Source organism: Microcaecilia unicolor, chromosome 10 (assembly GCF_901765095.1).
Source record: "Microcaecilia unicolor chromosome 10, aMicUni1.1, whole genome shotgun sequence".
NCBI classification, from domain to species: Eukaryota; Metazoa; Chordata; class Amphibia; order Gymnophiona; family Siphonopidae; genus Microcaecilia; species Microcaecilia unicolor.
In genome coordinates this window covers 78,970,381-79,843,431 of record NC_044040.1, presented here as the reverse complement: position 1 = coordinate 79,843,431, position 873,051 = coordinate 78,970,381, and the positions used below count along the sequence as shown (strand labels likewise).

The window sequence follows — 873,051 nt, the reverse complement described above, 5'->3', positions numbered from 1 at the left end:
TAGTTGCTCCTGATGCCCCTGTAGGTGAAACGTGGCCACATTGAGCATTGTGCATGGGGGGGGGGGGGGGGGGGGGGGGGGAGAGAATTGTAGAGCTTTGCTGGGAAGGGAAGTGAGAGATGTCAGACAGTTTATCTGCCTTTTTCTGCCCTCCGCAGGGGTGCATACGCAGCACACGTACCTTGAATGGATTATGCCACTGTTAGGCACATCTCACACACAATTGTCTTCTCTGCAGCAAAAGAAAAGCTTTTCCTCCATAATCTCCCAACTGGACCTAGGCTTTTTCTTTGCATAACTCCAAATACTTTTCTTCCCTCTTCAGTATCCAATCTCTGCTTTTTAAAGTCATCAGACTAGGACAGTTGAACGCCTTATCAGTTGGTCTGGGTCAAGCAAACCAATCAAGCTCCACTCCAGCTCGATTCTCCCCAGATTCCACCCGTGATTTCTTATGTTACATTTATAAATAATCATTCTTTCTTACATACATTTGCCCCTTAGTTCTATAAAGTTGTGAGTACAATTTACAACTTAATTAGCTAACAAGTTGCTAATTGGTTTTAACCAGTTTTTGTCTATAATTGGTGATAATTAGCAATTCCATGTGTAACTGACACTAGTCAGTATTCTATAAATTGCACGTACAAATTCCAGAACATGCAACTGCAAGCGGGTGTAGACCTAGAAAAAGAGTATGAGTGAATCAAGGACATGCCTGGCAGTTGCACACATGGATTATGAAATACCTGCAGTTACATTTGTGCATTTACACTAGCCTTTTCACTAGAGTAAGTGCTCACACCTAAAATTAGATGTGTAAATGCAAGTCTATGGTAGTATTCTATTACTGCATCCCAGCACACAACTTTAGGTGACCTTTTGAGAATTACCTTCTTGTTGCACAAAAATATAAAAGTGGTCATGTTAGATGGGTTAGGTGTCATGTACACATGGGAAAACCTGATTTTAGAATAGCTGCTATACACACATGTATACCCATGATGCACTGATTTGAAGGAGGCATGTTCTGTGTATGGTATGGAGCGATTTCAAAAATGTTCTTGAATTTCCCATTTTTGCAATGGAAATGCATGTATATGTAAAAAAAACAAAATTCCCTTTAGTATTTGCACCAGCATCCAACACACTTAAGTATCAGCTAACTGCTCATTTGGGCCTGGGGCTTGGAAGAGGGGGGTGGAATTATGCCTCCCTCCCTGGTGTCCTAAGGCACCTCAAATTGCAGAAATTGAGTTCAGCACCATAAATGCTTCCCTTGGTCATGTAAGTTTGCATAATCTGCTACTTGCACATTGTAATGTCCCCTTGGTCCCTTGCCCCCTGGGAGGAGAGGACACTTTAGCCCTCGGAGATAAACTCCTAGGCTGGAATAAGAGAGACAATTCAGATTTAGATTTGGCGCAACCAGTAAAAATCTTTATTGGTATTTCTCTAAGCCAATACAAAATAATTGTTCTCTCTGGAGCAGGTTGTCACACAGAAAAGCCAGACGCAAAAACTGAATAACAAAATCTCAGCAAAACTTTCTCAGTCTTCATTTATATACTGTTACAAATTTCATTTCTTCTAAATCATGTGATTTCTCCTAATCTAACTTATTAGTCCCTATAAGGATTTTCCTGGTTTTTTTATTACACAATATGGTAATATGTTGTTTTTTATATGTATATAAAAATGGCAATTTCCTCTATTCTATCCTCTCCTGCTTGTGTTCACATGCACACTTTGTGGCCATTGGCTAATCCCTTATCAGTAAAGCGTGATCCCAGCGTGCAAAACCAGCAAACAAACAAGTAGTATGAAACACCTGGTGTCTTTCTATCTGACCACGTACTTTTAGAGGAACAACTCCTTCTTTGGAGGGTCCTCAGTCTCTCTTCACCATCAAGGTTATATCCATTTGTATCTGCCATATATGGGCCGCATAACTTAGTTCCTCCTGTGTTTCTCCTTGACATGTGACCAATATTTTCCATGTACTACTACTACTACTTATCATTTCTTTAGCACTACTAGCCGTATGCAGCACTGTACACTTGAACATGAAGAGACAGTCCCTGCTCAACAGAGCTTACAATCTAATTAGGACAGACAAACAGGACAAATAAGAGATAAGGGAATTACTAAGGAGTGGATGATAAAATAAGGGTACTGAACAAGTGAGTAAGGGTTAAGAGTTAAAAGCAGCATCAAAAAGGGGCTTTTAGCCTAGATTTGACGTCAGCCAGGGATGGAGCTTGACGTACTGGCTCAGGAAGTCTATTCCAGGCATATGGTGCAGTAAGATAAAAGGAACGGAGTCTGGAGTTAGCAGTGGAGGAGAAGGGTGCAGATAAGAGAGATTTACCCAGTGAATGGAGTTCCCGGGGAGGAGTGTAGGGAGAGATGAGAGTGGAGAGGTACTGAGGAGCTGCAGAGTGAAAGTACATATGTACTGATCAAGCACTCTGCTTACATGCAACTGCAGGGAGAAACTAAATTTATGCTGATTGTATCAAATCTGAAGGCTAGCAGGCTCATCTTACAGGCCTAGTATAGGGAGGAATATACAACATGTAAATTATGGCATTTACACATAGAGGCTGCAAAACCATCTGCTAATAGGTGTTAAAGGCTGGCATTTGTACATTCAGAGCCCAAGTTGAAGTTGCTCATTTAGAATGTAGTTTTTCATAAAATCGCTGTCCTTGCTGTACATGCCACCAAATACATGTGCTTTTCCTGTAGCAGTATGTGTAGACTATAAAGGGTTCCATGTTTAGTGAGCCTCCTGTATAGGACACTGTAAATTGTAAATCCCAATGTGGACTTCATTTTTCAAACTAGACAATATATATTAAATTGGTCTTAAAGTATCTATCACTGCCACAGGGGCCTTGTTTAATTGCTTTTAAGGATCAAGATGGAAGGAAAATGGTTAGGGGAAAAGCTGTTAGACAAAGTCCAATAACAACTTTGAAATTGAAGGAATAGAAAGTAAGGACTCTTTTCACAAAGCCGCACTATAAATTCCAGTGCAGCAAATGCAGTGAAACCCATTCAATTCCTATGGACTTCGTCACATTTGTTGCACCGGAATCACTTGCACAGCTTTGTAAAAGGAGCCCTGAATGCGTTATTGACACCAGTTTTTCTATATCTATTGTTAGCCAGTTTTTATTATAAAAACTCAGAAAATCTAGGAAAACTGATGACAACTAATGCTTTTGAACTTACCATTTTGGGATGCATTAAAAAGATATTGTGTAATGAACAGAGAATTCCAGAGAGCTATGTTTGTAATTGATGATACCTCAGAATTCAGCTACCAAGAAATAAAATTCTATGGAATTGGAATGAATATTCTATAAAGTACAGAAGGATTATTCAGCATGTTGTTCAAATTAATGCCATGACCATCTACTGTCCAAGAAGTTGGATGAAGAGCTGGATGAAATTTCAAATGAATTTTGTTGCCTTGAAAAATGTGATATGCAAAAATCTGGAGAGAATACAGTATTAAGTCCTGAAAAAGAAGAAACAGAAATACTAGGAAAAGAAGTAATAAGTAAAGAATGAATGGAAGAATTTCCAGATGAAAAACAACAACAAAAATTATATTAGGAAAAGTTGAAGAAGTTGCAATAATACCGAAAGAGGTAGAGTAAAAGTGTTTCTTTAAGGAACAAGGACATATGGGGTAAAAATGACCCATAAATAAATAAATATCTGCCAAGTGATGAAAATACAGCTCTGTTACTTCACAAGCATAGTCTTTTTAAGTAGATTCTCTCTTTCAATACAGTCCGAGTCATTGCTCTTCATGAGGCTGGCTCCTAGCCATGCCCAAACACTGGTAGCTAATGCAACCTCGGGTCCCTTCTTGACACACATCATATTCATGTACTTTAGGAATAGCCTGCAAGTTTCTCTCCTACCTTAGTAGTATTCTGTCTATGTATAATCAACTCCTGGATGCTGACTTGACTGCTTACAGTTTCCCACCCCAGGGAACCACTTCACTTTGGCTACTTCTATTTCCTGACAGTCCCCTTAGGTACTGTAGCCTCAGTTGCCACTCCTATAGAGACATCTTAGACTTGAGGCCTCTTCCTGGAAACCTCTTCACTCGGGGCCTGTTCTACCTCAGGGTATTTAACTACCTACCTGCCAGAGCACTGCCCCTCTGACTCAGAAGGTATAACTCCACCTTCCCTAAGGTAGCTCACTCTCAGTGAGGGAGTGATCCTGTGGGAACTCACCCATGTACCACTCACTTCCTCACAAAGGGTTAAAATGAACTTGTCCTAGCTTAAATTAGTCTCTTACAGCCCTAGAATATAAAAAGTGGGTATTAACTCACTTAAGGGTCTAAACTTCATTTGTCTGAGATTTGATTTGTGTTTGTTTGAATTGTCTCTATACAAATGCCAGAAGTGTGAAAAATAAGGGGGCAATTCTTTAAAGTAAGGTTATATAATAAGAAGCTTTATATGCTAATTACATTACTAATATCAGTGCTCAGAACCAATAATGGGCAAGCTTCCACCATCCAATCATTGCACCGCCTGTTGTCTTCTATAGCAAAAATGTTTTTGAAAAATATATAACATCTCTGTCAAAATGGATGACTTTCTATCACAATTATGTCCATGATCCAATAGTCAAAAATGATATTATTTTCCTTGAGTTGTAGACTGAAGATAATTGAATCTACAGGAGGCTTTCTGAATTCTACTACTGAATAAATGCTCCTATTACCAGATTCACATGTCCTGAAATGTAATTCATAGACTATCTCCACTCAAATGATATTGGCTGAAATCCTCAAAATTCCATCAATTCTCTCAAGTCCCAACATGGTGCCATGTTTCGCAGTCTTGCGTTCTCAGAAGATTCTATAAATATAACACATACTAAACTAAATCAATACATTTTCTTCTGCTATATTGTCGTTCTTCATAGTGATGCATTCATATTTCACAACATATGCACTGAAAAGCTTGCTTAATCCACAGTAAATCTTCAAGTTTGACTTCAAATAAGGTATCAACAATGCTAGGGAGAGAACCTAAGATGACGCTACTCACTCCCCATTCAATAAAGATAAAATGCCAGCACATGGGCTCTCTTATATGTAGGATTATAAATGAGACCCCTGTAATAACAACTACGGAAAATCACCAGGGCTAAACTTTATCAAAGTTCCAACTATTCCACTTCTTTATGTAAACCATGACGGAATACTGTGTTCCATTCAAGTATGAACCTTTATTCAATTCTCAACATTTCAAAAATGTCTCTTTATTAAGGCAATGTGTCACAAAAATACAAAATGTAAATCTGATACCATATGTTGTGCTTTATTTATTTATTTATTCTGGACTTGCTATACTGCTTTAACTGTCGAGCTGGGCAAAGTGGTTTGCAAACTAATAAAAAAAAGGAAAGGAATTACAATAAATTATAGAAAACAAACCAGCACAAACAAGAACAAATTTAGTGAAGTAACTATAGTTAAAGTTAAACTTGTTTTTAAATAGTTGGCGCCCAGCACTGCTGCCTAGTCTTGCCTAATGGTTGGGCTGGTCCTGCATGGGACCTGTGGCAAATAACATACATTAATGTTTGTTAGCTCATTGTAACGCAATAGTGCTTTAAAGAAAATCTACTCAATGTCTTCTATCTTCTGTGTAACTTAATACCACTGCATAGTACGTAAGCCCTCCAATGAATTTATGTAGCACCTAGTGCTATCCATAAGTAATGTTAGCCATGCCATTACTATGTTGCTCTTAGTGAGACTTGGGTGGGTCAGGATAATTCCTTTTCTTTATCAGATTATTGTCCCAACGTTTTATTTGTTTGTTTTTAATTTTCAGACTCTGCCTGAGTGTACACCCATCTGTCACATACTTGCTGTGTAAGATATGCACACATTTACAGAGAATTTTGGCACTTATAGACATATGTACATACATTCACACCTATATGCCATTAGTCTAAACATTTACGTACGTAATTGGCATATAACTGTTAGAATGACCCTCTAAGTGCATGTGGTGTCATGAATTTACCCACTCACTTTATAGAATACACATGAACATTTGTATCTGCTTCCAAGCTGGCATAAATATCCATGACTTCTTTTTTAGCCACAATTTCTGCGGGTTTGTTGGAGAAGTTTTTTTTTTATTGCCTACAAAGCTGCAAAGTCTGAAGATTTTGCATACATTTTAAAAGTGAAAGTCCATGCATACTTTCACTATGGAAATTGTGCGAGGAAAAAGTAAATGCACACCTTCCATCATTTGTCCAGTAGATAAGCTTTCCCTCTAAAATGCAAATATTTTTGAGAATACAAAAGTATTTGTGTTGCTCAATCCCTGCCCTAACCCTCACCCATGAATGCCTCTGCAAAATGAGGGGATTGGAATTACTTTTATCAATGCAAAGGGTGGGCAGTTTTCAGATAGCTTCAAATCAAAAATGTGGTTCAGTTCAATCACCAAACAAGTGAAAATTGCCCAATTTTGCAATTTTTAGTTATGAAGGAAAAAGACCTCATCAACTGGACAAGCTCTCAATCAACAGTTCCACTTCTTATCATTGTTCTTTAAAAAAAAAAAAAAAGCTTCATTTTTATCTTTTTAAATTTTCAATCAAACTACATATTAATTCTCAAACTTTCAAATGTCCTCTTATGGCTTTCATTGATATTTAACAGTTGTTTGGGGTGATTGAATTAAACCACATTTTTGATTTGAAGGTGTTTCACTCTGGTTCTATTCACATCTCTAGATTTGAAGCAGTTTTCAAAGAGCCCATTTTCACTGGTTAAACATTGAATTTGGATGTGGATCGAAAATTTCCTCCTCAGTATCAGGGTGTGCCTCCTCCCTGTGCTAATTAGCACGTGTGCTACTGCCTAAAATCTAACAATTGTGTCAAATCAGTTAACATTTTTGAGCATTAATTCACCTATTAGCTAGCATTGTACAAATTGTAGAAGGCACAGTAATTTTTGTTTCCTATAGTATATGGGGCCATTCATTCTACAAGTTACTAATAAAGCACATGATAATTACTGCCTTTGCTTGTCTCTCAGTCCTTTGGTTAAGGTCAAGTGAAATCAAGCACAGAGTTTAAACTATAAACAGAGGTTTCCTTTTCACTCCCTTGGCTGAGATTGAAAACTCCTTGAACATAAGATTTAACACCATGTCATCTGACTCTGCTGGAGACACAATGGTGTAATAATCATTACCAATGCAGAAAGCTTAAACCTTCTGTTAATTTTTTTTAAGTCTTTGATGTCTGTTTTAAGTGTTCTGAGTCTTGACCTGGAACAGTGCTGTGGGTGACAAGGGTTTCTTTGAGGTCAACTTTGTGTTTGACTGCAGATCTCTTTAACGTGAGTTCTGATGCCATCCTGCACTATGTCCTTTTTCCAGCTATAGCCTCAGCCAGGGCTAAAGCTGGATTATCTCTTCCAAATTCTTTTGCAACCTGAGCCAAGGTTTAAAGAAACAGCAGATAAAGCCTATGCATCCCATCCAATCTATCCTTCCGTACCTCCTGCTTAGTTTCGCAATCCCTTCCTCTCCCTCAGAAATATATGTTTATCTGATGATTTCTTATATTCTCATACCATCCATGTCTCTCGCACCCTGACTGGGAGGCTGTTCCTTGCATCAGCCACCATTTCAGTAAAGAAGTATTTCTGTAAATTATTCCTGAGTCTGCTCCTTTCCATCTTTGTTCTAGAGCCTTATTTCCATTGAAAGATACTTCCTTCTTCTCTATGTATTCATTGGGTATATTTATATGTCTCTATTATAGTCCATCTTTTCCTGCAGGCTATATACCAGATCCTGCCCAAGGATGCGCCCTCAAGGGCAACTTAAGACCCTACCCTCCACCAGGGTGGCTTAAGACCCTGTGCTGAAGCAGTTTACCTCCTCCCTCTGTCCGCCAAAGATGTCCAAAATTTGTCCTTCCTTTTCCTACTCCTTTGAGGTGTTCAGCATGTGCTCTTCCTTTCTCTAACCACACCACTACCCCCACTACCATCCCAAAATAAACTGGATCCAAGTTCACATCCCACCCCATATTCTTCCTATTTTCTCCCTTCCCTTCTCCCTGCCAGAGCTCTCTCTCTCCTCCCACTTACTGGTGCTGTGCTGTCGCCCAGCCTTGTAGCACTAAACAAGAATCCCATGCCCCATACGGGGCCTAAAGCATCTGTGCATGTTCAAGGCCTGTTTTATTTAATCCACTCCAGCCATGCTGACTTTTGTTTGGTTATCACAACTGCTGTACTGCTGCTGCTCCCAATGGTCCCACTGGATCTGCTATCTCCATATATGTTATGATGAAGACAACTGATCATTTTAGTAGCTTTCTTCCTCACTGATCTATCCAATTTATATCCTTTTGAAGTTGTAGTCCCCAAAATGGTATGGTGGTGGTTATCAAAAATATGATCATTCACTAAAGACAAAAAGGCAACTAAACAGAGTAGAAGTAATTCTAACCAATACAACAAAATAACATAATAATAATACCATACAGAAAACTAAAAAGATTAACAAAATAAAAATAAAGAAGCATCATAAAAATAAGTTGAAAATGCACATTTATAGTGTGACAAAATGGTGTTTCCTCTTTCTCCATTTGAAAACTCATGCATATCTGTTCAGGCACTGTGTGTGAAAAGGCATGGTAAAGTATGTCTCAGTAGGGTTACAGGGGCTATATGAGGCATTTGTGTTTGTATGTGTGTATGTGTGTATCTATGTATATAGATAGAAAGACAAATGAAGCCTTCCCAACAGGCATTATCACTTTTACAAAAGCATCTAAAGAAACCCATTAGCAAGCCTTGTGGAGGGTAATTTTATAACAGAGCACCTAGATTAGATAGTAGGAAGGCACCTATGTTTGCATTATTTTCAAGATGAAAAAGCAAATTGGAATGGGTCATGGCCAGAAAAGGTAAAATTCACAAGGAGGTAGATGCAGAATTTTATTTAAAGTGGACTTGACATGGACCATGTTTTGCCACTTGGGCCTGTATCAAAGGTGTATAACTTGCAAAAACAGATAAATACTTGTCCCCCCAAAACTTGGAAGTTTTTCTTCCATAATGGAACAAATCAAAAATGTCAAGGGCTAAAAAGGTGCTGTAAATGATGAGATGACTACTGGAGGGATTAATACATGATCCCCCTTTACTCCCCCAGTGTCACTAAGCCCCTCCCGATCTCCAAAGATGTGAAATAAGCAGTACATACCAGCTTCTATGACAGCTTCAGATGTTATGGCCAGTCCTATTTAGAGCATCAAACAAGCCTAGTAGTAGCCTAGTGATCAGTGCAGTGGACTATAGAGAAGGGGACCCAGGCCCATATCTCAGTCTAACTGGTACACTTGTGGTAGAAAATGTGAGCCCTCCAAAGCTCACCAAAAACTTACTGTACCTACATATAGGTGACACCTGCAGGCATAAGGGCTATTGTAGTGGTGTTCAGTTGGGTATAGTAGTTTTTTTTTGTGAGTTTTGGAGGGCTCAAAATATAGTATAAGAGGGCAATGGTAAAATGTGTACCTGGAACCTTTTAAGTGAAATCCACTGCAGTGCCCCCTACGGTACTCCACTGCTCTGCTGGGATGTCTGTGTGGTGGGTGTACTAAGAATGCTGGTGCCTATTGGGACAATAGGGCAGTGCCTGAGGGCCGACAGCAGTAGGGGGACCATTGTGCTCTAACTTCTATCTATTTTAATCACGTTTGATAGGTGGTTAAGGGCCCATGACCCTTTTTGCCCAAGGGCCAAGATCACTGTCCGTTCACCCCTGTACTCCCCCCCCCCCCCCCCCAACATACATCCCAATAGCTTGTTTTTGTGCATTTTTCCCTTGGACTATTTTTGACTGAAAATGGTTCTAAAACGTAGACATACTGAGCACAAAAAAAATCTAACAAATGGCTATTTTCAAAACAAAACGTTTAATATTTTTCTGGCTTAAAAATGGCTATGTTTGGTACTGGATTTTTGGATGTTTTGGAATACTTACCCCCATACCCACTCCCTCTCTTATGTCACCACTCAACCTCCCTCAAGATGCTTCCAAAACCCACACCCGTGACCCGCATTCCCCAAGGTCCACATGCAAATACACATCCATGTCTGTGAATCCTGTTCTTCCCACAGGTGACAGAGGCTACTCCCCCCCCCCCCCCCCCCAGAGAACTGTGTTAATGACTCCCATTATCCACACCCAAAATGAGGTGGAGGAGGAATATAACAAGAGCCACAAGAACACTCGCACCATCATTGAGCATACCTTTGGCCAGCTAAAAAACATATTCAGATGCCTGGACCGTTCTATAGGGGATCTCCTCTACAGTCCAGAAAAGGTCGCCAAGATATTCATGGCCTACTGCATGCTGCACAACTTCGCATGGCAACAAAGACAGCCCCTGCAAGAGGACACATGGCAGCAGCAGTAACATCAGCAGGCAAAGCACGAGGATGATGACCCCCCCCCCCCCCGACATCATTGTGAGGGAGAAAGGGTTTTCCTTTCATTTTAAGGGTACAGGTACTTCAGCTGCTGGGAAGAGCCTCTCATCATTGGAGCACAGGTATGCCACTGCCAAGAAAGATCAAAGCCCCAGCTCAAGCAAGGCCTACAGCTAAGTGACTATCACACCACTGCACATCAGAGACTTTGCCTTTTGCTAAGGAGGGGTGGGGGTGGCACTAACCTGACCCAATGTTCCAGGGGTTCTGTGTTTACCTAAAAATTAAGAAAATAGAAACATAAAGAATCAATTCTTTGAAAAACGGGTTAAAGCATAGAAAAACCAGTTTGAGAAACCAAGAGTTAATGAAATTAAAGTACTTATCTGATAGCCAAGTCTTCTGGAAGGGCCCGGTGACACAAAGTAGGTTGACACTGTGATCTGAATGCTCAATTCCTGATTAATTAAAGAGAAGACAAAAATAATTTAAAGTTAACAGCACTTTGGTTGTGCAAACTGAATATTCTTAGCACTTTACGAAAACTGATTTTTAATACAGCTGTGAATTTTAATTCTATTTATTCACATCTATTTTAATGGTTTTAAGGTTCTGTGTGCAATAAAGCTATTTTAAAACAACTTTAGACTGGTTTTACTGTTTGTAAAAGATTCAGGTACTGAAGTAAAATTGTTTCCCACACCTTTTTTTTTCTAAAATCCCTAAGTGGCTGACAAGTGGGAACTCAGACACCGTGACGTATTTCAAGAAAAACAATTACAGTAACATCAGTTTGCCACTAGGGGTGTTGCAATAAACAAAACAATTACTGAATTGGCACAAAGTTTGTCAAATACAATGCAAATTTGCATTTGAAATGCTGCTGTTTGGACAGACTCTCAGTTATACTGTATTTGACGCACACCATTCTGTCCCCACTGCATCAGGCAGCTGAATTCTGGGATAGAGAGCTGCAGTTGCATGGCACAGTGGCTTCTCTCCAGCTGTGCCCTTTACCTCCTTCAGCTTCCTCCTGTTTTTTTGACCAGTCTTCAACATCTCCATTTGTGTAATAAACTCCACTAAACTTGGGGCATATGGCCAACCATTCCCACCGTTTAGGTTTACAATTTACAGTATTAGGTACCTGTATCCCTGTCCTGGCCCTCACATTCAGTAGACTCTGAAGCCGGGGCCCTGTCCTAGCTTTAGGATTCCCCTGAAGCTGCTGCTGGGGCCACACAGGACACATTGTTTTTCACCTTCCATCTGTGGTGGCAGTTGTCTCTGGGGGCTTCACCTGCTGGGGAGGGGGGTAGTATGCTGGACAAAGCCTCAGTGTGTGCACTGTGGCTAGACTATTCCCCTGCCCTCTGGCCTGCTAAACACAGAGTAAACTCTAGTATGTGCAATGGCAAAGGAGACCTGCTGGTTTGTACCTGACTGGTCGCTATTGTGAGACAACAGACATTTATAATACTTCCTTTTCCTCTTTATTTATATATCCCTCATATTTGTTTATAGTTTTCCCGTCCTTTAACTCATCTTATTGAGTTATTTTAAAAATATAAATATGTAGATAGGAAGTAACTGTTTGCACATCTTCCTATAGTTAGGGTTGATTTAAAGTGATAATGCATCTTTGAGCAAATATGTACTCTGTTCAGGGATCTGGTGGACTTGTTTTAAATGTATGTCTTTTGTAAGATTTTCCGTTAAAGTTAATAAAGGTATTTTTGTGAATAATTTATAGCAGAAATACAATGATTTAAGAAGAAAACACTTGAGATCCCCCCCCCCCCCCCCCGAAAACATCAAGATTCATAAACAACCCAAGCCACTTAGTCTTTTGTAAAAGATTTAAGATCGGGTGCTCCTTCAGCTAGCGTGTTCTCCTGAGGAAGAAAAAGGTGTGTCTGTCATAAGCTCCCTGGGACTCAATAGTCCTTCTATTCACTTATGATCACTGAGCATAAACACCACCATTTCAAAGGCCAACATGCTCCACTATTTTTCTTCGTGGTTAAGCATAACTAATCAAATTTGCAATCCAATCAGTTAACCCCAAGATTTTCAAAGGTTAACCTGGCTGGTCCGTGAAGTGTCTGCCCTTTGCTTATAACAAAATCTTCACCAATGTGTGTCCTTGACTTGGGCTGAGTTTCGCATTAGCACTTTCTCAAAAAGCACACAATATCATTCCCTACAAACATACACAGATGAAAACCATACATTATATCAAGTAGCACTTCATGAATCAATTCTTCCACCTTATGTACCATTCAAAAAAGCATCACTTACTTGAATCATCCTAGAAGGTTCACATAATGCAACAGCCATCATGCAATGTGGATGGAAACCCAAATCATAGAGACTCCCAGTTCTCTCTGCTCATGATGACTCCCTAGCTCCCTTATATACCATAGAGGACAAAATCTGCCTTACCTATCCCAATCTCTTTATTAAGTCCGCCCGGCTGGGTCATGTTCCAAATGTAAATCAATCTCTGTTCCTTCCGAATTAACCAATCAGGGTTAATAGTACCATATCTCTACAGCTGCAACAGCACCACAAATCCTAAATCTGACATGTGGTGCTGCTGCTCGCGCCAATGAGCAGAAAGAGGGGCATCCTTTTTATTGGTTCTGATGTTACTAACATGCTTACCTATCTTTTCTCCTTTCTCCAATATATCTGAAAAAGGACTTGTCACCTCTCTTTACACCTTTAGCCATTTTTTCTTCTGCTCGCGCTTTTGCTAGCCATATTTCCCTCTTTGCTTCTTTGAGTTTAATCCGATAATCTTTTCCATGATCCTCTCATTGCATTCTTTTGTATTTCTTGAACAAAGCCTCTTTTGCACTTATTTTTTCAGCTACTTGTTTGGAGAACCATATAGGCTTCTTGTTTCTCTTGGTTTTGTTTACTTTTCTTGCGTAAAGATCAGTCACCATATTTATAGCAGCCTTTAGCTTTGACCACGGATTTTCCATTTCTTATATGCCTTCCCATTCCAACAGTTCCTTCTTCAGGTATTCCCCCATTTTATCAAAATCAGTACGTCTGAAATCCAGTACTTTGAGTTTTGTGCGTCCACACTCCGCCTTCAACCTTATATCAAACCATACGGTGTGATGATCACTATTAGATAAGTGGACACCCACCCAGATATTGGAAACACTTCCTCCATTCGTGAGCACTAGATCCAGCATCGACCCTTCCCTCATGGGTTCCGTCACCATTAGTCTGAGCAAGGCACTTTGACAGGCGTCCACAATCTCCCTACTTCTTTTCGATTCCGCAGACGGGACGTTCCAATCCACAACAGACAAGTTGAAATCTCCCAACAGTAGCACCTCCCCTTTCATACCAATCTTTTGAATATCTTCTATCAGATCCTTGTCTAGCTTCTCTGTTTGTGCCAGAGATCTGTAGATAACCCCCGTGTGGATACAGGTTCCATCTTCTCATTACAGGTCGATCCATAAAGCTTCTTCCTCTCCCCAGTTTCCCCGCATTTCAGCCGCTCTGATATTGTCTCTCACATACAGCGCCACTCCTCCACCCCTTCAGCCCTCTCTATCCTGCCTAAAATGATTATAGCCCGGTATAGTCACATCCCATTCATGGGAATCATTGAACCATGTCTCTGTAATAGCAACAGTATCCAACTTTTCTTCAAACATCAGGGCTTGCAAGTCTTGAACCTTTTTACCTAGACTATGAGCATTTGTGCTCATTGCTTTCCATTTGCATAGTGAGTTTAGGTGGTTTTCTATATTTAGATGGCCTTTCCCTCTGCCATCATGTTTATTCTGGGGGCGACTTTCCGAATTCCCTTGTTTCCTTTTGTCACCCCACCTTCTAGTTTAAATGTCTAGAAACATACTGTCTGAATTTCTCCCCAAGGATCCTTTTTCCAGTCATAAAAAGATGTAGCTCAACATTACAGTAGAGCCTGTTATTTCTCCATGTATTACCCCACGCTCCTATGTATCTAAAACCTTCTTCTTTACACCAAGGCTCAAGCCATTTATTGAAATCCACTGTTTTGCATAGTCTCCTCTCCTTTCCCCCATGCGGGAATTACTTCAGAAAAAACCACAGTCCGAACCAAAAATTTCAGTCCCTCCCCAAGCTTCTGGAACACTCTCTGTGCTGTAAACTTGCTATTGTTGGCCAGGTCATTTGTCCCCAGGTGAATTACAACATCAGTATTCGAAGCCTTGCTCTCTTCTTGGATGACTTTCAGTATTTGGCCGGTACATCTGGTAACAGAAGATCCTGGAAGGCATTTCACTTGGTTCGAACCCTTGAACTGTGAAGTTAATACCTCTGATAATGGAGTCTCTGAGCAGTAAGAATTTTCTGCTCTTCACCAATCTGTCATTGTTTGGGGAATGTTTCTTGGGTTGTGCTACTTTCATTGCCTCTGGTTCCACCACAGTGCTTCTTTTTTCAGTATCAAACTGCTGCAGTGCAGCAAAAGAATTTGACAGGGGCAAAGGTTGGGAAGGTGAATGCTTCTGTGTCACAGATCTTACTCTACCAGAACCTACTGTGACCCATCTATTCCTCTGTAGTTTCATTCTCTGTGGCAGTGGTGGTGGTACATTGACTGGGAATTGAGTAATCCTGGATGCTTTTTCAGTTGTAGCTAATTCTTTCTTGAGTTTGTTTGTTGATCTCATCTTTCAAAGCTGATATTTGGAGACAGGACAAACTCTAAGGCTCCAGATAAGGCCTTAGGATTAAAGCAGAGCATGTATTGCACTGAATGAAGGTCATATTGATAAAGAGAATATTTTGTTTTTCACTAAGATCTCTATCTCTCCTGAAATCACCTCCCTCTCCCACAGCCTCTTTAACTTCAAATGGTCCTGTTCAGTCAAGTGGATCTCTTGTAAAAAAAACTCTCTCAGTATATTTTGTTTGAAAAAAATTTAGAATTTTGGTGTGCTTGATAGGGAATGTATTCCGTCTACAGTCAGTGTATAAACCCTAAGGTCACCTGTGATACAACATTATGGGCCCAATTAAGTAAGTGGCGCTGAAAGTTAGGTAGGAAAATTCACCCTCAATTAACATAGTAACATAGTAGATGACAGCAGAAAAAGACCTGCACGGTCCATCCAGTCTGCCCAACAAGATAAACTCATGTGTGCTACTTTTTGTGTATATCTTACCTTGTGTCGTATCTGTCTTTTTTAGGGCACAGACCGTAGAAGTCTGCCCAGCACTAGCCCCGCCTCCCAACCACCAGCCCCGCCTCCCACCACCGGCTCTGCCACCCAATCTCGGCTAAGCTCCTGAGGATCCATTCCTTCTGAACAGGATTCCTTTATGTTTATCCCACGCATGTTTGAATTCCGTTACCGTTTTCATCTCCACCACCTCCTGCGGGAGGGCATTCCAAGCATCCACCACTCTCTCTGTGAAAAAGGGGTTAGTCAAGGCAAATACATATGACACACATGAATCTAGAACAGTGCTTTTCAACCCAGTCCTCAGAAACACCCAGCCTGTCAGGTTTTCAGGATTTACACAATAAATAGCCATGTGTTTAACGTTAATAATTTTTGTTAACAGACAATTATTGATTGTTAATGGCTCATTAACTAATTTATTTGTGCGTAGTATGTATCTACATGATGCTATTAATAAATAACAATTGGGTCGCAATGCCCAAGCCCTAACACCAGCAGTACTCAGCAGTACTCTTCTCAGCGGTCCCTTATTTTTCACTTGCACTTTTTTTTTTTTACCTGAGAATAGTCCCACACATACTACAAAGCAAAACTTTCCCCTTTGCTCCCTTTAAGTCTCCTCCTTTCACATCCATTCACTCACACAATTCTCATACTCTGAACCACAAAGCACCAGCAACAGATACCCCTTCTCACCCTCCTATCCACAAGTGCCACCCTTTCCCTTCATTTATCCTGACCCCACAATCCCTTATCTTAGTAAAACCACCCTACCATTAACTACCACCATTCAAAGATCCAGCCGTCCCTCCCTTCCCACTGTAGTTTCACAATAAACTTTTGTCCCATTATTCCATATGTATCCAGGCAAATACAAATGTCAAAATAATCCACAAGTTCTCCACAGAGGGAGTAAGTATGTATGCAATGAGTCCTTCTCTCTCCATGCAGTGGTTTCAAGCAAGTTGTTACCACTATCATCTGATGTTTGTAGACTAAGCATCAGCCAACAATCCATCCAGTCATGGCCCTGTTGAAAGCAAGACATGGGATCAAAATATGGGATCATGAATTTACAAAGAACCACAATAACATACAGTCTAGAGTGTCATGCCTGACATGTCCTCAGTTCCTGTGTTTCATGTAAGGAGGTGGCTTGAGACTTTAGACCTCACCTCCCTTTGTGGGTCCCTTTCCATTGCATAGGCTTCTCACTGACTGCAAATATCACTTCAACTCTTCTACCTTGGTGTGATTCTGGATAGTACCTTGATGTAAATCCATACTTTTGCCAGATATTGAATGGTGAAAATAATTACTTGGTTGAACAGTTGAGAGCAGTATGACATGAGAGCTTGTCATTTCATCACAACCTGCAAGTCCTCAAACAATAATAGTTTTTCACCGTTTAATTACAATCCACCTGCACGTTTGTAAGCCTTCATCAGTAAAGTGTAATATGTGTGCTATTACTGGCCTTGGCTTGGTACTACAACTACTCAAGGCCAAGCCTATGCATTCTCCTTATATAAATGTCACATATGGCTCCACTCAGGTCCAGCCACTCTGGTATGTTCTTCTTACATACCTTAAGTAACTCACCATCCAAGATTGTCTCTGGTACACCAATAGTATAAATGTTCTTATAGCAACTCTGATTTTCTAGGTCATCGATGCAGTCTTGGAGTTCCTTGTTCTTTTTACGAAGAGTCACAATTTGGCCTTGCAAGTCTTCCATTGCCATTTCTTGGACCATCATCCACTGTTTAGCCTCAGTGATGCATGGGGCTTGGCTGAGCTGCAATTATTTCAAGTCTGTAGTATGGTATATAGCTGAAACATTTTGTCATCTAACATCACTGTAACACACTGTTTTAAATGACGAGTCATCTCCTCCAACATTATTAGAACTGGTTGCTCCTCCCCTGTCTTCATGTCCTGGGTGCTTCGCTGCTGACTTCTTACGTTTTTATGACATACTCAAGCCACACAGTCCAAACAAGCAAACTCTGGATTTTTAATAAGTTTGAGAAGACAGTTTCCCGATAAAGGAACAATTATGTGTCTAATTCGGGGTGGTCAGGGAGGGAGCTGTGCTGGTGTGAGTCCGCTCACTTCTGGGTCATCACGTGACTCCAGTGAAAGGTCTTATCCTTTTGCTTTTTCCCCTCCCAAAGTGGCTCTGCTTTCTCTGCTCCTCTTGACTAATTTGCTGCTGAAAATAAATAGAACAAATGAAGATTTGGTTCATTCAACCCTCTTGTCCCTTCAATTTGTATAAAGGTGTATGAACTGAAAATGCCTTCATCAGGTTTAACATTTGTCCAAAACTGAATGCACATTTCTAGAATTAAATCCTTGGACTGACATTAGGGATTCTTAAACATGCATATGTGAGCAACAGTCAAATTATTATTATTATTTATTTATTGCATTTGTATCCCACATTTTCCCACCTATTTGCAGGCTCAATGTGGCTTACATAGTTTTGTTAACATTGTCATTACAGGATAACAGATACATTTAGTATTGTGCAGAGATTAAGTAAGGGAAGAAAGAAGAAGGAATGGAGTGATTAGGGTAGTTATAGAAGGTGGGCTTTCTTAACTGAGTGAGTTAGTGAGGTGGATTGGTGTGGCTATATGTTCTCATTGCACTTCAAAGTCTGCAGGTCCTCATTTAGAATTCTCTTCCAAGAGAGTTGTGAGTAGAAGTCAACTTAATTAGATTAAGAAGCTCTTAAAGACATATTTGTTTTTGAACGCCTTTGGTTTAAACGATTTATGTTCTGTTCTGGAGGGGGATCCATATTTTTTTTGTGTGTGTTATTGTCTTGTTTATGATTATTTCAGATTTTGTGTTGTTACCCACCAAGAAGAGTTCAATTGTTGGGCTGTTACGTTTATAAATAAATAAATAGAAGCATCTAACTTTTTTTCCATTGTATTTTTAACACCTATATTGATAAGTACAATTTAAATCATATAACTGTACCATTGAATCATAGCAAAGACATTTTTATTAATGTCTGCTCAGTGTGCTGCTGCGGCTAAGAAAGCAAATAGAATGTTAGGTATTATTAGGAAAGGAATGGAAAACAAAAATGAGGATGTTATAATGCCTTTGTATCGCTCTATGGTGCGACCGCACCTCGAATATTGTGTTCAATTCTGGTCGCCGTATCTCAAAAAAGATATAGTGGAATTAGAAAAGGTGCAGAGAAGGGCGACGAAAATGATAAAGGGGATGGGACGACTTCCCTATGAGGAAAGTCTAAAGCGGCTCGGGCTCTTCAGCTTGGAGAAAAGGCAACTGAGGGGAGATATGATCTATAAAATAATGAGTGGAGTTGAACGGGTAGATGTGAAGCGTCTGTTCACGTTTTCCAAAAATAGTAGGACTAGAGGGCATGCGATGAAGCTACAATGTAGTAAATTTAAAACAAATCGGAGAAAAGTTTTCTTCACTCAACGTGTAATTAAACTCTGGAATTTGTTGCCAGAGAATGTGGTAAAGGTGGTTAGCTTAGCGGAGTTTTAAAAAGGTTTGGACGGCTTCCTGAAGGAAAAGTCCATAGACCGTTATTAAATGGACTTGGGGAAAATCCACTATTTCTGGGATAAGCAGTATAAAATGTTTTGTACTTTTTAGGATCTTTCCAGGTATTTGTGATCTGGATTGGTCACTGTTGGAAACAGGATGCTGGGCTTAATGGACCTTTGGTCTTTCCCAGTATGGCAATACTTATGTACTTATGTAAGTGTAAAGAAAGGCACATGGAAATCAATCAAGAAATCAATCTAGTGTTGAACTAAATGTAATTCAATTAAATTTAATGTATGTAATATTTCTGTGACACAGGACACTACTAGTGAATTATATTCCTTCTCTTGAGTTTTCTCTTTGATCCATCCCATAACACCTTGACATATCTGATCAAAGACTGCAAGGACAGATGCAGAGATATGACCATCTTGTAACATGTCATGCAGTTTCACTCATAGAGGCAGGAATATCTATAATTCTGTTAACTGAAGTTGATCTGCATTGTGAACAAGAGAATATAATACCATATGTTTTTTATTTTTACAAAAATCTTGAAAACAGCATTGTATAAACCTGCTCTGGGACTTAGACTGATTACAGTATGTTTGCAACTAGATTTAGAGGTCCTTTTACTAAGCTCATTTCAGGCCACAAATATTTTGACCATAAATCACACCACTTCTGAAGGAAGCCCACTGGCTCCCTGTTCAGTATTGCTTTCACTATAAGCTGCTTTTTTTTAGTATATAAGATATCCCTCCATGCCTTTTATGATCCTCCCAGCACTATCTGCTAGTTGTCCCCTCACTCCAGAATATATCCTCCACTTTGGCGTGCCACCTTCTTTAGCCAAAGCCTTGAAAACATCACCTTCATTCACTAGCCCAGTTCAAGATTGGCTTAAAGACCTATTTCTTTTTAGAAGTATTTGGGCGTTAGCCAGTTGAGTTATTGGATCACTTATACCCTACCCTTCCTAATGTGCTGCCCTCTCTTTCTCTCTCTTTCCTATCAGATATTGTAGTTCTTCCCTGGCTCCTTTTGTATCCACCCTGTCCCGTGTTGTACTTACCTGTAGTTGTTGCATACCTCTCTTTCTCCAATTGTAGATTGTAAGGCACTCAGACACTCGTTTGATGGATGGGATAGAAAGTCCGCAATAAACTTGAAGCTGCAGTAGAAAGTGGCCATAGTGCGCATTAATGCGGGTTTTCCCCACATGTTAAGACCATTTTTACTGCAGCTGGAAATATCCGATTTTCCATTGTCCCTATTAATAGCCATGTGCTAATGTTGTCATCAGCGGAGGAGTGGCCTAGTGGTTAGGGTGGTGGACTTTGGTCCTGGGGAACTGAGGAACTGAGTTTGATTCCCACTTCAGGCACAGGCAGCTCCTTGTGACTCTGGGCAAGTCACTTAACCCTCCATTGCCCCATGTAAGCCACATTGAGCCTGCCATGAGTGGGAAAGCGTGGGGTACAAATGTAACAAAAAAATTAGTGTGCAACCATTAAAAAAAAAATTAGCACATGAGCACTTACCCACACCTATGAACATAAGAGTAGCCATACTGGATCAGACCAATGGTCCATCTAGCCCAATATTCTGTTTTCCAAACAGTGACCAAGCTAGGTCAAAAGTACCTGGCAGAAACCCAATTAGCAGCAACATTCTATGCTACCAATCTCAATAGCAGACTATGGACTTTTCCTCCAGGAATTTGTCCAAACCTTTTTTTAAACCCAGATACGCTAACCACTGTTGCCACATCCTCTGGCAAAGAGTTCCTTCCAGAGCTTAACTATTCATTGAGTGAAAAAATATTTCCTACTATTTGTTTTAAAAGTATTTCCATGTAACGTCCTCAAGCGTCCCCTAGTTTTTGTACATTTGGAACAAGTAAAAAATCGATTTACTTCTACTCATTCTACACCACTCAGGATTTTGTAGACCTCAATGATATCTCCCCTCATATTTTGTAGGAAGTAAGGGCTCACATCCAATATTGCGCTAATCAGTGAGCACATGGTAATATAGCTCCACTAACTGATTAAGAATCTTCCCAAGACCACATTATGATTAGGGCTACCATCTTGGTAATGTTTTTTTTGAGTCAGGATAAGTCCTTAGTAAAGAGATCGTACTTCAGGAATAAGGATTTATTATTCTGTGGCCAACATGTACAGGTGTTTCCAGATGTAGTGAGAACCACTCAACTGTGTCATGTTTCTTCAATTGAAGAATAGATTACTTTTCTTAGGTGCAATTTTCTTTTTGAAATTACAAGTAAAAGTGTCTTGTTAAATATGAGAATGCTAATTATACTTTCTTTGATCCTGCCCAACGGGAGAAATTTTTGGTTGGCAGGTTTAAATTTTTGTGTACGTGTGTTTTGTTGATATCTGAAGTGGTAGTGTTTGAGTAATATGGGTGGTGAAGTGAAGAGGGGCTTTATTTTCTTCTCTAATTTTCTTATTAGCTGTTGTCTTTAGTGTTCTTCCTCTTCTCAATGATGTGGACTAGAATATAGCAACTTCAACCACTGTGTAGGTTTCTTTTCTTTTTGACTGGTTTGTTGAAGTACTTTGTATGCCTTGGCTTTATTCTTTTCATTGTATCGTCAAAAGATTATAATAAAAAATTGTAGAAAGATACAAATTAACTTACTTTTCTACAGCAGATCGTTTCTGTGATTTACTTTTGTAATTTAATGCCATCGTTGTTTCCATACCTGTATACACAGCCACACATGAAGAACAAAAAGGAAAATGTAGGGGTCGGTTTACTAAGCCGCACTAGCGGCTTCTGTGCGGCATTGTCTACACAACCCATTCAAAGTGAATGGACTGTATCGGCACTAGAGCATAGCCAGCCGTGCTAGCAGCTTAGTAAACCCCGGTGTTAGGTTTTAGTAAAAGTTGTGTTTTTAGTGTACATGTAGACTGTCTGAGTACTTGACAAACATGACTAGATTCTATATATCATGTCTAAAAAAAACCAACACCAAAATGAAATATACCTAGGAGTATTCTATAAAGTAAGCCTAATTTTAGGCATACCTACGCCACTCGACTATCCGCATGACTAAACTTAGTCATGGGCAGTCATGTCAAGTAAAACTTGGTGTATATTCTGATGCCCAAATTACGTGCAGATTGCATGTATTCTATAACAAATAACATAGATTTTAGAAACGCCCACAATTTGCCCATTCCACACCCCATGGCCATGCCTCGTTTCAACTATGAGACTCAGAACTCACGTGCATCCCGTTATAGAATACGCTTAGACAATTATACACGTAAATTCTAATTAATGCCAGTCAGCGTCAACAATTGTTAATTGTCAATTATCAGTACTGACTGGCTTGTTAACTAATTAAGTTGCGATTGCAAATCTATAATATGACTGGATCTGCATGTGCAACTCAATTTGTGCTATATAGAATCTAGGGGTCAATTTGTAATTGCTTGAGTGGACCTCCAGAGAGTGGAACATTCTACACAATGGCTTCTGATCACCCATAGGACAAAGACTGTAGAAGTCTGTCTGATGCTGGACAGACCTCCACAGTCTGCACCCCGCAAATGGCAAAAGACAGGTGAAGCTTTGGCAGCCAGTGTTGTAGATCACTTTATTATCATGTGCTGCAAAAAATGCCCACTCTTTGCCCCCAGACACTCCACCTCTGCTAGAAAAAAATATTTTTAGCATGTGGTTTGCACACGCAGATTATGAACTTACCGCAGGACGCCTGAGCATGTCCTGCAGTAAGTCCTTTTAAGCAGCTTAGTAAAAGGACCCCCTTTATTATTTGTATGGTCTGAAAATTGAGAACTGTAAATCAGGGAAGTGACAGCATCCTTTAAACTTCATCCTTGTGCAACACCAGGTCTTTTGTGTGCTTTTTTTTTAGTGTGGACCAGTGGCGTAGCTATGTGGTTCCATGGGGCCTGGGCCCCCCAAATTTGCTCTGGGCCCTTGGTTTGGCTGGCAGAGGTCCCCAACCCCATCAGCTGAAGCCTTCGTCCAGCGCTGGTCTCCAGCGCCGTCGCATTACCTGCCCTGCTCTCTCTTCCCCTCACATCCGGCACGCTCCTTTTAGTGCTTCAGCTGGCAGGGATTGGGGACCCCTGCAGCCAAGATATGTTAACAGCGGCAGCAGAGTGGGTGGGGATGAACAGGGTGGTGAGGTGGTGGAAGGAGGGCAGCGAGGCGGCAGAGGGGGGTGGCAGACCAAAATGTGCCCCCCCCCCCACCTTGGACTCTGGCCCCCTCCCACCTCAAGGTCTGGCTACGTCCCTGGTGTGGACTGATTATTTTCATTGTCGCTGAACAGCAGAAGACCACGTACAAGCTGTAACCCTTTGCTAGATGTGAAAAACGTGATGAATAATATATTTAGACAGAAAAATAAAATGCAATATTATTTATTGTATATATGTTGGCTGAGGTAAGAAGGTAGCTGAAAGGACCATCATCCTAACAGAACCTTTGAGTAACTAAAATGGTTTTATCTCTGATTTACTCTAATAACATACTGGAAAACCTTATCATTTTGCCAGTATCCCAATAAATGCTCACAGCAGGGCCATGTTCAGCCTTCGAGATCTGTAAGAACAATGTAGTATGCTTAAAAGAAAATAAGTCATTAATCAGTAATATAATTCTGCTACTGGACATGTGTGGGGGATGGAGGAGGGATTTCTTTTTCTTATCAAGCTCAGCTGTTGAGATTTTCTTTCATTCTTTTGTGCTCTTCTTGCTTTCAATAATCATTATCCTTCTGCATGCAAATATAGGTGGAAAGGGAGCACTGTGAAAGGTTAAACTGAAATCAGGCTATCTTTCATCAACATGGTAATTTTGCTGCTTGCTCAGTGCCAAGTGTTCACTGTAGCCTGTAGGTGCCATTCCAGTATGAGTGAAAGGATCTTTAATAAGAGCATAAATAAAAGCCAGTCTGAGAAATGAATTTCCATCCCAGAGTCACTAACCTAACCTCTGCTGTAAATAGTGTCTCAGAGAGCTGCACCTGGGGACCAAAGTAATCTCAGAGCATTGCAATTTAAACAGCTGGGTGCAATTGAACATGAATTAGCTGGGATGGGCAGTGGAATTCCATTTTGTGTACCATGTAGGCACAAGTAAGTTCAGTTCTTTTTCATTCTTTAAAAACAAAAGTGACATATTCTTGTGGGAGGTTCACTTCCCCAAAGCTGTTATAATAATCTAACCCTGAGAAATTCCAACAAAGAGGCTGTCTTAACAGAGGAGTTATTTATGGCCATTCATTAGTAGTCTGTAAGTAATTTATTGGGCCATAGAAAGAGATGTCACCAGAAAAATAACCCATCATTCTAGGCTTCTTGCATTTTATATTGGGCTTGTCAATTTCAGGCTGAAATCGTATTACTTCAGTTACCTTTCAGATTCAGCCCAGCTCAGTTAATAAATAAACAAGTTCACAGACTCCATTGATGAATTTTCTAACTAGCTGAAAATGCATGGCTCTAAAATTCTTTAAGATTAATCATCAACTTTTAATTGATTTGAAAGTGGTTCTAGTTGCAGCAAGATTGGGGAATTAATGCAGTTTTCCTTTAAGGTTAACATACTCCTACATTAGAGAATCGTGAGAAATGAAAAGTTAAAGCTGTAGGCATCATCATACACTGTAGCTACTGTACTGGTATGTTCATTTGTGTTACTTAAATACTGCAGCTTGTGCAGTTGTCAGAATGCTGGCATACTGTTCCAAGACGTTTTCCTTCCTCTTGAATAGTTGTTGCCTAGAAGTCTAGTTCTCATCCCTCCCTCAGCCCTGTTCTTTTTTTTTTTTTTTTTGAAAATATTTTTATTACATGAGGAGTCAGGCACCATACAGCTTATATCTCCATCCAAAACCGTACTATACAAATATATATAATGAAACTTTGTATACATCAACATGTAGTAACTCTTATCCATCTGATCTCCACATCATTTATTTCTTATCCCTTTCCACCCTGCTTCCCCCCTCCCCTCCCCCTCCCCCCTCCCCCCGTCCCTTGTGTGTTTCCCAAACGATACATATTTTCTACTGCCCAGGCTTAGAACAATGTTGTGTGAACAGAGTCTGAGTTCTCTCCACAGATCTCGGTATTGACGAAGCCCAAGTGCAATTAGCAGATTTATATGTCATGCTGACCCAGCTACTCATCTCTATCATATATGACTCGTTCTCTGAGAGCTAGGAGCTCTTTGCATTGAGCACACACATATGACCTCTCACCAACTGCTTCCCTGGGATTTGTAGTATAGAGTGTTGCCATGATTTTGGGTTTCTGCCAGGTACTTGTGACCTGGCATGGGCCACTGTTTGGAAAACAGGATACTGGGTTAGATGGACCATTGGTCTGACCCAGTGTGACTACTCTTATGTTCTTATGTAACATTATCCACTATAAAGTACAAAACAAAAACAAGGAAATTTTAAAAAATCAGTTGTCCCAGCCCCCCCCCCCCCAAAAAAAAAGGAATCAGGAAAAAGCACTGAATAATGTTCCCATAAGCAGATTCCTCACATGTCCAAGGCATACTTCCAACATCATAATCTGAACAGATTCCAGCAGAAAAGTTAGCAATAAGGTTCTTAAAGTCACTAATGCCATGGAATTCTCTAGAAGAACCATCGTATCCAAGAAGTCACTTATATCAACCGTCTTCCAGGCATACAAATTCTGGACACTTATCCAGTTTGAAATTGGCAGTAATATCATAATTAAGAAGTAGATAACTAAAGATGTCTTCTGTAGAGAAGAGTCCACTATCTGAAAGCGTCTCATAGCCAGTCATATTAACCTCAGATCTTCTTGCATCAAGAATCAGCTAACCAGCAATGGATAAGATGACCCCAGGTTTATTCCACTCAAGCACTCCTCCCATTCCCCTAAACTGGGGAAGAGTCCATCAGGATGTTCCTTTCCATGGGAGCAACAAACTGTACTCCTTCTCAGTGAGACCTTCTGAGCTACCAAATGGAGAACATGTTAGTCTAGCCAACATACATTCCAAGCTCTGCCCCACCTCTTGGGGACCCCATAGCCACACTTCCCTCCATTACTGATGGCCACCACGATTCTTAAAAGCTGGCCGGACAATATGGAGAGGGTCCTCAGGCATGGAAGGGTAAGTCCAAGGTTTTCCCTTCTCTTTCCCATGTATCATATCACCCTGTTCTCCTTTCCTCCAGGGTATACATGTTCAGGTCAGCAAAGTCTCTCCTCATATGTTTTGTAACGCAATCCCATACCATTTCTGTAGCTTTGCACGCTTCAATTTTTTTACATCCTTAGCAAGATACGGCCTCCAAACTGAACACAATACTCCAGGTGGGGCCTCACCAACGACTTGTACAGGGCATCAACACCACCTTTTTTCGGCTGGTCAAACCTCTGTCTATACAGCCTAGCAACCTTCTGGCTACAGCCAACGCCTTGTCACACTGTTTCACTCGCCTTCAAATCCTCAGATACTATCACCCCAAGATCCCTCTCCCTGTCCGTACATATCAGACTCTCACCACCTTAAACATACATCTCCCGTGATTTCTACTCCCTAAGTGCATCACTTTGCATTCTTTGCATTGAATTTAATTGCCAACATTAGATCATTCTTCTAGCTTCTGCAGATCCTTTTCATGTTTTCCACTCCCTCCGGGGTGTCCACTCTGTTGGAAATCTTGGTGTCATCCGCCAAAAAGGCAAACTTTACCTCTAACCATTCGGCAATGTCACTTTCAAATATATTGAACAGAATCGGCCCAGCACTGATCCCTGAGGCACTCCACTACTCACCTTTCCCTCATCCGAGTGAATTTCCATTAACCACCACCCTCTGGCGTCTGTCCATCAACCAGTTCCTAATCCAGTTCCCACGTTGGATCCTATCTTCAGCCTGTCAAGTTTATTCAAGAGCTTCCTGTGGGGAACAGTGTCTAAAGCTTGCTGAAATCTATTTGATTACATCTATAACACGCCTTGATTCAATTCTCTGATCACCCAGTCAAAGATTCAATGATATTCGTTGGCACAACCTTACCTTTGGTAAAGCCATGTTGTCTCGGATCTTGCAACTAATTGGCTTCCAGGAAATTCACTATCTTTCCTTCAGCATCGCTTCCATTACTTTTCCCAATAACCGAAGTGAGGTTTACCGGCCTGTAGTTTCCAGCTCTTCCCTATCACCACTTTTGTGAAGAGGGTCTACATCCGCTCTTCTCCAATCCCACGGAACCTCTCCCGTCTCCAAGGATTATTAAACAAATCTTTAAGAGGACCCGCCAGAACCTCTCTGAGCTCCCTCATTATCCTGGGATGGATCCCATCCGGTCCCATGGCTTTGGTCCACCTTTAGATTGTCAAGTTGTTCATACTCACTCTCTTCTGTGAACAGTGCTATATCTGCTCCATTCTCATATGTACTTTTGCCAGTCAATCATGGTCCTTTTCCAGGATTTTCTTCAGTGAAAACAGAGCAAAATATTTGTTTAGCAAATTTGCTTTTTCTTCATCATCATCCACATAGCGGTTTGCAGGATCTTTCAGTCCTCACAATTCCATTTTTAGTCTTCCTTCTTTCACTAATATATCTGAAGAAATTTTGTCACCCCCTCCTTATATTTCTAGCCATTTGTTCTTCCGCTTTGCACTTTTGCCAGATGTCTCTCTCTCTCTTGGCTTCTTTCAGTTTCATCCGGTATTCCTCTCTGTGTTCCTCTTCTGAGTTTTTCTGTATTTCATGAATGCCAACTCTTTAGCCTTTATTTTCTCACCCACTTGCTTGGAGAACCATATCGGTTTCCTTTTTCTCTTGCTTTTATTTACTCTCTTTATATAAAGATTTGTGGCCTTTCTTATAGCTTCTTTCAACCTGGACCACTGCCCTTCAGAGCACTTTGAAAAGCATCCACGATCTCTCTATTTCTTTCCGATTCTGCAGATAGAACTTTCCAATCTACATCTGGCAGATTGAAATCTCCCAGCAATAGCACCTCTCTTTTCTTTCCCAACTTTTGGATATCTGTAATCAGATCTTTATCTACTTCCTCTGATTGTGTTGGAGGTCTGTAGACATCACCCATGTGAACAAAGGTTCTATCATCTATTTTTAATGTGACCATATCGCTTCTTCTTTTTTCCCAGGCCCCTGTCATTTCAGTCGCTGCGATATCATTCTTTTCTGCTTTAACTTTATCTTCTGCTTGTATTATATCTTTATGAAATTGTACATTTATCAAATTGTACATTGTTATAACCCTTCTATTAATCTGTTATTCCTTGTTATTCAATCCAACTTATTATGACCAATATAGAGGTCCTTTTACCAAGGTGCACTGAAAAATGGCCTGCGGTAGTGTAGGCACATATTTTGGGCGCACCTTCAAGAAAGGTCTTTTTAAAAATTTTTGCTAAAAATGATGAATTGCCATGCATCTGTTTTGGGTCTGAGACCTTACCGCCAGCCATTGACCTAGTGGTAAAGTCTCACGCAGTAACCAGGCGTAATGACCTATGCCTGTCAATGCCACTTGGCATGTGTCTGATAATAAAAATTATTTTTTGGACGCACACCAAAAATGAAATTACCGCAAGAGCCACACGGTAGCTAGGCAGTAACTTCATTTTGGCGCTAGTTGGGTGCGCCTAAGATGCTTATGCAGCTTAGTAAAGGGCCCCATAATTTTTCATTCTATATTTATTCAAGCTATATTGTAAGCACATTGCACTCAAGACATTTTGGGATAATGAGATATATAAATGTCACAAATAAATAAATATCAATTAATTGCCACAAACCTCAATGACAAATTATCTGGAAAGCATTTTCAGACTTGAGAAAATAATTTAACTTGGACATCTGGTAAATTTGAAAATATCAATCCTTTAAGGGAAAGGATCCCATGGTGCACAGGAACCAAGAACAAACCTTTTTCAGAAGCTGTATCTCTGTCTTTGTTATCTGTGTGTTTGAAATATTTATAACAGCTGCTTCCAGGGTTTTTGAACTCTGGCATGGAGCCAATTCAAGCTGTAATCCTCCTGTGAAGGATATTGCTACTGAAAAAAAGTCTTTGGATGAGACAGATGTTATCATTATTTTTGACAATTATGTAAAAAAAGAATAAGTTGTACAGGAAGAAGTAAATGTAACATTTCATCTTTTCAAAATGTATATTCGTCACTAGAGGATTGTATAGATGTTACATTGAAGGTGATGTGCTATGAATTAGTTTGTGTCTTATTGGAGCAAGACCAAAGATAGGTGAACCTTCTATAGCAGTGATTCTCAACTAGTGTGTTGGGACACACAGGTGAGACCCCAAGAGGAGGGAGGTGTGTCACAAAACATTTGGTATAGACAGCAAGCCTGTGCTTTCCTTAATACCTTCTGTGTCTGCAAGCCAGGGACAGCAGATAGCCTAAGAATCAGGTAATTGAATTCTCCCTAAATGGTCCTTTATTTCTGCTTCCTGACTGCCCTCAATAATAACTGCTGCCACCAGCCCCAACAGGAAATGTTGCAGGTCTGCTGTGTTTGCTACATATTTTCTGAATTGCATATTTGCAGGGTTTTGTATTGCTCATAGTATCTAGCAGTGGAGTGGATTTTGCGTTGCTATTACTGAGGTTGACGCCAGAATTTGAATGCACTATTTGTTTTGTATGACAAGCAAGAATCTGAGACTGATGTGTTACATAAAAATGTTTTAATATGGGATTGAACCGGTAGGCAAATTCACACTAAATTTACTGTCTACAATGGAATATTTAGGAGGGTTTTTTATTCAGTTGCTAATTTTAGGGCCCTGTTTACTAAGCAATGCTAAGGGTGCACTTTCATTTTTAGCACGTGCTAAATGCTAAAGACACCCATGGGTGTCTGTAGTATTTAGCACGTGCTAATTTTAGGCACGTACTAAAACATCAGTGTGTCTTAGTAAACAGGGCCCTTAGTGTTCCTTGTGTGTCACACACATGAATATGTCCATCAGGTGTGTCACAACATAAAAGGTTGAGAACCACTGTTCTAGAGCAAGGGCTCTCAACCCAGTCCTCAGGTCACACCTAGCCAGTAGGTTTTCAGGATACCCACAACTAATAAGCATGAGATAAGTTTGCATGCACCACCTCCATTGTATGCCGATCTATCTCATGCATATTCATTGTGGGTATCCTGAAAAACCTGACAGGCTAGGTGTGTCTGAGGACCGAGTTGAGTGCCCTTCTTCTATATAGGCCCTTGTGATCCTTGTTGGATAATATCTAGCTACAACCAAGCTGCATGCACCTGATCAGTTGTTACCTTGGGAGTTGCAGCCTGCTCATAGCAGCCTGGCTAGCCCATGATTAAGTCATGCTTTCGTTAGCCTATTTTTATCACCTTATTGGATGATACCTAGCCACTACCAACTCACCAGCATCAATCTATGGGGCCTTTTACTAAGCTGAGTTTGGCACTAATGCATGCCTAACGTAATTTAAAACTGTGTACCGTGGGACGCCCTCAGGCAATTGAAACAGCAGAAAAAAACCCTTAAAATGCAACATTCATTCCGGCATGAGGAGGTCCACATTAACCTGTGTTAAGCCCAGATTTTCCCACAGCTGAGTAAAAAACCCCATTATGCCACCTAACACTGCAGTGTACCATCATTGTGAACTCTTGTAGAAATAGTTTTATTCAGAACAGTGGAGATATATGTATTACAATCTAACTAAAAAATACACTTTACTGGGAAATTGGGTTCCAATGCCAAAGCTTGGAGCTATATAGCAAAGAAACTCTTTCGCATGTGTTGAGCCAAAACAGCCAAGTCAAGAAAAACGTTAATCTTAGCACCATCAAAAGAAAAGATGGGTGGAAGAAGGTGTTTTGAATTCAGCTAATGCCTTTTTCAGTTGTAGCTCAAGGTAAGTTATATCATATATACAGTAGGTATGTTCCTCTTTCCAGACTTACAATCTAGAGTCCTTTTACTAAGCTGCGGCAAAAAGTGGGGGTGGGGAAGGGCACTAGACCACCAGGTGGGGGGGGGGGGGGGGAATTGACTAGCGACCCACCATGTAGGGTCCCAATAAACTCTGTTTGGAGCTCTTCTGTGTTTGGGCTGGTCACTTGGACTTGGTCTCTTCCACCCTGTGTTTGTTTTGCTTGCGTTATTGTGGAAGGAGTGGACCCCATTTTTTCTTCTTTGGGCCCACTGGGCCACCAGAGACATCTGAGGGGATGCTAGGGAGTTAGGGGGACTGGAGACCCACCAGATCTCCAGCCCCCCGAATTGTGTCGGGGGGGTTGGGGAGACCTGAGGTCCGCTGGACCTCCAGTCCCCACTTCGCTTGGCTTGGGGTGGGAATACTTGGGGTCTGGTGGTCCCATAGGCCTCCAGCCCCTATGTTTGACAGGTCTGGCACAGGCACAATCCTCCTGCACTACCCTATGATCAGAGATAATAGCGCACATAAATTTGCATGCTATAATCTCTGACCATAGGGGCAGTAAAGCCCCACACTGTTCCAGCACTATTTTCAGACCGCTGTTTGGAACAGCGCTGGCCTTTCGATCATCTGCCAATCAGTTTCTCCACTATGGCCTTGTCCTCCTTGAGTGCCCCTTTTGTTCCTTCAGGATCTAATGGTCCCACGGATTCCCTCGCAGGGTTTCTGCTTCTGATGTACCTTAAGAAGGTGCTACTATGAGTTTAGTCTCTGCAGCCAGTTCTTTTTTTTTCATATTTTTTTAGCCTTCTTTAGTAATACTTTGCATCTAGCTTGACAGTGCTTAAATTGTTTCTTATTTCATCATTCGGACCTTTTTTCCATTCTTTGAAAGATGTTCTCTTGGATCTAATAGCCTCTTTGACTTCACCTTTTAACCATGCGGGCTCTCGATTGCTCTTCTTTCCACATTTTTTAATACGCGGACTTCCATGATGGTATTCTTGATTTAAAGTCCAAATCTTTGCAGCTGATCCTTTTAGGCTTCCTTGTAACCATTTTACTCATTTTATCATAGTAACCTTTTTGAAAATTAAATGCTGCTACATTAGATTTCTAAGTGACTTCACTCCAGATATTCAAGCTCAAATTTTATCATGTTAAGATCACTATTTCCCAGTGGATCCAACTATCCTTTCTTTTCAGCAGCAACTCCATTATTTTTCCTACCACCGTCGTGAGACTTACCAGTCTATAGTTTCCCACTTCTTCCCTGTCTCACTTTGTGAAGAGGGACTACATCTACTCGTCTCCAATTCATGGAACCTCTCCCGACTCTAAATATCTATTAAATAAATCTTTAAGTGGTCCCGCCAGGACCTCTTTGAGCTCCCTCAGTATCCTAGGATTATCCATACTGCCCCATAGCTTTGTCCACCTTCAGATTTCTCCAGCTGTTTATAAACTCTTTCTTCCATAAACGGCGCAGTATCCTTCCATGTCCAGATATTTCCTCAGCAGCCAACCATGGTCCTTCACCAGGATTTTCCTCTGTGAACACCAAAGAGAAGTATTGTTTAGCATGTTCACTTTATCATCCTCACTCTCCACATAGCCATTCTCATTATCTTTCAGTCTTGCAATTCCATTCCTATCTTTTCTCCTTTCTCCAATATATCTGAAAAAGATCTTCCTGCTTATTTTTGAAAGAGAAGGGCGGCCATCTTCTGACACAAATCGGGAGATGGCCGCCCTTCTCCCAATGCCGGCCAAATCGGCATAATCGAAAGCCGATTTTGACCGGCTTCAACTGATTTCCGTCGTGGGGACAGCGAAAGTTCAAGGGAGCGTGTCGGCAGGGTAGCAAAGGCGGGACGGGGCGTGGTTAAGAGATAGTTGCCCTCGGCCGATAATGGAAAAAAAGAAGGGCAGCCCTGACGAGCATTTGGCCGACTTTACTTGGTCCATTTTTTTTTCATGACCAAGCATCAACAGGTGCCTGAACTGACCAGATGACCACTGGAAGGAATCGGGGATGACCTCCCCTGACTTCTCCAGTGGTCAAGTGAGGTGTCGTGTGAACAAACGTGGCAGCAATAATAAGTAATTCAAAAAATGTAAGTGCAAACCAAAGAATGTGTAGTGTTAACTATCAAAGCATATGTCAAGTAACTCTTCAAATTGTCTACATAAAAGCGATAGATTGAACTTAACATATCTTCTAACAGCCAATGCTTAATTCAGTTTCACTGATAAGGAAAAAAAAGATCTCAGCAAGGAGCAGAGAAATCAACACTTTACTGCATACCAAAAGTCATCAGGAGCCATAAAAAAACCTTCCTTGATGACACCTCATGTGCAGTTGAATTTTAATGTATATATTTGTCTGCTCCTTGCTGTTGTTTTCAATCTACCACCCTTATATAGTCAATTTGATGAGTGTACTTGACATATTCTTGATAGCGTGTATAAGTAACCACACTATTGCCTTTTATATTATTTGTAATACATGTAGCAGGTATTCTAGAATCTCTTGCCACCCCGCAAGCAGTGTTATTCTATCTGCCCAGAGTATCGGGCAGCCAAGCTGTGGCCCAATACCCCCAGCCGTGACTTCCAGGCCAGGCCCCCCAAGTACCACCCAATCCAGGCCCCCTCTCTGATCAAGACCCCCCAAATCTGTGCTTCCCTCCCCTATCAAGACCTCCTGATCTGTGTCCCTTCCCTAATCCAAAGACCCTCCCGTGATCAAGACCACCCATCCCTCTACAATTACCTAGAATCCCTTATGGACTAGGGGTTTCTGGGCAGGACTGCCCTCCAACGGCTCCTGCCCTTCCAGCGCCATCAGTCAAAATGGCACCCCTAATGGCAGTCTCGCATGACTACCATTAAGGGTACCATTAAGGAAACATGACCTCTAGCAGTAGTGCCACCATTTTGACCAACAGCGCCAGAAGAGCAAGAGCGACTGGGGGTTGCTTCTGCCCAGAGAACCCCTAGAGCACCAGGGATTCTAGGTACTGGTGTGGGGGTGAGGAATTTGTATCATGGGCCCAGATTAGGGAGAAGGGGAAGGAGTCTTTGGATCTGGGGGGGGGGGGGGGGAGGAGAGGGAGGCCTGGCCTAGAAGCCATGGCTAAGAGCACCGGGCCGCAGTTTGGCAGCCCGAGGCTCCCAGGCAATAAAATACCACCAGCCAAAAGTTGAGGCTATTTTACCATAATTTTAGGGCCATAACGCAACTTGCGGTGTGCACCTAGTGGTCACCACAAATCGCGTTATGGAATGTACTTGGTAATGAACTACTTTAGAAGCATTTACGAGTATTTGCATGTTTTGCATATCATTATTATCTAATTGGCGATGACATATATTGCTGTGTTAGTGCAAGACAAGCTGCCTTCGTGCCCTTTAAGTCACGTTAAGGGCAAATAACATGGCTTAAAGTTCTAACGCTGCTTGATAACTTTCCTTATAAATGTCAGACCACTCTCTACAAGGCCTTTGCAACAGCCCTATTCTGGCTCTTAGGGTGTAATTTTTTTAACAGCTAATCCTAATGTCAGATGGCTTCTGTCAACCATGAGTGCCATCACTGCAACAATAAATATCCTGTTGACACTGGAAGGATTATAAAGTGACAGCACAAATAGTTTAAATCTGTAATGTTATTTTCAGCAACTTGTGCTTTGATTTTTCTTGGGGGAGGGAGGAGGGGGTATAATTGCAGCTATTCAGAATGAAAGTGGTAAGCACAGGATTTTTTAAAAACATTATTTTGTTGAAGTATATTGGTGCTTTCAGTTAATAGTAGATAACAGACTCTGTCCTGTGCTGGTTTTTTTTTAAATGTGCTGCTATTGCTTGGCATTGGTTTTTTTAATGGCTTTTTTTATGCAAGTCAGTGAAATAAGACATTTGACTTCCTTTTTGCCTTCTCTAGAAGTGTCACCAGTGTTGGTACAGCTACCACTCCTTCTTCACTTTTGGTTTACTCCTATGGAGTTTTTGGACTTCCCCTTTCTTTTGCTGTTGATGCCAATGTATGCAGGAGAGTGGCAGAACATTTTGAAATCATCTGTTCCTCCAGGTCAGTTGCAGTTTCGTAATCGTAATATTCGCCACTGGCATTTGAAATGCTTAAAATCCATCGCACAATCCCCTGCCCACCTCAATGGTAATGGTAGAGGAAGCAGAATTGATGTGCAACTTCCCATGGCTAATTTACCTCTGGCACCTTGTATCATGTTCAGAAACACTCAGGCCAGATAAACGGTCTCAACTACTTGCTTTATCATAACTCACAGCAACAACTGGAAGTGAGTGCATTCTACCGGGTGCATTCTCCAATTCCTGGAGGTGTCATAGAGATTTACACAATAGCCAGCATAACCCATTACATTATAGACCAGTGAGTCTGACGTCGGTGCTGGGCAAAATGGTAGAGACTATAATCAAGAACAAAATTACAGAGCACATTCAAAAGAATGGACTAATGGGACAAAGTCAACATGGATTTAGTGAAGGGAAGTCTTTGCCTCCCCAATCTGCTGCATTTCTTTGAAGGGGTAAACAAACGTGGACAAAGGTGAGCCGGTTGATATTGTGTATCTAGATTTTCAAAAGGCATTTGATAAGGTCCCTCATGAAAGACTACAGAGGAAATTAGAAGGACATGGGATCGGAGGTAGTGCCTTACTGTGGATTAAACACTGGTTGAAAGATAGGAAACAGAGTAGGACTAAAAGGTCAATATTTGCAGTGGAGAAGGGTAGTTAGCCAGGTCCCTCAGGGATCGGTGCTGGGACCTCTGCTTTTTAACATATTCATAAATGACCTAGAGATGGGGGTAACTAGTGAGGTAATCAAATTTGCCGATGACACAAAGTTATTCAAAGTAGTCAAATCGTGGGAAGATTGTGAAAACTAAAAGAGGACCTTGGGAGACTGGGCGTCTAAATGGCGATGACGTTTAATGTGAACAAATGCAAAGTGATGCATGTGGAAAGAGGAACCCAAACTATAATTACGTCATGCAAGGTTCAGCGTTGGGAGTCACAGACCAAGAAGGGATCTAGGTGTCGTTGTTGATGATACGTGAAAACTTCTGCTCAATGTTCTGCTGCAGCTAGGAAAGCAAATAGAATGTTGGGTATCATTAGGAAAGGGATGGAAACAAAATAAGGATATTATTCTGCCGTTGTATCGCTCCATGGTGTGACTGCACCTCGAGTATTGTGTTCAATTCTGGTTGCCGCACCTCAAAAAAGACATAGTGGAATTGGAAAAGGTGCAGAGAAGGGCAACAAAGATGATACAAGGATGGGACGGCTTCCCTATCAGAATAGGCTGAAGAGGCTGGGGCTCTTCAGCTTGGAGAAAAGGCGGCTGAGGGGAGATATGATAGAGGTCTATAAAGTGGAATGGAATGGGTTGATGTGGAGCGTCTGTTTACGCTTTCCAAAAATACTAGGACAAGGGGGCATGCAATGAAGCTGCAGTGTGGTAAATTTAAAATGAATCGGAGGACATTTTTCTTCACTCAACGCGTAGTTAAACTCTGGAATTCGCTGCCGGAAAAGGTGGTTAAGGCGGTTAACTTAGCAGACTTCAAAAAAGGGTTGGACGGCTTCCTGGAGGAAAAAGCCATAGAATGTTATTGAATGGACGAGGGGAATACAGTATTTCTAGGATGGGCGGGACAAATTGCTTGTTCTTTTGGCCGCTGTCAGTGACAGGTTGTTAGGTTCGATGGACCCTTGGTCTGTCCAGCATGGTGATGCTTATGTACATCCTGCAGTATTAGTCCCCAGAATGCTGGATTTGCCACTGCTGCAACTCCTTTGATCTGAACCCTGAAGCACAGCAGAGATGGCAGAAGCAGCAAACCTGATCCACTCCACCAATTAACTCCAGCCTCTGGGACAGCACAAAGTTTCCCCACCCCCTTATTATTAACCCCACTAGTCACAAAACTAATAAGAAGCAGATTTTAAACAAATTGTAGGGAGTATTTTATCACTAAATGAACAATCAAGCTGTGGAATTTGTTGCCAGAGGACGTGGTCAAGATGTCTACCATAGTTGAGCTGAAAAAACAGTTTGAACAAATTCCAAGAGGAAAAGTCCATAAATAAGTATTAGTAAGGAGATCTTGAAATGCTATGCTGGGAAGGAACTGTAAGAAATGGTTCTTTGGGATCTGATGGATAGATCCTAGTGATCTGGATTGGCTACTGTCAGATACAGGATGCTGTACTTATATCTGGTTCTGATATAGCACGACATATCTTATGTTCTTATATTCTCCCTTCAGTCTCTGGGCATCCTGTCTTCCAGCCCACCCATTCCTCTGCCTCCTCCAGCCTCATGGCTCTATTTTAAAGTGCACATCTTGCAGCACAGCTGAATCTCAACACTTCCTCCTCTCCCACTTGTCAATCTACAGTCATTCTTTTTTTAAACTCTATTTTTGAAAAGAACCATAGTACAACTCATAAAGCACTGTGTTCCTTCAGTGTCTACTTAACATCTGTCTCACATTCTTGGGTAACAAGTTCCTAGTCCTTTCCTCTCCCCAGCATCAACTTAGATATCCCCAATTACTCAAAAATGAACGCCCAACAACCCTAAAACCCTAGTCTCTCTCCAAACTCTTTATGAAACTCCAGGTAGCAGGACCATGTTTGCCATTACAGTAATGGATAGTAAGTCAGCATGAAGTAAGTTTCGTTGAAAGGACTTAGCAAATTAGTATTATAATGTGTATAATTCGTATTACAATGAGATTCACTACCGTTTTCCGATCCCCTCACCGTGGAAAACCTAACGGGAGGTCTGCACCTCTCATTGGGGCTACTGTGAGGGAATCGGGGAAAAAAAAAAGAGAAACCCTGCAAGAAAGAAAGCTGAACGCAGCTCGCGTGGCTGGTGTCTCCGGTGCTGGAGGAGGCTGGGTACTGCGTTAAAGTTCTGTTGATGTTGTGACCCTAAAGACCTGGGAGTGTGCGGCGGCCAGTCACGCTGCGCTGCTGCTACGCTGTGATGGTGGTAAAACTGGAGTATGGAAGCTGCGTGTCAAGACTGTGTGCTGCTGCTGATCCGTATAACTAAGTAGCCCTTGAAAGCCCATAGTTTGCCGATGTGTGACAAAGCCTGTATATAGCGAGTATCCTGTGACTGATAAAAGTCCGAAGGGAGTGCAAGAGTATCTGTTCGATTCCTGTCTTATGGACTGTGATGAAGCGCCCCCTCCCCTCCCCCTTCTGTGTTAGGGCTCTGCTGCTGTTGTCCTCCTCCTGAGCTGAGAGTTAGGGGAGGATGCTGAGCTGGTGTGGTGTGTTGAGACCGATCACGCGAGCAGGGTGCTTATGAGGGATCGGTTCGTGCTGCCATGGAAGTGGGAGAGTAGAGGAGCTGAGCTGGGCACGGTGGCAGAAATCTGGCAGTGCCCAAGGGCTGTGTGAGTACACAGGATCTGAAGCCAAGGAAAAGGAACAGCGCGTTTAGCTGACACCAGTGATAGCTAAACGCGCTGTGATTGGCTGAGAGAGACCTGGAGAAGGGGCATAATCGAGCACCTGTTTGAAGAAAAGCTCATCCTGCTCGTCAGGGACGTTCTTTTTTTTTTTTTTTTTGAGTGAAGGACGTCCATAAAGGACGTCCTTGGCATGCGCAAAGCAGCCAGCATAACGCTTGCTGCTCTGCGCATGCTCAGCTGGCCGACTGGCTTGGAAGGAAATCCCATGCAAATGAGCTAGCAGCGACCAGCTCATTTGCATGCGATTTCCTTGATGCATGCCCGTTTCTTATCGATTTGCTAAGGAATCGGTAAGGGAAGGGCTTTAACGATTTTTTTAGTGCATCTACACCTTAGAGGGTTAAGGCAATTGGCTATGGGGGGTAGGGAAACTATTTTGGCTGACTATCAGGAGCAACAATCAAGAATAGGAAACTTTTAAAGAGGAGGCTGGACAAGAATTTTGTATGCCAGATCTTTGATTCCTTTCCAGCAGCATTGTGAACCACATCAGCTCAATTATTGACCTTCTCTCATTAAATGAACTTTGATTGGACACACAGTAATCAGTGGAGAAAGACTTTCCTCAGAGCAGGATAAAATTGTCAGGCCTATAAGAATTCTAACTAAAAACTAACCACTGATGTGCTTTTCTCTCTCAACTTTAATCCTGTCATTTCAGTAAGTGTCATCTGGCTGAGAGACAAGAAACATTCTCTCTCCATAACATCACACATGCTCCCTTGATCCAATTGCTGTGTAAGTACTTCTACAGCATCCCCAGTGCAGTTTAAAAATATGTTTAGATGAGACCTAGCTTAGGCATCAGCAACACAGGCTACTGCCTAGGGCACCAGCAGTTGAAGGTGAAATACCCAGGCCAAAAAGCAATATTTCCCTACTCACCTTAGGGCCATCCACTGGTACCACTTTGAAGAGGTACCATGAATGCATTCCAGGCCAGGACCACTCCCCCTCCATTTCTCATTTCCAGTCTCCAGAGGACAGCCCTTGGCTCTCTAGCCAGAGGTGTGCACGGAGATGGGGAGGTGAAATTAGCATATGATGGGATAGAAAAGTGGTGACTGGGGATAGGGACCAGATTATGTCCCAATGTACTGCAAGTTACAGTGGAGGATCTGTGCCCTCACCCTCCAGTCCTGCAAATATGCACCTAATCTTAAATCCAGTCTCATTACTTCAGCCCGTGTCACTCGTTATTGCAAACATTGCTGATACACACAGAGGAAACTTTGAGTGGATACTTATGTAATGGAAGTGTTCACAGTAATTTAGACCCATCTAATATAAATTAATCCAACCCATCATTTTCTTTAAATAGGCCGTTTTAAATACAGATGTGTTTATACACATTTTTAACTGTGATGGTAGAAAATAGTTACTTCCATGATCGAATTAAAATAATAAATCAAGGACTGGTGAAAGATAAGAACATAAGCGTTGCCATACTGAGATAGACCAAGGTCCATCAAGCCTAGTGTTCTGTTTCCAACAGTGGCCAATCCAGGTGACAAGTACCTGGCAAGATCCCAAAGGAGTGAAACAGAATTTATGATGCTTATGCTAGAAACAAACAATGGATTTGCCAAAGTCCATCTTAATAATGGCTTAAGGACTTCTCTTTTAGAAAATTATCCTAACCTTTTTAAAACCTTGCTGTTTTAACTACATTCTCTAGCAATGAATTCCAGAGCTTAATTCTACATTGAGTGAATAAATATTGCCTCCTCTTTCATCAGCGCCGTGTCGAAAATCCTGGCGCACTGGTCACTGATCTTTGGGGATGAATAGGTGAAGCATGCATTTGCATGCTACTTACACTAAGAGCCCTGTGTTGTATGCATTTGCATGCTAGGTGCGTTCAGAGCCCATGAGCACATTGTTTCACATACTTGGGGGCTCTGATCATGGGGCGGTAGCAAACATAGGCACTAGTATGGCACTAACAGTCTCTAGCACCTGCATTTGCTTCAGATCATCGACCTATGAATGTACCAGGCATGGTTTTCAAGGGTGATGATGTGGAGGAACTGAAAGAAATCTCGGTGAACCTGGATGACACACTAAGCCAAATTAACAAGATAAAGAGTGATAAATCACCTGGACTGGATGGTATACACCCTAGGGTACTAGTCAGAGTTTGGTTCATAGGCTTTAGTTCAGCAATGCACGCCTTATGCATACGAACAGGTATGGGCAGTATACACCACTATAACCAGAACTGCACACAGTATTCAAGGTGTGGTCACACAATGGAGTCATAAAAAGGCATTATAATATTCTCAGTTTTGTTTTCCATTCCTCTGCTAATAATTCCTAACATTCTATTTGTTTTGTTAGCCACTGCTGCACACTGAGCAGAGGGTTTCAATGTATCATCGACAATGACACCTAGGTCTTTTTCCTGGGTGATGACTCCTACTGTGGAACCTTGCATCACGTAGTGGAGGAGTAGCCTAGTGGTTAGTGCAGCGGTTCAATTCCCACTGCAGCTCCTTGTGACTCTGGGCAAGTCACTTAACCTTCCATTGTCCCAAGTACAAATAAGTACCTGTATGTAATATGTAAACCGCTTTGAATGTTGTTGGAAAAGCCACAGAAAAGGCGGTATACAAGTCCCATTCCCTTTCCCTATAGTTTGAGTTCCTCTTTCCTACATGCATCACTTTGTATTTGCTCACATTAACCTCCCCTGTTTACCAAGCAGCGCAAGTGGCTGCCAGTGCGCTGATGCCGATACAGCCTGTTCACTTTGAATGGGCTGTGTCGGCATTGCTGTGTGGCTTAATAAACAGGAGGGTAAATGTTATCTGCCATTTGGATGCACAGTCTCCCAGTCTTGTAAGATCCTCTTGAGATTTAACAATTTTGGGCTTCTTTTACAAAGCTGCACTGGCGATTCCTGTACAGCAAATAAGAGGAAACCCATTCAGTTGCTATGGGCTTCCTTCCATTTGCTACGTGGCTTTGTAAAAGAGGCCCTTTGTGTCGTCAGCAAATGTAATTACCTCACGAGTTATTCCCATTTATAAATATGTTAAAAAGCAGCAGACGCAAAACAGACACCTGCTAGGTCCCAACTGTCTGGGCATTTTCCCTACCTAGAGCAGTACCTGTTTGATTAATGATATGAATGTTTCACTCAACTGTTATCCATTTTGTAAATTTTACAGAAAAGATCCTCTGTGCCTAGTCAATCCATGATTAAACTTTTTGCCTCAAGCCACCTCAGTTGTCCACCAAAGATCCTAAGAGATTGTGCCCTGTAGCTGTCATTTCTAGCCTTTCACCAACAAAAAACAAAACAACCCCTACATCTCCTATATATCTGTACCCATTAAACATTGCTAACATTTACCCCCATGTTATATACAGTACATTTAGCCTCTTGTGAGACTACACATCATCCCAATTATCTATCAGATTTCATAAAGCCATACATCCCATGCAGGCTCCAAGATGCCAGAATAATCTATGGCTGGTGTTAATTAATTTAAAAATATTTTTTCACTCAAGGATGTGTTCCACTACTTTGGAACTGAATGCTCATGTTAAAAAAAAAAAAGCTGAAAATGAGATTTGTTTAAAACCGGTTATTAATTGATTGTACTGAGGACTAAGCTTGCTTTAAGGCTATCAAAGTGTTTCTTTTTAACTATACGCATTTGCTTGTACATTTCATGCTTTGTATTGTCTTAAAATGTTTTAATTTGGTGTTACAGTTTTAGGGAATTGTTGTAATCTGCCTTTCACAAATCTGACATCTCTCCCCCCCCCCCCCCCCCCCCAACACACAGAAAACTATTAAGAATGATTTTGAGCTGGTTTTGCAGGTACTTGGTATTGCTCTCATTCAGTGATGTACAGAAATTGGCAAAGAACAATTCAGTTCTCCTTACTTGAAAAGATGGTGGCATTTGGTTTAATTAAAAGCTTGAATTTCACTCTTTCAAAAAGTACAAAGATCAGGGGACATTCAGTGCGATGCCGGAGGATATGGTAAGGTTTGGACAAGTTCCAGGAGGAAAAGTCCATAGTTTGTTATTGAGATAGACATGGGGGAAGCCACTGCTTGCCTCGGGATTGATAGCATGGAATGTTGCTACTAATTGGATTTCTGCCATGTACTTGTGACCTGGTTTGGCACTGCTGTAAGCAGGATACTGGGCTAGACAGACCATTGGTCTGACCCATTATGGCTATTCTTATATATGTTTTTAATTTGCATTTAAATGTATTCTCTTGAATCCCCCCCCCCCCCCCCCCTTGTCAACAGGCAGTACTAGGTTTGGTGTCAGAAATTTCAGAAATTGTCAGACTATAAATTAGAGGTGTGCACATGGACATAAACTGGTCCCCATACCCACCATATTGTTACCATCTCCACGGATTGCCCATTGTCCCTGCCTCTACCCGTCACACCTCTACTATAAATACCATATTAATTGAAATCTCAATCATATTGGTGGCTTTAAACAGTCGTCTCTGCATAAATACAACAGCATACAACCTATCACTCCAAATGAGTTTGTATCGATGTGGATAAAAGGTAACAACGCCTACTACATTCCTTCTGCCAAATATACCTCTCATGCATCTAAGCATCCTATTGGCTCCCTCATGTGATTGCCCACTTTATGGGCTGCAGCTACGACCACATTCAGACACCCCGTATAGGTGTCATCAGCACCATCTCTTTCCATATCAGGTACTACAGCCTGAAATTCTGCATTTTAATATATAGCCACCACCTCATCTTTTTTTCTTTTAACCCCATTTCAGGTCTTTATGAAATTGGCAAAAAGACAATACCTCCTAAGCTAGACCCTTATTACTATCACAGGTGAAAACACTGTATTGAATCAGGCACAGCTCACAAAAAAAGTGGGGGGGGGGGGGGGGGGGGAATGATGAATTACAAAATATTGAATTTTGACCAGTTCAGCAGAAGCTGAATGGGAGACCAAACAAGGACTTGAGGCTGAGTGGACATAAGTTTTTGGTTTTTTTTTTTTTTTGCTGTCATGTGCTATTATTGCTCATTTATTCATCTTTGGCCCAAAGGGCTCAGGGGTTGATATAGAAAGCTACCACAAGCAGAAGTGTACAGTTACCAGGCACATAATACAAAAAGGGTTCAATGCAGGAGTTAAATTGACACAGTACACACGGGTGCAGAGTATATTAAAATGAATTAGGTATTCTTCCTCAATACATAACATGCACACAATGCAAGAAATTCACCATCAAGTCTAAGGCAGCGTAGAAGGGTTAGTCAAGTGGAATTAATGCTATTTTTAGGGATTCACTAGCCCTTGTCTTTTTTTTCTTGCGACCCTAGCAAATACCTACCACATTAAAAGACAGAACAGAAGGTAACAGCTTTCTGCGCATGTTCAAAGAAAATAAAAGTGCCAGCACATGAACCAGACTGGTATTCTGCACATAAATATTAGCCTTGCACAAATTGTATATGCAGAACAACATTTTGATTCAGATGCAGATGTCTGAAGGAAATGGAAGTACTAGCACACACTTGCACAATGAAGTCACACTTACCACAGAACCTTTGTACGTGTATGTCTGGCAGGTTTCCCCAGATTAGCACTCACGTTCTGCACTCTTTGAATTTACCGTATCACCATGGAATATGTTTTCATTAATCTCACAGTAGAAGCTGTGTGCTCAGCAATTGGCAGGTGGTTCTACCAGGTGGCTTTCTGACTGGACCCCTCAGGGAGGAAATTCTACACTCTGCATATTTAAATGATTTAGTACAGGGAGAGGAAAACCCCACTAAAGTAACTGATCAAGCTGCAATGCAAAAGACAGTGGGATATGCAACTTCATCAGTTGCCCAACTATAAATTGTGAAAAGGGAACTATTATCAACTGCTTTAGTCTATCCTTCATTACCAATGGCTCTACTATTTGTGAAGGCAGGAGCATCTCAAGCCAAAAAGGCACCCTATGCAACAGTGGCGTAGCCACAGGTGGGCCTGGGTGGGCTGGGGCCCACCCAACAGTAGCATATGTTTAGCAGTAGCTGATGGGGATTCCAAGCTGTACCAGCTGAAGACTTCCCCCTGATGGTAATGAAAATGGTGTGCTCCACGATACTGTCACCTGTGAATGCTCTGTTTTCAGCGCATGTCTGCTGAAGACTGCCAAGGTGGAGAGAAGCATTTTCCCACCAGTTTAGATATTTTTGTTGGAGGGGGGGGGGGGGGGGGGGGGGGAATGAAACATCCCAAAACGTTTTTCAATAAGAATTTGTTGGTGTGAGACGGTATTTTTTCTACATTTAGAGAGAGCAATTCATATGCTCCACTGTCAATCAGTATACAACTGAGCACTCACTGATCGACCCCTGATGAAGGCTTTTTTAAAAGCCGAAACACGGACCGTGTAGGGTCCAAATAAAATTGTCCATTGGAGCATCTTACCCTTTGTTTGGAGGGATCTCTTGAAGTTGGTTTCTTTTCCACTTTCTTTTGTGCTGTTGAACTTTTGTGGATATTGTGAACCCCTCTTGGTTTTTGTGGCAATACAGAAGAGATTACAATCCTGGCAGCTTTTGGCAAGCTTCTAGCTCTACCATCACCCATGTTAGATTTGCAAACTTGTCAATACAGCTATGGAAGCATATCACAAATCTTGGCAGTTTTTTTTTTTTTTTTTTAATTTATAGAAGTCTTTATTAGATGTCATTTAGACAAAGCAAACCAAGAACAGTGCATAACATTTCACACCATAACAAATCTGCAGTAAGTGTATCAAAATACCAGATAGTAACAAGGAGAACTGCACTATTCCATCATCCAATTATACTTCAGAATTTAACAGTTTTTTGAAAAGTTATTTAAGCCCTTTCTGGAGCCTTATGGAATCCTTAGTCTCCCCCTCTCCCCTCCCTCCACTCCCTCCCTCCCTCCCCCCCCCTCCCCCCCTTGCATTTCAATTAAGTAATTATCCAGAACAAGCATTCAAAAAAGATCTCCATACTTTGTCCCACTTAGGCAGGGTTTTCTTTTTAACTGCTGTCAATCGCTCCATCTCACATATATAATGCACCTTTGTAATCCAACCCACCAATGAGGGTACTAGCGGAGATTTCCAACTTCTGGCCAGGTTTATACGAGCTGCCTGTAAGGCCCCTCTCACCATATACCATTGGCTACTCGTTAAGCCCGTGGGTCTCTGGCCCAATAAGAAGATTAAAGGATGCCACTGCACAGGTCTGCCCACCCAGGCCTGAAGGCGAAACCGGACTCCCCTCCAGTATGCTACAGCTTTAGGACAGGACCACCAAATGTGACCCATTGTCCCCTCTCCTCCACAATTTCTCCAACAACTCGCTGTTACATTAGGGAACATTTGGTGCAATCGTTGCGGAGTAAGATACCACCTATAGAATACCTTAAGCGAGTTTTCCTTGACAGCCACTGCTATAGTGGATTTCAAGATACCCTTCTCCAATTGCAACCAATCCGTTTCAGGTAAAGTGAAGTTCAGCTCCTGCTCCCATCTTCTACGATGCAAGTGGGAAGGTTTTAATTGTATCCCCAAATAGCCATAAAGATAAGTTATCAATCCACGTGTACTGCAAGAGTCCACACACACTTCTTCTAAGGGATGGACCTCTCTCCTTCGGCACTCCACATATGCGGGTTCTTTCAGAAAGTGTATCAATTGCCCATAGGCATAATGTTCACAAGTGTGAAGCCTATAGTCCGCCACCAATGTCTCAAAGGGCACCAACTTTTCACCTACATATAGTTGACCGAACATTTCCACACCCGAGGTAGCCCATTTACGAAAAACCGTATTCCCCATTCCCGGGCCAAACATAGGATTGTCAACAATCGGGGCCAACCCCGACACAAGAGGTCGGCGCTCTTGGAACATTCGGTCCCAATAATAGAATGTAGCCTGTATCATCGGCGGAAATCGTTCAACCTGTCCCCTATATTTAGCCGGTAGCCACATCAGGTGCCCCAGTCTACGAGAGCCAATCAAGTCTTGTTCAAGATGGACCCATAACTTATGATCTGCCCTTCGGAACCATTCCACAGCCGATCTAGCCTGCGCTGCACAATAATACCAGTACAGGTTAGGCACTCCAAGACCTCCCTCTCGCTTGCTTCTATACAAGAATGCTCTTGGCAAGCGTGGTCGTTTCTGGTGCCAAACAAAACGAATCAGGCCATCCTGAAGCTTAGATATGAATGCCCTGGGGACCCGCAGCGGCAGCACCTGGAATAAGTATAGCAGACGGGGTAATATATTCATTTTAAGTGCAGCTATGCGTCCCAACCAGGACAATTCCAACAAATCCCATCTGTCTAAATCCCTCAGGACCTCTTTCTGAAGAGCTGGGTAGTTAACCGCAAACAAGTCCGCTAGGTTCCCAGGGATCTGTACCCCCAAGTATCTAATGTCTCGGTCAGTCTACTTAAATGCAAAGGAGGCCCTCAACGCCTCCAAACGCTCCTGCGATATCCCCACTGCTAATCCCACAGACTTCCCCGCATTGAGTTTATAGCCAGATACCCTAGAGTAGGTTCCTATCTCTTTCATTAAGTTTGGAAGGGAAACCACTGGATTAGTTAAGGACAGGAGCACATCATCCGCAAATAGAGCAATCTTATATTCCTTATCCCTCACCCGCACTCCAGTTATATCTACATTCTCCCGAATGGCAGCCGCCAGGGGCTCCATCGCCAGAGCGAACAGCAGAGGCGACAGAGGACATCCCTGACGAGTGCCACGGCCCAGTTCAAACATTTGCGAGTTACCACCATTCACTCTTACACAGGCCCGAGGCGAGGTGTATAGTGCCTGAATCCATGTTCTAAAATAAGGACCAATTCCCACTCTATTCAAAACCTTATCCAGATATCCCCAGTGGACTCGATCGAAGGCCTTCTCCGCATCCAATCCCAGTAAAACCACTGGCAAGGCCCTCGACCGAGCCACAAAGAGCAGATCCAGTGTTCTACGGATGTTGTCCAGGGCCTGTCTGTTTGCTACAAAACCAACTTGGTCGGGGTGCACCAGGCTAGGCAGCATATCACCCAATCGATTTGCCAGGGTCTTGGCCAATATTTTTACGTCGGTATTGAGAATCGAAATGGGGCGGTAAGAGGCGCATTCCGTATTATCTTTCTCTGGCTTTGGTATCACCGCCACCCATGCTTCCATCATCGATGGCGGGAAAGGCGCACCCTCACGTACCGAATTAACAACCAACGTCAAATAGGGTGCCAGTTCTCCCCCAAAAGCTTAAAAAACTCATTAGTAAATCCGTCTAATCCCGGTACTTTCCCCGTTGGGAGTGCTTTAATAACTCGAATTACTTCCTTCACTGTCACCGGGGCTTCCAACACTTTTTTCTGAGAGTCAGTTAGCGCCGACATACCCAGGTCTGCCAAATATTGGTCAATGGCTTCAGTCTGTACAGCAGCATCCTCCTTATAAAGGTTCTCATAGAAGTGGGCAAACCGCTCTCTAATCTTATCTGATGTATGCAGCATGGAACCCCTGGCATCTTTCATTCTCAGGATGTGTCTATCTGCCCTCATTTTCCTTAATTTAGTGGCCAGCAACCTGCCTGGTTTATCTGTAAATTCATAATGAACTTGTCGCAGGCGTGCATTTACAAACTGCAAAGTCTCATCATGTAAAGCTGCGAGCTCCAATCTTATTGCTTGCAGTTTGCGGAAGTCAGCCACTGAGCCATAGGCCCTATACCTGTCTTCCAGGGCGCCTAACCGCTCCATGCACTGAGCTAATCTTACTTTATGGGTTCTAGATCTTTGGCTTGCACATTTTATGAAGTAACCTCTAGCTACAGCCTTAAATGCATCCCACACTATACCCAGTGTTGGCCCTGAATCCAGGTTGATATCAAAGTACTCCTTCAACACAGAACGAAAGTTAGTTACAATTTCTGGGTCCTGTAGTAAACAGTTGTTAAAAGTCCACCTTCTATCACGCATCTCTTCCTTCAATGAGGAGATTATTGTCCACACAGGGGCGTGGTCTGAAATTGTCGTGTGTCCTATGTATGATCCCCCCCCCTCTTCTGAGAAACCCTTATCCAAAAAAATATAATCCAGTCGGGAGTGAGAGAAGTGAACATGTGAATGAAATGTATAGTCTCTTCCCCCCGAGTGGTCAAGTCTCCATACATCATAAAGTCCCATAGTCGTTACAAAATTCCCCAGGGCTTTGGAAATTCTATAGTCATTAGGGGAGGGTGCAGTGGTCTTATCCAACCTAGGCTGCATAGTAGCATTAAAGTCCCCCGCCACTATCACCTTACCCCGAGCAAAGTTCTGCAACTCCTTCTGAAGGTGTAGGAAAAATCTCTCCTGTCGTTCATTGGGAGCATAGACACTCGCCAGCGTATATTCCTTATTATCCAGCTTAACATGCAAGAATAGAAAACGACCCTCTGCATCCCTCTTGGAGTGCAGAAGTTGCATCTGTACATTTTTGTGGAACATAATAGCCACTCCCCTTTTCTTGACACCTTTCACATCAGAAGCATAAAAGATTTTTGGGTACTGCATAGAGGTCAGCAAATGTTCATGCTTTTTATGTAAATGAGTTTCTTGTAAGAATACCACTTGAGGACCCATTAACTGCAATTCCTTAAATAAGGAATGTCTTTTAAATGGGGTATTTAAACCTTTGATATTATATGTGAGGATTTTAAAATCAACCATCTACCTCATTCTTTGTGGAACACTTGCTGGACAAATAAATTTTTTGCTGCTCCCCTATTTCCCTTGACTCCCTCCTCTCCCCTCGAACTATCTGTCCTTTACTTACCCACTCCCTCCCTCCCACAATTCCCCTCCTCCCTGACAACCCCCCACCAAACAGCGCATTAAGCCATTGAATGGGATAGCAGAGGAACAATGACCCCGGAACCAAATGCATACCCCCCCAAACCCTCCCCCCCCCCCACCTTTAATTTTTAATCTTTACATTATCCTTCTGCTTTCGCAACTCACAAAACATTTAAATTTGAGCAAGTCAAGCACCCTTTGCATATTAACAGCCATCCAAGTTTTATCCAACCATATCAAACTACCAGTCTCAAGTTTGGCTGCTCGCTGCATTCTCCACTCTCTGCCACTTTTGGAACCTTTTCTTGGTAGAGGGTGCCATCGCAACCGGCAAGGTTTCTTTAAGAGCTAAACCAGCCTCGTGCAGATATTTCCACGCAGCTTCCACCGAGCGGCAGCGGAGTTGTTCCCCTTTAAGGGTAAAACAGATTGCAAAGGGAAAAGTCCATCGGTAAGCAATTTTCTCTTTCACCAAAATCTCAATTACTGGCTTCATTGCTCGCCTCTGAGTTAAAGTAAACAAAGAGAGGTCTTGGAAAATATAAACTCGGGAGTCCTTATATTGTAAAACCGGATTCTGACGAGCTCTCTGCCATAGCTGATCTTTAACCGCATAGGTGGAAAAACGTACTACAATATCTCTTGGTTTATTATCTCTGGGTTTACCCAAAGCTCTGTGTGCACGTTCTATTCCCAGTATTTCAGCATCAAAGGTCTCGCCCATGAGTTGCTCACATAAGGTCCGCACTATGGCTGGAACGTTCTCTTTGTCGCCATTTTCCGGCACTCCTCGAAATCGAAGGTTCTGGCGACGTCCGCGATTTTCAATATCGTCGAGTTTGTATTTCAAATCTTCAGCTTGTGCAGCTAATTTAGCCACATTCACTTCCATGCCCTCGTACTTTTCCGCTTGTTCGTCGACTCGCTCTTCAAGCGTTTCAACTCTGCCTCCAAGTTCTCTCAGTTCAACGCTGAGCGCGTCCACGTGCTCCAGGATCTCGTCCTTAGAGGCGCGAATCTCTGCCCTTATTGCCTCCAAACACTTTGTTAAGTCCTGTGGGCTCTTAGATGTAGCTCCACGCTCACCTCGTCCTACTTGTGAGGAGCCCGAATCAGACCCCGAAGACTCCCGTGCGGCAGGGGAAGCATGGCGCGAAGAGCCCCGCGCTGACTTTCGGACTGCCGTCCGTTCGCTGTCCCGCGGGACCGCTGATGTTTTCTTACTCATTTTACCCCTCAAGGTGCAGATAAGTCTCCGGGAGTCTGGCAGATGTAGTTTTGAAGGAAAATATAACGCTTTTTGCTGTAGAAAGGTGGGAAGGTTCGGGAGCTAGTAGCTTAAGCGGCCATTCAGCTCCGTGACGTCACTTCCTCCCGGCAGTTTTTTTTTTTAAACTTCGCGCTCTGCCACCACCCATGTTAGATTTGCAAACTAGCTCTTGCATATTTATTGTGGATATCCTGAAAACCTGATGGGACCATGTGTACCTGTACCTCAAGGACAGGGTTGAGAAGCACAAATCTACACTAGTCATTCTCACTTCTGGAACATGAGTATTTTGCAGATATCCACAATATTTCAGCCTTAAGTTCCCCTTGATCAAGTTCAGGCTTACAATGTGCTTCAAAACAAGTTCCCAATTAATTTTTTTTGTTACACTTGTACCCCGCGCTTTCCCACTCATGGCAGGCTCAAAGCGGCTTACATATTGTATACAGGTACTTATTTGTACCTGGGGCAATGGAGGGTTAAGTGACTTGCCTGTGCCTGAAGTGTGAATCAAACTCACTTCCTCAGTTCCCCAGGACCAAAGTACACCACCCTAACCACTAGGCCACTCCTCAAATAACCTATAAGCTAAAACAGAACCTTACTTATACAAAACACAAAGTTGCTGCAGCCATTTTTAGACACATTTACAAACAGAAGCAGGAGATGTGTCCAGTAAACATTACTGAGGTGGAGGAAGCCAGGCAACATCAGAGAAGCAAGCAGTCTAAGGAATTTTTTTTTTTTTTAATCACCAAGACCCCAACCCCCACTGGGGGAAAAGACGACACAGTGAAGAACTGTGCTATCTGCCAGCTAAGTCCCAACCAGTACTGGTGATGGGGAAAGGACAAAATGCTCACATACCAAGCAGAACACCCCAAACTAACCCATATTTTCTAAGGACCCGATGATCAAGTAAATGCGGGTACTAAAGCTTGCATTTACCCAGTGCAGATGATCAGAGGGGATCTGGTACGAGCACACAGGGAACACGTCGTAGCTAATTTAAATTATATTCAAATAACCTCTGCGGTATTCCAGAAAGCACTGCGCTCTGATCGTAAGGTGGAATAGAACCTTAATCCTACAGCAGTTCAGAGCTGGGCTTAAGACTCCCCCCCACCAGTCCATGCCAGGTCTCTGTCACCAGTGCTGGGAGTCCAGTGGACCCCCAACCCCTCCCCCAGACAGAAGGCCATGGTGTTTTAGCTTGCATCCCCCCTCCCGACAGAAGATAGGGCCAAATGTCCAGTAGAGCCCCCCACAGGGGGTCTAGCGGCTCCAACTCCCCCCCCCCCCCTTTAGATGACAGAGACGAGGGTAATACTCCCTCCAGCGCTGCCTTCAAAATGGCAGCACTCTGCCCAGTGCATCCATAACATATAAGGGAGAAACTCACTTATGGCAAGGAAGCAGCACCCAGCCCATCCTAGGATGCACTGAGCAGGGCACCACCATTTTGGAGGCGGTACTAGAAGAAGAGAGTGCTATACACCCTCCTCCATCATCTAAAGATACCGGGGGAGGGGGGTGCATTAGCAGTCCCTGTCCCGTGTTGACTAGAGGGGGGTGTAAGGGGCAATAGGCCACCAGGGCCTTGTTTTTTTTATTTCTTTAGGAGGGGGGTAGGGGTAGCCGCTTGGAATGTTTGACAGATCTGTGCTTTTGACAGCCCAGACCTGTCAAACAAGTGCCCGAGCACAGGCCCAATCCTTCTGCACTTTCCCCTGATGATCAACACTATTTGCATGTTAGTAGCGTGATTATTGGGGAGTTTATTTCCTATGCTGTTATGTCGCCATTTGTTTACAACGCTGTTTTGGAACACCACAGGGAATAGATCATCGGGGTCTAAGTGATGTGTCTACACTCCCATATAGCCCCTCCCACCATACCAAGACAGTTTTCCCCATGTCTTTTCCCACTGAAGCCCACACACAGGCTTGTGTGAGTTTGCATTTACAAATGAAGAGAAACATGCCATTGTTATGTGCACACATTTTTTTTTAATTACCAATAGACATCTGGTGAAACTCACATTTGAAATTCAACTGAACCATATTCAACACATTTCTATGCTTATAAAAAACACAAATGTAATTTTACCAAAAGAACCATAGAGACATCTTGGAGTCACTGCAGTGCTATCAGCATGTGTGATATAGCAGCAACAAGATCATGCTTCATCCACTGGATTAGCAGAACACACACCTATAACTAATTCTAGTTACTTTAATAACAGTTTATTTATTAAAAGTAGGGCTGCACATTAATCTCATTGCATTACATGCGTCTCTCTTTTGCACTCTTCCTTCAGCTTCCTCCCACTCTCTCTTCTGCTGACCTGCCCCACCCTGCGTACATGCACACACTCTGTCATCTCCCTCTCTCTGGCAGCCCTCCCAGCTTGCCTTCACTGTCTGCAGCACTAGGGCCCTCATGATCAAAAGCAAACTCTGGCGCTAGAGGCTGCTAACGCCATACTAGCGCCAGAGTTTGCAGCCGACCCATGATCAGAGCCCTCGAGCGCCTGAAACAGCACACTCGAGGGCTCTCAGCGCAAGTAGCATGCAAATGCATGCTAAACAGGGCTTCTAGCGCAATTAGCTTGCAAATGCATGCTAATTGGCGCTTAACGCATTCATCCCCAATGATCAGCGACCAGCGCGCCAAAGATTGGGTCGCTGGCCGCAGCAAAATCAACACCAGCTCCGAGCTGGCGTTAGATTTTGCGGTTCATTGGGGAAGAATGGTGAGCCCCCCTTCCCCCCAAGGCAAACTCGAACGGGGGGGCCTGGAAGTCCGGTGGGTCTCCAGCCCCCGAAACCCCCAGAAATCGTCGATCCATCAAGGGGGGGGGGGAGGGGGGGCTGGAGATCCTGTGGGTCTCCAGCCCCCGAAACCCCCAGAAATCGTTCTTACATCGACGGGGGTGGGGTGGGGGCTGGAGGTCCAGTGGCACTGGGCGGGGCTACAGACCATGTAAGGGAGCGATTCCCTTACATGGTCTGTAGCCCTGCCCAGTGCATCCCAGGATGCAGTGGGCGGTGTTGGGCGCCGCCATTTTGGGTGTCGACTGACTGGAAGAGGAGGGAGGCAGGCAGGCTGTGTCCCTCCTCCAACAGAAAGGTAGGGGGGCCGGGACGGGGCCAGGGGGGTGTCACGACACCATGGACCACCAGGGAATTTAAAGACAACACTGGGGGGAGGATTTGGGGTGAACCTCCAGCCCCCCCCCCCCCCCCGGTCGATGGAGCAACGATTACTGGGGGTTTCGGCGGCTGGAGACCCACCGGACCTCCAGCTCCCCCCCCCCCCGGCACCACCAGGGAATTGAAGGACAACGCTGGGGGGAGGATTTGGGGTGAGCCCCCCCCCCCGTCGATGGAGCAACGATTATTGGGGGTTTCGGGGGCTGGAGACCCACCGATCCTCCAGCCCCCACCCCCCCCCCTGGGTGGGAGAGGGTTTGGCCGGCGCCGGTGGCCACAACGTTTTCGGGGGGTTTGTGGGGGGGGGGGGGGCCGCCTCGTTGTTCGGGCCAGGCTGTTTGACAGGTTTGGGCTTTTGACAGCCCAGCCCTGTCAAACAAGTGCGGGAGGATTGTGCTGAGCGCATGCTCGGGCGCAATTCTCCCGCACTTCAACATGATAATCAAAGATAATAGCACTGCTTAGATTTGCATGCATTATCTTTGATCATCGATGCAGAAAAGCCCTGCGCTGTCCCGGCGCTATTTGGAACAGCGCAGGGCTTTTGATCATCTGGGCCTCGATGCGTACTGCTTATCTTGAGCTGAGTCCTTCCTCTGTAGCTCCTGCCTCCTCTGACAGAACTTCCTGTTGGCAGGATGCTACAGAGGGAAGGCTCCTGGTTCAAGGGAAGCAGCACGCATCTGTGCTACAGACAGTAAATGCAAGCAGGAAGGGTTGGGGGGGCGAGTCAGATGCCCAAGTGCAGGGGAAGAGGAGAGGCAGACAAAGATGCTGTGACTCAAGGGAGAAAGAACAGAGAGAGATCCAGACTGTGGAGTGGGGTGAGAAGAGCTGAGATGCCAGAATGCAGGCAAAGGGAAGGGGAGATGCAAACAGGCCAGACCATGATCTGAAATAGGGGATGGGATAAACAAACTAGGGAGACGGTGCCTATGGAGGGGCAGGGAAAAGAGGAGATAAGCTCTTGGAGGGGGGGGGATGGGTGGTCGGAGGGGAGGGAAGAGAGAGGAGATGATGCAGGGAGGGGGGGGGGTGGAAGAGAGAGAGCCCATGGAGGGGAAGGGAAGAGCTAGAAAGTACAGTTCAAGAGGAAGAAAAATGGAATAAAGTTGAACTTAAAAGATGGATATAGGGCAGGAAGTGAAGTGGAGAGAAAAGAAATAATGAATAGATAGGATGCCCTGGAAACAGGGTTCAGAGCACAGACAGGAGGGAAGCAGAACCAGAAGCAGGAAACAAGTGATTAGAAAAAGAAAAAAAAACCATCAACAAAAGTACAATGATTTTCAGTTTAGTAATTGAAATTAGTTTTAAGAATTTACATTTGCTGTCTATATTTTGCACTGTACAGGAGGAAATGTGCGGGGCCCTTTATGCAATCAATCATGCATTTAAAAATTTTAATGTGCAGCCCTAATTAAAAAAATTTCACAAAATAAATATGATCCAGAAAAAAAGTGGAGCACTCTTCAAAATTACAGCTGAATTCTATAACTATAATTTATCCAGAAGTAGTGAAAAAAAATTCCCCATGTGCTTGCACAATCAGCTCTTCAACCAGGCAAGCTGCTCTCTTAAAGTGCTAATTAAAAAAAGGTGGATTCTACTATTTTATATATTTAGAAAAAGTATCACATTAAAAGCACAGTCTCAAAGCGCACCCAACACAGCAAAACCAACCCCCCGCCCGCCCATTTGCAGCCAACCGCAGGGAAAACAAAGGGGATTCCCGCTCTCTCATTGTCTTTTGCTGCAGACGTTCAGCCTCGGGCACTAGCAAGGCAGTAGCTTGCGCAGTTATCTCCACAACGGGCAATGTCACGACCCGACCAACAGCACAAACTACTACCTCAGCCAGGACCAGGGCACACGGTGGCGGGGTCCGTGGACAATAGGCCCCGGGCGGCTCCGGCTGCTCTTTTATCTGCAGCAGACATCAGCCAGACTCCTTCTTCCTCGGTCCGGACGGGGAAACCCCGCCCAGCTTCCTCCTCGGCTTTGCCCTTTTCCTCGCATGACCTGCAAACGACACAACTAAGCTTCATCATTTATTAGCAACGTTCCAGAACCGCCCCCACCCGGCGGCTAGAATTTCAATAAACCAGTACATAGCGCCCATCCGCAAAAAGCCTAATCGACCCGACGGGGAGGGGGGGGGAGTTTTCGGCTACTACACCCCAACACGAAAGGCAACGCATGATCCCGGAACCCCCCCCCCCCCCCCCAAAAAAAAAAAAAAAAAATTCCAAAAGCATGATAGTATCGCAAGGAAATAAATCGCCTGGGCTCCTACAATCTTACATCAGAACAGAGATCACACGGTTTGTTTGTTTTTTTGGGGGGGAGGAATCCGACCCCCCCCCCCCCCCCCATTATCCCACAATGCAGAGGAAGACGACGGACGGAGCCCACACTCCTGGCCAAGAAAGCATGCAGTTTGCAGTTCAGCAAATCGATTAGAGTACTTAATTGAAACTTAAGTAAAGAGGCTGAACTTTAAAAAAAAATGTGTTTTAACTCGATCCCTTCCCACCGGTTGCGCTCCACCCATCACGGACACGTGCTGCTGCCCTTGTAGCCGGGCGGGCCGCGGAACAGAGGAAGACAGTTCAGATTTCAGCCGCGACAAACAATCACTCAGCTATTGAAGTAGGTAAATTACTGAAACGAGAGCGAGGTGGGGCGAAGGTATGTATCCTGCAGTTTTTCGCTTTAAACACAACTCGGCTGATCAGCACCCCACAACTACGCTGGCCATTCCTCATATCCATCTGTATTATATATCTATACACACACACTACAGTAGTACGACCATAGAACACGTATTAAAAAAAAAAAAAAGATATATATATAACGTGTATAAGCAGCAGCTCAACAGCCCGGCCCTGATCTCCACTTCTCTGCAGCCAGGCGAAAAGATCGATAAAGCCTGCCTGGTGTGGGCGGGGTACACACTCCTTTATCTCCGCAAGGTCAAAAAAAACGCGCGTTAACCAGAGAAAGGGCGGTGCGCGCTATACACTTGCTCATACTAAACCGTGCCCTACAGCGATCTGCCATCCGAGCGGCATTAACATTCACGAAATGCAGCAGAGATCTGCGGCCAGCACCTACCTACCGGCTCCAGTCTAGCTTCTGGAAGGGCTGGCCTGAGCCCTCTTCTGCATGAAATTCGCGGGAAACGTCAGGTGGGGCGTGCCGCGTTCACATTTCTCATGCGACTCCCTTGCCGGAGCGGAGACCGCTGGGAAATGTAGTTCAACTTAAGAAGGGGAAGCCTAAGCGTTCTGCGACGTCATACAGCCGGCGCCTTCGCTGTGATTTTTTTTTTTAATGTTTTGGTTTGTGTGGTTTTTTTTTGTTTGTTTTAACATGCTGATGAGACGACTGCAAATGGACGCAGCGACGCCCTAGGTATCTGCCCTTTTAAGCAGTATCAGAAAAAGTGGTTTGGTCCAATTATATTAATTTTCGTTTTCATAACAGCACATATTATAGGTAATCCAGTTTCTGGCCGCCATCTTTCAGCGCTTTAAGTCATCTACGTCAAGGACGCAGTCAGTCCTGCTTTTGAACTTTCATACTTAAAAAGTTTGAACTTGATAGTCCTTGATTCTATCCATTTCAATCAGTGCTGCAGGTTCCATAATGCAACAAGGAAGGAGGGTGTTAGAAATAGAGATTGACATAGGGACAAATTTTGTCCCTGTTGCCACAAGCTTTGAACCTAGCCCCACCTAATTCCATTAAAATTATTACCTTACATCCCCCATGTCATTCTCTAGTTAGAAATCTAGGACTAGCTCAAAATCTGCTTCTCTGATCAGGACTCGGATAGAGTTACCATATGGCTCCAGAAAAAGGAGGACGGATTGAACCAGCCAGGTTTTACTTCCATTGCTTTCAATGGAAGTAATTGAGCCAGCCGGGTTTTACTTCCATTGCTTTCAATGGAAGTAATTGAGCCAGCCGGGTTTTACTTCCATTGCTTTCAATGGAAAGCAATGGAAGTAAAACCTGGCTGGCTCAATCCGTCCTCCTTTTTCTGGAGCCATATGGTAACCCTGGACTCGGAGAACTTGGCAAGTTTGCTGTATGCAGCTTTGGAAAATTGCTGTAGAGAACCAGAGCCACACTGCTGGCACTAGGTAGTGGAAATTCACATTGATATCAAGGCTGTCTACATACATGAGAGGGATTTATGCCTCATGCAATCCAAATTGTGTCATTTTTTTTCCAGGTGGTGGATTAAAGCTGAAAATTAAGTGGTTTTCACCCTTTATAGTTTTTATTTCATAATTTTCAAATTACATTTTTTGTTATGCTGTTGCAGGAATGGATGCATGAATTACCCCTATTGTTAGCAGAATCTGTGGTACTTCAGGAGTCAAACAGCACACATCAAAATGAGAGAAAAATCTTCTTTATTTGCCAGCAAACAAAGCAGGACATCAGCATTAAGTCTCTTCTTCTCTTCTCAGCTCTCTTTGTCTCTCTCTCAGCTCTCTTCTCTTCTCTTCTGAGCTCCTTCTTCTTCTGTCTGTTCATTCTGCTCTCTTTCTGACGTAAGCTGCTTCTGCTCCCACTTAAATACAGTCCTAAGCTCTAGCCCCCCTTACTTTCCAGATGGTAAAGAATAGATTGGTTACCTTGCCTCAGCCAATCATTACTTTAAAAATATCAGTTACATAGGTTCCAGACATCCTAAACTGACCTGTGACCTGGGCCCCTCACACCAGACATTTGGGCTCCAGAACTCCTGCATGTTATTATGATTAATTTCTCATATTCCTAGTACTAACTGCTAACTAAACTCTGGCATTCATTAAAGGGGTCAAGGGCCAATCTTACTTAATGGCATACATATCAGTTATTACTTTCAAGACCATTCCTACATTTACCTATAATTAATCAAGGAGAAGAGAGCTGACTAGTCCTGACCTCTTTTCACCTATCAGCTTCATACATTGAACCAGCCAGAACTGTACATAAGTCAAACCAGATGGTCCTACTCAGAACGTAAGGCAAAGAGTTGAACAAACATTAGATTTAAAAAGGTATTCTACATATTAACTACACAGAAAAACATATTCTAAAATAAGCAGAATCAGTATTCCTTATAAGCCATATCTACATATTAAGAACTTCTAAAATCTAACTCATTTATATCTAGAATTATTTAGAATCTAACTAAACAGCATTTCAGCCTAATCCTTTTAAATTGCCTGCAATATACCTTGTTCATAATAGGATACATATGTGTTTGCATTAGCAATCCATCAATCACAAGGGGTGAAAGAAATTCCTGTCTCTAACCTTTCTAACCTTTAGCTTGGCAAAAACTTTCTAAGTAATTAAATCCAGCTGTCATTCCTTCACTTGCAGGACTGAGAATTTAAAATAGTATTTGAGCACCTTTAAACAGAATTAACCCTTAATATGATTTCTCAGAATTAATCAATTTCTTTTGCCCACTGCCTCATTCCCCCCTTTGAGACTAAAATCAGCTTATGCAGAGATAAGTCTCACAACTCAAACTCTGGAGATTATAGTGGTCCTAACTAGGAATAGACTTATGAACCACCATTACCCTACTTGTTAAGGTTCGACGGCATACTGCCGAAGCACATGAGGCCAGGAAACAAAACAACAACCCTGCTAAAACTAAGACTATTAGGGAAATGAACAAGGGACGTATCCAGGAGGTCAATGACCACCACCAGGAGGTAAGGTCTAATCCTCCTCGGTAATCCTCCACATTAAGGCTGGCCAACTGTAGGACTTTATCCATAGCATGCCTAACTACATGCGTCCTATTTATGACAATGGTACAGCACTCTGAAGAATTTAGCACTGTGCAGAGGCCACCCTGGGCTGCAAAGAGATAGTCAAGACCCATACGGTTATACCGAGAAACTATACTTAATTCATTAATTTGATCCTGCAATGCATTGACTACCACATTCAGCTCATGAACTAAAACATGGAGTAGAGACTGAAGTCTCCGGGTAGCCATGCCCAGTTCAGTAATACCCGCTACCGGGCCCCCAATTGGAATCCAGGCCGTAGCAGAAAGGGCTACAAGTCTCTTTTTAGTCAGAGGATAAGTAGAGTTAATATACTGGAGAGCTAATTCAATCGCCTCATCCTCTGTGGCAACGGAGGAAGGTAAGGACAAGGCCTCTCGCTTAGAACGGTGCGGGGATGGTGGCCTGAGGAGAGGAATAACTTTAGGAAAATAATTCAAAGTTACCAATACACAAAAATCATATGTGGGGGGAAGAATCATGTGGAGGACATTATCACAGAGCCAGTAATGACCAAGGAGAGGGCGAGGAAAGTTCCCAATAAATGTTGGCACAGGATGGACACTAGGATGCCCATAATGCGAGCCCCTATCCCAGGGGGAACTAAGAAGAAATGGAGACTTTGTACACCATAGGTGCCAATCCCCAATTGTGACAGACCGCTCATATGATGCAACCCCTTCATACCCCGGGGACTTATGAAAGTAGAAAATAGGCCGGGACACTATAGTCTTCTCAGTAGTAAGGTTAGGAGCCAGATAATCACCTTGGTCATAATCTGCAGGTATGGTAGTAGGGCACATAGGAGTACCTGGAGAAACTACCCACACAGATTCCCCTTTTTCTGGGAGAACATTAGTATAGTTACAGGGAATGGGAAGAACAGTTGAGATGCTTCTCGTTAAACAAAACACTCCAGAAGCTGGATAGGGAGACGTAAAGACTGGCCTTAGAGAAGATTCAGAGGGGGAAGTAGCATTATAAAAGGACCACCAAGTATAATCCTGACTCCAAGGGCCTGAACTCGAAAAGTAGGGAGGTATAAGAGCTGGGAGCTGCACAGGGACAGGTACAGCTGGGACATCTGTAGTATAAGGAGAAAATCGGGAACACACAATACAAGGGGAAGTAATCTTTGCCTGGCTAATTAGTTCCTGGACTGAGTGTAACCAAAGGTTAGAGCGAGTTGGGGTATTAGGAAAAAGGAGGCAAGGAGTAGAAAACAACAAAAGCATCCAAACTACTAACATTTTCTTTCTTCCTAATCTAAAACAAATACAGCAAACTAATTAAGCAATAATATTTCAACAGTCTGTGCTAATCACAGATTATTCTCATATAATGTTCTCAGTCTTTGAGTTCTTATACCAGTTGGGATAAACCCTCAACTGACAAGGATCAAGCTCTCAAATTCCAAGAAAGCCAGAATCTGGACAAGAAAGAGTCTCAGTGTGAAGCCGAAGTTCAGCAGCTCCTGCAGTATGCAGTTGACCCTTCTTTTCAGCTAGTAGATTCTTTGGTTCGGGTCAAGCGCAACTTCAATGGCTCCGCTGGATCTCTTTCTGCTCTCCACTGTTCAGGCTCCGTCTGATCCGTGCTGGGCTCAGTCTGGTCAGCAGACTTAATTCGAGACCAATGGACCCATGGAGTTATCCCTGCAACCTTCACAGCTGTAGGGGTAGAAAGCAAAACAGTAAAAGGTCCTTTCCATCGGGGCCCCAGAGGCTGGAGCCTCCAGTCTTTCACCCAAACTCTATCCCCTGGCAGGAAGGAATGTACCTGAGCCTGGAAGGGGACAGGGTTTATTTCTCTCACATAAGACTGAAGCTCAGAAATTATCCTGCCCAAGAGGGCTACCTGCTCCTGCACCTGGGCAGACCCTAAAATCCCTATGTCTCCCTTAATTCCCTGCAAAATGGCTGGGGGCTTCCCATACACAATTTCAAAGGGAGAGAGGGCTGTTCCTTTAGTTGGGGTGCATCGGAGGCGGAAGAGGGCTAGTGGCAGTGCCTGTGGCCATTTCAGTTGGGTTTCCTGACAAATCTTTGCTAGGCTATTTTTCAAGGTTCTGTTTGCCCGCTCAACCTGCCCTGAACTCTGGGGACGGTAGGCACAATGCAATTTCCAGGTAATGCGCAATGCGCGGGACAGGGCCTGAAGTGTGGCTTCAACAAAGGCGGGACCATTATCTGAACCTATGGCAAGGGGCAGTCCATACCTGGGGATGACATCCCTAAGGAGGGCTCGAGCTACTTCTGTGGCTTTCTCAGTGACTGTAGGATATGCTTCCACCCACCCAGAAAAGGTACAGACCATGACCAAAAGGTATCGGAGCCTACCGCTCCTGGGCATTTCTGTGAAGTCTATAACTAGAGACTCAAAGGGTGTTAGTCCCCTAGACTGAACTCCTGGTGGAATACGGGGTCCCTGACGAGCATTATTCTGGGCACAGAGAGTACATCGGGCAGAAGCAATGGCAACCAGACTATCCAATCCTTCCAGCACCACTACTCGACTGAGTAGGCGGGCTAGTGCTGTTTTCCCTAAGTGTGATAGGTCATGAGCTTGAGACACTACAGGCCAAGCTAGGTGGCGTGGCACCAGAACTCTGGTATCAGGGAGATGTAACCAGCCATCAGGTCTCCTTACTGCACCTTCCTCTTGAGTCCATTTCTCTTCCATTTGGGTATACATAGGCGTCCATTCTTGCAGTCGAATTTGGAACAGGGGAGTCACAGTACTTGCTGGGGGTCCTCGAGCAGCTTCCTTGGCCACCCGATCAGCATGGCGGTTCCCTCGGGCCACTGGAGTATCTATCCTTTGGTGTCCCCTGCAGTGAATGACAGCTACCTTCTTAGGTGCCCAAACAGCCTCTAGCAGCTGAAGTATTTCAGGTCCATACTTAACAGGTTGGCCTGCGGCATTTATGAGTCCCTTTTCCTTATACAAAGCTCCATGAGCGTGTAGAGTTGTGAAGGCATACTTGGAATCAGTATAAATGTTGGTCACCAGTCCTGCTGCTAGCTCCAGAGCTCGTATGAGGGCCACAAGTTCTGCTTTCTGGGTTGAAGTTCCTTGGGGCAAGGCTCTTGCTTCTATCACCTTGTCCTCTGTCACCACAGCATAGCCTGCCAATCGCTTGGAGTTCTCCACATAACTGCTTCCATCTGTGAAATAAATTACATCTGGGTCCCTCCAAGGAACATCTTTAAGATCTGGTCGACTGGAGTACACTTCATCCATGGTTTGGATACAGTCATGATCCGGTGGTCCCTCAGATGCTGGCAAAAGAGTGGCGGGATTGAATGTAGCCACTGTTTCCAGGTGTATCCGTGGATTCTCACACAAACTAGCTTGGTACTTAACCATGCGGTTATTTGTAAACCAATGGTTGCCCTTATACTCCATGAGGGTGAGAACTGCGTGGGGGACTTTAACAACCAGTTCTTGCCCCAAGGTCAACTTATCAGCTTCCTGAACCAGTAAGGCTGTTGCTGCAATAGCCCTCATGCAGGCTGGCCATCCTTTAGCCACTCCATCCAGCTGTTTAGACAGGTATGCAACAGGCCTCTGCCAGGATCCCATCATCTGGGTCAGCACACCCAGAGCAACCCCCTGTCGCTCATGGACATACAATGAGAAAGGTTTCTCCACATCAGGAAGGCCTAACACAGGGGCTTGGAGTAGGGCTTTCTTTATGGCAATGAAGGATTGTTGAGCTGTAGGTCCCCATTCAAATGGTTCCTTTTCACCCCCCTTTGTGGCCTGGTAAAGGGGTTTCGCCATCAATGCAAAATTTGGAATCCAAATTCTACAGAATCCGGCTGCTCCCAGAAATTCCCTAACTTCCCTTCTGGACTTGGGTTGGGGAATTGCAGCAACTGCTTGCTTCCTACTGACATCCAGTCTCCGACTTCCCTGGGAAATACAAAAGCCCAGATACTTCACTTCTGACTGACAAAGTTGGGCCTTTGAGCGTGAGACCTTATAGCCTGCATCCAAGAGTAGCTCCAGCAATTCTCTGGTAGCCTCAAAACACTCTTCCTGAGTCACTGCTGCAATCAGGAGGTCATCTACATACTGGAGTAAAACTCGCCTGGAAGGCTCAGATTTAAAAGTCTTAAGGTCTTGCCCTAGGGCTGTCCCAAAAATGGTGGGGGAGTTCTTGAACCCCTGTGGCAGGCGGGTCCATGTATACTGAAGCTTCCTTCCTGTTACTGGGTTTTCCCATTGAAAGGCGAAAAGCAGTTGACTGGCGGGGGCCACCCGAATACAAAAGAAGGCATCTTTTAAGTCTAGTGTCGTGAAATGGGTAGCTCCAGAAGGTATCAATCCTAGCAGGACATATGGATTAGGCACTACAGGGTGTAATGAAATAGTGGATTTGTTGACCACTCGTAAGTCTTGGACTGGCCGATAGTCCTCAGTCCCTGGCTTCTGAACTGGCAATAGTGGCGTATTCCATGGAGACTGACAAGGTCGAATAATTCCATGGGATAACAAACGATTCAGGTGTGCTTGGATCCCTTCCAGAGCCTTTCGGGGAATTGGGTATTGGCGAAGATGGATTGGCCGGGCACTTGGAAGTAAGTCTACATGGACAGGAGGAATATTTCGGGCCAACCCTGGGGGATTATCTTCTGCCCATACCCCACTGACCTGAAAGCTATCTGCCAGGGGTAGGTCAACTTGGCCCTGCGACTGATGCAGCCGCCATTCTTCTTCAAGGGGGCAGCAGAAACTCAATATACCCTTAGGACCCTTAGGGCTGGATATCGGGGGCCGAAAGGAGACTGAAGTCTGGCCATCAGAGTCAAAGGAAATTTGGGCCCTAAGCTTGGACAGCAGGTCTCGACCTAACAAAGGGATTGGACAGTCTGGCATATACAGGAATTCATGAGTGACTGTGTGTGAGCCTAATTGGCATCTACGGGTCGTCAGAAAGGGCCTCTGGTTCTGCACCCCCGTGGCTCCCACCACTCGGACAGTTTTTCCAGACACAGGCGCTAATCGCTCCGTCACAACAGAATGTTCAGCTCCTGTATCAATCATGAATGGAATTGAGCGGCTCCCTATAGTTAACTTGACCATAGGTTCCTGGGAGCCCAGTTTGTAGGAACCCGGTCTGTCCTATTCGTCCCATTCTGCCATCTCGGCTATCCCGATGATGTCAGATTCAGGAGGCTCATATCTTCCCTCTCGAACTCGGCCTCGGCTTCCTCGATCTCCTGGTCCCCTTCTCAGTCCCTGGCGCCTCTGGGGGCATTCATCTTTCCAGTGCCCTCTTTCCTTACAGTAGGCACACTGGTCCCTCTCCAATCTTGGTCTGGGATTCTCCCCCCTTGACCGGGATTGATTGAAGGAATCTCGGGGCCTGGCTGGTGGTCCGGGGTCCCACTTGGGCTTCCCATTAGCTAGAGGTCGACCTCGGTTAAAGGTGGAATTAGTAATGGCTGCCGCTAAAAGGTCGGCCTTCTTCTGCATCTTCCGGTCAGCCTCTCGGCGCACCTCCTGATCCCTATTAATGAAAACCTTGGTTGCGATCTCAATTAGCTGGGTGGTATTCATCCCTGCGAATCCCTCCTGACGCTGCAACTTCTTCCGGATATCTGGCATACTCTGGGCCACCAATGCGCTATTCACCATTCTCTGGTTTTCTAGTGCCTCAGGGTCAAAGGGGGTGTATGTTCTGTAGGCTTCAATTAGTCGCTCTAAAAAGGCCCCAGGGGATTCAGTTGCCCCTTGGAGAATTTCAGAGACCTTTGCCAGATTAATGGGCCTCTTTATGCCTTTCCTCATACCTTCCAGCAAGTCCCGGCAATAGCCAGACAACAGTTCATATTGCTGCCCATTATTTGGATCCCAAGCTGGAGCTGCGCGAGGGAACCGAGCTCTAACCCATTCCTCTAGGTTCTGTGTCCCCTCGGGGGCACGCGCTCGCGTGATGGCCTCAGCATTTTGCAAAATCTTCCGCCTCTCCTCAGTTGTGAAGAGGGTCAGGAGAAGTTGTTGACAATCAGTCCAGGTTGGGTTATGGGTGGCCATAATGCTAGCCACTAGGTCCACTACTGCCTGAGGCTTTTCAGTATAAGAGGGGTAATGCGTCTTCCAATTCAGGAGATCGGTGGTTGTGAAGGGTACATACTGGTAGGCCTGTGCCTGCATAACCTGACCCTCATTATTAGGATCCGGTCGAGTGATGGTTACCTGTCGGAGTGGCAGAACTCTCGAGGAGGTGGGAATAGAATCTGAGGTAGAGCTAGGAGCTACCCTCCTATCATGCTCAAAAGTGATTGCAGCAGGTCTAACCCATTCAGTGGAGGTGTGTTGAACCCCTGAGGGATGGGGAGGGGTACTCATAGACTGAGAGGTGGTCACAGGTGATTCAGTCCATTGAAAGGGATGCCGGGCCCCTAATGAGTGGGGAGGGGTATTAGAAGGAGAGGCTGGGCTGTCGGGAGTTGAGGAGTCAGGGAGTGGAGCCCAAAGCGGGTCTACAGAGGTTAGCAGGGAAGGATGTGGCACAGAAGGGTAGAGGCCGGATGAAAAGTCCAACCTAGGATGTGGCGAGGTTTGCACAGAAGAGGAGCTATCCGGAGAAGCCTGTGCTGGAGAGGCTTGGGCTGGGTGGCGTGGATCTCTGGGGGTGGCACGGAACCCCAACAATGGGCCATAAGGTGGTGGCTCAAGATCTGAGGGGTCATCAGAGAGTATGGGTTTCTCAGACAGGGTAGGGGCGGAAGCCACCGATTGGGTGGTAGGCTTCCTGGGGCTCTTTCCCTCTTCCAGTTTAGATTTTCTAATCTTTCTTTGAGCACGGCCTAACATGAATTTTACTGGGGAACCCATATAAATTTTCAACCAAGAGGGAGGGTCAGTCACAAGGCTGTCCCAGGAATCTATATAGGGGAGTTGTTCAGAATATTCTGGTTCTCCTACAATTATGCTGTAGACCTTCCGGATTACTTCAATATCTAAGCTGCCACTAGGGGGCCACCCCACTCCCATAGATGGCCACTCAACTTCACACAAGGTTCTTAGAGTACTTGAGCTTAAAGTCTGTCCATAATCATTAATTAAAAATCCTTTTTTGAAATTCTTAAGCATACAATCTAGGGGAGTATCAATTTGTCTAGACGATTTCCCTCCCATAATGCTTACAGTTACAACACACAAAAGGGAGGGAGTTTTTTTTTGAGAGTGCAGTAAGGGGTCCACACTCTCGAGACACAAGGTAAGACAGACAACAATCGCTTCCTTCGGTCACTGGCCAATTGAACTCGCGTTAATTGGAAACGCAGTTATAAGAAGTCCGCACTCATTTAACATTCACGTATCACACATTCTGCACAAAAAATCCCACCCAACAATTTCAGATTTCTCAGATACAGATAAGCTCAAGCGGTTTCACTGCTAGTCCCCATGACTAGAAGCTACTAGGGCCTTCGCTGAGAGTTGATCAGACTCCCCTTCCCTCAATTTTTGAGGGGCTGGTTTACAGTTTCCTAGCTAGGATTACAATACAGAATACAGAATACATACCCGGCGAATGTTCTCCAGTCAGTTGGGTGCTGGGATTAATGCAGGATTCAGAATCCCACCTCTGCCACCAAGAATTGTTGCAGGAATGGATGCATGAATTACCCCTATTGTTAGCAGAATCTGTGGTACTTCAGGAGTCAAACAGCACACATCAAAATGAGAGAAAAATCTTCTTTATTTGCCAGCAAACAAAGCAGGACATCAGCATTAAGTCTCTTCTTCTCTTCTCAGCTCTCTTTGTCTCTCTCTCAGCTCTCTTCTCTTCTCTTCTGAGCTCCTTCTTCTTCTGTCTGTTCCTTCTGCTCTCTTTCTGACGTAAGCTGCTTCTGCTCCCACTTAAATACAGTCCTAAGCTCTAGCCCCCCTTACTTTCCAGATGGTAAAGAATAGATTGGTTACCTTGCCTCAGCCAATCATTACTTTAAAAATATCAGTTACATAGGTTCCAGACATCCTAAACTGACCTGTGACCTGGGCCCCTCACACCAGACATTTGGGCTCCAGAACTCCTGCATGTTATTATGATTAATTTCTCATATTCCTAGTACTAACTGCTAACTAAACTCTGGCATTCATTAAAGGGGTCAAGGGCCAATCTTACTTAATGGCATACATATCAGTTATTACTTTCAAGACCATTCCTACATTTACCTATAATTAATCAAGGAGAAGAGAGCTGACTAGTCCTGACCTCTTTTCACCTATCAGCTTCATACATTGAACCAGCCAGAACTGTACATAAGTCAAACCAGATGGTCCTACTCAGAACGTAAGGCAAAGAGTTGAACAAACATTAGATTTAAAAAGGTATTCTACATATTAACTACACAGAAAAACATATTCTAAAATAAGCAGAATCAGTATTCCTTATAAGCCATATCTACATATTAAGAACTTCTAAAATCTAACTCATTTATATCTAGAATTATTTAGAATCTAACTAAACAGCATTTCAGCCTAATCCTTTTAAATTGCCTGCAATATACCTTGTTCATAATAGGATACATATGTGTTTGCATTAGCAATCCATCAATCACAAGGGGTGAAAGAAATTCCTGTCTCTAACCTTTCTAACCTTTAGCTTGGCAAAAACTTTCTAAGTAATTAAATCCAGCTGTCATTCCTTCACTTGCAGGACTGAGAATTTAAAATAGTATTTGAGCACCTTTAAACAGAATTAACCCTTAATATGATTTCTCAGAATTAATCAATTTCTTTTGCCCATTGCCTCAATGCTTTTATGAAAATTGCAACTGTCCAAGAAAAATACTGAAAAAATTAATTTGCTCACAATCAGCAAAGAAACAAAAAGAATACAATACTTATATCCAGCCCCCATCTAGGAGAGAGAGAATCACTACTACTACTATTTAGCATTTCTATAGCGCTACAAGGCGTACGCAGCGCTGCACAAACATAGAAGAAAGACAGTCCCTGCTCAAAGAGCTTACAATCTAATAGACAAAAAATAAAGTAAGAATCAGACTAAAAAAAATAATTATATTAAAAAAAAAAGAAGAAGATAAGGGGCCCTTTTACGAAGCTGCAGGTGAAAAGGTCAAAAAAAGAAATGGCTGTGTGGTATGTTTGCACTTGCTGCACGGCCATTTTGGGGGGGGGGATCACTTATAGACACCCATTGAGCTGGCGGTAAGGGTTCCCACACTAACCCGGTGGTAACCAGGTAACATGCGGCACTGCTTCAATTACCGCTGCGGTACCGTTGGGCCGGCAGTAGTTGCGGGTTGCCACACGGCAACCCATTAGTAAAAAGGGTCCCTAAACCTTATAAAACTCAGGCTTTAACAAAATATTAACTCCTAAATCAATCTCAACCTATTTTAAGAAGCATCAAGTTGCAAAGACTCAAAGAAAATATATTGTTTCCTTTGATACATGACCAAACTCTTACAGGGGAAAAAAGTGGCCCCCTTTAGCAACCAGTCAGTTTTTAAGAGCCAAAAACGCTTTCCTTTGCAACTGGGTGGCACATGATGCATCTGGGAAGACCTGAATTATCTTCCCACAAAACAATGCAGATTTTTCTTCAAATATGATCTTGAAACATTCTCTTTGTCTGTTTCATTTAAGAAAGTGACCAAAAGGATAGCTCTGGTGGAGATGGCATCTAAAGAATTCTCTAGAAAGGCAGTAAAACTACTTCTACTCAAAGGACCTCCATTCATCCAGGACATCCTGTTGGTCACCCTCCAATAATTGCTTTCTTGAAAGATAACATTTTACCAAAGAAATTGCATCAGAATTTGTCAAACCAAGAACCTCTTTAAAATATTGCCTAAGCAAAATCTCTGCGGAAAGGTTATGTCTGAGAAAATTAAGGATCCTTCAAATTACAATTTTTACAAGTAACGTAATCTTACTAACAGCAAATAGGGTACTATACAGAGCCATATATAAGAGCAAATTCAAATCAAAATATAAAGAAAATTAACATCCCGCATAGCCACCCTGTACTTTTATCAAACTCCAAATAAGAAGAGAGCATCCAACAGAAGAATAAAGCAAAGCATATTGAAAACAGAAAAAAGGAATTAGGAATTATATAAGCTCTTAATCAGATAGTACTTAACATACCTGCTAAACCTTCTCTCTAGAGATTGCATCCATCCGTAGTCACCTCTGAGGAAAACTGTTTTTTGATCGGACAAGTCTGAGAACTTGTCCCGAAAGACAAGTTTAACTGGGGGCTGGGCAACTTACCTTTAGGGCTCCCAGCTGGCCTGGTCAAGAGAATGTTCCAGAGAGGTAGATTCTAGAAGAGGAGGAGGAGAAACACCACAACAGATTCCAGAGGCTGCGCTTGAGGACATGCTGAATGAGGATGTTTCCCTGCAGGCAAGTGACTCACTGGATGAGGTTAACAGTCCCAAACAGGTGGGTAATGGGCCGCCTCCTTCTGCTGCTTCAGGATCACTGCTGGCATACAAGTCAAAAGAGATTGTGCTTTCTGCACTGGCTGTTGAAGCTGCAGTATCATTTGGGGGGGGAGTGAGAAATAGAAGGCGGTGGTAGGGTAACAGGTGATTCCAGGTGCAGCTGAAGGAGGATGTCGGGCACTGGCTCCAGATGCCTTAGGAGAATCTGAGGGGTCAATTGGTTGGGATTAGGCACCTGTTAGGTCATCATCAGAGGTGGTTTTCAGGCCTGTTGTGGCTCTAGCATCTGATGTGGGTGGTGCCGCTGGGGTGGGGGGGAGTGCTACAGTGTGGAAACTAGTGTACCTATAGCCCCGAAAGGGACTTCTAGGGATCCCCAGCCTCAAGGCCTAATTTCAGGGGCAGTGTCCGAGGGGGGGGGAGTCAGGGTAATGCTACATGTAACTAATCTCAGATAGGGCCTTGGAGTTTCACTCAGGCAGGCCCCTGAGGTCCTGGTTGGGGAGCATATTTTGGCCTGCTTTCCTCAGAGTTCCTAGTCATCAAAGTTTCCCTGGTTTAAATGGACAGGCTATGAGCATTGAATTTCAGTCAGTTCTGCTCAGAGGGAGGGTTGCACAGCACAGGAGGACTGGCTAGGACAGGGCATAGGGCTATGGGGTTGGGAACAGATGCTGTTGATGCTTCAGCTTTTCTCTCACAGGTGCGGCAGGAGACTGAGATGATACAGGGGGCAGCTACACCAGAACCATCCATGAGTGGGACTCCAGTAATGCAGGGTCTGTTTTACCAGTCTTCTGTGGCCCGAACAAGCGGCTTGGCAGTTGATGGTTGCAATGGATCTGAGAAGCCTGCTGCATCTTAATGGGAAGGACCTGGTCATGGGACAGCAGGAAAACGCTCTACTTCCTCAGTGGGGACTTGTGCTGCAGGAGCTGAGATTTCTACATCTGGTAAAGGGCATGTTAAAGGTTCAACAGCTGAGATGGTTTCTAAGAAAAAGGAAGGGAAAGAAACACAGGAGTTCTTCATCCTTTTCTGACTCTCTAGATCGCCTCTTAAGGAAGTGGTTAATGTGGGGGCTGAGAACAATGGGGGTGAAGCACCCGCTTTAGTGGCATTATCAGAATTATAGGAGAAGGTACTTCAATTACTTAGGAGGATCAGAAAGTGGGGGTATATTAATGTGTTCAAGCTCATGGAGGGTAAGGTAGGGAAAAAGAAGACTAAGGTGCAGGGTGATTCTGAGAAGGCTAAAAAGGCATCCAGGAATATTATTTATTGGGTAAGGTTGTTCTTGCATTTTAGCTAGTGTTTGGGGGCATAATGATCCCAGATAATATGGTCTTCTGGGCTATGCAGAAACTGTGCTAGATGCCTATCAGTGCTTCAGGGGCTGGTCATGGCTAAATTATGATGATGCATTTACAGATCAAATGAAGGTGAATTTGCACAGGTCCTGGGGCACTCAGGATATTAATTTGTGGTAGAAGATTGTGGCACCTAGGCCTAAGTTAGCAGGTGGAGCCAGGGTAGGGAAGGTGGCAGCCACAGGATCTGGTTTGATGTGGTCCACTTCTGGATCAGGTGCTAGTGCAATCAAAGCTGGGAAATGGTACATTTGTTGGAGGTTCAATAAGACCTTGTGCCCATTCCTGGACTGCAAGTTCTGACATGCATGCTCGTTGTGTGGAGAGGGACACTCTGCCTCTAAGTGCAGTAGAAAGAATCTCAGTGAGCCCACCCCACCCGCTAAGATCAGCTAAGTGATCCAGATTTCATGCTGGCGCCCACCCCGGTAAGGGTTAAGGCCTCTCTCTGTGTCTCTGCCCCTATGCTCCCTCCATAGCCAGCTTATCTCCTGTCTTCCCTTCCTCTCTTCTCTCATCTCTTTCTCTGTCTCCGTCCCTCCAACTGGGCCAGTGTCTTTCACAGTCCAGTTTTTGCATCTCTCTCTCTCTTTCCCATCCCCTTTGCTCCAGGTCTCTCTCTCCCCTCTGCTCCACACTCCACCATCTCTCTCTCTTTCTTCCCTTTTGATCTAGGCTCTCTCTCTCCTCCCATTCCCAGGTCTGGCAACTGCTTACCTCCTCCATCCCCCCCCCCCCCGCCCCATTATGGGTTGTGGCAGAGGCAGCACTGAAGGCTGCTGTCTGTCTGGCAGGGCCTTTCCTCTACAGCATCCCACCTCTCTGAAGCAACTTCCTGCAGGTGGGATGCAGCAGAGGAAAGACCCCACCACAGAGAGCAGCCTTCAGCGCTATGACCCGCCAGTATTTGGAAGACTGGGGTGGGGGGAGAGGGGGCTCTAATTTTAGGCAGCCCTGGGCATTTTACCGGGTTCACTCAATGGTAGCTACGCCCCTGAACCACACTCAAATATTTAAGAGTGTGTTAATTTATAGGAAAACTAGATAAGACTTCTTCGGCTTTTATTTTTTTTGGACTCCCATAATCCAGATATTGCATCCTAGTTCTTTTCTAGATTTACCACTTTCTTCTGGAGCATCTGCATGGTTTTGCTCATTTATGAAAGTGTTTGTTGTTCACGTACACAAATTCCAGCTGTCAGTGTAGACCCTCTATTGGAGCTAGTCTGATCTAGGACTCGTACTGCCTAATCTGCCATTCACCTTCCCAGTCAATTTTTAAAACAAATTGCAAGGTTGAAGAAATCCAACCTTGGAGCTTTGATTTCATATCAGATATAATTGTTCAGGTCCTCATAAGGCTTGGATATGAAAAAGCACCACTTCTAGATTTTGGCAGCCATGTACTTGCTTATCTCTGCTTTTCCTTATCGCCTATATAACATTTCTGCTAATCTGTTTTCTCATAAGTTTCAGGCACCCCTATAAAGTATATGTAATCAAATCTTTACGAAACAGCAAAAAACTAAAATACTGATACATCAATATTCTGACCTGAGTCAAAAGCATCATTTCAAACTTTACTGAAATGTGAACCTGGATAATAAATTACAACTCTGTTAAGCAAAATCTGGTTCACAGGTTTTAATCTCTCTCAGTATATATATATATATATATATATATATATATGTATATATGTGTGTGTGTGTGTCCGCCATATATATATATATATATATATATATATATATATAAAAAGAAAAACAGAGAAAATGACTGTATAAAGTACAACTGTTTGAGCTTTCATTGCTGGCCTTCATTTTTTAAATACTTTTCTTGAAAGTATGCATGCTCTTGGAGAGCAGGCTTACCATGATGTCTGCTCCAAAGCTAACATTTCTTTCTGTACATAAAAGGTGTTTGATTGCTTTTGTACACCAACTCTCACATAACAGAAATAATTTTCCACATAATAGGGCACAGGGCAAAGCCTGTGATTTTTTTTCCCCACACAATAGGTTTTGGATGAAGGAACTCAGAATCACTTAATCTTCAGGAAATTATTGAAGACCACCCTGTTCAAGAAGGTGTACCATCCAGACGTTACTTAGTTTATTTTTTATTTGTTCAGCAAAATTTATGGACCCTTTATGTTTTTCCATTATCTTTTATTATCTTTGTTTTAGACGTTATGTCTACGATTAATTTTTTTTCTATGACATTGTTTAATGATATTATATTGAACTATAGCCTACCCATGTTATTGTGTAAGCCACATTGAGCCTGCAACTAGTGGAAAAATGTGGGGTATAAATATGTTAAATAAACTTTGAATATAAGGTGCTCTACCATACGAATGTGTGTGAACTTACCTATCTATTTATTTCATTATTTTTATTTAAAATCAATTTATATGTCACTGATCCTCATATTTCTCAGTGGCTTACAATAAACATAGACATCAATAAATTTAAAGACCAATAGCTAATAAAACGTCATAAAAATCTTTAACTAGAAGTTACAGGAAAGGCCATTTCATAACTGATATGTTGCCTATGGATACTAGCAAATTTGTTTCAACGCTAAGCTCAAACAGCAACTTGTCCTACTGTTCTTCCCCTGCCACAGAAAACATGGTTACAAACAATATTCCTGCCTAGCTCGTGAAAGCTGAAGCCTCAAGATGATGTTGACTTGAGCAATGTGCTCTTACATAAAATTGGATCTCAAAGGCTGATCACACATTCTAATTGCAGAATTGTTACTAAGAATAAAAATTTAAACAATGTGAGACTTCACCAGTAACCTGCAGTTTGATAAGAATGAAAGTCAAGGAGATAAAAACAAGGATCAGACACCTCACGAAGAAGTCAAGATGAACAAACACAGTGAGGAGATGCAGTCAACTTCCAGAATCAAGTAATCATTATTCCAACCATCATAAAACAGTTCAAGTGAGATGACCTGACACGACTGTGTTTTGGCAACAGTCATGCCTGCATCAGGGGTTGGAAAACTCTCACACCGTGGATAGCTGGTATGTGAAACCAAAGCCACCGATCATAAACACTCAATTTGGCTTTAATCCACAGAAAAAACATTGCAACTCTTTGTATTTCACAGCATTTTTTTTTTCTGTGGATTATTGCTAAAGCCAAATTGTCCGAGTGCTTATGATTGGTGGCTTTGGTTTCAAATGCCAGCTATCCATGGTGTGAGGTTTCCAACCAGTGGTGTGCTGGTAAATTGTTAACAACAGGCTCTCTCCCCGGTCGACCTCGGCGCCCCCCCCAAAATTGCAGAGCTGGCCATAGCCGGGGGGAGGGGGCAATGCATTACTCTCTCCAGGAAAAAAAATTAAATGATCCCAGGTTCCAATCTAATTCATGTTTAATATGGGATAAAATGCCATAAATAAGTAAATAAATATAAACTTTTAACGTTCAGCACCTGATTCTCAAAGTGGACATATTCCAAACACTATAATGAAAATAAAATTATTTTTTTCTACCTTTGTTGTCTGGTGACTTTGTTTCTCTGATCATGCTGGTCCAGTATCTGATTCTGCTGCTCTCTATCTGTTCCCTTGACTCCGTTTCCAGGGCTTCCTTTCCATTTATTTCTTTCCTCCTTTCTTCTTCATTTCTGGTCCTCCGCAGACTTGACTGTCCAGTGGATCTAGCTTCTTTTTATTTTCTCCATGTGCAGTTTCTCTCCTCAATTCCTTTTCCCTCATCTAATCTCCTTCCTCTATCTTCCCTCCATGTCCAGCATTTCTTCTCTCTCCCTTCCCTCCCCTCCATCCATGTCCAGAATTTCTCTTGCTCTCCCCTCCATCCATGTCCTGAAACTCTCCTCTCTCCCCTGCCCCCCTCTACCCATCCATGCCCAGCAAGTCTCTCCCCTGCCCCCTCTCCCCATCCATGCCCAGCAAGTCTCTCCCCATCCATGCCCAGCAGGTCTCTCCCCTGCCCCCTCTCCCCATCCATGCCCAGCAAGTCTCTCCCCTGCCCCCCTCTCCCCATCCATGCCCAGCAAGTCTCTCCCCTGCCCCTCTCTCCCCATCCATGCCCAGCAAACCTCTCCCCTGCCCCCCTCTCCCCATCCATGCCCAGCAGGTCTCTCCCCTGCCCCCTCTCCCCATCCATGCCCAGCAAGTCTCTCCCCTGCCCCCCTCTCCCCATCCATGCCCAGCAAATCTCTCCCCTGCCCCCCTCTCCCCATCCATGCCCAGCAAATCTCTCCCCTGCCCCCTCTCCCCATTCATACCCAGTGATTCTCCCTGCCCTGCCCTTCCCTCCTGCTCCCAAACATGTCCAGCGAACAATGTCCTTCGCCCCCACCCTCCCCTCCCGCTCCCATCTGTTTTTTAAATTACCTCTGTCGAAGCCCGCGCTATTTAAAGCCCTGCTGCGTGCAGGCCCTCTCTCCAGGCTTCCCCCTGCTTGCTTCGGTGATGTTCGTGCCCTTAGTCCCGCCTTCGCGGAAAAAGGAAATGACGTCAGAAGGCGGGACTAAGGGGTGCGAATGTCACCGAAGCAAGCAGGGGAAGCCTGGAGAGACGGCCAGCACGCAGCAGGGCTTTAAATAGCGGTTTTGACAGAGGTAATTTAAAAAGTCAGATGGGAGCGGCAGCGGGAGGGTGGGGGCGAAGGACATCGTTTACCATGTTTCGGAGCGGCAGGGGAGGTAAGCATGGCCTGTGATGGCGCCCTCCTGCCATGCTTACCTCCCCTAATGGAGCCGGCTCGCCCCCAACAACAACCGGCTCGCAAGAGCTGTCAAAATTTAACAAGCGGCACTTGCGAGCCGGACAGAGCTGGCTCCAGCACACCACTGTTTCCAACCCCTGACGCAGGCATCACTGTTGCCGAAACACGGCCGTGTCAGGTCATCTCACTTGAACTGTTTTATGCTAGCTGGAATAAAGATTACTTGATTCTGGAAGTTGACTGCATCTCTTCACTTTTTTTGTTCATAAGAATGAAAGTAACAAACATACACATATAGAGCTTTTGAATGAAGGCAGATAAGGTACTCTATTATATATGTGTATGTATGTACTTATGTATCTATATGCATGTTTATATATCCATTTATATCTATACATGTGTAGGAGTGGCCTAGTGGTTAGGGTGGTGGACTTTGGTCCTGGGGAACTGAGGAACTGAGTTAAATTCCCACTTCAGGCACAGGCAGCTCCTTGTGACTCTGGGCAAGTCACTTAACCCTCCATTGCCCCATGTAAGCTGCATTGAACCTGCCATGAGTGGGAAAGCACAGGGTACAAATGTAACAAAAACAAAACAAAAAAAAAATATATATATATATAACAGTGCATTTTATACATAAAACGGTTTTATTCAGAAAATCTTACTCTATAGGAAAAATCATAGGGATCATCCTATGTCTCGCTATGTAGAAAAATGTCTATGCTGTAATATTTGGTGCAGAAAGGGGTCAAATACTTTTTTGCACAGGTATTAGTGAAGGAGCAAACATTATGGTGTGCAATGTTTGGGCATTCCTGCTCAATTTGTATGTTTCAATGAATTGTTAAGTGAACAGAATCACAGAAGATTACCATACAGCCAATTAAACTCATCCAAAGCAACAGTCCAACCTTAACAAACCCCTTCTCCGAGACCCTTTGTCTATGCTTTCTGATAGTGTCCTCTAAGAATATATAAGTACATAAGCCAGTGCTTTTTTTGTAGAAAAAAGGTGTCGGTACTCATTGTGGGCGGGGGGTCACCACATATGGCTCCACCCCTATGATAGCCACAGCCCTTATACCAGCCATGGCGCATATAAACACATCATTGAAAATATTATACTAGTGTAGGAGAAAAAAATGTGATTTTTTTTCATTATAAATAATTTCTGTAAGCTGTTACAGCTCCAGTATACCCAGTGCAAAATAAGACAGCAGATCTAAATTCTCAAATTGGACATATTTCAAACACTAAAATGATTTTTTCTACCTTTGTTGTCTGGTGACTTTGTTTTTCTATCCATATTGGTCCCAGTCTCTGATTCTGCTGCTTTCTATCTGTTCCCTTAACTCCATTTCCAGGGCTTCCTTTCCATTTATTTCTTTACTTTCCTCCTTCCTTCTTCATTTCTTGCCATACATCCATAAGTAAAAGCTGGTCCTCCTCCATGGAATTGACTGGAGGAGGTATAACGTTGATCCAACTTTTGCCTATATTCTCCATCCATGTGCAGTTTTTTTCCTCTCTTCCCTTTCCCTCATCTCCATCCATGTGCATCTTCTTCTTTTTTCTTTCCTCCCCTCCATCCATGTCCGGTACTTCTCCTCTCTCCTCCCCTCCATCCATGTCCAGCACTTCTCCTCTCTCTTTCTTCCCCTCCACCCATGTCCAGCATTTCTCCTCTCTTCCCTCCCTGTATCCATATAAAGCAATAATTCTCTCTCCCCTCTCCTCCATCCAAGTCCAGCATTTCTCTCTCCCCACCAACCCCTCCATCCATCCATGTCCAGCAATTGTCCTCTCCATCCATTTCCAGCATTTCTCCACTCTTCCCTGCCCTCCCATCCATATGCATCTCCTTCCTCTCTTCCCTCCCCTCCATCCATGTCCAGCATGTCTCCTCTCTCCTCTCCCATGTCCAGCAATTCTCCTCTGTCTCCTGTCCTCCCCTGCCATCCATGTCCAATGATTCTCCTCTCTCATCCATGTCCGATTCTCCCCTGCCCTCCCCTTCCATCCATGTCCAGCGAGTCTCTCTTCCCTGACCTCACCTCCCATCCATGTCCAGTATGTCTCCTCCTGCCCTCCCATCCCATCCAGTGATTCTTCTCTGCCCCTGTTCTCCCCTGCCATCCATGTCCAGCAATTCTCCTCTCTCCCCTGCCCTCCCCTCCATGTCCAGCAATTCTCTCTTCCCTGCCCTCCCCTCCATGTCCAGTGATTCTCCTCTCCCCTGCCCTGCCCTCCCATCCATATCCAGCAATTCTCTCCTCTCCATGTCCAGCAATTCTCTCTTCTCTGCCCTCCCCTCCCATCCATGTCCAGCAATTCTCTTCCCTGCTCTCCCCTCCCATCCATGTCCAGTGACTCTCCTCTCTCCCCCGCCCTGCCCTCCCATTGATGTCCAGCAATTCTTTCCTGCCCTCCCCTCCATGTCCAGCGATTCTCCTCTCTCCCCTCCATGTCCAGCAATTCTCTCTTCCCTGCCCTCCCATCGATATCCAGCAATCCTCTCTTCCCTGCCCTCCCCTCCCCATGTCCAGTGATTCTCCTTTCTTCCCTGCCCTCTCCTCCCATCGATATCCAGCGATTCTCCTCTCCCCTGCCCTCCCCTCTCCCATGTCCAGCGATTCTTTCCCCAGCCCATCCTTCACCCAGCCCGTCCTCCTTCTCCACTGCCCTCCAGCGAAGCAATAGAAAGGCTGCCAGCATCGGACTCAGCAGCGCGAACGGTGCAGCGATTGAGAGAGGCTGGCAGCGTCGGAGCTTCCCTCTGCGAGTCCCGCCTATGCAGAAGCAGGAAGTTGAAACAACATAGGCGGGACTCGCAGAGGAAAGCTCCGACACAGCCAGCCTCTCTCAATCGCTGCCTGTACCGTTCGCGCTGCAGAGTCCAATGTAGTAGTAAGTAGGGGAGTGAGAGGAAAGGTGCAGGACTCGCTGGGGGGGGGGGGGGGGGGGGGAAGGTGCTGGTACGTCGTACCGATGCATACCAGCACAAAAAAAGCACTGATATGAGCATCACCACACTGGGACAGACCTAAGGTCCATAAAGCCTAGTATCCTGTTTCCAACAGTGGCTAATCCAGGTCACAAGTACCCGACAAGATCCCAAAAGAGTTAAATAGATGTCATGCTGCTTATCCCAGGAATAAGCAGTGAAATTTCTCAGTCCATTTTAGTAATACTTTACGGACTTCTCTTTTAGGAACTTGTCCAAACCTTTTTATAACCCTGTTAACTGCTTTTACCACATGATCTGGCAATGAATTCCAGAGCTTAATTATACATTGTATGAAGAAATATTTTCTCCAATTTGTTTTAAATGTAGTGCTTAGTAGCTTAATTGCAGGCACCCTAGTCCTTGTATTTTTGGAAAGAGTAAACAAGTGATTTATATCTACCTGTTCCACCCCACTCAGGATTTTATAGACCTCTATCATATCTCTCCTCAGCCTTCTCCTCTCTCTTCTCCAAACTGAAGAGCCATAGCCTTTTAGCCTTTCCTCATAGAAGAGTCATTCCATTCTATCATTTTCATTGCCTTTTGCTGTATCTTTTCTAATTCCACTATACCCCTTTTGAGATGCGGTGACTAAAATTGAACACAACATTTGAGTGCGATCGCACTGTGGGGCAATACAAAGGCTCTATAATATTCTCATTCCTAATAATTTCTATATTCTATTTGCTTTCTTAGCTGCTGCTGCACACTGAGCAGAGTGTTTCAATGTATAATCAATGATAACACCTAAATCCTTTTTGCTGGGTAGTGACAACTTATGTGGAACCTTGCATCATATATCTATAGTTTGGATTCCTCTTCCTTACATGCATCACTTTGTAATTGCTTGCACTAAATGTGATCTGCAATTTGGATGCCCAATCTCCTAGTCTCATAAGATTCTCTTGCAATTTTTCACAATACTCTTGTGATTTAACAACTTTGAATAACTTTGTGTCACCAGCAAATTTGATCACCTCACTTGTTATTCCTTTTCCAGATCATTTAAAAAGCATCAGTTCCAGCACAGACCCCTGGAGAACCCCATTATTTACTCTTCTCCATTGAAAATTCTGACCATTTAACCCTATTCTCTGTTTTTATTTTTTTAATTCTTTTAACCAGTTCTTAATCCACAATAAGACACAATATCCTATCCCATGACTCTTTAATTTCCTCAGGAGTCACTCATGAGGTACTCTGTCAAATGCCTTCTGAAAATCTAGATACACAATATGAACCAGCTCACCTCTATTTATATGTTTATTTACCCCTTCAAAGAAACATAGCAAATTGGTGAGGCAAGATTTCCCTTGGCTAAATCTATGTTTGCTTTGTCCTATTAAGCCATGCCTATGAATACGCTTAGTAATTTTGTTCGTTATAATAGTTTCTACCATTTTGCCTGGCACCAATGTCAGGCTCACTGGTCTCTAATTTCCCAACCTTTTAAAAAATTGGTGTTATGTTGGCCACTCTCCAATCTTCTAGTACCACAGTTGATTTTAAATATAAATTACAAATTAGTATACCATCCAGTCCAAGTGATTTGCTACTTTTTAGCTTGTCAAATTGCCCCATTTCATCTTCCAGGTTTACAGAGATTTGTTTCAGTTCCTCCAACTTATTACCATATACCAATTCTGCCATGAGTATCTCCCCCACACCTTTCTCAGTAGACTGAAACAAAGAATGTCTCTCTGCTATGGCCTTGTCCTCCCTGAGTACACCTTTTACCCCTCAATCATCTATTTGTTCAACTAATTCTTTCAGTTTTGTGTGTTTTTGTCTCCAAGGCAAGCTTCTTTTCAAATACTCTTTTTATCTTCCTTATCACTGCTTTGCATTTGACTTGCCATTCCTTATGCTGTTTCCTATTACCTTCAACTGGATCCTTCCATTTTCTGAAGGAAGTTCTTGTAGCTCTGATAGCCTCCTTCACCACACCTTTTAACCATGTTGGCTGCCCTTTGGCCTTTTTTATGTGGAATATATCTAGTCTGGGCTGCCAGGATGGTAATTTTTGAATATCTACGCCTAATGTAAAATTTAGACCTTTGCAGCTGCTCCTCTAAGTTTTTTTTTTTTTTGGTGGGGGCCATTTTCCTCATTTTATCATGGTCTCCTTTTTGAAACTTAAAGGCTAACATATTGGATTTCCTATGTATACTTACTCCAATTATTATCAAATTTAATCACAAATGATCACTGTTGTCAAGTGGTCCTAGTATCTTGGAGGAGTAGCCTAATGGTTAGTGTAGTGAGCTGGGGAACTGGGTTCAATTCCCACTGAGGCTCATTACGTTCCTGGGCAATTCACTTAACCCTCCATTGCCACAGGCACTAAAACTTGGGTTTAAATAGTACAAACTCATCTAGGTTTCAAGTTGTCTGCATATGTTAGTAAAGCTCAGTGAAAGGCAGTGGGGGATAGAAGTGAGGTGACAGTAATATTTTAAGTGTCATAGGCCTTATATCTGATAGTGGATGAGAAAGCTAATGTTTCTATTGAGTCATTCTGTGTGAGTCCCAAAGTGTTTGATCATTTTAATTTCAAAGATCTTCCACTCCTGTGTGTTCATGAAGGATCCTTTAAGCACTTATGTTGTAATGTCAGTAAGGAGGGATCTTCCTAATATGCAGTCATTCATTTTTTTCTATAATAATTTATGTTGTGTCTATGAAGAATGTCCTCAATTTTTGGCTGGTTTCTCCAATGTAGCATCCCTCTTGCATTGGATCATGTATAGTACATTCATAGAGAAGCATGAATGTGAGACTTTGATTTTGAATTTCTTTCCCATATGGATAGCAGTAAGATTCTGTGATATGTTCTTGCACAGCTTTCATCATGATTGTCCTGCAGGGTTCTGTGCCATTTTCTTTTTGGAGTTCTGTTTGGCATTTACTTTTTACAGGTTTTAGTTTCAGGTTAACCCTTTAGTGTCCAATGTTCCCATCAATCTGTTCCCATATGGCTTATTACGGGAACATTGGACACTAAAGGGTTAAGTGGTTAGTGGAAAGATAGAATGGGAGGGGGGTGCTGCATGGGAAATACTTCTTTTAGTATTCATCCTCCAGAAATAAGGGTTGAAGATCTTGTATAATTTTCCTTAGGTTTTCTATATGTTACTATAAGTGGTACACATTCCATTACATTGTAGTAGGTTTTCCCTAGGTGTTTTGAGTGCAGATGCAATTTTCTTGCAGATGATTTTGGACTGATAAGCTTTTGTTTAAAGGATTCTGTTAGAGCTTGAAGGGGTTCATTCCTGTCTTGTGGGTCAGAACAAATGTGGCGTTATCTGTAGCTTGGCTGTTATCCATTACTTAAGATACAGAAACCTAGGAACCTTGATAGACCGATTATATCTGATAGTGACACACTCACTGACAAAATAAGGGAGTATTAGAAGAGATCCTCAAGCTATTAGTAAAAAAGACAAATAGATTCTTGTAAAATGCTACAGATTTTCTCCACAAATTAAAGAATATCAAAAAGCGACCATCTGACAATCTCCTTGTCATGATGGATGTAGAATCACTGTACAGTAACATCCCCCATGCAGATGGCATAGCAGCATGTTACAAATTCCTAAACACAACTTCTCTGGACTATGACTACACAGCAAACACTGCTGCAAAACTAACTGAATTCATCCTAATCCACAACTATTTTAGCTTCAATAACGACATTTATTTACAGATTATGGAAACAGCTATAGGCATCAGAATGGCACTACAGTATGCCAACCTTTTTATGACAGAATTAGAGAATTCATTCCTAAATTGCTGCCACAACCAACCTTTCATATATTACCGGTACATAGATGATATCGTCATAGTTTAGACCAAAGGAGAAGACAACCTTAAAACATTCCTTTACAACTCTTTCAATGCATCCCATTCTACAGACTCAAAATGGATTATTCCATGGAAATCAGCAACATTTTAGACACTACAGTCACAATCTGCAGTTGCTGCTTATGAACACCAGAATGCAGGAAACTCACAGATGCAGCTATCGTCACAGCTCCAGTTTCCATCCTCCAGACATTAAACCAAGGTTTATAAAATTACCCTCTAGAAGGCAAGCATTATTCTGCAGGTCCTAAAAAGAAAATATTGCCGCTTTTTGTTACCTTCACATTTGTAGCCAGTGTTTTTGTTTTGGAAGGTTTGACATTAGTTTCACTCTAGATAGCAGTGTCAGCTGCAGTTATAGACAACTATAAAAATATAAAATCCTGCTATAACAAACTATGTACAACTCGGTGAAAAAAAAAATATTACAGTGAAAGTTAGCAAAACCAAAAATGAAGGTGAAGTATAATACATTTGGAATTTTTTCTTCATATTTAATTGAACTTAAAAAATCATTATGGCACTGTGTTGTTGCCCATTTCCCTTTTGCTATAGCAGCTAATTGCAGTTTGACTGCTGTTACAGTAAGCATGTAACCATAAGTATGAAAAACAATGTCAAAGATGACACATTTTGTTAAGTAAAAATAAGAGTGTAAGATCAGTAAATAAGTACATTTTGTAAGCATTTAACATCATTAAAAAGATTTAAATAATAAATGCAACTTTCATATAGAACTATATCATTTATTATACATATAAGTATATCTGATCCCTTTGTTTATAAAGGCTGGTAACAGATTATATGGAATGTTACAGTACCAATTTGTATAAAATTTTAGTACAATGGTGTACTTAAAAGGGTGTAAAATACCAGCCTTTTAAATTTAACTGAACTGAAATACTTTAATTGCATAAGCACATACACCGCACACTGTACATAAGCCCACTTTCATTCACCACCTCAAGAGACTGTAGCAAGTGCATTAGATTACTGGTTCCAGCTGGTCAGCTTCATTTATTAAAAGGCTTATGTTGCTACTCCATTGTATTCATGAGTTACTGAACTCTTGTTAGTACACTTTAAAAAACTTGTACAATCCAGAAGCGATGTTCTTCCCAGCGAGACCCAAATATTTTTGGGAGTTGGAGAAAGGGATAAATTCCACTCTTTCTTCACATTGCACATTTCATCTGGTCAGGATTCTCCATTCTGTACATTGGATGGTGGTGGATGCATGAAGTCTTTAAAGGGAACTAATGCTTCTTTAAGTGCAGAGCAAACTTCCGAGGATGAGCAGGTGATACATTCCACTAATGTTGGATAAAGGGCAATTATCTGGGCCCAAGTGTTATCATCCACTGTAATAAAAAATGCATATAAGAAAAAATTCTTTATACATTTTGAAAATCTTAAAATGTGAGATTCTCCAAACAAATAAAGCTAGAAAAGGTGTCTTTTTTTATAAAATAAAACAAGTTGCATAATAACAGAACAGAAACCTTCTGGTATATTAACTTTCAAAACTCTAGAAAAGGACCCTTAGCAACATATCTAACAAACCTTTTAAGATGCTCCAATTTAAGATATTAACATTGCCTTGATCTGAAATATTAATACATTTTCAAGTGTAACAATAATTTCCAGGAATGTAAGACAATATAGGGATTCATGAGTAGCACAGTCTACCACTGATAGCTAAAGCAGTATGATTGAAAACAAAATCAGACTATAAACAGCTATGATGTACCTAACAAATGACAGTATATTAAAATCAAGCAAATACATGAAAGACAAATCCAAATTTTAGTCTAATTACTGACCTACTATACATACTAAAAGAGGAACCCCACTTAAAGATTTCCCCCCTATATATTCATGTATTCTACAAAAGGCTCTGCTTTGGCAAAGCCTTTTGTAAAATATCAGGGGAACTGTGAATGCCCTGACTTGGATGTTCCAATGCCACCCCTGACATGCTATGTGAAAATGGAATATCATATGTTATTTGATATACGATAGCAGGAACAGATCTTAGCTACAATGAGTCTTTTACAATAAAGTTATTTATATATATATATATATATATATATATATATATATATATATACACACACTACAAATTTATGTGATGAGCTTTAATTTGAGGGGAGATGCAAGTGGTTAAAAATTAGGGACCCTTTTACTTAAGTGCAGTTTTACACTTACTGCACTTTAGCAGCAAAAATCAAAACACAAAGTCCAAAGGCTATGAGGCGATTGTCAGGGATATGTCTAACATGTCCTTTGCAATTACAATACTGAAATGTTCTTTACCATGGGTTAGGAAAATTTACAATTAGTGCAAATGCACTTACCCATGGATTCTAAAGGTAGGCGCCTACATTTAAGTGTGCAGAGCAGATGCATGTGCAAATTAATGAGTTAACGAGGTGTCAACAATCAATTACTGATGTTTATTGGCACTATTTTGGATTTGTGTCTGCATCTGTCTGCACACTATTCTATAACACTGCATGCCTAAATTGTCTTGCGCACAACCCAAAAGGGGGCATGGTCATGGGAAGGGGATGGATGAGTCAAGGGCACTCTGAGGTTTTTGCAACTACATTCAAAGCGGTTTACATATATTCAGGTACTTATTTTTTGTACCAGGGGCAATGGAGGGTTAAGTGACTTGCCCAGAGTCATAAGGAGCTGCAGTGGGAATCAAACTCAGTTCCCCAGGATCAAAGTCCACTGCACTAACCACTAGGCTACTCCTCCACAAGATCTCATAATCCTTACTTTCCTTCTTTGGTACAGAAATATGACTACTAACCTGTGACAAGGCAGTTTTCAAAATGCTTTTGATCACATTACAATGTGTACAGACCTATTTGAAGTTTTAACTGTGCTGCTAATCTAACCTTTCTTTTTCCTTCTCTTGCCCTCTGTCAACTACATGCTGTCTCCCTCTTGAAAAAGGCGTAATGATGTTTTTATGTTCAGGCTAAGGGAATGAAAACACACACTAATGGGTACTGCAGTTAGTGCACAGGGCAAAGCAAAAAAAAAGTAACTCCCTTTCTCAGCAACTGCTTCTAATTTCAATGTGAAATTTTACAGCTTTATTTGTTGTTACTATCTACATTTATGTGCTGAGTAGAATGAGATTATCTTTAAATACAGCGAAGTTTCAGACTTCTTAGTGTGACCACCCAGCGATTAGTTCAGAAAGGTTTTCTCTGGTTTCATTGTATTCGCTCTGTCTGTAGATATCTTGATTTTTCTTCCATGCATTTAATATCTCTAGACTGGACTACTGTAACACTGTTTGTGCCAGTATCTCTTTGGTTCAGCTTTGACGCCTTTGAACTCTTCAAAATTCAGCAATACATCTGTTATTTCAGGCTAAGAAATACGATCATGTCATATTTGCACTGGCTGCTTGTAAAATTCCGAATCTGGTTCAAAATTCTATCACTCATAAGGTGTTGCACACAGGATCCCCTCTTTACCTTTCCTCACTGGTTAATCCATATACCCCGACTGTTCCTTGGATGCTGACTGATTGGGGTTCCATCATCATTGAAATCTGTTCATTATGAAACCACCAGATCCTCAACATTTTACTATTTGGCACCAGCTCTCTAGAATAATTATCTCCCCTGTGACATTAGAGCTGAATTTTTCTGGTCAAGATTTAAATCACTATTAAAAGGTCACTATTTCCAGCAGGCGTTTAATTTACCCAACACTTAAATGTCGCCCTACACAGCCTGTGCGACCTCTTGGAGATACAGCCCTTAGTATTATTTTTTAATGCCTATATAAGATACGAGTGTGTGTTCTTTCCTGTTTTCATTGGAGTTGTTTTCCATTTTATTTAAAATTTATTGTTTGTAAACCACTTTGATCTTTTGTTAGTAAAGTTGGTTTCTCTGAGGACAAGCAGGCTTATTAATTCTCACAAGTGGGTGACGCCAACCCGCAGTGCCCGGTCCAGGACATATAATGAGTATAATTAGAGCTATATGGAGCATGAAACATGCTTCACCACGCATATCTTCCCGCCCGCCACGAGAACACTATCTCCTCAGTTCTTTTTCTACCAATGAGGAGAGGGTGTGTTTTTTTACCGTCTCCTCAAAACACTCGGTCCTAAAGAGCTTTTCATGCATTTCGGTGATTTGTTTCATCCAGAATTGTGTTCCCAGTTGTGGAACTTCCCTCCTTTGTCTTTCCCTTATATTTTTAGTTTATTTTGCCCGGTTTAAAGTTTCCTCTCTTTTTCGTCTTCATTCAGCCACTTTTAGGCCTTGTCTTTGGCTAGGAATTTCCCTTCATTTTTTGCCATGCCTTGCCCCTTTTTCAGGCACCATCACTTCATTTAATTTAGCCAAGGAAGTTTTTCCTTCCATGTCCATGAAGGTTCCCAGTAGCTTTAAGTGCTGTACCCCGTGCAATAGGATGATCTCTGGGAAGGACACCCATTCTTGGTGTCTACAGTGTCTTGGGTCCGACTATAGCCCCATTAACTGTGTTCTCTGTCTTCTATTGAAGAAGAGGACCCAGATTTCCAGAAAGGCTCAACAAAAGAAGGTATTTGGAGCAAAGTCTGGTTTCTCGACTTCGGCATCAACATTGAGCATTGCACTGGCATTGGGAGCTTCCATAAGCATGGCTGCTGCTAGACCCTTAGACACTGGGATCAGTGAAGCATTGAGTGGGTCTCCACCTGCCTCGAGGTTGCCTGCTGTGCAGGGTCCCCAGGACCATCCATCGCCGGACCCGACCCCGAGGCGATGTGTGGAATAGACATCATATTCATCGGAACCAAGGAGCCTCGGTGACATGCTTCGGGCGAAGGCCAAGAAACATAGTCATCGGTCTCCCTTGATGCATGGTGTGGGGAGCTCTGGGGTGTTGAAGGATTTGGCCCCTGAGAAGCGTCAATGCTGGGAGGACCACTCCCCCTCCATACAGGTCTCCCAACATCAAGATTAGTCTCCCGCATTGACCCCAGCAGCTCTGCAACCTGCACTTGAACCAGCACCTCAGCCTTTCCCAGTGTTGGCCTTCGATGAGCGCATCCGGGCCTTGCTACCTGAGCTGCTGGATGGCCTGATACAATGGTGTGCATTGGCATCGGAGGTGCTTGTGCCTATCCTGCCTACAGCTGTGACTCCGCTTAGCCTTCAGCCTGCGGTGTGGTCTCAGACACCAATGCTGTATTCGGCTCTGGAGTAGACTGCCACCCAAGCTGGCACTCCCTCGACATCGGTGGAAGAAGCTTCACTGCAGTTGAGGCGGGAATCGACTTCTCAACATCATTCTTGAGGGCATGGTTCCTCCACATCGAGGTAGGTTTAGTCTCTACACTTCCATTAGGAGGTATTGTCTGACACCAAAGAGGAGCGCTCATGGGATTGAGGAGGATCCAAGGTATTTTTTCTCGGATGAGTCCTATGGAATTCCCTCTGAACCCTCCCCTCCACCTGAAAATAGAAAGTCTCCTCCAGAGAGCCTTTCATTCCATTCTTTTGTTAAGGAAATGGCTGATGCTATTCCATTTCCTTTGGAAGTGGAGGACGAGCCAAGAGCCAAGATGCTCGAGGTCCTGGACTACATGTCTCCTCCTAGGGAGGCTGTGACTGTCTTGCTTCACGAGGTACTCCAGGAAGTCCTCGTTAGGAACTGGGAGTCCCCTCTGTCAGTCCCGGTCATGCCTAAGAAGATTGACACCCAGTATCGGATCCACAGTGCACCTGGTTTTGATAAGCCTCAGCTGCTTCACAATTCCATGGTGGTGGAATCTGCTCTCAAAAGAGCCAGGAGTTCCAAGGACTATGCCTCAGCACCCACAGGTAGAGAAGATAGAACCCTGGATTCTTTTGGGAGGAAGATGTACCAGGCTTCAATGCTCATCTCCCAAGTACAATTCTACCAGCACTTCACAAGCATCCACTTGCGAAACTCGGTGCGCAAGTTGTTGGACATTCCCTCCAGAACAGGCCGAGTTACTTCATCAGTTGGTCAAGCAATAGAAGGCGTGTCGAAAGTTCTTGGCCAGGGACATTTACTACACTTTTGATGTGGCATCCAAGATCTCTGCTCAGAGTATAGTAATGTGCAGACTCTCATGTCTGCGTGTTTCTGACTTGGAACATTCTGTTCAGTAGAGGTTGGCGGATACCCCATGCCAGAGGGGATAACCTTTTTGGACAGAAGGTTGAAGAGGTCCAAGACCAAATCAAAAAACATACCGATACCATCTCTTCTTTCTCCCACAGGGTACCTTCTACATCTGCCTCCACAGCTAGGAAGACTTTTGGCAAACCAAGGAGGAGTACCTATTATTATCAGAGATATAGATACAACCCCTCGGCTCACCAGCCTTTTCAGGCTCAGCCCCAGCGCGCTCGTTCACATCAAAGTTCCTGCTGCTCCCCAGTCAAAGCAAGGGACGAGCTTTTGACTGGCTCCAGCAGAGCATAGCCACAGTAAAAGTGTACGTCCTAGACGACTTGCCGGTCGGGGGGAGGCTGAAGATTTTCCATGAAAGGTGGCTCCTTATAACCACCGACCGGTGGGTTCTTCAAATAGCCTGTCTGGGATACGCACTCAGTTGGTATCAAAAACCTCCAAATTGCCCACCGAGAGCTCATTACTTCAGCTCTCTGCATCAGCTGGTACTTGCAGAGGAACTCTCTGCCCTTCTGAAGGTCCATGTGGTCAAACCCATTCCACCAGGGGAAGAAGGGCAGAGATTCTATTCTAGGTACTTCCTTGTGCAAAAGAAAACAGGGGGGATGTGTCCCATCCTAAACCTAAGAGCCCTGATCAAATTCCTAGTCCGAGAAAAGTTCAGGATGGTTTCTCTGGGCACCCTTCTCCCAATGATTCAGAAAAATGATTGGCTATGTTCTCTGGACTTAAAGGATGCATATACTCACATCCAGATACTTCCAGCCCACCGGAATTATCTTCGATTTTGACTGGGAACACATCACTTTCAGTACAGTGTGTTGCCTTTTGGTCTCACATCAGTTCCCAGGGTCTTCACCAAATGCTTAGCGGTAGCTACAGCACACTGCGCAGACTGGGAGTCCATGTGTTCCCATATCTCGATGATTAGCTGGTGAATAGCACCTCATCGGATGGAGCTCAGGAGTCAATGCAAGTGACAATTCTGATGTTTTAAACTACCCCAAGTCCCATTTTCACCGTGTTCAGAGATTGGAATTCATAGGAGCCCTGCTCGATACATAGAAGGTTTGAGCCAACCTTCCGGAGATGAGATCATACACTCTTGCTGCACTTGCTTCCAAGATTCAAGTCTTAAAGTAAATCACAGCTCGGCAGATGTTGAGATTGTTAGGACACATGCCTTCTGCAGTGTATGTTACACCCATGACACGTCTTCACATGAGATCAGCTCAATGGACCCTGGCTTCTCAGTGGTCTTAAGCCATGGGAAGTTTGGAAGATGCCATCCAGGTGTCCCTAGAGCTTGTACGCTCTCTTCAGTGGTGGACCATTTGATCCAATTTGACTCTGGGACTTCCATTCCAAATTCCTCAGTCACAAAAAGTGCTGCAATGGATGCATCTCTCCTGGGATGGGGAGGGCCAATGTAGATGGGCTTCACACCCAAGATGTTTGGTCCACCCAGGAAACAAATCTTCAGATCAATCTCCTGGAGTTCCAGGCAATCTGGAATGCTCTACAGGCTTTCAGAGATCAGTTGTCTCATCAAATTGTACTCATTCAAACAGACAATCAAGGTTGAAGTATTATACCAACAAGCGGGGGGGGGGGGGGGGGGGGGGGGGCATGAGATCATGCCCTCTGTGTCAGGTGGCCATCCGGATTGGCAATGGGCTTGCCAGCATGGCATGTTCCTTTAAGCCACTTATCTGGTGGGAAAAAACAATACTCTGGGCAACAGACTTAGCAGGGTAATGCAGCCACACGAGTGGTCTCTCAGTATGGGCATAACCTGCAAGATCTTCTGAGCGAGGGGCAACCCCTCGGTGGATCTTTTTGCCACTCAGATCAACCACAAGGCACCTCAGTTTTGTTCCAAGCCTCAAAGCCCCCTATCAAATCTCTACCAGTGTCATGGGATCTCAATGTCATTCTCACCCTGCTGATGAAAGCTCCTTTTGAGTTACTGAATTCCTGCCATCTGAAGTACTTGACCTGGAAGGTCGTTTTCTTGGTGGCTGTTACTTCAGCTCGTAGAGTCAATGAGATTCAGGCCTTAGTGGTGGATGCACCTTACACTAAGTTTCATCACAACAGAGTAGTCCTCTGCACTCACCCTAAGTTCCTGCCGAAAGTGGTGTCGGAGTTCCATCTGAACCAGTCAATTGTCTTGCCAACACTCTTTCCCTGACCTCATGCCCATCCTGGCAAAAGTAGTTTGTACACTTTGGATTACAAGAGAGCACTGGCCTACTACATGGAGCGGACCAGGCCCCACAGACAGTCTGCCCATTTTGTTTCTTTTGATCCCAACAGGATGGGGGGGGGGGGGGGTCACCATTGGGAAACGCACCATTTCTTATTGGCTGCATTTCCTTCAATTATGCCCAGGCTGGGCTGGCTCTAGAGGGTATTGTCATGGCTCATAATGTCAGAGCCATGGCTGTGTCAGTAGCCCACTTGAGGTCAGCCTCTATTGAAGAAATTTGCAAGGCTGCTATGTGGTCTTCAGTCCACACATTCACATCACACTACCCGACGCATCATCAGATAAGGGCGGACAGTGTTGGAGAATCTGTTTGGGGTCTACAATCCAACTCCACCCTCCTAGGCTCGTTATATTCTGTTCCAGGCTGCACTCTCATTCAGACTGTATATACTTTCAGGTTAATCTACATTATGTCCTCACTCTTGTGAGGCCCAATTGTTTTTGGTGAGCCAGGATGCTAGGGATTCCCCACTTGTGAGAATTAATAAGCCTGCTTGTCCTCGGAGAAAGCTAAGGTACTTACCTGTAGCAGGTGTTCTCCAATGATAGCAGGCTTTATATTCTCACAGTTCCCCCCCCCCCCCCCCCACCAATCTCCCCTTGGAGTTGTCTCCTCTATTATTTTTACTTTAGTTTTGCTGTAGTATTAAACTGAGGAGACTGCGTTCACACGACAGGCGAGAAGGCACATGCACATGGGTGGTGGAGCGTGTCTCGTGCTCCACAAAACTCTACTTATACTTGTTATAAGTCCCAGACCGGGTGATGTGGGTGGGCATCACCCACTTTTTTGAACATAAAGCCTTCTGTCCTCGGAAACACCTGCTACAGGTAAGTACCTTAGCTATATCAAATCTTAGAATAAACATATAAGTGTTAGGGCAGATACACACCAGGTGGTTAGGACTCTAACTGCCACTCTATTCAGGGTACTCCTCTCAATAGCGTGGTTTTCTTTTGAGCAGAAATGCTCTATACTTTGATTCTATCCTCTTGTTAAATATGGATCTTCTGTGTTTATCCCATACCCTTTTGAATTCTATCATCGTTTTTGTCCCTACTACCTCTCCTAGGAGGGTATTCAAACCATCTACCACCCCTTTCTCTTGATATTGCATTTAAAATTTTCCTCCTTTAGGCTTTATTTCTTATCCTCTAGCTGTACTGTTCTCATGTCTTTGGAAAAAGTTCAAATATTTAAACATATGTTTCTCTCTTCTGTCCCTCCTCTACTCTAGGGTATACATATTCAGGTTCTTAAAAGAACTCATACCATTTTGGTTGCTTTTCTCTGAACTGCTTCAAGTCTTTATATCCTCTATGAGATACAGCCTCCAAATTGAATACAGTACTCTAAATGAGGCCTCACCAATGGCCAGTTAGAAAGGAATAATCCCCTTCTCCTTTCTGCTAGTTATACCCCTCTTTATACAGCTTACTATCTTTCACCACCCTGAGATTCTTAGACACTGTCACTCTGAGGTTTCTCATCTGGTCTTTGCACATCAACCTCTCACACCGTACTGTATATAATTCTTAGGATTTTTACACCCCAAATGAATCTCTCTGCATTAAATCCTAATTTCACCACTTTGAGATTCTTAGACACTATCACTCTGAGGTTTCTCATCTGTTGTTTGCACATCAGCCTCTCACACTCTACTGTTTATAGCTCCTTAGGATTTCTACACCCCAAGTGAATCTCTCTGCATTAAATCCTAGATCAGCAGATGCCATTTCAAGCCATGCATTGCTAAACTTCTTCCTTAGAGACAAAACCCATCACAGCAAAGGACTGGCAAATTCAAACTATGACATCCTCGCGGCCCCGTCTCCCACTGCTCACTCTTTAAGATAAAATAAACATAGTAAAAACATAAATACACAATAGGCTTTGAAAACCAATGGAGATGAACAGGCAAGTGACATCCCCCCTCCCCCACATTGGTTTTAAATGACTATTCTCCTATATTAATAAAGCTTTACAGTTATTTTAGTGTGCTCTACTGTCTAAAGGGATGCACTATTTGCAAATTGTGTGCACTACTTTTCAATGGTGCACACTATTTGCAAACAGTACATGGTCTTCGCTCTTTGCATATAATACACACTATAAATAACAGAGAAAATGCAATACAATTTTGTTGCTTTGTTTTTTTAACTGTTGTTTCCATTAGAAAACAACATGGGAAATTGAATTTCAAATGATTATACATTCCTTGAGATCAGCTAAATACACAGATCTTCCCACCTTACAACTTGTAAGAAAATTCTGTGGCAACATACATCTGCATCTTGGTGAGATTGAAACAAAATGTGAAACTTGCAACTATAAGCATTTTAATGAAAAGAATAATAAAAGTATGTTCCACAGATCTGCAAAGTACTTTGAAATTATAGGGAGAATTCATCAAGCAGCATTAGGGCTTTCATGTGGGTGATAGGGCCTTGACACACGCTAAATGCTAAGAAGCCCATAGGTATAAAAATAGGCTTCTTAGCATTTAATAAGCGCTAATTTCCTTAACATGCATTAAAGCCCTAACCTGTGCAAAGGCTCTAATGCTGGTTGATGAATTCCCCCCTATATTGCAAAAATCTCCTCCAAGGAGCAAAAAAGCTTAGAAAACGTTTAAGGGATAGCAGTAATGTTGATCAGTAAGATACATATAGGAATCCTTTTAACTAAGGTGCACTAATGAATTTAGTGTACGCTAAATGATGATATCCATTGTAGTCCTATGGGCGTCTTTTCATTTAGTGCACACTAAACCTATTAGTGCACTTTAGTAAAAGACTCCCATAAAGAACTATTTTCCATTTACCCAAGTAAATAGTAAATTACTTAGATAATTTGACTATGTGGAAATTGCCCTTATCCAATCTGGCTATATATATATATATATATATATATATATATATATATATATATATATATATATATATATATAAGTTGGGGCTTTATAGCAAGCATATCTGTAACTGCACTGAGGGGGAGGTATTCCCCAAGGTATATTTTTAGGGTGAATTTGGAAAGAAAAACAAGCAGATTAGGTTTTGAAATCTGTGTATGTTGTTTTGAGCAAATATGTGCTTAAAGAAAAAGCCAGTGTAAAGTGTGTTGATTCTTTCTACCCATGGTAAATTTTCAAAAACAAACTATGTATATAGTTTCTGCAAGACACAAAACACATCTTGGAATCCCTGTGGATAGAAATTCCATGTGTAAAGGGGAAAAAGATAGTGTTAGCAGTGTACTACCATCTACCTGGCCAGGATGGACAGATGCAAGAATGTTATCAGAAATTAGGCTAACAAACTGTTCCCCCCCCCCCCCCCAATTAGGCTACCAAACTGCTGCGGCATGACAATGCCAACACAGCCCATTCACTTTGAATGGGCTATGTCGCATTACTGCACTATCCTGGAAGCCCAGACCACATATATTCCATGTATTAAATAAGGAGGAAGGAAGGCCAAATGATAGTCGACATGATTAAAATATGAGGTGAAGGAAGCTATTAAAACTAAAAGAAAATCTTTCAGAAAATGGAAGAAGGATCTAACTACAAATAATAGGAAATAGCATAAGGAATGGCATGTCAAATGCAAAGCGCTAAGGAAGGCAAAGAGAGACTTTGAAAAGAACACTGCACTGGAGGCAAAAACACATAGTGGAGAGGTTAAATAAATTCTTTGCTTCAGTCTTCGAGGAAGATGTGAGGAAGATACCAGTACCAGACATGGCACTTAGTGCTAATGAATCAGAGAAACTGAAACAAATCTCTGTAAACCTGGAAGATGTAATGGGGCAATTTGATAAACTGAAGAGTAGCAAATTGCCTGGACCAGATGGTATACATCCCAGAGTACTGACAGAATTGCAAAATGAACTTGCAGAGCTATTGCTAGTAATGTGTAATTTATCTTTAAAATCCAGAATGATACCAGAAGATTGGGGGGGTGGCCAATGTAACACCAATTTTCAAAAAGGGTCCAGAGGTGATCCAGGAAATTATAGACAGGTGAGCCTGACGTAGATGCCAGGCAAAATGGTAGAGACTATTATAAAGAACAAAATTACAGAGCATATACATAAGCATGGGTTAACGAGACAAAGCCAACATGGATTTAGTCAAGGGAAATCTTGCTTCACCAATCTACTACATTTCTTTGAAGGGATGAATAAATGTGGATAAAGGTGAGCCAGTCAATATTGTGTATCTGGATTTTCAAAAGGCATTTGACAAAGCTGTACACCGCCTTGGGTGAATCTCTTCATAAAGGTGTTAATAAATCCCAATAAATAAATAAAGATCCTCATTGAAAGACTCCTGAGGAAATTAGAAAGTTATGGGATAGGATGTAATGTCCTAATGTGAATTAACAACTGGTTATAAGATAGAAAACAGAGAGTAGGGTTAAATAGCCAGTATTCTCAACGGAGAAGGGTAGATAGTGGGGTTCCCCAGGGGTCTGTGCTGGGACTATTGGTTTTTAACATATTTTTAAATGATCTAGAGATGGGAATAACTAGTGAGGTAATTAAATCTGCTGATGACACAAAGTTATTGAAAGTTGTAAAAATCACGAGATTGCGAAAAATTGCAAGAGAACCTTACAAGACGGGGCATCCAAATGGCAGATGACATTTAATATGAGCAAGTGCAAAGTGATGAATGAGAAAAGAGGAATCCAAACTATAGCTACCTGATGCAAGGTTCCGCCCAGGAAAAAGATCTAGGTGTCATCATTGACGATACATTGAAACCCTCTGCTCAGTATGCAGCGGCGGCTAAGAAAGCAAATGGAAAGCTCTACTATTACTACTTACCATTCCTATAGTGCTACTAGACGTATGCAGCATTGTATACATGAAGAGATTTCTATAGCGCTACTAGACGTACGCAACACTGTACACATGAAGAGACTGTCCTTGCTCGACAGAGCTTACAATCTAATCAGGACAGACAAACAGGACAAATTATTAGTAAAGGACTGGAAAACAAAAATGAGAATGTTATAATGCCTTTGTATTGTTCCATGGTGGACTGCACCTCGAATACTGTGTGCAATTCTGGTCACTGCATCTCAAAAAAGAGATAGTGGAATTGGAAAAGGTACAGAGAAAGGTGATAAAAATGATAAAGTGGATGGGACAGCTTCCTTATGAAGAAAGGCTAAAGCGGCTAGGACTCTTCAGCTTGGAGAAGGGAAGACTGAGGGGAGATATGACAGATGTCTATAAAATACTGAGTGGAGTGGAATGGGTAGATGTGAACCACTTGTTTACTCTTTCCAAAAATACTAGGACTAGGTGGCACACAATGAAGCTACTAAGTGGTAAATTTAAAACAAACCAGAGAAAATATGTCTTCATTCAGCACGTAACTAAACTCTGGAATTCAATGCCAGAGAATGTGATAAAAGCAGTTAGCTTAGAAGGGTTTACAAAAGGTATGGCTAATTTCCTGAAAGAAAAGTCCATACACTGATGAACTTGGGAAAATTTACTGCTTATTTCTAGGATAAACAGCATAAAATCTTTTTTACTCTTTTGGGATCTTGCCAGATACTTGTGACATGGATTGGCCACTGTTGGAAACAGAAAACTGGGCTTGATGGACGTTAGTATTGTCCCGGTATGGCAATGCTTATGTTCTAATGAAGGTCCAGGAGTGTTTTACATCTAGACAGGCTGTTTGAAAATTTCCCCAAGTATTTTGCACTTGCTTTATCTGTAGGCAGAAGAAATGAGATAGAAGCACACATGCAGATTTGAAAAGTAGTTCAAAGCCGTGTACAATAATGAAAAAGTCAAAGAAACATAATCATAAAGAGGAAAGAGAACTACAATATTGGATAGCGCAATTCAAGCAAGCACACAACAGTTCAGAGAGACTAGACAAGCTCCTAAGAGGTAAGAGAGAGGGAGGGGAGAACAAAACGTTAAAAGTACTCGTATTTACCAAGTTTTTTTAATTGTTATCATATTAGCACTCTTTGTCTCTAATGGAATGGTTTTAATGTTTTTTCTAAAAATATGATTCATATTTGATTGTTTTTCTACTTGGTTAGTTTTATTACCATGTATTCTCTATGTTTATTTATGTATATTTTATCTCAATGTATTTTTTACACTCCTGAGGCAGGCGTGACCAGAACTGAAACACAGCACTGTGTTGAGTCCACCAGTTTTGAGTTCACAGGTTGTTATTCAGGAATAAATTCTGTGAATGACACCTTGTGTTTTTGGAAGTGTCATTCCTTCATACCTTTGATTATCCTATTTAATTACTTACCGTTTTCTGGCTGAGTTTTCTTAAGCGAATCTATGAGAGTGCTGACTGCTTTTAAAACAAATATGATTTCTGTTACTCGTTGCCTAAAAAAAGAAAATAAAACATTCCATAACTACAATGGCATACCTTAAAACTTCAGATACCATGTTTTATTGGTTACAGCCAAATGGTATAATTTAGAGCAACAATCTTGAGTTTTGTTTATCTATTCCAAACTGTGAATTGTAAATGATAAAACAATTTTTTTTCTCCTTTATTTGTTCTTGTTATTTCTGTGCAAAAAATAAATGCGCTACAGTTTCTACAAAAAAACATTTTATGGAGTAAATGAAGAAAACAGCCCTCCAAAAGATTATACCTCCCAGAGTTGCTATAAAGGAATACTGCTCACCTGTAGTATATGTTTCCCATAGACAGCAGGACTGATAAAGCACACATGTGGAGTGGTATCCTCCAATGGCACCAAGATGGAACTGCACTCTCTGAGCCCTGAACTTAGTGTAAAGTTCTTAGCATTCAGTGGTCTCCTCAGCAACTCAGTTAGTTCTAAAGTTCAAAACATTCAAGCAATTCTTGGGGAGGTGGAATGGACTGTGTACTTTGTCAGTCTTATTGCAGGTAAGCAACATTGCTTCTCCCTTCAACAAGCAGCACTGAAGCAGGCACACCAGTGGGCAACTCCCAAGCTTACAGCTGCTCAGTTTGATATTGTCTTAGAGGTCATTTTACTAAGCTGTGGTAAGTGCTAGTGGGCACTTACCACAGCTTAAAATGGCTTACTGCAGGATGCACTCTAAAAAATAATTTTATCAGAGGAGGCTTGTCTGGGAGGCGGAGAGTGGGCATTTCTGTGCTAATCAGTTAGTGAAGCTACATTACTGCATGCTAGTTGATTAGTGCAGGATTAGGGCATGAGCCCTTACCACTTACAAAATAGGTGTCAGCAAATGCTCACATGCTAGCCTTTCTTAATGGCCATTCACTAACGGCAAAATTAGCGCATGGCCATTAATTGAAAAAATGGAAAATCTGCCATTTTCTGGCCGTGGTAAAAAAATGGCTTTAAACCGCGGGAAAGGCCCACTTAAGGGTGTGCTAAGGCCACTTTCTACTGCAGCTTAGTAAAAATACCTCTTAGTCTTTAGAGTGGCTGTATAATCTATTGTGAGAGTTGCTAGTTGATAAGGCCAGAATAGCCAGTACTCTTGACTAAAGGCAATGCCATGTGCTGAGGTACAGTCCAAACAATAATGTGCAGTAATGGGATGAATAGATGACTAGTAGCTGCTCTGTAAATGGTATTCAGCAAAGCAGAGTTGAAGAGGGCCACTATTGCTGCAGTAGCTTTAATTTGATGAGACTTGACCTTGCAGCTGAGAGGAACATCTGCTTTTTGTTTTTTTGTAGCAGAGCTGAATACATGAAGCCATCTAGTTTGCTAAAGTCCTTTTTGCAATTGGTATACCAGACCTATTTGGATTGAAGACAAAATGTTGAATAGATTTCTTTTAATGAGTCATTTTTTTTTCAAGTAGCAAGAGAGAGAGCACATTTACAATCTAGAGAAGTGGCTCTCAACCTTTCTTGTGTTGTAACACACCTGATAGACAATGTTTATGTTTGTGACACAGTGGCCCTTATTTTAGAAGTTCTATTTATGTTTTGGCTGTCTGAAAAATGGCATTTAGACATCCATATTGCACAGATATCCAAATTCCAATTTTAGAAAGCCAGGATATGGCTGTCAAAACAGCAGTACATCCACATGGCAAGGGGGCATGATCTGGCTTGTTTTGGGCAGAACTAGGGAAAGGCCAAAATATAGATGTTCAAATCAATTTCAGAAGGGGAAAGGACATCTATGCCCAAAAAGATGGACATCCGTACGTAGACCTGGTGCTTGGCATGCCCAGATTACAGAAAGGTGTTCTGATTGAGTTTTCCACTGAAGGAGTAAGGGAAGTCACAATGGGTATTTTTCTGTCCTTGCAAGCCTCACAATTAAAAGAAAGAAAATTAGAAACAGCTGCAGTGAGATTTGAACTGGCAATCCTCAAGTTCTCTGCCCTGGTTCTCAACCACCTCTCTAATCATTATGCTAACTCTCCACATGGATGTCTACATATCAATTTTATAATATGGACATTCCTATGAAGTGACAAAGTCATCCATGACCCTTGTTTTCCCCATTCATAGTTTGGAAGTTTCAGTTTGTAAAATGGATGTTTATGCTAGTCGTAGCTAGCGCGTGGGGGTCCACTGATCAAGCATTTTAGAACAGGCTATATGTGGCAGATGCTATTCTAAAATACATGAGAAATGGATGTCCATATGCAATTTACTGACTTGTACATCCTTAAGGCCTTGTTTACTAAGCCGCGCTGTAAGCGTGCTAACTTTTTAGCACGCGCTAACGATAGAGACACCCATTGTATTCCTATGGGTGTCTCTAGCGTTAGTGCACGCTAAACATTTTGCGCGCCTACAGCGTGGCTTAGTAAACAAGGCCTTAAGGATGTACAAGGCCTTAAGGATGTAAACAGGGCCCTTAATCTGAACTGGATGTCATTTCTAAAATCTGCCTCACTGAATACTAAAATTCATAGCTGAACAAAAAAATTCCGAAATATTTCATTGTTATTAAAAATGATGCAAGAGAAATATAAAATATTCTTAAATAGAACTTTGCTTTATAAACTGCTGTTAAAATTGAAGTTAATACATTTTATTTTTTCTCAAAGAAGTTTTAAACTTCACTTACTTTATCAATGACGAATCTGGGACGGATTGAGTGGTAAGCAAATTTACAGTAAAACTTAGGGCCAGATGCACTAAACTTAACGAGCCATTAACAAGCAAGTGGTAAACCGTGGCACTAAAGGCTTCTCCGAGCCATTTTCCAAAGACCTGTGCCGCCCGAAAGACGCCGCGCCGCTCACCCCCTCCACGGCCTGCTGCAGGAAGGCTCCAATGTGGCTCGATCCCAGCAGGAGAGTGCAGTTGAGGACGTCCATCCAAAAAGACATCCATTTTGGACGTCCTCCCCCCCCCCCCCCCCCCCCCCCCGCAATAATAAAACGGCCTTTTTGGACGTCCTTCACTCGCTGAGAGACCTGGAAGTCTCTGAACCAATCACAGCGCGTTTAGCTCAGGTCAAAGGATGTCCAAAAATGCCGTTGCCAGAAAATGTAGTGACAGCAGCTGGTCTTAAGGAATTTAAAGGGGGTTTGGACAGATTTCTGAGGGAAAAGTCCATAGAACATTATTACATTTTTTTTTTTTTTTTGGGGGGGGGGGGGGGGTGCCAGGTTCTTGAAGCCTGGATTGGCCACTGTCGGAGACAGGATGCTGGGCTTGATGGACCCTTGGTCTTTTCCCAGTATGGCGGTGCTTATGTACTTATGAATGTATGACATGAACATGGGAGTCTAGCATTAGGGGGTGGCAACAGCTCATTCTAAAAGGGGTCCCAAGCCTCTTTTTGATCAAGGTCAGAACCCAAGCATTAGACATACTCAGAATAAATGTCAAAGTTCTAGATCTTTTTATTGCATTTTGGGAATGGTCAAAATCCCAACTTCAGCAACATCAAGAATCTCTTTTTTATTTTTAGAAAATAATAAAGAAGCTACTGACAAAAAATAGCATTGAATACACGACTGAAGACAAAGTTTACAGAAGAATTTTGTTTTGCGTGAATTCAGCAGGTGGATAAAACAAAACTGAGGAGTTCTTGAAAGATATTACCTCACTTGTGTGCCTTACTCAGTTCTGTTTGTCGATGGAAAAAATATGTATCACAACAACAAATAATCCAGTAGTCTTCAAGATTAAGATGACAAAATAAATAAATAAATAAATAAATAAAGCTTTTCAAAGTGAACACTAATATGTATTGTTTCCATTTTGACTGAAATGAGAGAACAGAGTGTACAAGTGCATTATACTTCCTGTTGGGACTTACTTTTATGTAAAGGTTTGGTAATCTATAGAACAGATCAATAAATCTAAAATGGTTATTATTTATACTGCAAAAATACATTGTTCGTACCGTGGAAGAGGACATTTGCCACTTAGTCTTTCATCTTCTATGTAACGATTTAATACATCCTGGGCTCTCTTCAAAAGCACAGAGAGTGCCATACGGGAGATGAAGCCTTCCTGAGGAGTTGTGACTTTATTACTGAATGAAAACTGAAGTAGTGTTTCAAAGCACATTTTAGAGAATTCTTCTCTCATTCGAATGTCAATTTCTGCTTCTGTGAAAGTAAAACATAAGTATTTCAGAGAGAAGCAAATGTTTTAACCTTAAATAGGGCACAATATAGAAGGGCTTTACATCATGCCTGAGTAGTTCAAGGCAAGGTACAGGGGCCAATGTAATAAGCCATTCATTAGAACTGTGCACTGAGCTTGCCATGAAAAACATTTTACTCCTGATGCACTGAACTAAAAAGCTAAATGGGCACACATGTGTAAGCTGCAATTTTAGAAAAGCCACTACTTATATGTGTATATCCACAGCATGTACAGATTTCAGAGGCACATGATGTAGGTGGGCTTTAAAAATATGTGTACTGCCCATTTTACAAAGGGAATACATGTGTCATTTTAGAAAATGTTCTTATTGGCATTTAGCACTTCCTATAAATAACGCATAAATGTGAGGAAACTGACCTCTTGGACCTGGGGCTTTGAGGACTGAGTTTCCATTTCTAGGTCATATCACATGCACATGTTAAAAAGCAGCTGTCCCAATATATATCCCTGGGCCACTCCACTATGCACCTTCCTGTTACTGGGATGTCTATAACCAGGGACACAGATATTTAAAGAGGGAGTGTTCGGGAGTGGTTTGAGAGTGCCCCAAACACAGATATGTACTTCTCAGTTTACAATGGGAAGACATGCTTCAATTAAAAAAAAATCCACATCAATTTTTGTGTATCCAGAAACCAGCAAGTGTCAGCTCCCACTTACGAACTAGGGTCTCAAGCACGGGGCAGACGGATGAAGAAATGTTTACAGAGATTAGGAAAGCTGGCAAATTGGGCAACGCTATAATAATGGGTGATTTCAATTACCCTGATATTGACTGGATAAATGTTATATCAGGGAGTGCCAGGGAGATAAAATTTCTACATGTAATAAATGACTGCTTCTTGGAACAACTGGTCCAGAAACTGAAAGGAGCCATTTTGGATCTGGTCCTTGGTGGCATGGAGGGCATAGTGCGAGAGATGGTGGTGTTGGGTCCCCTGGGAAACAGTAATCATAACATGATCAAGTTTGAGCTACTATCTGGGATAAGTCCGCAAATGAAATCTACTGTAGCTGCATTTAATTTTCAAAAGGGCGACTATAATAAAATGAGAAAAATGGTTAAAAAGAAACTAAAAGGATCGGCTGCTAAGGTTAGGACACTAAGTCAGGCATGGGCATTATTCAAAAAAGCCATTTTGGAAGCCCAGTCCAGATGCATTCCATGTATTTGCAAAGGTGGAAAGAAGAGAAAATGACAGCCGGTATAGTTAAAACGTGAAGTAAAAGAGGATATTACATACAAAAGACTGTCCTTCAAAGAATGGAAAAAGGACCCAAATGAAGAAAATAAGAAGCAACATAAGCACTGGCAAGTCAGATGCAAAACATTAATAAAGTAGGCTAAAAAAAAGAATATGAAGAGAAACTTGCCGCAGAGGCTAAAACTCACAGTAACAAAGTTTTCAGGTACATCAGAAGCAGAAAGCCTATGAGGGAATCTGTAGGACCGTTAGATCATGAAGGAGCAAAAGGGGCACTCAGGGAGAAGGCCATAGCAGAGAAACTCAATGAATTATTTGCTTCTGTCTTTACGGAAGAAGATATAAGAGATCTGCCTGTTCTGGAAATGGTTTTCAAGGGTGATGATGTGGAGGAACTGAAAGAAATCTCAGTGAACCTGGAAGATGTACTGAGCCAAACTGACAAATTAAAGAGTAGTAAATCACCCGGATGGATGGCATGCATACAAGGGCACTCAAAGAACTCAAACACGAAATTGCTGATCTGCTGTTAGTAATATGTGACCTGTCGTTAAAATCTACTACTACTACTACTACTAACTAACTAACATTTCTAAAGCGCTACTAGGGTTACGCAGCGCTGTACAATTTAAACATAGAAGGACAGTCCCTGCTCAAAGAGCTTACAATCTAAAAGACAAGAGAACAATCTAAAGACAAATGTACAATCTAGAGGACGAGTTAATCTGATAGGGTGGATAGATTGGGGCATTCTATATTTCTCAAGCGGTTAGGCGCCGAAGGCAGCATTGAAGAGGTGAGTTTTAAGCAGAGATTTGAAGATGGGTAGGGAGGGGGCAAGGCGTATGGGTAAAGGAAGATTGTTCCAGGCATAGGGTGAGGCAAGGCAGAATGAGCGGAGCCTGGAGTTGGCAGTGGTGGAGAAGGGTACTGAGAGAAGGGCTTTCTCCTGTGAGCGGAGGTTACGGGCGGGAACATAGGGGGAGATGAGGGTGGAGAGGTAGTGAGGAGCCGCAGACTGAGTGCATTTGTAGGTAAGGAGGAGGAGCTTGAATTGTATGCGATATCTGATCGGAAGCCAATGAAGTGATTTGAGGAGAGGGGTGATATGAGTATATCGGTTCTGGCGGAATATAAGACGTGCAGCAGCGTTCTGAACGGAATGAAGGGGGGATAGATGGCTGAGTGGGAGGCCGGTGAGGAGTAAGTTGCAGTAATCAAGGCGAGAGGTAATGAGAGCGTGGACGAGAGTTCTGGTGGTGTGCTCAGAGAGGAAAGGGCGAATTTTGCTGATGTTGAAGAGGAAGAAGCGACAGGTCTTGGCAGTCTGTTGGATATGCGCAGCGAAGGAGAGGGAGGAGTCGAAGATGACTCCGAGGTTGCGGGCAGATGGGACGGGGAGGATGAGGGTGTTATCAACTGAGATAGAGAGTGGAGGAAGAGGAGAGGTGGGTTTAGGAGGAAAGACGAGGAGCTCGGTCTTGGACATGTTCAGCTTCAGGTGGCGGTTGGACATCCATGCCGCAATGTCGGATAAACAGGCCGATACCTTGGCCTGGGTCGCCGCGGTGATGTCAGGTGTGGAGAGGTATAGCTGGGTGTCATCAGCATAAAGATGATACTGAAAACCATGAGACGAGATCAGCGAGCCCAGGGAAGAGGTGTAGATTGAGAAGAGAAGGGGTCCAAGGACAGATCCCTGGGGAACTCCAACAGATAGTCCATAATCGTCCATAGTACCTGAAGATTGGAAGGTGGCCAATGTGGAAACTTTTATAAAGAATAAAATTACGGAACACATAAACAAACATGGTTTAATGGGACAGAGTCAGCATGAGTTCGGCCAAGGGAAGTCTTGCCTACCAATCTGTTTCATTTCTTTGAAGGTGTGAATAAACATGTGGATAAAGGTGAGCTGGTTGATGTAGTGTAACTAGATTTTCAGAAAGCTTTTCATAAAGTGCCTCATGAGAGACTTGTGAGAAAATTTACTAGTCATGGGATAGGAGGCAAGGTTCCAGTGTGGATTAGGAATTGGTTATAGGATAGAAAACAGAGGGTTGGGTTAAATGGTTATTTCTCTCAATCCATGAGGGTGAACAGTGGAATGTTGCAGGGATCTATATTGGGACCGGTGCTATTTAATATATTTATAAATGATCTGGAAATTGGAACGACGAGTGAGGTGATTAAATTTTCAGATGATACAAAACTATTCAAGGTTGTTAAAACACGAGCGGACTGTAAAATATTGTGCTTAGGAAATTGTAAGACTGAGCATCCAAATGGCAGATGAAATTTAATGTGGAGAAATGCAAGGTGATGCAAATTGAAAAAAATAATCTGAAACATAGCTACCTAAGACTAGGGTCCACTTTCGGGGTCAGAACTCAAGAAAAAGATCTAGGTGTCGTTGTAGATAATATGCTGAAATCTTCTGCTCAGTGTGCAGCGGCGGCCAAAAAAACGAAACAGGATGCTAGGAATTATTAGGAAAGGGATGGTGAATAAGACTGAAAATACTATAATGCCTTTGTATTGCGCCATGGTGTGACCGCACCTTGAGTATTGCATTCAGTTCTGGTCGCTGTATCTCAAAAAAGATACAGCAGAATTACAAAAGGCTCAAAGAAGAGCGACCAAAATGATAAAGGGGATGGAACGCCTCTCGTATGAGGAAAGGCTAAGGAGGTTAGGGCTCTTCTACTTTGAAAGAGACGATTGAGGGGAGATATGATTGAGGTCTACAAAATCCTGAGTGGTGTAGAACGAGTAGAAGTAAATTGATTTTTTACTTGTTCCTAAAGTACAAAGACTAGGGAACATTCAAGGTAGTTACATGGAAATACTTCAAAAACAAATAGGAGGAAATATTTTTTCACTCAACGAATAGTTAAACTCTGGAACTCTTTGCCAGATGATGTAGTAACAGCGGTTAGCGTATCTGGGTTTAAAAAGAGTTTGACAAATTCCTGGAGGAAAAGTCCATAGTCTGCTATTGAGATAGACATGGGGCAGCAACTGCTTGCCCCGGGATTGGTAGCATGGAATGTTGCTGCTAATTGGATTTCTGCCAGGTACTTGTGACCTGGCTTGGCGACTATTTGGATATTGGGCTAGATAGACCATTGGTCTGATTCAGTATGGCTACTCTTATGTTTTTATGTTCTTATGTTCTCAGATGCAAAAGTTGACATCAAACTCCACTTCTGGGCTTCCCCCAACAAAACTTCACCCACCCTTCTCCACCTATCCCTAGACCCTCTGACAGCACACCAGAACCTACCTCCCCATTTTTCTAAACTCCCTTGGGCTCTCATTTGCCGTGTGAGAATCAGTAGTGCAGATTTGTAAAAGAAGCTCTATGTGCTTTTACAGGACCTAAGCAGCAACTAAATGTGCCTTTATAGAATAGTTTATACAAGGACCCCCAGTAGCAACTAAAGCGAATGCTACATACCTGTAGAAGGTATTCTCCGAGGACAGCAGGCTGATTGTTCTCACTGATGGGTGACGTCCACGGCAGCCCCTCCAATCGGAACACTTTCTAGCAAAGTCCTTTGCTAGTCCTCGCTCGCCGATGCGCACCGCGCATGCGCGGCTGTCTTCCCGCCCGAACCGGCTCGTGCCGGCCAGTCTCATATGTAGCAAGACAAAAACAAGGGAAGACACAACTCCAAAAGGGGAGGCGGGCGGGTTTGTGAGAACAATCAGCCTGCTGTCCTCGGAGAATACCTTCTACAGGTATGTAGCATTCGCTTTCTCCGAGCACAAGCAGGCTGCTTGTTCTCACTGATGGGGTATCCCTAGCCCCCAGGCTCACTCAAAACAACAACCATGGTCAATTGGGCCTCGCAACGGCGAGGACATAACTGAGATTGACCTAAAATATTTACCAACTAACTGGGAGTACAGCCTGGAACAGAACAAACATGGGCCTAGGGGGGTGGAGTTGGATTCTAAACCCCGAATAGATTCTGAAGCACTGACTGCCCGAACCGACTGTCGCGTCGGGTATCCTGCTGCAGGCAGTAATGAGATGTGAATGTGTGGACAGATGACCACGTCGCAGCTTTGCAAATCTCTTCAATAGTGGCTGACTTCAAGTGGGCTACCGACGCTGCCATGGCTCTAACATTATGAGCCGTGACATGACCCTCAAGAGCCAGCCCAGCCTGGGCGTAAGTGAAGGAAATGCAATCTGCTAGCCAATTGGATATGGTGCGTTTCCCCACAGCCACTCCCCTCCTGTTGGGATCAAAAGAAACAAACAACTGGGCGGACTGTCTGTTGGGCTGTGTCCGCTCCGGATAGAAGGCCAATGCTCTCTTGCAGTCCAATGTGTGCAGCTGACGTTCAGCAGGGCAGGAATGAGAACGGGGAAAAAATGTTGGCAAGACAATTGACTGGTTCAGATGGAACTCCGACACAACCTTTGGCAAGAACTTAGGGTGAGTGCGGAGGACTACTCTGTTATGATGAAATTTGGTGTAAGGAGCCTGGGCTACCAGGGCCTGAAGCTCACTGACTCTACGAGCTGAAGTAACTGCCACCAAGAAAATGACCTTCCAGGTCAAGTACTTCAGATGGCAGGAATTCAGTGGCTCAAAAGGAGGTTTCATCAGCTGGGTGAGAACGACATTGAGATCCCATGACACTGTAGGAGGCTTGACAGGGGGCTTTGACAAAAGCAAACCTCTCATGAAGCGAACAACTAAAGGCTGTCCTGAGATCGGCTTACCTTCCACACGGTAATGGTATGCACTGATTGCACTAAGGTGAACCCTTACAGAGTTGGTCTTGAGACCAGACTCAGACAAGTGCAGAAGGTATTCAAGCAGGGTCTGTGTAGGACAAGAGCGAGGATCTAGGGCCTTGCTGTCACACCAGACGGCAAACCTCCTCCATAGAAAGAAGTAACTCCTCTTAGTGGAATCTTTCCTGGAAGCAAGCAAGATGCGGGAGACACCCTCTGACAGACCCAAAGAGGCAAAGTCTACGCTCTCAACATCCAGGCCGTGAGAGCCAGGGACCGGAGGTTGGGATGCAGAAGCGCCCCTTCGTCCTGTGTGATGAGGGTCGGAAAACACTCCAATCTCCACGGTTCTTCGGAGGACAACTCCAGAAGAAGAGGGAACCAGATCTGACGCGGCCAAAAAGGAGCAATCAGAATCATGGTGCCTCGGTCTTGCTTGAGTTTCAACAAAGTCTTCCCCACCAGAGGTATGGGAGGATAAGCATACAGCAGACCCTCCCCCCAGTCCAGGAGGAAGGCATCCGATGCCAGTCTGCCGTGGGCCTGAAGCCTGGAACAGAACTGAGGGACTTTGTGGTTGGCTCGAGATGTGAAGAGGTCTACCAAGGGGGTGCCCCACACCTGGAAGATCTGTCGCACTACACGGAAATTGAGCGACCACTCGTGAGGTTGCATAATCCTGCTCAAACTGTCGGCCAGACTGTTGTTTACGCCTGCCAGATATGTGGCTTGGAGCACCATGCCGTGACGGCGAGCCCAGAGCCACATGCTGACGGCTTCCTGACACAGGGGGCGAGATCCGGTGCCCCCCTGCTTGTTGATGTAATACATGGCAACCTGGTTGTCTGTCTGAATTTGGATAATTTGGTGGGACAGCCGATCTCTGAAAGCCTTCAGAGCATTCCAGACCGCTCGTAACTCCAGAAGATTGATCTGCAGATCGCGTTCCTGGAGGGACCAGCTTCCTTGGGTGTGAAGCCCATCGACATGAGCTCCCCACCCCAGGAGAGATGCATCCGTGGTCAGCACTTTTTGTGGCTGAGGAATTTGGAAAGGACGTCCCAGAGTCAAATTGGACCAAATCGTCCACCAATACAGGGATTTGAGAAAACTCATGGACAGGTGGATCACGTCTTCTAGGTCCCCAGCAGCCTGAGACCACTGGGAAGCTAGGGTCCATTGGGCAGAGCTCATGTGAAGGCGGGCCATGGGAGTCACATGAACTGTGGAGGCCATGTGGCCCAGCAATCTCAACATCTGCCGAGCTGTGATCTGCTGGGACGCTCGCACCCGCGAGACGAGGGACAACAAGTTGTTGGCTCTCGTCTCTGGAAGATAGGCGCGAGCCATCCGAGAATCCAGCAGAGCTCCTATGAATTCGAGTTTCTGCACTGGGAGAAGGTGGGACTTTGGATAATTTATCACAAACCCCAGTAGCTCCAGGAGGCGAATAGTCATCTGCATGGACTGCAGGGCTCCTGCCTCGGATGTGTTCTTCACCAGCCAATCGTCGAGATATGGGAACACGTGTACCCCCAGTCTGCGAAGTGCTGCTGCTACTACAGCCAAGCACTTCGTGAACACTCTGGGCGCAGAGGCGAGCCCAAAGGGTAGCACACAGTACTGGAAGTGACGTGTGCCCAGCTGAAATCGCAGATACTGTCTGTGAGCTGGCAGTATCGGGATGTGCGTGTAGGCGTCCTTCCAGAGAGCATAGCCAATCGTTTTCCTGAATCATGGGGAGAAGGGTGCCCAGGGAAAGCATCCTGAACTTTTCTTTGACCAGATATTTGTTCAGGGCCCTTAGGTCTAGGATGGGACGCATCCCCCCTGTTTTCTTTTCCACAAGGAAGTACCTGGAATAGAATCCCAGCCCTTCTTGCCCGGATGGCACGGGCTCGACCGCATTGGCGCTGAGAAGGGCGGAGAGTTCCTCTGCAAGTACCTGCTTGTGTTGGAAGCTGTAAGACTGAGCTCCCGGTGGACAATTTGGAGGTTTTGAGGCCAAATTGAGGGTGTATCCTTGCCGGACTATTTGGAAAACCCACTGATCGGAGGTTATGAGAGGCCACCTTTGGTGAAAAGCTTTCAACCTTCCTCCGACCGGCAGGTCGCCCGGCACTGACACTTGGATGTCGGCTATGCTCTGCTGGAGCCAGTCAAAAGCTCGTCCCTTGCTTTTGCTGGGGAGCCGAGGGGCCTTGCTGAGTCGCACGCAGCTGACGAGAGCGAGCGCGCTGGGGCTTAGCCTGGGCCGCAGGCTGTCGAGAAGGAGGATTGTACCTACGCTTGCCAGAAGAGTAGGGAACAGTCTTCCTTCCCCCAAAAAATATTCTACCTGTAGAGGTAGAGGCTGAAGGCTGCCGTCGGGAGAACTTGTCGAAAGCGGTATCCCGCTGGTGGAGCTGCTCTACCACCTGCTCGACTTTCTCTCCAAAAATATTATCCACACGGCAAGGCGAGTCCGCAATCCGCTGCTGGATTCTATTCTCCAGGTCGGAGGCACGCAGCCATGAGAGTCTGCGCATCACCACACCTTGAGCAGCGGCCCTGGACGCAACATCAAAGGTGTCATACACCCCTCTGGCCAGGAATTTTCTGCACGCCTTCAGCTGCCTGACCACCTCCTGAAATGGCTTGGCTTGCTCAGGGGGGAGCTTGTCCACCAAGCCCGCCAACTGCCGCACATTGTTCCGCATGTGTATGCTCGTGTAGAGCTGGTAGGACTGAATTTTGGCCACGAGCATAGAAGAATGGTAGGCCTTCCTCCCAAAGGAGTCCAAGGTTCTAGAGTCCTTGCCCGGGGGCACCGAAGCATGCTCCCTAGAACTCTTGGCCTTCTTTAGGGCCAAATCCACAACTCCAGAGTCGTGAGGCAACTGAGTGCACATCAGCTCTGGGTCCCCATGGATCCGGTACTGGGACTCGATCTTCTTGGGAATGTGGGGATTAGTTAGAGGCTTGGTCCAGTTCGCCAGCAATGTCTTTTTTAGGACATGATGCATGGGTACTATGGACGCTTCCTTAGGTGGAGAAGGATAGTCCAGGAGCTCAAACATTTCAGCCCTGGGCTCGTCCTCCACAACCACCGGGAAGGGGATGGCCGTAGACATCTCCCGGACAAAGGAAGCGAAAGACAGTCTCTCGGGAGGAGAAAGCTGCCTTTCAGGAGAGGGAGTGGGATCAGAAGGAAGACCCTCAGACTCCTCGTCAGAGAAATATCTGATGTCCTCTTCCTCTTCCCACGAGGCCTCACCCTCGGTGTCAGACACAAGTTCACGGACCTGTGTCTGCAGCCGTGCCCGGCTCGACTCCGTGGAACCACGGCCACGGTGGGAGCGTCGAGAGGTAGACTCCCTCGCCCGCATCGGCGAAGCTCCCTCCGCCGACGTAGTCGGGGAGCCTTCCTGGGAGGCTACCGCAGTCGGTACCGCAAGCGGCACCGATGTCGGAGACCTCACCCCAGGCAATGGGCCAGCCGGCGCCTCGCTCGACGGTACTGGTGGCGCAAGCACCCCCGGTACCGGAGGGGTAGGGCGCAACAGCTCTCCCAGGATCTCTGGGAGAACGGCCCGGAGACTCTCGTGCAGAGCGGCTGTAGAAAAAGACATGGAAGCCGATGCAGGTGTCGATGTCAGAATCTGTTCCGGGCGTGGAGGCTGTTCCGGGCTGTCCAAAGGGGAGCGCACCGACACCTCTTGAACAGAGGGCGAGCGGTCCGGTGCCGATGCCTACTGGGTGCCGACTCCCTCGGCGACCCAAAGCTCTCGGTGCCGACACGGGAAGGGGACCGGTGACGATGCTTCTTCAACTTTTTGGGATGAAGCATGTCACCGGAGCTTCCCGGCACCGACGAGGAGGACGTCGAATCCAGCCGTCGCTTCCTCGGGGCCGAGGCCGAAGGAGGTCGGTCTCGGGGGGGGCTGTACCGCAGGAGCCCTCAGGGTAGGGGAAGACCCACCCGAAGGCTCACCGCCACCAGCAGGGGAATGGACAGCCCTCACCTGCACTCCAGACGAAGCACCACCGTCCGACGACATCAGCAGACGAGGAGGTCTCGGTACCACCGACGCCGACGCAGCCCTCCGATGTCTCGTCCCCGATGCAGAGGGCCGATGCCTCGATGCACTCGATGCAATCGGGGGCGAGGATGAAGGTCCGGGCGCTGACGACATCGAAGCACTCGATACTCCCGGTGCGGATGCCGACAAAGAGCCCAAGAACAAAACCTTCCACTGGGCCAATCTCGCTACCTGAGTCCGCTTTTGCAAAAGAGAACACAGACTACAGGCCTGCGGGCGGTGCCCAGCCCCCAGACACTGAAGACACGACGCGTGCCTGTCAGTGAGCGAGATTACCCGGGCGCACTGGGTGCACTTCTTGAAGCCGCTGGAAGACTTCGATGTCATGGGCGGAAAAATCGCGCCGGCGAGATCAAAACTCGAAATGGCGAAAATGGCACCACAAAAAAAGGGAGAAGAAAACTTCGAACCGAGGCCTAAATAGGACCTACCCCGACGACGAAAGAAAACTTACCGGGGCAAAAACTAGAAATACAGGAAGGGGAACAGACCGAAAAGGTCTCCTTCTGACACCCTTTTTTTAAAAAATTTTTTTAAGCGAAGTGCAAAAACGACGCGCGAGGTCAACTTTCGGGGCGCGAACGGCGAACACGACCGTACTGAGCGCGGACAAAAGAAGACTGGCCGGCACGAGCCAGTTCGGGTGGGAAGACAGCCGCGCATGCGCGGTGCGCATCGGCGCGCGAGGACTAGCAAAGGACTTTGCTAGAAAGTGTTCCGATTGGAGGGGCTGCCATGGACGTCACCCATCAGTGAGAACAAGCAGCCTGCTTGTCCTCGGAGAAATGCTCTTGCACAAGTTTACTTCTACTTGAAAATGTAAATGGGTGCATGCACTCTATGCATCTACATCCCTAGTTTATAAAATATGCAAATATATCACAACTCTACCTAAACTATACTTCCTAAGAATTCCTACACATGGCTCACATGTAAGTATGTGCCATCATGCTTTTTCATATTTACATCTTTTTGTACTTGTCCACACAAAATGTCACCTGCCATTTAGATTTCTCCTCAATCTCACAAGGTCCTCCTGCAATTCCTCTCAATTGGTCTTTAACTACTTTGAATAACTGTGAGTCATCTGCAGATCCCACTCATTGTTCCTTTACATCATTAATGAATGGGTTAAACAATACTGGTCCCAGTACAGATCTGAGCATCACTGTACTACTTACCACTATCCAATAGAATAATGAACTATTTAATACTATTCGTAGGGGTTTTTTTAACCATTAAAGTGGAATTACATTAGGTACCCTTCAGTCCTAAGGTCCACTGGCAGATTTCTATACGTTACAGATTACCAGCTGGTGTGCAATTTCTTGAGTTCCTTCAGAACTCTGGAGTGGATACCATCAGATCTTGATGGTTTATTATTATTCAGTTTGTCAGTGTGCTCTTCCAGATTTACAATGATTTGCTTCAGGTCTTCTATTAGTAATCTAGAAATCCTCATATACACACAACATGATGTTTGAGTAAAATGTAAACAGTGCATTTAATTTATAAGTTGAGAGCCTGTTTAAATGGCCTTTCAGAATGAGCTGACCCCATGGGTAAGGCCAGGCTGAAGTCTCTCAATGGGGCTAATTGGGATTGGGTATACTAAGAAGGAAATGTGACTCATCCTGGGGTGGGGAAGGGTAAGGTTAAAGGAGTAGAAACAGTTGTTAGTAACTCGGTAGCCCTTTCTGGCCACGCAGCCATTTTGAAGGATAGCAGAAGATGTCCCTCAAAGTTACTGAGGGTTCTTGGTATATTCTAACATGCCACTCGAGATGAAAGGGATGATTTATTTAAAAAACAGAAGAAAAAAAAGGAACAGTGTTCTTTTACAAGGATCTTTATTTTTTGTCTACTCCTTCACTATTTCAGTAACATACCTGTAAATGAAGAGGACTGTGAATGTATTGAGCCCTTGTTAAGCATAGCCATTATCTGGCCCACAAATTCTTTTGGAATAAAATTAGCATATGGGAGAATTTCAGCACTGATGAGCTGTACAACCTAGAAAAGAAAAGAAAATATATTTTGGAGAGGTTTTCTAAGAGAAGCTTGGGGATGCCATTTGAATCAATTAGAACATTTGCAAGGCATTAGGAGAAAAAAATATTAATTAAATAAATATCCTAAGAGATTAAGCTAATAGTTTGCAAATACCTTTTGTCATGCTCAGAACAGCATTTAAACCAAAGGAAAGCTTAGTTGCTAAGCTTAGCTTTTTTCAATAAACAACTTAATGTTTTAAATTTTTATTAAGTATTTCAGAATTTCATCTCTTTGAAGAAGGAAGATGCAACTCATCTTGTCCTATTTTGTCCAAAAATTCAAAAGCAGAGCTCTTTTGATAATATGTGGCCCATTTACAAAGCTGTGGCATAAAGTTGCCTTAGCATGCCCTTATTCTTTTCTACAGCTGATTTAGTGGCCATGCACTAATGTTGCCATTAACGTGCAATGAGTCTTTACCGCCACCTATTTATAGGCGGTAAGGGCTCATATTCTAATCCTGCACTAATCAGTTACAGCATGGCAATACAGCTGCGCTAACTGAATAGTTCAGAAACACCCAATTGGCTAAAAAATAAAACATATTTTTTAGTGCGTGTGTAGCGTGTGCACATTTGCAACTTGCAACTTACCACAGAATGCCATTTTACGCTGCAGTAAGCACACATTAAGTGCTTACTGCAGCTAGGTAAAAGGGTCCCTAAACATAATAATTCTTAAAATCTGAGGATCAGATAGTAGGATCAAGAAAGGGTCTAAAAATTATGGAAGTAAGATACCACTACCACAACTATGATTGCAACAGCAGAGGGCTTTTTATTCACTTATTTGGTATTTCATCCAACATTGCTGCCTTTTCAGAAATTTGGAAGAAAGTCCCCTTCTCTCTCAATTTAAAAGATTTTAGAATAAAATGGTTGAATAGTTTTCAGAGACAAAGGAATAAAATAAAAATGCAAAGTAGAACTAGTCATTTAATAGTGATGCTGTGGGTACAGCCTTTGCTGCCATGCAAGTTTCATACTAAATGCATCAAAGAGAATGACCATGCCTTATTCAACACTGAGCAAGGAGGGATCATTGGTGTTAATTGTGCCTACATGGCTGTGTGTGCCTTATGCTTCTTCATCAATTAACACCTGTGTGTTTTTCAACCAGCTTTGGCATCTAGTTTCTCTGTGCTGAGGTTTGTGGTTTGGTGGGATCTAAACTTCTTGGAGGTTTCTTTCTTGTGGTGCTGTTTCCTGCACCATGACTCTCCCGCTATCTCTCTCAAGACAGATTCACAACTGGAGGGGAATGGCTGCTAAAGTCTCCACTGGCTGATGGAATACGAGATTTATAGCTACTGGAGCTCCTATCAGTACCTTCTTTTCCTGTTTCTTGGCTGCTGAAAAATCCTCCAGAGGCAAAGGAAACAGTAAGGCCTGCACTGTGAAAGCTTGCAAACACCATGGGGATAATTGTATAAGTGGGACCTCCTTGTAGGTGCCCCAATGCCACACAGTGAGAAGCTATTATACGTATAATGGCATCTGGGTGCCCAGATTCGGTTATAGAATATTAGTATAACCTGGTACCTGTACCTTACATTTATGTTTATTAAAAGAATTTTGTATACCACCTTGATTTATCAGATTTAGGCGGTTAACAATTTAAAAATAACAAATAATAAAAATATCAAAAGAAGAGAATGACATAATTTCACAGGACGGACCTACCCATTCTCTCAAATCAAGCACATAATGATGGTTTATCTTTCTCCAACTGCAGTTTCATTAGCCATAGAAATGTTGTTAAGGTGGGTGCCCATATACAGCAAGGGGGCTATGATAGTGTAAGCAAGGACTCAAGGGGGGGGGGGCAGAAGAAAGGATAGGTAGTGAGAGGTGTTGGACCCAGGGTGAAGGAGAGAAGGATATGGAGAGATGCTAGACCGGGATGGGGGAGGGGGTGGAGGACTGGGGGAGGAGGAGAGAGGGGGAGAGACACTGGATGGGATGGGGGGAGAGGGCGAGACACACACCAGACCAAGGGGAGAAGAGAGGGGGCTGCAGGGATATATACTGGCCCCAAGGTGGGGGGTATGAAAGAAAGGGAAGAGAGAGGTGGGATACGGAAGACAGAGAAGAGATGCTTGGCATGGAGGGCAGGAATAGAGAGGAGCAGTGCTTGACGGTGAGGGGATGGGGACACAGGAACAACGCTGGACATTGGGGGAGAGAGATAGGGGCACAGAGGAGCAATGCTGATCACAAGGGGGAGGGAAAGGGACAGAGGGTCAGATGAGGACAGGGCAAAATAGGAACACAGATGGGAGATGCTGAATATAGGGGAAGGATAGGGACAGGGACATAGAGCAGAGATGCTCAACAGGATGGATAGGGAAGCAGAGGGAAGATGGATGGTGAACAAGAAGAGAGACAAAGGCAGTGGAGGCAGTGCATGCAACTTGACTGGCTGGGGTGCCTCCAGGACTAGGTTTGGGACCCACTGCACTACGAAAAAAAATCTCACTCATTAGCCTTTAATCTAACTCACTGGGGTGGTACATTTCACCTTTGAGATGGGCCACCCTTGTCATCTCTACTCCAGCAGGTTCCTTACCCAGCCTCCCCTGCCAGCCCAGCTGCCTCCAGCAAAAATATTTAAAAACAGCACAAGAGTGCGGAGCTGCTTTCTAGGCTATGCCACTAATGGCTCTACCAGTCTATCCCCTTCTCATATGGACCTCCTGTTTCTGAGGGGCACAACCACCAATGGCACTGTCTAGACAGCAGAAACAAGTAAAGTTCTTTAGGTAGAGGGATGAGAGCCATGTACGAGACTGTGGGTGGGGAATAGGGAAGGGAGGGTTTGTTACTGAGAAGTACAGAAGTTCTACAACTGTTTTATTCCACCCATAATTGCTGCTTACAATAGATGTGATACATGTTTATATATTGTAACAATAAAAATACTAGATATCTATTCATTGTTTGATGTGTTAAAGTAGGTGCATATATTTCCAGAATACCATAACTACTGTTTTGTGTACTATTATGTATTATTTTGGTGTATAATTCCCTGGTGTATATGCAGTATGCTTATATCATCATCAGTGACAGAGGTAACTAAGGGAAGGTAGCTGATGCAGCTGCACCAGACCCACTCAGTAAAGGAGTTTTTGCTGTGTTCAAAAGCGCCCCCATGTCCCTTCACTAATGACACAAATGTTCAATGTAAAAAACAAGGTAAAATTATGTATAATCATACCTGATAATTTTCTTTCCATTAATCATAGCTGATCAATCCATAGACTGGTGGGTTGTGTCCATCTACCAGCAGGTGGAGATAGAGAGCAAACTTTTGCCTCCCTATATGTGGTCATGTGCTGCCGGAAACTCCTCAGTATGTCGATATCAAAGCTCCATCCGCAGGACTCAGCACTTAGAGAATTACACCCACGAAGGGACACTCTGCCCAGCTCACCACCGCCGAAACGGGGGAGGGGAATTAACCCAGCTCATCCCCACACAAGTGGGGGAGGGGAATCCGTCCAGCTCATCCCCGCGGAGCGGGGGAGGGACACCACACCCGCCGATGCGGGGGGATCTGGCTTATCCTGCAACCGCAACCGCGGGAGGAGCTGACTGACCCTAACACCGCCGAAGCGGGAGGGGTACAAAGCTGCCGCACGAAGCGGGAGGGAGTGCCGGCAGAATTTTAAGTCTCAATCCAGCCCCGTAAAACGGAGGGGAGAGGAATGCAGCAGCTCACTGTAACACAAACTCGTCTTAACTCTTGAAGAATCCAAGTGAAAAAACTTGAACACGAAGTCTTTCTGAAGTAACTGAAGACTAAACTTGAACCTGAAATGCAACCAGAATAAAAACAGTACAGATATCTGGGAGGGGCTATGGATTGATCAGCTATGATTAATGGAAAGAAAATTATCAGGTATGATTATACATAATTTTACCTTCCATATCATCAAGCTGATCAATCCATAGACTGGTGGGATGTACCGAAGCAGTACTCACCCAGGGCGGGACATTGAAATCCCTGACCTCAACACTGAAGCTCCAAACCGGGCCTCCGCCCGTGCAGCCACAGTCAAACGGTAATGCTTGGAGAATGTATGAGCCGAAGCCCAAGTTGCCGCCTTGCATATCTCTTCCAAGGAGACGGATCCGGCCTCTGCCATCGAGGCCGCCTGAGCTCTCGTGGAGTGAGCCTTCAGCTGGATAGGCGGCACCTTCCCCGCGGCCACATAAGCCGCTGCAATGGCTTCCTTGACCCATCTTGCCACTGTAGGCTTAGCAGCCTGCAGACCCTTACGAGGACCTGCAAACAGGACAAACAGATGATCCGATTTCCGGAAATCATTGGTCACTTCCAAGTATCTGATGATGACTCGTCTCACATCCAGATATTTAAGAGCAGAGTACTCCTCTGGGTAGTCCTCCCTACGAAAGGAAGGGAGACAGAGCTGCTGATTCACATGGAAGCGAGAAACAATCTTGGGCAGGAAGGAAGGCACTGTGCGAATAGTCACTCCTGCCTCAGTGAACTGCAGAAAAGGCTCTCGACATGAGAGCGCCTGGAGCTCGGAAACTCTTCTGGCTGAAGTGATAGCCACCAAAAAGACTGCTTTCAACGTCAGGTCTTTCAGAGATGCCCTCGACAAGGGTTCAAAAGGCGGCTTCTGCAATGCTCTTAGTACCAGGTTGAGATTCCACGCAGGCACCACTGAGTGCAGAGGAGGGCGCAGGTGATTAACTCCCTTGAGAAAGCGCACCACATCTGGCTGCGAAGCCAGGGAAGCACCCTTCAGGCGGCCCCTGAAGCAATCCAGAGCCGCTACCTGGACTTTAAGGGAACTGAGCGACAGGCCTTTCTCCAGACCTTCTTGCAGGAACGCCAACACTGAAGAAATTGGAGCAGTGAAGGGAGAAAGTGAGCCTGCTTCACACCACGCTGCAAAGATACGCCAAACCCTGGCGTAAGCAGTAGAAGTAGAGCGCTTCCTCGCTCTCAGCATAGTGGCGATGACCTTGTCTGAGAAGCCCTTCTTCCTCAGACGCTGCCGCTCAATAGCCAGGCCGTAAGACCAAAGGGGGAGGGATCCTCCATCACCACGGGACCCTGATGTAACAGGCCCTGCTCCACTGGCAGCCGCAGAGGATCGTCGACTGAGAGCCTGATCAAGTCCGCATACCAGGGACGCCTGGGCCAATCCGGACCCACCAGGATTACCCTGCCGGGATGCTTTGCCACCCGGTCTAGCACCCTGCCCAACATGGGCCAGGGCGGGAACACATAGAGAAGCTCTTGTGTCAGCCACTGTTGGAGAAGAGCATCTACTCCCAGGGATCGAGGGTCCCGTCCTCTGCTGAAAAAGCGCGGCACTTGGCAATTGGCCGATGACGCCATCAGATCTAGGCTCGGCTGGCCCCAGCACTTCGTGATGTCCAAGAACGCCTGAGCAGATAGCTGCCACTCTCCGGGCTCCAAGGTATGGCGACTGAGAAAGTCCGCCTTGACATTCATGACTCCGGCAATGTGGGCCGCTGAAAGCTGCTCCAGGTTCGCTTCCGCCCACTGGCAAAGATTCATAGCCTCCTTGGCTAGAGGGGCGCTCTTGGTACCTCCCTGGCGGTTGGCATAGGCCACAGCCGTGGCATTGTCCGACAGGACCCGTACAGGCTTCAACACCAGTACCGGGATGAACTCCAAAAGCGCCAACCGAATGGCTCCGAGTTCCAGGAGGTTGATAGACCACTTTGCCTCTGCAGGAGACCAGAGCCCCTGCCCTGACCTTCCCAAGCAGTGGGCTCCCCAGCCCGACAACGAGGCGTCCGTCGTGACGACAATCCACTCTGGGGTCACCAGAGGCATTCCCGCAGACAACTTGTCTGTCTGCATCCACCAGCTCAGCGCCTTGCGCACTGCTGGGTCCAAGGGAAGGCGCACAGCATAATCCTCCGACATCGGAGTCCAGCGCTGCAGCAAAGAGTGTTGGAAGTGGTCTCATATGAGCCCTGGCCCAGGGCACAACTTCCATCGTGGCCGTCATAGAGCCCAACAGCTGCACATAGTCCTAAGCCCGAAGGGGAGAGGCTACTAGGAACTGGTCCACCTGAGCCTGAAGTTTGACAATCCGATTGTCTGGCAGGAACACTCTGCCCACTTAGGTGTCGAATCGAACTCCCAGGTACTCCAGGGACTGAGTCGGGCGCAGCTGGCTCTTCTCCCAGTTGATGATCCATCCAAGGGAGCTGAAAAGAGCAACTACCCGGTCCACAGCTTTGCCGCACTCTGCATAAGAGGGGGCTCGGATCAACCAGTCGTCCAGATAAGGATGGACTTGTACCCCTTCCTTTCGTAGGAAGGCCGCGATGACCACCATTACTTTGGAAAAGGTCCGCGGAGCAGTAGCCAACCCGAAAGGGAGGGCTCTGAACTGGAAGTGTCGTCCCAGGACTGCAAAACGCAGAAAGCGTTGATGAGGAGGCCAGATGGGAATATGCAGGTACGCTTCCTTGATGTCCAAGGATGCCAGGAACTCTCCTGCCTTCACTGCCGCTATAACAGAGCGGAGAGTCTCCATGCGAAAGTGCCGCACTTTCAAGGCCCGATTGACCCCTTTGAGGTCGAGGATAGGCCGGACAGAACCTCCTTTCTTTGGTACCACAAAGTAAATGGAGTAACGTCCCTTGCCAAGCTGACTTTCTGGCACCGGAACGACCGCGCCCAGGCGGATCAGATTGTCCAAGGTCTGCTGCACTGCCACAGCTTTGACCGGAGACTTGCAGGGAGAGAGTACAAACCCGTCTTTTAAGGGTCGGCAGAACTCTAGTTTGTAGCCGTCTCTGATGACTTCCAGCACCCACGCGTCTGAAGTTATTGTGGTCCACTCGCCCAGAAACGAGGACAGCCGTCCTCCAATCTGCACTGGGGCGTGGACCAAGACCCCGTCATTGGGTACGAGACCCTGGGGGAGGACCGGAGGGAGCACCTCCGGGACGGCGGTCTCTGCGAAAGGAATGCTGCTTGGGGGAGAAATTCCTCTTGAAGGAAGAGGGGGCAGAGGAACCCGACTTGCCCGGGCGGTACCGACGGGCTTCCTGCAACCGTCCTCTGGAGGTACCGGGACGAGTACTAGCCCGAGCCCTGACCTCTGGTAATTTCTTGCCCTTAGACGTGCCGAGATCGGTCACGATTTTGTCCAGCTCGACCCCAAAGAGCAGCTTGCCTTTAAAAGGCAACCTAGCCAGGCGGGATTTAGAGGCGTGGTCAGCAGACCAATGTTTCAGCCAAAGCCACCGCCGCGCAGAGATTGTCTGAGCCATGCCTTTCGCTGAGGCCCTCAAGACATCATACAGCAAGTCTGCCAAATAGGCTAAGCCCGATTCCAGGGCCGGCCAATCAGCCCTCAAGGAATGATCCGAGGGGGAAGCCCGCTGCACCATAGTCAGGCACGCCCTGGCCACATAGGAGCCGCAAACTGAGGCCTGCAAACTTAAAGCAGCCGCCTCAAAGGACGACCTTAAGGCCGCCTCCAATCTTCTGTCTTGGGCGTCCTTTAGGGCCGTGCCACCTTCCACCGGCAACGCCGTTTTCTTAGTCACCGCAGTGATTAAAGAATCCACGGTAGGCCACAGATAGGCCTCACGTTCACTCACAGCCAAAGGATAGAGGCGGGACATAGCCCTAGCCACTTTAAGGCTCGCTTCTGGGACATCCCATTGAGCCGAAATTAAGGTGTGCATGGCATCATGCACGTGGAAGGTTCTAGGCGGGCGCTTCGTCCCCAGCATAATGGCAGAGCCAACAGGGGCTGAGGGAGAGACGTCCTCCGGAGAGGAAATCTTCAAAGTGTCCATGGGGTGTAACAACAGGTTGGGCAAATCCTCTGGGCTAAAAAGCCGCGCTGCAGAGGGGTCATCCGCTCCATCCGAGCGGGGATCCGTCTCCTCCAAGGAATCCGCAAAGGACCGTTGGGAGACCTCAGACACGCTGCCCTCATCTACATCGGAGGAGACAAATTCCTCCAAGGCCTGGGAATCAACCCGAGGGCGTTTACCTCTGGGAACCTCAACCTCTTTACCAGACGAGGGAGCAGGGGCAGCGTTGTGCATGAGGAAGGCCTGATGCAGCAGCAAAACAAACTCGGGGGAGAAACCCCCCAGACTGTGCACTTCCGCAGCCTGGGCAACAGCCCTAGACGCACCCTCAACCGGCGCTCGCAATAGCGGGGGAGAGACATGCTGCGCATCCAAAATGGCGTCCGGCGCGAAACTCCGCGAAGGAGCTGCGCGGGAAGAACGGCTCTTAACTTTAGCCGCTTCTGTGCCGTCGCCCAAATTAAGGGCGTTCATGGCATTAATGTCTCCAACCTCAAGGGCGGCCCAAGAAGAAGCCAAGATGGCGGAGGCGAGGAGCGGGGGATGGGCGTTTATGGCGGGAAAAACCGCCACGCCGGAGGAAGGACCGGGACATTCATCGGTCACGAAACTGTCACCCAACAAGGGCGAATCAGGCTTTAAGACCCCCGCATCCCCTCTAGAAGCGCTCAAGCGACCCGGGGAGCGACCCTTTGCGCCCTCGCCCTCCGACGCCATATGCCACGAGGAGAAGAATCGGGGAACCCCCTGCCCGCTATAAAAAGGTAAAAATTACCTGCTGTCCGCTCCGAGTTGTAACGACCTGGTGTCCCAGTGAGTAGCTGCAATAGACGCTTAAATAAACGTCGAAATAAACGCCTTTAAGGACGTTCAAAATTTTTTTTTTTTTCTTTTTTTTTTAACGGAGCCAGCGGGAGGGGGGAGAAAAGGAGGGACCTGGCACCACCAGGTTTGCACTTGCTCAAAAGAGCCCTCAACCCCAGGCACTCAACAAAACCTAAAAATTAGGCTTGGAGGCCTAGCCAGAGCTGCTGCTGTGTGTGACCACCACCTGCTGAGATAGAGAACATACTGAGGAGTTTCCGGCAGCACATGACCACATATAGGGAGGCAAAAGTTTGCTCTCTATCTCCACCTGCTGGTAGATGGACACAACCCACCAGTCTATGGATTGATCAGCTTGATGATATGGAACTTGTAGTTCTGTCCAACTCCCTCACCTCTTTTCCCTCTCTGTGATTTATCTCCATCTGACAGAACACTGGTACTATGAATTGCCATTTTTTTCACCCAAGCCTCCTGCCCCTAGCTCCTGCCTCTCTCCTGCATGAGTCAAATAATCAGGAATGTGAACTACATGGGCAAGTAGGAGGTGAGAGAGAGAAAGAGAGGGGCAGATGGGCTGAGGACAGGTGGGAGATGACAGAAAGAGGCAGATTGACTGCAAGTCTCTATGGAGGCATAGGTGTCATCTGTGAACACTTTTTTCAATCTGATTTAATTAAATTGGCTGAGAGACATATATATTTACCAAAGTTTGCACTGTTTAATTTTCTTGCCACTTTATTCTTTGGTATTTTAATACATATCTAATATTTAAATTTAATATAAGGTATTACCTGCAACTATTTTGCTGACCTTTCTTTCTAATGGTGTCAAGACAATTATGGACTCAGGTCCTGCCCTGGCCCCACCCACTTTAGCCTCCCCAAACAGCTGTGCCACCGACTGCCTAAGCTGCTGAGCCCTTGACAGCTAGACTTCTTAGGGTGACTCTGTGAGGGAGTGTTTTTAAGGGGAACTGACAACTTCCTATATACTCCTTCATAGATGTGCATAACTTACTGTATTTTGTAAGTTCCGCATGTAAGTGGCAGCCCCATCCATGCCTCTCCCATGTGAACAACCCCCTGCAATTACATGCTATGCTACTTACATGCACCCTTACAGAATAGCACTTAGGTGTTTTGCTGCCACTTACATGTGTAAATGTACATGTGCATAAATGTGGGCGCCCTGGAATAGAACTGCTCTGCTTGAGGTCAAGTTTCAGCTGTGAGCTGATTCATAAAACAAAACAGATATCTTATCTGTTTAACTCTATGGAAAATTTCAGTGGCACTATCTATTTAAGTGGCACCACTGAAAATCCATAGATAAAGTTAAATGGATAGGGGATTTTAGGAAGAAGCACACAGTAGACTTAGAAAGGTAAGAGCAAAAATAAAATAGGAAACAAAAGCTTAAAAAAATATTGCTAGACAGCAGAGCTGCATCCATGTGATAGCTTGAACAAAGAAAGAGGACTTTTGAAGTAGCTTTTGCATGGGAATTGCCAAATATGCTTAGAAAATCTCTGCACTCAGAGAGGTATTCATGTCTGCACCACTGGATGACATCATCCATTTCTGAGGCTGATTCATCCTACTTGAAGATAAAAAAAAAAGTGGAAAATGCTTACAGGTAACAGATGTTTTCTGAGGACAGCAGGATACCAGTTCAGAAGTGAGGCATCCAATGGAGCTTCCAGAGTTTCAAGAATGCTACCTGACCCAGCTCCAACTTCTCCAAATCCAGCAATCAGCTGTTGAGAAAGTTTGCCTGAATATTTTCCTTCCTGACTATATGGATGGCTGAAGAGTGCCAAGAGGTTGGTCTTTGCCCACCAACACAGGGCTGCTGCTTCCAGGGCCAGTGCCTGGCTCCCAATACCCCCATGCTTGTTGATATAAGCCACCACCATGGCATTGTCCACCATTACCCAAACCGCTCTCTGCTGGAGCAGGGTGAGGAACTCCACCAGAGCTATCTGGACCTCCCACATCTCCAGATGAACCAAGAGGTCTCCAGAAGGGACCAACATCCCTGCATCACTCTGCCCAGGTACTCAGCCCTCCAACCAAGAAGGATCATATTGGTAATCACCACCACCCACTCAGGTGGATCCAGTGGGACCCCCAGCAGAAGGTGTTCAGGGCTGCCCCACCAAGCCAGGCTGCACCTTGCCCTGAGGGAGACAACCAACGGTGGAAGATAGGCACCCACCGTGAGAACAGGTCCAACTTCCAGAGTCTCCACAATGGGCCCCAGGAGCTGCAGATAATCCCTGGTCTGTGGAGCCTCCATAAGGCACAGTTTGCACTTCTGGTGCTTCATCTTGCACAAGTGCTCCACTGTGAAGAACAGTGCCCCCCTTCCCATGTCATCTGAACCAAATTACCAGGTATTTCAGGTTCTGAGTCAGAAAGAAGTGGCTCTTGGCCTGATTCACTACCCACCCCAGATGTTTCAGCAGCTTGATCACCTGTGCTGTGACTGTTACATAAGAACATAACAGTAGACATACTGGGTCAAACCAACTATCCATCTAGCTCAGTATCCCATTTCCAAACAGTGGCCAAGTCAGGTCACAAGCACCTGGCAGAAACCCAATTATTAGCAACATTCCATGTTACCAATCCTGGGGCAAGCAGCTGCCTCCCCATGTCTGTAGGCTACCTCTCCATGTCTGTTCTGGAATATGAAGTGGAGTCAGCCTGTATGAGGCAGTTGTTAAGGTAAGGGTAGACCCAATTGGCCTGACAGCGTAAATGGACTCAAATGGCCTGACAACATGAATGGGCCATTGCCACCACCATCACACGTTGGAGAAGATGTAAGAGGCTGCTGCTAGCCAAATGAGGAAGGCCTGAAACTGGCCCAGGACACAAAAGGGCAGGAAACGCTTATAGTCTGCCCTGATGGGAATGTGCCAGTAAGCCTCTGACAGGTCCAGGGAGGTCAGAAACTTGCTCTTGACAGACCAACGCAATGACTAAGTGCAGTGTTTCCTTGTGAAAGCATGGACTCTTGATGCTGGCGTTGGCCTTTTTGAGGTCAAGGATGGGCCAGAAGGAACCTCCTTTCTTTGGCATCACAAAATAAATGGAGAAGCAGCCTTGACCTCACTCTGAAGACAGCACTAGGCAACCAAATGCTGGAGAGTGACAGAGACAGCTTGGTGCTTTGCAGCCAACCTGCAGGGCAACACCATAAATGTATTGAGAACCGAATAAACAAACTCTAGGGCATACCTCCGGCTGACCACCTCAAGAATTCACTGGGCCACTTGAGGCTTAAAAGAGCCAGTTTACCCCCTAATTGAACCCAGCAAACCTTGATCTTCCCATCCTCTTGGGGCCATAAAAGAACCCTGATTTGAAGGACCTGCTGGTGCCTGGACAGTAGCCCATCTGGTGCCTGTTCACACGAAAGCAGAAACCCCCAAGGGCACCACCAAGGCCTCCTGAGCCTCTTTCTGTTGCAAGTCAGGGAGCCTGAGAGGGTGAGACTCCTTCCCAATCCTTGACCAGTTTTTCCAGGTCCTCCCCAAACAGTAAATAGCCCTTGAAAGACAGCTGACAAGCATTTCTTGGATGCAGCATCCACCACCTAGTAGTGGTCAGCATCCACCACCAAGGCCACCAAGCAAGAGGCTATCCACATCAAATCACAGCGGATATCTGCCAGGAATGCCACACCTGACTCCAGCTAGGTCACCTCTGGGGGATTCTGGTAGTTGTTGCAACCAATGCAACATCACCCTTGCCATGTGGACCACACATATAATGGCCTGAATGCACATAGCAATGGAGTAGAAGGACTGATTGAGCTGCTCCTCCACTTTTTTTTGTGCATCTCGTTGAGGCCAAACACCACTCTATGGGATGGTGGTCTTCTTGGTCACAATCATGACCAGAGCATCCTCTTTTGGGAACCACCAATACCTCTCCATCTCCTCTGACGGGAGAGGGTACAGCCGAAGGTCAGAAACAATCTGAGGATAAAACCTTTATTTATGGTTCAACACCACTTAAGGGATTAAAAAAACATATGCCCACAGCAGCAGCCAATCAGTGCTAGAGGCCTCCCTAAGAGCTCCAATGGGGGACCACTGGGTGGGTGAAAGACTACAGGCTCCCCCACACCCTCAAGACCCAATAGAGGCTGCGACTGTTCCTGCTGCACAGAAACTGCAGCAGGAGCTAACATGGCTGCCCTTCCCGCCAAAGGCATCAGGATTGCCAGTCCTGATGTTAAAACAGAAACAGCCTGGAAATCCTCCTGGGTGAGCCCCTAGGTTTTTTTTATAACGTTGGAAATGAACCCATCACATTCCTTCAGGCAGAGCAGCAACAACCTGCTGGCATGCACAAGGAGCCTGAACCTCACACTTGGCCTAAACCATGGTCCAGCATTCACCATACTCCTGCTGCACCCCCCTCCCACCGCTCTCGGGTATAAATTTTTATTTTTAAAAGTCACATAGACTGTTTTACTTTTTTTTTTTCTTCCCTATCTTTATTCCCTTGACAACAGGGCAGTAAGTCTAAACCAGGCAGCCCGGCCAGATTTTTGTTGTTGTTAGAAAGCTGCCTGGAACTGCAGAGCTCCTGGGGAGGGAGGGGGACCCCGAAGAGATATGAGGGGCAGAAGATGGGGGATGGGGACTCACAATCCCTGACAGTAAGGATCCGAGGGGATAGAGTCAAGTGCCACAGCAACGTATTGCCCATGGCAATAGTTCTGCACTCTACCAAGGCAAGTCCTTGGACTGAAGCCTTGAAAGCAAGACCTTTGGACACTACTAAGTGATGTGGTCTTAACCTGAATGGTTGTCAGCTAGACTTGGGACCAGCTGCACCAGCCCACATAACCTACCATCTGCCAGAGGTAGACAAAATACTGCAGTTTTCCCGAGACCACCAGCCCTTATACCAGTGAGGTCGCTGGAAGAAATCAGTTTCTCTATCTCCATCTGCAACAGGAAAGGGATAGTGCAGACTGCTGCAGAAGGACGCTAAGGAATGCACAACTAAAGAGTAACCAGAAGCAAGAGTTATCATGTATTAAAGTGCTGTTAGTGAATGCAAGCTAGATTTCTGTGTAATAACAATGCTGCAAATGTGCATGCATAAATATGTTTGTGATAGTTTTAACATTACCAAAATGCAAAACTATTTAACATAAACTTTATAGAGTGCCTCATTTGCATGCCCTTAACATCAGCCATTAGTGTTGCAATAAATATTGTGTTAATAAGCATCAACACAGCTGTTTTAAGCCTACTTCAAGTTTTGTAATTTTTACACAATTATGATAGCAATGGCAATTGTTTGTTTGAATTTACTGACTTTACGAATGACACCATTCATATGATACAGAAAGTACAACCTTCTCACCTCAATATCAATATTTTCATTTCTTTGAAATTCCTGAATTGAGAGATTGTCTGGAGGTGTGCTGGAAAGAAATATAAAACATCAGACTGTTACTCTGAAAAACAGGAAGAAGAATGATATATAGTAGGGAACTGATGAATTTCAAAAAAATATCACTGTATGTATGATGTTCGTGTATACCTATTAGTACAGCAGAACTAGAAAAAAATACCTAAATAGCATGCTTCAAAAAATAATTAAGGAAAATCAAGCAGCTTCTTGGAAAAACAAACCCATAAATCATAAAAATAGGATGACAACAGGCAAATGGAAAACAAATCTAAGAGCATAAAAACAGAAATATAAACCAAATTTCTATATGGGAGTTGCTAGTTCTCTACACACTAACCTCAGGGCAGAGGAACAAAAAAGTATATACACAGTTTGTACTGTATTTCGTGAACATCAGAGAAAGGTTTTCATAGGTGCTGCCAACTTCTTGTCTCTTCTGAGCTTCCTATCTGATCAGTTCATCCCTTTCTCTCTGTACTGCTCAATCAAGAAAATGTAACTTATCTACTCATTGTAATCTTTATAAGACCATCTTCACCAAGAAGTTTTTGAAAACTGTGCATTTGTCTTCCTTATTTCAGAGTATGTTTTTTATTTAAATTTCTTCATTCAGTTGGTCACATTATGTTAGTCACAGAAAAACTGATTAAGCTGTGATTGTGATATACAACTTTATTATTGAAAATACTTGTATTAATGGGTAACAAATAATCTAATGGCACTCAGTGTTGATAACACTTACTGAAACTCTCTTTTTCAGCTGCTACTCTCAACATGGCACATATTACATTCTGTCCATAGTTTCCTCTAAGCTGCTGCACATATGCATGTGCACATGCTGCCAATGTCCCAGTGCACACCATTTTGAAGCAGTGCAGCATAAGGGGAACCATGTCACATGGCCTCCCCTTTGTCAACCCAAACACCACACAGCTCTGTTGCCAACTGACTGTACCACTGCCTGCAGATTGTAAGCAGATTGTAAGCTCTTTGAGCAGCCTGTGGTGTGTAAAGATGTGTTGTATATGTGTAGTTTGTGTAGTATGGTATGCACAAATTTTTTTATCACTTGTGTATGTCTGGAGGGGTTTTGAAAGGGGTGTGTGACAAAGTGTGTGTATAGGGATGTGGGGGTGTAAGTGTGAACTGATCAAAAGTATTTTAGGATAAGTATATAGGGATGAGGGTGTGCAAGCACAAGGAGAGTATGTTGGCAGGATGTGCATGTGAGGTTGTGAGAACCATGAGTGTGTGGATGTGAAAATTACTACTACTACTACTATTTAGCATTTCTATAGCGCTACAAGGCGTACGCAGCGCTGCACAAACATAGAAGACAGTCCCTGCTCAAAGAGCTTACAATCTAATAGACAAAAAATAAATAAAGTAAGCAAATCAAATCAATTAATGTGAACGGGAAGGAAGAGAGGAGGGTAGGTGGAGGCGAGTGGTTACGAGTCAAAAGCAATGTTAAAGAGGTGGGCTTTCAGTCTAGATTTAAAGGTGGCCAAGGATGGGGCAAGACGTAGGGGCTCAGGAAGTTTATTCCAGGCGTAGGGTGCAGCGAGACAGAAGGCGCGAAGTCTGGAGTTGGCAGTAGTGGAGAAGGGAACAGATAAGAAGGATTTATCCATGGAGCGGAGTGCACGGGAAGGGGTGTAGGGAAGGACGAGTGTGGAGAGATACTGGGGAGCAGCAGAGTGAATACATTTATAGGTTAGTAGAAGAAGTTTGAACAGGATGCGAAAACGGATAGGGAGCCAGTGAAGGGTCTTGAGGAGAGGGGTAGTATGAGTAAAGCGACCCTGGCGGAAGATGAGACGGGCAGCAGAGTTTTGAACCGACTGGAGAGGGGAGAGGTGACTAAGTGGGAGGCCAGCAAGAAGCAGATTGCAGTAGTCTAAACGAGAGGTGACAAGGGTGTGGATGAGGGTTTTGGTAGAGTGCTCGGAAAGAAAGGGGGGGATTTTACGGATGTTGTAAAGAAAGAAACGACAGGTCTTGGCGGTCTGCTGGATATGAGCAGAGAAGGAGAGAGAAGAGTCAAAGATGACCCCAAGGTTTCGAGCTGAGGAGACAGGGAGAATGAGAGAGCCATCAACAGAAATAGAAAACGGGGGGAGTGGGGAGGTGGGTTTGGGGGGGAAAATGAGAAGCTCTGTTTTGGTCATATTTAATTTCAGGTGGCGTTGAGACATCCAGGCAGCAATGTCAGACAAGCACGCTGAAACTTTGGTTTGGATGCAAGGTGAGATATCAGGGGTAGAAAGGTAGATTTGGGAGTCATCAGCATAGAGGTGGTAGGAAAAGCCATGGGATGAGATTAATGAACCAAGGGAAGAAGTGTAGATAGAAAAGAGGAGGGGACCAAGAACAGAACCCTGAGGTACGCCGACAGGCAGAGGGATAGAGGTAGAAGAGGATCCACCAGAGTGAACACTAAAGGTGCGGAGGGAGAGGTAGGAAGAGAACCAGGAAAGGACAGAGTCCTGGAATCCAAGTGAGGACAGGGTATCGAGAAGTATGCTGTGATCGACAGTGTCAAAAGCAGCGGAAAGATCAAGAAGAATGAGGATGGAATATTGACCTCTGGATTTAGCCAGTAATAGGTCATTGGAGACTTTAGTAAGTGCAGTTTCGGTTGAGTGGAGAGGGCGAAAACCAGATTGTAGTGGGTCAAGAATAGCATGTGAGGAGAGAAAATCAAGGCAGCGGCGGTGAACAGCACGCTCAAGTAATTTGGAGAGAAAAGGAAGGAGGGAGATGGGTCGGTAATTAGAGGGACAAGTAGGGTCAAGTGAAGGCTTCTTAAGGAGAGGTATGACCACAGCATGTTTAAAGGCAGCAGGGACAGTCGCAGTGGAAAGTGAGAGGTTGAGAATGTGACAGATAAAAGGAATAAGAGTAGGAGAGATGGCATTAAGAAGGTGGGTGGGAATGGGATCAGAGGAACAGGTGGTACATTTTGAGGAAGAAAGGAGAAGTGTAGTTTCCTCAATAGTAACTTCAGGAAAGGAGGAAAGGGAATGAGGGGAAGGAGAGAGAGGGGAACGGACTAGTGGAGGGAGAGCTGGTGAGGTAGAGAAAGCAAGGTTTATCTTTTGAACCTTGTTGTGAAAGAATTCAGCAAGGGTCTGAGGAGATAATGAGGGGGGAGTTGGAGGAGGGGGCACCTTGAGGAGAGAGTTCAATGTGGTGAAGAGAAGTCGAGGATTAGAGCCAAGAGAGTTGGTCAGTTGGATATAATAATCCTGTTTGGCACGTAAAAGAGCAGATTGGAAGGAGGTCAGCATGAACTTAAAGTGTAAGAAATCAGCAAGGGCCCGAGATTTCCGCCAGAGGCGTTCGGCGGAGCGGGTACAGGAACGTAGGTAGCGGATATTAGAAGTCAGCCAAGGTTGGGGTTTTGTACGCCTTACAGGGCGGGTCATCAAAAGGTGCAAGAGTGTCTAAGGCAGAGGATAGAGTATTGTTGTAAGAAGAAACAGCCTCGTTGACAGACGTGGATGGTGCCACAGTAGAGAGGAGGTTTGAAACATGGGAGGATAGAGATGAAGGGTCAATATCGTGAAGATTCCTAGATAAATTAGATAGGATAGGACAGGACTGGGAGGGAGGAGATTTAAGTGTGAAAGTTATAAGATGGTGATCAGAGGAGGGATGATCAGAGGCAAGGAAACTAGAAGGTGAACAGTTGGAGGAGAAGATGAGATCAAGACAGTGACCATTTTGATGAGTGGGGGAGGTGGAGCATAGTTGGAGATTAAAGGACGACGTTAAAGCGAGTAACTTGGAAATATAAGAGTTGGAAGGATCATTAGCAGGAATATTAAAGTCACTAAGGATGAGAGAGGGGGAGGAAGGATCATGGAAGAAGGCAAGCCAGGCGTCAAAGTCACTGAGAAAGGATGAAAGGGACTTATCAGGGGGACAATAAATGACCACTATTCGAAGAGGCAGAGGAGAGAAAAGGCGGATAGAGTGGACTTCAAAGGAGGAAAAACAGTGAGATTCAGGTAGAAGAAGGGGTTGAAATCTGGAGGAGGGAGAGAGAAGTAGTCCAACACCGCCCCCACGGCCAGCAGGGCGAGGAGTATGTGAAAATAGATAACCGCCATGGCACAGGGCTGCGACTGAAGCAGAGTCATCAGGGCAGAGCCAGGTTTCTGTTATGGCGAGCAGATGGAGGTGACGCGAGATAAAGAGGTCCTGGATATAGGCGAGTTTGTTACAGATAGAGCGGGCATTCCATAGGGCGCAAGAGAAGGGCAGAGAAGAGGAGGGGAGTAGAGGAATAGAGATGAGGTTAGAGAGGTCACGGTGAGATCTGTAGAGTTTGGATAATAGTTGGTGAGGAGGGCCAGGGTTGGGATTGATGTCACCAGCTGAGAGTAAGAGAAGGAGTAAAAGAGAGCGGAGGAGAGTAGGAGAGGTGTGGCCACGAAGGCATCGAAGGCGAGAGGTATTTAGGTGGAATGGGGAAGGCAAGATGGAGGGAAGAAAGAGACGGAGATTAAAAGCCAAGAGGGAGGAAGAGGGTAGGAGAGAAGGTGAGGTGATGAAGTCAATGGATGGGAAGTGAGTTCCTGTAGCGGAGAGAGGTAGGGGGTGAGGGAAAAGATTAGGAAGGGACAGAGCTAGGAAGAGAATGTGAATAGGGGCCATAAACGATTAAGGTACTTTAGCAACTGGAAAAAGATTAGATACAAAGAGAAAAATGCCCTAGAGCGGAGGCCCTGAGTGGATCGGAGTGGACCTGGGTGTCACCCCGGAGAAGGCTGTAAGGATATGCAGATGAGCTGCAAGTTCTCCACAGCACCTGAAAGGCAGCCGGTGGTAGAGGTGGGCACCTCTCAGCTGAGGAAAGGCTTACCAGGGGTTAGGCCGAAGCCAGCATTCCTCCCCCTGAGGGTCGCCTGATCCTAGCCAAAAAGCACCTGGAAACTCTGTGCACTTGGAGAGAAGGCCCTGGGAAGATCGGGGTGGAACTGGAGTCACCCCGGATACAGCTGTGAGGAAATGCAGAAGGGCTGCAAGTCCTCCACAGCACCTGGTGGGAGCGCTGGGCACCTAGAGCGGAGGCCCTGAGTGGATCGGGGTGGACCTGGGTGTCACCCCGGAGAAGGCTGTAAGGATATGCAGATGAGCTGCAAGTCCTCCACAGCACCTGAAAGGCAGCCGGTGGTAGAGGTGGGCACCTCTCAGCTGAGGAAAGGCTTATCAGGGGTTAGGCCGAAGCCAGCATTCCTCCCCCTGAGGGTCGTATGATGGTGCATATATATAAAAAGTGTGAATGAGAAGGAAAGTGTATGTGTGACGTTTAGTCCAAGAAGGTGGTGTCTGTTAAAGGCTAGCAGCATTCATATGTACATGCCGATGTGTGCCAATATGGCTCTTGTGTAATATTGCTTATCATTTACAGGGTAATTTAACGGAAATTTTTTGTACTAAAGAAAAGTTTTTGCTTACATCAGTCTGGTCATTAGAAAACTCTGATTCTACCACATAATTATGTTCAAAAGGGTGCTCTCTCTCCAGTTGTTTAAAATGAGTTTTAGTGCAACGGACTTTAAATAACTGAATTATTCCTTGAACATCCAGAATGTGGTATTGCTAATATTTGGATAAGGGTATGATACATACCTGTAGCAGTTGTTCTCCGAGGACAGCAGGCTGATTGTTCTCACGACTGGGTTGACGTCCGCGGCAGCCCCCACCAACCGGAAGAAGCTTCGCGGGACGGTCGGCACGCAGGCCACGCCCACCGCGCATGCGCGGCCGCCTTCCCGCCCGTGCGCGACCGCTCCCGCCAGTTGAATGACAAGCAATAAAATATGAAACACACAACTCCAAAGGGGAGGAGGGAGGGTAGGTGAGAACAATCAGCCTGCTGTCCTCGGAGAACAACTGCTACAGGTATGTATCATACCCTTTCTCCGAGGACAAGCAGGCTGCTTGTTCTCACGACTGGGGTATCCCTAGCTCTCAGGCTCACTCAAAACAATAACCCAGGTCAATTGAACCTCGCAACGGCGAGGGTACAACAGAAATTGACCTACGAAGAACAACTAACTGAGAGTGCAGCCTGACCAGAATAAATTCGGGTCCTGGAGGGTGGAGTTGGATTTACACCCCAAACAGATTCTGCAGCACCGACTGCCCGAACCGACTGTCGCGTCGGGTATCCTGCTGGAGGCAGTAATGAGATGTGAATGTGTGGACAGATGACCACGTCGCAGCCTTGCAGATCTCTTCAATAGTGGCTGACTTCAAGTGGGCCACCGACGCTGCCATGGCTCTGACACTATGAGCCGTGACATGACCCTCAAGAGTCAGCCCAGCCTGGGCGTAAGTGAAGGAAATGCAATCTGCTAGCCAATTGGAGATGGTGCGTTTCCCGACAGCGACCCCTAGCCTGTTAGGGTCGAAAGAAATAAACAATTGGGCGGACTGTCTGTTGGGCTGTGTCCGCTCCAAGTAGAAGGCCAATGCTCTCTTGCAGTCCAATGTGTGCAACTGACGTTCAGCAGGGCGGGTATGCGGCCTGGGGAAGAATGTTGGCAAGACAATTGACTGGTTAAGATGGAACTCCGACACCACCTTCGGCAGGAACTTTGGGTGAGTGCGGAGCACTACTCTGTTGTGATGAAATTTAGTATATGGAGCATGAGCTACTAGGGCTTGAAGCTCACTGACCCTACGAGCTGAAGTAACTGCCACCAAGAAAATGACCTTCCAGGTCAAGTACTTCAGATGGCAGGTATTCAGTGGCTCAAAAGGAGGTTTCATCAGCTGGGTGAGGACGACGTTGAGATCCCATGACACTGTAGGAGGCTTGATAGGGGGCTTTGACAAAAGCAAGCCTCTCATGAATCGAACGACTAAAGGCTCTCCAGAGATGGCTTTACCTTCCACACGATAATGGTAAGCACTAATCGCACTAAGGTGATTCCTTACTGAGTTGGTCTTGAGGCCAGACTCTGATAAGTGCAGAAGGTATTCAAGCAGGTTCTGTGCAGGGCAAGAACGAGGTTCTAGAGCCTTGCTCTCACACCAAACGACAAACCTCCTCCACTTGAAAAAGTAACTCTTTTTAGTGGAATCCTTCCTAGAGGCAAGCAAGACCCGGGAGACACCCTCAGACAGACCCAACGCAGCGAAGTCTACGCCCTCAACATCCAGGCCGTGAGAGCCAGGGATTGAAGGTTGGGGTGCAGCAACGCTCCGTCGTTCTGCGAAATGAGAGTCGGAAAACACTCCAATCTCCACGGTTCTTCGGAGGACAACTCCAGAAGAAGAGGGAACCAGATCTGACGGGGCCAAAAGGGCGCTATCAGAATCATGGTGCCGCGGTCTTGCTTGAGCTTCAGTAAGGTCTTCCCCACCAAAGGTATGGGAGGATAAGCATACAGGAGGCCGGTCCCCCAATGAAGGAGAAAGGCATCTGACGCTAGCCTGCCGTGTGTCTGAAGTCTGGAACAGAACAGAGGCAGCTTGTGGTTGGTCTGAGAGGCGAAAAGATCCACCGAGGGGGTGCCCCACTCTCGGAAGATCTTGCGTACCACTCGGGAATGGAGCGACCACTCGTGCGGTTGCATGACTCTGCTCAGTCTGTCGGCCAGACTGTTGTTTACGCCTGCCAGGTACGTGGCTTGGAGAAGCATGCCGAACCGACACGCCCAACGCCACATACCGACGGCTTCCTGACACAGGGGGCGAGATCCGGTGCCCCCCTGCTTGTTGACGTAATACATTGCAACCTGATTGTCTGTCCGAATTTGGATAATTTGGCAGGACAGCCGATCTCTGAAAGCCTTCAGTGCGTTCCAGATCGCTCGGAGCTCCAGGAGGTTGATCTGCAGATCCTTTTCCTGGAGGGACCACAGACCCTGGGTGTGAAGCCCATCGACATGGGCTCCCCATCCCAGGCGAGATGCATCCGTCGTCAGCACTTTCGTGGGCTGCGGAATTTGGAATGGATGTCCCAGGGTCAAATTGGTCCGTATGGTCCACCAGAGCAGTGAAGTGCGGCAACTGGTGGAGAGGCGGATGACATCCTCTAGATTCCCGGTGGCTTGGAACCACTGGGAAGCTAGGGTCCATTGAGCAGATCTCATATGAAGACGAGCCATGGGAGTCACATGAACTGTGGAGGCCATATGACCCAGAAGTCTCAACATCTGCCGAGCTGTGATCTGCTGAGACGCTCTGGTCTGCGAAGCCAGGGCCAAGAGATTGGTGGCCCTTGCTTCGGGAAGGTAGGCCTGAGCCATCTGGGAATTCAGCAGCGCTCCTATGAATTCCAGAGACTGAGTTGGCTGGAGATGGGACTTTGGGTGATTTATCACAAACCCCAGCAGCTCCAGAAGTTGAATAGTGCACTGCATGGACCGGAGGGCTCCTGCCTCCGAGGTGTTCTTGACCAGCCAATCGTCGAGATATGGGAACACGTGCACTCCCAGCTTGCGTAGGTAGGCCGCTACCACCACGAGGCACTTTGTAAACACTCGTGGGGCAGAGGCGAGCCCAAAGGGCAGCACACAATACTGAAAGTGCCGTGCGCCCAGGCGGAATCTGAGATACTGTCTGTGAGCTGGCAGTATCGGGATGTGAGTGTATGCGTCCTTTAAATCCAGGGAACATAGCCAATCGTTTTTTCTGAATCATTGGCAGAAGGGTGCCCAAGGAAAGCATCCTGAACTTTTCTTTGACCAGGAATTTGTTCAGGCCTCTCAGGTCTAGGATGGGACGCATCCCCCCTGTTTTCTTTTCCACAAGGAAGTACCTGGAATAGAATCCCTGCCCTTCCTGCCCGGGTGGTACGGGCTCGACCGCATTGGCGCTGAGAAGGGCGGAGAGTTCCTCTGCAAGTACCTGCTTGTGATGGGAGCTGAAAGACTGAGCTCCCGGAGGACAATTTGGAGGCAGGGAGGCCAAATTCAGGGCGTATCCGTACCGCACTATTTGGAGAACCCACTGGTCGGAGGTTATGAGAGGCCACCTTTGGTGAAAGAATTTTAACCTCCCTCCGACCGGCAGGTCGTCCGGTACGGACACTTGTAGGGCGGCTATGTTCCCATGGATCCAGTCAAAAGCCCGTCCCCGGCTTTTGCTGTGGAGGCGCAGGGGGCTGCTTAGGCGCACGCTGTTGACGGGAACGAGCGCGCTGGGGCTGTCCCTGTGCCTGACGAGGCCTTCGGGCCGGCTGGTTGTACCTACGCTTCGCAAAAGAGTAGGGTGCAGCCTGCCGAGCCCGGGAAAAACGCCCGCCCGCGGGGGCGGGTGCTGAAGGCGCCCGGTGGGAGAGCTTGTCGAGAGCGGTTTCCCGCTGATGCAGTTGGTCAACCATCTGCTCGACCTTCTCGCCAAAAATATTATCCCCCCGGCAAGGGACGTCAGCCAGTCTCTGCTGGGTGCGGTTGTCCAGGTCAGAGGCACGCAGCCATGAGAGCCTGCGCATCACTATACCTTGGGCCGCAGCACGAGATGCCACGTCACAGGTGTCAAAAATCCCCCTGGACAGGAACTTTCTGCACGCCTTCAGCTGCCTGACCACCTCCTGATAAGGCCTGGACTGCTCCGGCGGGAGCTTATCGACCAGGTCCGCCAGCTGTTGCACATTGGTCCGCATGTGGATGCTCATATAGAGCAGGTAAGATTGGATGCGGGTCACGAGCATGGAGGATTGGTAGGCCTTCCTCCCAAATGAGTCCAGAGTGCGAGACTCCCGCCCCGGGGGCGCCGAGGCGGTATCCCTCGAACTCCGTGCTCTCTTGAGAGCAGAATCCACGACCGCTGAGTCATGGGGCAACTGGGGCCGCATGAGCTCTGGGTCAGAGTGGATCCTGTACTGGGACTCTGCTTTCTTGGGAATGGTGGGGTTAGTTAGTGGTCGCACCCAGTTCCGAAGCAGCGTCTCCTTCAGGACATTGTGCAGCGGTACCGTGGAGGACTCTCTAGGTGGTGATGGATAGTCGAGGACCTCGAGCATCTCGGCCCTCGGCTCCTCCACAGAGACCACGGGGAAGGGAATGCTTATAGACATATCCCGCACAAAAGAGGCAAAGGAGAGACTCTCAGGAGGTGAGAGCTTCCTCTCCGGTGAAGGCGTGGGGTCCGAGGGAAGGCCCGTAGACTCCTCTGAGGAGAAATATCTAGGGTCCTCCTCTTCCCCCCACGAGTCCTCATCCTCGGTATCGGACATTAGCTCATGTAGCTGAGTCCTGTACCGGGCCCAGCTCGACGTCGAGGCACCGAGGTCTCGGTGTCGTCGAGCGGTGGACTCCCGCGCCGGCGGGGACGGAGCTCCCTCCATCGACGTCGACGGGGACTCCACCTGCGTGGCGGTCGAGACCGGCACCGCAAGCGGCGGCGGTGTCGACAGCCCCGGCGCCGGGCTAGAGCTCGCCGGCGCCACAGTCATCGGCGCCGAGGGCGCAAGCACCCCCGGCGCCGGCACAGCCTGGCGCATCAGCCCTTCCAGGATCCCCGGAAGGATGGCTCTGAGGCACTCGTCCAGGCCCGCTGCCGGGAAAGGCGGTGGGGCCGGTAAGGGTGTCGGTGCCAGAAGCTGCTGGGGGCCAGGAGACGGCACCGAGGTGCCGGAACCCCGACGCGTCGGTACCTCCACCACCGACGGAGATCTCTCCTCTCTGCGATGACGCTTCGGCGTCGACTCCTCTTCAGGGTGCACCGAGGGCTCCCGGTGACGGCGCTTCTTATCTTTTTTCCGGTGCACGTCACCGGCGCCGGAGGGCATGGAGGAGGAGGAGGTCGATCCCCCTCGGTCTCGAGGTACCGGGTCCGACAGGGTTCGGTCCCGTGGCTCACGAGCTGAGGGAGTGACCGGGGCCGACTGCCCACGCGGCCTCTCAACCCCACTCTCACCGGCGGACCGGCGGGCCGACGGGACCTGTTCTCCTGGGGTCGCTGCCATCGGTGCCGATGTCTCGGGCATCGATACCGGTACCGAAGAACCGGCCTTCGATACCGATGCCGTCGAGGTCGACGTCGAGGGGCCGGCGCAAGTTCCAAAAAGACGGTCCCGCAGAACTTGCCTCGCAACCTGAGTCCGTTTCCGGAGACCGAGACACAAAGCGCACGACTTGAGATTGTGCTCCGGCCCGAGGCACTGGAGGCACCAAGCGTGGGTGTCGGTCTGCGAGATCGGCCGGCCGCAGCGACCACACTTTTTAAATCCACTCGGGACCTTCGAGGACATCGACGGAAAAAATCGCGTCGGCGAAGTCAAAGTCGGCAATGGTGGCTAAAATCACACCACGAAAAAATCAATCGACCGAGCGGCCACTAGGCCGCAACGTGGCGTCCCCGCTAGTAAGCGAGGGAAAAAGGGAACGCGTGCTCCACACGCGCGAAAAATTTCTTTTTTTTTTTTTTTTTTTTCTTTTTTAAACAAAACAAACAAAATGAGAGGGAACCGAACGGTCCAAGCAACGATCCGCGTAAACGCGGTCGAAAATCCGGCGGCTGAACAGAGAGAGAGGCAATTGCACAACTCTCTCAGTCGCGGGAAAAAAGTAACTGGCGGGAGCGGTCGCGGCCGCGCATGCGCGGTGGGCGTGGCCTGCGTGCCGACCGTCCCGCGAAGCTTCTTCCGGTTGGTGGGGGCTGCCGCTGACGTCAACCCAGTCGTGAGAACAAGCAGCCTGCTTGTCCTCGGAGAATGTATGGTTATGATTATATATATTTTTTATTTGTACTATTTACTGTCTACATTTTGACATTATTTGTTGTGTTGATAGATGGATCAGTGATCTAAAGACTTTGGATGTGTATATCAGTGGCGTAGCCAGAAAGCAATTTTTGGGTGGGCCAACAAGTCAGATGGGTGGGCACCAGGGTTGCCAACTTTTTTGAAATTGAAAAACTTGCCACCTGATACCCCACCCCATGCTCCAGCTCTACCCCACTCCCAATAACTTCAATAAGGGTAGCAGTGCAGGCTTCAGGGGGAAGTACAAGAGATTGCACTCTTCCGCCTCCATTGAGCCTCGGGTCTCTAACACACTTTTCAACATATCTTTCCAGTCACACGCTATAGAAATGATCCCAGAAAGTATAGTCTAGTATTAAAGGCAAATAAATTCTGCATCCACAGAACCCCCTGTCCCTCCCCCAATGGGTACAGAGCCGAGTTAGGACATTTCCCCATAAAACTCACCGTAATCTCAACAGCCGCTATATAGTAAATTAAACAATCTTTAAAACAAAATGTCACTCATAACCTAATGCAAATCTACAATGCCAGCACTAACTTCCAAAAGAAGGATCCTATCTATGAAAAAGGCATTGCCCTACATATTACAGTGGGGCCGTAAAATATCAATACATCTATTGGGAAAACTAAACAAACCAAACTTACTACAGAAGGCTACATAGAAAATTCATGCTAACAGAATACCTCGATCACACACACGGAATAAAAATGCCAAATATAGAATAATTGACTAAAATGTATAAACATAAATATAACCAAAACCCCAAAAAGCCAAACCTTGCATGTAATACAATACCAGAGATACAGAAAGAAATGCATTTCCTCCTGAGCAAAATATAAACATAGTACATGCCAGGGATGGTGTTGGAGTGCAACTAGAGCAATTGCTCTTGGTCCCCTGGCGGCCTGGCCAGAGAGAGCCACAAGCATGATGGAAGCTGAAGGCAGTGCAGTCTGGTGATGGGCTTTGGGGTTCCCTCCCAAATTTATGGCCTGGGCTCCAGCCATGTCTAACACCAGCTCTGGCAAGATGTACATTCCAAATGTGACATATTTTAATCACAAAATTGAAAAAAAAAATGATTTTTTTTCTACCTTTTGATGTCTGGTTATTTTATTTTTCAAATCAGCTTGGTTCTAGTCTCTGGTTTCTGCTTTCTTCTGTCTTAATTCACTTACCAGGGTCTCCTGTCTATTTGTCATTTCTTCTTTCTCCATGTCCACCATCCATCTCCCATCTCTGTGTCCCTATAGTTCCTTTTCCAGTATCTCCACTATGTTCAAATTCCTGCATCCATCACCACCCTTCTATCCCCTACCCCTGTGTCCAGCATCACCCCTTGTGTCCCTATGCCCTCACATGCCCAGTATCTCCCTTTTGAGTTCCTATTGTCCCCTATGTCTAGTATCTCTCCCCTGTGACCATATACCCCTCCCTCCAAGTGTCCAGCATAGCCTCTCTATTCTCACATTCCCCCCTCTCTGTCAGGCATTACCCCCTCTATGTTCATATGTCATTCCAATACAGCATCTCATGTCTGTTTCTGTATCTCCCCTTTCTTCCTCACTCACACCAATGTCTCTCTCTACTCTCTGATCCCATCTATCCAGCTACTCTGCTTCTCTCTGCCATGACAACAGTGTTAAATTGTTCAATCCTTCCAGCTCTTCTTCATCTTGATTCTTCTTCAAAATACCTTTCACCTCCAGCAGTTTATGCATTGTAGACTAATGTTATTTCACACTCTTTCATCCCAGCAATTTTGTTTGGGAAAAGCGGCTCCTGTTTTGATCTTTTGATGCCTTGGGTGGGAGTACCGACAAAGTCTAATTTAGATGGCTTAATAAAAAGTTCACTTCAAAACCATCAGGGACTTCCACAGAAGAATGAAACACTTCAAACTGCCAGTACTGTGGACAATATCAACAAGTGCTACAACCACCAAACTGTGGAGTTAATGTTTCATTCTTCTGTGGAAGGTTCCTGATTGCTTTGATATGACCTTTGTCTTTATGTGTTTAAAATAGGTTTGGACAAGTTTCTGGATGAAACGTCCAAAGTCTATTATTGAGATGGACATGGGGGAAGCCACTGCTTGTCCCGGGATTGGTAGCATGGAATGGAGCTACTAATTGGGTTTCTGCCAGGTAATTGTGACCTGGGTTAGCCACTTGGAAGCAGGATACTGGGCTAGATGGACCATTGGTCTGACCCAGCATGACTATTCTTCTGTTCTTATCCTATATAATAATTTGCACCTCCGTCTGGATGCCTGGGTTCGTAACACACTTCCCACTGGTCCGCCCTGGCGATGACGTCAGAGGGCGGATCAGTGAGAGGGAAGGGAAGCCAGCACCAGCCAGCCACAGAATGTTGGAGGTGAGTACAGAAACACCCCTCTCCCTCCCCTGTCCTCCTTCCGAGTTCAAGGCCCCCTCTCCTCCTCCCCCCTCTCTTCTGAGTTCCAGCCCCCTCCCCTCTGAGTTCCATGCTCCCCTATCTCCCTCCCTCTCCTCCCCTCTGAGTTACAGGCCCCCTCCCCTTCAAGTTGCAGGACACCCCCTCCCTCCCTCCCTCCCCTCCGAGTTCCACGCCCCCGCGCCTCCCTCCCCCTCTCTCTCTCTCCCCTCCGAGTACAAGCACGACCTGTCCTCCGGCAGCCCCTCGCCTTCCTGCGTGCCGGCTGTAATTTAAAAATTCTTACCTCAGGGTCCAGTATCAGCAGTGAAGGCGAGCAGCACTTCAGACTGCCTTTCCATCTGTCTCAGCTCTGCCTCTGGTCCCGCCCTCATTTCCTGTTTCCGGAAGGGCGGGACCAGAAGGAGAGCTGAGACAGATGGGAAGGCAGTCTCAAGTGCCGCTCGCCTTCACTGCTGGCGCCGGACTCCGAGGTAAGAATTTTTAAATTACAGCCGGCATGCAGGAAGGCGAGCGGCTGCAGGAGGACAGGTCGTGCTTGCACTCGGAGGGGAGAGAGAGAGAGGGAGGGAGGTGCAGGGGTCTGGAACTCGGAGGGGAGGGAGGGGGTCCTGGAATTTGGAGGGGAGGGGAGGGAGGGGGTCCTGGAACTCGGAGGGGAGGGGAGGGATGGGGGTCCTGGAACTCAAAGGGGAGGGGAGGGGAGGGGAGGGGGGGTCCTGGAACTCAAAGGGGAGGGGAGGGAGTCAGGGGGTCCTGGAACTCGAAGGGGAGGGGAGTGGTCCTGGAACTTGAAGGGGAGGGGGCGGTCCTGGAACTCCAAGGGGAGGAGGACAGGGGGTCCTGGAACTCGAAGGGGAGGGGTGCCTGGAACTCGGAGGAGAGGGAGGGGTGCCTGGAACTCAGAGGAGAAGGAGGGAGGAGGGCATGGAACTCAGAGGAGAGGGAGGGAGGGAGGAGAGGGGGGCATGGAACTCGGAGGGGAGGGGGGCTGAAACTCAGAGGAGAGAGAGGGAGGGAGGTAGGGAGGGGGCGTGGAACCTTGCTAGCGCCCGTTTAATTTCTCTCGGAAACGGGCCTCTTTTACTAGTGTAAAATAAAAATAAGCACTGTTGATTCATAATGCATGTACTTTTTCCCATGCCACAAAAGAAGCAGGGCCTGCAAGCAACATACAATGATTTTATTTTGAATCAGAGCTATCTGTGGCACAGACTGGCCTCCAATTTTCCAAGAGGAAACACTGCAGAAGGTAGGTCTCTCTTCTTTGATTCTGGTGTTTTTTTTTTACTACTGTTAATTGTAAATTACCATGATGTGCCATTTGAATGGCAGTATAACAAATAAATAAATACAATACTTGCAGGTTTCAGCTTTGTTTGGTCCAGGGCTATATTACCAGGCCTTCAAACTATGTGAAGTATTAAAAAAAAAAAGTACCTTGACTAGTTGTTTAGTTTTGGGATGTTGGATTTGTTTGATCCTAATATAAACTGTTGAATCGTAAAAAAAAAAGTACCTTCTTAGCTGGCGATTAGAGCAAACAAAAATGTCCAGTCTTTTGAATCTGTTCCTAACACAGAAAAATGGTCTGAAATTGTAGATAAACTATTATTGTGCTAGGGTGTTTTTGCCATTTACATCAGAATCAGAAACAAGTTCTAGTATCAACCTCTAACACATGAACAGCTATCTCCAAGTAACACTTAAAATTGTAAAATGTACATACAAAAAATGGTGGTTATGATCTTTATTTCATACAACTCTGCTACATCTTTATCCTAATGCTTATCTTTCCCATTCTTAATTCCCTGCAGTAAAATACTATCATGAAGTCCACCATACCCATCTTCTACATTCTTTATTTCACCAGCTATCTGGTGGTTTGGCCAGTACACTTCTTTTGAGTTTAAAAGCTTTTTCCTGCTCCTCATCCTCCTATTTGGTGGAGGTGTCAAATCAAATACTTGCATTCCACAAGAACTATTCCCATCATATTTAATTGTTCCAATCTTTATTTTTACTGTTCTCCTTTTTTCCTCTTTTCTTCTTTTTTCAAGCTCCCTGTGAAATGATCACTGTTTCCAACAGGCTTGTCTACATGCCTGACCTCTTCATCTCTCATTTTCTTCATCTTCAAAACTTAACTAAGACTTTATTTTTTCCTAGGGATTCTGCTTCAACTGCTAGATGTTCTTTTTCTTCTATACCCCTTACTCCATAGGCCATGGTTATGGTGGTAAGATTGCTGTTCTCCCTTCCAGTAAATTTCAACCTCTACTCCCACCTCAGTCCCACTACATTTTTCCTATGAGGACTCTCAATCCATCTATTTATCTTCTACCTCTCTGCCTAGTTGTTATTTATCAACCTCTGACAAAACCCTCTCCTTTTTTTCTCACCATTTTCAGCTCCTGGCTCTCCTTGTTCCTTGATCCATCTTTCTTTTCCCTCATTCTTGTGGACTTTAAAGTTTGCTGCCAATGACAGCTCTCTTATGCCTCAGTTCCTTGCTTTAACCTCCAACTATGCCTACTGCCATTACTCACCAGCATGGCCACTGCCTTGACATACTTCTTTCTTCCAATGCTCCCTTTCATACTTCTCCACTTCTGTTCTCCCTCTCTTGGACCATCATCTGATAACTTTTACACTTTACTACCCTCCCCCATAAACTTGTTCAATCATCACCAATATCTTCAGAAATCTCCTCAGTATTGACCTGCATATCTTCTGCAATGAAGTTACATTATTGTCATCTTGCCTCGCATCCACTATATTGCCTGATTTTGTCAATAATGCAGTTTCTTTTTTGCAACACTATAATGTCCTCTGCTTTGGATACACTTGCCCCTCCCCCTTACCCATTCTGTAAGGCACACAGAACTCAATCCTTGGCTTAACTCCAAAATTTGTTTTCTGTGCTCTTATGCCCAATCTACAGCTCACACATATGTAATTTATGCTGACTCTATTCCAGTCTGCTCTTGCACTTGCCAAACAAGACTACTATGTCCATCTGACAAACTCTCTCAACTCCAACTCTCATCACCTCTTTGGTACACTTCTCCTTGTATCTGCCTCTGCCTCCTCCTCCTGTTTTACTCTCTGCCCAGAATATGTCTACTTCCATGATATGGTTCTGTCTTGGGTCCTCTTCCCTTCTTTCTCTATACTTTTTCTTGGTGCTCTTATCTTCTCACAAGGCATTTAGTACCATCTTTATCTTGAACACCCGCAGATCTACCTCTGTATACCAGAAATTTCATCAGGAATCCAGCCAGAAATCTTAGCCTACTTGTCTGATATTGCTGCTTGGTATGTCCCACTGTCACCTTAAATTGAACATGGCCAAGACAGATCTCCTTAACCTCACCCCCCTGTGGTCTAAGGAAGGGTTAAATAAAACATTTGTTGAGTAAAAAAATATTTCTATTTGTTTTAAAAGTCTTTCAATGTAACTTCATTGAGTGTCCCCTAGTCTTTGACCTTTTTGAAAGAAAATAAAAATCGATTCACTTCTACTAGTTCTACACCACTCAGGATTTTATAGACCTCAATCATATCTCCCCTCAGCCATCTCTTTATCAAGCTGAAGAGCCCTAACCTCTTTAACCTTTCCTCATATAAGAGGAGTTCCATCCCCTCTCATATGAGGAAAGGTTAAAGAGGTTAGGGCTCTTCAACTTGAAGTTGTTCCAATTTCTCATATGGTTGCTTTCTTTGAACCTTTTCTAGTTCTGCTACATCTTTTTTAAGATACAGCAAACCAGAACTGAATGCGATACTCAAGGTGAGTCCAGAAGCGAGGACTTCCAGAGCAGGAAAACTCTTCATTGGTAAGTTATTTGCTGGGAAATTGGGAAAAATAGATTTAGAATTAAATAGGTTATTTCAGTGTCTTTCTTTTTAAGTTACTCTACTTATTTAGCAAAGGCAGTTTAAGGAATTTAGGGTTTGCTTGTTTTTTATTTGTACCCCGCGCTTTCCCACTCATGGCAGGCTCAATGCGGCTTAGGTACTTATTTGTACCTGGGGCAATGGAGGGTTAAAGTGACTTGCCCAGAGTCACAAGGAGCTGCCTTTCCCTGCAGTGGGAATTGAACCCAGTTCCCCAGGACCAAAGTCCACCACTCTAAACACTAGGCCACTCCTCCATTTAAAGTCTCTACTACAGTTTCATAGGCTAGCAGTTAAGGGACTATTCTAAAGTTTACCATAGCATCACTGTAAAGAACTGATAATCACAGGAAACCTCAGTATAGAGTTTTAACTTTAGTTCTGCAGGACAGCTTAACTAGTTCAAATAAGGAATACACAGCTGATAGTCACAGGAAACCCCAGTTTAGAGATTTAACTTTAGTTCTGTAACACGGCTTAATCAGTTCAGATAAGGTATACAGGGCTGATAGTCACAGAAAACCCCAGTTTCAGACCTGCCAAGTCAATGGCTAGAAATGTAAGGAGGGGTGACAAAAATTTCTTCAGGTATATAAGTGAAAGGAGAATGGCTAAAAAGGGAATTGTGAGACTAAAAGATACTGCGACCCGCTATGTGGATAATGATGAAGAAAAAGCAAATTTGCTAAATAGATACTTTTGTTCTGTTTTCACAGAAGAAAATCCTGGAGAAGGACCGCGATGGACTGCAAAAAGTACAAATGAGATTGAAGTGGATAGAGCACCGTTCACGGAAGAGAGTGTGTATGAACAGCTTGAAAAGCTAAGGGTGGACAAAGCCATGGGACCGGATGGGATCCACCCCAGGATATTGAGGAAGCTCAGAGAGGTTCTGGCGGGTCCTCTTAAAGATTTGTTTAATATATCCTTGCAGACGGGAGAGGTTCCGAGGGATTGGAGAACGGCGGAGGTGGTCCCTCTTCACAAGAGTGGTGATAGGGAAGAAGCTGGAAACTACAGACCGGTAAGCCTCACTTCGATTATTGGAAAAGTAATGGAAGCGATGCTGAAGGAAAGGATAGTGAATTTCCTGGAAGCCAATAAGTTGCAAGATCCAAGACAACATGGTTTTTCCAAAGGGAAATCGTGCCAAACGAATCTCATTGAGTTCTTTGATTGGGTGACAGGAGAATTAAATCAGGTACGAGCTATGGACATAATCTACTTAGATTTCAGCAAAGCTTTTGACACGGTTCCCCACAGGAGGCTCTTAAATAAACTGGATAGGCTGAAGACAGGACCCGAAGTGGTGAACTGGATTAGGAACTGGTTGACGGACAGAAGCCAGAGGGTGGTGGTGAATGGAATTCGCTCGGAGGGAAAGGTGAGTAGTGGTGTGCCTCAAGGATCAGTGCTGGGACTGATTCTGTTCAATATATTTGTGAGTGACATTGCCGAAGGGTTAGAAGGTAAAGTTTGCCTATTTGCGGATGATACTAAGATCTGTAACAGAGTGGACACCTGGGAGGGAGTGGAAAACATGAAAAAGGATCTGAGGAAGCTAGAAGAATGGTCTAAGGTTTGGCAATTAAAATTCAATGCGAAGAAATGCAAAGTGATGCACTTAGGGAATAGAAATCCTCGGGAGACGTATGTGTTAGGCGGGGAGAATCTGATAGGTATGGACGGGGAGAGGGATCTTGGGGTGATAGTATCTGAGGATCTGAAGGCGACGAAACAGTGTGACAAGGCGGTGGCCGTAGCTAGAAGGTTGTTAAGCTGTATAGAGAGAGGTGTGACCAGCAGAAGAAAGGAGGTGTTGATGCCCCTGTATAAGTCGTTGGTGAGGCCCCACCTAGAGTATTGTGTTCAGTTTTGGAGGCCGTACTTTGCGAAGGATATAAAAAGAATTGAAGCGGTGCAAAGAAAAGCTACGAGAATGGTAAGGGATTTGCGTTACAAGACGTATGAGCAGAGACTTGATGACCTGAACATGTATACTCTGGAAGAAAGGAGAAACAGGGGTGATATGATACAGACGTTCAAATATTTGAAAAGTATTAATCCGCAAACGAACCTTTTCCGGAGGTGCGAAGGGGGTAGAACGAGAGGACATGAAATGAGATTGAAGGGGGGCAGACTCAATAAAAATGTCAGGAAGTATTTTTTCACGGAGAGAGTAGTGGATGCTTGGAATGCCCTCCCGCGGGAGGTGGTGGAAATGAAAACAGTAACAGAATTCAAACACGCGTGGGATAAACATAAAGGAATCCTGTTCAGAAGGAATGGATCCTAAGGAGCTTAGCCGAGATTGGGTGGCAGAGCTGGTGGCGGGAGGCGGGGCTGGTGGTTGGGAGGCGGGGATAGTGCTGGGCAGACTTACACGGTCTGTGCCCTGAAAAGGACAGGTACAAATCAAGGTAAGGTATACACAAAAAGTAGCACATATGAGTTTATCTTGTAGGGCAGACTGGATGGACCATGCAGGTCTTTTTCTGCCGTCATTTACTATGTTACTATGTATTCCTGCCAAAGCGAGAAAGTCTCCTGATGAGATATGGCGTTGGCAGCTCCCCCTTCCACCTGGTATTAATTTCCTGGCCACTGCTGCTTCTCCTCTTCAGCAGCAGCGGCCGCGACAGAAAAAAAAAGAGCTAACAAAAAAATAAAAAAGCAAGCGCGGGGCCGCAGCAGCCTTCAAAAGCATGGGCTGTCTGCTCTGCAGCCGCTCCTTTCTCCTCTCTCTGCCCCTGGAGGAGCAGGAAGTTGATATCTACTTCCTGCTCTGCTCTGGGGACAGAAAGAGGAGCGGCTGCAGCGCTGACAGCCCATGCTTGAAGGCTGCTGCGGCCCCATGCTTGCTTTTTAAATTTGTTTGTTAGCTCTTTTTTTGTTGTTGTTGTTGCAGCCGCTGATGCTCAACAGGAGAAGCAGCAGTGGCCAGGAAATGATTATCGGGGTGGAAGGGGGAGTGGGAGGCAGGTAGAATGGAGAGAGTGGGAAGAAGGGGAGAGAAAGGGGGACATGGAGAAGGGCTGGAGAAAGAGAGAAGCTGCAGAGGATGAGGAGAAAGGGGGAATCCTGGCTGAGAGCAGAAAGAGGGAAGACGCTGGAAGGAAGGGTAGGGAGAGAAACAGGAGAGACATTAAGGATGGGGAGAGAGAGGGGGACATGATGAATGGAAAAGGGTAGAGAGAGAGACATTGGATGGAAAGAAGAGGATAGAGAGAGACACTGGACAGAAGGATCGGGAGAGGGGGTAGACAGATGGAAGGATAAGGAGAGAAAGAGGGAAGACGGAAGGACGGGGAGAGAAAGAGGGAAGACGGAAGGACGGGGAGAGAAAGAGGGAAGACGGAAGGATGGGGAGAAAAAGAGGGAAAACGGATGGAAGGATAGGGAGAGAAAGAAGGAAAACGGATGGAAGGATAGGGAGAGAAAGAGGGCAGATGGATGAAAGGATGCAGAGAGAAAGGGGAGAGAGAGTAGGGACACTCAACAGAAAAGGGTACAGCGATAGAAAGACACTGGATAGAAGCGGGGGGGGGGTAGAGAGAGACACTAGATGGAAGGATCAGAAGAAAGGGTAGATGGGTGGAAGGATGGGGAGAGAAAGAGGGAAGATACTGGATGAAGGGTAGGGAGAAAAAGGAGACGCTGGACGGAAGGATGCAGAAAAAAGAGGGGAGACACTGGAAGGATGGGGAGAGAAAGAGGGGAGCTGCTGGATGGAACGTGGGAGAGGATAGAGTACTGAAAGACTAGAGAATAAGAGGAAGGGGCATGTGGAGAACAAGGGTGAGGAAAAGATGAAAAACCATAGGTGATGAATGGACAGGAAACCCTGGCAAGAGAAAGACGAAGGAAAGCAGAATCAAGAGATTGGGAGCAACACAATTAGAAAAAGTATGGCCAGACAACAAAGGTAAAGAAAATAATTTTATTTTAAATTTAGGATAAAGTAATGTGTTAGCTGTATTAATAAAGTTTAATAAATGGAAATAAAACACAATATAGAAAATAAGGTGATACCTTCACTGATTTTAAAACATTTTTGATTAGGTTTCAGAGACCAACACTTCCTTCCTCAGGTCAGGAGATGATACCATAACAGCATTACATTGAACTGAGGCAGGAGGTTTTAGCCTCTGAAAGCTAACTGAAAAGGGTATTAGGCTATTAAATAAAATATTTTCTGAAATGGCCGCAGCATTGAGGTGTACCAGGGGATGGAGCCACGTAGAGTGGGTGGAGCCAATACAAAGTGGGGCGGGGCTAGAGGGCATGTACTAAAATCTCCCTCTCAAAAATTGTGACACCTTGGCAGCTCTACAGTTTAGAGTTTTAACTTTAGTTTTGCAGCACAGCTTAGACAGTTCAAATAAGGAATAGAGAGTTGACAGTCACAGGAAACCCCAGTTTAGAGATTTAATTTTAGTTTTACAGCACAGTTTAGCCAGTTCAGATAAAGAATACAGAACTGATAGTCAGAGGCGTAGTCAGGTTTTGATCTCAGGGGGAGCAGACTTTTATAAAATAGGCGCCAGTTGGTATCAGCTAGACAACAGTGTCTGTGTTGTTGCTCAGGGGCTGTAGCAGGCACAGATTAATACAGGCTTGTCTGTTGCGTCCTGCCTACAAGGAAACAGTAAGTTACATCAGGAGGCAGGACGCAGAAGAGGTCCCTGGACTGGCCAGAGCAGGCAACCTGTCTTCTTAACTGCAAAGTAAAAATATTCAAATCGTGACCATCACCTCAGGAATAGCACACATATTCCTTCCACTGCTAGACACCTTGTTTAAATCAAATGGGCTTTTGTTTGTGAGGTGACTCTACAGGATGTGAAGAACACTAGTCTAGAGCATTTTTATTTTGGGTGACATGGAGGGGCATAATCGAACTGCGCCAGCCATCTCCGGGGCCGGCTCCGCAAAACGGCGAAGCCAACCGTATTTTCGAAAAAGATAGCCGGCCATCTTTTTTTTCGATAATACGATTGGGGCCGGCGAAATCTCGACATAAATGTTGATCGCCAATAATGGAAACTGAGGCTGGCCATCTCAAAACAGGCCAAATCCAAGGCATTTGGTTGTGGGAGGAGCCAGCATTTGTAGTGCACTGGTCCAATTAACTGAACGTAAAATGCCCTTCCCTTACCAATCTGGAAAGGAATGGGCATGAATGAAGGAAATTGCATGCAAATGAGCTGCTTGCTATTAGCTCATTTGCACACAATTTCCTTCCTAAGGAGGGGAAGCGACAGCAGTTGAGGACATCCAAAATGTTTCTGTGAGAAGGACAGCCATGCCTTTGCTATGCCTCTGACACCCTTTTTATTTATTTATTTGGATTTTGGATCACAAGTAGCAGCAGTGGGATTTGAACCGGCCACCTCTAGATTGCAAGACCAGTGCTTTAACCACTAGGCTACTCTGCCATTCCTCCACTCTACTCTACTCCACTCCATTGAAATTTGGCCATCTCTGTGGGGGAGGGGGGCAGTTGAAGACGTCCAAAATGTTTGAAAGAAGGACCTCCACAGCTTCGTTATGCCTCCGCTGACACACACATACCTCCCCCCACCCAGGGACCTGCATATTGCCCCCCCTCCAGGGATGGCCAAATTTCAACGGAGTGGCGTAGAATGGAGGAGTGGCAGAGTGGCCCAGTGGTTAAAGCACTGGTCTTGCAATCTAGAGGTGGCCGGTTCAAATCCCACTGCTGCTACTTGTGATCCAAAATCCAAATAAATAAATAAATAAATAAAAAGGGTGTCAGAGGCATAGCAAAGGCATGGCTGTCCTTCTCACAGAAACATTTTGGATGTCCTCAACTGCCGTTGCAGGGAAGGATGTCTTCAACTGCCGTCGCAGGGACGGAGGCATAGCAAAGGACATATTCTAAAAAAGACAAAAGTTTTTGAAGTTGTTTTTTTTCGGGGTGGGAGGTGATTAGTGACCATTGGAGAAGTCAGGGGAGGTCATCCCCGATTCCCTCCAGTGGTCATCAGGTCAGTTTGGGCACCTGTTTGATGGTTGGTCGTGAAAAAAAAATGGACCAAGTAAAGTCGGCGAAATGCTCATCAGGGCCGCCCTTCTCTTTCGAAAATAGGCAGGAAAGGCCACCAAAGGTGGCCCTTGCCCCACAGCCTACATTCAAATAGGCAAGACACTTTGTGAAATAACACAAACCCTGCCCTTGCCTCTCCAAGTTGCGGCGAACCGGAAGTGAAGGCAGCAGTGCTCACTGAGGCAGGCAGGTTCGTCTCTTCTCTTGTTGCTTCCCTCTCAGCGCTTCCCGCCTTCGAGGGCGGGACGCAATGAGAGGGAAGCGATGCGAGAGGAGACAAACCTGCCTGCATGCCTGCCTCAGTGAGCACTGCTGCCTTCACTTCCGGTTCACCGCAACTTGGAGAGGGGAGGGCAGAGGAGAGAGGCGACATGCTGGACATGGAGGGCAGGGGAGGGGAAAGAGAATTGCTGGTCATGGAGGGGAGGGCAGGAGAGAGAGGAGAATCGTTGGACATGGAGGGGAGGGCAGGGGGGAGAGGAGACATGCTGGACATGGCCAGGGGAGGGCAGGGGGGAGAGGAGAATTGCTGGGCATGGATGAGGGGAGGGCAGGGGAGAGAGGAGACATGCTGGACATGGAGGGGAGGGGAGAAGAGGGCAGGGAAGAGAGAATTGCTGGACATGGACAGGGGAGAGGAGAATCGCTGGACATGGATGGCAGGGGAGGATGGGGCAGAGGAGAATCGCTGCACATGGATGAGAGGAGACATGCTGGACATGGATGGAAGGGGAGGGCAGGGGAGAGAGGAGAATCGTTGGACATGGAAGAGAAGGGAGGTAAGGGGAGAGAGGAGAATCACTGGACATGGAAGAGAAGGGAGGTAAGGGGAGAGAGGAGAATCACTGGACATGGAAGAAAAGGGAGGTAAGGGGAGACAGGAGAATCACTGGACATGGAAGAGAGGGGAGGTAAGGGGAGAGAGGAGAATCGCTGGACATGGGAGGGGAGGGCAGGAGAGAGAAGAGACATGCTGGACATGGATGGAGGGGATGGAAGACAGGAAGGAGATGCACATGGATGGGAGGGGGGGGCAGGGGAGAGAGGAGAAATGCTGGAAATGGATGGAGAAAATAGGCAAAAGCTGGATTCATGTTATACCTCCTCCAGTCAATTGGATGGAGAGGAGAGCAGGAGATAGAGGAGAATTGCTGGATGGAGGAGTTGGCGGGGAAAGAGGAGAAATGCTGGTCTTGGATGGAGGAGAGGGAATTATTGCTTTATATGGATACAGGGAAGGGAAGAGAGAGGAGAAATGCTGGACATGGAGGGGAGAAGAAAGGAGAAGTGCTGGATATGGATGGAGGGGAGGAAAGAAAAAAGAAGAAGATGCACATGGATGGAGTTGAGGGAAAGGGAAGAGAGGAGAAAAACTGCACTTGGATGGAGAAAATAGGCAAAAGCTGGATCCACATTATACCTTCTCCAGTCAATTCCACGGAGGAGGACCCAGCTTTTACTTATGGATGTAGGGCAAGAAATGAAGAAGAAAGGAGGAAAGTAAAGAAATAAATGGAAAGGAAGCCCTGGAAACTGTGTTAAGAGAACAGACAGAGAGCAGCAGAATCAGAGACTGGGACCAATATGGATAGAAAAACAGTCACCAGACAACAAAGGTAGAAAAAAATCATTTTATTTTCATTTTAGTGTTTGGAATATGTCCAATTTGAGAATTTACATCTGCTATCTTATTTTGCACTGGGTATACTGGAGCTTTAACAGCTTACAGATATTATTTATAATGAAAAAAAAATCACATTTTTTCTCCTATACTAGTATAATATTTTCAAGGATGTCTGTTTATATGCGCCATGACTGGTATAAGGGGTGTGGCTAATGTGGGTGTGGCTATAAAAGGGGTGGGGCCACATGTGGTGACCCCGCCCATAATGAGTACCGGCACCTTTTTTCCTACAAAAAAAGCACTGTAAAAAGGTAAGTTGAAAAGGGCCCTATTCAGGGGCGTAGTTACAGGTGGGCCTGGGTGGGCCTGAATCGGGAGAGGGAAAAAGCAGATGGAAGGATGGGGAGAGAAAGAGGGAAAAAGCAGATGGAAGGATGGGGAGAGAAAGAGGGAAAAAGCAGATGGAAGGATGGGGAGAGAAAGAGGGAAAAAGCAGATAGAAGGATGGGGAGAGAAAGAGGGAAAAAGCAGATGGAAGGGTGGGGAGAGAATGAGGGAAAAAGCAGATGGAAGGGTGGGGAGAGAATGAGGGAAAAAGCAGATGGAAGGATGGGGAGAGAAAGAGGGAACAAGCAGATGCAAGGATGGGGAGAGAAAGAGGGAAAAAGCAGATGGAAGGATGGGGAGAGAAAGAGGGAAAAAGCAGATGGAAGGATGGGGAGAGAAAGAGGGGAGATGGATGAAAGGATGCAGAGAGAAAGGGGAGAGACTAGAAGGATGTGGAGAGAGAAGGGACACTGAACAGAAAAGGGGAGAGAGAGAGAGAGAGAGACACTGGTTAGAAGGAGGTAGAGAGACACATTAGATGGAAGGATGGGGTAGATGGGTGGAAGGATGGGGACAGAAAGAGGGAGACGCTGGATGGAAGGGTAGGGAGAAAGAGGGAAGACGCTGAATGGAAGGGTAGGGAGAAAGAGGTGACGCTGGATGGAAGAATGCAGAAAGAGGGAAGACGCTGAATGGAAGGGTAGGGAGAAAGAGGTGACGCTGGATGGAAGAATGCAGAAAGAAAGAGGGGAGACTACTGGAAGGATGGGGAGAGAGAGGGGAGACACTGGAAGGATGGGGAGAGAAAGAAGAGAGCTGCTGGATGGAAAAGGAGAGTAGTGAAAGACTGGAGAATAAGAGGAAGGGGCATGGGGAGAACAAGGGTGAGAAAAAGATGAAAAGCCATAAGTAGATGAAGTAAATTAAAGAATGGATAGTAAGAATGAATTAAATCTGGACAGAGAGAGAGAGAGAGGCAGAAAAATATTGAAGAAAGCAAAGAAAAAGGAGAGAAAAATGAGAAATGGCCAGGAAACCGTGGCAGAAGAGTTAAGCGAAAACGAAGGAAAGCAGAATCTAGAGACTGGGAGCAACACAATGAGAAAAAGTAAATGGCCATACAACAAAGGTAAAGAAAATAAATTTATTTTTAATTTAGGATAAAGTAATATGGTACCTTTGTTAATAAAGTTTCAGAGACCAATACTTCCTTCCTTAGGTCAGGAGAGGATACCGTAACAGCATTATACTGACCTTAGGCAGGAGGTTTTGGCCTCTGAAAGCTCATTGAAAAGGGTGTTAGGCTATTAAATAAATTGTCTGAAATCTGATGCACTGAAAAGCAGCACTTTACCCTGTGTGACAAATGCATCTGATTAGTGTGACTAAATTTTGCTGGGGGAGGGGGGGTAGAGAGAAAATTTTGTGCCCACCCACTTTGGATTCAGGCCCACCCAAAATTGGCAGTCTGGCTACGCCACTGGCCCTATTATCACATTGTTTGCAGTGAGAGTCATCTAAACAACACAGGCACATAAGAAGTCACACTTTCAGTTCTTCTCTGTCCAGAAGTGAGGACTTCCAGAGCAGGAAAAATCTTCATTGGTAAGTTATTTGCTGGGAAATTGCTTTTAAACTTGGGAAAGGTAGATCTAGAGTTTAATAGGTTATCTCAGTGTCTTTGTTTTTAAGTTACTCTACTTATTTAGCAAAGGCAGTTTAAGGAATTTAGAGTTTTCTTTGTTTGTTTAGCATGTAAATTCTCTATTACAGTTTTATAGGCTAGCAGTTAAGGGACTATTCTAGAGTTTACCATAGCATCATTGAGGAGCAGAACTAATAGTCACAGGAAACCCCAGTATAGAGTTTTAACTTTAGTTTTGCAGCACAGCTTAGCCAGTTCAAATAAGGAATACAGAGTTGATAGTCACAGGAAACCCCAATTTAGAGCTTTAACTTTATTACTGCAGCACAGCTCAGTTTCCATAGTATAATACCCTTTTCCTCCTGTTTGTTTTAAAAGTATTTCCATATAACTTCCAAGTCTGCTACTCTAGCCTCAAGAGAACGGATCTGTTCTCTGAGAGCTAGGAGCTCTTTGCATCAGGCATACATGTATAACCTCCCACCAACTGGGAGATAATCATATATGTGACACACAATGCAAAAGAATGGATAGCACCCCTCTCGCTGCTGGACTGCTATCTCCTTCTTAGTATATTTGAGTTTTTCAATAATTTAAAACTTAAGGTACTAAGGATATTAGTCTAATATAGCTTATATGGTATATTGTATGATTTATTTAGTGTTTTCTTCTTAGAAAGTAATGAAATGTAATTAAAACTCTGTAAGAGGACACCTCCCTTGTTATCCTAATTAGAATAACTGACTATAAATAAAGAGTTGTGCTAGGGGTGGGCGGGAGTTAGGGGAGGATGGGTGGGATTGAAGACTAAACTAGGCCTTGCTGTGCCTTCTAGAGGTTATCTGTTAATGTTGTAGGCTGTGGCAGAAATTTCAATTTTTAAAGTTTTAAAACTATAGGGGAAATATTTTTTCACTCAATGAATAGTTGAGCTCTGGAACTCTTAGTCAGAGGATATAGTAACAGCGGTTAGCGTATATGGGTTTTAAAAAGGTTTGGACAAGTTCCTGGAGGAAAAGTCTATAGTCTGCTATTAAGACAGACATGGGGAAGCAACTGCTTGCTCTGGGAAAGTAGCATGGAGTGTTGCCATGATTTGGGTTTCTGCCAGGTACTTGTGACCTGGCTTGGCCACTGTTGGAAACAAGATACTGGGCTAGATAGACGATTGGTCTGACCCCGTATAGCTACTCTTATGTTCTTATGAGGTCGCACCATGGAGCGATACAGAGGCATTATAGTATTCTTGGTCTTATTCACGATCCTTTTCCTAATAATTCCTAGCATCCTGTTTGCTTTTTTGGCTGCTGTCATACATTGGGCAGAAGATTTTAGTGTATTGTCTACGATGACATCTACATCTTTTTCTTGGGTGCTGACCGCCAAGGTGGACACTATCATCACATAACTATGATTTGGGTTATTCTTTCCAATGTGCATCACTTTGCCTTTGTCCACATTAAATTTCATCTGCCATTTGGATGCCCAGTCTTCCAATTTCCTACAGTCTTTCTGCATTTTTTTACAATCCACGTGTGCTTTGAAAACCTTGAATACTTTTGTGTCATCTGCAAGTTTAATCACCTCACTTGTTGTTCCAATTTCCAGATCATTTATAAGTATGTTAAATAGCACCGGCCCCTGTACAGATCCCTGCGGCACTCCACTATTCAGCCTCCTTCATTGAAAGGAATGGCCATTTAACCCTACCCTCTTTTTCCTGTCCAATAATCAATTCCTAGTCCACAACAGAACATTGCCTCTTATCCCATGGCTCTTTGATAAAGTTCCTCATGAGTGACTCCTGAGAAAATTAAACGCTTTCTGAAAATCTAGTTGCATCATCCTCCTTTTGTAACCACATTCAAAATCCAGACTAAAAACTCACATTTTGAGGCTGCTTCTAATTCTTAACCCCTGATTTTGCCCACTCACAACATTGTTCTTTCAACTACTTTTCTATAAATTAATTTCCAATATATATTGTGCCTTGTATGACTTGATTATGCTGTAGGCTCTATGAGCAGACAGTCTTTTATGTGTAATTGAAAAGTGTTATATGCACCAAGTATATAGAAGTGATAAGTAGGAGTGGTTAGACCATCTGTACAATCTTATTTTTGAATGCATACTTCGAAAAGGTAATGGTGGAAAAGTGAAGATATAAGCACTAAAAATAGGCAAGCAACATTATTACATGAACATACTTAAATCTTCACTACCCTAGCTGCAAAGGACTCAAGTACAAATCAATTTATGGATCCAGCTTCTCCTATATAAGCACACAACTGTGGAATGCACTACCGAAAGCCGTGAAAACAACGTACGACCACCTTAACTTCTGGAAATCACTAAAGACCAACCTGTTCGAAAAGGCATACCCTACTGACCCAACTTAAGTGCCTGAACCCTGCAACACAACGAAACCAAAGCTCGTAATGAACTCTTCTTTTCTACGATTCCCTAATGTGTCTGTAACACATGAATCTCATTCGACCGTAACATCACTCTGTATTTGTTTCATCACCGGAGGTGGCTAACGCCTCACGGTACTATCTAAGCCACATTGAGGCTGCAAATAGGTGGGAAAATGTGGGGTACAAATGTAACAAACAAACAAACAAACAAATAAATAAATAAATTACATAGCTTTAATCAACATTTCCCTAAATTATTTCATGCTTACCTTTTGGTGAATAAAAAGTCTTCAAATGTATTGGCTAGTTCCGGCCACATACTGTCAAACTTTCCAGAAGAAGCATGCTGCCTTGCAACAGGTAGCCCAATAGATAAAACTTTTAGAAGTGAAGATACTGCAAGCTTCCACGTACTTTCTGAGGGGCAGGCATACTTTAAACTCAAAGGTAGTCTCAATGTCTAGGAAACAAGATTCATACATAGGAGTTTTCTATACCAGCAGACAAATTAAAGTTACATGTATAGCTAGGAGAACAGAAAACAAGCTTCTGTTAATATTAATAATAGTGAAAAACACTCCACGAAGGCAAAACTGGATCCAATCTTCAAATCTGTGTCAAAAAATCCAAAGGTATAGCAAAGAACAATACACACTAAAATACATAACTTCGCTAATGATAGCAAAGTTATAAAAATAATTGCAAAAACCAAGCAATCAAAAAGGGAGGCGATATGGACCTCAGAATGTAACCTTTTTACAGTAAAACTCTCTGGATTAATGATTTTCAGTCAATAGTCCACTCTATTTTATGTTGTTTTACTTAACCTTTTCAATCATCAGCTATATAGCTTAAAAACAGCATAATGCACAATATCCAGACACTGGCACTGAATATCTAGGTTTCTGGAGGTAGTGGGTACAGCCAATATTTAGTGCCATACCTGTACAGCTTGTTGGGTATAATTAAGACTGTTATGCTATGCAGGCATCGGTACCACTGTTACCTGCATAACTTTCAGCTCTATCCATGATCCCCCCTAGCACCAACTGGCAAGTGCCGCAGTGGTCAAAGCAGATATTCAGCAGCGGTGTCCACTTAAGTGCTGCTAAATACCAGCTCCTGGTGTCAGGTCCTCGAGGCAGAACCGGAATACGTGAGCCCTTGTGCCACTGCCGAGGAGCGGCAGCGGCAGACAAGACCACCCTGGAACTGGATACACAGAAGAGCAGGACTGGAACTCGGGACTGGAGTAGTACTAAGGCAGGCAACTAGAACAGGCAGAACAGGAACAACTTCACCTGCACTTGACCACCGTTCCTCCGGAGTTGAGCTCCGGAGTGCGGGTGGCCGGCAGGACTTGCAGGATAAGGCAGGAACTGAAGATCCAGAGGACCCACCCTGGGTCCGCGATACATGAGGGAGACTAGGCTAAATACTAGACTCGGACTGAAAGCTGCATGCAGCCACTAGGCCAGAAACACAAGACAGACCAAGGGGACAAGATGTACACAAAGGCTAGGCAGAGACAGGATTCAGGATTTACACTCAGGATATACACACTAGCTAGGCAGAGACAGGATTCAGGATATACACACTAGCTAGGCAGAGACAGGATTCAGGATTTACACTCAGGATACACACACTAGCTAGGCAGAGACAGGATTCAGGATATACACTCAGGATATACACACTAGCTAGGCAGAAGCAGGACTCAGGAAATACAAGCAAGCTTGGCAGAAACAGGACTCGGGATATTCAAGCAAGCTTGGCAGAAACAGGACTCGGAATATACACACAAGCTAGGCAGAGCAGACAGAAGAAGTAACCAGGAACTAGCAGAGTCTTTGGGCAGGCAGCGGACAATAGAATAAACCAGGTGCAAACAGAGTCTTTGGGCAGGCAGCAGGCAGAGGATTAAACCAGGAGCTAACAGAGTCTTAGGGCAGGCAGCGGTTAATAGAATAAGCCAGGAGTAAACAGAGTCTTTGGGCAGGCAGCAGATAATAGAATAAACCAGGAGCAAACAGAGTCTTTGGGCAGGCAGTGGACAATAGAATAAACCAGGAGTAAACAGACTCTTTGGGCAGGCAGCGGACAATAGAATAAACCAGGAGCAAACAGAGTCTTTGGGCAGGCAGCGGACAATAGAATAAACCAGGAGCAAACAGAGTCTTTGGGCAGGCAGCAGGCAGAGGAATAAACCAGGAGCTAACAGAGTCTTAGGGCAGGCAGCGGATAATAGAATAAACCAGGAGCAAACAGAGGGGTAGATGCATCAAGCAAACGTAAAAAAATCAAAATCGTTAAAGGCCCTAACGATTTTTAAAAAACGAAGAATGCACCAAAAAAAAAAGTCACACATGCTCAGATCGGTATAGAAACGTACAATGTATCAAAGAATCACAATACACATCGTTAATCGGCCCCCAAATCATGCGCAGAGCAGCCAAGCGTTATGTTAGCTGCTCTGCGCATGCCACAAACAGTCAAAACACAGTCAAATCACAAGCACATGGCTCCCAAATCAAAACAAAAAGAAAAAAAAAGGGTCGGGAGGGGGCAAGGGCGCTCATCAGGAGCGTCCTGTACGGACGGCCTTGCCCCCCCCCCCCCCCCCGCTGCTCCCCACTTTCCGCCGCTCCCCCACCCCGAAAAAGCAAAATTCAAGCAGCCCTGCTCCCCACTTTCCGCCGCTCCCCCCCACCCCGAAAAAGCAAAATTCGAGCAGCCCCTGCCCCCCACCCTTCCTCACTACTCTCTCACCTCAGCTCCGCCTCCCGACATCCTCCGTCCTGTGCCCCGCCCCCTTTTGGGGTCGTCGCCGCCATTCCCCTCCTCCATCGGGCCCCCCTCCCTCTTACCGGGCCCGTGCAGCGCCTCTCTCCTCTGTCCGAAGGCGCTGCACGGGCAAGAAGAAAGCCTGATGCCTGCCTTCGCCCAGCTTCGATGGCGCGTCTTTCTCCTGCTGGGCCCGCCCCTGTCTGACGTCAGTAACCTACGTAGGTTACCGACGTCAGACAGGGGTGGGCCCAGCAGGAGAAAGACGCGCCATCGAAGCTGGGCGAAGGCAGGCATCAGGCTTTCTTCTTGCCCGTGCAGCGCCTTCGGACAGAGGAGAGAGGCGCTGCACGGGCCCGGTAAGAGGGAGGGGGGCCCGATGGAGGAGGGGAATGGCGGCGACGACCCCAAAAGGGGGCGGGGCACAGGACGGAGGATGTCGGGAGGCGGAGCTGAGGTGAGAGAGTAGTGAGGAAGGGAGGGGGGCAGGGGCTGCTCGAATTTTGCTTTTTCGGGGTGGGGGGAGCGGCGGAAAGTGGGGAGCAGGGCTGCTTGAATTTTGCTTTTTCGTGGTGGGGGGAGCGGCGGAAAGTGGGGAGCAGCGGGGGGGGGGGGCAAGGCCGTCCGTACAGGATGCTCCTGATGAGCGCCCTTGCCCCCTCCCGACCCTTTTTTTTTATTTTTATTTATTTATGTTTTTCTGACGTCCTTTGGACCAATCACAGCGCTTTTAGCTCTGCTAATGCGCTGGGATTGGCTCAAAGTTTGTTTATTTTTTCTCTTAATGATTTTTCCTGGCACAGAGCTGTCCTAACGAGTGGTCCAGACCTGTCGTTAGTTTTCCTGCCTTTTTCCTGCGTAAAGGCAATCGGAAAAGGTTAGTGCATGTCGTTTCAATGGGGTTTTCACACTAATTGCTCATCTCCATTCCGTTTTCGTTAGCTGCTGGCTTCCTCGGTAAAAGCCCTTTGATGCATGCAACGGATCAAATTTTCCTCGTTGGAGAGTCATTAAAGGCTCATTTAGCTTTAGTGCATCTGCCCCAGAGTCTTTGGGCAGGCAGCAGATAATAGAATAAACCAAGAGCAAACAGAGTCTTTGGGCAGGCAGCGGACAATAGAATAAACCAGGAGCAGAGTCTTTGGGCAGGCAGCGGGCAGAGGAAAAAACCAGGAGCAAACAGAGTCTTTGGACAGGCAGCAGGCAGAGGAATAAACCAGGAGCTAACGGAGTCTTTGGTCAGGCAGCAGGCAGAGGAATAAACCAGGGATAACAGAGTCAGGGCTGAAGCTTTAGCAGCTCCAAACACAGACAGAGAGAAAATGGCTGAAGCTTCAGACTCCAAACGCAGAGCAAGGCAAAGGAAGGACTAGCAGTCCACAGACACAAAAGAGAAGGGCAAAAGCCCACATGGAAGGACTAGCAGTCCACAGACAAAAAGCAGAAGGGCAGCGCCCACACAGAAGGACTGGCAGTCCACAGACACAAATAGCAGATGGGCAAGAGCCCCAGAGAAAGGCTAAGTAGCAGCGCAACAGTGCACTCACTAACCTCACGACCTTTTGGCATAACACTCTTACTTACTATGCAAAGGCCCTGAATGCAAGCACAGCACTTCCTTATGAAGGCTCTCACTGATGATGTCACCTACTACAGGACAGGAGCAGGGAACACACTCACACCAAGGAGAGGCTTGGAACACATAGGAAGAACAGGCAGGAGCCATCTTGGAAGCTGGCACAAAACAAGCGGGAGCCATCTTAGATGCTGGCTCCTCAGAGAAGCATAGCCCACACAGGTGAGGTCTAGTGAAGCAATCAGCACACAGAGACAGAGACAGAGACAAGACTAACACAGAAACAGACAGAAGCCAGCACTGATGCTGACCCCCAGAAATAAGGTAGGTCTGAGGGTGGTCATGACCACAGACGTGACACGTGGCCTGGCTAGTGTGATTTATCCAGGCAGAGCCTCTCCTGTCTGGTTAAATTGCCTTAAGTATTGATCCCTTTGTTTTTAACAGTATCAATAAGTATATTAGAAGGGGTGTTGCTGCAGCTATAGAGGAAGATTTTTGGCTATGTCTGGCAAGAGAGGCCACCCAACATAGCGAGAGAGGTAATGTAGAGAAGCAGAGGATAAACAGGAATTGCGGATCCAAATATAGTGAAATATTATAGACCGAAACAGGTCAGGGTGATAAAAGAATAGCAAAAACAGAGTAATATAAATGCTGGAACAGGAGATGATAGGGGTACATGCTATTATAAGCAAGTTTTATCTCCCGAAAGTGATTGATGTTGAAGCAAATACAATGACATTCAAGGAATTTGTGTCCAGGTTCAAAGGAGAAAGGAGGAGAGGGTTGTTGTCAAACATGTATGCTATACTCATGACTTGAAAAGAGGGGACGATAGCCATTAGGGGGCAGGAGAAAAATTTAGCAAAGAACAGACAAAAATCTACAAGTGGGTGATACAAATGAATGCTTCAGCACTCTTATAAGAGAATGACGACAAGGTGTTATATAGAACCTATATTACTCCATTAAATATTAAAAAGTGTTACAGTAGAGGGGGAGGCTTATGTTGGAAGGGATATGGAAAGGAGGGTTGTTTCTACTATATCTGGCAGGAATGCTTAGAAAGTCAGAAATTTTGGCTGAAGTGTTAAACATGTCTATTAAATATGTCAGTTGGGTAGGTGGGAGAACAAATTTGTAAGTTTCTGCACGGTGGCAGCTAGATGTATGATAGTGGCCTACTGGAAGCAAGCTATGGGGCATGTTTACTAAACAGTGCTAGGTTCTTGCATGAACATGTGCAAACAGCCAAAAGCAAAACGCCTTTTGTGCAAAGTCCTGCAGTAACTGTTGGTGGCATGACCAGCATTCCCACTGCAGTTTCCGCACAGACATGTTCCCTAATGCACATTGGGACAGATTCAGTAAATGGTGCTCAAAAATTGGCGTAAAAAAAAAATGGGCAATCAAAGATAAGCACCCTTCAGCAATGAGTGCCGATTTCAGCACCAAGGAATTACACCTGCTGAAACCAGGTGTAATTCCCGGCACCCAATTTAGGCGCACATCCCCTATCCACTCTCCAATCTTAGCACCTTTCTCCTGATTTTTAACAGAAAGTACTTCTTTAGGACCATCAGAAAAGAGTGCCCAGTTACATTACATTTGAAAAATTGATATTACCATATTAGACAAAAACAAACCAGCAAACGTAGAGGCTGAGAAATGTACAAACCAATAGGGAGATAATATCAAGAGCAGTTTATTCAGAATATTCATATCAAGGACCCAACATGGTGACAAGGTGTTGTTTGCTGATCGGTTTGCTGTTTTTTTGTTCTCTCCGTGGATTACACTGTTATATGATCACGTGCATACAAAAAGGATTTATCCAAGCCAATCAGCTTCTTTTCAGAGAAAGTTATTTGTGACCCCTGAGGCAGGCGCTTTGGTCTAGCAGCAGTCATGCTTACGAATACTTCTGACGCCGATGCCTCTGACCTGGATGCCGATATCAACGCTGAGGTTCCGGACTTGGCTCCAAACAAGTTTCTGCGCTGAGCCTCTCTGGAAAGTTGGGTCCTTTTCTTTATGCGAAGACAAAGGATGCAGTTTGCAGGGCTGTGTTTAGGCCCTAAACACTAGAGACACCAACAATGGGTATCTATTCCAGAGATCGTCCAACTGCACCAGGTACAGTGCTTGAAGCCACTGGAAACTTTAGTGAACATGGACAGGAAAACTTTGTCGGCTAAATTAAAAGAAGCGATTGTGCCAGAAAAAGGGAAGAGACACCAGAGAATAAATAGCGAGTGAACCCGGCAGAGGTCAAGGCCCAAAAGTGGCCTTGTGATGAAGAAAAATTAAGGAAACTTCAAATTTGGCAAAAAAAAACAACCTAAGAAAATTAAGGAAAAAGTTAAAACAAAGATCCACGAACAGAAGGAACACCAAAAAGGCAAAGAAAAATATGCCAGAGGCACAAAAGAAGCTCTTGGATCAAGCAAGTGTGGAGACGGTGAAAAAAGTACACCCTCTCCTCACTGCAGTAAAAAAGCAACAGAGGTGACCGTGTTTGCGTGGCGGGCGGGAAGGCACTTGTGCATGTGCGGTGGAGAATGTCTCTCGCCCCACAAAGCCCTTCTTATGCTTGTCATAAGAGCCAGACCAGGCAACACAGCCTGCGTTACCCACTTGTGGAAATAAATAGGCCTGCTTGTCCTCGGAGAAAGTAGTATATATTCACCACATTCAGCATGAAACAAGGGAACAGAAAAAAGCCTCCACAAGGAGGGGGTGGAGGTAGCAGGGAAGAAAATAAAATTATATAAATTAAAGAAAGGCCATACTGGCTACAGAAAGGGAGCCTTGTGAGGAGGAACCAAGCTTCAGATCTCATCAAATAGGCTGAAAATTCAGCCTCAAACAGGAAGCATAGACTAAAAACATTTACAGGACTGACAAAAAGTGGGGGAGGTGGAATCTTAGGAAAGAAGAAATGCAGGGATAATACCTGGAAAGTCTTGTGGGAGAATGATGAAAGTCAGGCCCTGAAGTAATAAAGAGAGAGATCCAGGAAAATAATAGGTAAGAAGGAAAAAGAGAATAAGCACATACTGGAAGAGTCTGTAGTGGATAGAAAGCAGACAGGAAGACTAGATTGAAATGGAAAAGCGGCTCCACAAAGTCTTGAAGGGACCCACAAAGAATTCCTCAGGCTCCAATACAGAGGGTTTGATCAGGAAGCGCTGTGGAAAGTCATTACACCAAATATCTTTCAGTTACTGCACTATCCTGTTGGGGACCAGTTACCTTTGATGGTTAAACAACAGGACACTGTTTCCTTAAAAAAAAATATTGAAAATGTATCTGTTTCACCTGGCCTATGTACTGCCCTAGGACTGAGGTGGGGGGGGGGGGGGGTGGTGACAGTAGCCAAGTGATTTTGCACTGATGACCTGTGCTGCTTGATACCTTTATTGGTTTGTTTTTGTTGTATAATCTTTGATTGTGTATGTTATTTTGTACTCTACCTTGGGTAAAAGAGGAATATAAGTAATTAAACTAAACTAAGAACCATAGCCTCTTCATCAGATCAGTATAAAATTAGCTAAGGATGTTGATACTTGAATAAAATTTTGGATATCTTCAAAAATAAGCACCATAGTCTGTATAATTCTCTGTTCACATGTTGTGACTGGGGACGATGTCTCCAAAACATTTTTTTGCATATCTTGACAGTAATGAACCTCAGTCTCTCAAATTTACTGCTAATGCTCATTGTAGTACTTGCATTGTGTCAAACATCCCCATTCTGACTGAGCACCAAGAAATCCAGTCTGAAACGAAGAAGATGTGGCAGAAAGACACAGAAATATTTCCCATTGTTTTGGGTGCCATAGGCTTGACTAAAGAATTTCCAAGCACACTTGCATAAATTGCATATACATGTTACATCTTATGAACTTCAGAAGGAAGGGAAAGGGAATGGGACTTGATATACCGCCTTTCTGTGTTTTTTGCAATTACATTCAAAGTGATTTACATACTATATACAGATACTTATTTGTACCTGGGGCAATGGAAGGTTAAGTGACTTGCCCAGAGTCACAAGAAGCTACAGTGGGAATCAAACCCAGTTCCCCAGGATCAAAAATCCGCTGCACTATGAGCATCCCCCCCCCCCCTCCCTTGAAGATGCCGCCCTGCTCACCCCCTCCGATGCGGCTCGATCCAGAGGACAGTGCAGTTGAGGACGCCCATCCAAAAAAATCATCCATTTTGGCCGCCATTCCCCCCCCCCCCCCCCCCCCCCCCGCAATAATAAAAACGTCTTTTTTAGCAGTGCTACACTCAGCTGAGAGACCTGGAAGTCTCTGAGCCAATCACAACGCGTTTAGCTGAGCTAAATGCGCTGTGATTGGCTCAGAGTCCCATTAAGAATCCGTCTGCATTTCCAAATTGGTAAAAATTTACCAATTTAGAAACACAGAGGGATTCACAAAGAGAATCGCATGCAAATGAGCTGCTCGTTGCTTTTGTGACCCAGCACATTTGGATGCGATATGGGGGAAACCAGTGAGCTGAGCATGTGCAGATCAGTCAATCACTATACATGGCTGCTCTGCACATGCTACAGATGGCTCTCATATACGCAGACAAGCAGTAGATGTAGCCCCCCTTTTTTTTTTTTTTTGCAAGCACAAATGCGCTTTTTTCTTTGGATGGACAGACCTGTGTTGGGGCTTCCTGCTTCCCCGCTGCTGGAAAAAAGTGGGAAAACCCTAGAATATGCTCTCTGCTGCTCGCAGCTCTGGGATCTGAGGAATCAGCATCAGGGCTTGGTTGCAGCCCCAGTTATTCCTGCTGCTTCCTTCTATTGGTTGGCTAACATCCTGGCATGCCCATGTCCCTGAAGATGGACTCTCAATGGCTGTCCCAACTCCTCCTCCCTGCAGGGCTTCCCTGATGACATAGCTCTAGAGCTGTGAGCTGATTGGATCTGAACTTCCTGGTGTCCCCCTCCAGTAGTGAGTGGGCGGGACATCCCAGGCTGACACTGTCCAATTGGTTTAGCCCCTCTCTGTTGTGCTTCTAGCATGGGGGATGCAGTTTCCCAGCAGAGGCTGTTTGACCCTTGTCTTCCTTACATTTTTGGTAATGCCCCCCCCCCCCACCTCCCCATTTCTTGCCAGTAAAATGTCATGTGAAAAAAGAATCATGGCACGGCTATCATACATGCAAAGAAGCTGCGTGTAAGCCGGTGTACTTTTTTTTGTGCTCCATCTTTCCTGCCTTGTTTCTCTCCTTCTCCTACTTGTGACAATGAAGAACTGACAGCTCCAGATCTCCCGTTAAAATTTCCACGGTAAAGGTAGGGACTGCTTTTGTGCATGGGGTTGGAAATGGCAGTGCATCGCCTTGCATGCATATTATAATAGTAATTAGCTCATTATAATAGCTTTGCATTCCGTTTTCGCTAGATGCTACCGTGACAGGAAAATGGCTCGGAGAACTCTTTTGTGCATGTCTCATTTTACTACTTGCTTGCTAAACCGGCTAGAACTAGTTTAAAAATCACATTGCTGGCTCGTTAGGATTAGTGCATCTGGCCCTCAGTGACAGTTTCAGGTATAATGGGAATTCTGAACAGAGCAAAATGCAGATTTGAGGAGTAAACCTAGTGGTTAGTGCAGTAGACTGTAAACCAAGGGACCTAGGTTAAAATCCCACTTCAACTGTTTTTTTATTTTTTTAAATTGTGTGCCTTCCAGGAACAGAAAAATGAGTACTGTACCTAAATATATAAGCCACCTGCAAGCCTGAAAGCTATTGAAGTGGTGTTCATTCAGGTACAGTAGGTTTTTTTTCTGTTCCTGGAGGGCTCACAATTACACACAAAAAAAAAAAAGGAGTTAAAGTGGGATTTGAATCTGGGTACCTTGGTTTACACTTCATTGCACTAATCAATAGGTTGCCCCTCAGCTCTGCATGGATGTCTGTATGGCCACTTTTTTAAGAATGCTGCAATTCAGATGTCCATATCCCTTATCTTCCCCCCTTCATAATTTGGATATTCCAGTTTGTAAAATGGCTACTCATGCTGGACATCTTCAGCACATGGACATCCATCTCACGTATTTCCTGTTTGAAAATACATACGAGATGGACATCCCTATTCTGACTTGAAAGTTATTTTGAAAATGCCTCTCCACACTTACAGTGCAATGTTTGTATGATTTTGAAGTAAAAAAATCAAAACTGATTGCGTACTATCCAGGGGCCTAGCCAGACCTTGCAGTGGGAGGGGGCCAGAGACAGAGGTGGGGGGGCACATTTTGGTCTGCCACCCTGACGAGGCCCCCCGCCTGGCCGCAGCAAATAGCTTGGCTGGCGGGGGACCAACCCCTGCCAGCTGAAGCGTTGTCCAATGCCATTCTCCAGCACCATCATGTTGTCTGCTCTGCTCTGTCTTCCCCTCACATCATGCACGCTCCTTTTAGTGAAATTGAGCATGCTCAGTTTCACTGAAAGGAGCGTGCCGGACGTGAGAGGAAGATACAGCAGGGCAGGCAGCAACACTTCAGCTATGCCACTGGTACTATCTCATTTAAATATGCTCAAATACTTATATATCTCTACTCCACAAGAAACAATGGCATAAACAAGTGAAAAACATGTATCTGGAAAACCTTTTTACCTTAATAATGCTCTGAAGTACTTTCTCATTCACTACAGCTTTATGGCAAGCAGTTTTTTGGTACAGGTCCACAAGAACTTCTAAAGATCTCTCTGCAAATGGTACATAATTCAGAGCCACCCACTCAGCCTGAAAAGAAAAAGAGCTTTTAAAAAAATGCAAAACATGCAGATACAAGCAATCTATATAAGAACAAAACTGCACATATTAATAGGTTTTTGGGAGAAATTATCATTCTACTGCATGCATAATCATACATGAATATATCTGACAGAGGAAAAAACCTGAATCAAGCAAAAAGGTAGGAACCATATTAAATATATTAGTGTCTAATATAAATTCTCAAGACACAGCTTATAAAGTGAGACCTTTGCACTTATGTGAGCCTAAAAGGCTAGGGCAATTGTTAAGGAAATTTAACTCACCGGTGCAAATAGTTGAATCTATTGTGATTCCATTGTGTTGATGCATAAATAGAATAAGAAAAGTTAATGAGTTGAAAAATCACCTTGCAATATATAGAAAACTTGAAATGTTTATCAATGTTCAGTAATGTGTGTTAATATATTATATCAACTGAAGACAGAAATTAGTGTATATAACAAAATTAAATACAGCACATTCCTGTTATAAGAGCATGCTGTGTCAGAAATAATTATCTTCAAACACTGAATTCTCTTCATGGGAATTCCTTCCACGGGGATGAATAATGATCAATGGAAAGTTGTTTTGTTAAACAAGTACTCTTATAATGGGATTTATCTCTTAAGTGGCATTTACTGTAGTGAACATATAAACATTTAACTAATGTTACCTGATTATACTTTGCATTTGCAATGTGCTTTGTTTCCAGATTTCCATACTGAGGAGGTTTACAGGAGAATGCTACAAAAGCCAACAGCTGGTCAAAGATTGCTGGGTACATTATCTGCATATTTTCATGTCCTATACAGATTGCCTGTGAAATCAAAATGCAGAATTTAGAGCAAAATCCATATCAAATGACACAACACAAATACATGAAAGGCTTTTAATATGTTTGTTATTTCATGTTTCCACTGTGGTTGAAAATTTTACTTTCAATTTGGTCACTTGGGTGAGATCCAGGATATGAGCAAGATGTGCTTGACTTCACTATCCTCATTTTCCCACCAGTCCGTTCTCTGATATGATTCATGAAGTCAACTGTTCTACATCAGAACTGCTTTCCCTTGTGTTGTACATTGCAGTTTTATGCCATCCCCAAAATTATAGCTCATGACAAGTATGACTGGAATGGAATACATGTCTACTAAAAAGTACCTTGATGTAACTGTTTTTAAAAGTAAGTTGGACAGTGTTGGAATTTTAGAAGATTAGGTAACAGAATGTGACAAAAATCATTTTAATTTTATTCAAATGAATAAGAGGAAATAGGATGTGAATAGTCTTGAGCTCTGAAAATAAAGAAACAGAATGGATGAGATAGGGCTGCTGCAAGTGCATTTGGCACCCTAGGTCAGGGGTAGGCAACTCCGGTCCTCGAGAGCCGCAGGCAGGTCTTCAGGATATCCACAATGAATATGCTGGAGATAGATTTGCATACCATGGAGGCAGTGCTTGCAAATCTATCTCCTGCATATTCATTGTGGATATCCTGAAAACCTGACCTGCCTGCGGCTCTCGAGGACCGGAGTTGCCTACCCCTGCCCTAGGTGAATCTTCAGCCTTATGCTGCCTTCTAAAATAACTTTCACGCTCCTTGGCACTCCCTAAAGATTTTGATAATTAAACTGAACACTCATGACCAATCCTAAACTGCCCCCCCCCCCCCCAGTACAACCCTGTAAAAATGCATACTTGGACATCATACATTTAAATATTTTTGTTTTGTATAAGAAGAGAAATTCCAAACCCATTATCTGGGTAAAGGACTATTTACCAGAATACAGTGGTATGCAAAAGTCTAGAATAAGCAGATCTTAATGCTGTATTGAAGCTTCAGTATGCAATTTTTCACATAATTGTAGATAGTGGTTAGGGTGGTGGACTTTGGACCTCGGGAACTGAGGAAATGAGTTTGATTCCCACTTCAGGCATAGGCAGCTCTCCTTGTGATTCTGGGCAAGCCACTTAACCCTCCCATTGCCCCATGTAAGCCGCATTGAGCCTGCCATGAGTGGGAAAGCGCGGGGTACAAATGTTACAAACATAAGTAACATATTATGGTGGGAACATCATATATTATGTGTTTCAGTGTTCACTCTTCTTTCAAATGCAACTAATTTTGTATATTGGATATACATTCATATTGTCCGCTGCCTATCTTACCTGATAATTTTCTTTCCTTGAATCATAGCAGACGAATTCAGAGACAAATGGGTTATAACCATCTACCAGCAGTGAGAAATAGAGGGCCATAATGAACTCTAATATGGGATGGTAAGCAGCCTGGTCAGATAATATGTTAGATAACAAAGCAGAAGGCTGAACGTGCCAACAGGAATCTGCTCCCTCCTCACAATAAGATGAGCCAAAACACAATATAAATCCCAAATTTATGCAAACCATCAGCAACAATCCTAAACAGGGAAACAAGCTGAGAAACACAATATAAAATACTCATTGAGGGTGGACCTCTGGATTCATCTGCTATGATTCAAGAAATAAAATTTTCAGGCAAGATATAATTAAGGAGTACTCTTCCCCTTCCTGACAGAGTTGGTGCCGCTGACTCTACAAGGACACTAAGAATGTATACACAGTTTGAAAGTGAAGATGTGTTGAGGTTACTAGACAAAACAATGATAAGACCTGGACCCAGGAGAAATTCCTGTAGCAAAACAGTGACTACAATCTCCTGTAAAAGAAACCTTGAACTTGTTATAAGATGCTGTGTTCCATAAACATTCAGATAGTGTGTTCCATTCTATGTAAACAATGCAGTAAGACAGAAATTAGCTGAAGTTGCAAGGCTGTATGATTTGGGAGGGAATTGATACCCAATCCATTGTGCAGAAAGGTATATAAGTCACTGTCGTATTGTATTTAGACAGAGGCTGAGATGATTATCAGTGAGTAACTTTTTACAGCAGTGGTCTCTCTCTCCCTCTCATAACAAATTGCTATTTGTTATTGCCTGATTGCTTTGTAATTATCTAAACTGTTAAGGAATAAAGACTTTTCCCTTCGAAGAAACATACTCTCTGTCTTCTCTGTCACCCCATATCTTGGGGGTGGCTGGTCCATTATATCTTGGGGTGGGTGTAAGGCAGAAACCCTCTTACCCCGCTTATCCAAATGGTATATTTCTTATGGTAAGTAGAAGGGTCAGAGAAAGAATTTCCACATATTAAAGCCTCCTCTGAGACTAGGTGGTTACCAGAGGGGATCATATAACCACTGACTCCATTACATACAATACATATAAACTATCACATACCATGTAAATGAGTTTATGTTGTTGGGCAGACTAGATGGACTGTACAGGCCTTTATCTGCCGTCATTTACTATGTTTCTATGAATAGCAAAACTCATTAGTGCCTCAGCACTCGAAGAACGAGGAGACGTACGGAAGCAAAATCCACTACACAGTCCTCCTTTTGAGGGACAGAAGGAACAAAGCCTGATTAATAAGAAAGGCAGAGACAATCTTCAGAAGAAAGGAGGGCACCATACGGATAGTAACCTTGCTTCCGAGAAGGAAAGGGATCCCTACAGAAAAAGGCCTGAAGCTCTGAAATGCGCCTAGCAGGATGGCCACAAAAAACAACATTTGCAATGTGAGGTCCTTTACTTTAGTCCTCTTCAAGGGCTCAAAGGTAGCAGTGGCGTACCAAGGGGGGGGGGGGCGGTCCGCCCTGGGTGCACGCCGCTGGGGGGGGGTGCCGCGGCGCGCGCCTGTTGCCCTGTTTCAGTCCGATTTCACAATTCGCATGTGTTCACTGCTCCCTCTGAGTCTGCCCCGGAACAGGTTACTTCCTGTTCCGGGGCAGACAGAGGGAGCAGTGAACACATGCGAATTGCGAAATCGGACTGAAACAGGGCAACAGGCGCGCGCTGCGGCACCCCCCCCCCAAGCGGTGTGCACCCGGGGAGGGGGGGGAAGAGGTGTCATTTCGCCAGGGGGGGGGGCGCACTGCACCCGGGGGGGGGGGGGTGCATCGGCGATCCGCCCCGGGTGTCAGCTAGGGTCGGAACGCCACTGAAAGGTAGTCTTCTGCAGTGTCTTGAACACCAGGTTAAGATTCCATGGAGGCACACTGCATGCAGAGGGGGCTTAAGATGAATGACCCCTTCAAGAAAACGGACTACCTCTGAATGAGAAGCCAGGGAAGAATGGCCCAGGCGCCCACGATAGCAGGCCAAAGTGGACACTTGTAACGAGTTGTAGGCTAGACCTTTTTGGAGTCATCCAACAAAAAAGCCAAAATGTAAGGCAAAGTATACTTAAAAGGCAAAAGTGCCCTCTTTGAACACTAGATCTCAAATACCCCTCCAGATCCGAGCATATGCTAAAGATATGGAGTGCTTCTGTGCCTACAAGAAAGTGGTGATCACGTTTTCCGCATAACCTTTCTTCCTATAGCTGCGACCGCTCAACAGTCAAGCCGTAAAACCAAACTGAGACGGACCTTGCAAGAGAAGATATGGAAGCAGTGGAAGCTGAAACGGCTTGTCCACAAGAAGCTGCATTAGATCCAGATATCACAGCCTGCGTGGCCAGTCAACAGCTATCAATATCACCTGACCTGTGAAGGACCCTGCTGATCATTGGCCAAAGAGGAAATATATAAAATAGGTCCATTTCTGGCCTGTGTTGTAGAAGCGCAGAAGCTTATCCCTAAAAGGTTGATTAGTCAGGCAATGTTTGGAAGTGGCATCTGCCGCCCAGTGGCAAAGCCACAACAAACACCTGGCCATGACTGCCAAGGCCATCTGCTTAGTAGAGGTCTGGACCAAGTCATACAATGAATCAGCCAAAAAGGCAAGACCTGACTCAACCAAAGGAAAATCCAGAGCAGCCTGGGAGTCTGAAGTCACCAGGGAGTCCGCTGTCTTTTGAATCCAAGACAAAGAGACCCTAGCTGCATAGGAACTGCAGATTGAAGCTTGCAGAGATAGGGCAAAGACAGTTTTAAAGAAGACTCCAGCATCCTATCTGTGTGGTTGTTTTGGTAAAAGCAGCCATGAAGGCATCGACCTTGGGCAACTGCAACTTTTCCAATTCCTTAGGAGAGATGGGATACACACATGTCATGGTCCTGGCCACTCTCAAGCTCGTGGCTAGGGTGACCCATTGAGCTGAGATCAATTCCTGGTTAGCCTTGTGAACTGGAAAGGCTTTAGGGGCCTTTTTGTGGTAGCCATCATAGGAGTATCAGCTGAGGGAGAAGAAATGTTCAGTATCTCCAATGCCTTAGTTATAAAGGCAGGAAGTTTTCCTTATGGAACATCCTGACAGCAATAGGATCATCAGCCTCATTCAAAGGCAATTCCCCTTCCTCCATCCTCTTAGGAAGGACTGAAGAGAAGCAGCAGACATCCCTCCTTCCAAGGGTCCCAGGGAAGGAGAAGTGGGAGCCATCTCTGCGAGCGATTTCAAATACCTCCGTTTGGCAGACTGAATCATAGGGACACTGGAGTCCTGGTTGGGGGCACCTACAGCCTGAGTCTGCTTCAATAAAACGGCTTGGTGAAGAAAGAGCACAAACTCAGGAGAGAAGGGCTCCTGAGGACCCAAATCTGCAGAGTGTAGAGAATTGAAACCCTGAAACACCCCCTGAGAGGGAAGCCTGAGAAAGAATCGATAAAGATTAAACTTCTGCCCCATGGGAGTCAAAAATGGCCACAAGGGCTGCAAATGCAGAAGGCTCTACAAAAGCCACATGAGGAGACTGAACCATGCCAAGATCCACGTGAGAATCAACGGAGCCTGCCATAACAGCAAGAGAATGCAGCTTTACTACTCACCCCCCAGCCGTTCCCAGACACTCCTGAAATCCTGCACATGATGGGAACCACTGAACACAAGCCCTGTCGATAGAAAACAAAAGTAAAAGTAAATCATTAACAAAATTCGATGGCAGTAAAAATTTTTAAAACATACTCACCCCAGTGAAATCCTATGTCTGAGACTCACAGCTATGGTGACTTAGGAAAGTTGATGGGTTTTGCAACACACATCCCCCTCCAATATTAAAGCCTCTGAATTCTGTTTTTTTAAAATAAATCTGTAAGCAGGGAGAATCCCGCAGCTGGAGGGGGAGGGAGAGGGACCTGGTACCCTCGGGCTTACCACAAAAGGCTTAAGTACCCCCAGGCTCAACACTAGTTGCGTCCGGGTGTACACTATGCTGAGGGTACAACAGATGTACCCCCAGGCTAAGCCTAAGTACCCCTGGGCTCAATTGAATCATCAAACCAGGGCAGGAACCACTGCAGATGAATATAGAAGCTGCTGGGACACTGTCTATCCTCTGAGATAGAGGAAAATATTGTCTGACCAGGTTGCTCATTGTCCTACATCAGAGTTCATTATTGCCCTCTATTTCCACATGCTGGTAGATGGTCATAACACATTTGTCTCTGGATTCATCTGCTTTGATTATGAGGAAAGTAAAGTTAAACAGAATCAGATCCTGAAGCACAAGTGGATCCACCTTCAGCCATTAACAGTTACATAATTGTGACTACATGCTCACCTCACTTCTCAAACAGTGGTTTGAGAACTGTGGAGTGGTACTTTTTTCATCCACAGTGGGTAGAAGATGCCTGAAATGCGAATCAAGAAGCAGCTGTTGCTGACAGAGGCATGGAGAAAGTACAGAGTTCAGAGAGCAAAGTAGTATTCAAAGTGGACTTGTAAGATGTGGGGAAGTACATTTTAGTGACAAATGCATTTTCTGCCATTTTGGAGATCAGGCTTGTGCATATGTAAGGTGATTTCCAGGTGAAGAATGTAAGCCAGAGTGTTTGAATGTGTCTGTCAAACATCCATTGAAGATCATGACTTGGGGCTGCATGACACCAAGTGGTTAGGACATCTTCAAATTGTCAATGGCATGGTAAATGCCAAGGAATACATCAATATACTGCAGAAGTGCATGATCCCATCAGCAGAGAAACTTTTCCCAGATGACTGCATATTCCAGAATGACAATCTCTCATGTCATCAAGCAAAAGCAGTTGTTGACTGGAAGAAATTCAAGATGGAAGAAATCCAAGAAAATCTCGACCCTCAAGTGGCAATCACCAGACTTGACTCCAATCAAGAATTTGTGACATGAAACAGCACTGGAAATATCCAAGGGCATCTGGCATCAACAAGCTTATAGCGGAACTCACTACAGCCTGAAATCAAGTGATCACTAGCCACCATCTTCCAAAGTTGGTCCATTCAATGCTAGGACGGTGCAAGGTCATATGCAAAAGTAAAGGCTGACCTACCAAATACTAACCATCACTAATACACATCCAAACAACCATTTTCTTGCCACATCTAAAAACGCCCATAAAATTAAATATCTTTATTTTAAGCATATAGGGCCAGATTCAGTAAATAGCACTCAAATTTAGGTGATGGGAAAAATCCACGCTAAGTGCTACTCTATAAAGCAACGTTTTTCAACTAGTGTGCTATGGTGGAGAGAACAGCAGGGTAACCGATCTGCAAACTCCAAGATGGAAAACAGACAAAGCAGATACGTATATGAAAAAAAAACCCCAGTATTTAATGGAAATCCGATGAAAATGAAATTAGAAAGCCCTAATTTCATTTTCATCGAATTTCCATTAAATACTGTTTTTTTCATATACGTATCTGCTTTGCCTGTTTTCCAGCTACGGTGGAGAGATGCACGGGAATGGGGTTTGCAGGAATCACACGGAGTCTGCAGGGATCCCACAGGGATCCCCTCCAGGTCCACAGGGATCCTCTGAGGATGAATACAGTTTTTGTGGGGTTCTCATGGGAGTGCATGAGCCTCTCAGTGACCACCTACCTACCTAGAGCCCTTCAAGTCATCCAAATACTACCTCCTCATCCCTTCAAGCCCTTCAATAATGCAACACAGCCATACTTGCACTTTTTGAAAGAGTACACCATCATTTGTCTTGCAGTACCCTAAATTTCCACGGGTTTACATTTAAGTAATAGGTAATGCACATATTTATTGACACATATTTGCTAAGATATTTGACCAGAGCACAAGGCCAAGTGTTTTCTAAAGCTGGGAGAGAGAGGGATAAAGGCTAATTTCTCTGTTACTGACCCATTGTTTTTTAGCACTGTTCTTGACTTTATAAAAATAAGTATGAAGTTCAGCTGTTCAGTTTTTCTACACTGACAAAAGTTCAAAAAAATAAATTTTCTGACATCAGCACGTTCACTAGAGGTCATCAGACAACTGATGCTGCCCAGCAAAACTGTCTTCTCCCATCAAAGAGTAACAGATTGCCACAGCTGCAGAAATTCAGGCCTACGCAAACCAAGAAAGAGCTGAAGAAAACTCTAGTCTCTCTCACTATTCTGTAAATAATAAACTGCTTAATTTTAAATAATCAATTAATCCAATGAAATAAATAATAAATACAAAAATTTGTATCTTTCAAAAAGCTGCATGTGGCACTGCTCACATTATTGGAATTACTTTCTTCCTCATGACGTTGGCAGAAGAGCGTTTGATTGCTGTGGGGTAAACTATGCCAAAGGGTTTCCCTTTTGTTTCTGTTGAAGATCACATATAGGGAAGGTACAAGCTTTATCTGACCAAGTGAGCGACTCTTCTTCTCCCACGACTGCCATGCTTGGTTTCTGGAGCTTTGCAAAGGCTGTTTTGGCATGGCCAACCTGTACCAGATGCTGGGAGTAAGATGCGATGCAGCTTCAGAGGCGGAAATGTAACACAGCTATCACCGGGTCTCCCTGCAGGTCGACCTGGACCACATCCTTGATGCCAAGAAAGAAGAGGATATCTGCAAGTTCTAGGTATGGAGAATGGAAGGCAGACAAGCCAAGGACTCCAAGAATTTTTATTATATAATTAATGAGGTTCTTAGTTTAATTTGTTTCTTAAAGTTATGGTTCAGATGTTAATATAACGCAAAACAATATTTCTTTGTTAGGTTATCTGTCTTGACTAAATTGTAAGCTCCAGTGAATAACATAGTAACATAGTAGATGACGGCAGAAAAAGACCTGCACGGTCCATCCAGTCTGCCCAACAAGATAAACTCATATGTGCTACTTTTTTGTATACCTTACCTTGATTTGTATCTGCCATTTTCAGGGCACAGACCATAGAAGTCTTGCCCAGCACTAGCCCCGCCTCCCCCACCAGCTCTGCCCCCAATCTCGGCTAAGCTTCTGAGGATCCATTCCTTCTGAACAGGATTCCTTTATGTTTATCCCACGCATGTTTGAATTCCGTTACCGTTTTCATCTCCACCACCTGTTGAGGCTGTTTATTGTGTGTCTCTATATAGCACTGTGTACATTTTATAAGTGTTATAGATATAATTAATCTGTGCTCCTTTAAAAATACATAAAAGGTGGATCTTCCCAATCTCATGATTTCTACCTTAAGATGTGCTGCTTCATGTAGTATTTTTTTTTTCATTGTACTTGTCATTTTGGATCCACTGGACCCATGCTTTGGATAACTTTCTACACTTTTGTTCAGTTGTTGGCCAGGCTGCCTTTCTTTCCTTGCTGCAGAGTGGATAAAAAATTTGATCCTATAAATCTTAATACTTGTTTATTAAATGATATCCTTAAAAAACTGATGGTGTGCCTTGACAATTTTTTCACTTTATAAGTGTGCTACAAGATGAAAAAGGTTGAAAATCACTGCTATAAAGGGTGATCCAAGTGGAGTTCCCTTTATAGAACAGCGCTTAAGGCTAGTTTCTGTAGGGTGCCTGAAAAATCTACGCAGAAAAAAATTACGCCTAGGCGTATTCTCTAAAGTACACCTAAATTTTATTTAATTTCATTTATTAGTATTTATATACCACCCATATCCAGAGTGGTGCACAGATAAACATACATTAAAGAAGAAAACATCACAAAAAACTCAACACTTCAAAATAGACATGCTTGCACTATGCGGTGTCCTCCAGCTGTCAAAGTTATTGTTTAACCTATAACAGCAGATGCTGTTTCAGTAGTTTCTTAAACAATCCTGAATTCTTTTGAGCCCTAAGGGGTCCAAGAAGTTTATTCCACGCTGTCGGGCCTGCTATAGAAAAAGCTCTTCTCCTTTTGTCCTCCAAACGAAACAACCAAAAATGGGGGGATCTCCAGAAGACAAGTATGATCTGACCGAAGTGCTCACTTCAGACAGTACACATGAATACAGTCCAATAGGTATTGGGAGGAGTCATGATGCACACAATAATGAACCATTATCAACAGCTTGAATGTTATTCTATCCTACATGGATAACCAATTCAGTTTCTGAAAGCATGGGATAATATGATCATAGTTCAACATTTCATACAGTACACAAACTGTTGAATTCATCACCACCTGCAATGCCTGTATATGTACAGCAGGCAGTCCAAAATAACAAATACTAGAGTAATCCAAACCTGACAGATTCAAACATTGTAGCACCTGCTGAAAATCACTCTGTGGAATGAGCAGGTGTAATTTACTAAGTAAACGCATCTTAAAAAAAAAAAGAGTTCTTTGGGAACAACATCGCAGTATCAAATAATATTCTCAAATTTTTCACAACAGAAGATACCGGGATAGTGACATTGGTGATTAACACCTCAGATGGAAAAGACACTGTGGAGTCAGTTGTCACCAACAAAATATCTGTTTTAGACATATTTAAAGATAAACAATTTTGAAACATCCATTGATGTATCTTCTCCATTATTTGTTGCAGCTGAGTAACCACCATAGGCATCGGCTCTGTCAATGGGAGAAAAAAAACTTATAGAATAGACTTAAATTTCCACATGGTATATAGAATACGCCGAGTGGCTCACTACACGACTAGATTTAGTCGCATCCATTTAAGCCACATTTTACTTGGTGTAAATCCCGACACCTAAATTAGGCGCAGATCAGGTGTACTCTATAACAATGTGCATAGATTTTAGAAATGCTAATGGTCATGCCTCCTTTTCAACTATGCAACTTAGAATTTAGGCACACTACGTTTTAGAATACACTTAGAGAGCTGTGCGCATAAATCTCAATTAATGCCAATTAGTGCTGATAATTGCTAGTTAACCAATTAGGCTACATGCATTGTTACAGAATATGTTTCGGATTCCGCACAGATTTTCAGGTTAGTGTCGATTCCTGTGCCTGAGAACTTACACCTGCTGAAACCTGGTGTAAATGCTAGTGCACAAATTAGGCGTGTAATCCCAATATTATATAACACTGCGCCCAAATTTTGGGAATGCCTTTCACATGGCCACACCCCCTTTTGAGCTGTGCACAGTGTTATAGAATATCATTCAGGCAGATCTGCACATAAGTCCTAGTTAGTGCCAATCAATGTCAATATTTGTTAGGAGCTCTGTGTCCAAATTTGGGTGACCTATATAGAATCCAGAGGAAACTATCATGGACACAACAACCGAATAGCAGGTAACACTGAAACCGCAATGTGTTTTACGCTGTTTCACATGTGTACCATGCATTTATGACTGAAATAGCATTACAGAATCATTGTGCAGGAAGCCAAGAAGAATAACATTAAACCAGCATACATTTAAAAAATTCAGATTAAATGAATGCTAACAATATTGAAATTCCACATTGCAAATAACCATTCCAGACTTTTGCAAACCACTGTAAATGAGCTATTTAAAAACTACCAACCCTCCATGGTTCTCAGAGCTAGTATGACTTTCAGGAACTAATGATCTGCATTGACTCTAGCTGCTCTTTTTGCAACCTCCTACTCTCACTCCTCCCTCTCCCCAAACCACCGCCTAGAGGCTACCTAGTCTGCCTAAAGGCTAGGCTGACCCTGGGAAAGGAACTCAAGGTATATTTATAATCAAACACTGAGGGCCCCTTTTACAAAGTGGCAGTACTCGTACCTTTGCTTTGCTGCGTACCAATCCGGCACTACCGCAGGGTCCTGTAGGAGCCTGGTGGTAGTGCCTGCTCCTAATACGCGTCATTTCCAGCATGTCAGAGTTTGTTTTTCACTTTTTGCATTGGGGGCTTACCTGGTGGCAACTGGCCAGCACCGCATGCAGCCTGGTTACCACTGGGGTAGCGCAGGAACCCTTACTGCCTCCTAAATAAGTGGCAGTAAGGACTCCCCTGGGAAATGGCTGTGCGGCATAACTGCACGGACATTTCCGTCCCTCACCTGGAATTTCCTTTTTCCGGGCATCGGTAAAAGGGGGCCTCGGTGCACCGCAAACCTGCGCACCAATGCCACCGCAGGCCCCTTTAACCGCCTCTTGGTAATGTAATGTAATTCTTATAGATCACAAATATCAACAGATGGTTCTATGCAGATTACAGAAAAAGAAGCCCAGATATTTCTAGGGAATTAACAACAAGAATAACCACATACACTCCCTTAAAGGTTACAATTCAAGAACAAGAAAATGACTACATATAAATTCATTTTTCTCCTAAGTATCTCTGAAACAAATGTATTTTCAACTGTTTACAAAACGTCATATGGTTTTGTAACTGTCTAATAAAAGTTGGTAACTTGTTCCATGCACAAGTTACTTGATATATAAAAAGCACAACAACAATTTTTTTGTATTTCAACCGTTTAGGAGTAGGAAAGTAAAACCAGAATTGCCTTCTAGATTGCATCAAGATTCAAGATGAAGAAAACTCTAATAAATAGCACATACAGAGTGGAGATTGGCTATAAAAAAATCTTATATACTAGGGTACTCAGTATGAAATAATTCAAGCTTCAGTTTGAAATCAATGAAATTTTCATAACAATACTGTCACCCAATCAAACTTTTTGCCTCACATATTAATCTGGCTTCCATGTTCTGTAGAGTCTGCTATTCTGCCGTGTGCCTTCTGAACAGCCAACATGAAAAATGTTGCAGTAATTTAACTGAGATAGAATCACTTGATTGCACTACCAGTCTCAAATGTTCAAGTTCACAATAGTTTTGAATCTGTCACAACTGTCTTATTTAAAAAACAACTGTTTAAGCAGCGTGAGCCATCTGGGATCAGTAAGGTGGAAGAGCATGTACTGAATTCAACCACAGAAATTTAGTCTTGTGTCTATTTAGTTTCAAGTAGCTGCCAACTCTATTGACACATTCTTGCATCTTTTTCATAATGTACTAAATTCTATAACTGGTGCCTAAAAAAATCAGTGCCGTAAAAAATAGAATTTAGCATTATTCTATAAATGGCGCTTAACGTTAGGTGAAGTTTATAGAATAGCGCTTAGTGATGGGAAATGTGAATACATTTAGGCGCAACCATTTACACTAATGAAACTTTGGTGTTAATCTCTGCAACTAAATTAAGCGCAGATCCCTGTTATTCTATAACAATGTGCATAAATTGTGGGAATGCTCTCTATCCAAACATGACCCTCCTTTTTGGACCCATATGTAAAATTTACGCACAGATCCCATGCCTAAATTTACGTATGTAAGTTTTAATTAAATCCAATTAGCACCAAAGCGAATGCTACATACCTGTAGAAGGTATTCTCCGAGGACAGCAGGCTGATTGTTCTCACTGATGGGTGACGTCCACGGCAGCCCCTCCAATCGGAATCTTCACTAGCAAAGTCCTTTGCTAGCCCTCGCGCGCCCGCGCGCACCGCGCATGCGCGGCCGTCTTCCCGCCCGAAACCGGCTCGAGCCAGCCAGTCCAGTATGTAGCAAGACAATACTCTTAAGGGAAGACACAACTCCAAAGGGGAGGCGGGCGGGTTTGTGAGAACAATCAGCCTGCTGTCCTCGGAGAATACCTTCTACAGGTATGTAGCATTCGCTTTCTCCGAGGACAAGCAGGCTGCTTGTTCTCACTGATGGGGTATCCCTAGCCCCCAGGCTCACTCAAAACAACAACCATGGTCAATTGGGCCTCGCAACGGCGAGGACATAACAGAGATTGACCTAAAAAAATTTTACCAACTAACTGAGAGTGTACATAAGTACATAAGTACATAAGTAGTGCCATACTGGGAAAGACCAAAGGTCCATCTAGCCCAGCATCCTGTCACCGACAGTGGCCAATCCAGGTCAAGGGCACCTGGCACGCTCCCCAAACGTAAAAACATTCCAGACAAGTTGTACCTAAAAATGAGGAATTTTTCCAGTCCATTTAATAGCGGTCTATGGACTTGTCCTTTAGGAATCTATCTAACCCCTTTTTAAACTCCGTCAAGCTAACCGCCCGTACCACGTTCTCCGGCAATGAATTCCAGAGTCTAATTACACGTTGGGTGAAGAAAAATTTTCTCCGATTCGTTTTAAATTTACCACACTGTAGCTTCAACTCATGCCCTCTAGTCCTAGTATTTTTGGATAGCGTGAACAGTCGCTTCACATCCACCCGATCCATTCCACTCATTATTTTATACACTTCTATCATATCTCCCCTCAGCCGTCTCTTCTCCAAGCTGAAAAGCCCTAGCCTTCTCAGCCTCTCTTCATAGGAAAGTCGTCCCATCCCCACTATCATTTTCGTCGCCCTTCGCTGTACCTTTTCCAATTCTACTATATCTTTTTTGAGATACGGAGACCAGTACTGAACACAATACTCCAGGTGCGGTCGCACCATGGAGCGATACAACGGCATTATAACATCCGCACACCTGGACTCCATACCCTTCTTAATAACACCCAACATTCTATTCGCTTTCCTAGCCGCAGCAGCACACTGAGCAGAAGGTTTCAGCGTATCATCGACGACGACACCCAGATCACTTTCTTGATCCGTAACTCCTAACGCGGAACCTTGCAAGACGTAGCTATAATTCGGGTTCCTCTTACCCACATGCATCACTTTGCACTTGTCAACATTGAACTTCATCTGCCACTTGCACGCCCATTCTCCCAGTCTCGCAAGGTCCTCCTGTAATCGTTCACATTCCTCCTGCGACTTGACGACCCTGAATAATTTTGTGTCATCGGCGAATTTAATTACCTCACTAGTTATTCCCATCTCTAGGTCATTTATAAATACATTAAAAAGCAACGGACCCAGCACAGACCCCTGCGGGACCCCACTAACTACCCTCCTCCACTGAGAATACTGGCCACGCAATCCTACTCTCTGTTTCCTATCTTTCAACCAGTTCTTAATCCATAATAATACCCTACCTCCGATTCCATGACTCTGCAATTTCTTCAGGAGTCTTTCGTGCGGCACTTTGTCAAACGCCTTCTGAAAATCCAGATATACAATATCAACCGGCTCCCCATTGTCCACATGTTTGCTTACCCCCTCAAAAAAATGCATTAGATTGGTGAGGCAAGACTTCCCTTCACTAAATCCGTGCTGACTTTGTCTCATCAGTCCATGTTTTTGTATATGCTCTGCAATTTTATTCTTAATAATAGCCTCCACCATCTTGCCCGGCACCGACGTCAGACTCACCGGTCTATAATTTCCCGGATCTCCTCTGGAACCCTTCTTAAAAATCGGAGTAACATTGGCTACCCTCCAGTCTTCCGGTACTACACTCGATTTTAGGGACAGATTGCATATTTCTAACAGTAGCTCCGCAAGTTCATTTTTTAGTTCTATTAATACTCTGGGATGAATACCATCAGGTCCCGGTGATTTACTACTCTTCAGCTTGCTGAACTGACCCATTACATCCTCCAAGGTTACAGAGAATTTGTTTAGTTTCTCCGATTCCCCCGCTTCAAATATTCTTTCCGGCACCGGTGTCCCCCCCAAATCCTCCTCGGTGAAGACCGAAGCAAAGAATTCGTTTAATTTCTCCGCTACGGCTTTGTCCTCCTTGATCGCCCCTTTAACACCATTTTCGTCCAGCGGCCCAACCGACTCTTTGGCCGGTTTCCTGCTTTTAATGTAGCCTGGAACAGAACAAACAGGGCCCTCGGGGGGTGGAGTTGGATCCTAAAGCCCAAACAGGTTCTGAAGAACTGACTGCCCGAACCGACTGTCGCGTCGGGTATCCTGCTGCAGGCAGTAATGGGATGTGAATGTGTGGACAGAAGCCCACGTCGCAGCTTTGCAAATTTCTTCAATGGAGGCTGACTTCAAGTGGGCTACCGACGCAGCCATGGCTCTAACATTATGAGCCGTGACATGACCCTCAAGAGCCAGCCCCGCCTGGGCGTAAGTGAAGGAAATGCAATCTGCTAGCCAATTGGATATGGTGCGTTTCCCTACAGCCACTCCCCTCCTATTGGGATCGAAAGAAACAAACAATTGGGCGGACTGTCTGTGGGGCTGTGTCCGCTCCAAGTAGAAGGCCAATGCTCTCTTGCAGTCCAATGTGTGCAACTGACGTTCAGCAGGGCAGGAATGAGGACGGGGAAAGAATGTTGGCAAGACAATTGACTGGTTCAGATGGAACTCCGACACGACCTTCGGCAAGAACTTAGGGTGAGTGCGGAGGACTACTCTGTTATGATGAAATTTGGTGTAAGGGGCCTGGGCTACCAGGGCCTGAAGCTCACTGACTCTACGAGCTGAAGTAACTGCCACCAAGAAAATGACCTTCCAGGTCAAGTACTTCGGATGGCAGGAATTCAGTGGCTCAAACGGAGGTTTCATCAGCTGGGTGAGAACGACATTGAGATCCCATGACACTGTAGGAGGCTTGACAGGGGGCTTTGACAAAAGCAAACCTCTCATGAAGCGAACAACTAAAGGCTGTCCTGAGATCGGCTTACCTTCCACATGGTAATGGTATGCACTGATTGCACTAAGATGAACTCTTACAGAGTTGGTCTTGAGACCAGACTCAGACAAGTGCAGAAGGTATTCAAGCAGGGTCTGTGTAGGACAAGAGCGAGGATCTAGGGCCTTGCTGTCACACCAGACGGCAAACCTCCGCCAATGAAAGAAGTAACTTCTCTTAGTGGAGTCTTTCCTGGAAGCAAGCAAGATGCGGGAGACACCCTCTGGCAGACCCAAAGAGGCAAAATCTACGCCCTCAACATCCAGGCCGTGAGAGCCAGAGACTGGAGGTTGGGATGCAGAAGAGCCCCTTCGTCCTGCGTGATGAGGGTCGGAAAACACTCCAATCTCCACGGTTCTTCGGAGGATAACTCCAGAAGAAGAGGGAACCAGATCTGACGCGGCCAAAAAGGAGCAATCAGGATCATGGTGCCTCGGTCTTGCTTGAGTTTCAACAAAGTCTTCCCCACCAGAGGAATGGGAGGATAAGCATACAGCAGACCCTCCCCCCAGTCCAGGAGGAAGGCATCCGATGCCAGTCTGCCGTGGGCCTGAAGCCTGGAACAGAACTGAGGGACTTTGTGGTTCACTCGAGATGCGAAGAGATCCACCAAGGGGGTGCCCCACGCTTGGAAGATCTGGCGCACCACTTTGGAATTGAGCGACCACTCGTGAGGTTGCATAATCCTGCTCAGTCTGTCGGCCAGACTGTTGTTTACGCCTGCCAGATATGTGGCTTGGAGCACCATGCCGTTCCGGCGAGCCCAGGTCCACATGCTGACGGCTTCCTGACACAGGGGGCGAGATCCGGTGCCCCCCTGCTTGTTTACATAATACATGGCAACCTGGTTGTCTGTCTGAATTTGGATAATTTGGTGGGACAGCCGATCTCTGAAAGCCTTCAGAGCGTTCCAGATCGCTCGTAACTCCAGAAGATTGATCTGTAGATCGCGTTCTTGGAGGGACCAGCTTCCTTGGGTGTGAAGCCCATCGACATGAGCTCCCCATCCCAGGAGAGACGCATCCGTGGTCAGCACTTTTTGTGGCTGAGGAATTTGGAAGGGACGTCCCAGAGTCAAATTGGTCCAAATCGTCCACCAATACAGGGATTCGAGAAAACTCGTGGACAGGTGGATCACGTCCTCTAGTCCCCCAGCGGCCTGATACCACTGGGAGGCTAGGGTCCATTGAGCAGATCTCATGTGAAGGCGGGCCATGGGAGTCACATGAACTGTGGAGGCCATGTGGCCCAGCAATCTCAACATCTGCCGAGCTGTGATCTGCTGGGACGCCCGCACCCGGGAGACGAGGGACAACAAGTTGTTGGCTCTCGTCTCCGGGAGATAGGCGCGAGCCGTCCGAGAATCCAGCAGGGCTCCTATGAATTCGAGGTTCTGCACTGGAAGAAGATGGGACTTTGGGTAATTTATCACAAACCCCAGTAGCTCCAGAAGGCGAATAGTCATCTGCATGGACTGCAGGGCTCCTGCCTCGGATGTGTTCTTCACCAGCCAATCGTCGAGATATGGGAACACGTGCACTCCCAGCCTGCGAAGTGCCGCTGCTACCACAGCTAGGCACTTTGTGAACACCCTGGGCGCAGAGGCGAGCCCAAAGGGTAGCACACAGTACTGGAAGTGGCGGGTGCCCAACTGAAATCGCAGATACTGTCTGTGAGCTGGCAGTATCGGGATGTGTGTATAGGCATCCTTCAAGTCCAGAGAGCATAGCCAATCGTTTTGCTGAATCATGGGGAGAAGGGTGCCCAGGGAAAGCATCCTGAACTTTTCTTTTACGAGATATTTGTTCAGGGCCCTTAGGTCTAGGATGGGACGCATCCCCCCTGTTTTCTTTTCCACAAGGAAGTACCTGGAATAGAATCCCAGCCCTTCTTGCCCGGATGGCACGGGCTCGACCGCATTGGCGCTGAGAAGGGCGGAGAGTTCCTCTGCAAGTACCCTCTTGTGCTGGAAGCTGTAAGACTGAGCTCCCGGTGGACAATTTGGAGGGTTTGATGCCAAATTGAGGGTGTATCCTTGCCGGACTATTTGCAGAACCCACTGATCGGAGGTTATGAGAGGCCACCTTTGTTGAAAAGCTTTCAACCTCCCTCCGACTGGCAGGTCGCCCGGCACGGACACTTGGATGTCGGCTATGCTCTGCTGGAGCCAGTCAAAAGCTCGCCCCTTGCTTTTGCTGGGGAGCCGCGGGGCCTTGCTGAGTCGCACGCTGCTGACGAGAGCGAGCGCGCTGGGGCTTAGCCTGGGCCGCAGGCTGTCGGGAAGGAGGATTGTACCTACGCCTGCCAGAAGAGTAGGGAACAGTCTTCCTTCCCCCGAAAAATCGTCTACCTGTAGAGGTAGAAGCTGAAGGCTGCCGGCGGGCGAATTTGTCGAATGCGGTGTCCCGCTGGTGGAGAGACTCTACCACCTGTTCGACTTTTTCGCCAAAAATGTTGTCCGCACGGCAAGGCGAGTCCGCAATCCGCTGCTGGATTCTATTCTCCAGGTCGGCGGCGCGCAGCCATGAGAGCCTGCGCATCACCACACCTTGAGCAGCGGCCCTGGACGCAACATCAAAAGTGTCATAAACTCCTCTGGCCAGGAATTTTCTGCACGCCTTCAGCTGCCTGACCACCTCCTGAAAAGGCTTGGCTTGCTCAGGGGGAAGAGCATCAACCAAGCCCGCCAACTGCCGCACATTGTTCCGCATGTGCATGCTCGTGTAGAGCTGGTAAGACTGGATCTTGGACACGAGCATAGAGGAATGGTAGGCCTTCCTCCCAAAGGAGTCTAAGGTTCTAGAGTCCTTGCCCGGGGGCGCCGAAGCATGCTCCCTAGAACTCTTAGCCTTCTTTAGGGCCAAATCCACAACTCCAGAGTCGTGAGGCAACTGAGTGCGCATCAGCTCTGGGTCCCCATGGATCCGGTACTGGGACTCGATCTTCTTGGGAATGTGGGGATTACTTAATGGCTTGGTCCAGTTCGCAAGCAATGTCTTTTTCAGGACATGGTGCAAGGGAACAGTGGACGCTTCCTTAGGTGGAGAAGGATAGTCCAGGAGCTCAAACATTTCAGCCCTGGGCTCGTCCTCCACAACCACCGGGAAGGGGATGGCCGTAGACATCTCCCGGACAAAGGAAGCAAAAGACAGACTCTCGGGAGGAGAAAGCTGTCTCTCAGGAGAGGGAGTGGAATCGGAAGGAAGACCCTCAGACTCCTCGTCAGAGAAATATCTGGGGTCTTCTTCCTCTTCCCACGAGGCCTCACCCTCGGTGTCAGACACAAGTTCACGGACCTGTGTCTGTAACCTCGCCCGGCTCGACTCCGTGGAGCCACGTCCACGATGGGGGCGTCGAGAGGTAGACTCCCTCGCCCGCATCGGCGAAGCTCCCTCCGCCGACGTAGTCGGGGAGCCCTCCTGGGAGGTGGCCGCAGTCGGCACCGCACGCGGTACCGACGTCGGGGACCTCACCCCGGGCGATGGGCCAGCCGGCGCCACGCTCGACGGTACCGGAGGCGCAAGCACCGCCGATACCGGAGGGGTAGGGCGCAACAGCTCTCCCAGAATCTCTGGGAGAACGGCCCGGAGGCTCTCGTTCAGAGCGGCTGCAGAGAAAGGCATGGAGGTCGATGCAGGCGTCGACGTCAGAACCTGTTCCGGGCGTGGAGGCTGTTCCGGGCTGTCCAGAGTGGAGCGCATCGACACCTCCTGAACAGAGGGTGAGCGGTCCTCTCGGTGCCGATGCCTGCTGGGTGCCGACTCCCTCGGCGACCCAGAGCTCTCGGTGCCGACGCGGGGAGGAGACCGGTGTCGATGCTTCTTCGACTTCTTCCGAAGCATGTCACCGGAGCTCCCCGGCACCGACGAGGAGGACGTAGAATCCAGCCGTCGCTTCCTCGGGGCCGAGGTCGAAGGAGGTCGATCTCGGGGGGGCTGTACCGCAGGAGCCCTCAGGGTAGGGGGGAGACCCACCCGAAGGCTCACCGCCACCAGCAGGGGAATGGACAGCCCTCACCTGCACTCCTGACGATGCACCACCGTCCGACGACATCAGCAGACGAGGTCCCGGTACCGCAGACGAGGTCCCGGTACCACCGACGCCGATGCAGCTATCCGATGTCTCGGCGCCGATGCAGAGGGCCGATGCCTCGATGCACTGGCGGCCAAGGATGAAGGTCTGGACGCTGACGACGTCAATGCACTCGATGACCCCGGTGCCGATGCCGACGAAGAGCCCGAGAACAAAACGTTCCACTGGGCCAATCTCGCTACCTGAGTCCGCCTTTGTAACAGGGAACACAGGCTACAATTCTGAGGACGGTGCTCGGCCCCCAGACACTGAAGACACGAAGAGTGCCTATCAGTGAGCGAGATTACCCGGGCGCACTGGGTGCACTTCTTGAAGCCGCTGGAAGGCTTCGATGTCATGGGCGGAAAAATCACGCCGGCGAAATCAAAATCCGAAATGACGAATTTGAGCACCAAAAACTTTGAGGGAGAAAAATCTCGACCGAGGCCGAAAAGAGGCCTACCCCGACGACGAAAGAAAACTTACCGGGGCAAAGACTGGAAGTACGGGAAGGGGCAAACGAAACCCAAGGGGGTTTGCGGAGCACTTTCCGAACGAATTGAAAACTTTTCCGAAGAAAAAACACGTCGATTTGACAACGGACGCGCGAGGTCGACTCTCCGGGGCTCGACACGGCAAAAAACACAGCCGTACGAGTGCGGACGAAAGAAGACTGGCCGGCTCGAGCCGGTTTCGGGCGGGAAGACGGCCGCGGGTGCGCGAGGACTAGCAAAGGACTTTGCTAGTAAGGATTCCGATTGGAGGGGCTGCCGTGGACGTCACCCCATCAGTGAGAACAAGCAGCCTGCTTGTCCTCGGAGAATTGCACTTATCTAATATTCGTGTGCACCCAAGCTTGCTGAGTCGTGATAAAGATATTGAAAGCGTCCAGTGCCTTCCCCTGAAAACGCCTGACACCATGGGTTTCAAAATCCCTCTGCACTCCTGCCTGCACATCATAGCCCCCAATCGCCGCAATTGCTGCCCCCCTCCCACATAATACAGATCCCTGCAAGTGGGTCTAAACTTGACAGGCCCTAGCGGAATAGTGGCTTTTTTGGGGGCAGGAAAGTATCCCACTCCTTCCTGCTCACTGTTGCTACTCTGCATGGGCCTGGCACCATGGCCATCGTGTTTTCAAAATGGTTGCTGACACTTCCCGCGGTGGTCTCGTGCGTCTCGGCAGCCATTTTTAAAACATCCTCGATCATTTTTTTTTGCCCTTTTCTGTAACTTTTATAATTCTGCTATATCTTTTTTGGGATACAGTGACCAAAATTGCACACAATATTCAAGGTGCAGTTGCATCATGGAGTGATACAAAGGCTTTATAATATTCTCAGTTTTGTTCTCCATTCTTTTCTTAACATTTTATTTGCTTTCTTAGCCACTGCTATGCAGTGAGCAGAGGGTTTCAATGTATCATCAATGATAACACCTAGATCCTTTTCCTGGCCAGTGATTCCTAATGTGGAACCTTGCATCACGTAGCTATAGTTTGGGTTCCTCTTTCTTACATGCATCACTATGCACTTGTTCATATTAAATGTTATCTGCCATTTAGATGCCCAGTCTCGTAGGTCCTTTTGTAATTTTTCACAATCCTCTTGTGATTTAACCAATTTGAAGTTTTCCAGGTCCTGAGGTAGCAAAGCATCCCCCACAGCATCACGCTACCACCATCATGTCTGACTTTTGGTATGATGTCTTTGGTATGATGATACCAGACATAATAGGACATGTGTTGTCCAGAGAGTTTCATTTTTTACTCATCTGTCCATAGAACTTTATCACAAGAGGCTTGGGGATCACCCAGGTGTGTTTCTGCATATGCAAGATGAGCACTGACATTTCTTTGCTGTTAGTAATCTGTCATTAAAGTCGTCTCTAGTACCTGAAGATAGGAGGGTTGCCAATGTGACGCCGATTTTTACGAAAGAGTTCCGGGGTGATCTGGGAAATTACAGACCAGTAAGCCTGACATAAAATTACAGAACAATAAATAAACATTGTTTAATGGGACAGAGTCAGCATGATTTCAGGCAAGGCAAGTTTTCTTCATTTCTTTGAAGACATGAATAAACATGTGGATAAAGGTGAACCGGTTGATGTAGTGTATCTAGATTTTCAGAAAGCTTTTGACAAAGTTCCTCATGAGAGACTCCTGGGAAAATTAAAGAGTCATAGGATAGGAGGCAAGGTTCTGGTGTGGATTAGAAATTGATTATTGAACAGAAAACAAAGGGTAGGGTTAAACGGCCATTTCTCTCAATGGAGGAAGCTGAATAGTGGAGTGCAGCAGGGACCTGTACTGGGACCACTGCTATTTAACATATTTATAAATGATCTGGAAATCGGAACAACGAGTGAGGTGATTAAACTTGCAGATGACACAAAACTATTCAAGGTTGTTAAAACATATGCAGATAGTGAAAAATTGCAGGAAGACCATAGGAAATTTGAAGACTGGGCATGCAAATGGCAGATGAAATTTAATGTGGACAAATGTAAAGTGATGCACATTGGGAAGAATAATCCAGCACTCAGAAGCTGTTACTGGTTGTTGTAGACAATACACTGAAATGTTCTGACCAGTGTGTAGTGGCAGCAGCCAAAAAAACTAACAGGATGCTAGGAATTATTAGGAAAGGGATGGTAAATAAGACTGAGAATACTATAAATGCCTCTGTATCACTCAATGATGCAATCTCACCTTGAGTACTGCGTTCAGTTCTGGTTGCCGTATCTCAAAAAAAGTTATAAGGCAATTAGAAAAGGTTCAAAGAAGAGCGACCAAAATAATAAAAGGGATGGAACTCCTCTCATATGAGGAAAGGCTAAAGAAGTTAGGGCTCTTCAGTATGGAAAAGAGACAGCTGGAGAGATATGATAGAGGTTTCCAAAATCCTGAGTGGTGTAGAACGAATAGAAATGAATCAATTTTTTACTCTTTCAAAAAGTACAAAGACTAGGGGACACTCAATGAAGTTACATGGAAATACTTTTAAAACAAATAGGAGGATTCCGGCAATGGCGCAACCGCCTTCATGCCCTACTCCTGATGGAACTCCAGGACTCCCTGCTCAACTTCAAAACACAAAAACACTTTTATTTAACTTGGATAGGTTACATCAATGTGATGTCTCCCAAAACTCGCAGCTATATTCTTAATAAACTCAGCGCATTGTCTAAAGCGAATGCTACATACCTGTAGAAGGTATTCTCCGAGGACAGCAGGCTGATTGTTCTCACTGATGGGTGACGTCCACGGCAGCCCCTCCAATCGGAACTTCACTAGCAAAGGCCTTTGCTAGTCCTCGCGCGCCCATGCGCACCGCGCATGAGCGGCCGTCTTCCCGCCCGAACCAGCTCGTGTTCGTCAGTCCCATATGTAGCAAGACAAAAACAAGGGAAGACACAACTTCAAAGGGGAGGCGGGCGGGTTTGTGAGAACAATCAGCCTGCTGTCCTCGGAGAATACCTTCTACAGGTATGTAGCATTCGCTTTCTCCGAGGACAAGCAGGCTGCTTGTTCTCACTGATGGGGTATCCCTAGCCCCCAGGCTCACTCAAAACAACAAACATGGTCAATTGGGCCTCGCAACGACGAGAACATAACTGAGATTGACCTAAGAACTTATCCAACTAACTGAGAGTGTAGCCTGGAACAGAAAAAACATGGGCCTAGGGGGGTGGAGTTGGATCCTAAACCCCGAACAGATTCTGAAGCACTGACTGCCCGAACCGACTGTCGCGTCAGGTATCCTGCTGCAGGCAGTAATGAGATGTGAATGTGTGGACAGATGACCACGTCGCAGCTTTGCAGATCTCTTCAATAGTGGCTGACTTCAAGTGGGCCACTGACGCTGCCATGGCTCTAACATTATGAGCCATGACATGACTCTCAAGAGCCAGCCCAGCCTGGGCGTAAGTGAAGGAAATGCAATCTGCTAGCCAATTGGATATGGTGCGTTTCCCCACAGCCACTCCCCTCCTGTTGGGATCAAAAGAAACAAACAATTGGGCGGACTGTCTGTTGGGCTGTGTCCGCTCCAGATAGAAGGCCAATACTCTTTTGCAGTCCAATGTGTGCAGCTGACGTTCAGCAGGGCAGGAATGAGGACAGGGAAAGAATGTTGGCAAGACAACTGACTGGTTCAGATGGAACTCCGACACAACCTTTGGCAAGAACTTAGGGTGAGTGCGGAGGACTACTCTGTTATGATGAAATTTGGTGTAAGGAGCCTGGGCTACCAGGGCCTGAAGCTCACTGACTCTACGAGCTGAAGTAACTGCCACCAAGAAAATGACCTTCCAGGTCAAGTACTTCAGATGGCTGGAGTTCAGTGGCTCAAAAGGAGGTTTCATCAGCTGGGTGAGAACGACATTGAGATCCCATGACACTGTAGGAGGCTTGACAGGGGGCTTTGACAAAAGCAAACCTCTCATGAAGCGAACAACTAAAGGCTGTCCTGAGATCGGCTTACCTTCCACACGGTAATGGTATGCACTGATTGCGCTAAGGTGAACCCTTACAGAGTTAGTCTTGAGACCAGACTCAGACAAGTGCAGAAGGTATTCAAGCAGGGTCTGTGTAGGACAAGAGCGAGGATCTAGGGCCTTGCTGTCACACCAGACGGCAAACCTCCTCCATAGAAAGAAGTAACTCCTCTTAGTGGAATCTTTCCTGGAAGCAAGCAAGATGCGGGAGACACCCTCCGACAGACCCAAAGAGGCAAAGTCTACGCTCTCAACATCCAGGCTGTGAGAGCCAGAGACTGGAGGTTGGGATGCAGAAGCGCCCCTTCGTCCTGTGTGATGAGGGTCGGAAAACACTCCAATCTCCACGGTTCTTCGGAGGACAACTCCAGAAGAAGAGGGAACCAGATCTGACGCGGCCAAAAAGGAGCAATCAGAATCATGGTGCCTCGGTCTTGCTTGAGTTTCAACAAAGTCTTCCCCACCAGAGGTATGGGAGGATAAGCATACAGCAGACCTTCCCCCCAGTCCAGGAGGAAGGCATCCGATGCCAGTCTGCCGTGGGCCTGAAGCCTGGAACAGAAGTGAGGGACTTTGTGGTTGGCTTGAGACGCAAAGAGATCAACCAAGGGGGTGCCCCACACCTGGAAGATCTGGCGCACTACTCTGGAGTTGAGCGACCACTCGTGAGGTTGCATAATCCTGCTCAACCTGTCGGCCAGACTGTTGTTTACGCCTGCCAGGTATGTGGCTTGGAGCACCATGCCGTGACGGCGAGCCCAGAGCCACATGCTGACGGCTTCCTGACACAGGGGGCGAGATCCGGTGCCCCCCTGCTTGTTGATGTAATACATGGCAACCTGGTTGTCTGTCTGATTTTGGATAATTTGGTGGGACAGCCGATCTCTGAAAGCCTTCAGAGCGTTCCAGACCGCTTGTAACTCCAGAAGATTGATCTGCAGATCGCGTTCCTGGAGGGACCAGCTTCCCTGGGTGTGAAGCCCATCGACATGAGCTCCCCACCCCAGGAGAGACGCATCCGTAGTCAGCACTTTTTGTGGCTGAGGAATTTGGAAAGGACGTCCCAGAGTCAAATTGGACCAAATCGTCCACCAATACAGGGATTTGAGAAAACTCGTGGACAGGTGGATCACGTCTTCTAGATCCCCAGCAGCCTGAAACCACTGGGAAGCTAGGGTCCATTGAGCAGATCTCACGTGAAGGCGGGCCATGGGAGTCACATGAACTGTGGAGGCCATGTGGCCCAGCAATCTCAACATCTGCTGAGCTCTGATCTGCTGGGACGCTCGCACCCGCAAGGCGAGGGACAACAAGTTGTTGGCTCTCGTCTCTGGGAGATAGGCACGAGCTGTCCGAGAATCCAGCAGAGCTCCTATGAATTCGAGCCTCTGTACTGGGAGAAGATGGGACTTTGGATAATTTATCACAAACCCCAGTAGCTCCAGGAGGCGAATAGTCATCTGCATGGACTGTAGAGCTCCTGCCTCGGATGTGTTCTTCACCAGCCAATCGTCGAGATATGGGAACACGTGCACCCCCAGCCTGCGAAGCGCCGCTGCTACTACAGCCAAACACTTCGTGAACACTCTGGGTGCAGAGGCGAGCCCAAAGGGTAGCACACAGTACTGGAAGTGACGTGCGCCCAGCTGAAATCGCAGATAGTGTCTGTGAGCTGGCAGTATCGGGATGTGCGTGTAGGCGTCCTTCAAGTCCAGAGGGAATAGCCAATCGTTTTCCTGAATCATGGGGAGAAGGGTGCCCAGGGAAAGCATCCTGAACTTTTCCTTGACCAGATATTTGTTCAGGGCCCTTAGGTCTAGGATGGGACGCATCCCCCCTGTTTTCTTTTCCACAAGGAAGTACCTGGAATAGAATCCCAGCCCTCTCGACTGCATTGGCGCTGAGAAGGGCGGAGAGTTCCTCTGCAAGTACCTGCTTGTGCTGGAAGCTGTAAGACTGAGCTCCCGGTGGACAATTTGGAGGTTTGGAGGCCAAATTGAGGGTGTATCCTTGCCAGACTATTTGAAGAACCCACTGATCAGAGGTTGAGAGAGGCCACCTTTGGTGAAAAACTTTCAACCTCCCTCCGACCGGCAGATCGCCCGGCACTGACAAGTGGATGTCGGCTATGCTCTGCTGGAGCCAGTCAAAAGCTCGTCCCTTGCTTTTGCTGGGGAGCCGAGGGGCCTTGGTGAGGCGCACGCTGCTGACGAGAGCAAGCGCGCTGGGGCTTAGCCTGGGCCACAGGCTGTCGAGAAGGAGGATTGTACCTACGCTTACCAGAAGAGTAGGGAACAGTCTTCCTTCCCCCATAAAAACGTCTACCTGTGGAGGTAGAAGCTGAAGGCTGCCGGCGGGAGAACTTGTCGAAAGCGGTATCCCGCTGGTGGAGCTGCTCTACCACCTGTTCGACCTTCTCTCCAAAAATATTGTCCGCACGGCAAGGCGAGTCCGCAATCCGCTGCTGGATCCTATTCTCCAGGTCGGAGGCACGCAGCCATGAGAGTCTGCGCATCACCACACCTTGAGCAGCGGCCCTGGACGCAACATCAAAGGTGTCATACACCCCTCTGGCCAGGAATTTTCTGCACGCCTTCAGCTGCCTGACCACCTCCTGAAATGGCTTGGCTTGCTCAGGAGGGAGCTTGTCCACCAAGCCCGCCAACTGCCACACATTGTTCCGCATGTGTATGCTCGTGTAGAGCTGGTAAGACTGAATTTTGGCCACGAGCATAGAGGAATGGTAGGCCTTCCTCCCAAAGGAGTCTAAGGTTCTAGAGTCCTTGCCCGGGGGCGCCGAAGCATGCTCTCTAGAACTCTTAGCCTTCTTTAGGGCCAAATCCACAACTCCAGAGTCGTGAGGCAACTGAGTGCGCATCAGCTCTGGGTCCCCATGGATCCGGTACTGGGACTCGATCTTCTTGGGAATGTGGGGATTACTTAAAGGCTTGGTCCAGTTCGCCAGCAATGTCTTTTTAGGACATGATGCATGGGTACTGTGGACGCTTCCTTAGGTGGAGAAGAATAGTCCAGGAGCTCAAACATTTCAGCCCTGGGCTCGTCCTCCACAACCACCAGGAAGGGGATGGCCGTAGACATCTCCCGGACAAAGGCCGCAAAAGACAGACTCTCGGGAGGAGAAAGCTGCCTTTCAGGGGAGGGAGTGGGATCAGAAGGAAGGCCATCAGACTCCTCGTCAGAGAAATATCTGATGTCCTCCTCCTCCTCCCACGAGGCCTCACCATCGGTATCAGACACAAGTTCACGAACCTGTGTCTGAAACCGTGCCCGGCTCGACTCCATGGAACCACGGCCACGGTGGGAGCATCGAGAGGTAGACTCCCGCGCCCGCACCGGCGAAGCTCCCTCCGCCGACGTCGTCGGGGAGCCTTCCTGGGAGGCGACCGCAGTCGGTACCGCAAGCGGCACCGATGTCGGAGACCTCACCCCGGGCAAGGGGCCAGCCGGCGCCTCACTCGACGGTACCGGTGGCGCAAGCACCACCGGTACCGGAAGGGGAAGGGCGCAACAGCTCTCCCAGGATCTCCGGGAGAACGGCCCAAAGACTCTCGTGCAGGGCGGCTGTGGAAAAAGACATGGAAGCAGATGCAGGAGTCGAAGTCAGAGTCTGTTCCGGGCGTGGAGGCTGTTTCGGGCTGTCCAAGGTGGGGCGCATCGACACCTCCTGAACAGAGGGTGAGCGGTCCTCCCGGTGCCGATGTCTACTGGGTGCCGACTCCCTCGGCGACCCAGAGCTCTCGGTACTGACGCGGGAAGGAGACCGGTGTCAATGCTTCTTTGACTTTTTCAAACGAAGCATGTCACCGGAGCTTCCCGGTACCGACGAGGAGGATGTAGAATCCAGCCCTCGCTTCCTCGGGGCCGAGGCCGAAGAAGGTCGGTCTCGGGGGGGCTGTACCGCAGGAGCCCTTCAGGGTAGGGGGAGACCCACCCGAAGGCTCACCGCCACCAGTAGGGGAATGGACAGCCCTCATCTGCACTCCAGACGAAGCACCACCGTCCGACGACATCAGCACTAGTGGAGGTCCCGGTACCACCGACGCCGACGCAGCCTTCTGATGTCTCGGCCCCGACGATGCAGAGGTACGATGCCTCGATGCAATCGATACGGTCGCGGCCGAGGGCGGAGGTCTTGACGCTGTCGACGTCGACGCACTCGATACTCCCGGTGCCGATGCCGACGAAGAGCCCGAGAACAAAAAGTTCCACTGGGCCAATCTCGCTACCTGAGTCCTTTTCTGTAAAAGGGCGCAAAGACTACAGGCCTGCGTGCGGTGCCCAGCCCCCAAAGACACGACGCGTGCCTATCAGTGAGCGAGATTACCCGGGCGCACTGGGTGCACTTCTTGAAGCCGCTGGGAGACTTCGATGACATGGGCGGAAAAATCACGCCGGCGAAATCAAAACTCGTAATTGTGGTAAGGCACCAAAAAGAGGGGGAGAAAAAAACTCGACCCGAAGCCTCAAAGGGGCCTACCCCGAAAACGAAAGGAAACTTATCGGGGCCAAAAACTAGAAATACGGGGAAGGGAAAAAGACCGAAAGGCCCTTCTCCGAAATCCCTTTTTTTTTTTTTTTTTAAAGAGAAAAAGTCAAAAGACGCGCGAGGGTCAACTTAAGGGGCGCGAACGGCGCAAACACGACCGTACCGAGCGCGGACAAAAGAAGACTGACGAACACGAGCCGGTTCGGGCGGGAAGATGGCCGCGCATGCGCGGTGCGCATGGGCGCGCGAGGACTAGCAAAGGCCTTTGCTAGTGAAGTTCCGATTGGAGGGGCTGTCGTGGACGTCACCCATCAGTGAGAACAAGCAGCCTGCTTGTCCTCGGAGAATACTATTCTAACCACACGGGTGAACTAACCACGATTGCGGCTCCTCCTTCTTGGGGATCGGGGGTCATAAGGTAGAACGGGAAGGGAAGGGGGGAGGGATATACTTCTGTTTAATTTATCCATATTTGTACTTGCTAGGAATCTGGGGGGTTCGGTTGTATTACCTGATCAATAATAGGGGTCAAATACCACCCATAGAGGAATGTTGGAAGCAAAGGTCCATGATCTGTGGGGTTATAAGAGTCCAGACCCTGTGGACATGGAGGGGGGAGGTCATGAACACTGTGCAAAGGAATCTTGGACAGTATTAGTTAGGTTGGGAAGGGGTTATTACTTATGACTCTGGAAATGTTTCAAGTATGGGGGGAGGGAAGAATTTTGAGGCTGACTGGTTATAAGTTCGGCAGGAGTCTAGGGGTACGGGGTAGGAGGGATTAAATATATACAAGTTTGATGACTATATGGAATGTTACAATGTTGTTGTGTTTCTGCTTTGAAACTGTATGATGACGAAACAATGGTTGTATTTTATGATTTGTCATCAATAAAAACCGTTTAATCTTAAAACAAATAGGAGGAAATATTTTTTTCGGTCAACTAATAGTTAAGCTCTGTAAGTCTTTGGCCAGAGGATGTAGTAACAGCGGTTAACTTATATGGGTTTAAAAAAGGTTTGAACAAATTCCTAGAGGAAAAGTTCAGTCTGCTATACAGGCAGACACAGGGAAGCTGTCCTTGGACTGGCAGCGCTACTATCTGAGTTTCTGCCAGGTACTTGTGACCTGGAGTTAGCCACTATTGGAAACAGAATACTGGGTTCAATGGACCATTGGTCTGACCCAGTATGACTAATCTTATGGATAGCAATAGTTCCTGTTCCTTGCAACTCTCTCCATGAATCCCATTTTTGCCCAGTCTCTTTCTTATCGTGGTCCTTAGCTGAAGCTAGAGAGGACTTCAGTTCTTTGGATGTTCTCGGATGTTTTATGATCTTCTGGATGAATTGTCGTTGTGCCCTTGTAGTAACTAAACCCTACCCACAGATAAAATTGTCAGACCTCCCTGTTCCCTCGAAGATGCTTTGCCCCCCTCTCAACTCACCACTGTTATATTCCACTGTTCTAACCCCAAGAATATCCTGAATTTACTCTGTCTTGTATAATTCTTCACAATGTAACCCATAATTGTACTGCAACCAATTGCACTTCTACAGTGGTGGAAATAAGTATTTGATCCCTTGCTGATTTTGTAAGTTTGCCCACTGACAAAGACATGAGCAGCCCATAATTGAAGGGTAGGTTATTGGTAACAGTGAGAGATAGCACATCACAAATTAAATCCGGAAAATCACATTGTGGAAAGTATATGAATTTATTTGCATTCTGCAGAGGGAAATAAGTATTTGATCCCCCACCAACCAGTAAGAGATCTGGCCCCTACAGACCAGGTAGATGCTCCAAATCAACTCGTTACCTGCATGACAGACAGCTGTCGGCAATGGTCACCTGTATGAAAGACACCTGTCCACAGACTCAGTGAATCAGTCAGACTCTAACCTCTACAAATGGCCAAGAGCAAGGAGCTGTCTAAGGATGTCAGGGACAAGATCATACACCTGCACAAGGCTGGAATGGGCTACAAAACCATCAGTAAGACGCTGGGCGAGAAGGAGACAACTGTTGGTGCCATAGTAAGAAAATGGAAGAAGTACAAAATGACTGTCAATCGACAAAGATCTGGGGCTCCACGCAAAATCTCACCTCGTGGGGTATCCTTGATCATGAGGAAGGTTAGAAATCAGCCTACAACTACAAGGGGGGAACTTGTCAATGATCTCAAGGCAGCTGGGACCACTGTCACCACGAAAACCATTGGTAACACATTACGACATAACGGATTGCAATCCTGCAGTGCCCGCAAGGTCCCCCTGCTCCGGAAGGCACATGTGACGGCCCGTCTGAAGTTTGCCAGTGAACACCTGGATGATGCCGAGAGTGATTGGGAGAAGGTGCTGTGGTCAGATGAGACAAAAATTGAGCTCTTTGGCATGAACTCAACTCGCCGTGTTTGGAGGAAGAGAAATGCTGCCTATGACCCAAAGAACACCGTCCCCACTGTCAAGCATGGAGGTGGAAATGTTATGTTTTGGGGGTGTTTCTCTGCTAAGGGCACAGGACTACTTCACCGCATCAATGGGAGAATGGATGGGGCCATGTACCGTACAATTCTGAGTGACAACCTCCTTCCCTCCGCCAGGGCCTTAAAAATGGGTCGTGGCTGGGTCTTCCAGCACGACAATGACCCAAAACATACAGCCAAGGCAACAAAGGAGTGGCTCAGGAAGAAGCACATTAGGGTCATGGAGTGGCCTAGCCAGTCACCAGACCTTAATCCCATTGAAAACTTATGGAGGGAGCTGAAGCTGCGAGTTGCCAAGCGACAGCCCAGAACTCTTAATGATTTAGAGATGATCTGCAAAGAGGAGTGGACCAAAATTCCTCCTGACATGTGTGCAAACCTCATCATCAACTACAGAAGACGTCTGACCGCTGTGCTTGCCAACAAGGGTTTTGCCACCAAGTATTAGGTCTTGTTTGCCAGAGGGATTAAATACTTATTTCCCTCTGCAGAATGCAAATAAATTCATATACTTTCCACAATGTGATTTTCCGGATTTAATTTGTGATGTGCTATCTCTCACTGTTACCAATAACCTACCCTTCAATTATGGGCTGCTCATGTCTTTGTCAGTGGGCAAACTTACAAAATCAGCAAGGGATCAAATACTTATTTCCACCACTGTATCTTTTACAATGTATTGTAAGCCACACTGAGCCCGCAAATAGGTGGGAAAATGTGGGATACAAATGCAAATAAATAAATAAACTGTGGCAGGCCAGCCACTCCTGGGAAGATTCACCATTGTTCCACTCTTGGAGATAATAGTTTGCTGGCGTCCCAGAGCTTTAGAAATGGCTTTGTAACCCTCTCCAGATTGATATATTTCAACTTTTTTTCCTCATCTCTTTTGGAATTTTTGTTCATCATGACATAGCATTTTTATAGAAACTTTGTAGTGATTACTTCAACTCTCATAAGGTTCAATATACAGTGTGGTTTAAATTCAACTGGGCTGGTTGCAATCAAGCCTAGCTGTGTTCAATCAGCTGAATCTAATCATCAATTAAATTTAATCAATTGGTTGACTGCATAACAAAGAGGGCAGTTACTTTTTCAAATGGGTGCTATAGGTATTAGATATTTTTGTTCCTTAAATAAATGAAGTTATTATTTAAAAACTGTGTTGTGTTTTACTCAGGTTCCCTTTGCTTAATATTACATGTTGTTTAAAGAACAAAAACAATTCAGTGTGAGATATATGCAATAATAGGGGAAATCGGGGAGGGGGAGAGGGGAACTTTTCATATCACTTTTTGACTATTGAAGAAACTTCAGATGTCTGAATTGTAGGAAACTTTCTCCACATTCGATCACTACTACTACTACTACTTAGCATTTCTATAGCGCTGCCAGGGTTACGCAGCGCTGTACAAGTTTAAACACGGGGAGGGACAGTCCCTGCTCAAGAGAGCTTACAATCTAACGGTAATAGACTACACAGTCAGTGTAGGTAACAGGAATGGGGAAGGTGGTTAGGCGCCAAAAGCAAGGGAGAAGAGATGGGCCTTGAGTAAGGACTTGAAGATGGGCAGGGAGGGCGCATGGCGTATGGGCTCAGGAAGTCTGTTCCAGGCATAAGGTGCTGCGAGGCAGAAGGGGCGGAGTCTGGAGTTAGCGGTGGTGGAGAAGGGTACAGATAGGAGTGATTTGTCCTGAGAGCGGAGGTTACGGGTGGGAACATACGGGGAGAGGAGGGTAGAGAGGTAATGGGGGGCAGCAGATTGAGTGCACTTGAAGGTCAATAGAAGAAGCTTGAACTGTATACGGTAGTGGATTGGGAGCCACTGAAGCGACTTGAGGAGGGGGGTGATATGAGAGTATCGGTTCACGCGGTAGATAAGACGTGCGGCGGAATTTTGGACAGATTGAAGGGGGGATAGGTGGCTAAGCGGGAGGCCAGCGAGGAGAAGGTTGCAATAGTCAAGACGAGAGGTAACGAGTGAGTGGACGAGGGTGCGGGTGGTCTGTTCAGAGAGGAAGGGGCGAATTTTGCTAATATTATAGAGGAAGAAGCGACAGGTCTTAGCTGTCTGTTGGATATGGGCAGAGAAGGAGAGGGAGGAATCGAAGATGACTCCGAGATTGCGTGCTGAAGAGACGGGGAGGATGAGGGTGTTGTCAACAGAGACGGAAAGTGGGGGAAGAGGAGAAGAGGGTTTGGGTGGAAAGATAAGGAGCTCAGTCTTTGCCATGTTCAGTTTCAGATGCCGGTTGGACATCCAGGCAGCGATGTCGGAAAGGCAGGCTGAAACTTTGGCCTGGGTTTCAACTGTGATGTCGGGAGTGGAGAGGTAAAGCTGGGTGTCATCGGCATAGAGATGGTACTGGAAACCATGACATGAGATCAACGAGCCAAGGGAAGAGGTGTATATCGAGAAGAGAAGCGGTCCAAGGACAGATCCTTGGGGAACCCCAACAGAGAGCGGGATGGGGGTGGAAGAGGAGCCATTAGAAGATACTCTGAAGGTGCGTTGGGAAAGATACGAGGAGAACCAGGAGAGGACGGAGCCCTGGAACCCAAATGAGGACAGTGTGTCAAGAAGTAAATTATGATTGACGGTGTCAAAGGCGGCGGATAGGTCGAGGAGGATGAGGATGGAGTAATGGCCTTTGGATTTGGCGAGGAACAGGTCATTGCAGACTTTAGAGAGTGCTGTTTCTGTCGAGTGTAGTGGGCGAAAGCCAGATTGAAGCGGGTCGAGGACAGCCTGAGAGGAGAGGAAGTCAAAGCAACGGCTGTGGACAGCACGCTCAAGTAATTTGGAGAGGAAGGGTAGAAGAGAAATGGGGCGGTAGTTGGAGGGACAGGTTGGGTCAAGTGATGGTTTTTTGAGAAGTGGTGTGACTACTGCGTGCTTGAAGGTGTCAGGGACAGTAGCAGTGGAGAGAGAGAGGTTGAGGATGTGACAGATTGAGGGGATAACTGTAGGAGAGATGTTGGTAAGCAGATTGGTGGGAATGGGATCCGAGGAACAGGTGGTGCACTTGGAGGAAGAAAGAAGGCGAGCAGTTTCCTCTTCGGTGATCTCAGGGAAGGAGGAAAAGGAGGCCGGGTTAGGTTGGTTGAGGGAGTGGGTTAAGAAGTCACAGGGAGGAGAAGGCTTGGAAGTGAATTCAAGGTTGATCTTCTGCACTTTATCGCGGAAGTGGTCAGCTAGTGATTGAGGAGAGAGTGAGGGAGGGGTGGGAGCCAAATTACAAACATCTAAATATCTTCTAATCATCTAAATGACTGGTCAATCAAACATATAAATGGCGAGTGACCGTACTCACCCGCAAATGCGCAGTAGAGACTTCCCTCTCTGTCCCGCCCCCACGTCAATACGTGATGACGTGGGGGCGGGACAGAGAGAGAAACTGCGTGAAGGGGAGGGAGGGAACCGCCGACATCGCTACAGCTCCCCCCCCGAGGTCGCCGCTACTGCTCCCCCCACCCGGAGTCGCCGCCGCCCCCCCTCCACCCAGCCCGAGCACTCTCTTCGGTATTGAACTTACATCGCCGACACGCAGCAGGCAGATCAGCTGAGCTCCCGTCGGCCTTCCTTCCCTGCCTGTGTCCCGCCCTCGCCGACGATATGTCACACAAGGGCGGGACAAAGGCAGAGAAGGAAGGCCGACGGGAACTCTGCTGATCTGCGTTTCGGCGACGTAAGTTCAATAGTGAAGAGAGGGCCCGGGCCGGGTGGAGGGGTGGCGGCGATCACTCCGGGGGGGGGGGGGGGGGGGGAGGGACCGGTAGCGGCGACCTTGGGGGGGGAGCTGCAGCGGTGAGGGGAGGGGGCCTTGGAAAAACCCCATACTAGCCCGTTTTAACGGGCTCAACGGCTAGTAAGCTATAGAAAGGAAGAAGATGCTCACACTATGAGACATTCTAGTTTATACTTTTAACAGATTATTAAGATACACAGATGCTTACTTAACAATGCTTAGGTATACTACCAGTTTATTTTAAGAAGCATTATCTGTGATTTAGGTAAATTCATCTACACATATGCATAAACAATTAGGGGAAATTTTCAAACTGCTCCACTGGGTCAAAAGCCCAATTTACCTTTTAATCACAGGTTTTGCATTAGTCTTCAAAGCATACTTTTTCTTTGCAACTTGCCATGGGTACAAAAGTCATGGTTACTTGCATCTGCATTTCTTGCAGACACATTTTTTGCTAGAAAAGTGTGTTTAAAGACTTGAAAGGGTCAACTATGCACATACTCTTCTCTGACTGAAACGCAAGTCTTGCATTGGGAACAACTCAGATTAGTGCGACTGAAAGTCAGTGCACTGTGTAACTAAGTAGGAGGTCCTGACAGTGTGCTCAATTTCCCTGGAAGCTGGCTCTTTATATGCACTATTCAAGCAATCTGCCTTTGCATAGTGTCTCAAAGAATGTGGACAGTATCTTTTACAGGGACAGCAATGTTCAAGCAGCCAATTAACACTAAGTGAAATGCTTTGTATCCTTGTAAATCATTTTGAAAATTGTCCTTGCCTTTATTAATCAGGTTTCACTTTGTAAATAAAGTAAATTGCATTTACTTATAAGTTTTAACCGCATGGTTTAATATTTCAATGAGAAACAAAAGATGGAACACGCAAAGCAAGAAGCTACAATTTTACTATTACCTTTTGTAGGACATCCAATGCTGTCAGAACTGCTTCTTGCAAACTTGTCAGTACTGCTTCGGTAAAAGATGGTAGGATGAAAGGTGAGGCATCTGAACTGATAGGGACTGATACAGACCCATGTAATATTATCCCTAGTTTCTGAAGATCATCCATGCTAAAACCAGTTCTAATATGTTGATAGAGGGCTGGGAATATCTGAACTAAAGCTGTGAGGAAGGGCTGGCTGGGAATGAAAGTTAATTTATCACAAGTAGCGGTTGGAGGTTTTGTACTTTCTGTACCAATCCTATACCAGGTGTTCCAAGCTGCCCACCAAAGTGCAGAATCTTCAATCTCGTCCACTACAATAGGGAGCTCGGATACATTATATCTGCTTAGCTTATCTCCAACAGGATCCATTCTCATTAATAGTCTGCCTGGGCCAGAAGCTGTTATTGGTCCTAAAACGGCAGGAACTGGAACATTAATTCCAGGCAATGATTCAGGCTTATCATCTCGGACAGGGCTCACTATTTGTAAGATTTCTTGGAAACTTTTCAGAGCAGCCAGAGAGACTTCATTATTTTTGCTGAGTGCCGCTGACTGGATGTGATCCAATAGAACATCCCAAGCTTTGGAAAAATCACCTTCATAGAAAACAAAAAATGCATATCAAACAGAGAAATATTTACAAAAACGATACATATTATCAATTTCTGCACTGTACATGAGTTACTTCTATAACCAGAAAATGAAATGAGCAGATCACTGTTCTCAGTTTTACAGGTATTTACTTGCTCTTATTCATTAATCCTCTCACATTTAAAACCAAATTTGAGAACTCAAAAATTCAGTGAACTTTTTCAGTTTTTTTATTTTATAACATGTTTGTAATACATTTTTTATTTTAGAATACACCTGAAAAATCTATTAAAACAGGCAAATTGTTAAGTAGTAATTTCATATGAAGAAATCAGTCTATCAAATTCAGGGGGTTATTTACTAAGGGGTTCTTTTACTAAAGCTTATTCCTATGGGCCCTGATGCAGATAACTCGAGCCAAGCTTTAGTAAACAACCCCCTCAGTCTGCTACTGAAAGAACTGGTATTTTATATAGATTTCTCATTTTATTATAAAGTTGTGTGTTTGGGAACCTCTTTCTTAATTTGTAGGTAAAATTACTGCAAAGGCAATCAGTGAAGCCTTTACACTTGTGATGAGTGAAGTCTTTACACTTGTGATGATTATAAATGCAAATACAGTTTTTTGAGCCTAAACAACTCCTTGATTATATTGTGAATAAAGAAAGTTCCTTCAATGTTCACGGCTAAGGGGTCCTTTTACTAAGCTATGGTAAAAAGTGGCCTTAGCACATCCTTATGTGGGTCTTTTCTGCACTCTAAGACCATTTTTACCGCAGCCAGAAAATGGCCAATTTTCCATTTTCCCAATTAACGGCCATTAACAAAAATTAGCATGAACCCTTACCGCCACCCATTTTATAGGCAGTAAGGACTCAAGCGCTAATCCCGCACTAATCTGGTAGCATGCAGTAATGAGGCTATACTAACTGATTTGCACTGTCATGCCCACTCTCCACTCCCAGACATGCCCCAGACAAGATTTAGGAATTTTTTTTAGCTAATGGTTTGCATGCACACGTTGAGATTTAACTGCAGGACACCTCAGTGCATCCTGCAGTAAGACCTTTTAAGCTACAGTAAGCGCATGTTACCATTTATCAAAGCTTAGCAAAAGGGCCACTTTAAGGGGCCCTTTTACTAAGGTGTGCGTAGGCACCTGTGCGTGTCCAACACACATCAAATTGGAGCTACCGCCTGGCTATCGTGCGCCCCGGCGGTAATGCTATTTTTGACACGTGTCCAAAACACGTGGTAGAAAATATTTTAAATTTTCTACCGCGTGGTGCTTACCCGGCAGTTTTTGTACGCCCATTTTCGGCCACAAAAAAAAGACCTTTTTTCCAGGTGCACTGAAAAATGGACCTGTGCGCATCCAAAACACGCGCCTATACCAGCGCAGGCCATTTTTTGGCGTGCCTTAGTAAAACAGCCCCTTAGTGATTTTCATCTGCTTCAGCCAGCAGATTAAACTTTCTTTCATAGCAACCATTAAGGGCTATCCCTGTATTTTTCACTTTGGATCCAATTATTGTAGGCAAAATTATTTTTGAATATTGACTGTTAAGGAATATGTTTGTGTTTTTTTTTATAATCATCACATTATTCAAATGCTATATATATGTGAACTATATATTTAAATTTAATAAATAATGAAAAAAATAAATGCAAATACAGGGGCACTTTTACTAAGCTGCGTTAGTGTCTACGCTAGCCCAACGTGCACCAAAATAGAGTTATCTCCCAGCTACAACGTGGCTCTTGCAGTAATTTCATTTTTAGTGTGCGTCCAATATGCACATCCGAAAAATCATTTTTATTTTCAGACGTGCACTAATTGGCATTTTGGTCATTATTGCCCGGTTACTGCATGAGTTTTTACCACTAGGTCAATGGCTGGCGGTAAGGTCGCAGACCCAAAATGGACGTGTGGCAATTTTGATTTTGCCACACATCCATTTTAGGTAAAAAAAACTTTTTAAAAGCCTTTTTTACAGGTGCACTGGAAAATGGATCGGCATGCGCCCAAAATCCGCGCCTATACTACCACAAGCCATTTTTCAAAGCACCTTAGTAAAAGTAAATGTCTTGTAAAAAAGTCTTCATGTACTCATACAATTTTCATTCTGCTGTCTAAAAAATAACATTCAAAATGCAGTAAAGCAGTGGTCTATGCTTTCAATATGAAAGAACAATTATAGAATTATTTAAAAAAATAAACGCGAAGAAACCTAAACATCTTGTTTGCACAAGAATTTACTTCCCTTGACTCAAAATTTACTGGAAGCTTCTTTGGAAGCAACAGCCACAAATCATTACCAACTTTGCACAACAGGATAGTGCAGTTTTTGACTATTCTTCTTGACAGAATAGCCAAAGCTCTTTCAACCTGGCCAAGGTTTGTCTGTGGACTGAAATCTTCATGGTTTGTCATAGATTTTCTATTAGGTTCAAGGCTGGGCTTTGACTGAGTCGCTTGGAAACATTTGCCTTCTGCTTTTGCTTTGTTCTTTGGACCATTATCACCCTGTTGAAAGGTGGATTTTGTCCGCAGTCTCAGATCTATGGCAGACTAGAACAGGTTTTCCTCCAGGATTTGCCTGTATTTTGCATCATCCACCTGTCCCTTGATCTTCACAAGCCTGTCCTCTCTATTCCAACGCATCCCTATAACATAATGCTGCCACTGCAGGGATGATATTTGAAGGGTGATGTGCTGTGTGTTTTATGCCACACACATCGCTTGGCACGGAGACCATAAAGGTCTGTGAGGGAGTGAGTGGTATAGCGGCAAGCATCCTTAGGAACACTCCCTCACTGAGGTTGCAGTTTAGCCACCTTACGGCAGGTGATGCTGCAAGCCTGCCATGTCAGAGGCTGAGTCAGAGGGGTGGGACTCAGGTCAGGAGGTGGTTAAATGTCCTGAAACAGAGTGGATCAGAGAGGCCAAGATGTCTCCAGGAGAGGTTCTGAGGGCAAGGATCCTTACAAGGTGATCTGGCCTAGGCTATAGTACCTGATGGAGGTCAAGGGAAGAAGGGTGGCCCTAGCTCAGACTTTATATGCTGAGTGAGAAGTCTGAAAATTTATGCTTGGAGAAATTTCAGGATTGAGTGCTATATTATGAGTAATGAAGACACTGTATATGGAAGAGAGTAGCTATACCAGAGATGGACTATTGAAAGTGAAATTGTGTTTGAGAGAGTTCCATAAAGAGTATTGAACTTGTAAGGAAACAGGCTTATTTAATTCCCTTGTAAATAGTTTCCCTTTTTGACCTTACACTGCCCCCTGGTGTGTATTTTGAGGGTTCCATGCCACCTTGCAAAGAAGTCACGTTATCACAAACACCTTCTCCCATGTGTATAGTAAACTATACGTGTTTTTTGTTGTTGTTGTTTTTAAACAAATGATACGTAGCACACCATACTGCTTTTCCTTAACAGTAGTTTCCTTCTTGCCATCCTCTTAAACAGGCCATATTTGTGGAGTAATCTTGAAGTTATTGAACAATCAGCATTTCTCCCTGTCTCTGAAGCTATAGCAGAAAGATGCTGCAGGATGATGTAATGATATTTGATAGTACCAACAATTTCTCTACTTTTCACCAAAATTTCTCTGAAGTTTTAAAAAAATTAATCTTAGGCCTCACAGTGACCTTCCTTAGCAATTTCTTTAACTCACAACTTCTGACTTTGTAAGCATGGCCTAACTGAGGCAGTGTCTCAGTGGTACCAAACTATTTGCAGTTTATAATGCTAGATCTGTCAGGACCCCTAGGGATATTCAAGTACACTAAAGTTTTCTTACAGCCTTCGAGAACTGTACAAAGGGCTGTATAAACAGTGCAATCACACAGGGTGCAAGGAAGGTGGGGATGCCAAAATTGCACTCCATTCATTTTGTGGAGGTGCTGGGGGTATACCACACAGGGATTCAAGCTCCATATGATCTTATAGTCTTCCTTCAGCCTGTACCTTCAAATAACTTCAGCCCAGAGTTGTTTCAGCAGCTCTGTATTCAACAGGGATAGACCTTTGTTTCAAATTTACTTCAAACTACATAAACAGCTTGATTCTTCATATAGGAATACTCAAACTAGCTCAGCTAATATGATTGGACACAGGCAGGCTTTATTTAACTTATTATGGGTCTTGTAAAAGAAATTTTTAGAAACAGAGCTAATTTGGGCTTACCATGACAAACTATGAAGATTTAATTAAAACTTGCTTTCTTAGTATGGATTACTTTCTGGATATTTCCGTAACTGTTTTTTTCATGTTGACCATATAAAATATGCTTTGTTGATTAGTAGAACTCTTACTATAAAGCATTTTGAAGCATATTTTTTTACATGACAGAATGTGAAAAATATACAACCATGTGAAGACTTTTAGAAAGTAGAGTAAATTTATCACTAGTACAGAAAACAAAACTGCTTAGCTCTAACAGGTATTCTCCATAGAAAGCAAGATTTATCAGGTTTTCAAGTGGGTGACTTCATCCAACTGCACCAGAGCTCAGAATTTGTGTAAAGCAGGGAGCATGCATGGTCCCTTCCCATGCACAGTGGAAACAGTGAAGATGACTCAAAAATAAGTATCTTGACAATGCTTAGTATGTCCAAGATTTATTGTATAACTGTATAGACTCGACATGGCTGTGTTTCGGCCAAAAAGCCTGCCTCAGGAGTATGTACAATCTCTCAAAGATGTCTTAATAAAAAGAACAATGTTCCTTGCAAGAGATGAAAGCCAGTATTAAAACAGTATGATAAAATCCCTATGCGAGATACTCTCTTTTGGCGGGAAAAGGAGGGACTGTCGAAATGTACCACAAAAGCTCAACCAGAAGCACTGCTCTGGATTGATGAACAAGTTTTAGGAGTCCTTTTACTAAGGCGCGCTAATGCATATTTCTATGGGCATCTTATCATTTAGAACACACTAAATCCATTAGTGCGCCTTGGTAAAAGGCATTATTTACCCCTAGCGGCTGCCATGTGGCAATGCCAACACAACCCATTCAAAGTGAATGGGCTGTGTTGGCATTAGTGCATGGCAGCTGCTAGCATGGCTTAGTAAACAGGGGGAGGGGGGTAGTTTCTAATTGCTAATTTTAGTTTTTATTCAGTTTTCATTCAGACAATAATTTTAGTTTTTGTTTAATTTCATTAAAATAATATTTATTTTTATTTAGTTTCTGTTCTAATATATCACTTGCATAAACACCCTGACAAGTGCTCATGATGCCACTGTGGTGCACTGCAGCCTAGCACTGGAGGCAGGAAAGCTCAAGTGCGGAATGGTCCAGCACTGCTGTGAATGACAAAGTGGGCAGCTAAGAGGGGCAATTTCAAAAGAAACGTCCAAGTTGCGATTTGGACATCCTTGCAAAATGGCGAAATACAGGGGCGGGGAAACCCATATTTTTGGAAAAAGATGGATGTCCATCTTTCGTTTTGAAAATACCGTCAGACACGTAATCCTTAAATTTGGACTTCCCTAGACATGGACGTTTCTGACTTTCGGCGATTTTCAAAACCAAAAACGTCCTAATGCAAGCCAATTCAACGTGGGAGGAGCCAGCATTTCTCGTGCACTGGTCCCCCTGACATGCCAGGACACCAACTGGGCACCCTAGGGGGCACTGCAGTGAACTTCATAAAATGCTCCCAGGAACATAGCTCCCTTACCTTGTGTGCTTATCCCCCCAAACCCACTACCCACAACTGTACACCACTACCACAGCCTTTACAGGTGAAGGGGGCACCTATATGTGGGAACAGAGGGTTTGTGGTGGGGTTTGGAGGGTTCGCTGTTTCCTCCACAAATGTAACAGGTAGGGGGGGGTATGGGCCTGGGTCCGCCTGTCTGAAGTGTACTGCAGTATCCACTAAAACTGATCCAGGGACCTGAATGCGCTGTCATGGACCTGAGTATGACATCTGAGGCTGGCATAGAGGCTGACACGAAATGTTTTTAAAGATGTTTTTTGAGGGTGGGAGGGGGTTAGTGATCACTGGGGGAGTAACAGGAGGTCATTCCCGATTGCCTCCGGTGGTCATCTGGTCATTTTGTGCCTTATTCGTAATAAAAACACGTCCGGGTGAAAACATCCAAGTGTTCATCAGGGACGTCTGTTTTTTTAGATTATGGATCAAAGATGTCCAAGTGGTAGGCACGCCCAAGTTCCTCTTTCGCTATGCCTCCAACACGCCCCCTTGAAATTTGGACGTCCTTGCGACGGACTGCAGTTGGAGACGTCCAAAATCGGGTTTCGATTATACCGATTTGGATGTCTCTGGGAGAAGAACGTCCATCTTCCATTTTATGTCGAAAGATGGACGTCCTTCTCTTTCGAAAATGAGCCCATAAGTGACAGACAAAGGGTAAGAGAGGAGGAGGAAAAGGAGAGAAGGTTCCAGATGGAGGAAGATGCTGGATGCAGGTGTGGGAATAAGGAGATGAGGGACATGTTGCCTGGACAAGAGGGGGAGGGAAAGAGGGATATGGAGGTGCTGGGCATTGGGGGGGGGGGGTGGGGTGGGGAAATAGAGGAGTCATGAGGGAATGGAGCAATGTCTACTGGAGTCATAATTTGCTATTTCTCTTTTGTAGGATGGGCAGGGACTGAAGCCTGACTTTGCCTGTACTATGGTTCTGCAGTACATGGAAAAAAATTAAAACAATGAAGAAAACACTTTTTAAAAAAAACTACAATAAAGAAAATATACAAAGCTGACAAAAAACTAAATTTAGATACTACAGAAGACAAAAACTGTTCAAGTAAAGTCAGGAGAGATTTGTATTGCATCTGTTCATGAGGGTACTGCTGTGTGCAGAGAGCTGAACATGCTCACAACATTCCATTAGTTCTGAGCTCTGGAAGAGCTGCTTGATCCTGGCACTACTGAATGATATCACCCACTTGTGTGCCTGACTCAATCCTGTTGTCCACAGAGAAACTAAATCTCATTATCTAGCAACAGCGGCAATCTACAAGAGGTGGTGATCTAAAGCTAAATTTGCTTCTGATCTACTAGTTATTGCAGACTAAATGATAAACATACAGTTGTACTTTCTAAACATACTGCAAGATTAAATAATACCTAGAGATTGCAGTAAATATCTGCGGGTGTTAAAAATTCTCGCCACTCCAGCCAAAGTTAATACCCATGTCTCAGCCCACTGCTTCTCTGCTGTGTCCCTGGAATGGTGGATGAGAATATTTCCGCCTCCTGACTCAATCTTCTCTTTGTCAGCTGTGGTGGAAGATTCTCGAACCTGATCCAGTAGATAAAATAGGACCTACCACATCCAGGCAGAAAACATCAGAATCATTTCTGTTCATGTTTAGTGCAGTGACAAGCACAACTTATTCTGATGAAAGTGAGAATAAGTGAGAAGTAAAAGAAGAAACTGATCACGTATTCAAATTCAAACTAGTTACTGTTCATTACAGTGAAAAAATATAGGTTCAACTCACATATAATATCCAAAGATGATAAGAATTTGCCGTACTGGGCCAGATCAATGGTCCACCTTAGTCCAGTACCCTGCTTCCAACAGTGGCCAATCCAGGTCACAAGTACCTGGAAGAATCCAAAGAATAGCTATGCTACTGACCCCAGGAATATGCAGTGATTTTCCCCATGTCTACCTTAACAGCAGTTTATAGACTTTTCCTCCAGGGACTTATCCAGACATTTTTTTAAAACACAAATATGCTAACTGCTTTTACCACAACCTCCAGCAATGAATTCCAGAGCTTATTTGTTAAGTTAAAAAAAATCTTTCTCCTATTTGTTTTAAAAGTATTACCATGTAACCTCTTGGCGTGTCCCCTCATCTTTGTACTTTTGGAAGTACAGACCTGGGGAAAGCCACTGTCTATCCCTGGGGTTAAGTAGCATGGAATCTTGCTACTTTTTTGGGACTCTACCAGGTACTTGAGACCTGGATTGGCCACTACTAGAAATAGGATACTGAGCTAGATGGACCTTTGGTCTGACCCAGCAGGACAATTTTCATGTCCTTATGTTCCTATGGCTACCCCTGTTCACCTTTATTCAATGTACCCTAGTTCCATAGCTTCATTGTAATTGAGACAGGCCCATCTCCTGTGCATTTATGTCATGGAAATATTTACATGTGTCTATTATATCTCCCCTCACATGTCTTTTTTCCAAAGTATCCACTACAAAATAATCCAAAAGGATGTGGAGTCAATCAAATCAAAACAATCTATATAGAAAAAAAAATGACCCACTGAAATAACAAAAATATGAGTGAACACACAAGACGTGCATAAAGGAAGGAAAAAGCCTCAAAGAGCTGTGATCGCCTTTAGCTTTACAGCAGTGGCGTTCCTAGGGGGGCTGACACCCGGGGCGGATCGCTGATGCGCCCCCCCCCCCGGAACAGCGTGACGCCCCCCCCCCCTGGCAAAAGAACCCCCGATCCCCCTGCGAAAGAACATCCCCCCCGGGTGCACGCCGCTGGGGGTGGTGGTGACGCGCGTCTGCCAGCTCTTCGTTTTCACACTCCCTCTGCCCCGGAACAGGAAGTAACCTGTTCCGGGGCAAAGGGAGCATGAAAACGAAGAGCCAACAGGTGCGCGGCACCCGGGGCGGGGCGGACCGGACCGCCCCCCCCCCCCCCCCCCCCCCGGTACGCCACTGCTTTACAGATCTGCCGATCTGGAGCTCTTTGAGGCTTTTTCCTTCCTTTATGCACATCTTGTGTGTTCACACATATTTTTGTTATTTCAGTGGGTCATTTTTTGGTTTCTTCCAAAGTACACATATTCTTTAAATCTGTCCCATATGTTTTATGACAGTGACCACTGACCATTTTAGAAGTCACCCTCAGGATCAACTGTATTCTGTTTATATTTTTTTTGAAGGTGCATTCTCCAGAATTGTACACAGTACTATAAATGAGATCTTACTAGAGACCTTCCATCTCGAGTAGAGAGGTGTGGTAGCCATGTTAGTCCACTTTTAAAGGTAATCAATAGAAATAAAACATGGAAAAGAAAATAAGACAATACCTTTTCTAGCCCATTATAAACCATAAAATTGTACTGCTTTGAAACCCTCCTGTCTCCATGCATATCTCACCTGTCCCTCTTCCTGTCTCTCAGCTATCCACCCCGATCCTGTTAGACTGTCACTGGAATGCTTTGATGTTTCACTTATATATACCGTTGTCTACCAACATTTGCTTATTTCCGATCTGACGAAGAAGGGCAACCTTCGAAAGCTAATCAAGAAATGTATTAAGTTATGTCCAATAAAAAAAGGTATCATCTTATTTTCTTTTCCATGTTTTATTTTGTTTTATTTCTATTGCTTACTAGAGACCTGCAATCTCTTTTCTACCTTTTTGGCCACTCTATGATCATCAGATATTATCACTCTAAGTCCCGCTCTTCTGTTATACACAGAAATACTTCATCTCCTATTCTGTACTACTATCTTAGGCTTTTGAAGCCCAAATGCATGATCCTGCATTATTCAACATTAAATCTTAGCTGCCAAATTCTAAACCAAGCTTCACTAGATCCTTCTTCATGTTATCCACACCATCCGGGATGTCTACTCTATTGCAGGTTTTGATATCATCCACAAAGAGACAGACCTTACCAGATACTCCTTCCACAATACCACTTAAAATAATGTTTAAAAAAATGGATGAAGAGCCAAACCCTGTGGCATACCACTGGTAATGCCCTTTTCTTCAGAGTGAACTCCATTTACTACTACCCTTTGTCCCTTCCACTCAACCAGTTTCTAACCCAATCAGTCACTTTTGGGCCCATATCAAGGGTGCTCAGCTTATTTATAAGTTGCCTATGTGCCAAAGGCTTTCCTGAAATCTAGGTACACCATGTCTAGTGTGCTCCCTTGATCCAACTAGTGTAAAACCATTTTTTCTCGGGTCCTACAATCCATTGGTTCCAGAACCTGCACTATCCTTTGTTTCAGAAGCATTTCTGTTAACTTACTCACCACAGAAGTCAGACTAACAGACCTGTAGTCCCCCACCTTCCCCTTACTTCCACTTTTGTGGAGAAGGACCACATTCTCCCTTCTCCAGTCCCCAGGATCACTCAGGAGTCCAAAGAAGCACTGAAAAGGTCAGAATGCGGAACAACCAGAATATCCCCGTTTCTTTAATACCTTTGGATATTTCCAATCTAGCCCCATCACTTTGTCTACCCTTAGTTTAGCTAGCCCCTCAGAAAGTCTTCAAGGTCTAGGGGGAAAGGTAGGAAGCTTGGTCATGTTTGGTTTCAGGTGGCAGGGGGATATCCATGCAGCAATGTCAAACAGATTGGGACTTGGGCCTGGATTCCTAGAGAAATTTCTGGTGCAGAGAAGTAGATCTGGGAGTCATCAACGTAAAGACGGTACTGAAAACCATGGTGGGAAATCGAAGTATCAAGGGAACAAGTATAAAGAGAAAAGAGAAGAGGTTGCAAGAAAAGTGCAATGGGAGATATGAAAACAAAACCAAGATAGAATACAGCCATAAAATCTACATGAGGACAGCATATGAAAGAGTAGGTGGTTAAAAGCAGCAGAAGACTGAGTAAAGGCCCTTGGATTTGGCCAGGAAGAGGTCGCTGGATACTTTGGAAAGGGTTGTTTCTGTAGAATGTAGAATTCATAGTTCGTCTTTATTTGATATACCACCAATCACCAGATATCTAAGTGGTTTACAAAGTAAAATTAAAGAAGGCACAGAATTTGGAATAAATAAAAAGGATTTAAGTTAAAATGCATTAGAGCACTTTACATTATTTGATTACACCTCACCCAAATATTTTAAAACTATCTCTCACTTTATAAAAAGAACAATCTTTTTCCAAAATACTCTACTCAAAATATCTTTAAAAACCAGGATAAATGCCGTAACTCCAATGGGATAAAATTCCATAATTTTACGTCTACACAGCTAAATTTGCCTTCATCAGTTGATTTCAATCTTAGGTATATTCAGTAGCTCATATTGAGCAGAGACTAAATGTCTTGACGGTATATAAATCTGTGAATGCTCCTTTAAATACAAAGGACCACCTAGTAACAAAAACAAAACATAACATCTTAAACTTTACTCTTTGATCAATCAGGAGCCAATGTAACCTCTTCAGAATAGGCAAAATATAGTCCTGAGTCTTTTTATTCATCACTAAACAAGTTCCCATGTTCCGAACCAGCTCTGTTTCAATTGATACACAGGTAAACCACAATAGAAGGCATTACAATAATCCAATCTGATTGTCACGAAGGCACGAACTAACCGGCAAGGTAATAACCTGTATATTCAAGTCTTTATGAAAATTCAGTGCCCCCTGACCTCCTTACTTTTTTCAATCTAGAAACATGATGAAAATAGACTTGTGGTATACAAAAACCAACAAACCAAATCAGGTCCCCTTGTCCAACTCAAGCTTCACTTAAATAAAAAAAAAAAAAAACTCTCTTTAACTAGAAGATCATAAACAAACAGTCTTCTGTACATTTGTAAATGTACAGATATTAGCCTGTCCTCCAGAAAAATGGAGTTATGCTCAGGAGAATTTTATGAATTTTGTTTTGCAAGAGACTAGGTCCTCACTGATAAATGTACTGAGTGATTTGTTTTGTCATTCAAGCTGCGTTGCATGAGGCAAGATAGGTGTTTCAGGTTAGATGTTTTGTGTGCTTTAGGAAAAATATTTACCTCCTTTCCAATTGTAAATGGGTATTTTTGTAAGTAATCTGAGGGTGAACAGGACTGGGCTGGCATGGTGGCTCAGTGGCTGTGTGTAGGGACCTGAGCTTGATTTCTGGTTTGGGTCTTCTGCTCACCAGGTCAGCTGGGGCATAGGAAGCTGAGGAAGAAGAGCTCACGGCACCTGAAGGTAGGATTTGAGAGTCAGTCATTACACACCTAGTGGCCAAATTTAAAGATCATAACTGCTAGGGTCTGGAAGATGCCATGATGAATGGGTCTCCAGTCAAAGACTGTCACTACAATGACTAGAATCAAGTAAGTTGGGAGACTACATAGTGAAGTTACTTACATATAGCAGGTGTTCCTCAAAGACAGGACATGTATACTCAATATACGCATGACATCATCCGATGGAGCTCAATACGGATGCTGCCCAGTGTAATATTTCTTTAAGAGGCCTTTGGCAGCATTCCACCAAGCATGCGAGGGTGCCTTCCCACCCAACATACAAGTATGGGACCAGCAGTACAATATGAAAGCTGAAGGAATACTACTCCAAGGGGAAGTGGGAGGAGATGTGAGAATACATGTCCTGCTGTCCTTGGAGAACATCTGCTACAGGTAATTAATTTACTTCTTCCAAGGACAAACAGGACATGTATTCTCACATATGGGAATCCCTAGCTACCAGACTCACTGAAAATAACATTAAACCAAGTGAAACTCGCAACGAGTCCACGGAAAAACCACTTAATCTGAAATTATATATACACACTGGCACTGAAAGTGCACCCTGGGTCAGAAGAAAACTGGCCTAGGAAGGTGGAGTTGGATTTTAGACACCAAACAAATTCTGCAGAAGTCTGTCTGAACCAGCTGTCATTCCAAGAATTCTGCGCAAGGCAGTAGTGAGAAGTTCAATGGCGGCTGAGCTCAAGTGGCTACCTATGTAGCCATGGCTCTGACATTGTGAGCTGTGATATGACTCTCCAGAGTCAGACCAGTCTGGGCATAAGTGAAAGAGATTCAGTCCAATTGGATACCTTGTGTTTACAGATGGCTGCCCACAAGCTGCTTGAATCAAAAGAGACAAAATGCTGGTGCCAATGGATCCGAGTTATCTTCAGGTAAGAAGCCAAGGCTTGATGCAGTCCAAGCTGTGGAGAGTGCTCACACCGGGATGCGCACAAGGTTTGGGACAGAATTTAGGTAGGACAACTGACTGATTAAGATGGAAGTCCGACCACCACCACAGAAAGGAACTCAGGGTGCGAATGAAGAACTACTCTGTTGTGATGAAACTTCATGTAAAGCAGAAGGGCCTGATTCTGTGAGCTAAAATGAACACCATCTAAAACAACAGCCTCCAGGTCAGGTACTTCAGATGACAGGAATCTAGCAGCTCAAAAGGAGCTTTCATCAGGTGTCTGAGAACAATGTTGAGGACCCATGACACAGTTAGAGGTTTGACAGGGGGCTTTGTCAACAGCAAACCTCATAAGAAGCAAACAACTAAAGGCTTTACAGGCATACGCTTACCTCCAACATGGTGATAAGCACTGATTGTACTGAAGTGAACCCTACAGAGTTGGTCTTCAAACCAGATTCAGAAAGGTACATGAGGTATTCAAACAGTTTTTGTGCAGGGCAAGTGAGAGGGTCTAGGGCCTTGCACTCACACCAGATGACAAACCTTCTCCATTTGAAATTATAACACCTCTTGGTGAAATTCTTCCTGGTAGCCAGTAAGATCTTGGAGACACCCTCAAGTAGCTGCAAATCTATGCTTTCAACATCCAGGCCATGAGGGTCTGGGAATAGAAGTTGGGATGCAGAACAGATTCCTCGTTCTGAGTGACAAGGTTGGAAAAAAGTCCAATCTCCACAGTACTTTGGAAGACAACTCCAGAAGTAGAGGGAACCAGATCTGCTCTGGCCAGTATGGAGCAATGAGAATCATGGTTACCTAGTCCTGTCTGAGTTTTTGCAAGATCTTCCCTTTTAGGGGGATCAGAAGAAATGCATACTGAAGTCCTGTTCTCCAATGCAGAAGAAAGGCATCTGATGCTTGTCTGCCGTGTGACCTGAGCCTGGAGCAAAACTGAGGTACCTTGTTGGTGAGATGAGTGGCATTCCCACTGAGGGAATGCCCTACTCTCAGAAGAGCTGACAGGCAACTCATGGGGTTCCATCACCCTGCTCAGTCTGCCTGTCAGGCTGTTTTCCTTTTCTGCCAGGTATGTGACTCAGAGTAGAGAGCTGAACGGAAGTGGGGAAAGCGGGGATCATGCAGGGATGGACCAAGGTCCACAGGGATCCTGCGGGGATGGACCCGGGTCCTGTGGGGTTCCTGCAATTGAACCAACCTATGCTTTCCTTTCCTGCACACACCTGAAATCACCCGGATGGTCTAGTGGGTTGCTTTGGGGCAAGAAAGATCCCCACTCTTTCCTGCTTGCTGCCGCTGAACCATCTCGCTGCTGCCAGGGCTGGAGGGGAGGTGGATGCAGAGTGTGGGTGCAGGGAGGAGGGGAAAAATGGGACAGGGAGGTTAGATTGACAACAGGAGATGATACAAGGCTATCTAGCACAATGGGTTGACGCCAGTAGGCACAGATTGTCGCCACACTGGTTCACCCAAAACAATAGCAAACGCTAGTGAAATTAATAGCAAAAGATTTTTTAGATACAAGGGACTGCCTATGCGTGGTCCATCTGTAAAAAGTCAAAAGTTGTTCATTAGTAGGCACTGATTAAAAGGTGGAGTACAAAAGAATTTTTTTCTTTTTTTTGTTACTTATTTGACAGCTTTTTAATTTATTTGAAAGCTTTCCATATGTAGATATAAATATTATGAAATAAAAACTGAATTTCACTAAAACAGCTTCACAAATTATTGCTGGTAGAAAAAGCATTAATAAAGGCTGTGTTTTGTGCTCACTTTTCTACACTGTTCTGTACAATACAGTAATACATGGTAACATTTTCAGTGAGGATAGCCTCTTAACTGTTGTAATCTACCTTTTGAAGCCTGGTGTTATAAAGATTGGAAGTAAAATTAAACTCTCCTTTCATTGGGGCACATGGAATCACATCTTCACCTCATCTCTTTTGTACAAATGGATTATTCTGTTTTGAGTATGTTTCAGGGACAAGTGGTTTTCATAAGTCAAATTAATAAAAATAAATATTTCATGCTGATCTCTTTCTTCGTGGGGGGTGTGGGTGTGGAGCAAAGTGACTGCAGTACAGCAAGGGCTGGGTGGGCCGGGGACTGGGATGGAGGAGATTACTTCCAGCGGAGACATGTGGGGACGGGTTAGATTCCCCACACGGACAGGTGGGGATAGGTTGGGTTTCTGTCCCTGTGCAACTCTCTAGCTCAGTGCACATTTTCATGGTTGGTTGCCCAGTTTCACATCTCAACAGCTTCCAGACACAAGGGGTATGATCCCATACCCCCTTCTTGTTTACATAGTGCATGGCTACTTGATTGTCTGTTAGAATAAGCACAGTTTGGTTGGACAGTCGATCTCTGAAAGTCTTAGGAGTACTCCAAATCGCCTGAAGCTCCAGGAGGTTGATTTCGTACTCTATCTCCTAGGCAGACCAAATCCCCTGGGTGTCAGGCCCGTCTACATGGGCTCCCCAGCCCAGAGTAGATGGCTTTGTGGTCAGCACCTTGTGGTGTGGAGGAATTTGGAATGGTAGTCCCAGGATCAGATTGGTCAGGCCACTGAGAAACTAGGGTCCGTTGGGCACCTCTCAAGTTTAGGCATGCCATGGGCATAACATGTACTGTGGAGACCATGTGGCCTAGCAACCTCAATATCTGCTGAGCTGTGACCTGCTGGGACTTGAGTGGCAATGGCAATAAGGGCATCTGTCCAAGCTTGAGGCAGGAAGGCCTTAGCTTGCACTATGTCTAGCAGGGTTCCAATATACTCCAATTGTTGAAATGATTGCAGGTGGGACTTGGGCCAGTTAGTGACAAACCCCAGGAGCTACAGCTCTTGAATAATCCTTAGCCTGAACAGCTGAGCACCTTCCCTCAATGTGTGCTTGACTAGCCAATCATCCAGATAGGGAAATGCATTGACTCCCAGTCTGCATAGCAATGCTGCAACTACTGCTAGACACACTGTGAATATCCTGGGAGCCAACGTGAGGCCAAATGGCTGAACAAGGTACTGGAAGTGATGTTTTCCCATTCAAAATCTATGATATTTTTTTAATGCGAGTGTTGGCATCCTTAAGGTCCAGAAAGCATAGCCAATCACTCACCTGAATCAAAGGAAGAAGGGTGTCAAGGGAAATCATCCTTAAGTTTTATTTGACCACATATTTGTACAGGACCCTGATGTCTGTGATGGGACAAAAAGCGAAGATACATACCAGTAGCAGGTATTCTCCGAGGACAGCAGGCTGATTGTTCTCACATGTGGGTCGACGTCCACGTCGGCCCAGGAATCGGCATTTTGCAAGCAAAATATTTCAAAAGTTTTCCCAGAGTCTTCTGGCGCGTGTGCAGTGCGCACTGCGCATGCGCGGACCGATTTCCCGCCCCTCGCGCGAACGCATTCCTCAGTTAAATCAAAAGCATAATAAGAAACAAATCAACTCCAAATGGAAGGTGGGCGGGTTTGTGAGAACAATCAGCCTGCTGTCCTCGGAGAATACCTGCTACAGGTATGTAACTTCGCTTTCTCCAAGGACAAGCAGGCTGCTTGTTCTCACATGTGGGGTATCCCTAGCAAACAGGCTCACTTTAAACAATGAACATTGGTCAATTGGGCCTCGCAACGGCGAGGACATAACATAGATTGACCTGAAACTATAAACAACTAACTGAGAGTGCAGCCTGGAACAGAACAAAAATGGGTCTGGGGGGGTAGAGTTGGATTCTAAACCCCGAACAGATTCTGCAGCACTGACTGCCCAAACCGACTATCGCATCGGGTATCCTGCTGAAGGCGGTAGTGAGATGTGAATGTGTGAACTGATGACCACGTTGCAGCCTTGCAAATCTCCTCAATGGAGGCTGACTTTAAGTGAGCCACTGATGCAGCCATGGCTCTAACATTGTGAGCCGTGACATGGCCCTCCAGAGTCAGCCCAGCTTGGGCGTAAGTGAAGGAAATGCAATCTGCTAGCCAATTGGAGATTGTGCGTTTTCTGATGGCAACTCCCCTCCTACTGGGATGAAAAGAAACAAACAACTGGGCAGACTGTCTAAAGGGCTTTGTCCGCTCCACGTAAAAGGCCAATGCTCTCTTGCAGTCCAAGGTGTGCAAACTGCTTTCGTCAGGGCGGGTATGAGGACGGGGAAAGAATGTTGGCAAGACAACTGACTGGTTCAGATGGAACTCCGACACCACCTTTGGCAGGAACTTAGGGTGCGTGTGGAGGACTACTCTGTTGTGACGAAATTTGATATAAGGTGCATGTACTACTAAGGCCTGAAGCTCACGTAACAACCACCAAGAAAACAACCTTCCAGGTCAAGTACTTCAGATGGCAGAAATTCAGTGGTTAAAAAGGAGCTTTCATCAGCTGAGTGAGAACGATGTTGAGATCCCATGACACTGGTGGAGGTTTGACAGGGGGCTTTGACAAAAGCAAACCTCTCATGAAGCGAACAACTAAAGCCTGTCCAAAGATAGGCTTACCCTCTACACGGTGATGATAGGCACTAATCGTACTAAGATGAACCCTTACTGAGTTGGTTTTGAGGCCAGACTCTGATAAGTGTAGAAGGTATTCAAGCAGGGTCCGTGTAGGACAAGAAAAAGGATCCAGGGCCTTGCTGTCACACCAGACGGCAAATCTACTCCATTTGAGATTTGGAAAACACTCCAATCTCCACGGTTCTTCGGAGGACAACTCCAGAAGAGGAGGGAACCAAATCTGACGCGGCCAGAAGGGTGCAATCAGGATCATGGTTCCGCAGTCTTGCTTGAGTTTCAGCAAAGTCTTCCCTACTAGAGGTATAGGAGGATACGCATACAGAAGACCTGTCCCCCAATGTAGGAGAAAGGCATCTGACGCTAGTCTGTCATGGGCCTAAAGTCTGGAACAGAACTGAGGGACCTTGTGATTGATCTGAATGGCGAAAAGATCCATGCTCGGAAGATCTTGCGGACTACGCCTATGTTCAGTGACCAATCGTGAGGTTGCATTATCCTGCTCAACCTGTCGGCCAGACTGTTGTTTACGCCTGCCAAATAAGTGGCTTGGAGAAACATGCCATGACGGTGAGCCCAAAGCCACATCTGGATGGCTTTCTGACACAGAGGGCAAGATCCGGTGCCCCCCGCTTGTTGGTGTAAAACATGGCAACCTGATTGTCTGTCTGAATTAAGATTACTTGGTTGGACAGCCGATCTCTGAAAGCCTTTAGAGCGTTCCAGATCACTCGTAATTCCAGGAGATTGATCTGCTGACCTCTTTCCTGAAAAGACCAGGCTCCCTGAGTGTGGAGCCCATCTACATGAGCTCCCCACCCCAGGAGAGATGAATCCGTCGTTAGCACTTTTTGTGGTTGAGGAACTTGGAATGGTCGCCGCATGGTCAAATTGGATCGAATCGTCCACCACTGAAGAGAATTCCGAAAGTCAGTGGACAGTTAGATTACATCCTCTAGATCCCCCACAGCTTGAAACCACTGGGAAGCTAGGGTCCATTGAGCTGATCTCATATGTAGACGTGCCATGGGCGTTACATGAACTGTGGAGGCCATGTGCCCCAGAAGTCTCAACATCTGCCGAGCCGTGACCTGCTGAGACGCTCGAACCATGGACATCAGGGACAGAAGGTTGTCTGCCCTTGCCTTGGGGAGATAAGCTCGAGCTGTCTGAGTGTTCTGCAGAGCTCCAATAAATTCCAATTTTTGGACTGGGGTCAGATGGGACTTGGGATAATTTATGACGAACCCCAGTAACTCCAGCACCTGAATAGTCATTCGCATGGACTCCAAAGCACCTTTCTTCGAGGTGCTCTTCACCAGCCAATCGTCAAGATAAGGAAACACATGCACTCCCAGCCTGCGTAGCAACGCTGCGACTACAGCTAGGCATTTGATAAACACTCTGGGTGCAGACGCCAGGCCAAAAGGCAGTACACAATACTGAAAATGCTGTGTTCCCAGCCGAAATCAAAGATACTTCCTGTGAGCTGAAAGTATCGAGATGCGTGTGTAAGCATCCTTTAAGTCCAGAGAGCATAGCCAATCGTTTTCCTGAATCATGGGAAGAAGGGTGCCTAGGGAAACCATCCTAAATTTTCTCGGATAAGAAATTTGTTCAGGGCCCTTAGGTCTAGGATGGGACGCATCCCCCCATTTTCTTTTGCACAAGGATGTACCTGGAATAGAATCCCAGCCCTTCTTCCCCTGGTGGAACGGGTTCGACCGCTTGGGTCTGTAGAAGGGCGGAGAGTTCCTCTGCAAGTACTTGCTTGTGCTGGGAGCTGTAGGACTGAGCTCCCAGTGGGCAATTTGGAGGCTTGGAGTCCAGATTGAGGGTGTATACTAACCAGACAATTTGAAGAACCGACCGGTCGGAGGTTAAAAGAGGCCACCTTTGGAGAAAAAACATTAACCTCCCCCAAACCGGCAAGTCGTCAGGTACGGACATGTTTACTGAGGCTATGCTGAACTGGAGCCAGTCAAAAGCCCGTCCCTTGCTTTTGCTGGGGAGCTGCAGTGGCCTTAGGCACACGCTGTTGACGAGAACGAGCGCGCTGGGACTGGGCCTGGGCAGGCTGCTGAGAAGCAGGAGTGTACCTACGCCTAGCATAGGAATAGGGAGCACCTGGCGAAAAGGCTCGGCCTGCTCCGGAGGGAGTGCATCAACCAAGCTAGACAGTTGCCTCACCGAGTTCTGCAAGTGGATGTTCATGAAGAGCTGGTATGCCTGGATTTTGGCAGTGAGCATAGCGGCCTGATAAGCCTGATATGTCTTCCTCCCAAAAGAGTCCAAGGCTCTAGATTCTCTGCCTGGGGGCACCGAGGCATAGTACCTAGTGCCCCTGGCTCTTTTGAGAGCGGAGTCCACCACCATGGAATTGTGAGGTAGCTGAGACCTCATCAATCCAGGTTCTCCGTGGATCTGATATTGGGATTCAGTTTTTTTCAGGATCATGGGATTAGACAGAGGAAACGACCAGTTTCGCAAAAGGACTTCCTTCAGTACATTATGCAAAGGAGCAGTTGCAGCCTCTCTAGGTGGAGAAAGATAATCCAGGACCTCAAGCTTCTCAGCCCTGGGCTCATCCTCAACCTCCATAGGGAAGGGAATAGCCACAGCCATTTCCCGGACAAAGCAGGTAAACGACAGATTCTCCAGTGGAGAATGTCTCCTTTCTAGTGGAGGGGAAGGTTCAGAGGGAATCCCATAGGACTTGTCAGATGAAAAGTACCCAGGACCCTCCTCTTCCTCCCACGAACGCTCATCTTCAGTAACGGACAAGGCATCCCTCAGAGCAGTTCAAAACTGAGCCTGCCTCGATGCCGAGGAACGAATTCCGGCGAAGCTTCCTCCACCGACATCGAAGGGGAGTCGACCTGGGTGGCAGCCGACACCAATGCCGCAGGCAGCACTGAGGTCGGGGACCTCACCACAGGTAAAGGGCCAGATGCCGCTGCAGCAAATGGTACGGAAGGCGCAAGCACCCCAAACACCGAAGCAGACTGGCGCAACAATCCTTCCAGAAGCTCTGGAAGCAGGGCACTGATGCGCTCGTCGAGATCTGCCTTCGGACAAGGCTGCAGGGTGGGTAAAGGAGCCGGTGGCAGAATCTGTCGAGGATCGGGAGCAGGTACCGGGCTACCAGAAGACAAACGCATCGGCACCTCCTGAATAGAGAGGGAGCGATTCTCTCGGCGCCAACTCTTCTCGGGTGCCAATTCCCTCGATGCCCCAGAGCTCCCAGCACCGTGTGTCGAAGGAGAATGATGACGGTGCTTCTTCACATTGGCTCGACATCGACACTCCTCGGTACCGATGAGGATGACGTGGAATCCTCACGCCTCCTCGGGGCAGGGTCCGACGAAGGTCGGTCCTGGGGGACCTGCATAACAGGAGGCCTCGAGGCAGGTGGAGATCCACTCGATGCCTCACTGCTCCCAGCGCGAATAGGTCTTTCAGCAGCTATTACCTATGCTCCGGACGTCGATGCTTCCTTCGAAGTCGACGTCAAAGGACCGGACCGAGCCCCAAAAAGCTTTTCTCGTTGGGCTTCTCGAGACGCTTGGGTCCATTTCTTCATACGAAGACAGACTACAAGCGGCCGGGCTATGGTCGAGCCCAAGGCACTGGATACACCAGGTTTGGGTATCGGTACTGCAGAATTGTAAAAAAGAAAAGAAGGCAAAAAGTCACAAAAGTCGCGAAGACTCTTTCCCGGGCCTTAGAGGAGCGCAGAAAATACTCTACCGCACCTCCACATGAAGAAAAGAAAACTGAGGAATGCGTTCACGCGAAGGGCGGGAAATCAATCCGCACATTCGCGGTGCACGCTGCATGCGCGCCAGAAGACTCTGGCAAAACTTTATATATATATATATATATATTTTGCTTGCAAAATGCCGATTCCTGGGCTGACATGGACATCGACCCACATGTGAGAACAAGCAGCCTGCTTGTCCTCGGAGAATCCCCCCTATCTTCTTTGGCACAGGGAAGTACCTGGAATAGAATCCTTTCCCTTCTTGCCTTGGTGAAATGTGTTCCACCGCATTGGCCTGGACAATGGCAAAGAGTTCCTCTGCAAGCACTTCTTTGTGTAGAGAGCTTAGGTATGGGGCTCTCAGTGGGCAGGCTGATGGTTTTCTTTACCAATTCAGAATATAATTGAGTCAAAACATTTGAAGAACCCACCAGTTGGAGGTTAAAAGGGGTCACCTATCCTAGGAAAAAATTCAGCTTGCCCCCTACTGGCAAGTCATCCGAGTCTGCTACTTCTATGGCAGCTATGTTCTCCCAGATCCAGTCAAAGCTCACGCCTTGCTTCGACTGGTGAGCCGACCGGGTCTCTTGGGTATGCTATCAACGTGGGCGGGAGCGTTGGGACTGGGTGTACTAAGGTGTATGGGAAGAAAGGGTAAATCTATGAAGGGCCTTAGAAGGTGTGGTGCAGGAGGCGTGTCAAGATGGCGGTGTGAGTTGGTGGTTAGTGAAACACTGGGCTCTTGTTGGATGATAATATTTGAATTCCTCACTTAATATGCCTCATTTAAAGAGAAAAGGGACGGTGAGGTTTTTTCCCCCACCTACCTCGACTCCCTCTCAAAACCAGCAGAGCCTAGATCGTTTCCTCACCAGGGCCTCTTCAAATGAACTGAGGACGGCAATTCCCGTTGCGGAGGTTACCGAAGGAGCGGATCCTCTGCTGGGACTGGAAACATCTTTATCTCCTCCCTCTGAATCCAACATTCGCCCGTACCCGGCACTAACAGAGGCGGTGGAAGATAGTTCCCACACTACCAAAAGTGCAGTGGAAGAACTCTCTGGCGAGGGCCCAGCACCACAGCAGGAACGCTTGGAGAATGAGGCCCGTGGTTTAATCGGAGCCTCAGATACAACCACAACGGAGATTAGTCTTGGAAAAATTTGGTTAAAACTGAACGAAATGGATATAACTCTTCAAAAACCTTCAGGTGAGATATCTGCTTTGTTTCTCAAATTTGAAGATATGGTAAAGACAGTGGAAGTAGTGAAGGAAGACTTAACCACTCGGGTTAACTTGATTCAAAATTATATGAAACAAATACAAGAATTTAACTCTACAACGGTAAAAGACAAATTGGCTCTTCACAGAAAAATTAAGCAGATAAAGAACTATAATAGGCGTTTGAATCTGCGCCTCTTGAATTTCCCAAAAGTACTGGGTCTTTGCCTACTGACTTATTTAAAAGGTATTTGCTTGAAAATTTGAAAATACCTCAAGATGCTATTTCCCCCAGTCAACAAGATTTATTATCTTCCTAAAAAGCCTGGGAAAAATGAAAGGGACTTCAGAGGTGGGGGAGAAATCATTTACCTGAATAATATATCTGCAATTATGGAACAATGGATAGGAAACGCTACGGAGAGAGCCACATTACTAGTCTCCTTTGTATTCGAGCAAGACCTTAATGCTATTTTAAGACTCTATTTCAAACACTTGAAAAAACTTTTTGGGGGTGGAAAAATATGGGTCTATCCAGACGTTACTAAAACAACTCAAGAAAGGAGAAAGATTTTCTTGTCTATGAAGCATGACATATTGGAACTCGGGGGTACATTCTTCCTTACCTATCCATGTAAATGTTTCATAGGATTTGGAGAGACAAAGTATATATTTTACACACCTGAAAAATTGAAAGAATTGCTAGATTAAAAAAAGTTAAAATAATGTTGGATAAAGTAAAATTAGAGGCATCACATGTAGCCCTTAAACCTATTCAATTTTTCCTATAATACTCCTATGTTATTTTCTATTTCACGTCCCCCACTGTATCTGGTCTAAGAAAGCTGATGTAGCTTAATTTCTGTGATAATAATTTTTTCTTACTCATATTTATGTACAGCTGTGTTTCTGTTAACAAGTGAATGACTTGTAAAAATGTTGTTAAAAACTACATAAATAAAGAATAAAAAAAAAAAAGAAGGGGTAAATCTATGCCTGTGATAGTAGCTATTCCTTCTAACCCCCCCCCCCCCCCCCCCGAAATCCTCCCAGAGGAGGACGCAGCTGGAAGCAGCCAAAACAGGGACTCTATGGTGTCCGTGTGTTTCTTAATAAGGTCACCAACCTATTTAATCTTGGCCTCCAAAAGATCGTCTCCTCAGCAGAGAAAATCCACCAAGCTGTCTTGCACAGCCAGAAGAGCCTACACCCAGAGTGGAGGGTCTGGACATGGTGTCAAAAGCATCAAGAGTGCCTGTGGCCAGATACTTTCTACAATCTAGCTGCTTCTTGTTCAGCTTGTGAACTCAGCAGCCTTATCCAGGAGGGAGAAAGTTTGTGAACAAGAGCGCACTCTGCACCAAGGACCTCAAGAAGATGTTGGTATACAGATGGTAGGTCTGGATGTGGGTGACAAGCATCAAGGCCTGATAAATCTGCCTCCCAAAGGAGTCCAGGGTTCAGGCAGAGGCATGAGATGTCGAACTTAGTACCCTTTCGAGGGAAGTCTCAACCACCAAGGTGTCAGATCCCAGCCTTGTATCTGATTAAGTTGGATGCTCAAAAAAGCAGTAGCACCTGTTGGGTCCATTCTCTCAAAACCACCCTAGTTATTGTTCTGTTACCATTGGAAGCAAAGGAGGTTTTGGTGTGATGAAGTCTTGTCTAGAAGATAGCAAGGAAAACCTGTTACTTTAAGGTCATGAGTAAAAGATGTTGAGGATTTCTACTGCCCCAGGAGAAAACCACTGGAGAAATCTTTGCATTCTGTATTTTTACACAGGAGTAGCAAATAATTAATGGGCCACTTGTAGATGAAATCATAAAATTAGAAACCTTTTCAACAGACAAGTGGCACAGTGCACTGCAACTATCAAGATCTTTTTTTTTTTCTTTGTAGGACTTCTGTGTGATTCCACTGTAATTAAATGGGACTGAATAAAAGGAAATCACATGGCATGGGCCAGCTCCCTGGATTTTCCACTGGAGAAAAATAAAATACATAATCTATTCTTCTTCAATGGGAGCTACATAGGCAAAGAGAAGACTAGCTGGATTTGCTTCTGCTTTGAGCTAGAGTAAATATATTTAAGGCAGATGCTTTGGAAAGGGAAATAAAACCTGTGATCAAAGTGGGTAAATGCACATTTGCGGAAAAGTGAAGAAGCAGAGAGGAGCATTAGAATGGAAAGTGCAGGTAGGCTCTGCGTTTTATCTGCTACTAATATCTTTATTCAGGCCCTCGCTGTTGCGTTCTCGAGGGCCTTGGCATTCTGTCAGGTCCTCGAGGCAGGACTGGAGTTCGTGAGCCCTTGGGCCACTGCCGAAGAGCAGCAGCGGCAGGGAAGACCACCTCGGGACTGGAAACACAGAAGAGCAGTACTGGAACTCTGGACTGGAGTAGTACAAGGCAGGCAACTAGAACAGATGAGACAGGAACAGCTTCACCTGCACCTAGCCACCGTTCCTCCGGAGTTGAGCTCCGAAATGCAGGCGGCCGGCAGGACTTGCAGGATAAGGCAGGAACTGAAGATCCAGAGGACCCACCCTGGGTCTGGGATACACAAAGGCGACAGGGCACGGAACTAGACTCAGACAGTGTGCTGCTGCACAGCCACTAGCAAGACCCAGAAGACAGACCAAGGAACACAAGGCGAACAGAAGCTAGCAGGAGCAAGGACTAGGGCAGCAACCCGCTAGGCAGAACGGGGATCCGGGAATACCCACAGGGTAAACCCTCTAGCTAGGTGGAGACAGGATACAGGAATAATCACCCAGGAAAACACACTAGCCAGACAGATACAGGATTCAGGATATACCCTCAGGATATACAAGCAGGGTAGGCACACAGGCTAGGCAAGGCAGGGTTCAGGGTAAAGAGAGCAAACCAGGAATAACAGGCCAAGGGTCTTGGGCAGGCAGCACAGTAAACAGAGTAACCAGGAAGAACAGGCCAAGGGTCTGAAGCCACAGCCGTTCCACACACTGACTGGGGAACCCACAAAGGCTGAGGCTTCGCATACAGACAGAGAACAAACCCGGACAAAGGCTTCACCCCAACCCAGGGTAAGCCAGGAACAGAGGCTTCACCCCAACACAGGGTAAGCCTGGAGCAGAGGCTTCACCCCAAACACAGGGTAAGCCAGGAACAGAGGCTTCACCCCAAACACAGGGTAAGCCAGGAAGGACCCGCAGTCCACAGACAGACAGTGGCAGGGAAGACCCCCCACGGAAAGACAACAGAGACACAGAAAGAAACTGGGCTGGAACCCAGAGAGAGGCTAAGCAGTAGTGCAGCAGACACTTACTAACCTGACCTGGCCTAAGAGCATAACACTTATGCAAAGGCCCCGACTGCAAGCACAGCACTTCCTTATGAAGGCTCTCACTGATGAGTCACCAGTAGTGGGGCAGAAGCAGGAAGTACACAGACCCCAAAGAGAGGCTTGACACACATAGGAAGTGAGCCCACAGGAAAGACAAGCAGGAGCCATCTTGGAAGCTGGCACAGAGCCGGTGGCAGCCATCTTAGATGCTGGCTCCCTAGAGAGGCATAGCCCACACAGGTGAGGTCTAGTGAAGCAATCAGCCCAGAGACTAGAGACAAGACAAACACAAACACAGACAGAAGCCAGCAGAGCTGCTGACCCCCAGAAAGAAGGTAAGGCTGAGGGTGGTCACGGTCACAGACGTGACACTCGCAAATAGATATATTTAAGAATTTTAAAATACCCCAAATAGCAATCAAACATCTGTCTATTTGCTGCTACTAATCTCCTTGAGTGAATGGTCTTTGATAACATATAAATTTTAAATAGTAATTACCTTTCCTAGATGACCCAATGTGACTGAGCAGCTAGTTTGAAAATGAAGTCCTTCACACAAACAAGGAATCATAATTTTGTTTGAAGGTAAGGTAATTAAATGTCAGTCACCAAAAGCTATTGAGTATATGAAAAGGGTTAATTGGTCCTTTAACAAAATGAAAAGCTTTTTGAGGAAAATATCTTTGCTTTTTTAAAGTATGTTGGATATTTCCTTGAGAGGTAGGTTGCACAATTTTTTCCATATCCGATCATAACAACAACATGCTGTGAAATAAACATCATAGGATATTTCCTTAAGAGGTAGGTTGCACTATGTTTACCATATCTGATCATAAAAACAACATGCTGTCAAATAAACGTCATAGTTTTGAATGGAATGACAAACATGAATAGATGACATTCAAGAAAATTAAAAACTGGTTTTCTCACAGTACCTTCCATATAACAGTGTGCCATGTTGAATGTTGCAATAAAGTTCCATGAGCACCAATTGTGGAAAACAATGTCTGCCCTGCACTCTTCCGGACTGCTGGTCGTGGGTCTACACAGAGTTCTCCTAACTTGGCATAGAGGCATAGCCACAAGCAGTCAAAGGGTGGTGCAGGATGGAAAGGGCGATTTAAGGTCACACCTTTCTCTTCAGCTTGTTTTTGTAGTCCTGCTTCTTCTTTATTCAGCTCCTTTTCAATGGTTTCACTTCTCTGGAAAAAGTAGTCTGAAATATTCCACTACAAAAGAAAGAAAGAAAAAATAACATACCACAGTCTATACATAACTTTGTTTAGTTTGATTAAGGAAGGTATGTAATAAGTTGCAGGTTTGTCTTTGTTGAATAGGCTAAAAATAATGTTACTTCAAAGGAGAAATTCCAATCAAATTGACCTAATATATAAGACAAGTTGAAAAGCTACTGCTTAACAAAGCAGAAGACCATAACCATTAAATGCCATCTGAATTATAATCTGGATTTGTTCTGGAAAAGTCTATTAGGGAGCTGTGTGCTCCAACAGCAGCTTCCTATTAACTGAAGTAGGAAAGAAGGCAATTGGACGTACAGCATCTGGAAGAAAGCCCTCTAGATTAAACAGAAAATGTAATTTAATTTTACACTTATATTCCACTTTAACCATCTGTTCCAAGCAGACTGCAATTAGAAATACAGAATTACAGAGGCAATAGAAAAAAACATTATTATATCTCAAAGAGCAAACATATCAATAAACAATTCATATCTCTGAACTTATACCTAACACTAACTCCCTCACTACAAATATCAATTCAGTTATCAGAATTAAACGTGGAGGGGCATTTTTGATATGTGGTTCACTACTTATGGAGAAAGCTAATCAGCTAGCTGAAAGTCTTGGACTAACTGAATTCAAAGCCACTGTTGGATGGTTGGAAAGATGAAAGGAGAGGAACAACATAAAATTCAAGAAACAGCATGGTGAAAAGCAAGACGCTGATGACTTTGGTGCTGAAAATTGGGTTGTTTCAGTTCTTCCTACCATCTTGAATGAGTTTGCACCTCATGACATTTTCAATGCTGATGAAAACGGTCTCTACTAGCGAGCGATTCCTGATGGAACACTTGCATTCAAACAAGCCGAAACTACAGGAAGTAAAATGTTGAAGGACCAACTGACGATCCTCCTTTGTTGCAGTATGGATGGGAGTGAGAAGTTGGAACCACTCGCCACTGGAAAGAGCAAACAGCCCCATTGCTTCAAGAATGTTACGCGACTTCCTGTGTCATACGAAGCTAATGCAAATTCATGGATGACTGGGGAAATTTGGAAGCAGTGGCTAAAGAAGTTAAACACTAGAATGCGGGTACAAAAGCGTCAGATTTTGTTGCTTTGTGATAATTGTACTGCACACAGTGATGATGCCAGGCTGTCTAACGTCAAGGTTGTCTTCCTGCCACCAAACACTACCTCTCTGATCCAACCTATGGATTAGAGCAGAATAGCCAATTTCAAACAATATTATCGGGCTCTTGTGCTACGTCGTCTGATGAGCATTATGGACGACCAGACTGGCAAGGATAAACGTGCTGTTGAACTGGCTTGTAATCTATCACTGCTGGATTCCCTACATATGCAGAAAGAAGCCTAGAATCATGTTACACAGGCAACCATTGTGAACTGCTACAAGCGGGCAAGCTTTGTTAGGGATGTGGAGAGGGACGAAATAGATGCAGTTGTTGCAAACGCGTCAGATGAACAGACTATTGACATCCCAGCCTGTGTTACCGAAGAGGTGTTTCATTACTACGTAGCTGTTGATTACGATCTACAAACAGCTGATGACAGCACTGATGTCGAGAAATGCGCCTACACGCAGGCAACGGCTGATGATGAAACAGATGATGAAATGAGCAGCAAGGCACATGCTGACAAAATTCAACAACCTCTTGTCACTTTTGCAAGAGCGCTGGACAGTCTCAACACCATGCAGGCCTATCTGGAAGCCACTGGATGTACAGAGGACTTTGATTACTTCAAGTAAGCCTAATGTCAGTTAACGGAGACTGTACACTGTACGTATAATGAACAGTACTGTACATATGTTTATCAGATGTCAAGCTTCTTTGGGTCACAACGGTTAAGTGAACGCTCCGGTTAACTGCATGTATTTCTTTGGTCCCAGACCCTTGCACTTAAGTGGATTGCACTGTGAATATGTATATATATAAACACACACACACACAGCCTATCCTCTTAACCACCCACCCCAAAAAAGCAGGCATAAAAATCCAGAAAATGTAGGAAGCAGTACCCTCAGGATATACATCTCAACATATGGAAAACACCCTCAACACTCAGGAAGAAGGGTCAGCCGGAGCACAGTCATCTGTACGTAGCAGGTTAAAAAATGAGCCCAAAGTCTTTTCTGAGAGACTGCATCGCTCCCACCATATTACTGGGGGAAGGGGGTAGCTTTTTTATTTTCACCAAAGTTTGTGCTGGCTAAGATACCAATGCCTTCACTACTTTACAAGGAAGTACTTAATGGAAAAATAGTGGTGTCGGTTCCTTGTTATGTTGCACTATTTTACTGTCCACCAGCCCTATCAGCTGAAGTCTGGGATAAAATCAGACAGTATCTGACTTGACTTAATTATCTTTCTGAATATTATGTTAGTAGGAGACTTTAATATCCATTATAACAACAACACCTTGGCCAGGATAAAATTATTTACTGCATTTCTGAGTGACCTGGACCTTAAGTAATTCAGTTTCCCACCCATACAGGAGTGCATATATTGGATTTGGTATTAACATCAAATACTTCAAAACATAATCATTAAGAAAATTAACTGCTCATTCTTTTCTTGGACAGACCATGCTTTGGTGTCCTTTGATCTTAATTTGGGTAACAGCTTAGAGTTAAGTAATGCAAAGGTTGCAGATCACAATAGAGATTATAGGAAATATGACCCAGAAGTGTTACCTCCTATTTTTAACCTGTATCCAGATGATTTTTTAGTCAGGCCTTTAGAAGATATGGCCGTTACCTGGGATCTGGTTTTAAAGGAATTCATTGATAAATTGCCAGCAAAGAAGAGAGTTCTGGGATATAGATGACCTAGAAATAAGTGGTATCAAAGGTTTGGGTTTGTTGAAGAGACAGGTCAGGTACGCAGAGTGAGCTTCGCGAAAACCTCAAACACTGCCCTTACTGAATAAATGTAAACAGTTACAACATTTTTATAATGGGAATGACCAATGCAATGAGTCAATATAAAACCACAAGTCCTTTATTTTTTATTATACTAGCATTTGCTTTAGGGAGGAACATCAAAAGACAACTGCAAGCTTCACTTGAAGGGTGACTCAACATGGTCCATGTTTCGGCATATGTCTTTGTCAGGAGTCCAACTGAGAATTTTAAGCCCTGTCTCTAGCATCTTTTACTTTGTTTTAGCACAACTTTCATACTTTATACCTTTGTTGTCTGATCTTTTTAATTTTTGTAATCTTGTCTCTGGTTTCCATTTTGTCTTCTTTTAACCTTTTTACCAGGGTCTCCTGGTCCATTTGGCATTTCTTCTCTGTCCACCATTCAGCTCCCCTCTGTGTCCTTGTCCCTATCTTCCCTACCATGTTGAGCTTCCCCCTTCTCTGTATCTTTATTTTTGCTCTGTCTAGCAACACCCTTCTGTGTCCCTATCCCCTTTCTCCATGTCCAGCAATGCATCTTTCTAACTTTATCCCTTCTCATGTTCAGCTTCTCCCATTATTGCTCCTTCCCTCCTGTCCCCCTTCCCCTCTTGTCTTTCCTCCCCCAGGACCAGTATCTCCCTTGCTTCTCTCGTCATCCCCTTCCATCCAGTGTCTGCCCTCCTTCTCTCTCCTCCTTCCATCCATGGTCTGCTCTCCTTTTTCTATCCAGTGTTTACCCTCCTCCTCCTCTCCATCTTACATTCATGGTCTGCTCTCCTTCTCTCCCCTTTCCATCCAGGGTGTGTTTTTTTTCTATTCCCCCTTGCATTCAGCCTCTGCCCTCCTTTTTTCTCTACATCTATGGTCTGCTCTCCTTCTCTCCTCTTAAATTCAGCCTCTCTCCTGTTTCTCTGCCCCTTTCTATCCAGCCTATGTCTTCCTCCTCCTTACATCTATAGTTTGCTCTCCTTCTCTGCCCTTCAATCCAACCTCTGACCTCCTTCTCTGCCCCCTTTCCATCCAGCTTCTGCTCTCTCTCTCTCCTTCTTCCATCCTGCCACTGTTCCATCTCTGTTCCCCCAACTCAATGTATGACTCCTCTGCTCCCCCTCCTACTGCTGTTTGCTGTTTCTTCTCTAGAGCAGCAGCAGTGGCAAAAGAAGCTAAACTCGCCACAGGGCTGAACTCTACACAGGCATGGCAGCCGGTCCCACCCCCTTGATATCACTTCCATTTCCGGGGCAGAGCCGGCAGCCTACGCCAATAAGGAGTCAGTCCAGACCTGCGGGGAGTTTACCTTATTTATTGCCACTACTGCTGCTGCTGCTGCTTTAGAGAAGGCAGTAGGGAGAGAGGTGGGGAAGTCTTGAATCGGGACTCCCAATTTTTTGGTAAAAACAAATCCATTTGAATCGACTCACCCAGAACGAATTGGCGAACTGTACAGCACTACTGCACACTAACTGTTTTAAACTGAAACCTCTTCTGCAGGTAGAAACTAAACAGCCAAAAACTCTCATTCTAAAAGGCAGTTATTTTCTGTTCCTTGGCTGCTGGAGAGATAGCTCATCCAGCGACCTCAATTACGTGTTAATTAAGGTGTGGGGAAGTAGAATACTTGCATAGGTTGCTGAGTCAGCTTCAAAGAGCCTGTTTAAGAAAGGCCCCTTAGATTCAGAACTATATAAAGAGGAAAGGTCCCACTGAACTTTCTTTCTGAGACGTTCCGAGAGAAGAGGACATTTCTGTGGTAAGGGAACACTATTTTGCTTTGTGCTTTGGGAACTTAAAGATTGGGGTTTAAAGGAGGAATTGTAGGTTAGTGTTCGGCAAAATAAAAATATAAAAAGCAAATTTTATCAACTAATCTCCATAGTCTTTTCCATTTAGTTTTAAAAACTTTGTACCACAGCATTAACAGATAGAATCTAGCAGGCACTGCAGGATCTAGTTTAGTCTTCCCGCACACCCCCACGACAACTCTTCATTTATAGTCAGTTATTGTAATTAGGGTAACAAGCAAGGAGTGCTCTTACAGACTGTTAAATACATTTCTTTACCATCTAAGAAGGAAACACTAAATAAATCATACAATATACTATATAAACTAAAAGACACTTTTATATTAGGCTAATATCCTTAATACTGTAGCAAGTTTTAAATTACTGAAAAACTCAAAAATACTAAGATGGAGTCAGCAGTCCAGCAGCGAGAGGGGTGCTATCCAGTCTTTTGCATTGAGTGTCACATGTATGATTATCTCCCAGTTGGTGAGATGTCATTATGTGTGTGCCCGATGCAAAGAGCTCCTAGCTCTCAGAGAACATGTTCGTTCTCTTGAGGCTAGAGTAGCAGACTTGGTGGAGCTGAGGGAGACAGCGAATAATACATACCTGTAGTAGGTGTTTTCCGAGGACAGCAGGCTGATTGTTTTCACAGCTGGGTTGACATCCATGGCAGCCCCCACCAACCGGAAGAAAAACTTCGCGGGCGGTCCCGCACGCAGGGCACGCCCACCGCGCATGCGCGGCCGTCTTCCCACCCGTGGGCGACCGTTCCCGCTCAGTTGAATGACAAGCAAATGAATGAGAAAAACGCAACTCCAAAGGGGAGGAGGGAGGGTAGGTGAGAACAATCAGCCTGCTGTCCTCGGAGAACACCTGCTACAGGTATGTATCATTCGCTTTCTCCGAGGACAAGCAGGCTGCTTGTTCTCACGACTGGGGTATCCCTAACTCTCAGACTCACTCAAAACAAGAACCCAGGTCAATTGAACCTCGCAACGGCGAGGGCATAACAGAAATTGATAGTGTTATATTGGGATGAGAGGATGAGACAATGTGTTTTGTCTGTGTTAAGTTTTAGTTGAAATGTATTCGCCCATGAGTTCATGATGTTCAGGCTCAGTTTGATTTCTTTGGTGATTTCTTTTAGATCATTTTTGTAAGAGATGTACAATGTGACGTCGTTGGCATTTATAAAAGGGTTGAGGCCATGACTGGATAGGGACTTGGCTAGTGGGGTCATCATAAGGTTGAAAAGGAGTGGCGATAGTGGTGATCCTTGAGGTACTCCACAGTCTGCTTTCCATGGTGAAGATATGGTCGATTTCGATTTCACTTGATATGTTCTAGTCGTTAGGAAGCCCTTGATCCAGTTAACTACTCTTCCACCAATCCCGAAGTATTCTAGGATGTTTAGTAGTATGTTATGGTTCACCATGTCGAATGCGCTAGACATATCGAATTGTAGGAGGAGTACGCTTTTGCCTGTTGCAATTTCTTGTTTGAATTTGGCTAAGAGGGTAATTAGTACTGTTTCGGTGCTATGGTTGGAACGGAATCCTGATTGTGATTCGTGTAGCATTGTGAATTTGTTTATGTAGTCAGTGAGTTGTTTGGTTACCACGCTTTCCATCAGTTTGACTACCAGTGGGATTGAAGCTACTGGGCGGTAGTTGGTGATATCATCTGTTTTTTTATTGGTATCTTTTGGTATTGGGGTGAGTAGGATGTTGCCATTTTCCTTAGGGAAGAGACCGTGTTGAGGCATGTAGTTTAGGTGGGATGTGAGGTCTGCTATGAAGCGATGGGGAGCAGATTTTAGTAGGTAACTGGGGCAGGTATCCAATTTGCAGTGAGTCTTAGAGAACCTATTAATTGCTTGGTTAACTGTTTTAGCAGTGAGGGGAGCGAAGATTGTCCAGAGTCTGTCCGCTGGGTATTCACTGGGGATTGGGTCCAAACACTCAATGAAATTTTCGATGCCAGTAGTGTTTTGAGGTAACATGTTTCGTAGGTTTACAATTTTTTCATTGAAGTATTTGGCAAGTTTGTCTATTGATGGGATGTCTATGTTGGTTGCGGTGACCAAGGTGATGTCTAGTAGATTGTTCACAAGTTGGTATAATTTTTTTGTGTCTTTGTAGTCAGACCCTATTTTGGTATTATAGTATAATCTCTTGGCTTGTCTCATTGCGTATTTGTATTTTCTTTGGGTTTGTTTCCATGCATTGAATGTTTCTGTATCTTTTATTTTTTTCCATGCTCATTCGAGTTTTCTGGATTGTGTTTTTAGTTTTTTCAATTCTTTGTTGCACCATGGTATAGAACTAAAAGAAAATCTTTCAGAAAATGGAAGCAGGAACCGACTGAAAATAATAAGAAACAGCATAAGGAATGTCAAGTCAAATGCAAAACGCTGATAAGGAAGGCTAAGAGGGACTTTGAAAAAAAGATTGCGTTGGAGGCAAAAACACGTAGTAAAAATTTTTTTTAGGTATATTAAAAGCTGAAAGCCGGCAAAATAATTGGTTGGACCGCTAGATGACCGAGGAGTAAAAGGGGTGATCAAGGAAGACAAAGCCGTAGCGGAGAGATTAAATGAATTCTTTGCTTTGGTCTTCACCAAGGAAGATTTGGGTGGAAAATGGTATTCAAAGCTGACGAGTTGGAGAAACAGCAGTGCCAAAAATGGTATTCAAAGCTGACGAGTTGGAGAAACAATGAATTCTCTGTAAACCTGGAGGACGTAATGGGGCAGTTCTACAAACTGAAGAGTAGCAAATCTCCTGGACCGGATGGTATTCATGCCAGAGTACTGATAGATCTGAAAAATGAGCTTGCGGAGCTATTGTTAGTAATATGTAATTTATCCTTAAAATTGAGCGTGGTACCGGAAGATTGGAGGGTGGCCAATGTAACGCCGATTTTTAAAAAAGGTTCCAGAGGACCTAAATATACATAAGAAGTCTACAAATTAAACTGTGTTTACTAAAGGATGGAACTTAGAGCATATAAAGTAATTGATACAGTTTACAAGTTAACACTTACCAGCAAACCAATTGATGTTAAACTAATATTCAGTTCCTGATTCTGAAGCCCAAAGCTTCCAGCAACGTCTACAACTATTTGCAAACATGTGCAAGGCATTGTGGGTAGAAAGTCTGTCACAACCAACTGTAGACACTGGAATGCAGTCCGTATTAAAGACTCTCTGTAAATAAGAAAAATGTGTTGAGAGCCAAAGGATTTAAATATGGCAAACTGTATGTTCATCTATCCAGAATAGCAGACAACAAAGGCGGAAAAACCCCCCAAAACAAATGTGGCTAAATAGTGATATTCTGCAGGTAGTCCTGCTTTTATGGTTCACAACTGGAATTCTTAGCTTGAGCAGTGTAGACCAGAATAACCACACAGGCTATCTGAACCAACCGATCCTTATCTATCATCACCTACTAAAAACGCCAGCACACCTTAGTAAACAGGGCCTTAATTTTGTGTAAAACTGAAACCATTTTTCCGTTAGAGGCCAAACTACCCAATGTGTCAAAAGACAACATTTATATCTGTGGAATGGTGAAAACATCCATTAGACAAATTAGAAAAAGTCACCCTATGCAATAGAGAAACATATGGCCCTATTTACTAAGATACATTGTAGGCGTACAAACTTTTTAGAGCGCGTTAACGCTAGAGAGACTCAGGAATATAATGGGTGTCTCTAACAGTGCGCACTAACTTTTAGTGTGCGCTAAAAAGTTAGCTCACTTACAGTGCAGCTTAGTAAGCAGAGTCTACATTCCTTCAAAAATACATTCTTATAGATTTTCAAATTATTAATACTAAATCTTCAGATTACTTAGGGGCCCTTTTACTAAGGCGCGGTAGGCCTAACAGGGGCCTACTGTGCACTAAAAGGCACTACCACAAGATACGCTGAGGCATCTCGCAGTAGCTTCCCACTCAATGTGTGCTAATCCTGTGCTGGAAAATACATGTTTTTATGTTCCAGCATGGGAGGCATGCCCATGGGTGGAGAGTAGGTGTGCCTGCGCTAATCAGGTAGCAGAGGCAATTACCATGCGCTACATGGTGCTACATGGTTAGCACGGGAGCCCTTACCGTCTCCTAAATAGGTGGCGGTAAGGACTCCTGTGGTAATGGCCATGTACTCATGGGGAAATCAGTGCATGGTCATTACAAAAAAATATATATCAAAGAGGACATTTTACCGCCAAACTAAAAGTCACCACAGCATGTGGAAAACCCACGCACTGACACCAGTACCAGTCACTTTTTAGCATGGCTTGGTAAAAGGACCCCTTAATTTATCATCATCAAGTTATATTTTATATATTTATCTTGTATTTTATATATTTTATTAAAAAGGGAGAAAAAAGTCCCAGAAAAGCTCACTGATACGTGAAAAAGTCAATAAAAGGCTTCCAAAAACAGTCCCAAAAAAGCTCACTGATACATGAAAAAGTCAATAAAAGGCTTCCAAAAACTTTTCAGTTTGCTGATTTCAATATTTGATCTATTACTTTTTAAAAGAGTGAGTAATTTACATCTGTCTTTAAAAAACGTTGAAAAGGAGAAAGGGAATGGGACTCGATATACCACCTTTATGTGGTTTTTGCAACTACATTCAAAGCAGTTTACATATTATATACAGGTAATTTATTGGTACCTGGGTTGAGTGACTTGCCCAGTCACAAGGAGCTGCTGTGGGAATCAAACCCAGTTTCCCAGGATCATAGTCAAGTGCACTAATCACCAGACTACTCCTCCACTCCAAACAGTACTGTATTTTTAACTGTAAGGGCAGAAAGTTGTTTTTGATTGAAACATTTTTGGAAGCCTTTTCTTAGCTGCTTTTTACCTATGGGTAAACTTTTCTGTGGCTTTCTGTCCCTTGTTTATAGAATAACATTAACTATATAAAATATAGATAGGTAATATATAAGGGTTCATTTTCAAAGCATTGTGATTTACAAAGTTCCATAGGTTACTATGAGGCTCATTTTCAAAGCATTGTGATTTACAAAGTTCCATAGGTTACTATGAGGCTCATTTTCAAAGCACTCAGACTTACAAAGTTCCATTGGTTACTATGCAACTTTGTAAGTCTAAGGGCCCTGTTTACAAAGGCACACTAGCGTTTTTTAGCGTGCTCTAAACCGTGTAGATGCCCATAATATTCCTATGGACGTCTACACGGTTAGTGCATGCTAATTTTTAGCACATGATAAACGCTAGCGTGCCTTTGTAAACAGGGTCCTAAGTGCTTTGACAATACACCTCTAATTAAGTAAAAAAAGATTTAAAATTAATAATTTGAAATTTTAAAAGAATTTATTTTTGAAGGAGTACTGTTTTATATTGCTTTGAATTACTTTTTCTATTTTGGTCTACCAAAGATGAAGATGGCATGCTGAATACAGAATATTCTCCACCCCAACCACAGAATTTATATTCTTTTCTATTCAATACACAATATGGAGATGTATAATATGATGAAAATTTATAGACAATACATGCAGACTTTGCAACTAGAATGTGGAATAAGCACTTCTTTTCTTGACTATCCTTTGAGCTGATCTTATCAGTAAGACAGAATTATTTATTTTACTTCAACACAAGTAGTTCAAACCTTTACTAAATGTCCCTCAATTTGTATTAATACAGTCCACCTTTGCCACGATGGGGGTGGGAACTACCACTGGGCTGCTGCGGTATCCCAGTGGTACTTCCTTTTTTGCGAGCGGTAAGCCTGCATTGGGCTTACTGCCGCTTTGTAAAAGGGGCCCTATCTGCATTATGTCATATTTAGCATTTCAGCTAAAAGTTAAACTTGCTGGTCTCCAGGACACCATGACAGAAACAAATGATAGTCTGCAGATCTGATTTAAGATACATTACTATATTTGATCTGGGGAGCATTAAATTGCCAGAATAGGCCTAGCACTCACTCCACACAGGACTAAATTCTGTATATGGCACTGGAAAAAATGCATGCTAAACACTTTTCTATAAATGGCACTTCAAGTTGGGCGCCATTTATAGAATAGTGTTTGGCACCAGGATCTGTGACCAATTTTGGGAATGAGGATTTACACCAACTTAAACCTGCGCCTATGTTTACCAAGGTGCGCTATGGGTGCGTTAGCATTTTTAACGTGCGTAAATGGCTAACCTTTAAATTTAAAAGGTGTGTTAGAAACACTAACGCACCTTAGTAAACATACCTCCTGGTGTAAATCCTCATGCCTAAATTAGGCATGCATCTGCCTAATTCTCAAACACCGTGCACAAATTCCAGGAATGCTTCAACCCAACCATGCCCCTCCCAATGTCACGCCCCCTTTTTTACGCATGCTTCTTCATAGTGACTAAAAGATGCGCATGTAAATTCAAATTATTGCCAATTAGCACTGATAATTGACTGTCAGCACCCAATTATCAGAATTAACTGGCTCATTATGCAATTAAATTACACACAAAGCCAAATTTCCGCACACAGGTTTTTATTTTTTACAAAGGTGCGGAAGAACTTTTAGGGCGTGCTAAACACTAAACGTGCATAGTGCGTGCTAAACAGACGTCCATAGGAGTATATGGGCATCTCTAGTATTTAGTGCACGCTTATTTGTAAAAGGCCCACAAAATCTTTAGTGCCATATATAGAATATGGGGATAATGGGTTTTTTTTGGCAGATTTCACACAAATGTTGTAATTTTTTCATCACTTTAAGGGCCCTGTTTACTACGCCGCTCTCTATAGGCATGCGCTAACAATAGAGACACCCATATTTACATCCTGTAATCACGTACGTAGGTATTAGATATATGTTCTTTCTCCCAGAACAACTACGTTCCTTCTTAAATTTAAAGAAGCTCTCGCTATGATTATTTCCCTGTCTTTTGTTAGCTGTCTCCAGTGTTTATTGATGTACCCTTTCAATATCATGCCGATGCCTATTGTCTTTATGTGACAGTTCTTGATTTATTCTTCACCTTTTTTTTTCCTTATCCTCCCCCACTGCTGTTTGGTGGTCTACTGTAATTGCCAGGTGCTTGAAGTTGTTGCAGGTTTCATGATATTTGTATTCAATGCTGAGAAAAAAAATGTGTAGCCTCATAGATGGTCTGTATTTTAGTTAAATTAATATTCAAAACATAATCAGCTCCTAATCTAAACCTTGCTAAGACAGAAGATAACCCTACTGAATAAATGACAAAAATTATATATATTAAGTACTGAAAACTGAAAAGATTCAACAATATGTAACCTTTACGAAAAAGTATTCCAATCTGTAACTGGTGACATCTCTTGAACAGCCATAACGTCATCTAAACTTTTCCTGTAACTGTTGATCAGTTTTTCATATCACCCTTGAGGAATTCTGGTACATTATTCTATAAAAAACTATTTCATCTCTAACACACCTGAAGGCTTCCTTGCATGAAAAATTCACTACATATCTTATCACAACATTTCAATAAGGTTCTCGCCAAGACTGACTTGACCAGTGCAAAAAACAAAATCTCTTCTTTTTCTTCAGCAGTTCTGTGGTATGTGCACTTTAGATAGTTGCTTTGTTAAATGATCTACTTTTGGCTCAGATTCATCTCACAGACACATAGCAGGATATTCTCTTCTAGAATATCCTCATAAAAATTAGAATTCATGGTTCCATCAGTGATAGCAAGCAGTCCAGGTCCTGATACCTCAACTACCATGCTTGACAGGATGGGGTTCTTTCTTTGAAAGGAAGTATTTGGTTTTCACCAAACAAAATGTTTGGAGCTGTGACTAAACAGTTCAATTTTTGTCTTGTGGGAAATCCCAATGATTATTGTTGAACCTGAAGTGGGCAACAATTTCTTTTAGAAAGAAGCTGTTTTGCTTTCCTTCCATGAACTTCAACCCCATTCATATTTTCCATGATTGGTGACAGAAACTCTCATACCAGTCAGTGTCCTGAAGATCTTTGGATGTGTTATTTCTGGGATTCATTGTGATTTGGATCAGTTTTCAGTTTAGGGGAATCTTGGCAAGATTGTCAGAGTATGGGGATAGAGCCCTATATGGTTAGACATGGTTTTCTGAATCTGTCCATATCTTGTTCAGAAGTCCTATGATAGTACTTTTGATTGTGACACAAGTTCCCACTAACTTTTATAGTAAAAATCAAACTCTTTCGGACCTTTACATAAGGCAGGATATCCAAATTCAAATCATGAAGATTTGCTCTGAAGGGTGGTTCAGTAGTTACCCAATTACTTAAGCACCTGAGTCTAATTAGCTAATTAAGAGGGATATTATCAATTTGCATTAGGGTACTAACTCATATTATTTGTCCCATTAGGGCACATGCATTATGGCAACACACATTAATGCAGCATTAGGTTACCCATGGTACATAATAATGAGATGCAACACATGCCAATGCATGTAAAACAGCTCATTACTAAGTAATGGAAACATGAACTTACAGTGGTACTATTGTGAGACCAAGGTCATCAGCACCATTTTGTATGATGGAAACTGGCAAGAGCCACTGGGGATTGCTCCTGTCCAGACCACTAGGAATCAAAGATTTTATAAAGGTATGACCAGGGGGGAGGTAGGGGTTGGTTCTAAAACTGGGGGGGGGGGGGGGGGGCTTCTGGTATAGGAGGGAGAACTTTCAGGAGAGGGTCGTCACTTGGAACCCTTCAAGTTGGGGGGGGGGGTATAGGTTGGGGGGCACTATCAGGGGGCTGCAAGATAGGGTTTATGTTGGAGAAGTCCTCTGGCTCTTCTTCAATTCCCATCAGCACTGAGTCTGATTCAGCATGGGATGCCTAAGTCTGCGCCTGCCTCAATCTTCTAGGCACATGACCAGGCTCTGGGCAAGAGTAAAGAGGTAAAGGTCCTCTCCTGGACTCTGGAGTTGTTTCCTCATGACAGGCTGGAAAGGAGCACTGCATCAGTCTGGGCTGGCTCCAATGGCTGCAAGATACTGGCGTTTACAAATATCTGACAGGCAGAGCATAGGTCTCCAGGATGTTGAGCTAGGATGCATTCCAGCTCCTCCTGTAACATATCCTGAAGCATTCCTCAATTGCAGGCATCAGTTTAGGCAGGGCTAGTACCGGTGTGGAGACACTCCATGAAGATGCTGGAGCTGAATTGGAGATAAGATCCTGGCTTCAGGAAGGCTGGCACAGCAGTCCTCACAGCACCAATTCTTCTTGGGTACCAGTCAGGCTGGTGTTCTCGAGTCCGTGGCACCATGCTTTGAGGAGGGCCAATGTTAGTGCTTTGTCACCTTCACTTGGTGCCCATAATCAGAGTTCTTCAATGCCGAGGAAGACAATGCGGAATCCGAGCGAGTCCTTGGTGTCAGGTTTAACGATGATTGGCCCAAACAGGCACTACCGGTGCCCAACGTCAAGGCAAGGGGAAACCACCTCGATGTCAATGCATCTACAGTGTCTGGTGCATCTCCACAAGCCATGGTAACCGATGCCTTTGATTGCCGATGGACTGGACTTCTGCATGCTGAAAAGTCTTTCATGCAAGGCCTCTCAACTTTTTTGGGTTCTTTCTGCATTTGAGCACAAAGAGAACAGTAAGGAAGACTTATGATCAAGGCCCAGACAGGGTTAGGCACATGTCACATGCATCAGTCACCACATGGTACTAACACAGTCTGTACACCGTTTAAACCAACTGACAGTTTCTGAAAAAGGGCCAAAAAAAAAAATCTAAGGAAAACAAATGAGGTAAAAAAAAAAATTAAACATAAAAATGTCCTGCACTACTTCACAAAGGAAAAGGGGAAGGCAAAAACTCTCTGAAGAGAGAAACACCTCAATACAGAGATAGAAGAGGTGTCTTCACTGCTCCGAGGAGAAGAGAAACTATGAGTCTCGGTTGATTCAGGCAGGCAGAAAGACTCCCACGCAAGTACAGTGGGGGCCTGTCACAGGCTTCTAGAATTACAGAATGCTGGCAGTGTTCACAACAGGGATCCATTGGTGACGTTACCCATATGTGAGAAACTCTGTTCGCTTGTCCTCAAAGAAACATGCTCTTCCTCACTCCCTGCTCAGTAAATACCTATTGTCCATTCACTACCACTCATCATAAAAATCGTTGTCACCCATCTTGAAGCTGCTGTCTGCGTCAAAGCCAACTCATGATGAAAACATCAAACTGCAGCAAAGGGATAAATTTTTATGCAAACGCGAGAATAAAACTCCTAGACAGACTATAGGCCCAGCTCAATATGGTTTGATAAATTAGAGGTACATGCTGTAATCAATGCACAGCCGTTGACATGGTGATGGAGAAAAAGAAAATATCAAAACTGGCCCAAAATTCCTAACGAAGAATTAGAGTAAAGACAACTAAAAGATGAAGAAAATTAATTGGAGGTAGAGGGGGAAGAGATTTCTAGCACATAAACCCTACAAAATCTGAACAAAATTAAATCTGTATGGCATGTTGTTTATAGTCATGCTGGCTCTCAGTTATGAATACTTATTACCTTCTTAGGAAAGCTCTATAGGCCTTCCTCAGACTTCAGACAACTCATACGACACAGGTCACATGATGTCCACACTGAGAAGGCCTGTCAGCAGAGAATGCCAAAAATTATTTACAATTGGAACTTACCCTTGATCATTTCTGATTGCGCCTATCACTCCAAGTACTAATGGCCAGCCAGGTCCTAGACAGTCTCCTTGGCTCTGAAGAATCTGTAGCACACACTCCAGCTGCTTCAACCTTATATCATGATGGACTATGTTTGATAGTTCCTTCAAAGGATTTAACAAAAGCAGCTGAAGCCTCTAGAAGCAAATAAAAAATGTAATCAGAAAAATAAATACCAAAACATGTGTCTTTGTGGTTGATTTATTATTTTAATTAATTACTTTTGCATGTCTAGCCCTCTTATTAACTAGGTGGGTTATAATAAAAGGAAAAGAACACTTTGGGGCTCATTTTCAAAGCACTTAGCCTTACAAAGTTCCATAGTAACCTATGGAACTTTGTAAGGCTAAGTGCTTTGAAAATACGCCTCTTTGACTTCAGAAGGTGAATATTTTTAAAGCACTCACTCCTGCCGGCCAAATTAGCCCTGGATAATCAATGCCAGACCATAACTGAGCAACAACACCAGGAAGACATACAGTGCCATTCCTGGCCAGCTAACCAGGCTAAGTCAGGACTGCTATTTCTGTATGCATATCTTCTGGGACTGACCCTGGACTGCCCCAACTCTGCCCACACAATATCGCACTGGTCATAAGTCGCTAATTTTCAACTGCATTGACCAATTAAGTGCTGCTGATTATTGGTGGCTGACCCACTCATACAATTCAATCACTTTAAATATGCATATTTTCAGAGGACTAAGTGGCAATAATGTAAAGAAAGAAACATAAAGAAAAAATGTTTACAGTACAAATTGAGATCCACAAACATGAAGCAAAGCATGGCCAAAACTAATCAGAACAAAACCGATATAGTTTAAACAACTACAGAACAATGTAAAAAAAATGGCACTAAGCTTAGCACAATGGTTTGTTTCTGGTTTAGAGCTGAGTTTTGTGCCCTGCTTAGTAAAGTGTGGGAAAGTTTTGTAATTACTGTACATTAGATGCAAAACTCAGTACACAGTAACTACAAAACCTGTGAGGTAATTACTGATGGGTGTCTCCTATGCATTTACTTCCTAGGACAGATATTTATCACATTTTATACGCATTGTCAATAGCAGGGCTGTGTCCAAGCTATTGTAAATATACTGAGTTACTGCTGCAAAGAAGAACCCATCTACTCCCTGATATCCATAACATAATCCTTTCACCCCTCTTATAACTCCTGCTCCAGCTCTTACCAGGAGTTCCCTGGCATCTAGTGTGGAGTGGCCCTGGATCAAAAGTATGTCTATGATCACTAGTAGGCTCACAGCACTTAAGTTGGCACCTTGACCCTTAGCAGTACTACTATGAAACAATGGCTGGAGGTCTGAGACATTTTTCATCCCATGTTGCCAATGGGACAAAAAAATCCAGGGCTTACTTCTGCCCCACAGCTATCAAGAAACCTGTTGTAAGAGCTTGGGGAGGGGGGACCTGTCCAAGTGTGATAAGGTTATGCTATGAATTTTGGGGGGGGGGGGGGGGGGGAAAGGAAGATTATGTTTCAGGTGTTGGGCTGTGGTATGTGAGTAGTATAAGTTAGGTAGTATTGTCAAACCTAATTTGCACATTTTTGCCAGGTGGTCATGCCCAATTCAGGTTGCAGCAACCAATGATTGAGGATCTGCCTTAGACCCATCTAGTCTCCAACCAAACTCCTCCCATAATACGCCCAAGTCCTATCCCTCCTGCCCATGCCTTCCACTTTTGATTACATCACTAAGTGATGTCATAACTCTGCCCTAAACGCCACCCCTTTTGGTTATATCACTGGAGGTGATGTCATAAATCTGCCCAAGCCACACCCACCACCTTTCCAAGACAGTGGTGACAATAAGATCGCTCCAGGATATCACAAATTCAAAATGGTGGCGACCATAGTAACATGACTTTCGCCGGCAGACACTGTCCTCTATAACCACACAGCATGTGCAGTCTGGTTCCTTTTATATACCTCTGCCCTCCTGCCTTTTACAAACACCATTCCTAATGAAACACATTTGCTTTTCATACACACAACATGATTTACAGGTTTATCTCACACTATGCAAAAATAAATGTATTCTTTCTTTCTATGTAGAAAATATATACAGTGAATCAAGGTGCAAAATGTTTTGTGGCACTGCCTCTTCAAAACTCTTTTGTCATAGATGACTCTGAACTTTCTTAAGCATGCGGCTCTGTATCAGCTACTGGGCTTTGTCCCTTACAATACCTTTTTGCTGAATAGATTTTTTTTTCTACTCTGCCAGGGAGACCTCAGAGTTGCTCTTCCTTTTTTTTTTCATTTTTTTATTTATAACTTTTCAATAGTGTTATGATTCTGCCGGTTTGGCTGAGGGGGAGGGGGGACGTCTCTTCTGATTGGCTGCCAGGGGTTGTGCTGACGTCAGGAGATAGTACTTTAGCCTGCAGCTGAGGAGTTTCTCTGCTTTTGCGTTACTTATTTGGTGGAAACAGGAAAGCCTGATAGGTTTCTCTCAGAACGTGCTCTAGGTTCTGACAGGGATCTGTGTTGATTTAGAGTATTCTTTTCCTTCCCTCTGGGTTAGCTGCTGCTGTGTGTGTGTGTGTGTGTAGGTAGCTCTGTAATCAGGGTCAGCTGCTCGTTTGTTTAGTGGGGGCTGGGCATTGCTCAGCCTCTGGGGCTCTGGGCTGAGTGAGAGCCTTCTCCTTTGTTTGTTTGTTTTAAGGATTTCTCTTCCCAGTGTCCCGGCCTGCTGGCTCAGTGAGTTTAACCCTTTGTGTACTGTGTGTATTGTATTCCTGCCTCTGCCAGTGTGTTTGTTGGATGGGCCCCACTCCCTCTTGGGAGGGGAAGCGTTCTCTCTGATTGTTTGTTGATTTATGGCACTCTCTCTCTGCTGGCTCTACAAGCTTAACCATTTGTGTTCTGTGTGCCTCTGTCTACAGTGGGTTTGAGGCAAAGGCTTTCTGCCTTCCTTTTGTGTTTGGTTCCTCTGGCTTCTGCCTGGGGCGCCTACCCTGGTGGGGGGGGGGGGGGGTTGCTGTGTTAGTTCCCCTGTCCTGCGGTAGTCCCCTGCGTGGGCGTGGCCCGCTCTGGTCCTTTCTTTCCCCCGCTGCCCTATTGCTGGTGTTCAGCGCGTGTCTCGCATCTTGGGGCCCTCTGGGTTCTTTCACCCCTCCCTGTGTGTGATTGGGTTCCAGTTCAGCCGTGAGGCTCGCACGAGTGGCTCTGTCTGCGTGGGTTCCGGTTCGGCCGCGAGGCCCGCCTGTATGCCTATTTCCCTTCTTCCTGCGGGCCGGGGGAGGGGTAATCTTAGGGGGTATGTGTAGCTGGGGTGTGCGGTGGTGGGTTGGTCTCCCCTTGGCCTGGGTTGGCGCCCTGCTGGCCTCGGCCAGGGCCCAAGGGCTCACGACCAACCCAACGGATTACAGAACGCAAAAGCCATGAGCTCGACCGATCCATCCCCCATGCAGCTGCTCCAGCAATTGCATGCTCAGCTACAACAGGTATCGGGAGTCGTGAACGCACTGTCTCAACGGGTAGACACGCTGACTGTCACAGGGGCTACGGAGGGCCCGCCAGCAGCTACTCCGCCGGGTTCCCACGCATGCGGCCGAGGGATTTCGGGTGGCTACGCCCCCGAGGTACGAGGGCGACAATAAGACCTTGCCGGGGGTTCCTCAATCAATGCCAAAATTGTCTTCGAGTTGCAGGCCCGGGATTTTCCTTCAGATCGGGCGAAGGTGGCTTATATTATCTCTCTACTTGGCAGGCCCCGCTCTGGCCTGGACCTCGCCCTTATGGGAGAAGAAGGATCCCCTCCAGGATAATTGGCAGAGTTCTTGAAACAATTTCGGCTCATCTTTGAGGAACCCGGGAAGCCCTCTTCGGCGGCGACTCAGCTGTTGAACCTACATCAGGGGCGACTCTCTCTGGGTGAGTACGCCATCCAGTTTCGGACTTTGGCCGCGGAGCTAGGTTGGGATAACCCAAGCCTGACTGCGGTATTCTGGCATGGGGTCTCGGCCAACATTAAGGACGAACTCACAGGCCGGGAGCTGCCCTCAGATCTGAACGACCTCATCCGTCTCTGCACCCAGGTGGACATCCGGTTCAGGGAGCGGGCCTGTGAACGTCGCGCTGGTCAGCAGGTTGCAGGGGCTCACTCGAGGAGCTCGCACAAGAGCCCTGCTTCCCCGTCGCTGGGTGTGCCCAATGGGTCTGAACCTATGCAGGTTGACCGGGCGGCCCAGGAGAGACAGCGGAGACGCTCTAAGGGGCTGTGCCTGCATTGTGGAGTGAAGGGGCACTTTGTCCGTGAGTGCCCAAAGAGAAAGAAGTCGGGAAACCAGCAGCCCTGATACCGGCTAGGGAGACCGGGTCAGGGCCGAAGTCCTTCTCCCCTTGGATGCAGGTTTTGGTGCCAGTTCTACTGGCGATTAAGGATACCCCTTGTTTTGAGGCGCTAGTCGACTCGGGGGCGGGAGGCAACTTTATCAGCGCGGACCTGGTGCGGGTTCATCAAATTCCTACGATGGAGTTACCTCAGTCCATCACTGTCTCAGCGGCTTGGGGGACTGGTTCGGGGAGTTCTCCGCTCCAGGACCGTGCCTATGACCCTACGGGTAGGAGTCTTACACAAGAAGTTATCTCCTTCTACGTCCTTCCGTCGGCCACTGAGGCCATAATCCTGGATTACCCTGGCTTCGCCTGCATAACCCTTGTATTGATTGGGCCCGGGGTGAATTGACGGCGTGGGGCCCGGGCTGCCAGAAGGTCTGTTTGGATAAGGTCTCGCCAGCCCCAGTGACGCTTCCTTTGGATCGAGCCAAGTTATGTTACCGGGGCCCTACAGATCCTTGGAGATGTTTTTTCCAAACAGCAAGCAGAGATTCTGCCTCCTCATCGCTCCTATGACTGTGCCATAGAGCTACTACCTGGCACTGAACCTCCCCGTGGCCGCGTATACCCCCTATCCCGGCCAGAGACGGAAGCCATGTCCCAGTATATTCGAGAGAACCTAGCTCGAGGTTTCATCCGGCCCTCTAAATTGCCCGCGGGGGCTGGATTCTTCTTCGTGGAGAAGAAGGATGGGGGGTTTGCGCCCCTGTATTGACTACAGGGGACTCAATGCCATCACGCGGGAAGGACAAATACCCCCTTCCCTTGATTTCTGAGATGTTTGACCGCCTCCAGGAGGCCCAGATCTTTTCCAAGCTCGATCTCAGGGGGGCCTACAACCTTGTGCGGATCAAGGAGGGGGATGAGTGGAAGACGGCGTTTAAACACCCGCGACGGGCATACGAATATCTGGTAATGCCGTTTGGACTTGCTAATGCTCCAGCCGTCTTCCAAGCCTTCATGAATGACATCTCAGGGATCTCCTATATAAGTTTGTGATGGTCTACTTGGACGACATTTTGATTTTTCAAGGGCTGAGGAAGAGCACCAGGAGCACTTGAAGACCGTATTGCAGCGGTTGAGGGAGAACCACCTCTATGTGAAATTGGGAAAATGTGAATTCCATCACTCCGAACTGCTCTTCCTGGGGTACATCATTTCTAACCACAGGCTGCGTATGGACCCCAGTAAGCTGACAGCCATCCTGCACTGGCAGCAACCTACGGGGCGTAAGGCTCTACAGCGCTTCTTAGGTTTTGCAAACTACTATAGGCAGTTTATTTGGAATTACTCGTCCCTGACTGCCTCTCTTACTGCCTTGACTAAGAAGAACGCTGACGCTCGCAACTGGTCGCCTGAGGCGTGTCAGGCCTTTGAGAATCTGAAACAGGCATTTGTTGGAGCTCCAGTGTTGCGCCATCCCAACCCAACAAATAAATTTTCGTGGAAGTGGATGCATCATCGGTTGGCGTAGGAGCAGTGCTGTCCCAGGCCCACCCCAGTGGGAAACTTCTCCCATGTGCATTCTTCTCTAAAAAGTATACCCCTGCCGAGAAGAATTATGCCATCGGGGATCAGGAGCTATTAGCTATTAGCCATTAAATTGGCCCTGGAAGAATGGCGTCATCTGCTGGAAGGGGCGCAGGAGCCCTTCACGGTGTTCACGGACCATAAAAACCTGACTTATTTACGAGAAGTGAGAAGGCTGAATCCTCGCCAGGCCCGGTGGGCACTATTCTTCTCCCGCTTTGATTTCATTCTGACTTATCGTCCAGCGGAGAACATCAAGGCAGACGCCCTCTCCAGGTCCATGGAGGCTGACCTGGAGGAAGAACCCCTGCAGTATGTAATTAAACCCATGTCATTGTGCCCGCGATGACGCTAGCAGTACCTGCAGGTATGACCTTTGTGCCACCCCGGCTGAGAGAAAAGACACTCCAATGGGGGCATGCCTCTCGAATAGCAGGACATCCCGGGATCCTGGGAACCAAGCGGTTCATCTCCCAGCAGTATTGGTGGCCTTCACTTGATCGGGATGTGCAGGAGTTCGTGGCTGCATGTCCTGAGTGCGCCCAGCATAAAGCAGACCGTCGGAGACCCCAGGGGTTGCTGATGCCTTTACCAGTAACCTGAGAGACCATGGACCCACATTGCCATGGACTTTGTTACGGATCTGCCTAACTCCTGAAGGGCCACAGTTGTCTGGGTAGTGGTGGACCGGTTTTCTAAAATGGCCCACTTCATACCCATGCCTACCCTTCCTTCGGCGGTGAAGCTGGCACAGTATTTCATCAGCGCTATTTTTCGTCTCCATGGTCTGCCAGAATCTATTACCTCTGATCGAGGAGTACAGTTTGTCTCAAGTTCTGGAGAGCCCTGAATCGGGTCCTTGAAATAAAGCTGAACTTTTCGTCGGGATATCACCCACAATCCAATGGCCAAACAGAACGAGTTGAACCAATGCTTGAAGCAGTTCCTACGGATGTATGTCAATGAGCACCACAACGACTGGAGTCAGCTGCTGCCTTGGGCAGAATTCGCTCATAACAACCGAGTGAGCTCGGCCACGGGCGCTTCGCCCTTTTACATCGTATATGGACGACATCCGCGGATACCAGCCCCTTGAAAACCAACTTGGATGTCCCGGCAGCGGCCCGATGCGGTGACCTCGCTCCAAGCAATTGGTCATCAGTTCAGAAAGCGCTGCGAGTGACCTCCGCTCGTATGAAACGCCAAGCGGATCGGTCTCGCAGAGTGGAACCGCGCTTCCAGCCTGGCGACTTGGTGGTGGTTGTCCACGCGTAATCTTCGTCTGAAGATTCCCTCCTCCCGCTTTGCACCTCGATTTGTGGGCCCGTATCCCATTGTGAGGCAAGTGAATCGGGTCTGTTATCAGCTAAAGTTACCACCTACATTACGGGTACATAACACCTTTCATGTGTCCTTGCTGAAGCCTGTGATTCTGAGAAAAGGGGCTTTGCCCGCGTTGCCTGCTAGTCCAGCCATCTCAGCTTCCTAGGGGGAATACGAAGTCCGGGATGTCTTGGATGCAAGGCGCTTCCGGGGACATCTCCAGTATCTCATTGCGTGGAAGGGATATGGACCGGCAGACAACTCCTGGGAGGGCGCTACTCATGTCCACGCGCCAGTCCTAGTCAGAACGGTTCCATCGCCTTTTCCCTCACAAACCTAAACCTCGTGGACGGGGTAGGGGGGGCCCTTGAAGGGGGGGTGATGTTATGATTCTGCCGGTTTGGCTGAGGGGAGGGGGACGTCTCTTCTGATTGGCGCCAGGGTTGTGCTGACGTCAGGAGATAGTACTTTAGCCTGCAGCTGAGGAGTTTCTCTGCTTTTGCGTTACTTATTTGGTGGTAACAGGAAAGCCTGATAGGTTTCTCTCAGAACGTGCTCTAGGTTCTGACAGGGATCTATGTTGATTTAGAGTATTCTTTTCCTTCCCTCTGGTTAGCTGCTGCTGTGTGTGTGTGTGTGTGTGTAGGTAGCTCTGTAATCAGGGTCAGCTGCTCGTTTGTTTAGTGGGGCTGGGCATTGCTCAGCCTCCAGGGCTCTGGGCTGAGTGAGAGCCTTCTCCTTTGTTGTTTGTTTTAAGGATTTCTCTTCCCAGTGTCCGGCCTGCTGGCTCAGTGAGTTTAACCCTTTGTGTACTGTGTGTATTGTATTCCTGCCTCTGCCAGTGTGTTTGTTGGATGTGCCCCACTCCCTCTTGGGAGGGGAAGCGTTCTCTCTGATTGTTTGTTGATTTATGGCACTCTCTCTCTGCTGGCTCTACAAGCTTAACCATTTGTGTTCTGTGTGACCTCTGTCTACAGTGGGTTTGAGGCAAAGGCTTTCTGCCTTCCTTTTGTGTTTGGTTCCTCTGGCTTCTGCCTGGGGCGCCTACCCTGGTGGGGGGGGGGGGGGTTGCTGTGTTAGTTCCCCTGTCCTGCGCTAGTCCCCTGCGTGGGCGTGGCCCGCTCTGGTCCTTTCTTTCCCCCGCTGCCCTATTGCTGGTGTTCAGCGCGTGTCTGGCATCTTGGGGCCCTCTGGGTTCTTCACTCCTCCCTGTGTGTGATTGGGTTCCAGTTCAGCCGTGAGGCTCTGTCTGCGTGGTTCCGGTTCGGCCGCGAGGCCGCCTGTATGCCTATTTTCCTTCTTCCTGAGGGACTGGGGGGAGGGGTAGCTTAGGGGGTATTGTGTAGCTGGGGTATGCGGTGGTGGGTTGGTCTCCCCTTGGCCTGGGTTGGCGCCCTGCTGGCCTCGGCCAGGGCCCAAGGGCTCACGGACCAACCCAACGGATTACAAATAGTTTACATCATGATAATAGTACATCCAAAATGTATAGGAATTTGAAACATAAATTTTAAAGAATTCTAATACAATGAAACATTCCTTATTATTTTGTCCACAATGAGAGGATCCAAGAATAGGAAACAAAATTTTTTTTAAAGAATTTAACAATTATCACATATAGACTGGAAGGATGTCGGGAGCCTGCAGCCTAGACAGTGCAATTAACTGGGAGATGCCATCTCAGGGACATCTTGCATATTCTCCTTAGCTATAATGAAATCATGAAGTTTCATAGGACAGAGAAAAAGGTATTTAACATCACTTAAGGAAATCATACATCTACATGGATATTGAAGAGTAAAAGTACTTCCCAGGGAAAGGATTCTTGGTTTATATACCAAAAATTCCCTCTCCTGTTCTGAGTTTCCTTGGCTAAGTCAGGAAAGATTCGAATTTTCCCACCCATGAAAACAGCATTCATTTTTCTGAAGAACTCAAAATTAAGTTTTTGTCCATCTCCAATGCAAACGTAACCAAGTAAAGTTGCTCGATCTGAAATTTCAGATCGTTCTAGAAAGTCAGTTAGATTATCTTGTGGAGTTTCTGGAACTGTTGGCGCTGATATGGGTTTTTTAAGATATTGCATTCTAGTCACCAAAGGGTGACTTTCTAAAGGAATGTCCAGAACTTCCAGAAGGTATTTTTTTAAGAGTTCTGCTGGAAGTGGAAGAGTGGCCTAGTGGTTAGGGTGGTGGACTTTGGTCCTGGGGAACTGAGGAACTGAGTTCGATTCCCGGCATAGGCAGCTCCTTGTGACTCTGGGCAAGTCACTTAACCCTCCATTGCCCGCCGCATAGAGCCTGTCATGAGTGGGAAAGTGCGGGGTACAAATGTAACAAAAAAAAAAATAATAATATATGAAAGGTGAAATCGGAAACTCAATATCCTGAGATTAGCCCTCTTATACTGATTTTCTATATATTCCATCTTTCGTGCTTGGATTTTATTCCCTTTATGACCGTCGCCACTGTAGTTTGCATTAATTTAAAATTAGAGTCAAAAGTTTGCATTTCAGCCTGATGGGATTCAACTTTAGTGGCTAATTGGTCAGTTTTTTGATTCAATTGTCTTATTTCAGTTTGAGTATAATTAAATATGCGTTGGAGGGATGCATTTACCCCTTGTATGGCTTCCCAGATCGTGTCCATAGTGACAATTGCTGGTTTTTCCATACCACCTCCTAACCCAGAGAATATTTCTTCTTGAGTTAAGGCCAGGGGCAAATATCCCCCTTCCGTTGTAACAATACCTGGAGTTGAAGCAAGGCTGGACCTCTCATCGCCAACGACAATCGCCCACTTCTGACGTCTGTTCAGTCGACTCATTCTCAGCTCTCACTTTCCTCCGGGTTTGTGGCGGGGTCAGACCAGTCGGAGGGCTCAGAGTTACTCCCTCTGCACTGTGTTCGTTGATGGCGGTACGGGAAGTCTAGAAGCAAGTCCCTCGGGATCCCGTGGTCGGATACCAAAGTTTTCTAACGTGGGCTGCGACAATGGCGGGACCCAAAACTGTGCTCAGAGAGGGTAGGAGCAACAGTTTTTTCCTTTTCTCTTCCCCATTTCTTAGGGGAGCGCTCCGTGGCACAAATCCAAATCGGAAATCTCCGGAGCTCACGCACACACGTCCAGTCTGGAAGCCATCTTGGATCTTCCCAGAGTTGCTCTTCCAAAGTGGAAAAACTGAGTTTCTCACAGTTTTCACTGTTAGTGTAATCCCTTTTACTTTCAACCACTTCTCCTCCACTGGATAATCTAAGGTTTTGGGCCTGCCGAGATAAACTCTCATCCTTTGGGACTTTGCCTGTTAATTCACCTAAATTTTTTATTTTTATTACATTTGTACCCCGCGCTTTCCCACTCATGGCAGGCTCAATGCGGCTTAAATATAATCTCCCAAGGGGAGGATTCTACTCACCCTCCTTGCTCACAAAAATCACAGTGCGGTCATGGTAACACAATGGTCTTTCAGCCCAACCAAGAGTTTGTACGGCTCTAGACCAGCGTGAGCAGTTGTAAAAGAGGCTATGAAAATGTTGGTGTAACCTGATAGTTCCAAAGCTCCTTTGAATGCTTCCAAGTGACATATGCCTGTCATCTTGCACGAAGACACACACATATTCTGGGGGGGGGGGGGGGGGGGGGGGGGGGTAGGGGGGGGGGGGGAAAACAAAGTACATGTACAGCTCATCAGGTTCCTCTCACAATGTTTTGTAGTATGTAGGTTTCTTCTTTGACCAAACTTTCCCCACAATAATTTAATAACAGTTCTGGAATTGTTGTGCTGCAGGGTTCACACTAAACTGAAAGAAATTGTTTATGTACGTGCTTTGTTGATGGCATTTGTGCACCACTGAGGGAACCCCACACCTCCTGCTTTAACACAGGTGCATGTTTATATATTTTGCAGTGGTGGGTAGATTTTTGTTCAAAATGCCAGACTTCACAGATTTCAGCAATCACATACTCTTTAGCAATAGCCATTTCCATTTCTACAGTATACCGCGTCCCCAACAGGGCTCTCTCACCTGTCTCGTGCAACACAGTGGGAACATGAGTTTCCGTGTAGCTTGATGGGAAACATGGGGAAAAGAGTCCACATGGAAGGTACACCTTGACTTTCACAAGTCTGAAATAATCAGTGAGGGGACCAAAATTTTCATAGATGATTTGTGGATGACCTATCAGATATTCTTTAGTCACAGGGCTTTTTTTGAGGGGGTACTCGGGGGTACTGAGTACCAGCACCTTTTCCAGTGTCTGCTAAAATTGACCCATGGACCACAAGTTTTAATGAAAGAGCTCAGGCTCAACACACCAATTCTGCCTTGTCACAGATTCTGTGACTGGTTGCAGGGGGCCTGGCTATTGTGGGGTGAGTCCCTCAGTGATCACCCTAGCCCTGAAGGATGGCCTGGCATTTGAGTACCGACACCTTTTTTGCTAGAAAAATTGCACTGTTTAGTCATATTGAGAAACAGGTATATGTTACCCGTCAGGCTGTATGGAAAGCCAAGATGGGTCCAGCAGGAAAATTGTGTTCAAATTCTAGTATTGTGCTTTCCTTAAAGTCTTTCGCGTTCTTCTTTGCTTTAGGACTGAATAACCTCATTACCATTCATCTTAACATGCTGTGGGCCAATGTCCTTTGTGCAGATTTATGCAGTCTTATCTTCTGTATGAAACGATTCTCTGAATTGTGAAGCTGTAAAAATGTGCACAGAAGTCTTACTAACCAAATGCTTCCACCCGCTGAAGCTCTCTGCATCAATACCTTAAACTGTAAGCCTTCTGAGGCCAGGAAATATGGTACCTGAATGTAACACCCTAAGCTACAACTAAAAAAAAAGGTATGACCTAAATCCAAATTCTCTCCTCCTTCCCTACATAGTGTTTCCCAAATTCTTCATATTCAACGGTGTCTGCCCCTTCAGATGACCATCTGTTATTAACTTTCATGAAATGCATGTTCACATTATCCAATAAACAGTTTACACCACCTTGATATCTTATGGAAAAGATTTGCCTCCCCTCATTCTGTACCTTGGCACCATTTTGTTATATCTTGTAAATTTGTTTTTTATGTAAGCCGCATTGAGCCTGCTACAGGTGGAAAACGCGGGTTATAAAATGTTACAATACAATACAATATAAGACGTCAAGTAACACATAAGTTGAGAATACTAGCACTTATGTAATCAGACGCATCAATAATTGACAGTTACATAGATAAGTGTTTATGTTTATTCCAGACTTGATTAGACTGCCTTTACAAAAACGTGGTCAAAGAGGTGGCACATAAAATCAATAAAATGGAAAAGAAACTAATAATAAGATATGAAAGTACTCATCAACCAACACTAGAGGAAAAAAAAAAGTTAACTTTAATTATATTTAGGCGCTACATACTAACATCTGCATCAAGCTGCTTAGTGCGTAACTACAAGGGACGTGAACACGTGGGCAGAGCATGGACAGCCATGGGTGTTGCCATGCAATTCTCCAACTTATAGAATACTATCAGTTGCATGCATTGCATATTGCACTTAGGTACGCCTACTTACACCAGCTATTGACTTGTCTTAGTGGACTGGCCTATATTTCAATATATCATGTAATGGCTTAGGCGTGCCTTGAAGCCATTGTAGAATTGACGTTAAGTGCAATCCCATTGTGGCACCTACATCTTGGCACCAAGTTATAGAACTGCCCCCTTGGTGTTTTGCATATACAATGGTCTAGCATCCCTATAACATTTGTAGCTAGACATTTTTAAGAACAGATAAGATACACTGCCTAGTTGACAATATCCTACTGGCATACCCAATAACAGAAACAGCCAGCCCATTGAAACTGAACTGTAATGATTTGCTGCATACTGTGTCAACAAACTTAAACTCTCTGCCAGTAGTTACAGGCAATCTCACACATCTCCTGTCAGTTGACCAGGAGCACACAAACTTCCCTCTCGTTACATAAAGATATGAGATATAACCCCCAAACAGAGGAGGCCTTGATTAAAGTCCTGAGGTTTTTGACCAACCACCTGATCCCTTGACCTCTACCCATCAAAGATGGTGCAGCAGGCAAGCAGAGGCCTCTATGAACTCCTCTCTTTCTAATGCTGTATCCTCTGCTATAATACAACAAACCTGACCAGAACAAGCTTGAAAGGTATCAGCCAGTATTTAACATCTTAGTTCTAGAAAGTTTACAGAACAAGAAGAGTCCGTGGCTTTGGCTCACCGATTAGATAAATCCATGTCAACTTGGATTCAGATGCTGTTACAGAGCAGAGATGGTTGATTTCTCTGCAACTTTTGACACTATGGACCACACATATCATGACTGATTGCTGCAACATTAGATGAGTTATATCAGGTTGGAGCCATTCGCAATCATTATTTTTCTGGTGTTTCTTGATGTTTCCACAGCTTTTGTACTTTGGATCATCAGATAACATTGAGGCACTTGGTGTGGTGTGGGATTGTGGCTCTGTGCTGGAATGGTTTAGCTCATATCTCAAGTACCAGTACATGTGGGGAATCAGTTATCTTCTTTGAAACCAATGGAACCAGGGTGCCACAAGGGTCTACTCTATCAGGGATTTTGTTTAATGTCTATTATCAGCCGCACTTCGGTTATTGGAAAAGTAATGGAAGCCATGCTGAAGGAAAGGATAGTGAATTTCCTGGAAGCCAATAAGTTGCAAGATCCGAGACAACATGGTTTCACCAAAGGGAAATCGTGCCAAACGAATCTCATTGAATTCTTTGACTGGGTGACAGGAGAATTAAATCAAGGACGTGCTTGGACGTCATCTACTTAGATTTCAGCAAGGTTTTTGACACGGTTCCCCCACAGGAGGCTCTTGAATAACTAGAAGGGCTGAAGATAGGACCCGAAGTGGTGAACTGGATAGGAACTGGTGGACGGGCAGACGCAGAGGGTGGTGAGTAAATGGAGTTCGCTCAGAGGAGGGAAAGGTGAGTAGTGAGTGCCTCAGGGATCGGGCTGGGGCCCATTCTGTTCAATATATTGTGAGTGACATTGCAAAAGGGTTACAAGGTAAAGTTTGCCTTTTTGCGGATGACACCAAGATTGCAACAGAGTGGACACCCCGGAGGGAGTGGAAAACAGGAAAAAAGAGCTGAAGAAGCTGGAAGAATGGTCTAACATTTGGCAATTTAAAATTCAATGCGAAGAAATGCAAAGTGATGCACTTAGGGAGTAGAAATCCAAGGAGGCTTATGTGTTAGGTGGGGGAGAGCATGATAGACAACGGACGGAGAAAGGGATCTTGGGGTGATAGTATCTGACGGACCCTGAAGGCGATGGAAACAGTGCGACAAGGCGGTGGCCGTAGCGAGAAGGTTGCTAGCTGTATAGAGAGAGGTGTGACCAGCAGAAGAAAGGAGGTTTTAATGCCCCTGTATAAGACGTTGGTGAGGCCCCACCTGGAGTATTGCGTTCAGTTTTGGGGGCCGTACCTTGCAAAGGATGTTAAAAAAATGGAAGCGGTGCAAAGAAAAGCTACGAGGATGGTATGGGAGTTGCGTTCCAAGACGTATGAAGAGAGACTTGCTGACCTGAACATGTATACTCTGGAGGAAAGGAGGAACAGGGGTGATATGATACAGACATTCAAATATTTAAAAGGTATTAATCCGCAAACGAATCTTTTCCGGAGATGGGAAGGCGGTAGAACGAGAGGACATGAAATGAGATTGAAGGGGGGCAGACTCAGGAAAGATGTCAGAAAGTATTTCTTCACAGAGAGGGTGGTGAACGCTTGGAATGCCCTCCCGCGGGAGGTGGTGGAGATGAAAACGGTAACAGAATTCAAACATGCGTGGGACAGGCATAAAGGAATCCTGTGCAGAAGGAATGGATCCACAGAAGCTTAGCTGAAATTGGGTGGCGGGGGGAAGAGGGGTTGATGGTTGAGAGGCTAGGATACGGGAGGGCAGATTTATACGGGGTCTGTGCCAGAGCCGGTGATGGGAGGCGGGACTGGTGGTTGGGAGGCGGGAAATACTGCTGGACAGACTTATACGGTCTGTGCCCTGAAAAAGACAGGTACAAATCAAGGTAAGGTATACACATATGAATTTATCATGGGCAGACTAGATGGACCGTGCAGGTCTTTTTCTGCCGTCATCTACTATGTTACTATGTCAAATTTTAAAATCATGTGGAGTGTCATACTGATTTATGAAGATGAAATCCAGTTTTTTTTGCCGCTGAAAGAGTCAATCTCTGATGTGGTAAACCTGTTGCAGACTATCTTCACTCAGATGTCGTGTTCAGCACTGCGTGCGTCTGGTAGCGCTATATACAGTGGGGGAAATAAGTATTTGATCCCTTGCTGATTTTGTAAGTTTGCCCACTGACAAAGACATGAGCAGCCCATAATTGAAGGGTAGGTTATTGGTAACAGTGAGAGATAGCACATCACAAATTAAATCCGGAAAATCACATTGTGGAAAGTATATGAATTTATTTGCATTCTGCAGAGGGAAATAAGTATTTAATCCCTCTGGCAAACAAGACCTAATACTTGGTGGCAAAACCCTTGTTGGCAAGCACAGCGGTCAGACGTCTTCTGTAGTTGATGATGAGGTTTGCACACATGTCAGGAGGAATTTTGGTCCACTCCTCTTTGCAGATCATCTCTAAATCATTAAGAGTTCTGGGCTGTCGCTTGGCAACTCGCAGCTTCAGCTCCCTCCATAAGTTTTCAATGGGATTAAGGTCTGGTGACTGGCTAGGCCACTCCATGACCCTAATGTGCTTCTTCCTGAGCCACTCCTTTGTTGCCTTGGCTGTATGTTTTGGGTCATTGTCGTGCTGGAAGACCCAGCCACGACCCATTTTTAAGGCCCTGGCGGAGGGAAGGAGGTTGTCACTCAGAATTGTACGGTACATGGCCCCATCCATTCTCCCATTGATGCGGTGAAGTAGTCCTGTGCCCTTAGCAGAGAAACACCCCCAAAACATAACATTTCCACCTCCATGCTTGACAGTGGGGACGGTGTTCTTTGGGTCATAGGCAGCATTTCTCTTCCTCCAAACACGGCGAGTTGAGTTCATGCCAAAGAGCTCAATTTTTGTCTCATCTGACCACAGCACCTTCTCCCAATCACTCTCGCATCATCCAGGTGGTTCACTGGCAAACTTCAGACGGGCCATCACATGTGCCTTCCGGAGCAGGGGGACCTTGCGGGCACTGGCAGGATTGCAATCCGTATGTCGTAATGTGTTATACCATGGTTTTCGTGGTGACAGTGGTCCCAGCTGCCTGAGATCATTGACAAGTCCCCCCTTGTAGTTGTAGGCTGATTTCTAACCTTCCTCATGATCAAGGGATACCCACGAGGTGAGATTTTGCGTGGAGCCCCAGATCTTTGTCGATTGACAGTCATTTTGTACTTCTTTCCATTTTCTTACTAGGCACCAACGTTGTCTCCTTCTCGCCCAGCGTCTTACTGATGGTTTTGTAGCCCATTCCAGGCCGTTGTGCAGGTGTATGATCTTGTCCCTGACATCCTTAGACAGCTCCTTGCCTTGGCCATTTTGTAGAGGTTAGAGTCTGACTGATTCACTGAGTCTGTGGACAGGTGTCTTTCATACAGGTGACCATTGCCGACAGCTGTCTGTCATGCAGGTAACGAGTTGATTTGGAGCATCTAACTGGTCTGTAGGGGCCAGATCTCTTACTGGTTGGTGGGGGATCAAATACTTATTTCCCTCTGCAGAATGCAAATAATTCATATACTTTCCACAATGTGATTTTCCGGATTTAATTTGTGATGTGCTATCTCTCCACTGTTACCAATAACCTACCCTTCAAATTATGGGCTGCTCATGTCTTTGTCAGTGGGCAAACTTACAAAATCAGCAAGGGATCAAATACTTATTTCCCCCACTGTAAATGCTATTAGTAGTAGTAGTAGATAAATCAATGGATGGCTGAGAACTGTTTAGCTTTCAACATTTCTAAGACTTGAGCTATTACCGGTGACAGCAGGTTCTCCTGCTCAATTTTCCTCTGAAATTGTGTTTTCTGATACTGTGCTCCCAGTAGTCCATGTTGTGAAGAATTTGGGGGTCTTGTTTGATTCAACCTGGTCTTTTAGGCCACAGATTCAATCGGTTGTGAAAAAGTCCTTCTTTAAGTTGAGGCTTTTGAGTAAAATATATCCACTGATTTCTTGGGCTGATTTTCAAAATGTACTGTAGAGCCTGGTATGGTGTGGTTTAGATTACTGCAATATTGGGTGTATTGGCTTGTCAGCAGTTTGTATTCAGTCTTTATAAATTGTGCAAAATTCTACAATTTGTATGTTATATGGGTATCTAAATATGATCATGTTATTCCTTTTCATAAATTTGCTCTGAGAGATTTGTGTGTTGGATTCCTCCTGAGGTAGATATGAAACAGCGGGTCCCCTCTGTCAAGGATATTGTAATGTGCTACAATTGAAGAACTTGAAGTGAGTCCCAGTGGGATGTCTGAAGATGAAGACGGCAATTACCACCTGGGTGGTTAAGTTTATTGAGTTCTTTCTGTGCGCATATTGCAATTTTTTTTGAAGTTTTCGGATCTTTTTCAGCATGATATTGACTCTAACTCATTATGATGATGTTTAGAAGATGCTGCTTTTTTGGCTGCATAGGATTTATTTCTCCATTGGAGCTGTTTTCCTTGCAGTTGGGTTTGGAGGACTTTTTTGAAACCAGTGATAGTAGCTGTTAAGAGGGGGGTTAGCGATTGCTGTAGGAACCCCAGGCTGTTGAGGTTTCAATTTGTTAATTCTTTAAATCTTCCATATATTTTGAGTTGTAGCTAAATTTAGAGCAAATTTATATTTTTTTGATTAGTTTCTGTGAATATTTTGCTCTCCTGCTTATTTTGGATTTCTTTTCATAAGAAATTGCAATGGCTACCTCAAACCCAGCGAACTCTGGCATTTGGCTGGGCTAAACCATATTATCGAAAAAAAAGATGGCCGGTTCCCGCCATCTGTAGCGCCGCCGCCAAAATAGATTGCTGGCATCTATTTTGCCGGCGACGTTCGATTATGCCCCTCAATTTTATCTTTTGCTTATCAAGTTGCATTTTACATAGTATATAGTAAACACAGTAACATAGTAGATGACGACTCATAAAGACCTGTATTATTATTATTTTTATTATTTATTGCATTTGTAACCCACATTATCCCACCTATTTTCAGGCTCAATGTGGCTTACATAGTATGTAAACATTGTCGTTATAGGATACCAGATACATTTAGTCTGCCCAACAAGATAAACTCACAGCATAAGGTATGATGCAATACTAAAATTACATACTTTTTCAGTTCAAATATTTTTATAATAAATGTTCAGATAACAACAAGAAACAGAAAAGAAACACTGGCATCAAATCCCATCTTTAATAGTTGGTAGATATGTAGTCATCTAACTTGGCCCAATAATTAGCGGTCGCTAATATTTTTTCCATTATGACCCCATCATATTTGTGATACAGGCATATAGTATTCCACCACTGATATATACTAAGAGTCATAGGCGCCCGGTATAAGAGGCTTGGACAGGCTAAGCCTCCCCTGCTGTGCTCTGAGAGGTTTAAATTGTTGATTTACCTCCATCCTCACAGCAGGAGCTGCAGTGAAAGCCCTCTAAGCCTTGTGTAACCAATTGTAGAAATTGGTTTATGGTTTGTTTACCTTACTGCTGGGAGACCAGGGGGAGGGGGGGGGGGTTGGCTGGGTTGCCAGGGAGATATTTAACGAGGATGACTTCCTGACCTGCACTGAGAACAGATAGCAGCAGAATCAGACAACCAGACAACAAAGGTAGAAAAGATCATTTTATTTTCATTATAGTGTTTGGAATATGTCCACTTTGAGAATCAGGTGCTCAACATTAAAAGTTTATATTTATTTACTTATTTATGGCATTTTATCCCACATTAAACATGAATTAGGGTGTTTTGTGGCTCTACATGAGAATTGTGATGATATGATCCCTTGTTTCATATTGTTGACAGTCTGCATTTTCCGTATGGGTGGTATATTGGTGTATTAGGTTCTGCCCAGTATAATATTTATGGTACAGTAAGGTTCCCAGTGTATTTTTGCACAAAGTTGTGCATAGTGTTTTGCAGTTGAGCGATTGTGCTTAGAATATGCTTTGAGAAACCACTTTATTCTTTGACATATGATACATATCTAATATCTACATTTAATAAAAGGTATTGTGACTTTTATTTTTATTTATTTATTTTTTTCTGTGTGTTATCAGACAATTATGGATTTAAGCTCCACCCCTGGCCCCACCCCTAACCCCGCCCCCTTTAGCCTACCCAAACATTTTGGCCATCGACCGCCTATGCTAAGAGTAGACGTATCGTTCCAATATAATAAAACAAGTTTCACAGCTACCATTAAAAACAAATCAAATAGGCATCTTGCTATCGGAGGCAGGGAGCTACTTAGGCCCAATGATTTCCAAATTACAATCTTGTAGGAATGCAGTTCCTGGATATTAAAAATCACAGAAATACAGGACCAGATCCTGTCCCAATAATCTTTAACAGATGTACACTTATACAAAACATGGAACAAGGAGCCAACTTGAACTTTACATGTCCAACATCAGTTCCCATTGGTCAGATAACATTTAGCCAACTTTACAGGGGTTCAATAACTTTTATGCAATGAGAAATAAGCCAATTGCATAAGGGAAGCAGATTTAGATGTCTTGAAAACATTAAACCACAGTTTCTTCCAACAAATCCCCTCTTCCACCACATCTAAATCCCTTTCCCACACAGATTTTAAACCGTGAAAGGGTGGCTAATAAGGATTTTGCAAGTATTTATATATGAGTGAAACAGCATGAGGTTGAACAACTTTGGTGAGAAGCGCTTGGGGCATAAGCCAAATCTCTGACAGATCAATCCCACTGCCCTGGACAGCATGACAAAGCTGAATCCAACAGAAATATTGATTAACTGGAAGCTTACATCTTTTTGGAGCGTACTAAAAGCAACAAATCCCTCCACAGCCCTAATTTTACAAAGCAACCAGAGGCCACATCTCTGCCATAAGAAAAACTTGCCATGGAAATGAACTCATAGTAACACTTTTTTCAGGTATATCAGAAGCAGGAAGCCTGAGAGGGAATCTGTGGGATGGTTAGATCAGGAAGGAGTAGAAGGAGTGCTCAGGGAAGACAAGGCTATAGTGGAAAGATTGAATGAATTCTTTGCTTCAGTCTTTACAGAAGAAGTAAGAGATCTACCTGTATCAGAAATAAATTCATAAGTATTGCCATACTGAGAAAGACCCAAAGGTCCATCAAGCCCAGCATCCTGTTTCCAACAGTGGCCAATCAGGTCACAAATACCTGGCAAGATCCCAAAAAGTACAAAACATTTTATACTGCTTATCCTAGAAATAGTGGATTTTCCCAAGTCCATTTAATAATGGTCTATGGACTTTTTCTTTAGTAAGCCATACAAACCTTTTTTAAACTCCGCTAAGCTAACCTCCTTTACCACATTCTCTGGCAATGAATTCCAGAGTTTAATTACATGTTGAGTGAAGAAACAATTTCTCCGATTCATTTTAAATTTACTACATTGTAGCTTCATCGCATGCCCCCTAGTCCTAGTAATTTTGGAAAGCGTGAACAGACGCTTCACATCTACCCGTTCAACTCCACTCATTATTTTATCGACATCTATCATATCTCCCCTCAGCCGCCTTTTCTCCAAGCTGAAGAGCCCTAGCCGCTTTAGCCTTTCCTCACAGAGAAGTTGTCCCATCCCCTTTATCATTTTCGTCGCCCTTCTCTGCACCTTTTCTAATTCCACTATATCATTTTTGAGATACGGCGACCAGAATTGAACACAATATTCGAAGTGCGGTCGCACCATGGAGCGATACAAAGGCATTATAACATCCTCATTTTTGTTTTCCATTCCTTTTCTAATAATACTTACATTCTATTTGCTTGCTTAGCCACAGTAGCACAGAGCAGAAGGTTTCAATGTATCATCAACGATGACACCTAGATCCCTTCCTTGGTCTGTGACTCCTAACGTGGAACCTTGCATGACATAGCTATAATTCGGGTTCCTCTTTCCCACATGCATCAATTTGCACTTGCTCACATTAAACGTCATCTGCCATTTAGATGCCCAGTCTCGTAAGGTCCTCTTGTAATTTTTCACAATCCTCCCACGATTTAACGACTTTGAACAACTTTGTGTCATCAGCAAATTTAATTACTTCACTAGTTACTCCCATCTCAAGGTCACTTATAAATATGTTAAAAAGCAGCGGTCCCAGCACAGACCCCTGGGGAACCCCACTAACTACCCTTCTCCATTGAGAATAATGACCATTTAACCCTACTGTCTGTTTTCTATCTTTTAACCAGTTTTTAATCCACAGTAGAACACTACCCACTATCCCATGACTCTCCAATTTCCTCTGGAGTCTTTCATGAGGTACTTTGTCAAATGCCTTCTGAAAATCCAGATACACAATATCAACCGGCTCACCAGTTTAATATCCTGGGTTGATTGTAGGGCTCTTCTTGAACATAAGGTGAGAAACACGAAAAGGAAAGCTCATAAAGAATTTAAAAAACCCAAATCAGTAACTTAAATTCTGTCCTTGCCTTGGAAGGAAATCAGTGTAGAGTCCTAAAAAAAAGTGTCATATGGTCTGACCATTGTCTGTGACAAATCAATTTAGCTGCAGTATTCTATATAGCTTGAAGCGTTTTTAGTTCTCTAACTGGAAGACCTAAGTAAGGAATGTTATAATAATCAAATAAAGAAATAATCTTGGCCTGAATAACCATTTTAAACAGTTGTCTATCTAAGAAATGTTGAAACGTAGCATCTCTACGTTTTTAAAAAAGTGAACCTTACTGATCTACGATGACATGGTAAGGCCTGAATCAACTATAATCCCCAATAACTTTATTTCATCCATAATCAGGATCTAAACACCTGCTAACTTCGGCAGTATCTGAGATTTACTGCAGACAGCATTTCCAACCCAGAGTATACTCATTTTATCCAGGTTGATTTTTTAACTTAAGAGAGGAAAGCCACAAAAACAACTTATCAAAAACTTGTTTCATTAAATTATAAACTAAAATGAGATCATATTTCCATGGAAACAATAACATTTTGTTGTCCACATAAGAAAAAAATCTAATACCCAACGGATGTAATATTCTGCCCATATCCTTAACATAAAAGCTAAAAATAATGGGGGAAAGTGGGAAAGAATTGGGACCACATCCGCTCTTCTCCCATCCCATGGAACCTCTCCCGTCTCTAAAGATCTATCAAATAAATCCTTAAGAGGTTCCACCAAGATTTGTCTGTGTTCCCTCAGTATTCTGAAATGTATCCCATCTGGCTCCATAGCTTTGTCCACTTCCAGATTTTGGCTTTCTTCCATGAACTGAGGAATATCCACTACATTCCCAGATATACTCTGACTGCAGTCCTTCTCCAGGATTTTCCTCCGTGAACACTGTGAAGTATTTGTTTAGCACATTCACTTTACTCTCATCAATCTCCACATAGCTGTTCTCAGCATCTTTCAGTCTTACAATTTTTTCCTACCCTTCCTCACAAGAACACAAGTGTCCCTCAAGCCCAGCATCCTGTTTTCAACAGTGGCCAATCCAGATTACAAGTACCTGGCAAGATCCCAAAACAGTAAAATGGATTTTATGCTGCTTATCCTAGAAATAAGCAGTGGATTTTCCCAAGTCCATCTTAATAGTGGCTTATGGACTTTTCTTTTAGAAAATTATTCAAACTGTTTTACAACCCTGCTAACTGCTTTTACCACATTCTCTGGCAACAAATTCCAAAGTTTAATTACATGTTGAGTTTTACATGTGTATGAAATCTGGTACTTCCACTCAGAGTGAATTCTTTCAAAAAGGTGGTAAATAAATCCTAAAAAAATAAAAATAAATAAAAAGTCAAGAATAAGAATTCTAAATAACCTCCATAGCATGTATAATGTATGTCTTGCCCAAAATGAGGATTTAGAAAACTTTACCAAAACATGTTTCTTGATTTGACATACTATATAAAAATAATGGCTTCTACATAGAATTTTAGGTTGGACCCAGTTGGAATACATTATCAGTTTCATTACAATATGAATTAACCTCATGAACTCTGATTGCTGGTGATTCAATTGGAGTGATCTCTATTTCCTTCTGGGGTTGTCTTGTATCTGAAAAAGGTCACGTCACCTCTCTTTACATCTTTTTTTTTTCTGCCTGTGCTTTTTCTAGCCATATTTTCCTCTACGCTTCTTTGATTTTAATCCAGTAATCTTTTACATGCTCCTCTTGTTGCATTCTTCTTTAACGCAGCCTCTCTTGTTCTTATATTTTTCATCCACTTGTTTGGAGAACCATATAAGCTTACTGTTTCTCTTGTTTTTGTTATGAATAGTTTACCCTCTGAATTAGGAATTTAAATTTATTACTTACTGCTTTGCTGAAAGTTGAAAAACAAATAGTTTCAAAGGTTTTCCAATGTATAATCATTGGTTAAGTAAAGATTACTCTTGATTATGTCAATGTTGGAAATGTATTTGTAATATGGATTGTTGCTGATTACATATTGTACTGTGACATCCTGGTTATAATTAGTTGATTTACTGAAATTTTCTGGACTTGTTATAGCTGAATATAAGAACCTGAATTAGAAAAAAATCTAGTGTAATAATCTGAGGGTAAAATTACTATTTTTCTGTCAACTGAAGAAAAGGTAAGATACATGGATATTAATAAAACACTTCTGACTGCCCATTTCCAGGTCAATATCAGAGATTTGATCATTTTGTTAGATTTTCTTTTCCCAGTAGTTGGCATCCCTAATGCCTACTCCATCTGTGTTTGAACAGAAGGTCCAGGGAATTAGCACACAAACCCTTTTTGGGAAAGATAGATTCTATATCTGAGGCATGAAGCCAAGCGAGTCTATGTAACCCAATACCCACACTGAAGGCCCTGGACATCATATCAAAAACATCATAGATTACACTGACCATGTGTTTTCCACATTCCCACTGCTTGGATACTATCTGGCAGAGCTCTGTAGCCTCTTCTAGGGGCAGAGTGTCTGTGAGCTCCGCCACACTGTGCACAATGTTCTGCAAGTCCATGCCACTAAGAGCTGATAAGAACATATGTGGGGGGGGGGGGGGGGGGGGGGGCAGCACAGCATTGTGAAAAAATGTTCTCCCAAAAAATTCCAAATACGAGCCTCCCTTCCAAGGGGCACCAAGGAGTGTGTCTTGAAGCTCTTGGCTCTTTTGAGAGTGTATTCGACCACCACAGAATGGTGGGGAAGTTGTAGCTTCTCGAATCTGGGAGCCTTTTGGACTCTATGTGTATGGGATGTACAAAGAGGGGAGTCTCTCACTACTTCATCTGCACATTCTTAAGGATTCTGTAAACAGGCAGTGTTACAGCTTCCTTCGGAGGGGCACTGAACTTGAGGATGTCCACCTCTTTGGCCCTGGGCTCATCCTCAGTCTCCAAGTCAAATGGAATGGACTTAAGTCATCTCCCTAACAAAATCAGAAAAGAGGAGCTCTTCAGGAGGCAACTTTCTCCTTTAGTGTGGAAAAGAGGGATCTGAAGGGATATAAAGGGACCCCCTCCTCCTGGATGCTCAGGAGTGGCCAAAATCAGACTCATACAAATAATCCTCCATGATGTCTGAGTCTGTGCTTGCATTAGTCTATTGAAAGGATGGTCAGGTCTTGGGCAGGTATGCTGAGGAACCAGTGATCTCCAGTGCCCCATGAAGGCTTCCAGCCCTGAGGGACTGGAGACTGATATCGTCTCAACCATACACCGGCTCTAATGCCCTGCGAGGTATCGGCGTCAATGCAAGTGCTCCATTTCCTCCTGGAATATGGCCCAGATCTGCCCCTTGAAGGGAGCTTTCAGTAAAGACTGAGGATCAGCCAGAATGGTCATGTCCCTTGAAGACATCATGACCGAACTGACGTCCTTGTCCTGGCTTATTGGAGGCTGGTGCACCCTTTCTGATTCTTTGGAGGGTGAACAGCCCTCAAGGCAGAGGCACTTCTCGGCTACTGAAGGCTTCAATGCTCCAGTGCTCTCAACACTGTGCCGTGGCGGGGGTGGGGGGGGCATGTGAGGGGAAGAGACAATGCCAATGCTTCTTGGCCTCTGCCTGACACACAGCACTGGAGTCCCTCAGCACTGATGAGGATGACGACAAATCCTTCCTTGTTCTCAGAGTAGGACAGGAGGATGCCCGATCCCCATGGCCACTATCGAAGCTTGATGTATGCTTTTAATGCCAATATCAATGGAGCAGACTTCTTTGAACCACAAATATTTTTGAACTGCTTTTTTTTTTTTTTTACCTCTAATCTTCTTCTTGACATCTGTCAACAGAGTTTACAAGAAGTAGTATTATGGTCGGACTCCAGGCATTGCAGGCACCAATTATGAGTGTCCATGAGGGACATGGCCCTACCACAGTGGGTACACTTCTTAAACCCATTGAGAGTTTTAAGGGACATGTGAGGAAAAATGGCCAAGGTGAAATCAAATGGCTCAATTTTGGAAAAAATACCCCGATCAGGTTGCTTGAGGCCTAAGGTGGCCTAGTGAGCCACAGAAAAAGAAAGGAAACTTATAGGAATGCCGAAAAGCTGACTGAGGAACTAAGAGGGAAATGAGGCACTGGCCCTGTGTGAGCATTTAACAAGAAAATAAAAACCATGTGAAAACCACATAGAGAGGACACAGACTCGAGCTGAGGGGAGAGTGACGAAATGCAACCTTGCAGCTTTATGAAAGAGAGACTGGCTTGGACCCATGTGTCAGTAATGGACAGAAAGGTGTGCGCATGCTCTCAAAGGCTTCTGGAAGTTGCTGGAGAGTGGTTCCCATGCAGGGCTCCATTGGATGACATCATCCATCAGTGTGGAGATATCATCCTGCTTGTCTTCAGAGGAAACCATTAAAATATGACATTCCAAATAAATAGATATACATTTTTCTATTTCCTGTCACAAATGAGCAAATACAAATGAGGTTATCCAAAAGGTTATGCTCCAAAAAACATAACTTACCTGGTTTTGTGATAGTGGAGGATCATGTGTAAATGTTAGCCCTGCTTTGATCAGTGACGTTAAAGCTTCTGCTCCCCACTCTCTCATTCTGGAGTTTGGATGCTGGCAGACCTTAACATTTAATGAAAAGCAATGTTCATATAAATGAAAAGCATTAATATTTTACAAATAGTAAATGGCATCCAAATTTGGGAATAAAAAAAAAAAAGAGCACTGAGTGTTATTCTATAAATTGCACTCCGAGTTGGACGTCATTTATCGAACAGCACGAAGCACCGGGATCTGCACTCAACTTCTGGCACGAGGATTTACACCAACTGAAACCTAGTGTAAAATCCTTGCATGTAAATTAGGCATGGATCCCTCAAATTTTATAATACTGCGCTCATCTTTAGTGAACACCCATGCCCACACATGCTCCTCCCATGGCCACGCGCTCTTTTTCAGTTGCACACTGAAAGATTTACACACATCTTTATAGAATAGAGCTTAGTAAGATAAAGATGTAAATCCAAATTGTTGCCAATTAATGCCAATAATTGATGGTTAGCACCCAATTATTGGCACTAATTGGCTTATTACTCAATTAAATTGCATGAGGAAATTGGGCACACACCCAGATTTGCATGTGCAATTTTGAACACCATATATAGAATCCGGGGGAAGGATGAGAAGCTTTTCAATCTTCTGTAAATCTGTCAGTGACACTCAAGCTATCTATTTCAATTAACTGGGAAAGACAGCTAATGTTTAAAGGTGCTCATTCTACATTATTTTAAAATTAAGTTCAATATTGGGAAACAGATATCAATAAAACAGACTTACCTTCTGTTTAAGAAACAAGAGGAAAGCAATAGGAAGAAAGAAAGACAGAGAACATGAAAACAATTTGCTCAAAACAGCAATGGTTTAATACTCTATAATAAAGCAAAGTTAAAGTTTCGAATAGTATCTTATTCTGAATGTCATTCTATCATCACAATCAAATCCTCTAATAAACATTTTCCATTAAACTGCAATGCTCACAGTGGACATCTATGGATTAAGCTGATCATTAACCAAACATAAACAGATAGTAATATTGATCAATAAGCCAATGCTTACCAATCTTTCTGTAGTTATGACCCCATTTTTGTGAAGCTCTGCAATACCTAAATGCTAAATGATATTCTACTTAAAAAAAAAAGTGAGACTCATATTTCCCTTCAAGAGTACAGCTTCTTCTGTACACTGAGGTTGTAGTTCTTATGAACTCAAGAGGGAAACCAATTGTAATCCTCTCTCTTAAAAATGCAGTATTCAGCAATAAATTGAGCAGAACAGCTTAGGTTGTCTGCCCATAAACCTGGGAAAGCTTATTACTGTTATTGTTATATTCTTGATATATTACCTTTCTGTGGTACAACCAAAGCGGTTTACATATTCCTTACAGATACAGACCATCTACTCAGCCAAGTAAATTTCTGTAACTGTATTAAGCATTAAAGTGTTTTGTTGAGGATTATCATTTATACTTATTACCAGTTTAGAGAGAAGGAACTGGACAGGATGATGAAAAGGTATATATATATTGGCATTTGTTTGTTGGTGACTTTTTTGTATTTTTATGTTGATTGTACGCAACTTACTTTTTAGGCGGAACAGACATTTTTAATATAAATAAATATATTTGAAACATATAGAAAAAAAAAAAGAAACAAGCAGTGAGATGCTGGGAGGGGGGTGTGTTTTAACCTCAACTTACTTTCAATTATTCCATTAATAATTAAAATATTTAGATTTGAAATCATATTGTAAACAGTTCCGCCATTTTGTCACTGCTCTTGGCTTGATTTGTTGCTTGAAAAGAATCTGAGAACACCAAAAAAAAACAAAAGATCATGTGACATAGGGGCCTACATATTAAAGGTTTTCTCTCAAATTGTGCCCATGAGAAATAAGCGAATGATACATACCTGTAGCAGGTGTTCTCCGAGGACAGCAGGCTGATTGTTCTCACGACTGAGTTGACATCCACGGCAGCCCCCACCAACCGGAACAAAACTTTGCGGGCGGTCCCGCATGCAGGGCACGCCCACCGCGCATGCGCGGTCGTCTTCTCGCCCGTGCGCGACTGTTCCCGCTCAGTTGAATGACAAGCAAGAAATGAGTAAAAACGCAACTCCAAAGGGGAGGAGGGAGGGTAGGTGAGAACAATCAGCCTGCTGTCCTCGGAGAACACCTGCTACAGGTATGTATCATTCGCTTTCTCCGAGGACAAGCAGGCTGCTTGTTCTCACGACTGGGGTATCCCTAACTCTCAGGCTCACTCAAAACAAGAACCCAGGTCAATTGAACCTCGCAACGGCGAGGGTATAACAGAAATTGACCTACGAAGAACAACTAACTGAGAGTGCAGCCTGACCAGAATAAATTCGGGTCCTGGAGGGTGGAGTTGGATTTAAACCCCAAACAGATTCTGCAGCACCGACTGCCCGAACCGACTGTCGCGTCGGGTATCCTGCTGTAGGCAGTAATGAGATGTGAATGTGTGGACAGATGACCACGTCGCAGCTTTGCAAATCTCTTCAATTGTGGCTGACTTCAAGTGGGCCACCGACGCTGCCATGGCTCTGACACTATGAGCCGTGACATGACCCTCAAGAGTCAGCCCAGCCTGGGCGTAAGTGAAGGAAATGCAATCTGCTAGCCAATTGGAGATGGTGCGTTTCCCGACAGCGACCCTTCTATTGGGATCCAAAGAAATAAACAATTGGGCGGACTGTCTGTGGGGCTGTGTCCGCTCCAGATAGAAGGCCAAAGCTCGCTTGCAGTCCAATGTGTGCAACTGACGTTCAGCAGGGCGGGTATGCGGTCTGGGAAAGAATGTTGGCAAGACAATTGACTGGTTAAGATGGAACTCCGACACCACCTTTGGCAGGAACTTAGGGTGAGTGCGGAGCAGTACTCTGTTATGATGAAATTTAGTATACGGAGCATGAGCTACCAGGGCTTGAAGCTCACTGACCCTGCGAGCTGAAGTAACTGCCACCAAGAAAATGACCTTCCAGGTCAAGTACTTCAGATGGCATGAATTCAGTGGCTCGAAAGGAGGTTTCATCAGCTGGGTGAGGACGACGTTGAGATCCCATGACACTGCAGGAGGCTTGACAGGGGGCTTTGACAAAAGCAAGCCTCTCATGAATCGAACGACTAAAGGCTCTCCACTAAAGGCTACACGATGATGGAAAGCACTAATCGCACTAAGGTGATTCCTTACTGAGTTGGTCTTGAGGCCAGACTCTGATAAGTGCAGAAGGTATTCAAGCAGGTTCTGTGCAGGACAAGAACGAGGTTCTAGGGCCTTGCTCTCACACCAAACGACAAACCTCCTCCACTTGAAAAAGTAACTCTTTTTAGTGGAATCCTTTCTAGAGGCAAGCAAGACACGGGAGACACCCTCAGACAGACCCAACGAAGCGAAGTCTACGCCCTCAACATCCAGGCCGTGAGAGCCAGAGACTGAAGGTTGGGGTGCAGAAGCGCTCCATCGTTTTGCAAAATGAGAGTCGGAAAACACTCCAATCTCCACGGTTCTTCGGAGGACAGCTCCAGAAGAAGAGGGAACCAGATCTGGCGGGGCCAAAAAGGCGCTATCAGAATCATGGTGCCGTGGTCTTGCTTGAGCTTCAGTAAGGTCTTCCCCACCAAAGGTATGGGAGGATAAGCATACAGGAGGCCGGTCCCACAATGGAGGAGAAAGGCATCCGACGCTAGTCTGCCGTGTGCCTGTAGTCTGGAACAGAACAGAGGCAGCTTGTGGTTGGTCTGAGAGGCGAAAAGGTCCACCGAGGGAGTGCCCCACTCTCGGAAGATCTTGCGTACCACTCTGGAATGGAGCGACCACTCGTGCGGTTGCATGACTCTGCTCAGTCTGTCGGCCAGACTGTTGTTTACACCTGCCAGGTATGTGGCTTGAAGAAGCATGCCGAACTGGCAGGCCCAACGCCACATCCCGACGGCTTCCTAACACAGGGGGCGAGATCCGGTGCCCCCCTGCTTGTTGATGTAATACATTGCAACCTGATTGTCTGTCCGAATTTGGATAATTTGATAGGACAGCCGATCTCTGAAGGCCTTCAGTGCGTTCCAGACCGCTCGGAGCTCCAGGAGGTTGATCTGAAGATCCTTTTCCTGGAGGGACCACAGTCCCTGGGTGTGAAGCCCATCGACATGAGCTCCCCACCCCAGGCGAGATGCATCCGTCGTCAGCACTTTCGTGGGCTGCGGAATTTGGAATGGACGTCCCAGGGTCAAATTGGTCCGAAGGGTCCACCAGTGCAGCGAATTGCGGCAACTGAGGGACAGGCGGATGACATCTTCTAGATTCCCGGTGGCCTGGCACCACTGGGAAGCTAGGGTCCATTGAGCAGATCTCATGTGAAGACAAGCCATGGGAGTCACATGAACTGTGGAGGCCATATGACCTAGGAGTCTCAACATCTGCCGAGCTGTGACCTGCTGAGACGCTCTGGTCTGGGAAGCGAGGGACAGGAGGTTGTGGGCCCTCGCTTCGGGAAGAAAGGCCTGAGCCGTCTGGGTATTCAGCAGAGCTCCTATGAATTCCAGAGATTGGACAGGCTGGAGATGGGACTTTGGGTAATTTATCACAAACCCCAGCAGCTCCAGGAGGTGAATAGTGCACTGCCTCCGAGGTGTTCTTGACCAGCCAATCGTCGAGATATGGGAACACGTGCACTCCCAGCTTGCGTAGATACGCCGCGACCACCACGAGGCACTTCGTGAACACCCATGGGGCAGAGGCGAGCCCAAAGGGCAGCACACAATACTGAAAGTGCCGTGTCCCCAGGCGGAATCTGAGATACTGTCTGTGAGCTGGCAGTATCGGGATATGAGTGTATGCGTCCTTTAAATCCAAGGAACATAGCCAATCGTTTTTCTGAATCATTGGTAGAAGGGTGCACAAGGAAAGCATCCTGAACTTCTCTTTGACCAGGTATTTGTTCAGGCCTCTCAGGTCTAGGATGGGGCGCATCCCCCCTGTTTTCTTTTCCACAAGGAAGTACCTGGAATAGAATCCCTGCCCCTCCTGCCCGGGTGGCATGGGCTCGACCGCATTGGCGCTGAGAAGGGCAGAGAGTTCCTCTGCAAGTACCTGCTTGTGATGGGAGCTGAAGGATTGAGCTCCCGGAGGACAATTTGGTGGAGGGGAGGCCAAATTCAGGGCGTATCCGCACCGCACTATTTGGAGAACCCACTGGTCGGAGGTTATTAGAGGCCACCTTTGGTGAAAAAGTTTTAACCTCCCCCCGACTGGCAGATCGTCCGGTACGGACACTTTGATGGCGGCTATGTTCCCATGGATCCAGTCAAAAACCCGTCCCCGGTTTTTGCTGCGGAGGCGCCGGGGACTGCTTAGGCGCACGCTGTTGACGGGAACGAGCGCGCTGGGACTGTCCCTGTGCCTGATGAGGCCTTCGGGCCGGCTGGCTGTACCTACGCTTGTTGTAGGCGTAGGGCGCAGCCTGACTGGCCCGGGAAAAACGTCCACCTGCTGAGGTGGATGCTGAAGGCGCCCGGTGGGAGAGCTTGTCGAGGGCGGTTTCCCGCTGGTGTAGTTGGTCCACCAACTGCTCGACCTTCTCACCAAAAATATTATCCTCCCGGCAAGGGACATCGGCCAGCCGCTGCTGGGTGCGGTTGTCCATGTCAGAGGCACGCAGCCATGAGAGCCTGCGCATCACTATACCTTGGGCCGCAGCTCGAGATGCCACATCACAGGTGTCATATATACCCCTGGACAGGAACTTTCTGCACGCCTTCAGCTGCCTGACCACCTCCTGAAAAGGCCTGGACTGCTCCGGGGGGAGCTTGTCGACCAGGTCCGCCAGTTGCTTCACATTATTCCGCATGTGTATGCTCGTGTAGAGCTGGTAGGATTGGATGTGGGTCACGAGCATTGAAGATTGGTAGGCCTTTCTCCCAAACGAGTCCAGAGTGTGAGACTCCCGCCCCGGGGGCGCCGAGGCGGTATCCCTCGAACTCCGTGCCCTCTTGAGAGCAGAGTCCACGACCGCTGAGTCATGAGGCAATTGAGGCCGCATTAACTCTGGGTCCGAGTGGATCCTGTATTGGGACTCCACTTTCTTGGGGATGGTGGGGTTAGATAAAGGTCTCAACCAGTTCCGAAGCAGTGTCTCTTTGAGGACATTGTGCAACGGTACCGTGGAGGACTCTCTAGGTGGTGATGGATAGTTGAGGACCTCGAGCATCTCGGCCCTCGGCTCATCCACAGAGACCACGGGGAAGGGAATGCAGATAGACATATCTCTGACGAAGGAGGCAAAGGAGAGGCTCTCAGGTGGTGAGAGCTTCCTCTCCGGTGAAGGATTTGGGTCGGAGGGAAGGCCCACAGACTCCTCTGAGGAGAAATATCTGGGGTCCTCCTCCTCCCCCCACGAGGCCTCTTCCTCGGTGTCGGACATGAGCTCCTGTAGCTCAGACCTCAACCGGGCCCGGCTCAACTTCGAGGCACTGAGTCCTCGGTGGCGTCGTCGAGCGGTGCACTCCCGCGCCGGCGGGGATGAAGCTCCCTCCATCGACGTCGACGGGGACTCCACCTGCGTGGCGGTCGAGACCGGCACCGCAAGCGGCGTAGAAGGCCTCGGCACCGGGCTAGAGCACGCCGGCGCCTCCATCAACGGCGCCGGGCAGTCTGGCGCATCAGCCCTTCCAGAATCCCCGGAAGGATGGCTCGGAGGCACTCGTCAAGGCCCGCTGTCGGGAAAGGCGAAGGGGCCGGTAGAGGTGCCGGTGCCAGAATCTGCTCGGGTCCAGGAGACGGCACCGAAGTGCTGGTGCCCTGACGCAGCGATACCTCTACCACCGAGGGGGAACGCTCCTCCCGGCGCTGCCGCTTCCTCGGCGTCGAGTCATCTCTGGAGCCGGTAGCCACATGCGCCGTGGGCGATCGATGACGGTGCTTTTTAGCCTTCTTCCGGTGCCCGTCATTGACGCTCGGCGGTACCGAAGAGGAGGAGGTAGATCCCCCTCGGCCTCGACAGGGTTCGGTCCAGAGGGCCCTGGGTAGAGGGAGTGACCGGGGCCAATTGCCCACGCGGCCGCTCACCTCTGCCATCTCCGGAGGACCGGAGGGCCAACGGGACCTGTGCTCCTGGGGTCGATGCCGTCGGTGCCAATTTCGTGGACATCGGTACCGAAGATCCGGCTGTCGACACCGATGCCGTCGAAGTCGACGTCGAGGGGCCGGCGCAAGTTCCGAAAAGACGGTCCCGAAGAACTTGCCTCGCCACCTGTGTCCGTTTCCGTAAACCGAGACACAAGGTGCACGTCTTGGTATCGTGCTCCGGCCCGAGGCACTGGAGGCACCAAGCGCGAGTGTCGGTCTGCGAGATATGCCGGCCGCACCGACCACACTTCTTAAATCCACTCGGGACCTTCGAGGACATCGACGGAAAAATCGCATCGGCGAAGTCAAAGTCGTCGATGGTGGCGGTAAAAATCACACCTCGAAAATAAATCGACCGTGCGGCCACAAGGCCGCAACGAGGCGCCCCCGCTAAAAGTACGAGGGGAAACAAAGTTTTTTTTTTTTTTTTTTTTAACAGAACAAAAGAAACAATCAAAGAAAAACAACGAAGAAAAAAACTCGCGTCTAAGGCGCGATCCGGTTTCCGGGGCTGACAGAGAGAGACGAACACGGCTCTTTCCAGCGCGGAAAAGAAAAGACTGAGCGGGAACGGTCGCGCACGGGCGGGAAGACGGCCGCGCATGCACGGTGGGCGTGCCCTGCGTGCGGGACCGCCCGCAAAGTTTTGTTCCGGTTGGTGGGGGCTGCCGTGGACGTCAACCCAGTCGTGAGAACAAGCAGCCTGCTTGTCCTCGGAGAATATATAGTACACAGGGCCCAGAGTGAGAAAAAGACAGAAGGAATCCACAGGCAAATGCTGAGGAAGTTCTGTTTCAGAAAACATATGCTTTTCCTTTGTCTGGATCATCACGTGTGACAACATAAGATGATTCAGCCACCTGGATTGAGTTGTTTTCAAACCTATAGAGCAAATGTTTGTTTTTACTATACAAATACATTGAAGATTACATCGAGTGACTGACATAACAGTATGATTTTAATGTAAGAAGACGACAAATTCCTGCCACTGCTATTGTTGACAGCCATTGCTTACCTCTAGGAGATGACCAGTCAGAGGTCTCCATAGAATCTCAATCCTGTGCATATTGACAAGTCCTGTTTCTAGCAATTTTGCAACAGCAAAAAGAGATGGTTCCTAAGCAAAACAGAATTTAAACTATCTAAAAAATGAATGCTTTTAAATGAAATGCAAAAAGTTTATTTACTGGAAATCTGATACAATGATCCCTTTATTAAAAGTCAGAAATCCCAATTTTTTCCAAACAAATCTATAATTCAATATCAAATAAAATCAATTAATAATTCTAATACATTTGAATATGGACTCTAAAGCATGGTAAGATTTTGCAGTTGACATGGGTTAATGGCCAAAATTAACATGCAGTAAAGGCAAAACCTTCATGTTAACTGTTGGGGGCATTCACAATATTTTGCTATTCAGTTAACAAAAAGTTCTTTACCATGTGTTACCTGTTAATGCAGAACTTACTGCACAGCATTAACTGCCATTAATTGCCACATTAATAACAATTTAGTAAACAGGCTCCTATATGGTTTGCACAGGAAGAGACTAGTTGCACTGTGTTTTTTGCACAACACAGGTTTAATGTAGCAATTATTTTCTTCGATCAGGGCAGGAGCAATTCCTTAGCAAATTAAATTCGGTGTTTATATACAACTAGGAAAAAATGCCCGTTTCTGAGCAGAATGAAACGGGCGCTAGCAAGGGGCCCCCTCCCTCCGTCCCTCGAAGCTACTTGCCTTGTTCGCTGTGGGCCGTTTCGGCCCTCGAGTGTCAATAGCTCCGCCCTCGACGTCATGACGTTTTGACGCGAGGGCGGTGCACACACTCCAGGGCACACCGGATATCTCGGGCGCCTCAACTTCCGTGGAGGCTTCAGAACGTTGGGGTTGCCTTTTATATATATATATAGATGATATTAATAGCAATACTGAGTGTGACCATGCAGGAGACCTAGGTTTTGAATTGTTTGGCCTTTTGCATTTTGGGATAGCAGCCATGCAGTTATAGCTCTTGGCAGAAAGCACAGAAGAAAGTTCTAGTTCCAGCATCTGCTCAAGAGTCTAAAGAAAGTATGAATTAGAATTCTAGACAGAATGCTAACTTATTTTAAATAGTGAACTCCTGTCACTATGGCAAAGAGTGGAAGAAGGATTAAAGAGAGATGGGGTCAGAAGTCACAGATGGCTCTGTGATACAAACTCACAAAAATAACTGCTGTGTCCATCAGCACAAGACATGGGGTGATAATGCTCCACGGTAAGGGGCTACCAGCTGAGCAGTACAGGAATAGTCAATGTGGGGCTAAGGTGAATAAACTAAATAGGATAAAAAAGTGAAAAAGATCAAGAAGGGAAAAATATGATTGTAGAAGATGAGAACTTTTCAACATGTTGTAATCATTCACAAGAAGACAATAACATGGTAATCATGTCAGTATAAGAGGTTATGCTCTGGCCCTAGACACTGGATACTCCAGTTGTGGGTGTCAGAACCACAGATGGTCCAATTACACTGAGTATAACGCTGGAAGTCACTGGGACAAAATCAAACAGCAAAATGGTGAGGAAAAATAGGGGCACAGCTCACCTGCAAATCACTTGGTTTCCCATCCGGCTCTTAGGCCTGAGAGGGCCTCTGGAGTCAAAAAATAAAGGAAACTTATAAAGGGGAAAAATTCCTCTAAGGCTCTTTAAAGGCAAAAGAGAAGAAAATGGAGGACAGAAAGCAGAAAAAAAACACGTGTGAGGGAAGGGACCAGAACTAGAAGAAAAACAAATGCACTGAAGAGAGACCCACAGAAACGTGTCCTCTCTTCTCCGCAGATGATCCCAAGCTCACAAGTTAGGCAGGAAGGCACCCACTCATGTGCAGTGGGGGTGCTGCCTGAAGCTTTTAAAGACAGAGTATGTTGGGTAGAATTTCCGCAACGGGCTCCGTCAGATGATACCACCCATATATGAGAATATTCTGGGCTGCTTGTCCTTGGAGAACATAGTATATGATGGCAGATAAAGACCTGCATGGTCCATCTAGTCTGCCCAATAAGGCGACCAAAGCTGCACCTGCCACTCCATGCAGGTTACACTCCATCATGATCAAATACTGACTAAAGAAATAAGGCAGTCACACAATTATGGAAGACTGGTTTTATAATTTTGGATAGTCACATTTATTGCTGATATTTGAATAAACCAGCAATCCAACATGTGTTCCCATCTCCAAACTAAATACTACTGGTTGAATTTTCAAAGGGATATAGCCACCCAAGACCTAGTCGACTAGATAAATTTTTTTTTGGCAATTCATAAGGACTGAATGGTAAAGTTATCTAGAAACATTGTGGGAGGACCAAGAGGCAGGATTAGGTCAGATGCAAAAAGTTAGCTGTCTAACGCTTATACAGGCTTATCTTCTTTCAGCACGATATCCACTGCTGCCCCAACAATGGCGTATTTGGGAGGGGGTGGTGTCAATGGTGGGATATTTTATTAACAAACTAGGTGGAAGGGAGGGAGAATTGTTGGGGGGGGGAAGGAGAAACGTGTCATAATAAACATTTTAATTTGGGTGAGATGAAAGAATGATGGAGAATGAGGGTGTGAAGAGCATTCACAATTTTAATTCTTATTGGGGCAGGTGGGAGAGGATATAGCCAACCAATGCTGATTTTCAGCACTAGCTGGCAAAGTTTAGGCAGCCATGATTCCTAAATTTAGTAAGGAAAATGTTCACATGCAAATCTAGTTGGCAAGAAGTAGCTGAAAATTAATCTAATTTAACTGGGCACATTTTAACTAACTTAGGGCCCTGTTTACTAAGCCACGCTATAGGCGCACTAGCATTTTTAGCTGCGTTAAAAATTAGCATGCACTAATGCTAGAGACGCCCATAGGAATATATGGGCGTCTCTAGCATTTAGCACACGCTAAAAACACTAGCACACCTTAGTAAACAGAGCCCTTAGTTAGGCACCCTTCTCTTTTTTTAAAAACTTGATCCCTTGGTGTTTCTAATTCCTGAAAAGATAGGGGAAATAAAGAATTGCAGACAAAAATGGGTTAATTCATAACTTAGAACCCATGGGGTCAAAATTCAAAGGGGTTTAACATGCTGAGCTGACTAGCTGATATTCAGTGGCCTGGTTAATTTCCGGGTTGCCACATGTATCTGGATATTCAATGCCGAAAACTGTACATGCCCTGTTACTGAATATCCAGGGTTAGTTCAGGCGACAGCTATGAGTGGCTTACAAGCCTCTCACCGTCATGAGGTGAATATTATCCCATATAATTTATATAGCTAAACAGTTTGGATTGATTATGCAAGGCTTGGCTCCTTCCTTCTACTACCAGCATCACATAGCCTTACCCAAAACAATTTCCAAAATTTTTAGCCTACTTACATATGGTGTAGGTTTTAGGAATGTTCTTTACCTTATTATTACCATAAGCCATATCCATGGCTTCAAGAGACAATGAACACAGTGCATTTATTAAATGGTGCAGTGAAACATCATCAAGGTACCTGAAAAATTAAAATCTTCCATTAGCTGCCAAATAATGGAGCATTGATCAAAGTTTAAATTGAAGAAGCATCACTTACTGTGAACTTTCAAACAGTCTTGAAAGGATACTGGAGATTACTGGCAAATCAGTCATAACTGCTGTAGTTAGAACCTTAGCAAGGGGGAAAAAAACCCCAAGGCTGTTATATAATGGCATATATTAAGAAATAAATAAAAGAAACCACAAAAAAGATTCACGCTTACTGTGCTGGGTCCCTCCACAGCTCTACCAGGTTTTAAGGCACCCCCACTGCTGGGTTTTAATCCCAGAATCCAGACAAGATGCTAAAAAAACAAACAAATAAAATTACTACTCATCAAAATATAATAAAATACATATGGCCTTGTTTATTAAGTTGTGCTAAGGGCGCACTAGCATTTTTAGCACATGCTAAACGCTAAAGACCCCCTTAGGAATATATGGGTGTCTTTAGCATTGCTAAAAACACTACTGCATCTTAGTAAACAGGGCCCATAGTATATAAAAAAAATAACATCTATAATTTTCCTCTTTCAAAGTTTTCCTCTAAAATTATATACAAGCATATGAATTATTACCTGATATAGATAATTGACCCTAATACACTTATACAAAAAAAAAATCATGTTTATAATATTTGCATGTTACCTGTAAAGTTGCCAGCACAAGTTGCCATGAGGTCCCCAGAAAAGCACCATGACAGTGAGCCAGGTTTAGCAGAGTCCTCATACACTGAATATTTTTTGATGTTAGCTGCATTAAATAATATTTATTAATACACTTCATACAACATAATTGTCATAACTTACAAAGCTGCTGTTCAAAATGGCTTACAGCCTGAAATTCTTTTGTGGAATATCCAGTTAAAGTTAAGCAAATAAGTTAAATTTACTTAGTTTAAGTTATAGGGATAAACAGAGGAGTAGTGTAGACAAGACGAGAGAGTCGAAGAATGTCATATATAGGATTTACATAAAAAGTCACTAGTCAACTCGACATGGCATCAAGTTTCAGCAATACGCCACAATACGCCAACTGAGATGGAGTAGTTTGCAGCAGCACTTGAAACCAGCAGATTCTATAACACTTCTGAGGCGTATTCTTAACCTTTTTCAAGGCTGCTCCGTCTCAGTTGTTTGTGGTATACTGACACGCTATTTCATGAATTTGAAATTACAATAAGACTCCTGAAGCAGAAACTTTTGCCAAAATGCGGTGCCATGTTGAGTAGACTAGTGACATTTTATGAATAAATTCTATGAATGACATTCTTCAACTCCCTCGTGTTTTGGAAATGTTTTATTCTCTACACTACTCCCCTATTTATCCCTCTACATTCGTAATGTTCTTCGTTCTTCCACTTCAGTGGCTGACATTTACCTTGGTTTAAGTAAGCCTGATAAGTCATACAGATACAGTAACTTTAGGTCAGGTATTTGTGCAGCCCAACTGGACTCAATAGCATTCAGTATCAGTTTACTCAAGCTCTTAACACATACTTTCCCCTTCCTATATTTAACTGGTTAACTTTTATGCAGAAAACAAATTATCTGGATAAAAGCTAAACAGTCTGTGGAGCCGCAAGTCAAAAGTTAAGAATTATCCAAGTAACTCCCGAGTAACATTTGAACATCAGCCCCTTACAGTCCAAATCTGTGTACAGTGAAACTGGATAATTAGCTCCAGGTTACACTATGTATGGTGAATAATGGATTGAAACTGGGATAATTTTATAAACAGATTTGGACTCCAGACACTATGGTTACTCTTCAGTCCAAATGCATCTCGATGATGTGTCCATGCAGAAAGAATAATTTGTCTTCAAGAAATGGATTATCTCGATAATCCATTTCTTGAATGAAGACAAATTATTCTTTCTGCATGGACACATCATTGATTGATCTTCAGCTCTATATTAAGTAGTCTCTAAAGATCAAACTCAAGCTAGCACATTTGCTTATTTCCGATCTGATGAAGGGCAAACCTTCGAAAGCTAATCAAGAAATGTATTAAGTTATGTCCAATAAAAAAAGGTATCATCTTATTTTCTTTTCCATGTTTTATTTTGTTTGATTTCTATTGATAACCTTAAGAGTGGACTAACACGGCTACCACACTCCTCAGGTCAGAAACTACTTAGAGAAAAGCAGCAAGAAAATAATAATATTCTATAGTACTTATTCACCAAAGCACTTTACAATATAATGTTTCAGAAATATGCATGGAGCTGATTGTACATCAACACATTTCTGACATCTTCACTCTCTAGTTGTTTCTCAGCAGCTAAAAGAGAAGAATTATACTGAAGATTAACGTGCACAGGAGTTCACAGAAAAGCAAGTTTAACTTGATCTCTAAGATTTCTCCTAATAGCTCAATATTCTGACCACTAGATCAAACTTATTTCCTCCTCTTAGTTAATAGGTTCACTAGGCTTTCTCTATAAAGCAATCACAACAAAGAGAAATTTGTACATAGAATACCTGAATCCAAGCATGACTAGTAATTCTCTAGTTGGGAGGAAGTGATGTCAGCTGTGCAGATGGCAGCATAGGGATTTAGTTCCCAGGCCACTCAGGCTATTTTAGAGTCCCACTCACCTCTTTGGCTTATATTTTTGTGTGAAGTGGACGTTTGGTAATGAGAGACTCGGGGTGTGTCTTATGGAGACGCACAAGCAGTAGACTAACATTAAAACCTATTCCAGTGCCAATAGCTCTCAGCTTCTGCAGCTTGACCCTAAGATGGCAGCGGTAATTGCAGAATCCATGAAGCTTGCTGATTCGTGTGGTGAGGAGCTTGCGACATTTAGAACGGAGATGTATAATTGGTTCCAGGAACTCTGTTTGGACCTGGCCACCACAAGTTTGGACATACAGGAAGTAATGAAGGAGCTTAGAAAGATTATGGGCAGCCATACTGAAGTGGCAAAGGTCCAGTTAATGTCGCATGTGGAGGACATAGGCACGCTTCAGATGCAGGTCGGCCATTTGGAACAGATGCAAGAGGAAGCTGTGCTCAAGCTTGAAGAGCTAGAAAATAGGTCTAGAAGAAGTAATCATCATTTTCAGGGCATCCCGTGGGAGAGTCTCACAGTCGAGAGGTGGTGGATCTTATTTTTGCCTTGGCTGTCCAGGAGAAAGGTTCCTGGGGAGATGCTGTGCCCTTTGCCTTTGAGAGGGTGCATAGAGTGGCAGGACCACAGACTAGGAACCTGCCCAGAGATGCACTTGCCTGCTTTCAAAGTATATGGATAGAGAGTGGATCCTTCAGGCAGTGCGTCACAAAGGCAAGTCAGTGGATTGGGATGGTAATGTGGTGGAGATTTTCTCTGATATCGCTCTTGCAATGCTCCAGTGGAAACAAGCCTACAAGGATTGGACCTTCATGCTGGGCGAATGCCAAGTTCGCCATCAATGGTAGTTCTCAACTGGGCTTGCTTTCACCTGGAATGGCACTTTGTACTCGGGTCTATAGTGGCGGACATCCACAGGAATTTGCAGATGGCAGGCCTTCTGAGCTTGGCAGAACCACAGGAACCTGCGTCACCCACACAAGCTGCATGTGAATCATCAGATAATACATAGCAGAAGGTGACCACAGCAGTCAAGAAATCCCAAGGGATGCCTGACACTCAGCAAGAAGTATCTGATATTTAGAGCCTGTGTTCATTCTCAGGTGGTTTAGATACTTCAATAATCTTTGGTATGCTTGTGGGTTGAGTGGGGACCTATGTTTACATTCTTTGTGTGTGTTTTTTAATGTTTTTTTGCATTGGCCTGGGTGACTCGTAATCTTGGCTGCTGTCTCAGGGCCACTTCCTCTATTTTGTGTCTGCTCTGTATGCAGGAGGCACAGTATAGATTGGGGGGGGGGGGGGATAAGGCTGGCGGTGGGGGTGTAAGGGTGTTTGTATGTATATCGGGTGGGGTAGATAGGGTGTTTGTTAGGTATCCAAATAGAGGGGGGTGGAGGATTTGGGAGTGCTGTTCCTTCAATTTTGGTATGGCAGGGTTGAAATTTATTTCCTTTAAGGTTAAAGGGCTAAATTCCCCACAAAATAGGCTTCTCGTAATCAGATGGATGTGGGTTTTATTCAGGAGACTCATCTTGTATCTTGCTATGAGTGATTATTAGCCCATCCTCACTAGCCAACAGATTTTCATGCCTAACACTTTTCATAGGAAAACGAATGGGGTGAGCATTTTACTTCATAAAAATCTGAGGTGTGAGGTTAAATCCTCCCTTAAGGACGCAGAGGGTGTTACTTAATTGCTAAAGTGGAGATAGAGGGTCAATTATATACCTTGGCGAACATTTAAGCTCCCAATAAAGATCAAGGGCATTCTTGGAGAAGATGGAACAGAAGATGCTGGCACATTGAGACGGAATCTTGATTTTAGGAGGGGAATTTAATTTAACCAGGGATCCTTCAGTGGACAATTGTTTCCAGGGAACATATGCAGGGAGTGGTGTGTGGATTGCATTTGGAGGATGTGTGGAGAGTGTTTCACCTTAGGGACAGAGATTATACTTTCTTCTCCTCACTTCATGTATCCTAGTCCCAAATTGATATGTGGTTCCTAGCCAGGGGTGATTGCCATTCTGTGAGACAGGTGGTCATAAAGACGAGACTGTGGTCAGACCATGCACCCATATTTTTGTGCTTGCATACCTCCTCTCGTATGCAGAAGAGGAGATTCTGGACCTTGAATGATCAATTGTTGTGTGATCTCCCCACTTTGACTAGGGATCTGCATGACTATTTTCAAATTGATAATATGGGGGATGCCACTTCTATTATCCTCTGAGAATGCTTTAAAGCTTATATGAGAGGTACGGGCATTGCTAAGGATGCTTCTAGATTCAAAGTTCATCAGAAGCAAAAGCTGTAGTTGCAGGCTGAGATCCTCTCGCTTGAGCAGTCCCATAAATGCAACCCGAGGCAGAAAGGAATTTTAAAGATATTGGCAAAGAAATGGCTGGTGCTGCAAGACTTAGCGCTTCAGGAAATTCAGTGGGCACTGCAGCAGACCCAACAGGAATTTTTTTGACTGGGGCAATAAGGGTAGGCGGGGTGTTAGCAAATAAGCTGAAGAAGCGTCAGGCCCGCAACCTCATTTTACATATTAAGAATGAGCAAGGGCAGGTTCTTGGTCAAGAGATACAAATAGGGCAGGAATTTCTTCATTATCACCAGCAGATATATTCTGCTGAGGAGGACACCCCTTAGATGACACTGAGGACTACCTGTCTATTGCCTTGTTGGATGGGGAAGGCAGATAAGCTGTTGGCACCAATTTTGGTGGAGGAGATGCTTTGGGCCATTTCATCTCTCTTAAAGCACAAGGGAACCAGGAGTTGATGGATTTACGAACTTCGCTCAGGATCTTGCAGAGCCAGTGGCTCAAATGTTCAACGCACTCCTGGACGAATGTGCTCTCCCCTCTCACTAAGGCAAGCAAGCATTTCCCTTTTGCTGAAACCAGGAAGGATCCAGTCCACTGTGCCTCTTATTGCCTGATTTCCTTGCTTAGGGTGGATTATAAGATTTTTACGCAAATTTTGTGGCTAGGCTGCAGCATTACTTGCCCACCTTGATTCATGGGGATCAATCAGGCTTCACTGTGGGCTGTCAGCCTTATGATAATATTTGGTGGTTAGTGGATTTACTTTGGATGGCCCATGGGAGACCACCTCCAGAGCTGCTTCTTGCGATTGATGTGGAGAAGGCCTTCGATAGGGTTTCATGGTCTTTTATCATGGCTACGCTGCGTTTGTGGTTTAGGGGAATTTCCTGCATTGGTTGGCCTTGATCTATGATAGCCTGGTAACCTGTTTATGTTTCAACGCTTTTATTGATGACATTACAGAACAATAATCACATTCTACCTTTTAAAGGTACAATGTCTAGTAGCGCTTTAGAAATGATAAGTAGTAGTAGTAGTAGTAACTCAACCATGAATAAGTAAACATCTAATACAATTTGTTATCTTCTGTCATCAAGCTTTTATCGTTCCCCCCACCCTCCTCATACCCATCCTCTATTTATCTTTAATCAATTATTATTGCATTGTAAACTTGCATAACTCAAATTCCAAAATCACAGGTCATGCTAATAACATTTTAGCTATTTAACTGTTCATTATCCATTATAGTGTCTCTTTGAACTTTCCTCTCTTCTTCCCCTCCCCATGATCCCCATCCCTCTCCCCCCTCTTCTCTTTTCCAATACAGTTATTGAGAGGTGCACATATTGCTGATCTGCATCATATCCATCAGACCTCATGAAATTCCAAAACCTCACAATTGAGAATAGTTGTAATAACCGCAAAACTTATATTGATGTCTCTCCCCCCTCCCCCTGCCTGGTAACCTGTTTAAAGATCTATGGGGGCTATACTGAATTTTTTCCCTTGCAGCAAGGCACCCATCAGGGTTGCCTCTTGTCCGCTTTGATTTTTGCCATGATTATGGAACCCGTTGGCACAAGCAGTGTCAAGTTTCTGGGGCATTGCGGGTGGAGTTGTGTAGTTTCTCTTCCAGTTTTTTTGGGCTACTTCCACTATTATTTAATTGGGAGTTAAGATCCTCATATCGAGCACCTGTTCACAGTTAATTATGCTCCCTTACTTGCTTTTCTTTAAGGAGCTGGATCGTTGGGAGAGTCAAAGTGTGTCCTGGTTTGGGAAGGTTCACGCTGTAAGATAGTCATTCTTCCTCAGTTTCTATACTTGTTTGCTTGCTTGCTCTTCCACCCCCGCGATCATTTATGCTCTGTTTGCAGAGGAGGATATTTTCCTATATTTGGAAGTGTAGGCCCCTGTAGGTCTGGCAGGAACGTATGTATCTTGATTGTTCCCATGGTGGGATGGGGATACCAAATTTTTAATTATATTATCAGGTGGCTCAGCTGAAGACCCCTGCTTGAGTGGCTGCCTTCCCCAATAAGATATGGGACAATAAGCATTTAATACCTACAGCCCCATATGGTACGTCATGTACCTTGTCCGTCTGGCATACTCTCCACTCCAAATATTTCCCTAACCAGAATTATTTTTATGACACTCCATACAATGCACCCCGGACTTTGCTCCAGAAGTCCTGGAATAGTTCCTTTCATCAGTAGATGCCAGAAAGCCTCAAAGCATTGGGTCAGATGATAATTCAGGATCATATTGTTTGAGGGGATTAGAGATGAGTATGGTCTGGACAGTAAAGACTTTTTTCATTACTGCCAGCTGCGAGATTTTCTGGCACATACACTGGACTAGAGAGAATTTTGCGTTTTTGAAAGTCTTTTGGATGGGTGGGAGACGGGGCTTATTTCTCGCATCTATAAGGCCTTGTTATCTGGGGGAAGAGTTTAGGGGTGAGTTGGGAGATAGGTTGAGGGATGGGTTTTGGATGGGTATATTGATGTTTGCTATTTATATCCTGTTATTTCTCTTTCTTTTTATGTTTCTCTTCTATCTCTTGAAATTAATAAAGGTATTCACCTATAAGGCCTTGTTATATAGCAGTCCGTCCAAGAAATCCTATGAAAAGAAAATGGGAAATCTTGTTATGGCACCATTGGGACTTCAAGCAGTGGGATCTGATTTACTTGAATCTTCTTCATATCTTAACTGCGACTAATATGATTGAGCATGGATACAAAATGTTGTTTTAATGGTATTATACTGTTGCTCGGCTTCTGATAATGTATGGCACAGGGATCAGGCACTGCTGGAGGGGCTGCTCTCAAATGGGGACCTTTCTTCATATTTGGTGGGAGTGCCCTTGTGTGCAGTCCTATTGAGTATGCATGGCTCAGAAGTTGGGGAACATTTTAAGATTGACAATTCCAGTGGACATGGGGACTTTCTTCCTAAATAATGGCCTAATTGGCTTGACCCTGAGGCACAGCACTTGGTGGCTATGGTCGTGAGGCTGTGCCTCGTTTCTTTTTGAACCTGTTCCTTTAGAAAATGGGCTTTATTTGTTTGATGTCTAAGCTGACTGCTTTAAAGAAATATGCTATGGTCTCTTTCCTGCATATTTGACTTCCCTACAGTAGATGGAGGGGAAGGCGTTTTTAGCCCACTTCCAGTTTTGTTTTACATTATGTGCTTCTGATATTGTTCCCTTGGTTTACTACACACCCTGGGAGGGAGGGGGACCTCTGTGCCTTACTGCTGCTTGTATTGAGTGGTAGTGATGTAGAAGATTTCTAATGGTGTAGTGTTTCACTTGTTCTTGTTGTAATGCTGTCTTCTGACATTCATAAAGTTTATTTCACACAAAAAAATACTCTAGCTGTAGGTCCCTGCTCCAGAAGAACCTTCAGCAGTCTCATTGCTAAGACAAAACATTCTCATCAAGATTTCTAAGAGGAATAAGAACAGCTGCAATTCAAGAGAGACCACCATGAATAAGATACTTTCATAAATAATACTTTACCACAACAGTTCCCTGGGGCTGGACTGCTAATGGTTGCCCTACTGCAACCAACTTGCTGATGAGACTCACTTGATGGACTTATCATCTGTACATTCTGTCCTTGTATAGAATATGCTGAACAAACAAGTCATCACATTTAGAATTAACACTCAAACACACTAATACATACATACACATTAAGTTTGCAATCTCATTTCAAAAACATAACCATTTCTATATATGGTTAATAAAGTATACTGTTAATAAAAATTATGTTAGAATAATAAGTGTCTAAGCTAAGATAAATGTAGAAAAAATGAGAAATCAATTTTATGGATGCAAAAAATTCCCACTGTGCCCACCAAACCAACTCACTATGCTATTCCAACCCATTTAATGAGCACTAGTACTCCCAACCCAATTGGCACTGGGCCCCTCAATCCACTGGAATGGCTTAACAAATCTTTCTGTTCCATATTCACACATGCAGGGATAGTAAGAAACACATAGGAATGGAAGTGTGGTACACCCTAAGCAATTTTCAGAGGACTGTGTTCATGAGGAGCTAGCTAAACTAAGGTGGACAAATCAATGGCAACAGATGGTATACATCCAAGGGTACCGAAGAAACTTAGGAAGTTCTGGTGACTCCCTTGTCTGACTTTTCAATGCTTCTCTAGAGTCAGGAGTGGTCCAGAGGACTGAAGGCCAAATGTGGTTCCTCTCAAAAAAAAAAGAGGAGGCTGACCTCTGTGCCAAGTAAATTAATGGAAATGCTTCTAAAACAGAGAATAGCGAGGTCTCTAGAATCCAACAAAATGTAGGACTCCTGGCAGCACAGTTTCACTAGAGGCAGGACTTATTAGACAAATCTAATTAATTTCTTTGACTGGGTGACCAGAGAGTTGGATCGAGAGAGAGAGAACTAGATGTGGATTACTTAGATTTTAGCAAAGCCTTGTGACACAGCTCCACATAGACAACTTATAAGTACGCTGAGTGCCCTTATATAGGCTCTAAAGTGACTGACTGGGTTAGGAACAAAATCTAGACCATCCCTGTAGGTGAAGATAACATGAGGAGGTTCTAGCAAATGCTTAATCCAAAATTTGGCAGATATAAAATGCATTTGGACTAAAAAAAACAGATAAGAAGCAATACAGTTATAGGGTGAAGTATTTGTAATAACCAAGATGAAAAATCCCAAGTATAAAAACCTCTCCTGCATATACTTGGCCCCAGTCATCCTCAGGATAGGATACAGAACCCATGGCAACCTGGCCTTTCCTAAGGGAACTGACGTCTCACCTGTAGTGCCTGCCTGCCTGGAAGAAAAGTTGTCAGTCATCAGGGAGGGATGTGGGTTTTAGATCAGGCCTAAGTCCCATGATTAACCAAGCAGTTTAGAGCAAAATGAAGCTCAAAGGCTCAAAGGTCATTACTCTGCCCCTTGTGGCCACTAAAAGAAAATGGCTGTACTCCTGCCCCATGGACCCACGGCTATTGTTGGGCGGGGGGGGGGGGTGGGGGGGGGTCTACCAAGATGGGACAGGAGATGGGTGGTTTCCGGGGAGGGGGGGGGAGGTAGGTTTGTGGTTCGTGAGCTGGAGGGAGGATAGACGAAAGGAAGTAGTCTTTTCAGGGGATTGGGGAGCATGAAAAAAAAGTTATGTAGGCCCCAGCTGAATATCGGCCAGGATCAGCATAAGCTCCAGCAGCCAGGACTCTTCATTTAGCACCGGATATCAGTGCCGGTGCCCAGACATGGCCTGGCACTGAATTACTGGGGACTCATCTAGCCACTGACAGTCAGTGTTTAAAAAAAATGCCAACTGCACCGGCTGAATATCGGCCAGAGGATCTCTAAGGGACAGGAAGAGATAGTAGATGGCACAGATGGCCAGACTGGATAGGCAATATGGTCTTTATCTTGCCTTATTTTTCTCTGGTACTCGAACCCACCATGCACCATGTTCCCTAAAACTCAAATGTATCATACTATGCTGACATCAAACCAAAGTACCACATAATGCCCTCTAGTTGCCCTATTGTGCCAACTAATACACCAACCTAATCCTCTATTTCTTCCACTATTAATTCTTTGATAACCTTTAAAAAAAAATCGCCTATACAAACCATCTTTAGTCTCGCCAGAAGCAAATGTAAAAAGAGATGAATTAGCAATTCTCTTAGTTAGGATTGGGGTCAGTTCAAACTTCACCTGTTGCTGTACTTATGCTGTACTAAGTCTACCACTCCGCAACCTCAATTCATGACCTCTAGTTTACCATTTTCCCTTCTCTGGAAATATCTGTTTCTATTACCTTTCAAAATATTTAAATGTCTGTATGTCTCTCCTCTGTCCCTCCTCTCCTCTAGGATATACATATTAGGTCTTCCAGGCTTTTCTCATAGGTCTATTGGTGCAATCCCCCTATCATTTTTTGACGCCTTCCTCGGACGCTTCAAATCTTCTTACATCTTTAGCACGAACGGCCTCCCAAAAGGGAACACAATACTCGAGGTGATTGCCGCTCCCAACAACTTGTACAGGGGCACCAACACCTCCTTTCTTCTGCTGGTTACAGCTCTCTCTATACAACCTAGCATCCTTCTGGCTACAGCCACCGCCTTTTCACACTGTTTTGTCGCCTTCAGATCCTCAGATACTATGACTCCAAGGTCCCTCTCCCTGTCTGTGCATATCAGCCTCTCGTCACCTAACACATTGGATTCCTACTCCCTAAGTGCATTCACTCTGCACTTATTTTTTAATTGCCAAACATTAGACTATCTTCTAAATTTTGAAGATTTTTCATGTTTTCCACGCCCTCCGGGTATCCATTCTGTTAACAAATCTTAGTATCATCTGCAAAAGGCAAACCTACCTTCTAACCCTTCAGCAATGTCATTCACAAATATATTGAACAGAATCAGCCCCAGCACAATCTTTGAGGCTCTCCACTACTCACCTTCCCTTTCTACTAGTAGTCATTAAATACCACACTCGGTGTCTGTCTGTAACCAGTTCCTAACTTCAGCCTGTCAAGTTTATTCAAGTAGCCTCCTATGAGGAAATGGTCAAAGGCTTCGCTGAAATCCAATTACGATTACATCTAAGCACACATCCTCAATCAATTCTCTGGTAAATCAGTCAAAAGGAATTCAATCAGATTGTTTGGCACGATTACCTTTGTTAAAACCATGTGTCTTAATGTATTTGTATAACTTAAATATTATAATATATATTATTAAATATTATTATATTATAATTATTAATATATATATAATTAATTTTATACTTATAATATATAATTTAACATATATATAATCTATATAATATAAATATTACTATTGTACTTAAATTTATACAGAAAGCCAACTTAGCAAAAACAGTAACATTTGAAGTTGTTTAAAAATATCTTTTGAAGAAACAACAGGCTATTTTCGAAAGAGAAGACGCCATCTTTCAACACAAATCGCAAGAGGAGTGTCTCACGGGTCGCCCAAATTGGCATAATCGAAAGCCGATTTTGGGCATCCCCAACTGCTTTCCGTCGCTGGGGACGACCAAAGTTCCCGGGAGCGTGTCGGAGGCGTAGCGAAGGCGGGGACTTGGGCATGCCTAACACAATGGGCATCCTCGACCCATAATTGAAAAAAGAAGGGCGTCCCTGACGAGCACTTGGATGACTTTACTTGGTCCTTTTTTTTGTTACAACCAAGCCACAAAAAGGTGCCCGAACTGACCAGATGACCAACAGAGGAAATCGAAGATGACCTCCCCTTAGTCCGCCAGTGGTCACTAACCCCCTCCCAACCTCAAAAAATTCTTTAAAAATATTTTTTGACAGCCTCTATGCCAGCCTCAATTGTCATATTCAGGTCCATTGCAGCAGTATGCAGATCACTGGGGCAGTTTTAGTGGGAGCAGTGCACTTCAGACAGGCGGACCAAGGCCTATACCCCCCCTACCTGTTACACTTGTGGTGATAAAATGTGAGCCCTCTAAAACCCACCACAAACCCACTGTACCCACATCTAAGTGCCCCCCCTTCCCCCATAAGGGCTATGGTAGTGGTGTACAGTTGTAGGTAGTGGGTTTTGGGGGAGATTTGGGGGGCTCAGCACACAAGGTAAGGGAGCTATGTACCTGGGAGCTTTTTCTGAAGTCCACTGCAGTGCCCCCTATGGTGTCCAGTTGGTGTCCTAGCATGTCAGGGGGACCAGTGCACTATGAATGCTGGCTCCTCCCATGACCAAAGGGCTTGGATTTGGTCGTTTCTGAGATGGGCGTCCTTAGTTTCCATTATCGCCAAAAATCAGAAACGACCAAATCTAAGGATGACCAACTCTAAGGTCGACCTAAATTTCCAGATTTGGGCATCCCCAACCATATTATTGAAACGAAAGATGGGCGTCCATCTTGTTTCGATAATACGGGTTTCCCCGCCCCTTCATGGGTACGTCCTGCGAGGACGTCCTCAGAAAAACTTGGGCATCCCCTTCAATTATGCCCCTCAAAGTGCCCTGTTTACTAAGCCACGCTACAGGCACACTAAAATTAGCAACGCTAACGCTAGAGACAACCACAGAAAATATGGGTGTCTCTAGCGTTAGCGCGCGCTAAAAACACTAGCATGCCTTAATAAACAGGGTTCAAAGTTTCATCTGAGCTTGCCAATACTCTGGTTATCAAAAGAAAAACTGAGAATATAATCAATATGCCAAGTTTTAATTATTCTTTCTGGATACACACTATCAAACAAAAACTGTTTCCAGAGTATATATCAAATTAACAGTTGACCAAAATAAAAAAAAATTTTTAAAAATAGAAACGTGATGTGCACAGAACATGACTTATATATATGCGAAAACATACTGCTGGTCACTGTCATTAGCATCACACATCATAAGTCCTTGGCCATATACAGGTGTATTTTCAAAGGATGTAGACTTACAAAGTTACATAGGAATCTATGAAACTTTATAAGTCTAAGTGCTTCGAAAATGAGCCCTATAGTCTTTCAAATTCCAAATATAGGTTAAAGCTCTTATCGGTTGATGTAATGTTCTTCTCTTCAATAACGATAGATGTAAGACAGCTCTTCACCAGAAAATAACAAAAGCACTTCTTCCCAACTCAGATCCAAGTTTTACCATAACAAAGTGGCTTCTTCAGGGGTTAATGACTGTTGCGTTCTCAAACACTCCAAGAGCTGTCCTGCATCTATTGGAAGAGAAGAACACTACATCAATAGATAAGAGCTTTATACTATATTTGGAACTTGCTCCATGAAAGTTTGAATACTTTTGAAAAGACTATATGGACAAGGACTTACAGTACGACGATGACAATGACTAACAGAAATATGTTTTCACATTTATATAAGTCATGTTTTAATTCTGAGCACATCACATTTCTATTATATTTTTTTCTATTTATTTTGGTCAATTGTTAATTTGATATATACTCTGAAAACAATTTTTGTTTGATAGTGTGTAGAATAATTAAAAGTACATAAGTACATAACTATTGCCATACTGGGACAGAACAAAGGTCCATCAAGCCCAGAATCCTGTTTCCAACAGAGGTCAATCCAGGTCACAAATACCTGGCAAGATCCCAAAAAGTACAAAACATTTTATAATGCTTATCCCAGAAATAGTGTATTTTCTCCAAGTCCAATTCAATAATGGTCTATAGACTTTTCATTTAGGAACCATCCAAACCTTTTTAAAAACTCTGCTAAGCTAACCGCCTTTACCACATTCTCTGGCAATGAATTCCAGAGTTCAATTACACGTTGAGTGAAGAAAAATTTTTCTCTGATTCGTTTTAAATTTACTACTTCGTAGCTCATCGCATGCCCCCTAGTCCTAATATTTTTGGAAAGCGTAAACAGACGCTTCACGTCTACCCCGTTCCACTCCACTCATTATTTTATAGACTTCTATCATATCTCCCCTCAGCCTTCTTTTATCCAAGCTGAAGAGCTCCAGCGCTTTAGCCTTCCCTTAGGGAAGTCGTCCCATCCCCTTTATCATTTTTGTCGCCCTTCTCTGCACCTTTTCTAATTCCACTATATCTTTTTTGAGATGCGGCGACCAGAACTGAATATTGATTACCCAGTTTTTCTTTTGATAACCAGAGTATTGGCAAGCTCAAATGAAACTTTGGACTCTATTTACTAAGGCACACTAGAGTTTTAATTCTGAGCACATCACATTTCTATTATATATATATATTTTTATTTTGGTTAATTTGATATAAACTCTGGAAACAGTTTTTCTTCAATACTTTGGTTGCAAGAACAGATACACGTATATAACTAAGAACTCTATCATCCCCTCCATTATGTGATTCTTACATTTGTTGGAAAGTGTAGCAGATGAACTGTTCAGTACAGTGAGTGTATAGTGCTGTGGTAAGGAGCCTTTGCAAATAGCTGTTATAAAGGCATCTCTTGGTGTCACAAGGCCGAGTCTTCCACAAAGCGAAGCCATGGTCATTTCTGATTTTAAATATTCTCAGTGGCAGCTCATCTGTGCTGCAATAACCCAAGACATCAAAGTGACAAGGTTAGCATTAAACACACTGTTTTAAGCAGTTTTAAGATATGAAATATAGGGGCCATTTTACTAAGTTGCATAAGGGCCTATGCGCGTACAGCATGTGTCAAATTAGCACTACCGCCCAGCTAGTGCATGCGAAGAGCGGTAATTCTAAATTTGAATCCGGCAGTAGAAAATAATTTTCTACTGCGGGTTGCTTACCTAGTGATAAACAGCAGTTGGCGTGTGCTGTATGCTTACCGCGCAGGTAGTGCATGAGACCTTACCGATAGGTAAATGGGTGGCGGTAAGGTCTCAGATCGAAAATGGACGCACGTTGGTTTTAATTTTAGCTTATGTCCATTTTCTGGCCCCTAAACAAAAGGCCCTTTTTCCTAGATGTGGCAAAAAAAATGGTACAGCGTGCGCCCAAAAGAAGTGCTCACACTACCACAGACCACTTCTTACCGCAGCTTAATAAAAGGGCCCCACAGTGTTTAAAACAGATAGAATCCTGAAGCTGAATCAAATTTTATTTTGAAAAAAAATTTTTTTTCATTATTCAAAAGAAATGTCTTTTAATTTTCACTGTAGGACAAACGTGTACAGTAAGTTTTCCTATAGGTGTGTCCTTCAGAATGACATATACTCCCTGCATCATAATATAAATGGATGTTGGTCACAAGTACTAAAACTCTCAATACAGTAATAGGAATAGAGTGTAAGTCCCAGAGAATGAGATTCATTCTTTGATGACCCTGTTCCTATCACTTCAGAGTCAAGATGGTGAACAGCTTTTCATTAATTTTATTTTTTGTTACGTTTGTACCCTGCGCTTTCCCACTCATGGCCAGTGACTGGATCAAATAAAATGTAAACATGTAAATGATTCTCCTGAAATACAGCTACATAGAAACAGTAATCTCTCTAAAAATAAATAAAAATAAAACATTATCTTTAAAATAATGATTAAAATGGTTTTGATAGCTGCAAAGCATTTTAAACACTTCAATTATTTAGAAGAATATACAGAAGGGGAAGCTAAGTGTGACATCATACAAGGTTCCCCTGTTCCCTTCAAATGGAAAGAAAAACGAAGCCTGTGAAGAGCAAACAATGTTCTTCAACTTTCAGGAGGTCCCCCCAGTAGCACTGTTATTATATAATCTACAGGCAGGAGCAAACACCTCAGATAAAGACGGCCTTAGACTTTTTATGTATAAACGGTTTTTATTGATGGACATACTTCAATTCAAACATATTAAATGCTTACAATTTATATCCTTACCGATATTTCTATAACAGCAACATATCTTACAGCGTGTCTATCCCATCACTTTTTTAACATTTGCCCCCTCCCTCCCCCCCCCCCCCCCCCCGGAAAATGAAAAACAACAACCTCTGGATTTGAGCTTCATACTTCCTATTGACACTCTCGTCATACCTTATCCAGTTCTTAGTCGCTTGCACGAGGGGCTTATAACTTCATTGTGTCGGTCCTAGCCTGTTAAGTATAGCACTTCTGGCTTTATGAGATATATTTTGCAAATAATGAGTCCAAACATTAAGAAATTTCTTTCTACTCCTCAAGTTATCATAGGCTTCCCTTGCCTCCCACAACATTAGCTCATGTAGCTTATTCCTCCATAGCCAAACAGAGGGCGGCTCTACCTGCATCCAATGTCTCAATTTGCATTTTTTGCCCACTGCAAATGCCTTACATAAAAATACCTCCAGGTTTTTATCCGATATCCCATATGCATTGTTTTTGTTCAAGAGTACTCCTCTCCAAGAGGGGTGCACCTTTTGCCCCAATACTTGTTCTAAATACCCCTGTATCGCTCTCCAAAATGTTTTTATTTTATCACACCTCCAAAATGCATGCAAAAATGTGTTCCTCTCTCTATGGCATTTGAGGCATTGGGGATCAGAGCTCCATCCCGCCCTTACAGCTTGGGATTGTGTTATATAGCCTCGATGAATAACCCTGAATTGACTCTCTTGCAACTCTGCCCCCCCCCCCCCCCCACCTGCCCAGGGATGCTTTTGATTAGTTTCGCAAAATTTATTCCTTTCAACTCATATCCCAAGTCTTTGCTCCATGTGTCTTTAAGCTTCTCATATGTTCTGGGGGTCAGAGTGGGACTAGACGGCCTTAGACTTTTAAAATGTAGTTTTCTTTCTCCTCCACTTTGAACACATTTGTTCAACTGTTCTGCTGTTTAGAACAATTTAAAGAAAATTATCTTGGTTAATATTAGTTGAATGCCTTTATTATTTTCTTTCCATATTCTTTTTTATAGAAATGTATAGACTATGGTTAAGCCTTGTCAAACTATTTTTGACATTCACTTAAAATGTGATTATATTCACTTCAGTGGCGTTCCTGGAGGGGGGGGTGGTGGGTGCGGTCTGCCCCGGGTACACGCTGCCGTGGGGGTGCTACGCGCGCCTGTCCTCTGTTGTTCCGGGGCAGAGAAGAAGCATGGAACGGAAGACAGGCGCGCGCGTGGCGCACCCCCCCCCCCCGGCGGCGTGCACCCGGCGGGGGGGGGGGTCCTTCGCGGGGGTGTCCGCGCTGCATCGGGGGGGGGGGGGGGCGCATCGGCGATCCGCCCCGGGTGCCAGCCCCCCTAGGAACGCCACTGATTCACTTGAATGTGATTCTATTACTGCCTACTTTGTTTTTGAACTTAGCTTTAGAATTATGGGACTACTACTACTACTAATAGCATTTATATAGCGCTACCAGATGCACGCAGCACTGAACACCTGACATAGAGAGACAGTCCCTGCTCAAAGAGCTTACAATCTAGATAAAACAGACAAGACATTACGGGCAAGGGAATTACAGGGTAAAGAGGAACAGGAGGGAGGAGGGCAAATGAGTAGCGGTTAGGAGCCAAAGGCAGTAGTGAAAAGGTGAGCTTTCAGCATAGATTTAAAAACAAGTAGAGATGGAGCTAGACGTATGGGTTCGGGAAGACGGTTCCAGGCACAAGGTGCTGCAAGATAAAAGGAACAAAGTCTGGAGTTAGCGGTGGAGGAGAAGGGGGACGTCAAGAGAGATTTGTTCAGAGAGCGGAGTTCACGGGGAGGAGTGGAGGGAGAGATGAGAGAAAAGAGGTAATGAGGGGTCATATACAAACCTCTATGAAAGCCTCAGATGTTATGGCCAGTCCTATTAGAGCGGCAAGCAGGATCCTGGAGTTTCCTAGTGGTTGGTGCAGTGCACTGTGGAGAAGAGGACCCAGGCCCATAATCCACTGTGTTACACTTGTGGTAGTATATGTCAGCCTCCCCAAAAACCTACTAAATCCACATACAGGTGACACCTGGAGCCATAAGGACTACCGTAGTGGTATATAGTTGGGTACAGTAAGTTTTTGGTGGGTTTTGGAGGGCTCACCATACAATATAAAGGGGTAAAGGAGAGATGTGTACCTGGAAGCTTTTATTTGAAGTCCACTGCAGTGCCCTCTAGGGTGCCCCACTGGTCTCCTGGGATGTCTGTGTGGCCAGTCTACTAAGATTTTTATTTATTTATTTATTTAGATTTTGCTCACACCTTTTTCAGTAGTAGCACAAGGTGAGTTACATTCAGGTACTCTGGATATTTCTCTGTCCCAGGAGGGCTCACAATCTAAGTTTGTACCTGAGGCAATGGAGGGTTAAGTGACTTGCCCAAGATCACAAGGAGCAGCAGTGGGATTTGAACCGGCCACCTCTGGATTGCAAGACTGGTGCTCTAACCACTAGGCCACTCCTCCTACATCCCAATGGCTAGATTTTTTTTTTTTAAATACCTCTCCACTTGTCTACAATTGGTTTATTTATCTCTTTGATTTAGATATGTCCATATACGATTTGATTATAGTTTATATTTATATTTTTATTTGTGTTTATATATGTATCTTTGAATTTATGTATAAAGTTTGATGAAAGTTTCATAATTTGAATTGCATTTCATTTGGACTTTTCTTAGATTAATTTTGCATTCTTGATGCAGGTTATAATGCCGAAAGATGGGCCATGTTGAGTCCTTCACAGTAACTGAACAGCATTCACTTCAATAAAGGTCTTTGTAAGTACTTTGTTCGCACACTGTATTGTGTTGTTGTTATGGCTGTCTCCACTGTATGTTTCAATCATTTTTATTGTTGCATAATGAACAGGTTCTGCAGATCACAATTCATCAATTGTCTCATACAATTTCTTTTTTTTTTGTCCCGTACAATCTTATTTTTATTTACTTCCCCCCAACCAATTTCCCTTCTCCTCCCCCTTCCCTCCCTCCCCCCCACCCTTCCCTTTCTGTCTTCAGCAAGCAAGCAGCAGAAGGTGGGGCAGCAACACCAGAGTTTATAAATTCAGTATCTGACTCCGAACTGTTGGGGTCAGAGTCTCCCAAAACGGTGCCCATCTGTTTTCAAATCGCTGTTTTGTCTTCTGTGGCTGGTTCCTCACTGTTAAATGTTCTGCTCGTAGGAGCGCTGTCTCCACTGTATAGTGTTGCTTGCATTCTTTGTGGAGACAGCGAAGATACTTACCTGTAGCAGGTATTCTCCGAGCACAGGTGGCTGATTATTCTCACAACTGGGTTGACAATCTACGTCGGCCCGGGAATCGGCATGAACATAGCAAAAATAAAAAGTCTGCCAGAGCCTTCTGACGCATGTGCAGCGCGCACCGTGTATGCACGATCTGACTTCCCACCTGTTGCATGACCGCTCTCTTCAGTTAAGTTCTAAAGCATAAAGAAATAAAACAACTCAAAAGGGAGGTGGACAGAGTATGTCGACACACCCTGGAATCCAAGATGGCAGCCAAAGCACATTGAATGTGAGGAGCTCCTGTTTGCTTGCTAAATATTATGCCGAAAAGATGAGGTAGGGCAGTTGCCCGTGTTTCACAACCACCTTCCCCAATACATTTAGGTCCAATGGACCGGTTTGTGAGTACTCCGGGACAGATTCGGAGGATCGAAGGCGGACTCCCTAGAAGGCTCCGATGTATTGCAGGGATTATCGGCGTTCTCGGGGCATGAAGTCACTCTGAGCCCTGACCTACGAACTCCGCCCCCGCAACTGGCTAGTTCCCCTATCATGGGCTCAATGGAAACTCCACCAAAGAGTGGTATACCCTCGACGGACGGCACTTTACAATCTGGAGAGGACTCCGAGAGACAACTTCGGTCACTTGAGGCAAATAAAGTTGGCGGATTACTTGTGGGGCAAAACACGGAGCAAACGAAGGTTCCAGAACAAGCAAGTATTTTTTCCTTAACTGGGTTGCAGAACCCGGTAAAAGTAACTCTAGATTCCCTATGGGATTTGATTTCTCAATTTATGTTTTCTGTGAATCAGAAGACTAACTCCATATCTCAAAAAGTTGCTGAAATTGAACAAAAGGTGGTAAAATCAGAATTAGAGATAAAACTTTTGAATGAGAAAAGGGAACTTGCAGAAAAAAAAACTTTATGGATATGGGAAATATACAGGCAGCATTGCTGAAAGATATCTCTCATTTAAGAAGGAAGACTGGATTGTAAGCGCACCCAGCTCTACTTATCAGTTTCGACGCAGAAAAAGCGTTTGATAGAGTGGACTGGGGCTTCTTGTTTGGTATATTAAAGGCTTATGGGATAGAAGGCTGGTTTAATGAGGCTGTGCGGACATTGTATGAAGACCCTGCAGCGTGTGTGTATGCAAATGGTATTACTTCAGATAGATTTAAGATTAGAAGAGGGACTAGGCAGGGATGCCCGCTCTCCCCATTATTGTTTGTTTTAACATTAGACCCGCTGTTGCGGGAGCTGCAGCTTAATTCCGATGTGAAAGGGGTGCATGTACGGGATTTTCTCTTTAAAACAGCTGCTTTTGCAGATGACTTATTGGTATTAATAACTGAGCCTAGAGACTCCCTGCCTTACCTGATGGAGAGCCTGGAGGAGTACGGGGACTTCTCTGGTTTCCGATTGAATCTTTTAAAATCGGAGGCGTTGGCTAGTTCAGACGATTTGCAGAGATTGTGGGGAGCGGGGTTCCCATTACAGTGGGCAAACGAATCATTTAAATATCTAGGGATCCAATTGGCAATGAACCCGACAAAGATATATGAAATTAATGTTCAAAGGTTCCTCCGGGAGACAAAGGAGCAACTGATGAATTGGGCTAACTTGCCATTAACTTTATTGGGACGATTACATCTGTTTAGAATGATGGTTTTCCCTAGATGGCTTTACCTTCTACAGACCCTTCCTCTGTGGTTGCTCAAAAAAGACTTAGAAGCCCTTAGGAAATTAGTGATGAAATTCTGTTGGGGGGGGGGGGGGTGGAAATCTAAAGTGAGGTGGAAATATCTATTAGGGGCACAAAAGATGGGTGGTTTAGGGCTCCCAGACATCAGGAAATATAATCAGGCATGCCTGTTAAGGCATTTGAGAGATTGGTTGATGGATTCAGATGTTTACACACATGTGGAACTTGAGCAAGACCACTTCAGGCCTTGGCACCTGGTTTCCCTGTAGAATTCTCCAAGGAGAGATTTGCCAGAAAGAGTAAGAGGAAGTGTACTATTAAAGTCAATGAGGCATGTGTGGAAAACAGTGCTCACGTATTGGGGGCAGGATAGCAGAGGAAGCATATGGTTACCTTTGAGGGGGAATGTGTCATTTAGGCCGGGATATGAAAATAGGATTTTCCGACTGTTAGAGAATAAGGGAATCCATTCGATGGATGAGCTGGTAATGGAAGACGGATCTCTGCTCCCGTATACTGAATTTCTGGAGAAGTGTGGGCAGGGGACGGCGGCCTGGTTGGCGTACAGGCAGTTGTCTCATTATGTGAGTACCCTCCCACCAGATAGCCTGCACCCAAGGTTTGGGAGACAATTAAGAGAATTATTAGAAGGAGATGCAGCGGGGCAAATCTCAGTGTCCTGGTTTTATGGTAAATTGGGTAGACTCGCAATGGAACGGGACTTGACAGAGGTAGCAAATAGATGGAGCATAGAGTCGGACAAAAACATCTCTACACATTTGATATTGTCAGCTCTTCAGAGTGGGGTGGCCATAGAACACAATGCAGAATTACAGGAGTGTCACTTTCGCACTATCCATCGAGCATATTTCTCTCAGAGACAAGCTTTTAGAGCAGGAAGGGTATGATACATACCTGTAGCAGTTGTTCTCCGAGGACAGCAGGCTGATTGTTCTCACGACTGGGTGACGTCCGCGGCAGCCCCCACCAACCGGAAAGAAGCTTCGCGGGACGGTCGGCACGCAGGGCACGCCCACCGCGCATGCGCGGCCGTCTTCCCGCCCGTGCGCGACCGCTCCCGCCAGTTGAATGACTAGCAAAAAGATGAAACACACAACTCCAAAGGGGAGGAGGGAGGGTAGGTGAGAACAATCAGCCTGCTGTCCTCGGAGAACAACTGCTACAGGTATGTATCATACCCTTTCTCCGAGGACAAGCAGGCTGCTTGTTCTCACGACTGGGGTATCCCTAGCTCTCAGGCTCACTCAAAACAATAACCCAGGTCAATTGAACCTCGCAACGGCGAGGGTACAACAGAAATTGACCTACGAAGAACAACTAACTGAGAGTGCAGCCTGACCAGAATAAATTCGGGTCCTGGAGGGTGGAGTTGGATTTACACCCCAAACAGATTCTGCAGCACCGACTGCCCGAACCGACTGTCACGTCGGGTATCCTGCTGGAGGCAGTAATGAGATGTGAATGTGTGGACAGATGACCACGTCGCAGCCTTGCAGATCTCTTCAATAGTGGCTGACTTCAAGTGGGCCACCGACGCTGCCATGGCTCTGACACTATGAGCCGTGACATGACCCTCAAGAGTCAGCCCAGCCTGGGCGTAAGTGAAGGAAATGCAATCTGCTAGCCAATTAGAGATGGTGCGTTTCCCGACAGCGACCCCTAGCCTGTTAGGGTCGAAGGAAATAAACAATTGGGCGGACTGTCTGTTGGGCTGTGTCCGCTCCAAGTAGAAGGCCAATGCTCTCTTGCAGTCCAATGTGTGCAACTGACGTTCAGCAGGGCGGGTATGCGGCCTGGGGAAGAATGTTGGCAAGACAATTGACTGGTTAAGATGGAACTCCGACACCACCTTCGGCAGGAACTTTGGGTGGGTGCGGAGCACTACTCTGTTGTGATGAAATTTGGTATATGGAGCATGAGCTACCAGGGCTTGAAGCTCACTGACCCTACGAGCTGAAGTAACTGCCACCAAGAAAATGACCTTCCAGGTCAAGTACTTCAGATGGCAGGTATTCAGTGGCTCAAAAGGAGGTTTCATCAGCTGGGTGAGGACGACGTTGAGATCCCATGACACAGTAGGAGGCTTGATAGGGGGCTTTGACAAAAGCAAACCTCTCATGAATCGAACGACTAAAGGCTCTCCAGAGATGGCATTACCTTCCACACGATAATGGTAAGCACTAATCGCACTAAGGTGATTCCTTACTGAGTTGGTCTTGAGGCCAGACTCCGATAAGTGCAGAAGGTATTCAAGCAGGTTCTGTGCAGGGCAAGAACGAGGTTCTAGGGCCTTGCTCTCACACCAGACGACAAACCTCCTCCACTTGAAAAAGTAACTCTTTTTAGTGGAATCCTTCCTAGAGGCAAGCAAGACCCGGGAGACACCCTCAGACAGACCCAACGCAGCGAAGTCTACGCCCTCAACATCCAGGCCGTGAGAGCCAGGGATTGAAGGTTGGGATGCAGCAACGCTCCGTCGTTCTGCGAAATGAGAGTCGGAAAACACTCCAATCTCCACGGTTCTTCGGAGGACAACTCCAGAAGAAGAGGGAACCAGATCTGACGGGGCCAAAAGGGCGCTATCAGAATCATGGTGCCTCGGTCTTGCTTGAGTTTCAGTAAGGTCTTCCCCACCAAAGGTATGGGAGGATAAGCATACAGGAGGCCGGTCCCCCAATGAAGGAGAAAGGCATCTGACGCTAGCCTGCCGTGTGTCTGAAGTCTGGAACAGAACAGAGGCAGCTTGTGGTTGGTCTGAGAGGCGAAAAGATCCACCGAGGGGGTGCCCCACTCTCGGAAGATCTTGCGTACCACTCTGGAATGGAGCGACCACTCGTGCGGTTGCATGACTCTGCTCAGTCTGTCGGCCAGACTGTTGTTTACGCCTGCCAGGTACGTGGCTTGGAGAAGCATGCTGTGCCGGCATGCCCAGCGCCACATCCCGACGGCTTCCTGACACAGGGGGCGAGATCCGGTGCCCCCCTGCTTGTTGACGTAATACATTGCAACCTGATTGTCTGTCCGAATTTGGATAATTTGGCAGGACAGCCGATCTCTGAAAGCCTTCAGTGCGTTCCAGATCGCTCGGAGCTCCAGGAGGTTGATCTGCAGATCCTTTTCCTGGAGGGACCACATACCCTGGGTGTGAAGCCCATCGACATGGGCTCCCCACCCCAGGCGAGATGCATCCGTTGTCAGCACTTTCGTGGGCTGCGGAATTTGAAATGGACGTCCCAGGGTCAAATTGGTCCGTATGGTCCACCAGAGCAGTGAAGTGCGGCAACTGGTGGAGAGGCGGATGACATCCTCTAGATTCCCGGTGGCTTGGAACCACTGGGAAGCTAGGGTCCATTGAGCAGATCTCATGTGAAGACGAGCCATGGGAGTCACATGGACTGTGGAGGCCATATGACCCAGAAGTCTCAACATCTGCCGAGCCGTGATCTGCTGAGACACTCTGGTCTGCGAAGCCAGGGCCAAGAGATTGGTGGCCCTCGCTTCGGGAAGGTAGGCCTGAGCCGTCTGGGAAGTCAGCAGCGCTCCTATGAATTCCAGAGACTGAGTTGGCTGGAGATGGGACTTTGGGTAATTTATCACAAACCCCAGCAGCTCCAGAAGTTGAATAGTGCACTGCATGGACCGGAGGGCTCCTGCCTCCGAGGTGTTCTTGACCAGCCAATCGTCGAGATATGGGAACACGTGCACTCCCAGCTTGCGCAGGTAGGCCGCTACCACCACGAGGCACTTTGTAAACACTCGTGGGGCAGAGGCGAGCCCAAAGGGCAGCACACAATACTGAAAGTGCCGTGCGCCCAGGCGGAATCTGAGATACTGTCTGTGAGCTGGCAGTATCGGGATGTGAGTGTATGCGTCCTTTAAATCCAGGGAACATAGCCAATCGTTTTTCTGAATCATTGGTAGAAGGGTGCCCAAGGAAAGCATCCTGAACTTTTCTTTGACCAGGAATTTGTTCAGGCCTCTCAGGTCTAGGATGGGACGCATCCCCCCTGTTTTCTTTTCCACAAGGAAGTACCTGGAATAGAATCCCTGCCCTTCCTGCCCGGGTGGTACGGGCTCGACCGCATTGGCGCTGAGAAGGGCGGAGAGTTCCTCTGCAAGTACCTGCTTGTGATGGGAGCTGAAAGACTGAGCTCCCGGAGGACAATTTGGAGGCAGGGAGGCCAAATTCAGGTCGTATCCGCACCGCACTATTTGGAGAACCCACCGGTCGGAGGTTATGAGAGGCCACCTTTGGTGAAAGAATTTTAACCTCCCTCCGACCGGCAGGTCGTCCGGTACGGACACTTGTAGGGCGGCTATGTTCCCGTGGATCCAGTCAAAAGCCCGTCCCCGGCTTTTGCTGTGGAGGCGCAGGGGGCTGCTTAGGCGCACGCTGTTGACGGGAACGAGCGCGCTGGGGCTGTCCCTGTGCCTGACGAGGCCTTCGGGCCGGCTGGTTGTACCTACGCTTCGCAAAAGAATAGGGTGCAGCCTGCCGGGCCCGGGAAAAACGCCCGCCCGTGGGGGCGGGTGCTGAAGGCGCCCGGTGGGAGAGCTTGTCGAGAGCGGTTTCCCGCTGATGCAGTTGGTCAACCATCTGCTCGACCTTCTCACCAAAAATGTTATCCCCCCGGCAAGGGACGTCAGCCAGTCTCTGCTGGGTGCGGTTGTCCAGGTCAGAGGCACGCAGCCATGAGAGCCTGCGCATCACTATACCTTGGGCCGCAGCACGAGATGCCACGTCACAGGTGTCAAAAATCCCCCTGGACAGGAACTTTCTGCACGCCTTCAGCTGCCTGACCACCTCCTGATATGGCCTGGACTGCTCCGGCGGGAGCTTATCGACCAGGTCCGCCAGCTGTTGCACATTGGTCCGCATGTGGATGCTCATATAGAGCAGGTAGGATTGGATGCGGGTCACGAGCATGGAGGATTGGTAGGCCTTCCTCCCAAACGAGTCCAGAGTGCGAGACTCCCGCCCCGGGGGCGCCGAGGCGGTATCCCTCGAACTCCGTGCCCTCTTGAGAGCAGAATCCACGACCGCTGAGTCATGGGGCAACTGGGGCCGCATGAGCTCTGGGTCAGAGTGGATCCTGTACTGGGACTCTGCTTTCTTGGGAATGGTGGGGTTAGTTAATGGTCGCACCCAGTTCCGAAGCAGCGTCTCCTTCAGGACATTGTGCAGCGGTACCGTGGAGGACTCTCTAGGTGGTGATGGATAGTCGAGGACCTCGAGCATCTCGGCCCTCGGCTCTTCCACAGAGACCATGGGGAAGGGAATGCTGATAGACATATCCCGCACAAAGGAGGCAAAGGAGAGACTCTCAGGAGGAGAGAGTTTCCTCTCCGGTGACGGCGTGGGGTCCGAGGGAAGGCCCGTAGACTCCTCTGAGGAGAAATATCTCGGGTCCTCCTCTTCCCCCCACGAGTCCTCATCCTCGGTATCGGACATTAGCTCATGTAGCTGAGTCCGGTACCGGGCCCGGCTCGACGTCGAGGCACCGAGGTCTCGGTGTCGTCGAGCGGTGGACTCCCGCGCCGGCGGGGATGGAGCTCCCTCCATCGACGTCGACGGGGACTCCACCTGCGTGGCGGTCGAGACCGGCACCGCAAGCGGCGGCGGTGTCGACAGCCCCGGCGCCGGGCTAGAGCTCGCCGGCGCCACAGTCATCGGCGTCGGGGGCGCAAGCACCCCCGACGCCGGCACAGCCTGGCGCATCAGCCCTTCCAGGATCCCCGGAAGGATGGCTCTGAGGCACTCGTCCAGGCCCGCTGCCGGGAAAGGCGGTGGGGCCGGTAAGGGTGTCGGTGCCAGAAGCTGCTGGGGGCCAGGAGACGGCACCGAGGTGCCGGAACCCCGACGCGTCGGTACCTCCACCACCGACGGAGATCTCTCCTCTCTGCGATGACGCTTCGGCGTCGACTCCTCTTCAGGGTGCACCGAGGGCTCCCGGTGACTGCGCTTTTTGTCCTTTTTCCGGTGCACGTCACCGGCGCCGGAGGGCATGGAGGAGGAGGAGGTCGATCCCCCTCGGTCTCGAGGTACCGGGTCCGACAGGGTTCGGTCCCGTGGCTCACGAGCTGAGGGAGTGACCGGGGCCGACTGCCCACACGGCCTCTCAACCCCACTCTCACCGGCGGACCGGCGGGCCGACGGGACCTGTTCTCCTGGGGTCGCTGCCATCGGTGCCGATGTCTCGGGCATCGATACCGGTACCGAAGAACCGGCCTTCGATACCGATGCCGTCGAGGTCGACGTCGAGGGGCCGGCGCAAGTTCCAAAAAGACGGTCCCGTAGAACTTGCCTCGCAACCTGAGTCCGTTTCCGGAGACCGAGACACAAAGCACACGACTTGAGATTGTGCTCCGGCCCGAGGCACTGGAGGCACCAAGCGTGGGTGTCGGTCTGCGAGATCGGCCGGCCGCAGCGACCACACTTTTTAAATCCACTCGGGACCTTCGAGGACATCGACGGAAAAATCGCGTCGGCGAAGTCAAAGTCGGCAATGGTGGCTAAAATCACACCACGAAAAAACCAACCGACCGAGCGGCCACTAGGCCGCAACGTGGCGTCCCCGCTAGAAGCGAGGGAAAAGGGGAGCGCGTGCTCCACACGCGCGAAATCCCTTTTTTTTTTTTTTTTTTTTTAACAATACAAAGAAAAGAGGAAACTGAACGGGAATCCAAAAGCGACGATCCGCGTAAACGCGGTCGAAAAATCCGGCGGCTGAACAGAGAGAGAGGCAATTGCACAACTCTCTCCAGTCGCGGAAAAAAAGTAACTGGCGGGAGCGGTCGCGCACGGGCGGGAAGACGGCCGCGCATGCGCGGTGGGCGTGCCCTGCGTGCCGACCGTCCCGCGAAGCTTCTTTCCGGTTGGTGGGGGCTGCCGCGGACGTCACCCAGTCGTGAGAACAAGCAGCCTGCTTGTCCTCGGAGAAGTATCGACTACACAGCACTGTAGGAAGTGCTATAGGTTGGAGGCAAACTTCTTTCATGGGATCTGGCAATGTAGGTCAATATCACTATTTTGGTCGGCAATTGGCAAATACTTGACCAAAGTGCTGGGGCGCACAATAACTTTAACTTTTGAAAGAGCTGTATTCAGTGTGCCTAGACTCTGGATGGGAGCCACAAAGGGGGAGAAATTGTTTCTTGGCAAGGCCTGCATATTGGGGAAAAAATGCATCCTACTTTACTGGACTAGTGATTGCCCACCCTCCTTTTGGCACTGGAGGAATCGACTTCATGAATTGTTGACATGGGAGTCTAGAGGGGCGGGTCTGTCGCCGGGAAGGCAGCGGAGGTTCCTAGCAATATGGGGGGCATACATAAACACTATATCGCCTAAGGCGAGAAGTCATATCTTGAATAGACTTCCTTGGAACCAGTGAAGAGAATTTGACTTTGAGGAATGCTCGGGGAGGGGTGGGGGGAGGTTTTGGGAGATAGGGAAGAAGAGCTTTGGGTTAGAAAGATTAAAGACAAGTTTTGGTCTTGTTAATTAGGATTTCCTATTGTATATGTTATCCGTGTTTCAATATGTACCATGGTGTTACCTTTTGTTACAAGGAAGTTTCTGGATGATATGTGCTAATATCATTATGTAGCTTAAGAAGCATAACAACTTGAGAAGGGGGGGATGGGGGGTAAAGGGGATTAGAGGGGGGGAAAGTTGTTAAACAACAAATCTGATGGCTGTTTTGCACTATCTTTAACCCTGTTACATGAGAGGTTATTGCCGCGCTGTTAAGTTTATATCTATATGGTTTATTGCCTATGTACTATGTCATCAATAAAAATATTGAAATATAAAAAAGAAGGAAGACTGAAATATATGATAATTTTATGAGAAACAATAATTTGAGATTTATAAACTTTCCAAGGATTAAATTGGTGAAACCAATAGACATGTTAAAGAGATATCTAAGTGAAATATTGGAAATTCCAGAGGCAAACCTACCACCTTTTAGCCAGGTGTACTATGTTCCACAGACGGAATCATCCCAACAGGAGAAAAAAGAGTCTTTCAATTTGACTGCTCTTCTGGAGACCTCCGAAACTGAACACACAGAAGCAGCCACTTTAGTAGCTACTGTAACACTGATTCCTGATAAGCAATGGCTTTTACGATTATTCTTTAAGCACCGGAAAAAACTATTCCTGGGCCAAAGAATAAGTCTATTTCCCGATGTTTCAAAAGAGACCCAGAAGAGATGTAAACAATTTTTGTTATTTAAACCAGCTATCTTGCAACTTGGAGGGGTATTTTATTTGAGGTTCCCGTGTAAGTGTATTATTCGATTGAACTCAATCAAATATGTTTTCATGGACCCGTCACAATTGTCATCTTTTATTGCTTTGAGAAGAACTGAAGGAGTTTAATGTTTATCTCTGTCCATATCTGTGTTTGATTAACTTTAATGATTTCTTTATTTCCTTAAAATTCCTGTTATCAACATCTTGGATCCAACATATAGTGGACGAGTGCTGGAAACTAAATGTATTACCTTTATTATAATTGTTCCTTATTATTGTAAAATTATTGTAATGTTTACCACACTATGCTTAATCAAGAGTATATCTTGAAATGTTTGTATAAACTTGTAATTGAAAATAAAAATTTTTTAAAAAAAGGGAGGTGGGCAGGTTTGTGAGAATAATCAGCCTGCTTGTCCTTGGAGAAAACCTGTATCTTCGTTTTCTCCAAGGACAAGCAGGATGAGTTGTCCTCACAACTGGGGCATCCTATCATCCAGGCTCACGCAAAACAATAAACATTGGTCAACTGAGCTCCACAATGGCGAGAACAAAACGTAGATTAACCTGAAACTATATACAGCTAGCTGGAACAAAATAAAACGGGTCTAAGTGGGTGGAGTTGGATTCTAAACCCCTAACAGATTCTGCAGCACCGACTGCCCAAACCGACTGTCGCATCGGGTATCCTGCTGAAGGCACTAGTGTGATGTGAATGTGTGGACTGAAGGCCACGTTGCAGCTTTGCAAATCTCCTCAATGGAGGCTGACTTTAAGTGAGCCACCGACACAGCCATGGCTCTCACATTATGAGCCGTGACATGACCCTCCACAATCAGACCAGCATAAGCGAAGGAAATGCAATCTGATAGCCAATTGGAGATTGTGCGTTTTATAATGGCGACTCCCCTCCTGTTGGGGTCAAAAGCAACAAACTGGGCGTACTGTCTGAAGGGCTTCATCCGCTCCATGTAAAAGGCCAATGCTCTCTTGCAGTCCAAGGTGTGCAAGCTGCTTTCGCCAGGGTGGGCATGAGGACGGGGAAAAAATGTTGGCAAGACAATTGACTGGTTCAAATGGAACTCTGACACCACCTTCGGCAGGAACTTAGGGTGCTTGCGGAGGACTACTCTGTTGTGAACAGAAACCTAGTATAAGAAGCATCCACCACTAGGGCCTGAAGCTCACTGACCCTACTAGCTGAAGTAACAGCCACCAAGAAAATGACCTTCCAGGTCAAGTACTTCAGATGGCAGGAATTCAGTGGCTCGAAAGGAGCTTTCATAAGCTGGCTGAGAACGACAATGAGATCCCATGACAATGGCGGAGGTTTGACTGGGGGCTTTGACAAAAGCAAACCTCTCATGAAGCGAACAACTAAAGGCTGTCCAGAGATAGGCTTACCTTTGCATACGCAGATGATAAGCACTAAGGTGAACTCTTACGGAGTTGGTCTTGAGACTAGACTCTCACAAGTGTAGAAGGTATTCAAGAAGGTCTGTGTAGGACAAGAAAGAAGATCTAGGGCCTTGCTGTCACACCAGACGGCAAACCTCCTCCATTTAAAAGAGTAACATCTCTTCGTGGAATCTTTCCTGGAAGCAAGCAAGACTCGGGAGACACCCTCTGAAAGACCCAAGGAGGCGAATTCTAAGCTCTCAACATCCAGGCCGTGAGAGCCAGAGACTGGAGGCTGGGATGTAGAAGCGGCCCCTCGTTCTGAGAAATGAGGGTTGGAAAACACTCCAATCTCCACGGTTTCTCGGAGGACAACTCCAGAAGAAGAGGGAACCAAATCTGACATGGCCAGTAGGGCGCAATCAGGATCATGGTTCCGTGGTCTTGCTTGAGTTTCAGAAAAGTCTTCCCTACTAGAGGTATGGGAGGATACACATACAGAAGGCCTGTCCCCCAATGTAGGAGAAAGGCATCTGATGCTAGTCTGTCGTGGGCCTGAAGCCTAGAACAGAACAGAGGGACCTTGTGATTGATTTGAGTGGCAAAAAGATCCACCGAGGGGGTGCCCCATGCTCGGAAGATCTTGCGGGCTATGCCCATATTCAACGACCACTTGTGAGGTTGCATTACCCTGCTCAGCCTGTCAGGCATCAAAAGTGTCGTAAGTCCCTGGCCAGGAATTTATGACACGCCTTCTGCTGCCTGATCACCTGGCGAAAAGGTTCAGCCTGCTCCAGTGGGAGGGCATCGACCAAACTGGACAGCTGCCTCACCAAATAAGTGGCTTGGAGAAACAGGGAGGCGGGGATAGTGCTGGGCAGACTTATACGGTCTGTGCCAGAGCCGGTGGTTGGGAGGCGGGGCTGGTGGTTGGGAGGCAGGGATAGTGCTGGGCAGACTTATACGGTCTGTGCCAGAGCCGGTGGTTGGGAGGCGGGGCTGGTGGTTGGGAGGTGGGGCTGGTGGTTGGGAGGCGGGGATAGTGCTGGGCAGACTTATACAGTCTGTGCCCTGAAGAACACAGGTACAAATCAAAGTAGGGTATACACAAAAAGTAGCACATATAAGTTATCTTGTTGGGCAGACTGGATGGACCGTGCAGGTCGTTTTCTGCCGTCATCTACTATGTTACTATGCCGTGATGCCGCGCCCAAAGCCACATCTGGACAGCTTCCTTCCACAGAGGGTGAGATTCGGTGCCCCCCTGCTTGTTGGTATAGTAAATTGCAACCTGATTGTCTGTTTGAATTAAGATAATTTGGTTGAACAGCCTATCTCTGAAGGCCTTTAGAGCATTCCAGATAGCTTGAAGCTCCAGGAGGTTATCTGAAGACCTGGTTCATGGGTGGACCAAGCTCCCTGAGTGTGAAGCCCATCTACTTGAGCTCCCCACCCCAGGGGAGATGCATCCATCGTCAGAACTTTCTGCAGCTGAGGAATTTGGAATGGACGTCCCATGATCAAATTGGTTCGAATCATCCACCACCGAAGAGAATTCTGAAAGCTGGTGGACAGTTGAATGACATCTTCTAGATTCCCCGCAGCTTGATACCACTGGGAAGCTAGGGTTCATTGAGCGGATCTCATATGTAGGTGTGCCATGGGTGTAATATGAACTGTGGAGGCCATGTGCCCCAAGAACCTCAACATCTGCAGAGCTATGACTTGCTGAGATGCTCAAACAGTGGACACCAGGGACAGAAGGTCCAGATTGAGGGTGTATCCTAACCGGACTATTTGAAGAACCCACCGGTCGGAGGTTACAAGAGGCCACCTTTGGTGAAAAAACATTAACCTCCCCCCAACATGCAAGTCATCCGGCATGGACACTTTTACTGTGGCTATGCTTTGCTGGAGCCAGTCAAAAGCCTGTCCATTGCTTTTGCTGGGGAGCAGCAGGGGCCTTGGACGCAAGATGTTGACGAGAATGAGCGTGCTGAGGCCGAGCCCGAGGCTGGCGAGATGCAGGAGTGTACCTATGCCTAGAATAGAAATAGGAAACACTCCACAACCCACCAAAATATCTCCTGGTTGAGAAGGTTGTAGCAGAAGGCGTACGGCGGGAGACAGAATCCATAGCATCCCTGTACTTCTTGATCTGATCCACCAGATCCTCTACCTTCTCTCCGAAAAGAGAAAAATAAACTTGGAAAAAATAAAGGAAATAATTTAAAAACAAATTTTTAAATGAAGAAAAAAGAAAGTCAAAAAGCAAACAACGATAAGGTCGAATGAAAAACTTGAAGGCTCTTTCCCAGACACGAAAAAAGGAGCCACAGAATTAATCTGCTGCTCCTTGCATGGAGAGAAAGAAATTGAAGAGTGCGGTTACGCAACAGGCGGGAAGTCAGTCCGCGCATGCGCGGTACACGCTACACGCTACACGTGTGCCAGAACACTCTGGCAAACTTATTTTTGCTATGTTCATGTCGATTCCCAGGCCGACGTAGATCGTCGACACAGTTGTGAGAACAACTCAGCCTGCTTGTCCTCAGAGAATCTTTCTTCCTTTTTTATAGATACCATTTATCCACATGAACAAAATCTCAAAAATTGTGTTGAAGAGCTTTTGCACCCACTGCATTAAGTTCTAAATTGGTCTCTTATTGTAGACATTCATGTAAAATCTTGTCAACTTGCAGCTGTGGTCAGCAATATCAGATTCTGTCCTGCAGGCAGTGATCCTGTATTACAGAATTTTGTATTACAAGCACTACACAAGACACGGTGTTCTGCTCTGTATGGTCCCTGCAGTAAGAACACTTCTACTAATTTGATAATCAAGTCTAGTATCATAAAACTGCAGCCAAGAGTATCATCAATGGATAATAATGAAGTCTTCAGAAAACTATTTTGCCATGGTGGGGGGGAGACTTCCCTGTTTAATTTTCAGAATAATAAACCTTATGAGGGATCAGAAAGAGCAGACATGAAATACCTGGCATCAAGCAGCAGTGATAATGCAGCAAGAAGACCACACCAGCAGGCATTTACCATTTCTTCCCAGACAGCTCTGTTAACTAAAAAGAAATATATAAATAAATAACTTAAAAAAATAAATATATATATATATATCTTTTTTTTTTTACAATATTCTGGATTGGCTAAGTCAAATTCCCAACCTAAAACTTATTGAAATGTGTGACAAGACACGAAGTGAGGTGTTTATGCAAGGAAGCCCTCAAATGTCAGAGATGAAAGAGTTCTTATAGAAGAATGGGCCAAAATTCCTCAAAAGCAGTGTGAGAGACTCAGCAACAGTTACAGGAAACATTTAGCTGAGGTTATTGCTATTTCAGGAGGTACCATCAGTTCCTGAATGAAAGGTTCACATACTTTTTTACACAACAATATTGTTGAAAGTTTTTGTTGGGTAAATAATCAAATATATCCTTTTTGTTGGTTAACCTTATCACAGTGGAGAGTCTCTGAGCATTGATGCACTTTTAAGGCCTGCCACATCTGATCCACACAATGTAAACTTCTTATTGAATGGGGTGAGACATGGCAGGTCTTGGGTACATGTGCACAGGAACTCAATGGCCTGCCACCATGCATCCAAATGTTGCTCTGCTGCAGTCTTGCCAGCTGTGCCAGTGTTTTTCAACTGTCCCACAGCCCCCAGATTCTCCAAACCCAAGCGAACGCCTAGTCCACCTAATGGTAAAGCCATCCCTGTGAATAATTTTGCCTTATCTGTTTGACTTAAATAACTGTTTACTTTCATAGAACACCGCATACATTGGTGTCCCACTTTCATCACTCTATCTGAATTCTAATCTGAACAGACATTGTGCTGCTCAAGGTACCAGTGTTAGCATTTTTGAAAATCTAGCAAAACAGTCTCTGCATTTGTTAGTGATGGGCCCTATACGTATGCATATATATATTTTTACATATAATACATTAAAAAAATTAATATAGTGACATTTCCTTTCCTTTAGTCCTTTTAGGCCACTTCAGACTTATGTCCCTTTACTAGCAGATGGAAGCAGAGACTTAAAGATTCTGATGACATCATCAGTGTAAGTAGTAGTACATCCAGGAACATTCCAGTATGCTACTCTCAAAGTCACTCTACAGAGAGACAAAAAACAAAGATTTTAAAAAAACAAACAACGAAAGAACCAAGTAAACCAAGCCTGAGCCAGAATGGAGGCCCCTTAAGGTCACCTCTGCAAAACTGACTATATACACACAGATGGCAGACCTAGGGCCCAGGTATCTATTGAATCCCTCAGTCTTCCAGGGCAGGTCCTAGCCTGGTCTAGCAGAACTTAAGGAAAATAAATAGGTAAGAATAAATTTCACTTTCCTTATCTTCCTGCTAGACCAGTCCAGACCTAGGGGAAAAAAACAGCTGCCATTGAGACGCGAGGGTGCATGATGGTTCCTGCATGTCATCATCTGTCTAAGTTATATGGTTCATGCTGGTTTTTTTGAACACCACCAGAGATCCCACTGGGGCACCATGCCCAAAGCAGGATGTGAGGGTAGGGTAAGGGGGTAAATCAACTTAATTGCCCATAAAAAATGCACCACAATACAGGACCCACAAACTCTGCCTCTGAAGCAGGCAAATGCTGATACCTGAATCTTGAGAGACTTAAGTGTCAATCTTTGATTCAGACAACCTTGTAAGAACAACAAAAAAGACTGGAATGCCCCCCTGTCGGGGGGGGGGGGGGGGGGGGGGGACACATCCAATTTGTGGTCCAGGGACAAAAGGCCACCATTCTTGCCGAAATTACCTCAACAGGAACAGAAATCTCAAGTATGCAGCAGTCCCTGGGAGGAGACTTGGGTGCTCCCTGCAGCTTCCCCATGCAATGCAGTGCATATGGACAAAAGGAACCCAGCCTCTTTGCTTGTGTGCCAGGACCGAAAAGCCCCACAGCAAAAGCCTTCCAGCATCAAAGAAGTACCTGCATGCACCATCCTCCCCCACCCCTGAAACAGCAGTAATGGCTGCCCCAGATCCAATTACAAAACGCTTGCCACCAGCCTGAGCAGGGCTTGCAAGACTGCTGAGCCTCAACCTGCTGTTCTGGCCCCACTTGCTTTCTTTTTCTGTGTAGTTTTTATTATGAGAAAGGTTCACAAACAACAGGTAAGAAAGCTGAACAAATACACAACAGATTCCAAAATATGCTTATAAAACAGATCACTAGTTACATTCCCAAAATATATGGATACAGCTGAATATAGATTATGGAATCTTATATAATAGTTCTCTCATATTTTATATATAATTTCCCTGTTCTTCCACCCACCGAACCCCCCCCCTTCTTTCTTTTTTTTTTTTAAGTTGAATTTTCTGACAGGTAAGAAACCACACTAACCCCCAGAGCACAAACAAACAAAAAAAAAATCATTGCCCCAGTGAGAGGAGTGGTTTACCCTGCTGCTAGATTCTATGGACCTCAATGCAGCTCGACATATGGAGCAAACAAACTCTCCTTTGCCTCAACCAGTGGTCTGGCTATGGCTCAGACCATGGGAGACAGTCCCCCAGTGAGACCACAACCACAGAGCCAATGGCAAAAGAAAACTGGCCCAAATGTGAACAAAAAAATTAGGGGAAAAAAAAAAGAGACCTTGCTGCACTAGTCCACCTGCACCATCTGCTGAAGGCAAAGAAAAACTGGAATGTTCCTGGCTGCACCACTCCTTATATTAGTGATGTCAACAGAATCTTGAAATCCCTGTTTCCATATGCAAGAGGACATAACCATAGACATGGACTGGTCTAGCAGGATAAGGAAATCATCTTTGTTTATATTCACTATATTTTTGCTACATGTATCACTGTTCGAAACCAGGACTTTCTGTTGCAGCAATTATAATGTAAGTTTTCTTGCTCACCTGGTTCCTTCTCCGACTGGTCAGATTCCGATAGCTGCCCATGCTGATCGGAAGACTGTGTTTGTGATGCACTTTCCTCTGTGGAAAACTCACTGACAGTTTCTGACTGCCCTAGCTCTCCTTCAATCATGGCAGTGATACCTCTCACAAGGTCTAATAAACAATAGAAAGCCACGGACATAGCATAGCCTTCAGGAATTGTGGGTGGTTCAACCTTGTCCAACATTTCCAGGCTAGAAAAATTAAACACATACACATTTTTACAGGTTCTTTTATAACATGCTGTCTTCCTTGTGCGGCAAGTATTTGCATAAATTTCATCAATTTACCCCACAGAAAGCATATCCATACATCTACATCTGAATTTAGTAATCACAAACTTCATGGCTTATTGTACTCACAAACATGCATACTTTATAAAGTAAATCAACTTCTGAATGACAAAAAAACCTTTAGCTGGATCCCATATATCGATTCAGACTCGATATTCATCCAATTTTCTGAATCCCAATTCATCCAGCTTCCAAGATACCATCTATGTGTAAGACGGTAGCCTCAGTGGTGCCGCTCAGCGACTACATTTTAACGCTGAGACCTACACACCAATATCGTCACTGGTTAACCACCTCCACCCTGCTATTTTACTACTTAATGGCTTGTACAGTAATTTTAATCCTTTCTAAATGCTAAAACGACTTTTAACAGATACTCATCTTGTGTCAGTCGGCCATAGGGGAAACGTGCTCCGACACGGCACGTGTTTTGCAAAAGCTTCCTCAAGGAGGGTAGATAGGTTAAATACAACCCCTTTAGATATTTTAAACATCCAACATTTTCCCAATGCCCAATTACCTATATGTTAACCTATCTACCCTTTATTTATAGGGGACCTCCTTGAGGAAGCTATTGCGAAACACGTGCCATGTCGGAGCACATTTCCCCTATGGATGACTGTCAGAAGATGACTATCTGTTAAAAGTCACTTTAGCATTTCGAAAGGATTAAAATTACTCAAGTAATGTACAAGCCATTAAGTAGTAAAATAGCAGGGTGGAGGTGGTTAACCAATGGCGATATTGGTGTGTAGGTCTCAGCGTTAAAACGTAGTCGCTGAGCAGCACCACTGAGGCTACTGTCTTACACATAGATGTTATCTTGGAAGCTGGATGAATTGAGATTCAGAAGATTACTTTATAAAGTATGCGTATAAGCGCTAATCCTTCTCCAGCCCATTCCCAGGTACACCGTCATTCAATTCAGATAAACTTATGCGCATACACTCTATATGTGGACACTTAGCTATATATTCTATTCTATTCTTAGACTTATACATTCTTATCAGTAAGATTCAGAGTAGTTCACAATACAAATTCAGTAACAATCACATCAGTACATCAATTAAAATATCATACCCACCTAACTTTCAAAAAACTCCTCCTAATTTGATTTTACAAGCGAAAACACACAACATAATCAAAGCATTTATTAAAAAAAGGGGTGGGCAACCACGGTCCTTGGGCTGCAACCCAGTCAGGTTTTTAGGATTTTCCCAATGAATATGAATGAGATCTATTTCCATAAAATAGAGTAAGAGCATGCATATAGATCTCAATCATATTCATTGGGGAAAACCTGAAAAACCAATTGGGTTGTGGTCTTTGAGGACCGAGATTGCCCACTCCTGTATTAAAACATGATACATATTAACATTTGCACAAGCAACAAAAGAATAAACCAGTATGCCCCCTTCCGAGACAACTCAAAGTAGATTAGAAAAGTTTCACTGCTGACGACTCCTCATCTAGCTTAGAACCTATGCACTCACATGATGCATACCCGATATACGAGTACAGATGGACAAAAGAGTTAGACACAAAAAAGGTACATTCATTTCAATTTAAAATATGCCTGATAATGGTCAAATTAAATCTCTATATACTAACAATTATGCTACTTACTATGTAGCTTTGGCACTGCCTTGGACTGTTACTGTCAGGATAGGTATCCATGTACCCCTATATTCGAAAGCAGGCAGCACAGTTACACCACCACTGGCCCCAACTGTGCCTGGAGTGGTCTGTGCTGAAGCAGGAGTAGAGGAACTATTGTTTCCTTTGCAACAAGAAGAAAGAAAGTGATACAGTTAACCTCACCTACCTTTCTCAACAGGATTATCTGTAATTAGGGGTTTATAATACTAACACAAGTGCAATCCCATGAGTCTGCTCAGCGCCTTTTATTGTTAGAGACTTCCTGAAAGCTACTTACAAGTAGTTCTTGAAACTGTATTTTATAGTAAAAAGAAAAAACATGACCATAAGAGAACATTTAGACTATTTAAACCAGAGTTTTGCAATCTTTTTGTGGCTGTGACCACTTAGGTCATGATCCCCATTTGGGGTCCGACCCACAGTTTGGGAAGCTCTGATTTAAACTATCCAAGTTTATACAAATTAAAACATAGTAACATAGAAGACAACAGCAAACAAAGACCAAAATGGTCCATTTATTCAGTTCAGTAAAGTGATTAGGGTAGGTAAATGCTATGCAGGATCTGCCCACCCTTCCCCACCAATGGAGAATGAAACATTAATTCTAAACTAAAAAGTAATAAAAAAAATAAAAATGAGCAAGTCAAATGTAAGAAATGTATTTGGGATTAGAAAAAGCATGTAAGAACAAAATTGGCTGTTAAACCATGAGGCACCACAAAAGGAAAAATGCTTAGGATTTTCCTCAAGCATGATTATACCCAATTAAGAACAGGTACAAAATACATATAAACACAAACACACAACTACCAACTTTTGATGAAAGTTACTGTACTGAACACAGTAACATGCTGCAGCATATGATGGAACCATTCAGTAAAGGGGAAGTTATCAAAGTCTGGCTAGTATTAAGGGGGAATAAAAAGAGAGCGAGAGGAAAAAGCAAGCAGGACCTAGTTTAGTATTAAGGGGGGAATAAAAAGAGAGAGAGAGAGAGAGAAGGAAGCATTATTAAGTAGTTGCTGTGGAGGGGCATAATTGAATGGCGCCGGCCAAATAAATGGCCGGCGCCGCAAAGAGCAGTCCCGAACCGTATTATCAAAAAAGATGGGCGGCCATCTTTGGTTTCGATAATACGGTTGGGGCCGGCCAAATGTCAGAGATGGCCGGATTTGAGATGGCTGGCATCGGTTTTCGCCGATAATCTCAAACCTGGCCAAATCCAAGGCATTTGGTCGTGGGAGGAGCCAGCATGTGTAGTGCACTGGTCCCCCTGACATGCCAGGACACCAACCGGGCACCCTAGGGGGCACTGCAGTGGACTTCAAAAATAGCTCCCAGGTGCATAGCTCCCTTACCTTGGGTGCTGAGCCCCCCAAATCCACCCCAAAACCCACTCCTCACAACTGTACACCACTACCATAGCCTTTAGGGATGAAGGGGGGCACCTACATGTGGGTACAGTGGGTTTTGGGGGGGTTTGGAGGGCTTAACATTTACCACCACAAGTGTAACAGGCGGAGTGGGCCTGGGTTCACCTGCCTAAAGAGCACTGCACCCACAAAAATCTGCTCCAGGAACATGCATACTGCTGTCAGGGAGCTGGGTATGACATTTCAGGCTGGCATAGAGGCTGGCAAAAAATTGTTTTAATTTTTTTTAGGGTGGGAGGGGGTTGGTGACCACTGGGGGAGTAAGGAAAGGTGATCCCCGATTCCCTCCGGTGGTCATCTGGTCAGTTGGGACACTTTTTTGAGACTTGGTCGTTAAAATAAATGGACCAAGTGAAGCCCACGAAATGCTCTTCAGAGCCGGCCATCTTTTTTCCATTATCGAGCGAAGCCGGCCATCTCAAAGCACGCCCCCATCCCGCCTTCATTACCCTACTGAAATGCCCCCTTGAAGTTTGGCCAGCTCCGCGATGGAAAGCAGTTGGTGCCGGCAAAATCGGCTTTTGATTATACCGATTTGGCCGGCTTTAGGAGATCGCCAGCCATCTCCCGATTTGTGTCAGAAGATGGCCGGCGATCTCCTTCGAAAATAAGCTGGATAGTGTACAACCCTTTTCCCATAGTTTTAAACTGAAACCTTTTCTAGAGGTAGAAACTTAACAGCTAAAAACTCTTGTTCTAAAAGGCAGTTATTTTCTGTTCTTTGGCTGCTGGAGATGTAGCAAGTCCAGGAACCTCAATTAGGTGCTAACTAAGGAAGTAGATTTGCATAGGTTGCTGAGTCAGCTTCAAAGAGCCTGTTTAAAAAAGGCCCTTAGATTCAAAACTATATAAAGGGGAAAGGTCCCACTTAACTTTCTTTCTGAGAAGTTCTGAGCAGTGTTGTCAGGTGGGCGGTTTTACCGCCCAATTGGGCGGTTTTCCGCGACCCGCCGCAGGAAAGTTTTGCCCGCGGCGGGTTGCGGTTTTTTGGGCTTCTTTTGGGTCTTTTGGGCGGTTTTTAAAGCGGTTTTTTCGGCCGCGGGGGCGGGGTTAGTGATGTTTTGGACGGGGTTAGTGACGTTCTGGGCGGGGCTGATGACGGGGAGGCGGGGCCGATGACAGCGGGGGCGGGGTTGATGACGCGGGGGTGGGGGTGTCAGGGGCGGGGTTTGAGTTTGGCCGGTTTTTGGGCTGGATTTGGGCTCGTTTGGGTGGGAAAAAATTTTTCCACCTGGCAACCCTGGTCCTGAGAGACAAGGACATTTCTCTGGTAAGTGAACACTATTTTGCTTTGTGCTTTGAGAACTTAAAGATTGGGGTTTAAAGGAAGAATTGTAGGTTAGTGTTAGGCAAAATAAAAATATAAAAAAGCAAATTTTATCAACTAATCTCCATAGTCTTTTCCCCTTAGTTTTAAAAACTTTGTACCACAGCATTAACAGACAGACTCTATCAGGCACTGCAGTTTCTAGTTTAGTCTTCCCACCCAACCTTCCCTATGACAACTCTTCATTTATAGTCAGTTAGTGTAATTAGGGTAACAAGCAAGGAGTGCTCTTACAGAGTTTTAAATACATTTCATTAACATCTAAGAAGGAAACACTAAATAAATCATACAATATATACTATATAAACTAAAATACACTTTTATATTAGGCTAATATCCTTAATACTGTAGCAAGTTTTAAATTATTGAAAAACTCAAAAACACTAAGATGGAGTCAGCAGTCCAGCAGCGAGAGGGGTGCTATCCAGTCTTTTGCTTGAGTGTCACATGTATGATTATCTCCCAGTTGGTGAGATGTCATGTGTGTGTGCCCGATGCAAAGAGCTCCTAGCTCTCAGAAAACAGAGTAGCAGACTTGGTGGAGCTGAGGGAGACAGAGAGGTACATAGAGGAGACCTACAGGGATGTTGTAGAGAAGTCCCACCTCCAGTCTGGTAGCCCCTGTGCTACCTTGGAAGAGGGATGTCTCCTAGAAGGAGAGCATCACCCTGGTAAAGTAGGAAGTACTCCTGCAGCCAGGACCTGCCCATCAGGGGATGTACTATCCTCTCAAACCGAGGATATGTCTCCAAGTGCTGCCCGGGAGGGAAGGGTTAGGACAGCTGTTGTAGTTGGTGATTCGATCATTAGGCATATAGATAGTTGGGTGGCTGGTGGACATGAGGATCGCCTGGTAACTTGCCTGCCTGGTGCGAAGGTGGCGGACCTCACGTGTCACCTAGATAGGATTTTAAAAAGTGCTAGGGAGGAGTCGGCTGTCTAGGTACATGTGGGTATCAATGACATAAGAAAATGTGGGAGAGAGGTTCTGGAAGCCAAATTTAGACTCTTAGGTAGAAAGCTCAAATCCAGAACCTCTAGGGTAGCATCTTCTGAAATGCTACCCGTTCCACGCGCAGGGCCCAACAGACAGGCAGAGCTCTGGAGTCTCAATGCGTGGATGAGATGATGATGCAGGGAGGAGGGTTTTAGATTTGTTAGGAACTGGGCAACATTCTGGGGAAGGCGGAGCCTATTCCAAAATGATGGGCTCCACCTTAACCAGGGTGGGACCAGGCTGCTGGCGTCGGCATTTAAAAAGGAGATAAAGCAGCTTTTAAACTAGAAACGGGGGGAAGGCCGACAGTCGCTCAAAAGCGCATGGTTCATAAGGTATCTTTCAAAGATATCACCAAAACAGGGAAGATAGGGTATCATGATAGTGAGGTTGCAAAAAAGACCATAGTAGATCAGGTGTCCTTAAATAAAAATAAAAAACAGACAAAAGATTGCAAATTAATACTGTCAAGTATTGAGCATGATGTAAACAGGAACAACAAACATACTTTGAAATGTCTATATGCGAATGCCAGGAGCCTAAGAAATAAGATGGGAGAGTTAGAATATATTGCACTAAATGAAAAATTAGATATAATAGGCATCTCTGAGACCTGGTGGAAGGAGGAAAAGCAGTGGCACACTGTCATACCGGGGTACAAATTATATCATAGTAACAGGGTGGATCGAACTGGTGGAGGGGTAGCATTGTATATTAACGAGAACCTTGAATCAAAGAGATTGAAAATTCTGCAGGAAAGAAAACACTTTTTGGAATCACTGTGGATTGAAATTCCATGTGTAAAGGGGAAAAGGATAGTGATAGGAGTGTACTACCGTCCGCCTGGCCACGATGAACAAACGGATGCAGAAATGTTAAAGGAAATTAGGGACGCAAACAAACTGGGCAACACACTAATAATGGGTGATATCAATTACCCAATCTTGACTGGGTAAATGTAACATCGGGGCACACTATGGAAGTAAAGTTCCTTGATGACATCAAGGACTGCTTTATGGAGCAGCTGGTACAGGAGCCGGCGAGAGAAGGAAAAATTCTAGACCTAGTCCTTAGTGGAGTGCATGATCTGCTGCGGGAGGTAATGGTGCTGAGGCCGCTTGATAACAGTGATCATAATATGATCGGATTTGATATTAGCTTTGAAGCAAGTATACAAAGGAAATCAAATACGTTAGTGTTTAACTTTAAAAAAGGAGAATATGATAAAATGAGAAGAACGGTGAAAAAAAAAAAAAAACTTAGAGGAGCGGCTGCGAGGGTCAAAAATTTACATCAGGCGTGGATGCTGTTCAAAAACACCATCCTGGAAGCCCAGGCCACATATATTCCGCGTATTAAAAAAGGAGGACGGAAGACCAAACAACAGCCGGCATGGTTAAATAGTGAGGTGAAGGAAGCTATTAGAGCTAAAAGAAAATCCTTCAGAAAATGGAAAAAGAAACCGACTGAAAATAACAAGAAACAGCACAAGGAATGCCAAGTCAAATGCAATGCGCTGATAAGGAAGGCTAAGAGGGACTTCGAAAAAAAGATTGCATTGGAGGCAAAAACACATAGAAAAAGGTTTTTTAGGTATATTAAAAGTAGGAAGCCGGCAAAAGAATCGGTTGGACAGCTAGATGACCGAAGAGTAAAAGGGGCGATCAGGGAACACAAAGCCGTAGCAGAGAAATTAAATGCATTCTTTGCTTCGGTCTTCACTGAAGAAGATTTGGGTGGGATACCGGTGCCAGAAATGGTATTCGAAGCTGACGAGTCAGAGAAACTTAATTAATTCTCTGTAAACCTGGAGGATGTAATGGGGCAGTTCTACAAACTGAAGAGTAGCAAATCTCCTGGACCGGATGGTATTCATCCCAGAATACTGATAGAACTGGAGTTATTGTTAGTAATATGTAATTTATCCTTAAAATCGAGTGTGGTACCAGAAGATTGGAGGGTAGCCAATGTAACGCTGATTTTTTAAAAAAGGTTCCAGAGGAGATCCGGGAAATTATAGACTGGTGAGTCTTACGTCAGTGCCAGGCAAAATGATAGAGACTATTATAAAGAACAGAATTACAGAGCATATTCAAAAGCATGGATTAATGAGACAAAGTCAACATGGATTTAGTGAAGGGAAATCTTGCCCCACCAATCTCCTCCATTTCTTTGAAGGGGTGAACAAACATGTGTATGAAGGGGTGAACAAACATGTGGATGAAGGTGAGCCGTTTGATATTGTGTATCTGGATTTTCAGAAGGCGTTTGACAAAGTACCTCATGAAAGACTCCAAAGGAAATTGGAGAGTCATGGGATAGGAGGTAGTGTTCTATTGTGGATGAAAAACTGGTTAAAAGATAGAAAACAGAGAGTAGGGTTAAATGGTCAGTATTCTGAACGGAGAAGGGTAGTTAGTGGGGTTCCCCAGGGGGAAGTGCTCGGACTGCTGCTTTTTAACATATTTATAAATGACCTAGAGATGGGAGTAACTAGTAAGGTAATTAAATTTGCTGATGACACAAAGTTATTCAAAGTCGTTAAATCACAGAAGGATTGTGAAAAATTATAAGAGGACCTTACAAGACTGGGAAACTGGGCGTCTAAATGGCAGATGGCATTTAATGTGAGCAAGTGCAAAGTGATGCATGTTGGAAAGAGGAACCCGAATTATAGCAAGGTTCCATGTTAGGAGTCATGGACCAAGAAAGGGATCTCGGTGTCGTCGTTGATGATACGTTGAAACCTTCTGCTCAGTGTGCTGCTGCGGCTAAGAAAGCAAATAGAATGTTAGGTATTATTAGGAAAGGAATGGAAAACAAAAATGAGGATGTTATAATGCTTTTGTATCATGCCATGGTGCGACCGCACCTCGAATATTGTGTCCAATTCTGGTCACCTTATCTCAAAAAAGATATAGTGGAATTAGAAAAGGTGCAGAGAAGGGCGACGAAAATGATAAAGGGGATGGGACGACTTCCCTATGAGGAAAGGCTGAAGCGGCTAGGGCTCTTCAGCTTGAAGAAAAAGCAGCTGAGGGGAGATATGATAGAGGTCTATAAAATAATGAGTGGAGTGGAATGGGTAGATGTGAATCGTTTGTTTACGCCTTCCAAAAATACTAGGACTAGGGGGCATGCGATGAAGCTACAATGTAGTAAATTTAAAACGAATCGTAGAAAATATTTCTTCACTCAGCGTGTAATTAAACTCTGGAATTCGTTGCCAGAGAATGTGGTAAAGGCAGTTAGCTTAGCGGAGTTTTAAAAAGGTTTGGCCAGCTTCCTAAAGAAAAAGTCCATAGCCCATTATTTCTGGGATTAGCAGTATAGAATGTTTTGTATTTTGGGGGGGGATCTTGCCAGGTATTTGTGACCTGGATTGACAACTGTTGGAAATAGGATGCTGGGCTTGATGGACCTTTGGTCTTTCCCTGTATGGCAATACTTATGTACTTATGACTACTGTTAAAATGGTTATTTTACTGTTAATCCAGGTTTTTAGTAACTAGGTCTTATTGAATAAAATATGGCCTGTACTAAAATGGAACGAGTTAATGGTAAAATAACTCCTCTTAACTGTAGCCCTCATTAATAACTTCCCTACTAAATGGTGAAACAGGAAAAGTGGTTCTCTGTTCATTATGTGCTTGTTGATTTTTCTATTTCACCATTAATTTTGTCTGAAAACTATAAATTAGTTGATGGATCAATTAGCCCCATTGAAATATATTAAAAAGAAGGCCATTACCCCACCATGGTTTACACCTGAATTAAACTCAAAACAAAGAACAGGAATGCAGGAAATTAAAGAGATTGTGGTTGCAGAATATTAGGCTTGATGGTGATAGACTGAAGTGGAGGGATAGTGTCAGACTTTAAAAACATTATTATTCAAAGAAGATTTCTCTGAGTGATAATGAATCTAGAGATTTATTTAGGACTGTGAGATCTTTTATTTCTGAAACCCTTGACTGAAGGGGAGGTGCTAAGTCCTTCAGAAACAGAACTAACAGAATATTTTAATCAGAAAATTCATCATTTGCACTTTCAACTTCAAAAATTCTCAGACTTGTACTTATATAATGATAAGAATGAGGTGATGGAGATCGCTGAGACAGATAGTCCTGTGGATCACTTTTGTGCTCAGTTTTCTATTGTTGAATCTGACCAATTAGTTCAATTGGTTAATTAAGTTTGAAAATGGTTTCTGTGATCTTTGTCTAACAGAGTTGTTTGAACATTGCCTTTAGAATCTATTTTCTGGTTAATCTCTTTTTTTGAATTTGATGCTTGAAGGAGTGTTCCCTCGAGGCATTATAGAACTATTACACTTACTCCATTACTGAAAGATTCCTCTAAGACTCTTGATCTGTGATCAAATTATCTACCTCTCTCTCCCTCTGCACCTTTAGTGTTCACTCTGGTGGATCCTCTTCTACTTCTATCCCTCTGCCTGTCGGCGTACCTCAGGGTTCTGTTCTTGGTCCCCTCCTCTTTTCTATCTACACTTCTTCCCTTGGTTCATTAATCTCATCCCATGGCTTTTCCTACCATCTCTATGCTGATGACTCCCAAATCTACCTTTCTACCCCTGATATCTCACCTTGCATCCAAACCAAAGTTTCAGCGTGCTTGTCTGACATTGCTGTCTGGATGTCTCAACGCCACCTGAAATTAAACATGACCAAAACCGAGCTTCTCATTTTTCCCCCCCAAACCCACCTCCCCACTCCCCCCGTTTTCTATTTCTGTTGATGGCTCTCTCATTCTCCCTGTCTCCTCAGCTCGAAACCTTGGGGTCATCTTTGACTCTTCTCTCTCTTTCTCTGCTCATATCCAGGAGATTGCCAAGACCTGTCGTTTCTTTCTTTACAACATCCGTAAAATCCGCCCCTTTCTTTCCGAGCACTCTACCAAAACTCTCATCCACACCCTTGTCACCTCTCGTTTAGACTACTGCAATCTGCTTCTTGCTGGCCTCCCACTTAGTCACCTCTCCCCTCTCCAGTCAGTTCAAAACTCTGCTGCCCGTCTCATCTTCCGCCAGGGTCGCTTTATTCATACTACCCCTCTCCTCAGGACCCTTCACTGGCTCCCTATCCGTTTTCGCATCCTGTTCAAACTTCTTCTACTAACCTATAAATGTACTCACTCTGCTGCTCCCCAGTATCTCTCCACACTCGTCCTTCCCTACACCCCCCTTCCCGTGCACTCCGCTCCATGGATAAATCCTTCTTTTTTTAAATTTATTTATTTATAATTTCAATATAATACAAGTTAAACTCTTGCTAAAGAAAAACAGACCATATAATTTCCAAAAATATACAATATCAACTCCTTTAAATTAAAAGGAAAAAGAAAAAATCAATACTCTTTCTTAGACCACCAATTTGAAAATTGTGGGGGCGTGAGGAAAGAAAACTGGTGGATTTCAATCTAAGGTAACTTAAACCTAGTTCTCTTAACATCAGAGTCTATCTGGTTATTTTCTTCATTTCTACAAAAACTTTCAGCTGCTCAGGTTCGAAAAATACATATTTTTTATCCAAGTAAGTTATCATGCATTTGCACGGGTAAGACAAGGTAAATCGAGCTCCCAAATTTCGAATATCCTCTCTAAATAAAAGAAAAGCTTTTCTCCTATCCTGTGTGGTTTTTACCACATCAGGATATATCCATATTTTCTCACCCAAAAAGACTTTTGTTAAATTTTTGAAGTAAAGTTTCATTATTGAATTTAAGTCCTGTTCAAAGACCAATGATACAAGTAGTGTTCTTCTTTCAAGTATTTCAATTTCAGAGCGTTCTAAGAGAGCAGTTAAATTCTGTATTGCCTGTGTTTCCTTCAAACTCCCAGAGTTTTTTGTAGCAGGCAAATAATAAATTTTATTAACTGGAGGAAAAGATTCTGGAGAGTATTGAAGAATTTCAGCCAAATACTTCTTAAACAATGTCATAGCGTCCATTTCTATGGATCTGGGAAAATTCAGCAAACGCAGATTTAAACGTCTATTATAGTTTTCAAACTGCTCAATCTTACGATGAGTCATTAATTTATCCTTAACAAGGGCTTCTGTCTTCTGCTTTAGAGTGGAAAGATCTTGTTGTACAACATTATTGTTTTCAGCCGATTCTTTTTTGAAAGTTTCAAATGCACTTGTCAAAAAGTCCAATTTACTCACCATTTGAGCAACTGAGGTAGTCAAAGATTGTAAAGCCTCCCAAATAGAGTCTAATGTTGCTGCCATGGGAGCCGCAAGCTCGACTTTGCTGGTATCTCCGAGGGTTTCAGACTGAGCTCCGACGATAGGAGATCCCGTTGCGTCACTTTCGGACGTCTCAAGGGATTCTAGCCCACTTCTGAGTCCTGCAGGGCATGGCGGCGGGTTAACATCCGGCGAGGACAAAGTTGTTACTATTTCCTGTGAGGGAGGAACTCCACCATTTTCTCCCCCCGCGGGAATCAAACTCGAGCCGGTTTGACGAGGAGTGCTAGTGGCGAATCTGTCCAATGTCGTCTGGGTAAGGGCATTGTTGGGGTTTATCGTCGGTAAACCCTTAAGTACCCCCTTCCTCTTGGTGTGAGGCATATTTGAACGTTTAAAGAAAAACTCTCTCAATAAGAAAAATCGTATCCACCAGGGAAAATCTCAGCGACATGACAGAGCGTCCTTCTAGTAATCCGCCATCTTGACACGCCCCATTCCGCCGGATAAATCCTTCTTATCTGTTCCCTTCTCCACTACTGCCAACTCCAGACTTTGTGCCTTCTGTCTCGCTGCACCCTACACCTGGAATAAACTTCCTGAGCCCCTACGCCTTGCCCCATCCTTGGCCACCTTTAAATCTAGACTGAAAGCCCACCTCTTTAACATTGCTTTTGACTCGTAACCACTTGTAACCACTCGCCTCCATCTACCCTCCTCTCTTCCTTCTCGTTCTCATTAATTGATTTGATTTGCTTACTTTATTTTTTTTTTGTCTATTAGATTGTAAGCTCTTTGAGCAGGGACTGTCTTTCTTCTATGTTTGTGCAGCGCTGCGTAAGCCTTGTAGCGCTATAGAAATGCTAAATAGTAGTAGTAGTAGTACTACCTGTTGTCAGCATTCCATTTTTAGCAAAATTTGCAATTTCACTGGAGGCAATCCAACTTCAGGAAGATTTGGATCAATATATTATTTTGGTTTTTCAGCCATCAGGATTTAGAAAATACTTTAGTACAGAGATATGTCTTCTTTCTCTTGTTACAGATCTCCAGATGATTTTGGATCAGGACCACTATGCACTATTAATGCAATTGGATTTGTCTTCAGCATTCAACATTGTTAATCATGATTTATTGTTATACAAATTGTTCTCCAAAAGACTGTCACCTTGGAAAGGGATATCCACCAGCTTTTTCTGAACCGTGGGTTCTAGGTGTGAGACATGCAAGCCAGGCGAGTCTGCGCATGACAATACCTAATGCAGAAAGTCTGGATGCCAAATCAAAAGCATCATAGGTTGCCCAGGCCCAGTGCTCTCGACACTCCTTCTGCTTGGCTACTAATGCATGAAGTTCTGCAGCCTTGTCTGACACTAGAGAGCCTGCAAGCTCCACTACATAAATCTAGAAGCCTTTTGGACTGTGTACAGAGTCCACCTTCTGAGGTACTAGCTGCACAAAGAGAGAGGTCTCCTAGTTCTTCATTTGCGCTTGCCAAAAGATACCATGCAAAGGTCTATCACGGCTTCCCGAGGATACTTGTAGTCAGAGACATCCAACACCTTGACCTGGGTTCATTCTCAACCTTCAAATCAAATGAAATACCCAAAGTAACTGAATATAACTCACCTTGAGCTACTACTGAAAAAGATGTGAGCAAAATCTAAATAAATAAATGGGATGGTTTCAGCCATCTCCCTCAAAAAACAAACAAAGGGAGTTCCTCTGGTGGATACTTTCTTCTCTCCCGAAGTGGGGAGAGATCTGACAGAAAAACTGCATAGTATCTAAAGATTGGAGGGTGGCCAGTGTAATCCCGATTTTTAAAAAGGGTTCCAGGGTGATCCGGGAAACTACAGACTGGTAAGCCTGATGTCAGTGCTGGACAAAATAGTGGAATCTATTATAAAGAATAAAATTACAGAACATGTAGACAAACATGGTTTAATGGGACAGAGTCAGCATGGGTTGAGCCAAGGGAAGTCTTGCCTCACCAATTTGCTTCATTTCTTTGAAGGCATCAATAAACATGTGGATAAAGGTGAGCCGGTTGACGTAGTGTAGATTTTCAGAAAGCTTTTGATAAAGTTCCTCATGAGAGAGTCTCATATTGCATATGCTGCAGAAGCACGTTTATCCACTCCTACCCTAGCCGAGATAATATTTAACCATCTCTCTGACCTCATGTGCACTTTTTTTTTTAATTAGTCACCTTATTTTCTTACTCTCTTACCTATCTATATGTTCCATCTTTGCTTATACTCTACACTGTCAATTAAAATGTTCTATTGCGTATTGTGTTGACATTGTAAGTAGTACACTATGCCATACTTTGTATTGTTATTTGAATATTTTTACTGATTTAATTGTCTATTGCTCATGTTTGATTTATTCTTCCTGTACATCGCCTTGAGTGAATTCCTTCAAAAAGGCGGTAAATAATCCAAATCATAGTTACCTGATGCTAGGGTCCACCTTGGAGGTCAGCACTCAAGAAAAAGATCTAGGTGTCGTTGCAAATAATACGCTGAAATCTTCTGCTCAGTGTGCGGTGGTGGCCAAAAAAGCAAACAGGATACAAGGAATTATTAGGAAAGGAATGATGAATAAGACCGAAAATACTATAATGCCCCTGTATCACTCCATGGTGTGACCTCACCTTGAGGGCTCCAGCTTAGAAAAGAGACAGATGAGGGGAGATATGATTGAGGTCTACAAAATCCTGAGTGGTGTAGAATGAGTAAAAGTAAATTGAATTTTTTTTTACTCGTTCCAAAAGTACAAAGACTAGAGAACACTCGAGGAAGTTACATGGAAATACTTTTAAAACAAATAGGATGAAATATTTTTTCACTCAAAGAATAGTTAAGCTCTGGAACTCTTTGCCAGAAGATGTGGTAACAACAGTTAGCATTATCCAGGTTTAAAAAAGGTTTGGACAAGTTCCTGGAGGAAAAGTCTATAGTCTGCTATTGAGACAGACATGGGGAAGTAAATACTTGCTCTGGGATTTGTAGCATGGAATGTTGCCACAATTTGGGTTTCTGCCAGATACTTGTGACCTGGCTTGGCCACTGTTGGAAACAGAATACTGGGCTAGATGGACCATTGTTCTGACCCAGTATGGCTACTCTTATGTTCTCCTCTTGTTCTACCTCAGGTCGCCCAAGAGTGGTCAGAGTCAGACTCAGCAAAATACTCTTCCTGAGAGTTAGATTCTGAGTCTGTTTCGGTCTACTAGACTCATTCCAGACACCAAATGAGAGTGGCGAGGACAGGCCTTTTCCTGAGCACCCCCCCCCCCCCCCCCGATAGACTAATAGGGGCACTGCCTCTTCGGATGTGACAAATGGGCGACGGACAGGGCATAGGCCTCAAGAATCGGTTGCGGCAGAGCCATGGTTGGCATTGATGCCCTCAAGACTTGGCTTTATGCGGAGTCATGATCCTTTCCAACTCCTCCTGCAAGAGGGTCTGGAACTGCTTTTCAGGGGCATGCGTTGGCAAAGGTAGGGCTTGAGTCGGTAAAGGGATAGCCTGCAAAGATGATGGAGTCAAATCAGAAGGCTAGTCCTGGTGTCAAGGAGACTGGTGCATCAACAGAAACTTCACAGAAGGGGAGCGGTACTCTTGGCACCGGTGCTTCTTGGATACCGGCAGTGCCAATGACCCAGAACTCCTGGCACCATGCTTTGGTGCTCCTTTGCTCAGTGCTCGACATTGGGATTCCTCAGTGCTGACAAGGACAATGTTGAATCCTGATACGTGCTTGGTGTTAGGTCCAAAGCAAGGTAGTCTGACAAAGCCCTACTGGTGCCTATGTCGAGGCAGAGGAAGGCCTCCTTGATGCCGGTGCGTGCCAAGTGTCTGATGTAGCTATGCCAGCCACAGGGACCAATGCTTCCAATACCAAAGTCAATGGACTAGACTCAGCAATAAAAAGTTTCTTGCCTGAGACGCCATACCTTTCCCGGTTTTCTTCTGCATTTTGACAGAGAAAACAGCGGCTTTGTGGTCAGGTCCTAGGTACAGCAAGCACCAATTGTGAATGTCAGTTAGAGATTACTAGGTTTGGCAAAGTTCACTTCTTAAAACCACTGGGAGTTTTAAGGGACATTAGAGGAAAAATAGCCAAGGCAAAATCAAATGGCTCAATTTTTTTTTCTTTTTAAAGAAAAGAAACCCAACTGGGCACTCAGTTTTAAGAGGGCCGAAGGAGAAACAGAAAACTAAAGAAAACGTAAAGAAGCTGACTAACACTAACAAAATACAAAAGGAGAGTGAGAAATTGAAAAAATATTTAAAAAAAGGTCCCATGTACCAAGAGGGAAGGCATCAGAGTCACAAAAATGATGCGCTGAGGATACTTGTGCAGAAATGCAACTGCTCTGCTCCACAGATAAACAAAGAATGCTGGTCCTGCATGCTCACATGGGTGGGAAGGCATTCGCAATGCTACCAAAAGCTTCAGAGGTTGCCAGAATGCTAAGTAGTGACCATGCCCTGCTCCATCGGAAGATCTCACCCATATGTGGCAGATGATGTCCTGCTTGTTCTCTGAGAAACTGTTATAAGGTAGGTGAGGATATGTGATATTATCCTCATCCTGGAATCTGGGTTGGAGCTCACCAGGGTTCACCCTTGTCTCCTATTCTATTGAATGTATTTTTCTGTTCTTTAGGCCTGTTCTCTGAGCTTATCATTTTACATATATGCACATAATGTTCAAATCAAATTTCCAATTACTTCTTCAATTGATGACTTTTTCTCCTTTTAAATGTTGTGTCCTGGGCAAGGGCTAGCACCATACAGGGCTTTTTTGTGCCGGTATGCACAGGTATGGCGTACCAGCACCTTTTTTACCCCGACGAGTCCTGCACCCTCTCTCTCACTCCCCTACTTACTGTTTTTTTACGGACTCGGCATGGCGAACGGTGCAGCGATTGAGAGAGGCTGGCAGCGTCGGAGCTTCCCTCTGCGAGTCCCGCCTACTTTGTTTCAATTTCCTGTTTCCGCATAGGCGGGACTCGCAGAGGGAAGCTTCAATGCTGCCAGCCTCTTTCAATTGCTGCACCGTTCGCGCTGCTGAGTCCGACGCTGGCAGCCTTTATCGCTTCACTGGCTGGCAGGCAGGCACTGGGCTAGGAAAATGAGGATGGGCTGGGGGAAGAATTGCTGGACATGGATGGGAGGGGAGGGCAGGGAAGAGAAAATTGCTGGACATGGATGAAAGGGGAGAGAGGAGAATTGCTGTACATGGGAGGGAGGAGAGAGGAGACATGCTGGACATGGATGAGAGGGGAGGGCAGGGGAGAGAGGAGAATCGCTGGACATGGATGGAAGGGGAGAGAGGAGAATCGCTGGACATGGATGGGTGGGGCAGGGGAGAGAGGAGAATCGATGGACATGGATGAGAGAGGAGGGAAGGGGAGAGAGGAGAATCGCTGGACATGGATGGCAGGAGAGGACAGGGGACCGAGGAGAAATGCTGGACATGGATGGGAGGGGAGGGCAGGGGAGAGAGGAGAAATGCTGGACATGGATGGGAGGGGAGGGCAGGGGAGAGAGGAGAAATGCTGGACATGGATGGGAGGGGAGGGCAAGGAAGAGAGGAGAAATGCTGGAAATCGATGGAAAGGATAGCAGGAGATACAGGAGAATTGCTGGACATGGATGGATGGAGGGGTTGGGGGGGGAAGAGGAGAAATGCTGGTCTTGGATGGAGGAGAGGGGAGAGAGAATTATTGCTTTATATGGATACAGGGGAGGGTAGAGAGAGGAGAAATGCTGGACATGGATGGAGGGGAGGAGGGAGGAGAGAGGAGAAGTGCTAGACATGGATGGAGGGGAGAAAAGAAAAGAAAAGAAGACGATGCACATGGATGGAGATGAGGGAAAGGGAAGAGAGGAGAAAAACTGCACATAGATGGAGAAAATAGGCAAAGGCTGGATCCACGTTATACCTCCTCCGGTCAATTTCATGGAGGAGAACCCAGCTTTTACCTATGGATATAGGGTAAGAAATTAAGACGAAAGGAGGAAAGTAAAGAAATAAATGGAAAGGAAGCCCTGGAAACGGTGTTAAGAGAACAGATAGAGAGCAGCAGAATCAGAGACTCGGACCAATATGGATAGAAAAACAAAGTCACCAGACAACAAAGGTAGAAAAAATCATTTTATTTTCATTTTAGTGCTTGGAATATGTCCAATTTGAGAATTTACATCTGCTGACTTATTTTGCACTGGGTATACTGGAGCTGTAACAGCTTAAAGAAATTATTTATAATGAAAAAAAAATCACATTTTTTTCTCCAGTACTAGTATAATATTTTCAATAATGTCTGTTTATATGTGCTATGACTGGTATAAGGGGTGTGGCTAATGTGGGTGTGGCTATCATAGGGGTGGAGCCATATGTGGTGACCACGCCCATAATGAGTACCAGCACCTTTTTTCTCTGATTCTTTTCTTACCACCGTTGGCCACGTTCCGGTCAATTGGGGAAATCAGCCATTCCACACATGGCCCGTTCACAGTTTTCCAAAGTACTTAATTGCGGTTCCCTCCGCAACAACTCCCATGGAGCCACTAGCTTGTTGGCATTCATTAAGTATTTTTTGATCTCCTCAGGATGTCAATTATTATGCCTCACTGAAACCTGGTTCAGTCGGGTGAGGAAACCTTATCAGTGTCAACCAGTTAGTTTTGATGATCTGTCCCTCTCTCAGTCCTTATGGAAAGGCGGTGGTCTAGCAATTATTTATTCTACTTCTCTTCATTTTACAGAACTACACGATCGTTACCCTATCCCGAGGCACTGATTGTCACAATAGGATTCCATCATCCTTTTTACCTCTCCCTTTTTTATTGTCTACCATCCCTATCTGCACATTTCTGGAACTGTTGCTATTAGGGTATTGTTGATCTTACTACTCACTACCAGAATTTAGTTATTGTTGGAGACTTTAATACCCATATGGATGATCCCCAGAATTACCAGTCTCGTCAATTTTGCTTCCTACTTCAGGATCTACATTTACAACAATGGGTTTCTTTTCCCACACATAAAACAGGCCACATTCTCGACCTGGTTACATCCACACTTTTTGTTGCTGAATACCAGTAGTTTTCTAGTCAATCAGGGTCCTGGTTGGACCATGTTATAATCTGTAATTCCCATTCATGAATATGCTCCTTCTCCCTTTGCTTTATGCTCACAACGTGTTGTCTAACGCACCTTTCCTAAGGAGCTCACTTCATTGCCTTCTCTAATCACTCGTTTCCCTTTCGACTTCCCTACACTACCATTTTGTGAGGAGGCCTCTTTATAGCATTCTACTCTGACCTCCATCTTTGATGAATTCGCTCCTCCCAAAACTGCGGTTTTGATTATATCCGATAGGCAGCCCTGGTACCATGAAGGTTTAAGGTTACTTAAACATCGATTCCATCAGGCGGAATGCCGCTGGAGGAAGTCCAAACAACTGAATGATTTATTAGACGTTGTCAATACAATCTTTCTTTGTGGAAGACTAAACAAACCTTCTTCTCAGCCAAAATCATTAAGTCTTCAAATCCGACATGGAAATTTCACTCTATCTTTAGACCTTTGGTTCATAAAGACTCAGCTGTCCTAAACCATGCTAACTTTTCTGCTAACCTTCCTCTTCAAATTCTTTGGCCGACTTCTTTAACAATAAGATTCAACAATTTTGTTGCTCTTTGTCTGCTCCTCCTTCTCCCCGACATCAAATGCAGACTAACCCTAGCAAATATGGCTCAGTCCCTGGTTTAAGATCACAGTGGGACACATTTCAGTTACAAACTCATTTATATTTACCATTCACTACACTATTTGTGTTAGCATGTTTTATATATCAGTTGTACAACTCTCTTTTATCATGCATGGTTTCCACATAGATTTTCTCTGCATATAGATCACTTTTTAATGTACCCTACATAATTCTGGTCACACTACACAATTTATATTTATGATATGATTTTTCATATTCTAATTTATTCATTACCTGTATTTTCATTTTTAGCAGACATATTTTACCATACTTTTTTATTATGTACTGTTTTTAGATGGATTATTTATGCATGTAAATCACTTCCCAATGTATTTCATATAAGCAATGTTTGGTCAAAGAACAGTTTCCTGTTAATGTTTTACTTACGTTTTTTTAATTATTTTTTGCTCATATTTTAGAATTGACCTCTGAGGCAGGCGTTCTGTTTACGCAGAAACATGGCCTCTATCAGGTCTTTAATAAAAGAGTACTTATCCCATTCTTGAAAGACCTTTGTACTTTTTGTTTGGACTACCCATTATAATAAGAAAATGAAGTAATCAGGAACATAAAGTATCAACAGGCTCCCCAATAACTGATTATGTATAGATGAAGAAATAAACACAAGGGGTAATAGTCAAACTGTGTGCTTTGCAGAAAAGTTTATAATTACTGCAAGGCATTTAGTGCATGCTAATTGTTCGTGCACACTAAATCCATCTGTGTGCCTTAGTAAAAGGACCCCTAAATGTTTACATGGAGTAATTGACAATGTAGCTGCTGCAGCAGGTCCAGACCCAGGAGGGGAAGCTGCAGCTTGTACAGGCCTGAAATGATTCATAGTAATCCTCAGCTGCTGCGTGCCCACACAGAATCAGAGAGGCCTTATAGGAGGGGAAAGATTGAAGGGAACATATAAAAGTAGCAAAAAAGAGGCATGCAAAAAGCAATTCCCTTCCCGTTGCATTATAAGGGCCCTATTTACTAAGCCGCGCTAGAGGTGCGTTAGTGCTTTTAGCACGCGCTGTGTAGGTGCCACAATATTCCTCTGGGCGCCTACACAGCGCGTGCTGATTTTGTGCACGCACTAAAAACGCTAGCGCGCCTTAGTAAACAGAGCCCTAAGTCATTTTAAAAAAGTGTCCCTTGCTAGAGATGTTTTGGATGACATCCAAGTTGTCTAAATATTTTTCCATTCCTAAGTTTCATGGTCTTACAAATGTGTATAAATAATAAAAGCAAAAAAAGGGTTTTACAAGAGATACCAGTTTGGTTTGTTGTAGTTGTCGTGCTGCCTGTGTTGGGTACAAGGAAGAGTGACTGGATAAAAGAGCCCAGAGCATTCACAATATCACGGAAAACCTTGGTAGAATGCTGCTTCATGTCATAGGACTGGCAGAAAGACCTGTGAAATGTTAGAAAGATGTTAGGGATGGTATTTGAAAATCATGTTTCAGAACCTAAGAAAAAAAAAAGGAGGATGTCATATAAAAATATCATGATTTAAAAAGAATATTACTTTCAGCAGACATGAAAGCAAGCTTGCTTACCTGTAAGCAGTGTTCCCCAAAGACAGCAGTTAATCATAGGGTCCTTTTACCAAGCTGTGACAAATGTTAGCATACATTTACCGCAGCTTAAAATGGATACTGCGGGATACACTCAGACATCCTGTGTTAAGTTTGAGATTTGCATGCGAAACCATGCACTAAAAAATATTTTAATTTTTTTCCACAGAGGTCATGCTGGGGGCGGAGAGTGGCCATTTCTGCACTGATCAGTTAGCACAGTGACATTACTGCGCATGTGCTTAGGTAGGTCATTCCCGCGTGCTAAGGTCATTTTTCCCGCATGGGTAAAATGGCTGTTTTTTTATTTTTTGAATTAATGGGTATGCGCTAATTTTCCCATTAGTGCATAAGCAATTACCAACATCTATTTTGTAGGTGGTAAGGGCTCATGTGTTAACCACATGCTAACTGGTTAGTACACAGTGATGTAGCTGTGCTGATTAGTGCAGTAGACATCTACTTTCCGCCCCCAGTGCTAAAAAATAACTTTTAATTGTTGCTAATTAGCACCAATAGGTCCCAATTATTGGCTCTAATTGGCTCGTGCAATTAAATTGCACACACAAATTGGATGTGTGCCCAAATTTGTGTGCACAGTTTTGAGTACCATTTATAGAACTTGGGAATATCACCTGAGAACGCCGCACGGTAAGCACTTTTTTTTTTTTTTGCTGAGGTAAGCAAGAGTTAGTGCTTACTGCAGCTTATTAAAAGGGCCCTTAACTGATCAGCGCAGGATTAGTGTGTCAGCCCTTACCGTCTTCAAACATGCGAATTTGTTTTCATGGCTGTGTGCCAATCTTGCACTTTATAATAAAGAAGATTGACTCGACCATCGTCTGCTCTTTCTATTGTCACCCTTGCTGTGCTCGTTTGGCCCGTGTGCCAATGGAAACATTAGCACATGGCCATTAACTGGAAAAATGGAAAACTGGCCATTTTACTGCTGCAGTAAAAATGGCTTTAGCGTGTGAGAAAAACCTGCGTAAAAGTGCGCTAAGGCCACTTTCTACCACAGCTTAGTAAAAGGACCTCAGTGTCATAAAATGATAATGTGACTGTGCTTGCTGCAGAGTAGAGTGGAATTTCCAGAGCTTTCTGGTAAAAAGTGAAAACCTCTCATCTATATATATGCAGAATGTCTTGCTCTGTAGTGTTCCACAACCACTCTAAGTTCCTATGTTCTTTACAGAAAAACTCAAACATCTCCCATGAGAAAGATGGATTGTAAGCCTTGTGGACTGCTGTCATTAGAGTACACCTGCTACAGATAAGCAAGTTTCTATTGTCTGAAGACAAGGTGGCTCACTATGCATGCAAGCAGAATTCCCCACCTAAGGGCTGTCTTCCTCATAAATGAAAAGAAACATGCCACATGCCTTTGTTAGGGAGGCCTCTTTTTCTTCTATTTTGTTCCTTAGAATATTGAGAATGTGGAAGAGAACCAAAAATTATAATAATGAACCCTAGGAATAAACTGGAATTTACCCTTCAAAAGCACCATGAAGGACATTTCTAGACCATAATGTGATATGAACATGTGGACTAACTCCATGTTGAACCCTTGCAAATATCTTGCAGGATTGGTAGACCTTTATTGGATAATCAACATCACCATGCTTCTATAAAGTCAATTCTGTTTGAGGGTAACAGGAACAGATGTAGTATGCTGCCCAACTGTAAATTGTGAATGGGGAAAAACAGGTGTTTTATACATGTTAATACATTTCTTGGTTTCCCTGAACTTTATTGTCTCCTTTGAGAACAGAATAGGAAGTCTGACTGTGATTCCAGCAGGATACCTTCAAGTCATTCTGAGCAGAATTAAGTGTTTAGTTCTGTATCCAAGTCAATGACAAAAGCATTACTGTTTATATCCCTTGTGACATTTTCACAGGAGACCCAAAGGCTTTGGGAACACCTAGAGCAGGCTGGTACAGGAGGCTAAATTCACCTCCAGACAAGCCAAGACTATGTTATCATTTCCTTTGCTTCTAGGTTCTCTGAGTCATGCAGTAAAGAGCAATGCTGAAATTATGTGCTTGCTACTTTCGGCTTTTGGAACGAATCTTTGGACTCAAGTGGGATGCTAAGACTTGGCTTAAATATCATAACTATCCTTGGAGCAAGTGTAGAAGTTGAGCAACTATGCTCAACTTCATGAAGCAGGGCTTTAGCTCATCTGCAAAGAAGGTAAGAACTTTCTAGGAGCCATTCTGTAGGAGATTTCAGAGCTATCAGCATGTGCATCAGCAAACACAACACATTTTGTGATGGTCAGTGACAAATCTTTCAGGTGTACCTAAGACAGAATATAAAGATGCTGGCCTGCTTCGAAAAAAAATATCAATTTATCAAAAGCTTGAAAAATCTTTCATCTGAAAAAAATATCACTAAGAAATGTAAAAAAAACAATGGCATTCTGCCACTGATCAAACACTAAAGAAAAAGTTAAAACTTGGAGTAAAAAAAAAAAAAAAGAGCACGGAAATATGAAAGTGAAATAAAATTTTAGGCCAAGTTCAGGAGCAAATTAGGGTAAATGTTAAAGAAAAAAGCCACAGAGTTTTATTAGTACATGTCCAATTGGCATTAGAAACAGAGAGGCAGGTGCACCACAACAAAATGCAAAAGAAAGGAGTGTGTACTCATAAAACAAAAGCAGAGCTCTGTGTTAAAAAATGTTTACTGGCATAAGGTGATTACATAAAAACCTGTCCTGCTTTGCCAACAGGCTGCAGCAGGGATTATTATGCTGGATATTTATAACACATAAAAACAATAAATTAAATAATAAAGGCCAAATATAAAAATAAAATACACAGCAAATAGTGGTATAGACAATAATTTCAAAAAACCATATATACTGTAAATAGATAAAACATTTAAAATACAGAAAAATAAAATCAAATAAAAGTAAATGAATTAAATAATATATTGATCAAAAACATGAAAATATATCCCATATCCTGGCTGTCATTTTACAATTCTATTTGCATTTAACACATGCATAAACTGGCTGTTAAACGTTTATCATGCATAAACCTCTAAGTTCCCATTTTATATAAAGTGGGACTATGCATGTATTAAACCAAAGTGCATGCAAATGAAAGGGGCGTTGTCTGGGCATGTTTTGGGTAGGACAAGGGCGTGGAAAGTTCAGAGGTTTATTCCTCATTTCAGAAGGGGCCTGAATATCTATGTCCTTAAAAAAAATAGATGTTGGGAGTTACCAAGAACATTTAGGATTTGGCAAACAGCTGCTATTGAACAGCACACCACTGTTGAGAGGTTGCCCCTTTAATCCCCCAGTGTTTTTGTCCCCCTGCCAAATGCCAAACTGGCAAGCAAAGTGGTCATTATGACAGTTCAGGATAATAATTGGTTATGTTTCTAAGATTGCAAAGATAACCTGTTATTTTTCAGCGTACAAACAGTTATGTGGCCATTTTACAACATAATCAGTTATGTTCCGGCATTGAACACATCAATAATCTATATACTAGCCGTTAAGCCCGTTAAAACGGGCGAGATTTCCAGCTACCCTCCTCGGTGCCGCTCCCTCCCCCCTCCGTGCCGGGCCCCCTGCACTGACCTGACAGCGCCTATCACCTCCGTGTGAAAGCACTGCAGGCAGCAGCAGATCACTCTGCTGCTGCCTGCAGCACTTCCACATGGAGGTGAGAGGCGCTGTCAGGTCAGTGCAGGTGGCCCGATACGGAGGAGGGCGGGAGCGGCGGCAGGGATGTGGGGAGGGGGGAGGTTGTTTGTTTCCAGGCAGCAGCGTCCGACAGTGACTCCGACTCCGTTTCCCTCTCTGTTCCGCCCTCTGACGTCATCACGTCTTGACGTGAGGGCAGGACAGAGAGGGAAGTCTCTACTGCGCATTTGCAGGTAAGTCGGTCACTTGCTATTTATATGTTTGATTTATTCTTCTAAAACAGATGTTTATGCCACCTGCACTCAGTGCATAAATGTCCATTTCTCTGTATTTTAGAACAGCTCCTAAGTCAGCATATTCTTTTCTAAAATACTACTGAAATTGGAGACATCCTGATCTAGACATTTGAATTGAGTTCTATGTCCTTTCAAAATGGGGCTGCAGATGTTTTCAAATGTTTTTAATGAATATATTATTTAATTCATTTAGGAACCCTTTTATTAAAATGCACAAAAATTTGCAATTACCGCGTGGTAGCTGCAAATTTTATGCAGCATCTTTTGGAAGCATTCCCACTATTTTTATTGCACACAGCATCTACTCAGTGTTAACGGAGGGACCACTTACTATATCCTATTTAGGAGACAGTAAGTAGTCCTACATTAAGCTCTGCATTAGCCAGATACTCCCAAGTTCTATAAATGGTGCTCAAAACTGTGCACACAAATTTGGGCGCACACCCAATTTGTGTGTGCAATTTAATTGCACGAGCCAATTAGAGCCAATAATTGGGACCTATTAATTATTGGTGCTAATTAGCAACAATTAAAATTTACGTCCACATCTTCCTAATCGTGATTCTATAAAGTAGTACACAAACTCTTCCACGTGGATCCAAAGGGTGCATAGCCACGGGCAGATCATGGGCGTTCCTAGAATTTGTACAAAGTGTTATTGAACACAGCAGATCTGCACCTAATTTAGGCAAGGATTTATACCAGATTTCAGTTGGTAGTGCTTAGTGCCGGGACAAGCACCCAATTTTGGGCACAGATCCTGACGATAAGCAGTATTCTATAAATGATGCCCAACTCGGAACAAAGTTTATAAATTTCAGCGCCCAATTTGGATACCATTGACAGAATCTAATCCTTAGTGTACAGTATGTGTAATGCACTAGACGGCCAACACTTCCATGCCACTCTCCACACGCCAGGCCCATTGAGGGGGAAAAAAAATCTGAAAAATGCAGTAACGCATGGAAACAAATACCACAAAACCCCTTAACACAGTCATGAAGTAGCCTGCTGTTTCTGTGCAGTAAGTGCTGGTTAAAGGATTTATGCCCTTCAGTAAAAGAACCCCTTAGTTTTATGTACTTGATTTTGTCTGTATTTTGAATGTATTGGCAAGAATTTAAAAAAATACATATGTTATAAATAGAGATTATACAATTATTTGCTCCATGTTTTATTTTTATATTTGGCCTTTGATTATTATTTTAGTATTCTTATGTGTCTCATTTATAAATAGAAAATGTTAACCCCTGATAACGCCGGTTAGCAAAACATGTTAGGTCTTTAAGTCCTATGTTGATAAACAATATTTAACACAGAGCTCTATTTTATGGTTTGTTTGTGTGTAGAGCTGTACTGAATAGCATATTTTACTAATCGGATGACTAAGAACAATGAAAAATATTATTCAGCCAAATATGAATACCAAGCATTGAGCTTTAACATAACAAAAGAAGAAATGTGAAATCAGAGACCAAGTGTTTATTTCAGTAGGATTTAGCACAGTTGGAGCCCCAGATTATTCAAATTTAAATCGTTATTCGGCCAAATACAAATAACAAATTTGGGGCCGAATGAAATCAAATATTTGGTACAGCCCTATTTGTGAGTGTATGTCCAACTGGGCCAGCAGTAAAACAGACACTTAGAAGCAAGTTATCAATGTAGACTCCTGTTAAGAGGTGTTATAGCGAATGCTACATACCTGTAGAAGGTATTCTCCGAGGACAGCAGGCTGTTTGTTCTCACTGATGGGTGACGTCCACGGCAGCCCCTCCAATCGGAAACTTCACTAGCAAAGGCCTTTGCTAGTCCTCGCGCGGCCGTCTTCCCGTCCGAACCGGCTCGTGTTCGTCAGTCCCGTATGTAGCAATACAAAGACAATGGAAGACACAACTCCAATGGGGAGGCGGGCGGGTTTGTGAGAACAATCAGCCTGCTGTCCTCGGAGAATACCTTCTACAGGTATGTAGCATTCGCTTTCTCCGAGGACAAGCAAGCTGCTTGTTCTCACTGATGGGGTATCCTTAGCCCCCAGGCTCACTCAAAACAACAAACATGGTCAATTGGGCCTCGCAACGGCGAGGACATAACTGAGATTGACCTAACAATTTATCCAACTAACTGAGAGTGTAGCCTGGAACAGAAAAAAAAAACATGGGCCTAGGGGGGTGGAGTTGGATTCTAAACCCCGAACAGATTCTGAAGCACTGACTGCCCGAACCGACTGTCGCGTCGGGTATCCTGCTGCAGGCAGTAATGAGATGTGAATGTGTGGACAGATGACCACGTCGCAGCTTTGCAAATTTCTTCAATAGTGGCTGACTTCAAGTGGGCTACCGACGCTGCCATGGCTCTAACATTATGAGCCGTGACATGACCCTCAAGAGCCAGCCCAGCCTGGGCGTAAGTGAAGGAAATGCAATCTGCTAGCCAATTGGATATGGTGCGTTTCCCCACAGCCACTCCCCTCCTGTTGGGATCAAAAGAAACAAACAATTGGGCGGACTGTCTGTAGGGCTGTGTCCGCTCCAGATAGAAGGCCAATGCTCTCTTGCAGTCCAATGTGTGCAGCTGACGTTCAGCAGGGCAGGAATGAGGACGGGGAAAGAATGTTGGCAAGACAATTGACTGGTTCAGATGGAACTCCGACACAACCTTTGGCAAGAACTTAGGGTGAGTGCGGAGGACTACTCTGTTATGATGAAATTTGGTGTAAGGGGCCTGGGCTACCAGGGCCTGCAGCTCACTGACTCTACGAACTGAAGTAACTGCCACCAAGAAAATGACCTTCCAGGTCAAGTACTTCAGATGGCAGGAGTTCAGTGGCTCAAAAAGAGGTTTCATCAGCTGGGTGAGAACGACATTGAGATCCCATGACACTGTAGGAGGTTTGACAGGGGGCTTTGACAAAAGCAAACCTCTCATGAAGCGAACAACTAAAGGCTGTCCTGAGATCGGTTTACCTTCCACACGGTAATGGTATGCACTGATTGCACTAAGGTGAACCCGTACAGAGTTGGTCTTGAGACCAGACTCAGACAAGTGCAGAAGGTATTCAAGCAGGGTCTGTGTAGGACAAGAGCGAGGATCTAGGGCCTTGCTGTCACACCAGACGGCAAACCTCCTCCATAGAAAGAAGTAACTCCTCTTAGTGGAATCTTTCCTGGAAGCAAGCAAGATGCGGGAGACACCCTCTGACAGACCCAAAGAGGCAAAGTCTACGCTCTCAACATCCAGGCCTGAGATCCAGAGACCGGAGGTTGGGATGCAGAAGTGCCCTTCATCCTGTGTGATGAGGGTCGGAAAACACTCCAATCTCCACGGTTCTTCGGAGGATAACTGACGCGGCCAAAAGGGAGCAATCAGAATCATGGTGCCTCGGTCTTGCTTGAGTTTCAACAAAGTCTTCCCGACCAGAGGTATGGGAGGATAAGCATACAGGAGACCCTCCCCCCAGTCCAGGAGGAAGGCATCCGGTGCCAGTCTGCCGTTGGCCTGAAGCCTGGAACAGAACTGAGGGACCTTGTGGTTTGCTCGAGATGCGAAGAGATCTACCAAGGGGGTGCCCCACACCTGGAAGATCTGTCGCACTACTCGGGAGTTGAGCGACCACTCGTGAGGTTGCATAATCCTGCTCAGCCTGTCGGCCAAACTGTTTTTTACGCCTGCCAGGTATGTGGCTTGGAGCACCATGCCCTGACGGCGAGCCCAAAGCCACATGCTGACGGCTTCCTGACACAGGGGGCGGGATCCAGTGCCCCCCTGCTTGTTGATGTAATACATGGCAACCTGGTTGTCTGTCTGAATTTGGATAATTTGGTGGGACAACCGATCTCTGAAAGCCTTCAGAGCGTTCCAGACCGCTCGTAACTCCAGGAGATTGATCTGCAGATCGCGTTCCTGGAGGAACCAGCTTCCTTGGGTGTGAAGCCCATCGACATGAGCTCCCCACCCCAGGAGAGACGCATCCGTAGTCAGCACTTTTTGCGGCTGAGGAATTTGGAAAGGACGTCCCAGGGTCAAATTGGACCAAATCGTCCACCAATACAGGGATTTGAGAAAACTCGTGGACAGGTGGATCACGTCTTCTAGATCCCCAGCAGCATGAAACCACTGGGAAGCTAGGGTCCATTGAGCAGATCGCATGTGAAGGCGAGCCATGGGAGTCACATGAACTGTGGAGGCCATGTGGCCCAGCAATCTCAACATCTGCCGAGCTGTGATCTGCTGGGACGCTCGCACCCGCGAGACGAGGGACAACAAGTTGTTGGCTCTCGCCTCTGGGAGATAGGCACGAGCCGTCCGAGAATCCAGCAGAGCTCCTATGAATTTGAGTCTCTGCACTGGGAGAAGATGGGACTTTGGATAATTTATCACAAACCCCAGTAGCTCCAGGAGGCGAATAGTCATCTGCATGGACTGTAGAGCTCCTGCCTCGGATGTGTTCTTCACCAGCCAATCGTCGAGATAGGGGAACACGTGCACTCCCAGCCTGCGAAGCGCCGCTGCTACTACAGCCAAGCACTTCGTGAACACTCTGGGCGCAGAGGCGAGCCCAAAGGGTAGCACACAGTACTGGAAGTGACGTGTGCCCAGCTGAAATCGCAGATACTGTCTGTGAGCTGGCAGTACCGGGATGTGTGTGTAGGCGTCCTTCAAGTCCAGAGAGCATAGCCAGTCGTTTTCCTGAATCATGGGAAGAAGGGTGCCCAGGAAAAGCATCCTGAACTTTTCTTTGACCAGATATTTGTTCAGGGCCCTTAGGTCTAGGATGGGACGCATCCCCCCTGTTTTCTTTTCCACAAGGAAGTACCTGGAATAGAATCCCAGCCCTTCTTGCCCGGATGGCACGGGCTCAACCACATTGGCGCTGAGAAGGGCGGAGAGTTCCTCTGCAAGTACCTGCTTGTGCTGGAAGCTGTAGGATTGAGCTCCCAGTGGGCAATTTGGAGGTTTGGAAACCAAATTGAGGGTGTATCCTTGCCAGACTATTTGGAGAACCCACTGGTCGGAGGTTATGAGAGGCCACCTTTGGTGAAAAACTTTCAACCTCCCCCCGACCGGCAGATCGCCCGGCACTGACACGTTGATGTCAGCTATGCTCTGCTGGAGCCAGTCAAAAGCTCGTCCCTTGCTTTTGCTGGGGAGCCGAGGGGCCTTGCTGAGGCGCACGCTGCTGACGAGAGCGAGCGCGCTGGGGCTTAGCCTGGGCCGCATGGCTGTCGAGAAGGAGGATTGTACCTACGCTTACCAGAAGAGTAGGGAACAGTCTTCCTTCCCCCATAAAAACGTCTACCTGTGGAGGTAGAAGCTGAAGGCTGCCGGCGGGAGAACTTGTCGAAAGCGGTATCCCGCTGGTGGAGCTGCTCTACCACCTGTTTGACCTTCTCTCCAAAAACATTATCCGCACGGCAAGGCGAGTCCGCAATCCGCTGCTGGATCCTATTCTCCAGGTCGGAGGCACGCAGCCATGAGAGTCTGCGCATCACCACACCTTGAGCAGCGGCCCTGGACGCAACATCAAAGGTGTCATACACCCCTCTGGCCAGGAATTTTCTGCACGCCTTCAGCTGCCTGACCACCTCCTGAAATGGCTTGGCTTGCTCAGGAGGGAGCTTGTCCACCAAGCACGCCAACTGCCGCACATTATTCCGCATGTGTATGCTCGTGTAGAGCTGGTAAGATTGGATTTTGGCCACGAGCATAGAAGAATGGTAGGCCTTCCTCCCAAAGGAGTCTAAGGTTCTAGAGTCCTTGCCCGGGGGCGCCGAAGCATGCTCCCTAGAACTCTTAGCCTTCTTTAGGGCCAAATCCACAACTCCAGAGTCGTGAGGCAACTGAGTGCGCATCAGCTCTGGGTCCCCATGGATCCGGTACTGGGACTCGATCTTCTTGGGAATGTGGGGATTACTTAAAGGCTTGGTCCAGTTCGCCAGCAATGTCTTTTTTTAGGACATGATGCATGGGTACTGTGGAAGCTTCCTTAAGTGGAGAAGGATAGTCCAGGAGCTCAAACATTTCAGCCCTGGGCTCGTCCTCCACAACCACCGGGAAGGGGATGGCCGTAGACATCTCCCGGACAAAGGCCGCAAAAGACAGACTCTCGGGAGGAGAAAGCTGCCTTTCAGGGGAGGGAATGGGATCGGAAGGAAGGCCATCAGACTCCTCGTCAGAGAAATACCTGATGTCCTCCTCCTCCTCCCACGAGGCCTCACCATCGGTATCAGACACGTTCATGAACCTGTGTCTGAAGCCATGCCCGGCTCGACTCCGTGGAACCACGCCCACGGTGTGAGCGTCGAGAGGTAGACTCCCTCGCCCGCACCGGCGAAGCTCCCTCCGCCGACGTCGTTGGGGAGCCTTCCTGGGAGGCGACCGCAGTCGGTACCGCAAGCGGCACCGATGTCGGAGACCTCACCCCGGGCAAGGGGCCAGCCGGCGCCTCACTCGACGGTACCGGTGGCGCAAGCACCCCCGGTACCGGAGGGGAAGGGCGCAACAGCTCTCCCAGGATCTCTGGGAGAACGGCCCGGAGACTCTCGTGCAGGGCGGCTGTGGAGAAAGACATTGAAGCCGATGCAGGTGTCGAAGTCAGAGTCTGTTCCGGGCGTGGAGGCTGTTCCGGGCTGTCCAAGGTGGAGCGCATCGACATCTCCTGAACAGAGAGGGTGAGCGGTCCTCCCGGTGCCGATGCCTACTGGGTGCCGACTCCCTCGGCGACCCAGAGCTCTCGGTACCGACGCGGGAAGGAGACCGGTGTCGATGCTTCTTTGACTTTTTGAAACGAAGCATGTCACCGGAGCTTCCCGGTACCGAAGAGGAGGACGTAGAATCCAGCCGTCGCTTCCTCGGGGCCGAGGCCAAAGAAGGTCGGTCTCGGGAGGGCTGTACCGCAGGAGCCCTCAAGGTAGGGGGAGACCCACCCGAAGGCTCACCGCCACCAGCAGGGGAATGGACAGCCCTCACCTGCACTCCAGTCGAAGCACCACCGTCTGACGACATCAGCACTAGTGGAGGTCCCGGTACCACCGACGCCGACACAGCCTTCCGATGTCTCAGCCCCGATGCTGCAGAGGGTCGATGCCTCGATGCAACCGATACAGTCGCGGCCGAGGACGGAGGTTTTGACGCTGTCGACGTCGACGCACTCGATACTCCTGGTACCGATGTCGACGAAGAGCCCAAGAACAAAACGTTCCACTGGGCCAATCTCGCTACCTGAGTCCTTTTCTGTAAAAGGGCGCAAAGACTACAGGCCTGCGGGCGGTGCCCAGCCCCCAGACACTGAAGACACGACATGTGCCGATCAGTGAGCGAGATTACCCGAGCGCATTGGGTGCGCTTCATGAAGCCGCTGGGAGACTTCGATGACATGGGCGGAAAAATCACGCCGGCGAAATCAAAACTCGTAATTGCGGTAAGGCACCAAAAAGAGGGGGAGAAAAAACTCGACCCGAGGCCTCAAAGGGGCCTACCCCGAAAACGAAAGAAAACTTAACGGGGCCAAAAACTGGAAATACGGGAAGGGGAAAAAGACCAAAAGGCCCTTCTCCGAAATCCCTTTCTTTTTTTTTTTTTTTTTTTTTTTAAGCGAAAAGTCAAAAGAAGCACGAGGGTCAACTTAAGGGGCGCGAACAGCGCAAACACGACCGTACCGAGCACGGACAAAAGAAGACTGACGAACACGAGCCGGTTCGGGCGGGAAGACGGCCACGCATGCGCGGTGCGCATGGGTGCGCGAGGACTAGCAAAGGCCTTTGCTAGTGAAGTTTCCGATTGGAGGGGCTGCCGTGGACATCACCCATCAGTGAGAACAAGCAGCCTGCTTGTCCTCGGAGAATTTACTGTTAACCCCAAGTATTAGTAACTAAGTCTCATTGCATAAAATGGGGCCTGTGCTAAACTAGCACGAGTTACTGATAAAGTAACACATCTTAATAGCCCACATTGATAATTACACCCCTCAGGGTTGCTCTGCAGCCACCACACTATGGGAAGCCCCAAAGGTGTGCAGTAAAGACAATTAAGTTTCATCAAAAACTTTGGAAAGTTCATTCTGTTCAGCAACCTTTGAAGTTATGTGACCACTTGGCATGGCACAGTGAACCTGCTTGTCTTCAGAGAAAGCGTCAAACATGTTGAGATATAAATTCTGCATTAAAGCTGTCAACTCCCTCTCATTACATTACAGCTCAAAAATCCAACATCCATTGTTAACTAACATGCAAAGTACCCCATCCCTCTGCCTGGATTTCTATATCTTAACACATGGTCTGTATTTACAGTATTTAATAACACCTTTTACTCACTTTTATATGTGCATAGAATTATATTCCTGGTTTACATTTTGGTAGCTCCTCTATATAAACATCATACAGAGAGCATGCCCTGGCTCAGTGAATGATCATTATGCACTTTAAGTTTATGTCCATCACATGCCATCTCACAGTGCTACATTTCCCAATCCCATACCATGGTCACCTGGTGCACACACAAACTCACTCTTACTCCATAGCCCCAAAGTAGCCTTTCTCTCTTGGCTGAACTCTCGGCTCAGCGCACACTGCAGACCTCACCTGCTCCAGAGCCTTCAAAGCTTTACAGTCCTGCAGTCAGACCAGCTCCTCCTTAAGTTACCTAGCCTGCACCCTACACAGCTTGCCTGCCTTGCCGTTACACACAGCACGCTCCCCAGAGCATCCTAACCCTACTCAAACCTTGTCAAGGCACCTTAATAACTATTTACTGCCTCCAGCAACTTGTCTGCGACCTGATTTGCTGTTTCTTTTTTTTTTTTTTTTTATTACATTTGTACCCCGTGCTTTCCCACTCATGGCAGGCTCAATGTGGCTTACATGGGGCAATGGAGGGTTAAGTGACTTGCCCAGAGTCACAAGGAGCTGCCTGTGCCTGAAGTGGGAATCGAACTCAGTTCCTCAGTTCCCCAGGACCAAAGTCCACCACCCTAACCACTAGGCCACTCCTCCACTGTCTCGCTAGGGCCCAAGATGTGAACAAGTATGCTCTGTACATGCTCCTGAAATGCCACCCTGCCTGAGCCTCACTTTGCACACGCGTGGATTTCTGTGTATGTGCGCTGGATGCAGCCGGCCTGCCTCCCGGTGCGCAGAATTAATGAGTGCCATGCACGTGCACTCACTGAGCCAATTCCTTGCTTCACTCTCCGCTGCTGCAGAGAGCCTGAGTCCCACCAGACCTGGAGTGTTCCAGCCTCGAGCATTTCTGAGTTCATGGTTCACTCTAGGCCCTGCCTTCTACACTACCAGCAAATGCCAGCCAGAGCCCTGCAGAACAGCAAAGACCCCAACAGTGGCCGCTAGACTCTCCCTGAGTCCCCAAACAGAAGCCAGCAATCCCAGGTGAGCAGTTTGATTTTTGTTTAATACTTTCTAAATTTGTCCTCACTTAGAAATGTCCCTGACATTTCTCATAACATCTAACATACAAACATTCATACTACATTCTCTCATTCAAGCACCTTTATGACAGAGCTTTAATAAAGAATATAATAATTTAAATAACCTGGTCTTTTGCCTTGATTCACTCTCTTAGGCTTAGCATGACCCATTATTTCTGAGTTTCTACCAACATTATCCAACTCATTTGGCATTTCTATCTCAGACTTGTCATTTGGATTTTCTAAGACATTTTCCTCAGATCACTGTCTTGGACTTTCTTCCATTAAAAATCAAGCTGTCTCTCTACCACTTAACCACAAACGTGCTACCAGTGTCCCTAAGCACTATTCAATAACAGCACCTAACTTATATAGTGCAGAAATACAAGGGGGATGTACATATGGGCAGAGCTCCCACTTGCATGTGTAACTTACAGAATATTGTAAGTTTGGTGCATCCCTCTACATTTAGGATCTCACACTTACACCAGGGCCGGTACAGCAGAGGGTTACTAAACGTTAGGCACCCCAATACTGAGTCACATTAGTTTTCTATTAAAAAAAACTTGGTGCCCAGATGCTGTTATAGAATAGGCTCATACTGTACATCCTCAGGGCACCTAAACGGAGGCGCCTAGTAGTTAGGGAATTGTTGCTTTTAAACTGCCTATCCCCACTCATCTATTCTCCCAATTAGACAGACACATTGACAGCATAGATACATATACATATTCATGAACACACCCAGAGGTTGGAAAAATTCTATGAGGTATCATCTGCATGCTTTCCCCATCATGTATTCCCCTTCCCTTGCTGCCACAACCCTACCACTTTCCTGGGCTGCCTCTTAATGCTTCATAAGTATATTCACGTGACTGAACAGTGAACCTTGCTTAATGTTTGCTATGTAAAGTTAATAACTATGTACAGTGATGTGAAAAAGATTTTGTCCCTCTCCCAAATTCCCATATTACTGCATATATGTCACACTGAATGATTTCTGACCTTTTCATAAAATGTAATATTATGGTTTATTAAGTATTTACTATACCACCTTCCACGAGTCACATCAAAGTGGTTTACAAAAAATATAAAAAAGAAAGGGAAGCAACCATGTGCTGCAAAATAGAACTCCATAATCGGATAGGACAAAAAAGACTAGGTAAGGAGACAGAGATACAGACCAGGAGATAAACAATACAAGTCAGGATGTCTACCCGTTTCTCTTGAAACATCCACAGGTCTAGGAATCATAACAGAGAGCCAGCTCAAATAGATGAGTTGAGAGCACTAAACTTTGCCCTGGAAGCTTTAGCAAGTAGAGTGCAAGGGAGTAAGTTCCATAAAACAGAGGTAAGAAACAAAAAGGCAAAGCACCACGTGGAGAGACACCAGGCTTAGGATAGTGAGGGTAGAGTCAAGAGAAATTCTGATGACTGTAGATAAGTTGGTCTACAAGGAACTAAAATGGAAGCCAGATATGGAGGGAATCTTGTAAAAATTTCACTATGAGTCAACATAAGAATTTTGAATTGAGAACAGTACTTCACAGGATGCCAGTGAAGTTGATATAAATAAGATGAAATACGATCTAATTTCCTAAGATGAAACAGAATATGAATTGCTGTGTTTGCACCGACTGTAGATGCTTGACAGAATATTGAGGAAGGCTGGCTAATACTATATTGCAAAAGTCTAATCCAGAAGTCACAAGGGCATAAAAAATTATTTGTAAGTTGACAGTCTAGAAGGGAACTAGCCTATCAAAGTTGCTGAACTGCAGAAAAACTATGTTTTATACTGAAGAAATGTGGGGCTGGAAAGTAATTGATGATCAATAAGGACTCCTAAATACCTGAATGAGACAACCAATACTATCGGACAACCTATAAAACAGGAGGATAAAGTCTGACGTGATAAACAATTAGAAAACCATATAGCCACTAATGTGGAGGGCTTTATAATATGATGATTGTCACTAAGCCAGGATTGTCACTAAGCCAGAATTCAACCCTGGACAGACAGTATTGAAGAGAAGTGGTATCACAGTTGGACAAGTCAGTATGATGTAAAAATAAAATATTGTCTGAATAATAGTAGGCGCTAATCCCAAGGGACTGAACAACAGTGGCTAGAGGGCTCAAAAAAATATTGAACAGTGGGGGTGCCAACACAGACCCTTGAGGAACGCCACATGAGATTTTGCATACTGCAGAGAAAGACTTCTGAAACAACACTTTGGAAAAGCAAAAACAAAGATTTAAACCAATAAGCACATGTCCTGAGAGGCCAATCTCGGAAAAACTTGACAGAAGAAGATTACCACATTACCTTGATCAAAGGAAACATAAATCTCACTTAGAAGAGCAGTCAGCACAGTTTCCATACTAAAGCCCGCTCTAAATCCAGAATGATCAGGAGGTATAACAAAGGGATCCTGAATAAACACATAACATAGTTTTAAATGATTACATCATTTATTTAAGGAACAAAGTTATCCAACACCTATATCACCCATGTGAAAAAGTAACTACCCCCTTAGTTAATCAACTAACTGACCAAATTTAATTATTATGTTTATTATGTCAACCAGATAAACCGACTAATCCGATCAGCAGGTCAAGGTAGTTTACAAAAGATAAACTGAATTAGATTTGGTTGATTGAACAAAGCCAGTATTGATCTCAGCCAGCCCTGTTGAATCTAAAGATCACTATATACTTAACCTTGCCATTAGAGTGAAGTAGTCAACACCAAGTTTCTACAAGAGCGATATGCAACGATCAAAGAAAACTCCAGAAGAGATGAGAAAAAATGTTGTTCAAATGTATCAATGTGAATAGGGTTAAAAAGCCATTTCTAAAGCTCTGGGGACTCCAGCAAACTGGAAATCTATTATCTCCAAATGGAGAAGACTTAGAACAGTAGAGAATCTTCCTAGGAGTGGCCAGCCTGACAAAATTACTCCAAGAGCACAGTGACAACTTATCCAGAAAGTCACAAAACATCCCTGAAGAACATCCAAAGAAATACAGGCCACTCTAGCCTCAACTAAGATCGATATTCATGACTCCACAATACGAAAGAGACTGAGCAAAAATGGGATTCATGGAAGAGTAGCAAGCAGAAAGTACTTCTATCCGAGACTAACATCAATGCTCAGCTTACATTTGCAAAAATACACCTGGATGATCCTCAAGCCTTTTGAGATAATGTTCTATGGACAAACAAGTCAAAACTGGAACACTCTGGACAACAGTATTCCATAGTAAGAACATCATATCAACAGTAAAACATGGTAGTGGTACTGTGGTGGTGTAGGGTTGCAGAATTCTGCACTGTACCAGAAAATTCTTGAGGAGAATGTCCAGTCATCTATCTGTGAGCTGAAGCATAATTATGTAGCAAGACAATGATCCAGAACAGAAAAGCAAGTCTACAACTGAAAGGCTGAAGGGAAACAAAATTGAAATTTTGGATTAGCCTACCCAAAGTCATGACTTGAACCCAACAGAGATGCTGTGACAAGACCTGAAACCAGCACTGTGTGCATGAAAACCTACAAATGTGTCTCAATTAAAGCAGTTCTGCAAAAAAGAGTGGGCTAGGATTCCTGAACAGTGATGTGAATGACTGATATCAAATTACAGGAAGCATTTGGTTGCAATTATTGTTTCTACAGTTGATGCAACCAGTTACTAAGTTTAGGAGACTGTTACTTTTTCATATGGGTGACATGGGTGTTAAATAACTTTGTTGCTTAAATAAATGAAGTAATAATTTTAAAACTGTGTTGTGCGTTTACTCAGGATCCCTTTGTCTAATGCTACATTATGTTTCAAGATCAGAAACCATCAGTGTGACATATATGCAATAACAGGGAAAATCAGAAAAGGGCCAAAAACTTTTCACATTACTGTATCTTGTTACTGGTTGCTATGTGTATTGCCTACTAGAAAAGCACAACCATACTTTTTGCCTTGAGACAATGTGTGACAAGGCTGTAGTTACCAGCCCTTCTGAGCTGAGACTAGAGTACTTGCCTCTACTGACTTATGAAACAAGCACTGGTCACCAGCTTTCAAGCTAAGAGATTAAAGACTAGCCTCTAATAAAAGGATAAAAAAAATAAAACATACATACACGTCATTCAGCCACATTGTCTATATCCTCAGCCACCAAAACACTCGGGGTAAATTCTCATCTCTGGTTACTGCTGATTTGCACTACTCCTTCTGTAAGTTATAACAAAACCTTTATTATTCCGAACATTCCGGCCCTTATTCTTGCAGAGGAAGAACAAGAAAACAGACACATTGTTAAAGCTCTCACAATAGGCAAATTAGCCTCCAGTCTCTCTCACAGATTCCATCCTCTGTCCCTCCAACAAGTTCTGGGGTTTTTCTCTTTTCAATATTCTTTTTAAAAGAATCCAAAAACAGAAAGACTGGCTCCTGCTCAATAAGGACTAGGACCTCTAATCTAACAGCTATCTCCCCTTGGGTAGGACCAAACTTGCCATAACTTTAAAGTCCTACTCTCCACCACAGGCTGCTCTTCTCAGTCAAAAGAAAAATACAAGAAAATCACTGTCCATGTTTTCTGTTTCAATTAATAGTAAATATCTTATTCTTTCTCTCAACATAGTCCTCCCCTATCCAGCTTTGAGTCCTCTCCAATGGGTTTCCATGTGTGAGCTTTTCAGACCTCAGATCGCCAGGCTGTGGGTTCTTCCTTTGTTCTTCTCCCACCTTCTCTGCCTCACTTTTATTTATTTATTTACAAAGGCTTGATATACTGCAAATTGCCAATTTACAAAGTTAAACTGCTGCAAAATCAGATGAAATCAAGCACAGAGGGAAGAAGGGGAGAGATAATGGAGAGAAACAGGAAGTGCAGGGGTAGACAAGTATGAAAAGCAAGTTTTAGCACTGTTTTAAATTGGCATAGGACGGAGGGAGTTCCAGAGCTTAGGTCCATTGTAACTGATGGCAGAAGTACATGTGATGTCAAGGTGGATAACAGAGGGAGGGGAAATGTAACATTGGTCTATGCTGGATGAGCAGAGAGAATGGGATGGAGTATAAGCAATGAGGAAGTAGTGCAGGTAATCTGGGGATGTGGGGAGCTGGCCTTTGAAGACTAGAATCAGGATCTTAAACTGAATGTGTGTGGAGAGCAGTAGCCAATGTTCAGTGTGAAGGAATGGGGTGACATAATATAAAGGTCTACAGTTATAAAACAAACAGCAGTGGACTGAACCAGTAGTAAATGCTTCAGAGAATATACAAAGAAAGATGAGAATAAAGGAGTTGCAATAATTAATATAACTGATTACTAGACTGAGAAGGGGGGCATGGATTGTGGACAGCAGGAGAAAAGAAAAAATGGGTCGAATGCAAATAGGGCATAATAGGAGGCACGAATGACAGAGTCAACTTGGGGCATGAAACTGAGGCAGTTGTCAAAAAGAGCGCAAAGAATTTTAATAGAGCCTTTGTACAGAAGTGGGCAGTGATCTATAAGGGGTGGACGGAGTTGTAATGAAAGGATGGTGAAGTGGATGTCCATATATTTCTCCACTTTGAGGAATACTCGGTGGTTGTAGAGCCAGGAAAATACTTTATGAAGACGTGTGTTGAAGTCAGAGACTGGTTTGGCCAGCAGGATAAAATGGAGGATCTGAATATTGTCGGTACAGCACATTGGAAGGCAGTTATTGGACAGGATAAGGGTGAGGAGTAGAGCAAGGAAAAACAATGAATAAAGTGGGGCCAAAATTGAGCCTTAGGGAATGCTGGATCGAATGGCTAGGACATCAGAGTGGGAATCTAAGTGAGCGAGCTGGCAGGTTTGATTAGTGAGATAGTACTACTACTACTTAGCATTTCTATAGCGCTGCCAGGGTTACGCAGCGCTGTACAAGTTTAAACATGGGGAAGGACAGTCCCTGCTCAAGAGAGCTTACAATCTAAAGGTAAAAACTATGTAGTCAGTGTAGGTATCAGGAATGGGAAGGTGGTTAGGCGCCAAAAGCAAGGGAGAAGAGATGGGCCTTGAGTAAGGACTTGAAAATGGGCAGGGAGGGCGCATGGCGTATGGGCTCAGGAAGTCTGTTCCAGGCATAAGGTGATGCGAGGCAGAAGGGGCGGAGTCTGGAGTTAGCGGTGGTGGAGAAGGGTACAGAAAGGAGTGATTTGTCCTGAGAGCGGAGGTTACGGGTGGGAACATATGGGGAGAGGAGGGTAGAGAGGTAATGGGGGGCTGCAGATTGAATGCACTTGAAGGTCAATAGGAGAAGCTTGAACTGTATACGGTAGCGGATCGGGAGCCAGTGAAGCGACTTGAGGACAGGGGTGATATGAGAGTATCGGTTCACGCGGTAGATAAGACGTGCGGCGGAATTTTGGACAGATTGAAGGGGGGATAGGTGGCTAAGCGGGAGGTCAGCGAGGAGAAGGTTGCAATAGTCAAGACGAGAGGTAACGAGCGAGTGGACGAGGGTTCGGGTGGTCTGTTCAGAGAGGAATGGGCGAATTTTGCTAATATTATAGAGGAAGAAGCGACAGGTCTTAGCTGTCTGCTGGATATGGGCAGAGAAGGAGAGGGCGGAGTCAAAAATGACTCCCAGATTGCAGGCTGAAGAGACGGGGAGGATGAGGGCGTTGTCAACAGAGACAGAAAGTGGGGGAAGAGGAGAAGAGGGTTTGGGTGGAAAGACAAGGAGCTCAGTCTTTGCCATGTTCAGTTTCAGATGCCGGTTGGACATCCAGGCAGCAATGTCTGAAAGGCAGGCCGAAACTTTGACCTGGGTTTCAACTGTGATGTCGGAAGTGGAGAGATAAAGCTGGGTATCATCAGCATAGAGATGGTACTGGAAACCATGTGATGAGATCAACGAGCCCAGGGAAGAGGTGTATATCGAGAAAAGAAGCGGTCCAAGGACAGATCCTTGAGGGACCCCAACAGAGAGCGGGACGGGGGTGGAAGAAGAGCCATTAGAAAATACTCTGAAGGTGCGTTGGGAAAGATACGAGGAGAACCAGGAGAGGACGGAGCCCTGGAACCCAAATGAGGACAGTGTGTCAAGAAGTAAATTATGATTGACGGTGTCAAAGGTGGCAGATAGGTCGAGGAGGATGAGGATGGAATAGTGACCTTTGGATTTGGCAAGGAACAGGTCATTGCAGACTTTAGAGAGTGCTGTTTCTGTTGAGTGTAGTGGGCGAAAGCCGGATTGAAGCGGGTCGAGGACGGCCTGAGAGGAGAGGAAGTCAAGGCAGCGGCTGTGGACAGCACGTTCAAGTAATTTGGAGAGGAAGGGTAGAAGAGAGATGGGGCGGTAGTTGGAGGGACAGGTGGGGTCAAGTGATGGTTTTTTGAGAAGTGGTGTGACTACAGCGTGCTTGAAGGTGTCAGGGACAGTGGCAGTGGAGAGAGAGAGGTTGAGGATGTGACAGATTGAGGGGTTAACTGTAGGAGAGATGTTGGTAAGCAGATTGGTGGGAATGGAATCAGAGGAACAGGTGGTGCACTTAGAGGAAGAAAGAAGGCGAGCAGTTTCCACTTCGGTGATCTCAGGGAAGGAGGAGGCCAGGTTAGGTTGGTTGAGGGAGTGGGTTAAGAAGTCACAGGGAGGAGAAGGCTTGGAAGTGAATTCAAGGTTTATCTTCTGCACTTTATCGCGGAAGTAGTCAGCTAGTGTTTGAGGAGAGAGAGGGGGGGGGGTCGGAGCGGAGGGTACTTAAGTAGGGAGTTGAGGGTGGTGAAGAGGCGACGAGGGTTGGAGCCAAGAGAATTGGTTGAGAATAATATTCCTGTTTGGCAAGGAATAGGGAGGACTGGAAGGAGGATAGCATGAATTTGAAATGGGTGAAGTCTGACAGGGTGCAAGATTTCCTCCAGAGTCTTTCAGCAGAGCGGATGCAGGAGCGAAGGTAACGGATGCAAGGGGTTAACCAGGGCTGAGGATTAATGCGCTTAGTGGGGCGAGAGACAGATGGTGCTAGGGTATCCAGAGCAGTGGAGAGAATTTCATTGTAGGTAGAGACAGCCATGTCGACAGATTCGGAAGACGAGATGGAAGGGTAGGGGGGTCGACAGCTTTGAGATTCCTGAAGGCAGTGGTTATAGTTGGGCGAGGTTGAGGGGGAGGGTGATGAAGAGTGAGAGTGATTAGGTGATGATCTGAAATAGGAAGGACTGAGGTGCAGAAATTGGAAGGTGAGCAGGAAGAGAAGAGAACGAGGTCGAGACAATGGCCATCACGGTGAGTAGGGGTGGTAGAGCATAGTCGGAGGTTAAAGGAGGATATCAGAGTGAGGAATTTAGAAGCGTAGGAGCTGGATGGGTTGTCAACGTGAATGTTAAAATCACCAAGAATGAGGGATGGAGATTCGGGATCAAGAAAGACGGTGAGCCAGGCGTCGAAGTCAGTAAGGAATGAAGAGAGGGGCTTATCAGGGGGGCGGTAGATGACTGCAACTCTGAGTGGTAATGGGTTGAATAGCCGGATGGAGTGAGCTTCAAAGGACTAGAAGCAGTGAGACTGCGGTAGGAGGAGGGGTTGGAAACTACAGGAGGGCGAGAGAAGTAGCCCGACGCCTCCACCGCGGCCATCTGGGCGGGGAGTGTGGGAGAAGAGATAACCTCCATGACAAAGGGCCGCGACTGAGGCAGAGTCGTCAGGGGAGAGCCAGGTTTCAGTTAGGGCGAGCAGTTGGAGAGAACAAGAGATGAAGAGATCGTGGGTGAAGGGCACTTTGTTGCAGATCGAGTGGGCATTCCACAAGGCGCATGAGAAGGGGAGGGAAGAGGGGGGAGGAGGGGAATAGAGACGAGGTTGGAGACATCACGGAATCGTTTGCATGGATAGGAGGAGGATAGGTGAGGGGGGCCTGGATTAGGATTAATGTCTCCCGCGGATAGCAGGAGGAGGAGCAAGAGAGTGCGGAGGAGGGTGGGGGAGGTCGGGCGACGAAGGCGACGAAGGCAACGAAGACGGGGTGCACTTAGGAGGAATGGTGAAGGGTTAATGGCAGGAAGGAGGTGTTGAAGATTAAGGGCTAGGAAGGAGGAGGGGGACAAGAGAGATGGTGAGGTGGTGAGGGATGGGAGTGAATAGGGTATTGCCGTAGCGGGCAGGACGGGAGGGAACACAGGTGGGCAATGAGTTCCGGCGGTAGACAGCGGTAAGGGGAGGGGAAAAAGATTAGGAAGGGACAGGGCAAGGAAGAGGATGTGGACAGGGGCCATAAGTAGTGAATGCGGTGTAACAGGTGTAAATGTAGTGACTGAGGTGAGAAGCAGATAGATAGAGCGGAGAGCCGGAGGCTTGGAATGGAAGGATTGCAGGTAAGTCAGTGGCTGACAAGTTAGCAGGCAGGCAAGTGAGGCAGTGGCTGCCAAGCTTGCAGGCGGGCTGGGACAAGCTGGTGTGGATGGACAGGAACGAGCAGGGAGAGAGCTTTGATACCATTTGAAAATAGTACCAGAGATATTGATAAATGTAAGTGTTGAAGCAGGAGACCATGATCAATGAGAATGAGCAGGGAGAGAGCTTTGATACCATTTGAAAATAGTACCAGAGATATTGATAAATGTAAGTGTTGAAGCAGGAGACTATGATCAATGAGATCAAAAGCTAAGGAGAGATCAAGGGAAACCACCACCACAGAGGAGTCCTGATTCCAGGGACGTTCTAATAGTGTCATGAAAAGCAACTAGTGGGGTCTCAGTGCTGTGATGTTTTCTAAAACTGGCCTGATAGCGGTGCAGGACAAGAGCCTTTCGAGGAAAGAGAACAGCTGAAGGTGAACTATCTTTTCGAGGACTTTGGAAAAGAAAGAGAGTTTAGAGATGGATCAATAGTTAGAGGGGTCAGAAGGATCAAGCAGGGGCTTCTTTAGGAGGGGAGAGATCAAAGCATGTTTCCAGAAACTCGAGACAACTCCATGCAAGAGACTGCCCTGGAGTAGTGGGAGAAACAGGGGAAGAATTTCAGATGCCAGGTACTTACAAAGGCGGACTGGCCAAAGGTCTAAGGCAGATCCTGAGAGATTGATATCAACAAGGGCAGATAGAGAGGAGAGAAATATGGGGATGAAAGAGATCCAGTTAGAGATGGAACAAGCAGAGGAGGCAACCATCGGAGAGGAGAGGGGGGGGGGTGAATAGGAGAGAGTGTAGCTGGGACAACTGCAAATGATGCTTGAAAATTATCAACTTCATTTTGCAAAAAAGAAGCAAAAGTACAGAAAGGAATAATGGTAGGATCATAGACCTGAGATGATGAGTCTGAGGGGGCTTTCTGGGAGATCTTTTAAGGGTCCCAAAGGTATAAACCCTTCCCTTCTCATTAGCTTCCCACCTACCTTTGAGTTTCTTTCATTCCTACCCAATTAGGATTATAGGCTTCACTTCTCCCTGAGGCGGGAACTCTTCCCTCTAGCCCTGCATTTCTCAACTGGTACGTCGCAACGACCCAGTTGGTGTGTCACAGGGCCAGCCAGCAGAAACAACTGCATCTGAGAGAGGGGAGAAGAGAGCATAGGCAGTAGGAAACAGCCCAGCAGAGGAGACACAGCTACACTAATCCTAACACCACAGCTCCTTCCCGGGCTATGCAGGCAGCAAACGCGCCTACAAGCTTTCATTTCCACTGGAATTTAAAACCCTACTAAGCACATTTCCTGAATACACAGAGTTGCTGGATCATAAGGTGGGGGGGAGGGGAGTTTCTGGACCATAAGGGGACAGAGGGAGGTAGAGGGGCAGGGTGGATTGGGACATGAACTATAAGGATGGTAGGGGAGAAGGGGCATGGAGCTCCTGGACTACAGAGGTGTGAGGGGAGGGAGGTAGGGGAGGGACATGAACCTGTAGGATCTTAAGGGAGAGAGAACAGGGCATTGCTGGCACACAGTGGTGTGGGGGGAGGGGATATGGAGCTGCTGGACTACAGGGGTGGGGGAAAAGAGCGGAACAAAGCTCCTGGATCATGGATTGGAAGGAGAGAGTCACAGCTGTTGCACCATAAGGTATAGGGGACAAAGAGCTGTGTGACTACAGGGGTGGTGAAGGGAGAGGGGACATGCGTGGGATAAACACAAAGGAATCCTGTTTAGAAGGAATGGTTCCGCGGAATCTTAGCGGAGATTGGGTGTCGACACCGGTAATCGGGAAACAAAATGGGAGCTGGCACACTTCTACGGTCTATGCACTGATTGTGACTGAATAGACAGGGATGAGCTGCAGTGTACATTTTAAGGGGCTTCGACGTTAGCTCCAGAAAGTACAAGAACAGTGCTGGGAAGACTTCTATGGTATGTGCCCTGAAAAAGGCAGGGACAAATCAAACTCGGGTATACATATCAAGTATCACATACCATGTAAGTGAGTTTATCTTGTTGGGCAGACTGGATGGACCGTACAGGTCTTTATCTGTCGTTTACTATGTACTATGTTACTATGGACATAGAGCTGCTGGACTATAGGGGTGGGAAGAGAGAGAGAGGAAGGTTTAGGGGGTACATGAAGCCACAAGACTTTAAGGGAGAGGGGGCAGATAACTGCTGGGCCATAGGGGTGGGGTGGGGTGGGGGAGGGTACATGGAGCTCCTGGACTATAGGGATGGGGAAAGAGAGGGGACACAGAACTGCTGGATCATGGGTTGGAGGGGAGAAGAGACAGAGCTGCTGAACTATAAGGTATAGGGGATAGGGAACTGCTGGACTACAGGGAGGGGGGCAGACAGTGGACATGAAGCTGATGGACCATAGGGATTTAGGAGAGACAGGGTGATGCTAGATAATAGGAGTAGAGGGGAAGGGAGAAAGGGAAAATGCTGGACCATAAGGGTGGAGGGAACTGAGGGAATGGAAGAAGAAAGATGGAAACTGGACAAATGGACAGCACACACTGGAAGAAAGAAGGCAGGAAAGCAGAAAAGAAAAACTGGGAACACAATGCTTCGAAAAATAAAATGATCAGACAGCAAAGGTAGAAAAAGGTGCTTTATTTTGAATTTAAATGTAATACAGTGAAACTCTGCTTGTGCACACACCATTATTGCGCGAGTCCAGATTATTTGTAACAGCAACATGACTCCCGATGACATCAGGTTTGTACACGGTACAACACAGTACTGTAATCCAGTGGTTCCCAAATAAACATACTAGGTTAGCAGGCTTCAGAGGATATGCAAAGTAGGTCACCTTCAAGCTCTACCATTATGCAGAATAGCTCCATCTGGCCTTCACCAACCACTCTGTGGGGGAATTCTTCCTCAAAACAGATAATTCCAAGTTTCGAAGTTTATTCAATTTTTGATATACCGCCAATCGATAGATACCATCTAAGAGGTGTACAATATAAAAGTTTAAAAGGAAGGAGAAACAATTTAAAAACAAAGTTTAAAGGAGAATAACAGACCATCAGTTTACTTTATGTCTCGAGAAATCCATCAGCATTCCTTGCACTAAAATCCTAAAAGTCTAAATTAGCTTTCAATGTTTTTCATAAAACCATCTTCCAACTGAGCCCTCCTTCAGAAGAATTGGGGTCTCAGTTAAAGAGCAACCTCCCCTTGGACAGGACTTTAACTTGCACCATAACTTTACAGTCCTGTCCTCCACCCCTGGCTGTTAGCCCAAGTCTCAGTTCAAATAACACAGTGTTGCCTCTACACTATGATCCATAACACAGTTGCAATACTCCTATTTACCACTGCAATAAGGTAAGTACCTTTTCCTTGATTACAGAGTCCCTGCTCTGGGATGTGGCAGCCTGCCTCAAGCATCTCTTCTCTCCAGTCACCAGTTCAGCTTCTCCTTACAGGTCCATGCCCCAGGGGTTTGCAGCCCATTTCAACCAGCTTCTCAGGTTACCTGCAGGAATCCATCATTCCTTCTTCTTCAGGGCCCCCTTCCCTTCTGAATTATCTTCCTAGGAAGTGACTTTTATGGGGCTGCTAATACCTTCCCCATCCCTTTCTGGACCCTTCCTCCTGCTTCTATTAGGGTCCAGAACTTTCTCTATTGGGCTTACTTCTTAAAGGGGGACCATCTTCTTCTCTCTGCAATGGGCCCTCCCCGGCCTATAGCTTCCTGGTTTTTAGCTGACAAGGAGGAAGAGCTCCTTCTACTGGTCACTCTAAAATAAGACTGGCAGTGAGGCAGAGATCCCTCTAATGGCCCCTTTCATATCACTACATAGGCCTTTCACTGTGAGGATCCCTCTGGTGGCCTCTTCATGGCAGGGTAACTACCTACACTTATCACAATATTCCTGAGAGAGATTTGCATGCAGTGGAGGAAGTGCATGCAAATCTCTCTAATGAATATTCATTGTGGATATCCTAAAAATCTGACTGGCTGGGATGCCTCCAGGACCAGGTTTGGGAACCACTGCTGTCACAAGTGACACTCTGTGATTAAACTAAAATCCATCCTTTGAAATTTGTTGACAGTGACATCTAATGGTTAGGATATATTATCAGACTTGGTTTTATTTTATTTTTTATCTTTTCCAGAACAGTGGAATGCTCTGGATCTGCTTCATTCAAACTATTCCTCCTTCCACTCCTAATTAGAGAGAACACAGATACAAACACACTCACAGAGGGTTAAGAAAAAACTATTCCATGTGCCATTTTCCACGTGCTTTCCCCATTTAGGGCCAGATTCTATATATATGGCGCCGAAAAAAATGTGCTTAGTGCTATTCTATAAATCTCACCTAAAGTTAGGCGCAATTTATAGAATACATGTAGATCCCGTCCCAGTGACTAAATTTTAGTGGTGACCATTTATGCCAACTAAAACTTGGTGTATATACCATGCCTAACTTAGGCCTGGATTGGACATATTCTATAAGTGTGCATAATTTTAAGAAATGCCCTTGTCCCTTCCATGGCCATGCCCCTCCAACGGCCACGTCCCTTCTGAGATCCATGCATTAGAATTTACGTGCACCACTTTACAGAATACAGTTAGTTCATTTAAAGCCCACCGTTTCCCATAAACGTAGTTCACAGCGGATTACTGTAAGATTCTAGAGCACAATAGTCTACAAAGTTACATAATATAAATGCAAAGATACTTTAACCTTTAAACAATATAACCTACTAATAATACAGACAGAAAGCAACTATGAACCAAATTATTGCTTTGTCAAATAGATCTGAAACGGTAGTGTCTTCAGACCTTTCTTAAATGTGGTATAATTGGTAATTTTTCAAAGATTGTCTGGTAAAAATTTCCAGAATTTTGCACCTTGAAAAGCAAACAATTAAAAAGCTTCTTTGAGGAGATGCCTGTAGGACTTGGGAGATCAAATACTGAAATGTTCCGAAAATTATATAGATAGTTTGTTAATATATAATGTACAAGATTAATCATATATAATGGAACTTGTTCAAATGTAATTTTCCATAACAAACAGCCCAGCTTAAAAAAATATCCTCGCCTCAACAGTCAACCAGTGAATCTTACACTTAGAAAGTTGTGTGTGCGTAAATTCTAATTAGTGCCAATTAGCGCCAATAATTGCTTGTTAGTGGCCAATTCTCAGTACCAACTGGCTTGTTAATCAATTAAGCTGCATGCACAGTTTGGCTACACTGCCAAATCTGAACCTGCAACTTTAGTCACCATATATAGAATCAGGACCTTAATGTTAAGTAATGTCCATCTCTGAAGGATCCCTTTACGAGCTCACTAACTTTATTTTGAATTGGAAAACACACCTGCTAAAAGAGGCCAAGTCCCATTATCTGAATTTGATGTCGATATTCACTGTTTGAAATTGCTGATGCAAGAAACAACTTGTTTTGTATATCATGTAAATAATACCTTGCAGACATATATTATTTTTTAAAATATTTTATTGTGTTTTTATATTTTAGCCAAAAAAAAGGAGTAGGGGAAGATGGCTTTTCTCAAACAATGACGGAGACGTGTGGATGGATTAAAGGCTTTATTACAAAAACATCAAATTTGACTCTACACAGCAGCCGTGTTTCGACGTCTGAGCGCCTGCTTCAGGAGTCTTATGATGTCAATTATCTACATTTCTAATCTACATTGACATTGTAATTGACATCATAAGACTCCTGAAGCAGGCACTCAGGCGCCAAAACACAGCTGCTGTCAAATTTGATGTTTTTGAAATAAAGCCTTTAATCCATCCACACGTCTCCATCGTTGTTTGAGAAGAGCCATCTTCCCCTACTCCTTTTTTTGGCTTTCATTGCGATATGTAGGGAATCAGTGCACCTCCACCTCGTCTGTGGTTTTTCTTCTCTCCTTTTTATATTTTAGACCATACAGTGTCAGGATGTGGGGTTTTTTTCAGTAAGGTGATTTGGAAGTTTATTAAATAAATGCTACTACCTTAGCAGTTGAGGCTGTACACAGAGTCTGTGTATAGATTCCACTGCCACAGCTCTAAGCCATTGTGGTTTGTCTGCATCAAGAAACTTCACCAGCAGTGACAGAAAGATCTCACATTCGGTTACCTGAAATAAATGATAAAATAATACTCTGTAATTTCTCTATCAGAGCAAATCTTCTGAAAAGTCTCAAAAAAATCAAACTGCAAAGTATGTTGAAAAGAAACATATTTCAGTAGATAGGTAATATATTTTCAGCTGAGAGAACAAAATTGCAAAACAAACCTACTGATGCAGGCATGTTGCCTTGCTACATATTTACTGTATAGGCAACAGCAACCAAGAAAGTACAAAAGTGCTATCCTAGTTAACATCAATGATCCACTGAGCCCAGTATCTGGTCCGTAAAAGGAAATATACAACAAATCCCACCTCTACAGTACCTAGGGCGGGGCAGAGGGGCAGTTAACCCCAGGTGCTGGGAGCAAGGGGGTGCACAGCGTAGGAACTTGGCTGTCCGATCTGCCAATCCCCTGCCCCTCTGATATCAACTTTCTGTTCTGGTGCAGGGGACCGGCAGAGCCGACAACCGCATGCCTGCTCTGCCTACCTCCTTGCTTACGGGAGGGGGTGTGCTCTGCCTACAGGTGTGCTGTGACCGGGGGGGGGTATGACTCTGCTCTGTCCCGGGTGCCATATAAGGTAGGTATGCCACTGAATCCCATTATGATCGTAATGTTGCTCATTTCCAGAAGGTCTGATTCTCACATCTACTTAACAGTTAACAGACTTGCCTTTGTATATATATATATAAAAACACCACCATTTTTGAATCCAATTATACTACTATTTTTGACCACATCCTCCAACAACATAGTCCATATTTAGGGCTTCTTTTACTAAGCTGCGGTAAGCACTAGTATGTGCTTACTACCTCTGCTAAAAGGGCTCCCCACGGGATGTGCTAAGGCATCCAGCAGTAAGCTCCCAATGTGTGCACGCAAACCACACACTAAAATTATTTTTAATTTTTCTGGAATGGAGCATGACTGGGGCGGGGGGGTGGGCAGAGAGTGGGCATTTCCATGCTAATCAGTTAGTGCATCTACACTGCCACACACTGGTTAGCACGAGATAAGTGTGTGAACCCTTACCGCCTTCAAAATAGGTGGCAAGGGCTGATGTGCTAATTTTTGGTAATGGTCATGTGCTAATAACAACATTAGCACATAGCCATTAATTCACAAAATGGTAAATCAGCCATTTTCCAGCAGTGGTAAAAACGGCCTTAGCATCTAGGAAAGACAAGCACAAAGTCGCACTAAGGCCACTTGGAGTACTATGTTCAGTTTTGGAGGCCATATCTTGCTAAAGATGTAAAAAGACTGGAACCGGTGCAAAGAAAAATGGTATGGGATTTGCATTGCAAACCCTATGAGGAGAGACTTCCCAACCTGAACATGTATGATAGTATGAATAGTAAGTGGGGAAAGTGGGCACCCCTGCCGAGTCCCTCTTGCTATGGGGAACCTTTTTTCTTTAATACCATTGATCAGTAAGCAGGCTGATGGGTTATTATATAGGGACTTGATCACTTGTAAAAACTAACCCTGAAATCCCATTTGTGACAAGGTGTGAAATAAATAAATGGCAGCCGTGTATAATAGAGACAGTAAGAGATGAGTTATGCTATTAATAGTTGACATTCACATTGAATCTAAATGGTTTATTATAGCACTGATAATTTTGTTAATGTTGTAGAGTAATGGGTGGTTCCTCCTGACGAAGGGAAACGAAATGCGGACCAGCATTGGGGAACCGTGTTTCATATGAGAATTATTTCTGCCTGAATGGCGGTTTTGTGCGGCCCCTCACCCAGTGTCTGCAAGCTGATTAAAATTAACGCTATTCAGCAGTGTGGTTTTGGGACAAACCACAGCATTCAGTTTGAATATACACAGCGCTGTATTATCAGTGAAGCCTGGAACGGGCTGAACAGCATGATAAGTGCTTGGACATGTTTGATCTCCCATAGCTGCAAACAAGATCTGTTCAAAGTGACATTACAGGCCAACAAGAAGAGTGTTAAAAGGTTTTTTGTTAAATATTGACGCATTTTTCTGTATATAATCTGATAAGCTTGTATATGCTATATTATGGTCACGAGTCAGAAACAATGGGTGAGTGGCGTATGAATGGTGATGAATGAGTAGTTTAATTGCTTATATGTGTCATATGTTGTGTATAGGCACATTGATGTAATAAAAAGTCATGTTTTGATACAATTTAACATTCTGGAATCTTTATGAATGAAGTTCTGAAATACAGACTCTGGTAGTATAAACTTTATCCCCTTTATCCCCTTGTTGTGTGGAGTGAAATAAATAGTCCCATCCCACCCTATCAAAAGCTTTGTCAGCATCCAAACCAGGGGCGTATCTGCGTGGGGCCACAGGGGCCTGGGCCCCCACAGATTTCACCCTGGCCCCCCTCCCACCGCCAGCCCTCCCCCGCTGCCGTTTCTTACTTTTGCGCCGAGGTCCGCTTCCTCCTGGGCCTTTAAAAATATTTCTTCAGCTGGCGGGGGACCCCAACCCCCGCCAGCCAATCCGAGGTGACGTCTTTCAAGTTCTTCGTCCGCCGTGGCCGACGTGCTGGAGTTGAGCGGCTGAATCCAGAGCTCAACTCCAGCACGTCGGCCACGACGGACGAAGAACTTGAAAGACGTCACCTCGGGTTGGCTGGCAGGGGTTGGGGTTCCCCGCCAGCTGAAGAAATATTTTTAAAGGCCCAGGAGGAAGCGGACCTCGGCGCAAAAGTAAGAAACGGCAGCGGGGGAGGGCTGGCAGCGGGAGGGGGGGTGGAGAGAGTCATTGGTGGCGGTGGGGGGGGTCCGGTAATGGCGGCGGGGGGGGGGGGGGGGGGGTCGGTGGCGGCGGGTGGCTAAAATGTGCCCCCTCCCTCTGGCTCTGGCCCCCCCTACCGCTGGAGGCCAGATACGCCCCTGATCCAAACTCACATACAGGGATGGTGTCTGTGTTTCCTGACAGTGTGCTAATGCCAGCAGTAAGCGACGAACACTGTGAGTCGGTTGACGTCTACAGATAAATCCTACTTGCTTGGGTCCTATCAACCTAGGCAGGCATTGGGCCAAGCGTTCCACCAATATTCTAGAGAACAATTTAACATGTACATTTAATAAGGATATAGGCCAATATGAATTGGCCTTCTCTGGGGGCCGGCCCAGTTTAGGTATGAGTGTTATCAGTGCCATGTTAGCATGCGGGGGGAAACAACCCCTCTCCACCACCACCTCAAAGTAAGCCAACAACGCCCCCAGAGCCTGGGGGCCAAGTGTTTTATAATACTCTCCCGCAAATCCGTCTGGTCCTGGGGCAGAGCCCAGCTTTAAAGCTTTGATCACTGCCTGCAACTCTGATAATAATAATGGAGCATTTAAATAGTCCAGTTCTGTTGGAGTCAAATCAGGAAGACCTAATATAGACAAATAAGCTGTTAACTCCTGAGGGTTCGGTGGGGGACCTGCAGCGTAGAGTGCAGTAAAGTGGTCTGTGTAAATTTTAGCTATCCTTTCTAAGTTTTTTGTGAGGACTCCCTGATCATCCCGCAGTGCTGTCACCGATCTCGGACCGCCCCAATTTTTAATGATCCGGGCCAGCATGTTACTAGGTCTACTACCAAATCTGTGCAGCTTGTATTTGTGATGTAAAAACGAGTATGATTCTTTCTCATGCAGCAGAGTGTTAAGCGCTGCCTGAGTGGTGCGTAGATTCTCCAAAGAGGTCTTAGTAGGACACCTAGTATGGGCCATCCTGGCTTTCCTCAGCTGAGTTTGTAATTGGACAATACCCGCTGACAGTCGCTTCTTGCGTGCTTGAACATATGCTATTGTATCCCCCCAGAGTACTGCCTTTGAAGCCAACCATAGTGAAGGTTGCCCTACATGTACTGAATTATGGGTAGTCCACTTTTCTTGAATATATTTTTGGAAGACTGTATCTGTGTGCATATAAGATGGGTAACGCCATCCCGCACCTCCTGTTATATCTGCAGCTGTCTCCCTATCCACCCACAATAAAACATGGTCCGAAACTTCTTCTGGGCCAATCTCTGAAGTCTTTATCTTTGAAAATAATCTGTGATCTACCAAGATATAATCAAGCCTTGCCATTGTACCATAGGCTCGGGATCTATGCGTGTAATCACGCTCCCCGGGGTCTATTAAATTAAGTGTTTGAATAAAATTGGCGAAACTGTTTGCTCGTGGCCCTCTGTAATGCAATAAGGTTGGACTAGAGCAGTCTAAGGTAGGGTCAGAAACCATATTAAAGTCTCCCAAGACCATCATTTGCAGTGAACTGTACTGCAAGCATTGCTGCAGCAGAGAATGGTAGACACAAACGGGACAAGAAACCACATAATCATGTACATCCCTTCTCAGATGTAACCACCAATAGGCCCAAGAAATTAGTTCCAATGTTCTTTACCCCCGGGGTGACCAGTAATCTTGGACCCATGCCTCTACTTCAGTACAGAGTAACAGAATCACTTAGGAATCGCTGTCTTGCCTGCAAGGAACTGGAACTGTCTAGATCTTGGAAGGGTTATTAAAGTACAGAGACATTCCGCTCCCAGAGAGGAGACGCCCATGCAATGGCTTGATATAGGCCACTCGAGCTCTATCAGAGTCGAAATCCCTTGCCTGGATCTCAAAGATTATCTAACATTGATTGAGAAAACCCCTACAGGTCTTCAGGTTCCCATCATATTGAGGCAGGGACGCAAGCCGCATTCCGGGTATTGCTGGGACAGCTACAGGAACAGTAGTGGCTACTGAGGGAGGAGAAGCCGCAGTCTATGGCACTGCAGACCTCTGGAGTTGGTCCATGCTCAAGGTCAGATCCTGGACTGCACTGGAGAGCTGCTGGAGTTGGAGAGCTAACTGTTGAAGCACTTGCAAGGCTGGTGACTCACTAAAGCTCATAGCCTTTGCCATCTGTCACAAATCTAGAAGGGTGAGCCCTTGGACCATCGCTGGGCTCCCAACCCGGAGGGTCCTGATGGACAGTAGATGAGTCACGCCACAAAGGGTAGAGACAAATGGGTGGCTCTGAAAAGAACCCTTAGGGGCAGGACTGGTAGAACCAGGACCTGGGGTGACTCTGGAAAGAGCCCTTGGGGGTGGAGTAGGTACAGACCAAAGTAAGGCAGAAAACAAGGACAAGGCAGGCTGGAGAAAAGATAATGTGGGCTGGAGAGGAGGTAAGGCAGGTCGGAGATATGGCAGGCAAGCTGTAGACAAGACAAGGCAGGCAGGAGAGGAGGCAAAGTGGGCTGGAGTTAAGGAAGGGAGACTGGAAACAAGGCAATATGGGCTGTAGAGAAGGCAGGCAGGTTGGATACATAAAGGACTAAGACAGGGCAAGGCTACGCGAGGTATGCACAAGGCTGGGCAGATAAAGCAACACGAATGAGGCAAGACAGAACAAAGCAAAACAAAGCAAAACAAGGCAAGGCAGGGCAGGGAAAACGCAAGCAAGGCAGGGCAGAGGCAAACACAAGGCTGGAAGAACAGATATTGCAAAGGCAGCGAAAGAGAAAGGCCGGTCACCTTAAATGGGACCGAGCACCTGATGTCATCTGTGTGCGCTCGTCCTGTCCATGCACAGTGGACCCTTTAAAAGGATCTTCTGGCACGTACACATACACTCCTAAGAACACCAGTGGGGGAGAGCTCCAGTCCAATGTAACAAAGGCTGACGTCAGCAGCCCACCGACTGCAGACCTCACCATGCTTCCTGTGGTTAATTCAGGGCATGGGTGCAGGGCATGGACCAGGGCCATGACATATATTTTGGCATATGCATGCATGCTCCTTCTAACATGGAGAAGTCACATGTATGTTCTGGTTCCACCCAAACCCCCTTGCCATCTACACAAGTGCAGATTTACACATGTAAATCCCGGCTCTCTAAAAATCGAATTTCGCACACGTATCCGAGATATATATGTAAATGTTGGTATTTACAAATATAAAATGCGAACCAGTCTTCTATAACCATCATCCTTATATCTAAAAACAAAGATTATACACAATACTTTATGTGAGTCAACATTATAAACAACTCAATTTCATCTACTGAGGATAGCAATGCAAATAATGTTCAACAGTCTATAAATTCTAGATTCAGTGGGTACATACAAGAATGTTCAGTGAACAATAAATGTATATCAATAAAAAAGATTAGAGTCTTACCAGAAGACTATAAAATTGTTTGATGAGAACAGACACAACTCTCAGAAGGCGCATACAAATGGGAAAATATGGTTTTTCTACTGGTGCTGGTGAGGAGGTTGAGTTAGAACCCTGTCGAAACTTGATATTTGGGGAAAAGAGCTTAATCACAAGAGGGCATACTCTTTCTTTCAGAAGAAAACTAAATTCTTGATGCTGTGAAAACAAAACAAAAAATATTATTCTATAAAAAGGAGAGAAATGTCATCCATTTATTTCTGCATCAATAAACACAACAACAAAATCCTTTCCAAGTTACTATAATACACACTACAATACAGGATTTAAAAAGTTGGAGCATCCAGAATATTATTATTATTAGTTACATTTGTATCCCACATTTTCCCACCTTTTGCAGGCTCAATGTGGCTTACATATAACCATTAACGGTGTTAGCCGATTACGGTTTGAACAAATACATAGTATGAATGAATACACAGTGATATTGTGGTATAATGAGGTATATGTATGGTAGGAAATAGTTGGGGGGAACTTAGAGAGGGAAAGCGGGAAGAAGAGTCAGGTAATGTCTGTTGCAGTCTTTGGTTATGTTGTGTTGCAAGTGACCGGTATTTTTATGTTGGGTCAGAATACAAGAAAAAAGGTTAAAACCTAATTTGTTTGGTTTTGGAATAGCAAAACTAGTGAGCGCAATTAGTATCCTCGTTTAGATAAGCCAAGGGACTGAGTTAGGAATAAAATTTAAAAAAAAAAAATTGGCAGCAAGCCAAAACTTTTAGGAGCCACAGGAAAACATTTAAAAAATTTTTTCCAAAAATATTTGCTCTATTTTGGTTTTGATTTAATAGCTTATCTTATATTTCTTAAAGGGAGCTGTTATTTTCTATTGTGTTTTCCTATTTAAAAGCATATACTGCTCTTCCATTGACGCCACACGGATGAGCAGACACTGAGTGCATGTGCTACACTCCCTGCTCAGTTTACTACCATAAACTCAGCATCTAAACTGCAAAAACGTTTACCCCGTATGTTCCTCTGGGCTCTTATATAGGAGTGCTTTGTGGTGGTGCCGCAGGTGTGCTTTATGGTCACAAGAATGTTGAGAAAAGATAGAGACCACGGTAACCAATGAGAGGCCCAGTTGGCGGCGGTTCCAGGGCCTCCCAGCCCAATAGTCAGTTCCAAATGGACAGCAGAGGTGGAAGCAGCAACAGACAGGAAGCAGCAACATTTTTTTTATAAAATCAATTCAGCCCTTGAGAGGTTAAACAGTATGGGGTTGGAGCTGGATGATACTCAACAGTTTGTAAGCGATTTGGAAGATAAATATGCTAGCATGGAGACTAATGTGGGCTGTAGTAGTAAACAACTGAAGGAGCGAGGGAGGCTGTCCCTCCCGGATCTTCAGTACTACAATGTGGCGTGTTTGGAGAGGCATCTAGTGGATTGGATTAAAGGTTCTCAAGCCTGTTGTATCAATGTAGTCTAGGGGTCTTTCAAATACCCTGGGACTACGAGAGACTGGATGCGGTTTGGAACGTAGAACTTCTGCCCCAGGAGCAGGTAATGGGTGCTGGACTTTGTCTTCTTATGAAACATATTAAAACATTAGTGAGATCAGTGCCAATAAAAGAACAGCAATATAAGTTTTTACTACGAATGTATATGGCTCCGGGATGAGTATTTAAAGCTGGAATTGCAGAGTTGGTGGAATGTCCCCAATGCCGCTATGCTCCAGCTACTTTAACGCACACGTTCTGGTCCTATGATTGTATAAAAGTGTTCTGGAAGAATATTTTGGTATACCTATATATTCTGTTGCATAGATATATCCCAATGCAGGTGGATGTACAACTGTTTTCCAATTTTGTCTCTTTGGGATTGAGGAAAGGTGCATACAATTTGTTTACAAAGGCATTTGTTTTGGCCCGTAAATGTATTTTAAGAAACTGGAGACAACCTCAGGTGCCAACAATGATGGAATGCGAGAACAGCAGATGAGCTAAGAAGGGCTCTCCAAAACTCTGGAGGGCTTTTTAACAAACCTGGCATTATGTATGGGAGGCCCTTCCTCACAAAGCTTGATGTGCTCTATTAAATATGCAGCTTTAGATCCTAGCTGCTGGACATGCTGACCTAGGGCGGGGAGGGGGGTGGGTTTGAGATTCTGTCAAAAGGGGAGGAAGGGAATTGGTACTAGGGTCAGAGGTCATCAGGAATTAATAGCAGGTGACCTCTACTAATGTGGTGGTTTATTGATGGTGGGATGGTGGAGAGGAGTGGGGGTATATCTATGAGAAGGTGGGGTATTCTGTGCTTTGGTGTATTATAATTATAGAAACAGTTACACTTTATTGATAGATATCATGTATTTGAATATGTCAGTTTTATATATTGAGAAAATGCAAAAATAAAGGTTAAAAAAAAGGCATATACTGCTTCCTGTTTCTACTCTTTTCTGCTTCCCTCCATGTTAGGAATGTGAACAGAAAAAAAATTCAGTTTTGGTTGCAAATAATTTCTGCAACTTTTCCCCCTCGATTTAGACACTTTTTCAGTTTCTTTCATACATCTGTTTTAAAGAAATAAATGTTAAATTGATTTTGTGTCACTCTCTCCACATCTCTCTTGATGTGCTTTTCCTACCACTGTTAACTCTACATTTCTGTTTATAAACTCTGAGCCATAGTATGCATCATTGGACAAGTGCTGACACTGGAAGATGTAACAGTATGAAAAGCAAAGGTATCGCTACCCCTTTGTCACCCCAGTTTTACAGGGTATGTAGCTCAGCATTGCCTACCTGCCTTCCCTCTGAGGTCTCTTCCCTGGTGTGGACCGGCATCTCCTCTCACCCCCCTCCCCGAGATAGATAGTCAAGTATCTATCTCGAGACCCTTCCTCCTCCCCCCCCCTCCATTGGTCCTTGAGCCTTCAGTAATTAGATGGCACTGCCAGTGATTAAGGCAGAGCACTGCCGACCAGCTCCAGAAGTTCTAATGCATCTTGCATCATCTGGCATAACATCCTGTTCTCGCATAGGCAAGACGTGCTAGAGAGTGAGCTTTGGGAGTCAGCCAGCAATGCTCTGCCTTAATTTCTGGCAGTGCCATCTAAGTACAGAAGGTTAGAGGACCAAGGAGGGGGAGGGGAGGAGAAAGAGACCCGTGAGAGATACTGGACCATGCCGGGGGGGGGGGGGGGGGGGGGGGGGGGAGGGAATTGAGACGAGGTGCCAGTCTGTGCCAGGGAAAGAGAGAAGTAACCCGAACCTCGGGGAAAGGTAAGTCCGCTGCTGGGAAAAGAGAAATAGATACCTGACTACAGGGGTAGCTAGAAGAAAGAGAGGTGCTTAGGTGCTTAGCTGGGGTGGGGGGGGGGGGGGTGGCATATAAGTACATAAGTACATAAGTAGTGCCATACTGGGAAAGACCAAAGGTCCATCTAGCCCAGCATCCTGTCACCGACAGTGGCCAATCCAGGTCAAGGGCACCTGGCACGCTCCCCAAACGTAAAAACATTCCAGACAAGTTATACCTAAAAATGCGGAATTTTTCCAAGTCCATTTAATAGCGGTCTATGGACTTGTCCTTTAGGAATCTATCTAACCCCTTTTTAAACTCCGTCAAGCTAACCGCCCGTACCACGTTCTCCGGCAACGAATTCCAGAGTCTAATTACACGTTGGGTGAAGAAAAATTTTCTCCGATTCGTTTTAAATTTACCACACTGTAGCTTCAACTCATGCCCTCTAGTCCTAGTATTTTTGGATAGCGTGAACAGTCGCTTCACATCCATCCGATCCATTCCACTCATTATTTTATACACTTCTATCATATCTCCCCTCAGCCGTCTCTTCTCCAAGCTGAAAAGCCCTAGCCTTCTCAGCCTCTCTTCATAGGAAAGTCGTCCCATCCCCACTATCATTTTCATCGCCCTTCGCTGTACCTTTTCCAATTCTACTATATCTTTTTTGAGATACGGAGACCAGTACTGAACACAATACTCCAGGTGCGGTCGCACCATGGAGCGATACAACGGCATTATAACATCCGCACACCTGGACTCCATACCCTTCCTAATAACACCCAACATTCTATTCGCTTTCCTAGCCGCAGCAGCACACTGAGCAGAAGGTTTCAGCGTATCATCGACGACAACACCCAGATCCCTTTCTTGATCCGTAACTCCTAACGCGGAACCTTGCAAGACGTAGCTATAATTCGGGTTCCTCTTACCCACATGCATCACTTTGCACTTGTCAACATTGAACTTCATCTGCCACTTGCACGCCCATTCTCCCAGTCTCGCAAGGTCCTCCTGTAATTGTTCACATTCCTCCTGCTACTTGACGACCCTGAATAATTTTGTGTCATCGGCGAATTTAATTACCTCACTAGTTATTCCCATCTCTAGGTCATTTATAAATACATTAAAAAGCAACAGACCCAGCACAGACCCCTGCGGGACCCCACTAACTACCCTCCTCCACTGAGAATACTGGCCACGCAATCCTACTCTCTGCTTCCTATCTTTCAACCAGTTCTTAATCCATAATAATACCCTACCTCCGATTCCATGACTCTGCAATTTCTTCAGGAGTCTTTCATGCGGCACTTTGTCAAACGCCTTCTGAAAATCCAGATATACAATATCAACCGGCTCCCCATTGTCCACATGTTTGCTTACCCCCTCAAAAAAATGCATTAGATTGGTGAGGCAAGACTTCCCTTCACTAAATCCGTGCTGACTTTGTCTCATCAGTCCATGTTTTTGTATATGCTCTGCAATTTTATTCTTAATAATAGCCTCCACCATCTTGCCCGGCACCGACGTCAGACTCACCGGTCTATAATTTCCCGGATCTCCTCTGGAACCCTTCTTAAAAATCGGAGTAACATTGGCTACCCTCCAGTCTTCCGGTACTACACTCGATTTTAGGGACAGATTGCATATTTCTAACAGTAGCTCCGCAAGTTCATTTTTTAGTTCTATTAATACTCTGGGATGAATACCATCAGGTCCCGGTGATTTACTACTCTTCAGCTTGCTGAACTGACCCATTACATCCTCCAAGGTTACAGAGAATTTGTTTAGTTTCTCCGACTCCCCCGCTTCAAATATTCTTTCCGGCACCGGTGTCCCCCCCAAATCCTCCTCGGTGAAGACCGAAGCAAAGAATTCATTTAATTTCTCCGCTACGGCTTTGTCCTCCTTGATCGCCCCTTTAACACCATTTTCGTCCAGCGGCCCAACCGACTCTTTGGCCGGTTTCCTGCTTTTAATGTATCTAAAAAAATTTTTACTATGTATTTTTGCTTCCAACGCTAATTTCTTCTCAAAGTCCTTTTTTGCCCTCCTTATCTCCGCTTTGCATTTGGCTTGGCATTCCTTATGATCTATCCTGTTACTTTCAGTTGGTTCTCTTCTCCACTTTCTGAAGGATTGTTTTTTGGCTCTAATGATTTCCTTTATCTTACTGTTTAGCCACGCCGGCTGACGTTTAGTCTTTTTTCCCTTTTTTCTAATACGTGGAATATATTTGTCCTGAACCTCCAGGATGGTGTTTTTAAACAGCATCCACGCCTGATGCAAGTTTTTTACTCTGCGAGCTGCTCCTTTCAGTCTTTTTTTCACCATTTTTCTCATTTTGTCGTAATCACCTTTTCTATAGTTAAACGCTAGCGTACTTGATTTCCTAGTTTCACTTCCTTCAATGCCAATATCAAAACCGATCATATTATGATCACTGTTATCAAGCGGCCCTCGTATCGTTACCCCCTGCACTAGATCATGAGCACCACTAAGGACTAAGTCTAGTATTTTTCCTTCTCTTGTCGGCTCCTGAACTAGCTGTTCCATGAAGCTGGAGTGGTGAAGAAAGAAGAGAGATACTGGATGAGGAGCAGAGATGTTGGAGCCACTGAGGGAAAGAGTACAAGAGCAACAGAGAGTATGAGTGAGAGATGCCTGAGGGTGGTGGGGACCCAAAGATGCCAGAGGGACAAAGAGAGAGATGCTGGACTGCAGGAGGGGGGACAGGAGAGAGAGAAAGGGACATATGCTGACCCTGGGATAGGGATGCAGGAGAAGATGGACATGAGGAGGGACATGGAAACAGAAGGGTGATGCTGGACACAGGGGTGAGAGGTATGGGGATAAAAAGGCCAGGTGCTGAACACAAGGGAAAGGATAGCAACAGGGGCAGGGACACATAGAGAGAGAAAAGATGTTAGGACATTTAGAGACATAGATGGAATAAAGGTGAGAGAATGGAGACATTATGTCAAATGGACCGGAGACCCTGGAAAGAGCAGAAGATAGCTGGGAGAACAGAGCAGAAAATGCATGGAACTCAGGTGTAGGGAAACAGAACTAAAGATGGATAGGACTTGGCTGGGGGGAGGTAGAAGAACATAGCAGAAGATGACTGGGTCTTGGTGATTCAGTGGGAGAGTGGGGGGGGGGGGAGGAACAGAGCAGAGAATTATGAATGGGAAAGGTGGATAGAGAATTTTGAGGGGATAATGAAGACCTGGCAATTGATAGGTACGAGTGGGTATGCTTTCATGGGTTGGGAGAATGATGGCTGGGTGAGGGGGAACCAATAAATAAGAGACATGTTTGGGGGGTGCAGCTGTCAGGGCATACGAGACAGTGGAGGGTAGGAGAGGGCTGAGATGATGAGTACAGAGGATGGAAATGGAGGACTAGGGAGTGGGTGAAAGATGGGAGGGGGACTAGTAGATTAGGAAAGAAGAGAGACAGAGGGGGCAATGGGAATACTGGTGAGGGGTTCAGAGGAAGACAGGAAAAGCCAACAGATAAGTTTCCACCTTTTCACCTCTCATCTAAGAAAAGGGTGAGAGGGTAAAATTAAATGGGTGGATAAAAAATATAGAAAAAAAGAAAAGTGGAAAAAAAACAAAACAAAAAGAAGACAGTGGCAGACAGATGTAGAGAAAAGACAAGAGGTGAGAGAAGAAATGGAAAGGCCAACCTGGAAAATAATTTAGGAGGCCATCACAAAAAGTGGAACAGACTGAGATCAACACAATTAGAAAAATAAAAAGCACAGACAACAAAGGTAGAAAAGAACAATATTATTTAATACTTTTTAAGTATTGGGATGTGTCTGCTTTAGGAAATGTACATTTTTTTCTATTTGTGTGTTTTGCAGAGAATTTGTTTCTCTTTTACCACTATTGCACTGCTTATAGAGTCTGGCTTTCATGGATAGAGGAGAAGGGGGGGTCCATTTCAGTTTTTGTCTGCATGGCTTTTATGGTCCTCTAATTTGTATCAGGTGAGGGCAGCGGTGGATCGACAGTGATCTGGGGCCCCAGGAAGTAGGCTCATTGGCCCTTAACCACCTATCAAAAGTGATTAAATAAGATAGAGGCTGGGGAGAATGGGCCTCATAATGCTGTGGGCCCTTGGGCACTGTCTTATTGTTCTCCAGTGGTCAGTCCATCCCTGGGTGAGGGTCTGTCATGTGTGATGGAGGTGAAAGATTCTGCCAGCATGTATTCTTTGTGTACGAATCTGTAACAATACTGCTTGTTCTAGCTTCCCAGCAGTAGGTATAATGGTGCTCTAGGGCCCAGTGTAATATTTATACCATTGTCTTATGATAGATGGATTAGGACTGTTAAGGTTTTGTAAGCTTGAAGGAGCATGTTCTGCTCCTGAGGTGATAATCACAATTTGAATATTTTTTGTTGACATGTTTCTAAGAAGGACAGCTCCATTACTGCAGAATATGAAGTCTGTGATAAATAACTATGTGCAGAGTTTCTACTGAGATTCTGTAAAATCCTGTAGAGAATTCAGACTTCACTCTCCAAGAAGATTTGTTGAATGATGCCATCTGTTATAATGGCAATTGTACCAAGTAGCTGAAACTATCTGGAGGAGGAGGATTTCTTTATGCATAGAAAGCCACAGTGTCTTATATTGCTAATTTTAAAAAGAGAGTTGGGGACAGGAGTGTGTGATATGATGGTGGCCATGATGCACAGAAATACTGCTTTGGTTTGCCCCCCCCCCCCCCCCTCCATACTTAGCTTGCCCCCCTCCCCCACTGCCATCCCAAATATTTTTGTCTAGAGATGCCATTGATTAATGGACAGAGCAACAGCATTAAGAAAAATCAGACAGATGCAGAGAAGGCAGTCTTGCCAATCAGAGTGTGGGCAAGGCAAAACAGCCAAATGCAAAAACTATTGGGAATGGGAAAGTGGATGGGATGCTAGCAGGATGGAGAAAAAGAATGCCAACTATAGTGGAGAAAAAATGAGAAGTACTGGTCAATGGCATGAGACAGAACAGATGCCTATTCTAATTCTGCAAGAGTGCAAATTAAGTTTTGTTTCATTGTATTAATATATCATACTACAAATTATCACCTATATTTTGTTCTCTCAACAGGACCAGCTAATGAAGGATACAACAGTGACATTCCAAAAAGAATAAACACTCCTGCCAGAATTCTAAACAAAAAAAAAATTCAAAATTCTGTGCACAAAATTTGAATTCTGCAAGTTTATTAGTCATAATTTAACCAACATTACGGCCCACTCCATGTATACAGATGCCATCCATATTTTTCCCAGCACCCTCCCTGCACCCACACATAATATCCACCTTTACAGCCCCCTTCCCTCCTTCCACCCACATATACGCCTATGATTACTAAGGTGCGCTATAGGCACGTTAGCATTTTTAACGCACATAAATGGTTTGCATGCATTAAACTCTATTGCACCCATAGAAATGCATGTATAGGCACATTATCGTTTAACGCTCCTTGTTACAAACACTAACACACCTTAGTAAACATACCCCATAGCATCCACACACAGCACCACCTTTTTTACAGCCCTCCCTCCACCCATAGCATCCATCTTTTTTACAGCCCCCTCCACCCCACAGCATCTACCTTCTTTTACAACTCCCTCCACCCCACAACATTCACTTTTTTTTAACAGCCCTCTCATTTTTATCTTCATTACAGCCCCCTCCACCCCTACAGCATCCACCTATTTTTTACAGCCCTGTCCATCTTTTTTTATTTTTACAGCCCCCACCGCCCCACAGCATCCACCTTTTATACAACCCCCCCACAGCAGCCACCTTTTTTTACAGCACCTCCCCCCCCCCCCATAGCAGCCCCTTTTTTTTTTTTTTTTTTTTTTTTTTTTACAGTCCATACCCCTCCCCCCACATACATGTAGCATCCACCTTTTATTTTATATTTTTCTACAGCTCTCTCCCTCTCTCCACATTTTTTTCCAGCCACCCCTGTACTCAACCATGAGGCAGGAACAGTAGGAGCTCCATTGAAGTACCTCTTGGGGCAGGAAAGAACCCCAGTCTTTCCTGCCTGCTACCGCTATTCTGTACTGGTACCACCGCTTTTTCCAAATGGCCACTGAGACTTCTAGCGGCAGTCTCACGAGATTACCACTTGAAGTCTCAGCAGCCATTCTGAAAAAGTGGTGGCACTGGCCCAGAGCAGCGACAGTGGGCAGAAAAGACTGAGGTTCTTTCATGCCCCCAACGAGGCCTCTAGACCACCAGGACATACTCAGGTAGGCTCATGGGAAGGGGGGTGAACAGCAGTGCAAAGGCTCAGGGGGAGGGTGGCAGCAGGCCAACCAAGGCGCAGAAAAGCCAGGGAGCCAAGTGAGCTTTTACCGCGGGGAGGCCAGTCGGAGCACAGATTCTGCACAAACATGTGGAATTCTGTGTGGCTATGAAATTCTGCACAAAATCTGCGCTCTGCAGTTGCACAGAATTCCAGGAGTAGATAAAGGATTCCTGTCAGGTCTGAACCAAACACCCCCTTACTGGTACTCCTGCATAGTTTCTGCACAAAGGTCTGAAAATTCTGCACACAATATTTAAAAATTCTGAAAAATTCTGCATTATTATTTTTTATGTTTTTACACAGACTTTCCCAAACCTAAGACCTGAAATTCCCTCCTGCCTTTTCCCTCCTCAAGCTCCAGCCTCCCCCAGTCCATCTCTCAATCCAACTGCAACTCTATCTCCCTTTAACTCATAACAAACAGTAACACAGTAAGTGACGGCAGATAAAGACCTGAATGATCCATCCAGTCTGACCAACAGTCACATTAATTATCAATTAAAGATTTAAATCAACAATGAACGTGCTATTATACACTTGATCATTGTCTTTCTTTGGTGTTTCTGGGACATACACCATAGAAGTCCACCCGGTTCTCGGATCGCTATTTATGTGGGACTCAGACCGTACAAGACCCCTAATTCTGTCTGCCTCCAAAAGTCTTCTCCTATATACAATACCCTGACCTCTCATTCTACCTTCCCCCGAGCACACACTTCTACCTCTTTTTTTCCTCTCCCCCCCTTAGGTATATACTCCTACCTCTCATTCTTTCTCCTCCTCTCCCTATCACTGTATGCTCCCCCACTCTTCCCATGGCACACCCTAAAGTTTGATCTCTTCACACACCAGTGGCACCAGCTTTCTCTACCACCTACACCTTTATATACATCAGGTTTATCTGTCTCCCACCCCAAAATCCCCATAAAACACTCAGCTTGTTCTGCACCCCCCCCCCCCCCGCCTAACCCATACTCTTACCCAACTCTGCCCCTTTCCCACCCTTCCCATTGCCCCCCTTCCACCCTCCCCATGGCACACTTTCACCTTTGCTCTGCCCCCTCCTTTTCCCATCCTCTCCATGACACTCTCAACTTGCTCTGTTCCGCCTCTTTTCACCCACCCCATGGCACACTTTTACCTTGCTATGTCTCCCCTCCTCCCACTCTCACCATGGCACACTCCTCTTGCTCTGTCCCCTCCAAGCCTCCCCATAACACACTGCCACCTTGCTCTACCCCCCCCCCCCCCCACCAATCCCTTGGCACACCCACCTTGCTCTGCCTCCTTCTTATGGCACACTCACCTTGTTCTACCCTTCATTGTACACTTAGCATCAACTGCTCTCTTCCATTCCCCCACAGAGATCGCATGGCAAGAGGAGGAAGAGGAGAAGGAAGTGAATCACTGCACATCAGATGTTGCGTTCTCAAGGGCCTTGGCATTGTCAGGTCCTCGAGGCAGGACTGGAGTTCATGAGCCCTTGGGCCACTGCCGAGGAGCGGCAGGGAAGACCACCTCGGGACTGGAAACACAGAAGAGCAGTACTGGAACTCTGGACTGGAGTAGTACAAGGCAGGCAACTAGAACAGATGAGACAGGAACAGCTTCACCTGCACCTAGCCACCGTTCCTTCGGAGTTGAGCTCCAAAGTGCAGGCGGCCGGCAGGACTTGCAGGATAAGGCAGGAACTGAAGATCCAGAGGACCCACCCTGGGTCTGGGATACACGAGGGTGACAGGGCACGGAACTAGACTCAGACAGTGTGCTGCTGCACAGCCACTAGCAAGACCCAAAAGACAGACCAAGGAACACAAGGCGTACAGAAGCTAGCAGGAGCAAGGACTAGGGCAGCAACATACTAGGCAGAACGGGGATCCGGGAATACCCACAGGGTACACCCTCTAGCTAGGTGGAGACAGGATACAGGAAATCACCCAGGAAAACACACTAGCCAGACAGATACAGGATTCAGGATATGCCCTCAGGATTAACAAGCAGGTTAGGCACACAGGCTAGGCAAGGCAGGGTTCAGGGTAAAGAGAGCAAACCAGGAACAACAGGCCATAGTCTCTAGAACTCCTGGCTCTCTTGAGGAGCGGAGTCCACCACCATGAAATTGAGGGGTAACTGGGACCTCATCAATCCAGGTTTACCGTGGATCTGATACTGGGATTCAGTTTTTTTCGGGATCACAGGGCCCAGACAGAGGGGCCAACCAGTTTCGCATAAGGACTTATGCAGAGGAACTGTTACAGCCTCTTTAGGTGGAGAATAATCCAGGACCTCGAGCATCTCAGCCCTGGGCTCATCCTCAACCTCCACAGGGAAGGGAATAGGCATTTCCTAGACAAAAGAGGAAAAAGACAGACTCTCCGGTGGAGATAGTCTCCTCTCTGGCGGAGGGGAAGGATCAGAGGGAATCCCAAAGGACTCATCAGAAGAAAAGTACCTGGGATCTTCCTCTGACTCCCACGAACGCTCCTGCTCAGTGTCGGATAAAACCTGTGTCAAGGTACTTCGACACTGAACCTGCCTCTACGCCGAGGAACGATGTCCTCTATGGCGATGTGAAAAGACCGACACCCGGTCCGACTGCGGTGAAGCTCCCTCCACCGATGTAAAAAGGGGAGTCGACCTGGGTGGCAGCCAACGCCGATACCGCAGGCAACATTGCAGTCAGAGATCTCACCGCAGGAGAAGGGCCAGACACAGCTGCAACAGATAGTACAGAAGGCGCAAGCACCCCCGACACCAAAGCTGACTGACATAGAAATCCCTCCAGAAGTTCTGGAAACAAGGCCCGGATGCGCTCGTTCAGAGCCGCCATTGGAAAAGGCTGCGGGGTCGGTGGAACAAGCAGTGTCAGAATCTGTGGAAGATCGGGAGCAGGCATCGGGCTGCTAGGAGACAGACACATCTGCACCTCCTGTATTGAGGGGGAGCAATCCTCTCGGCGCTGACGCTTCTACTACTACTACTACAAATCATTTCTATAGCGCTACCAGTCGTACGCAGCGCTTCACAACTGAACATGAAGAAAAGACTTCTCAGGTGCCGACTCTCTCGATGCCCCGGAGCTCCCGGTACCGTGCGTCGAAGGAGAACGATGACAGTGTTTCTTTGCCTTCGCTTGACGCCAATCATCGAGACTCCTCGGTACCGATGGAGGAGGACAAGGAATCCTCACGTCTCCTCGGGGCCAGGTCGACGAAGGTTGGTCCCAGAGGGACCTGCATAACAGGAGGTCTCGAGACAGGTGGAGACCCACTCAACGCCTCATTGCTCCCAGCGCAAGTTGGTCTCTCAGCAGCCATTAACTCTGCTCCCGACGTCAATGCTCCTTTCGATGTCAATGTCAAAGGACCGGACCAAGCCCCCAAAAGCTTTTCTCATTGGGCTTCTTGAGACGCTTGGGTCCGTTTCTTCATACGAAGACACAGACCACAAGTGGCTGGGGTATGGTCGGGCCCAAGGCACTGGATACACCAGGCGTGGGTATCGGTACCTGATACAGTCCAGTTACACCGAGTACAACGCTTGAAGCCGCTGGGCGTCTTCAATGACATGGAAGGAAAAATGGCCTTGGCGAAACCAAAAGACGCGATTGTGCCTATTAAAAGAAATAAAGGGCACAAAAAGGAAAGGGAGAAGCCAGCCGTGTCGAAAAACAAAGGAAACTTCAAACCTGGGCTAAAGTAAGAATTTAGCTACTCTGAGTTTTTGGGTTGTTTTTTTTTTTTAAGAAAAAAATGACAAAAAAGAAAAAGAAACAAGTCGTCAGATTCTTTCCTGGGCCTTATGAGGAACACAGAAAAAAACCTACCTCATTCGCGGACAAGAAAAAACTAAGGGGGCACGTTCAAACGACGGGTGGGAAGTCATCCGCGCATGCGCTCTGGCAAAACTTTTATTTTTGCTGGTGAAAATTTTGTCGTTTCCTGGAACATGTAGAGACAGTCCCTGCTCAACAGAGCTTACAATCTAATTAGGACAGACAACAGGACAAACAAGAGAGAAGGGAATATTAAAGTGAGGATGATAAAATAAGGGTTCTGAACAAGTGAATAAGAGTTAGGAGTTAAAAGCAGCATCAAAAACGTGGGCTTTTAGCTTAGATTTGAAGACGGCCAGAGATGGAGCTTGACGTACCGGCTCAGGAAGTCTATTCCAGGCATATGGTGTGGCAAGATAAAAGGAACAGAGTCTGGAGTTCACTCCAGATTAAAAACTTTGACTTCTTTTTGTCTATATACTTTTGATGCACACATACTACACTTTTGAGAAATTATCACTTTAAAATCGTGCAGGCTCTTAATTCATGACTTTCAGATGTTATGAAATGGATGAAATTGAGAAAAATTCATCTTAACTCAAAACTAATTGAAAAAGAATGGATTGGTATCCCTAAAACATCCAAACTGGTTGGTGCCTCCCTCTTTTGAAGGTTGTGTTTGATCTCATAAGCTGTAAATCAGAAACGTAGGAGTAACTGTTGCTCCTGGTTTTGATAAAGATTTTCACATTGCCACTATGTACAAAAAACAGAAGAAACCAATCTTCGCAAGAAAAACAGCCAAAAAAGCAAAACAGCGAAGATGACTAACAAAACAAAAATAATAAAAAAAAAAAATTAAAAACAAGAAAATATCAAATTTGTATTTAAAAATACAAATACATAAAAAAATAAAAAGGACGACACTTGTTCATAAAAAATTAAAACACTTTATTAGCCAAAGGATAGCAGGGAGAAATGGACTCGACACAGCTGTGTTTCGGCCATGCAGGCCTGCGTCAGGAGTCTTCTCACCGTGTGTTGATTTTTAACTCTATCCAATTGTATAAGGAATATGTGTGTCTCTTTCTGAACTATAGCCTTAGGTAATCCTTGAAAACAAAGTGAAGAATAAACCGTCAGAGCAGTGTTTTGTTAGTCATCTTCGCTGTTTTGCTATTTTGGCACATTGCCACTATAGCAGAAAGCCTTTTGGGATCATGTGTAGTTCATCAGCTACATCCTTATTTTTCTTTAGAACATAAGAATAGCCATACTGGGTCAGACCAATAATCCATCTAGCACAGTATCCTGTTTTCCAAACAGTAGCCAAGCCAGGTCACAAATACCTGGCAGAAACCCAAATCGTGACAACATTCCATACTACAAATCCCAGGGCAAGCAGTTGCTTCCCATGTCTATCTCAATAGCAAAGTATGGACTTTTCCTCCAGGAATTTATCCAAACTTTTTTTAAACCTAGATACTCTAACCGCTGTTACCACATCCTCCGGCAAAGGTTCCAGAGCTTAACTATTCGTTGAGTGAAAAAGTATTTCTTACTATTTGTTTTAAAAGTATTTCCATGTAACTTCCTCGAGTGCCCCCTAGTTTTTGCACTTTTGTAATGAGTAAAAAATCAATTTACTTCTACTAATTCTACACCACTCCGGATTTTGTAGACCTCAATCATATCTCCCCTCATCAGTCTCTTTTCCAAGCTGAAGAGCCCTAACCTCTTTAGCCTTTCTTCTTCCATCTATTGCACCAGCCTCTTACATATCTAAAACCTTCTTGTTTACACAGGTTTGCAACCAACTCTTAAAGCTGGGTGTGTGTTGCAGTTTCTCATAGCCCATCCCATGAACAAGTAGAACTTCTGAAAATGCTACAGTATTGACTATGGATATAAGTCTCTCCCCCTCCCCCCCCCCCCCCCCCCCCCCCCGATATTAGAAGTCTTTTTCCATTGCAGAGATGCTATTTCTATCCAGGTCACTTGTTCCTAGATGGTTAATAACATCAGCTTTATAATCCTTACTTTCTCCTCTGATGTCACTAACAATTTGATTTGTGTTCCTTCTAGCTCAGAATCCCAGGAGGCATTTTTTTTTTGTTACATTTGTACCCTGCGCTTTCCCACTCATGGTAGGCCCATCCAATCTCGGCTCAGGCCCACCCAGTCTTTCGCGACCCTCCAATCGGTGCTGGTCTGGCTGCAGATGCCTCTAGTCCAGCAACAGCGAACAACCGCCACTCATGAAAGCTCTCCTAGGATCCGACCTGGTATCTGCTTCTTTCTCCCTCCCTCCCCTTTCATCCACCCGCTGTGCAGCACGATTCCTCCCGTTGTACCTCGCAGAGTCCACACTAATAAACAACCAAAGCAGAGGCAGTATGAACAGACAGTTGTAGAAATGTTATCAGAAATTAGGGAGGCTAACAAACTGGAGAACATAATAATAATGGGTGATTTCAATTACCCCGATATTGATTGGGAAAATGTAACATCAGAAGATGCTATGGAGGTAAAATTCCTTGATGAACTCAAGGACTGCTTTATGGAGCAGCTCATTCAGAAATCAACAACAGGGGGAATAATTCTAGATCTAGTCCTTAGTGGAGCGCATGATGTGGTGCAGGAGGTAATGGTGCTGTGGCCATTTGATAACAATGATCATAACATCAGATTTGATATAATTTCTGGAGTAAGTACATACAGAAAATCCAATACATTAGCGTTTAGATTTCAAAAAGGAAACTATGATAAAATGAGGAGAATGGTTAAAAAAAAAAAAAAACCTCAGAGGAGCAGCTACAAAGGTAAAATGTTTACATCAGGTGTGAATGCTATTCAAAAATACCATCCTGGAAGCCCAGAGCAGATGTATTTCGTGTATTAAAGAGGAATGAAGGCCAAACAGCCGGCATGATTACAAACTGAGGTGAAGGAAGCTTTTAGAGCTAAAAGAAAATCCTTCAGAAAATGAAAGAAGGGTCTGACTGATAATAATAGAAAACAGCAAAAGGAATGGCGAGTTGAATGCAAAGCACATATAAGGAAGGAAGGCAAAGAGATACGTTGAAAAGCAGATTGCGTTGGAAGCCAGTAAAAGAAAAAGTTGGACTGCTAGATGACCGAAGGGTAAAAGAGGCACAGGGAAGATAAGGCCATAGTAGAGAGATTAAATTAATTCTTTGCCTCAGTTTTTACCAAGGAAGATGTGAGAGAGATACAAGTGCCAGAAATGTTATTCTGTGCTGATGAGTCAGAGAAACTGAAACAAATCTTTGTAAACTTGGAAGATGTAGTGGGGAAATTTGACAAATTGAAGAGTAGCAAATTGCCTGGACCAGATGGTATATATCCCAGACTACTGATAGAATTAAAAAGTGAACTTGCAGAGCTACTGATAGTATTATGTAATTTATCATTAAAATCCAGCATGGTACTGGAAGATTGGAGGGTGGCCAAAGTAATGCCAATTTTCAAAAGGATTCCAGAGGTGATCGGGAAATTATAGACTGGAGAGCCTCACGTTGGTGTCAGACAGAATGGTAGAGACTATTATAAAGAACAAAATTACAGAGCATATACATAAGCATAGATTAATGAAACAAAGCCAACATGGATTTAGTCAGGGGAAATCTTGCATCAAGAATCTACTATCGTTATTTAAAGGGGTGAATAGACAAATGTTAAAGGTGAGCCGATCAATATTATATATCTGGATTTTCAAAAGGCATTTGACAGACTCCTGAAGAAATTAGAAAGTTATAGGATAGGTCAGTGATGGCGAACCTATGGCACGCGTGCCAGAGAGGGCACGCACGCCGTCGCCAGGGTCGTAGCCATGGATGGGCCTGGGTGGGCCCAGCCACTTTCCCTCCAGGCCCGCCCACCCAACATCCCCTCGCATGTCCTCCCCGCCAGCGCTGATTACCTCCATCGAAGCGGCCGCGTCTTTGAAAGCCCTGCCCGTCTCTAGCCTTCCCTTTGTGAGTTTGTTCCCTCAGAGTTAGTCCCGCCTTCTGACATCATTTCCACGAGGGGTGGGACTGACTCTGAGGGAACGAACTCATGAAGGGAAGGCTAGAAACGGGCAGGGCTTTCAAAGACGCGGCCGCTTCGATGGAGGTAATAAAAAAGATTTACATGCAGAGCATTGATGGGAGGGGAGGGCAGGGGAGAGAAGAGAATCGCTGGGTATGGATGGATGGATGGAGGGGAGGGCAGGGGAGAGGAGGGTTGCTGGACATGGGGGGAGGGCAGGGGATAGCGGAGGGTTTCTGGACATGGGTGAATGGAGGGGAGGGCAGGAGAGAGGAGGGTTGCTGGACATGGATAGATGGATGGAGGGGAGGGCAATTGTTGGACGGATGGAGGGGAGGGAAGGGAAGACAGGAAGGAGATGCAAATGGATGGAGGGGAAGGGAGTTATCAGCATGCATGCAACAGCAAAAATCACATTAATTATTCAAAAGCATGCCAAATGCTTTTAAAGTTCTGTTATTCAGGTTAAATTGCCCTGTTGGCACTTTGCGATAAATAATTAGATTTTGGGTTGCTGTTTGGGCACTCGGTCTCTGAAAGGTTCGCCATCACTGGGGTAGGTTGTAATGTCCTACTGTGGATTAAAAACTGGTTAAAAGATAGAAAACAGAGAGTAGGGTTAAACAGTTAATGTTCTCAATGGAGAAGAGTGGATAGTGGGGTTCCCCAGTGGTTTGTGCTGGGATCGCTGCTTTTTAACATATTTATTTATTGATCTAAAGATGAGAATAACTAGTGATATAATTCAGTTTACTAATGACACAAAGTTATTCAGAGCTGTTAAATCTCAAGAGGATTGTGAAAAATTGCAAAAGAACCCTACGAGATTGGGAGACTGGTCTTCCAAATGGCAGATGACTTTTAATGTGAGCAAGTGCAAAGTGATGCATGTGGGAAAGTGGAACCCATACTGCAGCTAAGTGTTGCAAGGTTCCATATTAGGAATCACCGCCCAGGAAAAGGATCTAGGTGTCTTCATTAATGAAGTGTTGAAACCCTGTGCTCAATGTGCAGCAGCATTTAAGAATGCAAATAAAATATTAGGAATTTTTAAGAAAGGACTGGAAAACAAAAACGAGAATGTTATAATGCCTTTCTGTTGCTCCGTGGTGCATCCACACCTCGAATACTGTGTGCAGTTCTGGTCACCGCATCTCAAAAAAGATATAGCGGAATTAGAAAAGGTATACAGAAGGGTGATGAAAATGATAAAGGGAATGGGACGACTTTCCTATGAGGAGAGACTAAAGCAGCTAGGGCTCTTCAACTTGGAATAGAGACAGCTAAAGGGAGATTTGATAGAGTTCTATAAAATACTGAATAGAGCGGAATGGGTAGACGTGACTCGTTTGTTTACTCTTTCCAAAAATATGAGAACTAGGGGGCACACAATGAAGCTACAAAGTAGTAAATTTAAAACAACATGTAATTAAACTCTGGAATTCATTGTCTGAGAATGTGGTAAAAGCAGTTAGCTTAGCAGGGTTTAAAATAGGTTGAATAATTTCCTAAAAGAAAAGCCCATAAGGCATTATTAAGATGGACTTGGGAAAATCTACTACTTAATTCTAGGATGAGCAGCATAAATTCTGTTTTACTGTTCTGGGATCTTGCCATGTAGTTGTGACCTGGATTGGCCACTATTGGAAACAGGATACTGGGCTTGATGGATCTTCGGTCTGGCCCAGTATGGCATCTCTGATGTTATGTTCGTATGACTGCACTCCACAGATAATTCCCAGCCAGTTTGAAAGAGCTTGATCTCTTATGCCAAGAAATATGGGCAAAAATTACATCATCTTGCTTTACAAAGTTAATAAGCACATATCCTAAACATTCATTTTCTGTTAATGCTGTAAAAAGGACTTCCACCAAGTCAAGGGTAGAAAGGATACAAGTAGTTAAGACTATTTGATTTCTTTTTCTTATTTACTTTTGAATATTTCTAGAATTATTCTTTCGCATTGAAAGGATAAAGTATGTTGTGTAGATCAGTGAAACAGACCCATCTTTTAATGCATTGTTACTTGTATGCTTTAGACAGCAGAAGGTGCAAAATGCACCAACTTGGTGAAGGATAAAGCCTTGTTTTGCAAAGTTTTCTAAATCCTGAGTGTGTAGTATGGAATTCAGTGATGTCTAAATAAGGCATAACGGTGTGGATATTGTGAAAAATACTTTAGGTTTTTGTCTGACTTGCCATTTATTCATTAGGATTCCAAGATGTGTTTTGTCTCCCGTAGAATTTTTAATCTATTTGAGTCAAAGCCCTCCTTAACGTATAATGCTACCCCCTCCACCAATTCAACCCACCCAACCACTGCAATATAATTCGTATCCTGGTACGACAGTGTCCCATTGGTTATCTTCCTTCCACCAAGTCTTAGAGATGCCTATTATATCTATCTTTTCACTTAGTGAAACATATTCTAACTCTCCCTTCTTAGGCTTGTGGCATTTGCATACAGACAGTTCAAACAATGTTTGCTGTTCCTATTTACAACTTGCTCAGCAGTTGACAGTGATAATTACCAATCTTGAAATAAAAGTCCAAAATCCAAATAGAAAAGATGACCATTTTCAAAACCACGAAACATCTTTTTTTTTTTTTTTTTTAAATGCCATTGTAAGAAGGTTTTGTGCTCTGTGCATTTATCTTTTTAGGCCATTTTTGAAGAAAAAAAAAAAAGCACAAGTAAAAAATGTGGAATATCAAGCCACTGGGATGCAAGACTGGCCAGCATTTTTAGCAGACTGGTCCCTGCACATCACAGAAGAGCAATGGGGTATCTAGGAGGCACTGCTGTGGACTTCATATAAATGCTCCCAGGTACACATTGCTCCCTTATCCTGTCTACTGAGCCCTCCAAAACCCACCTAAAACCCACTACCCCCAACTGTACACCACTACAAGTGCCCTTATAGGTGAAGGGGTACCTATATGTGGGTACAGTGGTTTTCTGGTGAGTTTTGGAGGGCTCACAGTTTCCATCACAAGTGTAACAGGCAGGGGGAGGTATGGGTCTCAGCTGTATAAATGGCCTTTTTCTATTTTTTGTTTTAATGCCCATGCGCTAATGTTGCCATTACAAGGTGGTGATTAAAAAAAATTACCACGTGTGCACTTACTGCCACCCATTCTGTAGGTAGGAAGGGCTCATGTGCTATTCCAGTGCCAACAAGAAACCATACGGTAATGTAGCTATGCTAACTGATCAGTAAATGAATGCCTACTCTCTGCCCACAAGCACATCCCCTCAAAAACAAAATATTTTTTTAGCATGCAGTTAGTGCGCGCACATTTAGCACTTACCACAGGATACCTGAGCATGTCTTGCTGTATGTCACTTTAAGCTGGGTTAAGCATGCATTAGCACCTAACGCAACTTAGTTAAAGGGCCCCTTTAACAGGTATTTTCAAAACAGCAAACTTAACTAGTCAAAGAGGAGGGTCGAAAAGAGGATTAGATGTCTGTATGGAGGAAGGATAAGTGGCTCTATTTCTTTTAACTCGATTTAAGGTTGCAGTGCATTTGGAGAACCAATGCAGAATACTCTGGGTGCTTAGAGGCAAACACACAAGTGCCAGAACTTTACGAGGACCACCCAAGCAGAGGCCGACCCGAAAGGTAGCCTAAATCGCCAAGACTCCGACTGAGATCGCCGCGCCAGCCAAGCGTAAGTCCGCCTGAGCGCAGCCAAGATGCCGGCTCGCCTATCGTAACCGCCCGCCTCTGGAATCGCTCCGAGCGGCGGCAACGAAGGAAATGCGGCGCTGATCTTCCACCGCTGATTGCCGCAACAACCGACAGCCTGCCTCGTGGCCAACCCCCGCCGCCGCAAACTGACACCCGCCCTCCAAAGAGATCATCCCCGACACAACGGACCAGGCACGGATGCTGGTCAAGCACTGAGGCACACTCAACGGTTGCCATCTGCCACTGCTGACTGGCACCCACCCTCATGAACTTACCGGAGACCACCTCATGGCCGACATCGGGGGCTTGCATAGACTGCAGCAGAAAACCTGCTCGTTCCTACGGTGAACTCCACATCTCTCGCCGAACAGGTAAAGAAAGGCAGTGAGGTCGGATCGGACCCGGTGGCGACCGCGTGGATGGGATAGGGCGCAACAGAACCATGACCCGCAACAGTAGCTTAAATAACTGCCTGCTTGCTCAACCTTGCCTTGCTATGGCTGCATATATTGCTTTAACTCGATTTAATAACTAATGCTCTGCTTGCACTGCATGCTTGTACAAAAGGCCTAATTACTTTCAGCTAGATCTGGGAGTTTATACTCTGCACTGCTTACTTTAACAGGAAGACTTAATTTAATTTAATTTAATCTAACTGCTCCCACGTCAATTTGAAAAAATGTATGCTCTGCTTTGTTTGCTTAAAATAGAGAGCCTAATTGCTCTCAGCCCGATTTGGGAGTCCATTCACTGCTTCGCTTGCTTTACATAGAAGGCTTTAACTGATTCCAGCTAGATCCAAAAGTCTAAACTCTGCATTGCTGCCTAAAATAGAAGGCTTTAACTGCTTTTATCTCGATTTAAAAGTCTATACTTTGCATTGCTTGTTTTAAATAGAAGGCTTTAATTCTATGCACTGCTTTCAACTAGGATTTAAAACTCTATACTATGCTTTCATTACTTGACTGCTAACCAGCTGAATATTTGCCACAGTGCCTAAACACAGATATGAATATCAGTAAAATACTCCTAACCATTCATTGTCTCACCATACTCTTATACGCCAACACAACACACAACCCAGGTAACAATAACCCCAGTACATACAAATCACACAGCACTCACATACACACAATGCCCACCTTAAAGAACATCCATAATAACTTACCCACAACAAACCAACCCTACGCACCACCTACCAACAACTCACCAAACCAGAGATACAACAACCAACCTAAAGGAAAAACCTTCGAACATGAATACCACCAACAAAGAGAGGATAACAACAACAATAACAAATTTAACAACCGAAGAAACAGACAATTAATAAAAATAAACACATCAAACCCCCCCACAGACCTACATCGATCAATCCAACTAGGATACATCAATGCACGATCAGCAGTAAGTAACTCAGTAGACATACGCGACTGGATTACCACAGATAAGTTAGACCTTCTATTTATTACAGAAACCTGGTTCCATAGCCCCACAGACCCCGCCATCTTAGAAGCATGCCCACCAAACTACAAAATCACACACTGGACAAGAAGTGGAAAAAGAGGGGGCGGAATAGCCATAATTTACAAGCCCGAATTCACCATCACAACCACGGGTGAATCTTCCTCACCACAACTTGAAATCACATCGTCAAGAATTAATCACTCAAACCTAGTTGGACACCTCGATACAATCTTATTCTACAGACCACCAGGAAAATGGAAAGACTCCCAAACACAACTCATGGACTTCATCTCGAACACGTGTTTATCTGCCACAAATATCCTTTTAATAGGAGACATTAACCTACACCTTGAAGATGACACCTCAACAGGCACACGAGAATTCAAAGAATTCCTACAACTCTGGGATCTACATGTACCCAACACGCAACCAACACACAAAAAAGGACATACATTGGACATCATAACACACAAATTGGACCTGGACTCAGTTATCACACTCACCAACACAAGATGGACACCTACATTATGGTCAGATCACCATAAAGCAAATGTCTCCCTCTATTGGCAAAAAACACACATGAACATAATCAATAACCACCAGCGAACTACATACACCACGAGAGGAAAAATAGACCCCACAACATTTTGGCAAGAGATCTACCAGAACGAATGGTCAACCACTGCTGACACCATCCAATTCCTACAAGAATGGGACGATCTATGTACAACAACATTAGACAAAATCGCCCCGATCCAAACCAGAACATCACACAGAAAAAAATCAAACCCATGGTTCACCGAAGAGCTGAAAAAGCTTAAAACACAAGTCAGAAAATTAGAACGTGCATGGAATAAAAAAAGAGATGAACAAACACTAAATGCCTGGAAACTACTTCGGAGGAAATACAAATATACCATAAAACAGACTAAGAGACTACACTACAAGACAATAATAGGACCAAACTACAAAGACACACATAAACTCTTCCACCTTGTGAACAAACTGTTAGACACCACACCAGTTACAAACAACAGCAAAGATATACCAGACGTTGACAGCCTTGCGAAATACTTCAAGGAGAAAATTATACAGTTACGACTTAAAATACCTTCCAGCCAAATCAAATACGCCTCACTCCTAGACTGTCTAGAACCAGAAGACGGCATATACCCAGCAGACAGAACCTGGACCGAATTCGAATTATTATCAGAAGACCTCATCTCCGATACACTTAAAAGATATGCTAAATCCAATTGCAAACTAGACATATGCCCAAACAACCTCATGAAATCAGCTCCTCAACAATTCATATCAGACCTAACGAACCACATAAACTTCATGCTACAAAATGGACTTTTCCCAAAAGAAAAAGGAAAAATTTTACTCACCCCAATACCCAAAGACACAAAGAAAAGCGCAAGAGAAATAAATAACTACAGACCAGTAGCATCCATACCACTAACAACCAAAATAACCGAAGGAATTGTAACTAAACAACTCACCAACTATCTAAATAAACACTCAATACTACATGATGCCCAATCAGGATTCCGATCTAATCATAGTACAGAAACAGTATTAATTACCCTCATGACCAAATTTAAACAAATGATTGCAACCGGCAACAACATACTCCTCCTACAATTTGACATGTCAAGTGCCTTTGACATGGTTGACCACGGAATCCTACTACACACACTTGATTATTTTGGCATTGGAGGAAACGTCCTAAACTGGTTCAAAGGGTTCCTAACCATGCGTTCATACCAAGTCACATCAAAGTCAGCCACGTCTGCCGCATGGACGCCTGAATGTGGAGTACCACAAGGATCACCTCTCTCACCAACCATCTTCAACCTAATGATGATCCCCTTAGCAAAACTCCTATCAAACCATAACCTTAACCCATATATATACGCTGATGATGTAACAATATACATCCCTTTCAAACAAGACATCAAAGAAATCTCTAATGAAATCAACCAAAGTCTACACATCATGAACACCTGGGCAGACGCATTCCGTCTGAAATTAAATGCCGAAAAAACACAGTGCCTGATACTTACTTCCCAATACAACACGAAGGAATTCACCACTATAAATACACCAAAACTAAACCTTCCAATCTCAGAAACACTAAAAATCCTTGGAGTTACCACCGACCGCCACCTAACACTCGAAACCCATGCAAACAACACAACAAAAAAAATGTTCTACTGCATGTGGAAACTGAAAAGAATAAGACCATTCTTCCCAAGATCCGTCTTCCGCAGCCTAGTACAATCCCTCGTACTCAGCCATCTGGATTACTGCAACTCACTGTACGCAGGCTGCAAAGAGCAAATACTGAGGAAACTTCAAACAGCCCAGAACACAGCAGCCAGACTCATATTCGGAAAACCAAAATATGAAAGTGCTAAACCATTACGAGAAAAGCTACACTGGCTCCCACTCAAGGAACGCATTGCGTTTAAAGTATGCACACTAGTCCACAAAATTATTCACGGAGAAGCCCCAGCCTACATGTCTGAGTTAATCGACTTACCGCCCAGAAACGCTAAAAAATCATCCAGGACTTTTCTCAACCTCCACTTCCCTAACTGCAAGGGCCTGAAATACAAAGCGCTGCACGCGTCAACCTTTTCTTACATGAGCACGCAGGACTGGAACGCGCTGCCACGTGGCCTGAAAACGATCTGCGAACAAACCAACTTCCGCAAATTATTGAAAACACATCTCTTTGAGAAAACTTACGGAAAGAACCAAAACACATAGATCCACACTCAATGTTCAGTCATACATCAACACATCCACTATGAATTTCCTATCCTGAAACCTCACCACACATATACCTCTACTCACAAAAATGTATACCATTTGTTTTTTGTCATGATATATTGCCCCTTAGCTCCTCGTTGTTTCCTTCCAATGTCTCAACGTTCTTTTCCATCGATATATTCCTTAACGTTACTTTGATTTTGTCTCGTATAACTCGTCACAATGTAATCCATAACCGAATTGTAACAAAATGTATTTCCATCATTCATAATGTATTGTAAGCCACACTGAGCCCGCAAAAAGGTGGGAAAATGTGGGATACAAATGCAATAAATAATAATAATAAAAATAATACATGCTGGTAGTTTCATGAATTAGTGATCCAAAAGCCCTCTAATAAAAATATGTCTCAGTGATGAACTAGAATAAAATTTACATCTGCTCTCTATAATAGCTAAGCATAATGAACATTTTTTTAAAGGCAATGACAACAATCAATAGAAATAAATCTACTTAGTTACCAAATTTAAAAGTGACAGAATTCACATACAGATATGTCTCTTAGCACCAAACTTTTGTTGCAATGATTAGGAAGGAAAAATGATCCAAAATTAAACATGAAAAAAATAATTGAAAGCCAAACAAAATACAGAAACCTACTGAAGATGAAGAATCTCCCTTTGGGGAAGCAACCATGTTAATAATGCAAAATAGTGTCATTCAACATTTTACAGTTCTATGTTCTACAACTAAAACACTGAGGATATTTAAGAGTCAAAAGATATCTGGAATCTCTCTTAGGTAATCTCTTCTGATTCAATATTTGATTTCAGTTTTAGGGGGGGGGAAACACAGAGTATCTCTCATTACTTATACAAGTTAGCTGAAAGAAATAGAGATCAAATATATTACTTTTGATCTATCAAAAGCCTTACCTCTAAAAAGACTTGTGGAAAGTCATTCAAGACTGACTCAAGAAGTTCCAAACCAAAGGTCCGGGTCATTTCTGTCATGCCTACCAACCAGTAAGGAGCATCAGCATTAACCAGCTGACAAAGATCCTGGAGAAACAAAGAACCAAATATGTATTCTGCTGCATGCCTGGCAAATGTTCATCTGTTTTATCCCCAAGTCCTTTCACTAATTCTGTTGATGACTTTCAAAATGAGCTACAATTTACTATACCATTCCTGCTGATTTTTACAAAAATCAAAGAAGGCAGGTACCTATCTGTAACTGATGTTTTCTATGAACAGCCAGTTAAGTAAATTACTCATGGGTGACATCATCCAAAAGACCTGACAGAACATGCCTTAGCTCTGAGGCCCACTCAAACTACAGAATAGCTAAGAACACACATTTTTTTTAAACTCTAGAGGGTTGCTTTGGAGTTTCTGTTTAATTAGTTTGAAATACAATTCAATATCATCATGACAAGTTATAATATCTGGACAGAAAAAATGAAAGTAAAAACAATAAAAAACAAAATCACAATTGCACCAAACAATAAAACAAGAACTTATACAATAATTACAGACAACAAAGTACAAGCTCCTAAACTCTCCCACTCCATTCACCAGACACTGCAAGATCCTTCAGTGGCTAAAATTAAGTTTTGACCACTTATTTATAATTCTAGTAGGTAGTTTTTAGTTTCAACTCATTGGGAGCTACTGCATCATCTAGATTCAAATGTAAGCTCTGTAAAGGCAGGACACACATAGGGTTCTTTTGAGTGGATCAAAATCATCAAGCAGGAATGTAGGGAGGAGGAAAGGTTGTTAAGCAGTGCAGAATGTCCAACTGGAACACCTGTCAAAGATAAAAAGCCTAAAAATCAATCCTCAAATTAAAAGACAGTGCAATTCCTTCAGTAAAGGCATACAGTCCACTTTTTGACACTATAAAAAAAGCTTTTTTTGTTTTACTTTAAATGTTTTTATTTAATTTATACAAAGCCAATGCAAAGTCTAATGACAACCAAACTTCAAAATATGTAAGAAAAAATATTCATATGGCAAATCAACATACAAACCACAACAGAACAATGGCAAGAGGTTTGGGTTCTGATAGCCTCCTACCTTAAAGTTCCACCCATCCAGGAGCAGATAGCCCTCCTCCTCCCCATCCCTCCCCCCATCCCTCTAATCACCCCTCTCCCAACATGTCAAAATTAGGGAACTAGGGCCCATGCCTGATTTGACAACAAAGGCTAGTATGTTATAAATGTAACCTGTTCAGAACTAAATTCCTCATTCTTGGAGATAATGATTGTATATAAATATGCCACACTGCCAAAAAGCAATTTCTCAGCTTAAGAGTAAGATCCACCGGGGAGGAAGTGATGTCACCACTGAAAGATGGCCGCTTGATCGTGGAGCTCTGCTGGTGCCTGAGTTTAATTGCTGGATACAACAGGGAAATCGACATAGATTCCTCCCAAAACAATCTTTTACAGCTCCCTGAAAGTATGGCAGCGCAAAAGAAGCTTGCTAAATTTATGTTCAAACGTTTTTTATTGACATTATTCAACACCAACATTGTCATACAAGCTGTGCTTCAATCTAACTATATAACAATTATTAACTAACATACAGCATTTGTACATTTTGTCAACTTTTTACCTCATCAATTGTACCAATCCTCCCCCCACCCTCTCCCTTTCCCTCCCTTCCCCCCCCCCCCCCCCCTTTTTTACCCCAGACCTGGATAATCATTCAGTATCAGCCTTTTGAGTTCACCCTGTATTTAGGAGTAAACTGCGGCCTTTATGGCTTAGACTGTGCAAATAAGGGCCCCATATAGCCAAAAATGTGACTCTCTTTTTCTGTGAGAACCGAGATTCTCCCGCCTCCCATGACACCAATTGATGTAGCTGATTTCTCCAGTGCCAGTATGCCGGAGGGTCTTTGACCGTCCAATTCTGTAAAATGCATTTCCTTGCCAATAAGCTCATCTTGCGGAGCATTAATGTTTCAAAGCGATTTCGCCCTCTAAAGGACCCTGGAATATCTAAAATCAACTGCTGAACTGTCCCTAAGATCCTCAACCCTAACCGCTCCTCCCAAAATCCTCGAACTCGGGCCCAGAACCTTTTCAAAATTGGGCAGCTCCAAAACATATGCAGCATCGTGCCAGGATGTCTTCCACATTTAAGACATTCCGGGCTACGGTTCCCTCCCATATGTGCTAACTGAGCTGTAGTTACATATCCCCTGTGGATACAACGATAGGCACATTCTCTCAATCGAGCATCTGATATTAACAGGGGTATTCGTGCTATTGATTTAGTAATGTCCCATGATGTCACCACAACCCCCAATTCCTTTTCCCAAGCACTCTTCAACTGTCTATAGTCCCTAGGGGGCAGCCATCCTGATATTGTTTTATGAAGTGAGGATATCGTGATTCCTCCCTCACCAAAAGAGTGAAAAAACTCCCGTATCCTCACCCCCAGCCGAGTTCTCAGAGGGTCTGCTGGTAAAGAAATGATATAATGCCGTACTTGGCGTATAGCAAATTTATTCCCCCATGAGTCGCCTACCCTTCCAGCTAACTCCTCGTCTGTAAGAGGCTGCCCATCTTCACCCACCAGATGTTCCAATTTGGAAATTCCCCGTCTAGCCCATTCAACAAAATATTGGCTTGACAATCCTGGCAAAAATGCATTGTTCCCACGTATGGTTATTAAATCTGTTATTGTGGGGTCCCCTCCTAGTTGGCGTATAATCATTCCCCACACCTCTCGAAGTGAGCGCAGCAGCACACTTTTATTGAATCCCTGCGGTAAGTCTCGCGTTTTGTGGTGTAAAAGCGAAAATAAATGATAAGGTTCCCAGAGCGCTGCCTCCAGCGTCGTAGGAGTATAATGTTGCGTATCTAAACACCAATCTCCCAGGTATCGCAAATGACATGCTTTATTGTATAATTCCAAATTGGGCATACCCATTCCTCCTCGGCTCCAACTCCCCACTAACCGTGAGAAGCGAACCCTTGGCTTCTTGCCTCTCCAGCAGAACTTTGATGCTAATTTGTAAAAACTCTTTATGTCTTTCCGTCGGAGCCAAATTGGGATGGTCTGCATCACATAAAGCCATTTGGGAAACAACACCATTTTAATCATGTTTATTCTCCCTAACACTGACAACGGCAAATCCATCCATCCTTGTAGCACCTGCTGTGTCTCCTCCAGTAACCGAGTAATATTCAGATCATATAACCGCGAAATATCCATGGGCATCAGGATTCCGAGATACCGAAAAGAGGTTTGCGCTTTCCTCAGAGGGAACTCGCCTCTCCACCGCCTCCACACGTCCTCCGAGGAAGCCAAGGCCTCCGATTTTTCTAGATTCAAACTGAGTCCCGCATAATCTCCATACTCGGAGAAGATCTCTAATAGAGCATTCAGGGATTCTTGGGGGTCAGTTAAATGAACCAAGATGTCATCTGCGAAGGCCGCTACCTTAAAGACCTCCCTTCCTATCCTTACCCCTGCCACCGCTTCCTGCTCCTCAATTTCACGCAGCAGTGGATCTAGTGATAGCACAAATAATAACGGGGACAGAGGACAGCCCTGACGTGTTCCCCGGCCTATTTCGAATTCTTGTGTCTCAATCCCATTCACCGATATTCTCGCCTTTGGCGCGGAGTACAGTGCTTTAATCCCTGATAGAAATCTATCCGTGAAGCCATATCTCTGAAGAACAGCATATAGGAAATTCCATTTTACTTTATCAAAAGCTTTTTCAGCATCAAAGCTTATTAATAAAGAGTTTTCCTTCCCCCGACATCTAGCTTCTAATGAGGCCAGCACCTTGCAAACATTCTTGGTGATTTTCCGTCCCCCTACAAACCCCACCTGAGATTCGTGTATGAGATTCGGCAAGATTCTTGCTAATCTGTTCGCTAGTATCTTAGCCATCAGTTTCACTTCATAATTTAGCAGCGAAATGGGCCTATATGATTCAACTAGTTCCGGGTCCCTCCCTTTCTTGGGAAGTACTATAATACAGGCTGTATTTAAATCCGGAGGCATCCTTTCCTGCTCGATTAATTTGTTAAACATTGCAGCTAAAGGCTCAGTGATTTCTTCTCCCATGATCTTGTAAAATTCCGCTCGGTAACCATCTGCGCCCGGCGCCTTAAACAGTGCGCTTTGATTAATCGCCAAAAACACCTCATCTGGAGTAATAAAAGCATTAAGTTGCTTTGCCTCCTGAGGTGATAATGTTGGTAATCCCATCTGATCTAAATATGAGTCTCCCGACAGACCATCATCCGGCGGGGCCTCATATAGTTTTTTGTAATATTGATAGAAGCTCTCACTAATTACACCGCGGAGAAGCCGGGGCCGGGAAAGAGAACGGTTCAGAGAACAATGACATGAGGCACCAAAATGGCAGTTGAGAATTCAGACTCTGATCTGGACAGGAATTTATGACACGCCTTCTGCTGCCTGGCCTGCTCCAGAGGGAGCTTATCAACCAAGTCCGCCAGTTGCCGCATCGTGTTCTGCAAGTGAATGCTTGTGTAGGACTGAATTTTGGAGGCGAGCATAACGGCCTGATACACCTTTCTCCCAAAAGAGTCCAGGGTTCTAGATTCTCTTCCCGGGGGCGCTGAGACAAAGTCTCTAGAACTCCTGGCTCTCTTGAGAGCGGAATCCACAACCATAGAGTCGTGAGGTAACTGAGACTTACATAAGTACATAAGTATTGCCATACTGGGAAAGACCAAAGGTCCATCGAGCCCAGCATCCTGTATCCAAAAGTGGCCAATCCAGGTCACAAATACCCAGCAAGATCCCAAAAATGTACAAAACATTTTATACTGCTTATCCCAGAAATAGTGGGTTTTCCCCAAGTCCATTTAATAACGGTCTATGGACTTTTCCTTTAGGAAGCCGTCCAAACCTTTTTTAAACTCCGCTAAGCTAACCGCCTTTACCATATTCTCTGGCAACGAATTCCAGAGTTTAATTACATGTTGAGTGAAGAAAAAGTTTCTACGATTCGTTTTAAATTTACTACATTGTAGCTTCATTGCATGCCCCCTAGTCCTAGTATTTTTGGAAAGCGTGAACAGACGCTTCACATCTACCTGTTCAACTCCACTCATTATTTTATAGACCTCTATCATATCTCCCCTCAGCTGCCTTTTCTCCAAGCTGAAGAGCCCTAGCCGCTTTAGCCTTTCCTCATAGGGAAGTCGTCCCATCCCCTTTATTATTTTCGTCGCCCTTCTCTGCACCTTTTCCAGTTCTACTATATCTTTTTTGAGATGCGGCGACCAGAATTGAACACAATATTCGAGGTGCGGTCGCACCATGGAGCGATACAAAGGCATTATAACATCCTCATTTTTGTTTTTCATTCCTTTCCTAATAATACCTAACATTCTATTTGCTTTCTTAGCCACAGCAGCACACTGAGCAGAAGGTTTAAACATATCATCAACGACGACACCTAGATCCCTTTCTTGGTCCGTGACTCCTAATGTGGAACCATGCATGACATAGCTATAATTCGGGTTCCTCTTTCCCACATGCATCACTTTGCACTTGCTCACATTAAACGTCACCTGCCATTTAGACGCCCAGTCTCCCAGTTTCGTAAGGTCCTCTTGTAATTTTTCACAATCCTCCCGCGATTTAACGACTTTGAATAACTTTGTGTCATCAGCAAATTTAATTACTTTACTAGTTACTCCCATCTCTAGATCATTTATAAATATGTTAAAAAGCAGCGGTCCCAGCACAGAGCCCTGGGGAACCCCACTAACTACCCTTCTCCATTGAGAATACTGACCATTTAACCCTTCTCTCTGTTTTCTATCTTTTAACCAGTTTTTAATCCACATGTTTGTTCACCCCTTCAAAGAAATGTAATAAATTGGTGAGACAAGATTTCCCTTCACTAAATCCATGTTGACTTTGTCTCATTAATCCATGCTTTTGAATATGCTCTGTAATTTTGTTCTTAAAAATAGTCTCTACCATTTTGCCCGGCACCGACGTCAGACTCGGGACTTCATCAACTCAGGTTCTCCATGAATCCAATATTGGGACTCAACTTTCTTGGGAATGGTGGGATTAGTTAATGGTTTCATCCTGTTCCGCATAAGTGTCTCTTTGAGCACATTATGCAAAGGAACCGTGGATGACTCCTTAGGTGGTAAAGGATAGTCCAGGACCTCGAGCATCTGAGCCCTGGGCTCATCCTCAGAAACCACTGGAAAGGGAATAGTCACAGACATTTCCCAGACAAATGACGAGAAGGAGAGACTCTCCGGTGGAGAAAGCTTCCTCTCAGGTGAAGGAATTGGATCAGAAGGAAGACCACAAGACTCCTCAGATGAGAAATACCTGGGATCTTCCTCTTCGTCCCACGAGGCATCCTGATCGGTGTCGGACAAGAGTTCTTTCACTGCAGTCCTGAATCGGGCCCGTCTCGACGTCGAGGAACCATGTCCTCGATAGCAATGCCGAGAAGTCGACTCCCCTGCTGGCGGCGATGAAGCTCCCTCCATCGAAGTCAACGGGGAGTCGACCTGGGTAGCAGCCAATGTCACAGGCAGCACTGGCATCAAGGACTTCACCACGGGCATAGAGCCAGCTGCCACTTCCACTGACAGTGCGGAAGGCGCAAGCACCTCCGGCACCGGAGCAGACTGGTGTGCCCTCCAGGAGCCTGGAAGCAGGGCTCAGATGTGCTCGTCTACAATCGCCATCGAGCAAGGTTGCGGGGTCGGTATGGGAGCCGGTGTCAGAAGTTTCTGAGGCTGAGGAGGCAGTACCAGGCTGCCCAAGGAACAACACGTCAACACCTCCTGAATAGAGGGTGAGCGATCCTCTCAGAGCCAACGCTTCACAGGTGCCAAATCTCTCGACGCCCAGGAGCTCCCGGTACCGTGCTTGGAAGGAGACCGATGACGGTGCTTGCTTGCCTTCGCTCGATGCACGTCATCCAGACTCCTCGGTACCGACAAGGAGGATGTGGAATCCACATGTCTCCTCGGGGTCGGGTCTGAGACTGGTCGGTCCTGTGGGGCCTAACAGCAGGAGGCTTCGAGAGAGGTGCAGACCCACTCGACAGCTCACTGCTCCCAGGGTATGTTGGTCTCCAGACAGCTATTACCTGTACTCCTGAAGTCGATGCAATCCCTGGTGCCGATATCTACCTCCGCCGACCTCGGTACTGATTGTCGACCATCGACGCCAAGGAACCAGGTCGAAGCTCCAAAAAGACAGTCTTGAAGAGCTTTTTCCTCGACGCCTGTGTCCGCTTTTCAAGCTAAGACACAACTTACAAGCGTCTGGGCGATGGTCGGGCCCAAGGCACTGAAGACAACCACGCGTGGGGGGTCAGTGCCTGAGATAGACCAGCTGCACCGAGTACTCTTCTTGAAGCCACTGGGAGTACTCGATGACATCGACGGAAAAATAGCTGCAGCGAAGTAAAAATCCGCGATTGTGCCTAAAAGAGGAGCACAAAAAAAGGGGAAAGACCACAACGAAACCGAAAGGAAACTTAAAGGGCAAGAAAAACTAAAAAATATAGGGAACTTTTTTTTTTAAAAAACTTGGTTAGAAAAAGAAAACCCCAGAAGGTTCAGACAGCAAGACTCTCCTCCTGGGCCTGAGAGAGAGACCGCAAAACACAGTGCCTCTCTGTCGCAGAAAGAGAAAAAAACTGAACGAGAACGCTCACACGGCGAGCAGGAAGACGACCGCGCATGCGCAGGGCGTGCGATTTGCACACCAGAAGGCTCTAGCAAAACTTTTAAAATTTTGCTAAGGGAAAATTTCCGGTTCCCGGGCCGCCGTGGACGTCGACCCAAGTGTGAGAACAAGCAGCCTGCTTGTCCTCGGAGAAACACTATAACAAAAATAAAAGGATCCGGGGATGTTCTTTATCATCAGGATAGGGAAATTAGAGATCAATTTCTACAATTCTATACAACTTTATACTCTAAGGGTGCAGGAGCCCCAAGGTCAGAGATACATAAGTACCTGATGGAGCTAGGTTTAAAAACACTTTCTGACCCTCAAAAAGAAGAGCTGGATTCCCCAATATCTTTAGATGAAGTGTTCAGGGTAATAAAAGGTCTTAAGGGAAGAAAGTTCCCTGGGATGGATGGGTATACAGCTAAATTTTACAAAATCTATGCTTCAGAGTTAGATCCTCTCCTGAGGAGGGTGGGAAATGCATGTTTCTCAGGCCAATCTTTGCCCCCTAGTATGCATGAGGCGGAGATATCGGTTCTTTTAAAACCAGGTCGAGATCCAACAGTATGTAGATCCTATAGACTGATATCCCTCTTGAATGTAGATGTCAAAATTTTAGCCAAAATAATGGTGGACCGTCTGATCAAGGTACTTCCCTCGTTAGTCCATGAAGATCAGTCAGGCTTTGTATTTCAAAGACAGGTAGCTGATAACATTAGGTAATCCCTGAATATAATCTGGGGAGCTCAGAGGCAGGGGGATTCACTGGCTTTGTTAACAACGGACGCTGAGAAGGCCTTTGATAGGGTGGAATGGTCCTATCTGTGGGAGGTTATGCAGTTCATGGGGTTTGGGACTAAATTTGTGGGCTGGCTGCAGTGTCTATAAAAGTCCCCGGTAGCTAGAATTAAATGGAGGATATTTGCGCCAGATTATTATTCAGAGGGGTACTCGCCAGGGATTTCCTCTATTTCCCTTGCTATTTGCTCTTTCTATAGAACCTCTGGCCCAGAGAGTTCGTTCATTATCAGACATTAGAGGGGTACAACTTAGGAGGTGAGAGCATAAGATAGCATTGTTCGCGGACGATATTTTATTTTATGTAGGAGCCCCATTGCTGACACTGCCCATCGTTATTAGGGAGCTTAATAAATTTGGTGGTATCTCGGGCTTCAAAGTTAATTATGATAACTCCGAATTAATGGGGGTTACTATCTCAGATCAAGAGATCGATAGTATGTTGCAGTCTTTTGCCTTCAAAAAAGCGGATAGGTGCTTCCGGTACCTAGGTATTCAGATATCACGAGATTTAACTCAATTGTACTCATTAAATTATATCCCTCTATTTAGGGAGCTCCGGAGGGATTTAAGTGCATGGAAGAATGGGTGGCTATCGTGGTGGGGACGAATATCAGCAATAAAAATGAATGTCTTACCCAGGTTGCTATTTTTATTTCAATCTCTTCCGTTAAGGGTACCTAAGGGAGAGCTAATGCGCCTTCAGATTGAAGTATCAGGATTTGTACGGGGAGGGCGCTCTGCTACATTATCAAGGAGGGTAATGTGGGGGGCAGTAGAGCAGGGGGGTAGGGGCATGCCTAACTTGACGTGGACTACAGGGCAGCTCAATTAAAACAGATAGCGGAATGGACCAAGGGGGTACAGTATCCGGTGACTATTTTGGAACAGTATTTTGTTCCAGATTGTTCTCTAGGTGCTATCCTCTGGGCCTCAGTCTCAGCTAATACCTATAAGCAATTGATGCCTAACTCATTTATTTCTCATTTGTTGACACTGTGGAGCACTTTAAAATACAAACTGCGTGGCACCCGGGCTCTGTCGACTTATGCACCGATTACCCAGGAACCTGGCTTTCCAGCAGGTCGACAAGGAAGGGTATTTTCAGCCTGGTCTCGGCGAGGCCTAGTTAGATTTTGAGATTTCATTGATGTAGGCGAAATTAGGACTTTTGGTGAATTACAAGTCTCATGCACTGCCTGCCTCAGATTTTTTTGCCTACCTACAGATTAAACATTTTATCTTAAGGCAGGGATGGCTGAAGACTGACCCGAAGGAGACGGAGCATCTGGACAACTTATGGGGCTCTATAGATAAGATGGGGAAGGCAATATCTATGCCGTATCACCACCTCAGGGGGCATGATTTTGTTAAACTACCCTGTATGTTGGCATGGGAAAAGGATTTGGAATGTGAGTTAAGTACGGCAGAGTGGAGAGCGGTATGTTTGGAGGTGAAAAAAGCATCTATATGTGTGCTAATAAAGGAGAATGTGTACAAGGTATTAAAGCAGGTGGTATTATACACCTGACCGGATGAAGATCATGTTTCCAGGTTCCACTGATCAATGTTGGAGATGTGGAAGGGATACTGGTAGCTTTTTTCATGTGTGGTGGTCATGTGCTTCTCTACAGACGTTTTGGCTAGAAGTAGCCCGAAACCTCACTACAGTTCTTGACTATGTGTTTCCATGTGAACCCAAGTGGTGCCTATTGGGCTTGGGGAACAGGAGAGGTTGGAAGTGGCAGTGACGTGTTAAACGCCTTTGTCTAGCTGCTGCAAAGTTAATTATTGCCTCCCACTGGAAGCAGAGTTCTGGACCTAATATACATAGTTGGATATCGAAGGTCAGTGATGGCGGACCTAGAGAAATTGACAGACTGCCGAATAGGGCGGTTTGACCCAGAGGTGGCAGAATGGACACATTTGGACCAAATATTGAAAGTAGCTTGAGGGTTATATACTATAGGGCACATAGGGGAGGGGGATTTGGGTAGGATGAGATAGGGTGGGAGGGAGGGAGGGAAGTTTTAGAAGCAGAAAGGGGGGGGGGGAACTGTTTTAGGGTGGACAATTGGGAGGGAGGGGAGATATAGTTTGAGTTTTTGTAGTAGAAAAGATTAAAGCTTCTGCGTTAACTGTTTGTACTTGAGTAACTGATCTTGGTTGAGGAACATTATCATCATGTGTGAACTTTTCAATAAAAACTTAGCTAAAAAAAAAAAAAAAAAGAGTAAGATCCACCTATGTGGCTTCCCACAACAATAGAGAGTGTAATTGATTTAACCACTGCCAAAATGAAGAACCCTCCACCAAATGGACCCAGTGTCTATATGCAAATGCTAGGAGTCTAAGAAATAAGATAGGAGAGTTGGAATATACTGCACTAAATGAAAAATTGGATATAATAGGCATTACTGAGAACTGGTGGAAGGAGGATAACCAGTGGGACACTGTCATACCGGGGTACAAAGTATATCGTAGTGATAGGGTAGACCGGACTGGTGCAGGGGTAGCACTGTATATTAACGAGAGCCTTGACTCAGATTACAAATTCAGCAGGACACAAATCACACCTTTGAATCATTGTGGGTTGAAATTCCATGTGGAAAAGGGAAAAGGACGGTGATAGGAGTGTACTACCGTCCGCCTCGCCAGGATGAGCAAGTAGACGCAGAAATGATAAAAGAAATCAGAGACGCAAACAAAATGGGCAATGTGATAATAATGGGTGACTTCAATTATCCAAATATAGACTGGGTAAATGTAACATCGGGACACGCTAGAGAGGTATAATTCCTTGATGAAATCAAGGACAGCTTTATGGAGCAGCTGGTGCAGGAGCCAACAAGAGAAGGAAAAATTCTAGACTTGGTCCTTAGTGGAGCGCATGATCTGGTGAGGGACGTTATGGTACTGGGGCCGCTTGATAACAGTGATCATAATATGATCAGTTTTGATATCAACCTTGAAGTAACTATACACAGGAAGTCAAATACATTAGCGTTTAACTTTAAAAAAAGGAGACTATGATAAAATGAGAAGAATGGTTAAAAAAAAAACTTAGGAAGGCAACTGAGAGGGTAAAACTGTACAACAGGCATGGACGCTGTTCAAAAATACCATCCTGGAGGCCCAGGCCAAAAATATTCCACGAATTAGAAAAGAAAGACGGAAGTTCAAAGACAGCCGGCGTGGTTGAAAAGTGAGGTGAAAGAAGCTATTAGGACTAAAAGAAACGCCTTCAGAAAATGGAAGACGGAACCATCTGAAAATAACAAGAAGCAGCATAAGGGGTGTCAAAGCAAATGCAAGGCGCAGATAAAGAAGGCCAAGAGGGATTACGAAAAAAAGATAGCATTAGAGGCAAAAACAACATAGCAAAATTTTTTTTCGGTATATTAAAAGCAGGAAGCCAGCAAAAGAATTGGCTGGGCCACTGGATGACCGAGGGGTAAAAGGGGCAATCAAGGAAGATAAAGATGCAGCGGAGAGATTGAATGAATTATTTGCTTCAGTCTTCACCGAGGAAGATTGGGTGGGATGCCAGTGTCGGAAATTGTATTTCAAGCGGACGAGTCGGAGAAACTTACTGACTTCACAGTAACCTGGAGGACGTAATGGGGCAATTCAGCAACTGAAGAGTAGCAAATCTCCTGGACGGATGGTATTCATCCTAGAGTACTGATAGAACTGAAAAATGAGCTTGTGGAGCTACTGTTAGTGATATGCAATTTATCCTTAAAATCGAGTGTGGTACCGGAAGATTGGAGGGTGGCCATGTAATGCCGATTTTTTTAAAAAGGTTCCAGGGGAGATCCGGGAAATTATAGACCGGTGAGTCTGACGTCAGTGCCGGGGAAAATGGTAGAGGCTATTATTAAAAACAAAATTACAGAGCACAATCCAAGGACATGAATTACTGAGACCAAGTCACATGGCTTTTGTGTGGGGAAATCTTGCCTGACAATTTACTTCAATTCTTTGAAGGACTAAACAAACATGTGGACAAAGGGGAGCTGGCTGATATTGTGTATCTGGATTTTTAAAAGGCATTTGACAAGGTACCTCATGAAAGGCTACAGAGGAAATTGGAGGGTCATGGGATAGAAGGAAATGTCCTATTGTGGATTAAAAACTGGTTGAAGGATAGGAAACAGAGAGTGGGGTTAAATGGGCAGAATTCACAATGGAGAAGGGTAGTTAGTGGGGTTCCTCAGGGGTCTGTGCTAGGACCGCTGCTTTTTTAATATATTTATAAATGATTTAGAGATGGGAGTAACTAGCGAGGTAATTAAATTTGCTGATGACACAAAGTTATTCAAAGTCGTTAACTCGCGACAGGATTGTGAAAAATTACAGAAAGACCTTACGAGACTGGGAGACTGGGCGGCTAAATGGCAGATGATGTTTAATGTGAGCAAGTGCAAGGTGATGCATGTGGGAAAAAAGAACCCGAATTATAGCTACGTCATGCAAGGTTACACGTTAGGAGTTACGGACCAAGAAAGGGATCTGGGTGTCGTCGTCGATAATACACTGAAACCCTCTGCTCAGAGTGCTGCTGCGGCTAGGAAAGCGAATAGAATGTTGGGTATTATTAGGAAAGGTATGCAGAACAGGTGTGAGGATGTTATAATGCCGTTGTATCGCTCCATGGTGCGACCGCACCTTGAGTACTGTGTTCAATTCTGGTCGCCGCATCTCAAGAAAGATATAGTAGAATTGGAAAAGGTGCAGCGAAGGGCGACTAAAATGATGGGACAACTTCCCTATGAAGAAAGACTATGGAGGCTAGGGCTTTTCAGCTTGGAGAAGAGACGGCTGAGGGGAGACATGATAAAGGTATATAAAATAATGAGTGGAGTGGAACAGGTGGATGTGAAGCGTCTGTTCACGCTTTCCAAAAATAATAGGACTAGGGGGCATGCGATGAAACTACAGTGTAGTAAATTTAAAACAAATCGGAGAAAATATTTCTTTACCCAACGCATAATTAAACTCTGGAATTCGTTGCCGGAGAACGTGGTGAAGGCAGTTAGCTTGGCAGAGTTTAAAAAGGGGTTGGACGGTTTCCTAAAGGACAAGTCCATAGACCACTACTAAATGGACTTGGGAAAAATCCACAATTCCAGGAATAACATGTATAGAATGTTTGTATGTTTGGGAAGCTTGCCAGGTGCCCTTAGCCTGGATTGGCCGCTGTCATGGACAGGATGCTGGGCTCGATGGACCCTTGGGTCTTTTCCCAGTGTGGCATTACTTATGTAATACATTTTTCCCCACCAGAAGCGCTTTGCGAACAAAAAGCTTAGCCCTTACCAGCGGCCCACCCAAGTCTCCACCACAATCCAAAACCATAGTTTCATTTCATTTATTTATATCCCACATTATCCAAAGCACATTTGGTTCAATGTGGCTTACATATAACATATTAGGAAGTAACAGTGTGGTTTACATATCAAATCAAATTAAATCAATTCTTGTATATTGTAATATCCCCTTTCAAGGTTTCAGTGCAGTGTACATTCCAGGTGAGACAAAAGTTGATAATGTTAGCATGAGGTATGAGAACAATTAGAGACCAATGGTGTAATGCATGAGACAAAAAAACATTATAGGAAGGATAATGGATGATACTAGGAGATAGAAGTCAATGGATTGTTATGAAAGAGTCTTTGGGAATAGAAAGGTTTTTAGCCTCTTCCTGAAGCTGAGGTAGCTGTTTTCCGTTCTGATGGCAATAGGTAGAGAGTTCCATATTTTAAATCCAAGTACAGGGAACAGAGAGCTGAAAGTCTTCTGATTTCAAATTGTCTTTTGAAACGGTGACACTAGCATCAGTTGTTCTTTCAATCTGTTAGACTGGACTAAATGTAGCAAAGTGGTCTTAGTCAGCAGCTCAGAGGGGAAACCTGTAAGTTTTGAAAAACTAATCAAGCAGCTTTGTACCTGAGTCTTTCAGCTATGGAAAAACAGTGCAGTTTGTTAAGATTAGTTGAAACACTAGTATATCTATTTAATCTGTATATTAGTCTAGCAGCTGTATTCTGTATGATTTGCAAATTTTTCTGATATCAACACTTAATACCAAGAAATAGTATGTTACAGTAATCCAAGTGAGATAAGACTAACATTTGGACTAGTCCTGCAAAGGCTTTTTGGTCGAAGAATGATCTGACGAGACATAGCTGTCTCATTTTGAATAGTGTTTTCTTCCATAGCTGGGTAATTTGGGAAGAGAAGGTGAGTTAAGAATCAAGCAAGACTCCTAATACTCTGGTTTCAGACTCGACTGTAAAGCTTTGACCACTGGACAAAGATATTGATGATGAAACCTCAACTTTCTAATTTTGGAACCACAGGACCATGGTTTTTTGCGCATGTATTTTCAGTTTATTGGTCAGAGCCCAGGTGCTAACTGAAGTTATGCCATTCGCTACAGACAGAGTTGTATCTTTGTTTGATGCTGGTACTGGTAAGAGAAGCAGGATGTCAAACGCTTAGAATAATAGTAGTTCATTAAGACCCAGGTGTACTGAGGCAAGGGATGACATAAAAAAATAGAACAGGATAGGTGAGAGGGGAGCTTCTCTTATTGACCTATAAGTGTGTATTCACTCTGCTGCTCCCAAGTACCTCTCCACTCTCGTCTCTCCCTACGCCCCCCCTCAAGTACTCCATTCTGTAGATAAATCTCTCTGATCCGTCCCCTTCTCTACTGCCAATTCTAGACTCCGTTCCTTTTGTCTTGCTGCACCTCACGCCTGGAATAGACTTCCCGAGCCTGTGCATCTAGCCCCGTCCTTGGCAGTTTTTAAGTCCAAACTTAAAGCCCATCTCTTTACCACTGCTTTTGACTCCTAACCACTACTCACTTGCCCTGTCCTTTATCCTCACCTATTTATTCCCTTACCCTTAATCGTTCTTTATCCTCACCTATTTATTCCCTTACCCTTAACAGTTCTGTTTACCTGTCTTATCTAGATTGTAAGCTCATTGAGCAGAGACTGTCTTTTTGTGTATAGTGTACAGTGCTGCGTATGCCTTGTAGCGCTATAGAAATGATAAAATGGTAGTAGTATTAGGGGAGATCCCAATGGGACCCCATACTTAGGAGACCAGTATTTGGAAAGTCGGTTGTTTTGCTAGACAGAATAGTTTTGATTTGAAAGGAATTCATTGAACCATTTGATCACAGTCCCTGCTAGTCCTATGTGATCCAGGCGCTCGAGTAGCAATGTGTGGTCAATCGCATCGAATACCGCTGATGCATTGAATTGGAGAAGAATTACTTGGTCGCCTTTGCATAGGTGTTGTTTGACATAAGTAGTTAGAACTAGAAGCAATGTTTCCGTACTATGTGATGATCTGAAGACAAATTGTGAGCAGTGTAATATAGAAAACTTTTCCAGATATAAATACAGTTGTTTGCTGATATAGGTTTGTAACACTTCTGTAAAAAAGGGTATGTAGATTGCAGGTGATGTTACATCTAGCCCAGATCCTTTCAACAGCAGAGTGAGAACAATTTTGCCCATATCAGGAGGAAGAGAGATACTTTTTAACAGCTCACTGAGAACAATTTTGCCCATATCAGGAGGAAGAGAGATACTTTTTAACAGCTTACTGAGATCAATTTTGCCCATATCAGGAGGAAGAGAGATACTTTTTAACAGCTTACTGAGATCATCAACTAACAGTTTACTGCTTCCATAGGGATGGATTTGAGTAGGTATTTTGGGCATTGTTCCATAGAAAAATTGGCTCGGGAGAATTTCAACAGCAGTGATCTTACATCCTCAACTGTTAGTGGTTGAAACGATTCCCAGTTTTGGTCAGTTTTGAGTCCTTGGATTGTAGGATCTCCGGTGATTGACGCTGACCTACGGGTTGGACTATTTTCCTCTGTTGCAGTAGCTTTAGATATTCAGACCTAATTTGGAGGATATTATTGGTGAAATGATCAGCTAGGTCTTGGGTGGCGGAACATGTTTTCTGTGAATGTTCATCATCATTAGTAGAAGCTATTTTTTTTTAACTGAGAAAAGTTTTTTTGTTGTCAGGATCATCTTGACCTATTAGGCTGCTATAGTACTGACGTTTTGAATCAGCTACCATCTTTTTGTAGCATTGGAAGGCTGACTTCCATTTGGATTTATCAGTAGTATTTTTGTTCTTTCACCATTGCTTTTCAAGGCGTTGACATTCCCTATTTAGGATGGAGAGTTCCTCTGTAAACCATGGTGAATTTCTTGATGCCTTCACCTTTTTAGTGGTAAATAGAGCAATTTTGTTTAGTATGGCTTTCACCTTGGTATCCCAGTGGGATTTGATCAAACCATATAGGAATGAGGTAGTGAGGGAATCTGTTAGCTCAGACCAGAAGTGACCTCATTGATTTTACCTCTGATGGAAATGAATTTGGAGGACTTGTGCCTGGTTAAGCTTGACATACAGATATCAATGGTGAAATCCAGTTGGAAGACCATGGCTTCCATTTGAATGAACTAATTAAACTATTAGGATAGGAAGTCATGAAGTCTAACATATGGTCTTTTTCATGAGTTGCACTCTTGGAGAATGTAGTTAGTTTGCAGTTCTTCAGGAATGATTTGAAGCTTTGGACACTGGTGTTATCAAGTAACAATGAATGAGGACATATCACCCCCATGGATACCAGAATGTGGAGTTCCCCAAGGATCCCCCCTCTCACCAACTCTGTTCAACCTAATGATGATACCTTTAGCCAAACTTCTAGCCAATCAAAACCTCAATCCCTACATATACGCAGACGATGTCACGATCTACATCCCATTCAAGCACGATCTACACGAAATCACCAACGAGATCAACCAGAGCCTCCAAATCATGCACTCCTGGGCGGATGCATTTCAGCTAAAACTGAACGCAGAAAAAACGCAACGTCTTGTACTCAACCTCACAACAAAAATAAATACTCCACCATAACTACACCATACTTCTCTCTCCCCGTCGCACAAAATTCTTGGAGTCACCATTGATCAAAATCTAACACTTGACGATCACTTGAACACAACGAAAAAAATGTTCCACTCCATGTGGAAACTCAAAAGAGTAAAACCTCTTTCCTAGATATATCTTCCGCAGCCTGGTACAGTCAATGGTAATAAGTCATCTGGAGTACTGCAACGCACTATACGCTGGCTGCAAAGAACAGACTATCAAAAAACTCCAAACAGCCCAGAATACCGCCACCAGACTCATATTTGGAAAAACTAAATATGAAAGTGCAATACTCCTAAAAGAGAAACTCCACTGGCTCCCATTTAAGGAACGCATTGCATTCAAGATCTGTACAACTGTACACAAAATCATTCATACAGATGCCCCAATCTAAATGCTAAACCTCGTGGACTTGCCTCCCAGAAACACCATAAGATCATCACACAAATTTCTCAATCTGCACTTCCCCAGCTGTAAAGGACTAAAATACAAGCTGATACACGCCAATACCTTCTCGTACATCAGCACGCAGTGGTGGAATGAATTACCCACATCCCTGAAAGCTATTGCCGAAATAACTAACTTCCGCAAATCATTGAAGACACACCTCTTCAACAAAGCCTACAAAGAGAACCCATAGCCTCACAAAACCACCTCACTAATCCACCCAGTTATTAAAGTCCATCTTCTATACCATCCTCCATAACACCTTCCTTCTCTCTTCCCTTATTTATTCTTTGTACATTACCAATTGTATCAGATATCACGTAATGACTATGTCATAACAAAACTCTGTAAGCCACATTGAGCCTGCAAACAGGTGGGAAAATGTGGGATACAAATGCAATAAATAAATAAATTTTCCAACTGTAGGTAGAAGTCTCGCAGAAAGAAAATCCTAGAAAATTGGGACATGGCAGTGGAAGTACTCTCTAAAAGTCAAGGTTCTGCCTTGGACCAAGCTCCCGGAGGATTACTGATTACGGGGATAGGATTAGGCACTAAGTTATCTAGTAGGTTCCTGCCTGATATGCTCAAAATGGCTAAGCAAATGCATGTGGACCACTTCATAGTGATAGGTTTAGCGCTCTTTATCAATCTTAAATGTGCACTGTTAAAGACTTCAGAACAGAGTCCTTCCTGAGGGTAGAAGCCACCGATGATGAGGAGAGGTCATGGTGTCTTAGGTGCTCATAAGGTGGGGAGGTGGGCCTATTTTCCATAGAGAACACCTACTACGGTAAGTAGCTTGGTTTTACATTATAGTTTACACGTCTATAACATAATGACCCCGAAGAGTTCTAAGTGGTGCAACCCCCCCCCCCCCCAAAAAAAAAAAAACAATAAGGAGGACAAAACTCCTGGAACATACATCAATTAAAACTATCCAGAAAGAAATGCAATCAAAAGAAAATTTATTTGTAAAATAGGTCACAAAAATAGGTTTTGATGTCTTTCTTAAATGCAAAGTAATGAAAAATTTGCCAAATTTTTAATGGCAATGAATTCTACCGGTGTGGAAATTGATTTTAAAAAGTTAGATTAAACAGAGTTTTATATTTCACGCCCCTTGGGCAAGGGCATTTTAACAGCAAAGGTAATCTGCCTCCTGGTACTGAATTTCTAATTGATAGATGGATTCTGGAGCATATACATGAATTATTAAAAAGGTCATACAACAAAGTTTAAATAATATACGAGAGCTAACTGGGAGCCAAGAGTGTACAGACAGACGCATACTTAGACGATCAATAAATTAGATGTGCTGTTCTGCAATGTTTGAACTCTCCACAGCAGACCCCCATTTAGTCTCACATACAGAACACTGCAGTAGTCCAAGTGTGACAGAACTAAAGATTGTACCAGAGACTTATAAGCTGACTTACTGAAGGACTTAATCCTTCTTAGATACACTACATCAACCGGTTCACCTTTATCCACATGTTTATTCACGCCTTCAAAGAAATTAAACAAATTGAAGAGGCAAGACTTCCCTCAGCTGACCCCATGGTGACTCTGTCCCATTAAACTATGTTTGTCTAACAGCAGAACAGTAATTTCAAGCTTCGTTGAGTGAAAAATATTGTAGGTCTGCCTGGTATCATTTTCAAATATATGGCCACACAGATGTCCCTGCAGAACAGAGGAGTAGCCTAGTGGTTAGTGCAGTGGGTTGTAAACCAAGGGACACAGGTTCAAACCTCACTATAATTTTTTTTTGTAAATGTGATCCCTTTAGGACCTGAAAAATACCTTCTATATCTGAACACCACTTCAATAGGTTTGCAGGTATCTTATATATTTAGGTACAGTAGGTATTTTACTGTTTCTGGACGGCTCAGAATTATTTTTAAAAAAGAGAAAAAGTTAAACTAGGACTTGAACCTGGGTCCCTTGGTTTACAGTCCACTGCACTAACCACTAGGCTACTTCCCTAACCTGATTGCTGCTTTGTTCAGAATGACGATAATACTTGCAGCTGACAGAACCTAGTTTTCCTTTCCAGTTTCACTTTCAGGGGAGAGGGAAGGGGACAGCAACCACTGAGGAATTAAGGAGCGGTCAGGCCTTAATACCTCCAGTGGTCGATTGCTCAATTAGAGCAACTTTCTGTAACCTGGACGTGACAAACAGGTCTGCATAAAAACATCATCAGACATGGACGTTTCTTCCCATTCGAAAACCTCTGTCACACATCCTACTTTTGGGTTCTTCTCAGTCCTGCCCAAAACATGCCCACAACACACCCATCTGCTATTCGGAGAAAATGCCGTGTGAAACATCCAAATTCTGACTTTCACAATCATGATTTGGATGTTTTTAGCAGATAGATGTTTTTTTAAAGGCATTTTATTATGTCCATCTGCTTTGAAAATGAGCACCTATGGGGTCTGCTTTAGTAAGTTTTCTGTTCCAACTGAAACCTAACAGTAAAACAGCCTTAATAATCAAGCCCTAATGGAACTTGTGGTAGACCTCAGACTGGTTGTCTCATGCAACCCCTTAACTCTGATGATAACAACAAGGGAAGAATAGATGGAGAATAGTGACAGATGTCTCAGTTGCTGATTCCTAGGTTTTGGGGCTAGTTCCTAAATTCAAAGAAAGTTCAACTGGCCTTAGATTAATACAACTTGAGCCAAAAGGCACATCAAGGCAATTCACAGGATTAAAATATTGAAAACAGTAAAAGCAAAACACATTAGATCACTATTTTAAAAAATGTAAGTTTGATACTGGTTATACTGGGAAGCAATTGCTCCATGTTCAATCTGCTGTTCTTAAGTAAACTTGTAGAAAGGATGTTGGCCCTACAGTGCCAACAGTTTGTAGACAAATGGAAGATGCTAGACTCAACTACCATGTGATTCCAGAAATTTTACAGTACAGAAAGCTAAGTTACTTACCTGTAGCAAGTTTTCTCCGAGGACAGCAGGTATATATTCTCACATGTGGGTGAAGTCATCCATGGAGCCCAGTGCAGGCACTGCCAAGTGCAGTGACTTTACATCTTTGAGATAGTGCCTCCATTGCACATGGGCAGGTGCCTCCCCGCTTGATGCTTGAGCATGGAACCCACAGTACAGTACTAAACCTAAGAAGTCAACTCCAAGGGGAGGCAAGAGGGATATGAGAATATATGCCTGCTATCATCGGAGAACACCTGCTACAGGTAAGTAACTTAGCCTTCTCAGAGGACAAGCAGGCATAACATTTTCATATGCAAGACATGTTACCAGATTCATGTAACTAAGTAGATACGAGACTGGTGGGAAAAGAGGGCCGGAGGGCGGAGCTGTCTTTTAAGTAGTAAAAAGATTTTGCAGGACTGCTTGTCCAAACCAGCTATCCCACCTGGAATGTTGCTCCAGACATATGTGAGCAGTGGTGTGGATAGAAGACCACATAGCCAACTTGCAACTGTCTTCAATTGAGGCAGAGCGGAAATGGGCTGCTGCAGCAGTAATGGCTCTTAAATCGTGAGCAGTGACTCAGCCATGAAGAGTCTGCTCAGCATGAGCATACATGTAGGAGATGTGGAGGGGCATAATCGAACGGGGCGCCCAAGTTTTCCTGGGGCCCTCCTTGCAGGACAGCTCCGTGAAGGGGCGGGGAAACCTGTATTATCGAAACAAGATGGGCGTCCATCTTTCGTTTCGATAATACGGTCAGGGACGCCCAAATCACAACATTTGGGTTGACCTTAGAGTTGGTCGTCCTTAGGTCGACCTTAGAGATGGTCTTGCCCGGTTTTCGGCAATAATGAAAACCATGGACGCCCATCTCAGAAATGACCAAATCCAAGCCATTTGGTTGTGGGAGGAGCCAGCATTCGTAGTGCACTGGTCCCCCTCATATGCCAGGACACCAACCGGGCACCCTAGGGGGCAGTGCAGTGGACTTCACAAATTGCTCTCAGGTGCATAGCTCCCTTACCTTGTGTGCTGAGCACCCCAACCCGCCCCCCCCCAAAAAAGAAAAAACCCCACTCCCCACAACTGTACAACACTACCACAGCCCTAAGGGGTGAAGGGGGCACCTACATGTGGGTACAGTGGGTTTCGGGTGGGTTTTGAAAGGCTCATATTTACCACCACAAGTGTAACAGGTGGGGGGGGAATGGGCCTGGGTCTGCCTGCCTGAAGTGCACTGTACCCACTAAAACTGCTCCAGGGACCTGCATACTGCTGTCATGGAGCTGGGTATGACATTTGAGGCTGGCAAAAAAAAAACATTTAAGTTTTTTTTTTTTTTAGAGTGGGAGGGGGTTGGTGACCACTGGGGGAGTAAGGGGAGGTCATCCCCGATTCTCTCCGGTGGTCATCTGGTCAGTTCAGGCACCTTTTTGAGGCTTGGTCACAAGAAAAAATGGACCAAGTAAAGTCGGCCAAGTGCTCATCAAGGACGCCCTTCTTTTTTCATTATCGGCCTACCGACGCCCATCTTAATCACACCCCAGTCCCGCCCCTGTGAACTTTGGTCGTGCTCGTGACGGAAAGCAGTTGACGGCACCCAAAATCGGCCTTCGATTATGCCGATTTGGGCGACCCTGAGAGGATGCCCATCTCCCGATTTGTGTCGAAAGATGAGCGCCCTTCTCTTTCGAAAATAAGCTTGACAGTCAATCAGCCAAGTTGAGACTTTACGTTTGGTTATGGGAATCCCTAACTTGTTAGGGTCGAAGAACACAAAAATATGGGAGGACTTGTACGTTCTAGATAGTATAGTAGAGCATGATTGCAATCCAAGGTATGCTTCTCCAGGATTACAGAGTGGCTTAGGGAAGAAACAGGTAGTAAAATAGAATGATTGAGATGGGGCTCCAATACCACTTTAGGGAGGATTCTGGGGTGGGTTCGGAGTACAAGCTTGTTGTGATACAACCTGGTGTAAGGTGGGTCTGCCACAAGGGCTTGAAGCTCACTGACTCTTCTGGCAGAAGTAAGGGCTATTAAGAACACTACCTTATATGTGAGGACCCTTAGAGAACAAAAATGAAGCGGTTCAACTGGAGGTTTCATGAGAGCTGTTAAGATGACATGCAGATCCCATGTCATTGGAGGTGACTTGTTAGGAGGTTTGGATTGAAACAATAATTTTATGAATCTAACTATTAAGGAATGAGCTGAAACTGGTTTATTATCAACTTTAGAATGAAAAGCACTGATGGCACTCAAATGTACTCTGACTGAGTTAGATTTGAGGCCAGAATCCAAAAGGTAGAGGAGGTAATCCATAAGGGTTGGCAGAGAGCTCATAGTAGGATCAAGTGCTCCAGCTGTAAACAAAAGAGAAAATCTTGATGGCTGCCGCTGCATAGAGCTGTTGTAACAGCGTTCCAATTTACCTGGGCAAAGCGATTTTCCTCTTTCAAAATGCCCCATACAAAGAGAAAAGGGGTGGTGAAGAAGGTTCCCTCGCCCTCCGCTACCTCAACACCAACCCAACTAAGTTTGGATCGATTTTTGACATCTCCCAATTATCAAGGGAAGGTAGTACCGTAGTGGAATGTACCGGAGAAGCGGAGTCTCCACCGGTTGATGAAACCTCCCTGTCTCCTCCATCGCAGTTGCTTCCTCCGTGTCCGGCAGCGTCAGCAGCCCTTGGGACGACCCCATACACCACTGGAAGTGTGGTTGGAGAGGCGCCAGTTGAGGGACCTGAGCTGCAATACTCGTTGCCGAGCCCTGAGAAGATTATCTCGGGGGAAAAACTACTGCAATCTGCTTCTTGCTGGCCTCCCACTTAGTCACCTCTCCCCTCTCCCCTCTCCAGTCGGTTCAAAACTCTGCTGCCTGTCTCATCTTCCGCCAGGGTCGCTTTACTCATACTACCCCTCTCCTCAAGACCCTTCACTGGCTCCCTATCGGTTTTCGCATCCTGTTCAAACTTCTTCTACTAACCTATAAATGTATTCACTCTGCTGCTCCCCAGTATCTCTCCACACTGGTCCTTCCCTACACCCCTTCCCGTGCACTCCGCTCCATGGATAAATCCTTCTTATCTGTTCCATTCTCCATCTTTGACTCTTCTCTCTCCTTCTCTGCTCATATCCAGCAGATCGCCAAGACCTGTCATTTCCTTTTTTACAACATCCGTAAAATCTGCCCCTTTCTTTCCGAGCACTCTACCAAAACCCTCATCCACACCCTTGTCACCTCTCGTTTAGACTACTGCAATCTGCTTCTTGCTGGCCTCCCACTTAATCACCTCTCCCCTCTCTAATCGGTTCAAAACTCTGCTGCCCATCTCGTCTTCCGCCAGGGTCGCTTTACTCATACTACCCCTCTCCTCAAGACCCTTCACTGGCTCCCTATCCGCTTTCGCATCCTGTTCAAACTTCTTCTACTAACCTATAAATGTACTCACTCTGCTGCTCCCTAGTATCTCTCCACACTCGTCCTTCCCTACACCCCTTCCCGTGCACTCCGCTCCATGGATAAATCCTTCTTATCTGTTCCCTTCTCTACTACTGCCAACTCCAGACTTCGCGCCTTCTGTCTCGCTGCACCCTATGCCTGGAATAAACTTCCTGAGCCCCTACGTCTTGCCCCATCCTTGGCCACCTTTAAATCTAGACTGAAAGCCCACCTCTTTAACATTGCTTTTGACTCGTAACCACTTGTAACCATTCGCCTCCACCTACCCTCCTCTCTTCCTTCCCGTTCACATTAATTGATTTGATTACTTTATTTATTTTTTTGTCTATTAGATTGTAAGCTCTTTGAGCAGGGACTGTCTTTCTTCTATGTTTGTGCAGCGCTGCGTATGCCTTGTAGCGCTATAGAAATGCTAAATAGTAGTAGTAGTAGTAGTAGGTAAATTTAAATTTGATTTGGACTATGTTGAATGGAATGAATGAAACGTTGCTAAAAACGTCTGGGGAAGTTCATGTCATGAATGAAAAATCTGAGGAATTGAAAGTAACGATAGAGCAAGTTAAAACAGAAACCTCAACAAAGATCACGAATATCCAGAAAGAAGTAGAACTGCTCCATGAATTTAAGAATGCAGCAATAAGAGATAGTGGCGATGTTCGGCGCAGAATCGAACAGATTGAGAACTATAATAGAAGATTGAACTTACGATTGCTTAACTTCCCAAACTCCTAGGAAATTCCCCTTCTGATCTCTTTAAAAGGTATCTAAATGAGATTCTAAAGTTTCCCCTTGAAAGTATGCCGCCAGTAAATAAAGTCTATTATATTGGAAATCCTATGGAGAAGATTGGGGAAAAACAGAATCTGCAGCAAACAAATGGCAATTTGGACATATCTGCTCTATTAGAACAAACTTTGGATAAATATACTGACAGGGCGACCCTCATAGTTTCTCTGGTATTTGAGCAGGACTTGAATGCCATTATGAGAAACTACTTCAAAAATTCCACTACCCCTTTCGGAGGAGAAAGGATATGGATATACCCGGACGTTACAAAGCAAACCCAACAAAAAAGAAAACTTTTCCTGGCAATGAGAAAGAGGACATTGGAGATAGGGGGTTCTTTTTTTCTTGCGTATCCATGCAAATGTAATGTTAAGTTGGGTTCAAATAAGTATGTTTTCTATTCACCAGACCAGTTAAAATCTTTTTTAGATTTAAAGCAACTTAAATAACATCTAATAAGTAATTTTGATTGGGAGTATGCAGCAAATATTTCCTTAACATTTATTTCTACCTTGTAATCTTCTCTATTCTTTTGTTCCTCCATTTTTTTTGTGGTCTGAGGAAGCTAACAAATTTTTTTCCTTTGTTTAATTAATTAGATGATATAATTTCTTTGGCTGTATTTCATAAACAAGTTAAGCTTGTTAATTATATTGAAATTAATAAATAGAATAATAAAAAAAAAAGAGAAAATCTTTTCTACTTTAAGTGGTAACATTTCTGGACAGAAGGTTTCCTAGACAATTGAAGACACAACTGAAGACACAACTGAGGACTCCTAGAGGCTAGGAATATCCTAGAGACTGCATCAGGAAGGTTTAAGGAATGTAAATCTCTGTCACCAGGAACCAAGCCATCAGTGCTAGAGAGCGAGGACCTGAATGAAGGAGGGACCCCCTCATTCTGTGTTATTAGAGTTGGAAAAGGATCTAATTTCAATGGTTCCCTAGACAAAAATTCTAGGAGACAAGGGAACCAGTTTTGATGTGGCCAGTAGTGAGCTATTAGAATCATGGTCTCCTGGTCTCAATGCAGTTTGAGAAATGATTTCCCTATGAGTTAGTGGGGGGGAAAAACGTATACAAGGTCCATTCCCCAGTGGAGCAAGAAGGCATCTGGGGCTATATGGTTGGGGGCATACAGCCAGGAACAAAAACGGAGAAACTTGTTGCTCTGAAGAGAAGCGAAGAGGTCTATCACTGGGGTCCCCCACCGCTGGAACACTCGACGAACTACAGAGGTGCTGAGGGACCATATGTGAGGTTGAAGAATCCTGCTCAGTTTTCCACTACAGCATTCTGTTTGCTGACTAGGTAAACAGTTCTTATAAAAATGTTTCAAGAAGCTGCCCAAATCCATATTTGGATAGCTTGTGAACAGAGATGGTAAGAACCTGTTCCTCCTTGTTTGTTTACTTTAGGTAAAGCAAAGATACTTACCTGTGAAGGGTATTCTCCAAGGACAGCAGGCTTCACATTCTCACAAGTGGGTGATGTCGATCCGCGTCGCACGGTCAGGCTTTTGCTATAGTAAAAAATAGAGCTTTGTGGAGCACGAGCTGCGCTCCACGCACATGTGAGTGCCTTCCCGTCCATCGTGCGAATGTGATCTCCTCTGTTTAATACTACAGCAAAAAATAACCAAGGAGACAACTTCAAGGGGAAGTGGGAAGGATTGTGAGAATATGAAGCCTGCTGTTCTCAAAGAATACCTGCTATAGGTAACTATCTTCGCTTTCTCCGAGGACAAGCAGGCTTCTATATTTTCACACGTGGGGAATCCGTAGCATCCAGACTCACTGAAAACAACAAACATTGGTCAATTGGGCCTCGCAACAGCAAGGACATAACACAGATTAACCTGAAAATATATACAATCTGAATGAGAGCCTAGCCTGGAACAGAATAAAATGGACCTAGGAGGGTGGAGTTGGATTCTAGACCCCAAACAGATTCTGCAACACTGTCTGCCCAAACCAAGTGTCGCATCGTGTATCTTGCTTAAGGAAATAGTGTCATGTGAACGTGTGGACTGAAGACGTCGCAGCCTTGCAAATTTCTTCAATGGAGGCTGATCTCAAGTGGGCTACCAACGTGGCCATGGCTCTGACATGAGCCGTGACATGATCCTCCAAGGCCAGCCCAGCCTGGGAATAAGTGAAGGAAATGCACTCTGCCAGCCAAACTGAAATGGTATATTTCATGATGGCAACCCCCATCCTGTTGGGATCAAAAGAAACAAAAAGCTGGGCAGACTATACATGTATAGCTACGTCATGCAAGGTTCCACGTTAGGAGTTACAGACCAAGAAAGGGATCTGGGTGTCGTCGTCGATAACACACTGAAACCTTCTGCTCAGTGTGCTGCTGCGGCTAGGAAAGCGAATAGAATGTTGGGTATTATTAGGAAAGGTATGGAAAACAGGTGTGAGGATGTTATAATGCCGTTGTATCGCTCCATGGTGCGACCACACCTTGAGTATTGTGTTCAATTCTGGTCGCCGCATCTCAAGAAAGATATAGTAGAATTGGAAAAGGTGCAGCGAAGGGTGACTAAAATGATAGCGGGGATGGGACGACTTCCCTATGAAGAAAGACTAAGGAGGCTAGGGCTATTCAGCTGAGGGGAGACATGATAGAGGTATATAAAATAATGAGTGGAGTGGAACAGGTGGATGTGAAGCGTCTGTTCACGCTTTCCAAAAATACTAGGACTAGGGGGCATGCGATTAAACTACAGTGTAGTAAATTTAAAACAAATCGGAGAAAATCTTTCTTCACCCAACGTGTAATTAAACTCGAATTCACTGCCGGAAAATGTGGTGAAGGCGGTTAGCTTAGCAGAGTTTAAAAAGGGGTTGGACGGTTTCCTAAAGGACAAGTCCATAAACCGCTACTAAACGGACTTGGAAAAATCCAAAATCCCAGGAATAACATGTATAGAATGTTTGTACGTTTGGGAAGCTTGCCAGGTGCCCTTGGCCTAGATTGGCCGCTGTCGTGGACAAGATGCTGGGCTCGATGGACCCTTGATCTTTTCCCAGTATGGCATTACTTATGTACTTATGTGGGGCCTTGTCCGCTCCATGTAACAGGCCAATGCTCTCTTGCAATCCAAGGTGTACAAGCTGCTTTTGCCAGGATGGGCATGAGATGGGGGAAAGAATGTTGGCAAGACAATCGACTGTTCAGATGGAACTCCGACACCACATTCAGTAGGAACTTAAGGTTTGTGTAGAGTATTACTCTGCTGTGATGAAACTTAGCATAAGGTGCATCCACCACTAAGGCCTGAAGCTCACTGACCCTACGAGCTGAAAACAGCCACCAAGAAAACGACCTTCCAGGACAAGTACTTCAGATGGCAGGAATTCAGTGGCTCAAAAGAAGCTTTCATTAGCTGGGTGAGAATGACATTGAGATCCCATGACACTGGTGGAGGTTTGACAGGGGGCTTTGACAAAAGCAAACCTTTCATGAAGCGAACAACTAAAGGCTGTCCAGAGATGGGCTTACCTTCTAAATGTTAATGATAAGCAAGAATTGCACTTAGGTGAACCCTTACGGAGTTGGTCTTGAGATCAGACACTGACAAGTGTAGTAGAAGGTATTCAAGCAGGGTCTGTATAGGGCAAGTAAGGGATCTAAGGCCTTGCTCTCACACCACACAGCAAACCTCCTCCATTTAAAATAGTAACACCTCTTAGTGGAATCTTTCCTGGAAGTCAGAAAGACCCGGGAGACACCCTCCGAAAGACCCAAGGAAGCAAATTCTAGGCTCTCAACATGCAAGCTGTGAGAGCCCGAGACTGGAGGTTGGGTGTAGAAGTGATCCCTCGTTCTGTGTGATGACGTTTTTGCAACGTGCAGCGTCAGACGGTTCATTTAACAAACGGTCTTTTTAAAGACCATTTTAAAATCCTTGTCTGCGCTTTTCTCATTCGTGACTTGAGTTCTCTTCATCACGTCACTTGATGATCATATTTTATCATCGTCACTAGCCACAAGACTCCTGATGTAGGCCATCCGGCCGAAACACAATGTTGGGTCGAGTCATTTTTAGAGTTATATTTAATGTGGAATTTTGTTATTATTATTTGTTTGAATATTATTACATTTTGTTTATTTTAAACTTAACTTCAGGTCCAATTATTGGATAGCCTGGCTCATATTCCCACCTTTTTGTTTCTACTTTACGTGCAGTGGGATCTATTGAGTTCTCCACGTACGTGGATTCTCTTTAGAGGAGAGGAGCACTGAAGCCTGGTACATCTTCCCCCAAAAGAGTCCAGGGTCCTAGCTTCTCTGCCTGGGGGTTCCAAGGCATAGTCTCTAGTACTCCTGGCTCTCTTGACAGTGGACTCCACCACAATGGAATTGTGTGGCAATTGAGGCCTATCAAAACCAGATGTACCATGGAGCCAATACTGGGTGTCAATCTTCTTGGGAATGACAGGGACCAACAGAGGGGACTCCCAGTTCCTGATGAGGAATTTCTTAAGTGCCATGTGGAGAGATGCAGTCACAGCCTCCTAAGGAGCAGATGTATTGTCCAGGACCTCGAGCATCTTGGCCCTGGGCTCGTCCTCCACTTCCAAAGGAAATGGATTGGCCTCAGCCATTTCCTTTACAAAAGATGGAAATGAAAGGCTCTCCAGAGGAGACTATCTCCTTTCAGGTGGAGGGGAGGGTTCAGAGGAAATTACATAAGACTCATCTAAGGAAAAGTATCTGGGATCCTTCTCTGAATCCCATGAGTGCTCTTACTCAGTGTCACACAATATCTCCCTATGAGACTGCCGAGACCGAACCTGCCTTGAGGACGAGGAACCATGTCCCCAAGAGCGGCGTCGAGAAGTCGACTTCCGCCTTGACACTGGCGAAGCTTCCTCCACCGACATCGGGGGGTGCTGGCCTGGGTGACAGTCGGCACCAGGGCTGTAAGCAGCACCAGCATCAGAGGGCATACCACAGGCTGAGGGCCAGGCAGGGCTGGAATGGGAGGTAGGGTAGGCACAAGCACCCCAACACCGATGTACATCGTTACATAAGGTCATCCAGCAGCTCTGGGAGCAAGGCCCAGATGTGCTCATCAAGGGCTGACACCAGGAAAAGCTGTGGTATCGGTTCAGGCGCAGGTTGCAGTACTGCTGGGGGTCGACACAGGAGCAGGATCTCGGCTGCTTGGAAACAGATGCATCTCCTATATGGAGGAAGAGTGATCCTCCTGGCGTCAACGCTTCTCGGGTGACGAATCCTTCGATACCCCAAAACTCCCGGCACCATGTGTCTAGGGTGACCGACAATGATGCTTCTTGGCCTTCGCCTGAAGCGTGTCACCAAGGCTCCACAGTGCTGACGAGGATGAAGTCAAATCTTCGCATTGCCTCGGGGTTGGGTCCGACAATGGACAGTCCCGGAGAGCCTGCACAGCAGGAGGCCTCGAAACAGGTGGATACCCACTCGACGCCTCACTGCTCCCGGTGTCTAAGGGTCTAGAAGCAGCCATGTGTTACCGACGCTCCTGATACCAGTGCGATGCTCAACCTCGATGCCGTCAAGGACCCGGACTTGGCTCCAAAAATCCTCTCTCGTTGAGTTTCCTGGGAAACCTGGGTCCTCTTCTTCATACAAACACAGAGAACACAGTTAGAAGGGCTATGGTCGGGCCTAAAATGCAGACACCAGGAATGGGTGTCCTTTCCCGAGATAGTCCAATTGCATCGGGTACAGCGTTTGAAGCCACTGGGAATCTTTGTGGACATGGACAGAAAAACTTCCTTGGATAAATTAAACAGCTCGATGGTGCCTGGAAAAGGGGCAAGGCATGGAGAAAAAGATAGGGAAAGACCCAACCAAAGTCAGGGCCTAAAAACAGCCCGATGACAAATAAAGAAAACTTAAACCTGGGCAAAATAAAACTAAGGAAAGATAAAGGACAGGTTTGTAAGGCCCAATTAAAGGAGCCACAAGAGAAGTAGAAAAAAAGACTGCAAGGCACTAACAAAAAGGTGGGATAATGTGGGGTACAAATGCAATAAATAAATAAATAACAGCTCTCAAAAAACCAAGCGAGTGAAGACAAAAAAATGCACCTTCTCACGTGGAAAAAAGAGAACTAAGAAGACCATGTTCACGCGACAGATTGGAAAACATTCACACATACGCAGTGCAGCGCACCTCACGCTCCACAAAGCTCCCTTTTTGACTATGGCAAAAGCCAAACTGGGCAACGTGTATCGGCATCACCCACTTATGAGAAGTTAGAAGCCTGCTTGTCCTCGGAAAATACAATGCTACCTGAAAATATGGTCCTGAAAGGTTTTGAGAACATTCCAAACAGCTTATAATTCCGGGAGGGGGGGGGGGGGGGGGCTAGGGATGGTGAAGGAGCTAGTGGACAGTGGCAGAATAAGCTGCCACCTGAGGCAAGGAATGAGCTGTCACTATCTTGGGACTTCCCTGATTAAACTCACTTAAGACAGAAATGCTGTTGGTAAAGAAGAATGCTAGGTTTTACCTGTTAATAAATTTCCTTAGAATACCTTTAGTGGTTAAAGTTTCAGTTTACAGCTTAAGAATTCCTGGTGTCTGCAGTTTCTTAGGCCCGACCATAGCCCTTCTGTGTTCTCTGTCTTTGTATGATGAAGAGGACCCAGGTTTCCCAAGAGGCTCAACGAGAGAGGATTTAGATATAGTTGAACTAGAAAAGGTGCAGAGAAGGGCGACGAAAATGATAAAGGGGATGGGACGATTTTCCTATGAGGAAAGGCTAAAGCAGCTGGGGTTCTTCAGCTTGGAGAAAAGGCGGCTGAGGGGAGATATGATAGAGGTCTATAAAATAATGAGTGGAGTTGAACGGGTAGATGTGAAGCGTCAGTTTACGCTTTCCAAAAATACTAGGACTAGGGGGCATGCGATGAAGCTACAATGTAGTAAATTTAAAACGAATCAGAGATAAGTTTTCTTCATTCAACGTGTAATTAAACTCTGGAATTCATTGCCAGAGAATGTGGTAAAGGCGGTTAGCTTAGCGGAGTTTTAAAAAGGTTTGGACGGCTTCCTAAAGGAAAAGTCCATAGAACATTATTAAATGGACTTGGGGAAAATTCACTATTTCTGGGATAAGCAGTATAAAATGTTTTATACTTTTTGGGGGGATCTTGACAGGTATTTGTGACCTGGATTGGCCACTGTTGGAAACAGGATGCTGGGCTTGATGGACCTTTGGTCTTTCCCAGTATAACAATACTTATGTACTTATGAAGTCTAATAATTAAGCTACACCTGTAAGGTTAGAACAGACTGCTCCTTTCACCTTTGGCAGTTAAAAAAATAATTTGTTTACTCTTTGAACAAACTTATTTTGCAACCACTATGCATGTCATAATACTCCCTTACTTGGATTACTCTAATGGCCTATAAATGAGACTGTCAATTAAACCTTTGGGTAAACTAAGTTGTACAACAGACAAACATTCTAAGTTCTAACTGTGGCATTCACAACGTTAAAGAACATAGGCACAGTGTATCAGGAACAGAAAATAGTGAAATACTGGCCAAGTCACTGTCTGAAGGAAAAGGAGTACCCATTGGTAGAGATTTTCATGAAAGAAATTACAGGTACAAGCATTCTCCTGTAAAATCCTTCTAATTTGCAATGAATTCTTTCTGGGGTTAAGACTATTTAAGGATTTAAAGGAACTGAAGCAAGTGCTGAAGATCTGAATTTTCTAGTTTTATGACGTTTCTATATTTATAAATACACAGAGGAAGGTTTGATGGATAGCCTAGGTCGTTCGTTTCATGAATTCCAGTAAGACAATCTATTATACTTACTAAGGTTGTGTTTTTTGTTAATCGCTTTGAATCACCCTGTGGTGGGAGTTAGCTGTATACAAGCGCCACATCACATCACATCACATTACAGCTGTTTTGCAATTTTATTTTGTGATCTGTTGTGAATTGTTATATTTTAATGTTTTGTCACCTTATTAATATTGCTTAACATTTTTAAACTGTACTCTGTCTTGAGTTCACTTGGGAAGAGATGAGAATGGTTTAAATAAATAAGCAAGAAGAACCCTCTAAACAGCTAAGGAGTTAACTCTGGATGGGTATTAAAAACAGTACTAATAAATTAGGTGACAGTCTATAAAAATCATATGTTCTCTACATACAAAGGGCAAAAATCAACCCAGATTTAACTACAATTATAATGTACGATGGTATCAGGTGAGTTTCCACCCGGACAGTTCCCACCCACCAATTCCCCCTGAGACAAGTCCCACCTAGGACAATTCCCACCAAGGACTTCCTTCCCCCCCCCCCCCCCCCCCCCCCCCCCCCACACACACTTTTTTTTTTTTTTAATACTGACAGTAGCATCTTTCTTGTATCGTGTCTCATAAGTCCTGGCGGTGCTTCTTCTTTTTTACCGACCTTAGCTTCTTTCTTGTATTGGGTCTCATAAATCCTGGTAATTTGTTATAAATCATAATCAGTGTGTCATTTTGAGGGGCTGAATAAGGTTGAAACCTAGTTTGGGGGGGCATTGCCCCCCCACCATATGAACTGCAGCTTGCATTTATTTACTTATTTATGATATCTAGATGCCAGAGTAAACATGAATTGGGTTGAAACCTAATTTGGGGGGGTGTGGGGGCACTGCCCCCCCCCTACAAACTGTATATCTGGAAGGGGAAAGATATGTGTAAAAGATAATAATGTGATCTGGAAAAGGAAATGGAGGGAGATTATTTGTCCTAGAGTGTTTTGTATTTTTGGAATTATGAGTGGGAATCATCCTCCCTGGTGTGGTGGGAATTGGTTCAGTGGAAATTGTCCTAGGTGGGAATTCTCCAGATGGAAATTGGTGGGTGAGAACTGTCTGGTGGGAACTCGCCACCTCTCCCTCCACTAGTCCGTTCCCCTCTCTCTCCTTCCCCTCATTCCTTTTCCTCTTTTCCTGAAGTTACTATGGAGGAAACTGCACTTCTCCTTTCTTCCTCAAAATGTACCACCTGTTCCTCTGATCCCATTCCCACCCACCTTCTTAATGCCATCTCACCTGCTCTTATTCCTTCTACCTGTCACATTCTCAACTTCTCACTTTCCACTGCAACTGTCCCTACTGCCTTTAAATTTGCTGTGGTCACACCTCTCCTTAAGAAGCCTTCACTCGACCCTACTTGTCCCTCTAATTACCGACCCATCTCCCTCCTCCCTTTTCTCTCCAAATTACTTGAGCGTGCTGTTCACCACCGCTGCCTTGATTTTCTCTCCTCACATGCTATTCTTGACCCACTACAATCTGGTTTTCACCCTCTCCACTCAACCGAAACTGCGCTTACTAAAGTCTACCTATTACTGGCTAAATCCAGAGGTCTCTATTCCATCCTCATTCTTCTTGATCTTTCCGCTGCTTTTGACGCTGTCGATCACAGCATACTCCTCGAAACCTTGTCTTCACTTGGATTCCAGGGCTCTGTCCTTTCCTGGTTCTCTTCCTACCTCTCCCTCCGCACCTTCAGTGTTCACTCTGGTGGATCCTCTTCTACTTCTAGCCCTCTGCCTGTCGGCGTACCTCAGGGTTCTGTTCTTGGTCCCCTCCTCTTTTCTATCTACACTTCTTCCCTTGGTTCATTAATCTCATCCCATGGCTTTTCCTACCATCTCTATGCTGATGACTCCCAAATCTACCTTTCTACCCCTGATATCTCACCTTGCATCCAAACCAAAGTTTCAGCGTGCTTGTCTGACATTGCCGTCTGGATGTCTCAACGCCACCTGAAATTAAACATGACCAAAACCGAGCTTCTCATTTTTCCCCCCCAAACCCACCTCCCCACTCCCCCCATTTTCTATTTCTGTTGATGGCTCTCTCATTCTTCCTGTCTCCTCAGCTCGAAACCTTGTGGTCATCTTTGACTCTTCTCTCTCCTTCTCTGCTCATATCCAGCAGATCGCCAAGACCTGTCATTTCTTTCTTTACAACATCCGTAAAATCTGCCCCTTTCTTTCCGAGCACTCTACCAAAACCCTCATCCACACTCTTGTCACCTCTCGTTTAGACTACTGCAATCTGCTTCTTGCTGGCCTCCCAATTAATCACCTCTCCCCTCTCCAATCGGTTCAAAACTCTGCTGCCCATCTCGTCTTCCGCCAGGGTCGCTTTACTCATACTACCCCTCTCCTCAAGACCCTTCACTGGCTCCCTATCCGCTTTCGCATCCTGTTCAAACTTCTTCTACTAACCTATAAATGTACTCACTCTGCTGCTCCCCAGTATCTCTCCACACTCGTCCTTCCCTACACCCCTTCCCGTGCACTCCGCTCCATGGATAAATCCTTCTTATCTGTTCCCTTCTCTACTACTGCCAACTCCAGACTTCGCGCCTTCTGTCTCGCTGCACCCTACGCCTGGAATAAACTTCCTGAGCCCCTACGTCTTGCCCCATCCTTGGCCACCTTTAAATCTAGACTGAAAGCCCACCTCTTTAACATTGCTTTTGACTCGTAACCACTTGTAACCACTCGCCTCCACCTACCCTCCTTTCCTCCCTTCCTGTGCACATTAATTGATTTGCTTACTTTATTTTTGTCTATTAGATTGTAAGCTCTTTGAGCAGGGACTGTCTTTCTTCTATGTTTGTGCAGCGCTGCGTACGCCTTGTAGCGCTATAGAAATGCTAAATAGTAGTAGTAGTAGTAGTAGTAACTGACCTAATACCTGTATGCCTGAAAAAATTGAGCAGTACCTGGAAAAGCATATAAGCATCCTTCGCACATGGTTTCAGAGTGCTGACAGATCTTCTGTTACTATTTCCTGGAACTGGAACAGGTTGATCTACAGCATCTGTGTGAAAAACATGAATTAGGCTCGTAAACAGCTTCTGGTAAAACTTCCATAAAGTAAAGGTGCTTAACTTTTACAGATGCTGTCTAAAGACAAGAGAATGACTATACAAAAGGTTGATGCCATTGCCAATCAACACTAATCTGACCTTTTTCTAGAGCCTTCTAAGAAATGTTTAGAAATATGTCCACGTGTTTAAAAACAGCCCAACACTCCAACTTATATGGAGCCAAACAGCTCTTCCAGACCTCAATGGTGACCCATTTCACTCAGGCTTCATTATACCAGTGATTTGCCTACCTTCTCATTGGTCCTTAAATGTATCAATAAACAGTTATTCCTTGCGATTTTTTAAAAAATATATTCTGTTTCAAGGACTGGATTCTATCTCCCATAATCTGTGGAAAAACATTTAACAAGTGTGCCCACTGATGTGTGCTGCGACTATGCCATATTTATAACACTCCAACATATTTAAAACTGCACACACAAACTACTGAAACAATGAAAAGTAGTTCAGTGTAGCTTGCCAGAAAATAATCTGAGGCTCATTTTCAAAGCACTTAGCCTCCCAAAGTTCCATAGAAACCTATGGAACTTAGCCTCCCAAAGTGCTTTGAAAATATGCCTCTCTATAATGTAACACTTCTCCAGCTACTTAGTTCTTATCTAGTCTTCATTTATTCTTAATATACAGCTACTCCTCAAATAATAAATCATTTATTTCCCACTGCTTAAACTAAAGATTTGAAAGACTAAGCAGACAGTTTTAAACCTGATTCTATCTGATACGGGAAGCCAGTGAAGTTTGTTAAGAAAACATGAAACGCTATTCAGTTTGAATATTAGTCTGGCAGCAGTGCTACGTATGATCTGTCGTTTCCTCTGATATTGACACTTGATACCAAGAAATAAGATGTTGCAATAATCCAAGTATGGTATGTATATTCCTTCCTCTGCTTAGAAATCAGATCTGTCATCAGAAAAGTTTAATTTCTCCCTACTGCGGCCTGCATACAGAGTGCATGAGCCTTTATTATCAGTAAATGGCTAATATTGTTATGCACTTCTTGTAAATCACATGACAAGGAGAAACACATGAGGAACTGAAGCTATGCAGCCCATGACAGACAAAAACTGGCATAACCTTGATGGTGAGTGAGACTGAGGACCCTCCAAAGAAGGAGATGTTCCTCCACAAATATGTGTTTAGAGAAGAAGCAGCCAGGTGTTTCATGCAACTTGTTTGCTTGCTGTTGCTACATGCTGGGATCACATGTATGGGGTAAGGGATTAGTCAATGACCACTAAGTGTGCATGTGATTGGCGCAGGAGAGGTTGGTAAGAAAACAAGAACAGAAAATTCCCTTATATGGACAATAAGTTAGAAGAAATCACATGATTTAGAAGAAATGAAACTTACAAGAGTATATAAGTACAGAATGAGAAAGCCAATCTGAGCAGCCTTGTAGCTCAGCCTGAACATCTTGCAGGCTGTGTGCCAACTCTGCTCCAAAGAGAGCAATCATTTTATACTGGCTTAGAAGATCACCAATAAAGATTTTACTTGGTTGCACTAAATCTGAGTCAGATTTGTCTCTCTACCAGCCAAGGAGTTTATCTCCGAGGGCTGTTATATTCTAGTCTTTTTACCACCACCCCAAACTAATTAAGTACCAGCCACTCACAATTTGGAGTGATAAAAGACCAAGGCCACGTATGAGAAAAGCAATTTACATAGTAACATAGTAGATGACGGCAGAAAAAGACCTGCACAGTCCACCCAGTCTGCCCAACAAGATAAACTCACACGTGCCATTTTTTGTGTATACCTTACCTTGATTTGTACCTGTCTTTTTCAGGGCACAGACTGTATAAGTCTGCCCAGCACTATCCCCACCTCCCAACCACCAGCCCTGCCTCCCACCACCGGCTAAGCTTCTGGGGATCCCTTCCTTCTGAGCAGGATTCTTTTATGTTTATCCCACGCATGTTTGAATTCCGTTATCATTTTCCTCTCCACCACCTCCTGCGGAAGGGCATTCCAAGCATCCACCACTCTCTCCGTGAAAAAATACTTCCTGACATTTTTCTTGAGTCTGTCCCCCTTCAATCTCATTTCATGTCCTCTAGTTCTACCGCCTTCCCCTCTCCAGAAAAGGTTCGTTTGCGGATTAATACCTTTCAAATATTTGAACGTCTGTATCATATCACCCCTGTTTCTCCTTTCCTCCAGGGTATACATGTTCAGGTCAACAAGTCTCTCCTCATACGTCTTGCAACCCAAATCCCATACCATTCTCGTAGCTTTTCTTTGCACTGCACCGCTTCCATTTTTTTAAACATCCTTCGCAAGATACGGCCTCCAAAACTGAACACAATACTCCAGGTGGGGCCTCACCAACGTCTTATACAGGGGTATTAAAACCTCTTTTCTTCTGCTGGTCACACCATTTGTATTACTTACCAAAGTACAGATACAATCAATAGTTTCTCATGGGAGGACAGCACTGCTACACATAGGTGTTCTCTGCCACTGTCTCTCCAAAGTATTGTTCTAATTCAACTGCTTATATACCTTTATTTTAAACAACACTTCACATAGGTTTAGCAACTTATCTTCCTCAGAAATCATCCTGTTTTCTTTCAACACTATCTGTTTCCCTTCAGTTGCTAAACCACATTTTCTTTTCATAATTACTCCTTTCCCATGCCTGCTTGCACGCAGGAATGCCTTATCAGATCATGAGTTTCTGGTTCACATGCTTATCAGTTTTTGCCCTTTGGCCCTGTTCCATGGTGCATGACCTGTGCTCATTATTTACAGGGCTGAAGAGTCTTCCCCTCCCAAGGGGAAGGGATCGTGGAAGATTACAGGTAGGATCAGCATTTGTACAGCAGCACAAATACTTTTTGATCAAAGAGTGTTCTGACTAAACAAAGCTGCCTCATTTTGAATAGAGATCTCTTCCACAGCTGGTTAATTTGTGAGGAGAATGTGAGGGAGGAGTCAAGCAAGACCCCTAGGTACTATGGTTTCTGACTCTACTGCAACATTTTGGCCATTGGACAATGTTATTGAAGCTGAGACCACAGTTCCCTGATTCCGGAACCATAATATCTTGGCTTTTTGCTCATTCAGTTTTAGTATATTGGTCAAGGTCCAAGTACTGACAGCATATTCATGCCTGCCATTGCTGAATGAGTTGGGTCTTTAATTGTGGAGGTCAGTGGTAGGAGAAGTAGGATGTTATCAGCATATGATAGTAGCAGCTCAATGAGTATCAGATGTATTGTGCTGAGGGATGACTAATTGAACAGGATGGGTGAGAGCAGGGAACCTTGCGGAACTCCACAGTTAGATGTCCAGTATTCAGAGAGTTGCTTATTTTGTTTGAAAGTGTAGCTTTGGTTTGAGAGGCATTTGCTGAACCATTTGAGAACAGTGCCAGTTATTGCTATCTGGTCCAAGTGTACCAGCAGCAAAACAAAGTCCACTACATCGAATGCTAAAGAGATGTCGAATTGGAACAGAATCACTTGGTCTCCTTTACACAGATGTTGTTTGACACATGTAATTACAACTAGCAAGTCTGAAACCAAATTGTGAACAGTGTAGAATTATTAAATCTATCCAGGTATAAGAAGAATTGCTTGCTGATATAAGTTTCAAGTATTTTTGTGAAGAGAGGTATACTAGCCACTGGACAGTAGTTTGCTGCCGATGATACGTCAAGAGCAGGACCCTTCAGCAGAGGTGTGAGAATGATTTTGCTCATGTCTGAAGGAAGAGAGCCAGATTTTAACAGTTTGCCGAGTCTGTTTTGTAACCAATGGATAGCCTCAGCTGAGTTGGATGGAAGCAAAGATTTTGGGCACTGGTCTAGGGAACAGTGAGCGTCTGAGCATTTCCCCAGTAGCGATCGGACTTCCTCAAATGTCAATGGTTGAAAGGATTCCTAGTTCAGGTCTGCCTTGTGATCTTGGATTGGGGACAGTGATTATAGCAGAGTCACGGCTTAGCCTGTTTACCTCGTTGGGGTGGCTTTAGATAGCTCAGTCCCGATTTGAATGATCTTATTTGTGAAGTGATCAGCTATTTCTTGTGTGGAGGGGCCTACTTGATGCATAGAATCGCCAGAATTAGTGGAGGTTAGCCTTTTGACTAATGAGAATAGTTTTTTGTTGTTGAGAACCTCTTGTCCTATTAGACTGCTGTAGTACTGTCATTTGGAATCATTAACCCTCTTTTTATAGCACCTGAAGGCAGACTTCCATTTAAGTTTGTTAGATATGTCTTTGTTCTTTCTCCATTGTTTTTCAAGGTGATGACATTCCCGTTTCAGGTTGGTTAGTTCTTCTGTAAACCATGGAGAGTGTCTCGTTCTCTTTTTAGTAGTGAGTGACGCGATTTTGTCCAGCACTGTCCTCACCTTAGTGTCCCAGATGGATTTAATCGAGTCTTGTATAGGAGTACAGGAGGTAAGGGAGTCGCTCAACTCTGACCAGAAGATGGCATCATTGATTTTACCTCTAGTGGGTACGAGGTTGAACGATTTGTGTTTGTTTAAGCTCAACAAACAAAGATCCATAGTAAAGTTGAGTTGGAAGTGATCTGACCAAGGTACTGGCTTCCAATCAAATGAGCTGATTAATCGAGTGGGATAGGAGGACATGAAATCTAATATGTGGCCTTGTTCATGAGTAGTGCTCTGAAAAAAATAGTCCTTCAGGAAAGATTTGAAATTGTAGACATTGTGAAATTCTCCAAGTATAAGATTTAGATCTCCCAAGAGGATGATTTTGGAAAACTGGGATACGCCAGAGGAAATGTGCCAGAGCCGGTGGTGGGAGGCGGGGCTGGTGGTTGGGAGGCAGGGATAGTGCTGGGCAGACTTGTACGGTCTGTGCCTTGAAAATGACAGTTACAAATCAAGGTAAGATACACACAAAAAGTAGCACATATGAGTTTGTCTTGTTGGGCAGAATGGATGGACCGTGCAGGTCTTTTTCTGCCGTCATCTACTATGTTACTATATGTAAATGATCTCTAGGAGTGACTGTTCACCTTTGGACCAGGTCCCTGGCGGACGGTAAATAAGGAATTGGGCAATTTGACTTGTCTCCTTTGAATCATCACAGAATTTGCATAGCAAGTATTCTAGTTCAAGTATTCTAGTTCAGGGGAAACCCCTGAGCTGACTAAAGAAACTCTTAGAAATGAGTGGAAGTCCGCCACCTTTTTTAACCTGTCTTGGAGAATTAAGAATGTCATATCCGGGTGGGCATAGGTGAGGTAATATCAGGCTGTTAACCTCTGTGATCCATGTTTCTGAGATAAATAAGAAGCCCAGATCTGAGGAGTCCAGAAGATCATTGAGTATGAGAGTTTTGTTCCCTTCCAACCTGGCGTTGATATAAATAGCGGGGAAAGGAGTGAGCTGAGGCTTTGAATCTGAAGAGGGGATATGTTTGGCTAGGTTCAGAAGAGAGCGAGATATTTTAGCTCGTTGACAAGTGTTGAGGTGCGGAATGATTGCAGTATGTTTTGGACCTTTGGTTTTGGCATCTTACTGTGCTGAGTTTCTGAAGATATGTATCGGTGGTGTCCAGTGGATGTCTGTCATTAAGGTTAGAATGTTTCCTACCCCAGGGTTTTCTAGAGGGATTATAGATCATGGGGATAGGGCTATGTTCCGAGACATCTTGTGAGTTGCCACCTAGGATGCCCAATAAGTTTAGATAGAGCAATGTGAGCATCTGCATGGTGGTAGTTTTGAGCTGATGTGATGGTAATTTTTGAGCTGGTGTGGTAGGCAGACAGTAAATAAGAAGTAGGGCAATTTGGCTTGCCTCCTTTGAATCATCACAGAATTTGCATGGCATATATTCTAGTTTAGGGGAGACCTCTGAACTGACTAAAGAAACATGGAAGAAACTCTTAGAAATGAGTGCAAGTCCCTTTAAGGTGGTAATACACCTTTATAGTGTTATCTGTCGTCATTTACTATGTTACTATGAATATCCCCGCATGGTTGAGTTATATCTCTGAGAATTCTCCCTTTCACTAAAAAACATTTAAGGATTACATTTTCCTCTTATTATAGTAGTGGTCCTTTTCTTGCGCAGCACGATAAGATAAGTAGAAATAGAAAGAAAGTGCTACTTTCTAAATATAATGATGAGTTAGATTGAGCTAGATATCCATAACTGGTTCTCCCACAGTTTTTTTGTCTTTTGTACTCCGGTTATTTTTTTATATTTTGGTATTATATTACCAGTAGTCTTTTTTGGGATTTTTTTTATAAAATTAGTGCACAGCTAGAACTTCAACAAATATTTTACAGCTGTGCTACAAATGGGCTTAGCGTATAGGAAATACCCGTATTAGAACATGTAAAGCCCATTAGCTAGTGAAGCTTAGTAAAAGGGTACCAAAGATTGTTTTAAGCAAGCCAAAGGGGAGAAGCAGTTTGTCTTGGACCAGCATAAGTCCCAATCTAAAATGGCCTCATCAAGAACAATGTCCTTTACTCATATTCTGATGAGCCAGCTGCATTAACAGGATAGCAGGCATCTCTCAATAATTTATAAGATTGTGAGGTCAAATGCCCTAGAAATTCCCTTTCTTCCTGCAAAATTCTAAAATCCCAGCTGATTCCACCACATTTTTAAAATGTACATTGCTCTTTGTCAAGCAATGATGAATCTGAGGCTATTTAAATGTATGTGTAGAAGTGATCCGATCCCAAATTGTATTTGCAATCTAGAGAATGGGAGCAATTTCCCATTTTTAAGTGCATAGTAAAGTTTATATATACCTTTATCTACCACTAAGGCCAATTAATCATTTGCATACTTGTTTTAAAACAGGGATTCTACCACATAGAAGATTTGACACTATTTGCCCATGGAACATAAACCAGTGCAACTGTTATCCAAAATAATTGTACGACAATGATCTGCTTATGAATAAGTGATGAGCTTCAAATTGCTAAAGTAGATTAGTGGTTCACTTGCAAACAACCATCAGATGGTTGTTTGCAAGTGAACCATTTGCAAACAAGTGGTTCAAGTGACTTGTATAACTATACAAGTGACATGTATAATCATCAACAAAAAACAACCAAAGTTTTTTGCCATTGATTATACAAGTCACAAAAAGGATTTCACCCATATTGCGAGAGTAGACTATGTAGAACATTATGCCCTTGTGACAGTATGAGACTTTTCCCCTTACACCTGATGGTTGTTTGCAAGTGAACCACTAATATACTTTAATAATTTGAAGCTCATGGAACATAAACAGCAAAACTGCTGTTCTGTAATATGTATTATCTGCAAAGAGCAGGAGTAATCAGGCACAGAAGTGAGTGGTATCATTACACGGTGCTTGGATGTAACAACTCTCCCAGAATTCTAAACTACTGTATAGTTCTTTTATTTATTTTTTTGTTCAAATGACATTTTCTTTTCAATATTATAAACAAAAACATCACCATTAACAAAGTCAGTGAACCAACTGCCATATTAAATAAAGCAGAATATTGATGCCTATGAGGCATATTTTCAAAGTACCTAGACTTACAAAGTTATACAGTAAACTATGGAACTTAAGTCTAAGTGCTTTAAAAATGAGCCCCTTTTAATATCTCATTTCTATAGATAACCCTTTTTTTCAATTATTATCTTTTCATATTTGCTAGTAAGACATATCACATTTCACCATATAGATCTGGGTACTACTTTATACCAATTTAACAATATTAATTTCAAGGCCACAGAGAAAGTCTGATTTGGCATTAGACAATCCAGACTGAACAAAACTGGATTTCCAAATTACTAAAATATATAGGTCAAAGGTTAATGTATAGCTAGGAACATGCTGATCCAGCTGCAACATTGTTCCAAAATATTCATAGATTAATACAGTAAAATATCATATGATCAAATGTATTGTGCTCCTTTTTACAAGATCAGCGCTCACTTTCATTGCTTTTAAGAAGCTTAGCTATCATCACTCTACTTTGAATTTGAACAACAATTACAAATTGGCTGTTCATTCTACCAGAATCAATAATACGCTGAACTAAGCACTGAAAGAGCATGGTTATGCTAACTGAAGCTATATAGGCTTGTTCATAAGGATCCCCTAATGAAACCAATACTACATTGGTGTAAGATAAAGGCTGTGTGATATGTACAAATGTCTGGGAAGTTCACCCATCAATGGATTTATTTATTGTGATTTATTTTATTCAATTTTAATTTTTGTAAGGTGAGTCTGACGTCGGTGCCGGGCAAAATGGTAGAGACTATTATTAAGAACAAAATTACAGAGCATATTCAAAAGCATGGATTAATGAGACAAAGTCAACATGGATTTAGTGAAGGGAAATCTTACCTCACCAATCTACCACATTTCTTTGAAGGGGTGAATAAACATGTGGATAAAGGTGAGCCAGTTGATATTGTGTATCTGGATTTTCAGAAGGCGTTTGACAAAGTACCTCATGAAAGACTCCACAGGAAATTGGAGAGTCATGGGATAGGAGGTAGTGTTCTATTGTGGATTAAAAACTGGTTAAAAAATAGAAAACAGACAGTAGGGTTAAATGGTCATTATTCTCAATGGAGAAGGGTAGTTAGTGGGGTTCCCCCCAGGGCTCTGTGCTGGGACCGCTGCTTTTTAACATATTTATAAATTACCTAGAGATGGGAGTAACTAGTAAGGTAATTAAATTAGCTGATGACACAAAGTTATTCAAAGTCGTTAAATCGCGGGAGGATTGTGAAAAATTACGAGACTGGGAGACTGGGCGTCTAAATGGCAGATGACGTTTAACGTGAGCAAGTGCAAAGTGATGCATGTGGGAAAGAAGACCCCGAAATAGCTACGTCGTGCAACGTTCCACGTTAGGAGTCACAGACCAAGAAAGAGATCTAGGTGTTGTCGTTGATGATACGTTGAAACCGTCTGCTCAGTGTGCTGCTGTGGCTAAGTTAGGTGTTATTAGGAAAGGAATGGAAAACAAAAATGAGGATGTTATAATGCCTGTGTATCGCTCCATGGTGCGACCGCACCTCGAATATTGTGTTCAATTCTGGTCGCCGTATCTCAAAAAAGATAAACTGGAATTAGAAAAGGTGCAGAGAAGGGCAACGAAAATGATAAAGTGGATGGGACGACTTCCCTATGAGGAAAGGCTAAAGCGGCTAGGGCTCTTCAGCTTGGAGAAAAGGCGGCTGAGGGGAGATATGATAGAGGTCTATAAAATAATGAGTGGAGTTGAACGGGTAGATGTGAAGCATCTGTTCACGCTGTCCAAAAATACTAGGACTAGGGGGCATGCAATGAAGCTACAATGTAGTAAATTTAAAACGAATCGGAAAAAAATTTTTCTTCACTCAACGTGTAATTAAACTCTGGAATTCGTTGCCAGAGAATGTGGTAAAGGCGGTTAGCTTAGCGGAGTTTTAAAAAGGTTTGAATGGCTTCCTGAAGGAAAAGTCCATAGACCATTATTAAATGGACTTGGGGAAAATCTACTATTTCTGGGATAAGCAGTATAAAATGTTTTGTACTTTTTGGGATCTTGCCAGGTATTGGTGATCTGGATTGCCCACTGTTGGAAACAGGATGCTAGGCTTGATGGACCATTGGTCTTTCCCAGTATGGCAATACTTATGTACTTATGAAAATAGGGGACTAGTGGGTGAAAAACAGAGGGAATAGAAGGCTGGCGAAAAAATAGAAGACCAAAGAAAAGAAAGACAAACAATCCCACAAAAGTCAGCACAAGCAAGCCAAGGAATGTGAAAGACCAAGGGAATGAGTCACGAAAAGTTCATAAGTCTTTATTAGATTTGTTTACTTGGAGTCAGCACAATTAAAATAATAGGTAAACATTCACTGGAGCATGGACTCTACACGGTGCGTATTTCGGCCTATGCCTTAGGAGTCCAGGCATGCAGCCAAAATTAGGACAAGCAGAAGAAAAAGTAAACCTTGACACAAAGCCAATATAGTCGTAGTGCAATCCAAGTTCTGAATACACCTATTATCTAGGGAATGCAGGATATCAGGAGACAAAAGTGGGAATGGAAGGACTAGGGAAGTAATAATAATAATACCAGTTATATATTCTGCTACCTCCATTATGGATCAATGTCACAGTATCAATTTATATTTCACAAGGACCATTACTAAAATATCATTATCACACAATATATTATACCCTATTAAACAGTTTAAAGTCCCTAGAATTTCTTAAAAATATAAGTTTTCAGTATTTTTGGAAATGATATAAACATGTAGAGATCAAATTTTGTAGGGTAGCTCATTCCAGAATGATGCAGTTTGGTACAAAAATAAGTGTCAAATGATTTCTTTGATCTTACTCCTTTAGTATTTGGAAAGTTTAGAGGGCAATTCTATAACTTGGCACCACAAAGATCCTTACTCAGTGCCAATTCTATAATGGCATCCAGGCGCACCTAAACTATTATAGAATACTAGCATAAATCATTCTCTCCTCTGCTTTGGACACCCTCGACAGAAACAGCACTCTCTAAAGTCTGCAACGACCTGCTCCTCGCCAAATCCAGAGGCCACTATTCCATCCTCATCCTCCTCGATCTATCCGCTGCGTTTGACACTGTCAATCATGATTTACTTCTTGCCACACTGTCCTCTTTTGGGTTCCAAGGCTCTGTCCTTTCCTGGTTCTCCTCTTATCTCTCCCACCGCACCTTCAGAGTACACTCTCATGGATCTTCCTCCACTCCCATCCCACTATCTGTTGGAGTTCCCCAGGGATCTGTCCTTGGACCCCTTCTCTTCTCAATCTACACCTCTTCCCTAGGCTCACTGATCTCATCTCATGGCTTTCAGTATCATCTTTATGCTGATGACACCCAGCTATATCTCTCCACACCAGACATTACCGTGGAGACCCAGGCCAAGGTATCGGCCTGCTTATCCGACATTGCTGCATGGATGTCCAACCGCCACCTGAAGCTGAACATGTCCAAAACCGAGCTCCTCGTCTTTCCACCTAAACCCACCTCTCCTCTTCCTCCACTCTCTATCTCAGTTGATAACACCCTCATCCACCCCGTCCCATCTGCCCGCAACCTCGGAGTCATCTTCGATTCCTCCCTCTCCTTCTCTGCGCATATCCAACAGACTGCCAAGACCTGTCGCTTTTTCCTCTTTCAACATCAGCAAAATTTGCCCTTTCCTATCTGAGCACACCACACGAACTCTCGTCCACGCTCTCATTACCTCTCGCCTGGACTACTGCAACTTACTCCTCACCGGCCTCCCACTTAGCCATCTAGCCCCTCTTCAATCCGTTCAGAACGCTGCCGCACGTCTTATATTCCGCCAGAACCGATATACTCATATCACTTCACTGGCTTCCGAACAGATACTGCATACAATTCAAGATTCTCTTCCTTACCTACAAATGCACTGGGTCTGCGGCTCCTCACTACCCTCATCTCCTCCTATGTTCCCGCCCGTAACCTCTGCTCACAGGACAAATCCCTCCTTTCAGTTCCCTTCTCCACCACCGCCAACTCCAGGCTCCGCTCATTCTGCCTTGCCTCACCCTATGCTTGGAACAATCTTCTTCAACCCCTACGCCAAGCCCCCTCCCTACCCTTCTTCAAATCTCTGCTTAAAACTCACCTCTTCAATGCTGCTTTCGGCACCTAACCTTTCGTGAAATATAGTATGCCCTATCAGACGGACTCTACACTTGTCTTTAGATTGTTTAGATTGTCTTTAGATTGTACACCTGTCTTTTAGATTGTAAGCTCCTTGAGCAGGGACTGTCCTTCCATGTTAAATTGTACAGCGCTGCGTAACCCTAGTAGCACTTTAGAAATGTTAAGTAGTAGTAGTAGTAGTACTATGCAGAACCTTAGGCATGACCACTTTATCCAGGTTACACCTGGCATAAGTTGGTGTGCCTAAGTATACCATACAACATGAGTAACTGATTGTACTCTTCTATAAATCACTACACACCAATAGACTGCCCATGCTCCACCCACGTATATGCCCACTTGCAAGTTACATGCTCTATAGCACTTCCATGCTAACATAAAATAGCATGTAATGCCCTTCCACATGTAAGTGCCAAACTAAGGCACCACTTGAACATGCAAGACATGAATAACTGTGTAAGGCAAGATACAGAATTGCCCTGAAAGTGATAACTGTTTCTCTTTAGCACTGCAAAAAATTACCATACATCTTATAAAGACGAAAGAGACCTCACTCCCCAGTACCCATTTAATCTTTGCTACTTACTATCAGCGTGAGCCGCCAGAGCGTGAACTAGGAGCGTGACTTGCTCCTTTATGTGCTTCTTCATACGCCTCTTCATGGTGCTCTTTTTTTCATTCTTTCTTCTATTTTTTCTTCCTTTTGGCAAACTTTTTCTCCACTACTGTGGAGCAACTGTCATCTGCGGTCACAGACTGGAGCCCTCTCAATTCATTTTCTCTCCTTCCCTAAACCCCTGCCCCCACCCCCCTCACCTTGCTTCCCCAAGTTGAATAACTGAACATTCATTCACTAAGTTCAAAAGTATACTTGGTAAATGCATTATTCGAACAAGAACATCCTGACATTCTCTTTTTGGTGGAAACTTGGTTATCTCCTGGGGTTGAGGCTTTCCTTCACTAGATGCTAAGAGACAAGTAGGGGATGACCAAATGAGTTCCAGTAAGCAGATAGATTCAATCTCACACTTTATTGCACAAGCACCAGAAAACGACATGACACGGGACCTTGCTTCGTCGGATCAAACCACCTGCCTCAGGGGTCATAAATAGCTACGGTGCTGGAGCAAAGTTATTAATAGTGAGGTAATTAAATTTGCTGATAACACAAAGTTATTCAAAGTCGTTAAATCGCAGGAGGATTGTGAAAAATTACAAGCGGGCCTTATGAGACTGGGAGACTGGGCATCTAAATGGCAGAAGACGTTTAATGTAAGCAAGTGCAAAGAGATGCATGTGCGAAAGAGGAACCCGAATTATAGCTACGTCAAGCAACGCTCCACGTTAGGAGTCACAGACCAAGAAAGGGATCTAGGTGTTGTCATTGATGATACGTTGAAACCGTCTGCTCAGTGTGCTGGTGTGGCTAAGAAAGCAAATAGAATGTTAGGTATTATTAGGAAAGGAATGGAAAACAAAAATGAGGATGTTATAATGCCTGTGTATCGCTCCATGGTGCGACCACACCTTGAATATTGTGTTCAATTCTGGTCGCCGTATCTCAAAAAAGACAAACTGGAATTAGAAAAGGTGCAGAGAAGGGCGACAAAAATGATAAAGTGGATGGGACGACTTCCCTATGAGGAAAGGCTAAAGCGGCTAGGGCTCTTCAGCTTGAAGAAAAGGCAGCTGAGAGGAGATATGATAGAGGTCTATAAAATAATGAGTGGAGTTGAACAGGTAGATGTGAAGCATCTGTTTATGCTTTCCAAAAATACTAGGACTAGGGGGCATGCGATGAAGCTACAATGTAGTAAATTTAAAACGAATCTGAGAAACATTTTCTTCACTCAACGTGTAATTAAACTCTAGAATTTGTTGCCAGAGAATGTGGTAAAGGCGGTTAGCTTAGCAGAGTTTTAAAAAGGTTTGGACAGCTTCTTAAAGGAAAAGTCCATAGACCGTTATTAAATGGACTTGGGGAAAATCCACTATTTCTGGGATAAGCAGTATAAAATGTTTTGTACTTTTTTGGGATCTTGCCAGGTATTTGTGACCTGGATTGGCCACTGTTGGAAACAGGATGCTGGGCTTGTTGGACCTTTGGTCTTTCCCAGTATGTCAATACTTATGTACTTATAATATGCAAAAGAGCACTGCTGCACTTGAAAGAGCCAAAAGCTTATCCAACGTATAACAAAACAAATGCCAATGCCGCCAAATGAGACACGGTTCCATGTCGGGTCGTTTTCCAGTGCTTGTGCAATAAAGTGTGAGATTGCATTTGTCTGCATACTGGAAGTCATTTGGTAATCCCCTACTTGTTCCTCAGTGTCTGAATTTACTGTAGGGGTTTGGTTCCTGTTGTTGCTTTCCTTCACCAGTCACGCCCACCTGGGTATAATTTTTAATTCCATCATCATTCTCACCAGACAGGTGGGGACTGGCTGTTCTAGTCTCTAATTCCACCACTATACATCTACAAGACTCCTCCACCTCACTCTCTTTGGAACACTTGGCAATAAAGACAACTTCCCCATACTTCCTGGAGCTTCTACTCATTTATCTCCTGTCCCTCTCTGCAGACCATAATCTTCTCAATCTCTCTTCTCACCCACTTATCGTCCTAAGTAATTTGAATATTCATGTGGATAACCCTTTAGATCCATTTGCCTATGACTTTGTTACTTTCCTCAATGACTTAGACCTTTTGACAGGGGTCCTCAAATTCAGTACTCGAGGTCCACAACCCAGCCTGGTTTTCAGGATTTTCACAACGAATATGTATGAGATATATTTGCATTCATTACTTCCACAGCATGAAAAATCTCATACATATTCATTGTAGAAATCCTGAAAACCAGGCTAGGTTGTGGACCTCAAGGACTGGATTTGAGGACCCCTGCCTTATGTAGTTAGTTTCCAGTGGAACTCGCACCACTGGTCATAAACTGGACATAGTTATTATTCATTCCTCCTCTGCCACTGATATCTCTCATCTACTCACTCTTCTTGTCCCCTGGTCTAATCACTCCCTGTTATCTTTGTCCTATACCCCTCCTGAAGCTTGCACTCCTACTGACTCTTCTCGTCCCATCCTAACCAGAAAACTTCAGTCCTTGACAGCAGAGGTATTCTTTTATTAGAACTTTAAAGATTCCCCCCTCCCCGACATTTCTTCTACCCCTGGATGATCAGGGTCTTTCTGCGTCTAATATACTTGATAAAAATTTTACTATATGTTTTTGCCTTTATGGCAAGCTTCTTTTCAAATTCTCTATTAACCTTCCTTACCAATGACACTCAAATTTACATAGAATCTTTTTTTAATGTTAAGTTGTAATACTTCTGATCTGTATTTGTTAGTAGTGGAATTTTATTGGTCTTTTTGGGAATGTCCCATGTGAATGAACAATTATACCCAAGTGATTTACATAGAAAATTGTATCTAAGAATGACATGTACATGTAAATATGAATTGAAAAATTAGGAAGGGAGCAATAGGGTACAGTTTGCCTTATAGAAAGGAGAGAAAGTGAGGAACAAAAAGAAGATAAAAGAAGAATTGGTAGAGATTGAAGTAAAGTGCTAAGATGCTGTTAAGGTGAATGCCTAAGAAAAGGAAAAGAAAGTGAAAGACAGAAAGATGACGGAAGAAGAAGATGCCAAGAGAAAGACAGGCCGCTTGTCTGAAACAGAGAGGTAAGGAACAAACTGTAGAGGAGAGTGCAAGGAGGAGGAGTGTGTAGACCAGGAAATACGGTAGAGTCACCGATAATTTATTTACTTTGCATTAACAAGAATAAAACACTGCTACTTAGTCCTCACAAATTATGACAACATATTTTATTTTAACCTACACTAAGTACATAAGTAATGCCATACTGGGAAAAGACCAAGGGTCCATCGAGGCCAGTATCTTGTCCACGACAGTGGCCAATCCAGGCCAAGGGCACCTGGCAAGCTTCCCAGAACCTTGACATAGATACAAAATTTATAACTATTACATATGGGTATCAATTAATTTTAGAAAGACTATATCGTACCATTGTTTCCATCTGCAATAGTTATTCATCATCAGAAAATACTTTTATTGAAAACATAAGGAAAAAGGAAACTGCACACATTGAAAATCCAGTATGGAGAAACAGGGAAAACAGAGGTAAAAAGACCTCAGTAAGGCGTCCTTTCACCAGGCTGCGGGAAAAAGGGCCCTGCGGTAGCGTTGGGCACTGTTTTTCCCGTGCACCATGGCCCTTTTTACCGCAGTAGGTAAAACGCACCTAGAAATAAAATGGCCATGCGGTAGGATTACTCTTTCCGAGTGGCCATGCAGGAATAGCACTTACCGCCACCCACTGAGGTGGCGGTAAGGGCTCCCACATTAACCTGGTGGTAACCAGGCAACACACGATAGTGCCTGAATACTGCCAGGTTAGCACCACACTATAAAATTTAAAAAAATTTCCAGTGCACTGAAAATGGCACATGCTTGAATTGGAACTACCGCTGGTGGCCATGCTGGGCCAGCATAATTCCAGCTTAGCGTGTGGTAAGCCCACGTTGGGCTTACTGATACTTTGAAAAGGGCCCCTAAATGAATACTGGCAAATGTTTCTTTTCCATACATTGGTATCTGTATACTTTATCAACCACACTTTATTTGCATGGCTTTTTTTTGTTAGCACATTTGTCAAATATTAAGGTACTTCTTTAAAAAATGATCAAGTACTCACCTTTGTGCCGTTCATCCTCAGCAACCATTCTCTCAAAAACAACAGTGACAACTTGTCGCACAGTGGCAGCAGCAGTATTATTTGTTATATTATCTTTTGTAAAGTGCAGGCGGAAACAAAGTACAATTGCCTGAAATAAACAATTCCTTATTAATTGCATAGTTTACTACATGAATGCCATTTTTAAAACTGTCTACAATTTCCAATATATTCTCACCAAATAATTACTATGCCTTCTTATTTACTTATTTAAATTTATTTACCACTCTACGTTAGCTACGCTCTGTGACCCTCTCTCACCAACCTTTTGCCTAAAAATAAACCCAAATAAGGATTCAAAAAGAAAACACAGATTAAAGGTGTTGTGCTTACAAGTTTTTCCCAACAAAGGACAATTATTATACTAACAACTCGTACATACTGACTTAAATCAAGTACATCACAGCAACACTGCTATTAAAGGGGTCCTTCTCCAAAGCTGTGGTAAAGAGAGGCCTGCGGTAGTATGGGCGTGTGAAATTGCTGCACACCAAGACTACTTTGTTACCACAACTGGAATTTCCATTATTTTAAATGGAAGTCATAAATGGCCATACGGTAATAAACATATTGGCGTGTGGCAATTTACTGCCTGAGCCCTTACTGCCACCTATTTAGAAGGCAGTAAGGGCTCACGCGCTAACCCGGCGGTAATCAGAAAGCATGTAGCGATGGCTGATTACCACCAGGCATGCCTACACTGTGCCCCCACGCTAGAAAATAAAAACATTTTCTGGCATGGCAAACACAAAACTACCGCAGGACACCTGGGTGTGCCTCGTTGTGGTACTGTTTTGCCATGTGGTAGCCCTACCATGGCTTAGTAAAAGGGCCCCAAAGTGATCTTGATTTAACTGCATAACACTAATTCTAATGCAGCTACACGGGTTTCCAGTGAAATACAGGGTTAAATATAAGGTTTTGTTTATGATATTTAAAGTTTTACATAATTTCTTTTCTGAATATTTGTCTTTTCTATTTCAAACATATATGTTGGATTGTCTGATGAGGTTGCATACACAAAGTACATTTGTTATTTCACCATTAAGGGGGGAATTCATCAAGCAGCATTAGAGCCTTCAGATGGGTGTTAATTCCCTTAACGCGAGTAAGGCCCTAACAATTTACTTTAGCCTGTGAGCCCATTAGGGACAGAAGAGTACCTGCAAAAATAGTATATGTAAACCACTGACTGTATCTACAGAAAGGCGTGTATCAACTGAGGAATAAACAAACAAACATAGATGCTAAGAAGCCCAAAGATATAAAATGAGCTTCTTAGCATTTAGAACACATGAAGACCCTAACACCCTCGCAAAGGCTCTAATGCTGCTTGATGAAACGGATGACTTGGTCTATGCATCTAAATTATGGAATTTGTTTCTAAATTAACTGTTTACCATAAGAGATGTTTGTAGGTTTCAAAAGAACCTTAAAACTTTTTTTTTATTTGATCACATATCTTAATAAAGACATAAGGGGCCTAATATTCAGCCGGGGGTGGGCCGTTGAATATCTGGGAGGTTGTCAACCACTAAAATGTTAACAGGTCATGCTGATATTCAGTGCTAACCAGTCAACTTTTTAGCAGTTATTTTTATTTTATTTTTGTTACATTTGTACCTCGCGCTTTCCCAATCATGGCAGGCTCAATGCGGCTTACATGGGGCAATAGAGGGTTAAGTGACTTGCCCAGAGTCACAAGGAGCTGCCTGTGCCTGAAGTGGGAATCGAACTCAGTTCCTCAGTTCCCTAGGACCAAAGGGCCTGGTATTTATGCAGCCTATTTTAACTGTTAAACATAATCGGGTTATCGCTGAATATCTGTGCCTAACCAGCTATGTCCTGCAATAGCCGTTTGGCGGCTAGGTACTAACCAGCAATATTCAGCAGAGATAACTGGTTATTGTTACGGCTATGGCCGTGCCCCTGCGTCCAGACTCACCTTTTTCCAGTGATCTATTTCTTTGGCTTCTCTGGACTGCTTTGTTCCTGCATTGATGCATCTGCTATCCAAGGCTCTGGTGTTCCTGCTATCCAAGCCTCACTTTGGAATTCCTGCTATTCAAGCCTCATCCCAAGTTGTGACATCATCAGTAAAGTCCTTTATAAATACCTTGGAACTCTCATGTCTTTGCCTTTGCAACAGGTGTTTTAACCTTGTCTTTGTGTTCCCTGTTTAAATCCAGTCTCTGCTTGGCTTTCTTCCTGCATGCTTTGATTCCAGCCTGGCTTTGTTCCTGTGAGTCTTGTCCCTGAAGGTTTGTTCTTGTGTTTCTGAGTCTTGTTTCTGAACCATGTTCCTGAAAGCTTGGCTTCTGTAAACCTTGTTCCTGTTTAACTGTGTTTCTATCGGTCTTGTACTTGACAGTTTTGATTCTGTGTGTCTTGCTTTTAGCAACACTCTGCTGTTGGTGTCTGTTACAGTTTCACTCTACTTGTGGCTCCTGCTTTCAGTCTAGCACTGCTCTTGACTCTTGCTACTGTTAAACCCTGTTCTTGCTTTCTGCTATTGCCTAACCCTGATTCCTGGCTCCTGCTACAGTTAAGCTCAATTTCTGAATCCTGTTCCTGCCTGACCAAGTCTGTCCCTGAATCCTGTTCCTGCCTAGTCAAGTCCATTTCTGAATTCTGTTACTGTTGCCAAGCCAAATCTGTTACTGAATTCTGTTCCTGTTGTGTCAAGTCTGTTCCTGAATCCTGTTCCTGCCAAGCCAAGTCTGTTCCTGAAACCTGTTCCTGTTGCCAAGCCAAGTCTGTTCCTGAATCCTGCTCCTGCTAAGCCAAAGCTCCGTTCCTGGTTCCTGCTTCTGCCAAGCCAAGTCCTGTTCCTGCCTTATTTATAGTTTTGCTTCTATTTGTTCTTGTTGCCTAGCTCCTGCCCTTTTTGTCTGCTGTGTTTTGTGTCTAGCCTTGACTTGTCTTGTCTCATTCAGTCTAGTCCTGTCCGGATCCAGTCCTTGCCTTGTCCTGGTCTTAGTCTTTTCTGGACCTAGTTTTAATCTACTTCCGTGTCTTGCCTTGTTCTGCCTTGCCTTGTATTGCCTGGGTCTCAGTCCCAGTTTTAATCCAGTTCTGAGTCTTGCCTTGTCCTGTCTGGGTTCCAGTTCAAGCCCCTTTGCCTTGCCTCATCTGGATCCAGTCCTTGTCTTGTCTACTGTACTTTGTTACCTCTGCCTTGCTTTGTATAGTCTCCTGGTTTATTCTAGTCCTGTCTTGACTAGTCCAATCTTGCCTAGTCATGTCTTGTTTTGACTCCTGCCTTGTGCCAGCCCAGGTGACTTGTCTGCCTCAGTTCTGGCTGCAGTCCAAGGGCTCACTATCCCTGAATCTGTGACAGTTATCTTCTGATGAATATTAGCGGTTAGGTGCAGATATGCTATTTAACCAGACAATGGCCATTGTTGGCCAGTTAAATAGCTATGAATATCAGGTGGGGGGGGGGAGGTATTTAATGTACTGAGCTGACCCAATTCTCTATCCTTTTCATTTTGTGTCTTGACAGTATCACTGTGTACTGTACTTGCTGTTTTATTGTATATGTTTATTGTACCTCACCTCGAACAGTGGCAACTGGGAATAAATCTGTTAAAATATATTAAATGCATAGAAACAAAACAAAATATATTCTTGGAGCAAAAGTTCCTAATTTACAAATTCCAGAATCACTTTTAATCTACAGCCCATGTTTCACATATCAATCCTACTTTGAATCTTCACTTCAGGGAATATCCTCCTCATTCAAGATTATATGCAATATGGAAAAAAAAAAAAAAAAAAGAAAAAGTAGTCTATAAAGATATCAGGCAGAAAAAAAACAGAAAAACAAAGAGGACATAAACAAACTTATTAGAAACTCTTAACATTACTGCATATTCAAGAAAGAAAAAAAAGATCCATCTTGGAGGGGAAATTAGACAATGAGAAAAGAAAGCAGAAATGAAACGCAAAAAATACATCTTCCTGTAACATTGTTTTTCAGAACTTTTCATCCATCCAAGAATCTAGCAGAAGGAAATTAAGAATTTTTAAAACATCTCTCTATATAAAACGCACCACCAACGTTCTAATGAAGCCTCACTTTTCCCAACGTTCTAAATGTGAGGCGGCAGAGATCAATTTTTCCTCCATGACTGTCTGCCCCGCCCACACATCAAACGCGATGACCTCACGGGCGGAGCAATGACACTCACAGACCGTGTCGCACGTCTGATTGGCTAAGTTGGGTGAAGCCTCGGATGACGTCACCAGCACAGCCGCTCCACAAAAAAACAAAAAACTAAGGAAAGGGGGAGGAGTAGGGAAACACGCATAGCGTGTTTTCCCACTCCTCCCCCTGCCTAGGAATTCATGCAACTCAGCACCCCCCCCCCTTCAGATACAAACACAAAACAAAACTCCCCCCCCCCCCAATGCATCTCATTTTACAACTACAGGCAACGCGCAAACACGAAGATCCGCCTCCTTTCATAGTAACTTAGTAACATAGTAGATGACGGCAGAAAAAGACCTGCACGGTCCATCCAGTCTGCCCAACAAGATAAACTCATATGTACTACTTTTTGTGTATACCTTACCTTGATTTGTACCTGTCCTTTTCAGGGCACAGACCGTATAAGTCTGCCCAGCACCATCCCCACCTCCCAACCACCAGTCCCGCCTCCCACCACCGGCTCTGGCACAGACCGTATAAGTCTGCCCAGCACCATCCTATCCTTTCCTTTCCAGGGTCACAGTTCAAATTCCTCAACTCCACCCATGGATCTCATTTCTCATCTACAGGCAACGCACAAGCACGAAGATCCGCCTCCTTTCCTTCCCAATGTCAGAGTTCAAATTCCTACAGCTCACCCACAACCCCCCCCCTTCCAACACTACAACTACTACTTATCATTTCTATAGTGCTACTAGATGTACGCAGCGCTGTACACTTGAAAACTACCCCTCCCCCACATGCATCTCATTTTACATCTACAGGCAACGCGCGAGAAAGAACATCCGCCTCCTTTAAGTTATGACAGCAACGAATCACCCTCTCCTTTTCCTAGCAACCTAGCATGCAGGAAGAGATTTTGCAGCCAATCAGTGATGGTCTTATTGTTGGTGCTCCTGCGCTTGGGGCTGACTACTCTGTGCTCTGAAGAATTGTTTTCGCGAGGCAGGGTTACAAATGACACAGCTTCCCCGTAGCAGATTGGGAAACACTTAACATGATCCTAAAAGAAGCAACTCCTCCTCCCCTCTTCCAACAGCAAGCAAACCAGCCGAGCAAGCTTGCTCCTGAAGTGCTAACGTTGATGTGGCAATAAAAAAGTTAAGGGCTGCAGTCGCTGACACGGTACCACTGTGCTTCTGAGGGGGAGACGGGACAGAAAACACAGATTTCTTTTACATTCAATGTGTATTTTTCATGTTAACATGTTAACATGAAAAATACTGAGGGTTTGGTTGGCTTTTTAGTTTTCCACTTCGCACTTCCCTTTGCTGCGGTTCTGCTTCCTTGGGAAGTTCTGTGCATGGTAAAGCACTTTCAGCACTGCTTTTGCACTTATCCTGCAGTTCACAAAACAACATTTTTGAAAGCTTTCTTGCCTTTTACCTTATGCTTACAAACATTTAATTACTTGAAAGGAGTATTGACAATTCTTTTCCAAGCATTTCATTCCTGAAATACCTCAGTCAGTAATCTCTTTTCTTCACACACACACTCTCTCACATCAGATGGAAGGAGAGCAAGGGAAGGAGGGGGTCATGGAACTCAGTTCCACACACACACTCTCTCTGTATCTCTCTGTCACACAAACACACAGTCTCTATCACACACACTCTTTCAATCCCTCTGTCTCACTCTCACACACACTCACTCTCTGATTCACACTCTCTGTATCTCTCTGTCACACAAACACACACAAACGCTCTTTCAATCCCTCTGTATCACTCTCACACACACACACTCTCAGACTCACAAAGTCTGTCTCTCTATCTTACACACACTCTCACACACACAAACACTCTGTCTCAAGGACCGCCCCTGTGGTCCTACACAGGGCCTCTTCCTTCCTCATTATACATCCTTCACTATTACTCCATCTCATTACAATAATTTAATATTAAATATTTGGTTAACAAAAAACAACTAATCAATATAACCTTGCTAGCGCCCGTTTCATTTCTGACAGAAACGGGCCTTTTTTTTTACTAGTTATTATATAAGAACATAAGAACAGACATACTGGGTCAGACCAGTGGTCCATCTAGCCCAGTATCCTACTTCCAACAGTGGCTAATCCAGATCACAAGTACCTGGAAGAAATCCAATTAGCAGCAACATTCCATGATACCAATCCTGGGCAAGCAGTGGCTTCCCCCATGGCCATCTCAATAACAGACTATGTACCAGGTGTTCTCCAAAGACATCACGGCACAATAACACATCTGAGTGACATTATCTGATGGAACATGCAGCAGAGAAGCTTTAATCCAGGAAAAATCTTTTTTAAACCCAGGTACACTAACCACTGTTATCACATCGTCCAGCAGCAAGTTCCAGAGCTTAACTATTCTTTGAGTGAAAAAATATTTCCTCATATTTGTTTTAATTGCCATGTAATTTCATTGAGTGTCCTCTGGTCTTTGTACTTTTTGAAAGAGTAAAAAATTGATTCACTTCTACCCTTTCTACACCACCATAGGATTTTATAGATGTCAATCATATCCACCCCCTTGCCACCTCAAGAACCCTAACCACTTTAGCCTTTCCTCATATGGGAGAAGTTCCATCTCCATTATAATTCGGGTTCCTCTTCTTTGAACCTTTTCTAATTCCATTATATCTTTTTTGAGAAACCACAATCAGAATTGAACGCAATACACAAAGTGAGGTTGCACCATGGAGCGATACAGAGGCATTATAATATTCTTGGTCTTATTTTGCATCCCTTTCATAATAATTCCTAGCATTCTGTTTGCCACACACTGGACAGAAGATTTCAGCGTACTGTCTACAATGACACCTAGATCTTTTTCTTGAGTGCTGACTCCTAAGATGGACCTTAGCATCAGTTAATAAATCAACCTATACCAGTGGTTCCCAAACCTGGTCCTTGAGACACCCCAGTCAGTCAGGCTTTCGGGATATTCACAATGAATATTCATGAGAGAGATTTGCATGCACTGCCTTCACTGCATGAAAATCTCTCTTGAATATTCATTGTGGCTATCCTGAAAACCTGACTGGATGGGAAGCCTACAGGACCACGTTTGGGAGCCACTGACCTATACAGAAGTGTTGACAATAAATATGTATAATACTCAACATAAATGATTAATAATGAAATATAAAAGAACAGTAACATAAAACAGTCATAAAATATGCAAACATATCTCTCTATATAAAACGCACATCCAATGTTCTAATGAAGCCTCAGAAATTTCCGATGTTCTAAATTGAAGCTCTGTAGATCACATAAGTGTCTGCCCCGCCCTCGCGTCACGACGTGATGACGTCGAGGGCGCTGATAGGTTTGCTTGCTTTGTTTTGAGTGTACTGGATGACGGCTGCGTGGAGGAGTGGAAACAGAGAATAGCCAAATTTGCTTCCTCCTTGCAGCAGCTCATAGGTTTCCTTGCTTTGTTTTGAGTGTATTGCAATGACGATGACGTGGGGGAGTGGAAACAAAGATTAACCAAATTGGCTTCCTTGATTACAGTGGGCTAGATAGGCTCACTTCCACTCCTGTCTATTAAACCTCCTTGATTAGATCGAAAGATTGAAGCAAGCAGAAGGTGGGCCACTTAGGTAAGTCAAGCAAGCCTGTGAGCTGCTGAATCGAAGTTGTCGTCCTTTATTATTGGTGGCAAATTTATTTAATCTAATTTATATGTGCAGCATAGGAAGTGTTGTGTCATTTGGAGGGGTTGGCTATAGGGACTCCCTGTATTCGTGCCACAGATGTTTTCAGTTAGTGAAGGGCAAACAAAACAGAAATCATGTTATGAGAATCAGGTACTTAACAAGCACACTTACTATTTATAAGTACAATTAAAAAGAAAACATTAATTAGGTTGAAACTGGAGCATTTAACATCTTTTTTTTTCCTGCGCCTACATCATAAGGAAAAGATAGCATGTGGGAACTTGCTCCATTTTGTTTTCTGGAATGCAGTGATTATTATAAAAATGGTCTTGCTTTTATTTTTTTATATTACTATTTCACAGATATATATTGAATACTGAGGTAGGGGCTGCCTTCATGACTGTCCAGAGTCAGTCTAAATGTGCCAGCATTGTCCAGTTCAACACACTATTAGCAACCAAGTTCATACAAACTTAATTATGTCCAATATGGAGAGGGGGGGGGGGTCCTTAAGACCACAGAGGAGGGTCCCTAAGACCACAGAGAGGGGGGGAAGGGGGGTCCTCAGACCACAGGGGAGGGGGTCCTGAGACCTAACGGGGGACAGGGGAGGATACTCACTGTCTCACATACGCACTCGCACACACTCTCTCACAGACACACACCCATTCTCACTCTGTCACACACACACACTTGCACATTCTCTCTCTCTCGCACAGTCACTCTCACAGACACTCTCTCAAACATACACACTCCGCGGAAAACCTTGCTAGCGCCCGTTTCATTTGAGCCAGAAACGGGCCTTTTTTACTAGTATATTAAATAAAACAATTATATTTTAGTATATTAATGTGCCTGGTAAATATAAAAAATATATATACACTAGCCGTTAAGCCCGTTAAAACGGGCAAGTATTGGTATGCTCTATTTTGATGTATAACTCCCTTCCTCCCTCCCCTCGGCCCCCCGCCCTCCCTCCTTCCCTCCCTCCCAGCTCCAAGGGCCCCCCCTCCGTCCCTCCCAGCCAGCTGCAAGGCCCCCCTCTATGCATCCCTCCCAGCTCCAAGGCCCCCCTACTTCTGACCTCCCATGTCCAGCATTCTCCCTCCTTCCCTCCCAGCTCCAAGGCCCCATTCCCTCCCCTCCCAGCTCCATGGCCCCCGTCCAAGCCAGCTCCAAGGCCCCCCTCCGTCCTCCTTCTGAGCATTTCTCCCGCCTTCTCCTCCCCCCCCCCGAGGTCGCCGCTATCGCCCCTCCCCCCCAGGTCGTCGCTACCGCTCCCCCCCCCCCCCGAGGTCGCCGCCAGCCCCCCTCCACCCAGGCCCTCTGTTCTACATTTAACTTACAGCGCCGAAACCGCAGGCAGATCAGCTGCCATCGGCCTTCCTTCTCTGCCTGTGTCCCGCCCTCATGTGACGTAACGTCAGCGAGGTCGGGACACACAGGCTGGGAAGGAAGGCCGACGGGAGCTGATCTGCCTGCGGTTTCGGCGCTGTAAGTTAAATGTAGAAGAGAGGGCCCGGCCTGGTGGAGGGGGTTGGCTCCGACCTTGGGGGTGGGGGGGCGGCGGCGGCGACCTGCAGCGTTAGCGGCAGCGGTAGCGTCGACGTCCGTGTGGCAGTGACTGCACTCCTCCTCAGCGCAGAGTTTCCCTCTCTGTTCCATCATCACGTCTTGACGTGAAGGCGGGACAGAGAGGGAAGTCTCTACTGCGCATTTGCAGGTGAGTCGGTCACTTGCCATTTATATGTTTGATTAGGAATAGCCAACCATAAATGATATAGATAATTTGGATATGGGAACTCAAAATAAACTGATAAGAACTCTCCTACCCTAGCTGAGATAATATTTAACCATCTCTCTGACCTCAAGTGCAACTTTCTTTAAATGTCACCTTACTTTCTAACTCTTCTTATTCTCTTACTTATCTATATGTTACATCTTTGGTTTACCCTTCACTATCAATTATAATGTTCTATTACGTATTATGTTGACATGGTAAGACGTATACCATGTCATACTCTGTAGTGTTATTTGAATATTTTTACTGCTTCAATTGCCTATTGCTCATGTTTGATCTATTCGTATTGTACACCGCCTTGAGTGAATTCCTTCAAAAAGACAGTAAATAAATCCTAATAAATATAGCAGTATTAGGTAAAAACCTCTGTCTAGTGATCAAAAATACTCTTATAATAATTGGCATGAAGGATAATGTGAAATTAATTCAATCAATCAATAATGGTCGCTAGAGAGACCTTTACCAAGTTATCTATATCTTTTATGGTTTGCCATTCCTAATGTATTCATTTTTATACTTACCAGGCACATTAGTATATAAAATATGATCATTTTATTTAATGTATACGTTTGCACAATTTGAACCATAGGAATATAAGGATGTCTCTAGCGTTAGTACAAGCTAATTTTTAGAATGCACTAAAAACGCTAGCATGCCTACAGAATGGCTTTACTGGCCCTTTATGTCTGTTCATTTATATTTTATTATTAATAATAATTTAGGTTAAGCATTACACATATTTATTGTCAACACTATTCTGTGTAGGTTGATTTTCGTACATATGCCTTTTTATATAAGTGCATAAGTAAATATTTATTTGCTCCCTTTTTTATATTACTACAGGTTTGTTTTTGAATGAATGTTGTGTGGTGCATCCAGATAATATGCTTTGGTGTTATTAGGCATATTTCTTTTTTTTTAGTTTAATTATACGATTTATTATTATCATTATCTCTTTTTATTCTTAATTCTTTGTGTGTTCTTTGCTTGTTCTCTTGTACGTTTTTAGATATATTGACTCCTGAAGCAGGCATTATACTGCCGAGACACAGTTCTATATTGAGTCCCTTTGGTTTTTGAAACTCAATAAATCTGCATTATATTCATCTTTGCCTCTAGGTTCTGTTCATACATTAGTTGGCCATTGGTCTTTCTCTACCTTTTTGTTTGGCTACACTGTCATACCGAGGTACAAAGTATATCGTAGTGATAGGGTAGACCGGACTGGTGGAGAGGTAGCATTGTATATTAACGAGAGCCTTGACTCAGATAGATTACAAATTCAGCAGGACACAAATCACACCTTTGAATCATTGTGGGTTGAAATTCCATGTAGAAAAGGGAAAAGGACGGTGATAGGTGTGTACTACCATCCGCCTCGCCAGGATGAGCAGGTAGACACAGAAATGATAAAAGAAATCAGAGATGCAAACAAAATGGGCAATGTGATAATAATGGGTGACTTCAATTATCCAAATATAGACTGGGTAAATGTAACATCGGGACACGCTAGAGAGGTACAATTCCTTGATGAAATCAAGGACAGCTTTATGGAGCAGCTGGTGCAGGAGCCAACAAGAGAAGGAAAAATTCTAGACTTGGTCCTTAGTGGAGCGCATGATCTGGTGAGGGACGTTATGGTACTGGGGCCGCTTGATAACAGTGATCATAATATGATCAGTTTTGATAACAACCTTGAAGTAACTATACACAGGAAGTCAAATATGTTAGCGTTTAACTTTAAAAAAGGAGACTATGATAAAATGAGAAGAATGGTTAAAAAAAACTTAGGGGGGCAACTGAGAGGGTAAAACTGTACAACAGGCATGGACGCTGTTCAAAAATACCATCCTGGAGGCCCAGGCCAAATATATTCCACGAATTAGAAAAGAAAGACGGAAGTCCAAAAGACAGCCGGCGTGGTTGAAAATAGAGGTGAAGGAAGCTATTAGGGCTAAAAGAAATGCCTTCAGAAAATGGAAGAAGGAACCATCTGAAAATAACAAGCAGCAGCATAAGGAGTGTCAAAGCAAATGCAAGGCGCAGATAAAGAAGGCCAAAAGGAATTACGAGAAAAAGATAGCATTCGAGGCAAAAAAAACATAGCAAACATTTTTTTCGGTATATTAAAAGCAGGAAGCCAGCAAAAGAATCGGTTGGACCACTGGATGACCGAGGGGTAAAAGGGGCGATCAAGGAAGATAAAGACGTAGCGGAGAGATTGAATGAATTCTTTGCTTCGGTCTTCACCGAGGAAGATTTGGGTGGGATACCAGTGTCGGAAATGGTATTTCAAGTGGATAAGTCGGAGAAACTTACTGACTTCACGGTAAACCTGGAGGACGTAATGGGGCAGTTCAGCAAACTGAAAAGTAGCAAATCTCCTGGACCGGATGGTATTCATCCTAGAGTACTAAGAACTGAAAAATGAGCTTGTGGAGCTACTGTTAGTGATATGCAATTTATCCTTAAAATCGAGTGTGGTACCAGATGATTGGAGGGTGGCCAATGTAACGCCGATTTTTAAACAAGGTTCCAGGGGAGATCCGGGAAATTATAGACCCGTGAGTCTGACGTCGGTGCTGGGGAAATTGGTAGGGGCTATTATCAAAAACAAAATTACAGAGCACATCCAAGGACATGGATTACTGAGACCAAGTCAGCACGGCTTTTGTGTGGGGAAATCTTGCCTGACCAATTTACTTCAATTCTTTGAAGGAGTAAACAAACATGTGGACAAAGGGGAACCGGTTGATATCGTGTAACTGGATTTTCAAAAGGCGTTTGACAAGGTACCTCATGAAAGGCTACAGAGGAAATTGGAGGGTCATGGGATAGGAAGAAATGTCCTATTGTGGATTAAAAACTGGTTGAAGGATAGGAAACAGAAAGTGGGGTTAAATGGGCAGTATTCACAATGGTGAAGGGTAGTTAGTGGGGTTCCTCAGGGGTCTGTGCTAGGACCGCTGCTTTTTAATATATTTATAAATGATTTAGAGATGGGAGTAACTAGTGAGGTAATTAAATTTGCTGATGACACAAAGTTATTCAAAGTCGTTAACTCGCGACAGGATTGTGAAAAATTACAGAAAGACCTTACGAGACTGGGAGACTGGGCGGCTAAATGGCAGATGACGTTTAATGTGAGCAAGTGCAAGGTGATGCATGTGGGAAAAAAGAACCCGAATTATAGCTACGTCATGCAAGATTCCACGTTAGGAGTTACGGACCAAGAAAGGGATCTGGGTGTCGTCATCGATAATACACTGAAACCTTCTGCTCAGTGTGCTGCTGCGGCTAGGAAAGCTAATAGAGTGTTGGGTATTATTAGGAAAGGAATGGAAAACAGGTGTGAGGATGTTATAATGCCGTTGTATCACTCCATGGTGCGACAGCACCTTGAGTATTGTGTTCAATTCTGGTCGCCGCATCTCAAAGATATAGTAGAATTGGAAAAGGTGCAGCGAAGGGTGACTAAAATGATAGCGGGGATGGGATTACTTCCCTATGAAGAAAGACTAAGGAGGCTAGGGCTTTTCATCTTGGAGAAGAGACGGCTGAGGGGAGACATGATAGAGGTATATAAAATAATGAGTGGAGTGGAACAGGTGGATGTGAAGCATCTGTTCACACTTTCCAAAAATACTAGAACTAGGGGGCATGCGATGAAACTACAGTGTAGTAAATTTAAAACAAATCGTAGAAAATTTTTCTTCACCCAACACATAATTAAACTCTGGAATTTGTTGCCGGAGAAAGTGGTGAAGGCGGTTAGCTTAGCAGAGTTTAAAAAGGGGTTAGACGGTTTCCTAAAGAGCAAGTCCATAAACCACTACTAAATGGACTTGGGAAAAATCCAGAATTCCAGGAATAACATGTATAGAATGTATAGAATGTTGGCCTGGATTGGCCGCTGTCGTGGACAGGATGCTGGGCTTGATGGACCCTTGGTCTTTTCCCAGTGTGGCATTACTTATGTACACCTTCGTAAGGGATTTACCTTATTTCTGCTCCCACATCGAGTTTATAAATAGTCCAGACTGAACCAGCAGTTCCAAAGTGTCAGACTTGTGAGTTCTTGTACCAAGTAGACCTCTGCTGAGCCCGGTATCCGGACCAGGTTCTCCTTGGCGGCAAGAAAACCCCCAGGTTTCACCTGCGCTGACCGCCGTTCCACAGAGGTTGAGCCCCTTGGTGCGGGCGGCCTGCAGGACTTATGAGAGCAGGGAGCAAGGTGATGAATGTAATGGCCAGACAGGCAGCAGGCAAGAGAGTGATCCAGGTACAGGCAAAGTCAATAGGCAGGCAGCAGGCAAGGGAGTAATCCAGGAACAGGCAATGTCAACAGGCAGGCAGCAGGCAGGGGAGTGATCCAGGTATAGGCAATGTCAATAGGCAAACAACAGGCAAGAGAGTAATCCAGGCACAGGTAAAGGCAATAGGCAGGCAGCAGGTCAAGAGAGTAATCCAAGTACAGGCAAAGTCAGCAACGAGGGACAAAGTAGAGAAGAAGCACACTACTGAGCAAGTAACACCTACCAAAGTAGAAGCCAAAGCACTGAGTCCAGGAAGAGCTCAGCTGATAAAGTGCTGGCGTCTGACATCAGCAGGGACCAGCAGGGAGAAGGATCACAGCCATAGGACAAGAGCAGGGGAAGGAGGAACCGGAAGACCAATAGGAGAGAAGCAAGGGAAGCCAGGTAGAGAGAGAGCAGACTCAGGTGCGTGGAAGCAAAGCAATCAAGGAGCCTGCAGCCAGAGAAGAACTACACACACATGGCTCAGGGCTGTGCCAGTCAAGTGTGTGTGTCGACGGGACCCTGCGCAGCCCGAGGACGCCGCTTGCATTGAGGTAGGGGACATAACACAAAGAAATAAATTTCTCCCAAAACAAGTACCAAAAATCATTCCAAATGAACCTGTTTAATTTTTTTGACTGGGTAACAAGAGAACTGGATAGAGAATACATGCTAGATGTTGTGTACTTTAATTTCAGCAAAGCCTTTGATATGGTTCCTCACAGGAGCATCATGAATAAGTTGAGCAGGCTAAAGTTAGACCCAAAGTGGTGATCTAGATTGGAAAATGGTTGAGACAGACAGAAGGTGGTGGCAAATAGAATCACATTTGGAGGAAACCAAGGTTAATATTAGTGTAAACCTCCTGGTGGCAGTATTTGGTACAGCATTTGATAATAAGGCCAGTGTTACAAAGTAACGTAGTAAATGACGACAGATAAAGACCTGAACGATTCCATTCAGTCTGCCCAACAGTCATACTCATTTATCAAATCACAATTAAACCAACAATGAATGTGATATAAATACCTATCAGATATTATACCAAACTCCACCATCAGGGGGTTTATATTAGAGTACCTCAGGGATCAGTACTGGGGCCAATTCTATTCAATATATTTGCAAGCAACATTGCTGAAAGGTTAGAAGGAAAAGCTTGCCTTTTTGCAGATGATCCAAAGATCTGCAATAGAGTGGACACCCTGGAGGAAGTGGAGAACATGAGAAGTGACCTACAAAAATTAGAAGAATGGTCTAAGGTCCAGCATTTAAAATTCAATGCAAAGAAGTGCAGAATGATGCACTTGGAATGCAGAAGTTCAAAGAAGATGTATGTGATAGGAAGCAAGAAGCTATAAGCACAAATAAAGAGAGGGACCTTAGGGTGAGTGTCCGAGGATTTCACGGTGGCAAAACAAAATGAAAAGGTGGTGACCAAAGCCAGAAGGATGCTAGGCTACATAGAGGAGGCATAGCCAGCAGAAGAAAGGAGGTGTTAATGGCCCTGCACAAGTCATTGGTGAGGCCCCACTTGCAGTTTTGTGTTCTGTTTTAGAGGCCTTATCTTGCACTAAGGACATAAAAAGAAGCTGTACAGAGGAAGGCAACAAAAATAGTGTGGGGTTTGTTCCACAAGATATACGAGAAGACACTTGAAGATCTAAATATGTATACCCTAGAGAAAAGGGAAGGACAGGAGTCATACGATACAGATGCTTAAATACTTGAAAGGTATTAATATACAAACAGACTTATGACAGACGGAGTAACAACAGAACAAGAGGACACTTTTAAATTCTGACACAGTCTTCACTAAAAGTCAGGGGACTGTGCGGTGGTTTTTCCTGGTCCCCTGACTTCTAATCTGTTTACATATTACATACATGTATTAAGTTCCACTCCACAACCCTGCTAATGCTCTTAGGCCAAACCCCAAGATGCAGAGAGCCCCAAATGGCCACCCAGCCCCACTCTTTGCCCCTAAATAAAAGGTCCCTGTGGTGCTTTCCATCACACTGGCATTAACACCTCTATTCCACGCCATCAAAGCTAGGTGTAGCCTTACCCGAAATTCTTCCCTCACCCAACGTTCTGAAAAAACAATTTCACTCTCCACCTGAAGAAGGGGGGTTACCTTCAAAATTTAATCAAAAAATGTATTAAGTTACTCCAATAAAAAAGGTATCATCTTATTTTGTTTTCTATGTTTTATTTTGATACTTTGATCCTGGGAAACTGGGTTCGATTCCCACTGCAGCTCCTTGTGACTGTGGGCAAGTCACTTAACCCTCCATTGCCCCAGGTACAAAATAAGTACCTGTATATATGTAAACCGCTTTGAATGTAGTTGCAAAAATACCACAGAAAGGCGGTATATCAAGTCCCATTTCCCCCTTTCCCTTTTATTTCTATTTACTTCCCACCAAGCAAGGTCTGCCTGAGTGTTTCATGGGCAGGAGTATCATCAAATTACGCCTGACCCATAGACAGTGAAATTTAGAATGGCCCTAACTGATCCTCATACATAGCATAAAGGAGAACCATGGATTAGATGGTGACATTTTGATGTCAGTGGCAGAAAACAATACAGCATCATCACACTTCTCCATGAAGACCTCAGGCAGCCCATGGGTAATGGGGGGGTGGGGTCCAGTAGGAGCCTACTGGTTCTTCTTTTGAAAGGATAAGTAATAGTGGGGGCAGAGTCTGAGCTACTCTGCCACCTAGCTCTGTTGGGAGGAGGTATAAGGGTAGGATGAAATCCAGTAGCATGTGTACAGTTCCTCATGGGACAGCATAAAACATTTCTGAGTGACTTTTTTTTTCCCTAGTATTTAACAGAGTCAAAATAATTATTGGGATAATGTAAAGTGAAGTAAAGGAAGAAACCAGCGCTACCAAAAAGCATACAGTGATGACAGAAAGTTGAATTTTAAGTATGGTGGATGGAGTAATAGGAGAACCACTAGCAAATGGGGATATATATATATATATATATATATATATATACACACACACACAAACACACACCTTTATCTTCCTGTTCATGCATACAGCTACATTTTGCATAATATACTTTCAGGTTACATTTTAGCAGGTGTAGCTAGATTGAAATACTATAGGCTTATATCCCACCAAATCCCTTAAGAAAGGTGCAAGGTGGGTAATAAAATGCATAACAATCGCATAAATACAAAAGGGAAAAATCAATCGCCTAAATTCACAAAACATAATTTGCAAATAGACAAGTTTTCCTTTTTTTTTTTTTTTGAAACAACAAAGAAAAAAAGAAGAACAAATATCCTGTAGAAGAAGATTCCAAATTCTAACAACATGGAAAACTAAAGACTACCCATATAGTGATCTATGTTCCACACCTTTCAAAGATGGTAGCTGCAAAATAAAATGATCCACACTTTGACCCTTAAAAGTAGTACCTGACAAAGAAAATAATAAAAGAAAATATTTTGGAGCATCACCATATAATGTTTTAAAGCTAAACAACAAAAAGAAATTTGTGCTTCTATAGGGAGCCAATGAAGACCAACAAATAATGGGGTCACATGAACAAATCTACTTTTCCTATAAATCAGCCTAGCAACTGTGTTCTGAGTAATTTCTTAGCTTTTTCAGTAATGTCTGTGAAATACCTAGATATAGTGAATTAGCCTGAACTAATACTCTGAAATGTTGAGGGAAAACAAACATACAAAAATATCATAGCAATAATTTCTGTGAAATACCTGGATATAGTGAATTACCCTGAACTAATACTCTGAAATGTTGAGGAAAAACAAACATACAAAAATATCATAGCAAGCTGGATTTGGGTGGGGGGGAACATGATTACTCTCATAAATGAACTCTGCATATTACAGTAAACATCTCACCTTTGAAAGCGACTCATCATGAACAACTGTGTTGGTGGTTAAAAGCACAAGGACAGTCTGTAGTAATTTTAGTTCTTCAAGACCATTTTCCATTAGCTGCCACAACATATTAATAATATTTCCAGCAGCAGCCTGTAAAAATAAATAAATAGTAGTTTATTGATGGGTGTCAAACATATTCTATACATTACACATTAATCTTGTATTCCACAAAAGCCTTCACAGTTCAGTGCGGATGACAAAAGAACCGAGACAATTTGGGAATCTACAGTTTAAGTATAGTAAGTTAAAAACACAGTCTACAAATTGTTTAAAATGTTTTCAATTGTTTTTTAAAAGTCAAATAATCCTTAGATTATCTGATTATCATGGGAAGTGAATTCTAAACCGAAGCAGTCCTATACAATAAGCATGAGGTCAACTGTTTCCTAAGTTTAATCCTAGCCATTGAAGGAAATCTCAAACCCACCTGACCCCAATCTGTCTATTTAACAAAGATTTATTTATTTATTTATTTAACCTCATTCGACATTGCCGTAACTGCTGGAAGCCATCCCCAGAGCCCCCTACCTGATGAAGGCCCACAAAATGCGAGTGCAACTCCAATTCTCCATGGCCTGTATCTCTTTTTTCTTTCTTACCCCCCATTTCAATATATGTCCATGCACCACGGCTTCAGGGCATCTCATAGAGTTCCGTCCGAAATAACCCCAGTATCATTATGGAGAACATAATTATGAATGACCTCACAAATCTCATTGCACGCCTTTAAATCACTCAAAATATTTTCAATCAATTTCCAAAACGTTTGGCACCTCTGTTGCTCCAGGTCCTGCAGAACCACCCACACAGGAGAATGCTTTCTATGTTAGAATCACAAACCCTGCTCCATAACTGGCGGCTGCACCATATCATATCTATTCAGGTATATGTTGATTGCGCATAAGAATAAAAGGAGCAAAACCTGTCCCAGGTGCTGTATTTATTTATTTATTTATTTATTTATTGCATTTGTATCCCACATTTTCCCACCTCTTTGCAGGCTCAATGTGGCTTACAATACATCATGAATAGTGGAAATACAGAAGAAAATATACATTTAGTATTACAGAAGGATCTTGAGTAACATGGTATCTAAAAAAAACATGATGGTAGTTTAACATGCAAGTGTTGTGAGGCAATTCTGGATATACGTTAAGGAGTTCATATTTGTTGGTCTTTGTGGTGTGTCTTGTTAAAGAGATGAGTCTTCAGTAGTTTGCGGAAGTTAGTTAGTTCATAGATCGTTTTTAAGTTGCGCGGCAGTGCGTTCCAGAATTGTGTGCTCAGGTATGAGAAGGTTGACGCATGCGTTAGTTTGTATTTTAGACCTTTACAGTTGGGGAAGTGAAGATTCAGGAATGTGCAGGATGACTTTTTAGCATTCCTGGGTGGTAAGTCTATCAGGTCTGACATGTATGCTGGGGCGTCTCCGTGGATGATTTTGTGAACTAGGGTGCATATTTTGAACGTGATCCGTTCTTTGAGTGGGAGCCAGTGTAGCTTTTCTCTCAGGGGTTTAGCACTTTCATATTTTGTTTTACCAAATATGAGTCTAGCTGCAGTGCTCTGAGCTGTTTGAAGTTTCTTGATTATTTGCTCTTTGCAGCCAACGTAGAGTGTATTGCAGTAATCTAGATGACTGAGTACCAATGATTGTACCAGGTACTCTTTTTAAATTTCCACATTGAATGGAACATCTTCTTGGTTGTGTTTTTCGCATGACTCTCGAGTGTTAGCTGTCGATCAATGGTAACTCCAAGAATTTTTAGGGTTTCCGAAATTGGAAGATTCAGTTTTGGTGTGTTAATGGTGTTGAATTTGTTCGTGTTATGTTGCGAGGTAAGTATTAGGCATTGGGTTTTTTCTACATTGAGTTTTAGCTGAAAAGCGTCCGCCCATGTGTGCATATGTAGGCTTTGGTTGATGTCTTTGGAAATTTCCTTTAAATCTTGTTTGAATGGGATGTAAATAGTTACGTCGTCTGCGTATATGTATGGGTTAAGGTTTTGGTTCGATAGTAGTTTTGCCAATGGTATCATCATTAAGTTGAATAAAGTCGGTTAGAGGGGTGACCCCTGTGGAACTCCGCATTCTGGTATCCATGTAGCTGATGTAGTCGAATTAGCTGTCACTTGGTATGATCGTGTGGTTAGGAACCCATTGAACCAATTGAGAACGTTGCCTCCAATTCCGAAGTACTCGAGGATGTGAAGTAGTATTCCATGGTCAACCATGTGAAGGCGCTAGACATATCAAATTGTAGAAGTAGTATGTTCTTGCCAGTTGCAATCGTTTGTTTAAATTTATTCATGAGAGTAACTGTAGTCTCCAAACATCTAGTAAATCCAAGCTACTTGTCAACTGCTGTAACTTCTTGCAGTGGGCAAAGCTAGAATCACTGCTTCCCTTAGAGTGGTCCAAATCTGGAACGAAGAGGTTAAAATCACCCCCTAGCAGTATAACTCCCTGTGTAAACTGTATTAATGCATCATGCATGGAGTCAAAGAAGTTTCCCTGTCTGGCGTTGGGCACATAAAGATTTATGAAAGCAACCTGCTGCACAGAGAGGTGCCCCCTAACAGCCAAACATCTGCCTATATCATCCCTATATATTGCTTCTTTGATAAAAGAGACCCCTTTACAGATATAAATGACTAGTCCTTCCACCTTACCCCCATTGGGGATAAGAGTGAACATAGCAATCACTGTAAGCTCTATGGTGAAGTAGGGAGCCATCCTGTTTGCGAATATGTGTCTCCTGGAGCAAAAGAATATCCCACTTAAGGCATTCCAAATCTCGATAAACAATACTAAGCTTTCTGGAAGAATTTATCCCGTTAACATTGCATGATAACACCTGAATTCCCACCTGACCCAACCCCTCCCCACCCTCCTCATCACTCGTGCTAGCTGACCATCACCCCCACTTGCCAGCGAAATTCCTGAGGAAAAGCATCACCACCAGAGCTGACACCCAAAACAAAATACCCCGACTCCCCACTCCACATATCATCCTCCCCATCATTCATAATGTAAAAGACCCCCCCCTGAGTTTCAGCAAAGGTGATGCATCAGAATATCTGTTGTGAGTAGTCATGACCAATATTCAGGCTCACCACTGAAACCGGAGGGACTTACAAATCACTAACCTCGCCACCTACTCTCAAAGAGTGTGTGGGGAAAATAAACTAAAGTTAGATTTTTCTTGTTTTAGTAAGCACGAATTCAAATCTTTGGGTTAACAAATGCAGCATTTATTTGCATGCATTAAAATAACCATTTAAGTACTATCACTCTGCACAAAATTTCTTTTCTTTGCAAAATATTTCAACTATACATAACCATGTGAACACTTATATGATTTTACTTCATTACAGAACTGTGTCCCGCCCACAAGCAGCTAGACGCCTTTCAGATAAGAACATATATCATTAAAATACTTAAAATATTCAAATCTCCCTTTTCTTCCCTTTTTCAAACTATAACATGTAAAATCACCCTGCAAGAAAATGATTCTTTGTGGGGGGGGGGGGGGGGGGGGGGTGTTCTCTTCCTTTTTCAGTCACTTAGCTGCACGGCAAGCTTCAGATAGAGCAATTGCTTTCTTGCGTGGGGGCCCAGACGATCGCTGTAATAGTCTCCTTCCCTTCTGTATTCTTCCTCCTAAACCTCACACTCTTTAAAAAAAAATAACTGGAAGCAAAACCTTATCTTCCTATCAGTTCTCAGCAACCTCAATGGGAATTTTAATCAGGACTCAAATACTGTGGTCAGCTTTTCTAATTAAAATAAATTTAATTAAATATTCCCTTCTAAACACCTATACTGTACTGAAGCTCCCTAATCTGAGGCGCTGCACTGCTTTGGTTGTCACTCACTCCACTCCAGGTTCTATTTTCATTCAGGCAGTGAACATTCTATTCCACTCTCTCTTGGTATATTGGATACAAAAAACCCTCATAAACCATTTTACTCCTTTTCAAATTTTAAATAAATGGTTTTCTCCCTTTTCACATCCAACCTCATTCAATCCCCCCTTCTGCTCACTCAAACCCAATCACCATTTGGCTTTCATTCTCTGTCAACCATCAATTCCCTTTACTTTACCTCAAACAGATTCTCCTGCACTTTCCCTTATTACCACACCTTTACCATACTCATTCACACACCTCAGTTCTGAAAATCCTATTTTTACCCTCAATTTATCCTCAGTTTTTCACCAGCACTCAGAGCTCAATCAGACATCACCTTTCCCCATCAAAGCAGCAAACTCCTCTAAACTGCCACTAACACCCGTTTCCTAGGAAACCCAGCCTTGGCTTGCCATTCCGAGCACTCCCCAGACAATCCCAAGACTTTTTCAGAATTCCAAACCTTCCTGCTGACCAATAGAATGTTGGTCAGCCCTACTAAATCCCTATTATTAATACCTGCCCCAGTTTGTCCTGCTTCCCTAACTCGCAGGACTCCTTCTGAACGGCCAGAATCAGCCACAACTACCCAGCACTGCCAGTTCATCATCTTCTGGGGCCCAGACACACCCCAGAAAACCCAGGTAAGTATTTATTTATTTATTTTTTTTCCATTAACCCCTAGGTTACATTCACCCATGCTGAAAATGAATATTGTCCCCAATATTCTCTCCAACATTCCAACAATCATGAATTCCAAACAAAAACTCCCCTCCTTCATTCATGCATGTCCCAATCATTCACATCCACTTCTTAAAAAAAAAAACCCATACAACCCCCATTTAGCTTACACAACCCCTTTTAACTTCCAACTCTCCCAAAGAAAAACAAACCCTCTTTATTATTCTCATACAATCATCCCCCAACCCAGCTAACAGGGCCACTTTAAATATATTTTAACTAAACTTTTCACTTCATAAACAACTTTTAACTTTACATTAAAACAGTAATCATCATTTTTTTTCAAACAGTATTCCCTTGATTGAGAACACACTGTCAGTTTCCTTTTCAGGAACTGATAATTCAACATTTTTTTGTAATATTCTTTCTCTGAGTAGATGTCATTTCAGGTTCCCCAACTTCCAGATTATATTTTTTCACCAGGTTCCTGTGAGCTGTTTTCGCCTCGTATTTTCCATTTCAATTTTTTTTTAATAAATTCGTCTCAAGGAAAAGCAAAGGGAACCAAATTCACCTCCAGATGACCCACTTCCCATCTGGAATGAAACCCTTTTTTCCCTTGGTAAACAGCAGTCTTAATTCTTTATTTTTTTTCTTCAGTTGAGAGCTTCATCTCTCGCAGCCAATTGTGGTAAATGTTGTGGGTAACTGGCTTCTGTACCATCTGGTGGTTCCTTCTTTCTTGTCTTAAAATTCCAATCACACCGATCCAATTATCTTTTCAGCAACTTTATTACCCTTCCTATAGACGTTCCCCTCAGAGAAAATGCATTCTTTATACTCACTCCTCTTATCTGGTTGTACATTAATTCTGACCTTGTTTTTGACCTGTAGTAGTCGCTTCCGATCTGCTTCTTCCCTTTGTTCCCAGGAATTTTCTTCCTTAGTACCTTAGTCTTCAGCACTTTTACCCACTTTACCAATTTTTCAGACCTTGCTTCATCTTCACCACCTTTCTCAAACTCCACATCACATATTTTATTCTTTACAGTAGAATTTATCCCACGTTCTTCAAACTGCAATACGTTTCTCCCACTGGAACTCGATATTTGGAGCACAACCGCTTCCTCTTCTTTCACTTCCCCAGTACTCACTTCACTTACAGCTGCCAACAAACCAACTTCCGCCTCAATTACTTCAGATGGACATGCTTCTTTTGCTTTTTGGAAGTCAAAATTAATTTTGTTCTGTTCCACATTTGTTACGTACAAGTCCTCCTGCAACTCTTCAGCCTGACCCATGATATCCATTTCTGCATTCTTCTCCTTCCTCTCTTCCTTACACTGAGTATCTTCTGTTGGAACTCCAGCCTCCTTATTCTCAAACACCTCTTTTATTCCTTCTTCTGCAGAGACTTTTCTCTCTATACTGGGCACTGAGAGATCCTCTAAAGCTGTCTCCTCAGCCGGAATCAGAGTCTCCATCTTTTTAGCTGACTCCAACCCTTGGCCCAAGATTTCTTGTATATTTCCTGCAACTTGTTTCAACTGTTGTCCAGCCGAATCCAACACCGAAGAGGTGTCACCGTTAGGCTTTTCACACTTATTCACCCTATTGGCACCTGGTTCCAAGATAATCTGATACTGCATCAACAAGTATCATTGACATAGAGATGCCCTTGCACAACCACTCTGCAACTCTAATTTCTGAGAATCCTTAGGCACAACGTTCTCGTCCATATTCAGCTTGTCTCTCCAACAGGTTTCAGCAAATTCTTGCCATACCTTCTTAGGATGTTCCTCATTCAGCAGCCTCAGGTCTTGAGAGTATGCTTTTTCTACTTTCTGTCCCTTCCCTTCTCCCGGAACTAGAAAACCGTTGCAATGCCAACTCTTATGTCCACGTTGCCCACACCGGAAACAAGTCACAGGTCTAATTGGTCTCCAGGACTCTCTCACTGCAGACATGCCCCTTGGACCTTGTTGTAACACTGGATTATCGGTGCTGGTGAAAAAATCTTCTCTCCACAGAATTTTCTGGTCAGGATACTGTGTTTTGGGTTTCTTACTGGGAATTACAGTGGAAATGGTGCACGGAACAGTTTTCTTTGGCCATTCAGGCACGCTGTTTGTGAAAATCACAGGCTCTCCTTCTTCATCCAACTTCCCACTTAAATAAACGGTTTCCTTTGAAGTTTTTTCCTTTTTATCACCAAACTTCTCTTTTCTCCACTGCAAATACTTCAGATACCTTTCAAACGTAATACAGTAGGAATTCCCAATTTTTACTCTTCTCTCCTGATGACTCGGGCAATGCACCTTGGAGGATTTGTTCAGGTGTATGCACTTCCGCAATCTGACACCTCCCGGGAATAGTGACATCCCGTGTTCCCACATTAATTACTCGTACATAAACATTGCCACGCTGTTGCCTGACCAGGGTATTAGCAACCAACACTTTATCAGGTAAGCTGATCTTCCGAGAAGCAGACACCAAAACCACATCAAGATTTTTTCTGATTCTCTGGCATTTTCCCACCAGCACTCGCTCCGACATGGCTGGAATTATCTGCCCCATATTGCCTTGTAGTTTCACCATGCCTTCCACACCGCTAGATTTGACAGACTTCTTCTTCGGAATTTTGGACAGGATACTAGCAATTTTCACTGGCTCCAGCGTAAAACATGACAGGTGCCTGAACAGTCCCTCCAGGTGTTGTAGCACGTTCATTCCGACAATTGCCTGCCTATCCCTGAAATTATCTTTCACAATGAATATGCAACGCTCCGGCACTAGTTGTCCAAGGCAGCGTACATCAGCATCGATGTAACCAAGAACTGGCAACTCCGTCCCATTCACCGCCGCCAGAGTTAACTGGCTGGCGTCCTGAAGACGTTCCGTGTTCAGGAAATTCTTGTAATAAAACCTGGCCAGAATAGTTGATATGCTAGACCCTGTATCCACCGTGCACACTTCATTGATCTTCACCTTTAGAACCGGGCTCGATCCTATAGCCCGCTCCCCATGCAGTTTTTCTTCCCGCATTCCCTCCATTTCCGAATGTTTCTGCAACCTCACCATCGGCTTTCCTCCATCCCCTTTCGAAGGACATTCACCCCGAGAATCCCCGGCTTTCACCTGTACACCACTCGTGCTTGGCTCTTCTCGTCTATTCCTGCCTTCACCGGAACCAGGGCGATTGACCCTCTCGCTCTAGCAATTTCTGGCATAAGTACATAAGTAATGCCATACTGGGAAAAGACCAAGGGTCCATCGAGCCCAGCATCCTGTCCACGACAGTGGCCAATCCAGGCAAAGGGCACCTGGCAAGCTTCCCAAACGTACAAACATTCTAAACATGTTATTCCTGGAATTGTGGATTTTTCCCAAGTCCATTTAGTAGCGGTTTATGGACTTGTCCTTTAGGAAACCGTCCAACCCCTTTTTAAACTCTGCTAAGCTAACCGCCTTCACCACTTTCTCCGGCAACGAATTCCAGAGTTTAATTATACGTTGGGTGAAGAAACATTTTCTCCGATTTGTTTTAAATTTACTACACTGTAGTTTCATCGCATGCCCCCTAGTCCTAGTATTTTTGGAAAGCATGAACAGACGCTTCACATCCACCTGTTCCACTCCACTCATTATTTTATATACCTCTATCATGTCTCCCCTCAGCCGTCTCTTCTCCAAGCTGAATAGCCCTAGCCTCCTTAATCTTTCTTCATAGGGAAGTCGTCCCATCCCGCTATCATTTTAGTCGCCCTTCGCTGCACCTTTTCCAATTCTACTATATCTTTCTTGAGATGCGGCGACCAGAATTGAACACAATACTCAAGGTGCGGTCGAACCAGTGGCTCCTGGCACCGGAAACAGATTACTTCCCCCGCATCCGTTCTGGAGGGTCTACCTGTTCTCAGATACTCTCCTCTTGGGGCTGGACTCGAATATGCCCGACTATTCCTCTCCCGTCTCTGTCTGTCCCACTCTTCCTCCTGTCTTTCACAGAGACGGGAAAACATCGCCGACATTTGTTGCATCATGGCCATCATTCTGGACTCTTCCGGCCTTACTTGTTCCCCAGCCTCCTCTCTGGATCTCTGCAACACTGTTCTCGGGGCAAATTCCCCAGATAATAACCCCTTTTCTTCACCAGCCTCGCGGATGGCTGCCTGCATCAACTCAGCAAAAGAAATGTTTGGGTTATCTTCATTTCTCTTGCCGATTTCTCTCCTTAGACCCTCATCTCTCAGACCGATGATAAATTGCTCACGCAGGGTCTCATCTGGGTTACCCACTCTCCTCCGATCCCTCTTCAAAATGGACTCCAAACGTTCTTGCAATTTGTAGGCGAACACCTGTATTGACTCCCTCTCACCCTGTCGGTAGTTGTAGAACTCCTGTAGCCGCAAACCCAACGACACCTTATCCCCATACACTTGCCGTAATAAATCAAATATTTCCTCCACAGTACTGTCCCTGGGTAAGGAGTAGTTCACGGTGTCCAGTGCGATTCCTCGTAGGTGATCCCTCACCACTTCCACCTGATCCGCGTCAGGAACTCTCAAAATCTTCAGGCGCGATTTAATCTTATCTATCCACTCCTCTACCTGGAGATCTTCTGGTCCCCTTGGAAACCCACAGAAATCTGGCACTGTCCGGTCCTGGGGAATCACAATCGTGTGGGTTAGGATTTGTGGTTGAGCACGAGCTCCTGATCCTTCACCCTCCATTTTCTTAGCAAGGGGATGGGTGCCACTCCACCCACAGGAAACCAAAGACCCAGGAAGCTCAGGGGAACCTCACCCAAAAAATTACCACAGACCACTGTCTCAACCAATTTCTTTTAATTGACTTCACTATAAGAGTTATCTGCAAAGGAAGTTTTCCCAGTTATTTACCTCTTTAACCCAGCCATACCTCCCAAAATTCCTTTAAACAATTTTCCCCCTAAAATCTGTCAGTTTGGCAGCTTAACGCAAGAAGAATCTTGCCGACTATGCCAAATGTGCCTCACTCCCACAACTTTGGGTATGCTGTAATAAGTAAAGGGTGTCCCAACAGCCGGATGATTGTAGTTGTGACAGCTTGTGACACCAAAGCTGGAAAGTGGGCACAATAACTAACCACGTCTCCTAATCTCTAAGACTAAGAGAGGAAAATAAACTAAAATTTTAGGATTCTTTCTTGCCCAAGCTTCCAAAATCAGAAAACAACCAGGTGTTCTTTTTCATGTAACCAGATAACATTTATTCAAAACTTTTGCAATAAACCAGTAACCGCAGTTAAATAAAAACAAGTAGTATTTCATAAACCCCAAAATTCACCATACATTCATTTTTTCCTTTACAGATTGAATTTCATCGCTGCACCAGATTAAATATCAGATAAGTTCTTCATTTTTCTTCCCTCTTTATTTTTTATAACCCTTACTAATGTCTTTAAGTATTCCCTTAATAGGTGTTTCTCTAGAATGTGATTCTTTGTGTTCACCTTTATATCTTACAAGAGACGTCTCCACCCAACCCTTCCAGGTACAGGTAAGTATTTGTTTGTTTTGTTCTCCTTTCTCTTTCAGGTTTCACAACTAACCCCACCGTTTTCCCTCTATTCCCAGTTCCAGAATCCCCTTTACAGTCACTTAGCTATATGCTGTTCTTCTCTCTCCAGTATGCCGGCGAACCTTTCTTGCGTTGGGGCCCTTGTAGTTGTTGCGCAAGCTGTTCCGGAATTCCTGACAGGCGACAGCTCTTCTCCCTAAACCTCACTCTTTAATAAAGTAAATGGAAGCAAGACCCTCCCTTCGCTGATCAGGTAACCAGGATACCTAGTGTCAGTAACAGTTTTATACTGTGGCCATCTGACTAATAAAATCAAAATAATTAAACATTTCTCTATCCTACAGGCTTACTCTCTCTAATTAAACTTTTATTTTACTTAACTTTCCTATTCAATGTGTTTGACAGTCTTTATTCACTCATACCTCTCATTCAAATCCCATACTCTCAGTTATACTTTCAACCTTCCATTCTATAACCTCTATACCTATCCTATCTCTATTAACTTAATCTTTAAAACCAATTGTCCCACCCAGATTCTAATATTAAACCAGACTCTGCACTATAACTCAACTTCCCATACACTCCATTCACTTTTCCAAACCCCCTTAAAACTACCCCAAATCCCAATAAAAATGAATATCAACTCTACCAAACAGCCTAAACCCTAACCAATATCCTATATTCCAATACTTCCCCAAGATTTCCTCAAACCTTTACCCTTTTTATTCTGAAACCACTCTCACACACTCCCAACGCACACAGCACCTCCTCTCACCTTGACTCCCAAACACATTCTGACCAACTGCCCAACCACCGTTGCCAAGGAGACCAGCGCTGGCTTGCCATTCCGAAGTCAGCTCAGCCAATCACTATCCCTTTTAAAAATTCTAAACTGGCCAAGCTGACCTGCGGAATATTGACCAGCGCTGCTCCAGCTCCATTTTAAACAGAAAAATCCCATAGATTTCAATGGAAAAATGTTTCAAAAAATCCTAGCCACCCTACATTTCACCCAAAACACTTAACATTTGGCCCAAAAATTAAATCCCTCATTCTCTATCCATCCCTGTTTTTCAATTTTAAAAATCCCAAATTCCAGTGTCCGCCCTCAAATAAATTGTTCTAAACCCCTCCAAAATCCCTAAATCCGACCAAAAACCATCCCATAAATTTCCAACTCCACTTCCGGACCTACCCTATCGAATTAAAAAAATTAACCCCTAATTAACCCCTTAAAATCAGACACCTCCCAAAAGACCCCCTTAAAATATTAAAATTCAAAATGTAACCCACTGGAAAAATCAGGAAAAATCCCCTGAACCCGAAAACCAAATTTAAATTGAACAAATCCCTAAATTTTTAAAAATCAAAAACCATATTTATACAATTTAAAAATAAATAAATTAAAATTTCGGGTTAAAAACCCCCTTACCTTAATCTAGATTTTCTGTGCACACGACGCCTGCCACTGGTTCCGGTCCTCGACATCCTGGGGCCGAAACGGAGTTAAAAATAAAAAAGCTCCGAAACCGGGCCCAAAATTTAGGCCCCGGCTTCGGCCTAAACGGGAAAACGCGCGATCCCGATATGTGCATGAGGCGCGCCGCCTCATGCACACGCCCCCTCGACGTCTCGCCGGCCCTCTTCTCACTGGAACCGCTCTTCAATCCCGGGGCCTCGCTCCTTTGCCCTGGGAGCAAAAAGAAAAACCTTCAACGCTGCTTTATGCAGCATCTTCACTACCGCCTCGGCCCCCAAATGCGTCTTCACTCCCGGGAACGCTCAATCGTCCCAGGGAGCAGAAAGACCCGGCGCCACCATTCCTTCACGGCTCTCCTCTTCCTTCTGGCCCGAATCAGGGCCCCAAACCCCCGAGAACCGGCGGAGGGGAAAAAAAACCCAGCCAGACCCGAAAACAGCCCTCAGGATCCAGCCAGGAGCCCCAACCGGGTAAGTATAATTTTTTTTTTAATTATTCGTTTTTCTTTTCCTTTTCCCTAACCCTTAACCCCTTGTTACAATAATACAATTTTCCCATTCACATGTATAATCATACACCCATCCATATTCATACACACTTCAGCCATACATGCATTCATTCCGTAAGTCTATCAAAGGCCACCTTTCAAAGTCCCTCAGAAAATACCATGACAATTATAGCAATCTGCAAACCCAAAAACAGTCAAAAATCTTAGGTGGTTGCATCTGACATAGTAGAATGCAGCTCCACTGAGAGTCCCCGACTAGGGCGGGCTTTCTGTCATGTGGATTTCTGTTTTTGTTTCTCCGGAGCTGATGTTCCTGGTGACACACATGCTGCGAGGTCATAGTATCACAAATCTGATAGAGCTTTCCAGGCTTCCACAATAATCTGTACCCTCCATGATTGATCCGCAACAGTCAGTAAAAGCCCAAACAGGTAGAGACAGCGATAATGAAGTTCAGACTGTTGTAAATATTTGGTAACTTCCTGGAGTTCCCTGAGTCGCTGGACAGTGGCCTTGGCCAAATCCTGAAACACAGTGATCTTACAATTATCCCACTGTATCCCCCCCAAGGCACTTTGCTCTCTTCCACACTGCTTTCTTCACCAAAAAAATAATGAAAGCAAGCAATTACATCCCTTGGGAGACCTTCAAGTTGGGGTCCCAAGCTTAAAGTGGTCAAAGTCTCAGCCCCCACTTCCCCCATTTACTTGGGTCAAAACAAAAGTACATATCTACTGGACCACGTGGGCACAGTTTTTATATTGGTCCAACTTCGGGATTCCTTTAAAACACAAATTACAGCACCAGGACCAGTTTCCTAGGTCCTCCAGCGCGACTTGCAAAGTCACCCATTCTTGTTTCTCTTTTTGGAGCTCAGCATGCAGCTTTTGTAACTCTCCCTCCGTGCCCTTGAGTTTCTCGACAGCCTGTTCCACTAGATTCCTAATCCCATGTACCTCTCTCCATAGGTCAAACACTGCTGCTTGGTCTTCCTGACTTCAGACATTTCTGCTTTCAGTGCCTTGAACTATCTGGCCACATCATTCTTTGTAAGTTCCCCATCATGTTCTGAAAATTCCACATGGTCCTCCGTATCAGACCCCGAAACCTCCAGCACCATTTTGGAGCGAACTTTACAAGGCTTCTGCACAGACCCCCGACGTGCAATCTCGGGGAATCCGCCGCAAACTTGTAGTTCTCAAGTCATTTTCGAACTGCCATCACAGCACACAAGCCGAGGTGCAGTGGTGGAGGATTAAAACCCATGGGGGATCAGGATTATATGCAATCATGCGTCCATCTACCAGTGCTGACACATGGTCCTCCGTATCAGACCCCGAATCCTCTGGCACCATTTTGAAGCGAACTTTACTAGGCTTCTGCACAGACCCCCGACGTGCAATCTCGGGGAATCCGCTGCAAACTTGTATTTCTCAAGTCATTTTCGAGCTGCCATCATAGCGCACAAGCTGAGGTGCAGTGGCGGAGGATTAAAACCCATGAAGATGTCACCATGCCAAAGAGGAAGAGATTTTAAAAACTTGCTTCGGCAGCTTGAGCAATGCTGGATAAATCATTTGAACTGTTTGGGGCCAACAAGGATGAATGAAGCCCTCAAATGGAAAGCATTTTTTTTCAAGTTCATTCATGTTTTTGTTTATGCTCTTTTAAAGGTGGATTTGTTACCAATCACCAAAAAGACTTAGGTAAAAAACAGCTCTGACTGGTCTTTTGGATCACAAGCTACATTTTTTCAATGAGTTCCTTTCTCAATTAACTTTTTCTGATGTTTTTATTGGTTGCTTCTTAAATTACAATGGGGCTCATTTTCAAAGCACTTAGCCTTCCAAAGTTCCATAGGTTTCTATGGAACTTTGGAAGGCTAAGTGCTTTGAAAATATTCCTCAATAGAGCCTTAGGTAGAGAGAAGTTCTGATTGGTCTTCTGAATCATAATCTGTTTTCTTAGATAATTTTTTTTTCAATTAACTTTTTATTTTAGTTGGTAGTCTCTTATCCAATTACAATGAAGCTCTGGATAGTGGTGAGTCGTAATTGGTTCTTTTGAATAAAATTTTACATTTATACCCAGGATGCCATCTTGGAAGGAAGGGGGACAGCCCTAATGAAATTGAGTTCATTTACTGCTGGCAAGCATTTTTTTTTAAAGATTACATGATTATTATTTACATTGGTTTTGAATTGCATTTTTTTTTTTATTTCTTCATCTGTCTAGAGCAGAACTCCCCTGATATAGCCTCAACAAAACAGGGGTCCTTGTCAAGAGTTGCTCACTCACAAGACTCTTCCAGCCACTGCAATTGTTGAAGACGCCTCCTGCACATTGCTCTCTGCATTACTAAGCTCTTTTTTCTGTTTATAATTTTTTTGACTTATGAGACACTACATAATTTAGTGAATCTATACTAAATTTATATTTAACTGCTGTGTATTTTTCAAAGATCTTGTGTTGTTCATCACCATTTTGTAAAGTTTTGATAAAGAGATTTTCTGACCCATAATGGTGATTTTTGCGGTAGAAGCAGAGGACCTCTTTTTTTGTATAGGTCACTGAGGTTTTTTTCTCCATTTCATAGTAGGAAGACTTCAATTTACTCATGAATTATAGATTGGGTTTTCTTGTGTAACATTTAAATATAATACATGATGGCAAATAAAGATTATTTGATCCATGAAGTCTATATTCTTTCTCTCTGGTTCTTTAACACTTTAGATTGATGAGTATACAAATTCTCATGCTGAAACCAACTCCAGATCCAACCCCCCCCCCCCCTCAAGGTAAAATTATGTATCATACCTGATAATTTTCTTTCCATTAATCATAGCTGATCAATCCATAGACTGGTGGGTTGTGTCCATCTACCAGCAGGTGGAAATAGAGAGCAATCCTTTTGCCTCCCTATATGTGGTCATGTGCTGCCGGAAACTCCTCAGTATGTCGATATCAAAGCTCCATCCGCAGGACTCAGCACTTAGAGAATTACACCCACAAAGGGACACTCTGCCCAGCTCACCACCGCCGAAACGGGGGAGGGGAATCAACCCAGCTCAACCCCACACAAGTGGGGGAGGGGAATCCGTCTAGCTCATCCCCGCGGAGCGGGGGAGGGACACCACACCCGCCGATGCGGGGGGATCTGGCTTATCCTGCGACCGCAACCGCGGGAGGAGCTGGCTGACACTAACACCGCCAAAGCGGGAGGGATATAATGCTACCCTACTGCCGCACAAAGCGGGAGGGAGCACCGGCAGAATTTAGGTCTCAATCCAGCCCCGTAAAACGGAGGGGAGAGGAATGCAGCAGCTCACTGTAACACAAAATCGTCTCAACTTCAGAAGAATTAAATCGAAAAAACTTGAATACGAAGATCCTCCTGAACAGGAACTGAAGACTAAACTTGAACCTGAAATGCAACCAGAATATAAACAGTACAGATATCTGGGAGGGGCTATGGATTGATCAGCTATGATTAATGAAAAGAAAATTATCAGGTATGATACATAATTTTACCTTCCATATTATCATGCTGATCAATCCATAGACTGGTGGGATGTACCGAAGCAGTACTCACCCAGGGCGGGACATAGAAATCCCTGACCGCAACACTGAAGCTCCAAACCGGGCCTCTGCCCGAGCAGCCACAGTCAAGTGGTAATGATGAGAGAAGGAATGAGCCGATGCCCAAGTTGCCGCCTTACAAATCTCTTCCAAGGAGACGGACCCAGCCTCTGCCATCGAGGCCACCTGTGCCCTAGAGGAGTGAGCCTTCAGCTGGATAGGCGGCATCTTCCCCGCGGCCACATAAGCCGCTGCAATGGCTTCCTTGACCCATCGTGCCACTGTAGGCTTGGATGCCTGCAGACCCTTAAGAGGACCTGCGAACAGCACAAACAGATGATCCGGAAATCATTGGTCACGTCCAAGTATCTGATGCTGACTCGTCTCACATCTAGATATTTGAGAGCAGAGTACTCCTCTGGGTAGTCCTCCCTATGAAAGGAGGGTAGGCAGAGCTGCTGATTCACATGGAAACGAGAAACAATCTTGGGCAGGAAGGAAAGCACCATGCGAATAGACACTCCTGCCTCAGTTAACTGCAGGAAGGGTTCCCGACATGATAGCGCCTGGAGCTCGGAAACTCGTCTGGCTGAAGTGATAGCCACTGAAAAGACTGCTTTCAACATCAGGCCTTTCAGAGATGCCCTCGACAAGGGTTCAAAAGGCGGCTTCTGCAAGGCTCTTAGCACCAGGTTGAGATTCCACGCAGGCACCACTGAGTGCAGAGGAGGGTGCAGGTGATTAACTCCCTTGAGAAAACGTACCACATCTGGCTGCGAGGCCAGGGAAGCACCCTTCAGGCGCCCCTGAAGCAAGCCAGAGCTGCTACCTGGACTTTAAGGGAACTGAGCGACAGGCCTTTCTCCAGACCTTCTTGCAGGAACGCCAACACTGAAGAAATTGGAGCAGTGAAGGGAGAAAGAGAGCCTGCCTCACACCACGATGCAAAGGTACGCCAAACCCTGGCGTAAGCAGTAGAAGTAGAGCGCTTCCTCGCTCTCAGCATAGTGACGATGACCTTGTCTGAGAAGCCCTTCTTCCTCAGACGCTGCCGCTCAATAGCCAGGCCGTAAGACCAAAGGGGGAGGGATCCTCCATTACCACGGGACCCTGGTGCAACAGGCCCCGCACCGCTGGCAGCCGCAGAGGGCCGTCCACCGAGAGCCTGATCAGGTCCGCATACCAGGGACGTCTGGGCCAGTCCGGACCCACCAGGATTATCCGACCCGGATGCTTTGCCACCCGGTCTAGCACCCTGCCCAACATGGGCCAGGGCGGGAACACATAGAGAAGCTCTTGTGTCGGCCACCGTTGGAGAAGAGCATCTACTCCCAGAGAGCGAGGGTCCCGTCCTCTGCTGAAAAAGCGCGGCACTTGGCAATTGGCCGATGACGCCATCAGATCTATGCTCGGCTGGCCCCAGCGCTTCGTGATGTCCAAGAACGCCTGAGCCGATAGCTGCCACTCTCCGGGATCCAAGGTATGGCGACTGAGAAAGTCCGCCTTGACATTCATGACTCCCGCAATGTGGGCCGCCGACAGCTGTTCCAGGTTCGCTTCCGCCCACTGGCATAGCTTCATGGCCTCCTTGGCTAGAGGGGCGCTCTTGGTACCTCCCTGGTGATTGACATAGGCCACAGCCGTGGCATTGTCCGACAGGACCCATACTGGCTTCACCGCCAGTACCGGGAGAAACTCCAAAAGCGCCAACCGAATGTCTCTGAGTTCCAGGAGGTTGATAGACCACTTTGCCTCTGCAGGAGACCAGAGCCTCCTCACTGTCCTTCCCAAGCAGTGGGCTCCCCAGCCCGTCAAAGAGGCGTCCGTCGTGACAACAACACATTCCGGGGTCAAAAGAGGCATTCCTGCGGACAGCCTTGCGCACCGCTGGATCCAAGGGAAGGCGCACAGCGTAATCCTCCGACACTGGAGTCCAGCGCTGCAGCAGAGAGAGCTGTAGAGGTCTCATATGGGCCCTGGCCCAGGGCACTACTTCCATCGTGGCCGTCATAGAGCCCAACAGCTGCACATAGTCCCAAGCCTGAAAAGAAGAGGCTACTAGGAACTAATCCACCTGAGCCTGAAGCTTGACAATCCGATTGTCTGACAGGAACACTCTGCCCACTTGGGTGTCAAAATGAACTCCCAGATACTCCAGGGACTGAGTCGGGCACAGCTGGCTTTTCTCCCAGTTGATGATCCACCCCAGGGAGCTCAACAGAGCACCCGGTCTACAGCTCTGCCGCACTCTGCATAAGAGGGGGCTCGGATCAACCAGTCGTCCAGATAAGGATGGACTTGTACTCCTTCCTTTCGTAGGAAGGCCGCAATGACCACCATTACTTTGGAGAAGGTCCGCGGAGCAGTAGCCAACCCGAACGGGAGGGCTCTGAACTGGAAGTGTCGGCCCAGGACTGCAAAACGCAGAAAGCGTTGATGAGGAGGCCAGATGGGAATATGCAAGTAAGCTTCCTTGATGTCCAAGGATGCCAGGAACTCCCCTGCCTTCACTGCCGCTATAACAGAGCGGAGAGTCTCCATTCGGAAGTGTCGAACTTTCAAGGCCCGATTGACCCCTTTGAGGTCGAGGATACCTCCTTTCTTTGGTACCACAAAGTAAATGGAGTAACGACCCTTGCCAAGCTGATCTTCTGGCACCGGAACGACCGCACTCAGGCAGACCAGATTGTCCAAAGTCTGCTGCACTGCCACAGCTTTGACCGGAGACTTGCAGGGAGAGTGCACAAACCCGTCTCTTAAGGGTCGGCAGAACTCTAGCTTGTAGCCGTCTCTGATGACGTCCAGCACTTACCCTGGTCCACTCGCCCAGAAACAAGGATAGGCGTCCTCCAATCTGCTCTGCGCCATGGACCAGGGCCCCGTCATTGGGTACGAGACCCTGGGGGAGGACCGGAGGACGCACCTCCGGGACGGCGGTCTCTGCAAAAGGAATTCTGCTTGGGGGAGAAGTTCCACTTGAAGGAAGAGGGGGCAGAGGAGCCCGACTTGCCCAGGCGATACCGACGGGCTTCCTGAAACCGTCCTTTGGAGGAACCGGGGCGGGCACCACTGGCACGAGCCCTGACCTCCGGTAACCTCTTGCCCTTGGACGTGCCGAGATCGGTCACAATCTTGTCCAGCTCGACCCCAAGGAGCAGCTTGCCTTTAAAAGGCAACTTAGCCAAGCGAGACTTAGAGGCGTGGTCAGTAGACCAATACTTCAGCCAAAGCCAGCGCCGAGCAGAGACTGTCTGAGCCATACCTTTAGCCGAGGCTCTCAAGACATCATACAGCAAGTCTGCCAAGTAGGCCAAGCCCGATTCCAGGGCTGGCAAATCAGCCCTCAAGGAAGGATCCGAGGGGGAAGCCCGCTGCACAATCGTCAGGCACGCCCTGGCCACATAGGAGCCGCAAACTGAGGCCTGCAAACTTAAAGCAGCCACCTCGAAGGACGACTTTAAAGCCGCCGCCAATCTTCTGTCTTGGGCGTCCTTTAGGGCCGTGCCACCTTCCACCGGCAACGCCGTTTTCTTAGTCACCGCAGTGATTAAGGAATCCACGGTAGGCCAAAGAAAGGCCTCCCGTTCGCCTTCCGGCAGAGGATAGAGGCGGGACATAGCCCTAGCCACTTTAAGGCTCGCTTCTGGGAAATCCCATTGAGCCGAAATCAAGGTGCGCATGGCTTCATGCACGTGGAAGGTTCTAGGCGGGCGCTTCCCCAGCATAATGGCAGAGCCAGCAGAGGCTGAGGGAGAGATGTCCTCCGGAGAGGAAATCTTCAAAATGCTCATGGCCTGCACTACCAGGTTGGGCAAATCCTCTGAGCGAAAGATCCGCGCTGCAGAGGGGTCATCCCCTCCATCCGAGCGGGAATCAGTCTCCTCCAAGGAATCCCCAAAGGACCGTTGGGAGAACTCAGATACGCTGCCCTCATCTACATCAGAGGAGACAGAGTCCTCTAGGGCCTGGAAATCCACCCGAGGGCGTTTGCTTCCGGAGGCCTCAACCCCTTTATCAGACAGGGGAGCAGGGGCAGCGTTTTGCGTAAGAAAAGCCCGATGCAGCAGCAAAATGAACTCAGGGGAGAAACCCCCCAGACTATGCACTTCTGCAGCCTGGGCCACGGCCCTAGACGCACCCTCAACCAGCGCTCGCAAGAGCGGGGGAGAAACATGCTGCGCATCCAAAATGGCGTCCGGTGCGAAACTCTGAGAAGGAGCCGCGCGGGAAGAACGGCGCTTAACTTTGGCCGCTTTCTTGCCGTCGCCTGAATCAAGGGCGACCATGGCATTAACGTCTCCCACCTCGAGGGCGGCCCAAGAAGCCGTCCGAGCAGAGTGGCCGGCCAAAATGGAGGGGGCGAGCAGCGGGGAATGGGCGCTTATGGCGGGAAAAACTGTCGCACTGGAGGAAGAACCGGGACATTGACCGGACTCCAAACTGACGCCCAAAAAGGGCGATTCAGGCTTTGAAACCCCCGCATCCCCGCTAGACGCGAACACGCGGTCCAGGGAGCGATTCTTCATGCCCTCGCCCTCCGACGCCATAAGCCACGTGGAGACCGATCGGGGAATCCCCTGCCCACTACAAAAGGTAAAAATTACCTGCTCCTCGCTCCGAGCTGTAAAGAACTGGTGTCCCAGTAAGCAGCTGCAATAAACGCTGATATAAACGTTGAAATAAACGCCCTTAAAGGACGTCCAAAAATGTTTTATTTTTTTTTTAACAGAGCCAGCGGGAGGGGGGAGAAAAGGAGGGACCTGGCACCACCAGGGCACTTGCTCAAGAAGAGCCCTCAACCCCAGGTACTCAACAAAACCTAAGAATTAGGCCTGGAGACCTAGCCAGAGCTGCTGCTGTGTGTGACCACCACCTGCTGAGATAGAGAACATACTGAGGAGTTTCCGGCAGCACATGACCACATATAGGGAGGCAAAAGGATTGCTCTCTATCTCCACCTGCTGGTAGATGGACACAACCCACCAGTCTATGGAATGATCAGCATGATGATATGGAATGTTTTTTTTATGGAACCTCTCAACATTTTTTCTATCACTGCCCTCTGTATCTGTTCCAGGCATGCCAAATTCCTCCACTATACTTGTTGATACATTATCTTAAGCACTGCCACCTTCTTCTCCGATTCTAACGAGACTAATACTTGTCCACCATCCATGTCCTTTTCCCAGGCCATTTTGACCTTTCATCCAATTATGATGGGGTAGGCTAATGGATAATGTTCTTGTCTTCCAATTTGCTGAAATCAAAGCACCTAGTAGTGACCAGAAGATGTGCAATAAGTTTAACTGTTCAAAATCATGAATGAGAAATTCAAATGGAAAACCACAGTAACTGATCACCATCGTCTTTTAAAGAAAGTGCACACCCTGCAATCAATGTTCTCTCTTCCCTATCGCTCAGCTACTGAACCTTAATTTAAATGACAAATTTGAAGTGCTCCTTTAAAAAAGGTGAGCCTATATGGACCAAGATTTTTTTCCTAATTTAACATATGTACCTTACAATCTTCTATCTTACCTCAGAAACAACTTCATGTGACATGAGTCTCTGAATGGCTGCTAGACACAATAGAGTGATCTTGGGTTCTTTTGTTCCACACCCCATCAGAAAAGGCTGGACTACTTCTGAGCTGTTCTCTTTCAAAGCTATTAAGAGAAACAAGAACAGTTAGGAAAAGCTTTAACTATGTAATTTCTCACTTTTTTTAATTTTACCTTTGCTATAATGTTCAAAATGGAAAGGATACAAAAATATAAATCAATAAAGATATACATTACAGAAAACTTTAAAATATACTTTAAAAATATTCTCCCATTAACAAATCTGAATATTATACACCACTTCTAGATTTTCCTGTAATGAAATTAGGACAATCATGGAGCCAATAACACCCAAATGCTCACATTATTCCAGTTCAATCTCCGATGAAAACAGGATTTAAAAACTCCTAAAGCTTAACTGTCTCCAGTAGGCTCAATTTTAGCAATCTGGAACAAAATTGCAAATGACAAGGAAACGAGTTACCGAGCTGAGGAATTGAAAATATCTTATCTCTAGTTTTAAGTAGTCTGAAAAAAATAAATAGAAGCCTTTCATACTTTGAATTCAGGGCACATACTTTAATTGAAGTTTAGTAATCAGGCCCAAAAGCCTACACAGTAGTCATCAAAAGCAACAGCTTTTTATTTTATCTATGTTTCAGTTAGCAACCACTGTAAATTTTAAGTACTGAAATAATACCACAACCAATTTCACAATCAGTAAATAATGAAGCAGCATCATTTTGAAAGGACACCATAAGAAATAGTTTATGGAGAAACCAGAAAGAGTTTGCTATATGCCAACGTTAGGGCATAAAATTTCAAATCCAACTGCCTCACACTTAGGGCGGGGAATTTATCAAGCAGTGTTATGGCCTTAATGTACGTTAAAGGAATTAGTGCACACCAAATGATAAAAGCCCATTCTATATGGGCATTTAGCGTGTGCTAATTCCCCTAAATATGAGTTAAGGTCATTATGCTGCTTGATGAATTTCCCCCTTACTCTACTCGGGATTAGTGGAGGGTAAAGGGTTACAGAAAAAAAAATATTGAACTGAGAACAGTTTTCAAAGTCATGTATGAAACATCACATTGCCAGATTACCACTTCTAACTATTTTGATTCAATGAGGGTGAACATATATGTGTTTGAGAATGTGGGTACTTTGAGCAGACTTAAGTAGAGGCACTACCAGGGAAGGGAAGGGATGGGCAGGAAAACAACATGAGTAGATCTGACTTTCAAATCTACACGTGGATTTCAGATAAAATTTATCAACAGAAAAAAACAAAACCAATGCAAAGTTTCCACATACAGAAATCAATTTTCAAAGGAAGCTTTCAAGTTTAATCATTTTTTTTAATGAACTGTCCATTGGGAGTTCCTTTAATTGGTTACACACATCCATAAAATAAAATAGAAAGAGAGAAAGGAAAACGGATGTTACAATAAAATCAAAGATAGTAAAGGGATAGGAGAGCAGTCATATGCATCCAGTCTGGCCAATCATGCATCCCGAGACACCCAGCAGTTGGTAGCTGAAACCCATAAGGTAAAAGTAATAGTTAACCTAATGTGCTTGAAAGAACGAACAATAAGAAGGTTTTGCTGAGAAGATCTAAGCTCTCTGGGTGAAGAATAAGGAATTAACAGATGGGATTTGGCATCCATTTGAAAATCATATATAAGATCTGAAGTACAAAGTACCCACAAACTCTGCAGGTAAGTAGACATATAGAAAATTGTCTTTTCAGTAAGGCAGTCTCTCCAAATGGATTAGTTTTGCACATACAAGGAATAGTGGAAGTGACACAAAGCAAAGCTGAACACTAAAGTTTGTAAATAATCTTTTATTATTAATCTTCATTAGACTCGACACGGCCCATGTTTCGGCTAGATGCCCTGCATCAGAAATCTGGAGAAGGTTTTAACATAGATCAGAGTAATGTATCAGCTTCAAAATGCTTAATGTATAGAATTCATGAAGACACAAATCCAAGCGCTACGCTCAACTGTAACTCTGGCACAAACACACTTGTTACAAAAGAAACTTGTATATCATTAAACATCCAGCAGTTTGCAAAATCAAGAGCGCCAACACTGGATCTTTAACGATTGGAACGATATGCAAGTTTCTTTTGTAACAAGTGTGCTTGTGCCAGTTACAGTTCAGCATACTGCTTGGATCTGTGGCTTATTCAATTCCAAACATTAGGCATTTTTGGAGCCATTACATCACTCTGATCTATGTTAAAACCTTCTCCTGATGCAGGCCATGTAGCCCAAACATGGCCCAAGTCGAGCCTAGTGAAGTTCAACAATAGAGGATTATTTAGCATCTTTGGTGTTCAGCTTTGCTTTGTGTCACCTTCGCTGTTTCTTGTTTTTGCTTTTTTTATCCATGGAGAATTGTTCTTCTGGTTAAGAACATAAGAATTGCCATACTGGGACAGACCGAAGGTCCATCAAGCCCAGTATCCTACTTCCAACAGTGGCCAATCTTGGTCACAAGTACCTGGCAAGACCCCAGAACAGCAAAACAGATTTTATGCTGCTTATCCTAGAATATGCAGTGGATTTTCCCAAGCCCATCTTAATAATGGCTTTCGGACTTTGCTTTTAGGAAATTATCCAGACCTTTTTTAAACCCTGCTAAGCTTCTCTGGCAATGAATTCCACAGTCCAATTACATATTGAGTCAAGAAATATTTTCTCCGATTCACTTTAAATTTACTACTTTGTAGTGTCAATGCGTGCCCCCTAGTCCTAATATTTTTGGAAAGAGTAAACAAGTGATTCACATCTACCTGCTCCATTCCACTCAATATTTTATAAACCTCTATAACATCTCCCCTCAGCCGTCTCTTCTCCAAACTGAAGAGCCCTAGATAATTTAGCCTTTCCTCATAGGGAAGTTATCCCACCCCTATATCATTTGTGCCGCCTTTCTCTGTATCTTTTCTTATTCCACTGTATCTTTTTTGAGATGTGGTGACCAGAACAGAACACAGTATTCGAGGGGTGAGAAACAAAGCCATTATAACATTCTCAGTTTTGTTTTCCATTCCTTTCCTAATAATTCCTAACATTCTATTTCTTTCTTAGCCGCAGCTGCACAATGAGCAGAGAGGGTTTCAATGTATCATCCACGATGACACCTAGATCCTTATCCTGGGTGGTGACTCCTAATGTGGAACCTTGCATCACGTAACTATGGTTTGGTTCCTCTTTCCCACATGTGTCACTTTGCACTTGCTCACATTAAATGTCATCTGCCATTTAGATGCCCAGTCTCCCAGTTTCGTACGGTCCTCTTGCAATTTTTCACAATCCTCTTGCGATTTTACAACTTTAAATAACTGTGTCATCAGCAAATTTAATTACCTCACTAGTTATTCCCATCTATAGATCATTTATAAATATGTTAAAAAGCAGCGGTCCCAGCACAAATCCCTGGGGAACCCCACTATCTACCCTTCTCCATTGAGAATACTGACTATTTAACCCTACTCTGTTTTTTTCCACTCTATCAGTTCTGCATATATCATGAAAGTAATGAGCCTCACTCTTAAGCCAGGATGTGAGCAGTATGATCTCAGTCTCTCAAATCTACTGATTCATTGTCATGGTACTTGAATTGTGCCACAGAGAGCTTCTTTCTGTTTGGAAGATGCTTTTAATCAGGCCTGTGGCATCCAATACAATGGAAACATTTTCTTGGTCACTCACTGAATTTCCTGGTACCTAAGGATCTTCTCCCTTTCCATATGATCCACAGAATAATCACTTGGCACCACACCTCTGTTATCTATGTCATTTTCATATTTTTTCCATCATTATATCTAGTTTTCTTGCATTGAGCTTTATATTGGTTGGAATGCGAATGTCCCAAGAGACTATAGGGCTCATTTTCGAAAGAGGACGCTCATCTTTCACCATAAATCGGAAGATGGGCGTCCTTCTCACACGGTCGTCCAAATCGGTATAATCGAAAGCCGATTTTGGACGTCCCCTACTGCTTTCCGTCGCAGGGACGGCCAAAGTTCAAGGGGGCGTATCGGAGGCGTAGCGAAGGCAGGACATGGGCATGCCTTAAACTTGGACGTCCTCGACCCATAATCGAAAGAAACACTTGGACAACTTTACCTGGTCATGTTTTTCTTAAGACCAAGGCACAAAAAGGTGCCCGAAATGACCAGATGACCACAGAAGAGAATCGGGGATGACCTCCCCTTACTCCCCCAGTGGTCACTAACCCCCTCCCAGCCTCAAAAAATATATTTAAAAATATTTTGTGCCAGCCTCAGATGTCATACCCAGTTCCATCACAGTAGTATGCAGGTCCCTGGAGCAGTTTCAGTGGGTGCAGTGCACTTCAGGCAGGCGGATCCAGGCCCATACCCCCCTACCTGTTACGTTTGTGGAGGAAACAGCGAGCCCTCCAAAACCCACTCTCTTTCACCATATAGTAGATAAGTTGTTAGACCTCCCATGCTAGGACCATTATCTGAATGACAAGCTTCCTGAACTTATTGATTACATCAATTGAATACTGACAGTGTTTTCCCTAGCTTAGGGAGAGTCTCTTGTCCCTTAAATGTTTCAGAAACAAGAGGATGCCTGTAAATAACATGTATACCATTTAGATGATAACTGTAGAAAGATGGAATGTTAAATTTCACCCCCCCTTCCAGGTCCTTTATGAGACCTGTTTTGCATAAATGGGAAAACTGTGCACTTAACCAATTACTTGTTGCCCTAATATTGTTAGTTATGCAAGATATCTTTTTATGAACATACATTTCCTTTGTGTTAGGAATTAGAAAAGGTAGTATAGCTTTTAAGTGTAGGTTATTGGAATATTTCTGAGATAAGAGACAGTTTTTCAAAAGATTAAGTTGCTATATTTATTTGGATTTGTTTACCACCTTTTAGAAGGAATTCACTCAAGACGGTGTACAGTAAGAATAGATCAAACATGAGCAATAGACAATTACAGCAGTAAAATATTCAAACAACAATACAAAGTATGGCATAGCATACTACTTACAATGTAAACACAATACATAGAACATTTTAATTGATAGTGAAGGGTAAAGCAAAGATGGAACATATAGATAGGTAAGAGTTAGAAAGTAAGGTGACTAATTTAAAGAAAGTTGCACATGAGGTCAGAGAGATGGTTAAATATTATCTCAGCTAGGGTAGGAGTGGATAAACAACTATACTTTAATAATATTTTACTGTTTATTTCAAGTCTGTCATATTCAGAATTGGTTAACCCCTTAATTATGACATATCTCACTGGAGTTTTAGGGTTTTATTTTTTGAATGCTCCACTACAATGGACTGTCGGGTGGATCAACTAAGATGGAAAATGATCTTATAGCAAATTAAGTACATAAGTACATAAGCACCGCCATACTGGGAAAAGACCAAGGGTTCATCAAGCCCAGCATCCTGTCTCCAACAGCGGCCAATCCAGGCTTCAAGAACCCGGCAACCCCCCCCCCCCCCCCCCAAAAAAAAAAAAAAAAAAAAATTTTTAATAATGTTCAATGGACTTTTCCCTCAGGAATCTGTCCAAACGCCCTTTAAATTCCGTAAGGCCAGCTGCTGTCACTACATTCTCTGGCAACGAATTCCAGAGTTTAACTACACGCTGAGTAAAGAAAAACTTTCTCCTATTTGTTTTAAATCTACCATCTTCTAGCTTCATCTTGTGTCCCCTGGTTTTGTTGTTGTTTGAAAGTGTAAACAAACGCTTCACATCTGTCCGCTCTAATCCGCTCATTATCTTGTAGACTTCTATCATAACACCCCTCAGCCGCCTTTTCTCCAAGCTGAAGAGCCCTAACCTTCTCAGCCTTTCCTCATAAGGAAGTCATTCCATTACCTTTATCATTTTCGTCGCCCTTCTCTGCACCTTCTCTAATTTGATAAGGCTAAAGGTTAAAGAGATGTTCAAGAGATGTTCCAAGTAAATGAGAAGATGTATTTGTAATGAGAAAATGTAAAGTTGTTACCTGCCATTGTGCAAGTTGTGTAAACTGTTTAAAATAGTGTGAATAGTCACATGGCAGGAATAGGATGTATGATGGTAGAAGGTGACTGTTATTATAATAGGCAGCACGTACAGAAAGAAAATTGCAGGTTGACTGAAAGGTATGTGTAAAGTGAACATATATATGGAAGTATTTGAGTAGGCATGTTATGTGAATTGAATATAATTATAAAATAGAACTGTATAAAAATCTGAGAATAAAAATCACTGAGCTAATGGAATTTTTGTTAAGGAACTGGGCTGATATAAAAACAGACTGTAAAGCTTGCTAGAAGCTATGTAGACACTAACTGACCTGAGGCCTAAACAAAAATGAGATCCTCTTTGCAATGACATGTTTAAAGGATTTACTGTTTTGAGCCATGTTGAAGGTTCAAAAGAGCTTTTATTTAATACTAGTAAAAAAGCCCCGTTTCTGATGCAAATGAAACGGGGGCTAGCAAGGTTTTCTTCTGTGTGCATGTGGGAGTGTGCTGTCTGTCCCCTCAGCTCTCTGTCCCCTCCCCACTTGGAGTCGAGTCCTTCAGTGTTAAGTTTCCTGCTGTGTTTGTGTTACAGAGATAGTTAGGGCTTCTGCCCTCTCTCCCCTCCCCCCTCCGAGTCCTTCACTGTTACAGAGAGAGCGATTTGATTTCGTGCTTTACTGTGTTTTCCTTCACTGTTTGCGTTACAGAGAGAGCGAGGGCGGGGCAGACACTCATGGGGAAACCGGATATCTCCCCCCCTTCACACTTCCGGCTGGAGGCTTCATTTAGAACGTTGGTGGTGCCTTTTATATATAGAGAAGATTAGTTGAAGCCTTCCAGAGGAAGAAGAACCTCCCCCACATAGAAGCATAAGGTATGTAAAAGGTACCAGCACAAATTTCCACTGCAACTGTGCAAAGAAGGATGATTTACAGTATCTGGACCTTCTCCTCATCTGCTACTAGAGGGGACTGGCCGCTGCAGACTCATCTGTCACCAGGATTATCTGCCTATAACTGCAACAAAGTTTTCAAGAGACTGAACAGTAAAGCTTTATAGTGTGTTTATTTTTCATGAACTTTTTCCTAGTTTTCTACTTACTTTTATTATTGCATTAGGAGTTTATTCCTTCCTTCAGTATTAAAGTATTGTCTTGTATGTAATGCTAGAATTAATACTAAGCTTATGAAATTTAAAATAAAGAGATAGGCCAGTTAAAGGAAATATGTGCTTTTCAAAGGGATGTAATATTAGGAAACTGTATGTATAAATATTTTATATATATTTTTTTATTTGTACCCCGCACTTTTTCCCACTCATGGCAGGCTCAATGCGGCAGGCAATGGAGGGTTAAGTGACTTGCCCAAAATCACAAGGAGCTGCCTGGGCCGGGAATCAAACTCAGTTCCTCAGTTCCCCAGGACCAAAGTCCACCACCCTAACCACTAGGCCACTCCTCCATCCTGCCCTGACTCTTATGTCCATTCCTTATTTTCACTCATTTCAGGGGACACTATCTCTCTTTGTTTTACTTTGCTGCTCAGTTGAAGCGAGACCACACATAACTGCAGTGAAGAAAAAAGGAGGCATCTCTTATTGATGTAAGGAGGGTCTATAGCCAATTCAACAGATGCTATCTCAGGACTAAAAGCCCAATCATTTTCCTCAACCAGAGGCAGAAATTTCTGGATTAGGGAATGGAATGCTGAACTCAGAAGAATGATGGATTATAGTATAGTCACCCCAATTCTCAATACCTCCACATGTGTGAAAAGCCTGAAGACCTTTGAAGATGTCAGGAGAAACCAAGCCTACACTAGTCACAGCTTTTCTTAGAAGAACTTAAGACAGAGTTATTTCCTGGATAAGTGAAGGGTTTTGCTAATTACCTGTGGATTGGCAAATTCATGACAGGATGGAATCTTAAATGTATTTGCTGTTATATGTGAGGAAAAAAAAGTTTTATAAGAATTAAATGTTTGAATAAGAAAGTAGAGATTATATGGCAAAAACCTTGCTTTCGAGAACCCTCTATTTTATATTACAGCAAGTATATCCAATTTTACTATTCTTAAGGAAAGGAGGAAAAGGCTTCAGATGCTTAGCTCTTCTTTGTGAATTGTGAATTTCCCAATTCAAATTGCCGTGCGAACCTCCTCATTAGCCTAAAAACCTCCGATCATAAGAAAGTAGGTAACATATAACTTTTAACAAATGTAAAGTTAACTCTGCAGATATATAGAACTTCAGAAAAAAAATAATATTTCAGTCCAGTTAAGTAATATGGTGTTAGGTTATTATCCTTGGGTTGTTCATAGTGCTGTTTCTATAGATCATATGAACAAGAGGAGCAAATTGTGGATTTGGTGAATGAATAGTTAATTTTTAGTCTAAAACTTGGGTTGTTCATAGTGCTCTTTATAGAGATCATATGAACAAGAGGAGCAAATTGTGGATTTTGTAAATGAATAGTTAATTTTTAGTCTAGAATATTTAAGGAAATATTCCTATCTTAATGGTACAACTTGATAAGACTAACTTGTTTTCTCAGCCTTCACCATTAACCTCAGGAAGTACCACGATTGTCCAGGCACTACATGCACAGCTAAAAGATAAATTACTGTTGAAGAATGTTTTTTTACCATTTCTCTGGCATCAAAGTGACTTATTTATAGTTAAGAAAGTATCATTTGTTATAGTCTTGGAATTGGACAGCTGTATTTTGTTTAACTCCTATTTTTGTACTTTGTTATCCCAGAATAGAATGGATTCATTTCCTCATCTGTTGGTTAGGCTATACAGTGGGGGAAATAAGTATTTGATCCCTTGCTGATTTAGTAAGTTTGCCCACTGACAAAGACATGAGCAGCCCATAATTGAAGGGTAGGTTATTGGTAACAGTGAGAGATAGCACATCACAAATTAAATCCGGAAAATCACATTGTGGAAAGTATATGAATTTATTTGCATTCTGCAGAGGGAAATAAGTATTTGATCCCTCTGGCAAACAAGACCTAATACTTGGTGGCAAAACCCTTGTTGGCAAGCACAGCGGTCAGACGTCTTCTGTAGTTGATGATGAGGTTTGCACACATGTCAGGAGGAATTTTGGTCCACTCCTCTTTGCAGATCATCTCTAAATCATTAAGAGTTCTGGGCTGTCGCTTGGCAACTCGCAGCTTCAGCTCCCTCCATAAGTTTTCAATGGGATTAAGGTCTGGTGACTGGCTAGGCCACTCCATGACCCTAATGTGCTTCTTCCTGAGCCACTCCTTTGTTGCCTTGGCTGTATGTTTTGGGTCATTGTCGTGCTGGAAGACCCAGCCACGACCCATTTTTAAGGCCCTGGCGGAGGGAAGGAGGTTGTCACTCAGAATTGTACGGTACATGGCCCCATCCATTCTCCCATTGATGCGGTGAAGTAGTCCTGTGCCCTTAGCAGAGAAACACCCCCAAAACATAACATTTCCGCCTCCATGCTTGACAGTGGGGACGGTGTTCTTTGGGTCATAGGCAGCATTTCTCTTCCTCCAAACACAGCGAGTTGAGTTCATGCCAAAGAGCTCAATTTTTGTCTCATCTGACCACAGCACCTTCTCCCAATCACTCTCGGCATCATCCAGGTGTTCACTGGCAAACTTCAGACGGGCCGTCACATGTGCCTTCCGGAGCAGGGGGACCTTGCGGGCACTGCAGGATTGCAATCCGTTATGTCGTAATGTGTTACCAATGGTTTTCGTGGTGACAGTGGTCCCAGCTGCCTTGAGATCATTGACAAGTTTCCCCCTTGTAGTTGTAGGCTGATTTCTAACCTTCCTCATGATCAAGGATACCCCACGAGGTGAGATTTTGCGTGGAGCCCCAGATCTTTGTCGATTGACAGTCATTTTGTACTTCTTCCATTTTCTTACTATGGCACCAACAGTTGTCTCCTTCTCGCCCAGCGTCTTACTGATGGTTTTGTAGCCCATTCCAGCCTTGTGCAGGTGTATGATCTTGTCCCTGACATCCTTAGACAGCTCCTTGCTCTTGGCCATTTTGTAGAGGTTAGAGTCTGACTGATTCACTGAGTCTGTGGACAGGTGTCTTTCATACAGGTGACCATTGCCGACAGCTGTCTGTCATGCAGGTAACGAGTTGATTTGGAGCATCTACCTGGTCTGTAGGGGCCAGATCTCTTACTGGTTGGTGGGGGATCAAATACTTATTTCCCTCTGCAGAATGCAAATAAATTCATATACTTTCCACAATGTGATTTTCCGGATTTAATTTGTGATGTGCTATCTCTCACTGTTACCAATAACCTACCCTTCAATTATGGGCTGCTCATGTCTTTGTCAGTGGGCAAACTTACAAAATCAGCAAGGGATCAAATACTTATTTCCCCCACTGTAAAAATGAATCCATTTTGAATCTTAGTTTAGAAGAGACTAATATCCCTGCTGGTCTTATTTCCCTGTTAATAGGTAATGCAAATCTAAAACAAATGACTGGTTTCACTGTCCATTTGTAGATTTAGACTTATTTATAGGAATGACAATTCAACATCTATCTACATGATCTCCCTATACCAAGTTGGATGCATCCATTATTAACATCTTCTGAGAAGGTGGAATTTGGAATGGTAGTCCCACAGTCAAATGCAACCGAATTGTCCACCAGAGAAGGGAATGACCAACTGTCCACCAAAGGAGGTAATGACTCAACTCTCAAGGAACCTGGATGATATCCATTAGATTTCCAGCAAGCTGTGACCGCTGAGAAGCTAGGGTCCACTGGGCCTCTCTCAAATGGGAATGACATGCATAGTAGAGGCCATGTAACCCATTAATCTCAACATCTGCAGAGCCGTGACCTGCTTGCTGCTTCAGACCTGCAAGGTAAGGTTATCAAGGACTCCACTCTCACTTGGTAGAAAAGCCCAAGCTTGCATTGCAACTAGCAGGGCTCCTATGTACTCCAATTGTTGAACTGGAAGAAGGTGGGGATTTGATGTAGTTTATTACGAACCCTAGCAGCTCCAAAACCCAAATAGTTATTTGCATTGACTCTTTTGCTCTTTCCTACAATATGTTCTTGACTAGTCATTTGTCCAGACAAGGAAACACATACACTCCCAGGCTGCATAAAAACACTGCAACTACTGCTAGACACTTGGTGAATACCCTGGAAGCTGACAAGAGGCCAAAGACAGAACACAATACTGACAGTGGTGTTTCCTTATTCGGAATCTTAGGATACTTCCTGTGCCTAGAAGTATCAAAATGTGGGTATAGGGATCTTTCAAGACCAGAGATCATAGCCAATCTTGTTCCTGAATCATGGGAAGCAGGACGTCCAGGGAAATCATCCTGAACTTTTCTTTGACCAGGAATTTGTGCAGGGTCCTTAGGTCTAGGATGGGACGAAAGCCCCCTGTCTTCTTGGGCATAGGGAAGTACCTGGAATAGAATCCCTTCACTTCTTCCTCTGGTGGCATGGGCTTGACCGCAATGGCCTGTAAAAGGGCAGAGATTTCCTCTACAAGTACCTGTTCAGTGGAGAGCTGATGAACGATGCTCTCGGAGGCCAAATTTTGTGGTCGCTGACACCAATGCGCTGTGCAAATGAGACAGGTTATTTGAAGAACCCACCGATCAGAAGTTACAAGGGGCTAGCTCTGATGGAAAAAATTTAGCCTCCCCCCTACCAGTAGTTCATTCGAGATGGTTACTTGGACTGCAGGTATGCTCTTCTAGAGCCAGGCGGGAGAGAACAAGAGAAAGAGAGCATGTGTGTGTGTTGTGAGACAGTCTCAGATGTGTACCCCAGTTTTGCTTGCTAATTCATGCCAAACTCAGAGTGACCAAAACTCAAAAGTTTGCAGGCATGAGATCTCGTGCCATAAACCTTCATTCACAATTATTCAAGGATTTTTTCACCCATTTTATATTCAGTCCCAATTTACTTTAGACCCAATATTAGAGAGATAGTCCAATGTCCGGGTGCCATATTCCTTCTGGAACTCTACAATCAAGGATCTATATAGTAGGTGTCAGTGGTTTAGCCATGGGGGCCCTTGGGAGCATGAGCCCCGGGTCCCCCCCAGTTTGGCCTCAGGCCCCATCCGTAACCCAAACTGCCTGCTGAATGGCTGGTGGGGTGCCCAATCCCTGCCAGCCAATGAGATCCACTGCCTTCAACTCCCCCAGTGCTGCCTCAGCAGCAAAGAAATCAGTGGTGTCACCAACACCGGTACCCTTTGTGCACGCTCAAAGAAGTGTTGGCATCGGCAGCTGGAAAGGAGGCCGCCAATTATTTGCTGCTGAGGCAGCGCTGGGGCAGTTCTGGGAAGAAGATCTTACTGACTGGCGGGGATTAAGCATCCCCCTCAAGAATGATAAAATCATTAACAAAGTTGGGGGGGGGGGGAGAAGAGTACAGAGAAAATGTTGCCCCTCCCCCAGTCCACCCCTGGTTCCCCAAAAAAACTTGATTCCTACCTACGCTCCTACAGGTGTCACCAATGGACAGCAACTATGACACTCTTTCCCAAGGGACTGTGAATGCCAATGTCTCTTGTATTCTGAATAAACAACCACACTACAGAATACTACTATAGTGAATACAATTTATACCAATTACCTGCAAGGATGTCAGTGCTTCGTGCAGCAATTGTTTTAACCTTTATTATTCCAGATTCAGCTGCCTGTAAATACAAAAGCAATTGTTAGAAAAGCAGTTCAGTTTTGGAATAGTCTTCCACTTACCTCGAGACAAATTTCCTTGTATACTAATTTTCGCAAAACATTAAAAACATACTTTGTTCATAAATTTGTGATTCAATATTAACTGGGCTGATTTTATTGTTCTTTTTTAAATTTTAGCTTTTAGATTTAATTATCATTTGATGGTACCTGTAATTAACTACTTTATGTTTAAATCTTTTTTATTAATAGTAACAAAGCTTGTACAAATATACAAGGTATCCAACCAATACAAACTGATGGTGCTATAACTCAGATCGTCATACAAATTTTTCATTTTATCCCCCCTACTTCCCCTCTTCCCCTTGACCATCTCTCCTCTTAATTGTGTTAATCTTTTTATTATTGAATAAAGGAACATTGTAATACAAAAACGTAATGTGTGGCTTCTTAGTCCTTTAAACCTTCTTTCACTTTCCCTCTGCCTCCCACCCCTCCCTTCTTCCTTACCCAAGTCCCAAATCCAACCCCCCCCCCCCCCCCTTTCTTGGAAAAAAAAAAAAAAAAACTTCTGCGTCTAGCCATGTGTCCATTAAAAGTTCAATATTCTACTTCTAGCTTGGGAGGTCATTGTATCAAGGAATGGGCTCCAGATGTTTTGAAATTGTCGTCCTGCCTGGGCTTTAAAGTCTGTCACTGCCATCCTTTCCATTCGCATTAATGCGATCATGCGGGCTCTCCACTGAGAACTGGTGGGGTACTGTCTGGTAATCCACTCAGATAAAATCACCTGTTTAGCCACTATGATAGACTTGGTCACAAAGGCTGTTAATCCTGCTGGGATGGGATGGACTAATATCAAATGTCCCAATAGTAAGCCTGGATCATACTTCCATCCTGATAACCACATTCCGGAGACACATTGTATTATATCCTTCCAAAATTGGCGTATACCTCTGCAGGACCACAACATATGCCCCAAAGTAGCCCCCGGCTCTTGACACTTAGGGCACTCTCCCCAAGGAGAGAGTCCCATGTGAAATGCCCTTCGGGGGGATATATACAACCTTAACGCCACCTTGTATTGTGTTTCCCAATGCGATACCATCATTGTCTGTTTTCGCATTGCAAGTATATGTGATTTGAGCTGGGACAAGGTAAGGTTCATTGGTATATCTTGTTGCCACATGAGTAATAGCTTCTTGTAATCCAACTCTTCTGCCGTATCTCGGATATGTCTATGGTGGAACCTAAGAGGCACCCCCTGCTGTGCTGTCAGTGAGAAAGCCGAGGCCAATTCCTCTTGGACATCCCCAGCCAGGTCCTCCCATGATAAGGATTGTATATAATGTCTTAACTGGAAGTAGTGGAACCTGTCTGAGGGAAGCATTGCAAACTCAGTTTTTAAGACTTGAAAGGATTTTGTCTTACCCTCTGGAGTGATTGCCTGCGTCAGATATTCCAGCCCATTCCGTTTCCAGCGGGCAAAAACTGGATAGAGGAGCCCTGGTTCGAAGGCGGGATTTCCACAGATCGACAGATATGGAGTGGTTTTAGCTGAAAACCTATGTAGTTTACAGATCCATTTCCACACCGCCTTCGCGGATCCCATTATTCCAGATTTCTGCAGTATATATGGGGGTGGAGGTCCTCCAGTATGTAGATAATTACTGAAATGTAGGCCAGGAAACAATTGTAATTCCATTGATGTATTGGTATAGTCTTGCGTGCCTCTAAACCAGTCGTTCAAATGACGCATTCCACTGGCAATAGTCAAAAATTTTACATTTAATAGACCCAGTCCACCGTACTCTGTAGGAACACATATTGTGGAGAAAGGGAGGCGTGGTTTCTTCCCCTTCCATAAAAAGGATTGTACTATTTTTGTCAGTTTTTGCTCATCCCTCTTTGTTAGGTGGAGTGGTAATGTTTGAAAAGTGTATAGCCATTTGGGAGCGATAACCATGTTAAACAGAGCTATTCTCCCCATCAGGGAGAGTGGCAATACAGTCCAAGCAAGCAATTGTTTGTTTGTGTCCTGCATCAATCGCTGTACATTTTGTTCATAAAGGGTGGTCAAGTTCATAGGGATATTCACCCCCAGGTATTTTATGGAGGTTTGTGCCCATTGCAAGGGAAATGTCCCTTTCCATCCTGTTCGCACCTCTGGGGATGTTGGCAGTGCCACTGATTTGTGCAAGTTTAAACTGAAACCTGAATAGCCCCCATAATCTTCTATTGTCTGGATTAGTGGTCCCAGTGTGTCAGTGGGCTCTCTCAAGACCACTAGCAAGTCGTCTGCATATGCTAAAATTTTTATGTCCTGGCCTGCCAATGTGACCCCCCGGATATCTGAGGCTGAAGAGACTTTTCTTATCAGAGGTTCCAGGGATATCAAGAATAGCAAAGGCGACAGGGGGCAACCCTGTCTTGTACCTCGGTGAATCTGGAATTCAGGTTCTTTAACACCATTTACCACCACCCCTGCTCTCGGTCCGCTATATAGCGCCTGTATTGCTTGCATAAACCAGCCCTCTATGCCCATCTCTGATAATGTTGAAAACATGAAGTCCCATCCTACTTTATCAAAGGCCTTCTCTGCGTCTAAGCTCAAAATCAGTGTAGGCCTTCGGATCTGTTGGCTTGCTGCTAGGGCCATCAGGATTTTTCGTACATTGTGTACCGATTGGCGACCTCTTACAAAGCCCACCTGCTCCTCCCCTATCAGTGATGGCAGGCATTGTGCCAGTCTTTCTGCCAACATTTTTGCTAATATTTTGGTGTCAACGTTGAGCAGTGATATCGGCCTATAAGATTCCACCTTATCCAGAGGTTTCCCTGGCTTCGGTATCAGTGTAATCAATGCCGAGTTGGCATATCTTGGGAAATTTTTTTTGTCCACTACTTCCTGATAGTAATCTAACAACGCTGCTAAAGCTTCTCCCGGTAACAGTTTAAAATATTCCCCGGATAATCCATCTGGACCAGGAGCTGACCATAATTTTAATGTTTTGATCACCCCTAGTAATTCTTGCATTGTTAATGGATTATTTAGACCTTCCACCTGTTCTACAGTTAATCTTGGAAGCCCCATCTTTTTCAAGTAAGTTCTTGTCGCCTGTTCTGTTGAGGGTGGTCCCGCCTGATATAATGCAGTAAAGTATTTTGTAAACGCCTGCCCTATGTCTCTGTTATCAGTGAGAATGTTCCCCTTAGGGTCTTTAATTGCTGTTATCGTCCTTGGGACTCCTGCGTTTTTTATTAAACGTCCTAGCATTTTGCCTGTTCTGGTACCAAACGTCTGTAATTTAAATTTATAGAACAGAGCTGATTTGAGTTCTTTTTCATGCAGTAAGCTATTCAATGCAACCTGGGTGGCCTTTAAAGTTTCTAAGTTACCTACTGTAGGCTGATGTAGGTGGACTCTCTTAGCTTTTTGTAATTGTCGTTCCAACCTTAAAATACCAATGGCCCTTTTTTTATTTTTAATGTGACAATATGCTATGATGGCCCCTCGTAATACTGCTTTAGAAGCGGACCAGAATAGCTCTGGTTGTGAATCTAGATGTACTTGATTATGTTCTAGGTATTGGGCCCAGGTCTTTTGTATATGGGTTCGTAAATGTTGATCTTGGTATAACTGTGCTGGAAATCTCCACCCTCTCCCCCCCCTATCATCCTTTGTGAATGCAAAGTCCACCCACACTAATGAGTGGTCTGTTATCTCCTCAGGCCCAATAGTTGCTGATTTCACTGCATAAAATAGCGAGCGGGCCACCATTACATAATCAATCCGGGCAAATGTCCCGTGCGCTCTTGATCTATGTGTGTAATCTTTATCTCCCGGGTGGTGAATTCTCCATGGGTCTACCAGGTCAAGAGTCCGATTAAACCCCTGAAATTCTTTAGCTCGTGTTCCCCTGTAATGAGAGGTTAGCATATTTGAGCAGTCTTGGCGTGGGTCAATTACTGCGTTAAAGTCACCCACAACTACTAGGTTTCCCCCTCCTTTCTGTAAACATTTCCCAGCTAGAGATTTGAAAAACGTGGCTTCATAGTTATTGGGCCCGTATAAGACCAGTAATGTAAATTCTTTCCCTGGGAGCCACACATTTAATAGAATATATTCTCCTTGGGCCCCTTTTTCTAATATGGTTGCTCTGTATGGGAGCCCCTTTCTAAACAGGACCGCAACTCCTCCTTTTCTACTCTGTGACGAGGCCGCGAATACCTCACCAACCCACAATTTTTGCAGTTTAGAATGTTCTTTATCTGTTAGGCGTGTCTCTTGCAAGCATGCTATATCTGCTTTGTGTCTTTTTAATGCTGTGAGAATCTTGGCCCTCTTGATCGGGGTGCTAATACCTCCTACATTCCATGTTATTATCCTAGTGGTCATAATTCCTGTCTTCCCTGTTCATGGCGGATGTTCTTCTAAATGTTCCCCCTATTCCACCTCTACAATGTGTATCTCCCCAGCTCCAAGATTGGGCGTTAATCCTCATAGTTGCTTTAGGGGTTAGCTCTGCCCATTCCCAATTTGCACTATATCTTCTCGTATGACACATAGCTATTCCCGTGATGTTTATGATTGTCATTCTTATTCCCCCCCCGAGACCCTCCCTCCCTCCCTTCCTCCCCCCCCTTACTACCATCCCTTCAGCCATCTTTCCAGGCACTAACCCGGAATTTAGCAAGAGATCACCTGGGTTACTGAGAGCTTCCCACCCCTTTTATGTGGAAATTGTACTTACTGCCACTATAATGTTCTATTCCTCGCTCCCCCGATGTTACTGATATGCTCTCACTCTTTCTTTATTATGCCTTGTTCTGTTAAACTGGATCTCGCTTTTTCAGGGGACTGGAAAGTTTCCCATCGTCCTTGATTTAGTATTTTTAGAGATGCAGGATATTGGAGAATAAAATGCATTTGTTTTTGGGCCAGCAATGAGCATATAGGGTGATATTTCCGTCGTTGTTCCTGGACTCCCGCTGAATAATCTTGGAACATTAACACTGGCCGTCCGTCGTGTTTTAGTTCCCCTCTGCGTATCTTGAATCCATTTAAGATTTCTATTTTTTGACGGTAGTTCAGCAGGCGCATTATTATCACCCGTGGTCTAGTTTGATTTTCTCTGGGGCGTCCCACACGGTGTGCCCGTTCTATGATTAGTGGACCCATAGAATCTGACAAGGCCAGCTCTTTCGCCAGCCACGTGGCTAGCCACTCCGACAGGTTTTTATCTGGGATGTTCTCAGAGAGGCCTACAATCCGAAGATTGTTCCTTCGTGAGCGATTCTCAAGGTCCTCGAGCTTTTCCATGTGTTCTTGGAGTTGTTGCTTAACGTCTCGGAGGTCTGTATTATAGCCGTGAGAATCGTCTTCGAGAGCCGAGACACGAGTTTCAAGATCTTCCGTGCGGGTCTCTAGTCCTTCTAGTTTTGTATGGATTGCGTCCAACTTTTGATCCATCGCGTCCCACCTCGGCTGCCAGGCCTTCGCCACTGCCAACGTGATTTGTTCTAATTGAGAGCTTGTAAAAATTTGATCTACCTGTTCTGGGGCCGCCGCCATCTTGGAATCGGGGGTAAGCGTTTTGGTCTTTTCTTTATCTTTTTTCCCCGCACGTAGTGCCATTCCAGCTGGGGATTTAGTAACAAATCTGTCCATGCAAGATTGTAAGACCACCCGATCAGTTTTTCAATCAATTGCGGCGCTGGTTATTATTAGATGGGGCGGGAGCTCTCGAGCCGAGGCGAAACACGACCGCTCAGCTCATCGCACCACGTGATCTCAATTAACTACTTTATTAGCCGATTTGGACCTCTTGAGGTATTTAGCAAGTTACAAAATGCAAGATTAGATTAGAAATAGGAAAATAAGTACACAATTCTCCAGTTAATGAAATTCTTACATATTGTATTAAACCAACAGCATTCAGAATAATAACTGCAACATTAAATTTAAAGACCTAACTTATAGTAAATGTGAAGATTTTTTTTTGGGAGGGGGGAGAGTGATGTTATCCCAGCAATCAGCAAGAAAGTGAAAGGGAGAAATGGTGGTTGGTTAATAATGCCAGAATAGGGGAGAAAGGAAGAATGAAAGGTTGTGTTTATGTCAAGATTGAAGAGCAACTTGATTAACATTAGATCAATGAATCATAAGGAACAGATTTAGCATCATTTAGTTACCAAAGTGAACTTGAATTTAATACTAAAACTTAGCTTAAAGAAAGTATGTTTTTGAGGTCCATCCGTCCTCTGGGATATTATGTATTAGCTAAATCCAAGTCTCATACTAGGAAAAGGGAAAGATGCATATTATTATTGCCCATTATTTCTTGAGGGTTTTTTTTTTTTTTTTTCACAGATTGGGTTCAGCCAGTCAGTATGGAATATCTATTGCAAGCCTACCCAAACTGTAGGTCACAATCCCAAATGGGGGTCACAAAATTTACAACTGGGGTCATAACCTGGGTGGACTAAAAACAAAATCATCAGACTCTGCTTCCTTTTGAGCCCGTGATGTAACTAGGCTTGAGCAGCCTCTGCATAAGGCAGGGGATTATGGCAGCATCAGCTCAACACTGCAGAAGGGCCAGAAGCTGCAGCATGAAGGACAAGATAAGCCTCTCAGAGTCACATGCTTTCTGTGCCCTTAATAATGGGGTCACAGGCACAGAGAGCTTGATAGCACTGGTTTGCTGGTTAAATCATGGAGCGATAAGAGGGTTGGTGTTTTTATTACTATAGGGCCCCTTATTCATCAATGGAAACACTGGAGGAATTACTTCAGTCCATGTTATACTAGGGACATTTTCATTTTTGCTATGGTGACTTGTTTGGGATGGACAACAACTGATTTCTGGAATTCAATGAAAGACAAGCAAAGTTACTCACTGCAGCAGGTGTTCTCTGAGGACAGCAGGACATATGTTCTCACATGAGTGGTGTCACCCATACAGCCCTGGTACGGGCACTGCCCAATGTTCTATTTATTCTAGGAGCTTTTAGCAGGACATACTATGCATGCGTCTGTGCCTTCCTGCTTGCCCGACTTGCTCAGGACTCACAGTTGGATAAAAAGCATAGCGAGTTCAACTCCTAGTGGAGGTGGGAGGGTATGTGAAACCATATGTCCTAATGTACTCAGAGAGCACCTACAACAGGTGAGTAACTTCAATTTCTCAAAGGTCAAGCAAAAGAATAAGTTCCATAAGAACAGCCATACTGGGTCAGACAAATGGTCCCTCTAGCCAAGTATGCTGTTTCCAACAGTGGCCAATCCAGGTCACAAGTACCTGGCAGAAACCCAAATAGTAGCAATATTCCCTGCTACCAATCCCACAGCAAGTAGTGGCTTCCCCATGTCTGATAGCCAACTGAATAAAGTGCGTTTACCAGTGGCTGCCCCCATCCTGTTTGGGTCAAAGGAAACAAAAAGCTGGGTGGACTGCCTGCGTGCTTTAGTCTGCTCCAGATAAAAGGCTAAGGCTCACTTGCAGTCCAAGGTGTGCAGTGCACTTTCACCAGGATGAGCATGAAATTTGGGGGAAAATGTTGGAAGGACAATTGACTAACATGGAACTCCGACACTACCTTAGGAAAGAATTTCGGATGCATGCAAAAAACTACACTGTTATGATGAATCTTTATGTAAAGTGGATCAGTTACTAGGCCTGAAGCTCACTGACCCTGCAAGTTGAAGTGACTACCACCAAAAACCTCCAGGTCAGGTACTTCAGGTGGAAAGAGTCAAAGGAAGATTTCATCAGCTGGGTGAGGATGACATTGAGGTCCCACAACACAGCTGGAGGTTTCATTGGTGGGGGGAGGAAGACTTTGTATAAAATGAACTAGAAGTTGTACAGAGATGGGTTTACCCTCTACACAGTAATGGTAAGCGCTAATTACACTCGGGTGAACCCTGAGTTGTTTTTAAAACCGGACTCAGAGATGTAGAAGGTACTCAAATAATTTTTGTATAGGAAAGAACCCTCTCCCCCCCCCCCCCGACCAACAAAAAAAAAAAGGATCTATGGCCTTGCTTTCACACCAGATGGCAAACTTCTTCCATTTGAATGTATAACACCTCTTAATGGAATCTTTCCTAGAAGTCAGCAGGATCTTGGGAACACCTTTAAGTATCTGAAGGGATGAAAATTCTATGCTCTCAACATCCATAAGGGTCAGGGACTAGAAGATGAAATGAAGAAAAGATCCCTTGTTTTGGGTGATGAGGGTCGGAAAAACACACCAATCTCCAAGTTTCTTCGGAGGATAACCACAGAAGAAGAGGGAACTATATATGATTCAGAAAGTCAGGCGCGATGTGGATCATGGTGCCCCAGTCCTGCTTGAATTTGACAGGTGTGCCACCTGAGTCTAGAGCAGTACTTAGGGACTTTGTTGTTGAAATGAGAAAATGTTTCTTCACTTAACGTGTAATTAAACTCGAATTCGTTGCCAGAGAATGTGGTAAAGGCGGTTAGCTTAGCAGAGTTTTAAAAAGGTTTGGACGGCTTCCTAAAGGAAAAGTCCATAGACCATTATTAAATGGACTTGGGGAAAATCCACTATTTCTGTGATAAGCAGTATAAAATGTTTTTTTACATTTTTGGGATCTTGCCGGGTATTTGTGACCTGGATTGGCCAATGTTGGAAACAGGATGCTGGGCTCGATGGACCTTTAGTCTTTCCCAGTATGGCAATACTTATGTACTGAAAAAGGTGTAAACAAAATATAAATAAAAATAAAAAATAAAAATGCATGAGTATATAAATATAATCTAATAGTCACAACAAAGTACATACATTTTATATGTCCATCCATAAACACTTTTACAAGATATCACAATAGAGAGTAATAATTTGTTCCATTGAAACATCTAGAAATACAGTCATCATACTTCCTTTTTTTTTTTTTTTTTTTTAACTTTAAAAACTTATTTTTCAAATGCAATTACAAAAGGATGCAACACATTTTTGCAATATCATATTCCATGCTATGCTTCACAGCCTTCCAGCTTGTCCAATTTATCCAGAACAAAACAAAAATCAGATTATTTGCTCCCCAACAATTCATATTCATTTAAATCAAGATGAGGAATGCCCCTGAGTCGAAGTATTGGTTAGAGGCCATTATTATGGTCTGAATATCTGTTCGATTCCCCTTCTCCAAAAATATTTCATTTTCACCCTGCCACAGTTTGTCTTATAATTCTACATAAGCTTCTCTATCAAACGCACCTCATTTATTCTACCTAACCAATTTCCTAATGAAGGGGCTGATTTGCTTTTCCAAACTGTTGCTCTGCAGCATTTCACTGCTCTCAGAAGATGTCTGTCTAGTTTATCTATTTAGATTTGGCTGATATCTTTTTCAGTTGCAGCTCAAGGTGAGTTACATTGAGGTACACTGGGTATTTCCTTGTACCTGGAGGGCTGACAATCTAATAGGGCAATTCTATAACTTGCACCTTGATTTAAGCACAAAAATGGTATATGCTGAGTCAGCACCAATTCTATAAAGGCATCAGGGAATGCCTAAGCTGCTATAATAATAGTATAAAGCTGCTTTGACATATCGAACTATAGGCAGAATGACTTATACCAGGTTAATGGCTGGTGTAGGTTGGCATACCTAAGTACGCTATGCTAAGCACATAACAATCCTCTGGATGAAATTGGCCCCACTCTGCCAGTCACACCTAGTAAATACTTCCCCCTACAATTCCAGTTTAAAACAAAACAGGAGAGCTCTTAGAGAATCCCTACCCATGCCCCACAACCTACGTGTCTGCTCCCACAGCTGCAACATTGCTGATATGCATGGATGTCCTCAGGCTTGCAGCATTGCCCATCATCCCAGAAACCATAGGAGAGGCCCAAAAGCTACTCCCTCTATGTTCAATCATTCCAAATATATCCAATGCTTCTCCCACTACGACAATTCCAGTCTACTAATGCTTTCAGCTGGCAAGTAGCAAAATATCATATTAACCCCTGCATTCTATATAGCACGACTTGAAGTTGTGTGCACAAATCCAGTCATATTCTGGATTTGCACACACAACTTAGTCAATAATCCAATCAGTACAGATAATTGGATGTTAACAAGCAATTGACACTAATTGTCAATAATTAGAATTTACGCACACAACTGTTTATACGTATTCTATAATGTGATGCACATAAATTCTAAGTCGCATAGTTGAAAAGGGGGCATGGTTATAAGCAGGGAATGGGTGGGTCATGGACATTTCTAAAACCTATGCGCGTTGTTACAAAATACACCCGGTCCATGCATAATTTAGACGTCAACATTTACTTGGCTGACTGCGACAAAATTTAGTTGCATAGACAGGCACTTGGCGTATTGTATAAACCACATGGAAATTTAGGTGTACAGTGCACTCTATTTATGTGCACGTCGGATAAGTACATGCTCTGTTTAACTGCATGCCGTACTTCAGTTTAGCGCACCACTGATAAGTGCAAGATTTGCTTATATGCATGGTTTAAGACCGCTCCTCTGCAGGAAAGACTCCGCATAAGCACATGCACAGAATATGGAAGCCGATTGGCACGTGACAAAGGGGCGATAAATTTGAAATCTCATTGGTTAACTGCCACAGGCAAAATAAGCAAAAGAAAGTTGTTAGAGTGTACACTGAAGTCGTCGTCGTCGTCGCGCAACTGTAAGACTAACACTGGCTGAACGAATAGAAGTTCTTTAAAAAATTAGAAAACAAAGTCAATCATCTATTGCTAAAGAATATGGTGTCAATCCCAGTCAAATTTCAAATATCTTGAAGCAGAAAGATCAGCTTCTGGAAGACTGGCAAAACAATACAAATCCACACAGGAAACGTAAACGGGCGGGAAAAGCTGAGGAGGTAGAAGATGCTCTTCTTCTGTGGTTTTCTCAAGTCAGGAGCAGACAGTTTCCTGTCAGTGGTCCACTGCTTATGGAGAAAGCTAATCAGCTAGCTGAAAGTCTTGGACTAACTGAATTCAAAGCAAGTGTTCGAGGGTTGGAAAGATGGAAGGAGAGGAACAACATAAAATTCAAGAAACAGCATGGTGAAAAACAAGACGCTAATGACTTTGGTGCTGAAAATTGGATTGTTTCAGTTCTTCCTACCATCTTGAAAAAGTTTGCACCTCGTGACATTTTCAATGCTGACAAAAACGGTCTCTACTGGCGAGTGATTCCTGATGGAACACTTGCAATCTAACAAGCTGAAACTACAGGAAATAAAACGAAGGACCCACTGACGATCCTTCTTTGGATGGGAGTGAGAAGTTGGAACCACTCGTCATTGGAAAAAGCAAACAGCCCCATTGCTTCAAGAATGTTAAGCGACTTCCTGTGTCATACGAGGCTAACGCTAATTCATGGATGACTGGGGAAATTTGGAAGCAGTGGCTAAAGAAGTTAGACACTAGAATGCGGGCACAAAAGCGTCAGATTTTGTTGCTTTGTGATAATTGTGCTGCACACAGTGATGATGTCAGGTTGTCTAACGTCAAGGTGGTCCTCCTGCCACCAAACACTACCTTCTCTGATCCAACCTATGGATCAGGGCATAATAGCCAATTTCAAACAACGCTATCGGGCTCTTGTGCTACGTCGTCTGATGAGCATTATGGATGACCAGACTGCAAGGATAAATGTGCTGTTGAACTGGCTTGTAATCTATCACTGTTGGATTCCCTACATATGCAGAAAGAACCCTGGAATCATGTTACATAGGCAACCATTGTGAATTGCTACAAGCGGACAAGCTTTGTTAAGGATGTGGAGAGGGACGAAACAGATGTAGCTGTTGCAAACGCGTCAGATGAACAGGCTATTGACATCCCAGCCGGTGTTACTGAAGAGGAGTTTCATCACTACGTAGCTGTTGATTACTGATGTCCAGATATGCGCCTACATGCAGGCAACGGCTGATGATGAAATGAGCAGCGAGGCACAAGCTGACGAAATTCAACAACCTCCTGTCACTTTTGCAAGAGCGCTGGAGAGTCTCAACACCGTGCGGGCCTATCTGGAGGACACTGGATATCAGTGCTATGACAGTTTTTACCGTCTGGCAGACGGAGTCAATGGAACTCACAGACACAATAGTGTACAGAGGACTATGACTGATTACTTCAAGTAAGCATATCAGTTAACGGAGACTGTATACTGTACATATAATAAACAGTACTGTACATATGTTTATCAGATGTCAAGCTTCTTTGGGTCACAACGGTTAAGTGCACACTCCGGTTAACTGCATGTATTTCTTTGGTTCCAGACCCTTGCACTTAAGAGGATTGAACTGTATTCTAAAAAGTATGCCTAAATTTAGGCATACTTTTTAGAATACGTCTAGGCATATTTTTGTTCGGCGCCAATTTTTTAGGCGTGATATATAGAATCTAGCCCCAAAGGGACAGTGCAGCAAAGTATTTGCAAGGCTTTGTGCTGGGCTAGTGCAGGATGAAAACAGCTTTCGTGTACAATTTTGTAGGCACATATATGCAAAAAAAAATAATAAAATAAGTACATTTTAAAAAAGGGTTTTGCACAGAAACTAAGCCTCCAAAAAGCCTTGCGTTAGATACTGCCACACAGCATACTAAAATCAAAGATAATGAAGCTATTCACTATTTTGCACAGATGCAGGGAAGTACACAGAAGACAAAAGCTGAGCATAACACCAGGGCTTTAACACCAAGTCTGAGGAGGCGTATAAGGGTTAGCTTGTTCTTTTGCAGTAGCATCTGTTAGAATTTAATGCTTGTTTCTTTTTTCTTTTTTTTTACTGCGAGCAGACAGGACCTACATATTTTTGATGGCCTCTACAATGAGCATCGACATACATCTGCACATATGCTAGAATGCTACTCATAAATCAGCATTGCAAAACTTTTACATGAAGAATAGTATTCCAGCATATACAGAGAAGTGTGCCGATACATGTTTTATGGCTCAGTCATGCATGCAGTACTAGCTACTGTTAGCGCAGAACAGCATGCACACGCATCCAGTGCACTCTCCCAGGTTAGAACCTGCATAAAACTTGTGCACTATGGCCCGGTTTCTATATATGGCTACCAAAGTTGCGCGTACAAATTTGGAAGTGGCCAAACTGCACACACAACTTAACAAGCCAATCGGCACGGATAACTGTCCGATAACCAGCAATTATCAGCACTAATAGTGAATGATACATACCTGTAGCAGGTGTTCTCCGAGGACAGCAGGCTGATTGTTCTCACGACTGGGTGACGTCCGCGGCAGCCCCCACCAACCGGAAAAGGCTTCGCGGGACGGTCGGCACGCAGGGCACGCCCACCGCGCATGCGCGGCCGTCTTCCTGCCCGTGCGCGACCGCTCCCGCCAGTTGAATGACAAGCAATAAAATATGAAACACAACTCCAAAGGGGAGGAGGGAGGGTAGGTGAGAACAATCATTCACTTTCTCCGAGGACAAGCAGGCTGCTTGTTCTCACGACTGGGGTATCCCTAGCTTTCAGGCTCACTCAAAACAAGAACCCAGGTCAATTGAACCTCGCAACGGCGAGGGTACAACAGAAATTGACCTACGAAGAACAACTAACTGAGAGTGCAGCCTGACCAGAATAAATTCGGGTCCTGGAGGGTGGAGTTGGATTTACACCCCAAACAGATTCTGCAGCACCGACTGCCCGAACCGACTGTCGCGTCGGGTATCCTGCTGGAGGCAGTAATGTGATGTGAATGTGTGGACAGATGACCACGTCGCAGCCTTGCAAATCTCTTCAATAGTGGCTGACTTCAAGTGGGCCACTGACGCTGCCATGGCTCTGACACTATGAGCCGTGACATGACCCTCAAGAGCCAGCCCAGCCTGGGCGTAAGTGAAGGAAATGCAATCTGCTAGCCAATTGGAGATGGTGCGTTTCCCGACAGCGACCCCTAGCCTGTTAGGGTCGAAAGAAAAACAATTGGGCGGACTGTCTGTGGGGCTGTGTCCGCTCCAAGTAGAAGGCCAATGCTCTCTTGCAGTCCAATGTGTGCAACTGACGTTCAGCAGGGCGGGTATGCGGCCTGGGGAAGAATGTTGGCAAGACAATTGACTGGTTAAGATGGAACTCCGACACCACCTTCGGCAGGAACTTTGGGTGGGTGCGGAGCACTACTCTTGTGATGAAATTTGGTATACGGAGCATGAGCTACCAGGGCTTGAAGCTCACTGACCCTACGAGCTGAAGTAACTGCCACCAAGAAAATGACCTTCCAGGCCAAGTACTTCAGATGGCAGGAATTCAGTGGCTCAAAAGGAGGTTTCATCAGCTGGGTGAGGACGACGTTGAGATCCCATGACACTGTAGGAGGCTTGATAGGGGGCTTTGACAAAAGCAAGCCTCTCATGAATCGAACGACTAAAGGCTCTCCAGAGATGGCTTTACCTTCCACACGATAATGGTAAGCACTAATCGCACTAAGGTGATTCCTTACTGAGTTGGTCTTGAGGCCAGACTCTGATAAGTGCAGAAGGTATTCAAGCAGGTTCTGTGCAGGGCAAGAACGAGGTTCTAGGGCCTTGCTCTCACACCAAACGACAAACCTCCTCCACTTGAAAAAGTTACTCTTTTTAGTGGAATCCTTCCTAGAGGCAAGCAAGACCCGGGAGACACCCTCAGACAGACCCAACGCAGCGAAGTCTACGCCCTCAACATCCAGGCCGTGAGAGCCAGGGATTGAAGGTTGGGGTGCAGCAACGCTCCGTCGTTCTGCGAAATGAGAGTCGGAAAACACTCCAATCTCCACGGTTCTTCTGAGGACAACTCCAGAAGAAGAGGGAACCAGATCTGACGGGGCCAAAAGGGCGCTATCAGAATCATGGTGCCGCGGTCTTGCTTGAGCTTCAGTAAGGTCTTCCCCACCAAAGGTATGGGAGGATAAGCATACAGGAGGCCGGTCCCCCAATGAAGGAGAAAGGCATCTGACGCTAGCCTGCCGTGTGTCTGAAGTCTGGAACAGAACAGAGGCAGCTTGTTGTTGGTCTGAGAGGTGAAAAGGTCCACCGAGGGGGGGTGCCCCACTCTCGGAAGATCTTGCGTACCACTCTGGAATGGAGCGACCACTCGTGCGGTTGCATGACTCTGCTCAGTCTGTCAGCCAGACTGTTGTTTACGCCTGCCAGGTACGTGGCTTGGAGGAGCATGCCAAACCGGCACGCCCAACGCCACATCCCGACGGCTTCCTGACACAGGGGGCGAGATCCGGTGCCCCCCTGCTTGTTGATGTAATACACTGCAACCTGATTGTCTGTCCGAATTTGGATAATTTGGTAGGACAGCCGATCTCTGAAAGCCTTCAGTGCGTTCCAGATCGCTCGGAGCTCCAGGAGGTTGATCTGCAGATCCTTTTCCTGGAGGGACCACAGACCCTGGGTGTGAAGCCCATCGACATGAGCTCCCCACCCCAGGCGAGATGCATCCGTCGTCAGCACTTTCGTGGGCTGCGGAATTTGGAATGGACGTCCCAGGGTCAAATTGGTCCGGATGGTCCACCAGAGCAGTGAAGTGCGGCAACTGGTGGAGAGGCGGATGACATCTTCTAGATCCCCGGTGGCTTGAAACCACTGGGAAGCTAGGGTCCATTGAGCAGATCTCATGTGAAGACGAGCCATGGGAGTCACATGAACTGTGGAGGCCATATGGCCCAGAAGTCTCAACATCTGCCGAGCTGTGACCTGCTGAGACGCTCTGGTCTGCGAAGCCAGGGCCAGGAGATTGGTGGCCCTCGCTTCGGGAAGGTAGGCCTGAGCCGTCTGGGCATTCAGCAGAGCTCCTATGAATTCCAGAGACTGTGTTGGCTGGAGATGGGACTTTGGGTAATTTATCACAAACCCCAGCAGCTCCAGAAGTCGAGTAGTGCACTGCATAGACCGGAGGGCTCCCGCCTCCGAGGTGTTCTTGACCAGCCAATCGTCGAGATATGGGAACACGTGCACTCCCAGCTTGCGTAGGTAGGCCGCTACCACCACGAGGCACTTGGTAAACACTCGTGGAGCAGAGGCGAGCCCAAAGGGCAGCACACAATACTGAAAGTGCCGTGCGCCCAGGCGGAATCTGAGATACTGTCTGTGAGCTGGCAGTATCGGTATGTGAGTATATGCGTCCTTTAAATCCAGGGAACATAGCCAGTCGTTTTTCTGAATCATTGGCAGAAGGGTGCCCAAGGAAAGCATCCTGAACTTTTCTTTGACCAGGAATTTGTTCAGGCCTCTCAGGTCTAGGATGGGACGCATCCCCCGTTTTCTTTTCCACAAGGAAGTACCTGGAATAGAATCCCTGCCCTTCCTGCCCGGGTGGTACGGGCTCGACCGCATTGGCGTTGAGAAGGGCGGAGAGTTCCTCTGCAAGTACCTGCTTGTGATGGGAGCTGAAAGATTGAGCTCCCGGAGGACAATTTGGAGGCAGGGAGGCCAAATTCAGGGCGTATCCGCACCGCACTATTTGGAGAACCCACTGGTCGGAGGTTATGAGAGGCCACCTTTGGTGAAAAAAACTTAACCTCCCCCCGACCGGCAGATCGTCCGGTACGGACACTTTGAGGGCGGCTATGTTCCCGAGGATCCAGTCAAAAGCCCGTCCCCGGCTTTTGCTGTGGAGGCGCAGGGGGCTGCTTAGGCGCACGCTGTTGACGAGAACGAGCGCGCTGGGGCTGTCCCTGTGCCTGGCGAGGCCTTCGGGCCGGCTGGTTGTACCTACACTTTGCAAAAGAATAGGGCGCAGCCTGCCGGGCCCGGGAAAAACGTCCACCTGCTGAGGTGGATGCTGAAGGCGCCCGGTGGGAGAGCTTGTCGAGGGCGGTTTCCCGCTGATGCAGTTGGTCCACCAGCTGCTCGACCTTCTCACCAAAAATGTTATCCCCCCGGCAAGGGACGTCGGCCAGTCTCTGCTGGGTGCGGTTGTCCAGGTCAGAGGCACGCAGCCATGAGAGCCTGCGCATCACTATACCTTGGGCCGCAGCACGAGATGCCACGTCACAGGTGTCATAGATACCCCTGGACAGGAACTTTCTGCACGCCTTCAGCTGCCTGACCACCTCCTGATAAGGCCTGGACTGCTCCGGCGGGAGCTTATCGACCAGGTCCGCCAGTTGTTGCACATTAGTCCGCATGTGGATGCTCATATAGAGCAGGTATGACTGGATGCGGGTCACGAGCATGGAGGATTGGTAGGCCTTCCTCCCAAACGAGTCCAGAGTGCGAGACTCCCGCCCCGGGGGCGCCGAGGCGGTATCCCTCGAACTCCGTGCCCTCTTGAGAGCAGAATCCACGACCGCCGAGTCATGGGGCAGTTGGGGCCGCATTAACTCTGGGTCAGAGTGGATCCTGTACTGGGACTCTGCTTTCTTGGGAATGGTGGAGTTAGTTAACGGTCGCACCCAGTTCCGAAGCAGTGTCTCCTTGAGGACATTGTGCAGCGGCACCGTGGAGGACTCTCTAGGTGGTAATGGATAGTCGAGGACCTCGAGCATCTCGGCCCTCGGCTCTTCCACAGAGACCACGGGAAAGGGAATGCTAATAGACATATCCCGCACAAAGGAGGCAAAGGAGAGACTCTCAGGAGGTGAGAGCTTCCTCTCCGGTGAAGGCGTGGGGTCCGAGGGAAGGCCCGTAGACTCCTCTGAGGAGAAATATCTAGGGTCCTCCTCTTCCCCCCACGAGGCCTCATCCTCGGTATCGGACATAAGCTCATGTAGCTGAGTCCTGAACCGGGCCCGGCTCGACGTCGAGGCACCGAGGTCTCGGTGTCGTCGAGCGGTGGACTCCCGCGTCGGCGGGGACGGAGCTCCCTCCATCGACGTCGACGGGGACTCCACCTGCGTGGCGGTCGAGACCGGCGGCGCAAGCGGCGGCGGTGTCGACGGCCCCGGCGCCGGGCTAGAGCTCGCCGGCGCCACAGACATCGGCGCCGAGGGCGCAAGCACCCCCGGCGCCGGCACAGCCTGGCGCATCAGCCCTTCCAGGATCCCCGAAAGGATGGCTCTGAGGCACTCGTCCAGGCCCGCTGCCGGGAAAGGCGGTGGGGCCGGTAGGGGTGTCGGTGCCAGAAGCTGATGGGGGCCAGGAGACGGCACCGAGGTGCCGGAACCCTGGCGCGTCGGTACCTCCACAACCGACAGGGACCTCTCCTCTCGGCGATGACGCTTCGGCGTCGCCTCCTCTCCGATGTCCGGATGCACCGAGGGCGACCGGTGACGACGCTTCTTGTCCTTTTTTCGATGCGCGTCACCGGCACCGGGAGGTATGGAGGAGGAGGACGATCCCCCTCGGTCTCGAGGAGCCGGGTCAGACAGGGTTCGGTCCCGTGGACCACGGGCTGAGGGAGTGACCGGGGCCGACTGCCCACGCGGCCGTTCACCTCCACCCTCGCCGGCGGACCGGCGGGCCGACGGGACCTGTTCTCCTGGGGTCGATGCCATCGGTGCCGATGTCTCGGGCATCGATACCGGTACCGAAGGGCCGGGCGTCGATACCGATGCCGTCGAGGTCGACGTCGAGGGGCCGGCGCAAGTTCCAAAAAGACGGTCCCGCAGAACTTGCCTCGCAACTTGAGTCCGTTTCCAGAGACCGAGACACAGGGAACACGACTTGATATTGTGCTCCGGCCCGAGGCACTGGAGGCACCAAGCGTGGGTGTCGGTCTGCGAGATCGGCCGGCCGCAGCGACCACACTTTTTAAATCCACTCGGGACCTTCGAGGACATCGACGGAAAAATCGCGTCGGCGAAGTCAAAGTCGTCAATGGTGGCGAAAATCACACCTCGAAAAAAGAAACCGACCGTGTGGCCACTAGGCCGCAACGCGGCGTCCCCGCTGGAAACGAGGGAAAAAGGGAGCGCGTGCTCCACACGCTCAGGTTTTTTTTTGTTTTTTTTTTTAAAAAGAAAAAGGAAACCGGCGGTAACAAACTAAATAGAAAAAAACAACGATCTGCGTAAACGCGATCGACTTTCCGGCGGCTGAAAGCAGAGAGAGCGGCAAAGCACGACTCTCTCCAGACGCGGAAAAAAAGGAACTGGCGGGAGCGGTCGCGCACGGGCGGGAAGACGGCCGCGCATGCGCGGTGGGCGTGCCCTGCGTGCCGACCGTCCCGCGAAGCCTTTTCCGGTTGGTGGGGGCTGCCGCGGACGTCACCCAGTCGTGAGAACAAGCAGCCTGCTTGTCCTCGGAGAATAGAATTTACACGCACGACTTTCTAAATGTATTCTGTAAAGTGGTGCACGTAAAATGTAATGTGCGGATCTCAAAAGGGAGTGTAGCCATTGGAGGGGCATGGGCATTCCTAAAAATTGTGCACATTGTTATAGAACATGACCGATCTGCGTCCAAGTTAGACACAGGCATTTACACCAGGTTTCAGCTGGCATAAATAGTCGTGCCTAAATTTTAGTCATGGAAATGGGTGCTACGAGTATTCTATAAACCACTCCTAACTTCAGGCAAGTTTTAAAGAATAGCACTAAGCACAGGGTTTTTTTTAGCACCATATATAGAATCTGGCTCTAGATGCATAAAATGCATTTACTGCATCAGTGAGCAAAAATTTGCCATTATGCTTGCATTAAGAATCTGTAATGCAAACATACAGCATCAGCCACTTAATTTGGAAACCCCAAGCCTCCATCTTGTTTTAACTATTTACATCATCCTTCTAATGACAGGGAGGGGCTTCTTTTCTATAAAGGCACCATCATTTTTTTCTGAGTCACAAATAAGATATTCTGTGTTACTGTTATTGGGATTGCCTTTAATAGGTTGGTTATCCTCAGTAGGATTTTCATTCTCGACACATGAATTCTGCAATTCCTAAATACTAAGATTATACCATATCTCCAGGTCTCCTGCTACAGTCCTTAACAATGGAGAATATCAATGGATTCTAACATTTGTGCTTAAGCATCGTCAAACCTTTCAAAATACGTCCATTCGTCTTTTATGCCACCTTTCAAAATCAGATCACATAACAGCATACTTAAAGGATCATAATGGGCTTCCAGTTAAATTCTGTGTTCAGTTTAAAATTTTGTTACTAGTGTATATTAAAAGCAGGAAGCCGGCAAAAGAATCGGTTGGGCCGCTGGATGACCGAGGGGTAAAAGGGGCGATCAAGGAAGACAAAGACGTAGCGGAGAGACTGAATGAATTCTTTGCTTCGGTCTTCACCGAGGAAGATTTGGGTGGGATACCGGTGTCGGAAATGGTATTTCAAGCGGACGAGTCGGAGAAACTTACTGACTTCATGGTAAACCTGGAGGACATAATGGGGCAGTTCGGCAAACTGAAGAGTAGCAAATCTCCTGGACCGGATGGTATTCATCCTAGAGTACTGATAGAACTGAAAAACGAGCTTGCGGAGCTACTGCTAGTGATATGCAACTTATCCTTAAAATCGAGCGTGGTACCGGAAGATTGGAGGGTGGCCAATGTAACGCCCATTTTTAAAAAAGGCTCCAGGGGAGATCCGGGAAATTATAGACCGGTGAGTCTGACGTCGGTGCCTGGGAAAATGGTAGACGCTATTATTAAAAACAAAATTAGAGAGCACATCCGAGGACATGGATTACTGAGACCAAGTCAGCATGGCTTTTGTGTGGGGAAATCTTGCCTGACCAATTTACTTCAATTCTTTGAAGGAGTGAACAAACATGTGGACAAAGGGGAGTCGGTTGATATTGTGTATCTGGATTTTCAAAAGGCGTTTGACAAGGTACCTCATGAAAGGCTACAGAGGAAATTGGAGGGTCATGGGATAGGAGGAAATGTCCTATTGTGGATTAAAAACTGGTTGAAGGATAGGAAACAGAGAGTGGGGTTAAATGGGCAGTATTCACAATGGAGAAGGGTAGTTAGTGGGGTTCCTCAGGGGTCCGTGCTAGGACCGCTGCTTTTTAATATATTTATAAATGATTTAGAGATGGGAGTAACTAGCGAGGTAATTAAATTTGCTGATGACACAAAGTTATTCAAAGTCATTAAATCGCGACAGGATTGTGAAAAATTACAAGAGGACCTTACGAGACTGGGCGGCTAAATGGCAGATGATGTTTAATGTGAGCAAGTGCAAGGTGATGCATGTGGGAAAAAAGAACCCGAATTATAGCTACGTCATGCAAGGTTCCACGTTAGGAGTTACGGACCAAGAAAGGGATCTGGGTGTCGTCGTCGATAACACACTGAAACCTTCTGCTCAGTGTGCTGTTGCGGCTAAGAAAGCGAATAGAATGTTGGGTATTAATAGGAAAGGTATGGAAAACAGGTGTGAGGATGTTATAATGCCGTTGTATCGCTCCATGGTGCGACCGCACCTTGAGTATTGTGTTCAATTCTGGTCGCCGCATCTCAAGAAAGATATAGTAGAATTGGAAAAGGTGCAGCGAAGGGCGACTAAAATGATAGTGGGGATGGGACGACTTCCCTATGAAGAAAGACTAAGGAGGCTAGGGCTATACAGCTTGGAGAAGAGACGGCTGAGGGGAGACATGATAGAGGTATATAAAATAATGAGTGGAGTGGAACAGGTGGATGTGAAGCTTCTGTTCACGCTTTCCAAAAATACTAGGACTAGGGGGCATGTGATGAAACTACAGTGTAGTAAATTTAAAACAAATCGGAGAAAATTTTTCTTCACCCAACGTGTAATTAAACTCTGGAATTCGTTGCCGGAGAAAGTGGTGAAGGCGGTTAGCTTAGCAGAGTTTAAAAAGGGGTTGGACGGTTTCCTAAAGGACAAGTCCATAAACCGCTACTAAATGGACTTGGAAAAATCCAAAATTCCAGGAATAACATGTATAGAATGTTTGTACGTTTGGGAAGCTTGCCAGGTGCCCTTGGCCTGGATTGGCCGCTGTCGTGGACAGGATGCTGGGCTCGATGGACCCTTGGTCTTTTCCCAGTATGGCATTACTTATGTACTTATGTTTCAAGCTTTCTGTCAAGGGACTCCACTTTATCTGTCCAGTTTGACAATTCCTTACTCTCCTGCAAAAGTTCTGAGGTCATTAAATGACCATCGCCTGGTGCTGTCAAGGCCTTGGAAAGCTCAGATGGAGAGTACTTGCCACTGTGGTTTTTTTCTATGTTGCCCCATCACTGTGGAATTCTCTGCCCCTCCCTTTGCAAAGTGAGACCTCTTTGAAAAAGTTAAAATCTTTACTGAAGACCTGGCTGTTTGAGCAGGCATACTCAATTACAAACTCCTGAGTGCTGGAACAACCAGTTTGGGACCAATTTATCCTGAAAGTATATGCTCTGTATGTTTGCTGCTCTTATTATGAATGGTATGGAGTGGAGGAGTAGCCTAGTGGTTAGTGCAGTGAACTTTGATCCTGGGGAACTGAGTTTGATTCCCACTGCAACTCCTTGTGACTCTGGGCAAGTCACTTAACCCTCCATTGCCCCTGGTACAAAATAAGTACCTGACTATATGTAAACCGCTTTGAATGTAGTAGCAAAAACCTCAGAAAGGCGGTATATCAAGTCCCAATTCCCTTCCCTATCTCACATTGTAGTTCTTTTTCTTTTCTTCTTATTTTATTGTCTATGGTTTTTGTTCCTAGAAGTGTAAACTGCTTTGCCCTGCTTGCCAGTTAAAGCTGTATGGAAAGTATGGAATAAATAAATGGCATCATGCACCCTAGTCTCTAATGCAATTGCCTGGACCCCTAGGTATTCAATACTTTCTTTAATCCATTTGAATGGAAATGTTTCCTTCATCAGGCTCTGCTCTACTCCTCCAAGAGAGATATCCAATGACTCTGTTTTTGTGCAATTCACTTTGAACCTCAACACTTTACCACAGTCTTCAATCTCTCTCATGTTATTTTTTTTTTAATCTAAAATAATTTATAGCCCACTCCATCCCAAAGTTCTGGGCAGATAACAAAAATGCACATATATAATCTCAAGGACAATACAACAGACTATTAGGCAGGGAAGTCAGGGAACTAGCACTAGCCAAAAGTATATCTTTAGTCCCTTCCTTCCCCCTCACTCCCTGAACATATGGATTGAATCTGATTGTCTCAGAAAATAAAGGATTTATCTCATGTTTCTCTTAGTTTAATGTGAGTTTCATTCAGCTACACTAAAGGCCCTGTTTACTAAGGTGTACTAGTGTTTTAAGACTTGCAAACGCTAGAGACACCCATAGCAATATATGGGTGTCTCTAGCGTTAGCACACTAATTTTTAGTGCGCCTACAGCACAGCTTAGTAAACAGGGCCCTAAGTATTTGCCTAACTCCCGAAGCTCACAATCATAAGTACCCGAAGCAACAGAGGGTTAACATACTTGACCAGGATCACAAAAAGCAGTAATGGAATTTGAATCTGGTTTCCCTGGTTCTCAGCCCACTGCTCTAACCATTAGGCTATTCCCTCACTCCATACACATAACTTCCTTACTAAAGCAAATAGTAGCAGAGAGTGAGGGTAACCTTGTCTATTTCCCTTTTCCAGATCAAAGTGGTCAGAGACCCCACCACCACCACCACCACCACCACCACCCCACCTTTACTACTGTAGATGGCCTCTTTTATAAAGCAAAAGTCCAATTTAAAAGAAAATCTCACTCACGCCCATGTGTCTTAAAAAATAAAATCCAACCCCTTCCGGACATTATCCGGGTCTTTTCTGACTAATAAATCCTGCCTGGACCACATTAACTAGATTAGGTTTAAGCATCACCAACCTTGCTACTAAAATAGATCATCACAATTTTCACATTTTACGTTTATATGTGGAAATAAGTGCTCACAAGTTGTAGCTGCTAACTTTCTAAAGCTTGACAAAGATAAATTGTTAGTCTAGTAGAAAGACAACTTGGTTGTTGACGCTTATTTCCACATATCCAAGTAGAATAAAATGGCAATCAATTCTCCTATCTACACTTAAAAGTAAGATTGGTAGATATAACCTGCATTAGGAGGGGTCTTTACGTTCCTTTAAAAAATTGTAATGCCAGCACTGCAGTCAGGGGGCAAGCCCCTCCCTCCCTCCTGGATGCTATTGAAGAGTTTTAGAAGAAAGCAAACTTCTCTTAATAGACTTCATAAAATCCATCTGAAATTCCATCCAATCGAAGAATTTAACCCACTTTTTGATTTTTATTAATACTGCACTTACTGGTCCCTTGCCTCCTAATCTAGTTCATACATTACACTGGCGGCTAAGTAGCTCCTGAGGGCTTTATACCCTCCTCTTGATATAAAGCTTGGTAGATGGTAGCAAATGCCCCCCCTCTCCCCACCACCACCTTCATGTATCATGCCCTACATTCCTCTTCTCCTGTGCACATCTTAGAAACATAATTCATCCCTTGCTGCCCTTCATGTTTATAAGCTAAGAGCTTACTGGGTTTGTTGCCCTATTATTTAAGTTGTTTCTGTTTGAAAGACAGCTCTTCCATATTCCGTTGACTCCTAACTTTGGTAAGCTTCTTCGACATCAGATCTTAACACTAGTCCTTGAAGCTCTCTATATGGATTGTCTGCCTTACTTCGCATTTCTCATCACTCCCTACACAATGTCCCATTTTTCAATTCCTCCAGTGGACTCAAAATGTTTATATTACCCATATCTTCTGCTTGCCTAGCTTCCCCTAGGACCCATGCTCTAGAATTCACTTCTACCACTCTTTCAATTGGAATCTTCTTATGTAAAATTCAAGGCTGCATGGAAAACCCACTTATTTTTGCAGGCATTTGGCAATTCTGGTTAGTATAAAACCTGATGGTCTCAAGGATCTACCTGCTTCTAGCCTATTTTCTTCTCATTCTGTCTGCCTATTCTTTATCTCTATTCTCTCTGTTTAACAATGGTGTTTTGTTTCTGACATATCAGAACATAAGAGTAGCCATACTGAGTCAGACCAATGGCCCATCTAGCCCAGTATCCTGTTTTCCAAACAGTGGCCAAGCCAGGTCACAAGTGCCTGGCAGAAACCCAAATCGTGGTAATACTCCATACTACAAATCCCAGGGCAAGCAGTTGCTTCTCATGTCTGTCTCAATAGCAGACTAAGAACTTTTCCTCCAGGAATTTGTCCAAACCTTTTTTAAATCCAGATACGCTAATCGCTGTTACCACATCCTCCAGCAAAGAGTTCCAGAGCTTCATTAGTTGTTGAGTGAAAAAATATTTCCTCCTATTTGTTTTAAAAGTATTTCCATGTAACTTCCTCGAGTGTCCATCCCCTAGTCTTTGTACTTTTGGAACACGTTAAAAAAAAAATCGATGTACTTCTATTCGTTCTACACCACTCAAGATTTTGTAGACCTCAATCATATCTCCCCTCATCAGTCTCTTTTCGAAGAAGAGCCCTAACCTCTTTAGCCTTTCCTCATACGAGAGGAGTTCCAGCCCCTTTATTATTTTGGTTGCTCTTTTTTGAACCTTTTCTAATTCCGCTATACCTTTTCTGAGCTATGGCGACCATAACTGAACGCAATACTCAAGGAGCGGAGCCCATCATGTAGCGATACAAGGCATTATAGTACTTTATAGTATTAATTTGTACACCACCTTGTTTTATGTTAAGAAAGGCAGTATACCAAGCCTCAAATTTAAAAAAAAAACCCCACATAAACGGCACCCTCTCTATTTTTCATTTCACTTGATACACTCAACCTGCCCATTGTTACACTTTTGATTGTCTCTTTATTTACATTCCACCTTGGAGGAAAGCAGGGACTAATCCCCCATAGCAGAGGAAAGGATCACATTTTCTAAAAGGAAATGAGCTGGGAAAAAGGACTTCAAGTCCCAGGAGGCAAAGGAACTCTAGAGGAAGGGAGTCAGGGCCCGATGAACAGAACTCCAGCGCTATAGGGAACAGTGCCAGAAAGTTACCAACCAATGCTGAACACTAAGAGCATGCAAATTATATGCACACTGTTAATGTTGAGCTTTGGTCACTAAAGAGGTGTGAATGTTATTTTCGGGGGGGTGGGGGGGTAGGAAAGGCCCACTGGACCTCCAAGGATTTCTTTTGGGTTGATCAAGACTGGTCCACTGGACTACTGCGGAGTTTTCTGTTTGGGGGGGGTGTCGGGAGGGGTCCAATCATTACTAGACATACACACAACAGCTGCAATTACCAGAAAGCTCTTGTGAGCATGTGCCAGGAACATTCGGATCCTTTTACCAACCAATGCTCAAACCTAACAGTGTGCACATAACTTGACTGCTGTTAGTGTTGAGCACCAAGGGGTATCTTGAGGGTAGTAGGGGGTCTACCTGACAACTAGGAATGTTTTTAAGGTTTAGGGGAGACGGGAGGGAATTTTCTAAGGTTGTAGGGGGAGGCTCGGGTAGGTTTAGGGGCAAGGGGCTGCAGTGTGCTGCCGTACTGACTTCCCTGTCAGTCCCCCGAGTCAAATCAGGAAAGTTAGCACAGGACCCCAATGACAGCTCCGGAGCTGTCGGTAGTTTTTAGCTGCTAGGGCAGGGGATTTCCAAGCACCAGTTTTCTGAGCATTGCATGGAATTGCTCACAAGCTTGTTTTAATACTATCAAGCTCATTAGCATGGGACTTTTGGTCACTGCTTCAGTGTACAGCAAAGCAGTGGCTGAAAGTTTCTGTGTTATCCTTGATCCTTTGCAATATCAACTCTATCTGTGTTATCCTTGATCGTTGTAACACCAAATGTAATTGCTACCCTGGAATGGAAATGCCATAACAGGTTTATGTAAGCCACATTGAGCCTGCAAATAGGTGGGAAAATGTCGGATACAAGTGCAATAAATAAATAAATAAATATGACCTAGCGTCTTATAGTTCCAATGAAAACCAGAAGTAGAGCAGGTTTATAAGCTAAAAAGTCATAGACCTCAGTGGTGACTCGTTTCATAACAGCCAGGTTAAATCTTAGCTTGCCTTGCCTCCTCACTGGTCTATAATGACTTTGTGCTATAAATCTGAATTTGCTCAACTACTTTAATATAAATTTTATTTTTTATATATTTTACTTTTTATATTTTCCATATTCTATTTCCCTTTACTTTAAAGCAACTTAGCATCCAAACATTACACTACTTCACTTGTATCTCTTATAGCATTATAGCTTTATGTCACTTAGCTTTGATTTCTTGTTGTAAACATTAGGACCACTGGCCGACATGCGACATGTTTCACTTATGCTGCGTCAGAATCCAGTCCACTAAAAAGACTCTGGGTCATGAGATTGTTATCTGTTTATTCTGCCCCCCCTCCCCCCCGTCTATTATGTTTGAACTATTCATGTGGGTCTATTGAAGTTGGAACATAAAAGGAGGCAGGTGATCCCAGAAGGGGAACTGGAAAGAGGAGGAGGAGGAGGTGTTAGTGAACTTTCTGAAAAATCATCCCAATAAGCCTTGAAAGGAGAAGTATTCAAGGTAGGATCATGATGACTGGGTGTTCCCATAAGAAAAGTATTAGTGTAGTATTTTATTGATTTATCATTTCTATTTTATTATAGTCATGCAATCCTATTTAACTTGAAAAGGAAAACAGGGATACTGTTTTGCTAGCAGAGTGCAGAAGCATGGTTTTATCAATCCAAGATCCATAGAATTATTAAACGTTTTGTCAAACTTCTTCCTAATGTGTACAAATGTTGCTAGTACAAAACATTACACATGCTTTTAAAGGGCCATGACCGTGCAAAATAATACAAAGACAACATACTATCCCTGTTTTCTAAAAGACTGTTGTATTAACAGAAATAACAGTAGTGATTATTTTAATAAGTTTTATAGATAGTTACATGTTTATGTACTACAAACAACTGGTAATAAAATACAGATATTTGTATGTAAACAATAAAACAAAAGAAAAAATGATTTCCTACAACAGTCCCAAAACCCAGATTATCCATGAAAAATGGCAAAATACTTTAGAATAATACTAACCAGTTTTCAAGACACAAATGCAGCTGTATATTTAAAGGCAGAATGTGTTGTGGGTGCTGCAAAGAAATCCACAGCATTCTCACATTAGAACATTCTGACAGCAAGTACCAAGAAACGGATAATCAGCCATGGCCAGTCACTTAACCTCAACTAATTCAGCTACAAACCCAGACTGTAAGCCCTCTGAGGTCAGGAAATAAATACCTAATGTACATGAATATAACTCACCTTGAATTTTTTTTTCTTTACATTTATTTTTCTCCCAGTTACTACTTATGGCTCCAGTACACTTTCTCTTCTTGGTACTGTCCCTTCCTAATCTGTTTCTCCATCTGAAACCACTGTACACTTCAGGAACACATTGTTCACCCTCTGTATTCATCATCTCACCATCTCTTTTTTCCTCTTCCTTTTTCTCAGCTCTCAACCTTCAACATTTCCTTCCTTCCATTCATCCCTCCCCTTTCTGAGTACATCTCGCCTTCGTCGCTGTCATCATACCTCTTCTCCGTACTCTCTTTCTCCTTCTCCTGCTCTCCACTGGGGACATTAATCCCAATCCTGGTCCTCCACATCAGCTCTCATCCTATTTGTGCAGGTCACACCATGATATCTCCAATCTAATTTCTGTTCCTCTCCTCCCCCCTTCTTCTCTGCCTTTCTCTTGTACTCTGTGGAATGCCTGCTCTGTCTCTAACAAACTTTCCTACATCCATGACCTCTCGTACTCTCCATCTGCTTGCCCTAACTGAAACTTGGCTTTACCCTGAAGACTCTGCTTCAGTCGCGGCCCTATGCCATGGAGGTTATCTTTTTTCCCACACTCCTCGCCCGGTTGGCCGCGGAGGTGGTGTCGGGCTACTACTTTCACCCTCTTGTAGATTTCAACCTCATCTTCCACTTCAGTCACACTGCTTTTCTTCCTTCGAAGTCCACTCCATCCATCTATTCGCTCCTCTGCCTCTCTGAGTAGCAGTCATTTATCGACCCCCCTAATAAGTCCCTTTCTTCCTTTCTCACTGACTTTGATGCCTGGCTTTCCTTCTTTCTTGAACCTTCATCTCCTTCCCTCATTCTTGGGGATTTTAACATTCATGCTAATGATCCCTCTCTTATGCTTCTCAGTTTCTTGCTTTAACATCCTCTTTCAATCTTCAACTGTGCTCCACTGCCCCCACTCACCAGAATGGCCACTGCCTTGATCTTATTCTCTTCTCAAACTGCTCACTCTCCAGTTTCTGTGCCTCAGCTCTTCCCCTCTCTGATCATCATCTGATAACTTTCACACTTAAACACCCTACTCCCCAGTCCCGTCCAATCTTAACCAACACATTTAGGAATCTTCAGGCTATTGACCCTTCTACTCTGTCCTCCAGTGTTTCAAATCTCTTCTCTACCACTATGTTATCCAAGTCTGTCAATGAGGCTGTCTCTTCCTATAATACTATTCTCTGCTCTGGATACTCTCTCTCATCCCATTCCCCATTATGTTAAACGTACCAAACCCCAGCCTTGGCTGACCTCTAGAATCCACTACCTACGTTCCTGTGCCCGCTCTGCCAAACGCCTTTGGCTGAAATCCTGTGCCCATGCTGACTTCATACATTTCAAATTCTTGCCGACCTCCTTCCAGTCTGCTCTTTTACTTGCCAAACAGGACTATTACATCCAGTTGACAAATTCTCTTTACTCAAACCCTCAACGTCTCTTTGCCACACTGAACTCTCTCATCAAAGTGCCTTCACCTCCAACTCCCCCTTCACTTTCTCTCCAGACTGAGGCTGAGTACTTTCATAATAAGGTTCACAAGATTAAACTTGAATTCTCAACCAGGTCACCTCCACCTCTCCTTCCCTTAGTCCATTCTCTCAACCCTCCAACCCCTACCTCCTTTTCTTCCTTTTCTGAAATCACTGAAGAGGAAACTACACATCTTCTTTCCTCCTCAAAACTACCTGTTCCTCTGATCCTATTCCCACCCATCTACTTAACGCTCTCTCTCCTACTGTCATCCCTTTTATCTGTCATATCCTCAATCTTTCACTTTCCACTGCGACTGTTCCTGATGCCTTCAAACATGCCGTAGTCACACCACTCCTTAAAAAAAACCTTCACTGGACCCAACCTGTCCTTCCAACTATCGCCCCATCTCCCTCCTCCCTTTCCTATCCAAGATACTTGAACATGCTGCTCACCGCCGTTGCCTTGACTTTCTGTCATCTCAAGCTATTCTTGATCCACTTTCGCCCCCTTCATTCAACCGAAACAGCGCTTGATAAAGTCTCCAATGACCTGTTCCTGGCCAGATCCAAAGGGCTCTATTCTATCCTCATCTTTCTCGATCTATATGCTGCTTTTGACACTGTTGATCACAGCCTACTCCTTGATATGCTGTCCTCACTTGGATTTCAGGGCTCTGTTCTTTCCTGGTTTTCTTATCTCTCCCAGCGTATTTTTAGTGTATACTCTGGTGGATCCTCCTCTATTTCTATCCCACTGTCAGCTGGTGTACCTCAGGGATCTGTCCTGGGACCTCTTCTTTTCTCCATCTATACTTCTTCCCTTGGTACTCTGATCTCATCCCATGGTTTTCAGTATCATCTTTACGCTGACGACTCCCAGATCTACCTCTCCACACCAGAAATCTCAGCAGGAATCCAGGCCAAAATATCAGCCTGCCTGTCTGACATTGCTGACTGGATGTCTCAGCACCATCTGAAACTAAACATGACCAAGACTGAGCTTCTTATTTTTCCACCTAAACCAACCTCTCCTCTTCCCCCATTCTCTATTTCTGTGGATAACACTCTCTCATCTTTCCTGTCTCATCAGCTCGAAACCTTGAGGTCATCTTCGACTCCTCCCTCTCCGCACATATTCAGCAGACTGCTAAAACCTGTCGTTTCTTTCTCTATAATATCACTTTCCTTTCTGAGCACACTACCAGAACCCTTATCCACACTCTTATCACCTCTCGCTTAGACTATTGCAACTTGCTTCTCTCAGGTCTCCCACTTAGCCATCTCTCTCCTCTTCAATCTGTTCAAAATTCTGCTGCACAACTATGTCGCTATGCTCATATTAGCCCTCTCCTCAAGTCACTTCACTGGCTCCCTATCCGTTTCCACATACAGTTCAAACTCCTCTTATTGAATTATAAGTGCATTCACTCTGCAGCTTCTCAGTACCTCTCCACTCATCTCTCCCTATACTCCTCCCCGGGAACTCCGTTCACTGGGTAAATCACTCTTATCTGCACCCTTCTCCTCCACCGCTAACTCCAGACTCCGTTCCTTTTATCTTGCTGCACCATATGCCTGGAATAGACTTCCTGAGCCGTTATGTCAAGCTCCATCTCTGGCTGTCTTCAAATCTAAGCTAAAAGCCCACCGTTTTGATGCTGCTTTTAACTCCTAACCCTTATTCACTTGTTCAGAACCCTTATTTTATCATCCTCACTTGATTCCATTATCTCTTATCTGTCCTGTTTGTCTGTCCTAATTAGATTGTAAGCTCTGTCAGCAGAGACTGTCTCTTCATGTTCAAGTGTACAGCGCTGTGTACATCTAGTAGTGCTATAGAAATGATAAGTAGTAGTAACTTCTGATAAAGTGGCAAAAAAAATATAATTCCTTTTATATTGGACACATTGTAAAATCGTCAATATTTCAGCTTAAATTGTTGCTGACCATTTGGTCATCACTTATAAAAACCTTCACAAATACAAATACCAAATGAGTGAGTACTTTCCTTTCGATTATTTGAAAATGTGTCTATTAATGCTAAAAACAAAATCAAAAGAACTCCGCAACATTTACTGGATTTTATGCATCCACTCTGCAGCCCCCATTACCTCTCCACTCTCCCTACATTCCTCCCCGTGAACTCCGCTCACTGGACAAATCTCTCTTGTCGTCTCCCTTCTCCTTCACTGCTAACTCCAGGCTTCCTCCTTTTCTCTCGCGGCACCTTGTGCCTGGAATAGACTTCCTGGACCTATACGTCTAGCTCCATCTCTACCTGTTTTCAAATCTATGCTGAAAACCCACCTTTCACTGCTGCTTTTTAGCTCCTAGCCACTACCCAATTGCCCTCCCCTTGTCCCTTCCTTCCTTCTCACCCATTACTGTCTTGTCTGTCTGTATTATTTTGATTGTAAGCTCTTTTGAGAAGGGACTGTCTCTTTGTATCAGGTGTTCAGCGTTGCCTGCGTCTGGTAGCGCTATACAAATGCTAATAATAATAATAAAATGTTATAGTGTGCTATATATATTTCTCTTCTCATTCACAGATTGAGGGGGCCTGTATATTACGAATGGCATTCAGGTTCCTAGGCTTTTTAAAACACAGCTACTTATAAGGTAACAAACTTCTCGGCTGATTCTCAAGCTACAAAAGGAAGAAAAGCTTTTCAAGTCCCGGCGATACCACATTGGCCCTCTCAACGTATCTCGTTAATGAGTAACCAAGTGACCCAGTTGACAATTCAGTGGGGGACCCAGGCTCCTGACAACTTGGGATTTCCCATCTCCGCGCACATGTATCTGCAGCATAGCCGAACTCACCTCTTTCACCGGGGGGAACTTCTTCCTGCACTCCAGCGAAAGGGCTCGCAGGTCGCTCTGCATGTTTTCAAGCAGTTTCTTCACCGCTTCGGGGCTGTTGGTGCACATTTTCGCCTCCCCTCTCCTCCGCCAGCGGAGCGCGGCTGCTCGGACACAAGACGCAAACGCAAGGCCTCTGCTGCTTTCACACAAGTGCAGAATACTTCAAGTTGAGCTCAGGCCGCAGCCATTTCTCAGTGACGGCAGCGCCTACCCGACTTTCTGCCAGCAGCCAAATTCCTTGATTCCCACAAACCCTGGGGCGCGCGCACAGTGACACGTCACGGGCTACTTCCGTAAACACAAGCAAAGGACGCGAGCGCTTACGCGCTCCAGTCGGTGATTTGCATGTAGGGGGCGTGGTTATGCCGCCTTTAGAGGTTTGGCGGCTGTGTTTCTCTTAACTTCAAAGGAAGGGACTGGCAGCAGGTGTAGTAGGCAGTTGTGGGTTATTAAAATACAGATACCTAGAGTCGTGTCATCAGGGACAGTTCAAGCCGGTTTTACCTCGTTATGTTGAAGACAGTTCCTTTCAATCCTGCCTTATAGAAACTGAGCATGGAGAATACTAGCATCAAGCCCCTACTGCCCTGTATGTTTCAGGCGTCATTCTCCAATTTCCTCACTTTTAGGTTGGCAGTGCGAAAGTTAAATGTTCTTTGCAGCTGGATAGATGAAAAAAATACTGTGTGATAAAAGATAAATAAGCTTCACATACACTGAAAATAAATTTAAAATAATTTACAAAAACAAGAAATAGGCATGAAAGCAATTGTTCCACTTCTAGAGTGGCATCAGTAACTGTGAGACATACTACTACTATTTAGCATTTCTATAGCGCTACAAGGTGTACGCAGCGCTGCACAAACATAGAAGAAAGACAGTCCCTGCTCAAAGAGCTTACAATCTAATAGACAAAAAATAAAGTAATCAAATCAATTAATGTGTACAGGAAGGAGGAGAGGAAGTTAGGCATAGGTGCCCCGTATAAGAGGCTTGGGGAGGCTAAGCCTCCCCAGCCAAATCGTGGACTTCCTTGGCTGCTGGCCAAGGTGGGGCGCAGGGGGAGCGGTCGCTCCCCCAAACAGATGACCGGTCTCTGCCTCCCGCCCCTGCCGCTGCCATTCTCACCCATCAACATGGTCACTCCGTGAAGCGTTCTCCCTCGCTCCGACGCCGGCGATTCACATAGAAGCCAGCCTTAATCTGCCTGCGTTGGAGCCTCTCCCTCAAACGCGTCCCGCCTCCTGTAATACAACTTCCTGTCTTACGCAGAGGTGGGACGGTCTGAGGGAGACGCTCCGACGCAGGCAGATTAAGGCTGGCTTCTATGTGAATCGCTGGCATCGGAGCGAGGGAGAACGTGGATGGGTGAGAGCAGACGGAAAAGACAGGACCCCAGGGGGTGTGGGTGGGGAGCGAAAGCTACAGATGGCTGGGGGGGGCAGGGGAGAGAAGAGTCGCTGGTGGGCAGGGAGGGCTGCTGGACATGGGTGGATGGAGGGCAGGGGAGAGGAGGGTTGCTGAACATGGGTGAATGGAGGTTAGGGCAGGGGTTGCTGGCCATGGGTGGGTGGATGGAGGGTGGAGGGGAGGGCAGGGGGAGAGGAGGGTTGCTACGTAAGTGGGTGGATGAGTGGATGGAGGGGAGGGGAGGGCAGGGGAGAGAAGGGTTGCTGGACATGGGTGGGCAGATGGAGAGGAAGGTTGCATTACATGGATGGAGGAGAGGGAAGAGAGAGAGAAGAAGAAATGCTGGACATGGATGGAGGAGGAGGGAGGAGTGAGGAAGGAGATGAGATGAGGGAAAAGGAAGAGAGTAGAAAAACTGCGCATGGAGGAAGAAAATAGGCAGAAGCTGGATCCACTGGACAGTCAAGTCTGCGGAGGACCCAACTTTTACTTACAGATGTATGACAAGAATTGAAGAAGAAAGACGGAAAGTAAACAAATAAATGGAAAGGAAGCCCTGGAAATGGAGTTAAGAGGACAGATAGCAGCAGAATCGGATACTTGGCCAGCATGATCAGAAAAACAAAGTCACCAGACAACAAAGGTAGAAAAGATCATTTTATTTTCATTATAGTGTTTGGAATATGTCCACTTTGAGAATCAGGTGCTCAGCATTAAAAGGCTGGCAAAACACATTTTTAAGTTTTTTTTTAGGGTGGGAGGGGGTTGGTGACCATTAGGGGAGTAAGGGGAGGTCATCTCCAATTCCCTCCGGTGGTCATCTGGTCAGTTCAGGCACCTTTTTGAGGCTTGGTTGTAAGAAAAAATGGACCAAGTAAAGTCGCCCAAGTGCTCATTAGGGACGCCCTTCTTTTTTCCATTATCGGCCGAGGATGCCCATCTCTTAAGCCCGCCCCAGTCCCGCCTTCGCTATGCTGCCGACACGCCCCCGTCTCTAAGGTCGACCTAAATGTTGAGACCATCAATTGGCGCCCCCGCCCCCCCCCCCCCCCCCCCCCCAGCACCTTCTTTCTCTCTTCTCCCAGTATAGAAGAAAAATAACTTGTGGGGTTATTTTTGTTTTCATTATTTTATTTTTGTTTCATTTGTACCCTGTGCTTTCCCACTCATAGCAGGTTCAATGCGGCTTATATATTATATACAGGTATGTATTTTGTGAGCACTCCAGAGGGCGGGTGCAAGGGAAAGGGGATAGTGGTTCTTTCAGCCGGCATCATCCCCAGTCATTCAGCCCAGCTAGGAGAGCAGTGTGCCCTCTAGGGATCAAACTGCCAAGGAAAGCTGTAATGCAGGAGAAAAACTACACTCCCCAGAAGCCAGTACAGGGTCAGCTGAACTCCCAGGAGGGGGAGGGAAGAAGGACTGATTGGGAGATGAGGTCTGATCCTGGAGATGGGGAACAGCTGGTGGAGCTTGGGGAGGAGGAGGAGATGGAGTGGAATAAAGAAGAGGTAGAAGGAGAAGGTAAGGAAGAATGTATGGAGGTGGGTGGTTTGGCTCTAACCCGTGCAGACAGGTTGAGAGCTTTTGTGGCCTCAGCATTGCCCCCGGTTGTGGAGTTGGGGGAAGCTGGGAGCAAAGCAGTGGGGAAGCAACTGGAAAGCACAACTTGCTACCATATTGTCTGTTCCCAAGAGGTAGTGCGGTGGAAGGTGGGAAGGGATTTAAGACAGAAAGGCATGTGCATTTTGGAACTTAAACTGTAGGAGGTGAGAGAGGAGGTGGTTCTAGCTAAATCTCCAAAACTATCTGCTGTGAAGATAGTGCGGCTGGAGGTTTGGGGAGGATTTAAAACAAAAACCTGTAATTGGAAATGAATTGAAGTTTGCTGATGGTTGGAGGTGTTTCAATAAGGCTGACATCTGTAACAATAAAGAACTTGGATTGCTCTTACTGTCGGAGTCGGACTGAGTTTCTCAGCAGCTGGCAAGGTGGAGAGAGAGAGAGAGCAAAAGTGCAGTGGCTGGCTAGGAAAGCGGACGGAAGCCAGTGGAAGCTAAGCAGGGTTGACCCTGGCTCCCACCTGGGGGGGCGCTGACCTCTAGAGGGCGCAAAATCTTTTACCTGAAGTTGTGATTCTCCTCTCTCCCCTGCCCTTCCCGCATCAGGCAGTGAAGGTAGCCCAGCAGTGCTGAGACAGACACGCTGCTCTGCTAAAGCTGCTTCAAAGAGTACAACCAGCAGCTATTTATGGCTTTGGTGTATGAACAACTTTCATTCAGGGTGAGCTGGAACAACATTCAAATTAAAGAGAACAGGTTTGGAGGCAGGTGTGCAAGTGAAACTGGGGATAAATGAAAAATAAATAGTGTAATAGTTATCTGTAAGTGGTTCAAAGTTTTTGTTTTTTGAGCATGTACACTGAGAGGAGGGTATGACTGCAATGATGTGTACATAATTATCATATCTACAGCTAAAATCCATTTAATTGGCTGAGGTTCAAAGAGGAAGTTTAGCTGACGTATAGTGTAGAATAGCTGGTAAGTAAAAATCTGATTGCTTTTTTTGTGTGTTTGTTTTTATATAAAACATTCTGCTTGGATAGTGAGAGTTTGTGATATTTGAAAATACATTTTGCTTTAATTAAATTGCTAAACTTTAGAGTCAGACACTTATCAATGAGGGATACATACAGTGGAAAGGAAGCCCTGGAAACAGAGTTAAGAGGACAGATACCAGCAACAGAATCAGCATGATCAGCAAAAGAAAGTCACCAGCCAACAAAGGTAGAAAAAAAATCATTTTATTTTCATTGTAGTGTTTGGAATATGTCCACTTTGAGAATTTACATCTGCTATCTTATTTTGCAATGTATAGCAGTCTCCAAGAGACTGGGCTCCCAGTGAGCCAGGGAGGTCAGACTGTGTAAATGAGATGAAGAGACCCCCCCCCCCCCCCCCCCACTGTAACAAAGACAGGAACATGCATAATCAAAGCTTAGGTCTCTGCAGTTACAAGGGCTGGCCATTCCTAATTATGCTAATAGTTTTTAATAGGCTAAGTCCCACTGAAAAGCCTCTTTATATTTCAACGGTTTTAATTGATGACAATAAACATTGTAAACATAATCAATAAATTCAAACACTTCGTTAACCTAAGAACAGGTCACTGTTGCGTACATACATCGTAACTGCATCATCAATATTTTCTATCATCATTTTCTCCCCCCCCCCCCCCCCCCCCCCCCGGTTTAACATCTTCACAATGATCTTCTTACTTCATAGCGTCTAGTCTTTCCCATTATCTATTACAGGACTATACCCATTTACATCCTGGAGTGCTTATCTCCTACACGCCCCATTTGCTAAGGCATTCCAAGTTTATTTAGCACCGCACTTCGTGCTTTGTGGGAGATATTTTGCAAATATTTAATCCATATATTGATAAACTCCTTTCTTTTCTTTGGATTACCATAAACCGTCCTAGCCTCCCAAAGCATTAATTCATGCAACCTATTTCTCCAGTACCAAAAGGAGGGTGGATCTTCTTGCATCCAGTGTCTAAGTATGCATTTTTCCCCACTGCATATGCCTTGCATAAAAATAGCTCCATATGTCTGTCTGATATCCCATACGCATCCCCTTTGTTCAACAACACTCCTCTCCAAGAGGGGAGTAATCTTTGCCCTATGAGATGTTCAAGATAGTTCTATATCACTCTCCAAAATAGTTTTATTCTAGCACATCTCCAGAATGCATGCAAAAAGGTATTACTTTCTCTATTACACTTGGAGCATTGAGCTTCGCCTATCCATCCCGCTCTTGCTGCTTGTTTTTGTGTTATGTATCCCCTGTGTATTACCCTATATTGACTCCCCTGTAACTCTGCCCCGCCTACTTGTTTTGGTATATCTTTTATCAATTTTGCAAAATTTATTCCTTTCAACTCGTATCCCAGATCTTTGCTCCATGCCTCTTTAAGTATCTCGTAGGTACGGGGGGGACTAAGTGATACCAAAGCTCTATGTAAACTCGATATTGATACCTGCCCGTGTGCATCTCCCCTTAAACATTCACGAAGCCTACAACCAAGCTTCGTGCCTATTGCTTCTTGATCCATACTGAACCAGTAATGATGTAGTTGTCTATATGAGTAATAATCCTGGTTGGCTAGAGACAATCTCTGCTGCAGATCCTGAAAGCCATACAACCCTCCCTCCTCATTTACTAGGTGTTCGAGCAAGGTAATCCCCACCCTCGACCATCTATCAAATATACCTTTCTCCATTCCCGGTGGAAAGTCCCCATTCCCTCTCAGTGGAAGCTGATCACTAACATTGGGGTTTTGCTTCCACATCTGCATGAGAGATCGCCAAATGCTTCTCAGTGGCTGTAGCAATATGCTTTTCCGAAACTTTAATGGTAAATTTTTTGTTTTAGCCTGCAATATGAAATTCAAGTGCCAGGGCCCAAATAGTGTTCCCTCCCATCTAGTCGGCGTATACTGGTTTGTATTGAGCAGCCAATCCCTAAGATGTCACAACAGGCATGCTTGATTATATCGTTTTATACAGGGTAATCCCACTCCACCCTGCACCCAGCCATCATACAGATATTCGAAACGAACTTTTGATTTCTTCCCCCCCACAGGAACTTCCGAGTTATCCTATTTAACTTTCTTATGTCTTTATCCAGTATATGTAGTGGTAATACCTGCAATATGTAGAGCCACCTTGGGAATATAATCATTTTAAATAAATTGATTCTGCCTATTAAGGACAAGGGCAAGTGGTTCCATCTCTCGAGAGATCTGCTGGTGTCCTGTAACAACTTTTCTATATTGATTTTATATAGATTAGTAGTATCCATAGAGGGGCATAATCGAACGATAACGCCTATCTCCATGGGCGTTTATCTCCGAGAACGGGTCCGTGAAGGGGCGGAGCCAACCGTATTTTCGAAAAAAATAGACGCCCATATGTTATTCGCTACTTTGTGAGCTGGGCGTTTTTGTTATTCAGTGATAATGGAAAATGAAAGCGCCAAGCTCAAAAACGAATACATCCAAGGCATTTGTTCGTGGGAGGGGCCATGATTCGTAGTGCACTAGTCCCCCTCACATGCCAGAACACCAACCGGGCACCCTAGGGGGCACTTTTACAAAAAAAAAAAAAAAGGTAAAAGAGCTCCCAGGTGCATAGCACCCTTCCCTTGTGTGTTGAGCCTCCCAAATCCCCCTCAAAACCCACTGCCCATAAGTCTACACCATTACTATAGCCCTAAGGGGTGAAGGGGGGGCACCTACATGTGGGTACAGTGGGTTTGGGGGGGTTGGACGACTAACGCATTAAGCAGCACAATTGTAACAGGTAGGGGGGGGATGGGCCTGGGTCCACCTGCCTGAAGTCCACTGCACCCCCTAATAAGTGCTCCAGTAACCTGCATACTGCTGCCAGGGAGGTGGGTATGACATTTGAGGGTGAAAAGAAAAGGCTGTGAAACGTCATATTTTGTGCTGGGAGGGGGTTTGTGACCACTGGGGAAGTCAGGGGAGGTCATCCCCGATTCCCTCCAGTGGTCATCTGGTCATTTAGGGCACTTTTTGGGGCCTTATTCGTGGAAAAACAGGGTCCAGGAAAAGTGCCCTAAATTCTCGCTAAAATCGCATATTTTTCTTCCATTATCGGCGAAAGGGCGCCCATCTCTGTTCGCCCGATAACCACGCCCCAGTTCCGCCTTCGACACGCCTTCGACACGCCCCCGTCAACTTTGTCCGCATCCGCGACGGAGTGCAGTTGAAAGCGTCCCAAATTCGGCTTTTGATTATACCGCGTTATTCGTTTTTGTGAGATAAACGCCCATCTCCCGATTTAGGTCGGAACTTGGGCGTTTTTCTCATTCGATTATAAGCTGGATAGTCAAGCGCACTCCTAGGTATCTGAACGATTCCTCCGCCCATTTTAACGGAAGTTGTCCTTGCCATTCTCTAACGTGGTCTCCCTCCCTCTGCATAGCTTCAGACTTCTCTAGATTTAGCTTAAAACCTGAAAAGTCGCCATACTCTGCCATACACTCAATGAGAGCTGGCAATGATACCTCTGGCTGAGTCACATGTGCTAATAAGTCATCAGCAAACGCTGCTATTTTAAAAGTTTCTGTGCCCATCCTAACTCCCTGTACATCGGGTGTTTGTTGAATATTTCTAATCAATGGGTCTAATGTTAATACAAATAATAAAGGCGATAGTGGGCATCCCTGCCTTGTTCCCCGACAAATGAGGAAGGGAGGGGACAATATTCCATTCGCCCACACCTGGGCTTGTGGAAGATTGTATAATGCTCTAATTGCCTCCTGGAAAAACCCTGTTATTCCATACGCATCTAACGTTCCAAACAAAAAGTCCCATACTACCCTGTCGAATGCCTTTTCGGCATCGAAGCTGACCAGCACTGACGGTGTGGCTCGCTCCGACACCGCCTCCAATGTTACCAATATCTTTCTCACATTTTTTGTAATATTTCGACCCTGTACAAATCCCACCTGTGAGTCCTCAATAATATCTGGCAGAATTCGCGATAATCGATTTGCTAAAACTTTGGCAAATAGTTTAGTCTCATAATTGAGTAGCGAAATTGGCCTATAAGATTCTGGTTTCTGTGTGTCCCGTCCAGGTTTTGGGAGCACGATGATCTGGGCTGTCCTCAGGGAGATGGGTATTTGTTTTTCTTGCACTATGGCATTAAACATTAATGTGATGGTTACCACTACTTCGTTCCTCAACATTTTATAGAATTCTCCTCTATACCCATCTGGTCCCGGGGCCTTCCCCAAAGGTCCCTGCTGTATAGCCCATGATACTTCATCTTCCGTTATGGGGGCATTTAACATATCTTGGCTCTTTATGTCTATTCTCGGAAGATTTTGTCCCTCCAGATACATTTTGCTATCCATCGGAGGTGGATCCGGGACATTGTACAGCTGCCTATAGTAATCTTGCAAAATTCTGTTTATTTGGGCATCTTTATTTTCTAAAGTTCCATTGGATGAATATAGTGCGTTTATTTTATGGGGGCCTTGCCTAGGTTTTGCTAACCTAGCCAACATCTTTCCACCTCTGTTAGCATATTTATATAATTGATATCTATAAGAAACATAGTTGTGTTGGGCCTTACTATGAAGCCTCTCATTAAGGGTTTGCTGCAGTTCTAAAAGTTGGGCTTTTAGTGTGACAGTATGTTGGCGTCCATAGTCCCGCCGTACCCGTGTTATTTCCTTCTCTAACCAAATCTGTTCCTTCTCCCATGCCTTTTTTTGATGGCTGGTGTATGCGATTATCTCTCCCCTAAGTACTGCCTTTGCCGTGTCCCAGTAAAGTATAGGAGTTGTCGTGTGTGCCTGATTGGTGTCTTGGAACTGCTTATACTTTTTAAGTATAAAATCTCGGAATCCCTGATCTTTGTATAACCGAATAGGGAACCTCCACCGGAACTGTCTGACCTCTCTCTCCAAAGGCTCCCAGACGGTCATTACCATTGCATGATCTGATATTTTAATGGGGCCTATTTCTGCACTACATATTTTAGTAAATATTGAACGAGAAATAAATATGTAATCAATCCTTGACATGGTGGCATGTGCGCAAGACAAGTGAGTATAGTCACGCTCTACTGGATGCAATGTTCGCCACACATCCACCAGGTCCAGGACCTCACTTAACACATCCAGTCCTCTGGACTCCGTCCCCGCTCCTCTTCTTCCCCCCTGTGATCTATCCAGTGTGGGATCTACCACTGCATTGAAATCTCCCCCGACTAGTATGGGTGTTCCTTCAAAACTTGTTAAATGGTGTAAAAGTTGTTTATAGAAAGCTTTGTTATACGTGTTAGGAGCATACACATTACATACATCTACTGGTTGACGTTCTACGGTTAAGTGTACCATTACAAATCTTCCTGCATCGTCAGCTATTACTTTGTGTGTAGTAATTTGCACCCCTTTCTTGATTAAAATTATGACTTTCGCTTTTTTAGCCTGCGCTGGGGATTCATAATATGAGCCCACCCACCAACGGCATAATTTCTCATGTTCTTTGGCATTTAAATGCGTTTCTTGAAGTAATGCTATTGACACCTTTTGCTTGTGGAGTGCTTGGAGTATCTTCTGCCTTTTTATCGGCGAAGAAATACCTCCCACATTCCATGTCACTACTTTAAGGGCCATCAGGTGATTTCGTAAGTTAGCTGTAATGTTACCTTGATATCTTCTCTGACTGAGCGGGGAGGGCATCCCAGCCTATACCCCCCCCCCCCCTGTAGTTGATCATGTTTCCACATGGGTATTCTCCTCGTGTGACACTTACTGTGTTGCCTGTATTCCCCTGTTCCTCTTTGACCATGAAGTTCTTGCTCCTCATTATCCCTCCCCCCTCCCCTCCCCCATGCTACCCAACCTCCCCATATTCTTATTAGCACCTATAGTGCTCTACTTCCGTGCTTCCGACCCGGGATCCCATCTAGACCAACCTTGTTTATATTTTATTTGACCCCTTCCCCCTCATTTTACCTTACTGACTTTACAAACAATATCAACAACTACAAAACTTTATAACTCGGCATCCAATAGTCACTGGCCTCCTCACCACTTCTGCTCCTCCTCCTACTGTAGTACCAGTCTCTCTTTTATTATCCACCGCACTATTCAGGTATTGCTCGACGTTCTCGGCCTTTCATCCTCCAGCCAGTCCACAAATGCTTGAGCGGCTTCCACCATATCACAAAATCTAACTGATCCATTGTGCTGGATTCTTAATTTTGCTGGGTACAATAAACTGAACCGTATCTGCATTTTATGTAGTCGCCCACAAATTTGCGAGTATTGTTTGCGCTGGAGGGAAACTTTGGTAGAATAGTCCTGAAAGCACAGTATCTTATGTCCGTCCACTTCCAGCTTCTCTCCTTTCCGAAGGGCTGTTAACACGTCCATCTTATGTTGATAGTGGAGCATTTGCAATATGACCACTCTTGGCCTTGTGTTAGTCTCTTTTCTTGGACCCAAACGATGTGCTCGTTCTATCTTGAGTGGCCCCGCGGTACTTTGGTTAGTCAAAATCTTGGTGAGCCATGGCTCCAAAAAACCTCTCAGTTCCACCTCTGGTATTGATTCTGGTATGCCTACCAGCCGAAGATTATTCCTTCGAGATCGATTCTCCAAGTCGTCCACTTTATCTTCCAAGGTTGTCACCATGGCTTGGAGATGTTCGATGAATTTTGAGGCCTCCTGCAAGGAGGTTTCCACCTCCCCCAGTCTCTGTTGTACCTCCTGGAACTCGTTAGTAAACTTGGTGATTCTTTGATCCATTCCTTCAAGCTTGTCAATTATTTGCTGTAATTTGTTGTTCATGGTTTCCTCCACCGCCATTTTTACCTCCGTGACAATTTCCGTGGCCCAGACAGAACTCACTGATGGTGACGGTGGGGAATTTTTGTCTGCCATCTTTATGCCCCCGCTCTTATTCTTCTCCGGCTCTTTCCTGGAGCTTCTGGTCGCCATTCAATAATACTGGAGGCAGCTATAGTCTATTCGACTGATTTAATACTGTTCTTTGTCCCAGTTTCTCAGCTGCAGTGGGTTGGCTCGGCTATTTATTATGTGCTGGATATTGTTTTATTGGTCCATGTCTCTATACTAAGTCTTCCTCTTTCTCTTTATTATTCAGCCGGCATATATTCGTTTGCAGTGACTGGTGCTGTATCCCTTGATCTTGTTTTCCCCGTGCTTCTCTGCCCATTAGCACTCCGCCATTTTCTCCAATTATCACATTACATTGTCCCCTGCTCCTCGTGTCCCACACTCTCCTCCGTCCTCCGCCGCACCCTCATCTGGCTGCTCCTACCTTCAGTCTCAATCGCCCGCTCCGGAGCACACCAGCGAGACCCTTCTACGTTTTTGGTTTTCCAGGTCCCCCGCCAGCATCGGGCCCGTAGTACCGCTCCCTGTTTCCCGCTGGCCGCCTCCGGCCTCGGCTCCACGCGGGTGCGGTCGGACGCGCGATCGCTGATTTTCACCGCGCCGTCTTTACTGATCGGCTTCGCGGTTCTCAATTGTGTGTTTGGGACTTTCTTCTACAAGAGCCCATCTACTCCATCTTGTTCTGGGGGTTGGAGATGTTAAAATCAATGGGATCCCTGGTCGTTGCCTGCGGGAGCTCACATTGCAGCGGCCATCTTGGCCAGCAGCTCCACCGTAAGCTGAAAAGCCTCTTTATAAAGGCAGTGCTTTCTCTGGAGAGCAGTGTTAAGAAACAGCAGGAATTGTGTTTATTTTTTTAAACTGCTTTCCTGTGTAAGCTAATTTACAGTTTTCTAGTATATGCTTGACATTGAAGGGTGTGGTAGACCCTTTTGTCAGGTCTGGCTGGGCCTGTAGTTTTCAGTCTAAAGGAAAGACAGGTAGCAATGGAGAAACATCTAATGAAGAAGCGAGACGGGGGGGGGGGGGGCACCAACTGATAGTCTGCAGGGGGGCACCAGAGACCCTTGGCACGGCCCTGGGTACAGGCAGCAGACACAAGAGTAATCCAGATACATGCACAGTCAGTAGGCAGGTAGCAGACACAAGAATAATCCAGGTACAGGCAGAGTCAGTAGGCTGGCAGCAGACACGAGAGTAATCCAGTTACAGGCAGAGTCAGTAGGCAGGCAGCAGACACAAGAGTAATCCAGGTACAGGCAGAGTCAGCAACGAAGAACAAAGAAGAGGAGAAGCACACTACTGAGCAAGTAACACCTACCAAAGTAGAAGCCGAAGCAAGGAGTCTAGGGAGAGCTCAGCTGATGTGCTGGCGTCTGACATCAGCAGGGAGAACGGGCACAGCCATAGGACAAGAGCAGGGGAAGGAGGAATCGGAAGACCAATAGGAGAGAAGCAATTGAAGCCAGGCAGAGGAAGAGCAGAGCCAGGTGCATGGAAGCAAAGCAATCAAGGAGCCTGCAGCCAGAGAAGAACTACACACACATGGCTCAGGGCTGTGCCGGTCAAGTGTGCATGTCAACGGGACCCAGCGCAGCCTGAGGACGCAGCTTGCGATGAGTTAGGGGATATGACACCCACGCAGCTGTTATATTTTCCTACCCCAAACATGTGCAGACGCTATTGAAAGCAATAGCAAACTTGTGAGGTTTATGATTGCCTTTGTGTGTGTATGTTTTTACAACTTTTTTATTTATTTGAAAGCTTCCCATATGCAACTCTATTTTTTTAACCTCTGGAGGGTCCCCACAACTCAACCTCAGGCAGAGCTGAGGCCTCTAAGATGCCACCCTACAACAACTGAGCCTCCTGCAACCCCAGAGTGCCCACACCCGTGGACTGCAGCTCACACCCCAGCAACCCCTAGAGGTTACAAAAAAAAAAAAACCCTTGGGTTACTTATGGGAAGTTTTCAAATAAATAAAAATGCTGTCAAAAAAATAGTACACGTGGAGGGGCATTTTCGATAGAACATTTAAATCAGAATTTGGACGTTTTACAAAAACGTCCAAATTCTGAACAGGAAAGGAGGTCACTTTTGAAAAAGACAGACGTTTATCTTTTATGTTCGAAAATACTATGGATGTCTTGTGATTTGGAGGTCTTTTCTTTAGGTCCATTTTCAAACAAAAAACGTCCAAATGCAAAACATCCAAAACAGAGGAGGAATGGCTTAATGGTTAGTGCAGTGGGCTTTCATCCTGGCAACATGGGTTCAAGTTCCACTGCTGCTCCTTTTGACCTTGGGCAAGTCAAATGCACAAGAGGCATTTTTGGATATGATATCTAAGTCTGAATTTGGACATTTTTTGTAAAACGTCCAAAATCAGAACAGGAAAGGTCATTTTCTACAAAAGAAAAGTCTATCTTTTCCTTTTGAAAATGCTGTCTGGAAAAACATTTTGTGATTTGGATGTTTTATTATTTGGTCCATTTTCAAACAAAAAATATCCAAATGCAAAACATACAAAATACACAAGAAAATCCACAATAGACTGAAACCATTCACATGTTCTAAGTGTGGTAAAAGCTTTGGTTGTAATGTAAATCTCAAAGTGCATCAGAACGTTCACACAGGAAAGAAACCATTTGCATGTATAGAGTCTGGTAAAAGCTTTGGTCAGAAGGTAAACCTCACAATGCACCAGAGAATACACACAGGAGTGAAACCATTTACATGTCCTGAGTGTGGTAAAAGCTTTGGTTGGAACTACTACTACTACTACTATTTAACATTTCTAGAGCGCTACCAGGGTTACACAGCGCTGTACAAGAAAGCTTTACACGGCATCAGAGAATCCACACAGGGATGAAACCATTTACATGCACTGAGGTGGTAAAAGCTTCAGTTGCATTGGGACAGGTAATTAGGGAATGTACACTCTTGCTATGAAGTATGGAAAAATAGCGCTCTGGTATTTAGATATATGTAATGAGACCTCCTTTTAATCTATAGATCTGAATTCAAAGCCCAAATCTAATAATAAACAATAGACACAAGGCTCAGATGTTATAAAAAAAAAATAGAAAATGTGGTATCAGATAGAACATTGAAAAAGTGACATCCCAGGAAAGCAATAGGGCATCCTTGGGGGCACTGCAGTCGAATTTATAACATGCTCCCAGGTATACATCTCACCATTGCTCCCTTATCTTGTCTGCTGAGCCCCCCAAAACCCACTACCCCCAACTGTACAATACAGTGAGACAGAATAATAGAATTCAGTTATATAATGGGAGCAAGTAGATGAATATGTCTGAAACATTTAACAAAGTTGAGATTAGTATATATACCCAACTGGGCATTTAAAAGTCTGTCCTTTAATGATGCTTCATGTTCAGAAATCATAGCCATAAATATAGACAGTTATTCAAATAGTATCACATGCATGCACCAGAACAGGCATCCGTACACACATTGCAAAAGTAAACAACAATTTCTACAGAATACATCCAAAACTTAATTTTTATTTTCTCATTTCCATCTTCCAGAATTCCAGCCAGCAGATGCATCAATTGGTGCAGCATTCTGAATCAATTGAAGCTGGTGCAAAACTTTTGTACAGATCAGCAAGACCCAAAGCAGTCCAAAACAAGTAAAGTGAGAAACAACATAGTTTATACCTAATTGTTCAGCCACCCTTAGGATTCACCTTTGGTTTGAAAAGCAAAACCATGTGCATGTAAGGACTGGATAAACAAATTAAAACAAAGTTTAAAGCAAATGCCCTTAATATGTAATACTTAATAGCAATAATGAAACAGTGATGGAATATTCACATAGCAAGCAGCCTGAGCCAACAGATTTATTTTCCATTGAACATAATTAACTTTTGTATGAACTTGGCAGCTAGTAGTGTGCTAAACTGGCTGGCACATTTAGACTGCCATGACAGAACATCTGCATGAATCAAGCCCTTCCCTCTTTCGATACCCCTGTGAAATGTTTATAATATACCACTGCATTCCACAAAACAAAAAGAGCAAGTTCCCACATGCCATCTATTTTTTTTAATGAAGACACAGGAAAATAAGATGTTAAATGCTCCCAGGTTTAAACCTAATTAATGTTTTTTTTTTTAATAATTGTACTTATAAATAGTAAGTCTGAACAGTGGCATAGCTACAGGTGGGCCTGGATGGGCGCAGGCCCACACAATCTTGGTTCAGGCCCACCAAGCTGCAGTGTCACATTGCTATTTTTTCCCCTCTCCTCCGCGGCATCCTGGCATCTGCACAGTGCACTCTGGTCTCTGAACCCCTTTCCTCACCAGTGTCGGTACAGGTGTCCGTGGCACCTGCAGCAATTCATTCTCGCTGCTTGCGCTGGCCCCAACTGCTTCCACCTGCTATGTTTCACCAGACAGGAAACAGGCAATGATGTCAGTGAGGGCGGGACATGGCAGATGGAAGCCTGCAGGGCTGGCACAAGCAGCAAGAATGAATCGCTGCAGTCACTGAGGATGCCTGTACCGAAATCGGGGAGGGATGGAGTTCAGAGACAGGAGTGCAGATGCCGGGACGCCACAGAGGAGAGGGAGAAGATGTGGGGTAGGTGGAACCCCCCTCTTATTTTTTAAACAAATATCTCCATGAAGATATTTGCGGGGGAGGGGGCATGTGTACATGGATGGGCCCATACAATTTACCTCTGGGCCCATCCAAAATACAGAGTCTGGGTACGCATCTGATTCTGATTGTTAAGCATCTGATTCACATAACATGATGCCAGTTTTGATGGTCCTTTACTAGGTGAAAAATTCTGTGCACAAATACAGAGTCCTTATTATCAGCCCCTCCAAACGACACAATGATTTTAAATTTAGAATTACTACTCTAACTGATCAATAGAAATCAAACAAAATAAAACATGGAAAAGAAAATAAGATGAAACCTTTTTTATTGGACATAACTTAATACATTTCTTGATTAGCTTTCGAAGGTTGCCCTTCTTCGTCAGATCGGAAATAAGCAAATGTGCTAGCTGACAGTGTATATAAGTGAAAACATTCAAGCATTACTGTGACAGTCTGACAGGGTGGGAGGATGGGGGTGGGTCGGAGGTATGCATGGGGACATCAAAGCATATCATTGATATTCTAACAGGATGGGTGTGGATAGGTGAGGGGTGGGGTGATCAACAGAGACATACAGCTTTATGGTTTATAATGGGCTAGGAACCCCAGATCCTTGTTAAGTCCTTTCTGTTGGGTGTTAAAATATTCAATCATTCTGACTTCAAAGGTCTTACGTTCTTGTATGGTTTTAAAGTTACCTTTCAGTATTCTCACTGTGAAATCACTGGTACAGTGTCCTGGTTCTGTGAAGTGCTGTCCCACCGGGGTGGGGGCCCTACTGGCTGTATTGTTCATGTGATGTCTATGTAAATTGAATCTTGTCTTAAGCATCTGGTCTGTTTCTCCAATATAGCATCATTCGTTACATTTTTTACACTGAATGATATATACCACATTGGAAGATGAGCAAGTGAAAGATCCCTTTATGTTGAATATCTTTCCTTTGTGGGTAACTGTGGGGTCCTGTGAAATATTTTGGCATAGTTTGCAACTGGATAAATTACAGGGACATGTGCCCTTCTGTTCCTTTTTGATGGAAGTTTACTTCTGATTAGCTTGTGTTTTAAGTTGGGTGGTTGTCGGAAGGCCAGTACTGGTGGGGATGGGAATATCTCTTTCAGTAATTCATCCTCCTGGAGTATAGGTTGTAGATCTCTTATGATTTTCCTCAGTTTTTTCAGCTCTGGATTGTATGTCACTACAAGGGGAATTCTGTCTGTGGATTTTTTCTTCTTGTACTGTAGCAGATTCTCCCTGGGTGTTTTGAGGGAGGAGGCAATATTCTTGGAGATTATTTTGGGGTTGTAGCCTTTCTGTTTGAAGGATGCACTCAGGCTTTTAAGGTGTCTGTCTCTGTCCCCTGGGTCAGAGCAGATACGGTGGTATCTTGTGGCTTGGCTGTAAATGATGGATCTTTTTTTTATGTGAAGGATGGAAGCTGGAGTTGTGGATGTAGCTGCATCTGTCTGTGGGTTTCTTGTATATAGATGTTTGTATACAGCCCTCACTGATTGAGACCGTGGTGTCCAAAAAATTGACTTTTTCTGGGGAGTAGTCAATTTTGAATCTGATTGTAGGATGGTATGTATTGAAGGCAGAATAAAATTGTTTCAGAGTTTCTTCACCCTCCGTTCAAATCATAAAAATGTCATCGATGTATCGGTAGTATTTTAGAGGTTTGGTCTGGTGTGTATTCAGAAATGTCTCTTCAGAACACACTCCTGTACTCTAACTGATGAAATCAGTACTTCATCTCTGTACATCCGTATACTGCACAAGCCGGCATGTTTAAAAATATAAGGTGCCCAAAGAGAAAAGATACCCCCAAATCACAAATGTTGAAGCACATACCAGGAAATGTATATGGAAAGCGATGACCACAAATGCTCGCAGTCTAAGCAATAAAGTTAATGACCTTCAACCCCTGATGTTGGAGGCAGACTTAGACATTGTTGCAATCACGGAGACGTGGCTCAATGGTTCCCATGAATGGGATGCAAACATACCAGGCTATAATCTATTTAGGAAGGATAGAGAGGGTCGTAAGGGTGGAGGAGTAGCTCTATATGTGAGAAATGATATCACAGCGACTGAAATGACAGGGACCTGGGGAAAGGAAGAAGCGATTTGGATCACCTTAAAAAGAGATAATAGAACCTCTGTCCATGTTGGTGTTGTCTACAGACCTCCAACACAATTGGAAGAATTAGATAAAGACCTGATCACAGATATTCAAAAGTTGTGAAAGAAGAGAGAGGTGCTGTTGCTGGGAGATTTCAATCTGCCGGATGTAGATTGGAAGGTTCCATCTGCGGAATCGGAAAGAAGTAGAGAGATCATGGATGCTTTTCAAAGTGCTCTGCTCAGACAAATGGTGACAGAATCCACGAGGGAGGGAGCAACGCTGGATCTGGTGCTTACAAATGGGGATAGCGTGTCAAATGTCCGAGTGAGTTCCCACCTCGGCAGCAGTGACCATCAAACGGTTTGGTTTGATATGACGGCTGAAGTGGAGGGCGGCCACTCAAAACTCAAAGTCCTGGACTTCAAGCGTGCTGACTTTAGTAAAATGTGGGAATACCTCAGGAAGGAGCTGATGGGCTGTGAGGACATACAAGAAGTGGAAGGACAGTCGTCCAGGCTGAAAGAAGCTAAAAATAGGGCCACAAACCTTTATGTAAGGAAAGTAAATAAAAGCAAGAGAAAAAGGAAACCGATATGGTTCTCCAAGCAAGTGGCTGAGAAAATAAAGGCTAAAGAGTTGGCATTCCAGATATACAGAAAAACTCAAGAAGAAGAACACAGGGATAAATACCGGATGAAACTGAAAGAAGCCAAGAGAGAGAGATACGTCTGGCAAAAGCGCAAGCGGAAGAACAAATGGCTAGAAATGTAAGGAGAGGTGACAAAAATTTCTTCAGGTATATTAGTGAAAGGAGAATGACTAAAAAGGGAATTGTGAGAATAAAAGATACTGCGAACTGCTATGTGGATAATGAGAAGGAAAAAGCAAATTTGCAAAATAGATACTTTTGTTCTGTTTTCACAGAAGAAAATCCTGGAGAAGGACCACGATTGACTGGCAAAAGTACAAATGAGAATGGAGTGGATATAGCACCGTTCACAGAAGAGAGTGTGTATAAACAACTTCAAAATATAAAGGTGGACAAAGCCATGGGACCGGACGGGATCCACCCCAGGATTTTGAGGGAGCTCAGAGAGGTCCTGGCGGGTCCCTTAAAGATTTGTTTAATAAATCCTTGCAGACGGGAGAGGTTCCGAGGGATTGGAGAACGGCGAATGTGGTCCCTCTTCACAAAAGCGGCGATAGGGAAGAAGCTGGGAACTACAGGCCGGTAAGCCTCACCTCGGTTATTGGAAAAGTAATGGAAGCGATGCTGAAGGAAAGGATAGTAAATTTCTTGGAAACCAATAAGTTGCAAGATCCGAGACAACATGGTTTTACCAAAGGGAAATCATGCCAAACGAATCTCATTGAGTGATGGGTGACCGGAGAACTGCATCAGGGACGAGCTATAGACGTAATCTACTTAGATTTCAGCAAAGCTTTTGACACGGTTCCCACAGGAGGCTCTTAAATAAACTGGACTGGCTGAAGATAGGACCCAAAGTGGTGAACTGGATTAGGAACTGGTTGACGGACAGACGCCAGAGGGTGGTGGTTAATGGAATTCGCTCGGAGGAGGGAAAGGTGAGTAGTGGAGTGCCTCAGGGATCGGTTCTGGGGCCGATTCTGTTCAATACATTTGTGAGTGACATTGCCGAAGGGTTAGAAGGTAAAGTTTGCCTATTTGCAGATGATACTAAGATCTGTAACAGAGTGGACACCCGGGAGGGAGTGGAAAACATGAAAAATGATCTCAGGAAGCTAGGAGAATGGTCTAAGGTTTGGCAATTAAAATTCAATGCGAAGAAATGCAAAGGGATGCACTTAGGGAATAGAAATCCACGGGAGACGTATGCATTAGGCAGGGAGAGTCTGATAAGTACGGACGGGGAGAGGGATCTTGGGGTGATAGTATCTGAGGATCTGAAGGCGATGAAACAGTGTGACAAGGCGGTGGCCGTAACTAGAAGGTTGCTAGACTGTATAGAGAGAGGTGTGACCAGCAGAAGAAAAGAGGTTTTAATGCCCCTGTATAAGTCATTGGTGAGGCCCCACCTGAAGTATTGTGTTCAGTTTTGGAGGCCATATCTTACTAAGGATGTAAAAAGAATTGAAGCGGTGCAAAGAAAAGCTACGAGAATGATATGGGATTTGCGTATGAGGAGAGACTTGCTGACCTGAACATGTATACCCTGAAGGAAAGGAGAAACAGGGGTGATATGATACAGACGTTCAAATATTTGAAAGGTATTAATCCACAAACAAACTGTTGCAGGAATTACCACTATTGTTAGCAGAATCTGTGGTACTTCAGGAGTCAAACACCACACACCAGAATGAGAGAAAAGTCTTCTTTATTTGCCAGCAAACAAAGTAGGACATCAGCGCTAGGTCTCTTCTTCTCTTCAGCTCTCTGTGTCTTGTCTCTCTTCTCAGCTCCTTCTCCTAATGTAAGCTGCTTCTGCTCTCAGTTATATAGGGTCCTACACCCTTCTAGCCCCCCTTTCTCACCAGATGGTAAAGAATAGATTGATTACCCTGTCTTGAACTAATTATTACTTACACATTACTTAAAAATATCAGTTACATAGGTTTGAGATATTTCCTAAACTGACCTATGACCTGGGGCCTCTCAAACTAGACAATGTGGCACCTATCTCCTGCATTTTATTATTATTCACATAATCAGATTCCCAATCATAGCTTAAACTGGGTTCATTAAGGGGCCAATCTTACTTAATGGCACACAGACATGGTTTGTTATTACTTTCAGGAGACCAGTCCTACACTTAGCCAATCAATCAAGGAGAAGAGAGTTGACTTGTCCTGACCTCTTTCACCTAGCTAGGACTGTGGATAATTCAAACCAGATGATGACCTCTTAAACTGCAGACAAAGCTCACTTGAAAAGTCAGACAAAGATGTAACACTGAATTGAAAAGATATTCTACATAGAAATAGAACTTATTAATTAAACAGAATAAAACATATTTTAAAATAAGCAGAAATCAGAATTCCTTATAAGACAAAATCTAAATTATCAAGAATATCTATATCTAAACTATCTTCTTCTAAACAGCGTTCAATCTAATCTTTTAAAACAGCTTGCTTGCTGATCCCCTCGAGATTATCCACTATGCCTGCCTTACTCAGAATGGCATCCAGATGTGGTAAATAATACCTATGAACAATCCATCATTTACAAAGGGACAAAGAAAGTTTAATTTCTCACTGACCTTTCTAACCTCTAGTCTACCAAAAGCTAGACTTCTGAGTAATTAAACCCAGATGGCATTCTACCACTTTCCAGGACTGAACCAAAATTAAAATTAATATGATTTCTCTGCCCAAGCTGCCTCAAAACCTTTTCCGGAGATGGGAAGGCGGTAGAACTAGAGGACATGAAATGAGATTGAAGGGGGGCAGACTCAAGAAAAATGTCAGGAAGTATTTTTTCACAGAGTGGTGGATGCTTGGAATGCCTTCCCGCGGGAGGTGGTGGAGATGAAAACGGTAACGGAATTCAAACATGCGTGGGATAAACATAAAGGAATCCTGTTCGGAAGGAAGGGATCCTCAGGAGCTTAGCGGAGATTGGATGGCAGAGGCGGGGCTGGTGGTTGGGAGGCGGGGTTAGTGCTGGGCAGACTTATACGGTCTGTGTCCTGAAAAAAACAGATACAAATCAAGGGGCTGGTGGTTGGGAGGCGGGGCTAGTGCTGGGCAGACTTATAGGGTCTGTGCCCTGAAAGAGACAGATAGATACACAAATCAAGGTAAGGTATACACAAAAGTAGCACATATGAGTTATCTTGTTGGGCAGACTGGATGGACCGTGCAGGTCTTTTTCTGTCGTCATCTACTATGTTACTATGTAAGTGAGATGAAACCAAAATGATACAGAACGATAACGTGGATAGTGCAACATTGATTTGCTTGCTTTGTTTTGAGTGAACGGGGATGACGGCTGTGCGGAGAAGAGGGAAAGGGAGAGTACCTTACTTGGCTTCTCTACTTGGGGAAACACATTCATTTGTTTAGAGGCCAATCAGAACTTGGATCGAAGTTCCCGGTTTCCAATGAACGTGCGACAAAATGATTCAGCCTATTAGAAGCAGGGCTGTGCGGTTGCGCATTAGCTGTGGTAGAGAGACGCGTGAGGTCAGGAGAACCAGCCAGGTGACATTCGGAGCGCTAGGGCCGATTCGAAGGTCGGAATGCGCCATGGCTTCTGTGACTGGTATTGGTAGTGGTGTGCGAGCAGGGATTCGGTTCCTCAAAGGCAGCGGTGGCATGAAAGGACCAGTTCAGGTCCGAAAGTGAGTATGAGGGAGATGCGATTCTGGTTACAGAATACTTTTATCGGTATATAGCCACGCCACGAGGATGCTCGGCCTTGATAACTGTTGCTCTTATTGCTGTGGGCTGTGCTCCATTTTCCTTTCGAAATGTATTTTATTAATTTGCTGAACCAGCTGTAACCTTTATCAGACAACTCCCGGTATAGAATGATGGCTATTTAGGAAGGGGAAATTGGATGTCAGTCTCCTCCTCCACCACAAGGAGGTTTAATAAACAGGAGTGAGCCAGCCTATGTAGTCCATTGTAAGCAAGGAAGCCAATTTTTACAGGCCGAGTTTCCCTTCCCAGTGCAGTCGTCATCCCCGTTTACTCAAAACAAAGCAAGCAAATCTATGAGCTGCTGCATCCACATTGTCGTTTTTTTTTATTGTTGGTCCATCTGTAACAAGTCTAAAGCTGTTTCAGTTGGATAGGCAGTACCTTAAAAGGGAAATGGGACTTGATAAATTCAAAGCGGTTTACATATATTCAGGAACTTATTTTGTACCAGGGGCAATGGAGGGCTAAGTGACTTGCCCAGAGTCACAAGGAGCTGCATTGGGAATCGAACTCAGTTCCCCAGGATCAACTTAATGATGACACCTTTAGCCAAAACGTTATCCAACCGAGGCCTCAATCCTTTTATTTATGCAGATGATGTCACGATTTATATGCTGTTTAAACATGACCTGACAGAAATCACTAAAGAACTTACAGCTTCCAAATTATGAACTCATGGGCTGATGCTTTCCAACTAAAACTTAATCCAGATAAAACACAATGTCTCATCCTCTCATCACAACACAACAAATACAAACCCACAATAATAAGTACCCAAAATTTTACCCTTCCTGTCTCAGACAATCTGAAAATCCTAGGAATCACAATTGACTGAAATCTTACACTAGAAAACCATGCGAAAACGTAACAAAGAAAATGTTTCACTCAATGTGGAAACTCAAAAGAATAAAACCTTTTTTCTAAGGGGAAATATTATGCAGACTGATACAATCAATTGTATTAAGCCAACTAGATTATTGCAATGCAATTTATGCCGGTTGCAAAGAACAAATTATTAAGAAACTCCAAACTGCACAAAACACGGCAGCCAGACTCATATTTGGCAAAACGAAATATGAAAACGCCAGACCCTTAAGAGAAAAACTACAGTGGCTTCCACTAAGAGAGCGCATTACATTCAAGGTCTGCACTCTGGTTCATAAGATCATACACGGTGAAGTTCCTGGTTATGTGTCAGACCTTATAGACTTACCAAAAAGGAACTCTACTAAATCATCACATACGTTCCTGAACCTTCACTACCCCAACTGCAGAGGAGTGAAATATAAATTAACATATGCATCTAGTTTCTCCTATATAGGTATGCAAATATGGAGTGAACTACGTAAATCAATAAAAACACACGAAATAAATAATTTCCGTAAATTATTGAAAACCAACCTTTTCAACAAAGCATACTGCAATAATCCACCCTAAATATCAGTTAATCAAAATTTTACACCGAATCTTCACTAAACATAATTCTGTACTTCCCGACTGTCCATACTAATCAATAAGATTGAAGTTTAATATTCCTGATTGTCCAAGTTAATCTATTCACGATTGAAGTTAATCCAACACCTTTATTTCTGATTATGAATAATGCACTTTCTGTAACTGTATCCCTAATTTTCTCTGCCTCCTTCACCTTAAATATGTGTTTCTCTTCGGAATTGGTGATCACCATTGTGCAAAATGTAAGCCACAATGAGCCTGCAAATAGGTGGGAAAATGTGGGATACAAATGCTACAAAAATATGTAAGCCGCACTGGACATGCTGTATGTGGGAAAGAGTGGGGTACAAATGTAATAAATACAAATAAATATGTAGATATAAATATCATGAAATAATTGAATATCACTAAAACAGCTTAAAAGTTATTATAGCTGCTAGAAATAGAAATTTTAAACTCTGTATTTTGTGCTCATTTTTCTACACTAAAAACTAAATAAATACACTATTTACAATACAGATGGCCAAATTTCAGTGAGGATATCCTGTTTCCTGATGGGGCTCATCTTAAATGTTGTTGTAATCTGCCTTGGGACGCCTGCTGTTATAAAGATGATGGAATATATTGAAATTAAATGGAAGTTGAATCAAACTCTCCTTTCATTGGGGCACATGTAATCACATCTTCATCTGTTTTGTAGAACTTTACCTTTTAGATACACAAATGGATTATTCTGTTCTTTGAGCATGTTTCAAGGATAAGTGGCTTATAAGTCAAAATAATAAAAATATTTTCTGTCAACCAGCTCTCTCATTTGTGGAAACATAACTAAACGGGCTAAGCCCCTAATGCAGCCCATTGGTTTTCTTATATTTTGTTCTTGTGATGTCTCATACTGTACCAAAACTGGAAATACAGTGAGACAGAATAATAGAATTCAGTAACATCCAAAACTTATCTTTTATGTTTTAATCATCTTTATTAAAAGCAAAACATGTTGGTTGATAAGCTTCATACAGAACAAGAAAAAAAAGTAAACCATCCAACATGGTACAATAAAAACTTTTACTTTTACCCCAAGAACCCTTCCCCTCCCATACTCCTGTCCCTCCCTATAAGCCCACCTGACTGTTTCCACCCACCAAAATAACACAACAGATGTACAGATCAGTAGAACTCAAAGCATTTCATAACAAGTAAAGTCATAAATAACACAGTTTATACCAAATTGTTTAACCACACTTTGGTTTTGCCTTCGGGTTTAATAAGCAATATACCATGTGCATGTAAGGTCTAGATAAATGTAACCAATCTATTTTTAAGTCATATGCCCTAAATATGTAATGCTTGGTAGCAAAAATGAAACAGTGATGGAATATTCACATAGGCAGCCAACAGATTTTTTTTCCACTGAAAATAATCAACTTTGTATAAATTTGGTGATTAATACTGCGCTGCTTGCTATTTTGTATTTTCATGGTGTATTGTTTGCCTGCAAAATAAAATCGCACTTGCAGATATTTTTCTGACACGGCTTTAATTAACGAAAGCTACCATAAGAGGCAGACACGGTTGTATAATTAACACTATAATTTTATTTTTATTTGGGTAATGACTGAGACAAATGCTATTAAAAATTATATTACAAAGCATGAAGTTGACTTGGTTAACTTCTGCTGTATATCAACCAGTAGTAAATAATAGTAATAAACAATATTAAGTGCATTTGTATAAAATGTCACTTCATTCTTCAAAACAGAAGGCGCAAGTTCTGACAAACCATCTAGGCACAGATAAAAAGAAAGCTTTCAAATGCTCCCAGGTTTCAACCAAATACATATTAAATGTGGGATATGAATGTCGTAAATAGAAACTCTGAATGTTAAGCACCTGATTCTCATAACATGATGTCTGTTTTAGTGGCCCATTACCAGGAGAAATAAAATCTCTGCATGAATATAACACTAGGGTGTTCCTGTAACCAGCCTCTCCAACTGATCACTGATTAAGATTTATAAGAAATTACTACTCTACCTATGAAAAGTTATCCAGTTTTTATACTTCCTCTGTGTACATCTGTATGCTGCACAAGTTGGCATGTTTGAAAATATAAGTGAGATTAAATAAAAATGCTACCAACAATAAAGAATGACAACGTAGATGCAGCAGCTCATAGATTTGCTTGCTTTGTTTGAGTATACGGGGATGAGGGCTGTGAGAGGAAGGGAAAACTCAGTGACCTAATTGGTTTTAGCGTTTTGATGTCACTTCATCTCCTTTCTATTAAACCTCCTTGCTTCACCACCATACATGTTTTCTTTTTCTCTCATTCTCAGAAAAGGACCAGACAACTGCAGTTGGATGCAGAAAAACTGATCCGTATAGCGCTATGACAGTTGAATGCAGTGCAACTTGCAGGAATTTGTTCCTGGGTCTTGCAGACATCAGTGATTTTCCTGCTCCTTAATCGCTCACTTGATAAGGCTTTTTTTTTTGTTCTATATAAGATGAGATTTCTTTTTTTTAATTTTTTTTTAATTGAAAGATATTCTTTTATATTAAGCAGTACAATTATTTGCATTGCACTGTTGATTCTGGTGGCGGTTGTATCCTGGCTGCCCCAGATGTAGGATGTGTTGCTTTTGAATTGTGCTTAGCTCCGATTCTTTACTTTCTTTCCAGTGGTAGTGGAGATGTTCACATAACACCACGATACAGACAGTTTCCTGAATTGACCAAGTCTCAGGTGAGACAGGCCCATTTTCTCAGCGGTTTCATGTGGTTTTGGATCCTTTGGCATTTTTGGCACAATTCAGAAGCAGTTTTGGTAAGTTTTTGAACACAGCATGGGGGTTAAAGGGAGTGGTTAGAAACCTGATGACTGAAAGATTGCTGTAAAAATTAATTTTAAGTGATAATAAAATACTGCAGAGCAACTCAAACTGTGAGTCAGGTCTAGGCTGGCAGAGGAGGAGTATGTGGGCCAAGATATTGCTTTGAACTGGCCAATCAGCAGGGTGGACAAGAATGCAGGGTTCATATTTGTCTGTGGCCAGCCAGCCCAACCTGCTGCTGCCCCATACTCGCTCCTGGTCTCCTACAGTTCCTTAGGAGATTGCAGAATTCCTCAGCTAGGGTTGGATTTTGTTACCCTGGCCATAAAATCATGGTAGACTTAGAGCCCAGAATGTTAACAAATATTCTCAGAGGACAAGAAAGCTTACATTTTCACAAGTGGGTAGATGATCCTGCGTTGCCCGGGTTGGTAGAATACCATAGAAAAGGAAGAGAGCTTTCTGTAGCACGAGCAGCTCTCCAACGCGCATGCGTGAGTGCTTTCATGCCCGCAGCGTGACCGTGCCTCTCAGTTTTGTGTTCTCCATGTGAGAAGTGGCGGTTCTTTTCATTGCTCCTCACAACGCCCGGGAGAGAGCTACTTTTTTTGTGCCTTTTGGCAGTGGTTTTTGTTTCCGCTTCCTTTCTTTTTTTTCTCATTATTAAAAAAAAAAAAAAAGAGTCCCTTACATTTCTTAGCTTTTGGCCCGCGTTTAAGTTTCTTTTGTTTTTCAGCGTGGGCCGCTTTTAGGCCTGCTCGGACGGGTCTCTTTTTTTTTTTTTTTGCCGTTTTCCCTCTTTTTCAGGCACAATTGCGACTTTTAATTTTTGCCAAAGCCATTTTTCCTTCCATGTCATTGAAGACTCCCAATGGCTTCAAACGTTGTACCTGGTGCAACTGGACCATATCGGGTATTGACACACATTTCTTGGTGTATTCAGTGCCTCGGGCCCGACCATAGCCTGGCAAATTGTGTCTCTTGTCTTCCTATGAAGAAAAGGACCTAAATTTCCTGAGAGGCTCATCGCGAGAAACGTTTTGGAGCCTAGTCCGGTTCTTCAACATCAGCATCGAGATCGTCGATGTCGAGTGAGGTATCGGGAGTCGAGATAGGAATGGCTGATGCGAGACCCTGAGTCACTGGGAGTAGTGAGGCATCGAGTGGGTCTCCACTTGCCTCGAAGTCTCCTGCTTATCTCTGCGGTCAAAAGTCTATTTTCATCACTCCACACTATCAAACTAAAGTCACAGTAAGAAAATTCTCTTTTTAAAATCAATCCTCCCTTGGCCTGTAAGTTTTTATACCATTTTGGAGCCTGAACCAAAGTCTCAGACCTTGGCTGCCAAATAACTATACACTATGCAGGCACCGTTGGATTTAACGTCATCCTCGTTGGCACCGAGGAGCTTGGGTGAGGTGCATCGGGCAAAGGTCGAGAAGCATTGTCACCGATCTCCTTCGACGCACGGTGCTGGGAGCTCCAGGATGCTGAGGGACTCGGCACCCGAGAAGCATCAATGCCGGGAGGATCGGTCCCCTTCCATTCAAGAGGTGCTGATGCATACACCTCCCAGCAGCCGGGGTCCTGCTCCCGCACCCCAGGTGATTTGGCAACCTGAGCTCCAGTCGACCCCTCAGCCTTTACTGATGGCTTGTCTCGATGAGCGATCCTCAACGTCGAGGTAGGCCCGGTCTCGGACATCCCTCAGGGAAGTGCTGTCCGATACTGAAGAAAAACGGTCATGGGAATCAGAGAAGGTTCCCTGGTACTCCGATGAGTCCTGTGAGATCCCTTCTGAGCCTTCTCCTCCACCTGAGAGGAGACTGTCTCCACCAGAGAGCCTCTCCTTCACCTCCTTTGTTTTGTACTGGAAATGGCTGAGGCCATTCCATTCCCCATAGAAGTGGAGGATGAGCCCAGGGCTCTAGGATGCCCGAGGTCCTGGATTACACCTCTCCACCTAAGAAGGCAGTGACGTCTCCTCTCCATGAGATACTCAAGGCAGTCCTCGTCAGGAACTAGGCATCCCCTCTGTCTGTCCCTGTGGTCCCTAAGAAGATTGACACCCAATGTCGGATCGATGGAGAACCTGATTTGGTGAGGTCTCTGTTACCCCACAACTCCATGGTGGTGGATGCCGCTCTCAAAAAGGCCAGAAGTACTAGGGACTGTGCCTCGGCTCCCCCACACAGAGAAGCTAGAATCCTGGACTCTTTTGAGTGAAAGATGTATCAGGCTGCTATGCTCATTGCCCGTATATAGTCTTACCAGCTCTTCACGAGCGTTTACTTGCAGAATTCGGTGGGGCAGCTGTCAGACTTGGTCAGTGTGCTCCCTCTGGAGCAGGCTGAGCCGTTTCACCAGTTGGTCAAGCAGCAGAAGGCATATTGACGGTTTTTGGCCAGGGGCACTTCTTACACTTTTGACGTGGCATCCACAGTCTCTGCCCAAGGTATAGCAATTCGCAGACTCTCATGGCTGCGTGTTTCTGACCTCGACAATTCGGTCCAGCAGAATGGCGGATGCCCCTTTCCGGGGAGAAGGTCGATGAGGTTGCTGACCAGATCAAGAAGCACACTTCTATGTTTTCTCTCCCGCTGGGTGTCTTCTGCTACTGCCTCCTCATCCAGGAGATATTTTGGTAGGTCGCGGAGTGCTTCTATTCCTATTCTAGGCGTAGGTATACTCCTGCGGCTCGCCAGCCTGCTCAGGCTCAGCCCCAACCCCAGCGAGCTTGTTCTCGTCAACAGCATTCGCCCAAGGTCTCTGCTGCTCCCCAGCAAAAGCAAGGGACGAGCTTTAGACTGGCTCCAGCAGAGCATAGCTGCGATCAAAGTGTCCGTTCCGGATGACTTACCAGTTGGGGGGAGGTTAAAATGTTTTCACCAAAGATGGCCTTTCATAACCTCCAACTGGTGGGTTCTTCAAGTAGTCCATCTCAGATACACCCTCAATTTGGTTTCCAAACCTCCAAATTGCCCACCGAGATCTCATTCTTTCAGCTCTCAGCACAGGCAGGTACTTGCAGAGGAACTCTCTGCCCTTCTAAAGGCCCATGCGGTCAAACCCGTTCCACCATGGGGAGGAAGGGCAGGGATTTTATTCCAAGTACTTCCTTGTGCAGAAAGACAGGGGGGATTGCGTCCCATCCTAGACCTAAGGGACATGAATAAATTCCTAGTCCGAGAGGATGGTTTCCCTGGGCACCCTTCTTCCCATGATTCAGGAAAACGATTGACTATGCTCTCTGGACTTGAAGGATGCATACATTCAGCATCCCGATACTTCCAGCTCACAGGCAGTATCTTCGGTTTCGGCTGGGAGCACATCACTTTCAATACCGTGCGTTTCCTTTTGGTCTTGTGTCAGCCCCCAGGATTTTTACAAAATGTCTAGCGGTAATCGCAGCATCGCAATGCAGACTGTTCCATTATCTCGACAATTGGCTGCTGAAGAGCACTTCGGAGGAGGTGCTCAGGAGTCCATACGAATGACTATTTGGGTGCTGGAGCTACTAGGGTTTGTTGTAAATTACCCCAAGGCCCATCTCCATCCAGGCTCAACAATTGGAATTCATAGGAGCCCTGTTCGATATCAGAACTGTCTGGGCATACCTTCCAGAGACGCGTGCAGACAACCTTCTCTCCCTTATGTCCGAGGTTCGGATGTCGCAGCAGGTCATAGCTCGGCAGATGTTGAGATTACTGGGCCACCTGGCTTTCACAGTCTGTTACTCCCATGACACAACTCCACATGAGGTCTGCTCAGTGGACCCTGGCTTCCCAGTGGTTTCAAGCCACGGACAGCCTAGAGGATGTCATCCAAGTGTCCTTGGAGTTTGTGTGCTCTTTTCAATGGTGGACAATTCGACCCAATTTGACCTTGGGACTTCCATTCCAAATTCCTCAGCCGAAGACGGTTCTGATGACAGATGCGTCTCTCCTAGATTGGGGAGCTCATATAGATGGTATTCACACCCAAGGAGCTTGGTCCCTCCAGGAAACGAGTCTTCAGATTAGAGAGCTGCACGGGAACGGGGTTCCCGCGGGGATGGAAGCAGCTCTGCGGGGTTCCCATGGGGATGGAGGCAGTTCCTGTGGGGTTCCCGCGGGGATGGAAGCAGTTCTGCGGTCTTCTCGTAGAAGTGTAAGCTGCACCTGCACCAGCCTCTCATCTACAGAATACCAATTTCTTTGAGTGCTGTCTTCTCCTCCTCTTCTTCTTCCTTGCTTTAACAGCACAAATGTGGAAAGTCTTCCATTAAGGAGGTGGTAGAGTCACGAATGATGATGGAATTCAAAAAGGCATGGGATGAACACAGAGGATCTCTAATTAGAAAATGGAAGTTATATAAAACCTAACCTTAAATGGCTGCATGTGTGTGGATGTATCAAGTGACGCTGAGATGGCGACTCTGGCTGTGATGAACTAGGGCTGATACCTGGCAGACTTGTATGGTCTGTGGCTCATACATGGCAGTCTGGTTTAGGATGGGCTGGAAAGGGCTTAGACAGCAACTTCAGTGGCTGCAACATGAGGACAGTGCTGGACAGACTTTTACGGTCTGTGTCCCACAAATGAGAAGACGAATAGACTGGAGTGAGCTTCAACGGCAACTCCAGTAGTTGGAACATAAGGATAGGGCCAGATAGACTTCTGTGGTCTTTGTTCCAGAAACACGAAAGAAAGACCATAATCAAGTATATAATATCACACGCGTTGATTTAATGATGAATTGATCGTGAGTGTGACTATTGGCAGAGTGGATGGACCGTTCAGGTCTATTTGCTGTCACTTATTATGTTACTATTAATCCTCTTTGCTACCAGGCTGGTGCACAGACCTCAGCTCTGACACAGGCACGAGAATCAGATGTCACCTGACCTACTGGCGCGTGCATGTGGCAACCTCTCAGCACACAGTGCAAGTGAATCGGAGACAAGTCTTACATGTGCGCACCAGAGTGTTCCAACTTCCGTTCCTTCCTTGCCTACAGTGCTGTGGCTCAAATCCAGAGAGAGACTGAGGGAGCTGACTGGAATTTTCTTTTATGTACCATTAAATTCTTACAGTGATGGGTGGAGATGGGTTAAATTCTTGCAGGGACGGGTGGGGATGGGTTAAATTCTTGCGGGGACGGGTTGGGCTGGGTTAAATGTTTGCGGGGATGGGTAAGATTCCAGCGGGGACAGGCGGGGATGGGTAAGATTTCTGTCCCCGTGCAACTCTCTACTTCAGATCAATCTCCTGGAGCTCCGAGCAATCTGGAATGCTCTAAAGGCTTTCAGAGAGTGGCTGTCCCACCAGATTATTCTAATTCAAACAGACAATCAGGTTGTGATGTATTACATCAACAAGCAGGGGTGCACCAGATCTTGCCCTCTGTGTCAGGAAGCCATCCAGATATGGCTATGGTTGCACTGTTACAGCATATTTCTCCAAGCCACCTATCTTGCGGGCGTAAACAATGACCTGACTGACAGGCTGAGTAGGATAATGCAGCCACGAGTGGTCTCTCAATATAAGCATAACACAGAGGATCTTCCAAGTGTGGGGCACCCCCTCGGTGGATCTTTTTTGCCACTCGGCTCAATCACAAGGTCCCTCAGTTCTGTCACAGGCTTCAGACCCACGACAGACTAGCATCAGATGCTTTTCTCCTTCATTGGGGGACATGCGTTCTGTATGCGTATCCTCTGATGCCTCTAGTGGGAAAGACCTTGTTGAAACTCAAGCAAGACTGCAGAACCATGATTATAATCGCGCCCTATTGGTCACAACATTTTTGGTTCCCTCTTCTTCTGGAATTGTCCTTCGAAGAACTGTGGAGATTGGAGTTTTTTCCGACCCTCATCACGCAGAATGAGGGGTCGTTTGTACATCCCAACCTCCAGTCTCTGGCTCTTATGCTGATGACTCCCAAATCTACCTTTCTACCCCTGATATCTCACCTTGCATCCAAACCAAAGTTTCAGCGTGCTTGTCTGACATTGCTGTCTGGATGTCTCAACGCCACCTGAAATTAAATATGATCAAAACCGAGCTTCTCATTTTCCCACCCAAACCCACCTCCCCGCTCCCCCCGTTTTCTATTTCTGTTGATGGCTTTCTCATTCTCCCTGTCTCCTCAGCTCGAAACATAGTAACATAACATAGTAGATGACGGCAGAAAAAGACCTGCATGGTCCATCTAGTCTGCCCAAGATAAACTCGTATCTTGAATTTGTCCCTGTCTTTTTCAGGGCACAGACCGTATAAGTCTGCCCAGCAGTATTTCCCGCCTCCCAACCACCAGTCCCGTCTCCCATCACCGGCTCTGGTACAGACCGTATAAGTCTGCCCTCCCCTATCCTAGCCTCCCAACCACCAACCCCTCTTCCCCCCACCTGCTCCGCCACCCAATTTCAGCTAAGCTTCTTAGCATGGTGGTTATGGTTGTTATGCATTCTTGTTTTGTTATGGATTTTATAGTTAGGTCTTTCCAGTTAGAGGTGGGGGCATCATCTACCTGAAAGGAGTACAGGGATTTTGTTCCATTCATTGAAATGAGGCAGCTTGTATCCCAGTTATCCATACCTTGGAGTTATCTTTGACTCTCCTCTCTCCTTCTCTGCTCATATCCAGCAGATTGCCAAGACCTGTCGTTTTTCTTTACAACATCCGTAAAATCCGCCCCTTTCTTTCTGAGCACTCTACCAAAACCCTCATCCACACCCTTGTCACCTCTTGTTTGGACTACTGCAATCTGCTTCTTGCTGGCCTCCCACTTAGTCACCTCTCCCCTCTCCAGTCGGTTCAAAACTCTGCTGCCCGTCTCGTCTTCCGCCAGGGTTGCTTTACTCATACTACCCCTCTCCTCATGTCGCTTCACTGGCTCCCTATCCGTTTTTGCATCCTGTTCAAACTTCTTCTACTAACCTATAAATGTACTCACTCTGCTGCTCCCCAGTATCTCTCCACACTCGTTCTTCCCTACACCCCTTCCTGTGCACTCCGTTCCCTGGATAAATCCTTCTTATCTGTTCCCTTCTCAGCTACTGCCAACTCCAGACTTCGCTCCTTCTGTCTTGCTGCGCCCTATGCCTGGAATAGACTTCCTGAGCCCCTACGTCTTGCCCCATCCTTGACCATCTTTAAATCTAGATTGAAAGCCCACCTCTTTAACATTGCTTTTGACTCGTAACCACTTGTATCCACTCGCCTCCACCTACCCTCCTCTCCTCTTTCTTCTGCACATTAATTGATTTGTTTGCTTCATTTTTTGTCTACTAGATTGTAAGCTCTTTGAGCAGGGACTGTCTTTCTTCTATGTTTGTGCAGCACTGCGTATGCTTTGTAGCGCTATAGAAATGCTAAATAGTAGTAGTAGTAGTAGTCATGGCCTGGATGTTGAGAGCCTAGAATTTGCTTCCTTGGGTCTTTCGGAAGGTGTCTCCCGGGTCTTTCTGGCTTCCAGGAAAGATTCCACTAAGAGGTGTTTTTTTTTTTTTTTTTAAATGGAGGAGGTTTGCCATCTGGTGTAACAGCAAGGCCATTGATCCCCTTTCTTGTCCTACATAGACCCTGCTTGAATACCTTCTACACTTATCAGAGTCTGGTCTTAAGCCCAACTCCATAAGGGTTCACCTTAGTGCAATTAGTGCTTATCATCAACATGTAGAACGTAAGCCTATCTCTGGACAGCTTTTAGTTGCTCGCTTTATGAGAGGCTTTCTTTTGTCGAAGCCCCCCTGTCAAACCTTCACCAGTCTCATGGGATCTCAACGTCGTTCTCATCCAGCTGATGAGAGCTCCTTTTGAGCCACTGAATTCCTGCCATCTGAAGTACTTGACCTGGAAGGTTGTTTTCTTGGTGGCTGTTACTTCAGCTTGTAGGGCCAGTGAGCTTCAGGCCTTAGTAGTAGATGCACCTTATACTAAGTTTTATCACAACAGAGTAGTCCTCCACACGCACTCCAAGTTCCTGCCGAAGGTGGTGTCGGAGTTCCATCTGAACCAGTCAATTGTCTTTCCAACACTCTTTCCCCATCCTCATGCCCATCCGGTGTTACAAGAAATTATTTATTTTGGGGAAAATAGCTCTAGAGCAACTCGCCTCTCTTTATAATTTAAGAGCAGGTGCTGTATTTATAAGTTTTAGGATATTAATTTCTCCACCAATCACCAAAAGTGATAATTGCAATAAATTAAGTATATATAAAAGATACCATATACTCAGAACACAAAGAGACCGTATTTAGCTTCAAAAAGGTTGATTTAATATACAATTGCACACGAGAGGTAGGTTTTAAAAAGGATCTTAGAACAGAGAATTTGTGCATAAAATAGAACAAAGTAGCAGGTCTAGATCAAAAGTTATATTACTTACAAGTCCTTGTTACACAGTATGAACAGCATTAGGTAAGCACATGTTTGCAGGACAGGAACAGGGCTTCTGCAGTAAGTGGATCATCTGAGTTGCTTGCAGTTGAAGAGAATCTGAGTTGCTTGCAGTTGAAGAGAATCTGACTCTTGGGAAACAGCTTGTCCTTTTATACCTTGCAAGCTGCAGGAGGATATGCCATGTGGATCTTTGTCCTGGTTTCCACATGACCCTTGGGCATTTGCAAAGCATTGTGGTATCTTGGTCTCATGTCTGCACACGACCCCTGAGTCTTGGTCTCATGTCTTATGACATCATGAGACTTACAGGGCTTCCTGCTCAGTCTCTGGAGCAGATACACATTACAAGTCCTTCCTTTCTGCACATGTCTGAAAGCTGATGGGAGGGGCAGGTATACCTTTGACAAGCAAATGTCCTGTTTATGGTTTCCCCTCTGAAGTCTTTGTCTTCAATGGGCTCTTCACACCTTTCCCACCTGTCTGTCTCCTTGCATCCTCTGGTTAGGTTCAATCTTTGTTGTGTTGATCAGAGGAATAGAGTCAATTTAAAACTTTAAAGCAGTCTTAAGTCTTTTGTTTAAGGAATGAGAAAAGGCAAGGTGAGGTCCCTGCCACTGCAGCAGTACCTTTGTCTTGTAAATATTCCCCAAAGGGAGAGGGAAGAGGGCTTTTGGAATGAAAGCCAGTTCTGCTAAAAGCTGCACAAATATATATATATATATATATATATATATATATATATGTATCTGATCCAACACAACATCATGCTACACATTTAATTCTGATGATTGGCTTATACCATAACACCGGCAAAAGCAGCTTGCACATCTTGGACTGCAGGATAGCACTGGCCTTTTACATGGAGCAGGCGAAGCCCTTCAGACAGTCCTCTTAGTTGTTTGTTTCTTTTGATCTCAACTGGAGGGGAGTCGCCATCGGTTAGTGCACCATTTGCAGTTGACTAGCAGATTGCATTTCCTTCGCTTATGCCCTTGCTGGGCTGACTTTGGAGGGTCATGTTGTGGCTCATAATGTTAGAGCCATGGCTGCGGTGGTAGCCCATTGAAGTCAGCCTCCACTGAAGAGATTTGCAAAGCTGTGACGTGGTCTTCAGTCCACATATTTTACATCTCACTACTGCCTTGATCAGGATACCTGACGTGACAGTAGGTTTGTGCAGTCAGTGTTGCAGAATCTGTTTGGGGTCTAGAATCCAACTCCACCCGCCTAGTCCCGTTTTGTTTTGTTCCAGGCTGCACCCTCATCTAGTATATAGTTTCAGTTTAATCTGCATTAAGTCCTTGCCATTGTGAGACCCAATTGACCACTGTTTGTTTTCGGTGAGCCTGAGTTCTAGGGATTCCCCACATGTGAGAATGTAAGCCTGCTTGTCTTCGGAGAAAGCAGAGATACTTACCTGTAGCAGGTATTCTACGAGGACAGCAGGCTTCACGTTCTCACAATCCCGTCCACCTCTTCTTGGAATTGTTTTTTCTTCACTTTTTATTTCATTTTTTGCTTTTATATTAAACTGAGAGGCGCAGTTGCTCTGCGGGTGGGAAGGCACTCACGCGTGCGCATTGGAGCTCTGCTTGTGCTCCAGAAAGCTCTTGTCCTTTTCTTTGGTATTCTACCGACCAGGGCAACACGTGATTGTTTACCTACTTGTGAGATTGTGAAGCCTGTTGTCCTTGGAGAATACCTGCTACCGGTAAATATCTTCGCTTTACTGTCCCCTCTTACTTTTTCTGCCTCCTGTTCTTAACCCTTTCCCATGTCTTTTGGTATACTGTACCTGAATAACTTATTAAATGTTTTTGTGTTTGTATTTTTAGGGTCATTTCCCCTATCCAGACTCCTCTAAATGGACAGATGAAGAGCTGGGAATTCCGCCAGATGATGAAGACTAATTTCCAAGGTCTGTTGTTCTATTTGTATGTAGGTGGTGTCATATTTGGAAGCTCATTCACTGGTTTGAATCGGGCTTATGGACTCTTAAGAAGTAGCTATGTGCTTCTGGGTAATTGGGCTATATCTACACATTTCAGATGCTTTTCACAGTGCAATTACATAATGCATCACTTCAAGTAAGTAATGCTTTGCTTCCTGTGCAAAGGGTGAGGATGGAAAATATGGAGCCCTTAGTAAAGGGATGGGCAGTCTGTGCAAAAGAGCCCAGTTTGGCTCTTCTTTAAACAGACTATGCTCTTTCCTTCTTGTCACCACAGAAATTGTACAGTACTGTGGAGGACATAGCAGCAACATTGAGGACCATTGAAAAGGTATTACATCCTGCTCTAGCTCCTCCTCTCTTATCTTCCAGTGCAGCCCGTGGGAAGAGGAGAGAGCAGAGGTAACTGATGTAGGTTACTTATTTATGCTGTTTTCATTTATATTTTTATTTATTGGGACTTATTAACCACCTTTTCTATGAAGAGATTCACCCAAGGTGGTGTACAATAGGTACAGTTTAACATCAAACTTACAATTTTGTTAACAGTAAAATGAACAAGTATAAACAAAAATACAATGAGAAGAAAACTTGAAAACAGCAATTTGAAACCATGAAACAGGATCGAAAATGTACATATTTAACAGAACTGAAGTTCAAATACCAGAGATTTAATACAATGTGAGCATAATAGTAATGGAATATCTAATAAGCACACAATTAGAACATTCAAATAGCATTGCTATGATACTAATGCTTTTCTACAATACAGCTTACTATATAGCTGAGGGACCAAATGCAGATATATAAATGGGGACAAGATATGTGGTACAGAGTCGGTTGGGATAAACAGATGGGTGGCTAAACTCTAGGCAAGTTCTTTGTACAATTGATCAAGATATAAGGAACTGGTCTAAGTGTGTGTAGCAAGCTAGTCCAGGTGTAGAATTGGTGTATATTTGGTCACCCTATGTATTAAAGGCTTGGGAGAAAAGCCAGGCTTTTACCTGCTTCTTGAAGTAGAGATAGTCTCGAGTTATATGTAGCCCCTCTGGGAGTAAATTCCAGAGTATGGGGCTACTCCTGAGAAGGCTCACTGGGTGGGTATCACATCGTACAATTTCTTTTGATAAGGGGACAGATAGTGATGATTGAGAGCATCTTAGAGGTCTCAAAGGTGTGTAAAGGGCTAACTTATTTTTTAAGTACTCTGGCCCATTAATGAGGGCCTTGAAAATCAAACATAGAGTTTTAAATTTAGCCCTCTAAAGGTACTGGTAGCCAGTGTAGGTTTTGCAGGAAGGGTGTGATGAGGTCATGCCATTTGTGGCCCTCTATTTATATGGATCTTTGTATTGTTCTTAATATGATATGTATGTGTACTTGTAACCTGCCTTTATCATTGGAAAGTATGGGCTATAAGTCAGTTTAATATTAATAATTTTTCTGCTCTTTTCCCTCTTGTTCCCCAACCAGCAGCATTAGCATGCAGGAAAGGCAGAGACAGAACCCTCCCCCATCCTATCCATTTCCAGTTGCACCTACTGCCTAGAGTAGAGGGCTCTTGTCCAAAGACTCCAGACCCAACATGTCACTTTCCTGACAGGACCTGATATTCAGCTGACAGTAGGTGAAGGAAGAGAACTACCTGGAGCTCCTTTCAGTCTATAGTGGTTTGTGGAGAGGGGAATAAATCCTGACAGGGGGTGAGAAGAGAAAGGGATTAATGCCGGAGGTGAATGTTTTGGTGATGCAAGAAGGGGTGTATGTTTTCGGAGGGGAGTATAATAAGGGTAAATGCTGGTGGGGGGGGGGGGAGGGAATGGTACGAAAAGGGGTGAGTTTTGGGAGAGATGACAAACCAGAAATTGAATGTTGTGAGAAAGAGTGAATGTTTTGAGGAGGAGTGAATATTGTTACCTGCCATGTGTTCTGCAGCTTGTGCATGAGACCAGTGCTAGGATGGGTGGGATAGAAATAAGGCCATGTGAGAAAGGTGGTCGTTGTTTGTGAAATAGAGTGGTCTGAAGGGAGCATAAGGGAGCCTGGGATAGGGTTGGAAGGGTTTGAAAGGTCTGTTAGCAAGACACTAGATGGATGCTAGTTCCAGAGTTGGAGACATATGAAAGACAGCCAGAGGTGATATTGGGGGGGGGGGGGGGGGGGGGGGGGGGTGAGGGGAGCAAATAGGTTTCAGGGTGTGAATAGAGCAGAAGTAGTGATGTTGTGTTTGGAGGAGGGTGACAGTTAGAGGTGGTGATGTGAGAGTGGGACGGTAACAGGTAGAAATAATAAAGGAGGGGGAAGTATGAGTCAGAGATGGTAACAGGAAAGGGTGAAAGGGCATGCTAGACATACAAACACGGGGTGGTGAGGAGTTAGGTGTGCAAGATACAGAAGGGGTAATGGCAGAGTGAGAGTGAGGGTACTGAAAGGAGGAAGAGACAGGAGGAGTTAAAGCAGAAGGAGATACTGGTACTCTGCAGATTGTAGTGAGAAAGAGGAGAGGTGGGAGAAGAGGAAAATGTTGAGAATTAGAGGGGGTACTAGTACTGAGCAGAGGATGAGGAGAGAGGGGAGGCAAAGTATCATAAAGGATGTGGAGGGAGCTATTATGCTACGACTGTGTCCCCATCATTTTACTTGTTGGATATGCTGTGTTCCTTCCGTAAAACAAGAGTACCAAATACCCAATTCTTGCTCTCTTCTCATAAAAAAAAAAAAAAAGTGGAAATGACCAAAGTAACTTTCTTCACGGGTGACTGTGATCTCTGTCATATCCTCAGTCTTTCACTATCCACTTCAGCTATTCCGGATGCCTTCATCCATGCCGTAGTTACACTACTCCTCAAAAATCCCTCATTGGACCTTACCTGCCCTTCCAACTATCGCCCCCATCTCCATCCTCCCTTTCTTATTTAAGCTACTTGAATGTGCTGTTCACTGCAAAGGCTTAATGTGAACTCAGGCCTGTAGTACTAGATCTATGGTGGTTGCCATGGACCCCAGGACTTGCATGTAGTACTATGCTTGAGGAGAATTTTTTGAGTCAAAAGCAACCTGATCAGAGACTGCAATTCACACACGTGTTTCAGGAGAAATACCATTCGTAACCCAGTGCTGAATCTCACTCCAACCTAGACTATTGATAAATCTTGCTCCAATCTATGGAGCATAGGTAAAGAATTATGACTGCACAGTGCCCTTATAGGGGCAAAGCACACAACTCTTTAGCTTCTGTCTCCATCCGCTCATCAATGAGCATAACCCACAGGTTTTGGACTGGTCTGGTAAGGATGCCAAGGAAACCCTTTTTGTCAATTAAGACTGGAGTACAAAAACAAAACAAAACCACACACACACACAATGTATGTGTGTGTGTGTGTGTGGGGGGGGGGGGTTAATACAATAGTGGTTGCGTATAAAGGCACCAGGAGTGTACAGTAGCCTGGGAGGCAAATCTCTTGTTTACCTGGGCATAAAAGCACTTACTAGGTCTCTGTGGCACACATTGCCAGGGTTCAGAATACCCAGGCAGACTTCTTTGCCAGGCATTCTAGGTCCAGAGAGTGGGAGCTGTCTTCCGCAGCCTTCGTGGTGGTAACAAACAAGTGGGGAACTCCTCGGATCTCATTGTAACAAAAACAAACACCAAAGTTGCACATCTTTTTTTTTTTTTTTTTTTTTTCAGTCATCACATAGAACACAGTCTGAGGGTTTGGACATGTTGTTACAGCCTTATCCTCCAAAGGAACCATCACAGTATTTCCCTTATCCATTTGTCCTGGTTAGATTGTAAGCTCTGTTGAGCAGGGACTGTCTCTTCATGTTCGCGTGTACAGTGCTGCATACATCTAGTAGCACTATAGAAATAATACGTAGTAGTAGAAATAGTGGCTTCCAGGGTTAGGCAGAGTGATTCAGAGAATTTTGTCACACCCTAGTAAAGTAATTCTGATAGCACCAGACTGGCCCAGAAGACCTTGGTTTGCCAACCAAGACACTAATAAAGACAGATCTTTAATCTTCTGCAGGGACTAGTATTCATAGAAGATCTGGCTCCTTTTTGTCTTGTGATTTGATTCTTGTGAGGTTGTGTTTGAGGCACAGGGCAGGTGATTTCCACTTTGCTTCAGGCTAGGAAATTTTCCATCTCCACAGCATTAGCGAGGATCTTTCCGGTGTTTGAATCTTGGTGTAATAATATATTGATGCTCGTTCGGCATCTATAGCTCACAACCTGGCCTTTTTTCAGGACAGGCTACAATGGAGGTTGATCCTGCAACCTTTGAAGGTTGCGGTGGCAGTTTTACCTTGCTTCTAGGGGTGCTGAGAAAAGTCCTTATTAGCGGCTCATCTTGATATAGTTTGATTCCTCTGGAGTGTTTGTTGTAGTTTATTGCGATTTGCTAAACCACTCTAGCTCCCAGTGCAGAGCAGAGTGGTGTACAGGCTAAAAATACATTAAAAAAAGGAATAGGAACTCCATAAAAAGATAGGAAAGGTATTCATTCACTTAAAGAGGACAAAAACACAGGGAGCACTAACACACAGGGGAGAGCTAAAATTGAGAGAAACTGTACACTCTAGTTGGTACTGCTGTTTATACTATCTCACCAAAGGTTTTCCTGAATGGAGCCTGAATTTAGTTCTCAAGGTGTTAGGACTACCTGCTTTTGAACCTGCTAAAGGGAGTAATTTTGAAAGATCTCACTCGGACTAGTATTTTTGCTAGCTAATTCTTCAACTCACAGAGTGTTACAGGCCTTTATCATTCAGGGATCTGTTTACTGATGCTGAAGTTTCCATCGCAATGGTTCTCTTCTTCCTTACTGAGGGGTAGTGTTAGTTAGATAAATTAAGTACTATTAGTAATTTCTATAGTGCTACTAGACGTACACAGAGCTGTTCACATAATGCAGGTACTTTCTCTGTCCCTAATGGGCTCACAATCTAAGGTGTTTTTTGTACCTGAGGCAGTGGAGGGCTAAGTGACTAGTCCAAGGTCACAAGAAGCTGCAGTGGGACTTGAATGCATAAGTATTTTGGGTAGAATTAAGTTCTTGCAACTACTTCCAGTATGTTGGTCTACTGTGCTCCTTTAGGGCAGAGCATACAAGTCTTATAGTCTGCTTTCATCTGTTGGTCGATAGGTGTAGTCCACAGGTTCTGGACTGATCTGGTAGGACTAAAGGAAAGAAACTTTTAATAGATAAGACTAATTTTGATTGTCTAACAATATGTATGTCTGGGTAAAACTTTGTGAACCCTTTACCCAATTCAGTGGAGCACTTCTAGTACGTAGTTCCAAGGTCTGTGCCTCCCATTTACTTTCGGTGTGCTTGCAAACAACTGGGTTCTGTGCTTTTTGGCAACTTTTGTAAGAACTGTGGAGGCAGGTGGGAGGCCGCCAAAAAACCTGTTTGTGTTCATGGTTTTTTTTTTGTGACTTTTGTAAAACAACTCTGGAGGCAGGCAGGAGGCCATTAATAAAACAAACAAAAAATAGCCATCGAGGACTACTGCGTTGTCATTTGCAAACAAGTTCTGCATATAAACTCGGCATCCTCAGGCGGCATGTTGCCATCACACATAATTCCGACATGCGCAGTAACAGTGCGTGTACAAATAGTGCTTCCCTGTAAGTAACAATATCTGTTGACCATTCTCTCACATACCAAACTCATCTCTAATGTTTGAGGGCATCTTTGCATGAACGGTTTACTTCAGGTCTTGCACCAAATTTCAGTAGGGTTTAGGTTAGGACTTTTGACTTGGCCTATTCAAAACACAAAATATCGTTGTGATTTTATGGATGATTTTCTGGTTTGCTGTTGAGGTGATCTTGGTAAAACTACAAAAACAAGTATAAAAAATATTAAAGTAGAGGAAAATTCAATAGGCACTAGCAAAATCTTCACAAAAGAATAAATTAATCATTCTAATTCTAAATTGAGAAAATTTATGTCCTCATAATATTGAGATGAGATCAGCACCAGCAATATCAAACATCTCCTGAATTTTTTTTATTCATTGCATAGATCATTTTAAAGTGTCCATAAAGAAAAGAAATCATTAAATGAAAAGATACTTCAAAAGCAATTGCAGAGTTTTGTTGTAATCAGTACAATAGAAGAATAACAGTAAAACACTTATTTTAATTTGTGGTCCAAGTGCAAGAATGTAATTTTTAAAAAACCTTTCTGGGATTTTATGATTTAAGTTGATTTTAAAAATGATTCATGCAATGATTAAAAATTTCATGATGATTAATGCACTTATACTGGTGTCAAAGGTGGAATCGTGATTTACAGTATATTTTATGTGCTATGTAAGGGGCCCTTTTACTAAGCTGTGGTAGGCACTAATGCATGTTTATTGTATGGTAAAGTGCACTACATCAGTGTGTGTTTGGGCATCCCGCGATAGTTTTGGGATCTGCACGTGAGCCCTAACCGCCTACAAAATAGGTGACAGTGAGGGCTCATGTGGTAATTGGGAAATTACTGTGTGGCCATTAATGAGGGAAACAGGAAATGCGGCTATTTTACAGCCGAGCTAAAAGTGGCTTCAGCATGTGGGGAAGCCCAAGCGCTAGCCATAGCACAGGCCACTTTTTAATGCAGCTTAGTAAAAGTGCCCTTTAATGTCCGTGGCTTCAATTTAGCCATGATTTCTGCTCATAATGTCCAAACTCCCCCCCCCCCCCACACCATCTTGCAGCTATAATGAAACAGAAAAAACATCAGGATTTCCTGTTTGATTATGACTGTGAGATGGACATTTTTGCACTGAAAACATCCAAAATGAATAGCCATTTTCCAAAGTGAAACGTCCCACTTTAGAAGGACATACAAACTAGAAATCTGAACTTCTGTCTGGCATTTTCAAATATATGACCACACAGATGTCCCTGCAGAACAGAGGAGAGTTGCCTAGTGATTTGTGCAATGGACTGTAAACCAAGGGGGACAGGTTCAAACCCCATTAACTTCCCAACAAAAAAATAATTGTGATCCCCACAGGACATGTAAAATGCCTACTGTATCTGAATATACACCACTTCAGTAGCCTTCAGGCTTAAAGGTGTCTTGTATTTAGGTACAGTGGATATTTTCTGTTTCACTGGAAGGCTCAGAATTATTTAAAAAAAAAAAAAAAACAACAACAAAAAGTTGAGGTGGGATTTGAATCTGGGTCCCTTGGTTCACAGTCCACTGCACTAACCACTAGGCTACTTCTCTGACTTGCTTACTGTTCAGAACAGCCGTAATACCTGCAGTTGTCACAGAGCCTGGTTTTCCTTTCCAGTTCTTCTTTCAGCGGAGAGGGGACAACAACCAGTGAGGCATTAATGAGGAGTGCTTTAATCCCTCTAGTGGTCAGCTGCTCAATTAGAACAACTTTTTGTAACCTGGTCCTGACTGAAAAATGGTCTAGAAATGTTCTCCTTTTTAGACATGGATGTTTCTTCCTATGTGAAAATCCCCGTTGGACATCTTACTTTTGGATCCTCTCTAGTCTCATCCAGAACACACCCGCTACATGCCCCCTTGCTATTCGGATGAACTGGAGTGTGAAACATCCAAATTCTGACTTTCTAAAATTAGGATTTGGCTGTTTTTAGCAGATGGATAGTTTTTTTTTTTTTTTTTTAGTTATTTTAAGATGTCCTTCTGCTTTGAAAATGTGCACACTAGTATTTTAGAAAGACTCATAGGAAAGAATAGACACCTGCTTGGCTTTCATATGTTATAAAATTACCCTTTGCTCATTTGTCTGTACAGGGTTACATTAAACTATTTTCTTTATAGGTCCTCTGAAATTTGTTTAGACCATGGAATCTGAAGTGAGTGATTCATGGAAGGAATCCCTCAAGGATCACATTGTTTAAACAGTTCTACATTCCTCAAAGGCAATGTGAGAGAACTGATCAAGTTGTTGCTGCCCAAGGATGTGCTGCTAGTTACTGGGCGAAGGGTTCACATACTTTTCACCCAAACGTGGATACTTATTAAATCTTTTTATATTGAGCAATCAAAATATATCCTTTTTGTTTGAGTTATTTATGCATTGGAGTTGATCTTTCTGTCATCAGGGTTCAAGTGGAGTGAAAATTGTGATCCCCTTAGGATGGTCTGTATTTTAGCACATCTTGGCACAGTATGTATTCAGTAGTGGTAGGACAGCTGTACTCTTGTCAGAGAACGGTGCGTGCCTCTGCACATCACACTAGGTATTGATTTCCAAGAAAATAAGAGAAGGGAGTGTTTGAATGGAGGGAACAGAAGTTGGTGCTAGAATGGTAAGCGTGTGTGTGGGCTGTACCAGAGTAGCTGTGGAGGAGGAAGACCCTGATGTGAGCAGGCTGTGCCGTGCTGGAGGTCATGCTGTTCGTGGGCTTGTCCTGCACCATAGGGGGAAGAAGGCTCAGTCTTTATCACTGTGCAATAGGTGGAGAAGAAGCTCTTTTGAAGGGAGTGAGCGTGCTTAGGTTGGAGTTAGGTCAAGTTAGGGAGGGGCGAATTAGCAGAGACAAGGAGAGTTAGGGAGGGGTGAGAGGAGGAGAGAAATGGGCTTCTTTGAATTTAACCAGGTCTCTGCTAGTCATCTATCTATGTAGTAGAAGTGTTTGCCTCATCTGTGTAAGTTTCCACTGCAGTGGTGGACTAGCCATGTGCCCTATTGCCTCGCTTACACACCATGCACATTGACTCTGTTAGGACAGCTGGCTGGGGAGAGGGCCCAAAGTGAAGCAGTTGTGCACACCTAAGAGATTATAAAAGTTTGCCAGGCAATGCAATAGAACATACTGAAAAGAGTGTGGGTGGGGTGGGGTGGGGGTGGTGGTGAGGTGGAGGCAAGTTGGAGACCAGCTTGTTGCTGCAGTTACTGCTGCTTCTCTGTACTGGAATCTCAGAACTGCAAGTGGATGAATAGCCTGCATATTGTGGAAATTTTCCATGTGTCCTGTTAGTTTAGCTGCTTAACTGCTTTTTAAAACATTTAGCCATTTTCTGTGCAGCTAAATTTTGGCTCTAGAAGTCATATAGCCAAAGAGTTCAGGTGTTTGGTGGAGGCAGACTTAGGGGCACTAGTGGTGATTAGGGCTGGTCTTAGGCAGGGGCAACAGGGGCGATCACACAGGGCCATGCACTCCTAGGGGCCCCGCATCCCTGGCACATCTGTCTCTTTCAGAACACCTCCCTGCTCCATGGCTTAATGTGCATCCATGTTTCAGTAGATAGTGGCAGGCAGCGGCAACGATTTTCATATCCCACTGGCCGCTGAATCCAGAGCCTCCTCGCTGCTGTGTCCTGCCCTTGTGGAAGTAGGAAGTGACATCAAAAGGGGGCGGGAGTCAGACGCAGCGGCGAGGAGGCTGTCTGGGTTCAGTGGCTGTTGGGATATGAAAATCGCTGCTGCTTTTTACTGCAACGTAGTGGATGCATGTTAAGGTATGGAGTTGAGTGGCTTGTATTTTTTTTTAATAGATTTAAAAAACCGTGTTCACGGGTGAGACTAAGTAAGGGAGGGCTATGTGGGGGTCAGGGGAAGAGGGCCCCACAATTGCTAAGACCAGCCCTGGTGGTGATAGCTGTTGGACTCGTAACTTATCAGTCTTAGACCGCGCAAATAGCAGGTACAAAGTTAAATGGATAACTTGCACAAATAAAATTAAACGAGTATTTTCTGCAATCCCATTTGGACAGATAGGATAAAAAAGAGTGTGTTTCAAGTGGAGTGGAGGAGTGGCCTAGTGGTTAGGGTGGTGGACTTTGGTCCTGAGGAACTGAGTTCGATTCCCACTTCAGGCACAGGCAGCTCCTTGTGACTCTGGGCAAGTCACTTAACCCTCCATTGCCCCATGTAAGCCGCATTGAGCCTGCCATGAGTGGGAAAGTGCAGGGTACAAATGTAACAAAAAAAAAAATGGATAAGTTTATATCCTTGGTGCTGAAAATTGACATGCTTGAATTTTTAATCTTAAATTTTGTTTCTTAAATTGTATGTTAAAAGGGGAAACACTTGCTTTATTCTCCTATCCAATCCAAGCCAACCATTCAATACTTACATGTTACACTTAGTACTGGTCTCTGCTGAACTGTTTGTGTTCATTATCATCTGTTTTGTTCTAGTGCATTCATTTTATTTTTCCTTTTTCCACAGGTTCAGCAGCGCCATCTCCTGGATAAGACTGTGGTTCAAGCAGATTTCCAATAGATATATTACTGTGTAAATAAAGTTAGAAAATAACAAATGATTGTGTTGATGTGAATTAGTAGATGCAAGTAAATAAGCAATAAGGCAAACTAGACGGGGGAATGCCTTGGGCAGCTTTTTCTTTACCTAAATGAACCATTCTTTTTTATTTTGTTAAATATTTTATTTCAGTAGTCATACATCCTCCATTTTATGGCACCCTGTAAAGCAAAACAGCACAATCAATATTTAACAGTAATTTTTATTTTAATTATCTGTGGTGGTCTAATTGAAAAAAAAAAAATAGTTTTGATTTGAAAGAAGATCAGATTGAAGATTCTATGAGAATAATGTGAAGCGATATAGATTTGCTTCTGATAGTTTGAATTCCATTAAGATCTTGAGAAAGCATTAAGGGTTAATTTTGTTGTAGGAGTCGTATGTGAAAAGTCCTGAAAGGTGCCTATTCTATAAAGACAAAAATCAAATAGTGGCAGTATTCCTAATGCAGTAAAATATCTGCTATATAAGTAACAAAACCTTTAAAAAAAGACCATAAATCTTCTTGTATATATATGTTAGTATCAAGTTGATTATATCAAAAAAAGGGACATCGCACACACCAGTACCAGATTCAGTGCACTCTATTGAATAAAGTGATACTATTCCACATTTTATAACAAAGCCTTTGTAATCCAATGTATATTACAGTGTCTTAAAATTTTTATTTAAATCTCAGTTCAGTGAATATCCAAAAAACCAAACTGCCTGCTCTGTAGGTCTTTGTATAGCATAAATCTTCCAGCAGATTAGAACAGGCTTGCCACAGAGAGAACTTGTATTTAGGATTAATTTACAAGATAAATAGATACTGTGGTTAATGAGTTTGAAAACACAACATAATAAATTGAAGGAGAATGTGTCAGCCTTCAGAGAAGAGTTAAATATAAGAAATTTCTCCAAGGTAAAAAGGACTACAGTATTTAAACAACATGGTGTATCCATAAATGTACTCCTCACAAACAAGGTCAACAAAGAAACAAATAGGCTTTTCAGTTAAATCAGATGAATCCTCATGTGAGACATCTTGCCATGTGCAGTGGTGTAGCCAAATATGTCCAAGTGGTTTATAGGTGGTGGTAATTCTTATGTGTAATGGAGGAAAAAGCCTCTGTAACCCCGGTCCAAATATTGTAATCTTGTGACCCACAGGGTGACCTGTTCGTCAGCAAAAAACCTCCAGTCTTCTTACCATTAACATTTTAAATTTCTAAGTCGTGTGTCTAAATTATGCTTCTGCCAATTTTACATTGAAGCATAAACCTGTAACACTTACCTTAGTCGTCCGACAGGGTCCCGTTTCGCCGTTCAGGCTTTGTCAAGGAGACCAACCTCGTGCTTATGCTGGTATCTGCAACGATTGAAACCACAATAAAAGACCATCCTCCGGACTTATCACTGTCATAGTTATTAGCATTTATGTTTTAAATGTCAGAGTAATATCAACTTACTTGGATGCAGCTTAAATTCTCTCTGCTGTTCCAAACAGTCTGATCCGAAATGGCCCTAAATTTATAGATGCTCATTAATGCAAAGCGACATCATTGGTTCAAAATGTTTAAAGGGATAGCATCAACCTGAAGGAAATCTTTAAAAAAAAAAATCCTTTTTTTTAAAAAACGTAAACCTTTAAAAAAAAAATGTTGCCCATTGTATAATCGTATTGAGTCCCTTTGGTTCCAAGGATTTCAACCTAAAGATCCATCGCTGCACCAATTGTAGGAGACATTTGGCTTTATCTCCCCCTCTAATATCTGACTTAATTTGATCAACTACGAAACAATGGAATTCAGAAAATTCATGTTTAGTAGCAGTGCAATGTGCTATCAAAGGGGAACCTAATTGTTTTCATTTATTTATTTATTTTTAAAGCATTTATATCCCATATTTTCCCACTGGTTGCAGGCTCAATGTGGCTAAGAAAGCACAAAGGCTGACGGTCTGCAAACTCCAAGATGGAAAATAAACAGAGCAGATCGTTGACAAAACAAAAAGTAATTTATTAGTAAAAACCAATGGAATATACACACACAAATAGCCCGACACAGGCCGTGTTTCGCCCAACAGGGCTGCTTCAGGGGCTACACAACAGTCCTTCACTGTCAAGTGTAATGAACACATAAAATGTCCTGCAATTGAATATAAAGAAGATCACCTTGATTTGAAAAAAAAAAAAAAACAACAGCTGGATCAGAGATGCCAAAACATAGAATGTTGACTTGATGTCAGTACGACAGTCTCTTATCTCTGAAAGTACTGTTGTGTAGCCCCTGAAGCAGCCCTGTTGGGCGAAACACGGCCTATGTTGGGCTATTTGTGTGTGTATATTCCATTGGTTTTTACTAATAAATTACGTTTTGTTTTGTCAACGATCTGCTCTGTTTATTTTCCATCCAGGCTCAATGTGGCTTACATCAGCTATATCAGGACTACAGTACAATAGTATATTAAAACAGTACAGACAGTAACTTAAAGTTTGGTATTATATTAAACAGCAGAATAGTAAAGAAAATAAATTTAAGTGTTTCTGGATTATCTGGAACCAAAGAAATTGATCTGATTATGTTGTTTCTGGAGAGTAGACCTTTTTGAATAGGATGGATTTGAATAATTTTGTGAACTTTAGATAGTCCTGGGTTGATTTAACTAATCTAGGTAAGGCATTCCACAATAGAGTGCCAAAGAAAGGAAAGTTGGAGGCATATGTAGATTTGTTTAGGCAAGATTTGTGTTCTATTAAGCGAGTATGTAGTTGCCGAGTGGTTTTTCCCACATACCACTTATGGCAGGGGCATTGCAATATATACACAACATGATCAGAATGACAATTTGTATAGGAGTTGATGGAGTACTCTTAGATCCACAGGATTGATAAACTCATCACCATCTTTCGTGATGATGCATGTGCTGCATCCACCACATCTGAAATGACCTTTGGGTGCTATGGTATTCAAATTTGATCTTAATTGTGCTGGACTGAGTTTTCTTTTAGATTCAGTCCTCTGGAGTACGCTATGCGTAACCTGTTTTTTTGCAAACAAGGGATGAGTCTGTATGATGTCCCAGGTTTTTCTAATAATGTTTCCCACCTCTTTCACCGCCTCTTGTAAATTTCAAGATGAATGTTTCTCAATGGTTTAGTCCTTAGTGGTGTAGCCAGACAGCCAATTTTGAGTGGGCCTGAGCCCAAAGTGGGTGGCCACAAAATTTTCTGTGCCCTGCCCTACCCCACCCCACCTCAAAATATGAATTACACTTTCTCAGAAGGTGGTCAGAATTCCCTTTTACCAAGCTTGGAAGGTAGCAGCAATGTCCCTAAGCCACCGATGCCGGTACTCCACACATGTTTAGTTGTTGGTGGCTCAAGGATGCTGTCGTGGACTGCAGAGCTTGGGAGAAGGGAGTTCTGGCCATCCTTGGATAAATTCCACAGCTGGGGATCCCCATCAGTTACACAGCAAGGGTCAGGACCAATGTTAGCTGTGCTAGAGCCCAGGTCAGAAAATAAAGGAGGGCCACACTCCCTGAACCCTTCTCTCTGCCTTCCCTCCAATTTCCCCACATGCCATTACTATCACACCACACTATGTGGCAACAATATCAAAATGCTTACTAACCGAACATACTACAAATCAATTTATTGCATCAACATATGTAATTTTTGTTTAAGACAATGAGGCATCATATATGGCTCTAAAATAAACTATTGAATCTCCTGTAGCGCAATTTGTCTTAATCATTTGCATCCAATGTCATCTTTTACGTAAACATGCACTTCTGTAACAGCTTTTTACAAAAAAGAAAGACAACTAAACACTGACTGGCTCACTTATCTGTATTACAACACTGTAGAGACTTGATCAACACACCAACAGACCCTCACCAAATACAGAACAATGGATCCCAAATTAGAAATAAAAATATCTAAAAATTGAGCTGGGAACCCCAAGAAGTTAAATTTAGCATGTACTACAACACTGGAGGAAAAAAAAAACTTTTCTACTGAACACAATACAAAAGACATTTACTATGCACATTTCCCAAAGCTAACATATGCCATTTAAAGCATTCAAATAAAAAATTCTTTATTCTACCTTTGTGGTCTGAAAATTTTATTTTTCCATCATGTTGGTTCTAGTTTCTCTTTTCTGCTTTCCTGTCTGTTGTCTGCCAATTCTCCTTCAAGCGACTGCTATCCATTTATCTTTTCTTGTCTCTTCTGTCTATTCCATCACTACACCTGCCTTTGACATATTGATTGTTCCTTTTTAACTCTTTCATATTTTCTTTTCTGCTCTCAACTCAAATTTCACCCTCTATCACCCTTTTCCTCCTTTTTACTTTACACCCACCTATGAAATTTCCATCTTCTCTCACCCACTAGCTCTCCCATTACCCATCTTAAATCTTCCTCAGCCCTCCATTCTTTCATCTTTAACCTAATCCCCATTACCATCTTTCTACTCTCTGTAATCACTGTCTTTTTATTCATTCCTTTGCCATTCCCTCTTGACCTCTCCTATATGGTTCCACCGTCCCCTTCCACCCTTGTAGCCCAGCAACTGCTCCCTTTTTCTCCCCTCTCGTAGCCTGATATCTCCCTGTCCCTTCTTTGTTCCATCTTGCTCGCTCCCCCAATTTTCCTCTCTTCCCTCACTCCCACTGTCTGGCATCTCTTCATCACTTCCTTCTGCTCCTGGATTCAATGTCTCCCTCTTTCTCTCTTCTCTACCTCCTGTGTATCCCTCCCTCCCTCTCATCTACCCCCTTGACCAAAATCTCTCCCTCCTATTGTTCACCATATCTCTCTTTTTCTCCCTTGTGCCCAAAAATCTTTCTTCCCCCTCCCCCATGCAGCATTATCTCCCTTCCTCCTGTACACTATCTTTTCCACCATTTCTGCCTCTCTCCCCTGTGCACCATCTCTCCCTCCCCTCCCTTCCTCCTGTCCACTACCTTTTCCAACATCTGCCTCTCTCCCCCATGTACTATCTATCCCTCCCCTGCCTTATGACCAACATCTCTCCTTCCCCTCCAACCTTATGTCATAGTAACATAGTAGATGATGGCAGAAAAAGACCTGCACGGTCCATCCAGTCTGCCCAACAAGATAACTCATGTGTGCTACTTTTTGTGTATACCCTACTTTGATTTGTACCTATGCTCTTCAGGGCACAGACCATATAAGTCTGCCCAGCACTATCCCCGCCTCCCAACCACCGGCTCTGGCACAGACCGTATAAGTCTGCCCAGCACTATCCCTGCCTCCCAACCTCCAGTCCCGCCTCCCACTACCGGCTCTGCTATCCAATCTCGGTTAAGCTCCTGAGGATCCATTCCTTCTGAACAGGATTCCTTTATGTTTATCCTACGCATGTTTGAATTCCGTTACCGTTTTCCTCTCCACCACCTCCTGCGGGAGGGCATTCCAAGCATCCACCACTCTCTCCGTGAAGAAATACTTTCTGACATTTTTTTTTGAGTCTGCCCACCTATGTCCAACATCTCTCCTTCCCCTCGAACCTAATGTCCAACATTTCTCCCTCTCTCACCCTCCCCTCCATTCCTATGTCTAACATTCCTCCCTTTCTCACCCTTCTCACCTTCCATGCAACATCTCACTCTTCCCTCCACCCTTCTATCCAACAATTCTCCCTATATCTGTACTCCCCCCCCCTTTTGCAGTATCTCTCCTTCCTTACCCCACCTCACAACTCTCCTATGAATAAGTCCCCGGCAGCAGCGTGGAAGGGAGCAGGCTGGGCTCCCGTGGTCCTGCATCTCCCTCCCTTGTGTTGCTCTAGCTTGAACAGGTCCCCGGCAGTGATTCCCACATGCTGCCTGCTGTTAGGTTGAAAGCCTCCTGTCTGCTGCGTCCTGCATCTATTCAGAAACAGGAAGTTACAATAGAGGGGGCCGGGTGCAAAAGAAAGGTTATAGAGGGGGCCGGGTGCAAAAGAAAGGTTTCCAGTTTAGTGGCAGGCTGCTGCTGGGGAATCCATTCGCACAAGAGCAACACTCAAGGGAGGGAGATGCAGGACCACGGGAGCCCAGCCTGCTCCCCTCCATACCTGTGATGTAAGTGCACCACTGCTGGGTGGGCCCAGGCCGACTTGTGGCTACGCCCCTGCTGTGATGATGATTTTTTTTTTTTAGAACATAAATCAACACTGTCAGGTACAGGGCAGGAGTCCTTGCCAGGAGTGGAACAGATCTTGACCAACAGCAAGGTCATGGACCCAGCAAAATGTTTCACATTGTGAATTGATATAAATCTAGGTTAAATCTAGGTCTCTTTTGTGCCGTCACCTCATCACAATGACTTTTCCATTTGAATGTCTTTAATTTGGTTTATTAGAATCTTATATTAAAACTTCATTTTTGCTGATAGATTTACATAAGGATGGCTTGGCTGATCTGTCTGTAAAATCGAAGTGGGTTCCATGAGGGTGATATTTAAGTTGGGGTTTTTTTTTGTTTAGAGAACTGAATAAAATAAAACCTGTTAGGAAGAAATCCAATTTGCAATGAGTATGTGGCAGGAATTGCAACAACTGAGGATATCAGGACCAGTATTCCCTCTAAGCTGTGCATGCCTTTTTGCAGTGGTACACAAAGCAGGCCAGATGCATACCACCACTGCGCCAGCTGGGCCTGGTATAAGAGATCGGAGGTCAGTAAACACTAAGCTTGGCTCTTGCAATACACTGTAGACCTTTGGAGCATCTGTCCAGCTTCCTGCAAGGGGTAATTGTACAGAGGAAGGCCAGCACCACTCATATGATGGCACCTCTCCAGGTAATCCAACGAAAAACATGGTGGAAAGGAACAAAGTCCAAGAGATCAGTCCAAAACACCAGGATAAGATGCTCCAAAACTTTATGTGGACCCTACACGGTCTGTGTTTTGGCTTTAAAAAGCCTTCTTCAGGGGTCTAAAAATATATAATATATATATAAGGACATATATATACAAAAGTATATCGTATATCAAACAAGCATTTTGACTTCTCTATTTAAAACATATTAATTAAAACAATTCCTTGAAAATTCTTAAAAATTTTTTGATTTTTAGGTAATTATATACGTCATAGATAAAACAGTTTAACCTCATCAGTCATATTATACATATACTACTACTACTACTTATCATTTCTATAGCACATCATAGATAGAACAATTTAACCTCATCAGTCACGGTATGTCATATACCAAACCGAAATATTCTAAAATATAACATACCTCATTATTAATACATATTTTCCTCATCAACTCAGTTAATTACAATTAATTATTTGCTATATAGTTATAGTGAATTTGAAACACACACACACACACACACACACACACACACACACACACACACATATATATATATATATATATATATATATATATATATATATAAAATAATAAAGGTAAAAAACCAAATGTGGATAAAACATCCATATGTACAGGCAGAGCTATTGCTTTAAAAATGTAAAAATGATACCCAAAATATAATATAAAACTATACATACAAAATGTGCAAATTAATAAAGTGGTAAAGTAATCTTTTACAACTGTGTATCCAAAAAAGTAACAGTATTAAATAATATCTGTGCTTTATGAACAGAAGTTCTGTGTAAAACATTAAAAATACATTAAGAATACATCCTTATGTTTATTACCTCTCCTGATAATCCCAGGGAAATCAGAAAGGCGTTGCTTGTCCCTGCAATTCACCGTAAACTTTCTGATCATTTGAGGAGCACCTATTTGGATTACTGCAAACGGTAATCATGCAGAAGGGAGGCTTCTTTTGCTAAGCCACGTGAACGATTCCCATGCGGCAAGAGAGGAAGCCCATAGAAATTGAATGGGCTTCCTCTCATTTGCCGCTCTGGGCAGGGCCGCTGTTAGCAATTGTGGGGCCCTGTGCATACCAGTTCGGTGGGGCCACCCCATCTCACCTAGCCCTGCCCTTTGTTGACAAGATGTGTTTTAAACATTTTTGAAATTTCAAATAAAGACAAATCAAGCAAAACTTGTGCAGAAAAACTAATTCAAATATGTGCAATGCTCTTATAGGAAACCTTTGGGTTTAAAAAGCAAGACCATGTGCATATAAGGACTGGATAAATGAATTAAAACAAATCCCCTTAATATGTAATACTTGGTAGCAATAATGAAACAGCGATTGAGTATTCACATAGCAAGCAGCCTGAGCCAACAGATTTATTTTCCACTGAACTTAATTAACTTTGTATGAACTTGGCTGCTAATAGTGTTCTGAACTGGACAATGTTGGCACATTTAGACTGACTCTGGACAGTTCTGCATGAAGGAAACCCTTCCATCATAAATCAATACCTTTTCTGTGAAATAGTAATAATAATAGAAAAAGGCAAGTGCATTTTTATAATATACCACTGTATTCCACAAAGCAAAAGGAGCAAGTTCCCACATGCCATCTTTTTTTCTTTTGATGTAGGCACAAGAAAAAAAAAAGATTTTAAATGCTCCCAGGTTTCAACCTACAGTGGGGGAAATAAGTATTTGATCCCTTGCTGATTTTGTAAGTTTGCCCACTGACAAAGACATGAGCAGCCCATAATTGAAGGGTAGGTTATTGGTAACAGTGAGAGATAGCACATCACAAATTAAATCCGGAAAATCACTTTGTGGAAAGTATATGAATTTATTTGCATTCTGCAGAGGGAAATAAGTATTTAATCCCTCTGGCAAACAAGACCTAATACTTGGTGGCAAAACCCTTGTTGGCAAGCACAGCGGTCAGACGTCTTCTGTAGTTGATGATGAGGTTTGCACACATGTCAGGAGGAATTTTGGTCCACTCCTCTTTGCAGATCATCTCTAAATCATTAAGAGTTCTGGGCTGTCGCTTGGCAACTCGCAGCTTCAGCTCCCTCCATAAGTTTTCAATGGGATTAAGGTCTGGTGACTGGCTAGGCCACTCCATGACCCTAATGTGCTTCTTCCTGAGCCACTCCTTTGTTGCCTTGGCTGTATGTTTTGGGTCATTGTCGTGCTGGAAGACCCAGCCACGACCCATTTTTAAGGCCCTGGCGGAGGGAAGGAGGTTGTCACTCAGAATTGTACGGTACATGGCCCCATCCATTCTCCCATTGATGCGGTGAAGTAGTCCTGTGCCCTTAGCAGAGAAACACCCCCAAAACATAACATTTCCACCTCCATGCTTGACAGTGGGGATGGTGTTCTTTGGGTCATAGGCAGCATTTCTCTTCCTCCAAACACGGCGAGTTGAGTTCATGCCAAAGAGCTCAATTTTTGTCTCATCTGACCACAGCACCTTCTCCCAATCACTCTCGGCATCATCCAGGTGTTCACTGGCAAACTTCAGACGGGCCGTCACATGTGCCTTCCGGAGCAGGGGGACCTTGCGGGCACTGCAGGATTGCAATCGTTATGTCGTAATGTGTTACCAATGGTTTTCGTGGTGACAGTGGTCCCAGCTGCCTTGAGATCATTGACAAGTTCCCCCCTTGTAGTTGTAGGCTGATTTCTAACCTTCCTCATGATCAAGGATACCCCACGAGGTGAGATTTTGCGTGGAGCCCCAGATCTTTGTCGATTGACAGTCATTTTGTACTTCTTCCATTTTCTTACTATGGCACCAACAGTTGTCTCCTTCTCGCCCAGCGTCTTACTGATGGTTTTGTAGCCCATTCCAGCCTTGTGCAGGTGTATGATCTTGTCCCTGACATCCTTAGACAGCTCCTTGCTCTTGGCCATTTTGTAGAGGTTAGAGTCTGACTGATTCACTGAGTCTGTGGACAGGTGTCTTTCATACAGGTGACCATTGCCGACAGCTGTCTGTCATGCAGGTAACGAGTTGATTTGGAGCATCTACCTGGTCTGTAGGGGCCAGATCTCTTACTGGTTGGTGGGGGATCAAATACTTATTTCCCTCTGCAGAATGCAAATAAATTCATATACTTTCCACAATGTGATTTTCCGGATTTAATTTGTGATGTGCTATCTCTCACTGTTACCAATAACCTACCCTTCAATTATGGGCTGCTCATGTCTTTGTCAGTGGGCAAACTTACAAAATCAGCAAGGGATCAAATACTTATTTCCCCCACTGTAATTCATGTTTAATGTGGGATAAAATGCCATAAATAAGTAAATAAATAGAAACTCTGAATGTTGAGCACCTGATTCTCATAACATGATTTCTGTTTAGTGTTCCTTTACCAGGAGAAAAAAAATCTGCACGAATATAATAGTAGTAGGGTGTCCCTTTAACCAGCCCCTCCAAATGACACACTGATTACGACTTATAACAAATTAATACTCTACTTATTATACTACCTCTGTGTACAATCTGTATACACAAGACAGCATGTTTGAAAATCTAAGTGAGATTAAATAAAAATTCCACCAACAATAAAGAAAGATGTGAAGCAGCAGCTTGAATGCACAGGGATCTGGCTGCGCGAGAAGGGGAAACAGATATTCAATTGATTTTTTTTTACAGTATCCTATCCACCTACCTACCTATTCTAGACCTCCTTTCTGGTCCCCCGAGCTGCAGGGTGCCCTCCCGGCACATACCTGAGGCTGGTGGTCTAGTGGAGTCTTCGGGGCAGAAAAGATCCCCAGTCTTTCCTGCCCGCTGCTGGCGCTGACCCTGACCCTCTTGCTGCTGCATCTTCTTTAAAATGGCTACCAAGTCTTCCAATGGTGGCCTTGCAAGACTTCAGTGGAAGTCTCGGCAGCCATTTTTAAAGAGCGATGTGGCAGCAAGAGGGTAGGAGAGGCAAAGCAGTCAGATTGCGGTAATAGCAGGGAGTGAGAGGGAGAGCCGAGGGGCCCCTGGAAGTGCAAGGCCTTGTTTGACCGGCCATGCCTAAGACCGGCCCTGGCTCCAGGAATCACTAGTGCGGCTTAGTAAAAGAAGCACTGAATATATAAATAGTATTCTTAAATCCAATGTGTTCAGTGTAATCTCAGCTTTCTTCGCACTCATAGTTGCAAATGCACAAATATTTCTGCTTCCAAAATATTGATTTTATACATTAAATTTAAGAAAGCTGGCAATCGTACACATGCCATTGTGTTTTCTGGAATTGTTAATAACTTGTGACAGTGCTGCAATAGTCTCAGCAATTAAGCAGTTTATTATTTTAATGACTCGATATGAATGGTGCTTCAGTGATGCTTGGAAGATATAACAATGTGGCAGCAATTTTGCATCAATCCAATCCTCATCTGTGTGCCACATACCATGAGGATTTAGGCATTGATAATGCCTGGAAACAGATTCCGTTTATGAGGGACATACAAAATCTTATACACACCAGCTGTACAATTTTTTGCAAATCTAGTGTGCGAAAGGTGAATTTTCAAGAAACTGCTAAGGCAGATTGTGAAGCTTTTTTCATTTAAACCTCTGAATGAGGTCAGATGCCTGTCAGGTATTTTGCTGCAAGTGCTTGAGTCAAGAACTATGAAAAACTGTGCCTGAATTCAAGAAAGCTTGGGCAAGTACATAGGATCCCTAAGGGAGTGAAAGGCAGAGCAGATGGCATGGATGAGCAGACTGGATAGGGGAGAAAATCTGCCAGAAAAGCGGAGAACTCAAACGCCCAGGGGTAAATGTGGGAGAAAATCCGCCAGAAAAGCGGAGAACTCAAACGCCCAATGTGGGAGAAAATCCGCCAGAAAAGCGTTTGAGTTCTCCGCTTTTCTGGCGGATTTTCTCCCACATTGGGCGTTTGAGTTCTCCGCTTTTCTGGCAGATTTTCTCCCACATTGGGCGTTTGAGTTCTCCGCTTTTCTGGCGGATTTTCTCCCACATTAAAACTGTTTATTATTGAACATCCTCCAGTTTCTGGTATCCTTGGTCGCTCTCCCACTTTTTCTGCAATATGGATGAGCAGACTGGTTAGGCCATATAGAGGGGCATAATCGAACAGAAACGCCTATCTCCATGGGCGTTTATCTCCGAGAACGGGTCCGTGAAGGGGCGGACCCAAGCGTATTTTCGAAACAATTAGACGTCCATGTTTTATTCGCCAAGTTGTGAGCTGGGCGTTTTTGCTTTTCAGCGATAATGGACAATGAAATCGCCCAGCTCAAAAACGAATAAATCCAAGGCATTTGTTCGTGGGAGGGGCCAGGAGTCGTAGTGCACTGGTCCCCCTAACATGCCAGGACACCAACCAGGCACCCTAGGGGGCACTTTTACAAAAACAGAACAAAAGGTAAAAGAGCTCCCAGGTGCATAGCACCCTTCCCTTGTGTGTAGAGCCCCCCAAATCCCCCTCAAAACCCACTGCCCACAAGTCTACACCATTACTATAGCCCTAAGGAGTGAAGGGGGGCACCTACATGTGGGTACAGTGGGTTCGGGGGGGGGGGGGGTTGGACGACTAAGCATTAAGCAGCACAATTGTAACAGGTAGGGGGGGGATGGGCCTGGGTCCACCTGCCTGAAGTCCACTGCACCCCCTAACAACTGCTCCAGGGACCTGCATACTGCTGCCAGGGAGGTGGGTATGACATTTGAGGGTCAAAATAAAAAGTTGTGAAACATCATTTTTTGTGGTGGGAGGGGGTTTATGACCACTGGGGGAGTCAGGGGAGGTCATCCCCGATTCCCTCCAGTGGTCATCTGGTCATTTAGGGCACTTTTTGGGGCCTTATTCGTGAAAAAACAGGGTCCAGGAAAAGTGCCCTAAATTCTAGCTAAAAACGCATACTTTTGTCCCATTATCTGTGAAATGCGCCCATCTCTGTTCGGCAGATAACCACGCCCCAGTTCCGCCTTCGCCACACCTCTGACACGCCCCCATCAACTTTGTCCGCATCCGCGACGGAGTGCAGTTGAAAACGTCCAAAATCGGCTTTCGATTATACCGCTTTAATCGTTTTTGTGAGATAAACGCCCATCTCCCGATTTAGGTCGGAACTTGGGCGTTTTTCTCGTTCGATTATAAGCTGGATAGTCTTTATCTGTCTTTATTTTTCTGTGCTCCTATATTGGTAGAATTATTGCAAAGAACACATTGATGAAGACAATGATTCAATGCATAAATACTGCCTTGATAAAATAAATGAGGCAGAATATTGTATAGCATTGGTTTTCTTAGGGGTCCCTTTACTAAGGTATGCTAATGGATTTAGCGTACATTAAGTGGAATGCAGCCCATAGGTACACAATGGGCTGTGCGGCATTTAGCAGGTGCTAATCCCGTTAGCATACCTTAGTAAAAGAACCCCTGAGTAATCCAGCAGTACTCTGCAAAACTTTTCAGAGAAGTTCCTTGACTATGGAAGCTTTGCAGTTGGCAAAAGCAAAAATCAAGAAAGGTAAGGTTGCAGTATATTGGAGAAAGGTTCATTTCAGTGAAGCTGTACAAGAATTGCTGTTATCTTTTGGTGCTCATGTAACCACCCCTGCCCCTCAGGCTCTCTGCAAACAATGAGTTCCAGTGTAAAGGATATTAACATTTGTAATCGTACGGGGGTGTGGGGGCAAGGATCACACCGCTGAGAGTAAAGGGCGGGTGTACATTAAACTTACTTAGTCATTTATGGCCCCTATTCACATTCTCTTCCTAGCTCTGTCCCTTCCTAATCTTTTCCCTCTCCCCCTACCTCTCTCCGCTACAGGAACTCACTGCCCATCCATCGACTTCATCACCTCACCTTCTCTCCTACCCTCTTCCTCCCTCTTGGCTTTTAATCTCCGCCTCTTTCTTCCATCCATTTTGCCTTCCCCATTCCACCTAAATACCTCTCGCCTTCGACGCCTTCGTGGCCACACCTCTCCTACTCTCCTCTGCTCTCTTTTACTCCTTCTCTTACTCTCAGCTGGTGACATCAATCCCAATCCTGGCCCACCTCACCAACTATTATCCCAACTCTACAGATCTCACCGCGACCTCTCTAACCTCATCTCTACTTTCTCTACTCCCCTCCTCTTCTCTGCCCTTCTCTTGCACCCTATGGAATGCCCGCTCTATCTGTAACAAACTCTCCTATATCCAGGACCTCTTTATCTCGCGTCACCTCCATCTGCTCGCCATAACAGAAACCTGGCTCTGCCCTGATGACTCTGCTTCAGTCGCAGCCCTGTGCCATGGCGGTTATCTATTTTCACATACTCCTCGCCCTGCTGGCCGTGGGGGCGGTGTTGGACTACTTCTCTCTCCCTCCTCCAAATTTCAACCCCTTCTTCCACCTCAATCTCACTGTTTTTCCTCCTTTGAAGTCCACTCTATCCGCCTTTTCTCTCCTCTGCCTCTTCGAATAGCGGTCATTTATCGTCCCCCTGATAAGTCCCTTTCATCCTTTCTCAGTGACTTTGACGCCTGGCTTGCCTTCTTCCATGATCCTTCCGCCCCCTCTCTCATCCTGATTTCTTACACTTTAAGTTCATGCTGACCTCCTTCCAATCTGCTCTTTTACGTGCCAAACTGACCAACTCTCTTGGCTCTAATCCTCAACTTCTCTTCACCACATTGAACTCTCTCCTCAAGGTGCCCCCTCCCCCAACTCCCCCTTCATTATCTCCTCAGACCCTTGCTGAATTCTTTCACAACAAGGTTCAAAAGATAAACCTTGCTTTCTCTACCTCACCACCTCTCCCTCCACTAGTCCATTCCCCTCTCTCTCCTTCCCCTCATTCCCTTTCCTCCTTTCCTGAAGTTACTATTGAGGAAACTACACTTCTCCTTTCTTCCTCAAAATGTACCACCTGTTCCTCTGATCCCATTCCCACCCACCTTCTTAATGCCATCTCTCCTGCTCTTATTCCTTTTTTCTGTCACATTCTCAACCTCTCACTTTCCACTGTGACTGTCCCTGCTGCCTTTAAACATGCTGTGGTCACACCTCTCCTTAAGAAGCCTTCACTCGACCCTACTTGTCCCTCTAATTACCGACCCATCTCCCGCCTTCCTTTTCTCTCCAAATTACTTGAGCGTGCTGTTCACCGCCGCTGCCTTGATTTTCTCTCCTCACATGCTATTCTTGACCCACTACAATCTGGTTTTCGCCCTCTCCACTCAACCGAAACTGCACTTACTAAAGTCTCCAATGACCTATTACTGGCTAAATCCAGAGGTCAATATTCCATCCTCATTCTTCTTGATCTTTCCACTGCTTTTGACACTGTCGATCACAGCATACTTCTCAATACCCTGTCCTCACTTGGATTCCAGGGCTCTGTCCTTTCCTGGTTCTCTTCCTACCTCTCCCTCTGCACCTTTAGTGTTCACTCTGGTGGATCCTCTTCTACTTCTATCCCTCTGCCTGTTGGCGTACCTCAGGGTTCTGTTCTTGGTCCCCTCCTCTTTTCTATCTACACTTCTTCCCTTGGTTCATTAATCTCATCCCATGGCTTTTCCTACCATCTCTATGCTGATGACTCCCAAATCTACCTTTCTACCCCTGATATCTCACCTTGCATCCAAACCAAAGTTTCAGCGTGCTTGTCTGACATTGCTATCTGGATGTCTCAACGCCACCTGAAATTAAATATGACCAAAACCGAGCTTCTCATTTCCCCCCCCCCCCCAAACCCACCTCCCCGCTCCCCCCCGTTTTCTATTTCTGTTGATGGCTCTCTCATTCTCCCTGTCTCCTCAGCTCGAAACCTTGGGGTCATCTTTGACTCTTCTCTCTCCTTCTCTGCTCATATCCAGCAGATTGCCAAGACCTGTCGTTTCTTTCTTTACAACATCCGTAAAATCTGCCCCTTCTTTCCGAGCACTCTACCAAACCCCTCATCCACACCCTTGTCACCTCTCGTTTAGACTACTGCAATCTGCTTCTTGCTGGCCTCCCACTTAGTCACCTCTCCCCTCTCCAGTTGGTTCAAAACTTTGCTGCCCATCTCGTCTTCCGCCAGGGTCGCTTTACTCATACTACCCCTCTCCTCAAGACCCTTCACTGGCTCCCTATCCGTTTTCGCATCCTGTTCAAACTTCTTCTACTAACCTATAAATGTACTCACTCTGCTGCTCCCCAGTATCTCTCCACACTCGTCCTTCCCTACACCCCTTCCTGTGCACTCCGCTCCATGGATAAATCCTTCTTATCTGTTCCCTTCTCCGCTACTGCCAACTCCAGACTTCGCGCCTTCTGTCTTGCTGCACCCTACGCCTGGAATAAACTTCCTGAGCCCCTACATCTTGCCCCATCCTTGGCCACCTTTAAATCTAGACTGAAAGCCCACCTCTTTAACATTGCTTTTGACTCATAACCACTTGTAACCACTCGCCTCCACCTACCCTCCTCTCTTCCTTCCCGTTCACATTAATTGATTTGATTTGCTTACTTTATTTATTTTTTGTCTATTAGATTGTAAGCTCTTTGAGCAGGGTCTGTCTTTCTTCTATGTTTGTGCAGCGCTGCGTACGCCTTGTAGCGCTATAGAAATGCTAAATAGTAGTAGTAGTAGTAGTAGTAGTAGTAATCCCCCACATTCAAGATACAAGAAAAAAAACAAAAACAATTTCAGTTTTTTAAATTTTATATCCTTATTTTATATTCTCAACCAACTTTGGTAGGTTTTTTTTTTATTATATATTAGAAATTCAATATAATTTGTTCACTCTTAACATTAGAATTCAAATTTTCCCAAAAGAACTTTTTATACTAACTTTTTCTCTCTTAACAGAATTATCCGAAGCACTACAGAACCAGCACAAGCATCAGATAAGTAAAAATTCTTTAACCTTAGAATGCATAAACTCTCTTCTTTTTTTAACCTTTTGAATTCTTAGACTTTGAATCTGATTCTTTGTGAATAATCTATATGTTCACCATGCAAGAACCCAGGTGATATTCTGGTAAGTATATCAGTTTATGCTCCTGTTTAATCAGTTACTTAGCTGTAGTCGCCTTTCTTAAGATGTTGGAAGCATGAGACTCTTTCTTGTGTGGGGGCCCAAAGATTTCCTTCCAAGAAGTGATGTGTAGTCCCTGGTTTCCTTTCCTGGTGGAACTTCTCCCTATACCTAGCTTAATCAAATTAAATTTGGAGAGAAAACCTTATCTTCCTGTCACTAAATAAACAACTATACTAACAGGGGCATAATCGAAAGAGAAGGGCGCCCATCTTTCGACACAAATCGGGAGATGGGCGTCCTTCTCTCAGGGTCGCCCAAATCGGCATAATTGAAAGCCGATTTTGGGCATCCTCAACTGCTTTCTGTCACAGGGATGACCAAAGTTCATGGGGGTATGTCGGCACCATAGCGAAGGCGGGACTGGGGCGTGATTAAGAGATGGGCGTCCTCAGCCGATCATGGAAAAAAGAAGGGTGTCCCTGACGAGCACTTGGCTGACTTTACTTGGTCCATTTTTTTTCATGATCAAGTCTCAAAAAAGTGCCCAAACTGACCAGATGACCATCGGAGGGAATCGGGGATGACCTCCTCTGACTCCCCCAGTGGTGACTAACCCCCTGCCACCCTCAAAAAAACTTTAAAAACTTTTTTTGCCAGCCTCTATGCCAGTCTCAAATGTCATACTCAGGTCCATTGCAGCAGTATGCAGGTCCCTGGAGCAGTTTTAGTCGGTGCAGTGCACTTCAGGCAGGCGAACCCAGGCCCATCCCCCCCTACCTGTTACACTTGTGGTGGTAAATGTTGAGCCCTCCAAAACCACCAGAAACCCACTGTACCCACATCTAGGTGCCCCCCTTCACCCATAAGGGCTATGGTAGTGGTGTACAGTTGTGGGGAGTGGGTTTTGGGGGGCTCAGCACCCAAGGTAAGGGAGCTATGCACTTGGGACCAATTTGTGAAGTCCACTGCAGTGCCCCCTAGGGTGCCCGGTTTGTGTCCTGGCATGTGAGGGGGACCAGTGCACTATGAATGCTGGCTCCTCCCATAACCAAATGACTTGGATTTGGTCGTTTTTGAGATGGGCATCCTCGGTTTCCATTATGGGTGAAAACCAGGGACGACCATCTCTAAGTTCGCCCATCTCGACATTTAGATCGACCATCTCTAAAGTCGACCTAAATGTTGAGATTTGGGCGTCCTCGACCGTATTATTGAAACGAAAGATGGACGCCCATCTTGTTTCGATAATACGTGTTTCCCCGCCCCTTCGCGGCGCCGTCCTTATAGATGGACGCCCTTAGAGATGGTCATCCCCGTTCGATTATGCCCCTCTAGGTGACTTTTTCAGGGATATGCAAACACTGTGGCCAATTAAACTAATGAAAATAAAAGTAATAGAAAAATCCCTCTCTTCCAGGCCTCACCTTTCTTTTACTTTCCCTTCACTAAAATGGGCGGAAACAGAAGCAAATACAGCTGAAACACTGTTACACTCAATTCCATACACTATGTTTCATACCTCATTTTTTTTACTTCCATCCACACCTCGCAAGGAAGAATATTCCTTTGGATTTTCTCTACTAAGCTTCACTCACTCTGCTACTTACATCAGCCAATATCATTTATTCTCTTCCCAGTTCTTCTGACATTTATTAACGAAAATATTCACAGTCATCACTATATTTCAGGTTCCCTAGCAAACCTTGGAAGTCCCTCTTAAAATATTTTTGAATTGCTTTCACCTGTTTTCTCCTCTAGACACTCTCCCAACACACTCTCTCTCTTCAGCTGCTTCTGCCCTTCTGTTTTTCACAAGCTCACCGTTTCCTAGGCAACAGTGACTCAGCTAGAATACTTGGCATCTCTTGACCAATAGAAATCTTCCTATAATTTAACCCCCTTACAAATTCCAAAATAAATCAGAGTACCCATCAAAAATCTAATTAACCCTTTAGACTCCCACTCCGTCAATGGTTTACTTTTAAACCCTGCCAAAGACCACCCTTTAAGACCCCCCCCCCCCGGAAAACTACCACTAAAAATCTTTTATTAAATTTTAACCCCCCCAGTAATTCCCAGGAAATTCTCTTAAACCCAAAATTACAAAAAAAATTTAAATTCCATTAGCTCTCTAGTTTCTACAAATTTAAATCTCAAAATCCACAATTTAAAAATAAACCAAACAAAATTTTTGGACCAACAACCCTTTACCTGACTCCACAGAGTCTCCTGACCTGGCGACCACTGATGGTTCCCGTCCCAAAGGACCTCAACAAAAATCGGGTCCAAAAATAAAAAGACCCTGCAAAGCACTAGGATCCCTGGAACTCCAGCTGGGCAGCTCTAAAATCGGGCCTCAGGCTTCAGCGAGGCCCAATCAGAGCTCCAGGGATGGACTGAGCATGTGCGAACTTTGCCCTCGCTCAGTCCCCTCTCCCTTCCAACAGGCTAGGCCGCAAGCTGGCCATTTTCCTGCCGGGACTCAGCCTGAGAACCGTCATTCACGTCTAGCACGCCTTCGCAGCTGGACGCGTTTTAACGGCGCTCCAGCTTCGGAGCCCCCCTGACCACCAATTCAATTATGAAGTGGCCCAAAACGGGCCCATTGATTCCTGGACCATCGAGGCAATGAGATGTTCAGCGCTGCGTATGTCTGGTAGCGCTATATAAATGCTATTAGTAGTAGTAGTAGTAGTGTTTATTATAAAAGTCTACATCACTATGACATCATTAACAGTAAGGTGGTACTGCTTTTTTTTTTTTTCAAATGGTAATTTTACACACCATTGAGAAGAGTTAGGGATAGGTGATGCGGTTATGGAAGAAGAAAGTGGCAGCATGTAAGGCAGTTAAAGATTATTGAATGGTGGCTCCCGGAATCTTTTCGAGAAGCTCCATCAAGCAGAAGCCATTTCTGCTAAGTTGCTGCTCTTTTTTTTTTCAGCTGGTACCAATAATATTAAAATATTTAAAAAACTGTTATAATACAAAAATATATGATTGAACAAATAAGTATAGGAGTTTTTTTTGACTGGTGATGGCAGTGCTCAGTTTTGTGAGTATTTGAACTTTATTGTTGAGCTCCGAGTCATTTCTTCTTCCTTAGTATAAGTTAATTAATCAGACAGGGAAAAAATACAGGAAAGAATTACAGAGTATTTTATGGTTGATGCTTCATAGTAAGTCAATTTACCTTTTTAATATTTGGAGTTTTACAGCTCAAAAATTGGTGGGTGGTCATGATAAAAAGTCTGTATTTAAAGATAATCTCATTCCACTCAGCACATAAATGTAGATAGTAATAACAAATAAAACTGTAAAATTTATATATATATATATATATATATATTTGTGTGTGTGTGTGTGTGTATAAAATGTAAATTGAATTGATATATATGGAGTTTAGTGTATACTAGTGATAATTCATTGAAAAAAAAAGTGTGAAACATCAGAGTATTTTGTTTCTGTCTGTTTACTCTGGCTTATCATAGGACTATTTTATCTTGCTCTTCTGTAATAGTGTCTGGTGTGTGTGAGGTTGCTGTGTATATATCATTTATTAGGCCAACACAAATAAATTAAATACAGCTCTGATTGTATATTAGCTTTAATAAACTTCATATAGGTTCCTTCCTCAGCTGTTTTTGCACTATGAAAAAGAGGCCAATGAGGAACAGAAATCTAATATAAAATAACATTTATGTCTAATTTTATTTTATCAGTTTGATGAAAGATGACACAACCTGAAGAAGATCCTGTTTTCATAGGGGCCATTACAGAAGCAAACATTTTAAGATTATATTTATCAAAAAAAGACTAGATCTGTCAGTTATCCATTCTAACAAATACCCATTCTATAGCAAGATGCTTTCCTCTAAAGACTGCGTGGTGATTCCTTTTAGTAAACTATCAAGCTGCTGAACATTGTCGTTATCAACAGAATTGTTTTCTTGTCCTTTGTTTGGCATTTCCATTCCATCATTCATTGAAGCCTTATCCTTTTCATGGACATGTCGCCTTTTTAAGATAATAATAATAAATGCACATGGAATATAGCCCACTGCGCGTAATGCTGCTGTCACACCAAGGTATAATGACCTGTAAATTTTAACAAAAAATATATGTCAAAAGTGTGCTATGCAGTTTGTAAAATGCAGACATAGTGCAACCTTTTTTTTTTTGCTGAGTATATTCTTATCTTTGGCAAGATATCAATTGATGATAAAAAATAAAGTCTCAGGGCCCGATATTCAGACTGCAGGAGTTAGCCCGGCTAACTCCCGCGGTTGGCGCTGAGCCTAGCTATTCAGTGCCGTGCCTTTTCTGGTGACTGGCATTGAATATTCAGTTTATTTTTGGCCGGTTCAAACTTAACCAGCCAAGCCAATATTCAGCACTGTCTGGTTAAGTTTGATAAGCCTGGTGTTCAAGTGGCCAAATATGGCTGCCAAACTTAGCTGGCGATGCGATGAAAATTGGCAGATAGCCAGTTTTATCACATGATATAACCGGCTATCCGCTAACCACGAATTTTCAGCAGGTCATGACTGGCCATGTCCCGCTGAAAATGTGCAGTTAGCCGCAGGGCCGGTGCTAGGGTTTCTGGTGCCCTCCTGCAGCCTATTAGTCGGCGCCTCTACCCATCCAGAGGCGGGATCACTATGGCTCCGCCCCTACAGTAGTCACACCCCTTTTACTAGCCATGACATCATTGAAAATATTTCACCTGTCTTCCCTTCCCTTCCCTCCATCTCTGTCCAACAATTCTCTCCCTGCCCTCCCCTCCATCCACCCATGTCCAGCAAGTCCCCTGCCCTCCATCCATCTATCCATCCATATCCAGCAATTCTCCTCTCCCCGGCTGCCCCCCTCCATCCATCCATCCATACCCAGCAATTCTCCTCTTTCTCCCCTGCCCTCCACTCCATGTCCAGCAATTTCTCCTCTCTCCCTGGGCCCTGGCCTCCCATCCATGCCCATCCTTGTCCATTGATGCTCCTCTCTCCCCTTCCCTCCTCCATCCATCCATATCCAGCAATTCTCCTCCCTCCCTTCCCCTCCATGTCTAGTAATTTCTCCTTTCTCCCTGGGCCCTGCCCTCCCATCCATGTCCATCTTTGTCCATCAATGCTCCTCTCGCCCCTTCCCTTCTCCATCCATCCATATCCAGCAATTCTCCTCCCTCCCCTCCATGTCCAGTAATTTCTCCTGTCTCCCTGGGCCCTGCCCTCCCATCCATGTCCATCAATCAATGCTCATCTCTCCCCTGCCCTTCCGCTCCCATGTCCACCTGCCCGCCCTCTTCTCTGGTTTAAATCTTGTGTTTAAATTCACCTCCGACTTTGCAGCAGCTGCGCAGCATCAGTGAAAGCGCTGCTGCTGCCGTCTCCCAGCCTTCCCTTTGCTCGTTCGTTCCCTCAGTGTCCCGCCTTCTTCTGACTTCATTTCCTTGCGAGGGCGGGACACTGAGAAGGGAACGAATGAGCGAAGGGAAAGCTAGAGATGTCGGGCAGCAGCACTTTCTCTGATGCTGTGTAGCTGCTGCGACGTCGGAGGTAAATTTAAATACAAGATTTAAATGCCCTAGGGCGGCGCGGGTACCGGAGCAGGAAACCGAAGGCAGGGCTGCTGTCGGGGTCCGGGAGCTGAGGTAAGCGGCGAGGGTCAACATGGCAAGGCAGTGCCCTCCAGAGGTTGGTGCCCTCCTGCCATGCTTACCTCGCTTACTGGGTTGGACTGGCCCTGGTTAGCCGGCTATAGAGCATTTAACTGGCTAGGTGCCAATTCTAGTCAGTTAAATGCTTTTGAATATTGGGAGGGGGGGGGTTGTCAATGAATATCATACTTGTATATTTATTTATTTATTTGTTACATTTATATCCCACATTTCCCCACCTATTTGTAGGCTCAATGTGGCTTACATAGTACCGGAGAGGTGTTGCAGACTCCGGTGTAAACAAATACAAAGTGATGTTGTGGTAAGATAAAGTTCATGTGGCACAGCCACACTAGGGAATCGTACAACGGAAGAGTTGTGTTATGTCCATTACGTTCTTTAGTTTTGTTGTATAGATGAAACATAGAAAGTGATATCAGATAAAGATCATGCAGCCCATCCAAACCAATACTAAGTTTTACATCCCTTCCTCTCCTTCGGAGATCTTCTGTGTTTGTTCCATGTGTTCCATGTCTTTTCCCTTGAGAAATCACAGAGTCCTCTAGTGGCTCTTCCAGTGTAATCGCATTTAACTTGTAAATACTCCCACAGCTTTTGGAACAAGGGACTGGATCTAAACTGTGGCAGTATATGTACTTAGCCCAGATTCAATGCCTTTGTCTTTGTCTCCTGCTTCCCTGGTCACTGCATCATTAAATGAAGGGAAGAGGGTCTCTGGCTAGCCCAACCACATACTTTAGATAGAAGGAAATAAACTTGGAAACTTGGAACAAGCGAGGAGCAGTAAAAGAGTCAAGTGCACTGTGTACTAGCACTAAGTGGAAACTGTAATGGGGAACCAGCCCACTACCATATCCTTCGAAGGAGAAGAATAGAAGAGCTGCTAATACTATTCAGCCTGAGGAATAGGAAGTGACATTTATTTATTTATTACATTTGTACCCTGCACTTTCCCGCTCATTGCAGGCTCAATGCGGCTTACATAGTAACAAAAGAATACAATTTGTAGTATCAAAATCAACAAAGGAGGTATGTGGTAGGACAAATGAACAAGGAGTAAATGGAATAAAAGAGGTATGAGAGAAAGGATACATCTATTTCTTTATGTAATTCATTTGTTTACTTATGATGATTGATGCCTGACATGTTGTAATATTGTAAGACACATTGAGACTGCAAATAGGTGGGAAATATGGGATACAAATGCAATAATATAAATAAATAAAGAAGAGGTAGGGGAAGAGCATGGAGGATAAGAAGGTTGGTAGGAGGTAATTTCTTGGTCATTTCACCAGTACTATACTGCTTTCTTGGGATTTTGCTGTCCAAATGTATGTTTTAGCATTGAATCTTAGCAACATGCAAAAAGCATAGCAGTTTTTGTTTATTAAAATTTTAGTATCCTGAACATTACAGTGCCAAAATTCAGGCTCTGGCCCACTTAAATCATCTATCCCCGCCCAACCGCCGATATTTAGTGGGACTAAACCGGGCACTGCCGCTGAATATCACCTCTGACTGGCCCCCCAAAAAGTGAGCTGCTTAAGTTGTGGGCCAGGGGCCGTGTTGGGGAATAGCCAGGGCTTATGCAGGTACCAGCGATCTTCAACCAAGGCCTGCATGACCTTAATTGGGTGAATTTGGGACACCTCAAAAGTTGTCCTAAATGTATCTGCTGAAGCTTATGTGGGACCCAGTTGAATATCAGGCTGGGACCTGCATAAACTTTTTAAAAAAATTGGAGCCCCCCCAAGCCTCTGGCACATGCTCCTTCCCCCAAATGCCCTTCTCACCCCCCGCAGCTCCCTTGTGCCTGCCCCTTTGGGCGCCTTCCCAAAATGGCTTCAACAACCTCTCATGGCAGTTCGTGGTACATAAGTATTGCCATACTAGGAAACACCAAAGGTCCATCAAGCCCAGCATCCTGTTTCCAACAGTGGCCAATCCAGGTCACAAATACCTGGCAAGATCCCAAAAAAGTACAAAACATTTTATACTGATTATCCCAGAAATAATTTTCCCCAAGTCCATTTAATAATGGTCTATGGACTTTTCCTTTAGGAAACCATCCAAACCTTTTTTAAATTCCGCTAAGCTAACCGCCTTTACCACATTCACATGAAGTACCACAAGCTGCTGTGAGAGGTCACAGCAGTCATTTTGCGAAGATACCGTGAGGGGGAGGAGCAAGGGGGCTCTGCTCCTGCCCCCAATGAAAACCACTGGACCACCAGAGATCAAGGCAGGTGTTGGGGGGGGGGGGCTAACAGAACTACCGAGGTGTTGGAGTTTGGGGGCAGGGGAAGTTTCTTGTTGCCGTGAGATGAGGGAGGGGGATGTGTCAGGGGCTTTGGGGGGGGCTCCAGGTTTTTAAAAAAGCTTATGTGGGTCCCAGCCTGATATTCAGCTGGGGCCTGCATACTATTATGCAGACCCTGGCTGAATTTTGGCGGAGCCTGCATAAGCTTCGCTGCCCAGCCCGCCCATATGTAGCCACCAATATTCAGCGCTGGTGCCTAGAAATGGCCTGGTACTGAATATTGGGGCTAATTTAGCCAGCAATGGTAAGCGTTTACAAAAACGCTGACTGTCGCCAGTTGAATATTGGGGGTAAAAGAATTTTGAAAGAAATTTAAGTAAACTTTGTTAAGTACCAGTGCTTTTATGTAGGAAAAAAGGTACTGGTACTCATTATGGGTAACCTTAGGGATGGGGTCACTATCTGACTCCGCCCCTTCAGTAGCCACACCCACAGTAGCCACATACCTGTTTATATGCACCATGGCTAGTAAAAGAAATCAAAATATTACACCAGTATAGGAGAAGAAAAATAACTTGCCATTTTTTTACATTCTAAATCATTTCTATAAGCTGGTACAGCTCCAGTATACCCAAAATGACACAAACCAAATTAGCACACAGACCAGGAATTAGGAGAACAGTCTTACCAAATATGATACACAGTATTTTATCAAAATCTTAGAACCTAACAAACAGATCCCTATTCAGACACTTGGCCTTGCAGTCACACATGCAGAACAGAGATAGCCTCTCTTCAAATACAGGCAAAATTAACCTGAAATCCTAAGAAGCTAGACTCTGCATACAGCACACTACCAGAAAGAAACATGTTAACTCCTATACAGTGTAAAATAAGACAGAAGTAAATTCTCAAATTGGACATATTCCAAACACTAAAATGAAAATAAAATTATTTTTCTACCCTTGTTGTCTGGTGATTTTGTTTTTCTGATCATGTTGGTCCCAGTATCTGATTTTGCTGCTCTCTCTGTTCTCTTAACTCTGTTTCAAGGGCTTCCTGTCCATTTATTTCTTTACTTTCCTCTTTTCTTCTTCATTTCTTGCCCTACATCCATAAGTAAAAACTGGGTCCTCCGCAGGCTTGACTGGAAGAGTTACAGTGGATCCAGCTTTTGCCTATTTTCTCCATCCATGTGCAGTTTTTCCTCCTTTCGTCCCTTTCCTTGATCTCCATCCATGTGCATCTTCTTCTTTTCTCTTCCCTCCCCTCCATCTATATCCAGCATTTCTCCTCTCTCCCATCCCTTGCATCCATGTCCAGCATTTTCCCCTCCCCTCTATCCATGTGCATCTTCTTCCTTTCTCTTTCCTCCCCTCCATGTCCAGTGATTCTCCTCTTTTCCCGGTCCTCCCCTCCATCCATCCATGTCCAGCAATTCTTCTCTCTCCCTTGCTCTCCTTTCCATCCATAATCAGCAATTCTCCTCTCTCCCCTGCTCTCTTCTCCATCTATGTCCAGCAATTATCCTCTCTCCCCTGCCCTCCCCTCCACCCATGTCCAGCAATTCTCCTCTCTCCCCTGCTCTTCTCCATCCATTCATCCATGTTCTGCAATTCTCCTCTCCCCCCGCTCTCCATCCATCCATGTCCAGCAATTCTCCTCTATCCCTTCCCTCCATCCATGTCCAGCAATTTTTCCTCTCCCCCCTCCAATCCATACCCAGCAAGTCTCCTCTCTCCCCTGCTCTTTTCTCCACCTTTGAAGGCACTGTCTATCAACTGGAACAGCTTTAGAAAGCTTTAAAACATTTTACAGATAGACTAGGCATAGGCAGTCCTTATTTCTAATTACCTTTCTGCTATTGTTTTCAATAGCGTTTGCTATTGTTTTGGGTGAACCAGTGTGATAGCCTCACCCCCGTCGGCCATCTCCCGCTTTTCTAACCTCCATTCCAGAGTCCAGCATTTCTCTGTCCTGTGCCCCATCCCCTCTGCTCGGGTAAGATGAACATTTCTTCCCCCCCATGTCTCTCTCCTGCACCCCCCCTTTCCAGCATCGCTAAACATTTCCCCATCATGCATCCCCCCCATGTACATTTCAAAATGATTTTCCCTTTCTGAGCACTAACAGCAGCAGCATTCCACATTCAGCTGCCTGCCCTGTGTCGGCTCAGGAGTCCTTCTTCTTTCTCTCTGCTGCGCCCTGCCCCCTTTGCTGTAACTTCCTGTTTTCCGCAGGGGCGCACAAATAGATGTGGCTAAATCAGCTAATCAAATTGATTGAAAAATCATCTAAAGATAACACCTAAAATTAACTGATTATCTTATCTACTCAGCGTGTCTTTAAAACTGACTTCTGTGTATGTACAGGGCCTATGTAATAAAACTTACAATAAGAAGTTTATGTATGGCTGGGTTTTCCTACTTAAAGCTAGCTGGTAAGTTATAAACACACCACAGGAATACTTCCTGGAGCTGACTTTCTAAATTTGGGTGTTAAAGTGCTCCTTTTACAAAGCAGCGTTACCGATTAGCGTGCACTGGATGTGAAGCACATTCAGCATGCTGCTAATCCATAGCACTGCTTTGTAAAAGGAGCCAAAAGTTAGGCAAACCAGGAAAGGAAAATTTTAAGGGGGGGGGGGGGGTTAATTAGCTAACGCCTCAAGTTAGCTAGTTAAAAAGTTGAAAACTGATTCCATAGTAACATCGTACATAATGGCAGAAAAAGGCCAATTGACCCTTTCAGTCTGTCAGTTGTTCTTGTTCCTACTGCTAAGGATAAATCACAGCTAACAGCCATAAAGAATGAATACTTATAAAGCATCACCCCTTATTCAAGACAGTGTTTGCTTTTAAAATTCATTGCACTTCATTGTCTTTTATAGATGAACATACAAAATCTCCCTTATAGTTCATGCTTTTCCATTCTCATATCTAACAGAGCTTTGTTAAAATTTGATTAGCTAAAAATACCACTGTGGTTGTTGCTTGGTTCCCTGCATAGCCCGTCACACAAATGCCTGTTCTTTTTTCTAGGCCTTCTAATTATTATTTGTGCCTGCAACCTGTCAGGTCCTAGTTGCTAGCTTATAGAAATATGCACAGGCAAAAAAAATGTTTCCGTTTCCCATTGGACATTTGGGGTTTTTTTCACCCTTGTTTTATAGATTTTTAAAAATTTGTTTTATATTATATTGTATCTATATGTTCCATCTTTGCTTACACCCTATGCTACCTATTAAAATGGTTTATTGTGTATTGGTGTTGACATTGGAATGCAGCATACTATATACCTTGTATTGTTATTTGAATAGTTTACTGCTGTAATTGTCTGTTGCCTATGTTTGACTTATTCTTGCTGTACACCGTCTTGACTGAATTCCTTCAAAAAGGCAGTAAATAAATCCTAATAAATAAATAAATACATGTTTTAATTAAAAAAAAACAAACCACAGTGTTGCTTACCTGTACACACATTTTCCATAGACAACAGGATTGATATGATATGCAAGTGAGTGATGCCATCCGACAGTGCAGGGATAGAATTGTTCTCCCACAGCTTAGAACTTTGTGTAAAGTCCCTGAGCATGCACAGCTCTTCCCATGCACAGTGGTCTCCTCAATTCTCAGTTAGTTCAAAAGTTATAGAAAGAGAGGTGAGAGTGATCATGTGCCTAATGAGTCCTGCTGTCTTCAGAAAACATCTGTTACAGGTAAAGCAACATTGCTTTTTCCATTCACAGGCAGGATTGAGTAGGCACACAAGGTGTGACTTCATACAGTGGTGCTGGGAGTGATTGCTCTCCCATAGCTCAAAATTAATGTAAAGTTCTGAGTATGTGCAGCTCTTCACAGCAGTCTCTTCAGTCCTCAGTTATGGTAGACAAACTCCACATGGTAAATCCTGATGCACCACGCATTGTCCAGGTGCCACCATTTTTCAAGATGGCGGCATGTGGGTATCAGTCTTGCATCCTAATGTTGGAGGTGCACAGGAAGGTGGGAGTAAGGGAGGATACCTTTAGGCCACCATGGAAATTTGTGGGATCAGTGAGTAGAGGGATCCTTCCAGGGCCACCAGGGATTTTGGGTCCCATAGTACCATTGCTTTACTCAAGAAATTCCTGATGCAGGACGTCTAGCACAGGAAAAAGACTAGTGCTGGAAAATCTTGAACAGACTGTTGTGCTAAAGCATAGCACAGTATATTGTGTCGACCCCTGTCTAGGGGAGGAGAAGAAGTGCACTTTCTCTGATCCTGCCTGGATTCATAGCAGCAGGAGTCACAGGGGTCATGAAAATGCATTGTAAGCTCCTTGAGCAGGGACTGTCCTTCTTTGTTAATTGTACAACGCTGCGCAACCCTGGTAGCGCTTTAGAAATGTTAAATAGTAGTAGTAGTAGATGTGCACACAATGGAAGTAGTAGGCATGCAAATCTCTCTCATGCATTTTCATTAAGGATATTCTGAAAACCTGACTCCTTGGCTGCGCTCAACTGGGAGTGAAGAAGGAATCAAAGAATGGTTGTCACTCTACATACATTGGAGACCTCTAATGTTCTCCAAGAAGCATCACTAATTGTATCCTCACTAAAGGAAATCACACAATGGGACCACACCCATCAATAAATTTTCTTCTGAGTGGTGGACCACACTCTGGAATGTACTTTCAGAAAGTCTACTCCTAACTCTAGACTACCTCTTGTACTTTAGAAGCAGCCTTTAAAGGCTGTAGCAACTGACTATTCAATCACTCACATCACATCTGGACTAACTTGCTACATGCCCTCTCATTGAGACTGTTTGTACACACTGCATTTATTTGACTGTACATACAGTTTTACCCTAGCCACCCCTTTTATTTTTCCTAATGCCTTTGCTTTCCCATCTTGTCTGTCTATACGTTCGGTTGCACATACCCCCTCTTTTGCATATTAAGATATTTCACTATATTCTGTTTCACTGTATTATATTTCTGTTATATGGATAGGATAATGTGTTTATAAAATATGTTATAGCACTAACCCTGTGTCATATCGATTTACCTATTTTCCAGTTTATTCCAGTTTACCTCACTGTTCTAGGTGTATATATGCTGACATTTGGTCATTTTATTATAGTTATACTGATGGTTTGTGGATATTGTGGTGCCAATTTCAAAGAAAAGCTTGAACCTAGAAAGACTGATGGGGAAGCTTTGGACCAGGAAGACTAGCAGTTCAGTGTTAGCCCCACCCACCTGGTAACATCATCATTGCCTGACTTCCTTATTTAAACATGCCTGTTACATAAGTACACAAGTATTGCTATACTGAGATAGACTGAAGGTCCATCAAGCCCAGCATCCTGTTACTAACAGTGGCCAATCCAGGTCACAAGTATTTGGCAAGATCCAAAAACAGTACAGTACATTTTATGATGCTTAGCCAAGAAATAAGCAGTGGATTTTCCCCAAGTCCATTTTACTAATGGTCTATGGACTTTTCCTTTAGGAAGCCAGCCAAACCTTTTTTAAACCCGGCTAAACTAACTGCTTTTACTACATTCTCTGGCAATGAATTCCAGAGTTTAATTACACGTTGAGTGAAGAAATATTTTCTCTGATTCATTTTATGTTTCAACTGTTTTATTGATGACCATTCATAGTAAATACCACCAAAAATACACGTATCCAGGAATTCAAATATAAAACTGTATATAGTAAAAACAAACCGATATAATCTGTCATCAAACTTTTAACCAAATTTTTAGGACCCCCCTTCCCCCCTTCCTATAATAACTGTTCAATCATTTCATTAGGACAACGTACCAGTTATCTAAATAAGCAATATATCTATAAGACGAAGAGCTCAACTCAATAGTAACTGCCAACTATGTTTAAAAAAAAACCATCATCTGTAATCTATACTGTGTCCCATATCCCTACCCTACAAACCCACCCTACAAAAAAACATTCCTTGGAAAAGGTTGCACAGTTCGATTCCAGCCTCCAGGCCAAAATCTGATGACATACAGTGACCTTGGGGCAACCCAGCAGTTCACCTACTACTACTACTATTTAGCATTCTATAGCGCTACAAGGCATTACACAGCGCTGCACAAACAGTCACCTGATCAACCTACCATAGGAGATTCTTTTCAAAGGGAATTCAGTATCAAATTCCTAGCCCTGTGTGGAAGGGACCCGACATATACCCCCTATACTGCTAAAAAACTCCTTCCAGCGTTTCGGGGAACCCATAGCATACCTCTTCTCCAGCAGCATTATATCATGTAATCGATTTCTCCACGCCCAAAAGGACGGAGCAATCTCCCCTACCCAAACACTCATATAACCCGTTACCCACAGCCCCCGCCTTGCGTAGCAACACACCTGTGCGCGACTGTGTGTCCTATAATTTTCATAATTATCAAGCAGCCACCCCTCCACAGAGATGGTAGCACCCGATCCAATAACTTCTCCATGTACCTTGCTATTTCCTTCCAAAAGTGTTTAACCTTCGGGCAGTCCCAGAAAGCATGAAAAAAAGGAGTTAGTATCTCGCCTGCATTTTTTACATTCAGGAGTTTCTAAGCCCTCAGCCTTAAACTTCTGTTCCTGCATAAAATAAGCCCTATGTAAAGTGCGAAACTGACACTCCCGGATTTCCACACTCACCGAAATTTCCAGAATTCTCCTAATCAACTTATAAAAATCAAGAGAGGAGGGGGGTCACGTGATGCTCTGAACGGAGAAGACGTGATTCTGTGCTCTCTGAGGCCCCTGCTCGTTTAAAGCATTTACTGACTTGTAAACCTGCAAGAAGACGATTTAAAATCACCTTACCTGATAGAGAAGATTACATGGAAAAATATCTGGGCACGCCAGCGACAAATATGGCTACAGAAGCGCAAAAAAAGAAAAAGACAAGCGAAACTGTGAGCGCTGGGGGAGAGGCGCGACGCAAAATGGCAGCATGCAGTTCACAGAAGAACAACTACGGCAGCTAACGGAGGCTGTCGGAGCAGCGCTGGCGCCGAAGTTTGAAAAATTAAGTGAACGGAGCGCGGAATTTGAAGCGCTGCTCACAGATACAGTCAGAAGAACAACTGAACTAGAGGCACGAGTATCAGCAGCGGAGGATGAGATAGGCCCCGCCACGCGGCAAGTAAGCGTGCATTGAAGATAAAGTACAGGCTCTAACGGCAAAGCTCGATGATGATCGAAAACAGATCGCGGCGTGGTAATCTCATGTGTGTGGGACTTGCCTGAATCTGTCAGTGATCGGGTGCTTGCCTCTGTGTTGGAAACTTGGCTGGCAGCGGAATTCGCGTGTATCGGATCATGCAGGGAAGAGTTTGGTCTAGAGAGAGTGCCTGAATAGGAAGATTTCAAGATGGACGATGGACGCCGCCGCACAGTAATCATCAAGGGTGCATAACTACGTGCACAAAACAGAAATTCTACGAGGATACAGATTAAAACGAATGAAGTACGTTATGATGGACATCAGATTAGAATATTCCAAGATTATCTGCCGCGTTGCAGGAGAAGAGGAAAAAATTTACACCTATATGTCAGCAACTTCATGACCACCATGTTCCATTTATGCTATTATATCCGGCATTGCTGAAGATTAAAATAGATGGAACATGGAAGCAGTTTGAAAATGCTTCTGCCGCACAACAATGTGTACAAGGAATAAAAGAGAACAGATCAAATATTGAACAAGAAGAGGGAGGCGTCTGACACCTTTATAAAAAAGTAGAACTGTTGGTTGAAAAAAGTTTATGGTAAGATGTTGTTAACATGTACAATGTGAAATTGCAAGAGAAATTGTTATCTGTACGAGCAGGGGCCCGGAGACACTGAAAACCCCCCAGAGCCTATCCTTTTGTGATGGGCGGGGCACTAGGGAAGGTACAGGGGAAGGCAGAAGGGAGGGAAGGAGGGAGGGGGGAAGGGAGTAGCTGGGGGGGGGGGGGGGAAAAAGGGGGTAGAGGGAAATTAGAGATCCAGGATCTGGAAGGAATCCGCAGGCAGAGATATAGAAAAAGAGATCCTGCTGCTCGATACAATTCGAGGAAACATCAGGTGGTGATAGAAGCCCGAAGGGGGAGGCTGGGCTCCCGGAGGGATGTTAGAATAGATTTAGCTATAAGGAAGGCTATAGACTATGAATATGGTTAAGGGGACCAACACCGGGATACGAATAGCCTCCTGGAACGTGGGAGGGATCACGTCCCCGATAAAAAGAGCAAAGATATTAGATACACTGAAGAGACAGGGGGTGGACATAGCCTGTATACAGGAAACGCGTTTGCCACAGGAGGAGCAAGATAAACTTAAGCGACACTGGGTAGGAGAAATTTTTGGGTCTCCTTCTAGTGGTAGAAGGGGAGGAGTAGCAATTTTGTTGCATAAAAACCTGGCGGCCAAAGCCAAAATGTTGTTTGCAGACACTGGGGGGCCACTATGTGGGAATAAGCCTGAACCTGCAAGGACAGATACGTACACTGGTGGCGGTGTATGCCCCACAAACAGGTGGGAAAAAATTCTACGCCCAATTGATGGCGGAGTGCCAGAGACATGGGAAGGACCCTTTAATAATGGCGGGAGATATGAACCAAGTATTGGACATTCAGCTGGATAGGTCAAACCCTAGAGGCGTGAGAGGAACAGATGAGATCACATTGTTGGCAGGATTCTGTGATTCGCTGGGTTTGGTGGACCCGTGGAGACTTTTACATGAGGAGGAGCGTGATTACACGCACACGTCGCGGGCCCACCGAACCCAATCACGAATAGATTATATTCTGATGACGCAGGATTTGCTCCCCCAGACCTTCAAAGCGGAGATAGGCACAGAGGGGGTATCCGATCATGCGTTGATATGGGTGGACCTGGAGATGCAGCCATACTACCAAGAACCTAGGGGGTGGCGCTTCCCGGCCTACTTATTCACCTCACCTGAGTTCAAATCCTTTCTAATAGGCAAATGGGAGGATTTTGCAGCAAATAACGAGCAGCATGTGGATAGCCCTGGTCTGTTCTGGTCGACCGCAAAGGTGGTGATCAGGGGGGACTTGATAGCATACACTAGTCTTAGAAATCGGAAAATAGCGCAAAAAATTATAGCATTAGAAAGGCGGGTTAGGATGATGAGAAGACAGTACACCAGAGATTCCACGCAGGGGTCTTTTGAAAATCTGATAAACGCAAGGACAGAGTTAAATAGTTTACTCCACGAACGAACCATGAGATCCATAGTGATGCGGAAATATGCTCTCAAGCGGTATGGGGACAGACCTGGGGGGATGTTGGCGCGCTTGGTAAAAGGAGCCCGTAAGCCACATTTTATAACACGGCTCCATGGGAGAGCGGGGGGGATTGTCACCCACCCAGCGGATATTGCGGAAGTATTTAGGAAACATTTTGAAGAGTTATATAAAGGGGAACCCGAAGGGGATTTGAAAGAGAAAATTCGGGAGTACTTGTTAAGATCTAAAATGCCAAGACTTACAGAGGCACAGTTACAAGAAATAGATTTACCTTTAACAGCGAAAGAGGTGGGGGTGGCGATACAGAAATTAAAATTGCACTCCGCGCCTGGTCCAGATGGGTTTTCCAGTGAATTTTACAAGCTCTTAAGAGCCCAAATAGTGGGGCCCCTGGTAAATCTTTATGAAGAGGCTGTGGAGGACGGCAGATTCCCTAGATATACCAATGAGGCTATGATTAGCTTACTACCAAAGCCGGGAAGAGACCTATTGGATCCAGCCTCGTACAGGCCCATATCGCTCATTAACATAGATGTTAAGATACTGTCACGGGTTCTGGCGGAGCGCTTGGCGCTGATATTGCCATCCATAGTGGGAGCGGAACAGGTAGGATTTGTCCGTGGAAGGCAATCTGTGATGAATGTGCGACGATTAGTTGCGGCTTTAACAGAAGCCCCCACCAGAGCACCTTCGAGTTTGGTGATAAGTTTAGATGCGGAACGCGCCTTCGACAGGGTGCTTTGGCCTTTCATGTGGGAGACATTAAACTGGATGGGCTTGCGGGGATGGTATATTCATGCAGTGCAGATGCTTTATGCGGACCCGATGGCATGCCTGCTGGTAAACGGGGTGAAAACGCAAGGATTTAAGATAGAAAGAGGCACGAGACAGGGTTGTCCGCTATCCCCCCTACTGTTTGTGATCACCCTGGAACCCTTGATAAATATAATAAGAGAACATCCGGATATAGTGGGAATGGAGGTGGGAAAGGAGATTTTGAAAATCTTAGCCTATGCGGATGATCTGTTACTATTAGTGGATAAGCCACAAACATCGGTAAGTCATTTGCTGATGGAACTGCAAAGATACGGAGCATTATCGGGATTTAGATTAAACTATAGCAAGTCTCTGGCACTCCCAATATCAGAGTCCACAAAAATGCAATGGAAGGGCTCGTTTCCATTTGAGTGGGCCGCAGGGCAAATAAAATACCTGGGAGTTATAATACCTATTCAGTTGGACACGATTTATGATGCAAATGTGGCCCCCCTGTTGGCAGACACTGCACAGTTGCTGGGATTGTGGGGGTCTTGCCCCCTGTCTCTTACGGGGCGAATAGCATTGTATAACATGGTGGTGGTGCCCAAATGGCTTTATAAATTTCAAATGTTGCCCTTATACCTGGGGAGACGGGAAGAGAGGAAGTTGCAGGCTGTGCTAAGGCGGTTCTTTTGGAAAAATAGACGTCCCCGCTGGCTTTAAACATCATGTATAAGCCAAAAACACACGGGGGAATGGGACTGCTCAATTTAAGATACCTCACTGTGGCGTGCGCCATGCGCATGCGAGAGACTGGCTAGTAGGCAGCCAACAGTTCACAAATGTACAGCTGGAGGCCTCCATGCATCCCAACATACATCCCCAGCTGGCTATTACACACAACTGGAACAGGATCTGGCAGCCGTCCAAGGAGAAACCTGTTCGTTAACTCGCTGAGGGCATGTGGCGGTGGCTGTGCGTAGGCACGGATTCTCGGCGAAGGCCACTCCATTTCTGTCTTTAACTTGAACCTCAGATTCCCAGCGGGAACTTTGCAGAGGACCTTTGTAAGGTGGAGGCAACAGGAGATACACTATCTTTATCAACTTTTAAATGAAGACGGACAGATAAAACCGTTTGAGGAACTGCAACAAGAATACAGGTAGGACACAGACAGATTATTACGCCTACTTGCAGGTACGACACTATACAACATCCCTGGGAGCAGTAAACTAAGTGAAGATGTGCAGGAGGTCTTAGCCACGGCACTAACACTAGGATCGCAAAATGTGGTGCCTTTTACGGTATCACTCATAGATATCTACTTGATTTCCACAGAGGATATAGACTATTGTGGACTAGCCAGTAACTGGCAGAAAGACATTGGGAGGAGAGATTACGGCGGACACAATACAGGGCTATCTTAACTGAATTCTACAAAGATCAACATATATTAGAGACTGGGAACAACAGTACAAATTTGCGGTGCGATTCTATATAGCACCAGCCCGTGCAAAGAAAGCTGGATTCGGCACGGGTGAGTGTATGAAATGTGGTGCTGCCCAAGCCACGCTGGGTCATATGTTTTGGGCATGTCCTCACATCCGTCAATTTTGGACCTTAATCTTTAAGGAAATTACAAGATACTGGAGCAGACGGATGTTGGCTGACCCTCTAATCTTGTTTGATATATTCAATATCCAAAGACCTGCCCCAGCGGGATTAACAGGGTTTCTGCAAAGAGCCTCTATGACTGGGAAGAAAGTAATATTACTTCTGTGGAGAGAGGGGAATCCCCCATCCAAAGATCTATGGCGATCTAAGATGATAGAACTCTTGCACACTGAACTTTGTGGGTTGATGGAGGCTACAGCACAGGACATCAGTTTCTTTAGAAAAGTCTGGGGAAGATTTTTATACACTTTACATCCAAGCACTCAGAGGAGGATTCATCAACGGCTACGAGCCAGACTTGGGCAGTTGGAGCAATATGGATCTTGGACAAAATAGACTGTTTCGGACATTAGTATGATCCTGGTAGCTGGGGATGGGGGGGGAAAAAAGAAAATGTTTAAGACTGCATAGTCAATAAGTGTTATTATATTAATATGACAAGAGAAATGTTTTAAGAGAAGTTTACACTGTATTTTGTTAATAAAAATGATTTAAACATAAAAATCAAGAGAAACTGCTGAGGGCCTTAAATCCCCACTCCACCTGCAGGCAAGTTCCTCAAGGGATTTATTCGGAATGACTTTTCTCAAAGCCGCATGCAAACCTGAAACCGCCAGGCCCCCCTCTCTGAATTTGTCAAAAAGAATCTGTAACCTTTCCCCCAGTGACGGAGAGAAAGCCGACCCGGAAAGATCACGAATGTAGTGTTGTAACTGACAATAGGCCAAAAACTCTTTAGGCTCAACTATTCCCCTTGCCTGTAATGAGTCCCAGGAAAGCATCCTACCCCCATCATCCAAAACATGTTGTATCAAGGTAATTCCCTTAGCATCCCAGCGTTGAAAACTAGCTCCATCATGACCTCGAGTGAAACCCAGGTTGCCCCAGATCAGTAGTTGGTCAGAAACCTCGGGCTATCCTCCCAACAATGGCACCAGATATCGCCACGTCTGTCTCATTGAACTGACAATCACGCTCTAGCGCAAAGCTGGCAGTAAATCCACTCTCGCACTGTGTAACAACGAGTTAATATGCCATGGGTAATAATAAGCCCTCTCATAGTCTCGGGGTGTATAATTCCGCTCTTCAAGTACCCAGTCACCAAGATGACGGAGAAGACACGAATAATTATAAAGCTGCATATCGGGAAGGCCCAATCCCCCATATTTAAAGGCACCAATCAGATGCTTAAAAGCCATTTTTGGTTTGCGGTCTGGCCAACAAAAATGAGATAAGAGCTTCTTTAAAACTGTTAAATCCTGTTTCAACACTCAGAGGTAACAACTGGAGAGTATAGAGCCATTTAGGAAATAGGACCATATTAAAAAGCTGTATTCTACCATGAATCGATAAAGGAAAATGCACCCACTGAGCTAACCGTGCTTTACTGTGCTCCAAAAGTAATGGCACATTCACCTGATATAACACAGAAGTCTTAAAAGGTAACTGAATACCCAAATATTGAAAAGAGGTAGTTTCCCACTTCAAGGGAAAAGGGCCATTCCAGGCATCCCGAATTGATGGAACTGTAGGTAGTGCCAAAGATTTGTTTACATTCAGCTGAAAGCCAGAGAAATCTCCATATTCCGCTAAAAATGTCTGGGGTTCCACAATATGCACCAACAAATCGTCTGGAAACGCCAACAGCTTGAACTCCCGACTTCCTATGCGAACCCCCTGAATGTCTCCATTACTGATAATATTCCTAACCAAGGGATCTAATGACAAAACAAAAAGCAATGGCGAAAGGGGGCAACCTTGTCGTGTACCTCGATGTATCCTAAAGGCCGACGACATCACTCCATTCACTTGGATCTGCGCCATAGGATCCGAGTACAAAGCTCCAACAGCATCCAGGAAGAAGCCATTAAATCCATACCTGCGTAGAGTGGCAAAAATGAACCCCCAATTCACTCGATCAAATGCCTTATCTGCGTCAAAACTGACAAGTAGAGAAGGTTTAGCCATTCGCTCAACCTGCTCCATGGAGATAAAAACCTTCTGTAAGTTATGTGTAATAGTACGCCCTCGAACAAAGCCCACTTGGGAATCCTCTATCAAAGCAGGGAGCACCTTAGCCATATGATTAGCCAAAAGTTTTGCGAACTTGGCTTTTACATTGAGAATCGAAATGGGCCTGGATTGTCCAGATCCCTCCCCTGTTTCAACAACACTATCACATTGGCCAATTGAAGAGATTTCCTCCAGGAATTTGTCCAGATATTTTTTAAACCTAGATAAGCTAACCACTGTTACCACGTCCTCCAGCAAGGAGTTCAGCCGTCTCTTTTCCAAGCTGAAGAGCCCTAACCTCTTTAGCCTTTCCTTATGTGAGAGGAGTTCTATCCCCTTTATCATTTTGGTCACTCTTCTTTGAACCTTTTCTAATTCTGCTGTATCTGTTATGATCACTGTTTCCCAGCGGACCCAACAATGTTACCACTTTTTAACTAGTTTAATAAACTACTACTACTTATCAGTTCTAAAGCGCTACTAGACGTACGCAGCGCTGTACACTTGAACATGAAGACAGTGGCGTTCCTAGAGGGGCTGACACCCGGGGCGGATCGCCGATGCGCTCGCTCCCCGGGTGCAGCGCCCCCCCCCGGTGCAGCATGACCCCCCCCCCGGCGAAAGGACACCCCCCACCCCAGCAAAAGAACCCCCCTGGGTGCACGCCACTGGGGGGGGGGGGGTGCTGCGTGCCAGTCAGCGTCATTCGTTTCCATGCTCCCTCTGCACAGGTTACTTCCTGTTCCGGGGCAGAGGGAGCATGGAAACGAACGACGCTGACCAGCGCGCGGCACTCCCCCAGCGGTGTGCACCCGGGGCGGACCGCCTCCACCACCCCCCTTGGTACGCCACTGCCTGAAGAGACAGTCCCTGCTCGACAGAGCTTACAATCTAATTAGGACAGACAGACAGACAGAACAAACAAGAGATAAGGGAATATTAAAGTGAAGATGATAAAATAAGGGTTCTGAACAAAGTGAATAAGGGTTAGGAGTTAAAAGCAGCATCAAAAAGGTGGGCTTTTAGCTTAGATTTGAAGACGGCCAGAGATGGAGCTTGATGTACCGGCTCAGGAAGTCTATTCCAGGCATATGGTGCAGCAAGATAAAAGGAACGGAGTCTGCAGTGGAGGAGAAGGGTGCAGATAAGATAGATTTAGCCAGTGAACGGAGTTCCTGGGGAGGAATGTAGGGAGAGATGAGAGTGGAGAGGTACTGAGGAACTGTAGAGTGAATTTTATTTTTATTACATTTGTACCCCACGCTTTCCCACTCATGGCAGGCTCAATGCGGCTTACATGGGGCAATGGAGGGTTAAGTGACTTGCCCAGAGTCCCAAGGAGCTGCCTGTGCCTGAAGTGGGAATTGAACTCAGTTCCTCAGGACCAAAGTCCACCACCCTAACCACTAGGCCACTCCTCCCTAGGGTGCACTTATAGGTCAATAAGAGGAGTTTGAACTGTGTGCGGAAACGGATAGAAAGCCAGTGAAGTGACATGAGGAGAGGGCTAATATGAGCATAACGACACTGGTGGAATATTAGTCGTGCAGCAGAATTTTGAACAGATTGAAGAGGAGAGAGATGGCTAAGTGAGAGACCTGTAAGAAGCAAGTTGCAATAGTCTAAGCGAGAGGTGATAAGAGTGTGGATGAAGGTTCTGGTAGTGTGCTCAGAAAGGAAAGGGCGAATAAAAATGATTGAAACATAACTTGTCAATTCGGCTCAATATCAGGCTTATTTTCGAAAGAGAAGGGTGCCCATCTTCCGACACAAATCGGGAGATGGGCGTCCTTCTCTCAGGGTCGCCCAAATCGGCATAATCGAAAGCCGATTTTGGGCGCCCTCAACTGCTTTCCGTCACGGGGACAACCAAAGTTCACGGGGGCGTGTTGGCAGGGTAGTGAAAGCGGGACTGGGGCGTGCTTAAGAGATGGGCGTCCTCGGCTGATAACGGAAAAAAAGAAGGGCGTCCATGACAAACACTTGGCCGACTTTACTTGGTCCATTTTTTCTTGCAACCAAACCTCAAAAAGGTGCCCAAACTGACTAGATGACCACCGGAGGGAATCGGGGATGACCTCCCCTTACTCCCCCAGTGGTCACCAACCCCCTCCCACCCTAAAAAACTTAAATTTGTTTTTTTGCCAGCCTCTATGCCAGCCTCAAATGTCATACCCAGCTCCATCACAGCAGTATGCAGGTCCCTGGAGCAGTTTTAGTGGGTGTGGAGCACGTCAGGCAGGCAGACCCAGGCCCATCCCCCCCTACCTGTTACACTTGTGGTGGTAAATGTGAGCCCTTCAAAACCCACCAGAAACCCACTGTACCCACATGTAGGTGCCCCCCTCACCCCTTTGGGCTTTGGTAGTGGTGTACAGTTGTGGGGAGTGAGTTTTGGGGGGGGGGGCTTAGCACACAAGGTAAGGGAGCTATGCACCTAGGAGCAATTTCTGAAGTGCACTGCAGTGCCCCCTAGGGTGCCCGGTTGGTGTCCTGGCATGTGAGGGGGACCAGTACACTACGAATGCTGGCTCCTCCCACGACCAAATGGCTTGGATTTGGTCGTTTCTGAGATGGGCATCCTCGGTTTCCATTATTGCCGAAAACTGGGAATGACCATCTCTAAGGATGACCATCGGACGACCATCTCTAAGGTCGACCTAAATGTTGAGACCATATTATCGAAACAAAAGATGGACGCCCATCTTGTTTCGATAATAAGGGTTTCCCTGCCCCTTCACGGAGCCGTCCTGCGAGGACGGACCCAGGATAAACCTGGGCGCCCCGTTCGATTATGCCCCTCCATGTCTTCCAGGATCACCAGATTTCTTTAGTTCCTCTGCATCGTCACCCTTGAAAACCATTCAGTACAGGTAGATCTCTTACATCTTCTTCAGAAAGACTAAGCAAAGATTCATTCAATCTCTCTGCCATGGCCTTGTCCTTCCTGAGTGCCCATTTTGCTCCTTCATGATCTAGCAGTCCCATAGATTATCTCACAGCTTTCTGCTTCTGATGTACCTTTTTATTTTAAAAAAGACTGCACAAGGTGGAAATGAATCTTAAGATATTTCATACAGTACAATCTCTCATTTCTAAACAACTCAAAATGTTGTGTCTGCTCCTCTGCTACAGAATTGGTGAATTTCTTTGAGCAAAAATGATTTCCATTAGAGATACTCTATCCATTTTGGATGCAGAGTTAGGAGAGAAGGATATCACAGAACAATTCTTTATATTTATTATAATATTAGTTACATTGAGAGCTATTTCTCTCCTATATTGTAAACCATCCTGAGTTAATGGTTATGATGGTCTATAGAAATTCTGTTTATTATTGTTTTTGTTATTATTATTATTATTAATAATATAATAATAATATAATAAAAGTTGCCTATATTGAGCTACATCTGTTGTATAGCACCTTGGGGTGAATTTCTTTATAAAGGTGGTTAATATGTCTTAACAAATAAAAAATGCCAGAAACTACCACTCAGGAAAAAGAACCAAAACAAATGGCAGTTATAAACTTAAATTAACTGTTAGTTTATTCAGGAGCCCGTGGCAAATTGATTAGATGCTGAAGATTGCTTAAAATTGATAACTGTTGATTTTGTATACAGGTTTAAAAAATTTACTCAAGTTCAAAAGACAAGCTATTCAGTAAACTAGTTAAACAAAACTCCCTATGACCTACACAACATCACCCATAATCCCGTGAATCAGTTTTAGAATTGCAGGATAGAATCAACCAAAGTCCAAATGACTTAAGAATTACTAGTGGGAACACAGGGGCCCTTTTACTAAAGGTTTGCCGCGTGGCAAACTGGAACTATCACCGGCCCAACGTGGCCGCTGGCAGTAGTTCTGCCTCCAGTGCTTGCCATTTCTGCACTGCCTGGATATTTAAAAAAATATACCGCAGGCGTTACCTGGCGATAATCGGGCAGGGGCTGCACGCTGCTCGGTTACTGCTGGGGTAGCACAGGAGCCCTTACCGCCACTTCAGTGGGTGGCAGTAAGTGTTCCCCCCCTCCCACATGGCCACAAGGTATGTGCAAGCTTACCATATACCCACTGCGGTAAAAAGGGCCCTGTGGTAGCTGCGGTAGCTGTTTTTGCCATGCACCAGGGCCCTTTTTACCACACTTTGCATTTGCCTATCTCTATAAAATTAGTATAGTAGTTACAACAGGCATATAAAGTACATTAGATTTACCTGTAGACATCAGAATCATACATCCTGCATGCTCCAGGTGTGCCGCAACTTGTAGTTCCCCATTTTAAACATGTGCTATCATTATAGCTCCATAATAATTGGGGCTGGGATCCCAGCTACATATCAAACAAGTTAAGAAATGGTTATAAAGCAGAAATATTACACTTATATTTTCATTTGATAGCAAATAAATAGTATAATTGTTCATTCATGCTCTGCTGTATTCTAGAGCTGTGTTCCTGTGATAGACTGTCAGGATAATTCAACTGGAGCCAGAAATGACACATCATTTCTGTGCCTATTAGAGAAAAATTTGAATTCAGAAGCCCTTCAATTACTTATCCAGGGTTCAATTTCCAGAGTACGGACTAGACAACATGATACCATATCTGTTTCAGATCATTCATAAGAAAATTTCAGACAGGACTGCAAATTATTAAAACATTTTTAAACAGATCTGGGGGTCCATTACTAAAATGCAATGCTTGCTTTTATTTATTTTAGCTCACATCTTTTTGGTAATTGTTCAAAGTGAACTACATTCAGGTAGCCCTTAGTGAACTTCCAAACTAAAGGGTCCTTTTACTAAACTACGGTAAAAAGTGGCCTTAGCGCACCTTTACATGGGTTTATTCTCATGTGCTAAGGCCATTTTTACTGCAGGCCAGAAAAATGGCCGATTTTTATTTTTTCTCTTAATGGCCATGTGTAATGTTGCAATTAGTGTGTGCTAAACAAACAAACAAAGCAAACACTGGGCCTTCAGGATTGAGAAAAATATAGTCCTTTATTTATGATGAAGACCCCGACACGGGCCGTGTTTCGGCGTACAAATGCCTGCATCAGCTCAGTTGGAAGTAGCAGAAAAGTGGACCCCTGATGCAGGCGTTTGTACGCCGAAACACGGCCCGTGTCGGTCTTTATCATAAATAAAGGCCTACATTTTTCTCAATCCTGAAGGCCCAGTGTTTGCTTTGTTTGTTTGTTTGTTTGGTTGCTTTTGTATGCTGTTTTCCCTCTTTTTTGTGACGGCAATTAGTGTGCTGCCATTACAAACAATTACAGCGGGTGCACTTACCAGCACCTATTTTGTAGGCAGCATGGGCTCATGCGGCAATCCTGCATGCGGTAATACGGATAGCTAATTGATTAGCGCAGGAACATCTACTCCACCACAGACAACACACCCTTCAACAAAAATTTCAAAATATTTTTTGCCATTTGAAATTGTGGTAGCATGCACTAGTGCTTACCGCAGCTTAGTATAAGGACCCTAAGTTTGTATCTCATGCAAGGTTCCAAGAAATCTCTGTGGGATTTAAACACTGGTTCCCTGAATATTAGGAAGAAGAACTGTTCCAAGAACAAACAGAAATCCAATGTCTTCAAGATTAAAAAAGTTTATTCTCCAATAAAGTTCAGACCCAACACGGACCATGTTTCGGCTTTGTGCCTTCTTCAGGGGCCACAACTTGTTGAAATGCAAGAGATAATGTGGAGAACAATCTTTGTTGAAAATACAAAGACAAATGAAGAACAACCACAGTCTCGATAAGTCATGCAAAGCAATCAGCTCAAGAAGGCACATAGCCAAAACACAGTTCGTGTTGGGTCTGAACTGTTTATGTAGGGTCTGAACTTTTATTGGAGATAAACTTTTAAATTTTGAAAACATTGGATTTCTGGTTGTTCTTGGATTGGTCTTCTTCACTCCGTGTTTGTCTGTTTGATTGCTGCGGAAGCACTTTAATCGCTCTTTTTTTGCTTTTGTGCTTCCCTGGTTCTAGCCCACTGCTTTACCCACTAGCCTACTCCTCTACTCCAGCCTTTGCTTAGGGACCACTGCATAAAATTGGGCTTGCATCACAAACACACATTCATTTTGTTACTTCGTATTAACTAATAGTAAATGACCCCCTTTATTTTAGTTTAATAGTTAAAGTAGCATGGCATAGTTCACTAGTTTATAGTTTATTCTATAATTATTATAGTTATTATAGTTTATAGTTCACTTTTATTTGATATACTGCTTATCATGAAAGTAATTAAACAGTTTACAATTAGTATATTAATGTAATGAAATTAGTGAATTGACAGACATGAGAAAATGTGAGAAGTATACAAAGGTAAGATTACAGTTTGCTGACAGGTTTAACCAGGGTAATACAGCAGAGATGCCAAGTTATCCAGTACAAAGGCTGGAGATTTTGGTCTAGTCCTGGATTTCTGAACATCCCATCCTGGTGCACTATGGGACTTGCAGCACTGATTTCAAAGGCAGGAACAGACACCACAAATTCCATGCTACCAGGACTGTCCCAAAATCTCCAGCCTGGAACTGGGCCTTGGTATCCAGAGAGATGGGAGAAATGAGGAGTGGGGAAACTGGTTTCCACAGCCAGGTGGCAGTAGGGTTGCTCAAAACTGGGACACTGTGGGAGTTTCAATCATGGGGCAAGTCTCACTAAGGTGCCTTATGGCAAAGTATGCAGTATGTGGATATCTTATTTGTCTATTCCTTTTTCCTTTCCCACTTCTTTCCTTTCCTGGTGAATCTGGTTTAGCTTTGTGATGCCTCTTTGAAAATTTGTCTATTGATATGCAGGCTATTTTGGCATCTGAGGAATCAGGGAAAAATTACATGTATGCATTTGAAAATTAAATTCTAAATACACAATTTTCTGTACTGACTTTATGACATCCCTGGCAATGCCTCTCTAAGTCAACTGAAAATGCACATGTACTTTAGGTACTCCATGGGATACATCAATTTATACCTCATACATCCTTTGCAAATTGTCCCCCTCTCCCTCCATTGTTCATTATTATTTTATTTATTTAGATTTAGCTCACACCTTTTTGTCAGTAGCAGCTCAGGTGAATTACATTTAAGCACAATAGGCATTTTCTCTGTCTCTAGGGGGATCACAATCTAGAGGGCCCATGCAGAAAACTTCTGGTGTGGTTAATGCAGGCATAATATAGTTTTACCATTGGATAGCAATGCAGGAAGGGTTTCAGTGCCAGTGGTGTTGCCAGAAGGCAATTTTTGGGTGGGTCAACAGGTCAGATGGTGGGCACCAGGGTTGCCAAATTTTAAATGAGGGTAGCAGTGCAGGCTTTAGTGGCTGCAGGCCACATTGAGCCTAGGGGAAAGTACAAGAGATTGCACTCTTCAGCCTCCATTGTGCCTTGGTCCCCTAACACACATGCTTAGCCTGTATAGCAAGACCAAACACTTTTCAACACATCTCTCCAATTACACACTATAGAAATGATCCCAGAAAGTATAGACTAGTATTAAAGGCAAATAAATTCTGCATCTATAGAACCCCCTAGCCCTGCCCCAAAGGGTGTAGAACTGGGTTAGGGCATTTCCCCATAAAACTCACTGTAATCTCAACAGCCGCCATATAATAAATAAAACAATCTTTAAAACAAAATGTCACTCAGAACCTAGAGCAAATCTACGATGCCAGCACTAACTTCCAAAACAAGGATCCTACCTATGAAAAGGCATTGCCCTACATATTACAGTGGGCCCTAAAATATCAATACACCTATTGGGAAAACTGAAAAAAAACCCAAATTACTACAGAAAGCTACATAGAAAATTCATGCTAACAGAATACCTCGGTCACACACACGGAACAAAAATGCCAAATATAGAATAATTGACTACAAATTATAAACATAAATATAACCAAAACTCCAAGAAGCCAGACCTTGCATGTAATACAGTACCAGAGGAACAGAAAAAGATGCATTTCCTCCTGTGCAAAATATAAAGATAGTACATGCCAGGGATGGTGTTAGAGGAGTGCAACTAGAGCAATTGCTCTTTGTCTGGCCAGAGAGATTCACAAGCATGATGGAAGCTGAAGGATGCAGCCTGGTGATGGGCTTTGGGGTTCCCTCTCAAATTTATGGCCTAGGCATCAGCCATGTCTACCACCAGCTCTGGCAAGAAGTACACTCCAAATCTAACATATTCTAATCACAAAATAGAAAATAAAATTATTTTTCTACCTTTTGTTGTCTGGCTATTTTATTTTTCAAATCAGCTTGGTCCTAGTCTCTGGTTTCTGCTTTCCTCTGTCATCTCTTAATGCACTCACCAGGGTCTCCTATCTATATGTCATTTCTTCTCTCTCCATGTCCACCATCCATCTCCCATCTCTATGTCCCTATAGTTCCTTGTCCAGTATCTCTGCTATGTTTAAATTCCTGCATCCATCATCACCCTTCTATCCCCTGCCTCTGTGTCCAGCATCATCCCTTGTGTCCCTATGCCTTCCCATGTCCAGTATCTGGAGACCCAACGTTCATGGGCGAAGGAAGGGAGGGTGAAAAGTGTGTGTGTGGGGGGGGGGGGGGGGGGGGGGGGGGGGGGGGGGGGGGAGATGAAAATTAATAAAATGCATACAAGGATTACTTTTCTGTTTATGGAAGTTGGTTTACATGTTGTTATTCTGTATTGCGTTCTATTCGCTAGTAAAGAGAATTTAATCAAACAAAACCTAAAACCAAAAAAACAGTTCTTACCAAATGCCCTAGCAGTTAGTAAATGAACACCCACTCCAAGAGATTTTCTTCTGGTTTTAAACTCCTAGGTAATAATAAGAGAATTGAGAAAATCAAGCAACATTACTGGTAAACAGTTTATGAAGTAGTACAATTTAATGGCTGGCAAACTGAAATGTGTAACTAGATAATCTAGAGAAGGTTACACTGCTTAAGAAACTCTCCATTCTCCCTAATCTTTCTAACTGTTTTCAACTTCATTATAAATAAGCATTTATGTGCCATTTAAATGTTCATTTGGATGCATAACAATTCCCATGCCTCTGGAACAATATGGTTCAAATTGGTTGGGGGAGGGGGCATGGTGAAGGTACGTTATGATCATCACTTCTACCCAATTGAAAATCACTTCAATTGGATATGGACTAGAGCTTAAAAATGCTCTACATCTATAGCATGTTCTTACCTATTTCAACATACCTTCCTTCAAATTTTTGTTCTGCTTCGTGCTATAGGTGTATTTCTATTAACCATTAAAGTTTTATAGGCTTAATGCTGCAAATTTTGGCAAGTATAAAAAAATCATGCTGAGGAATGCTTTATGGTGAACAGCAGACAAAAATTTTCAGCCATGATATTCAGCCTGCGGCGGCTTACAATTGTGGGCTGAATTAACCTTGGATATTCAACGCCAGGGCGTGCCCAGCCTCTGGCATTGAATATCTGAGTTAGTGTGGCAACCTGGAAGTTAATTGGCCACTGCCCAGTATTCAGACTGGTGCCCAGTTCACTTGGTGGATAAAGCTAGGATAACCTTTTTGCTGTCCTAATTTAATCCAGTCGCTTAGCCTGTTAAGTAGACTGAATATTGCTACTAAATTGCTAGGTAGCAATTCTGCCCAAACTCTGCCCCCCGGACTGCCTCCCAACCTAGCCGGTTAGACTCACTATTCAGTGACACTATCCTAGGAAGTGCCGCTGAAGATTGGCAGCTAGCTGGCTCAGCAGGTTTAACTGGGCAGAAATCTTTCCTGCCTAGCTAAATGTCTTTGAATATTGACCCCTTTAATTCAGAGTTCAACAACAGTTGCTCCTATTTGAAAAATACATCACCTGACTCCAATCATGCTTTTCTCTCCCCCCCCCCCTTATCCTTAGATTACATTACAAATATGAGTGGAGGAGTGGCCTAGTGGTTAGGGTGGTGGACTTTGGTCCTGAGGAACTGAGTTCAATTCCCACTTCAGGCACAGGCAGCTCCTTGTTACTCTGGGCAAGTCACTTAACCTTCCATTGCCCCATGTAAGCTGCATTGAGCCTGCTATGAGTGGGAAAGCACAGGGTACAAATGTAACAAAAATAAAATAAATAAGGAAAGAACTGAAGTTGTCTTGAAAAAAACTCTCATACTGAATTAAGAATTTTCTTTTCTTTTCTTTTGCATGCAGTTAAGACATATAAAATACAGTAAAATACTAAAACCAACACTTTTAAAGGTTTTCTTGCACTATATACATGTAGCAAATAATTGGAAACATCAAAGAAGCTACAATATACTTACATCTCTTGGTCAAACATTTGGCAAGAAATCCATGTTACTTACCTGTACAAGGTGCTCTAGGGGACAGCAGGATATGAGTCCTTTTCTAACTAGTATATGAGCAGATGTCCATGTGACAGCTCTGCAAATTTCCCTATATGGAAGCTGACCTCAAATGGGCTATTGATACCTCTATAGCTCTGACATTGTGCGTTATGCCATGACCCTCAATGGTCAAATCAGTCTGGGCATAAACGAAGGAAATTCAGTTTACTTGTCAATTTGGGTCAAAAGAAACAAAAAGTTGGGCAGACTTTCTAAGGGCTTTAGTCTGCTCCAAATGGAAGGCCAACAAGGTTCTCTTGCAATTACCTTTGTGAGTCTGATACCTCGGAAAAAATGTTGGGAGTTTTCATCAGCTGGGTTAATGCCACACTGAGATTCCATGGCCCTGCAGGAAGCTTGATGGGAGTATTCAATAGAAGCAAGCCCTACATAAATCAAACAAATGAAGGCTGCAGAGATGGGTTTTCCTTCTACATGTTGTTGATAAGTGTCAATTGCACTAAGTTGTACCCTATTAGAGTTGGTTTTCAAACCTGATTCAGTCAAATGTAGAAAGTATTCAAGTAGTTTTTATGTGGGACAGGAAAAGCGGTCTAGGGTTCTTCCATCACACCAGATAGCAAACATCCTCTATTTCAATTTGTAAGACCTTCTAGTGGAACCTCTCTCCTGGAAGCCAGCAATACTTCTGAAACACCAGTGCTCATTAATGAGGAATTTCTCAGTTTTATGGATCATCTTAAGAAAAGTTCCAGAAAAAAAGGGAAACACATTAGCCTCGGTCAATGTGGGGTGATGAAAATCATGGTTCTTCTGTCCCATCTGAGTTTCAGGAGAGTTCTTGCTATGAGGGGTATTGAAGGATATGTGTAGAGAAGAACCTTCCACCAATCTAGGGGAAAGGCATCTGTAATAGAAGTGAATTTAAAGATTGTTTTTCAACTCTGCCTTGTCCGACAGTGCACTCGCTCATTAAAATGATTGTTTAACTTTGTGTGAAAATAAGTTGGAATGTAGAATATAAGACACAGCTCTAATTAATTTGGTATGTGAAGGGAGAGGTGGAGCCTGTTTCGAGTTCAGACTGGCCACCTGGACTGAGAAACATGTGACCACCTTCCCACAGTATGGCTTGTTACCAAAACAGAGAAATTCTCAAGCATTCTGTAATTTTCCTTAGCTCTGAACATGAGTTCTAAGCCTAATAAAAAAGGGGGACCTCTTACAGTGAAACCAGAAGCTCACTTATGATGGACGCATTGCATAGAACAAGACTCCTGGTCATGAGACTCCGGCTTCGCTGGAAAAGGGGCATCTCTCAGCTGATGTAAAAAGCCTGAATGATGTAAGGACCAGTGATGTAATGATAGGTATTGTTTATATTATAGTGTATTGTTGCTTTTCCTGGTCTAGAAACTCCTAGCATTGCTTGGATGTAGGGACCAGTGATGTAATGATTGTTTATAGGTATTGTTTCTTTTCAGTTATATGGCTTAATCATTGTATATATCTTAATCATTGTGTATTTTAGAACCTCATAAAAGTCTCATTTACCTAATACGAATCCAAAAGAATCCACAGTAATTACTGAGTAGTCTGTGTCAGTGAGGCAGGCTGTAAAACCAGGTCAGAACAGCATCTGAGGCTAATCTGTCATGTGTCTCTATCCTGGGGTACCTTCTTGTTCTGAGAAGTGGCAAAAAGTTCTATCAAGGGCTTGTCTCACTCACAAAATATCTTCCAAAACTACATTCTCATCTAAGCACCACTTCAATGGTCATAGGGGCATGACTTAGACTGTCTGCCAAGGAGTGGCTTTCCCTGCAAGTGGTTCTGAGACTCATTCTGTAAGAAATATCCCAGTTTCCACATCCTGCAAGTTTTCAACACAGGAGGTACGATCCTGTTCCTCTTTGCTAACTGATGTACTTCATCACTACTTGATGATACATTTGTTTCAATATAATTTTGTTGGTCAACAGCTCTCTGAAAGCCCTTGGAGCATTCATACTGCTCTCAATTCCAGGAAATGTATCTGATAGTCTCTCTTGGTAGGACCATGAACTCATCTACATGAACTCCCAGCCTGGTTTGGATGCATCTATCATGATTGTTGTTTGATACCATGGAATTTAGAAGCCAATAAATTACAAGTAACTATGACTTCATTATTCAATTATATAAAATTAATACATTTTATTCATGACATAATTCTATCAAAACCTTTAAAACTCCGTATAACATTGCGTTACAACATTTTGTCCAATCGACTGATTTTTAAATGTGCCTATATACTACTGATTTTATCCTCCTATTGCACTGATCTGACTGTCTTTAGAATATCAATTCAATATTCAAAATACAAAATCCTTTTATTATGCACTCCGCAATAATCCTTTGGTCTGTAATCTTGCTATGGGTTTCAAAGGCTTATATCCTTCGAAGATCAACTTTCAAAAGACAATCTTCTATTTGCATAGATTACATTAATTCTGCATGGTGCACATAAAATCGGATCTCAAATATCCTGCTCAAAGCTCAAGGCTCATGCCCAGACTCAGAGATCACGTCCACCCGACATGGCTCCATGTTTCAAATTATAGTGTCATCAGGGGCTGAGACTAAAAACCATAAAAGAAATAACTTTTCCCATACATGTTAAAAATACTTATTATATTACCTTATTCTGGGGGTCTTTTACTAAAGCTTAGCTGAAGTTATCTGCAGCAGGGTCCATAGGAATAAAATGGTCATCAATGGGCTGAGACAATCCAAAACCTTAGCTCTCATGCCCAGAGTGCTAGAGTGAATCAAAAACCACCGGCATATGCGCTTTTGAACTTGTAAACAGCCAGAGTTGATTGGTTGAATATTGCCATATCTTTTCAAATTGAACTCCACTCCATCTCTTTATTCAATCCCATAGGGGGTTACTATTTTTCAAAAACATAAAATCCTGTTCTTTACTTTCTAATATGGCAGACATATTGCCTCTCCTAGTGCTTTGCAATTGATACAATATAACAAATTTTAAATCTGTTAATTGATGTTGTGCCATATTCCAATGCTCCACCAGGGGGGATTCCATGAGCTGTACTCTAAGGTTAGTCAGATGCTGTGCTATTCGTAGTTTCACTTTCCTTTTAGTTTGTTTAATGTACCAAAGATTGTTGATAATCACAGTCTGTTCTAAATCTTAAATGAAAAATCTTTCCTGAAGTATTAGGTATTTCTTTCATTTGAGTTACCATTTCGTATAGTAACCATCTGTCTATTAATAGATAACAATTCTCCTAAATTGCAACCTCTAATATAGGCAAATCAATGTATTCTATTAAATTGCGATGAATCGAAATAATGGGACAATATTTATCAATTAATCTTTTCACGATGTTAATTTGTTCAGTATAGGGCAACACACAAGTTATTCTCTTATCTTAATCATTACCTGAAGGATGAAACAACCAATTCCTTTGAGTTCTGACTCTAAAGTGGGCCCTAGCATCAGGAAACTATGATTCTGATTATTCCTTCCAATGTGCATCACTTTGCATTTGTCCACATTAAATTTTATCTGCCATTTGGATGCCCAGTCTTCCAGTTTCCTAAGGTCTTCCTGAAATTTTTCACAATATGCATGTGTTTTGACAACTTTGAATAGTTTTGTGTCATCTGCAAATTTAATCATCTCACTCATCATTCTGTTTTCCATATAATTTATAAATATGTTAAATAGCATCGGTCCCAGTACAGATCCCTACGGCACTCCAGTATTCACCTTCCTCCACTGAGAAAAATGGCCATTTAACCCTACCCTCCATTTTCTGTCCAATAACCAATTCCTAATCCACAACAGAACATTGCCTCCTATCCCATGACTTTTTAATTTTCTCAGAAATCTCTCATGAGGAACTTTGTCAAAAGCTTTCTGAAAATCTAGATATACTACATCAACTGGCTTACCTTTATCCACATGTTTATTTACGCCTTCATAGAAATGAAGCAAATTGATAAGGCAAGACTTCCCTTGGCTGAATCCATGCTGACTCTGTCCCATTAAACTATGTTTGTCTAAATGTTCTGTAATTTTACTGTATAATAATTTCCACTATTTTCCCCGGCTTTACCGATCTGTAATTTCCCGGGTCACACCAGAACCCTTTTTAAAAATCTGCATTACATTGGCCACCCTCCAATCTATGGATGATTTTAACAACAGGTTACAGATCACTAACAACAGATCAGCAATTTCATATTTGAGTTCTTTCAGTACCCTGGGGTGTATGCCATCAGGTATAGGTGATTTATCACTCTTTGACTTGTCAATTTGGATCAGTATGTCTTCAGGTTCACCGAGATTTCTTTTAGTTCCTCGCATCATCACCCTTGAAAACTATTTCCTGTACAGGTAGATCTCTTACATCTTCTTCCGTAAAGACCAAAGCAAAGAATTCATTCAATCTCTCTGCTATTTCCTTGTCCTCCCTGAGTACCCCTATTATTTATTTATTTGTTACATTTGTATCCCACATTTTTCCACCTATTTGTAGGCTCACACCTTTTTTTCAGTAGTAGCTCAAGGTGAGTTACATTCAGGTACACTGGATATTTCTCTGTCCCAGGAGGGCTCACAATCTAAGTTTGCACCTGAGGTGAAGGAGGGTTAAGTGACTTGCCCAAGATCATAAGGAGCAGCAGTGGGATTTGAATTGGCCACCTCTGGATGTTGAGACCAGTGCTCTTACCACTAGGCCACTCCTCAACTCCACTTTTCATGAAACAGCCAAAGGGATACTAACGTTCCCACGGATTCTTTCACAGGGTTAGAAATACCTAATACTTCAGGAAAGATTTTTCATTTAAGATTTAGAATGGATTGTAATTCTAAACAAGTTGTTTATGGTATTAAATGCCCATGTGATCTTTGGTACATTGGACAAACTAAAAGGAAAGTGAAACAATGGATAGAGCAACATCTGAGTAACCTTTGGGTACAGCTAGTGGAATCCCTCCTGGCGGAGCATTGGAGTATGACACAACATCAATTAACAGATTTAAAATCTGTTGAATTATATCAATTGCAAAGCATCTGGGGAGGCAATATATTTACCATATTAGAACATAAAGAACAATGTTTTATATATTTTTCGAAAACAGTAACCTCTATGGGATTGAATAAAGAGGTAGAGTGGAGCTCAATTTGAAAAGATATGGCAATATTCAACCAATCAACTCTGGCTGTTTACAAGTTCAAAAGTGCATATGCCGGCGGTTTTTTATTCACTCTGGCACTCTGGGCATGAGAGCTAAGGTTTTGGATTTTCTCAGCCCATTGATGACCATAAAATGTTTAAGTACAAAGTAAGGTAAGAAATCAATATAATAAGTATTTTTAAGGTGCATGGGAAAGGTTATTATAAATATAACTTGCGTGAATATGTATGGTTATTTGGTTTTTGGGTTTTAGTCCCAGCTCCTGATGATGCTATAATGCGAAACACGGTGCAATGTCAGGTGGATGTGATCTCTGAGTCTGGGCATGAGCCTTGAGCTTGGGTGTTTTGTTTTTTTTATTATTTATTTATAGCATTTATATTCTATTACAAGCTTGACTTGCAGACTGAAATACAGAGATAAACTAAACTAAACTATCCACTGGGGTATATACTAAAAGTAGGATGGGAGCGATAAGAACAGAGCCCCAAATTCCAAATGAGGATAGCATATCAAGAAGTAGGTGGTGAATATCAATGTCAAAAGCAGCAGATAGTTTATCTCTGTATTTGTAAAGAAAAAAAAAAGGTAATTTAAAGAAATTTACAACCAATCTCTTTCTTAGACCACAATTAGCAATAAGGAGAGGGAGAGATTAATAGAGGAGGAGATCCAAAAATAAAACATAGAAACAAAATTATAGGTAAATGGCCTGGCCTGAATATTCCCACCCTATTCTTTTTTCTTAATCAGTTATTCCAACTATCATTCCTTCAGTCTATTTGACCAGTTTCTTCATATCCAAAAATGTTCGAAGTTGTTCTGGTTCAAAGAAAACATATTTATTGCCCAAGAACCGGATTAGGCATTTACATGGATATGCCAGTAAGAATGTTGCTCCTAATGCCCTTGTCTCTTCCCTGAGAGCTAGAAATAATTTCCTTCTGTCTTGCGTTGTCTTTGTCACATCAGGAAAAATCCATATTCTATGACCACAAAAAGTTTTTAATGAATTCCTAAAGTATAGCTTTATTACTGAATTTAGATCCTCTTCAAATACAAACGATACTATTAAAGTCCGCCGCATTGTTACTTCTGACAAAGATTCTTCTAGTAGAGCAGAAATATCCTGAATTCCCGGCCCAGGATCCCGAACTTGAGGCAAACTCTCAGAGCCCATTGGCTCCACTCCAGTTCGAGGAGATAATGGAAAGTAATATATTTTGTTGAATGGAGGAATAACAGAAGAAGGATATTGAAGAATTTCTACTAGGTATTTTTTAAAGAAATCTGTCGCATTTATTCCTGTAGCCACAGGAAAATTCAGTACTCTTAAATTTAGGCACCTGTTGTAGTCTTCTATTTGCTCTATTTTCCGACTTGTCATAAGTTTATCTTTAACCAATACATCAGTAATAGATTTTAAATTTTCAACCTCTGATTGCGTCTGTAAAGCTTGGTTCACTGAATCTTGTTTAACTTTTTTCTAACGATAGAGTTAAAGCATCCACTTTACTCACAAGAAGAGATGTATCTTGAGCTGATTTAGTAACTGCAGTTGTTAATTCTTGAATTGCTCTCCAAATAGACTCCAGTGAAACCACCACAGGAGTTTCAGGCTCCAAGCTTATTTCCTCTGCGGTTTGGGGTAGAACGCTGCCGACCTTGCTGCCACCGACTCCTGATTCAGCTGGGCCTTCCTCTATACCCCTAACGCAGGGCATGGTGGTGGATTAAGCTCCGGAGGAGATAAAGATATCTCAGTCCCCATGAGCGCCGTTGCTCCTCTGTCGACGCTCAAAGCAGGGTTTAACACTCTGGTATTCGGTGGGATGCTCATCGCATATTGGTCTAGTGTTTGCTGGATTGGGGAAGAGGTTCTGGCCAGCGGCAGTTGGCCCTTCACCGTCCCCTTCTTTTTGGTATGAGGCATTAGGTAATGAAACTGGTAGAAGAAACGCCAGAGAACAGCTCAGACCGACTAGTAGACACGCCCCCTTTCCCTTCAATATCGAGCTTGGGTGTTTGAGTAGAAGATTGTCTTTTGAGAGTTGATCCTCAAAGGATATAAGCCGCAAGGTTACAGATCAAACAATTATTGCGACTGTGCATTATAAAAGGACTATGAATTTTGGATATTGAATTGATATTCTAAAGACAGTCAGATCAGTGCAATTGGAGGATAAAAACAATAGTATTATATGGGCACATTTAAAAATTGGTAGATTTGACATATGACTGTAATGCAATGTTATATGGCGTTTTAAGGTTTTGGTTGAATTATGTCATGAATAAAACGTATTAATTATATATAATTAATAATAAAGTCATAGTAACATTGTAATTTATTTGATTTAATAATTGTAACTATAGTAGAAAATATTGTTACCCAAGAGAAAGTGTGTGGAATTTAGAAGGAGATGCCTTTTGCCAGTTTGGATTGCACCATCTATCAGGACAGAGTCCTGAAGGGCTTTTTTGTCAGACATGATGTCCCACAGTCTGTGAGTAGCCTGAGTCTACTGCATGCATATGGTCCATTGAGCTTGTCTCACTTTGAGATGTTCCAGAGGCATTACATGTGCTGTTGAAGGCAGCCCAACATTCTAAATGTTTCATGCTGATGTTTGCAAACTCTTTTGGATTTCTAGCATCATGCAAACTATATTGGTGATCCTCTGCTGTGGAAGAGAGGCTTTTGCCTGAATTGTGTCCAGTAGAGTTCCAATGAATTATAATTATGATGACAAGCTCAGTTGGTACTAGTAATTCCGGCACCTAGCTAGTTGTGCACACTGACCAATATGCTCTTTCTCAAGATGAGCTCTTTACCAGCCAATTGTCCAAATAGGAAACCACATGCAGCCAAGTTGGCATAGATACACTACTATGACTGCAAAGCATTTTGTGAATATCTGAGGAGCTGACATGAGGCAAAGATACAATATGTGATACTGGTATTGGTGTTTTCCTATGACAAATATGAGTTTCCTCTTATGACTGGGATGTATCTCTATGTGGATGTAAGTGTATTTTAAGTCCAGAGAATATACCCGACCTCTCGTCTGGAGAAAGGGTACTAGGGTACCCAGGGAAATCATCCTGAACTGTTCTGTTATTAAAAGCTTGTTCAGTGCCTCTAGGTCTAGGATGGAATGAATAACCCCATTAGTTTTTGATACCAGGAAATACCTGGAGTAAAATCCCTGCACTTTTCCCCCTTGTGGAACAGATTTGACTGTATTTGCATCTAAGAGGGAAGCTCCTTGGTAAGTATTGCCTGATGCTGAGAGCTTGACTATGATTCTCTTGGTGGGCAGTTTGGTGGCATTTCCAATAGATGCAGAGGATATCCATAATGGATAACTTTCAGAACTCACCAATCAAAGGTTATAAGAGGCCAGTGGTTGAGTTACAAGATGAGGAGATATGGAGGATGACCTTGCTATCCACAAAAATAGAGAATGGGAGAAAAAGAGAGGTGGGTTGCAAGTAAAAGATGAAAAGCTCAGTCCTGACCATGCTCAGTTTCAGATGGTGGTGAGATATCTAAGCAGAAATTTCAGACAAGCAGGCTGAGACTGGGGCCTGGATTCCTGGTGAAATTTCTGGTGTAGAAAAGTAGATTTGGGAGTCATCAGCATACATATGCTACTGAAAACCACAGGAGGAGATCAGAGCACCAAGGGAACAAGTATATAGAGAGACAATAACCTAAGACAGAGCACTGAGGGATAGCAGTGGAGGAGGATCCACTGGGGTATACACTAAAAGTAGGATGGGGGCGATAAGAACAGAGCCCCAAAATCCAAATGAGGATAGCATATCAAGAAGTAGGTGGTGAATATCAATGTCAAAAGCAGCAGATAGGTCAAGAAAGATGAGGATTAAGTAAAGGCCCTTGGATCTGGCCAGGAGCAGGTCACTGGAGACTTTGGAAAGGATTGTTTCTGTAGAATGTAGAAGTCAAAAGCCAGATTGTAGTGGATCAAGAATAGCTTGAGATGATAGAAAGCAGCAGTGAACAGCATGCTCAAATAGTTTGGATGTGAAAGATAGGAGGGAGATGGGACAATAGTTGGGAGAGCAGGTAGCGTTCAGTGAAGGGTTTTGAAGAGTGGTATTTGATGGCATCAGAAAAAGTTGGAGTGGAAAGACATAGATTGAGGCTATGATGGATAGAAGGGATGGCAGTAGGGGATATAGAGCTGATCAGATGGGTGGGAACGGGATTCGAGGAAGAGGCTGTGAACTTGGAGGAGGAGAGAAGATATGCATTTTCTTCTGTGATTTTAGAAAAGGAAGAAAGGTAGCAGGGGTTTAAGGAAGGTTGTGAGGATGAAGTAGGGGAGGTGACCTGGTGAAGAACTCAAGATTAACTTTGTGAGCATGGTCAAGGAAGTACTTCCTTGACAATGTTCACTTAGCTATAGTCTGAGCATAAAGTAAAGGGGATGGAGATGGAGGCATTTTAAGGAGTGGCATTGAGATGGTGAGGGTCAGAGGCTAGAGAGTTTGTCAAATAGACATAATACTCTTGTTTGGCAAGTGTAAGAGCAGACTCAAAGAAAGTCTCAAGAATTTGAAATATATGAAGTCAGCATAGTTATGGGATTTTAGCAAAGGCACTCAACAGAGCGGGCCCAAGAATGTAGGTTGCAGATTGTGGAGGTCAGCTGAAGCTGGGGTTTAGTACGCCTTATAGAATAGGGAATGGGAGGAGTAAGAGTGTCCAGAGCAGAGGAGACATCATTGTGCATGGTACTAAAATGGACATGCTATGGGGATGACACAAGTGAAGCAATAAATTCAGAGGTAATAGTGTGGGAGGAAGACATTCAGGTATTGGTACTGAATAGGTATTCCTTTTTTGACCTTTTACCTCTACACAGTGCATGTTATACTGACAATGACAGTGATGGTGAAACAAGAACCAGCTATCATCTTCTTCTATAACATATGCCTCTTTGAGGAAAAGCAATGCTCTACTCTGTTTAATTTTTTAAAAATGCTAAATTTCTATTTTGCAGTCTTAGTTGCAAATCAGTTTCACTAGTAATTACAAAGGAAAGAATTTGGACAAGGATGGGAACTCAGGGGAAGTAATAGTGTTAGCAGTGGCCCTAAGCCCAGGGCAGAATCAGGAGGTGCTAGTGTTAATTCATCCTACAGTACTATTTAAAAAAAGACTGATGTTCACAAATCTACACCACGTAATCTATTTTAAAGATATTCATGCTAAGGGGACAGCAGCAAGGGTAGCATTCCTGCCCCCATTACTATGGATTCCTAGGAGTGAGCTGGGGTCCCGGGAGCTGGCCAACCATCCCCTCATCTATAGAAGGGGTAAGGTTTTGCAAAAAGGGGGATTTCTACCATTTTAAACACGTCAGGGTTAGGGCTAAGGTGGGATATTAGGCTTACTGGGTCACCAGGGAGTGAATGTCCCCCAGAGGAAAGAGATCTGGGGGACCTCCAGTTCAGGCCTGCGGCCATTTAATTTTATGGCCCTTTGAAATTTCTTTCTTACATGGTGCCACAGTTGTGGTACAACAATTAATTTAATGCCAAGTTTAGCTAAGGTTGTAAATGAGCCAAGAGTTAATTTGCATCTTGTAGCTACCTTTTGTAAAAATGGGTATTAACCTGTGAACATTTTCATGGGTTAGTACATAGGGCCCCTATTACTGATTAAATGATTATAAATTAGAAACAGAAATGTGCAAACAAAAGCTGAAACAGAAACCCCAATAATGCTAGACTGAGACAAGCAATACTTGACAAAGAGAAACAGAAATGCATTTCCTAATTTAGCTTGGTATGTTCCAAGGACTGGATTGAGAACTCTTGCCCCACAGTGATTCCTATGGTAGGCTAAAACATGACAACAGTCATGATAAAAGAGATGACTGGTCCTGGAGGAAAAGTAATTTAAAATGTAGATAATGTTTGCAACTTCTTTGTCCAAATAAATAAATGTATGCTTTGAGATCTTTCAGTGCTTGTGGAGGTAAAAAGTTAAAAATATTTACTTGTAATGGTATCAAAATGTTTAGTTACATTTTTAAAAGTTGTACAAGTAAAAATTTTAAAGATTTAAATTTTGAAATATACTGTCAAAAGTCAGAGTACTTTTCAGTTATTGTCAAGAAAATCTTCAGTTTCTAACAATTAATTTCAATTCTTTTTAAATTATGAGGTCAATACTCAGCTGGTAGCAATCAGAGTTTTGCTGGCCACTGCAATTGCCAAAATCCAGAAATTCAATGCCAGGCCATGTCTGGGCAATGGCATTACATTTCCGGATTTACAGAGCCAGCTAACAGATAGCCAGTTAAGTGCAATATTCAACACTTAACCTGCTATGGGTTACCACTTAAAGATAGGACTGATTTTTATACAGTCCTGTTCATGCAGTTAAGCTGGTTGGTTAAATTCAGAATATCAGCACTTAACTAGCCAAATGCTGACTTTACCCCAAGAACACCCCCAAAATAACTGATTTTCATTTCTGCGCTAACCGGTTATTTTCAGTGGCGTTAACCGGTTAAATGCTGCTGAAAATGACTAGTTAGCCCAAACAGACAATTTAACTATCCAGGAGCCCTTTCTGGTTGATTAACTCACAATGATTATCAACCTCTATATTTTTTGGACCAACAGTTCTCTCCTGCTCCTTTGAGCTTCCAGCTCAATCAGAATCAGCTTCTGTTGAGCTACTGAGCTAGGAGTAAGTGGTGGTCATTGGCTACTTGGCTTTTTCTGAAAATCAGTTAAATGTCTGTGCATTATTCTACAGTGTGCATACTTTTCCCACATATAGAGTGGGCAAATGTTCAAAATGTCCTTTTTTTCAGGATAAATAGCCATTTGCAGTGGTAAAGTACTTTTGACAACTGGTCTCTTTGGCACTAACAAAATTCATGTTATCGCTTCAAGTATTCATAAAGAAAACCCATAAGATCAATTATGGGTGGATAATATTGGCATTGCTGCAGTAGTGCCTATATATATTTTGTTGTGGTGAAGGGATAAAAGAAAAATGGGGTGGTGGCGGGGGAGATATATATACTTGATAGAAAGATAATTTAATTATTTTGAAGTGAGTCTTATAAAGACTTAGGGCCCCTTTTACTAAGCCGCGTAAGCATCTTCGCATGCCCAACGCACGCCAAAATGGACTTACCACCCGACTACCATGTGCCTCTTGTGGTAATTTCATTTTTGATGTGCATCTGCTACGTGTGTCTGAAAACTATTTTTTATTTTCTGGTGCGTGTAGCAGACGTGCACCAGGTGGCATCTGATGCACATAGGTCATTACCACACAAATTCTTTACCACTAGGTCTATGGCTGGCAGTAAGGTCTGAGACCCAAAATGGACGTGCGGCAATTTTGATTTTACCGCACATCATAGGCGCCCGGTATAAGAGGCTTGGGGAGGCTAAGCCTCCCCAGCCGCAGGATCGGATCCTGATGATGTCATCAGCTGATCAGCTGTAGTTTCGGTCGGACCCAACCACAACGCTGACACGACACAGTTCCGCCCGCCCGGGGCTTGCCGCTCGGCCCAACCGCAGGATCAGCTGTTTTGGAACGACGCGACGCGATGCCGACCCCATCATCAGCCGCCCAGTTGAGTTCCGCTGTCCTGTGCCTCTGCAGCCAGTGCTTCTTCTTTTTTCGCCTCGCTGGCTTCAGGCAGCCAGAGCCAGTCAGCCTTCCCTAAGAGCGCTCACTCCCGGCGTCCCGTAATGTACTTCCTGTTCCGCATAGGCAGGAACGCGTGGGAGGGGCCTCACGTAGGGAAGGCTCAGGCTGGTTAAGAAGAAGAGAGTCAGTCGTCAGAGTGTCTGAGACTGAGAGATGTTCCCTCCCCCACTTCCTTCCAGTAGGCGCAGCGCACATAGTACGTTGGATTTCAGCTCAGGAGACAGAGAGGTAGGTGCTGAGTTCACTGAAGGTTTAAAACAAGTCAAAAAAATAAATATTTTGTTTCATGCACATCTCTTTTGTTTAAACATAACTAAATGGGCTCTATAATATAAGCCCCAAATGCTTTTGGTTTTTCCTATTGTGATGACTTAGACTCATAGACTGTGATCACAACTATTAGGCAGAAAGGTGCTGACTGACTCTGAAGGTGTTAAACAAGTCAAAATAAAAAAATAAATATTTTGTTTCATGCACATCTCTTTTGTTTAAACATAACTAAATGGGCTATAAGCCCCTAATGCTTTTGGGTTTTTTCCTATATTGTTTGTGATGACTTAAACTGTGATCTCAACTTTTTGGATACAGGAATTTGGCCATCAGTGCCGTAGCGAGGGCGGCTGACACCCGGGGCGGGTTGCCGCTGCGCACCCCCCCGGGTGCAGCATGGTGCACCCCCCCCTCGGCAAGCACCCTCCCCCCTCCGGAGCACGTACTTACATAGGGGAGCAGCGAGGGGCGGGCCGATCCGCCCCGAGTGCACATCACTGGGAGCTGCGTCTGCTCCGCTGGTTCCCTGCTCTCTCTGCCCTGGAACAGGAAGTAACCTGTTCCGGGGCAGAGGGAGCAGGGAACCAGCATAGCCGACACCCCCCCAGCGGCGTGCACCCGGGGCGGACCGCCCCACCGCCCCCCTTTCTACGCCACTGTTGTCCATTATTAACCCTCAGGACATTTCAAGTCCATTTTTGATATTAATTTTGGCCATTTAATAGTGTGGAGTTTTGGTGGTGGTGGTGGTGGGGGGGGGGGGGGGGGGGCTAGATGATGTTGCACCAGGCCTACTACGCCTTATATAGTCTGATCATCTTGGGCTGGCTGGGTGGCGTTACTGAACCCTGCTTTTTTCTCCACTCTATATGCTGAGATTCACATTTAACTGTGGGTGATGATGATAATTTGTTCCTGTATCCTGTTTTATACACAGGTACTGTGAGACTGTAGCTTTGGAGTTTCAAATTAATTACTTGCAAGCTTGAGTGCATCAGTAGTCATAAAGATGACTTATACTGAGCCAAAATTGAAATTTGGAAACTCTTATCTCTATCTGGTCGTTAATAAAAGGAGCTCATTGTGAATGCTATCCACCCTAAAAGGACGTTTATTTATTTATTTTTATTTATTTATTTGTAGCATTTGTATCCCACATTTTCCCACCAATTTGCAGGCTCAATGTGGCTTACATTTGCCGTAATGGTGGTTGCCATTTCCGGGTAATGTACATGGAACATAACATTCATGGTATACATATATAACGTGCAAATATACATGGTAATGAATAATATATTATGGTAATGCATGAGGGTACTGGGTAACATACATTAAGTCCATCGACTATGGAAAAGCCATAGGTCGTGTAAAGTCTTATTATTTAGTAATTTAGTAATGTTTTGTGGCTGTACATGAGAATTGTGATATGATCCCTTGTTTCATATTGTTGACGGTCTGCATTTTCCGTATGGGTGGTATATTGGTGTATTAGGGTCTGCCCAGTGTAATATTTATGGTACAGTAAGGTTCTGAGTGTTTTTGCACAAAGTTGTGCATAGTGTTTTGCAGTTGAGCGATTGTGGTTAGTATATGCTTTGAGCAACCACTTTATTCTTTGACATATGATATATAAAAGGTATTGTGACTATTTTATTTTTACACTTTTTTTTTCTGTGTGTTGTCAGACAATCATGGATGTAAGCTCCACCCCGGGTCCAATCCCTAACCCCACCCCTAACCCCACCCCCTTTAGCCTCCCCAAACAGTTGGGCCACCGACCGCCTATGCCGCACATCCATTTTCAGGGAAAAAAAGAGGCCTTTTTTACAGGCGCGCTGAAAAATAATTCTGCGCGCCCATAACCCGCGCCTACACTACCGCAGGCCACTTTTTTACTTTGGCTTAGTAAAAGGACCCCTTAGGAATTAAAATTAAAATTAATGAAATTTGTGTAATTGAATTAATTAATTAATTAACAAATTAATTAGCAAAAATGGGTAAACAAAATATGAAGGGATTACTGGGAAGAGATGTTGAGATTTAGTAAGGCATCCAAATTAGAGCAGAAAGAATGATGACTTCAAAGGGTATGTAAATTTTGGTTTGTTTGGGGTTTTTTAAAGGTTGGGGCGGAGCAAAAGAGCATGAGAAAGTCAGGAAAATTGGTGGGCTCTTGGGCTGAGGAGAATTGATAGGCGGCAAGGAGGAAAGCTAGTTAAGGGAAATGAAGCAAGAAATTTCATCCCACCCAGCCGTTCCCAAAATTTAGAAGAGTGAGGGTTGGGATTGGGATCTTAGGTAATTTTGTAGTTGGGATAGCGATGTTTAGGGATGTTAAAGGGGGTAGTTTAAGTCGCAGCTGTGGTAATTTAAATGAGAATTTTTCAAGCAGCCTTCATTTAAGGACAATGAATTTACTGGCTATATGGATTTTACAATGTAATCTGCTTGTGTGTGAAACCACCAGAAGCAGAAGTGAGGCCTTGGTGTCACCATAGGTCTCACTTTACAAGGTGGTTCATGGAGTATTAATACATTTGTAGAATAAATATGTGCAGCTAGATCGGCACCAACCAGTGGCATAGCCAGACTGCCAATTTTGGGTGGGCCTGAACCCAAAGTGGGTGGGCACAAAATTTTCTCTCTACCCCCCTCCCCCAGCAAAATTTAGTCACACTTTTCAGTGAGCTTTCAGAGGCCAAAACCTCCTGCCTCAGGTCAGTATAATGCTGTTACAGTATCCTCTCCTGACCTAAGGAAGGAAGTATTGGTCTCTGAAACTTTATTAACACAGGTACCATATTACTTTATCCTAAATTAAAAATTAAATTATTTTCTTTACCTTTGTTGTATGGCCATTTACTTTTTCTCATTGTGTTGCTCCCAGTCTCTAGATTCCGCTTTCCTTCGTCTTTCTCTTGCCAGGGTTTCCTGTCCATTCGTCACCTATGGCTTTTCATCTTTTCCTCACCCTTGTTCGCCACATGCCCCTTCCTCTTACTCTCCAGTCTTTCCCTACTCTGTCCTCTCCCTCTTTCCATCCAGCAGCTCCCCTCTTTCTCTCCCCTCTTTCTTTTGCATCCAGCGTCTCCTTTTTCTCCCTACCCTTCCATCCAGTGTCTTCCCTCTTTCTCTCCTTATTCTTCCACTCATCTACCCTCTCTCCTGATCCTTCCATCTAGTGTCACTATCTCCCCTCTCCTTCTATCCAGTGCCTATCTCTCTACCCTTTTCTGTTCAGTCTCCTCCCTCTCTCCACATCCTTCTAGTTTCTCCCCTTTCTCTCTGCATCCTTTCATCCATCTCCCCTCTTTCTCTCCCTATCCTCCCATGTCCAGCAGCTCTCTTCCCTCTAGTCCCTTCTTCCTCTTCCTTCCTTGTCCAGCAGCTCTCCAGCCCCTTCCTCCTCTCCCTCCCATGTCCAGCAGCCCTCTCCCTTCCATCCAATCCCCTCCTCCTCTCCATCCCATGTCCAGCAGCTCTCTCCCTTCCCTCTAGTCCCTTCTTCCTCCCTTGTCCAGCAGCTCTCCAGTCCCTTCCTCCTCTCCCTCCCATGTCCAGTAGCTCTCTCCCTTCCCGCCAGTCCCTCCCATGTCCCAGCAGCTCTCCCTTCCCGTCAGTCCCTTCTTCCTCTTCCTCCCATGTCCCAGACGCTCTCTCCCTTCCCTCCAGTCCATTCATCCTCTCCCTCCCATGTCCCAGCAGCTTCTCCCTTCCTTCCAGTCCCTTCTTCCTCTCCCTCCCATGTCCCAGCAGCTTCTCCCTTCCCTCCAGTCCCTTCTTCCTCTCCCTCCCATGTCCCAGCAGCTTCTCCCTTCCCTCCAGTCCCTTCTTCCTCTCCCTCCCATGTCCCAGCAGCTCTCTCTTCCTTCCCTTAAGTCCGTTCCTCCTCTCCCTCCTATGTCCCAGCAGCTCAGCCACTTCCCCCCCCAGGCCAGCGAATCCACATCCTTCCCGCTCTGTCGCTGCCCTTTTGTCCCGCGGAGGCAGCGTTCAGCGTTTCCTTCCTGCCCTGTCTTCTCCCCAGGCTCCGCTGCATCGTCCCTGCAAGTGGAATCCTTTTCCTTTTCGGCCGTCGCGCTGCGCTGCCATACACATAGGCAGCTTCGCTCCTCCCCCGCCGCATCCATTCTGGCCCTCTCTGATGCACTTCCTGTTAGGGCCGGATGATCGCTGTGGGGGAGGAGCGAAGCTGCCTGTGTGTATGGCAGCGCAGCACGACGGCCGAAAAGGATTCCACTGGGACGATGCAGCGGAGCCTGGGGAGAACACAGTACAGGAAGTAAACGCTGAACGCTGCCACCGCCGGACAAAAGGGCATTGACAGCGTACGAAGGATGGGCGGGCCTGGAGGGAAAATGGGTGGGCCTGGGCCCGTCCAGGCCCACCCGTGGCTACGCCCCTGGCACCAACTAGCTTTATAAAAGGTAGTAAGTGAAAGTTGCTTTGAAATATTGATAATAACATGTTTATTTGTGTTGGTTATGAATTTTTGATTGATTAATAAAGCTGCGGGCAAAATTATTTCTCCAATTTATAAGGGTGTCATAGTATTCTTTGTTCATGTGTGAGTCAGGAACGGATGCAATGCAAGTGCCAATATTAAGCATTCTGGAAAGTTAACTCCCATTCTCAAGAGATAGAAATGGACTATTGATTATCAGAGTTGTTTTGGACCTCACTATGGGGTTCTTTTACAAAGGTGCACTAGCATTTTTAGTAGGCACTAAAAATAAGCACACACTAAATGTTAGAGATGCCCATATGGGCATCTCTAGTGTTTAGCGTACGCTAATCATTAGTGAGTACTAAAAAATGCTAGCGCGTCTTTGTAAAAGGACCCCTAGTGATTACAATACTTTGATTTCAAAATCAAAACTACATATCCAGTAATGCTATGGAGAATTTTTGGAGACCTTGATTATATTTCTATGAACTCATATAAACTTTGTAAACCACACTATTATGCTGTAACTTTTGACGGAAGGAAGAAAAGGAAAGAATAAAGAATGAGGATGAGAAAGGAAGGAAAAATGAAACATATTTGTAATCATGATATATTATTATACCTTATTAAGACCATATACCCCGGTATGGCTCCAAAAGAATAAATCAAACAGCACAGTAAAGACAGTATCAAAAAGTACTGAAGTGCTGTGTCACAGTTTTCCTCTCTTTGACACTGACCAGGAACTGCAGAGGCATTTCCATATAAAGATGCTGGAGCTTCAAGCAGGCAGCTACAGTTTTTGAATACCTGTCAAAAGATATGTAATTTATTTAATGCTTTAAAGCAATATAATTTTGTTTCCACGAAAGGTGACTGCAACATGCAAGAACTAATTGTAGATTCTGTAAAAAGAAATAAAAGTATAGCAGAGATAGGCAAGATGGTACATATCAAATCCAACCCATAATTTATAAATTCTGCTTTCATTTTAGATAGAAGAAATTGGATCCTTTTATGCCTGTGACTCTTAATTCAAAATCTTTGTGCCTACTCTCTTAAATGGTTCAACTCTGTTCTGTTATAGTAGTGTTCAAATTATATGTGTGTGTGTGTGTGTGTGTGTGAGAGAGAGAGAGAGAGAGAGAGAGAGAGAGAGAGAGAGTGTTTGTGTGCTGGGGGGGGGGGGGGGAGAGGTATACAAGGGACAGTGTTTTTCAAAGTACTAGGTCAAAGTACTCAAGTTATTGCCTAGTTAGTATAATACTCGTAAACACGATGGGCCCTGTTTACTAAGCTGCGCTGTAGGCGCACTAATGTTTTTAGTGCATGCTAAAAATTAGCGCACGCTAACACTAGAGACACCCATAGGAATATATAGTGTTAACGTGCGCTAATGTTTAGTGCACGCTAAAAATGCTAGCGCTCCCTAGTAAACAGAGCTCATTGAATGCGACTATTGGTAACATTTTGATCCCAACAACTTTATTGCCCTATAATTCAATCCACTGTTAGTAAAACTAAATGTTTGAAAACGACTGTCACTCATGCAAGTGTGCTTGTGCGTCATTAATCCAGCACAGCTGAAAAGGTTTTCAGCAATTGCACTAGCAGAAAGTGGATTGTTCAGTCTAATAAAAAGTTCCTTCAAATCAGGTCAGGTTGAAGTATTACTGATGTCTTCTTATTGGGTCTGTAGCGAGGGAATCTCTGAAACACTTGACTTTCGTATAGCAAAGAATACTTTACCATCATTATTGTAATTATCATCTGCATTAGAAGTAGTGCTAATTCATCACTTGCATCTTTACTTTCATTTTCATTGTCATTGTCCAATTACAAAGAAGGCTTTCACAAAGTTGGATTATGGTTCTAATACTTTTTCATCTGATGGCAAACTCTGTTTGAATATCTTTGAGAACTGATGCAGGAATGTCAAATGTGTGGGAACCCTTTACTCTTAAGGCCAGACAGACAGAATTCCCTCTGTAATGACTCTATAAATCCAATGGACAGTCACCCCAATCTAAAATTTTCCATGGAATGAACAGCAGTCTGTTGTTGTATGTCTGTTCACCAAGAATTGCTAAAAGCTTCAGCTCCATCTCCATTTTAAAGTGACCCAACTTATCACTGTTCTATTTGCTGGAGACCAGTAACCAATTCAACAAACACAAGCAACTCCACTGTTCTTATCTACTATAATAAAACACACCCTCAACGTTCTGAGGACACTGACATCACTGCAGTAAGTTCATGGTGGTGAAGCCAGAACACTCACCATGTCTCCATGCCCCGCCCTCACGTCACACGTGATGATGTCGAGGGCGGAACATGTACACAACCACACAAATGAACGAACAGGGACGATTAGGGAAACACGCTACTCCTCCCCTTCCAACGAATCGCAGCCACCGAGGACGTGCCCATCACCCTGCCCCTTTTGCTCCATCACCCCGCCCCTTTAACGCTAGCACCCCGCCCTCGGTCGCCCCCTCTTCCCCCCCATCACCTTCCCTCCCCCCTGTCACCTCCCCTCCCTTTACGCTACTATCCCTGGTGGTGTAGAGGTACCTGTTCGCTCGGGGCAGGAAAGAAAGAGCCCCCGCTTTCCTGCCCGGAGCGCTGCTGCTAGCTGCCCTGATGCATCCTCTGTGAGTCGGGCTCTCGGCGTTTCAAAATGGCCACCGAGAGTTGAAGCAGCCTCGCGAGGATGCACAGGATGCAGCAGGGCAGCTAGCAGCAGCGCTACAGCCAGGAAAGAGGGGGCTCTTTCTTTCCTGCCCTGAGCGAACAGGTACCTCTACACCACCAGGGATACTAGCATAAGGGGAGGGGAAGGGAGTCCCGTGCCCGCTAGCGCCCGTTTCATCACAAGCAGAAACGGGCCTTTTTTACTAGTAGGCTATATTCACTGAACAGCAAAATTTAAGATAAGATGATCCACTGTTTATATGACAAGATTTGCAATAGTAAAATCCTGTTCCTGGTTTTGCTGTTTATCTGGTTTACTATGGAATCGTCAATTGTCTCACGCTTTTACTTTTTACTTTTAACTGCAAGCATCATATGTAACTGAGTAAAAGTAGTGAAAATTGGTGAAATTATTACTTCATTAAAAGTAAAATTAACAAATGTTATCCTGTACTTCTTTACAAGTAAATTAACAAAACGTTTACTTAAGTACAATAACTAGATACATATACTTAGTTACAACACTGACAAGGATAGTTCCATCTGGGGTGGAAAATGCACCAGCTGCTGGTGGAGTAGTTAATCATACAATTGTAAATAGAGAAAAAGAAACTTTTACTTTGCCCCCCTTCCCCAGAGGGGGGGCATCTTACAGCAGACAGGGAAGGACAGAGGGCTCAGGGCAGCCCAGAAACAGTGATCCAAATAGAGACTGGCACTGACACCTTTAGTTAAAATGTTTAAAGTGTTTAAAATCAGGGCCGTGCCAATGCGGTAAGCCAGGTAAGCAATGCAGGGGGGCGCCTGCCTTCGAGGGGCGCTGCTGCCCTGCGGTCCCTGCCTTCCACTCACTTGCAAAATCTTTCAGCTGAAGTTGCGATCGCCCCTGCCCTAAAACCGGAAGTGAAAGCAACAGCATTATTCACTGAGGCAGGCAGGCTCTTCAAGTTATTTTAAAGAATGCAACCAAATTGCTATATATGCTGTGGTTTGTGGCTAATTCCTCACTCAGGGTGAGCTTCAGAGCTTGAACAGCATTCAAATTAAAGACAACCTGAAATTTTAAAAGTGCTAAAAATAAGTTTTAAAAGTATTTGTATTAAATCTAATTGCAGAATTCAGGTGCTGGGACTCTGTACTTGGTTGTCATATGCTCAGATTTGTTTAAATCGTATGCAAATTAGTCCGTTTTTGGGAGGTTCTCATTTGCATATTTATGAATAAAAAATTATGGAAGTGTTTACAGCCTTAATGTTAGGGCATGGCTCTGATCAAAAGTGTGAAGTTTGGTCCAAAAACGAAGGGTTTATCTAGTGTTTTTCACTAAAAATTCCCATTACAGTGTCTGTATGTTAATCTGCATTCAAATAGAGCTCTCTGATTGGATGATCAGCTTTTGTTAGAAATCTGCCCGGAAGGGAACAGAGTGAGACAGCAACTGACTGTCGGTTTGGCCAAGAGAGACATGCAGCTGTGAGTTCCTGTGTGTGTTGACTGAAATTATAAAAGACTGCCAGATTATGTGGTAAATGAGAAAATATGAATGAAAAGAGGTTGGTGGAGATTGAAGTTTGAGATTTCTCTAGTGAAAAAGGATCTGAATATTTCAGGATTACTTGAAGTTTATGAAGAATAGAAAAGGGTGAATTTCAGTTTAAGAGTGTTTAAATCCTATAAGCTATATAAAGGCTAGGTAGATTTAAGTGACTGTAAGCAAGGAAACCTTAATATTTAATCTGAAATAAATATTTGATCTGAGATAGTTGATCAGAGACAAATGTTTGATCTGAATTATATCCTTTGGTGCAAAGGAGATTAGAAAAAGAATCTTTGGAAACTAAGAGGACTTTGCTCACATTTTGAATTAGCATTCCTATTTTGAGTTGGAAATCTTTGAAGTGTTATGAAAATACATTTTGCTTTAATGAAATTGCTAAACTTTAGAGTCAGAGCCTTATCAATGAGGGATACATACAGTGCTATTTTTTTCCTGAGGTCCAGCTTACTTGCCTGCGCCCTTCTGTTCCTGCTTTGCTAGACGGAGGGGGTGGGGGCGCCAACTGATAGTCTGCAGGGGGGCACCAGAGACCCTAGGCACGGCCCTGTTTAAAATGCTCCAGCACTGTTATAAAACTAAGGATTCAGATGCCCAGAGCTGCCAGAAGTGTTCTCTGACTTTCTTTGGTGAAGTTTTGAATATGAAATGCTACAAATTGTATATTTCCTGGTTTGGGGGTTAAAAGTGATTTTAAAAGTTCAGGTTTTCACAGACCTCTCTAAAGTATGGCTGTAAGAAGGTGTGAGAGGTTTAAGAGCCAAAGGTGTTTTACAATTTAAATTTTATGGGTTTGGTAACTGTGGGGGGATGTGCAGTGCGGAGGTGTGAATACATTCCTGATTGGCTGTTTGAGGCCCCAAGGGAAGCTGGGAGCTTGAGGGGCATGTGAGGTAAGCCTGAGGGGCAGTGTGGAAGGCAGCCAATAGGAGCCAGGGCCTGGCAAAGGACACAAATTTGGACCAATGAGGAGGCAGGATAGCACAGAGGAGAACTGGGAAGGAGAAGCAGGAAGTGAGAGTGACAGAGAGAACAAGCAATGTGTGTGTGAGGCTGCAGGTTGAGAGAACACTCCATGGGTGTGTGAGACTGCAGGCTGAGAGAGAGAAAGCCAGCCCAGAGCATGCTGGCTGGAGGCAGTGAAGAAAGTCTGGGAAGCTGAAGAGCTGCAGGCTTAAGAGGAGAGGCAAGCCTGCATAACAGTGGCGTAGCCAGACCTGATATTTTGGCTGGGCCCAGAGCTAATATGGGTGGGCACTATATATATATATATATATACAGTGGTGGAAATAAGTATTTGATCCCTTGCTGATTTTGTAAGTTTGCCCACTGACAAAGACATGAGCAGCCCATAATTGAAGGGTAGGTTATTGGTAACAGTGAGAGATAGCACATCACAAATTAAATCCGGAAAATCACATTGTGGAAAGTATATGAATTTATTTGCATTCTGCAGAGGGAAATAAGTATTTGATCCCCCACCAACCAGTAAGAGATCTGGCCCCTACAGACCAGGTAGATGCTCCAAATCAACTCGTTACCTGCATGACAGACAGCTGTCGGCAATGGTCACCTGTATGAAAGACACCTGTCCACAGACTCAGTGAATCAGTCAGACTCTAACCTCTACAAAATGGCCAAGAGCAAGGAGCTGTCTAAGGATGTCAGGGACAAGATCATACACCTGCACAAGGCTGGAATGGGCTACAAAACCATCAGTAAGACGCTGGGCGAGAAGGAGACAACTGTTGGTGCCATAGTAAGAAAATGGAAGAAGTACAAAATGACTGTCAATCGACAAAGATCTGGGGCTCCACGCAAAATCTCACCTCGTGGGGTATCCTTGATCATGAGGAAGGTTAGAAATCAGCCTACAACTACAAGGGGGGAACTTGTCAATGATCTCAAGGCAGCTGGGACCACTGTCACCACGAAAACCATTGGTAACACATTACGACATAACGGATTGCAATCCTGCAGTGCCCGCAAGGTCCCCCTGCTCCGGAAGGCACATGTGACGGCCCGTCTGAAGTTTGCCAGTGAACACCTGGATGATGCCGAGAGTGATTGGGAGAAGGTGCTGTGGTCAGATGAGACAAAAATTGAGCTCTTTGGCATGAACTCAACTCGCCGTGTTTGGAGGAAGAGAAATGCTGCCTATGACCCAAAGAACACCGTCCCCACTGTCAAGCATGGAGGTGGAAATGTTATGTTTTGGGGGTGTTTCTCTGCTAAGGGCACAGGACTACTTCACCGCATCAATGGGAGAATGGATGGGGCCATGTACCGTACAATTCTGAGTGACAACCTCCTTCCCTCCGCCAGGGCCTTAAAAATGGGTCGTGGCTGGGTCTTCCAGCACGACAATGACCCAAACATACAGCCAAGGCAACAAAGGAGTGGCTCAGGAAGAAGCACATTAGGGTCATGGAGTGGCCTAGCCAGTCACCAGACCTTAATCCCATTGAAAACTTATGGAGGGAGCTGAAGCTGCGAGTTGCCAAGCGACAGCCCAGAACTCTTAATGATTTAGAGATGATCTGCAAAGAGGAGTGGACCAAAATTCCTCCTGACATGTGTGCAAACCTCATCATCAACTACAGAAGACGTCTGACCGCTGTGCTTGCCAACAAGGGTTTTGCCACCAAGTATTAGGTCTTGTTTGCCAGAGGGATTAAATACTTATTTCCCTCTGCAGAATGCAAATAAATTCATATACTTTCCACAATGTGATTTTCCGGATTTAATTTGTGATGTGCTATCTCTCACTGTTACCAATAACCTACCCTTCAATTATGGGCTGCTCATGTCTTTGTCAGTGGGCAAACTTACAAAATCAGCAAGGGATCAAATACTTATTTCCACCACTGTATAGTGCCCACCCATATTATCTAGGGCAGTGAGGAGCCCATCCCCACTCAGAAATTCCCCAACAATAAATTTTAATAGTGACCACCAGCCCCAGGCAGGCAGCAGGCCCCAGCTAGCTCAATTTAAAAAAAATTACACAGCACACGTCACACAATGTTAAAAATTATGATGAAAAAAAAGTATTTAAATTTTTATTACCGGCTCCTATTGCTGCTGGGCTCGCCTCGAAATAATGTCGAATCATGAAGAAGAACCTTCCAGGGCCAGGCTCGTGCTCCTCACCTCCGCTCCGCAACCCTCCTGTAAAACGTGCACTGCATGGCGTGCACGTGGTGGTGGTGGTGGGCTGGACTGGAGTCTTGGACTGGCAGCTGAGCGGGTGCCGCCATTCATTCCAGGCAGCTCCGCGCTCCGGAACTTTCATCCGATCTGGGCGCATTCAGAGCTGCCAAGGGGTCCCAATTTTTGAGAGGGAGATTTTTAGTACACACCCCCAGCCCTGCCCTACTCTGTATTGGCTCCACCCCAACACACCTTAATCCCACTGCCATTTCAGAAAATATTTTATTTAATAGTCTAATACCCTTTTCAATTAACTTTCAGAGGCCAAATCCTTCTGCCTCAGGTCAGGACATCCTCTCCTGACCTGAGGAAGGAAGTGCTGGTCTCTGAAGACTAATCAAAAGTGTTTTAAAAATCAGTGAAGGTATCACCTTATTTTCTATTTTATGTTTTGTTTGCATTTATTAGCCTTCATTAACACAGCTACCACATTGCTTTATCCTAAATTAAAAATAACATTATTTTCTGTACCTTTGTTGTCTAGCCATTTACTTTTTCTAATTGTGTTGGTCCCAGTCAAGATTCTGCATTCCTTTGTCTTCTCTTAACTCTCTTGCCAAGGTTTCCTGTTCATTTGTAATTTTTCTCTCCTTTTTCTGTTTTCTTCAATTTATTTTTCTATCTCACTCTGTCCAGATTTAATTAATTCTTACTATCCATTCTTTAATTTCCCTCTTTTTACTTCATCTACCTATCCCTTTTCATCTTTTCCTCCCCATGCCCCTTCCTCTCCCTAACTCTATCCTCTCCCCCTTTCTCTCCCTATCCTTTCAGTGTCTCTCCCTCTCTCTGAATCCAGCGTCTTCTTTCTCTCCCTAACCTTCCATCCAGCACCTTCCCTCTTTCTCTCCTACCCTTCCATCCAGTGTCATCCCTCTTTCTCTCTCCATCCTTCCACCTATTACCCTCTCCCAATCCATCCATCCATTGTCTCCCTCTATCTCCTCTTCCTTCTAGACAGTTATCTCTCTACCCTTTTCCATTCAGCATGTCCTCTCTCATCCTACCAGTGGCTTTCCTCTTTCTCTTCCTACCCTTCCATCCAGCGTCTTCCCTCTTTCTGCTCCCAGCATTTTCCCTCTTTCTCCCTCCTTTCATCCAGCATTTCTGCATTTGACCAGCTAAGGTCTCCCCCAGTTTCTCTCCAGCAGCTTCTCTCTCTTTCTCCTGCCATTTTCCATGTCCCCTCCTTCTCTCCCCCATCTTTCTACTCATCTCTCTCTCTCTGTACCCCTCTTCCATCTAGCATCTTCCCTCTTTCTGCCCCTCCTTCTAGCATTTTTCCTCTTTCACCCTCCTTTCATCCAGCATTTCTCCTCTTTGTCTCTCCATCTGACCAGTCAGGGTATCCCCCTTGTTCCCCTTCCTTCTCCCCAGCAGCCTGTCTCTCCCTGCTCTTTTCCATGTCCCCTCTTTCTCTCCCCTGCTCTTTTCCATGTCCCTTCTCTCCCCATCTCCCACATAGCTATCCCCTCTTTCTCTCCCCTGCTCTTTTCCATGTTCTCTCCCCATTTTTCTCTCTCTGGCTCTCCCCTGCTCTTTTCCATGTCCCCTCTCTCCCAATCTCTCTCTCTGTACTCTCCAGCGTCCTCTTCTTTTTTTTCTCTCCCCTCTGCTCTCTCAGACACCCTTCCCCTACCAGCCACATTTCCTCTCTTACTCTGGCCCTCTGAAGCAGGAGCAGCGTCGTCAACACAAGAAGAAAAACAAGCACGGGGCCGCCCGCAGCAGCCTTCAGTCATGCGCTTTCGGCTCTCCCATCCTCTGCCCCCGCTGACGTCAATTTCCCGTTCCGGGAGCAGAGAACAGGCAGAGCCGACAGCGCATGACTGAAGACTGCTGTGGGCGGCTCCGCGCTTGTTTTTCTTCTTGTGCCGGCTAAACTGAAGTGGTGGCTCGGGGAAGCGCCTGCTTTTGTTCCTGCTGCTGCTCAGGAGGGAAGCGGAAGCGGTGGCAATGGAGTTCAGCGGGAGACCGGAACGAAGGTGGAGATGTCGCCGGGCGGGCCTGGAGGGAAAGTGGGTGGGCCTGGGCCCACCCAGGCCCACCCGTGGCTACGCCCCTGCTGCATAAAGCAGGGAAGCTAAACTATGAGTAACCTGAGAGAATGAGACCTGCAAATCTGAGGGAGGGTAGGGCACTGAAGCAGGAAACCAGAGGGAAGGAGGGATTCTGGAGCAAGCTGGGACACAGGACAACCTGATCTGCAGGAAGGCAGGCAGGCTGGGAAGAGGAGCTGTGCAGTATAGGGCACTGCTAAGGAGAGCAGGGCCAGAGTGAGAAGTCTGGAGGGAGCGGCGTGGCTGGGGGCCCCACATCCCTGAAGAGTTCAGCCTGTGCGTGTGTCTAGCTGTTTGTGTCCCAGTCCAGAGAAAGTGATGCTGGCCACTTGTGAGTTCCCCTGGTAATGGGGAATCCTGCCCTGAAGAGGAAACTGCCCCACCCAAGCTGTATATCCAGACCCCAAGAAAGCCTGCATTAAAGTATGTCCCAGCTGAAGTGCCTGCTCCTAAGAGAAAGGCCTACCTAAGAGAAATTAAAATCCTGCACCGAGAAACCCCATCCTATAACCTGCCACTGGGCGTGCCTCTTGCCAGGCGCCCACTTCTGGGAGATCCTGCCTACCTCCCAGACAGTGCCAGTAGGGGGTATAGTATTGGTGGTAAAGAGAACCTGGAAGAGAATCTAAGGAAAAGTAAGGGTGGGAACTAGATAGGAATTTCCCTCGCTTATCTTTTTATTTAAATTTAGTTAGTCTACAAGGCTCTTTGACAAAGAAAATTACTGACTGAGTCTAGGGGGCACATGCATCAAGCAAAGGGAGTCAGGGTTTTCCTTTTTTGAGTTCTTTTGAGTCAGGATAGTAGGTACCCTGGAGTTCCTGAGCTGGAGAGCTGACCCCGCAAACTGAGGAGACGTGGACACGGAGATGACCAAGGTACCCAACGCAAGACAGCGGCGATGCTAGTGAAGAACTGATATATTGGTAATATCATTGTGTGCACACAAATTGATCCCAACAAGAAAATCTCAGATCTGAGTACACTATTACACGCTCACTTCAGCACACTTATCTAAGGGGAGCCTGGGTGTATGTGAATCTGTTGAAACTTGTAAGACAAAATTTAGACTTGGAGACAAAGAGTCTGGTCCCTGGGAAACAGAGTTGAAGTTACATTAAGGGGAAAGGAGTAGCTGGGTATATTTGTCTGATGCTTATTGCAGAGTAACTGTGATTATTTATCCTTAAAGTATTTATTGTAGAGTGACTGAGTTTTAGTAGCAGAGGTAGTGAAGGAGCAAAGTAATAATTGAGTTTGTATACATGTTTGGGATGTTTTGTGTTATTTTAGAAGTTGGTTGGGGTCTTGGAAATTTTTATTGTAAATTTGAACACCTTATTGCCTTTGTAATTTATTGCAAAGTATTTAATACCTTGTACTATCTCTATTTGGAAAATCTAAATATGAAAGCGCAAAACCCTTAAGAGAGAAGTTCCACTGGCTCCCACTTAGGGAACGCATTGCGTTCAAGATCTGCACAATTGTACACAAGATCATTCACGCGGACACCCCAATCTACATGATAAACTTTGTGGACCTACCTCCAAGAAACGCCACAAGATCATCCCACAAATTTCTCAACCTACACTTCCCCAGCTGTAAAGGACTAAAATACAAGCAGATGCACGCCACCACCTTCTCCTACATAAGCACACAATTATGGAATGCATTGCCTACAGACCTGAGAACAATCGACGAAACAACTGTTTTCCGCAAATCTCTGAAGACTTATCTCTTCAACAAGGCCTACAATGAGAACCGATAGCCACACTAGTCCCTCTCACCAACCCATTCAGTTAAGAAAGCCCCCCTCCTATAATTACCCTAACCACTCCCTTCCTTCTTCTTTCTTCCCTCACTTAATTTCTACACAATACTAAATGTATCTGCTATCCTGTAATGACAATGTTTATATACTATGTAAGCCACATTGAGCCTTCAAATAGGTGGGATAATGTGGGATACAAATGCAATTAATAATAATAATAATTTAATACCATCAAATTTTAACAGTTGGTACCAACTTAAGGAAACAAATCCAGGTGTTTCCATTTATTTTACTAGTTAATAAAATATTGAATATTTTTCTTGTCAAATCCCTTGGTTGTGTGGAATTTATTTGGGAACCCTTTTTGAAAGTGTGACATTTTTATCTATTTTTATTTATTCATTTATTTAGTTGTTGTAATTACCTACTCCACAACTAGGGGGTTTACACAATGAAGGTAAAGTTTGACTAGTTCATAAAATATTCCTCTGAGTGGAAAGATGGCGACCTGAAGCTCGTATGCTCGGCCCAGCTGTCCTCTGAAGTTTTGTCTTTGTTTACTTGAAATTTCCTCTCTACAACTGCAGTTACCCGGTCCTCCCCGGGTGCACGCCACTGGGGGGGGGGGTGCCGCGCGCTGGTCAGCTTCGTTCGTTTCCATGCTCCCTCTGCCCAGGAACAGGAAGTAACCTGTTCCGGGGCAGAGGGAGCATGGAAATGAACGAAGCTGACCGGCGCGCGGCACCCCCCCCAGCGGCGTGCACCCGGGGAAGGGGGTTCTTTCGCCGGCAAAGGAGCGTTGACGCTCTTGGGCCTGGAAACAACTTCATCACTCTCGAATCATTTAAACACCATGTCCAAAGGAATGGAAGAGTGAGTTAGGAGTCCATGCTGAAATAGAGTTGTGCCACTCCTAAACCTGTAAGAGCGATCAGCTTGGAGTTTTTGGCTCCCGTGGAGGTTACATTGAATATCATCTGGAAGGCGCTCCAGGACCTAACGGTGGTAGTAAATAACTTTGCTTCAGATATAATCTTATTAGTGAGCTACATGGATAATTTAATCAAACCCTTTGAGAAAAAAAAATTGATACAGCAAATGAAGTTCTACAAGAGTAGGAAATGGTTAAGATTTTGAAAATGATAATAGACCAGAAATTTGAACAAAATGAATATTATTACAGAGTAAGTCATAACATAACTGATCAGCAAGATCCTTTTTTTTTTATGAGCTGGCCGACTGGCTTCCCCTCCTAGGAAGGAAATGTTTTAAAGTTTTTTTTTGGGTGGGAGGGGGTTGGTGACCACTGGAGGAGTATGGGGAGGTCATCCCCGATTCCTTCTGGTGGTCATCTGGTCAGTTTGGGCATCTTTTTGAGACTTGGTCGTGAAAATAAATAGACCAAGTAAAACCGGCCAAATGCTCATCATCGCCGGTTTTCTTTTTTTCCATTATCAACTGGAGCTGGCCATCTCGTAAGCATGCCCACATCCTGCCTTCACTACCCTGCCGACACGCCCCCTTGAAGTTTAGCCGCGTCCGCGACGGAATGCCGGCGAGTGTGTCCAAAAATCGGCTTTCGATTATACCCATTTGGCCGGCTTTAGGAGATGGCCGGCCATCTCCCGATTTGTGTCGGAAGGTCGCCGGCGATCTCTTTCGAAAATAAGCCTGATAGACATCTCAAGATAGTCATTTTTGCTATTGGAAAATGATCTAGTGAAAACAACTCCTCCACACACCACCAAAGGACACTAAGGTCCTCCCAAGGACTTTCACTAACCACACCCTCTCTAAAGACATTACACGATGTGATACCCTCAAGTGAGCCTTCTCTGGAGTAGCCTCCACACTCTGGAATGCACTGCCTGAAAGGCTGCACTTAACACAAGACTATCTCTACTTCAGGAAGCAGGTGAAAGTTTGGCTCTTCAACCAGGCCTTTAATGGAAGAAGTAACTAACTTGTTAGTCTCACTCACACACACAAGGAGTGACTCAGGCTGCATATATGTATTGGAAGTGAATTTTAAAGATTGTTTTTCATCTCTGTCTTGACTGACCAGTGCACTCGGAGTCTGTATTGTTGATTAGAAGTAATTCTGTTTAAAAATGATTGTTTAAAGTTGAAAATAAGTTGGAATGCAGAAGATAAGACACAGCTCTAATTAATTTGGTATGTGAAGGGGAGGATGGCACTTGTTTTCCAGGCCCAGCTTGGTCACCTGGACTTGGAGAGCAAGTGACCACGCTCCCATGGTATGGTTTGTTTACCTAGACAGAGAAGCATTCTGTAATTTTCCTCAGCTCTGAACATGAGTTCTGAGCCTAATAAAAAGGGGAGTTTCTTTCAGTGAAATCAGGAGCTCATCTGTGAGTAACGTACGTACTGCACAGAGGATCTATTCCTGGTCTAAAAAGCTGGCTTTCACTGTAACGGGCCCTCCCCCAGCTGATGTTAAGAGCCTGGATGATGTAAGGACCAGTGATGTTGTATGTATGTATTATTGCTTCTTTTCCTGGTCTAAGAACTCTTAGCATTGCTTAGATGTAGAGACCAGTGATGTAATGATTATTTAGCTAATCATTGTGTTTATATAGCTAATCATTGTATATACCTTAATCATTGTAGAATTTAGCATCTCTAATAAAGGTTTCATTTATCTAATATGAATCCAAAAGAATCCACAGTAATTATTGAGTAGTCTGTGTCAGTGAGACAGGCTGTAAATCCATAGTAGTACAATATACTGCAGCAGGACATGTTTATCCACTCCTACCCTAGCTGAGATAATATTTAACCATTTCTCTGACCTCATGTGTAACTTTCTTTAAATCAATCACCTTACTTTCTAACTCTTCCTACTTCCTTATCTGTCTATATGTTACATCTTTGCTTTACCCTTCACTATCAATTATAATGTTCTATTACGTATTGTGTGGACATTGTAAGTAGTATACCATGCCATACTTTGTATTGTTTTTGAATATTTTTACTGCTGTAATAGTCTATTGCTCATGTTTGATCTATTCTTACTATGAGTGAATTCTTTCAAAAAGGCGGTAAATAAATCCTAATAAATAAATAAAATAAAATAAATGCGGAAGTGGTCCCGTACTGGCAGAATGTCATGTGCTGTGATGGTAGGGGCATCCATTCCATGTGCAAAATGTCTTATGTTCCGGTGCATGTGGGTGTCCCTTCAAACCTCACATTGTCTGCGAGGCGAGAGCCTAACTTTTCACCACAGGAGAGTCAGCTGCTGGTCCTGCTATGCCTCAGGCACTGCAGGCACCTCTTTAAGCGCCACTATAGGCTGCCCCCACACAATGTGGCCATGAGGGGTTGCAGACTAGTCCGCAGGACCCTGGAAATGTGAGTGTTATGCAGTGCTGCTAGGAGCCCAGCATCAGTCATGTGCAAGCACTATACAATGGCAAGATCACAGGCAGATTGTGAGTTGGTGGGAAGGTCAGCAGGTCCCCTCCCCTTTCCCCATGGGCCATATTAGCAGAAAGACCACAACATATTTCCTATGCCCATATGCCCCCCTACCCAGAATGCAAGGCTGAGATGAGGGGCTGCACATCTCTAAAGCTTCCCCACCTAAGCTCAGACCTGCTGCTCAATGCCTACATAGATATATTTATATTGGCAGCAGCTCACAAATGTAGACCCTGCAACCCTAAGTCCCACATACCATGCCTGATTGTGCATTACCACCTCCATACCAAAGTACAGATATCACCAATAAAGTGCTGCAAGCCATCCACAATCCCTATGCCCAACTATTGCAAGTCATGAGCTCTGGTCATGCAGAGACTTCACATCTGCTACCAAGCCCCCAAACTGGCTGCCCTCAGCTGTCACAGGCCATCTGAGGAGCATAGCAAAACAATGCCATATGGGAACCAGGTGTATGAAGCTACAAAAGGCTACCACCTGAACCCTGTCTCCTCAAACTTGTGCTTTGTAGGTGCTTTGGTATCCACCAAGACCTTGAGGCTCTCAGGCGCTGTTTCAGGCAGATCAGGAGGGGAGACAGGCCATTGATACTGTGCATGAGGGTATCTGAGAGCCCAAAGTGAGTAACAACAGCATAGCAGCTCCATAACAGCCTTCTCCTGGAGCAATGACTGAATATGCAGTAACTCTGAATGCAGGCCACAACCTCCCTATCCAAGCCATTGAGATGATATTGGAAAGGGTGAGGGGGAAGGTCTGGGGGCCAGCACCCTTCTGTGGGCCAAAATCAAAGTGTCCAGCATGTCACATACAGCTACATAGCACATTGCAGCAGCTATGGTGGGGAAAAGAACCAACAATCATAAGAAACTGCAGTAGGAATCAAACCCTTTTCCCCTGTCTACAGAATCCACAGCTCCAACCACTACAACACACCTCACACATACTTGATAAAGTAACATTGAAGGAGGACACCACATGAACCACAAAAGGCATTCAGAACACAAGGTACCATCCAAAGATGAGTACAGGCATTGGCAGAAATGAAGGGCCTAATCAAATTGGCAGGATGATACGACAGCTGGATTCTCCCAAAGAAAGTTTCACACCTTCTATGCAGTGCAGTGACTGCATCATGGAAGTTCTTGTAGAAGTGGCTAGAAAACATGGAAGGCCAAAAAAGGTACGTTGGCACCTCCCAGTCAGCTAGACGCCTCATGGGCATTGGTACCCAACCACACTGGGATTCTGGGCAGCACCTGTAAACATCTCACCATCCCTTGTACAGCACCTGTGCACTTCAAATCCTAGCCAGTGCTTGGACACCCTAGCACCTCCAGCATCCCCAAACATTATGCTGTGTGTCTTTACGGAGGCTAACCTCTCATGGGACAAACATGAGCCACGTCTGTGGCTCCAGGGTCTTTTGTCATTATCTTTTCAGTCCAAGATATTATTTATGTTCCCTAGCTACCAACACACATCCCCCAACTGTTTCCTGTACCTATATATCACTGGCCAGCTGAACTGATATGTACATTCTACATGCCCAGCATAACTGATATGTACATTTTGTTCACACACAGGTTACTCTCCAGCAGGTGACCAGAAGGAGGAGGAAGACAAGCAGGAGGAAGACAAGGCCCAGTTGGAGGAGGGAGAGGCAGCACAGGTCCTTCCCAGAGACCGAAGAAATGGTGGAGCAGGTGGTGGAGGAGGACAGTGGCTTCTGGCAGATTATCCCTTCAGTTCCTCAGAGGCTTGGCCAACAGGGGGAAGGGGACATGCACCGTGATATGCAGCAGGGTTTTGGGGCAATCCAAGTCTTGTTCCTGCATATAACAGGGGAGCTATGGCTGCTCCACCAGCAGCAGCAGCAACAGAGGCTGCTGGATCAATGAATTATGTTCAAAGACTACAATGTATATAGTTTGAAAACAGTTTATTGTTTGCCAAAAATAAAGTTCACATTTACTCCGTTATTATAAATATATGGTTATGCAATGACATGCAATACTGACAACAGCTGTGCTGGGGTAGGAGAGAGGAGACTACAGGATGTGTCCAACTGGCCCTCTGTGGTCACAATCAGAGCAGATACTCACTCATTACTGACAGGTGCTCATTCAGAAGTCAGGTCAATGGAGAATGATCTTATGTAGGCAGTTTCACAGAGAGACACAGCAGGAATCAAACATGTTTTACAAGTGTATATGGGCTTTTATAAAATTAGAGGAAATCACCGAAGTGGAGGAACACAGGTAAACCCCACAGGAGAAAAACAACGGAATCAAAAGGAGTGGGAAACAAAGGATGACTCTTCAAAGACAAACCATGGAACCACAGACTGTGTGAAATACTATGGTTTTGGTAGCTCCGTTTCTTTCCAGTGCTTTGTACCAGACTACTGGGCACTTTCTAGAGGTGAGATGGCATCTTTTTAAAGACTGCTTTGCCTTTGTTGTTGAGCCCTAATGGTATAATAGCTGACTAATCTGTACTCAATCACCAATAAGACTCCTGAGGCAAGCTTCCACACCGAAACAAAATGACATGTTGAGTCTTCAACTACTAATAAAGACGTATTTCACACAACCTGTGGTTCTATGGTTTGTCTTTGAAGAGATCCTTTGTTCCCCATTCCTTTTGATTCTTTTCTAAAACTACCCAGGGTTTTACATGCATAAAAGTATACACAGTGATAGAAAGACATACTCCCTAATATTCAGCCGGCATTAGGCAGGCATTGAATATCTGGTTTCAGTTTTGTTCGTAGCCAATATTCAGCAATAACCAGTTACATGCTTAGTGGTTAAGGATAAGCCTGCAGCCTTTCTTAACCACTAAACTTAATTGGTTACGTCGTACGACATAGCCGGTTGGTGGCTAGCTGTTAAGTGCTAATATTCAGTGGAGATAACTGACTATGTTGCACTGAATATTAGTGGTTGGCTGGCTAAGCACTATTTAACCTACATATTGAAATTTCAGACCCCACGACCACTGCTTTCTTTGATAAGATAGAAACACAGCAACACAGAAAAATGAAAGCAGATAAAGACCATATGGCCTTTCCAGTCTGCCCATCCATGCTATATACTATCCTTCATCTCCCTTAGAGATTCTATGTACTTGTCCCAAGCTTGCTTGAATTCAAATACAGTCTTCATCTCCACCACCTCCACCAGGAGGCTGTGCCACAAATTCAGCACCCTTTTAGTGAAGAAGTATTTCCTCAGTTTACACTGGAGTCTGTCCCCTTTCACCTTCATCCTGTGCCCCTTCATTCCAGAGCTTCCTTTCTACTAAAAGAGTCTCACTTCTTGTGCATTTATGCTGTGGAGGTATTTAAACATCGTTATCATATCTCCCTTTTTTCCTTTCTTCCAAGGTATATATATTGAGATCTTTAAGTCTGTCCCCATATCCATTGACAAAGACCACTGACCATTTTAGTAGCTGCCCTCTGGTCTGGCTTCATCCTCTTCATATCTTTTTGAAGGTGTGGTCTCCAGAATTATTCACAGTACTCTAAATGAGGTTCTAGCAGAGACTTATACAGAGGCATTATCAATTCTTTTCCTGCTGGCCATTCCTCTACTTATGCACCCAAGCATCCTTCTAGCTTTCACCATTGTCTTTTCTACCTGTTTGGCCACCTTAAGATTACCACATATAATTACACCCAAGTCCTGCTCCTCTTTCGTGCACAAAAGTACTTCGCACCTTAAACTGTACTGCCCCTTTCGGTTTTTGTAGCACAAATACATGACCCTGCATTTTTAGCATCAAATCTTTTCTGCCAAATTCTAGACCATTCTTCAAGCTTTGCTAGGTCCCTCCTCATGCTATCACACCATCAGGAGTGTCTACCCTGTTGCAGATTTTGATATTATTCGCAAAGAGGCAAACTTTACCAGGTGGCCCTTTGGTAATATTGCTTATAAATATATTAAAAAGAAACAGACCAAGAACAAAACTTATGCCATACCACTGGTAAGATCCCTTTCTCAGAGTTAGCTCCATTTACCAGTACCTCTGTTACTTTCCACTCAACCAGATCCAAACTCAGTCAGTCATTTTAGGGCCCATACCGAGGGCACTCAGTTTATTTATACTCTAAGATTCCCTCAAGTAATCAAAATTTCAACCCATGAAAAGGGCTATATACAAGACTTGGTGTTCTGCAAAAGGGTAAACATCTTTGAACATAAGGCTGGTGACTTCAAGATAACACTTCTATCATGATCAGATCAGATAATTTTCTAACAAAATTTTCTATAAAGAACTACCTAAAACAAATGGACCAAACCAAAGTTTAGAAGAAAATTAGAGACATGAGAAATATGACTGCTAAGATTTTCCTAGAGGTTTTGTCCTACTCTTAGGTGGATGAAAAGATGACTATAGTTCAGAACAGTTTGACATCTTGAATGCACAATTTGTGATGGCCTTAGAAAAATAGATCCACTACTATACACAGACACTCCTTGAGGTTCTCCCTAGAACTATAGATCCTCAAGTGTCACAGCCAAGGAAATAACATGGTGGAAATCAAACCTAGATAAAGAAGGCTCAATGGCAAGAAACACCTAAGAGTGTACCACTAGGTCTTAACAAATCCCCCAAACCAATATTTCTCTCAACACATTGAACAGGCTGCAAATTCAATAAACAGGTATACAAAATAGTAAACAGTTTACTGCAAACCATACAACAGAACCAGTCTTCTCAGTCACAACTAACCAGCAATGATTTTCCCACATACTTTGTGAAGAAAACTAAAGTTCTCCATCAGACCAATTCCATCAAACTTTCCACCAGTTAATGAGAACACTCCCCACCCCCATCCACAACCATCTGGGATGCATTCAATCAGGTCACAGAGGAGGCTCTTGAAAAAATCTTGAAAAGTCTATGGTGCAGGCGTAGATGTCTATGGCTTCAATCTAGCCATGATTTTTGCCAGTTTACTTAGAGTATTATATAAAGACAAAGAGATACCTGGCATTTTCAAAAAGACATATTTTACACTGCCCCTCAATTTACTTACACAGATGTATGTGACCACATTTCACATGCATGCTTTACACTAGCTAATTTTCAAAGGGAAACTAGCTGGCTAATTTCTCTTTGAAAATTAACCATAAAACATGCATGGTAAAAGTACATGCATGCTTTGCAACTGCTCACATTACTTAAATACCCTCCTCAACAATGTATTCACTAGCTAAAAGAAGTGCCACTGCTGTGTCCTTATATAATAGGCTAAAAATAGGCACCTACTTGCCTTCCGAACCCTGGCATTCTGTTCTGAAATTACTCTGTAATATCCCTTTCTATGCATTTCAGGGAAGAAAAATATGATATCATGTAACAACAGAATGCCTTACTGTATTTTGTCCAGCCTTGATTGATGATTCACAACCAGCAAAGCAAGCTGAAACATACGTGATTCCATTATCTCCACAAACTGGGTCCCAGCTGTTGGTTGGGCATGTACAGTTAAGATTACAGTCAGATTTCAAGGCATCCAGATAAGAAACTTGATCATGGCTGAAAGACATTTAAGATTATGATGGAAAAATACATTGCAAACTCCTAAGACAAGCACTGGATCTGCGGTTGCTGGGATTGAGGTGCATAGATAAGGATCTGAAACAGAATTTTTGAGTCTGCTTGATATTGTGGCACTTGAATCATTTAAAATCATGAAACATTTTGGTTATATATACAATAATTATAGCTCTTTGCATGGCAAACTAAAATCAAAATATTTGAGATCCACCAAAAATTAATAATCAATTAGAACGTTCACTTTGTGAATAGGGGAGTAGCTGGCTGACTCTGTAGCAACCAGTTAACTTCATAAATACCCATCTACATTGTTCTGAAGATTCTCCTTCACATTGATCTGACTTAAATCAATGCCTTCTAATTTATAGCACAGTGGTTTTCAAACTCCCCCCCCCCCCCACAGGACTCAGTGGAAGATAAAGAAAAATAAAACAATCTTACTTCTTCCCTTCCTCCCCATTCATTAGCCTCCATTTTTCATTCTCACACAGATCTCCAACCTCACTTTAATCACCATCCCACCAATACTCACTGCACAATCACCCCTTCCACCCCAATCCTTACTACTCATACCCATACCCACTCCTCCACAGCTCCCAGATCTCCATTACATGCTGTCTTCTACAATCCTATGCATACGTCGTACCTATAAAAGAACATGGTTTGCCCAATGTACCCTCTTGTTGCAAGACAAACAGAATGAACCTCTTGATAAATTTGTTTGTGTGTTGACATACACTGATTTGGCTCCACAAATTTCCCGGATTATTAACCAACACTGGGATGTTTTATCATTTCACCCGGTATTTCAGCAGCGACCCTGCATAGCATATCGCAGAGGTAAAAATCTAAGAGACAAATTGGTGCATTCGATTTTACCTGTTTCTAACATAACTCCCCCCACAGTGAAAGGTCATTCAGCTTGTGGCCATTGCCAATTTTGTGATCAAACCATTCAATGCGCTGAATGGAGCTATCCTAGAAGATCAAACAAGAAATATTATCACAAAACTGATACCACATGTGAATCCACCTTTGTTGTATACGCTATAGTCTGCCCTTGTCAACTGTGGTATGTGGGGCGGACTAGCAGGCAAATTAAGATCCACCTCACAGAGCATAAAAGCAGGCTCCATAAACAAGTAATCATGGCTCCATTAGTCGTTCACTGCATGGAATATGATCATCAATTTGCACAATTGAAATGGCTAGTAATAGATCAGGTCACTGGTTCTATCGGGGGGGGGGGGGGGGGGGGGGGGGGGAGACATGACACAGGTCCTTACCCAAAAAGAACAGTTTTGGATCTTTGAACTAGATACATTAACCCCTAATGGGCTCAATGATTCCATAGAATGGAATACAGTGATTTGAAGGAATTTCTTTTCATAGTTTATTTATTTTTCATTGATTTAGATCCATTTAATTGACATCATTCTAGCGGAAATTAGTGTGACATCATTTCCTGCTTGGGATCAGTTATAAGCCTCATTTTGAATCATGAATGGGATACAAACGGCAGAGGCACCTTTTTGTGCTTTATTATTATCATGTTTTCATATTAGAGTTCCTGAGGAAGTTTTGACAAAACCCTGCAGAGTTGGACTCTTTATGACTTTGAAGAGAGTACAAACATTTCTTTGTGAGGATAGCAGAAAAGTGGATACGGTCCTCACAGAGAAAGGAAATATTGTGGAAAAGAAAAAAACAGAGCAACAGCGAGACCTCATCCTGTTGGATTGTAATGTGAAAGACTGCAAGAGAACAATTCATTGCATAACCAGGAGAGGACCTATTGACCACCATACGATAAGTGCCTCGTTGTAAATTTTCAGTATTGTAGACCTCTTTTGGTCACTTTTGAAAACTGTTTTGTTTGAGGTTGAATGGAGTAATGGACAAAATTAATTGACTTCGACACTTCATGATTATTTTTAGAAATTGGTTGTTAGATTGTTCACTATTTGGTGATTAGAATATCATTTTGTGGTTTTGCTTACACATAAGAAATAAGAATTATTGGAGAAGTTCTATGATTGAGAAACTTATCCACCCTTAGAGATATAAATCACTTGTGTGTAGTCTCGCTTGGGTGAGTCAATACTCTGAGAACTCTCCTAATCTACACATAAACAAAAATATTGTTTTTGGATTATTAATATTAGAAGTGTCGGGTTGATGCTCTGTTTATCATTTCATTCCTTTTTTGTTTCTCTGGTTCTTTTTGATACGTAGATATTTTTACCAGGGACTTAATTTGGGGAACATTTAGTGATTAGCTGGTCTTCTACAATCCAGCAATTCCACAAGGATCAGTCACTTTGGCCAGTGTGGCATCTGTACTTTCACCCTTTCATTGTACATAAGTACATAAGTATTGCCAAGCTGGGAAAGACCAAAGGTCCATCGAGCCCAGCATCCTGTTTCCAAAAGCGGCCAATCCAGGTCACAAATACCCGGCAAGATCCCAAAAATGTACAAAACATTTTATACTGCTTATCCCAGAAATAGTGGATTTTCCCCAAGCCCATTTAATAACGATCTATGGACTTTTCCTTTAGGAAGCCATCCAAACCTTTTTAAAACTCTGCTAAGCTAACCGCCTTTACCATATTCTCTGGCAACGAATTCCAGAGTTTAATTACACATTGTGAGAACAGTGGCAGAGTATGACTAGCACATCACTCTAACTTCCTCAGTGCTGCTGAGAGTTGGCAGCAGAAGCTGCACTTTATTATGGAATACCACCCACTATTGATCATGAACCTAAGTTTGAAGCCATTGTTATAGCATGTAGGACCTAGCAACAGGATGAAATATGGCTGATTAAAATGTTTCATAAAAAAGAGTCTTTTTGCTCTGTGCTAATAATTTGATAGGATCTACCAAGATCACAACTACAGAAGGCCAAAAGCATTTGCCTGCTTTGCATCAATTTTATTATACAGCCTGCAATTACATTATGGCAAAATAACACACAGTTTTGCTGTTTCAACATGTTAAAGGGGAAATATCGTGCCTTATTCCCTTTGCCCGGCACTTCAGGGAGGGATTTGAGGGCGGACGTAGGAGGTGGGTGTGGTTAGGCATTGGCGCGCTCATTGCATTGCCTGCCGCTGATCCTGCCTGTAACAACATCGGGAGTGATCTGTGACGCGCGGCACGTCGGTCACTCTTCATTTAAATAGTAGGATAGGAAAGGATCTAAATAGTTCACAGCAATTATGTATGCAAATTGTACACTGCTTAGATTCATGGATAGTGCAGTATAAAAGATTTGTTAAATAAATAGATAAATAAAATAATAAAGAAAGGGATATATGGGGAACACACATAAGAGGAGGCCTAGACCAGAATGCTACCATTTACACACATTTTGCCACCTTCAATTAGGTGGCTCCTTTAGAGTTACCCCCATTGAGAACACCTGGAAGTCATCTCTCAAATGGAAAAATTGATTATTGGACAACAAAGTTTTAATAAAGAAATGGAAGAGTGGCCCAGATTGGAGGTTTATTGGCTGGAAGAGAGGAGGAGGGATAATGGGAGGAGGGGAATGCGTAGGGGGGTTTTGGAAGATGGAGGGGGGTTTGTATTAATTTTATTGAGCTCTTTTGATATTTCTGATATTTGACCAATTTTATGGTTCTTTTCCTAGATATTACAAAAATACTTAATAAGAATTAAACTAAAAATAAAAATTACCCCAATTGGAGTAAATTCTACATATTCTACATATGGCACCTGAAAAATTGGTGCTGAATAAACTTTCACCTAGGCATATTCTATTAACCACCCCCACCTCTCCCTCCCCTTGTCCCTCCCCTTGTCCCTCCCCCTATTTCCTTAACCCCTCAGTCCTTTTCCTCCTTTCCTGAAGTCACTGATGAAGAAACATCACATCTTCTCTCCTCCTCAAAATGAACTACTGTTCCTCTGATCCCATTCCCACCCACCTTCTTAACACCATCTCTCCTACTCTCACCCCTTTTATCTGTCATATCCTCAATCTCTCTCTTTCCACTGCGACCGTTCCTGATGCCTTCAAACATGCTGTGGTCACACCGCTCCTGAAGAAGCCTTCACTTGACCCTACTTTCAACTATCGACCCATCTCCCTCCTCCCCTTCCTTTCCAAGTTACTTGAACACGCCGTTCACCACTGCTGTCTTGACTTTCTCTCATCTCAAGCTGTTGTTGACCCACTCCAATCTGGCTTTCACCCTCTTCATTCAACTGAAACTGCACTTACAAAGTTTCCAACGACCTGTTCCTGGCCAAATCCAAAGGTCTCTATTCTATCCTCATCCTTCTCGATCTATCCGCCGCTTTTGACACTGTTGATCACAGCCTACTCCTTGATATGCTGTCTTCATTTGGATTCCAGGGCTCTGTTCTTTCCTGGTTCTCCTCCTACCTCTCGCTTCGCACCTTTAGTGTACACTCTGGTGGATCCTCTTCCACTTCTATCCCTCTACCAATTGGTGTACCTCAGGGTTCTGTTCTCAGTCCTCTCCTCCATCTATTTATTTATTTATTGCACATGTATCCCACATTTTCCCACCTATTTGCAGGCTCAATGTGGCTTACAGAGACCTGTAATGGCATCGCCATTTCAGGGTAGAAGATACATTTGGTATTACAGTGAGCTCAAGGATGATATAGAAGAGATAAGCAAACAATCAATGTTCAGCGTAAGGTGGAGTGGTGAGGTGTTGTAATGACGCTATGGGTTCTCGTGATAGCCTTTGTTGAAGAGATAGGTTTTCAGAGATTTGCGGAAGTTGGACATTTCATTAATTGTTTTCAAATTTGTTGGTAGTGCATTTCACATCTTCGTGCTCAGGTAGGAAAAGCTAGTCGCGTGTGTTAGTCTGTATTTTAATCCTTTGCAACTTGGGAAGTGTAGGTTGAGGAGTGTGCGGGAAGATCTTTTAGCATTTCAGGAAGGTAAGTCAACGAGGTCTAACATGTAAGTTGGGGCATCTCCGTAGATGATTTTATGGACAATCATGCAGATCTTGAATGTTGTCCGTTCTAAGTGGAAGCCAGTGTAGTTTATCTCTTAGGGGTTTTGCACTTTCATATCTACATTTCTTCCCTTAGCTCTCTGATATCATCCCAAGGCATTCAATACCATCTCTATGCTGATGACTCCCAAATCTACCCTCTCCACCCTCGAAATCTCAACCAGCATCCAGACCAAAGTTTCAGCCTGCCTATCTGATATCGCTGCCTGGATGTCTCAACGTCATCTGAAACTTAATATGGCCAAAACCGAGCTTCTCATCTTTTCCCCCTAAACCTACCTCTCCTCTCCCCCCTTTCTTTATTTCTGTGGATGGCACTCTCATTCTCCCTGTCTCATCTGCTCGTAACCTTGGGGTCATCTTTGCCTCCTCTCTCTCCTTCTCTGCTCACATTCAGCAGATTGCCAAAACCTGTTGTTTCTTTCTCTATAACATCAGCAAAATCCGCCCCTTTATCTCTGAGCACTCTACCAGAACCCTTTTCCACACTCTTATCACCTCTTGTCTTGATTATTGTAACCTGCTTCTCACCGGCAGGGGCATAGCCAGACACCCAAGTTTGGGTGGGCCTGGACCCAAGATGGGTGGGCAGAACTCCGCCTTGTCCTATAAGTGATTTGGATTCTCCCTCTCTCACCTGCATGCCATATGGTCTTTCAAACATCCCCTCTCCCCCATATACCTTTTAAATAGCAGATTTTCACTGGCAGCAAACAGTTGTCGGGAGGTTTTGGCTGGTGGGGCTTGGGATCCCTGCCAGCCACATTATAGGTGTGCTGCTACTTGGTGGGCCTGAACCTAAAGTGGGTGGGCCTGGCCCACCCCAGCCCACCCTTGGCTATGCCACTGCTCACCGGCCTCCTCTTAGCCATCTCTCTCCTCTTCAATCAGTCCAAAACTCTGCTGCTTGACTCATTTTCCGCCACAGTCGCTATACTCACATTAGCCCTCTCCTTAAGTCACTTCACTGGCTCCCTATCCGTTTCCGCATTCAATTCAAACTTCTCTTATTGACCTATAGGTTCATTCACTCTGCCGCTCCCCAGTACCTCTCCACTCTTGTCTCTCCCTACGCCCCCCTCGGGTACTCCGTTCTGTTGATAAATCTCTCTTATCTGTCCCCTTCTCCTCTATTGCTAATTCCAGACTCCATTCTTTTATCTTGCTGCACCTCAGGCATGGAATAAACTTCCTGAGCCTGTTCGTCTAGCCCCCTCTTTGGCTGTTTTCAAGTCCAAACTTAAAGCCCACCTCTTTACCACTGCTTTTGACTCCTAACCACTGCTCACTTGCCCTGTCCTTTTATCCTCACCTCTATCCCTTACCTTTAATTGTTCTGTCTGCCTGTCTTATCTAGATTGTAAGCTCTTTGAGCAGGGACTATCTTTTTGTGTATGGTGTACAGCGCTGCATATGTCTTGTGGCGCTATAGAAATGATAAGTAGTAGTAGTAGATTTAGACACAGGTTATAGAATACGCCTTGCGGCCATGCCTGCTCCTAACTCTAGGTGTGTCCATTTATGGCAAGCAGTGGCGTAGCCAGAAGGCAATTTTTGGGTGGGCCAACAAGTTGGATGGGTGGGCACTAGAGTTGCCAACTTTTTGAAAGAGAAAAAAACCCCAGCCACCTAATACACCCATGCTTTACCCCTACCCCACCCCATGCTGCACCTCTACCTCACTCCCCATTACTTCAATGAGGGTAGCAGTGCAGGCTTCAGTGGCCAATTAATTGAGAGCTAAAGGAAGTACAAGGAACTGCACTCTTCTTCAGCCCCATTGAGCCAAGGTCCTCCAACACACATATGGTATTGAAAGCTAAACACTGAACGCCAAACATATTCTGCATCCAGAGCACCTCCTGGCCTTCCATCAATAATGGATGCAGAGCACAGCAAGGACATTTCCCCATAAAACTCACCATACAAAGAAATTCTGGTAATCTCAATAATAGACATGTTGTAAAGTAATTTTAAAAAATATACAAACAAAAAGTCACTCAGAATCTAGAGCAAATCTACCATGCCAGCACTAACTTCCAAAACAAGGATCCTCTACCTATGAAAAGCGGCTCTAAAATATTGATACATCTATCAAGAAACTGAACAAGCCAAATTACTACAGAATGCTACATAGAAACTTCATGGTGACAGAATACCTCGGGGCCACGCACACAGAACACAAGAGCCAAATACAGAATAAGTGACCACAAACTCTATAAATTAAACTGAAACCCCAAGAAACCAGACCTTGCATGTAGTACAACACTAGAGAAACAAAAAAGAAAGGTATTTCCTCCTGTGCAAAATTTAAAGGTATCACATGCCAGGGATGATGATTTTTTTTTTTTTGGGGGGGGGGGGGGGGGGGGTTCAAATTGGGCAATTGTGCGTGGCTTTCTGGCCAGAGAGAGCCCCAAGCCTGCCAGAAGCTGAAGAAGGTGCAGCCTGGTAATGGGCTTTGGGGTCCTCTCCTAGATTTCTTCCCTGGGCCCCAGCCATGTCTGACATATGCCAACTCTGACATAATCTAATCACAAATAGAAATAAAAATAATTTTTGTACCTTTTTGTTGTCTAGTCATTTTATTTTTCATATCATATTGGTCCCTGTCTCTGGTTTCTGCTTCCCTGTGTCTTTCCTGTCCATTTGACATTTCTTCTGTCTCCATGTCCACCATCCATCTCCCATCTCTGTGTCCATTTATACAGAATTTCCTGTGTTCATATCCCCGCATCCATCATCATTCCTTTGTGCACCCATGTACCCCATGCCCAGCATCTCCCATCTGTGTTCCTATTCTCCCTCTTGTCTGGTATCTCCCCTCTGTGTCCATTATATCTCTATTCTCATACCCCCCATGTCCATTGTATCTCTATTCCCATATCTCCCTCCCCACCCCCATGTCAGGCATTGCCCCTATGTGCCCGTATGTCATCCCAATACAGCATCTCATCTGTGTCCCTGTCCCCATGCTCCCATCCATATGCTCATCCCTTCTGTTTCTTTGTACCTCTCTATGTCCCCTTTCTCCCTCCCACACACCTTTCCTCTCTAACCAGCAACTTTCCTTCTCTCTTTCCCTCCCCCTTATGCATCTGGTTCATTCTCCACTGTGGGTTCAGCATTTGACCCCCCCCCCCCATTCCTTTATCTCCTTGATCCAACATCCTTCTCCCTTCCTCTAACACTAACCCTTCCCCCTCTCATAGGTCCAGTACATCTCTCCCTTCGTTCTCGCCCCCCTTGCAGGTCCACATCTCTCCCTCTTCCCTCCAGTCCTCCCCTGCATATCCAGCACCTCTCTCCCTTTGCTGCAGCCTCCCTTGCATGCCCAGCACCTCTCCCCCTTCCCACCTGCCCTCCCCAACAAATCCAGCAGCTCTCTCCCTTCCCTCCCACACCCTCACCCAGCACATCTCTCCCTTCTCTCCCTCCTACATATCCAGCACCTCTCTCCCTTCCCTCCCACCCACATATCCAGCACCTCTCTCCCTTCCCTCCCTCCCACATATCCAGCACCTCTATCCCTTCTCTCCCCCTACATATCCAGCAACTCTATCCCTTCCCTCCAGCATCTCCTTACATGCCCAGCACATCTCTCCCTTCTCTCCAACCTCCCACCCACAAGCATACATGTCCAGGGCCCCTTCCCTCCCCTCCAACCCCCATGTCCAGCGCCTCTCTCTCCCCTCCCACAGTTCCGGCACCGCCAGGGCGCTACCTCCGTGTTTTCCTTACCCACCGCCATCCTTGCCGCGGAACTTCTCTCTCTCTATGATCGCCGCCCAGCAGGAACTTCAAACAACGCATCAGCGCTGTGTCAGAGCCTTCCTCTCTGCCACGTCCCACCCAGCCTGCGTAAACAGGAAGTTGCGTGAGATGCGTCAGAGAGGAAGGCTCTGACACAGCGCTGACACGCTGTTTGAAGTTCCTGCTGGGCGGCGATCATAGAGAGCAAGTTCCGCGGCAAGGATGGCTGGTGGGTAGGAAGACACGTAGGTAGCGGTGCCGGAACTGTGGGAGGGGAGAGAGAGGCGCCGGACATGCGAGGGTGGAGGGAATTGGTTGGGTGTAGTGCTTCTGGGTGGGCCTGAACCAAGACTGGACGGGCCTAGGCCCACCCAGGCCACCCGTAGCTACGCCCCTGATGCCAAGTAAAATTTGGTGTAAATACTAGTGCCTAAGGGGGTCCTTTACTAAGTGGCAGTATGCACAATGCGGGCTTACCACTCGCTAAACCGGAAGCACCACCAGGCTACCGCAGCAACCCGGCAGTAGTTCCCACCCCAGCACACTCCATTTCCGGTGATACAAAATATTTTATTTTGTACCGCCTGTAATCGGGGCAGTGCTGCATGCTGTCTGGTTACCACCAGGTTAACGTGGGAACCCTTACTGCCACCTCAATGGTTGATGGTAAATGCTCCCTCTCAAAGTGGCTGCACAGCAAGTGCTTCACTTGCCACCTGGTCATTTCTTTAAAAACCCAGCCTTTTAACCCTCTGCGATAAAAGGGGGCATCAGCGCATGTCAAAAACATTGCCACAGCTTAGTAAAAGGACCCCTAAGTTAGGCATGGAGCAGTTGTATTCTATAACCCTGTGCGTAAAGTTTTGGGACACCCATGACCAGTGGTGTGCTGGTAAATTTTAAACAACAGGCTCTCTACCCCATCCACCTCTGAGCCCCCCATCCACCTCTGTCCCCACCCCCCCCCCAAATTGCAGAGCTGGCTATTCCCAGGGAGAAAGTTAGCTGGTAAAAGTATTAACAACAGGCTCTCTCTGCGGGCATAGCTTGCCCTGCAATTTGGATGGGGGGGGGGGGACCCAGGGGTGGACTTGGGGGAGGACACAACACATTTATCTCCCTCCCTACCCGTGTAGGCATGCTAGGCATTCCTTTACTGGCAGGGATACTGAGCCCCACAACCTAATAATGGACTGCCACCGCTCCCCACTGCTTGTTTCCGGCTTTGTGCAGCATGCTGGGACTTTTTGCGCATTCTCAGAGCATGTACAAGAAGTCCCGTCTGCCTGGCATGCTGCTCTGCACAGGAAACAAGCAACGGAGAGTGGCAGAAGTCTATTTGGCTGGTGGGACATGGCAAAAACAAAAAACTGTACATATGTATGTTGTATGTAATTTTCTATTAGATTGTAAGCTCTTTGAGCAGGGACTGTCTTTCTTCTATGTTTGTGCAGCGCTGCGTACGCCTTGTAGCGCTATAGAAATGCTAAATAGTAGTAGTAGTTATTATACATTATTGGTACAAAGGACCTCTGTAGCAACCAATTTACAAACAATATAAAAAAAAAAATACAATATTCTTTACTGTAAATTCCAAATGGCCAATTGATTTTCACACAATGCTTTGGTTGATTTTGCCACACTCTTGTATCTGTAGCCAACCTAGGTTTGCTATTCATCCAAGATTTAACAAATGGAGTTGCATCCTGATCTGCTAACTCTTTTCCCAATAAATTATTGACATTAAATGTGATATATGATTTACTGTTATCAAAAACAGCGAAGATGACGCAAAAAAAAAAATAAAAAAAATGAAGAAAAAATGAAAAATAAAAACTAAAAAGAAAAAACAACAAAAAACAAGCAGATAAAAAGTAAAATAAAAAAAAAGAAGACGACACAAAAAAATGATAAAAACTATGATTTATTAAGGTGATATGACTCGACACAGCTGTGTTTCGGCCCAACTGGCCTGCGTCAGGAGTCTAGATAAAACAAATAAATTTAAAACATATCAATTTGAAACAACATTAATATACATAAAAAGCAAATGAGCTACAACCATCAATACATTGCATTTTATAGATACAATATTAAGAATAGATTAAAGAGAAGACAAATAAAAAAGTCAAGAAAAAGAATTGCGTATTTTAAATGAACACGACATATAATTAAAATTGCTCATAATACTTATATTATTACTCATAGATTAAATTCATACCAACAAAATATCTTTAATCTACAAACATTCTCTTCACATATATTTTGAATTTTAAAACAGCCCCTAAGATAAAATATATAAAATAAATCTCAAATATTCAATTTTTACAGACATTATATATAGATAGTACTTTGAACAGCCTATTCTATAAATTGAAGCAAATCTAGAATATGTAACTGCTTTAAATCCACATAATATAAAAGATCAAACATAGTCAAGACAGCTTATAATAAAAAATTCTTAATCCTGCTTATGTAAGATAATATCAGGATGCTAATCGCTATATATATGACTTTTGTACTGATTCAAAATATATGTGAAGAGAATGTTTGTAGATTAAAGATATTTTGTTGGTATGAATTTAATCTATGAGTAATAATATAAGTATTATGAGCAATTTTAATTATATGTCGTGTTCATTTAAAATACGCAATTCTTTTTCTTGACTTTTTTATTTGTCTTCTCTTTAATCTATTCTTAGTATTGTATCTATAAAATGCAATGTATTGATGGTTGTAGCTCATTTGCTTTTTATTGTATATTAATGTTGTTTCAAATTGATATGTTTTAAATTTATTTGTTTTATCTAGACTCCTGACGCAGGCCAGTTGGGCCGAAACACAGCTGTATCGAGTCATATCACCTTAATAAATTCATAGATTTATCATTTTTTTGTGTCGTCTTCTTTTTTGATTTTACTTTTTATCTGCTTGTTTTTGTGTTTTTGTTGTTTTTCTTTTTCATTTTTTCTTCATTTTTTTATTTTTTTGCGTCATCTTCGCTGTTTTTGATAACTGTTGTTTCTTTGCGAAGACTGGTTTCTTCTGTGTTTTGGATATATATGATTTACTTTCAGACTATTCTCACCCTCGTACAAACTACATTCATTAAACTGAAACCTCTTTCAGCTTCAGCACTACTGACTGCAATAGTGCTAGCTATTTTTCTAGCTTTCTGGATAGTTGAAGGAACGGGAACATTTTTTGATTCTAGATTACTGTCTACAAAATCTCGAAAATCATTCAAATCAATGTCATACTTTAAAATTTCATTTAAATGACACAATTTCTCTTCACCAGCTATCCATGGTGAAGTTAATTCTTCATAAGGCCAAGTAGATGGTTTTAGCAGATCAAAACAGTCAATATTAACAATGCTTTCATCATTGTTTCTGTCTGGTAAAAGATGCAAGTTCATGTGTTGAATTACATTTTCTAATAACACATTCCTTGGAAGAGCAATGAATTTACTACTTTTAGTAAACACGCGTGGGATAAACATAAAGGAATCCTATTCAGAAGGAATGGATCCTAAGGAGCTTAGCCGAGATTGGGTGGCAGAGCCAGCCGGTGGTGGGAGGTGAGGATAGTGCTGGACAGACTTATACGGTCTGTGCCCTGAAGAGGACAGGTACAAATCAAAGTAGGGTATACACAAAAAGTAGCACATATGAGTTTGTCTTGTTGGGCAGACTGGATGGACCATGCAGGTCTTTTTCTGCCGTCATTTACTATGTTACTATGTTACTATGATATCTTTAAACTTTTCTGACTTAATCAAATCCTCAATTTGAGATTCATGCTTTCCAGTACCAATCCTTAAAGTTTCTAAAGCTCTTATGGTACGTTTGATCAATTTGTGTGCTTTTTGGATGTTAGTTGATCTTGACTGCAATGCAGTTGAAAGTAATGAAAATTCCTCAAGAATATCAATCATTAAGCAAGGGTCTTGCAATAAATTTATGTTAGCCAAATCTCTTTGCCAAACCAGAATAAGCAGAAGAATGGGAAAAATGCACATATAATGCAGGATATGCACACCACACAGCAGTAGCAGCTCGTAAACTACATGCTGCCCATCTTGGCCCTAGTACTCAACCAATTTTAATAATTTCAAGTTCAAGTTCTTTAGCTATAGCTTGTAGCTCAGTTTGATTTTTATTAGATTGGTGATAAATGGAATATATGTTATCTAAAAATATTTTAAAATGATTTACTTGCTTTATTTCAGATATTGAATCGTCAAGTGATAGTTGTAATCGATGATTTAAACAGTGCCAAATGATGATTTTAGGAAATTTTGCTAACAACTTTGCAGCTACCCCAGACTTTCTTCCCAGCATTGTATTGGCACCATCAGAACAAAACAACCTTTAAGGGCAGATAGTGTTCACAATGAGCTCCTTTTATTACCGACCAGACAGAGATAAGAGCTTTCAGTTTTGGCACAGTATAAGTTATCACAAGAACAAAATATAAGAAAACCAATATGAGCTGCATTAGGGGCTTATATAGCCCATTTATGTATAAACAAAAGAAATCTGCATGAAACAAAATATTTATTTGACTAATAAAACCACTTCCCCCTGAAACATGTTCAAAACAGAATAATCCATTTGTGTATCTAAAAGGTAAACTGCTACAAAACAGATGAAGATCTGATTCCATTTGTGCCCCAATGAAAAGATAGTTTAATTCTACTTCCATTTAATTTCAATATATTCCATCAACTTTATAACACCAGGCTTCCCATGGTAGATTACAACAACAACAGTTAAGACGAACCCATCAGGAAACAGGATATCCTCACTGAAATTTGGCCATTCATGCCCATTGCCATTGCCCTCTTTCTCTCCCATCCAGAGTAGTGTTCTATCTTACTCCCCCCTTTCTTTTCACATTTTATGATCCCCCCCTGGCTGCAGCTTGCTGCTATTGTCAAACTAGCACTAGCAGCAGCAGAAAATGCAATGAAAAATGTTTTTAAAGTCTATTTAATAAATAAATATTAGATCGCTGCGGGCCTAATTACTTGGCTGGAATGGAAGTGAAGATCCAGATTCTTCAGCCGACGAGGAGGATGATAGACTGGTGGCCGGCAGGGGTGTGGAGGAGACGGAGAGTGCACTACTAGCAGTGCAGGAAGCAGAAGGCACTACTAGCTTGTGGCTGCAATGAAGAGTGCGGTGGCACTGCGTCGGCTGCGAACTGGGACGGACAGAGCCAAACACTGGCAGGAGCCGTTACAGAAGCAGGAAGGGCGCACTCACTGGCGCGCAGGGAGCCGCAGGGGGAGGAAGGCATTGTGACGTTGACAGATGGGCGGGACTCAGAAATGAGAGAGAGAGAGGAGCCGCAGGGGGAGGAAGGCATCATGACGTCGACAGATGGGCGGGACTCAGAGACTGGAGAGGCGGAGACAGAGCGAGAGGAACCACTGGAGGAGACAAGTGAGCCACTGGGAGGAGACAAGTGAGCCGCAGAGGTAGGTGTAACTTAAGGCGCGCGCCGGTGCAGCACGGACAGAGCAGAAGTTAGAAGAAGGACACCCCCATTGGTTTGCACCCGGGGCGGTCCGCCCCCACTGCCCTTGTACGCCACTGGAACCAGCCAATGCAGCACGAGGAGGCCTCCCTCCCGCTGTAATTTGTAGGGAGAAAAAAAAACTTTGTCCTGTCCCTGCTGACAGAGACAGCTGAACAACCGGCTTGCAAAATTCTTCAAAAATTAACAACCGGCTCTGCAGAGCCGGTGCGAGCTGGCTCCAGCACACCACTGCCCATGACCCACTTTCAGTCCATGCCCACGGCCATGCCCCCTTTTTTGCAGCATGCAATAGATTTACACACACCACTTTACAGAATACACTTAGGGGGTCTTTTACAAAGGTGCACTAGCGTATTTAGCACACACTAACTGTACAGATGCTCATAATATTCCTATGACATCTACAACAGTTAGCACACACTAATTTTTAGCATGGACTAAAAAATGCTAACACACCTTTGTAAAAGTTGTGTGTGTAAATTCTAATTAATGCTAATTAGTGTGAATTTTGATTGAGAGTAAAAATACATGTATTATGTGACAATATACATGCAGTACGCAGAAGAAACATACTGGGAAACAGTGGGAAAAATTATCCAAATCAATAGACCATTCAATCTGTATAAAAAAGAGGAAAACTCCACCTGCTCAGTGTCAATGGAGAGAAGACCTCAGCGCCAAATACAGAGAAAACAGGGGACTCTGCAAAAATCACCATCATAGGTCAGAAAAACTCCACTGCTTACATCAGTTATATAGGGCTCAAAAAACCCCATATTATCAGTGTCCATAAATCACTTTAATGAAATAGCAAAACACTAAATAAAGGCTTAGAAACATACATGTTAAAAATACTTAGCTTAAAAGCACATGTGCAGAAATCCAGTGACCATAAGGCTGAAGCAATATGAGGTGAATTCTATAAATCATGCCTAAAACATTGGCACCAAAAAAAACAAAACCCTGCTTAAGTGCAGGGGCTGTGAGTAAATTTAGGTGTGCTCATTTGCACCAACAAAATGTGCCTATATTTATATGTGGAACCCCCTTATTCTATAATTGTGCACGTAACTGGAATCCATGTCTACACACTTCCCCGAAAAGCACATGACCCTCTCATTTCTGCCCATATTTCTGGGATGCAAATAAAATATGGGCATGGATCATGTGCCTAATTTTACATGTGTACAGTACATGTCAATTAATTTCAATTAGCATCAATAATTGCTTGTTAGAAAGCCAATTATTGGCACTAATTGGTCCTTTATTCAATTAAATTGTGCACACAAATTTTGGCAATTTTTATAGAATTAGGGGCATGTGCTGAAGAGCAGAAAGCAGTTTAACAGCTGAGCCACGCCCGACAGGAGCCCCTGTTTTACTGGTGGCTGGAGGCTGTGGCAGGTGAAGGTTGGTTTTCTTTTTGCAATGATTGCCCTCCCCTGATGGCACACGTTGGGCACTCGTAGACGCTTACGCTGCTTAGTAAAAGAGCCCCTAAGCTAAGTATTTTAAACAAGTATTTTAACACTAAGCCTTAATTAGTGTTTGCTATTTCATTGAAGTGATTTATGGACACTTTTGAGCCCCATATGGATTCTTATGTACGCATGGATTCTTGTGTAAGTAGTAGAGTTTTTCTGACCTATGATGGTCATTTTTTTTTTCAGGGTTTAAGTCCCCCTGTTTCCTCTTTACTTGTCACTGAGGTCTTTTCTTCATTGACACTGATCAGGTGGAGTTTTCATCTTTTTTTTTCTTTTTACACAGTTTGAGTGGTTTATTGATTTGTTACAATATACATACCTTTATCCACACTAAGTACTGAAGGTTCAAATAGCCCTTTTATTTGGCTAAATGTTTTTAACAACTGCTCTCCTTGGAAGACTCTTTTTGAAAAATACATGAAGAAACAGTAGTTCTTTTTGTTGTATATGAGAATTTCATGTCAATAAATGGATAAAGGAAGCCACTCAAATCAAGGAAAATGAATTTGAAAATTGTCCTGGTCGAAAGATATTCTTTAAATACATGGAACCAACACAGCCAGTCAAATCAAGAAAAAACAAAAGTATATCATACATTTATTAAATAATGCTAAATATAGAACCTACCCTTTATAAGAGACAGTGAGACCAGCAACTTCAGAGTTCTTACAAACCATAGCATAAGCCAAGAAGTAGATCAGGTATTCTATGAAAGAGGTGAACAGTCCAATCTTTGCAGCTTGTAGTATAGTTACCTGAATCTTTTCATAAATAAGCCACCCAAAAAATATCCAATGCAAATTACTGGCAAGTTGTAAATACCTATAAAGATATAACAAATGTAATAATTCTCATTTAGTTAAATTATATAAACTAGTGTTTCTCATACCAGTACTGGAGTACCCCCTAGGCAGTCTGGTTTTCAGGATATCCACAATGAATATTCATCAAAGAAATATGCTTACACTGAAGGATGTGAATGCAATCTATCTTATGAATATTCATTGTAGATATCCTGAAAATCAGACTGGCTATAGGATCCATTTGATAAAGACGTGTAAAATTGTGCTATAAAGCATCAGTGTAGAGCAGCAAGCCTGGCATATGATATACTTACATAAACAGCTTAACACAAAAGCTAAGACAGAGAAGGTATCACCTGCTGTGATCAAATAATAATGACATTTGTCAGTGGGGTAACACCAGCAAATGATAGCATTCCTAAAAGCCACAGTGGCTGCTGTGCTGTGAGAGGCTCCAAGAAAATAACAAAGCTAGACAATTCCAGAGAAATTTTACAAGAGTTAGCAAGATTACTGTATTACTACTGTAGATTTAACAAAACTTTGATTTATAGATGGGGATTGATTCAGGAAGGCTCTTAGGAAAATCACCTACTCAACTAAATTATCAGTGGCACCAGTGGCACCAGTGGCGTTCCTGGGGGGGGGGCAGTATGTGCGGTCCGCCCCGGTGCACGCCGCTGGGGGGTGCCGCGCGCGCCTGTCCTCCGTTGTTCCATGCTTCTTCTCTGCCCTGGAGGACAGGCGCGCGCGGCACCCCCCCAGCGGCGTGCACCCGGGGGGGTTCCTTCGCAGGGGGTGTCCTTTTGCCGGGGGGGGGGGGGGGGTCCGCGCTGCACCCGGGGGGGGCGGGGCACATCGGCGATCCGCCCCGGGTGTCAGCCCCCCTAGGAACGCCACTGAGTGGCACTCAGTCTTTTCGTGAAGGCATGAGGGCTAACATGTTGGATATAGATAAGAGATAAGATGATGTTCCTGGTCTCCAGTGGAACTAGACAGGGTTTGGATGGAGGCAGCACTGAGCCTCTACAGAAACAGTCAGACAAAGGGATAAAGGTAAACTAAAAAACTCTTTATTGTTCCAACCAAATATACCAAAGTCTGTTACTGTACATCCTGGCTGTCTTGCAATTAAACTCTCTAGTGGATCAGTGAAAAGTCCTCTCTGGAATGACATTTGGCTCAAACCCAGTATGCAGCAGCTGAAAGACAGCCTTACACAGTCGTAGGCCTAACTCTAGCCTGGACATAGAGGATCAGGACTCATGAGGGAAGAACTGTTCCTACCATGGCAGTCTTCTATTCCCTTACACACATGTAATGGAGGCATATGGAGAGGGGCAGTTCCCTTCTTCTCTAGGCCCATCGTTGAACACTGCAGCTGTTCCTGGGAACCCTCTGGAGAACCTTTCCTCCCTGTTCTGGACCTCCCCATTCCATTCCTACTCTAGGGATTTTAAATCTCTCTCTGCTTGAGTCTCACCCTTCTGGATAAGCAGACTAGCTCTGCCTCCCTTAATGTAGCCCAGTGAGGGAGTACAATTAAAGAAACCTGGGCTTACTTGAGGCACTCCAGATAAAGGATTTAGGTGTCATTGTGGACAATACATTAAAAATCTGCTGCACAGTGTATGGCAGCGGCCAAAAAAAGCAAACAGAATGGCAGGAATTATTGGGAAAGGAATAGAGAATAAATAGAAAATGTCATAAAGGCTCTATAACAATCAACGGTGAGACCTTGAATATTGTGTGCAATTCTGGTTGCCACATCTCCAAAAAAAGATATAGAGGCATATTTTCAAAGCACTTAGCCTCCCAAAGTTCCATAGGTTTCTATGGAACTTTGGAAGGCTAAGTGCTTTGAAAATGAGCCCCATAGTAGACCTGAAAAATATAGAGAAGGGCAACCAAAATGATTAAGGGTATGGAAGGAATCTCCTAAGAGGAAAGGCTAAAAAGGTTAGGGAACTTCAGCTTGGAAAAGAGACGACTGAGGGGAGATATGATAGAGGTCTATGAAATTTTGAATTGAGCAAAACGGATAAATATTAATAGGTTGTTTACTCTTTCAAAAAGTACAAAGACTAGGGGACACACCATGAAGTTACACAGTAGCACATTTAAAACAAATAGAAGAAAATATTTTTTTCACTCAATGAATAGTTAAGTTCTGGAACTAATGTCATGCCCTCACCTTGCTGGTGATGGCGCTCCTGGCGCTGTCCCCCGCCGTTCTTGGAGGCAGGGGTTCCCTTCTGCGATGCTGCTTCCCCCAGCTCACCAGCGGGCGTACACGTGCACGCCGATCGGCGCCCTCTCCCACACTGCTTCCTTTCTCCGTCTGGTCGCCTCCGACGGACTCTTCTGGGCTTTGGCTTCTACTCAGCTGTTTCTTGCTATGGGCTGATTCCAGCCCTATTTCTGGGGAATCTTTCTCTGCTTCTGGGCTTCGGCTTCTACTTGGTAAGCGTTTCTCTTTGCTGTGCTCTTGCCTGTCCTGTTTGCCTGGTTCTAAACACTGCTTGTATCTGGATTACTCTCTCGCCTGCTGCCTGCCTATTAAACACTGCTTGTATCTGGATTACCCTTTTGCCTGCTGCCTGCCTGTTGAACATTGCTTGTACCTGGGCCATTCTCTTCCGTTCCCCTCCGGTTGGTTCCCCAGCGCCCCGCTTCTCAGCTTTCCGCACAAGTCCTGCCAGCCCGCCCGCACCTGGAGGCTCAACCTCCGGGGAACGGCGGTCACTGCAGGTGAACCTCGGGGTTGCTCGGCCGCCAAGCACAGTACGGGTGTAAATATTGGCCTATCTAGGCCCTTCCAAAAAACAGGTCAAGAGGCCTGAAGTTAACAGATAAATCTAAAAGCATAGCCTCTGTGTGACCCAGAGATTGCATTTTGTGACAAGCTGGCTGACAGGCTTGCAGAAAGAGGAACCTGAAGCAAAATGTTCCAGCAAGGTGCTTAGGACAGAATGTGGTTAGGGGGCTTTTTGTAGTTATCAGGCCTGGAGACATAAGATAAAAGGTTGCTGGTGAAATGGACTCTGATGTAGGCAAGTGGAAACATGCTATGTTGCTTTAGACCTCCCTAATAATCTTGATCAGTGGCCGAAACTATGATTGGCATGTGACAAGCTAGTGACATGCTTGAGCTGTGTACTGATAGAAAGAGTATAAAATATGTTGGACAAGCTGGACTTATTTGAAGAACTGCTCAGAGAAAGCACTTGTGTGCAGCTTTGTTTGTAATTATTCCATGAGAAAAAGAACCATAGCATATTTCCTTGCTTGGTAAGTGAATAAAAATTATTTTCTCATATCTATCCGTGTGGACTCCACTTCTTCTCTCCCTAACATTCTATTAGGTTGGGGAGGGTGGAAGAAATTGTAAACAGGGGGCATGTCACAGTGCTCAGCAGTGCTCCACTTGGCACAAAAACTCACAAGTCCGACAACTAATTACCAGAGTAAATGGTAAAACCAGTTAATATAGCTGGGTTTAAAAAATAGTTTGGACACTTTTCTGGCGGAAAAGACAATAAACTTGTATTAAGGAAAACTGGAGAAAAAAGGGATTTTTGGACTGGTCACTGTTGAAAACAGGATACTGGGCCAGAAGGACCTTTGTCTGACCCAGAATGGCAAATCTTATGTTCACTTCATTACACTGCTCAGTGCTATGGCTCCTTGCTTTGAATAACTGCAATTTGGGCACCCTTGTTCAGTTTCATACTAATGGTGACATTGTCAACCTCAAAACAAAGCAGAAGTATACTCAACAGTAATCAAGTGTCTTCTTTCACTGAAAATTGTGTATTCGTAGTGTAATAAAGGTCTTAATAAGGCAATTCTATAACAGGGCACCCACATTTACACATCACATGAGCACAAACATGTACAATACTGTCAGACACATTATTGTGCATATACCAGCAAAAGTGACAGCAGGATGACTAAGTGCTATTCTGTAACAGTATGTGTAAATGACGTGGAGGGGCATAATCGAACGGAAACGCCTATCTCCATGGGCGTTTATCTCCGAGAACGGGTCCGTGAAGGGGCGGGGCGAACCGTATTTTCGAAAAAAATGGACGTTTTTGAGCTGGGCGTCTGGTTTTTTTTAGCGATAATGAAACTAAAAACGCCCAGCTCAAAAACGTCCTAATCCGAGCCATTTGGTCAGTGGGAGGGGCCACAATTCATAGTACACTCGCCCCCCTGATATGCCAGGACACCAACTGGGCACCCTAGGTCAGTGCGGTGGACTTCAGAAAAAGCTCCCACATGCATAGCTCCCTTACCACGGGTGCTGAGCTCCCAATCCCCCTCCCCCAAAACCCACTACCCACAAATGTACAACACTACCATAGCTCTTAGGGGTGAAGGGGGCACCTACATGTGGGTACAGTGGGTTTTGGAGGCCTCCCATTTACCAGCACAAGTGTTACAGGTGGGGGGGGGGATGGGCCTGGGTCCACCTGGCTGAAGTGCAGTGTGGTACCCACTAAAGTGCTCCAGGGACCTGCATACACGCAGGCCTCTAGGACTGGTTGCTGCTGTATAACATTGGCACACCAGTTGACACCTGAAGACTAATCTCTCCGAAAACGTCCTTTATTGGAATAACCAACGTTTACTCACAGTTAACTGTAGATCAGAGGTTGTGCCCCACTGGCAACGAGTCTCCCTGGAACTGAGATGAGCAGTAGGTCAGAGCTGGCAGAATGCCTGTACAATGCCCTCTTTCAGCCACATTCAAGGTAAGAACTAAGTTCTGTAACGTGGATAACATAGGAAAGGGAACTAAAACTGGCTTACAAAAATGGCCACTACCGCATGGACTACAACAGGAAACACAACAGGGCACACTCTGACCCAGTAAGCAGGGGGAAAAAGCACCATGGGAGAAGAGCCTACCAACTACCACATTGTGAGACTGTAACACAAGCTAATGAAATCACGGGAGCCCAATACCCTACACCCACCACAATGCATGCTGATGTGACCCTGTAGTGCACCCGAGAGCCAACATCTGACCCAGGGAAAGGCTGTGAGAGGATCGAACACATTCTGCTGTCATGGAGGTGGGTACGGCATTTGAGGCTGGCATACAGGCCTGGGAAAAAAGTTTTTAAAGTGGGGTTTTTTTGGTGGGAGGGGGTTAGTGGACCACTGGGGGACTCCGGGGAGGTCATCCCCGATTCCCTCCAGTGGTCAATCTGGGCAGTTGGGGCACTTTTTTGGGACTTGTTCGTGAAAAAAAGGGTCCAAAAAAAAGTGACCCAAAATCGCGGAAAAAAACGCCTTTTTTTTTATCAGCGAAAGACGCCCATCTCTCCTCGGCTGATAACCACGCCCCAGTTCCGCCTCCACCACGCCTCCGACACGCCCCCCGTCAACTTTATTCGTTTCTTGCGACGGAGTGCAGTTGGAAATGCCCAAAATCGGCTTTCGATTATACCGATTTGGGCGCCTTTGCAAGATAAACGTCTATCTCCCGATTTAGGTCGCACTATAGGCGTTTTTCTCTTTCGAAAATAAGCAGGATAGTGTGTAAATGCAAGGTGGGTGGGGGGGGGTATATGTGGGCAGAGGATGGGCAGGACATGGGCAGTGTGCCTGCTCATATCCCTGCCAGATTTACGTGCTCACAGTTACACCAAGGGGCCCTTTTATTATTCAGCGGTAAAAAGTTTTAGGACCTGGGATATCAACTAAGCATATTCTACATACCGTTCCCTTAATCTAGGCGCTGCTTATAAAATATGCTTAGTTGGCAATGTTTTCCACATGGAATTTTTAGGTGCTATATATAGAAATCCCCCTAAGCAATCAGATTTACTGCATAATTGGGACCACATAAAAGTCTGTCCTATTTTTATGCGGTAACCCATGGCCACTTATGTGATGAATATTGACTTAAGTGGTTATGTGTCAGCTGGTGTAAAAATAACCTGATATTCAAAGCTGAAGCCTGCACAGGTCCCAGGTTTGAATAGCTGGGAATAATACTATCGGTGGTGAGCAAAACACTTACAGCTGATGGCTGAATAGTCTTTGAAGATTTTGAGATGACTTTTTCACCAAAAAAAATGCATAATATGTATCTCTCTTGTCTCCTTTTTTCACCTTGTCCGTTGCAATATTTCATAATCTGTAGTAGTTGGTTTATAATTTGGCAGAATAAATTCCTGATATCAGAGATGAACCTAGTGATATATGTGTGTTAGTGTTGTGGAAGGGCAAGTCCCAAAGTTGTATTCTTTTCCAAGAGCCCTCTGGAATAGTAGCGCATTATGTTCTATGAAGTTCAACAGCTGTTTGATGTTTTGCGTCATCCTCTCAGATTGACTGCAAGCACCACAAAATCCTGAGGTTAGGAATCAGCTGTTTCCAGCTAGTTCATTTGTGCCATGTGACCAGTATTTCATCCTCATATTTGACAGGTGAGACACTGAAGCGAATGCCTGGTTTTATTGTCAAGTGCATGGAAATCAGCAGCACAAAGACAAAAAGAATATTCTGTTTAATATGTCTAATGTTTGTGATGAAGCCCTATATACGCTGTCAAACCCATCCAGAATATATTTACTCAAAAATGACAATGGGCTTTATGGAGGTGGTTAAAATGAAGACAGAATAATCTATCAAATCCATAGTCAAGTGGCCTAGAAAGAGGGCATTGGGATAAACTGTCTCATTCAGCAGTACTTTGTATCCCATGTGCTCCCCCTTGGTGCATAGCCCAGACATTGAGAGAGAGACCTTGGGCTAATGAGTTCAAAAGGTGCAGATGTTTGTCCAAAAGGCACTGAGACTTTAGGTGTTTGTTTAGAGCTTCTGAGGATGACGTAGATAATAACCAGGCTTTTGAATACTATGTTGCATTCAAAAAGACACTGCTGATCATGACAAATGTCTGGAGCAATATTTCCATTGACAACTGGGAACTGTTTATAGGTGTTGAGCATAAACATCATAGCACCAGTTACATACTATTGTTCAGAACTCTGTTTATATTTATTTGAATTTGATTTATTTTATGAGTACTCCTACAAGAGACAGAAGCACAGTACTCTAGGGAATACATGAATGCCAAAGTTGACATGTGAAGTACAATGAAGATATCACTCCTTCTAAGAACGCAAACTTTGAAACAAGTTGTTATATTCCTCGACCTGTCTTGTGCTCTCCAGTTATTTAAGTTGCATCTTTTAAGTCAAGGAACAATGTCACCCCAAGATATTTTGGGAAATAAAGGGGATAGCATTGTTCCCATGATTGACCTCTAACATGATATTGACATACTGCTTAGTTAGATAGAAAGTACTGTTGACAGTCTTTGATGCATTCAGTCTTAGTTTCTCTCTGTCCTGTTGCAATTAAAAGTTATCAGAGGAGAACCTAAAATTAGAAGCAGCAAAGAAGAAAGAGAAGAATTTACATTTATCTAGTGAATAGCCTCAGAAGAAATGATGAGATCACCTTCCTAAGAAGCAGTCCAGTCACTGGAAACCAGGCACCAAGACATATTACATAAGAATAGCTGTACTGGGTCAGTATCCTGTTTCTAACAGTGGCCAATCCAGGTCACAAGTACCTGACAGAATCTAAAATAATTGCAAGATTCCATGCTACTGTTCCCAGGGCAAGCAGTGGATAGGAAAAATCCTGGAATAGAGAAGTGAGATGATCTTGCAGGAATATGGCTTTGTGACTGTGTAAATGGAAGAAGCAGATTTATCACAAAAATGTATTCTTGTGAATTTATTTTTAAATTTTAGTAAAATTAATTTTGGAACACCATCTAGAGTAGAGTGCTTCTCAGAATCCAAATGAATAAACCCACAAGGCTGAAGCCATTTTGCCCTTGCCCAGGAATGAATTTCAATCCCACAAGCTTTCCTGCACACTGAGGCTGGGGGGGGGGGGGGGGGGGGGTGGATTTTCAAATATCTTGGCTATTTGAGTCACAAGATTTACCAGTCTTGAGAGAGCAATACAGCATTAAGGTTTTTTTTTTGCTTGTTTGTTTTTTTTAGAGCTGAAATGCAGTACTGAGATCTATAACCAATGAGGGTGAGTTCAACCTTCTTCTTAGTGTTGATAATTCTATAAAAGTACCAGTCTGCATTTGTAAATTTACAAAGGTCTATAAACTGGTTATGCCATTGTACTTTAATGTGGCTGGCATAGATTATTGGCTATTACCTGTTAGATGATTAATAATAAGTCAAGCCTTACTGCTGGAGTCTGTTAAATTGATTTTCTCAATGGTTTGTATGTATTTCTCTTCTTTTATGAAGGTGGTTAAGAGGTCCAAGATGACAGGGACCTGGGGAAAGGAAGAAGCGATATGGATCACCTTAAAAAGAGAGGATAGAACCTCTATACACGTGGGCGTTGTCTACAGACCTCCAAAACAATTGGAGGAACTAGATAAAGACCTGATCGCAGATATTCAAAAGTTGGGAAACAAGAGAGAGGTGCTGTTGCTGGGAGATTTCAATCTGCCGGATGTAGATTGGAAGGTTCCGTCTGCGGAATCGGAAAGAAGTAGAGAGATCGTGGATGCTTTACAAAGCAGTTTGCTCAGACAAATGGTGACGGAAACCCACGAGGGAGGGAGCGACACTGGATTTGGTGCTCACAAATGGGGATAGCGTGTCAAATATCCGAGTGGGTGCCCACCTGGGCAGCAGTGACCATCAAACGGTTTGGTTTGATATTACAGATAAAGTGGAGAGCGGCCACTCAAAACTCAAAGTTCTGGATTTCAAGCGTGCTGACTTTAGTAAAATGGGGGAATACCTGAGGAAGGAGATGATGGGCTGGGAGGAAATATGAGAAGTGGAAGGACAGTGGTCCAGGCTGAAAGAAGCTATAAATAGGGCCACAAACCTTTATGTAAGGAAAGTAAATAAAAGCAAGAGAAAAAGGAAACCGATATGGTTCTCCAAGCAAGTGGCTGAGAAAATAAAGGCTAAAGAGTTGGCGTTCCAGAAATACACAAAAACTAAAGAAAAGGAACACAAGGAGGAATACAGGATGAAACTGAAAGAAGCCAAGAGAGAGATACGTCTGGCGAAAGCGCAAGCGGAAGAACAAATGGCTAGAAAATGTAAGGAGGAGTGACAAAAATTTCTTCAGGTATATAAGTGAAAGGAGAATGACTAAAAAGGGAATTGTGAGACTAAAAGATACTGCGAACCGCTATGTGGATAATGATGAAGAAAAAGCAAATTTGCTAAATAGATACTTTTGTTCTGTTTTCACAGAAGAAAATCCTGGAGAAGGACCGCGATGGACTGCAAAAAGTACAAATGAGATTGAAGTGGATAGAGCACCGTTCACGGAAGAGAGTGTGTATGAACAGCTTGAAAAGCTAAAGGTGGATAAAGCCATGGGACCGGATGGGATCCACCCCAGGATATTGAGGGAGCTCAGAGAGGTTCTGGCGGGTCCTCTTAAAGATTTGTTTAACATATCCTTGCAGATGGGAGAGGTTCCGAGGGATTGGAGAACGGCGGAGGTGGTCCCTCTTCACAAGAGTGGTGATAGGGAAGAGGCTGGAAACTACAGGCCGGTAAGCCTCACTTCGGTTACTGGAAAAGTAATGGAAGCGATGCTGAAGGAAAGGATAGTGAATTTCCTGGAAGCCAATAAGTTGCAAGATCCGAGACAACATGGTTTTACCAAAGGGAAATCGTGCCAAACGAATCTCATTGAGTTCTTTGATTGGGTGACAGGAGAATTGAATCAGGGACGAGCTATGGACGTAATCTACTTAGATTTCAGCAAAGCTTTTGACACGGTTCCCCACAGGAGGCTCTTAAATAAACTGGATGGGCTGAAGATAGGACCAGAAGTGGTGAACTGGTTTAGGAACTGGTTGACGGACAGAAGCCAGAGGGTGGTGGTGAATGGAATTCGCTCGGAGGAGGGAAAGGTGAGTAGTGGTGTGCCTCAGGGATCGGTGCTGGGACCGATTCTGTTCAATATATTTGTGAGTGACATTGCCGAAGGGTTAGAAGGTAAAGTTTGCCTATTTGCGGATGATACTAAGATCTGTAACAGAGTGGACACCCAGGAGGGAGTGGAAACATGAAAAAGGATCTGAGGAAGCTAGAAGAATGGTCTAAGGTTTGGCAATTAAAATTCAATGCGAAGAAATGCAAGTGATGCACTTAGGGAATAGAAATCCTCGGGAGATGTATGTGTTAGGTGGGGAGAATCTGATAGGTACGGACGGGGAGAGGGATCTTGTGGTGTATCTGAGGATCTGAAGGCGACAAAACAGTGTGACAAGGCGGTGGCCATAGCTAGAAGGTTGTTAGGCTGTATAGAGAGAGGTGTGACCAGCAGAAGAAAGGAGGTGTTGATGCCCCTGTATAAGTCGTTGGTGAGGCCCCACCTAGAGTATTGTGTTCAGTTTTGGAGGCCGTACCTTGCGAAGGATGTAAAAAGAATTGAAGCGGTGCAAAGAAAAGCTACGAGAATGGTAAGGGATTTGCGTTACAAGACGTATGAGGAGAGACTTGATGACCTGAACATGTATACTCTGGAAGAAAGGAGAAACAGGGGTGATATGATACAGACGTTCAAATATTTGAAAAGTATTAATCCGCAAACGAACCTTTTCTGGAGGTGCGAAGGCGGTAGAATGAGAGGACATGAAATGAGATTGAAGGGGGGCAGACTCAAGAAAAATGTCAGGAAATATTTTTTCACGGAGAGAGTAGTGGATGCTTGGAATGCTCTCCCGCGGGAGGTGGTGGAAATGAAAATGGTAACAGAATTCAAACACGCGTGGGATAAACATAAAGGAATCCTGTTCAGAAGGAATGGATCCTAAGGAGCTTAGCCGAGATTGGGTGGCAAAGCCAGTGGCGGGAGGCGGGGATAGTGCTGGGCAGACTTATACGGTCTGTGCCCTGAAGAGGACAGGTAAAAATCAAAGTAGGGTATACACAAAAAGTAGCACATATGAGTTTATCTTGTTGGGCAGACTGGATGGACCGTGCAGGTCTTTTTCTGCCGTCATTTACTATGTAAGATGGCGCTTTTGTTGTGAGGTACCCCCATTAGCTAACTACATCGCTCGCTGTCTATTTGTTTTTCTATGATTATTATGGTCCAAAGAAAGGAAATAATGAGGGTTCCCCTCAGAGAACCCTGCTTTTGTCCAGATAACAGTCCCCTAATACGTCAGGGGGCAAGGGTCTTTGATACTTCAGGTGCTGAAGAGGGAGCTTTGTTCCAGCTTGAGGGAGAGGTGTCCCTCACCCCTAAGAGCTATACTTCACCTCTGCTACTTGGGCCCAGAATAGAAGCCACTGGCCAAAGGTGAGTTGGGAATATTGGAGATAGCTACCCTATGCAGTTTAGCAATATTGATTTGTAGCATGATGGTAGACATTTCCTGGGATATATGAAGTTCAACAAGCCATGGGACAGAGAGGATGGAAAAAGTCAATTCTAGCAATGGATCGAGCAATGAGTGTTTTTAAAAGAAAATGCTGACCACTACAGGCACCAGCGTTAAATATCCAAGTCAGCGGTGATACCCAGAATTTATGCAGATACAGTCGATATTCAGTGCCGCATTGCATAGATAACTGTGCAAAGTTAGAACTGCTATTTAAGTGGTCCTACTTGCCCAATGAGCTGTGTGGCTACCAGCACTAAATACTTCTGGTGTTTGTATAACTTCTGGAACAGTCACAACTCTGCCCCAACTCTGTGTGGACAGTGGCATGGATATTCAGTGGCACTACAAGATAAGGGGCCTTTTAAAGAGTAGGTAAGCCCAACGCAGGCTTACCGCATGCTATCCCGGAACTACACAACGTGGCCACCGTCAGTAGTTCCAGCTCGAGCGAACGCTATTTCCAGTGCTCCATAAAATTTATATTTTTATAGCGCAGCGCTAACACGGCAGTAATTGTTACCTCTGGGTTAACACGGGAGCCCTTACCGCCACCTCAGTGGGTGGCGGTAAGTGTTGCTCGCCATATGGCCATGCGCTAAGAGTTATCTTACTGCATGGCCATTTTTTAGGGGCTTTTTACCCGCTACGGTAAAAAGTGCCCTGGCACATTGGGAAAAATGGCTCCCGCCACTACCACAGGGCCATTCTTCCTGCAGCTTAGTAAAGGATCTCTAAGTGCCCTGAATATCCCCTCCTGATCTACTCCTGCCTGGTGAAATCCTTTTCAATATTGGGTGCACATTTTTTACAAAGATGAAATTTCTAATTTTCATTGATTTAATATTTCTGGGAGAAATTTTAATACATCATTATTTATGATTAAAATAAATCACTGATAGTAAAAACACACTGATAGCCTTGCTTAAACAGAAAAGAATAAAAATAAATTTCAAAATAGTTTGTAGATGATAGAGGATGTGATGGACCTAGACTCTTGAAAAACATAAATGATTTAGGGGTCCTTTTACTAAGCTGTGATAAGCATTAACGCATGCTTACCACAGGTTAAAAAGCACTACTGCGGTGCACGCTCAGGCATCCTGCGGTAGTTTGGGATCAGCGCATGCTTCCTACATGCCATAAGACAGAATTTATTCTTTAGCACTGGGGGTGTGTCTGGGGGTGGAGAGTACATAAGAGTACCCAAACTGGGTCTGACCAATGGTCCATCTAGTCCAGTATCCTGTTTCCAACAGTGGCCAAGCCAGGTCACAAGTAGCTGGCAGAAACACAAATTGTGGCAACATTCCATGAAATCGTGGCAATATTCTGCATGTTCTGCACTAATCAGTTATTGCAGCTATATCGCCACACACTAACCAATTAGTGCATGGTTAGTGTGTGAGCCCTTACCATCTACAAAATAGGTAGTGGGAAGGGCTCATGCACTAATGGGAAAACTAGCGTGTGGCCATTAATAGGAAATATGGAAACTGGGGCCATTTTACCACCACACTAAAAGTGGCCTGAGCATGCAAGAAAGATCCGCATTGTGGTAGCAGTGGTCACTTTTTAGTGCTGTTTAGTAAAGGAGCTCCTTAATCTACTGGTTTGTTAGACATAATAGTTATAAACTGTTATAATAACCAAAAATACATACCTATTAGAAAGATAGCTTCTGATGCTGATTTTCCATACTGTGTTTCAATATATTTTGGCATAAATGTTATCATGCCAATAAAGGCATTAAACTGTAGCACAGTTATGGACAGGAATAGCATATAAATAGAATTAGAGGAAAGACTTCGTAGAAGTGGCAAAAAATCTAAAAAGAAAAGAAAGAAAACAATGGATGACGTATGTTGTACATATGCTATCTCTATTTTGCCATTAAAATATAATTTTACTTACATGTGATAAGGTTCTCAGCAGGCAGTTTTCATTTTACTCTGTCCAGTGCATATAGTCAGTAAACACAGCGAAGATGAAAATGAAACCACACAGTCAGTAAATAGTGCTGTAAAACTTTTATCAAATCTAGGCATGACATGGGCCTGTGTTTCAGCCACTTGGCCTGCATCATGAGTCTATAAAATCATAAAATCCTGTGTTGACAAACATAAATAAAAACTTGTTCATAATATTTCAACAAACAAATTGTGTATATATCTATATCTATAGATATCTATCTCTCTATCTCTCTCTCTCTGTCTATATATCCCAGATAGTGGAGCATACAAATTGAAATGGGCCTAAGGATCCTCTGTTATAGTTTGAGAGGAAAACTCCCTCCCCTTGATTTCTTTTTGAGAAAGTCTGAGGAGCTGAATATATATATATATATATATATATATATATATTACCTAGATGGTATCTACTTTACAATATGCTATGTCTTCAGTCAGTAGGTTTTATTTTTTTATAATGTATTAATGGGTTATTTTTAAACTTTGAAAGTTTCCCATACCTTGGGTACATTTTGTTTTTTGTTCATATTTAAGGGCTGAAGTTATTGTTGATATAGAACATTGAAGGATATATTGAGAGAAAAAGCAGGTTTGCACTGAAGTTTAATTATATTGGGTCCCTTTTAGAAAGGCACGCCAAAAAGTGGGCTGTGGTAGTGTGGACGCATATATTGGACACGCACTGGACCATTTCTCCAGCATGGTTTTTTTTTTGGGGGGGGGGCAGGAAATGGACGTGCGGCAAAATGAAAACCAGCATGCGTCTATTTACGGCCTGAGCCCTTAAAGCCACCCACTGACTTAGTGGTAAGGGCTCATATGTTACCCATGCGGTACAGTGTGCGCCAAGTGCCGATTACTGCCAGAATCACATGCCAAACTCAGAATTACTGCCACACACACTAGCTGGGCAGTAATGCCAATTTGACACATGCTGCACACACATAGGCCTTTACGTGCCTTTGTAAAAGGGCCCCTTTATGAAGCGTTTGGTTTTATTAGCAATCAGCCTTTTAAGATTATATCTTGAACTATTTTAAGTTTTCAATATGTAAGGCAGTATATGTAAGCCATGACTGTGAGCCATTGAGACTTACTCTTTTTAATATTTCTTATGTTTTGGCAGATAGTCAAGACAAGTGAACCTTTAACAGGATCACCAGCATTCTTCACTTTTAGTGTTTATGGTGCAAGGAGCATTTGTTTTGACAACTACAGTGGCATCGGGCATGTGATGAATTTTTAGACAAGTGACAGTACTTTTACTATAGCCTTTTGTGCATCTGAGAGCATTGCACTTTATAATCCAAATATAAGTATGCCATCAAAAAAGCCAAATGTTTTTACTTTTCCTCGAAATTAAAAACTGCAGGAAAGGATAACAAAAAGCTAAACCAGCTCTTGAACTCTTTTCTCGCCACAAATAAGCTGGAGACCGCTCGGAACGATCTACCTTCGGCGGACCTGCTTGCTACTTATTTCAAGGACAAAATACAAGTACTCAGGTCAATGCTAACTAGTTCCCCAGCAGATGTGGATGACTTCTTAGATTCACTGGATCCGTGCACTACTTACTGCCCAGCCAATCGCTCATGGACTGCCTTTGATAGCGTTCCTGTAGACCACGTTTCTAAAGCACTCTTTAAGTTTTCAAACAAGTTTTGTGGATTGGATGCTTGCCCTAGTCACCTTTTAAACTTCCTATCTTAATTACATGTTGACCCATGGCATCTTCCTCCCAGAGCATGGCAGAATTCTTCTCACACCAATTCCAAAGAATCTAAAGATAAGAGCCGACGTAACTTCAAACTATCGACCAGTGGCTTCCATACCGCTGATTGTCAAAATAATGGACAGCTTGGTGAATTCTCAGTTAAATGAATTCCTTGAAACCTTTAACATTCTGCACTACTCCCAGTCAGGGTTCCGAGCACAGTTTAGCACTGAAACGGTTCTGGTCACAGCCCTGTCTGGTTTTAAAAGGGACATTTCTATTGGTAAGAAAATATTACTGATGCAGTTCAACATGTCCAGCGCGTTTGATATGGTGGACCACAACATCTTACTACATCTACTGGACACCCTAGGCATCGGTGGGAGCGTGTTACTCTGGTTTAAGGGTTTCCTGTCAACGAGAACATACCAGGTCAAAGGCACCCCAGTTCATTCAGCACCTTGGAAAGCTTCTTGTGGGGTTCCACAAGGTTCGCCCTTTCTCCAATGCTATTCAATATCATGCTGTTTCCTCTTGCAACTGCAGTAGCAAACCAAGGCCTGAAACCATTTATCTACGCAGATGACATAACCATCTCCATCCCCTTCCATTCCTCATTAGATGAAATCACAGATTTGATCAAAGCGAGTTTTTCCATCTTGGAACGTTGGGCTGAGGTATTTCGGTTTAAGTTAAACAAAGACAAAACTCAGTGTCTTGTGCTCTTGTCCGTCCATGCCAGATTTTCCTCTAGCTCCCTTGTCATTAAAGACCAGACCCTCCCTATTTCACAGAGCCTACGACTACTGGGTGTTGAGCTGGATCCTCACCTGCACCTGGATCTGCAAGTGCGAGCGGTCACCAAGCGGATGTTCTATGCAATGTGGAGGCTGCGGCGTGTTAGTTTTGTCTCACCAGAGAGCTCTTCCGCACACTCATTCACTGGTTGGTTCTGTCTCACCTGGACTACTGCAGTGGGATTTATGCAGGCTGCCAGGAGCATCTACTGAGGAAATTCCAGACCGCCCAGAATACTGCTGCAAGACTCATCTTGGGCAAATCGTGCATGGTTCTTGCACAGCCCCTACGTTTCAATCTACACTGGCTATCTGTTAGAGAACGACTCACATTCAAGATCTGCACTTTGACGCATAAAATAATATACGGATTAGCTCTGGAATAAATGACCCCTTTAATAGATCTCTCACCTAGAAATGGCATCACAACAGCACGCACCTTTCTACAACTACATTACCCATCTTGCAGGGGTGTAAAATAGAAGCTTCTTTTTGCCTCTACTTTCCACTACTCCAGCCCGAAGACCTGGAATGCTCTTCCCCTGTACCTAAAATTGCAAGCTGACCACCATCTTTTCAAGAAGCTGCTGAAAACGTACCTTTTTGAAAAAGTGTATTCCATCAGTAACTCTGCTGTTTAGCCACCCTAATTGCTGCTAGTGTTTTATCCTTATTCTACTGTAACATTCTTGTGTTGTATCTCTTGACTTTTGTAATTCATGGAAGCCACATTGTGCCTGCATATGTGGGAAAATGTGGGGTAGAAATGAACCATAAATAAATAATCCAAATACAGTATGCATGGACACCCTATTATTATATTTCTTGTCTTTATATACTGCTCTGTAACCTATGCTCTGTCTATCACTGAGGTGGCGTTTAAATAATGAAGTGCTCAACGTTATACCTTGTATCTCCACTGGGTGGTGTGCACTATGGGGGTCGTTTACAAAGATGCACTAGCATTTTTAGCGCACATTAAATGCTAGAGATGCCCATAGGAATATATGGGTGTCTCTAGCATTTAGCACACGTATATTTAATGCACACACGCTAAAGATGCACACGTGCCTTTGTAAAAGGACCCCTATATTTTCTAGAACTGTAGCCTGTTTGCCTCTATACAGAAATTCGTAATATTCATGAAGGGACACACGGACATACAGCACTCTCCATATGTATTTTAATATGTTACCATTTTGTTTGATATACATAGTTGTTATGTGTTCCAACTGTAGACCAAGGTCTTAAATCTTTGTTAGATATTGTTTGCTGTACTTGTTCACTGTTGTTTAGGTTTAGATTTTATAAATGCCGTTCAATTACTAGCCTTTAATATTTTTTTTTCAGATAGAGGACACTATGCTAAATATGATCCTCATTAGATAATATTTAAGAATTGGTTTGTGATTCACATTTGTATTTGTATACGCCACTATCTGGGACATATATATACATATATTATTTACAATTTCTTTGTGTGTGTGTGTATATATATATATATATATATATATATATATATATATACACTAGTAAAAAAAGGCCCGTTTCCGAAACCAATGAAACGGGCGCTAGCATGTGGTTTTTTTGTGTGTGTGTGTGTGTCAGGGTGTGAGGGTGCGGTGTGTGTGCAGGTTGTTGATGTGTGTCTTTTTTTGTTTTGTTTTGTGTTTTGCTTGGGGGTTGGGGGATGTGCTGTGCTGTGCTGGCAAAGTGGGTTGGATTGGTGTGTGGCTTTGAGGGTGTGTTTCTGTTGTATTGTGTGTGTGTGGTTTTGTCTGTCAAGGAGGTTTGTGGAGGGGGTCTTTCTGTTGGTGAAATGTAAATGTGGTTGTAGGGGGGTCAGCCTTTGTTGAGTGTTGTTTTTTTTTCCATGTTTTTTTTTTGTGTTGTGCTGAGGCAGCAGTGTTGTTTTAGATGGGCGGAAGGTAGAGGAGCACATTCTTTGTCTGTCGGTTTTTTTTGGCCATTTCAGGGCTGCTATAGGGGAATGCTGGAAGAGAAATGTGCTGTTGGAAGCAGCGCCATCTTTTTCCATTGGGCTGGGGTTTCTGGGCATCCTGGAGGTGGGTGACGGCTTGCCTGAGGACGGGGATGGTTGTTTTAAGTTGGTGGAAGGGAGAAGAGCACGGTCTCGGGCCGTCGGGGGTGATCCGGTATGTTTGGTCCATTTCAGGCCGGCTGCAGGGGAATGCTGGAACATTTATGCGCTGCAGTAATTAGCGCCGTCTTTTTCCAGGTGCTCGGGGAATCCCCGAGGTGGGAGACAGCTTGCCTGAGGCTGGGGATGGTTGGGCATGTCCTTGGCCGCTTCGGCAAAAGGGGAAGAGGAAGGGGGTGTGGAGTTTCCTGCAGCCGCCTGAGAAACCATGTATTCTTTGTTTGTTTTGTATTATTAGTTTGCATTTCTGTTGAAGAAAGAGTGGATGCCTTTCGAATGATGGAGGTGGTGCGTCGCTGTGCGGTTGTTTCGTTAGTTTGGCAGCCAGTCTCCAGCGATTCCTAGGCAGGGAAGGAGTACTCCTCCCCCTTCCTTGGTCGCTGTTTGCTGCTGGCTGGGCCGCGGGTAATCCTTCCAGCTGGGCCGCAGCTTGTCCTGTTCGCCCATGTCCGGCTCCTCTGACTCCATGTCAAGCGATCCCAAATATAGTCTGTGCTATAGGCCCTCTGGCACTCTTCAGTACTGGCATTAGGCATTTAAAAATTTCTCCCCCTCCTCCCCCCGGTCTATTTTTGCACATACCCACAGCAGGAATATTCTTCTCTCATTCCAGCGGTGGTTCTGTGCTCTCCGTGCTGCACAGATAATGAGCCATTCTGCTGGAGAATGCTCCTCCCTTATTGTCACGTAGTTTCCTCTGATTGGTCCGTCTTACGTTGCCTAGTGTTGCCTGGGAACGGTGTTGTGATGGTCCTTTGTGTTTCAGAATGTTGAGGGTGTTTTTTCTGATTGGTCCGTCATGCGAGGGCGGGGCAGAGAGACATGGTCAGTGTTATGGGTTCACCACCATGAATCCATGAACCCTTCAGTGAGTGACTGAGTGACTTCAGAATGTTGTCTTCAGAACGTTGAGGGTGAGTTTTATTATAGTACTAGTAAAAAAGGCCCGCTTCTGAGACCAATGAAACGGGCGCTAGCATGGTTTTCATCGTGAGAGTGTGTGTGTGAGAGAGACTGAGTGAATGTGCGAGTGTGTGTGACAGAGTGAGGCTGTGTGTGTGAGAATGAGTGTGTGTGTAAGAATGTGAGTGTGCGTTTGATATATGTAGACTTTGAGGCATATTTTCAAAGCACTTAGCCTTCCAAAGTTCCATAGGTTTCTATGGAACTTTGGAAGGCTAAGTGCTTTGAAAATATGCCTCTTTGTGTGTGAGTGATTGAGGGAGAGAGTGTGTGTGTTTGAAAGAGTGTGTGTGTTTCTGTGTATGTGTGAGTGTTTTAAGCAGGTGGTACATTCCCCTCCCCCTACCGTGCCGCTGTTCTTTCCCCTCCTCTCACCGCCCCAGTCACCCTCCAAGTTCCAGGCCACCCCCCCCCCCTCAGAGTGAGTGTATGTGTTTGAAAGAGTGTGTGTGTGTGTGTGTGTGTGAGTGTTTTAAGCAGGTGGCGCATTCCCCTTCCCATTCTGTGCTCCTTTTCCTCCCCCTGTGTTCACCGTCGACATTCCAGTCTGCTGTCCCTCCCCCAAGCCCCCCTCTTCATCCCAAGCCCTCCTCCCTCTTTTCTGTGCTGCCTCCCTGGCAGTACATGCAGCATTCATGCATTGATTTGTTTGCTGTGCTGCTGCTCCTCTCTCCTCTTTCTGTCTCCGTAGGAGCGCAGGTACCAGGAAGTTGTTTTGAAGTTCGTGTTCCTGTGCTCCAGAGCCAGTGAGAGATGAGTGGCTGCAGCGCAGACAGCCAATGGCTGAAGGCTGTCTGTGTTTTTTTTTGTTTTTTTTGTTAAGATTAGCGGCGATCTTTGATGGGGGAGGGTGGATATGTGAAACGGTAACCTCGAGGGAGGGTGGGCTTGAGAGAGGAAGCTGCGAACTCGGGGGGGGGGGGGTTGTGTTTGAAAGAGGCGACCTTTGGGGGGGGGAATGGGGGAAGCAGCGACCTCGCTCGCGGGTGTTTGGAGAGTGGAAGAGTTGAACTGAATAGGCGACCTTGGGGGGGTGGCGAGGGGGAGGTGCGTACTTGTTTTGAAGCCTCCAAAAGTCCCTAGCAACGTGTGTGTTCGATGTGTGCTCGACCCTCGCTCCAACTTGATGACGTTGAGGGCGGAGCGATGCGATTGGTTGAGTGTCATTGCTCCGCCCTCGACGTCATCACGTTAGACGCGTGGGCGGGGCAGACACAAAGCTCACCCCCTTCACTTTTAGAATGTTGGGTAAGTGAGGCTTCATTAGAATGTTGGAGGTGCGTTTTATATATATATATATATATATATATATATATATATATATATATATATATATATATATATATATATTTTTTTTTTAAATTTATGTTTGTCAACATAGAATTTTATGTTTTTATAGACTCCTGATGCAGGGCAGGTGCCTGAAACACAGGTCTGTGTCGAGTTGTGCCTTACTATTTGAGCTTGTGCGAGGATAGTTTCTTCTATATTTCTATTAATTAAAAGTATATGGTCAAAATGAAAACCTTTTACTTCCTTGGTTCAATGTAGACTACCTATGTTGATTACGTATGTAGTATATAGAAGATTTTTGCTCATGAGACTTCTCACAGAATGGGTTTGGGAAATAGTGCATAAGGGTGCACACAACCAAAAAGAAAAAGAAAAAAAAAAAGAAACCAGTTCATGTTCATTTAAATCAACATTTTCCCATATTTTGTGCATTTTTTCATGTTCATGCCACCTATTCATTTTTTCAGATATGTGACGTATGCACATTCATTAATTCATTAATTTTTTACACATTCATTAATTCATTTTTATGTATTCAAACAAATAATTTGTGTGCATATGTAGGCAGCCAAATGAACTGAATCCATTCTCATAAATGCACACCCTTATCATTGCTTTCCTTAGCTTCCTGCATTGATATAGTTTCTCTTAAGCTGCCCTTTAGCATTTGGCATTTTCTTTTTGTTTTCCCATCATATGTCTTCTATGATACCAAACTTAACTCTTTTTCACCACCTATCTTTGGGGTCCTTTTATTAAGGTGTGCTAACAGATTTAGAGGGGCATAATCGAAAGTGGGTGCCCATCTCCGTGGGCGGCCATGTGAAGGGGCGGGACAAACCGTATTTTCGAAAAAAGATGGGCGCCCATATTGTTTTGATAATACGGGTTGTGCGGGGCAAATGCCTAGGATTTGGGCGTTTTTGAGCTGGGTGCTATCGGTTTTCAGCGATAATGGAAACCGAAGGCGCCCAGCTCAAAAACGAACAAATCCAAGGCATTGGGTCATGGGAGGGGCCAGGATTCATAGTGCACTGGTACCCCTCACATGCCAGGACACCAACTGGGCACTCTAGGGGGTACTTTTACAAATTAAAAACAAAAAATTAAAAAAGCTCCCAGGTGCATAGCACTCTTCCCTTGTGTGCTGAGCCCCCCAAATCCCCCCCCAAACCCACTGCTCACAAGTCTACACCATTACCATAGCCCTAAGGGGTGCAGGGGGGCACCTACATGTGGGTACAGTGGGTTTTGGTTTTTTTTGGAGGGCTCAACATTAACCAGCACAAGTGGGACAGGTGGGGGGGGGGGGGAATGGGCCTGGGTCCGCCTGCCTGACATCCACTGCACCCACTAACAACTGCTCCAGGGACCTGCATACTGCTGGGTATGACATTTGAGGCTCGCAGACAGGTTGTAAAAAAAGTTTTTAAAGTTCTTTTTTTGTGGTGGGAGGGGGTTAGTGACCACTGGGGGAGTCAGGGGAGGTCATCCCCGATTCCCTCCGGTGGTCATCTGGCCAGTTGGGGCACTTTTTTGGGACTTGGGTCATGAAAAAAAAGGGTGCAGCAAAAGCGACCCAAATTCTCGGTTCTGCCGCTCTTTTTTTTTCGATTATTGGCTGAAGGCGCCCATCTCTCCTCGGCTGATAAACACGCCCCAGTCCCGCCTTCACCACGCCTCTGACATGCCCCCGTCAACTTTGTTCGTTCCCGCGACAGAGTGCAGTTGAAGATGCCCAACATCGGCTTTCGATTATACCGATTTGGGCGCCTTTGCGAGATGGGCGCCCATCTCCCGATTTGGGCCAAAATATGGGTGCCCATCGCTTTCGAAAATAAGGCCGTTAGTGCGCACTAAAGGGCCCTTTTACAAAGGGCTTGCCGTGCACCATTGGGCTTCCTGTGTGCTAATTTGGAACTACTGCTGGTTTACAACAGGAGCCTGGAAGTAGTTCCCACCCCTTTTGATGCTACAAAAGTATTTTGCATTTTTGTAGTACTGGGGGCTTACCCAGCGGTAACTGGGCAGCAACAGGCACTGCCCGGTTACTGCTGGGTTAACGTAGGAGCCCTTACTGTCACCTAAATAGGTGGTGGTAAGGACTTCCCCAGGAAATGGCTATGTGCCAATCCCTGTGATTAGTGCAGGGCCATTTCCTTTAACCCCCCCCCCTCCTAGATTTTTACCCACTGTGGTGAAAGGGGACCTTGGGACACATCAAAAACATGCACCAACACTACCGCAAGTCCCCTTTTCCACAGCTTGGTAAAAGGGGCCCTAAATGATCAGACACCAATAGGACTATAATGGGCATATAATCTTATCATTTAGCACATACTAAACCATTAGCACACCTTAGTAAAAGGACCCTTTTCTGATTCAGTCCCAACTTGTATTCTTCTTTTTCACTTTTTTGAGCCTTCCCCAGGCTTTCTCTAGCTCAATATCTTATCCTGTCTCTCTCCCCAATCTCCCGAGTATGACTGCTTCTCTCCAGTTTGTTTAATTTGCAGCACAGAATCCTGTCTGCTCAATATCCAGGACATTATTTTCCTCTAAGTTTTCAGTTAACTGATTCCTCACTATCTGTTCCATTAATTTACCCAAATAGGGTAGAAGTGAAATCAGCCTTAGGCCATCCAAATCTACTATATCAGAAAAAAAGCCTTTTTAAAAAAATTAGACACACCATCATCTTCTTAAACTTACTTGATAAAATTCCCTCATGCAGGGAGGCATTTATTAATGCCTTAACAGATGGAGCAATTAACTCACTTAACTTACTTAAAAAGAAAAGCTGGAAGAAAATCAAAAGGAGGGCTACTATACTTAGTACTAATGACCATATTAATAAGATTTTCCTTTGATAATAACACAAAATTTGAGTGGGGGATAATCCCATTCAATCAAAAGGAGTTATCTGAGGTAAGTCCTTTTTTTTCACAATCCAGTACTTTTCTAAAGCAAACTCTTTGATTTCTCCCCTTAAATCAGTGGCCCCCAAACTTCCAGAATTGGCCTGACCCATATACCCCAGCCTGTTTGATACTGATTAAGCTGCATTGGTTCTGGCTAGAGCCACCACCGTCAACTCTCTGCTTGCCCCCCCCCCCCTCCACCCCCATGGTCCAGCATCTCTCGCTCTCTCTTTCTCTCTCTCTCTCTTCCTCTTGTGGTCCTGTATCTTTAACTGCAGCTGTTATGGCAGCAGCAGCAGTTTACAAACACTCCCTCTCATTAGCCCTGGAGCCTTCTATGTACTATATCCCACCTCCACCAGAAAATTGAAGCTGAATCAGAGGGAAGGTTCCAGGGCCAGTGAAAGGTATCCTTTAGAAATTTCTGCCGTTGCCATGATGGCTGGAGGTAAAGAGAAGATGGAGGACCATAGAGTGGGGAGGAAGGGAGGAAAGAGAGAAGGAGAGATGCTGAACTGTGTGTGTATGGGGAGGAGGGGGGTTGGAGGGAAGAGAGAGGGAGAGTTGCTGGACCCACGGGGGGGAGGGGGGGGGATGGAAAGGGAAAGAGAGAGGCAGAGAGAGTAAATCCTTTAGAATATATTTTACGATTTGTGGTATAACAAATAAACTCAAACAAACTTGCCTTTCATGATTTTCTGTTTGTTGTCTTGATGTTGATTTTTCTCAGTTTCTTTCAGCAGGCTTTTAGAAATTTCAACCGATAACTTTCTTTCATCTTTTAGACCTTCTTTGGGAAGGGTTTTTGGCAGAAAACAGAGAGGGATTGCAGCCAAGGCATTCACTAATCCACATATGAAATAGCCAAGCCACCAAGCACCAACCCAACGTGCATCAGTAAGGCTTAGTGTTATGTCAGCTATAACGAAATACATTATATTTGTTATTTGACATTATAGTATCAGGTAAACAAGCATGATAAGAAAATAATTTAAAAACATTTATTACTTGCCTCCACAAGCTATGTATTTTAAGCAAGGCACAGATCGCCAATCAGTGGAGGAGTGGCCTAGTGGTTAGGGTGGTGGACTTTGGTCCTGGGGAACTGAGGAACTGAGTTCAATTCCCACTTCAGGCACAGGCAGCTCCTTGTGACTCTGGCCAAGTCACTTAACCCTCCATTGCCCCTGGTACAAATAAGTACCTGTATACAATATGTAAGCTGCATTGAGCCTGCCATGAGTGGGAAAGTGTGGGGTACAAATGTAACAAAAAAAAAAAAATAGCTTATGATAACAAGCTGCATTTAGGAAAGCAAACACATATCCTAACCAGCATAATAACATTATTAATATAAAAACATCTATAACACACTATGGTCCTATAAGTGGATGCCCCTTTTTAGGTGATCCGATGCATCATGGTGAGAAGCTATTCTATAACGTTATCTGGGCACCCAGATTCCCTTATAGAATACTAGATTAACCCGACATAGGCACAGCTACAATTTAGGTGCCCTTAGTTACATCAGCTATAGCACTAGTGCAACTGGGCATCTAAATGCGGTATGGCAAGTAACTTACAATGTTCTGTAAGTTACTTACATAATTAGGAGGCCCACTCATGCTCCACCTATCTATGTGCTCTGTTTGTAGTTGTATGCTATAGCACTTCTCTGTGCCCTTATAGCATAGCACTTGGGTACTTAATGTGTATACGTGCTACTTTTCTCTGCACTTATACATGAAAAGGGGCGTGTACCTGTGAGCCTTCACATTATGAACAACTCCCAACCTTTCATGTAGCTTATCACACTGCCCATGTCTCACATAGCCTGTAGGTGACATCCAACTCCGAAGGAATTCATGAAGCAAAAGCTTGGCTTAAAAGCCAGTTTAAGAAAATCTAGATAATTGGTAGTGACCACAATCTCCTTAAGTAATTTATTTGATGAGATTAAAGCAGCTCCTGAAAAAGTCCATAGTTTAGGTCACTACCAGCATAGCCTCTTTTTGATTTGGAACTCATGCATCTTCCTGAGAACATAAGGATTTAGGGTCAGATTCAATATGTGGCGCCTGAAAAATCTACATGGAACAAAGTTCCACCCTAAGCATATTCTATAAGTGGCACCTAGATTTAGGTGCAGTATAACAAATATGCTTAGTTGATATCCCAGCACCTTGAACTAGAATTTAGGTATTAGAATTTAGGTTCTCTGTGTTACAGAAAATGTTTAGTGAGTTGTGCACTTAAATTCTAATTATTACCAATTAGTGCTCATTATTGCTGATTAACTGCTGTTATCAATGTTGATTAGCTTGTTAAGCCAATTAAGTTATACACATTGTTATGATATATAGAATCTGGCAGCAGCGTAGCCAGACCTACTATTTTGAGTGGACCCACAGTTAAATTGGGTGGGACCTTCCAAACTCCCTTTAGCTCAGCATTTCCGCTGTCCTCCCTACCCCCAAACACCAGTATCTGTCCCCTCCTTGAATCTTCACAGTGTGCTTCAGAGACAACCTGGCGGCCTCAGCGATTCATGTTCTCTGTGTGCGCTGGCCCACGCAGTCTTCCCTCTATTCGTGTCCCACCAGTGAGGAAACAGGAAGTGACATCAGCGAGGGAGGGACACAGCAGAGGGAAGCCTGCGGGGGCTGGTGCAGACAGTGAAGAAGAATCACTGTGGCTGCTAGGACACCTCTGAGGTACACCAGGGAAATTCAGGGTGGGGGCAGATACTGGGCCACGGTGGAGAAGAGGAAGAGAGGGGAGTGAGATGCTGCCACTGGATGGGCCTGAGACAAAAATGGACGGGCCTGTATTCACCTAGGCCTGCCCGTAGCCATGCCACTGGAATCCGGGGGGTTAGTGGATACTCAGGGGAGGAGTTTGGGTGGAGCATAGGCAGAGTCATGGATTACATTTTATAAAATACATTTGTACACCTGTTTTTTATGTGCTCCCTTTTATGCCTGCTGAAGCAGGTGTAAATATCAACATCCACAATCTAGGTGCTATTTCTGCAGGATTTGTGTTAGTAAAATTAGGCACCTTTCTGCCCTATTAATCTAGGCACCCTGCTAAAGATAGATTTACATAGAGAGAGAGAGAGAGAGAAAGAGAGACAGAGAGAGATAGTCATTTTCCTTCATTGTTTGGGAGCTGCAAAAACTCTAACAGGAAGTCACCAGAAGGGTGGGGTGTCATACCCAGGTCTAAGATGCAAGAGAGTAAGTCTGAAATTAAGTTGCCTGGGTGCTCTGTTGACATTCACACATATAGGGCCAGATTCTATGAATGTTGCCTAAAAAATCGATGCCGAAAAAAATGCTATTTTATAAACATCACCTAAAGTTACTAAAATTTACGTGCAATCATTTACACCAACTAAAACCTGGTATAAATGCCCATGCCTAATTTAGGTGTGGATCAAACATATTCTATAATAGTGTACATAACCTTTAGAGATGCCCATGACCCACCCATGCTTCTCCCATGGCCATGCCCTCTTTTGAGATCTACACAGTATACGAGCACCACTTTATAGAATACGCTTAGCAAGTTGTGTGCGTAAATTCTAATTAGTGCCATTTAGTGCTGATAATTGCTTGTTAGTGGCCAATTATCAGCACTGATTGGCTTGTTAACCAATTAAGTTGCACATGCAATTTGGCCATGCAGCCAAAATTGTACGTGCAATTTTAGTTGCCATATATAAAATCTGGGTGATAACATGTACGGAAAGCACACAGAGCATAAAGGATTTACTTAATTTCTACAGTCAGACCCAGTATTTTGGATGGGCTCAGAGTTAACTTAGATGGGCCCTTCCACACCATGCCACCCCACATCAAGCTCCCTCCCGGAGATATTAAAAAAATTTATAGGCATTTTTTCACCTACTCCACATAAACATCTCTTCTCCTCTGTGGCGACCTGGCATCTGCCCGACTGTTGCTGAACCCTGCCCCTCCCAGGTGCACTTTACAGGCATCTCCAGTGCCTGCAGTGATTCATTATTACTGCCTGCACCGGTCCCATAGGCTTCCATAGGCCAGGTCCTGCCTGTGCTGATGTCATTTCCTGTTTCCTGTTTGTCAGGACCCGGCCGATGGAAGCCTGCAGGGCCGGTGCTGACAGCAATAATAAATCACTGCAGGCACTGGAGACATCTGTAAGGTGCACCAGGAAGGGATGGGGTTCAGCAATGGGCGGGCAGACGCCGGGACGCCATGGAGGAGAAGAGATGTTGTTGTGGGGTGCCACCGTTGGGTGGGCCTGAGCCATGAATGGGTGGGCCCTTAGCACTCCCTCCTCCTTCCAGCACCACATCCAAAATGGTGGTGCCCTGCCCTACCCAGTGCATCCTAGGATGCGCTGGGCATGGCTTCTCTACCGTAGAAGGTGAGAAGGAAACAAGGGGAGGATCTGGAAATTGGTAATTGAGAAATGGTGGAAATCCTCCTTCCCCTATGGGCACCTAAAATGTAAATCTGGTCCTGCTGGAGGCTATCGAAAACAAACTAGCTATATCTGATATATGCTGCCGTTTTTTTCCAGAGCTTTTCGCTGCTCAGCAAAGCACAAGTGCCTTGTTTTAATACTAGCACTGCGATCAGTTTTAATAGGACCGCATTTCATCAACATATGTCATCAGTCTTGCTATTTTCAATATTTTTAGCAACCAAACGATACTTGTATTGGAGGGGGTAATATTAGATCACATCATTATACCCAGCTCCATGTAGTTTACTTGATCACTACAGTAGCAGAGAAGTGTTATTGGAACCATCAGACTCGCATGCTACCACCACATTGGCATAATATCTTAAGCCATAATATCTTCATTGATTCCGTTATGCAATTTTATATTTATTTTTTTATATGCTTTTCCCACTATATATACTTAATTTTCTATATGGAGAACTACAAATACTTAGCCCCATGTAGATTTTCTGTTTTCACCCTGGTAATTTATTTTACAGTCCAAGATTCCTTGGGATCCATTTTTGATCCAAGACAATAGGAGACTTGTCTTGCCTACATGAATTCACGTTTCACTGAAAGTTGTATCTAGGTCCGTCTCCTAAAAATATACACAATAGATAAGAATATCACCAAACACATAATTCCACATTTCCACTCCAATAGCAGTTCTTCCTACCACACAATTTGACTTTGTCGCAGGTTCAAAATGGCTGTGGTGTTTTTTCAATATTTATACTTCCTTCCTATCAGCTGTTCATTGGGGGAGCCAATCAGGTTCAAGGGTTAGACATACATAGCAAATGCTACAACAGAATTATATTAACGTCATCCAGTCAACTTTGCGATTTAAGCCCCCAGGGGACATAGCTTTTAATGAAAAAATCCAATATTGCTCTCTGTAGTTAAGTAAATTATCTATTTTGCCACCCTCCTACTCCACAGTAATATGGTCTATAATTCTCCATTGGATATCCGTTATTTTATGTCCACATTGAATCCAATGTTGTAATATTGACGCTTCAAGTTTATGATTCAGAATGCGTGATTTATGCTCCTTCAGCCTTAGTTTTATAGCCCGTTTTCTCCTGCCCACATAGATTTTATCACATGGGCATTGAATGGCATATACTGTCATTGTAGATGAACAATCCAATATCTCTCTTGACTTTATCCACCCCGTCTGTAAAGCCGGGCCAGTTAAAGCCTGAGCACACCATTGACACTTATCACAGCAAATTTGTTAAGGAGCACCCTGTTGGTCTACATAGAATCTCTTTTTCATTTTTGATAGCAATTCCCCAATATTTTTTGATCTTGTAAAGGCTATAACAATATAACATTACTAGTAAAAAAGGCCCGTTTCTGACACAAATGAAACGGGTGCTAGCAAGGTTTTCCTCGGAGTGTGTATGTTTGAGAGAGTGTATGTGAGAGTGACTGTGTGTGAGAGAGAGAGTGAATGTGCGAGTGTGTGTGTGTGTGTGTGTGTGTGTGTGTGAGAGAGAGAGTGAGTCTGGGTGTGAGTGTGTCTGTGAGAGAGAGAGAGTGTGTGTGTGAGAATAAGAGTGTGTGCAAGTGCGTATGTAAGACACAGTGTGAGAGAGAGTGTGTTTCACACAGATACAGTGTGAGCGAGAGAGTGTGTGTGTGAGACACAGACATTCTGCGAGACTGAGTGTATAAGACCAAGAGAGTGTGTCAGTGACTGTGTGACACACAGAGAGTGAATGTGATACAGTGTGAGACATAGAGTGTGTGAGAGAGTGTGTGTGAGAGTGAGAGAGAGAAAGACATTGAGTGTGTGAGAGAGAGAGTGTGTGTGTGACAGAGATACCTCCCCCCCTCTGGTGTCAGGCCCCCCTCTCACTCTCTGGTGTCTGAGCGTTACTGTGCAGGACGCTGAGCTCTGGCTGTGCTTCAAGGAACTGACCAATCCTATTTAATAGAATGCACCTCCAACATTCTGAAGCCGAGAAACCTCGTGTGGTTGGTCACTTCTGCTTGTGACGAACCCGGAAGTACGTGATGTCAATTCAGGAGATGGATACAGAGAGCAGGAATGCCTCAGCCATGCAGTCAGCTTCAGAATGCTGGAGGTGTGTTTTATTATATAGGATAGCCTTTACAAGATCAAAAAATATTGTGGGGTGATAAGTGTCAATGGTGTGCTCAGGCTTTAACTGGCCCAGCTTGTTCGGATCCACAGATGGGTCGGTGGATAAAGTCAAGGGAGATATTGGATTGTTCATCTACAATGACAATATATACCATTCAATGCCCATGTGATAAAATCTATGTGGGCAGGAGCAAATGGGCTATAAAAGTAAGGCTGAACGAGCATAAATCATACATTCTGAATCATAAACTTGAAGCGCCAATAGTACAACATTGGATTCAATGTGGACATAAAATAATGGATATCCAATGGAGAATTATAGACCATATTACTGTGGAGTAGGAGGGTGGCAAAATAGATAATTTACTTAACTACAGGGAGCAATATTGGATTTTTTCATTAAAAGCTATGTCCCCTGGGGGCTTAAATCGCAAAGTTGACTGGATGACGTTAATATAATTCTGTTGTAGCATTTGCTATGTATGTCTAACCCTTGAACCTGATTGGCTCCCCCAATGAACAGCTGATAGGAAGGAAGTATAAATATTGAAAAAATGCCGTGGCCATTTTGAACCTGCGACGAAGTCAAATTGTGTGGTAGGAAAAACTGCTATTGACGTGAAAATGTGGAATTATGTGTTTGGTGATATTCTTATCTATTGTGTATGTTTTTAGGAGATGGACCTTGATATAGCTTTCAGCGAAACGTGAATTCATGTCAACAAGACAAGACTCCTATTATTTTGGATCAAAAATAGATCCTAAGGAATCTTGGACTGTAAAATAAATCACCAGGGTGAAAACAGAAAATCTACATGGGGCTAAGTATTTGTGGTTCTTCATATAGAAAATTAAGTATATATAGTGGGAAATGTAGGAATATGTGAAAGACAAGTGCTGCATGCATTAACTATCAACAATTCTATGAGCTATGATGTCATTGGATATAGTGTAATGTCTTGTTGGTGTGTCTGAGTCACTCTAGTTGCTCTGAGAGTGAGTCAGTCTGTGTCAGCATAAGATGGTGTTAGCAATCTCTCTTCAAGCTGTATGATAACCAACTGACAGAATTTTTGTATTCAGTAGTTTTACCATGTCTACTGCAAGTATGATGTAAATAGTTATCTGAAGAAACTGTAAGTAAACATCATTTTTTAGATGGTAGCTGCACCATTACTATGTTCTCTCAAAGTGCCCCAACTGAATGAATATAACTATATTCAGTGGGAGATGAGATTTAAATGTATTATTGAAGCAAAGAAGCTAAATATATGTTTGGATCAAATAAGAAATGCTGACAATTTTGAAGAATGGAATACTGCAGACTGTTATGTCAGAAGTATGCTATATGAAGCTCTGACAGAGAAACAGGCAATATTGATTGATGGAACAGACACCTCAAAAGAAATATTGCAAAAATTGAAAACCATGTATGGTACTTCATATACAAAACAACAGCCTATATGGTTATCAGAAATAATTCAATTGAAGTTGAATGACAAGAAAAAATGTAATGATCATATAACACATTTAATGTCATTATTTAAGAAGCTAGAATTATCGGGTATACCTATCTGCGATGCTTTAAAGAGAGCTTTTATGTTTGCATCTCTGTCTAAACGTTTTGAAGTATTCAGGACAGTGAATGAAGCAATTGAAGGACAATCTTTTGAACAGGCTGTCTCTAAGCTTAGACAAGAATGTATTATAACAGAGGAGATCTGTTCACCAAGAGAGATTAACCAGAATGAAACATTTTTCTCAGCAATGCATAGTAGGAGGCGGAGCTATAATGAAAAAAGCCTGCCCAGAAACAAGCTGATTTGCTATTCATGTGGTAAAGAGGGACATGTATCAAAATACTGTAACAAGAAAAACCACACCCCTTCTAGCTCATTTATGCCAATGGAGAATAAGCATGGTCAAAGAAAAAATTATGACCATGACAACAGTAAGAATAAGAGCTGTATAATGACAGAAAAATCTTTTAATATAATGAAGAACACTTCAGATAAAAATAGTTGGATATTAGATTCTGGCAGCACAAAACATATACGTAACCAATAATAAAGAATTTTTCACAGATATGAGACCAGAAGATGGTAGTCTTCACACAGCAAATGCTGGCTCAACAATGATCAAAGGAAAAGGAAATGGACATTTAAAATGCATAGTATCAGATGGAGTCAAAAAAACTCTTGTAAAAGATGTCTTATATGTTCCACGAGCAGTTTGTAATATGCTCAGTGTATCAGCATTAGACAAGAAAGGTTTTTCAATTCATTTTGAAAATAGTAAATGTACAATTTCTGATGGTAATGAAATTTATGCTGAAGGTTATATGAATAACAATGTCTATAAGTTAAACATTACAGGTGAATCATCACATCTTATAAAAACAAAGAAGAATACAGAATGTAATCTTGAGACCTGGCATCATCGAATGGGACACAGAGATCCAAAGGTGATCTTGGAGCTGCAAAGTAAGCAACTTGCAACAGGCTTAAAAATAAGTGCCAGTAATGGTAAGATGGAAAAATGCATAGATTGTATTACTCAAAAGGGGGTAAGACCCTCATTTCCATCATATAAAGGAAAAAGAAGTAGTAAAATACTGGACTTGATACATAGTGACTTATGTGGACCATTTAATATTCCATCACTAGGGAATAACAAATATGCATTAATATTTGTGGATGATTTCTCTAGATACTGTATGGCCTATCTATTAAAAGAAAAGAATCAAGTTGCTGATATGTTAAAGAAGTTTGTAGCCTTGGTAAGCAATAAATTTGATAAAAAACCAAAGATTCTACAGACTGACAACGGTGGTGAGTTTACTTCACATACCATACAAACATTTCTAGAACAAGAAGGTATTCAGCACATAAAGACAGTTGCATATACACCAGAACAAAATTCTGTAGCTGAAAGAAAGTTCAGATCGCTTGTAGAAATGACAAGATGTATGCTATCTGATAGTCATTTTCCAAAGAGATTATGGGGAGAAGCAATTCTCACAGCAGTATACCTACAGAACAGACTACCTACAAAAGGGACTGATCGCACCCCACATGAAATGTGGCATAGTAAAAAGCCAAATCTGTCACATATAAGAATATTTGGAAGTACAGCATATGCTCATGTGCCGAAACAGAAGAGACATAAGCTGGATTCCACAACAGAAAAAGGAATTCTAGTGGGCTATGATTCAGGTCACAAAGGTTATAGAATTCTAAATCTAAACAGTGGATTTGTTGGTGTAAAACACATCACATATTTTGATGAAAATAAAAAAATTGATAAAGACTGGAAAATTCCAAATGAACTTTATCATCCAGAATATGAAAAGAAACCAATAATCAATATCCCTGTGATAATAAACACTAACATACCAGAATTGTCTGATAATAATTTTTCTGATTCTAATGAGGAACAGGAAAATGAAATAGATACAGAAAGTGTTTATACTGAAGACAGTACCACTGATGAAGGGGAAATGATTGGAGATAGAATCTCGATCTCAGATGACACGGAGAGGTCAGATCAACAAAATGTCAGACGCTCATCCAGAGAAAATCGAGGTAATCCATCCCAAAGACTATCTTATTTAACAACTTCTGATGATGCACAAGAACCTTTAACTTGGGATGAAATTGATCAAATGTCTGAAAAAGAAGCAGAAAAATGGAAAAAAGCTGCACAAGATGAAATCGACGCGTTGCATAAAAACAAAACATGGAACTTAACTGAATTACCCCATGGCAAAAAGGCCATAGGATGCAAGTGGGTATTTAAGTTGAAAAGAAATGCACAAGGACAAGTAGAAAGATATAAAGCCAGACTGGTAGCAAAAGGTTATCTTCAAAAATATGGTGAAGATTATGATGAAGTATTTGCACCAGTAGTGAAACACACAACAATCAGAACTCTCCTAAGCATAGCTGCATCAAAGAAAATGCAAGTGAAACACATAGATGTTAAAACAGCATTTCTTCATGGAGATATATCTGAAGACTTGTATATGAAACAACCAGAAGGTTTCATAGATACAAATAACAGTCATTTAGTGTGTAAACTGAACAAAGGTTTATATGGTTTAAAGCAAAGTGCAAAATGCTGGAATGAGAAAATGCATGAAATGTTAACTGATTTAGATTTTAAGCAAGGAGAAGCAGATAAATGCTTGTATACTAGACAAAAGGAAGGTCATTGTGTGTACATTTTAGCATTTGTAGATGATTTGCTTATAGCAAGTGAAAGTGAAAAAGAGTATAAAGACATTGTAAAGTGTTTAAATCAGAATGTTGAAATAACTGAACTTGGAAATGTGTCATACTATTTAGGTATGAATATTGAAAAACAGAAAGATGGTTCTTATTTAATAAGTCAGAAACAAAAGATTAATGATCTTATTGAAAGTATGGGTATGCAGGAAGCACACTCAGTAGGTTCACCTATGACCACAGATTTTCAGAGGGATGAAACTGAAAGGGAACCATTACCAGATAACATTCTATACAGATCTGCAATAGGAAAACTTTTGTATCTAACTACCACTTACAGAGTTGATATAGCGAATGCTGTAGGAATTTTAAGTAGAAGAGTGAACAAGCCTACTAAGACTGACTGGACTGCTGTAAAAAGAGTGGTAAGATATTTGAAAGGTACAATTGACTGTAAATTGGTGATTCCGGTAAATAGTAATCAGAAATTGATTTGTTACTGTGATTCTGATTGGGCTGGAGATCATTCAGATTACAAATCCACAAGTGGGTATGTGTTTATGTATGGAAAAACATCTATTTCATGGGCAAGTCATAAACAAACCATTGTAAGTTTATCATCCACAGAAGCAGAATATGTTGCTGTGTCTGAAGCATGTCGTGAACTAATGTGGATAGAAAAACTGTGTACAGATTTTGGTATAGAACAGCAGAGACCGATACAGATTTTTGAAGACAATCAAAGCTATATAAGGTTGTCAATAAATGACAGGGTACAGTCTAGAACAAAACACATTGCAACAAAATTCCATAATGTCAGAGAATTGTCAAGGCAAGGAGTAATAAGTTTGCAATATAAACAAACTGACCAAATGATTGCTGATATCTTGACGAAACCGCTAGCTGTAAGAAATTTTGAAAATCTACGAGAAAAGCTAGGACTGTATGTATATAAATAAATATATAAGAATTGAATTGTTGGACAATAATGCATGTGAAAGGGTATGTAGGAATATGTGAAAGACAAGTGCTGCATGCATTAACTGTCAACAATTCTATGAGCTATGATGTCATTGGATATAGTGTAATGTCTTGTGGGTGTGTCTGAGTCACTCTAGTTGCTCTGAGAGTGAGTCAGTCTGTGTCAGCATAAGATGGTGTTAGCAATCTCTCTTCAAGCTGTATGATAACCAACTGACAGAATTTTTGTATTCAGTAGTTTTACCATGTCTACTGCAAGTATGATGTAAATAGTTATCTGAAGAAACTGTAAGTAAACATCATTTTTTGTTTGGAAGTTAAAGAAGAGAGAGTAATTGAATCTTTTATTCAAGAGTCTGTGTGAAAGAGAGAGAGAGAGAGAGAATAAAAAATGGGAGTTAACACTTCTAAAGCTCTGCTGCGTATGGGCTAAATCTGCTGAAGTAAAAGTCTATTTTTTTCATTTCTCCCCATCAGGAAAAGCATATTATATATATATATATATATATATATATATATATATATATAATTGCGTAACGGAATCAATGAAGATTACATGCCCACCCTTAATATTGTTATGGCTTAAGATATTATGCCAATGTGGTGGTAGCATGCGAGTCTGATGGTTCCAATAGCAGTTCTCAGCTACTGTAGTGATCATGTAAACTAGAGGGAACCAGCAGTGCCATAGCGAGGGCGGCTGACACCCGGGGCGGGTCGCCGCTGCGCACCCTCCCCCCAGGTGCAGCACGGCGCCCCCCCTCGGCGAGCACCCCCCTCCGGCGCGCACCCTCCCCCCCGGAGCGCATTGTTATTACTAGAAGCGGGGGGCGGGCGGGCGGGAGGGCTGATCCGCCCCCGAGTCCACGTCGCTGGGAGCTGCGTCGGCTCCATTGGTTCCTTGCTCTCTCTGCCCCGGAACAGGAAGTAACCTGTTCCGGGGCAGAGGGAGCAAGGAATCAACGGAGACGACACCCCCCAGCGGCGTGCACCGGGGCGGACCGCCCCACCGCCCCCCTTCCTACGCCACTGGGAACCAGTCTTACTATTGACATACGTTCACAGAATCGTTGACCCCTGAAACAGGCTCACATGTTGAAACATGTGTTGGGTTCTAGATAGGTTGAATCTGTGACTACAAATAAATTTATTTTATTTATTGCATTTGTACCCCACATTTTCCCACCTATTTGCAGGCTCAATGTGGCTTACATAATACCTTCAAAGGCGTTTGCTCAGTCGGTTGATAACAAATACAGGTTGTATAGAGATCGAATGAGGTATATATGGAGGATCAGAAGGGATAAGGATTGTGTGATGTCCAGTACGATCATTAGTCATATTATGTTCCTGGGTGAAGAGGTTTTCGTGGGGTCGTTGGGATAGGCCTTTTTGAAGAGGTTGGTTTTTAGTGATTTCTTGTAGTTCAGGTGGTCATGGATTGTTTTCACCGCTTTTTTTTTGTTGTTACATTTGTACCCCGCGCTTTCCCACTCATGGCAGGCTCAATGTGGCTTACATGGGGCAATGGAGGATTAAGTGACTTGCCCAGAGTCACAAGGAGCTGCCTGTGCCTGAAGTGGGAATCGAACTCAGTTCCTCAGTTCCCCAGGACCAAAGTCCACCACCCTAACCACTAGGCCACTCCTCCACTCCACTCCACTCCATTGGGAGGCCATTCCATAGTTGTACACTTATGTAGGAGAAGCCGGATGTGTGAGTTGTTTTGTATTTCAGTCCTTTGCAATTTGGGTACTGTAGGTTTAGGTATGATCTTGACGATCCGGCTCTGTTTCTTATTGGTAGATCTATAAGGTCTACCATGTATCCTGGGACTACGCCATATATAATTTTATGGATTAAAGTGCAGTTTTTGAAGATGATCCGTTCTTTGATTAGGAGCCAGTGCAGCTTTTCTCGAAGGGGTTTTGCACTTTCAAATCGTGTTTTGCTGAATATCAATCTGGCTGCTGTATTTTGGGCGGTCTGGAGTTTTTTTGTGAGTTGTTCTTTGCATCCTGCATAGATTCCATTGCAATAGTCTGCATGACTTAGGACCACTGATTTTATTAGGTTTCGAAAGGTTTCTCTTGGGAAGAAAGGTTTTAGTCATTTGAGCTTCCACATTGAATAGAACATTTTCTTTATTACAGTGTTTACCTGGCTCTCGAGAGTAAGGTTGCGGTCGAGTGTGACGCCGAGTATTTTCAAGCTGTCTGAGGGTAGGGAGGGTGTGTCCTGGGGTATTTATGGTTGTGGGTTTGTACTTGTTGTGTTGGGAGGATAGGATGAGGCAATGTGTTTTTCAGTGTTCAGTTTCAGTTGGAATGAGTTTACCCAGGAGTCCATGATGTTCAGGCCATCGTTGATTTTATTGGTTATTTCTGTCAAGCCATGTCTGAATGGGATGTAGATTGTAATATCATCTGCGTAAATGAACGGGTTAAGGCCTCGATTGGATAAGGACTGTGCCAGTGGAATCATCATTAATCATTAATTAATTGCCCCTTAATCACTTACAGTGGAAGTTCTTTTAAAGTAGAACAGGGCCACCACCCATTGGATTTAAATATCACTCTAGAAATAATGATTAATAATCAACTTATGCATCCAACTTTTCATACATAAGCACACAACTATGGAACGCACTACCAAAAGCTGTGAAAACAACTTATGATCACCTAAACTTCCGGAAATCATTAAAAACTAACCTGTTCAGAGAGATCACGTGACGCCATGGTGCAGGGCAGACGCTGGTAAGCTCAGCTCTGTGCCCACTTAACCCAATAATCGGCTGAATTGGCGAGCCCACGGCGGAAAAAGACACAGCTTCGCACTCCTCAGCTGGGGGAATTGACTCGCGATCGGAAAGACCGAGAGAAGAAGCGGAATGGCGACAAAAACAGTCAGAAAGGAGCGAGATAGACTTAAGCAGGCTGACAACAAAATGGCCGACCAGCGTGATATCGGAGAACTTACAGCAGGCTCTGTATGGATGACGGAGATCACTGCCGAGATCACAGCGGCGGTTGAGGCGGCCCTAGATAAAAAATTACAACAACTCTATGATAGAGCGGAAGAAGCTCACGAGCGCATCGATAGCATGAGTTTGGAGCTGGACGAAGGGCTGCAGCGAGTATCGGAGGTCGAGGAGGCAGCTGAGGCCCAGAAGGAGATCACCGCGAAAATGGAGAAAAGGGTGCAGAGCCTGGAGGCTAAGCTCGACGACTTAGAGAATCGCAGCAGGCGAAATAACTTGAGGTTGGTCGGGCTCCCAGAATCACTAATAGATAAAGAATTACCAGCATTCTTGGAGGGGTGGCTGCCACAGTCCCTGCATATAGAGGATAAAATACATAATTTCTGTGTGGAGAGGGCACATAGAGTGGGGCCCATACGCCCATCAGAGACCAGGGCACGAGTGGTGATTTTGAAAATCCTCAATTTTCGACATAAGCAAGTTATATTGGAAGCGATACGAGGAGGGGGCACCCTGACTTATCAAAGTAAGAAAATCCTGTGCTTTCAGGATTATTCTCAACAGGTGCAAGCATTGAGGAAAACTTTTACGCCATTGTGCACGGACCTGTTCCAGAAAAAGATAAAGTTTGCACTGCTATACCCTGCAAGACTGCGTATCTCTATTAATGGAGTTACAAAATTTTTTGATAAAGTGGAGGCAGCGAGAGAATATGTGCAGCAACACGGGAATGCGCAGGATACGCCATGAAAATACCTAGAAGGGAGATATTGAAAGTTGGGAAGAGTGAAGATCAGTTTGCAATAAAAGTGAATAGAGCCTTGGGAGACTGGTTTGCGGACATTTGGGCTGCGCACCGGATGGCGGTTCGTGGCTGAACGAGCATATGGGATAATACCAGGTTTTGAGGTTAAGGTTTCAGTTATGTTTATAAATTGGAAGCAAGTACAGAACTATGATCCAGATTCCAGTATTCCCTTAGAGGGAAGGACAGATAAAATTGGATATAGTAACTGGGACAATTTTGATCAGAGTATGGCAAACGAACTTGGAGAGACAGCCCCAAAGACTGAAAATGTGCAGTTGAAGAGTTTAAGTAGATGAGCCGGATTGGAGTAGATCTCCGGAGTGAGCACGAGTCTGATCGAGATTATATGCAAACGTGAGAATCCGCAGTTTGCACAGTGGACTCTCTGTAAGCTCATATGCAGGAGTCTCGAGGTTGTATGTGTATATGGGATTATAAAAATGCCTAAAGTTTCTGTTGGGACTTTATTTGAAGGGGTTTATATAGTTAACTGTATCTGGAATAGGCTTCTGCCTCCCGAGAGGGAGACAGATAGCCAACGATCAGTATGATGGATAATATGAGGTAGATGAGCCTGTATAATATGCTGGGAATGAGAGGGGGAGCTGATGGGTAGGGGGGATATGTTGATTGGGAGAGTGTGGGTGTTATATCGTGATCACCATTTGGAACGGGAGGGGGGGAAGGGGAAGGGGAGCTGGGAGGAGGGAGGGATTGGGGGGGATAGGGAGGGGAAGGTCTTGGGTAGTTGAATCTCAACGGGCAATACAGTGTATACAAATGGAGGTGAGGGAGCGGATTAATGAGCATTTGTGGGGAAGAACAGCGGGAGCGGAGCTGCTGGGACGCCGGGCCTGCTGGGCACTAGACGTAGTATACTTGATAAGGCCAGCATCAACAGGTATAACGTAATGGGACTTAAAGTTTACTCCTGGAATGTGGGGGGTATATCTTCTCCTATAAAAAGAAAGAAAATACTTCATAGCCTCAAAAAGAAAGGGGCTGATGTAGTGCTCCTACAAGAAACACACTTAATGTCCCAGGAGCATGCAAAGCTTCAAACCTGGTGGGTGGGGACCATGCTAGAAGCCCCAGCGGTAGGGAAAAAAGCAGGAGTGGCGATATTATTCCATAAATCTTTGCAGGTGGTGATAGAAGAATCATGTCTTGATGAGGAAGGGAGATATATACTGGCTCAGGTAAAGGTGAATGGTAATTCATTTCTAATAGTGAATGTATATGCTCCTAACGTGTACAGTAAACAATTTTATCAGACCCTCATTAGTAAAATTCAGTGCTTTAATATACAGCATAAAATAATAGGGGGAGACTTCAATGTGGTAGCGGATCACAAGATGGATAGATCTCATACTAGTGCGGGCAAGGCTGTTGGAGCTAACAAAGGCATAAACCTGATATGTGGCGCATTGGGGGTGGTGGATGTGTGGAGGGTATTACATCCAAACCTTAAAGATTATACACATTATTCTAGAGCTCACAACACACAATCACGAATCGATTATTTGCTGATAGATGAAGAGAGTTTTGCAGAGATATTGGAGGCCGATATTGATCCGACGATAATATCGGATCATGCGGCTATATATATCAAATACAGGGATCAGCAGCTACAAAGCAAACAGTATCGCTGGATCTTCCCCCTGGATCTGTATTACGATCCAGAATTTTGGACATATATCAGGGGGAGATGGAAAGAATATACAATTCATAATGCCCCCCATGTAAACACACCGACCCTTTACTGGGAAGCGGGGAAGGCTGTATTAAGGGGTGAAATAATTGCGTTTAGTGCCAGGAAGAAGAAACAGAGAAATCAAGCAATCATAAGACTGGGGAAACAGTTAGTACATTTAAGAAGGGCATATGGGCAGCATTCTGGAGGTCGGGTCGGGGATCAACTCCTGGCCACACAAGCGTCCTTGAATGAGTTGCTGCATCAGAGAGCAAGTAAATCTGCTGTTTATTATAAATTTCAATTACATAAGTTCGGCAATAAGCCAGGGAAAATGATGGCAAGATTAGTGAAAAGAGCGAGGGGACAGAGAAGAGTGATGGCGATCAAGAATCAAGGGGGGGGCACTAGTACACACCGATGCAGAGATTCAGAAAGTGTTTCATGATTATTATGAGAGGTTGTATGCAAAGAATGATGCTGATGATCTAGACCCAGATATGTATCTTGAGAATGTCACTCTGCCTAGAATTACGAAGCAACAGAGGATGGAGCTAAACAAACAGATAGAAGTGGATGAGGTGCTTAGAGAAATCAGAGGTAGTGCACTACATAAGGCAGCTGGGTCGGATGGCTTTAGGGCAGAGCTATATAAAATACTAGGGTTAGATATAGGAGAATCCCTTGTCAATGCTTTCAACACTTCGGTTGAATCGGGGGAGCTCCCGCAGTCCTTGCGTCTTGCGGATATTATGGTTTTTCTGAAACCAGAGAAGGATCCGATATTCCCCGACTCCTATAGACCAATATCTTTAATTAGCTACGAGGCTAAATTATTGGCGAAGATACTAGCATCGAGATTGGCCAGAGTGTTATCTAAGATAGTGGCAGCCCCTCAAGTCGGGTTTGTTCAGGGGAGACAGAGTGTGAAAAATATTAGACTGATTTTAGCCACAATGGACAGGATGCGTAGGGAAGGAGGGGATTCATTATTGATTAGTTTCGATGCCGAAAAGGCATTCGATAGGGTTGAGTGGGAATTTCTATTTGCCTCACTGCGAGCGTATGGATTTGAGGGATATTTCACTCAAGCGATATCAATATTGTATAAGAATCCGGCGGCGAGAGTGTTGGTTAATGGGTCGTACTCTCAAAGTTTTGTGATTAATCGAGGAACTAGACAGGGATGCCCCCTGTCCCCATTACTTTTTGCCATCACATTGGATCCCTTGATTCGGGAAATTTTAGGGAACCCAGAGATTGAAGGAGTGAAATTGGGTAGCAGGGAATTTAAGATCTCGGCCTTTGCGGATGATCTTTTGGTCCATCTGGCTCGACCTGAGCAGTCATTGATGGTGTTGATGGAGGTTTTTGCCGAATATGGGGCTTTTTCAGGATTCAAATTGAACACCCAGAAGTCGGAGGGATTGCCCACCTCTAATATAGTAAGAGAGCAATGGAGAGGAGAGTTCCCGTTGAGATGGGCGGATAATGAGTTTAAATATCTGGGTATCATTCTAACAGGGGATTTGAGTCGATTATATAGAAGGAATGTGGATGAACTGTTACATCATACGAAACACCAGTTGACTTTGTGGGAGGGATTGCCTCTATCGTTGAGCGGTAGGGTAGGGCTGTTTGCCATGATGATTTTTCCAAAATGGCTATATGTTCTGCGACAGCTGCCAATTCTGTTACTAACAAAAGATCTTAAGAAACTCCGTAGGATGGTGTCCCGGTTCTGCTGGGGAGGGAAGAAGGCTAAAGTTAAGTTGGAATTTTTGTATGGGAGAAGAGCAGAGGGGGGCCTCGGATTGCCAGACATTAAACAATATAACTGGGCCTGTTTGTCGAGACATTTGGCAGACTGGATATTAGAAACAGAGGAGTATACAGCATGGAGCTATGAGAAAGAATTGTTCAGGCCATATCATCCGTATTATATGCTGCATGCTAAGAGTGAAGTGCTCCCTAAGGGGTGGAGCCAGCACGTATTATTACAACCCATGAGACGTACATGGCAGTATATATTGCAACGTTTGAATAAGAACCCATATAGTACGGATATGCTTCCGTTAGCGGGGAATGCGGACTTTGGGCAAGGGGGGAACCAAAAGAGGTTAATGAGCTGGACACGGGAAGGAGTAGTGTTGGTGGCGGATGTGATACAGGATTCGGGGGAGATAATCACTCGGGAGGCCCTAGTAAATATGGTGGGAACTGAGCATGTGAGTTGGTATGACTATCTTCAGCTCCATATCTATATATCGCACTTGCAAAGGAACAAGTGTGATAGAGGGATATATGATTTATTGTTGAACTTATTCTTGCCTCCGGGCAGAGAGCAGACCTCGGTGTCTGTGCTTTATAGACAACTGGGTATGGTAATGGTGCAGCGAGATTACGGAGAGGTGGCCAGGAGGTGGTCAGCAGATATGAGGGTGGAGATTAGGAGCAGTGACATTGCCCAGTTTCTGAAGGAGATTGCATACAAGGTGACCAGTGCTAGACACAGGGAGATACAATTTAGGATAATCTTGAGAGGGCATTTCTCCCCCATACAGGCATACTATACTGGAAATATACAAGAGCCTAAGTGTATTAAATGTAATTTTCAGAGAGCGTCCCTATATCATATGCTATGGGAATGTCCTGAAATTGGGAAGTTTTGGGGTAAGATTATGGAATTCTGTGAGTCCCTGTTATATAAAAAGATAAGTTTGCTGCCACGAAGCATAGTGCTAGGACTAGGTGGGAGTGGGAAAGACTTGAGACCTATGGAGAGATTATTCCTCTATAAGGCTATTTTGATTGGGAAACAAAGCATATTGCAACATTGGACCCAGGACGTGGGGCCCTCATACTGGCTATGGAGAAATATGTTACATTCACTGGTGACAATGGAGGCACGAAGTGTGCACAATAGTCCAAAAGTAGACGCCGCTTTTGGGAGGTCTGGGAACCATACGTGCAGGCGCTCTCGGGTAGAGCTCGTAGCTTATTGATCAACTCACTACATGATAGGTTAGAGCCGGTTGAGTGGAGGTAAACGTAACAAGATATCTGGGTGGGAGGGTAGGAAGGGGTAGGGAGGACTGGGGAAGGGGGGGAGGGATTGGGGGGGGGGGAAAGGAGGGGGAATAAAGGTTAATATGGTTTGCATACAATGGTGGTTAGCATTCTGGAATGTTTTTGGAGTATCTGCCATGATAATGTAAATGTGTTATTTAAGGTTTAATGTTTGTATGATCTTTAATACAAATGATTAAATATAGAAGGAGGTACTATAGGTACGGGGCTATCAGACACAAGGCCCTTTGCCCTCGCAATGTACTGATTTGATTTGTCGTGGAGATTTTGTCATAGATTTTTCTATGTATTAGAAATGTTCCTTCTATGTTCACTTTGTAAAACTTAATAAACAGATTTAAATATAAAAACTAACCTGTTCAAAAAGGCATACCCTACCGACCCAACTTAAATGCCTGAACCCTGCAACACAACGAAACCAAAGCTCGTAATGGACATAAAATAACTCTTCCTCTCCATGATTCCCTAATGTGTCTGTTACACATGAACCTTATTATACCACAATATCACAATGTATTTGTTCATGCCGGAATGGGCGAATGTCTTTACAGTACTATCGTAAGCCACATTGAGCCTGCAAATAGGTGGGAAAGTGTGGGATACAAATGTAACAAATAAATAAATAAATCATCATGTTGAAGAATATTGATGATAATGGTGATCCTTGAGGTACTCCGCAGACATCTTTCCACGGTGGTGATATGTTTTAGTTTGATATTACTTGATAAGTTCTAGTGGTTAGAAAGCCTTTGATCCAGTCAAGTACATTTCCTTCAATCCCGAAGTGGCCAAGTAGTCTTAGTAGTATGTTGTGGTTTACCATGTCGAATGCACTCGACATGTCGAACTGGAGGAGGAGTATGCTTTTACCTATGGCTATCTCCTGTTTGAATTTGGCCAGGAGGGTGACTAGGACAGTTTTGGTACTATGGTGGGATCAGAATCCTGATTGTGAGTTATGTAGTATTGAGAACTTGTCCTAGATGTCTAGGTCCTAGATGTTTCAACCCTTGAAAATCCTTATCGTTTTTGACCTCACTTTCTTGTTGATAGCTGTATCCCAGTCATGAAACTCTTCAGACTATATTTCAGAGATAGCAAGAATATCTAGACCTGCATCCGCCATTTGGGCTTGCAAGCCTAGAACTCTATATAACCTAGGCTGTGACTTTTTTTGTGCTCAAGGCATTCCCTTTCTTCCCTCTGCATATGCATATACTTGCCTCCTTATCACTCTGAGTATTTTTTTAAAATCACTAACTTTGTTCAGGAGGACACGATTTAATTAGTTTCCATCTACCCCCTCTCTCCCTCCAATATGCTTTTTTCATCTTTATTTAAATTTTTCCATTTACTTCTGGCATTGTATGATCTGAACTGTTCAGCTAGAATCTTGGCTCATCTCTCAGATAGCGGCAGTCTTTCTCTACTGTAAAATCCTACATCCTTTCACATATAGCAAAACTGATTCATTGTGCCAACCATTTTGATCATGTTACTCCTTACCTCCTTGCAAACCAGCCTTCCAGTATCATATAATTTTTTCTTGTTTAAATCTCTTTATTAGTACAGTCAATAAACGAACAAGAAACAACAAAAGAAGTCAAGCAGCACTGGTAACAATGATACATCAATCAAGCAAAAACACAGAGGAGCTTTGTGTCTGATAGCCCCTCTGTAATACAAAGAACATCTGTCCCCAAACAAATTCAACACCCCAACCATTCACCCCCCTACAAAAAAAAATACAAATTATACAAAATTACAAAGTATTCAAAATCAGTCAGCAGGCTTTGGGAGAATGGGAATGTGTATAGGGATCCCACACAGCTAAGAACTACTTTTTACATTTTAAGGACACTCCTAGTATCATATAATTTTTAAGATATTGCAATCTGGTCAGCCCTCTCTTTTTCTAATGTCTTGAGCTCTTTGTTCACATCATTATCAGATGATAATCTCCTAGCAGTGAAGGTACCTGCTTGAGCTTGTCTGGAAGGTACTCGCACCTCTGCTTTCTACATCTTGGACCCATTTCTTCGGAATGCTATTCCTCCTTACCTCTGAATAGAGTTTTCCTTTAAAATGTTTAAGGCTGCCTCCTTCTTTTCACAAATGTATGAGATCTAAGTGGTGTCCTCAGGTGCACTGAGGCTGGCAACTGAAGCAAGTGCATTTCTGTTTCTGATTTCTTCAGTTGGTCTCACCTTTTTCTCTTCTTCTGCCTTCTTGATCTAATATATATTAATGTTGGATTATTTTATGTAAATGGTTCTGATGCTCACTGTAAAGGTAGGGGGTGGTATAGTAAATACTGCAATAAACAGACACAAATTGAAAACCCATCTTCTTTAAATCAGCATTTCAACCATGTATGGAGAATTCTAGTGTAATATAGCCTACCCATCCCCTTACTGTATACACAAAGTATTTAAAATATTCTGTTACCTAGATTTATGGATCCAATGTCGACATACAGTTTTGCACAAAATGCAGCCAGGAAAGAACCAAACAAGGGACCTATTATTGCCACAGTCTGTATACAACCTGAAAAACAGCATAGTTCATGTAAATGCAGATTCAATATGTAATAGTAGCATTTACTCAAGTTTATGTAGATTTGATATACTGTACCAGGAGCAAGCCTTCTAGGTGTTTTACAATAATAAGAGAATTATAAATTAGGTACTTACCATTGGAAGGGTCAAAGAAAAATCAAATGGTTTGTGGTTTGTAAATGGGAGTGGGAGGGAGGAGATATGACCACGATTGTAGTTCATATAAAAAGTTCAATAACAACAGCAATGGGAAACACCTGCAGTCTGGAGCAGCTTTTGGATCATTAAATTACATGATAATCATTTTGCAAATCTTTATATTAGGTTTTAGGAATATAGGAAAGTTTGGTACGGGTAATTGGATTATGGTTATTTTTATAGTTACTTATATTTGATGTACCAACTTTCTTAAACAAAAAAGTGGTTTACAATTTAAAAAAATAAAATGGAATCAGAAAGCAACTCCATAAAAAACTATAGGAAAGAAAGAGATTTTGATACATATATACATATGAATGCACGACTTTTGTCCTACTTGTCATCATCGTTTAAAAAAAAATTTTTTTTAATGATTTTTATTATTCCTTTTATTTCTGATTATTTTTTTATCCATTTAAAATAAATATGTATGTAAACTATATCTTATTTTTATGTATCTGCTTAGACTCCTGAGGCAGGCCCTAGGATGACACACTGCTATGTCGAGTCTTCCATCAATAAATATTGTTTAATCAAGAGCTTGAAGTGTCCTAGAGTCATCCCTTGAGTGCCTGGTCCACTTCCCACTGTTTTTGCCACCACATATGGTGCACAGGTATGCCCACCTATGTCTCTGATTGACCTGGCATAAATGGTCATGCCTACATTTAGGCGTGCCAATTTATTTATTTATTCATTATACAATAATGAATTGTTTCAAAGTGGCTTACACTAAGGTTACAAGCAGGGGGTTAATAGAGTTGATAGTTTGTTTTACGGAGTATAGGGTAGGAGCAAGTGTGATTAAATTCCATACTGAGTGATTTATTCTGTGGGAGAGTGATATGGAGTAACTAGTAATAGTGAGTGATTGCGCTGATTGATCCCATGGAACGCTGGTAGAGGTGTTCGGTTCAATTTCATGGTGAGGGGTAAGTTTGGGTTTATAGTAGTATTCTATAATGGCAACTTGCTGCACAGATAGGCATTCACACTTGGTGCACAGAATAGGCGTTCACATCCTAATTCTATAAAAGTCGCCAAAATTGTGCATGCAAATTTGAGTGTGCATTCAATTTATGTGCACAATTTAATCAAAATAATGAACTAATTAGAGCCAATAACTGGCTTTTTAACAAGCAATTATTAGCACTAATTAGATTTAATTGGAATTTACATGCATAAATGTAGGCGTGGGATCCGTACCTAAATTTTACATGTGAGTAAAAAAGGGGGCACAGAAATGGAAGGGTCATAGACAGAACGGGAACATTCCTAGCATTTATGTGCATTGTTATAGAATAAGAGAGGATAGGCATGTATATTTGCACCATGTTTCAGTTGGTTCAAATGGCCGTGCCTAAGGTTAGGCACAATTCCCGGGCGTAAGCACTATTCTATGAACTGCACCTAACTTTAAGCGTGGCTTATAGAATAGTGCTTTTTTCAGTGCTGATTTTTTCAGCAACATATATAGAATTCACCCCTCAGTGTGCAGCATTGGCATGCCTGACTGGAGGCACCAAGTTATAGAATTACCCCAAACTGCTTAGATTTTTTAAGGGGGGGAAATTATCAGTGTGTGCTATTGTTAAGTCAGGTTATTTTACTATAGGGTCCCATTATATGCAGTGAGACCATGTGCTAAAATAACTCGACTTGTGGTAAAATAACCCAACAACATATGTACAGTTCTTTTGCCTGATTTGTTCTGCCTTAATTGCTATTGCCTATGCATAGTTTGTGTTATAAAACATTAAACATTAACGGCCTAATTCTACATATGGCACTCAAAATTGCACGCACAAATATGGGTGCATACCCAATTTGCATGCACAATTTAATTGATTAAGGAGCCAATTGGCACCAATAATTGGATGGTAATAATCAATTATCGGTACAAATTGGCATTAAAATGTGTGCATGCATTTTTAGGTGCCAAGATTCATGCATAAATTTTACACGCAGATCTGAAAGGGGGCATGGCCATGGGCAGATCAGAGGTATTCCTGGAATTTATGCGTAGTTTTATAGAATAAGGGCGTTCTGCACGTAATTTTGGCGTGAGAATTTTCACAAGGTTTTACTTGGCACAAATCCTCACTCCCAAAATTGGGTGCGGATCTTGACACCAAACACTATTCTATAAACAGTGTCCATCTCTGAGCACCATTTATAGAATAGAGCTTAGCGCTGATTTTTATCAGCATTCAAATTTGGCCGCCATTTATAAAATTGAGTCCCATATGAAAGAAAAAAAGCAGTGGCATCTGTTATTTAAGGCACAACTAGTTTGGATGATATATTTACATTCTGTGTTCAGACAGCATTAATTTGGATTTTCAAGGGTTGTTTGTCTTATTCCCCAGCCCCATGAACACAAATATTAAAAACAAACTATTTTTGCCTACCATACCTCATCTAAATCAACAGGTGAAGACATACTGCAATAGTGAAATCATTAGATTTTATGGGTTTAGTGTGGCAACACTAAAGGGAACATGAGTTGAAAGTAATGCTATTGAGTTACCAGGTGCTAATAGTGGAGGAATGGCCAGTAGTAAAAAAGATGGGATGATGCCCCTGTAGAAGACTCTGCTGAGACCTCATTTGAATATTGTAAACAATTCTGGAGACCACACCTTCAAAAAAATACAAACAGGATAGAGTCGGTCCAGAGGGTGGCTACTAAAATGGTCAGTGGTCTTTGTCACAAAACGTATGGGGACATACTTAAAGATCTCAATATATATACTTCGGAAGAAAGATGGGAGAGGGGAGATATATTAGAGATGCTTAAGAACCTACATGGCATAAATGCATAGGAGGCAAGTTTCTTTCAACTGAAAGGAAGCTCTGCAATGAGGGGGTACAGAATGAAGGTGAAAGGGGATAGACTCAAAAGTAACTAGAGGAAATATGTCTTCACAGAAAGGGTGGTGAATTCATGGAATGGCCTTCCAGTGGAGGTGGTAGAGATGAAAACTTGGGACAAGTGCATAGGATTTCTAATGGAGTGATAGAGAGAGTAGATGGCATGGATAAGCAGACTGGATAGACCAGATGGTATTTATCTGCCTTCATTTTTTCTCTGTTTCTAATACTCATGTCACAAATAACTATTTTTTTTTTGCCAAAATGGATATTATAATCACTTTTTATAGAAGCTTCAAATAGGAATAGAATCCACTGGGCCAATATTCAAAGGGATTTATACATTGGCTGCTGGGTGACTAATACATAAATCCTTTATCTGTGTATAATCAAAAAATATATGGCTAATATTGGACAATTGAAATCACTAGTCTGGAATCAAGTGCCTTGGGAAATAAGATCAAATTCTGATTTAGTTTCTGCTTATCTGTGGGTGTGTATAGGGGCAGGGTGGGGATGGGCTTAAAAATTATTTGGACAGTGGTTGCAACCCTGTTTCTCCCAAGCAGGCGTAAATGTGTGCAGCTTCAATCTAGCTGTGATTACTACTGGTTTACCCCTAATATTTTATAAAGGCTCATAGGCACCTAGTGTCTTTATAAAATAAGCTAGAAATAGATGCTTTCTTGCCCTCTCACCATAGGGGACCTGTTATAATATTAGGCCTAAACTAAACAGATACTTCTGACACAGAAGTAGCCTAATGGTGATAGCACTCTCTACTAACCAGGAAAGCCCAGTTCAAATCCTGCTGCTTTTCCTTATGATCTTGGGCAAGTCACTTAACTCTCCATTGCCTCAGGTAAAACTTAGAATGTGAGACTTCTAAGGACAGGAAATACCTAGTGGAGGAGTAGGCTAATGGCTGGTGCAGTGGGTGGGCTAAGAACCTGGGGAATTGGGGTCAATTCCTATTAAGTCACCTTGTGGTTCTGTGCATGTCACTTAACCCTCCATTGACCCAGGTACTAAAACTTAGATTGTGAGCCCACTAGGAACAGAGAAAGTACCTGCATAAAATAAAAATGTAAACCGCTTTGGTTGTACCACAGAAAGATAGTATTTCAAATCCATGACCCCTTTACTCTTCCCCCCCCCCCCTCCCTTTTCCTTAATGTAACTCACCTTGGGCTGCTACTGAAAAAGTGTGAGCTAAACCTCAATAAATAAATATGTATATTCAGAACTGCTACCTACAGTGGTGGAAATAAGTATTTGATCCCTTGCTGATTTTGTAAGTTTGCCCACTGACAAAGACATGAGCAGCCCATAATTGAAGGGTAGGTTATTGGTAACAGTGAGAGATAGCACATCACAAATTAAATCCGGAAAATCACATTGTGGAAAGTATATGAATTTATTTGCATTCTGCAGAGGGAAATAAGTATTTGATCCCCCACCAACCAGTAAGAGATCTGGCCCCTACAGACCAGGTAGATGCTCCAAATCAACTCGTTACCTGCATGACAGACAGCTGTCGGCAATGGTCACCTGTATGAAAGACACCTGTCCACAGACTCAGTGAATCAGTCAGACTCTAACCTCTACAAAATGGCCAAGAGCAAGGAGCTGTCTAAGGATGTCAGGGACAAGATCATACACCTGCACAAGGCTGGAATGGGCTACAAAACCATCAGTAAGACGCTGGGCGAGAAGGAGACAACTGTTGGTGCCATAGTAAGAAAATGGAAGAAGTACAAAATGACTGTCAATCGACAAAGATCTGGGGCTCCACGCAAAATCTCACCTCGTGGGGTATCCTTGATCATGAGGAAGGTTAGAAATCAGCCTACAACTACAAGGGGGGAACTTGTCAATGATCTCAAGGCAGCTGGGACCACTGTCACCACGAAAACCATTGGTAACACATTACGACATAACGGATTGCAATCCTGCAGTGCCCGCAAGGTCCCCCTGCTCCGGAAGGCACATGTGACGGCCCGTCTGAAGTTTGCCAGTGAACACCTGGATGATGCCGAGAGTGATTGGGAGAAGGTGCTGTGGTCAGATGAGACAAAAATTGAGCTCTTTGGCATGAACTCAACTCGCCGTGTTTGGAGGAAGAGAAATGCTGCCTATGACCCAAAGAACACCGTCCCCACTGTCAAGCATGGAGGTGGAAATGTTATGTTTTGGGGGTGTTTCTCTGCTAAGGGCACAGGACTACTTCACCGCATCAATGGGAGAATGGATGGGGCCATGTACCGTACAATTCTGAGTGACAACCTCCTTCCCTCCGCCAGGGCCTTAAAAATGGGTCGTGGCTGGGTCTTCCAGCACGACAATGACCCAAAACATACAGCCAAGGCAACAAAGGAGTGGCTCAGGAAGAAGCACATTAGGGTCATGGAGTGGCCTAGCCAGTCACCAGACCTTAATCCCATTGAAAACTTATGGAGGGAGCTGAAGCTGCGAGTTGCCAAGCGACAGCCCAGAACTCTTAATGATTTAGAGATGATCTGCAAAGAGGAGTGGACCAAAATTCCTCCTGACATGTGTGCAAACCTCATCATCAACTACAGAAGACGTCTGACCGCTGTGCTTGCCAACAAGGGTTTTGCCACCAAATATTAGGTCTTGTTTGCCAGAGGGATTAAATACTTATTTCCCTCTGCAGAATGCAAATAAATTCATATACTTTCCACAATGCGATTTTCCGGATTTAATTTGTGATGTGCTATCTCTCACTGTTACCAATAACCTACCCTTCAATTATGGGCTGCTCATGTCTTTGTCAGTGGGCAAACTTACAAAATCAGCAAGGGATCAAATACTTATTTCCACCACTGTATATGGAGGACAGCCCCGAATATACAGATTAAGCTAAACAGGCAGCCCGGCACTCACAATTTTCTTAGCCACGTGGAGGATAATTTTATAAAAGGTCACAAAGGTGCACCTAACACAGTTTGAAAAAGTATACCGTGAGGGGTGCACTCAGGCATCCTGCGGAAACTTCCAAATTAGTGCACACTAAAAAATATTTTAAATTTTTTTTGAGGTGGGGGGCATGTCAGGGGCAGACAGTGTGTGCACTAACTGGTTAGTACAGGAATACTGCATGAGCCCTTACTGCCTACAAAATGGGTGGCGAAAAATGCTCACACGGTAAAATTGTTTTAATGGTCACATGCTAGTGGCAACAGAGCATGACCATTACAAAATACAAAAAGCCATTTTTACAGCTGTATAATAATAATGGCCTTAGCATGTGGGAAAAACCCATGTAAGGGTGTGCAAAGGCCACTTTTTGCTGTAGCTTAGTAAAGGACCCCTTAAATTGAAGGGCGAAATAAGTATTTGATCCCTTGCTGATTTTGTAAGTTTGCCCACTGACAAAGACATGAGCAGCCCATAATTGAAGGGTAGGTTATTGGTAACAGTGAGACATAGCACATCACAAATTAAATCCGGAAAATCACATTGTGGAAAGTATATGAATTTATTTGCATTCTGCAGAGGGAAATAAGTATTTAATCCCTCTGGCAAACAAGACCTAATACTTGGTGGCAAAACCCTTGTTGGCAAGCACAGCGGTCAGACGTCTTCTGTAGTTGATGATGAGGTTTGCACACATGTCAGGAGGAATTTTGGTCCACTCCTCTTTGCAGATCATCTCTAAATCATTAAGAGTTCTGGGCTGTCGCTTGGCAACTCGCAGCTTCAGCTCCCTCCATAAGTTTTCAATGGGATTAAGGTCTGGTGACTGGCTAGGCCACTCCATGACCCTAATGTGCTTCTTCCTGAGCCACTCCTTTGTTGCCTTGGCTGTATGTTTTGGGTCATTGTCGTGCTGGAAGACCCAGCCACGACCCATTTTTAAGGCCCTGGCGGAGGGAAGGAGGTTGTCACTCAGAATTGTACGGTACATGGCCCCATCCATTCTCCCATTGATGCGGTGAAGTAGTCCTGTGCCCTTAGCAGAGAAACACCCCCAAAACATAACATTTCCACCTCCATGCTTGACAGTGGGGACGGTGTTCTTTGGGTCATAGGCAGCATTTCTCTTCCTCCAAACACGGCGAGTTGAGTTCATGCCAAAGAGCTCAATTTTTGTCTCATCTGACCACAGCACCTTCTCCCAATCACTCTCGGCATCATCCAGGTGTTCACTGGCAAACTTCAGATGGGCCGTCACATGTGCCTTCCGGAGCAGGGGGACCTTGCGGGCACTGCAGGATTGCAATCCGTTATGTCGTAATGTGTTACCAATGGTTTTCATGGTGACAGTGGTCCCAGCTGCCTTGAGATCATTGACAAGTTCCCCCCTTGTAGTTGTAGGCTGATTTCTAACCTTCCTCATGATCAAGGATACCCCACGAGGTGAGATTTTGCGTGGAGCCCCAGATCTTTGTCGATTGACAGTCATTTTGTACTTCTTCCATTTTCTTACTATGGCACCAACAGTTGTCTCCTTCTCGCCCAGCGTCTTACTGATGGTTTTGTAGCCCATTCCAGCCTTGTGCAGGTGTATGATCTTGTCCCTGACATCCTTAGACAGCTCCTTGCTCTTGGCCATTTTGTAGAGGTTAGAGTCTGACTGATTCACTGAGTCTGTGGACAGGTGTCTTTCATACAGGTGACCATTGCCGACAGCTGTCTGTCATGCAGGTAACGAGTTGATTTGGAGCATCTACCTGGTCTGTAGGGGCCAGATCTCTTACTGGTTGGTGGGGGATCAAATACTTATTTCCCTCTGCAGAATGCAAATAAATTCATATACTTTCCACAATGTGATTTTCCGGATTTAATTTGTGATGTGCTATCTCTCACTGTTACCAATAACCTACCCTTCAATTATGGGCTGCTCATGTCTTTGTCAGTGGGCAAACTTACAAAATCAGCAAGGGATCAAATACTTATTTCCCCCACTGTAGGTACCATTTTTAGGAATATTTTATAAAAACACATTTTACCTTTGTGTCTCTAAATATTAGCACCATAACAGCAGACAAAATCATGGCTCAAATATTGCCAGACCAGGGGTGGGGGAGAAAGGGACATAATAGTATGCTGCTGATTTTAATTTTAATTGAATTCTACTCCTTTCTTAGATTTTATTAAATCCCCCATGTAACCTAATCTCACCTTTTGTCTCTCCCCATTGCTCTAAACTTTATAATTTTTAATTTGTAAACCGCTTAGATACATTTTTATTATTTGTGGTATATTAAATAACACTGAACTGTGAACTGAAGTATGTACAGTGGTGAATATTTTTGTAACTTATGCATGTACTTCCTGGCTCTGCCTAAATCCCTTTCCAAACTTGCTTATCCTGAGATCACATGGACGCACATGCCCTGTGTATTTTTATGCATGTAGTAATTTTATAAGATGATTTTTAAGCATATACACTAGGTTTTATATGTGAAAAATTCTTAGTGAAATTACTCCCACAATGTCAAAAGGAGAGGGCAAAACCTTCAACCTTGCCGTTTATAAGACTTTTTAATGATCCTCTTGTAAGTTCAGCGTAATGTGCTCTACAGCTTCCTGACAGATTCTACTTGGAATAGAATTGCACCTCAACTAGTCAAGTCCTGTGAGGTTCTGCCACAATTGCATCTGATATCCTGCACAACGGAACGGAGGAACAAGATTCATGAATGACTTTCTCCCCACCTCCTATATAAATTTGGTTACCCTATATAAAAAGTATAAACAAACAGACAAAATATCAGAGTATAATTGTATATTAACTGATCTGTATCTTACTTTTGCATATAAATTTAGCAAACAACAATTTACTAATATTCATCATCAAAAGCTTGTGTAAATTAATATGGCTTCAAATGTTTCTTAATTGTTTCATTTACCACTGACCTTAACTGTACTGGTAACTTATTTCATAACTGGGGAACAGCAATAGAAAAAAAAAACTGCTGCTGTTGACTCAGCAAAATGTGTCTCTTATCAATGGAATTGTTAAATACTGCTGACCAGCGGCTTGGTAGATAATTTTAAAGTATAGATGACAATTAAAAGGTAGACTGATAATGGAGAACCCTGTGAAATTCCTGATCGCATGGATCTAGGTTCCAGACTTAACTTCACCAAGCCACACTTTTGTCATCCTATCAGAGAAAAATGATTCAAACCATTTGAATACATTACCACCAAAACCAAAGGACTGTAATAAATTGTAATAAATACCGAAGAGATATCAAGGGGAAAAATGATAGCAGTGGACTAAGCCCTGCCTTTGTACATCAATGGCAGATAGTAAAACAGATTCAGTACTGTGTGATCTCCTGAAACCCTATTGAAATAGATCTACATGTAGAATGTTATTCTGGTCCAGGAAATCACATAACTGTCCCATCACTTTTTCTATGATTTTAATAATTACTGGCAGTGCAAAAATGGATCTATAATTAGACAGATAGGAAGGATCCAATGACTCTTTTTTCAAGAGTGGACAGATTATTATTAGTTTCAAAGATTTTGGAATATCACCTGAGACAACTGAACTACCTGTAGGGGGTAAAACCCCCTACCACAATATAACCAGTGTATCACAGACCTTAATCTTACCAAACCTGTGGTGCTAGCTTATGATGTCACATGGATACTCTGTGCTAAAAGACTTGTGCCTTGAGAAACTGTCTATCTGGAGACTCATCTGACTCAGTTTTGGGGGCATGCAGATAACTTTGGATAAGGACTACTGTTTATGCAGTCACAGAACACTTAGAGCCCCAAGTATTGGAGGATACCCAAGATGATGTAAGACATTCTTGTGGTTATGCCTAGCCACAACAAAAGGGCACGGTGCGATTTCCTATCATAATGACATCGTGGAATGAAGGCCATTGCTGATAGAAAATGAAATAAAGATGCACCTGCTAAGACAGGGGGACACAGCAACAGGTACCACACAGACAACAACAACACAACAACAGAAGATCAACAGTGAGAGCAGCACCTCCTGCATTGCCAGCCCTGCTGGTCCAGCTATCACTGTGAGGAGACAACTCAACCAACAGATTAAGGTTCTATAAGTTCTGAGATCACTATTACAGCTGGGTTTACAGGTGGTTTTTGCCAATAGGGAGTGTGTGCTGACATCATCTGATGTCTGTTCATTTCATTATCCGAAGTATTTGTATTAGGAGATAATGTTAGGGACTTATAGATCTGTCCTAGATACCTTTATTTCTATTTTCTTTTTGTCTTTACACTTTATCTTTGTTGCTGTGCTGAATATATTTGCTTTTTATATACTTTTTGCGGTCCGTGATTCTTATTAGTAGCTAACGAGGGATTTTGCATCTTGGAACCTGTGTTTAGCTGTGTCTTTTCTTATACTTGGTGCCATTATCTGCACTGCTGGTACCATTAACCCCATCAATTGCTGCAAAATAAAATGGAACAGGAATCCTAAGAGGATATAGTAGGCTGTAATACAAGAGTTTTCTTAAAAATTTCTTTTCAAAGAAATATTATTTAGTGAATAATAAAGCAAATGTAAATGCTATATTTTACCGATATAAAAGGCAGAGTTTTCTTTCTTGGCAAAATCATCCACATAGGAAAGTCCTAATGGTGCTACTGGTGTTTCACCAATTCCTCGAAGAATGTTCCCTATGAGCACATATACCCACATTAGAGATTTTGCCTCTTTTATACATTCTGCAAACAAAAAAGATAAATATATACATATTTGTGTATTTGATATTAGGTTTAAACATGAGAAGAAACAATGTCAAAGCCATTTACCTGGAGAAATTGGCTTCCTGAAAGTTGCAACAACCAAGAAAAAAAGATCTATTACACCAATAAAAATAAAAAATATATAAAGTGTACACTGGTGTATTTGTGGAAAAATACAGGAAATATTGAATTCACATTTTTTCTTTTTTAAAAATATTTTTTTCAAAAATACGGAGGAAAAGACCTCATAAAGACTGTTGTCAATGATACTGAGGCTGTAGTTCAAATATCGCCACTTAACATTGTACTCAGTCAGAATGTAATCTTAGGTCTTGTTTTTAACTAAGCTAGTCTTTTTACCACCACCCCAAATTCCCAAATTACTATGTACCAACCATCCACAATTTGGAGTGATAAAAGACTAGGAAGGCCACGTTTGAGAAAAGCAATTTTTATTACTTACCAAAGTACAGATACAATCAATAATTTTCTCATGGGAGGACAGCACTGCTACACATAGGTGTTATCTGTAACCGTCTCTCTAAAGTAATGCTCTGATACAGCTGCTTATATACTAAAATAGACAAGCTAACAATTCATTTACTTCTGCGAGGTATTTTCCACTTTTACTGGGTACTTTCCACAGAGGTCCATACAGTTCTCTTTTTCCAAGGATCTATTTCCCTTAGGTTATTCCCCTTAGGTTGTTAAACCACTTTATCCTGTTTATGAGGTTTTTATGACTTCTCTTTCTTCTGAAATGCCTGCACTCTTTTGGTACTTCTCTTTTAGAACAAAGGGTGTCTTCAGCATCTCATAAGTTTGATCACACAGGCTAGTTAACTGTTTATTCTTTTATGCTTTGGTCTTAAGGCTCATGGCTGTGCCCATATTCTACATCTGCCCCCTTGAAGGCCTTCAAGAGTAAGGGCTTCACTTGTGTTGAACCTTTGCTGTAGTCCCATCCATTCCAGAGGGGAGCAATAAGTTCCTTTTCAGATGCATGTTAAGCTTAGGGAGATTAGTCACTAATCAGCTTAAGGGTTGTTATTATTTCACCCAGATTCAATGGAGTACTGTGTTAGTGCCCCGGTCGTAGGCTGTCTTAGGTTGCAGGCCACTCAGGTTCCCTCAGCAGGATGGGAACCTGAGTGGCCTGTACCTGTCTTACCCATCATTGCCATACAACCTCATGAGAACTAAGGGGGCTATCTCAGTTTCCTGCATATGTCACAGCTCATGTATTTCGAGCATGGGCCTAGAAACTCATGAAGCAAGACAAAGTGATCATTGTGACCTACAAGACAACCCTTTCTACTTTCCCCTTGGCCTTACATTTACTATCAATTTTGGATCCACCCCAATGATGACTTCCACAAAAGAGAAAGATAACCTTATCAGTGGAAAGCACAACAAAAGTTTCAAACATTGATTTCAACATCCTCAATTTCCATATTGGAATTTACTTTTTATACAAGACATATTGTCTGTAGGCTCTCTTTTACTTAAAGCAGTTTCGATAAGCCGTTGTACTAGGCTTCTAATACAAGTTATCACACAACAGCCAAGAAGTACAAATACAGCAATGACAATTATCAAGGTGGTCAAGCCAGAAAGTATAAAGTTTTTCCATTTTCCAAAGATATCGTCCATCCACCCAGTCTAGATGGTATCTACCCCTGAATTCTCAGCAAGTTCACAGCTAAAGTGGTCAGTCCTTGCAAAGCTTTGGTTATAGTCCCATCAGGAGCTGTATTGTTGGGAATAAAAATGCAGCAATGTCCTCTAAGCATGATACAAACTCCTCCTTCTTTTGCTAGTATCATATCAAGAACCATGCAGTTTTCCCATGCTATCTGACTTGTGGCATCCAATTGAGCTGCTATACCTTTAACTGCATCCCGAGTATAATTGATAAAGCGTTGTTGGTTATAGTAAATGTAATTAATCCAGTCAACATTTTTATTAATAGTAGACCACCAAAACAATGTTGATTCAAAACCTGCGGCAATTTGATTACGGGCCTTAAACTCATCTGGCACTCCCCTTGGTACACCTATTGAATCTATATAAATTCTATCATCAAAGGAACCAGGGACTTCCTGTTTTTTTCTAGAAGGAACTGATTTATCATGGTGTTGGGAAGCTATGGTTATTGGAATTACTAACTGAACAAAAGCACATTGTCCCTGCCAGTTAGAGGGCAAGGACGAATACAGAGTTCTGGTCCTGCAGTACCACCATACATCTGCTTGTGAACGAGAGAAATCTGAAAAGTTAAGATGGTTACTGGAGGACAAACTGGAATTACATTGAGACAGGTTTCCTACAAAATATGGATTTTTAACGTGTTTTCTCAACAAGCATGTCTCAAATACTGTTCCTTGTGCAGGTATTCTAAACACTGGAGGTACCATCGCACCTTTAGGCAAATCAGAAAACAGTAAACTTAGGGAATGGCAAGTTTTGTCAGTGTTCTTCTTATTACCCTGGAGCATTTTCAACATGCACATGGTTCCATTATAATCATTTATGAAGTTCAAAGGAAAGGGAACAGCTGATGGTTCAGGTCTTGAGGAAGAACAAACATAGCAATCAGATATATTTAAACTTTGAGTGGTAAACCATATCCAATCCATCCACAAATTTGTGTCACCGTAACCAGTTTAAAGAGAAAACATTTCCTTCAAATTGGTCACGTTGAGGATTTTAATAGGAATTTTTGTTTCTGGAATTTGGGGTACCAGAGGATTAGTGGGTTTCTTGGTGGACTTAGCAGCAGGGGCAACCAGAATACGGAAGCGACCAAGAGGGTCCAAGTTAGTAGCATCTATCCCTATACCACATGTATGGTTCATGCTGTAATTCACTCCTTAAAGGTAATCAGGACGGGATTACATTTTCTCTCTCCACAGGTGTTTCGGTTCACTGATTATCGTACTAGGGTAATTTTCTTACGTAGGGGGTAGTTCCAGGCAGGGTGTCTACTGGTTGGGTAATTAGGACCAGTGTACCACCAAACATTGGACCATTATGCACACAGGGAATCAGAATAAACAGTAAATTTCATTCTAGGGTAGGTACAAAAGTAAGCATGAAATTTTGCATATGACCTTTGCCATGCCAAATTTCCACAATCAGATATACTACAAATATCAAATTGCAAGGTCACAGTTCTACTCGTAAGGACTAACTTTGTGGTAGCTTTGACGGGGTAGGGTCCTATTTCATAATATCGATCCTTATCATTTCCCTTGATATACAGAACTGTTGAAATAGGAATTACCAAGCTTAAAATCATGAGCAACAGGGTAATTGCCAGCATCCTAACGGGAATCTAGTATAAGTAAAATTAAAACTATAACATTTAATAACGACACTAGTAAAGCTAAAATGAAAGCAAAGCAAAACAATAGTCCCAAAGGAGTAAGTTCCAATTCTAAACTATTCGTTTCTTGGTTCTAACGATACTGAGGCTGTAATTCAAATATCGCCACTTAACATTGTACTCGGTCAGAATGTAATCTTAGGTCTAAAAACCTCCAAAAATGTTTGATAGCCAACCTTCAAGGAGGAATTGTAACGCTGTATCTTTGACATGATGAACACAATGGACATCATTATTTGAAGAGTTGAAGTGATGCCAACTTTAGATAGAGCACAAATCAGCGTCCAAAGTTAAGTGCGCTTCTGTCAGTTTTGCTATGTTTGCTATTTTTGTCATTTTTCGTTATACATGTTTGATAGTGTATATAGATGCAGATTAAAGTTTGGATGTTTTTGAAGCTATCAAACATTTTCAGAGGTTTTTAGACCTATGATTACATTCTAACCGAGTACAATGTTAACTTAAGTGGTTATATTTGAACTAGAGCCTCAGTATCGTTGACAACGGTGTTTATGAGGTCTTTTCCTCCGTATATTTGAAAGAAAATATATTAAAAAAAAAAGAAAAAAGTGAATTCAATATTTCCTGTATTTTTCCACCACTACACCAGTGTATACTTTAGATACTTCCTGAAAGTTGTCCTCCTCTAGCCAGCTAAAAGTATGCATGACCTTGCACAGCATGTGCACTTTTAGTCTGGTTAAAAAGAAACACTCTTGGGAGTATGTACAAGTCGGAGGAGGAAATCTACACATGTAGGATTTTCAAAACGATTCCCATCAGCCACATATAGAAATAGAAAGTGGAAAGTATATGGGTGCTTTTAGTACACATCCAGTATGCTAACTTATTTTCAAAAAGAAAACTAGCCATGCAAATGGAAATTCTACAAACTGGGCACTAATATATACGCACCCATTGCACATCTAAATGTTTAGGATACCACTGTTTATGTGCTTCCATGCCCATTTACCCTGTATATGCTAATATGCTGCCTGAGCCCTATTCAGTAAATACACAACTATCTTGTATGATGAGTATTTGCAAGGGGGCATCCACATGGGCAGAGCATGGGTAGGACATAGGTGGGGCTCCCACTTATGCTCTGCCACTTCTCACTTAAACAAGCTCTATGGCTGGTATAAGTGTGGATAACTAAAAGTTAGGTACACAAATACCAGGTTATGCTAGTATTTTATAATGGAATCTAGTTGCCTAGGTCCTATTATAGAATAGACACCTTCTGCCTGCCCTCCTCCCCCTCCCCCGAGTGCCTAAATGGAGACACCCAGTGCTAGAAACTTTACAGCTATGGAAACTACTGTATATTTGGATTTATGTGGCCGGCTATCTCTTATGTGCTTGCGTGATATTCAGCACTTTACCACCTAAGCAACACTACATATGTTGTCTGATATGGCCACTTAATTTAGGAAGTTTATTTTGAACAAATAATATATTTGGTCTCTTTCTTTCCTCTTTTTATTGGATACGCAATAAACAAGGACAGGTTCTGGTAAATTTATCCAAATCAATTACATGATATGTATAATTTTCATATCCCCAGACTACAATAAGCCTGCATAATAACTGACAAACAATACAGTTGATTAAATACAACAAAAGATTGCACCTGGTGATATTTCCTCCAATGGTATGGAAGACTGGTTTTGATTTGCCATGCAGAGAGACGTACTGGAAGATGAGCTGTTTGTTGAAGAAACTGCCTTTTCATATTGATACCTATAAAAAGACATAATTTTTATGGCTAATATGAGAAACTGTTCTCTATCAATAAAGAACTATCCCACCAATATTCAAAGCTTCTTAACTAGCCAGATGCGGCTATTGACCGGTTAAATAGCATATTGGTACCTAACTGCTAATATTCAGCAGGAGATAACTGGTTATCTCCACTGAATATTGCCAGTTAGCACCTAGCACATAACCAGCTATATCATGCAAATTATCCGGTTAGGCGCCGATATTCAGTGCCTAACCGGATAAGTTTAGTGATCAAATAGGACCGCATAAATAGCTATCCTATCTGTAACTACTACAATGTTAACCGGTTAGCGCTGAATATCAGCATAACCGGTTAACTTTTAACAGTTAAAAAAACTCATGATAATGCCAGTTGCTGGAAATGGCCCGGCATTGAATATCTGGGTTTAATGCTGGTGGCGGACAGCAAAAGCGCTGCCCACCGCCAGCTGAATATCGGGTCCTATATCTCAAGCACCAGTTGAGAACATAGTTGCTGTATTACAATGTCAGCTACCATCACAGTACTTTTTCATATTAAAAAAATTGTCCTCTTGTTTTGCTCTAGATGGGGATGCTATGCAGTCAATTATCACACTCCTCAGGTGGAAGAAGTCATGCTGTCCTTGAAGGGTGACACTTGGGGGCCAGTATTCAAAACTAATTAACCATCCAGGAGCCGTTCCTGCCCAGTTAAATGGCATTTTAATGCTTAACCATGGATATTCAGCGGGAGATAACCAGCTATATTGTGCGACATAGCCAATTTGGCGTGGATAATGTAGACGAAGCCAAATCAAACATGAATATTTGGTACAGCCCTAATTTAGTTATATGGACTGTATTTGGACTACTGGAGAAAAGATAAGATTTTCAAAATGGATTTATTATTTTTATTTTTTAAATACTGTTTTAGAAGACTATATTGATGGATGTGTAGTAATATTGGAGCATAATAAAACAAAATTTACATATTCGGGGGGGAAAAGGACAACATCTGGCTGACTCATGGTTTCCAGTATCATCTCTATGCTGATGACACCCAACTGTATCTCTCCACACCAGATATCACCGCGGAGACCCAGGCAAAGGTATCGGCCTGCTTATCCGACATTGCTGCCTGGATGTCCAACCGCCACCTGAAACTGAACATGTCCAAGACCGAGCTTATCGTCTTTCCACCAAAACCCACTTCTCCTCTTCCTCCACTTTCTATCTCAGTTGATAACACCCTCATCCTCCCCGTCTCATCTGCCCGCAACCTCGGAGTCATCTTTGACTCCTCTCTCTCCTTCTCTGCGCATATCCAGCAGATAGCCAAGACTTGTCGCGTCTTCCTCTTTAACATCAGCAAAATTCGCCCTTTCCTCTCTGAACACACCACCCAAACTCTCGTCCACGATCTCATTACCTCTCGCCTGGACTACTGCAACTTACTCCTCACCGGCCTCCCACTTAGCCATCTATCCCCCCTTCAATCTGTTCAGAACTCTGCTGCACGTCTCATATTCCGCCAGAACCGATATACTCATATCACCCCTCTCCTCAGGTCACTTCACTGGCTTCTGATCAGATACCGCATTCAATTCAAGCTTCTCCTTCTTACCTACAAATGCACTCAGTCTGCTGCCCCTCACTATCTTTCTACCCTCATCTCCCCTTACGTTCCTGCCCGTAACCTCCGTTCACAGGATAAATCCCTCCTCTCAGTATCCTTCTCCACCACTGCCAACTCCAGGCTCCGCTCATTCTGCCTCGCCTCACCCTATGCTTGGAACAACCTTCCTGAGCCCTTACACCAAGCCCCCTCCCTGCCTGTCTTCAAGTCTTTGCTTAAAGCCCACCTCTTCAATGCTGCGTTCGGCACCTAACCCTTACCGTTCAGTGAATCCAGACTGCCCCAATTTGACTGCCCCTATCGGACCAACCATTCACTTGTCTATTAGATTGAAAGCTCTTTGAGCAGGGACTGTCTCTCTTTGTTAAATTGTACAGTGCTGCGTAACCCTAGTAGCGCTCTAGAAATGTTAAGTAGTAGTAGTAGTAACATCTTGAAAGCTGTATATACAGTACCAATTACAAGAGAATTAGAAATAAGTTTCTGGATCTAGAAGATGTGAGGGAAGAAGTTGACTTGGATTGAATGACGGTCACGGAGACATGGTTTATGGACAACCATGACTGGAATATATAGTTTCTGACTATAATCTATTCTGGAAGGATAGGTTAGGATGGAGAGAATGAGGAGTGGTGTTATATGTTAAAGATAATGAGCCGCAGAACTGTAGAACTTAGCTGCGTCAAACAGTGGCGTAGCCAGACCTGACATTTTGGGTGGGCCCAGAGCTAACATGGGTGGGCACTATGTATATAGGTTATGAGTAGCCTTTCTTGGGATACATACAGAACATAGCTAGAATGTTTCCTCTAACAGCTTTCCATAGGAAAAAGGTATTCAAATTCTGATAGCACCTCAACAATAGCAACACAAAATCCCTTCGCTGCCAGGTACTTTGTGAAGTAACACTATATCCTGCAAAGAAGCTTCTTAGAGCCTATGCTGCAAACCTTAACACCAATTCTGAATAGGAATACCAGTAACAGTACCTTTAAACAGGCAGCAGTGAATACAACAGCAATACACATCCCATTGGAATAGCAAGACAAGTCATAGATCCTCACACAAACCACATGCCAGCAGAATCTCTCACCTGCTCGGTTACAGGTAGAACACAGACCAACCTTATCAATTACAAAATAAAGGACCAAAAATTTAAATTTGTCCTGTAGTCCTTCCTTTCCCTACCCCCCTCCCATCCATCCCACTGGCCCAGCATCAGCCCTCCCCTACTCTCCCCTACCTCCCCATCCATCCACATAGCCCAGCATCAGCCTTTCCCTTCCTCACCATCCTTCCCATAACTAGGCATCACCCCTATCCTACTCTCACCCCTCCCTATAGCTTCAGCCCTGCCCTACTTCTACCCATCCCCTGCTATTTCCATTCTCACCCTCCCCAACCCTGAAGCACACCAGCATTAAATATAAAACATTTTGGGTTTTTTAATGTCCTTTGCACTGTAGAGTCCACCCCCACCCAGAAACCTGCCTACATTAAATACAAAACTTGTTTTTTATTTTAACCTGGGCATTGTAGAGCCCACCCCCACCCAGAAACTCACCTTTATTAAAATTTATTGTTGGTGGGTTTCTGGGTGAAGGTGGGCCCTTCACTGAGGAGCACGGAGGGGGGGGGGGGGAATGCAAGGCAGGCGACCTGAGAATATCAACAGCCCATACTCATTTTGCAAGGCGATCCTACCTAGTATTTCTTTTCTTCGTTGAGTGTGGGGTTGATCGGTATAAACTCATTCAAAATCCTCCCTAATTACTCTGTTGCCCATGCCTTCCTGCTGGATCCACCAGCACACGACCCCTTCACACTTCTGTCGCCACCAGTATAGCGCACATAATTAGGGCTGGGCTTTTATATAACTTTTGCACACCTAAGAGGTGGTACCAAGGCAGTGGTGTGCTGGTAAATTTTTTAACAGGCTCTCTCCCCGGGTATAGCCTGCAATTTTTTTTTGTTGGGGGGGCGCAGAGGCCCCAGTCTACCTCTGCGCCTCCCCCCCAAATTGCAAGGCTGGCTAAACCCAGAGAGAGAGCCTGGGAGGGGGCAATGCATTACTCTCTCCAGAAAAAAAGAAAGATTTTAAATGCTCCCAAGTGTTATGCTGGCTGCTCTGCGCATGCCAAGGACGTCCTTTATGGACGTCCTTCACTAAAAAAACAAACAAACAAAAAAAGGATGTCTCTGATGAGCAAAAAAAAAAAAAAAAGGAGCAGGACGGGCTTTTCTTCAAGGGTGCTCAATTATGCCCCTCCTCCAGGTCTCTTTCAGCCAATCACAGCGCGCTTAGCTGTCACTGCTGTCAGCTAAACGCGCTGTGATTGGCTGAGAGGCCGTGGGGGGGGGGGGGGGCTCACAATCATCCATTAGCCCTCTCTTCAGCTGCTGATGAGGAAGGGAAAATGTCTCAAAGGAAGATTTAAAACAGAAGACCAAGAGTAAAAATTAAGAAGTACGACACCCTTTTTTTTGTTGTTGTTTTGAGTGAAGGACGTCCAAAAAGGACGTCTTTTTGGAGTGGGTTTTTATTATTATAAGTAAAGATCATCCAAAAAGAACGTCTTTGGAGTGGGGAGTTGTTTTACAGGTGAAGGACGTCCAAAGAGGACGTCCCTGACAACATTTTTTTCTTCCCTTTGCCACAACGAGAGGTGTAGACCTCCCGTTAGATTTTCCACGGTTAGGCAATCGGAAAACGGTAGTGCATCTCATTACAATAAGATTTATACACATTGGGGTACTAATTTGCTCATCTGCATTCCGTTTTCGTCAGCTGCTACCATGTTCGGAAAATGGCTCGGAGAAGCGTTTAGTGAATGCCACAGTTTACTACTTGCTCGTTAATGGCTTGTTAAGTTTAGTGCATCTGGGCTGGTGTGTGGAAGCACTGGAGAGGCACAAGGAAGCGAATCAAGTAGTGGCTGAGGAATATCAACAAACCTAAAGTGAATGGAGAGACTGTTGGAGCAGGTAGAAGACAGAGCGGATGACTTGTAGATCTGCTCTAGGCGCTGCAATATCAGAGTCCGAGGGGTCCCGGAGGAGGCAGCATTTAAGGATTTTGCAGAGACAGTACAACAAATATGTGTTAAGTTGTTAGGCTGCTCGGGGCAACCAGCAGGATCAGAAGTATTGGTGGACAGAGCACATCGGAGTCTGGGACCTTGAAAGGACAATAAGCCTAGGGATATCATCATGTGCCTGCACTGTTATAAAGATAAAGAGGAGGTGATCCAGAAAGCCCAGCAAGAGTGGATTATAAAATGGAAGGGTCTATCTCTTGAAATATTCAGCAACCTCTCAGCTAATTTAGCAAAACAGAGTAGAAATGGGACCATTCACCAAACTCACGAGGAGCGAAAACATTAAATATAAATGGCTATTTCCCTTGGGATTGCAGTAACAATCGGAGGACAGACTAAGTAGGTGTCCAAGGTATCTGAAGTGTAGCAGCTACTGGAAGCAGAGAAACTAGGGGACAAAGTCCCCTGAGAACCACCGAAAGACAACAACAGCCTCAAGCAGAGCAAGGGTCCAAGTGAAAACAATGATCGGAAGGAGGGAAATGACTGAAGTGACAGTCAATTGGCTATCTGAACACAGGTGAGAGAGAAGAGCGTATCTCTGCGGAAATATGTGTTTATCATTGGGGACTAAAATTTTGCAGATGGAGAGGATTGGGAGTGTTTGGGAAGGCCATAGAGGTGGACAGAGCTAATCAAAAGGTAGTTTACAATACCCTTCACAGGGGGCTGGGTAAGGAACCTTACCACTATACCAGAAACTATCCCACTCCCAAAACTGTATATACCGCCATTACTGGTATGTAGAGCACAGCGGTTCACACAAATAAAACCAATCAAATAGATTTAAATTGAAAAGAGTGCCATATAATGACAGGAAAGAAACCGTTCATACTATTTACTAAGCTAAGGAAGAAAAAAGACAACTGTGTCAATGTGAGACAACTCGATCCAGTGTCATGGAGTCCAAAAGCCAATTGAAAAAAATGTCTTCAGGTGGGACTTAAATATTGAAAATGAAATTTCTGATTTAATGGAGTGGGAAGATAATTTCAGAGCTTGGAAGCCTTAAAGAAAAAAGCTGAGCTCCTAGTGGATACATGGTATGCTCTTTTTGGGGAAGGTAAAACGAGTCTGTGTGCATCAAGAGATCTGAGAGAGTAGGTTGGAGAATAAGGTATAAGTAAAGATGAAAGATACAAAGGGTAAACATGATCAAACGTTTGGGCTTTAAACAGAAGACGGGCAGCTGAGTTCTGGAGTGTTTGAAGTCAGATATCCCTGAACAGACTGTATTACAGTAATCGAGTCATGATATTACAAATGCATGAATCAAAGTGTAAAACGAAGAAAAATCTAAATAGTTACAAATTGATTGAAGTCTTCTGAGTGATAGAAAACTCGATTTAATGACCTCGGAAATTTGTTTCTCAAATGTAAGTTTACTATCAAAAATTACCCTTAAATATCAAAAAGAGACTACTATAGGAATAGACATGTTGAATAGCATTGGAACAACTGAAAATTGTGCATGGGAACCAGTAATTCAACATGTAACTGTTTTCGAGCATTCAGAAGCCATTTTGAAAATGTATCCAGACAGTCTTGCAAAGGACCATTGTTAGGGGAAAGAAAAGTAGGAAAACTCAGAAGTGTATCATCTGCATAAAAAAAGAACTGGATGTTAAAGCTTTGAATCAGAGTTGCTAAAGGGCTCAAAACATATTAAATAAGAACAGTGACAAAATAGAACTTTGCGGTATGCCTGAAAGCAAAGGAAAATCAGAGGAAGATGCAGAAGGATCGGTCTGTCAGATAAGAAGTAAACCTTTAAGAACTGTATCAGATATACCTATTTGTTGAAGATGGGAAAGAAGGGAATGATCCACTAAATCAAATGCTGCCAATAAGTCAATTTTATTTCATTTCATTTTTCATTTATTACCATTTATATTCCGCTTATCCAGAGCAGAGCACAATAAACACACATAATAAAATCACATCAAGCACAAACATATATACAGGGCTTTTTTTGAGGGGGTACTTGGGGGTACTGAGTACTGGCACCTTTTCCATTGTCTGCTAAAATTGACCCATGGTCCCCAAGTTTTAATGAAAGAGCTCAGGTTCTAAACACCAATTCATATTTGTCATAGATTCTGTGACTGATTGCAGGGGGCCTGGCTATTCTGGGGTAGGTCCCTCAGTGATCACCCCACCCTCTGAAGGGTGGCCTATCATTTGAGTACCGGCACCTTTTTTGCTAGAAAAAACACACTGCATATACATATAAAATACAGTCCGACTTGTCACAGCACTATGTCCCCATTATCACCCCCATCCAAAGAGTGAAAACTACCCCTATGAATGCTATATCACTCCAGAAACTGCCCCATCCCCAAAATCTACCCCCCACAATTGCCCTAACACCCTGCAAATTGTACCACTTATAAAAATTTATCTTCTCACAACTGCCCCACCACCTTGCAAATGCCTCACTGCCAAATATGACTTCCCTTCCTGCCTACCACACCACAAACTGCCCCATACCAAAACCTATCCCTTACAACTGCCCCATCACCCTTAAAACTGCTCCCACCCCCAAAACTAGCCCATATCTGTCCCACCTTCTGCCAACTGCCTCACACCCAAAAAATACTCCCATGCAACTGCTCCACCACTCCACTCACTGCCCCATCCCCAAAACTGTTACTACAACTACCCCACCACCCTACAAACTGCCCCATCCATAAAAACAAGCCCCCAAACTGCTCAATATCCCACAAACATCCCCCAAATTATCTTCCTTCAGCTGTATACCATCAACCCACAAACTGCTTCAGCACCTTGATAACTGCCACACTCCACAAAATTACCACTTCCATCAGTGCCACCCTAAAAACTACCATATGGCAAACTACCCCACCTCTAAAAACTACCAACCCAAACTGCCCCTCTATACTGCCAATTGCCCCACATCCAAAAAATACTCCCCTGCTAACTGCTCCTACCTCTCAAAATTATGCCCATATAACTGACCTAGCCTCACATCTACACTATCGCCAGCTTTCAAACTGCCCCCCAAAATAGTCCCTGCAACTGCCCCACCACTCTATAAACTGCTCATACCTCCAAAAACTATACTCTCACCTCTTTCCAAAGATACTAGGACTAGGGAGCATGCAATGAAGCTACGAAGTAGTAAATTTAATACGAATTAGAGAAAATGTTTCTTCACTCAACATATAATTAAATTTTGGATTATTTTCATTGCCAGAGAATGTGGTAAAGATGGTTAGCATAGCGGGGTTTAAAAAAGGTCTGGACGGCTTCCTAAAGGAAAAGTCCATAGACCATTATTAAATTGACTTGGGGAAAATTCACTGCTTATTTCTGGGACAAGCAGCATAAATGTATTGAACTTTTTTGGGATCTTGCCAGGTATTTGTGACCTGGATTGGCCACTGTTGGAAACAGGATGCTGGGCTTCATGGACCTTTAGTCTATCCCAGTGTGGCAATACTTATGTACTTAACCTACAAACTATCTGATCCCAAAAAATGCCCCCCTGACAACTGTACCCCCCCCCAGCGTCCCTCTAAAGCAGTGGTTCTCAACCGTTTTTTCAATGTGACACACCTGACAGACAATGCTGATGAGCATGATACACTCACAGAAGGTGATCACTCCACAGGAGAATCAAAGACAGTTATTTTGTTACGTCCAGGCACTTCTATGTGTTATTTTCCTCTTTTTTCTTTTGGCACTTACTGTGTGATGTCATTCATTATGATATGCCTATTTGGCGTTTTTCTCATGCGTTTTTTTCATTCTGGTTCTTCTTTTTTATTTATTTATTATTTCTCTATAGCTTCATATATGTTCGTCTGTGCATGATACACTGCCTACTACATTCCAAGGCTGAACTGAAAAAAGGCTTAAATAATTTGTTAGGAAGTAATTTTATACACCATTTTTGTGCTTAAAATATTTTTTTTATGTGAATGAAAGGGATTTTATAAAATCACTTTATATTTAAAAGTTTGCATGGTGTAAATAAGTGCATGTCTGTAGACAATTTTTCAGTAGGCATGTTCAGAAATGGAATTTGGGCAGAGTGATGACTTAGGCACATATTGATGAGCATAGCCGCTGAAAGGGGGTGGGGGGGGGGGGGGCAAAATTCCCCAGGCCCAGGCCTCCAGGGGGATCCCTGCCAACACTGATATTTTATTTACTTCGGAAGGGGGTGGTGCCAGGAGGGGAGGTGGACATTAAATTTGGGTTTGCTTAAGTTGGGGGGGGGGGCAGACATGAAATTTTTGGCCCATTCACTTTGGTCTCAGGTCCACCCTCAATCGGCTGTCTGGCTATGCTACTGGCAGATATACATGTCTATGTGCCAGTACATACATGTTCTCAAAGACCAACATACATATGTAAGTGTTGGCACATAGAAATATATGTTGCTCAGTTGGCTCTGTTGATATTGTAGACATTGACATTTGTAAAATGGATGCTGCTGCTGAACACAGCTGGCACTACATGTCCATTCTTGCATGCATTATAGAAAAGGCTCTTCATCAACAGATCCTTATCTAAAATGCTAGTAGAATTTGAGATGTCCTGACCTAGTTATCTGAATTCAAAATATATTGGAATTCAGATAACTTGGTCAGGACATCTCAACTTTGTGTGTTCAGCAACTTTGTGTGTTCAGCAACTCAGTTTCACCACTCACTCTGCAAATCTTTAGCATGCTTTTGCCTCATTCTGTATTAAATCATCTAAAGTTACACATACATCTGACCCAAATGATTTTTTTTAAACCATTTATGTGGTTTGTGCTGCCACTGACTGCATCAGTGTTTCTGAATAGCAACCAGATTGTTCTTGCTTTGGGTATTCATTGGGCTTCTATTAAATATATTCTTGTAAACAAAATTCTGTTATTTTAATGAATATTGATTGTGTTTCAGGGATTAAAGGTCAAAATTCTACCTAAGAAATGTATAAATCAGTTAGTTATCTACTTACCGTCCCATTAAAAAATGAGGCAGTGCCATCAAACAACATCCAAGGGCTTCAATTATACAACCAGTGGCAATTATTCTTGGCCTATGAAGTTTTGCTCCAAAGTGACTCACAAATGCAATCAGCAACAAATTTCCTGTAATTGAATAAGTAGTTAAAAAATAAGAGAGAATGTTGAGTTGGAGGATCAAAAACAATTGAGACAGAACATTTTATATATAGACGTAAAACAGTATCTAAGTTAAAATTCTATCTAGTATGCTTTTGTGATAAAACAGCTATGCTCATCTATATTATTTTTGGTAAAATATCAATGTTCAACTATATTTAATATATTGTCATGACTAGCTGTGGATTGGCCTGTTGGCAGTTGACCACGGAGGCAAACGTCCTAGCTTTCACCCTTCCTTCCCATTTCCTCCTAATATCCTTTGAGATTTTGTAGTTCTTTCTGTTTTTTTATTTACATTTTTTATTCTAAACTGCTCTGACTGCTGCATAAGAGTGGTATATCAAGTCCTAATAAACTTGAAAACATTTTTACTTGTGTATTAGTTGTTATCTATATACCTCAGTCCCCACTTAATTTTGGAGTTGGTAGAGCTATTTTGTTTCTGGATCATTGCTTTAAATACAATGTAGGAACAAATCTCTATATGAAGCCTGTTGCAAAGTGTATTTGGAATCAACTGCTTAAAAACAAAAGAACATAAAACTTGCCTTATTGGGTCAGACCATTAGTACATCTAGTCCAATATTCGTTTTCCAACAATGGTCAGTCCAGGCTACAAGTAACTGACAGATTCCCCAAAAGTGACAAGATTCCATGCTACTTAATCCCAAGGATAAGCAGTATCTTTCTCTAGGTCTACCTTAACAATAGTTAATGGACTTTTCCTCCAGGAATTTGTTCAAACCTTTTTTTAAACCTAGCTACATTAACTGCTTTTATCAACTGCACCTTTTACTAAGGTGTGATAGTGTTTTCAGTTCACCTGTTGTATTCCTATGGGTGTCTCAGTGTTTAGCACCAGCTGATTTTTAGCGTGAGCTAAAAATGATAGCGCACCTTAGTAAAAGACCTCCTGAGTGAAAAAATATTTTCTTCTATTTCTCTTTAGCTTTTCCTCATATTAGAGTCCTTCAATCCTCTCTATCATTTTGATTGTGCTTCACTGTACCTTTTCCAGTTCCACTACATCTTTTTTGAGATATGGCTACCAGAACTGTATACACAGTACTCAAGGTACTATAGAGGTACTGGGGGGTGGGGGGGGGGGGGGGGGCAACAGAAAATCACTTATGCAGTAATCACTCTGGACTCATTTGCTAGGAATATGATCAGTACCTCTTATGTGGCCCTAAGCTCTACTGACAAGCTGTACCAATGAAAGGAATGCCAAAATGGAAATATATTATTTATTATAGATTTAAAAATAACAATATGGCAAAATGCAAAGCAAGTTACTAAACTCTGTACACTACCAAAATATACTATGTCCTTTGTACTGAGGATTACACAAAAATATTGATTCTTATATATATGAGTAATTACACAACTATACTATCCTGAGATTATGAGAATTGTATGCCTATAATATATCCTGAGAAGATTACACACTTAGCAGCAAAATTAGGCTAAAGACCACAGGTCCTTTTATAACCAATCATTTATAGGTAACAATCATAAACTAGCTAACCATGAACTATAGGAAGGAAAATCCCGCTTCTCTCACCCTTTGCAGTCCATAGGTTCCAGACTTCCGGTGATGATTCGGAATCCTCCTTTGAGACTTCAGCAGAGTACTTGCAAGTCTATCCCTGTTCAGGAATAAAGTCCAAGGTCCTTGCTCTGTGCACGGGTTACACAATCTTTGGGGAAGCCACAGAGCCACAACTGAACTGACCTTGTCAACTTTTATCACAAAGAATTCAGTTCACTGGTGTTCAGGCCAGTCTCTAACTCCTCTGAGAGAGAACCATCAACCCAGCAATCATCCTCTTCCTTCCAATCTTCTGATTTCTTCCTCAGTCCCATCCTTGGCACTGCTCTTAGTCAGGTGACACATGGACAAATCACCTACCATGTATCTCTGTCCAGCAAATAAACCAATGGTCATGACAAAGAGGGCTTGAGAGCGTCCAGCTAGAATAACTTATCAGTCACGAGCCTGATTGTAGCAAGCTCCCCTCCATTGTTCACAGTTGTTACCAGAGATACTGTTCCTGAGAAGTTCACGCCGCATGTTCCCAGGAGACAAGGTGGACAGCCAGAGCACGTAGACTCATGTCCTTGATTAAGTCAGTAGCACAGTTGTGCCAAAAAATAATTTTCCTTTGTAGCAAGCTGGTTTCTGATATATTCAGGCCACAGGCTCAGCAAAAGATAGTTGAGGCATAAACAGGCCTCCAGCAAAGGTGAGATAGGAAAATACCCCTACACTATGATCTCACCATGGAGCAATACAGAGGCATTATGATATTCTTTGCATTATTTTCTACTCCTTTCCTAATAATTCCTAACATTCTGTTTGGTTTTTTGGCTGCCACTATACAGTGAGCAGCAGATTTTAATATATTGTCCATGATGACTTAAGAACACAAGAATAGCCATACTGGGTCAGACCAATGGTCTATTTAGCCTAGTGTCCTGCTGCCAACAGTGGACAATCCAAGTCAAAAATACCTGGCAGAAACCCAATTAGTAGCAACATTCCATACTACTATTCCGGGGCAAGCAGTGACTTCCCCCATGTCCATCTCAATAACAGACTATGAACTTTTCCTCCAGAAACTTGTCCAGACCTTTTTTAAACCGAAGTGTTACCACTTCCTCCAGCAGTGAGTTCCAGAGCTTCGCTATTCTTAGAGTGAAAAAATATTTTCTCCTATTTGTTTTAAAAGTATTTCCATGTATTTTCATTGAGTGTCCCCTGGTCTTTGTACTTTTTGAAAGAGTGAAAAATCGATTCACTTTTACCTATTGTACGCCACTCAGGATTTTATAGACCTCAATCATATCCCCCCCCCCCCCCCACAAGCTGTCTCTTTTCCAAACTGAAGAGCCATAACATCTTTAGCCTTTTCTCATATGGGAGGAGTTCCATCCCCTTTATTATTTTGGTTGCTCTTTTTGAACCTTTTCTAATTCCGTTACATCACCTCGGAACCCTTTTAAAAAATTGGTGTTACATTGGCCATCCTCCAATCTTCAAGTACTATGGAATATTTTAATGACAGGTTACAGATCACTAACAACAGGTCAGCAATTTCCTGTTTGAGTTCTTGAGTACCCTGGTCCAGATGATTTATCACTCTTTAACTTGTTGATTTGGCTTAGTACATCTTTCAGGTTCACCAAGATTTCTTTCAGTTCCTCCACATCGTCACACTTGAAAATCATTTCCAGTACAGTAGATCTCTTACATCTTTTTATTTTATTTATTTATGCATTCTTCTATCCCACTATGATCCAAAAACAAATTTTGGTTCAAAGTGGCTTACAATTTACATTTTGGTGGAGTTACAATAGTGTTTTACAATGTGGAGAGAGCATCTATAGTTCGTGTGGTTATTCATAGAGTTTTTGAAGAGATAGATTTGAAGAGGAAAAGGTAGTGGTAGCTTTTGTGTTCAGTTGTAGAGTTTTGGTGATGCTTATTCATATAGTTTTTGAAGTGGTAGATTTGAAAGGAAGACAACAATATCTTTGTGATTAGCTGTAGAATTTTTTGAAGAGGTAGGTTTTCATTTCTTTTCTGAACTGGAGGAGATTTGTGATGCTTCTTATGGTTTTTGGTACCGAGTTCCACCATTTTGGAACTCAGGTAGGTAAATCCTGCTGTGTAGATAGTTTTGTAGATGGTGTTTCTGTAGTTGGGTAGATGTAGGAGTAGGTAGTTTCTGTTTACTGGGCTGGCATTTCTTGAGCATATTTATTTATTTATAGCATTTATACCCCGCTCTTTCCTGCTCGACAGCAGGTTCAGTACGGCTTACAAGGTATGGTACAAAGTATCACAGAGATATCACAAAGTATGGTACAAAGAATTAAGAGATGATCAGTTATAAGAGTAGGGCAGTAGGGAGAGATGAGGGGGAGAGGATTGGAGTATGGGTAGTGCTAGTGTTGTGGATTAAGTTCGAGAATTAAGTTGAGTTGTTTGGGTAAGCTTGTCTGAAGAGGTAAGTTTTCAGCAGCTTTCGGAAGGGTAGGTGTTCATTGGTTGTTCGGATGTGTCGAGGTATTGCGTTCCAGAGTTGGCTGCCTATAATGGAGAAGTTGGATGCATGGTAGGTTTTGTATTTGAGGCCTTTGCAATTGGGAAGATGAAGATTGAGATATGTACGAGAAGATTTGGACCCGTTCCTGGCTGGAAGATCGATCAAGTTGGTCATGTAGCTTGGAGATTCGCCATGGAGGATCTTGTGGACCATTGTGTGGGCTTTGAAGTTTATGCGTTCCTTGATTGGGAGCCAGTAGAGTTTTCACGAAGTGGTGTTGCACTTTCAAATCGTGATTTGCCAAAGATGAGTCTGGCTGCTGTGTTTTGGGCAGTTTGGAGTTTTTTCATGATTTGGGCTTTGCAACCGATGAAGATGCTGTTGCAGTAGTTGGCATGGGTAAGTACTGTGGATTGTACTAGGTTGCGGAAAGTTTTCTGTGGGAGGAATGTTTTTACTCTTTTCAGTACCCACATCATGTTGAACATCTTCTTCGTTGTGGCTTTAGCATGAGTTTCCAAGGTTAGGTGGTTGTCTAATGTTACTCCTAGGATTTTTAGATTATCAGATATTGGGATTGTAACATCGGGGGTGATCAGGGTGGTTGGGAGCAGAGTAGCATGTTGTGATGAAAGGATTAGGCATTGAGTTTTTTCTTTGTTCATTTTCATCTTGAAAGCGTTGGCCCAGGATTCTAGGATGTTCATGGCAGTGATAATTTTCTTCGAGATTTCTGTGAGGTTGGTTTGGAAAGGGATGAATATTGTGACGTCATCAGCATATGTGAAGGGGTTGAGGCCGGATTTGGATAGGGATTTGGACAGAGGAATCATCATAAGGTTGAAGAGCATCGGGGATAGAGGTGAGCCTTGGAGGACTCCGCATTTTGATGACCACGCAGGCGATATTGATGAGGTTGATTTGACCTGATATGATCTGGTGGTGATAAAGCTTTTTATCCACTTAATGATGTTTCCGCCGATCCCTAGTTTGTCTAGTAATTTTGTGAGAATGGTATGGTCTACCATGTCAAATGCACTGGATAGGTCGAACTATAGAAGAAGTATTTTGTTGCCAATTGAAATTTCCTGTTTGAACCTGGATATCAGAGTGAGCAGTACTGTTTCTGTGCTGTGTGCAGGTCAAAAACCCGATTGTGATTCATGTAATATGGAGAACGTTTGAGTGAATTCGTTAAGTTGGGTGGTCACTCTATTTTCCATCAGTTTGATTAGAAGAGATGTCATTCGCTGTTTTCTTGGGGTTTTTCGGTATTGGTGTAAGTAGAATATTGCCGTGTTCGGAGGGGAAGGAACCTTGTTGAAGTAGGAAATTTAGGTGGGTAGTGAGTTCTGTAATGAATCGTTCTGGGGCATTTTTCATAAGATAATTGGGGCATGGGTCCAGGTGGCAGTGAGACTTGGAGAGTTTGGATTATGCTGAGGAGATTTCCTTAGTGCTGAGGGGGGTGAAATTTGTCCAGTAGCGATCTGCTGGGATCTCTTCAGAGTCAGGGTCCAGTTCGTCAAGGAAAGTGCCTATGTTGGTATCATCATGGGGAATTGTGCTGCACAGATTAGTGATTTTATCATTGAAGTATTTGGCCAGTTGGTCGGCAGATGGACAGTTTGAGGGTGAAGTTGTTACTGGGTTTGTGTTAAGAAGATTCTTTATGATTTTGTATTGTTTTTTTGTCTGTTCCGGTGACTGTGATTTGTTTTGTATAGTAAGTTCTTTTGGCTCGTTTAATTTCATTCTTGTATTTCTTTTGTGTTTGTTTCCACGTGTTCAGGGTTAGATCAGCTTTTGATTTGCTCCAAGTTTTTTCTAGTTTTCTGGTTTTTTTCTTTAGTTTTTTTTAATTCCTCATTGAACCATGGAGATGTTTTTTTCTTTTTGTGTAGGGTTTTGGATTGTAGCGGAGCAATTTCATCTAAGATAAGTTTGCATCTATGGTCCCAATCTACAAGGAAGTGGTTTGTGTTTGGGTCTACCGTCCAATTGTTGTCGTAGATAAGTTGCCAGAAGGTATCTTTTTCGATTTGTCCTCTGGTTTTAATTGTTGTGGGTTCTGGTGGTTTGGGTTGGTCTTTTTTCTGCCATTGTACAGATAGGGTTGCTTTGTGGTGGTTGGACCAGGGAGAGGCAGCCCAGTGGATGTCTGATAGGAGGAAGTTATGATCTGTAGAATGTTTGTGTGTGATGATATCAAGTGAGTGGCCTTTATTATGGGTTGGTACTATTGGAGGAAGGTTGAAATCACATAGTTGGAGGAAGTCTATACAGTCTCAGGTGTGGGCAAAGTTGGAATCTTCTAAATGGAGGTTTAGGTCCCCTAGTAGTAGTATATTGGAGTTGTTGACGCATGCATTTGATATAAAGTCCATGAATGTGGTTTGGTCATAGGCACCCGGTATGGGAGGCTTGGGAAGGCTAAGCCTCCCCAGCTGAGGTCCACTCACTTGCAAAATCTTTTACCTGAAGTTGTGATTTTCCTCTCTCCCCTGCCCAAGTTGTCCTGGCAAACTGGAACTGAAGGCAGTGCAGCAATGCTCACTGAGGCAGGCATGCTCTGCTGAAGTAGCTTAAAAGAATACAGCCAGTGCTATATATGTCTTTGGTGTGGGAAGAACTTCTCATTCGGGGTAAGCTTGACGTGAACAGCATTCAGATTAAAGAGAACAGGTTTGGAGGGAGGTGTGCAAGTAAGACTGGGGAGAAATAAAAAATAAATAGTGTAATTGTTAAAGTCTTTAAATGGTTCAAAGTTTTTATTTTTTTTTCTGAGCATGTACACCGAGAGGAGGGCATGACTGCAATGATGTGTGCATAATTATCAGGTAACCTGGGATATCTACAGCTAAAAGCCATTTCATTGGCTGCTGGTTCCAACAGTAGGTTCAAAGAGGAATAAGGAAGGGAAAGACTGATGCCAGGCTACAAGACAATTTCTGATTTTTGGTCCTTTATTCTATAATTGATGAGGGTTGGTCTGTGTTTTGCATGTGAACCAGCAGGTGAGAGATTTTGCTGGCATGTAGTTTGTGTGTGAGATCTAGGAGTCTGACTTGTCTGGCCTTTCCAATGAGATGCGTATTGCTGTTGTGTGTATTCACGGCTGCCTTTTTAAAGGTACTGTTATTGGCATTTGTATTCAAAATTGGTTAAGGTTTGCAACATGGACTCAAGAAGCTTCTTTGCAGGATTTTCTGTTACTTCACAAAGTACCTGGAGGTGAAGGGATTTTGTGTTGTTATTATTGAGGTGCTACCCGAATTTAAATAAATTTTTCCAATGGAAAGCTATAAGAGGAAACATTCTAGCTATGTCCTCTATATGCGACAAATTCCATAGTAGGTAGAAAAGGAAGAAGTCTTCAAAGGTTTATTTACCAAATTTTAAATGTTTGATTAATACAGCTTAATAAGGCATATATATTTATTATAATGTAAAGTTGAAGGATATGTACCAAACCGTGGTCATTTTATTTTGTCAGCATCAGAAGGGAGATAGAGTAGAGCTAGTGAAAAAGACTTCAAAGTTTACTTAATCAGGCATTTGTTATAAAGCAAAGTTTGAAGGATCTATGCTATTGCTGTAATTATATTGCAGGATCCTATCAAGTGTATTGAGATGTTTGCCATTATTGCAGACTTATGTCTGGTCAAGTTTAAGATATGGGATAATGTAACTGTATTACAAATATCTGTTTTTCTATTAAGTATATATGTGGTTTATATTGATATAGGGCAGCTGTTGGGCAGACTACTTAGAAATCCATCATTAAGTGCTACACATACCTATATACATAGTGTCCACCCATATTAGCTCCAGGCCCACCCAAAATGTCAGGTCTGGCTACGCCACTGTCTGAGAATAACCAGTTGACTGACTCCAGTCCTCTCTCTTCTTTGCAGTGCTGCCGGCTCACCATCACTGAGCGCCATGCCCAGTTCCGCCCGCCCGGGGCTACTCGGTCTCTCACCGGCACGCTGCGTCCCTCCTCCTCCTCTTTTTGCCTCCACACCGCCGATCCGCCTTAAACCGGCTTTGGGCTACCCAATGTCACCGATCGTCATCATGATGTTCTTCTTCACCTCAGGCTCAGCTTGTTCCACTCCATCGGCCCCAGCTTGTTCCAGTCCGCCTGATCCAGCTCTTCCCTGCCTGTTCCAGTCCATCTGCTCCAGCTTGTTCCTGTCCGCCTGGTCCAGCTTCTCCCTGCTTGTTCCAGCCCATCTGCTCCAGCTTGTTCCACTCTGCCTGCTCCAGCTTCTCCCTGCTTGTTCCAGTCCATCTGCTCCAGCTTGTTCCAGTCTGCCTGATCCAGCTTGTTCCAGCTCGTTCCAGCCCGTCTGCCCCAGCTTGTTCCAGCTTGCTCCAATCCTGCTGCTCTGCTATCTTCTGCTCCAATTATTCCAGCTTGTTCCAGTCTGCTGCTATGCTGTCCACCACACTCACCTGTTCCTGCCTGCCTGCTAGCCAATCAACCAACCTCCAAATTATTCCAGCTTGCTCCAGTCCTGCTGCTGAGCTCTCCACTGCACTCACCTGTTCCTGCCTACTGCCTGCTAGCCAATCAACCAACCTACCTGCTTGCCAGTCCTTCAACTTGCCCGCTTGTCTGCCCAACAACAACCTGCCTGCCTTCTAGACCACCTACAACTACCTACCTGCCTCCCCTCTGCCGCTTTGCCAGCCCATCACTCTCCTGACTGACTGCTCACCCTTCAACCTGCCTGCCTCCCAGCCCATCTACGTGCCAGCCCATCACTCTCCTGACTGCCAGCCCATCTACCTGCCTGCCCCCCAGCCCAGCAACCTAGCTGCCTACTTGCCCCCCATCAACCTACCTACCCGCCGCCAGCCCCTCTACCTACCACCAGTAAACACCTCAGTCACTACTTGTGGCCCCCATACACATTCTCTTCCTTGCCCTGTCCCTTCCTAATCTTTTCCCCCTCCCCCCACCGCTGTATACCACACGAACTTACTGCCCATCCATGTCCTCTCCCGTCCTGCTCACTACTGCAATACCCCACCCACCCCCGCCCCACACCACTTCACCATCTCCTCCTCCTCCTTCCTAGCTTTCAACCTTCAACACCTCCTTCCTGCCATGAACCCTTCCCCATTCCTCCTAAGCGCACCCCGTCTTCGTTGCCTTCGTCGCCCTACCTCCCCCACCCTCCTCCACACTCTCTTGCTCCTCCTCCTGCTATCCGCGGGAGACATCAATCCCAACCCTGGTCCCCCTCACCTGTCCTCGTCCTTGTCTCATCCATGCAAACGTTTCCGCAATGTCTCCAATCTCATCTCTATCCCCCTCCTCCCCCCTCCTCCCTCCCCTTCTCGTGTGCCCTGTGAAGGCCCCGCTCGGTCTGCAACAAACTTTCATTCACCCATGATCTCTTCATCTCCCGTTTCCTTTCAACTGCTCGCCCTAACTGAAATCTGGGCTCACCCGACGACGCTGCCTCAATCGCGGCCCTTAGTCATGAAGGTTATCTTTTCTCCCATTCTCCCCGCCAGCTGGCCACTGTGGCGCATTGGGTTACTACTTTCACCCTCCTGCAGTTTTCAACCTCTCCTCCTACCGCAGTCTCACTGCTTCTCATCCTTTGAAGTTCACTCCATCAGTCTATTCTACCCGCTGCCACTCAGAGTTGCAGTCATTTACCACCCCCCTGATAAGTCCCTCTCTTCCTTCCTCACCGACTTTGATGCCTGGCTCTCCATTTTTCTCGAGCCCTCATCCCCATCCCTCATTCTTGGAGACTTTAACATACAAACTGATATTCCATCCGACTCATACGCTTCTCAGTTCCTCACTCTAACCTCCTCCTTCAACCTCCAACTGAGTTCCACCACCCCTACTCACCAATCTGGCCACTGTCTTGACCTTGTCCTCTCCTCTACCTGCTCACCCTCCAATTTCTGCGCCTCAGTTCTTCCTCTCTCCGACCATCACCTGATCACCTTCGCACTTCATCACCCTCCCCCTCAGTCCCACCCAACACTAACCACTACTTCTAGGAATCTCCAGGCTGTCGACCCTCCCACCTTATCCTCTAGTATCTCTAATCTCCTCTCTTCCATTATGTCCTCCAAGTCTGTTGACAAGGCTGTCTCCACTTACAATGCCACTCTCTCCTCTGCTCTGGACACCCTTGCACCATCCATCTCCCGTCCCACAAGGCACACTAATCCCCAGCCCTGGCTGACCCCTTGCACCTGTCACCTTCGCTCCTGTGCCCGATCAGCTGAACGCCTCTGGAGAAAATCTCGCACCCATTCTGATTTCATTCATTACAAATTCATGCTATCCTCCTTCCAGTCCTCCCTATTCCTCGCCAAACAGGACTATTACACCCAATTGACTAATTCCTTCAGCTCTAACCCTCGCCATCTCTTCGCCACCCTTAACTCCCTCCTCAAAGTGCCCTCTCCTCCCACCCCCCCACTCTCTCCTCAATCACTGGCTGACTACTTCCGCGACAAGGTGCAGAAAATCAACCTTGAATTCACCACCAAACCACCCTATAACCCACTCCCTCAACCAACTAACCCAGGCCTCCTTCTCCTTGTTTCCTGATATCACCGAAGAGGAAACCGCCCATCTTCTTTCCTCCTCGAAATGCACCACCTGTTCCTCTGACCCCATCCCCACCAACTTACTTAACACCATCTCTCCTACTCAGTGCTTTTTTTGTAGAAAAAAAGGTGCCGGTACTCATTGTGGGCGGGGTCACCACACATGGCACCGCCCCTATTATAGCCAAACCCACATTAGCCACACCCCTTATACCAGCCATAGCGCATATAAACAGACATCATTGAAAATATTATACTAGTATAGGAGAAAAAATAATGTGATTTTTTTTCATTATAAATAATTTCTGTAAGCTGTTACAGCTCCAGTATACCCAGTGCAAAATAAGACAAATTCCAAATACTAAAATGAAAATAAAATGATTTTTTTCTACCTTTGTTGTCTGGTGACTTTGTTTTTCTATTCATATTGGTCCCAGTCTCTGATTCTGCTGCTCTCTATCTGTTCTCTTAACTCCGTTTCCAGGGCTTCCTTTCCATTTATTTCTTTACTTTCCTCCTTTCTTCTTCTTTTGTTGCCCTGCATCCATAAGTAAAAGCTGGGTCCTCCTCCATGGAATTGACTGGAGGAGGTATAACATGGATCCAGCTTTTGCCTATTTTCTCCATCCATGTGCAGTTTTTCTCCTCTCTTCCCTTTCCCTCATCTCCATCCATGCGCATCTTCTTTTTTCTTTCCTCCCCTCCATTCATGTCCAGCACTTCTCCTCTCTCTTTCCCTCCATCTATGTCCAGCATTTCTCATCTCTCTTCCCTCCTCTGTATCCATATAAAGCAATAATTCTCTCTCCCCTCTCCTCCATCCAAGTCAGCATTTCTCCTCTCTCCTAGCCAACTCCTCCATCCATCCATGTCCAGCAATTCTCCTCTATCTCCTGCTCTCCTCTCCATCCATTTCTAGCATTTCTCCTCTCTCCCCTCTCATCCATGTCCAGCAATTCTTTCTTCCCTGTCCTCCCCTCCCTGTCCAGCGATTCTCTCTCCCCTGCCCTTCCCTCCCATCCCATGTCCAGCAATTCTCTCTCCCTTGCCCTTCCCTCCCATCCCACCCTATGTCCAGCAATTCTCTCTCCCTTGCCCTTCCCTCCCATCCCATGTCCAGCAATTCTCTCTCCCCTGCCCTTCCCTCCCATGTCCAGCAATTCTCTCTCTCTTGCCCTTCCCTCCCATGTCCAGCAATTCTCTCTCCCCTGCCCTTCCCATGTCCAGCAATTCTCTCTCCCCTGCCCTTCCCTCCCATCCCATTGATTTCCAGCAATTCTCTTTCCCCTGCCCTTCCCATGTCCAGCAATTCTCTCTCCCTTGCCCTTCCCTCCCAGCCCATCCCATGTCCAGCAATTCTCTCTCCCCTGCCCTTCCCATGTCCAGCAATTCTCTCTCCTCTGCCCTTCCCTCCCATCCCATGTCCAGCAATTCTCTCTCCCCTGCCCTTCCCTCCCATCCCATGTCCAGCAATTCTCTCTTCCCTGCCCTTCCCATGTCCAGCAATTCTCTCTCCTCTGCCCTTCCCTCCCATCCCATTGATTTCCAGCAATTCTCTCTCCCCTGCCCTTCCCTCCCATCCCATTGATTTCCAGCAATTCTCTCTCTCCTGCCCTTCCCTCCCATCCCATTGATTTCCAGCAATTCTCTCTCCCCTTCCCTCCCATTGATTTCCAGCAATTCTCTCTCCCCTGCCCTCCCCTCCCATTACTTCCAGCGATTCTCCGCCTCTTTCCTGCCCTCCCATCGACGTGCAGCGATTTTTCCGTCCCTCCCCTGCCCTCACCTCTCCCATATCCAGTGATTCTTCGTCCCTCAGCGTCCTCCTTCACTGCCTGCCAGCCAGCGTCGGACTCAGAAGCGAACGGTGCAGGCAGCGATTGGCTGGCAGTGTCGTAGCTTCCCTCTGCATGTCCCGCCTACAACTTCCTGTTTACGCATAGGCGGGACTTTCAGAGGGAAGCTACGACGCTGCCAGCCAATCGCTGCCTGCACCGTTCGCTTCTGAGTCCGACTGGCTGGCAGGCAGTGAAGGAGGACGTTGAGGGACAAAGAATCGCTGGATATGAGAGAGGTGAGGGCAGGGGAGGGACGGAAAAATCGCTGCACGTCGATGGGAGGGCATGAGAGAGGCGGAGAATCGCTGGAAGTAATGGGAGGGGAGGGGAGAAGGAGAAAAAGGTGCCGGTACGCCGTACCGTTGCGTACCGGCACAAAAAAAGCACTGCTCCTACTGTCACCCCCACCCATCTGTCATATCCTCAACCTCTCTCTCTCCACTGCAACTGTCCCTGACACCTTCAAGCATGCTGTAGTCACACCACTCGTCAAAAAACCATCACTTGACCCTACCTGTACCTCCAACTACCCTTCCTCTCCAAGATTCGTGAACGCGCCGTTCACAGCTGTTGCCTTGATTTTCTCTCCTCTCATGCCATCCTCGATCCGCTTCAATCCGGCTTTCGCCCCTTACACTCGACAGAAATGGCGCTATCTAAAGTCTGCAATGACCTGTTCCTTGCCAAATCCAAAGGCCACTACTCCATCCTCATCCTCCTCGACCTATCTGCCGCTTTTGACACTGTCAATCACAATTTACTTCTTGCCACACTGTCTTCATTTGGGTTCCAGGGCTCTGTCCTCTCCTGGTTCTCCTCTTATCTCTCCCACCGTACCTTCAGAGTACATTCTCAAGGTTCTTCCTCCACCCCCATCCCGCTCTCTGTTGGAATTCCTCAGGGATCTGTCCTTGGACCCCTTCTTTTTTCAATCTACACCTCTTCCCTGGGCTCCCTGATCTCATCCCATGGTTTCCAATATCATCTTTATGCTGACGACACCCAGCTTTATCTCTCCACACCAGACATCACTGCGGAAACCCAGGACAAAGTATCGGCCTGCTTATCCGACATTGCTGCCTGGATGTCCAACCGCCACCTGAAACTGAACATGGCCAAGACCAAGCTTATTGTCTTTTCACCCAAACCCACTTCTCCTCTCCCTCCACTCTCTATCTCAGTTGATAACACCCTCATCCTCCCCGTCTCATCTGCCCACAACCTCGGAGTCATCTTCGACTCCTCCCTCTCCTTCTCTGCACATATCCAGCAGATAGCCAAGATCTGTCATTTCTTCCTCTATAACATCAGCAAAATTTGCCCTTTCCTCTCTGAGCACACCACCCGAACTCTCATCCACTCTCTCATTACTTCTCGCCTTGACTACTGCAACCTACTCCTCACTGGCCTCCCACTTAGCCATCTATCCCCCCTTCAATCCGTTCAGAACTCTGCTGCACGTCTTATCTTCCACCTGGACTGATATACTCATATCACCCCTCTCCTCAAGTCACTTCACTGGCTTCCGATCAGGTACTGCATACAGTTCAAGCTTCTCCTACTAACCTACAAATGCACTCAATCTGCAGCCCCTCCTTACCTCTCTACTCTCATCTCCCCTTACGTTCCTACCCGTAACCTCCGCTTTCAAGACAAATCACTCCTTTCAGTACCCTTCTCCACCACCGCCAACTCCAGGCTCCGCCCTTTCTGCCTCGCCTCACCCCATGCTTGGAATAAACTCCCTGAGCCCATACGCCAGGCCCCCTCCCTGCCCATCTTCAAATCCTTGCTCAAAGCCCACCTCTTCAATGTCGCCTTCGGCACCTAACCACTATACCTCTATTCAGGAAATCTAGACTGCCCCAACTTGACATTTCGTCCTTTAGATTGTAAGCTCCTTTGAGCAGGGACTGTCCTTCTTTGTTAAACTGTACAGCGCTGCGTAACTCTAGTAGCGCTCTAGAAATGTTAAGTAGTAGTAGTAGTAGTAGTATTAAGTATATATGTGGTTTATATTGATATAGGGCAGCTGTTGGGCAGACTACTTAGAAATCCATCATTAAGTGCTACACATACCTATATACATAGTGTCCACCCATATTAGCTCCAGGCCCACCCAAAATATCAGGTCTGGCTACGCCACTGTCTGAGAGTAGACCAGTCGACTGACTCCAGTCCTCTCTCTTCTTTGCAGTGCTGCCGGCTCACCATCACCTGAGCGCCAAGCCCAGTTCCGCCCGCCCGGGGCTACTCGGTCTCTCACTGGCGCGCTGCGTCCCTCCTCCTCCTCTTTTTGCCTCCACACCGCCGATCCGCCTTAAACCGGCTTCGGGCTACCTAACATCACCGATCGTCATCATGATGTTCTTCTTCACCTCAGGCTCAGCCAGTCAGAGTCAGCCTTCCCTACGAGAGCTCCCATCATCATGATGTAACTTCCTGTTCCGCATAGGCGGGAATGCGCGGGTGGGGCCTTCACTGAGTAGGGAAGGCTCAAGGCTGGTTAAGAGTGGCTGTCTGAGGTGTTCCCACTTCCTTCCCAGACCCAGACCATAATAATTTGAGGAAATTGTGGCACGCAGCGCACGTTGGATTTCAGGAGAGGTAGGTGCTGACTCTGAAGGTTTTAAGTCAAAATAAAAAAATTAATATTTTGTTTCATGCAGATCTCTTTTGTTTAAACATAACTAAATGGGCTATAAGCCCCTAATGCTTTTGGTTTTCCTATATTTTATTTGTGATGACTTATACTGTGCCAAAATTGAAATTTGAAAACTCTTATCTCTATCTGGTTATTAATAAAAGGAGCTCATTGTGAACACTATCCACCCTAAAAGGGTGTTTTGTGGCTCTACATGAGAATTGTGATATTATGATCCCTTGTTTCATATTGTTGACGGTCTGCATTTTCCGTATGGGTGGTATATTGGTGTATTAAGGTCTGCTCAGTGTAATATTTGTGGTACAGTAAGGTTCTGAGTGTGTTTTTGCACAAAGTTGACAGAGGAGAACAGAAAGTGGGAGAGCGACCAAGGATATCAGAGACTGGAGGATGTTCTTAAAATGAAAGTTTGATAAGAGTTTCGAAGACTCCTTAAAATGAAAGTTTATTAAGAGTTTCGAAGACTCTTAGTCGCTCTCCCACTTTCTGTTCTCTGTTGTCTTTACCGTGGGGCGTTTGAGTTCTCCGCTTGCCAGCGGATTTTCTCTCACATTTGCACAAAGTTGTGCATAGTGTTTTGCAGTTGAGTGATTATGGTTAGTATATGCTTTGAGCAACCACTTTGTTCTTTGACATATGATACATATCTAATATCTAAATTTAATAAAAGGTAATAATTGTGACTATTTTATTTTTACTTATTTTTTTTCTGTGTGTTGTCAGACAATTATGGATGTAAGCTCCGCCCCTGACCACACCCCTACCCCACCCCCTTTAGCCTCCCCAAACAGTTCGGCCACTGACTGCCTTTGGGTTTGGTTATGGTTCCAGATATTAGGAGGTCTGTAGAACAGTATGCAGGTTAGATGTTCGTATAGCATGGGGCTATATAGTTTTATAGAGGCTATTTCGAGTTGAGTTGAGATGGACTCTGAGGTGGGTTCTGAGGAGAAGTGTGATCTGTAGATGAGTGCAATTTCTCCTCCTCTTTTGTCTTTCCTGGGCCAGTGTGATATTTTGTAGTCCGGGGGGCATAGTTCGTTTATGATAGGATCTTCTGATTGACGGATCCAGGTTTCTGTGATGAACAGTAGATCTAGGTTCTCTAAGGTGATCCAGTCTGTGTTGATTTCGCTTTTATTTACCACTGATCTTGCATTGATGTATCCTATTCGGACAGTTAGAAGTGGATCAGTTGTATGTGGGGATGGGAGGATTTTGGTAAGTTGTCTTGTTTTTTGTGTTTTGGTGTTGTGGGGGTTTATTTCTGATTTCAAGGATGGACAGTGGAAGGTTTCTAAAGTTGTTGTTGGTTTGTAAGGAAGAGTGTGTTGTGTGGGTGCATGGGTGGTATTGGGGGAATGATGACATGGTGAATTCGGATGAAGAGGTTGTGAGAGTTACGAGTGTTATATTGATTGAGTGGAAGGTGATTGATAGTATCAAGATGATCATGCTGGTGAAATATTTAGGTTGGATGGTGAGTGAGTGTGTATGGTGGGATAAACATATCAATATGTCAGCATACATACAATATGTCAATTCTCTACACACTTCAAACCATTCGTGATGTATTGTAAGCCACATTGAGCCTGCAAAGAGGTGGGAAAATGTGGGATACAAATGCAATAAATAAATAAAATAAATAAAATATTAACTATAAGATAACTAAATAACTATATTATAGTACTATTATATTATGCTAACAAGGCAATCTCATCAAGTGCTGTTTACAGGATAGTAGTAGAAGGATACGTCACAACATACATACAGCTGAAAGATGTATGGTAATTATAAGATAACTAAATAACTCTATTTAGTACAAACTATGTTATACTAACAAGGCAATCTTAGCAAGTACTACTAGCAGAGTAATGGTAGAAGGATACGTTGCAGTTGGTGTCCCAGTAGGATGGTGACGGGGTCTATCCCTCTTGGGATCAGCCAGTTCGCTCCGGGTCTTTTTCTGGGAGTCTCAATGTGCGGGCAGTGGTAACGGCAGGTCGGTCGCCCTTTTTCACCGGATCCCCATCGTCGTGGTTCAATTTGCCTTTTCACGGAGATGATGATCACACCCTTCCGGTGGCAACTTGGGCAGCGGGGAAGTTCACAATTGTGGTGCTTTGTTCTCCGCCTCCAGTTGATGTTCGTACCACTTTCAGCTTTGTCACGCTTTTACTCGCTCTGCCTAGTCCGGTGGTGCTCAATTAGATAGTCCACGGGGTTGATCTCCGGACAGCGAGTCCGGTGGTGTTCGGGTGGGTGGTCCACGTGGTAAGTTTGCCCCTAGTTAGGTGTTTGGGCTCAGATCAAAATGTCCTTTCACAGGTGTTGTGGTTATTTAGGAAACTGTGGGACGCAGGAGATCCATGTTAGAAGTGCCTCTCTTGCTCTGTGGGTCTTGTTGAGTGGTCGGCACTAGGTGTTTCTGGACACAGGGCTCGGATCGTTCCCCGAGTGAGCCTGAGCTTCTCCTACTGCGGCGAACGGTGCAAACGGTTCGGGTCAGCGAGCACTGGGCGCCCACATCCCTTGCGTCATTCCGATGGTTGCTCCTGTCGCCCTAGTTCAATTATGTTAAGCATATATTTGGGTGCCATTCCAATTAGTATGTTGAAGATTAGGGTGCTTGCTTTGAAAAATATTCTTGCCTTGACTGGTGTTTCAAGCAGTGGGGATGCTCTTTCGTATTTCGATTTCTTGAAAATCAGTCTTGCTGCCGTGTTGTAGACTGTTTGCAGCGATTTTAGTGTGTTTTCCTTGCACCCTACATATGCTGCATTGTAGTAGCCTAGTTGTGATAGTATCATTATTTGGACCAGTATCCAAAAAGATTGTCTAGGGAAATAGTCTTATTCTTCTCAGTTTCTATAGTGTTCTGAAGCATTTTGATATTACTGCTGATATTTGATTTCCAGTGTTAGATGTTTGTTGAGAATGATTCCTAGTATTTTAAGTTGTGTTTCAATGTGGTATGTTTGTTGATTGATTGTGAATTTTTGGTAGGATGTGGGGATGTGCGGGCTGGATAGTACTAGGAATTTGGTTTTGTCTCTGTTCAGTTTGAGTTTGAAAGTTGTTGCCCATTCTTCCATGAAGTCCAATCCTTTTTTATTTTGTCCTGTATGTTTGTGATATTGTTTTGGAAAGGTATAAAGATGGTGACATTGTCTGCACATACAAATGGGTTGAAACCCATTAATTTTTTCCGAGTGGCGCTATCATTGCATTGAACAGAATTGGTGGTATTGGTGATCTCTGTTTACCCCGCACTCAGAGATCCATGAGGTTGATGTTTGGTTGGACATCTTTACAATGTAGGATCTGGTCTTTAGGAAGCCATTGAACCATGTTGCCACTGTACCGCTGATTCCTATGTTGTTGAGCAGTGTCATTAGTGTGGTGTGATCTACTAGGTCAAATGCACTTGATAGGATTTTATATAGTGCTGGGGAGGAGACGGCTGTCTTGGTACATGTGGGTACTAATGACATAGGAAAATGTGGGAGAGAGGTTCTGGAAGCAAAATTTAGGCTCTTAGGTAGAAAGCTGAAATCCAGATCCTCCAGGGTAGCATTTTCTGAAATGCTACCTGTGCCACGCGCAGGGCCCAAGAGACAGGCAGAGCTCCAGAGTCTCAATGCGTGGATGAGACGATGGTGCAGGGAGGAGGGCTTTAGATTTGTTAGGAACTGGGCAACATTCTGGGGAAGGGGGAGCCTATTCCGAAAGGATGGGCTCCATCTTAACCAGAGTGGGACCAGGCTGCTGGCATCGGCGTTTAAGAAGGAGATAGAGCAGCTTTTAAACTAGAAATGGGGGGAAGGCCGACAGTCGCTCAAAAGAGCATGGTTCGGGATAAGGTATCTTTCAAAGATATCACCATAACAGGGAAGATAGAGTATCCTGATAGTAAGGTTGCAAAAGAGATTGTAGTAGATCGGGTATCTTTAAATAACAATAAAAATCAGACAAAAGATTGCCAATTAATACTGTCAAGTACTAAGCATGATGTACTTAGGAACAACAAACATAGTTTGAAATGTCTATATGCGAATGCCAGGAGCCTAAGAAATAAGATGGGGGAGTTGGAATATATTGCACTAAATGAAAAATTAGATATAATAGGCATCTCTGAGACCTGGTGGAAGGAGGATAACCAGTGGGACACTGTCATACCGGGGTACAAATTATATCGTAGTGATAGGGTGAATCGGATTGGTGGAAGGGTAGCATTGTATATTAACGAGAGCCTTGAATCAATAGATTGAAAATTCTGCAGGAAACAAAACACTCCTTGGAATCACTGTGGATTGAAATTCCATGTGCAAAGGGGAAAAGGATAGTGATAGGAGTGTACTACCGTCCGCCTGGCCAGGACGAACAGACGGATGCGGAAATGTTAAAGGAAATCAGGGACGCAAACAAACTGGGCAACACAATAATAATGGGGGATTTCAATTACCCGCATATAGACTGGGTTAATGTAACATCTGTACACGCAAGGGACATAGGATTTCTTGATGAAATCAAGGACAGCTTCATGGAACAGCTAGTTCAGGAGCCGACAAGAGAAGGAAAAATACTAGACTTAGTCCTTAGTGGTGCTCATGATCTAGTGCAGGGGGTAACGATACGAGGGCCGCTTGATAACAGTGATCATAATATGATCGGTTTTGATATTGGCATTGAAGGAAGTGAAACTAGGAAATCAAGTACGCTAGCGTTTAACTATAGAAAAGGTGATTACGACAAAATGAGAAAAATGGTGAAAAAAAAAAGACTGAAAGGAGCAGCTCGCAGAGTAAAAAACTTGCATCAGGCGTGGATGCTGTTTAAAAACACCATCCTGGAGGTTCAGGACAAATATATTCCACGTATTAGAAAAAGGGAAAAAAGACTAAACGTCAGCCGGCGTGGCTAAACAGTAAGATAAAGGAAATCATTAGAGCCAAAAAACAATCCTTCAGAAAGTGGAGAAGAGAACCAACTGAAAGTAACAGGATAGATCATAAGGAATGCCAAGCCAAATGCAAAGCGGAGATAAGGAGGGCAAAAAAGGACTTTGAGAAGAAATTAGCGTTGGAAGCAAAAATACACAGTAAAAATTTTTTTAGATACATTTTTTAGATACATTAAAAGCAGGAAACCGGCCAAAGAGTCGGTTGGGCCGCTGGACGAAAATGGTGTTAAAGGGGCGATCAAGGAGGACAAAGCCGTAGCGGAGAAATTAAATGAATTCTTTGCTTCGGTCTTCACCGAGGAGGATTTGGGGGGGACACCGGTGCCGGAAAGAATATTTGAAGCGGGGGAGTCGGAGAAACTAAACAAATTCTCTGTAACCTTGGAGGATGTAATGGGTCAGTTCAGCAAGCTGAAGAGTAGTAAATCACCAGGACCTGATGGTATTCATCCCAGAGTATTAATAGAACTAAAAAATGAACTTGCGGAGCTACTGTTAGAAATATGCAATCTGTCCCTAAAATCGAGTGTAGTACCGGAAGACTGGAGGGTAGCCAATGTTACTCCGATTTTTAAGAAGGGTTCCAGAGGAGATCCGGGAAATTATAGACCGGTGAGTCTGACGTCGGTGCCGGGCAAGATGGTGGAGGCTATTATTAAGAATAAAATTGCAGAGCATATACAAAAACATGGACTGATGAGACAAAGTCAGCACGGATTTAGTGAAGGGAAGTCTTGCCTCACCAATCTAATGCATTTTTTTGAGGGGGTAAGCAAACATGTGGACAATGGGGAGCCGGTTGATATTGTATATCTGGATTTTCAGAAGGCGTTTGACAAAGTGCCGCACGAAAGACTCCTGAAGAAATTGCAGAGTCATGGAATCGGAGGTAGGGTATTATTATGGATTAAGAGCTGGTTGAAAGATAGGAAGCAGAGAGTAGGATTGCGTGGCCAGTATTCTCAGTGGAGGAGGGTAGTTAGTGGGGTCCCGCAGGGGTCTGTGCTGGGTCCGTTGCTTTTTAATGTATTTATAAATGACCTAGAGATGGGAATAACTAGTGAGGTAATTAAATTCGCCGATGACACAAAATTATTCAGGGTCGTCAAGTCGCAGGAGGAATGTGAACGATTACAGGAGGACCTTGCGAGACTGGGAGAATGGGCGTGCAAGTGGCAGATGAAGTTCAATGTTGACAAGTGCAAAGTGATGCATGTGGGTAAGAGGAACCCGAATTATAGCTACGTCTTGCAAGGTTCCGCGTTAGGAGTTACGGATCAAGAAAGGGATCTGGGTGTCGTCGTCGATGATACGCTGAAACCTTCTGCTCAGTGTGCTGCTGCGGCTAGGAAAGCGAATAGAATGTTGGGTGTTATTAGGAAGGGTATGGAGTCCAGGTGTGCGGATGTTATAATGCCGTTGTATCGCTCCATGGTGCGACCGCACCTGGAGTATTGTGTTCAGTACTGGTCTCCGTATCTCAAAAAAGATATAGTAGAATTGGAAAAGGTACAGCGAAGGGCGACGAAAATGATAGTGGGGATGGGACGACTTTCCTATGAAGAGAGGCTGAGAAGGCTAGGGCTTTTCAGCTTGGAGAAGAGACGGCTGAGGGGAGATATGATAGAAGTGTATAAAATAATGAGTGGAATGGATCGGGTGGATGTGAAGCGACTGTTCACGCTATCCAAAAATACTAGGACTAGAGGGCATGAGTTGAAGCTACAGTGTGGTAAATTTAAAACGAATCGGAGAAAATTTTTCTTCACCCAACGTGTAATTAGACTCTGGAATTCGTTGCCGGAGAACGTGGTACGGGCGGTTAGCTTGACGGAGTTTAAAAAGGGGTTAGATAGATTCCTAAAGGACAAGTCCATAGACCGCTATTAAATGGACTTGGAAAAATTCCGCATTTTTAGGTATAACTTGTCTGGAATGTTTTTACGTTTGGGGAGCGTGCCAGGTGCCCTTGACCTGGATTGGCCACTGTCGGTGACAGGATGCTGGGCTAGATGGACCTTTGGTCTTTCCCAGTATGGCACTACTTACAGTGGTGGAAATAAGTATTTGATCCCTTGCTGATTTTGTAAGTTTGCCCACTGACAAAGACATGAGCAGCCCATAATTGAAGGGTAGGTTATTGGTAACAGTGAGAGATAGCACATCACAAATTAAATCCGGAAAATCACATTGTGGAAAGTATATGAATTTATTTGCATTCTGCAGAGGGAAATAAGTATTTGATCCCCCACCAACCAGTAAGAGATCTGGCCCCTACAGACCAGGTAGATGCTCCAATCAACTCGTTACCTGCATGACAGACAGCTGTCGGCAATGGTCACCTGTATGAAAGACACCTGTCCACAGACTCAGTGAATCAGTCAGACTCTAACCTCTACAAAATGGCCAAGAGCAAGGAGCTGTCTAAGGATGTCAGGGACAAGATCATACACCTGCACAAGGCTGGAATGGGCTACAAAACCATCAGTAAGACGCTGGGCGAGAAGGAGACAACTGTTGGTGCCATAGTAAGAAATGGAAGAAGTACAAAATGACTGTCAATCGACAAAGATCTGGGGCTCCACGCAAAATCTCACCTCGTGGGGTATCCTTGATCATGAGGAAGGTTAGAAATCAGCCTACAACTACAAGGGGGGAACTTGTCAATGATCTCAAGGCAGCTGGGACCACTGTCACCACGAAAACCATTGGTAACACATTACGACATAACGGATTGCAATCCTGCAGTGCCCGCAAGGTCCCCCTGCTCCGGAAGGCACATGTGACGGCCCGTCTGAAGTTTGCCAGTGAACACCTGGATGATGCCGAGAGTGATTGGGAGAAGGTGCTGTGGTCAGATGAGACAAAAATTGAGCTCTTTGGCATGAACTCAACTCGCCGTGTTTGGAGGAAGAGAAATGCTGCCTATGACCCAAAGAACACCGTCCCCACTGTCAAGCATGGAGGTGGAAATGTTATGTTTTGGGGGTGTTTCTCTGCTAAGGGCACAGGACTACTTCACCGCATCAATGGGAGAATGGATGGGGCCATGTACCGTACAATTCTGAGTGACAACCTCCTTTCCTCCGCCAGGGCCTTAAAAATGGGTCGTGGCTGGGTCTTCCAGCACGACAATGACCCAAAACATACAGCCAAGGCAACAAAGGAGTGGCTCAGGAAGAAGCACATTAGGGTCATGGAGTGGCCTAGCCAGTCACCAGACCTTAATCCCATTGAAAACTTATGGAGGGAGCTGAAGCTGCGAGTTGCCAAGCGACAGCCCAGAACTCTTAATGATTTAGAGATGATCTGCAAAGAGGAGTGGACCAAAATTCCTCCTGACATGTGTGCAAACCTCATCATCAACTACAGAAGACGTCTGACCGCTGTGCTTGCCAACAAGGGTTTTGCCACCAAGTATTAGGTCTTGTTTGCCAGAGGGATTAAATACTTATTTCCCTCTGCAGAATGCAAATAAATTCATATACTTTCCACAATGTGATTTTCCGGATTTAATTTGTGATGTGCTATCTCTCACTGTTACCAATAACCTACCCTTCAATTATGGGCTGCTCATGTCTTTGTCAGTGGGCAAACTTACAAAATCAGCAAGGGATCAAATACTTATTTCCACCACTGTATGTACTTATGTACTTATGTAGTAGTAATGCGTTTTGTCCTTTGCATATTATGCTTCTGAATATCGTTATCAGGGTGGTTATGACTGTCTCAGTGCTGTGTTATGGTCTGAAACCTGATTGGGATTTATGAAGAATTGAGAATTTTGTCAAGTATTCCGTTAGTTGCTGTGTTACTAGACCTTCCATCATTCTTTTTTTTTTTTTAAATTTTTTATTTATAACCATTTAAATTTTTACAAGCGATAAAACAACTTGCTGGAAATACAGAGAAAGTAATATGTAGGAATTATTTCAGTCAGGTAATTCTATTCTCTTCCTTAGACCACTAAATAGGGAGAGTGAAACAAGATAAGGAGATCAATTAAACAGTAAACAGAAAAAAAAGTGGTATTAACCTGATTATCCCCAGATATTACTCGTCCAATTCATTATTCCACATTGATCATCTGGTTGGCTTCTTCAAGGCCAATACGGTGTATAGTCAAATCATTTCATTGAAAACATACTTATTGTCCAATATTAGTTAGAAATAATACATCTGATTACATTCTTTCTCTTTTAAAAACCAGAAGTTATTTAATAAACTTTACTCAGGTGCTGACCTCTCTGTACCTGAAGCAAACTCCTCCAAAGTAATAACAAATTTGGACCTTTTAAATTCCAAACTTCTCAACCTGCTGGCTAAGGGCAAATTTGGAAGTTAAATCATTTGAAAATTCTGGTCCCACCCAGAGAATTGCCTTAACTCAGTAGTTAGCTGGCACTTGGGACTTATAATCCCACCCACCCCAGGGTTTTCCACTCATTTATAGACAAACCAAACCTAATTAACTTAAACTTAATCATACACAGGCAGTCTTACAGACTGTTAACCCCAACTAAGTACACCTGTTCATACCCAATTCAAGAAATCAGGATGACTTTTATTCTCTGCAATAATTGTGGTACTTTAGTTTCAAGGCCAACCATCTGGAGACTTAAAGCTTGCCCTATCTGTCTTCAACTATGTAGTTTTAAACAAGAGCTCAGTAAAGTAATGCAAAAATTGGATACAATTAAACCAGCTTCTAGGACTGCACAGAGAAATAGCTTCTCACCACTCCCTCAAAGAATAAAACCACATAACAGATGGTTCACAGTAGGCTCAGGCAGACTTCGTCATGTGACACAGAAGCATCCACCCGCACAAGTGTTGCCACTAAAGAATTCTTTTGCTCCATTAAAGCACTGTAATGCTCCTGAAAATAGAACTGAAGCAGAGGAAAAAGCAAAGTTGGAACAAAAAGACATGAAGGTACCCAAAGTGAAAAGACACCCCCAAATCACTAATGTTAAAACACATACCAAGAAATATAGGTGGAAAGCAATGGCCACAAATGCTCGTAGTCTAAGCAATAAAGTTCATGACCTTCAAGCCCTGATGGTGGAAGCAGACTTAGATGTTGTTGCAATCACAGAGACGTGGCTCAACAGTTCCCACGAATGGGATACAAGCATACCAGGCTATAATCTATTTAGGAAGGATAGAGAGGGTCGTAAAGGTGGAGGAGTAGCTGTGTATGTGAGAAATGATATCATGGCGACTGAAATGACAGGGACCTGGGGAAAAGAAGAAGCGATATGGATCACCTTAAAAAGAGAGGATAGAACTACTGTCCACTTGGGTGTTGTCTACAGACCCCCCACACAATTAGAGGAACTAGATAAAGATCTGATTGCAGATATTCAAAAATTAGGAAAGAAAAAAGAGGTTCTATTGATGGGAGATTTCAATCTGCCGGATGTAGATTGGAAGGTTCCATCTGCCAAATCGGAAAGAAGTAGAGAGATCATTAATGCTTTCCAAAGTGCTCTGCTCAGACAGATGGTGACGGAACCCACGAGGGAGGGAGCGATGCTGGATCTGGTGCTCACAAATGGGGATAGTGTGTCAAATGTGCGAGTGTGTGCACATCTGGGAAACAGTGACCATCAAACGGTTTGGTTTGATATAACGGCTGAAGTGGAGGGCGGCCACTCTAAACTCAAAGTCCTGGATTTCAAGCGTGCTGACTTTAGTAAAATGGGGGAATACCTGAGGAAGGAGATGATGGGCTGGGAGGACAAACAGGAAGTGGAAGGGCAGTGGTCCAGGCTGAAAGAAGCAATAAATAGGGCCACAGACCTTTATGTAAGGAGAGTAAATAAAAGCAAGAGGAAAAGGAAACCGATATGGTTCTCCAAGCAAGTGGCTGAGAAAATAAAGGCTAAAGAGTTGGCGTTCCAGAAATATAGACAATCTCAAGAAGAGGAACACGGGGAGGAATACCGGATGAAACTGAAAGAAGCCAAGAGAGAGGTACGTCTGGCGAAGGCGCAAGCGGAAGAACAAATGGCTAGAAATGTAAGGAGGGGCGACAAAAATTTCTTCAGATATATTAGTGAAAGAAGAAGGACTAAAAGGGAATTGTGAGACTAAAAGATACAGCGAACCGCTATGTAGATAATGATGAAGAAAAAGCCAATTTACTAAATAGCTACTTTTGTTCGGTTTTCACTGAAGAAAATCCTGGAGAAGGACCGCGAGGGACTGGCAAAAGTACACCTGAGAATGGAATGGATATAGCACCGTTCACGGAAGAGAGTGTGTATCAACAACTTGGAAAGCTAAAGGTGGACAAAGCCATGGGACCGGACGGGATCCACCCCAGAATATTGAGGGAGCTCAGAGAGGTCCTGGCAAGTCCTCTTAAAGATTTGTTTAATAAATCCTTGGAGACGGGAGAGGTTCCGAGGGATTGGAGAACGGCGGAGGTGGTCCCTCTTCACAAAAGTGGGGATAGGGAAGAAGCTGGAAACTACAGGCCGGTAAGCCTCACTTCGGTTATTGGAAAAGTAATGGAAACCATGCTGAAGGAAAGGATAGTGAATTTCCTGGAAGCCAATAAGTTGCAAGATCCGAAACAACATGGTTTCACCAAAGGGAAATCGTGCCAAACGAATCTCATTGAATTCTTTGACTGGGTGACGGGAGAATTAAATCAAGGACGTGCTATGGACATCATCTACTTAGATTTCAGCAAGGCTTTTGACACGGTTCCCCACAGGAGGCTCTTAAATAAACTAGACGGCCTGAAGATAGGACCCGAAGTGGTGAACTGGATTAGGAACTGGTTGACGGACAGACGCCAGAGGGTGGTGGTCAATGGAGTTCGCTCGGAGGAGGGAAAGGTGAGTAGTGGAGTGCCTCAGGGATCGGTGCTGGGGCCGATTCTGTTCAATATATTTGTGAGTGACATTGCCGAAGGGTTACAAGGTAAAGTTTGCCTTTTTGCGGATGACACCAAGATTTCCAACAGAGTGGACACCCCGGAGGGTGTGGAAAACATGAAAAAAGATCTGAAGAAGCTAGAAGAATGGTCTAACGTTTGGCAATTAAAATTCAATGCGAAGAAATGCAAAGTGATGCACTTAGGGAGTAGAAATCCAAGGCAGACGTATGTGTTAGGCGGAGAGAGTCTGATAGGCACGGACGGGGAGAGGGATCTTGGGGTGATAGTATCTGAGGACTTGAAGGCGACGAAACAGTGCGACAAGGCGGTGGCAGTAGCTAGAAGATTGCTAGGCTGTATAGAGAGAGGAGTGATCAGCAGAAGAAAGGAGGTTTTAATGCCCCTGTATAAGACGTTGGTGAGGCCCCACCTGGAGTATTGTGTTCAGTTTTGGAGGCCGTATCTTGCGAAGGATGTTAAAAAAATGGAAGTGGTGCAAAGGAAAGCTACGAGGATGGTATGGGATTTACGTTCCAAGACTTATGAAGAGAGGCTTGCCGACCTGAACATGTACACCCTGGAGGAAAGGAGGAACAGGGGTGATATGATACAGACGTTCAAATATTTGAAAGGTATTAATCCGCAAACGAATCTTTTCCGGAGATGGGAAGGCGGTAGAACGAGAGGACATGAAATGAGATTGAAGGGGGGCAGACTCAGGAAAGATGTCAGGAAGTATTTTTTCACGGAGAGGGTGGTGGACGCTTGGAATGCCCTCCCGCGGGAGGTGGTGGAGATGAAAACGGTAACGGAGTTCAAACATGCGTGGGATATGCATAGAGGAATCCTGTGCAGAAGGAATGGATCCTCAGAAGCTTAGCTGAAATTGGGTGGTGGAGCAGTTGGGGGGAAGAGGGGGGGTGGTTGGGAGGCGAGGATAGGGGAGGGCAGACTTATACGGTCTGTACCAGAGCCGGTGATGGGAGGCAGGACTGGTGGTTGGGAGGCGGGTAATACTGCTGGGCAGACTTATATGGTCTGTGCCCTGAAAAGGACAGGTACAAATTCAAGGTAATGTATACACATATGAGTTTGTCTTGGGCAGACTGGATGGACCATGCAGGTCTTTTTCTGCCGTCATCTACTATGTTACTATGTTACTATGTTAATAATACTTATACTTAAGTCTCTAATTCAAATCCCACTGATTAAAGTAATCCCAGTTTTCACAGGCTTCACTCCTTTTAAAGTAATAATTTGAGGAAATATTTCTGAGGAAAACTTTAGGAGTCATACCCAGAACTCTGGGAAAAACAATAATCTTGATACTAATCATCTATAATAATATTCATTTTATTATTCAAAATTTCTGGTCTATTATCATTTTCAAAATCATAACCACTTCTTGCTCATGTAGAATCATTTCTTATATCAATTTTTTTCTCTCAAAGGGTTCAGTTGAATTGGCAATGTAACTAATAAAATTATATCTGAAACAAAATTATTTACTGCCACCGTTAGGTCCCGAAGCGCCTTCCAGATGGTATTCAATGTAACCTCCATGGGAGCCTCCAAGTTGATTTCTCATAGGTGTTTAGGAGTGGTTCCGCCGATTCAGGTTCTGCTGTAAATGTCCTCCGTTTCAGCATATACCTCTAACTCACTCCTCCACTCCTTTGGGCATGGTGGTTGAATAATTTGGGAGCGATGGAGTTGTTCTTTCTAGGTCCAAGAGCATTGACGCTCCTTCGCCGGCGCTAATCAAAGGACTCACCAACCCTTTCATCTGTGGGCAGTTCGTCACGCAGCGGTCCCGCACTTGCTGCTTAGGGGATAAAACGCTGGCCATCGGCGGCTGACCACCGGTTGTCCCCTTCCTCTCAGTTAAGGTAACCGCAATTGCAGAGAGGAAATTTACGTAAAGAAGACGAAACTTCAGAGGGCAGCTGGGCCGTTGGGCATACAAACTTCAGGTCACCATCTTACCACTCTCCCAGTTTGGGACACTCTTTGTCTGGTTTCTCCTCAGAGGCCTGTCTGATATGGGTAACTCTTCAGCATAGTCCTCTAAGTCATTGAAACACACAAGCCCCTCCACCCCTACAAGGTGGTGTCCCTTCGGAGGGGAGACCTTCCATCATTCTGGTCAGTAGTGGTATTGAGGCTACTGGTCTATAATTTGTGATATCACTGATCTTGTTGGTAGTGTTTTTGGGGATAGGTGTGAGTACTATGTTGCCTTTGTCTGTTGGAAATTGACCTCGTTCAAACATGTATGTGATATGTTTGGTGAGGTACTCGATGAACCAGTCTGGTGGGTTTTTCATCATGTAGTTGAGACATTAATCAAGTAGGCAGAATGCATGTGCATATTTTGTCAATAGTGTCTTTATTGAGTCTAGTTGGGGTGGTTTGAATGTGGTCCATATTCTGTCTGCTGCGGTGTGGTTGTTGTGTGTTTCAAAGTCCTGTGATGTTTATTTGTGGTTTTGCAAATTTTGATCTTGTGCTTGTTATTTTGTTTTTGAAGTATCATGCAAGCTTGTCTGCAGTTGGTGGTGTTTCAGTTGTTGCTAATGTTCTGGGTTTTCAATAGTTTGTTCGTGAGTTTGGATATTTTTTTCTTATTGGTCTGGTCGAAGTTTGTATTTGTATTGTAGTGTTCTGCTTTTACTTTCTTTATGCTGTATGTTCTCATGGCTTTTCTCCATATGATTTTGTTTGTGTCTATTTTGGTTTTGGCCCATGCTCTTTCGAGTTTCCTACAGAGTTTCTTCATGTGTAGTAGTTTGTCCTTAAACCAGGGACATGGTTGTTTTGTGTGGTGCTATTTTGTTTAGTGTGTTTTCACTTGTATTGTCCCAGTTTCTCATGAAGTGTTTATCCTCAGGTGGTATGTCATCGAGTCTATTTATTGTTGTTGTCTATGTTTCCTCTGGTTGTGATTGTATGTTGGGTTCTTGGCTCACTTTTCTTGCTGCTTTCTTTCCATTGTAGTGTGAAAGTGAACTTGCTATGGTCTGACCATCGTACCTCTTCCCATGTATGGTTTGTTAATATGTAGTTGTTACTTGAGAATCTGTGGGTTAGCATGTCTAATTAGTGTCCTCTTGTGTGCGATGCGACTCCTTGTGCTGTTGTGAAGTTCCATTGGTTTATGAAGTTCGTTAGTGTTCTGGTGTTTGTGTCATTTTGTTTTTCTAGGTGCAGGTTTATGTCCCCTATTAATAGGACATTTGGGTGATTGGTGCAGATATTTGATATAAAGGCCATGAAATCATCTTGAGCATTTGTCTAGCTTCCTGGAGGGCTGTAGAATAATGGGATGTATGGAGGGGCATAATCGAACGTGGCGCTCAAGTTTTCATGAGGGTGTCCTTGCTGGGCAGCCCAGTGAAGGGGTGGGGAAACCTGTATTATCGAAATAAGATGGGCGTCCATCTTTCATTTCGCTAATACAGTTGGGGACACCCAAATCTCAACATTTAGGTTGACCTCAGAGATGGTCGACCTTAGAGATGGTTGTCCCCGGTTTTCAACCATAATGGAAACCCATCTCAAAAATGACCAAATCCAAGTCCTTTGATCATGGGAGGAGCCAGAATTCTTAGTGCACTGGTCCCCCTGACATGCCAGGACACCAACCGGGCACACTAGGGGGCACTGCAGTGGACTTGTTGTTACATTTGTACCCCGTGCTTTCCCACTCATGGCAGGCTCAATGCAGCTTACATGGGGCAATGGAGGGTTAAGTGACTTGCCCAGAGTCACAAGGAACTGCCTGTGCCTGAAGTGGGAATCAAACTCAGTTCCTCAGTTCCCCAGGACCAAAGTCCACCACCCTAACCACTAGGCCAGTCCTCCACTCCACTTCATAACTTGCTCCCAGGTGCATAGCTCCCTTACCTTGGGTGCTGAGCCCCCCAATCCCCCCCAATCCCAAATACCCACAACTGTACACCAGATTATGCCAATTTGGGCAACCATGAGAGAAGGATGCCCATCTCCCAATTTGTGTCAGAAGATGGGTGCCCTTCTCTTTCAAAAATAAGCCTGATAGTTGGTCAATGTTTTGTCGGTGATTTTCCATGCCAGGATTTCGATTGTTGAGGGTATGTGTTTAGCGACAGGTTCTGCTTTGGAGGATTTGTATATTATTGCAATGCCTCCTCCCCTCCTTTTGGTTCTGTTGATATGTATTATTTTGTATCCTGGTGGGCATAGGTCTAGTAGTACAGGGTTGTCTTCGAGGTGCAGCCATTTTTCAGTTATGAGCAGTAGTCCGAGTTGCTCTGTTTCTATTCAGTCTTAGTAGTGTTGTCTTATTTACTGCCGATCTTGCGTTTATGTAACCTATTTGTATTGGGACATAAGTGTCATGTTTAATGTTGCATTTTTTAACAGTTTGTAGTTGTCTGTGTGGTCTGCCTGTTTTTCTCTTCTTGTTTTGTTGGGTGTTGTTCATGTTTGGTTTCATGTTGCTGGTTGTTTGTTTGGCCTCTGCATTGTTGTTTAGGTGGTGATTGGGCTCTTCCAATTGTTGGAGTGGTCGTCTTCTTCCTGTGATGCGTACTGATATTTTATTCCATTTGTTTGGAGTCGCTGCTGGTATCCCCATTATCCACATTGTTATTGTATAGTAGAAGATCCATGCCCTTAGGTTGGCCATTTGTGGAGGTTACTTCTGGCTTGGGGGTGTTTGTGTGTGAATATGTGTGTGTTTGGGCTCTGAGGTGCTTGTGTTTGTGTGTTGCATGGGGCTGGTTGGTTTTTCTTTCTCCTTTTTCCTTGGCTGGGGGTTTGTCTGCATCACTGAATGATCAGATAGTAGAAAGATAGCTAGTACATAAAAACAATACTGATAGACTAATACATTGGAGCCGACTCTGTGGGTGCTGTGGGTGTTTGAGCACCCCCAATATTGAGAAAATTCCTTGTATGTATCCAGGGAGGGTTATTTCCATTGGACAGCACCCCCAATAATTTTGAAAAGTTGGCTCCTATGGACTAATATATGGTTTGAGAAAATATGACAGGGTGTCATACAGGTTGAGGGAATTACATTGCCTCCCAATCAATTTAAAAATTCAGTATAAAATTGCCTGCATGGTGTATAAATCATTATACTGTGAAAGTTCTAATAAGTTAATTAATTATTGGGTCATTCCTTCATCATTTGCCTTAGTAAGATCTGAGCGCTCTTTAAAGTTAAATTATCCTACTTTGAAGGGTATCTATAAAAAATCTATACTGCAATCATTCTTTTTCATACCAGGGAGTTAAGTTATGGAATAATTTATCATTGACTATCAGGAGATTAATGCCTGAAGAGCATTAAAGACACTACTCTTTATTGACATCTATAAAAATTAATAAGATATGTGCTGGAATTCTGTTTATTAAATTTGCATGTTTCATTCACTGAAGGAATTTTAAGTTGTTATCCACTTAGAGTCTCAGTGGCGTAGCAAGGGCGCAGGGCTGTGCCGATGCGGTAAGCGGGGTAAGCACCGCAGGGGGGCGCCCACCTCTGGAGGGTGCTGCCGTGGTGCTTACCCTCGCTCCGCGCTGCTGAGGCCTTTAAATCGTTTACCTCGGTCGCAGCAGCGTCAGTGAAAGCGCTGCCGACGTCTCCCTTCCCTTGCACTCGTTGGTTCCCTCAGTGTCCCGCCTTCTTCTGACATCAGAAGAAGGCGGACACTGAGGGAACCAATGAGTGCAAGGGAAGGGAGACGTCGGCAGCGCTTTCACTGATGCTGCTGCGACCGAGGTAAACGATTTAAAGGCCCCAGGGCGCGGAGGGAAGGGCTGAGAGGCATCGATGGGAGGGCAGGGCCCAGGGAGAGGACAAATTGCTGGAAGGGGAGGGGAGAGAAGATTGCTGGCTATGGATGGAGGAGGGAAGGGCAGAGAAGGACAAGGATGGACATGGGGGCCCAGGGAGAGGACAATTTGCTGGAAATGGAGGGGAGGGGAGAGAGGAGGCGAGGATTGCTGGCTATGGATGGAGGAGGGAAGGGCAGAGAGGGACAAGGATGGACATGGGGGCCCAGGGAGAGGACAAATTGCTAGAAATGGAGGGGAGGGGAGAGAGGAGGCGAGGATTGCTGGCTATGGATGGAGGAGGGAAGGGCAGAGAGGGACAAGGATGGACATGGGGGCCCAGGGAGAGGAGAAATTGCTGGAAATGGAGGGGAGGGGAGAGAGGAGGATTGCTGGCTATGGATGGAGGAGGGAAGGGCAGAGAGGGACATGGATGGGAGGGCAGGGCCCAGGGAGAGGACAAATTGCTGGAAATGGAGGGGAGAGAGGAGGATTGCTGGCTATGGATGGAGGAGGGAAGGGCAGAGAGGGACAAGGATGGACATGGGGGCCCAGGGAGAGGACAAATTGCTGGAAATGGAGGGGAGGGGAGAGAGGAGGATTGCTGGCTATGGATGGAGGAGGGAAGGGCAGAGAGGGACAAGGATGGACATGGGGGCCCAGGGAGAGGACAAATTGCTGGAAATGGAGGGGAGGGGAGAGAGGAGGATTGCTGGCTATGGATGGAGAGGGAAGGGCAGAGAGGGACAAGAATGGACATGGATGGGAGGGCAGGACCCAGGGAGAGAGGAGAAATTGCTGGAAATGGATATAGAGCAAGAAATGAAGAAGAAAGGAGAAAAGTAAAGAAATAAATGGAAAGGAAGCCCTGGAAATGGAGTTAAGAGGACAGATAGCAGCAGAATCAGATACAGGACCAGCATGATCGGAAAAAGAAAGTCACCAGAAAATAAAGGTAGAAAAAAATCATTTTATTTTCATTTTAGCGTTTGGAATATGTGCACTTTGAGAATTTACATCTGCTATCTTATTTTGCAATGTATAGCAATTTGTTTCTAAGAATATTGCTGACAATTCCTTTCAGTGTGGCAAGTGGTGAGCGATCATTTTCATGGGGGGGGGGGCGTGATCATTTTCACGGGGGGGGGGGGGGGGGCCCAACTGATAGTCTGCAGGGGGGTGCCAGAGACCCTAGGCACAGCCCTGCAAGGGCGGGGCGGTGGGGACGGTCCATCCCGGGTGCACGCTGCTGGAGGGGTGCAGAGAGCAGCCGCGTGCCTGTCGGCTCCAGTGGTTCCCTGCTCCCTCTGCCCTGGAACAGGTTACTTCCTGTTCCGGGACAGAGGGAGCCAGTGGAGCCGACAGCCACGCGGCTGCTCTCTGCAGCTAAGAATGCACCCAGGGGGTGTTGATGCGCCGGGGGGGGTGTGTGTCATAGCGCTAGGGGGGTGTCGTGCTGCACCCTGGGGTGACGGACGCCGCTGCACCCGGGGAGGGGGTGCGCAGTGGCGATCCGCCCTGGGTGGCAGCCGACCTAGGAACGCCACTGTAGAATCTATTTGATATTAGCAGAATATATTTGCATATAAGGGAAGCAGTTGCATACAAATAGATTTCATGCATATTCATTGAGAAATTCTTGAAAACCCGACTGAATTGCGGCACTCGAGGGCTGGTGCCTGGACATGGCCTGACATTGAATATTTGAATAAAAAATACTCACTGCTGCTGGGTGAATATTGACGCCAATATAACCATTTTAATACCAACTTTATCCACATGCTTGATTCTACCCCCATCTAGTTTGGTTCTTATCCAGTGAAGGATTTGCTTCATTCTAATCCCCTCACCTCCACCTTCTTTCATCATATGCATTCAAACCTCATTCATTTTTCCCCTTCTGTCATGATCTCACCCCTACTTCTTCTTTATGGGGTTCTCAAAATCTAAGGCCTCTGTTACTATAGTATAGCAAAGCATCCATGACCTATATTAATCTTCCTCTCCTCCCCAGAGAGGACTTTACATGTTGTTTCAACAAAATATAAAAAAAAGAAACAAACAAACAAACAAAGAAACTATAAACACCAAGCTCTTAATAAGTAGCACTACCTAGAAGACTCTTTTGGCTTTTAAAATGATCCCTTCTAGTATTAATAACTGTAACTGACTATAATCAATGACTATTCTCATACTCTTACAGATTTTTCAAAATTATGTTGGGTATTTTCATAAATTTGCATATATTTACATATTAAATATTTTTTTACATTTTTGAAAAAAATCTTATATTCTTATTTTTTGTGTGCATAATTATGTTATTTGGCATTTTTGTTGGGAGGGGGGTAGATCTTAATGATGAGTGCTGGGAAAGGAAGAGGGGGAACCTCAGCAGAAGTAAAGTGGAGACGGGACCTCAGGCAAGGGAGTACAGAAACAGGGGAAGGATGGAATAGGGAGAATCAGTGAGTTGAGGAAGGAGAGGGACAGGGGAAATGTAAGAAAGATTGATGGGGAGGAGAACAAATGCTCTAGGATCAAGATGAGGTACCTAGGATTACAAGAAACAGGGACAATCTCGTCACACTCAACACCTCCTTCATTCCTCTCACTCACCCTCTTCCAATACCACCAATATGATCCCCTCGTAGTCAACAAACCATCCAGGCTCCTCACTCACACTCCATGGCCCCTCCAGTTCTCTGCAAATCCTCTCACTTATTCATCTCTCAACCACTTATTCATTTTACATTGTCCTCAGTTGCTCAGTCACTTACTCATTTGCCCCAACTAATAATTCTTTCAGATTTGCCCTCCTATTTGCTGACTTGCTTTTCTTGCCTCAGGACTCCTCACTTACTCTCCCATCCCAACTTAGCTGCCCCAGGAGCAGTGCTACACTTTAGGGTATGTCATCTTCTACTGCCCAGGGTTGGTGTATTTTGTACTACACAGTTCAAAACTTGACAGTCTGAGTCTGGAAGCAGAAGGGAATGAAGTGGACTAAAGGTGAGTGCTGCCTCTTTGCTCAGAATAAGCAGGGATCATACTGGATGAGGAGCCACTGACACCAAGAGTACTGACATTCTAGCCCTTGGTCTCTAACAGCAGTTCTGCAGAGATTGAGGAAATTCTGCAGGAATGGCCAGATTTTTCAGCTTTTCCTTCAGCCATGGAATCACAAGAAACTGTGAACCATGGATGTTCCACGTCTCTTCTAGATTTTTGTATGACAATCTGCTGTAAACCTAATAACTTAGTTATAATCACATTGTGGGTTGCACTGTAAACCATGTGAGGACATAATAGGAAGTCATTGTTTCAGGCACTACAAGGGCTGATCAAGAATACATGCCTCATATAGGTAAGTTCTTCTGAAAGTCATTTAAGTGGAGAAATGGTGTTTTAAGGAGTGTTAGAGAGAGTTATTATTTTCAGACAGGTACAACCAAAGAGGAGTTAATAGAATCAGGAGAGTTAATGATGAGAAGTCAGTATATAAATATAATTAAAATATTTACCAATTTCAAAGCTTGCATCAATAACTCCAACTAGAGAAACTGGTATATTAAATCTTCTTTCTATTTGTGTAACCATGTTCTTTGAATAACTTCCTGCCAATCCTTTAGATAAATATGTAAATGATAATGCCCAAAGAAATATCTATGGAAATAGAAAAATATGTATTACTAGACATATGATTCAATGAATACATATCTTATAAGCTTGTTAGCAAGAATCAACTTTTAAAACGCAATCATCACTATGCAATTGACATATCTCCTTTATTTTTTTCTTCCTCTGTTGTGGGAGATATTTCCGATTTAGTGAAATAGTACTTTTGTTTCTTTTTCATGTATCTATGAAATGATACATTTGAAATTCAATAAATATAAAATTAAAAAATAATAATCACTAGAGATCAGTCAAACAAATTTTTATGATACAAAATATGGGTTTAGGATTATATATTCTAGGGCTTGAAAACAAATTGCAACATGCAATGAATGAATCAAATAATGAGGGGACCCCAATAAACTGAAAATCATTGCTTTCCAGCACAATTATAGTCTATAGGGACAGGAAAACAGGACTGCATAGAGTGGAGCCACAATAAGGAGAGATAAGAAAGAAGCAGGATTCATTTAACATATTGTGTTGGAACTTTTTGACAAACAGAGGAACAAGCCTAACCCAATGTTTCTTCTTCCAAATTCCATGACTGTTGATGTCCGCATGAAACTCAAATTACCAGAAGTCGAGTTCCATTGTTTATTCTGGATTTCAGAAAAAGGATGATTTTAGAATGGTGCTGTCCTCAAAGGTAGCTTGCTGAAGTGAAGAAATATACAACCATGGAAATATAGAAAATGGCGGCAGATAAAGACCATATGGCCTATCCAGTCTGCCCATCTGTACTAACTATTAAGGTCAACAATATCTCCCTCAGAGATCATTTGTGCCTGCCCCATGCTTTCTTGAATTTAGATACAGAGCTCATTTTTTCCATCTCTGCTGAGAGGCTGTTCTATGTATCTAGCAGCATTTTTGTAAAAAACATTTTCTTTAATTTGCTCCTGAGTAAATCCCCTTTTACATTTGTCCTATTACCCCTCTTCACTCCAAAGCTTCTTTTCAATTGAAAGAGACCATTTCTAACAGAAAGCTATTTAAATGTCATGTCCCCTACCTCAACGCAAGCGGCATCCTCGGGCTACGCGGGGTCCCGTCGACTCGCACACTTGACTGGCACTGCCTGAGCCATGTGTGTATAGTCCTCTCTGGGTTTGTTCAGAGAGCGGTGGTTGCAGGCTCCTTAATTGCTTTGCTTCTGTGCACCTGTTTCTGCTCTCTCTCTCTCTGCCTGGCTTCCAGGCTCCTTGATTGCTTTGCTTCCAGCCACCTGGGTCTGCTCTTCCTCTGCCTGGCTTCCCTTGCTTCTCTCCTATTGGTCTTCCGGTTCCTCCTTCCCCTGCTCTTGACCTATGGCTGTGCCCCTTCTCCTTGCTGATGTCAGACGCCAGCACTTTGTCAGCTGAGCTCTCTCTGGACTCCATGCTTCGGCTTCTACTTTGGTAGGTGTTTCTAACTCTGTAGTCTGCTTCTTATCTACTGGTCCCTCGTTGCTGACTTTGCCTGTATCTGGATTATCCTTCTGCCTACTGACCTTTGCCTGCATCTTGATTACTCTCTTGCCTGCCGCTTGCCTACTGACTTTCGCCTGTACCTGGATTACTCTCTTGCCTGCCGCCTGCCTACTGACTTGCCTGTACCTGGATTACTCTCTTGCCTGCTGCCTGCTGCCTGCCTACTGACTGATGCTTGTACCTGGATTACTCTCTTGACCTGCTGCCTGCCTGGCCAATACATTCATCACCCTGCTTCCAGCTCCGTCCCGTAAGTCCTGCAGGCCGCCCGCACCTAGGGGCTCAACATCTGAGGAACGGCGGTCAGCGCAGGTGAAATCCGGGGTTGTCCAGGCACCAAGCAGAACCTGGTCCGAATACCGGGCTCAGCAGCGCTCTACTTGGTACAAGAACTCACAAGTCTGACATTAAATGACTTTATCATATCTGCCCTCTCCCTAAAATGGATAAAGACATGATATTAAAGAGAGAAAGAATCTAAAGAGCACAGACTTTTCCCCTCATTCTATAATCTCATGTGCAAATTTACGCACCTTGGACATGCATTTGCATGCGTAGGTTAAAGAATAGTAGCAGCTGTGCACATAACTTAATTGATTAATATGGTGCAAATATGGTGCAAATTTTCAGTGATTATTGGAGTTAATTGGTATTAATTGGCACTAATTTGCAGTTATACACATAATTGCACTTAGGTACTATTCTATGATGGAATCTTGCCAGGTACTTGTAATCTGGATTGGCCACTGTTGGAAACAGGATGCTGTGCTTGATTGACTTTCGGTCTATCCCAGTATGGCAATACGTTCTTATGGTAATAGCGGTTAGCGTATCTAGGTTTTTAAAAAGGTGGACAAATTCCTGGAGGAAAGTCCATAGTCTGCTATTGAGACAGACATAGGAAGCAACTGCTTGCCCTGGGATTTGTGGTATGGAGTGTTGCCACGATTTGGGTTTCTGCCAGGTACTTGATACCTGGCTTGGCCACTGTTTGGAAAACAGGATACTGGGCTAGATAGACCATTGGTCTGACCCAGTATGGCTACTCTTATGTTCTTATGATGTTAGAGCCTAAATTCTATAGCGTGGACATGAAAGGGGTAAGGGCAAGGCAGGGACGTGCCAAGCATTTGAAAATTTTGGCAACCTAACCTTTTCAGGGCTGTAGAGGAGTTCTCTTCTGGAACAGCCCAGACATCTATAGCAATTCATGAGCTGGCCAAAAGTGCATTCAATGATGGTGCTGGTGCCTCTTGTTGTACTCCTCCTCTGCCTCATTTTGTGGCTGGACTGTGGGAGTCATGAGCCAGGTTCTCTGGGGGGTAGCCTCTGTCACCTGTAGGGGGTAAGTAGAATCACAGACATGGGTGTGTATTTGCTGGTATGGTGACCTTGTGATGGTGGGGTAATGATTGTGGGTTGTGGGGGCATCTAGAAGGAGGAAGTGGGTTGAAGGTTAGGAGGGGGAGGTGGTATGGGGTTTGGGAATCTCTGTACTGTTTACCTAGGAGCTAGCTGCCGCTGATTTCCCCTTGGTCAAACACTGTAGTAGATTTCTGAATGCTGGAGCATGTAGGCATCATGGGTGGAGACTGGGTAATAGGCACACACATTCACAATCTTCCCCCTCCCCCCGGGCATCACACATGACCTGTATGTTCATGGTGCGATATGATTTTCTATTCCTGTATGTGTCTTTGAGTGCCGGGGGGGGGGGGGGGGGGGGGGAGGGTCTGAGTGTGACATGAGTGCAGTTGATGAGGCCTATGACCAAGGGGAAGTGGTCTATGGTGTAAAACTGAGCCATGTTGTTCTGAGGGCTTGGGTGGTAATGGGGAAGTAATATAGTGTAAGGTGTGGGTGAAGAAGGCATCAAGGAACAGGGCAAGACAGTTGGAGATGGCAGGCTGTGTGCGGCCTGCATTGACTGCTAGCACTGACTGGAAAGTGCCAGTGGCCAGAAAGGTGAGGGAGGCAATGACCTTCAGGTGGACTGGCTCAGGATTATTCCTGCATGTCCTGGGCTGGATGAGTGGCTGTAGCTGGCCACAGAGGTGCTGAATGGCAACCCTGTCAAACCGGTGCCTAGTAAGGCATTCCTGGTCAGTGAGGCCCAGGAATCAGGGCCTGAAGACTCTCCGATAGGGATATCTCCTCTGGTGCCTCCACCTCCAGTAAGGCGTGAGCCACCAAAGCATTTATCACATCCATGATTGACGTGTAGGTGTCCCACCACCACAGGTGCAAACCACTGACCCCAGAAACACCACTGTGCACACCTCCACCTACTGGAGCTCAAATAAACCGAGCACCAGCAATCACACCCACACCAACATACCGTTGTGAGACACACACCAGCTGCCCAAAAACACTCGCTCTCCCACCACCACCAAACAGCTGCAGCACTAAGCACACACTCTTGCACTACCAGCAAACAGTTGCCTCACAGATACAACTGCAGCACAGAGCAGTGGCAAACTAGGAGTGGACAAACAGAGATATTATTTTACTCTATGAAGCTCTGAACATGCTGCTGTTAGCTATGATGATATGATTTGTATGATATTTTGTCCATTTTTTATTGTGTATGTGATTTGTTCTCTGCTTAGAATTTGATGATAATGCAGAATATAAATACATTTTATTTTTATGATTATTATAGAGGAACAATGAGAGAGGACAAGCAGGTAGGGAGGTAGAATGGGAGGTGTGTGGGTTGGGGATAGTGAGGGTTTGGTGAAGGAAGGGGGCTAGATACAGAGAGTGTGACGAGGCGGGGTGGAGGGGTTGGGGGGTTGCAGGTGTGGGCAAGGAGTTGAGGAAGTGAGACACAGAGGATACAAAGCAGGAAATGAGAGCGTCAAAAAATTCAGACTGGGGCAAACACACAAAGGTAGCAAAGCAGTCAGCAACTCTCCACAATTTCTCACAAACAACCACTTCCACCTCTCCACTCACCAACTCAGCAAAATCACACATGGGTCCAAAGACAGGTTTAGCCTTATCCTGGATGCTTTTAAAGCAGGTCTAATTCTGGATGCTTTTCTTTTTACCCAAAGGAAATCATTTTGCTATAACACCGCCCATGTTATGACCACGAAATGCCCCCTCTGGGAACGCCTTTTTTTTTTTTGGTGACTATTGGACTTGGACAGAATTGTTTGGTTTGTTTAATTATTCGCTTTAGACATTTTTCTGTGAGAAAAACGTATATCACTTTGGGGGACAAGTTTATGTTTAATATTCCAGATAAAAGGAGGGTCTAAGCAATTTACAATAAAAAATAAAATCAGAAAGGAATGCCATAGTTTATAGGACAGAGGACATACTCACAAGTTCAATCAAACCAAACAATATAGCAGTCTGTTTAAAGTCAGTAGAATGACTTTATCCTGTTAATACCTGGAAAAGTTCACGTGCTAAGGAGGTCTCTTATCTGCAGCAGGACCCATCGGAATAAAATGGGCCCTACTGAAGATAACTGAAGCTAAGCTTTAGTAAAAGACTCCCTAAATGCTTAACTAGCGTTAAAAATGTTAACGCAGTTAACGCATTCCTCTGTCTTCCCATCCCCTGAATCCAGCTTTACCCCATCTCGTTTCCCTGTCCTCTCCCCCTCCCACTGGCTTACTCATTTTAGATGGTCTGGAGCTCGTGCGCCGATCTCCTGCTTTTCTTTTCACCATGGCTGTAGTGGCAGCAAGCAAAAGACAGGCGCAGGGACGTTCCCATATGCGTGCTGCTGCTGGCTCTTCTAGACCCAGAAACAGGAACTTAGTTATAGATGGTCTGGAGCTTGTGTGCCGATCCTTTGCTTCTCTCTTCATCATGTCTGTAGTGGCAGCAAGCAAAAGACAGGTGCAGGGATGTTCCCCTCTGCGTGCTGCCACTGGCTCTGCCAGACCCAGAAACTTCCTGTTTCTGGATCTAACAGAGCCAGCAGCAGCACGCAGAGGGGAATGTCCCTGTGCCTGTCTTTTGCTTGCTTCCACTACAGTCATGGTGAAAAGAGAAGAAGGGGATTGGTGCACAAGCTCCAGACCATCTAAAATGAGTAAGCCAGTGGGAGGGGTAGAGAACAGGGAGACAAGATAAGGTAAAGCTGGATACGGGAGCCGGGAAAAGAGACAGGGCAACTCAGGACATGGAGGATTAGGAAAGACAGGCAACACAGGATATGGGGTTGAGGTGAGATGGGGCAGTGCACATTATGGGGGAGTGAAGAGAGACAGAGCAATGCACACTATGGGGAGGGGAAAAGATGGGGCAATGCAGGATATAGGGGAGACAAGGCAATAATAGATGGGGGTGGGGATAGAGAGAGGGAGAGGTGGGGCAGTGAGGGATGATGGTTTTGTTTTTTGGTAGTGGTGGCGGGGAAAGGAGAAGAGACGGAGTGATGGGAGATGGTTAGGAGCGGGACTGAGAGACCGAGTAATGTTGGATGATGATGGTGTATGAGAGGGAAGAGATGGGTGATACTGAACAGTGGGGGGGGGGGGGGGGGGGGGGGAGAGAGAGGTGATGCTGGATGGTGAGAGGAAAGAAAGAGAGATGGCTCGATGGTGAATGATGGATAGACAGGAGCAATGTTGGATGGTTGGGGAAAGAGGGAAAAGAGGGAGAGAAAGGGGTGATGCTGGTTGAAGGGGGAAGAGAGAGATAGATGTGGAAATGGGGGATGAAATAAAGAAAAAAAGAAAGAAGGGAGATGGTGGACATGAACAGAAGGTAGGATAAGGGAAGGGGGGGGGGGGGGATACACATAGATGGCAGGGAAAGGAAGAGAAGAGAGAAGGAAGGATTTGCAGCCCATGGATGGAGGGAAAGGAAAGAGGTGGAAACTAGATAGACATGAGAAGGATGCAGAAAAATGGAAGAAAGTTGGATGTAAAAGATGGATATGGGACAGGGAGTGAAAAAGAAAGGAGGAGAGTAAAGATATAGTGAATGGATAGGAGGTCTTGAAAACAGAGTTCAGAGACAGTGAACAAGATGATTAGAAAAATAAAATCACCAGACCACAAAGGCAAGAAAAATGATTTTATTTTCAGTTTAGTAATTTAAACATGTCAATTCTGAGAATTTACTTCTTGCTGTCTATATTTTGTACTGAACAGGAGAAAATGTGAGTGGGGATGTTTTACGAGATTAATCGTACAATCAAAAATTTTAATCACGCTTAATTGTGTGATTAAAAATTTTAATTGATGAACAGCCCTATTTTATATTTGTTGCTTTTATATTAAGTTCATAAAACTGCTTAGCACTTTGATACAGACAGTTATAAAATCTAACTGTGGTAAGACTGAAAATATTTTTTTGCTACTTGCTCAAATGTTGCAAGAACTTTACACTGTTGAAGAATGCTGATACAATTATCAAAACTATGAATATCTGTTGCATACAGAAACTTCTTATATATTATCAGAAAAAAAACACTATGTATGATGTGATGTGATGTAACATATCTCTTGTATCCCGCCAACTCCCACTATCCAGTGGTTCAAAGCAGTTATAGGAAACAAACAGAACAGGGATTTATCATTTTCATGTTTATGTTTTGCAATTTCCTAACAAGGCAAAAATCCCCTGTTTACTAAGCTGCACGGCAATGCTGATAGCCCATTCAAAGTGAATGGGCTGTGTCGGCCTTAGTGCATGCCTTATTAAACAGGGGGGGGGGGGGGATAGTGACCACAATAAGGGTGAACATTGTTTTCTAAGGCATTTTGTTTTGGGCTTCATTGTTCTTAGAAGCATAACAATTATAGGGGTCATAAGAACATAAGTATTGTCATACTGGGACAGATCGAAGGTCCAGTATCCTGTTTCTAACAGTAGCCAATCCAGGTCACAAGTAGCTGGCAAGATCCCAAAACAGTAAAACAGATTTTATGCTGCTTATCCTAGCAATAAGTAGTGGATTTTCTCAAGTCCATCTTAATAATGGCTTATGGACTTTATCACGTCCTCTGGCAATGAATTCCAGAGTTTAATTATACAATGAGTGAAGAAATATTTTCTCCAGTTTGTTTTCGATTTACTATTTAGTAGCTTCATTGCGTGACCCCTAGTCCTAGTATTTTTGAAAGGAGTAAACAAGCGGTTCACCTCTACCCATTCCACTCCACTCAGTATTTTATAAACCTCTATCATATCTCCTCTCAGCCATCCTTTCATTAACCGATGGTAAGCACTAACACGTGCTTACTGTGTGGGAAAATGCACTACCTTGGGGACAGCTCAGGAGACTCGCAGTTGTGTTGCCATTTTTTAAGCGCTCGGGGCATGTTTGGGGGGCAGAGAGAAGGCATGCCCAACAGCTACATTGCCACATGTCTACCGATTAGCACATGGTTAATGTGTGAGCCCTTTCTGCTTACTAAATAGGTGTTGGTAAGGGCTCATGCGCTAATGGGCACAAGCTAATTGGGAAATTAGCACATGGCCATTAATTGAGGAAATAAAAACTCGGCCATTTTACAGATGTGCTAAAGGTGGCCTTAGCATGCAGGCCACCTTATAGCGCAGCTTAGTAAAAGGGTCCCATAATCTTTTATAATAAAAATCTATGTTTAACCTGCAACATCTCAGAGTCTCTTTCTATCAATCATTGCCAATCAATTGTAAAAATGCATGCAACTCCTGACCTTTAGTTTGGAAATGCCGCATTGTTTCTTTGCTGATTGCTGCTTTTCAATTTCCTTCATTTGTGCTTTTCCTTTATTCCTCCTCTAAAATTGCCAGTTCTTGGTTTTAGCCTATTAGGAAAAAGAACAACATGTTACTACAAGTGATTTATTGAAACATGTTAAATAGGCACTTTAGAGGTAATTCTATATCTTCAGTGCTAATATCTCTACACCCATTACACACATAAATGTATAGAATAAAGGAATTTACATGTGCCTGTATACAAATATACTACTACTACTTATCATTTCTATAGCGCTACTAGACGTACGCAGCATTGTACACTGAACATGTAAGAGACAGTCCCTGCTTGACAGAGCTTACAATCTAATCAAGACAGACAAACAGGACAAATAAGGGATAAGAGAATTACTTAAGGTGTGAATGATAAAACAGACATGGCTACAGAACAAGTGAATAGGAGTTAGGAGTTGAAAGCAGCCTCAAAAAAGTGGGCTTTTATGCTAGATATGAAGATGGCCAGAGATGGAGCTTGACGTACTGAAAGTCTATTCCAGAAAAATGGTGCAGCAAGATAAATGGAACGGAGTCTGCAGTTGGCAGCGGAAGTGAAGGGTACAGGTAAGAGAGATTTACCGATGAATAGAGCTTCTGGGGAGGAGTGAAGGAAAGATAAGAGTGGAGAGGTACTGAGGAGCTGCAAAGTGAATGCACTTGTAAGTCAATAAAAGGAGTTTGAACTGTATGTAGGAACAGATAGGGAGCCAATGAAGTGACTTGAGCAAAGGGCTATAATTTGGTTCCTCTTTTCCACATGCATCACTTTGCACTTGCTCACATTAAACGTCATCTACCATTTGGATGCCCAGTCTCCTAAAGTCCTCTTGCAATTTTTCACAATCCCCTTGCAATTTAATAACTTTGAATTACTTTCAGGCTCATTTTCAAAAGAGAAGGACGCCCATCTTTCGACACAAATCGGAAGATGGGCGTCCTCACAGGGTCATCCAAATCGGTATAATCGAAAGCCGATTTTGGACATCCCCAACTGCTTTCTGTTGCGGGGATGACCAAAGTTTATGGGGGCGTGTCGGAGGTGTAGCGAAGGCGAGGCTTGGGCATGCCTAACACATGGACGTGCTCGACCCATAATGGAAAAAAAAGGGTGTCCCTGACGAGCACTTGGACGACTTTACCTGGTCCTGTTTTTTTTTACGACCAAGGCACAAAAAGGAGTCCGAACTGACCAGATAACCACCAGAGAGAATTGGGGATGACCTCCCCTTTCTCCCCCAGTGGTCACTATCCCCCTCCCACCCTAAAAAAATCTTTAAAAATATTTTGTGCCAGCCTCAAATGTCATAGTCAGGTCCATCACAGCAGTATGCAGGTCCCTGGAGCAGTTTTAGTGGGTGCAGAGCACTTCAGGCAGATGGACCCAGGCTCATCCCCCCACCTGTTACACTTGTGGTGGTAAATGTGAGCCCTCCAAAACCCACCACAAACCCATTGTACCCACATCTAGGTGCCCCCCCTTCATCCGTGAGGGCTATGGTAGTGGTGTACAGTTGTGGGTAGTGGGTCTTGGGGGGATTTGGGGGGCTCAGCACACAAGGTAAGGGAGCTATGTATCTGGGAGCAATTTATGAAGTCCACTGCAGTGGCCCCTAGGGTGCCCGGTTGGTGTCCTGGCATGTGAGGGGAACCAGTGCATTACAAATGCTGGCTCCTCCCACGATCAAAGGGCTTGCATTTGGTAGTTTCTGAGATGGGCGTCCTTAGTTTCCATTATTGCCGAAAATCAGAAACGACCAAGTCTAGGAATGACCATCTCTAAGGACAACCTAAATTTCAGGATTTGGGCGTCCCCGACCGTATTATCGAGACGAAAGATGGACATCCATCTTGTTTTGATAATACAGGTTTCCCCACCCCTCCACCGGGATGTTTTGCGATGACGTCCTCAGCAAAACTTGGTCATCCCTTTTGATTATGCCCCTCCACGTGTCATCAGCAAATTTAATTACCTCACTAGTTATTCCCATCTCTAGATCTTTTTTTTTTATTCAATAGACAAGATTTGTGAGGTAGAAATGCAATTAACAAGTGAACAGATGTAATAAAACAAATGCACATGGGAAGGTGAGGTGTAACCAATATAAAACTCACAATGCACAGGCAATATAAATAAGCATCAAGAAACTAATATGGTCCAGAAAGTACAAAGAAGAAAAAAGTCAAGTAATGTTAAGGGTAATGTGAGAATTCAGCTAAAGGAGCCCAGACCTTTTCATATGATTGTAACGCTCTTGAGCGGTCCACCACCACTCTTTCATATGTAGCTGTTAAGCATAAGGAGTTCCACCGTATAAGATAATCAATCTTAGACAAGTCTCTTCAACAATGGCAACTTGTAAAAGGATCCTAAGCAGTTTGACTTTGTATTGGTTGATAGGCCAAGAGAAAACATCAGGGCCTAGAATTAAAATGTTAAACAAGAAAGGTTCATGGCAATCCAGAAGTTGGGATATCATTTTCCATAAAGACGTCCAGTAAACCTTTAAGTGAGAACAAGCATATATAATGTGCTCATCGTCTCCATTATCTGACAGTCTGGATACTTTGTATGGTGTCCATAAGGCCCTCTGTATCAGGATATAGCAGCAGAGCAGGTAGCTTAAGTTAATGCAATCCAAAAGTCCTGCCATTGTGTGGTAGATAGCTTAGTATTCAGATTTTTTGCCCATATTGCTTCAGAACCAGTGGCGCTGAGCAATTTTCATTGCTGTATAAGTTTATACCATTTAGATGCAGCACTAGGAACACTGGCAAGCAGTGAGCATAGCTGCTAGTAACTAGGTGTATCCAAAGTAAGTTTGCTTACATTTAAGCAAGAGGAAATACAGTGTTTGAGTTGTAACCATTGAAAATAGTAATTGTGATTCTTTAAACTGTATTTACAAAGTCTTAAAAGGAAGCCAGTCAGCATTATTCAATAGTTGGTTCAAAGACCAAATTGCTGAGTGGAGGAGTAGCTTAGTGATTAGTGCAGCAAACTTTGATCCTGGTGAACTGGGTTCAATTCCCACTACAGCTCCTTGTGACTCTGGGCAAGTCACTTAACTCTCCATTGCCCCAGTATCTGTATATACTATGTAAACTGCTTTGAATATAGTTGCAAAAACCACAGAAAGGTGGCATATGAAGTCCCATTTCCCTTCCCTTAAATATCCCAGCAGCTTGCCACACAGACCAATTAATACACACATTATTAATTTTAAAGAGAGAATTATAGTAGTATTTAAGAGTGGATGCTGAGCATACTTATCAATCTCCGCAGAAATTGTCTGAGTGGTCAAAATTATAGGATTGGATTTAGATTTTTCTATATATGCCAAAGGTAAGAATTTTAATAGTGTATGAGAAAATCTACCTGCTTCAATTTTCATCCATATAGATCTAGATAAATCAGCAACACAGTTATCCAGGATACATGTTGGTGTAGTAAGAAAGCCACATGTCAGTCATAAAAACTGGGGAAATTTACTCCGCCTCTATTTTTAGTAGCTTTCAATCCTTTCATGGCAATGCGAGGAGGTTTGTTCACCCATAGGAATTTAGACAAAATAGTCTCAATGGCTTTATATGTGCTATGCTGTAGTGGTTGTTGTTTTTTTTTTCAAATTTAACTGGTGTTTGCCATTTTGAAATATAATATTGGCACGTCTTTCAATATTTTTGATTGAATTGAACATATAGTTCCTCAACCAAGGTTTTGCAGGGACTTTCACTAAAATTTTCTACACTCTCTTTGATTTACGTTGATATTCACATATTTGTTTTTTTACTGTTTCAACTTTTTTATTGATGGAACAACCAAATCGCATCAAATACAATCGTTCAGTAAAGACATCAAACATTGGCACAAAGTAAGTAAAGTTTGCCATCAACATATTTTCCAGTTTTCCCCCCCTCCCCCCTTTCCCTCTCCCCCCACCCCTCTTCCCATCCTCCTGCTTGGATTTAGATTGTAACATTTTATTGATGATAAAACAGAGAGAACATTGCCATTGATCAGAAAAATATAAGCGACCAAGCTCAAATTTGTGGATGGCGCTAATAAAATAGTACAGATTACCCACAACCTTTTCCCCCCAAACCCTCCCCTGCATGACTCAGCACATTGTATTTAAACTATTGTAAACAACACAAACTATTACTGCAATAGCAACACTGCATCAATAAATATGAGTAATATAACCATCAACAACCACTGTAGTTTTTATTGAAGGAGTTCCTCCTTCCCCTCTCCCCCTCCTTATACCTACAACTGTCGTCAGCTGAGGGACAATAATATATCCCCAGATAATTACTGTCTCAAGGTACCCTTAAAGCTATATACACCTATTCAACAGATCGATTTACTTTGGTCCAACCTCTTTTACCCCCATACAACCCTCCTCCCCCCTCACCCCTTTACCCCCCTACACAACAAAGACCTAACTCACTAAGAGGGGCATAATTGAACGAAAACATCTGTCTCCATGGGCGTTTATCTCCAAGAACGGGTCCGTGAAGGGGCGGACCGAACCGTATTTTCGAAAAAAATAGACGTCCATGTTTTATTCGACAATTTGTGAGCTGGGCGTTTTTGTTTTTCAGCTATAATGGAAAATGAAAGTGCCCAGTTCAAAAACGAATAAATCCAAGGCATTTGTTCGTGGGAGGGGCCAGGATTCGTAGTGCACTGGTCCCCCTCACATGTCAGGACACCAACCGGCCACCCTAGGGGGCACTTTTACAAAAACAAAAAAAAAGGTAAAAGAGCTCCCAGGTGCATAGCACCCTTCCCTTGTGTGTTGAGCCCCCCAAATCCCCCTCAAAACCCACTGCCCACAAGTCTACACCATTACTATAGCCCTAAGGGGTGAAGGGGGGGCACCTACATGTGGGTACAGTGGGTTTGGGGGGGTTGGACGACTAAGCATTAAGCAGCACAATTGTAACAGGTAGGGGGGGATGGGCCTGGGTCCACCTGCCTGAAGTCCACTGCACCCCCTAACAACTGCTCCAGGGATCTGCATACTGCTGCCAGGGAGGTGGGTATGACATTTGAGGGTGAAAATAAAAAGTTGTGAAACATCATTTTTTGTGGTGGGAGGGGGTTAGTGACCACTGGGGGAGTCAGGGGAGGTCATCCTCGATTCCCTCTGGGGGTAATCTGGTCATTTAGAGCACTTTTTGGGGCCTTATTCGTGAAAAAACAGGGTCCAGGAAAAGTGCCCTAAATTCTAGCTACAAACTCATACTTTTTTTCCATTATCGGCGAAAGGCGCCCATCTCTGTTCGGGTGATAACCATGCCCCAGTCCCGCCTTCACCACACCTCCGACACGCCCCCATCAACTTTGTACGCTTCCGCAATGGAGTGCAGTTGAAAACGTCCAAGTTCAGCTTTCGATTATACCGCGTTATTCGTTTTTGTGAGATAAACGTCCATCTCCCGATTTAGGTTGGAACTTGGGCGTTTTTCTCGTTCGATTTTAAGCAGGTAAGTGTATGGGAATCCACTATTAACAACTGCCAAAATACAGGCTATTCCAGTGAAGTGCCTTGACTCTGATGGCACCCCACCCAAACAAAGGGTCTACTAGGAACCCATTCCCGCAAGTTCCCACCCAGTCCCCAACTAAGTAGGAAAAATTCCCTCATCCTGCAACCTACCCCTCACATATTTGTTTTTTAAAGTATTTCACACCAAAAAATTGGGTCTCAAAAATAAGGAATATTAATGATGTATAGAGCATGATCGCGAGCCGTTATCATGGCTAGTCTAACTAACAAACAGGCTTGGCTGAAGCATCAACCTATACTGAATTCTCCTTGCGTCTCCCTTCTTTAAAATATTAAAATATTTAACGTATGAAGCGGTTATAACAATTGGAGAGTGTGGAATCCTTTACCGATTACCCTACACTTGGGATTGACTACAGACATACAGAAATAGTTGCATTGTCCCTCCCCTCAGGGATTCCATTATAGACAATAGAAGGAAAGGCAGCATACAGAGTATATAGTTCACCTTTGAGAACGATCATCATTTTTATTGTGTCCAAGCGCCCTCACCAGGTTAAACAAAGAGGAACCGCCAAGGTGGAGAACTCGAACGTCCCACTAGAAACCACAAAAAGTGATAAACAGAAAAGAGTGGGAAGTTGACCACAGACACCAGAGACTGGAAAAAATGGACTTAAAAACAAAACGTTTATATAAAAAACGTTTATTTAAAAAAGGACTTGATACAAACGTTGTTTCGGCCGCTAGGCCTGCATCAGGAGTCTGCATGGATAGAAAAGCATCCAATGCTCTGATGTGGTAAAAGTACAGAATAGACCGCTATTAAATGGACTTGGAAAAATTCCGCATTTTTAGGTATAACTTGTCTGGAATGTTTTTACGTTTGGGGAGCGTGCCAGGTGCCCTTGACCTGGATTGGCCACTGTCGGTGACAGGATGCTGGGCTAGATGGACCTTTGGTCTTTCCCAGTATGGCACTACTTATGTACTTATGTACTTATCTGTACACATAAGATAACATTCACTCCCTTAATATTGTGAATTGGATGATGGTCTTGAAAAAGACCTTTTGTGAAAAAAAGCCGTCACGCTAAAATTAACCTTCAGCATCACGGCTTTTTTCACAAAAGGTCTTTTTCAAGACCATCATCCAATTTACAATATTAAGGGAGCGAATGTTATCTTATGTGTACAGATTATTCTGTACTTTACCACATGTCAGACTTGTGAGTTCTTGTACCAAATAGAGCGCTACTGAGCCCGGTACTCGGACCAGGTTCTGCTTGGTGGCTGGACAACCTCGGGTTTCACCTGAGCTGACCGCCGTTCCCCAGAGGTTGAGCCCCTAGGTGCGGGCGGTCTGCAGGACTTATGGGACGGAGCTGGAAGCAGGGTGATGAATGTATCGGCCAGGCAAGCAGCAGGTCAAGAGAGTAATCCAGGTGCAAGCGTCAGTCAGTAGGCAGGCGGCAGGCAAGAGAGTAATCCAGATGCAGGCAAGTCAGTAGGCAGGCGGCAGGCAAGAGAGTAATCCAGATACAGGCGAAAGTCAGTAGGCAGACGGCAAGCAAGAGAGTAATCCAGGTACAGGCAAGTCAGTAGGCAGGCGGCAGGCAAGAGAGTAAACAAGGTACAGGCAAAAGTCAGTAGGCAGGCGGCAGGCAGAAGGGTAATCCAGATACAGGCAAAGTCAGCAACGAGGGACCAGTAGATAAGAAGCAGACTACAGAGTTAGGAACACCTACCAAAGTAGAAGCCGAAGCATGGAGTACAGGGAGAGCTCAGCTGATAAAGTGCTGGCGTCTGAAATCAGCAGGGAGAAGGGGCACAGCCATAGGACAAGAGCAGGGGAAGGAGGAACCGGAAGACCAATAGGAGAGAAGCAAGGGAAGTCAGGCAGAGGAAGAGCAGACCCAGGTGGGTGGAAGCAAAGCAATCAAAGAGCCTGGAAGCCAGGCAGAGAGAGAGAGAGAGAGAGAGAGAGAGAGAGAGAGCAGAAACAGGTGCATGGAAGTAAAGCAATTAAGGAGCCTGCAGCCACCGCTTTCTGAACAAACCCAGAGAGGACTACACACACATGGCTCAGGCAGTGCCAGTCAAGTGTGCGAGTCGACGGCACCCCGCGCAGCCTGAGGACGCCGCTTGCGTTGAGGTAGGGGACATGACACCACATCAGAGCATTGGATGCTTTTCTATCCATGCAGACTCCTGATGCAGGCCTAGCGGACGAAACACCTTTGTTTTGAGTCCTTTTTTAAATAAACGTTTTGTTTTTAAGTCCATTTTTTCCATTCTCTGGTGTCTGTGGTCAAGTTCCCACCCTTTTCTGTTAAAGAAAGAGGAAACCATTTCTGTGTCAGATCTTTAGTGATCTTCAAAATATAAGCAGTGTTCAGTATTACGGTGTCTTCAAAAGATGGACCAAAGCATATATAAATACTTCATAGACTCTGGGGTCCAAATTAATTTATAGGGAGTTATCTCATGTTTGATAGTTGAGCAATTAATGGGCATCAGTTCAGTCTTAGTGACATTCAATTTATAACCAGATAATGCAGAGTATTTGGAAATTATATTCAAAATCGCAGGTATAGATTAGGGGGTAGTGTAAAGTAACACATCATCTGCATAAGCAGATACTTTGGCCATATGTTGACCAAAAGCAACACCGTGGACATTTAGGGATTAACCTCCCCTTTTACAAAACCACGCTGGTGGCTGCCTCGCGGTAATACTGACACAGCTGACACAGCCCATTCACGTTGAAAGGGCTGTGTCGGCATTACTGCACCGGCAGCCACTAGCGAGGCTTTGTAAAAGGGGGAGGGGTAAATAATAAAGGCATTAATGGTCAGCCTTGGTGAGTGCCCCTAGTAGGGTGAAAGGAGTCTGAGACACTGTTATTTAATTGGATTCTAGTAGTAGGTTTAGCATATACTGTAGTGTTTTGACTACATTGATACATTCTGTAGAAAAACCAAACCATTATAAAATATAAAACATATATTCCCATTCAACATGATCAAAAGCCTTCTCGGCATCAAGTCCAATAGCTACAATTCGTTCTGTTGATAACTGACCTTGTAACAATACATTAGTAAGTAGATGGGTGTTATCTGAGGAAAGTCTACCAGGCATGAATCCAGTTTGGTCAGTATTAATCAAATTTGGGTAATACAGTAAGCAAACATTGAGCTATTATTTTGCAAATATTTTAGCATCAATATTTACAAGAGATGATAATTCTATACTAGGAGAGGGTTTTAATATAACTATAATAGCGGCTTCAGTGAAGGAACCACAAATGTCCCCAGACTGAATGAGATTATAAAATTAAAACAGCTTGGGTATCAAGAAGGATGAAAATGTGAGATAGAATTCTACAATGAGCCCATCAGGGCCTGGGGCTTTTTTTAAGGGCCATGGTTTTCAAAGCAGATAGGACTTCAGATTCAGTAATAGGACCTGAGATTCCTATATTGTCATCTAAAGTAAGAGCAGGATAGTTTAGAGCATCAAAAAAAGAAAGGCCAGCTGTATATAATTTAGTGTAGAAGGTCTTGAATCTGTTAGCTATATCAATATTGTTAGTAAGAACATTATCACTTTCATCTTTAACAACAGAGAGTCTTACACTCATTTCTAGCTTTCAATTAATTAGCTAATAAGTGACTAGACTTATCACTTTCAGAGTGATATTTGGCTGATTGCATAAATAGTTCTTTGCTAGCTTGTTTCCCTAAAAGAGAATTGTATTGAAATTATCAAGTATTTGCATATCAGAAGGATTAGCCTGATGCAAATGTTCTAGACTTTTCATAGAAGTGGCTAGGTTACATAAGTCATCGTTATTCTTCTTATGTGTAGATGTAGCAAAGGATATTACTGTACCTTGGATATAAGCCTTAAATGCATCCCATATCATTATCCAGGAGTCTTGCACAGGGCCGCCGAGAGGGGGGGACAGGGGGGACAAAAGTCCCCGGGCCCAGGCTTCCAGGGGGGCCCGGCACTGAGTCCGCGGGTGCTCACCCCTCCCTCCAACTCCTAGGTCCCTCCCTCCCTCCGTCCGACTCCCAGGGCCCGCCCTCCGTCCCTCCCTCCGAATTGCAAAAGCGATCTTGTTCTTACTTCTTCGGCGGGGGTTACGGCGAGAGCAGCACGCAGACGCAGTGAAAAGCATGCAGGCTCCCGCTTCAGCCTTCCCTCTTTGTCTGTCTCTCAGCTCTGGTCCCGCCCTCAAAGGCGGGACCAGAGCTGAGAGACAGACAACGAGGGAAGGCTGAAGCGGGAGCCTGCACGCTTTTCCCTGCGTTCTTTTCTGCATGCTGCTCTCGCCAACCTCCGACGAAGTAAGAACAAGATCGCTTTTGCAATTCGGAGGGAGGAAGGGGGGGGGGCCTTGGAATTCGGTTGGATGGACGGAAGGAAGGAGATCTCAGAGGGAGGGAGGGAGTTTAGTAGCGCTATAGAAATGATAAGCAGTAGTAGAGGGGCTTGGATCTCGGAGGGAGGGGAGAGGCCTTGGATCTCGGAGGGGGGCAGGCCTTGGATCTCGGAGGGGGGGAGAAAGAAGAGATTGCTGGACAAGAGGGCAGGGCAGGGGGGAGAGAGAAGAGATTGCTGGACAAGAGGGCAGGGGGGGAGAGAGAAGAGATTGCTGGACAAGAGGGCAGGGGGAGAGAGAAGAGATTGCTGGACAAGAGGGCAGGGGGGAGAGAGAAGAGATTGCTGGACAAGAGGGCATTGGGGAGAGAGAAGAGATCGCTGGACAAGAGGGCAGGGGGGAGAGAGAAGAGATCGCTGGACAGGAGGGCAGGGCAGAGGGGAGAGGAGAACTGCTGAACATGGATGGATGATTGGAGGGCAGGGAAGAGAAGAAATGTTGGACAAGGATGAAGGGAAGGAAAGACAAAGGAAGGAGATGCACACGGATGGAGGGAAAAGGAAGAGAGGAGAAATGCTGGATATGGATGGTGGGGAGGGAAGACAGGAAGTACATGCACATGGATGGAGGGGAGGGGAGTAAGGAGAAATGCTCAATTTAAGGGCTGGATCAGAACACTTTCAGGACAGATGCCGAAACTTGAGGAAGGATAGGGACAGGGCTACAGATGGTAGACAGGACGCATAAGGACACAGGAGGATGGTGAGAGAAAAAATATCAAATGGAAAGAAGACACTGCATAAAACAGAAGATGGGACCAAAGCGAATAGAAAAACTATGATCAGACAACAAAGGTAGAAAAAAGTATTTTATTCAGAATTTATTAATTGGAATATGTCAGCTTTTGGAAATGTGTATCTTTGATATTTTTCATGCAAGTTTCAATTTTTCTAGTATTGCTGCATGCTGAGTCTGACTTCTTGAGGTAACTTTCTAGTTCAGTATTTTGCCTTCATATTTTTTTATTTCTAGTTCCTTGTGTCATATCTGTTATCATGTGTTTTTCATGTGTGATCAAGGTGCATTATTCTGCTAGTGTGTAGTATTTGCAGCCCTTTTTGTTTTGTTTTTCATTAGGTTGTGTACTGGTGTTTTAGAGCCAGGTGTAATTATAGTGCTGCCTTTCCACGCATAAGGTTGTAGCTCATCCTGTCCTTGGAATTAGTGCTGTTATGGTTTGGTAAGGTTATGAGTGTGTTTTTGCACAAGTTTGTGTATAGTGTTTTGCAGTGGAGAGATTGTGTGTTGGCCTTACTGAGGTGGCACCAAAACATCAGAAAAGGTGTAGAGTCTAAATCATGACACACTACCTCTTGAAGGATCTACATATAGTGCAAGGGCCCGGCAGTGGGAGGGGGGGGGGGGGCCCAGGGGCGGCCTTGTCCCGGGCCCGGCCCACTCTCTCGGTGGCCCTGGTCTTGCAGTATATTAAATTGAAAACATTCCTTAATGGCATTAGAGACTAGTTCTTGAAAATCAGGTTTAAGAGGCATTGAAATGTCATTGAGGCCAAGTTGGGTGGCCTATACGATCTAAGTACAATCTAAATACATGGAGGCTGAATTGGAGGGTGGCCTAAACCATCTAAGTGCATGGTTATATGGACATGATCTGATAAGGTTATTTCCTCAATACTAGAATAAATGACATTATTTAGTAAAGAGGGGGAGACCAAAAAAAAAATCTATACGGGAATAGGTGTTGTGAGGTGGAGAAAATAAAGTATCATCTTTATCAGTCAAATATGCAGTCCTCCATAGAGATGATAGTCGACCTAAATGTTGAGATGGTCGACCTTAGAGATGGCCGTCCCTGGTTTTCGGCCATAATGGAAACCGAGGACGCCCATCTCAAAAACGACCAAATCCAAGCCCTTTGGTTGTGGGAGGAGCCAGGGTTCGTAGTGCACTGGTCCTCCTCACATGCCAGGACACCAACCGGGCACCCTAGGGGGCACTGCAGTGGACTTCAGAAATTGCTCCCAGGTGCACAGCTCCCTTACCTTGGGTGCTGAGCCCCCCAACCCCCCCTAAAACCCACTCCCCACAACTGTACACCACTACCATAGCCCTTAGGGATGAAGGGGGCACCTACATGTGGGTACAGTGGGTTTCGGGTGGGTTTTGGAGGTCTCACATTTACCACCACAAGTGTAACATGTGGGGGGGGGGGATGGGCCTGAGTCCGCCTGCCTGAAGTGCACTGCACCCACTAAAAACTGCTCCAGGGGCCTGCATACTGCTGTGATGGAGCTGGGTATGACATTTGAGGCTGGCATAGAGGCTGGAAAAAAATGTTTAAAAAAAAAATTTTTTTTTAGGGTGGGAGAGGGTTGGTGACCACTGAGGGAGTAAGGCGAGGTCATCCCCAATTCCCTCCGGTGGTCATCTGGTCAATTTGGGCACCTTTTCGAGGCTTGGTCGTGAAAAAAAAGGGACCAAGTAAAGTCGACCAAATGCTTGTGAGGGACGCCCTTCTTTTTTCCATTATCGGCAGAGGACACCCATTTCTTAACCACTCCCCCGTCCCGCCTTCGGTACACTGCCAACACGCCCCCATGAACTTTGGTTGTCCCCGCGACGGAAAGCAGTTGAGGACGCAAAAAATCGACTTTCGATTATGCCGATTTGGGCGAACTCGGGAGAAGGACGCCCATCTCCCGATTTGTGTCGGAAGATGGGCATCCTTCCCTTTCAAAAATAAGCTAGATAAGCACACAACTATAGAACGAACTACCAAAAGCTGTGAAAACAAGGTACGACCACCTCAACTTCCGGAAATCACTAAAAACCAACCTGTTCAAAAAGGCATACCCTACCGACCCAACCTAAATGCATGAACCCTGCAAAACAATGAAGCCAAAGCTCGTAATGGACATAACATAACTCTTCCTCTCTACGATTCCCTAATGTGTCTGTAACACATGAACCTTATCCTACCACAACATCACTTTGTATTTGTTCTCTACCGGAGTTGGCGAACGTCTTTACGGTACTATGTAAGCCACATCGAGCCTGCAAATAGGTGGGGAAATGTGGGATACAAATGTAATAAATAAATATATACACTCACTGGGTTTTGTATTGGAAAGTTTATTTGTGTCTTTTAGTTATGCGGTGATATAATTGTTCTTCTTCCTGCTCAATCTGTAGTTTCTAAGAAGTTGCCTATCCTACAGTTGGTGCTCAGTACTGTTGAACATTACACGATGGTTCATAGAATGAAACTAAATACAGAAAAAATGAAATCATTGTTAATTACAGGCTCCAAGGGCTAGTGGAACCCAATCAGGATTATTCCTTTTCCCCCTCTGTAAGGATTTTAGGGGTATTTTTGAATTCTACAGGCTCCTTGGAACTTCAAGTCAGTAAGGGCCTAAGTGCGTGCAGCATGCATCAAATCAGCATTATTGCCTGGCTAGCACGTGCTTCTGGTGGTAATTCCGAGTTTGGCGCATGCTGAAAACACCCAGTAGAATAATTTTCTATTCTAACCAGCAGTTGACGTGTGCTGGACAGTTACCATGCAGGTAACATGTGAGCCCTTACAGCTAAGTCAATGGGTGTCATTAAGGGCTCAGGCTTTAAATAGAGGTGCGCTGGTTTTAATTTTGCCACATGTCCATTTCCTGGACCAAACCCCTTCCCTTTTTCCAGACGCGTTGGAGAAATAGTCCAGCATGCGTCTAATACACGTGCCCACACTATCGCAGGCCACTTTTTCACGCGTCTTTGTAAAAGGGCCCCTAAGGTGGTTCAGAAAACTTTTTCTTATGTGCAAATTGCGTTGTATTCGTAAATATTTTGAGCTCCATCAATTTTGACTGTTGGTGCAGGTTTTGTTGTTAAAATCTCTAGATTATTGTAATCTCTCTATATAAAGCAGATGCATTTGTTTGTCTATGTCATAAGTCCTCTGGCACCCGAAGAGCTACGGCCAGCAAACCCGGCATGCAGACTCTACCTGCTGTTGCCAAGGTTATTGTGTAGCTTGAAGCAATTCAGTTCATGGGGCACTCAGGGAAGGGGGAGCAAAACCTCCATTCAGTAAATAAATAGGCTTCAGGTGGTAAAGTTTTTTCTTGCTGTTGCTAAGTGACAAACTGCTTGGGACAGGATGAGAGTGCAGAGTCTGGTGGGGAAAAACAGGGACAGCAGCTGTGCAGTTGTCCCTCTCTCATTCTTTAATACCTTCTTCCCTAACAATTTCATTAAGGGGGGGGGGGGGGGGGGTTCAGAGAAAAGTATTGAGGTCAGGCTGGGAAGTGTGTGTGTGTTTATGAATTCAAACCTTGCCAGGGGAAAACCTTGTCCTCGAAAAGGGCAGGACACTGAATTTCAATATGCCCTTGAAAAGAAGGCTGTGTTTTGACGGAAAATGGTGAAAGCCAAACAGTAGGCGCTTTGAAAGAAACAACTAATCAAGAAAATCAACCTACACAAATTGATTTAAAAAGAAAAGTTAGTGCTAGGTAGGGATCCAGTCTCCACATTTTCTGATTTAAGGGAGTATTAAACTCAGTGTCAATGTCACCTTTTCTCACACACCCCTCAGCAAAACACTCAGTCACACATAGCCATTCTCACACACACCCACTCACACTCATTCTAATACAGCACTCAGCAAAACACCCCACTCACCCTCACCCGTTCTTACCCATCCTTCAGCAAAACAACTCCAATCACACCCCCCAGAATAGCACATCCCCACTCACACCTCAATACCACACCCAGTGGCATAGCTAAGGGGGGCACCAGGGGAGTGGCCGCTTTCTCAAATGGACTTCCGCTGGTGCCAGTGCCTATTTTTTACGTGATCCATCATATTTAAAACATGCACCAGTGCTGTCGGAAGTCCACTCTCTGCTCCCCGGGTGCCTTCAACCTGGCTACACTTCTGACCACACCCCCATTGACACTCACCAGTTCTCACACACCCCAGAGTAGCACACCTCCATGCACACTCACCCCTCAGCATACTTATACAGTGCTATTACACACAAACAAACCTTGCTTTTCTCAATTACAAAGTACTTACATATCACTGAGGAAGGCCAGCAGGGACAGCTATTTAGGCTGTCCTCAAGTGATAATGTGAGGGTTACAGAAGACTCAAAATACAGCACTGAGGTTGATTTACTTTTTAAAACATTCTGATCATTTGTCAATGTACTATTCTAAAGTTCATTGGCTGCCAGTAGCTGCAAACGTTGTTTTTAAGTTATCATGCTAGCTGTATAAGGTGGCTTATGATTTAGCTCCTTTATATTTGTCAAAATGGTTTGTTCTGTCTATTCTAATGTGTGCTACCTGATCAGTAAATTTATTTCTTTTCTATCTCTGAAGGGTAAAGTATGAAAGAAATTTATAAACTTTCTACTTTCATATCAGGCAGTTAAATAATGCAAAGATATTTCCTCTTTAATAACACAGGCATCAAGCTATGGTCATTTTAGACAAATAAAATTGTTTTTGAATTATGGTAGGAAGTGATTGTAAGTTTTTAATTATGATTGTTTGAATTATAAATTTATGCATTGTTTTTTGTATTCCTGGATTGTCCATTTTTCTTTTTGTATGTAACCTGCATTGAACAGCAAGGTATTGTGGGCTACAAAAATAAAAATGTTATGTTAAAACAGGAAGATATCAAAAAGCACCCAGTTAACCATATGCATTAACATTTTATGACCTGTGTTTACAAAGGTGTGCTATAGGTGCATTAGTGTTTTTAATGCGCATTAATGATTGATGTGCATCAAATGCTAATGCGACTATAGGAATGTATTGGCATGTTAGCGTTTAATGCGCCTTAACTTTAAAGGCACATTAAAAATGCTAACGTGCCTTAGTAAACATACCCAATGTAATCATATAGGGCTAGATTCTATATATAGCGCCTGAAACATCTGCGTGGTAAAAAAATACACCTAGACGTATTCTCTAAAATATGCCTCAATATAGAATAGACTTAAATTTGCATGCGGTATATAGAATACACTGAGTGCCTCTCCTTGCAACAAAATTTGAGTGCATCCTTTTAGGCCATGTTTTACTTGGCGTAAATCCCAATGCCTAAATTAGGCACAGATAGGTGTATTCTATAACTGTGCATAGATTTTAGTAATGCCCATGACCCACGCATTCCACGCCTATAACCACACCCCCTTTTTGACTGTGTGACTTGGAATTTACATGCACCATGTTACAGAATACACTTAGTGAGTTGTGCGCATAAAATCATAATTAATGACAATTAGTGCTGATAATTGCTTGTTAACAACAACAAGAAAATTCCAGCAGACTAACAACTTTATCTTGTCACCACTAACAAAACATTCTGTACTGAACTTTAATATATTTATCTTTGAAACAGATTTTCAGATATTTTGGCAAATGTACTGCATTAAACATTTCTTATGTAGTACTGCCTGTTCTTCATTGATCCATTTTTAAACACTTTTTTTAAGCGATGTGCAGTGTAAAACTGGAAGCATAATTTAGAGGCTTTTTCAAAAACGGAGCCTCTGCTTAATAAGTGTGCCCAAGATCTGATGATTTTAATTGCTAAACCTGCTAAAACAAAAGTAATTCCTTATGAGAGGCATGTAATGAAAAATTGCATATTCTTAAAATTGAGGACCAAAATCTTTACTTAGTCATTCCTAATGTTAACCAAAAATTAGACAAATATAGATATGACATTAAAGAGGTCAAAAAGAATACATTTGCAAGAGATGAGGCAGACTATAAAGGAGAGTCTATCTATCCTTTTTTGAAAGCTAGACCATGTTATAGCCAAAAGAAAGATAATAACTCTGTACCACTACCAGATATAGAAGTTCCACAACCTGTTAGAGCAACATAACCAGACCAAAATGCTCCTCAGAGAAGAGATAAAGTCCCTGTGGAGCAGAGCCGTGAGTGAGAATTTAATCAGGGGACCTGTACACTTCACCTCTCAGCAGCCCGATCAACTCACCAGCCCTAGCCAGTTCACCTCCTCTGCTTATATCTTGTCCACAACCATCTTTTTTAGAGAGGATCTGGCAGAGAGAGAATCGAGACTTACAATACGTTTTCAGAATCTATCCCGCAACCACTTTCAGAGTCAAGACAAGTATCCCTTCAGAAGCAGAAGATATGGGAGAGCCAGGGGTATGGGCAGATTTCACCAGCTAATGAACAGAGAACGCTGTCTAGACAGTTGGAGTTTATTGTACCAATATTCAATCTTTCTAACACTAGCCTTACCAAAACAGAATCCAGCGTCTTACTGAAGGGCCTTTCTTTTATCCCCACAGCTAAATACAACGCTTTCTAACCTAGTGTCACGTTCGTGACCGTTTCCTTGTCTGTGCTCACCTCGCCCCCTGATGGCCAGAACCGGTGGCTGCTATGAGCTGTCACCCGTTCCAGACTTCAGCCCAGTCCGGTCCGGATCTTCCGGGCTGCCAGACTTGCTTCTCTTGTTTGTGCCTGAACAGCACCCGTAGCTGCCTTGTGGTTCCTGCAGCTGAACTTCAGCAGCTGATAGGCTTTATTAGCCACCTGGAAGCTTCTGTGTTTGCCTTTGCATCGTCTAAGGTCCCTGGTTTGTTGGTGCTTTGTTGCACTTCTGCCTAGTCTGGTTTCTTGTATAGTTCCTTGTCTGATTCTAGTTAGTCTGTGTGTAGTTTAGCTTAGGTTTATTGCTTATTTCTTAGTCTTGTTTCTGGTTTGTATTCGTGGTCTAGTTTCTGTTTGTCTGTGTCTCTTGCTTAGTGGCTGCTCTGCAGCTTTCAGTCCTGTCTCTTGTCTGTCAGTATTTGTACCCTGTCTCAGTGGCTGCTTGGCAGCTTTCAGTTCCTGTCCTTTAGCTTGTCCATTTTCCTGCCTTGTATAGTATTGTCTGTCTGTGAGTCCCAGCCCGGTTCCTACCTTGCTGCCCATGTATTTTCCTTTCCCCTCTGACCCTCAGTCCCTGTTCAGCCTAGTTGGTATCCAGTTCCTACTCTGTCCGGTAAGTCCTGCCGGCCGCCTGCACCTAGGGGCTCAACTCCTGAGGAACGGCGGTCAAGTGCAGGTGAAGTCTAGCTGTCCCTGTCAGAGTCCTGCCTTGTCTCTGGTGTGGGGTGGTTTTGCCTGCCACTGCTGCTCCACAACAGTGGCCCAAGGGCTCACGAACCTAGTTTCTGCCTTGAAAACCTGACAGAATGCAAAGACCATGAGCTTGGCAAGATTACCCTTCCAGCTGGGGTTCTAGCCTCTGCCTTTGTTTCCTGTTGGCAGTCCAGCTCCCAGTCAAAAACAGTAGCACATCTGCAAGTATATAAGCATTACCGCATATTTAGTTGCCTTCTGTTAAGTTCAAGACTCTGGTCCCGGGGAACTGAGTTCGATTCCCAGTTCAGGCACAGGCAGCTCCTTGTGACTCTGGGCAAGTCACTTAACCCTCCATTGCCCCAGGTACAAATAAGTACCTGTATATGTAAGCCACATTGAGCCTGCCATGAGTGGGAAAGCGCGGAGTACAAATGTAACAAAAAAAAAGTGTCCACCTTCCATGAGGAATGCCTTCGCCTCCGTTACTACTTTAAAGCTATGCCAGGTTCCCAGAACCTGGATTTTCAGTAGTGCCGGGTATGAAAGCATGAATTTCACTTTTTTCTGTACTAATTTTGAGCATAGTGGATGATATTGGTGACGTTGTTCTTGTATTGCTTGCGAAAAGTCTTGAAAAATTAGCACTCTCTGGCCGTCACACTGTAAGCTTTCCTTTTCATTCAGATGCCTCGCATTATTTCAATCTTGTGCCTATAATTGAGTATCTTGGCTATCACTACTCTGGTGCGACTTCGATTTTCAATTCTCCGGCCCACGCAGTGTGCCCTTTCCACCACCACTGGGCCTGCCGAGTCCGTCAGTGCCATTTCCTTCGCCAGCCAGTTCTTTAACCACACTTCCAAGTTTTGATCTGGGATTTTTTCTGTGAGCCCCACAATTCTAACATTATTGCATCGCGAGTGGTTTTACTACTACTACTTAACATTTCTAGAGCGCTACTAGGGTTACGCAGCGCTGTACAATTTAACAAAGTGAGACAGTCCCTGCTCAAAGAGCTTACAATCTAATAGACAAGTGAACGGTCGGTAGGTTTTCTAGATCTTCTAGTTTTGTTGTCAGTTCTGCCACTTGGGTGTTGAGGCGCGCAATATCTGGGGCCTGCCCTCGCAAATCATCTTCCAACGCTGAGACTCTGGCTTCCAAATCTCCAGTACGGACCCCCAATCCATCTACTCCTGTCTGTAGGGATTTCAGTTGCGCAGTGAGTGTATCCCAGCGTGGTTCCAACGCTTTAATCACAGCCGAAGTAAGCTGCGCTAGCTGGGAGTCAGAGAATACCGGTGTCGAAGTTAGCGGAAGCTCCGCCATCTTGGAATCGCTGTTCCCCGTTTTGATCTTTTCTCTTCTTGACAATTTCTGTGTCATCATCGGGGATGCCTTCTCTACAAATTTGTCCATCAAGTTGGCCCTGCTCTATCAGTCTCTGGTGAGTGATTCGCTTTGCAATTCCTTTGCTTGGTGTTCCGAGGGCCAGGGTATCCTGGAGCTACAGCTTTGTGTTGCTTCTCTGCTCACTGCATCACGTGATCTCCTATATTTCTGTTTTTAAACCTTTACCCATGTACTTTTTCTAACAACATTTTATTTTAGGCATAGTATTTTTTGTTGCTGTTTGTGTTTATTGTACATTTTTTTACCATGACACTTTACTGTGTCAAGCTGGTTCTTGCATTTCTGTTTTTAAACCAATGCTCATGTACTTTGACTAACAAAATTTCAGACATATTTTGAGTTTACTGTATATACGTCTTCTTATATAGTTTGTTTTTACCCCTAGATCTTTGTTTGACCCTCTTAAGTATTTTTTGTTGCTATTCATTTATAACCATAATGTACATGTTTTACCATACCTTCATTGTGTCTAGATGTTTACATATCACGGTGTTAATAGACATATTTAATGTGTTCCATAGACTCCTAAGGCAGGCACATTAGCCCCTGAGGAAGCCTGATGTAGAGATGAAACAGGCCTTATTGAGACTTAAACTAACAGATAAGTGTTTGATGTTTGGATTCAAGTGTGAACTGAACCATCATTGTTTGAACATTTGCATAGCTTTATGTATATACAAAAATTTTATTTGCATAAATACATATAAGTTGAACACACATTTAAAAGAGAAAATGTATGGGTTTTTCAGGACTGATGAAAGATAAAGGAACTACTTTAGGGCTCTTTTTACCAAGCGGCAGTAAAAGGGGCCCTGGGATGGCATCAGCGTGTGGGTTTGCTGTGTGCCGAGGCCCCCTTTTACCACCACTCAATAAAAGTTTTTTTTAAAGGAAATGGCTATGTGGTAAGTTAAACACTTGCATGCGGCCATTTCCTAGTGGAGCCCTTACCGCGGAAATGGCATGCAGCACACACCAGCACTACTACTGGGCTCCTGCAGTAGCCCAGTGGTAGGGCCGATTTGCCACACGCCATTGCCATGGTAGCCCTACTGCAGCATAATAAAAGGGCCCCTTAATGAGCATATGACATTGTCAATACCTGCTCTTTTCCCATAATTAAGAGTATTTCATTGGATTTGTGCAATGGGATATGAAGAAACATTCAATTTGTTTTGAGTAAAGTGCTTGGGTCTGATTATTGAGGGTGACTCTATTTGATTAGATACACTGCATCCTATCCCATGACTTTCTAATTTCCTCAGAAGTTATTCATGAGCTACTTTGCCAAATGCCTTCTGAAAATCTAGATACACAATATTAACCGGCTCACCTATATCCACATGTTTATTCATCCCTTCAAAGAAATGTAGCAGATTGGTGAAGCAAGATTTCCCTTCACTAAATCCATATTGGCTGGGTTCCATTAATCCATACCTATGCATATGCTCAGTAATTTTGTTCTTAATAATAGTCTCCATCATTTTGCCCAGCACCGGCATCAGGCTCACCGGTCTATAATTTCCTGGGTCACCTCTGGAACCCTTTTAAAGAACTGGTGTTTCATTTGCCACCCTCCAATCTTTTGGTTCCATGCTTGATTTTAAAAATCAGATTAAGTTCTGAAATAATATATTTATGGAAAACTGCAGTGATTAAATTATTCTGTGAGGTGTTAGAAAATCTGATAATAGCTAGTAATAAACCCCCTTCTTTTCTTTGAATGGGCTTTGTTGGTATTGCCACGCAGCTTAGTAAACAGAGGGGAAAGTTTGCGTCCAGCTTTGATTTATAAATTGGAAATGTATTTTTGTAAAAATAGATTCAATATGAACTGTAAGTATGAAATATGAATAACATAATTAATACAATCTAAAAGTATATATATAGAGAGAAATACTGTTAAAATATAATATAGTTTATACTTACCAGAGGCACCACACTTTATTTGCTGTCCGAGTACTGCTAAATCCTGAAACAAGTCAGACCTTTAGAAGGAGACTTTGGTCTATTGTATGCTTTTTGTTGATAATTAACCAAATTTCATCCAGTTGTCTTGAAAACCAATTATTAGAAGTTTTGTCATAGTTGTCTAGTTTTTAGCTGAGAAAGTTTGATGAAGGATTTGAATTCATACAAGTCCATGTAAAAGGCTAGGGAGGTTCCTGCTCTGCCACATGGGAGCTAACATGCATAACATTATACAAAAATCTACAAAGCTATATTGTTTTCTAAGCACAACATGCAACAGATGGAATATTCATAGACTGATGACTTTGAAATGTCATATGTTTAGAAATTCAGGGGCCCTTTTACTAAGGCACGTAGGCGCCTACGTGCTTCCAATGTGCGTCAGTTTGGAACTACTGCCCGACTACTGCGTGCCTCGGGCAGTAATTCCATTTCTTATGTGTGTCCAATACGTGTGGCAGAAAATATTATTTTATACCGCGTGGCGCTAACCAGGCAGTGTACGCACGCTGACGATTACCTACCAGTTAATGCGTGAGACCTTACCGCTAAGTCAATGGGCAGCGGTAAGTCTCAGCCTCAAAATGGATGTGCGCTAATTTTTATTTGCCGCACATCTATTTTCAGCCAGAAAGGGCCTGTTTTTGTAGGTGCACTGAAAAATGGACCTGCGCGTGTCCAATACACATGCCTACAACAGCGCAGGCCATTTTTCAGTGCACCTTAGTAAAAGGGCCCCTCAGTCTTAGACGTCCTTTTACTAAAGGGCTCTAACAGATTTAGCATGTTTTAGTAATTAGCATGTATTAAGGGCCCTTTTAGAAAGGTGTGCTACTGTTTTTAGTGCATGCTAAATATAAGCATGTGCTAAATACTTGAGGCATCCATATATTCCTATGGGTATCTCTAGCATTTAGCATGTACTAAAAACGCTAGCACATAGAAATATAATTGCCATCTTATCATTTAGCGCATGCTAATCATTAGCACACACTATATCCATTAGCACACCTTAATAAAAGTAACAAACTTTTATTAGCCAACTATGGGGCTCATTTTTGAAAGAGAAAAATATCTAAAAAGTGGCATAAAGCAGCATTTGGACGTTTTTCTCACAAAAACGTGCAATCAGTATTTTTTGAATCTATTTTTAGAAGTTTTTCTATTAAGCCTGTCAGAAGTGCCTTCAATTCACAAGGGGGCCTGTCAGTGGCATTTCAAAGGCAGGATTAGGGCGTGCCTAACACTTGGATATATTACAGCCATAATGGAACAAAACAAAAACGTTCAGGCTAAAGCTAAGAAATTTTAGTCTAGTCCTGTTTTCAGAACAAATAAGGCACAAAAAAGTGCCCTAAATGACCACTGGAAGGAATCAGGGGTGACCCCCCCCAGTGGTCACTGACCCCCTCCTACCCCCCCAAAAATGTGACTAAAAATATGACTTACCAGCCTGTATGACAACTGCAAATGTTAAAGTCAGTTCTATTAAAGCAGCATGCAGGACCCTGGAGTAGTGTAGTGGTTGGTACAGTACACAGTGGGGGACCCAGGTCCCTATCTCCCTCTACCTGTCACCTTGTGGTGGAAATTGTGACCCCCTCCCAAGGTCACCAAAACCCTACTGTACCCACATATAGGTGCCCCCTTCACCCATAAGGGCTATTATTGTGCTGTACAGAGGGGGACAGTGGATTTTGGGTGGGTTTGGGAGGGCTCAGGGGACAAGATAAGGGAGCAAAGGTGAAATGTGTACCTGGGAGCATTTTTATGAAGTGCAAGTGCCCTCTAGGGTGCCCCATTGCTCTCCTGGGATGTCTGGGTGACCAGTTTAGGAAAAATGCTGGCTCCTCCTACATCCCAATGGCATGAATCTATTCATTTTGGGGTTTTTTGTTTTCGAAAATGGACCAAAAAAAACAAAACGACCAAATCACAAAACCTGTTCAAAACAGTATTAAAAAAAAAAAAAGAGATAGACTTTCTTTTTTGAAAATGACCATCTTTCCTATTCGGATTTTGGAAGTGTAATTCCCAGAAGACTGGCTGTTCTAAGTGGTTCTTGTAAGTTCTTCAGCCTTTGGATATTGGTACAGCACTCTGAAGTTAGATGTAGAAAAAAGTCCTGGATGCCCATCTGGAATCACACAATTAGCTTATCTTTTCCTACACGCCTGAGGCTTCAGGCGTGGCTACAGCAGGTGCTCCCTTCCCACTGGTCCTCAATACAGCATTGCGCGTGAGCAACTATGATGGCTGTATTTGCCATCAGACCTCTTTATTCAGACTGCCCTGATCTGGGTGATTAGGTGTCTCTATCATGTAATACTGTGAAACTTAATTGGCTAGAGCCATTGGTGGAAAGGCATTCCCTTACAGCAAGGGTCTAGGCCAGGAGTCAAAAGCATAAGACAACGTTTGAACCTTACAGAGAGGATTTATAGTTCTCTCCAGAATTAGTCACCACCCCCTTGTTTCCAATACAGTGGAATCCTCCTTCTGTTCTGGAACTAACTGGATCTTTGACTGAACACGTCACTTTACCTAAAGTGACCAGTGATGTCAGAGCAGAGTAATACTCCTATTGCTCTAATAAAGAGTTGCATGGTTCATGTTAAACTGCTAATGGTAGGGCCTTAATGATTATTACAGGTACCTTTACTGCACAAATCCTAAGGTCGCTACACAAATACTCATGTTTCTGCCATTGTGCATACTTTTACACTTGGGATAATTTTATAAGAGGCATTATATATGTATATATTGGTATATGCGTCTAAAACAACTTTGTAAGATTACCTCCGTGATTAAAATTAAAAGGGGAAAAGTCAAATAATAGCAGTAAAACAAAATTACAGAGTACAGAGCAGACAAAAACAAGGACAATTCCCAGGTGCTGGTGCTGGTCCAAATTGCCTCTGGTCAGGTTATATTTCTTAACTGATGGTAAGATACAACATACTTGCTGTTATATAGCTGCTGTTTCTCATCTATCCTCCGGGAGATTTTGCTTTTACTTCTTTGGTAGGAAATCTTTTATTTGTTCAACTATGGGGAATGTGTATATCTGATATCTGCATATTTTGCACAGAGTATTTCAGTTTCTAGTTTTCCAGTGTTGCATTGCATATAGAGTTTGATGTCTTTTTTTTTTTTTTTTTTTACATTTGTACCCCGCGCTTTCCCACTCATGGCAGGCTCAATGCGGCTTACATGGGGCAGTGGATGGTTAAGTGACTTGCCAGAGTCACAAGGAGCTGCCTGTGCCTGAAGTGGGAATTGAACTCTTGGGTTTCCATTTCAGTTTCTGACTGCATATTTCTATTTCTAGTTTGTGGTCAATTTCACTTATTTACCAGTATTTCATTTATCACTTCTATTTCACATTCAAAGTAATGTACACTCTTAAAACACATCACATTACATATATAAAATTACCCTAACATTTTGGCCCAATCATTCCTCCAGCTCACTGCACATAGGAAGAATACACGACAGTGTCTGTAATTCCCTTCCACAAACACAAATACTACCTCTATGCTCCCAGGTGTACCTGATTCAGCCCTATTTTTCTGTCATAGTAGGTAAGGAGATCTAGACAAGCAAGTCTTAGAGAAATGAAAACTACTCATCTCCATTTGCTACCTATATGTTCATTCTTGACACAGGTTTTAATCATGGATGCTTATTCCTGTAGTTCATCCTAGGACATATGCAGAAAGGGGTACAAGAAGGTGCATACGTTGTCCACTTCTCTATCATTGAACTTAAATTTGGAGTGTATGCATACACTCAGGAAAAAGAGGTCCTGGGATGGGGAAAGCTTTCCACTTTGGGGCTAGGGTGTAAGTGACAGACAAAATGGGGGCAATTCTATAACTGGGCACCACAATTTAAGTGCCCACTTTACATGGGCCATGTTGGGGATGGGAGGGTGCTTCTAGATGCTATGGATATTTTTGTTTTATTTTTGAGCCAGTGGGAGGGTGTCATTTGACACCATGTCAGGGGGTTGGGTCAGTCAGGTTGAGTCAAGTGAGGGGGAGGAAAATTAAGGGCTGATGCAGACTGCTGGTGACTTAAAAATTACCCCCTTTCTTGTCAGTGCCTGAGCTAATCCCTGCGCAGGCACTGAGAAGGAGACATTTAGCAAGGAGCTGTGGATTACAGCCACATTTTTAATGCATCAGTAATATGTATGCTTATTGCTTACTGCATACTAGCAGGATCTTTTGTGGCTAATTTCTTGGCAGAAGCTGCACAGTGAGCCAGCTCTACCAATGGATTGTGCATTGGTCCTTGAGAGCAGAACCTAGGAAAGGATTTCAGAGCAATTCAGCTTAACAGGCAGTCTTTTGTGCTGTAAACTCCAGTTGCCTGGGGTTATTATTCAGGCCCAGATGCATCAACCATACCTAAAAAAATCTAAAACGTTAAAGTCCTTAACGAATTTGAAAAAACGAAGCATGCACCAAAAAAAACAAGTCGCACATGTTCGGTGTGGTATTGAAAAGTACAATGTATCAAAGATTCGTAATCCCCGTCGGTAATTGGCCCCTAAAGCATGCGCAGAGCAGCCAAGCGTTATGCTGGCTGCTCTGCGCATGCCACAAACGTCCAAAACAGCAAAAAAAAAAAAAACACAAACACGTGGCTCTCCGCTTCCCCCCGCATCAATACAAAAATAAACATACATCAAAAAAGGATCTGGAGGGAGCAAAGGCGCTCATCAGAAGCGTCCAGTATAGACGGCCTTGCCCCCCCCCCAAGGTCGCCGCTGCTCCCCACTTCCGCTCGTATAAAATAAAAATTAAAACAAAACTAAAAAGTTTAGCACCCCCGGTCCCCCTCCCTTCCTGTCTCTCTCTGTACTCCCTCTCCCATAGCTCTGCCTCCCGGCATCCTCCGCCCCGTGCCCCGCCCCCCCTGAGGTCTTCGCCACTGCTCCCCCACTCCACCGGTCCCCCCTCCAACCTTACCGGCCTGCGCAGTGCCTCTCACCTCTGTGTGAAGGCGCTGCACGGGATGGAACAGCTGATTGGCGATCACTGCTGCCTCCTCTGACGTCTGTTTGTTCTTCCTGGGCCCACCCTCCTCTGACATTAGTTATCTACGTAGGCAACTTACGTCAGAGGAGGGCGGGTCCAGGAAGAACAGAGAGACATCGGAGGAGGCAGCAGTGATCGCCGATCAGCTGTTCCATCCCATGCAGCGCCTTCACACAGAGGTGAGAGGCGCTGTGCGGGCCGGTAAGGCGGAGGGGGGGTCTGGTGGAGTGGGGGAGCAGTGGCGATGACCTCAGGGGGACGAGGCACAGGGGCGGAGGATGCTGGGAGGCGGAGCTATGGGAGAAGGAGTACAGAGAGAGACAGGAAGGGAGGGGGACCGGGGCTGCTAAACTTTTTAGTTTTGCTTTAATTTTTATTTTATACGAGCAGAAGCGGGGAGCAGCGGTGACCTCGGGGGGGGGGGGGGCCAAGGCCGTCCATACAGGATGCTTCTGACGAGCGCCTTTGCCCCCTCCCGATCCTTTTTCGATTTTGTGTTCATTTTTTATTTTATGCAGAGGGAAGCGGGGAGCCACGTGTTTGTGTTTTTATCTCACTTTTGTTTTTAAACATGCCAGCTTGGATTTTCATGGTGCAGGGGGAAGCAGGGAGATGACAGCTCAGGCCTTAATGACAAGTCTGAGCTGACGTTAAATTTCTCACGGAAAATGATTCGTTGCAATCGTCGGTATGGTTAGTGCATTCCGAATTGTCCACATTTCAATGGTAGTTTCTCGTTTGCATTCCGTTTTCGTTAGCTGCTAGCGTCATCGGAAAATGGCCTTTAATGCATGCTACATTTCAAATTTTCCTCGTTAGAGGGTCGTTAAAGGGTCGTTAAAGTTTTGTGCATCTGGACCTCAGAGAAAGAGTAGAGAGGTGTGGTAGCCGTGTTATTCAGAGAAAACTACTCCCTCCCCATCTTCTGTCCATGACTTTGACACCTGAGACACTGGTCATCCTATAGACAAAGGAATAAAGAGCTGACCATTAGATACGTGCATATCTGACCCAGTAGAAAGCCATTTCAATAATTATGACTGCCGAAGTAAATATGCAAACTGAGTAAAAAAAAATACTCTAAATGCAGTGCATAAAAACCCAGATCAGATTCAGCAAGGGGAGAGCATATTAAATCCAGAAGAATCTGTCCGCTGACTCAAAAGCTTTGCAAACATTATGAAACATACCTTTCTAAACTGACAAAAGAGAGTAATGATCTTAGCCTCTCACTTGACCAACAGTACCCCTTGCACAAGAAACATCAGTCTTTGATCAAATGTTATAGGTTTAGAGTGCAAACCCTTGCAAAAAAATGCAAAGAATTGCTCAAAAACTACAGAATCTGCTACAAATGCTATTCTTCATCAAACCATTTTGATATCATTATAAAGCAGCCAACAAGTGCATAGAATGTGGCAACAACAAACATATCAATGCCCTACATTCTGTTGGTGTGAAATCTATACCCCCTGAAGATTGGGCCCCTGAGTCAAGTCACAGTGGTGAGAATAATGAAGAAAGACACCAGTATTTTCCAAAGGGCAATCTGAGAAGTCAAGTCAAGGTGTATGTCATCATAGACAAAATGGCTACTGCGACCTCTAGTGGCAGCCTTGCAGTACTCAGGCAGCCAGGACATCCATAATTAGCCCTGGATATTCAGTGCTGGTGCCCAGACGAGGCCCATCATTGAATATCCTGGGCTATTTAGCCAGCGACAGTTAGCATTTAAAAAGGGATGACCGCCATGGTTGAGTATTGGGCGGCAATATTTTAAATGTGATGCAGTAACTCAGAGGTAGCCAGCGCAATGACCTGAGATAAGGGGAGATATGACAGAGTCAGGATGCATGTCAACATTCAACTGCCACAATCTGTATAATTGTAGAGCTTTCACATGTACAGTGGTGGAAATAAGTATTTGATCCCTTGCTGATTTTGTAAGTTTGCCCACTGACAAAGACATGAGCAGCCCATAATTGAAGGGTAGGTTATTGGTAACAGTGAGAGATAGCACATCACAAATAAATCCGGAAAATCACATTGTGGAAAGTATATGAATTTATTTGCATTCTGCAGAGGGAAATAAGTATTTGATCCCCCACCAACCAGTAAGAGATCTGGCCCCTATAACCAGGTAGATGCTCCAAATCAACTCGTTACCTGCATGACAGACAGCTGTCGGCAATGGTCACCTGTATGAAAGACACCTGTCCACAGACTCAGTGAATCAGTCAGACTCTAACCTCTACAAAATGGCCAAGAGCAAGGAGCTGTCTAAGGATGTCAGGGACAAGATCATACACCTGCACAAGGCTGGAATGGGCTACAAAACCATCAGTAAGACGCTGGGCGAGAAGGAGACAACTGTTGGTGCCATAGTAAGAAAATGGAAGAAGTACAAAATGACTGTCAATCGACAAAGATCTGGGGCTCCACGCAAAATCTCACCTCGTGGGGTATCCTTGATCATGAGGAAGGTTAGAAATCAGCCTACAACTACAAGGGGGGAACTTGTCAATGATCTCAAGGCAGCTGGGACCACTGTCACCACGAAAACCATTGGTAACACATTACGACATAACGGATTGCAATCCTGCAGTGCCCGCAAGGTCCCCCTGCTCCGGAAGGCACATGTGACGGCCCGTCTGAAGTTTGCCAGTGAACACCTGGATGATGCCGAGAGTGATTGGGAGAAGGTGCTGTGGTCAGATGAGACAAAAATTGAGCTCTTTGGCATGAACTCAACTCGCCGTGTTTGGAGGAAGAGAAATGCTGCCTATGACCCAAAGAACACCGTCCCCACTGTCAAGCATGGAGGTGGAAATGTTATGTTTTGGGGGTGTTTCTCTGCTAAGGGCACAGGACTACTTCACCGCATCAATGGGAGAATGGATGGGGCCATGTACCGTACAATTCTGAGTGACAACCTCCTTCCCTCCGCCAGGGCCTTAAAAATGGGTCGTGGCTGGGTCTTCCAGCACGACAATGACCCAAAACATACAGCCAAGGCAACAAAGGAGTGGCTCAGGAAGAAGCACATTAGGGTCATGGAGTGGCCTAGCCAGTCACCAGACCTTAATCCCATTGAAAACTTATGGAGGGAGCTGAAGATGCGAGTTGCCAAGCGACAGCCCAGAACTCTTAATGATTTAGAGATGATCTGCAAAGAGGAGTGGACCAAAATTCCTCCTGACATGTGTGCAAACCTCATCATCAACTACAGAAGACGTCTGACCGCTGTGCTTGCCAACAAGGGTTTTGCCACCAAGTATTAGGTCTTGTTTGCCAGAGGGATTAAATACTTATTTCCCTCTGCAGAATGCAAATAAATTCATATACTTTCCACAATGTGATTTTCCGGATTTAATTTGTGATGTGCTATCTCTCACTGTTACCAATAACCTACCCTTCAATTATGGGCTGCTCATGTCTTTGTCAGTGGGCAAACTTACAAAATCAGCAAGGGATCAAATACTTATTTCCCCACTGTATATACTATGTAATCCCACAGAAAGGCAATATATCAAGTCCCGTTCCCATCTTCAGCCTTTCTGCTTACTTACAGGATTCTCTGCCTTACACCCATTTCATATGGGCTTTCAACAATGTCATAGCACAGAAAATATACTAGCAGCTTTCTAGGATTCTATTGGGATCTGTCTTGATCAGTGCCTCTCTATAGTAGTTATTTCACTGGACTTATCTTCACCTTTGATTTAGTAGATCATTCTCTCCTGATACTCTGTTTGCAATCACTTTGTATTCCTAGTACAGTTCTTTGTTGGTTTCAAAGTTATCTTACTGAATGCACATACTAGGTATCTCACCTTCATGTTCAATCACATTTTTTTCCAGACTTCCGGTGGCCCACAAGGCTCCATTTTGGCCCCCACACTATTTAATATTTTTCTTATGCCTTTGATCACTTGGCCCACAAGGCTCCATTTTGGCCCCAGACTATTTAATATTTTATGTCTCGATCAGTGGCCCACAAGGCTCCATTTTGGCCCCACACTAATATTTTCTTATGCCTTTGATCCACTCTTATTCAATCTAACCATTGTTTACCATTTTGTTATGCTGAAGACATTCAGCTTTTATATCGCTTCTGTCCCTCTCAGTCTGATCTATCTGAACTTAACCATTGCCTTTCACAGGTACCTATCTGGCTTCATGAAAATCGCCTTGTTCTTAATACAACAAAATGCCAGGCTATCCATTTTCCCAATCCCTATTCCTTTACTATACCATCTCCAGTTCTCGATAGTCATTCCCTTGTCTTTCAGGATACTGTGAAAATTCATGGGGTAATCTTGATAGCCATCTCACTCATCCTAGAAATAAGCAGTGTATTTTTCCAAATCCATCTTAATAATGGTTTATGGACTTTTCTTTTAGGAAATTATTCAAATCTTTTTTAAACCCTGCTAACTGCTTTTACCACATTCTCTGGCAAAGAATTTCAGAGTTTAATTACACATTGAGTGAAGAAATATTTTCTCCGGTTGTTTTAAATTTACTACTTAGTAGTTATGTTGTGTGCCTCTAGTCCTAGTATTTTTGGAAAGATTAAACAAGCGATTCACATCTACCTGTTCCACTCCACTCAGACTTCTATCATATCTCCCTAAGAGGAAAGACTAAGCACATTAAGGTTCTTCAAACTGGTAAAAAGCAGACATAAAGAGGATCATGAAATTATCAGTGGCATGAAATAGGTGCATGTAAATCAGCTGCAGGGTTGGTGTTAGACATGATGAGGCACAGGGCAGAAATTCAGGAAAGGGCCCCAAACCTCACTAGCAGGCTGTGTGTTTCTCATCTTCAGATAAGCATGGGACTTGTTGGCTTGCAGGCCCAGAGCAATTTCCCTGGTTGTACCTCCCACTGCCCCCCAACATTGGCCCTGATCAGTTGTTTAGTATTTCAGAAAGAGTAAAAACTAGGGGACACTTCATGAAGTTACCATACTAAACTAAAATGCTTCTAGCCCACCGTATCCCCAGCATAGTAGGTTCAAGGCAGATAACAAATAAGAACAGCCATACTGGGTCAGACCAATCATCCATCTAGACCAGTATCCTGTTTCCAACAGTGGCCAAGTCAGGTCAGACGTACCTGGCAGAAAACCAAATAGTGGCAACATTCAATGCTACCAATCCCAGGGCAAGTTTCTTTCAATAGCAGACCATGGATTTTACTCCAGGAACTTGTGCATACCTTTTTAAAACCCAGATAGGCTAACCACTGTTACTACCTCCTCTGACAAAGAGTTTCAGAGCTTAACTATTCATGACAGAAAAATATTTCCTACTATTGTTTTAAAAGTACTCCCATATAACTTTCTTGAATGCCCCCTAATCTTTGTACTTTTGGAATGGGTAAAAAAAATCGATTCACTACTCGTTCTACATCACTCAGGATTTTGTAGATCCATAAAAAGAAACCCCCCAAGAATGATTATAGAACTTCATAAAATTCCTCATACAGGTAAGTACTAAGTAGCACATATAAAACAAATCAGAGAAAATATATATTTTCACTCAACAATTAAGCTTCAGAATATTTTGCAAGAGGACATGGTAAAGATAGTTAGTTCCTGGAGGAAAAGTCCATGAACTATTTTTCAGGCTGGCTTGGGGGAAAGACCACTGCAAGCACCATGAAATCTATCTATTCTTTGGAATTCTGCCAGGTACTTGTGATTTAGATTGGCCACTGTTGTAATCAGGATACTCTCAGGGCCATTAGACAGCCTGGATTAGCCAGTGCTGGGCATGAGCATCCCTGTCTGTAGGAGCAGCCATCCTCATCCCTTGTGTTTTCTCATGGGGGCAATTCTATAAAGTGGCACCTAGAGGTAACATAGTAACATAGTAAATGACGGCAGATAAAGACTCTGAACGTAAGTATCACTTATGCACATCAAAGGCGCCATGAAATTGATGGGCCCTATATGCACTAGACACTATTCTATAAGGTAATGCCTAATGGCAAAGGGGATGTACAAGTGGGCAGAGCATGTTTTAGTTAAGCATGTAGTTTGTAGAGTATGCACCTCCCTTGGCACAACTAGGCACGCCAACTTACACCTACCATTTACATGACATGAGGACCCACCTACACCTGGGAGTGCCAATGCTGATCTTACACTACTATTCTATTACAGAAACTTGGCACCAAGATGCTGTTATAAAATTAGCGCCAAGTATATGGCACTGGGGTGCCCAAACTGAAGCCCAAGTTATAGAATTGCCCTTTTTGTATGCTTATTTCCGATTGTTTTTAAAAGTTTCCCTGTACACATTTGCACCTGCTCCAGAGTAAGAGGAAAAATGCCAGCTACTTGCTTGCTCACACCCAAGATACCCCTTAATGACTGAGGGGACAATTGTGCTTTACTGCAGTGGTGTCTAATACCAGTTGAAAAGTTAAAATCAAACAAAAAGTTATTTCACTAGGCTCAATTAGCTCCTTTTGTCCACGCAGTTTGTGTGAAATGTTGTACTTATGTGTGTAAATGCCAGCAAAACCACATCATGTTATGAAATCAGTAGTTACATGTGACGCCACTTTAAGACACAATGTTTGTCAAACCAATGCTCCTACTACATGTACTTTGCAGGTGTCTGTATATGTATTTTAAAAGAGAATCAGTGTGGCTATGCAAAACAGGGCTTCTATTGTCTTTGGTGTGGATGATAAAGTTTATTTTGTTGTGAGCATATTTTTGTCAATGTTTTATTTGACTCTGCATAATCTGCAGCTTACCATTTGACTTAACTTTGCAAGTTTCGACATATATATATATATATATATATACACCCACCAGTGGCATAGCCAGACTGCCAATTTTGGGTGGGCCTGAACCCAAAGTGGGTGGGCACAAAATTTTCTCTCTACCCACCCCCCCCCCCCCCCCCAGCAAAATGTAGTCACACTCAGATGCATTTGTCACACAGGGTAAAGTGCTGCTTTTCAGTGCATCAGATTTCAGACAATTTATTTAATAGCCTAATCCTTTTCAGTGAGCTTTCAGAGGCCAAAACCTCCTGCTTCAGGTCAGTATAATGCTGTTACGGTATCCTCTCCTGACCTAAGGAAGGAAGTATTGGTCTCTGAAACTTTATTAACACCATATTACTTTATCCTAAATTAAAAATAAAATTATTTTCTTTACCTTTGTTGTATGGCCATTTACTTTTTCTCATTGTGTTGCTCCCAGTCTCTAGATTCTGCTTTCCTTCATTTTCGCTTAACTCTTCTGCCAGGGTTTCCTGGCCATTTGTCATTTTTCTCTCCTTTTTCTTTGCTTTCTTCAATATTTTTCTGCCTCTCTCTGTGTCCAGATTTAATTCATTCTTACTATCCATTCTTTAATTTCCTTCATCTACTTATGGCTTTTCATCTTTTTCTCACCCTTGTTCTCCCCATGCCCCTTCCTCTTATTCTCCAATCTTTCACTACTCCCCCTTTCCATGCAGCAGCTCTCCTCTTTCTCTCCCCATCCTTCCAGTGTCTCCCCTCTCTCTCCCCATCCTTCCAATAGCCTCCCCTCTTTCTTTCTGCATCCTTCCATCGTGTCACCTCTTTCTCCCTACCCTCCATCCAGCGTCTTCCCTCTTTCTCTCCCCATCCTTCCACCCATCTACCCCTCTCTCCTGATCCTTCCATCTAATGTCTCTCTCCCTCCTTCTAACAGTGGTCTATCTCTCTACCCTTTTCTGTTTAGTGTCCCTTCTCTCTCCACATCCTTCCAGTCTCTCCCCTTTCTCTCTGCATCCTTTCATCCATCTCCCCTCTTTCTCTGCCATCCTCCCATCTGTTTTCCCTCTTTCTCTCCCCATCCTCCATTTCCCCTCTTTCTCTGCCATCCTCCCATCTGTTTTCCCTCTTTCTCTCCCCATCCTTCCATTTTCCCTCTTTCTCTGCCATCCTCCCATCTGTTTTCCCTCTTCTCTCCCCATCCTCCATTTTCCCTTTCTCCCCATCCCTGCCATCTGTTTTCCCTCTTCTCTCCCCCATCCTTCCATGTTCCCTCTTTCTCTGCCATCCTCCCATCTGTTTTCCCTCTTTCTCTCCCCATCCTTCTGTTTTCCCCTCTTTCTCTGCCATCATCCCATCTGTTTTCCCTCTTTCTCTCCCATCCTTCCATTTTCCCTCTTTCTCCCCATCCTTGCCATCCATTTTCCCTCTCCCATTCAGGCCCACCAGCCCCAGCTCCCATTGCCGGCCACTGCTGCTTTCTGATGAGCAGCAGGGCCGGCGCTACAAAAGAAGAAGCGCTCAGCTGACTGAGCTGAGCGCCAACGCTAACCCGAGAAAAATGTTTAAAAAAAAACGCGGCCCTGCAGGCAGCCTCGAAGCATTGGCTGCTGGCTCTGCAGGCTCCTTCCGTTTCTTACGTCACTGCCCCTGCTTTGCTACAGGGGCAGTGATGTAAGAGACGGGAGGAGCCTGCAGAGCCAGCAGCCAATGCTTCGAGGCTGCCTGCAGTGCCGCGTTTTTTTTTAAACATTTTTTCTCGTCCTTAGCGACGCGTTGGCGCTCAGCTCAGTCAGCTGAGCGCTTCTTCTTTTTGTAGCGCCGGCCCTGCTGCTCATCAGGAAAAGCAGCAGTGGCCGGCAATGGGAGCTGGGCGGGCCTGGGCCCACCCATAGCTACGCCCCTGAGTCACCCACAAATGAGCATATTTGATGACGAGCACTAAGCAATTACTGTGGGTTTCAGTGTGTGATAATGGCTATTGCATGCTAAAAGAGCCAGTGCAGTACATCTCCAGCAGCAACTGGTTAGTGTAGAATGGAGGACGGTATGGATGATTGGGCATGGACTTCACAGCACATGGTAAGTAGTGAGCACTGTCAAATTGTGATATTAGGTGCATCTGTGCTAATCAGGCTTGACAGTAACACAGAGAAGGGATCCTTACTGTGTGAAGACTGCAGGGGGAATGCTGGACATACCCCCAACAGTTATCACACGTTAATTTGGGCAGTTAACATGCAATAGATGCAAACAGCTCCCGTACTTTAGTAAACAGGGCCCAAAGTAAGTACACTGGTCAGTTGCAGTCTTGATCCTTATGAGAGCCAAGCAAGCAAAATATTGATAAAAAGTATACATTTATTTGAAAGTGCAAAAAGGGAAGAAATAAAATATATTAGGATAAAACTGAAAGGACAGTCAAGAAGAAAAATAACCAAAAACCAAAACCCCTAGTCAAGCTGATATTCTAAGAAACCCAGGGCCCTGTTTACTAAGCTGCATAAGAGGCGCATTAGCATGCGCTAACCATGCCTATAATATTCCTTTGGGCATCTACACGGTTAGGATGAGCTAGAAACGCTAGTGCACCTTTGTAAACAGGGCCCTTAGTTAATAAGGGTGCTTTATAGAACTTATATAAAATGAATTATTTTCTACAACAATTGAGAACCACATTAGAAAGAACGTCCAACTCAGAATACGGACATCCAGGTTCGTATGTCACTTGAGGTACTGGAATATTTGAACAGGAACTACCAATACACAGTATTTTCTAAAATACATGAGAAATGGACATCCATGTGCTAGTAACATCCAGCATGAACATCCATTTTACAAACTGAAATGTACAAATTATGGATGGGACAAAACAAGGAGCATTGGTGTCCTTGTGGCAGCCATACAACTATCCATATGGAATGGAGGAGTAGCATAATGGTTAGAACAGTGGGCTGAGAACCATGGAACCCTGGTTCTAATCTTACTGCAGCTCTTTGTAAATTTTGATTTAAATTGTGAGTCCTCCAGGGAAAGAAAAATGTTTATTGTGTCTGAATGTACACTGCTTCAAGTCTTCAGGCTTGAAGATGGTATACACAAAACCTGCAAGCTCAAAGGCTATTGAAGCAGTAAGTATACATTCAGGTACAGTAGGTATTTTTCTGTCCCTGGAGGTTCTCAATCCGTTGCTGTATCCATTAGGCTACTCCAACACTCCAGGTGGCAGTCTATTAAGAAGTTAATGAAAAAATATTAGTACCATGAATGTTCATAGTTCTTGAAGCTGTCACAGAGGCTGGGGGGACAACCACTGGGAAATTAAGCAGGTGACTTGCCTTAATCTCTCCTGTACAGAGATCCTCAATTGGAGCATATTTCTGTAAACTGGATGTGCCGGGTACCAAGCCTAAATACAAATATCCTTCTTTTTGAACACAGATGTCCCTTCCCCTTCTGAAATCAAAGTTGGACATACATATTTGGTCCTTCCCTAGTCCTGCCCAAAACACACCTAGACCATGCCCCCTTGATATAAAGACATACTGCAACTTTAGATGTCCATATTCCAGCTATATAGAATTGGGATTAGGATGTCCATTCAATATGAATGTTTAAATGCCAGTTTTCAGATGTCCAAAACACAAATAAAGCTTCTAAAATAATGGCCTGTATATTTCAAGATGTGTAAAATAAATTACTGTTTAAGAAGTGAAAATATATAAGGCCTTGAATAGTTTTATTGAAATTTGTATAAACAAACATGCACATTTCTGATGTAAACTGAAGTGGATTTAAGTGCAACTATTAACCTCCATCATGCAGGAAGCTAAATGCTTACATTAAAAAAAGGCAAAAATTAGAGCAACCAATAAACAATTTTAAATACCAGGATGTAACACCAGGCTTAATATCAAAGTACAAAGCAAATCCATGTCCAACATATCTCAGTTATTCTGGTCAAATTCATGTATTTTATGCTAAAGTATAAATAAATAATTTACCAAAATGTGCACTCACAGAGTGAAGCTTTATTTACAATAAACAATTTATAACCTATTGTATTTGTATTACATCAGTTCAAGTGAGGATCATCATACTTTTTTGCTCGTTTAATAGCTGAACGCAAAGCAATTCTTCAGCAGTAGATATGTGAAGTGTGTCCGGTACTCATGAATTCCCATCAAAGGCAGTATTGTATTAGATACAATTCCAAAATGCATTCTTCAAGCAATATCAAAGGGAAAGCAGTACACACATATTCTTTTCTCCAAACTGTTATTTGTTGTTGTTGGTGGTTTTTCTTTGTGGCATCCTGGACCCTTGAATCTGCATAACTAAACTGAATTCAAGGTTTGAGAGTTTCATATAATGTATGGATTCTGATGAGCATGCAAATGCCATTTCTACTAAATATGCTTTTCGAGACACATTGTAAGGCTATGGTGAATTCCATAAGGAACACACAGGAGAAAACAAGCCTACCCTTTTCACAGTCCATTACGAGTTTAAAGGCAAGTGATATGAACAAAACTTTTTTTTTGTCTAAGATTGATGCAATGCCATTAATATGGGCACAGAATACCTACCCTAACCCCATTCCACAATAGTTGAAAATCTGTAGACTGTAGGCTGCCAAACCACCATAAATATTGGAAACTTACTGAATAAATTTAAATCTATGACTGATAGGTCAAATGTGTGCAATTTTCTTTTTACCATCAAGATAATTACAATAACAGGAACTATAATGCCAAAGGAGCAGGTTTATCAAGCAATAAGATAATTATATTTAATTTAAATGACTATGTTTGAAGTAGCATGAAATCCAGAATCTATTCCACAGCAGCAATAAGGAAAACATAATACTGTAATCTGTAAATTTAACGAGACCATGAAAGGCTAAAACACCTTTTCTCATTTCATGATTGAATTTTAAGTTTTCATTCACTTCAAAAAGGTAATTGAAAACTTAGTATTTCCAGAAGGTGTGGCAGCCTAACAGATAAATATAGTCATTCACAACTAGGCACTGCTCCAGTTTTCCTGCCAACATACAACAGAATAATTCACCCACAACTTTAACATATTCTAATTAACATCATGTAACTGACATTGAAAACAATCAATGAAAACATATAATTCAACAGCAGCAGAAAACTTAGAAGTTTATTTCCTACATATATATTTAGCTAGGGAATAAAAGACTGTAAATAGATTACAGACCATTTTAGTTTTCATTGTGTTGCACTTCAGGTACTGCACAAATTAAAATATAAAAAGTGATTTGCATTTTGTAATCAAACATTCTCTTTTCAGATACATATAAGTACATATATTTGGTGGGTTTATTTCATGGTTTCACTAAATTTCTCCAGGAGGAAGGCCTGCTTCACTTATGGCTTCTGTGGCTCCCATTAGTTGGTGTGCATACAATTTTCATTGTCATTCTCATTGCCGTCTTCATCATTCTCTAATGGAACACCTATGGCAGCTGAAGCACTCTGTTTTGTTTCCTGGTCAAGAGGAAAAATTCCAGTTCCATTGACACTGTCTTGTCTCTGGTAAAAGAGTACGTAGGCTGCTTTGGACTGTGAAATGAAAGAAAGGTTTCATTAGAAGAATAAGAATCATCAAAGCAACACATCTAAATTATTACTTACTTTTCAAGAAAATTCTCCTGTTTTGATATATATATATTTTTATGACAGTGTAGAATTCAAAGTAAAAATATTTATATTCTTAACATTTAAAGAAGTAGGAATGCCTCAAGAACTCTTAAAGGAGTCCTCAAGGTTCACTGATAAGGAAGCTAGGGCTTACTCTGGGAGTGTCTGGTCATAAACAGATAAATGGGACTTAAATGTCATCTTCTATTTTGAAGCCTGTTTATGAACTGGACTATTATTTATGTTTCAGTGGTACAGACGATATTTTGAGTTTTTGGAAAAAACAAGCAAATATGCTGGCAACAATTAGCAAATTTGCATGGGGGATCCTATACATTCCTGCTACCAGCACAACTTCTAAGAAGACAAGTTGCTCATTTTTATTATTGCTATTTGTGACTTATAAACAACAGTTGCACAGCATATTGTTCATTTTATACTTTAATAAAAAGATTTAAATATAAAATCATAAGTGCTCGAGGCTTCTGTAGATGAGGACAGAGCCCATGGGGATGGGGACAGAACCTACAGAGACAAGGCAGGGAACGGAGGACAGGGCCTGAAGGATCGGGACAGAGACAGAACCTGCAGGGATGGGGGTGGGGACCAAACACTTGTCTCCATGTCATTCTCTACTGCAGGACTAGATGGTTCCAATTAGGTTTCAAAATGAAGGCATGAATGAAAGCCATGAAGCTGGTGAACCTCTTGGAATCGTTACGGATCACATTTAAGGAAGGCTAGGTCTATTTCAAAATTATGAGAGAGTCAAGAACATGGTTATTTAGCAAGCTCTTGGCTAAACCAGTAGTTCCATACTTGTCCTGGGGGGAATCCCAGCCAATCAGGTTTTCAGGATAAGCCGCATTGAGCCTGCCATGAGTGGGAAAGCGGGGGTACAAATGTAACAAAACAAAAAAAATCTTCAATAAATATTCATGAGTTAGATTTGCATGCACTGTCTCCATGCATAGAAATCTAACTCATGAATATTGGCAGATATCCTAAAAATCTCATTGGCTGGGGTTCCCCAGGACAGGTTTGGGAGCCATAGGGTTAAACTGTAAAAAAAAAAAAAAAAAGAAGTTTCCCCAACCTTGTGTATTTGTATCATTTATGCTGTAGCTACCACATGAATCATTGCTGACGAACGTTTTGACAATGTAGACCTTGATTATTTTCCAGCTGTTATCTAATAAGTGACAGGGAAAGGGGGGTTTCATATTTTAATATTGTCTTTATGGTTTAATTTTGGATTTAAGGGGCCCTTTTACTAAGCTGTGTTAGGTGCTAATGTGCACCTAACGCAGATTAAAACGGCGTATCGTGGGACATGCTCAGGGTGTCTTGTGGTAAATGTCAATTAGCACATTCTAATCCATTGTACTAAAATGTTTTCTTTTTCTTGGGGGAGGGAGCATGCAGGAATTGTTCCCGTGCTAATCAGTTAGCACAGCTGCATTACTCTTGTGCTAGCTGGTTAGCGTGGGATTACCATGTGAGCCCTTACTACCTACAAAATGAGTGTCAGTAAGAGCTCATGCAGTATATATATATATATATATATATATATATATATATATATATATATATATATATATATATTTAATAGCCATGAGCTAAGAGCAACAATAGTGCATTGCCATAATACAAATGGAAAATTGCCCATTTATAGCTGCAGCAAAAATGGCCCTAAGCTTGTGGAAAAACCTGCACAAAGGCATGCTAAGCTAGTAAGTTTTTGCCCCAGCTTAGTAAAAGGGCCCCTAAGTGATCTGATTATTGATGCTTGTGTAGTTTCATATGCTTTGATTTATTATGGATGTTATGCTGTATAGTATTTTGTATGCTTACATTTATTATTTCCTGTTGACTTATTTGTTTTGGGATTACTATGTATTTTATTGCATGGGGTCTATATATCCTAGTTTATTATGGGCCTCTTTTACCAAGCTGCAGTAAAAGGGGGCTGGTGCTGGCGTCGGTGTGTGTTTTACAAGCGCACCGAGGCCCCCTTTTACCGCAGCTGGTTAAAAGGAAAGTCTTGCCTTCCTGCAGGAAATGGCCGTGCGGCAAGGAAAGCACTTGCCGTGCGGCCATTTCGGTTGTGGTGTGTGAGGGGCGGGGGAGGGGGGAAGCTCTTACTGCACCCATTCAGGTCGGCAATAAGGGCTCATGCGTTAATCTGGCAGTAACTGGGCAGCGCAATGGCACTGCCGATACTCTGGGTACACCCCAGTGCTACAAAAATAAATATAGCGATTAAAGGAAGTCCCTTGTATGCAAGTACCAAGTTGAGAACAATTTATAGGTGCGCCAGTTGTGTGACCATTCCTGAGCAGACTAGTAGTGTGGTTTGCTGTTGCCTTCCACTGTTCATCTTTATTTGTTCTCCCTCCCCCCACCCCCTATCGGCTAAGGACAGGCACTCATTATCAATTGAAAGTGGATGGATGTCTGAACTTGACCAGCTACTTGAAAGAAATCCCAAGTGCAGGATTCAACTGCAGGTCATGGGAGCCATAGGCAAGCAATTACTGATTACACCAGGCCTCTTTTTTATAGATAACTGATTCATAAATATAAATGCCCTACTATATTACTATTATAACATGGAATCAAACATAATAAATTAAGCTAGATTATTGAAATTAAATCTCTGACATCAGTGCATCAGTATTGCCATACTGGGACAGACCGAAGGTCCATGAAGCCAGCATCCTATTTCAACAGTGGCCAATCCAAGTCACAAGTACCTAGTAAGATCCCCAAAAAGTACAATACATTTTATGCTGATATCCTAGAAGTAAGCAGTTTTTCCCCAAGTCCATTTTAATAATAGTCTATGGACTTTACCTTTAGGAAGCCATCCAAATCGTTTTAAAATCCCGCTATGCTTCAACTGCTTTTTACCACATTTTCTGGCAACAATTCCAGAGTTTAATTTACCATTGAGTGAAGAAAATGTTTCTTCAATTCGTTTGAAATTTACTACTTTTGTAGCATCATGCGTGCCCCTAGTCCTAGTATTTTTGGAAAGAGATAAACAAGCAATTCATACTGTTCAGGCCACTCATAATTTTTATAGACCTCTATCATATATCTCCCCTTAGCTGTCTTTTCTCCAAGCTGAAGAGCCCTAGCCACTTTAGCTTTCCTCCATAGGGAAGTCGTCCCATCCCCGTTATCTTCTCTCGTACCTTTTCTAATTCCACTATATCTTTTTTGAGATGTGGTGACCAGAATGGAACAAAATATTTGAGAAGTTGTTTGCACCATGCGAGCAATACAAGGCATTATAACGTCCTAATTTTTGTTTTCCATTCTTCCTAATAATACCTAACCTTCTATTTGTTTTCTTAGCCACCGCCCGCACACTGAGCATAGGGATTCAATGTATCATCAACAATGCCGCCTAAATCCCTTTTCTTGGTCGGTGACTCCTAATGTGGAACCTTGCATTATGTAGCTATAATTCATGGTTCCTCTTTCCCACATGCATCACTTTGCACTTGCTCACATTAACGTCATTCTGCCATTTAGATGCCCTGTCTCGTAAGGTCCTCTAGTAATTTTTTCACTATCCTCTCACGATTTAACAACTGTTGAATAACTTTGTGTCGTCAGCAAATTTAATTACCTCACTAGTTACTCCCATCTCTAGATCATTTATAAATATGTTAAAAAGCCAGCGGTCCCAGCACAGACCCTGGGGAACCTCCTACTATCTACCCTTCTCCATTGAGAATACTGACCATTTAACTCTACTCTCTGTTTTCTATCTTTTAACCAGTTTTTAATCCACAATAGGACACTACCTTATATCCTATGACTCTCCAATTTCCTCTGGAGTCTTTCATGAGGTACTTTGGTCGAACACCTTCTGAAAATCCAGATACACAATATCAACCGACTCAACTTTATCCACGTGTTGTTCACCCCTTCAAAGAAATGTAATAGATTGGTGATGCAAGATTTCCCTTCACTAAATCTATGTTGGCTTGGCTCATTAATCCATACAACTGAATATGCTGTGTAATTTGTTCTTTATAATAGTCGACGTCAGGCTCACTGGTCTATAATTTCCCAGATCACCTCTGGAACGTTTTTAAACAATCAGCGTTACATTGGCCACCCTCCCATCTTCTGGTTACCATGCTTGATTTTAAAGATAAATTACATATTACTAACAATAGTTCCGCAAGTTAATTTTCAATTCTATCAGCACTCTGGGTGAATACCATCCAGTTCAGGAGATTTGGCTACTCTTCAATTTGTCAAACTGACCCATTACATTATCCAGGTTTATAGAGATTTCATTCAGTTTCTCCGACTCATCAGCTTTGAATACCATGTTCTGGCACCAGTATCTCTCCCAAATCTTCCTCGGTGAAGACCAGAATTAATTTAATCTCTCCGCTATGGCTTTTTCTTTCCTGAGTGCCCCTTCTACCTCTCGGTCATTTAGGAGTGCAGCCGATTCTTTGCCAGCTTCTTGCTTTTAATATACCCCAAAAATTGTTACTATGTGTTTTGCCTACAATACAATCTTTTTTTCAAACTCCCTCTTTGCCTTCTTTATTAGCACTTTGCATTTGACTTGACATTTTTTATGCTGTTTCTTTTTATTTTCAGTTGGTTCCTTCTTCCATTTTCTGAAGGATTTCTTTTAGCTCTAACAGCTTCCCTCACCTCATTTTTTAACCATGTCGGCTATCGTTTGGTTAAATCACAGCATGTAGATTTAGGCACACTGGGCCATATTATTCTATAACTAGGCGATTAAATTTCAGAACACCTATGAAACACCCATTTCCCCGCCCCTTTTTGCCTGCAATATTAGAATTAAAAGATTTTTTTTTAATTGCTATTTAAAAACATTAGGATTTATTTACCTCCTTTTGGAAGAATTCACTCAAAGTGGTGTATAGAAAGAATAAATCAAACAAACAAACATAAGCAATAGACAATTACAGCAGTAAAATATTCAAACAATATACAATGTATGGTACAGTATACTACTTACAATGTCAACGCAATACATTATAGAACATTTTAATAGACTGCATAGGGTATAAGCAAAGATGGTACAAATAGATAGGTAAGAGAGTAAGACGAGTTAGAAAATAAGGTGACTAAAAAAGTTGCATATGAGGTCAGAGAGATGTTTAAATGTTATCTCAGCTAGGGTAGGAGTGGATAAACATGTCCTGCTGTAGTATGTGCAGCCTGTGTCACTACTTGTATGTGTGTGAGACTAAGAAGTCAGCTGCTTCTTCCATTTAAAGGCTTGGTTGAAGAGCCAAGCTTTCATCTGCTTCCTGAAGTAGAGATGTCTTCTGTTAAGTGGAAACTTTCAGGCTGTGCATTCCAGAGTATGGGAGCTACTCCAGAGAAAGTTCGCTTGAGGGTATCACATCGTGCAATGTCTTTTGGAGAGGGTGTAGTTATGATTGTCTTTGACAGGACCTTAGTTGTCCTTCGTAGTGTGTAGAGGATCATCCTAGTCTTCAGGTAACTCAGGGCCCTTTCCTTTAAGGGCTTGAAGATCAGACATAGGGTTTTAAATTTAGCCCTGTATTGTACTGGCAGCCAATGACGTTTTTGTAAAATGGCGTGAATGGTGTGATGTGGTCAGTTGCTTGCAACCTTCTATGAATCTGCTGCAGCATTCTAAATCAATTGGAGCTGGTGCAGACCCCTTTGTTGTTAGACCATTGTAGACTGCATTACAGTAATCCAGTCTTGATGTTATCATGGTCTGTACAACTGGGATAAGATTTTCCTTCTCGATGTAAAGAATCACTCTTGAAAAAGACATGAACAATATACTACTGCAACTGAACAATTTTAGACATGAATAGCTCAGAATGAAACCTGGTAAACATAATTATGGTAAAGCCACAAACAAAACAAAAAAAAAACAGAGTAACAAAGAAAACAAGAGAAATTATTAGGAAAAGGCACAACGTTTTAAGTCCAAATACAAAAAAAGAAGATGAAAAACATCTATTCCATCCACCTCTGTCCTTCAGGAATCTGCATCATTGTTTACATATCAAGCAGCATTTAAAAAGGTATACCACCACAATCATCCAGGACATTTATAGTTGTTTGGAATCATAAAAAATATTTTTAACACCTAAGGGCATAATCACAAATAAACTTGGAAATCTCTATCCCAAGGGAAAGAAGCAGCCTCCTGCTCTGAGCTTCCATATATGAATCTTCCAACAGTCCTGAGATATCCAGGCTATCTTCTGAAATTCTCACTATTTATCTTTTTTGACACTTTCTTACCTCCCAGTTTGTTAAGCCGAGAGGTATAGAGCTCTGGTAAAGTAAATGACCGTGATGATGTGCATCTCTCGTGGCTGCCACCAGAGCAGATTTAGGCAAGTTAATCTTAGACTGAGTCTCTTGAAATTCTCTAAAGCTTCTAATTTTCAGACTGATCATTTATTAGTGTTAAGTCACATTTTGCTGCACCTCTATTACCAAGTGTAAAATGATGCAGATAAGGAAAAATAATCCCCAGCTAAGGTACAATAAACGTATTGGGTAACGAGTTAGGTGTAACTATCTAAGGAAAAGGACCTTAGACAATACAATGAAATTTTCAGCCTAGTGTGCCACAGCTGCTAAAAATAGCAAATAGCATGCTAGCGGTTATTAAAAAAATGGAGAACAAAACTGAGGATATCATTATGCTTCTGTATAATATCTCTTGTATATTGTGTATAGCTCTGGTCGCCCTATCTCCAAAAGAATACAGTGGAATTAGAAAAGACTGAGAGAAAAGCAACAAAAATTTATAAAGAGGATAGAATACTACCCGTATGAAGAAAAACTCAACAGGTTTATAAAATCATGAGTGGGATGGAATGGTTAAACGGTTGTTTATCCTTTCAAACACAAATGAGGAGCCATATCATCAAACTGATGACCAGCAGATTGAAAACAAATTGTATTTTTCCCCACACAGTGTGCAATTATGCTATTGAATCTATTGTGGGAAATTGTGGTCAAGGCTACTAACTTTGTGGGGTTCAAAAGAGGTTTGGACAAGTTCCTATAAGAAATGTCTATGATACATTTTAATAATATAGACTTGGAAAAGCTATTAGTCATCCCCAGAAATAAACTATACACTATCTTCAACAACCGTTGTTCTTAGTTATCAATCTTTATTAAATGTTTAATTCAAATTATAATCGTGCCATCCATATTTTAAAACTTTTCACATATGGATGGCACGATTATAATTTGAATTAAACATTTAATAAAGATTGATAACTAAGAACAACGGTTGTTGAAGATAGTGTATGATATACAGATTGAAACCAATTATTGAGGATATACCTAGAATAGAATGCTGTTTGATCAACGATTTGGAAATAAACTATGAGAAACATGTCTACTTTTTTTTATTATCTGCTAGGCACTTGTGACAAGGACTACAGAATGCTGAGCTCGAAGGTCTTTAGTCTGGCTCAGCATGTCTTTTCTTATGTTATAGATAGAATGTGAATATACAATGGAGTGAAAAATAACGCAAGACTGTATATGTTTGACATCAAGTACAGTCACCCATTTGTACAGCAATGGTCAGCGGAATATAAATGTGTTTCCCAAGTCCGGTCCTGGAGTATCCTTTGCCAGTCAGGTTTTCAGGATATCCACAATGAATATACATAAAAGATTTGCATATAATGGAGGCAGCGTATGCAAATCAAGTTCATGTATATTCATTGTAGATATCCTGAAAACCCGACTGGCAAGGAGTACCCCAGACTGGACTTGGGAAACACTGATACAAACAATTCAGTCAATGTTTTTTTTAAAGGGGAAAATGTAAAACCTGCATCTTTTCTTCTGGAAAAGTGGAGTAGCCTAGTGGTTAGTGCAGCGGACTTTGATCCTGGGGAACTGGGCTTCATTCTCACTGCAGCTCCTTGTGACCCTGGACAAGTCACTTAACCCTCCATTGCCCCAGGTACAAATAAGCACCTGTATATACTATGTAAACCGCTTTGAATGTAGTTGCAAAAACCACAGAAAGGTGGTATATCAAGTCCCATTTCCTTTCCCGTCTGATAAAGGGGAACCTTACCTTGTGTTTGCAGCAAGGTATGCTAGTTGTTTAAGAGACAATTAAGCGTGCATCTAGCAGATACTGGAAGTCTATTCATTTGATACCTTATTATTTGTTTTATCATTAGAATGTTTGTTTCATGAATAGGTTTATTTGGTTTCAAGGAGCACATATTTTAAGGTTTAACGGTTTTTATTCAGAATCAAAGATAACCCTACAAATACAACTAAACAAGTCTTGGCAAACACATCACGCGGTTACATAACAACGAGCAAGCATGACAGAAGAATAAGCATAAGCATCTGACAGCAATAACTCAGTAACACATGATCCCTTTTTGATTACGATAACCCTCCCACCTCACAACCCCATTTTTCATTCAGTTTTCTCGAATATTCAAAATCACCCCCTTCCCTCCTTCCTTCCTTAACCTTGTCAGATTTTTAAGATGGCCGGTGTCTGGACTCTTATAAACCCAGGCCATCTTGGAAAAGATAACATCCAATTCCTCCCTCCCCTACCCAAACTAAGAACCCCGAAACAATCCTTTACATAACAGTACATACTCAGGTAACACTCTGAAACGTATTCAGTACAGCACTTCTAGCTTTATGGGAGATAGTATGCAAATAACAGTTCCAGATAGATATGAAATCCCTTTGCCCCTTTAGGGAATTCCTAGCAGCCCTTGCCTCCCATAACATGACAGCATGCAAATCTGTTTCTCCAGTACCAAACTGAGGGAGGCTCTGTATGTACCCAATGCTTAAGTATGCACTTCTTCCCCAATGCATAAGCTTTACTAAGAAATAAACAAGAATTTTTATCCGAAAACCCATATGCCTCCCATTTATTCAACAAAACTCCCAAGAATATACTACATGCTGATCAAATAGAGTCCCTCAATATCGATGAAGCGACCTCCAAAAGCTTGCATGCCACTACATCGCCAGCAAGCATGAAATAAGGTACTCTCTCCCCCTGCTGACATTTGGGACATTGACCAACAGGCACCCAACCTGCTCTAGCAGCCTGATATTGAAATATATAGGCCCTATGGAGTACTCTGTATTGACTCTCCTGTAAATTAGCATTCCCAACCTGCTTTGGAATAACTTTAATCAATTTTTAAAAATCCACCCCTTTCAATTCATGCCCAAGGTCTCTACTCCAAGCCTCCCGAAGAGGCCCATACTCCCGGGGAGGAAGAAGACTGACCAGTGCTCTATGTAAACCTAATACTGAAACCTGGCCAAAAACATCTTCTTGTAAGAAATCTCGAATTTACTGGCCTAGCTTCCTAGTCAGAGCCTCACGATCTAAGCTTGAAGAATAGTGATGCAACTATCAATAAGCAAAATAATCCTTATGAGTCAAGGAAAGCCTCTGTTATAAGTCCTGAAAGGAAGAGAGAAAAAACGTCCTCGCTGAGCAAATGTTCAATCAAAATAATATCCATATCCGACCATCTTTGAAAAAGACCGGACTCCAGCCCTGGTGAAAAACCTGCATTTCCCCTACACGGCAGTAAGTCACTAATATTCGGGTTATGATTACAACACTTCAAGAGAACCCACCAAATACCTCTCAATGGTTGCAGCAAAACACTCCTGCGACAAAAATGAGGCAAGTTTTTGGTCTGGCATGCAGGAGATAATTCAGATGCCAAGGTGTAACAAGTCCCTTTCCCACCATGTAGAAGTAAACCATTCTGTACCAAACAACCAATCCCTAAGGTGCCGCAGAAAGCAAGCCTGATTATAATGCCTAAGGCAAGATAAACCTAAACCTCCCTGCATCCAGGAATCAAAGATATTCTAAACGCATTTTCGATTTCCTCCCCCCCCACACACAAAAATTTCCTACACAGCCTTTTTAATAATTGTAGATCTTTCCACAAGAGGTGCAATGGTAAAACTTGGAGAACATAGAGCCACCGAGGAAAAATAATCATTTAAAAAAGATTTATCCTACCCATCAAAGAAAAAGGTAAATGACTCCATTTCTCAAACTGAAGCTTGGTATCTTTTAACAGCCTTTCAAAATTCAAACGATACAGTCTCGAAGTCTCCACAGTCAACACCACCCCCAGATAGCGAAAAGATTCTCCTGTCCATTTTACTGGATAAAGTCTTTGCCAGGCCGCTCCCCGATCCCCCTCGTGCTGCAACACCTCTGATTTGTTGAGATTTAACCTAAAACCTGAGAAATCCCCAAATTCAGTCATGCATTCTAACAAAGCCCCTATGGATACCTGGGAGTTGGCCACATGAACCAACAAATCAGCAGGAAATGCCGCTATTTTAAAAGTACCTGCACCTAATTGAAAGCCTTGTACGTTGGGATTCCTCTGAATATCTCAGAGAAGGGGATCCAGCGTTAGAACAAGCAAAAGCGGTGAGAGATGGCAACCCTGCCTAGTGCCTTGATATATTGAAAAGGGGGAGGAAAGCAATCCATTTACCCACACGAGGGCGAGGAAGAAAATACAAAGCCTGAATTGCTTCCTGAACCCCCTCCCATATATTCCATAGGCATCCAACACCCCAAATAAGAAATCCCACACTACCCTATCAAATGCCTTTTCTGCATCAAAACTGATCAACACAGAAGGAACCATCCTGACCCACTGCTAACTCTAGAGTTACGGCCTTGCACAAAACCCACTTGAGAGTCCTCAATCAAATCGGGGAGTATACAAGATGGTTCGCCAAAGCTTTTGCAAATAATTTAGCTTCAAAATTGAGCAATGAGATTGGTTGATAAGATTCCGGCTTCTGTGGGTCTCGACCTAGTTTTTGCAAAAGAATTATCTGTGCGAGCCTGAAAGATTCAGGCATGTCCCTCTCCCACTATAGAATTAAACACAGAAGTCAGTGGGGTACAACCTCCTCCCTCTGCTTCTTATAAAATTCCCCTCTATATCCATCAGGTCCAGGAGTCTTACCAAGAGGTCCCCTTTGTATAGCCCAAGATACCTCCTCCGCTGCAAAAAGAGCATTTAGTATTGCCAGACTGTCAGGGGCCAATCGTGGAAGATCCAAACTGGAAAGATACATAGTGCTTTCCAACAAGGAGGATCAGGGGACGAATACAACTGGGAATAATAATCTCTTATAATATTATTATTATTATTAATTACATTTGTACCCCGCGCTTTCCCACACATAGCAGGTTCAATGCGGCTTACATAGTAAATAGAATTACAAAGTCTCGAAGGAGAATGTTACAAGTTGTAGTAAGCATAGTAATAGTGGGGTTTTGAGGATATATGTCATGCAGCAGAATTTTGAATGGATTGAAGGGGAGAGAAATGGCTTAGTGGGAGACCTGTGAGAAACAAGTTGCAGTAGTATAAGTGTGATGTGATAAGAGTGTGGATAAGGGTTTTAGTAGTGTGCTCAGAAAGGAAGGGACAAATGTTGGTGATATTAAGAAAGAAACAACAGATTTTAGCAGTTTGTTGGACATGTGCAGAGAAAAAGAGAGAGGAGTCAAAGATTACCCCAAGGTTACTAGCTGTTGAGACAGGGAAAATGAGAGTGTTATCTACAGAAATAGAAAATGGAGTAGGAGGAGAGGTGGGTTTAGGGAGAAAGGTAAGGAATTCAGTCTTGGCCATGTTTAGTTTGAGATGGTGGTGAGACATCTAGGCAGCAATGTCAGACAGGCAGGCTGAGACTTGGGCCTGGATTCCTGATGAAATGTTTGGTGTGGAGAGGTAGATCTGGGAGTCATCAGCATAATGGTGATACTGAAAACCATGTGAGGAGATCAGAGCACCAAGGGAAGATGTATACATGGAGAAAAGAAGAGGTCCCAACACAGAGCCCTGAGGTACACCAACTGATAGTGGGAGGATCCACCAGAGTATACACTAAAAGTGCAATGGGAGAGATAAGAAGAACAGAGCCCCAAAATCCAAGTGAAGACAGGGTATTAAGGTGTAGGTGGTGATCAACAGTGTCAAAAGCATCAGATAGATCAAGAATAGAGACCTTTAGATCTGGCCAGGATCTAGTTAGCACACAGATACCACAGGAGCCCTTACCACCTACTAAATGAGCGGTGCTAAGTGCTCACTCGATAAAATTTTTAAATGGCCATGCACTAATGGCAACATGTCCATTAATACAAAAAATAGAAAACAGACAATTTTATGACTACGGTAAGAATCGCCTTAGCGCATTGGAAAGACCTATATAAGGGTGCGCTAAGGCCACTTTTTGAAACAGCTTAGCAAAAGGGCCCCAAGGAAACAGCAAATGGCAGCAGATAAAGACCAGCATGGCTCATCTACTCTACCCAGAAAGACAATCAGGGTTGTACCTGCGACTCCATGCAAGTTACCTCTATCCCTTTTGTCTTTAGGGTTAGAAATAGAAATAAATGAAATCATATAAAAGAAAATAAGATGAAACCTTTTTTATTGGACTAACTTAATACATCTTTTGATCAGCTTTCAAAGGTAACCCTTTTTCTTAGGGGTGTAACTGATACCCAGTGGCCCTTTTACTAAGCCACGTAGGCACCTACGCATGCCCAACACGCGCCAAATTGGAGTTACCACTCGGTTATTATCGTGGCACTTGCGGTAATTTCAATTTTGGTTCGCATTTGCTTCGCACGTCTGAAAAATATTTTCTGACGCGCAGCAGTTATATGCATCAAGTGGAATTTGATGCGGGTAGACCATTACCACCCGGTTACCATGTGAGACCTTACCGCTAGGTCAATGGCTTGCGGTAAGGTCTCAAACCCAAAATGGACGTGCATCAATTTTCATTTTGCCACACGTCCATTTTCGGCAAAAAAAAGCATTTTTTGTAGGTGTGCTAAAAAAATAATTCTGCGTGCACCCAAAACACGTGCTTACACTACCACAGGCAATTTTTCAGCAAACCTTAGTAAAAGGAACCCCTATTGCAGTCTAGTCCTTGTGATCTTGGGCAAGTCACTTAACCCTCCATTGCCTCGGGTACAAACAGATTGTGAGCCCTCCTGGGACAGAGAAATATCCAGTGTACCTGAATGTAACTCACCTTGAGCTACTGCTGAAAAAGGTGTGAGCAAATCTAAATAAATAGTAGCTATACGCCTCTTTTTTTCTCTTTGAAGTATGAAAGTTATTTTAAGTTTTATTGTGAGTGGAAATTCTCCATACTTTATTCCCCTATATCGGGAACCTCTGTGTTTATTCCACACCTTTAAATTTGAACATCTTTGTTTTCCAAAACCCCAGCAGAGTATAGAGCATCAATCTTAAAGGGACCTACCTCTCTTATTTGCATGCTTATATAGTCGGTACTGAAAATAACTATGTGATTTTTGGGTAACATGATGTATCAATTTGTTTAGGGTTTGTTGCAACTGTAGGAGCTCGGTCTTAACCTGTACATTTATTTTATTTATTTATTTAGATTTTGCTCACACCTTTTTCAGTAGTAGCTCAAGGTGAGTTACAGTCAGGTACTCTGGATATTTCTCTGTCCCAGGAGGGCTCACAATCTAAGTTTGTACCTGAGGAAATGGAGGGTTAAGTGACTTGCCCAAGATCACAAGAAGCAGCAGTGGGATTTGAACCGGCCATCTCTGGATTGCAAGACCGGTGCTCTAACCACTAGGCCACGCCTCCACTCCACATTAAGATGGATCCCATAGAGATGTCTCAGGCGTGTAACCTCCCTTTCCAGACGAAGTAGCCCCCTACTATTACTATATAGCATTTCTATAGCGCTACAAGGTGTACGCAGCGCTGCACAAACATAGAAGAAAGACAGTCCCTGCTCAAAGAGCTTACAATCTAATAGACAAAAAATAAAATAAGCAGCCTTCTTTTGATGACTAACATACACTATAATCTCTCCCCTGAGCACTGCTTTAGCAGTATCCCAATAGAAAATAGGATTATCCACATGAGCGGCATTTGTTTTCTTGAATATCTGATATTTCAGTGAGATAAAGTCTAGAAATCTTCCATCCCCGTAGAGACGTACAGGGAACTTCCACTGGTTATGTTGTGAGGATGCCCCGGGGAACTCCAAGCTAACGGAGACCAAAGCATGGTCTGAGATTTTAATAGGTCCAATCTCAACTCCTTGTATTATTTTAACAAACAATGAGAAATAAAAATGTAATCAATCCTGGACATGGTAGCATGCGCCTGAGAAAAATGAGTATAATCCCTTTCTACTGGGTGTATGGTACATCAAACATACACCAAATCTAGGACCTCACACAGCATTGGAATATCCCGAGCTCTACGGTAGGAGCTGCTTTCCATCCCATGAGATCTGTCTAGCCTCAGATCTCCCACTTCATTATAGTCCCCGCCTATCAGAAAAGGGACCCCTTCAAAGCTCTGAAGATGATGAAGCTGCTTGTAGAAGGCTTTACTATATGTATTTGGTGCATAAACATTAGAACGGAGAAATGGTTGGCGTTCAATAGTGATATGAACCAACAGAAATCACCTAGCATCATCATGAATAATTTTATGAGTAACAAGCTGGATCCCTTTCCGAACTAGTATAATGACACCAGCCTTTTTGGCCTGTGCTGGGGATTCAAAGTAAGAACCTACCGACCAACGGCATAACTTTTGATGCTCCTTAGCATCTAAATGCGTTTCTTGGAGGAAGGCGATAGACACCTTCTGTCCGTTTAAGGCTTGAAGTATTTTTTGACAGTTAATTGGGGTAGAGATACCTCCCACATTCCAGGTCACTATTTTAAAGGGCATTACGTGAGAACATTATACAAATGATACAACAAGTTGATAACCATTCTAAAAGGGCGATTAAGGGCATCCTAGCCCCCACCCTCCCCAGCCGTACTATCTTCTGGTGTATGTTCTCCCATTGCTTACATCTAACCTCCTAACCCTCACAATCCTAAACCACCTCCCCCAACCCCTCCCCTCCCTCAGCCCTTCCCCTCTCCTCAAGGACACCATATCGTGCACGACTTCCGTACCCTCAACTGCAATCCCCTATTTGTAAATAAGATTGATAAAGGCAATTGGTTCTTAATCCCTCCCCCAACTGAATATTACATCTTGAGAAACAGAGATTCAGCCTGTAAAACAAAACAAAACAAAAAAACCACACACACAGTGTTTATACTCACCCCAGTCTCCTAACCACAATCAGAAAAGCTCAGGTGTTAAGACTGAGAGTCTCAAGAGTCGTTCCAACTGATCTACATAGGCCTGGGCCATCTCTATCATAATAATGGAAAGTGCCGTTTTGATGGATCCGCAGCTTACCTGGATACAACAAACTAAAGCGTACTTGAAACTTGTGTAAACAGCTACAAAACAGGGAAAACTGTTTCCACTGAAGAGAGACTTTGGAAGAATAATCTTGAAAACGTAAGATCTTATGTCCTTCACAATCCAGGGTTTTACTGCTTCGAAGAGCAGCCAATGAGGGGCATAATTGAAAGGGATGCCCAATTTTTGCTGAGGATGTCCTCGCACAACGCCCTGGTGGAGGGGCGGGGAAACCTGCATTATCGAAACAAGATAGACGTTCATCTTTCGTTTCGATAATATGGTCGGGAACGCCCAAATCCTGAAATTTAGATCGTCCTTAGAGATGGTCGTCCCTAGACTTGGTTGATTCTGATTTTCAGCGATAATGGAAACCAAGGATGGCAATCTCAGAAACGACCAAATGCAAGCCCTTTGGTTGTGGGAGGAGCCAGCATTTGTAGTACACTGGTCCCCCTCACATGCCAGGACACCAACCGGGCACACTAGGGGGCACTGCAGTGGACTTCATAAATTGCTTCCAGGTACATAGCTCCCTTACCTTGTGTGCTGAGCCCCCTAACCCCCCCCCCCCAAAACCCACTACTGTAAACCACTACCATAGCCCTTACGGGTGAAGGGGGGCACCTAGATGTGGGTACAGTGGGTTTGTGGTGGGTTTTGGAGGGCTCACATTTACCACCACAAGTGTAACAGGTAGGGAGGGATGGGCCTGAGTCCAACTGCCTGAAGTGCACTGCGCCCACTAAAACTGCTCCAGGGACCTGCATGCTGCTGTGATGGACCTGAGTATGACATTTGAGGCTGTCAAAAAAATATATTTTTAAAGATGTTTTTTCAGGGTGGGCGGGGGTTAGTGACCACTTGGTAAGGTCATCCCCGATTCTCTCCGGTGGTCATCTGGTCAGTTTGGACACCATTTTGTGCCTTGGTCGTAAAAATACAGGACCAGGTAAAGTCATCCAAATGCTCGTCAGGGGCGGTCTTTTTTTTTTTTTTTTTCATTTTGGGTTGAGGATGTCCATGTGTTAGGTACACCCAAGTCCAGCCTTCACTACGCCTCCAACACGCCCCGTGATGGAAAGCAGTTGGGGACGTCCAAAATCGGCTTTCGATTATACCTATTTGGGCGACCCTGTGAGAAGGACGCCCATCTTCCGATTTGTGTAGAAAGATGGGCATCCTTCTCTTTTGAAAATGAGCCTGAATATCTCCATCTTATGATGATAATGAAGCAGTCTAATAATGACTGTCCTAAGGCATTCAGTTGTTGATCGTTTGGGCCCCAGCCGTGTGCTTGTTCGATATGCAAAGAGCCAGCTCTACTTTGGTGTTGCAAGAATCTCGGGAACTACACTTCCAAAAAGCCGCACAGTTCTGCATCAAGCACTGATTCCGTCAATCCAACCAGTCTCAGATTGTTCCTTCGAGAGAGATTTTCCAAGTCATTAACCTTCTCCTCCAAAGAGGCAACCTTATCTTGAAGGCTCTTGATTTCCAATGAAGATGCTTGGGGTTGAGGTTTCCACCTCTCCAATTCTCTGCTGGACATCCTGAAGGTCTTTGATAAAGGTAGCAAATTGATGTTCCATGCCATCCAATTTATCAATAATCTATTTCTGATGCCCAGGTAGATCCCACTGTAGGCGAGGGAGGGGTACTTCTCTTCACCATCTTTAATCCTCCTCCACATCTTTCTTGGATCCACGGGCAGCCATGCGGAAACACTTTACTCTTCAGGAAAGTCTAATACCTCAGTGCCTCTCCACAAATAGGGTAGCAAACCAGCTCTACCAGGAGGCAGAGAAAATAAAACAAACAAAAAAAACCCCACCTCAGCACTGATCACAGACCATGGAAAAATCAGCCAAATACAGTCACTTCAACGCCAGCCCAGATTGCAGTTCTAATCCAAAAACAGAGATCAGTTCTCCAAAGGGTTGCAGGTCAGATATCACCACTGATCTCCCCTCTCCCTGCCTGAACACGTGTCCCAGTGCTCAGCTCAACGCCTGCCTTACTTGGATGTCTCTCCTTCCGTCGTTCCCACACCGCCACTCTTGCGCTTCCCTCAGCTTGAGTTGCCGCCGGGCAGTGCTTCCACGCCGCAGCTTCCCCCAAATTGTACCTCAGACTGGCCTCCACACCTCGCTGCACTCCTTCACTGGGCTCCCCGTCGGGACCACCACAACTGCCCCGATGGGAGGAGGGAGATACAGGCACTCTCCACAAAGGGCTTCGCTCAGCGCTCCCAAATATTAGGTGGGAGCGCTTGTGGTATCCTTTCTGCAGATCCCAATCAAGCAGAGGACAAGACCCATTCCCAGAGACGTGGGAGGGCGTTTTGGAAGCCAAATGTGGGGGCCTACGATCGGGGGTTGCAGGAGCTCATTGTGTAGCGGCCATCTTGGTCGGCAGCTCCACCAGAAGTCAGGGGCACACATTTTAATAACTTGTCAATTGTTAATACAAAAGTTTATAGTAATATTACATGAAGTTGCACACTAACATAAATACAATTAGATTATATATTTAAAATGGCAAGCTAAATATATCTTGATTGAATACCAAGATAACCCGAATGCAGTATACATTAAATCAATGGCTTATTTTTCTTGTTGTACAACATATATTAATGTATGAAGTTTTTTTTTTCACTGTATAAACCTCAAGAAAAATAAATGGATACTTGCCACTATTTGGTCCTCAGATGCAAGTGAAACACTACTGTCATCAAAATAGTACCATTTTCCATCATCTTTATTTTTTGCAAATGCAGTATCTAGGAAAAGAAAATGTTGAAAATGAAATATTAGTGGGCAGTCGATCAAAACTAGTTTACTTACAATGCTACTATTTTGAGCTTTTTGGATTATTCTAACTGAAGATAAAAAAAAAAGCCCTCTTCATCAGAACAACAAAACATTTTAAAATTATTTATTTATTTATCTCATTTGTACCCCACAGTTTCCCAACAGTGTCAGGCTCAATGTGGCTTACAACGGACCACAGATGCAGATGTCAATGCAGTAAAATGAAGCTAATACAGCAGAAAAACCTACAAGAGATATTGGGGAAGAGTAGGAATAGACAGAAGGATTAGGGAAACCTGGAGGGAAGAGGGAAGGGGAATGTGTCCAAAATGTTTCTAGATCGATGCGCTTCCAACAGTGGAGACACATGTTTGTATTGTTATATTTTATTTTGTATGTATTTTTTGTTCCCCGCTTAGAATGTCTCAGATACAGAGGGTTAGAAATAAAGTTTTATTATTAATAGCCCACCATTAAGCCATCTCAGTGGTGTAATGGGATGTGAATGTGTGGATTCAACTTTGCCTTGTAAGTCTTCACAGTGGAGGCAGGTCATAGCAATTGCTACTGTCTTTACTTGCACTTCTCAAGTCAGGCTTGCCCGAGCAAAACAGAAGATGTAATCTATTACCTAACTAAAAACTGTGTGTTTTGGAACCATAATTCCAGTTCTATTTAGTTAAAAGAAAAAAAAAAAACAATCTGAGTGGATTTTCTACAGGATTGCATATGCTCTAGGCAGAAGGCAATAGCTCTTTTGTAAACAATGAGAAAAAAAAGACCTTTTCATGTAAATATACACATAGGGAAAAATTTTGGCAGAATGACCGACTGATTAAGGTAGAAGTTTGATATCTCAGGAAATTAAAATTTGCACAAAGCACCATCCTATTATAGTACAAGACCAATCACCACAGGCTGGAGTTCACAGATTCTAAAGTGTGTCATGTTTTTGGTGGCAGTTCCCCAAAAACATGATCTTCCAGGTCAAGTACTTGAGCCTACAAAAGTCTAGAAGCCTGAGGGAGTTTTCACTGGTTACGTATGAACCACATGATCAAATCAAATCAAACTAGGGCTTATATACCGCTAAAATCCCCTATCAGGGTTCAGTGCAGCTTACATCAATTAAATGTCTACTTATAACAGAGTAATGGAGAGCTGCCTATGGTAGGCAAGACTTCCCTCAGCTGAACCCATGCTGACTCTGTTCCATTAAACCATGTTTGTGTAATTTTGTTCTTTATAATAGTTTCCACAATTTTGCCTGGCACTGACGTCAAGCTTACTAGTCTATAATTTTTACAGATCACCCCTAAAACCCTTTTTAAAAATCGGCATCACACTGGCCACCCTCCAATCTTCAGGTACTACGGACAATTTTAATGACAGGTTACATATTACTAACAGCAAATCAGCAATTTCATGCTTGAGTTCTTTGAGTACCCTTGGATGGATGCCATCTGGTCCAGGTGATTTACTACTTTTCAATTTGTCAATTTGGTTCAGTACATCTTCCAGGTTCACAGAGATTTATTTCAGTTCCTCCACATCATTACCCTTGAAAACCAATTCCGAGGCAGATCACTTACATCTTCTTCCATAAAGACAGAAGCAAAGAATTTGTTAAGTTTCTCCATTATGGACTTGTCCTCCCTGAGCGCCCCTTTTGCTCCTTCATGATCTAACGGTCCCACGGATTCCCTCGCAGGCTTTTTGCTTCTGATGTACCTGAAAAAGTTTTTACTGTGAGTTTTAGCCTTTGCGGCAAGTTTCTCTTCATATTCCCTTTTTCCCTTCTTTATTAATGCTTTGCTTCTGACTTGTCAGTGCTTATGTTGCTTCTTATTTTCTTCATTTGGGTCCTTCTTCCATTCTTTGAAGGATAATCTTTTGGCTGTAATGGCCTCTTTTACTTCACCTTTTAACCATGCTAACGTTTTCTCTTCTTTCCACTTTTGCAAATACATGGAATGCATCTGGACTGGGCTTCCAAGAGGGTATTTTTGAATAACATCCACGCCTGATTTAGCGTCCTAACTTTGCAGCCAATCCTTTTAGGTTCTTTTTAACCTTTCAAAAATGAAATGCACTACAGTAGGTTTCCTATGTGGGTTCATCCCAGATAGTAGATTCACTATTTCCCAGGGGACCCAACAGCGCCACCTCTCGCACTATGCCCTGCATGCAACCAAGGACCAGATTCTAAAATGGTTTATGTATTTTCATGATTGTATAATAAATTTAACTGCTTGACTCCTCTCAGTTTGCTGTTTTCTATCCCTCCTGACCCTTACTCCCTGATTTCTGAGAGGGGGGGGGGGAAGATGCCAGGGACGTGCCATCTCATCCTTCATCTCAGGCAGCAGACTGCCTTGAGCTGCCCCTCTGTGTGTGTGTCAGTGAATGTATGACTGCCCCTGTGCACATCTTTGCATACGTGAGAATGTATGTGTGTGTGTGTGTGTGTATGTTATTTTTATCTGTGCTGGTTCTACATGTGTCTGTGATTAGAAGATGAGAGGGGAGAATGGTTTGAAAGGTACAATTCCTTAATTGCTATGTTAATGTGAATCAGCATTTGTATGCTGAAGCTGTTGGAAATGTTTTTCCTATTTAGGGAGTGGTTTCATTTCTCTTCAATCTCCCACCATATGAACAAACTGTTCTCTATCTACAGCTACCTTCCACTGCTCTGCCCCTACTGCATTCTCACTATCTGGATTCTACCCACAATCTTCCTTACTAGTTACAGTGGAAAAAGGGGGGCAGGTTGGACATCTGCATATAGAGTTTTTAAACTTAAAAAAAAAAAAAGAATGAAAAATATGCACACGTTAAGGCTTCCTTCTAGCTTCCAGACATGAATATAAATATCATTAGAACCCTGGGAGTTGCCAATTTCTTGTCCTGAGCATATTTGACAGGCCTCCCCTAAACTCTGGGCCCTAGGATATTCCTAACTTGTCAATGTCTTAATCTGACAATGCCTATAGCAATAGATTTTAGTTAGTAGTACACATAGCAACCAATAAGAAAGCAGTACAATTCAGTCAGAAAGTTTCACAGTAGAAATAACAAAATATATATCTGAATAATTTCAAATGGAATACATCACAGCTAGGGAACTATTTGAAGTCCTGTCTCTCACTCTCACTCTCATTGTGAAGTGTGTGTGTGTGTTCTTTGGGGGCAGATAGAAATGGTGAGGTAGTTTGTGGAAAGGGGGGGGGGGGGGGAGTGAAGCAGTGTAGGGAAGGGGAAGTTTATTGAGTGGAAGTGCAGTTGTATAGATAGTTACAGCTTTGAGGGTGATGGGGCTGTTGCAGTGAGGTAGTTTTTGGCACTGGGGGGAGATTTCAGGAGGTGGCGCAATTTTCATGGTGGTAGGGCAGTTGTAGAGATAGTGTTTGAAAGTGGGGGCAGTCTATAGGGTGGTGGGGCAGTTGTAGGGCTACCTTTGTGAATGTGAGCAGTTTGTGAGGTGTTGGAGCAGTTATAGGGGTTGGTTGTTGGGGTTGGAGAAGTCTGTAGGGAGTATTTTTAGGTGTAGGGCAGTTAGTGGGTAATTTTTGTTGGAGATAGTGAGTTTGCATGGTGGTGGAGCAGTAGCAGGGGGAATGTTTGGGGTGTGGAGCAGTAGGGCAATACTGGGAGAGTTTTGGGGCAGGGCAATTGCAGGAGTAAATGTTTGAGATGGAAACAGTTTGTAGGGTAGTGATGCATTTGCTAGTGTAGTTTTAGAGGGTGGGCAGTACAGAGAGGGTGGGACAGTGTGCAAGGTAATGGTACTGTTGCAGTTTGCGGGATGGTGGAGTGGTCTGAAGGGTGGTGGGGTAGTTGCATGTGTAGTTCTTGGGGGCGGGGTGTTTTGTGAATGGGGGATAGTTGTGGTGTGGCAGTTTAGGAGTTATTTCACTGTTTTAAGTTTTTATGCCACAGAAACCGAAACTCTTTCGCCCATAGAAATGTACAGGGCCATTTGCTTTGATGGTGGTGGGGTGTGTGTATATGTGGGCTCATATCTTTGGTATGCCTAGTTCAACTTGACCCATTTTCAACTCAATTTTTACCAGTTTTTCCCCACATGCCAAGTTTCATCCCAGTCCATTAATTTGAGTAATTGTGCTCCCAGACACATTCTTAAACCCTTTTGCTTCTTTCCAACTTCAGCTCTGTTGGAAAGAATAATAATAAAAGTTTCTACATGTGCACCCTATTATAAAATTACCCTCCATATTAGCAATACACAATCTAATGAAGAAAAAAAAATCCTAAAAA

General features: G+C 43.9%; 4 protein-coding genes, 2 long non-coding RNA genes and 2 pseudogenes across 10 annotated transcripts in view; 2 read left to right on the top strand and 6 right to left on the bottom strand.

Annotated features, from left to right (window-relative positions):
* Positions 1 to 32,343: 32,343 nt before the first annotated feature.
* LOC115479332 lies at positions 32,344 to 35,513 on the bottom strand. The gene is made up of 3 exons (XR_003943655.1): positions 35,503 to 35,513; positions 34,756 to 34,758; positions 32,344 to 32,431 (listed from the first exon to the last, which is right to left on the bottom strand). It is a non-coding gene; the product is annotated as an uncharacterized LOC115479332 (long non-coding RNA).
* A 47,698-nt stretch (positions 35,514 to 83,211) lies between these two features.
* On the bottom strand, positions 83,212 to 544,865 carry MON2 (MON2 homolog, regulator of endosome-to-Golgi trafficking). Its single transcript, XM_030215834.1, is given in 37 exon segments — positions 83,212 to 84,712; positions 98,115 to 98,197; positions 102,166 to 102,373; positions 114,367 to 114,490; positions 128,604 to 128,664; positions 159,063 to 159,253; positions 169,797 to 169,925; positions 170,222 to 170,239; positions 170,611 to 170,754; positions 206,871 to 207,499; positions 214,606 to 214,804; positions 234,150 to 234,443; positions 242,216 to 242,378; positions 249,837 to 250,012; positions 276,268 to 276,378; positions 284,472 to 284,573; positions 287,897 to 287,987; positions 288,066 to 288,139; positions 288,232 to 288,312; positions 288,656 to 288,760; positions 296,450 to 296,497; positions 296,499 to 296,563; positions 302,800 to 302,958; positions 314,340 to 314,362; positions 321,920 to 322,001; positions 324,847 to 325,079; positions 326,805 to 326,958; positions 345,862 to 346,001; positions 374,939 to 375,063; positions 381,215 to 381,409; positions 407,572 to 407,697; positions 443,571 to 443,668; positions 460,141 to 460,270; positions 478,024 to 478,155; positions 499,324 to 499,451; positions 512,004 to 512,067; positions 544,581 to 544,865. Coding segments are annotated over 37 exon segments (5,157 nt in total). The 5' UTR covers positions 544,689 to 544,865; the 3' UTR covers positions 83,212 to 84,548.
* Positions 140,652 to 140,740, bottom strand: LOC115479367 (annotated as a pseudogene).
* A 21,533-nt stretch (positions 544,866 to 566,398) lies between the features above and the next one.
* NDUFB2 (NADH:ubiquinone oxidoreductase subunit B2) lies at positions 566,399 to 591,552 on the top strand. The gene is made up of 4 exons (XM_030216527.1): positions 566,399 to 566,583; positions 570,803 to 570,947; positions 581,176 to 581,258; positions 591,462 to 591,552. The coding sequence occupies exons 1-3, from the start codon at positions 566,489 to 566,491 to the stop codon at positions 581,248 to 581,250; spliced, it is 315 nt and encodes a 104-aa protein (XP_030072387.1). The 5' UTR covers positions 566,399 to 566,488; the 3' UTR covers positions 581,251 to 581,258; positions 591,462 to 591,552.
* Positions 591,553 to 612,064: 20,512 nt separating this feature from the next.
* On the bottom strand, positions 612,065 to 833,131 carry LOC115478974 (solute carrier organic anion transporter family member 1A2-like). The gene is given in 18 exon segments (XM_030216667.1): positions 612,065 to 612,480; positions 634,252 to 634,341; positions 634,343 to 634,367; positions 638,797 to 638,844; positions 638,847 to 638,860; positions 658,649 to 658,836; positions 678,178 to 678,340; positions 694,806 to 694,935; positions 694,938 to 695,000; positions 708,073 to 708,237; positions 718,914 to 719,147; positions 741,068 to 741,166; positions 751,798 to 751,944; positions 756,987 to 757,096; positions 766,811 to 766,943; positions 803,328 to 803,469; positions 811,607 to 811,717; positions 833,060 to 833,131. Coding segments are annotated over 17 exon segments (2,055 nt in total). The 5' UTR covers positions 811,667 to 811,717; positions 833,060 to 833,131; the 3' UTR covers positions 612,065 to 612,236.
* On the top strand, positions 633,884 to 651,956 carry LOC115478975. Its single transcript, XR_003943601.1, has 3 exons — positions 633,884 to 633,896; positions 637,611 to 637,616; positions 651,855 to 651,956. It is a non-coding gene; the product is annotated as an uncharacterized LOC115478975 (long non-coding RNA).
* Positions 637,456 to 637,548, bottom strand: LOC115479366 (annotated as a pseudogene).
* Positions 833,132 to 848,640: 15,509 nt separating the features above from the next.
* The window catches only part of USP15 (ubiquitin specific peptidase 15), a 519,523-nt gene continuing 495,112 nt past the window's right edge, over positions 848,641 to 873,051 (bottom strand). For all 5 annotated transcript variants that reach the window (XM_030217240.1, XM_030217241.1, XM_030217242.1 and 2 more), the window contains 2 exons: positions 868,651 to 868,739; positions 848,641 to 850,511 (listed from right to left, as the gene is read on the bottom strand). In XM_030217240.1, the coding sequence (XP_030073100.1) occupies positions 850,338 to 850,511; positions 868,651 to 868,739 (263 nt within the window). In that variant the 3' untranslated portion in view covers positions 848,641 to 850,337. The remainder of the gene's footprint in view (positions 850,512 to 868,650; positions 868,740 to 873,051) is intronic.

Bases quoted from the DNA above. Each gene is read 5' to 3' on its own strand.
- NDUFB2 (XM_030216527.1), top strand. From the start codon at position 566,489: ATGGCTTCTGTGACTGGTATTGGTAGTGGTGTGCGAGCAGGGATTCGG. The intron at 566,584-570,802 runs GTGAGTATGAGG...CTTTCTTTCCAG, and splicing joins GGACCAGTTCAGGTCCGAAA to TGGTAGTGGAGATGTTCACA. The intron at 570,948-581,175 runs GTAAGTTTTTGA...TTGTATTTTTAG, and splicing joins ACAATTCAGAAGCAGTTTTG to GGTCATTTCCCCTATCCAGA.